This window comes from Rhipicephalus microplus, chromosome X (assembly GCF_043290135.1).
Source record: "Rhipicephalus microplus isolate Deutch F79 chromosome X, USDA_Rmic, whole genome shotgun sequence".
Classification (NCBI taxonomy): domain Eukaryota; kingdom Metazoa; phylum Arthropoda; class Arachnida; order Ixodida; family Ixodidae; genus Rhipicephalus; species Rhipicephalus microplus.
In genome coordinates, this window is record NC_134710.1 from 249,930,654 (window position 1) to 251,000,475 (window position 1,069,822).

The 1,069,822-nt window shown below is 44.7% G+C and overlaps 7 protein-coding genes, 1 long non-coding RNA gene and 2 other non-coding genes across 31 annotated transcripts; 6 read left to right on the plus strand and 4 right to left on the minus strand.

The window, feature by feature from the left end:
* The first annotated feature begins 43,041 nt into the window (after nucleotides 1–43,041).
* Nucleotides 43,042–50,087, plus strand: LOC119161603 (uncharacterized). 2 transcript variants are annotated; one of them, XM_037414151.2, is made up of 4 exons: nucleotides 43,042–43,200; nucleotides 43,502–43,642; nucleotides 49,718–49,822; nucleotides 49,882–50,087. In XM_037414151.2, exons 2-4 carry the CDS (start codon nucleotides 43,544–43,546, stop codon nucleotides 49,993–49,995), a joined length of 318 nt encoding a protein of 105 aa, XP_037270048.1. In that variant the 5' UTR covers nucleotides 43,042–43,200; nucleotides 43,502–43,543; the 3' UTR covers nucleotides 49,996–50,087. The 2 variants fall into 2 exon arrangements, with proteins under 2 accessions (XP_037270048.1, XP_037270047.1); XM_037414150.2 differs by lacking the exon at nucleotides 43,042–43,200 and adding an exon at nucleotides 43,207–43,345.
* Nucleotides 50,083–80,888, minus strand: LOC119161605 (uncharacterized). Of its 16 annotated transcripts, XR_012887272.1 has the most exons (5): nucleotides 79,540–79,947; nucleotides 75,903–76,055; nucleotides 71,095–71,215; nucleotides 64,814–68,360; nucleotides 50,083–51,306 (listed from the first exon to the last, which is right to left on the minus strand). XR_012887272.1 is itself a non-coding variant. In XM_075878930.1 (4 exons), the coding sequence occupies exon 4, from the start codon at nucleotides 63,929–63,931 to the stop codon at nucleotides 63,344–63,346; it is 588 nt and encodes a 195-aa protein (XP_075735045.1). In that variant the 5' UTR covers nucleotides 63,932–68,360; nucleotides 71,095–71,215; nucleotides 75,903–76,055; nucleotides 80,790–80,888; the 3' UTR covers nucleotides 61,263–63,343. The 16 variants fall into 16 exon arrangements, 13 of the variants coding, with proteins under 13 accessions (XP_075735045.1, XP_075735039.1, XP_075735042.1 ...); XR_012887270.1 differs by lacking the exons at nucleotides 64,814–68,360; nucleotides 79,540–79,947 and adding an exon at nucleotides 78,613–78,967; XM_075878930.1 differs by lacking the exons at nucleotides 50,083–51,306; nucleotides 79,540–79,947 and adding an exon at nucleotides 80,790–80,888 and having other exon boundaries at nucleotides 61,263–68,360.
* On the plus strand, nucleotides 80,051–83,954 carry Hsc70-3 (heat shock protein 70 cognate 3). The gene is made up of 5 exons (XM_037414149.2): nucleotides 80,051–80,206; nucleotides 80,884–81,034; nucleotides 81,173–81,437; nucleotides 81,567–81,939; nucleotides 82,507–83,954. The coding sequence occupies exons 2-5, from the start codon at nucleotides 80,895–80,897 to the stop codon at nucleotides 83,706–83,708; spliced, it is 1,980 nt and encodes a 659-aa protein (XP_037270046.1). The 5' UTR covers nucleotides 80,051–80,206; nucleotides 80,884–80,894; the 3' UTR covers nucleotides 83,709–83,954.
* An 11,066-nt stretch (nucleotides 83,955–95,020) lies between these two features.
* Nucleotides 95,021–292,585, minus strand: LOC119161600 (uncharacterized). 3 transcript variants are annotated; one of them, XM_075878920.1, is made up of 22 exons: nucleotides 292,081–292,583; nucleotides 291,246–291,340; nucleotides 275,225–275,386; nucleotides 251,218–251,278; nucleotides 247,668–247,816; nucleotides 239,003–239,089; nucleotides 231,335–231,449; nucleotides 212,087–212,163; nucleotides 207,043–207,136; nucleotides 200,269–200,348; nucleotides 160,428–160,565; nucleotides 154,125–154,183; nucleotides 151,901–152,030; nucleotides 149,223–149,387; nucleotides 144,587–144,677; nucleotides 132,974–133,065; nucleotides 127,902–127,970; nucleotides 121,770–121,844; nucleotides 121,584–121,669; nucleotides 110,664–110,763; nucleotides 107,607–107,753; nucleotides 95,021–96,087 (listed from the first exon to the last, which is right to left on the minus strand). In XM_075878920.1, exons 1-22 carry the CDS (start codon nucleotides 292,172–292,174, stop codon nucleotides 95,890–95,892), a joined length of 2,364 nt encoding a protein of 787 aa, XP_075735035.1. In that variant the 5' UTR covers nucleotides 292,175–292,583; the 3' UTR covers nucleotides 95,021–95,889. The 3 variants fall into 3 exon arrangements, with proteins under 3 accessions (XP_075735035.1, XP_075735037.1, XP_075735036.1); XM_075878922.1 differs by lacking the exon at nucleotides 107,607–107,753 and having other exon boundaries at nucleotides 292,081–292,585; XM_075878921.1 differs by lacking the exons at nucleotides 291,246–291,340; nucleotides 292,081–292,583 and adding an exon at nucleotides 287,035–287,317.
* A 2,137-nt stretch (nucleotides 292,586–294,722) lies between these two features.
* Nucleotides 294,723–298,881, plus strand: LOC119161599 (oligosaccharyltransferase complex subunit ostc-A). The gene is made up of 4 exons (XM_037414144.2): nucleotides 294,723–294,906; nucleotides 295,005–295,078; nucleotides 295,477–295,694; nucleotides 298,736–298,881. Exons 1-4 carry the CDS (start codon nucleotides 294,735–294,737, stop codon nucleotides 298,752–298,754), a joined length of 483 nt encoding a protein of 160 aa, XP_037270041.1. The 5' UTR covers nucleotides 294,723–294,734; the 3' UTR covers nucleotides 298,755–298,881.
* Nucleotides 298,882–304,402: 5,521 nt separating this feature from the next.
* Nucleotides 304,403–871,507, minus strand: poe (E3 ubiquitin-protein ligase-like protein poe). Of its 4 annotated transcripts, none has more exons than XM_075878937.1 (73): nucleotides 871,306–871,507; nucleotides 844,516–844,613; nucleotides 837,907–838,010; nucleotides 825,623–825,761; nucleotides 803,643–803,830; nucleotides 801,121–801,302; nucleotides 790,705–790,966; nucleotides 788,253–788,312; nucleotides 775,407–775,603; nucleotides 773,610–773,871; nucleotides 772,806–772,926; nucleotides 766,819–766,974; nucleotides 766,552–766,736; nucleotides 757,280–757,359; nucleotides 757,124–757,197; nucleotides 750,818–750,936; nucleotides 748,950–749,042; nucleotides 738,211–738,346; nucleotides 732,891–733,014; nucleotides 730,466–730,568; nucleotides 717,973–718,117; nucleotides 714,997–715,076; nucleotides 708,323–708,460; nucleotides 692,715–692,897; nucleotides 692,064–692,186; nucleotides 684,782–684,916; nucleotides 668,703–668,797; nucleotides 664,485–666,432; nucleotides 664,219–664,248; nucleotides 644,951–645,121; nucleotides 642,901–643,083; nucleotides 632,048–632,116; nucleotides 626,001–626,090; nucleotides 623,792–623,884; nucleotides 618,023–618,310; nucleotides 614,546–614,974; nucleotides 604,061–604,198; nucleotides 593,267–593,536; nucleotides 581,329–581,580; nucleotides 575,225–575,445; nucleotides 570,946–571,153; nucleotides 564,067–564,268; nucleotides 555,503–555,699; nucleotides 542,612–542,819; nucleotides 530,970–531,304; nucleotides 530,694–530,891; nucleotides 518,200–518,238; nucleotides 512,054–512,344; nucleotides 498,316–498,612; nucleotides 467,643–467,876; nucleotides 449,905–450,300; nucleotides 443,843–444,319; nucleotides 435,835–436,689; nucleotides 426,904–427,134; nucleotides 425,229–425,473; nucleotides 421,515–421,904; nucleotides 405,072–405,244; nucleotides 388,033–388,406; nucleotides 383,131–383,371; nucleotides 378,358–378,920; nucleotides 369,928–370,218; nucleotides 359,329–359,622; nucleotides 345,935–346,158; nucleotides 341,787–341,867; nucleotides 338,917–339,066; nucleotides 337,710–337,908; nucleotides 336,201–336,439; nucleotides 331,298–331,423; nucleotides 330,604–330,798; nucleotides 325,044–325,128; nucleotides 322,398–322,631; nucleotides 307,006–307,165; nucleotides 304,403–304,516 (listed from the first exon to the last, which is right to left on the minus strand). In XM_075878937.1, exons 1-73 carry the CDS (start codon nucleotides 871,422–871,424, stop codon nucleotides 304,452–304,454), a joined length of 16,380 nt encoding a protein of 5,459 aa, XP_075735052.1. In that variant the 5' UTR covers nucleotides 871,425–871,507; the 3' UTR covers nucleotides 304,403–304,451. The 4 variants fall into 4 exon arrangements, with proteins under 4 accessions (XP_075735052.1, XP_075735055.1, XP_075735053.1 ...); XM_075878940.1 differs by lacking the exon at nucleotides 871,306–871,507 and adding an exon at nucleotides 846,995–847,120; XM_075878938.1 differs by lacking the exon at nucleotides 518,200–518,238.
* On the plus strand, nucleotides 318,288–318,881 carry LOC119161598 (uncharacterized). The gene is made up of 2 exons (XR_005108485.2): nucleotides 318,288–318,419; nucleotides 318,725–318,881. It is a non-coding gene; the product is annotated as an uncharacterized LOC119161598 (long non-coding RNA).
* TRNAS-GCU (transfer RNA serine (anticodon GCU)) lies at nucleotides 485,562–485,634 on the minus strand. Its single transcript has one exon. It is a non-coding gene; the product is annotated as a tRNA-Ser (tRNA).
* Nucleotides 871,508–878,560: 7,053 nt separating the features above from the next.
* Nucleotides 878,561–935,209, plus strand: LOC119177907 (uncharacterized). The gene is made up of 2 exons (XM_075876567.1): nucleotides 878,561–879,798; nucleotides 934,847–935,209. The coding sequence occupies exons 1-2, from the start codon at nucleotides 878,593–878,595 to the stop codon at nucleotides 935,207–935,209; spliced, it is 1,569 nt and encodes a 522-aa protein (XP_075732682.1). The 5' UTR covers nucleotides 878,561–878,592.
* TRNAT-CGU (transfer RNA threonine (anticodon CGU)) lies at nucleotides 883,474–883,546 on the plus strand. The gene has a single exon. It is a non-coding gene; the product is annotated as a tRNA-Thr (tRNA).
* Nucleotides 935,210–1,069,822: the final 134,613 nt, after the last annotated feature.

The following is a 1,069,822-nucleotide window of genomic DNA, read 5'->3' on the forward strand; positions in this document are numbered from 1 at the left end:
TGTGTGTGTGTGTATGTATACTGTGTCGCAAAATCCGGGAGAAGACAGGGTGGTATCACAAGCAGAAGGAAAAAAAGAAGGAATAAATAGCAGCCGGCTTCCAACACTGTTGTCGACTCTGCCACTGTCAAAACCTTGCCTTTTGTGGACCTTTGTCATTCCTCGTAGAAAATCGTGACGCTATTCTTGCAGCTCTTGCTGGGCACACGGCTCAATCGAAACCCTCTGGCTTACTTCACTAGGTGTAAGCGAAACCGTAACTTATACTTCCCCTGTTGAGGAAGCGCACCAAGTAGCCTTGTCTAACACCCTCTCTCCCTCTCTAAATCGTTATACCCGAAACCGTCTCGTTCTTCTGTAGGAGAAGACAAACGATGTTTAACTCAATGTGCTGTTCTTTCACCATGCCAGGTAAGCTCCGGGTTTTCGAAACACTTTGAGTTTGGCAAATTACGACTGGTTGGAGTTGGCGTGTCCTGCCAAATTTCCCCTCTCAGCCTAATCTAGCAAGTTTAGAGCACAGCCAGCGCCGTTGACCATGCTCTCGCGAGACGCACTTTTGCCACGCCGTAGTTCGACTGGCCCCCATTTGATTGACGTGGAGGTTGTGTATATTTGTTGAGGGTGTTTGGTCTGTAACCATGACGGAAATGAATTCGGTCAGTACAAAACAGTTTTTGTGTTATTCCTTTATGTGTGTCCCGTCTTGTATTTATGCTTTTTATTGCTATAAGGTAGCTTGCACGTGACGTCACAGATAGGTATTCTGCACTGGGTACATGAAGATGGCGCACACGCATGAATTTTTGTCACAATTGAGAGCGCCAGTGCCTGGAGTGACAGAGTCATTCACCCCTCGCATCATTTTGTGCTCTCCCCGCTTCCTTCTGTTCGCCAGCCGCGTCAACGGGGAACACAAAGAATTGGAAGGGCCACCGACACTTGTCTGATATCATCGTTTCTTGCTCTGGGTGGTCGAGCTAGAGTTCACGCAGCATCTCAGCTGGCTGGTACCTGAAGACGCCGATCAAAGTGACGTCAATGCAAGTTCTGTGATTCACACCAACAAGCCCAGCCAACCACATTTCTTGTCGGTGTTTCTGCTTTTTTTGCCTGTCGTTGATATCTCCTAGCTTATTCTAAATAAAACCCGAGTGGAGCCGAAAACTAACGCCCACACCCACAAAGGACATTCCAAGGACAAGCTTTTCTTTCCACCTGATGACCTTCACCCCAGCCTTCCAGGAGACATAACTGTTTTCCGCTATTCATCTGAGGAGAGGCATGAAGAAAAGACAGATTCAAGAAGCGGGTGTTGGAGGGCTAGTTGGGTGGGTACTGAAGGTGGTGGTGGTGGTGGTGGTGGTGGTGGTAGTGATTAGAAGATCAGAAAAGGCACCTAATTTCTGCAACCCGGTCGGGAGCACGGCGCAGTGCCTTGGGGGTGCAGGGTTTTAAGTTAGTAAAGACATTCTCTCTTGAGATAAAATACGTTCACGCCACCCTCGGGAAAACGGGGAGTTTTTGATGCACTGTTATTGTTTTTTCTGTCCAGATGGCGTCACAAAAACATTTTTGATGCAGTGGTAAAATAAAGTAGATTTCTTAGTGGTCATGCACTATTTGTGTATGATTCATGTGTATAATTATATTAGGAGACAGGAACTACTATACAGTAAGCTATTAATGCTGAGATTTTAACGCAGTTTGAAGATTACTGTGGGTAAGTTGGCGTTTGGGGCATGATAAATTAAAACAATTTACGAGTTTAGGTTTGCCTTTCTGCTAGCTTTATTGAAAAACGCTACTTTGAGGAAATATACCAAAGGCTCTAGTTTGTCTATGTGCAAATTCAGCTACAGAACTTCAGTATTTTGCCACGAAAATGGGCAGAGGTAGCTCTATGTATTAAGAAAATATCCCAATCTAGATCACTATAAATAAAAAAACAGAAAGTATAGATATATGAAATTGAACACTAAGATGGGTAATGTTGTTTTCTATACACGTCCCAAAATGAACCTTCTCTAGCGAGTAGTTGGTCGCCAGTCTACAACTAAAATTACTAAACTTGGCTCTTTCTAAAAGAACACCAACCATAAAGTAGAAGTCCTACATAAATTTGCTACGTTGAGGAAATAGATACTAAATGTTAACAACATTCAGAAAAAAATACCAAATATCGACAACCTAAACAAATTGAATGTCTACACATTCGCTTATAAAGTAGTCAAGGACTCTACCCTTCTAAAATTTCTTTTCATTCAAGACCTTTCTAATTCGAACATTACCTGTTTTTTCTCAAACAACAACTTTTTACTTCCAAAGGTGCGAACTAACTATGGTTCTCTAAGACTAGCTTTTATTTTATTCCAGCTCTGGAATTCTTCGCCATATAATATTCAGTGCGCATTTTCTGTTTTATCACTCAAACATCAACTTCGAAAATTAAGGTTTAGTGAATAGCATCCTTTATTCAATGTTCTTCAAACACATCTATAGCTATGTTGTTGTGATTAGTGTTTGATATTATTATACTGAAGTTCCTTCTTCATCATTTTTGTGCTTTAAATTGTGTAACTCGTAGAATCGCCATTGTCTATATTTTATAATCTTTATTATTAATATTATGCTACATCCGTTTTGCTGTTAAGTACTATTTCCTGTTTTACCAATATAAAAAGGTCCCCCTACAGAGTTTACACTATGGGACCTTTTTCTGTAATTATGCTTCAATATTCTGTATATGTTTTCAATACTGAATAACCTTCAAATACGTCCTTATTGTGCCGTGTAAAAAACAGTGCTGTAACTGTAGCAGATTTTTCAAAAATTGGTCACGATTGAGGCCCAGTCAGACCAACCTACGTAACTAGTGCTTGTTGTTGCCTGCCCAGCTTCAAATAGTAGCAGTTGACTTGATTTTAATAGACACATTTGAGATGTGGTAAAATCAAGCTTTTCAGTGATCTATAATTAAACTATACAAAACCAGAAGAACAGCCGCCACGTCATTTGCAAAAGTGGCAAAAATGGTGCGTTGGTGCTACCAGAGTGAGACCACTGCCTTAAGGAGCACCCAATGGTCAAAATTTCCAGAGCTTTCCCCTACAGAGTTCCTGATATGATGGTTTTGGAACGCAAAACCCCAGATATTATTATTATTATTATTATTATTATTATTATTATTATTATTATTATTATTATTATTATTATAATTATTATTATTATTATTATTATTATTATTATTATTATTATTATTATTATTATTATTATTATTATTATTATTATTATTATTATTATTATTATTATTATTATTATTATTATTATTATTATTATTATTATTATTATTATTATTATTATTATTATTATTATTATTATTATTATTATTATTATGGATGCTAATATCAATTTTTTTCCAAAAACACGCATCATCGCTGTACTTTAAAAAAAACAGTTTAGGCATTAGGATTGAACTTCAGCTGCCGAACATTGTTTACTTTGAGAAATGTAGTTTGGGAGGAAAAGGGCTCTTGAGTTGAGAAAGAAAAAAGGCACTGTCCCATTCTTCTCCATTCTGCAGCCATTCCTCGTTACACATTGAAAAAAGTAAGACAAAAGTCCTTACGTGTACATTGGGAAAGCATATGATTGAACCAGAATTTAGAGGTTAGCACGACAGTCCTAAAAAAGGACCACAGCACACTAAAGACTGCCGCCATAGCCCATCCGAAAAGAAAATGGCATTTGCTGAAAGATTGCTGCCCTTCAAATGAAGATATGCTTACCGTTGCCTTTGATGAGTCTTACATTGACATGTCAGGTTTTGATAATGTATAGCATGTAATTTGTGAAATCAATTGGCCTAGTAAATATATGTGACGAAAAGTTATGTTTTTCTTGTCAGCTTGAGTTTGAGCAGTAATAGCATGTCAGTATCAGTGTGCAGTTCCTGCAGAACAAAGAGCTCTCAGTTGTACTTCCTGCTAAGAAAGATATAGGGGCTTTGCCAATTAAGGACACTCACAGTAATGTACCTGTCAGTGTCAAAAGCTATCAGTGCAGCAGATTGTGTGTAACACCATATATTTCAACATTTATTTATACATACTACAACCCGATTACACGGCTATCGCAGGAATGGGTACAGAGCAGTAAACAATACAAGAAACTGGGAATAAGTGAGATCAACACAGACAATGACAGGTCAAATGATTATAAAGTACCATAAGCATGCTTAAATAAATAATGCAAAAATAGAAGTAAGGATTAGTCTATACAGTCTTTTAGTGCCTTCAAAAATTTGTCTTTTGCTAATGAACAAATGTGACCACGTATGGTATTCCGCATTTTAATGCATCGAGGAAAAAAGTGTATTTGAAGAAGTCTGTGTGATGGTGAAACGTAGATGCGTTGAGTGTGGGGCTGTTTCTGGAGAATGTTGTTTTGACAGGCATTATGTAGTTGTTGTGCAATTAATATTGCCACGTTGTTTTCCTCAAGTTTCCTTATCACCCCATTACACTACGTTAAGCGCAAACCGCGCCTACGAGGTTCGAGAAGCTTCGAGGCTGTAGTAGATTGTTTTGTATGGATTACGCCCACTTCCTCAACATTACAGGTTAATCGGGAACGTACATCGCCGCTAGCAATAACGCTAGAATATTTGATGGCAAGAGTATATATGCCGACAAGACTTCGCCACTTGTCAGTTGATCGACGGCCGGTGCTCTGCTCACCGCTACCAGTGCCAGTGTCTGGCTGTAATCAAACTTTCCTTTCACGTGGTCACAAGTTCGGCCCGAGAAACAGTTTATTATTCGACCTGCAGTTTGCTCCCTTCATCAACGTCACGACCCCATGACATCTGGTCGAGGTGCTTCCTGTCCAAGTTCCGAACGCCCCCCTCCAGTCGAGGGCCAAGCCCCAACCGTGAACCAAATATCCCCGCCAACCTCGACCTGCGAGCAAGCCGCCAGCAACAAGGGGCTACCTTTGGAGTACGGGGCTCTACCCGATAACAGTTTCAAGCCGAAGGCGACTACCACTACTGTGTCAACTATGACAGACCCTATACCAACGCCCGCCATGGTCGTAATGCAGCTGCCAAAAGAGCCACCCACCCATCTTCCACGGATCTTCATTTGAAGAACCGGAGCCCTGGCTCGGGATGTACGACCAAGTGGCAGCCTTGAACCAGTGGAAAGCAGAACGAAAGCTGCGCCGCGTCTACTTCTATCTGGAAGACGCAGCGAGTACCTGGTTCGAGAATCGGGAGTCTGCAATTCGCTCCTGGGGTCTCTTTCACGGTGCAATCTGGAAACTTTCTTGTGCGTCGCCCGCAAAGAAAGGGCCGCTGCTTTGCTGGAGACCTGGGCGCAGCTACCAAACGAAAATGTCACCATCTTCACCTAAGAGATGAGGAAACTGTTTCGGCACGCCGATCATGCCATGGCCGAGGACAAGGAGCTCCGCTTCCTCATGCGGTGTGTGAAGCAAGAGACTTGTTCACAACCCGCCCAACACTGTTGACGATTTCCTCACCAAGGCCACGACAATAGAGAAGGCGCCAGAGATGCGCACAAGGCAGTATGACCATCGCTCTTCACGAGCCAACTACTCCGAGGCCCATGCCTTCAGCCCGTACAACCTGGGTGAGACGATCTGACATATCGTGCGGGAGGTGCTAAGGAGCCTGTTGCCTTCGTCACAGCTCCACGTGGATTGGATCGCCGTCACTGTCCGCAAAGAAGTTCGGCAATTGCTTGTAGTTTCCAAAGCTCCACCACTTCAGCTGCAAGAGATGAGCTACGCTGCTGAAACCCGACGCACGCTCCCCCATCACGCCCTCGTCAAGAGGCCACACCATCGCAGTTCCGTCCCAAGCCACCGCCGCTGTCGACGCCACACTGTCCACCCACCGGCCAGTGCAACGCTCCGAGGAAAACCGATGCGTGGCATGCCCGCGACCACCAACCTCTCTGCTACCACTGCGGAGAAGCAGGCCACACCTACCGCCGCTGCCAGTACCGTCCGATGGGACTGCGTGGTTTCGCTGTAGATAAGCCTGTCCAGAATGTGCTGTGCAATAAACAGTGATGTAACTGTAGTAGATGTTTCAGAAAATGGTCACAACTGAGGCACCGTCTGCCCAAGTACCGCAACTAGCGCTTATTGTTGCCTGTCCACCTCAAAATAGTAACGGTTGACTTGACTTTTATAAACATATTTAATATGTACGGAAATCAAGCTTTTCAATGATATTTAATTCAACTATGTAAAACAAGGAGAACAGCCGCTACGTCAGTAGGAAAAGTGGGGAAAACAGTGTGTTCGTGCCGCTGGAGTGAGGAGCGAAAATTTTTGAACCATATTCTTACAACCGGCTGTCACAATCTCTGAAAGGGGTCACAGCAGCTTACTCTCAGGGCCCCCTTGGAGCATGGAAATACCCCCCTCCTTCTCCATATTTGTTTTTATTGCCATGGCATTCAAAGCGCAAAATCACATTCGACCATATCTGCGCGACACCACCTTGAGATCTAAGAATATCCTCCACCGTCCCCCTGAAATACATTTCTGCCCGCACTCCTGCATCCAAATAACTGCAACCCATTTGCAGAGTTTACTTGCAGGTTTCATAGTTAAGAAGCTAACCATGTGCTCGGGTTCTTGCAACAATGGTCCTCATTAGCGAGCGAAATTATCGATATACAAATTCGTAATACGACTTAAACTCGGATACACATACTTTATATCGCATCCATGGCACGTTTCACTATGGTGCGGGTATAAACAAGTCAGAACAGCGGCACGTGTAGCATAAAGTTTTGTTATTTTCGTCTTGTTAGTGTTAGTTAGGCACTTTAACCACTTTAGTTAGTTCCTCATTGATTAGCTTGAAACTTTGCGTGGTCTCGTGCTTCGACGGAAACTCTGTTCTCGGTCGCCTTGATATTACAAATAGGAACTTAATGAACAACAAACAATTTGTACCTCGCCCGTGATACATTTTATCACAGATTGATTGTTGCTTTAAGATCAGAAAGAAGATTTGTCGTAATATAGAGGCTACCTCAATTTCATCACCTTGCGTATCAACACCAAAGGGAACTTGCACCCATCGCCCCCATTGGTATCACCGGCAGTGCCAAGTCCTAGGAAGAGTTCCATAAAGCGTGTGTGATTCTACTCCTCCATGCAATATTGCCACGGGAAATTACCATTTCTCTGCGCAACGTGGATGTTGGGAACCAGAGAAACACTAACGGCACGACTACGAGCGACGAAGCCAGCCGCAATGCACGAGCCGGCCCTGCATGCGCCCGGTATTCCGCCGAACAGCCAACGCGCGTGAAGAAGAGAACGAGGGTGCTCGAGGTAGAGGCTCACGAGGACTACCGCCCTTGGATCTTCTTGATTGCTGTGCGTCGTTCACTTTGGGCACAAGTTCGCCCTTAACAAACCGTGTAAATAGAACATCGTTGTTGTGAGGCTGCTACATTCGTTACATTTTCTGGTGGAGTTGCTGGGTAGATAATTCCAACCCCCACGAGAGAGCGAAGTCCAAGCCCTGACCATCCGCAAGCCGTGGAGCTTACGCCGGTGCACCAATGGATCAGTCGCCGTATTCGAGGGGATTCACCAGAATTTGGACCACTTCCCCCTGTGCCAAGGGCATCAGCGACGGAAACAAGAAACGCCACCACCATGACTAGCCAAGTTGCACCATCACAGCTCATTGTCAGCCAGCCCGTCATACCGAAGGTGTTCTATGGTGACCCGTTCGAGGACGCCGAAGACTGGCTGGATCATTTCGAGAGGCTGGTGAACATACACCAATGGAACGAAGCAGGCAAGTTGCGCAACGTATACGTCTCTTTGGAAGTCGCAGCGCGAGTGTGGTACGAAAACCACGACGCATCTTTGACGACCTGGGAAGAGTTCCGGTGGCAGCTACTGTGTACGTTTGGCAACAATTATCGCCGGGAAAAGGCAGAAGCAGCTCTTTGTGCACGGAATCAACGCACAAATGAGACTGTCGCTATGTACATAGAAGACACGTCCCGCCTGTTCAAGTGAGCTGATCCCAACATGACTGAAGACAAGAAGGTGCGTCATCTCATGCATGGGGTAAAACAAGAGCTGTTCGCGGGACTCGTTCGCAATCCGCCGCGCACTGTTGCTGAGTTTCGGTCGGAAGCAACAACAATAGAAACGACGCTGCAGCAGAGAGCCCGGCAATACAATCGTGATGTAGCCTGTACATCAGCAGGGGTATTCTCGGCAAACGTTGTCGATTATCTTGACACTCTGCGGGAGCTCGTCCGGTCAGTTGTCAGGGAGGAACTACGCAAGCTGCAGCCCCCCGCTTCACTGGAACTGTCTATTGCGGATGTTGTCCGAGAAGGAATTCGGCAGGCCATACGGGAGCCGCAAAGGGATGCACCACTGACACGACGCGCGGTAATTTATTCTGAGGTGCTTAGGCGGCCTGCTGTCCACTGTGCGCGTATCGAGACACCTGGTACTTACGCACCGACAACACGTAGCCCGCAACTCGCAGCAGCAACTCGCAGCGCACCTCTTCCGACAGAGACAAGACCTCGGAAAAGCGATGTATGGCGAGATGCGAAACGTAGGCCCCTGTGCTTCCACTGTGGAGAGGCTGGCCAGCTTTACCGGTTTTGCCGATATCGTCAAGCTGACCTTCGAGGATTTGCGGTCAACGCACCGTGTCCGCGAAACGGCGAAAGGCCGTCCGACATCAAGGAATACCTGTGCTCACGTCAGAGCTTCGACCTGCATCATCGTCACCAACCGCGGTCACCATCCCCTCTGCGTCAGCGCTCGCCAAGCCCACGTTCCTTTCCAAACGCACCTAGGCATCGTACGCCTAGTCCAAACCCGGGAAACTGAAGTGGGCGACCTGTGGAGGCGAGGCCGCTGGTGATTCGAAATAAGAAGATCCTCCACTGCGACACCAGCGTGACGACGACGACGACTGTCTACTAGGTAAAGAAGTGCAGCAATGAGAAGATAACTTCAGACTTGCCGTTGGTAATTGACGGGCTAGAGCTCATGGCTTTAATCGATACCGGTGCGGATTACTCTGTGATAAGCTACAGTTTAGCGAAGTGCCTCAGGAAAGTTCTGACCGAATGGAGTGGACCTCAAGTACGTACGGCAGGCGGTCACCTTATTACGCCTCTCGGAACATGCGCCGCAAGAGTTGAGATACGAGGTTTCACTTACGTTGGTGACTTTGTTGTCCTGCCCGTATGTTCGAACGAAGTTATACTCGGAATGGATTTTCCGCAAGCAAATGGTGCCATTATTAATTTGCAGAGGTCCAGCGTATCATTTTCGACGGAACAAGCTATAAAGGTAGCTAGAGCAGACAAGCAATACACCACTCCACTGCGCATCGTCGATGATGATGTGACTGTACCGCCGCAGAGCAGTGTAATGGTTTTAGTCAGAAATGATACGTTTGGTGACTACGAAGGTAGGTATGGCAGACAGCAACATAGATGTTTTCCTGAAAAGATGTGTTTGTGTGGCACGAGGGATTATCCAGCTACGAAACGGGTACGCAGACGTCCTCCTGACAAATTTTGGGAACGAATTCCAGCACATCGCAAAGGGGACAGCCATAGCCTTTCTTCATGAGGTTTGAGAAGCCACAGAAATATGCAGCCTTGAAACAACGTCAACGGGTATGAAACCAACATCTGATGTCTGCGACGTAATATCCGTAAATCCCAATCTTTCAGTGATCCAACGTCAACAGCTGTACGACCTTGTACGGGAATTCGGCAGCTGTTTCTCCAATAGTTTAAAGGTACGACGCACAACCATTGCAAAACACAGGATCTTAACAGACGAGACAACCAGGCCGGTACGCCAGCACCCGTACCGCGTTTCACCAAAAGAAAGGAAAGTCATCAAGAATCAAGTACAGGAGATGCTTGAAGATGATGTTATTCAACCTTCTAGCAGTCCGTGGGCATCTCCTGTAGTACTTGTCAAGAAGAAGGATAACATGCTAAAGTTTTGCGTCGACTACCGGAAATTAAATGCTGTGACTAAACGGGATGTATATCCCCTCCCGCGTATGTACGACACATTAGACAGACTTCGGTGTGCCAAGTTCTTATCATCACTAGATCTGAAAAGTGGATACCGGCAGATCGAAGTTGATGAACGTGATCGCGAGAAGACTGCTTTTGTTATTCCGGACGGACTCTGAATTCAAGGCTCTCCCTTTTGGTCTCTGTTGTGCGCCGGCAACGTTCCAACGCATGATGGACACTGTACTTTCCGGATTGAAGTGGCAGTGTTGCTTAGTGTACCTTGACGACGTGGTCATCTTCGCCGCTACATTCGAGGAGCATATCAAGCGCCTGCGAACAGTGTTAGAAGCAATCCGTTCAGTAGATTTGACTATCAAGCCCGAGAAGTGCCAATTCGGTTTCTTGGGCACGTTGTCAGCGCCCACAGTGTGCGCCCTGATCCCGAAAAGACAGCCGCCGTTGCAAGGTTCCCGGTACCAGCAGACAAAAAGTCAATACGGAGATTCCTAGGTCTCTGTGCTTACTACCGACAATTTGTCAGAAATTTCTCGCAGATTGCAGAACCCTTGACGAAACTTACGAGAGAAGATGTACCTTTCCAGTGGGAAACAGAGCGACAAAGCGCCTTCAACTAACTAAGAAAACGGTTGCAAGAGCCCCCAATCCTTTCTCATTTCGATGAAACATCTGACACGAAAATACACACAAACGCCAGCAACATTGGCCTAGAATGCATCCTATTACAGTGGCAGAATGGCGAAGAAAAGGTGATAGCATACGCCTGCCGGACTCTAACAAAGGCGGAGACCAATTATTCGGCCACAGAGAAAGAATGCCTTGCCGTAATCTGGGCCATCAGTAAGTTTCGGCCTTACTTGTATGGTAGACCATTCAAGGCCGTCAGTGATCACCATGCCCTTTGCTGGCTCGCAAACCTCAAGGACCCGTACAGGCTACTAGGAAGGTGGAGCCTCGGACTGCAAGAATTTGACATAACTGTGGTATACCGATCTGGCAGGAAGCATACCAACGCCGACTGTTTGTCACGGGCACCTGCAGGCACAGCACTATCAGATGAAGAGGACTTTTCATTCGTGGCTGTTGTCGAGACTTCTCAGATAGCTGAAATTCAACATACGGACGAAGAATTGCTCCCGCTCATCAAACACCTGAAAGAAGCTGACGTACAAGTACCTCGTATATTTTCTCGAAGCCTCACATCGCTCTGCCTCCGAGGAAATGTCCTCTACAAGAGAAACTTTAAGCCCAACCGTGAAACGTTTCTGCTTGTCGTTCACGCAACTATACGGCAAGAAATATTACAAGCGTGCCACGATGAGCCTACGTCTGGACATTTGGGGGTCATTCGAACGCTTGCACAAATCAGTCAGCACTATTATTGGCCCAAGCTATTGTCTTCAGTACAGCGCTATGTCAGAACATGCCGCGAGTGCCAAAGACGGAAAGCGCCTCGTGCTAAGCCAGCGGGCCTTCTGCACCCGATAGACCCACCAAAAGCACCCTTCCAACAAGTTGGAATGGACCTCCTTGGACCATTCCCGACATCTTTACTTGGCAAGAAGTGGATCGTTGTAGCGACTGATTATCTAACGAGGTACGCGGAAACAGACTCCTTGCATCGAGGAACGGCAGCTGAGGTCGCCAAATTCTTTGTACAGAGCATAGTGCTACGGCATGGTGCTCCAACTGTTGTAATCACCGATCGCGGACCGGCTTTCACGGCGGAACTCATGGAATGCCTGCTGAACATGACCCACACTGTTCACAGGAAAACTACCGCATATCACCCTCAAAGCAACGGCCTGACTGAACGCCTTAACAGAACTCTAGCTGACATGATATCCATGTATGTGGACGTCGAACACAAAAAGTGGGACGAAATTTTACCATACGTCACCTTCACCTGTAACACCGCCGTACAAGAGACTACCAAGATTACAACGTTTCAACTAGTTTACGGTCGTGTAGTTACCACAACACTAGACGCTATGTTAGCTATAGATCAAGATGACTACCCTTCTGATCTCGATGACTATTTAGAGAGAGCGGAGGAGGCACGCCAATTAGCAAGGTGCTGAATATATCACCAACAACGAATCGATGCCGACCGCTGCAACCGAGGAAGACGTGAAACACGGTATGAAGTTGGCGACAAAGTGTGGATATGGACCCCAGTACGATGACGAGGCCTGTCTGAAAAACTCATTTGTCGATATTTCGGTCCTTACGAGGTAGTAGAGCGACTTAGCGACCTCGTTTGTGAAGTCAAGCCTACAGGACATCGGCATTCTAAACGACGCAATCCCACCGAGCGTGCACACATTGTGCGCATGAAACTATACTACGACCAATACGAAGACTAGCCACCCCACTTGCTTGCTGTACAATCATTTCCCTCTTACAAACCTTCCGAGACGGAAACGCTGCATACATTATCATCGAAAGCATCGGGGCGATGCCTCTTGAGAAGGGGGATAATGCCACAGGAAATCACCATTGCTCCGCGCAACGCGGACGTTGGGAACCAGAGTAACGCTAACGGCACGACCACGAGCGACGAAGCCAGCCGCAATGCACGAGCCGGCCCTGCATGCGCCCGGTACTCCACCGAACAGCCAACGCGCGTGAAGAAGAAGAGAACGAGGGTGCTCGAGGCAGAGGCTCACGAGGACTACCGCCCTTGGATCTTCTCGATTGCTGCGCGTCGTTCACTTTGGGCACAAGTTCGCCCTTAATAAACCATGTAAATAGAACATCGTTGTTGTGAGGCTGCTACATTCGTTACAGTATCATGTATGGGCCGTGGGAGCACTACTGATCAAAATCTCCAACAAAGAACCATGAAGCGCCTGTTCCTAACCTCTGCAAAGGACTCATGCCAGCTGTATTTCGTTTCATTTGCAGGTACTTGCTCTCTACTAATGTGATATATGAACGTATTTCAAAATAAAAGTTTGACGCCTCTTACTAAAACATTGTTTCTGGCAGAAAATTGACGCAAGAATATGCCCTAAAATATGCCTGAGCATTAATTTGTTATTTTCAATCACCAGTGACACAAGCCCGCTTCTGTGTGGTGACGTCTGAGTATACCTTTGGTTATTTTGCGAGCATTCTGGGTCATCGTAGATTGTATGCCTCTGGCCTGCAAATTGGGACGGCTTTAAGCTCTCTCATAGTAGAGTACGAAGTACTCTAAATCGTTACACACTTTTTCCAAACCCCCCCCCCCTTCCAATCCTGGGACGGCTGTATGCTCTCGCATAATAGAGTACCAAGTGCTCTAATTCGTTAATGTCTCTCGCGGAAGACAGTCCCTCGCGGAAGTCGCATCGCAATCGAACCACGAAACATCCTTCGGTGCACATGTGTAAATAATCCCCGTTGTAGCTTACTTCTGCCTCGTCAATAATGGGCATCTTCCAGTTGTGATAATCTTGAGCCAGACAGCGGTCATCATAACGAAATCATCTGTTCTTTTTATCAATTTGCGTGTAGTTTCTAGTTAGCAGCCACTCATTCCTATTACTCTCTACCACGCCACCAACAATAACTGTCTCTTGAAGAGGCCACCTCAACCAGAACTCACACGGAAAGGGAATGAAATTGTAACAGCTAGAGCGGGGGAAATACGCAAAGTGATGGGGGGGAGGGGGGGGCACCCTTTTCTCTCGTGCCAGCTTTGTCGACGCGGCAGCGTACCGTGGGAGCCGCGCCTTCTCCGCAGTCGTCGTCGACACCAAACAGGAAATCACCAACTGCGCATCGCTTCACACTGACCAATAATTGCCGGGCAAGTGACCATCGCCCTAGCCATCCTAGAAGGTGAAAGGGAGGCCATCTATAGTGACTCTAGGTCAGCTATTCGCGCTTTCGAGCGCGGTGTAATCTCCAAGAAAGCCCTCCGCGTGCTCCAGAGTGGTGGCCGCGATGGTATCAAGCACCACGTACTGATCTGGTTTCCTGCACATGTTGGACAAGTCTAAGGCGCTCCCCCCAACCTCAACGAGTCTGCCCACGAGGCCGCGCGCGTGCTAACCGACCGCGCCGGTTCCGGGCAACGATTCGGGGCCAACGGGGTTGCGGAAAACAGGGACGCGCCTGCCACGTACAACGAAATAACAAAACATTTTTACCTCGCGCGAAGACTATATCCACTCCCTCATCCAAATCTTTATAGGCCACAGGCCCTTACGCTCAGAATACTGCAGACCGACACGTACCCTAACCTGAGATCCCTTCACGCTATTTATCCTGACGTGCTCCCCAATGACGCCTGCCCCGCATGTGGGGATGTATCCACGCTGGCGCACATGCTCTGGGAGTGCAAGCAGATGTACACTAACCCCGACACTACATCGGTCAGGTGGGAGGCGGCCCTACGCAGCTCCCTCCTGGCCGACCAACTTTGGGCCGTCCAGCAGGCCCGCGGAGCGGCCGATAGGCTTGGCCTAACGGTCCCGACGTGGGAGTCACCCGCTGCGCGCTGACGTGCGCCTTGCAGGACCTCAATAAAGTTTCGCAACCAACCAACCCAAACTTATGCGGACGCGCCAACCTGGTGGAGGAGGGAGCGCGCAAAAAGTTCCGCGATTCGGTGAAATGCATCAAGCGCTGAGCAAGGGCTTTTTTACCTTTCAACGACAAACCTCCGTGCCTCTCTGCTTCTCTAGAAACCGTCGCTCACTTCTCCTCTGCTGAACATTGCTTTTCACGCTGAAAACCACTCACATAGGCTGCCTGGCCAGCTACTCTCCGTGACAAATAGTGCCTGAATGCTAGGTTTAATGACGAGCTCTATGGCGGATATAACATCACACGTGAACCATGAGACGTTCCATCCTTCCGTGCACATGTGTAAACGACTCCCTTCTGGCGCTATCCTTTACTCTTACCTCATTTACTGATGGCCTTGATTCAGTCATAGTGAGCTAGGCAGCGGTCCTCATATAAATCTGTGGATTTCCTTTCCTCTATTTCCTACCACCCTCTATCCCGTAGCACACCCTGGCATAAGCGATCTATCCGCTAATGGTTTATTAAAGACGGTGCCGTTCTTGGGGACCCTCAACGCAAAAATTTTGGTCTGTCTGCCTGACTGTCTGTCTGTACATTTGTCTGTTTGTCCACTCTTACCGGCATTGGGTATTTGAAACGGCCGGCCCAATCCGCAGCAACCACCAATGTTGCTCAAGGTTGAGTGTTCATGTTTGTTCAATTGTCAGTTAAAAAGCAGTTGATGCGCATGTCTGGGGCACCATAACAACACGAATATATTCTGCATATGCATCTCTTACTAGAAAACACATACATAAGTACTTTTAAGGACCGTAACGCTTATCACACTGCGCTTACTATGACACGCTTGCACGGAACGGGAAGTGTATCCAATGCTTTGCTAAGACGAGATGGTGGTGGCACCTACCCGTCGCCTTGTGTTTTACAGCTTATCACCTCTGAGACGGGCGCACACGGACACGTGCTTTGTTTTCCAAAAGAAACTGCCAGATAGCGCTCATGGCTCACGTGTGACATGACTTGATGCGCTCGTGAGCCTCCGCTGCCCGCCCGAGGCACTCTGCAGCGCCTCCGGAATGCCATTCACCGATTTTCTTGCAAAGAATATCAAATAAATGTTTTGTTCACTCTCTCCACACGCAAGACTATCGTCTTTCGACGACATTTGCAGATTACATGCAGATACGGGGCCAATTTTTTTCTCGAGAAGGAATTGAGACCAATAACATGTAAATAGAATGCTATATTTATGGAGTAATCACCAGGCATTGTCATACGCCAAGCTACTCTCTCTCTCTCTCTCTCTCTCTCTCTATATATATATATATATATATATATATATATATATGAGATATAACAGACAGTAATGCCAAGGAGTGTACAGGGGAAGTTATTAGAACCAATGGAATGTAAATAAGAAGAAAGAAAAGTGGATGAAAAAATAGCCAGCCGTGAGCTGGAATCGAACCTACGACCTTCGAATAACGCGTTCGATGCTCTAACCACTGAGCTACCACAGCGGCCTTCCCTCCATCCACTTTTTTGGGTTTATATGTGAATTTAGAAGTAGCAGTGACAGTCAGCGCCATCTATAAGCCAAACGGTTCGATTCCTGCTCACGGCTGGCTATTTTTTCATCTACTTTTCTTTCTTCTTATTTACATTCCATTGGTTCTAATAATTTCCCCTGTACACTCCTTGGCATTACTGTTTGTTATATCTCATTAATATTGTGTTAAAACACGGAAAAACGAGCCCTTAGGTATACACTTCTTTCCCTTATTTCATTGAACGAGGGTCTCGTACTGGCAGACTTGGTGTGTTTAGGTTGTATAAGAGGGACAATTAATCAGCTGCCCACTCATAACAAGTTCACGTGCTACGTGACGCCAAAACATGCGCATAAGAGTGTTTTCACACTCGCCATTTGGCTTATAGATGGTGCTGACTGTCACTCCTACTTCTAAATTCACATATAAACCCAAAAAAGTGGATGAAGGGAAGGCCGCTGTGGTAGCTTAGTGGTTACAGCATCAAACACGTTGTTCGAAGGTCGTAGGTTCGATTCCTGCTCACGGCTGGCTATTTTTTCATCCACTTTTCTTTCTTCTTATTTACATTCCATTGGTTCTAATAACTTCCCCTGTACACTCCTTGGCATTACTGTCTGTTATATCTCATTAATATTGTGTTAAAACACGGAAAAACGTGCCCTTAGGTATACACTTCCTTCCCTTATATATATATATATATATATATATATATATATATATATATATATATATATATATATATATATATATATATATATATATGACGTATGAAGCGATAGTTGGTAGAGGCAGAGAAGGAAGAAGTGCAGAACGGAATAAACATGGGGTATGAGCCAGGCCACGTCTCCCATTCATCGTAGCGTCACACGAGTCGACAGGATGAAGACCTCCCAGCCACTTCATCAGTGTCTCATTATCGACGCAGTTCTCCACAAGACGCCCTGACCATACATCGACCACGGAATCATCTCCTGGCCGCACACAGCGACCAGCCACCATCTTCGAACGCCTCAGCAAGACGCAGTGACCGAACGTGAACCACGAAAGTACATCCCAACCCTGCACCAAGACCAGCATCATGACAGCACCATCAGACGACTTTTACATGCCCAAGTACACCGGATCAGCGGACGACGGAACCGTACAGGACTGGTTCAACCTTTTCGAGCTCCACGCCGCCGCTGCATCCTGGTCGGAACGGGAGATGATCGTCAACTTTACTGACTACATCTCAGGTGAGGCATTCAAATTTTACCTCACCCACATCTTCGAGAACGATGAGTCTTGGAAAAAGATCAAAGAAGAAATGATCACCCGTTTCAAAGAATACTATAAAGACCTGTCCATACCTCATCAGCGGAAGGCTTTTCAACTTGCCCATCAGAGTTACGCGAAGTCTTCCCGCAGTAAGCCTATTTCCCAAACGAGACCTCAGAAAAAATATACCACCATTGTACCATCATATGACTCTTCCTAAAAAACGTCACGCATTCGAACACCGACTGGTAACTTGCACGTCGCAACAGACAAGGTAAAGCCTCCGCATACCGAAGGGAATCTAGACCATTTCAGCAAAAGACTAAACCGAAAGCCGGCTTTCCCAAGAACAATGAAATCGGTATTTTCAACGTGTTCACTGCACCACAACAATTCACATTTTACTGAACCACCCGAATGCCTTGCTGCTTCGTGTCACACACAAGGCCCAGACGTTTTCGAGCGTGCGACGGAATTTACGCGTGACGAGCTGGTGAATCCTCACAATGCCAGCCTCTACCCTGACGTTCCGGGCCAGGTTCGTTCGACAGACATTGTCAGCCTAACTACGCTGCAAAAAGAAAAACATACGCCATCAGAACCACCTGAAGCCATGTCTGTCGTGCCCTCATCGTCAAGTGATAACACACATGCGAGTCGAAGCACTGCACAAGTTTCGAATCCGCCAATGCCAGAACATTGTCAACTGACAGAAGCATTTGCAATCAATGATGACGCTCAACCTTTTTGGGAGCTTTCTCATCAGTCTGTGCTGCTTTCATCGCAAAACGAGCCCAGCCGTAGAGTATCGACTGCCGACTATCTAGTGATCACAACATCGCGCAAAGAAAAGGAGACTCATGTTCCTGAAAGATACCCATCTGGCCAGCTTTCACAACAAAACGAGCAATTTGAACAAATGCAACTCCAAGAACCCCAGGCACTACAACGCTTGCTCGAACAAAAACAGTGAACAAGCGAAACATCATCACGAGTATACTTGTGGCTTAATCGGAGACAACACCAATTAAAGAAGCAAAGACATAGTCGATCCCTAAACCATCTTAACAGAAAGCAACGTCGACAAAGTTTTCTGCACCAGTTCTCAACGCCGTGTCTACGATTCAACAAACTGAGAGAAGACCACAGAAAGCTACGAAAGAGACGTGCAGCTACCACGTGTACAATGAAGGAACAAAGGCATCATACCATCAGCTTCGGTTCTCGCACATGCCGGCTGCAAGCACTCGTTCTGTCTCAGCCACGACACAGAAAGCAGCGTCTACGACGGAGAACTTCGTGCCTACGACATCCGACTCTCAAATGCTACAAGTACTTCGACCCTTGTTCATTCATGACAAGAATCGCTGTCTCATCAGTAATTTCTACGTTCAAGGCGTGCTTATGTTGGCCAGAACGCAATAGTCAACCTCGCCCACCAGAGTTGTCATAAAATTCATCGGACTGCTCAATCGGCCTTGAAGATTTAGTGAGATTGGGGAACTCCGTCTGGACGTGAAACTGTGAATTTGGGCATTGTTTTGTTCATTCACTTCTTTAATTTGTTATATTTAGTAACCATTGCCATCTTTCGGGGGGAGGGGGAATCGTGTGACGTATGAAGCGATAGTTGGTAGAGGCAGAGAAGGAAGAAGTGCAGAACAGAATAAACATGGGGTATGAGCCAGGCCACGTCTCCCATTCATCGTAGCGTCACACACACACACACACACACACACACACACACACACACACACACACACACATATATATATATATATATATATATATATATATATATATATATATATATATATATATATATATATATATATATATATATATATATATATATATACACCAAAAACAAAAGTGATGCTGGGTCCGGGAAAGATTGATTATTCGTATACGAGAGAAGACGCACGTACGAAGTTATTTTATTGACGTTTCGGCCGTGGGTCCGGCCTTCATCTATATATCAGAATATATATATTCTGATATATAGATGAAGGCCGGACCCACGGCCGAAACGTCAATAAAATAACTTCGTACGTGCGTCTTCTCTCGTATACGAATAATCTTTCCCGGACCCAGCATCACTTTTGTTTTTGGTATATATATATATATATATATATATATATATATATATATATATATATATATATATATATATATATATATATATATATATATATATATATATATATATATATATGTATATGTATCGCGCTGTGTCGCAAAATCCGGGAGAAGACAGGGTGGTATCACAAGCACAAGGAAAAAAAGAAGGAATAAATAGCAGCCGGCTTCCAACACTGTTGTTGACTCTGCCACTGTCAAAACCTTGCCTTTTGTGGACCTTTGTCATTCCTCGTAGAAAATCGTGACGCTATTCTTGCAGCTCTTGCTGGGCACATGGCTCAATCGAAACCCTCTGGCTTACTTCACTAGATGTAAGCGAAACCGTAACTTATCCTTCCCCTGTTGAGGAAGCGCACCAAGTAGCCTTGTCTAACACCCTCTCTCCCTCTCAAAATTGTTATACCCGAAACCGTCTCGTTCTTCTGTAGGAGAAGACAAACGATGTTTAACTCAATGTGCTGTTCTTTCACCATGCCAGGTAAGCTCCGGGTTTTCGAAACACTTTGAGTTTGGCAAATTACGACTGGTTGGAGTTGGCGTGTCCTGCCAAATTTCCGCTCTCAGCCTAATCTAGTAAGTTTAGAGCACAGCAAGCGCAATTGACTTGGATGAGTTATTCTCGTGAGACGCCCTCTTGCCGCGCCGTATAGCTCGAGTGGCCCCCATTTGATTGACGCGGAGGTTTTGTATATTTGTCAGGTGTTTGGTGACGGAAATGAATGACGGAACTGAATTCAGCAAGTACAAAACAGTTTTTGTGTTATTTCTTTATGTGTGTCCCGTCTTGTATTCATGCTGTTTATCGCTATTGCGCGCGAGGCCCACCACTGGATGCGCGAGCGCTGCATTCGCGGTGACGTGCATGGTTGGATCACGTGATCTCGCCTCCTTCTGGCGAATGAAAGCTGGCGGTGGAACGCGCTCTTTTTACCTTGACTTCACGGTGTATTCATTTTCCAACAGCGCTGTTTTGCTGTGGCTTCATGTGTGCGGACTTCTGTAGACTACACAATCCGGAAAGTTGCTGTAAAGGTTACCAGCGTTGTGCTACAGTGCGCTCGCTATACGTACGTGAGGGCACTGACACGGCCGCTGGCTGTGCCACTATCACCTTTCTGTTTCTTTGTTGTTGTGGTTGTTTTTCGAGTTTACGGAGTTAGCATGAGCACTGACCAATAATACTCACAGAAAAGCAGAACGTTTCAGGTTCCGCCCGGGAGCCTCGTTCACAAGGAAAAATAAACGAGCAAACAATCCAACTAAGTATATTTTAAAATAGGACGTATAGGTGTGGACATGTGGAGCAAGTTGCCGTCATTACATTCAAGAATGTGCACCGTTGTCTGAATCGTCAGAGAGTCAAGATATATCCCAGAAGTCCAGTTTTCTTCTCTTTATTTTTCTTAATTTTACTTTATTTTGGAGCAGCCGAGAACCTTAGCCACTAGACCACCGTGGCAGGGCGGTACTGAAGGAGATAGGTTAGACTTCAGATTTAGTAAAAAAAATCAGCAGTCATAATTTTAATGATAATGAAGGTAGTGAGCTTAGGATGCTGGAGGTCACGCTAGATATAACAGATAAATACAAATACCTAGGCGTATGGATAAGCGATGGGACCGAGTACCTAAGAGAACACGAAATATATACGTAACGTATAAAGGTAACAGGAATGCAGCAGTGATGGAAAATAGGGCACCGAGGAATTACAATAGGTATGATGTTGTGAGATGAATATGGAAAGTTGTCATGGTTCCTGGTCTGACTTTCGGCAATGTGGTCTTGTGCATGAGATCTGAGGTTCAAGCAAGATTAGAAATTAAGCAACGTTTAATAGGTAGGCTTGCTTTAGGAGCTGACGGGAATACACCAAATCAGGGAGTACTATGTGATGGTAGTACTATATTGGATGAACATCATTTGAGGGCAGGGAAGCTAGCAGCAAGATAAAATTTAAGAAGCGATTGAGAGGAATGGGGAAGTAGCGTTGGTCTAGGAAGGTTTTCAGCTTCTTGTACATGAGGAATGTTGTTACAAAACGGAGAAAGTGAACCAGAAAATTGACGGTTAAGTGTTTAGAAAAGTGCAGGGGGCCAAACCAAAAAGAGCTATCGGTTAAGAAGAACGTGAAGAAAACGAAGACTGATATGCGGAGAATTGGCATGATTAAGAAGTCCGCACTAAAGATCCATCGAGCTTTTGAGCAGGGAATCACCAAGGAAAAAATATATGATAATGCTCGGGGTAGTTCTCTACTGTTTTTGGCCAGGACGGGAGCATTGCGAACCAAGACTTGTCGGGCCAAATACGAAGGGGTAGACACGGTATGCAGTGCGTGTGGAGAGGATGAGAAAACTGCTGAACACTTGATAATGTTCTGTAGAAGGCTTCACCCACAGTTCAAGATGATGACGTAGACTTTTTAAAACAGTGGGATTTAGGGACAGGGAGTGCAAAATAGGCTTTAAGAGGGTAGAAATAACTAGGAGGCGGTTATTTGATTGGTGGCTACAATCAAGGCACGAGTGAAAATAAACTGTTCACTGCAAAGAGCCAGTCCTTAACCTCACTATTTGAAGGCCACCATACCCTGAGAGAAAACTGTCCTGTTGGACAAAATTATGGGAATGGGGGGATCTGCAGCCGGGTTGAATTTTACTTCTTCTTTTTTTTTCTTTTTGGAAGCCGGGCTTGGCTGTGCATTACCTTCATTCTTGATTCCAGTAAGAAAATAGGTATTTCCATTCTATTTTAACACTGAGCAGGCGTTCTGAGCCCCGCAGGAAAAAAAGATAAATTTAGTTTTTGTTCCCGCCTCGGTGGCCTAGTATATATAGCTAAGGTACTCGGTGGTTGATCCGCAGGTCGCGGGATCGAATCCTGGCTGCGGCAGCTGCATTTCCGATGGAGGCAAACATGATGTAGGCCCGTGTGTTCAGATTTGGGTGCACGTTAAAGAACACCAGGTGGTCGAAATTTCTGGAGCCCTCTACTACGGCGTCTCCCATAATCATATGGTGGTTTTGGGACGTTGAACCCCACATATCAAACAAATCATCAACAAGTATTACGGCTTAGTGGCGCTAGCCACCGCCCGATCTAAAAGGCACAGCCATATCAATCTATCCATTCATCCATCCAGCGTACAATTACTGTATATGCTATCTAAAGGGAGCATATACAGTAACTCTACACTGGCGTGTTGGTGAGTAGAGGTTGACGGCGGGGGCAGCTGGCGTGGCAGCGCAACAGCGTCATTTTCTCAGAAATGCTGCCCAATACATTTACTTTACAGCACAATGCAATGCTCAGTGTCATCTCTGAGACCGGTCAACGAGAGAGACAGTAGAAATTCTATTTTCGAAGACCATAGTAAAAGTTCTACAGATCCGCACCCTAGCAGACCGATGTATTTTTCGCTGTGCATGTAATTTTAGCTGCATTTACATGACATTTTTCTTACAATGCAGTTTTAAGTGCGCAGCATTTTTTTTTTGATCACTCAAATTGCACACAAACGCACTTTCATTGTTTCCAATTATCATTAATTCACATATACGTACATTCTAGTGCGGTAGTTCTCTTTTCCTTAACCTGATATAAGTGAAAATTATCAACTTGAGTACGTGAGTGTATGACGAACTCGAGTGGCAGGTCACGAAATGTATGATATGCTTGTCGCTTACGTTGTGAAATCATTTCCCTAATTCAGTCACGTGTGGCGCATATGCGCATACCGCGTCGGGCCATAAAACGCTGGATGATCGCCACACGCACATTCAAAGAATGACATCAGCTGTCTGTTTCTTGGCGAATTTCTATGTAGGCAGAGAATGAAAATCGCGCACATATACATCCTGAGTGACCTATCACAGAGCCTCGGCGATGGCTGAAGATTCTGCGGAAAAGAATTTTAGTAGTGATGTCAGAGCATTATGCCAATTGTAATTGCAGTGTTGGCTATAGCTGCTTTGATAACAATGCAATAAGTGTTACACATACACTACTATGAAACGTTGCATGTGTTGAAAGTACCGTAGCCTGCAGTTCATTCGATGAAACTTGCGTATGTGATTTAGCGTGTGTAGCAATTATGAGACAAGATCGTGCGCTGGCCTTTAGGCGCCAGTGAATTCCACGCCCCGCGTGAGCTCTCAATGGGAAACTACTCAATTAAATCAGACATATATATACAGCTTGTAACGCTTCGCTGAAAGCGCAAAATCTAGCATCGCATCAACGCGAGTCCCGCGCTATTCCTTCGATTCACCGAAATTATTTACACAATATTGTTTACTCGCCTACCATCAAACCTCACCCCAAATTCCTGCACACACACACTAATATGAAGGTGGATTTTTCACATGATAAATAAAAATAAAGGCTGGAATGCTCGATTGGTCAGTGCCGGAACGATAACAAAAAAGAAGTAGATAAAAAAATATGCGTCCTTGTGTTTTTGCTACTTCAAAGTTGCCTCTACCATACTTGTTAACTTGGAAAGGGACCCATTGTATCCCTTATAATGTCTGGTTTTCACGTCCACAAAACCACAATACATAGAAACCCCGTACTGGAGGGCTCGGGAAATACTGATCATCTGGTGTTCTTTAACGTGCACTGACATTGCACAGCACACGAGCCTCTGGCATTTCGCCTCCATCGAAATGCGTCAGGATCGAACCCGCGTCCTTCGGGTCAGCAGCCGAGCACCCCTAGGCTACTGCGGCAGTATCGTGGTATCCGCGCTGCGTACACAGGAAGTTGCACCAAATGACGATGCTCTTTATGGCGAGCTCATGTGATTAACAAGTAAGTGCGTGGGGTAGAAAAAATTGGCCCCGTATCTGCATGTTATCTGCAAATGCCGTCGAAAGACGATAGTTTTGCGTGTGGAGAGAGTGAACAAAACATTTATTTGATGTTCTGCGCAATGAATGGTGAATGGTATTCTGGAGGCGCTGCGTTAGAGTGCCTCGAGCGTGCAGCGGAGGCGAACGAGTGCATCAAGTCACGTCACACGTGAGACATGAGCGCTACCTGGCAGTTTTTTTTTTTTTTTGGGGGGGGGGGGGGATGTAGCGCGTGGCTCTGAGACGGGCCTGCGCGCCCGTCTCAGAGGTGATAAGGTGTAGAACGCAAGGCGACGGGTAGGTGCCACCACCATGTCGTCTTAGCAAAGCGTTGGAAACACTCGCCTTTTCGTGCAAGCGTTGCATGGTCAGCGCAGCGTGATGAGCGCTGCGGTCCTTAGAATTCATTATGTATGCCTTTTCTAGTAAAAGACGCACATACAGAATATATACGTGTTCTTATGGTGACTCAGATATGCGCAATAATTGCTTTTTAATTGACAATCGTACAAGTATGTACGCTAAATCTTGAGCAACATTGGTGGGTGCTGCGGATGGGGTCGGCCGTTCGGAGTATCGGCTGGTCCGTTCAAAGTACCCGGTACCGTTAAGTGTGGACAAACAGACGAATGTACAGACAGACAGACCAAAATTTTTGCGTCGAAGGTCCCCAAGAAAGACTATCGTCTTTAAAAACATCACAGCTTTAATTGCCACAAAGGCGAAGCAATGAACGCGATAGCAACAAATTGGAAGGTCACACGCAAAATGGCAAGCGGTTGGAAACGTGCCCCGCGTTTCTCAAGCACAAATGACACACGAAACGTACTCACAGATACAGAAGCACGCGAATAAGCCTCTCATTTATTACTTCGCTGTGTCTGAAAAGCGCGGGCTTTTCGCAAACGGAGACTGCAATGATTGCAGTGACCTTTGTGCGCCCGGTAACTACAACAAAATCTTCCCAGGTAAAGCCCGAGGCCAGCCAAGATGTACGATCCTTCCCACTGTGAGATAAGGGCGCATGAAGGATCGTCGCTTCCCTCCTCTAAGCGGGGCGAAGTACAAGTGGGAGATTAGAGCACGCGCCGCCACGCGATGTGGCAACGCGCACTCATTGTGCCATTTTGCCGGTAATGCTGAAAACACGAAAACGTCTCCCCGAGATGCCCGTGAGCAGCGGTAAGTGGAAGATATAAATAGCTTGCCTTTTTTACGTGAAAGGACGTGTTCCTTGGTGGCTCAGTGCTTTATGCCTCGCACCCACAATTCAGGGGGCCCAGTTCGATTCCGTGCTCTGGAGTTTTTTTTTTTGCTTTTCTTTCTTTCTTGCATTTTCATACATATAGATAAATATACAGATACAGTGAGTGACACTTACGCAGGAGAAAAAATCTAGCCGAGAGTGTCCATATAATTGCTATCTCAATAAAAGGGAAAATCTCGTGCCTGCATAATTTTCGCTAACGAATATTAAAGGGAGTTGAGAAGGTCGGTTGAGAGAATCCGTCTCCTGTTCAATTTGGATCCGACCAGGGCATAGCCAGAGGCCAAGTGGCACACCAAGCCCGTGCCCCCCCCCCCCCCCCCCCGACATATTTTTCACCACGAAAAGGGAGCAAAAAATGACCATTTCAAGGGGATGATCCTCCCAGAACCAAAAAGATGCCCCCGCCCCCCCCACCAACCCGCCCGAAAAAAAAAATCCTGGCTACGTGCCAGGATCCAACACTAATGTTTTGGTAGCTATTGCAATTTTATTCCGAGCTGCGTCTTGAATAGTTCGCATTATGCTTGCGTCCGATTTAAGTTTTCCTAACCGCTCCAACGCACAATGCCTAAAAACATATAGCTTAATTGTTTTGTGCCATTATGCAAAAGATGCCGTGCGAAGAAAAGGTATCCCTGAATTCAGTACTCCAGCGGAACCAGTACAGTAGCAAGAGTTGGCCCAAAACATCGCGAGCGGTAAATTTATATGTGTACATAAATTCTATTTCACTGTTTCCTTATTCTTACTTTTAATTATTTATTTTTGGTTAGATTTATATGCGCCTTTCTTTTTTGACTATTTACTCACATTTTGCTCCAAATTGTCTGTCCTTGCGTATTTTTCATTGTTTATTATATTCCATGTTCTTGGTGTAACCACTGTAATTGTCTGTGAGTACTAATATCATTGTACTCAAACATGACTGCGCGAAACGTATACTTATTGAACTGAAACCCTGAACATACTATATATATGTTCTGTGCGTGCTATACTACATGCCACCAGCATGTGGCGTTCTGAAGACGCTAACCTACCAGCATAGTTCCCGGACTTCTTTTTTTCTTCGTTTACACAAAATAACACAATGATGAACACAAAATACTTATACCGCAACCACAATACTTGGTTTAAACGCGAGGAAGTAGTCAGGGCGTAAGCCATGGAGGAAGTAAAAGCTGAGGAGAGGCCCTATCATATACCAATGCATTGTGGGAAGTGTGGCAGAAGTGACGTCAAATTTATGGGGCAAACAAACCAGTATGGGGCTAACAAAGCAGCAGACGCTCCGTGACGTGCTCTCAGCGCTGGTTCCCTTCTGCGCGGACTTATAGCCCCAGCTTAAACTTAACGCGTATTGTAAGGTTAGCATGCAGTAAAATGTTGCGAGCACACCTTTCCGAAACTGTGCGTGGCAGGCCCGAGCGCGGCGTGCTAAAATACTTCGTTGAGTGTTTTTGTGCAACAGCACAAAAACCACCGGCACGTGTCGTAATCAAAATCATTCAGCCCCTGCATCGTCGTATTCGAACTCACCCGGCAGTGACTTACGCGTAAACTCACCGTAAGGCTTTTTTTTCTCTTAGCCAGATTTCCCGACCTTCTGGCCGATTATCAGTTCTTTGCTCGTATATAGTGTCAGTGTGGCAATGCATGATTTTGGGAGCTTGCTTCGTAGCTATTCCGCGCAACGCGAACTTAGTACTTGTCGTACTTGACGTCGGTAAGAAGGCACAATTGTATTGCATACGCGATCGTGCACGTAAAGTGCGTCATTCCAGTGCGCGCGCACACAACACGCAGTGAGCGCACACCATACAATACATACACATTTAGTCCGATAACAAGAAAAGTTTATTGTCCTTTTATTGTCCTTCTGTATGAACGAGACAACTTCTGAAAACGCGACACGATGCCTACAACACTAAAAATTCCGCCATATCCACGAAGTGAATGATGATGAGTGGGCGAAGCTCCGGAGGTAAACCTGGTAAACCATGAATCCTCTGTACATTTTGCCCACTCGATTTTATTACATCGATCCCCCTAGCGTACGTCGCCGCACTAAATCGAACGATTGCCTTCAACCAATGACACGCGCCATATGTGACATCATTCCTATTTTATAAGATCTCGCGTCTTTCATCAACTACAAGTACCGCTTTCTAGTTTATAACATCTTGCATCTTTCCATCATCAGCTACAAGTACCACCATCTAGTAAACACTACAAGAACTAAACGAGAGGTGGCTACATACAGGAGACGGTACCGCCATCTAGTGAACACTGCAAGAACTAAACTAGAGGTGGCTACATACAGGGGACGGTACCGCCATCTAGTGAACACTGCAAGAACTAAACTAGAGGTGGCTACATACAGGCTACAGGGGACGCACAGCCCACGCCCTAAGGAGCTTCGCCCCTAAAAAAGGAAAGCTCGCGTGTGTTCTGGCTCAGTTGACGCAATGAGTAAGAGCCAACGGAGCATACAGCTGACAGCTCCGCATGCAAATAGCATGCATTATTGATCAACAGTGAAGCGAACATACGTGAAAAGTGCCACCAGGTACATCCGGCGGTGCACGTGATCCGCACCGAGTATACACTACACCTGGTCATCGCACAGCTTTCCTAAAACACGCAAAAGAAGCAACACTCGTGCATTGACTCGCTTCCGGCAGAGAACACCACTCCACTGGCGCTGCTTCGAAGGCCGCCACGGCGGCTGCTCGCCGGAAATCACGAAGTGTTTGTCTGCTTTTCCGCTGGGAGGTAGTGCGGGTGTTTGTGATGCGGCGGCTTCACGAATATGACGTCATGGCCTCTCCTATATTTGTTCGTTCTCCATGGCATGGGCTGACGCGCGCAAACGAAGCGTGCCAGTGAGTGGCTGCGCCATCTAGAGGTTGTATACTCCTGCGCTGCGCCGACATGGATAGGGTGGCACCAGGGAGGCTAGAATGGGGAGACTCAGATCATTACCATTTCACATCTCCCATCGAGTAGGTGGGAAAAGCGAGCCATGTTTTCAGTATATTAACTTTATGGTGTTTCCCCTGCCCGGAGGCGCCGCCTTGCGCAATATCTCCGCTAGGCCAAAACATGGCGCTGCATTCAGAGGTGCTGCCAGTTAACATGGGTATTCGAGTACACTATAACATGGGGGAGATGGTAGCGTAGGCCACTGCGACGGGAGCTTGTCAGCTTCGTTGGTCTTCCTCCTGGTTTTACGAGTACTGTGTTTTAGTGTGCATTAAGAGGAATGTCATCCACGAAATTGAGAAAACTCCGGGATCATGCTTTATTTCTGGCGCTGCGGTACAAGGTACGGAAAATGCATGGAAAAGGTGTCACTTATCCGTGCACCGACATGCTGAGAGATTTGCAGTTACCCCAGGGTGGTAGAGCGACAGCTTTCTTTTATTGTGAGGCCAAAAAGAAAAAGAGTGTATGGAAGTACCCCGGCTCGTAGCACAAGTATAACGGGAATAGAGCGATACAGGAAAATTCGGCCATCTAAGACGAAGAAAAAAAAATTGCACAATTTAAATGTAGAGAATGTAGTGCCGCAAAAGCTTTTACGCGCATGTATGACAAACACCAGGAGATAAATTACTAAATGATTTGATTGTAGAGCTCCTAGATACCTTTACGATCGCTTAGTAAGTGCATTCATTTGAACGTTCCATATTTTTTTCGATTTTACCACATTATGTTTTCATTGAGTATTTATAGCAATGCAGTGAGGCTTACCTTGTGTATTGTAGGCACAAATAACAAAAAATGCATGATCGTGCCCATATGAAGCATTACAAAACAGCTGAAACGCTAGAACTCTATAAAGGTGGATATATAAAGGCTACTGTACACACCATGACTATGCTGCAGTGTGACACATCTTTTCCACACATTTCACCTGCATTCAAAAATAGTAGGCAGCTTGTTGTAGCCCTGTAAGCAGCCAGTTGCGGATATTGGCTGCGTCGAACATGCATGTAAGCAATTCACAAAATCTCTGGTCCAATTCGCTTACATTACGATCGAGCGATCATTTTTATTTGATAGGAGTTTAACCTACGTAATAGAGAAAACAACATCCACCAGTGTACTTTATGATTGAGCTAATTAAATTTGGTTGAAGCCATGAATCTAGTTACTATTCGAACACTGATGAAGCACCTATTTTTCATTTGTGTTTTGCGTAGACAGATAGCTGGAAATGATTTTAGCATACTCTTAGCAACAATATCACAATATTTAATACTGTAATCACGCAATAAAGTCACTATATTGCTGCCGACCACATCACCATGTAGTGGCGCTCGCCAGAACTTCGTGGGGGGAAATGACGCCGAAAGGATGCCGCCATATGATTGGATAAATGTAATGTTCGAAGCGATCGTGGTGTAGAATCAAAGCTGAAGTTACTAATTTGTTTCATTTTTCTTTGTGTGTTTTTTCATCAAACCCTGGGCAGATGCGGCCATAACAAAAAAAAAAGATCACTGCTACTACAAAGAACGACAGAGACACTGGCTGCCATTCGCCACTGGGTTTTCGGCTTGCACGGGTCGGATGTCCATACAAAAGACCTCTTTCTCTTGCAAGCTGTCTCTTTCCGCACGTGCCTTTTTGAAGGGGTGAAGTACAGCATTGTTGTTCGTCGGGTGGCTCACCGAGCAACGCGCGAAGGGTCAACAGTACTTCACTGTCCTGGTCGTTCCACAAGTTTCTTCCTCAGAATAGAAGGAGGGAGTGACTCGGAATGTTGTAAAAACAGCACAAAATGCCTAGCATCTACACACAAGCTACCGCTTAGTTCTTGCAAGCTAGGCATCGGGCACCACGTTTGTTAGTAGCAACAAAGTCAACATTACATTGAAAACAAAAACAAAAGAAAACGATAGGATGCGAGCTTCCCCTACGTAGACGCTTCCAGCTTATTTCATTGGGGCAGCCTTCCGACGTCATGGGCAAGTGGAAAGCGGTCAAGTGACCCCGCGAAAATTTAGTTGAGGGTCAGCATTTTTTCTTGTATTTTGAATTTTATATGTCGAATAGCTTCAGAGTTCGTGCCGTTATCACTGCCGTTTTTGCTGTATTAGTCTTTCTGTACTTCAGTCTACACAACCCTTTAATAAAACATGGGGAATGGAATAGTGTTGAAGGACCCCTTAAGAACATGCTGGCTCCGTGATTGCACGACCTCGAGCGTAATTCAACTTCAGCATTCAATAAAGGACAAGGAACAAATTGACAAGGCTACTAGCACTATTAAGCTACAAATAATAGTACGAGAGAATGCAATTAATGTAAGGCTAGAATGCTAGAAAACTTTCGAAATTATATAATGTTCCGCATGGAGAAGCTTTCTTTTTTTGCTCCGTAATTGGGTAGATAAATCTTAGGAAGATGAAGATCATTTTGCCTTCACCAAACATGTAAACAATAGCTCATTCGAAATACCACTTGATCGAAGAATGGTGGCACTTTGGACGGTTGCTTTATGTTTAATTTTGGGGGGAAATAGTGCTAGCCTGTGTTTCTGACGATAGAGTTTGCACCAACAAGCCCGCAATATTTGCCGCTCTATTCACGTCTCGCTGTATGACTGCCGAAAGGTTTGCACTAATGTCGTTAATTATTCTTCAGAGTGGCATAAATATATTGTGAATTCATGCAATTGTTTATCACGTTGATAAAACTCTTTCGGTGGAGAAAATCTAGCAATGACCAACGCGAGGGCACGGGCTTCAGCAGAAGAAAATGGGTGCACTTGCACCCCCCCCCTCCTCAACCCCACCCGGCCGCACGCGCCACAAACGCTCCACCCTCCCCCTCCCCCCAAGCCATGATGCAGCACAGCTTTACCCTCTCACCCGAAGAAAGAATCCGGACGACGCCGATGCGTGAGCAGCGCACCGAGCAAGCTGGCAGCGCCTCAGACTACAGCGCCACCGCTGCGGGATCCTGAATAGGGGCCAGCTTGGAGCGGCTGGTTTTCTAAATTCACACCTCCAAATTCTAGCCACCCTAGTGGTACTAGCAATACAGTGTTATTCTAGAACACTGTACTAGTGGTATAGACAGAGGGTACTAGAAGTGTTGAGTAGCGTGACCGCGCCTCGCCACCTGACGCCTTCAGCGTTGCCTATTGGGTTAATATGGCGTTGCCCATAGCGGCGGCGCTGGAGTCGAATAGTACTGAAAGAGCCGCATGCCGCGCGCAGGAACTATTATGCACTTCGGTTTCTCCAGCACGTTTTTAAATGTGAAGTATTTATTAGCAAACTTCGGTGACTTTGTGCATATCTATCTATCTATCTATCTATCTATCTATCTATCTATCTATCTATCTAGCTGCTTACGTTTGGGTGCAGTCGTGGTCACCCCCATTACTTGGCGTGAACCAAAATTAGCATAGGAGGGTGAGGTGGTTTGACGAATATGACGAGCTTGTCAAGGCATGAATAATGTCACAATCCCATCGCGTACGTCGTCAAACACTTCCCGTCATACAGTGGCACATATCCACGGGCGGGTATGTGTCGCTGGTATGCGGGTATGTTCCACAGGTCAGGTGATTGACATTCGGTATCTACCCAGAAGCGACAACACACATAGGCAATTTAAAGGCACGAACGTCAAGAAGTACCCGACATCGGTAGCATCTACCAGACGAATGTAACGAATAAATGTCAGGGTCCCAGCTGGAATCGAACCCAAGCATTGTGCGTGGCAATGAAGCATTTTACCACAGAGCTACACACAAGCTACAAAGCTACACACGCCAGATCTGCGAACTACTTTTCGAATAGACGCTAAGCTTCGTGAAACGTCCTTAGTGGTTGCAATGCTGCCTACCCAATTTTACAAACATTACGTATGTACTCCTTTGATACAGCCGTCACGTCGGGTTAACGTCAATTGTGGTTAGGTGCCATGCGCTGCTGAAGTTGATTTATGTAGCATTGTCTTGGGGCAGCATCCGCGCGAGCATCAGTGCTTCATATCAGATTCTGGTGTTGCTGATACGCATGTTCCAGTTGGCATCGTTGTGCAAGTGCAAACAACTGCTTATATCATCATTGTCATCGTCATAATCAGCCTGACTACATCCATTGATGGACTGGTTATATATTCATCTGGAACTCTTCAACACATGTCTGCGCGCGCAACATTTAGTCTAGTGGTTAAGGTACTTGGCTGCTGACCCGCAGGTCGCGGGATCAAATCCCGGCTACGGCGGCTGCATTTTGGATGGAGGCGAAAATGCCGCAGGCCCGTGTGCTCAGATTTGGGGGCATGTAACCCCAGGTGGTCGAAATTTTCGGAGCCCTCTACTACGGCGTCTCTCATAATCATATGGTGGTTTTGGGACGTTAAACCCCACAAATCAATCAATCAATTAGGTACTCGGCTCCATTGCTTATCCATACGTCCAGATATTTGTATTTATCAGTTATCTCTAGCGTGACCTCCTGTATTCTGAGCTCAGTACCTTCATTATCATTAAAAATCATGACTGCTGAGTTTTTCTTACTGAATCGGAAATCTGACCTATCTCCCTCATTACCGCAGATCTCCATCAATCTCTGCAAATCTTCCTTGTTGTCCGCCATTAGCACTATATCATCTGCGTACAGTCGTGTGCGATATGAAGGTAATCGCGCGAGCGTTGACCAAGAGCGAGAACAGCGCCACGGCCCAGAATTCTTTTTTCAGGAGAGGGAAGCAGTAGGCAAGCTTCACTCACTCTTTTTGCTGTTCCTGAAGCTGCGGTCACTCCCGTCCGAGGAAGGAATTTTTCATTTCATTTTTTTCTTTACTAGCTTCTGATAATAGAAGGGGATGGTATTTCATGCAACGCATTCTTCGATATTATCAGTAATCGGACGGCATGAAGGCTGCATCTAGCGTGTGCATTATGTCACTGCTGCCGTGGCAAACACTGCCCGCGATGACTACATAAGGTGATTGATTGATATGTGGGGTTTAACGTCCCGAAACCACCATATGATAATGAGAGACGCCGTAGTGGAGGGCTCCGGAAATTTCGACCACTTGCGGTTCTTTAACGTGCACCCAAATCTGAGCACACGGGCCTACAACATTTCCGCCTCCATCGGAAATGCAGTCGCCGCAGCCGGGATTTGAACCCGCGACCTGCGGGTCAGCAGCCGAGTACCTTAGCCACTAGACCACCGCGGCGGGGCGACTACATAAGGTGCGGGCTCTCTTCAGTTTTAATTTTGCTTTTTGTTTCGCAGAGTCACGTATTTGACAAAAAAATAGAAAGGATTGTTTGAAACATGATTTATTTTTGGTTCACGGTCGTCGAGAAGTTTGAGGGACTCAGAGCATCGTGATTTTCAGACGAGAGAGCATGACTTATCTTATATCATCATAACAAAGGAACATCTGAAAATGAGATGTTTTTTGCGGACACGACAGAAATTAATATCTAATATTCTTTATTGGAGACGAAAAAACTCAGGGGTCTCTCTAAACTCACTGTTACAGTACATTTAGTGCTTACAACTTAATCAATACTTCGATACGCCGCCCGAGCTCTCCTTCATGTCGTTTAGCCTTTTCGGGATAGAAGCAAACAGACATTTCACCAAATTAGGGTCTTGTCTGAGAGCATTCCGCTCCATCTCAACATGTTTCCTCAAAGTGTCTGCGTAATTTTTTGCCAAATTGGCCCTAGCCAATCCTGCCTTCATTAGTCTCCAAACATTCTCGATGACATGGAGGTCGGGGCTTTCAGGAGGCCAGCAGAGGTGCGCAATGCCAGAGGCATTTAAATTTTCTTGCACTGTGGATGCATTGTGAACAGGGCAGCCATCGTGTTGGAAATAAAAGCATCCGTCAGGAAATGGTCCATTGATGGCGAAAAGTAGGAGAATATCGTCGATAATCTCATTGTAGACTTCAGCCGTAAGTCTTCCGGGGATGCGGAAGAGCGCACCCAGACAGGCATATGTTATTGCGCCCCAGACGTTGACCGATACACGCCCGCTTGCACCGACACTGCGAATGTTTTCATGCTCGTACCTGCAATAAAAGCGATAAATCCGTTTTCTACGCACAACATTCACAGCGTGGTAACTATGTAAAAACCCTTTCGTCGAGCCCCGAAAATGGCATAGTGGGTCAGAGAAAAACGTGAGTTACTGAGTAGTCGAAATGGGGAAGTGGGCCGAACATGAAATGCGAGAGAAGGATAATTGTAATTAATGGTCGCAGAGTGGATTGCAAGAAAAAGAAAACACAGCTCGGCATGGCAGAAAATCAGTTCGACGGATGAGAATAAGAAGCTTGAGTGAATTACGGGACCATGGCCGGCAACAGGACCGGGTTATCTAGAGTAGTATGGGAGAGACCTTTGCTGCAGTTAGGTTAGTCAGGGTGATGCTGCTGCGGATTATGATGATTATGAGTCCGCTCCTAAACCTAAGAGCGGTGCCGAACCGCTGTCTGTGTGAAATGATGCACAAGCAATATAAACCTCACCGGCTGCCACGGAATCTCCAAACACCGTAAGTCGCTGGTTCCAGCAAGAGGTGAACGTCGATTCATCACTGAAGATGACCTGCTGCCAGTCTTCAGCCCTCCAATGTTCGTGCTGACGCACGAAGTCCAAACGTTTCCTTTGATGTTCACTGGTAAAAAGCGGGTTTCTAGCCGCCACGTGATTTTTCAGACCGGCAGCACGAAGTCTTCTTCGGATTGCCGAAAGACTGAAGGAAAGGCCAAGCTCTTCTTTAATTTTGCTTTGTTGTCGAGAAAGGGTCTTTGACCACGGCAGCTATTATCAAGGCATCTTCCTCCTCAGTTGTTTTTCAAGGCCTCCTTTGATGTGGTGCATCTTCCACGCGGTTTTCCTAGTAAAATGCTCGAAGAATGTGGTTGGTTGTCTTCTGTGGCCGGTTCAGCTTACGGGAAATCTCTCACTGGGACATAAACCTTCCCAAAGAAATACTTTCACGCGTTCCTCTAATGTAAGCCGTCGAGGCATTTTCTTGCGACATGTGGTCTGGGGTAACATCCAGCATTGCAGCATTGACACCCCTGTGCGAAAACGTTTGGCACAATTCTATTGGCTGGTGACGTCAGTATTACGATGTGATGCTTATATTTTGCGCGACATAGCACGTCACTCAAATGAAGGTTGACAAGAGCTTTCCCACCAACGTTGGTGTCATGCGGAAAGATAACAGCCTACCAAGTTACGCTTGCCCCGCCGCGGTGGTCTAGTGGATAAGGTACTCGGCTGCTGACCCGCAGGTCGCGGGTTCAAATCCCGACTGCGGCGGCTGCATTTCTGATGGAGGCGGAAATGTCGAGGCCCGTGTGCTCAGATTTGGGTGCACGTTAAAGAACCCCAGGTGGTCAAAATTTCCGGAGCCCTCCACTACGGCGTCTCTCATAATCATATGGTGGTTTTGGGACGTTAAATCCCACAAATCAATCAATCAATCAAATACCAAGTTACGCTTGATCGCAACGAATGGAACACTTAGAATAGAGAGAAAGGGGGGGGACGAGTTCGTCAACGGGGTGATTGTCGTAGCATAGAACAGCCAACTAGGGAGAGAAGAAAGCAAAATCTTGATTTTTATTCTTCCTAAACGTTCCGCTAGGGCCTCTGAATGCTTAGCCGGTCGACGCTCACGTGATAACCTTCAAATCGCACCCGACTGTACATCAATGCTGGTAGTGCCTGTTCAATGAGTTTTCTTTGTTTGATGGAAGAGAGCTTGAAACCCAGTCCACTTCCCTCTAATTTGGCCTCTAATCCTTGTAGGTACATCATGAATAACAAGATGACAGAGGACACCCCTGCCTAAGCCCCCGTTTTACCTCTGCAGGTTTGGATACCTGTTTTTCCCACTTTATAACTGCCTTGTTACCTTTATAGATATCCTTTAAAATATTAATGACTCCATCTTCCACACCTAGTGTGTCCAGTATTCCCCACAAGTCCTCTTGAACCACGCTATCGTATGCTCCCTTGATATCCAAAAATGCTAGCCACAGGGGCCTGTGTACCTTTTCTGCTAATTCGATGCACTGTGTCAGAGAGAACAGATTGTCTTCCAACCTCCTGCGTTTCCGAAACCCATTCAGCAGTTCCCCCAGCATTCCCTTATCCTCTATCCATGCCTGCAGTCTTTCCTTTATAATCTGCATCGCCAGCCTGTAGATGCCACAAAACGAGCGCTCAAAGAAGGGCGCGCCGCATTCTCGTGACGAAGTGCCGGAGAGACGCCTCGAAGTCAACGATAACGAAGAAAATAAACATCCAAAGGCTCCCCGGGTGCGCCGTTCCTCCCCTCTCGGAAGCGTAGGTTCGCCGACGAACCTTCTCACATCGGCGGCCGAGCAAGCCCTCGAAAGTTCTCGATGGAGAGGGGCGTGCTGATGCCGGGTTGCGTCTTCTGTCGCGGACGGCCGTCGAACCGTCTCGCGCTTTCCCCCAGCCTTCGCTGCGCATCGCGCCAACGAAATGATGAGAATTTTCTGGAATCTCGCGTGGAAGGTATTTAACCGTGCAGCAGAGATGGGAGATCAGGAGAACAAGGAAGTTAGCGCCAGTGTGCGTGGGGTTATTCCGCCGCGTCTGTCGGTGAAGGTTTTGTCCTTAGTGACAAAGCAGGAGAAGAAAGAAGTTAGCGCCAGTGTGCGTGGGGTTATTCCGCCGCGTCTGTTAGTGACAAAGCAGGAGAGGAAGAAAGTATGCGCCAAAGTGCGTAGGGTGTTCCGCCTTGTGGGTGAAGCCTTTTGTATTCCGTGACGAAGGAGGAGAAGAAGAGGATTTCCACCTGAGGGGTGAAGACTCGAGCTACAGGCAAGAGTGTGTGTCTACCGCTATCGAGCGAAGACGTGTGGAAACAGCTGCGTGTGTGAAGCCGACGTGTTACCGGCGAAGAAGTTTGGAGCCTGAAGAGCGGCCAATTGAATACGGGAGGTTTCCTGGAAGAGAAACTTCGGGGCAGCGGAACGACAACAACGCTGGACTTTGAGTGAGTGATTCTCGGAAGAGTATCATCCAGACTTTTGTTCCACGAACTTTGGACTGAATAAGTTTCCAAACTCTTTAGTCTTTAAGTGTCTTGGTTCTTCGATGCATGCGACTGCATTGTAGTGCGTATTGTTGTCTGTGTCCGTTGTTTCGAGTGTGGCTGATTGTACTGCGTAGTACATTGTTTGATTAGTGACATATTGTATTCAACTATTGTCGAGTGTGCATACTTCTGTATCATTTTGATCTGCCATAATTGAGAATATAATTTTGTTTTGTTTATCAACTCAAGGCTCTCACTTGTTCTTTGGGCCACAGCCGGCGTCCGCTGGCGCGCCAAATAAGACAACTTCTAAATTGTCCACGCTTTCGTGGTGCGGTTCGGGGGGCCGATATTTCGGCCCTTGGAATTAGCCCGGCGATCGCCTCCTAAATTAACGGGACCTGTGACAGTAGACCACTTATGTCACTGTTATAGGACGGTAGTTGTCTATGTCAGCTTTGTCCTCCTTTTCTTTTTAGATCATGCTCATCCTGCTAAGTTTCCATCCATCGGGGACTTCACCATCGATTATTATTTTGCTCACTGCCTCTCTCAAAGCATGCTTAGACTTCGGACCTTATGTTTTTACCAGCATAATTGGAATGCCATCTGGGCCTGTTGATGTACTACTAGGAACCATTTTCTCAGCCCTTTCCCACTCTCGTTGTGAAAATGTAGCCATCGCGCCACTTGATTCATCCTTGTCTATTGTGGTGCATAAAGCACTTCTTTGTTGAAATTTTTGTTGCGTGGTGTGTTGAAACACCTGCCAAGTGTAGTCGCAAGGAGTCAACATTGTTCTGACCTGCAACCTGTTGCACATTGAATTTACGAGTGAAATGAAGAAGAAAACAGAAAAGTGCAGGCAAAAATAACGATATTAAATGAGACCCTCGTCTTTCATAAGCTCGTAAAACGAAATTCAAGAGAATCAGAGCATCACGAAAACGATTTACCTGGGAACTTTAAAGGGGTGGTGCCACCAAATTTCGAGGCTATCCCAAGCCTTTTGTGGGTTTCCTCTGAAAGCAAGGACTCTCCACACGAAGGGTGGGAGAAAATAAACGCGTAGAATATATTTTAATTGGCTTTTAAAGGTGTAACTCAATGCCCACTCTCACGATCTAGACCTATCGCTTGCGCAGCAACACTATGGAGGGAAGTTTTAGAGTAGGAGAAGCTACATCAGTTGTGACGTCACATGAGATCTGTAGTGACGAGTGTGTTGCGTCCCTTGCGGCGAAACTGTGCGTCCGTCAACACGATGGATGGATGGATGGATGGATGGATGGATGGATGGATGGATGGATGGATGGATGGATGGATGGATGGATGGATGGATGGATGGATGGATGGATGGATGGACGGACGGACGGATGGACGGACGGACGGACGGACGAACGGACGGATGGATGGATGGATGGATGGATGGATGGATGGATGGATGGATGGATGGATGGATGGATGGATGGATGGATGGATGGATGGATGGATATGGCTGTACCCTTTAGATCGGGTGGTGGCTAGTGCCACAAAGCCGTAATACTTAATGAACCAAAAACTAGATTTATTTTTTCCCTTAAATAGTGAGGTTGAGGATTCGTACTTTGCAGCGAAGGGTTCAATTTTCACTCGTGCCTTGACTTTAGCCACCAATCAGATAACCTCCTTCTAGTTAATTCTACCCGCTAAAAGTCTATTTTGCCCTCACTGATCCTAAACCCCAGTGCTTTGAAAAACTCTGCGCCATCAACCTGAACTACAGGGTGAAGACCTTTACAGAACATTATCAAGTGTTCGGCAGTTTCTTCTTCCTCTCCACACGCACTGCATACCGTGTCTACCCCTTCGCATTTGGCCCAATATGTCTTGATTCACAATACTCTTGTCCTGGCCTCCAACAGTAGAGAACTACCCCGAATATTATCATAGATCCTTTCTTTGGCGATTTCCTGCTTAAAAGTTCGATAGATCTCTAGTGCGGACTTCTTAATCATGCCAATTCTCCACATATCAGTATCAGCTTCCTTCACCTTCTATTTAACCGATAAGTCTTTCTGGTTTGGCCCCCCGCTGTTTTTTAAGTATTTACCAGTCAATTTTCTGGTTCGCTTCCTTCATTTTGTATCGACATTCTTCATGTACAAGTAGCCGAAAACCTTCGTAGCCCAACGATTATCCCTATCCCCCATTTCTGTCAATCGCTTCTCAAAGTTTATCTTGCTGCTAGCTTCCCTGCCCTCAAATGATTTCAATCCCATATCACCTTGTACTCCCTGATTTGGTGTATTTCCGTGAGCTCCTAAGGCAAGCCTACCTATTCCACGTTGCTTAATTTCTAATCTTGCTTGAACTTCTGATCTCATGCACAAGACCGCATTGCCGAACGTCAGACCAGGAACCATGACCCCTTTCCATATTCCTCTCACAACATCATACCTATTGTAATTCCACAGTGCCCTGTTTTTCATTACCGCTGCATTCCTGTTACCTTTAGTCGACACATATATTTCGTGTTCCCTTGGTACTCGGCCCCATTATTTATCCATACGCCCAGATATTTGTATTTATATGTTATCTCTAGCGTGACCTCCTGTATTCTAAGCTCACTACCTTCATTGTCATTAAAAATCATGACTGCTGATTTTTTCCTTACTGAATCTGAAATCTAACCTATCTCCTCCCTCATTACCGCAGATGTCCACCAATCTCTGCAAATCTTCCTTGTTGTCGGCAATTAGCACTATATCATCTGCGTACATCAATGCTGGTAGTGCCTATTCAATGAGTTTTCCTTGTTTGACGAAAGAGAGGTTGAAGCTCAGTCCACTTCCCTCTAATTTGGCCTCTAATCCTTGTAGGTACATCATGAATAACAAGGGTGACAGAGGACACCCCTGCCTAAGCCCCCGTTTCACCTCTGTGGGCTTAGATACCTGTTTTTCCCACTTTTAACTACCTTGTTACTTTTATAGATCTCCTTTAAAAAATTAGTGACTACATCTTCCAAGCCTAGTGTGTCCAGTATTCCCCACAATTCCTCTTGAACCACGCTATCGTACGCTCGCTTGATATCCAAAAATGCTAGCCACAGGGGCCTGTGTTCCTTTTCTGCTATTTCGATGCACTGCGTCAGTGAGAACAGATTGTCTTCCAACCTCCTCTGTTTCCGAAACCCATTCTGCAGTTCCCCCAGCACCCCCTCATCCTCTATCTATGCCTGCAGTCTTTCCTTTATAATCTGCATCACCAGCCTGTAGACCACTGATGTCAGTGTTATAGGACGGTAGTTGTTTATGTCAGCTTTGTCCCCCTTTCCTTTATAGATCATGCTCATCCTGCTAAGTTTCCATCCATCGGGAACTTCTCCATCGATTATAATTTTTCTCTCTGCCTCTCTCAAAGCCTGCTTTGACTTCGGACTTAATGTCTTCATCAGCATAATTGGAATGCCATCTGGGCCTGTTGATGTACTACTAGGAACCCTTTTCTCAGCCCTTTACCACTCTTGTTGTGGAAATGGAGCCATTGCGCCACTTGATTCATCCTTGTCTATTGTGGTGCATAAAGCACTTCTGTGTTGAAATTTTTCTGTCACCCTTGTTTTTATATATTCAATAGCTTCATCCCCTTCTAGCCTAGCACCTTCAGCTGTAGTTATAAACCTCTGCTCTAGGCTCGTCTCATTTCTTAGGGAGTTTAGATGGTTCCGAAATTTCGCAGCTGCCTTTCTATCTTTTTTATGTACTTCTGCCAGCCACTGGGCTCCCTTTCTTCTAATCTTTTCATTGATCAGAAGGGATGCATCCTTTCTACAGCTTAGAAAGATTTGGCATTTTCTTTCAACATCACCTGTCGGTTCACCTCGTTGCTTAGCATGTCTGTGTTCCCTAGAGGCTTCCTGACGTTTTGCTATGGCTCTCTTAACTTCCTCATCCCACCAACTTTTGGGTTTGTGTATTCTTTTCCGGGGTGACTTGTCACGTGCCTTAGCAAGCTCTAGCTCAAACAGTCTAATTAGATTCGTGTATGTCCACACTGTTTTATTACTATTATCCCCAGTGATTACTTTCTCAATTTGTTTAGTGGCTATTTCAATTTGCCTTTCTGAATAAAAATTTTCCTGTAGTTGCTCATCTTGTCTCCTTCCCACTTTCACTGCTCTTCCAAAACTTAGCTTGATACGTTTGTGATCACTACCCAGACTTCTGGAGCCACCTTCATCTATGCGCATTCCCCTGAGCTTATCATCCTATGTGACATCAGTGCGTAATCTATCGTCGACTGCAGCCTTCCTACCTCCCATGTTATTTGCCCTTCACACTTCTCGGTACTGTTGCAGATGATCAAATCCAGCCTTTCACACATATCCATGATCATTTTGCCTGTCGGGTCGGTATACCCATCTATATCTTCTATGTGTGCATTCATATCTCCTAGTATAACTATCTCGCACTCTCCTCCTAACTCCTGAATGCCCTTCGATATACACTCTACCATTGCCTCGTTTTCCTCTCTGGCCTTTGCTCCCGTCCACAAGTACACGAAACCAAGGAGTGTCATTTGCCCTGCCACTTTCCCTTTTAGCCATGAATGTTCCTTGCACTCCTGCTTGACCCTTTGCCAGTCTGTACTTTTATGAATGAATGCCCCAATACCTGCCCCCTTTCTGCTGCCTTCTGTTCTATTACAATATTCCCACGCGTAGTCCGCATTGTTAAGAGGTTGTTTTATGTCCCTGAGATGTGTTTCTACAAAACCGTATACCATCGGCCTCTCCCCCCTTAGCTATTCTTCTATCTCTTCCCACTTCAGCCTGTTCCTACCGCCATGCATGTTAATATACCCTATGTCTTAAATGGCTCGGCGCTCATGGCTACGTTTATTTCTACCCCGGACTCTACCTATCTTAGATACTGGTGCCACTTTGGAATCGTATCTGTCCATACCACCTGTCAAAGAGTCTCCCTGGTTGTTTTCCTCGTTACTAGCTATCCTGCACCCCAAGGGGCTCGCTTGCCCGCCAAAAAAGCTACTGCGCGTCCTGCAAGTCGCCATCCCACCTCATGACCTAGCCGCCCATCGAAGTGAATTCTGTCTCGTTGAAAACCACCCCAGCTATGCACCTCTCTGTTTATTTCCACCACCTCAAAGCCTTTCTCTCGACTCATGCGCCATATCTCTTGGTTTGCGTGTACAACCGCTCTTTGCAGGTTGCTATCACACACCACCCATTTGCAGCGCCTCACACGGCAGCCACCAGCGTTCATCCAGTCTGGTGCCTCTAGGAGGCCATAAACGGCACACTAGCATGTATATTCTAAGCATTGTAGTATAACCACATAACTCATTGAAATACTGCGCTAAGGTGCATGCCATGCTCCCGTGTGATTCCTTTGTACACGTGAAAATATAGTTGTTCTCACATTGATTCAGGTATTTGTTTTTTTTTTTCTGTGCAAGCACTGCAGGTTTTCTTCGCATCTGGTTGCAGAGTGGTCGGTGTCGTGTTCAATAGTGTCGTGTGAAGCAGTCTGCTACGCACTAGGAAACGACAAGAATGGCCAGCGTATTGCAAAGAGTAGGGCTCCTTTATCGAGAATCGGAAGAGACGCGTTGTTTACGTGTTTCGACTTCTCGATCGAGAAAAGATGTCAATAGACTCCCGCGGTCATAGGCGTTATCTAGTGTTAAAAGTTTGATTGTTTAGTGTAAAACTGGTGCTATTGTTTTTCAGATATTTCAGCGTCTTTGGGGCAACCAAAACACGCCAGCCACTATGTCGTCTGCATCAAGCTTCATCGAGCAAACGTTGGATAGTAGCCCCGTTGTCATATTTTCGAAGAGATATTGTCCATACTGCATAAAGGCTAAACAAGTAAGTTGATTCGTTACGTCCCAAGTGTGCCCTTTTGGCAGGGGAATGTAATACCAGCGTTACGCGCTCACTGTTTTATAGCTATCGGGCCGAATCGAGTGTTCTGATCGCGATGGGCTCCTAGAAATTTGATCGCTGTCAGGTTTAATTGGGATCAAACGTTCGCCTTGTGAAGTCGGCATGATACATGATCGTTGGACGTAGTGAAGGTCAAAATGCCGACACCTAGGCAACACTGCGATGAAATTGAACGCACACATCAGTTGTGAATATGAAAACCTGCGAAATTATGACAATAAATCATTGCCACGATAAATATATTATGCGTAATCGCTGATACTGTCGTTCAAAGTTGTCATCACTGCCACGTCTACGATTTCTAGGTGCAAATGTTCTTGCTCTTGGGGAGACAACTACCACTTTTGTGTACAAACATTTGGCACTATGCTCTGATCATGCTATCCACCGCCCGCCCATATTAGCCATATTCACGCGTGACGGTGATCTCCGCGTTTGACCCAGTCATACTTGTTTAAACCTGTGTTTTATCTTTTTATAGTTTGAATTGTTTTCTTCATCCACCGAGGTGGCTCAAGAGTGTAAATTGGTGTTGTGTTATAATTTCCTAAATCACACCTGAGGCAGCTGCATTCTGCAAATGGCATAATGTTAAATAATGGTGTTGTAGGGCTAGTGTGTTGTTGGTGTGGCTCATTGACGTAATTCACTGAAGCATGCTTACTATTGAAATTCAGTCATTAATTTTGATGCTGAAGCAATCAGATGAGTATACAGGTGAGGCCCGTAGTCAATGGGGGTGCCTTAGCCCCCCCCCAAACACACACACACAAACACAAAATCCTGGCTACGGCTTGATACAGGTTCATTCAATCCACCTGTACCATGGTATACTGAGTAAACGCATTAAAGCTGCTGGCAGCTAGCACCACATGATGCCTGTGGTACACAGAGTGTTCCACATCCATTACTCCAATAGTACATCAATTTTTTTGGGTGAAGGCGTCTGACCTGTATGTGCTCTACGTTACCTGAAGGCATCAGAGGTGCCGGGAGCTACGACATGATACGTGTTGTACACAAGTTGTTCCATATCCATCACTAGACAGCCTACTTGTATCTGAAACCAAAACCAGGGAAACATGCAAGTTATAATGTCCTTTCATAAAATGTGTTTGCCGTCAGTGTTTCATATTAGATGTGCTTTTTTTTAAAGAACAGAAGTTTATCGCACAAATTAGTCCACTATGATCATTCTAGGGCATTTTGCAAATGTGCAATATTGAATTTTGAGTCTTAAAGGGCCCCTGAACCACCCAGCGGTCGAAATTTAGTTAAGGTGAGGAAGTTGTGCTCGAGTTTACAACGAACACGTAGCCGTGAAAATTTTTCAAAACGATGCCTTAATAGCAGAGTTACATGTGTGTGATGATCGAAACGCGACAATCGCTTCTTTCCCTCTTTCCTACGCTACCCTCTTCCAAAACTGCTTGGCCCCTCCTCTCTGAGTCAGCTGAGTGCCCCTCGTCATCTCGCGTGGCATACGTCACCGATGACGTGCTGTTCGAGACAGCGTCTACTTCCGGTTGCCGTGATCCGCCACTCCGACGGCCCAGCTCGCCGTCAACTGTGTTGTGTGTGTCATCTGGGTGCACTGATAGTTGACTAACCGCTGTTGCTGTCATGCTGGCCCGTGCCCCTACGCTAGCGACTTGGCGGTTGCGTTACGAGCCGCAGATTTCCATTCGCAAGCGGCAACACAACCAAGAACAGCAAGGTGCGCGCAAAGAGCTGTGTGCAGAGTGACCGGATGTCGTCGGTTGTCGTTCGGCCAATCGCAAGCATTGAAATTGGTGACGTCATCGAGTTTCACTGGTGATGTCACGCATGCGGGAATGGCGGTGACCGGAAAGGAGAAGCTATTGTTTTTTCGAAATTGTGGCGCGCCCGCTACCTGTAGCGCTGCGGCTTGTGGCATCGTTGATCGCAACGGCATTCTGCACGCGATGCGCTTGTTTACTTGAAATGTTTGAGAAAATATTGGAGGGTGTTTAGGGGCCCTTTAAAGATATTCATTTTCACTGGCATAACTGAGCTATTGCTAACAATAAATGTTTGCTCAGTAGCTGTAAAGTCAGTACTGAGACCCACCTCCCAGCTATACAGAGCGTGTGTGCTACAAGTTCAGCCTTGCATGCCCCTCTGCTGGCATCATGTCATGTAGGAAAATGTGCCTTCATATTATTTGCAGAAGGAGGACCAAACAATGTACATTTGTGAAGGAAGTGCTATCTTCATAAATGTTGTTCAACTGCCTTACTTTAACGTCTATGCAGCAGTAAATGTAATGTAACTGTGGGCTTTTACTTGTTAAAAGCACAGTATATATATTTGGGGCATGCTGTAGTGAGCAATTGCACATTAAGCTGACAACCTGTGGTTCTTTCACATTCACCTAAATTTGAGTAGACGGGTGGCATTACATTTCACCACCCTCATAATGCAGCTGTTTTGCCAGAAAGTGAACTGGCATCCTTGAGTTTAGTAACATGAAACCTTACTTGCTAAGCTGAGGTCTGCAACAGTGAGATGCTGTGTTTGAATACAAGTTTCTACATTCTGTTGTATAAAAACAAAAAATTACAAAAATGCAGCCATATAGCCAAGTCTGATTCTTCTATGCCAAAAAAGATGAAACATAGCTCAGTTTGGCTATTAATAGTAAAGTCTGGCAACACTGTAGTATAGCATAAAAATCTAGAATTACTAAGAGCAGCTTAATCACAAGATACATTTTGTTTTGTGGAACAAAATCTGCTGTTTAGATGTGAAGCCTATGAACCAGGTAAATCTGAAAATACTAAAATAGAAGCCGTGTTGCAAAGAGTTCTTGCTCCCCATCTAGCAGTCGCCTTCTTGATTTTGCTCACGTTTCTACTTCACATACATGACTGCCTCACGGCTCTTATGGTTATTTGGGTGAGTGTAGTAACTTATTTGAAGTCACTGGTGGGTTTCCTGTCGTGGGCAATTGTACTATATCACAGTTTGTGGCAGCTCTGCAGTTTTATTACACACATAGGCATTTATTCTTTCTCTGTATTGCAGTAGTTATAAAAACATATTTTACATCTATCATAGTGGATAATTAGTAGTTTGTACATCTCAAAGACCAGCACAATCTCGGTAGCTGCCTTGAGCCAGTTCTGTTCCGTTTGCCTTTAAAAAGTGACTTTACTTCTCAGCAGTGAGACATATAAAAATTTACATGGTTGGATGTCAATAGCTGTAGATGGGTAGTGTTGTACCCATGTCAGTTTCTGATGCAGAGGCGTATGACACAATTGTTTATGTCCATTCAGGCCCACTTTCTAGTACACATAAATCCTGAAACATGCAACACCTTGAAAGGCCCCTAAATTAGTTTGAGCTTGAAATTTGAGAATGTGTTACATAGTGGCAGATGTATTCCATTATGTGATGAACGTACAGCTGGAAGTTTTTTAAGTTATACCACAATAGGCTACATGCGCCTCCAATGGTGGTGCTCCGAATGCTGCTGCAGTGGTGTGAGCAAATGGACTTGCCTTTTTTACTGTGCTCAATCCAACTTGCATGGATATATTTTCCCTCCTTTGATCACACTCTGTGTGCTTGGGCAGCATGGCATTTTTTGCTTACAACTGTATTTCTATGCATTATTACAAATTCCAGCTCTAGGAAGTCAACAGACATCTATATTAATTGTATCTCCTGCATTCCCACTGCTGTCCTGGTGAAGGATAGGCTCTTGTGACTGTGTAGTGCAACTCCTTGGGCCAGCTAATGATAAACAACATGTGTAAAGAAGTAAATTTCATACCGGTCGGCTTCTAAACAAAGCACAGTTTTAGGCTCATCTGGAAAAGTTGTGTGTAAAACGGGCAGAATTTAATTGAATACAAGGTTTATATTTGAAATTTATATTATACTTATATTTCTCTTGTATTTATAGTCATACAATTTTATGTATGTAAAACTTTTGCTTACAAGAACAATCTCATAATTCTACTAACGAGCAGGTCATCTCAAATATTAATTAGACAATGCTCCATAATTTTATGCACTGGTCACATGCTTTGTACAATTTTCTCAGAAATAAATCTTAGGTTCAATAAAAGAGCTTTCTTGTATATTGATCAGATTATAATACTAGATTGCTTTACAGGTTATATGCAAGAACGTTGTGTGTGGAAAAAAAAAAATCTGCCAACACTACCCCACATCTCCTTTTCTCGCAGTGTGTAGTGCTAGAGCTAATTAATCAGTCATGTACAAGCAAGCCAGAACTTCTTGACACTTTTTTTTTTTTCAAGCACCCTTTGGCCACAATCGTCTTGTGCACTGCTAAATGCCATATATGTTTGTTTTAACTTCAAATATGTATGATGCCCATAGCGATTACTTAGTTTATGAATGGCATCTAAGATCATTCATGGTTTAGCTAATGTGTTCTTGAGCACAATAACTCTTCAAAAACAGGCTGGCGAATCATTAAAAATGTGCGACGGTCACAGAACAGTCGTGACAAAAAAGCTCGTGCTGTCACACATGTACAGTTCTCACAAATTCAAATGTGACATCAAATTTTTTTACTATGATGGTTGGCATTAGCAATTGCTTGAGATAGCCACGCCACGTCACAATGAATCTTGTCCCTAAAGATAATGTTGGCTCTGATCTACGTGTTTGAGTCAAAATGATACCAATATAACTCTAACTGAATATGGTGAAAAGGAAGAGTGCGCCCAGAGTTGTTCTGCTTCGATCTCTGAGTACTGTACACACTGATTGCTAGATGACACCAGGGGCAACCAACAGTAAGTGTGCAGTTGACTACAACCAGCATTATTTTGCGGTGCATAGTGTTGTTGAACATTCTGTAGTAACTGTTCTACAAGTGTGCTGAATGATGTTTTCATAACTTGACCAGGGCAGCTTAAAGTCCCTAGATTTTTCCTTTTTACCTATGTAGCGACAACTGTCTCATTTCCTGACTCTCTCTCACATGCAGCCTGCATGTGCTGCTATGTTCTTCATAACCTGAAAGACTTACAAAGCCATGTATGCTAGCCACACACCTTTCAGCGGACAATATGCAAACGCAATATGCGTTTATCTCACTGCAAATCCACCATTATTCTTTTTCACGTATCACTGGAAAAAATTTAGGGAGACAATGGCTACCAAAAACATACTTCACCCAATGAGATTTGTCGGCCCTTCTTCAATGGTTATCACTACTTAACAAAGTAGATAAAAACAATTTAGGGACTGTGGGGCAGCCTTCGCACAGTAAGAACTCATGAAATGCAGCTGTACCATCTGTCTCATTATGCCCAAAGGGGTGCCACTCAAAGATCTCTAGGCTGATAGCAAGGTAACGGGCATTCAGCGATTGACCATACGACCGCTTTGATTTCTCACTCGCCTTCACTACTCTTGTTCTCTCTGCATGCTCCAAGTAGTACAGCGAGAGCTGTAGGCTGGAGTCCAAGTATCCATGCAAAATAGAGATCCAAAAGTGTTTCTCTATTATTATCAGACTCTGCACAGCACTGGCTGAATAGAACGCTTTCAGAAGGATAACTGGCCCATTATGTGTGAGCTCCCTTCCATTTTGAGAAGATAGTTAGTTATCCTGTCTCCCTTATGTTAACCAACCAGTAGCTTTTACCCTGATGATGCCGTAGACTGCTGCTATTATGACGTGTAATAAAAGTAGGGTAAAAGGCAGTGAATTTTTTCCGTGCAGCTTTCATGTTGTGTACAGCACAAGAACAGGTGATTATCATAGTATTCTGCAGTTTTCTTTATTTATTTATTTTGTTTATTTGTTTATATTTATTTAAAATGCACAAAAATGAGATAGCTTGGGGCCCTTTATCATATGCATTGTGAGCAACCAGTCACACCCTGCTTATGCTTAGTTTACACTGGATGCTAGTTAATGATGTCTTATTTAGTATGAGTAATGTATGTTGCTTCTAAACGTGTGTGGTGTCCGATCTATTACAGGTATTTGACGATCTTCAGGTATCTTATCACACTGTTGAGCTTGACGGTAGGGCAGATGGCAGTGACATACAGAAAGTTTTGAAGCAAATGACTGGTGCCAGCACGGTAAGATAGCATAATTTTGCCTAGTATTGATGCAACTGACATAACTTCACCTATTTTAGGTCCCTAGGGTGTTTGTGAACAAGCAGTGCCTGGGTGGTTGCAGTGACTTGGAAGAAATGTATGAGAACAACAAGCTACAAACACTACTCAAGTCAAATGGATTGCTGCAATGAAATTTGACTTAAGGATGGCAGTGTATGGGTGTGCTCAATATTTAAAAAAATATGTAATAAATACTTTGAATAAAATAGTCACCAATGTGCCATTTAGTAAATTTTATTTCTCCTCAAAACTATAGCTATTCGATACATACTCTCAATCCATATATATAACTTATCGTAGGAAGACTACATAAATAACAAACATATTACAAGCACTATGAGTCAGCTCAAGGGGAATAAGTACCATTCATTCCCTTCGAGCTTACTCATATTGCTTGTCAATAAAAATTCTCAAAACTTTAAACAAGGTAGCTTTTGTCCACTACGCTAATCCATGCACAATAATGTGTGTTCTGTCCTTGCTGCGATTGTTACATACAGTGTAACATTTTATGTATTTGGCCGTGGCCAGACTAGACTGCAGACTCTACACGTTTTTGTGCAGTGTCTCCCCTTCTCCCTGCCACCACGAACCACCTTAAATGCTACACTGTGCGTAACAATTGTAGCGAAGATGATACACACTGCCATGGTGCATGAATTAGTGAATTGCAGAACAGCCACCTTGAAGGTCTTGCAACTCTTCTATGTTGCTTATAGTTCACCTGAAGTAGAAATCTTAGCACAGCAACATTTGTAGTACTATTTGGCAGCAAATACTTATTTGTGGCTCTACGCCAGAGACCCCTCCCTTCGGTGTCCGAGCAAAAATGAGGCTTTAGAAAATGGTTTGGCACTGACTATATTGTGCCTACAAATTGCTATCTCTGTCATTTGTACCTATACTGTACTTTCATATTCTGAACATACTTGATGAGGCACTTTTTGTTTTGAAAGCTCATTAAGTTATTTCTTCAAGAGATGGCAGCATTGGCAGATACTGCTGCTAATGGCACTATACCTGAATTTGCATTCACAATGTTATTTAGGCACTCGAGGGCCCTTCACCATCAGCTTGCACCATTTAAAGGGATCATGACATGGTTAAACTACCAATCCCAGTTTATCATTGCAACTGAAAATAGAGGGTTTGACATTGTTGGTCACACACAAAAGATTGGTATTTATATGCTCATTGTACCTTATAATTTCAGCTTGAAAGCACTGCTCCAAATCTCAACAGTCGGCATGGACTGTTGAACTTCATGAAACGAACTGCTGTGTTGCCTGCTTTGAAACAGTGTTGTACAGCATTGGATGTATCGTGGCGCACTCTTCACACGTTCTGATGCCCAAGAGCACCGCAAGGGCATCACCATTGAACTATGTCCACTGTTTCTTATTCTGTACAATAAGATTATGCAGTGGACCACCGAGATGCACCTGGGAAAACAAAGTGATAAATGGTGGTTACAATCACTTCCTGTTTTACAGGTTCCAAAAGCATGGCTTTTGAAAGTGCTGCCTGTTACCGACAGAGTCATTTAAGGCAATAAGAGTTAAATATGTCATTTATTGTGCTTGCCACTATGACATACAGTTCCACCACCACATTAAAATAGTCAAACACAATGATTTAATAGCACTAAACACACTCAATTTTGCTAACTTGCTGTGGAATGTGTACTGTTTAACATAAAATGTACGATACAAGCTCGAAATATTAGTGTTTTGGCTCCTTTAGTTACTCCTCCCTATCCTTTTGTTTTTCTTTTCCTCTTCTTCCTTGAGAAAAATGTCATCAGAAGCTGTCTGCATCGGCCGTAGATGCACAACTGCACGTTACTCCCAACATGGATATTTGAGATAAAAAGGCAACAAACTGTGTGAGCTCCTTACTGCAGGTACATTATTTCGTGTGGGATAGGGGGCATATTTCTTTTTTTTTTTAAACAAAGCTTCTCAAGCTATGGGTCATTCCCTCGATTGATATTGCCACCAGCACGTAGTGGGTCGACAGCAAGAGCGGCTCTCAATCTGGAGGAAAAAGAAGATCGCGTGTCTTCTCTGCTCGAGAGCCAGCCACGACTGACGCATCGTCCTAGAGCTAGCTACCCGGTCGTTCAATAAATCCCCCCAGTACTTGTGACTCATCGTGACAAACTGGTGGAAGGTGCTGGGTAGCCTCACGGATGCTGCAGACCCCCCCAGGAAGCCGTAATACGAGTCCAGTGCCAGTCAACACTCCCGTGCATCGGACCAGCCGCCGAATCAAGGGATTGCCTCCGGAAGTCAACGATACTGCTCCCACCACGTCAACAAACATGACCAGCACTTCGGTACAAACCTTGGCAACCAGCACGGGAAGCACGTCGCCGAACCGCTATACGTTGGAAAGCCCACGAGCACCGCCGACGTTCCATGGTACGGAGCGCGAAGACGTTGAGGACTGGTTGGCGGACTTCGAGCGCGTAGCCAACTTGAATCAGTGGGATGACGCGGCGAAACTGGGTCGTGTCTACTTCTATCTCGAAGACGGGGCTCGCACGTGGTATCAAAATCGAGAGGAGCAGCTGACGACGTGGCCCGAATTCTGTCGTAGACTTCTGCAGACATATGCCAGCGCCGACCGCCAAGAAAGAGCTGAGCGAGCTATTCTTGCCCGCGTCCAGTCGCCAAACGAAACTGTGACCGCGTACGTCGAAGACATGACGCGTCTCTTCCGACGGGCAGATTCAAGAATGACGGAGGACAAGAAGTTGCGTCACTTGATGCGTGGTGTCAAGGACCAGCTTTTCGCCGGCCTCGTGCGAAGCCCTCCAAAGACGGTCGCGGAGTTCTTGTCTGAAGCCGTGACAATGGAAAAAATGCTACAACAGCGATCAAACCAATACGACAGGCAAGTCAGTGGCATGTCCACTGCTGACATTTTCGCCGCCGCTGGGACCAGCAATGACTCCTTACGTGAACTCATCCGTAATATCGTACGTGAAGAGTTGCAAAAGGCTGGTGTAACACCTCATCCTACGGTTAGCTCTATTGCAACTGTGATCAAGGATGAGCTGCAGCAGGCCCTCCGGGACACTTTGCCTCCTGATACAGCTGCATCAGCTCCTGCTGAATACCACCGTGGGACAACCTACGCGGAAGCCTTGAAGCGCCCTGCTGCATCGCCGCCATTGTTCGTTCATCCTGTCCCTGCAGTTTCACTCGAGTCAGCGCAGCACATACCATACTACGAAGGCACGTACACGCCACGGCCCCTGCCCTTTGTCCGTGGTGCTTCTGTCGCCCATCGTTCGGTGCAACCACGTTCGAGCAGCACCTTCACCGCCTGCGCAGCGTGCTGGAGGCTATCCGATCGGCGGACCTCACATTAAAACCACAGAAATGCCACTTCGGCTATAAAGAACTAAAATTTCTTGGACATGTAGTTAGCGCCGAAGGAATCCGTCCCGATCCGGACAAGCTTGCCGCTGTTGCCGAATTACCAGCTCCTGTCGATAAGAAAGCCGTCCGGCGCTTCCTTGGTTTGTGCGCCTACTATCGCCGATTCATTCATGGCTTTTCACAAATAGCAGAACCTCTGACTCGTCTCACAAGGGACGACACGCCGTTTGTCTGGGAAAACGAGCAACAAGCAGCTTTTGATGAGCTGCGACAGCGCATGCAATCAGCGCCCGTTCTTGCTCATTTCGACGATGATGCTGACACGGAGGTCCATACCGACGCTAGTAACATTGGGCTCGGTGCAGTGCTCGTTCAGCGTCAAGAGGACATCGAAAGAGTGATAGCCTACGCCAGCCGCTCTCTATCCCGTGCCGAGGCGAATTATTCCACTACGGAGAAAGAGTGCCTCGCAGTCGTGTGGGCAATCGCCAAGTTCCGCCCTTACCTTTATGGTCGTCCCTTCAAGATAGTGACGGACCACCACGCCCTCTGCTGGTTGGCAAGCCTGCGCGACCCTTCAGGACGGCTAGCACGGTGGAGCTTGCGGCTGCAGGAATTTGACGTCACCATCGTCCATAAGTCCGGCCGTAAGCATGAAGACGCTGACACACTGTCACGCGCACCCCTTCTTGTCGTCAGTCAGGATGCAGAGGAAGACGAAGGCTTTCTGGGCGCCATTAGCTCATCAGACTTGAGTAAACGGCAGCGGGATGACGCAGAGATTCGTCCGATCATCGATCATTTAGAGGGCCAGGACACAATCATACCACGTCATTTATTCCGCTCGTTGCCATCGTTCTGCCTTCGAGATGGTGTGCTGTACAAGAAGAACGCTCGTTCGAACAACCGTGCCTACCTCCTGGTGGTTCCTCTAGACATGCGAGACGACGTCCTCTTCGCTTGCCATGACGAACCCACATCCGGTCATCTGGGCTACTCACGGACACTTGCCAGAGTGAGTGAGAGGTACTATTGGCCAGGACTTTCGGCAAGCGTCAAGAAGTACGTCAAGAGCTGTCGGGAATGTCAGCGCTGAAAGCAACCATCTGTTAAGCCAGCTGGTTTGCTTCAGCCCATTGAAGCACCTTGCACGCCATTCGACCAAGTCGGCATGGACATTCTCGGGCCATTTCCCCTGTCTGCGGACAGCAACAAATGGGTGATCGTCGCGACCGACTATTTGACACGCTACGCTGAAACCCAAGCGATCCCACGAGCCACGGCTTCTGAGGTAGCACAATTTTTCATGCGCCACATCGTGTTACGACACGGTGCTCCTTCCAGTGTAATAACGGACAGAGGGACGGCATTCACGGCGCAGCTTACGGACGAAGTTTTCAAACTGAGCAACACCAGACACCGAAGGACAACTGCGTACCACCCGCAAACCAACGGACTTACCGAGCGACTGAATAAGACCCTCGCAGGCATGATCTCAATGTACATCGACGTACAGCACAAAACATGGGACCGGATCTTACCTTACGTGACCTTCGCGTATAATACCGCCGTGCAAGAGACCACGCGATTCACGCCATTTCGGCTTCTCTACGGCCGCGAAGTACAGACCATGCTAGACTCCATGCTACCGTATCAAGACGAAGACGAGTTGGCAACTGACGCCGAAGAATTCGCAGAGCGTGCTGAGGAAGCCCGGCAGCTCGCGCGACTGCACATCGGCCAGCAACAGCAGGCAGACGCACGACGCTATAATACCCGCCACAGAGAAGTGTTTTACAGCCCCGGAGATCAAGTTTGGGTGTGGACGCCCGTCCGCCGCCGTGGCCTTAGTGAAAAGTTGCTGAGCCGGTACTTTGGCCCATATAAAGTGTTACGCCGCGTCAGTGACGTGAACTATGAAGTGGTTCCGGACTCAACACCCCATGCACGGAGTAGGACACGGCTGAGGCCGGACGTCGTTCATGTGTTGCGCATGAAACCATTTATTGCGCGTTGCTCGTAACTTTTCCTTTACCGTACAGCATCCTTTGTGTTTTTTTTTGTTTATTTGTGTGAACTTGCTTTCTCGTTCATTGACGTTTCTTATTTTGGCATGCTCTTCAATCTTTACTTTCACTTTATCCGAATTTCCAATTTCTTTTTCACGTGCCTATGTTGTAGCATCGCGGTGATGCTATGTACTTTTCTTTCCTCTTTTTGGGACTTGTTTTTTTTTTCTTTTCGGAAGGGGGGATAATGCCACCAGCACGTAGTGGGTCGACAGCAAGAGCGGCTCTCAATCTGGAGGAAAAAGAAGATCGCGTGTCTTCTCTGCTCGAGAGCCAGCCACGACTGACGCATCGTCCTAGAGCTAGCTACCCGGTCGTTCAATAAATCCCCCCAGTACTTGTGACTCATCGTGACAATATGTAGGGCTTAACATCCCAAAACCACCATGTGATTATGAGAAGCGCTGTAGTGGAGGGCTCCCGAAATTTCAACCTCCTGGGATTATTTAACGTGCACCCAAATCTCGGCACACGGGCCTACAGCATTTTCGATGGAGGCGAAAATGCAGCCGCTGTAGCCGGATTCGATCCCGTGACTCGCTGGTCAGTAGCCGAGTGCCTTAGTATGTAATAATAGTATGTAGTAGTAATAGTAGTATGTAGCCATCTCTAATTTATGAATTGGTCAATAGATGGCATTCTGTGTATATGTCCTTGGAAATAATACTACTATGGCATTAGTGGTTTTCGTATAGTTCACGATTTCGTATAGTTGACGGGTGGACAGACAGACACAAACGGGCGGATGCACAGACATACGGATGGAAGCATGGACGTTTTGCCCCACTCATCATCACTCATCCTCATTTAGTAAACAGGCAAGTTTTGATGTGATAGATACACTACTTGCCCATTGTGATGGGACAAATGTATTAAAGCGGCCCTTAATGCATTTCAAAGCCCTATTTTCTATTTGCCCATTGCATAGATTGAAGGATGGACATATCGATACAGCAAGAACGGTATTGATAGGTGCATGTGGTCTGAAGGTATTCAGTTCAGAAATTACAAAATGCACAAGAAGGAAGAGACAGCCCTCAACATGAATTTTGTGAAGCCAGATGTCTTCACTTCTCTCGCCCTCTATGTAATGCCGTGCTGCCACTGGCAGAACTCAAAGCACAAAGACACTTTAAATTGAACAATCATTGTAATAAGAAGCTGTTTATTGAATTTAGGACTCTGCACCACATAAGCTAATATATTGCTAGCCCAAACATCTCGTATAATTCACTCGACAGCCAAGGAATGCCTACTTTCGATATTCTAAATATTCATAGAATATTGCTGTTTCTGGTTAAATGTCTACTTGATGTCTAGTAGAAGTTCAGAAAATAAAAGTAACCACTGTCTTTATATGAGGGGCATTTTTTTAAATGGGCCGAATCCGGAATCAAAACTAGCTCAAATAGGGCTGTATTGGCAGATAACTGCTATTAAAGGGGCCATGACACTGTCACACACCAAATTGTGGTTGTCAGCGAAAAATAGAAGAGGGCCTACTGTGTCTGTATATGTATAAAAATGGACTGTAAAAGAACGTTTCATGTACAGGACACAGTAGGCCTTCTATTTTTCGCCGATAACCACAATTTGGTGGGTGACCATGTCATGGCCCCTTTAATAGCAGTTATCTGCCTAAACAGAGTGCCACGTAAAGAGATATGCAATGCTTGTATTGAAAAATTTTTTTTTTTCCACAACGGCTTACCTTTCACGACATTCCAACAGGACATGGTGGATACTAAGTCTTTTGCCTCATCTATCACACAATAGAGGCTGATCGCCGGTTAGCAGTAAACTGTGTGTACTATAATTGTGCCTATCGTGATGTACCACAAGACAGCGCTTCTTCAATTGGTTGGTCATGGCCTATGCTTAAATTCTTGTTTGTTAAAAATTTCAAAAGTCAAGGTTGTTAAAAATTTCAATTTCTTGATTTTGTTGCCGGTGGGTTATTAGTTTTTTCTGCAAGTATGGCATTGGACCTGGTCTAGTGCAGGGACAGCTATGGATGGTGTTTATGCTTGCACTCAATAATGTATCAGTTCTGTAATTATTATTAGACCTGTGCAAATCGCAAAGAGAGCCCCTAGAAAGTACCAGCAATAAACCGCCCCCACCATCAGCAACCACCTTGACATGGAGTCTGTCACGTCATAAGCTTCATGAAGTGGAGCTGCCGTCTTCTACATAAGTTTCAGCCTCTGCAAACCGTTAAATTTTCTATGTCAAACTTAAGAAAGCTTTAACAGCTCAGTTGCACGTAAAGCTGTGTGCCGCTACCAATTTTTGCTCACGCCATTCCAAAGCCCAAATAAATTTATTTTGTATTAACACATTATGCTGTTCCTACGGATAAAATTTCATGAGTGCTAGCGAGAAACACTGCTGAAGCATAAATGAAACAAGCTGCCCATCTCCATCGCACGGAGGGTGAATGCGATTACACCAATACGGGTGCATAGCCTACCATTGATTGCTCCTTGACCGCAAAGGAAGCCCTGTATGTATTTTGCTGGACGAAGGAGTATGAAGATACACTCAGGTAGGAGGCTGCGAAGCTCAATCCACACCTGTAAACTTTGATTATAAGGGCGGGGTCCCGAAGGCTTGGATGCGCTGACGTACGCCCTATTTCAGCAAGCATCGACGAACAGCTCGTTTACCCTTCTACACACTATCGTATCGCTCTACGAACCCTGCTTTTTTACTAGGAGCAGCCATACCCGTATCCCCACGCACTAGCGCTTTATGGTTTCGCGAGATCAGATGAAAAAGTGTTAGCTCCAGCCTAGAGATAGAGAGAAAGAAGAGGAAGGTCGGGAGGTTAACCAGATATTGGCACCCGGATTGCTACCAAGCAATTGAGAGTGGGCAATAGCAACAAAAAAGCGGGTATAGAGAGAGAGAAAAAAAAAATTCACAGCATATCCACGAGTGAATGATGATGAGTGGGCAAATTTCTTGAGGGAATCATTAGTAAACGGTGAATCTTTCGTGTAATTAGCCCAGTCGATCATCATTTAAAGACGTGAGAAACACTGTCTGTGTACATATACAAATCAACTTCTATTTGTTCTTAGAGGCGATGGATGGCTTGCAATGTCCCTTCATTATGACGGCTTATAGTCCGAGAAATGAAGAATGAGCGGTTCCTGTATTGATTGTAGTGAAAAATTTGCAAATACTAGGTTTATGCATGTTCCCCGGATCGTGGTAGGTTTCATATGGTCAAACGATATACATCTGAGTGCATATCTAGAAGTATCAATGTTGGACAAGCCAATTATTGGTCGTGTCCGCGATATCCAAGTTAATATAACCAACCAGTACGAACAGGGCATTCTTGTACTTTGTATTGAACTCTTTCAATGCTGTGTCTATGTATTTCTTAAAGGCGCACTGACATCAAATTTCAAGATCAAGATGTTGCTATCATTCGATCGCTTAATATGCATAGGTCTTCTTAGCCAAATTAAAACGACACCCGTCGCGTGCGTGGAAGCTATTTTAATTCGATGTCAAACAGCGTAGAAAAGCCAAGGAAAAAAAACAGAATAGACTGCGCTGCGACATTGACACTAGTGCTACGTGTTCGGTGTGATACATTCCACAAATACCATCCTGAAAGACGATGCCCTAGTAGCGATGAAGTGTACGATCCGAGTGTTCTTATCGTGGCTCCAAAGTGCAGAAACGCACTCGCTCGCTGCGTCTGATCTTCGTCGCACCGGTTAAATGATTTCGTGAAATTATCAAGATAAAAACCACCTTTAGAAGAACGGCGAAATAAACTAGCATGATTAAACGTGTGCTTCTTGGCCAGCATGTCGGGGAGTCATTGTGAGTTGCAGATGAGTTGCAGTCGTCTAGTTCTAAGCACGAAAAAAGCACAATAGGGGTGTCTTTTCATATCACATATCTGTTGCACATCAACACAACTACAAGCTATCAAAAGTGGAACAGCATATAGTCATATATTATCGCTAACAAGTAACACGCAGGTATCGTTGAATTTTAGTTTATCTGTAGACTTTTCGTCCACGTAAAAGTAGTAATACCGTGTTAACCGCAAGAGAGGCTAGATGGGTAGTGCCATCTGGAGGAGCAAAAAATAACCTGGTGAACAGTAAACGTATTCTATTTCTACGCAGATGCTCATTAATTATAGCTCTGTTGCAGTGACCCCTCTGCGTATACTTTGCTTTGCACGCCAAAACAGGCCAATATAGCTAACTGAGACACACGAGCGGACATAGCTGAAGCCTGCATCTTCGGGCACCTCTGCAATGCTGCTTGGAACGGCGTCCATAAATGGTACAGCGACGACAGCAATGCAGGTGACAAGGCATGACTGAATGTGTCCGCCTAGCAGACAAAATGTTTTCGGAGTAGCTGAGCCTGCCATCACTCTTTTCTGTGGAGAAGTGGTCAGCTGTAGCATAATCTGGTGGTGACCGCGAGGTAGCGCCTCTGCTGGTGCTCCCAGCGCTAAAAATGGCGGGATTGCTGGCCATTTTGAACAGTGCTATATACCAGTGATATAAATCAATAAAAGTGATAGTTATTCATCCTTCAGTTGCGTTTCAGGTCGCGAATCCCAGCTACCGGGTCTATAGCTACTCGCTGACCCAAAGATCTCAACATGAATAAATTTGATGTCAGTGCTCCTTTAACATTTCCGACCGACTGGATAGGAGCTAGATACATGGTCATTATTACGATTGCAGAGTCAAGGACTTCGATGGCTGCACGTTCTCCATTGTGACTTTGACTCGCGAGTTGTAGTTTGATATCTTCAGATGTTTCTGTTTGCCTTACAGATGGTGACACCACCTGCAGGACGTTACCATTCATCGGTACACACGACAGGAACATATCTTTTGATGAATGGTCCTTAGGCGTTCCATGTCTCGGTAAGGCAGAGCACGTCGACTGCGGTTAGTATGGGGTCCCGGTCCACATGTGGATTGAGAGAACGAACGTTGAGGAGGGCTATGGTAAACTCGTTGGAAGAGTCAACATTTTCATTTAGGGATCCTAGATACCGCTGCGTCAAGGTCGGTAATCGATGTCGGCCTAGACGTTGAAACTCGTTCAGCATTGCCGTGTCCTCGTTCTTGCCTTTATGATAAAATTATTGATTTCCTTTAGCATTGGTGAGGTAGAGGTTATTTACATTGATGCAGCGGCTGAGCACGTACACCAACTTCTGGGGGTGCATTTTATTATATTCATAGACAATTGACGAGTACGTTCCCTCTTGGGACTTGTGGACTGTAATGGCACTGGCCTGAACGAGGAGGAACTGCCTTCTCTTGCAGGCAATGCCAATCTTGCGATCCAAAGTTAGGGTGGGAACGCTTGGTTCGATGGGGACTTGGGAGGCGTCGATGACAAGACCGCTCCGCCTGGCCTCATTCACCATTCGCTTGGACCAAAGACGAGCAAGTTTACTCGTGGTTGCAGCGTTGTCAAAGTGTAGCCAGAGGCGTTTCGGGAAGTCGCCGTCGTTTACTGCTCTCTTGTACACCTTGAGAATGCCAACGGCCCCATTGACGAGACCATTTATGACGTCAATGTTGGCGGCAATCATGTACAGTTTGCCAAGGAGGATGAGAATTTCGCGAGGGAGGTTTGCAAACTCGGTGTGTGACGTTTTCTCAACTTTTGCAATTGCCTTGTTTAAAGCGTCTTGGTTGGCGCACCCCAAATAGGTAGCTTCCCTTTGCAGTGAAACAACTTCTCCTCCTTGTTGTGCAATGAAAGTATTGAATTTGTTGACCTCTTCGTTGGAGTAGGAGATTCGTATTGCCGAGGACACACGAACCAAGGCTTCTTCTGTGGTGATGAAGCAGCTCTCGAGTAGTCGTACCTTATGGCCCTGAAGCGCTCTTCCGTCTCTGATCTTTGTGAGCAGAGTCGAGAAGGAGGCATCGGATCATCTGATGACTTGAACGAGTGGAAAGTAATGGAGATAGTGCCATTTTATTGTGGCTCCGAAGAGCCCACTTGCTTCTCTGCACCTCTTGTACACCTCGTTTGCGCGGACGGGTAACTGGCACAAATCACCGCACAAATCACCGTACGTTGAGGCCTTGGGAGGGCTCGTCTAGCTTTTGGGTGATTTGCTTGAGGCGACAGTCGATTGCATTGAGGTTATCAGATGACAGCATGCTAACCTCGTCAACGACGATGCACTTGACGTAACAGAAGGCAACCCGAAACATGTTGAGGTCACTGTCAACCAACCCCATTGATTGATTTGTGGGGTTTAACGTCCCAAAACCACTATATAGTTTTGAGAGACGCCGTAGTGGAGGGCTTCGGAAATTTCGACCACCTGGGGTTCTGTAACATGCACCCAAATCTGAGCACACGGGCCTAAACATTTCCGCCTTCATCGGAAATGCAGCCGCCGCAGCCGGGATTCGATCTCGCGACTTGCGGGTCAGCAGCCGAGTACCTTAGCCACTAGACCACCGCGGCGGGGCTGTCACCCAACCCCATGTCCTTATTGTGGGTAAGCTTGAACGCAGAATGTAGGGTGGTGCGTCCGACCGCAGCTGCCAACTTTTCGTGGTGACGCAAATGACGTACGAGTTGTACGGTCGTGCCTCTCCGTTATATTGGTTGTACTCGTTCATGATGAGATTGAGAATGAGCCTTTTGCCACACCCTGCAGGTCCCCTGAGGAAGACCCACAGAGGTGGTGAACGGATGGTGGTTTGCCTGTACACAATCTCTCTTATCAACTCGTACTGCTCCGGATTAGTCGTGCGCATGAGTTTGACATATTCCTCTCTATCCATAATGTCTTGCCTTTTCCGCACGACCTCACAGGGACTGGTGTCTTTGACAGCACGCATCAGCTCTTCGTTGGGCAAGAGGTCGGCGTCTTCTTTGGCGACGGGAATCGCAATGGAATCTGCGGCGTTAATGGCGGTGGCGACATCTTTTCATTGCTGCTGTATAGCGCGCTCTTCAGTCAAATGAGCCAAGATATCGTCGTCGTTGCCGGTGTTGTATTGGCGATGTTTGGTAGTGATCAGGTCTTTGTTTGCGTCATACGTCTGAATGTATTTGTTATTATCTAGAACATCAACAGCCTCGTCCCTGAAGGGTACGTAAAGGAGGACCTGCTCTCTCATGTAATCATCTGGTCGATCTGCGGCACTGTAATGGCGGTAGCGGGTGATGATGGGGTGCTCACGAAGACTGTATCCGTGTTTGTATTTGCTTGTAAAGTTGGCAAGGCAAAGGTTTTCTATTTCTGGCGGCCTGCCCTCATACCTCTGGACGATGTTAAGCTTCCAGACGTCGGTTCCTCGTTGGTCTCGTGTACATGCATTTGTTCCTCTGGCAGCACGTGGGTATGTAGACGACCTCAAGGCTCTTTTCCGAAATTTCCTTACCTAAGAGGAACCAGGCTGCCTCTTGCACCTACATTTCGACCCACTTAAGCATGGTCTCTCGCAGAGAACGTATGATGGTAGAGTATTCCATTTCTCGCTTTTCTTCTAGAATTTGCATTACGGCCTTGTGGAAGTTGGACATGCCACGGTCAGACTTGTTGAAGTAATCAACGACATACGTTGCACAGGCGTAGTGGTCTAGGATCACCTAAAGATCCATGTTGGAATCTAGGACCTTGGCTATCCAGGGGTTGAAGGGATTGACCATTTTTTACGCTGGAGTGCGACGATGTAGAACGCAGGGACGTGTAAATCCAGTGCTGAGAATGTCTATGTAATCTGCGTCGGACCGAACGATCCCTTCTCCAAAGCTTCGTGTATCTCGTCGTACCTTTGCTTGAGTTTCTGATGACATGCCTTCTCCGCCTCGTCCCCGGTTGGAGGAAAGGGGACTACAATCCTAGTGTCATAACTGGGCATGATTGGTGCTCCGAAATGGCACTTGGTGCATCCCTGCTTATAGCAAGCGTGGGTATGAGCGTGCATCTGAGTCCTGGGTCTCTTTAGAAGGTCTGTGTCAAGCCTAAGCAACGATTTGACTATTTACAGTGTGCACGGCATGTTGCCAGACACTTCCTCTTGCAGGGCGTTATTCAGCCACAGAATGATGTGAATGTGTGCACTATGACGCAGTTGGAATTCGACCCGCTTGAAGGAATCTCCCACAACATAGGGTTTGAACGATGAGCATCTCTTATCTTTGAGTATGTTGAGAATCACATTAAAGATTCGATGGGTGTAAATTGCACACGCAACTGGGTCGTTGTTGACCAGTTCGATGCATTGCATGGAATTCAATTCTTCCACAGTTCGTGCCACACCTTCGGGACCCACTCGAGAGCGCTCCAACATTTCGACGAGTCTGTCCCAGTGCAGTTCCGCAGCAGAGAGCGTGAAAAATGCGTAAGGCTTACCCGACTGACGAATCATTGCCAAGAGTTCCTTTCTTCGATCTTGCCAGTATTGTATGGTGTTTGGTATGCCTCTCATGAAGCCGTAGTCTCGGTTGAGGACTTCATCCATGAAATCTGCATTCTCAAGTTGCTGCCGCTTAATCGCACTGGTGATTGCATTGGTCCTGAACGTCATGGTCTTGCTGGCAACATTGTGGTGCATGACCTTCATGGCCATGTACAAGACGTGATCAAGGCACACTCCGCGACAATCAGTACGACGAATCTTGCTACTCGCCTCTGTGAAGAGAGTCGGTCTGGGTCCGGTGATTTTACAAGGTATACCGAGGTATATTTGAGGGAACGACAACTCTTCGACATACTCCCCAAAGAGCAGAGAGATGGGAGGGAGTCAGCGTTTCCCAGGTGCCGCGTAGAGAGTGTGCGTACCTTCAATTAGACCTACTTCATCAGCTTCAAAATGCGCCGCCTTTCCTTCCGCAGATTCCACCGCAGCGTTGACGCCGCTGTTGACGCAGTTAGTGATGATGCAAGTTCCGTTGTCAAAGATCGTGGTATGCATAATTGTGTTGAGTACAATCGCCGCCTGCATAGGATCTTCAGGTCGGTAACCTCCGGCGCTGGCTTGATCTCGTCATCGTCCACGTCACTGTCGTCTTGCATGTTCGCGAGGTGGCTACAATCAATTTCTATTTTGACGTACTTGTACAACGGAGAATGCTCGAGGTGTTTAAGCCACTTGTGGATGTTAAGTTCCTTAACGAGACTTTTCTTATACGACAGTTTGCGCACGAGCCGGTGCTTGAGATGAACGTTGATGGCCACATCCGGAATGTTCCGAGGTAGGCATTGCACCGTGTTGGGAACATTTATTGGAGCGTGAACCACTTGCCTCTTGATGCCGTACTGTCCACTCCCAAGCGTCAACTGCCTTATGCTTATGAACGGCAAACGAGGAGCGATCAGTCGTTCTTTCACGAGGTTCAGAGGATGCAAGTGATCCGGTTGGGTGGGTATGTGTAGCCTTGAGATACGTTCATTGGAGGCATCTTTTCCAACACTAGCAAATCCTAGCAGCTAGAGCAAACCTTGTACTCACCGCTGCCGGCGGAGAACTCGCGCTGCAGGATGGCGATGGCATTGGCGTGAGCCTGGTCGTTCTTCATGGAAGATATTGTGACTAGACTGTTTGAGCACCACAGTCTGTCACACACACCACAACTATGGCCAAACAAAACGTCTAGAAAGTCTCGCTTAAACCGCGCGTCGGCACTTTCGGGCTCAGCTCGCCTGATACGTTTTGCAGACTCCTCATGAACTCTCACCGCATCAGAGTCTGCCTGCTGATACGTGCGCTTTCTCGCTGCTTCCCATTCTCTAACATTCTGGAGATACTCTTCACGCCGCAGTCGTGCGGCTTCGGCATCGCGCTCTCGTACGGTAGGGTCCTTGCGCCGTTGCCGTGACAGTTGGGCCTCCTGTTCTCGAATGCTAGGATCTTGACGGCGTCGGCGCGATGCCAGGCGACACGCTTCGGCCTCCTGCTCTCATATGGCTGGGTCCCGCTCGCGTACAGCAGAATCTTGGCGACGGCGGCGCGCAGCTTCACAGCGCACTTCTGTCTCACGGGCTTGCACATCAGAATTCTGTCTGCGAGCGTGCGTTGCCGTCATCCTGTGCGCTCGCTGCTCTGCAGCCATGTCGATCCGGCAACTATGAGCGCGCACCAACAGTGAACGAATTTTATTACAACGTTCCCCCTAGTGTACGTCCCCGAACGATTGTCTTCCACCAATGACACGCACCATATGTGACATCATTCCTACTATAACATCTTGCATCTTTCATCATCAACTACAAGTGCCGCCATCTAGTTTTAAATTTATTAACTACAAGCATCAACTACAAGTACCACTATCTAGTTTTAAATTTATCAACTACAAGCATCATCAACTAAAAGTACCGCCATTAAGTTCTCAAATTTATCTATTACAAGCATCATCACAATGTTACTAGATCCTGCCAGTTCTCAAACTCCCATGGCGGCTGCCTTAGATACGTGGTCCTGTTTCGTTTCCGCTCACCAGACGGCGCGGCGGCCAAGGTTAGCCCATTTCTGTGCAGCAGGAAGCCGGCGGCGCGCGCTGTAAATAGCCGTTCTTTGCCTTGAAATACTCCTTCAATGAGTCTCAAATTTCTACTGCCATTAGGGACCTCTTCGAGTAATCGGGTGATGATTTGTTACAAATACCGCATATCTAAATACGCACTATTTCAACTTTTATTATGAATGTTATCCTTAATTTTGTGTTTTCAAAATAAGTATACTGTCGTTTTTTATGAATCACCTAGATTCCCATTTCTTTATTGCCTTGCTTTGTGTGTCTACTTTAAGGTTATCAATCAACAAGTGCATTATTTGTGTGAATTCTTGTCATGTTGCTGCTGCTACTGTATGGCGAGGTTTAACTAGTTAAGCTGCCTTTGAGCAGCTTTTATCCCGCCATTCTTGTTACTTATGTATGTTTCGTGTTTATGTAGCAATAAAACACACACACACCAGATTCCTTGAACGTCATTCACGCTAGACCTGACGTATTGTATGCAAGAAAGAGACGACGAAGCTTTCATGGAAGCGTCTTTACTTAACGTTTTTAGCTAGTGGACCAGCCTTCGTCGGAGTAATGTGACAAGAATTTATACGTGGCTTTCAAAGCTCCTTTCAATAACAGGTCAGCGCCATCTGCACTGGTTAGCATTACAATGCACATGATATATATATATATATGTATATATGAGCTAAATGAAAAGCAATGCTATAGCAGCGAAGCGGCCCGCAAACGTGCGGCCAATGTTTCCGAATATTCGTTACTGCAGAGAAAAACTGAGCAAAAAAATGAACTTTTATTCTCAGTGCCGAAAAATGCTTTTATTGCCCAGGCCCAAGACACGTGCACGCACACAATGCAAATGTTCAACGGCTTTACAATAGGCGAGCTTTCTTGGTGGTGATGAAAACATTCTCGCGGGTTTCAAGGCGTCAGTTGACATCCCTGGCGTAAATATGCATTCGTCTCACGATGAAAAAATACAGGACCTGACATGTGAACGTAGGCTTGTGCTGGTCGCAATCTAGCCTCGTCAGATTGCATTAATCCAACTCGTCCAAGACATTCCAAAACAGGTTCGCACAGAGACCTTTCTCATCAAGAGGAAGTGAAATAGATTCATTTACAACTCTCATTAAGTGTAGCATCTTGATGCTGGGGTGTCTAAGGCTGCCTTCCTTGAAGCTCCTGCACGTAGTTAAGTATGCATCAAAGCCAATAGCTTCTGAACTAACGTCCTGTAGACACAACTGGCACTCTTTATGCTCGGTCATTTTGTGTACAACATATCCAGCTAAGTAGCACTGTCGTCTGGTGAACCTTTGAAGTAGCTGTGCTCATCACTCATTTGGTCAGGAGTAATGCATGGAAAATGATATCATTTCTTAGCCTAGCTTCAATTTGAGTGCGCAAGCTAGCTCTTTTTAACCTGCTATGAGCTTCTCCAGCAATCGTCAATGCATCTTCTACAGAAACGAGCATAGCATTTGGTTCCCCGAAGGTAGAATGAAATCGCACCCGCTTTTATATCCGGGCATAAAAAAGCGTGTAATCGTTCATACACTAGCCAGCATGGTCCACAAACATCTGCAGGTACTCGCGCAAACGTTATTAAGCACACTGCAGTGGGCTGTTTACAACGGTCGTCCGTGTCTAGCGGTTCGCCGCAAATTGCCAGGCAAACTCCGTCATGCGCGCCCCCACGCAAAGCGCAATGAAACGGCGTCAGGTGGAGCTCCGCAGTTTGAGAACTGGCAGGATCTAGTAACGTTGCATCAACTACAAGTTCCGCCATGTAGTTTTAAATTTATCAACTACAAGTACCGCCATCTAGTGAGCACTGCAAAAACTAAACCAGAAGTGGCTATCTGCAAATACATACATCGGAGGATGTACAGACCCACGCTTTAAGAAGCTTCGTCCCTTAAAAAACGTACGTGCACGCAGGTGAAAACAAAAGCACATATACAGAAAAGGTGTTCTGGCTACAACTGTTCAGAAGGGCTGGTCAATTGCTAAAAGCACAGTAGCGTTTGCAGGGCCTTCTGATGCCACGTTGCATCCTGGCAATGGTGTAAAATTCTTTGCTTTGACAGAAGTTGATTGTCTGATTTGTCGAGCTCATTGCAAAGGCATTGTCATTGCGCACAATACTGTAGGTAGTCACAAAAGGTAGGTCCAATGGTTTCTTCATTGCCACAGCAGTCACTGGCTACATTGCCAGCCATCCCAATGTGGAAAGTATACGCGTTGGCAAATGCAAGACCAAACAACAGCCTACACAAAAGGCTCACGTCTGCTCGACGAAGCCTTGACGGGTCTTCAAGATTTAATGTAGGGTCAAGCAAGTACTATCGGGCATGCATCATGTGCGGATAATTCTATTGTGACGTGGTGTGAAGACGTGCAAGCTAGAGGAGCTTCCGTGCAGCATGGGTCCTAAAGCAGCAGTAGCAGTTCATAGCCTTCTGCGTGGCATGAGCAAGCAGCTTGATCGGCCCGTTCATTGCCGATAATTCCACAGGGATCGGGTAACCACTGAAATGTAATTTTATTAGGTCTTTCATTAAGACTGCAAGCGTCGAACCTCGAGCAGTGCTTGCAACTCATCTGGGTAAAGGAAAGAAGGGGTGGGTTTAGGTGTTAAAGAAATGGTGTAGCACAAACAACAAAAGCTCTGTCCAGAAAAACAGTTGTATGAGTATACGGCAAATTAAGACACATTGAGTTCTGTAACTATCTAGTAGTTTCGCTGGTTCTTCCAAGCCCCGTCATGAAAAGCTATATAACCAGATAATGTGCAGCTCGCCAGACAAGTTACTTCTGCCTGGTGCTCTTAGTTAGGCTGTGTATAATCTCTGCTATCTCTAGTACCAGCTGTGGTACTAGTACCATTGTGCGGTCCCAATGTTGTCGTCCAAGTTCTGCAGCCTATTATGAGGTTGCATGCTCCTATCGCGCTGTGTAAAATGTGAAGTTGTCAAATGTTTTTTTTTTTAACATAAAACTGCTAAAATCACCTATAGATCATAGCGTGTTCTCCTCAAAGACCTGAGAATAAAGATGTTTGGAAATTTCTCAAAGTTGATTACATTTCCATACTGGACACTTTAGCCTCATATTTTGAGGAATCGGAATGTTGCAGCAAACTTTGCACTCTGGATGCACTCATTCTCAAGTTTTGTGATGGCCCGCCACAGTGGTCTAGAGGCTTAGGTACTCGGCTGATGACCTGTAGGTCGCGGGATCGAATTTTGACTGCGGCGGCTGCATTTTCGATGGAGGCAAAAATGCAATAGGCCTGTGTGCTCAGATTTGGGTGCACATTAAAGAACCCCAGGTGGTCGAAATTTCCGGAGCCCTTCACTACGGCGTCTCTTATAATCATGTGGTGGTTTGGGACGTTAAACCTTACATATGAATCAATCAAGTTTCGTGATAATGTCTATCGAAGCATGCACTACAAAATTATATTAAATTGAACCCAAGAGACTTATGCTACCATATAAAGATTTCATCTAACTCATATGTTCCAAAAAGTGCTCACGCAAGTATTGTCATTCCAAGTGTAATTATAATGCTTCTTTATTTAATGCATTAAAAAGTAAACTAAAAGCTAAAATCAAGAGGCTCTTCAAACTTTCTCCAACCCCCCCCCCCTCCCTCTCTGCACTGCATCGCCGCCATTAGGATGGACCCCATGCTGGTGAAACACTGCTGCCAAAGGTGGAAACACCAGTGCGCTGCCGCCGGCAATTTTAATACCAGTGCACAGGTATAGTTGCACGTGTAGCTAACCAGGAAACAATATCGTTCGTTGGATTACAGAAGCTTGCAAAACAAGCGGTTCGTTATGTCACGACTCGCGAGTGCACCACTATTTTCAGACTCTCGGGTCGTGCGTGTCTTTAATTAAAATGCTCGTTATAATCTATGGTGCTTTTTCAGTGCATAATGACATCATAGGAAAGAAGACAGAACACATCACTTCTTTCAACTGACATGATTTCAAACTAATCAAAAAATGTTTATTGGTTGCAAGATATATAAACGCAGAAATATGCCGCATGGACTTGTCGCTTTGTATGAGTGTAGTGCCGAGAGTTGTCGAGGTCTAGCAATTCAAGCTGACGCTTTTTGGTGAGTGATGCAGACACGTCATTACTTTCGTACAAAGTTTCTCGCCTTTTGCCACTTTCTAGAACTAGAAATAATTCGCTCCTCACTTTTACATCTAACGTTATTAGGCTAACCGTAGATGTAATTACTAGTATGTATATCTGACTCCCAACTGAGGGCCACTGTTTACTTCCTTATCTATTTACTAGAGTTTTAATTACAATTCCAAAATGCCAACAAAATAGGATACAGCCTTAAGGGCAGCACCTGTCTATTATTTAGCACTCAGAAACTTTTCGCGTTAAATTTTAATGCACTGCAGCCGCCCCCGACGAATACGCTAAACCTAAAAATCACAGAAGTGGCCCATTAGTTCGCAAAACAGGTGCGCCCAAATTATCAGTTGACAGGAAGCGTCAAAGTATGAGTGCTACCCCTCAGCAAAAGTCCGACACTGCGGACACTTTGAAGCCAACAATGTCAAAATTCAGCGAGACAGGTAGAAGTTAGAAGAGAATAAATGTGGGAGAAGGAGGGTTACCTAGGACACTAATTGATTGATATGTGGGATCTAACGTCCCAAAACCTGATACATATGATTATGAGAGACGCCGTAGTGGAGGGCTCGGGAAATTTTGACCACCTGGGGTTCTTTAACGTGCATCCAAATCTGAGCAAGCGGGCCTACAACATTTCTGCCTCCATCAGAAATGCAGCTGCCGCAGCTGGGATTCGATCCCGCGGCCTGCGGGTCAGCAGCCGAGTACCTTAGCCACTAGACCACCACAACGGGGCCACCTAGGGCACTAAGCCAACCTAAGCTCACAAGATCAGACGTTCAAAACTGTGTCATTTTTCTTCTTTTTTGAACTTTAAATAGACTTTAAAGCAGTTCAGAAAAGAAGGCCAGGTGAGCTACGAGTCAGGTGGTATTCTACAGTGCTAAGAAGTGCAACAGAACCTCCTACTTAGAGATAGCGTAGTAACCTAGCATGGAATAAAACAATTCAGTTTGAATGCAGATACCTGACTATTCCCAATCATATAATTACTTAAAAGACATGATAAAGGAATCGTTAAAAAAATGAAAAGAAAAAAGTGGTCTGGAGTGTGGCTTCACTGGCGACCCACTGCCGGTAACGCACTCCCTCACCAGAGCAGGATTGGCCACCCTAGTGCAGCACCTGGCCACAACCTCCCATGAATACAGCACTTAACCCTTGGCCCTCAGTCCCCAGCGGCTGTGAAGCAACTGTCCAAGGCGGCGGTCAGACCTGTGAAGCAACGGAGGGTGCTAAAAATTTCTGGGTCCGAACAGGCTGCCATTGAAATCTGAACTTGACTACCTTCAATGCTTGAACGCTATCTAGTGAGGCTAGTCTAGCTGTGCTATTCGATGAACTTAAATGGGATGTAATAGGGCTCAGCGAAGTTAGGAGGACATGTGAGGCTTATACAGTGCTGAAGAATGGACACGTTTTATGCTACCGTGAATTAGTTAAGAGAAAATGACTAAGGGTGGGGTTTCTTATACACAAAAATATCGCTGGCAACATAGAGGAATACTACAGAATCTGTGAGGGGGTGGCAAGTATTATACCTAATTAAGTTTAACAAAAGGTACAAAATGAAGGTGGTACAGGCCTACGTGCCTACATTGAGCCATGATGATCATTTGGTTGAACACTTCTATGATGACATAGAGTCAGCCATTATTAAAGTAAAATCACAGCACACTATTTTGATGGGTGACTTTAATGCCAAAGTATAGGCAAGAGACAGACCAAAGACCATGCAGTGTGGGAATATGGCATCCATTCTAAAAGTTCCAGAGGGGAGTTATTAGTAGAGTTCACAGAACGTAATAATTTATGGATCGTGAATGCCTTCTTCAGAAAACAAGCTGACTGTAAGTGGACGCGGGGAAGCCCTAATGGCGAAACTAAAAATAAAATTCATTCTGTGTGTGCACCCAGGCATTGTACAGGATGTAGAAGTAGTTGGCAAGATCCCATACAGTAACCATAGAATGGTAAGAACTCTTATTCACCTAGATTTAAAAAAGCAAAGACAAAAACTGATATGCAAAAAGCCAATTAGTAATGAACTAGCGGTGAGAGGTTCAGAATAGATTTGAGGCACTAAATGAGGTAACCGACGTTAGCGTTTACACATTGAAAAATAATCTTACTACTATGATAAAAAAGTGTGCAATGGAAATCAGAGGTACAGTCACTAGACAGGACTCTAGCAAACTATCTCAGGATACAAAAAATCTCATTAAATTGAGACAAACCATGAAAACCTCATATGCAACCGACAATATAAAGCTAGTGAAGCTTTCTAAGTTAACCAATAGGCGAAAGGTAGCCGACATCAGAAGGTATAACATGGAGAGAATTGAGCAGGCTGTAAAAAGCGGCAGAAGCCTAAAAGCTGTGAAGGCAAACTTGTGCATAGGCAAAAATCAAATGTATGCCTTAAGTAACATGGAAGGCAATATCATAACCAATATGAATAGGATAGCCGTGGTGGCGGAAGAGTTCTACAGAGAGCTGTACAGAATCCAAAGCAACCAGGATGATATTGTGAGAAACAAAAATACAGTAGTCCAGAGGAATTTGACATCCTACCAGTAACAACAGGGGAAGTAAGAAAGGCCCTAGAAGAAATGGAAAGAGGCAAAGCTGCTGGTGAGGATAAGGTAACAATGAACCTCCTGAAATATGGCGGTGAAATATTGTCAGAAAAACTGGCCGCCTTATGTACGAAGTGTCTCTTGACGGAAAGAGTACCAGAATCTTGGAAGAACGCTAACACCATCTTAATCCACAAGAAAGAAGACGTCAAGGACTTGAAAAATCACAAGCCAATCAGCTTACTGCCCGTTCTCTACAAACCATTTACAAAAATAATAGCTACACTAGACTCTCAGCAAATGGAACCTGAAAGGACCAGGAAAATTTGTTCCATCTAACCGGTGTTCCATTTACTGAGAGGTGAACATGGGTGCAGAATGCAAGCCCGAAACCAAGCATTGCAGAGGCAATAGTTCTGTTTAAGCAGTAGTTCCGTTTAACAGATTTCCGCTTACTGAGAGTCTACTGTAATAGAATTATGGTGACAGAGTTCAATCAACCAATGAACCAAGCAGTATTTTGTACAGGCTACTCCACAATAAACCATATTCACACTATCAGTCATCTAATAGAGAAATGCACAGAATACAACCAACCCCTATACATAGCTTTTATAGATTACGAGAAGGCATTTGACTCAGTCGAGACATCAGCTGTTTTGTAGGCACTATAGAATCAAGGCACCGAAGAACCATACATAAACATACAGGAAGAAATCGACAGTAGATCTACAAGCACCATAGTTCTCCATGAAGAAAGCAACAGAATCCCAATAAAGAAGTGTGTAAGGCAGGGAGATGCAACCTCTCTAATGCTATTCACCGTGTGTTTACAGGAGGTTTTGAGGACTCTAGATTGGAAAGAGTTAGGAATAAGAGTTAATGGAGAGTATCTTAGCAACCTGCGATTTGCTGATGACATTGCCTTGATGAGTAACTCAGGGGATGAATTACAGCTCATAATAACTGAACTGGACATGGAAAGCAGAAAAGTGGGTCTGAAAATTAATATGCACAAAACTAATGTGTAACAGTCTCAGCAGAAAATGGCACTTTGCGATAGATGGAGAGATGCTAGAAATTGTAAAGGAATATGTCTACTTGGGACAGGTAATAACCGCAGTGCCGCACCATGAGAGTGAAGTGACTAAAAGAATGAAGATTGGGTTGATCACATTCAGCAAGCATTCCCTAATCATGAATGCTAATCTGTCACTAACCCTAAAGAGGAACTTACATAACAGCTGCACCTTGCCTACTTACCTACGGAGCAGAAACATGGAGGCTTACAAAGAGGGTTCAGCTTAATCTGAGGATGATGCATCGAGCGATGAAAAGGAAAATAATGGGTGTAACCTTAAGAGACAAGAATAGAGTATATCAGGGAACAAGCTGGGGTTAAGGATATCGTACTAGTTGAAATCAAAAAGAAAAAAATGGATATGGGCCGGGCACGTAGGTAGGATGACCGCTGGTCATTAGGAAAACTGACTGGATTCCCAGAGAAGGCAAATGCATGAAGGGCAGACAGAAAGTAAGGTGGGTGGATGAGGTTAAAAAGTTTGCAGGTATAACATGGCAATGGAAAACACAAGACCGGGTTGATTGGCGGAATAATGGAGAGGACTTTGTCCTCCAGTGGGCGTAGTCAGGCTGACGATGATATAAACGCATTAGATTTCGTATATAGAGGAGGAGGCCCCATAGCGCAAGACTGAAAGGGGACCTCCTGTCAGAAATATACATGTGGATAAGTACAACAAATGGCAACTAAAAAGCGGCAGGTAATTCTGATAGGCATAAAGACAAAGCAAACATGCAATATGAATTCCAGTAGAAATGGTAACAAAACAACGTTCAGTAATTAGACATGGTTATGAACAGAATGCAAGCATAAAAAAATGGCTGCAGAATATTGAACAGTGACGATAATAATACACAGCTAACCCTATATTGCGCCACTCCACTCTTTCTACAAACCAGATACCGGTAGGACATGCCTCATGCACACAAGCACCACAACTTGGTTACCCGAGCGCACTCATAGGAGCGCATTAAAAAAACAAAATTCAATGGTAAACAAGGTTATTAAAGGCACACTAATGCACTCCAAACCCATAGACTGCATGTAAAAAGCTTCTGATGATTCTCGGGCAGTGGTTTGACAACTCTTAAGTGTCACGCCAGAGGTGTACAAACGACGCACAGAAGAAGAGGTATGTAGTTGTGCAGTTTTGCCACAATGTGGCTCACAATTTTAAAGGGCCACTTACGAGGAGCCATAACCAATTTTAGTTAGACCATGGAAGTATTTCTGTGTTCGATGAGGAGCATCATGTCAAAAAATTTTTTTCAATCGGTTCATTACGAGCAATGTAAACTTTTTTTGAAGCGGCGCGAAACGAGGATGAGAGGAGGTGAGCTTGAAACCATTGCCGTTCTCCCGAGTAGCCTTCGCAAGCCAAATCTCTTCCATACTCTCTCCGGCATCCTACCAAGAGCTCACGTGCGCATGACGTGCCCGAACACGCCCAACCCCCAAACACGCGAGCAGCATTTTTTTTTTTCTTTTTGACCAGCCTTATTTTGTGGTCTACTACCTGATTCTGCGGGTTGGTTTGGAAACACTGGTTTAGACCCGGTAGAATAGATAAGCATAATAAGTGCAAAAACACGTAGGAGCATTACTTCAGCTTCCATGGCTGTCGTCTGCTCAAAGCGCTGACCGCGGAGACACGAACCCATGCGAAATGCCAGAACATTAACCCCGCATCTCGTTGCAATGTACAAGAAAAAAATTGAAAAAAAATATGCGCACATTCTCTTATTACGTCTCATTATTTATCTCGAGTTTTATTGATCTTTTCTGGTAACAAATTACATAAACTACGCATGTCATCTTAAATAATTTTCACCATGTCACGTGCAACAGTTGGCAATGTCAGAGTACAGTCGTCTACGTAGAGGACCAACATCACAGCACTGCCATGTGCGCAGAGCCGATCATACATGTACATCATGCCCTCATTCTCTGGGTGCGCGTCCGCGAAGGTAAGGGAGAGCAGCGTTCATCTTGAAATTTGACTCATTTCCATGGCATGTAGCGTTGCAAATTTTGGCAGACGTTAACCCGAACGCCCCATCTATGCATTATGCTTGTCAGCTCAAAATTGTCAAACTTAGTGAGTGGCCCTTTGAGAATGTGGCCACTAGGTATCCAGGTTGCATTTTCCCAGTTATACTTTCTGCCCCCTCGCAAACTGTCTAAGCTGTGCAGGCATTTTCGTGAAGAAAACAAAAAGCTGCCACGTGAAAAGAAACACCTGAAGTTGGTTGAGTGCAGAGTAGGTGTAGTCTTCAAGGCGACTCTCTTGTGGCTAAGTGTATGTAGATCAGTCATGCTGCTGGGTGAATGAGCGCCTTCAAGAACGTGAGCGATCCCTGCTGACTGGTATAGGCACCCATTTGGCTCAGCACTGCAAAAAGTATAATTGTCAAGCATTGTTTAGACTGGCTTCTATGTATTAAAGAAGAGTTGTCATACCAGGACCCAAGATTTATTAAAAGCATTTTACATAGTCATTGGGTTTGCAGTGTATTATTGTGCCTTCCATAACCTTGTTTACCACTGAATTTTGTTTTTTGGGTGCACTATCATGATTGCGCTCGAGCGACCAAGTTGTGGTGGTTGTGCGCATGGTGTGCACAACACATGTCCGACCGGTATCTGGTTGGTAAGAAGAATGGAGTGGCTCAACAAATCATGTCAGTAAGTGCTGTGTTCTGCCTTCTTTCTTCTGGTGTCATTTTGTGCAAAAAAAAAAAGCACCATGCATTCACACCAACTAGCCCACCAACACATTGTGTTACTCATTATAAATCAAGTTCTAGACAAAATGAGCTGAAATTTCACCAGCTTGTTCATTAACAGCCAAGGATTAATTAACCAACATAACACAGATTATGAGCAAAGATTGCGTGTCATGGCCCCTTTGATGTGAAATCTGTTTTAGCCTTTTTCGATGACATTCAGATGCTGGATGGACATCATCTTCGCTAGAAAAACTGAGTGGTCGCTGTTGTGATGTTGTCATCGGTAATCGCACATGCCTGACTTCGCTGTGACCAAATTAACACACATGTTTAAGGTTAACACACATGTTTAAGGTTACAGAGAGGCTGATGGGCTACTTGTTCTCTTAATACTTGTGTTAGTTTAAATATTGTACATATCATGCTCATAGCATTCATCCCGCTATAGTCGCTATGATATTTTTAAATGCTACAAATTTTAAGCAATTTAATGCAGTGACTTCTAGGTCTCTATATAGTCATGCCATGAACCCATTGAATACACAAAACTACATTATTGCATTATTGGTGGCCTTTGGCCAAATTTGACCTTTCTGCCCCTAAACACCATATATCATTATCAATAATAATAAGTGCAGATGCGTTACATGCCAAAACCATGATGAGATAACGAGGCACACTATAGATAAGGACTTCATTAAGTTCGACTACCTGAGGGTCTTCAATGTGCACATAAATGCGAGTACTACACGGGCCTCACTATTTCGTCTCCACTGAAATGCGACTGCCACGGCTGGGATCAAACCCCCATTCTGCAGGTCGGCAACCAAGCACTGTACCTACTATACCACAGCAGCTGCTGTTCTATACATCAGTTTAGCAAGAAAGAAGCACTGTGTTATATGTGAGCCACACTGTGAATAGCTGCAATTTTTCACACCATTGGATCTGAAAGATAGCAATAAAGTACATTCATGTAAGCCTTAATTAAATTATTTTGCACTTGACAAATAGCCGTGAAGCATGTGAATCCATTAAATGACACACTTGAATGCATATTTCCATGAGCTGTGCCTTATAAATGTAATGATGCAATAGTTGATTGATTGATATGTGGGGTTTAACGTCCCAAAACCACCATATGATTATGAGAGACACCGTAGTGGAGGGCTCTGGAAATTTCAACCACCTGGGGTTGTTTAACGTGCACCCAAATCTGAGTACACGGGCCTACAACATTTCCGCCTCCATCGTAAGTGCAGCCGCCGCAGCCGGGTTTCAATCCTGTGACCTGCGGGTTAGCAGACGAGTACCTTGGCCACTAGATCACCGCGGCGGGGCAAATGATGCAATAGTTGCACTATCTATTATGCATGTGTCTCAATATATATATATATATATATATATATATATATATATATATACATGCAACAAAATTTTTTGTTCTTCGTGGCATGAGCTTGTTCACCTGCAAGAATACATAAAATATGTGCCGAGTATACGTACTAAGTGCAGTGCTGATGACTCTCCCATAATATTTTTTTCCCAATTTTTAAAGCTTCAATCAGGACAGAATTTCAGAAGTAGCATATTGGTGCCAATGCCTGTATACAATCAGCATAAATGAATGTTCAGACGTTCGCCTCGGTGAATCAGTTGCTCGGGTGCTGACCCGAAGGTCGTGGGTTCGATCCCGGCCGCATCAATGGAGCCGAAAGGGTCCCGTGTACTGCGCGAGCACATGTTAAACAACACCAGATGGTCAAAACTTCAGGAGCCCTCCACTATCCATCATAATCATACACCCCACATATTATTACTAATGATGTTTATGAAAAGTCTGTCGGGAATTTTATGTAGCCGCACATAAGCACACATTTTAATCCATATTAGATTTCCACCAACTGTTTCTAATCGGGATTTTAAAAAATAATCGATATATTTATGGTTAATTCGAAGGTATACCGAATAAACAGTATTAAAAATACACAGGCGAGTTTTGTTCATATCCAAATGCCGAGAAAACATAGGAAATTTTGGAGGATGGTTTTACCGAACAGGTCATCCACAACATATGCGCGAAAAAAAAAAAATGCTTCCGTGTAGCCACTTTGTTTCCTGTAGGATTTACCATATTTGGAAGCTAGGCATTTCGTCTAATGAAGAAACAAATAGTAATAAAGCTTGCATTGATACATAGCTATAAAGCACTTTCCTTACAGCAACTGTCCCCCAGCTGCTACATCTCCACTGCACAAGAAACCACGCTGAACATGGGCTGAACTTTTATACATTAATTATCGATCGAATACACTATTTCCTCACCAGATACTCAGTTTGAGATACTTAAGTCCATGTCAAATTAATGTAGCACACATGTTAACAATCAACGAGAAGTTCGCTAAAAAGCACACGTGTACGCACTCAGTAAACGATTTCGTCTTTAATTGCGTGATCCCTATAATTGTATTACGAGCGACACCCCTACGAAATAATGTCCCTGAATTCTGGCAACCACAGAAAACGTCACGCTGTCAAACTAGGCCAAACCAAAAATACTTTGACAGTCAAGAGTGCACCACGTCACCTTATGCAGCCAGCATTTCGAGCACCAGGTAATACAATATTGCATCATCAACAACGACACCAAATCTGCACTGCGTATGCCCATTTGTAACCAGAGACCAACGCAGTCACTGAGACGCCCATGCGATTCACAATCGCGGATAGTTAATTTTGCTTCTCGCCTTCATCATTCAGAACCAAATGCACTTTACGAATATGCAAAAAACGCCCATGAGTGGCACAGCACACAAAACCTCACGAACTTACTGTAAAAAAAATATATTGTATTTCCATGGCAAAACGAAAGCGGCTATTCATGATGTAACGCTAAATATTGGAGAAAAGCAGGTAAAAAAAATCACACCGGTTATCCAAAAGAGCAGACGACACTACCGGCCATTTGCAAACATGCACAGGCTATGATTCATTCTACAGTACGCTGTAATACTACGATCACTCTGCTTTTGCGGCACAAACATTCGTATTAATTACCGTACACTACTGAAACGTCATTTAATATTTATGGGTACTAGAAGCGGCATAAAAAGTTACTGCATAGTCTTTGAAATAATACATACTTACATGCATCCACAATGGGAGCCAGTTTCGGTTTCGTGGCCACTTTTACTCTACGGGAACGTTCTCGTACTTTCTGTCTTCCTTTTCATTAAAGTGTTTTCGTTTCATATTATGCACCATGACATTGCATTGATTAGCACAGTTGCAAATAATTTCAAAGTGCAGTGAACATTATTGTAAACGCTGTTCCATAACGATGGAAAAAATATTTTTTATGCTCTAAATTTGGAACACCCACAATGTTAGCTGTTGGCAGTACCGTCACAGATATGCTATTTTCTTTTGGTGCTATCCAAACGTAACATCAACTTTTTTTTCTTTTTGAAAACTTCGAAGAATCAAAACAGCACGACACAATACGTGTCACCACACCCCTCGTCCTTCTAGCGCTTTCTCGTGTAATCCGGAATGCGAAAGCTAAAGAGCTACGTGTCGTTTGTTGGTAGTACCACGTGCCTTGAATCTGACCAATCACGGGGCTTAGTTTGTCCTTATCTGACCAATGCGGTGCCGACACGACGAGGAGCCACCACTTATACCATGCCTTCCATACAACTGCTGTCTGTCAGTTACTCGGCGTGAAACCAGTTGTTCTTGAGCGGTCCAAGAGTTGTGCCGGCTGTTTGAGCGTTCTGTTGTCAGTGTTCATCTGGGGTTTCCAGAGCGAATTGTACGTATGGGTTCTCCTGTATACCGATTTGTTTCACTGTGTGCCACAGAAAAGCGTAAAAATGTGTCGTTGAGCGCGGTGAAATCTGAGCATATCGTAAGCGGCATCGTGCGCCGGTGCACAGTGCTGAAATTATACCGGTTAATCGATTGGAGTTGTGCTTCTGCCTTTGCATTATTTAATGCTGTAATTGTTGATTTCGTTTGCTCTCGCGCCGGCGCTGGTGGCATCAGTTTCAAGTGCACTTCTTGTGATGACGTGGACTTGAATCTGAAAGCCATTCTCTAGTTCTTTTTTTTTTTTTTTTTCGCACGCACCCTGTATATACTTAAGTACTAGTTGGAGTTCATACGCCTATGCACAACACGTGCACACTGCTTGTAATTCTTTCGCCGACACGAAAATTTTAGTGTAGTATTTGCTGCGTCAAGGTTTTGTCGGCTTCTTTACTTATGTGGTACGCTTCAGTCTTGTGGGTTATATTTCGACTGTTTCTCGTAGCAGCGCCGTACATTTTTGGTGGTGGCCTAAAAGTCTACGTGTTCATATACAATTTCGCCGCTAAGTTGATTGAGCGACTTACGCATTACGCCGGGGTGTCTGACCGTTAGTGACCTTGCCCATGTGCAGCCGGTTTGGTAACGCCAGGTTGTAATTGCTTCCCTTGCCACTCGCAGGTGCCTACAAGATGCACAAAGTGTCGTTATGCCTTACGGCAGCGCTCTTGTGCGCTGTCGTTTCCTCTGCGAAGAAAGACAGCGACGCTTCAAAAGACAAGGAAAGCGTCGGCACTGTCATAGGCATCGATCTGGGAACGACATATTCTTGGTAAGCGTTCTAGACCACATTAACTTGTCCTGTTCCAGTGACTGCTCAATTTAAATATCGCGTGGTTGGGATTGGGGAACATTAATGTGGTGAGACGTAAATGTAGTCTAAACATATGTTAAATTTGTTTCTTTTCAGTGTTGGAGTCTTCAAGAATGGGCGAGTTGAAATTATTGCCAATGACCAAGGAAACCGCATCACGCCCTCGTATGTTGCTTTCACTGCTGAAGGTGAACGTCTTATTGGCGATGCGGCCAAGAATCAGCTGACTAGCAATCCCGAAAACACTGTTTTCGATGCTAAGCGCCTTATTGGCCGGGATTGGAAGGATCCATCTGTCCAGCATGATGTCAAGTACTTCCCATTTGCTGTGAAGGAGAAAAATGGAAAGCCTCACATCGTGGTTAGTATTGCCTTTTTGCATGTTAATGGCTTGTTAGGTTAGGCTTTGTATATGCAACTTTTTTTCTGAGCAGTGTCTACCCTATTGTAGTCCTCATTCTCGCATTGTTGCTGCACTTCTGATTCGCAGGTGAAGACCTCTGCAAAAGACGAAAAAATTTTTGCTCCCGAAGAAATCTCTGCCATGGTTTTGTCCAAAATGAAGGAAACTGCGGAGGCTTACCTTGGAAAGAAAGTAACTCATGCTGTCGTGACAGTTCCAGCCTATTTCAACGATGCCCAACGCCAGGCCACCAAGGATGCTGGAACCATCGCAGGTCTCAATGTGATGAGGATTATCAATGAACCTACTGCTGCTGCGATTGCATATGGTCTTGACAAAAAGGAGGGAGAGAAGAACATCTTGGTCTTCGACTTGGGTGGTGGCACCTTTGACGTCTCTCTCCTGACCATTGACAATGGGGTCTTCGAAGTCGTGTCTACCAATGGAGACACTCATCTTGGTGTGTATACACTATTTCGTGAATTCTTTCATTCTATGCATAACTCCAATATTGCCCGGTTTAGCACATGACCAGATTAGCCTACGAGTACAAATGTTAGACAGGAACTTGGTTGTCAGCACTTCCTTGGAACAGCAGCAAGAAAGATCTTCCCCACATGCTCTATGCAGCACTCGCCATTTTTACTTCACTGACCATAGCTTGAGTCTACTACAGCCATGAATTTTGCCACCTACGATGTGCCTTGAAGCTACTACAGACGACGTTTGCCATGTGAATGTCCCTTAGCTCCTTTAAATGCTAAGTCTGAGGCCTAGCGAGTGGTCCTTTTGTAATCGGTAATGCATATTACATGCAGCAATAATGGGGGGGGGGGGGGGGGGGCTATGGCATTCTGCAGCTGGCGCAGCTCGTCTGTCGGAGACGGTGTTGAGGGACCTCAACACTGAATCTGTTATAGATGCTTCCGTTATTAGGCATGTGGTATTACACCATTAAAAATTAACTGAGCATTCGCAGCTTGTGTTGAATGTTTCCACTGAAATTTTCCTGTATTTGTACATGCAGGTGGCGAAGACTTTGACCAGCGTGTGATGGAGCATTTCATCAAGCTGTACAAGAAGAAAACCGGCAAGGATGTTCGCAAAGACAATCGCGCTGTGCAGAAGCTTCGACGTGAAGTTGAAAAGGCCAAGCGTACGCTGTCTACAGCTCACCAAGCTAGGATTGAAATAGAGTCCTTCTTTGAGGGAGAAGATTTCAGTGAGACTCTGACACGGGCCAAGTTTGAAGAGTTGAACATGGACCTCTTCCGTTCTACAATGAAACCAGTCCAGAAGGTGCTTGAGGATGGAGACTTGAAGAAGAGTGACGTTGACGAAATCGTGCTTGTTGGTGGCTCTACCAGGATCCCTAAAGTGCAGCAGCTGGTCAAGGAGTTCTTCAATGGCAAGGAACCCACCAGAGGCATCAACCCAGATGAAGCTGTGGCCTATGGTGCTGCTGTGCAGGCTGGTGTGCTGGGAGGAGAGGAAGACACAGGTGACCTTGTTCTTCTCGATGTCAACCCGTTGACACTTGGCATTGAGACTGTTGGTGGTGTTATGACGAAGCTGATCCCTCGCAACACAGTGATTCCCACCAAGAAGTCTCAGATCTTTTCCACTGCGTCTGATGATCAGTCAACAGTAACCATTCAAGTGTACGAAGGAGAGCGACCAATGACCAAGGATAATCACCAGCTGGGTAGGTTTGATTTGACTGGAATTCCTCCAGCACCACGAGGTGTGCCTCAGATTGAAGTCACTTTTGAGATTGATGTCAATGGTATCCTGAAAGTCAGTGCTGAGGACAAGGGCACTGGCAACAAGCAGAAGATAGTCATCAGCAACGACCAAAACAGGCTAACTCCTGAAGACATTGAAAGGATGGTGAAGGATGCAGAACAGTTTGCTGACGAGGACAAGAAGGTTAAAGAAAAGGTGGAGGCTCGCAATGAACTGGAGTCCTATGCGTATTCGCTCAAAAACCAGGTGGAGGACAAGGAGAAGCTCGGTGCCAAGTTGGATGCCAAGGAGAAAACTACTATCAAAGAGGCTGTGGACGAGGCTATCAAATATCTGGAACAGAATCCAGATGCCGATGCTGAACAGCTGAAGGCTCAAAAGAAGTCTCTCGAAGAGATTGTTCAACCCATTGTGGCCAAATTGTACTCTAGTGGAGCTCCTCCACCAACGGACAAGGATGACTCAACAAAGGATGAACTGTAGAAAAGACTAGAACTTCCAGAGGGTGGTTGGGAACTGCGCCTCTCGATTCATCTACTACCGATCACAAGATTCATCATTTGGCCGACACATCCAGTTCCAACCATCCTTTGGCTAGCTACGTGTTCTCTTGGACTTGTTTGCCATCCTCATTCTGTGTACAAACTCAACTTGTAACTTAAGTTATCTTTGAAGGGTTTTTTTTTTTTTTACATGGGGTCTCAAATAAATACTTGTACATACAACTTACATTCTGCCTTATGAAACAAACAGCTGCTAATTCTTAGTGCATTTCACATTGCATTTCAGAGGTACAGAAATATTCTAATTAATAAGTTCACCGGTTTGGCCTGCACATATTCACAGTGCATGCTAGAAAATCTTTAGGTGGCATTGGCTAATGTGCACTGCATAACAGTGCATTTCTGTTAAGCTGTTATTGCCCAGCTGCCACAGCGACAGACTTCTGTGGCCCACAGCCACTAAGTACCATTGGCACTAATCGCAATTTTAACTTTCATTGCTTAGAGACGGCACTGGTGCAAGCCCAACATGGCTGTCGTTTGTGGAGGATCGGGCAGCCGCCACTAGTGTGCCCATCACTTCGACCTGTGTAGTATTTTCCGCTGCAGCCACCGTGTTGTCAAGGCTTTGCTGGAAAGGTCATTGACTCTTGCATGTATTATATCCCACAATGAGTGTTGAGAAACGCCCAAGTGGTCGTGCTCGTGCAAAACGGGAAACTTCTTTTTTGACTGCACGGTGTCTGCACAGCGGCATCCAACATATTTTACGATTCTTCTAGCTCGGGAAGCAAACAATGAAGATTAAATCATTGCTACTACAATTCGCAGTAACTGCCCGACTTTGCAATAACCATAGTAGAGATTGCCAGCGACAAATATAAAGCGCCAGCTAGCCGCCAAAGTGAGGCAGACTGAAGGATGGCATGGGCATCCCCCAAAAGACAGTTGCTACTGATGCCACATGGCGACTCCACCATCTGTGAAAGTTGCGAATACCTAAACTGTCTTCGTAAGGCTTGCTTGAAAATAATGCCTATAATATATAATACAACTTAAAAATATATATAATACAACAATAATATACAACTTGAGCACATTGCACGTTAATTATTATGTTGCACTAGTCTAATTTATAATACATTTCTGGAAATGAATTTCTTCTCTGGTATGAAGCCAAGGATAACAAATTTTGCACTAGCACATCTTGAATTGCATAAGCAAGCGATTACATGCAAACCACATTATTGTGAACAAGGAAACCAAGGCTGTTAAAGCAAGTTCGACCAGGTGCTTGAGACATTTTCCACCAGCATAGTTGCTTCTTGCAATGAGACTTTCAAAATAAGTGCTACTTCCATGTGAATGAATCACTTTTGTCTGGTATGAAAGAGAGGACAAAATATTTTACGCAAGTGCACTTCGAAATGAGATTTAGAAATTTTTGCCAACTCCCATTTCAAGTTTGCAACGATGCCTAAACTGTGCAGTTATATAGGTGTTTGGCATGAGGATCATAAAAACTGCAAGTGACTTTTTCTGGTCTCTGTGGGATGGCAATCATGAAAAAAGTGACTCATTCTATTGGATTTATCGTTGGGTGCTGAAGCTCGTGGGTAAGAAACTATTATAGTACTTTTAAGTTTTTCTTATTCTACAGTTTAGAGGGGTATTACCGTTGTAAAATGAAATAGAACTGATAAAATTCAAACAAAAAAGAGGGGCGGGGGTTGGGGCAGAGTTTGCTTTGACATACATTATATTAGATTTGACACAGCAGGTGCATCATATAGAGGAGTTGACAATGCTGCCTTTCCATTTTTCTTGTTGATGCTACCGTGCACAAAGGTATGCATTGGAACAACAGTGCCTCAATTGTTCAACCTTTGACATAAGCATGTTCTCTAAAACCTCTTGCTCCGCCGCAGTGGTCTAGTGGCTAAGGTACTCGGCTGCTGACTTGCAGGTCGCGGGATCGAATCTCGGCTGCGGCGGCTGCATTTCCGATGGAGGCGGAAATGTTGTAGGCTTGTGTGCTCAGATTCGGGCGCACGTTAAAGAACCCCAGGTGGTCGAAATTTCCAGAGCCCTCCACTACGGCGTCTCTCATAATCATATGGTGGTTTTGGGACGTTAAACCCCACACATCAAAACCTCTGTTACATTACCCTGTCTTCAGCACTATAGTATTGACAATGAAACCATTTTTCAGCAGACATCACGTCGGTTGCAAAATGGTGCCAGTGATTTTTGCTGTACGCATATTAAATATATTTACAGCTATTTAAAGAGTAGCCATCATGTTTATTGTTGCATAAGAAATAAAGAGCAGCAGTTGAATATTCATGAGAGCACTGTCAAGCTGGTTCATTTACAATGTTAATAAATGTCCAAAGCTATGCTAGTTGTCTCCATTAAAATAAATGATAGAGGAAAAAAAAAAGAACAGGAAAGGAATAGATGCACTGTGGACCTTTCTTTAAGCCATACAGTAGACTTATTTAGACGTGTAAACATTATAGCTCAATTCTGAGTTGTTCAGCGGGCTGACAAAAGAAGCACCCAATGAACACATCTGGTTGTGCAGCAAATGGAAATGCAGCCTTGTGCAAGCTTTGAATCTTGCTCACCATTTAATGTTGCACTTTTACACTTGCAGACTAGTAATCCTTGTAGTATTTACAGCACATCCTTGAGTAAATGTCTCTTGAAAGTCTGCACACCTGTCCCGTTTCTACATCTGTTAAATTGCCTGCACCATTTGCATGGTTGAATATATACAAAAACTGGGGGAAGTGATTTTAAATGAAAAGAAGAGAAAAGTAAGCCCCGTAACTGTCTCTCAGGGGGAGGACACCTCAACAGTAGCTCACGAGGGGTGGGGGTAAAGGAGGGATTAAAAGGATAGGATTAAAAGGTAAAGAGATAGAGAGCGAGGCGCAGGGACAGCGGATGACGGAAGTGAGGAGAAGATAGGAAAGATGGAGGCGATCACAGTAGTCCGAGGACGAGGCACCACTGGCGAGAGCTCTTGTCGGTGTCAGGAGTTGGCGTAGGACCAGCCCAGTCGGCCAGAGCTGCACTGTCGTCGGAGATCGCGAGGGCACAACCGGTCGGCACGGAATCCAACGAGCTTCTCTATATATAAAAACTGTATATAACTCAGCATTATCATGCAGCAGTTGCTAAAACTTTTTGCGAAGATGCCATGTAAACCCTTACACATAGTGGTAGTGTCAAAGAGGAGTCCAGTTAGCTTTGTAACTGTGGAGCTTAGTCTGGTGGACAGAATTCTTTGAAACCCGCACCTCCTCCTAACGTCATGTGATTTGTTCACATATGAACATACTGGAAGGCCGAGGAACATCAGCAAGCCAAAATCCAAGCAATCTTGGGTCGCGCTTGTATATCACCAATGCTGCGGCTTGCCTTCCTGGCTGCTTCGTCATCGTCTCGCATTGTTCACTACAATATCATTGATGTGTGCTATGCTTGAGTGAGATATTGATGGGCTAATTAGTAACCAGCGGTAGCAAACAGCATAAGTGAAAGACAGCAGTGAACACAACTCTGATCCTGCATTATTTCCAGCCATTATATGCCTGCCATTTGATTGCTATGTGCTGTCTTGATGGGCTTAATGCACACTACTTGTATTACTGGCAATATGGCTACCCCAGAACAAGAAGAAAAGTCTAGGCTAGTTGGTAATAGTTAATTTTTCGCTAACTCACAGCGCAAGAAGGACAAAGGCACAGACAAAGGATAAGACGACCCGAGCGCTTACTCTCAACTAATGTTTATTGAAAGGAAAGGCACGAATATTTACGCAGGCCAACCAGCTTTGACAGAGCAACTATGCATGTGCAGGAGAGTCATTCAAGTGACATTTTTTTAGGACACGAGCATTCACGCGTGCCAAGACTACAAAAACAGGTCATACTAACAAAAACAGATGAGTGAAGCATCCTAAGATAAGTGACACTTTAGAAATTGCACTTCCTTTTTGCTATGTATTCGTGCCTTTTCTTTCAATAAACTTTAGTTGAAAGTCAGCGCTCGTGTTGTCGTATCCTTCGTCTGTGTCGTCATTCTTCTTGCGCTGTTATCAAAAAATGGCTACCCCAGAAACAGGGCAAAAGGGGTGGGACGTGGGAATAGCTAGAACATAGAGACAAGAAATCTGCCAATATTTGAAGGCATGTAATACATTAGGTAGGTAGTGTTGCATCTTGAAAGCTCAACTGAATTACAGGTACATACATACCTGCCGTGTCTCTGATGTGGCGGTTTGCTCTGTTTCTTGTCAGAGTATATTCGTTTGGGACAACACAGTAAAAGTGTTGAGAAAAACAACTACATACATCATGGTTTTACAGCATAGCAGCTAAGCATAAAATGGACACAAACATGGACAGTACATATTCACTGCTCTGTCTATCCCCTCAGAGGATCTGTGCTTCCCTATGTGCTATTAAAAGGCTTTCAATCAATCTTTTCATCTACTGTTGGTAACCTCTGGATGCCTGCAACTTATATGAACCCATTTACATTGACCTGCTTATGTACAGTGTTCACGGATCATAACTGGGCAATTTGGGGATAAGTAATGCATATACTCTCGTTTTCACCTTCTTCAGTTTGGGTCATAATGGCACAATTTTGACTCGAACGCATACCTTAGAGCCAACATTATTTTTAGAGACAATATTCATCGTGACAAGACGTGGTTATCTCGAGGAATTGTGCATACCATTAGTTATAGTACAAAAACATTGATGTGTTTAAATCTGTGAGTACTGTACACATAACTATAAACTTTTGGATTAGTGGTTACTTTCAGAATGCTAGCCAGTTGTACACCAAACTTAACCACAGTAGGTAACTCGGTGTTGTTTTGTAAGTATTTCCTGCAGTTCTCGTTGGTCAGTCTTGTGCATTTTACACGATGCCATAAATGGTTCTCAGAGCCTCTGGAGCAGTGCTTTGCCAAGTACAAGATGAGACCACAATTTTACTTCAATAAGTGGCAAGTTTATGTCCATTTAGCTGGGTAACATGCATGCCGGTAAGTTTTTATAATGTCGGTCGTGTGGGCTGCATCTTCACGTTGGTTGACCTTTCTTTAAATGCCATAAATATTACGGCTGCTATTGCACATAAAAAGAAAGTGGCTGCATCTACATACGACAATAAACTGCCATGTACAAGTCTTTTTCTCCACTTTGCGATGCACATCTCTAAATTTGCCGTGTTTGTATGCTGCCACATCTTAAAATCCTTATTAGTGGAGGGGTGCCGATGATATGCTCGTGTCTGTTTATTTTCATACTCTCAGTGCCAGGATGAAGAGGAGAGTGTAATTAGAAATATCAGAGAATGGATTTTTAGTGACAGCACAGTGCCAATCATCGTAGCAAGGGACAAAGGAAGGTAGCTTACATTTTCTGTTGCTTCAGGCAGTGGCGGATCCAGAGGCGAGGGGGGGGGGGGATCGCCCTTTCTGCCTTTGGCGCCAGTAGCAGACCTTCTATCGCCGATTGGGACAAATGGGAGGGGCTACTGTGAGCACAAATTAACAGTACTTATGCTGTGATGAGGTTCCTGATGATAGCAACTATTAAAAACAAAAAAAGTCAGGGCCTCCCCCCTTGCCAGTTTTATTTCAAATAACCGCCCCCCTAATGAGTGGCTGGATCTGCTCCTCGGTCCAGGGGATAAAAGTGTCAAAATCTGTATTAGTGTACTATGCAGCAAAAACTCAATATTGAAGATGTCACCGCGATAGAATGCTATTCATTTCAAACAGGAATTGACATTTAATTGTTTAATTTGTATGATAAAGCTTGTGGAACCAACAAGCTGGAATATTTGCTACACAATGACAGGACACGGAAATCAGCATGTATTAGAAAAACACCGGTGGTGCAGCAAAAAGTGGCAAGCAGGCAGCTTGGTATTGCATTGCTTCAAGAGTGGAGGTAATTCAAGTACAAAATGTACACTTTAATTTAAATCGGACAAGCAACTCATGAAGTCAAGCTTAAATTGGTCTCCTAGAGTGCATTTTTTGCTATAGTGTGCACCTTGCTTTTTGTACTCCTAAGGAAATCGATTGATTGATTTGTGGAGTTTAACATCCCAAAACCATCATATGATTATGAGAGACGCCGTAGTGGAGGGCTCCAGAAATTTCGACCACCTGGGGTTCTTTAACGTGCGCCCGAATCTGAGCACACGGGCCTACAACATTTCCACCTCCATCGGAAATGCAGCAGCCGCAGCTGGGATTTGATTCTGCGACCTGCGGGTCAGCAGCCGAGTACCTTAGCCACTAGACCACCGCGGCGGGGCCTCCTAAGAAAATAAGAGAGCTTCTTTGGATGCAGTGAAAGAAAATCTTATGTTATAAAACTACTCCATAGGCACTATCACCACCATGTAGACAGCTGCATGTGATGTAAGCATGGATGTATTAAACTACTCTGCAGACACTATCACCACCCCGTTATGTAATCATCCTTGCTGTAAGCATAGATATTATAACTTCTTCAGGTGTGAATTATGATCTGTCTTTGAATTCATCAAATTTATATAGAATAATTTCAAGACACTCGGTATTACACACTAATAAAGAAAATAGAGCAATGTGGTGTTTTGTGTTTCAGTAATTAGTAGTTGTAAATGGCATGTTAAATATTTTACATCCTGCAGACAGTCATACTTCATTTTTCAGATAAAAGCAATGATTTTATAGGATCCAAATGTGTGTGCAATTAGTTTTTCGTTACATTCACTTCAAGAAAAGAAAATTAATACTTTTGACGTTGGTTCTGGAAAGCTACATGTCGAACAACACGTCAAACATCGTAGCGCTTGCACTAAAGTGACCGACTGCAGTCATATGCAGTACACTGAGGTCAAGTCAAAACATACTGACTCTGCAGAAGGTTCAATTTATCTAATGAGCCATGCATCTTGCACACTTCTTGCCACAAGTTGACACAATGTAGCTACCACTGCTGAAGAGGATACAAAGCACAAGTACTACTCAGATTTTTATCTGGGTATTCAATTAGAAAGTAGTAATGTTTTTTTTTGGAAATCAGAGATGTTTTAAAAAAATCAGCAGCTAAGCCATTTGTTTTTAGAACTGCATAACTAGCAACAACTACTACTAACAGCATAACTGGTATACTAAAACCATAGTTTCTCAAAGTGGGTTCAGGAGAACCTAGGGCAATGATAAATTTTGCCTTGTTCTGCCTTCACCACGTCACTTAGATCGCAAACCTGAGGTGCAATAAATCAAAATAATATCCATTACTCGCACCCAAGTGTCAATAAACACATCTAGGTGCAGAACAGAATCGCACGAGCTGGGCAATATATCCTGTGACACGCTGAAAACGGCTGAAGGGTCTCTTTATTCCCACATCCGTTTGATAAGGCAGTGGACATTCTGCTGCCATTTGCAACATATGTTTGTGAGTACGCATTTTCAACACTAGCTTATCTGAAAAATTAGAACAGGAATTGGCGGAATCCAGCAACTGACATGCTGCTTGCCCCAAAGTGAGCCTCACATCGAAAAAGTGAGTTAAGCTACATGTCATTAAATAATATTTTTATGCATCCTTGCTTTTTGAATTCATTGTACATGAATGTGGCATGAACTTAGAATGTGAAGCTTGGCAAAAAATGCGATGCATGTTCCTAGGCCCTTGATTGAGCTTAGCAGGGTTTTGTGGGACCAACATGCTTGAGAACCCCTGCACTGAACTATTGAATTGAACCAGAAACTTGCTCAAGAAAGCACCTGTGTTGTGCATACTATTGTGGTTTCAAGGTCACATGGGTGCATTATTCATGTAATGGCTATCTTAGTAACTTAATGTCCTTGAGCAAAGTAGCTATTTGGGCGAGTTGGTAGATCTTTATCGTAAAACTGTGCACAAATACAAATATAAGAGAAGGAAAGAACCAACGACACAAGCACTGATTATCAACTAACATTTTTATTCAACATACACATATAATATATATACAGATGATTGTAACACGATGCAACATATGCATATCAAGGCAACAACTTTGCTACAGTATGCTCAAGTTGAGCATGACAAATTCTACATCCGAAGTCCCGTCTAGAAGGCTAATCACCTTTCCTAGAAGATTAAGTCAGGCCCAGCTGATACAACCCCTTCTCTTCTTCTTGATGTGTAATGCTTCAATGATTTCCCTGATGGTACGATTTTGGCTTCTGTATAGAACACTTGCATCGGTGAGAACAGGATAACAATTGCACTTTCTACAGTGGATAGCCAAGTGACCAGTCTCCTTTTTCTTTAACGTTGTTTCATGCTCAGTGAACCTACTGCTAACGCATCAGCTTGTTTGGCCGATGTAAGTGGTACCAAAGGACAAAGGTATTTTGTACACAACATTCGAGGCACAAAGAACAAGACACTTCTATTCACGACTCGACAGCTTTCTTGCCGTTTGATACCCTTGTGCTCACACTTTTCTTTGCACAGCTGTGCATAAGCTACTCGTCGTAAGAGGCACAGACAGACAAGACTATGATAATTCCAAAAAACGTTCCTATTTTCCTACGGTGAACATAATTGACAGAGCTCTGTCCCCCCCCCCCCCCCCTTGATAGGTAAAAATTTATATGTCTAAAACAAACTCTCCAGCCACATTTAGTCCATAGTTTCTGATGTTAAAATTAGAAGCCAGAATAACTGGCCTGACGTTCTGGTACAGATTCGGTCCCTTCCTCAGGAGTGACTGTCCGGCTGGCTCTGAAGCTAGGCAACTTTTGTTAGTGGTGTCCCCCTCTTCATCATCCTTCTTCCCGCCGACTCTGTTGCTCTGGTGTTTACTCCACTGGCAATAGTTCCGTAGACCACCAAATCTAATCAACATTTGGAATCATTAACCCCTCAACTGGGACCTTGCCGAGAGTTTATGTGCACAGTCTACGGAACCAGTGGAGACAACACCACAGCAACAGAAATGGCAGGAAGAACGATGATGGAGAGGGGGACGCCACTAACAAAAGTCGCTAGCTTCTTATTTCTGCTATCTTCTCAGTCTTTACCCTTTTGCTTCTTTTAAAACTTTACCCATTTTTTTTTAAGCAGCATTTTTTTTTTCAATCAATCAAACTTTATTTCAGGAATGCATACATTTACATGAATACAATTCTACAGTACAGAGGAGGTCCCGAAGTTAGAAAACTGTCGGGGGGACCTCTGTTAGAGAATAAGTCAAGTGTGATAACAATGCAGCAAGCAGTGAAAAACACTTTGTACGAATTAAACAAAGAATGGTTAAAATTTCATAACAACAAGGCAAGAAAAGTTCTGTGTAACAGCAAGTGGTATAGTGAGTAAAAGAAATACTAAAATTAGGAGTAAGGCACGACGGCAGAGTTTAGAAAACACGTTTTGTGATTAGGTACTCTTTAAACATTTTGCGAAACGAATAGAATGTGGGACATAACTTTATTTCAAGTGGTATGTTGTTTCATACAGATACACCTGTAAATTTAAGAATTAGTTTTCCATAATTGCTACACACTTTAGGGAGAAGGAAATTGTGACAGGCTGAAAACCTGGTGTTATTAGTATTGACAAGATGTTGTGTGGATAGCCCTGAAACACATAGACCATGATAAATGAGGCGGTACATCAATATAGCTAACTTTAGAGTGAATAAAAGATTAATTGGAACCACGGAAAAATAAATAAAGAGTGGCGTAGAAGGCGATTGAAATGAAGCGAAGGCGATAAGACGTAGTGCCCGTTTCTGAAGATGTAGAAGGGGCTCCAGGTGACTGGCATATGTATTACCCCAGGATTGATTGATTGATTGATTTGTGGGGTTTAACGTCCCAAAACCACCATATGATTATGAGAGACGCCGTAGTGGAGGGCTCCGGTAATTTTGACCACCTGGGGTTCTTTACCCCAGGATGAAATGCAATTACCCCAGGATTAAATGATTACCCCAGGATGAAATGCAATAGGAAAGATGGCTATGAATATATGCATAGTATAATGATAAAATAATGCGTGACTGAAAATAAGGGCGAGCTTTAATGAGAACATGAATGCCAAAAGAAGCTTTTTTTAATATTGAGAGTAGATGATCGTTATATTTCAAATGCTTGTCTAGTATTAAGCCTAAAAACTTCACATGATCCGATACGGAAATAATATGGTTGTTAAGAGATACGGAAACTGGTGAGGGAAATGTGTTCTGTGCGGATGAAAACACCACAAATGTAGTTTTAGAGGGATTCATATAAAGATGATTATTAACACACCATTGATAAATATTACAGAGATCGGAGTTTAAGCTACTTTCTAGTTCAGCAGTTGTTTTCTGGGATGTAAAAATAGTAGTGTCATCGGCATAAAGAAGACAGTATGGTTAAGGGAACTAGGTAGGTCGTTAATAAAAAGTAGGAATAGAAGAGGGCCTAAGATTGAACCTTGAGGGACGCCCATGGTAACTGGCTTAGCAGATGACGCAATGTTATTGACATAAACTACCTGTGAGCGATTTGTTAAGTAATTGCGAATGAACTGCAAAGCGGGACCCACAATTCCGAAAGATTCAAGTTTACACAGAAGGATCCGGTGGTTAATTGTGTCGAAAGCCTTCGTGAGGTCAATAAAAACTGCCCCAGTAAGTAATCCATTGTCTATGGCTTGTTTAATTCGGTCAGTAAAGCTGAGCAAGGCGAGCTCTGTCGAGTAGTCAGGTCGAAAACCAAATTGGTGGGGAGAGAGTAGGTTAAATTTAAGCAGATAGCACATCAAACGCAAGTGAAAAAGCTTTTCGATTACTTTGCTAAAGAAAGGAAGTACACAAATCGGACGGTAATTATTAGTTGACAAACGATCGGCCTTTTTGAAAACAGGTGTTATCTTTCCTACCTTTAAAGCATCAGGAAATGCACCTGCTTTGAACAATTTGTTAATTATTTCAGCTAAAATAGGAGACAGTTCACGTGCCACGAGCTTTATCTTAGGCGGGTGAATGGAATCTAAGCCTGGCCCTTTGGTTTCAAGAGATGACATGATTTGAAAGACTTCGTCTGCAGATGTAGGACGTAAGTAAAAAGACTGAGGTGAACGAGATAGAATGGGAAAATGAAGGTCAACTAGTGAATCGGGGGAATTTGATGCAAAAGTATCACTGAAAGCATTAGCGATATCGAGTGGCTCGGTAAGGGAACGTCCATCAACCCTTATTTTTGATAAGCATGTGGTCTCGCTGCTGTTCAAAAATTTTTTTATTAACTGCCAGTTTTTCCTTTTCATTAGTTTTATCACAGTAGTCCTAAAAACAAAGTCAGGATAACTTGTCACTTTAAACCTGTTGATTTCCGCTAAAAAAGGTTTTTAATATTGCGTCATGACTAGAGCTGGTTAATGTACCACACAAACACATGAAGGCCACCCCATTTTTTATCAGTTTTGAATGCCCGGAATCATAATCTTCAAGCGGCTTCCCAGTCCTGTGCTTAAAAAGCCAGCAAACATGGTTACCTTCAAACTTTGATTTCAGCTCCAAGAATTGCAGTTTGTATCCATTTGGCAACTCCATAGTGAACTTTAACATTCATATCTACTTTCTCATGTTTTCTTTTGTGTTCATGTTTGTACACTGGTTTATGATAAAGAATGTCTTCACACATTGTTTTGGGCGAAATTCTGAAAGGAATCACCTTTCAGTAGATACACACAGAAATTGAACACATGATGTCATAATGCAATCACAGTTATACACATACTATAGATACTAAACCACAAAATAAATAAAAAGCTACAATGAATAAACAGGAGATTTATTTAAGCTTTGCACGAAATAAATGACTACGTAACAGAGAAGTTGTTGGAAAAAATAAAAATGTAAAATGTGATGAAAGGGCTTTCACCTGTGCCCTGTAATAAATTATTTGTTAAAAAAAATATGCCCAGGCTGTACTGTAACATTTCTTGGCCTTCTAAAATTTTCACTTGCAGTTAGTGGAGCTTTGGCACTAAATTTTTAAAGTTTACTTGAACACCATAACTTTGATTAGTAACACTAAATTTTAAACATGGGTAGTACTTTCCATGGGCCTAGTTAAGTTAAAAGTTCTACAGATTAATACCTAACATCCAAAAGCACCACAGGAAGAAGCCCAGGAAGCTTGACCAAAATCCCTTAACGTCCCTCAAAGCCTTGACAAGGTCAGGGTCCGCATTCATGAAATCCCTAATAACGCTTCTCTTGAGGTCTTCGTGCCAATGCTTCGCCTTTCCATCTTCCAAGTGTAGAAGGCAAACTTCCATAATCTTCATAAAAAAGTGATATCAGAGTTAGGGCAATGAGCAGTCATTAGTCCACAACAAAAAACAGTTCAGAAAATGTACTATGGACTGAACTTTATAAACACTGACGTCAAGTAAACACGTGCAGATAGTGCCAAACCCCCAAATTGCTTCTATCATAGATGCTTAAGGATGAGCTTCTTTCTGCTCATAACACACAGGTACATTTAACTTGCCTTGTTCATTTAAGATTAACAGTAACGAAGATCAATTTGGTTATCTTACGCATGACAATCTGAGCAAAACAGAGTTGTAATAAATTAGACTGGTACCACAAAAGTCTTTTTAAAAGAAGCTTGACAAGCGAAAGAAACTTTGTCAGAAAAAGCAAATAATCTCACAAGATGTCAAAATTAATAAGTTTACAGATGCATAGTGTAAATATGACTTAGAAAAGTTAGCATCAGCAAAACCTATTGTCTAGCAGTGTAAATAGATAAAAACTATAATTGCACAAGTTTTTGTATAACCAAACTACTACAGGCTGATATTTTTATTCAGAGGCTATGTTGTCAGGCTGAGAAGAAATCAAGCCTTTTACCAATGCGTACACAATTAGTTTTTGGTAGCATTCAGTTCGAGAAAAGTAAACAAATATACTTTTCACGCTGGTTCTGGAACGCAGCATGTCCTATGACCTGTCGAGCATTGTGGTGCCTTCACCAAAGTGATTGGCTACAGTCATGGACAGCACACTGAGGTTAAGCGGTCAAGTCGTGACATAGTGACTATGCGGGAGGTTCACATCATCTAACAAACAAATGATCTTGTTCTTTTCTGGGCTCAAGTTGACTTAACTAGCATAATGAAGTCGCATGTGGGTTATTTCATAAGTGAACTCAATAGCTCAGAAATTTTCATCTTGGTCAGGGGACCAAACCCAAGACTAGTGACATTATGAACTGTCACTGATATTCAGCAAATCAGGAGGCTAGAGCTAATGCAACAGATCTCAGTGCACTGCCTAAGGATGAGGAAAGAAACAAAAGAAAAATGATGATGATGTTTGTCATTTTGTGGTGCAAGGGCTATTTGATGGCCAAAGAGTGCCAGGTCACAGGACTAGAGATGTGAACAATGATTATAATAAGTGGCTGTATAAGGGCATTAAAATTCCTTGCGCTAGGGCAGGTAAAAACATAGAAGTATTAAAATCATGACCATGACGTGAAATGTCTATAGTGTGAATGAATGGGGAAAGTTCGTGATAATGAAACCATAGAGCACATGTACAGCATTAGCACAAGTGCCTTGATCGTCTATGCCCGTGTGTCCAAAGGCTGCGAGGCAAGTGCTTTGTTCAGTGTAGCCATCGCATCAGCGACCTCTTTTCAGAGAGGTCGTGCTGCGGGGATGCCTGAAAATATGATGTGATAACTATTTACATCCTTTAAAAATGCAAACAATAATTGACAACTAAAAAGCGGTTCTCTACCTATATAAAAATCGATGGGTGCAAAGGAATTTGATGGCGGAAGAAAAATGGAAAGTGTTTTTTCACATCCAGTTCTTTGCAATGTATTAAAACATGAAGCACGGTGAGAGGTTCATCACACTTTTTACAGAGAGGTGGATCGCCACCAGACAAAAAGTGTGAGTGTGTGCTGTGTGTATGTCCTATTCTGAATCTGGTAAGTCTTACTTCTGTGCAGCGTGACTTCAATGTTGGCAGCCAGTTCGCGATATGCGGCTTGATGAGGTGAAGTGATGAGGTGAGGTGAATTTTTTGTTTGTCTATCCCATAAATGGTGCCAATAATCCCTGAGCTTTCATTTAATAAAGGATTTGAGGTGAAGAGAAGAGGCCGCTATAGATGTATCGACGGTGGTATTCTCGTGGGCGGAAACAGTGGGCTGATGCTAACATGTTTCCTTCAATCTCGCCATGTCCTGGCACCCAGCAGACTATGACGGACTGCTGCTGTGCATAGATAGTGCATAGAAGTGAGTATACAGAGACAAGGATAGGGTTCGTGTGTTTCTTAAAGGGCCACTCACCAGGTTTGACAATTTTCACGTCTGCCCAAATTCGCAACGTAATGCGCCGCGGGAATGGGTCAAATTTCAAGATGAACGCTGCTCCTCCCCTCCCCTCTGCCGGCGCACGCCTAGAGAATGAGGGCATGACGTGGTCGTATGAATGGCCCTAGGTACACGGCAATGCAATGACGTTGGTCCTCTACGTAGATGACTCTACTCTGACGTTGTCAACAGTATATACCACGAGACATGGCAAAAATTATTTAACACAACATGCGTAGTTTATGTATTTGTCGCTTTAGGAGATTAATAAAACTTGAAATAAATAATGAGACGCAATAAAAAATTGTGCACCTTTTTTTTTCTTTTTTTTTCCCCGTGAAGTGCTACGAGAGGCGGGGCTAATGTGCCAGCGTTTCGCATGCGTTCGTGTCTCCCGGTCAGCGCATTGAGCACACAACTGCCGTGGAACGCTCCTACGCGTTCACGCACTCGTTGTGCTCATCTACTCTACCGCGTCTAAGCCATCGTTTCCAAACAATCCCGCAGAGACTGGCAGAAGACCACAAAATAACGCTGGACAACAAAGCAACGCTGCTCACGTGCTCGGGGGTCGGACTTGTTAGGGCACGTCATGCGCACGTCACCTGTTGTTCGGATGCTGGAGAGGGTAGGGAAGAGATTTGGCTTGCGAAGGCTTAGCGGAGGAGCGGCAAGGGTTTCGAGCTCCCCTCCTCTCATCCTCGTTTCACGCTGCTTCAAAAAACCTGTTTTCTCTGCTCGTGATGAACCAATTCAAAAAATTTTTGCGGCAAAATGTTCCTCATTGGACACCCAACAACTTCCACTGTCTAACTAAAATTCGATATGGGGCCTGGTGAGTGGCCCTTTAAGGAATTTCAGAGCTGTTACCACACTTGAAGAATCAGTATATATCACAGCATTTGACGGTTTCAATTCTTTTATATGTTTGATGACTGATAATATTGCGCATGCATCTGAAGTAAAAAATGCTCATATTAGGGTGCAGAACACATACATCTGAAAAAGATGGACGAATTGCTGCGTAGAACACAGAAGTGAGAGTCTATGGGGCATCGGTGAAAAATTCCGGACATAAATATTTATGCTAGAGTTCAAGGAAGTGTGTATAAATATGGGCAATAGGCACTTTTTAGTAACTTAACGAAGGAAATATCACAATCTATGAGCTGCCACTGCCATGGCGGTACATATACAGCGTGGAACAGCCAAACTGTGTTCACCAAGTGGCACACCCATTCCTTTGGCTAGACTCCTCTCACGAAGTGCGTAGCGCTGTCTCATAGCAGGGTGCTTTTGAAATATAACAGAGCTGGACAAGTTATTGATGGTAGATTGTACGAGGTGTTTGTTGTTCGTGTTTATTTTGAAGAAGTATAGAAAAGATAGGTAGAGTCTCTGGAGATGTAGTGACCACTCGTTCGAGTCAATGTACAGGCTTTCTACGGGACTAGTACGAAAAGCACCTGTAGAAAGACGAATTTCAAGATGGTGAACAGGGTCGAGCATTTTTAGGGTAGTTGGTGTTGCAGACTGGTATATTACTGCTCCATAATCTAGGCGTCTACGTATCAGGCTTTTGTATAGATTCATGAGACAATCCTTTTCACTACCCCATGAAGTGCGTGACAATACTTCCAGAATATTCATGGTTTTCAAGCAATCGTTTTTTAGGTACTTATTATGTGGTATGAATGTTAGTTTGGTGTCTAATATTATGCCTAGAAACTTATGCTCCCTTTTAACAGACAGACGTTGACCATGCAGGAGAACGTTCGGATCAAAATGAAGGCCTCTCTTTCTGGAGAATAAGACACAAGTGCTCTTTTGTGGCTCCATTGATTCAAATCCATTTTCATCTGCCCCTTTCCAAAGCTTGTTCGAACCCAACTGAACCTGCCGTTCACACATTGAAAGACTGCATGATTTAAAGCCAATTTGTATGTCATCAACGTATATGCAATAAAACATATTTCGTGGGATGGACATGCGCAAAGAATTCATTGTGATTATAAAAAGTGTATGACGCAATACAGCTCCTTGTGGCACTCCTGTCTCCTGCACAACTGTTTGTGACAGAACAGTGTCCACTATAACATGGAATGTCCGATTGAACAAATAACTTTCAATTATACAGAACATTCTGCCATGCACGCCTAAATGTGAGAGGTCTCCAAGTATGCCGAAGCACCACATATCGTCGTGGGCTTTCTCCATGTGAAGGAACGAAGAAAGAAAAAATTGGTTATAGACGAAAGCTTCACGGATTTGTGCCTCAATACAGATAAGGCGGTCGGTGGTGGATTTTCCTTCTCTAAACCTGCACTGGCGCAACTCAAGTAGACTGTTTGTTTCAAGAGAGCGTATCAGTCTTCTATTTATCATCTTTTCGAAAGACCTTGCACAGACAACTGGTAAGGATGATAGGCCTGTAATTGGAGACTAAGAATGGGTGCTTGCCCTGTTTTAGCATCGGAACAATAATGGCTTCTTTCCAAGCAGTGGGGATCTCGCCAGAAAACCAAACAGCGTTATACAGTGATAAGGCATTTTGAGTTTCAGAGGGCAGATATTTTAGTATTTTCTATACGACTCGGTCAGAACCTGGAGCGGATTTATAGCAGCAACTTAGCGATGCCTGCAGCTTAGCTGAACAGAAGGGTTTATTGTATACCTCGTGTTTTGTGGATTTCCGCTCAAGTTTCTGTTTTTCTATTTTTGTTTTGTATCGTTGGAAGGCTTCAGAATAGTGCGGCAAGCTCGACATCTGTTCGAACTAGGTGCCTATGAAGTTCACCTGGTCTGTCTATATGAGCCATTTGGGAACCTGTGGTGGACATTCAGTTGATGTAGTTGTGGTCAAAGCTATGGAAAAGTGGTCACTTCTGTAGGGATTTGATTACTGATGAATTTTCATTAGAGTAGAGGCACAAGCGATGGAGATACTATGCTTAGGTCTATAGAGAAATTGGTATTGTTAGCGAGATTATAAAAGGTTGGTTCTTTTCGATTCAGGAGACACACACTTGACGAGAGAAAGAACTGCTCAATCAGTTGACCTCGCGCGTCGCAACGAGAGTCACCCCACAGTCTGCTATGTGCATTCAAGTCTCCAAGAAGAAGGTAAGGTTCTAGAAGTTCATCAATTAAACATTGGACACCATGTTTTTGTAGCTGATAGTTTGAAAAAATGTAAATAGTGCAAATTGTGATCAGTTTGTCAAAAAGAACAGCTCGAAAAGCCACTGCGGCAAGGGACGTTTGGAGTTGTGTGTGCATGCAATATCTTGATTGACTATAATGGCTACACCTCTGTATGATATCATGGCATCATCACAGTCCTTTCGAAAAATGATGTAATTACGTAGAAAGTTGGTGTGTTTTGGTTTTAAGTGTGTTTTTTGTATACACAGCACTTTTGGTGAGTGTTTGTGTAAAAGTTCTTGGACATCGTCAAGGTTCCTGAGTAGGCCCCTGACATTCCATTGCATAATTTGAGTGTTCATGATGAAAGTAAAGTAGTGTTGTGTGCACAAAAACCGAGTGACTGTTTAGGCGGGAAGTTGGAATTCAAGTAACAGGGCCACCACCAGCCCCCGTTATCTGCTTTTTGGTTTTCTTGGCGTGCTCCAAGGAAACCCCCCCCCCCCTCTTTTTGCACTAAGTGTACCGCTGTATCCATTGCCTCCTCGGAGGCACTGGATGCCCGCATCTGCTGGTGGTTCGAATTCTGGGCCTCGCCTGGTGAGGAGAGGCCTTGATACCCAAGGACCCTGGAGTCTCCGGTCTCTGTTCGCAAGTAGGCGGAGTAGTCTGCACTACAGCCGCCTTGGGGGCAGGCGCCACAACCGCTGGCTTGGTATGCACGGGCCGAAGGAGTGGCGAGGGCTGGTACGACGGTGCCCCCTGATGTGCCGCATCAGCATATGTTGGGCCATAGAATGGCGAGACTCTTTTTCTAGCTTCCTCAAAAGAAATGTTTTCCTTCACTTTGAATGTTACCTTCTTTTCTTTTTTTCAGTATAGGCAGGAACATGAATATGCGGCATTGTTTCCGTCACAGTTTATGCAGTGCGGCTGTTCTTTGCAGTTCTGAGGCACATGGCCGAAGACTCCGGATTGTGCACAAGTCTCGTGACCAAGACAGCTTTGAGAGCCGTGGCTATACCTCTGACATGGGAAGTAACGACGGGGGTTAGGTATGTATGGCCCGAGAGAGGTCCTCGTGTACCCTGTTTGAATAGTTTCCTGCAGATGAGTGGAAGCAAATGTGAGCATTAAATGTTTTGTTGGCATTTCCTTGTTATTTCTTCTGATGATAATCCTGTGTACATTGGTCACATTTTGGCTCTTCCACCCCTCCAAGAGTTCAGTTTTAGTCAGGTCAAGTAAGCCTATGTCAGATACCACTCTTCGAGTTGTGTTCATAGATCTGTGTGGCATTACAGTAATTGGTATGCCACTGAAAGTTGAGAGACTGTCTAGCTTTTCAAACTGTTCTTTCTCCCGAACTTTGAGGAGGAGGTCTCCGCTAGCCATTTTGATTATTTTGTATTCAGCCCCGAGGGTTTCGGTAAGACACCTGGCAACTACGAAGGGGGATACAATCCTGGCTTACTTTCCAGCTTTTTCACAGTGAATGACATAAAAGTGAGGGTTTGTTTCTATTGGCCAGTTAAAAACAATTATGTCATCGGTGCATACCCGCTTTAATCTGGTATTTAAGCTAAGTAAGAGGAATGCTCTATGCATGCCAATCGTATTTTTTATCAGCAGCGTTGGCGACCACCCACCATAGAAACGTTACAAGTGTGGATACTAAAAGCCTGCAGACGCCAGTCGTACTACACTACCATAACCCAATGCACCTAGACCAAGGTAGTCTATTTGAAAAGGTTTAACCCTTGCCGCCAAATTTGGAAGTAAAAGGAAGAAACAAGAAAACAAGAAAAATCAAAAGTGATAGAAAAGGCAAAGATGTTGAGAGAGAGGGGGATAAGAAAGGGTAACTGCTGATTTCCCCTGGGTGAGTCAGCCCTGGGGTGCAATCTACATGAAGCAAAGGCCAAAGGGGTGCGTTGCCCTCGCCAGAGGGCCTTAAAGGGCCACTCACCAGGCCCAATACCGAATTTTAGTAGATAGTGGAAGTTGTTGGGTGTCCGATGAGGAACGTTTCACCACAAAAATTTTTTGAATCGGTTTATTACGAGCAGAGAAAACAGGTTTTTTGAAGCCGCGCGAAACGAGGGTGAGAGGAGGCGAGCTCGACACCCTTGCCGCTCCTCCGCGTAGCCTTCACATCTCTTCCCCAACCTCTCCGGCATCCGACCGAGAGGTGACGTGCGCATGACGTGCCCGAACAAGGCCAGCCCCCGTTGCACGAGAGCGGCGTTGCTTTGATGACCAGCGTAATTTTGTGGTCTTCAACCTGTTTCTGTGAGATTGTTTAGAAATGCTGGCTTAGACGCGGTAGAGTAGATGAGCCCAATGAGTGCGCGAACGTGTAGGAGCATTCCACGGCGGTCATCTGCTCGATGCGCTGACTGCGGAGACCCGAATGCATGCGAAACGCTGGCACATTGGCCCCACATCTCATAGCATTTCACGGGAAAATATGTAAGAAAAATGCGCACAATTTTTTATTGCGTCTCATTATTTATTTCAAGTTTTATTCATCTCTTAAAGCAACAAATACATAAACTACGTATGTTGTGTTAAATAATTTTTGCCATGTCACGTGGTATACTGTTGACAACGTCGGAGCAGAGTCGTCTCCGTAGAGGACCAACGTCACTGCATTGCCGTGTACGTAGGGCCATTCCTACGCAAACATCATGCCCTCATTCTCTACGCGTGTGCCGGCAGAGGGGAGGGGGAACAGCTTTCATCTTGAAATTTGACCCATTTCCACGGCGCGTAGCGTTGCCAATTTTGGCAGACGTGATCATGAATGCCTCGTCTACGCATCGCGCTTGTCAGCTCAAAATTGTCAAAGCTGGTGAGTGGCCCTTTAAAGGCCCAATCAACCGGCATCGGCTCAACCCCCAGGACTCTTTTTTATCCAGACACGGCTCAGCCATGCACGGCTAAGCGTGGGAGGGAGTCGACCCCCCCCCCCCTCCCCCGTTGGCTCGGGTCCGTGGTGTCACTACGCACCAAACATCTGCTTATGCAAACAAACAAAAAAAAAATGAGCACAGGTTTGTTAACAGACAATTTTTCAGGCTGTGGTATGTGCCAAACTGTTCAAACATGGCTGCAATAAACTGATATACACACATAATAGAGATGAGCCTACATTTTTGGCATTCTGCCCTTATATTAACAGCGATTCCTTGGTTTACTGGGATGAGCGTTCAATGTAGGTGAGCTTGTATGGGATCATCATCTAACAAACTGCATAGCAGGACAGGCCACAAGGAAAGAAAAACACAGGAGTGCAAATGGAACTACATGGGTATAATGTGCCAAAGCATTTTAAGCATATTCTATGATTGATCCCACAGGGCTCATAGCTATAACAAAGAAAAAAAAATTCAAGGGTTTATAAGAAGTTTCAAGGACCTAATCAAGGATTTTCAAGGACTTCAAATGACACTTTTTGATGTAGTATAAAAAGACAGCAAAATCTTTATGGCATGGAAGCACACTCACTACACATAAGCAAAAGCATTTTTTCCTATCAATATCTAACTAAAAAATTTCTCCTCTGTCTATTTTCAGCTAATATTAAATATTTTACAGGTTTCACACCATTGCACTGTTTTTTACAGGTTTCACCATCTCTTGCTGGTTTCTTCAAATTGATTTACCTCACAATCCATATGCATGCACACGCGTGCAAACGCACACACAAACGTGGCCATTTCAAATAGTGAACTTAATTAAGATGAACTTGCTGAAGCTTTCCCCCCAACTTGCCATCTATTTCTGCAAGATCCAGAGTGCTTTCTTTCACAATTTTTCCTAAAGGGCAGCACAAAATTTGTGATGGAAAGATAACTGCATGCTTGTATGATGCGAACATGCTGCTGCAAGAATTTCATAAACAAGGCAGTAATAAGAAAGTCACAGGGTACACAACAACCTGTATCTGCTGGTTTTGGTTTCTCACTAGGCTTTCTCAACCGCCTTTGCAGTGAAGCGGGTAGGCATAGCCCGTTTTCATGACTATGCCCCCTTCGGCAACGTAGCCCAATATCAGCTCTTACGTCCTCGGCATGCAGCCAATCACCGAGCAAGGCTTCTTCTATGTGTCATTCGTGTCGGAGTGGTTTGGTTAAGAAGGGCGGTACGAAGGGTGCAAGGATCAATTGACACAGTCACTGCTATCATAAGTCCCTCACACTACTTCTCTAGCAAGAAGGACTGGAGAGAGGCAAGGAATTTTTTTTTTTTTTAATGAAGCATTGCATGAATGAACAAGATTGCTTGGAAGGTGTACAAAAAAATTGTGTGGCCCTTTAAGTTGTTTTGCATGACAACGAAGGCAATGTGACTTGTGGTGTGTGAGTATGATATATATATATATATATATATATATATATATATATATATATATATATATATATATATATATATATATATATATATAGATATAAGGGAAAGAAGTGTATACTTAAGGGCTCGTTTTTCTGTGTTTTGACACAATATTAATGAGATCTATCAGACAATAATGCCAAGGAATGTATTGGGGAAGTTATTAGAACCAATGTAATGTAAATAAGAAGAAAGAAAGGTGGGTGAAAAATAACCTGCCATGAGCAGGAATCGAACCTACGACCTTCGAATAACGCGTTCAATGCATTGAACGCGTTATTCGAAGGTCGTAGGTTTGATTTCTGCTCATGGCTTGAACGCGTTATTCGAAGGTCATAGGTTCGATTCCTGCTCATGGCAGGTTATTTTTTCACCCACCTTTCTTTCTTCTTATTTACATTACATTGGTTCTAATAACTTCCCCTATACGGTACATACCTTGGCATTATTGTCTGATAGATCTCATTAATATTGTGTCAAAACACAGAAAAACGAGCCCTTAAGTATACACTTCTTTCCCTTATATATATATATATATATATATAAATAAATATATATATATATATATAGAGAGAGAGAGAGAGAGAGAGAAAATTCCATCTCTGAAGTTCTCAAAGTTCATGACACCGCCATTTTTATCATGTTTCACACAATGAGTGTAAACTTAGGTTTGGTGGGTCTGTCACCGAAACCATGTTAAATAAATTCATTGCATTGAAGGTCTTATTGCCTCAAGTATACAAGTTACAGTCATTAAAAGCATAGCCCGAATCCGGGGGGAAGGGGGGATAAGACCTTCAATATCTCTTCTGAATTTTTTAAACTTGTATGTGTGTAGATGGTGGTTCGTTAAGCAATACTGATTTTTTTTATTCTAAGCAGCTTAAGATGGGGGCTTTGTCCATTCCTCCTGTGGCGTTCGCATCCCCACTGCCCATGTGCGTCCCCCCTGTATCTCCTCTAAATGTCCTATATTTTACGGAGTGGTGCGCACGACAGGTGGTATGACAGCTGCATACTCTGCTGGGAGCGCCACGGTAGTTGCGTGGTGAAAAATGACGGAGTGTGCACGCCTCATTCGCTCCTGCGCAACGCCGCGATAAGCGCGACACCCACTGCTCAATAAATTACACCATTTCCTGCTTAAGTGAACCATCTCCCCGCTGCTTCGCATCCATACATCGTTTCCTTTAGCAGGATATGTAATTTTTTTTAGTAAAAATGCTATGACTGAAGCCTGACGTCTTTGCTAACGAACACTATGCCAAGATAACTTGCCATGTACACGGACGGAATCTGCGACCTTCGAATAATGCATCCCATGCTCTACTTACCGAGCTACCACGGCGACTATCCCCACATTCACTTTATTGGGTATATATGTGAATTAAACGTGGGAGTGTCAGTCAGCGTCCCCAGTAGCCATGATGGCGAGTGTGGAACACACTTTATTTGGCTGTTTAGTATCACGTAGCACGTGAACTTATTGCAATCTGGCAGTTGACCAATAATCCCCCGTGTACTACCTGAAGGCCCACGGCAAGTTATCGTTTCGTCCACTTTTTTTTTCACATTTACATTACAATTACTTCTAATAACATCCCCTGTACTTTCTGTTGCATGATTGTCTGTTATATATAATTAACATTGTGTCTATCAAAGATAACGAGCCCTTACATGCACACTTCTTTCCTTCATTTATACCGAGGGTCTCGTTTTGGCAGACTTAGTGTCTTCAGGTAGTATATGAGCGAATATTGCGATTATTGAATTTCTGCGAAATGAGCTCTTTAATGCTCCTATGTTGAAAAAGAAGAGAGAAAAAAAGTTCCTCCACCTCACTAATTTAGTGCATCCACAACTGCATAAAAAATGACAGAAACAGAAAGAGAGGAGCAGAAAAAATGTCAACAGGGTACTTACATAAGAACGAAGACTAAACTCTGTTCTATAGTTTTGTGAAGACATAAGAATAATTTGGCGGGCTTTACTCAGTGGCCCATTAACAACCTGAGCAAATGCCTTTACATTCTCTTTATGCCGCTCATTTGATTTCTTGGATAAGTGTAACTGTAAGAAATAATGACAAATGTTTTACACACAACTACATAGCAAGACAAGTACAAATAGCTTCACTCCTAAAGGTTGTTTTGTCACATTTCCTAGACCAACAGTTCCCCCCAAAACGTACAAATGAGTGCTACAAAGGGGGGGGGGGGGGGGGTTGTAGAGGGAAAGAAGCAGCTTCTTTTCCAAGCTTTCAGATATACAGGGCTTGTTGCAAAGACTTGCTGTTGGATGCTGCTAAACAAACAAATAAAGTCTGTTTGCTAAGCAGCGCCTTATGGACTGTGAAACAGCTGAAGTGATATACTAGTATCACAGGAACTAGTGGTTCCTATCAGTGGCAATTCATAAAAGAAATGAAAAAAAAAAAAGAAAGCAGTAATAAGAACCTAAACATGTACTGATGGCATGGAAGGCAGCCCCATTATTCTGTGAAACGAATGATGCCATCAAGCCCCTTTGTGGGACAGTCAGACACATACGTCCCACTTTTTCTTCTGCAGAAAACCCAAATCAGCTGTCATAACTAGCACAGCAATAAGTGGCTGCCATCTCAAGTAAGATCATGTAAGTTTGAGAATAATTGTTTTATTGCAGTTTTGGAAAGCATAAGTAGTGCCACAATGTGATTGAAATTTGCTCCTTTTCTTACTGAAGGTTCCGAATTTCGGTTCTGTTCAGGAAAAAAAAAGAGAACATGTTACTTAAAATGCCTGATAGTATTCTCTTTATTTGGTTTACTAGACGTGCGATTTCAGCTTCCATTCATCCTGTGGTTATGTAGATTTGCACAGAGACTTGACTGATAAATGCAGTGAAATAGAGTCCTCTGCGAAACTTTTTACGCTCTTCGCTAAGCTCAATTGGGTATAAGAGTGCACTAAAATAATTTACCCGATATCATATACCTCTTGAAAAATGCGCAGATGTTCAGGGACGACACCAGTACTCGAACAATTTGACAGCAAAAAAGGGGACAAAAAAAAAAAAAATGAGGCAGAATATTTGTTTGTGTGGCGAAGCAAGCTTTACAGGAATAGCCTGCAGTCATATGAAGACTTGTAGGGAGAATGTGCGAGCGCTCTTTCGCTACTGGAAATGAGGTGCCCACAGCGTTACTCTGCAAACCATTATAAGCGCTCCTATGCGCCACTTGTTAGGGCTGTTTAATCTTAAAAGGCCACTCACCAGGCCCCATACCGAATTTTAGTTAGACAGTGAAAGTTGGTGGGTGTCCGATGAGAAACATTTTACCACAAAACTTTTTTGAATCGGTTCATCAAAAGCGAAGAAAAAAGGTTTTTTGAAGCGGCACGAAACGAGGATGAGAGGAGGCAAGCTCGAAACCCTTGCCGCTCCTACGCGTAGCCCTCGCAAGCTAAATCTCTTCCCTACCCTCTCAGGCATCCGACCATGAGGTGATGTACGCATGACGTGCCCAAGCAAGTCCAACCCCCGAGCAGGAGAGCAGCGTTGCTTTGTTGACCAGCGTTATTTTGCAGTCTTCTGCGTGTTTCTGCGGGATTGTTTGGAAACGCTGGCTTAGATGCAGTAGAGTAGAAGAGCACAATGAGTGCGCGAACGCGTAGGAGCGTTCCACGGTGGTCATCTGCTCAATGCGCTGACTGCGGGGACACGAACGCATGTGAAACGGCAGATTAGCCCCGCATCTCTTAGCATTTCACGGGAAAAAATGAAAGAAAAACGCGCCCAATTTTTTATTGCGTCTCATTATTTATTTCAAGTTTTAATATTCTCTTGAAGCAACAAATACATAAATTACGCATGTTGTGTTAAATAATTTTTGCCATGTCACGTGGTATACTGTTGACGTCAAAGCAGAGTCGTCTACATAGAGGACCAATGTCATTGCATTGCCGTGTACGTAGGGGCCATTCATACGCCCACGTCATGCCCTCATTCTCTAGGCGTGCGCCCGCAGAGGGGAGGGGGAGCAGCGTTCATCTTGAAATTTGACCCGTTTCCGCCGCGCGTAGCATTGCAAATTTTGGCAGACGTGATCATGAACGCCTCATCTACGAATTACACTTGTCTGCTGAAAATTGTCAAACCTGGTGAGTGGCCCTTTAAATACTTGGCGATGTGATCGCCTGATGGTATCTTCATGATTTAGTGGGATATATGTGTCCCACTTTTTTCCAGCAAAGTAATGACTAAATATTGATAGAATATGTTTAATACTAATTCTTTGAAATTTATATGTATATACCACAGCTGGTGACAATAATTGTGTCAAAAATATCGGCAAACCTACAAAGGGTTCACTTATGAAAAAAAAAAAAATGGTTTTGTGTTTCAAAAGATACGTCACACAGTAATTTTACTGTATGTCATGCCTTTTTTGACATTAATTTACTTAATTTATTGCCAATGGGGAGGCCAAAATACACCCATTCATATGTAATGTACTCGCTGTGAATAAGTACTAAATTGCCTTGAATTGGCAAACTTCACCAGACAGCGCAATGTGCACGTTTTTCCTTCTCCCCTAGCAGACTCTCACGACAGAGGGCATGACAATGCAGCGCCTGACTTGATGACTTTGATGGGATACCCAAGCAAGCACCGAAACCCTCCTCAAGAATGGCTGGCTCCATGGGCCGGGCACTACTGTCAGCAATGTTCCCAATGAGAATACACATATTGAAAAGGAGTAAAAAAGATAAAAAAATGTGCTCTTTACTTTCACAATTACATTACAGTCTTAAAAACTTCTGCCGAATATATTCAATCAAGGACACAATGCTTGTTAGATAATAATAATACTACTACTACTACTACAACTAATAATAATAATAAAACTTAAAAAGTGTTGCAGAACCCCTTCAATACTTTTCCTCAGTGCCATGAAAAACAGAGGCAAATCAAATGTAAAGCAACTTGCAATCTTACCATAAGTTCATTGAAGAAGCGTGCGTAGTGAGGTGAAGATTGAAAATCAGCTAAATCCATTGCAAACTGGGATTCTATGTTTGACTTTTCTCTCTCCAGGCTAGAATAAAAACCAAGATAAAGACACAAGCATTTAGTATATAGAGGGTTACTGGTAAAAACAATACAGATTTTTATAAACGTGCTATGACTATCAGGCCCCCATTGTCTTCACAGACAAACTCCACACTGAGATGAAAAAACTTTGCCAGCACCTAACGCGATGCTGAAATGAGTCATTCGTAAAAAATTCAAAATTACTTCATTAATGCTTGGCGATGTGATCGCCTGATAGTACCTTCATGATTTCGTGGGACACATGTGTCCCACTTTCTTCCAGCGAAGTAATGACTAAATATTGATAAAATATGTTTAATACTAATTCTTTGAAATTTATATGTATATACCACAGCTGGTGACGATAATTGTGTCAAAAATATCGGCAAACCTACAAAGGGTTCACTTATGAAAAAAAAAATGTTTTTGTGTTCCAAAATATACGTTAAAGATTACTTGAAGGTCAGTTGTTTAATAAAAAAAGCCATTTAATGTGACAATTTATGACATTCTTATTGTTTAAAAATCCCCAAAACACATGTAGTTTCATATGTTAATCATTAAAATTTAAGGCCCCGATCGTAGTAATAAGAAAACTGAGCGCCCCACTGCATGAAGTCATCAGACTGGAAGTTCACATGACGAACTTTTAAATAAGACTCATCACAGCAGAGCCTGGTCGGTAAAAACAGCTAGTAATTTCAAATACACAAGTGTACAGCTTGTTCTTCATGCCTGGCATGTAGTGCTTCTGCGTTACTTTGTTCAATTTTGAAGTGTAAAGAACTTTTTCACTCGACTGCGAGAAGTAGTGCTACAATGGCGGTCTCCTAGTTTTACACTGTACAGTGAAAGGAAAGGTGGAAACTGGAGTTTTCTTGGGTAGAGTGCGAAAGGAACATATAAGCACTGCATGCCAAACGCAAAGAACACACAGTCCAATTTAACGTTTGTTTGGTATTTAGGACAACTCAGTGTCTTTCCAGACCGAATTCCAGTGCGAAGTGTTTTTTTTTTCCCCCTTCAAATGTTTGTCACGTCAGCTTCTATTTGGACGTAAGAGCTGGTGCACTTCCTGTGCACCCACAGTGCTCAGCTTCAATTTCGCCATGAACATAGGTTTCTCAAATTACGTGTTTTTTTGTGATTGAAAAAAAAATGAGTATGACATATTTGATACATTCTGCAACTTTTCCATAAAGATAACTGCCATCAAGTAAATAGTATTTAAAAAGCTAATTAATCAGAATTTGCTAATTACTCATTTCAATGTAACTATAGCTACACCAAAGTTTTTCCGTTTCCGTGTAGAGTCTGTTTGCAAGGATGACAGTGGCCGGACAGTCATAGCATTTTTATATAAAAAACCGTATTGTCTTTAAATAAAAAAAATAAATATTAATCTCACTCTGTAGAGTCTAGAGCAATACCTGCACACTCAAACTTCTACCTAAAGTAAATTGCTCCCTGTTGATAAAATACACTTCATTACTAGAACAGCATTCGTCCACCATGGCAAAACAGCTTGCCACTAGACTGAATTGCCGAATCAGCACTTGGCCTTCAGCCTCTAATGTTTTGCAGAAGCACAGGTCACATCTGCTGCACAGAAATATGCATTTTGAGATACACTGCCAGTGGAAATGAGGCAATGCTCAGCCCCCCCTTTCCCAATGTGACACTAGTATGACCGTGTTAACCTAATAAATTTTGCTTTCCTGGGGTTTTTTTAACGTACAAGTAATACATGGTCTACTAATCTAATGCCAATGACCAATGCAGTTATGCCAGAGCCCGAACTTTCTGAATTGAATGTTTGAACGGTTTCGAATTGAATGCCTGAATTCAGTTTCTACGATTCTTCCAAAATGTTCCTGTTGAAGTTGAGCACCAAGTTGGTAGAAAAGATTAGTTTGGTTTAATTCTTCGGCCTCAGAAAAAACAGTTTAATTTTGCTATTGCACCGAGTTTATTGAGTCAGAATTGCAAATACATGATGTGCACTTAAAGGACCCCAGACACCAAAATTGAAACCTCAATCATGTTTGTGTCTGATTGTACTGTAAACAGGGCACTTCTTACAACTTATTAGTGCTCGACGTTAGTGTTAAGATGTTTTAATTTGACTTTAAAGTATCAGTGAGTGCCCATCTGACTTGGCAGCACCTCGTGACATCAGCACAGGTATGATGTAGACTGAGGCCCTGTGTGATGTTCCATGAGTAAGGTGAGTATCGCCGACATCAGAAAACATTTGCAGGGGATGCAAAATACGCCCCCCCCCCCCCAGGCACCTAGCTAAGACTATTGTTTGTCACACCTCCAGTGATGGAAGCGACATTTTGCTTTTTAGAGAAGATTTTAGAGCAGAAAAATGGTGCTTCGGAGCAAGCTCAAGTGTATTCGGAGCAGAAAAAAATCCTATAGCTTAGGGTTGCTTTTGGTGTTTTTGGAGCAGATGCGTGTTTCTAATGACTCCTGAAGTCTAAAGCATCACTTAAGCATCTAATAAATGTTTATATTTATTACTAAACATGCCGTATGCTAATATGCAGGTAGTATACAAGCAATATAGTTGGCGTAAATCATGGGCGGGCGGGGGGGGGGGGGAGGGGGGGAGATTAGGTCACGAAAGTTTGGACTATTCTGGTGTTCAGGCTGGGGAGGACACCCCTTGTACGTGTCCAACTTGAGATTTAGCTTTAGCGCGTGATATCATTGAGTTAACAGTTACGTATCTTGAAAGGCCTTTTATCTTTTACTGCGTACCTGTGTTATATGCCTTTCAGCTATGTGAACTATGGAAATCGGAAAAAAGGTGAAGAAAAAGAGACTGAATAAAACAATGCAATTGCTCGAGCTCAGACTTGACCATGCTCGTTTTTTTTTAAATTTTATTTGAAAGCATGATTTAATTCTCATATAAATAAAAATACAGCCCATATTAAAAATACAAATTGGACACCTTGGCCTGACATGCGTCACCCCTTGAGATTTTTCTGGATTTACGTCATTGAGTAGCATACTAAGATGATAGTGTATAAATCTCGCCTTTGGTTTCCCTTATACCCCTGTCACACGGGCACCCGCGAAGGCCGTTTAACTCCCTCGTCCTTACGACAACGAAGATGCAGTCCATGTCACACGGCCACCATTACGCAAACGAAGGTAAACGGAGCATTTCGCAAAGGGCGTTCAATGATCTCCCTTGGCAGCGAAATGAGGTACTCTCGTCCCCAGCAGTCTAGAGGTCAGAGAAAAATTTCGAGCACTAAGTGGCCGCCGTGAAAGCATAATACATTTCGGCAACATTAAACGTTCTTTCGTTGTAGTACTCATTCACAACGCGTGTTTGTTTACATATATTTACGCCCGCCAGAGTTTACTTACTCTCAACACCGATGCCCTACACACCGTGTCTCGCGAGTCGGGCCGGCCGGCGCCAGCCGATCAACGTCATTGCCAGTGCAATATCGTACCACTTCCTCACGTCGTCCGCTGTGTCACTCATGGCTGAAGAACACAAAATGTGCGCTCACGAGTCAAGGAAGCATAAGAACTTTCGTTCCGGGCATGTACACAGGCAACAAAACAACTGAACGCACAATGTGGCCAGCATCACTAGCAGCATTGCTACATTTAGCAAATGCATTTTTATTTGAAATTATTTTCAATGGTTTGTTAGTCGCATACCTACTTAATTGTGCTTTTTTATAAAAACAGCATAACGAGGATTCACAAAAAGTTAATAGAGATGAAATTAGAATACTTTTTCGAAAATCAAACAGCGCCAGCTGAGCTCCCTCGCGGCAACTGTTACAACCTTGTCATTGCCGTGTGACACTGCCACAACTCCTTCTCCGTCGAACCCCCCTAGGGGAGATTTACGTTGACGGTGTTCAACGGAGTTTGGTGGTGGCCGTGTGACAGGGGTATTAGGTTCACTGGGTGGTTTTATGGTCCAACTTCATTCTTTTTAGTTTGCCAACACCATTTTGGAGCAGGTTTGGAGCAGTTACTAGCAAATATTGCACTTTGGAGCAGCATGAAGCAGCATTTCTCTTTTGAAAAAGTTTAGAGAAATTGGAGCAGCACTTCTGTCACTGCACCTCTTGCTCTGTTGTCTGGCTGCTCTCAAGATGGTTTTGGCTGCTTATGTCAAGAATGTTTTCCTTTTTTTCTGAGGGAGACACGCTCAAAGCATCCACATCGCTTCATTCTTCACCATGTACAGGTCTCCAATTCAAAAATGGCACAAGCAGCGTCAGCAAAGTGTGAGTGCACGTAGTCTCAGGCACTCCCCACTGTGGTGCGCTTATATTTGCATGGTATTCAGGCAGGCATTTCGAGCTGACAGAAATTTTTCTCAATTAACGATGCTAGCATTAATTCTACAAAGTATTAGAGCATTTATAACTAATTTCAGTATTAACAGACACAAAGCTACAAATTACTGTGAAAAAAGGGACAAACCAAATTTATGTTGTCAGGGAGCCTTTAATAAACAGTTTCTGCTCCATGCAGGGGTGCAACACACAAAATAGAATTTGGAGGAATTTTCGGCAGCAAAAGTTCAGTTTTGGAGCATGAAAATCCAAAATTAAAGCAGGTTTTGGAAAAATAATGAATGTGACTTTTAAAGCATGAAATTCCAAATTTGGAGCAGTATAACAAGAAAGCTTACATTTATAAAAGAAAACAAAAATATGTGCAAACCATTTAGCATCAGCTAACTCATGCACAGTGCATGTGAGTACTGCTATTTTAATAAAAACAGTGCATTGAACCTCCTCACCATGTAAACAATGATGAAGTGTACATTAGCCTATGCAGTGCCTGTGAAACATTTTGGCAAGTGCTACAAATGACAATGTGGACCAGTGTAGAACTGCGGTAAGAAGTGGTGGCGCGACAGTTTTTAGTTTACTTTTAATTACTTTGTGCTGTAAGCTCAGGGAGGCATGCCAGCCGTTGTGCTGAATTTGCTTCGGCATATAACATTGCTTTGACGACGCTCAGTCGAAGCGTACGACCGGATCAACCCTGACCACACAGACACGGCCGTGTGCCCGCACGATGCCCCGCGAAGTGCTGAGGCGCCTGAGATTGCGGAGTGCTTCTAGTACCTGTTAACCCAGGACAAAGGAACCAAGCCCTGCATGGGCGACAAAGGGGTAGAGACGAAAAAGTCATTGTGAGGACCCCCAAATTGCCTCTTGGGACTTTCGGCCTGCGCATGGATGGGCCTCTTTCGGGACCCCTCGCATTGGTTCGGCTTATGGACCTACTGATTGCTGTTCGCGCGCCTAAAACTCGCCGCCGAGTTAAGGTGGCGTGCGTTACCTTTACTAAAATTTCTACAGTTTTTACTTCCTCTTCAAAGGACCAGTCAGTCAATCGCCGCTATTGGCATAGCGGCAGTACGTTACTTCCTCCCACTTTGCTATACCACCTCGGGTGGTGCGTTTCAGGCGCCGAGTGGGGAGAGTTGGTTTCACAACATTGAAGAACCTGAACCAGCATGGGCATAAGCACGTGGGTACAAAAAGGGGACTTGCCCCCCTCAAGCCACACCAGAACTTGTCTACCCATAAGTTATACTAGCTTTCCACTCTTGCGAAAGCTGACAAGCAACACGGGTATGCACCTCCTTATAAAAATCCTGCAGACACCTATGCGAATCAGTAAACCTAGAGACTTTGAAATTTTGTAGAGTCATAAAGCAAAAGTGGGTCAGGGTGTCGAAAAAATAAAACTGGCACACGATTTTGGTTATTGTTTCTCAGGGCTGCAGCAACATCATAGACAGCTCTGAATGATTGCCAGTAATTTTAGATGTCAACAATCATACTAATAATAGTCCTTGCTATATAACATATATAGACTGGTGTACCCTTAAGCTTCGCCTTTAAGTGTTGAACCCGACAGCGATATCCTGTCCTTAGGGCATACTTTTACAGTGAAAGCTGTTATGAGATCACAGCTTGGTTCACGTGCAGTTGTCCGCCGCCACCGGTGTCCGTAACCACATCACACAAAATTAGAAAAAATACCTAAAACCAATTACACAGTGGGGCTCAAGCCCGGGTCCGCTGAGTGCCAGCCCGGTATTCTACCACTAAGCTATGCTGGTGCTTGTGACTTGTTGGCAAACTTGCCTTAGGCAGACTTGATGTCGGGAACGCAATCGTGTTAATACGACTTATAAAGCGTTTTAAAACAGGGAACGAAAAACCAGTCGTCACAGAATGTAAATAGCATAACGAGTGGGCTGTCCAATGCTCGAACCCATTACAAAAACTTGTTCTTGTTCCCCTATTAACTGTGGCACATCGCATACCCACTTCAGACATAATTCCTCATCCTCGTCAGCCACTGCATGAACCGTTGGCACAAAATTCCTTGCAAGTGTTTAGCGGATACCATGCTTCTCAGAAAAATGATGAAAAATAGCATAGCGAATGCCGGCCTACTACCTCAAAAAATTTATTATTATAATCCCCTAGGGGGTATCAAACAAGTGTGCTTGCAGTAGTTACCCAATGAGTGTTTTGAAAAGGCTCTGAAAGGCGACTCTTCTAGCTTTCACTGTGACTGTGTTGCGCCTCCCACGCAGGCCTGGTGTTTTTGTATTGTATGATGTTACTCGAGAAGTTTAAATTGTGAATTTAGTGATGCTAATGAGGTATTCCGATTCGGAGCAATTTTTGTAACTGCTTAAATTTCCATCCTGGAGCACTTTGGAGCAGCAAAATTTTCTACAGTGGACTCTCATTAAATAAAATCTGATTGATTGATTGACATGTAGGGTTCGATGTCCCAAAACCACCATATGATTATGAGAGACGCCATAGTAGAGGGGTTCGGAAATCTTGACCACCTGGGCTTCTTTAACGTGCACCCAAATCTGACCACACGGGCCTACAATGTTTCCGCCTCCGTCGGAAATGCAGCCGCTGCAGCCGGAATTCGATTCTGCAACCTGCGGGTCAGCAGCCGAGTACCTTAGCCACTAGACCACCGCGTCGAGGCTTAAATGGAACCTGAAGGGACCACCAAAATGTGTTTCTTTTAACAGGAGTTCTATTTACTGAGAGGTGAACTGAGGTGCAGTATTCAGGGATGAAGTCAATCACATCAGAGGCAGTTGTTCCATTTAGGCAGCAGTTCCTTTTATCAGATTTCTGTTTACTGAGTGTCCACTGTATTTTGCAGCACTTTGGAGCAGCAAAATTTTCTACTTTAGAGCAATCTGTAGCAGCTGACATGAATAATTATTTTAGGGCTGTTCTGAAGAGCTAGAAATATTTCGATTAATTGCAAACCTCATGACAACAGAAATCTTAGGAGCACTTCCTATTTCAGTTGATGATGCAAAAATAATGCTGTTACATCGTCGAGCATTCTAGCAAAACTTGTTCAGTGATTATTCTTGTAGCAAATAAATAGAATACTGGTTGAATAAAATAGTACTTCATGAAATAAAATTCTAAATACACCCATGTGATTCTCAGCAGATTTGATAGACAAACGCTGTAACATACAACACCAAAGATTCACACAGTCCCAACAGCATTTCTCTAAGATGACTTCAAAGATAAAAAAAGGTACTTTTTTTTTTTTTTCACAACTTATTATATTGCAGGGCGCAACATGAGGTCATTTAGCTAGTCTCATAAAGCCAACCTCCTTTGGCACTCATCTCTGTGCTGAAACAGCACAATTTAAAAAAAATATCCTTTTCCTTTTCCAGTGGTGTTTTATGCAGCTGGGACGTGTTGTCTATGCACCAAAAGGCCTCAATAGTGTCCTCTAGAAAGCAGTGCAAAAAAAAAAACACGAGGCATACCTCATGCATTCACCTAAGACAACTCAAAGGTGAGAGCTATTTTGTTTTTATTGCAATATCAATTATATGAACATTCTTGACCGGATTTTGGCATCACCAAGAGCGCAGGCAGAAATATTTTTCATTTGGAAGGAGGAGAGGGGGGAGGCAGGCAAATCATCATTTTTTGCGCGATCAATATCATGGTGAAAGAAACTTTTTGAAAGGGGGCGTTTCCATTGTGCCCCCCCCCCCCCCCTTGGTGCAATGCCACTGGCCGTCACCATCAATATCCTCCCACGCATTGTATTTTACATGTGGGTAAAAGCGCGTGAGCAGGAGCGACGAACGTGGCTAAAGCAGAGATAAAAAGAGCCAACCTATCTCCTATGCGCGAAGGACGGATGCAATAACATCACCCCATGTGTCAGGCCTGCCATCGATTGTTACTCAAGCAGAGAGGAACGCTCCGCCCGTCTTCAAGGAGCAGAAAGAAACTAGGACCGCAAGGGGGGTGCTATATGAACTTAACTTAAGGGTGTGATTGCTGGCACGCTCACTATTTAGGCAGACATTAAAGACAGCTGATATACCCTTCTATCTTGTGCTCTCAACGCGAACAGACTGTGCGAAAAGAGCTTTGCTTTCTAGAGCCGCCATATAAGGGTATGCACTGAGCCTTGATCGCAAGGCAGCCACACCATAGTCTCGCCATTTTGGAGGTCCACTCATACGTGCCATTCGCCATTCACAGAATTACTCTTATCTAGAGCAGTAGAGCGCATGCCCGTCAACACTGTTATTGGCTACGGCTTCAATCTCACATTGGCTACAAGCTCATGTTGATGCTTACATTATAGCCCAAGGACTTAACACGCAGTATGACCATGTTTGGTATCATTATGGCGTCTCTCTTTAGATATTTCTGGAAAAGAGAAGTATGGCAGCTGGAGCAGCTGGCTGGACGCTCTAAACAAGTCTGATTCTATCTACACGTGTGACGGCGTGCAAGAGGTGTTCCGGGGGTCTCTCTAGTCATCCAAGTCGCTGTACGGATATCGAACACCACGCGTGCAGAAATTTTTCTGCAAGTGCGGACAGTGTACGGACCTCATAAATGGCAACCCCGCCGCAAGTGCTCTTGGCGGATGACGTCAAGCCTTATTATTTGGTATAGCAATCCAATTTTTTGGTATCGCATTTTTTCCTAAGAACTTATGTGATACTACAAATTGTATTTTTTGGACCCGATATCGCATCAGTAAAAGAAACGCTGGCTAAAGGGACAGTGATCACTCCAGTTGCTGAAGCGGTTTTTATGCTGTCAGTTATACAAAACGCGAAGTGGAGGTTAGCAGCACAGAAACTTTATGAGCAGTCTCATTATGCCTTGAGATGTAGCACGTCAGCAAGTGCGCCCTTCGAGTGATGCAGCCTCCCCCACTCCCTACCCCTAAAAAAAATTTGATGCAATGAATGCCGTGCCGCAATGTTCAATTTTTTTTCGTTTGTTTTCAACCGTACTCACTGACCCTGGAAAGCGAAGGGCATACATGTAACATGGTGTAACTGGTAACTAGTGAGGCCAGCGATGGCCTCACTAGTGAAAGCTGCGCACATTAAAACCAAATTGTGGCTGCTCCGACCAGCAGGCTTGCTTTTATTATTGAGATAACATTTTAAAAAAAGTCATGCGAAAATTTTCTATTCGCACCCTAGCAATATCCAGTTCGAAAGGGCAGAGTCTTTTGGGGGCTTTTAAACGCAACAGCGATTACGAACCCGGATGTGCTGATAGAAGGCATCACAAAAAAGCTCTTCTGAATGACTATCCAGGTATAGAGTATATTAGAGGAAAGTGTCAATGTGTTCCTACCGTTCACGTGTTCTTCTGTGGACGCGAAGCACAAAAAATTAGATCGCAATGTCAAGAAATAGATGTGACAGACATTGTGGCAACACGCGTGAAGTTATTAGAGAAATTCTCTTCAATTACATGCCGGGTGACTCTTCAAACGAGCGGCCCCGCCACGGTAGTCTAGTGGCTAAGGTACTTGGCTGCTGACCTCCAGACCACGGGATCGAATCCCGGCTGCGGTGGCTGCATTTTCGATGGAGGCAAAAATGCTGTAGGCCCGTGTGCTCAGATTTGGGTGCACTCTAGCTGATCAAAATTTCCGGAGCACTCCACTACGTCTCCCACAATCGTATGGTGGTTTTGGGACGTTAAACCCCACATATCAATCAATTTTCAAACGAGCTATCAGCTGCGTTCCTGGAATGGATGACGTTTGCCGATGAATCGCCGCCACAGTTTCACAATATACCAATTGGACTAAATGTCACGAGCCCATATGAAGAGAGCGTTTTGCCGTTAAGTGGACTTGCACAACAAAAGTTGCTTCGGCACCAAACATAGCATCGTGGATTATTTAGAATGCACGCGCGACTGCTTTATTCAGGGGATTAACTCTAGGTGCATGATTGTCCCTTTGGTGACCCCGAGAAAAAGGTGCACATGTTTTGACGTGCCGACATGAATAATGCCGGCGAGACACGTTTCCAAACCAGACTTTGGCGCAGTTTGGTGCAATTTTTGTTGATATTATCAGGATGACACAGTCAATTTGATTTGGCATGCTTCGGTGCAGTTGGCGCAGGAGTGGGATCACTACTGCACTATATGTTAAATCTATATTTTAGTATAGAATAAGAGAGAGTCGCTGCAGACACACATAGTACATACAGGTAAGCCCTTAACAATGGCAATAGCACAAAGATGGACTAGGTATCTAAAATCTATTGTGCTGGACAGTGTCGCACAACTGAAGTCAAGCAGTAATGAAGCCACATCAATAAGTACATAATGCTAGTTCTAAGGAATTGTCCATTATCAAAATGCATTAATATTGCAATTGATGTCAGTAAATTACACTTTGAAAAAAGATTCAAAACAACAAAAAAAGAGAAAGAGAAGAAGAAAGGCGTAGTCATACCTGAAGTCAAGTTCAGAGGTGTTTATAGGTAAGGGCATATAGTCAGATCCAGTTTTTTTTTCAAATACAGTAACCAGTGCGTCGATCTAAAAAGGTTCATTATTGAGAAATGTAAAAGCAGCCACAGGTGTGCTGACTCAAACACATATTTTGGAAGCACTATGCTTTAAGAGCAAAATAACTTACAGTTTTGGCCATGTGCTGCTGCACAAGATGATCATTTTTATTTTTGATATTCTCAATAAACTCTGATAGGGATACCTATGAAAAAGTAAATAACATGGGTGAGCAGCAGTATGATGAAGTTTGAAAACATGGAATAGCATGTTCATTCAGGAAAATACATAAGTACTATAGCACACGTCATGATGACAATTTCCAGCTGGTTACATTTTATTATCACTTACTGATATACACCGGCAGGTATTTTCGAAATGCATATTGACACAGCTTGTGGTAATGACGTATCACAAAAAAGAATGTGACAAAAATCATTACATTATACTAATCATGCCTTGCAACTTGGATAATAAAACTAGGGCACAGTATGATCACAGGGCTAACATTATAACTTCCATGTCCCTCATTCAGCATACAGTAAAACTCAGGATGAACGGTCAATTATAGGCCACAGTTGCATCTTTTCAATATTTGAATGTTTCACCCCATAACTTTGCTGAGAGTCTTATTAAAGAACTAGAAGAGAATAAAATTTTTTTTATAAACTTATGAGAGAAAAGCAGGTCTTCAAGATCCCTGAAACTGCATACATACAAGCCTGCATAGGAAAGCTAATTGTGACACAAAATACAATTAAACACACAAATTAAAGCATCTTTAAAGCCAAAGACAAGCATTAAGTAGCCAATATAGTGAAATAAGTTGAAAAGTCTCTGTCTCTGCTACATATTAAAGCAACGAGAGTAAATGTAGTAGATTTAGACAATGACATGAAGGCACACAGTTTTATTGGTTGTATATTTGCCATAAACATTTATTTAGTAATTAAATTAACAAGCATAATCTTATAGACACAACGACAAATATGAAGAGATCATGAAAGTGAGTGTTCGTAGCCACCAAGTGCTACTACAAACACTGACTCTCATGATGCTGATGTGATTGATGGGCCACGTTGCTCTTGCTTCAGTGCATCTCTGAAACGTATCGCAACCTCCAGTACTAGGCTTATAGAAAGACAGCACACAAGCCGCCAGCTATCTAGGTTCAGCTGACCTTCGCTAACATGGGCTTGCAGGCTGCCCATGCACTGAGCTGCATGGACCACTAGCACAACTGCCACAGTTCGGCTAACTAGAGGAGCAGACAATGACTTTCCCCACATCCTCAGTAGCATGCTAGGAAGTTGCCAGGAGCGAGCTGTCTTTTCGTCCACTTTACTTTCTTCACATCTATATCCAAAAATTAAAATAAACTTAAAACAGTACAATTACCATTCCCTATACTTTCCTTGGCTTCATTATCTGCTGGTTTTTATTAAGGCTACAGTTGAAGCTGGTGTCATATGTTCCTTATTACACAGTTAATTATTAAAGCAACAATAAAGTCCACACTTTGTTTGACTTGAGAAATTTTAATGTCAACAGTGAACACACAGATATTATTGAGTTGTCTTATTTATGACTCTGGTGCATACACTGTTATAGACTCCACGGTGGCGCAGTGATAACGGTGCCTGGTGGCTACCCGAAAGGTCCAATTACAGCCATGGCTGTCGCACTTCAATGGAGGCGAAATGCTAGAGGCCCATGTACTTAGATTTAAGAGCATGTCAAGGAGCATTCACATGGGAGAGCGTTTCACGGTAGATAATGGCACAACCAAGAGACATCAGATGGTGAAGAGAATGTGCAAGTGCCTTGCACGGGATGAGGCAAACTATGAATGAGGCCAGTGTTGCCATACTACTCTGGTGACTTGCATCCCCACATCACGTTTGTTTATAGACAGATACAGCTTAAGAAATACAGAGAGGCCCCACCCAGACGATCGAAACGCGGCATCTGATCTCTTCTCTGCGACTGAAGAAATTGTCCTACTCATGCACTCGGCAATGATTTTCTAAAGTGGGGACACCGGCCATGCATTACACCAGTCTTAGAGTGCGTGTCGATTGGTGCAGCATTGTGAGCATCCACCTTTGAGAAAGAAAATGTCGCGGACTTCCAAAGTTGTATCCGACCATAGTTGCTAATGAAAAAGTCACAGCTTTGCCGCAAAGGTGAAGCAATGAACACGATAGCGACAAATTGGAAGGTAACGCACAAAATGGAAAGCAGATTGAAATGTGCCTCGCGTGTTTCACGCACAAATGACACACAAAATGTACTCACAGGTACAGATGCATGCAAATAAGCATCTCAGTTGTTTTTTCGCTGTGTCTGAAAAGTGCGCCTTTTTCGCAAGCGGAGACTGCAAAGATTCCAGTGATCTTTGGGCACTACAACAGAACCGTTCCAGGTAAAGCCCGAGGCGAGCCAAGACATACGATCCTCCCCTCCTCCCCACCGCGAGATAAGGACGCGGGAGAGAACGTCACTTTCCTTCTCTGAGCGGGGCAAAGTACGCGTGGGAGATTCGAGCGCGTGCCGCCGCGTGATGTGGTGACGCGCATTCATTGCGCCATCTTGCTGGTAATGCTGAAAATACGATAATGCCCCCTGAGATGCCGGTGAGCAACGGTATGTGGTACATATAAATAGCTTGCCATTTAAGCGGTGAAGGAAATGCTCCTCGGTGGCTCAGCGGTTAACGCCTCGCACTCACGATTGAGGGAACCCAGTTCGAATCTACGCGCCGGATTCTTTTTCTGTTTTTTTTTTTCTTTCTTGCATTTTCAAATATACAGATATGTAAACACATACGGTGAGTGATGCGGACGCCGGTGGCAAAATCCAGCCGAGAGTGTCCATATACTAATTGCTATCACAATAATTGAAGCACCAGTGTGACGTGAGAGTGCAGAACAAAGCACGCTGGCAGTCCTGGGAAGAATGGCCAAGCACAGAAATAGGCTTTTGATATGTGCACTGCTGCCTATCACAAAATGCGCGTTAAAGTATCTATCTCACTTTTTACATAATAAATGCAGATGCTACTAAACCCTTTGGTTGGGAAATTCACATACTTTTGGTGTTGGAAAGGTGCACACAACAAAAGCGCTACTCTTAGCGAGGTCATTGACAGTGGCTTTTCTTCTTTCTTTCTCTGCTGATGAAACTGCACTGCCACCTGGATCTGTCACTTACGATATAGCCAGTCAATAGAAATTAAAATGCAGTACCTTTCTATGTTGGTCAGCATTCTATTAATTAAAAAATTCAGCTATAATAGTCTTTTTTTTTATAAGAACAGCTGAAAACAACAGATCTGTTTTTTAGATATTTTATAGATATCAGTACAAACATTTACTAAAATTTCAGAGCACAAGGAAACTATAGACCGCTGCTGTCTTCACCTTGCAACATCAGTCATCAATGTTCCAGAAAAAAAAAAGAAATCTCATTTCACTGCTGTATACTGAAAACTTAGGCATCAACTGTGGTCTCAGCAGTCTGTTTAAACATTTTTTAGAATGTAAAATAGTATATGCGTAAGGTGGAGAACTCAAATATCTTGCAGCAGTTTACAATAAAGTTGGCACTAAGTTTTTGTTAATGCCAATAATTTTGCTCACTTTAGCATTAAATTTTTTTCTGGCTATAGCTGCTCAAATTACTTTTCATAAGGCAGGTACTTCTGCACGAGAGCTATGTAGTCTGTGGGAACAAGTGACGTTCCACGAATCATCAGGAACGGTCATTCAAATAGATTATTCATTGCTTTTCCTCATTAATACATTAAAAACCATGTGTCATATTTTTCTTTTTCAGTCATTAATTTATTGACAATGGGCACCACCAAGCTGAAACAGTCTTAAGAAAAGGCTTATCAAAATCGCTGCGCTAAGAAGATTTAATATGCGACATAATGGGGATAGTGCACTGTCGTTTGCCTGGAAGTCATCTCCCACAGAGCATTTTTCAAGTTTGATTTACTGTTGTCTTCGGACATAGTGTCTTACAAGTATGTATACTTTTTACAAAAGAGATGGAAAAAAAAAAAAGAGAAAGTGGCCTCATTGCTCAGTTTTGCCATTTCAGTACACGCCAAGTAATTGCATATCCAGAAAAACAGCTGCAGATGCAGTCACAGTAATGGAAGTGACTTTTTACTCTTTGGAGCAGGAAAAGTACTGCTCTGGAGCAGCTATAACTGTTTTCAGAGCAGAAAAAATGCTAGTTTAGAGTGCCGTAACTACTCGAATCTAACGCGCACCTTTTTTCCGGTTAAGCTAGTTCATAAATCGCATGCGCGTTAGAATCGAGTATGAAAACAATGAATACGGTCATACTATTGTTATCGGCATTTTCAAAATGGTCGCCCCCTTTGCGCGTCGGCCATTTCTGCCTATGTGTTTCCCATGTGCGGCACTTCGTACGTGTGCTGAGGAGTTCCTCATCTTGTAGTGCATTAGCATCGACGGCATGGAAGGACTGACTCCAAAAACTCGAGTGCACCTCAATGCTGCTTTTAAAAGGGAAGTCATCGCGTGTGCAGAAACGAACGGAAATCGGGCCGCATCGCGGTCGTTCGGAGTTTTTGAAATGTGCGTGCGGGACTGGCGGAAACAAAAGCAGAAGATTGTCGACAGCAAAGCTTCACGCAAAGACTTCAGTGGACCACAGCAGCGTCGGTTTCCGCAAATTGAAGAGCTGCTCGGCGAGTATGTGCTTGAGCAGCGAGCGGCACAGCGGCCCGTGACAACAGAACTGCTCCAAGTGCGGGCTATGCAGTTAGCCTTAGAAAAAGGTCTAATGCGAAGCCAGTTTAAAGCGAGCAGGTGCTGGCTAACTAACTTTATGAAGAGGAAAGGCTTTTCCCTCCGAAAGTGAAGGGGCATATGCGAAAAGTTCTGCGGAAGAGTACGATAAAAAGCTTCACAGTTTTCACAGGTTCGTCCTAAACTTGCGGCACAACAACGGCTACCTGCTTGGGCAAATCGGGAATGCCGGTCAGGCGCCTCTTTACTTCGATATGCCTGGCACCGCAACCGTCGAGAAGAAGGGGGCAAAGCAAGTTCGCGTGCTGACGTCGGTCCACGGTAAAACTACAGTGACGGCAACGCTCTGTTACACGTCAGATGAGCACAAGCTTCCCCCCGTACCTCATATTTAAATGGAAGAGCTCCCGAAAGGAGTCGTTTTTTCTAGTGATGTGATCAAGCTGACCGGCGAGAAAAACGGATGCGCGTTGCTATCGATGTCATAATTTTTTTTTTTTTTTTGTCGTGGAAATCGGGTGCGCGTTACAATCGAAGGCGCGGTAGAATCGAGTAAATACGGTAGCTATTGGTGTTTCAGGAGCAGATCATACATTAATTGGAGCTCAGAGCACTGTCGAAACATCACAGAATTTTGTTATTTATTGTGAAATATATTTACCAGACAACAATCAGTGTAAATTTCATGAAGCAAACAATGGCAGGTTGTCAAAAATGTGCTGTGAATGAGCTACACTTTAAAGTAATAGTATTTGTGGCAGAATTCAAATCAAACCAGAAAGTCTGAGTGCCACGTTTTAGAAGTAACCACAATTCCATATAACTGTTGCTAAATAAGCAGTAGATAATTGGTATGAAAAAAAAAAAAAAGGAATCCTGTTCATTTTCACATTCCACCACACAAGCCTACATGAATAAAAAAAAAACAAGCTGGCAAATGAGATATGCTTAATATGCTGGTTCTTGTTGCACAAATGAGATCAAAGCCAATAATGCTGCACATTAGTAGCACACTGGCACGATGGCACACAGATTATTCTCAGTTAGTTTAGGACTTATGAGTCGGTCAAAAAGTAAAAGTTCATCATTCTCATTCTCTCAGTGTCATTTTAGAGCAGATTTGGAACAATTACAAAAAAAAATTACTGCTTCGAGCAGCACTTTCATCACTGCAGTCAATACACCCTCCAAGAAATTTCGATATGGTTTCTGCCCCTTGTAGGAGTAACAGAGACAATGTTGCTAATGATAGAATTTATCACTTTCTCTTGTTCCCACGGTAGGTTTCTTGTATTTGTCAACATTTTGACAATACATGTACAATTTATTGTAAATAATGCATTTTACCGTGTTCAGTTTTTACTCAAGCCAACACACACAATTTCGTTCGAATAGACCTGCAACAGGAGTGTGACACTAGCAGTCTAATCTCTTACTTTTTGAACAAGCCCCGAAAATAATGAAAAAAAAAATACCTTGAGCTTAGCTTCGTGTAGTCCATAAGCTTTTTCAGTTGAGAACTTTCCACATCCCAAATCAAACTCCTAAAAAGAATCCATAAGGAAGAGTAAGTCTGTTTGGCATTTCATGACAAAGCAGCTGCACGTACTGTGGTCTAATTCAGTTGTGCGCATGACGAAAGTTGTGTCAGTATGTTATGCTCAAAAGCTAGTTGATTTGCATCAGTTGATGGTGATCCATGATTGCTCTTTGCAGAAAACATTGGAGAAACAACACAAGCATGCAAGTGCTAACTGTCGAATGAAGTTTTAAGCTCATACTTATACAATTTCAAAATATCCCACTGATATTTCATTAAAGATCTTGTACTTGTGTTGTGCAGCATTTTTTTCTTGAAGCAATCATGTCACGCTCATGAATGCAATTTTTTTATCAGAACAATATGGGGCAGGTCGAATTTTGTAATAAGAGCTGGGCTATGACAAATAATAAGTTGAGAACACAGGATTTCTTTAGGCTTTCATCACAGCTTCTTTTTTTTTTATGCAACCAAAAGTTTAAGACAGAAAAATTTTCTTTGTTAGACTTTAAATTATGCTCGTGCAGCCAAGAACTATGCATATTTCAATACATGAACACTGCAACACAAAGATCATGCAGCACGAGCTTTCAGAGTGTCAGGTTTGTGATGATTTGAATCTTTCTTGCTACAGATGCACCTGAACTTAAAGGTGTGGCATATAGTGTACAAGGTGATAGGAAGGTCCTTTTGCACTTAAGAATTACAGGCTCAAGGCAGATCTATGAGAAAGGTTGTAATGTTACTTCTATGCCGAAAAACTGAAGCCATCAGGCATAGATAAGTGAGATTCTAAATCATTTAGACTTTTCACTATTAAAGGCTCATTATTTTAAAAGAAAACAAATTTCTAATTTTTGTGTTTGAATTTCACACCATAATGTCAGGAGGACCTTCATAAATTTTAGTCCTTTACTTTTGCATTTTTGCCACACTGGCACAACAAATTTCACAGAAACTGGGTATTTTAGGTCTCTGGATAATTTAAAACGCAATGTAATGACTTATGAAGTCCCTAGCAAACACTGTCAAAATCTATTACATCACAGCAAGTTTCTCTCAGAATGTCAAGGTCCTGTCACCACATGTACTATTTTTACACATTTTTTGACTCATCAAAGTGTCTTCTTGTTGAAAGAGTAATGTTGTTATTGTGAAAGAGAAATTTACTACAGTCGAGCTCACATATAACGGCCCCACTTAAAACGAATGTTCGCTTAAAACGAACAATATCCGCGTGACCGTGAAAATATACATTGGTTCAATGGCACAAAATCGCACTTACAACAAACGTCTCTGAGCGCCGCTGATCGGCTACAGCGAACGAAGTCAGCGGTCTGCCGACTTCCCGGGAAACCAATTTCGACCACCGATCAGGCATCGGCGAGGTGCCCATACATTCTTATTGTTAAACGCCGATTCTGCCTCAACGCCTCTCTAGTTGCTGCTCTCCCAGACCGCTTTTTATTACGCACCCCTCCGTCCTTTGTCCCCCCCCCGCTACTCTGAGTACTCCGCATCGCCAGACGAGGCCCGTGTTTTCACACTGCCACCGATATTTCGAAGACCGGTCAGCCACGTACCCTGTTTTGGATCGCTGGTGCTGTCGTTGGCGTCACCGGCCTGGAGTGACCAGACCATTTGCCAACATCGTCGGCCACCGACTGTATCCGATAGTCTGTGTCTAGTGCACGCCCGTACGCTACCCCACCGACTTTGATAATTTGCGATTCGTTTCGTGTTTAGGACTTGTTCTCGCTCACTTCGCACTCAACTCAGCATGCTTTCCGCGCGCGTGCGGAAGCGCAAAAATGGTTGCTAATTTACGCGGAACGAATCGTGAAATATCGAAGTTCGTGAAGCCATGCAAACCTGCCGGTGCAACGAAACAATTTTTTGACCACGGCCGCCAATTCTTCGAACACCGCCGCGCGCACCGATTCAGGCGACCATGCACTTTTTTCAAGTTTTTCTACGTGCGAGTTTCGCGGACCTTGCAAGCAAGCTACCCAACCTGCCTCCTTCCCGAGTGTTTTGGTTTTCAAGGTCGCCCTCCCACCGCATCCTCCCCTCCCATTATCGCAACTCCTTGCCTTTCTCTCGCAAGTCTGCTCACCTCTCTTGATCACAACTAGAGTTACTGTATATGCTACCTTTAGGTAGCAGAATTGCGCCAAGGTACGCCATCTTGGGTTCAAAAGTCTTGCGGGAAAGCCACTAGCACCCACGTAGGAGCAACGCTCGCGCTTCAGAGTGCGACATTGTCCCTCAATATTGAGGGACTATAGTATTACCGTGGATTTGTTTATTTTTTCACTTTCTTTCTATTTTTTTAATGTTATGAGTATACTCGGTTGCTCTGGTCACTCCTAGAAGCTTTGATTTGATGCTTACGTTCTTGGTATGTAATAATAAAACAAAGTGCTTCGGCTCGTTGAACCATTAAGATGGTTGGTTTATACTAGCTTTTTATTTATGACAGGTTACACTAGCTTCGTCTTTTTTTCCGCTGTTTTTTTTTCATTTACAAATATAAAATTATTTTTGCACTTTAATCGCGATCGAGCCAGTTAGGGATAAAAATTTTTCATCGTGCTGGACTCATTCGTTAACTGTGTGAGGGAGCCAGGTGTAGTTTTATCATCTTCAACTGAATCGAGCTAGATAGCGATCGATAGTACTCGTGCGACGCCTATGTTACACGCGGCTCTTTATTACGCTCGTATGACAATTGCGGCTCATGACAGTTAATTGATCTGAATCGTTGTTAAACAGCCCTGTCGCTCCTAACATTCCTTCCGCGTAAGGTTTGAAAGTGGCATTAAATTCAGGTAATTCACACGCTAGCTGCAACACCTTGCCAATTTGAATAAGTCTAGTTTAACTTATTCTCCCTTTATTTTTAGTGTTATACCAGTCAGACCAATTGGGACGTATGCAGCCAACACACGCTGACCAACTCTGCATGTATAACATAATCACTCCATCAGTGGGCAATACAAATTTAGCAAGTTTGCAGTGCCATCGATAGATAAAAAGAAATCAAACATTTATTCCTTCCTCACTGCACATTAATTTTTTTCTAGCAACACCTGCTGCACACGCATCAAATCACATGGTCTGTAAGTAGTACAATTTACCACAGAATGCACTTGATACCACATTTCTCCCGACCAACATGACTACAGTACCGAATAAGTGCGGTGAAAATAACAACAGACGATGTCAACAAAGTTTGATCTGCCCGGAATCATCATAGCGTTGGCTTCTCTGCAGTGCAGTTAAACCACTTATGACCACGTGATGGCACTCGGCGAATAGGGGCACGAAACTCCTGTAGGCGGAGTGAGCGGCGCTTGGAAAACAGAGGCGCAACTCTGCTACCTAAAGGTACCATATACAGTAATTCTAATCACAACCCCTTCGCCCGTCTCCACCGCTCCGCGATGCCCTCCACGCTGGCTCGAATTAGTTTCGTTTTCTGACTGTAAACGGGCCCGGAGCTGTTCCACGCTCCCTGGCATGTGTGCCCCGTGTGCGCGTCTTGCTCGCTCTTGGTGTGTGGTCATGATGGCCGACGGGAGGACTAGCACGCTTTTTCGTGCCGCTCAACAAACTGTCGAAAGACCGCATGGCTTGAGCGTAATCAGCGTGTTAGGTGCCGCGTTGTGGAGCGCTTGCTCATAGCTGTTGACCACCTGGCAGCCAACTTGCCACTTCGGGAATCCCTGTATTTAGCTGTGGAGATGACGCATATTTCGTGGGCAGCAGTGACGACTACATGCGCGCGAAACTGTTCTCGCGAGGCCGACTTTGTCGACGTCGGGCCAGATGCCGAGCCTGAAGCTTCTGAACTGCGGCGGCGAATTTTGGCCGCGCGTCGTCGACTCCGACCTGGGAGAGCGGGAGGGACATCTGTTGCGATGGTTTAATTACGGCCGATGATGACGCCGACACTGCGGAACCGTGCACAGATTGGGGCATTGTGAATGAAGTACGTGGCGACAGCGATTTGGAAGAATCGAATTGCGAGAACAACGAAACTTTGGAGCCAGTGCCTCATGCAGCATATGCCCCGGGCCTCGGCAAACGAGCACCCTGCCGTTTTAAATAAACTCGAGACCGCCCTTATCGCTTCTGTTCTTCGAAACACGAGCATCACAGACTTTTTGGGGCAAAAAAAAGTTTGTGTTTTCACTTGCAACTTCTTTTAAAAGCTGTGTTTCATTTACTACGAACTTCGGGATACAGAGAACGGATGCCGCGTCACGCTCAGGTTCGTTATAAGCGGGTTCGACTGTATTACATGAGAAATTGTTTTTCTATTCAGTGTCCTTAAAACTTAACAGAGTATCATGTCTCCCAACCAGTCATGGCTGTAGGAAAATGTTAGCTTTTAAAAAAAAAGAAGGGGGGGGGGGGGGGGGATGGCAAGGATGAAAAGCATGCTAACATATTGCCTCTTCCGAGAGCCAATAAGTGCAAATGTGCGAAGACTAACACAACAGTTCTGTAATATATATATATAAATATATATATAGCTTCAATGACATATCACTGCACAGACACAGCCGCAGAAGCCTTGGTTCGTTTTATTCCTTCAAAGTTTGCTAAGGAACCCTGAAATACTATATATATATCCAATTCCAATGCGCCCCCGATTTTAAACCTGCACTTGAATTACACGGCCCCCACCCCCCAAAAAACATACAGCTGTATGTGGCAGTTTAAACGTCTGTAACCAAACCGTCTGACTGGTTTGAATCGTCTGTACCCGTGCATGTGATTTTAAGGTCTATTTTTTTTTTCTTTCAATTTTCCCCCCAAAAAAGGTGCGTGTTCAAATTGGATAAATACGGTACTATTCAAGACATTCATCTACCCCAAATCCCCGTCACTGCAGCTGGGAATGAAACATGACTTTGAGCATAGCAGCAGAAATGAAATGGCTGCGGCACCGGCGGATGTGACTAATACAGCTAATATTAGTGAAAAATAATAACTTGCCGCAAAGGCTGCATCAATTCCAGCCTTCTTGAGCCGATCAAACTGCGCATCAGTTAAAAAACTTGTGAGAGTTACCTTAGATGATATCACATCTGAAAAAGGAGAAGGAATGCACAGAACTGAATATATTAAACCAGTTTTTATAGGTTCATAAAGAAAAGCATGGCAGCGTTATATGATGCTTCAGTCTCAGTGCACCATGCATGCAAAGTGAGTGGAACATGGTCATTTAGTATACCATGGAATTGCAAGCTGGGTGAGTTGGATAAATCTGGCGATGCAAAACGTATTTTTTTTATGCATGCAAATTTTTGTTAAGAGTGCACTTCTTATAAAAAGCAATAGCTCCGCTAAAACAAATGCTTTTAAAGGCGTCCTGCATCCCTTTTCTAAGAGATCATTAAATGACATCACTATCGGCGTTTATTGCCTCAGTATTGCCTCATGAATCTATTGCCACGGAATTCGTCAAGAATGAGCAAAGCTACACTGGTTTGTCAGGTGCGTTGAGCCTTTTCTCTCTCTTCTTGTTCCAACAAACACATTAAAAGCACAGGGAAAGAAGCTATGTCAGCATGCGCATAACCTTGTGCACGCATGTAAAATGTTATAAATCTCTCTAAATATTTTTGTGTGCGGTGTTCTCACTGCGTGATGTTAGCAGACTATGAGTGCTGCGCCAGGATGTTGTGGCACCCTGTGGCAAGTGCATCTGATACAAATGTCACTCTTGGTTTATTAACGAGAGTTCCAACAAAGAAAAATGAGTGCTTAAACTTCCACTTCTTTCCTTCACTCTTGCTTTATATAAGCTATCGGCCAATAGCAGCAATACTATATGACCCCATACAGCAGCAGCCGGCAGCTCCGAAGAGAGTGAGAATGCGCCTTTCTATGAACAGAGGATGCTTGAGAAAGTGGCAACTTCGTGCAACACTTGTAAACTCTCCTTGTCGTGCACCACTGCAAGATGTGGCTATGGTGTTCACAGCAACATATGCTTTCTGCTGTATGTGTTTTTTTACTAAGTATGACTGGTGCTTCCACACTCCTTGAGAGACAGAGAAAGATAATTTATTGTAAGGCAGAGAGATTGGCCTCAGCTAGTCCGCCCTAGCCTGCTACTCTGTACAGCGGGTAAGGAAAGAGGAAAAAAGTCCCAGCATTGTCGCAAAGGCAAAGCAATGAACGTGATATTAACAAATTGGAAGGTAACGCGCAGAATGGCAAGCAGATCGAAACGCGCCCCGCGTTTTTCATGCACAAATGACTCACGAAACGTACTCACAGATACAGATGAATGCGAATAAGCGTCTCAGTTGTTACTTCGCTGTGTCTGAGCAGCGCGCCCTTTTCACAAACAAAAACTGTGCAACGATTGCAGTGACCTTTGTGCGCCCAGTAACTAAAACAGAATCGTTCTGGTGAAGGCGTAAGGCCAGCCAAGGCTTATAATTGTCCCCACCGCGAGATAAGCAATCACATGCGTGAGCGTCCACGCTGCACCCTCTCCGCAGGGCAAAGTACGCGTGGGAGGAAAGAGCGCGCGCCGCCATGTTGTGACGATGTGGCAACGCGCCATCTTGCTGGTAATGCTGAAAACACGACAGTTTCCCTCGAGACGTGCGAATGCTACGAGTGCACGAAAAGAGCGAACGCGCGTCACATCGGCTCCTGCTCTTTTCGTGAGGACTGATGCAACCCTGCTTTACACTTCATCAAGATAGAGCCTATCATCTTCCTACCATCGCTCTGTACCAAAAGACACCTCCCTTACAGGTGGGCCGATTTTCGGGCATTTTACGCCCACTTTTTGACCTCACCTCATGGGAGCTATGCACGCCCGACCGAGTGTTTAATGGAACGCTGACTGAGTCGTGACTTCTCCATGGTCGCAGCCACACATGGCGGCCACCGCTCTTCGTGGATATGATCTCATAGCGTTGGTGTGGAAAGAAGCACTTACTTCAATGCCCAAAAAATCTGTTCCGCCAACAAATATTGTGAATGAGGGATCGTTCACTGTGGTGGCCTTCGGCAAGGGTAGCCAGCAATCTAAAGCTACCAAGGACTCTGCTACCAATAAGGCCACGTCCGCGAACATTCCGCTCGAAAGGAAGACATCCCGTGTACCGTGGCAGCCTACCGCTATGCCCCACATTGCTGCAGAAGACTTCCTCATCGTGCTGAAGCCTCTGGTCACGATGAATCTCAAAGATACTTTTAATCTAGGTGAACTAGGCGCCCAGCTCACTTCATATGTGATCGCAACCACGAATGAATGTATCAGTGTGTGGCCCATGTGTGAGCAAAATATCGTTGTCTCAATCAAAGACATCAACTCTGCGAACCTTCTCTCACGAGAATTCTCGCTCAAAACATCACAGGGTCCCCTATCGATGATGGACCACGTCAAGATCAGCAGAGAAGTGTGCCATGGCGTCATTACGGCACTAGAGCAGGAGACCTCCAAGTCATTTAAAGCAAAGATCCACTGGCGTGGTGGAAGCATTGCTTTCATCAGAAAGCTTGGCAAGACTTCAATGGCCCTTATAACTTTTGAGGGCCGTCGCGTGCCACGTTTCGTGTACTACAACAATGTCGTGACGCCAGTATGCGAATACAGCAGCACCATTCCAGCCTGCTACCACCAATGTCGTGACGCCAGTATGCGAATACAACAGCACCATTCCAGCCTGCTACCACTGCGGGACAGTGGGGCACCAGGTGGAGCTGCGTCCCTACCCGAATGATCAATGCTGCGGCCATTGTGGTTAAGTTGTCAGTGCCTCTGAGGAGCAGATGGCACCGCACGAATGCAAGCCATCGTGCCTGGAGTGCGGTGAGAGACACCTCACCAGATTCCCGGCCTGCAAGGCAAGGTTTCGTTGCCTGCACCAGTCGGGTCGGCATCATGGCAGCCGCGGCTCGTCGAAGCAGCGGTCAACGCCCAAGACATCTGACGTCATGCAAGAAGGACGTCGACCCAGAACTACCGACCAAGCTACCAAGAACCCTGCTACCAGAGGGACCAGTCAGCAAGCACCACCTCGACCTAAGACATGAACGTCACAGCAGACATTATCCAAGACACCTGACCAGGGTGCCCCGTGCTCCAAGCTGGGGGCTTTCCACCTCTGACTGACGCTGGCGCAACGGCCCCCTCCTCCTCCTCTTGCTCTTTCTTCCTCGCTTCCTCCCCCGAATTCCTCGAGCTCAAACAAGCGCTTGCTGCACTGCGGGCACAGAACGCGCAGCATCAAGCAAAATTGCCGCTTTGGAGACAGGTAGTGCACCAGACACCCAAGCGTCACCCCTCACCAACATTACCGTTGCCGCTTCAGAACCGACGCCCATGTGCATCATTCCGTTCGTCTCGGAGCCCTCTAACACTGAAGAGCGATTTCACGCTATTGAAAGTACTATGAATGCTTTAATGACAGAACTCACCACCATAACCAAAAGCACTGAAACTCTTTCCGACACTGTCACCCAACAGGTGACGAGTAACATTAAAACTTGGCTCCACGGCGTAAACCCTCGAAGCCAAAGGACTAGTTCTCTGAAGGACGTTAATCGTCCCTTTAAGCTTTCAGATGCCATCAACCTCGCTAAAACCTCCACCGAAGATTCCGAGCTTCTAACTTGCACAGGGCGCCGATCTAGGGGTAGAGTCCCGCCCAGCTACCCCAAATTCTCAATATGACGACACTTCTTAATCGCTGCTCCCCATCGCCACCCTGAAAACTTCAGCTACTCTCTTTAATTCAGTGGAACTGTAGAGGCACTAGGATAGGGCCAAACGGGCCTATTTTCGCCTCTATCTTGAAACCTTTGAACACCTATGTGCTGTCGTTGCCCTTCAGGAGCCCGGCAACACCGTGCACCTCTCAGGTTACAACACTTTTCAACGGGGCCCATTCACTTGCCTTCTTGTACATAAAACCTTCACTATGCAAGAGGTCGACCTTGAAATTTCAATACCGTACTCGTACACTATGGTCACAGTCTTTCCTCTGCGCAGAACCGTCCCCCTGGTGCACATCCTCAATGTTTATTGTGAACCTAAACTAAATATATCACATTCGCTGACATCTCCAGCAGGGCACTGAAGCTTGCAGGGCAGGACCCCTTTTAGTAGCGGGTGACTTACACGCCCCTGGCAGGCTTTGGGGCTATTGCAAGGAAAGGATGCGTGGACGGAAACTTGCAGAACTAACTTCCACACTGGGCATGACTCTTCACACAGACCTTGCGCAACCATCCCGTGTAGGTAAATCTGTCAGCCAGGACACCTGCCCCGACCGAACATTCACGAAAAACATCAGACATGCAGACTGGTTCAATACCGAGGAAACCCTCGGTAGTGATCACTGCATTCCCAACACTACAATTTCGAGACGACCCCTACAACGCGATAAGACAGATGCTTGGGCTAGTTGGTGATTGGGAACCAAGATTTTTGCACAGCGCAAGACCACGAGTAGTTACGCCATAACTACAGAAGAAGAGACAAGGACAGAAAAAGTGCTGACTTCAACTGAAATTTTATTAACGAAAAGGCTGGAAATATATACTCGTGACCGAACATCACTGCACAACCTATTGCATCACAGCAAGACAATCATAATCTCATTATATGGTTACAACACCACACCTCAGCGCAAATTCACAATCTATTGTGTCAAAGCCACAAACTCAATTTTTTTTTAAATCAGAGCAAGCGAAGGCATGCTGATGCATCGATCACCCAGCATTTGCATTTGATTGGCCTCTATAATCTCTCGAGTTAGCTGCTGACGGTGTTTGTTTACAACAGTGCACTTTTCAAATTCCAGTCTGAAACTACAATCTCTACAATGGATACCCAAATAGATACCCAAACTACAATTAAACAGGGACGAGAAGCACCAGTGAACTGCGTGGCTAGTAGCTCAAAGTGTGTGGCTGTGATTCCCTATCTACATAGGATTTCCGACAATTTGAAAAGGATAGGTGATAAGGTAGATGTGAAGGTCGTTTTTTCTGCCAGAGAAAAGCTTTCAGCGCTCTGCAAACGAGTGAATGCGCAGTCTGCACGAAGGAGCTGCTTCACAATCAAACATAGAAAGCTATTCGTAGCACGTGTGATAGCAGTCGTTTATTTGCTCCCATTGTCATGCGGCAAGATATATGTTGAGCAATCGAGCCGGTGCCTGAATGAGCATTTAAAAAAAGCATCATTACAATGTATACTCAGCTGTGCAAGGTCATTTGGGTATACATTGTAGAGATTGTGGTTGCAGACCGCAATTCGAAAAGTGCACTGTTGTAGCCAAACACAGTCAGCAGCTAACTCGAGAGATTATTGAGGCCAATCGAATGCAAATGCTGGGTGATCGTTGTATCAGCATGCCTTCGCTTGCTCTGACTAAAAAAGAAATCGAGTTTCTGAATTTGACAAAATAGATTGTGAATTTGTGCTGAGGTGTGATGTTGAAACCATATAATGAGATGATGATTGTCTTGCTGTGATACAATAGGTTGCGTGATTGCGTTGTGACGTTCTGTCACGAATATATATTTCCAGCGTTTTCGCTAATAAAATTTCAGTTGAAGTCAGAGCTCTTTCTATCCTTGTCTCTTCTGTAGTTACGGCGTAACTACTCATAGTCTTGCGCTGTGTAAATATGTTGATTCCCTACAACGCCCCATTGCACAGTCTCACGCACCCAACTGGGAAGCCTTCCGGCAGTCTTTCCCTGCCTCTTCCATCCTAGAAAACGGTAATTCCCGTGCTCACCCAGTGCTCACTCTGTGCTCCAAACACTAAGAAAGCACGAGATCAAAAGACAACTCACGGATAGCCATCCGGATGTAGATGACCGTCTCCTCCATCTTTTGGAGGCCCGTCGCAGCCTCACAAAGAGATCGTGCTGACAAAAACACACCCGCAAACTCCGCATGCGGATCTTACCCAGAAGGCTGCCGAGTATGCTGCCCAGCTTGCCGCCTCAAATTGGGTAGAGTGCTGCAACACTGCCAGCAGGTAAATGTCTAGCTGCAATACATAGAAACTCTTCCGCAGTCTGATTGATCCCACTCAAACATGAGGTGGAACCCAAAAACAACTGCACCGAGCTTTTCACTATTTCCCCGGCTCCACAACACAACTAGCTCTTTCACTACGGGGCCGATATCTTTGCACTTAGCTGGCCACGCGAGGCTCCGCGTATCACTATGCAGGCAGAAAGAACTCGGCACTAGATGCTCCTTTCTAGTTGCATGACCTTCCCGCCGCTCTAACCAAAATGAGGCGAGGCACGGCTCCCTGGCGAGACAAAATCCCCATCAAAATCCTAGCAAATCGACCCGATGCAATGCACCAGTCACTTGTCGATTATAGTAATGAGATCTGATTCGGAAAAACACCCATCCCGCTGGAAAATGTCTCTAGTAACCTTTATTCCAAAGCCAGGAAAATCGAACAGTGAGGATTTGAGACCCATTTCTCCTACTTCTTGTGCAGGGAAGCTAACGGAAACTGTGGTCAGGGATTGTCTCTCTTCCTTCTAGGAAGAGTGCCACATTTTTGCTGATTCTATGTATGACTTCAGGCCCAAGAAATCTTTGCAGGACGTACTCCTACAACTACACCACGAAGTTCTTCATCCCATAGAACACCCCCCCAAAGACAAGATCGTTCTAGCACTTGACCTTATGGGAGCCTTCGATAATGTCAAGCACGAAGTCATCCTAGCTCACCTAAGTGCCAAACTGTAGCGAGCGCACCTTCAACTACATCCGGAACTTTCTTACTGACCGAGCTTCGTATATTCACATCCAAGATCAGGAATATGCCCCTATTCGCTGGGCACGCGAGGCACACCACAGGGCGCTGTGTTGTCGCCTCTGCTTTTCAACTAAGCTATGGCGAAGCTCCCGGCCTGCTTGGCTGGTGTCGACGAGGTAATGCATGAGCTTTATGCAGACGACATCACTCTGTGGGGCACAGAGGGATTACTCGGCAGCATGGAGGACAGCCTGCAAACCACAGCCCATATAGTGGATGATTATGCGGCATACTGCAGCCTCCAGTGTTCCCCGCAGAAGTCTGAATTTGTGCACCTTCGGCCGTCGCCGAAGTGCACTTCGTCCATTAACCTTTCCCTGCACAGTGGACCTACTAATGAGACCCAGGAGATCGGTGTCCTTGGACTCCCCATTCACAAATAATGTAGGGTCGGAACAACACTTCACAAGCTGCATAAGGTTGAAGAACAGGTGGGCTGCATGGTTCGCCGAGCCTCGAACAAGCGGGGAGGTCTCAAAAGCAAGGATGCACTTCGTCTTGCACATGCTTTTGTCACTAGTCGCATCCTGTATGCGATTCCGTACCTGCACTTACGGAAGCATGATGAAGATTCTTTGGAGGTCACCCTTCGCAAAATTGTCAAGAGAGCCCTAGATTTCCCTGATCACTACTTCCAAAGCAAAACTTCTTGCCTTGGGAGTGGTAAACACCTACCAGGAGCTCCATGAGGCTCGCCTAACAAATCAATACACGCGCCTGACGCAGACCCCATCAGGCAGACGACTCCTAGATCGCCTACACATTGGGAATTAATTCCACACAGAGGAGCGAATACGAGTGCCCGAACATTGTAAATACGCAATCCATGTTCGACACCTCCCCACCAATATGTCCCGTGAGTCGCACACTGACCGTCGAGAGGCATGGGCTCTTGCTCTCCGGCGCAGATTCGGCTCTAAACAAAACGTCGTATTTTACACGGACATTGCCGGCCCTTACCGCGGCAATTGGTATACGGCCACCGTAGTCCACCAAGACAGGCAGGTGGATGGTCTGTCTTTCCGTGCACCCAATGTTACCCATACTGAAGAGGAGCTCATAGCTCTAGCTATATCACACGACAGTTCTGAAATTAAAATATCAAAAAACTCCAAAGGAGCTTGCCGAAATTTTCAACTGGGATGGATCTCACCCCTAGCTACCAAAATTCTTAAATATTGTCCGCGAGTAGGTTACCCCTCTCCCCGCTCCCTAATCTGGACTCCTTGCCATCAGGGCCTCGCAAGCAATGAGGCGGCGCATGCTGCTGCCCGTGGACTCATTCCCCGGGCTATTGCCTCGACCACCGATGACCCCTGTGATCCAGAAGATAATGTTACTTCCAGCTTATAGAGAGATAATTACCCATTACCGGGACTCCCAACTTCGCTTTTCGCCGCCCTGCAAAAGCCTCAGGAAGGCAGACGAGAGAATAACAATACGCTACTGTGACCAGCAGTGCTCAAACACTTTGACTCTTCCTTTTCCGGACTCTACCAGTACTGTGAGGAGGTGGCTGACACCAACCACATTGTAAGTGCATGCTAATGCTAGCTGAATTCTTCTTTACCCTAGAATCAAAATCCAACCATAAAGGACTGGGAGGCGGCCCTGCTTGGTTGCCAGGACCTTCCAGCCCAACAAGTCATGGTCCAGCGTGCCAGGACACAGGCCACAGCCAATGGGGTCTTTAACTAGGGACTCCACCAAGTAATGTAGGTAGGCTGACCCACTAGGGGCTGGTTTCCCTAACGTCTCTGTTTTTAATAAATGTTTACCACTACCACTACCACCACCACCACCCCCACCACCACCACCACCACCACCACCACCACCCGAGATGTCCATCACCAGCGCTAAGTTGTAAATATAAGTAGCTTACCGTTTGAACATTGAAAGAAGTGCTCCTTCATGGCTCAGGGGCTAACGCCTCGCACTCACAATTCAGACGTCCAACGTTCGATTCTGCACGCTGGAGTCTTTTTTTTTTTTTTAATTATTTTTCTTTCTTGCGTTTTTATATATATAGATACGTATACATATATGGTGAGTGACGACAACGCCAGTGGCAAAATCCAGCCGAGAGTGTCCATATATTTGCTATCGCAATAAAAAGAGCGATGAAGGACGATGATGGGGAGAAAGAAAATGAGTATATAGAAGAAACACATAACATAATGGTCTCTCTAAAGTATGCTATCCAGTCCTGTACTCTCAGAGAAATCTATCACAGCCCTGACAGCAGTTGTTGACTTCGTCTGGTAGCACATTGCTGACAAAAAAGTAGTCTCTGTCGCCTGTCAATAGTGAAGCAAGTGCATTTTGTGTAGACACGTACAGAGGGCAATAGCACTGTATATGTGTAAAAGTCTCATCCACATGGTAGCGCTCATAGTCCGGCCTGTCTGCGTGGCCGATAAGGTGCGCGTAGTGTCGAGTGAAGTCGATGCCCATACGAATCCTGTGCAGCAAACAAACTTGCGTGGCTTCGTTTTATTTTATCTGGGAGGCGAAAATTCATGCGAATGTCTGTTTGAGAATGTCATGCAAAGAATGTACGCTAGTACCAATGGTCTGGGCTAGACCAGTAAGTTGTTGTGCCTCCTCGCATAAGTGATCTCTAGTGCTCCTTGAAGTTGTAAACTGAGCTCCTGCAGTGAAATCACCCCTGGATAACTTTGTGTTTCATTTAAAAACCAAGACCCATGTCCTGTTGTCCTTGCTGTGGCATTTCACCCGTTTTTGCACCTTAGTGCCTAGGTGCCTGCCATTCAGCTTGTTGCCAGGTTCACATGTAAAAAATTGGAAGGCTGTATGCAAGCAAAAACATATCTCAGGTTAGTACTTTTGAAGTGTGTCTAATTGCTTATGTTAATCAACACTATTCAAATGAAAAAGATAATAATTAGTATTATTAAAAAGTTCTTAAGGTACATGCTTAACATCTTTAAGTCACAGGTGGCCTAACAGGCTCTTGTGACCATGATGTCTATCACCATGTGGCAATAAATAAGTGTGGTTTAAGGTTAACATATTAAAACCTACAAAGAAATTGTTTGAAGCAATCTAGAAAGAGAACTAGAATTAGAGCTCTTTATAACAAATTTTAACATCTACAGCGAACATAAGTGCTGTTGTATATCTTGTCTTTACTAGAGATATAGAAATATTAAAAGCATTTAAAAAATTAGTTGAAGGGGCCCTGCAACACTTTGTGAGCATGGTCAGAAAACGCTGCTGATCGGTAGTAGAGGCTTCCGACAACACGCGAACTAAATATTATAGCACAGCACGTGGCCTGGAATTTACAATAGATGACCAAAGTCAGCTGAAAATTGCTTTCTCTTCTCTCGACAAATTACGGAAAACACTCAAAAATCACTCGTATAAAGCCCATCTACCAGCCATTGGCTGATTTGAACATGGCGCGTTTGGCCGTTACAGAGATCGCCGTAGGAGGCCGCAACTTATCCACGTGTGCGCGCGCCAGGCGTGCTTGTGGCTTGAAACACGCTTCTGGTTCTATTTATTGCTCTATATTGGTTTTGTTTAGAATAAAAGAATGGATCGTTGTGAACCTCGTGACCTGATTTGAATTGGTGAGCCTAAAAGATTGAGGTGGTGAAGTCCAACTCTTGAACATTTGCAGACTGTCGTTTCGTGAAAAAGTGGCTCCAGGCCATGCGAAGCCAAACAAAGCCGAAATAACGAAGATTAGAAAAATTTGTGCACTACCCATCATTTCCATGATGGATGAAGCACCGTGAATTGCAGCTGCCATAGACACTAGCACCAGAATTCCCTCTAGTGTATTTATAGGAAACTCTATGGTCTAGTAGATAGACTTAGTACACAGCCAATGAGTCATTCCGATTGTTGTAAATTGTATGCTAGTTGCTTAGGCACACCACTGATGGTTAATATGACAGTCTGTATATTATTATTATGCATTTCTGCTTTTTATGCTTACTACAAAGTAAAATGAGTTGACATGAGAAGCAATAATGCCTTCATGGCAACTAGGGCAATCAGATTGAGCCGCAGAATGTGCCCACGGCTTGCACGCACACACAGCAAACTTCATTGTGCAAAAATGAACCACTATTGAGCTTACCTACGACTGTTTGCTGAATGTGTGATGTGTAAGACTTTGTAGGAGCTACAGGTCAAGAGATTGTGATAAAAGATGTCTCATGGTGTTTTTCGTATTCCTCCGCTATAATTAAACACTCTGATCGGTAAGCTTTCTGTTGCACTAAAAAAAAATAGGCGCCATAAAAAAAATTGGTCGTGAGTCCCTTGAAGCTAGTCCTTTTCAACCAAAAACTAATCAACATTCCCAAGCACATATTTGCATAGTATTAAAGAAGTGACAAGGGACTTGAACATAATGGAAGCAGTACTATCAACTTCTTTATCAAAATATTATCGCCATTTGCAAAGAGGCTTTTACTCAATGGCCCCAATAATCGTATATAAACACCTTGCTTTGAGTTGTATATGCTAGGTGATACACTTGGATTAGATTATTTAACAACCTGAGACCACACTATGACTATGAGAGCTCGTAGTGGAGGGCTCCCAAAATATCGACCACCTGAGGCTTTTTTAACGAGCACCTAAATCTGAACACGAGGGACTTGAGCATTTTCTATGCATCAAAATGTGGCTGCTGTAGCTGGGATTCATTCCCATGACATGTGAGTCAGCTGTTAAGCATTGTAGCAACTAGACACCACGACGAGTGAGACTAGGTAAATTAAAAAGCACAGAAGCATTACCTTTGGCTTTGGCGATGCAGTTTTCAAAAAGATTATCCATAGCCTTTTCATTCTTCAGCTGTACTGAGTCTACCAAAAACTTCAGGGATCGCTATATATGAGAGAAAAAGTATGCACATTAATGTAGTAAAGTAGCAACTATGGGCAGCTTTTAGTAAAAATAAGCAGCATTATTAGCCCACACAACCACCCGAAATTGTTCAACAAGATCTTGCATTGTGCTCACCATGAGGTGCCCAGAAGTAACCCAAGCTTCATGTCAATAAGCAGTAAAGTAAACTGTCTGAAATTTCCTGCACTATTTTTTCCTTATGACATGCATAGTACACAGATGTTCCCAGTGTGTAAATGCAGCAAATCGCTTACACACTGGGTAGTTCTGGTTCATACCTTGCCACTTGCCCCTTGCAACAGATCTACGCACGCTCTTAGATACGTATGACAAGCCATTCTCAATTCATTGGGCTGTGTATTACTATAGCAACAAATTCCACTTTTAGCTGACCTGGCTTTAGTGAACTATCAGATGGAAGGGGCAAAATTGTCAGCAAATGTTGTCTAGATGATGCACATGCAAGATACTTTGGAGTGGCAATGCACACATGTTTTTGTCTCCCTATAAGAGAAAATTACTATTGATGCATTTTTTCACATTTTGCAAAGGTCTTTAATACAGTCTCGCAGATCTTCATCATTTAAAAATGACTAAACTAGATGCAGATCCAATGGTTCTGTCTATTCTGAATGGAATGCTTCTTGTAGAATCGTTCACAATGGCTGCACGCTAATAGATTTGATTTTTGGTCTATGTCAATTACCTCGGGACTGCTGCAGCACACTTTTCATGTCTCTAAACTGAAGCATACTTTATTGCCTTGATGCTACCAAGAATATTTGATAGCCCAGCAGTGTAACATTTAAAAAAAACATTAAAATGTGTTCTGTTCCCGACAGACATGCTGAATTCAGCGCATTGACTCAAAAGGGTACTAGAGTCCTTTGATGGCAATGAACCCGAGCAGTTATAAACAGAATCAGTTTAATAAAACAAAGTTAGCTAACTTCCGGGACAGATGCTGTACAGTCTTGTAATTTGCAGATTGTAATTTTTAAAACATTATTAGCAATAGTCATAAACTGCTCTAATTATAAAAAAAAAGTTTTTGCAGCCCCAAAGATGATGTGCAGGAATTCTAAAAACATGTGCATAGTTCGTGTTCCCATGATGCTAATTCAAGGACTTGAAAACGTGGTGCAAGCTGCGCTGCCACAATGTGGAAGAATCGTCACTGACCTGGGAGGAGCATAAAGCTACGTACTATAAAATGTATATTTCCAGCTTTGGCTATGAAGGGGTTGTTGGCAGTCTTAACTTACTGACTTGACATTACTCAACCTGACTTACTGAGTAAAAATATCTGTGCAAAAAGGTGATAATGGTATGCAAGGTGAAGAAAACATGAGGTAAAGGAAAGAGCATATTTGCTTGAATTCAGGAAATAATTATCACGAGTTTGTGAAGTCACAAAGTGGAGTTGTACATTGCCGTAAATATGCTTATCAAGTTCACATCTAAAGCTCCCAGAAGAGCTTCAAGCAAAAATAGAACCAGTCTTATTCAGTTTGTCGATATCTATTGAGTTGATATAATTATCCCAAGTTTGTCAAGTCACAAAGTGGAGTTGTACATTGCCGTAGATATGCTTATCAAGTTCACATCTAAAGCTTCCAGAAGAGCTTCAAGCAAAAATAGAACCATTTTTATTCAGTTTGTTGATATTTATTGAGTTGATACTTTGAAATGAATATAGTCTTGTAGTCTATTTTTCATTCCAATCCAAATTGTGAACTAGTTAGGTAAATGCAGCATCCCCCTTCATGTGCGGACAGTGTAGCATAGCAAATGAATGGGGCAAAAATACGCAAGGTGGGGAAATAATTACGAGAAAAATAGCCATCCAGCTAAAAGTAGAGTGACCCTACAAAGGAGACCTTTCTGCATTTCTTCTAGACAGCTTTAATGTTTAGGAAAAATTAATCTTGGCTCAGGGCGCCACAGCCTTCTAGGCACTGGTGCCCACTCATGCCCATTCGACCCTAGTGCCTCTCTGGGCCAATCGCTATACAGTGAACCCTCGTTCAGACGAACTCTGTTTAAACGAATTGTTGCATAAGACTAACAACTTGAGAATGTTTGTATGGTTTCCCATAGACTCAATGCAAAAAAAAAATATCTGCTTAAAAGGAATCGCGTAACAGGCCTCTTCTTTAAGACAAACTCTCGCAGTAACCGACAACGACGAGGATTCTGCGCAACGAATATTATAGCCTTGATGGGGAATTCAGGTGAACAAGAGAAAGCAAAATGGGGAAGAAAAAAAACTTTCTGGCACAAAGACTTGAAGCAAATCGAAAGTAAGATAAGCGGAAAAGGAAAGTCCGAGCATAAAGCTGGTGTCACCCTCATCCCTAGCACGCAGGTGGAGAAAGGGCCAGTTTTATCAGCAAAGAAAGCAACAAAAAACATTCGTATTTTTGCATTCTCCTCGTGTTCTTAAGTTCCCCAACAGGAATACAGTGGAGAACGGAAGAACACAAGAGCTTGGCTGGAGTGAAAAATGCAAGGAAAGGGGGGCAAAAAAAAACAGCCAAATGAAAGTGAAAACGGGAACAAATATTGTCTGTGTATTATAATCACATGAAGCCAAAACCACATATGCGGCACTAGCACTCCCGTCAGAGGAGTCAGATGCATTGTCATCACCGTCACACAATGGCTCCTGAGCACATGTTGTGGTCAGTTTGCGATGTTTTGCATGGGACCTGTGCACGTCGTACCTGTTCTCAGTGAAATGCAGCAAATTGTGATGCACCACTTTCATTAGGAAAGTTCATGACAAAGGAAGGTCATTTTTCACACTAAGTAGAGCTGCGTCATGTCTTTTCTGAGTGCCTGGGTTTTTATATTGTGAGTAGCGTAAACAGAGATCTTCGGGTGCACATCATTCAGGAACAGTTACTTTGGGCTGAAAATAAGAAAATATCAGAACCTCAAGAAAAAGCTTGCAGACTTTCATAAGCAACTTGGCGTATATTTGCTTGTCAAGGTAGCGATATGCAATGGAGGCTTATCCAAAAGTGATAGCAAAGCCAGTAAAACAGCCTCTCAGAAGGTGAACAGCCAGAAGAGTGAATTTTCTATTCTTGAAAGAAAATTGTGCTTGTCTCTCCCTTTTTATCTTTTTGTAATTATGAAAAAATGGTTGTGCTACTGTTGTATTGTTAAAATGTGGCAGCAATTTATACATGAGCATATTTATTACAAACTCTAAAAATCAAGTACTCTTTAGATTAGTGTAAATAAATACTCTACTTGAAAGCATGGTTTTTACCAAGCTGAGCCAAATAAATACTTTCTCTTGTTCCTGTCCTCCCCATTGTAAGTATACTCCATTTAGTGTTTTCAAGCCACATATTTGGGTGCACTTCACATGTTAGCATTTGGTTTTTGAGGGCACTTCTGATAAGACAAACTCCTGATTAGACAAACAAATGATCACGATCCCTTCGAATTCGTCTTAAATTGAGTCTACTGTATCTGAGCTAACAAAGAGGTTGCAAAAATGCAGGGAAATACTAAGCACTGGAAGACATGATAATCTGGTGATGTCAAGGAGATGACAATTTTCCCCTTTCCTAAAACTTCCTCCACGCTTCGAATTTCTGCTAAACTGAAGTGTCATAATAGATCTTCACTAGCAAATTCACAGATTATTTGCTCAATACAAACCAAAGCCTTAGTCTTCATGCATTTATATTCTAAATGCATGAAGATGCTCCAATGAGATTCATCTCTCTAAAAAATAACAAAAGTATTACACGTATATATACGTATTAGACATACGGATTGTACGGAGAAAATTTTTTGGGCAAGTGAGGGCCATTTGAAATCAATGAGAGAATTAAAAAATGATGAAAAAAGATAGTTAAATCAATTCTTTCAAAAGCAAAGAGTCTTTGAAAACGTCTTGATGCTTTGCAACCCTTAAGGCCGCTGTAAAAATGTACAAGTTATCGCACCTCGAGGAAATTTCATACAAAAAAATGGACACAAAAAAACATGAAACTATTTTCACAGGTTTGTCCCAAAGTGTACAATTATCTAAAACTATTTTTCTCCTGTGAAGTGTCTAATAGCTGTATGCAGGCATCAAAATACTACATTTCATGCAATCTATAGAAAGCCTTAACAACAATTTGAAGAGTGTGCTTTTGCAAAACTCTATCTGTTCAGAACTCTATTCCCTGTTGTTTGAAAAGTGCCCTTCTAGCAAAAGTGTTGAGCATGGAAGCCAGCATCATCAACAAGGTGCTTCAGTCAACACTGTCAACAATATTGCCAATGGGTGAATTTAACAACCTCCCCACTTTATTATATTCATTAAATATTTTTTAGACCACTAGTCCAGAAATGGTGTGCTACTTAAGCTGTACTTATCTCTGGATAATTATCAGCAATAAAAAGGTATCACCAGTTGTTCCACATAGCAACAATGAATCTGCAAGTTTTACATCCACCATTTGGCATCGCCACATCATTTTAACTTTGTAATGTCACAAGTATATAGACACATACCATCAATAAGTTTGTGTAGTTGGCAATGCCTTCCTCAGGCAAAAGTGCTGATATTTGTTTAGCAAATGCTTCCAGCACGCTGTCAATGTAGCGACTTGTGATTGATTCAAGAGCGGCACTTGTGGTTGGTAGAGGGATACTTTTCAAACGGCCTTCAGCATCCAGCTGCATGAAAATATGTTAGTTTACAAATATTGAAAAAAAAGAAAAAACTTCAATGCATAATCCTAAACAATCGAGTGCTTTAGCACACCCCGCCCCCCCAAAAAAGTAAGAGAAAAAGAAGAAAAAAAAAACAGAGTAGAGAAATCGAAGCTCTGAAAACATTTTATGTCATCTAACAGTCAAGTTTTTCATAATTGTATTCTCAAGTTTACACAGCCTAAATGCACTAAGTGCCATGAAAAGCTTCTGGCTACTATATGGTAAGGGGGTAATTGGGTCGCAAAATGCCAGTGGACAATCAGTGTGGCTGTTATGGTGGCAACAAAAAACTGCTGTCAGCAAAAAGGACTATGGTGGTTGATTGGAATTCCAGCGTACAGTGACCAACTTTAAACGGTATAATTGGAAGCTACAGCTAAGGTGCAACCATTAAGGCAGTAGAAAAACATAGTACATTTAGTAAATTTTCACATTCAATGTTTTGATTACTCTCAGTCATACAGCATCACTTATGGGTATCGGAAATGAATTGGGCATTAAAAAAATCTGCAGTTGAACCAACTCATAAAGATACCGGTTTTAAAGGGACAGACAAGTGCTCAGAATGGGAATGCATTCCTTTTGCATTAAAAGAACATGTAGCAGAGGAACTTTTTTTCTAATTTGTGGAGGAACGAAGAACAAGCATTTGTTCCTGTTTTGGAGGCATGTGTGCTACACTGATGGCAGCCCTTATGCCACTACCAGCTCTCCCATCGCCCTTGCACTCATACAAGCAAGAATAGGTGACTCAGCGCCACTCGCCACCCTTCAAAACATCAATGAATAGCCCCAACTGGACTGCCTGCCCTCTCATTTTGCACAGTTATGCCAGCAAATTAAGTTCAGCCAAAGGATTAGGTCCTCTGGGCTAACTGTGTTGGTGGCATGAAATCCTTCCTGGCCCCAACCAAAACAAAATATGGCTGATTCATCTGCTGATCATTGGAAATTGCCCGACGTTTCCAGCAAAAAGAAAAGGCACTCCTGTAGACTTGGAAGAGAAGAGCACTATTGTGAACAGCTAAGATATTAAGACTTTGTGATAAAGCACGAACTATCAACAAACAGGGCTCACTATTCCCCTATTTTGCTTTTTTTTTTTCATGCGACCTACTCATAAGAAATTTTGGTTGTAGCAACAAAATTTTTATGGCTCTTGAATATTGTAAAAGTTGGTTTGACTGTATTTCCAGCTAATACAAGTACCGAGATATCAGCTCACAGAGCGATTCAGGTTAATTAAAACCAGATGTGCGAGTGTTTTTAGGCTTCTCGATGAATGGATGTTTCCTAATTCCCAGATAAGAAAGGCTAGCAATCTTTTCTTAACATACACATTTCTCAAGTGGGCATTTTCATTAGGAGATGGGCGCATGTACCATGGCATCATGAAAAAAATGGCCATTAGGAATTATCGCAGGAAGGACACAAAAGCAACAATGAACATGTTAAAGAAAGTTGAAGATGAAAAAGAAATTGCACAAAATACAACAACAGGTTTTTTGAACAACAAACACAATCAATAGAACCATAAAGGTGAATTACATGTGTGTGTATCTCTCTCTCCAACACACACACACACGTCCACATGCACATCAGGTGTTTTTTTTATATTTTGGATAATACAGGTTTTTTATAAATATCCTATGACAGTTAGGATCCTGTCATCACACACGAACTCCACGTCAATGGGAAATACTTTGTCCTAGTAAAAATGATGCAGTTGTGACTCATTAACAAAAACTCGATAATTAACTTGTTCATTGCCGAGTTGAAGGCAGGTTTTTATCTTACAAGGTCACTGTGCATACAAATTTATGGCTTACCTATTTTTTAGAAATCGCAGAAGTCGCACGTAGTTACAAATATTCATTACCGAATTTTGAGAACAGCACTCAAGTCAACAATCAAAATGTTCCTTAGTTAGTTTTTGCTAATGCTAAACGTCCATCATTTTAGCTGCGAGAAAATATTTCCGCTTCAACATTGAGTGCATCTTCAAAAACGGGAGCCTGACTGTCATTGAATTCTTATAAAAAAAAATATGTATTGTCTGAAAAACTGAAAATAAAACACTGTGCCTGCGCAACCGCGTGTGTATATTTGCCTCTTCTGATGAGTTAATTTTACCTTTTGGCACCTGGGCATTCTTCAGGACCCTTTTAGGGTCCTTTGAATAATTCCAGCGGTCAGTGACTAACTTAATGTTTAGGACACATATGCACCAGCTCCATCCATATAACAAAAGTAAGTTTATGAGCTATTCGGCTAAATGAAAACAGCTATGTTTCACAACACAAAACAAAGAGTAGACTGGCTACTCAGAAGCACTGGTTAGATTTTATCTTCAACCTGCTAACTCATCGGCCAACGCTCATGAATTCAAGGAAATTCTGAATGAACTGCTACTGATTATCAATGGCAACAGGAAGAAAGCATTGTTTAAAAAAACAGTAAAAATACTTTCTTACCAGACACTCATTTTGCACACGTGTACAGAAGAGTTTAATTCTTTTGGAGTTCATTTCTCTTCGTAAAGCTAAGTCATTGTCCAACTTTTTTGTTAACTGGTGACTAGCAGTGCTCACGGCATCTGGAAGACTTAACAAAAGGATAAGAAAATGTTATTGTTCAAGAGCACTTCATAATTAAAAGTCAAGTAGCCCATGCAAAATCTAATTTGTTTGAAGGAGTGGCACAAAAACAAAATGTAAAGTTGAAACTTTATTTAATCAAGCTAGATTTTTCGTTAAATTGGGACACTTGTAATATCAAAAAAACTTTTTCGTTCCTCACAAATATAAAATTGTGAAGTAGTGGCATCTGAAAGCTACCATGGCATTTTATTTGCCAGTAACACATGCTTGCATTTTTGGAAAGTCCGTGAGGGCAGCCCAGACATTCTGCCTTACGTAACGGGGTGATACAGGCAAAGTAGACAGTCATGTGAAGCTACCACAAGCTGTTGTCGTGCAAAGATGGCCAGGGAACAAGAATGCAGCGGCTGTATTAACAGGCACAGCAAGAATGTTGTGAGATGATGAATGCCATCTTTTGCAAAAACCATTAAGGGGGGTCACAGCTTGTGGAAACAAAAAAATTGTGAAAAAACTCACTTTTTTTATCGTGTTTTTTGAAATCTGCAGCTACTAGTGCACTTATGTGAATTTCAAGCCGTTAATATCAGCATTTTGGCCGCAAAGACCCTTTATACAGCGCGCTCTAGCTGAAATAGCACATTTTCCGCGACAGGCCTCTGCCCTTCCATGTTTGCCAAAGCAGCCATCTTGGTCTCATCTGAAAGAGCCGCCTTTCGCCTTCAAATTCTCGCGAGGAAGGGCCAGATTCAGCCATTGGCAGCTTAGAACATGCGTGGGATAGAGAGGTATAGGGGTGCCCTCCTATTTGCTACTTGGCGCACGTGACTTGAACTTGCTTCCCCATTGGTGGAATCTCCTGGCTATCGTGTGCTCCGAGCTTTGAGGCGTGCATGGACACACACCATTTCGCCTCAGTGTCAGCGACGGAGCTATTCACAATGTCAAATCCTGAGCATAAATTCCACACGTGCTACAAGTTTCGTGCAAAAAAGGTGCAACGGACGCCAGTTGCAAATTTCACGGAACACTTTGTGATACCGCAAGACCCCCAAGGTGCTACGCTCTCCACATCCGATGAAGTTGTCGATGCTACCACAGAAGGCAGCGGCCGCATCAGCTGTTGCGGAGCCTGTGCAAAGTCCGTCAGCCACCCACCCTTCGAGCAGCGATCACGTGCGTCAAAATACCATCTATCGGCAACAATCTGACTTAGAAAAGGCGCAAGCGTAAGCCGAAGAAAAGTTATCGCAGTAGTCGTTCGCTGCAGCAACGGAGAGGAAACGCGCATTCATGATGACAATACCAACGAGGCAGCTCGTCCACTTGATGGAACCATGTTCACAATTGTAGATTTAGACACAGTGAACAGTGTTTTGTTGGCATTCGCAAAGTGCAAGACATGCAACAGGGAACTTCAAATTGTCCAAGACGACCGGGAATTCGGACTCGCCGTGTAGTTGCGTTTTGTGTGTTCCACCTGTGGGAAGACCGTATCGTTGTGGAGCTCGCCGCGCGTTCATAGTGATGAACATATGAACCTTTTTGCTGTAAACGTTTTGGCTTTGGTGACGCGTGCCATGCAGGCAATGAGGAACAGACAGACTGTGCTGAATGATGTGTTCTCATTGATGGGCATCAGCCGTCGGGGTCTACACACGAAAACGTGGCAATGCTACATGAAGACGAAATTGGCAGCCACAGCCGATCGCAATGCACATTATTTAACGAGCGACTGCATGCGGTCGGTTCACGTACTTTATGACGAACTCGATATGGGCCAAACCGGGAGCGTGACAGCTTCATTAAAAGTTCATAAAAACATTGAACATCATGGGCACTTGCTGGGGAAAAGAAATTTCACTGTTACATTGGGAATTTTATAAAGAAAGGTTTTATTTTTTTATTTTTAAGTATATCATATCAGTTAAAACTTTGTGTACAAAGTTTTAACTGATATGATATACTTAAAAAACAAAAACTATAACTTGCTTCAAAAATTCTAAAGGCAAAAGAGTAACAGCAGCTTACAAAGAAAGGCCAAAAATAAAGCCACAACAGTACATATGAGTAACTGAAGTAAAAAATAAATTTTTACCCATGTAGTAACTGTCGAAGTAGCGTGAATGTCATATTTTTTGCTTCTGTATGCTGGGCCTAAAAGCACAAGGAAGAAAAAACATTAAAAATGGTCAAAGTCCCAGCAAAAAGAAAATGGGGAGAGAAGGAAAGAAACACAAGTAGCAAAAACGAAGTGTATAAAACATTCTGCAAATAGACAGCTTTATTCACCATGACCAAATGAATTTTCGGTATCAGCAGCCCAAGCAGTAGCAGAAGCTTACAATCAAACAATAAAAACAGCAAGCTTTTTTTTTTCTTCTCCAGTTATAATCCAGCCCGGCACAACTGTTACAGTTCTTTAAGGTTTCATAACTTGACAGTCAAATAGCTCTTGCATAGCCTACTATTGCTGTCTAAAGATTGTAGACATAATACATCAAAAACACATTAAGTCTCTCTTTCTTTTTTTTTTTTTTTTGTCTCCATTAGTCAAACTGTTAGCCAAGCTGATACATGTACCATTAGTGATATATACATAGAAGAAGAGCACTTCAACTAGAGCTTTTTATCTTTGTCATGTGTAGGTGTTATGACCTACACATGCAACACAAACATGCATACATAAACCCAACCGTGCAGTATACCACTTATGAATAGCCTATTCTCTTTCCAAATCGTGCTTTTAATTGTCAACTCCCCCCCCCCCCCCCCCCCGGCTAAACAGTCAGGGCTACACTATGTCTTCTGCAATCATTTGTTGGCATGTAGAAGACTACAACTCTTCTAGTCTGGTTTATCTTTGAACCATCAGGCACTGCCAAAAACCCCACAACTCTAGAGCCAGTTAAAGCCTTCGAGTTGCTCCAGGCCACTCACATTCTTTCCTTAGGTAACTTGATAACTTGAAAAACGCGAAGAATTTTGCAGGGCAAACAAACCCTTCGACAGCAACCGTTGGCAAACATAAATACAGGAATTGTAGTTGTAGTCTTCTGCCATAAACTGATGACCGCAAATATGCAGATCATGGCAATGCTCATTGTACCGATGCACGATGCTTTGCCCAGGCACACAAGACTGCAGTTTGACATGTTGCCGATCTCAAGGTTTTACAATGCAGAAAGCAGCAAGGGTAAATCACTGTGCTTGTGAAAGGAAAGCTCTAGATCAACACTGGCTCTCTGATAGAAGTTCCCAAATGTAGAGATAAATTGTGATTATGCCTTTCAGGTGTGAATTATGATGGACTCTCTGTAAATGTATCAAATTACACAACTTTATTGCAAGGTGCTTGATGTTCTATTGCAAGAAAGAGAAGGATATACTTGTATGCCCACTTGCACCTTTTTCCATAATTAACCTTATTTGTGAGTAATTAAACATCAATTTATTCGGAAGTCAGTGATGAAAGCATAAACATGGAGGTAAGTCGGCTGGAAAGTGAGAAATATGTGGCAATGGAAGCTGATGAGCACCTGTCTCACGATCACCGAGTACAGAATAGCCTGATCAAAATTCAAGCTGAGGAATACATAATGAGAACACTTTTTAATGACAGCAAGATGCACTGATGTAGGATGGCCATAAGTACAAACACAGGCAATGGACATCCCTAGAATGGCAAGAGTTCCATTGTAAGGCATTTCATACCCAGCAGCTCCACCAAATGAGATGTTATAGTGTTCAGATTACCAAAAGAAATATGAACACTGCAGCTTGAACAATGCAGGTTTTTTTTTTCATCGTATCAGATAATGCATTCATTTCTTTGGTTACTTATTGAGAATGATTCACTGTAGGTATACTGTAACATAGTTAAAAAAGCTGACGTCTTTCTGGCGCACTTTTCACTGATGCTTCAAACTCTGCATCCTGCTGTAATGTGTATTTTGACTGTCTACTGAATTAATCTTTTTTTTTTAAATCTAACCCCAACTGATGAAGAAATCATCCTTATTAGGACTCTTCAAGCTCGTCTCAAGTGCAACTATTTTGGTACTTTGTGTGGCAAAACAAAACAAACTTCAAGTAAGTGCTGGCTTGAATGATATTATCTTTTACATTATAAAATGATTGCACATCATATAGCCAACATTTTCTTTGTTATCACTAAGCTAACACCACTTAAAAAAAGTGTTTTTCAATGTAAACTCAGTTAATAAAAAGTTATTTTGAAAGTTTAGAGAATAACAGGCACAATTCTATTTTTTTCTTTAATAATGTAAAATAAAATCTTCATAACAAGCATTTAAGTAAATATTTCAGTTATTTTAGTATTCTTTGCCCCAATAAGTTTAGCTGATAGCTTTCACCTTATCAATTTAGGCTATTGAACCAATCTATCACTGATAGCTTAAACAGATGAAGGTAAATTTGATAGTTTAAATAACAAATATTTTCATGAACATAAAACCACTACAATAAGTGGTACCTGACCATGACCATTATAAGTCATCAGCTGCTTAAAAAACAGAAAACAAGTCAGAACAACAATGCATAGAGGTGTACCATAGAGGACCATATTAGGGCCACTACTATATATATATATATATATATATATATATATATATATATATATATATATATATATATATATATATATATATATCAGTAGCCAGAAGCTTACTTTGAAGTTATTGCCAGTGAAGGGTAAAAATGTATTCAGTGCACTAAATGTCCGCATGGCATGACTGGCCAGGTTACTGTGAGAACAGTTCAACACCATTATAGCAGGCAGTGGTGCAACCGACAATTGGGTATAAGTTAAACCCCTTTATAAAAGACATGCTCTGGGCAGCAATTCCTGTCTTCTATACAAGATATATTTTATAAGCAGGGTACCTCGTATGGATCGTTTTATCTACCCGTATTTTACTGTAGGCACACAGGTGTCTCTTATACCCATCTGTCTCTTATATCAGTGTCTCTTATAAATAAAGGGGTTTGGCTGCATTAGACACAATTCACCCCCATAGTTGGCCACCTTATCTCTACTATTAAATAATCTCTTCTGTAACAGACACTGGATGTAGAATACAATCAGAAAAGGTAAGTTATTCTTCAAGTTTGGTCAACAATCTTCGCTTAGTTAGAAAGTCATGCAGTATGCAAGAAACACGGCTTGTGCTGCCATCAACACAGCTATGCTGCAAATAAGGCCAGCCAGGTGTCTATCGAAAATTGCATGCCACTATTTTTCGTTGCAAACTCTAATATTCTCCTATTTGTGGACGACTGTGTTGTTTTTAGGCAGATAACCAGATCTAATGATTTTCTCTTACTTCAGTTGAATTTTGGCACAATCACAAATTGGTGTAATGAGTGGTTAATGCAACTAAATTGATTGATTGGTTGATTGATATGTGGGGTTTAACGTCACAAAACCACCATATGATTATGAGAGACACCACAGTGGAGGGCTCAGGAAATTTCGACCAACTGGGGATCTTTAATGTGCACCCAAATCTGAGCACACGGGCCTACAACATTTCCGCCTCCATCGAAAATGCAACCGCCGCAGCCAGGATTCGATCCCGCGACCTGCGGGTCAGCAGCCGAGTACCTTAGGCACTAGACCACCGCGGCGGGGCCAATGCAACTAAATATTTATTAAGTCATGCATGTTTTCACAAAATGTTCCTGCCCACCACCATACCACATTCATAACAATCATTTAGAATCAGGAACTTCATATACATGTAAATACGTCAGTGTTTGCATTACTCTAAACCTAAACTAGCCTATTAATATTGAGCACTCAATTAGCAAAGATAAATGCATGTTAGGCTATCTTTAACAAAATTTGTATCACGTTCCAACCTCCTTGAAAGCCTTGCTTCATAAAATACTAACCCGGTCGAAATTGGTGGATACTACACGAATGTGAGCCCCTAGCTATATCAACCTAATTACTGCTCTAGAGATGGTTGAGAAAAACTCTGCACATTTTATTCCTGCTAATTAGCCACACCACCAGTACAACTTGTACGAAATCTGACCTTCCCCCCCCATCATTATCATTGCACAGAAAAGTGTCATGCATTGCCTTGTTCCATAAAATGTATCACGATCCTTCACTATGCAATCATCTCATTACTCAGCCATCTTATGTATCCCATTAAACTGACTGTCGTCACAAAGTCAAATTTGCTTCATGTAGTGCTGTGTACTTTCTTTCCTCAATCATTTCTACCAAAAAGCTCTCACGATGGAAATGGCTTTCCCACAGACGTTGTAAACATTAGGAATTATGAACATTTCCGTAAATTTGTAGGTAAAATTGTATACTCAGGCTCTAACTTACTGTACGTTTCATTTTGCTTGCATATTTTGTTTTTTTCCTATTTTTTGTATGTATATGTTTTTACAACTCCCCCTCTGTAATGCCTCTGGCTCTGAGGGGTATAATAAAATGAAGTGATAGCTTATTTATTATAAAAAGCTAATTGTTGTACAATACTTAACAGTTGACCGTGCAGATGCTAATGCTATTAGATTCGAAAGTGTTTCAAGCTTAAGGAACCAACCCCAACACCATGTCTACTGTAGTGTATTTGTGAGAATAAATAAGGCTTACTCAGCTTGAACTGCATGCAGGTCCAAAGTTACTACAGCAGTGAGTCTTGTGAGCTGCTGATGTAATGTTTTCGTGATGTGAAGATGTGCCCATGTGACTATTTAAAATACTAAATGTAATTCGAACGGACCCAAGGGGTGGTGAGGTTGGGTTCGTTATGCCAGCTATTCTGTTCATTCATGAAAAACAGTCAAATGTCTTGAAAAATGCCTTCAGTTCAGTATCATTTCCAAAGCCACAGCAGGTATTTCAGTGCTTTACATTGCTGTGATGCAGCAGAGCTGCCTAAGGTGTATCCATCTTTACAGAGTCTAAAAAAAAAAAATCTTTCCACGTAAGCCATCCATTTGTTAAAAGATGTACACTGTCGTCATTTATGAAACAGAACGCGCAAGTGCACGGTTTGTGCTCTGTGGCGGTTGCCTGCAACTTATCCAACAGGCAGCTTAAGAAAGCACGCCCGTTTTTTGGGTCATCTAGTGGCAAACAAAACAACTAGTCATGGCTGGTGGACGAGTGCTGTTAGATTACGCTGCCTTTGTGCTCATGCAACGGCTGCTGCCTGCAGCTCGCGCTTTCTTGGCACACCACGCTCGATTTGTTGGCAGCAGACAATGCGCTGCAGGCATCGCCTCTAGCACGAGTGTATAGGCAGCGCAAGATTGCCTCTCCAGTCACAAAAGACAAAGGGCTGCCTCTCCGCTCACGGAGGCAGCCCTTCAAATTTCATGGCCAATCCTATTGCACAAGTAATTTTTTTGTATATGCAATTAAATACATACAAAAATAAAAATAAAGTGTGAACGTGGAAACATTAGCATCAAGAAAACAAGCGTCCACATATGTGGACACAGAGAAATGGAGCTGCACTGGGTCCATTACCCTTCTTTATCGTACATGAGACATTTGCTTACGAACGGCTCTGTAATCATTATCGTCATCACTGCCATAATCAATGTCCTCATCATCAGTTTGCGTTCATTAATAATATCAGCATCAGAAGCATCATGCATGTTTATGTGGTTCCTAACTAACAACTCTGATTCAACACTTTTATCGTTATCCTTATCGTTTATTGTGAATATCATCAATGCCTTAATACCCATGTTCAACACTTTCATCACCATCATTATCATCAATAAAGACCCATTTTCTCGGCCCCAGCTCTATGTAAATAAGCTCATCATAATCTTTATCATAGCTTATCATCATTCCCCAATGCATTCATCGTTCCATTCAAACTGAATGCTTGTTGAAGAGTCCTTTGTTTTTTAATGGCTCCTATTTAACGTGCTAATTATTAGTGCTTTTCAAATTGGAACACTCGCTTCTCTTAGTCCGCTAAATATATATGGAATTTATGTCATGATCACTTAATACACATCTCAAACAAAGAAAGTACATTAAAAATAACTTTTAAAAGGTGCATTTAGCTACATTACAGATAAGGTTTTATGCAGAGCCACTTGGCAATGTAGTGGTTCCCACTACTATGCAGTGTTCTGTCACCTTCTTAAACCTGGTGAGAACCTGGTGAGATGAGGCCTGGTGAGATGAGGCCTGGTGAGAAGCATTGTCAGAATTCCATTACTATGTAACATGTATTTTAGTCAGCACAAAACACAATGCCCCTCCCCCTCTTCCTCCCAAAAAAGCCAATAGCAGGCTAACTGTTTTTGTAACAGCCACGAGGCTTTAGTATCTTAGCAAGAAGGTATGTTCTTCATGAAAAGTGATTAATTGTTCATACTTTGTACATACCATCAAGAGGTCATCATGAATGGGACCATTGTCATGTTTTTCAAGTAGAGAATTCATGTCACTAATATAAATCTGGAAACAATCATCTTCTGCAGAGTGCATGAGGCGGTCAACAAAGGCACTCCACCGACTCGGGACCTGAAATAAAAAAAAAATGTTTATCAAAATATTTTAGAGAATAGTATATTTATATTATAAAAAACTCTACTATTATATCTAAAAAATTGCAACATGTGCTTTATGCAGCTGGTGAAGTGGCAAATGTGCCGCATAAGGTTCATTTTCAAGTGGTTAACACAGATAAAGGGAAGTGCGTAAAAAAATAGTTACTTAAACGTGTGTAGGATAAGCAAGCTTGAGTTCAAAGGAGTCATACTGTTTTATGACCTTTGCATTTCTTTTATATGGATTACAAGAACAAAATGATTGCTGTTCCATGGATAACTCTCGCAGGTCAATAATTTGCAACAATCTTTATAACACAGTTTATCTCAATGAATAAATACTTTACAGAACAATTAGAAAGTTAGGATCAGTGTCCATAAGTATCACTAAAAATACTGTTTCACAATCGGGAACAAGAAAGCATCAGACCCCCATGACAATATCTTGAAATGCAAAACAATATTAATAATGTATTTGCATGTAAAACTTGATTACGATACAACATAAGTAGGTGAATGGCTAAAAACCAATCTATGTTGTAATGAAGAATAAAAAAAGGGGGGGAGAATTTCACATTCAAGTGTAAAGCTTAAGAAACAGCAGGGGTGGAACAGGGTACATGAGTTTGGGAGCAGTCCTGAGAGCTAGCAAAATTGCTTTTTGTAGCAGGCTTGGAGCAGACAGAAAGACGTTTTGGAGCCGACTTGGAGCAGCCAAAAGGGCCTTTTCGAGCAAGTATAGAGCAGTAAGAATATTCAGAGCAGATTTAGCCCCATTCAAAGCCCCTGTGGAGCTGCATATGTTCAATTCTGGATTCTTTAAAACACACAGCTAAATTATGCAATAGCCTCATGATTGAGAAAGAAATTATATGGACACTCCCGACGAATTTTCGCCGTTGCCATCATGTTCCGTATAAATTTCAAATTGACAATATACTCCTGTGCAATGTATGTTCTATCCGTGAGTGGGGGCAACAAATGCGGATGAAGCAACAAAAATCAAATGATCCGGCCTATCTCTGCTGTTCGAAGGGCGCGTGCGATAGCATCCGATACCCCATCCCGGGAGGCCTGTAGTCGAAGCAGAGAGGAAGCACTCTGCCCGTCTTAGAAGAGCATTAAAAATGTTGAAATATATGGGAGCACAAGGTATAAGGAAGGAAACACTTGGCAAGACAGACGCTCAACTTACAACTGCAGTTTTATTAGAAAAAAAATTCATTGCACGAGAACATTGAAACGCGCAGTTGCAACTATCACTAAAAGGCGTCACCCCCCACAAAGGGTATGTTTATCTCCTTCAAATACTCAAAAACACACCTCTTTTTTTTTTACTTAGCACAACCGAGGGAACACTGATACATGCGCTTGCATTTGCCCTAATCTGTCCTGCTTCCATGATTTCTCTGGTCAATCTGAGTTTCGATTTGCCCAGAATCCTCATGCTGTCAAACTGCGGATTGCACCCACAATCCCTGCAGTGCATTCACAAGAGCATGCCACCTGCGAGAACCTTTAAGGTTGACGCATGTTCTCTGAGCGAATCATTTAAACATTAGCCTGTCTGCCGATGTACACTTTTTCGCAGCTCAAAGGTATTACGCACATAACCCTTAAAGTACACAGTACAAACAGCGTGGCGTGTTTTTTTGTGTGTAACTGCTTTTGTTCACCCTTTCCTTTCGACGATTTTCTATCATGGGACACAGTTTTGCCAGTTTGCAGGGAGCCGCGAGAACAACCGCGAAAGAAGATGTATATCTGGCCAAAATAAAACCCCTGAGCCAGGCAGTGAGCAAGTCAGCTGTTCGATGTTTGGGAGAAACAGGACGCAAACACACAAGTTAAAAGTAACTGCAGATGAAAGTTCGAAGGAGCCTCCGAAAGTCCGACATCGCAGTCAAAGCTGCTAGGAAACTTCTCGCAACATCAGTGTAAAATGAGGACACGAGAGCCTGGCTGGTTCTGCCACTAGAGTATAATCTATTTACTATAAAGGCTGTAGCCAACGCCACTTAGGATGTGGATTGGATTGAATTAGATGACCTGAACTGCTGTATTTACTAACTTGACTATTTAGGATGTAGATTGAATTAGATCTGATTCAATCTGGATTGCTGCATTTACTATTGATTTTCATCGCTGCCTAATTTGCGCACCTCTAAAATATACTTTTCAGCGAAAAAAGAAAAAAAAAAAGAATAACTACTACTCACGTATTCTGTGTACCTTGCCTTGACAACGAGTAATGACAACGTTGCAAGATCAGAGCCGTACTGCAAAGTTTTCTTTCTTTTTTTTCTTTTTGAGTCGAGCACATGCATGCTTGTATTTTATGTTTCTGGGCTCTGATACTTGAAGTGCAACGAAAGTTTTCGGACGGCTGCAATGAAAGCCGAGGATATAAGGGGCTGAAATTTAAATATGTGGTGACAAGAAGAAATATGTCAAGCAACAGTTTCCTTGATTCCACAGATGAATCGCAAACATCGGCACGTTACTTTTATTTACGTAATCTGCTGTGGACATGACGCTAAAAATAATTGCAGATTTATTTACACAATCTCAAGAAACTGAAAAATTCAGCTGAAGTTACCCAGTGCTACCCTTGGAACACGAGCTACCAGCAATAAGTGTTAGCTGAGGACGTTTGCTGTTGCATCACCAATAATAATAATATAATATTAATATAATAATAATAATAATAAACACAAGTAGGGTGGCAAGCTTCTACTGATGGCAGTTCTAGCCTAAACAAACCAGACGGCCTTCAAGACGAGCTGAAATCGTGGCGTAGACAAACATACATAAATTTACAGACATGAGTAAATTTGTGGTTCAAAAGTCAGATGTGCCGTATGATATGTAGAAGCAACAGACATCAAAATAGCGAATGTACCAACATGGAAGCTAAGGAATGCTTAAGTAATGTGAAGGACAAGTTTCCGAGCAGAAATTTTTTTAGTCTTGTTTATGCCATAGGCTGCCACAATTGTGACAACCAGTACATCGGTGAAACTCGTGATTTCAATAAAAGAGTTAAACAACGCAAATATGATGCCACGAAACGACGCGTGGTCTCTACTGCGCTCGCTGAACACGCGGAATCTACAGACCACCAAATAGACTTGTAAAACTCGTGTGTTCTGTACAAAGAAAAAACCTGCATCTTCCCACGGGGGGGGAGGGACTTGAGTAAATGCGTCACAGAGTGGTGAGGGTATTGCGTGAATGTTACATAATTGGGTAAGGTTTAGGAATGCTTAATTGTTATTCGTATTTATTGAATGAAGGGGAAGCGTTGCCTTCAAGAAGTGGTGGGACACAGGTGGGCTGTGTCCCAGTACTAGTTGAAGGTACTGTTGCTTCCATCTTATCTACTCGAGTCAAGCAAAGCGTCAAGTCAAGCGAAAGCCAAGTAAAGACGCCCTTGACTGAATTTCGAACACCTGATCCAGTGCCTACATATACAGGGTGGTCAGTGAATGGTTGTGCAGCGCGAGCAGTCAGTTTTTACTAGCAGACGCTGCCTGCGTCTACCTTGAAAGGCGAGAGAGTGGGGGTAGCGACAGTTGGCACGAGCATGTGCAGTAGGGTTGCAGACACCACCGCCGACGTTGGATTTGCAAGCAGGTGTGACTATAAAATGCTCCCCATTTAAAAGAAGCTTGCATCATACCTGTTCCTAGAATCCAGATACAGATGCCTGTGCATACGCTGATCGGAAGTGATGGGACGCTTCTGACAATGTACTCTCGCTGCTCATGTCACGTATTTAGGCGTATTTAAGTACGATGTGCCTTTTTCTGGTTTTTATTGGAACAAGGCTCCCCCTCATATCGGGTACTGAAATGTCAGTAAAGTTTCTGTTCTATGGGGTGGTGACATTGCATACTTCAGAAGCAAGAGTTATGCAATGTCTTTTTTTTTTTTTTCACACGTCTTCTAGCAGCTCACTGTAGTTGCAGCTGAGAGAGAGACTTTTTAAGCTTTGCTCAATTGTAATGCTTATTTTTGTGACACTTGCTCAGAACTGCTGTCAGTTTCTATGACCTGGCCAGGTTTTTCAGGAATTCCCAGACTTTTTCAGGTTTTCCAGGTTCGTAGACACCCTGATAGGGCATGGCTACAACCGTTTTTGTTGGCCTTTTTTCCTGCATATTGGTGGCACTTAACCTCTTTGACTTCTTTAACATGGTACTGCCTACTGCCACAAGCAAACTGTCTGGGTTAACCGAATTGAGTAGTCATCTTACTTGATTCCAGAAACTGCGTTCGATTTTATGCGAACATAATTTGCTGAGTGAGGAATTAAGGCAGAAGTTAGCTATCGTCCATTTGCTACCTTGTTCTGAGAAGAGTCAAAGGGTAAAAGGTCCTTCTTACATCGCAGGGAAAACTCCCAGCAGACGTGGCCAACTTGATTGGAATCAATGTGAGGACCTAAAAAATGCAAGGCATCTCTAGGTGGTTGTTCATAGGTGAATAATAATAAAGTTGTGCATTGCTTGAAACAATCCAAAACGTTGTTTACTACTGAAGTGGGTGAACAGTTACTCTCTATGTTCAACATCCCTAGAAAGTAGTCAACATATTGTGACGGGGCGAGGTCTAGGCTTATAGGATAGCGTCCACCGAGAATCGGCAGCCGAACAAGATGTCCGAGTTGCCTCTCGCGCAAGCGCCTAACGCACAGGCGTCTTCTTCATCTTCGCAAAGTGCCACACTTGCTCCTGTCGATGATGCACCGTAACATCACTCCCCTTCGGCGGAAGCGCCGTCACGATGCTTAGTACGGCGGCGACGAACGAGGAGGGTGATACGGTTTGAGTCTGGACACGTGTACAACGTCTGTCTGGAGTGAGGGGGTCGAAGAGGCATTGTTTAGGGGTGCGATCTCGTAGCTCACGTCACTAAGTTGTCGCAACACTTTGTAGGGGCCATGGTAGTGTGATAGTAGCTTCTCTGATAAGCCGACTTGGCGGTTTGGTGTCCAGAGAAGTACCAGAGACCCCGGCGAGAAGTGCACGCTTTGGTGGCGACTGTCACAGCGGTCTTTTTGGTGCGCTTGCGACAAGTGCAGCCGATCACGGGCAAGCTAACGGCCTGCACGGGCTCGAGAAACGACATTGCTGGCGTACTCAGTAGACAAGGGGGCAGCCAAAGGAAGGAGCGTGTCAAATGGTAATGCTGGATGCCGGCCAAATAGCAAATAAAACGGCGAATAACTAGCTGTGTTGTGCCGTGAAGAATTGTACGCGAACGTGAGAAAGGGGAGTGCTTTGTCCCAGTCACGGTGATCTGGCAAAACGTACATTGACAGCATCTGCGTCAGCGTTCGGTTCAGACGCTCGGTCAATTCATTTGTCTGTGAATGATAAGCGGTGGTAAGCTTGTGCTCAGTGGAGCAGGCGCGGAGAATGTCATCCCCAACACGTGAACGAAAGTACCTTCCTCGATCAGTAAGCAGCTGCCGCGGAGCGCCGTGATGAAGAATGACTTCATACAAGAGAAAGTCCGCGACGTCAGTGGAACAGCTTGTCGGCAGTGCTTTAGTGATGGCAAGGCATGTGGCGTAGTCTGTGGTGACTGCAACCCATTTATTTCCGGAGGTGGACGTAGGAAACGGGCCCAACAGGTCAAGGCCAACACGGAAGAATGGTTCCATCGGTATGTCAATGGGCTGTAGGAGGCCAGACGGTAGCACAGAGGGGCGCTTGCGGCGTTGGCAGCGCTCGCAAGCTGTGACGTAGCAAACCACAGAACGATACAGTCCGGACCAGAAAAAGTGACGTCGCACACGATCGTAGGTACGAGAGAGACCTAGGTGACCGGCTGTAGGTACGTCATGTAGTTGTTCGAGAACGCTGGTACGCAGGTGGTGGGGAAGCACGAGTAGTAATTCCGGGCCAGCAGCGTTGTAGCTGCGACGGTACAGAATGTTGTCGTGCAGTTCAAACAGGCGAACGGAAGGGTCTGTTGGAGCAGAGGTCAGACGCTCGATGATGGAGAGTAACGACGGGTCGCGTCGTTGTTCGGTGGAGATATCACCCAAAGCGTGGATGGAGAGAACGCAGGGGTCTGAATCAAGGTTTGTCAAGTCGGGCGTTTCAACCGGATAACGTGACAAACAGTCTGCGTCTGTGTGCAGGCGTCCCGACTTGTAGTGGACCACGAACGAGTATTCTTGCAGACAGAGCGCCCAGCGACCGAGACGCCCAGATGGGTCCTTTAGCGATGATAACCAGCAAAGAGCGTGCTGGCCTGTAACAACTGAAAAAGCTCGGCCGTACAGGTAAGGCCTGAATTTCGCCACGACCCACACTAAAGCTAGGCATTTACGCTCAGTGATGGACAACTTCCGTTCGGCAGGTGTAAAAAGACGACTGGCGTAAGCAATCACGCGGTCCCTCCCGTGCCGTCGTTGGCCAAGGACCGCTCCAATTCCATGGCCACTGGCATCGGTCCGAAGCTCTGTAGGTGACGCAGGGTCGAAATGGGCCAGTATTGGAGGCGTAGTCAGCAGATGGATAAGAGCCGAAAAGGCGTCCGCTTGCTCTATGCCCCATGCGAAGGGAATGTCCTTCTTTAAGAGATCGGTTGGCGGTCGAGCGATGTCGGCGAAGTTGCGGAGAAATCGGCGAAAGTAGGAACATAGCCCTACAAAACTTCGGGCGTCCTTGGTTGAGCGTGGTTCAGTAAATTGTTGTACTACTCGCACCTTTTCGGGATCTGGTTGAACACCATCGGCACTGACAAGGTGGCCGAGTATGGTGATTTGGCGACGTCCGAAATGGCATTTTGCAGAATTGAGTTGGAGAGCAGCTCTTCGAAAAACATCCATAACGACTGACAGACCTGTTATATGGCTGTCAAAGGTAGGTGAAAAGACAATGACATCGTCCAAGTAACATAAGCAGATGGACCACTTATATCCTCGGAGAAGGGAGTCCATCATGCGCGCGAAAGTTGCCGGCGCATTACACAGTCCAAACGGCATGACTTTGAACTGGTAGAGGCCGTCGGGCGTAATGAAAGCGGTTTTTTCACAATCCATGGGGTCGACGAAAATTTGCCAATAGCCGGACCGAAGGTCGATAGACGAAAAGTATTGGGCACCATAGAGGCAATCGAGGGCGTCATCAATCCGAGGCAAAGAGTAGACATCTTTGTGGGTCACTTTGTTTAAATGGCGAGAGTCCACGCAAAAGCGCCAGCTGCCATCCTTCTTCTCAACGAGCACGACTGGGGAGGCCCAGGGGCTGGATGATGGTTCTATTACGTCTTTAGTAATCATTTTGTCCACTTCATTCTGAATTACTTGGCGTTCCTTGTGAGATACGTGATATGGACGCCGCCGTATAGGACTGGCATCACCAGTGTTGATTCGGTGAGTCACTGAAGTTGTTTGGCTGAGAGGGTGGTGGTCAAAGTGAAAAACGTCTCTATATGATGTTAGCAGACTACGGAGGCTGGCAGCTTGCGCTGCAGTGAGGTTGGGAGCAATCATCTTGTTAATGTCATCTGCAGGCAGAGTGTAATTGCGGCCAAGACAAGGGGATGTAGTATCGGTGTCCAAACCAGTAACGTTGCAGCTGTCAAGTGGAGATAGGGTGGCCAAAGACATGTCTTGCGGAACAACTTTAGTCAAGAGACTCACGTTGAGTAGTGATATAACCACTGTATTATTAGCGACGGCGACAACAGTGTGAGCAAGGGCGACGTCTCGGGCCATCAGAACGTCGATTATAGGAGTGACGAGGTAGTCACTATCGGGCATATGACGTGAGCACGACAAAGCGACATATGTAGCAGCTTGCGGAGGCAAGCGAACGTGGTGACGAGAGCATAAACAGGGAAAAGAGCATAAACAGGGAGAATAATCTGCTGGAAAATCGGCAAACTGCGGCAGTTCAAGCTGAAGAACACCAGTGGCACAATCAATGAGCGCAGAATGACGTGACAGGAAGTCCAAACCAAGTATTAGGTCATGAGGACACATTTCAATGACGGCAAACTGAACTAATGTAGGATGACTTGCAATGGACACACGGGCCGTGCATATCCCTTGAACGTCTGGGGACCTCCCATCAGCGACATGAAGTGTGCGGGAAGCGGCAGGCGTGAGCACTTTATAGGCGTCGGCGAAGGTTTGCGCTCATTACAGAAATGTGCGCTCCAGTATCTATAAGGGCAGAAATAGCCACGCCGTCAACGTCTAACAAACTTTGTCTCGTCGGAAGCGTCAAGAGAGGATTTGTGGAGGGAGTCAAAAATGCAGCGTCACCTCCGGGCGCTGCACCGTTTAGTTTTCCGGGTAGGCAGGAGCGGGGTTGAATGGGGACGATGGCCTGCGAGTCTGCGGTGAGCGAGACGACTGGCGACGTCCTGGGGGCGAACGCGACTGACGACCATGCGGTGACGGAGATCGGCTGTTGAACCTTCTGTAGTTGTTTGGCGGAGAAGGCTGCGCAGCAGGTGCAAAGCGGGTGCTGTCCTGTCGGTAGTGAGGTTGAGATGAATCGATTGATGTGTGGGGTTTAACGTCCCAAAACCACCATATGATTATGAGAGACGCCGTAGTGGAGGGCTCCGGAAATTTCGACCACCTGGGGTTCTTTAACGTGCACCCAAATCTGAGCACACAGGCCTACATCATTTCCGCCTCCATCGGAAATGCAGCCGCCGCAGCCAGGATTCGAACCCGCAAGCTGCGGGTCAGCAGCCAAGTACCTTAGCCACTAGACCACCGCGGCGGGGCAAGGTTGAGATGAAGTCCGAGGTGGCGAGGACCAGCGGTAATTGCAGTAATGGATGACATGACCGATGCGGTGGCAATGAAAACAAATTGGTCGATTGTCGACGGTTCTCCACGCAGCAGGGTCGCGAGATCGGGCCGTAAACTGCTGCTCGTGATAGGACGAGGGTGGACGTCATGGAGCTGGCTGCGGGCTGGGCAAAGCACACACCGAGGGAATACCTATGCTGGCGAGTTCTTGGCGGACGATGGCTTGAACCATGTTAGCAGTGAGTGGGGTCGTGTCACTTGCAGCGGTGTGAGCCGGAGCAGAGGCAATGGCTTCAAGTTCGCCCCGTACAATTCGGGTCACCTGATCCGATGAATCTAGAGGTAGCGGCTGTGTTCTTGCACGGTCTTTGCAAGACGACGTTGCAGCCGTATTCGGAAGGCGGGTAACCACGCTGTTAATCCGCCGGCTCTTCGCTTGCTCAAAGCGCCAACATTCTTTTATAAAGGCGTCCACTGTAGAAAAATTTTTACAGATGAGGAGGTTGAATACGTCATCCGCAATCCCCTTAAGAATATGTCCGACCTTGTCAGCCTTCGGCATTGGCTTTGCGACACATCGATAACACATCTTCTATATAGGAGACGTAAGACTCAGTCGAGGTCTGTGCCCGAGACGCGAGCATTTTGTTCGCAGCCATTTTTCTTCCAATCGGCTTTCCGAACAGGTCCAACATTTTCTCCCTGCACACCGCCCAACTCCCAAGTTCCGTTTCATGGTTCTCATACCCCGATTTGGCTGTTCCCCCAAGACAGAATAACAGGTTCGCCAGCATAAGAGTCGGGGCCCCATCGGTATCGAGTACTCATACGTTTGTACTCTGCCAGCCAATCTTCAACGTCAACTTCATCTGGATCCCCAGAACCGCTGAACGTGCCAGGATCCCGCGGGGGTTCGAGCACGAAGGTTGTGGTCGCAGAAGGAGATGTAGTTACCGCATCATCTCCGGCCGCAGTAACACCAGGAGCAGATGCAGACCCCGTACTTTCCGTCATCGTTGTGGAATGACCCTTCAAATGACGGCCGCTGCGAAGTTCCGTTGCGAGGCGGTTACCCAGCACGTCCACCAAATATGAAGGGGCGAGGTCTAGGCTTATAGGATAGCGTCCACCGAGAATCGGCAGCCGAACAAGATGTCCGAGTTGCCTCTCTCGCAAGCGCCTAACGCACAGGCATCTTCTTCATCTTCGCAAAGTGCCACACTTGCTCCTGTCGATGATGCACCATAACAATATCTATAGACATTAACTACAGGTTGTCCCATGAGCTCATGTTGTAGCTTCTGGTAAAGTTTTGCTAAGAATATTTGACAAAGCACAGGGGCCACACAGAGCCCAATGCATATGCCCTTCCTTTACACAACTGTCAAATCATCAAATTTCACCGAGGTCGCACACAAGCAGCACTGAAGTAACTCCATGAAATTTTCTAAATCAACTAAAGCATTGTTTTCAAAGTTTACTACCCCGTAAGAGTCAATGGCCTCCCGTATAGCTAGAAACAGTTCATCGTGTGGGACAGAATAAAACAATTCTTTGACAACAACCGAAAATAAGTAATCAGCACCGCGCATGCCTGACAACAGGTCTTCCACTACTACGTCCGAACACTTCAGCGTCAAGGGGTCATCAGGAGTGAATAGGTTCAGGTGTCATTGCAGATAGAAGCTGACGAGATGCTGTTAACACCCTTTTTCCGTGAGAATGGCTCGCAAGGGGACACATGACCTTATGGGTCTTGGCCCAAAAGAATGCTTTTAGAAAGTCACCCTTACAAGACTTCACGATTTTCGAAAGACTTTCCAGTCCCACTTTCGATAGGAGAACTACCGCTCTTGATTTGACATTGGAAGACGACCAGCTGAACGGTTTGAAGTTCTTTTCTATAGCTGTTTTTGCTTTTTCTTTGATAAGGGGTTTGGGTAGGACAGCAAACCCACCATCCTTATCACACTGTAAGAGAATCAAACAACCTATATTGTTGATGCACTCGGCTGTCTTGCAAAGAACCATTCGGCTGCTAACTTCACTGCATTGTGGCGTACGACCTAATGCCTCGACTGCAACGAGCGAGGGGGGGGAGGGGGCAGGTGTTGCTCGAGTAACTATAAACTTTGCTTCTAAAGGTGCAGTCGCGATCGCTAGTGCGCGAGCTAGCTCGGCAGCCCTCAGTGAGCGATTCGCATACACTTCTACGAGCTGCACTCTAATAGCAAAAAGAATGTTCAAAAAGTGTTGCTTTTCTTGAAGTGGTCGTATTCTTGTACATCAGCTTGCACATTTGTACAGTTACGTGAGATCGGATGCCAATGAGTTAGCTGCCAGTCTAACTTCATATAATGTTACAATTCGCTGCTATGACATTCACTGCTCCACACTTGCTGTGCAACTGCTGCAACTCTCTTAGTTATGTACTGCCACCCATGTTTATGTTTTGTCTTTTACCTGAATTCGCGATCGTCAACCTCCGAGTTGATAAGCACAAAGCACAGTGGCCAAATGAGCGAGAATACGCGCATACACTTGATGAGCAGTCATGTGCACGGTGCACCCAGATGCACCTGTCTTTGCTAGGCTGAGAAACGGACATCACCCTCCTTCTTTTGAGTGCTGTTACTGCCAATTTCTTGATTTCTTTTCCGAACGTTGCCATCATGTTACAAAAAAAAAAAAAAAAAAAAACAGTTTCCCTGGAATGGCGAAGCAACGAATCCGATTACAACAAATTGTGCGGCTGGCAGCCAACTACTCTCTTAGATACGATATCACGTAACTCTACAAAATTGCGCGAGATTCTCTTCTGGCCGTCTCCTCGCGCTGAGAGTGCCGCACGTGGAAGGGTTCACAAGCTATTCGCGCTGATGCCTGCTGTGATCGCACGCACATAGTGATCGTGACCAAGCCCTTAGGATCAAAGTTTACAGCTGCTTCTTGAGCTATCACAGCCTTCACGAAACCGAAACTATAACTATACTGAAGGTTTAGTGCACACACACGAGGACACAGACGAAAGGAATTGACAAGGACCAGTGCAGGTCCTTGTGTTCCTTTCATCTGTGTCCTCTTGTGTGCGTGCTAAAGTCAGTATGCAGCAAAACCAACTAGCCCGCCTTTCCGTATTATTAAAGCTATAACTGTTACGATCAAACCAAAATTACAATGTTTCAGTCATTTTTCCATGCAAGCCGCTTCATGGCTTTCGCATTTTGCGACTTAATTCTGCTATTGTGGCGCAATACGGTGCTGATAGGCTCATTTTGCGCAGCAGGGGTGGTTCGGCGCAGGGTGGCACAGGTAAGGAAATTTGTTACTCAGTGGCGCAAATGGCGCAGCTGTTCCACCCCTGAAACAGTGAAACTGGCTGATTTTAGGGGCTTAACGTGGCCTTCTTGGCTGATGATAGGTTTTTTCTTTGGCATAGACAAAGCAGAGTTGAATCACAGTCCGTCAAAGATCATGCAAAAATGTTCGAACTCCAGCACCAGAACTAACGGGCAAAGCTGGCTAAGAAAACTTCGGTAGACATGCGAGCCTTTCAGTAGTCCTAATCGGCTCGTGCCACGCTGAGAAACTTGGCACGGCAGCTGTGCCAACTGTCTTCATTGGCGGGTGTGGCTGATAAGCAATAGCGCTGAGGGTCTTGGGCGGACACCCGACTTTCTACCTCATGCTTTAAAGGACCTCTGACAGCGAAAGTTTTGTTTGTGACTTTTTAACCGAAATTAGTAGCTTTGTGTCTGGTAATACTGAAACTGAAACGTAAATAATTTAACGCATCGTAAAATTGATGCTAGCATAATTGAGAGCGATGTTGCATTACTTTGAATCCCCTGCCTAAATACCATAAGGAACTAGCGCACCACAGTGGGGGAGTGCCTCAGACTAAGTGCTCTCAAGCTTCGATGACGCTGAACTCCCCGTTTTCAAAATGGGGTACCAGCATGCAGTGAAGAAAACGATATGAGTGCTTTGACAGTGTCGTACTCAGAAAAAAAAAAAAAAGCAATCCTGGCCTAACAGCCAAAACCACCTTGAGAACAGCCCGACAACACAGCCAGAGAGGTGATGAATAACAGTCCTCACCAGGTGCTAGTCGAGGCATTGTGCACGACCTGCAAATGTTCTCCAACGTAGACAATACTCGTCTTGCTTATGATACGTTGGAAGGGGCCTCAGCCTCCGTTATACCCGTGGCGATGTTGCAAGGTGCTACCAACTCAAATGAGTACTCACGTGTACATTAAAATCAAATTAAGATATCTTGAAGATAATGTCCAGCACCAATAATCGGTAAGACGTGCCCCTGTATACAGGACAATCAAACAACACAAACATCTCGAGGTCTCAATTTTGGTGTCATGGGTCGTTTAAGAGCGAAGCTTTTGAAACCATTTCCCCTGTTTAGGTTGCCATTTATGAGAAGGTGTGCATGTTCTCATGACTACGCAAAGTGATCGCAACACTGCGGTGCAAATGGTAATTACGTTTAGACATTACGCTTGGCTGAATCTATCAAGAGGCAACAACTCCGATTAACTTGTCCCCACCAATAGTTTAATCCAATAATATTCTCGGCTGAAAATGTGTGCCTTCAGATATTATTTCAAACCTCTCCATTTATTTTCCACTGCCTAGTTTAAGTAGTGCCAACTTGTCCCCCCTCTCTCTTCACAAAAGTGCCCCACCCAGCGGAAGCCAAAGTGCCTCCATGATGTTTCTGCAGTTTTTTTGTTTCATGCACCCACTCCATGGAGGAAGGAAAACTCGTATCACTTGACGCGCCCACTCCGTCTCATTCATGCTGTCTCACTGCTCAGCTGTCAACAGCGTCAGGGAGCCTCGTGCGCAACAGCAAAGTGGCATTCGTCACAAGGCAGAAATACCAGGTGTAAATTCCCTCAGTGGCAGTTTAGGATAAAACTCAAGTTAACACTTGTGGAAAGAAAAAGGAAATATTGACTTTCTCACATGTGCGCGTGCACGTTAAGAAACAAGATGGAAGGAAAAAACGGAAGGAGATGGCTCAATAACTTCTTTCCCGAATCTTCAGAACCGGAACTAAATGGCAGTGGTGGAACAATGGTTGCGGTGAAACAATGGTTGGCACTACATAAAAAAGTGGCAGTAGATGCAATGGAGGGGCTTTCATTTCAACTACATGCACTTACCTGTCTCCTACTATGAACTCTCATTATTACAGCGGTAACTTAATAATATATTTTGAGTGCCTGCTATCTTTCTTTTACGAAAGATAGGAAAAGCAGACTTGGTGCATACTCGTCACAAATTGTAAAATTTTTGCCGTAATATAGCAGGATGTAGCAGGTTCCACCTCTTGGTGCAGTTTCGTCCAAGTGGCAGAGCAATTACGCCTTTGCCAATGCCACAACGTTTGACAATATGAGAAGAGGTAGGCCAATTTCTTGATTTGCAAGCGATATCGAGTATTGCCTGTATGTTACATTTCGGATATACAAACACAAGTACATAAATGGTCTATTAAACAATTGTGACTAATACACTACCCTTCAACATTTTTTGTTGTCAGAATCTGCCAATATTTTGACCTGAAAATTGTGAGTTATTCACGACTTTTCAAGCGAAACCCCCAGAATCACTTTTTCTTTAGAAATCGGGCTCTGCAATGCAGCCTAAGTCTGTATTTCCAGTGCTATAGAAAAAGTGGAAGTTGTAGCAGTGCCTTGGCTGCCATCAGAGTTCAGGCAAACCTTATTACAATAAAAGAGGTTATAAAAATTAAGAGATACAGTGAACCAATAATAACTTGTTCTGAAATCCCCATAAATATTCATGCATATGGAATGTTTCAATGAAATGGACTATTTCCATAATATAAATAGAAAAAATGTCCTTTAGTTCACAATGAATATTTAACAACATTTTAGTAGCACTTAGGTTGAAATATGGAAGTCTGCAACACTGCTAGTAATGCTGAACGTGACTAAATATTAACACTAATGTATGAAAATTATCACATATAACAAACATCAAAACTCACAGTATGTATTTATACTGAATATAGACTATGAAGAAGGTGTTTGAATGTCAGTTGTGATTTCATTATGACAATTTACAGCGACCTGTCTGATGACGCAATTGTTAATTTCCACAAGATGTCAGTCACTCATTAAAACTGCAAAAACAGCCCTACTGACAAAAAGTTAGCTTAGTTTATAGCACTCTGCTGTTGCTGCCTTGCCACCACATACCATAACTATATTACAGCAATGCAGCCAACTACAACTTTCAATTTTGTGCACTATCTGAACATAAGCCAGGCCTTGTTTGTGAACCCTAGTAGACTTCTTGTTCCCAAAGCTCAAGAGAAGCCTGAAAGGTCACCATTTCCATGGCGTCCCCGCATCCAGTGGGCTGTCACAGAGTTTCTAAAAGAGTTCATGACAACTGACTTCCAACGAACTTTCGCAAGGAGAGAATCACCTTCGAAGCAGTGTATTACTGTCCAAAAAAACTATTTTGAAGAATTATAGTAATAGGTATCAGTTGTACCAGAAGATTATTTTTAGCAGACCCAGCCTCAATCCCTTGCCAACAAAACCTGTAACGACAAGTTATGCTGTTCACAATATGTAAAAAATCTGTGCAGTCTGGGCATCTTTTTCTCATCTCTACAAACTAATGCAAGAAAGGCAATGAAGTTTTACAACCCTTTCATATTGGACAAGAGTCTCAATCCAGCACCTCGTAGATGCTAGCCGCCCATGTTTCCACAAAGAATAAAATATTCGTGACTTTGCTAAATGGTACCCGCATTACTCATTCAACTACTGTGATGAATAATGCTTCATTCGAGTAAGCTCCAGAGACAGAACTGGTAAAACACAGCTTCTTTTTTTTTTGTGAGGCACCTCATGTGGTCACCATGTGTTGAAAGCTAACGGTGGAACGAAATGTCTTACGAATAAAATAAACTCTCGAGCCACTAATAGTCCAAAGTTCTTAAAGCTAAACATTAAAAACTATAAACTGACCTGACGTTTCAAAACCGGTCCTCTGTTTCAACAATCAGGCGACTCTTGCCGCGACCAAAAGACCGGCTGCCTAAAGAAAGATTCCTTGGGCTAGTCTACAAGGTTCCATGCACGGATTGTCACGCCACTTACATCGATGAGGCAAAGAACTTCCCCGAAAGGATACAGCAACATCGAAATGATGTGCATAACTTCAATTCTGCATAAATGCTCCCGCAGAATACAGCGAAAAAAATGGACTATCGCATCAATTTCGACGACGCCCGGGTCATTGACATGGAAGGTAGCCACACAAGAAGACGGTTTTAGAGTTCTGCCATATCCAAACAACACCTGCAAATATCAACCCCTGAACTGGAACCTTACCAAGTATATATGTGCACTGTCTACAGAACCAGTGAAAAAACACTGCAGCAACAAGAGCGGCGGAAAGAAGTACTATGGACAGGGGGACACCACCAAAAAAAGTCGCTAGCTTCGGAGCCAGCCGAACAGTCACCCCTGCAGAAGGGACTGAATTGGGGCCGAAACGTCGAATCAGTTTATAGGTCTTAAAAGTTTACCTTCAAAAACTTTGGACTGTAAGTGGCTGGAGAGTTTATTTTATTCATATGAATTTTCACCCAGCCAGACAGATCTCTGTTGAATATGTTCACCTTTAAAAAAAAATCTCTGTGTTGTAAAATCAGCGTACATAAGTAGATCATTCTGGAGATCAATTTAGATATGCTTCTTGGCTCCTGGCACCAAAGCCCTTTCAGAAATAATCCGTATGTAAGATGTGGGACAGGTGTTTTTTTCAAATTAAAGCATTAGGTGCCATGTTCTACAGCCCCCCTCCCCAGATCAAGGTTCTTCACTGTGCCAGCCCTTGTAGAACAAGAACTCGTGACTGCGGCCTGCTAGTCAAGGTGAGTTTCGAGACCCTTGATCTAGAACCATTTGAACAGCTTTCATGTAGCGCAAAAATACACGTGGACACGAGGTGGTTTAAGAGGACACCACAGCAGCTTCTCATGTCCATGTGCATTTCCACGCTACAACAAAGCTGTTCAAATGATTCAGCAACAAGCCTGCATTAGAACCGTCCTCCCTGACCTTGAAAATAAGCCCTCGTAGTAATAGTCAACAACATTATTATCTTTTCAAACAACTTTATTAGTAATATAACTCCTAAAGAAGACATTAAAGGGGTACTGACGAAAGTTTTAAGTTGACAATTTTCTGTGTCATATGAAAGGCCAAGCCTTCAAAAGCCTAGCAAGTGTACTGATAACTGCCAATGCACTCTAAAAGCGTAATTATAATAAGTTAAGAAAAGCTACTTTCGGTTCCTACTGTACCCTGATGTCACAACATGCTTCTCGCAACGTGCTTGCGCAACATGTCGTGACGTTCCCCACCATCGTGTTTTCGTCGGTGACACACAAGGGGCCCTTTTGAATGTGTTGGTGATGCACAAGCAGCCATTTTGGAAGTGTTCGTACCAAACGTCATCCCCACTAGCCAGAAGGCAGCGTGAAGTCACTATAATTAGTAATGTAGCCTGACGTCAAGCTAGTGTCGATGTCAGTAAGGGCACCAGGAGAAAAATTGCTTTAATATCAAAATAAAATATCTTATCAGTATTAGCTGAGTGCAGCAAAAACGAACGCATGGCTCGCGCCAGACAAAAAGGGCTGGCGGCGAAACTAAAGTGGCCATGTTACCGACGCTCAAGCCACACAAAGCCAGTGCTCACGCTAGCACAGAAGCGAGGTGCCAAAAGAGGAGGGCGCGCTCGATTCCCAGATTATATACGGGGAATTCATATAGCAGAGTAAACTCACATTCAAAAAATAGTGTCAGTACCTCGGTGAAAATCGGTGAAACTGACAGCAGGAAATTAACTGATGGAGGCACTTCTGGGTTGATCTCAAAGCCCACCTTGCTCTCAGACCTCCTTAGCCTAAACTTTGCTGTTTCTTCTTTAGTTTTGTCAACGTAATGGGGATAAGGAAAGCCTGGTCTCAGGAACTTTCCCCTTCTAAAAGCAGTGGGCTTACTTAGAAACTATACTTGTCAGCCTTTGCTGATATTTATGCATAAAAATGCTTAAAATATAAAGCTTATACCCAACATGCTCACACCACATATTTCTCCATTTGTGCTACCCATGGCCACATGCTAATTTCACCAATGGCCTGAATTAGTGAACAGAATATCTGCATACTGCCTTATGTTTGACATTCAAAAATTATTCCCCTTCAAAGAACTCTTCAGCCTTCATAATTGTAGAAGAATTTTGATGCTTTGGGCTATTGATGCAATTAAGGGCAAAATGCAGTTGTAAGTTCATGGTCGAGAGGAAAATGCAATTCAGAGGCCACTATGTTACAATTCCGTCATAAAAGGGTACTGACACAAAAACTCTGGCTTTGCGTTTTCCTGCTGCGATGTGTTGCTAGGGTCCTGTTAGCCATGACACGGCACATTGTTAGCTATAGTGCGTGACAGATAATTAATTACAGGCCTCTCATTATTTATCAGTTTCACTTCGGTTTGAGAGAGCTCCAAAAACTGGGTGCAACTATTGCCACCTAGCATGTGCAGCTCTCGACACGTCAGCACACAGAAATGTGACACACTTCCGCACAGTCCACATCAAGAACTACTTTTGAATAGGAAACGGGACTGCAGTGTCGCCAAACAAAACTTTCAAAGCGCGCGCCACGGCACCAAGCCGCCTAGAAGTATAGACTGCGGGAACAAATGAGGCAAAAGAAAAATGGCAGCTATCACGCCATCATAACTTGTTTTATTGACTGGAGTGTGGCGACGAGAGGGAAGTAGGGGTTCTCAAAGGGTCTCTTTCGAGGGCGTCGATTCTGATTTGATGATTGATTTGATTTGTGGGGTTTAACGTCCCAAAACCACCATTTGATTATGAGACGCCGTAGTGGAGGGCTCCAGAAATTTTGACCACCTGGGGTTCTTTAACGTGCACCCTCTTTCGAGGGCGTCAATGGCACGATAGAGAGGAGGGCTCATGCAAACTTCAAAATTAAGTTAAAATACCTTCCAAGGTATATTCGCTGTTGATATTTTGCAGATAATATACCAATGTTCACCGGAATCTAACCTGCAGGCTATCTCAGCAGCGAAAATTTGTGTCGGTACTCCTTTATGTGAACCAACCAGTGTTGCAGAGTTGCCACTCCGGAATTGGAGTGAATCCGGAATCATTCCCCATTGTTACTACACCAGAATGGAATGATGACAAAGCTTGGAGGAATGGAATGGGAATGAAATTAAGTACATTTTCCACGGAAGGGAATGGGAATGAAATTGGAAATGAAATTGGAAATGAAATTACGTCTTTTTCTGAAAATGCAGCACATTTTTGTTGACGTGCTGTTTTTCTAACTTCAAATATTAGTAAACCAGACTCTCGTATTTAACTATACAGCAGTAATTTAAAAGGGCTTGGCTGATTACAATGACGGTGCATTTATAAGAAAACGCACCTACTACAATTCTGTATTGATATAGACGGTGTTGCTCCGAGGTTTTTTTCTATTGTTCACGTAACCGCAGCTCTATGTCATAGTATCCGTCTTGGGGAACTCTACGGTGGTGGCATACCCACCTTGCACCTTGTGACTTTTCCTCCCTCGGTCGTGCCTCAGCCGCCTGCTGTCTCCCCATCTTTTACTCTGTTTTCCCTTCTGCCGTGATCGGCGACTCGAACGCATATTTTAAAAAGTGCATCTCTTAGTTGTGATGTGTATTGAAGCCAGTGCGATGCTTGTATTAAATGTAACGTTGTGTCACCCCCCCCCCCCCTTTTTTTGCAATACTGTCTCCCCTGTCGACACACATGAGTGCCTTTGCCTGAAACTATCGCAAAGGTCTGAAGGTCAGTCCAGCACACATTTGTACATGAAGAACTGTGTGCTGTGTAAACTGTGTGTGCCATGAACTGTTGTCCAAGCTGAACCGTACAGACAGAGATATAATAGACTTTTTAAAGCATTGGTATAGGTAGACAGCCAAAGCAGGCGATCCCACGTAACCAAGACGGCGCCTTCCGGAACCCTATGCGACGATTCGGTAAGTCATCATTTTAGCATTAATGCATTTAAATAACTGAAACAACATTAACAACAACATTCATTTAAAGATGCCCTCTTAGAAAAAAGGCCTCCTTATTCACTAAATAGTAACCGTTCACTTGTCACAAAAAGCCCTAACCTCCTATTACGTGAAGGTATTAATATGTTGTTGTTTTTTTTACGTTAAGTTTTATTGGCACAAGGGCATCTAAGGCCAAAGAGTGCCAGTACAAGTGTTGTTTCATTTCGGTTATTAGTTCAAAAATTAAAACAAATGATTAAACTATGATGAAAAATTAAAACAAATATTTACGAACCATTTAAAACACAGTGCATTTAGAAAGAATGTCACTTTGTTAAAAAAAAAAATCATTTTGTTGGCTGAAGTCTGTGCTGATTAATTAGTCTGCAAGGCCCAAGACCCTCGCAGCTGAAGTCCTTGCCTGAGCAAGAACTGCGAAGGCTCAGACATACTTTTTATGCACCAGGCGGTACCTCACACTTGAGGCGCAGTCTGGTGCCTAAGATGGAATGATATCATTGTTAAAAATTTCACTTTCCCAAGATAATGAAGAAGTCTTTTAAGGTCAACCACTGCATCAAGTGATAAAAACAGCGCTGGATGAAGTGGGATATGATATCGATAGAGCTCCCTGAAATGGGTCAGTCGTGCTTGGTAAAGCACAGGACATTGTATGAGGACATGCACAACAATTAGACTCTCTCCACAGTGTATACATGTAGGTGGATCAGTGCCTGTCAAAAGGTGTTTATGTGTGGCATAAGTGTGGCCTATTCTGAGCCGTGTTAGAGTGACTTCGGCGAACCTGTTGAGTTTTGGGGGGATAACTTTTATCAGCTGGGGTTTTACAAGGTGGAGTTTGTTGTCGACTTCTCTGTCCCATTCAGCTTGCCAGTGGTTGCGTAGACCTCTACGTACAACAGGCTTTAGATCCACCCCCGGAACAGTTGTTATATCTATAGCTTGCCTATCAGCGGCTTTTCGTGCATTTTTGTCAACTATTTCATTGTCCACAATCCCAGAATCACCTGGCACCCAGCAAATAACAATAGAAAATTTCAGGTTATAGGCTGCATAGATTTCATTAAGGAGCTTGTTAAAAGTGGGGTTCTTGCTGTACTTGCCACAAGACAGGGCTGTGACAACACTTAAAGAATCTGTGTACACTATAGACTTTTGTATCTTGTGTTGTATAATGTGTTGTATAATAAGCAGGATACCATAGGCTTCCGACGTGAAAATACTGATATGTGTATGCATGGTTCTGGTGTTGGAGAGTTTTGTCCATAGGCTGCACAGGATACAGATGTTTGAGACTTTGAGCCATCAGAGAAGAATGCGGCTGAACAATATTCGTGCTCAAAGGCCAAGAAATGTCGCTCAATGAATGCACTAGGACAATTTTTCTTTTTGAGGTCTTAGAAGGACCAGTCACAAGTTACAGGACACTGCTGCCAGGGAGGGATGTGTTTGGCATAGTCACTTTCCTGTAAGCCATTGAAAAAAATGCCAAGTTTTTCTACTGCAGGTCTTATTTCCGATGGAAACGGTGGGGCAATAGAAGGACGGTTTAGGTATAACTGAGTAGTGGACACATCATTCATAAGTGTTTTGCATGGGTGCTGCTTCATAGACATGATCTTAACTGCATAGTTGACTCCTAGATACGTGCGCTGATAGTCTAGTGGCCACTGATCTGACTCTGCATAAAGGCTTTGAATAGGGCTGGTACGGAAGGCACCAAGTGCCAGCCGAATACCTAGGTGGTATACAGGGTCCAACATTTTCAGTGCTGTCCTTGAAGCTGACTGATATACTATGCATCCATAGTCTATGCGTGACAGAACCAGGCTTCGAAACAGAGATATGAGACAGTGCCTGTCTGTCCCCCACGACTGATGTGATAAAATCTTTAAAAGGTTCATGGTCTTGAGACATTTTAACTTCAGCTGTTTTATGTGCTGGATGAAGGTGAGTTTGGAATCAAAAATTACACCAAGGAATTTTTGTTCTTTCACGATGACTATGTTTTGTCCATTCATTAGTATGCAGGGGTCAGGATGCACACCTCGTCGTCTCGAGAACAGCACACTAGTAGTCTTGTCAGTGTTAAACTTAAAACCATTCTCGTCAGCCCATTTTGCAAGTCGGTTAACACCCAACTGTATCTGGCGTTCGCATACAGTCAAGTTACACGATTTGAAACTAATTTGAATGTCGTCCACGTATACAGAGTACGATATCGCAGGTGGAATAACAGAGCGAAGACAGTTCATTTTAACTATAAATAGTGTGCAGCTTAATACTCCTCCCTGCGGCACTCCATTTTCTTGAAGAAATGTGCGCGATAACACAGTACCTAGTCTTACACGGAACTTCCTTTCAGACAGGTAATCTTTTAAGATGGTAATCAACCTGCCACATATTCCGAAAGACAGTAGATCTTGCAAGATTCCATATTGCCAGGCAGTATCATATGCCTTCTCAAGATCGAAGAAAACAGACAGACAGTATCGATTGTGTACAAACGCGTCACGTATATACGACTCGAGGAGGACAAGATTGTCGGTTGTGGATCTAGCTGTACGGAAACCACACTGGCACGGGTCCAATATGCCGTTGTATTCCAAGTAGTAGACCAAGCGGCAGTTAATCATTTTTTCAAACACTTTGAGTAGGCAGCTTGTGAGGGCGATAGGCCTGTAACTATTTACCGAAGAGGGATCTTTGCCCTGTTTAAGGATTGGTAGTACTATTGCCTCTTTCCAAACAGAGAGTATTTTGCCGGTATTGAAAATCTTGTTGTAAAGTGCTAAAAGGCAGTTCAGGGTTTCATCAGGGAGATTTCTGATCATTTCATAAGTAATTGTACCAGAACCAGGAGCAGAACTTCCACAGGAACCAAGGGCGAGCTTCAGTTCATATATTGTTAGTGCTTTATTGTATCCGTCTCATACAGCCTTGTTCCGGCACAGAGGTACACTTTCAGCTATGCTTTTGTGGCGTAAGAACTTAGTGGTATAGTTTTCTGAGCTTGACATTTTCTCGAAGTGTTCGCCAAGAGCGTTTGCCTGTTCTTCTATTGTATCACCGCAGTCATTCACCAAAGGGAAGGGATTTGGGTCTTGTCCTGTAAGTTTATGCACCCTATTATAAACCTTGCTGACGTCTGTGTAGGAGTTTATTGAGGATATATAGCGTGTCCAGCTTTCCCGTTTGGCTATACGGCGGACACGCCTGCCATTCGCTTTGCAACTTTTAAAGGTTATCAAGTTTTCTGCTATTGGGTAGCGAGAAAAAACCCTCCATGCTTTGTTTTGCCGTTTTTTAGCAATTTCACACTCCCGATTCCACCATGGCTTTGTGTTAACCTTATCATTCCTGGACTGCGGTATGCACTTTTTTGCACAAGTAAGAACATAATCAGAAATATAGTTGGCCATCTCTTCTACTTCCAAATGGTCTACCTCTTCGAGGTGTAGTGTACATAGCTCTCTGAATTTTACCCAGTTTGCAACATGAAAGTTCCACTTTTTGGGATAAGACGGCCGGTCATCCCGTTGTTTTGTTAGTAAAAGAGTTGGAAAATGGTCACTTCCATATGGATTATTAATAACTTTCCAATCTAAGTAAGGTAGAAGTGACGGTGACCCAATGGCTAAATCTATGCATGAATATGTATTGTGCGTGGTACTGAAGTATGTTGGCTCTGCCTTATTGAGCAGACAGGCTCCAGATGCGAGAAGAAAGTTTTCTATTGCACGACCTCTCGCATCACATTTGGTATCACCCCATAGCAAACTGTGAGCATTAAAATCTCCAATTAACACATATGGTTCTGGAAGCTGATCAATAAGCTTTTCGAACTCTGTTTTATTGAATGGTTCGTCAGGGGCTATGTAGATCGAGCAGATAGATATAAGACGGTTGAATAGAATAGCGCGAACAGCCACAACCTCAAGAGAGCTTTGTAGCACAATGTGCTGGCATGCTACGCTTCTTTGTGCAATGATGGCCACACCCCAGAAGAGAAATTGCCACCATTTCGATCTTTACGAAAAACCACATATTGCTTTAAGAAATTCACATGAGTCGACTTTAAATGAGTTTCTTGAACACAAAACACTTTTGGCTGATAGTCATTAAGCAAGTCTTTGATATCATCTAGGTTATTAAATAGGCCTCTGGCATTCCACTGTAGTATTTGTGTGTCCATTTTAGAAGTGTTTTGTGTTGTGTGCTCAAGGATGGAAAGTAAGCTGACGGACCCTTTCCAGGGGCCGTGACACGAGATTTTTCTTTTTTGGATCGGTCGACAGAGTCGCGCCGATCCTTAGGCGCTGGCTGAGCCCTCACGCTCGGTGTTGTGTCCATTGCCTCTTGCGAGGCGCGGGACACGCGCTCTTGCGAGCGCTGCATTTGTTTTGAGGGCCTCGCCTCAAAGGACGAGACCTTCGCGGCCCCCAGCCCGGAGGTTGGTGGGTCTTTCTTGGATGACAAAGCAGCACTTGCTGCAACCGCCGAGGGGGCGGATGGCGTCACCGCTGGCTCACTACGCGTGTGCCAGACAGGCGCCGGGGGCCGTCGTGGCGCTGCCCCCTGACGCGCCACTTCGGCAAAGCTGGTTTCTGGTAGGCAGGACACCTGCCTTTGTTCCTCCCTAAATAAAATGTTTTGTTTTACTTTAATTGTGATAATTTCCTTTTCTTTTTTCCAGCATGGGCATGACCGTGAGTATGCGGCATGCTCCTCATTACAGTTCGCACAGTGAGGAGAGTTTTCACGGGCATCAGATGTGTGGTCTTCAGCACTGCATTTTGCGCAAGTTAGGCGACCTCGGCAGTTCTGCGAACTGTGGCCGAACCGCTGGCATTTGGAACATCGTAGAGGGTTTGGAATATAAGGCCTCACTCGAAGCTCGATGTACCCAGCCTCAACGGAGTCGGGCAGTACACTTGAATTAAACGTAAGTATTAGGTGCTTAGTCTGGACTTCTTTGCCATCACGTCTCATCCTAATTCGTTTCACGTTGATGACATTCTGTTCGCTGAAACCCTCCAGGAGTTCAGCCTCAGTCAGCCCTAACAGCTCATCATCTGAAACAACACCACAGGTGGTGTTCATGGTTCGGTGTGGGGTTACTATGATTTTGGTATCTCCAAATTTCACTAGATTAGGCAGTTTCTCATATTGTTTCTGGTCGCGGAGCTCCAACAGGAGGTCACCACTTGCCATTCTCGATGCTTTATATCCTGGGCCAAAGATTTCTGTCAAAGACTTCGAAACAAGAAAAGGTGAAATTGTTCTCACTGGTTTGCCGGGTGTGTCAGCGTGGATAACGTGGAATCGGGGAAAGGATACTCTCTGGTGACCAAAAAACTGGAATACTTCATCGGTGTGCCCTCTTTTCTGAGGGCGATCAGGGAGTGGGGGGAAGGAACAAGCCATAAGAAAACGTTTATTTTCGGCAGCGGCGCCAGCCACCCACCATGGAGTCCTACAAGGGGACGCTGCAGGGTCTGTAAGCACAGGACCTGCAGACGCCAGCTGTACACCACCACTATAACCGAATATGGTGTATCCAAGGTAGGATAGCCACACAGGGTTAACCCTTGGCGCCAGAAACACGGAAGTCAACAGAAAAGAGTAGAGGACAGGAAAGATTTGAAGTAAGAGAAAAGACGAAGATGTGAGGGGGAGACAGGAAAAGGCGACTGCCGATTCCCCCCAGGCGGGTCAATCCGGGGGTGCCGTCTACGTGAAGCCAGGGCCAAAGGGGTGTGTTGCCTCTCTGCCGGGGGGGGGGGGGGGGGGGGGGCTTAAAGGTCCAAGCACCCAGCATCGGCTCAACCCCCAGGATCCCCTTTTCCCCGGACACGGCAAAGCCACGCACGGCTAGGCGTGGGAGGGAGTCAAACTCCCCCGTTAGCTCGGGTCCGTGGTGTCGCTACACACCAAACGCCTACTTGCGCAGGCGCCCCTGCGGGGGGTATTAATATGTTGATTAGTTATTTTGCAAAGTAGTTTGTGAATAGTGCTGACTCGAATAATGTACATTACTGAATTCTTAGTTAGCGGACTTTTACATGTGCATGTATATTGCCACATCAAGACCATACAATTTAAGAAGTACAGCCGTGGCCACGTCTGTGTATAGCGCGCAAGTGGCCGGCCTTGCTCTGCGGCGCGACACCTTCCAGCCGTTGCGGGTTGTGACGTCGCGAGCACAGGAGCATGCGCGGCCTTACTGACATGCAGGCATGCTCTGTACGGCTGACAACGGTGTAAGATGTGCTTGTTCAGCCAAAGATCTACGCTTCCTCAGGGCGCTTTCGTCACGTCTATTTCATTAGAATATGCAGATATGATCTGGAGCCCGCACCAAAAGTACCTAATCAGAAAATTAGAAGGAGTGCAAAACTTGGCCTTGAGGTTTATATACACCACATACTTGTGTTTTTCCAGTGTGTCCATTCTCCGCGACAAGGCCAAATTGAAAAAAACTAGCTCATCGCAGAACTGCATCTTGCTTGAAATTTTTATATCAGATGTACCACGATCACTACAAAGTACTGCGTGAAAGCTACATAACTGAGCCCCCTATGCGGTCTGGTCGTACAAACCAAAACAAAACAGTCAAGCAGCCGTTTAGTAATCGTAAAATACATCAGTATTCCTTTTTTCCACATGCTATACCACACAGGAATAAATTACCCGAAGAAGTAGTAAACGCTAATACAACTGAATCATTTGTTCAGTTTTTAAGTAATCTTTCATTTGACGTGTAAAGTTCTGTTTATGCTAAACAACTTTATGGTAGTTGATTCCCGTGTTCACTTCTTTTATGCATAGCGTGTATCATAATGTTACTCAGATGCATTATATGATTATTTGCTTCAAAATATGAATTCACGCTCTAATATTCTTGTAACAGGCGATTTCAACCTTTCCGGTATTAACTTATTGAATTATTGTACGTGCAAGTTTTATCACTTATAATGTTGTGTATTTGTTATTGCGATGCTTATTTATTTATTTTCTTTTGCTAGTTGATGATGGCTTATGACTTAAGTTACCCATAGTTGTAAGTTTTATTGTTGGTATTGTTTTTTTAATTATATTCTCACTCCTACTTGGGCCCAAGTAGGGCCTGCAGTATTTGTAAATAAGTAAAAAAATAAGACAAAGCGCGTTTTGACTGATAAAATGCACCTGCATCAACGATGCACGCTTTGTGGCTGTTTTGAGGCATGCAATTATACGAAGATACGATAATGCCAACAGCTGCATAAAAAATTCTAGATGGCCAGGAAATAAAAAAAATAAAAACGGCCACAAACAGTGTGTCGTTTATGCAGGTGTTTGTTATCAGTTGAAACGTGCGTCGTCTTATGAAATAGATATGACGAAAGTGTCCTGAACGAGTGCAGATCTTCATTTAAACAAGCACACCTTCCAACATTCTCGCCCATGCAGAGCAGGCCTGCACGTTTGTAAGACTGCGCATGTTGCAGCGCACGCGACGTCACAACCTGCAACGGGCGCAAGGTGTCGCGCTACAGAGCAAGGCTTACTGCTCGCGCTATACACAGACATGGCTGTACAGTCGCCGACCGATCTTTCGGACTCCAAAAATTCAAATTTGGTGCATATTTTGAACTTCAAAAATGCTCTTTCAGGATTCCCACAGGGCTCATACGTTCTTTTTCGACCGATTTTTCGAACAAATTTGCCCCCGTAAGTTGAATTTTTTGGACTAAATCACTTGTATTGAGCCGCACAACATATGTACTTGTAAGACGCCGCCATGTTGAATTTTACGGCGGCTTGACTAAGCTTGGTGGCTTCATTTTAAAACGGCTTTTCTGCCTCCGAGATTGAAAAGCGTGTGTCATATTTCAAGTTTTGAAGGCCATGTCTGCTTTAAAAAACGTGGCATAGGACCACTTTTTCATCTTCGGTCAGCACAGTGGTCAGCACTATCGTCATCGCACGGTATAGGAACGAGGCGGAGTCGCAGCTACATTCTAACCACTGCATCGCAGCCAAGAATTGGTTGGTTGGTTGCGAAACTTTATTGTGGTCCTGCAAGGCGCGCGTCAGTGCGCAGCAAGCGACTCCCACGTCGGGACTGTTAGGCCAAGCCTATCGGCCGCTCCGCGGGCCTGCAGGACGGCCCGAAGTTGGTCGGCCAGGAGGGAGCTGCGTAGGGCCGCCTCCCACCTGACCGATGTAGTGTTGGGGTTAGTGTACATTGCCTTGTACTCCCAGAGCATGTGCGTCAGCGTGGATACATCCCCACATGCGGGGCAAGTGTCATTGAGGAACACGTCAGGATAAATAGCGTGAAGGGATCTCAGGTTAGGGTACGTGTCGGTCTGCAGTAGTCTGAGCGTAAGGGCCTGTGGCCTATTAAGATTTGGATGAGGGAGTGGATATAGTCTTCGCGCGAGGTAAAAATGTTTTGTTATTTCGTTGTATGTGGCAGGCACGTCCCTGTTTTCTGCAACCCCGTTGGCCCTGAATCGTTGCCCAGAACCGGCGAGGTCAGTTAGCGCGCGCGCGGCCTCGTGGGCAGACTCGTTGAGGTTGGGGGGGAGCGCCTTGGACTTGTCCAACATGTGCAGGAAACCAGATCAGTATGTGGTGCTTGATACCGTCACGGCCACCACTCTGGAGCACGCGCAGGGCTTTCTTGGAGATTACACCGCGCTCGAAAGCGCGAATAGCTGACCTCGAGTCACTATAGATGACTTCCCTTTCACCTTCCAGGATGGCGAGGGTGATGGCCACTTGCTCGGCAATTGTCGGTCAGTGTGAATCGATGCGCAGTTGGCGATTTGATGTTTGGAGTCGACGACGACTGCGGAGAAGGCGCGGCTCCCACGGTACGCTGCTGCGTCGACAAAGCCGACGCCACGCTCCTCACTGTGAATCTGCTTGAGAAGAGTGGCAGCTCTAGCCCATCGCTTACCACGATCGTGCTCGGGATGGACATTCCTCGGTATCGGTGCCATGATGATGAGGTCGCGAATCTCACGGGGCACCTGTCTCATCTTCTCGTCCACTTTAGCCGGAGAGTGACCGAGCTCTCGGAGTATATGTCTGCCGGTCTGGGAGCTCGAAAGGCGCGCAAGCTGGGCCCACTCTTGCGCTTCGGCAATCTCCTCCAACGTATTGTGTACTCCGAGCTGGAGCAGGCGCTCGGTGCACGTCCTGATCGGGATACCGAGGGCCCGCTTGGTAATCTTTCTGAGCAAGACGTTGATCTTGACACGCTCGGCCCGCTGCCAATTGTGCATTGCTGCAACATATGAAAAGTGGCAGAGCACAAAGGCATTGACCAGGCGGATCAGGTTGTCTTCCTTGAGGCCTTGGTAGCGGTTGGCCACCCGCCAAACCAGCCAAACCGCGTTTCCCGTCTTGGCAGCGAGCTTGAGTATAGTCTTGCCGTTGGAAACATTGGACTCGATGGTCATGCCGAGGACCCGAATGGAGTCGACTCTGGGTATTGCGCTGCCATTTCTGGTGTAGAGCTTGATATCACTCTTCGAGATCGGCTGCCAGTTTTTGGGCTTGGGCCCTCGCCTAGTGGGTTGGTAGAGGAAGAGCTCGGACTTGTTTAGGGAACACCTCAGGCCTGTGGGACGGAGGTAATCTTCCGCGGTGTCTATGGCCTCCTGCAGGGAGCGCTAGACTTGCCCGTCGCTGACACCAGTGCACCAAATGGTAATATCGTCCGCGTAAATTGTGTGGTTAATGCCTTCGATACATGAGAGCCTCTTGGACAACCCGACCATGACAAGGTTGAACAGCGTGGGCGATATCACTGACTCTTGTGGCGTGCCACGCGAGCCCAGCTCGATCTCCTCCGAGACAAGGTCTCCCACTCTGAGGGTGGCTCTCCTACGGTTCAAGAACGATTTAACATATTCGTAGAATTTGACTCCAAGGCCGAGCTCAGCAATCGACCGCAACACGAAAGAGTGAGTAACATTGTCGAAGGCTTTCTCTAAGCCGAAGCCGAGAATGGCCCGCATGTCTCGAGTGTTGCAGTCGATGACTTGGTGCTTGAGCAGCTTCATAGCGTCTTGCGTCGAAAGCTTGGCCCAAAAACCAATCATGGTGTGCGGGTAGAGCCCATTGTCTCCAAAGTACCAAGTCAACCTATTGAGGACCACATGCTCAGCTACCTTTCCCACGCAGGATGTGAGCGAAATGGGGCGCACGTTGTCCAAGTTGGGTGGCCTCCCCGGCTTGGGAATGAGCACGGTGCGTGCGACCCTCCACGGGTCGGAGACCTCGCCGCTCTTCCATGCCTCGTTGATGACTTCGGTGACGTAGTCGATTGACCAGTCGTCCAGGTTGCGCAGGGTCTAATTAGTTATGCCGTCGGGGCCCGCTGCAGACCTTTCATTGAGCCCGTGGAGCGCCTGCCGAATCTCTTCGTGGCATATCTCGGCGTCCAGTTCAGTGTTGGCCGGTCCCGAGTACTCGGGGTACGTTGTTGCGGGGTTCGAGTCGACAGGGAGGTACTTTTGCACCAGCTGCTTTAAAACCTCCTCTTCTGAAGAGCACTGCTTGGCTTCGTGCATGGCTCGCGCTAGTACGTTCCACTGGTTAGTTTTGGTGTTAGTCTTGCTGAGCAGGTGCTTGAGCAGGTTCCATGTCTTGCCATTACGCATCTGGCCATCTACCGAGTTGCACACCTCGTCCCACTGCTGCTTGGAGAGGATGCGGTAGTGCTCCTCGATGGTCTTGCTTAGGCTGGAGATTTTCTTGCGCAACCTGCGATTGAGGCGCTGGCCTTTCCAGCGGGCGAGAAGTGACTGCTTGGCCTCGAGCAGGTGGGCAAGGCGGCTGTACATTTTTTCAACCGGAAAGTCAGTGCTAATATTCTTTGTGGTACTTATTACGTCCTCTCTAAGCTGGCTAATCCACTGCTGGAGGCTTGGCCTGGTTGCAGGTAGGGGTGGGTCGTTGCGGACTTTGCGAAACTGGTCCCAGTTTGTCTAAGAAAACTCCCGTGCCCTTTTTCGGACCACTAAGAACTGCGTCACCAGGACGTAATGGTCGCTACCTAAGTCAATGTTCGAGTTGGCCCACTGTACATCAGAGAGATTCTTGACGAAGGTCAAGTTGAGAGTCGAGTCTCTGCAGGATGAGGTGCCCAACCGAGTGGGAAAGGCCTTGTCAGTGATTAGAGTCAGATCCATGTCAGTCGCATTCTGCCACCGTTCCGCGCCCTTGCTGGTATTGTACGGGTAGCCCCAAGTGTGGTGCGGAGCATTAAAATCGCCCGCCACAACCAGGGGGTTGGGACCCGCCAAGTTGACGGCCTTCTTTATGAGGGCCCTGAAGCGCTGTCGTTGGTCCTTAGGGCTACTGTACACGTTGAGAAAAAAGATGCTGCTTCGGTCCGAGCTATGTGGCAGAATCTTGGTCATGACATATTCGGCGCTGCTGGTGGTCATTTTGAGGTCATGAGAGATGTGTGTGAGCTTGTTACTGACCAAGGGGCAGACGCCCCGGCCATCAGAATAACGCGAGACGGGCTGGTAACCAGTCAGTGTGACGTTTGCGGATAATGTTTCCTGAAGCACAATTAAAAGAGGTTTTTCGCTAGAGCATCGAATGTACTGCTCCAAGGACGCCTTTTTACTGGGAAAGCCCCTGTAGTTCCATTGCGAAATGAGAAACGTCTCACTTGGCTTGGCCATCTTGGTGCTTTTGTGGGCTGGTGCTGCCCTCAGATTGGCTAAGAATAGTGTGAACGATGGCGCCTGTAGCGCCGGGCTGGGGTTGTACGACGGTGGTTGAGGTCAGGGCGGGTTTCACTACGCTTTTGAAAAAGGACTCTATATTGGATACTCGGTCGTTTTGCGCAGCCAGGGTGATCTGCAGTTGGGGGAAATTCTCCTCGAGCTTATTCATGCTTTCACTGAGCGCGGATAGCGTGTCTCGAAGCTCAGACCTGACTCGAATCGCTACACCTTCCTGTTGGTAAGCGACGGCCCTCTTTTTGGGAACACTTCGCCCTCATTGCTGCTGTCGCCGGCTTCAGTGCTGTGCACCTTCATAGGTAGGGGCATTGTATCAGCGACGCATGCGGTGGCGGGTCACAGTGGTGGGTTCCTCGCGTTCTTAATCTCGGCAATTTTGGACAAAAGCCTGTTTATGGTTTCCCTCATCGCTGCGTTCTCGTGTTTCAGCTGGGAAATCTCGCGTGCTCTCTCCGCGTGCTCTGGGAGTGACCCCGACAGTACCTCAGCTGGCCCTCCTCGGACCGTGTCGGCCCAGGTAATAGAGCCCGACTTCTTGTTTCTCGCTGACACCCCGCTAGGCTGCTGTTGACGCCCGATAGACCTGGATCGAGACCTGGAGCGGCTCCCAGTCTTGTAGCGCCGCGCTCCTCCTCGGGACCGGGAGCGGCTCCTGGACCAGGAACGGCCCCTGGAATGTGACCGAGAACGTCGCCTGGAACGACCCCCGGAACCGCGTGACTGCTGGAAGTCCTGCCCATCTGTGGTGGGTTATGGTGGTGCCGTGGCTTGGCCTTGATCGGTGGCGCGAGACTTTTCCCAGCGCCTTCGTCGCACAACATTCGGGATCTGGAATCTTTGCCTACAGTCCTTGTCAGCCGTGAGGTGTTGCCCACCGCACAGCCTGCACTTGGGGGCACACTTGTGTTGTGCGTCAGGATTTGAAGCCCCGCAGCCCCGACATACGACGTCGCCTCGTCTGGGACACACATCAGCACGGTGACCGAGCCGACCACAAGCGTAGCAAATGTCTATTTTCTTGCGATAAAGCGAACATTACACAAGGGTAGGGCCATAGCGTACAAAGTTTGGGACTCTATGACCATCGAAGGCAACGATTACCGTACCGGTGCTGCCTATGCGCTTGGCTGCCAGGGCGAGCGGATTTCTTTCATTTACGCTCTTGTTGTCAATATCATTCAGACCGTCGACAAGTGGAATACCTCGGATCACGCCCTTGCACGTGGAATGAGGGGCGACCACGTAGGCATGACTTCATATGTCCGGCCAATGACGACGATCTGCCGAACTTTGACGTAGTGGTTGGCATTTTCCCTTCTAGGTGTGCTGACAACCATAATATTTTGCTGCACGTTTGGGCATAGGGTGTCGCCCCGCAAATCTTCGGCGCAGATGCTTGTGGTCGCCAGGATTGCATCAGCCACCATCAGCCACCATATTGAGGCCTCCAGGGGCCGAATCACAATCTTGGTATCCTCCCTGGGGAGCTGGGGCATCCGGCAGGCGTGGATGATTCTAGCCTTGATGTTATTGCCACTGTTACGGCCTCGCGGGGCCTCGGCCGTTGTCGACTTCGTCTCGTTGAGAGTAGCACCATTAAGATTAGCGCCTGCCGAGCGCGCGCCAGCTCTTCTGGCGCCTGCAGACTGCCAACCTCGGTCTTCTGTCACCTCTTCGAGGGTTATGTCCTCCCCCACCACCTGATATTCCATTTTTTCAGAAAATAAGCCCCGAGAAAAGCGAAAGGGCACCCGGGAATGGGGACGCGGCTGGCGTCGCGCCGGCGTGGGCTCACCTCGTTAGGCTTAGCCCAAGCGGTGGCCGGCTCTGGAGAAAAAACGTTCCAAAACGTGAAAATAGTCCACTCACGCAGCAGGTTTTGGCATCAAAATAGTCCTGGCACTTTCACTGATGCGACACAAACAAAGCTGAACGCGCACTCGAAAAATTCACTTGAAGATCATCGTAGGAAGCAGGAGCCGCTCGAAGGTAGTATGAACAACACAGACGCCGCGCCGCGTCTCCCCGCAGCCAAGGAGGTTTAAAGAAAAATTGCTGGAGTGGAAGCTCTCGCAATGCCTTGCCAGCAGAAATGAAACCAGCTTTTGCCCTGCAAAGATGTCGAGAACATGCTTTTTTCTGGTAGTGCCCGCTTAGAGATCAAGTGGCTTTGATATGTTATTGTAAATGCTACGTTAATTCTATATTAAAAGATAGTTGTTCCCGACAAAACAACACACATAAACGAGTATGGGTGACAAAATCTCAAATGAATTTCACCTCCAATAGGTGAATAGCAAAACGACAAGTCGTCTGCTATGGTATTCCCGGTTCGAGGCCTATCCCTTGTCTGCTTCAAGGTGCCTGCAGCGTAGTGTAATCGGGGAGGAAACTCGTGCAATTCTGTGACGTTTTTGCTGCCACTTGTTGAATGATTGCGTTCTTCAATTCTTTTTTTGTGAATAGATATATGATATTTCACGCATTTCAGAGAACAAAGCGAGACGTGGAGATGGGCGAAAACGAGGAACGTTGAGAGATGGGGTTAGAGCACAGAGTGTAGTTATGCTTTGAAACACGCAGTAATCTTTTGCAGAATCACCTCAATATAATATTTTAGAGTGCATACACTTACCGAGACCTCTTCAAAATCACTCACACATATGTTCACATGCTGTCATATGTCAATATACATACGATGTCCATATATGTATGCATTCTTTGCGCAATGAAGTATGTCGATATAATATTTTTTTCTTCATCTGTGCAACAATACACAATTGTCATGGTGCTGATGGCAAAATGTGACGTTAGAATAAACGTCACCTGACTAGGCCTCCAGCACCATACACAAACCCACTGCACAAAATAATCGCGTGCGTATAATAAATAATTAACAAAAGTACTAGCACACATAAATAAACAGTATAATTGTGTAATCTAAACAATTGTATAATCTACATCGCTGTCTGTTCAATCGATTGAAACAGGTGAATACATAAAAAGCCTACTGAACAAAATGGCCACTCGAATAATGGTTTCCTGCGACGTGAAACGATCGAGGTCGCTTTTGAAGCAATGAGTAGCATGGTATGGCGTATCTGTTATGTCAAACTTGCAAGCATGTAATGCCGATAGGTCGTTTTATACTCCAACTCATATAGCCTTAATGCTATCTTGCACAACTGTACGCTGAGTGCGGATAATTTGCATGCATTGAAAAACATTGTTCTAGTGTGTGAGGGATGACACTTCATTTAAAGGAATATTTAGAGGAGTAAAAAAAAGTCGGAGAACTACGAGCATTACTACGGTTATTCGCTACATCGAGCACGGAATGGCATCTTTGCAACGAAAAAGTAAATAAATCATTTTTGGGGATGTGAGCAACACGATTACAAATTAACGGATATTTCATGACCCTATGAAATGCAGAAAATTATTGCATGTGACAAAACATGCGCAATAATAACCTTTGCTGCAAAACAACAAGTATGTATACGGAGGTGCAAACTGCTTAAAAAAAAAAAAAGACTGCTCGCACCATTATAACTATTTCATGGTGATTCAATTTGTTATTAAACTATGCCGCATAGCACTCGAAGGTATTATGCCACAATTTGTAAGGGCACTAAGTGTGCAATGTGGAAAACGCAAAAAGCGCCGACACTAGCAAGAATGCCCGCACGGCATCACGGCATCTTGAGCCGGAAGTCGGTGCAGACGGGTGCCGTAGCCCACAATCCATTGCGTAAGCCATGATTTTGTTAGCCACTTATTAGAAGTTTACTAAGGAAAACTGGTCCCACTAAGATGCACTTGGAGCACTGTGACCCGAAAGAATTTCCGCATTAAACTTCTTGGGTGCGTGAGGGAAACGCTCCGTTCTTAATCACTGAATGGTGAAACTTCATCATGCCCCTAGTAATATGGCCACCACAGCCGCCATCTTGACACAGGCACGGCTACACTCTTGGGCAATAATTTCCTCTCCAGCAATTTCTTGAAACCTCCTTGGTCGCAGCAGTGCCAGTTTGTTCCAGTCGCCATTTAGCACGTGTTGTGTCATTGAGACGTTGTATGCTTCTCAGCGGCTATCTGCAGCATCGAATTTTGTGTGCTCGAGCTGAACGCCATGGCTTCGCCATCTGTACCGTTGCGAGAGCCAGGTGGTGCGAAGAAGCGTAGGAACTATACGACCATGACATTGGAAAAGGCTGCAACTATCAGGTTAATAAAGAGTGGACGGTCACAACTTGATGTCACCAAAGAATACCACCTATTGAAGCAAACGGTATCCAGATATGCCAAAAACTGAATGAAGATTTTGACAGCATTCCAGAATCCATACAAGAGCCAGAAAAACGACAGCAAGGGCATTCATTCAGCCCTTGAAGAGGCTCCGCAGTAGTGGTTACAGAGAGTGTTGGCAAAGAACCTGCCAGTGTCGGGAGATTTGTTGAAGGAAAAAACGGACTTTTTCGCACTCAAAATGGGCATTGAGGATTTTAAATTCACTGACGGATGGCTTCGCGGCTTCAAGAAGAGGCAGGAAATTCTCTTCAAAAAAGTGAGCGGTGAAAACGCAGTAGTCCACCAAACTCTTGTGTCCAATTACCGTGTGACGAATTTGGGATCCTTGCTTAAAGAATATGCTCCTTCAACTGAGACGAGACAGGAGTGTTCTTTAAGATGCTTTAGGTTGTTTTAAGAGTGAAGAACCTTCCTGTGGACTACGGCAGTAAACTCCATGGCATGGATCCCTCCGTCTTTATTTGAAAAGTACCTACGCAAACTCGCCCGCAAGTTTGTGCGGCAAGGCAGGAAAGAGATAGTTTTTGTTGACAATTGTAGCACGCACGGTAGCGTGCTGTACCTTGAGGCCATTTGGCTGGAATTTTCGCCGCCTAACACCACAGGCGTGCTCCAGCCAATGGATGAAGGCGTGATCCAAAACATCAAGGCACACTACCGTGCCCGCCTGCTCAGCCGCACCGTCTTGTGCCTCGACAGTGAGAAGGCCTACATGGTCGACACTCTCGCCGCCATTCATACGTTGGCTGAAGCTAGGAAGGCGGTGAAGGCACACACCATTTCACATTGCTTTAGGCATGCCGGGTTCGCTGCTGCTGAAGAGCCCAAAGCGGATGACCGGGACGTAGGCGACCCAGACGGCACCACTGGTGGGGAGGACCTATAATGTGACCTGCGCAGTGGTGGAGTGAATGTGCCTGCCACGATGACATTTAAGGACTTCCCTCGTGCGGACAATGACATTGTTTCATGCACGGAGCCCACGGACGAAGAAATTCTTCACCAAGTTGTGCTGCACCCGGAGAGCGGCTCAGATGAAAACGACAATGATCACCCGCAGCCGTCGGCAGCGGAGATGGCCACCACAAAGACGCTTTTGAGCGTATATGGTGACGATGTCCCCTTGGTGCAAATATAGGCGAACCAAATTGTTTCCAAGCATAGTACGAAGAAAGGCAGCATCATGAACGTTTTTAAGCCTGCCTGATGCAATAAAGTTCACATTTCTGACAAAAAGAAGTTTTTCGGTCCCCGCCAGGTCTGAAAAATTGGCCGGCGACTATGCATGTAGGATAATAAGCGAATTGATCTTGTCCACGTAGATTAATTAGTAGCACTAATTACTTCATATAATCACATGGTAAGCACGCATCACAGCAACATAGACGCATTAACAAATCACATAAAAGGACATAAACACAAACGCACACATAAGATATCAAGACTAATATAGTACGAGGAAAGGCAGCATCATGAACGTTTTTAAGCCTGCCTGATGCAACGAAGTTCACATTTCTGACAAAAACAAGTTTTTCGTTCCCCGCCAGGTCCGAAAAATTGGTCGGCAACTGTGCATGTAAGATAATAAGCGAACTGATCTTGTCCACGTAAATTAATTAGTAGCACTAATTACTTCATATAATCACATGGTAAGCACGCATCACAGCAACATAGACGCATTAACAAATCACATAAAAGGACAAGAACACAAACGCACACAAAAACAGAGTTGTGCTATATTCCACCACCAGAAGAGGATTGATATGTGGGGTTTAACGTCCCAAAACCACCATGTGACCAGAAGAGAACAATATGTATTAGTGTTATCATAATCACATACCTGCCAAGTCTCCCGCATTGTTCGAGAGACTCCCGAATTTTGACCATTCCTTCCATTTGTACAGTTGCCATAAAAATTTCCTGGAAATCAAAATTTGTGTGCGAGATCTGGCCACATTAACAAAAATGAGGGTCAGTCCGTTCCAGGCTTTTTGCAAGCCCACCGCATTTTATTACAAAAAATATTTGAGAGGCGCTCATCTAACTGTGCAGTAAAGTCTCAGTAATGCGAAACCGCGGCAAATACGAATTCGTGAAACTCCCCAGCCAAATTCATGTGTCCATCGGGCATAAATTCGAATGTTCCAAACACTTTTCTTAATTGCAGCGTGTGATATGAACTTTAGAACCGAAACCATCGAACGAAGGCCAATCAAGAGGAGCATGCTCGAAGCTTCAGAAGTACACGTGCGACCAGCGCACGCACGGTCTTTTACAGTGCGTGTGGTTGTCGTTCCAATCGCTGTGGGCGAAACCGCGGTCGTTCGACACGATCATGTATGGCGGTGACGTTACTGACAAATTTCCAAAGTGTGCGCCCGTCCAACGCTTGACCAGTAAAAGAAACTCTGCTTTCCGCAAAACTGTGGCAGTTGCCATCATAGATAAAATAAAAAAAATGACTTAGTTTTCAAGGCACGTGAATTAAAAATAAAACGACCGCTTGCCGCTATCACTGTGCACTAAACTGCGGTAGCGGTGATGCGATAGCGATCTACGAGCTCCGAGCGCACGTGGCTGACGCAGCGGTAGATTAAAGACGGTAACAACGTAAAAAACGCTAGATACATTTTGGCATCCCAGTCCAAAGAATTCAGTAGCGAGCAAAGCCAAAGCTTTCACCCACGCTTTCGTGGTAGCCAGCTGTGCCGTCCCGTCCGTTCATGTGTGAAGACATATGCGAGTTGTTTAGACGAAAATTAATTTTTTTGCTCGTTGTTTTGATGATGCGCAATTTCTGGAGCATTAGCTCTCCCCCTTTGAGACTCTCACCTTAGTGGGAAACCAGTGTGTGTTTGTTTGGCCGCTCCAAGCCATTATGAGAGCCCAACGTCCAAGTTAGTTTGTACTTGCGTTTGCCCCCCCCCCCCCCCCACCTAATGTTTTTCCAGATGTTTTTTTTTTCTTTAAGTGCCAGAAATGGGCGAAAATAATTCAGCGCATAGACTTCACTTGGTGGCAAAACATGATTATGCTTGTTGCTAAAGGCAAATCCATCACAGCTACACATAAAATAAAAATTCGGTACCCCTCCCCCTTTCCTTGTCAAGGGTTTTACGACTTTCTCTATTGCCAGGTTGGTAAGGTATGACGAGACAAGTCATCAAGTAACTATCCTTTGACCGTGGTAAAACATTTAGCATAGTTTTGCAGTTCTTATGCATCTGATCACATCAGATTTATGTTGTTACAATCAATCGTAGCTCGACAAAGCTATCAAGATAAGCGTGTCCTGCGTTGAGGAATTTCGTAAGAATGGAATTGACCTGCCTGGCCATTCACACAGTGGGATTGGGCTGTTTTTTCATTATGAGGCACTGAAAAAAATAGAATTACAGCTAGTTACTATTCCCCGGAATGGAATTTAAATAGAGTGGAGCTATCCATTCCGCAACACTGGAACCAACACGCAGTTATGAAAAAGTTTTACTGGCACTTGAAACTGCCTGTGAGACACTGAGTTCTAGCTTTGAAAAAAAAAAATGAAAAAAATTCTCTTCTCTGTACTTAATGTTTCATTAAGTGTCTGTTCATAGATGTGATAATGCATTATAAAAACTGAAATTAACAATATATACTTACGTCAGCAAGAGATCCTTCATTTGCAGCATCTACAAGAACTTGGAGTAGGCCAGCAAGCTCAGGACCTGTGATTGGTTTGCCTGCGGGAGGAATTGCAGCAATACTATGTTTCCATACAATGGACTTGTTTATAGTTAAACACAAAACATTCCGTACTCGAAAGATTAAAAAAAAAAGAAAAAGAGAGAGGCTAAAAAGCAAGCATCTATTGAAAATAATTAAGCAAGAGCCCAGTTCTGTTGATTCCAGACCCAAAATGTCACAATAATTTACATTTTAAAACTATTGAAATAGAAAGGTAATAATCATGATCTGAGTGCTTTGCACTTATTTTAGTTATTTAGTTGATACCATAATTATGGGAAGCATCATGGAGAAAGAACTATTTGAGGAGAAGAATCTGCTAGGCCACTGCAGCGCATCGAAGGAAATGCAGTCTTCGCCGCAGCGTGACAGATGATACCTTTGGCATGTTGCCGTCGTTCACATGTTTTTGCACGGACACAACACGTTAAAAAATTGGCGAATCCCATGCCTCGTAGGAATCGGTGTCATGTTAAGCAGCCGGCAAGTTACTGTCTACTCAGATTTTTTTTTATTTAACACAAGTGTTGTGAACTGAATTGACTTTAAGTGCAGCAGTTGTGTGCACATCATTAGCTTACCAGGGACATCCACTACACTGGCGTCCACTACACTGATGGCCACACTATGTAACTTATGGTCCGACCTACCTAATGCCAGATTGATTGATTTGTGTGGTTTAACGTCCTAAAACTACCATATGATTATGAGAGACGCCGTAGCGGAGGGCTCCGGAAATTTCGACTACCTGGGGTTCTTTAAAGTGCACCCAAATCTGAGCCCACGGGCCTACAGCATTTTCGCCTCTATCGAGAATGCAGCCGCCGTAGCCGGGATTCAATCCCGCGACCTGCGGGTCAGCAGCTGAGTACCTCAGCCACTAGACCACCGCGGCGGAGCACACTTAATGTCAGCATTCGTGTCAGAGCACACACGTTAGTACTATCAAAGCAAAGTGCGCTTTATGGTGTGACGATGTGAATGTCAGACATAGCTTTCGTTAGCGCATTCTCCCTTGGTTGAGCAATGCTTGAATATAGCTTGCTGAATCATGAAAATACAAATGTAATGTATATTGGACTGCTACAAAAGTGGAACCGACATTGTAAGTACATATATGTTAACCGGCATTAACCCAGTTAACATATCTATTGTTTAGAGTTTTGTTTTTAAATTAAATCACTAGCCCTGCATCGACAATGGAAGTTTTAAAGCAGTTTGAAAACCTGGCATGGCCCGGTATTAAAATACCTGGTTCAACACAGAACGCTTGGGTGCGATTCCTGCTGAGATTCTGCTTTTTTATCTTTGTATTTATTGGGTCTACAATGCCGATGTCAGTTTCTCTTAATGCTGTCACATTTATGTTACTAATGTCTGTCCTCACTATCCCAGCATAGATATAAACTGTCAATCACCTGTGGCACACATGTGTACCGTAGCCCTACGGATATGTGCCATTCGTGTCTGGAGGAATGCATTTGGTCACATTTGTGACGAGATTTTTGAAGCGATCGCGTTAAAGAGCCCATTTCGCAGAAATTCCGGTGTCGACGTCGATGTCGTAAGTTGCGAGCAAAAAATCATCATATTATGCAAGACTGAAAAATTGAGAACAATAAAAATAAAATAAATAAATGATAAAAATCTCTGAGCACAGTGCAGACCGAGCCAGGATTTTGGGGTTTGAGTGGGGATCGATCCCGGGTAGTTTGCGTGGCAAGCAAATGTTCTACCACACGGCCACGCCTCTGCTTGCGAAAACAGTAAAAGAACTTCCTCTGCTTGAAAATTCAGTGAAAGTAGCTTTCATGCTTTACAAACACACGCATCCATTATATATGCTTCACAATGCAACATGAAAATATATTGCAGTAATAATGCGTGGTCAAGCGTCCATTGCCAACGGGCGTCAGAATATGTGGTTATCATAATGGCTACGAGGTTGAAAGCCGGTAGCCCACTACAAAAGCAAACACACTACTGCACCTATTCCCTTAAGGCCACGTAGTGGGTGCGTAGCAAATTCGAACAGGTTTCATGCACTAAGTGTTTGAAGTATGCACTACGAACAAGATGTCACTATCGCGTTCAACTCCTACAGGCGAAGCTTTAGGGCCCCTGATTTTGTTTATGTGCTAGCTAGCTAGCACATGGATAGACACATGGACGGATGAATTGTGCATAGAGCTGCATGACAGCTCATAAAAGAACAAGGCAAGCATTACGAGAGGCTCGAAAGTAAAAAATTGACTTGGGCAATACTTACCAAGCTTGTAGCTACTAGATAAAAAAGTTGAATGGTGTTTGTGACAAAGTGTGTTCACTTTTCAGTTGTTTTTTAACTTTATTCTCGATTATCTCAAAATCATGTTTTTCATTACTTAGGTACCATCAGTTCCTACTTTATTCCAAGATAACCAGTTGATTATTTTTCCTTGTATTCTGCATGAATGCATACAGCTACTGAAGCAGAATTGAAATTATACACTTTGCAGTGTTTGTGTTACAAATCTTCATAGCTGCCAATTAGCTAAGATTTAGGTCCTAGCAGCAAAAATTATAATGAAGATTCTAATATTAGTCATAGCTTAATACACCTGCTTCAGTTATTAGAGTAGAAAAGTGGGAAAAAAATGATGCATAAATTGTGTGAATATCCCTTTTAGTCAGTGAGAAAACGGTACCTCAAAACGACCAAAAATGCATGGGACATATAGGGCTTTCCCGGTGCTCTTAAGCAAGTCTTTTGGAGAAGATACCAGTCTGACATTTTCTAATGCTAATACCTCTAACATGGAGTATTTACACTATATTCAATGAAATAAATAAATTAACACCTGAATGCATGTTTATTTATAAAATTCCAGAAAACAAAATGAACTTGGTGCTCTTCGTATGCTTGTGCCCCATTCTCAGTTTCTTCAGCCTAGTAATTGTCGGTCACTTCACATTTACCCATAGCACATTTATTATTTGCAATTACGTGACATTTTCCCTGATGCTTTAGTAACTAAACTGTATGAAAGTTCAGGCCGTGTAAATATTCGACGCATGCCCCGTCTCGGTAGTCTGGTGGCTAAGGCACTTGGCTGCTGATCCGCAGGTTACGGGATTTAATCCGGGCTGCGGCGGCTGCATTTTCGATGGAGGCGAAAATGGCAAAAATGCTGCAGGTCCATGTGCTCAGATTTGGGTACACATTAAAAGCCGCAGTTAATCGGAATTTCTGGAGCCCTCCACTACAACATCTATCATAATCATATGGCAGTTTATCAATCAAATATGCAACGCATTTTTTACTATATATATTCCGGAGAAGTTCATGCTTTCAGCACCACCAAGACCTACATTACATGGTAAAGTGAATGATGTGCTTCATGGAAAGAATGCTTGGGCTCTTGGGCTGCTGTTTTGTGGGAACTTGACAAGATATGGGGTTAATAATCAAATGGTCCATTGAGCCTGAAATATGTTTTATGTTTAATGAGATTTGCCATAATAAAATTTTTGTATCTCATTTGACAAGTTTTTTAACATTAACTTTTGCCTAAGTTGAGAAGTAGGACCGTCACACCGGTATATAAATGTTGCGGCTGAAGTTTTGCAAGCCACTGCTGCAGCTGGGACTGTTAATAAATTGCGACTGCACTATCGTATTAAAACTAGCGCTCGGCATAACCTCTCCTTGAAGTTAAATAGAAAGAACAGTACTACCAATTCAAATGAAACAGAAAACCTAATGGTTCGTTCAAGCACATACATGTATGATCAGTGTAATTAAAGTGATCAATAATTATGCAAACCACCATTTAATTATGATAAATGCCGTGGTGAAGGGCTCCAACAATTTCAACCACTGGGGTTCTTTAACGTGCACCTAAATTTAAGCACACGGGCCTCAAAAATTTTCGGCTCCATCAAAAATGCAGCCGCCGCAGAGGGGATTCGATCCCGTGACCATCGGGCCAGCAGTCGAGCGCCATAATCACTAGACCACCACGGCGGGGCGTAATTCATGTGACCAATCAAGTCTGCTGTTTTAGAAAAACCTGTAATTGTACCAAGTATTACTTTTCTCAAACACCAAAAGTGTTAGAAACTATGTTTGCTTGATTTAAGAGGAGATGCGCCCTTTGAAAATGAAAAAATTGCGAAAAAAGTCAATTTTTAAAAACCACATATTTGGTTAGTATGTCTTATAAACTATGTGTTCTGTAAATATCAATGTTTAATTCATCGCGAAAGTACGTCAAATAAATTATATAACAAGCCGCGACAGCTGGCGAGTGGCCAGCAAGCGCAGAAAATAGCCCAACTTCGTGCATTTGCAATTTCCTAACCCCGCGGACCAGCGCAGCCATCTTGATCTTGTTCTGCTCGTGAATTCTCGCTCTTTTTTTTTTTTTCGCCACCTGCAGCAGCAGCAGCGGCATGGCCGAAGCGAGAATCGCTCGTGATTGGGGGGCTCTCGAAGTTTTGAAGCCTTCCGCGACTCGGATGCGAAGCCGCGACTAGAGGAAGCGCGCGCGCTTCTTGAGGTAGTGGGCAATCACGCAGCTCCTATTGGCTGTTGCGCACGATGATGCATCTGTTTCTCCGGCTCGCCGTCTGCTCCGGTGCCGGCCTTGCAAGAGCCTCTTGGCGTGCCTTTTGGTGTCCTCTTGGCATGCGTAGCTTTCCCGTTTGCCATCATTTGGCTTGGTTCTCATGCGTGCTCTTCAATCTTTCACCGTCTTTACGAGACGATCTTTCGCCGTGTTCACGGGATGTTGATGTTTGTTCTGTCACTAACGATGGGCAAGGTAAAGTTTGGGACTGAGCACGCGTTCTGTTCAAGAAAGCGTCCGATGAAGCTGGTATGTATGGTGAGGCGCGTTCACCCGCCAACGCATGGGCGACAGTCCCATCGATGCTGAGCAGCTTCACCTTTGTCTCTTCAAGACGACAACTGCACTGATGCTTATCGCGACGTCGAAGTTGCTACACCATCAGTGCAACGCTCCATCGTTTCAAGTGAGGCTGGTGTTGGTGTTTCATGCTCAAGTGCACCTGGTGCGCTGCGCTCACTAACTGCAGTGATTACAGCCCCGAACAATGAAACTGCGTCGTTGACTGTGCATTTGCCAACACCTTTTTGGACGTGCGAGGAGTTAGCCGCTAATGATAGTGAATGTGTTGTTGTGCAACCAAAGCTCGGCGCTATGTCGGCAACTGATGGCGCTATGCCACCAATCAGTGGGCAGCGGAGAAAGACCCTTTCCTTTGAAAATGGCTCAAGAATAGCTGCAACACAAGCAGGAAAAGTGGAAAAGTTGGCAGAACACCCACCATTAAAATGTGCTTCGTGCGGCTGCACACCACTGTTCCGAGAAACATGTGTGTTAGGACGAAGCAGAGTAACGTTAGCATGTGACATACTTGAGGCATATGGCATATCACATACAAAGGAAGGGGAACGAATGCGTCAGTGTCCTGTCGATCACTTTGTACAAAAAGGAATACCTGTTTCTAGATAGCGCTGTGTGATAGCTTTCTTCTGTTTGAGTTTCCATGCGTGCAATGTGATAGTCGCTTGTGCTGCACCCCCTCTTTGTGCGCATTCTGGCATATATATTTGGGTGATGTGAGGAAAATAAACGAGTTGAAAGTCTGGTGCCTTACCATGTCTCCTTCATTTTTTTTTTCCTTGCTAGTATCAGTTGCGCCCTAAATATTTTATTAAGATATGCACCAACTCGCTCAACGTTACACTCTGCTGAAGAATCAGGCTTCGTATTAGACTAATACCCCTGTCACACGGCCACCACGGAAGTCCGTTTCAGTGTCTTTTGTCGAAAAAGATGCGGTTCATGTTACAATGCCTCCATTTCCCCGTGGCAGTTAAATAGAGCTTTTGGAAAAGGGAGTTCGGTAATGACTACTTGGGCTAGATGGAGTACTCTCGTTCCCACATAGCTTTTGCTAGGAAGATAACCGTGCTAACAAAACTGTCTTAGTACTCTTAATTATAAATTTTAACATTACACTTTTGTGCGGTGTAGCATTACACACTGTGTAGTGCAAGTTTCAACTCGATTTTTTGTACCTTCTACACCTAACGATTTGTCAAGCCGCCACCGGCAAGTGTTGCGTGGTATTGTTGGTTTACACACATGCGAGATGCTTGTACGTGCACAGTGTACTTTCTCGCATACTTTATTCCTTCAGTTTTATCAAAATGCATGCAAAAAAATATATAGAGAGAGATACACGTGTACGTTGCTTTGAAGGTGACTACCTAAGTGAAATATTGGATGTTTCGACAAGCGCAGCAGCGCCATTTCTGCTCCGAGAGGCTCCCGCCGAAAGCTTGCACTAAGCCGTGTAGCATAGCCACAACTCTATCCTCGTCAAACTCTATTAGGGAGTTGAATGCTGAATGGAGGTAAATGAAGTTCAGTGGTTGCTGTGTGACAGGGCTATAAAACTGCTAGTCAGCTGCCAGCATGCAGTCTAGGCAAGCAGTCAGTGCTAGCTGGCAGTGGCTAATACCCAATTAGCGACTTTCTAACACCAATACTGTATCCATGGAAACCAGAAAAACTGCTCGTTCATGGGCATTCATTCCAGGCTATGTATTGCAATTTCAGAAGATCAGTTCAGTCTACTAGATGCAGTGTAGAGAAGCAGATGAAAGACAGCTCGTACCATTTTTCGTTTTTGGCACCAACACCTCACGCAATTTCTTTGTGAGTGCATTTCGCTCCTCAATGTACTCCTCGGTGAGATCTTCTTCTGATGCCTGCACAGCCCCAAAACCAGTTTCACTAAAGCCATTCACAGATCAGTGACCAATACCACAATTTGCAAGCCACTCAATCCATTCCCAAAAACATGGTCACAAAAAAAGGTAACTTATTTAAAAAAAAAGGATTATGGTCCTAATATTTCAAACAAAGAGAGACACCTAAAAAAGAAAGATGGCTTACAGATTTTCAATGTCCATTTATGTAGCCTTACAACCAAACCAATAGCAAAACAGCAACACACAGGCTGGTCAAGTGCATTTTTTCTTTTGGTCTTTTACTTGGAATAAAGATAAAGCACCATCGTCTGCTGCCATAATATACAATGTTAACTGCAGTTTTCTTTTGTCATATGCACCTTGTCAATCAATAGAGTTTTCCTTGGCACTGCCATAATCTTCTCTGGGCTGTTGTTAACAAGAGTGACCCCCCCAAAATGCACAGCCTAGGCTGTGACATCAGATTTTGTACTTCTATGCAACAGTCCCAGTAAGGAGGTAATCCTTCCCTTCTTTGACAAGGTCAATAAATGCAGAAACATCCTAATACACACTATTTGGTAAACTGCTTTTTAATTTTGGGGTGGACACATTGCATATAAATATGCCAGCCTAGCCGTAACCTCCTCAATAGAAGGCATAGTTACCAAGGCATCGTTTAGGTAAGTCCACTAGAAAAGAGCTTTAATTCTGCTGAATTGCATTTTTACTTCACCCTTTAACTCTTTCACTTGTTTTGCCATACATGAACGGCAAGGGTATTCTGTCTCGCAGTGTCTTTGCCACACGGATATGTTTTTGACCCTCCGTATGAAATTTCACTCTCCTATGATGGTGCATGCTCACTCGAAGGTGCTGCCACCTACCAGCGCAGAAAAGAAGCGTACGAAATGATTGTGCTGCCTATTTGTGGAGATAAAGAGAGCTTGTTTCTAGTGCCAGTACATCAGCTGATCTGCAGCAACGCCCTTGCATGGCTTCAGTTTCCCCATGCGATCGCAACAGAGGCACGCGAAAATTGATTTTTATAGGCCCTCCCTTTCACCCTCGCAGGGGCAGTGGAAGTTGATTTCCATTTTCACTGGCGCTGCTTTTGACTTGTTTATCACCAACACTCACAAGGTATTCTTATTCTCCTTGATTACAAAGTTTACTCTGCCCAAGGCAGCCAAATGCAGAGAAGATGCCGTGTGTTTTCCAGCGTAACTCATCTCTCCAACAAGAGAACAAAAACGCCTGTTATGTGTGCAGATGGTAACTCATCTCTCCAACAAGAGAACAAAAACGCCTGTTATGTGTGCAGATGGTAATAAGTTATAATGTGCTTTGCCACTGATTGCCAGTCTTTTGACCTCTCTCTATCCCCAAATGCCAACTCCTGAACCATTATGTGTGGGGCATTGCCAAGGCAAAGGTTAATGCAAAGCACCATAACACAAAAACTTCCCTGAAGACAACCATAAAGCAGATGATTACGAAAATAAATAGAGAGGAGGTGAAGCACACTTGCAGCTGTTTCACGTGTAGGTTTGCGAAGAACATGGCAGGTTCTACTGCCCAATTTAATTCCAAGAAATTTCCTCCATATAAACATTTGTACGAATACATTGATTTTTTTCTTCTATTTAGCAAGTTGTTCTCTGTAGAGTAACAATTCTGAATTTAGATGAAAGTGGATGGCAATAGGGGCAGTTGTCTTACAAAATTGTCTGATAAGTAGACATAGAATTGAAGATGAGAAAAACTCGGAGCAGCACATATATTGACTTTTTTACTTTTATAATGCACAGAAAATAACAAGAAGGAGCAAGAGCAAAAACAAAAGTGTAAATTAGAGTGACCTGCACAACTTGAAAGGACATTGAAGGCAAATAACAATTTATGTCAGAGTGAAAGCTTAATGTATGACATCTAGAACTGCAACATCGTCAACAGCAGTGCCCTACTTGCCAAGAAATTGAGCTAAATGTACCCTACGACAGGCCCCATCAGTGGGATATTTGCAAATGATCTTGATGACATCAGAGCATCTGACTACAATTAATCACTAGTAATCACACTAGCTGCAATAAAGAAAGAGCTTTAGTGCATCAAGAGACATAACAAAATGCTCCGTGTCTGTTTCTGTTGATTTATAGTAGAAGGAACCGCCGTACGTTACCATGGTAAATGGTGCGAGTGGTCCAAAAGTTCCATTTTCGCCTGGTTAAACTTATAGTTACAGTATATGCTACCTTAAGGTAGGAGAGTTGCACATACCATTTCCTTTACCGCTCACGCCGCTATTCGGCAAGCGCTGTCACGTGATGAAAAGTGACGTTAAATGTTCCATTTTTCGCACCAAAGCCAACTTTACATGCCCGATGGCGCGACGCCCACGAGTTTACTGCCTGCCTTGACTTCATCGTGACTGCCTTTAGGGGCTTTTAGCTTGTACATATACTTCTTTACGTTAACGTGTCACCAAATAGAATCTGTGCATGTTCGGGTCTTTACAGAACGTAAACCTTTACGTAACGTAAACTACCTGCCAGAAGGCTTTACGTTGGCGGTGCTATTTCGCAAATCCCCCTTTGTTTGTAGGAACTTGCGATGTCAGCACTGCGGAGACTCCAGACATCCTGTCAAAATAAGCAGAAGCGCGAGCTCCAATAGCGATTACATTGTTTCAGCTGAATTACCAAAGCTAGAATGGCCAGAACATCGAGCCGCAGACATGTTTGCCCTCGACAGACTGGATAGGTAACGCCATCTAGCAGGGTCAAAATGTACCGAGCACTCAAAATTGTTATTTCAGAAACATTGTGCATCGTATGTTTGGTGTAAAAACCGTGCAGCGGCTTTATTTCGAATGAGTTACCTTTTCAATGATCTTCACTCACATTTTTTAATTGTTCAGTTTAACGTCCCAAAACTACCACATTATAATGAGAGACATTGTAGTGGAGGGCTCTACAAATTTCGACCACTTGGGGTTTTCATAACATGCACCTAAATCTAAGCACCTAAATCTCAAGCATTTTCGCAACCTATAGCAATATATCACCTCACTGCGACAGTGCAATCTTGCTCAGTGCGCACGAATACGTCTGCGGAACGCTCTCGTGCCTGAACATCGCACCGTATTTTTCTCCTGCGTGCTCGACAAATGGCTTCACTGCACAGCCGTGAAACATAATGGCGGACCTATGCACAACTCTGCTCCCATAGGGTGCATATACAGTAACTCTAGTTAAACTGAACAGGCCTTGTCATCTAGCGGGGCCCAGTTGAACCAAGCACGCCTGCCATCTCGAAGGCCATGGCAAAAAATTGCCCGATTGCTGTTGTTGCTGCTGTGGCTCCCGCTACTCTCGCTCTGCCGCTACTAGTGTCGGAGGCCGCGCAGTAAAGCTGGGCAACATTGTGCATGGCAACAGTGACGTGACAGTGTCCACTTTGAGGCGGGTAGCTTGAAGTGTGCTTATGTGATATAGGCCACTAGAACATGATTTTATTTCAAAATAAACACTTTCTTGGTACAAAAGCAGTACTACGAGGCTTCTGGACAGCTATTTCAGCAATCAACATCGACTTAATATTTGTCTTTGGTGTCCCTTTAAGAGAAGTGCCACAGTCATAAAAATAACAGCAGCAAATGGAACATGCACAACTTAGTGCAGCTTTGGATTAAAAATCTCACCATAATCAGACTAGTAAGTACTGCAGACGCAATCCCTAAAAGGAGTTAAATGCAAATTAAAACAGAAGACGCGATGTCTCTTATTCTGAGGCTAGGTACCTAAGGAAAAATATTCCGAATGAAGTAGTGATTCTGAAAAAAACTGAACAAAGCCTAGCAAAACAGCTTTATTGCACAACATGCCATCATGAAAAAGTGAATGGTGCACCAGATTGCTCGAAGATTATTCCATGAGCACATCAACAATGCTCATCAAAAAGTCAGATTTGCGTGGACTTTGCCATATGTGATTTAATAGCTTTAAATTAATTCAGTATTTAAATTTTTTAGTGAACATTCAATGAGAATGTCACAGAAATAATCTTGACTACTAATGAACATTTGAAAATATTCTATATCATTTGAAAACCAAACATCACAAATTGGAATGTCTCGACCACTTCATTCACATTAAATATTTCAAAAATCTGACCCTACTAACAGTAGGTTGATGTTTGGTGACAAACTCTAAGTAAACATTACAGAACACAAGCTTCGTACATATCTCTCAAGGATTTGTTTTCCACAGAAATGACCAACTGTAAAATCTAACAATAAAAATCAATAATCATTTAATCAAGTTATCATGTATTTCCACCAATTAACCATAGATATGCAAAAATAATCTGAGTATCTCAAGCCTATTTGGCCGTGGTACATTGTCAAGACTTTAAGGCTGAATTTAAAGATTGCATTTGTATGGCAGCTATATAAACCTTTATAATGTTTGCAAGGTTGGTTGAATACAACCTACCTATTAATCCACCTCACGATTATACGATGTCTCTATCACATTTAGTGCCCGGGCATCTTTTAAACAGTTTCAGTTCTTCAGGTCAGTAAAAATGAATATACGCTGTCAAGCCATACACAATATGTTTAAACATAACTGCAGCCTGTATTCATTCATATAACTATGAAGTATTATTTCATTCTATGCACAACCCTGCAAAAGGTTACCAGCATTGTAGGTTATTTGAACATAAAAATAAATAATTGTCGGTGCTATATCCCCAAAACCACAACATGATCATGAGAGAATTTCCACCTGCTGGTGTTCTTTGATAGACACCTAAATCTAAACACAACATTAAACTGTATTGAAATGTGACTGCCATGGCCGAGATTCAACTCCACGACCTTTTGGTGAAAGGTCAAGCATCACAGTACCATGGTGAGTGCACATAAAAATAAGCGAAGACAACTAGGAATAAGCTCGTACTTACCAGTGACAAGTCCGTTAAAAGGGGTCGCTTGAAAGCTGGTATAAAAAGGGTGTGGCATTCCAAAGACTTGAACAGGTCTAAAAATAAGAGAAAAATTAAACATTAGAATCTCTCTAATTTTCCCATGCTTTTTCTACATATATATTCAGTAATAATCTAGGTAATTACATGACAAAGAAACCGTATGGAAGTCGTTTTGGTCTCAACAATACATTTATCACTTCTAAATATGCACACATTAAATCTTCCCTTGTAGACAATTGTACAAATGATCTGTGGGAGATAAGGCAAGTTAAAATGAAGATGTTTATAATTTCATGATCTCAGATAAGCCTGCAGGAATTCCCCAGAAAGCTCTTTCTCTACATAATATTGAAGTCCAGATATTGACAACATAAGTGTGTTGATTGACAGATGCCCTTCTTCCTCTTCTCCAAGGAAAGTTGCAACATGGGCCTGTTGGTGAAAATGTAACTAGCATAGGACTAACACACCAGACATAGTAAAGTAAACATATACAGTGTTTCATATATATACATGCGATTTGAAACATTCGTGAGAGAGAGAGTGCACAGTGGTCATGCTTTTTTAACATACACTCGCACCATACATTTCTCCAAATGGTCACAAGGTCAGCCACTTTAGATAGAAGCTCCATTCCTTAACCTTCTTTTTCATTCATTATAAACATCTACCTTTGCATGTGCGGTAAAAATTTAGGGAGATCATGGGAGCGCATAGGAAAGGGTAATGCAGTGCTTTCCGATGACTGCTTACGAAGCTCAAGAGCATGCAATGCGCCTGCACATCCTTTTTACTGACAGCCTGCTTGTTCTCTTGCTTCAACTGCATGCATACCAGAATGCCAAAGTGCAAGATGCCACTTCTGCAGTTGCTATGGAGGCACCAAGATATGATATTCTGATGAGACTGCCTAACTTGCACTGGCAGTCTTCTGTGCACTGGACTCCTTGTCCTCAGATGCTAAGCATGGCACGAAAAACACGCTTCACATCAGTTTTTTTTTTTTTCAAATAGACATTTACCCAGAGCTTAAGAAAAAGAAATGGTAGCCAAGCCGAATAAAGTCCAGTTGAGCATGGTAGTACCTTATTAAGCACAACTAAGTCAGAATCTACTTAATGATAATTAAAACTAGACGAATTCTTTAGTGTAGCTAGTGAGGCTGAGCCCAGAAGATATTGTGGAGACAGGCCTTGCAAAGACTACTGCCACTGAAGACTAAGCCTAATTGATGCTAATGAACTAAGTAACTAATGAAGTTCAGGTTGCAGTTGGCAATGTTAGTTACTCAAGAATAAGCCCAGATATACTAATTAGCTTAATTAAGCAAATGGAATCAAGTTGATAAATGCTGCTGCACAATAGTTAATCAGTACCCAGTTAATGCCATACGATAAGCTAGTGGCCAAAGCTTCACTTATGAGAGAGATCACACGAAAACGAATACCTTGTCTAGCCATGTATGGATGCACATATCAGTTGACTTAGCTACACTTATCAGAACTTGGAAAAGCCAAGCCAAGCCAGCTCTGCTGTGGCACTGCCCTGCAACTTATTGCAAGCTGTGCCAATTTATTTTTTATTTCAGGCAAATCACTCGGTCTTTTCATGGAAGCTGAGCAAGTGGCACCAATCACTTTGGTCTGACATTCCAACTGCACATTTGCTCTCTGCAACTGCATGGTATACGTGTGCAGTTGCAGCAAGCAAACGAGCAGGCTGGCACGTCAACAAGGACGTGCATCCTCTAAAGCTTTGCAAGTTGCCATCAGAAAGGGCTGCAGTACTTTTTTTGCCACACACTCCCTTGGTCTCTAAAATTCTGACTGCAGCTGTACCAGCTAAGTAGCCACGTTTACGTAATTGATAAAGGTTGCCATGTAAAAAGACCCACAGATAGAGCCTGAAATGTTTATATTATCCTGCTCCATTCACGCTTTTCTTTCTTGCACTGTCCCCAGTTCTCAATTATGTACCAACATACCCAACTCGCTTCTTTAGCCTTGTTTACAAGCTTGTTAAGAGTATTATGTACTTTGTTAACATCTGTAGTAAAAATACTGAGCATTTTACAAAATTAAGATTTTATTATTACAAAATAGAACATATAGTACAAGCTAGCTTTAGTTTTGCAACTTCTTTATTGTTAGACTAATACTATGGGCATGGGTGTCAGCAGGGGCTTGCAAAAGGGGCACTTGCCCCCCTCAAGCCTCACTGGCACTTGCCCTCACCCAAGCTACACTAGTGCTTTCTCCCTCCCCTACCCGCGATGCAACACTGGTGCGCACTCCCCAAGAGAAAATCCTGCCGACAATCATGAATAAGTGCCCAACTGCGTTATCATTTTGGACGAGTGTAGCACATCTGCTTTACATATCTTGCTGGTGTGTTGAACAAGACATGCTTGTTGTGAGCTATTCCATGCGCGGTTTCAAAGATAGCAGTGCTAATCTGGCAATTCCCTTTTCTTCCATCGGCTGTTTCCATTTTTTTCCCCACAACTTGTGTTTTGCAAATGGAATCTGTTGGAGGTGACACACGTGTTGGTCCGTCCCCGAGGAAAGTTTCTAGAAATTTTCAGCGTTCTGACAAGACAAAGAGTGCTCTTCTGTTTCTCGCTCTTAATCACCAGCAGGTAACTGGCCATTTTTCATAAGTAACAATAAATTTCACTATCCCACCGTGACTTATTACATCTTAATTATACCAGAATTGGCCTAGCTGGTGAAACATTTTTCTTATTTGACCTCATCATGCCAGCAACTAGCCCTTGGCCCTCTCTCTCATCAGGCCCTAATTTGACTCTTCACCCACTCTTGTACACCTCTTTTTCTCGCTTGCTCATGTGCTTAAATGCACACACAATTTATTGACAGGCAACTCTTGTTACATTGCACATTTGCAGCACCGACTCAAACACCCAATGGTTTGCATATAAGTGGCAGATGAACAAGAACACTTCAAGCATTCAACCAAGTTCTAGTATAGCATCAATCTGGCAGACAAAGAAATCTTTGAACATGTGGCCCACCATCCCACTTTATTTTGCAATTGGCAGCTGTGGTGTATTGAGACCACCAACATGATGCCAGGCCAAGTGTCAAAACTTTGCATTTTTTTCTTGGCTCCAGAAGATCATGCAACACTGGTTGCTGATACACCAAGCAGGCTCACACTGGACCTTGTGTTCGGCGCAGTGCACAATGCCTCTCTCCCCAGTCGAACATCAAGCAGTGGCTTTGTGTTTCAGGCTACAGATGCAATTTGCACCATGGCATTGTAAGCACTCACCCTGTCACTACCTACTGGCAACCATTTTTAAAACATTATTTCAGAAAGTGCCTTGGGTGGCTACACTGAAAGCAAACGGTGCAGTTCTGATGCTATATACTAGCACAGTTGTGTGCCATGTAGATGATGTCACCTCATCATCAACATACAATTAGGCCAGATGCTTGTTGCAGTTACTGTTTGCCAGTAGCTGGTATGCTGACAGGCTGATCGGCTGAACGAGAACGATAGGCCGTTGATTCCAATGGTACAAAGGCCGCACTGCAGTGAGGTGAACAAGTCATGCAAACAGGCACCGAACTGGCAAATTTGACGCAGAGGAGACTGCTTCCACATGCTGCGCCTTTGTCACTGAATCAAGAATGCCGTGTGCTTAATATGACAGGATGCACATGAACTAGACTTTGTTTTGAATGGTGGAGGCTGATACTGTAACACATTATGCTTGTTCCATCTAGCCGTCGGCCACAATCCCCAGTACCTTCAGACTTGGGAAAGTCAACTTCACTGTCAGATCCTGCAAAGAGGAGTGAACTTGGTGCAGGATATGGTTCATCACTGATTTGGGTACTTCCCAACACTGATCCTATTACAGTAACAACCGCCACATAGATACACTTCTTTATATTCTCCTCGGGGCACTCTACATGCCAGTCCACATCTCACTACTCAGCACCCTGAACCACTCCGGGTTTGACTAAAGAGGGGTTTATTTCTCGCCTTTGATACCCTTTTTACAGGTGCTATCTTCTGCTTGCCAATTATGTTGTCATGAAACACGTGGAGAATGTTGGCACTAAGCCTTGAGGCTATCAGGCATCCACTCTTCTTAGCTACACGCTGTTATCTGTGCCTTCATAGTCGAAAATGCACAAAACAAAGTGAAATCAGTTGATCGCACATGAGAGTCACGCGAGACAAGGCCGGATGGGCGTGTGATTGCATGGCAAAGCAGGGTAAGAGATGATTTGCAAATGATGTTCCTCATATATTGCACCAATGAAGAGCTTATTTTCTAATGGCAGCACATGAACAGACTACTGGCATCATGAATTGTGCCGGAAAGATGTGAAATGCCAGAAGAGATTAATGCACTTTGTTTTTCAGAGGTTGCTTAGGGCTCTTGAAGTCACAGCTGTTCGTCGACTAAAGCAAACATCTTTTTAAGGGTGTTGCTAATGCGTTCCAGATGTCGAATGGGCTCGGTGACGGAGTACCTCTCACCCAAAACGGCTATGATATTCTTACACTCCATGACATCTTTCCACAGACATAAGTTCACCTTCTCAAAGAACTCCTGCAGCGAGCACATGTCAAAATCTGAACCGGAGCATTGTTGCTGGTGTCCTTACTGTTGTCGGAAGTGTCCTGGTGGTATCTGCGTGAACAAACAAAGCTGCAATGTTTGCTTGGGTAGCTGGAGTAGATGAGGCTTTGGAGACTGAAGTAGACTTTACTATTAATGCTTGTTACCCTTGTGCTGCCAAAAGCTGCTTCTCTATTAAAGAAAGATTGGTTTCTTGCAAATGCACCTTCATGAGAGTGTCTGTAATTCATGTTAGCTCATTCCAGATGAGCCACTACAGACCTAAACCTTCAATGGCCATTTTCTCTCTCTCTCTCCCTCTCTCTCTCTCTCTCTCTCTCTCTCTCACACACACACACACACACACACACACACACACACACACGCACACACACCTGCTAACTTCAAGGATTCTGAATCCGGGAGATTTCCGCAAAGGGAGGGGGGGGGGGGGGGGCACTAAAAAAAACCAAGGACAAACAAACATCACGAAAACAAAAGGGGGTGAAAGGGAGGTCTCAATCGCAAGCACCGACATCAGCGTTACGATCTTATAGTGGCTGCTAGTAGTGGCCGAACACACAAGGGTAAACTTTTTCACTAAGGTGAGAGTCTCAAAGGATCCATAAACTAGCAAAATCTATTTTGGTCAAAACAACTCGCGTGTCTTTCTGGGACACACGTGAACAGACAAGATGGCGCAGCTGGCTGCCGCAAAAGGGCAGGTCAAAGCTTTGCTCACAACTAGATTCTTTTGGCAGAAACACCAAAACGCGTTTTTTGCCGTTGCCATCGCCGTCGTCCTTCACCGTATATGTATACGTATCTATATATATGAACACTCAGCGTAAAATAGTCTACCCGCGCTCAGCGCCGAGCTCGTCGCAATACGCCGATGCGTGCTTATCTCTCATGTTCTCATGTACTTTGCCCCATGGAGGGGGGGGGGGGGGGGGGGGGCAAATGCCTGTGCGCGAGCACTTAGCCTGTGGCGGGAGTATCGTGTGCCTTTGGGTGTCACTGAAACGAAAGCGTTAGTTGCCGGGGCCACAAAGGTCACTTTGGTCTCTGCACTAGTCCCTTTCGCGAAAACAGCGCGCTTTTTATACACAGCGACGTATAACAACTGGAGCACTTGTTAGTTCGTACTCATCTGTACCTGCGATTACGTATCATGCATCGTTTTGGTTTAAACAGCACGTTACATGTCGAGCGGTAAACGTTGTTAGTTCGCTCTCCTCCTGCGAGTATCGTTTTCATGCGTCATTTGTGTGGGAGCAGCGCGCTGCACGCTTCGATCTGCTTGCCATTCTCAGCGTTACATTCCAAGTTGCTGTCGCATTTATTGCTTTGGCCTTGCTGCGAAACTGTAAACTTTTTTTGTTTTTTACGTATTTACTGCCTTTCACCTACTGCTGTGAACCCTCGGGGCTTGTAGATCACTATCGCGTCGCCACGACCACGATTTTGTGCGCGGTGGTTGCGTTCATTTTACAATCCCCATGCGTTTGGCTGCACACGCGTCTTCAAAACTGTCGTTTGATGCCATCTACGATAGCATCTGCCGCAGTTTTGTCCGCAGAGTTTGCGAAAAGCAGTGTTGCTTTGATGGTTGAGGGCACACTTTCAGGGTTCTGTCAGTTTCGTCGTCACCATACATGATCGTGTCAAGAGCGACCACGGTTTAGTCCACAACGATTGTGGCAACGACAATCACACGCACTGTAGAAGACAGTGCGTGCGCTGGTCGCACGCGTACTTCTGAAGCTTCTGAAGCGTACTTCTGAACGGTTTCCATACTAAAGTTCATATCACCCGCCGCGATTATAGGAAATGTGTTCGGAACATTCGAATTGAGGCCTAATGTACATAGTAAAATTTGGCTGGGGAATTTCAAGAATTCGTTCCTGCCGCGGTTTCGCATCACTGATTATACTATACGTTTACATGATTGCTTCTAAACTCATGTATAATAAAATGGGGCATATAGGTTCGAAAAGCCTGGAGCGGATCGAGCTGCTTTTTTTTGTCAATGCGGCCAGATCACGCACAGAAATTGATTTCAGGGAGATTTTCATGACAACCGTACAACCGGAAAAAATTCGGGAGTCTCACAGCCAATCCGGGAGACTTGGCAGGTATGCGCACACACACAAACACACACACCAACACACACACATCCTGACTTTGCCACCACCACACCGATGGTGCCTAAAGTTCAGTAGGGTCGAGAGCTGGGCTAGTTGGTGAGACATCATTTAACCATATGGTGTAGTAGCGCAATTTTCACGGGGACGAAGAGGACAAGAACACACGACACTCGCTACACTCGCAACTAATTTTATTTCAGAAGCAGCACTTCATATATAACCCATAACCCTAGCGACACAGAAAAGAACTACGAACATTGAATCATTGCCAACAGAAGCTTTTGCGCAGACTCAAGCGATAGTACACGGCAGTTACGCGTACACCTTAAGATGACATAACTAAAACAGCCCTGGGTAACATCAAATCAAAAAAACCAAAAAATTTTGCGGGAATTCACAAGTGTTTGAAACAAAATTTTTAAAACGACAAAAAGAAGAGTATGACACATGCAAACACTGATCTCAATGAAGTCCTTCGAGGTAGCTGGCTTCTCGGTCACTTAACGAAACCGATGACTGACTAATGCATCCTTCTTTTCTTTTTTTTAATGTGGAAGGCTTCGACAATTTCTCTGGTTAGTTGGTTTCCATGATGGAAGACTACGGTTGTGTCACTGAACAGTGGTGAGCAGCCACACTGGGAACAGTGTCTCTTTATGTGAGAATGAATGTCAGTTCTTAATGATCGCTTGTGTTCTAAAAGTCGGGTGTTCTAAAAGTCGGGTGTTCACTCGCTACACTCTTTCCAGGAAAGACCTGGAAAGAGTGTAGCGAGTGTCGTGTGTTCTTGTCCTCTTCGTCCCCGTGAAAATTGCGCTACTACACCATATGGTTAAATGGTGCCTAAAGCTTTTTCACAAAATTTTTATCCGAGCAACCGGCCTAAGAAAAGAAGCATATCCTTGATCCTACCTACAGATCGGCCCATCTCAATCATTCTTTAAAGATCAGAAAATATAGCTATCACATTAATGTATATAAGCATGCGCTTTTTTCAAGAACATGCCACGATTGAAATAGTCTACCGGAGGAGGTTGTCTTGTTCCCAATCAGTTCCTTTGACTGTGCACTTGCTGAATTCTTTTTCTTACAGGTATAGCATCACTTCAACATGGCATTTAACTTTTTTAGCCTTTTGTAGTTATACTGCAATCTACTGTTTTTGGTTTGTCTCAATATATATATATATATATATATATATATATATATTGAAATACCACGGTTCAGCTGAAGCTTTATTCAAGTCACAGCAAGATGGCACCGGTGATAAAGAGGGACGAAGCGAAGACTAATGATTGTTATTGACAGATGAGGAAGATGAAGTCCAATGAATTCTTACACTAATTTCCCCCGTCGACAAAAGCGGCCAGCCTGGCCGCAAATTACGCTGTGGATTGCATACGATAGGGCTTGAGACACGAAACGTGCACAATCTCTGTTCCGCGGCAGCGTTGGTCAGTGGGGGCATCAACAGGTGTGATATGGTAGTTCACCGGTGAGGTCTGTTCGACAACTTTGTCGGGGCCAAGATAGCGCGACTCAAGCTTCTCGCATAAGCCAGGCGTTCGTGCAGGAGTCCACAGAAGTACATCGTTGCCAGGGCGGTAGAGAACGACGCGGTGAGTGGCATCGTAAAGATTTTTATGATCTTCTTGGCTAGCTTCGGTGTTTACACGAGCAAGACAACGGCATTGAGGAACACGGGACAGAAACTGGTCGCAAACGAATGGTGAAGAGTTGATGGGGCCAGAAAAGAATGAAACCTCGAGTGGTGATGTCGGTTGGCGTCCGTCTACTAGCAATCTTCGTTGAACTGACGTATTATATGCATACGTGACAAAGGGAAGAATGGCATCCCAATCGCGATGGCCCGGTGGGATATACATGGACAGCATGTCGCACGCTGATGAAATCTTTCCGTTAAGCCATTGGTTTGTGTGTGATAGCTAGATGTTGTTTTATGAGCTGTTTTTGGTGCTTGAAGAACTTCACTGAGCGTGCTTGAAAGAAATACCTTGCGCCGGTCGCTTAAAAGAACATGAGAGGCTTCGTGGAGTAGGTAAATAGCATTCAAGAAAGTTGCTACTTCGGAAGCAGTTCCTGAAGTGATCGAGGCAGTCTCAGCATACCGGGTCAAGTGATCAACCGCGGTGATGATCCATCTCTTGCCGTCTGATGTAGTTGGAAAGGGCCCGAAGAGGTCAATTCTGACGACAGAGAATGGCTCTGCTGGGCAAAAAAGTGGTTGTAAGGTCCCGACTGGAGCAGTAGTGGGCCGCTTGCGGTGTTGGCAAAGTGTGCACGAGGCAATAGGCTTAGCTACCATCGTGGAAAGACCTGGCCAGAAGAATCGACTGCGGATGCGCTCGTAGGTTTTGTAGTAAAACAAGCGGCCTGACGTCGGGTCATCGTGTGAAGCACGCAGAACTTCAGTGCGTAGTGCGCGTGGTACGACGGGAACCCATAGATGACCTTCACGGTGGAAAATGTACCGATAGAGCACATCGTCCTCCAACTTGAATAGCCGGAGTTGTTTCCGGAGCCTGGCATTTTGGGAAGATGAAGCACTGGTAAGCCGACCGATGAGGCCAGTGCAATAAGAATTGGCTCGCTGGTGAGTGGTAAGTACTGACGGATGGGTGGATGAAGGTAAGGAAGAAATGGATGATACCAACGAGGCGTCCTCCGCATAGCCAATTTGACAAGGGAATGTGACGTGCGTCGAAGACTGCGGCAAAGAGGATCGTGAAAAAGTGTCGGCATCTTGGTGTTGTGTTCCGGTCTTGTAAATGACATCAAAGTCATACGATCGTAACCGGAGAATCCAGCAGCCAAGTCACCCCGAGTTTTTTATTTGTGGACAACCAGCAAAGAGCATGGTGGTCTGCCACAACAGTAAAATGTCGACCATGTAGATACGGATGAAATTTTTGGATGCACCAGACAACAGCCAAGCACTCTTGTTCGGTTATCGAGTACCTCTTCTCTGCAGAGGTCAGAGTGCGGCTTGCATGCGAAACAACTTTCTCGCGAAAGTCATGGTCGCGCTAGAAGAGTACGGCGCTGATTCCTTGTCCGCTAGCGTCAGTGTGTAATAACGTAGGTGCCTTGTCATCGCAATAACAAAGCACTGGTCGGGATGTTAGTGCGTGCTTCAGCTCTTTAAATGAGGCTTCGCATTGATCATTCCAATCGAAGGAACCAGTACTAGTAAGGAGCTTGTGGAGAGGAGCGGCAATGGTGGCAAAGTTGCGAATGAAGCGGCGAAAGTACCATGCGAGCCCAAGGAAACAGCGTAGTTCTTTGGAACGAAAGGGGTGCGGAAAATTGAGGACTGCGGAAATTTTGTTCGGATCAGGTTGGAAGCCATCTTTACTAACGAGATGCCCCAGAACTTTTATAGCTGTGTTGCCGAAATGGCACTTCTTTGTGTTTAGTTGAAGTGCAGCACTGGAGAGACAAGTGAACACTTGATCTAGGCGTTGCAGATGATCAGCAAAAGTGAAAGAAAACACGACGATATCATCAACATAGCATAAACAAGTTCTCCACTTGAGGCCACGAAGAACAGTGACGATCATCCTTTCAAATGTGGCGGGAGCATTACACAGGCCGAATGGCATTACGTTAAACTCATAAAGACCGTCCGGCGCAGAAAAGGCGGTCTTTTCTTTGTCTGCTTCGTCCATTGGAATTTGCCGATATCCGGACCGAAGGCCAAGGGTGGAGAAGTATTGGGCGCCTTGCAATGAGTCAAGTGCGTCATCTATACGGGGCATCGGATATACATCCTTTCGGGTAATCTTGTTGAGCGCGCAACACAAAATTGTACCGATCCATCCTTCTTTTGTACCAACACAACGGGTGGTGACCAAGAACTGGTAAAGGGTCGTATTATGTTGTTTAACATATAGGTCACGTTGTCCTTGATGATTTTGCGCTCAGCCAAGGAGACTCGGTAGGGATGACGGCGTACAACAGTCTGACCTTCAGTGTCGATGCGATGATGCGCAACGGTGGTCTGTCCCAGTGCCGAAGCATTGGCGTCGAAGGAGGCCTGGTGTTTCGTTAGCAAATTTAGCAATGCCTCACATTGAGAAGCAGAAAGGTCAGGATTTATCCTGGGAGCAAAGGAGGAGGAAGTAACAGATTGGCCCTGCTGTGGCTGAGCTGGCAAGAGAGACCAAAGATACCGGTTGGGTATCTACATAACACGACACTGCAGAACCTTGGAGTAGGAGGACAGGCTCCTGGGTAAGGTTCAGGCCAAGGATTATCACAGCACTGTCTTTGAATCGCACCAGGCTGGAGGTGAGTACAACGCCACGAGCTAAACAGTGGTTGGAAGGGGTGTAAGTACGTCACCATTGGCAATATTCGGAGAAGTGATCGTGATGAGTTGCTCCTGACCCGGGAGCAGTATGGAACCGGAAGCTGTAAAAAAACGCAATGGTTTCTCGTCGACGCGTTCGTTGCAGTGATCGGTCTCGGTCATCTGGACTATACGCTGACGGCAAGAATTTAATGCAGATGCTGATGATGAGAGAAAGTTCTAACCTAAAATTAGTTTATGAGCACACGAAATTAAGACAGCGAAGGTGATGTGATGATGAATACCATCAATGAAGACACGCACTGTACATTGGGCCGATGGTCTAATTATTGCTCTATTGGCCCCAATCAAAGATGATCCAAGGTAGGGCGTCTTCACTTTCCGCAATCGAGAACTTGTACAAGTCGGTACGCATAACTGAAATAGTTGTTCCTGTGTCCAACAAAGCCAACACCCGCACACTTTGCACAGTCACCAATAACATGGTTGACGGTCGTTCAGGAAGACTTGGGTCATTTCGCCGCGATGCAGTTTTCCCTTCAAAAAACTGCACTCTTTAGTTTTCCGATCGCTGGGCCGACAGTTGAGAGACAGGCCGAAGTGGTGAAACAGAGCGTCGGAGTGGCGAAGGGGAGCGTGGTCGGGAGGCACGTGTATTGTTGGTCATGTTGGAAATGTGCACAGGAGACGGGGATCGGTGGTTGGAAGGACTGTCGGCATAACGGTAGTAACATCGAGAACATGTGTCGTCACGTTCAAAAGCAGCATAACCATGACGTTCAGCTTGCTGCAGACGTCGACAGAACCGGGAAATGTCTCTTCGAATTCCACAGTAGTAGCAAATAGGCCGTGGGGCCCGCCAGGAAGAATGGTAGGTAGAGTTCGGTGGACGGGCGACTAGAGGTGCGAGATGGTGGTGATCAAACACAGGTGGTGGTACTTGAGACGGCGAGGGTTGCATTGAAACGATCTGTGCGTATGAAGTGGGTTGGGGGCAAGGTGGAGCATGGTGGGTGCTTTGAAATGCTGACATTTCTTCTTTAATAATGTCATGCAGATCGCTAGAGACGGGTTGAGCAGGAACATTATTGGAAGAAGGTACACTGTAGGCTTTCAATTCCTCACAAATTATGGCTCGAATGATAGATCGGACCTCCATACTGTTTGCCAGGGGGTTCTCGGAGAAGTCGGGTCGCAGGCGGATTGACTGCAAGGTATCAAGCCGCTGGCATACAGAGACAACGTCAGAAACCGTCGAAGGGTTTTGCGCGGCGAGGGCGTTGAAAGCGGTAGGTCCGATACCCTTCAGAAGGTGCCGGGCGCGACCAGCTTCTGGCATGGTGTCGTCGATACGGCGGCAAAGTGCAAGCACATCCTCAATATAAAAAGTGTAGGACTCACCGCAATGTTGAACGCGTTCTGCCAGTTTCTTCCGAGCAACTTCTGAACGAATGGTCGGTGTGCCGAAAATACGTCGGAGCTGGTCTTTGAAGAAAGACCAATCGCGGAAGTCGCCCTCATGATTTAGGAACCATGTCTTGGCAACCTGAGAGACTTAAAACTGGACGCGTGCTAATTTTGATGCCTCGTTCCAGTTGTTGTAGACACCCACGCGGTCATAGTTGTCGAGCCAGTCTTCGACAACTTCGCCAGGCAGATCGGAGAGGATTGGAGGCTCCCGATGGGGGTCGTTGACTGGGCTAGGGTTGGCACCGGGTGGTTATGCCGGCGGGTAGTTCGGTTGGGCTTGCTCTTGCGCCATGGTGCTCTGCTGGCGTAAGAAACGTCCCGAACGAAGGTCTAGGAGCTGGCTTTGAATGGAGAGGTCGAAAAGATCGGGAAGCACCTTCCACCACTTGAAATACCACAGTTCAGCTATGCTTTATTCAAGTAACAGCAAGATGGAGCTGATGAAGAGGGACGAAGCAGAGACTAATGATGGTTATTGACAGATGAGGAAGACGAAGTCCAATGAATTCTTACAATATATATATATATATATATATACACACACACACACACACACACACACACACACACACACACACACACACACACACACACACACACACACACACACACACACACACAGTCGAGCTCGCTTATAACGAACCTGAGCGTGATGCGGCATCCGTTCGCTGTATCCCGAAGTACGTAGTAAATGAAACACAGCTTTAAAAAAAAGTTGCGAGTGAAAACAGAAATTTTTTTGCCCCAAAAAGTCCGTAATGCACGTGTTTCGAAGAGCAGAAACGGTAAGGGCGGTCGCGAGTTCATTTAATACGGCAGGCCGCTCGTTTGCCGAGGCCCGTGGCATAAGCTGCATGAGGTGCTGGCTCCAAAGCTTCGTCGTTCTCGCAATCCGATTCCTCCAAATCCCTCTCGCCACGTACTTCATTCACAATGCCCCAATCCGTGCAAGGTTCTGCAGTGTCGCCATCATCATCGGCCGTAATTAAATCATCGCAACAGATGTCCTACCAGCTCTGCCAGGTCGGAGTCGACGTCACGCTGCCACAAATCGCTGCTGCAGTGGTCCTGTTCGGAAGCTTCAGGCTCGGCATCGAGCCCGACGATCGAAGAAGTCGGCTTCGCGAAAATAGTTTCGCTCACATGTAGCCGTCACCGCCACCCACGAAATATTCACCATCTCCACAGCTGAATACCAAGACGCCCGAAGCGGCAAGTTGGCTGGCAGGTCGTCAACAGCTATGAGCAAGCGCTCCGCAGAATCGCGGAGGCAGAATCGGCGTTTAACAATAAGAACGTATGGGCACCTCGCCGATGCCTGATCGGTGGTCATAATTGGTTTCCCGGGAAGTTGGCAGACCGCCGACTACGTCCGCCGTAACCGGTCAGCGGCGCTTGGAGACGTTCGTTGTAAGTGCGATTTTGTGCCATTGAACCAATGTATGTTTTGACGGTCACGCGGATATTGTTCGTTTTAAGTGGGGCCGTTATATGTGGGCTCGACTGTATGTTTGTGTGTGTATACACACACGCACACACACACACACACACACACACACACATTGATCTGTTCAGAATGGTTCTCTACATGTGTCATGTCACTTGTAATGCTAAACGTATTGCTGACCTTGTTGTGTCACCTCTTTCTGATATTGTATACCACTTGTAATATATTCTTTTCTGTTTTCCCCCTACAATAATGCCCAATGGGTGCTGTAAGTGTCCGAAAAAAAATAAATAAAATGAAAAACATGGATGTACAGTACTCACAAGTTCAAATGCGACATCAAATATTTTAATATAAGGAGTGGTATGTGCATTTGCTTGAGTCTTTGCGGCAAGAGGCATGGCCGTGTAGACGTGGTGCAGGACCGCGCGGTGGTCCAGGGATCCCGAGGGGTCCAAACACACTTGCTCTAATAAAGTTTTTCTGTCTGTCTGTCTGCTTGAAATAACCACATCATGTCGTGACAAATCTGGTCTCTAATGGTAATGTCAGCTCTGCTATACGCGTTTAAGTCAAAGTTACGCCAATATGACTCAAACTGAAGAGGATAGGAATGAAGGTATGTGCATTACTTAGCCTTAAATTGTCCTGTTTCAATCGATGAGATCTGTACATGCTGTACATTTGCAGTGATCAGGGTTGCAACAGCCAAAATATGATATAGAGCAATTCTTGAAGTTGTATGAATGTTGCTTTTTCTCCACAAAGTGTCAAATTTAAAGCAGTATAACAAAAGATTACTACTTTTAGAAACGGCAAAAATAGTACAAACCATTTATGATGACCTAACTTCTACACAATGCACACGAGCACTGCTGTTTCAATAAAACCAGTGTGTTGAACCACTCCACAGTGCAAACAATAAAGTGTACATTAGCATTTGCAGCACTTATGAAATCATTTGACAGGCCCTGCAAATGCTAATGCACACCTGCCAACTTGGCGACCTTCAAATTCAGGAGATTCGTTGAGTAAGTGTAAGTGGAGGTGGCCAGGAGAAGAAAAAAAAAGTCGCATACATTTCTGTTTGTTTCTCAGGGCCAAAGAAATATCATACACAACTCTGAATGACTGCCAATAATTTCTTTAATTTCAACTATCATACTAGTACTCGTACTGGTGCATGTGTGCATGAGTAATTAGAGACAGAAGTGTTGTATCCTGTTATGCCTAGTACTGATAGCAACTTCTAAATCTTAGTCACGTTTTCACAATGAACTGGTGAAATGCAGTGAAAGTGGATTAAGGGCACAGGGTATTCTCTGTAGCTTTCACGTACTTTAAGGGTTTTTTAGAACCCATTTTCTCAGAAATTATTACATGCAAAATGTTCATTCTATTTTATTCGTCATATCTTTTTTTTCAATGGACCTAGAATTATTGTATTTCAAGTTTTGACATTTTTGCAATTTTTTAACAATGCAAGTAATTCATGTGATTATTTTTAAATAAAACCACAAATAAAAGGAATAATTCGGCAGACGTAACGTACCTCGTGAATTGACATAATGTGAAACATGTGGAGGGAAGGTGACCGTGTTGTAATAAGAAAAACATTATAAAATGATGCTATAGATATGTACAAATGTTGTAGACACAGACATATGTTGAAAAGTCGCACATGTTTTATATAACCATATCTTTATACTTGTGTAATGATACCAACAGCGATATGACTGTTAACAAAACGACATGTAGCGCCTGTGCTCAGGAGGATGACCGCCCTGGCTGAACACTGCTACATAGATTAATGTCAGTGGATGGCGCTTAACTACAATTGGCTTTGCCCTGACATGACGGCTGTATTAGGGAGCACATATGTATTGTTTATAGAAGTAGATGTGCAGCAATGCATCCACATGTGTTTCACCAGCATTACACCTGACTAGTGTCTTTTTCCAAAGCAGTATCGAGACCTGGCATGGATCTGTGGTAGAACACTTGATTACCACGCAGAATGCTTCGGTTCGATTCCTGCCGGGGCCCTGATATCTATTTTTTGTATTTGTCGCATCAACGATTCTGATATGAACTTTTTTCTGAACACTCTCATGTTAAAATTACGAATTTGTGTTCTCGACGTTCCTGGACAAACACACTGTCAACCTCCTGTGGCACATACCCGCATACCTGTGACACATACCCGCCTATGGTATGCGAGTATGTGCCACACGTGTATATGTTGCAGAAAGGGTTTGGCAACATATGCGACATTATTGTCAGATTCTCCAAGTCATAACTATGACGGAAAAGATTTGGCAACATATCTGACAGGATTGTCACATTCTTCATGCTATGATCAGCGAGTCATATTCGTCAGACCACCTTACGCTTATATACTAATTTTAGCTCATTCCAAGTCAAGGGAGTGATCACGAAAGAACCCAGATATAGGCGGCTTGGTAGATAGATAGACAAATAGATGGACACTAAAGGTGCCTGCAGTATGCAAAAAAATGCTTTTTATTTAAAAGAAAGCTACTGCCCATAGCTTCACAATTATAATTCAGTGGCTTCTTAATGATATACATTTTGTTCTGGTAAAAAATTACCCTTCTATTTTACAAGTCATTTTGATAATGGGCAAATGTAACTAAAAAATTGATTTCGAAATAGTATTGAGATTGAAAGAGGAAAAACAAGTTTATTTCATATTTTGTTCAAAAAAAGATGTACTGAACAATTTAATAGCAACGTGCCATGTATTCATCACAACAATCGAATTTTCACTTCCTTTCTCGTCTTTTCGGTTCACTGGCTTGTTCTTACATACCTTCTGTCTCTCCATCGGCCCAATACTGTTGTTGGTGGTCGATTTCTCCCAACATTAACACAGTATTGTGCCTCAGTGATATACCAAACAGCCTAGAGAATGTTTATTTGGGCCATGCAGGTCTTTTTGAAAGAATATATATGACAGTCATGCAAAACAAGGTACAACAGGCACGTGATTGGATGGCAAAACAGGGTAAGAGGCGATTCGCCTACTGATATCCCTCATATACGTACAATCGAAGCTTATGTTCTCATAGCGTCACGTGTTGACTGCTGGCATCACGAATTGAGCCAGAAAGATGGTAAATGCCAGGAAAAATTAATTCGCTTTCTTTAAGTCGCAGCTGCTCCTTTTTAAAAGTGTTTACTATTGCGTTCCAGATGCGAAAGTGTTCGGCAACGAAATACGACCGCGTAATGCTCTCACTCAAATGGGCCATGACATGCCTACACACGAAACGTCTGTACCCACAAAGTTCTCTGCCTCCTTAAAGAACTCCAACAGTGACAACATGCCAAAATCTGAACTAGAGCATCATTGCTGATGTCACTACTGTTGCGTTCTCTTTTAGTGCCACAGTTCTTTCACGTTCTGTGCAGGCATAGTTGTAATCATAGTTTGTAAAAGCTCCACATCAATCAAAATGCAGCCACTGTCCCTACAGATATCAAGCCCTTGTAGCAACGCAGAATGAGGACAAAGTTTACTTGCTGAAGTGCTGCCAGTCTCACTTTTGTTAGCAGCAGAGGTGTGTCGATTTTCAATTATACTGTGTTTTCAACACAAGAATATTTTTCATTGCCATAATTATCAACAAAGGCACTAATAAACTAAAAATAAATTGCACAGAATGACATCTCAATGCACGTTTTGCATGCGTAAGTCAAGTGGACTCGATAAACTCCACACAAGTTTTAAAAAAACTGCAACACTTTTCATTAGGTAGCCGGAATATTTTTAGGGGCAAAGCTCCTTTTGGCGTGGCTTGTGCATCCCCTGTTGTCGTAGTGCGTAACCTGTGACACATACCCATATACCAGTGGCATATACTCGCCCTCGGGCACATATCCCCATGTCCGCATATTACGAGAAACGTAGCACGGCTTCGTTCTCACGCTCTCGGTGTCGACAAAGCGCTGACAGCAGAAATGTGGTACATACTCTCGTTTAGTCCTTGGATTGTCGGCTGAATGGCTGTACTTGTATATGATGAATATATGATAAAAAGAAGCGAGATGGCGGTACTTGAAGTGTTCAATACATGGACGGACAGACGGATGGACGGACAGACAAGCAGACACACTGACGGACGCATGAACGAATGCACAAACGCGCACGTACGGATGGACTGACGCATGGATGGACACACGAATGGGCACATGTACGGATAGACGGACCGAAGCACGGACGAATTGACGGACGCTTTGCCGTACTCACCACCCTTCATTCCGTGGATATGCTGTGGTTTTTTTTTTTTTTTTTTAAACTTTGTAGCCTCAGAGAAACTACCAGTCCTGATTTTTTTTTTTATTCAGTTGAGCCTGGAAGTTCAGGTTGTGCACAATCTTAAAAAAGGGGTTTAGCTGCAAGTCACTTGGTTGTCTGGGCTCAATCAAGACACGCACAAATGTGTGGGGCACTCAATATTGTTAAGGAGGGCCTTAGCGTTCCAAACAAACAGATACCAAATTTTGTTTTTTTTTTTAACTTTACCTTACCCTGTGCCTTTAAAAAGAATTCTGTACACAATAAAACAAGGTCAGGAAATTTTAGAACGACTGTTCTTGCTTCTTCTTTTATTTCATGGTGGGGTTAGGGTTAAAAGGATGTCGGATTCAGGGTGTTGATCTATCATGATTACAAATTATTAGCAGCGCCAATGAAGAGGGGCAGACTTGAAGACAGAGTGCTCTGTGTGCTTTCTTCGGTCCTCTCTTGGTTTTTGTGCTGCTAAGAATTTTTATTCATGGCTGGGGTAATATTTGGGTTGGATTGAATGCTGGTGCCCAAGCTGCAGGCGGCCAATGTGGCCTCAAATCCTAATTAAAATTAGCACAATTGAGAAAATTTTGAGGCTATTCGAGCATGTTAGTGTAGCGTCGTGCAATTTTAACAAATTCCATGGTTGTGGCTCAGAGTGACACGAAATTAAAAAGTTGTATCAAATTTGCACAATCGGCATAGCTGTTGCACCCTTCAATAATGCAAACAAACAATGATGACAGCAAGAAACAGAAATAACTTCTTTCCAAGTATTTCACCCAGTCAAAGTGCCACAAGAGACAAATAGGGAACACATTTAACTGAGGTTAACTATACTTGACCTGATCATCAGTTATTGTTACCTCTTTATAATACCTTCATTTAAAGTAACAAACCATCACTTACCCAATAGACTGATTTTGTATTCTTCACTCTCCCTGGTATGCGTCTCCATTAACCGGTGAAGCCACTGTGTGGGTGTTTCATTGTTTACTGTTGTCTGCACAAAGTCTTGTACAACCTGCTCCAGTCAAGGCAAAAGAAAATAAGGCATTTAATTAGAATGTATGCAATATGGAAATGAAATGAAATTTACAATCAGAAACAATTAGAATATACATTGAGCAATATTCATCAAGGAACTTTATTTGATTAATTGTAGGCCCTTTTCATTACCTTGAATATGAGGTTAATTACCAACAAACTCTGTTCGAGGGAGCAACACACTGCATATAAAACCTAGCAAACTGACTTCTGCAGATGGCTTAAATGCTTTGAAGTAAAATGAACCTGCTCAAAGAAAGCTGGGGCTCTCATAATAAAAGCAACAACATGAGACAAACATGACTGTTCACGTTTAATACATCGCAGTCATTAGGAGAGTGAGCAATGCCTCCGAAACCTTGTCCTTGCAGAGTATTGCTATCAATGCAAGTACACTGTCTGTTGCTGTGGGAGGAAAAGTGTGCTAGAACAGAGAAAATTAGTACATTCTGCAATCTCACATTGCTAATTAGATGAAGACTATATAGTCTCCATACATATCGAGGTGTTAAGAGTTAATAAAATAGTTTAAACTGGTATCACAATTGTCCTCTTTCTGAAAAAAAAATATATGTATACAAATATATATGTATATATATATGGGCAATCTGCAGTCCCTACAGGTGGCACTATGATGCATTGCACTAGCGTGCCACCAGCACCACAGAAGGCCACTTCAATTCCTGCTCGTGTGCGACAAATTGCCACTTCTGTCTGATATGCATGCATTGCATAAAAGTATGTGTGCACGATGGCAATGGGTATGACAAAATGGGTAGGCTTTCAGAAAGTTCATGGCTTGCCACTGGGCTCGGCGTTTACCACTGATGTGCTTGATGAAATTATGTCTCCTAGGTGTACATATTAAAGATGATTCAATATCGTGCCCATAAATGACACTACAGTCACTGTTTCCAGAGGCACTTTAACATTTTCAACCCCTCTTCCTTAATGGTCCAAGCATGCTAAAAATTTTTCATTCAGAAGCCTGTCCAGCATGGGTGACGTGCTTTTAACATTTTCAACACCTAAGAATATTAAAAAAAAAAGACAGATGAAATGTTTAAATGACAAGCGCAATCGGCAAATAAAGTGTCATTTATGGGCCCAATACCGAATCATCTGCAACGTTCACACCTAGGATACATTGATTGATATGTGGGGTTTAACGTCCCAAAACCACCATATGATTATGAGAGACGCCGTAGTGGAGGGCTCCGGGAATTTCGACCACCTGGGGTTCTTTAACATGCACCCAAATCTGAGCACACGGGCCTACAACATTACCGCCTCCATCGGAAATGCAGCCGCCGCAGCCGGGATTTGAATCCGCGACCTGCGGGTCAGCAGCCGAGTACCTTAGCCACTAGACCACCGCGGCGGGGCACACCTAGGATACAATATTTCTTCATGCACACCAGTGGTATAAGCGATTACACATCGGCCTATACCTAAAACATTATTAAAACAGCTTAGAAAAATTATACTTTACATATGCCATTATTATTAAGACCCCGTGTACCAGAAGCCTAACACAACACCCTAATACTGTCTTGCAGGTCATTAACTGCATTATGATTCTGCCCCTTGGCACTAAAAAAACAGTTGATAACCTGCCCTTTGATGGTCCAAAGAGGAAGATACCATTTCGTAAATAAGCACTATTGCCGTTGACGTTCTACACAGCAGTAGAATTGAAAAAAGTGACAACCAGCTATAGGGTGTGCATTGTTCGCTGCCGAAAAGTCCTCACTAAAACCTCGTGATGACACGCTATGCAGTGAAGGCGAGGCAAAAGCAAGCTTCCTACTACCTTATGATTGTTCACAGAAATTTTTTTTTCTCCCTTAAAACAAAATCTACTTTTTTGAAACTTTTAGCAAATCTTGCTGACACACTATAGCATACAACATAAATAAGCCATATTTTCACAAGGACCACTACTTTGTGAGCCGCATTACGAGTCAGAGTGCTGTTTTTGCCAACTTTGTCACAATATTATGACAATGTCTTTGCTTCGATTCCTTCCAAAGTATTTTATTCATTCAATATAGAAACATGTTAAACAGAAAAAGTAAATGTATTACGGGTGAAAAAAATTATGCTTTTTATAATAAACGCTAAACATGCGACATATTGCAATTTCCGTCGCAGAGACAAAGAAAAAACATCAAACAAAAATGAATAAACTACCATAGACATGAAAGCGTAGCACCTTTAGATTAAGGAAAAATTGTTTCGTGGTAATTGCTCAAACCAGTAGTAATACATAAATTATTTGGAATGACAGACTTTCACTTGGTTGTCCAAAAATTTGAAGCTCTCTAGGCAATACAATTTTCTTATTCTTTATTATTGCAAATTATATATAACTGCTTTTCACATTTACATATACCTACACGATTTTTTTTTGGCATGATCGAAGATGGTCGACAATTCACCAAGCACACTTGATATAAAATTACTCACTATATATATATATATATATATATATATATATATATATAGTGAGTAATCGAAGGTCGTAGGTTCGATTCCTGCTCACGGCTGGTTATTTTTTCATCCACTTTTCTTTCTTCTTATTTACATTCCATTGGTTCTAATAACATCCCCTGTACATTCCTTGGCATTACTGTCTGTTAGATCTCATTAATAGTGTGTCAAAATACGGAAAAACGAGCCCTTAAGGTATACACTTCTTTCCCTTATTTCATTTAACGAGGGTCTCGTACTGGCAGACTTGGTGTCATTAGGTTGTATACGAGGGACTATTAATCAGCTGCCCGCTCGTAACAATTTCACGTGCTACGTGAGGCCAAACATGCGCATAAAAGAGTGGTTCACACTCGTCGCTTGGCTTATAGATGGCGCTGACTGTCACTCCTACTTCTAAATTCACATATAAACCCAAAAAAGTGGATGGAGGGAAGGCCGCTGTGGTAGCTCAGTGGTTAGAGCATGGAACGCGTTATTCGAAGGTCGTAGGTTCGATTCCTGCTCACGGCTGGTTATTTTTTCATCCACTTTTCTTTCTTCTTATTTACATTCCATTGGTTCTAATAACTTCCCCTGTACATTCCTTGGCATTACTATCTGTTAGATCTCATTAATATTGTGGCAAAACACGGAAAAACGAGCCCTTAGGTATACACTTCTTTCCCTTATATATATATATATATATATATATATATATATATATTTATAACAGCAAGTCATCTTTTCACCCACTTTTTTTTCCTTCGCATTTACCTTACGATTCGGTCTAATAACCTCCCCTATACTTTCCTTTTTCATTATTGTCTCTTAGATTTCATTAATATTGTGTCAAAACAAGGAAAAATGAGACCTCAAGTACAAACTTCTTTCTCTCACATTATATATATATATATATATATATATATATATATATACATATATCTCCCTACACGGATTTGCCTAGTCTCCAGACTGGTGGGCTGCGAATCGCACTTGTGGCTTCGTTTATTGCTGTGTTTCGGTTTCGTTCCAAAAAAAAAAAAACCGTTTTAACTTCGTGGCCCGATTTGAATTGGTAAGCCTAAAAGAATAAAGTGGTGACGCACAACCGCTGAATGTTTGTCGATTTATGTTTCGTGAGAAAACAGCTCCAAGCAACACGAACACACCGGAAGTATGAAGGAGCCGGAAGTATGAAGATTAGAGAAATCTGTGTACTATCCATCATTCCCATGCTCGCTGAAGCGCCGTGCATTGCAGCTACCATAAACACTAGCGCCAGATTTCCCTCTAGTGTATATTTAGGAAACTCTATGCATCGTGCGAATATGAAACTTTAAGGCCCGACCACGTGCACGTTATCTTTGAGCGACAACAAGATTTACTGTCGTGAAGGGTCATTCGTCGCTCCCGCATCGCAGGTTTCAGGAAAACCAATAAAAATAGCTTGTCGCTCAGAAAAGATCGTGACGATTTTCACAACATTGTAGCACCCCGATTCTCGCTTCACTTGTTCTCCGCGCGTTCAGGAACTTCTCATGTGGAAGCGAGGCGGCGGCCGTATTTTGTCGTTAATCTTATTATCGACGATTTGCTTTGAAACTTCGGGGGTAGCTTGCTGCAAAATGTTGGTTACTTGCTACAATGTCAACAGTGTCATTGCGGTCGTCGTGCGAGGTTGCTGCAAAGTTGGCAAAGTGCGTCGTAGCGCACGCTTCTGGGCGCCCCTCCAGTTCACAGCAGATACCACTGTTGCGAATAAACGATCGCGAGTAAAAATAGCCGCAAAACGTTTTATGGCGTGCGCAAACGGCACGGGCACAACTTGCAGAAGATAGCACTATCAACCACTGAAGATCCACCAAAGAAGCTGGTTTTAAACAGTGTATGGGTATGTCAATTGCAAAAGGCTAATCGACCTAACTTTTTTTGCATTACCACATTCCTTACTCCTCCCGAAGAAGTTTTCATAAAATTTGCACTTCAGAATAGATGCCCCCCCCCCCCCCCCCCCCAAACTCTTCTCAGATTTTTTTTGAAAAAAGTGTGTTCATTATATACAGTGCAGTCCACTTATAACGATATCGAGAAAACCTAAAAATATGATCGTTATAACCGGTGATCGTTATATCTGGACTGCCGCCAAAAAATCGTCGCCGGACGTACCTTTTGTAGCTCCAGGCTTCATTTCGCTATTTTCACCAATTAATAAATATTGTAGATAGTAGGATGTCAAAAACAAGACTATTTCTTACTCCGAAGAACGCATCACGGGTTCGCTGAGGAAGAGAGACTGACCGACGGCGGGGTGGGAGCAGTGGGAGGAAGAAAGCACAGCCAGAGGTACACAGCCGGAATGCCAACGAGGCCCCGCCCCGATGCCGCCGCGCCGCTTTGCTTTTCGCTTTTTTTATTTTCTCTCTCTTTCCCGCTTTCGTTCGGCAAGCTACGAGTAGCTTGCCGGCTTGCCGTTGTAGAAGGCGGGGAGCCGCGGAGCGCGGCGCTTTGCTTTTCGCTTTTTTTTTTAATTCTCTCAGCCTCTCCGCGGTCGACGCGCGGCGAGGCGCAAAACGTGACACAGCTGGCGCCATCTGTAGCGCGTCGCGCCAACTCGCGATGCTCTCCTCGGCTTTTTGAACGGCCGGGACACGCTGCCGGCGCTGTGCTGCAGTGGCGGCAGATACGTACTCGCCTACGCTAACTTTTCGTCTTGTCTCGACATAGTTCGTTTCAGAGGAACTTATCAATCTAAATGTTACGATTATTCTGAATGAAACATGCCGTCCACGGCAAACTTTTCATCGTTGTATCCGATATGCGGTGGATAACATATCGTTATATATGGTTTTTTCCCCATAGCCCCAATGCATAAAATGAGACTGTTAAGTCGACCCATCGTTATAACCGATATATCGTTATATGTGGTATCGTTATAAGTGGACTGCACTGTATATATATATATATATATATATATATATATATATATATATATATATATATATATAAACCATTTTTTATGGGGCAACAGAACAGAAAGCTCATCCTTTGTAGTGCTTGTAGGTGCCTCGGTTTATCACCAATGCATGTGGTGATATTAAGAACAGTATTTTTTTATCTGAAAAGCCTCTAAAGTGCATAAAGGCATCATCTAGCAATGCTAATGCTGAGAAGCAATGGAAGCGTTGATAGCCCTCCTCACTTATGCTCAAGTTCTGATTTCATAAGTGCCTGAAACTGTGATTAACCACCTTCATGTTGACATTTCCAACAGTTCTTGAATATAAAAAGCAGGTAGAATAAGTCTTCCAAATGCTGTTTGTAACGTGAGGACCCTTTACATTGCCTCATGAGCCAGGCGCTCATGGTCTTCGCGATTTCCTCCAACAAAGCATTGCCATAGGCAGAGGCTGTGAGGCACTATTTGTACTTTATTAACACGTTGTCGGATGCAGCCAGGTTCTCAGCTAAAAATGTTCATACTTCCACCCATGAACATTGGATCCTATATGTAGTGAAGGCAGCGCGGCGCCACTGTTTTGCTCAGTGTAAACGAAGGCATATCTACATGTTTTAACTTCGAAAAAATTAAATTCAAAAGTGTGCGGCATTTATCTGGTAATATAGAGACAATTGCATACATCGGTAAAATGTCACTAATCGCTCACAATGGTCTTCACTTTTTTGCCACAAGAGGTGCCAGAAGTGATATTGAGTGAAGAAATAAAGGTATAAATCAGCATTTGTTGAGAAAGACAAAGTGCATTTTAAACAATATGTTACATAATCTTTCAATCCATAAAGTTATCTCAATTCATGCTCCAAGTGGTAGTTGGTTCCTTCAAGAGGTGCAGAGAAAGTCAGAAGACAGCTCAGAACAGTCGAGTGACACTACTGCTAACGAAAATTAACAGCGCTTATTACACTTGTGCAAATATTTGAATGCCTCGAATATTTAACCAAATATCAGAGTATTTGAGTTCACTTTGGTTTGAATTTAAATTACTGAAAAATTTGAAGTATTCGAAATGAACGAATACATGTATATTAGTCTGCACGCAATCCCTGTAAAGGTGGTTTTCGCTGCACTAGAGGGGTGCTTAACAGTGAAAGCACACATTTAAACGTACATTATTCGCATGTAACTTCCTGTAAAAGTAATTTAACTGCAGTAAAGAGGCGCTAAGCCGTGAAAACATCTACTGCAAACCTCTAGTGCCGCAAAGCCCCACTTCAAGATTAAACGAACATATTGCCTTCACGTCGATTCATCATTTTTGACATTTAAAAGTTTGCTATACCGGCTTACTTGCTTTAAGTGGATTAAATATTAAAACATAACGTATTTTACAGGTTATTATTTGTATTCTACCAAAAGTCAAATCTTGCTACTATTTAATGTTGTTACCACTTCCTCTGAACTAAAAAAATGGCATTTTCAAAGGCCTTGCTTCAATTTAAAAAATATATATATATTTTGCAGGTCATTACAAATATGCCCATTTTCTTTCATAGTTTGTGATATATAATATTCGATTCAAAATTATTTGACCAAAACACTTTTGGCTTTGAACCTGAAATTTGGTATTTACACAAGCCTAGTATACTTATATTATTTGTAACATAAGCAGTATTTATATTATAACTAACTTACTGTGGTAGGTGCTGCAACAACGCCACTGACAACTTTTGCTGTGTCCCGCTCGTTTGCCGAAAATTGCACATGTATACGTATGGTGTGTCTATTGATTTATCCACTGCCTTTAACATGTATGCTAAAGGACACTTTTCAATCTCGTGTAGCAGCACATTTCCGGCATGACTGCCTATGAGCTCAAGATGACACCGACAATGTTTGTAAGAAAAAGGTGCAAGTGAACCTGATCTTGATTCACTGAAAAAAAAAAAAAACTGCAAGCATGTAACACGGACAAAACTTTGTGTGTCTACACAGATACATTTATATTTCAGTAAATTTTTTTCCTTTTCCTTTTTTGCCCTATGTTTCGAAAAGCAAATTAAAGTGCTATAGAGTAAGGACAAATTTTGAACACATACCCACAGCAAAGGAGGAAAGCTTAGCAGGTCATGAACAAACTCTCCTTTCCACTTGGCTTGAGACAACTGTGACTTCAAGGCAAAAAGCTGTTAAAAGGGTACAAACGTAAATGTAAATTCCGTGCCACTTAAAAAAAAATCTATTCCAGAAAATAAAAAGAAGCACAAGGCTAGACTTTTTCCTTACCCCACAAAAATGGTAATTTTTCATATGTCTTGGGAAGATTGCTTTTGCCAGTTTGAAAAATACTCCAGCATGCATTGCAGCACACCAAATTTTGCACAATGAAACGTTCTTTCCATAAAATGTACATTTTAGAGCAAGAAAAATACTTTGGAATGAATAAAAATGTGAAAAGTGTGTATAATTTTTGGTTGCCAGCTAGTAAACAGTACAATAAAAAAGGCTATATATGCAAAAATATCCAAAACAAGGAAAATTGAGAATATCCCCTTCGGACATGAATTATGATGCACTGTCTTCCAGTGCATCAAATTGACATGACATGATTCCAAGGCACTCAGTATTACATTCCAAGAAAGAAAATGAAGGGATGTGGTGTTGTATGGGAGTTTTGGTGACGAATTGTTAATTAGCACATTATTAAATATTTCATTATTCTGTAATTAGTCTGCTTCAATCCTTGCTCAAAAATAATCAAATGTTTGGTTACGTGTACAATTGTACACATGCCCGCTGAAGGGGATATACATTTTCAGGATAAATGATCCAGCAACAGAATAAAAAAATAATGAATATTTACAAAAATGTTTCTATTCACACAGATGAAGAGAATCGGAAACAAGGTGATGCGTAATTGCTCATGCCATGCGGTGCAGCATCGTTGGTTTTTGGTGAGAGACAAGTGAACTCGTAAACTTTTTTTCAGTGTTTTTTTTTCGATAACAGCATGCAGGTGTACTAAAATAGATGGATGCCCTTGATGCGAATGATCCCTCTATAAATCAGATGTCCAATCAAGTTCACTATTTTGTCTAGCGTCACCTCTTTCCATGCAACACCTCACTTCGTATAGGTTGATGTTCTAATATATGCATCAAAGCATATTTCTTTGCATATTTGTCCATCGTATTTAAAAAATTGCCAGGCCTGCATGAAACTCGCAGCACAGTCATAGCAAAAGCTGGAAGAGAGGCCTTTCAGAGCCTTTTCTAAACACTCTTTGGGTAAATGCTAGAAGCACACTTGCTGGGCACCCACTACGCCATAAAAAATGATTTTTTCTGTGTAGTAGGCTGGCATTCACTATGCTATCCTTTCGTCATTCTTGAAAGAAGCGTGGTATTCGCTAAACACTTGCAACGAATTTTGTGCTTCATGCAGTGGATGACAATGAAGAATTACGCCTGAAGTGCGTATGTGCCATAGCTAATAGGTGATGTAGAACAAGCTTTTGTAATGGGTTGGAGCATTGGGCGACCCACTCGTTATGCAATACACATTGTGTGACACCTGGATATTCCTACACTGTTCTAAAACTCTTTACTACTCATATTAACACGATTCCTTTCCCGACATCACGCCTAACTAAGGCAAGTTTGCACACAAGTCCCAAGCACTGGTGTGGCTCAGTGGTAGAATAGAGTCGAACCTCGGTATATAGAATGGCGCGGCGATCGCGAAATAGTTCGATATATCCAGAATTCGATATCAAAAAATCACGAAAAATATGCGTCAACAGCTTGCTGAAAACAACCAACGAACCATTAAAGCGTGGTGCAGTAAATACTCACTTGAAGATTCAAACATAGTATTTATTGTGTTGGTTTAAAATATTGAAATAGAGTAGCCTGCTTTTTGTTGGCCATGGCGTGTTTGACGACTGCGTCCTCAATACAGTCCAAGCGATCCATAAGTGATAGGCCGGTGCCTTCAATCACTGCGGCGCACAAGGGCCAAGGCAGCTGCGACCTCAGCTAATGTCGGGAGCGGGCACCATCAGCGCTTGCAGGATGCACCTCGGCAGAGTCTTCATTTGCTGCTCAGCAGTAGCTTCGGCGACAATCTCCACATGCGTGAGCTCTGCCGTTCGGAGTTAGGCCTGTCGCGCACGGCGCGCAACAGGCCTAACTCCGAACGCACGAACACTGCGAGCACAACGACCGATGCCTGCCGATGCTACGGGGGAGGAGATTGCAACAAGTGCGCAGTGTGCCGTTGACACCATAGACTGCAAGGACTACAAGCTGCAAGGCTGCGGCGTGAGTCCGGGTGTAAAGCGCGCACATGGCGCGCCCATGCCGGCTCGCCTGACTGCTTTCCCTTTCCCGGCGGTAGCGCGTGCCACGTCCGAGACAGTCGTCTGCGTCCTTTCCCTCCTATACTTTCCTCCTCAATCTTTACCTCCCACTCCCCCTTCCCCCGCGCGAAGCCGTGTCGGTGCCTTCGTATTGAAAGACAATAACAGCTCCGCGCTTTTCTCTTCACTTTCGTCATTCAAGAACCTCTACCGCAAGGCTGCGGCGCGCATATGCCGCTACGTTAAAGTGGCGCTCTCGGCGCCATCGATGTGTGCAGCATTCGTAAACGCCCGCCGCTCTACCGCTACTTTCGAGAGTTGCGGGAAAGCTCGCCGCCTGTCAATGGAGCGCGGGCGGTTTGGGGTGGCCGAGTACGATATAACCATTATATGTCAAACTTTGTTCGAAATAAAAAATCAATAATGCATGCGATTTCCCCCGTGATATAGGAACCGTTCGATATAAACAATAATTCAATATATCCATGTTCGATATATTAAGGTTTGACTGTACTAGGCTGGCATGCAGTGGACCAAGGTTAGAATTCCACAATGTCCTTGGTGTTTTTTATTGAGCTTTTTCTTGTTTTGTGTGATAGTAATTACAGAAACCAGCGGGGTAGGACAACTACAGCGCCGCACGTGACTCGCAATGTGATCTCATGATAGCTTTCGCTGTAAAAATAACAATACTGCATGCATTTCAAAAACGTTTCGTGCTGCTGCGTAGTCAAGGTCAAGATGTGCTTTGGTGGCCTTCTCGTGGTGAGGAGAAGCTCTGCAGCCGGCGCCAGAACACCATGCTCCAGTTACGTGTGGACCTCGCACGTAACCAGAGTAGCTATAAGATTGTGCACAATGGTCAGCAGCTACGCACTTGCTGTGGAGGAGACAACTTGAGACCGAAAACAAAACAAACCCATAAACTAGCTGCAGATGTCTCAGGCTGATGCAAAACATCATCGCCATAAAACTTGAAACTGAGGTGCTGCCATCCTCAGACTCTAAACTTGTCCTCACTCAATTCAGGTGTTGTTGCAAGACAGTTTCGAGCAACCCAGGTGCGCACCTATGTGCATGTGACGCTGCTGCCATAGGAGCAACCAGAAATACTAGATGCGGCCCTGTTCGTGATATAACGATACAAGTGAAACCAAAGCTGTTGGAAACTGGCTGAGAAGGCCATTTCCACACTTTATACGTGCAGCGAACCTTCGGAAATATTTTTTTTGTAAAATGAATTGTCCCCGACTCCCAGCAACAGCTCTCTATTGAATTGCTGACATAAATTTCAGGCAATTATTACTGCTCAACACTGTCAGATTGCAAAGCTGACACCTTATAATTTGATATTTGACTTCCGAAGGTTTTTTTTTCCACTACAGAACTTTGATGTTTCAGTGGCATAACCATGAGAGCCACGCACTTCTGTCAAGTTCGCCAGCCAACTGCATTTTCCCAAAAGCACACTCACATTGGTTTGTGCAAAGGTCTGTCAAAAATCACTATGTTGCAAGAACAAGTAAATTCTAACTAATTTAGAAAGTTGCGTGGCTGGACTAACTACTAGAAAGTGCTGGCAGCAAGAGAAACAAATTCAACATGCCAAAATCAACGATCCAAAGTGTCGATCACTGGTGATCGATTTGAATAGGCGTGGTAACGAAAAAGTTAAAGAGTGTTGGACAATGTGTGTCTCAGCTCGCGGCTACATCTGCACTGAGCTGATAGATGAAGCAGACAAGGCTACGGTGAGTTAAAGGGCCAGTCAACAGGCTCCGACTTTTTTTTTTTACATCCCCCCAAACAAGCTCGGCAAATCGTTGCTAGGTTGCATGCAGCCAAGCTGGACGTCATCAACATATCTACAATAGAACATATAGCAGGGGATGGACAGGTGCAAGGAACTCATTTTGATGATAAAAAGTGTACAACCAAGTACACCGCCTTGCGATACTCCCGTTCCTTGGACAAATATTTGGGAGAGAACACTGCCCACACTGACACAAAATGTCTGATTGGACAAGTAACTCTCGATTATGGAAAGGATTGTACCGCGCACACACAGGTGAGACATGTCTCTTAATATGCCAAAATACCATATTGTGTCGTAAGCCTTCTCAATATCGAGGAACACAGAGAGGAAATATTGTTTGTGGACCATAGCATCTCTATCTCTGCCTCGATACGCACCATATGGTTGGTGGTGGATCTACCCTCTCGAAACCATACACAACTAAAAAATGCAGAATACGCCCTACATAACTGATGGAAACACAGCAGCTGAAGAAATAAAGGATGGTTGCACATCTGCCCCAAAACAGCTCACGAGCACTGCAACCTGCTCGCTACAAGTTTGGCACAGATGTCTTGATGGAAGACACCTAGTATTACTGGGCTTTCTTTAACGATGGAACAATATAACAGGTGGCCAAAGGAGCGCCGGCAGCGCGCCACTGAACTGCTCGAGTTGCTCGTGGCCGCCGCTAGGTTCGCATAAAGCTCATGTGCCGCTGGTCGCTGAGCTCATGGGCCGCTGGTCGCCAAGCTCATGGGCCGCTAGTTGCCGGTTCCAGCCGGTTTGAACCGACACTAGTCGGTTCAAACCGCACTTTGTATGCTCGCAAAAATGCACTTTGTATGCTCGCAACGCACGTTGGTTATGCACATTAAAAAAAACCAAAGCGGATAAATCAGCCTAGAGTACTCCTGCTGCCACCTTGCAAAGAATTGGCAGCAACTCGAGCAACTTTGCGGCACGCGCGCTGCATTGGCGAAGTGGCGTGTTTGGCCAGCTGTCTATTTTATCCCCCGTGGCTTTCTTTCCCACAAATCACCAAGCTAGAGCTATTTATTGTATTTATTACATACTGCAGATCTAAGGGTCTGCAGTATGTAATAAATAAAAATAAAGACGGCATAATTATATTGCCAGGTCACTGCAGACGCGCTATTATTTGTTGCATCTGCTTGTTTCGTTGCACGCAGCGACCTGTGCTCACTGTTTTTCTGTATCACTTTTTGTGTGACGTATCGATAAGAAGGGTCATATTGTTTATGTTTTGTTTAAGAAAAGCGCACAGCACGAAGCAGCGGTATTCCTGTTACGCCCACCAGCAGTAACACTTGTCAGCGTTACCACCAGGGATTTGGGGCATCTGTCCGGCAAAATAAAGTGGCTGCCTCCCAAAACGTCTTCTGGCTCCAGGTATGCTAGTCGCAACACTACGTGACATTTAGTGGAGGTGCTGCCGACCCATGCCCAAGTCCCACCTTAGAAGCCGGAGCACCAGCCCCCCTCATGCGCCTGCAGTCGGTGTTGCCATCAGCCAGGGAGCAAATTGGCGATTGCAAAATTTGCCTTCGGAGTTCAATCCTTTTGCTACCGAAATGGCAATGAAGAAGAGAGAAGCTAGCATGACCGACCCAACCGCGACACCTATAGTCCTTCAGCAGCCAAGAGAGCCGCCAAAGTTCCATGGCTCACCGTGGGAAGATGCCCAGGAATGGCTTGTCAAGTTCGAAAGAGTAGCTAGCCTCAACAAGTGGGACGAGGAGAGTAAGCTTCGGCATACCTTTTTTGCATTGGAAGACTCCGCCAAGGTGTGGTTTGAAACCGTGAAGCATCCTTGTCTTCATGGCAGCTATTCAAACATATCCTCCTGGACTCATTTCCCTGCGATAACAGTAAGGAGCGCGCCGAATTGCTACCTCAAACGAGCATGCAACAGCCCGGCGAGTCTGTCCTAATGTATGTCGAAGAAATGCACCAGCTTTGTACAGAGCAGACCCGATAATGTTGGAAGACAAGAAGCTGCGTTTCCTCATGAGGGGCGTAAAAGAAAGCCTTTTTGCTGGCCTTTTACGGAACACTCCCTCTACAGTTGAAGACTTCATAAAGTAAGCCAGCCACACTGAAAAGTCGCTGCAAATGTGTGCCAGGCACTATGACCAGCTATCAATGACCTCGATGGAAAGTAATGCCCGAGGTAACATTGGGCACGACGATAGCCTCAGAAACGTAATTAGAGCCGTCGTCCAGGAGGAACTGTGTAAGTTGTTTCCTACTTCGCAAACACAGCTGTCGTCTCTCAGTACTGTATTAAGAGAAGAAGTTCAGCACGTGCTTGGCACCAACGAACAATGCGAAGTCATAGGAGACGACTGTTCAAGGTGGTAACTGACCACCATGCACTCTGCTGGCTTGCAAATCTGAAAAACCCGTCAGGCCACTTAACAAGCTCGAGCTTGAGGCTTCAGGAGTTTGACATCAAGGTCGTTTACAAGTCTGGACGCAAGCACTCTGATGCCGACTGCCTTTCTCGTGCACCCATCGACGCTGCCGCACAAAATGCAGATGAGAGTCTTTTCTCGGAGTGATCAGTGCTACAAATTTTGCCGAACAACAGCGAAGCGACGACCCAGACATGCACGCGAGCTTACAAACATGGTATATCTTCATTCTGCCTTAAACACGACGTTCTCGTGAAAAAGAACTTTTCCCCAAACAAGGCAAGTTTCCTACTTATCGTGCCTACGGAAATTTGCACGGAAATTATGCACGCCTGCCACAATGAACCAGCGTCAAGTCACCTCGGATTCACCCGCACACTGGCAAAAATTCAAAAGAAATACTACTGGCCCAGTCTCATCGCCGACACGGCACTCTATGTAAAAACTTGTCGAGACTCAAAGACGCAAGAAGCCCCCACCCAGAAACCTGCTGGCTATTTAAAGACCATTGAACCACCCTCAAGGCCTTTGCAGCAGATTGGAATAGACCTTCTCGGACCGTTCCCAACGTCTGCTAATGGCAATAAATGGACTGTCGTGGCAACTGATTATCTCACTCGTTTCGCCGAAACAAAGACTCTTCCCAAGGGCAGCGCCGCAGAAGTCGCCAAGTTCTTCGTCAAAACATTGTACTGCAACACGGGGCACCCGAGGTGCTTATCACTGATAGGAGGACGGCGTTCACGGCTGAACTTACGCAAGCAATCCTGCTCTACAGCCACACAAGCCACCGCAGGACAACGGCTTACCACCCTCAGACAAACGGTCTCACTGAGCGTCCGAACAAAACCATTGCCGATATGCTGTCTATGTATGTAGATATTGAGCACAAGTACTGGGACGCAGTTTTACCCTGCGTGACTTTTGCATACAACACTGCAGTGCAGGAAGCGACACAGATGACGCCATTTAAATTACTCTATGGAAGAGAACCCGTGACAATGCTCGCTGTCATGCTCCCAAACACGACTGACGAAGATAACTTTGACATCTCTGTCTACCTGCAGCGAGCAGAAGAGGCTTGGCAATCAGCCCGTTTTCGCATTCAAGACCAGCAAAAAGCCGACACCCGGCACTACAATCTACGCCGCAGCGACCAACAGTATCAACTTGGTGACCACGTCTGGGTATGGACTCCCATTCGAAAAAACAAGGACTCAGTGAAAAACTGCTGCATCGCTACTTCAAACCACACAAGATTTTACGGTGACTTGGCCCTCTGGATTATGACATTGTCCCCGATGACCTCACATCATCACAACGACATCACCTGCGCTCCGAAGTGGTCTATGTCGTGCGTTTAAAACCTTACCATGAATGCTGATACTAACACACTAATGCTCGACTTGTATGTTTCTTTGTTCATGTTAAATTTCGCACAACATTGTTGCGAAATCATGTCTTTCATCTTAGTTTAAACATCAGGACGATGTCTGTTAAAAGAGGGGCAATGCCACGTGACATCTGCAGTTGGTCACTGCAGACGTGCTATTGTTTGTTGCATCTGTTTGTTTCGTTGCACACAGTGACCTGTGCTCACTGTTTTTCTGTATCACTTTTTGTGTGACATATCGATAAGAAGGGTCACATTGTACATGTTTTGTTTAAGAAGAGCGCGCAGCATGAAGCGGCGGTATTCCCGTTACGCCCACCAGCAGTAACACTTGTCGGCGTTACCACCGGAAATTTTGGGCATCTGTCCGGTGAACTAAAGTGGCTGCCTCCAAGAACATCTTCTGGTTTCTGGTGCGCTAGTCGCAAGACTACGTAACAATATATACACTGTGTATTAAAATTAAGTCACCGGTACAGATGTCTAATAAAGAGATACCACAGGCATTTTGATGTTGGCACCTGCCACACAAGAGGCCTCTCAAATGACACCCTTGCTTCTATGCCTGCCTATGCAACAGCATTTAAATTTAATTACTTAATCATAAAGACAAATCAAACATCACATTCACTATGCTAGAAATGACAAATTTATAAATGGGACAAGTCAGAGAACCTGAGCTTATGATGCCTATTACACATAGAACATTTTAAAATCAGTGAAGCTTCAGAATGCCACTAAATTATTATTTCTTTAGAACAAAGCACAAATTCCTTACCTGTGTACGCCTTGACAAGAGTTCCAGGTAATCTATCTCACTTTGGTCAATGATCTTCACAGAGTTATAAATCAGGTGTGAACTGATCAGAGTAGCAATAGCAAATATTTTGGCATCGTAGTTTTCTGATACATTGGTGGCTGCGAAGCCTGAAAATCAGTTTCAAGAATACACTATGTTCATTGAGTGGGCACAAAGAAATATAGAGAGGCAAATGATGGCACCACAAAAACTAAAAACTTTTCACAAAAACAAACATACAACTACAAGTTCTTCAGTCATACCAGCAATATACCGTGAAATCCTGAGGAAGCACCACCACCCAAGCAAGTGCCTGCTCTCTTTTCGGGAGGTTTCAAATATGAACCTATGACAGATCAAGTGTCCCCCATCCTCCCCTCTCGCAGTTTTCACTGTTTCATTAACTATTTTGGAAAGAGTGAATGCTTGCATACTCAATAAAGCTTTTCATTAGACCCCCGAGTGTGCATTACTCATAGCAGCTTTTCCTCTGTTGCCTTGAATTTGGCTCCATGACCAAGCTAGAGGCCCCTCCTCCAAATCTTGTCAAATTGTCTTTCACCCAGAGGGGGAAGGGGGCTTGCTCGAGTTTTTATGGTATATTGTAAAGGAGTTCATGAAATGCTGCGTTAGGAGTCGACCAGTAGCTTGATCAATGGCTCAAATCACGAAACCCAAGACTGGGCAACATTCACGTGCAATGTGCGGTGGAGACAGACAAACCTACTACGTGGCAGCAGAGAGGGCGACCCACTGTATCATTCATTCTTTTTCGTTACAATACATTTTCTGTCATGCAAACTTAGTATCAAATAGATATGCTGGTGGCCTGTTTGTCTTAACTTCTTGAGCTGTTCACATATAAAGGGCCAGCATACAACATCACAGTCCAAAATATGTCGTAGAGAGATAACTGTGCACTTTTCCGATGTGAACATGCTGCCGCAAGAATTCGCCAACAAGTGCTGTAATAGGAAAGCTACAGGGCATAGAGAGACCCGATTCAGCTGGTTTCAGTTCCTCACTCAGCCATTACACCCTTCTCAGCAATGAAGAGGGCCTTTCGAGGGTGTTTTGAATGTACTAATAACAAGAAGTGACTGTTAGCTATTCCTTACACATATTCCTTAATGGACAGGCTAAATAAGTCTGAAGTAGATATGGCATTAGCGTTGCTTTTATAGCTGCCAGTAAGCTGAAAAGACATGCACCTCTCTGCAGAAAAAAGAAGAGCAGGTACAGCTGAATCGCTTTATGATAGAAACATGCACCTGGGAGGAGTTATTGCCCCTTACATGAGGTTTCTGTTATAAGCAGGGTACCACTTCTCATTTTCCAAGAGACCCCATTTTGAATGTTGGCCACAGTAGTGCCTCATAACCAGCTCTAACATCAATGTCTGCTATAAAGTGGTTAAATAGTGGAAAACAAAAGGTGAACTAATATTTGTTTAGTTAAACACGCACACAAACCGAAGCTGCCGTATTCGTAAGGAATGTAAGGTTCCTTCTAGCTGTGGCCGCAGTGTTAATCAAAGATTAATAATGGAGCATAAGAGCTTATTAACTAGAGGCTCAACTTTTCTCAATATTTTTGGTAAATGCACACCTATGTTCAATGAATACGCAGTGCATAAGAATGAAGAAACGGATCTCTGTGGTTGAGGCTTAAAATGTCGATAGCAGTGAAAGCAGATGCGTGAGTCAGCCTTTAATCAACTTTCATCAAAAAAAAAAAAAAAACTTGAACATTTATACTGCATAGAACACAATGTGTGTGTGTGTGTGTGATTGGTGCTGCCATACCTGCATATGTACAGACAAGCTTTGTATCTACTTTCTTTTCTGCTACAATGTGCCCTTTAAGGAATGTTCACATGGAGCACGCAAGTGGGCAAGCGGATTTTAAAAGCGGAGCAATCCACCCATCCACAGTGGTCGTGTCGCCATCTTGCTGTGATACTACACAATACTGCACATGCGCGTCTCGGGTTCCGACTAGCTACAACTAAAGTGGGCAACTTTTCCATGCAGAGCAAATTGTTCCGGGCCCGATCTGGGCAAGCAAGCACAGTTTTTTTTTTTTTTTTTTGCTTTGGTGGATAATCCGTGTCAGCTTTTCAGATCCGCGCTCAGGGTGAACACACCTTTAACCCTTTAACTGCTCATCTTCATTTGAAAATTTCCAGTCAAAAACTACCTATTCTTTTTATTGCTGATTTCGAATCTGATTGTACTAAAAAGCACTTAGTCGATGTTGAAAAAAATATTTTCACCATATACTTAGTCAAATCATTGGAATAAAGTTTATTTAGGACACCAGCTAACTGCTGCTAATAATATTTAAAAACTTTATAAACCAAACAGTTCCAGACACCACATCTTTGTTCGCTTTTGTAGGCTAAGCACCCTTGGGGTATGTTACTTGGGAAGCTTTGGGGCTATGTAGAAAATTTGAAAACTCGGAATAACGCTAAGCGGCTGCACTGGCGGGCACTTGCAGTGTTTGCATCCGAGCAGTCTTCATCATCACCAGAGAAGCTATTCAATTCACTGTCATCACTGTCTTCACTTCCGAACACAAGATAAATACCTGTACTCGAATCATCATCACAGAAGATTACGAAAACGAATAGTTTCTTTTTCGTAATCATGGGCCAACTATGCATGGGTCTCCGCCCCCGCACGCCGTCTTTCCATACAAAAACCGTGCTGTTGCTCCAAGAGAAAACAGAATAATCAAGCAAACGCTGCCATCTAGTGGATGACACGCAATGTAAGCCGTAAATGCGTGCTTCTCCGCCTGAACGCTAGAGGGGAGTACCTATTCCACTAGAACGAGTTCTGTTGGTCCAAAGCAGTTTGGCGACAGTTTGGGCAGGACGAGCTCTGCTCGTTCAAAGCAGTTAAGGGGTTAAGTTGACAGTAGGCATTAGTGTTGTCTTATTCTCTTGTGTTGATGCTTGCACACCTTACTTTCTTTTATGATAAACCTGTACTACCTAAGCATTAGCACCCAATTGGGGAAATTAGGTGATGTCATGTAGCAAGCACCAGCAGTGGCAAAGGTGATAGCACTAAACAGAACTTGCTCTTCCTTATCTTGCAAGCGATCATGACTGGCAAGAAAAAAAGCTGTTGCTGACAATTCTGGTAGTACTGTGCAAAAAATCTTGATCTGCAAAAGAGTAAACTACTACTTGTTCTGAGATACTACATAATCTTGGCACAAAAGAATCTAGAAATCAGAATTCACACAAAAAAGGACTGATATTCAGCTAAAGTAGAACACTTCTACTGCAAATGGGCATGTTTCCAGCAACTTTGCTACTACTCCAGTAAGTTTTTGGATTTAGGACGCTAACCAAATTGTTGGAGCTGTTCACAATTACCTAAAGCACCACTACCCACTTCAAGAAATCATGTAGGCGCACTTTAATGAACGCACCTTACACATGACTTCTCCTGAATCATTGAATAGCAGCGACAAATTTCTGCCCATTAGTCATAGTGAAATAGAGTGCACTTACCCTCAGTATCAAGGAAAATAAGAGAAATTGGCTGTCCCGATGGCAACTGTACTTTCAAAGGCTGAAAATAATAAAAAATAGGGGCGTATAGGTACTGAAATCTTTATATTATCTACATAAATATGAATATGCCAAAAGACTGTCTTTCAATATTGAATACATGTGCATTGTTAAAATGCTGTAAAACATGAACAATAGCATACCTGCAAACCTACAGACCTTGAAAATCAGGAGATTCACAAAATGAGATGGCAGAAAATGGCATGGAAGGGGGAGGGAGGATGCCCACCTTTTAATTTTTTGCTTCTCAGGGCCACAGGAGCATCATAGCTCTGACTGATTACAGTAATGCTTTTACACTCTGGCAATCTTACCAGTGCTCATAATTGCAGCGTACACATGTAATTACACAAGCATGCAGAAGAGCCTGCGATAACCAGCAAAATATACTGGCCTTTTCACATACTTTGCCCCGCATAGCATTGTACTATGGCAAAGATAAGTTTACATGAACTGCGATGTGATGCTATCATGAGTTGCTCAAAACATGCCATGCCTGATAACATGCCAAGCTGTAAATAACCAAGGCCCCTCACAAATGTGGCCAAGGCATCTCCTAATGTGATTTTTTTTAAATACCCTGACTCTTCAAAGTTCTCCCCTAATTATTATAAGCCTAATCCCTCACCGTAAGCATATTTGGAAAACTGACAGTCGGAATACTATAAATGAGCCCAAATTGATTATATAATATATATCACATTGACGAAGGTTGGCTCCCCAGCCAAAACAATTGTGATTAAAAGTGTTTCAACATATGTCAAGCTTTCTCGCTTTAGTTTTTACTACGCAGACAGAGTGCTTCTTTCCCCGCTACGTATGTGTGTGTGTGTGTGTGTGAGTGTGTGTGTGTGTGTGTGTATATATATATATATATATATATATATATATATATATAAATAAGGCTTGTGTGAATATTCGAATGCTTTGAATATTTTCGAAGTATTCACAATGAACGAATAGCTGTATATTAGTTGCATGTAACCGCCTGTAAAATGCTTTTACTACAATGTAGGGGTGCTAAGCCGCGAAAGCCCCTATCCAGAGAAAATTCGCTTTGCCGCAAAGCCCCCTTCAAATTTAAAGGGGCCCTGCAACACTTACTGAGCATGGTCAGAAAACGCTGCCGATTATTAGTAGAGGCTACCGAAAACATGCGAGGCAAACATTATAGCACAGCATGCGGCCTGTAATTCACAATAAATTTTCAAAGCGAAAAATTGCTTTTTTCCCTTGGCAAATGACACTGCAAGCTCGAAAATCACTTGTCACAGCTAAGAAGTAATATACAGCTCTGGTCACAGCCATTGGCTGATTTAAACATGACGCGCTCGTCGTTACCAGGGCCACCATAGGAGGCCGCCGCTTGTCCACAAGTATATGAGCGATCGCACTGAACATCCGCATATTTGAAGAAAAAAAAAAATGTGCTCAAGGTCACGAGGTGCGTGTGACGCTTTTTTTTTTTTGTGCTCCCTGTTTAGCTTCCGCCTATTTCGTCGGGACAAGAAGAGAGAATGCAATTGCAGCGTGCGACAAATTTTCAGAACTCCGTTCATACTGGACTGATTCTAAAAACTATGCGACAGTAAAATTTTAAAATGTTAAGTATCTTACTGGTTATCACTCGCATTTTACCCAAACTATTATTCAAGGTTGTTTCAACTTCTTTTGAACGAAAAAAAAATGAAATTTGCCTAGAGTCCTATTTCAATTCAAAAGAAATGATGTGCAGATCAGTTAGGTCATGATAAATATTGCCTTTTTTTATATGACATACATACCATTCAAATTCGATTCAAAATTTTTTGATCAAAATCACCATTCGCACAAGCCTAATATATAAATAAATAAATATATATATATATATATATATATATATATATATATATATATATATATATATATATATATATATATATATATATATATACACACACACACACACACATTCAGACATTGTTATAACGAAATTGAAGGTACTGTTATTGATGTAAATAAACTCAGCCGAATCTCATTAATTCGAACTTTCGGGTAATTCAAACTCACGCTGAGGTCCCGTCAAAGCTATGTGTATTCCAATGGGCGAAAACACCCTGTAATTCGAACGCGTAAGCACTTGCGACGGTTAATTCGAACATACCACGCTCCGAAAATGCTCTCAGCACCATGCCAATCCCGCGGTGGCACCTCTCAACGCTGCGCACAAAGAAGGAAAAGAAGAAAAGGAAAGAAAAGACTGTGGCAAATTGTTTGCTCTCTCTCAAATGCCGATCTGCGGCGCGCCTGTTCCACGCTTCTCCCTTTTCCGTCTCTGCCCATAGAGACCCTTCTCCTTTCAAAACCGTGCGCGCAGAGAGAGCAAAAAAAAAAAAAAAAAAAAAAGCTGTTGCGGAGAGTCCTCCTTTTTCGGCGCAGAGTAAGCAGTCAAGGTAGCAGCGGAGACGCAGTCGTTGCCGTCGAGAGGAAAATCGCTTTGCACCGCGGCGCCGCTTCTCAGTCATGTGACGCGCTGAGCACTTCCTCAATCCTCTCCGCTGGCTGTGTGAGGAGGACGGCTCTCTCGACCGTGCGGGGCGTGGCTGTAAGTCGGCGCGGGAGTTTTGAAAGAGCCGCGCCGAACGAGCGTCAAACTCTGCAGAAAACGCTATACTTAACACGCTATGGTCATTTTTTATAGACTATTTGATAGACTAATTTAGCTTGTTATATCCATTTACCATTCAATTTTAGTTTGTTACGAGGTTCTAAATGAATGGTTCTCAATGGAGTTTTCAAGGGGAAGTTCATTTACTTCGTTATATCCCGTTACGATATAGGTTTGAGTGTGTATGTATGTATATATGTGTGTGTGTGTGTGTGTGTGTGTGTGAAGGTATTTGAGCCTTGATGTACATTCCAGCACACTTCGATTCGACGTTTCGGCTGTGAGACCAGCCTTCCCAGATGAAGGCTGGTCCCACAGTGGAAATGTTAGATTAAACTGCTAGAATGTACGTCGTGACTCAAATATCTTCCTACAGTATCAGGGCCTGCATAATACTTATATCAAAAGACGAAAAACAAGCCCTTAAGTATACACTTATTTCCCTTATATTTATATATATATTGTAATGCGGACTGAAAGAGCAAGAAAGAAGAGGCGGTAGGATGCTCTCGAGCGATGGTGATTCGGCAGTAGCGGTTGAGCGCTGGCATTTTCAGTGTAAATAAACCCATCTCATTTGTAACAGCTTTGGTGGAGCGGTGCTGGGTAATTTGCCATCCTGGACCCCGCAGCAGAAGTTTTTCGAAGAAGCAGAGAGACCGCCAGGAGGCGCCAAGCTGTGAAGACATGTTCACACTGCGCTCCGCTTTCTCGAAGCTTTTCTAAGAGCAATTTCACGCAAACTCATCTAACAATCTTATAGTCTGCTTTGAGAAGTTCTCCTGATTCCACGGATACCCAAAGATTGGGCCAGGATCAACTTTACGAGAAGAAACCATCGCAGGCAGATTGGATGACCTTGTGGAGACGCTCATCTTAACGACCACGGCCGGCGTCGCGCGCCCCGGAAGGCACTCCGACGCGCGGAACACGACGGTGTTGTGTGTTTGTGGGAGCACAGACTAGCAGATAGTGAACTTTGAACACTTGCTTTGCTGCCACGGGACAAAGATCGAAGGTGAGCGATGTTTACCTCACTTTCTTGACCTGTTTTGTGACACGACAAAATGCCGGCGGGAAAGCTGCGCCAGCCTAAGCACTCCGACTAGCTTGACAGGAGCGGTGGTCACTATTCCTTTATTCTGCCAAGCATGCCTGCCCTGGGCTGATCGCCTTTTCTTGCCATATGAAAGTTGACGAAGCTTATCCCGGCCCTTCTCGGGCACCGGAATCACTCACCGCTGACAAGGACGCAAGTGGCGTCTCGTCTCGGCAGGCAAAGGATGACGAACCAGCGTCTGTTGATGCGACTCTCGGAAACGAGACTGGCGACGCGACTTGTTCGGAACGCCGTGGATGGACTGAGGATGCCTGGCATACAGTTTTATCGCGCAGGCAAAAGAAAAAAAAACAGTTAAAAAAGCAGCAATTCCAGATGTAGGAGGCTGTGAACGCCAACGAGAAATTGGAAAGCAATCCTCCTGCCGAAAAACAAAAACGTGAATTCACGCAGGGTTTCCGACGGAGAAAGCGACGCGGCCCACGTGCTCTAGCGAAAGAGGACATCAAGATTGTTCTGAGGCCGCATAAAAGGGTCTTTGAGTTAAAAACATATTGGGACTGGAACTCTCCAGGGCTGTGATAGATGCCTGCCAATGAAGTTTCAATGGCAATGACTTTCTGTTGCGAGTTCACCCAGGGTCAAACATTGTAATCCTATCTACGCCAAGCATGAAGGTAGCGAGTAGGCTGTGAGGTATCTGTCAACTAAAGATCATGGGACCAATTTACGCTTTCATGCATAGGTGGCCGATCCTGAATGCGTCTAACGAGGAATTGTACATGGAATACCGGCCGGGACTTCGCAAGATGAACTAGTGGAGAACCTACGTGTTCGGACTCAAGGGATGAATATTGAGAGAGCAAGAATGTTGTGCTCCTCTAAAACGTCAATTATCACATTCACGGGTAATGTGCTATACATAATGGGTGCCATGTATACATAATGGGTGCCGAGTTAATATGCTACCCATACAAGCGAACAGTACAGGTGCGCAAGATATGTCTCCTAACCGGACACCGTACAGACGTCTGTCCAACTCCAAATGTCAATGTATGCCTCAGGTGCGGGGCAAGAGAACCAATGCAAGGACACGACTGCATCCCCAAGTGCGTCATCTGTGATGGTGAACAACCCACAGGAGATAGTCTGTGCAAGATAAAACTTAAGAACGTCACTCCTCTCAAGAAATTGAGGACAGATCAGCCAAAAGGCTGGGTAGGCGAACCTGAATGTAGTGGCGATGCCAAGTCGTCCGAAAAATCCCCTCCACTAAGGCTGGGCATGCCTCGATGGTTCAGCTCGGACCGGCAGGAACAGTGCCAGTCAAGGTCAAGTTCACGGTCCCGATTGTAATCCCAGTCAAGGTCACGATCAAGATCTCGTTCAAGGAGGGACAGACAACATCACACTAACACGGCACCTCTGGCCCTTGGAAAATCCAGCTTAAAGAACCAACGAAAGCATCGCGGACCTCTCGGCCGAGATGGGTTCCTGCGAGGAATCACAAGACGCCCTAGCCGCCGGCCGGACAAACATAAATCAGGTGAGCTTTGCGGGGGAAGTGTCTTCCAATGCTCCTATAACAGAAAATCCACAATACAAGAAAATATTGGAAGAAAATAAGAGATTGACTCAAGAGGTCAAACAGCTAAAAAAACAAATGGCCGAAGAGCGAAATAACTTACAGGCAGCAATATCTTCATTAGAGAGACGGCTAGAGGCTAAACTACGACCACAAAACCCGACAGGAATAGCTGGAGGATGTAGTCAGAAAACGACATATCAATAGTCAATAAAACCAACTTTTTCGGGGGGCAGCGCGGCGTCGGCTGAAGTCGAGGAAGAGATGGTGTACGCAGGTACAACCACCCCTACCACGACAGTAAAAAACCACGACCAAATAACGCAGCAAATACAAGCGCAGTTAGACAAAAACAGGGAAGGTATAGCTAATGTTAATAAACTGCTAGTCGATTTCATGAATGAGATAAAATCTTTTGTGGGCGAGGAACTAAAAACTCAAAGGCAGTACGTGAATGACGCTGTGAGCAGCTTGCAAAGGGCGATAAACAAGTGCTCTCGCTCGACCTCCGCTAGAAATAGCAAACAATCTAAGGGGAATCGCGACGACGCGGAAGCACCCATGCATCATGGCCAAAAATAACCAGAGAAGTGTGGAACAATTAGAGATCTGGCAGTGGATTGCCGCACTTTTCACAAACGCGCCGCAGCACTCCAGAGTTATATCAATGTGGCACCAATTAAACCCGACGTTATATGCTTGCAAGAAATTGATGCCAAAATAGTGAAGCTCCAGGGTTATTATGTTTTTCAGAACCCAAATTATCCCCGCGTAGCGACGCTGGTGAGCAAGATGACTGCGGCAACAGATGAGTACATAGGAACGCTACAGATCAATCACCAAATTATCAGTTTATTCCCCCAAAAGAGAGGCAAAGCGAAGACTATAATAGGGAATCTATACAGTCCTCCATAAGACTAAGGCAAAGACTTCAATGAGCTCCTTGCTGAGACGGTTAAAACCGCAGGCAACAAGGACCGCCTATTGGTTTTGGGTGATTTTAACGCACCCAGCACCACATGGGGTTACCCAAAAGACTCGCCGAAGGGAACGCGTCTCGAACATGCTGCGTCTAGGCCGGGCCTGAGTTTAATAAATCTCCCAATCGCGCCCACGCGAGTGGCGAACAGCGTATGTAGAGACACGTTCCCGGACCTCACTTTCACCTTCAACTTTAAAGACGCATCCTGGACAAACCTGGGGAAAAATCTAGGAAGCGACGATTACATTATAAGCGTCTCCATATCGACACCCAAAATGCGCAGATTGATAGGCGACACAGCGATCACAGATTGGACTGAGTTTAGGAAACGAGATCCTCCACCCGACTGTGTACCGGACTCAATAAAGGCATGGTTGGATTACATAAAGTCGGTACACGCCATCACTACGAAGAAAATAGCCAGAACCGTAGAGACGCCAGCAGTAGACAGCCGTCTGCTACACCTATGGGAGAGCAGGCGCAGTCTACTAAAGCGTTGGAAACGTCAACGCCTGAATAGGACACTACTGCGTAGGATCGCTGCTCTTGCAGAGGAGGCAAACGACTATGCAAGCGAATTGGCTACCGAGGGATGGGTCAAGTTCTGCAGTTCGCTTCAGAACACACTGAGCACCATGAAAACTTGGTCTATCCTAAGAAATATTCTTGATCCAGATAAGTCCAAATCCACGACAAGCAGAACACTGCAGAAAATCGCAGAAACATTTCCGGGCATAGACGACGACCTCGTGAAGGCCCTCAAGGAGAGATATATTGGCAATAGTCCACCACGTAATTCGGCTATTCACATGAGTTACAGCGGAGCTAGAAATGAGAAACTAGATGAGCCGATAACAAAGGAGGAGGTCTTTGCAGCAGCTCAGGCAGCCAAGAGGAACACAGCCCCCGGTGAAGACCAAATTATGAATGCGATGATAAGAAACCTTAGCGACAAAGCCATCGAAGGCATGACAAAACAATTCAATGAACACTATTGGCTATGAGGGAAGGTCCCTGCAAAATGGGAAACCGCCAAAATTATAACCATTCCGAAACCCGGAAAAAAGCCCTCCCTGCAGGCGCTCAGACCTATATCACTTACGTCATGTATGGGGAAGCTTTTCAAACGGGTCGTTCACACCAGACTTCAGAATTTCATAGAGGACTGGGGGCTGTTTCCGGCCACCATGCTGGGCTTCCGCAGTGGTCTCTCAACACAGGACGCTTTCGTCCTGATACAAGAAGAGGTCCTCAAGGGCGTTCCCAAAGGTGGAGAGCATTTGCGGCTTGCTCTAGACTTAAAGGGAGCTTTTGACAATATCTCTCATGAAGCTATACTCTCAGAGCTAAATATAATTGGTTGCGGGGAAAAGATATATACCTATATAAAAGATTTTCTCACCAATCGGGAGGCGACAATTGGTATCTCAATCGTTAGGTCTGAGCCATTCCGAATGCCTAACAAGGGAATGCCTAACAAGGGAACGCCTCAACAAGCCATACTATCTCCTCTGTTGTTTAATATCGCCATGCGTCGACTCGCTCGGGCCTTGGATTGTGTACCACAGCTAGGTTATACCATCTACACGGACGACATTACTCTTGGGCCACACGGGGGTCCCTGGCCAGAAAAGAGCAGACTCTGCAAGAGGCAGCACTGGCTATCGAAAACTTTGCCAGAACCAGTGGTCTCAGCTGCGCACCCGAAAAATCGGAGGTGATCAGAATACACAGCAAACGCTACAAAAGTAATGGAAGAATAGAAAGTGAAATCGTAAAGCACAAAATTAAAGAAGTCACCGTCGCCCGGATCCTGGGTTTCTGGGTTCAAAGCAACGGTAGGGCAAATCACACCATCGTTCTTAAATCGGCAACTAAACAAGTGGCTAGGATGATTCAGAGGATCACCTTCCACAAAAAAGGCATGAAAGAAAGTGATACTGTCCGTTTAGTGCAGGCGCTTGTAATGAGCAAATTGACATACAGCTTGCCTTTCCACACACTGAACAAGAGCGAGGAAGAGCAAGTAGATTCGATCATCGGAGGGGCTTACAAGGCAGCATTAGGCTTACCGATAAGCACTCCGACACAGAGGCTTCTCGAGATCGGCCTGCATAACACGTACGCTGAACTGAAAGCAGCAACATTGATCTCTCAGCGCAACCGCCTCAGCCAGACGAAGTTGGGAAGAGAGAGACTAATGAGGGCAGGTATACCACCGCAACCCCAAAACTTGGACGAGGAGCTGGTAGACGTACCAGACCCAGTCCGACGACATATTTCGATCGCCCCTATTTCCAGGAACATGATCAAGAAGCGGCATCACGAAAGGCGATTGATTGATTGATTGATTGATTGATTTGTGGGGTTTAACGTCCCAAAACCACCATATAATTATGAGAGACGCCGTAGTGGAGGACTCCGGAAATTTTGACCACCTGGGGTTCTTTAACGTGCACCCAAATCTGAGCACACGGGCCTACGACATTTCCGCCTCCATCGGAAATGCAGCCGCCGCAGCCGGGATTTGAACCCGCGACCTGCGGGTCAGCAGCCGAGTAGCTTAGCCACTAGACCACCGCGGCGGGGTCACGAAAGGCGAGAGGAGCTTGTAAAATGGATCAGAAAATTAGTCAGAGGCAATGAGAACGTGCTATACGTTGACGCTTCCAGGTATAACTGGAAGCGCTGCGTCGTCACAATGGTAAGCAGTGACACGTGAAGCATAGCGTCCAGCGCATCACTGTACACTAGATCGATCACCAAGGCCGAGTGTTTCGCCATCGCATTGGCGATTAAAAGTCGAGAGCGCAGCGACGGCCAGACGTACATCACCATACTCTCAGATTCGCAAGAGGCGCGCCGGCTATTCACGAAAGGCCGCCTCCCATTAAACATTTGCAAACTTTCAGGCGGCGAATTGAGCAACACTTATAGGTTGGTCTGGTGCCCTGGACATGCAGGCCTAGAGGGTAACGAGAGGGCGGACGCTCTACCTCGAGCGCTCACGAACCGAGCGGAGCAGCAGCCTTTCTCGCTGTTACCACCACCCAGCAATGACTGCTTTCGCGAGGAGGAGGAAAACGACCCGGCTTGGATGGCTCCGCGAGAGCTTCTTGCTCACCAGCGATGCACGCGGCAGAAATATGGCGCCCCCCACAAATCTCTTAAAAGGGAAGACGCCATAGACCTCCGTAAAATTCAAACGGGAGTTTAGCCAAATTTATTACGACTGCACAAAATCCATCCAACTTTGTATGGGCGCGATTGTCCGTGGTGTCGCGACTAGCCACCGACCCTTTACCATATCTCGTGGAGTTGTGCTAAACGGCCAAATGAACTTGATCGCTTACAGCGTATGTATCGAATGGAAAACTCTTTGGAGCAATGGGAAGCACTCCTCGCTAGCTCGGACCCGGAGATGCAACTAGCATTCCTGGACCAGGTCCGGCAGGCGGCGCAAGCCAGTAGAGCCTTGGACATGGGGCCCCACCCATCTAGCTCCTAAACGCCTTCTTTTTCAACCCAATAAAGTTATTTTTCTCTCGAAGAAGAAGGAGAAGCAGACGCTTAACTGGCCTACCCCCGGACAACATCAGCACGAACGACGATACAGCCATCCCGTTGACGTACTACGCTGCTGCATCCACCAGTGCCAACATGGCACAAGGTGGCCGTCGACCTCGACAACCAGACTACTGGGCACCTGAACCACGGATATTCACAGGTAAAACTGACGAAGACGTGGATGCTTGGCTAAAACACTATGACAGAGTGAGCCGCTACTACGAATGGGGCGCGCCGGCGAAGCTCGTGAACGTAGTATTCTTCCTTGCCGGGACGGCCTTGCTTTGGTTTGAGAACCATGAACATGTCCTCCCCACTTGGGATATATTTGTTAAGGAACTGAAGGCCTGCTTTGGGGACACGAGTTTCATGAAAAAGAAAGCTGAGCAAACGCTGTCACGTAGGGCTCAGTGGCCTGGCGAGACGTGCACAACCTACATTGAAGAAGTATTGAAGCTTTGCGGGATTGTCAACGCAAATATGTCTGACGAAGACAAAGTCGGTCATTTGTTAAAAGGCATCGCCGAGGACGTGTACAATTTTTTGATAACGAAAGAAAACTTGAACACTCCTATTTTCAGGCAGCAGTGTCGCGCTTTTGAGGTGTTGAAGACCTGGAGAATTTTACCCAAGTTCGGGCGCTTGGACAATGTTCCCACTGTTGCAAGTATGGACGCCGCCGCCTACGAAGACATTCCCTTCCTCGTAAGTCGCATAGTTTGAGAACAGCTCGTACGGCTTCAAGCAGGTGACACTCACCACCAATATTCGTTTGCCGCGTGCCCCTAACCACGTCCCTACTGGATGCGAGAGCGCCCCGTCAAAAACAGACTGCGCACAGAAACTTCAGATTTCACCCCGCGGCTTCCGTTATCCCTGACGGGTCACGGCCACCACCTGATGTCATTATCTCGAGGTGCCGCTGCAGACCTCCGACCGTCGTCAAGCAGGCCTCTACCAGAAGACTACTATGCGTCATCACGAAAGATTCCTGCGGAGCACGACCCATCTCCACGTACTTCTGCCACCTCTGCTCCTGCTAATGTAAGCCGACAAGTCCCCGTTTGCTACACATGCAGTCTCCCAGGGCATATTTCGCGCCTCTGTCCCAGCCGGCTGCTTGTGCCGCCACATTTTTCCACGTACCCGGCTCATCTGCATGAAACGCCTGTGCCGCCCCGTTTTTCTACATACCCGCCTCGTATGCACAAAACCTGGACCTCTCACCCGGCCGACCACCGTCCCTGACAGCAATGGCCTAACGAATTTCGCAGCAAGTCTCCCGCCTCCAAGCGAAGCCTGATGCCGCCTTCGCATCGTCGATCACCTTCCCCGTATCAGCTGGGAAACTAGCTGGTGTGACCGATGGAGGTGCGGTCGCGGGACGGTCAGTTTCGCCAATTCCTCCTGCTGTGATGTTGATGAACAAAGTGTGTGTGTGTATAGACGGTGTAGATACTCTTGCTCTTGTAGACACTGGTGCTGCTATTTCGGTTACGAGACTTCATTTCAAGCATCGTCTCTTGGGTCACAAAGTTACATTCGCGTGGAATCGTAAAGAAACTTTTTGTGGAGTTGGAGGCGAAGCGTTATGCCCTATTGGTATTTGCTCAGTTGAACTCACGATTGGTGGACAAAATTTTTGAGTTGAATTCACTGCACTGGCTCGCGCAACACATGACGTCATTTTAGAGATAGACCTCCTTCATGAATGCGGTGATACGCTTGACTACGAAACTGATGAGATTCTTCTACAAAGTACGTTGCCCGCTGACATGGTTGACGATTTTCCGACTCTGCCCATCGATGCGTTTTCGTTGTCTGAAGATGCGACGATCCTTGGTCGGACAGCAGTGTTTGTTCCCATATGCTCGTCTCACGTGAGCTCAGGACCCTGCACTGGACTTGTCGAGCCTGATCATACAAACGCCATCAAGAAGAATGTGCTGGTCCCACGGTCTGTCCTTACAGCCATCGACGAACATGCTTGTTTGTGGGCGCTCAATGCAGCCTGACAGCCTGTTCTACCAGCTGGATTCAAACTGGAAACATTTGAGGAGCAGGCCACAGTTGACGTCAGAATGGTCTCAGAGTCTCCAGCCATCAGTCAGACTGCGCCCAACTACTCAGCCAAGATGAAACGCATGATTAATAAGTCGTTGCCTTCTTCCGAGCGGCATGTCCTCGAGGAGGTGCTTACATGCTACGCGGGAGTCTGATTTCGCTCAAGACAAGGGTTGTTCCATGTTGCCCGAATCCCGTATGCACCACCGCATCAACACGGGAGATGCTACACCGATACGCCAGAAACCCTATCGCGTATCCTCGTCAGAGAGGCAAGTGATCGCCGATCAGGTCAACGACATGCTGCAAAAAAGGCTTTATTCAAGAGTCAAGCAGTCCCTGGGCAGCTCCTGTTATATTGGTAAAAAAGAAAGACAACTCTTGGCGATTTTGTGTGGACTACCGCCTTCTCAAGACCGTCACAAAGAAAGACGTGTATCCGCTACCACGCATCGATGATGCTGTTGGTTGTCTGCACTCGGCCGCGTACTTTTCGTTCGTCGACCTGAGGTCTGGATACTGGCAAATACCAATGCATTTGTCTGACAGAGAGAAGACTGCTTTTGTCACACCTGATGGGTTATTTGAATTTAAAGTTATGCCGTTTGGCTTATGTAATGCCCCAGGTACCTTCGAGCGATTCATGGACTCCATCCTTCGCTGTCTCTACTGGAAAATATGTACGTGTTATCTCGATGATGTAATTATTTTTGGCAAGACATTCCACGAGCACAAACATGGGCTTAGCACTCTTTTAGATTGCGTCAAACAAGCTGGCCTCGTTTAAAATGCAAAGAAGTGTCGTTTTGGTGAGCGTCAAACCCTTGTGCTCAGATATCTAGTCGACAAAGATGGTATACAGCCAGACCGGCAAAAAATCAGTACTGTCCCAGACTTCAAGCAACCAACTTCTGTGAAGGATATTCGTAGCTTCGTGGGCCTGTGTTCTTATTTTCACCGGTTTATCAAAGACTTCACCCAGCTAGCTCATCCTCTGACAGAGTTGCTCCGCAAAAACGCCCCATTCCGATGGACCGTCGAGTGTGAGGCTGCTTACGAGCAGCTGAAGTATTTGCTTACTTCCGCGCCCCTCTTGCCCCATTTCGACCCAAAGGCACTCATGGAACTGCATACAGATGCTAGTGGTATCGATGTTGGTGCCGTGCTAGTTCAGTATCATGACAGCCGCCAGCACGTCGTGGCGTATGCAAGTCGTACTTTGACTAAGGCGGAGAGAAATTATACGGTCACTGAACTGGAATGCCTTGTGGTTGTTTTCGCCGTGCAAAAGCTCAGACCTTATTTGTACGGCCGGCAATTCAAGATAGTCACAGATCACCATTCTCTTCGTCGGCTTGTCGGACTAGGTGACCCAGCTGGCCGGTTGGCTTGTTGGGCCTTACAGATTCAAGAATATTTTTCTGTGACCCACAAGAGCGGCCGATGTCACGCAGATGCCGACTGCTTATCTCGTCTTCCATCTCCGACTGTGGATGCTGCTGATGATGATTTCGATAACTACCTGGCTGCAATCTCATCCAACTTCCCAAAATTTGGACGTCTTCCATCCCGAGCAAAAGCGTGACCCTTTGCTGAAAACAATGATATATGTGGCTTGAAGCTCTAAATGCGCCACGCCATTCGTGATTCATGACGCCCTACTATATCGCAAGAATTACTCCAGCCATGGTTCCACACTACTCCTCGTCGTGCCAGAATGGCTGCGTCTTGCGGTATTCCAAGCCATGCACGATGACATCACGTCTGAGCACCTTGGATTTGCCTGAACGCTTCACCGTATCAAACGTTTTTACTGGCCTCGACTCTGGAAGACCACCAAGCACTACGTCGCAAGTTGTGATGTCTGCCAAAGCCACAAACGACCTACCACGCCATTGACCGGCCCACTGCAGCCGGTTAAGCCACCGACATCACTATTAGAAAAAGTCAGCATAGATTTACTGGACCCTTTCCCCAAGCCTACCACCGGCCGCCGCTGGATTATTGTGTGCGTAGACTACCTGACGCGGTATACTGAAACAATGGGGGTTGCTTCAGCCACATCATATGATGTGTCACGGTTTCTTCTGCACTCGATCATACTCCGTCACGGGGCCCCTTGTCTGGTGATAAGTAATCGCGGACGGCAGTTTACCGCTGACGTTGTCGAAGAGTTGCTACGGCTTTGTGGCTGCCAGTATCGGCATTCCACGCCATACCACCCTCAGACAAACGACCTCACTGAGGGCACCAATCGTACCATCATCAACATGCTTTGAATGTATGTCGCAGCGGATCTCAAGAACTGGGATGCCATATTACTTTTTGTTGCATACGCCTTTAATATCGCGAAACACGAGGTCACAGGTTATACGCCTTTCTTTCTTCTTTATGCTCGTCATCCCCAAAGTTTCCTTGACACCATGCTTCGTTTTTCAAACGAAAACTCCAAAGTCACGCCACAGAAGCTCGTCGACTTGCTCAGCTCTGAACTCTTTTTGCCTACGCTTGCGCGAAAGACGGATACGACGCAAAACACCCGCCTGTGACTTTCGCTACGGGTGATTTCGTCTGGCTGTGGACGCCCGTTCAAAAGAAGGGACTTTGCCAGAAGCTTCTTTCCAAGTAGGCAGGACCATTCGTCATTACTCAGTGCCTGAGTGACATCAGTTAGGTTGTTGCGAAAGTGACAGCTCAGAACCGGCGTTCGCGTAAGACGCAAATTGTGCACATTGCCCGATTGAAGCCCTACAACAATTGATCGCTTTAACTCACTCGGTGAGCTTTGTCTTGCCCAGAGGAAAATGTAACGCGGACTGAAAGAGCGTGAAAGAAGAACAGGTAGGACGCTCTCGAGCGATGGTGATTTGGCAGTGGCGGTTGAGCGCTGGCATTTTGAGTGTAAATAAACCCATCTAATCCGTAACAGCTTCTATATATATATATATATATATATGTGTGTGTGTGTGACGTATCAAGACATGGTAGAAGCCGAAGAAGAAGTGCTTGCAAATAAACATGGCGTATGAGCCAGGCCACGTCTCCCGCATATAGCGTCACACGAGTCGACAGGATGAAGACCTGGCGGCCACTTCATCAACCAGCCATCTTCGAACGTCTCAGCAAGACGCCGTGACCGAACGTGGAGCACAAAAGTACATCCCAACTCTACACCAAGACCAGCATCATGACAGCCCCATCAGACGACCTTGACATCGCCAAGTACACCGGATCTGCGGACGACGAACCCGTACAGGACTGGTTCAACCTTTTCGAGCTCCACGCCACCGCTGCATCCTGGTCAGAACGGGAGATGATCATAAACTTCACTGACTACATCTCAGGTGAGACATTCAAGTTTTACCACACCCACATCTTCGAGAACGATGAGTCTTGAAAAAAGATCAAACAAGAAATGATCAGTCGTTTCAAGGAATACGATGAAGACGTGTCCATACTTCATCAGCGGAAAGCTTTTCAACTCGCCCATCAGAGTTACGCGAAGTCTTCCCGCAGTAAGCCTATTTTCCAAACGAGACCTCAGAGAAAATATACCACCATTGTACCATCATATGACTCTTCCGAAAAAACGTCACGCATTCGAACACCGACTGGTAACTTGCACGTCGCAACAGACAAGGTAAAGCCTCCGTATACCGAAAGGAATTTAGACCATTTCGGCAAAAGACTAAACCTAAAGCCGGCTTTACCAAGAACAATGAAATCGGCATTTTCAACGTGTTCACTGCACCACAACACTTCACATTTTACTGAACCACCCGAATCCCTTGATGCTTCGTGTCACACACAAGGCCCACACGGTTTCGAGCGTGCGACGGAATTTACGCGTGACGAGCTAATGAATCCTCACAATACCAGCCCCTACACTGACGCTCCGGACCAAGGCCGTTCGACAGACATAGTCAGCCTAACTACGCTGCAAAAAGAAAAACATACGCCATCAGAACCACCTGAAGCCATGTCTGTTGTGCTCTCATCGTCAAGTGATAACACACATGTGAGTCAAAGCACTGCAGGAATTTCGAATCCACCAACGCCGGCGCATTGTCAACTGACAGAAGCATTTACAATCAAGAATGACTTACAACCATTTTGGGAGCTTTCTCATCAGCCTGTCACACTGCTTTCATCGCAAGACAAGCCTAGCAGTACAGTGTCGACTACCGACAATCTACTGACCACATCACCATCTAAAGAAAAGCAGACTCATGTTCCTGAAAGAGGCCCATCTGACGAACTTTCACAAGAAGACGAGCAATTTCGACAAAGGCAACTCCACGAACTCCAAGAACTGCAACGGCTACTCGAACAAGAACAACGATCAAGTGAAACCTCCTCACGAGCACACTTGTGATTGAAAGGTCATCAGAGACAACATCAATTAAAGAAGCAAGGACAAAGTCGATGCCTAAGCCATCTTCGCAGAAAGCAACGTCGACAAAATTTTCTGCACCAGTTTTCAAAGCCATGTCGGCGATTTAACAAACTGAGAGAACGCCACAGAAAGTTACGAAAGAGACATGAAGCTACTACGTATACAACGGAGAAAAAAAGACATCGTCCCATCATCCTCGGTTCTCACGCGCGCCGACTAGAAGCAAAGCATCTATTGCCACGACGGCGCTGGATCCGATGCCAAAGACATCCGTCAATCCAATGCTACACAGATTTCAAGCCTTGTTCGTTCTTAACAAGACCTCAAGTAGTGTCATCATCAGTGGAGATGTGCAGGGCAGGGTTGTGCTATCCAGGGCACAACAGCCAGCCTCGTCCACCAGAGCTACCCTAGATATGACCGGACTGCTGCCATATACTGTGAAGCTTTTGTGCGATTTAAGCAACTCCCTCCTGAAATCGAACTACCGCGCATTTTGACATTCTTCACTTTATGCTTTTTGTTGTTTTGTTGATTGTAACTCGCGCATTCTTTCGGGGGGAGGGGGAATCATGTGACGTATGAAGGCATGGTAGAAGCCGATGAAGAAGAAGTGCTTGCGAATAAACATGGCGTATGAGCCAGGCCACGTCTCCCGCATATAGCGTCACATATATATATATACATATACACATATATATATCACCAATGCACCAGCCAATTAGCACCCGTGACCGTGAAACAAAGGCAGCGCAAGCCAGGAAACTACCACCAACTTATTGGTCAACCGACGCAATGGATCCGGCGAGTTGGCGCTGCAGCCGATTCTGTTTGCGCAAACCACAGATGAAAGCAGCATGTTTGTGGCATGCGAATGTACCCTTGTTTCCAGCTTCGAAAGAACGGTATATGCGAGACTTTTATCGTAAATAATGCAATGAGGGTTTTCGGAGATGTTCTTGAACTTTGCAAACTTCATTTCTTGCCTAAAGCCAATATCCAGCGAGTTAAGGGATGCTACAGGCTTAGGCTGTTTTGGAGCAGCAAAACTGGCTTTTAAAGCACGTGTTACTAGAAGCAATTTTAAGACACAGCATTCATGACAGACAATCAATAAAAGCACAATTTTCTGCACGCTAAGTAATAAAAGGGCAGAATTATGTCACCCACGTCTAACCTGACATAGTAGAGAAGGTTAATGATGAAAGATGGAACCATAACACCTTCTTATCAAATGACTAAAGGTGACAACTATCACAGATTAGTTTGTAAATTCGAAAAAAAAAGATCACAAACGTCTGTGATGACAACTGTGTTTTATCAATAGCAATAGACTAAAACACATGTGGCTCAGTAATGCTTCTTTTACAGCAGTCTATCGGACCATCAAAAACTGTGTAGGACGTTTTAAATCTTTTGAATAACCGTTTGAGAGTGAACGTGTCTGGATAAAGGGCAGTTACCGTATCAGTCCAAAAGTAAGCCATGCCCTTAAGCACCACCCCAAGCACAAGAAGAGTCGCTGTATTTGATGCATGGCCACTATGCAGAAAGTTTCCTGAACTAGTGAATTACAAAGTTCGCTTGGTTGACTTTGGTTGCTGCAGCACGCATGAAGAGATTGATCATTTGATATGTGGGGTTTAACGTCCCAAAACCACCATACGATTATGAAAGACGCCGTAGTGGAGGACTCCGGAAATTTCGACCACCTGGGGTTCTTTAACGTGCACCCAAATCTGAGCACATAAGCCTACAGCATTTTTGCCTCCATTGAAAATGCATCCACTGCAGCCAGAATTCAATCCCGTGAACTGCTGGTCAGCAGCCGCGTACCTCAGCCACTAGACCACGGCGGCACGTGTGGAGAGCTTTGGTGACGTCTAGTAGCCGCCTCGGTGTGCACCCAGCAATGCGCATTCCAGCAACGTAGTTATTTGCAAATACAGGCGTGGCAATGTTTCAAAAGCCAAAGTTTTCAGCCACACTTAAAAATTCAGATGCTTTCGTGGCACAGTCGCAAGGCCCATACACAACAACGTACAAGAATGCTATTTCGGAGGCCAAAACTCTTCAGTGTCCAGCTTTTTTGACTGTCCACTCATGTTTCAGGTCCAAAATAGCATTACTTAAAGCTCCACTTCTGCTACATCTACGATTTCATGGACTTGAATCGGTGCTTTTTTGCCACCCCAGCATGGTGCAAGAATATTTTAGGTGAGCGAACGCCGTAAAGCAAGCGCTTGGCAGGGAGGGACCAATTATGTTCTCGTTTGCGTCATGTCGATAGATGGCTCGCCAGACTGAGGACCGTGGTGGTCTGCTGGCAAATTCCAAAAAGCACATACGGCACAAGAGCGATGGTTTCCAAACCTGAGAAAATCGGGTTATCCCATGATAATAACCATGCCACACACATAAAGTGATGCCAGGAAAGAGGGGGTGATAAGGGAGGAGGTTGACAGTGCGGCGAAGTTGTTGTAGTGACAATAAATGAACGCCGCTAATTTCCTGCGTACACGGCTTTCCTACACCGAGAGGGAGGGGGGAGCCAGGGCAAAGTTTGTAGCGCCATCTCTCAGGCTCCTTGAAAAGCAGAACATCATCGGGCAGCGGATAGTCCCGGCGTTCGCTCGCCTAAAGTATTCTTGCCCCGTGCACCACAGCAATATCCAAAAGTCAGCTTCGCCGCAACGCTCTAGTGTTAAAGGGAGAAGCAGACCGAAAAACGTAAGGCGCCACTATTACAGCACAGTGCGTCGGCGATGTACCGATAATAAGCACCGGAATTGCACATAGATGAAATTGCGGCAACGCAGGAAACCCCCCAGTATAACTTAATAGTGGCATTTCTTCACGATAAGCACCTTCAGTGAAGTGACCGGTAGTGCATGTTTTCTGGCTCAGTTGTAAGGACACTACATACTTTCAATAAGCAAAAAGACAAAAGTGCCGTGCCGCAGTTCACGCTGCCTCTTTGTGCAACACCGCTTTACTAACGAAAGTAGATCATCAGCGCCGCGTTCGTGTACTGTCAGAAACGGAGTAGGCATCAAGCACTTTTATGACAAAAGCGACAGTATGGTACAGCAAGCGCCCCGGTAATAACTATGCCAACCAAGTTAGTGATGCGCTGCACACAATTAGAAACGACCGGCTTCACCCGGCAGGAAATGCTGCCTGCCCGTGAATATTCTGCATCGTTAACTGGCACACACGCATAAGCGAAGTTCTAACACTTCGAATGAGTCATCGCTTCCAAACGCTCCATGCACGACAGCCATAATTTAATTTGTGCTTTCCTGGTATGGGCAGCATTTATCACAAGAGCAAATTTACAACTGGCTGTTGGCATGTGGTTTGCGGCAAGTCCCAAATGGATTTACAAGAGCCTGGCCATCATGCACCACAATGTTTTACAAGTCTACTGGGAGGCACTTAAACTATTTTAGCTGTGGCTGTGGTGATCTGACTGCTTGAGCGGTATAAAAACAGCACGGCTTCATCTTTTGGGATCTTGAAGACTACTTTTCTCATGATTAGTTTTTGAAAATTTTTAAAACTTGTGTATCTTTTCTAGAAACTTCTCTGACTGATCGTGCTCAAAATTTTTCAAATTATACCTTAATCCCTTTCAAAGAGACTGAACATAAAACCTTTAAAAATCTGCAAGCCACAAATTTAAAAAAAAAATCAATTGGAAAGTCAATATGATAACACATGACAAATGAGGGCAATATTTTTTTTCTTAGCAGGGTAAATGCGCAAGCCCCTGGTTTTAGTTAGAGACTAATGCCACTAACATATGAAATTAGAATGCAAGACTTCACAGACATACTGTTATTTGTTTATGAGAAACAGTAGACCATTATACACCAACGGTCTTAAAAAGTTTGTACTCTGGTACAAAAAAAGTAAAAAAAGCTACAGGGTAGAGAGAGAGAGAAATAAATAAAAGGAAGAGACAGGGAGGTTAACCTAGACGAACTGGTTTGCTACCCTGTACAGGGGTGGGGAAAAGGCTCGGAAAGTAGATATAGAGAGATATAAAATAAATTTAAAAAAGACCACATGCACACACATTCATGGAGTTCAGGTCACAGTCGTTTGGACAGGCCAGTTGAACGCAAGAAGCGCAGGAGCACCTTCACAGCCTTCTTCTGCAACATAAAGTCCTGTCGGCAGTGTAGGATTCTTTCTTCCGAAAGAGGCTGGTTGTCCAGTTCATCTAGTGCCTTGCAGAGTGACTGTCTCTGCGAGCAGTATTGTGGGCATTCACACAGAATGTACCAAGTCGTTTCATCACTGCCACAATGGTCGCATGCAGCACTGTCAGCTATTCCTATGCGGAACGCGTACGCATTGGTAAATGCGACGCCCAACCATAATCTGCACAGCATAGTAGCGTCTCGTCGGCGTAATTACGGAGGAATTCGAAGACTGAGAGTTGGGTCTAAAGTACCTAACCGTGCATGGATGAAATGCGACTCGTTCCATTGTGACGTGGTGCGCTTGCAAGCAAGCATGCGGAGTTTCCGTGCAGCGTCAGTTCTGGAAAACGGAATCGATATTTCATCGCTTTCAGTATGGGCAGAACGGGCAGCTCGATTGGCCCGTTCATTGCCATTTATTCCACAATGACTTGGAAGCCACTGAAAGGCTATTTCATGACCTTTCTCAATGAATTGGTGAGTCTTTTCTGCAATCTCAAATACGAGCTGTTCGTATGGGCCGTGGCGTAAAGGTGATAGAAGGGATTGCAGTGCCGCCTTTGAGTCACTGAAAATTGTCCATTTTTGTGGCTTTTGATCGCTGATGAATCGCAATGCGGCACGAAGAGCTGTGAGCTCTGCTTCCGTTGATGTAAAGTGGGAGGTCTTGAATTTTCTTGTCGTGTCTTTTATCGGTCTAACAAATGATGCCGTTGAACTCTTCTGTAAAACAGAGCCGTCGGTGTATATGTGTATACAGCCTTGATACGTCTCGTATAACAAGAGCAGAGCAAGCTGTCTAAGAGCAGGTGACGACATATCTGCTTTTTTCTGGATGCAAGGTATAGTTAGCCTGATGTTAGCCTGACTCAGGCACCAGAGAGGAGTTGAAGGCCTGGCGGCGGGTGTGAAGCATGTTGGCATAGAATCGCGATATGTGGTGACCGTTTGGCGAAATGATGAACGTGGTCTGTCTGCTGGTAAAGAGGCTAGGTGGTGGCAGGATGTCCGAGCAATATGCCTTATATGTGTCCTGAGTGCCTCAACGTCGATATGTGTCGTGATGAGGTAGTCACCGGTGATAGCTATAGTTGCCATTGTCGACGCACTACAAGGAAAGCCAAGGCAAATCCGGAGTGCCTGGGACTGAACACTCTGTAGCGTTCGAAGGCTTGTTTTGCTTGCATTGGTCAATGCCGGTAAACTGTACCGCAGGAAACCAAGAAAAAGTACTCTGTACAGCTGTAGCATTGTACTGGGAGACATTCCACAAGTCGTCCCTGCAAAGAACTTCAGTATATTATAGATGTCCATTAACCGTTTCTTCATGTACGAAACGTGATCGCTCCATGATAGATTCCTGTCATTTATGACGCCCAAAAACTTGCGCCATCGAACGTATGGTACAGTTTGACCATTGATGCTTATAGTGTACTTATCCATAGGCTTTCGTGTAAAAGCTACGAGGGCGCATTTCTCGGAAGAAATTTCCAAGCCTCGATTTCGGAGGTAGCGTAATGTTTCAGTGGCAGCTTTTTAAATTCTCCCTCGTAACTACATGCGTGTTACAGCCGATGCCCAAACGCAAATATCATCAACGTACATTGATAGCCTGACCGTGCTTGGCAGATGCTCAGTGAGAGCAATTAACGTAAGATTGAACAGCACAGGGCTGAGTACGCCACCCTGGGGAACGCCACAGTGGCTGTAATGTGGAGAGGTTGGACCGTCTTCAGTGCTCACAAAGAAGGATCGCATTGACAAATAACTACGTATCCAGTGATACATCCGACCACCTACTCCTATATCTTCGAGAGCGGTGAGAACACCTTCATGCGTAACATTGTCATACGCCCCTTTGATGTCTAGGAACAAAGATGCGCAGAGCCGCTTACGGCCTTTCTCGTGTTGGATATAGGTGACCAGGTCGACTACGTTGTCAATCAATGCTTGACCACGCCGAAATCCTGCCATGGCATCTGGGTAGATGATGTTACCCTCCAAGAACCACTCCAGGCGTCCCAGGATCATCTTCTCCATAACTTTGCCTACACAACTGGCCAATGCGATCAGACGATAAGATGAGAGCTCCAACGGTGACTTGCCTGGCTTCAGAAGTAAAACTAGGCGACTTGTCTTCTAGCTTGTCGGGAGCGTTCCATCTTGCCAGGATTTGTTGTACAACTCCAAAAGGAGGATTTTCGCGCGTTCACCCAGATGACACAAGGCCCTATAAGAAATTCTATCGAACCCTGGTGCCGACGTGCGTCCACACAAAGCTAGTGCTGCTCTGAGCTCCACGATGGAAAAAGGCATATCCATGCGGGAATTCAGTGTTTGTGGACAGTTAGTCGAGGGCAACAGGCTATTAGGCACTGCGAATGGCCCAGATACTCTGGAACAGAAGTTTTCTGCCACGTCAATGCCGCGTCTCTGTTCAGAAAGTGCGAGAGCCCTGAATGGTGACCACTGAGTGGGTTCTGTGCGGAGACCTCGCACAGTCTTCCAATTTGGGATAAAGGTTTTCGTGGGTCAAGTGACTCACAAAAAGCAGTCCAACGTTGTGACTCGAGTTTATTTATCCGGCGCTGAATCTTCTTTTGTATCGTCGAGCAGTCCATAAGTCTTCTAATGCCCCAGTGCGTCAGTATCTTCGTTCAGCACGCCGTCGGATTGCTCGAAGTCATTCTAGCTCGATGTCAAATTCCGTTACTTTGGGAGAGCAGGTGAGGGTACACGTAGTATCGTGTATTGTGCTTTTAATTATCTCCTTTATGTCGAGGGATATGTTTGCTTCACATTGCTCTTCCATGCGAGACTGGAATTTCAACCAGTCCATTCTCTGAACACTATCGCGTATCTTAGCATGGCACAATCCTTCGATTTTGACGTAAGTGGGAATGTGGTCACTTCCATGCGTTTCTATATCTGGAAACCACTCAGCATGCCTGACGAGGCCTCGTGAGACAAAGGCCAGGTCAAGGCAGCTGCTATACCTTGAACCATGTAGGAACGTTGGACTGCCATCATTCAGCAAGAAAAGTTGGTTGTCGGAGGCAAAGGTCACCAACTTTCTCCCTTCAACATTGGTCTTCGAACTTCCCAGCTACAGGGTAAAAATTACATGAAGTAAAGGCCACACTTTCTTCCTGACTATGCAAAATTTGAGAATAAAAAGCAGAACAGTTTCTGAGATAAAAAGCTGAAACCAAGATGACCCATTTACCCTACCGCACGCTCACCGCTGACTCCGTTCAACTTTGAGGTTGTGAGATACAACAGGATTGGCGCACTAAATTTCCTTTAATGGTGACAAAGTATAACCTTACAAAAAAAATGCATACTATATTCCTGTATAAAACTAGGGTATCTTAACAGTAACGATGCAAACAGTGAAAAAAATCTTCCAAAGAGTAACAGTGAAAGAAACTGAACCTCTCCCCACATCCAGATGCCCATTGTTTCGGGCCGTACAGAGGGGCCAATGCCAAATCCTTTAGTCTTGCCCATAAGTTGGTTCATCAAAAAAGATTTTCCAGAATGAAACTTTCCAACAACACCAATGGTTGCCACAGGTCCTGTGATCTTGGAGATAGCCTGAAATCAAAAAAAAAAAAAGTTATAGACACATTTTTTTTTACTTCCAACAGACTGATAAAAAGGCATGATCCAGTCAGAATTTCATACTCCTCAGCAGTGTCTCAATGCTCGAAGGTTCTCGTTGTTAAAAGAAAACCTCCAGTGATGCAGAAACACTTCAAATTTGCGCAGAGAGAAGTCATCACAGGATCAGGCACATGAATAACAAGTGCAGCAGATTTCACAAATTTATCAGAGATACAAAACAATGCAATGGTCTATAATTTTGCATTTTTTAATAAAAATTCCAAGCTTCCTCTTAAGCTTACTCATGATAATGACGTATCCCATGAAATTACTACTTAAAAGGCCTCTTACGGGCATTGGACATAGCAAATTAAAATGCTCAATAGATAGTGATCATACCTGCAAAATGAGAATTGGCCACCTGCCATGAAAATAGCTGAACATTAAGACAGAAGGCCATGTGACCTTTTTCTCAGAGAAGAAGTGCTAGGAGAAATAGCGTAGTATATACATAACAAGTGATTTTTAGGGCAAACTGGGGAAATTTGACCAGTCTGGGAAAGACTGGAAATTTCGTAGGGGCAGGAGCCCTTTGCCACAACACATGGAATGTTCCGATGTACTAGGCAAGGAGCTTTTTGGAAAGCCCCACATGGTGCCAAGCCTGAGCATTGGCAGGGGTGGGTGCCTCCTACCTCCCTTTTTTTTTTTCTTTGATGCAACAGTAGTTTGCACCCTCCAAGACAAAATCCTTCTGACAGCTGTGGTGCCAAGGAGACCACAGAAGCCCAAGAGTGCAAGGGGAAAAAGTAGTTGTGGTGTTGAGCAAAGAAACAATGTTGCTAGTATTGTTGCAGAACCATCACAGACACAAGTATAGGCACGATGGCAGGTATCAGCATGTGCAATTAAATCATGCATCTACTCACTATAGCAGATGAGGCATAGCCATTGTGGGGGGAGGGTCATAGCTCTTCCCTCCTTCCCCAGCCCTGCCCCCCATGAAAGGAGGATTTTAGGAAAGGGTTTCAATTAACTTTTACACATGTTTGTGCATGCATTTATATGTGCACATGTATATAACACATGTGAAATTAAAGGTTCATGAGGGATGTTGTGCACCACCCTAGCAATGCTATTCATAGTATTGCTGGGGTGGTGTCCGACGAAGGCAGCATAATTCGCAGAGGTAATGCCAGATCTTGTGCATACAGCAGAAGGAACAGTGAAAATCCAGCAGTGTCATGATGACCAGAGTGGCATGAAAATGTTGCATAAGAAAGAACTAAATCACAGTCATGGTGATCATCCGAAACTTACATGGCTACCATGTACTATCGGCATCAAATGAAATCCGAACAGTGGCAAGCCTTCGCGAAAGTATAGTGCACGCTGTCAACTCATCACCATAGAGAGGCACGCATATATGTGCAGAGCTGCCAAAGAAGATGCACGCGCCTGTCCATGGTGATAATTGGACGGTGTGCACTATACCATCACGAAGGCTTGCTGCTGTTCGGGTTTCATTTCACAGTTAGTTACGTTGGGTTTTATGGCGCAAAAGCAGCAATGGCTATGATGCGCCAGACACTGGGTGATTATGATAATAGGGTTAAAATATGAGATGAAAAACAGATTTCTGTTTACAGTTTGTTTAACACGCCTGCGGCCTCTAGAAACCGGAGAACGTCCTCTATGGGGATGATTGCATTTTCTGATAGTATTAACATTGGGTGGAAAGGTGTTTGCGTTCTGTAAAAATTGTTTCAAATAAGCCTGTCTTCTTTTTTCAAAGACTGGGCATGTTATTAAAATATGATTGATAGTCAGAGGTTCCTTGCAATGTTCGCATTCTGGTTGATTTTCTCTGCGCAACAAGAAGTTGTGGGTGAGGTGAGTATGACCTATCCGCAGACGGCATAGTATTACTTCGATGAATCGCTTTTGGTGATTGCATGACTTCCATTCTTGTAGAATAGGCTTGACAATTTGCAGCTTGTTATGCACTTGAGCCTGCCACTCTTCTTGCCATTTTGCCCTAAAGGCTGTCCGACAACTGTTGAAACAGTCTCTGAATGGTGCCCTTATTTCTGCTATTTTTTGATGACCTGCTCTTGTTGCTACCCTGTCTGCCTTTTCGTTTCCTGGAATACCAACATGGCTCGGCACCCATACAAGCCGTATTGTCTTGCCATTTTTCTCAGCTCTTTCTAGCTTCTGTAGAATGTCCCCGAGAAACGGTTCGTTTTCCGACATTAAATGTAGGGCTTTTAATGCGCTAAGTGAGTCAGTGTATATGACAGCTTTTTTGTGATTTCTTGATAAAATTTCTTCGAGAGCAATCAAAAGAGCATATACTTCTGCTGTGAAGATAGATACGAATGGTGGCAGTCTTATACATGTTTCTGAGTGTTTTGATATGACAGCACTTCCTGTATATTCTTGTGTTTTTGATCCATCAGTGTAATATTCAGAATGCGTGTGTTTTCTTGTACAGCTAGGAAATCCTGCATTATTTGTTCCTGTGGTGTTTCCTTCTTCTTTAAATGGGTCAAAGCAAGGTCAGTGTAGTGCGAAAAGTCCAACCATGGAGCCAGTCTTTCCGGCATTTGGACAACGCTTAGTGCCTGATTCGGTACTTTGTAGTCTAGACATATTTCTTCAAAGCGCAGGAGAAGTGGTCTTATCGTGTGCGGTCTGTTGCTGTATTGTATTCTGGTACCGATGTGAGAGACAATAGTGTTCCATATGTGGCTTGGTTTCGATCTAGTTCTTAAAACATAGGATACAGTAAGTAGCGCTCTTCTTTGTTCTAGGCACGGCTCGTTGCTCTCAGCATATAAGCTCTGGACAGGTGAGGTTCTATACGCTCCAGTCGCCAAGCGCAATCCATGATAATGTATTGGGTCAAGACGTTTGAGGTAAGATTTTCTGGCTGAACCGTAAATAACGCTGCCGTAGTCAAGTATGCTGCGCACAATTGAGCGGTGTATGCGTAAAAGGCAGACTCGATCGGCACCCCAGTGTTTCCACGATAGTATTTTCAGAATGTTGAGCGCTTTGTTTGCTTTCTTTTTTGTGTAATTCATGTGGGAAATGAAGTTTAGTTTCCTGTCAAAGACTAGGCCTAGGAACTGGTATTCTGACTTGAGTGGCAGTAAGTACAGTGTTGTTGATTTTAAGTACAGGGCCCGGGTACAAGCCGCGCTTTTGTGAGAAAAGTAGGGTAACGGTTTTCTGTGTAGAAAAGCGAAAGCCATTTTGATCTGCCCATTTGGTTAGTTTGTTGATGGTTAGCTGCAGCTGCCTTTCACATGTGGATATGCTTGAGGCCCGACATGCTATCTGAAGATCGTCAACATATAATGAGTGCATGATGGAGGGTGGGATTACTTCATTAACTGAATTCATTTTGACTACGAACAGTGTAGTTCTCAACACGCAACCCTGCGGCACACCATTTTTTTGGACAAAAACCCGCGATAGTGTGAAGCCCAACCGTACCTGGAAGTTTCGGTTTGATAGAAAGTCAGAGAGGCAATTAAGCATTCTTCCGCGTATTCCGAGATGTGCCAGGTCTCTCAGTATACCGTACCTCCACGTGGTGTCGTAGGCCTTCTCCAGGTCAAAAAACACTGCTAGGCAGTGTTGCCTATGCAAGAAGGCCTCCCGCACTGTGTGTTCGAGATGGACAAGATGATCGATCATTGAATGGCCTTTCTTATACCCACACTGATGATCATCTAGTAGGTTGTCTACTTCAAGGGTATATGTTAGTCTTCTGTTTATTACGCTTTCGTATGCTTTTTTTGCCATACAGCTTGTAAGTGCTATGGGTCTATAGCTACCCAGTGAAGTCGGTGGTTTTCCAGTCTTTAGAAATGGTACTATGATTGCCATTTTCCATTTTGCGGGCATTTTGCCAGTTTTCCAAATCATGTTACAGAACTTTAAAAATGTTTGCACCGCAGCTTGAGACAGGTACGCGAGCATTGCGTAATGAATTCTGTCTGGACCGACTGCTGTCTTTTTTCCCTCCGAAAGCACTGTGCTTAACTCTTGGAGTGTCAAGGGAGCGTTGTACGGCTCATCTAGGCCACAGGTTACGGGTAGTTTTTGTTTTTCGGTTGTCTGTTTGTATGCCAGGAAGGATGGCGTGTAATTAGCGGAACTGGATATAGTGTAAAAGTGTTCGCCTAAAATGTTCGCCTGCTCCTCTAGAGATGTCTCTATGCCTGGGTCTGTAAATATGGGTATCGCGTATAAGGAATAGTCGCCGCTGAATTTTCTAACCTCGTTCCACATTTTCTTGGGTGTGGTTGTGCTACTGATTGTAGATATGTACTTCTGCCAGGATGATTTTTCTGCATTTCTACGAATATATCGTGCGTTTGCTTTAGCTTGTTTGAATGCAAGGAGGTTGTTATGCTCAGTTACAACGCGTTATGCTGAGTATTGTCAGCTCTCGCACACATGTGCCACACAAGCACCTGCAAAACAAACGTGCCGCTAGCTGCAGCAGCCACGATGTTTTGCACCATGCTTTATTCTGTAGTTTTTGGCTTTTGCACACTCACTCGTCCACCATGGCTTTAGCTTTCTTCCCACTAGTCCTGAAGACTGGGGAATAGCTTGCTCTGCCGCAGACAGTATGCAATCGGTGAACTTGTCATTTATTTCCTCTATTGTTAGGTGTTCAGAAAACTCAGCCTGTAGATTAGCTCTCTGTGTAAACAAAGGTTAGTTAGCTTTGTGAAGCTTCCAACGCTGTGGTCGAGAGCGTATGGTCGGAAGTGGCGACGTCAGTTTTACCAGAGTCCTTCAATGCTTTTCTGGTCACGAAACTCCGCCCGAAGGTTGATATAGGGACAAAATCTGTCGCTAAAGGCGCCACCCGTCGTATGGGGGCCACAAGCCGCCGCCACTGCTGGGCTTGTATGCGCACTGCGGCCGACGTTTCGACACGATTATGCGCGTGCTGTTCTTCCTGTTACCTTTTTTTAAACGTCTCTGAACGCATCATTGCCACCAGATAAATAAGTTGAAACTGGATCCAGTGTCGACGACGAATGAGAGCTGTTTACTTTGGAACGCACGCGTAGTTTACTTGGAAGTGCGGGCTCACCTTATAAACAGCAGCGCATTAAAAGTGTTCTCACACCGCGCGATAACGCATTGTGTCAATAATTGTCTCATAGCCCAATCATATGCATACTTACGATACCTCGAAGCGGTACTTGCGAGCTATAGCTCGCAAGTGTTGAAAGACGATGCTTATGCTCCATGCTCTTGATGTGAGCAGCTACTGCTTGATCTTCTCGACAACATGTTTGTATTTGCGCCCGGCCAAAGAGCGATTATGTTTATGCGGTAGGTGAGCTTTATATTCTGGTAGGGCCGCTAATAGGGGGAGGAAGGTGAACGAAATGAAACACGACCGGGTAGTACAGGAGCAATCACATTGGTTTATATCCGGCTCGCCTCTCGCGCGCTACTACCCAAGTATTCAAATGAACTGAATGGTTGAGCCAGAAGTTTTATTCCAGACATTTCAATTGAGTTTATACCCAAATGCGCAGTTGTTTTGGACACACGTTTGTGAGCGCCGATCGCTTTTTTGATGCGGGGACTTTCGATGCCGAGGGCTTTCGCGACCGCTCTAAACGTGCCCAACATTTGATTGATCACTTCTTTCCACGCAGTTTACACGGGACATCCGCCGCTTGACGTTTCCTTGTGTTTACTGTTTAGGGCATTATTATTTACCGGCCGACAACCCATGATTTCTTTGGGAACGGAAGTACAGCAGCCTAATCTGGAAGTTCCTTTTGATGCCAGTGCTAGCCGCTTGGCCGCCTCTGCCACTACCGAGGTACCTCATCACACATTTGTTTTTATTTTTTGGGTGGGAGGAGGGAAGGGCGGTTATGATTTAAGGCATGCAATAAATCTTAAATTTGGTGCTAATGATTCGCCGCCTAGTAGTCAGGTGTGTACTTATGAATGGGAGATTAACATATGGTGCATGTAATGGGGAGAAAGTCGGAAAACATTTATTTACACAAAATACACTGAGAACAACGCTTTGGAGAAGAAAAGCACTAGAAACTATTGCAGCTGTTCTGAGCAATGTTACACAATCTGTGACTCTACTGCACAATGTGTATTTCGTTTCATTAACAGCTGCACTCTGCCTTAGCTCACTGCCTAAAATAAACTGTATTTGAATATACACTATTTACACTATATGCAGATAAATATGAATAGTACGAAAATATTACAGTGTAATGTATACAATATATACAACACTATATACAAATGGGAAGGCGTGCTCACATACACAGCCATTATGCTTAACACTGTGGCTTCCACCCACCACTTGCAGCGCATGAACTGCGCACAGTTGCCCGCGAGGCTTTGTTTTTTTCTCGAGTGAAGAAATGTAATCTACATCTCAAAAAAAAAAGTGTACAACCTCAGCTGTTGTCCCTAAAAAGTGCAACAGACAACCTACACTTGCTGACGCTGTGCGGCTGTCGAGCAAAATGCCCTCAACAATCCTCGCGTACACGTCACCGCATGCAATGTTTTGCACCGTGTACGTCTCTACATGTTCAACAATTTTCAGGAGAGCAAGAAGACGGCTGCTAGGTACTCTCAAATAGCCCCTTGATTTTGTTTGTGGCTTTGTCAGGTACGCCGGGAGCCCGTCAAAAATTCTTGGAACGGCGTTCGTGCGAAGCCTCGGTCTCTCTCGCTGAAGCGACACGACCACCCCGTTCACGATGTGCTCGTCGGTTCTCACAACGTCGCTAGCATCAAAATGCTTTTCGCACACCCGAACGTTCTTACTTTCGAAGCTGAAACCGCCAGCTTCCAACCGCGGTATAGCTCGCTTCTATTTCTCTCGGAGTTCGGCGCTACTTGGGAAACAGAAGAGCGACGCCTTTTCTTTGTTGCTTCGGTATCCGGAGCTGCAACCCGTCACACAGCACGTCTTAGGCATTGTTCATTCGAATTTTCATACCGTCCACCTCGAGCGCGGTGCACTGGCACATGAAGTTCGCGTTTCGCTGATGCAGAAACCGCGAGCTGCCACCACACAACGCCTTCGGGATGCCGCCGCGGCCAGTGCGTTCCGCCAGGCGCAGCGGGGCGATAGCCCCCCTAGGACGGCTTGCGCCGCGTAGCGGCCGCTCTTGGCACCATATCAAGCTCTCCCATAGAGTGACGGAGAAGTTTCGTGACCAGAACGGTATTAAGGGACTGTGGTTTTACAATCGACGGTAGATGGTCACTACCATAAGGGTTGTTTATTGTTTCCCATGTAAAATCTGCAAATAGTGAGCTAGAGCAGTGCCAAATCCAAGCAACTCATGGTACCTGTGCCTGGAGAGCAGTATGTTGGTGATCCAGTGTTTAAAAGACACACATTGTTAGTAAGAATAAAATCTTCAATTACCTGCCCTCTACTGTCTGTCTTTACACTACCCCATAGTATGTTATGCGCATTAAAATCTCCTGCCATTAAAGAAGATGTAGGTAGCTGTTCTGCAATCAATTCTAGATCATTTCTAGATCAGTAAAATTCAATTCTAGATCAATCAATTCTAGTAAAATCAATTCTAGATCAGTAAAATGTGTATGAGGTGGAATGTATATGGAACAAATAGTGATAGTTTTATGTGATAAAATGGTGACTGCAGCCGTTTCAATAAAACTGTTAACTATCACTTCTCTTACTGCTATACCACTTTGGACAACAATGGCGACGCCGCCCGACAGCTGGTTGCTTTGCGAGCGGTCGCGACGTATAACAGTGTAACCTTTTTGTATTTCGGTGTTTTTTGGTCCCAGATTAGTTTCCTGCAAGCATAATGCTACAGGAGAGAAGCTTGTGAATATGTCCTTAATGTCGCTTAAGTTTTGTGTCATGCCTCTGCAGTTCCAATGGATGATGTATGCCATTACGTGAAATGATGTGTATAAAATTTAGTATTTCGGGTTAGTTGTGCATAAGCTAAAAAGCGACACTATTCGTGTGCTTCGTCACTTCTTTTTTTGTGGGGCCGAAAGTGTGTTTCGGCTCCCTTTTCCTCCTTTGCAGGGAGGGATGATGGGCTGCCTGATCGCCCTGCTAGTTGAAGCAGGGTCTGTCAGGCTTTCAGTGTTCGATGGACTCACGTCCATGGACTCAGCACCACCAGGGTGCTCAACAGTGTTGGTGCCCGGCGAGAGTGCTGGCCTCCTCAAGGGAGGCTGGCTACTCGGCACCCTTGTTGAGACCTCTTTTGCCTCGACATTAGGTTGGCTGGCACCAACACTGGTCGAGGCTTTGGGGCCTCCCTGAAAAAAGGCACTTGGTGCCTTTTTTTCGCTCTTGTCTGGGGGATGGACCGTGGCCACTAGGTCCTGGAGTTCCACCTGTGTGCCTACAGAGACCGTTGGCGGTGCCTTCCCCCTTTGCACCGCTTCAGCGTAGGTGCCCTTTTGGGCAAGAACCACTCGCTGGCGTGCTTCTAGATACGATATGTTTTCTTTGGTTTTCAGTGTATGTCTTTTTTTTTGCTATTCTGGGCAGGAGCGCGAGTACGCTTCATGGGGCCCCTTGCAGTTCACACAGTTTAAAGCGTTCGTGCACTCGCCATGTTCATGTTCATTCTGGCCGCATTTCATGCAGGTTGGACTACCACGACATGAATGAGACCCGTGCCCAAACCTCTGGCACCGGAAGCACCTGCGAGGATTAGGTATGTAGGGCCTCACACGTAGGTAAAGATACGCTACCTTAACTGCAGCAGGAAGCGTTGTGCTTGCGAAGGTTAGTATTACATTCCTTGTGCGGGTTTCCTTCTTATCTCTACGGATGATGATTGCTCGTGCGGCAAGTACACCTTGATCCGCTAAAGCATCCTCAATTTCTGCATCGGTGCACTTGAGCAGTTCATTGTCGGATATTACACCTCGCGTGTAATTGAGAGATCGGTGAGCTGTTACACGGACTTCATGTTGTCTAATTTTGTCACTTTGTTCTTTGTTTTTCACTTCTATGAGGAGATCTCCTGAATTCATTTTTTTGCACTGTAATTGCTTCCAATGCATTCTTTGATTGCTTTTGCAATCGGGAATGGTGATATGTCCTGAATCTTAGTTTCAGTCAATAACGTTACAACAAAGAATTTCGGGTAATCGCTCTCTTTAGTAAGAAGGTTTCTACTTGCCTTGGTGCGACCCCTTTTACGGGACCGATCGTTGTGGAAAGGGGGGGGTACTTTTTTCCATAGAAAAGCATGTTCAATCGGTAGCTATGCTGGCCACCCACCATGGGTGGCCAGCATAGCTAAAAAGGGAAACGTCCAAAAAGTCCAAAAAGGGAAACGTATACACACGTTAGCCATACATTGCTACTATAACCCTGTGGTCCTGACCAAGGGAGGTCAGTCCCCCAGGGTTAACCCTAGCCGCCAAGAAATTCGGAAGTAAACGGAAAAGAGAAGACGACAGGACAGGTAAGAAGTAAGCGATAAAGACGAAGATGTAGGGAGAGAGAAATAGGAAAAGACGACTGCCGATTTCCCCTGGGTGGGTCAGCCCAGGGGTGCCGTCTACGTGAAGCCGGGGCCAAAGGGGTGTATTGCAATACTCTGCCGGGGGGCCTTAAAGGTCCAATCACCCAGCGTCGACTCAACCCCCAGGATCCCATTTTCCCCGGACACGGCAAAGCCACACACGGCTAGGCGTGGAAGGGAGCCAAAACTCCCCCGTTAGCTCGGGTCCGTGGTGTCGCTACACACCAAACGCCTACTTGCGCAGGCGCCCCTGCGGGGGTTTCATTTCACACTAAGTACATGAGAGTGCTGTTGAAGTGCTCTATGAGGCTATTTTTCTGCGGAAGGCCCACTTGCTAGCCTGTGGGTTAAGGCAGTACTGCCGATAAGCGAAATTTCAGTTATGTTTCCTCTAAAAGTGAGGCCATTTGTGCACTTTCTTAAAAACAAGCAACATGGTAAGTTACGAAGAGGGACAGCACTGTTGACATGTCCAAGAAAGGAAGAACAAGTATCTTCAAAAGTCACAAAATACATTACAGGGTTCGTACAGGTTTCCAAAGTAAAAATTCAAGGATATTCAAGGACTTTCCAGGACTTGTTGCAAGTTTTGCAAGGACTCAAAGCGGCATGCTAAGTTGAAATTTTTCACCCTAAAATTTTCAAAAATAACCAATTTTATTGCATTTACAATAAATATATAGATACCACAATTATAAAAGAATTGTAGTCTTGAAAACTTCTTGCACCCTCTCCCTCACTCTCCAAAGGGAGAAGGCACGAAGCTGTGTCAGACAGTTACGTGCTGACGAGCTTCAACGTGTATGTGTAGTCAGGCCTTAAAGGGGTAGTACTACAACTTTTGTGGCTTGCACGCTCTTTGCTGCAAGCTTTCATTACAGCTCCAGCAAGCACTATACACACACCAAGATTTGTTCATTCTCACTACATAATTTGTCACCTTATTTTTATGAAGAATTTTCAGTTCCTGTTTGTGGGCACAGAGTTGGGCAGGTACGAAGCAGTGTAGCTGTCTTGGTAACATGATTACAAAGCTTTGCACGCGTTATGCTGAGTATTGTCAGCTCTCGCACACATGTGCCACACAAGCACCTGCAAAACAAACGTGCCGCTAGCTGCAGCAGCCACGATCCTTTGCCGGTAGGTACACGACGAAAGCTTGGGGGTCACTCACCTGACTACAGATCTGGCATTACATCACAACTTTCCTTGCCCTTCCTCGCACTCCTGATGGGTCTCAATAGGAGAATAAGCACTTAGGTGCACTTGGGAAGTGACTTAAAATATAATCCAAACATTTCCGAAGTTCGACAATTCATGTGGAGTGTCCTAGACTATATAAAGAAAACCCACGTGGTGCTTGCTATAACATTAAAAGTACCACCCCATTAAGAGCGTTAGCTTGTGAACAGTTGACACTTGCAGCACGTTGCTCAACAACCAAAAAGTAACAACTGTGACAGTGGTTAATTTACACTCATCCTGTGGATACATGTGTGTTCTTTTCTAGCATTCTTCTTGGTTTGTTTAAGCAGCACGCTTCCAGTGTCGAGCTGTGACATTTGTTCATCAGCACTCGTCCTGTGCGCTCTCATTTCGTGCATCCTTTTTTGCTTGAGCGGCGAGCTGCATGTATGGGGTTGTTTGCCCTTCTTCGCGTGACATTCCAATGTCTCGCTATCGCATTCACTGGTCCACCCTCGCCACAAAACTAACATTTTTTTTCACGTGCATTTTTTCAAAATGGGACCATGTGCACCCATGCCGCATTACAGCTTTGAGAATGGGCAGTTTGACAGGCACACACACCGATCTACCACATTTAGGAAGTCGCGATGTCGATATGAGAGTGCACTACTCACAAAATTCAAGCATTTTCAAGGATGGCAAAAAATTTTAGGACTTTAAAGAGCTTTGAAAATGTTTTTTTTTCAAACTCAAGGGTTTTCAAGGCTTTCAAGGACCTGTACGAACCCTGCATTAAGATAGGAGAAGCTGGTATAAATTGTTTGCCAAATAGATTCTTAATGTAACTATAACCATTTATTCATTGCAAACATGATACTGTACCTCAACTGAACCATCCTTTGGAGCTTGCTTCAAAGGGCAGAGAGTCATGGGAGGCCAAAAATCGTGTAAAGATATCAAAATTATAAAACTGACTGAAAGGAAATACTTCTTTCTGGGAAGGAAGCTTCTCCTCAAGTCTTTGCATATTTGGAACACACTCATCAACATTAAAGAGATACTGAACAACACTAGCCAACTAGAATTTTAGCCTAAACAAGCTTGTGCGCTGAAGTTAGTTGACGCAGCCTTGTTTTTAGGCAGAAACTAATGAATAATAATTTAAAACAATATATTGTGCCATGGACTAGCAATAACATTGCCTTCACTAGAAACAGTGCACCAAACATGCTGCTGACTGCTGATGCATGTCTGGCAGCATAAAAGACCAATGACATCCCGGTAATGCTGCTCCTGGTCCACACCACGTCATGACCTCTGGCAGTAGCCAGCATGCCGAAATGTCACATTTTCAGAGTAGAATTCTGATATTTCACTTTTTTTAAGTTTTGTTCAATAATTTTTTAACCGCTTGTTGGAAACACTTCCCACTCAGAAAGAGGCTTCTTGAGCCTTGATACATTCAGAACACCCCCAGCAACATTGCCTGCGTGTTAGCAATGTTGTCAAACCAGTTTATAGTAAACTCGAAAGTGCCACGATAAGTGGTCGTTATATCAGTAGTTCATTGTACATGGACTAGCCCATAAATACGTCAACTTAGCGGCTGAACCATTTTTTTTCTGCGTATCTTTATTAAAAGCTAACAACTCCTCCACCAAGAAATTAGACCATTTGCATGTTAAGCGACGCCTGTTTGCTGAGGAGTGAATGGGACCATCTTTGCGATGAACTCGCGCTGTTCTACTGAAGTACGATACCACCACATCCAACAAATCACCCGACTAGTTGCATGCAGTACATCACTTACTCGGCTCGCACTGTCGCATGCCGGGCCACTTGCAGTCACGTACACGTTTGTGCGTTCGTTGTGCATGCTTCACTCTGGATTGTGCTTAGGTGTGGCGAGAAGCCTGTCCGTTAAAAAGTTATCGCTTCTCACATTTATAGCTTCTTGCATTTGAAGGCATTGTTCGATTAATCGATGAGGGTCGTAGATGCCAAGAACGGCATCAGAAATGTTTGCCTTGCGAAAGCTGACCGCAAGTCTTCATGGTGCCTCCTACTTCTTTTCTTTTATTTCCTCCCTTTTATTCTACCGGTCGGTGGAGAAACGCCTGGCGCCTTGAAGTGAGCGACCTCGCTACTAACGTCCAAAATTTGCGTGCGGTGCTCGCTGTGGTCTACGGTATCTTCGTCGCAAGTTAACTACAGCAGGGCACACACAAGTGCATGCCCATCACATACTTTAGAATGCCAGTTTAATCATCTTTTTGCTGTGTTTGCGCCATATTTGTATCGAAACCGTGTCGGAAGTGTTCGTTGTAAAAGTAGAAGGCTTTGAAAAATGTTCGCTATATGTGGGCTTAATTTCAATGGGTAGCGTAGGAAAATCGTAAGTGCACCAAAATATTATCGTTATAACCGATAGATCATTATAAGTGGGCTCGACTGTATATTCAAATGACCTTCGTGACACAATGCACAGGAGGAACCAAGGTGAGATGAGGAAAGTGATGCCTCCACAAATTATAGTTTACACCTGAGGAAAGGACCGAACAGGTCTTGAACCGTTCAGTCTATAATATAAAAAAAAAACTATAGCTGGTGCCAGTTAAGCATCAAGAATTCTTTCACCCAGCCAGGGAAACATGTTTAGAGCCACAAATCTTCAACGCTCATACAGGCAGCAGAAAGCAGCACTCACATCCCCAACAAACTGAATAAATTGGATGGTGGGTTAAGTTGCAGTTGTTTTGCTATTGAGTTGGCTGTGTGCAGCCTATTTAGGGCACAGCCTCTCAAAAGGGCCATGACACCGTCACCCAACAACTTTCGGTTTTCAGCAAAAAATAGAAATGGAATGTCTTTGTGCCTATGCATATATGAAAAAATGAACCATAAAAATATATTTCATAGCAAAATAAGCCCTCGAAGTCGCAGGCTATAGAGCCCGCCCACCACCGGCCACCGCCATTTAGCTATGACATGTGTGCAGTCATGTGCTGCACGGAGAGGAGCCATTGTTTTCTGCCATTGCAGCCACCACAAATAGTTCAATTTCACAGCTAAGCTAAACAAGGCTGAAACAGCTCGACTGCATGTGCAATGGAACATAATCAATCGCTGGAAGGAAGACGCTCGCACAGCAAGCAGCTTCTTACCTCGCGGCTCGCGAGTGCACAGCATCGCCAAACTCTCAGGCCGCATGCAAGTTTTGAAAAAATATTGCTAACAATTTAAGTGCGCAGCCGAAAAGCTAAAAATGGGTGTCTTGGAGCCCCTTAAAAAAAATGATAAAAATCATTGTAGCTTTTACCGATGCAGAAGACAAACAGTAAATCATGCTATGCCGTCACCTAAAAGAAATTGCCATTACAACTACTCATGCATGCAATTGCGAGTTTTATCACCTCCTGATTCACAGAGGGTCAAGCTCAGTTTGGAAACATCTTTGTCACTATAAAATGCAAACAAATTTTTCCACAGACTTTTTCTGGACTTCTGCAACTGAGCAATCAAAGGGGCAACAAACACCAATCCACCAGAGCCGAGCTTGATAGCTGCTGCCATTTTAAGGTCTAGACTACCTCAATCCCTGCAACAGTGCTAACATGTCCAGACTTTTACACTAGCCCACAAAATACAATACAGGTGACCTGTTTACTTCACACCTTAAAGGCTACTCTCATGCATTTGGAAAAAAGTTATTGCAGATAAACGGGGCTATCCCTTTGAAGCACGATTGAGTTCAATGCAAGTGTTGCACCTATACTGCCAAAATTGCAAGGCTTGCTTACACAATAGGTTATATAAGCCTGTCACAGAAACTTCCACAAAAATATTTACATCCCTGTGCTTGCTTCAAGAGTTGGAACAACCATGAACATAATGCTGCGCATGCATCCTCAAGCAAGTGTGTACTGAACTATGATTAATATATTCACGAAAGCATTAACATCAGCTGTCTTGCATCAGTGAAAACACAGGCAATAAGAGACCTTTCCACAGAATCTCTGATGCAGTTTATCCCCTTCAGCAGAGTTACCCCAAATACGACAAGCTCATATTTTTTTAAAACCAAGCCACTGCAATGACATCACAGAGTTTCAGTACACACACAGCCCATAATTCAGATTAAACAAAAAATGGCAACTTATTAAACTAGTCCACAATGAAAGGAACCAGCAAATCAATGAAAACAACCTGAAAAAATGTATTCATAAAGGTCCCAAGGGGTCCATGGTCAATGAATTTTTTGGCGAAAAAATTTCAGGCAGCTTCACCTCAATGTCATGAAGGAGAAAAGAAGAAAAAAAAAAACGGAAGGACAGGGTGGCTAGTCAGAATGTTGTGAAGGCTGGTTAAACCGTGGAGCTGGTGGCAACACATGGTCTGCATCGGTCCAAACGAGAGGCGAAGAGTAGGAGAGCACAGGAGCGTTAATTGTGCTCTTCCTCTGTCCTCTTCTTCCCATTGCCTGCTTTGCTCTCATTATAGTTTAACCTTTGCTCTCCTCCACTCTATCCAGCTTGACTTTGTTCATCCTTGTTTCACCAGACTCTACGAGTCACACTAGGCTTCTCTCCCACCCACTTAGCTCAATCCATTCTCTCCCTCTTGAACCTAAGCTAGAAAGTGCGGACAACAATCTCCATGGATTTACCTCGGCTTTCAACAGCTCCCATGTTAATATAAAATGGAAATACTGCCCTCTTTGTAAAATGCCATCTCATCTGGATCAAACATCATGAAAAATAGCGGGTATGTGCCCAGAGTTTCGCGGCTTTGCCGATATTGCTCTCTTGACATGTGTAGCCGTGCATATGACTCTAAGAGTTGGCACCATGACCAGACCAAAATGGTCTTGAAGTTCACAAAAAGAATCATTTCGGCCTTTACATTTGAGGAGAACGAATCTTTGCAATAGGCATGTGCGAACATCTGTCAGTGCAAGTGCACCTTGATCAAAATTTTAACATCAGACTTTAATTGTCAGTATTGCTACAATAAATGGGTTTCCCCTGAAATGTCTTCCAATTTTTTCAAAACTGAGTTATCGCTCTAACGTTTTAATATTACATTTTTCTTACCTTCATGTTTTCTTTATCTATAATCAGCATCTTGTGGTCTTTACTAGGCTTGATTATCTGCACCGGAGCATCATTAATGACATAAGATTGGAGACCTAGAACGAAGAAAGAGATTAAGGTAAAAATTCCAAAGTGACACTCAAATTCTAAATGATGGTGCAACCATTATACCATACTCACCAGCATTTGATGCAATTGTGCGAAATTTTGTAGTGTTTTCTTGCACATCGACACATCTTAAGCAGAATGCATTTTTATACAGAAAATTTTTGCAGTTGACGAACCTGTTCACAGTCTTCTGACATGCACAGAATTTTTAATAGACAGTTTCCTGTGGTTATTGAATGGTTGTATCTGACAGCATCTAGAAATTTGACGTTCACCAATTTCTTCTGGTACACACGCACACGTCTCCAATGGTTATCGAATGGTTGTATTGGACACCATCTATAAAATTGATATTCAATTGTTTTTTTTTTGGGTACACACACACACGTCCTAGTTATGGCGTACTAAAGGTCAGCTTTTACCATTCCTGGCAGCTTGCAACAGCGTCAATGCAACGCATAAAATGCGAATACAGGTTTTTCAGTCTTTCGATCCAGTCAACATTCTTCGCAAGCTCATACACTACGTGTGCATGAATTTGTCCTGCGCGTATTATCGTTCATGTCGTAATTTAGGCAGTTCAATTACGTCCTCTATGCACTACAGAATCACGCAGGTACTCGCACGTCGTCAACGAAGTTAATGAGCGCAATAAACAAAGAGCTGCACTTGCCAAACAAAGAGACAACAGTTAGACACGCTTAAAATGGCGGTGAAGGACACTTACTTGCATTCAGTGGAGAAAACAAGGGCAAGAAGATCAATGCAAGTGGCACAAACCACACAGGATGCTTCAAAAGAGGCACCCACGTAGACCCCATTTTCTCAATGCTTGCGGCTCGACGAGATTTCTAGGTGGTGCCCAGCAGTTGGCGTTCCTGTTGGTGCCCTCCCTCGTCAGTCACGCCACCGGTTTAGTGCAAGCTCTATTAAGAAAAGATCTATTATAATGTACTAATGTTTACCGCGTGAATTTTGTTGGTTCGTTCACGTGTGAACACAAAGAATTCTCTGGCATAACATAATCTATCGCGCCCCAAATTACAGCTGTTATTACAAATTACACACGTAAGAAAGCTGTTGCTAGGGCTATTCAGAAAAACACGCTTCCTCCCAGTTTAATGCCTGATTTTACTGACTGTTACAAGTACAGCCCATCCTGTATCTCGTTTTCTTGTTTCCCGCTCCCGCTGCAACACCCAGCCGGAAACGTACGCACTTGCGCTGGAGTGTACTAGAAGTGTTGAGTGGCGTGACCATGCCTCGCCGCATAATCCCTTCCGCGCTGCCTGCAGCGGCGGCGCTGCAGTCGAATAGTACTAAAAGAGCCGCGTGCAGAAACTGCTATGCGCTTCGGCTCCTCCGTCACGCTTTCTTGATGCAGATTTCTTCGTACCTGCCCATCATTCATGTCTAGCACATGATGCCATAACCCTTGAAGTATGAGACGCCAACCTAGTGAATTTGAGCTCTATAAAAGCCTTTGTGAGCGATCGAAAATAATTCAGACAGGGTGTGTCTTATACAGATATCTTCTCTCTTAACTCTTTCTTCGTTGGTCAGGTGTCACAATATTCAGAATAACTGAGCCGATTTATTAGAAACTAGCTGTGCTCAGAAAGCTGAGATTTAAAAAAATACTGTGCCACACACAATTGGTCTTTGTTCTTGCTGTGCAAGAACAAAGACCAATTAAGAAAAGAACTGTGCCACACGTACGCAGAACCAGAAAGCCGTAAGTAAAGAGGGGAGAGGAAAGGAATCTGAACCCCCTACAACACAGAATGTTTTCGTAACTTAACTTTTCAGGGTATACTAAAATATTTACACGCATTCACAGCGACCACCAAGTGCCAAAGTTAGAATGTAGATTTCACCTTTTCGACAATATTAGGTCTCATAACTTGTTCAAGTCTAACGTAGTCGGATGAGCACCGCCTAAAATAGTAGCTGTGCTAAGGTGCATTGCATGAACACACACATGTATATATATATATATATATATATATATATATATATATATATATATATATATATATATATATATATATATATATATATATATATATATATATATATATATACGTGTCTGTGTGTACATATACAAGCAAAGTAAATTTCCCAAAAACAAATGCACCACTGTGTGCCTACACTTTTGGCGCTTAATTATAGAACTACGGTTACAATACAAAACGTCGTCACAAATTTACTCGCTTGCAATGGCCTTACGCCAATGAAATATTTAGAAATCAGCGAAATTTAAGCTGTCGGTACAAAATGAAAACTGGTTACAATTGATTTATGCAGATTAACAGATGGGCTATATATACAAATGACACTTCTTAATATGTTTGTGTGTTGTTTTAATGAGTTTAACATGTAATAAGCCTTTCGGAAAGCAATATTTATTATCTTCTGCAAAACAGGCATGATAAAGCAGAGTTGTCATCGATTAATGTTGTGACAACGTTACTGATGCTCGGGTTTCTCGTGAAACAATCGTGCGCATGTAGGCTCATATGAGGAACACTTTTCTCTGAATATCGTAGAGACTGCCGACAAAACGAGCGTATGATTTAATCACGGTTTTGATACTTCTCCTCTTTTTGTAGTTCGCCAGTAGCCACTTATGGTGTAACGCAGGTCAAAGCGCTGATTAAGTAAGAAGCTAGGCGGATCCGTGCAAATTCCGATTGACGTTTTTGTGTGTGTGTGTGTGGGTCGGCAGGTTTTTTAAACAGTGATCGACACAATTTCGGCGTGCCTGCATATTTACTCGTTCACCATGACGCGTAGCAGGTGCGTCCACTGATAAAGGTTCAGAAACGCATTAAACGCGCTAAAAACGAGCAATTACACGCTTTCGCAGGCTCGGGTGCGCGTGCTCCCAATGCAGACGCTCCTGAGATCTTTAGTACCATAAGAATACAGCGCTGCCGCTACTGTCACCCGCCGGAAAATCAGCCGAGATTCAGCGCGGCCGTCTCGTTCACTCCACTAGTCCCTTCTATACACTGTACTTGCGCTCAACGTTGCTTGAACGAGCGTGCAACGGCACTTTACGTCAGAACAACACAGTTCTGGGCTATCTGAGAATTATACGTGTCTGACCAAATAACAACCATACATTGTAAGCTATTGTAATGCAGTGATGCATGAATCGTGATCATTGTAGTAAATAATTAATTTTGTTTTTGTTTGTAAGGTCTTCATGATCAATCATAGAACATCCAGCTTGAGTTAAATGTTTTGTTAGGTGCACTACGAAAACTTTCGTAATCTTGCTGTTAATATTTCACGTTTTTATACATAACAGCTACCTTTGATTACACCTTCCATCGTGGATATTTATGTCTATTAAAAACGACGTCATTTCCTCTCATGTCAGCCGGCGAATCTGTTTTCGTGTACACGATGGAGTTTTTGTACAGCCTCCCCTTTTGCGTACTTGAAATTCCGAATTTGAAATTAAAGAAGCCGACATGGTTCCACCAACCATCGCCGATGGTTGTCTACTCACTGGTGCTCTTCTCATATTTCCTAGTTTGCGGAGGTAGGAGACGTCTCTCTTCGCGTGTCAGATAAGCTGAGGTGTGGGCTACGTGTTACCGCTCCTTTAACTGGTTTTTCTGGTTCCGCTGTGTTTTGCAGGTATAATATACGACGTTATTGTTGAGCCACCAAGCATCGGATCTACAGTGGATGAGCATGGTCACAGCAAACCTGTGAGTACTGTGAGAACTGGTACAACCGCTAAGTTCACTGGGCTCTAGATTTTAGCGGTTCTTGGTTGCACGATGGTAATTGTGGCGGTAATAGCAAGTGGTCACGGGCAGTCTAATTGCATTTACCTCCTGGGTAATGGTTGTACAATGAGCGCTGAAGTCTGCAAGCCTTTTCTTTGTATTTTTTTTGTGCCCATGCTGCCTCTTACTTATGACAGTACACTGCCACTAAAATACAGCATAGACTTCCAAAGTGCGCACCGTGATCTTAATTTCTGTGGTTTGTGAAATCTGCGTGTCGGTGAAATAATGGGAGCCAGTATGCAGTGCTTGTGCCCTTGCAGCAACTGCCAATGAACATGGTGCATTACCTAATTCCTTCTTTTTTTCTTTTTTAGGTGGCTTTTATGCCGTATCGGGTGAATGGCCAGTACATCATGGAAGGTCTGGCTTCCAGCTTCCTCTTCACCATTGGTGGTCTTGGTTTTGTTATCCTTGACCAAACCCACAACCCTAGCACTCCAAGATTGAACCGCATTCTTTTAATGAGCACTGGCTTCATCTGCATCCTGGTGTCCTTCTTCACTTGCTACGTCTTCATGCGCATCAAGCTTCCGTAAGGCACCTACACCAGCTTTTTCTTGAATTTGATGTATGTTGATAGGACCATCGTGGCTGCATTCCTATAATGTAATACATAAAGAACTACTGATACGACTGCCACAAAACGAATCAAGCCACAGGATGCTTTGCACTCTGAACTTACTACTGTCTCAGAGTTACACAATCCTCCCCGCCGCGGTGGTCTAGTGGCTAAGGTACTCGGCTGCTGACCCGCAGGATGGGGGATCGAATCCCGACTGCGGTGGCTGCATTTCCGATGTAGGCGGAAATGCTATAGGCCCGTGTGCTCAGATTTGGGTGCACGTTAAAGAACCCCAGGTGGTAAAAATTTTCGGAGCCCTCCACTACGGCGTCTCTCATAATCAAATGGTGGTTTTGGGATGTTAAACCCCACATATAAATCAATCATAGTTACACAATCTTTTCTGCCACTAAAAGGCGGGTTACATTGGGCAGGGTTATGAAATCGCACACACATGATTCTTACCCATTTCAGTGTGGCATTAGACACTTGATGATCATATTGGTGATCTGTGCTCTGTATTTGTATAGCAATGGCATGAATTGGTGATGAAAGTGCTGATGAAGCCTCCTTATAGTTCTGGAAGTTGTTATAAACTTATGAAAATAATTAAATAAATTGCTGTAGTAAGGAACACAGAATGTGAAGTTTTAAAAGCAAGAACACTAATTGCCCTAGGCTTTGTCAAAACTGGTGCCTGTTCAATTGGCTATATTCATGCTTAGTGACATTTCCTGCTCTCTGAAATGATGTGTGCCTTGTAGCACCACATGGGCACAATTGCTTGCAAATAAATTCACTTGGTCGCCATTGTAGAAAATTAATTCTCCCCAAGAGAAATGTACTGATCTCTACAGAGCCTGTCAATGGGCAGAGTGCTTGCATTCACTCCACAGGGTTGGCCTTGCAGAGGCAATTGAAGTTTTATTTACCATTAAAACTTAAGTCAAAAGACAATGTGCTCGACGTTGTAGAAACTTGCCAAAAAAGTAAGGCATGATCAGAGCTGCACAGCAAATTTTAGTGGCAAATGCATTCTGTAAGTGATGTTTTAATATAACTCCTCCATGGCACCGTGCATTTATTGTTATGAAAGAGGCACTGGTATTTTGCACCTGTGTCACAAGGGCCGTGATGATGACAGCAGTAAGGTCGGCTAATTTTGCCCTTTTCATTCCCCTCTCTCTCTCTAACACAAACGAAACTAATGTGCACATATAAACGAACCCAGCATCAACCAATACTCAAGTGCTAGTTAAGCCTGTGTGATTGTGGTCTAATGGTAAGGGCATGGGGCTGCTGTGCTGGGTGACAGGTCAATTCCTTCTTTAGCCACATAATTGAATTTTCGTAAGGTGTGAGCTATTCCGCAAGACTACAGAGGGGTTAGAAAAGCTCAAAGCTGCATGTTATGCACACGCATGCACGCACACATACACACAAAAAAGAGGTTAGGTAGGGAGGGTTGAAAGGATTGAGGGGGCCCTTTTTTTTTAGACACAATCACATGAAACCAAGGAAAGCATAAGGAAATGAGTTAAAGTGGATGAAAAACACCAGAGTTGGAGAGCAAATCTGCAAAACCTTCGCATTATGCGTGCAGTGTGTTACAAACATAACCTTGACTACAGCCGTTCCTCTTTTCACTTTCTCGGTTTTTAGTATATGTGTAATCTAAAGCGTGTTAGCCAGCACTACTCGTGGCCATGGCAGTAAGTGTAGAACATTATTTTTGCCTGAAGGCATAGGGTAGCACATGATCTTTTTACGAGCTGGCAGCTGACTAAAAGCCTATGCATGCTACTCAAAAGTATAAAACCTGCCTGGTTGAGACTCTCGCTATTTTTTAGCAAGGGTCACTGCCAGGTTTCATTCAAAAGAGAGTTTTTTATTTTTATATTTACATTTAACAAATTCTCAAGATTGGATTCACCCACAGAACTTGTGAAAGCTAACCATGTTACACCACTCGAGATGAGAAGACAGAAACAGTGGAATTTCTTAACCCTTTAACTGCTCAATTTTTTCCAAGTTTCCCGACCAAAAGTGTCTTTTTGTTTAATTGCCGATTTCGAATCTGATTGTACTAAACAGCAGCTAGTCAATGTTCAAAAAATATTTCTATCGCATACAGTTAAGCCAACACAATAAAGTTTACTTCTGAAAAGTACACAGAAAGCAAGCTACCTGCTGCAAATAAAAATGAAAACCTTATGAAGAAAACAGTTGCAGAGAGCACACTTTCTTCACTTATGTAGGCTAAGCACTATTGGGTTGTGTCACTTGGGAAGCCTCGAAATGTTTAGGTGGAGAAAATTTCAAAACAGAATGCAAAGCAGCTTCACTGCCAAGCACTCACGATGTTCGCTTTGGAGCTGTCTTCAATATCACCAAAAAAGCTGCTCAATTCACCCTCATCGCTGTCTTCACTTCTAGACGAAAGATAAACATCTGTATCCGACTCATCACTCGAAGAAACTTCTTTTTAGAGTTGACGAGCCTGTTATGCATGGGTCACTGCCACCACACGCCATCTTTCCACGCAAAAACCGCGCTCCTGCTGCAGGAGAAAACTAAATCATCAAGTAAATGGATAGATGACATGCAATCTATGCTGTAGACGAACGTGTCTCGTCCTGAACACTATAGGGGAGTATGTATTCTGCTAGGATGAGCTCTGCTTGTCCAAAGCAGTTTGAGGGACAGTTTGGGCAGGACGAGCTCCGTTCGTCCAAAGCACTTAAAAGGTTAAACTGCTCTACACGGAGAATTCACCACTAGAATCATCTATACATCTTTTGCTCCTACTAAACAGAACCACATGTCACCATAGACAAAAGGCATTAACACCTTGCTTCTCAAGAACAAACACATTTAAGAATTCTTTATTCACTCGTGCTATAAATAAATGGAATTATATAATCGAATCGTCCTAATCATTATTATTTTGTTTTATAGGGTTGTGCCAAACATATTAACCTTATTTCTGAAATATTGTTTTTGTTTTACAGTGGATACTTACATGCCTGAATCTGCTGAGCTGCCTGTCCAATCCACCCCCAGCCATTGGAAGGTTTTCTGTATTTACCAAGCAGCCATAGTGCTGGTTGAGTCAATGCCATCAGTGTTACCACATAATAAATTTTTGAAAAACAAATTGCTCTTATTTTGTAAGGCGAAGATATTGCAAAAAAGCAAGTTAAAGGAAGATATATCAAAAACAACTCAACTTCGTTTGTGAATACATTTCTCATCTGTCAGTTTTTATACGAGACGAGATCCAAAAACCAGATCAACCATTACAGTACATATGCAATTTCATGGTAATGACAGGGTCGTACCCACACAATCAACCAGCATTTGAAAAAATGTTCACATTATTGCTGGAGCTCAAAACTTGTTATGCTCATTTACTATTATTGGGACAAGATTTTTTTTTTTGTTTTTTAAGAGAGGTCACTGTTTTATTTAAAAGGTGCTAAAGAGAACCAATATTTTTTTTCAATGGGCTTATGTGATGAAGTCTTTAAAATGGTGCATATGGAAGGCTCTTACTGAAGTTATGATACTGTAAAAAAAAGGTTAAACTATATCATTGCTGAGTTGTTGGCACAAGCAAAATTGAACAAGGCTGTGGACCTGTTTAGGGAATGGCAAAAGGATTTCGACAAACTCAAAGGACACAAATAAGATATCGAGTGGTAGCCTTGCCAATGTAGTAGATGAAACAAATATTTAAGTAGATCAAGTGTTACCTGCCTCCCCTTCCCCTCTTCAAGAAAAAAAAAAAGCGCCTGCAAAGATTACTCTTGTTTCTTAGAAAACTTGGAATTCAAGGGAACAAAACACAATTTTGTGATGAAACTTATTTTTATATTACGTCTTTACATAGCTCTAGGTATTGGTTAAATTTGTGAAGAGTTGTGAAAGGATATGCATTAATTACTGAAAAATTAATTTAAAAATTTTGAATCTGCACTGTCCCATCTGAGTGGAAGCTCCACCGAGCCATCACACAGTGCTCTGAAGCCCAAGCCCATTTGACATTGCATATGTTCACTTGTATCACTTTCTATGCAGATAAAAAGAAAATAATTATTTGTATTAGAGCCAATAGATGTACAGTACCCACGGATTGAAAAGCGACACCGTATTTTTTTATATAGCAACTGCTATTAGCGATGACTTGTGATAACCATGTCATGTTGCTGCAAATCAGGCTGCTAAAGGTTCACTGATGTTAGTGTGCAGAGTCTCATTTGTTCCACTGTACACAGTTTAAGATTTCAGATTATTGTGATATGCTGATGTACTATCTTTTTCCTAGAAAGGTACATAAAATATTTTGTATTTTAGAAACTATACATTATACTGGAAAAATAATTGTATGCTTGAAATTAGCACACAAACATACGTAAATGCCAGAAAATTGATTAAACCCAATCGAGAAATTAAAAATATATATTTAAGAGCGGTGTTTTCCCTGAAAAGGGCCCTTCAACATCTTATGAGAATGGTCAGAAAACGCTGCGGATCATAAGCAGAGGCGCCTGAAAACGCAAACTAAATATTATAGTGCATGCAACATGTGGCCTGGAATTCAGAATAAATTCTCAAAGTCGGTGATAAATCGCTCTTTATTCTCTCGACAAACAACAAGAAAAAGCTCGAAAATCACCCGTCGCAGCCGTTTTATCAGCCAATTGCCAATTTGAACATGGCATACTCCATCGTTACAGAGGCTGCTACTTGTTCACGCGTGCACATGAAATCGCTCTCAAAAAGAGGCGTATTCGAAGGGAAAAAAAGGAAAGTAAAAAAGTGCTCAAGGTCACAAGGTGCGCGTGACATATTTTCTTTGCCTATGCTGTCTCTCCCTGCTTAGCTTCCAGCGCTTTTATCACGATGAGAAAAAAGAATGCGATTGTAGCGTGCGACAAATCTTTGCAACTCCACTTGTATTGGATGGATTCTAGAAATTTCTGCGGCAAATTCATGAGGCATTAAGCTCTTTTAGTCAATCCACTCCATGGCTTCTTGAAAAAGTGTTGCAGGGCCCCTTCAAAGCTTATTAGTAGAGTTTGCAGAACGTAATAATTTACGGATCTTGAATGCCTTCTTCAGAAAACAGGCTAACCGTAAGTGGACGTGGCAAAGTCCTAATGACAAAACTAAAAATGAAATAGACTTCATTCTGTGAGCACATCCAAGCATTGTGCAGGATGTAGAAGTAGTTGGCAAGATCCGATGCAGTGACCATAGAATGGAAAGAGCTCGTATTCACCTAGATTTAAAAAATCAAAGACAAAAACTGATACGCAAAAATCCAATGAATGAACTAGCAGTGAGAGCGAAAGTATATGAATTCAGCGTTTCGCTTCAGAATATATTTGAGGCACTAAACAAAGTAACCGACGTTAACGTTGACCTAATGAATGGTAATCTTACTAGTTGTGTCATCGAAGAGTGTGCAATTAAAGGGGTGCTGACACAAAATTTCGGGGCCGAGATAGCCTGCGGGGTCGATCCTCGTGAACATTCGTATATCTGCAAGATATCAACAACGAATATAGCTTGGAAGGTATATTAAATTAATTTTGAAGTTTGCATGAGCAACTGACTCCATAGTGCTATAGACACCCTCGGAGGGGATCCCGAGGAGACCCCCTACTTCCTTCACGACACCATACTGCGGTCAGCAAAACAAGTTATGATGACGTCATAACTGCCATACTTCTATTGCCGCGATAGTTCTCGAAGTCTATATTTCTCGGCGGCTGGTTGCGAGTATGTGTTCGTTGCGCACACTTAGAAAGTTTGGTGTTTGGCGACATTCCAGTCCGGTTTTCTATTCGAAAGTAATTCTTGATGCGGGCTGTGCGGAGTGCGTCACAGTTCTGTGTGCTGACGTGGTCAAGAGCTGCACACGCTAGGTGGCGACAGTTGCACCCAGTTTTTGGAACTCTCTCAAACTGAAACTGATTGATAATGAGGGGCCTGTAATTAATTATCTGTCACTTGCTGCAGCAAACAATAAGTCGTGTCATGACTAACAGGCCCCCAGCAATGCATTGCAGCAGAAAAACACGAGGCCAAAGTTTTTGTGTCAGTACCCCTTCAAAAGTCGGAGTTACGGTCACTAGACCCTGGCAAGCTATCTCAGGAGACTAAAAATTCCAAGAGAGGACAAATCATAAAAGCCCCAAATGCAACCGACAAAATAGAGCTAGTGGAGCTTTCGAAGTTAATATTACATAAGGTAATCGACGTCAGAAGGTATAACATGGAAATAATTGAGCAGGCTGTAAAAAGTGGCAGAAGCCTAAAAGCTGCGAAGGCAAATTTGTGCATAGGCAAAAATCTGATGTATGTATTAAGGAACAACGAAGGCAATGTCATAATATGGATAGGATAGTCGAGGTAGTGAAGGAGTTCTACAGATACAGAAGCCAAAACAACCAGGATGATATCGTGAGAAATAATTGTCTAGAGGAATTCGACATATCATTAACGACAGGGGAAGTAAGGAAAGCCCTAGAAGGTACGCAAAGAGGCAAAGCCGCTGGTGAGGATAAGGTAACGGACCTCCTGAAAGATGGCAGAAAAATTGTGTTGGAAAAACTGGCCACCTTACATACGAAGTGTCTCTCAACAAGAAGGGTGCCAGAAGAACACCAACATCATCTTAATCCATGAGAAAGGTGATGTCAAGGACTTGAAAAATTACAGGCCGTTACAAGTCGATCAACTTCATTCTCTACAAAGTATTTACAAAAAATATTACCTAATAGAATAAGGGTGATATTAAAGGTCAATCAACCAAAGGACCAAGCAGGATTTCGTACCGGCTACTCAACAATAGACCATATTCCTACTATCAATCAGGTGATAGAGACATGCGTGAAATACAATTAACCCCTATACATAACTTTGATAGATTACGAGAAGGCATTTGACTCAGTGAAGACATCAGCAGTAAGGCAGGCACTACGGAATCAGGCCATCAAAGAACCCCACATAAACATACTGGAAAAAATCTACAGTGGATCCACAGCCACCATAGTTCTCTATAAAGAAAGCAACAGAATTCCAATAAAGAAGGGAGTAAGGCAGGGAGACACAATTTCTCCAATGCTGTTTACCACTTGTTTACAGGAGGTTTTCGGGACCCTAGATTGAAAAGAGTTAGGAATAAGAGGTAATGGAGAGTACCTTAGTGATCTGCGATTCCCTGATGACATTGCCTTGATGAGTAACTCGGGGGACAAATTACAGCTCATGATTACTGAACAGGACACGAAAAGCAGAAGAGTAGGTCTGAAAATTGATATGCACAAAACTAATGTGCTGTAGTCTTGGCAGAAAACAGCACTTTGGGATAGGTAGAGAGGCACTGCAAGTTTTAAAGAAATATGTCTACTTGGGACATATAGTAACTCAGAAGTCAAACAATGAGAGTATACTGACATGATTTTGAGATATTGCAAAAAGGCCATTTTTCATTTCTGTGGTATGCAGTGTTAACACTCTCCCCACATCGGACACAGCTAACACGTACAAAATGTTTTCTTTGATTTTAAAGTTTTCGTGACTAAGCATCGGCAGGCCAGCCCCACTGCAATGGACATTATCTCGACAAGTCAACGCAGTTCTAGAGCTGGCGAACTATGCGTCCTGCATGCAAAAGGACGCATTGTTCAGTTCAGTGTACAGTTATGTAATATGCAGATGTGTAGTGCATGTATTTTTTTCTTCTATTTTTGTATTGTCAGTAATGTTCATGCAACCTACATACTAATGCATTCCCATCCTTTATGTAATACCCCTACCAAGGAGTCTTTAAGGTAATAATGTGAAAAGTGAAGTGAAACAGCCTAAATCACAAAAATCGCTGTTGGGTCTGGACACAATGTCCTCCTCATTTACTACTACATAAGCAGATAATTAATTGGGTCTAATGCCCCAGAACCTTGTTAGTATTATGAGACGCCATAGTGGAGGGCTTCGAGAATTGCGACTGCCTGGGGTTCTATAACATGCACTTAAGTCTAAGTACACGGGCTTCGAGCATTTCTGCCTTCATTGACAATGCAGCCGCCGCAACCGTGATTCGATCCCACGGACCACAAGCATATGACAGATCTGCCGCTAGTATGCGGAAAATTGCAGTCTCCCATGACTTCACCCTGCTATGACAAGTTCTGGAGAAGCTACCACCTCAATGTTGAAACCGAAAGTATTTTTTAAGGCAGTGATATTAAGAATATATGTGATGCATTCCACGGCACCACAATACTCTCTTAGGGGTTCTCGACACCCATGTTCTTATATAGCGCAACAATTCGAAAACATTAAAATTTGTGTCAGTACTCCTTTAAGAAGAAAAAACATTCTAGGAAGGCAACTAGCATTTCATGTTTCAGTGTCTATAATAACTAATTTTCTAGCACCAGAGATAAAGGTGGTAAGGGAAAAAAAGGAGCACAGGGAGGATGAAGTGTGTATGTAGGAACGATGCTTAATAGACATGTAAAAGTTAATGCACATTTTCCCAGAATTCAGTTTCATGTATCAGCGATGCTGTGTAGCCTTGCAGAACAGCACTGAAAACTAATGGGCAGATATACCGTACCCCAAATAATACAAGCAAAGCAGTCTAGAACACGGGAAAGCAAGAGTTTCACAAGCAAGCATCTTTATTCAAATAGTCCACTCATAAACCTTGAATCAGTTCCTTAGCTGAAGTGATTCTTGCAGGAAGGCATCTGTGTTGGGAATTTCACCCATAAGACCTGGAAAAAAAAAAACAACATGAAAAATGGCAGTTTGCTAAAACACATCACAAGAATTAGCTCAATAGCCAAATTTAGATAAAGCGGGTTATGGTTAAAGCCTGTGACACCACAGTTGTCTTCGTTTAGTACACGCACCAGATTTAAATAACGCTAAAGCTGTTCACTTTCACGGCTAAAAATGTAACAATGCCAATAAATACCAAATTCTAACATAGCTAAGGCAGCCGCTAGAAGCTAACAAAGACAAAGTGAAAAATTATCAGCCTAATGCTTCTTTCTATACATACAGACAGCTTTTTGTTAGCCTTGCTCACTGCTTTCCCCACCCTCGCAGTTTCAGTAAGCACACTGTATTACTCTGACAACCACTGACCCACACAACTCATTCCATGCCACCTACATCATAACTTCCACCAGGGATACTAAGGGGGGGGGGGGGGGGATAACATAACATATTACATAAGGGGTTATGTAATACCCCGTCAGGGGCCCTTAAGGGAAAATAAATGATGATAAAAATGCTTTGCAATCGTGAGAGAAAGGTATTTTGCAGCAAAATTGCTCTTCATTACACGTTTGTACTATTGCTATTCTACTGTATTGCCTTTACCATTGCCAAACTTATTCATTCCGTGGAAATTTTGTCATCTACAACCGTGGAAAAAAAAGAGAGAGGGGGGAAAAGAGAGAGCAGGGACAGTATGGTGTCCTAAAATATTTTTTTACAAACAATGCTACATATCTGCAGCATAGAAGGCTCTGCGCGGGTTCAATGGTAGAAAAGCCATGAAATGAGATTGTGGTGCTAGTTCATGACATATGTATATGTATATAGTACTTTGTTAAAAAAGAGACAGTCTTGTATATGCACAGTAGTTCTGAAAAATGTCCATTATGTGTCAAGGAAAACAGTTTCTTTGAGAGTTCGAATGAAGCAGCTGTGCAAAGATGTGCCCTTGTGCATGACTTGTGCTAGTGATCATGCAGATGCACTACCATACTTATTCCTTTGCTACAATGTGAGTAGAGCCAGCATAATGCGACATTCAACTAATGCCTTGACAAAGAACATAAGGTGATGAACCAATACTGGGTATTCTATGAATACAAAGGGCAACACATACACATCTAGTTAGGCAGATGATTTAGCTTGAAGGGGCCCTGCAACATTTTTCTGTCATATCTCCTATCAGAATGAAAGTCCAACAAAAAAATGGCTGCCAGTGGTCTCTTTAGTATGTCAACCTTTTGCAGGCCATTTGCCTGAGGGCCCCGACAATGCAACATGGGTGTAGTGTACCACTGTAGGGCACTGCCCAGCAAACTTTGTGTGGTTTAATTGTGAACTTTCTCAAGGGTGTCGTATGCAACACCCTTTCTCAAGGGTGTTGTATGTTGTATCTCCCCATGCAAGAAGTTCCACATCTTGAGGAATAAAAAAGTTTAACTTCTTTCACTTGGTGTTTCCTTTTTCTTTCACTATGTTGCAGCACTTGTTTCAGCTTAAAGCCTTGGGACATTTGAGCACTCACAGTGGCACACTTTTTGCTCAATGTAAGGCCACTTTCACAGAGAGTGCTTTTTATGGGATAATTCTGAAGCTATAATAGTATAAATAATGACAATTGCAGCAATGAAGGAAATTATGCAGTTCAAGTGAAGCCAGCCACAAAGAAGAAGACATTGCAGACGGCACCTCTGGTGCTACATAAGGCAACGATGATATGAGAATATGTGCTCTTAGTTTGAGAGCCTAGATGAACAATTCCCAGATTTTGCCCCTTTCAGCTGCAGATGAAACAGGCAAGGCAGAGATAAAAAAGCAGCGACACCTGCGGTATCGTGCTACCTGATCAAGCAGCTGGTAGGTGATGCGAGGGTTCGCGCTAAGAAACAGGGTCTACCGGCATGTTTTGACAGTGAAGAAACGCTCGACACAAAGCTTCGTTATACCACAAGCTTACAAGCGAACGCAACAAGGACAGAACAATTTGCAATGACTCCAATACCAAAAAGAGAAAGGAAAAAAAAGGAAAAAAAAACAGCTCTCTGTGCTTTACTCAAATAGCAATGAGACTTTGGCATAAGAACAGACAGCAAAAGTAAGTATCATGTCTTCTTGCAAGTTTTTTTTTTTCCTGCTGCGCTTAACAGTGGCAAAATAGTTTCAATGCGGGGAGGCCAAAAAGTGGGCAGAAGTTTCAGACTGCCAAGAGTTTATAGAATTAAGGAGTAAATGTATCACCTAACGGGCACTGCATCTGTTTAAACCAGCATAGCAACCTGTTCATGCAACTCAATGAGGTGAATCCCTTAAAGACTGGGTATCCAAGTATATCCTGATGGACAACTTTTACCTGCTTAGAGCTGTATGTTGTGTTGTTCAAAAAACTTCCCCACAACACTGTACCTTCACAGACAAATGTGCAATGTGCTAAACCAATATAGAGCGTACTGTGTTGCCAAGAAATGTGTATTGCGCTCACCCATGACATCACAATATTCCATGAATGACTGGCATGCCAGCACTTCTTCTTCAAAAAATCTTAGCAGCTTGTCCCCAAGTTCTAGGTGCTGTTGATCATTATGGCGGATATAATCTGCCAATGCCACTGACCAGCCATCGTCGCTGCTGCAGGAAACCCTCTGGAAATGTGAATAAATCACGTAAATAGTCAAATTAAACAAAGGCTTCTGTAATAACTTAAGCAACTACACTGTTATTTAGAGCAATTTTCGCTACAGCAGCAGCCGCATCAGCCAACAAGAGCTGAGTGAGTATGCAGTAAAATCTTATTATTATATACCTGCCATGAACCTTACATGTCCATCGCAAAAATTCTGATAGAGGTCTGAATCAGTCTGATACAGTTTCCTATAAGTTGTACCAGTCTTGTACCAGACTGATACAAAGTCTTACCAGTTCTTATAGACATTCATATCTGTGCTACCAGTCTCATATCAGACTGATACACAGTCTTACCAGTGCTACCAGCTTTTGAATAAGCTTGATTGGTCATTTCTATGGTATTTATTAGTCTTTAGGTTTTTATTCTTTTGTTCATTTATCGGATCTTCAAGATGCATTACTGTCATTTTAACGGTACTTCTTTTTTTGAACACACTGCCCACATATATGTCATTGGTCATTTCTGCATGTATATTAGTGTATCAGTGTTTTCTATTGAACACTTGACGACCATTGTGTGAAATATTATGATGACTCAAAGAGTGCAACTGGCAGCTTTTGGATGCGTAGAATAAAATGTACAATGTTTCATGGTGGTGCATAATTGACAAACTGAGCTTTAAATATGCAAAGCAGCTTTCAGCCTAGATGAACGCTTTATTCTGTGTACAAATGGGATTGGAGGTGCCAGATAGCAACACAGTTAATGCTGACAATGATAGATGACGTCTAGAAATTTCAAGATACTAGTATCCAAAGCTTATCAGATGACAGTATAAACATAACTTGAAACAATACAAACAAAACTTCTCATCACAGAGCAATATTAACATAATTTCTAAATTTTAAGTTATAGGGCCAGTAAACATTCCAAGAGAGATAACTTAATAATCAGTCCACTACTGTGGAATGAGCTTGCTGATACAATAATTTTTCCAAACGGCGTGTATTCGAAAGCCTCGGGTGGTGCTGCAGTTTCTCCGTTTCACAACACAAGCCAATCCCAGCTGTCTCTCCCACATAGTGCTTTGCCTTTAATGATGAACCACTACATTAGTGTCATATTCCATAATGAATGAGATAATTTAAATAAACAATGAAATGCTTTTTTGAGTAATCATTAATTGACCTCATCATCAAAATTTAATGCCTCGCAAATCCACTGCCAGAAATATTTCAAAGCAAGTTGAGGGGTTTATTGCGCACTTCAACCGCTTTCTTTTTTTTCTCGTCGGTCCCAACAAGCTGTGCCGAAAACTACAGGGAGGAATGGCAGTAAAGAAGTGCGATATGTAAGCACACATTATGAGCTAGAGCATGCTTGAAGAAACACAGTAGCTTTTTCGTGTTGCCATTCCCATGTGCGAGTGTGACTATGCAATGTTAGAATATTTTGGACAGCAGTGCCAGCATGTGGCAGCACACTGTGGCAAGAAGCACATTCGATTAAAATGCTGCTCTTGATTTATTTTGGCTATAGGCCAATAGTATGCTTTCAGTTGTTTTACACCACATACAGGCATCCGAAAATTCGAAGTGAGCACAGTCATGTATATGAAAAAAGTCACTTGCAGCTGCAAGATTTGACTGATATGTTGATAGCAGAATCTGTTATTCACAGGTGTGTCTTTTCACAAAGCCCAAGCGGTGGCACAGACCTGCTATATTACTTGCCTGTAATCGTCACAAGATTGATAAATAAAAAACCATGTACTAATTAAGGCTAAAGCATTTGACTGCAAAACACACACACACACATGTACGTGCGCACGCACGCACGCACACACACACACACACACACACACACACACACGCGCACACACACACACACACACACACAAGAAACTGCCTACCATGAGAAAAGTTCAGTTGTGAAGAGAACAACAATAGAAAGGATCGAGCCAACATTTAGTTATCCTACCTTGCTAAACTCATATTAGACTGGCTATATATGTCACAAGTTTTAAACAAGTTTGGTACATCAGCAACATAGCAAACACATCCAACTTTCATGTGCAAACACACTGGCCACATCCTTCAAGCACAACTTTTTTTCTCTGTTTCTGAGCAAATACCAATGTGAGATGGGTTCTTGAATAGTTTTGATGTAAGCCTCACACACATGAGCACACACACAAAGCCTGGCAGTTTATTGACATGCACCAGTGTAAAATACATGTCATTGTTGCATTTAAAAAGAGTCGCTCATGCCAACATTGTCGCGAGCCGCATCTGCAGTCCGGTCGGAATCGCTGAGCGAGTTTTCCTCGAAGCCGTAAGTGTCGTCGGGATCAGGATTTTCATTGCTGTCACCATGCGCATCCCTCAGACTTCACGTATCGAAGGCCGCTACTCCAGAACATCAATTACTAGCTAAAGACTGAGGAATGCTCTTGCTGACTGTAGCTGGTTGGCCGACTGCGCCTCCACCGCTCCTTGTCCGAGGTACTACATATTGCGATCTAGGCTCCAAATAGCGTTTTTTTTTCTTCTTTTTGATCGAGGCTGGGGTTGAGTTGAATCCATCTCTCGTCGAACTTGACACAAACTTCAAGTAGCGCGCTTGATGGTGTCCACGCAAAGTGAGGCTGCGGGACTGATAATAAGTGAACGCGTAAAGATCGATTACATCGACCAAGGAATTCACATTCACAACCTGCTTGCTGTGCCTTGAATGTTAAGCACGCGGCGCGGATTTTGTCGTAAACTATAACATGTGCCATGAGATCACGGCGCGAGGTAGTGACTCTACAGAACACCTCGCGTGGTGAAGGTGTATTGTACTGTGGTCGCCACGGAGGAAGGTGGTCGTCGCCATGGTGGTGGTCGCTGACCACGGTGTCGCTGGCTGCCATTATGGCTAGATGATTGTAGCCATATTAATGTGATAGATAAATGGATAAATGGATTGATGTGGCTGTACCCTTTAAATTGGGCGGCGGCTAACGCCAACTAGCCTAGCCAACGCGAATATGGCGACACAGCGCATGACCTCTGAAATTGCCGCTGCGCGCCCGTCATTGCGCGTTTGCCATCTCGGAGGCTATGCACAGCGTCATCATTTTACAGTAATTGCATTCATTGTTTATATATTATTTGCTGTGAGCTCTAAAAAAACTACCCTCTAAGGTTGTAAAAACATGAAGTAAATGTTTTGCAAATAAATATTTTTGTTTTCAAAAACTAAATTGCGTTGTGTTGAGGAAAAAGTCGTGGACTCCTGGTTGCATAAACTACTTGGGAGATCCACAAATGACACTGCCATCGTCATCAATAGCAAGTTCGTGGCGGCCTTGGTGCGTGTGTAGTGCATGTGAACATTGTTGCGTCTCTTAATTGCTTAGTATCGCGCCTGTACACTCGCCATTCTCCAAGATGTTTGGTTTTGCGATGATAATTAAAAATTAATAGTCCCGGTAAGTGCATGTAAGTACATCAATCCGAAGGATACAGGCAATTTTGATCCTCACAAGTGGTACCGGGTGTTCTGGAAGGATAACACACACTGCGGCCACTATCACGCTCAAGTGATTAAGCTTTACGGTAAGTCCGTGCCTCTTGTATTCCCAATACGAAAACAAAGAGGAAGAAGCAGTCGTTCTGAAGTTATTTACTGGTCATATTTTCTTAGGAACCGAGGATGATGCAAGGAATGCAACAGAAAAATGACCATCCATTCCGCAGACCCGATTGCGACTCCTCCGATAGCTGCAGTTCATGATGATGTTTGATGTTTTATGGCGCAAGGGCCATTTCACGGCCAAAGAGCGCCAGTTCATCTTACTAAAAACATGGACAATGATTGTGATAAGCGGCTGTATAAATGCCATAAAATTCCTCGCGGTAAGGCGGGTAAAAACATACAAGTAATAAAATCATGACCATGTCGTGAAAGGTGTGTGTGGTGTGAATAGATGACAAAAGTTTGTGACAATAAAAGACGATGGTGGATATGTATGGCATTAGCACAAGTGCCTCACTCGTTCATACCCTTGCGTCCAAGGGCCGTGAGGCAAGTGCTTTCTTGTGTAACCACCGCAGCAAAAACCTCTCTGGAGAGGTCATGCTACGGGATGCCCGGGTATATGATATGAAAACTATGAATTTCTTTAAAAAAACGCTAACAATGATTTGTGACTAAAAAGCGGTTCCCTACCGACGAACATTGCAGGGTGTAAAGGTATATGTTGTCGGTAGGGTAATGGAAAGTGTTGTTTTCTTACAGTGTCCAATTGTTTGCACTCAAAATGTGAAGCACTGTCAATACTTCACCACATCTGTCACACAATGGTGGATCGCCACCGGACAAAAGGTGTGTGTGTGTCGTGTATGTGTGTCCTATCCTGAGTCTCGTTAGTATTACCTCTGTATGACGCGATTTCGATACGGGCAGCCAATGACCAAGGTGTGGCTTAATAACGTGTAGTTTGTTTTGTGTGTGTGTATCCCACTTGCTCTGCCAGTATACTCTGAGGTTTCGTTTGAGAGACGGCTTAAGATCAAGGGCCGGGATTGATATGGGTGTAGGGGCAGTGCTTTTGTGGACGGATGCAGCGAGCTGATCCGCCCTCACGTTGCCTTGAATCTCACGGTGCCCTGGCACCCAGCACACTACAACATGTTGTTTGAGTGTGTAGAGTGTGCATAAAATGGAGTAAAGTGAGACAAGGACTGGGTTTTTGTGTTTTTTAAGAGTGTGCAGAGCCGTTACTACACTGAGGGAGTCTGTATAAATTACTGCTTTTTGTATTTGTAATTGCTTGATGTGTTTAGCTGCCACAAGTATCGCATAGGCTTCCGCTGTGAAGATACTTGTGCCTGGATGTAGAGGGCCAGCATCCGAAAAGGATGGGCCGACAGCAGTGTAGGACACAGAGGAGTTAGACTTGGAGGCGTCTGTAAAGAACTCAGGACGTGTGTATTTGTGTTGAAGTTCCAGGAAGTATGTTCGGATATGGGCAATAGGCGCATGTTTTGTAACTTCTAGAAAAGACACATCGCAGTCTATAGTCTGCCATTGCCACGGTGGCGGGTATGCTACAGGAGCCATTAAACTGTGTTCTAGTGAGACTCCAGTTTCCTCAGCTAGACTCTTCAGGCGAATTGAGAAGGGCTGCCTCATCGAAGGCCTGTTTTGAAACAAAATTGAGCTCGACAAATCATTAATAATAGAGTATGAGGGGTGCTTCTTGTCTGCTTTCACCTTAAGGAAATAAACAAAGGATATGTAAGTTCTCTGCAGATGAAGCGACCACTCATTTGACTCAATATAAAGGCTTTCTACGGGGCTGGTGCGAAAAGCACCCGTAGAAAGGCGGATGCCCAAATGGTGCACGGGGTCCAGCATCTTCAAAGCACTTTGAGTCGCAGACTGATAAACAACGGCCCCATAATCTAAGCGGGTGCGAATGAGGCTTCTATATAGGTTCATGAGACATTGCCTGTCACTACCCCACCTAGTACGTGACAACACTTTTAAAATATTCATGGCTTTTAAACATTTTGTTTTTAGATACTTGATGTGCGGTACGAAGGTCAACTTGTTGTCCAAGATTAATCCTAAGAATTTATGCTCCGTATTAACAGACAGACGTTGACCGTTCAGTTCAATGTCGGGTTCTGAGTGCATGCCTCTCTTTCTGGAGAACAGGACACACGTGCTTTTTTGTGGGTTCAGTCGGAATCCGTTTTCCTCTGCCCATTTGGAGAGCTTGTTTAAACCTAACTGAACCTGCCGCTCACACATTGCCAGATTGCAAGACCTAAAGCCAAGCTGGACGTCCTCGACATATGTACAATAAAACATATTGCGAGGGATGGTCAAGCGCAAGGAATTCATTTTTATGAGAAAAAGTGTGCAGCTAAGTACACCACCTTGTGGCACGCCTGTTTCCTGGACAAATGTTTGGGAAAGAACCGTGCCAACTCGGACACGGAATGTCCGGTTTGACAGGTAACTTTTGATTATGTGAAACATTCTTCCGCGCACGCCAAGGTGGGATAGGTCTCTTAGAATTCCAAAACGCCATGTTGTATCATAAGCCTTTTCGATATCGAGGAACACAGAGAGAAAATATTGTTCATGGACGAAGGCGTCTCTGATCTGTGCCTCGATACGAACAAGGTGGTCTGTCGTGGATCTACTCTCTCGAAACCCGCACTGAAATGGGTCGAGCAAATTGTTTGTTTCAAGAAAGTGTACAAGTCGGCAGTTTATCATTTTTTCGAAGACTTTGCACAAGCAGCTTGTAAGTGCAATAGGCCTGTAACCCGAAGCTAAAGAAGGGTCCTTGCCCTCTTTCAAAATGGGAATAACAATAGCCTCTTTCCAGGAGGTAGGAATAGTGCCAGAAGACCAAATAGCATTGTACAAACAAAGTAAGGTTTTTCGGGTTTCGTTTGGTAGGTTTTTTAACATTTCATACATCACACGGTCAGAACCTGGGGCAGAAGTACTGCAGGAGTTTAGAGATGTTTGGAGCTCAGCTAGACTGAAAGCTTGGTTATATGCCTCGTATCTAGTGGATTTGTGTTAGTTTTTGCTTTTCTATTCTTGTTCTGTATTTTTGGAAGGTGTCAGTATAGTGGCACGAGCTGGATACCTGTTCGAAGTGTGCACCGAGGAAGTTTGCCTGATCTTCCAAGGTATCACCCTGAGTGTTTACGAGGGGAAGTGTGTGTACTTGTTTTCCTGCTATCCTACCGACCATGTTCCAGACTTTAGCCTCCTGTGTGTATGAATTAACCCCCGATAAAAACTTCTACCAGCTTTCTCTTCTGGCCTGCCGACGCGTTCTCCTGCCTTGAGACTTTATTTTCTTGAAGGTTTCAAGATTTTCGGCTGTCGGTGAGTTCCGAAGCAGCCTCCAAGCTCTGTTTTGCTGTTTGCGCGCGTTTCGGCATTCAGAGTTCCACCATGGCACACGTCGTTTTCCAGGGTGTCCATTTGTTTGTGGGATGCATTTTGTTGCAGCATCAATCAAAAACGCTGTGAAGTAGTTCACAGCAACATCAATGTTCAAAGTACAGATGTCATTCCAACCTAGACGAGCGATAGTATAAAACTGTTCCCAGTCGGCTCTGTTTATTAGCCACTTGGGAACACGTGGTGGGCACTCGGTTACTGTAGTTGTGCTCAAAACTACGGGGAAGTGGTCACTTCCGTACAGATTACTGACGACATTCCACTGGAGTAGAGCCACAAGAGATGGAGATGCTATGCTTAGGTCTATGGAGGAGTAGGTGTTATTAGCGAGATTATAATAGGTTGGTTCTTTTCGATTCAGGAGACACGCGCTCGACGAGAGAAGGAACTGTTCGATCAGTCGACCTCGCGCGTCATACCGAGAATCACCCCATAGCCTGCTATGCGCATTAAAGTCTCCAAGGAGAACATAAGGCTCCGGAAGTTCATCAATTAGAGAGTGTAAATCACGTTTTTGTCGCTGATAGCTAGGAGGAATGTAAATAGTGCAGATTGTGATCAGTTTATCAAAAAGAACTGCTCAAACAGCCACTGCCTCAAGGGATGTTTGGAGTTGTATGTGTGTGCATGCAATTCCTTGATTCACTATGATGGCAACACCTCCGGATGATGTCATGGCATCAACACGGTCCTTTCGGAAAATAACGTATTTACGAAGAAAATTTGTGTGTTTTGAATTAAGGTGTGTTTCTTGTACACACAGCACTTTTGGTGAGTGTTCGTGTAAGAGTTCTTAGATGTCGTCAAGGTTTCTGAGAAGGCCCCTGACGTTCCATTGTATAATTTGAGTGTTCATGGTGAATGTAAAATAATGCTGTGTGTACGAAAAGCGAGTGGCTGTTTAGACGGGGAGTTTGAGTTCACTTAACAGGGCCGTCACCAGGCCCTGTTATTTGCTTTTTTGTTTTCTTGGCGCGCTCCAAGGAGCCACGCCGCTCTTTCGGCACCAAGGGTGCCGACGTATCCATTGCCTCCTCGGAGGCACTGGATGCCCGCACGTGCGGGCTGTTAGTTCGGATTTTGGGCCTCGCCTGGTGAGGGGAGGCCTTGAGGCCCGAAGACTCTGGAGTCTCCGGTCTCTGTTCGGGTGTAGGCGGTGTAGCCTGGGCTACAGCCGCCTTGGGGGCAGGTGCCACAGCCGACGGCTCGCTCTGCGCGGGCCGAAGGGGTGGCGAGGGCTGGTGCGGCGGTGCCCCCTGACGCACCGCATCAGCGTATGTAGGTCCATAGAATGGAGCGACTCTTTGCCGTGCTTCCTTAAACGTAATGTTCTCCTTCACCTTTGATGTAATTATTTCTTTTTCTTTTTTCCAGTATGTGCAGGAGCGTGAATATGCGGCATGGTTTCCTTCGCAGTTTACACAGTGTGGCGGTTGTTTGCAGTTCTCAGACACGTGACCTAGGACTCCACATTGTGCACAAGTCTGGCGACCACGACAGGTTTTAGAGCCATGGCCATACTTCTGGCATTGAAAGCAACGACGAGGGTTTGGTATATACGGCCTGATAGATGTCTTTGTGTACCTTGTTTGAATGGAATCTGGTAGTTTACTGGATGCAAACGTGAGTATCAAGTGTTTCGTTGGTATTTCCTTATTATCTCTTCTGATGATAATTCTCTGTACATTATTGACATTTTGGCTCTTCCACCCTTCCAAAAGTTCAGTCTCGGTGAGCTCAAGTAAGTCTGCATCAGATACCACTCCGCGAGTGATGTTCATGGATCGATGTGGTGTTATGGTGATCGGTACGTCACCAAACGTTGAGAGGCTGTTTAGCTTTACAAATTGTGCTTTGTCCCGAATTTCTAGAAGAAGGTCTCCGCTCGCCATTTTGGTTACTTTGTATCCAGCCCCGAGAGTTTCAAAAGATCACCTGGCAACTACGAAAGGAGATATGGTCCTGGCTTGCTTTCTGGTTTTTTCGCAGTGAATGACGTGGAAGTGGGGAAAAGTTTATATTGGCTGGTTGAAGAGATTTATGTCGTCGGTGCGTACCCGCTTTAGGCCGGTACGATCAGGTAGTAGAGGGAATGCGCCATGCATGCCGGTCTTATGTTTGTTCAGCAGCGTTGGCGGCCACCCACCACGGAGCCCAACAAGGGGACGCTGCAAGTTTACAGGTGCTGAAAGCTTGCAGACGTCAGCCGTACAACACTGCCATAACCCAATGCGCCTAGACCAAGGTAGGCTATTTGCACAGGGTTAACCCTTGCCACCAGGAAAATTGGAAGTAAACAGAAGAGAGTGGAAGACAGGACAGATAGATAGTGAGAGATAAAGACGAAGATATAGGCAGAGAGAGATAGGAAAAGGCGACTGCCGATTTCCCCTGGGTGGGTCAGCCCAGGGGTGCCGTCTACGTGAAGCCGGGGCCAAAGAGGTGTGTTGCCTCTGCCAGGGGGCCTTAAAGGTCCAATCACCCAGCGTCAGTTCAACCCCCAGGATCCCCTTTTCCCCGGACACAGCAAAGCCACGCACGGCTAGGCGTTGGAGGGAGTCAAAACTCCCCCGTTAGCTCGGGTCCGTGGTGTCGCTACACACCAAACGCCTACTTGCGCAGGCGCCCCTGCGGGGGATAGCTGCAGTTCAAATGAAGTGGACAATGAGTCAATTAAAAAAGTAAGTTGCAATTGGTCACACTGCAGCTGATATGCTACTTGCACCGTAATTATTACCGACAGCCAAGTTTGGCTATCGTTGACATTGCGGCTGATGTGCTACTGCGGCGCAATTACAATCGGCAGCCAATTTTGCTCTGCACGTGGTGCCGTGTCCCACATGAAGCACCAATGCTCTGTTATACTCCCCGCCCCCTTCGCGAATATATCAGAGCATTGCTGCTCCACTACTGCGCGAGCGCCGGAACGTCGTATTGAAGGTGTTAGTAAAGTTGCAGTATGCTGAAGAGCTATTTTATTTTATTCTATCGTGGTATGAGCGTAGCTTAGTCACATTTTTTTGTACAATTGACTGGTTAAAAATTATTTTTCCTTGTGCGGATATACGCCCTGTTTGTGCTTGCGAACTAGCAGTGAAATTTGTGTGTTGGGTTGTCTGCAGTTGTAAGAAACACGACGTCAAGCTGCTGTTAAGCAGAAGACAAAGCACGTCAGCAACAGTTTTAAGAAGCAGCAGGCAAGCCTGCTGTTTGCTAATGCTGAAAAAAAGAACAGAGAAAGAGCTTCTGAAAGAAGTTAATATATATGCTCAGGGCTCAAAATACAAAAGCATTAGAAAGAATAAGCCTACTGGAAAATGCCATTCGCAGCAAAAATTTCCAAACAGGTTTATCATTTCTTCATAAGATGTTGTAACGCACTGCTGCTAGGGTTGTATGCAGCAGCAAGTTGCCCTATTTTTATAGCGTGCAATTTTGCTGAAAAGCAGAATGCAATGTAAGCTCATGGGTGGCATGGATGCATGCATGTTTTTCTAATCACTTGGAAATGTGCTTTTACAACTTTCACAGTGTGGTGGATATTAAAAAGAACACCACTTGGTCAAAATTTCTTGAGCCCTCCACTATGGCATCCCCTATAATCACACCATGGTTTTGAGACGTGACATGCAACATATCATTACACTTTAATTGCATATCTCAACTGCATGCTATGTTTATCATATATATTATTTGACCATGCACACCTAGGATGATACCGTGACAATTAAGGGTGCAATATACTTTCTTTCTGCACACTCTACTTTTTCATTGCAGCAAAGAACCTTGTCCTTTGCGAGTGTTGCAGCCGCAAGCCTCAAAAACAGAAACGACTTGCACCTTTGCCACCACTATGTGCTGCCACGCTGGAACCACCACAGCGACCACGGACAGCCCTGAAGTAGCCCACTCAAGTGCGTGGGAGGCTGCACCGCTTATCAATTATGTGCCCACTGACAGAGAGGTATCATAAAACTCTAGTATGCTTTGTCATGAAGATATATTGCTTTGCTTTAATGAGAAAATGTGCATTGACAAACTAATGTGTGCACATCATCTTTGACTTGTTTTATAGGTGCATCGGAGCAAAGCAATTGCCGTTCCCAAGAGGTTGTACAATCACCCCATGGGCTTGAAAAGACAGACCCGTTTTGTTCGTGAGGCGGCCGTTACCATTTTTTATACAGCAGGCCAAGTCGGTAGAAGTGTTACTGGCGCAGCCTCCAATCGGTCTAAAGGGGAGGCGAAATCTCCCTAGGAGAAAGAAACATATGCTGTGTTTTCAGGTAGGTGAAATTTTGCAATCTGACCAAAATTCATGGAAGTTGGTGGCTCCATTTTTGCACGTTATCAACTGAGGTTTCACTGCCAACTTGTGTTATAATTATTTACTAAAGCTTCAAGTGTAGCTTTTGCCTACTGGAGCTGGGTACTTTTATGCAAGAATCCACAAACTAATTTTAAACAATATTAGAGAGGCAGACTGGTAGCACTCCTACTTATTTCCTTGTCATATTGACTCCTCTATTTAGAGTGCACATATTTGTCACTTAATAAGTGCCTGTAACTTGCTTTGTTTTTGATCATGCAGATTTCTTCAACCATTTTTTTGAAGCACACCGTTCTGATTGGAGAGGTTGGGCAAATGAAGAAGCTCCTCAATAAAGCTTTGGCAAACAAAATTATTCACTTTATGAAATCAAAAGATTAACCAAGGAATGGCACATCAAATAAAATATTTTGTTTGATTTCTGTGTTCATATTTGTGTCCTGCTTGCTCTGATGTAGCGGTGCACCTGCCAGTTGGCTAAGCACCGATTCGCTTGTGGGCCTATCAGAGTAGAATGCTACACTTATAGGCTGGCACACGAGTACTGGTACACTGATAGACTGGTACACTGATAGACTGGTACACTGATAGACTGGTACACCGATAGACTGATACACTGATAGACTGATACACTCATAGATTGATACACCTATAGACTGATACACCTATAGACTGATACACTCATAGACTGATACAACTGTCAATAACCTGACAGCCTATCAGTTTTTCTATCAGAATTTTTGCTAGGGCAACTATGTACTCAACAACAGTATACAGTAAGGCAAGTGCTAAACCCTCCGTTGTGCTGTGATCTTTAGGTCAGCAGCCTGCGATCTTTAGGTCAGCAGCTGAGTACCCTAGCCACTGATCTATCGAGGCGGATTACGGTTTAAAAATAATACCACTAGTGACTCAGCTTTCTGCATTACATAAACTAAGGGCGTGCGAATATTTGAGATATCGAATACACTGAAACCACAATATAACGCACATGGATAAACAAAATATCGGTTATTATGAAGTAAACAAAAAAATTATGGACTGTCTTCCTAAAGGGAACACTGATGAGATGTGAAGCAGCAGCAGTGTGCACGGCGTTGGCCCAGTTGAAACAGGCGTCGACGTGGTTGCTGAAAAAACGGTTTGAAGCGAAATTCTGTGTAGCGTTCACTCGAGTTAACGTTTCTTTAAAACGCAAACACACAAGAGACGGGTTAGGTTTCGTGTAAGTTTCTTCGCGAGTCGAAAGAGTGTTTCCACTAGATGTGTGGTCGAGCGTTGTGGGCGGTGGAGAAGGTGAAGCGAGAGAAAAGTGTGTTGCGAGTGGGCGGAGGAGCGGGCAGCTGCGCGCACTGCGGTGAGCATGCTGCTGGTGAGGTAGAAAGTTATGCCAGAGCGCACTTGCGAGGGAAGCGTGTGAGGGGAGCGTGACGTCACCGCGCAGCTACTTACTGGTACCGCTCCAACACCTGCGGCAAGGGGAATGTGTTGCGGCGCGTTCGTACAGACAAATGTACGTAAGGCATTACACACGTGAGTCAAGAAGTTGCTTCACATCTAAAACAGTCTTGCAACAGACTGTTCTATCAGGCCAAAAGGACCAGACTGGCAACCAGTGCTTTCCTCCTCTCTGGCTTGTTCCGACAACATTGAGTGTACGGGTGGGAACTTGGATGAGTGGTGTCGTCACACAATTTTAGAATGTTTTAGGTCGAATATCAGATATTTCTTTTTTATTACGATGTCAGCCTGCAAAAGGTCGATGGGAACTATTGTGCCACTTTTAGCTAGCAACTACAAAAAAAAGAAGGAAACTCTGGCAGTTAGCGGCCACAGGCGCAAGGAGCATCCATCGAGGCGTACAACGGTTAAAAAATAATACCGCCAGTGACTTGGCTTTTTACATTACTTATACTAGGGGTGTGCGAATATTCGAGATATTGAATACACTCAAACCTCAATATAATGCACACATACAAATGAAAGATCGGTTATTATAAAGTATAATTTCTAAGTATATGGGACCTGCAACACCAAATGCGGAGTTTTAGCGGAAGACTGAAATATTATTTGGAACATGTCTAAGATCACTTAGTCATCTTCTGTGCTGTTGGCCTTTATATGACCCGGTGCAGAAAAGAAGTTCTCTTGCATGCACTCCTCAAACCCTCTGAAACATATTCTATTCTATATACCGTATGTACTCCCATAATTTGCGCACTTTTTTTTGCGATTTTTGGGTCCCCGAATAGGGGGTGTGCAAATTACGAGGGGATTTTGCGAGCGTATATGAAATATTGTGTCACACATTCAACGCGTGCAGTATATAGATAAAAAAAATTGATGAAATGAATTGGAGCACAAACGAAGTGTACATGTTAGTTATGAAAGAAATAGCGCATACTTCAACCAGGCAGATCTGATTACGCGCGGTCTAGCGGGAATCACTGATCGCGAAGTCCAATTGGGAATCATCGTCGGGGCTGCTGCCACCGCCCTCACGAAGCACATCATCCTCAGTTCCGTCGAGCACGTTCAAACGCCCCATCTTCTTAAAGCTCTTTCGACAATGCTGGGAGAAACTAGGTCCCACAACACGGCGATACCGGAACAACTAAGCGTGCACACATAATTGAAAAGGCCTCCTTCAAATGCAGAAAACTTGCATTAGCAAGCGCGCACTTGTCCGCTTTCTTCTATACCAATTGCGTCGCTCGTCACGTTGAAGTACGTCCCTTTGAAGTACTTTGCAGCGGCACCCTTCACGTTTTCTTCGGCGAAATTCACAACAGCGTGCTCCAATTTCACCGTATATATAATTACTGTAGGACATCGCAAGGGAACCGTCGAAACGCGTCGGCCGGATGGCAAAACATAAACTTCCGAAATCGACCTAGCGTGCGTTGCTGCGTGGACGCAGAGAATGAGGGCAACAGTTGGTACGACAGGCCCAGAGAACACCTCCGATGCAGAAAGTCGTCCGTGCTGTGAGCGTGCATTCTCGCCATTATCGTGGTGGTAGAGATTGGGAGATATAGGGAGGAAAACGCTCGAGCACTTCAGCGACCCATCAACAGGTTTGTGTTCAGGTGCGGTATTCCAGGGACCCTAGTTCGGAGTAAGTCCTCGAAAGAAGGGACTTTGCAATCGCAGCGTCTTTCACTTCGCTCGTCTGCTCGGCGAGGCGCGCACCCGGCCGAAGCATCGAAATGTCCAAAGGTGCGCACGCTGGCGAGATGGCTTGGGCGGGTCGGGGAGTGCAAAGTATGCGAGTAAATATTTTCTTTCCAAAAATCTGGCAAAATACTTGCGGTGTGCAAATGATGCACATAAATATGGTACTTTTTTTGGTTCTTAATTACAAGTTCCTTTCTTTTTCATTTTTATTCTTTGCGAGTAACTAAATTATCAACACTTATGGAAACAAATTGTTTGCAAGTTTTTATCGACTAGGTTACTAAAAATTTTAAACCTGAACCGACTCTGTGTGGTTGATTTCAGAAAAAATGAAATGTTTAACCATTGCATGGTTAAAGGCAAGGACCCTTAACCCTTCTTATTTGCAGGCACATTATCGTCTTGTAAATACGGTATGTCCTGAACCACCACTGACACCTACGTACATCAGGCATAAATGCATACAGATGTGGTTTCCCTAGCATAGATTCATTTGGTGCCAGCTCTGGACTGCGCAGAATGCCTAGCAGAGACAGCAACGCATCTTATTTGTAGGCCAGGAGTGTGAGGAGGATGTATTGAGACAAACAACTTGGGAGCCTTACCAAGACTTGCAAGTTTGCTAGAGGATGGTGTGGCCAAAAGTTCCAGCTCAGAGGATTTGTCTGTTGCATGTACTACAATAACATGATATATTCTCAGAATAGCTAATAATGGCATATTTTACAGCCCTTTACAACAAGAGAAAAGAACGTGCCTTGAACATGGTGTTGTACAATCCATCCACCAAGGCTAGGAAGCAGAGATAGGGTCGGTAGAGAGCAAAATCCCGAGGAATTGTGTCTGTAAGTCCCGAGCAGCCTTGCGGGCTCAGATGTCGTGCGTGCGCTAGTACCAGCATCCGTCGCAACAGCGCAATACGGCCACATCGCCACTGGTTATGAGACCACACCGCCAGCGCCATGGTTGTCCAGTAGAATGGGCCCTCGGTCTGGGGTAAACAAGAAAGAAGTATTCAGACTACAATCAACAGTAGCGATGAGCAATTAACCACAGTCTGAAAGGAAGTCAAGCAGAAGCTTATGTTGAAGAATAGGTCGGACCCGCATATAGTTTGAGGTGCATTTCGGGCGTAGCAAATGCGAGAAAAAAAGTTTTCACTCGAATATAGACCGAGAAAGTGAGAAAAATACATTTATTTACACTCAATTACTCATCGTCATTTGACGAGCTTTCATCCGAAGCTCCCTAGTCCAACATGTCCTCCTAGAGTGCCTCGTCATCAGTGCCACTGAGAGCGATTAAGATAAAGCACTTTTTGAAGGAACGGCAAACGAGCTCCTCAGAAATACAGGCCCAGGCCTCGGTGATCCACGAGCACAAAATCACTGGCGAGGCCCGTTTCAGTTGCCCGGCAGGAGTCACTTCCGCATCTCCGAACCTCATTCAATCCTTATCCAGGCGCTTGATGCGGTCCTCAAATGACTTATTGAGGCACACATCAAGCGGCTGAGGCTGGGAAGTCATCCCTCCCGGGATAACAATGAACTCTGAACGGTAGTCGCGCAGCAATCTCTTCACAGAGTCCGCGAGATGAAATTGAAATGCATCGAGCAAAAGCATCGATGGGAGCCCTAGCAGTGCTCTAGGCCCTCGACACTGCAAGGACGTGATCCAGTAAGGTACGAGTGATTCATTCACCTCTTGTCCTGGCAGCGGATGACAACATTTCTTGAGAACTTCTCCCCCTTCAGCAATATCTTTCGATTGAACACAACGTAGTGTGACAGCTTGCATCCACCTGCCGTGCAGGTCAACATTACAGTCGCCCACATTTTCTTCACCCACATTTTCTAATTTGCACTTGAATGCACGGTAACTTGCCTGGAGCCTTTTTCCTAAACTGTCAGAGTCGAGGGCATATCGAGATACACAGGCGTCTGATCAGTGTTTCTGATCTGGCCCAGATGTAAGGAGACTGCCTTTCGCAAGGAAATCATGTGCTTCTGAAAGCCCACAAGCAGCTCTTTGTAGTTTTTTGGCAGCTTCTATAATATTGACATAGGCCGACATAGGGAGAATGCAGCACGGTGCATGATGTGGGACACCCAATGCTTCATCGCCTTGAAGACCGCCTGTTCAGCCTGTTCAGTGCCTTGATCTCGCACAATCTCCCTTGCCTTTGTTTGCAGCAGCTCGATGTTGAGAGCAAGCTGTGCAGCCCGTTACTCCCGAACAAAGTTTGACAGTTCTTGTTCAACGCCAGGAAAAGCTCTATGTTGTGGCCCCCGAGAAATTCTTCGCTGGCCGCTGCATTCAAGAAGGGCTGCTTTCTGCTTCCGCCAGCTGCGAATGCACTGCTCGTTCACGGTCCATGAAACCATTGCCCCGCAGCACAGTTACCAATTGTTTTGAGCAGCTAAGATAGCCTTTCTTTTAAAGGCAGTCAAATAAATACTGCCTTCGCGGAGCTGGCATGGCGTAGTCACAGGACTTTCCGCATTCGCGGAAATCGACATAGCAGGCCACGGCTAAAAAGTGACAGTTTCACCAAAAGCGCGAAACAATGAATGCGATAGCAACATATTCCAATGTTTTATGAAGCAAGGCTAGCATGTGATCTCGCATAACTCTACAAAACGCTGGAGTAAAGCAGAATTTACACTAGAGCGACATGACACTGACATGACCCCGACGAAGACAAGAGGCAGACAGAGACCATTAGCCGATGAGTCGCCCACCGACAAAGTCGCCAGATCCCATGGTCACCCAAGGTTGACGATGATGCCTCAAAAGACAGCATGTCATCGTAGTGTAACATAATGACAGACTGAAAACACTCGCAAAATGTATCATCGGCGTGTCGTCCGGAGATCTGCAGTTGAGCCATAATTTGCCCATGTCTTTGCTTCAAACGACCACGAAAGGATAAATCTTGGGGGAGATAACAATGCTCCATCTGAGGCGTTTGAATAGGCATCTTGCGCACCCCACGAAAGTCTTTTTATTGCTTCCCTTTCCGGACCCCCATCCCTGTTCCTCAACGCCTGGGCTCACGTAGCCAGAGAGGGACTATGGCAGAGCAGGGAGCATGGCTGAAAATTAGGTGCAGGTGTGCAAGTTTAGTCAGTGTCACTGCGTGTGCCTCCAGTGTGACTACATAATTGGCCAATGAAAGGCTGTGAACATGACACAAGATATGCGAGTTTGACTTAACAAGGTATTACTGTATTTAAATTTCACACAGGAAAAGAAAAATTTTGAGGTCATCGATTGTTGAAGGCAGAAATTATTTTGTAAAGCTTGGTAGTACAAAAAAAAAACCAAATAAAAACACTCATAAGAACTTAAATACAGCTACAGTGCAGTGGCATGCAAAAGAAAAAAAAAACGGCCGTCTTACCTCATAGCAGTTTTCTATCTGCCGATCAGGTGACATCTCGAGAAAGTTTGCAAGGTTCTTCTCCTCTCGTGCTACACACCTTGTCCTTAAACAAAATAAAAAAAACATATATTTAATTTTCTTTCCTCTAGTGACATTTGCTGAAGTGTACATCACACATGGCTATCTCACGTCCGACTGGGTAACTGGGTAACAGTAACTTTTAATGAGAGCTAATTGTGGTAATTAAAAAAAATATAATGTAGTTCTACAGAAGCATACAAAAACACAAGATGATAAGTTGAACAACCATAAGTAGTGAAGAAAGTACTAAAAAGTACTGTCCTTTTGTGAATAATTCAATCAAACATTACACAAGTATTTATTATTTGCTGCAGCTTGAATTGGAGTCAAAGCTTCTCCAGTGTTTGAGACAATTATCTATAGTTCTGAGACTAGATTGCTCGACACTGAATTTGATGGAACACTATTCTACTCGTTGATTGATTGATTTGTGGGGTTTACCGTCCCAAAACCACCATTTGATTATGAGAGACGCCGTAGTGGAGGGCTCCGGAAATTTTGACCACCTGGGGTTCTTTAACGTGCACCCAAATCTGAGTACACGGGCCTACAACATTTCCGCCTCTATCGGAAATGCAGCCGCCGCAGCCGGGAAACGAACCCGCGACCTGCGGGTCAGCAGCCGAGTACCTTAGCCACTAGACCACCGCGTCGGGGCACTATTATACTCGTGCCTGGGCCACGCGCCATAGGCGTGTGCTTCGCGTGCTCACACATTCTTGACGCACCACTCAGGCCTGTATATGTTTCTTTGGCGTTCATTTCCCCCTACCTCTTTGGCGGCTTCCTTGGTCAGCTGCGTGTTGAGATAGGCAGATCAGAAGATCCCTGTTTTATTTTTTTTTCTGTCTTCTCTCATCTGTTATTTTTTTCTACCTTTCATTTTCTTTACCCCATCCCATGTGTCGTGCTGTTGTGGTGACCTCCTATTAGAGAGACAGTAACGGCGCACCACTTTTCTCTTTCCTTTTAATAGCCATTCCAGCAAGTTTTCGAACCTGCCAAAACCGCTACATTCCATGTACTGCCACTGAGCACTGGCATAGGCTGAAACTTGAGCGTAATAGTCAAGGCAGGCATGGTGGTCGACAACTAACTGTCACATTATATATTTGGTACAAGTGTGTGAATGTCAAATTCTTCAAACAGCAATCGAATAGAATACACAGCTTCGAATACAAATCGAATAATCAAGAGATGCGATTTTTTTTCACAGTAATATTCTACTTTACCATATATATTTTGTTGAAAAAGTACATTTGTTAGCTACGCAAGTCTGTTATTGCACAAAATAAAAGCCACCATCTGTACTTGCTAGGAAGCATATGACTGCACTAGATAGTTGAGCCTAATGGTAACTGTGATGTTTTGGGTTCAATTCACATGCTGAACAAATGTTTTTTTATCTCTCTTTTTATGCGGCTGCACTTTATTACGAAAAGAAGAGCTTTTGTACCTGGACATGATGACTAGTGAGTACAAGGCTGCTGCTTTGATTCGTGCTAAAGCAGCCGCATTCCAGTTAGGTAAAATGTAACGGATTTAAGTGTATTACTAAAGGGCCCTAGGTGGTCAGTTTACCGGGTTCCCATACTCTCAGTTATGGAATGCACAAAACCAGATTTTATTGTGTTCTCAATTTTCACCCTTGTTCTCACCGGTCAATACGTTAAGGCAAACAAGAGTGGCTTTCAACCACACAGCAATACTCCTTATGTGGCTAGCTTTTGTTCCCTTTTTAACTACGCCCTTACCATTTTTCTATCAAGAGCGTTCTATCACACTGATAGCCGCATGATCGTGACCAAGCAGTACCGGGTGCATTGCGACAATCTAAGAAATTCATGCAAGAGAGATAATTATTAAGTGACAAAATGACACCCCAAATATGCTTTGTTAATGAAGCCACAACTCCTGGTGGCAAAGGCACTGGCTAAAGTTGTCACACTGCGAGATCGCAGCAACGGGGTTACAGAAGATTGATTGCAGGAGACGCTGCCACATGAGTGTAATGCGCGTATAGGACGGATTTCCAAAGACACTGTTGGGAATGCGCAGCATAACCATGCAGTAACTGCCTCAACATTCCGTGCGCTGCCGTTAGCAACATAGAAATATATGTGATGATGCCATTGTAATGTTAGTGAATGAAGTGCATGGCCTTTTCTTTGTTTGCCACCGCCCGAAAAAGCAATTGAGGTCATTCACATGACTGCACGCGACCATGAAATAAGTTCAAAACTATGACAGAGATTCCATGCATGCTGACAGAGCGGCACAGCTGATGGAAGACTCGTCAGGCTTTTGTCCACGTGTGCGCCTAAGTTTTTGCGGCGATCCATTAGCGAAAACTAATACAGCTACACGTGCTAAGCGTTACCTGCTGCACCGTCAAGCTGAGCATCTCTAGCTAGCTGTGTGCAGTGCATCACCTACTAAGCTCACTCTGTCAGCGCCGCTCGCTGTAATGAATGCGTGCATTAGCCCTTGTGCAGTGAAATTTTTCTTCGTGCTCGATCAGTTCCAGACCGCGCAAAAGTGTGATGAGTACTTTATAAGGCCAATGCAACAGCGTCGGGTTGCCTGGACTTCCATGAGCGCGATGCACACTTTATTGAAGTGGTCCTGCACACAAAGGTGCGGCAGTGAATGACGTGCACTCCGTACACTTACAGTACGCCTATGCGAGTCGTAACAACGCTAAACCGCTAAGCCAAACTTAAGGCCGAGAAGGCAGTTAATGATCTACATTCTTCAAGATGTTTATCGTTGGCAGCTTTGTCGCGACGATGTGCCGGCGTGCCTGTCAGCAGCCATCATGATGCTCCCGTGCATTTTCATGCAACTGTCATAGCACTCTCGCCGAAGTTGATGCACTTATCCTAAAGGCGCAAAATCAGAAGTTCTCTACAATAGCACATGCGACCGAATCTTCAAAAACATAAAAAATTCTAGTTACTATGAATATTCGACAAATTTTCGAAACTTTCAAATATTCATACACTCCCTATTTTTTGCTAAGCAAATATCATGGCAGTGGACCAGACTAAGGACCACAAGAGCGACAAGTGTGCCTACTAAACTAGTTTGCAGACTTGAATAATAGAAGACACAGAAGGGGCCCTGCAACAGTTTTCAAGTAACTGTCAAATAACCTCACTATTGAAGAGAGTGGTGGTCTGTGCTGGTTGGTTTGTCATACTAGTCACGCACAAGAAAAAACAGGGGTTTACTGCCTTACAAATCGTATGCCACAAGGGCTTCTTTTGATTCATCAGGTACGAACAGAGTTATAGTGATGTGTTGCACACTCAGAGTGCTTTCCCTCATTTTTATTTGTGATGATGAACATGCTGGAAGCTTCGTACAGTTAGATGACAAAGGGGCAAGTGTGTAACGGTTTCTGGAATTTATTTCTTTAAATTATGTTCACACACTGTTGGTATGATGACGCGTGTGCTGTCTACACTTTACTGCACCCTGTGGTCGTTGTGGTAACCATGCAGCCAGAGAACTATTATGCGCCAAAGTCTGGCAGAGCTATGGGAGCACCCGCTATGGCTTTCCAGCCACCATATATTATACAGCAGAATCTTGGCGATACGAAATCTCGAACGATACAAATTTCTGCGTTGTCCTGGCCAAGGCCCATAGCCTACAATGTGTTAAAGTACGGTTGTTACTAGCCATCTGCTCGTGCGTAAACGATGTACACATCTTATATCCACATTTTATTTTGTGACCCAAATACTAGACATACTAATTTGGCATGTTAGTTTTTCATGTTTTTTTTTTTTTCGTGATACAAGTTTCAGCTGATATGGATATTTTCCATTACTCCACGAGATTGTATTATAAAGATTCTACTGTATTTTGTGCACATCATCATTGTATCATGTCGGCTGGACTGAGAGATAATAGACAAATCCAGATAATTTTGGAGCAAACACAATGAACTAAATACTGAACGATGTCGAGACACATGAAAGACAGGGAGTATAATGCCAAGCGCACTAGTGGATATAGAAACAATGATACACATTGGTAAGTACCGTCATTGTAGGCTCACTACGAAACAAGTGACAGACTACTCAGGCATGTAGTGTTTGAAACAGTGCAGCCGTGGCATGGTATGCCACCCATCCCAGATGCATGCAAGAGAAAGAACCTATTTGCAGGTGGCCGTTTATCGAGACTGCAAGCGCTAGGGCAGTTACTTGTCAATGTATCTGAAGAAAGACACGAGTATCTGTTACGGATTAAAATCGAAGCAAACAGTAGAAATATGACAAAGGTGGTTTTCTCAATCATGAAATCACCCAATGATTAATTTTGAATACCTTGAGTAGTAAAGCTATGTGAAAATCACATTGACTAGAAAACACTATTACAACAATTTATGAAAGCTTAAATATTTGCACATCCCTATATAAAATAGTACAGTCGAATCTCATGAATTCGAACACACTTAATTCGAACTTCCGGTTAATTCAAAGTAATGCTGAGGTCCTGTCAAAGCTATGTGTATTTCAATGGGCGAAAATGCCCTGTAATTCGAACCCGCGAGCACTTGCGACGGTTAATTCGAATATACCGTGCTCCGAAAATGCTCTCAGCACAATGCCCAATCCCGCGGCAGCACCTCCGACACCTTAATGCTGCGTGCGAAGGAAAAAAAGAAGGCTGCGGTAGAATGTGTGCTTTCTCTAAAACGCCGATCTGCGACGTGCCTGTGCCATGCTTCTCCCTTTTCCATCCCTGCCACGTGAAGACCCTTCTCCTTTCAACGGCGCACACGATAGGAGTGAAAAAAAAAAAAAAAAAAAAGCTGTCGCGGAGTGCTGCCGTTCTTTCACGTGCCGGTGCCAAGCTTCCCCCTTTCCCAACGACGAGCGTGAAGAGGGCAAAAAAAAAAAAAAAAAGTTGCAGTAGAGCGTTGGTTCTCTCTCAAATGGCGATCCGCTTCTCTCCACGTGGAGACGCTTCTCTTTTCTAGTCACGTGCTGGCCACGCTGCGACTGCGTAGCGGAGACGCAGTCGTCGTCGTCTTTAGAGTGTGTTGGCACTGGACATTGCCGTGCGCAACTTCTTTTGCCAGTAGAATGCTGAAGCCGAAGTAATTAGAAGCTAGTGCCAAATTTACTCGCTGCAATGCAAACGTGTGCAAACATGCATCACCGATTACTTCAAAAAATGATGAATGTCTTATAATTTGTGAATAAATGCAAATCTTCTGAAACATCCCCCCTCGTGTGTTAGCTCAATGCACATGTGCCACTGCATGGGGAGCCCTCTGTTCATTTAGCTTTCATCAATTTGAATTTATTTTAATTCGAACACATTTTCGGGCTCCTTCAAGTTAGATTATCGAGATTCGACTGCAGTTTGTTACATCACAGGTTTTTGTTAAATGGAGATTTGTTTTACAGTGGTTTGACAGAACTAGGAATGTACATATAAGGAGTGATTAAAGAGTGGCAATATCAAAAATACATACGTGTTTATGACATAAAGAACCATGTGAAGAAGGTATGGGATGAGATGCATGTTGCTTTGTGGTCCACCACCACCACTATCTTCGCTGAATGAGCGTTCGAAGGCAAAGCGGCTCAATAAAAGCTTCAAGTCGTGCAGTGTTGACATGTAACCAACATCCAGGTGGCCTGTGCAGTCCTGTATGTACGCGTTATGCCTATCGAGAGCAAGGAAACCAGTCAGTGAGTTGCTAGATACTGCTTGCAAGCAATATTAAATTCGCATTTTCTGCCACTTCATTTAATTTTCTCTTCCTGCCATCTAGAGTGCTGACTGGCTGACATGCATTATTGAGGCCATCATAGTCTGAGACAATGGGAAATACAATGAAAAATGAAATTGATCAATACAAAAGAGTCTCTTAGTCACATCAACTAATGTAACAAGCTACTACTCAGGGTGAAAAAAGTGGAAACAAAGCACGCCTTCCCTTTGATACAAAACAGATTTTGAAAAAGGGGCTGGGTTGGAGGCACACTTATCTGTAAAAACAGACATTACATGGCCTCAGGTAAGTTAGGCTACAGATTTAAGACTGCAGTATTATTACAGAAAAGACTCCTAAGCAACACGCAATAGTAAAAGAGCACTCTACAGCTAGGCTGCTACTGAGCAACACTGACAAAACACAAAAAAAAATTATGAAAACAACTGACCTGGCAAGGCAGCTGGCAAATTGCGACTCCGGAACTTGTGGACCCCAAAGGGGAAGAAGGCCATTGCACTTCGTGTTTGCATTTTGTAATGCTGCACTCTCCCATTCATCCCGACCTCTGGCATGCCTGGAAGCATCAATCATATATACATGTTTATATTGTGAGGAACCGGTTTATTCAGCCAGGCTCGAGCTAATACACGCTGGTGATGATAGGTATTTACAGATGAAGGGGATGTACAGGTGGTGATGATACCAAAGAGAATAAAGAGTCATTTGCTTGTCAAGCTCACACTAATTCCCCCGCGCGGTGAAAGCGGCGCCTGGTCGCTTGACAGTATTATGAAATGCGTCGCGCATAAGGCTTTAAACGAGATACGTGCACTATCTCTGTTCCTCGGCAACGATGATCAGGATCAGGATCAGGAAACGCGGTAATTGACAGATGTCTGTTCGACCACCGTGTAGGGCCCAATGAAGCGACTGATGAATTTGTCGCATAGGCCGGGGACGCGTAGTGGAGTCCATAGAAGAACTTCGTCACCAGGGGAAAAACTCACAACACGGCGAGACGAGTCATAGCGAGATTTTCGAGTGTCTTGAGAGAGGCCGGTGTTAACACGGGCCTGGTGACGGCAGTGCGCGAGACGAGATGGGAATTCTTCAGAGAAAGGAGCCGTCGAGGGTGCAGGGGCCGAAAGGAAAGAGACATTCAGAGCGAAACTCGGCGAGCGACCATGGACGAGAAAAAATGAAGAAAAGCTGGTAGTGCGTTGAGCAGCCGTATTATAGGCGAATGTCACGAAGGGTAGAATTGCATCCCAGTTCGTGTGGTTGGGGTGAATGTACATGGCGATCATGTCCGATATCTGGGGTAGCCTACTTTGTACCAACAAGTCCTTCACAAAAATACCTATATAAAGAACTGCAGACAAAATACACAAATGGCATTATCAATCAGGTCAGTGATTAGGTTTTCACATAACTTGTCTGTGAAGTAAGAAGATGTTACAACCTTGATTCAGCACTTTAATAAATTTCCTTCGGGAAAGGGTGAAAGAAAAGGATAATCTGAGATGTCCTCTTCAAGAACACTCCACAAAGCACTCATACAACCTGCCTCATTCTTTTTTCATATTGGATGGCTTGCTTCGTCGTTTTCAAGTATATGTCTCAAATGGAAGTCAACTGTTACAGAGTATTTATATAAATATGATTCAGGCAAAAGATAAATTATAGAAATCTTAAGAGGCAGCATTGGTTAACTACTAGCAGCTAACTGCAGACAAAGCTAGGAACCTTATAAAAAATGAGCACCCATAAAACCTACATTGTGCACGTCTTGTACACGCTTTCTATTACTCTGAGCTAAACTACCGTATTTACTCGATTAATCCTCACATTGAAGTAATTCTCGCAACCCCCACATACATACATACAGAAATGCATTCTAGCGAGTAATTATCACACAACTGAAAATTGCAGCAATAATTTCGTCTGCTTTTTACAACCACTGATGATGATAGCCCATGACAGCCTGGCACCATTTCTTCATGTATGAGGCCAAGTGATGAAAAATGTTTTTTAAAAAGCAATAATCACTAGAAATTATTAGTCTACAATATACAGCACATCTTTTTAGGCACATGTGAGCGTTATTAAGCAAGTGATATTTTATGTTAGTTTTTCATGATTAAAAATTTCATTAAACATATGTCTTGCACAAACTCTCCTAACTCAAGTTCTGCTCGTTAAAGAAAAAATTTTTTTTTCAGGCACACATAAAAGACTTTGGACTGTGCAATGAAGTAAAACAAATGAGATCTGATGAAAAGTAAAAACACGGTAATTGAATAACCAAAGAGGTATGCACTAACAGTAAGTAGAGGCATCTTCGTATAACAGGAAGTCATATATATCTTATGACACGATTTTGCTCATTGAGGTTCACTGCACACCTAATATTGTGATAAGAAAATATGCCAAGTCTTATGAAAAATGTTAATATTAGCAAAAGAGTTAAGACTGTTTGCATAAGGAAAAATGTAAAGAAAAAAATGTTTTGAGAAAATCAACAAAAAAGAATTGAAGCAGGTGCAGTGCTTACACAAGACATTCGAGAGGACTAAAATTCTCAATATTTGTCACAAGTTCCATTGTGAACCTTACTATCGTGTGCCTCTTCTTGAATGATACTTAATGCACTGTTTAAACAAAAACGACCAAACCAACAACTGCCCCAGTTATTACTTCGCTGTTTTTGAAAAGCGCACTCTTTTTGCAAACGATGCCTGTCAAGCAAGCAAAGCGATCTTTGTGCACCCATCAACTAAACGCAATTGTTCAGGCATCTACACAAGCATCTTGCCCCCCCCCCCCCCCCTCCATTCGCAGGGCAAAGTACGCATAGGAGATAAGTGCGGGTCGGCGCATCGTGACGAGCTGGGCGCCAAGCGCAGGAGCTTTTACTTTTTTTTTCTCGGGTGTATATATATATACAGTGAATGACGGCGTCAACGGCGATAGCAAAAACCAGCCAGAACCACCCACTTAAATTGCAATCGCAATAAAGAAAAAAAGCAAAGCTGAACATCGCCAGGGGAAACAATTCCGCGGAAAACCGCGGAAAACACCGCGGGAATACCGCGGAAAACAATTCAGTAAAGCGCCCTCCATTTGCAGCTTGGCCCCACATATGTGACACTAACTAAAAGCATAGCACTGCCAACACGCAAAAGTAGTTATATATTTTTATTATTTGGGTTTGAAGTGGGGGAGAGGGGCACACCCGCGCATGCACCTGCAGCTGCAAGAGTGGCAGCAACGCCGGCTTGTGAGATGCAGGCCCGCCTGCACGCTTCGCACTTCGTTGATGGCGGGGCAGCCCCAGAAGATGCATGCTCATACCGAAATTCCAAAATGCGAAGCAAAATTCGTAGATTGTCCGGGGGAAAAGTTCATTATCAAGGTTATCTCCCGCTGTTATTTTCTTAGGTCGCAAATACATGTGCTTATATGACGCAATGACAGGGACTAGAAAAACTTCATTATATCGAGGAATTCGCTATATAGAGGTTTGTTATATGCATGTTTAGCTGTAATATGTCACGTGTTTATCTTATGAGAAGATTATGGCTCTTATGACTAAAAATGATATGTTGACAGCACTTTTAGAGCATTATTACATGCTCACTCTTGATATGAGTGCTAAATAACCAACAAAATACTACATATCAAGCTAATCTTATGATTGACACACAGCTGGCACTTGTAGTTTCAGTTTCGTATATGATGGGTGATCGAACTTGTATCTTTGGAAAGAAACTATGTAGATGGAAGTTTTATGCAGCAAAATGACGGGCAATAAATTGGGCATTTAAAATAGCCAAAAACTGGAAAATGACATTTTGAGGGAAAAAAAATTCACTTTTTCCACTGCATGGAGAACCATTCCAATCCATGTCAAAATGGCAAGTGCGTGCTGCAGCGCGCTACTACAGGGCTAGTTTCAAGTTGAAAGTGATTGATCGTGCACTAAACAATGGCAACAGGGCCGACAGCAGGCACTTTGGAGTAGAGTTTTGTATTCGCCACTGGCGACAACAGCCCGGGCAGCTGAAAGCCACCAATATGCGCTGGGCCTTCCATGTACCTAAGACTGGGATGAATGGCATAACTTTATTTCGTCAGAAGGTAACTGCAGATGATCCCGTGTTAGATGGCTATCAGCCCATGTTTGACATCGTACGCTTTGAGACACCTGAAAGCTTTGCGTATGGCATTCTAAAACTCTCAAGTATTTGCTTGCAGCTTTTGTGTCTCAAATAAACATTTGAACCTGTGGTTTTATCGCTAAGGTAAGCCTTGATTAGTACTTAAAACTGTAGTTAGTTGCTAGCACGCGAATCCAGATTTGTGGCCACTCCGTTTTTTTTTCTCTCTCTCTGTACATTTTCGCAGGAAAATTTCCTATTGTCACGAGAATCCAGATTTGTGGCCACTCCATTTTTTTTTTCTCATTCTGTACATTTTTGCAGAAAAATTTCCTATTGTAATTCTCACCCCCCCTCAACATTCATCAGTTTTTTAGGTAAAAATTGCGACGATTATGCAAGTAAATGCAGTACAAAGTACTCAGTTTGCCATTAGTTTAACTTGTCGAATCTACCCCACTAGTCAAAGTACTGTAAGTTAGTGCCCCGCAAGTCCTCGTCCTCCATGCTGTGCTTGTTTGTTTTTTTTCTGAAGCACAGCCTCTGTAGCAGTAGAAACTAAGAACTAGTTAACATTTGTGAAAGTGTACAAGCTGCCAGTGTTCACTACCTGAAAGATAAAGGTGGTTTCACTAATGATAACCTGAATTTCAATAAGAAGTTTTAAATGGGCCCAAAGTCTGCTTTTATACTATCAACACAATTTTAAAAAAGAGAGATGGAGGGGGTTCAAAACGCATAATTTGAGAGAAAATGAACTAACATTCCTGGCAACCCATTTGCTCTACATAGAAAGGTGCAGCACCCCCCTTCCTCTATTATTACCAAATTACCCACCAAAATTTTAGTTTATGTAGCAGACTTAAACATAAAATAAATTCTAACAGATGGAAAATTTCATTGATTAAGGTGAAATACATGTATTAACCAAAATCTGCATGATCAAAGCATTGATTAAGGTGAAATACATGTATTAACCAAAATCTGCATGATCAAAGCATCAACATAAGTTATTTTCTGATCGACCCCTATTTTGACGCAGGCACACTGGTGTGTCTCGTACCATCTCTTACATCAGTATATTTCATAGGGTTCAAAAGTAGCTCAATATTTTTGGAAACCTCAGTTTTTTCCTTTAATGGCTACCAACATCAACACTAGCTTGTGCACAATATGAAAGAATCAACTTACCTGACAGCAGCCATGTGGCAGTCAACATGGACTATATTGAAGTGAGTAACTGTTGTGTATCCAGGGGTCTTGCGAGGCTTGGCTTCATATTCATCCAGATTACACCGCTTGGAAAAGGTGTAGATGCCAAGTATTTTGCTGGGTTGAAACTTGTAGCCTTCACGACAGATTATGCACACTAGTCCTGCCTCTTCACCCAAGTCTTCCATTTGCTTTAGGATTGAGCTCTTGGCTGTCACCTGAGTAGAGAATAAATCAACACAACAGACTTGCCAAACATTCTAAAAACCCCAACTAGCTATCATCTGAACTATTATCATCAACTCATTTCTATGCTACTAATGCAAGTATGAATTCCATTCCATGACAGATGTTGATTTTTACGACACAGCTATGAAATGGCATATAAATCATTCTGGCTTGAGGGTGACCACAGAAAAATGTGGTGGAAGGTTCGCAAGGCAATAGTATCATATTTACACAATTGTAGGTCAATCCATTTTGTCTTAATTTAAAATCTGAAGTTGGGGGGGGGGGGGGGAGGAGAGTCGATCTAGAATCGAAAGCCAGTTTCGGTTGAAACATGTGTTTAAAAATAATCTCCGCATGCTCTACAAAACTAGCTTTCCTGCAATGCTCTTAAGCACTGCTGTGAAGCTACCCTAGCACACCAAAATTGGACTTTTTTTTTTTGAGACATCGTAAATAATTTAAGGGAGCATTCCATTGTATGGACGTCTCTTATGTTGAGGCTTAATTGCACTACTAGCATACACAAATATTTTCCACTTTACCTATTTGCAATGTTCTCTACTCTACTACATCTGCATGCCAACATTTGAGAAGTCATAAGCCTTTATATTGCTTCTAGCTGATATTTTCAGCTATCATTTGTGCTTATTCACTTACATAAAAATACTGCATAGACAAATATTAACATGCATTGTCGATAGAGTAATTCAATGCATAATGTTTATGTCCACTGAAGTGGTGGCTCTTACATGCATATATACACAATCACTACTAGCTTATTCTAGAAGCAAAATTAGGCTTTGTAATTATTACCTACATGGTTGTCGTAATGCATGCTGACGAGCAGAGTCGTAGCAAGCCAAAGGGGGCAATATACCAGAGTCTTGGTGTTTCAAATTATTAATCTGCTGCTAATGTGTCCATTTTCAAGCTCATAGCCAGTGGCATCGCTTCGTTAAGAAAATGATGGCGAGACAACTAGCAGTAGTTAGTAGCACGCAGTTTATCTAAGGCAAAGCTAGTAAGTACACTGTTGAATGAGCAGCGAATTACACATGGACACTGTGAAGCTAGATGAAATTACAGTGATTGGTTCAAATTATGAAAAGAATAGAATCAAATTGAGCTTTCATTGCAATGCACACACAAACTGAAAAAAATATTAAACACAAGGGGGAAAAAGCACAGGATAAAAATTTCATGTGCAGTTTTTGTAAAAGCCTTCGTTAGGCTCACTCAACTTGAAAGTCAACTTACTTGGCCCTTCTCATTGGTGCGCATTCCAAGCTCGCCGAGCTGCTTCTCACGCATAGCCATTGCAAGCCTCTTTTTCTCATCTCTGGTCTGCTTGCGGACCTCTTCAATCTTCTGTGCCACATTGGGATTCTCTTTCAAGGCCTCCATAAGATTTTCGGCCAGTGAGCCAACATGCTCATCACTTGACACCTGCTCCAGGCTGCACATTAAAATAATTCAACACTCAGCATGAAAATTGGTATTTACATACCAAACACACACCTCCGAGATACAAATAACAAGCATGCATGAAGTGAAAATATGAGAGAACAAAGCAAAATTATTCAACACAAACTAGCTGAGTAAAACTTCAGCCGTTGCATGCCCGGACACCAAACAAGAATAAATGAAAAACTTAAGCATAATTAATCGCAGAAAGAGAAAATGACACTTGCACGGCTTATGCATGCATTTTGAAAAATGGGTTACTGGACTGGGAAATCCGCAAGTGTTCAGGCAGCATCTATATAAGCCCAAATCATCCAACTTGAACTCCACTTGTCCTTTATATCTACACATTTCATGACAGCCATTTGAAATGAAAGCTGTTGAAAGCAGCACTTCCTTTCGGAAGCTTCTGTGAAAGATATCTGCATTCAATTACTGTGTTTAATGCGCTGCTGCACCATACTTAGACTGAATACAATTGTGTTCATATAGGCACATTGTGTTCATGTTCATAGTAATAATCCGAATATAAAAGCAAGGATAGACAAAAATTTTATCAATACAATAAAAGCAGAATTATTTCAAACCATAACAAAATGGCTGCACTCAGCAGCGGGAACGAGAGAGGTCTCAGGTTTCTGGCTGCTGCACGATTTTGAGGTGCCTTCAAAATGTTTAAGCTGATCATATTACTTTCCCGAGCACACTGTGGTTTCAACAAAATTATTCTAATACCGGGCAAATCAAAAGCGGCATACACAAAGGCACTGAAAATGCCCCCAAAAGAACTTTCTTTCTCCCCCGTCCATCATGAAAATTCCATCAGTTGCAGCCATCATGAAAATTCCGGGCTGCAACTTGGCTAGCACTTTGGAGAAGTTGTTGTGGCTGCTCCAGCCCTGCAACTCCACAGTGTTTCAAGGAACTTCAGAAATGGAGTGTAGAAGTAAATATAATTTCCAATACATTGAGGAACATTTCAGTACATCATGGTACATACCGATGAATGATAGGGATGCATTCTGTGCTGACTAGGACTTGCGTTTTCTCATGTCCTCTGCTAAGTCCCGTCAAAATACGAAGGACATACTTCAGGGCTGGCTTGGATGTAAACTCCTTCCAATTTTCTGAGGCTGACAGCAGAGAACTCCTGCAGTACACATAGAACATTAACATGGCAGTGGGTACTACAACATTCTGTGATGATAAACCAATATACAGTTGAGCCCACATATAACGTCCATACTTAAAACGAACAATATCCGAGTGACTGTGAAAATATACATTGGTTCAATGGCACAAAATCGCACTTACAACGAACGTCTCCGAGCACCAATGACTGGTTACAACGAACAGAGTTGGCGCTCTGCCGACTTCCCGGGAAACCACTTTCGACCACCGATCAGGCATCGGCAAGGTGCCCATCCATCCTTATTGTAAAACGCCGACCCTGCCTCCACATCTTTCTAGTTGCCGCTCTCCCCGACCGCTTTTTGTTACGCACCCCTCCGTCCTTTGTCCTCTCGCTACTCTGAACACACCGCATCGCCAGACGAGGCTCGTGTTTTCACACTGCCACTGATCTTTTGAAGACCGGTCAGCCATCTGCCCTGTTTTTGATCGCTGGTACTGTCTTTGGCGTCGCCGGCCTGGAGTGACCAGACCATTTGCCAACATCGTCGGCCACTGACTGTATCCGATCACCGGCGTCTAGTGCACATGCATACGCTACCCTACCGACTCTGATAATTTGCGATTTATTTTGTGTTTAGGACTTGTCCTTGCCCACTTTGCAGTCGGCTCAGCATGCACTCCACACGCAGGCGGAAGCGTGGAAACAGCCGTTAATTTGCGCGCAGCGAATCGCCATCTATCGAAGTTGGTGAGGACACGCAACCCGCCGACGCAACAAAACAATTTTTTGAGCACGGCCGCCGTTTTTTTTCACACCGCTGCACGCATCGATCCAAGCGGCCGTGCTTTGACTTCTGCGAGCGTAGGCACTCTTTCAAGTTTTTCTACGTGCAAGTTGCACGTTTCGCGGACCTTTCAAGCAAGCTACCTAACCTGCCTCCTCCCATGTGTTTTGGTTATCAAGGTCGCCCTCCCGTCGCATCCTTCCCTCTCTATCGCAACATTTTGCCCCCCTTCTCTCGCAAATCTGCTCTCCTTTTTTGATCACAACCCTTTCGCCCGTCTCCACCCCTCCGCGACGCCAGCCACGCTGGCTTGAATTAGTTTCGATTTCCGACTAGAAATGGGCCCAGAGCTGTACCATGCGTTCTGGCATGCGTGTTGCTTGTGCGCGTCTTGCTCGCTCTCGGCGTGCCTGTGTGGTCAGGATGGCAGACGGGAGGCCTTGCACATTTTTTCCTGCCGCTCAACAAAATGTCGAAAGTGTGACCGCTTGGCTTGGGCATAATCCACAACGCGTTAGATGCCGCGTTGCGGAGCGCTTGCTCATAGCTGTTGACCACCTGGCAACAAACTTGCCATTTCGGGCGTCCCGGTGTTCAGCTGTGGAGATGGTGAATATTTCATGGGCCGTGGTGACGGCTACGAGCGAGCAAAACTGTTTTCGCGAGGCCGACTTCGTCGACTTCGGGCCCGATGCCGAGCCTGAGGATTCCGAACAGGACCACTCCGGCGGCGATTTGTGGCAGCGAGCCGTTGAATCGACCTGGCAGAGCGGGTGGGACATCAGTTGTGATGGTTCAATTACGGCCGATGATGATGCCAACACCATAGAACCGTGCATGGATTAGGGCATTGTGAATTAAGTACGGGGCAAGAGCGATTTGGAAGAATAGGATTGCAAAACGACGAAACTTTGGAGCCAGTGCCTCATGCAGCTTTTGCCACGGGCCTCGGCGAAGAGCATGCTGCTGTTTGAAATAAACTCGTGACTGCCCTTATCGCTTCTGCTCTTTGAAACACGTGCATCACGAAGTTTTTTGGGCAAAAAAAAAGTCTGTTTTTCGTTTACTACGAGCTTCGGGATACAGCGAACGAATGCCATGTCAGGCTCAGGTTCGTTATAAGCGGGCTCGACTGTAGTATATTTATTTCTTTGAGATGCTGCCTATGAAGAAGTGCCTGCAAATGTGCCAAATCACCACAAAATTATTTCAAGGCACTCAACATTCTATTGCAAGAAAAATGTGATGATATACTAATTTTTTAGTCTTGCAGTAACTCATCCTAACTAATCTGTAATTAAATATCTATATGTGCTGACATCATTGATACTTTGTTTCGGCATAAACAGAATGCACTCTGAGGCGTTCAGTATTTAGTTCACTGTGTTCAGTATCCAACACCTTCAAAACCAAGCATTGAGAATAATAATGTTCAGTAGCTTCATGTCCAATGCAATGCATCATCCTTATTCTGCTCAAGTGGAACTTTATCAGTTCAGAAGCTGGCCGAATATTTCCTGGACATTCTTATCTACAAATATGAGAACAAAAATCTTCCCATTTCTTCACTAAAACTCGCCCTGCTTCGGCCCCAGAAATAAAGTGGCAAGATTGGCACGGCTACCTCGGCTGCCTTCATGACATCTCGAGCATCTCTGCTTCCCGCTACACAGACTATGGAGTGTTGTGCTGGCACGTGCTGGAATTCCATGGCAAGAGGCGCATATGATCCAAATGCTACCCTTCATTTATGCCAGCTATTGGCCGGTAGTGTGCTATCTTGTGTTTGATGTCAAACAGCAGTTGTAGGAAACTTTAAAGAAAAAGAGCACAGGCCTCTGTATTGACAGCTGTGTCTGCAATCTGAAGGACGTGTCTTCTCACCAAGCCCCCAGTGCTACCAGTACCACTCATCACAAACACTTTCATAAAGATAAGCATCTCAATGTACCTGCTTGGGAGCACATTGTAATGCACTGCACCACCATTTGCTGCTGCTTCCTTGTGCGGGACTGCTTCTAGTACACGTCGCCTGCAGAAATGAAAGCAGCATCACAGTCACCACAGTTATAAAAAAAAAAAGTGCTGTGCTCATGCACAGTCAGGAGTGGTTTGGGCATGAGGAATTAAACATCACTGTACAGACAGTTCCATAGCAAATCTGTACGTATCTCGAGTATACAGCAGGAATTCTGCCACAACAAGAGTGTGTTAGTTGGTAGCGCAGAGTCTGAAAATTGCTTGGCCTGATCTGTGTCAAAAAGCAGTAGGTACTATAATTATGCAAAGAAACATTGGTTTCTGGCCGATAGCAATCAGTGCCTAACTGCTCACACATGCATCAGGGAAAGCCGAACGAGTCATTTGCTATGCTACCAACCTCTAATAGCTTTGAACTGAAATACTAGTGATTGGTATCACCACCAGCTACTACTGCACAATCTTGCAGAAGAGCCAGAGTCTTTTTCTAAGGCTCTAAGCTCTGCCTTGACTCCTACAGCAAACAGTCCTGCCATCCTACACTGTCAAAATTTTGTCACTTTCTCGTCAACTGTAGTTCCAGTCTGACGTAACAGAGCGGCCAACACTACTGCGCGCCCAATGCACTAAATTATGGCAGCCAAAAAATGCTTATTAGATACTGAACATAAAATATGATGAAAGCATTGAAATTTGACTTGTAAGACACGACTGTTCAAATAAACAGTGCTTATTTCAGATTTTTAAACAGATGGCTAATTTTCTAGAGCTGGGGTTGGAAACCAGAGTCTGCAGACCGCATGTGGCCAATGAAGAAGCATAATATGGCCACCGGCATGACTTCAAAACTCTAGTCTTCCCATACAACTTTCTATATAAGAAGGCTGACATAGCAGTTTTGACCTAAAAAGAAATTTTGGCTTGTAATTTATGTTTGTAATTGGAATCTTGTAATATGTGAGCTGCAAACAAACTAAAATTCTGATCTGGTTGTGTACAATATCTCTTCGCCTGCATAGCCAACACCCCCCCTTCCCTCCCCCCTTAACTTTGCCGTGCGGCCCACCTCTGTGTCAGCTCCATATAACTAGGCCCTCCGCCTGAACAAGTTACGTACTGACCCCTGTTCTAGGGGATTGTGAATGTATGGCAGCTGCATGCCAGCAAACATGGAGCTGCATGTTGACAGCTGTGGCATCAAACATGCTGGCCTCAGAAACAGCAGCAACAGAGGTGGCTAGCCTGTGAGCACTTTCCTTTTTTGTTAGTTTCTTTTCTCCACCTTTCCTTTGCTCTCCACTCTCCCCTTCCACAAAGGCATGACACGTGAGTGTGGTCGAGTGCGCGGGCGTGTGTGTTTTGTGCGTGAGTGCGTGTGGATGTGTGCGTGTGCACACAAATGTGCATGCATGTGCTTGCGTGCTCGTCGGTTTGTGTGCGCGCGCTTGTGTGTGTGGGCGACTGCATGCGCTCGTGCGTGTGTGTTCTTTTGTGCACATGAATGTGTGTCTGTGTGCGCTCTTTCGCGAGTGAGTGCATGCGAATGTGTGTGTATGTGAGTGCACTTATCTGTCTGTGCATGCGTGTTTGTGCGTGTTTTTTTGTCACTGCGTTTTTCCACACGTGAAGAACCTGCCTTCTACGTGTACCTCATGTGCTAAGCGTTGTCTGTGTCTGTATGCAAATTAATGCTGGTTGCGCTCGGCCATCACTTTCCACAGTTACTGCTTCGCGTAGGAGCACATTTGCAGGAAGCTGCACTCCCGTACCTTTCCCTTCATTGCTGAAAAATGTCTGCGAGTGAAGCAGGTAAGCTTACACATTGAAGGCCTCAGTACCTTAAGGTATCTCTGCCAACATCCACGATGCAGCTCAGCTATCCTTTGGATTATTTACCTCTTCTGGAAGTCGGTCAACAGAAAATTTTTAATAAATCAGTCAAGTGAGTTCACTCTCCTGTGTACTTTCTACTCATGTGCTACACAGGAAGGCACCGAAATTTTCTTGAAAACTGGCTCACCAATGTGTTCGCTTCAGTCACTATCATCGCGACAGCAGCTGGGGCACGAAGAAAAAGAAAGACTATAGTGCCAGCTACCATCAATTCTTCTATATGTTTTATTTGAGGAAGTTGGGGGGTGAGGAAAGATAAGGTGTACAGCTAACCAGCGGTCTGCGGTTGCTATAAAGCAACATCTTCAAGCACTGCAAACCATCCCGCATAGACAGCAAAGGAAAGGAGGGGTAGTAGGCGCGCACCGCCATGCAGCGAACGGAGCGGCCACGCCTCCTTTTGCAATCACGCCTCCTCCATTCGAATGAGACAACCGGAAGAATACTGCCGCACGCGCCCAATCCAGGCGGCCGTGACTGTTACAACAGACTTTTACATAAACACTGAATGGGTCTGTTATAAAGAGAGAGAATTACAAGTCACAAATGAATTTACTCTCAACAGGGGCATAAGAAAATGATAAAATAACTTTTATGAATTCACACTTAGTTTCTAAAGCCCTTTTTTTATTTTAAATCTGATTCAAAGACATGTTCACTGAAAATTATGCAGAAGTGCTGTAAAAAATGTTTGCACCTGCCGAAGTGGCAAAAATTGTGGATGTAAGAAAATGAAAGAAAATGAAAAAGAGGAATTTTTTAAAATATTATAGCTCCTATATAGCACAACTGTCAAAAATCGTGCTACTCAGTAAAGTTTTTAAGTTTTTGCACTCTTTCTATGTTCACGGGTGGTGATGAAGATAAGGCATATGTAGCAAGCGAAAGTTCAGTTATGAGGTAACAAAAGCGCACTAACTCATCGCAAGCATCACAGATGCACTTCTCAGACCCATTATAATAGTGTCTCGTTGGACTCGCTGCTTATTAGCACTCAGACCTTGGGCGAAGACTACCACAGGACAACTCTTTATACTCACAATTAAGCATGACATACTTTGAAAAAACGGGTACCGCAGCCGCGCACGTCACAACCAAGATCTCAGCTTGAAGTCGTGGCTAGGCCTAACTTCAATCCGAACTTTGCACATGAGATTTCGCGTTAGTGCTCGTGCGAAAGCAAAGAAGCCGTAATGTGCTTCATCGAAAGATAAAAAATTGCATCACTCAATTGCTCCTCAGAACTGCAGATGGTTTTTTTGTGCATCAGCGGCAGACTCCCAACCAAACCAGGTATGCAGCGACCACTCGGAGCAGCGGCTAGCAATTTCACACGTCAGCGCCCCAAAATGCAAGACTAAGCACGCTGCACGCCTATTTTTTTTTTGTTGCTTTAGTTTGGCATATATGACCACCAACAGATCGCAGATTGGCGACTTTTATTCTTAAACCAGTATGTCGACATCCGCGGCGTGCTGTTGCCACCCCGAAAAAATGGTGATGTTCGAGTAAAAAGTTATAGATCTTGGGACGTCCGCGGTGAAAAAGCCCGCTGTAAAGAAGTCCTGACCACCTTGCTTACTTCAGATTTTAGTCAATTATATCGGAATGTCTGTTGTACCAGAATCCGTAGTAAACGAAGCTTAATCAATGGGAGAAATAGGGTGATCGGCATAACTATGCCAATTGATATGAAAACATACCAATTTTGTTGTACCAAATACGTTGTAACGAGATTATGCTATACCACTGGAAATCATAAGATCGATCAGCTTTGCTATAATATGGACTTGCACGACATAGCAGAAATAGCTTACTTTTTTTGTTAATTACCCAGCTTGGCATATTGCGGAAAAAAGAAAAAAAATATTTCAATGTGCTATGCATGGCTCATAAAAATGCTGGGCCGATTCGACACGCACAGCCTATGTGTTCTTTTTTGTAATACTTGGCACAAGTTAGCCAAAACACCCTGTACAGCCTTACAATGACGTGTAGCAGTGAATTATCGTTGTCACTAAATAGAAGTTTCTACATTCCGTTAAATGGAAGTACAAGAAATTAAAGAGTCTTTTAACCAAATCAGATTTTTCAGAGCCAAAACAGCTAAAATCTTGTCTTGTACCAGTTGATATTTATCGCCCAATCTAGCGACTCTACTAGAAAGTCATGAGTGAAATAGTAAATTAAAGAGAGAGAGAGAAAAGAAAAAAGAATACTACTTACTTGGCAGGTGGTGCATACACAAGCAGGTACTGAATGGCACCCTCCACGATGCCACGAGCAACAAGAAGGTCTTTGAGTCGATTGCCATTGTCATTGGGTTCAATGCCAGCACTTAGGTTACAAAAACACTCTAGCTGGACATCGTCCTCTGGTGTGTGCTCCCCATCAAAGCGAATGAAATTGAGCTGTCGCTTGAAGTGGTTGATGAGAACATCCATTTTGGCCTGGGAAGATCAACATCAAAGACACAGTATTTGTAATAGTAAAAAATTATACCATATATATTATTAAAAATAAAGGAGAGGGAATAGAGATGGAGGAAAGCTTTCCAACTCATATGATTGAAGAAGCAATGTTTTATAATGTAACAGCCTCATTTTGCCAGAAAGCAAAAAAAGAATTCAGCAGTTGGTGGCACTTGTATGTACCAGATGGTACTCAGAGTGGCGTTGGTTTAGTGTGCCTGATAGTGTGCCTCTAATAGAAACAATGAAATTGTGACCTTCCTCACTGCATATTTTTTGCAGAAAATGGCAGTGATGTCTCTGCGCAACTTTCTTGCTCAACAAGCTCACATAGTCACTTCATATGCTGTTTTAGTCTTCGTATATTGGCAGCCTGTCATAGCTTACCATGTGTGTCCGCCTGACCTGAATTTTTCGAACATGGAGCCTTCTAAGTCCGGGCGACATGCGCGGTTCCGTATCTGTGAAGACTATGCGGACTTATAAAACACGCAAGCATCAGTTAGCAGCAAACACTATGCCACAGTAACTTTATGATGTCGCAACATCAAAATTTTAGATTTTGAAGGACAGAAAATTGCACTTCCTAGATTTTATGAAGCTTCAAATTGAACAAATCATTCCGCTGTAGAAACTAGTTCGTTATATCGAGTTTAAACAGTTGTTAAATTTTGTGCAGGTGATAGTAGCAGCATTACGCCTCTGCAAGTCAAACACCGCTTCTCTATGACAAGCTGTGATGACAGACAGGTACAACTTCTTCATTTTACCCTTACAAAGTGTGTTAGACCAGTGTCAAATGACTTCACATATGATTCACAGCCAGTGTCAACAAGACTATGTTGGTGCAGAATCAAGTCATGGTCACTGGATCCTATGCTCAAGAAAAATGATTTTTAACAGAAAAGCTGTTTAGGAATGGTTAGAGCTGTGCGAATAGAAAATTGTGGGTGCTAAGCCAGTCCAATATTTTTCGAACGTTTCTCGAATACTTCTAGAATTCCCTCAGCCTCTCCTCCTCATTCAACTTCTACAGAGAGAAGAGTGTGCTCCCTTGAAGTCTTAAGTTTGAAATCTGCCTCATAGACATCAATATATAAAAATATCTGGAAACTTCAATGCTAAAAATCTCAGGCATTAGATTTTTCCCATTTTCCACCCAAGTTCGGGTTTGAAACAGTATCAATTAAGCCCCACTTCTGCCACATCCATAATTTCCACGTTGAAACCAGTTTTTTTTTTTCCGAAAGCACATTTGCGATCATAGCAATAAATATGACAGGTTAAAGAGGTGAAGCACTTCAAAAATTCAAAGGGAATGTTTCCAATCCAATGTGGACTGTCTTAGAGAAGTAACGTAACTAACCGACTGAAAAGCAGCTTAGCTACAAGTGTGATGAAGTGAAGCATATTAGAAGTCTGAAGCAGTCACTTCCAATTGGACGTTGACTGTACAGTAGACTAGCGATAATTTAAACTCTAATAACTCATACTTTCGGTTAATTCAAACAAAATTCAATTTTTTTCGTTGGTCCTCAATTCTTTCAATGTATTTAAAAGACTCTTAATTCAAATTCCATCATTTAATTAATTCATACTTTTTGCAAGTCCATACCAGAAAATATCAGCTTTTTTCCCACTGCTTGCACATTTTTTCCTAACAGTCTAAAAATGAAAAATAAGCACCTGAGGCCTTCAAGAAAAAAAGCATTGTAAGTAAACAAATGTTTGAAATGAAGCACACGCATGGTAAACCGTGATGCTTCTTAACTGGTCTAGAGAGATTTGTGCCGAGGGCACATACCCTATAGCAAAAAAGCAGTTGGCAATTCACAATTTTTTTTTAAAAGGTCTGATTAGCAGTTAATGGCCAATTAACTTGTGGACTTCACACTTCTACTTTCTGTTCACTGCGTGAAGTTAGGGCTTAAAAACACCTGAAAAATTTTTAAAAATGATAAAATGAATGCCTAATCATAATGTATGGTGTCACCTCACCCAGAGTCATCTATCTTGGAAATTCTGACAATTCAACTTCCTTGATAATTCCAACAAAATTCAGAGGTCCCTTTGAGTTTGAATTATTGAGAGCAGACTCTATTTGTCTCTTGGAAGTTCAAGTAGATTCGAAAAGCAAAATTTCAATGCAAATTGAACCGAATAGCAAACACTACTAGCAAAATATTCGAAATTTCGAATATTCGCACACCCCTACCAATCCTTCCTTGTTTCCCCCGTACCAAAAAACTATAGCTGCACGAAGAGCAGAATTATGGGTGCAAAGAGAATTCGAATATTGAAGTGCGAGTACGGATCTAACTGAATATTTTGTTAATACAGTCGAATCTCGATAATTCAAACTTGAAGGGGCCTGAAAATTTGTTCGAATTAAAAGAACTTCGAATTGATGAAAGCCAAATGAACGGAGGGCTCACCATGCAGTGGCGCATGTGCATTGAGCTAGCCCACGAGGGGGAAGTTTCAGAAGACTTACATTTATTCACAAATCACAGGACATCCGTCATTAATTGAATTAATCGGTGATGCACCTCTGCAGATGTTTGCCTTGCAGAGAGTCAATCAATTTCGCACGCAGCTTGCAAAGCATTTCTACTTCGACTTCAGCATTCTCCTGGCAAGAGAAGTTGCGCGCCGAAATGTCCAGCGCAGACACTTTCTAAAGACGACAACAACGACTGCTTAGCGGAGCCTCTTCGCTTCGCAGCATGGCCAGCACGTGACAAAAAAGGAGAAGTGCCTCCACGCGTAAAGAAGCAGTTCGGCATTTGACAGAAAACCGACACTCCACTGCAGCTTTTTTTTTTTTTTTTTTTGCTCGTCCCCCCCCCCCCCCCCCCCCCGAGGCGCAGAGCCGTGCTCCCACAAGGACTGTAGAGATAGTGCCTTTTTCTTTTTCTTGAACCACACATTCATTTAACCCAGCGACAGATTTCTTTTCCCCCTCACTCGCTTCGCACGTGGCATTGGAAAAGGGAGAAGTGTGGCATAGGTGCGCCACAGATCGGCATTTTAGAGAGAGCAAACCTTCCAGCACAGTCTTTTCTTTCCTTCGCGCACAGCGTTAAGGTGTCGGAGGTGCCGCACGGGATTGGGCATGGTGCTGACAGCATTTTCAAAGCGCAGTACGTTCGAATTAACCGTCGCAAGTGCTCGCGACAGTTACACATAGCTTTACGGGACCTCAGCGTGAGTTCAAATTAAAGGGGCAGACTGGTCAAAACCCAAAAAGTGACAAGAAATTAATTTTTTAAAATTTACATATTTGGTTTCTGCAAGTATTTTTCTATCTCTGCAAATTTTCACAGACCAGGAAGTGGTAATTTTTTTGTAATGTCATTCTAACTGTCCAGGTTCTTGGTGCTCTTAACATGCTTAACCTGCAAAAAAAAAAAAAAAAGGGGGGGGGGGGGAGGGGTGGAACAGACCTTAGAAGCTCTGCTATGAACTTATGAGCACCTTTATGAGCATTGCAAAACACGCGCACCGTAATTGTTGCTTTTTGAAAAAGCTGTGTGTTTTCAGTTTTTTTTTTCCATTTTCATCAAAAAAGTAAATTTACGACTGTTCAACATTGAGGCCTCAATATTTCTGCATCTAGGGCACGTACAACAATGATTCTTTTTGCAATGCAAAGCTGTATGTGTGTAGAATGCAAGCATGAGAGCAGAATTTATAGTACAAGCCTTTTCAATTAATTACTCATCAAAATTGTAACACAATTACAAGTGCTTTTGAAATTAGATAGCTCATTTTACTGTAAAATAACCAAGAATGGTCTAAAAACAAAAAATGATTGTACACTTTCAATCTACAGTCATTAGTCTATGTTGGAATATCTAAAATATCACATTTAATTAAGCACTTTTTTCTATGTCGGCCTTAAACAATAGGGGGTGAACTTAAGTTATCTCAGGAACAAGATGCGTTACAGGAAAACTAATTAAATATTTGAAATCAGAAGAGACTTCATAATCCTGTGCAGTTTGATCAAGATTACTGAGAAAATAAACAAAAAATGTCCAAGAACAGTCTGCCCCATTAACCGGAAGTTCAAATTAAGTGCGTTCGAATTAACAAGATTCGACTACATCAAAGCGAAATCGCAGAAAAAATGAAGTTTAGAGTAATCATAAACATATTCTTATGAGATAGTCACATGAAAGTGTTTCATTTGGATAGATTGATGAAGTGCTAGCAGAGGGGAGCGGTGTTTCATGGCTGTCATATTGTCACGTGCTTCATCAAGAAAGATGATGGCAGTCGTGCATGTGCCATGAAGGACTATGAAATTGATGAAAAAAAAAAAAAAAAAAAAGAACTCGCTTGCGCATTCTATTAAAAAGACTGACCTGCTTCTGCTGTCTCAATCTCTGCGGCAAGACCTCTGTTATGACCTCGTGACACTGGTGGAGGTGCTGGAGCCTAATACCTGATGCAGGACAGTCTTGCTCGGACCCATTCACCTAGTCCAGAGACTCAGCCCCTCGTCACGACTCCGGTGCACCGATTGATTCAGTCGGCGCCTACTAGGCCTAAATCTGGAGTCCGCACCTGTTCCGCCTCTTTCCAGCATGGCAGCTCCTACTACATCCACGGTTATCCTGCCATCACAGACCACTCTTCCCTCGCAGGTGACCCTTGAACATCGTCGCATTCCTGAAGTTTTCCGTGGGGAAGAGTATGAGGATGTCGAGGACTGGCTCAAACAGTTCAAACAGGTCGCTGTATACAACCACTGAAGCGAACAGCACAAACTTGGCCGTGCATATTTCACACTGGAAGATAGCGCTCGCACGTGGTACGAGAACCGCGAGGCTATATTCCAATTTTAGGAAGATTTCTGTTGAAAAGCTCCTCGCTACATTTCTGAACTCGGACCGACGTGTTCGCGCACAGCAACTGATTGAGGCCTGCGCGCGAAAACCCAATGAAACAGCCGCCATGTACGCAGAAGGTTATGATCCATCTGTTTCGACGAGCTGACCCTGACATGCCCGAGGCGAAGAAGGTGCGTCACCTAATGCAGGGTGCTAAGGAACCAGTGTTTGCGGGCCTCGTACGAATTCCACCTACAACAGTAGATGAATTCATAAGAGAGGCGACTGTCATCGAGCGCGCACTGCAACAACGACGTCGACACTTTGAACGCCTGCCAAACCACACGGCAGTAAGTGCTGTAGCTCAAAACACTGCCGTGTGCGGAAGTTCCCTGCGACAAATGATTAGGGAATTACTGCGTGAGGAACTTCGGGCCCTCTGCATTCCCCCTACCCAACCGCCTGTCGCATCTGTTGTCGAAATCGTCCGTCAGGAGTTGAAGCAAGCCATTACCCCACCGAGCAAGTCCTGAGCCACATCCATCGAGCTACGCTGATGTGGTCCGTCGTCCTCCACCGTCATTTGTGGCGACGCCCTTTCAGCCACGACCCGCCGCCGTACCTTGGTGGTGGCAATGGGATTCTATGAGACGACCACCATTTTGCCGAACTGATTTATGGCGCATGGCCTACCATCGACCTATTTGCTTCCGCTGCGGAGAACCCGGTCACACTGCCCGCTATTGCCGTCATGGCGATTCCGGGCTCAAGAACTTTTCTCGTCCCGCTTCTTTCCGCTATGAAGACCGTCGTGCCCACGATGCCGATCAACTGTCGCCTGGCCAAGAAACTCCACCGCGTCGCTGGCGATCTCCATCATCTGCACGTCATCGTGACTTCCCTCAGAGCTACGCAGACGTCACCAGAGGCCGTTCGCCTAGCCCGCGCCGGGGAAACTAACTGCTGCGACCTCGGGGGGCAAGGTTGCCAATCGTCGAGACACTGAACCCTATCATTGCAAGAAGGTATGACGACGACGACGATGAATACGACGACGAATACTAATGCCGATGAAGTTGTACGTGCTGATCTTAGCATTCTCATTGATGGACATCACGTTACAGCACTGGTCGACACTGGCACCTACTTCTCAATCATGCGACAAGAGCTCGCCGACCGCCTTAGAAAGGTCAAGACACAGTGGACAGGGCCGCACATAAGGAGTGCTGGTTGTCAGCTGATGACTCCCACAGGTAAATGTACCACTCGACTTCGTATCGGGGATTCTAGCTTCGTGGCCACTTTCGTCCTGTTGCCAGACTGCTGTAAAGAGCTAATTCTGGGCATGGATTTTCTTCAAGATCATGACGCTGTTATCAGCATCCCTCAACGTATTGTGACGTTTTGCGCACATCCATGTGCCGTCAACAGCAGTGACGAACCACGTGGCCGTTTGCGAATAGCCAACGATGTGACGCTCCCACCGAGATCCTGCTGCCTTGTGTCGGTGTCCAGTGGGTGGCCGTGCTACAAAGAGGTGATAGCAGAGCACATAGTCGCTCTTTTGTTCATGCAAGGCATTTCCATCGCGAGGGGCATCCTGGCGCTTACTGGTGGACAGGCAGAAGTGCTCCTCACAAACTTCAGCAACGAGTGCCGTCAAATTCAGAAGGGTACCGCCATTGCCTACTACGACGATTTAGACCAAGCCGGGGATTGTTTTGCTTTGCAACCAGATGACGCCACTGTCCCCGCCTCGACAACTTCGTCGGTGGACATCTGCTCCACGCTACCACCCTCTGATAGGAAGCGCCTGCTTGAACTTATACACCAATTCGAAGACTACTATTCGCGTACGTCAAAGGTCCAGCAAACACCATTGACCAAGCACCGCATCATTACTGAAGACAACATGCGACCGATTTGGCAGAACCCCTACCGTGTGGCTCCGAAAGAGTGCGAGGAGATTCAGAAGCAAGTACAGAAGATGCTCGCGGATGACGTCATACAACCTTCGAAAAGTCCTGGGGCGTCCCCCGTGGTTTTGGTCAAGAAAAAAGACGGCAGCTTGCACTTCTGTATTGATTATCGCAAGTTGAACCAAGTCACGAAGAAAGACGTCTATCCACTGCCCCACATAAACGATTCACTCTATCGGCTGCGTCATGCGCACTATTTCTCTTCAATGGACCTCCGAAGCGGCTACTGGCAGATACAAGTCGACGAGAGAGATCGTGAAAAAATGGCCTTTGTGACGCCCGATGGCCTTTACGAATTTAAGGTGCTTCCTTTTGGGTTGTGCTCGGCGCCAGCCACTTTTCAGCGTCTCATGGACACCGTACTATCAGGCTTGAAGTGGCAAACATGCTTGATCTATCTGGACGATGTTATTGTATTCTCAGCAACATTCGAGGAACATCTCAGCCGTTTATTCACCGTCCTCCAAGCCATACGTTCGGCCGGCCTTACTTTAAAACCGGAAAAATGTCATTTTGGTTTCAACGAACTCAGCTTCCTAGGCCACGTCGTCAGTCACGAGGGTGTTCGACCTGACCCGGCCAAAGTAGACGCCGTAGCGCAATTTCCTGTACCACGCGATAAAAAGGCCGTAAGACCCTTCTTAGGGTTGTGCGCCTATTACCGGCGATTTATCGAGGACTTTTCTTCTATTGCGGCGCTATTGACACGACTCACACGTGAGGACGTCCCCTTCTTTTGGGTGCACATTACGGTAGGCGATGCAGCAGTGCAGTTTCCCCCAGCTGCGCAATACGATGCACATCTCGAAAACTTTTGAGGTTGACAGTGCATGATTTGGTGCAACCAAAGTGCAGCTGAAGATAATTTAAAGGGCCAATCAATAGGCTTTGACTTTTTTTTTACACCCTCCAAACAAACTTGGAAAATCGTAGAGTAGGCTACCGTGATGACATTTTCTGAATATTACAGCGCTGTGCGCCCCACCAACGCCTCCATTTCAAAAAACGATTCACGCACATCTTTCCTGCACCTGACCAACCCTCTTACACGCACAGCAACATCAACTCTGCGATCGGCGCTGAGACGCAGCATGCGCAGCTCGTCGATTGGTCTAAACCAGGTCTCAACAAACAGTAGTGAAGTCAAGAACAGTTCTTGTTTCCACAGCTACGACAGAGTTATTCAATCATACGAGTTCCAAAACTCCTCATAGGCTTCTTGTATCGAAATCCAATCATGTCACTGGCCCAGTTTTTGGAAGTGAGCAGATTGTCGCGCCAACCGTTAATCAGCACACTCACTATTAAACGCTTTATTTGTGTTTTGTGTTCCTGCTCTCAGAGGGCACGACAGTCTGCTAACTCCTGAAAAATCAGGCCAACTGCATGTCCAGGTTATGGAATGCAGTTTCGCCGCGAATCGTTGTCGGCTGCAAATCGATTGTGGACTGGGCTGCAGAGAAGCATTGGCACCGGGTGATCAGTAAACAGCCAGGCATCTCGACAAGCAGAAGTACGTTGCGACTGATCTAGTTCGTCGATGACGTCATTTGCCGACGTCGTGTCACATTGACAACGGACTATGGTTTCTCCTCCCTCTGAGGGAGAAGGAGAGTGAAACTGCACGAAAATTTGAAAACAGCTGAAAGCGGTGTTCTAACTCCGGTAACTTTCTTACTATAGCATGATTTCACAAAATTCTTGTAGCAGCATGCTCACGAAGTAAAAGTACACATATTTCTCTTTATAAGACTTTTTGGACTTTGGGGTTGTTTACTGGCCCTTTAAATGTGAAATGCTAAAACGCCATTTCTTCAGCCTCTTCTTTTCTTTCAACTTCTGTCGAAGCTCAAGTGATGTGGCAGACAAGGCAGCACTTACTTCGGGTGCAGAGTTCCAAATCTGACTCATAGATGTCAATATATATAAGAGATCTGAAATTTTGAATTAAAGAAATCTTTGGAGTCTGATTTTTGAACTTCCTGCCCAAATTTCGGGTCCAAAACACCATTGAGCCCTTACTCCACCACATCTGCCATGTTGGAACTGGCATTTTCTTGAGTCAATATACTTGTGACCGTAAAAGAGCTAGAACCTTTACCGCAATACATCATCATAATTCGGTATGCACTATAAAAACTGGGCAAGTCCCACTACTCACCACTAGTCCACACAAAAAAAAAAAATGAAGGAGCCAACAGTTAGTCCTATAAATGAGTCTTTGCGACAGAAACTTGAGTAGCCTATGAGAAAACTATTATCATCATACATGGGTATGTTGGGTAAATCCCGCTACACAAAATTTCCACTAAAAAGGAAGAAGGTAACAATCGCTGGCAGCAAGCCAAAGACCCCTAGTGCGTACAGCGAGAGATTACTGAGGAACAAAAAAAAAAAAAAAAAAAAAAAGGGAATGCCGACTGCAAAAAGACCCCGAAGCGCAGAAAGCCAACGACGAAGAGCTCATGTCATGTCTATGACTAGCAGTGGTACCACCCAGCTCAGACCTAGTAGCAACTAAGTGCACACCACTTGTAACATAACCTCTCATAGTGCAGGAATGGTTACAATGCCGTATTTTTCGAGTTCCGTTTACCCATTGATAGAAACCCACATATGCACGCACACTGCTAATTGTGCAGTCCCCCAAGATAAAACTGGTTATAACGCGGTTGCTGGCGAATCTTTCTGAGAAATCTGGTGGTGAGTGCACTTCTGAAAGGAGGTGTAGTGGCTGCACCTCTGCGGAGCGAGCGTTGTAACGCAGTTGCTGGAAAATCTTTCTGAAAAATCTGGTAGTGAGTGCACTTCTGAAAGGAGGTGCAGTGACTGCATTTCTGCGGAGCGAGCGACGAGGTCGCTATGGAGGAAAAGAGGACATGGAGTAACGGAGGAAAAGAGGACGTGGGGTAACGAACGAGGGGCAGAGGGAAGAAAAAGAAAAGGAAAAACATGGCAAGATGTGCGGGCTCGAGTGAGGAAGGAGGGTGGTTGCCTAGGCGACTGTTAACATATTTACTCATGTAATCCTCGCACATGCATAATTCTCGCACCCCCCACATCGCCCAACAAAAATATAATTTTTTTTCCTCCAGTAATTATTGCACTTCCGAAAATTGCCACAATAATCTCATCTGCTTGTTCTAGCCGTTGTTCATTAGAGCGCGCGCCATCTGGCGTTATCTCTTAAGCATCAAGTGTAATATTATTGCACAGAGATTCAATCCAATCCAAGCCAAGCCAAAGAGGCAAGTGCGCGTTGCGGCGTGTTTTGCATGTTGTGTCGGCGATCTTGTTACGCTATGGGGCGACACTGAAGCTACACGGCTGCTTACAAGTTGAAAGTGATTGATCATGTACTAAACAACGGCAACAGGGCCACCGGTAGGCTCTTCGTAGTCGAGTTTTGTGTTCGCTACTGGTGACGGCAGCTGAAAGCCACCAAGACGCGTTGGGCCTGCCGTGTGCATAAGACTGGGATTGATGGTAAACTTTATTTCTTAAGAAGGAAACTGCGGACAATTCTGTTAAAAAGCCATCAGCCCAATACTAACATCCTTTGCTTACCTTTTTCAGGGCTCCTGTTAAGTGACGAATGCTACCGCTACGCTTGCAATGCCCACAAGCTTTGCGTATGGTATTTTAATTCTCGACTATTTGCTTGCACTTTTTGTGCCTCAAATAAATTTTGCATTGAGTTGAATCTGTGCTTTTATTTTTGAGGTAAGTTTTAAGTAATACTTCTCAAAGCTTGCTGTTAGTTGCTGGTGTGAGAATCCCGATTTGCGGCCACTTCTTTTTCTTTTTCGCTCTGTATGTTTTCGTGAAAAGTTTTCCCTGCGTGATTCTCGCACCTCCCAACTTTGCATCGGTTTTACGCCAAAAAAAGTGCGAGGATTATGCGAGTAAATACGGTAAGCTTTTTCATTCGTGCGGCAACAGCATACTAGCATGGCTCCAGGTGCTGGCCGACTGCAAGCGGCTCAATGTACGATCCCGCCCTAGTCAACTACGCTTAGTTTCTGTATGGTCCTAGTTTCCTGTTGACAAAATTGTTGTTGTCGATCTTGCTACAGATACCGTGTTTGCTACTTCATCCACCAATTTAAAAGTTCTAAGGTGTTATGACACGAGTTTTCCCCTTTGCAGCCAGTATGCGGTCTCACATTAGCTTGAAGGGATTTTGTTTTTTTTTGATCTCCCAGTCATGAATGCAAACTTTGTGTCATGCACGCTGTTCTCGGTTCAGAGCTTGAATGCAATATTTTCAATGCCCGATCTTCATGTCTTGAGAAAACTTCCTACGGCAACATGCCAAACAGCAGGCTAGCCCTAATCGGCATTGGTTGCATTTCAGTAGGAGACGCATGAAATCTAAGTTGTGGTTTTGTATGAAATCAATGAAGCTCTTTGTGGTGGCAGCACTGGGAGGGAAGGGATACAGATTGTCAATGAAAACGAGGATGGCAGGTGTGGCACTCATATGGTGCATGGTTTGCGATTCGATTGCAATGTCTTGAAATTACACGTCTTTTATCATGCAAAATTTTGGATGTGATTCAACACAGTTTCTGTGCAATGCACATAGTTGTGGCAGTCTGAGAAGGAGTTGGAGAATCATCACGATGGTGCTTTCTTTTGATAGACCCCTCCTGCATCTTTCACGTTCCTTTCGTTGGAAATGGAGGTTTTCAGATGTTAAATTTCTTTAACATTAGAAAATTTGCATATTCGTAAGGACCATGCATCGCATGCTTCGATTCTCGGGCATGCAAGACTGTATGTTCCCCAAGTTTTGCACAACTGCAGCCCTTGGAAAAGGTTTTTTTGCTTACAGTGGTACCGCTGCTTATAGTGCAGATACAGTCGCCCACCGATTTTTCGGACCTGGCGGGGACCGAAAAAAAAAAGTACGAAAAATTGAACAGTCCGAAAAATTCGTTTTCGCCAAAAATCTGAAGTTTATTGCATCAGGCAGGTTTAAAAAAGTCCTTGATGCTGCCTTGCCTCAAACTACGCTTGGAGGCAATTTGGTTTGCCCGTATTTGCGCCAAGGTGACATCGTCGCCGTAAACGCTCGACAAAATTGTCACCGCGTTGGCGATCTCCGACGGCTGCGGGCGGTCGTTGTTGTCGTCATCCGAGCCGCTCTCCGGCTCCGGGACAACCTGGCGAAGAATTTCGTCGTCAGTGGCCTCCGCGCACGAAACAATGTCGTCGTCCGCACGAGAAGTCTTTAAATGTCATTGTGGCAGGTAGAGAATCCTTCTTTCGCCTCCTCCCCGTGCGATGTGATGACGATAGTGCTGACCGAAGACGAAAAAACGGCATCCATCACCGCGTCTTTTAAAAAGCAAACACGGCCTCCGAAACTTAAAATATGGCGTGCGCATTCCAATCTCGGAGGCAGGAAAGGCATCTGAAGATCAAGCTTAGCCATGCCGACGGAAAATCCAACATGGCGGCGTTCACAATGGCTTGAGGCGTGGCACAAAACGAGCGAATTTAGTCCGAAAAATCGAACTTTTAGGGGCAAATTCGCCCGAAAAATCGGTCGAAACAATGCATTAGCTCAATGGGATCCCTGACGGTGCATTTATGAAGTCCGGAATATCCAACAAGTCCGAATTTTTGTAGTCCGGAAAAGCGGTCGGCGACTGTTTCATGAATATTGCCACTTATGTTATAACTGTATATTTTCTGTATTGCCACTCTTGCTTGGACCGAACAGGTCTGCAGTATATTGAAATAAATAAAATAAATAAACTGTCTATACTGCATATCAGTCTTCAGAATTGTCCCCTTTTGCTGTATTAAGACTTGCATGACTTATTGCAAGCTTTGCCATTTTTCATTTTATGTTTTCGAAATTCTTTACTTCTTTGTTTTTTCATACTGCCGTATTGTTTACCATCCTTGAAACACTCTGTGTGTAACACCAAAATCTTTCGGCCACTATACTTCGTATCAAAGGTATAATTGCAAAATGAAGTTTTGATAACACAAAGTGCTCCCTGCTTTTAACAGATTCACTAGATCATTTTATAACTTCCCGTACTATCAGCATCAAATGAAACCCAAACAGCGGCAAGCCTTCTAGACAGTGTAGTGCACGCCGTCCAGTTATCAACGTTGACAGGCACGTGCATGCTGTTTGGCAGCTCTGCGCATATACGCGTGCATGTCCGCGGTGATAGCTGGACGGCCCGCACTATACCATTACGAAGGCTTGCCGCTGTTCGGGTTTCATTGGACGCTGATAGTGCATGGGTCAGAAATGTATGAACAAAACTATGTTAGCTTTTGTATGTGAAGAAGATAAGATGACACACCTCATCAGTGAGGGTTAAGAAGGGAACAACCCGCATGAGCAGCTGCAAAAGACGTGGACTAGGCCTGCCAGTGCCGACTTGGGTCAGGAGGAAAGTGATGTCGTCCCGCGTAACACCTTCTGGAAGCTGAGGAGGCACATGGGCAGCTCCCTCAGCCAGTACAGCCTCCAGTGTCGCCAGAAGCTGCTCCGCAAGAGCAGCCTCCTGTGCTCCAAGTAGCAGCCGCAGTGCTCCCAAGAGGCGGGCAACAGCGTGCAATGATGGCTCCAAAAGATGCAGACGATTGCTCTGAACCTGTCGAGCCAGGAAAATGCATGTCTTGACTGAGCATACTTTTGTACCAGAATTTATGATAAAATGTTTGCATAAGGTTTTGTTACTTTACGCCATACTGTGAACTAGGACAGACAGGAGTGCCAAAACAACTTAAGTCCGATTTGCAAATTACTTCTCCTTGGTATTAGTACATGAAATCATCAACACAATGCTCACTGCAAACATGTATGCCCCATGTTTCCCACTCTGTACTGCATGTTTAGCAGGCACTGCTCAGCCTTGCATTAGAGATCTTCTGGCAGCTGTGTTATGCTTCACTTTTATTTTATAACTGAAAATTTCATTGTACTGCACTGATTTCACACAAATTTCACTGAAGGATCACATTTCTTGGTCTACACTGGCTTATCAACCTTTTTCATAAGAAGGTGCTCTGGAGCTTCTGCAAACCAACACCTTCCATAGATTCAATGTAAAATGACTATACGGAATACACCATACCGGCCAATTAAAGCACCTAAAAAAATCAGGAACGTTGTGCAGGGTGAATGCTCCCAATTTATCATTAAAAATTTTATCATTAAAGATTTTGTCATTAAAGAGAAACTAAAGGAAAACAATAACTTGGTTCAGATTGATAAACTGTACTCTGAGAACTCTAATTTAGCAAGTTTCAACAGCATAAGTTTATTATTTTAGAGGTTAAAATCAAGGTTGGAGTTTCATATTTTCAATTTTGAACCAAGATCTCCACACGTGACACACTGATTTAAAAATGTACACGATAAAAATTTCTAAAACTTTGCATGTCACATCTAAAGCCCCCTTCAGATGACAATGTTAGTTAATTCGGTTTTTTATGGCGAAAAAGCAACTGAAGCTATGCTGTGCCAGACACAAGGTGTAACAGAGACGCGTGTTCAGATGATGAAGTTTTAGAGCTTATTTGAAAAGCCACATTCTCTCATGAAGTTCATCATGTCACGCGCGGTTAGCAAAGAATGATCTCCTAGAAGTAAAGACGGGTGTAAAGGTATATGTTGTTTGTATAGTGTCCTAAAATAATTTTTTTCTCTGTGTTTCAATAGCGGGGCATTCGATTAGGATGTGTATAACTGATAGCGGTTCTTGGCAATTTTCGCATATTGGTTGTTGTTCCTTTGTGAGTAAAAAATTGTGTGTCAAGTGTGTGTGCCCAATGCTAAGTCGGCATAATATAACTTCGATGAAACGTTCTTGGTGACAGGTCTTCCATCCACCAAGTATAAACTTCACTAGATGAAGCTTGTTACTCATGCACAAGTCCCACTGTTGCTGCCATTTTGCTAACAAAAATAGAGAAATTGTACGCAGGCTGTCTATGGGGAATGTTTACTTTTGATACTGTTTCATCAGCTGCCATTGAAGCATACTTATTTGCTTTTTAATGTTCAGGTATCCCAACATGGCTTGGGACCCAGCAGAAATGGATTGAAACTGCTTAGCTATTTGAAGATACCATGTCATGCTCGATCACGATTACAAAGACTTGTCTCGTGGTGGTCTTCATTACAAGGTCTGAAGTGGTAGCAGCGGGATTAACGAGATGCCATTACAGTGGATCCGAGACGTGCATCTGCGATGTTCGCGATGAGTGAGGCACCCTATCGGAATCTGATGACTGAACTTCTGCTTGCAGCTGCCGTAACTAAATCGCGACCATGAACACAGAAAAAGTGCCCAAAAAAGTTGCAAGTAGCACAATTTTGAATGGCCATCCTGTTTAGGAATTACGTTATTAGAAAACACCCTTGTTCTTTTTATTTCCACAATTTTTGCCACCTCAGCAGGTGCAAAATTTTTTTTACAGCATCTTCACATAGGTTTCAGTAGACACTTTTGATTCAAAGAAAAAGGGCTTAAGAAACTAAAATTTAATTTTCAAAAAGTCTTTTTCAACCCCCATTGAAAATAAAATTGTTTGTGACTGGTAATTCCCATTGGTTATAACAGACTCACGTGTTCACACGAAAGTCCGTTAATGAGCATTTGTGCTAATTATCAGCATTGATGTACTCTTACTGTTCATTGCCACGAATGTGACTGCGCCCCCTTTTCCTTCAACATTATGATATTGTTGCATCATAAAAATCGGGTAGCAAGGGAAGTGATTGAAGCCTTCCACATTCTTTATTACGTTAAGCTTTATTGGCGCAAAGTCCTTTAATGCCAAAGAGTGCCAGTACAAGTGTTGTTTCATTTCAAGTTATTAGTCTAAAAACAAATGCTGTGTAGAGAATGTCAATAAAATATTTGAAACAGGGCATTTAAAAGGAACGTCACTTTGTTACAGGCCTTCGTTTCGCAGGCTGGGGTCTGATGATAAATGTCAGCTAGGCCAGAGACCCGCACGGCTGAAGTCCTTGCCTGAGCAAGAACTGCGAAGGCTCAGACATACTTGTGTTTTTTGCACCAGGCGGTACCTCACACGTGAAGCCCAGCCTGGTGTCTAGGATGGAAAGATATCATTGTTAGAAATTTTACTTTTGCAAGATAATGAACAAGTCTCTTAAGGTCAAACACTGCACTGAGTGTTAAAAACAACCCTGGATGGAGTGGGATATGATACCGACAGAGCTCCCTGAAATGAGTCAGTCGTGCTGGGTAAAGCACAGAGAATTCAATCAAAACATGCAAAACGATTAGACTCTCTCCGCAGTGTATACATGTAGGTGGATCCGTGCCTGTGAAAAAGTGTTCATGTGTGGCCTATTCTGAACCATGTTAGAGTGACTTCAGTGAATCTGTTGAGTTTTTATGGGATAACTTTCTTTAGTTGGGGTTTGACTAGGTGGAGCTTGTTGACCTGCTTGTCCCATTTATCTTGCTAGTGGTTGCGTAGCCCTCTACGTACAACAGGCTTTAGATCCACCCCCGGAACAGTTGTTATATCTATAGCTTGCCTATCAGCGGCTTTTCGTGCATTTTTGTCAACTATTTCATTGTCCACAATCCCAGAATCACCTGGCACCCAGCAAATAACAATAGAAAATTTCAGGTTATAGGCTGCATAGATTTCATTAAGGAGCTTGTTAAAAGTGGGGTTCTTGCTGTACTTGCCACAAGACAGGGCTGTGACAACACTTAAAGAATCTGTGTACACTATAGACTTTTGTATCTTGTGTTGTATAATGTGTTGTATAATAAGCAGGGTACCATAGGCTTCCGACGTGAAAATACTGATATGTGTATGCATGGTTCTGGTGTTGGAGAGTTTTGTCCATAGGCTGCACAGGATACAGATGTTTGAGACTTTGAGCCATCAGAGAAGAATGCGGCTGAACAATATTCGTGCTCAAAGGCCAAGAAATGTCGCTCAATGAATGCACTAGGACAATTTTTCTTTTTGAGGTCTTAGAAGGACCAGTCACAAGTTACAGGACACTGCTGCCAGGGAGGGATGTGTTTGGCATAGTCACTTTCCTGTAAGCCATTGAAAAAAATGCCAAGTTTTTCTACTGCAGGTCTTATTTCCGATGGAAACGGTGGGGCAATAGAAGGACGGTTTAGGTATAACTGAGTAGTGGACACATCATTCATAAGTGTTTTGCATGGGTGCTGCTTCATAGACATGATCTTAACTGCATAGTTGACTCCTAGATACGTGCGCTGATAGTCTAGTGGCCACTGATCTGACTCTGCATAAAGGCTTTGAATAGGGCTGGTACGGAAGGCACCAAGTGCCAGCCGGATACCTAGGTGGTATACAGGGTCCAACATTTTCAGTGCTGTCCTTGAAGCTGACTGATATACTATGCATCCATAGTCTATGCGTGACAGAACCAGGCGAAACAGAGATATGAGACAGTGCCTGTCTGTCCCTCACGACTGGTGCAATAAAATCTTTAAAAGGTTCATGGTCTTGAGACATTTCAGCTACAGTTGTTTTATATGCTTTATAAAGGTGAGTTTAGCATCGTAAATTACGCCAAGAAATTTTCGTTCTTTCGCAATAACTAAGCTTTGTCCATTCATTAGTATGCAGGGGTCAGGATGTACACCTCTTCGTCTGGAGAAAAGCACACTAGTAGTCTTGTCAGTGTTAAACTTAAAAACCATTCTCATCAGCCCATTTCGCAAGGCTGTTAACACCCAACTGTATCTGGCGTTGGCATACAGTCAAGCTACACGATTTGAAACTGATTTGGATGTTGTCCACATATATGGAGTACGATATCGCAGGTGGAATAACAGAGCGAAGAGAGCTCATTTTAACTATAAAAGGTCCAATCACCCGGGGTCGGCTCAACCACCAGTATCCTCTTTTCCCCAGACATGGCAATGCCATGCACGGCTAGGCGTGGGAGGGAGTCGAAACTCCCCTGTTAGCTCGTGTCCGTGGTGACGCTACGCACCAAACGCCTGCTGTCGCAGACGCCCCTGCAGGTTCCAGGAACATATTAAGTGCAACGTATTAACACATAGCTCTACGGGGGCATTTCTAGTTTTCGCAATTTCGACCGTAGGAGCCGGGAAATCGTATTAAGCAGGAATGCACAATGAGGTTCTACTGTATATATTGTGAGCACGACAAGTGAATGACTCTTCATTCTCTTTAGATATCATCATCACCTGTACATCTTCATCATCTGTAAATATCATCACCAGTGTGATTTAGCTCAAGCCTGGCTGAATAAACCAGTTCCTCACAAGTGGTGGACGGTGCTTTCCGTTCCCTCAAGTCCTCTCGCCCGTTCTCACTGGAGCTCCGCTCGGGTCGTCGCATACATCCCCCAGCCATGGCGGCTCAAGAAAACCCTGGCCCATCCAACGTTGCCGTCCTACTGCAGCCACCGCCACCTGCTCCGCCCAACAACATTCGCCTGCGTGATCCACCTGTGTTTTCCGGTCTCCGAGGCAATGATGTCGAATACTGGATTAAGAACTACGACCTCGTCAGCGATTTGAACAGGTGGGACAATCCACAGAAGTTGCGCAGCGTCCCATTTTACTTGTTTGATGTTGCCAAAACTTGGTTCTGGAACCACGACCCGGATCTTCCCGACTGGGACACTTTCGAGCAGCAAATTCGTCAAATATTTGGTGCCCCTACAGTTCGCACTGAGGCAGCAAAGAAGAAGTTCGCTGAACGCACACAGATGCCGGGTGAATCTTACACCTCTTATATTGAGGATGTCCTTGAACTGTGCAAGCTCGTCAACACCGCCATGTCTGAGAATGACCAAATACGTCACATTATTAAAGGCATTAACACCGCCGCCTTTATGCTTTTGCCACGCAAAATCCGGCCACCACCCAGGAAGTGATAACCATCTGTAAGCGACTTGACGAGCTTCAGTCTCTTCGCCTCTGCTACGATGCCACCGACATTCGTTTGCCTGCATCCCTCGACTTGTGTGCGCTTATTCGCCACATTGTTCATAAAGAGCTTCACGGGCGCTGCTATTCCTGCGCTGCGGAAGTTACTTTCCCTTCTGAAAAAGATAGCTTGCGAGACCTGATTAAACAAGAGATCGCGTCCGACGTGTTCCAACGGTCCCTGCGTGCGCCAGACGCGCACGTACGCCGAAGTTGCCGCGCTCTCTGCCGCATCCACCGTTTCTGTGCCTACACCAGCAGACAATACGCCTGTGGCTTCGTTGTCACCGCCAGTGCATGCACCGCCTCACTACGCACCTCAGCGCCCACCTCGACCAATCTGTTACTAGTGCGGCTATCGAGGACATATCGCTCGGTTTTGTTGAAGGCGCCAACAAGACAAGCAACGTGGCTACGTTCCCGAAGAACAGCGAAGCTTCCGTCCGACTATGAACTACCTACAACCACCCTCCCAATCGACCTATTACTGTTCACCGTTCTCTACTTACCATACTGCCATGCCTGGGAATTCCCGTACGTCTCGCCGAAGGTCGCCTTTGCCAGGTCGCCGTTCAGTGTCGCCTCTGCAGCCCGCCTCCCATTTCACGAACGCCCACACAGAAAACTCCCCAATGCAGTTTTAGGAGGGGAAACTGCACCACCGGACAGCTAACAATTCCTGCATAGCGGCCATCGAATTTGATAGCAATGTTTGTAGAAGGTGTACACGTTGAGGCTCTTGTAGACAATGGCACTGCCATTTTTGATTATTCATGCTGATTTTCGTTCCTGCCTTCGAAAAGCCACCACGCCTTATGGTGGCCCACATCTCCGTGCAGCAACCAACGCTTTTCTTTGTCCACTTGCACAGTGTAGCGTTCGTGTCTGCATAGAAGGCATTTGTCATCACATAGTTTTCGTGGTATTTCGTGAGTGCACCCTGCACCCACTTTCTCATTCTGGGGTGGGATTTCTTGTCTTCTGCGTCCGCTTTCATATCTTGTAATCAGCGCCTCCCGCATCTAAATGCCACTGACTCTTCTTCGTTTGAACACGATGGACGCATCCGCCTTGTCACCACGTCAGATTATGTACTTCGGCCATACATTGAAGAAATAAGTGTTGATTGCACCGACATTGTGGATGGTGACGTACTAATTCTCCCTTACGGTCATACCCTACGTAGGGGCATTGTGATCACACCAGGGCTTATTCGCTTCTTCGATGGGTCTACCTACCTAACCGCCATAAATCAAACGCCCGAGTGTGTACTGCTTCTCTGTGGCTCAACAGTATCTTGCGCGGTCGACAGTGAGCCTGTTGCGATTGTTACTCTTCCGAACAACAACCACAACGATGTCCCAAAGTCACAATCCCTGCCATTCAATACCTCTTCCACACCTGTGTTGGCAACCATAAGCACCAACTTAACCCCTGATCAAACTGAAGATTTGCTCGCCCTGTTGAATAGACCCCGTTCTCTATTTTACGTGAACTCGCCCGCCCTCAGCATGACTACCACCGCTACTCACAGTATCCAGACTGACGGCTCTCGTATTGTACATCAGCGTCCATATCACGTGTCTCAGGCAGAATGCAAGATCATTGAGAAAAACGTCTCAGACATGCTACGACGCAACATCATACGTCCTTCCTCGAGTCCCTGGTCATCCCCAGTTGTTCTTGTTCAAAATAAAGATGAACAGTGCGTTTCTGCGTTGATTACCGTGCCCTAAACAAAATAACGCGCAAGGATGTTTATACTCTCCCTCGGATCGACGATGCACTGGATTCATTACAGGGCACAGAGTATTTTTCTAGCCTCGACCTTAGGTCAGGCTACTGGCAGATACCAATGTCGAAGTCTGATAAAGAGAAGACTGCTTTTTCAACGCCAAATGGGTTGTACGAGTTTAATGTGATGCCTTTTGGACTTTGTAATACACCCGCCACCTTCAAACGCATGATAGACGGCGTACTGCGTGGTTCGAAATGGAAAACGTGTCTGTGCTATCTCTATGACATAGTGTTTTCATCCACGTTCTCGCAGCATCTACAACGTATTGACGAAGTTCTCACATGCCTTGCAAAAGCCGGTCTACTGCTTAACACCAAGAAATGTATCTTTGCTAGCAAGACAATCAAGGTTCTCGGCGACCTCGTCAGCAAAGAAGGAATTCGGCCGGACCCCTAGAAGCTTGCCGCCGTTCTCGATTTTCCTCGTCCACTGCGTCAAAAGGACCTGCGCAGCTTGCTTGGGTTATTTTCTTACTTCCGGCGCTTCATACGTGGCTTTGCGAAACATGCGTCTCCGCTCCATCAACTCCTTGCAAGGAATGTCCCCTTCGTTTGGTCCAAAGACTGCGAAAGCGCTTTCACGGCATTGAAGCAAGTCCTCACGTCGGATCCGGTACTGTGCCACTTCGATTCCACTGCACCCACGATCCTTCACACCGACGCAAGTAGTCATGGTCTAGGTGCGGTACTTTTGCAGCGTGACAAAAACTCACGCGAACGCGTCGTTGCTTACGCAAGTCGTGTTCTTACCGCTGCGGAAAAGAACTACACTATAACCGAGCAGGAGTGCCTTGCTGTTGTTTGGGCAGTGCAAAAATTCCGACCATATCTTCACGACCATCATTTTATCGTCGTTACCGACCATAACACCCTATGCTGGCTTTCATCGCTGAAAAACTTATCGGGTCGCCTCGGTCGCTGGGTGCTTCGCTTGCTGGAGTACGATTGCGATGTCGCCTACAGATCTGGGAAGAAGCATCAAGATGCTGATGCTCTATAACGCTGTACTTTGCCCAGCGGAGGCCACTCACCATCGATACTCCAAAACGACAGCACCTCTCCAATCGCAGCGCTAAGTTCATCACCTGCTACCCTATCCGTCCTTGTTTCACAACAACGTGTCGACCCATACTGCCGCATTATTGTTGACCGCTTGACCGGCTCTACTACTCCTCCAAACACCAGACTCCCTCGTCAACTTAAACAATTTAAGCTTGTCGGCAGTGCTTTACACCGCTATATTTACCACATCGATGGCAACAAGTGGGTACCCGTCATCCCACGTTCTCTGCAACGTGAAGTTCTGGAAGCCTTTCATGATGATCCAACCGCCGCTTATCCAGGCTATCACAAGACGACAAAATACGAAGTCATTGTTTCTGGCCTGGCCTCTCTTCAGCCGTCGCTAAGTACCTTGCCTCGTGTCCATTGCCAATGGTGAAAACGACCGACAACTTCTCCGGCTGGCTTAATGCAACCTCTTCCTTGTCCTGCCTCGCCTTTTGAAGTCGTTGGAATCTACTAGTATGGCCCTCTTCCTATATCATCCAATAGGAATCGCTGGATTGTCACGGCCGTCGACCACCTTCCCTGCTACGCAGAAACAGCTTCTATACCATCTGGGACTGCCCCTGGGGTGGCACGATTGCTTTCTTCGCCATAACCTTTTGTGTCATGGAGCTCCATGCATTCTCCTGAGTGGTCGTAGCAAAGTCTTTCTCTCTTCCATTGTCGAGCAAGTTTTGTGTGCCTCGAACACTGTTCACAAAACCCCTTCTAGCTAACACTCGCAGACCAACGGATTGACTGAACGGTTTCATCGGACCCTATCGGATCGCCATGTACATTCACCCCAACCACACGAACTGGGATGCAATTCTACCCTTCATGACATTCGCCTATAATACGGCTGCTCAATGCACTACCGGCTTTTCTCCATTTTTTTTTCTCGTCAATGGTCGCTTGCCAACTTTCGCTCTGGATTTCTTTTTCCTTCCGGCCCCTGCACCCTCGACGGCTCCTTTCTCTGAAGAATTTTTATCTCGTCTCACACACTGCCGTCACCAGGCCCGTGTTAACACAGGCCTCTCTCAAGACACTTGAAAATCTCGCTTATGACTCGTCTCGCCGTGTTGCGAGTTTTTCCTCTGGTGACGAAGTTCTTCTATGGACTCCACTACGCGTCCCCGGATTATGCGACAAATTCATCAGTCGCTTCATTGGGCCGTACACGGTGGTCGAACAGACATCTGTCGATTACTGCGTTTCTACTCTTAGCGCTAATCCTGATCATCGTTGCCGCGGAACAGAGATAGTGCACGTATCTCGTTTAAAGCCTTACGCGCGATTCATTTCATAATACTGTCAAGCGACCATGCGGCTGCTTTAACCGCGCGGGCTAAATAGTGTGAGCGCGACAAGCAAATGACTCTTCATTCTCTTTAGATATCATCATCACCAGTACACCTTCATCATCTGTAAATATCATCACCAGTGTGATTTAGCTCGAGCCTGGCTGAGTAAACCGGTTCCTCAAAATATATGCTTGTTTTTCCCAAACAAATTTTAGTTGCAAGTCAGTGCCAGTCTTTTTTCGTCGTGATTTTGTGTGCCCTGTGTATTAACCTAGATGAACGCATCAACTCGCTCAAGCTTCCATTGTTATGCAGATCATTTTTTGGGGCCCTTTCAATTCTTCTCCATTTATCCTCAAAAACTTTGAATATTGTCCGATATGCCTTCCTTGGCTTCATTATTTTTACGGTAATGTTGGAAAATCTCACTAGCAAAGTCTCATCACAACACGTGTGGGAATAGGTTCCCTGTTGTTCAATATGAGGTGTTGATGGGAAATCAAGTCGTCCCAATTCAGCAGCCAACAAGCGCTTGCCCTTTTCATACACGAGAAAAAGGAAGTAAGCAAACTGATTCGATGTTAACTGTGATCTTAACTTGAAACTTTAACAAAATTATATAAAAAGTGCAAGCAGTAGGTAACAAAACGGTGGATTGAGTCAATGCAACCACATGTATTTTACTGGTTTTACACTGTGCTTAAGTCAAATCTTTTTGCCAAAAATAGTAAACCGCTCCACAGCGATAGTAAAAGTCAACATAATAGTACTAGTTATTCATCACTGCCACAATTCACATGCAATAAATAGTTACCTTTACACAGAGGCCAAATAGCTTGAGGAGAACAGTGAGCAATGGCCGGCCCCGTGATAGGTCATCAATGGCAGCAAGGCGCTCGAGCATGGCCTCAAGGCCACCGCAAATGCCCATGACACGTGCCAGCCTGTACACATGCTCCTCATCCACCTGAGGACCACCAGCCTTTGCTTCAAGAGATTCCACAAATTCTTCCGTTGCATCTCCCAACAGCCCTCGCATACGGTACACTACTCGCATAGCCTCCGACTCTCCATTCTCAGGACACCAGACTTTGCGGTAGACTTCCTGTACAAACAAATTCACCATACAGGCATCCCATGTTTAGTTGAAAGACCATTTAAATGCAGTTAAGCAACACCCATAAAAAATGAAGCCCATTTATAAGGCAAGCAAGCTGGTTCACTTTAAGAACATTGGTATATGCCATAATGTACATAAATGGGAAAGAATAGTGTTGAATTATGGGAGACTCAGGGGTGCAACAGACAAAATAGCTTTCTCGGGGCAGCATAACTAATAAAAAATACTTTGACAAAAGATAAAAATATATGTACTAGTCATTCAACACCAGCTAATACATGCGCAGCACACGTTAACACTGCTATTTCAATAAAAGAAGTGTATGGTGCTGCATATGTTAATATGAACCTGCTAGCATAGTGACCTCGAAATTCTGGAGATTTGTAAAGCAGGGCTAAGTGGACACGACGTAAAAAACAAAAAAACAGGCATACGCTTGTGTCTACTTGTTTCTCAGGGTGGCAGAAACATCCTGCACAGCTACGAGGTTTCAGTAATTTTTTAGGCATCGGCAATCATACTAGTACTCATAACAACAAAGCAAAGATTAAGGAACAAAATGCGCTGCATCCCATGACAGCTAGTATTATTAACCTCTCTCCGATCTTAGTATGCTTCATTGCAAGGTACCTATGTAATGCGGCGAAAGTGGCTTAAAAAAGTGTTTTGCATGCGATGGAACAAGACGAGAAAATTTGAGAACCACTGCCCTGTTTTTTTCTTTTCTATCATGGTGGCGGTTAGGGTCTATGCATCTTGAATGTATTGAATGATAACGTCTAAACTGCATGTGGCAAATGAAGCCTTTGTGTTTTTTCGACACTAGTGCACCCGAAAAAATGATGAGGCTGGTTGGGAATTTCAACACTGTGGCATAATTTCAACAACTTTCAAAGTTTTGGCTCAGCTTGGTTCAAAAATAAGAAATTGGCACAATCGTTGCAGCCCTGCACACTGACTCCAATACCTCTATGAGAAAGAAAGTTGAAAGCAACAATACTACACCTCGACAACATTAGTACTTGTAGACTACTAAGTACCAGAGTTCCCTGTATTAATTGTTCTATGAATCTCCAAATCGAACCATCAATTTTTTTTTTGTAATTGATTAAGTCTGACAAATGCACAGGTGAAAACCTTAGCACGCTTAGTTGGTCAGGCTTGTTCGCCACAGCATAATTCTGAACAAAGTAAACATTTGGCTGTAAATATACATGAGCCTTGGAGAGAGGCAAGCATGGAGAGAAGCAAATGTCCAACAATCTTAAGGGGCCTTTTTCAAGTAACCATGGAATGAATTCACTTAAAGAGCTTATTGCCTCACGAATTCAAGGTCACAAAATTTTTAAGAATCCATCCAGTACAAGCGGAGTTACAAAGAATTGGCGCTCGCTGCAATCGTGTTCTCTCTTCTCTCGTACCCGTGAAAGCACTGAAAGCTAAGTAGGGAGGGATGGCACGGGCAAAGAAATAATGTCACGTGCACCTCTTAACCTTGAGCACTTTTTTTTTTTGAATATGCGGCTTTTTCTATGCAATCGCGCGCACACACCCAGACAAGTCGCGGAGTCCCGTGGCGATCCCTGTAATGACCGAGTGTGCCATGTTCAAGTCAACTAATGACTGATAGATGGCCTTCTACATGCAATTTTGGGCGTCTTCCGTCATTTCTTGAGAGAAGAGAAAGCGATTTTAGGAGACTGATAATTTATTGTGAATTCTAGGTTGCATGCTGCGCTATGATATTTGGCTCGCGTGTTCACTGGAGCCTCTACTACAGGTCGGCGCATTTTCTGACCATGCTCAAAAATTGTTGCAGGACCCCCTTTAAGGGTACCGACACGAATTTTGTGGCCGAGATAACATGCAGGATCGATTTCCATGAACATGCGTATTGATTGATATGTGGGGTTTAACGTCCCAAAAACCACCATATGATTATGTGAGACGCCGCAGTGGATAGCTCCGAAAATTTCGACCACCTGGGGTTCTTTAACGTGCACCCAAATCTGAGCACATAGGCCTACAGCATTTTCGCCTCCATCGAAAATGCAGCCCCTGCACGCGGGATTCGATCCCACAACCTGCGGGTCAGCAGCCGAGTACCTTAGCCACTAGACCACCGCGGCGAGGCATGAACATGCGTATATCATAGGCAAAATATAAACAGCGAATATAGCTTGGAAGGCATTTTAAATTAATTTTAATGTTCGCATGAGCAACGGACTCCCTCGTGCTAGCAACAATTGCAAATCTGACCCTTCGTGACCCCCTACTTCCCTCACGTGACCATGCTGCAACAAGTTATGATGTCATAGCCAGCATTTTTCTTTTGACACAATGTTTACTACAACAAACTACTACACGGCGGCTGCTCGCAAAGTCCGTGGTCATGGTGCACATGTTAAGGGGGCAGACTGGTCCTAGACATTTCCTTACTTTTTTTAGTGATCTTGATGAAACTGCACAGAATTATGAAACTTTTTCTGCCGATTTCAAATATTTATTAGTTTTCCTATCTAGTTCCTGAAATAACTTAAGTTCGCCCCCTACTGTTTAAGGCCGCCATAGAAAAAAAATGCTTAACTAAAAGTGATATTTACGATATACCAACATAGACTAATGACTACAGATTGAAAGTATGCAAGTTTTTTTTTTGTTTTTAGGCTTTACTGGCTATTTTAATGAAATAAGATTTCTGCCGATTACCCCCTTAGTTAAGGGTATAGAGAGTACGGAGTTGGGTCTCCGATTAGCCTATGGGGTGCTGTTTATTAATATATTAAGCGGACAAAATTTAAATTCGTTTGTGAGGTGATGTTACCAAATTAATCTTTTTAGTGATTAGGCTTAATTTTGGTCACGAAATAGTTCCGGTACTATTACTCCTGTCCTGATGAAACCTGAGCGGCGACAGGTCTACAATTAGGGATTTGCACTGTATGAGTTAGAAGTTTCCCGGTAGGTTATTAGCAAAGTTAAAAGCGATCGTAAGGGAAAAAAAAAATGAACTATCCATTTTCAGCAAAATGAACTATCCATTTTCAAAAGCAGTTGGAATTGTGTTACAATTCTGATGAGTAATTATATAAAAGGCTTGTGCTCTAAAGTATGCTCCCATACTTGCATTCTACACACATACAGGTTTGCATTGCAAAAATAATTGTTCTACCTGCCCTAGCTGCAGAGATATTCAGACCTCAAAATTGAACAGTGGTAAATTTACTTTTTTGATAAAAATGGAAAAAAAAAAAAACTGAAAACACACAGCTTCTTCAAAAAGCAACAAACATGGTGCACATGTTTTGCAATCCTCATAAAGGTGCTCATAAATCCGTAGCAGAGCTTCTAACACAGGTGCCGGCAAATTATAAAAAAGCCTCGAAGCCCGTTCCCCGTTTTTCGCTGGTTCTGTATGTTAACAGCATTAAGAATCTGGACAGTTAGAATGACATTACAAAAAAAATTGTCCTGAAAGCACCGGTTGCAAGTTGGATACCCAGATGATGAACGGGGTCTAGAATTTTTAATGCACTTGGTGTTGCGGAGTGATAAATTATAGAGGCATAATCAAGGCACGACCAGACAAGACTTTTGTACAACTTCAAGAGGCACTTTTGATCATTACCCCATGTTGTACGTGATAGGAGCTTTAGGACGTTCATCGCTTACAGACATTTCATTTTTACATATTTAATATGAGGAATAAACATGAGCTTAGAATCTTAAGTGGTTCCCAGGAGTTTATGCTCACTGCTCACAGAGAGTTGGTCTCCCTTGATCGCAACATTTGGTAGTGGCATTACCCCTCGTTTGTTGGAGAAAAGTACGCAACTACTTTTCTGGGTGTTTATTTTAAAACCATTCTCATCCGCCCATTTAGAGAATTTATTCATTCCAAGCTGTACTTGTTGTTCGCAGATGACATATTGCATGATTTGAAACTCATCAGCACATCATCAACATACATGGAATAAAACATCGTGCTTGGAATTACTGACTGCAGGGAGTTCATTTTTACAAGAAAGAGTGTGCAACTAAGCACGTCCCCTTGCGGAACACCTGTGTCTCTTGGGTAAATGATCTAGAGAAAGCATTTCCCACTTTTACGCGAAAGGTTCGGTTAGACAGATAACTTTCAATTGTGTTTAACATGTTCCCATGGATGCCCAAGGCGGCAAGATCGCGTAGAATCCCGAATCCCCATGTGGTATCATACGCTTTCTCCAAGTCTAGGAATACCGAAAGTACAAACTGCCTATGAATAAATGCATCTCTGATGTATGTCTCTATGTGAACAAGCGTGCCTATTGTCGACCTCCCCTCTCTGAAACCACACTGAAGGGGGTCTAGTATACTGTTACTTTCTAGAAAGTGGATTAAGCGCCGGTTTAACATTTTCTCATATAGTTTGCATAGACAGCTTGTTAACGCTATTGGACAGTAGCTGGCGGCCAAGGACGGGTCTTTGCCTTGTTTAAGCACTGGGATGACTATTGCTTCTTTCCATGACAATGGAATATACCCAGCTTCCCATATGGTATTGAAGAGGGTTAGGAGTGTTTTTAGTGCTTCGGGGTGAAGGTACTTGATCATTTCATACATTATACGATCACCACCTGGCGCCGAGTTGTTGCAGCACTTAAGAGATGCCTTAAGTTCAGCTAATGTAAATGGGCAGTTGTAAGCCTCACTGCATGGACGTTTACATTTAAGGGGCAGCCACTCTTTGAGTTCTTTTAATCTTAAGAACGTTTCTGTATAGTGTGATGCACTTGAGACATGTTCAAAGTGTTCGCCTAGGCAGACTGCCTGCTCCTCCAGGCTCTCACCTTGGCTACTTAACAAGGGTAGGGGGTGTGACTCCCAACCCATTAACTTGTTTACCCTATTCCAAACCTTCGTTTCGCCGGTGTAAGAATTTATACCAGAGATGTACCTATTCCAACTTTCTTTCTTTGCAAGACGACATGTTCTTCTGGCTTGTGACTTGACCTGTTTGAAATTGACGAGGTTTTCAGCTGTTCGGTAATTTCGGAGTAATCTCCAAGCTTTATTTTGACTATTGTGCGCTTTTCGACAATCGTCGTTCCACCATGAGATGCAGTGCTTATTAGTCATTTCGTTGGTTTGCTTAATACATTTCACTGCAGTGTCAATAATAAAACCTGTTAGGTAATGATTGATTGATTGATATGTGGTGTTTAACGTCCCGAAACCACCATATGATTATGAGAAACGCCGTAGTGAAGGGCTCCGGAAATTTCGACCACCTGGGGTTCTTTAACGTGCACCCAAATCTGAGCACACGAGCCTACAACATTTACGCCTCCATCGGAAATGCAGCCGCTGCAGCCGGGATTCGAACCCGTGACCTGCGGGTCAGCAGCCGAGTACCTTAGCCACAAGAGCCGCGCGGTGGGGCTGACTTGGTGTTCCAACGAGGAAAGTCAGGTGAGCATGTATCTTCTTTTGTTAACTTCAACATAATCGGGAAGTGGGCACTCCCAAAGGGGTTCTTGAGAACGGACCACTCCAGATATGGAATTAGTGTACTCGAAACAATACTAAGGTCTATAAAAAAGTATGTGTTGTTTGTAGTGCTATAATATGTTGGTTCTTTTTTTGTTCAGTAAACATGCACCTGACAAAAACAGAACGTGTTCCATTAGGCGTCCTCGCGGGTCTAAACGGGATACGCCCCATAGGGGATTATGTGCGTTTAGATCACCGACTATATATGGCGGAGGAAGTTCATCAATGAAGCTTTGAAATTGTGTCTTCGAAAGTTGATAGCGCGGAAGAATGTAAATAGAAGTAATTGTTAGTAGCTTCCCAATTATCACTGCTTGGACAGCAACTGCCTCAAGAGAAGTTCGGACGTTTAATTGCTTACAGGCAACACCTTTATCAACTATTATAGCGACACCGCCCGAAGAGGCGGCAGCGTTGTCACGGTCTTTGCGGAAGATGGCATCAAGTCCGTCTTCCGCTTGAGATGTGTTTTCTGAACACACAGCACCTTTGGAGTATGTTTTTTAAGTTCTCTAATATCATCGAGGTTGTGGAGAAGTCCTCTCATATTCCACTGTAAGATCTGTGTGTCCATTTTAGATGTGTTTTGTGCTGTGTGCTCAAGGATAGAAAATTAGCTCACGGGCCCTTTCCAGGAGCCATGACACGAGATTTTTCTTTTTTAGATCGGTCGACGGAGTCGCGTCGATCCTTAGGCGCTGGCTGCGCCCTCACGCTCGGTGTTGTGTCCATTGCCTCGTGCGGGGCGCTGGACACGCGCTCTTGCGAGCGCTGCATTTGTTGTGAGGGCCTCGCCTCAAAAGACGAGAACTTCGTGGCCCCCATTCCGGAGGTTGGTGGGTCCTTCTTGGATGGTGGAGCAGCACTGGCTGCAACCGCCGAGGGGGCGGATGACGCATCGCCGGCTCACTACGCGTGTGCCATACAGCCGCTGGAGGCCGTTGTGGCGCTGCCCCCTGACGCGCCACTTCGGCAAAGCTGGTTTCTGGTAGGTAGGACACCTGCCTACATGCCTCCTTAAATGAAATGTTTTGTTTTACTTTAATTGTGACAATTTCCTTTTGTTTTTTCCAGCATGGGCATGACCGTGAGTATGCGGCATGCTCCCCATTACAGTTCGCACAATGAAGAGAGTTTTCAGAGGCATCAGATGTGTGTTCTTCAGCACTGCATTTCGCGCAAGTTAGGCAGCCTCGGCAGTTCTGTGAACTGTGGCCGAACTGCTGGTATTTGAAACTAAGAGGGTTTGGTATATATAGCCTCACTCGAAGCCTGATGTACCCAGCCTCGATGGAGTCGGGCAGTACACTTGAATTGAAAGTAATTATCAGGTGCTTAGTCTGGACATCTTTGCCATCTTGCCTCATCCTAATTCATTTCATGTTGATGACATTCTGTTCACTGAAACCCTCCAGGAGTTCAGCCTCCTTCAGCCCTAACAGGTCATCATCTGAAACAACGCCACGGGTAGTGTTTATGGTTCGGTGTGGGGTTACTATTAAATTGGTATCTTCAAAGTTCACTAGATTAGGCAGTCTCTCATACTGTTTCTGGTCGCGGAGCTCTAACAAGAGGTCACCACTTGCCATTCTCGATGCTTTATATCCTGGGCGAAACATTTCCATCAAAGACTTCGAAACTAGAAAAGGTGAAAGTGTTAGCACTGGTTTGCTGGGTGTGTCAGCGTGGATAACAAGGAAACGGGGAAAAGATACTCACTGGTGACCAAAAAACGGGAAGACTTCATCTGTGCGCCCTCTTTTCTGAGGGCGATCAGCGAGTGGGGAAAAGAAACTAGCCATATGTAAATGTTTCATTTTCGGCAGCGGCGCCAGCCACCCACCATGGAGTCCTACAAGGGGACGCTGCAGGGTCTGTAAGTACAGGCCCTGCAGACGCCAGCTGTACGCCACCACTATAACCTAATATGGTGTATCTAAGGTAGGATAGCCACACAGGGTTAACCCTTACCGCCAGGAAACACGGAAGTCAATGGAAGAGAGTAGAGGACAGGGAAGATTTAAAGTAAGAGAAAAGACGAAGATGTGAGGGGGAGACAGGAAAAGGGGACTGCCGATTCTCCCGGGGCGGGTCAATCCAGGGGTGCCGTCTACGTGAAGCTGGGGCCGAAGGGGTGTGTTGCCGCCGCTGGGGGGCCTTAAAGGTCCAATCACCCAGCATTGGCTTAACCCCCAGGATCCCCTTTTCCCCCGACATGGCGAAGCCACACACGGCTAGGCGTGGGAGGGGGTTAAAACCCCCTTGTTAGCTCGGGTCCGTGGTGTCGCTACACACCAAACGCCTGCCTGCGCAGACGCCCTTGCGGGGAGACCGAAATACTCTTTACTATGGAGGTCTGTTGTAATGAGGTTATACTGTATGTTCGAATTAACCATTGCAAGTGCTTGCACGTTCGAATTACCAGGCATTTACATTAATTGGAATACACATAGCTTTAATGGGACCACAACGTGAGTTCTAATTAATCAAAAGTTTGAATTAAGCATGTTCAAATTAATAAAATTCAACTCTATAAAGGTTTAATGCTATTACCATATTAGCAGAAAGAGAAAAAAGGAAATGATGTACCTTAACAGGCAGATCAAGGCTCATTATCTTGTTGCAGACTAGCAGCTCCATGCCATTATCATCCTCGAGCAAGGCCACCAACTCGCAGTCCTGGCACACCTTGTTCTTGAGATCGCGCATTAGTGGCCCCATGCCAGGCTCGTTTGAGTTGTATGGGTTACCCACCATGCGCCCCTGGAGGAAGTCTTCCTGCTGCGGGTCTTTCTCAAGAGTCACCAGGAACTCGCCTAGCTCGTTTTCCTCAGGGTGGATCAATGAGCAGAGCCGTTCAAAGATAAACACCGGTGTTCGAAGGTCCTCCAGTCCATAACGGCCTAGCGTTGCGACGCACACTGCCATGAAAGCTTCAGTCTCCGATTCTGTGCCTGTTGTCATTTCTTCTAGCAGTGTCAACAATTTTTCTTGCGTCTCATCGATCAACTTTGTGCGCTGAACCACTAGCTTGCGCAGAGACAAGTAGCCATTGAGCACACATCCAACAAGACGTGACTTATATTGCTGCCGGATGGAGTTCACTTCAATGAACGATGAAAGCAGCTCTGTGAGCATCTTCAGGGCAAAACCTGCATGTAGAGACACCGTCAATGTTTTCCTGACGAAAGTACAACAGACAACTAGAACAAGTATGTACTACACTTAACAAGTGCTCTCTCTATAGGTGTGGATCATGCAATTATTAGGACTTAGCATACTTTTAAAGAATAAATGCGCATAACTTGTGGAGGGCTAGATCGAAGAGTTGGCCCACAAATGTCACTTATGTACTATTCAAAGATTCTTTGAACTTCCAAGAGTGATTTTGTAAACCAGCTTAAGCCTGCATAAGATGCTTGACTACGCCATACACATAAAACAAATTTCCTACAAGTTATATTGCCATTGCTGTAAATATACAATGGAATAACTATCACATGTTCAATTCCTTATTGAAAAAATTGTAGAGCAAAGTACGCAACAGTGTCTGAGCACAAGAAACTCATATGAATTGCTTTTACATAACTAAATAAGGTTTCCCAGAACAGTAAAAGATTGTTAATTTGGAAAATCAGACAATTTAGACCTGTTCTTTGGCTCTAGTGTGGCATACATTTATTTAATTATATCAAACTCTCATTATGTGGATATATTTGAACGCATCATGTGCAAAGCAAAAAAGTGAAAGAGGTGTCAGCATCAAACCGACACAGTGTGTGGCATAGTCCACACCCTGATCATTGGTCTTTCAAGAGTCACATTACCGTAATTATTGGAATCTAGGCCGATAGTTTTTAAAAAATTTTCTTGTATCAAACCCCAGGGTCGGCTTAGATTGGCGGATTTTAAAAAACGCGACATTATTCATTGAGAAAAGCGGTGCACAACTATCGCCACCTAGACTACATTGTAGCCGTTAGTAGCCGAGCCAACACCTGGCTTAAGTACACACTTGAGGCCGCTATTTTGATCTTTGTGGTCAGTGTTGGGGTGAGCAGTTAATCATTTCGAGTCGCCCTTTCAGTGGTCTGTGTATGGAATAGCTCAATGGCAAACAGGCGGTGTCATTATAGTGCCGCTAACACAGTGAAATCTTAATAGAACGAACCCCACATTAACAAACCTTTCAGATTAACGAACTTTTAAAATCCCATGCCAACTCCAAATAGTTTCGATGTAAAATTATTTCACTACTACATACTTCAGAATACGGAACTTTTTAGATAACGAGCCATGTCCTCGCGACGCACAAGCAGCAGACGACGATCTCCAGGAGCGACCATCGGGCCAATGGCGAGGCGAGCTGAGGCAACATGGGGGCCATGGCCAATCAAGGGCCTCAAAACGACCTTCAAACATTTGATCTTTGTGCGCTTGTTGTTAAAGGGAAGAGCCAGATGAGGCAAAAAAGTTAAATACTGGGAAATGCTCTTTCCGATGAGCCCAAGAAGCCGGCTCCTGGCCCAAGCATTGCGAAGCTATAATTTTTTTTAAATCGCTGTTTTCTCGCCATTTCCAGAAAAATTTTTGCTGCCTAGGTGGGTGAAATGAATTTTCCGGAGCACTTCTGCACAGTTTTCAGTGTAGATATTTTGGAACCAGATAGAAAAAGGGTTCCAAAAACTGAAAATTGAGTTTCAAAAAATCGATTTTTTTTGCCATACACATTTTTTGCATAACACATTAGCGCATTTGACGGCCCAGTGAAAGACAGGCCTTGTGGGCAGCAGAGCTGCAATTAAAAAAGCCAGATTAAAGAGCATTATGCGTGTCCATTTTATACTTACAAGGCTAAACCAGCATGCTATGCAGAATAAAGCCAAGAAGGTGTACCCCCTGAGCTTTCGTTTTAGGTCAAGTGCAGGGATTGGAATTAATGCATTGGAAGTAGTGTCGTTGGCGGAAGCAGCCAGCTTGTCGGCCAAAACATTCCCTTGTATCTCACGGTGCCCTGGCACCCAGCAGACAACGACATGCTGTTTTGATGTGTACAGTGTGCACAGAAGTGAGTAAAGTGACACCAGCACGGGGTTCTTGTGTTTTTTAGGAGTTTTCAGGGCTTTGACCAAACTTAGCGAATCTGTGTATATTACCGCCTTTTGTAATTTTATCTGTTTGATGTGTTTTACGACCGCCAGTATTGCGTAAGCTTCTCCTGTGAAAATGCTTGCATCAGGATGAAGAACACCGGCCTCGGAAAAGGATTGGCCTACCACTGCATATGATACAGAAGCGTTAGACTTTGACGCATCGGTGAAAAACTCTGGGCATGTGTATGTTGTAGTTCTAGGAAGTATGCATATATGCGTGCAAGTGGTGCGTGCTTTGTGACTTCAACAAAAGAGACATCACAGTCTATAAGCTTCCACTGCCACGGTGGCTGGAGACCTTCAAAAACACGCACAACCCGCAGACTTCTTTAAGTAAACGTGCATTTAGTGCTCAATTGTGCATTTTTTTTATGAAAAAAGTTTAAGGACCCACCGTTTTAAACGTAAGTCATTTAGGTCAATGAAATATAAGTATTTAAGGTTAATTTTTGGGCTTTCACTATATTGACTTTCCAAAATAACGAACGAATTGCCGCAGCCTCCCGAAGTTCGTTATACCGAGCTTTCACTGTATATCTTCGAATATTTTAGGTCATGAGCTCACCTTGCCGAAATAAATTGTTTGTAGTCAAAGCGCCTGTGCTCTCATTCATTGTCGAAGCTTTCCTCACTCTTGCATTTTCTCAGCTGTTTCGTTTTTCCTAGCCAGTACGCTGAAAAACGTATGGGCCTGGTTCCACTGTATTTGAATAGTTAGGCCTGTGACAGGGGCCAAATGGGTCAGCACGGTAACGTGTATAATGAATTTCAGCAAAGTGTGCCTTCTATCATTTCTGTGTTATTTCAATGTCAACTAAAATGTCCATTACACTTCACAAAACCCTGAGGCCATGTTCCGTTTACTGAGAGATGACTAAGGCTGCAAAATACAAGTAGAAAACCAAATGTGTTAGAAGGTATCTTCTGTTTAAGCAGCAGTTCAGTTTAAGAGATTTACATTTACTGAGTCTACTGCATCACAGATTACCTCTCCCTACTTTGCCAAATAAATGTTGTCAAGAAGCCAATACATTACACCTAATGCATAGCAAGGAAGTATGTCACAAATACAGTCGAATCTCATTAATTCTAACACGCTTAATTCGAACTCACGATGAGGTCCCGTCAAAGCTATTTGTATTCCAATGGGCGGAAACGCCCGGTAATTTGAACGCACAAGCACTTACGACGGTTGATTTGAACATACTGCGCTCCGAAAATGCTCTCAGTACCCCACCTTATGCCGCAGCGGCACCTGCGACACCTCAACGCTGCGCACGAAGGAAATGAAAAGGAAAGAAAAGGCTGCGGTAGAATGTTTGCTCTCTCTCAAATGCCGATCTGTGACGCGCCCGTGTCACGCTTCTCCCTTTTCCGTCCTTGCCACGTAAAGACCCTTCTCCTTTCAACACCGAACGCAAAGAGAGAGAGGGGAAAAAAAGAAAGCTGTCGCTGGGTTGAATGAATGTGTGGTTGAAGGAAAAAAAAAAAGGCAATATCTCTGCAGCCCTTGCCCCTTGCGGGAGCACGGCTATGCGCATTGAGGGAGGGAGGGGGGGGTCTCTAACAGGCCGGTGCCATGCTTTCCCCTTTCCCATCCCTGCCCACAGCCCTTCTCCTTTCAATGACACGTGCAAAAAGAAAAAAAAAAATGCTGTGGAGTGTCGGTTTTCTTTCAAATGCCGATCTGCTTCTCTCCGCGTAGAGACGCTCCACCTTTCTCGTCATATGCTAGCCATGCTGCGGAGCGGAGAGGCTCCACTACGCAGTCGTCGTTGTCTTTAGAAAGTGTCAAAGCTGGACATTTTTGCGCGCAACTTCTCTTGCCAGGAGAGCGCTGAAGCCGAAGTAGAAATACTTTGCAAACTGCATGCGAAATTGATTGACTCGCTGCATGGCAAACGTGTGCAGATGTGCATCACCGATTACTTCAGTTAATAACGGATGTCATGTGATTTGTGAATAAATGTATGTCTTCTGAAACTTCCCCCTCGTGTGTTAGCTCAATGCACATGTGCCACTGCATGGAGAGCCCTCCGTTTATTTAGCTCTCATTAATTCGAAGTTGTTTTATTTCGAACAAACTTTCCGGTCACTTCGAGTTCCAATTATCGGGATTCGTCTGTAGTTCATTAAGATATGATAAAAAATGAAAGTACACAGCAAGCCATAGCAAACCAATTAGCCCAAAAAGGGAAGAAGCATGTACCCTGTGAAAGGTCCGCATTGAGTGTAGTCTCCTCAAGCACAGTGAGCTGTTCAATTTCAGAAGTAATGAGGTCTCCAAGGTGTGGAAGTAGGCCTTTGATGGCCAGGTAGTGCTTCCAGTAGTCAGGACCAATAAGGCTCTGGTAGAGAGACAGAAACTTTGCTCCACTCTCACCGGCTGTGCCTAGGTCATCCAAATATGTTGTGAGCAGGTCCAACATTTCCCGGCACCTCGATGGAACCTGAAAAACATGAGTAACAACCCTTATAGACTTTTACCAGATTTTGGCATAACAACCAGACAAATGCCTTGTACAGGTCATGAAGAGACAATCATGCCTGTGAAGTACTACACCGAAGTTCAAAGTCTGCTTGAAAAAATGAGCTAAGAGCCAATTTAGGAGGCCTAGTATAGTCTCTAAAATAAATAGCTGTGAAGTTATTTAAAGTACTTAAGCTCAATATTTGTGTTTGGCTACGTTTAGACTTAAAGGGCCACTCACCAGGTTTGACGATTTTGAGCTGACAAGCGCAATGCGTAGATGAGGCGTTCACGATCACGTCTGCTAAAATTTGCAACGCTGCACGCCGTGGAAATGGGTCAAATTTCAAGATGAACGATGCTCCCTCTTCCTTTCGCGGATGCGCCGCGGCCAGAGAATGAGGGCATGACGTGCGCGTATGAATGGCCCTACGTACATGGCAATGCAGTGACGTTGGCCCTCTACGTAGACGACTGGGCTCTGACGTTGCCGAGAGTGGCACGTGACATGGCGAAAATTATTGAACACGACATGCGTAGTTTACGCATTGGTTGCTTAAAAAAGATTAATAAAACTTTAGATAAATAATGCGGTGCAATAAGAGAGCGTGAGCTTTCTTTTTATTTTCATCTTTTCCCTGTGAATTGCAACGAGATGCGGGACTAATGTGCTGGCGTTTCGCATGCGTTCGTGTTGCCGTGGTCAGTGCATCGAGCAGACGACAGCCGTGGAACACTCCTACGTGTTCGTGCACTCATTGTGCTCATCTATTCTACCGTGTCTAAGCCAGCGTTTCCAAACCATCCCGCAGAAGAAACAGGCAGTAAGCCTCAAAACAACGATGCCCCCCCCCCCCCCCCCGAAAAAAAAAAAACACCGCCCGCGTGCATGGGGGTCGGGCTTGTTCGGCTAGGCTACGCCATGCACACGTGACCTCTTGGTCGGATGCCGGAGAGGGTAGGAAAGAGATTTGGTTTGCGAAGACTATGCGGAGTAGCGGCAAGGCTTTCGAGCTCGCCTCCTCTCATCCTCTTTTTGTGCCGCTTCAAAAAAGCAGTTTTCTCAGCTCGTAATGACCAGATTCAAAAAATTTTGTAGCAAAATGTTCCTCATCGGACAGTCAACCACTTCCATGGTCTAACTAAAATTTGGTATCGGGCCTGGTGACTGGCCCTTTAAAGGAGCCCTGACAGTAATATGTAGCTTTGTGTCCGATGATGCCGAAATTGAATTGTAAATGCTCTAATGTATAGTGCACTGAATACTAGTGTCATTAATTTAGAATGGTTTTCTGTCAGCTCGAAACGCCTGCCTTAGGACCATAAGAAACTAGTGCCTCATAGCAAGTCAGCATCCGAGACTACATGGGCTCCAGCTTTGGAGACGCTGAATACGTTGTTTTCAAAAATAGGGGGACCCGCATGCGGTGAAGAATGAAACGACAAGGGTGCTTTGAGCACGTCTCCCCAACAATTAAAAAAAAAAGCATTCCTGGTGTAAGCAGCCAAAACCACCTTGAGAGGAGCCTGACAACAGAGCAAGAGAGGTGATGATTAGTCCTCACCAGGTGCCAGTCGGGGTATCGTACATGCCCCGCAAATGTTATCGCATGCCAACAATACTTTTTGACCTCTGCAACATCACGAGGGGGCCCTTGTCTATGTCAAATCGCAAAAAATTTTTGCGGCAGCATGCTCACATAGAAAAAGTGTGCATACTTCTTTTCATTAAAATTTTTGAACATTGAAAGGTTGAAAACTTTTTCACTCGTTTTGCTTTGCAGACGGGTGCTCAACCATACAGTTTTATTTCGTGCACTCACTTGCGAAGTTCGCTTACATTACGAAAGAGCATGCCAGTTGCTCTGATGCTAGTGAGTCAAGAGGCGATTTTTCCCCAAGTGCCAAACCAGAATCTTATTCATTGGATGGATGCGAGTTTGTCAGACGAGGATTTACTAATGAGTGCAGGCTCGACATCTCGAAAGTATGCGTGGTGAGAAATCCGGACTAGATAAAAGATGACTATTCCCCAGTTTTGAGTGTTAGAGCAAAAACATATTTTTTCTGGAAAATTACTCTGGTGTGCTTATTTTTGTCTGTCTTTGAGCTATGTTAAATAAAACATAATTTTTAATTATAAAAAGTCATATAAGATTTTTTTGATTAAGCTTGATGTTACAAACTGGTAATGTTAGGTTTGATGTTGCGTTAACATGTCACCGAGGCTGCTGATCTAATTGGCTCTGGAATACCTGGAGGTAAGATAGGCTGGTAGGGTGGTGGTATCTGTTGGAAGAGATATCAACCACTCTGTCATCTTTGTCTCTTTTGCCAGACGACATGCATGCTGCGGGGTGCACTGTGTGATGACCTCAGAGATTGCGCGCAACCTATCGAGGTCTAGACTGGGCAAAGCTCAAATTGTCGAGTGCGCTCATGAGACCTCTGGGATCGTCAGCGATGCCAGCGTCTCATGAGTATAATTGTCTGTAGGGGCCTTGGTATGCGGCGTGTCACTAAATTTGTGGTTTGAATAGTTTGATGATGCTCTAGCCTAAACAGTGACAAAATTAAAAAAAAAAAAACCTTTTCAGGGTCCCTTTAAGCAAGACGCTGTAGAGGAGGGCTCAAGAAATTTTTACCGCCTGGCATTTTAGCGTAAAAGCAAGGCGACCACATAGCAGGGAGCACATCCAGCTTGGAACCACACATTACGACACAGAAACAACTATGAGCTACAGTGGCAGCAGTGGCCAATGTTTCAATTTATGACACCCTGTCGTAAGGCCAAAGCTTAGGGAATGGCCTGATAATGCACAATATACCGCATAAACTGAACTATAGGTCGAATGGGAATATAGGTCGACCCCCAAAGTTCAGGTAACCGAAAAAGAAAAAAAAAAGAAAGTAACCCGAAATCGCCAAACGACATTTATTTGCGAATCGGGCGCACCGCACCCCAATTGTCGGAGCTCCCCTCAACCACCATCGCAACTGTTCCTATTCGTCAGACGAAGCACCACTGTCTTCTGAAGACGAGAGTTTGTAGCTGGCCACCTCCCACAGTGCATTGTCTTCTGTGCTATACAGCGAGTTGCTGATGGAACATTTCTTAAAAGCATTTCCCATTATGGAATCTGGCTAGGAATGCCAGTCGGAAATCACCCAGTCACAAACAGTTGCAAGCGAAGGCCTTTGTAGGCGGCTCGTCTATGTCTTTAGGTCGTCACCGGACATCCACTTTTGGTACTCTAGCCGCACTAAGTCCTTGAACGGCACAACGTCGATCGGTTGGAGGGTGGACGTCATACCACCTGGTATCACAGCGAGGTTTGTTTTTCCATCGCCCAGTGTGCGTTTCACAGCGTCGGTTAAGTGACCACGAAACGCATCTAAAACCAGCATGCTGCAAAGACGCAGCAGTGCACCTGGCTGACAGTTCCAGACTACTTGTATCTTTCGAGCACCATGGCTTCGTCCATATATCCCTTTTGTTGACCCGAACGACAACACCGAGCAGGAACACTTCTTTCAGCATTGTGTTACGTTAGAAATCATGAAGGGCGGAAGCTTTCTACCATCTGCCATGCATGCCAGCATGACGGTGAAGCGCGAGTGCTCGTTGCAGTGGACAACAGCTTCATATCCTTGGCGCCACGCTGCATGATCATGGTCGATGAAGGCATGTCAAACCACATGGGGGTCTCACTGGCATTGTCAATCTGCCCTATTATGTAGCTGTTCTGCTCCCGCAGCCGGTTCACGAAGCCCTGAAAGTTTATAAGCTTGTCCTCAAACTCGTCTAGAAACTTCTGACAGATGGATGTGCGCCACCAGAAAGAAAATCCTTTGCGTCTCATGAATCGACGCACCTAAGAGTTTGGTGCACGAACTCTTCTCTCGTGAGCCCAGCTTCTCGAGCGACTTCCACAGGTTTCTTGTGAATGGTATCCAGGGTCACTGGCAGTGAGCACGCATGAACTCCCCACACAAAATTCCCTAGCATATCCCCCAGCTGCAGATGAACCACACTTCACCCACGAAATGACATTTTCCGAGGATTGCACGTCTGCAGCTTCCCTTTTTGCACCCTCCAATAGCGCACGCTTTTTCCAATACACCAAAGCGGCGCTGAGCAGCCATATTTCCATTCGCTTCTGCGAACTCAACAACCTCTAGTTTAAACGCAGCTGAGTACTGCCTTCTCGTACCGCTACTCATATTCAGTGAACGAAAAAAAAAATAACACTAAAAATCAAACACAATTTCAAGCAGAGCGAGAACTTAGAACAGATCGGAGGCAAATCACGAACACAAAAAAATGAACAAGAGAGAAAGAAACAAACACCTGCAAGCCACATGTTGCCGGACAGCAGTGCACTGTCGGCTAGACACTGCTGTATAAGACGAGGGGCAACTTTAGCTCGTTGTTTTATTGAAAATATCACGACTTATATTCCGGTTTATATGGTAATCATGACTTGTTAACATCCAACATCACCACCAAAATGGAAAGAACAGACATGGTACTTGAACCAGCTTTGACATCTTGCCTGCTATTCCATAAAAAGTTCTAGAAATGTTATTTCTCAACCCGTCACACACACTTGATCACTGTTCACCATTTGTTGGGCTCACCTGGCACAGGGCTTTAACCAAGGTACAGGCCACAGTGCGTGCTTGGCGGCAAGACGGATTGAACAAAACCTGGCGCAGCCAGTTTGATTGAAGAGGGCGTGGTCGGCGTGGCTGGCTTTTGCTGGCCTGCTGTGATGGCTGTAGGAACATAAGAAGGCGCAGAGAAGAACCACCTCGGCGAGCTAGTTGGCGCCAGCGCAAACCATACTTTTCCACCAGAAACCGGGCACGCACGTCCTCACGCCGTTGTCGCTTGCCTCCACCAAGCGAGAGGGTGTCAGCAGGTCGCCCCAGGCATCTGCTTTTCCAGGCACTGTATGTCTGCAGTGGGTCTCCATCCAGCCATCCCTTAAGGTCCACAGCAACACACATGCCTGCAGATGTGTGTATAGCCCAATCTTCAAGTTTAACAGCTTTCTACAGCATTCCTCAACATGTGTAAACAAATTTTCAGCCAAAGAAGAGGCTCAGATGAATAGTGCTAGCCAATTATGATGACAAATGAGATGATAATGAAAATATTTGGGTAAGTAACAAGAAGATACTGCAAATGAAGTGCTTCTTAGGTACAGCTCACTCCTTTCCTAATACAGTTAGACCTTGGTCTAACAAAGCCAGTAAAATTGGGAGTTCAGTGTTATATCGAAGCTTAATTTCACTGACAAACTTTCTGTCCAAAGTACATCACATTTTTTCACATACAATCCGTACTGAAAAACAATATGCGCTTGACAAGTGGGGGTGCAGGTTATAAGCATATTTTCCCCCTTTTTGCAGTTAAATTAGGGGTTCAGGTTATACACAGGGGTGGGTTATATAATAAAAGATATGGCAGTTGCCTCAGGTTCACTTTTACACAGATGATGTCGCAGAAATGTCCGATTAATAGGGCACGACAAAGGAAGAAAAAAAAAAATCTTACTAACAATAAAAAATTTGTTGCATTCCATCTGATATTTGGCGACCAAGTGATGCCATACTAGTGAAAGCGTCACCACAAGAGTTGTACAGCACATGTAAAGTCAGAAAAAACGCAGGTTCAACAAAGGGTATAGACCTTTTTAACGTGGGCGCGCCATACTGCCTAGTGAGCGACGCCGTGCCTAGTATGGCAACCCACTGGAGCGTGCCAACATGCGTGCGAAGTTCCGCGTTTTTATGAAAAATATTCATACGATTACAATTTCTGTCAGTATTTTTTGTTCCAGCAGGCTGAATTTTGTCTCAAATGATGCAGTATAGGTAGGAAATGAGGCCATGTGACGTTCTAAAAGGTTTTGATCTATTTGGGGTCAAATACGATGATATCCGAAGGTGCGAACATGTGGCAAGTGGTCGGTGCCGTATGTTTTTGGCACTTTCTGTTCAAAAAACGTTAGAATATTTCAACCTTGTTCTAGCAGGGCAAGGAAGTGCTGGCACCCTTTTAAGATACAATAATTTTTTTTCCTAGACTGTAATATTTAAGTTTGTTCTTTCACTAGGATTTGTTTCTGCTGTTGCAGCAACTACAACCTATTCAGGCGATTGTGCGTGATCGAGCAGTTGCGATTTCTTGATCGTGCCCACAAGCTCTTGTCCATCTTTTGCTCGACCTTTATGAACCCTCATCACTTGCTCATTTATTGTCCACCGGTGTGGCCCAAATTAGAAGTGATTGTGGTGATACACACAAAGCGATGCTGAAGTTCGCACTTATTTTTCTCTTTTTTTAGAGTTGTGGCATTTGATCGGATTGCGGCAGCTTTAAAGTGAAAATATTTAGAGAAAGATTCTGGTTAGAGTTTGTCCTGCCGATGAGGCACCAAGCGCGCTCAGGCTAGAGCCTATGACTTGAGGGGGCATGCTACTTGAAGACACTTCTTTTTTAATATTCACCCTAGAGCAATAAAACTTGAGCTGTTTATGAAACTTTTTATGCCGATTTTAAATATATAATTAGTTTCCTTGCAAGCTGCCTACTTTTAGGTCTGCAACATGACAAAGTAAAAATTTTAACCCTTTTGCCCCCCCCCCCCCTCTTTTCATCCCTGAACTTCCGTAATTTTATACCATTCATAGTTCATAATGTTTGAAATAAAGTGTAGAATTCAAATAACCAATTAGAAATGCACATACAAAATATGTAATAGGCGTGAAAATAATAGACGTAAAAAGTCCGTATTTAACCCACCCTAGTAAAGATTTATGTACAATTTTTTTAGTACACAATAAAATATTGAAATTTAGACTAGATAAAGACTAGATAATTGTATTTGTCATACTTTGGAAGAAATTTGGGCAAAATTTCATGCAGATCCGAGCACTATAAGTGCCCGAAAAAAGAGGGACACATTGAAAAAAAAATAGCAAAATTTGTGTTGTGAGGAAAACGAGTTTTAGAGTTAAAATTGAGTTTTTATTTATGAAAAATATCATTAAAACTGATGAAATTTGACAACCACAAAAAAACAATCCTTGTAGTGGCCACTGCCACTAAAATACGCCAGCACCATAAGTTTGTCCCTCTTGGCTTTTTCGAGCCGAATCCTCACAGACATTTCGCTCACAGACAGGGCCACGAAATGCTTGCCAAACTTCCGCTCCATCTGGCAGAGCCATGTGCCAACTGCAAGCTAGGAAGAAGTTCAACAGGACTGCGAAATCCATACTAAGTCCAGTGTCATGCCATTTTGTGTCCATGTTTGTGCCACATACGTCGTACATAATGGCAATGTCGTCCCTGCTAAGTTCCCTCACTGCGAGCTCTTTTGACCTCACAAGATTGGCGCTGACCTCATCCATTGCCGCATCATGAACTTTCCGGCTGACGGGTGCGAGCATTGGCTTTTGCAAGCCAACAACTGCCTCAAATCGGACCAGCTGCTCATAGCCTACTCTTACAGAGCGCGCCACACAATGGCTTTCACTTGCGAGCAATGGCTTTTTTTCATTCATAACAGAGATAATTACATGAGAAAAGCATTGTTCAGCTGCGCTGCTCGACAAGACATGGACACCACAAACAGGCGTCACAGCACATACAGGCGCACAGCGGCCAATGACGGTCCTCGATCGGTACCATGTGACAAGCCATTCGCGGCGCTCGAAAAATGCACGAAAGCGTGCTCCTTTTTATTATTTCTAGGGCCGCATCAGTGAGAGAAACTGTCGTTATTTGAAGAGTGAGGCTCGACTCTTCGCCTCATGCGATCGAAAATTGCGAGCGGAGGCGCATTATCGGCGGCAAGGTGCTCGATGACTGCATACTTTGGGCCTTTTAACAGGTACCTTGTGCTCTTTAGACGCAATCTTAAAGCATTTCCAGTTAAGCCTCGACCTGTAATTTTTTTTTCTTAACAGTAGAGGTACTAATCTTATCAAAGCAGGCAAAAATAAAAAATCGGTAATTTTGAAAAAAAAAAAACAAAAAAAAACTCGTTTTTCGACCTGCATCTTCCCTTAAGAGTCAATAACTTTGTCAACCAGTAGTACACCTCTTGAGAAATCTTGGCCGTTGTTAGCAAAGCTAAACAGCGAAATTGACAGTTATAAAAACAATAGACAACCACAATTACGTGGTTTATTTTGTTTTGCTCTTAGAAGAGAATTAACTATGTTGCGCATCATCGCGCGACTTATCAGACGCGGTTCTTGAGCGCGCAAAAAATTGTTTTCCTGAGGTAATTACGCCAGACACGAAGTGACAGAACTTTTTTTTTTCACTATTCGGCTTTCATATTGCACATCGTGCACGATAGATTCTGTTGTCTTGGACAAGTTGTACACTCCCGATAAGAATTCCACTACATCATGTAAAATTCAGTGAACGTTTGTGTTTAAAACGTGTAATGCCGGTTATCTCGCTGCGAGGTGTTTTTCGTTTGTGTTAATACAGTCACGTCAAGAACATTCATCACAGTGTGCAGGCGAGCTTCGAAACCAAACCCATCATACTAATATGTAACAATAAAATGAAGAGAAAACAACACAGGTGGCTACACAAGTGGTGCTTAGATGTTTTGTAATGAACAGGGACGTACTTGACAGCTTATGTTTGGTCGTCAATATTCAATTGTCATTTGGCTGAGTGGAACACTGGGCATTCAGGGTATATGCGGCACTTGCTGATACAGAACTTGTCACATAACACAAACAATGTACTACTACCATGAAGTAACTGCAAACGCTGCGCGTTTGGAGATACGTGCCGCATACTGTTCAGACAGCAGCTTCTTTTTTTTTTTTTCCTCTATAGTTCTTAAAACAACCAAAAATAGCACGGTGGCTTCCCGTTCACTTTTCACTGGCTGAGATTGCCATAACAAAGAAGAAAATCCGCAGTTCGACCAAGAACATGTTAAAGTTGTTTGAAAACGTCACTCATCCAAGCAGCAGCCAGTACACTCCGCACTGTTGGCACCCTCCAAAAAGGAGGGAACTACTGGTTGCCAGTCCGGTCCTTCTCACCCAATGGAATGGTCTATAGCCTCCTCAGTCCCAGTATGCACTATAGAAAAAAAAATCACTGCCATGTCCACAATGTGAATGATGTTAGAGGAGCCTGCTTAGAGGTGCACGGGGGGCATTTCTTGCCGAGACCATTCCTGTAGAGATGGCTTGTTAACGAGCTGGTGCATGATGCGCACGCCAAAGGCCACATTGTCGGTCTCGTTCCACGGCCGACACTGCACAGGGTTGGCCACTTGATCACCTGCCCCTTTATGCCATACTGGCCACTGCCGTGAGTCAAATGCCAAATGCTCATTAGCAGACGTAAAGCTATCAAGGTGTTCTTCATGGGGTTGAGAGTAGGCAGATGAGGTGGCTTCGGAGGATATCGGTTCCCATGCGTAACACTCATCGTAACTTGTCACGCGCTGTCGTGTCTACGAAGCCACGAAAACGAAGTGAACATAGTCGCGAGCGCACGGGCCATCGAAAACAGATGCCTTGGGTGGCAGCATGCCATCTAGTGAGCATTGTTGGAATCACCGAAGAAGCGACCGAAGAAGTGTACACTGGCAACAGAGGTCTATATGCCGGCACCGCCTGACAGGGCGCGAGCATAAGAAGCTTGCCGAGCAAGCTATTAAAAACTTTTGTGAAAAAATTATTTTATTTGGCTTCCTGCCCATATAAACAAATGTGAAAAAATTCGACCTCAAAAATTAAACCATTATATGGGCTTGATGTGCCACCCTCTGGCAATGCAACTGACTGCTACTAGTACAGTAGAATCTCGACAATACGAATTGGAAGGGAGCACGCAACGTATTCGTATTATCTTGAATTTGTATGAGCCAGAAACAAGTTGAAGCTGATAATGAAGACAAACAAGAACTTTATTGGCAACTACTTTTTGCTGAATAAAGTCCATGATGTTTTTTCGAACTTTCCTGCCTTCACTGTCTATCAATAAAGTGCCGCGATTTCCTCACTCATGCTGCTGGCGGCGCGGCACATTCACTCTTGACATGAAAGCGTGCGAACATGGCAAAACTCATTGGAAATTCACTAGCTTCGCCGCTTCAGCGACTGTAAAACCGCACTGCAAAATCGACATAAAAAGATGAGTCTTGGAAAATTCACACTGGAGAATTCAAGGAAAAATGCTAGAGTGGCCAGAAAACCTTGTTTGCGCCCCTCAAAAACAGAGAATTCAAGCACTGGAGAATTCAAATGAAAAAGAAAAGGAAAAAAAAAAAGACCACAGCATGCTGTGCGGGCGGGCTCGCCAAGTGAGGAGGGTGGTTGCCTAGGCAACGAATGAGATTTTGTGCCTAGACTGGCTACGCTACAGTGTACTAGCGTGGATCAGGATGCTTGCCGCCTGTGCGCAACTCAGCATAGCATGTGCAATCCTGCCCTTGTGAACTGCACTTGAGTTTCTTGTCAAGAAAAGCATCATCATTATCGGTTACAATGCAGTCTTTCTCGACTCCTATTCACTTTCCCACGAATACGCATATCGCGTTTGCTACCTCATCCGTAAATTTGTTTTATGGCTTTATAATGAGAGCCTTTGCTGCCAGTACATGGTCATACGGGCTTTTGTCATCCATGATCTCCTGACCACTAAAACAAGCTTTATATCATGCTTGCGGTTCTTAGTTCAGTGCTCAAATGCGATTTTTTCGACGAGCAATCTTCATGTCTTGGGTAAATTTACTGCGACAACATGCCAAATGGCAGGCTAGGCCTAATCAGCGTGCGTTGCATTTCAGTAGCGGTAGCGTGTGATTTAAGTTGTACTTTGGTATAGAATCAACGTAACTCTTTGCAGTGGCTGCACTTGAAGAAAACGGATACATATAGTTAATATCAGGTCGCACGTGTAGCACTCGAATGGTGGTTCCCAATTAGATTGCGATTTCTTGAAATTGGGTGTACGCCTGTGAAATCAAACAGTTGGTGTGAGCGTCGGTACAGAAGCAGCAAGAGCTGGCCGGGTATACGGGCAGCGTCGCAGCAGCAACCAGGCAGTCTTACTTAGCTCGTGCCTCATGCCAACGTGTCGATGTCGCTGCAGTAGTGGGCATTCCTCTTCACTACACTTCATCCCCCGTCGGAAAAGGAGCCATCCTGGCGACTCATGGTGAACAGAGTACGAGCGGATCGCAATAAGGTTTCAACCACTGTACGTGAGCGGTTTCACGACCCTAAAAGCGCTGATCTGTGGATGGCGTAACGGGTTTGACGATGTAGTTAACAGGTGAAGTCTGCAAGACAATGCGATAGGGTTCCTGCTATTTTGAAACAAGCTTCGAGGAAAGGGCTGTAGGCACAGCGGGAACCCAAAGCCACACGAGTGTCCGGAACAAAGTTAGGGTACGGCTGGTAATCGTCAAGATTTTTGTCTCTATTGGTCGATGGTTGTAAATGACTGGGCGAGCTTACGGCATTCCTCGGCACGGCGGGCAGCTTCAGAGATAGGCGTAGACTCGGAGAAATCTGGGTGGTAGGGTAGAATGGTATCTAGTGTGGTGGAAGGGTCTCGGCCATATAACAGGAAAAATGGCGAAAAGCCCGTAGTCGCCTGTGGAGCAGTGTTATATGCGTACGTCACAAAAGGCAGGATGAGGTCCCAATCGGAGTGGTCTGAGGCAACATACTTAGATATCATGTCCCCTAGGGTACGGTTGAATCTTTCCGTCAATCTATTCGTCTGCGGATGGTAGGCGGTGGTAGTCCGGCGAATGATACGGCATTTGGCAAGGAGTGCGTTGACGACTTGAGAAAGGAATACACGTCCTCTGTCGCTGAGAAGTTAACGCGGTGCGTTGTGACGGAGAATGAAGTTCCTCAGGAGAAAAGAAGATACGTTGCGTGCTGTGGCAGCAGATAAAGCGGCTGTTTCTGCGTATCGCGTCAAATAGTCGACAGCGTCAACAATCCAACGGTTTCCGGAAGCCGTGAATGGAAGAGGCCCGTACAGATCGATTCCAATGCGGTCGAAAGGCCTGGCTGGGCAAGGGATTGGCTGGATCGGACAGAGGTTTGATGAGGCAGAGCTTTCCGCCGTTGGCACTGCGGGCATGACTGAATGTACTTGCGCAAAAGGTGTACAGGTGCGATCAAAAGTGTGCAGACCACGGGATCGCGTGGCAGAATGCATCGACGCGCCAGCTAGCGACGAGACACGACGAGAAACCTGCTGCAGGGCGCATGCGCGTCCCGTCTTATCACTTGGCTTCTCATGTCGCTCTGTTCGACGCGGTTACGGCATCGTAGACAAAACGACAACTGGGTGTCGCTTTCTTTGCTCCATCGAATCTGTGCCATTCTTTTGCGTAGCGGTTGCAACGGGGCCGGTTCGAACGCCGGCTCGTGTTGTTATTGACACCGGCTGATCAGGATAAATTAGCATAGCGAGCATCAGACAACCTGACAAAGCCAAATGCACAAATTTTCTCAGGCCAGCTTGCCTTTGTCAGGTAATTCAAGTTGCACTTAAATGAGCTTAGTTAAGTGAAGTTAATGTAGCCGAAGTTAATCAAACGTGAATATATTCACGAAATTGAATACCTTTACTCTCAAAAACATCCTATGCAGCAACAGATGTCTATATTAGGCCCATCGAGGCATGATTTGCATAATTCTCCGACATCGAACACGAGTACTTCGGGTGTGCTCCAATGTCACGCACATTATTCAGCAATAATCATAAATAATGTCAAGGGTATTTGGATCTATATTTAGGTAAATGAGACTCGACTCGGTCAGGAATAATCAGCATCTTGCTGAGCTAGGATTCTTGGAGCTCATGAGAATTCGACTTCAATTAGGTTAATTATTTGTTTTAACAATATGTTATTTAAAGCTTATTATCATCCAATTGGTTTGATGATTCTAGGGCCAACTAAGCTCAATCAATTTTTTATAGTTGCCTTGGTGTTTGCCTAATTAGCTTACTTATGTATATTTAGCCTAATTATGTCACATGAAGTTCCAGCACAGAGAGTACTTTAGTTGAATTTAAGACTAATATCTAGTCATAATTAGTATTCATAATAGGTAGCGTTAATTTGACATAAATTATCTTAATTCGTATGGAATCGGTAAATAGTAATTAGTATCTTCCTGGCCTTGACTTCTGTGCGCTCATAAGGAAGTCGACATAGATTAATTGGCCGTGATACGGTTTGCCTTGTATAGGCTAATTTTGCACGGCTAGGTTATAGATGAGCATGGTCAAATTTGCCTAATTAAGCTTGGCTATGCTTATTTCAAAACATCTGGGCTCTTCTAAGCCTAACTTCGCTTAACATGAAAACACCAAGATGAACAGGGCTTAACTAAACCTACTTACGACTGCCTCATTTAGTTCAAAAAGTGCTCGACTACATTTATTAATTTCGGCTACATTAACTTTGACTTAACTAATCTTATTTAAGTGCAACATGGTTTAGCCCGACAAAGGCAAGCTGGCCTGAGAAAATCAAATTTTGTGCGTTTGGCTTCGTCAGGTTGTGCGATGCTCGCTATGCTTACTTATCCTAATCAACTGGTGTCAATAAAGCCGGCACTTGAACCAGCCCCGTCGTAGCCGCTACGTAATAGAACGGCACAGATTACATGGAGCAAAGAAAGCGACACTCAGTTGTAGTTTTGGCTACGAGCGCCGTAACCGCGTTCAACAGAGCGACATGAGAAGTCAAGTGATAGGAAGGGACGCGCATGCGCCCTGCAGCAGGTGTCTCGTCGTGTCTCGTCACTAGCTGGCGCGTCGATGCACTCTGCCACGCGATCCCGTGGTCTGCACACTTTTGATCGCACCTGTACATGCCTCGCCAATAAAACTGGGAGCAAAGCCGAGCGTATGTTTTGAACATGCCCGCATGTATGCACCGAGGGTCAGCGTGGAAAGTTAAACATATTGTAGCACAAAAATGGCGAGGTATGACCAGTAACCACTTTCGGCCATCAGGCTTGTAATTCCTGCGATAAAGGAGGCCATCGCGGACCTCAAAGTGAGCCGCTTGACGGCACAACATTCGGGAAGATGGACAAGTCGACGGATCTGAAAAGAATCGCAGAAGAGAGCTGATCCAGTCATCCTTATGTTGCTCAGATGCCATGTCACAGTTTTCTGGAAACGCAACCATTCCGTCCACGGCAGATAAACATGCAGAGCTTTCGGAGGACACAGGTGAGCGTGATAGAGCATCGGCATCAGTGTGACGTTGGCCAGACCTGTAGACAACACGCATGTCGAACTCTTGCAACCACAAAGCCCAGGGAGCTAAACGGCCAGAGGGGTCCTTCAACGTGGATAACCAACAAAGCGCATGGTGATCCGTGACTACGTCGAAGGGGTGACCATATAGGTACGGTCTAAATTTACCTAGAGCCCATATAATTGCCAGACACTCCTTCTCTGTCACAGAATAGTTCTCCGCTTTGGTAAGGGTACGGCTTGTGTATGCGACTACGTACTCCTGGAATCCGGATTTGCGCTTCGCGAGCACAGCGCCGAGTCCAACACCGCTGGCATCCATGCGTACCTCCGGCGGAGCAGTCGGGTCGAAGTGACGCAAGATTGGCGGCGAAGTTAACAGGCGGGGCAACTTTTCGAAAGCATCGTCGCAGGCGGGTGACCAAGCGTAACTTTTTGAGTCACGTAGAAGTTCAGTCAAGGGGGCGGTAAATTCCGAATAAAGCGGCGGAAATACGAGCAGAGGCCAAGAAAGCTGCACAGATCCTTCAGAGACGCAGGTTTAGGGAACTCTGCAACTGCCCGAAGCTTGGCGGTGTCAGAAAGAATACCCTCTTTAGATACAACATGACCTAGGATGGTGAGCTGACTTGAGCCGAAGCGGCATTTCTTCAGGTTGAGTTGAAGGCCGGCGTCAGTTAGGCACTGCAGCACTTTATCTAGCCTGCGGAGATGCGTTGGAAAATCTGGTGAAAATATAACCACGTCATCTAAGTAGCACAGGCATGTTTTCCACTTCAGGCCACGCAAAAGATTGTCCATCATCTGCTCGAATGTTGCGGGTGCATTGCAAAGACCCAAAGGCATGACACAGAATTCGTAAAGGCCATCAGGTGTGACAAAGGCAGCCTTAGGCTGATTTTCAGGTGCCAAAGGGACTTGCCAGTAGCCACTCCGAATGTCAACAGAACAGAAGAACTCCGCACCTTGGAGGCAGTCAAGGAAATTGTCGATTCACGGGAAGGGGTAAACGTCCTTTTGAGTTATTTTGCTAAGACGACGGTAGTCAACACAGAAGCGAGTTGAACCATCCTTCTTAACGAAAACGACTGGAGATGCCCAAGGGCTATTTGAAGGCTGGATGACGCCACGCTTGAGCATGTCAGCTACTTGGTCATCTATAACCTGGTGCTCGGCTGTGGACACGCGATAGGGTCTTTGACGCAATGGCGCATTGGTACCCGTGTTGATGCAGTCACACAGAGCTGATGTGCGGCCGAGGGGAGTATGCTGGCAGTCAAAGGAAGAACGGAACTTGTTCAGCAGTTGTAGAAGCTGAGCACATTGCGAAACGGTTAACGTGTCGGCGATGGAGCTGCTCAGTACGTCAGGTCTAGTAGTCTGCGGCGAAGAGGCACAGGTCACTTCGGCGACTTCGTGTTCGGCGGAAGGACCAGGCGGCATGTCGATAATTGCAGAAGGGTCGAGTCTGTAAGCACGTCCGACGCACTCACCACGAAGTAGTGTTACAGGACATGACAAGAGGTTCGAGATGAGCAGTCTACTAACGCCGTCATGAAGTTCTAGAAGGGCATAAGGTAGCGGCGAACACTTGCGACGAACGAAAAGAGCAGATGGCGTGAAAAGGGCACTAGACTCGGTGAGCGAGTTGCAAGACACCATGATAAGGGCAAAAGAGTGCGGCGGTATGATGACGTCTTCAGCAACAAATAGTTTGTGCCCCGTTTCATGAGCATCATATAATGAAGCGTCGTCAAACACTTCAAATGCCACCTCAGCGCGAGAGCAGTCGATGACGGCCTTATTAGCGGAGAGAAAATTCCAGCCCAAAATGAGGTCATGGGAGCAGGAATCTAACACTAGCAATTCAACGACATAAATAAGGCCATCAATCGCGATGCGAGCAGTACAGGCAGCGGCCGGTGTGACATGATCTGCGCTGGCTGTACGAAATGATATACTTGCTAATGGCGTCATAACTTTTTTGAGCAAGCGGCAGAGTCTAGCACTCATCACTGAAACCGCGGCCCCAATGTCGACAAGAGCGAGTGCAGCGACGCCGTCCACATGTACGTCCAGAACATTCGTTGGTGAAGTGAGAGGTCCTAATCTTTTCGCGGGCGACGCAGTTCCTGCCTCTGGAACTGCGGCAATTAGTTTTCCCGTTCCGGCAATGGACGACGATGCATCGGCGATGGTGAGCGGCGTCGAGGTGATGGCAAGCGACGGTTAACAGGAGGGCGGTGGTCGGCGTACGATGACGTCTGGTCGGGGGGCTGAGAGCCTGTGAATGAAGGGTGCGGTGACACATAAAGGGCAGGTTCGAAGCTCCGGCCATAGCTCTGGCGGTAGAAGGAAAGCGCCGACGGCAGTATCGCGCTATGTGGCCAGGTAGCCCACAGGCAAAGCATATTGGGCGATTGTCGAGTGTACGCCATTGTCCGCTACTCTGGACGGACCTTGGCTGAGTGAACCGAGGAGTGGGTCGCAGCGGCACGGCTGAAGGTAGCGACGTAAAAGTCTAAAGAGGTGGTCTAGCCGCCACTTCAGCATAGCTTAGAGGTGCATTTACCTTGGCACAGGCAACAGGGCTTGGCAATAGTGAAGTGTCATGGGCAGATGGCAGAGCCGCGCAAACTTGCTGCTGGATTACCTGGCTAATGTTTGCTGGCAGAGGTTACGGTGGTTGGTCGGCTGTTGATAGCAGCGATAGCTGACGAGCGACCTCGGCACGAACAAACTTCTTGATCTGCGACAGCGACTGAAGGTCAGATGTGGTGTTCAGGCATGAGAGGTTGTCATCCGAGACGTTAGGGCGTCGCGTGAGAAGACGCTGTCGTCGCAGCTCGTCGAAACGCTGACACAACTCGATGACCTCAGAGACAGTGAGACAGGGTTCTTCGAGAGCAGCATTTGAAAGGCGTCGTCGGAAATTTCCTCATGATATGTCGTACCTTGTCAGTTTCTGCCATTGTCGGGTCAACACGCCGGCAGAGGTCGAGGATGTCCTCTATGTAGCTGGTGAATGTCTCACCAGTTTGTTGGGACCGGCCTCGTAGGCGTTGTTCAGCGCGAATTTCGCGCACACCGGGGCGTCCAAAAACATCTGCGATGCAGGTTTTGAAGGTCGTCCAAGTGGGGATATCTGCCTCATGGTTCCTGTACCACAGCTTGGCAACATCCGTTAAATAAAATATCACGGTACCAAGCTTTGTGGGATCGTCCCATTTGTTAGTAGCGCTGGCTCGTTCATAAGATTCCAGCCAATCCTCAATGTCTTCTTCGTCGGTGCCGCTGAAGACGTCGGTTCTCGCAAGAGCTGGGCACCGGGACAGCTCCTGCATGGCGAAGCCAATGGGAGTGTGAAGACAGCGTCGTCAAGCATAACGGACGGCAGCTTTCGGCTACGCAGTTCCAGGACTAGGGAAGACCGCAGCACTCTCCACCAAAATATAATGTAAACGCAAGGTCAAAAGCGGTATCAGCGTCGGTACAGAAGCAGCAAGAGCTGGCCGGGTGGACGGGCAGCGTCGCAGCAGCAACCAGGCAGTCTTGGCTCGTGCCTCGCGCCAACAATCGATGTCGCTGCAGTAGTGGGCATTCCTCTTCACTACAGGTGTTTCAGCAAGCATTTCCAGATGTAATTTGACAGTTTCTGTTTAAGGGGGGACACGGGTCTTAAAAGGCCAAAAACCACGAAAAAACAGACTTTTTGAAGTTGACATTTTCGGAATCTGCAACTATTTTTGCACTTATATGAGAAGTTTCAAGCTTCTCGCATCATTATTTCTGGCACAAAATCAATTTATAACACCCCTGTGAGAAGAATCTGAGAACAAATAGACACTAAAGTCGCGCTTTTTCCATGCCGAACCGTTGCCGTTACAAACGAGCTATCGTGGTCATCTTGGTCTTGTTTGAAAGGGTCGTTCTTCCATCTTCAATTTCCCGCCACATTTGGCTCACTTTGATTATTGGTTTTTCAGCAAAAACGCGTCATCGAGAAGCACCACCAGGCGATTCTATTGACTGCTTGGGGCACATGACAAAACTTAGACACCCGATTGGTCAAGTGGCGTTTCCGGCGTCTGCTTTTTCATCGTGACGCGCACAGACATGTGCCATTTTGTCATGGTGCTGTCAATTGCCTGCCGCAGTAAAAAAGTTCCTCGCCGCACTAATTCGTGAAGCAGGCGTGGCGATCGTTCGTTCACTGTGAACTTCAGAAAGAGCCCTGCTATCACTCAGGACAGGGAGGATAGCAAACTCGCGCCGTTCAACGGCGGTCGCTGAGTCACCCGTGAAGGCCCAACTCACGTACGAGCCCGTCGGTTGTCGACAACGTCGCTGAAAGCGGCAGTGTTTTGGAGCTTCAACAGTTAGAGGACGGCAAGTAAAAAGCAGAAGTGTAGCTACGAGAGATAGCAATCTTTGCAATGACGAAACGGAAGTGCAGTTTTATCGCTAAACGCGCCGATGCCGCGAGTTCCCCTCATCTGACATGAAGTGCGTGACGGGTCGTCAGAGTGGAGTTCGCCCCGCGTCGGCAAACAGAAAATCAATCCGTTTAAGGTGAACGTACTCGCCGACCGCGCAATGAAGGCTACTGGCAACAGGTAAAGTGCTTGTAACAACGCATCCGCAACGATGAACATATTGCGCCACGGCCTCCACTCGAAAGTGTGGCAATCTTACATGAAAAGAAAACTAACACCTCGCTGCTCTTAGAGCCCTGAAATTGATGAGCGAGTGCACGAGTTCGGTCTGCGACATCAACAGCTCAATCTAGACAAGCCGGAAAAGCGCTTTATTATACGACGGATCACGGATTACGTGCGCACATTCGTCGCACATAGGCGTCGCCTAACTGGTAAGCGGCCTAGTCAGCAGACGATCCCGAGGCGACCGTATCAGCTCGCAAGTGTGCCTCTGCGGAAAAAATGCAGCGGGCATTGAAAAAACGCCATTTAGGTGATGCAAAACATAAGGATTACAAGCCTGGTACCTACTGAGAAAGCTGAATTTGCAAATCATTGTAAATAAACAGCTTTTCCATGCTACTGTCTGCCCAAAATGAACTTGTGTTTTTGGATGATTTCTCAGGATTCAAATTTTGCTGCAGTTGCAAACTTGTCTAAAAGGTATCTCTGCCTCCAGAGCAGCTAGAGCTGCCATTTTTATTGTGATATGTAGCTGTATCTTTAGTTTACACAATGGTAGGTGTGACTTTTTGATTGAGATCTTCAAAAAGTTTCATTTTTTGCCAGAAATTGGAGCATAAAGTGGGTGTGTCTCCAACACTGAAATGCAAGGTGCGACAAACCTTGCTAAAATTATAAATTACAAAAAAAAAACACTCCTACCGTGGTGTAGCTTATATTCATTAGTACACAGGCATGCGCCAATAGTAGCTCTGCAATACAAATTTCTCTTGAAATTTACCGACAAACAAAAGGTAATTATTTTAGGATATCTCAAAAACTAATTGGTTTAAAGGAACAGTAATTACATTTTTGAAATCAGCATCAAAAACTCAATCACACTGTGAATTTTCTTTATAAACACATGAAAATACCTGGCACTTCATCTCAAGTACAGTGTCCCCCTTTAATGCACATATTCGAAGCAGTCTGAGAACCACGTGAATTTCTGCAATAGTGCTTTCTTTTGTTAGAGCCCTCCCCGCTTTGTGTTAATTTCGTTGCCAATGCAGGTCCTTGGACGCTGAATTTTTAGAGGCGATGCTCTTTATGATCTAAGGCAGTCTATTACTCTGGTGTACCCAGCACAGCATATCCACAGACAGACGCTTCGCCTCACTCATTATCATTCACTCCATGGAAATGCTGTCATTTTTTTACCGTTCGGGTATTTAAATGGTTGTAAGCACCACGCATCGCATGCTTTGATTCTTGGACACATGAGGCTGCATACTCAACATAATTTGTGCAACTGCGACTCTTGAAAGAGGTTGTTTTGGTTATAGTGCAGTACCACGTTTAGTGAAGATATTCCTGACTGTTGCGACTTACGTTATAAAGCGATCTATACTATACATGGTCACTCTCGAAAGGTTTTCGCTATCGCCACCATGGTCTCTATGATTGGAGGGCACATGCGATAACACTGTGCCCCCCCCCCCCCCCCCCCTGTGTTAAGCCTGCTGTCAAATGCTCAAGCAGGGAAGAAACACTCCACCTGTCTTGAAAGAGCATGAAAAAACGTGAGGGTGGAGGGGGGTCACTTGAGTAGCAACAATGATGATCATTTATTTTTACGGAACTGTTGTGATCGTGGCGCGCGTGCTATCTCTGAGAGCATCGAAGTTCTCTTAATGTGAAGAGACTGTGTGAAAGAGAACTCTCTAAAGCAGCCGTATTTTCTAACACCAGCATTTTGGAGAGTTACATGATATCAGATCCAAAAGAGTCGTCTGCCAGCCTTACTTTGTATAACATTACAATATTTTGTCGGGCGATCATCCCAAAGGCTAACGAACTCGTGGCACAGTGCAATATGGCGTAGTGTGTGACATTACTGTCACCATGGTCTTGGACAGTTTCGACCAGCGCCTAATCTGAAATTTCCTTGGTAGTGACAGGACATTAGATTAGGCGCTTTTTTTTATTTTGTCCACATCAAAAAAAAAAATTTCAAGAATTCAAAGCTGAAAGTCGTCATGGGCCACTGCATGCAAGTGGAGTGAAAAGACGCAAACGCGAGCACGGCGTTGAAAATGAAGAGCAAACGACACCGACATCATGTAATATTATTTTGTAAAGTGCTTTCCATATGCAGTACAGCCCCACATATATGACGTGAACCTGAAGTGTAACGACGCAAAGCAAGTTTTTTTTTGTGGCATCACCTAGTGCCAATTTAACAAACTGCAGTTCAGAGACTTCTGCAGCTATCAAAGAGTGAAACTACCAATGCAAAAGCTTTTTTTTTTTTGTTTTTGGTGTGAAGGGAAGAAGAGAACACATTTGCACATGCGCGCGCAAGGGCAAGAACAGTCACAACACCGTCTCAAAGGGCGCCGCAGGCTTGTCTGCTCACCTTGCGCACACCTGCATGCAATATCGAGCGCTCGCTATCGTATTGCTGCCACTGCTTCGCGCTTCATCAGTGTAAGGGAAAACCGTGGAAGATGCATGCTCGTGCCTAATTGACAAAATTGGGGGTTAAATTCCTAGGTTATCCATGGTGAAATTTCGTTGCATCAAGGGTGTCTCCCGCCATTTTGTTACATAGAGGTCGCAAATACATGTGCTATGGAGTAACAGCAGGAAATAGAAAAACTTCGTAATATCAATTCATTATATGAAGGTTTGTTTTAGGCAGGTTCTCAAGGTTCAAAAGAGTAGTACTTCTCACTTACCTGAAGGCCGCACAGTAGCCAGTTCCTCAATTGACTTGTCCTTGTTGCGTTTAGTGGTGGGTGGGTCTGGTTTTATAATTGCTTGAAGTATTTTGAGACAAGGCAGTGTGATGCTCTCCAACACAATGGGGCTTTGGGAACTGATGCCCATCAAAAACAATCGCACCACACACCTGCAATATAGAATAAATATTTACATTGACACAAAGCTTACCATGCGATTGCAGCAGTTAATACCCAATTTTCAGAAGCAAAAATTTTTTTATCTCTCTCAAGTATCACATTTCAAGGTGCACCTCTAGCTATATTGTAGGTTTTTACTACTACGGTTGAGTAGATATATAATAAATTATTGTTAACATCGAACAGTTTTAACGTCTTCTGTAAATTACATGCAAAGGATAGACTTGGCTTGCGTGAGTTCGCTTCGAATCGAATTTAAGTTATTGAAAATTTCAAATTATTCGAAACAAACGAATAGGTGCATATTATTTCCACTTGTAATGATCTGTGGGTGGTTTCACAGCAGTGAAAGGGTGCTAAGCCGTGAAAGCACCTATCCAAGCTTACTAGTCTGCATGTAAATGTGGTTTCATTGCAGTGTAGTGATGCTAAGCAGCCAAAGCATATTCAGGAGAAATCCACACTGCAGCGATGCCCCATTTCAAGGTTTCTGTTTTTTTGTTTATATTATTTTTTAGTTTAAAAGCTTGTTGCACCAACTTATATGCTCTAAGTATAGCAAATTTTAAAACATAGCATATATTACTGGCTATCACTAGGACTGTACCGTAAGTCAAATCCTGCTACTATTCAAAGTAGTTACCACTTTCTTTGATGAAAAAAAAAAGGCCTTTGCACAGGCCTTGTCTCAATTAAAAAAATATATATTGTGCAGGTTATTTTGGTCATGACAAATATGCCCCCCACCCCTTTTTGATAATGAGCGATATATATACTATTGAACTCGATTCGAAATTATTCAACCAAAATCACTATTCGCTTCGAACTTGCTTCGACCCGAAAATTCACTATTCGCACAAGCCTAGTATAGACATGTTCTACGTGTATTTATACGATTTCTCATTCAATGTAAAGACCAGAAAAATATGTTCCATGTAACAAGGGTTCCATTTACTGAAAGATAAGCAAGGGTACAGAACTCCAAGTACAAAATCGATCACAATAGTGACACTTGCTCCATTTGTAAGGTGCACTGCAGCAAGCTTTTTAAAGGTCTCGTTTGATGCGCGAAGTGACCTACTGGTGGGTCATGGCATCTAACAACAGAAAAAATTTCTCCTGATTATTTATAATCTCTTGAAACAAAAATCGTATCTCTGCATTCATGTTTGATAAAGTTATCATATCAGTAAGCAGATGCATGCTCCTAACATCACAACCGCATAGGAGGAGCACAGGCTGTGAACCATCAGTGACCCAGACCGCAGTGCTTGTGTTGACTCTTTCGTTACCGTGCGAAAATGCTTATATTTTATACGTCTCGGGAAGATCGATTTTAACAGTTTGAAAAGTACTCCAGCCTGCACCGCAGCATACGAAATTTTGCATAATGAAATGCTCTTTTAAAAAATTATATGTTGTACAACAACAAAAATATATTGGAATGAATTAAAATGGACAAGTGTGTAATTTTTTATTGTCAGCTAGTCAACAGTGCAGTAAAAAACACTATAAATGCAAAAAAATTCAAAAGAAAAAAAATATTGAATATGCATTTTCAAGATAAGTTACCCGTAGAAAAATAATGGATGTTGTACAAAATGTATCTATTCACATAGACAAAAAAAGCAGGACAGAGGTGCTACTTCATTGCTCTTGCCATGCAATGAAGCATTGCTTGGTTTTACAAGAGACACAAGTACACTAGTACACTTTTTCAGTAACTGAACACGAAAGTGTTTTATGCCGGGGTGCACTACGACTCCACTGACGTATTTCCGTCACGGATATGACATTGTAAAATATGTTCCATTTGATAAAAAAAAAATAGAGAGAAGGCAAGCATCTATTGCGCAGAATCGAACCAGCAACCTCTGGATTCGCAGCACGCGGCGCTAACCACTATGCCACAAAACATACATTGTCGGGAATGCTAATGGTTAGCCATTTATATACACCATACACTGTTTCATGGTCCTCAAGGCTTCGAAACTTTAGTGCATTTTCGTTATCAAAAGTGAGATGGTGCAACGGGCTTGCGTTGGGCATGCTCTAAAAGTGATCGTCTATACCAGGTGCTGTCTCCACGGAGCGTGCTCTCTTCTGCGTGCGCTTATCAGACTCATAATTCCAGAAAGAACAAAAATCACTTTGCTTACTGCCGCAGCCGCATTTACGAAACGAGCACACTGCTGACACACAACGGAGTAATAATTGTGACATTTGTTTGCGCTTGTCTGGTGTATCTCATTTTATGCGTCTTTCTGTACGAAGAGCGCACTTTAAGTGTCGATCTGTGACTGTTGTTAGTTCGCGCTAGTCCTTTGTATGCTCATTTCGTGCGTGCTTTCTGCTTGAGGTGTGCACTTCAGGTTTCGAGCTGCGTGCCATTTTTACCCTGACCTTACAATTCGTTGCTGTAAGTGAAACAATGCACAATAAACGCTCAGCTACCTCTGTGAAGACACGTTTCACTTTTCGCTTTCACTACGAATTGCGTGGCCCAAGAACAAGTGAAAGCCCAAAGTCTCTCAAGCCGCAATTTAAGGGGAGAGACGCTCCTCGAAAAAGTTTTTTTTTTATTTCTAGTAATAGAGACTTGAAAAGTTTGTTATTAGTATAGTTTTTCATGCAGATTTCAAATATGCAATCATTTTTTGTGTAGCTGCTATAATTATTGAGTTATGCCAAACATAAACAATAGCAAAAAGTTAACATTTTTTGCGGGCACTCTTTTATGTACTAAACTTTCAGTAAAAGCACTGTGTCTGATCTTATTTGACTCTTGGTAGATTGAAAAGTGCAAATATCTATATAGATATGTCACAGAAATATTGGAACCAAGAAAAAAAAATTGTATTGAATGACTTATTATTTTCAATCTCCCTTGAAACAATAAGCTAATGTTTTCACAACTAATGCTGGTAGGCATTGCAATTTAGAGTAGGTATTTGCATTCTGCAAGTGTTGAAGAATATGTGTGCCAAGTTTCGTTACTATACAATGAATATAAGTTTCTAAAAGGCTGCCCGGAAAACGTGAAACTGTCAGAAAAAATGAAAATGAGAAAAACAAGTTTGAAAGTTCGCAAAGTTGGCATTTATTAGGATATCATTCTTTTTGCATCAAATTGGGGCACAATGAAAAGTACCTTGCCTTGAATGCACTGCAAGTGTCTAGAAGTCCCCTGCACCATAGCTTGGTCCTTCACGGCTCTTGCGGTCAGTGTCCTCAACACGAGCTCTCTTCGCTGTGTTGCGACGGTGTGCCCTCGCTTCTGCAGTTTGCTTCAGGTTCATCTTCCTGATGCGCATGACGTCACAGTGGTCACCATGTGTGGCCAGATCTTGTGAGGGGAGAATTCCAATGCCTTCGAGCACTTCTTCAAAGCCACTGTGGCATTTGTTGTACCAGAGTACAGCAAGAGCGGTGGCTGTCTCCACAGTTGTTCTGGAGGCGAACTTTGTTTTTGGACATAGCAGCCATATCTTGCTGTTCAGCGATTCGGCTGCATTCTGTGTCTTGCCATGAAGGCACCGAATAAGGAGTTTCTCCTCTGTAAGGCGCTTGTAGATAGGCATAATTGCCAATCCTTGAGCCTTCGTCAACAGTGGGGTGTGGCGTGGTGCAGGCTCCCCCAGTGCTTCCGCACGCTTGTGCTTGCACCACGAATTTGGTCCCGCGGGGCAAAAGTTGTGGCTACTGGCACCATCACTGGAGCAGCAATGAAAATACGATGCCCATATGGCAGTGTACATATTTCGGACACTGTCCTTGTTGCTCGTGATGGCGATCTTGTAATATGTTTGTAGTTTTATTATTGTCGCATCTTTCAGTTTTTCGCCTTGTGGCAGTGGCGTTGCCAATTTCCGTAGGGCAGTTCCCAAGCGCTTTGCAACGTGGTTCGTGCACTCTTCTTTGTCAATGGGGGTGTCACAGTATACATTTGCCTCGCAGACTGCAGTGTAGGCCTTGCTGTCACCATCACTTAGGAAGCTGGTGAATCGCAGTGGAGTTTCATAAGACAAGGTCCTTTGCCATATATTGACAGCTGCCGCAGGTTCCATTGCATGGGATGAGCAGTCAGTGTTTTTTTGGCAAACTGGAAGATGAAAGGCTCGCCATATCTCTTCATCTTCCCCAAGGTCCCTGTGTATACTGCAAGCATGGCAGTAGTTCGAAAGAACTTCAAAATCGAGGCAGAGCCCCGTCCAGGGACACGACTGTGCCCACTCCATTGTGGCTTTTATGACCTCTTTTCTGCCAGGTGCCATCAAACATGACTGGCACATCTCTGCCGCCGACTGCGTCCTTCGTGATGTTTCGTGCCTGGTGCAAGTTTTTGCTCACTGCCGTCATCGCCGCACCATGGAGCTTCTTGCAAATGCCGTTGAATGTCTTGTGATGCATCGGGCTCGGAAGACCGAGAATCGCACAAAATCGTGAAAGTTGGTCGTGGCCTGCGCCTATAGCGCGTGCTGCCAGAACTGCCTTCACGTTTACAACAAAGCTGTCACGCGAGCTGCCGGTGTCAAAACGAGCGCTCGTTCCTTGGTCCCCGGCCGAAGCAGTACGTCTCGACGTGTGCGTGAACGAAAGTGCAGATTCAGGGCAATCAGAATTTTGAAAGCACAGTTCGAGGAATGCCGAAAGTCCTTTGCGCTTTCCAGCTGCCTCTCGCACGCCGAGCTTCCGTTCGCGGCAGGTTGGGCATTGCGCACCCGCCACAAGTGCCGTCAGTGCATCGATTTCGCAAAGCAGCATGTTCGCAAAGCAGCATGTTCGCAGTAGCAGCATCTACCGATCTACGTTCACTCTCGAAGAATCCAATCTTCCTTTGGGATGCACTGACGAATTCCACGGCAGCGGCTATTTCACAACCACTGTCGCAGGGTTCGGTGACGGTGTTAGGCCTATCCGAAGTCGGAGCGTCGGGGCGTTGGTCGGGGGCGACATCGTCGTTCGCTGTCGCTTTGCGAAGCGTCCAACGCCGTTTCCCTCGATACTTGTGGCGAGTTCTGAACTTTCGATTATCTGAACTGCACTTCTTCGGGCTTGCCATGACGCAAAAATGCAGAGAAACGCAGAAAAACTCGATCGCGACGTCTGAGGCTTCGCTCTTTTGCCGGAGAGATAGGAGGGGGAGGAGCGTGGAGCGCACCGCCGTCCAATGGGGGCCTCGCGCTGTGTGCCGCGATATTCAAAACGCGTGACGTATGCGTTGTTTTTCTCGTTTTTTGTTTATTCTGAGTGAAGGCACGAGACTGGCTACTAGTGGATTATGAAGGATACGGCCTTCGCAGCATGTGTGCACGATTGCAAATGGCGGCCAACGCGTCGTTTTCGCGACAGGACGACGCGAACTTCGCCGTTTTTCGCGACTTTTGCGCATTTCTCGCGTCACCGCTGCCCACTTGGAAGCATTTTTTGATAATTTCTCGTGCGAATTTCAGCTTGATATTTTCAGAAGTAATAGATTATAGTCCAAGGATGCCAATACAGCCGGAAAAAAAAAAAGCGAAAATTTTCCGGAAAACCGCGACTTTTCGACCCGCGTCTCCCCTTAAGAGTGAATGAGCAAAGTGCAGCAGCTCCCATCGAAACCGAGTCATCATGCAAAGCTACGCAATGTTATACCAATTTCTATACAGTGAAACTGGGCTAATACGTACTTGCCGGGGACGATGGCGTAACTTCGCACTAAATGTACTACGCATTAACCACTAGCTACAAATTTGCATCTCCTGGCATGCGCCATCGCCGCTAGCAAAGAAAGAAACTCTGCGCCACTGGAAATATTGCCTGAAATGCCCACCGAAAAGCCATTTCTTCCTCGTTTGACTCTCGCACAACCACCCGATATCACGCGGTCGCAACGTCGATGAGCATTTCGAAAATGCTGTGGGATCTGGGATACGCAGCGTCGTACAGTGGCAGAACAGACATAATCGGCTGTCCGTGATACAGTTGTTCCTCGGTCTGTTTCAAAGCAAGAACTGATGCAGTTTTCTTTTTTAAAAAGCGGTACAGTCACAGAGAGCCAAACCTTTTACTGTGTGGCTAGTCGCGTGCAGAGCTTCGCTCACTCTGTGCACACCGTGACTGCGGATCCACTTGCTGTAAAGTACACCCTCTCCACTTCAGGCCATGTCCGAATTCGGCGAGTAGCCTGCTGGGTTAACGCGGCGACAAAGAGCTTTCCGCAGGCAATGTGCTCTCTGCTATGCTCTAGCAGTCCTAGCAGCGGACGAAGGTGCACTTGGTCTGTCACTAAATAAAAGCATGCAGCATGGTAACAGCACTACACTCGCTGTACGGTGCGTGTGCTAGCATAATACAGCAAAGTTTCTCCGTGCCCACGATCCGCAATGCTAAACTCCGCGTGCCCACGATCCGCAATGCTAAACTCCGCGACAGCGAGCTGCTTGCGTTTCTGTAAAGCGGTGTGCGCTCGAACACAATCCCGCAGAACGAAGCGGCAGCGATCGGCGGCCCAGTGCGTTCAGGTAGTCACCTACTGAAAGGGTGCAGTAGGCCTAAAGTGGCGGTATGCCACACACGTGCCTGAGCAGATAACTAGGGATGTTTACTGTGATAAAACTTTTCACTGATGATAAGTCATACTGGAGCGTTTGTTTTTTCCCCAATGGTTACTTGCAATGTCATCGCCACAATCACGTGGAAGTCGAAATCACTTATTAGCTGATATCCACACTTATCAACATGATGGAAAACCATTCATGGCACATTGTGGCGTCTGTAGGCATAGACCGAACACTACGGCTTAAGCGGTCGACGAATGCATTAGTCTGAATGAGACTCGGTCAGGGATTCGTCGCAACTACGTTTCAACTGTTAGTACGCTTAATGTGGGTACATACAAACGAGGTTTGACTGTATAAGGAGATATGCTATGTTTTTTCCACAATAAGAGCCTTCAGGTGTTCCAATATAAATGGATGCCCATGATGTGAATAATCCCTCTGTACATCAGATGTCGAATGAACTTCGCTATTTTATCTAGTGTAACCTTTTTCCATGAGTCACCACACTCTGCTTAGGGTGGCAATCAAATGTATGCATCTAAGCATTTTTTTTTCGCACTCTTCGACATCGTAAAAAGAAAAATCACGAGCAGTTTGTCAGGGAGCACACGTGCTCAGCGACCCTTTCCCTTTTACAGCAGCGCGACAGCCTAGTTGTGAGGACATGTCTGTCCCTTCGACACACGATTCAATGAAGTTTCTTGTGAGGGGATGGGTCACCCTACGGCCAGCATGCGCCATTTCCCTTCCCTGGCTCAAGGAATGGGTTTCCCCTCCCTCAACGAAGGAACTAATTCTTGTCAGAAAGATGGGAACCGGGAAGGTGGAGAAAACTAGCGTGCCGATGGCCGGACGCTGTCTCTGACACCGGCGACCAAGAAGGAAGGATGCACCCGGAACCCCCTGCGAGCCAAGGACGACAACGATCGAGCGAGGTGTAAGCGTCTACCCTTTTGTTATCTGCCTAGAGCGAAAGTCCCTCTACGCATCATTTATGCGTTACTGCTATTGTAGCAATAAAGTGTAGTTTGTTGACCTCGCCTGTTGCCTTATTCACCCAAATTCGTGTAGCTGCAATGACCCAAGCTACGAAAAGGGGACGTTAATCGAGCACGGTATGACTGTATGTGGCTGGAACATTGGCTAGGCTTCTGCGTCAGCAGTACATAGAACGGACCCCCCAACAAGTTCTAAAACATTTCGCGCTGCTTCGTAGTCAGAGCTAAGAAGTGCTCTGGTAGCCTTCTTGTTGTTAAGAGAAACTCTGCAGCTGGTGCCCGCACACCGCGCCCCAGCGACGTGTGGACCTCGCACGTAACCTGAGTAGCTATGAGATTGTGCACCAATGTTAGCCGCTGCGAACTTGCAGCGGAGGCAACAAGTTGAGGCTGTAAAAAAAAAAAGAGAGAGAGAGAACAGCTGCGGGTGTCTTAGGCTGATGCAAAAAATCGTAGTCATAAAACTTGAAGTTGAGGTGCTGTCATCCTCAGACTCTAAGCTCGTCCTCACTCAATTCTGGTGGGGGTTGCAGGACATTTTAGAGTGGCGCGTGTTTTTTGCAGCATAGGTGCACACCCATGTGCCCCTGACGCAGACGCCATAAGAGCAACTTGTGACACTAGATGCGGCCCTGTGTCTGATATAATAATACAAGCGAAACCAAAGCTCTTAGAGACTGGCCAAGAAGGCCACCTCCACACCTTAGACATGCGGCGGGCCTTTGGTAATATTTTTTGTAGAATGAATTTTCTCTGCCTTTAAGCAAAAGCTCTCTATTAAATTGCTGGTATATATTCCTGGTGATTATTACTGCTCAACAATGTCAGACTGCGAAGCTGACATCTTAATTTGATATATGGCTTGCAAAGGTTCTTTTTATTACAAAATTTAGATGTTAATGTAGCAAAACCTCGAGGGGTATGCACTTCTGTCAAGTTTGCCAGCCAAACGCATTTTCCGCACAGTACACGCACAGTGCTTCACACAAAGGTCTGTAAAAAATCACTATGCTGCTAAAATGGGCAAATTCAAATTGATTCTGAAAGTTCAGTGGCCAGACTAACTACTAGAAAGTGCTGGGTGCACGAGAAACAAAATAAACACGTAAAAATCCATGACCTAAGGCGTCGATCACCGGTGATCGATTTGAATAGGTGTGGTAACGAAGGGGTTAAGCAGCAATTTTGTTTATGAAGAGATAGGGCACATATAATTTTTAACACGAAAGTGTTTTATGCCTGGGTCCACCACAGCTCCGGTGACATACTTCTGTCACGGAAGTGACGTTTGAAAAATATATACTAAGATATTTTATAGAAAAAAAAAAAACCCACAAGGCAAGCACCTGTCCACTCTAATCGCACGGCTCTAACCACTACGCTACAAAGCGTTCATTGCCTGGAGTGCTAACAGCAAGCCATTTATATACACCATACGCCGTTAGGCAGTCCTTACAGCTTTGAAAGATCAGTACGTTTTTGTTATAAGTGGCAAGATTACGTGACAGGCTTACGTTAGCCACGCTCTAAAAGTCATCGCCTCCACAAAGCATCGCCTCCATAGAGCGTGGTTTCTCCTGTGAGTGGATTTATCAGACTCTTAATTTGATTGAGGACTCCATGGTGCAAAGCATGGAGGAAGGAAAACTGCTTCGCACCCTGCCACGTCCGCGTTTAGCGAAAGAGCGTGCTGCTCGCACGCAACACGGACAGAATTGTGACAGTTGTTCACGCTTGTCCTGTGTATAGCTGTGCACACGTTTCCTGCATCTTTTTTTCCATTTGAATAGCGCGCTTTAAGTGTCGAGCTGGAGCAGTTGTTACCGTATAAACCGGACTATAGGTAGATTGATTGATATGTGGGGTTTAACGTCCCAAAACCACCATATGATTATGAGAGATGCCATAGTGGAAGGCTCTGGAAATTTCGACCACCTGGGGTTCTTTAACGTGCACCCAAATCTGAGCACACGGGCCTACAACATTTCCGCCTCTATCAGAAATGCAGTCGCCGCAGCCGGGATTCGTACCCGCGACCTGCGGGTCAACAGCCGAGTACCTTAGCCACTAGACCACCGTGGCGGGGCGGACTATAGGTCGAGTGGGAATATAGGTCGACCCCCCATGTTCAGGTTACCGGGAAAAAAAAAAAAAAAGCGAAAACAACCCAAAACTGCCGAATCACATTTATTTGCGAATCGAGCGCACCGCACCCCGATCTTCGGAGCTCCCCTCAACCACCATTGCAACTGCTCCTACTCGTCCGACGAAGCACCACTGTCTTCTGAAGACGAGAGTTTGTCGCTGGCCGCCTCCCACAGTACGTCTTCTTCAGTGCTATCCAGCGGGTTACTGATGCAACATTTCTTGAAAACATTTTCCACCATGAAATCCGGCAAGGAACGCCAGGAGGAAAGCACCCAGCCCCAAACAGTTGCAAGCAGAGGCCTCTGTAGGCGGCTCGTCTGTGTCTTTAGGTTGTCGCCGGACATTCACTTTTGGTATTCCAGCCGCACTCGGTCCTTGAACGGCTTGTTTAGCACAACGTCAAGCAGCTGGAGGGTGAACGTCATACCACCTAGTATCACGGCGAGGTCTGTTTTCCCGTCGCCGAGTGCGCGTTTCACTGTGTCGGTTAAGTGACCACGAAACGCATCCAACACCAGCATGCTGCGAAGACGCAGCAGTCCACCTGGCTGACAGTTCCAGACTACTCGTATCCATTCGAGCATCATGCCCTCGTCAATGTATCCCTTTTTGTTGATGCAAACGACAACACCGGGTGGGAACACTTCCTTCTGCATTGTCTTGCATTTGAAAATGATGAAGAGCGGAAGCTTTCTACCATCTGTCGTGCATGCCAGCATGACGGTGAAGCGCAAGTACTCGTTGCCAGTGAACAACAGCTTCACATCCTTGGCGCCGCGCTGCGTGATTGTGGTCGACGAAGGCATGTCAAACCACACGGGGGTCTTATCGGCGTTGCCAATCTGCCCCATCATGTAGTCGTTCTGCTCACGAAGCCGGTTCACGAAGCGCTGAAAGTTTATGAGCTTGTCCTCGAACTCCTCCGGCAACTTTTGATGGATGGATGCGCGCTGCCGGAGAGAAAATCGTTTGCGCCGCGTAACTCGACATACCCAAGAGTTTGGTGCACGAAACTCTTCTCTTGTGAGCCCAGCTTCTCGAGAGAGTTCCACGGCTTTCTTACGAATGGTATCTACGGTCAATGGCAGCAAGCGCGCACAAACTTCCCGCTCAAAGTCCGCTAGCTTATCTTCCAGCTGCGGATGAACAGCACTTCGTCCACGAAACGACATTTTTCGAGGAACGCACATCTGCAGCTTCCCTTTATGCGCCCTCCAATAGCGCACTCTTTTTTCCGATACACCAAAGCGGCGCTGAGCAGCCATATTCCCGTTCGCTTCTGCGAACTCAACATCTAGTTTAAACGCAACTAAGTACTGCCTCCTCGCACCACTACTCATTATCAGTGAACGAAAAAAAAAGAAAAAGAAAAGACCACTCAAAATGCAGCGCAATGTCAAGCGGAGCGAAAACTCAGAACAATTCAGAAGCAAATCACGAACACAAAGAAAACAGACGGAGAGAAAAAAAAAAGCAGCTTGCGATTGGATTTGGATGCGGATATGGTCGCGTCCAGCTTCTCAAGCACGTGCAAGGCACATGTTGCCAGACAGCGGCGCACTTTCGGCTAGACACCACTATATAAGACGAGGGGCGACTTTAGCTTATTATATTATTGAAAATATCTCGACTTATATTCCGGTTTATACGGTAGTTTGTGCTCATCCTGTGTATGCTAATTTCCTGCATGCTTTCTGCTTGAGGTGTGCGCTGCAAGTTTCTAGCTGCTTGCCATTCCTAACATGCCTTTTCGATTTGTTGCTGTAAGTGAAACAATGCACAATAAATGCTCAACTACCTCAGTAAAGACATGTTTCACTTTCATGTTAAGCCGATTCCTATATTGGGGGATCAGCGACGACGTTTTACAAATTTCCTGATGGGTTTTTATTAAAACTTGCCGAGTTTGTTTATATTTGTGTGCCAATTTTAAATGTTCATTATTTTTCAGCACAATGAGCAGTGTTTAAAATACAACATATTTGAAGTACTGTTTCGAGAGCAAGATTTTTCCTGAATTGAGAGTTACAAAATGAATCAGCATATCACAATAACAGAAGTGTGTGCAGAGCAACAAAAGTGGATGGTCAGAACCCCGTTCAAACAAAATGTCTATTATGTCGACCATTCGTGAGCGATATCTCAGCTTGACAATTGATTCACTCCCAAATGGTCTTACTGCACATATAACTTACACCTAACTTTGCTTTGAGCCTTAACTTGCCCAAATATAATGATTGTTGTTTTCGTTGTTGAAATCGTCTGCTATTAAAATATACCTAATGTTCTGCTTAAAGTAGTTTAAAGTTTCAATAGTACTAAACAAGGTGCTGCCCACACTTTAGCTTCCCTAGCTGTCATGCTGGCCCAGTATTAACAGTGCTTAGCTGGAGAACTGAATGCCGCGAATTCAATCCTGGTCGAGATGGTTACATCCTCGTGGAGGAAAAATGCCAAAGGGGTCAGTGTACTAAGCGATTTTTGATGGTTTCAACCTCCTGTGGCCCTTAGAAGTTCACCAGAGCCCTCCACTATAGCACCTCTCTTAGCCTGAGTGGATTTCAAAACTCCATAAACCAACAAACCTTTAGCTTCATTAAGCTTACTACACCTAGTTTTTCTAAACACTGTAATAGTGCCATCACTTCTTGTGAATATTAGCAAAACTAGGGGTGTACGAAATTTAAAATTTCAAATATCTTTAATAATAGTTGCTATTTGATTTTATTCACGCTGCAATTTTTACTATTCGAGCTATTCGAACATCTCAACGACAAATGCAGTCAACATCTAATTGAAAGACTTATATAATGCTTAAGACTTATAATATGCTTCATCTCTGCACAGCCTAATATTGCGGCAAAGCTCCCTTTCAGGCTCCACAACAGTTGAAAATGTATTGACTCAAGACAACGCCTCCTAAAAAAAATAATTCCTGGAACGTGAGCCGCGAATGCGCTGCCCTACTCTCTGATTTTACCCTCTCCCTCGGTACGAAGGCGAGCGTCTCAGACGACCGCCCCATGTGAACACGGCAATGCTCTCACAGTTGCCTCCGAGCAGCCGTGATGTCTCGTGACAGAGCGGTACGAAGGCGAGCGGTCTAACACGGCGGCCGGTCGCAACACAAGGCAGGACGTAGTATGGCCTCCGAGATTGCGTGCTGGCAGGAAGCTCCCAATTGAAAAGAGAGCGACGTTCCAGGCATAGCTTTTCTAGGAGGCGTTGCTCGAGAAAACACAGGTTCCAACATAGAGATGATAGATGTGGCAGATGTAAAGGTTGAGGCTCAATGCTATTTCCTGAAATTTGGGCATGAAGCCTGAAAAATCAGACACCGAAGATTTTTATTGTCGGAAATTTCTAATGTTCTTGTTATGTTAATGTGTACAAGGCAAATTTAGAACTCTTAACTCGGTATGCCACATCAGTTGGGCTTCTACAGGAGTTGAAAGAGCAGGAGAGGCTGTACGAATACGTAGCATCTTTGCCTTTCACAATGTAAAATGTAGTAGGCAACAATGTACTAACACAATTTAGCCCCTGTATTGCCTCATTCTTGATAACACAAGTATGAAGTACCACCTTGCCAGCGCTTCATTAACCTAGCAAAAAGAAACACTTTTATGTTTCTATATCGCACAAGAAAATGCTTAGAAATTTTTTCCACAAGCTCCTACCCCACGAGATTTTGCTTTGAACTACAGTAGACTCTCACTAAACTGAAATCTGTTAAACGGAACTGCTGCCCAAATGAAACAACTGTCGTCAGCACGATTGGTTTCATACTTAAGGGGGACACGAGTCTTAGAAGGCCAAAAATCACAAAAAAAAATCGACTTCTTGAAGCTGAAATTTTCGAAATCTGCGCCTATTTTTGCATATTTGCAAGATGTTTCAGCGCGCGAACAAAGGAAAAAGGACAGGGTAGACAGAAAGAGCGCTGTCACAGACAGACACAGCGCTCTTTCTGTCTACCCTGTCCTTTTTCCTTTGTTCGCGCGCTGAAACATCTTGCAAATATGACTACGCACCAACTAGCCCAAGTTTCCACTCTTGTGAGCTATTTTTGCACTTATCTGAGAAGTTTTTAGCTTCTCGCGTCATTATTTCTGGCGCAAAATCAATTTATAACATCCCTGTGAAATGAATGTGAGCGCAAATTGACGCTAAAATCGTGCTTTTTCCGCGCCAAACTGCTGCCGTTACACACGAGCTATCGTGTTCATCTTGGTCTCGTTTGGAAGGGTCGTTCTTCATCTTCAATTTTCTGCCACCACTGGCTCACCTCGCTCATTGGTGTTTTAGCAAAAACGCGTCATAGAGAAGCACTACCACGCGATTCAATTGGCTGCTTGGGGCACATGACCAAATTTAGATATCCGATTGGCCAAGGGGCGCTTTCGGCGTCTGCTTCACCATGGTGATGCGCACGGACATGCACCATTTTGTCATGGTGCTACTGACTGCTAGCGGCAGTAAAGAAGTTCCGTGCTACAGTAATTTGTGAAGCAGGTGTGGCAGTGGTTCGTTCGCTATTAACGTCAGAAAGATCCCCGCTATGACACAGGGCAACGAGGATAATGAACTCGACGCGGTCAACGGCGGTCGCCGAGTCACCTGTGTAGGCCTAACTCACGTACGAGCCCGTTGGTTGCCGACAACGTTACTGAGAACGGCTGTGTTTTGCAGCCTCATCAGTTAGAGGACGGCAAGTAAAAAGCAGAAGTGAAGCTACCAGAGAAATCAATCTTTGTAGTGACGGAATGAAAGTGCAGTCTTATCGCTGAACTCGCCAATGTTGTGGTTCCCCCCGCCTGACGAAAGGACCTTGAACTGCGCAACGGGTCGTCAGAGTGGAGTACGCCGCGCGTCGACCAACAACGGAAAGTCAAAGGGTTCACAGTGAACATGCTCGCGGCCCTCGCAATGGAGGCTACTGGCAACAGGTAGACTGCTTTTAACGACGTGTTTGCAACGGTGTCGCGATCTCCGCTCGAAAATGCGGCAGTCTTACGTGAAAAGGAAACTAACACCTCGGCACTCGTGTAGCCTCGAAATTGATGAGCGAGGGAGCAACTTTGGTTCGCGACACTTACGGGTAACTTATTCTGGACAAGCCGGAAAACATCGCCGCGTTATTCGACAGATCGTGAATGACGCACGCACATTTGTCGCACATCGCTGTCAGTACAGTCACCGAACTGATAAGCGGCCTCGTGGCAGACGAGCACACGGCGACAACTTGCTACAGGACTAGAAGAAACGACACGCTTGTATAAACAATCAGTCCTATTACATTTCCAGTGCATATTAACTGACTAAAAGTATGTGTGCCATGATATTTTTCCCTCGGAACGGTGAAATTAAGTTTTAACAGCATTATTCTCAAAGCACAGATTTTGACCACTTTCTTTTGCTTGTTCGGTAAAAGTGGACCTAGGACAACTAGAGCTGTAATTGTTTTTGCACAATGTAGCTAAATGTGCACAAAAAACAATGCTGGGAGCCTATTTTTATTGGGCAGCTTCATTTTTTTATTTTAATATAAAATTTCTGTGTTTGGTTACATGCAATGAACTTTACTCTGCTGTAATTCGAGAAGTGTTTGTTCAATTTTCGATCAGCTTGCAGCATTACACTCCTTATGCTTTCTAGCATTCATTTATATGTCAATGGCTATGTAATTATAAGTGCATACATTTTTACTGTTAAAAATGTTAGAATTCTTCGTTGTCTTCATTTTCTCAAAATGGCAATTTTGTACACCCTGCATGAAAATTACTGCAATATGTATGAAACTATTACAGATAGCAGAATATTTTATTTTGCAGCATGAAGCTATATGTTTGGAGCACACAACATAGGAAGCAGATTTTGATTTCTCTTGATGCAAGTTTTCCAAACTAGTCTTTTGTGTGACCACACAGTGGCCACATTCAGGGCTGTGAAGCTTAGTTTACTGTAAAGTAAGAAATAATGACCCATTCGAAAAAGTGCTTCTTATGTTGCATGTCTTATGCTTTCTACTGTCAAACCCTATGTTATTTAAAATTTTTTGACAGGTGGGTATTTTTCTATTATAGTAAGAACAATAGAAATTGTTATCTTAGTTATTTAATTAACTAATGAAGCTACAGAAAAAATAACTACATTTTTAGAATCCGGAGAACAAACTAAGTAAGCATGCCAACTTTTGTCACACTTGGTTTAAAAATAAATGACAGAGCCCTAAGAACCACGTCCCCCCTTAGGATTCTCCACCCTTGTTCATCTCTCAGTAAACGAAACTCCTGTTAAACGGAACACATTTTCCTGGTCCCTTCAAGTTTCATTTAAAGAGAGTTTACTGTATTCGAAAAATATTCTAGAAATATTGCATTTTATTCGCACTCACACTTCAATATTTGAATTCGCTTTGCACCCAAAACTTCAGTATTCACACAGCTCTAAGCAAAACTAAACAGACAATGCCTCAAAACAAGTCATTTGTACTCGTTTCTAAAAAGCCCAAGCAGCTTCCGATACCGAAGATAATTAAAGAAGACAGCTACACGTTATGAGTGTACCTTAGTCGCTGCTCCCAGCAAGAGTCGTCCTTCTTCAGCGAAAGAGCCAACAAGGCTACCTCATGGCGTACTGCAGCTGGCAAGTCAGGGACACCAACTACGACTGGTGGTGGGGTTGGCAATGCCTCCCTGCTGTCTCCTTCTGTTGCATCAGGTGGTGTGGTAGCATCAGGTAATAGGGCAAGGCAGGCTTGCTGGCGTAGGGAGGGTGCCTGCCCACCACGAAGTAGGGCAAGTGATATGCGTTCCATCAGCAATCCATTGAGGTGGTCGGTGGCCTGGAGGTTGTCTCGCGTTAGCAGGCACACCAACTGGCCAACCTGTGACCAGCCTTGACGAAGGTTGTGCTCCACCAGCTCCCCTATCAAGCCCCGCTCACACAGAAGTTGCCTGTATATAAACACAAAACCAAAACCAAAAGGACATTTAGATATTTTATGATGAACTGCTTTTTTTTAAGAGGAATACAGTAGAACCTAATTAATTCAAATTCTGTTATTTTGAAATCCTGCTAAATTCAAACTATTTCTATGGTCCCGTATTTTGCAACGCAAGTATGAGTGCATAATTAGAAGTGGCGGTCAGCACCAGTTCGGTTAATTAGCGAAGTTGAGGTGCCATGTGCTAATTCCCGATTCCGATTTTACCTCAAATCCGCGGAAACAACCTCTCAGAGCTACAAGGCATTGCAATACAGCGATACTAATGAGTGGCAGCTAAAGCACCCCCGCCTGGCTACTTCCAGCATTAAAAATTTTAAAGAAAGGTCCTGTAGTTAGCTGAAATGTGGTCTGTCTGCAGTAAAGACAAACCTCACAGCAGCACGGCTGTGACATGCAGGCAGCAAATTGCATGCTTCTCGTAGCATCAGTGCATCATAATTTACCCACTTTTTCTGGAAGCATAAAGACAAAGGATAGTCTGGTGGAATTCACGATGTATGCGAACCCCAGATTGCCAGTTGTTCCAGCGATTTGGTGCACTTGCACTTTTGGCGGAGTTCTTGCCTGCAACGCCTACATCGAAAACTAAGTTTGAAAGCTTCAATGATCATGTTTTCCAGTCAAAGCACATCGCCGATTTCGTCACACTGGTCACGATTAAATTCTTTATTTCACCAGAAAGAATGGGCAAATGGTTGCAACGTGACCTGTTGACGCTGCAAAGAGCAGGTGACATGCTGCTGCATGTCACTACTGTGTTGCAGTGAAGATGTCTTGTTTTCCGCGAAAATGGTTTCTTTTATTGCGATAGCAATATATGGACAGTCTCTGCTGGTTGTTGCCGTCGCAGCCGCCGGAGTCGATCAGAGCGCGGCTTGTGCCACCCCCCTCCCCCCAAGAAGGTGGGGGCTTCTACAGGCTGCACTCTCAACACGTAAAAAAAAAATGGTGCCAAAAGTGTACCTGGATGGAGAGGCAGTGTTCTCTTGGCGAGACTGTGTCTTGACTTTTTTTTATGGCTGCAGCGAGGCCTACCATTCCCCCTATTTACAGAAAAATGGGGATCAAGCATTTCTTGAAAACACAACCCTTAGAGCCGCAAACTAGCCAGCTGAGCAAACGACCAGCCTTGATTACTTCAGATAATTTTAGTTCCTTGCATCCCACTTTTTTGTGTTTCATTAATTCGAAAACCCGCTTAGTTCAAAGATTTTTTTCGGCCCAGAGACTTTGAATTAACGAAGTTTTACTGTACATCAGCTTTACTTCACATGAAAATCTGTACATATGATCAAAATGACTACCTGCGAAGGCACACGAGCCTTTAAATCTTGAGCACAGTATTCTTTGTTGAGAAAACTGGGATGCATTTAATCCAATGGCTGTTTGCAGGGGGTCAGGAAAATGTTTCATTGTTGTAAACTTCATTATGTGATTTCGTTACACAGCAATTTTGGAAATGTGAAAGTAATTTACTTAAATGAGAAAAATCTAGACTTGTGCAAATATTCGAGCACTTTGAATATTGATGCAATCAAATATTAATGTATTAATGAGCTAATATTATAGTACTCAAATTAGCTTTGATTCAAATTTATATTACTGGAAGTACGCTCAAGCCTCATTATAACAAAGTTGCATCTTATACGAAATAAGTTCGTTATACCCAAAGATTTGTTATAAAGGTTTATTCCTAACACTATATATATTTCAATATTATTCTTCATTTACTTCGTTAGAGCCGATATTTTGTTATATATGGGTTCAAGGTTTGTTATATATATTAAGGTTTGAGTGTATTCGAAATGAACGAATAAGCATCTTAATATGCATGTGACCCTCTTGTAAAGGTTGTTTCACTGCAGTGAAAATGTGCCCAGCCGTGAATACAAATTTCTAAAAAAAATCCGCACTGTTGCAAAGCCCCACTATAAGCGTGTAATGGCAGCTTATATGCTCCAAATATAGCAAATTATAAAATGCAACATATTTTATAGGTTATCACTTGCACTCTACTGAAACCAAATCCCGCTACTATTCAAAGTTGCTTCCATTTTCTTTGAACCAAAAAGAATGGTATTTGCAGTTGCCTTGTTTCAATTAAAAAAAAAATATATATGGAGCAGGTTAGTTGGGTCATGACAAATATACTCATTTTTTCTTTATAATATGTGACACTATTGAAATTTGATTCGAAATGATCTGACCCGAGTCACCAATTACTTTGAACTCAAATTTTACTATTCGCACAAGCCTGGAACAATCATTTTCCATTTACCGTATTCACTCGCATAATCCTCGCGCTTTTTTTGCCGTAAAATCGGTGCAAAGTTGGGGGGTGCGAGTATTACGGGGGGAAAACTTTCCACGAAAACGTACAGAGCGAAAAAGAAAACAAAGTGGCCACAAATCGGGATTCTCACACCAGCAATTAACAGCAAGCTTTAAGAAGTACTAATTAAAACTTATCTCAACAATAAAAGCAGAGGTTCAACACAAGGCAAGATTTATTTGAGAGACAAAAAGTGGAAGCAAATGGTCGAGAATTAGAATGCCATACACAAAGCTTGTGGGCGTTGCGGGCGTAGCGGTTGTGTTCGTCGCTCAACAGGAGCCCTCAAAAGGTAAGCGTAGGACGTCAATATTGGGCCGATAGCTATTTAACAGAATCGTCCGCAGTTTCCTTCTGAAGAAATAAAGTTTACCATCAATCCCAGTCTTATGCACAGGGCAGGCCCAATGGGTCTTGGTGGCTTTCAGCTGCCGTCACCAGTAGTGAACACAAAACTCGTAGACAAACGACGGCCCTGTTGCCGTTGTTTAGTGCATGATCCATCACTTGCAACTTGAAGCAGCCGTGTAGCTTCAGTATCGCCCCATAACGTGCCAAAATTACCGACACAACATACAAAACGCCGCAACGCACACTGGCCACTTCGGCTTGGTTTAGATTGAATTGAAAATCCGTGAAATAGTATGCTTGATGCTTAAGAGATGGTGCGTGCCATCATCATCTTTGGCTGGAACGAGCAGACGACTTTATTGCGGCAGCTTTCGGGGGTGCGATAATTACTCGAGGAAAAAAAGAAATCGTATTTTTGTTGGGCGATGTGGGGGGTGCGAGAATTATGCGAGTGTGAGGATTACGCGAGTAAATACGGTAGTCCCTTCAGACGACTATTTAGAAAATACAAAACAAAGGACAATGTAGAAAAAATGATTGATAAACAGGGATAACTATTTGTGTCCACAAAATTGCCCTCAATTTCACCTGTATGGAACACTTGTAGCCAAAGCCCTCAGTAAGGTGATGCAGTGATCCACTGCTGCACTGGCGCAACCATAGCATCTCCCAGAAGACTGCTTATTGCTTGCTGGTAGGCTGAAGCTGCCAGGTGATGGAAATTCATTTCTCACTGGAATAGCAGCTGTTGAACTTGGGGTTGCTGCTTGGGCTTTTCTGCTGTCCTTCTGCTTGTGCTCATACTCAACAAGTTCCTTTCGTGAAGCCAAGATCTAAAAAAAGATTTAAAAAAAGGTTCAACTGCACTGCTTTTATACTTTACACTGTAGCAACCATGTGGCACTACCTTTTCTCTCCGTTGAGTCAATAGCCTATCACGCACACCAAGATTGGCCTGCATTCTCTTAGCAATCTAAACAAATTTCTTCTCCCTTTTCAATGGACCTGGTCTCCCAATCATTGGGTCATTGAACCTAACTCTCCAGCACTCTTCCTTTGTAGACAGGCAATGACCTCAACAATCAAATTCCTTTTTCAGAGCACTTGGTGAAATCAGTTTTTACTCGTAAACAAACATTTGCCTGCTTTCTGCTAAACTGAGCTTCAAACAAGCACACAAAATGAGCATCACATGCACCTGCATTAATTATACAAAGCTTTATTAATGCATAAAGTGTTCAAGGGTGAATGCATGGCTGAAAAACAATTTAAGATATGCATTTTCAATTTTGAGTTGTGCATTGCTGGTTCATTAAAGAACATGCTTACCTTAACACGCTTGGTTATCTACACAGCCAAAAACAGGAAAATGAACTCTTTTCACCAGACAGTGGTTTGTAATTGCTGATGAAAGAGTCTTTAAAGCACCATTTTCAAGACATGGCTGCAACAGGGGTAAGAAGCCAAACACAAAGAGAATGCTTGTGGTGGAGCGTTTGTTTCTAGTGCATTTACAGTAGAGTCTCATTAAACAGAACTTGAACGGACCAGTAAAATGTGTTCCATTTAACAGGAGTTCAGTTTACTGAGAGATGAACAGGGGCCCACAATGCAAGAACGAAACCAATCTTGTCAGAAGCATTTGTTCCATTTAAGCAGCAGTTCCTTTAAACAGATTTTTGTTTGCCGAGAGTCTACTGTATTTCACCTAAGATTTTCTGCCAAAAAATACAGCAGAATACGAACATAATTTGTTGAACTTTTCAAGCACATTCTCGCTCCCTTAGCATCATTGAGCACACTGAAAGATACACTAGGAAGAGATGACAAGAGGGCAAGAAACTTCGTCTGACCGTCAGCATGCATCATGACCTTAAGAACTTTTTTTCTTTTCCTCGAATATGCGGCTTACTTTCAATGTGATTGCGAATGTGCGTGCGGGCACTGTCAGCATCCTGTGTGAGTGCGGTAATTATGCTGTCCACAATGTTCAAATAGGCCTATGGCTTTGGACCAAGTTTATAGTGCGGTCATTTGGGTTAATGGCATCACTCATAGAGAACAGAAAGATTTCTAGTCGACTGAGAGTTAATTCTATATTACAGGATGCGTACTGCTCTATAATGTTTAGCTCAAGTGTTCTGAGGAGCCTCAACAACCGATTGGCAGCTTGCTTAGATCCTGCTGAACTGTTGTAGGACCCCTCTAAGTAGGTTCATATTAAACCATACTTCTTTAAGAATTCTTTGAAATTTGAAATTACCTTCTGAACAATTTTGCTCAGCTCATCAAAAGAGGTTTTGCACTCGGAGCAGTACTTCTGGGCAAGTTGTTGTATGGATCGGTTCACCATGCTGGATGTTGACCCTGATGCAGAACCAGTGCTTGCAGATGTTGCTGAAGCTGTGCCTGCGCTAGCTGTGCCTGCTGCCACACCTGCTACAGCAGCTGCTTCCTCTTCCAGAGCCTTGTCTACCAGGCCCTGCTCTTGCACCTGAAAGTACCAAGCAATATGCTCACAGCATTAGTCATTTAAAAGAATAATTGCTTGAGAATTGCACATTCTTGATGCGGTCTTCATTTTATTATTACTAATTGTGCAACTGTTCATATTGTCGCGACGTGAAGACAGAGGTCGTATTTGAAGACGCTGAGAAAACAGCAGCGAGTCGGTCTTTTTATTAACCGCGTGCGCGCGAGAGTTCCTCGTCTTTCTCGTTGCGTTCTGCATAAAATCGTGCAGATGCGCGTAATCGCTGTCGCCTTTGTCTTTTTCGCGAGATGCACGTGACGTTTGCCTCCATCCAAAAATGGCATCGTCCCGATGCGCAGCCAAGGCGCTCTACTTATAAAATCGCACATATGCACCGGCACCCACAGGACAAACGAGAGTTAGCTGGACAAGTAGGGTTTCATCCGGAAGACATGCACGATCTCGGTGGAGCGCTTTTGGCGACTGGAACTGCGATCGCCGTCGGGAATAACTTCGTAGTTGATATCGTTCAATCGTCGGGTGACTCGATATGGGCCGAAGTATTGTCGTAATAGCTTTTCTGAAAGTCCGCGTCGACGTATTGGATCCAGACCCATACCTTGTCGCCTGGTTTGTAGGTTACCAATTTATGCCGTAGGTCGTACCGTTTCGCATCTTAGTGTTGCTGGTGACAAATACGCATGCGGGCTAGCTGTCGGGCTTCTTCGGCGCGCTGACCAAATTCTTCGGCGTCAGCGTGAGTGTCGTCACACTCGTGCGGCAGCATAGTGTCCAACGTTGTAGTGACTTCGCGCCCGTGTATTAAACAAAACGGCGTCATTCCGGTACTTTTCTGTCGGGCAGTATTACAGGCGAAGGTCACATAAGGCAAGATTTCGTCCCAGTTTTTGTGTTCTGTGTCAACATACATGCAGAGCATGTCTGCGAGGGTCTTATTAAGCCGCTCTGTTAGTCCATTTGTTTGTGGGTGGTACGCCGTTGTTCTCCGGTGAGCTGTACCGCTGAGCCTGAGAACAGACTCCAAAAGTTCTGCCACGAACGCAGTTCCTCTATCCATGATGAGAACTGTTGGAGCATCGTGCCGAAGGACGACGTTTTCTATGAAGAAATGAGCCGCTTCTGCTGCTGTGGCCCTCGGCATGGCTTTAGTTTCTGCGTAGCGAGACAAGTAATCAGTGGCGACAATGATCTATCTGTTCCCTGTGGTAGAAGTTGGGAATGGGCCCAGGAAATCCATTCTGATTTGGGCGAATGGCTTTGCTGGTACTTGGACGGAATGTAATAAGCCTGCCGGGTGGTGCTTTGCGTCTTTGACAGTCGGCACATGCTTGGACGTGTGGGGGAGCTGACCCCCTCCCCCCCCTGTAAAGTTGTCTGCGCCGCGTGGCGCACGTGTCTCGCTCCAAGGCTTTGTTTCGGTGGTGACCACCGCCGGGCGATAGATGGCGTTGTGTTCGCTTTGAGTACCACTGCTGGTAGAGTGGTAGCGCCGGCGGTGGCCCTTGGCGGAAGGCAGGCCTTGGTGGTGGGCGAGAGTTGAGCGAGCCTCTTCTGCGCGTGGCGGCTGCCGCGAACGGTTGTCTGTTGCGTGGGTCCCCGGTGCTCGGCACCGCGGGCTTCGTGCCGGGGTCCCACGTGGAAAGTCAGGTGTTGGCAACACCGCCTTGGGTATGTGTTAGTGTGTGTTTATCATGTTATTGTGTGTTTAGTGTGTCACTGCGTTATGTTGTTTGTATGGTAGCGTGTTAATTAAAATTGATGTATCGTCGGCAGACGATGTCGTCTAAATTAGTTAATAAATGTATGTATGTTGTGTGCTTTGTACCGACCGCGTCTGTTGTGTCCGTTCACTCCAAGAGCGTGGCGTGGCAAGGCGCTCGTTCACCTTGCCGAGACCCCACACTGGCGCTCGTTCGCCTCGGGGAGACCCCACAGACGTGACGTTTCACAGCAGCATGTAAGTTCGGCCAGTAGTAACTGTTTTGCAGACGGGACAATGTTCGAGTGTAACCGAGATGACCGGAGGTGACTTCATCATGGCAGGCTTCCAGAATTTGTTTTCGCAGTGATGCAGGGACGACGAGCAAGTATGGGCTGCCGGTGGGAGAAAAGTTTTTCTTGTATAGGACGTCGTTCCTTAAACAAAAAGATGGCACTCCTCTAGCAAAAACTCGCGGCACGTCTTCATGTCGTCCTTCTAAGAACTCGATAAGTGGAAGCAGGTCAGGGTCACTGCGCAGTTCTTGTGAAATAGTGGTCGCGTTGATGACTCCCAAGAATGCGGCATCCATAGACTCGTCATTAATAGCGGCAGGCTCGACGAGTGACCGCGAGAGACAGTCTGCGTCAGTGTGTTTCTTCCCTGATTTATAAATAATGGTCATATCAAACTCCTGAAGCCGAAGGCTCCAGCGTGCTAAATGGCCGGATGGGTCTTTCAAGTTAGTGAGGCAGCAAAGCGAGTGGCGATCACTGACGACCTTGAATGAGCGACCGTACAGATACGGACAAAATTTCAGAACCACCCAAACCACGGCAAGGCACTCTTTCTCGGTAGTCGAGTAGTTCTCTTCCGTGCGAGAGAGAGCTCTGCTGGCATAGGCTATCACTTTCTCGGAGTTATCTTGCCATTGTATCAGTACGGCGCCCAGGCCTACATTGCTTGCGTCGATGTGAAGTGCTGTTGGCGCTTCCTGGTCAAAGTGCGCAAGAACCCGACGTGTTTGGAGGCGTTGGCGTAATTCATTGAATGCTGTTTGCTCCTTTTCGCTCCAAAGAAAGGGGACATCCTCTCGTGTGAGCCGCGTCAAAGGCGCCGCAATAGACGAAAAATTGGCGATGAATCGTCGGTAATAAGCGCAGAGGCCTAAGAAGCGTCTCACTGCTCTTTTGTCATGCGGTGCGGAAAACTTTGCGACAGCCTCGATTTTGCCCGGGTCATGTCGAACACCTACGTGGCTGACCACGTGGCCTAAGAGCAAAGTTCGCTAAAACCAAAGTGGCACTTCTCTGGTTTTAAAGTCAGGCCAGCTGAACGTATAGCTTGTAAAACTGTGAATAATCGACTTAGGTGTTCCTCGAATGTAGCTGAGAAGACGATAACGTCGTCAAGATAGACCAAGCATGTCTGCCACTTCAGTCCTGATTGTACAGCGTCCATTAGGCGCTGAAAAGTGGCTGGCGCTGAGCATAACCCGAATGGAAGCACTTTAAATTCATAAAGACCGTCGGGCGTCACGAAAGCAGTTTTCTCACGGTCTCTCTCGTCGACCTCTATTTGCCAATAGCCACTTCGCAGGTCCATCGATGAGAAATAGCGTGCATGCTGCAGCCAATCAAGAGAGTCATTTATGCATGGCAGTGGGTAGACGTCTTTCTTCGTTACTTGGTTTAACTTGCGGTAGTCTATACAGAAACGCAAGCTGCCGTCTTCCTTTTTAACCAATACCACGGGGAATGCCCAGGGACTCTTAGAAGGCTGTGTTACGTCATCTTGGAGCATCTTCTGAACTTGCTTTTGGATCTCCTCACGTTCTTTCGGAGCCACACGGTATGGGTTTTGACGGATCGTTCTCGTATTTTCTTCAACGATGATTCTTAGGGTGCCGAGTCAGTCGTGTTTGCTTGACTTTCGACGTGCACGAAAAACAATTTTTGAACTGGTGTATCAGCCCTAGTAGGCGCTGTTTATCCGAGGGTGACAGGGTTGAGCAAATGTTGACAGACAAAGGTGTCGAGGGTTTGATGGTCGCGTCGTCCGGTTGCAAAGTGAAGCAATTTCTGGCTTGGTCCACGTCGTCGTAGTAGGCGATCGCGGTGCCCTTCTGGATGTGACGACGCTCGTTGCTGAAATTGGTGATGAGCACTTCTGCCCGCCCATTAATTAGTGCCAGAACGCCTCTCGCTATTGAAACACCTTGCATAAGCAATAGCATGTCTATTCGCTCCGCTATCACCTCATTACAGCACGGCCGTTCACATAACACCGACAAGGCAGCAAAATCTCGGCAGGAACATCACATCATCGGCTGCACATAAACGTTGCAGTTGTTCTTCAGTGGTGGCGTCGACGTAAGGATGGGCGAAAAAGGTGACGATAGGTTCTGGAATGTTGATGACAGCACCGTACTCTCGCAAAAAAACCATACCCAAAATCAACTCTTTACAAAATGACAAAAGTGGCGACGAAGTTAGAATCGCCGATTACGAGCCGAGCGGTGCATTTACCGGTTGGCGTCATTAGCTGTCCACCAGCACTCCTTATGCTCGGCCCACTCCATGGCGTCTTGACCTTCTTAAGGCGGTCGGCGAGCTCTTGTCTCATAATGGAGAAGTCAGCACCAGTGTCAACCAGTGCTGTTACGTAGTGTCCGTCTATAATAACGCTGAGGTCGGCACGTAAAAATTCAATGGCATTAGTACTCGTGGTTGTCGTTGTCTTCGTCATCACCGTCGTCACGTCGTCTTTGTGTAGAGGCAAGGGGGTCTTTTTGGCGTCTCGGCGATTGGCAACCTTGCCCCCGGAGGTCCCGGCAGTTAGTTTCCCTGGCACGGGCTTGGGGAGCGATTTCTGATGGTGTCAGCGTATCTTTGGTGATTCGGAGAATTCTGACCCTGTGCAGGTGAGGGAGACCTCCAGCGACGATTTGGTGAAGACGCTTGGTTGGTCGGCAGGTGATCACCATGGTCACGAGGGTCTTCAAAATAAAATGAAGTGGGACGGAAAAGTTTCTAAACCGGGCTTCTCGATGACGGCAGTAGCGCGACATGTGGCCTGGTTTGTCGCAGTGGAAACAAAGGGGTCGGTGGTCGGCTGTGCGCCTCAAGTCGGTCCGACGTACTGGTGTACGCCGCACAGGTTCCCGCTGCCACCACGGCAAGGTAACGGGCCGTGGCTGAAAGGGTGCTTCTTCTGGGGCAGGCGGATGACGGCGGACGGCATCAGCATAGGTCAGTGGACATGGTTCGGGTGGTGGCGCCAGTGATGGAAAGGCTTGCCGTAGTTCCTGGCGCACGATTTGCGTAGTTCCTGGCGCACGACTGGAGGCTCGGTAGACGGAAGGCCGAGGGCCCGCAGCTCTTCCCGCAGGATTCGCCTAATCATTTGCCGTAAAGAGTTTTCGGAAACGGCAGTGTTTTGAGCGGCGGCACCAACAGGCATTTGGTCGGGCCGGCGACCATGGCGAGCGAACTTTTTATTAACCGCACGCGTGAGAGAGTTCCTCGTCTTTCTCGTTGTTGCATTCTGCATAAAAGCATGTAGATGCGCGTATGCGCTGTTGCCTTCGTCTTTTTCGTGGGACGTGCGGGACAATATATAGTGAAAGTTTTCATCAATATTGCGACGAGAACATTTAAATGAAATCAGCATAAAATCTGCGGTACAGTCGGCCAAATCTTCGAGTATTGTGCATGAGTTCCAGTTTTTTTCTGTGTATCTTTCCCATATGACTGCATTAAGTTTAAAAAAAGATGAGGACACGTGTATGCCCATAAAGCACATGTCCAGGAAGCAATTTTTTTTAACTTTTTTCCATAATATGGCGCTGAGAGTAAAAAAAGTGGCCGCTGCACAAACTAGTTGAAGTTCTAGCCAACTGTACATGTGAACATGAATGTCAAGTGTATTACTACTTTCTGTATTACTTTTTGCGATAATGATTCTAGATTTCTAACTATCGTATTTACTCAATTCTAAGCACCCCTTTTTTTTTCACGATTGCGATACTCAAAGTAACGAAGGGTGCTTAAATTCGAAAAATCGAAAAATGACCGTACAGCCCCGTTTTTTGCGACAATATATCGACGATGTTGACGCAAGAAATCTCATTTTAATTTAACAAAAAAAAATATGAAAAGAAAAATAGGTTCACACAGTGAACCGACCACTAGTGCATCAGGTCAGTCACTATCACTGCCGCTCGAGTCCGTTGCACCGCTCAAGTCCATCACACCATTCGAGCTGTCACACTATGTGTCCCACAGTAGATTGTCTTCGGTGCCGTCCAAGTTGTTGGTGATACAACATTTCTTGAATGACTTCGCGACAACGCGACTTCACGCGTCCAAAATCCATGTTGCCACGGTGGACGGGTACGCTTTCTGCAATTTTACTGTCGGTGTTTTTTTTTTTCGTTCAGGGTTCCGGATCTACTCTTTGTACTCCTGTCGAAGGAGGGCCTTGAACGACTTGTTTACCGAGACGTCCAAAGGTTGCTGCCCTGGTGTCATACCTCCTGGAATCCCGACGAAGTCATGATTGATTGAATGATATGTGGGGTTTAACGTCCCAAAACCACCGTATGATTATGAGAGACGCCGTTAGTGGAGGGCTCCGGAAATTTCGACCACCTGGGGGTTCTTTAAAGTACACCTGAATCTGAGTACGTGGGCCTACAACATTTCCACCTTCATCGAAAATGCAGCCGCTGCAGCCGGGATTCGATCCCGCGACCTTCGGGTCAGCAGCAGAGTACCTTAGCCACAAGAACACCGCGGCGGGGCGATCACGACGAAGTCACAGTTGCTGTTTCGGAAAACACTCATTTTTCGGCAGGTTTTTCTTCTTCAGAATTATGTAGGGTTACGATGCAATCGTGAACTACCCACGCAGCACGCCGTGCTGCACGAGTAGTTCATGATAGCGTCGTTATGAGTCACCGCCGAGGCCTTTGCCACCATGTTGAATTAGCGACTGGTTGTTCACATCAAGTGGTTTGAGAGCTAGTGTAGTGGATGTAGCCAAAACCGTAGCAGGAAGGCGATCCACTATCGCTTGGCGGCAAAATTGGTTTCTGGTGGAAGCTTGCGGCCATCAGCTGTAATGCATAGCATGACTGTGACACGTTGCTTCTCGCACCCTGTCGTCTTCACCCTCACTTCCCAGGCTCCTACCTCATTAATAGTGCTTGCTCTCGGCTTATCGAAAAAAACGGGCGTCTCATCAGCGTTGCCGATCTGGCCGAAATCGTAGCTGTTGAGTCTGCGAAAATGCAGCACACGTTGCTGAAAAGCAACAAGTTTGTTATTAAAATCACTTGGCAGCTTTCGACATATCGTGGTTCGGCGTCTCAAAGAAAATCTGTTCCTTCGCATCATGCGCTCCATCCACCCACGGCTAGCACGAAACACGGCGGGGGGAATCTCAATTTTCCTCGTGATCTCCATCACCGATATCACGCTGGCGATATCGTGATATCGTTGTTTTAAAAGTAATCAAATAAAATGTGTTTGGTTTGTTTTGACTGCGTCTGCTGCGTCCTTTCGCTCCGAGAGCAGAGCTCTCCATGGCGAGACACCACAACTTCTACACTAATATGCAAATCTGGGCAAGCTGGTCTTGCATAACAAGTGAACCTCAGTACAATTTTGACAGTGAATGAGCAGACAAATGACCGCCAACAAACAACTTACCAGTCCATGTTGCTTTTGTGTCAGAATTGAGGTATGGTTCACCTTGTGGACTGCAAGCAGGACCCAACAAGCCACGCAGAGAGGGAGCATCGTTGCCCCATTTCCAACAGTCCCTTCGATTGCCCTGTTTGGCACTGCATGCTAATACTTGCTTCTCTGCTGGGGGTAAAGGGTACTAGACTCCGGCAAAAGGAACCACCCTCATGTGGGAGTACGATGAAAGGTGATAAATATCGGACCAAACAGAGAGCCTCTCCTGTGCCAGCGATCACCAACATCACCAAAGGACTCTCTAGCTGCTGACCAACCAAAGTGAGCCTTACCTTTTCTTTTCTAAGTAGGGTGGGGTGTACCTCTAAGCAACGTTAATGAGTTATTGTGGAACAATAACGTGTTGCTCATTGACCAAGCTTGATTGCTTTATTCGCTCAAACCAGTCATTGCTGCAATTACTCCCGCGACAGGCACAACAATGTGCAGGTGGGACTGAAGCTAGGCTCTAGCCCCACTTGTGCATAGACCAAAGACCTTCAACCTGTTCTGAGTGAAAGTTCGCACAGGAGAGGTATGCAGTGCATTGATTTTGCTACCAAGCATGTACTAGTGATAATTAGTGGTGTGCAAATATTCAAAACTCTGAAGATTTGACTTCATTCACAAGGATTTGAATATCACACCACTTCATCAGAAGTTTTGAAATTGGTATGAATAATTATGTACGTGTGCGGAATTTCAGTATGTTGCGTGCTAAAATAGAGAAACTAGTTTTAGTTGCCACACAACACAAATAGTAAACAAAAATAGTAATATAGTAAGAAACTAAAATAAATTTGTTGGTAAGAAGTATACATAGTAAAAGACTGACCCTAAAAGCTGTCATTATATAGTCTAGCTTAGCACAGTTTTTCTTTGGTCACGTGACTTGAAACAGCATGCTGGCACAATGGTAACCCATGTAATATCAATGAAGATCAAACGAACATAAGCTATGACAACTGCTACATTAATACAACTTATTTACTGCTCATGTGGCTTGAATTATCCAAGCAGCCCTGTGACCTTAAGTGTGATGTCTTCAATTTGCACACATGCAAACAGGATAATCATGTATACAAACTAGCAGTTTAAAAGTTCATCAGCTTAAAAACGGCTTGTAACTTCTGCAGATCGTACAACTGCTAATAAACTAAGTTTTTTCTTAGAATCAAGCTCATCATACAGAAAAATTTAAAAAAAAGACGAAAATGCATCTTTATCTGCTTGCGCCCCCCTCCTAAACAAACTAACCTTGAGAAGAAGCAGCTCCAACGTCGGCTTGTGGGCCATAAGCTGCTGGTACACTTTGTCAGCTTTTTCAAGAAGTGCATTGATAGAGGCCACAGCCTTCTTGCGGTCCTCCTCACCCTCAATGGGGTCAACGGCACAGCAAGGCTTGGCAGTCAAGGTGTAGTCAAACTTGGCATACTTGCAGAAGCCACAGGCATTGCACAAGAACGGGTCCTTTTCATCATAGTTTATAGCACGGCACTTGTGGCACTGAAATACATTCTCTCCACAATTGGCACAGACTCCAGGGCTGGCAGGAACAGAGGCACTGCAGCGTGGGCACTGCAACGTCTCTGATGATGCCTGAACATTTTCATAGAAGTCTGCATACTCTATCATAAGGTTGCATGCCACAATAGGAAGTGGGAAGTCCATTTTGAGCTCACACTGGCCTGCAGCCAAGGAACAGCGTTTGGCACGATGCCACATGGCAGGTCTGTTCTTCAGCTCCACGACTGACTGTACTGAACGATTGTTGTAGTAGATATTAATGGCTCGCACCATTTTGCTTCGCTTTAAGTCTCCAATACGCAGAATGATGCGCGACACTGTGTGTGAGCCAACCAGTTTGACAATCTGGGTAGAAGTGGTGAAGCGAGAGTCCACTTTGATCGCAGACAGCTTTATGTTTGCGTAAGCCACCTCGGGATTGTTGCAGACAAGGCAAGGCTCACTTTCCAGGTAGTAGCCATCCATTTCCACTAGGCCTCGTATGGAGTTGTACAGGCTGGAGTTGGGGTGGTTGCACAGGAGTTGATTCTGCTGATGCAGTACAGCCAATGCCCTTTCGGTAAACTCCTGCTGAGGCTGTGGGGCCTGTAAAAAGTCACATGAACACCCTTTGTCAGAAGAGGCTTACAGAACCAGCTAGGCAGAGAACATAAGAGAAAAAAATGAATAAAACCAATTTGGTTACTTCAGTGTAATATATTGGCACCTATCAATAGTACACCACAGTAAAATCTCGATGATACAAATTCAAAGGGAGCATGCAAAATATTTTTATAATGCCGAAATCGTGTGAACCAAAAACAAGTTAAAGCTGGTCATGAAATCGTTGACGTTCTTTTGAACTTTCCTGCTTTCACTGCCTTTCAATGAAGTGTCGCAGTTTCTGCACTCATGCTGCTCGCTCTAAGGCGCGTTCACACTCGGCACCAAAACAGTGAAAGTGGCAGAACTTACTGACAATTCACTCACTTCGTCACTTAAGCGGCTGAGAAAGCACGCCGTGAAGTCAATACGAAAAAAATTAGTTGTGGAGAATTTACGCAGGAGAATTAAAGAGAAAACGCTAAAGCGGCCACAAAACCACGTCCGCAACCATCAAAAATGTTCACATTTGTTCTGCCCCTTGTATACATGCCACCGCCGCCGCCTTCGCCGCTTGAGAATTTATTTGTAAGCATTAAAATCCATACAGCACGACAAGGCTGTAATCGTGCTGCGCGGGTAGTTCGCGATTGCGCTGATATGAGTCACTGCCGACGCCTTTGCCACCATGTTGAATTAGCGACTGGTTCACATCAAGTGGTTTGAGAGCTAGTGTAGTGGGTGTAGGCAAAACTGTAGCAGGAAGGTGATCGCTATTGCTTGGCGGCAAAATTGGTTTCCGACCAATGTTTTTGTATTGGCTTGTGGCATGGTTTCCCGGCCACTTTTCTGGCGGCGAAGCGAGAGGAATACTGGCAAGTTTTGCTGCATTCGCTCCGTTCAAGGTCAAGTGTGAACGGGCCTTCCTCCCAGACGAGCCGCGCTGCGCCGCTTGCGTGCAGTGGTTAATCGCGCGTTCCGATCATCCACGGTTGAGGGGAAACCATTTGTATACCACCGAATCACGACGTATTTTATATAATGTAGTCCATCCGAAGCAACTTTAAAGTTCATATCATGGCGAAATTCACATCAATCATAATTGTATCATTGAGAATTTCCTGTATTATATTGATCCTTTCCAGTCGCACCCCTTGCTATCAGAAAACTACAGTTTTATTTGGATGTTATAGATGCGCTCCAAGACCTCTTAAATTTCTTGGATTTATTTTCTTGTTGAACAAGGAGTAGCATCTTTTAGAACTGGTCACAAGTGTGCACTTCTACACTATCCTTTTTCATATTGAGGGCAGCACTAAAGCAAGTAACCAAAACAGTGTGAAAAGCACTGGCCCGGGTATTTTTTTTGTTTTTCTTCTTTTTATTTTGCAACTGCTGAATACTGTGTTGATCTGAACATAAATATTTTTTAACAAATTCCACTGCTCTCACTGAATCTGACAGTGGCATCATTGAATAGGAACCTTATATTCTTTTATCAGGCAAGAAGACATTCTATATATGAATGTAAGGCACAAAAATAACAACAGCCACCAGAAATTCTTGGCTGCATCACTCAAGAAGTCTTTAAACATAATCATATCTGGTAACCTCGCAACAGAGAAATTCGTAAAATCTCCGAGCGGGGAAGGGGGGCGGAGGGGTTACTGTTTTTTTTAATTTGTAGGTGTGATCGATTTGCCATTAGTGACAAGCATAACCATGTTTAGCCGTCATAAGTCATTTAGACGCGCTGAATTATTTTCCCCCATTTTCGCACTAAAAGATTAAAAAAAAAGCACCGTGAAAAACAGGGGCGGGGAAGGGGGGGTCTCTCAAACGCAAGAGCAGACATCGGTGTAGCGGTCTCATGATGGCTTGGAGTGGCCGAACACACGAGGGTAGGGTTTCCCACTATGGCGAGAGTCTCAAAGGGGGAGCATAAATGCTTCCAAAATTTTGCGTAATCAACACAACTACAGCCAAAAAATCACTTCTGTCAAAACAACTCGCGTATGTGAACGCACGGGACAACACAGCTGGATGCCACGAAGGCGTGGCTCAAAGCATTGGCTTTGCTCCCTACTAGATTCTTCGGACAGGAATGCCAAAACGCTTCTAGCCTTTTTTACGTCTTTACTGCCTTTATTCTACTGCTGCGTCAGCCACGTGTCCTCGGAGCTCGTAGATCGCTATCGCATCGCCCCGACGATTGCAGCAAACAGTAGTTTTGTTTTCCATCCATGTGCCTTCAAAACTAAGTCGTTTTATGCTATCTATGATCAGAACTGCCGTGGTTTTATCCAACAGAGTTTTCGGAAAACAGCGTTGCTTTGACTGGTCGAACGTTGGCCACGCACATTCTTTCGGAGTTCTGTCAGTAACATCATTGCCATACATGATCGTGTCCAACTACCACAATTTCGTCCACAGCAGTTGTAGCAACGACAACCACACACACTGCACAAGACAATGCGTGCGCTGGTCGCATGCGTACTTCCGAAGTTCGAGCACGCTGCCCTCGATCGGCCTTCGTTCAATGATTTCAGTAGTAAAGTTCATATCACACACTGCGGTTAGGAAAAGTGTTCGGAAGATTTGAACTTTGGCCCGATGGATGCATGAATTTGGCTGGAGAATTCCACAAATTCGTATCTGCGGCGGTTTCGCATCACTGAGACTCTACTGTATGTTTAGATGAATGCCTCTAAAATTCGTTAATAACAAAATGCGGTGGGCTATCAAAAAAGCCTTGAACGGACTAACCTGCACTTTTGTCAATGTGGCCACATCTCGCACACAAATTTAAATTTCCAGATTTTTATGGCAACCGTACAAACAGAAGAAACTGTCAAAATCTGAGAGTCTCCTGGACAATGCGGGAGACTTGGCAGGTATGCGATGATAACACCAATACATAATGTTCTCTTCTGGTGGCGGAATATAGCACAATGCCGTTTTTGTGGCCTCTGCGACTAACTACGGCAATGCCTCATAGCCAATCGCGGAGACCACGCACGCTATTTTACTCATTTTCTTTTTTTTTATCGGAAATGAAATATTTTTTGTAAAACTTCCCTTAAGATTGGTAAAATCGTAAGTGCAGTCGTCAAAATTCGTATATTTTACAGGAAAATCTGAAGACTTAGCAGGTATGCATAATGCACTTAGAGCTCAGTCATTGTAACGAAGTTGAAGGAGGCACAAAATTTACTTCATTAAGCTGTTTTTACATCAATAACAAATATATTTTTCAGCAAAAAAGAAGGGACTATCAAACGTTGAGCACAGTAAAGGCTCCACAAAATTTAGGCATGCTTTGTACAAAGACGTCTGCTGTCTTCTGCTGAGCCTTCTTCTAGATGAAGATTTGAGCTTTTTTGCACCAGCCATTGCCTCAAGCCCATCTCTGCTGTCATTGTGCATGATTAGGCAATGCAACAAATTCACAGCATTAAGGGCTTTTGCTGCAATTTGGAAGTTCACCTTGCAAACATCTGAGCTGCAACTTTCAAACAAGGTCACTAACGAGGCCTTGCTGGGAAAAACTGCAATACTGGAGGCCTTACAAAGCCACACAAGTGCTCATTAGTATTATCTGAAGGTGATGTAGCCAGCGTAGAAGCATGAGGATTTCCTAGTTTTAGAGATAAGTTTGTTTTGTTACATACACAGACACAACAACTCTTCTTTACGAAAATAAGGAATAACATACACATACCTCTCAAGTAATTTCAACGGATACAATTAGTACTTCGTTACATCCAATACTTCACTGTAACCCATTCAATTATGACAAAAGACCGACTTGTTAGAATGCATTTGAAGAAATAAAAACAAATGTCCTTCAATGCTATTCGGAGGAATCTTTGATGTTTTTTAAGGGAACCGGAAGTAAAACATATTATGCTAAAATTGCATTAACCAAAAGAGGTTGGCCGAGAGCAAAAAAAAAAAAATGTATTAGGCCTAAAAACGTGTTACGTAAAATATTATCAACGAGATTTCACTGTATTTTTTTAGTGAAACGAATTTATTGGAATGCTTATGTTTACTTATGTAATAGATAAAGTGAATATGATGAACAAGTTACAAGGTATTGCCAACTAAAAAAGAAAAAAAATTAAAGCGCTGAAAGGAACAACACCTTTTTATAGGTTTATTTAAAAGAGTTATAGTCTCCGAAAACGTCAAAATGTTAAACTAATACATGTTTTGACTAAAATAAATGAGAATGCAAGTCTGTTGGGGTTTTGAATAACTTGTGAAAATAATAGTCTTTCTTGAAAGCAAAACGTGCCGTTAACATGACACATGGTCAGAGCTTATTCGAGTTGTTTCTCTCCTCTCGGTATATAGGTAAACACAAGCCAGACACATGCTCTCTGTGTGATGGTAATGTAAGATCAACTCAACGACGCTTTTCTGGTGGGCACGAAGATAACTTCAATAAAGCCTTCTTGCAACACCGGGATGATGTGCAAGACTAAGCACCATAGTCCTACAAAGGGGACCACAAAAAACAATACTGCCTACCATAGCAGAGGTCTGCAAACTTTTGTGGTAGAGAACCAAGTTGCATGAAGCAGTCCCATCGGGGGGTCTGACAGTAATTCGAAGGAGCTATGCGCGAAATTTGACAATGGCCATGATTTCTAAAGGTAGATAAAAATCATGTGAATTTTTAGCATGTACACCAAAAAGCTGCGTTGAAACATAGGTTGCAAGCGAAAATCCTATTTTTAGTCAGAACTGCCCAGTCAACCTTCAGATAGGAAATGACAGGGGGGAGAGACGACGGTTGACATAGTGTGAGGGGTGAAGCCCAGACATAGTGTGAGGGGTGAAGCCCAGTGGACCACAGGATGCCAACCTCTGCTAAAAAAACAATACCGTATTTACTCGCGTATTGAACACATTCACATTATAAATGCACCCCTAACTTCACTCGTCAAAATTTGGATTCCCCCCCCCCTCCGCATAATAAACGAACCCTTTACATTCATCTGCTGCAGCCCCGCTAACCGACACTTGGCACCTCCTTACCCGTTTGATCTCTCATTTTTTTATTATTATGCCGAGAACCCCCCCCCCCCCCCCCCCCAGCCACCTCTGCTCAGTCACTCACCACCTTTGCCCGTTGCCACGGGCCGTCCTATTTTTCTTTCTATCTGTGCACATCACGTCCCCTGTCTTTTTTATCTGTACGCCGCAGTGAAGTTTACGGATGGTGCGAGTGTGCCCCACAGTGAAGTTCACGAATGGTGCGAGTGTAGAGACGTCGCAGCTGATAAGCACACAGAGAGTGAAGGTTATAAACTGCCAGCACCGAGCGAAGATTGCTTCCTGCAAATACAAAACTTTAAAATGCTTAACGACGATCACGCGATTTTCGAGTGACGATGACAGGTTTGTGTCGCTATGGCTGTCGCGAAGGGCCATTCGTCGCAATCGCTTGTCGCGCAGAAAAGATTATGAATATTTCCGCAACATGGTCCCCGATTCTCGCTTCGGTTGCAAGCGAGGCAGTCGCCGTATTTTGTCGTTGATCTTGTTATCGGTGGCTTGTTTTGATGCTTCGGTGGTAGCTTGCTACAATGTCAACGGCGTCGTCGTGGTTGTCATGTGTAGCGCACGCTTCTGGGCGCCCCTCCAGATCACAGCAGGTACTACTGTTGCGGTTAAACAATCGCGAGAAAAGATAACCGTGAAACGCTTTTATGGCGTGTGCGGGTTAAGCGCGGACGTGGTTTTCCGGCCGCACTGAAATTTTCGCTTGAATTCTCCAATGCGAATTTTCCAGGACTCATCATTTTTTGTGTCGACTTCGCGGCGCGGTTTTCCGGCTGCTTAAGCGGGGAAGTGAGTGAATTTCCAATAAGTTTGGCTGCTTTATCTCGCTCTGATGTCAACTGTAAACGCGCTGCTTCCAGCAGCATGAGCGAAGAAACCGTGGCACTTAATTAAGAGACCGTGAAGGCAGGAAAGTTACATCCCAGACTTTTTTCAGCAAGGTGTGGTTGCCAATGAAGTTCTTGTTCATAATTTTTATCAGCTTTAAGTTGTTTTTGGTTCATACGAATTCGGGCTGATACGAATATTTTATTCGTATTAATCGAGATTCGAATTCGTATCATCGAGATTCTACTATACTGTATTTTTTGCTCATCCCAGAAGTTTTGATAAAATTTGCCCCACATGATAAACGCACCCTCAAATTTGCTGCAATTTTTCGAAAAAAAAAAAGTGCATTCATTATACGAGTAAATATGGCAATTAGCAAAAGTCCAGTTAACGTAGTACATTTCACAGCGTGGTGTTTAGTTCCTCCATATGCTTTGCCACATTAAACTTGTCTATGGCAATGCAGCCAATTGAAAAAAAAAAATAATGATTATGGAGTGTAAAGTGCACTTAGTGCATGAGCCATTCATATCTTAAGACACAAAGATTGCTAATTTTTCTTTCATGGCATGTAATTCCTTTCAGATACCTTGCCTTGTTTGTATCAGAAGTTATGGTAATTGTTTCGATACATGCCAAACAAGATTTGAAATGAAATGCTTTGCCATAAGAACACAGAAAGTACCTAACTGGATGAATTAAGTTCATAGTAAACCCAGATAAATTAGTGTGGCATCGTCTGTCCACTGCTGATGCAATAAACAGCCAGAGGCATTTTTCAGACGTTATGGAACAAAAGATTACTCTTTTTATGATGACTGCCTACAAGGGAACAGGATCGGCTATAATAACCAACGCCTATTGTCGTAGACGTGAACACTAAGTGAAGCCATGCACACCCCATTAGTTCAGCTGCATATTTGTTTTCAAAAACTCAAGTACATGCATATTTATCTACTGCCCATATTTTCCAATCAAGGGCGGGGAAAAAGGACATGTGCGGTACTTCCAGCAGCAAAAGTTTATGGGGCACGAGACTTATTAAAAAGCAGAATTTCCGCTTAACATGAAAACACTGCCTCTAAATAATGTTTTGGCCTACTGTTACCAATTTTTAGTTATCCATTAAATTAACAGCTTCATGTATTAATTGAGCAAAATATATCTGCTGTGGAGCCCACATTACACGAGCTTTTGTTGCCAGGTGCAACCAGCTTTATACCTCATAAAGATCACTTGTCAGTACATTTACCTTGAGTGTAAAGTAGCCTAAGAGGTCCACGAACTGTGCCGCCTTTCGTCCGTATGATGGAAGCTGTGGCCAGAGCTCCCACATCAGTGTCAGCAAAGCCTCTCGATGTGATGGCTGCGAGTGTCTGTGAAGCTGATGAAGAAGCGAGTGTGCCTGCCACCGGACAGCTGTAGAGTTGCACTCAAGCAGGAATGCTCGCATAAATTGACCAAGCAAGGAGCGTTCCACAGAATCATGCACTTGTTGTGCCAAAGCTGCACACTGAGCCTCATCTGAATTTTCAACTTCGTCAGGTTCCTCTGATGTGTCCCGCTCACGACGATGCGGCTGCTTTAATGGTGAACCAGAGGGAGCATGTGGCTTATTTGTTCCCTGCTGCTGTTGGGGAGGCTGCTGCAGTGTAGGTGTACCACACAGGGCACACTGAAGCAGCTGCAGTATTATAGAGGCCACTCCCTCATCCAGTAGGAAGCTCACCTGGGCAGTGGTATTTAAAAAAAGGTGTAAATATGAGCAATGCAAATATAAATATTTTAACAACAAATTTTTAAAAAGTTCAGGATAATATGGCTCTGCAAAATGCAGTAGCTATGAGCTTACTCATTAAACCACTATACACAATGCAATGCATGTACACACAAACAAGATTATATCTTGCTTGATAACAACACACTGGCTGCAGTCACTGCTGTAGTGACAAACAGCACAAAAGCACGAATAGATGTGAGTAAATTACCCACATTGCATAAATCTGAGGCAGCCATCAGAGTGGGGAGAGCGCGATATGTACTCAACATCGTCCAAGAGATGCCATATGTTCTAAAGTGCAGAGGATGTCCCATTATTTGAACCCCCTAGAAACCGTGAAATCATTCGAAAAAATGAATGCATGCTCTTTTATTCCACTTGAGTGTTCCAATCACAACAGCAACATCCAAAATAACGTCGATGCCTTCTGGTACAAGTAACAGTCATTTTATAGCGTGCCCAGACTCCTGTCAATATATACCGTACCTTCCGCGAAACCCCATTTAACTGCATGCCAACTTCAAAGTATCGCGTAATAAGCCCCCCTGACACCACCAGAGTGTGGAATAAATTATGGCTCTTTTCTATTGAGGGTTTGAAACGATCATGCATAACAAAAACGTCTGTGGCATAAGAGCATTTGCTGCTGCTTGAAGTCTTATCATTCCTAGTTGTGTGCAGTACACTGCCATGAGTTGACGCTGTCATTGCTGGAGCACTGGCTGCACTGTACACATGCATTTATCCTGGAAGTGTTTGTGATGTCCTCAGCCTTCTCGATCGCTCACAGGTGTGTCAATAGCGAGCAGCTTTTGTTCCTAAAGGCAATGAGTGTGTAGATGCCACAAAAGTCGCATAGTCTAGACATTTCTGGCGCATAATGTCCTATGGTATGCCGAGAAGAATGGGCTTTTTGCACATACTCTTAGGACATAATGTGCCTTTACACTATATTCTTTCTCAAAGAATAGGCATGCGGGGTGCCTACATGCACCTCTTTTTCTAAGTGTTTGTATCTTTCCACTGGCATCAAAGGCGAACATGCTATAATTAGTCTCGAGAAATACTGTGCCATGAGCAAACGCGCACCACTTAGTGAGTGTTTGTTTGGCCAACTGCTTCCGGAAGGCAGGTTACGTAACGGCGGAACTTGCGCAAACCGTTGAAGACTGACAAGGAGTGCATCGAGGATGCGTTTTCAGAGTTGTAGTCCCTCTTCGTGGCCGCCGTTCCACCTGAAGTGTCTGCGAACGATTTCATAGAAGCAGACTACAATGTTCAGGGTGTTGACTGACAAGAAGTGCCTAGACGTGTTTTGCGAGTTGTAGTCCCTCTTCGTGGCCGCCGTTCCACCTGAAGTGCCTGCGAACAATTTCATAAAAGTGGACTATACAAAGATAGACTGTTGACTGACAAGGAGTGCATAGACAACGCGTTTCATGAGTTGTAGTCCTTGTTCATGGCTGCCGTTCAGCCTTAAGTGTCTCCAAACGATTTCATAAAAGCGGACTACAATGTTCAGGCTATTGACTGACAAGGAGTGCATAGACGACGCGTTTCACGAGTTGTAGTTCCTCTTCATGGCCGCCGTTCAACCTGAAGTGTCTGCAAACAATTTCATAGAAGCGGACTTCACAAAGCTTAGGCTGTTGACAGACAAGGAGTGCATAGACGAGGCGTTTTGCGAGTTGTGGTCCCTTTTCGTGGCCGCCGTTCCACCTGAAGTGTCTGCGAACAATTTCATGGAAGCGGACTATACAAAGTTCAGAATGTTGACTGACAAAGAGTGCATAGACGACGCGTTTCAGGAGTTGTAGTCCCTCTTCATGGCTGCCGTTCCACCTGAAGTGTCTGCGTTTGATTTCATAGAAGCGGACTACAAAGTTCAGGCTATTGACTGACAAGGAGAGCATAGACGAGGCGTTTCGCGAGTTGTAGTCCCTGTTCGTGGCCGCCGTTCCACCTGAAGTGTCTGCGAACAATTTCATAGAAGCGGACTATACAAAGTTCAGGCTGTTGACTGACAAAGAGTGCATAGACGACACGTTTCAGGAGTTCTAGTCCCTCTTCATGGCTGCCGTTCCACCTGAAGTGTCTGCGAACGATTTCATAGAAGCGGACTACAAAGTTCAGGCTACTGACTGACAAGGAGTGCATAGACGATGCGTTTCACGAGTTGTAGTCCCTCTTCACGGCTGCTGTTCCACCTGAAGTGTCTACGACGCGTTTCATGAGTAGCAGCCCCTCTTCGTGGCCGCCGTTCCACTTGAAGTGTCTGCGAATGATTTCATACAAGCGGACTACAATGTTCAGGCTATTGACTGACAAGGAGTGCATAGATGACGCGTTTCACGAGTTGTAGTCCATCTTCGTGGCCGCTGTTCCACCTGAAGTGTCTGCGAACAATTTCATAGAAGCGGACTACAATGTTCAGGCTATTGACTGACAAGGAATGCATAGACGACGTGTTTCACAAGTTGTATTCTCTCTTCGTGGCTGTCGTTCCACCTGAAAGGTCTGCGATCGATTTCATAGAAGCGGACTACAGAAAGTTCAGGCTGCTGAGAGCTGCGCTGATGATAACATTGTAGCTGCGGTCACAGGGACCCAGCATATTCGCACAGACAGCTCAAGTGATGAAGATTGTCGGGACGAGGCAGCATTTACATGGGTGTACTCGCCACTGAAGTGGTGACAGCAATTAGCATAATTCGTCATTGCTGCGGCTACGTGGAGGGAACTTGGCTGTAGCACCTAGACATACTCGATAAGATCGAGGCCAGTGTCTTCTTCATTTCAAAGACAAAGAAGTATGGCAAGATGAGCGAATTTTTATTCTTTTTTTTTTTGTAAAAATACAATATAGGTACATTCTTGAATGCACCGCTAGTTGGTGATCGTCCACCACTAGTAAGGCCTCGGGATCTGCATTTTTTTTTATAGAATATTTCATAAATCGAACTAATTTGTGATCCTTTTAGAGTTTGATGAATCCGTGTTCGACTGTACGATAAATCAGTGTTCTACTGTACTTGTTTTTCTTTTAAAACTTGAAATAAGGGTCATGGCACAGTCAGTGAATGCTTTTGCAGACTTGCTTGTTACTAAAGAAGCGTACGGTAATTTTGTGGTTGTCTCAAATGAGTGCTCTTTGACATACCCTACCTATAAAAGTGTCGAGAAAAGATTAAACACCTTTTGGTGAAAAATTCGAAACTGGTGCTTTGCAAAAGATATAGGGGTAGCAAATGCTATTTGTACTGTGTGATAATTATTTTCAGCAAACTTAAATAAATTGCACTGGCATAATTAATGCTTTCTGTGCCATCATTAGCCCACTCTCCTGTATGGTGCATGTTTGAACAAAGTAAGCAAAGAATGACAAAAAATTTTGACTGATCCTAAGTGCAGTAGAAACCAATTTTATGTATAGCAGCCAGCGGATACCAGCCTAAGTGGCATATCTTGCTTTGAGCCAAGCATTATGAAATGGACTGACACACTTGTGGGCATCCGTCCCACAAGAGATGATAATGATGCGGTGAAGAGACTAAAGCTTTATTAAATTCTGTAATTTGGAAGTTCCGACTGTTCTTTTTCACACATGTGCATGTGTGCAATGTGTGCAATGTGTGTGTGTGTGTGTGTGTGTGTGTGTGTGTGTGTGTGTGTGTGTGTGTGTGTGTGTGTGTGTGTGTGTGTGTGTGTGTGTGTACGTGAGCATCTCTCTCCAGAAAATGAAAAGTCTTAGTCTATGGCAGAAAATTTCAGTGTGTGGATTTTTCAAACATGTCTGAAAATCTGGCAGTTGACAATAAAATAGGGGTGTGTGAATATTCAAAATTTCTAACTTTCTAATAGAGTTTACTAGTCCATTCAATTCGAGCTGCAATTTCACTATTCCAATCTATTTGAAGTTCTCGAAAACAAATACAATCAACGTCCGATTAAACCTGACAGCTTCAAATGTTCTAATAAACTTCACCTCATCGCACTTGTATTGCGGCAAAGCTGGCTTTCAGTGTCTACTCCGATTGTAATGCTTAAAAACAGTCAATGTCCAATCGAAAATGGTCCCTTCAAATTTTTTTAATATGCTTTAACCCATTGCACTCTCATATTGCAGCAAAGCTGCATTTCGGGCTCTGCTACGGTCTTAATTGTACTGACTCAAGATAAAACTGGTTCCAACATGGAGATGACAGATTTGGCAATGGTGGGGGCTCAATTAATGTTGTTTTGCACCACAGCCAGCGCAGCGCGCACAGATTAAAAACGGAACTTGTGTTTGCCACAACCCCTGTGCAGGAAACCGTGCATGGTCACTATCGTTTTGTTCATCGATAGTGAATACGATCTGAAGGTGCGCAGTTAACACAGCCATCGATTAAAGGCAATAAAGCCATAAAATGACACGAAGCGTTATGGCTTTCCTGCTGCTCACTTATGGCCATGGTAGTGCGAAGCTTCGTAACTTTCAGTTGCAGTTATCTGTTGGCCTCTAGCTAAGCTTCGGCACACCCGTTCGCAGCAATGTGCACTCGGCATGCCTCGTCTGAATATCATATTTTCTTCTGTACAACCTACCCCTGCATAAAACTGGTACGCCCGGCCGCAAACTGTGGGAGGATGAAAAAAATTACTTCCGTATTGACGCAAACCCGCCTTCTTTGCATGCTGTAAAGCAGACTTGCATGCCAAAATACTTGTATAATTTGCACCCCGACTTCAGCACCAAATTTTCTGTACATTTTGACCACGTCATACGCTATGAAATACGCTCGCTTAGTGTTAGGCCAGGTAAGTGTGCATTGGCGCCAGTTCAATGCATGCGCTTGCAGGGACCAAAGAATGAGTCAAAATCATCAGAACTTACCAATTTTTGTGGTCTATAAATAAAATTTCACTACAACAAATTTCCGTGACAAGGAATTTTATCATGCGTCCCATCGATTTCGTTGTAGCGGGATTTGACTGTACCCGAATTCACTTCACATCCTAAATCGTGACAAGGAATTTTATCATGCGTCCCATCGATTTCGTTGTAGCGGGATTTGACTGTACCCGAATTCACTTCACATCCTAAATTTTGCTATTCACACAGCTCTACTATACAGTCAAGCACCATGACAGTTGGCAAGCTACTAACAGGTGGATGAAAATTGAAGCACCCTTTGATATTATTTGCGAGCGACTGCCACAACTGGCTTATACCAAACCAAATGAAACTAAATGGACCCACCGTCCAGTCGTCGAGCACCTCATGAGTGGTGCAGAATACACACCAGAAGATAAAATGCATAAAAAGGAAAACAAAAATTGTTTTGCATTAAAGTCAAGATTACAGCAAAGTAGTCCAACTCATTCGAACTTATCTACACACATTAAAAATCTTGCACGCCAGATAGTAATCTAAGTTCTCAAAAAGCCTGACCTGAATAATGAGCGGCAATAGTGCACAAAGGAGAGCATCTGACTTCACTTACATGCGAAATTTCAAAGTTTTCAGAAGCAGGTGGGTTACACTGCCTTACCTGAAAGAGGAAGGGTAGAACAGTGTTGTCCTGCTGGCAGTAGCGCTGCCAGTTAGCTGTGCGTGAAGTAGCCACTTCAGCGCAGGCTTTGAGGTGTTCCACCACCAAAATAAGGGCATCATAAGGCAACGTTGCAGTGCCTATCAAAGGTGTCGTGGCACCAGTGGCCTTGCATATAGTGCGGGCACCTGCTAGATGGGACTCGAGGGCATGTAGATCCCGAAGCTGCCTGTACTTCTCCTTGGAACCACACAGGAAGAGCAGTAGCTTCCGCACTTGTCGCCGAATGAAGGGCGTTTGCTGCACCATCATGTACTCGCACAGGTACGAGTACCATGTGGAACCGAAATCGGGGGTTACACAGCCAGGAGGCACTACTGCCCACACCTTCTTCACCTATTCAAGAAACCAGACAGCAAAGCATCAGAAACCCCATTCAAAAATAAAAAAAAGAGCATGCTGACAGCAAATTAACTGCGGCTACACAACACATGCCAAGTAAAAATGACATTGTACAAGTAGTTCCGTACGTTTCTGGCCTAGCATTAAAATCCCTCAGTGAATTCAAAACAACCATTTGGGTGTGCAGCAATATCTACAGGAGGACTGTACATGAGTTCATAAAAGTGCATGTGCACTCGATGCATACATTTATATGAATTGCACCATATGTTTACATGATGCACTGAGCCGAGCAGCCAATGGGTGCTCATCCTTTGCATGGCGCGTATGTCGCAGCCCCGTAACAAAGCCGGAGCCACTTGTACGTTCAAGAAATTGTGCCAGGATTCGCCGTAGCGTCCAAGAAGAGGTGAAGCATTTTCTATCATGGCGACATAACAATGCTACAGTTCAAGAACTGTGGTTTTTCAGAAGGTACACAAATCACCCTAGTCCTGGTGCCCAGTGGCTACCTCCTCCTCTCAAAGCTTTACTAAAACTACATTTGAACCACTTTAAAGAGACATGCACAGGGGAGCAATGATTGCATTTTATGAGGTGTCTCTTATAAGCAGATTGAGACTGCTGCATTTTCTTATCAACACATATTGTAATAATAATCATAAGTGGGGTTTAACGTCCCAAAACCACCATATGATTATGAGAGACGCCGTAGTGGAGGGCTCCGTAAATTTCGACTACCAACGAATATATTTAAAGCAGGCACACCATGATGTCTCATATACCCATTTGTCTGGTCCATCAGTTTCTCTTATAAAGAGGTTCGACTGTTTTACCACTGGCTGCTGGATGTTCTGAAAGATCTTCAAATAAAAAAAAAGTTGCTACTGATAATAAAGTGCAGTTTGTAGGCTTTTAGAAGACAAAAGTTGAGCCAAGTTTTGGTGGGCATACAAATGTTTGTTCAAAGGTGTGAAAAATGTGTCAAGTGAAGGGACATATTGAAACTTTATTTGTTTCATTTTTTCAACTCTAAAATATGGCAGAGACAGAAATTCATGGAATTGCCTGTAGGCTTCATTAATCCATTTTATTTTTAAACTTGTTTATAAGAATTAGTAGTGTTAGTAATTACAAGCAAACAAAGCGAGTAGAGTTCTTGCTTCCATCTCAAGAGGAACTTTTAAAATCAGCAAAATGCTACTTTTGGGGTACTAAAATCCAATTTCAGAACAGGTTACAGACGAAAATTTTCTTATGAATGCCAAAATTTGGAGCAGTAGAAAAAAGAAGGTTTACATTTGAAGAAATACATGTACAAAACATTCAACCCACCTAAATCACCATAAAAGGCGCGACTTTCAAAATTTGATTGTCGTCGTTCATGCTTGCGCTTCTCGCAACTGTTTAGCATGGTTGCAAAACTATGTTTCGACCTTTATTAAATTGTTATTTCGTGATATAATGGCTTTACTTAAGGTTGTTTTAATCGTCAACGGCACTGGCTATTATATCGAAATAAAATGAACAGATACATCACAAAAAAGTTTTTTTTTTTCAAGGCCAAGGTGAAGGGTGGGTTCATTATGCGAGTGTGTTCATTACGCAAGTAGATATGGTACTCACAATTACGCGGTGCATATATGCACGAGTATTTTAACAAAATGTGCTGTGTTCTGTAATTAATGCTAATAACCCTTTCCAAATCACAAGACACTTTTCCGCAGGACACTAGTCTTCTGTGGCGAAGGTTGCTTAAGGGGGGAGGGGACATTGAAAAAAAAAAAAAATTTTGTTGACCTAGAGCAATTCAGTTTGGCATGCATGCTCGTAAGTGTCTTGAATAAAAAAAAAATGTGCAGTTTCATCGTGATACCTTAAGTAGTTCTCAAGTTACATCATGCTACATGGTTCGATTCTAATATTCTGCTCATGGAAAGCCTAGAGCTGTAACAAAACACGCCAGTAAGCTGCAAATGGTGTTGATCTTAACTCAAAAGAAGACTATTGGGTATGACAATCTCAGAGTTTGTTTATCAGTTCTCTCTTTTTTTATAGAGATGATCATAACTGCCAACACACTCTGTCAGAAACCGTGTCATGTACCAGTCATCTTCGAGAAAAAAAAAAAAACAAGAATTCAAAGATTGTCAGACCCTCAACAAATCTTTTGGGATTCAGGGAAAAAAAACTGCACCAATATCAGTCCAGTCATTCCCGTGCTACACTTTCCACAGGCAATGCACAAATTACAAAACACACTAGTGAGAAAACGCCTGTCGAAGTTTTCCATAGGCTTTTTTTTGACGAACTTTCTTGTTTCTCGTTGGATATTGATGAAAACAGGCACAGACACTAAGAATGGCCTCGCAGTGATTTCATAGAAATTTAAAAAATAAAAAATAAAAATACCACAAATACTTAATGAGAGACAAATTACTTTATTGAACCTCGTGGATGGGCTGAGCATATTGCCAATAGAGCAAAAAAAAAAAAAAACAGTATTGAGAAAACTGCATTTAAAGTTTTAACTTCTCTTTACATCTCTGAAATATCTAAAAAGTTTGTCTTCCGATGTTTGACTTCTCAAGCATGTGGCCTCTGACCAATGTGCCTTTGTTGCTTTACTTTTTTTTCCCATAACCTTCTTTTCTTGATTTACAAAGAACAAGTACGAATTTCAAACCAAGTTCTTTGAATGACGGAGTGGTATGATAGGCATGACAGAAAAGATTGTAATTCAACAAGACCATACACTGAATTGATTACACATATTTCTTGTGTCCAACTGTAATAAGCATAAGCAAGGACTTGATTACAAATAAATTCTCACTGAACATTTTTTATATAGAAAGGTTTACTGCATCATAAAATGGGTCACTCCATGACGGCCTATGCCTTCTTTCCAAATAGTTTTGGGCAGAAGACTGGTACCACATAAATTTTTCAGCAGCGGGCATATAAAATTCCGCACCCCTGCTTCATACATGCTCTTTTGCCACTGTAGCTGTGAAAGGCATTATAATACGGGCGATCGCAGAAACGCTAATTTATGAGACTTTCATTGTCTCAGAACATTCATAGAGCGTGATGCACTTGGCGGCAGCGTTCGGTGACAATGCGCAAAATGCGTAGCTACGATGACGAAAAATCGGCGCATACTGCGCTTGGTATCGCATTTTCGAGTGACGACGCGCGAAACTGCTAGCCGTTGTTCCGAGCAATCCTTGGCAGTGAAGGGGGGAGGGGGCGAGCTTGACTGTGGAGTCCGCTGCCGATGCGCAAGATGCCCGTATGCGGTTCTGAGGAGCTAGCGAGTGGTGTACTTCGTTGCTTGCAAAGAAGCACGTCACTTCCAGTGCGCTAGCGCGTCGTTCTTGCCTAGGCCTAAAGACGACTCCGATGACGCGCTGCGCTCATAGACCGCACCTCGCTTGTAGTAATCTGATCGTCCATACGCTTACAACTCCTCACTAAAGCGTAATTATATCCTAAGTAATCGTCGAGCCATGAACATGACACAAAGAGCCATTTTCGAGAGCCATGTTCTGGCGACGCACAAGCAGCAGACGACGACGATCTCCCGAAGCGAGCATCGGGTCAATGGCGAGGTGAGCTGAGGCAACATGGCGGCCACAGCCAATCAAGGGCCTCGAAACGACCTTCAAACATTTGCTTTTTGAGCGCTTGTTTTCAAAGGGAGGAGCCAGCTGAGGCGGGAAAGTTAAACACGGAGAAATGCTCTTTCCGATGATCCCAAGAAGCCGGCTCCCGGCCATGCAATCGCGAAGCTATAATCTTTTTTAAAATCGCTGCTTTCTCACGATTTCCGGAAAAAGGTTCACTACTTAAGAGGGTGAAACGAATTTTCTGAAGCATTTCTGCGCAGTTTTCAGTGTAGATATTTTGAAATCAGATATAAAGAATATTCCAAAAACTGAAAACTTGGTTTAAAAAAAAGCCATTTTTTGCAATCCCAAAGCCGCGTTCCCCTTTAAGCAGTATTCTGAGTGGGTTAGAACAAGGCCAAGAAATTTTCGAACCGGTACTACCCCACCCAAACTTTTTCCCCCTTGACGGTAGGATTAAGCTTAAGGCCCAACTTCTCGGCTTCCTAGCAAGGCACGTTCGACCAGATAAAGTAACAACGGCGCGCCTGTTGGTCTGGCGACGGATATTCATCGCCAGGATGACTTAACATCAAGCCAGAAAAATTATTATTATGTGTCGTTGCTATGGCAGCAAATGTGGTGGCTGGCAAAGATGGCGTTCATGAAATGTCGACTTAGCTCACGAGCGGAAAACGCGGCATACATTCTTAACATGCCATACCCGCATTTGCTGTCTGGGAAATCAATATTTCCCACGAATCGTTGGTGGCTGCGGCAACCGATTTTTTTTGCTTGATGTTTCATCGACCGCCGATAGATTTCTGCTATTGTCCGCGGACCAGACCGATGGGCACGCAGCGTTGTTACTTCATCTTATACGGCCTCCATTTTTCGCTAAAATTAACACACGTGAGATAATTTTGAGGCTGGTCGGGCATTTTAGCGCAGCATGGAGCTATTTCAAGAAATTTCTTAGTTTTGGCACAGCTCGATGCAATGAAGGGGAATTTTATCAAATTGACACAAATGTCGCAGCTGTTGCACCCCGGTTTTGGGCTACGATAATGTGTAAACTATAGCTCTTTTTGGACACACTTTTTTTGCCACTAAACATTTATGCTTCTGAGCCATAAGTGGCTTATATTGCTCCACATTAACTGTAGAGTGCTAACAACAATGAGCCTTTTAGTTTTTAGCAACCCCCTAGTGCTCTTTAAAGAGATTTTAACCAACTTCGTGTTAAATTACAACCTTCAACTTTTTGTCATGATAGTGGAGAAATAAATTTGTGAAAGCAAAGAAAAAAAATAAGTAATTTTTTAATAAAATCTTTTTCAAGTAGCATTTCCTCTAAACACTTCCGAGCTCAAAAAGTACAGTCACAAATACTACAGTCACAAATACTACAGTCATTCATAGGTTTCGCAAAAGAGTTAGGCCATAGTTCACCATATAATATGCTTAGTGCACATTCTCGACTCTGCTTAAAAGTTGCAACTGGTGGTTAACTCTCACGTCCTATTTGAGCCGAAAGACCATTTGAATTTTTGCATGATGGCTGCTGCTCTGACTAGGTAAGTTGGAAGGCACCATAGACAGGGCTATGCAGGAGACGAGCACATCGAAACAAAGCTGTGCAAGCCCCACAAAAAAAGTCCACAGACTTATCAAAGTACTAGCCAAAAGATCCACACAACGGATACTACTGTTGCCACTCATGCGAAAACCTTCATTGAAGATTCTGTTCTACGACTGAATAATGAGCTAGATGAAATGCGAAGTGAACTAGCGAGCTTGAACTCCAATGTTGACACACATGGGAGTGTTATACCTACCAAAAAAAAGTACTGGGAAAGAAGTTTTTTTTTTTTTAGCACAATAGCTCCCAAAGCAGGTGAAAACGGGGTGTTAGGAATAGCAAATTTTAATAAAAGAACATGTGCCTGCCAGTGAGCCTCGTTAACCACACTTCACTGTTTTATATTAGCTAAATTTACAACAGTTTTTCACAACATTATAGCTGGCAGAGTCCCGAGTGTAAAAAATGCACCTTTAATAAACCAAGTGCCTTATTAGATGAGATGACATTAGTACATTCGAATCTCGATAATTCGAACTCGAAGGGGCCCGAAAATTTGTTCGAATTGAAAGAAGTTCGAATTATAGAAAGCTAAATAAACGGAAAGCTCTCCATTCAATGGCGCATGTAAATTGAGCTAACACACAAGGGGGAAGTTTTAGAAGACTTACATTTACTCACAAATCACAGGACATCGGTCATTAATTGAAGTAATCGGTGATGCGCATCTGCACACATCTGCCTTGCAGCGAGCCAATTTCGCACGCAGCTCGCAAAGCATTTCTACTTCGGCTTCAGCATCCTCCTGGCAAGAGAAGTTGCCCGCGAAAATGTCCAGCGCCGACACTCTCTAAAGAGGGCGATAACAACGACTGCTACGTAGCAGAGCCTCTCGCTCTCCGCTACGCAGCCTCAGCATGGCCAGCACAAGACGAGAAAGGAGGAGCGTTTTCACGCAGAGATAATTTAAAAGAAAACCAATACTCCACGGCAGCTTTTTTTTTTTTTTGCTCTCTTTGCACGCGTTGTTGAAAGGAGAAGGGTTACCTGGCAGGGAAGGAAAAGGGGGAAGCGTGACACGTGAGAGACTGGCGCGTGAGAGACCCGCCCTCAAGGCGCAGAGCCGTTCTCCCGCAAGAAGCAAAGGCTGCAGAAGATAGTGCCTTTTTCCTTTCCTTCAACCACACAATCATTCAGCCCAGCAACAGCTTTACATAGCAGGGACGGAAAAGGGAGAAGCGTGACACCGGCGCTTCGCAGACCGGCATTTGAGAGACAGCAAACATTCCACCGCAGCCTTTTCTTTCCTTTGAATTTCTTTGGCGGGCAGCGTTGAGGTGTCGCAGGTGTCGCTGCAGGATTGGGCGGGGTGCTGAGAGCATTTTCAGAGCGCAGTATGTTCGAATTAACTGTCGGAATTAGTTGGGCGTTCGAATTACCGGGCGTTTTCGCCCATTGGAATACACATAGCTTTGACGGGACCTCATCGTGAGTTCGAATTAACCGGAAATTCAAATTAAGCGTGTTCAAAATAATGAGATTCGACTGTAATATGTGCCTTCCAAGACAAATCATTAGTTAGGGTAACACAGAGGTACCTGACGAGGGCCAAGCTTTCAATTATATACAGCCAAACATGTTTATATCGAACCTAAATATATAAAATTTTTGAGTATATCGATGATGATGAACAAACTTTAATTAGCAGAAAGGTCCTCCTCCCCTTTCAGGTGCGAGAGGAGAAGGGAGGACCAAACCTAGACGACGGCCATGATCCCATGGGCCCTGGCGGCGTCTTCGGCCTGCCGTATTAAGCAAGCTTGTAATTGAGAGTCAAAGCTGAGGAGCGCGGTATCCCACCCACTCCCATCTGGAAATTCGCCTCTCATGGGGGCCTGCGGGCATGCCCATAAAATGTGGCTTGAGACCGCCCTGTTGTGGCTAAATTTACACTTGTCCGAATGAAGTTCCGGCACGCAGCAGTTCATTGTTACCAGACTAGGAAATGTGTGGGTCTGGAGTAGGCGCCACGCCACCGCCTGTCCTTTGTTCAATGACAAGTGTGCGGAAGGATAAATTTTTCTGCTTAGCCTGTAATACTACGTAATATCTCTGTAAGTGGTCATCTGCTCAAAACTCTCATCGTCCTCCCCGTTCGACCAGGGCAATCCAGAGGCTCGGTCTGCAAGTCCTCGAGCTGTCTGGTGTGCAGCCTCATTGCCTGGTAAGGAGGAGTGAGTGGGTGCCCAAACTATATCTATTGTTCGTTGGTCTTTGCATCCAGCCAATATTCTTAAAGCTATATGGGATATTCACCCTTGTGCAAAGTTTCTCACAGCCGTCTGCGAGTCGCTAACAATTAGTGAAGTCGAGGTGGATGCTATGGCCATTGCAATAGCTGCTTCCTCCGCCTCTTCTGCAAAGCTCGTTCTCACCGAGCTGCTGACCTTGTGATTTCCTTTGTAGTCCACTACTGCTATAGTCATGTTGTCATTTCCTTTGTATTTGGCCGTGTCTACGTATGTTGTTTCCGGTAAATCTTTTACGTTGTTATGTATATTTTTCGCTCTTTCAGCTCATCTTGCTTTGTGATATTCGGGGTGCATGTTTTTTGGAATCGGTAAGATTACTAAACATTTCCTGATTTCATACGGGATATCCTTTTTGGCGCCAAATTGATTTGCGTAGTTTATAACCAGTTCCTCTAGTATGGCTCTACCTGTTTTACTCTGCGTTAGTCTTTCATATTGCGCGATTCTTTGAGCGTCTATAAGCTCTTCTGATGTGTTGTGAAGCCCTAATTGAAGTAATTTATCTTTAGAGGTAGTTATTGGAAGTCCGATCGCCTGTTTGAAAACTCGTCTAATTATTCTGTCAATCTTTTCTCTCTTGGCCACTTGTCTGAGGTACGGAATCACATATACAATACCACTGATGACAAAAGCTTGTACCAGTCTTATCATATTATTTTCCTTCATACCATAGTGCCGGTTTGCAATTCGTTTAAGTAGACGCATAATTTGCTGCGCAATGGTTTCAAGTAATCTAATCGCCTCTCCGTTATGCCCGTTCGAGCTGATTCGGAGTCCCAGAATTCTTATGCTTTCGACCGTAGGTATTTGCGTTTTTCGAACAGACTTTAATGTTAGGTTTTTCCTGGATACTTTTCGGACCCCTACATGACGGGTTATAGAAGAGAAGTTCCGATTTTTCCGGTGAGCATTGTAATCCTGTATGGGTGGCATATTCTTCTACAACATTCACTGCGGTTTGTAAAGTTTCCTCTATGTATCCGTCACTACCCTCTGCTACCCATAAGGTAATGTCATCTGCATAGAGGCTATGGTGGAGTCCTGGAATTTCCTTCAGTCTGGTAGGGAGACCTATCATGGCCACGTTAAAAAGAAAGGGGGATAGGACTGAGCCTTGCGGCGTACCTCTGCTGCCCAGACTAAACTCTTGGGATTCTGCTTCGTCTAGTATTATTCTTGCAGTCTGGTCAGTTAAGGAGTCTTTTATATACCGTATTTACTCGATTCTACCGCGCCCTCGATTGTAACGCGCACCCGATTTCCACCGCGAAAAAAAAAAAAAAAAAAAACGTACGACACCGATTGCAACGCGCACCCATTTTTCTCGCTGGCTCGCACGATCACACCACTCGAAAAAACGACTCTTTTCGGGAGCGTCTTCTATTTAAATATGAGGTACGGGCGAAGCTTGTGCCCACTGCCGTCACTGTAGTTTTACCGTGGACCGATGTCAGCACGCGAACTTGCTTCGCCCCCTTCTTTTCGACGGTTGTGGTGCCAGGCATGTCGAAGTAAAGAGGCGTCTGATCGGCATTCCCGATTTGCCCAAGCAGGTAGCCGTTGTTGCGCCGCAAGTTTAGGATGAACCTCTGAAAACTGTGAAGCTTTTCATCGTACTCCTCCGCAAAACTTTTCGCATATGCATGTTCCCCTTCGGAGGGAAAAGCCTTTCCTCTTCATAAAGTTAGTTAACCAGCACCTTTTACTAAGACTAATTGCATAGCCCGCACTTGGAGCAGTTCTGTCGTCACGGGCCGCTCGCTGCTCAAGCACATACTCGTTGAGCAGCTCTTTAATTTGCGGAAACCGACCCTGCTGTGGTCCACTGAAGCCTTTGCGTGAAGCTTTGCTGTCGACAATCTTCTGCTTTTGTTTCCGCCGGTCCCGCACGCACGTTTCGGGAACTCCGAACAACCCCGATGCGGCCCGATTTCCGTCCGTTTCTGCACACGCGATGACTTTTCTTTTAAAAGCGGCATTGTGGTGCACTCAAGTTTTTGGAGTCGGACCTTCCACACCGTCGATGCTAATGCACTACTAGATGACGAACTCCTCAGCACACGTACGAAGTGCCGCACATGGGAAACACATAGGCAGAAATGGCCGACGCGCCATGCCGACGCACATAGGGGGCGGCCATTTTGGATTTGCCGATGGCAATAGATTGACCGTAATTTTTTTGTTCGCACTCTATTCTAACGCGCATGCGATTTATGAACTCGCTTAACCGGAAAAAAGGTGCGCGTTAGATTCGAGTAATTACGGTAATCGTATACTCTTTTTCCTACCCCTAACGCTTGAAGATTGGCAAGTATAGCTTTATGTGATGTATTATCGAATGCCTTTTTAAGATCTAGGCCAACTATCACCTTTGTGTCGTGTGTATTGAGACCCGAATCAATTATTTGGTGTTTAACCTTAAGCATAATGTCCTGTGTAGACAGTTTCACTCTGAAGCCTACCATCGTATGAGGAAAGAGCTCATTGTCTTCCATATAATTTGACAGGCGAGTTAGGATGACATGCTCTAATAACTTTCCTATGCAGAATGTCAGGGAAATAGGCCTAAGATTATCAAGATCTAGTTTCTTGCCTGGCTTGGGAATCATGATGATTGTTGCCGTTTTCCATTGCTTGAGTATCGTACCTTTTTCCCAACACTTGTTCATATATTCGGTGAGGGCTGTGATAGATTTGTCGTCAAAATTTCTGAGCATTTTATTCGTTATACCCATAAATTATTCCCATGAAATTCCTTTGTAAAAGTATAGAAATTCGCACATTGACATCGAACGGTATTTCTATTCGCCTTCGGATATACTGAACGCCATGCGAGTTGAAAGGTGTGCTTCGGCACTTGCCACGCCTTGAGATTTTTATGGCAAAGCACACGAGTCGAAAAACGCGCTTTAGCACTCGCACGCCCGGTGACCTCCGCCCGGCACCACGCCTCCGTCAAAACCCTAAATGGTCGAAGAAAGGTAAGGGCGAGAGCGCTTGGACTACACAATTTTTAACTTGTGGAATGGCTTTTTTTGCGTTTTTCCTTTTCTCTTTCTCATGCTTCCTCCACGTACTCGTCGGCTCGGAGAGCAGGAATGAAAAAGCCGATGTCCTGCTCCTTTCGCCTTTTCTTTTATTTTTTTTTGTTGGTGTTTTGAGAGTTTTTATTAGCTAACCACAGCTTGCGCCTTTTGCAGTTACCCTCACAAGTGGGTATCGCCTCGCTAGCGCTTTGCTTCTGTTATCCCGTCGCCTATGTACCATCGCATGTGCGGCATTTTTCTTTTGCGTGCGTGGTGTGCAAAGCCGCTGTGGACTCCTTGAATGGTCGACTTCTCGTGTAGCTATGGCCATTGTCAAGAAGCGCAAGACCCTTGACTTTGCAACAAGGCTGAAAGCTATTCAGCGTCTTGAGGCGGGCGAGAAACGTTAGACTGTCGCGGACGACTTCGAGATACCATGGAGCACTCCGAGTACCTTTTTGAAGAACAAAGCAGATATCAAGGCAAAGGCGGTGGAGCAGCGAACGCCGGGAGCTTGTCATGAGCGCACTTCAGCCGGCAGGAACGTAGAAAAGGCGCTCTATGCCTGGTTTTTAGGAGCGAGTGCGAAGAACATTCCAGTGGATGGCCCGATGCTGATCACCAATGCCAAATGGTTTGCCGCTGCATTCGATGAAACAGCTTCGCCAACAACACTAGGTAGCTTCACCCATTTGAGGGGGCAGACTGGTCAGACATTTTTTGTTTATTTCTTCAGCAACCTTGATCAAACTGCACAGGATTGTGCAGTTTTTTTTCCGATTTCAAATATTTAATCGGTTGTCCTACAACTCATCTCATTAGGTTCTCATATCTTAAGTTAACCTCCTATTATTTAAGGCCACCATACGAAAAAAAAGTGCATAAATAAAAGTGATATTTAAAATATGCCAACATAGACCAACGACTATAGAGTGAAAGCATGCAAGAGTTTTTTTGTTTTCAGGCCTTTCTTGGTTATTTTACAGCGAAATTAACTATCCCCTTGCAAAAGCAGTTGAAATTACCGTATTTACTTGCGTAATCCTCGCACTCGCATAATTCTCGCACCCCCCACATCGCCCAAAAAAATACGATTTTTTTTTTCCTCGAGTAATAGTGCCGCAATAGTGCCGTCTGCTCGTTCCAGCCACTGATGATGATAGCGCGTGCCATCTGGCGCCATCTCTTAGGCATCAAGCTTACTATTATAGCACGGAGATTCAATCCAAGCCAAGCCAAAGTGGCAAGTGCGCATTGCAGCGTGTTTGGTATGTTGTGTCGGTAATCTTGTCAAGTTATGGGGCGATACTTAAGCTACATGGCTGCTTTCAAGTTGAAAATGATAGATCATGATCTAAACAACAGCAACAGGGCCGCCGGTAGGCCTTTCGGAGCATACGAGTTTTGTGTTCGCTACTGGTGACGGCAGCTGAAAGCCACCAAGACGCGTTGGGCCTGCCGTGTGCCTAAAACTGGGATTAATGGTAAACATTATTTCTTCCCAAGGAAACTGCGAACGATTCTGTTGAATAGTTATCAGGCCAATACTGGGGACCTACGCTTACCTTTTGAAGGCTCCTGTTGAGCAACGAACCCTACTGTCACGCCCACAACGCCCACAAGCTTTGCGTATAGTACTCTAATTCCCGCCTATTTGCTTGCACCTTTTGTGTCTTAAATAAATCTTGCCTTGTGTTAAACCTGTGCGAAAAGCGACAGCGTATTTCGAAAACACCGCGGTGCCATGCTTTTTCCGATAACCAGAGGTCGAAGCTTTTTCGATCCGTCTAAATTAGCTGCCAACAGCACGGACACACGAGCTTTGTTTGCCTTGCCGCCGCTTGTCTTGTCGCCACGACACGCAAGTGTCTTGTTTGGCAACATTTGCCAAAATAGAGTGGTTTCATCCGCATTGAGGATATCTTGGGCTTTATATCTTGCTGCGATATCTTGCCAGTTTTCCTCGAGCCATTTTCCTACGCTGTGCAGGTCCGCCGCTCTGCTTTCACCTGTAACAGCTTTGCCAACGATGTTGTGCCGTTCTTTAAGTTGCTGAAGCCAGCCTGAACCGCCTTGGAAATCATTCCTGCCAAGCAGAAAAGCAAGGTCCTTGGCTTTCTGCTCGATCATGGGGCCAAACACCGGGATGTTTCGCGACCAAACGTCCACAAACCACCTGTAAACGGCCGCTTCAACATCTTCGTACACAGCAGCGCGCACACGTCAGGCGCCACGGGCACCTGGCCTTTTGTCCGACTTGGCCCTGATGTCTGCCTTGTTCTTCAGGATAGTACTCAAGGTGCTCCTTGGAATTTCGTACGCGGCGCCGACGTCTGACTTCTTTTCACTGCGCTCAACCCGATTGATGATTTCGAGTTTCACGGCAAATTTTGCCTCCTTGCGCAAGCCATGATGACAGCGCGCCAATACAGTTCACAGAGCACCAACAGGCAACACCACAGACTATGCTGAATCGGCAGTAGCAGGCACACAAGCATAAAGAAAGAAAAAATGGCGCTCACTTCTACCGCCTCCGCGCCTCGGAGAAAGCGCGACAGCCTCTGATTGGCTGCAAGCGCAGCGAGCGGGCCAGGATCACTCCTTGGAGGGGGGTGTTCGCCCGCGCACAACCGGGTCTAACCAACTTTTTCTAGGGTGGTGCCGGCAGTTTTCCCCGCCACCGCGAGGGAAAGCAAACTTGCTGGGGCACTTTTGAGGCACATGGAGTTTGATATATCAGTTGTCGTTGCTATTTTCGTTCGATAAAACAGTAACGTTTGCTATATATTCTCAATGTAAACTTGCCGTGTTTAGGAATTGTTCGATATAGTCGGGCTCGACTGTAGCCCTGGCAACAACACGACAGCATGTTGAATGCAATACAATGAATGCGACAGCAACAAACTAATATTAAGCGCGAGACAGACGTGCGATTTTTCATGTGATGCAGCTTGCGGTGTGACGATACGACAGCCGGAGTGGTGACGTTTCGTGATGTATCATTGCATCCCACTGCCGCATAGCCGGTGTGGCGAGCATCAAACCGGCCAGATGTTTTGGTCGCCGCACCGCACCGCTGCATGGCAGCAGCCAATCACAGCGCGAGCAGACGAGTGACGTCACACCGCTAGTGGCGTCATCTCCCTGTAGCCACTCCCATCGCCCGTGATCCAGGCCAGTTCAAGCGAGTCGATCGAGCAACAGTAGTGTATAGGTGTTCTGTGATGGAGCTGTGCGAGAGTAGATTTGCTGACATCGCCAACTGCGACGACGTGACAAACCGAGTACATTTCCCTGGTGACGTGATATTATTCCCTATTGAATAAAACGATGTTTGAAGTGTGCCATTCCTGCACGACAACGCCCGTTTTGAAACCGTTAGCGAGACCGGAGATTGTGAGCATCGTTGGAAGGTCATTTCGCAGGTGAACACGACTACCAGAGTTTCTGCGCTGGCTCGCTTCGCTTCCACCTTTGCTCTTCACATCGATGGCATTGAGAAAGTAATAGCGTATGCAAGCATTACACACGAGTGCAAAGCTTAATAGTGTTGTCAAAAACAAGCACTTAATGACGAGCTCGCGTATGAACGGCGTAGGCGACGGCCGGCGCCCGCCATGCTAGAACTACCTGTCAAAGTCGTGAATAATCAGCTGTTATCGCTATTGCAACATGCTTGTCATTCACGAAACGTTTTATTAATTATTTTTTAAGTAATAAAGCGTGCCTGTGCAATGTTGTTTGTTTCGAGCTTCATTACGAGGACACAAAGTCATCCGACCGCGCATGCCAAGGCGCCGCATGGGGGTGGAGCCAGCCGCTGATAGCTCCTTCGGCCCCGTGTGTCCCAAAACGTCCCATGCGGCACGCTGCACCATGCGACACCGCACGCCACATCGCACGGAAATTTGCACGTCTGTCTCGCGCTTTATACAAAGCAAGGTTGGCAGCCAACTCTTTTGGATCCGAGATTGCGGAACCCCTACAATAAGCTGGTGTAAGCAAATACGGCCGCTCCAGGAAGAAGTGCTGTTTTCACAGTCTCTTCACTTTGAAAGCCTGATGCTTCAAGCTTTCAAAAGTGATCGCAACCGCACCCCTTAACTCAGTGTTCACCAGTGGTATTATAGCTACCCCCCCCCCCCCCCCTGCATTTTTCCATGCTTGTTCAAGACAGATGGTTTCCTTTCTGCTTGGAGCATTTGACGGCAGTTCTAAAACGTTGGGGTATGCATTGTATACTTTACAGTACACTAAAATTCATAGCTCTTAATGTGGCCATTGTGTGGTCACACAAAAGACTAATCTAAAAAATTTGCATCGAGAGAAATCAAAATCTGCTTCCTATGGGGTGTGCTCCAAACATACAGCTTCATGCTGCAAAAAAAAAAAAAATATTCTGCTATCTGTAGTTTCCGATATATTGCACGAATTTTCATGCAGGGTGTACATAATCGCTGTTTTGATAACATCAAGAAAAAAAATTCCAGCATTTTAACCATAAAAACGTATGTTGTTAGAATTACATACTCATTAGCATATATATGGATACTAGAAAGCCTAAGGAGTGCAACGCTGCAAGCTGATCGATAATTGAACGAGTACTTCTCAAATTACAGCACAATAAAGTTCATTGCATGTAAACAAAAACAAAATATTTTATTATAAAATAAAAAAAATGAAGCTGCCTATTAAAAATAGGCTTTCGGCATTATTTTTTTTGTGCACATTTAGCTACATTGTGCAAAAACAATTACAGTTCTTGTTGTCCTAGGTCCACTTTTACCGAACAAGCAAAAGAAAGTGGTCAAAATCTGTGCTTCGAGATCAATGCTGTTCAAACTTTATTTCACCGTTCCGAGTGAAAAATATCATGGCACACATACTTTTATTCAGTTAATATGCACCGGAAATGTAATAGGACTGATTGTTTGCAGGAGGATGTCTTTTCTTCTAGTCCTGTAGCAAGTTGTCGCCATGTGCTCATAAGCTGCAAGGCCGCTTATCAGTTCGGTGACTGAATTAACTGACGGCAATGTGCGACGAATGTGCGTGCATCATCAGCGATCCGTCGAATAACATAGCGATGTTTTCCGGCTTGTCCAGAATTAGTTACTCGTAAATGTCGCGAAAAAAACTTGCCCCCTCGCTCTTCAATTTCGAGGCTACACGAGTGCCGAGGTGTCAAGTTTCCTTTTTCATGTAAGACTGCCACATTTTCGAGCGGAGACCACGACACGTTGCGAAGACGCCCTTAAAAGCAGTCGACCTGTTGCCAGTAGCCTCCATTGTGCGGGCAGCGAGCCCGTTCACCGCGAACGGATTGACTTTCTGTTGTGTGTCGACGCGCAGCGTACTCCATGCTGATGACCCGCCGCGCAGTTCAAGGTCCTTTCGTCAGGCAAGGGGGGGGGGGGGGGGGGGAACCGTGGCATCAGTGCGTTTAGCGATAAGACTGCACTTTAGTTTCGTCACTACAAAGATTGATATCTCTTGTAGCTTCACTTCTGCTTCTTACTTGCCGTCCTCTAACTGATGAGGCTGCAAAACAGTAACGTTGTCGGCAACCAACGGGCTCGTATGTGAGTTAGGCCTACACCCGTGGCTCTGCGACCGCCGTTGACCGCAGCAACTTCAGTATCCTCATTGTGCTGAGCTATGGCGGGGCTCAATCTGAAGTTCACAGCGAACAAACGATCGCCACACCCGCTTCACAAATTACTGTCGCACGGAACTTCTTTACTGCCGCCGGCAGTCAGTAGCACCATGACAAAATGGCGCATGTCCGTGCGCGTCACGATGGTGAAGCAGACGCCAGAAACACCACTTGGCCAATCGGATGCCTATGTTTTGTCACATGCCCCAAGCAGCCAATAAGATCACGTGCTAGTGCTTCTCGATGACGAGAAATTGAAGATGAACGACCCTTCCAAACGAGACTGAGATGGACACGATAGCTCGTGTGTAACGACAACAGTTTGGTGCAGAAAAAGCGCGATTTTAGCGTCAATTTGCGCTCACATTCATCTCACAGGGATGTTATAAACTGTTTTTGTGCCAGAAACAATGACGAAACAATAGGTGCAAAAACAGGAACATATTCCGAAAATTTCAGCTCTAAAAAGTAGATTTTTTTTGCGATTTTTGGCCTCCTAAGACTTGTGTCCCCCCTTAAGAGTTTCCATATAAGTGCTATCCCAATATTGCAGTTTTTTATTGCTAACTAAGTGTTTTGGGTTAGGTCCGAGTTCAGTGCCTCACTTGTTAATTTTTTGTACATTTATTTTTTAATTTTCATATTGAATACATTATAGCAAAATCCTCTTTATAACGAATTTTTCTGAAAAGTTGTCAATTGCACTACATCCAGGTATTATTTATTAACTGTATTATTGATTAAATATGAACAAAAAAGAGGGTTACATCGGAAAGAGAATGTCAAAACGTTGCATTTTTAGAGTCATTAGCCAGCATTCTTTATGATGTACAAGTGCCTTATTATCTAGCAATAGCGAAGCACACCTGCAATCACAGCAAAGGAGGAAATAAAAAATAAAATAAATAAAAATTCAGTTGCTAGCAGCGCTTGTCTCTGTCTCCTCTTTTGTGTCCCCGTGTGAATATGGCGCGGCTCGTACTTTACGACGGAGCGACCAGTGTGAAGAGGGCTGCCCTGTCAAACATAACCTGTGGTCTGAACATTTTCCCATTGAATGGAAGCATTTTCTCATTGCCATAAAAATATAAACAAATGTGAGCACTACACAATTATTAATAGACAATAGATTTGATCAACCATGCAAATTACCTGGTATGGCAGGCGCAAGGCCATCTCTGTCAAAAGCTGGGGGTAAGCTTCGAACACGTCGTTAGCATGTCCCTTGACATACTGCCGTAAAAAGAAAGGAGACATGTCTGGGGGAGGAGAAGCAGGGTGTGGTTTCAGCAGTGGAGGCCCAGCGCTTCCACTAGAACCACTTCCAGGTGAATCACCATCAGCATTCTGCACTGCCTTCCAGTGCTCCAGCAGGGTACCCAGAACCTGCACATTATCATTGAGCATTGTATTTACTTGTGTAATGATAGCACTTTTTTTCTGTGCAAAATTGACCAAGATATGCGGCTTACATCATTGTGTCGGGTAAAGATTTCAAGAGAAAAACCAGATTACGCCGTAGTTCTTAAAATGGCTGCTGTATTCATAGCCAAAGAGCCCAAAATTGAAGAAGGCCTATCTGGCATAAAAAGCACACATTCACTTCTCTTTGCGCAGTTTCATGGATGGCACAGCCCGTATGCAGGGATCAGGAAAATAAAAAAAAAGGTATGCGACACCGCCCTTTTTGGCAACTTCACTGCCTTTTATCAGTGAGAGATCAAACAGAGTCTGCATCTAGTAGCGAGTAGAAGAAACTTCGCCGTGTGGATGGCTCCTTGCATTGTGTTGCCAGTCACAGAGCGTTCGCATGTGTAAGTCATGGTCTCTCTAGAAGGCAGCTTATTCCATTGCACAATGTGACATATTTGTATATATGCCTATACAATTTACACAAGCATTTTGCCTGCATAGACTTTGTGCACCCTAATGAAGAGTGCTTGCATGTGTTGGTATGGTGCTAGGTGTAATATACCTTCCATTTTAATCTAATTAAGCAGAAATGCAGGCTTCTTCTTGTAGCCACTAGATGAAGTAAACATCTCTTTGTCTCAGTAGCACAACACACTATTCATATTATTACACATCCAGAATACAAGTAGAACACAAGTTCAACATGAACAAATAAAGCAAGAAAATACATCGAGCACCGTGCACAACACTACTGTGACTGAAGGCCAGTGACCCATTGACTGGCAGATTGTGCTTCTGTCGCATACAATAAGAATTTTATTCCAGTTTCATGCATTACTGTGGCAGTGCAGGACAAATATGTCACCATTAGGCAAGCAAATTACCTGACATGGCCAGGGCAAGGCTATTTCTGTCAAAAGCCGGGCGCAAGCTTCAAACAGCACCTACAGCGAAGTTCCACTGTGTCCATTTGTATATACGCCGTCAACCACCTATCTGACGTGGCAATAGTGCTGCCACCTGTAGCTAGATCTTGCGGCGAATATGAAAAAAATTTTAGATGAGACTGCAGTGAGCCCAAAAAGTAATTTAATCAGTGTAGAGAAAAGAAGTAGAAATTTTGAGGGAGGTGCTGCATGAAAAAAAGAGTTTCTTTAATCTATAGCCTAGAGCAATGAAACCTCAGCTGTTCACATAGGTTTTTATGCTGATTGCAAATATGTAAACAGTTTTGCAATAAGTAGCATACTTCTTGTTATGTAGCATGACAATGCATATAATATGCTTTTCGACACATTTCCTCTGCCACTGAAGTTTTATGATTAGAATTGTAAAATGAAAATAACTAAGAATAAAAAGTGTGAGAATACTCGCTCCCGTCATGGCATGAACAACTTTCTGCATCGGAGGCGTGCGAGGGCCTGTTGGGCCAACTGTTCCCCTCATTCTCTACCACTGCACTTCAATGCAAACTTGATTGACTTTGGAAGTTTTGGTTTTGCCATCCGTCTGTTACGTTTTCACTGCTCCCTAACCATTCATAACATAACCGCTTATAGAACAGGTCCGGTTACAATGCGGTCTTTTTCGACTTCTGTTTAACCTCTCGTAGAAATCCATGTATATGTACAGTCGAACCTCGATATATCGAACGGCACGGCAATCGCGAAATAGTTCGACATATCCAGAATTCGATATAAAAAAATCACGAAAAAAATGCGTCAACAGCTTGCTGAAAACGACCAATGAACCGCCCAACTCCGAACAGTGCGCGACAGGCCTAACTCCGAACGCACGAACACTGCGAACACAACGACCGATGTCTGCCGATGCTACGGGTGAGGAGCTTTCAACAAGTGCGCAGTGTGCCGTTGACACCATAGAGACTGCAAGCTGCAAGGCTGTGGCGTGAGTCCTGGTGTAAAACGCGCACATGGCGCGCCCATGCCGGCTCGCCTGATTGCTTTCCCTTTCCCGGCGGCAGCGCGGGCTGCGTCCGAGACAGTCGTCTGCATTCTTTCCCTCCTATACTTTCCTCCTCAATCTTTACCTCCCACTCCCCCTTCCCCGCGCGAAGCCGGTTCGGTGCCTTCGTATTGAAAGAAAATAACAGCTCCGAGCTTTTCTCTTCACTTTCCTCATTCAAGAACCTCTACTGCAAGACTGCGACGTGCGTACGCTGCTACGTTAAAGTGGTGCTCTCGGTGCCATAGAGGAGACCCACGCCGAGGGAGGCGCTGCGGAGCGTGGCGCTGTCAGTCAATGCAGGGAGAAAACTGGTTACTCGAGTGTTGGCCTCTCCGCTGTCCCATTCAACCTGATTGAAAACGCGTTGCTTTGCTCGCACGCTGCACGCGTTCTGCCCGTGTTTTTGAGAGTCTCGCGTCGCGCGCGGTTATGATGTATGCGCTCTGTCCGCATTTAATAGGATGCCGCAATTGAGGATTTTTTTTTTCGTGGCAGCAATTTGGTAAAAGGGCAGCGAAGCAAGTTGTAGCAGACGACGCCGTCCTCGTCAGAGCGAAGTGTGTTTCGCAAGTGAAAGACGACGCTGTTTACGACGTTAGAGGTGAATAAAACTTTCTGTACGTTCATAATTATATACCTGTTTTATTTGGTTTACTCTGTGTACTATGCACTATGTTTGTTACTGGATGCATGGGTAAGGCCGCTTCTCGTGCTTTAGGTTAAGCGGTTCTTGCGCTGTGACTGCTATTAGTTGGGATACCTTAATTTACTAGCACCCACCCAAGTTATCGCGCGGTATATACACAGCACTTCAAAAATAAATGGTCTACTTGGGGCTTCTTTCTAACCCACAACGAAAATTGACATCTATCTTGCGTGTCTTTCCTTGTATTATCACCGTTCTCATCGCGGGTACCTTGAGTTCACGAACAGCGTGCGTACCATCATGATGAGCGCCCAGCTTTCAGAGAAACTTTTTTGTGTGTGTCTAATCTGCAGGGGAAGAGCGCATAGCTATAAAGGCATTTTATCTTGGTCACGTATCAAAAATGCACCGTGTTGTTCGGGCTACCCCTGCACACTCAGTAACAACTAATTCACTGTATCTGCCAACGGACGTGCAACCACAACTAATGCATTTTTTTCTTTTTTTCATAGTTGTCCAAGCTTTTGGCAACCACACACTTCCTTCGGCGCTGCGTAGATTTAAAAATATATAACAACACATTACCAATACCACCAGTGCACACAGCTTCAACTACTTCCCCAACAATATCGAATAATAGTAGCAGCATAAAATATTTCTTCGGTATTTTTTAACAGTGCTCTGAAGACGGGCGTTGAAAATTTATACTTTTAAGATGGGGACGACGGTGACGCAGGAATTAACACCCGTAATTTTGAATGCATTGTGCGTGTGCTAATTTTTCTGAAAAAAATGGTTTACATACTTTTTTCGGCGCAGTGCTTTAATCTATTTCTGTCGTCTGCTAGTTTCGTACCATCGGTTTGGGAATCGGTAGAATTTCACTGGTAGAGTCGACCTCTTCGTGTTTTCATGGTTATTCTGACAGTTGACGACGCAGCAATGTCACCCCCTTTTCTATTGGGGTGACATCGCGGAACTAGGGACGTTTCACGTGCAGCGCGTGCTTCGCAAATGCGTGGAAGCCAAAGGGAGCGGAAGGGTCGGAAGACTCTACTGTTGTGCGCTTTTTCTGGCAGGGGAAAGGCAAGCGCTGGCGTTGCCGGGCAAACTTGAACGGGTCTCCCCTATCGATGTGTGCAGCATTCGTAATTGCCCGCCGCTCTACCGCTACTTTCGAGAGCTGCAGGAAAGCTCGCCGCCTGTCAATGGAGCGCAGGCGGTTTAGGGTGGCTGAGTTCAATATATCCATTATATGTCAAACTTTGTTCGAAATAAAAAATCAATAATGCATGTGATTTCCTACGTGATATAGGAACCGTTCGATAGGCAATAATTCGATATATCCATGTTCGATATATTGAGGTTTGACTGTATACTGCTTATTCTGCAGTGCCCCAAGATGAAAGACCTATTATACACAGTAAAAATTTTACACCCTTATGGGTGTAAAAAGGTGTTTCACAGATTTACACCCTTTTTGAATGAATGTAACACTTTTTTCTTTGCTGGTACACCCTCAGCGAAGGGTGTAATTGCCATAAGGGTGTTATGCCGTTCGTGAGGGTGTTGAAGAACAGAAGGGTGTACATCTATAATTGTTGCAATAAAAATTGTTCCGTTTAACGTCCCAAAGTTGTCATATAATCACTAGAGACGCCGTACCAAAGGTCTCCGAAAATTCAAACCACATGGGGTTATACTTAAGGTGCACCTAAGTCTAACTACACAGGTCTCGCACTATTTCTCGTCCACCAAAAATGTGGCCGCCGTGAACTGCCGGCATTCGATCTTGCGACTTGCGGGTCAACAGTTCAGCACCATAAGCACCAGACCTCTGGCGCGGGAGTGCACGTGCAAGAATCGAACTGCATCCATGCTTGCAAATAAATTACCACGCATAGCGCAAGGAATGCCTTTCCTAAGATAACAATTTCGTAGGGATGAAAAAAATCAAGGAAATGATTGAGGCATTGGCAAAATTTTACAGAACACTCTAAGAATAATTGAGAAAATGTAAAAGAGACTAATTTATTCTCGCACGGTATGATTCGACATGCTTTGCCACTTTATATCGTCCGCATTATATGTGAATGAAAGAATGGGCTGTCACGATCTACGGACAGCACATATTCATGTGTAGAAGCAATTGAGAAAAAAAGCTTGAATTTATTACAAAAACCCTTGCTCGGTCAAAAGCCGTTCGAGTGCAAGTCGTCTTCACAAGATTATAATGACGAGACTTACTTGGTCGAAAAAGAAAACAATGCACAGTATACCTTCTGCAACCATGCGGGAGCACGGGAAGTGATTCTTTAGGTCAAGAAATAAAGGTCAGAGACTGGCATGGTCAGTGCACGCAGCGCCTTTGCGAAGCGAAGGGGAGAAGGGTACGAGAGGAGGGAGAGACACGCCTCTCGCCCCTGTACACACACACACACACACACACACACACACACACACACACACACATATATATATATATATATATATATATATATATATATTTATTGTGGGACACTGCGACCCACGCCGTAAAATTTGTATTTGCTATCTACTCAGTTTGACACCCCTTCGGGGGGGGGGGGGGGGGTGTATGAGGTGATCAGCAGGGGGCACTGCAACCCCGTCGAGTTACAGTGCCCCCTCTCTATCTCCATGTACCTATAGGGATTTAAATTGTCCCCTAAGTGACCAAGGGCCGCCCCCGCCCCCTTACCCCCGTGGTGGGCACGCCTATGCATAGGCACCATCAATCATTGCAATAAAATTTTGTGGGTAAATGTGTGCGTCAACAATAGTATATTTCGAATTCAAGAACATGAGTGTTTTAGTGATTATTACCGCTGTTGTTAATTTGTTAAAAATGCATTGTACCTGCAAGCGTTGCAAACTTCGCGCGCTAAATTTATACGTTAATTTTGTTTGTTCGTGGAGATAAAATTATTTTGCCCCCTTCATTTCTATGTTATATATATTTCCGTTTACTTTTTATACTTAAATGCATCACTAAAGCATTTTAGTGCGCCATTGTACATCTGTGGAGCTGTAAGCACGATAATTGTTCGGGCGTGCTTGCTCGCTGCCGTCGCTGGTTGGGCGCCTCGCAGCTAGTCGGTTCTGCATCGATTTTTCTCGTTTTTTAAGGTGTGCTTGAGCGCTGCGGTCGTGTTTTGTGTTCTGCCGGTGCTGCCTATTACGAAGATGAACTCTACTCAAGCGAGGACGTGTGGCGTCGCATTTTAGAACACTCGTCATGTACGTACCACATTCCTGCTGTTGGTGCTTTGTCAACACCGAGAGCGTGATAACGACGCCATGCTACGTTTTTCGTTACATGTGGGCGATAAGTGAGGTTTTTTAACGTAGCGAACCTGTTTGTGTGTGTGTCATTTCATCAGGATGAATGCGTTTTTGTGAAAAGTCAAGCGTGGGTGAGCTTTTTCTTTTGAATCAAGCATGCTTCGGTGTGTGAAGCACATGGCGCGTGCGTGCGCAGTGGGAATTCGGCGGCGGATTTGTGCGAGTTGTGACGGCGCCCGCCTCTGTCGGCAGTGGTGTTGGCAGGGAGCCCTGCTCGCGATGGACCAATATTTTGGTTAAATAATTGTTGGGCGAAGACGGCGTTTGTTAGCTGTAAACGTTGATTACGCCTAGGGCGCGTATGTTTGGATCTCTTAACTTGAGGATTTTTTTTTGCATGCCTGTTCATATTGTGTGCTACAGGAGTCAACGGGTTCATATGTTGTACGTCCAAAACAGTTTGAAAACAGTTTCATATGTTGTACGTCCTTTTTTTAAACTGCTATCAGAAATTGCTGCGGGTAGCCGAACATATGCCGGTGTATGCATCCACGCCGGCACGCATCTTTGAACTACCGTGTTACTCGAGTTCGCGTGCTGCATGCTGCCTTGTCTTAGATACGTCTCGCAAGGCTTGCACGTATGTACGCTTATTAGGTGTTTATGTAGCCTGTTTAGTCAAATCTGAGCTTACGTTATACACTCGCAACATAGATTGCCCGATGCGTTCGGAACCCATGAATTTTGAGCCGTACGTTAAACTTGAACTGTATTTCCGAACAAAACTTTCATGGCTTATTGGGGCCGAATAACTGTAGCTTAACTGTGCGAGCCCTAATTCGATCAGTAGTTCATGCGGTAGAGCACATTTTATTTTATCCAGCTTGTTTTCGCTATGCTTAGAATTCATTATATTGTGGTGGTTTATTAAATATTGTATGTGCCTCGCCTAAACTTTGTGTTCAAACTTTGCTAAGCACTTTAACTTGTACGAACAGTAAGAACAGTTTAGACCACCACCTCCAATGGCATTTAATAACAGATTACAAGCTTATGCCCGTCTGCTCAGAAACACACATGAAAACATTGAAAAACCACACACTGGCCACGAATAAAAGCACAGTCTTTGTCACTTGTGAATAGGGCTCCTGTGTGGGGGCCAAAACGTCATGCTTTCAATTGGGATCAGCATGTTGTTTTAATTGTCTCCACATCAGATGACAAGCTTAAGTAAATTCTATAGGCATGCGCTACAGTTATAGAAGGGATCTGTGGTGTTTGGAGAAACGAATAAATTATTTAACACTCAAAACTTGCAATAATGTTATACATCATAGTATGCATACATAAGGCATGCACATGTTACTGTGAAAATGAAAAATTGGACAGTATGTTACTCTGACAATCATGAATATAGACTGCATGTTTCCAAGCTGTTGGCAATGCCACAATTACACAACTTCGGAAATCAGTCTCATCAAATGTTTATTGTGTATTGCTAAACCGTGACCAATGCCTTCCAGTATTCTTGTTACTGAGATTGTTGCAGAAGCTTGCATGCTTTATTGGGATGGTATTTAGCTCAAGATGGGTGCGTTGTATTAGCATTTCCACATTCTTTCCCATTATTTATTATACAGCCAGTAATGAGGGTATGTTAGGGATGAGTGAGGGGCACTGTCTTTTTAGCCACCTGGATTCATTGAATTAACAGCCATAATTTAGCAGTTGACAATAGTAATTTAGTGAAACCAATTTTCTATGTTATCGGCATAATCGTCCTAATGTAGGCAGCCGGAAGAAAGTTACTTTAGTTGTGTTCAAACTAAAATTCGTAATTTAACTTTATGTGTTACCTTCAATGGATACTTGATCAAAGCGCATACCGTCATGTATGCGCTGCCCTATTAATGAATTGGCATGTATACGCACTATGCCAGAGCGCTATTCAAGTATATTTTGTTACACTTCTGTTATGTGGAAAATGCATATTCTTTCGTAAGGTTGCAGCTATGTTCGCCAAAAACATTGAGGATGTTTTTGTTGTAACATGTCTGGTTTTCGTACATCCTACTCTTTTAAAGCACAACGTTCCAGTTCATTCTAAATAGAGTTCCAAATTCTGCTTCGCTAACACACACATCAGTCAATTGTTTGTTTGTTTCTCTCGCAGCCTATACATGCTCGTCGTAGGAAGAGAGTGTGGGAGACGTCTGGACTAGCCCATCATCAAGGCCGACTCGTGGAAAATTTGACTGCTGGTGGACATCAGCGGCGCATGGCTTCTGTTTCTCCTGAAAAGCGAGCTGCAGAGAGCCACCTGGTAGCTGTATTCAAGGAGCACAAAGGTTCAGGGTGTTCAAAGTTAACCCTTTTGTTTTTCCTTAAAAAAGAAGTCAGCGCTGTAAGTTATGTATGTAAAAGCCACCTCTGCTGATAGCTATGTATCCAGGAGGATGCAATGTGAGACAATAATTATCACTGTCAGCGGTGCCATTAAGTTTTATTAATCAACTTAATAGTGATTGCAGCAGGAGATCATGTACGTGTTAAATATTTGAGCCAGTCACATTTCTACATATTATCACTTGTAAAAATTCTAGCATGCCTGTGCTCAGATATCCTGCTGGAAATTCAGTTGCGGCTTGCATTACTATGTGTGCAGGACAGTGAGCACTAGCACAAACTCTCTGATTTCATGCATTTAATCTGACCGTGGGTGGAAGGCATGGGCAAACATTATAATGGTTACTCTTGCTATTCGCTGGCGGTAGCAAGAACTGACTGCTCGTTCCGCTATGGAGTGATATTTTGCTGAACCTCACCGCCTTGCATGCGTAATAATGAAAAGCAAAATTAAACTTTCAAACGGGATATTTAGGAGCATAAACATAATCAAAAAAGTTTTCCAAGTGGGACTGTGCAGAAACACGACTGCCTTCAACTTTTTAATGCAAACATACCTGCTTATTTGCGTTACTGAAAATTCAATATTTTTGGTTGATTGGGCAGATGACAGCATTACTTTATTACTTTGTGTCCCCCTTGACACAATCTGCCAAGGTGTTTTTCTGTTATTAAGGCTAAAATTCAATGTAACTAGGCAGCGCATTTATGAATGCGTCAGTGCTACTTACTGAGCTCTTTATTGGATATTTTGTGTTTTCCAAGATCTACTGAGTGAGTTGCTCGCCAGACTCGCATGTCATGTTAATTGATGCCTTATGTGCAATTGGCCATTTAAAAACACTTTTTGTGTTGATAAGAAGTAGCACTATTATGATTTTATCTTCAATGTAACCTTCACTGAATATTCATCATACCTAACTTTGCCAATACCAAATCATGTCGGATATTTTACAGTGATACATACTCATGTTTAACATTGTTAATGATAACTGATAGAAAGCATACTAGAATATTGTAACGTGAGTCCTTGGATCGGGGGGGGGGGGGGGGGGGGGTTGAATGGTGAATTTTTTCAACTACATAATAATAACTGCTTGCTTTATTTCGTCTCAGGTGTAATGATAATAATATTTACTGAGGTTAATGTGTTAAAACCACTATATAATTATCAGGGACACTGGAGTGGAGGGTTTCAGATATTTTGACCACCTGGGGTTCTTTAAAATGCATCCACGTCTAAGCAGACAGGTGTCAGGCATTTCCTCCTTAATCGAAATTGCAGCCACCACAGCCATGGTTTGATTTTGCGGCCTTCGGTTTAGCAATCAAGGGTTACTAAAGGGTATATTAGTTGTGGGCTGTGGTCTTGCTTCCATGATGCATCTTAAGTACAGCAGTTTGGTGCCAACCAGGCATCTCTACTAGTGCACTGGAGTTGTGTTTTTGCATTCATAAATTACAACAATATTTAAGTATTTTATCAAGATGCATTTCTGAGCAGCTTTGCGAAGTGTGTGCTGGTGTTTATTACATTCCTAATTTTTTGCAAGAGGTAATGATTGTTGCATGTATTCTGAGTTAGGTATGAAGTTACGAATTTTCCTTCTGCCCAACAAGTCACTCTGATATACTTTGCATATTGTACATCAGATGGCTAAATTGTGTGTGCAGAGCTTATATAAACAGCCCATAGTGTTTCGAATGCCTTGAAAACTGCCTTAGGATCAGAAAAAACTGTTGTGAAGAGTGGGATAGTCTGGGTGAATAGTGGAAGTTCCTCAGATAGGCTGGCTGATGTTTCGATAGGAGGACTTATGTTCGTCAAAAGTGCCTTTCCTTCTCATCCTTGGCATGTTAGCTTTAAGGGGGTTAGTAGAGACGTCATCTCCTGGTGGTGGTGTGTGTCCTTGTTGGTGATTGCCATCGGAAAAGAAAAAAATTCTAGAAAGCAAACTAGTGCAGTCCTCATTTCATTTCAAGCTGGCTGGTAGCAATTCACAATGTTCTCGGAGGGTAGAGAAAAAAAGGGAAGCAAAAAAGAGGAAACACGCAAAGCAGGAGCGGTGTGCTGCCTCTACAGACACGAAAAAAGCAAAGAGCTTGAAAGTTCAAAGCCAGCAGATGGTCTCCGCGTTTGGCCATCACAAAGGGTTGCCGACGATAAAGGCCTATGCTGTTCTCGAACATCTATGAATGGGACTCATAAGAAAGAGGTTACAAAAAGGCGCGAGAGAGAAGCAGGCAGCTACTTTTAAATGCCAAGATGTCAAAGGTGAGCGACACCAGATGTGTTCGGAAGGGAATGTGTTTAATTGGGAAAGTCATTGGTTAAAATATGCTTTTACTATCCCCGTAGGTGGCCCGCTCAACAGAATTGCCTCAAGAATTTGGTGGCATGTTGGCAGAGAAAGAGAAATTCAGAATGCAAAGGAAATAAGCATCAACGAGAGAAACACAGAAAGAAAGGATAAAATGAAAAAAGGCGGGTTGGAGGTAGGTAACACGCTAGCGTTAACAGACGAGGAAAGGAAAAAAGCGACGCAGAGAAATTTGTGGCTTGGCAATGACTTAATGGTGCACGGTAGGAGTGTTTTTTGAAGCGACAAAAGAGGAAAGACAGCTGTGGTTGAAAGGTTCTGGAAAATAAAAACGTCGTAGTTGTGTGTATATAGACACATGTATATCTATATTTATAATTTTAAAAATTTTGAGAGAACATCAATAGTACAACTTGTAGTCTACGAGCGATTCCATGTAATACCGGATATGTCTATTTGAAGGTTGAACATTTCTCGTTTCTAAATGCTGTCGTAATTATGCTTAGCTTTCAGTGATTCCGAATTGCGACGTGCTACATTGATTCGTGATCGGTGTAGGTGCTTACATTTGTGTATCAAATATCATTCCATGTATTTCCTCTCTCATGGTGAGCAGAAATTTGTAGAACATAAAACTTTGCTTGGTCGAAATTGTGGCCCTGTTGGTTGAAGTAACTGGCTACTGCGTTTGGTAAATTGTGTTTTGTGTCTGCACAGTGGTTGTTCAGTCTTACGTGAATTGGCTGCCCAGTTTTGCCTATATATTGTCTGCAGGTGGCACACTTAAGACAGTATATTAGGTTGTTTGAAGTGCAGATGAAGATCGATGGGACCTTATGAATGTAGTCAGATTCTGTGCTTTTTAAGTTGTTAGCCAGCTATATATTTTTACAGGTGGAGCATCTGGGCCGGCCACAGGGACCAGACGTCCTAGTGTTTGCTTCAAGTTTTGCGGGAATTTGCAATGCGTGGCACGTGGCATTTGCAACGCTAACTTAAAGACATGCTTGTTCACGCAAACTTAGACTAAGACGTCTGATCCCTGTGGCTAACCCAGGTGCTCACCCTGCCAATATATACAGCCGGCTACCAACATAAAAAGCACAGCGTCTGACTACATTCCACAAGGCCACATAGAGCTTCACCTGCACTTTTAAACAACCTAATATACTTTTCTGAGTGTGTCAGCTGTAGAAAACAATATATAGGCGAAACTGGGTCGCCAATTCACGTAAGACTGAACGGCCACCGTGCAGACACAAAGCACAATTTTCGGAAAGTAGTAGCCGGTCACTTCCACCAACAGGACCACAATTTCGAAAAAGCCAAGCTTTACGTTCAACAAAATAATTTTCGGTCGCCGCAAGAGAAAGAACACATGAAATCATACTTTATACACAAATTTATGTCTCTACACCCATCAGGAATCAATGTTGCACGTGGTAATTTGGAATCACTGAAAGCCTTTCAATAATTGCGACCGTGTTTAGGGACTAGAAACGTTCAACCTTCAAATAGACATAACTGGTATAACATGAAATCACTCCTAACCTATATATTGTAATAATATTATTCACTCTAAATTTTAAAAATTTTTATTATAGATATGCATGTGTCTACATACATACTATGAAGTTTTTATTTTCTAGAACCTTTCAACCTCGGCTTTCTTTTCTCTTTTGTTGCTCTTTCCTCTTTTGTCGCTTCAATAAACATTCCTACCGTGCATCGTTAAAGTCATTGCCAACCCACAAAGTTCTCTTGGTCTCCTTTTTTCCTTCGTCTGTTAACACTAGCGTGCTACCTACCACCAATCCGCCTTTTTTTCATTTTTTCTTTTCTTTTGCGTTTCTCTCATCATTGCTTATTCCCTTGCATTCCGAACTTGCCTATTTCTCTGCCAACATGCCACCAAATTCTTGAGGCAGTTTTGTGGAGCGGGACACCTACGGGGATAGTGAAAGCATATTTTAACCAATGACCTTCCCCAATAAACACGTGGTCTTCCAAACACATCTGGTGTCGCTTACCTTTGACATCCTGGCATTTAAAAGTAGCCGCCTGCTTCTCTCTTGCGCCTTTTTGTGACCTCTTTCTTATGAGTCCCATTCATAGATGTTCAAAAACAGCATAGGCCGTTATCGTCGGCAACCCTTTGTGATGGCCAAACGCGGGGACCGTCTGCTGACTTCGAACTTTCAAGCTCTTTGCTTTTTTCGTGTCTGCAGCGGCTACCCATTGGCAGCACACCGCTCCTACTTTGGGTGTTTCCTTTGTTTCTCTTTCTTTTTTTCTCCACCCTCTGAGAACATTCTGAATCACTACCACCCAACTTGAAATGAAGCAAGGACTGCACTTCTCTGCTTTATAGTTTTTTTTTTTTCAGGCTACGATTGCCAACAGGGACACATGCCACCACCAGGAGATGACGTCTTTACTAACCCCCTTGAAACTAATATGCCAAGGATGAGAAGGCTAGGCACCTTTGACGAAGATAGGTTCTCCTATCGAAACTTTGGTCAGCCTATCTGAGGCATTTTCCACCTGTCGGCTCTCATTTTGATTTTGTTGTGAAGAGTGTGTTTTTGAAAAATGGATGCTGTCTCTATTACCTAGAAAGATGCTGAAAAATAAAACTTGAAATTTTAATATGTGGTGAAGCTTCATGGGGTGAGGATTGATCTGTTAATTATCTTTCTTCAGCCACTGACCTTACCTGTTCGAATATTGGCGGTAAAATGCTCTAACTGTAGTATAAATGAAAATGAAGTGTATGAAATATCATAATAAATGTGTTTGCTTTCAGCTGAGAGAAAACCTGTGTTGTGGTACAAGTTCTTGACATTTATCTTATGCCAATATATGTCTACTTTTAGGAAGTGGGAAAAGATATTTATCAATAAGTGGAAACGATGTCTACCAAAGCAGCTCTGTTATTTTTGTATAATCAGAAAGCTTGAAATGAACTAGGTGAGGCTGAACTCGCATAGTTTCGCAATACCAAGTGTAAATGCAAATTAAGTTGCTGAAGTATGTATATGTCTGCATCCTGAATGAGACGTGTGCACTGTTACGGATAATAATGTTTTCAATATAATGTGTTTGTGTGTCTACACGAACGTCTACGCATACCAAGCACCCTTGCTGTATCAACTCACTGAGCCACCAATTGATATACCCGAGATGCTTATGCTATTTAACACTAAATAATTGTATTTAATTGTATAACCATAAAAGGCAGTCTAAATTTCTATAGTCGGCTTTACAAAGAAGGCTTTGAGTAATATCATTGCATTTCAGTAAGCTTGCTTATACACACACACAGATATATATATATATATATATATATATATATATATATATATATATATAATGAGAACAGACAATATTGCCAAGGAAAGTATAGGGGAAGTTATTAGACCGAATTGTAATGTAAATATGAAGAAAGAAATGTGGGTGAAAAGATAACTTGCCATGGACAGGAACCAAACCTGCGACCTTCGAATAACGCCTTACTCGAAGGTCGCACACCCTTTCAACACCCTCTTCGAAGGGTGTTGAAGTATAAGAACACACTCTAAAAAAATATCGAGTAAAAAGGGTGTCTTTTTGTCCCACAACAATAATCGTCATCAGGCTTGCGTGCGCTTCCTTTCTTGAAAACTCGGCGTGGGCCACTTTCCTATCGAGAATGCAATGTAACCCTGATAATGGGCATGTCGATCGCGACCGGATTGTGCCGGGCGCGGGGCGATAGCGCAAGGATGGAACGCAATATAGATGACGATTATTGTTGTGGGACAAAAACACACCCTTTTTACTCGCACTTTTTTCAGAGTGCACCCTAATATTTTGCTGAACACCCTTCGTGTAGGGTGTTCAGCTAACACCCTTTCAGTAGGGTGTATCTGAAAACACCCATAGGGTGTTTCTCAGGTGACAAGCCAGTTTACACCCTTAAGGCTGTAAAAAAATTTACTGTGTAATGCGGTTGCCGGGAAATCTTTTGTGACAAACACGGTAGTGAGTGCACATCTGAAAGGAAGTGCTCTGGGTGCTTCTCTGGGGAGTCAACGACGAGGTCGTTACTGAGTAGGAGGGAAAGCAGAGTGAACTAACAAATGGCAGAAATAAGAAAAAGAAAAGAAAAAAGACCACAGCATGCTGCGAGGGCTCGCCAAGTGAGGAAGGCGGTTGTCTAGGTGACAGATAAGCTTTTGCACCGCCGGCCGCACGCGCCTCAACATGGCATGTGCAATCCCATCCTCATGAACTGCGCTTAAGATTTCTGCGGGGGAAATTATCGTCGTCAAGCAGATAACGAGACAAGCAGACGCTGCAGTGACAACCAAGTTCCATCACTTCTGTCACCTAGTAGAAATCAACTTTACACACACAATGTTGCCATTAACTCTGGGAAGCCAGCTGGATGTTTGGAGGCAATCTATTAAATTCATTTGAAAACAATCTGCGAATCTCTCAAGCCTGTAATTTGGCATAAATGACGGGAACGTGACCCAGTAAATTTAAGTGGGGTCTACTGACCTCAAATAATCGCTGGAGTTGGCCTTTAACTTTTGAATGAGAGTTCACACCAGTTCGAATTTCTTCTGAAAAGGTCGCTTCTTGGCATACCACTTTTATGCTGCAGTGTAACAACCTTTACACGAAGGTTAAAAGTGGTCAAATATATACTACAATTGAAACCCACAAGAACGAAATCCTGAGGGGAAGAAATTCTCACTGCAATGAAATATTTTAGGAGCACTAACGAACGCCCATAGGAGTTTGTGCACTTCATAATTTGAGACTACGAAACATACATTTATCGCAGTCCCTTATTAACAAAATAAATAATCTGCACTTGTAACAATAACTGCCATAAAAACTGCTCTAATCCACTAATACACTTGTGATACCCTCATATTATGCCTAACTATTGCCACAGAGCCCTTGAGTAGCTGCCGCCATCGTTTAAAAAAAAAGCTGGCCACAATAATGATGATGATGTTAGCCCATCGGTACAGGTGACTGCTTAGTGTTCCAACCGAAAATGCATGTATTTAGCAGTACCAACTACATTTTTAAAAACAATGCACAAGGATCTGTACTTTTGTTCGTTCGCTTCACAGAGTGGTTGTTGGCTTTCTTGGCTTTGCGTGCCCGCTGCTGCCGCACATGGTCACATGGCAGCGTGCAGTCGCTGTGTGTGTTAGGTGTGACGTGAAATGTCAGTAGCGATTGTACAGTCTCATTTGTCTGCTCCCAAAGTTGCCGCCTCCAAAAAAAAAAAGCGGAAGTTCACCATGCTTGAAGATGAGCCTTGAAGGCGCTTGAAGATGAGGCAGCATATACGCGGGCAGACAAATCACCCGGGAGAAAAAGGGCGGGAAAAAAACAGACATCACCGAATTGGGCATTGCGTGCAGCTCAGTGTTTGCGATTAATAAGAACAAGGCCTCCACTCTAGATGCGCTTAAAGGAACACTAAAAGTCAAATAACAATTTATGTCAGAGTGAGAGCTCAATGTATGATAATATCTAAAACGACAATATTATCAATAGCAGTGCTCTACTAACCGAGAATTGAGATAAATGCACAAGAACACATGCACCGCAGTAGGACATTCTCAAAATGATCTCAATGACACCAAACGAACCACACACAATCAATAGGAATCGATCTAGCTGGACTAAATAAAGTGTAGTGATAAATACAGGCTCTGCTATAGAAACGATGAAGAAGACGTTTGTTGTGGCGGAGGCTCGTGCTGCTGTAGCTGCTACTGAAACTGCTGTCTCGGTGCTGTTAGGCCCATTAAACGGTTGCTTCACCCCGGCGTGACGTCTAACAGTATTCTTACATTTCGTGGAGAGTGCTGGTTGTCTCAAGCTGGAACTCCGTTCCCAGGCTCTACCTCAATCCCCCGCCTTGCCAATGCCCGAAGACATGACCCAGCCACCTGCAGTCATAATCCCATCTGTCACCAGTTCCGGAATGCCACGACAGCGATCCAGTGATTTTCAACGTGACCAACGACCAAGACGCTGAAGACTGGCTGTAACAGTATGAAGCAGTAAGCGCCCACAATACATGGGATGACACAGACAAGCTCGCTTACCTTAATTTCTATCTCGCGGGTGTGGCGGAACTGTGGTTTAACAACCACAAAGCGGAAATACCCTTTTGATCAGCCTCCAAGATGCACTTTGCAGAAGTCTTTGGCTGATCTGCTGTTCGCAAGCTCCGTGCCGAACAGTGCTTGCGCTGCCACGCACAGCACTCTGGCGAGACCTTCACCTCGTATATTGAGGATGTTCTGGACCTCTGCTGTTGTATCGATTCCGACATGTCTGGCACTGACAAAATACGGCACATCATGAAAGGTATCGAGGACGAAGCCTTTCACATGCTCATTGCTAAATATCCGCAAACCATCGCCCAGCTGCGGAGATAGCGCATTTCTACTTGAAGTCCAAACCTCAACATCTGCGTTAACCATTGGCGTTATTTTCTCCAAACAAACCATGTTAATGCAGCAAATCTAGCAGTTCGACCGAGAAGAAGTATCGCACCAATTGTCTCTTGTGCCGTACGTGCCAACTAGTGTGCACACGCTGATCTCAACGCTCCACAAGGCGATCGAAGAGCAAGATTCTGATGCCCTGTATCTCGCACACCATCCCTCGCCTATCTCCGCCCCTTTCACTTACACTGAGGCCGCCAGACGATCGCCGTTGTGGCTACCAACCGTCACGGATCTTGCTCGACAGCCCCGTCCCCTCTATGCACTAATTCCACCTGTCCATCCTCACCTACCTCCTGTTCGCCACCTTGCACCATTATTGTTGATTGATTGATATGTGGGGTTTAACGTCCCAAAACCACTATATGATTATGAGAGACGCCGTAGTGGAGGGCTCCGGAAATTTAGACCACCTGGGGTTCTTTAACGTGCACCCAAATCTGAGCACACGGGCCTACAACATTTCCGCCTCCATCGGAAATGCAGCCGCCGCAGGCGGGATTCGAACCCGCGCCCTGCGGGTCAGCAGCCGAGTACCTTAGCCACTAGACCACCGCGGCATGCACCATTATTGTGAAGTAGTAGCTTAGAAAATGCGAGCATAGCAGACGACAGCGCCACATCACCTGGAATATGAGAAGAATGAAGGGGCATTGCGGCGCACCCATTGAAAAAGGAAGAGGAGACGCTCGCGGAGAATGAAGCTGTTCGGACGGCGACAAGACGACGCAAGGGAGCCTAGGGCGAACCCGCAACTACTCGCGAGGTTTGAAAGGCCGGGTTCCAGTCCTCGAGCCATTTAAGTCCTCGGGGCACGGCGTGTCGGCGTGGCCAGGCACGAGTTCTGGGTGAGTGGTCCTGTGGACATCTCCGGTACGGCGAGCGCCCTCGAAAGACCGGAGCTGCTGACCACGTCCACCGAGCCGACGTCGGTGACAGTGTGCGGCTACGCCTAGACCTGGTGATGCCCTTTACAGTGGTATGCTGACCTGGCACCCAAGAGACGACTGCATACGAGTACGCAACAGGTCCCACTTCAAGGCACCGGGTTACGGCTCAGACTGTGAGACTGTTTATTTTCTTATGTTTGTGAACCACGTGCGTGTACAACTTTAGTACTGTATGTGCAATAGTTTTTTTTTTTTCGTCCAATATAACTTCATTTTGTTTTCCTCACTGTCTCCATCTTCAGAGACGACTGTATACGAGTACGCAACGGGTCCCACTTCAAGGCACCGGGTTACGGCTCAGACTGTGAGACTGTTTATTTTCTTATGTTTGTGAACCGCGTGCGTGTACGACTTTAGTACTGTATGTGCAATAGTTTTTTTTTTTTTCGTCCAATATAACTTCATTTTGTTTTCCTCACTGTCTCTATCTTCCTCGCATCACACGCCTTGCTATGTGACGAACCTAACCATGACGTATCTGGCGTCCGCGACAGGACTACTCTTGTTACAGCCAAGAAGAGCATCACATCGCATATGTGTGTGTGACGGTCAATGATGGAAGCAGATAAGCTAACGGCGATCGGAAAGGAATTGGGGTTAAGTGGGTCAGCACTAAAAGAATGGATGGACCAAGAACGCGCACACAAAAAAGAGGCACGTGACGCTCGTCTGGCTGAACGAAATGCCGCGAATGAAGCCGAGGCAGAGGCAGTCGCTAGATTACAAGCAGAGAAGGAAGTTCTTGAGCTCAAGTTAAGGTTGCATCAGTTAGGTGCGACAGCAGGTAGCACAACTACTGGGCAGCTTACCGAGGGTGCGCCCGTAGGCACCATGCAGAGCTACCAAAGTCCACATAAACTCATCCCAGCCTTTAACGAGGAATGCGATGAGATGGACGCATATATAAAGCGACTTGAGCGCGTCCCTACTAGTGAAGATTGGCCGCAAGACAAATGGGCCCTATCACTAAGCCTTTGCTTGACTGGAGAGGCCTTGAGTGTAGTTGGTAGGATGGCACCTGAACATGCCACGGACTACGTAACGTTAAAAAAAAATGCTACTACAACGCTTTAGGTTCACAGAAGAAGGCTATTGGACAAAATTTCGATCAGCCAAACCAGATAATTCTGAAACGGGCACTCAGTTTGCCGGGCGTCTATTAGGTTATTTTGACCATTGGCAAGAAATGGCCAAGACAGACCGGACCTACGATGCTCTGCGAGACAAAATTGTCTCGGAGCAGTTTCTCGCACAATGCCATAAGAAACTCGCTGTGTTTCTTAAAGAAAGAAACTATGAAAGCCTTGAAAAACTTGCGGAGGCTACAGACCCCTACTTGGAGGCCCAGGGGATGATTAACCTTGGCAAATGTAAAGGCGATATCCTGAGCAAGCCTCCAGGTCAAACTCGAACGTCTGAGCGGCAAGATGACAAAGAGAGACCGCAGTGTTTCCTTTGCAACAAAAAGGGTCACAGAGCTGCTGATTGCTGGACCAACAGAAAGGATCCAGGTACAAAGCCACCCTTTTGTGGAAAATGCTGCCGCACTGGGCATAAAACAGGTGACTGCTCCAAAAAGGCCAACAGCGTTGAGAAGGGCTCATGCTCTTTTCAACAAAGAGATGGAGCCAAGATAATTCAGAGTCGCAGGCTTCCCTTTGTGTTCCTTATAGTCCGGAGTGCGCAGAAACGCACCCAGCCATGCTGAAGGAAAAATCGATTCCCACGGCGAAGGTGTACTTGAAGAATATACCGCAACAGTACTGCGAGATACTGGATGCGATTCAATCATTGTCAAAAGGTCTCTTGTGACTGATAGCAAGCTGACTGGAAAGATTTCCTCGATTTACCTCTTGTATGGACGGTTGATGAAGCTGCCTGAAGCACACGTGGAAATTTTTTCACCTTTCTTCACTGGCAAAACTCGAGCCCTTCGTATGGATGCTTCGAAGTCGTTAACAAAGAGGTCAAGACAAGGTTTGCTAAAATATTGTTCTTTATGAAGGACGGAATCCTCTATCGCAAGTACACCCTTCACTCTAAGAGGCAGGTGAATCAGCTTGTGGTACACCAAGGTGCCTCCGACATTTTGTTATGAAAATGGCCCCCGAAGGCATCCTTTCGGGCCATCAGGGAATAAAACGAACTACAGACTGGGTACTCGAAGAGTTCTACTGGCCAGGGGTTCAGTCAGACATCACACGATTTGTTAAATCGTGTGATATATGTCAAAGAACTATTCCCAAGCACTTGGTGGTTCGTGTACCTCTCGGCAACACTCCTATAATTGACACCCCGTTCAAGAGAGTAGCCATTGATATTGTGGGTCCATTATCCCCGATGTCAGAGGGCGGAAACAAGTACGTACTGACAATAGTGGACATGGCAACGCGTTATCCCGATGCTGTAGCACTGCCGAGCATGGAGACGGAGAAAGTCGCTGAGGTACTTCTGGAGATGTTTTCTCGTGTAGGTGTCCCACGGGAGATATCAGTGACAGAGGCACGTTATTCTCGTCACGCCTAATGAAGGAGCTAAGCCGACTTCTCTCCTTCAGACAATTGCCAAAAACCCCATATCATCTCATGGCTAACAGCCTTGTAGAGAAGTTCAACGGCACCCTGAAACAAATGATAAGAAGAATGTGTCAGGAGTGTCCGAAGAAATGGGAGGTACCTGGCGCCCTTACTCTTCGCTTATCGCGAAGTTCCCCAGTCGACCTCAGGCTTCTCCCCGTTCGACTTGCTCTACGGCCATTGCATCAGAGGTCCCCTGGCGATATTGAAATAAATATGGGCCGCCGATCATCTTGATAATGATGTAAAAACATCCTACGGGTACGTAGTCGAACTGCGGAATCCTTTTGAAGACACCTGCCGTCTAGCCAAGGAGGAGCTTCAGAAAGCGAAGATAGTACAAAAGAAGCATTATGACCAAAAGGCCAGACCACGTCAATTATCCCCTGAAGACAAGGTTCTGCTTCTGCTTCCATCGGATACCAACAAACTGGTTCTGACGTGGAAGGGGCCCTTTAATGTCCTTGAGAAGAGAAATGATGTCGACTGTTTAAATGACCTCGGTACCAGAAGCACGCTATTCCATATAAACCTAGTGAAAAAGTATGAGGAACGGCCACCTGCACCACCGCATGAAGCATCAGCTGTTTGCCAGGCGGATGACACTGAAAGTGACGAGCTACCACGCGTACCATTCCAACGAAAGGAAACGTCTGCTGACGTAAGCATATTGGAGTCACTTTCTCCTACCCAGCATGTGCAAGTCGCCAACTTATTGACCAGGTACGACAACGTATTTACGGATGTTTCTGGCAAATCGCACCTCGTATAGTGCAAGCTAAGATTGACCACGGATAGACCTGCAAGCATAAGGCCACACCCTATGCCATTTGCTACCCAAGAAGCGGTATAGAAAGAAAGAGCAGACATGCTGCGACAAGGCATCATAGAACCATCGGAGTCTGCTTACAATTCACCTATAGTAGTTGTGAAGAAAAACAGAACGATGCGTTTGTGCATCGATTTAAGACAACTTAACAAGATTATAGTCAATGATAACGAGCCTATACCCCGTGAACACATCATCTTTGGTAAACTTGGACAAGCAAAATACTTTTCAAAGTTTGACTTCGCCAAGGGCTACTGGCAGGTTCCCATGGAACAAGGCTCGAAACCAATGACTGTTTTTTCGACAGAATCAGGACTGTATCAATTTAGATTCATGCCATTTGGTATTAAAACCGCCCCAGCTGTGTTTAACCGCCTCATAAGGAAAGTGGTAGCAGACATACCGCACGTACTACTACTTTGACGATGTGCTCATTGCTACTGAAACCTAGGCGGAACATATAGCTATACTTGAGTCTTTTCTCAAGCGAGTTCGTGACGCTGGTTTGACCATTTGGCCAACAAAGAGTGAGATTGGTCAAGAGTCTCGGTCATCTAGTAAAATTTCTCGGTCATCTCGTTGGGCAAGGCGTTATTCGACCGCAGGTCGAAACGCTCGACAAAATACAGGCTGCGAAGCGTGCACAAACTAAAGAATAAGTACGCTCGTTCTTGGGCCTTACAGGTTATTACAGAGATTTCGTGCACAACTACTCTGAAGTTTCTTACCCACTGACCAAATCGACCAAGAAGAGGGCCCCAAACAAAGTCCTCAGGGGAGAACGAGAAGTCTTTTGATGGTCTCAAGGTTTTGCTATCTACGCCACCCATTCTAAAAGCACCCGATTTTTCAAAACCGTTTGTACTTCGCACCGATGCATCATCGAGAAGTGTAGGTGCCATACTCATGCAGCGTCGCGAAGGAATACTGCATCCAGTGTCATACGCAAGCCGTAGACTACAACCACCTGAAGCTGCTTACGCTACAGTAGAGTGAGAGGCCCTTGCTCTTATGTGGGCGGTTCGGAAATTTCACATCTACCTATTTGGATGCACATTCATTCTACAGAGTGACCACAAACCGCTTGTGTACATCAAGTCGGCCAAGCATGTGAACAGCCGCGTGTTACGATGGAGCCTCATTCTTATGGAGTACGACTTTTCGGTCGAGTATATCAAAGGCAGAGACAACATAGGCGCAGATTACATGAGCCGTTTGCCAACTCCGTGAGCAACGTCTGTATGAAGAATTGATGCTTAGTGGTATTAATAGCTTATGATGTGAACCTTACACCGCGATACAAGTATCATGACGCTTTAGTTTTGTGACTTGTTTCTTTTTTTTTCCTGGTGTGTACTTTTGTGACCGAATGTGCCGAGTGTGTGAGGCTCGGAACTGCTATAGTGTGCAGTGATGCTTACGTGTGTGTTTCCGACTGCGAACCAATGTGTCCCCAGTGCCCTCAAGTTCTTCTACCGGAAGAACTTTCTTAAGTGGGGGGTGATGTGATGTAGTAGTTTAAAAAAATGCGAGCATAGCAGACAACAGCGCCACATCACTTGGAATATGAGAAGAATGAAGGGGCATTACAGCGCGCCCATTGAAAAAGGAAGAGGAGACGCTCGCAGAGAACGAAGCTGTTCGGACGCCGACAAGACGACGCAAGGGAGCCTAGGGCGAACCCGCAACTACGCGCGAGGTTCGAAAGGCCGGGTTTCTGTCCTCGAGCCATTGACGTCCTCGGGGCATGGCGTGTCGGCGTGGCCAGGCGCGAGTTTTGGGTGAGTGGTCCTGCGGACATCTCCTGTACGGCGAGTACGGCGAGGCTGGAGCTGCTGACCACGTCCACCGAGCCGACGTCACTGACAGTGTGCGGCTACGCCTAGACCTGGTGATGCCCTCTACAGTGGTATGCTGACCTGGCACGCAAGCGACGACAGCATCCGAGCACGCAACGGGTCCCACTTCAAGGCACCAGGTTACGGCTCAGACTGTGTGACTGTTTATTTTCTTACGTTTGTGAACCGCGTGCGTGTACGACTTTAGCACTGTATGTGAAATAATTTTTTTTCGTCCAATCTAACTTCATTTTGTTTTCCTCACTGTCTCCATCTTCCTCGCGTCACACGCCTTGCTATGTGACGAACCTAACCACGACAATTATCAACTAACCCTTGGCGCACTCCGGACAACAGGCCAATTTGCTTTTTCTGCCATCATCCCGGTCATGTAGCACGCTACTGCTGTAGTCAGGATTACAACCCAACTGCTGGTGAGGCGACTTACGACTCCTATCGTCCAGAGCCACCACATCTTCGTTCCCCGCACGTTGGATCAGTCGCCGCCACGTCTTCGACAGGGATCGGTCGCCCTCACCACGGCGCCGTTCTATTTCTCCAATGCTTCCTCGATCACCACCCGCACAAATGGGAAAACTTACCATCGCAGTTCCTAAAGCAAGAGCTGCGCACATATCGAAACCTTGAAGGCCTCCGTTTTTACCTGCTAATGAAATAACTGTGCATATTGATGGTGTACCTGCGAAAGCGCTCGTTGATACTGGTGCTGCCGTGTCTGTGATAAGTGGCGAACTGTGCCGCAAGTTGAAGCTTACGCTGCTGCTTTCCGATGTCTCTCTCCGCACGGCCACTGCGCATCACATCCAACCTTCTGCGGCGTGCACAGCTCGATTGGTCATCCAAAATATTTTGTATGTAGTCGAATTTGTTGTGTTTTCCCCCATGTTCACACGACATCATCTTAGGCTGGGACTTCCTCTGCACTCATCATGCCGTCGTCCACTGTGCGCGTGCCGAACTAGAGGTGTCGACGATGTGTGAACTGCCCCTTTGTGAAGCGCCGACGTCTGAAAGACCTTCTTTCAAGCCGCTATTTTCCCGAGTCACCATGGCCGCGGACACTCGCATCTCTCCTCTATCCTGTGTTCCTGTGCCACTCTTCTGCGACGACGCATCCTCTGTCACCGCCCTCTTTATTCCCTCCGACACCTTCGGCTCTCGCAAAAGCTTCCTTCTCCCGTTCGCAGTTGTCACCGTAGAAAACTCACATGGCTCCATTTATATAACGCACTCACTTCGCTCCCCAGCCATATTATTCCATGGCGAAGTCCTCGGTCACCTTGAGGAGATTGATTCTGTTTCATCCAGTCACCTACCTGATGACTTGCCATCATCCCACTTAAACACCATTACCTCTGATACCGCTCCCACTTCAAGGCTTTTTTTGCCATCGATTGACTCTAAACTTCCCGCTGCTCAGCGACCCAACTCCTGGCTCTACTCGGTCGCTTCAAGATGTCATTTGACCATAGCCAACCTTCTTTTGGTTGCACGTCTGCCATCGTTCACAAAATCGACACCGGTAGCCATGCACCTTTGCGTCAGCATTCATATCGAGTTTCTCACGCTGAACGCCATGCCATTGATGATCAGGTGAACGATATACTTCTACGTGGCATAATACAACCTTCCAACAGCCCTTGCGCCTGTCCGGTTGTACTGATGAAAAAAAAAGGATGGCAGCATCAGATTTTGCGTTGATTACAGGCATCTTAAGATCACGAGAAAAGATGCTTATCCACTGCCCAGAATCGATGACGCCCTCGATTGCCTGCAAGGAGCAGAGTTCTTTTCTTCTTTAGACCTTCGATCCGGCTACTGGTAGGTCCCTATGAATAAAACCGACCGCTCCAAGACTGCGTTTGTAATGCCTGACGAATTGTGATGCCATTCAGCCTCTGTAATACACCTGCCACCTTCGACCGTCTCATGGACATCCTTAGAGGCTTTAAATGGAACACATGCCTGTGCTATTTGGATGATGTCGTCGTTTTCTCGAAGGACTTCGACTCCCACCTCGGCCGCCTTGCAAGTGCCCTGACTTGTCTTTCGGACGCTAGACAGCAGCTGAACTTAAAGAAATGCCACTTCGCTGCCCGTCAGCTTACCATCTTGAGGCATGTTGTTAGCAAGCATGGTGTCCATCCTGATCCAGCCAAGCTTCGCGCTGTCGCGGACTTTCCAAGGCCGGCTACAAAAAAAAAACTCCGCAGCTTCATCGACCTTTGCTCATATTTTCGCTGTTTTGTGCGCGATTTCGCCACCAAAATCGCAACCCTGACGCAGCTACTTGCCGACAACCAAGACATCTCGGTGTGGTCCCCAGCATGCGACAAAGCATTCGCCTCTTTACGTCATCTTCTGACATCACCATTTATCCTATGCCACTTTGATCCAGACGCTCCAACCGAAATCCATACTGACGCTAGTGGAGTTGACCTCGGCGCTATTCTTGCTCAGCGTAAATCTGGCTTCGTGACTGATCACCACGCATTGTGTTGATTGTCGTCATTAAAGACCCATCTAGTCGCCTAGCTCGCTGTGCACTACGTCTCCAAGATTACGACATTCGTGTAATTTATCGGTCAGGCCACAAGCATTCGGACGCCAACGCTCTTTCCCGCTCGCAATTTCATCATGATTATGTTACAGCGTCTGTTTGCAGCTGCGAATGTTCTTCCCTTGAACATGCCGACATGTCTGCTGAGCAACGCCAGAATCCATAAATAGCGTCTCTCTTAGAGTACCTGTCTCAGAAGTCTCCTCGTACCGACAACCGTTTACTTCGATGAACTGCTTATCATTTTACCATTCGTAACGGTCTTCTGTACCGGCGAAACTATCTATCTGATGGCCGCAAATGGTTGCTGGTAATCCCTCGCCACCTACATTCTGACGTCTGTGCCTCCTTCCACGCGGATCTGCAATGCGCCCACGCAGGTGTAGTGAAGACGTATGCTCGCCTACGAATTCGATATTACTGGCGTTGAATGTACTGCTTTGTTAGGCAGTACGTCTGTTCATGTTCCTTGTGCCAACGCCAGAAGAGCTCCCCTCGCACAACCACAGGGCCACTCCAGCCACCGCCTTGTTCTTCTCGGCCTATCGGCCGCATCGTAATCGACTTGTACGGTCCTCTACCATACACACCAAATGAAAACCGCTGGGTCGTCGTAGCCGTGGAACACCTTACGCACTACGCCGAAACTTCGGCGCTTCCCGAGGCCACTGCGCGTGAAGTCGGCTTGTTCATTCTGCACAACCTCGTCTTTCGGCATAGTGCACCCTGCGAGCATCTCGGTGACCGTGGACGTTCCTTCTTGTCGGAAACTGTAGAAGCCCTCCTACGCGAATGCAACATCGTGCACCGAACAACCATCGCATATCACCCCCAAACCAACGGGATGACCGAGCGATTTATTCGCATGCTGGGTGAAATGCTCTCCATGTATGTTTCCGATGAGCATACAAACTGGGACCGCATACTGCCATTCGTTAGTTACGCTTACAATAGCGCAATTCAATCAACAACTGGATTTTCCCCATTCTTCCTTCTTTATGGCCGGGAACCTCCATCGTTCTTGGGCACTATCCTTCTGTACCGCCCAGACCCTTCAGAATCGACGACTTTGGCTGAAGCCGCCACATATGCCAAAGATTGTCGGCAGCTCGCATGTTCACTTACTACGCACGATCTAGCTCGCCAGAACCACTCCCATGACCGACGCTCATCCCCTTCGTCATACACGCCTGGAACAATCGTGTGGCTCTGCCATCGTCTGCCCCAGGCATTTGCTCAAAGTTCATACCCAAGTATGATGATCCATACCGGATCCTGCATCAGACATCACCAGTCAACTATATGGTTGAACATATTCAGCCACCTACAGATCAACAGCGCCGCGGGCGCGAGACTGTGCACGTCGACCGTCTAACACTTCACTACGACCCACCAGTCCTGTCTGTGCCATATGTCGCCAAAATGGCTCCTTTCGCACAGGGGAGTCAATGTAGTGACAAATACGGGCTCTGCTATAGAAACGACAAAGGACGTTTTTTGTGGCGGAGGCTCGTGCTGCTGTAGCTGCTGCTGAAACCGCTGGCTGCTGTGTCGGTGCTGTTAGGCCCATTAAACGGTTGCTTCACCCCGGCGTGGCTTCAAGCAGTATTCTTACAAAAGAACCTTCCGTGCATCAAGGGACACAAGAAAATCCTGCTTGATAATTTTTTGATTATTGGAAAAAAGAACCGCTGGACATTACTAACAGTAATAGCACGAGTGGCTCAAAAATTTAATTTTCACATGGTCAAACTGGACAGGTGGTGCCATTTAGTGGGGCCTAGTTGAACCAAAATACGCTTGCAATTTCAGAGCCAATGGCAGGAAATCGATCAACGGCCGTTGTTGGTGCTATGGCTCCCGCTGCTCTCAGTCTGCTGCTACTAGCGCAGTAAAGCAGGAAAACATTGTGCACGGCAACAGCGACGTGAGTCGTTCGGGTCGGTTTGCTTCTTGAGGCAGGTAATTTGACGTGCGCTAACCTATTGCGGACTACTAATACGTGATTTTATTTTAAAATAGGCCCTTCCTTGGCACAAAAGTAACACTACGAGGTTTCTGGACCGCTCTTTCAACAATCAACGTCGACTTAATACCTAGTTGCCTTTAGTTTCCCTTTAAAAACAGCGCGACCGCAAGCATCAAAACAGTGACAGCTTTGTTTACTGTGACTTCGAAGATGTGTTGATTACCATGGACATAATTCACTCGTTTTTTGGGGAGCACGATGACGTGGCAAATGGACCACTTTTTACAATGCGAGTCAAGAGCAATGAAACTGCTGCAGTGAAAGCACAGCAAAGTAAGCTCTCTGACTTTTAGCAATAAAATGTGTTTTTAGTCAATTCCCTGCCTTTTCTGCTACACTCTCGTGTCAAAAAAAATCCTGTGAAATGAAATTTTTTTGCTTTCCCCGCCGATTTCATTATTGTGAGTTTCAACTGTACCTATATGCATTCTTTTTGAATACCGTATTTACTCTCATAATATGCATACTTTTTTCCAGAAAATCCAGCACCAAGTTTGAGGTGTGCCTATATGTGGCTTAAAATTTCCGAAAATTTTATTTTAGACTACAGCAAAGACCACTGATAACTAAGTAGCCCAAGTCATGATATCTGCACTCCAGTCGAAACAACCTAATTTCATAAGCAAAATGTATTGAGCATCCAGTTTCGCGTGTCCGAGATTCAAGGCATACGATGAGGTGTGCTTACAAGCAATCAAATTTTAAAAAATTTATATCGAAAAACCCGAATTGCTAATAAAATGAACGTGAAAAAAAAGATGAAAAAAAGCACTATCACGGAAATTCTACGATTAGGTTTCAGGCCATTTAGGTTATGTGCATAGTCACGACCGAAGTTTCGTGTGCTGAAATGGTATAAAACAATCATTTCAAGGCCTTCAACCCATATCCAAAGACACTGCAATCGAGTCTTGAACTATCATTTTAATGTTACAAGCACCACCGATGCCCTCTTTCCTTCAGCCACTGCAAAGAGTTGTGTTGATTCTGTACAAAACTACAACTTTGATTGCCGGCAACTGCGACTGAAAAGCAACAAATGCTGAATAGGCTTAGTTGTCATGGGAAGTTTGTACGAGTGAGCACTAAATCAAGAGCAGCGTGCGTGACGCGATGTTTAGGTTTACAGTTAAAAAATCAACGGCAAGACAAGTCCGCCGAGCTTGTGCAAGCCTGAGTAGTGGCAGCAAAGGTGAGAGCTCGCTTTGGAAAGCCGAAAAGGTTTTAAAGTTGCGGACAAGGTAGTAAAGATGATAGCGACGACGCTTTTCCGGACAGGAAACTCAAAGTGCACTTAATGAAGACGCAATCGCACCTTCTATGCGGAGTGCACACGGCTGAAGCCACACCAGCCTCGGTGCCCAGGCAACCGACCTTCTTCCACACTCGGTGAGCCCGCGCAGCACTGCCACGATCTTTTTTTTTTCTCTCTCTCGCTCCAGTTAAGCAAGAGGACGTCGAATCAGAAATGTGCAAATACTGCACAGAACTACTGATCACAGCCAAGTTCGGGGTGCGCCTATTATGCGCAGACATAAAAAAACCCGATTTTTTCACGACGAAACTGGGGGTGCACCTATAATGCGAGTAAATATGATACTTAGTAATTTCGAGTACAGTCAAACGCCTTTACAAGAAACACTGATATAAGAGACAAATGGGTATGAAAGGCACCAGCATGCCTACAGTAAAATACGGGGGATAGGAATGCGCATACGAGTTCCCCTGCTTAGAAAAGACATCTCATATAAAAGACGAGAATTGCTGCCCAGAGCATGCCTATTGTAAAAGGATTTAACTGTAATTAAAAGTCATCTTCAAGGTGAATTCAAATACTGTTGTTTTTTCAAATATTCGAAGCCCTCAAGTATTCACTCACCCATAGTTTAATAATTTCTTGATACTTTTGATAGTTTGGCATTAGGTTAATTTGACCATTTTTCCTAGTCTCGTAGGATCCGAATTGACGAGCTTTTACAGTATAACATCTCTTACAATCTCAAGCCACCTCATATTCATTAGCATGTGAATTCGTCATTTTTATTTTGTTGCGTAGCTATATCTCTGTTCTTTTTCTTTTGTCATTCATATTTTGTCCACCAGATGTTACTGCACAAAATGCCTATACTACATGATCTTAAAATAACAGTTAAAAGTCTGCCATAGGCTGGCAAAAACTGTGAACATCACTCAGACTTACTTGAGAAACATTTCACATTTTAGACTCGCTTAGGCTGGCCAATATTTTCCACAACTGGACTCACTTACACTGACTAAAGTTTTCTCCTGAGTGAGCTTGCCGACTCATGTATGGAGTCAGCGCACTGCTTCCTTATATCTGCATTTCTGCCCTTGGTGATGTTTCTTAATTATGTTACCATCCCGATCACAGTCCCTTGGACACTGCCACTAAGTATAAGTCTGAGAAGCATGCCTACCTCTAGGCAGTGGTCCACAATGCCGCTAGCATGCAGGGCAACTGCAGCTGAAGTGCTGCAGTAGTTCTGGCAAGCAGGATCGCTGGGGCCAGAAGCCTTGGCTGAACTTTTGATGCGTGACATCATGATACTGAGTAGGCGCATGACAATGAGCTGTTCCTCAGAGGATGGGCTCCTCTGGACCAGACGAGCCACGTTTCTCTCTAGCTCACCAATCAAGCTGCTCAGCAAATTGTCCAGGGTCGCGCGATCTCTGTCATCCTCACTATCTAAATCTGAGCTGAGCATTAGCACCACCTGCAAGCAAAATGCATATGATTATGCAAGCTGTACATATTGTTAAATGTGCATAATAGAAAATGACAACAATGACACTTCTTGAAAAATAGTGCCTATGTCCAAGCAAACTAAAATTAGCTAGTTGTTTGCCAAAGCATGGAGTGGCTTTTAAAAATTATATAGTATTGACCAAAAAGCAGCCTTCACTGTTATGTCATCAATGGTAATCGAGGGCGTGTTTACACTTCCTACAAAAAACAAACCTTTCAACTGAATTTCAGGATGTACGACTACGTATATTGGACAAAGAGAACAGCTTCATATGCAAGTCATCATCTGTATACCGCACTTACAATTTTGACACTAAGTTCAGGTAAGACTGTAAGGCATTGACATCATTGTGACACATGACCAAAATACAGTAGAACCTCGCTGATACATTACTGCACAATACATTTTCCCAGTGCCAACATTTGCGAGCAATAAAAAAAAATTATATACAGTAGAACCTCGTTGATATGTTCCCGTTTAATACAATTTCTCAGCTCTTACACTTGAAATCGCGAAAACTAAAATGCCCCCATAGATCTATGTGTTAATACGTTCTGCTTAATGCGTTCCCGGAAAATACGATTATTCGGCAGCATCGTTTGGCATTGTGGTAAACAGCAGTTATATGATACCTTCTGCGGGCAAAAATTCCAATTCAGGCGTGCAAAAAAAAAAAAAAACAGCAAAAAAAACCCTCTTGCGTGCTTGTGAAGCGCCAAGTGGCAGACTGCTGCCACACAGCGGCGACGGTTGCTTTGCTGCATTCAATTGTCACCCCTCTCCCACACAGAGACCCGTCTTAGCCGTCAAAGTCTTTAAACGGTTTTCAAAAAATGCCAGTTATTTTCTGTAGCACAGTGGTTTTCGCTATTTATCATAGCGTGTAAGGCTGCCGGATCATCGGTATTCAGTTTCTGCCGGTACTCAGCCTCCCAGTCGTGTTTTCATGCTCGTACTGCACCATCAGCCCAGCGAATGCGAGCTTTCTCATGTTTCCACTGTCGGCACCTTGCAATAGTTGTCCTTGGCCTACTCAAGTGGAGGTTCTCACAGCGCGCACGCTACCGAAGCGCCACGTCAGCGATGAGATAGACGATGTCACTCACAACGTAGCCAATGGCGTGCAAGGTTTACGACGCCGAGGATGCGTGACAGATCACAGCCAAAGGAGACCCCTGTCCACTCTGACACCGATGTCGAATGGTTTAGGGATATGCAGGCCGCGCCAGGTTTCCTCTGGCCGGGCCCTGTCCGAGGCAGCATGTTGTTTAGTGTACATAGTCCGCGATTTGAGACAGAAGGGTCCGGCATGGCGTCGAAGAAGCACAAGCCCTTGTTAATTAAGGAGAAACGAAGAAACAAATAGACATAATAAACGAACTAGGACTGCCAGCGTCTACTGTTTGTATCGTGGTGTCTAAGCGGAAAGAGATCGCGAACGCCTTGGTATTCGATGGCGCAGCAAAGCAAGCCTGTGGAGCCCGCCATGGGGAGCTGGAGGAGGCGCTATCGAAGTGGTTTAAGCAAAAACGAGCCTCCGGAATCAACTTACATGGCAGCGTTCTTAAGGAGTACATGTTTCAGGAAATGCGGTTTTTAGCGGCAGCTTGCATCAGAGAACACAGAGCGCAGCAAAGACGACTCTGTGACGTGCGCATCTGACATCGACGCCGACATCGATGAGAAGTTCCTCTCCACCAGCGCCGACACACCCTTCGTCGAGTTTGTCTTGATAGACGACAACGCCCACACTTGCGAGACGCAAAGTGTCGCCGAGATTGTTGCAAAGCTGGTGGGGGGCGAGGCAGCAAGGAGGTAGGGGACGATGCAGTGAAGGAGGTGGGGGATGAGGCACCGGAAGACAGCGGCGAGAAGGAAAGAGTGCGCTGACCGGCTAACTTTGGCAAAGCCCTTGCTGAACTGGAAACTTAACAAAGCTTCTTTTCCAGGAAAAACAATGTAAATGCGGACAAGAGTCTGCAATGTGTGCAGAAAGAGCTTTTCTTGTCTAAAGGTGAGAAGCAACAGCAGAAAATGACTGTTTTCGAGAAATAAAGGTTTTTCACTCTAACACTTATATGAACTTGGCAGCCTAATTTTTTGCTGGATTTGCATCGTACGTTTTCCTGGATCATACACTTAATTTCAGAGTTTTTTTCGAAAACGTATTAACGAGGTTCTACTGTATTACCTAATACATATATGAAAATGAAATAGCATGCAAAAATGGGAAAACAGAACTGAGCCCATTGAAACCACTCCCCACGCCCGTTATTTTTGCATGCTGTTTCATGCTTTATTATGTACCAAATGGTATATTTACAGTCAGTTATGCTTCTTTTTCAGCTGCTAATAACTCATTCGAAAACAATCATTTAGCACCAAGTATGGTTCTTTGTCAAACTAATATTGGATAATGCACTATCCAGCCACTAGATCTCATGCGCAATAGAAAATTCGCTAAGTGCATGTGATTTCGCTAAGAGCATGTGCATGGGCACAGCTTATGCAATGTCGCCTAATCGCCTTCTGTTCCTTGAACTGGTAATGCCGATTTCCGCATCATACCAACTGCATGCGTGGAACCAGTGCACCATCTGGCCGTCTGCGGGCAAGATCGGCGCTCAATGGGACCACTCTCGGGCACTGTGATTAACGGCAAGCAAGACGGATCATGGCTGACCCTATAAATCAGCCAGCTTCAACCTACGGCCTCAGAGGGCACAACGACAACGGTTATGCAATGTCGCCTAATCACCTTCTGTTCCTTGAACAGGTTAGTTATTACTGTTATTATAGCTACAAGAATGATGATCGCTTTATTGTGCTGCCGTGCCCCAAAGTGATTTTTTCTGGCTTTGTATCATTGTGTCTATTGCTTTACAGCGATGTATAAATGAACCCTGGGCCAGAAACGAAAACAATGTTGAAAGAATTGTGTGACGGGCAAAAGGCAATGCAAGCTGATCTAGAAAGCTTGAGCAAGGGGATGAAGGTAGTAGAAAGCAGCCTTAAAGGGGTTAAAGAACAAGCGAGTCTGATAGCTGAATTGTCAAAAACAGTTAAGGAATTAGAGACTACTCTTAGTAAGCAGCAGGAAAGAATAGAGAGCTTCGAGGACAGAAGTAGGAGGAATAGCCTAATGGTACATGGAGTATCAGAAACCGACAAGGAATCTGCTGCCGATCTTGAAGCGAAGGTGCTCGTAAATGTATTCCAAAAAAGGCTTGGTGTCAACTTGAGTACCGTGGAACGAATACACAGGATAAGGAAAAAAAGCTTTAGGCCTTGAATCGTCATTCTCAGTTTGTATGTCTACAGAAAAAAGGCTGACGTTTACAAGCAGTGCAGAAAGCTGAAAGGCAGCGGCATCTCTATATCGGATAACTTTTCGAAGGAAACATTGGCAAGGGGTAAAATGCTCTGGGATTCCGCGACACAGGAAAGGGACAGTGGGTGTCATGTACGCAGACTCGGACGAGTACACGTGGGAGTCAAAGAACAGCCGCACTAAGGTTCAGCGTCCAAAAAGAGAGGTTGCTTCTCTTAAGGATAACCGACAGGAAGAAAAATGTAATCCAAGCACATTACGCTAGATCAATTTGAATGCAAGAAGTCTGGCTAACAAGGTTGGAGACCTGGAATACATCCTGGCTAACTATGATCCTCACATCATCACAATTACCGAAACGTGGCTGTGGCCCGAAATAGAAGACCAAGAGCTTGTTTCACCGAACTATAAAATCATTCGCAGGGACCGCGATGCGCGTGGGGATGGAGTTGCTGTAGTGATCAAGGCTGATATATACTGTGTACAAATGGCTGGCATTCTAACACACGAAAGTAGATAAAACAACGATAATTCTTGGTGCAGTATATCCACCACCTAACACCCCTATTTCGTATCTCGAAAATCTGCAGCTTCACTTAGAAGGCCTAAAGATCCGCAGCTCTCGAATTATTATTTCTGGGGATTTCAACTTGCCAGACATCAAATGGTCTGAGCTTGGTGCGGAGCCTCACGAAAAAAACCAATGTGAACTGCTCCTAGAGATGGCCTTCAGTCATGATTTACATTAGGTAGTTCAAGAGTGCTCGGGATCGATTTTGGATCTAGTGTTCCTGGACGGGCGTTTTGAAGAATATGAGGTACTACTAGTAGAGGCTGGCATTTCAGATCATAAGTTAGTTTATTTGGAAATAAAGTATACCACCTTGTGCTCAAGGACTGACAGCACAAATACGCATGTCTCAAATTTTGTCAGAGCCGATGACACAAGCATTATTGATCACCTTTCGCTATGTTTAGATAGTTTCAGCCAGACAAACGATGTCAATGCAATGTGGGCTGAATTTTAAAATATCGCATTTCACTGCATCGGTAGGTTTGTATAAACATAATTCATGGATAACCCGCGAGATAATACAATTAAAACAAAAAATTATCCGTGAACGAAAAAAGTTAAGAAAAGATCACAGTAAAATTTTGGCACTAAGCATTGCCTTGTGCACAAAGCTGACTGCTGCTAAGAAAACCATCTATTATGTTACATTGACTGGTTTTATAAAGGACGATCCACACCGTTTTTGGCACCATTTGTCACTAGGTAACGAGGGTCCTAGATACATTGTCGTTAATGATGAACTTGTGACTGAATTCTCTCGTATTGCAACTTATTTCAATAACTTTTTCCAATCTGTGTTTACTGATAGTTCTGCAAATGATTTTTCACTCTTTGCGCTACAATCCCCATACATTTCAACAATGCCTGATATAGAGGTATGAAGGTATTGTAGCACTTTTGCTTAACATTAAAGATAAGAAATCCATACGTCCTGATGGTATACCAAATGTGTTTTTACGCAGGTATTCAGAATGGGTAGTCCGCTATGTTGAGATTATATTTAAGGCATCGCTAGTACAGAAACAAGTCCCAGATGATTGGCTAGTTGCAAAAGTTGTTCCAGTACACAAATCAGGTGGAAAGCAAGAAATAGGAAACTACCGGCCCGTTTCATCGACGTGTGTGTGTTGCAAGCTTTTGAAGCACATAATATCAAAATCAATCTACGGTTATCTTGAAAACAAATTGCGTTTTTTCCTAATCAGCACGGCTTTTGACAGAACCCATCCACTGTTACACAATTGGTAGAAACAATGACTTTTCGACGACTGCACTAATCACAGAAAACAGATCGACGCTATATGTTTAAATTTATTGAAGGCTTTTGACCGGGTTGTGCACACCAACTTAAATAAGCTAATAAAAATGAATATAAATTATGAAATTGTAGCGTGGATCCGCTTATACCTCACAGGTCGGACACAATCCGTCGAAATAAATGGCAACTAATCGGATCTCTTAAACGTAACTTCAGGCGTACCACAGGGATCCGTATTGGGACCCCTGCTTTTTTTTATTTACATAAATGATATTGCTAATGACATAATTGACGACATAACTGTCTGGTTATGTCATCATAACCAGACGTCATAACCAGAATCATCAGGCATCACTTAAGCAAGCTTTCAGAGCTGTAGAAGGATGGGCCACTAAATGGCAAATGAAAATCAATGAATCCAAATCAGTTATGCTCAGAGTTCCAAACAGAAAAAAAACATGTAATTAAATATAAATATGAGATGAATTCCACAACTCTAAACGAAGCTGACTCGATAAAATACCTAGGCTTAATCATTTCAAATGACTTAACTAGGAAACCGCACGTGAACAGCATTTGCGCAGCTGCAGAAAAAAAGTTATGGTTCCTTCGTCGCAAACTAAAGCTAGAAACACCATCCATTAAGCTGCTTGCATAATTGACCTACAAAAGGCCAACGTTAGCATACGCCAGTGCAGTGTGGGATCCCTTCCAGTCAGGGTTAATAAATCGAATCGAAAAAATACAGACAAAAGCCGCAAGGCTAATTTTATCGCATTATTCACGAAATGACTCCGTTTCTGAAATGCTTCACTTGCTTTAATTGCCTACGCTGGCTCATCGCCGGAAAGTCGGTCGACTTAAATTTTTTTTTTTTTGTTATCAAAAGGACACCTCAATATTGAAACTAAACCTTATCTTGTTCCCAGGTCCTCCAGCAATGTCAGATCATGCAATCAATTTGTGTTTTCGGTTCCAAAATACAATCTTGATGTGTACGCATACTCCTTTTTTCTATGAATGATAAAAGAGTGGAATCACTTTCCAGTACCAGTGCTGAATTCAAAGAGCATAGAAAGCTTTGAAAAGTGCATTAAAAATATGTCGTGAACATTGCGTGTTGCAATAGTGTTGTACATATATTGCCATGTTATTTGAAAATACATTGTGTAGTTACTTCATATTGCATACTATACCACCATCACAATACATGTATGTACGTTTTTATTAACAGCATTATAAAAATATTTTTCCTTTGCGTATCTTTTAAAGTTCTGTCTTCACTGCAATATGTTGTACTTGTTTTTGTTTTATGTTAACATTTACGGTACCCACCCTGTTATGGCCATGACAGCCAACAGTATTTGGAAATAATAATAATAATTTCTGTGTTGTCCATATATACGTCGAAACCTGTCACAATGAAACTGATGGGGTGCGGAAAAAATCTTTGCTGAAGCGAAAATTTCGTTGTAGTATAGTAATAATATAGCTAACCTGAGCTAGTAAAACAAAGGAACTTTTGTTCCCAAATTTCAAAGAGTGCCGGCTGCTTCCTTTTCTTTCCCAGCAGCGTCACCACGCGATTCTCATCCATGCATAGCAACGTGATGGTGAAAAGCACCAGAAACAATGGCCACAGCGGATTCCCTCAACGAACCTAACAGTTGCACTAACACGCTAGCACCAACTGCTGTTCACCGTCAAAGCAAATCTGACAACGACGACATGAAGGTGTGGTATCTTGGAGCGGAGCTTATGCCTATGCTTATCATCCACCAGTCGCAGCTAGCCGATTTGGTTAATAACGCGGAAAAACAGCCGCTATGACCACTAACCACACTGGGTAAGTGCAAAAAGAACCTAAAGTATTGGAACAGCATTGGCATCAAAAAAGCCATTGGTCCACGATTGCACCCAGCAGCAGCGTGCAGAAAATCGAGCAACTGAGCCTCAGCTTCGGTTTGTCTGTGGCTCAAAAAAGCAAGCCAGTGACAAAAGCGGAGTAGTCTCATTGGCGGCTTCCAGCAATGGCGGCCTCCATGCTTAGTAAGCAGCAGTAGTTTCTGGTGGTGCCAACAGGTGTTTGACTTTGTCCACGTACATTTATGTTTCAAAAAAGCATCTAAATGTTCAAAATTGTGTTTTCTGCATGGAATTAAATATCTGAGCCTGAAAATGCATCGCCAAATTTCGTTGAAGTGAAAGGGCAGAAGAAGAAAAATCATTGACTCCTACGAATTTCTGACGGGGAACTAAGACTTTTTTGTTATAACAGAAGCGGCCACGTTCATTGTAGTGGGGCTCGATTGTAGTACTCCAAAAACAAATTCTCATCACATTTTACTTCAGAGGTATACATGCTGTTCTCACGCATCGCTCGCTTGCACAGACAGGAGTGACTGTCAATGCGTGCACATATTACGTGCAACTTACTTGGCCCACACGGCACGAGAGTGAATGGTTATGCAATATATGCTGATGCGACAACAATGTGTGCACAAGTCTTTACATGGTAAATGTTTGACGCAATAGCAACAAGATGCGATTGAGTCAACTAAGCTAGCAAGGCCGTACATAATATAGTATTTAGACCATACATTCTTTGGGCAAGCAAGAAACTTGCAGCCTTAATGAACACCCTGTATTATGTGCTTGTTACGTGATCTGCCTGAAGATGAGCCATACTCTAAATATTTAAATAATAGATAAAAAACATGCTTTTCACTAATCAGCATCACGACTGCTTGTGTTTGTGGTGATTGAGTGAGCCACAAGGCTAAAGCTTTGTGTAACAATTCTTTGATGTCTTCATTAAACCTTTACTTTTCAAGCAAAACTACACAACTTTTAGTGAACTAATAATTTCCTGTATAGCAATCTTTTTCAAAAAATTATGCATGAGTATCTATTGTATATGGTTATACAACAAATGTAGTCATAAGCCTAAATAGTAACTATGAATTGGATTCCACTGGATAAGTTCCTAATAAGTAGAGATGTGCCCATAGCAAAATTTTAAGTGCGAAATGAATTTGAGTAAGTCTGAGTGTGAATTAAATAGAAGTAGTTTCTAAATATTTCTTGAGTATTTTTGAAATAGTACTTGAAAGCCGAATTACACATAAAAGGTAGCGAGGATCCCTAAGCATTATTGTTACGAGGCAGGCAAATGAAAGTGTTTCTTTTGGCTAGGAGCATGAAGCACTGGAGGGTTGCTGCTAAGTCGGGCTACCTAGATGTCTTGTACAGAATGAGAAAATGTGGAGGCTGAATTGTGTTTATTTGATTGACTTGGTATAACCAAAGTGGAGTCAACAACATTTCACACGCGAGCGCTGGCACCAGTGCCGGTGGGACAGGTCACTTGATTTTTGCACACAGCTTTTGTGGGTGCCAAGCAATTGTGAGAGTGAGAAAAATAAAAATGTAGCCCACTTTCTATCCTTCTTTATAATATATTCACTGAAAACTACCTTTAGTGCTGTTAGAAACAAGCATACAAAACCCAAATGTTTCAAGTTTGCTTTGGGGTTTCTAATTGGCTGCCTCCGTAAACGTGCTCCAGCAAGCCTCATCATTGGCCTGATTCCCTGCTTTGGGAGAGCATCCTGTGCTGCTTGCCAGTCATGAAGCTACGGCTCTAAGCAATCGCGCTACTTATAGACGTGTCCCCATTGTACTGTGTTCAATGATATATGAACATTTAAAATACCTGCAATTTAGTTCGGCAGCTGCACACGCAAGCTCCATCCTCCGGTTTTCATAGTACACCACTCTCATCGTGAACGCAACAGACCCATGTCTCTAACTGACTCACAGCTAAAGGTTCTGCTTATTACCACTTCGGACTTCGTGACGAAGACCATCGCAGAACGACTCTTCGTACTCACGATAGTGTTTGACATACAGTAAAACCTCTGGAATCACTGCCAGTTGGGCATGTTGCTATATGTCCATGATGAAACGCGCTAAAAAATACACACACTTAGAGAGGACACACATGAGTGCCTGTTTCATTATGAACGTAAAACCTCATTACTTCAGTCACTGGAACTGTGAAAAATCTTTGAATTAAGAGGGCTTTCACATTAACAAAACGTACAAAAAATTGGGACGCAAGAAACTTTGAATTATTGAAAAAATTGAGACGTGGTTGATTGCTGTGCTGGCACGTTTGTGGCTCTAAGAGTTATGTTTTCCAGCAATGCCTGGTACCAATCTTGTAACAAACGTAGGTGAATAGCAGGCCTCGTTGCTGCCAACAAGAAAAAAAAGGAGAGGGAGAGAGAGAAAAACATAGTCTCGTGATCGACTGAAATGTGCACCTGGTTAAAAAATGCGCTCTACTGCAGCACAGTGGTGACACGCAGGCAGCATGTCACCTACTCTTCGAAGTGTCTTCGAAGCGTCAGCACGTCATTATGCGACCATTTGCCCATTTTATCTGGTAAATCTCAAGAACAATGGCCAAGGTGACGGATTTTGCAATGTGTTTGGCTGGAAAATGTGACCACTGAAGCTTTCTAATAGAGTTTTCGAGTAGGCATTGTATGCATTATGACCCTCGTCAGTAGGCGCCATGCTGTCACTGAGAAACGTAGCCGGGCAGCGCTCCCACGCCCGGAACCCCAGTTTCTCAGATCCAGCGGCGGGGAGTGACAAAAGCATTAGAAGATACTCCGTGAGCCAATGTCCCTACAAGAAATTCCTCTGGGCCAGCTTGTTTAGCAAGACGGCGAAGCAGACCGACCACACAAGTCGTGTCTCCCCGATTCAAGTATCTACTCCTTGGCAGCCCTTCCAGGGAAAGGCACAAGAAGCAACCTAACCGTCAAATTGTTCCAGGAGAGAACTCCATTTCCCCTCTTCTCAGAGAATTGAGTTGGGAGATGCAATAACTATTCGGCGAAACATGTGTTATTGACTGATGGCCTGTGGGCGGTGTTTTGTGTGTGTGATTGGTGTTTCCATCAAAGAGGAGGAGCCCGACAGGGCTTAAAACGACACTGCAGAGTGCTGGACGTCGCTCTGAACCATGTAACGGTTCAACCACTATGCTCGTGGCTTGTGAAACTCCTAACCTCATGCTATAAATAATTGTAAATAGTGCCATAAACCTGTCTGTTTTTGGTATCCCCATTTTGTCAGCGTTCGTTTCCTCAACCCGAAGTTACACCACGCTACCACAAGAGACCAGGTACGACGTAACCCTGACGTTCCGGCAACCCCCATCAGCGGGGAAGCGTCGGGTAGACCCCAGTCTGCAACAACTGGTGATCAGCGCTGAAATTCGGAGCGACTACTGGTGAACAGCGCTGAGATCCGCAACAGCATGAACTCCGCCAGCAGTGCAAGTGTACAAATAGCTGGAGCAACTACAATAGTACTCGGTTCATGGCATGCTGAAGTTGCGAGAAACATGCGACATGCTGCTTACGTGTCAGCACCGTGTAGGTGTGTTGCAGTGAAGCATATCTTACTTTCCGCAGGCACACATTTCCGCTGACTATAATTATTCTTATTATTTTTTATTGGAAGCAGCTAGGCTGAGGTGGTTTGGCTGTCGTTTATTAGTATCGCTACATGTGGCTCCTAACGGCTGCCGTTTCCACGGATTTCTGGCAAAACCAGAATCGTGCATTTGCACATGGTTTAAAGTTTTTGAATTAAGGAAAGATGCAAGTCACAAACCTTAAGTATTTTTCAAAATTACACAAGTTTTGCTTTTTACTCGCTTTCACAAGTCTATGTCTACTTTCACAAAAAAAAAAAAAGAAAGAAAAAAAAATCAGGATTGTAATTGATCTCAAAGCAAGTTAATACGGCCTTTAAAGTGCACAAAATGGCTACTAAAAACTAAGAAGAGCTCATTGTCTAGAGTCACCTGGAAAATGTCCCCTGGTTGTTGCCATTGCATTTGGCAAAAGGAGTTCACTAAAGCCATATGCTCAGAATAACTGCTTACCAAGCTCTCATGATGGAAGAAATCATCTTGAAAAACTAGGCTTGTGTAAATAGTGATTTTGATCAAATATTTTGAATTGAATTCAAATGGTATACATGACATATATTAAAAAAAAAAGAATATTTATCATGATCTAACTAACCTGCACAATATTTCTTTTGAATTGATACAGGGTCTCTATGCAAATGCCATTTTTTTTTTTTTCGTTCAAAGGAAGTCGGAACAACCTTCGGTAGTAGTTTCGGTAGGATGCGAGTGATAACATGTTAGATACTTAACGTTTTAAAACTTATTATACTTGGAGCATATAAGCTTTCATAACAAGCTTAATAAAATGAAGAATTGATTTGAGGGTAACATGTTCCTCTAAAGGGGCCCTGCAACACTTTTTCAAGTAGCCATGGAGCCAGTAAACATGCTTATTGCCTCACAAATTTACCGCCACAAAGTTTCTAGAATTAGTCCAGTCCGAGTGTAGTTACAAAAACTTGTAGCATGCTACTATTGCTTTCTCTCTTCTCGTCCCGACGAAATAGCTGGAAGTTAAGCAGAAAGGAATGTCACGGCGAAAGAAAATACGTCATACGCACCTCGTGATCATGAGCACCTCTTTTTTTTTTTTTTTTTCTTCAAATACGTGGCTTTTCAGTGCGATCGCGCAAGTACTCGTGGACAAGTGGCGGCCTCCCGCAGTAACCCCGGTAACGACGAGCGCATCATGCTCGAATCAGCCAATGGCTGTGACAAGTGATTTTTGAGGTTATAGTGTCATTTGCTGAAGAAAGAAAGCAATTTTTAACTTTGATAATTTATTGAGAATTGGAGGCCACGTGCTGCGCTATAATATTTGCCTCGCGTATTCTCGGTAGCCTCAACTACCAATCGGTAGTGTTTTCTGGCCATGTTTATCAAGTGTTGCAGAGTGCCTTTAAATTAAAAAAAAAAAAAGCTTCGCAGCAAAGCGAATTTCTCCTGAATAAGCGCTTTCACGGCTTAGCACTCTTACATTGCAGTGAAACAACTTTTACAGCCGGTAACAAGTGGATTAATATACACCTACTCGTTCATTGGGAATACTTCAAAAATATTCGATAATTTAAATTAGAATCGAAGCGAATACTCAAATATTCGTTTGAATGGTCGAAACATTCGAATATTCGCACAAGCCTATGAAAAACATATCTTTTCTGCATAGATGAGCTTTCACTTATACCTTTAAAAAGAGCTTTTCTTTGAGATACATATTTTGGCTACTTCTTCAGTTTGGATATCTCAATTTTGATAATTTTGATGGTCCCGCTGAGATGAAATTTCGCCCACATACTTCTTAAATTGTGTAAAACGGCAAAGATCTCCTCTAAACTTTATATCGCATGTATATTTATTATGAACCTAAAGCAAACAGTCGGTATGGGCTGAGAATTCTAAGGCTTCTCACATTACAATTTTTCTTGACTATTAAAACGTTGTATACAGATTTTCTTGATAGTTATTTACATTTTACAGTTAATGTGGAGCAATATGAGTCATTAACCGCTCAGAACTATAAATGTTTAGTGGCATAAAAAGCTCTCCAAAACAAACTACTATACACATTATCATGGCACATAAAGAAAGCTCTACAACTTACAAAACTAATTGCATATTTGAAATCAGCATAAAAGCCTACATATACAGCAAAAATTTCACTGCCCTAGGCTACAGATTAAGGCAACTTTTTTTTTCGAACCGCATCTTCCGTTACCCAAGGTGATGCTGACCGCCGCTTCAAATTGTGCACTAAAACTAACATGGCAAAATATGGGACCGTAGAAATACTTCACAATAAGAGGGATTTCGAAATAACAAGAGTTCGAATAAAATGAGGTGTTATTGCATGTACTTTGAAACATCGGACATCACGACCGCGAACACAACTGAACTTACTTGCTATTAAAGTAACAGCAGTAAACCCCCCCCCCCCCCCCCCAAAGGCCTTTACATGAAACCTGTTTATAGCAATCATTGGCTATAATAATGAAATTTTCATGGCTTTTGAATATTGTATAAGTGTGTTTGACTGTATAAGAAATTTTAAAAACACCACCCACAAAAAAATCCAAAATGTTAAATGTCAGAAATGGCTGACTCAAGTAAGCACTTGAAGTTCTACATATGTGCACTAGGAATTGATCAGTCCAAGAACACGGTTACATAATGCATGGCCTGAATTATTACAGGTTGGCCTATTAAAACTTTTTTTCCTTATGGAACATTAACAGGGCTGAAGACACTGACCTGCATGAATGGTATGGCCCGTACTCCACCCACACTGCGCAGCTGCGGCAGGAAACGCAGCATTCGGTCAAGTAAGGCACAACGCTGGGCATGAAGTCCCCAAGCTGTGTCAGGGTCCTCCTGAGGCAGCGTGAGAGGAAGTCCGACTGAACTCGTCTCTGACCGTGCCATGCCACCTTCAGGCAATGCATTGTCTCCATAGGCACTGCTGCGCCCACTAACATTAGGCTCTCCAGTCATGGAATCAGCCCCACTGCCTCCACTCTCTGAGCCAGCACCACTGCCACCTTGCTGTGAGAGCACCACAATGAAACAGAGAGAGAGAGAGCAAGAAAAAAGAGAAATGAAAAAAATGCACAACACTCGTTCGTTCTTTACACACATTAACAACACTGGTTCATGTTATGATAACATGGCTCAGTTCATGTTAAACAATCCAAACTGTCTCAATAAACACACACACACACACACACACACACACACACACAGCAACGCGCGCAACAGTCAAATCAAATCGAATAAAGCAAGTACTCTATTTCTGTTACAATGAGGTTGTACTTGACAAAAATATGCCACCTAATACACATTATATAATACACGGTAAAGAATGGATGATATATTGATACAGCAGGCCTTGCCTCATTTGATCTCGAGAGAAGGCCTCAGCCGTTGCCCATGCATTTATAAATTACTTAAACGTAAACATTTCCGACACAAATCCCTTTCACTAGGTAAAGGAATTTACAGGGACAAACGAAAGTTGCCCCTGAAGACAATGTTGAGTTAGTGTACAAATGCTGGGTTTTAGTTAACAAATCTTGGCTGAGCAACCATTCACCATTAATTTTCAAGACAAAAGTATAATTTTATAGTGAACTCTCTCGGCACCATAAATTGAGCAACACTGGCATCTTACATGCATTTGATTCCAATGGTGAATGCAGGAGTCTTAGCATAAGCAGCAGCAATCAGAATTACGGCCCTTAAGGGGAGACCCTGCATCTTATATGTCTTTATTTTTAAAGTAGATTCTGATAAAACACTAAAGGCTTATGTTATTTGACGTCCCGATTTTAAATATGTAGCCATTTTAATAGTATGATTTGCTATTTTTACAATATCAAATATCTCACATACAGTGCAACCTCTTTAATATGTACCTGCCAAGAAACGCCCCACAACTACGTACTAACTACAGTATATATTAACCACCAAGTAAAACATTGATCTTATGATGTATGCCATTGCCATCAAAAATAAAATAAATACAGTGGCACAGTAACTATTACCTTAATTACCCACCACAAAGCTATTCCTTTCTTTTTGCTAAAGTGCAGAGAAGATTCTGGCACTTTCGCATGACATACCAATAGCACGTGGTGGTGGCCCTAAGAATACGCAGTGGCTGACAGAGAAGCAGAATGGACATATGCTGTCTGCGATACATGCATATCGTGACCTGCATTATACTTGGTGAAAATTGACAGTTTTGTTTTCCTTCTTTAAGCAGTATGATCACAGGCAGCCAATCGTCTACTGGCTAGTTGCGTACAGTGCTTCACCTACTCGACATATGCTGTGACTGGTGAGCCGTTTGCTGTAGAATGCGCCCACTTCGCTTAAGACCATGCACAGATGTGGCACGTAGCCTAATTGATTATTGCAGCGATGACGAGCTTGCTACAATTGATGCGCCCTCCGCGATGCTCTAACGGTCCCGACAGTGGACGAAGACATGTGTGGGCTGTCGCCTAATAAAAGCGTGTAATATGGTTAAACAGTGTTACCCTTGTTGTGCCATATGCGTGCGCTTAGTGTGATAGCGTCAATACAGCAGAGTTCCTCAGTGCTTGCGACATGCAACGCTGAACTCTTGGACAGCGAGCTGCTAGCGTTTCTGCAAAGCAATGCGCAATTGAACACGGTCCAGCCCAGCACGTTCAAGTAGTCACCCACTAAATGTGTGCAGTAGGCTTAAAGTGGTGCTATGCCAGATGCCTGCCCAAGCAGCTAGCAGGGGTGGAACAGGGCACATGGGTTTGGAGCAGTCCTCGGAGCAGGCAAAAGTGCCTTTTGTAGCAACTTGAAGCATCCAGAAAGATATTTGAAGCAGGCTTAGAGAAGCTAGAAAGGCCTTTTCCAGCACGTTCCGTGCAGTCAGCAAGAACTCTCGCATCATATGCAGCTACATTTCACAGCATTTGTGAAACAATATTGTCCAATGCCGCATTTTCAAATGCCAAAATAAATTGTGTGATAGCGATCATGTGAGCACTACCGACAAATTTTCACCATTGCCATCATGTCTGATATAAAGTACAAATAGATAACGTACCCCGTGCATCATGTGTTTCAAGCGCGGGCGAAGCGAAGAACATGGCTGAATCAGGGATCAAACAAGCCGGCCTATCTCGGTCTCTCAGAGGGCGCATGCGATAACGTCATCCAGCTAGGCCTCTCGTCAAAGCAGGCCATACTCGTTGCGACTTTTGCTTCTAAGGGCGCAGATATGGTGATTGCTGGCATGCACGCTAGCTCGAAGCCATATCAGCGTGTGGCCCCCACACACTTTGCCTGTGCTCTCATTACGAAGAGACTTCGCCAAAAATATGGCCATACTCTCCTACATTAGCATTTTGTAAACGAGAGGTTGGATCTAAAATAGTTAGCTACTAGCCTCATTGCGCATAGCGTTACAAATCGCTATCGCATTCTTTGCGAAGCCCTTGTAGTGCAACTTCTTGGCTACATACAGCCACCCATTTTTTTAACCTCGATGCACAAGTGTCAACCACAGAGTCCATAAGCAACGTATAACGCAGCACAGCAGCAAAATTAACGCAGATACGCGCGTGCGCTTGAAGAGCAGTTCTGTACACCTGTCTTTACTACGCCGTTCTGAGAATGGAGCCTGACAGCACCCACACTTCCCTTGAACACAGTTACCATCATCATTTTTTCCCCTTTTTTCAAATGCTGCCATCATGTAAAAAAAATCACCGCAAAGGCAAAGCAATGAATTCTGTAACAACAATACCTAGTGACGCTGGCAGCTAACTCTTTTGGATCCCGTATCAAGCAACTCTACAAACCACAGGAAAGATTTCAGCACAGCCTTTTCGAGTTGATGGTGCAGCATGCAGAAGGGTGTATGAGCTATTCGTGTTGATGCTTTTCGTGATGGTGTGGGTGCCAAAGATCATGACTTTACAATGAAAGTTCACGGATCTGCTGCTTGAGTGATCACAGCCTTGACAAAATCACAACTATAACAGTTTCGATGAAACAAAAACACGATGTTTCAGTCAGGTTTCTGGGCCCAAGGCACCTTACGGCCAAGTTCGGGTGCTGCGGCACAATATGGCACTGATAAGAGAGTTTGGCCGCAAAGGGGGTGGTTCGAAGAAGGATGGTCCAGGTGAACAAGTTTGGCACAAATGACGCAGCTGTTCCACCCCTGAGATAGCCGAGGATGCGGATAAGGCTTCTTGTAGCGATACGTCATACCAGCGTTTTTCTCGGTGGTCGCCACCACGTCTTTGTTCTTTTTCAATGATCGCCCACAAAGGCACTGTTGCAATCACGTGCAATTCTGAATGAATGATCGAAACGACATAAAACCGTTTGTGGCACATTGTTTAAAGTTCAGCGGCGCAACAAACTTTTGTGACACAAAAAATGAGCTGTGTGAAGCTGGTACAAACTAACCGGTACGCAGGGGAAGAACCACTACGGCTCAAGTCTTCTGCGAATGAACTAATCTCTATAGAATTATGCCGGGAATTCATCCCAACTACATTTTAATCATTACTACAGTCGGCCAAATCTTTAGCTATTGCGCATGAGTAGCAGTTTTTTTTATGCATCTTTGCCATAGGACTAAATGAGGTTTCAGTAGAATTAAAGACAAGTGTATGCCCATAGAGCACATGTCCACAAAGCAATTTTTTGTAACTTCGTTCCATAATATGGTGCTGACAGACAAAAAAGTGGCCGCTGCGCACAATAGCTAAAGTTTTGGTCGACTGTACGCTTAAAACGTGCATATATTAGCAACCTTTGACTGCATACTGTTAGGTGCAAAATTTATAAATTCTGAGGGTTATAAAGCAAATCAGCAAATCACAATGCTCTAGAATGAATACTGTATGCAGTAAAACAAGAATAGATTTTCTAGGCCTGTTTGAACGAAAGTTATGGTATGTGGAACATTCCCAGCTCAATCACAGTTTGACCCAGCTTGACATCACTCACTTTTGCAATGCTCAGTCACAGATATTTCACATGCAATAGACGACATGAACTATCTCTTCTGCACCTCCACAAGCTATCAAAGGCTTAGAGAAAACATGCACACATAGCTAATTTAGAGTCTTATTTTGAAACACTCCTTACCTCGGGCAATTTCCTTACTTGTGAGCAGCCCTTCATACCTCCTTATCGCAAGGAGCCCCTTCCTAAATGTTTCCTTCAACCCTCCTTTCCAAAATGCTGCCCCAGAAAGGTGAAGTGTGCTTTTCACAATTCTGGGTTCACTTTCCCCATGAATAATGAATATTTTTAATGAGTACCGATAAATGATAACGTATACAGTGCTATTCTGCAAGATAAGCGTACAGGCTTTTCCAATTCAACTTTAACCTTTCGCAAAAAAGGATGGTCAAGAAACAATTGCAATGAACTCACAGAGTTTTTGGAAAAGATGTTTTTTATGTTTCAATAAACATCTGCGTTGTCTTCTACATGAGCAATTTGTAGGTGCATGCAATATGTTCAGCGAGTGACACCCAGAAAGTCAGAAATATTGGGTACTGCATACAGTGCAGCAGTCATGAAACACATGCAGTGGTCAAGCGCTCCTACCATTTATGATTGGTGGTGCAGCAAGCTAACGTGCAGCTCGGAACTCTGTCGTGCTTTATACTTGCGGTTTAAATCTGAAGTTTGGCAACATTTTTGCAAAATTTTTAATGTATTGCTTTAAAATTAACAATGTGGTGCTTTTGATACTACTTTTTTTTTAAAGATGAAATCCCATTTATGTCACTGGCAAGTAAACTGGTGCTTGTTACTGATGCACCTCGCTCTGGCACTAGTGGTATCAGCAAAATACAGTACCAAAGGTGTACTGCAGATCAGCAACCTATGCTACTGGACCCCAATGACACGGGCCAATCAGTGACTATGGTGACATAGAGAAAATCGAATGGTCACCTTGTACAAACAGGCTGGATGTGCATATTGGGGATTCGGGGAACAGTCTAAAACAGATGTTCCATGAAAACAGATGAATTTAATTAAACCAACATTGCTATAGGCCATCAAAGCACAGTAGGCTTTTCATTTTTTTTTTTTTTTGAACTGGCACGTCTATTCTGTGAGCCGACCAAAAAGTTTTCCAAAGTACCGCAGATAAGCACACTTTTAGAGCAAGGAGCGAGGTAAGGAAACAATGGCTGCTCTAGTACTATCTTTCTTAACTTGAGGGCACAACAGGATGACATCTTCAAGTAGCTAACGTCTCCTCAATGAGGTAAAGAGCATTTCAGAACAAGGCCCTTAACACTAAGCAAGAGACATGTGGTCATGCGCCGCATGCATAGCCAGGAGAGGCTGTGAAATACGGCACAGGCACCTAGACTCTTCATTATACAAACACACTTGAAACACAAGCAGTACATGCAGTACAGAGTGCAGTCTGCAAACGAGCAAGCATTTAGAAAAGAATCATGGCACAAGAAGCTGCACACCAGAGTTATTCAATCATACCAGTTGCAAAACTGTATTATAAAACCCAGACATGCAATTGGCCCGATTTTGCAGGAGTTGGCAGACTGTTGCACCATCCGGGAGCAGCGATGCAAAACAAAATGCGTCAGATAGCTGGTGTGCATATCAACAGGTGCCGTGACAATCTGCACACTTTCAACCTCTTGGCCCATGGCATGTCCAGATTTCGATACATGGTGCCTATGGGGAGTTTTGCAACTCTTATCACTGAAGAGGCTGCATACCCACTTCAGAATTGACATGCTGCATAAAGAATGCACAAAATAACTACAGTTTCATTGAGGCAATATGTCACAGTTGAGGCAAGCAATCAGGTTTCTTGCACAACAGCACACGGCACACGCATGCACATGCACCAGGGAAACCACGACGAGTCGATGCGTCGGCAGGGAGCACTGCAGCAGGGAACATGAAGTTTTGAAAAGATGTTAGCTATTGGGTGCTCATACTTCTTTTTTGCATGATTATGCAAAAAAGAAAAACAGAAATAACCCCTTATTTTATTTCTGAAGCATGAACTGTGAAGAAGTTATATGTAAGCTTTTTTTTTTTTTAGCATTTACAATTCCATTTTTTTTTTTAAAGAAAGTAAGAGGTTTTTATATAAATGGGTAGAAGTTCACAACTGCTGTTACCAGAAATTATTTGTGATGCCACATATAACTTCGAGAAGTGGCGTAGAGTTAACACGCATGGACTAGAAAGGGACGACAGGACGAGAGCTAACTTACAACTGATTGTTCATTTTCAAGAGTAACAGAATAAATGAACCTGTACACAAAGGTCCAATCATCGTACATGAATATCTGTCACATCTAAAGGAGGCAATTTATTCACAGTGAGCGCCAGCAGTGATGGCTCTTGTGTATTGGCGCTATGTCACTTTTCGACAAAAATAACCAGCTATCCAAGAAAGCTACATTGACAAGCTACATATAACACTTTCTTGAACAGTATACTTAGCTGAAGCCCTGAAACACTTTTCTACATAGCCATGGAATGATTTCACTAAAGGAGATTACTGCCTTACAAATTCACAGTCTCTCAAATTTTTTAAACCCGTCTTGTCCCGACAAGAATGCTGGAAGCTAACTAGGCTGTGATGGCACAGGGATAGGAAATACGTCACGCACTACTCACGACTTTGAGCACTTTACTCTCTCTCTCTCTTTTTAATTTTTTTACTTCGATTATGCGGCTTTTAAGTGTGATCGCGTGCGTACGTGAGGACAAGTTGCAGCCTACAGCAGTGATCCCTGTAACAACCAAGCGCGCCATACTCAAATCAGCTAACAGCTGATCGAACAGCTGTGACAAGTGATTTTTGAGCGTCTTCCGTTATTTGTTAAAAGAAGAAAAAGCAATTTTTAGCCGACTGAGAATTCATTGTTAATTCCAGGCTGTGTGGTGCACTACATTATTTGGCTCGCGTGTTCTCGGGAGCCTTTACTACCGATTGACTGAGTTTTCTGACCATGCTCAAAAAGTGTTGCAGGACCCCGAGTATCTGTTCCAATAGCACTTTGATTTGGGCGAGTTGGTACATACTCGGATAGGCTTCAGTGCGATTTAGACAAAGACAAAGGAGATACACAGAACACAGACGAGCACAGACTTTGAAAGTCGGTGCTCGTCCGTGTTCTGTGTGTCTCCTTGGTCTTTGTCTAAATCGCACTGAAGCCCACCCAAGTATCCCTTCAAGTTGGAATGTCAGGCTTTATAAAAATAGCTGATGATTGGGACATAAATTTGGTAAAGCAATGCTTTTATGCAGACTATTTGCATTAGCCACGAAAAGCATGCTGAACTTGCTGAAGAGAAAAGCGGCGCTAAGCTTCCTTAATGTAACTGTTTCTAAAGGCAAGGAACAAAACACAAAGAGCCATTTATGCTGGAGCATATTTGAGACATTCAGAGCTGTGGGTGGCATCACTGAGTTTCCAACATTTTTTTCTTATTAGTGGGAACTGTGGCTCTGGCATAGTTCAACTACTTCGGGAAAGATGGACAGCATAAGGATTTGCCTAGTATTGGTGTGTTAAGGCTTTAGGCATACTTATACGTTTATTCATTGTTGTGTTTTGGCTGTTGTTTCAAACAAAAGACTGGCTTATTGAGAACCCTGTGAGCTGATTAGAATTGATCAGCATAAAAGGATTGATGTGGCAAAGAGGGAGTTATAAAATTTTGCTAACTTCAATTTGCAACAAAGCAGCTGCAGACCACACGCAGCCACATGAAGTTGAAAAAATGCGGCTCAGGCATATCCACAAACTACCCATCATTTCCATCCTGGCTTAAGCGTCCCACTGCAGCTGCCATACAATTTAATGTCAAATTTTCTTTATGTATACAGTTATGAAACTCTATGGTTGAAGTATCTTTAAGGGGCCCTGCAACTCTTTTTCAGCATATTCAAAAGTACTGCTGATTGGTAGTCTAGGCTCCTGAGAACATGCAAGCCGAACATTAGAGTGCGGCACGCAGCCTAGAAATTACTATCGATTTTTTAAAGCCAGCCATAAACTGTTCACTCTTTCTATAAATGATGCCATATTGTACTCAAATGACTCCGTCATATACCAAAGCTTTTGATCACTGGCTGATATGGAGCATCGTGGGGTGGCATAGTTACTGTGGCCACCGCAGCAGACTGCCATGTACCCATGCATGCTCTCACAATCACACAGGAAGTAAGTTGCACGTTTGAATAAAAACAAAAAGTGCTCAAGGTGACAGATTTTTTTCCCATGCCATCCCTCCCTGCTTAACTTCCATTGCATTTATCATGACGAAAGAAGAAAAAAAGCAGTTATGGTGTAAAAAAATTCGACTCCTTCTATACTTCATAAATTTTCAAAAATTTTTGCAGTGGTCGATTCATAAGGCAATGACCTCCCTTAATGAGGCCATACAATGGTTTCATAAAAAAGTGTTTCAGGGCCCTTTTAATAAAAACCAATAAATAATGATGCCAAAGAAGGTGCACTAGATGTAAATTATACTACTTTAAATGCATTGCAGTAATTTTCTATATGAATGCAAAAAGAGTGGGAAAAAAGACAACTTTTTGTCGGCAAGGACCGAATCTGCAACCTCCAGGTAATGCGCCCAATGCTCTACTAATCAATTTACAGCATCGTTAGTCTTCTCGTCCACTTGATCAGGCATTTATTCGTGTGCACACCTGGGAGTGTCATTCGTTGACTCTCGACTTATGACAGTGAGTGTGGTCAGCTGTCCGCTCATTAACAGATCATGTGCTGCGCGACAACAGCTGGAAAGGAGTGCTCCTCACTGGCCACCATGGCTATGAGTGACACCAAAACCCCTTTCAGGTTTGCATGAAATGCCTGATTAGGTGGACGAAAAGACAACTGCTGCCATTGTCAAGTGGTAGAGCATCGGGCATGTTATCGGAAGATTACAGGTTTGCTCCCTGCCAGTGGCAAGTTGTCTTTTTGTCCACAATGATCTTTTATCCTTTTTATCTTAACTACTGTAATACAGTGTAATACAGTTAAAACAGTACAATTAATATCCCCTACATATTTCTTGCCATAATTACCGATCGGTTTTCATTAAGGTTGCATCAATGAAGAAACAAGACCTTAAAATTACATCGTTTCGTTCTACAGCTAATATAAAGTATGTATTATAGCATGTTATAGAGACATATGAACTGCTGCAGTAATTAAAAATGCACGATGAATTTTACTCTGAAAATCAACTTCAGAACAGGTATAAACTTTCTTGACTATCTAAGTATTATTATGCATGAGGACTCATAGTTAAAGCTTTCAATGCATGAGGACAACAAGCACAGCTGAAAATGATCAGCTTTTGATAAGAAGAAGCATGCAACTTTCATTTCAAGGTGTTTTGCTTTATTTTTGGCTAACAGTGCAGCATGCACCAATGACGCATTGAATTAATGTGCATGCATTTACACTATGCGACACATACACTATATTAATGGCTTTTGAAGTGCAGTTCATGTTCTTATTACCATGCACACACACACACTATAGTGTGCCCCCAGCAAGGCTCAAATTTTTATAAATACAGCTACATACAATTATAATATGTTATTATAATATGTAATTTGCCTACATCTTAAAACGACCCTCATTAAAATACTCCCGTCGCATATAGTCATAATGCAGTATTCCTGCAACTTTCGGAACTTGTTTTAAGGTCTTTAAAAAGTAATCTGACCAACTTTTGCTTTTTGCCGTCCACACCAGCAGAGACCTTTCAGCTGAGATTTTGAGAAAGAGGGTAAATTCACCCCAAGCCAAATACAGTAGTTGGTGCAGAAATCACAGCTGTGACGAGAAACTAAGAAAGCTCCGAGACGGGAAGCTTTGTGACGAAGAATATCCATTTTCTCATGGGCCATATATCAGGCTGCTTTTTCTGAATGGCTACCTCCCCCCCCCCCCCCCCCCTATTGCTTTGAATCATCTGGCCATGCGATATTTCTTGATGCACTGTACCACTGTACCAGGTTTGAAAAGTTACTAGAGGTGAATAGAGATGAACTCCATTTTAATAGTAACTCCCAGCATTGAACAGAAAGAGCAAGCACTTCAATGTGTTTTTCTGCAGAAGTTGAGAGAGGCATGACCTCAACTAATAGACCTTTTTCAAGCAAACAAGTGCTCATGGAAAAAGTGTGTATGCACGTCGCAAAGCTGCCACACACAGGCATCATGTTTCAACTTTCCATTTGCGCCGTGGCAGCGCATGTCAGATCTAGTGAACTTGGCAAGGTGTGACATATTACAGTCGAAATCCTTTATAGGAGACAGTGACATAAGGGAGAAATGGGTATAAGAGACACCAGTGTGCCTACAATAAAATATGGGTTAATAAGAAACTGCATACCTCGTACTCTTCTTATAAGAGACATGTGATAAAAAAACACAAGAATTGCTCCCTGGAGCGCGCCTCTTATAAAGGGGTTTAGCTGTACTGCGTGATTCACTCAATAACTTCAGTGTTTAGCTGCATTAGTCTGTCTAAAATTTCCACCTGTGCCACTAGGTGGAAGCTAGGTGGCTCAGAAGCATTAGTTTTATTATTATCCTTTAGCTCAGGTATGCCGGCTACATAAATGAAAATACAAGGTTGCCTAAAACGTGCAGTAGCGGAACATATATCACGAATGCATTAGAAATCAATGTTCATAGATACTGTTGACGAGTAAATTGTAAGGTTCTAATACTTGATGAGCGCTAGAAATAACCGCAATTTCGTAAAATAAGATACATTCACTGGACTGGTTGCGCGTCGCTGGCACCATATATAGGTAACAAACAATATCCACCTACCAGCCTTCCTTGGCACTTCAACTACAGGTTCAACTACAGAACTAGGACAAGGAAAGAAATAAACACACAGCAAAGGCTCACTCAGACTTGAAAGGTTATTGCATGTGTTAAAAAACGTGTACACGAAAATAGGGATGCATTTTGCATGTCACAAAAAGGCAAACAACCAAGGCGCGTGTTTAGAGTAATCTATTTTTCTTGTGTTGTAACGACAGAGAAGGTTGAAGTGCGATGTTCATGATATGTCTCCTAAATTTCTCGAGTTTCTCACTAGGGTATTACTGCGCCTTCGAAAATGAAATTACTGTATTTACTCCCAATATTTTGGGGCTCCGAGAAGGGTACGCAAATTATGCAGGCATCTCGCGAACGCATACCACATAATGTGCCATAGTCCTTTTTAACGTGGGAGTATCTGCACTAAAAATAACAAATTGAAGCACAAATTAAGTGTACTTGTTAATTAAACAGAATAAGCATGTACTTTAACCAGTTAGATCTAGTAAGGCATGGTCTAGTCAGAATCACTGATCGAAAGTTCCAATTGAGAATCATCGCCACAGCCGCTGTCACCGCCCTCCCAAAGCGTATCGTCCTCAGTTCTGTTGAGCGCGTTTAAATGCCTCATTTTCTTGAAGCTCTTCTCAACAATACTGGGAGAAACTAGGTCCCACAACACGGCAATACCGAAGGACCTAAGCAATCGCATATAATTGAAAAGGCCTTCTTCAATGGCAGAAAACTTGCATTAGCAAGCGCTCACTCTCCTTTATCCCATACCGACCGCGCTAATCGTCACACGTTGAAGTTCACGCTAAAGTGCTTGGAAGCGGCACGGTTAAAGTTTTCATCGGTAAACTTCACAACAGTGAAATTGAATTTTCCCGTATGTATATATAATTATCGTAGGCCATCGCAAGAGAACAGTAAAAACGTGATGGATGGCGAAACCAAAATTTCAGAAATCAATCAAGTGTGCGTTGCAGTGCCGGACGCAGAGAACGAGGAGAACAGTTGGTGCGACAGACGCTTGCACGCCTCCTATGCAGAAAGTTGTCCGTGCTTTGACGCGAGCGTACATTCTCATGGTAGTGATCGTAGAGGTAGGGGGAGGGAGGCAAATGCTCGAGCAGTTCCGGTGGGTAAGGTGTTCTAGAGACCCTAGTTCGGAAGAAATCCTTGGAAGGAGGGGCTTCGCACTTGCAGGCCGTTTGATTACGTTCGCCTGCTTGGCGAGGCGGACGCCCGGCGCGCCGTTTCAAGGCCTCTAAAAGTCTAAAGTCTCTTCGTGTGCGAGCTGGTGAGCTGGCTTGGGCGGGTAGGGGAGCGTAAAATATGCGAGTAAATTTTTTTTCCGTAGAACTGGAACTATTACGTGTGCACAAATTATGCAAGGGCACAAACTATGCAAGTAAATACGGTATGTTTGCATGACTGACAATGCGAGGCACAATGAGACGACTCCATTCAATTAATTTTGATGCTCTTTGAGGTGCGTTTACATACAACCAGTATAGCCAATGTATATATGTGAACACAAGGTAGAGGGATTCGGTTAGCAACTCCTCCACAAAAATTGAAGGAACAATTGGCATTCCTCTGACAGTATCTTTTGCTGCCCCACTGCAGACTCCTGTGACCTTATGTACACTATGGAACATTTGTGATTAAGCTTATGGCACGGAAAACACAACCCTCACCTTGTATGTCTTCCGAACTTAAACACTGTGCGACTTATGCATACATTAAATAACTGCAATACTCCTGGTTCCATCCCGGATGAAGAACGTCTGTATTCATATTTTTATTTTAAAAAAGCTTCGTTTGAATGAAAATGAGCTGATTGCCAATCGATGCAATATGGTACGCAGAATACCGCACCTCGTTGAGGCGGTCAATTTGCAGCTGGGAACTACTGTTCAGCTAATAAGCGCCAGTTTTTCTTTCCTTTTTTTTTTTTGTCAACACTGAGCATAAATGCGACATCTATTTCTCATTGAACGATATTCAAACGTGCCGACGCAAAATTGAACACCAGTTTCGCTGAATGCGGAATCTACTTCCAGCAAACATGCTCTGTAGAGAAACATTAAGAAACCGCAAATTATCAGAGCAAAATACCTCGTAAGTGAATTCTAGTTCCATCCCACTGTCTACATGTTTACAACATGTTTCCTTTTTTTTACAGCATTAAAATTTTCAATAAAAACTAACAATTCTGTAACGCTTCTCTGCAATTTGGTGTATTCCCAACCAAAGCGTGGTGGTTTTAAATGCCACAGGGCCTAGTGAACAGTTATTCGTCGAATAAATATGAATTCAGCGTTTCACCTCACATTCCTGATGATAGCCCGTTTCGACTACATGTATTGGAATGCAACAACTAGCACACCGCTAAACTGCCACGTTTGATGCACATACGTCCAGTAAACTACACTGTTTGTGTTATTCCTTTAATGCTTCATGCGTAGAAATACATGTAGGTGCATTCACACATATCTAAGGTTCAGAATTTAATAATATTCAACAAGCCACGACATAATTTTTCTTTCGTGCTTGCAAGGTATACTTGGAAGTCAGGTCAGGACATACTATGATTAAGCTAATTACGCCAAGTGATAAGGCGGAGGCAGGGGCGTAGCCAGGAGTTGGCATGATGGGTCCGTTTTTTTTTTTCACCATGGCATCCAGAGCAAAAAAAAGACTATTCAAGGGGATGTCCTTCCCAAAATCATAAAGGTGTCTTACGCAAGCTTGGAGGGTTTTCGTCGTCGTTGATCACCGGGCTGCAAACATGAACTTCGTATAATGCACGCTGTTCTTGGTTCAGTGCTTGAGTATAATATTTTCGACACGGAATCTTCATATCTTGAACAAACTTGCTGCCACAACATACCGAACGGGAGGCTCGGTGTTGGATGCGTTTCAGTAGTGGTCGCGTGCTATTTATAAGTTGGGGTTTGGTAAGGAATCAACGAAACTCTTTGAGGTGGCTCTATTTGAAGGGAAAAGATACATATTGCTGATGAAAACAAGGTTGGCATGTGTAGCGCTCGAAATTGTTTGTGATTCGATGGCAATGTCTTGAAATTGCGTGCGCGTTTGTGAAATTGAATGATTCGAGTCTTTCAGTACATGAAATTCTGAACCTGATTCGACATAGTTTCTGTGTAATGGGCTTAATCGAGGCTGTCTGAAAAGTAGTCAACGAATTGCTGCGATGGTGCTTTTTTTTTATTACACACTCCCCCCCCCCCTGCATTTAATTTGCTGGCAATGCTAACAATTGGATGTTAATCTTTTTTAATTTGGAAGCTTATACACTTGTAATCACCACACATTGCAAGTGTTGATTCTCAGACACGTGAAGCTGCACACCAAACACGTTTTGTGCAAATACAACCCTTGAAAAAGGTTGTTATGATTATAGTGCAGTGCCGCTTATAGTGCAGATATTGGCTACTCCCACGACTTATGCTATAAGAGGTTTATACTATATCAAGTCGATGTTGATTGTTGAAATATCAGTCCAGAAACTTCATAGTGCTACTTTTGTGCCAAGGGAGGGCTTATTTTGAAATAAAATCACGTTTTAGTGGTCCGTATTGCCTTAGCGCACTTCAAATCCCCCGACTGAAAGGTCTATCTCAAGTCACTTTTGACGTGCACAACGTTGCCCAGCTTTAGTGCGCGGCCACCGACACTAGTAGCAGCAGGGTGAAAGTAGCGGGAACCACAACAGCAACAACGGCCATTGAACAATTTTCCGCCATGGCCTCAGAGATGGCAGGCGGGCTTGATTCAACTGGACCCTGTCAGATGGCAGGACCTGTCCAGTTTAAGAAGGCTAACATTGAACTTCTAAACCACTCGCCCCATTCCCCATACAATGAAATCTTAGTAGAACGAACCCCACATTAACGAACTTTTCAGATGAACAAACTTTTAAAAAATCCCACGCCGATCGCTAATAGTTTCAATGTAAAATTATTTAACTATTATGTATTTCAGAGTACCAAACTTTTCAGAATAACGAGTGTCAATTTAGTTCCACATTATATTAACGCCTCAGTATTACGAACTTATGTTCTGAAATCCGTCGCAACCACCGGAGCGGTGCGCAAGCAGACGACAAAGAGAACGGACGGCTTGCTTCTCGGAAGACGCAAAACGGTGTGGATAAAAAAAAAAACTAAAGGGCGACTTTCTATTCTTTTTTTTGTTGTTGTTGAAACGCGGGCGCTGCAGGTTTACAAGCGGGTGCAGAGGCGAGGGCAAGGTCAGCGAGGCAAAGTGGGAGTTGCGGAGCAAGAAGCATGGGCACGGAAAACCTGAGACAGCGAGAGAGCAGAAAACGAAACGCAATTTTTCTTTTTTAGCACTTTTTTTTCTTCGAAAGAGGCAATGACAGCCGTGACGCTTCAGGCTTTTCTTTTGAGGCATTGTTTTTTCAGTCGTGTTCATTTGTTTTCACTGATTACTTATCGCATCCGCAAAGCAAGTCGGCCTTCACGCTGCGGTGATACTACAAATGAGTTCATCTCTGCAACGAAGAAGCGGAAGCAGTTTTTGCTAAGCGATTGATCGATTGATATGTGGGGTTTAACGCCCAAAAACCACCATATGATTATGAGAGAGGCCGTAGTGAAGGGCTCCGGAAATTCTGGAAGGCAAAAAGCAGGTTGTTGTGACCAAAGAACCGAATTGCACCACAGGAATGTGGATAAGCTGGAGGCCTTCATGCTGCAAAGTTTGTGCTGCTCGCGAAAAAAAAAAAAAAAAAACAGGCTTCTTTAATGTAAACGTGCATTTTTGGGCGTTTACTTGTACATTTGTTTTTTTATCATGAAAAACGAGTTTATGGACCCACCGTTGTAAAGGTAAGTCGTTTTGGTCGGTGAAAATAAGTATTTATGGTTAATTTTCGAGCTTTCACTATAACGACCTTTCAAAATAACGAACAAATTTCCGCGGTCCCCTGAAGTTCGTTATACCGAGATTTCACTGTAGTAACGTCTGGTGGTTCTTCTCTCTATGAATCAAACAGCAACAAACAAGCAGCATTTCATTATGTTTTATGATGCACAGAAGGGGTACGCGGTCCCCTGAAGTTCGTTATACCGAGATTTCACTGTAGTAACGTCTGGTGGTTCTTCTCTCTATGAATCAAACAGCAACAAACAAGCAGCATTTCATTATGTTTTATGATGCACAGAAGGGTCTCTATTTAGCGAAGCTAGTGCAATTACTAGTGATTAATTGTAGGCGGTACCTCTGACGTAATCGGGATCATATTGCGAATGCACCACGTGTCGCACATGTGTTCTCGTGCATTTACCTTTTTTTCTTGGTAAGTACAGTACCACAGTTTATAATATGGTTGTTTAAGACATTGTCATACATTGAGCTTTCACTCTGACAAATTTTTATTTGACTTTTAAAGCTTTTCGCATAAACAATAAGCAACAGCACCACTGTTAGACACATGATAGCAATGCAAAATTTCGTTTATCATCGAGTCACTGTAATGCTGCATTCACATAATAATTAATACTCCTCATGTTTGGAACAACAGCAAGTGCACTGTATGATTTTCTTCAACTACGAAGCGGGCACCTACACCGAAATGATCCTGGCGAATGGAGGGTGCGACGGCGATGCAAAACACTTTTAGCAAGTGTACAAGCTTATCTTATTGCAGGACATTGTGGATGTGCTAATACCCCTGGTAAAGTCGCTTGCGCCTCGTGGCGCACATGTTTTTCGGGCACAGGCCGCATTTAGGGTTCAAAACTATTGAGCGGTAGGTGGCGTTCTGCTTGCAAGCGTTTATCACCACCATCATCATCATGGTTAGCGCGGCAGTGCCAGCAGTGATGCCAGGTGGCAAGCCTGGATGGCGGCACATGATAGATGAGCGGTCCTCTTTGGCGTGTGGGGGTTGGAGCGAGCGGTCGTCTCTCATGATGGGCCCAAGAGGACAGCTGCGCAGGTCGTCACTCGTGGGCCTTTGTTACGAGTCGAGCGTTGGCGACACCACCTTGTGTGTTATATTGTTGAGTGTTGTGGAATATTGTGTGAGGCTGTTTTAGCGTGTTGATGACAACTGATACATTGATTCTGCTGATGATATCATCGCTGAAAAAGCAGTTAAAAATAATGGTGTCGTTGGTTTGGGTCCAACCACGTCTACCATGTCCGTGTGCCGACAGTGGTGGGCATTCTCATTTCGAGACCTCACAACATATACAGCCGAGCAAGGCCAAATGCTTCTGTAGATTGTGCTAGGCAAACGTACAAGAAGTTAGACTTGAGCTAATAGAGTGGGACAAACTACCCTTTGAGGATGAACATGACATACGCGCACATGCTAGCCTTACGGGGCTAGCAGCTGACGCAAGGAGCAATCCACACAAGGTGCACTTCAGCCAGTGGCCACCAGGCAGTAACTCCACTCGATCTCTGGGCAAATAGAATTCACTATTTCCACGACCCTACTTATGATGAATTTGGATTTGGAAGCGCATGTGCACAAGCTGACAACATGTACTGAAAGTACATTAAATCGGCATTCTAAAAAAAAAAGAGCACGAAAAAAGGTCGCGTGTTTGTCTCTCAACGGTAACAGTCATCTGGCTAGCTAATGTTCCTTTAAATGAAAGCTTGTGAGACCTGCGATTTCCTATCAAAAATAACATGTCATGCAGATAGCACGCATGCCTTTCGTGATCTGGACGTACTGGGTGCGTAGTAATAATGCAAGACAAGGCATGGCGCGCAACACAGATGATAATTGTCGTGGGACAAAAAGCCACCGTTCTTACGTGAACTTTTACGTGCATGGAGGTTTCGCTTACAATTAAATGCATTGTGATATTTTCTGGCTAGTATCTGATTGTAACATGAAGGTAGACTTCAAGCTGAAACACTTGAAAAAAGAAAAAAGGCGTATTACGGTTGAGTAAATAAGTTACCAGCAATACTAATAGGTTGCAACATTCTTGTAACCATGTGCTATACCAGGTTTATTGTTCCAAATTTTTAAGCAATAAATACTGTGCCAAATTACTTATTAGCCATTTCAATAAATAACCCATTTCTTGAGTTGATTCAATACATAATTTGAAACCTACCATTCAAACCTTGCACAACCATAAATAACTGTAAAACCTGCAAGTCTAGTTTGTACTTGCACTTGAAGTTCTGGTGCATGGTGGCAATGATTTATGGGGTTTAATGTCCCAAGTGCAATTGAGGCTGCAATAGGTGGCATGGGAAGGGCTTGGATAGTTTCGACCACCTATAATTCTTTAATATGGTTTGATATCGCGTAGTATCTGAGCCTATACAGTTTCACCTCTCTAAAAATGAAATTTCTACAGCCAGAATTGAACCAACATCTTTTGGCACAGCAGCCAGACACCATAACCACAGAGCCACCCTCGTACTGAAATTCTTGTGTAAATCATGTAAAAGTTCACAATGCATGAAGCAATTAAAGCATCCATTCTAACCTGTTCAGCAGGTGATGTGCGCAGTGTGGAGCCATCAGTGGCAGCTGTGCTTCCTTCATCATCACTAGCCCCGGCTGAGGCTGTAGTGTCTGAATAATGACCGCCCTCAAGAGAAGACGCCCGTTGACTTTGACCTTGTGAGCCTCCAGTGCCGCCCAGAGCACCAAGATTTATGTCTTCAGACTGGCCAGGTTGATCCTGATCATAGTGAAAAAACAAAGAAAGACATGCAACAAATCCACAGCACACAACAAGGCAAAGGAAAATGTAACATACTTGAAGGCTGAGGGCAATGGCCAGTTCCACCATAGTTTCATCGTCAGCATCAGGCGGAATATCAAGCAGCGGTGGGAAGGCACCTCCTCCACCAGCCCCACTGGCACCGCCCAAAAGGACCACTGCATCCATGTTCTCAAGCATCTCAAAATGCGACTCCACATCTGCCTGAGATTCCAGGGAAGCCTGTGGCTGGACCTCAAGGCCCCCAATCGACGATGAGCTGCCTGGCATGGACACTGGGGGCTGTGGAGTACCTGACAGGGACTGCGACACACCTGTTGCACCTGATGTAGATGCTTTGCCTCCATCTGTATGGTCAGTGGCTAATTCACCTGCATAGAGAGAGACACTTGAAATTCTAGTTTTATTTATCCCAGTCTTCCAATGAAGTACACAGTGTTGAAATGTAGAGATCAAATGATTTCTAAAAATGATAAAATTATGAGCATCTTCCCAGTGCTCTTCTAGCCAACAATTGCTTAAAATTCACATCTAAATGCTCAATTACAGTACTATCCATTGTAACTTCAATCAGATACATACCAAACTACTTTTAACGACAAAACTTCAAGGTACTTAAGATTTTTCTATGCTACCCACTTAAAGGGCATCCACATCTACCAAACATTTCTCAAAACAATCTACTTTCAGAACGAAACACTTCCGACAGAGTCACACAAAAAAATCTGACATAATTCGAAGTAGGCTGAAATCGCTTTTGAAAACAAGCTGGCTATTAAAAAACTAAAAAGAGCTCATTGATCCGAACTGCCTGGAAAGTGTCACCTAGCTGCTTGTCATTGCTTTTTGCATGAGGAGTTCACCACAACCACATGCTGAAAATTATGAATCCCATGCTCTAATGACAAAAAAAAAAATATTTTAAAGGCCTAACTTTACCACATAGATGAGCTTCATTTTTTTTTGTTTAAGAGATGCAAGTCCAAAAGTGCAAGTTTTTTCCGAAATTGAATATTTTACATTAATTTAATTTGCTTTCACAAGTTTAGTTTTCCTACTTTTGCAAGAAAAAGCTGAAGATTGCATACACTAGAAGTAGGTTAAAATTGCTTTTAAAAAGCCCAAGGTGGCTACTAAAAACTAAAGAAAACTTATAATATAATTATTGGGGTTTAACTTCTAGAATAAAGAAAACTTACAGTCCAGAGCTCTCCAGAAATTGTCAGCTAACTGCTTGCCATTGCATTTCGCATGCGGAGTTCATTAAAGCCACAAGCACAAAACAATTGCCAAGCTCTTATGATAGAAGAACTCATTTTAAAAAAACAAATCTTTGCCACATAGATGAGCTTTGACATATACAGTCAAACACGGATATATCGAACCCACATATATAGAATTTTCGGGTATATCGAACAAATAAGTTATCCACTTGAAATTCCTTTGTAAAAGTATAGAAATTTGCACGTTTATATTGAATGGTATTTTCACCTGCCTTCAGGTATATTGAACACCGTGCGAGCTGGAAGGTGCGCTTCGGCACTCCCCCCCCCCTCCCCCCTCGATCTCCACGATAGCGCGGCTCCGCACACGAGTTGGAACTGCGATTTGGCACTCGCAGCCCCCGGCAACCTCCGCGTGGCCCCGCGCCTCCGTTCATACCCGAAATGCCCGAAAAAAGATAAGGGGGAGGGGGTTCAGACTGTACGGCCTCTAACATGCGAAACGGCTATTTTTTTTTTCGTTTATCTTTCTCTCATGCTTTCTCCGCATACCTGTCGGTTCGGAGAGCAGGAACGATGTAGCCAACGACCTCTTCTTTTCGCCTCTTTATTTTTGTTGCTGTCTTGCGAGTTTTGATCAGCCAACCACAGCTCACACCTTTCGCTGTTGCCCTTGCCGGTAACCATCGCCTCGCGAGCGCTTTATTGGCAGAGTTTGTTGTCACGTCGTCTACGTACTACCACATGTGCAGAATTCTTCTTTTGTGTACGTGGTGTGCAAAGCCGCTGCTGACTGCTTGAATTGTCGACTTCTCATGTAGCTATGGCCAGCATCAAGAAGCGCAAGACCTTTGACTTTTCGATGACATTGAAGGCTAATAATAATAAGCATGTTGAGGCGAGCGAGAAATGTTCGACCGTCGCAGACGACTTCGGGATACCACAGAGAACTTGCGACGGGATAACTTTCGGATACCGCAGGGGAACTTGAAGAAACCGGTGAAGACGGCGATGTCGAGCGCTTAGGCGACGTGTTTCATAAGTTGTCGTCCCTCTTCCCGACATCTGTTCCACACGAAGTGTCTGCAGACGATTTCGTGGAAGCGGACTGCGATGTCCAAGCCTTGCTGACGAGGACATAGTAGCTGCGATCACAGGGACCCAGGATGCCCAGGCCAAGAGCTCAAGTGACAAGGAGGATCGTCTGGATGAGGCACTGGCTACACGCGCGTATTCCACCGCGGAAGTGGTAGCAGCATTTAGTGTCCATTTGCCGTTGTTTCGGCGAGATGGAGGGAACCGGGCTGTCGCAACTGGACAGCCTTGATAAGATCAGAAAAAGAATCTTCAACTTCATTTAGAAAACGAAGAAGCAGGCCAAGAGAAACAATTTTTTTTTCATGCAAATAAAACATACTGTTGTGGCGTGTGTGAGGAATTAGTTGTCCTTCCTAAATGCACCTATTGTAGGTGATGGTCTGCTACAGCTAAGCTCTAGAGGCCTGTATTTATTATATCAAATTTTTGATTTATCAAACTAATTCGCGATCCACAACAAGTTCGATATATCTGTGTTTGACTGTACCTTTCAAATGCATTTTTTCCGAGACACATTTTTGGGAAACTTCTTCAGTTTGGACATGTTTTTAGTAGGCTTGTGCGAATAGTGAATTTTAGGTTCCAAGCGAATAGTGGTTTTGGTCGAATAATTTCGAATCGAATTTGACTAGTATATATGACATATAAGAAAAATTGGCACATTTATCATGACCTCACTAACCTGCACAATATTTTTTTAATTGAAATGAGCTCTTTATGCAAATGCCCCCTTTTTTTTTTCAAAGGAAGCCTAAACAACTTTAAACAATTTTGAGTAGTAGCAGGATTTGACTTTCAGTAGGATGCGAGCGATGACCTGTTAAATATGCAACATTTTAAAATTCAGTATGTACTTAGAGCATACAAGCCATCCTAACAAGCTTTTAAGCTTAAAAAAGTCACAGCTTTGCTGCAAAGGCGAAGCAATGAACATTATAGCAACAAATTGGAAGGTCACGCGCAGAATAGCAAGCAAATCAAAATGTGCCCCGTGTTTCTCACACACAAATGACGCACAAAACGTACTCACAGGTACAGATGAACGCGAATAAGCGTCCCGGATGTTACTTTGCTGTGTCTGAAAGGCGCACCCTTTTCGCAAACAGAGGCTGTGAAATGATTGCAGTGACCTTTGTGCGCCCCATAACTACAACAGAATCCTTCCAGTGCAAGCCTAACACCAGGCAAGGCGCATTATCCCCCCATTGGGAGATAAGGGCGTGCGAGAGATCGTACACTCCTCCGTGGGCCAAAGTACCCTTAAGAGATGAGAGCCGCCGCGCGCTCATTGTGCCATCTTATTGATAAAGCTGAAAACATTGCAGTGAAACCGTCTTTACAGGCAGTTACATGCGGACTAAAGTGCCAACCACTAGCACGCGTATGCTCGCGTCTACGCGTCAAAAGCGTCAAATGCACCTCTCGGCTTCGGCGTCGGAGGGGCATACGCGAGGAGGCGCGAGGGATCAAGCCGGGCTTGATATTTTGCCACGCGTACGCTACGTAACCACTCGTACAGCGGCGCCAACCAACCAGGGGCCGCCGCGTGCCAACCAACCAGAGGCCGCGATGCCTCGGAACGTTGTGCCTAATGGCCGCCGCTTCGAAGGAGCAGCAGAGTGCTGGAAGCAAGCACGGAAACTACTCCAAACGTTCCTGGATGACCGCTTCGTAATCTAGAACGACAACGACACGACGAACGACTGCGAGTGCTACCAGCGTGACGCGGTTTCGTGCCGAGTTCGAGCGACGCCGACAAATCCAGCAAATGCCGGCCGGCTATGCTAGCGCCGGTCCCGAGTGCGATCGTCGGCCGAGCCAAAGGAGCATGTCGGTGTTCTTGTGCTTTGATCTGTGACTTTCTGTGCTCAAAACGAGTGTAAACAGACTTCGGAGGTTCGAAGGTTTGAGCGTGAGCCCTCGCCTACCGCAGAAGTAATTCAGAGCGGTGTCATCTGCATCCAGCGCAGGCCTCTACCGCCTAGTTCGTATGAACCAGCACATGCGAGGAACATCGGCTGAAAAAACTCTACGGTAGTTTCCTTCGCAACATAGACACCATATACGACGGGCGAAACATCGCGTAGTTCATACGGAGGAGTTTTTATCTGCACTGTGTTTTCAACATCGATATTCATCATCGCTGAAAGCGAACCTCGCACTAGCCAACACATTTCGGTGGTGTGAAAACGTACGAACTTATATAAGTGTATTCGCGAATTGTATGACGCTGAAACATTCGTTGGCTTCGGTGCTAATCGTTTTCGTGGGTTTCCAAGCTAATAACAAGCGTGCGCTGGTTGGTAGCAGTGTGATGTGACTTCGTGTCGGGTACCAGCGACGCTGACACATTCAGCTGTCAGCGGTCTCATTTTTATTCATGTACAAGATAGAAACTCGAACGTGCGTTGCTGTGGTGATGGAAAAAAATTGCATGATTAAGTGCTGCTGGTATTGCCTGCTATTTCACTTCTCGCTTGTTCTGCTTCTCTGCCACGCTCAGTAGCACATACGTTGTTTTGGAGGCACTCTAACACACACATTCTTAATAGTTCATTCTGATACTCATAGCTATAGGCATACAATGGCGCTTCTCCGTCGTTTTACAGTTTACCTTAATATAACACGCGTTTTGTTTACAGCTGGACAGATAACTGAAAACCTTGCGAGAAGCGCATGATTTCAAATCAGCTGCACGATGACACGATAGTTGGAGGAGAAGATCACCACATGTATGCACAGAATGAATGAAGGTGCACTAGTATGGTACTGCCCTTTGTATAGAAGAAATGCAAAAAGTGCCTCATGTGACTTATGACACCTTTCAGAACTGTGCATGTATTTATCTGTTCCTTCAGACTGTAATGAGCTAAAATATTATTCGATGGTTTTGAACATTGAATATTTGTATGTGTTTCCACGGATTGCTTCATTTCTGTTCAGTTTTTTAGTATACGCATAAACTTGGATTATATATATGCATGCACTTAAGCATATTCAGTTTAGCTCTGTTGGAAAACTTGCCAAAACTTCTGTACGGTTCTCTGGTGCAATCTTATGATCGGTATCTGTCCCATCAAACATTTTTGGCATGCTTTATTACATTATAGGGTATTTTGACAATTGATGACATGTGAGAGCCACAGTGCTTGGCTGTAATCTCAAAACCAAAGTGTGTCTCATCAAGAAGTGTCAGATGCATTTCGTAGATGTTAAAGGATATTTAAACTACCAGCAAAGTGCTGAAGCCTTCAGCACAGCACTGATCCGCAATCACCATCAAGCTTAGAAGTCATTTGTAGTACTCTCTAACACGTTCACATAGAGTTATCAAACACTTGCTTGATCTACTTGGTTTGATTCCTAATACCAGTGTGTCTGACTTTTTGGAGGCACTTGTATTATAATAATGTTCTATTTCTCTCATATCTTACTGGGGTGCACTCAAGGGTAGTGATATTTGTTTACCTTGACACACTTATTGTGATATTACTGTTTAAATCCTTTCATTTTGTATATATGTACGCCACTTTTGCAGTAGCCTCACATTGAGCTGCTGTATTTGAAAATAAATAAATATACCATCCGAAAGTGTTCCACGCTGTGCTCGGTTCCAATCTGATCACTTATATCTGTTGCATCATGATGTGTCGGGTGTGTTTTATTGCATTGGAGAACATTTTGGCTGCCTTCCATGAAGGGTTCAGTTCCACTATTATTATTATTATTATTATTATTATTATTATTATTATTTAACAATACTGTAGCTCTTCTGCAGACCCATACAGGAAGCGGGCATACATCATCACAGGCAACCAATTAGATGACCAATATCTATGACTTCATGAAGAGTTAGGCGCGGTTTGTCGTTTTCAATCAATCAATCAGTTTATTATCATGTCATAAAAGGATGTTACAGGGAGTAAAATATACAGACGAGGGTCCCAAAGTACAAGACTGCAACGGGACCCTAGAGAATACTTTAACGACAGACAACGTCCAGAAGTCTTCCATACAGGGTTCAGTTGCAGTCCTATGACCAATATCTGTCTTATCATGAAAGTTTCAAGTACAGTTACCGTAATTACTCGAATCTAACGCGCACCTTTTTTCCGGTTAAGCGAGTTTATAAATTGCATGCGCGTTAGAATCGAGTACAAACAAAAAAATTACGGTCAATCTATTGCCATCGGCAAATCCAAAATGGCCGCCCCCTACGTGCGTCGGCATGGCGCGTCGGCCATTTCTGCCTATGTGTTTCCCATGTGCGGCACTTCGTACGTGTGCTGAGGAGTTCGTCATCTAGTAGTGCATTAGCATCGACGGCGTGGAAGGGCCGACTCCAAAAACTCGATAGCACCACGATGCCGCTTTTAAAAGAAAAGTTATGGCGTGTGCAGAAACGGACGGAAATCGGGCCGCATCGGGGTCGTTCGGAGTTCCCGAAACGTGCGTGCGGGACCGGCGGAAACAAAAGCAGAAGATTCTCGACAGCAAAGCTTCACGCAAAGGCTTCAGTGGACCACAGCAGGGTCGGTTTCCGCAAATTAAAGAGCTGCTCGGCAAGTATGTGCTTGAGCAGCGAGCGGCACAGCGGCCCGTGACGACAGAACTGCTCCAAGTGCGGGCTATGCAATTAGTCTTGGAAAAAGGTCTAATGCAGAGCCAGTTTAAAGCAAGCAGGTGCTGGCTAACTAATTTTATTTAGAGGAAAGGCTTTTCCCTCCGAAGGGGAACATGCATATGCGAAAAGTTTTGCGGAAGAGTACGATGAAAAGCTTCACAGTTTTCAGAGGTTCGTCCTAAACTTGCGGCGCAACAACGGCTACCTGCTTGGGCAAATCGGGAATGCCCATCAGACGCCTCTTTACTTCGACATGCCTGGCACCACAACCGTCGAGAAGAAGGGCGCGAAGCAAGTTCGCGTGCTGACATCGGTCAACGGTAAAACTACCGTGACGGAAAGCTCTGTTACACGTCAGATGGGCACAAGCTTCGCCCGTACCTCATATTTAAATAGAATACGCTCCCGAAAGGAGTAGTTTTTTCGAGTGGTGTGATTGTGCGGGCCGGCAAGAAAAATGGGTGCGCGTTGCAATTGATGTCTTAAGTTTTTTTTTTTTTTTTCGCGGTGGAAATCGGGTGCGCGTTACAATCGAGGGCGCGGTAGAATCGAGTAAATACGGTAGTTGCATTAAAGCATATTTTGACTACAAAAAATGTCCAGAGGCATTCTACATAGCGCTTGGTTCCATTCTTATGACCAGTATCTGTTGTATCATTAAGAGCCAGATGCGGTTTCTTGCATTACAGGATATTTCCAATACGCTTATCATTCAAAAGCCCTCCGCACAGGGCACAATTACAGCCTCATGACCTAAATCCGTCACATGATGAAGAGTAGGGTGTGGGTTGTTGCATTGGAGAACATTTCGGCTGCAGAAAACATTCAAAAGCCTTCTGTACAGGGTTTAGTTCCAATATTATGACCGATATCCGACTTCATGAACAGTGGGGTGTCATTTGTCGTTTTAGAGAATACTTTGACAAAAGGCAACGTCCAGAAGTCTTGCGTTACGGTTTCAGTTCTAATATTATGACTAATATCTGTGACTTCATGAACAGTTGGGTGTCGTCTGTCGTTTTAGAGGATACTTTGACTAAAGACAACGTTTAGAAGTCTTCCATTAAGGCTTCAGTTCTTATATTATGACTGATATCTGTGACTTCATGAACAGTTGGACGTCGTCTGTCGTTTTAGAGAATACTTTGACTAAAGACAACGTTTAGAAGTCTTCCATACAGGGTTCAGTTCTAATATTATCACTGATATCTATGACTTCATGAACAGTTGGGTGTCGTTTGTCGTTTAAGAGAATACTTTGAGTAAAGACAACGTCCAGAAGTCTTCCATTAAGGCTTCAGTTCTAATATTATGACTGATATCTGTGACTTCCTGAACAGTTGGGTGTCGTTTGTCGTTTCAGAGAATACTTTGACTAAAGACAACGTCCAGAAGTCTTGCATTAAGCTTTCAGTTCTAATATTATGACGGATATCTGTGACTTCATGAACAGTTGGGTGCTGTCTGATGTTCTAGAGAATACTTTGACTAAAGACAACGTCCAGAAGTCTTCCATACAGGGTTCAGTTGCAATATTATCAGCGATATCTGTCACATCATGAAGTGTCAGGCACAGTTAGTTGTATTAGAGCACATTTCGACTATGGAAAATGCCCGAAGGCATTCTACGGAGTATTTGGTTCCTATCTTATGACCAATATCTGTTGTATCAATAATAACCAGGTGTGCTTTGTTGCATTGGAGGACATTTCGAACACACACATCAGCCGAAAGCCTGCTACTCTGGCCTCAATTGTAATCTTATGACCGACTTAAATCTGTCAGATCATCAAGTTTCCGGCGTGATTATTAAGTAGAGTGCTATAAAATATGATGTGTAAATATACTGAAGGTACCAGCATATTCAAGATCTTGTTAATAAATTTGGTAGTGCAGGTTAGAAACCCGGTGGTTTGTAAACCTGATCAGGAGGGCAGCCGCCGCCTCATTCACCAAAGAGAGGAAAGGGGGGAGTTCAATGTCAACTCCATATATTAACATAATAGGGAGGGGGCACTAAGTCAGCTCCTACATGGAGGGGGGGCACTGCAAGAAACTTTTGCCCCCCCCCCCCTCCTCCTTAAGGAGAACCCTGCACACGCCTATGATAGACGTACAGTATGCTAGACGCGAATGTTCATCCGCGGGAGCGGCGCAAGCACCGATATTGATTTCTGGTGCATACCGCTGTAGTTACTTTGGGCACTGGAATGTCAATAACTTCTAAAATAGTCTAAACTGTGGTGGGTGACGCACTATCAATTTTTTAATGTGTTCTCATATCCTCTAATACATATAAACCCGCTCCAGTTAGGAAAATGCCGTTCTGTGCTGAACTTGGACAGTTCTAAGCCAAAAGGTCAAGCAACATTGTGCATCGGCCTTGGACGCATGGGCGTCAACGCGGTTGACGCGTGTCAGTGGTTGCGCGCCCTTTTCCTCCACAGGCTTGACGCGTAGGCGCGTGCATACGCGTGCCAGTGGTTGGCACTTAATTTACAACTATTCGTTCTCAGCGAATACTTCGAAATTTTCGATACCTTAAATTCGAATCAAAGCGAATTCGAATACTATACTATTCGTTCAAATATTCGAAGCATTTGAATATTCACACAAGCCTAGTTTTTAGTACTTGCCATGGGCAGACCAAAATTAAATTTTGACAACATATTCCTTAACATATAAAAGGTTGAAGTATCTCCTCTAAAGTTTATATAGCTTGTTAATTAAAACAAATCTAAAACAAACAATTAGTATGAGCTAAGGATTCTAAGGCTTCTCACATTACAATTTATTTGTTCATTAAAATGTCTTATGCACACTTTATTATTATTTGCACTCTACAGTTAATGTGGAGCAATATGAGCAATCAACGACTCATAATCATAGAAGTTTAGTGGCAAAAAAAAAAAATGTATCCAAAAAGAGCCATAGTTCACACTTTGTCATGGTACAAAATAAAAACTATGCAACTTACTATAAAACTAATTACATATTTAAAATCAGCATAAATGCCTATGTAGACAGCAAAAAAATACATTGCCTAAGCTACGTCTACAGGTCAAGAAAACTTTTTCAAGTAGCATCTTCACTTGAAAGATTTTGGTATCTATGTAAATATACTCAATACTGATTTCACGAAAAGTCTAGGGAATCAATCGCCCTTTGGAGCCACAAGGCAATGCCATAGAGCAATGCTGATTGATAAGTGAAGCATCTCTGCCTCATTGCTGCCAGCAGAAAATGAAACCAGACTTTAATGGTATGCCTTGCAGGCAGCTAGAGGCAATGTTAGAATGTCTGGGACCATTTCCATACTTGCCAGCTCACCATATTTCCCTAGGAGACTCCTGAATTTTGCCAAATCTTCTAGAGCATACGAGCCCGGCCATAAATCTAAGGAATGGTGCTAACCCCACTACGAAAAAAAAGATAAGGACTGTAAAATTTGCTGGCCTTGAGGAACTCCACCAGACGAGTTGCAAAACTGACAAGACAGCTTTCCACCCCAACAAAAAATTATGAACAATTGCAGTGCCTGCAGTCCTCTTTACAATTTTTATGTGCAGTGTAGCATTTCTGGTGTTTCACCATGAGCAAGCTAGAGACCATGGCGGCCGACCAGAGCAGAGACTTAACCTGTCTTCTCCAAGCCATCGGATCTTCGCCATCGGATCTGCGTTTGTATGTAGTCATTGTTATCTACAGTTAGGTGTGTTATCCTCAATTTCAGTTAGGAACTTGTGATAAACACTCGGACAAACAACATTTTTCTGCATCAAAATTCTGTGCATGCCTACCATATGGCAGATATTTCAGCCACTGTAGAATGTCTTTATCCGAGGTGTTGTACACATGAACATTTAGTTTTTTGTACTTACACTGTATAGAAAGCAGAGTTCGTATCAACTTTGTCACAATACATCGGTTTTATGAGGCAAAGCAAAAGGTTTGGAAGTGGCCACTCACTGTTTCAAAACGCTGTACATTTTGTCACAAGTATGCACACACTATATAACAGAGAGCACCAGTATGATTGTGAAGTTAAAAATTTCACTGCGAATCATTCCTTTATGTTGATGACATGGTTGTAGTTCTGAGAAAACATGAATAAAAACATACGCAAGGCTTTTTTCTTCACCTGCATCGCATCGCCACCATCAGTATTGCAATGTGTCACTGTCTTGAGGCTTCAAATCTTGGCTTTGATGTGAAATTACGATTAGGTATTGCTGAAACACATGGTCCTTGGAGCTCTAACAGACATGACGAATGGCCATCTATGATTTCTTTCAGTAGTCCAAAGTTTCCTATATATCCCAAATTTTGATGATATGTGGGGTTTAACGTCCCAAAACCACTATATGATTATGAGAGACGCCGTAGTGGAGGGCTCCGGAAATTTCGACCACCTGGGGTTCTTTAACGTGCACCCAAATCTGAGCACACGGGCCTACAACATTTCCGCCTCCATCGGAAATGCAGCCGCCGCAGCCGGGATTTGAACCCGCGCCCTGCGGGTCAGCAGCCGAGTACCTTAGCCACTAGACCACCGCGGCGGGGCGTATATCCCAAATTTTCTACAAATGAAACTGCTGTAGAATGTGCTTAAGCCTGGCATGATTGAATGTTAATAGGCTAAATATTGAATCCACTCTGTAGAAGGTTAGACTACACGATGGTTCTGCTGAATTTTGAGGGCTAAAATCAGTTTTCTATATGATTGAACTTACCAGGTGTACTACACTGAGCAGTACGAGGAATGAAAACTTTTCGCTTCCGTGTCTTGGGCCGCAGCACCCGAATGATGGCCTGCTTAGCAGCGAAGCTCACTAGCGTGTCCTCGCAGAGCAGCAGACGGGCAAACAGCTTTGCCACCAAGCTCACATTCTCCATATCCAAGGCCACAAATGCATACATCACCTCAACCAAGGCTTGCACCTATTTTCAGAGAATGAAAAACAGAAGGCAATGGTTAACACAGAAAGCTGATCTTGTAGTACTAACTCTGCTACGATGAAATTTCGCTTCAACGAACATTTTTCGATTCTCCGCCCACATCACATAGGCTATACTGTATTAAAACCACCTCCCCAACGAACCATTTTTATACTGTTCTCCTGGTTCAACAAAATTTCCCCGGGACACGAGTTACTTGACCAGCCACAAATCAAAGCCCCCTAACTAGTAAATTGAAGTAGACTGTACTTAAAAACGGCATGAAAAAAAAAGTACACATGACAGCAGCTCTTTTTGCATTTATTATTTTTTTTCTCGTGCTGTCTCTAATGCGACATTCTTATTAGCTGGCCCACATTCAGAGTCTACATTAAACATTTCCTTGGTTATCTGGCAGCTAAAACGATAGTAAACGCACCTAAGCTGACTTAAGTCCACGTAACTAGCCAAATGCTGCAAAACTATGACACCATGGGGGATAGCATCATTTGAGGTTGATGACGATGCTCCGCAGCATTCTGAAGCATAGATTTAAGCCGTGCATACTTGTCAAGTTGAAGGATTCTGAATCTAGGAGATTTCCGCAATGGGGAGGGGTGGGGAATTAAAACACCAAGAACAAACAAACAAACAAAAAAACACCGCGAAATACAAAAGGGGGTGGAACAGGGGTCTCAATCGCAAGCGCCAACATCAGCGTTGTGGTCTTATAGCGGCTAAGAGTGGCCGAACACACGAGGGTAGAGTTTTTCACTAAGGTGAGAGTCTCAAAGGATCTACACAACTAGAAGAATCTATTTCAGTCAAAACAACTCGCGTGCGTCTTCCTGGGACACACGTGAATGGACGGGACGGCGCCAAAACACATCTGGCCCCCTTTTATTGCGATAGCAATCATATGGACAGTATTTTTTTGCCGTCGCCACCGCCGCCGTCCTTTACCGTATATGTATACTATCTATATATATGAACTCTTAAAGAAAAAAAGCCGCCCGCGCTCTATGTCGAGCTCGTCGCGACGTGCCACGCGTGCTTATCTCTCACGTGTACTTTGTCCCATGGATGGATGTCTGTGCACGCGCGCTTATCCTTTGGTGGGGGAATCGTGTTTCTTTGGCTTTCACTGAAAGGAAAGCGTTAGTTGCCGGGCCCGAAAAGGTCACTTTGGTCTCTGCACAAGCCTCTTTTGCGAAAACAGTGCACTTTTCATACACAAGTATAACTGGGACACTTGTTAGTTTGTACTCATCTGTACCTGTGATTACGTATCGTGCATCGTTTTTGTTTAAACAGCGCGTTACGTGTCGAGCAGTAAACGCCCTTAGTTCGCTCTCCTCCTGCGAGTATCGTTTTTGTGCATCATTTGTGTGTGTGAGCAGCGCGCTGGACGTTTCGATCTGCTTGCCGTTCTCTGCGTTACATTCCAAGTTCTTGCTGCCGCATTTCTTCCTTCGCCCTTGCGGCGAAACTGGAACTTTTCTTTATTTTTACATAATTACAGCCTCTAACCTACCGCTGCGTGCCCTTGGAGCTCGTAGATCGCTATAACGTCACCGCAACCGCGGTATTGTGCACGGCGGTTTCGGTGAACACGGCGGTTTCGGCGATTTTACAATCCCCGCATGCACTTGGCTGCGCATGCGCCTTGAAAACTAAATCGTTTTATGCCATCTACGATAGCATCTGCCGCAGGTTTGTCCGCAGAGTTTGCAGAAAGCAGCATTGCCTTGACTGGTTGAGCACACACTTTCGGGGTTCTCTCAGTTACGCCTTCGCCATACATGATCGTGTCAAGAGCAACTGCGGTTTCGTCCTCAGCGGTTGTGGCAACGACAATCACACGCACTAAGTGCGCCGGTCGCACGCATACTTCCGAAGCTTCGAGTATGCTGCTCTCGGTCTTCGTTCGACAATTTCCGTACTAAAGTCTGTATCACCCGCCGCTATTAGAAAATCTGTTCGGAACATTAGAATTGACGCTCAATGAACATAGTAAAATTTGGCTGGAGAATTTAGGAATTCGTATCTGCCCCGGTTTCGCATCACTGAGATTATGCTGTACATTTACATGAACGCCTCTTAAACTCATTTATAATAAAATGGGGTAGGTTCGAAAAGCCTGGAACGGATTTGGCTGCTTTTTTGTCAATGCGGCCAAATCAGGCACAGAAATTTAGATTTGCGGGATATTTTCATGACAACCGTACGACCGGAAAAAAAAATCCAAATCCGGGAGTCTCCCGGCCAATCCGGGAGACTTGGTAGGTATGCCGTGAAAGCCTGCGAGCTTGGCGAGCCGAAGCCGAGCCGAATCTACACGTTGGATAATAGCAGCTGGCTCATCAATTTTTTTTCCCCTGTTATGTGGTGTTATCAGTGTAGCCCTGGTTAGTCCTCGCATCGTCTTGTTAGCTCAGTAAATCAGTAGTTCAGCAGCTTGTTAGCTCCGACCTGCGTGTTTTTTTTTTTCTTCGGTCTACGGCAGCGAAGACTTATGGCGGTGCCACAGAGTAAGAAACGGAAGTTTTTTTCACTAGAGCAGAAGGTAAAAATAATTGTCGCGGCAGCAGAAGGACGAAAAAAGCGATTTATCGCCGAGGAATACAGCATCGCACCGAGCTCGCTGTCAGCGATACTGAAATCCAAAGCAAGCATCTTAAATGCGCTAGCATCGGGCACATCCGACCAACGAAAGAAGACGACCCAGCCAGCTCATGAAGAGCTTGACAAGAAAGTGCATGCCTGGTTTTGCGAAATGAGGGTTAAGAAGAGCCGATAAGCAGTAGCCTAATTCAGCAGAAAGCACTGAACTATGCCTGCCTTTTAAGCATCAACGAAAACTTCAAGGCAAGTGCCGGGTGGCTCAACCGATTTAAGGAGTGCCATGAGATCGCCCGGAAGGTGCTGTGTGGGGAGTCCACTTCTGCTGACTGCAATGGTACATCATCGTGGATTGCGTCGAACACTGCCGACACAGTTGTGAAGTACATTGCGTCCGATGTGTGCAATGCTGATGAGACTGGGCTCTTCTGTGAAATGCTACCAGCAAAGACGCTTGACTTCAAAAGCAAACAGTGCTACAGAGGCAAGCAGAGTAAAAAGCAAGTCACCGTGTTACTTTGCGCAAGTATGGACGGGTCAGACAAACAGCCCCTTCTCGTTATCGGCAAGAGCGCCAAACTGCGGTGCTTCAATGGCACGAAAAACCTGTCAGTGAAGTAGGTTGCCAACAACCATTCATGGGTGGCGAGGGCTATTTTCACTGACTAGATCGTTGTGTTCAACAAAGACATGAGAAAGCAAGACCGCAGTGTTTGCTTGCTGCTGGATAATTGCTCAGCACATCACCAGGATAGCAAGGTCGAGCTCATGAACATTGCAGTGAAGTTTTTTCCGCCAAACTGCACGTCACCGACATCAACACGTCATCAACAGCTCAAAGCACGCATTATCGATCAAGGCTTCTTCAGCGAATTCTGTTGAAGGCGACTTGTTCATGGCTGTCCAAATGTTGGCCACTACATGGATGTCGACACAGCATGACATTAACTGTTTTGTGCACACAGGGTTTCCGCGCAAAGAGATGAACTTGGCCAGCACAAGCAACGACGTACAAGCTGCCGATGACGGACCAAGACAAGACACAGAAACAGCCGCAGCATGGGCAGCTCTCGGGGGTGTCAGCATTGTACCCTAGGACGTTAATGCTAACGCGGACGTTATCGTGTACGAGGAGCCGAGTGATGCAGAGATCCTCAGGAGTGCTCGCGCAGCTTCTGCCACCGTCGATTTATCAGACGATGAAGCCCCGCATGGTGTTCCAGCGGTCCGGACACCAGTGACCTCTTCGCAGGTCATAAACTACTTGAACATCCTGGGTCGCTTTTTTTGCACCCATGATGACGATGTCGCCATGCAGCTGCACACATATGTGAGCAGTGCATTCTGCTGTTGATTGTGCGAAAGCGCAAGCACTTGAATTTAAGTGATTTTTCAAGTTTTGGAAATAGACTGGCCCCTTAAGACGGCAGACTGGTCTTTGGGAACGAAAAGTGACAAAAAAATGCATTTTTCAAAATTGGCATTTTTGGTTTCTGCAAGTATTTTTCTATTCCTATGCACATTTTCACCCACCAGGAGGTGGTAATTTTTTTTGTAATGTCATTCTGACTGTACAGGTTCTTGGTGTTAGCACAATGCAGAACCTGCAAAAAATGGGGAACCTATTTTGACGCATTTTTATAATTTGCCAGCACCTGTGTCTGAAACTCTACTACCAATTTATGAATGCCTTTTTTGAGCATTTCAAAACATGTACGCCTTGATTGGTGTTTTTAAAAGAAACTGGGTGTTATCAGTTTTTTCCATTTTTTCTCAGAAAAGTAAGTTCACAACTGATCAATTCTGTTCAATGTGTATATCTCTGCAGCTAGGACTGAATTGAGAGCACCAGCCTTTTTAATTAAATACTCATCAAGTTATAATGCAATTAGGGGTAAAACTGCTTTTGAAAATGGGTAAGTTCATCTTGTTGTAAATCAACCAAAAAAGGCCAAAAAAGAAAACTTCTTGCATACTTTCAATCTCTAGTCATTAGTCTATGTTCCTATATTTTAAACATCACTTTTAATTAGGCACTTATTTTTTCTATGGTGGCTTTAAACAATAGGGGGTGAAGTTAAGTTATCTCAGGACGAAGATGAGTTACAGGAAAAGCAATTACATATTTAAAATTGGCAGAAAGAACCACATAAGCCTGTGCACTTTGATAAAGATCACTGAAAAAACAAACAAAAAATGTCTAAGATAAGTCTGCCCCCTTAAGTGTCGTGCATATATTTTTCTATTTATTTACCACTTTTTCTGCGATATCGAGGTTCCCCCAAAAATGAAATTTTTCGCAATCCCAGTGAATTTGGCTGTAGCGTAGTTTGACTGTACTATCAAAATAAATTGTAACAACAACAAAAAAGCAACTGTAGTTCATACTAAGTTATTTTTCTCGAGTATATCCATATAAGATTTAGCCTTCTTTTTCTTGATCAGCAAGTAGTTTAACCTTACATTTGTTAAGTGCTACATAACACCACAATTTGACATGGCCTAAACCTCGTTAGTACATAACAACTTTCAAGTATACAAATGGTTAAAATGTAGTTACGATGAATCCCCTACTGAGTATCACAGAGACTCATGCATTTTCGGACCCCTTAAGCGGTAGTGTTATTCTTATGCCTACCACTACCGGCGTACAAGCTGTGTGCCAAGAGAACAATTTGCACCAGAAAATTTTACTGTGCTGCTGAACTTGCAGATGCCACAATGTGCCGCGAATGATTTTCAGTAGAGCTGTGCGAATAGCAAAATGCTGGGTGCGAAGTGAATTCGAATATGAGTGCAAATTGAATTGAATATTCTAATACACTCAAACCTCAATATAATGAACCTGGATATAACAAAAGATCTGTTATAACAAAGTAAATGAAAATAGTCTTGTGATGTAGTGTTAGAAGTATACCTTTATAACCAAGTTTTGAATGCAACTAACTTATTTTTGTGTCATATGCAACTCTGTTATGGGGTTTTAGTGAAGATTCCTAATTTTTGTTTCAAATTTTTGAAATACTTTGAAGAGAAAACTACAGATAAATGATTGCGGAGGATCCCTAAGCACATTCTTCTGAGATAGAAACATGGAAGTGTTTCTTTTGGCTAAGTTGGTGAAGTGCTGAAGGGATGGTGACCCCTAGTTGTTTTGTCAAAGCAGATTGATTTGTGGGGTTTAACGTCCCAAAACCACCATACGATTATGAGAGACGCCGTAGTGGAGGGCTCCGGAAATTTCGACCACCTGGGGTTCTTTAACGTGCACCCAAATCTGAGTACACGGCACTACACCATTCCGCCTCCATCGGAAATGCAGTCGCTACAGCCGGGATTTGATCCCGCGACCTGCGGGTCAGCAGCCGAGTACCTTAGCCGTGGCGGGGCTTGTTTTGTCAAAGCAAAGACTGGGTAATATCTATTTACATGATTTCGTGCAACAAATGCGGTATTGACAACACTTTGCACGTATAAAAGGAAAAGATTGTTTCCTCCACCTCTCCCCTCTTCAACTCCTGTGGAGTTCTAACTGATTTGGCATAAAAAGGAAGGGCATGCTCTCTTTGAACATGGAGTTGCTTATCTGCCCCGTACACATCACAATGTATAAAAACATCTGAAATTTTAGATGCTGAAAATCTTTGTCAAATTTTTTCGAAAACTTTTTGGTCAATAATAGCATTAATTAAGGCTCTAACCTATGCCGAGTAGGTCACTTTCGTGAATATCAGTTTACAAACAAAACAAAGCCCTAAAGACAGCTTTGCTGCAACAGAGAGTGTAATGCGGTGAAGCATATTAAACATATGAAGGGGTCACTGCAACAGCACAGTGCATCCCCATATTGAAATTTGCATTTTGTCGAGTTTATGTGCTAACATCCATCCAATCGGATGTTAGCTGTATTTGTCTCCTGAAAGTCTGAATAGTCAAAACTTCAGTGAAAATCGAATCAAATAGTAAACACAATTTTAAAAATATTCGAAAGTTCAAATATTAGCACACCCCTAGTTTTCAGTCATGTTGATCAATTATTCCGAGTTCCACGCAATTGCGGCGATGCCTTTGTGAGTAATCATAGAGAAAAAAACGAAGGCAAAGAGGCAACCACTGAAAAACATGCCAGTATAACTTACTGCCTACACAAAGCCTTATCACTGTAAGTATCCCTGGCTATCTGCTTGGGCATGCGTGTGATGCAGCACCACTTAAGCCTACAGCACGCTTTTAATAGGAGACTACTTGAATGTGCTGCGCTGCAGGTCACTGATGCTTTATTGTGCAGTACAGTATTTAAGCACACACTGCTTTTACAGAAACACAAGCAGCTCGCTGTCGTGGGCTTTAGCGCTGCGGGTTTCGGGCACCTAGAAACCTTGCTGTATTATGCTAACACGCGTATGCACCAAGAAACCTTGCTGTATTATGCTAACATGCGTATGGTACAGCAAGCGTAGTGCTGTTATAACCATACTGCACTCTTTCATTTAGCGACAGCCCTAACGCGTCTCCATCCACTGCCAGAACTGCTAGAGCATCACGGAGAACGCATCATTTGCAGAAAGCTTGTTGTCGCCAAATTAACCGAACAGGCTACTCGCTGCATCTGTGCATGCCTGGGAGTGAGCGTACTTCGAGCAAGCAGATTGGCAGTCACGGTGTGCATCGAGTAGGCAAAGTGCTGCACGCAACTAGCCATGCAGTAAACAATTTGGTTCTCTGCGATTGAATCGCAATTAAAAACAACTCAGTTTTTGCTTAAAAGCAGACTGCGAAACACATCTATCATGCACAGACAATTATGTCCGTTCTGTCACTGTACCACACTGCGTATCCCAGACCCTGCTGTGTATCCCAGACCACGCAGTAGTTTCGAAATACTTCTTGATGTCGTGACCACGTGCTATCCTATAGTTGTGTGAGAGTGACAACCTTTTCTGCACTTCGGCAAAAACAAAGAATTGGTTTTGCTGTAGGCTCTTTAGGCAATATTTCCTAAGGCACTGATTTTATTCCTTTGTTGGCAGCGATGATGCATGTCAGGAAATGCAAATTTGTAGCTGGTGATTATTGCGTAATATGTTTCGGGCACAGTTGTACAGCCGTTCCTGGCAGGTACGTATTAACAGTGATTCGCTTTAACACGCCAAGTTACTGCTGCTATACACTCAAACCTCATTATAATGAAGTCGCATCTTACACGAAAATAGTTTCCTTGTAACCGAAAATTCGTTATAAAGGCATATTCCTAGCAGTGTTTATTGAAAAGTACTTTTCATTTACTTCGTTATAACTGATATTTCGTTATACAGTTGACCTCGTTTAAAACGAACTTGAAAGTGCCGCAATAAATGGTCGTTATACCAGTAGTCATTGTATATAGACCTGCACATGAAAACGCCCACTTAGTGGCCAAGCCAGACTGTTTTTTTATTGCCAGACCGTGTATTTATTAGCCAGACCGTGTATATTTATTGAGAAGTGCCAATCCCCCACTGACAAGTTAGGCTTTTTTTCATGTTAAACGACGCCCGTTTGTTCACGGGGGGAATTCAACCACGCTCACAATGAACTCATGCTGTTCCACTAAAGCACAGTACCGCCACGTCGAACCAATCATCCCTGGCTACTAGCGTGTAGCACGTCGCTTACTCGGCTCTCGCCGTCGCATGCAGTCCAATGTATGTGCACGTTTGTGCACTTTCGCATATGCTTCACTCGGGATTGTGCTCTGTTGCGGTGAGTAGCCTGCTTGTTTAACACAATGAAGAATTTTGCAAGCAACACATGTAAATGGCAGCATGATGCCCTTGTACTGCCGAAACTACATCGAGCAGCTATCTTCAGATGACTGTGATAAGACAAAACCGCACGTTCATCGCCAACGGCCACCTCGTCATCACCCTTTTTTATACTTATCTGATAAGGCACAGCTGCAACTGCATGGAAATCGATATCACTAATCGACCTGTTTTTGTCGTTACCGAAAAATGGAAAACCTTAAATGGCACGTTGCAGTGTCGGAAAGTTCAGTTTCACGCGACAAAAGTTACTGTCTCTTGCATTTATGGCTTTTTGCGTTTGAAGGCATTGTTGGTTATTCGTCGGTGGTCGTAGATGCCGAGAACGGTATCAGAAAAGTTTGCCATGTGAAAGCTGACCACAAGTCTTCATGGTGCCTCCCATTTTTCTTTTCGTTTTTTTTTCTCCTCACTTTCGTTCTGCCAGTAAAGAGATGTCTGGAAAGTGAGCGAACTCACTCACACTGTCTGAAATCTGCATGCAGTGCTTCCCGCGGTCTATATATCTTCGTCGCAAGCAAACTTCAGCGAGGTACACGCGAGCATGCCCCTATCACATGCTTTAGAATGCCCGCTTTTTTTTTTTACTTTTTTTCTTATGTATACGTTATATTTTTATCGTGACAGTGTCGGAAGTGTTCATTGTAGAATTAGGAGGCTTTGAAAAATGCTCGTTGTAGGTAGACTTAGTTTTAGAGGGTAGCACAAAAAATTCGCAAGTTCATCGAAATATGGGCGTTATAATAGTAGATCGTTACATCTGATCTCGTTAAAAGTGGATTGGACTGCATTTAAGTTCGTTGTACAGTCGAACCTGAGAATATCAAACTAACCAAAAAGAGTTTATTAGTTCGATATATGGCATAATTCGATATAGGCCCGCTATAGGATTTGATGATGCGAAGGCACATCCAATAAGAAAAGTACTTTATTAATATGATGACTGCATACTTGCATGCCCTACTTCAGAACAAAATAGTCGTGGATTTTCTTCTGTTTCAATGGCTTCACTGCCTGCAACAGCATGCACGCCTCCACGTTGTCCAATGAGTCGGAGCAGATGAGGCCGCAACCTTCCATTATCACACAATAGCGCCGGACCAACGCAAGTGCACTAATCACTTTGAAGAATGTAGGCAACAGGCCATCGTCAATTTCTTCATTGCGGTCGTGCTGTCTCATGGTCGGCACGACATCTGCAACGTAGTCCTCATCTTGTAGCTAGGTCAAGATGGTGACATCATCGTCCACACTGACGAACTCGTGGATCCCGGGAACTCGACGAACCCGGGAACTCTGCCAGCTCGCTCCAAACTTCAGCGGAAACACCTGCGGTGTCTTCAGGGTTGTCATTACAATTCAGGGTGTCATCACCAGGCATGTGGAGGCCGGCATGCCTAAAGTAGTTCTGGATTGTCTCCTTTGTGACATCTTCCCGCGATCTACTCAATAGAGCTCTGAGCAAGTCGACCTTCAGCTCTCTGCCGACAATTTTTCTCGCCACACTCGACTCGATTTACGATTTAGAGTTTCGCGGCAAATGGCTAATTCTGCCTCTTCCCACAAGCCATGACGACACCGCGCCAAGAAAGTTCACAGAGCTCCAACAGGCAACACCACGGTCACGAGCACGGACCATGCTGGATGAGGACTCGAGGAAAAGAGGCAGCAGCAGGCATACAAACATTAGGAAAAAAAAAAAAAAAATGGCGCTCACTTGTACCGCATCCACGCCTTGGAGAAAACACGACGGCCTCCGATTGGCTGTAAGTGCTGCGAGGAGGCCACGATAATTTTTTGCAGGGGGGTGTTCGCCCGTGCACAGCTGTGCCTAAACTACTTTTTCTTGAGTTGGCGCCAGCAGTTTTCCCCGCCACCACGAGGGAAAGCCAACTTGCTGGGGCACTTTTGAAGTACATGGAGTTTCATATATCGGTTCTCGTTGCCATTTTCGTTCTATGTAATACAGTGAAAGCTCGTTAATTCGAACTTTAATAATTCGAATTTATGGATAATTCGAACTGTAAGTTGTGGTCCGGCCAAGCTCCATACAAGCCTATGAACAAAAAAGCTCGTTAATACGAACGCAAGTAGGTTCCGCCGCAGATAATTCGAACTACGCGCCGGCAGCTTGGCTAGTCACTCGATAGGGCGGCTGCCGAGTTTCGAGGCGGCATTGACAGGGAGCGGAGAGAGAAGCAGAGAAACTGGCACAGAGACCAGAGTGCAGAAAATAGCGCCACTTACTCTTCCCCCCCTCCCCCCACAATCTCTCTCTCTCAGTGGCTGCCTGCTCTCTGTCCTACGTAACCTCCAAGATTGTTTTTTTTTTTAAGAGCCAATCTCGGAGCCTTTGAAAATCCTGCGTAGTTGTCGCTGTTAGATGACAGATGGCATGACCAGCACACAGCAAATTGGGTGTGTCGTAGCTTCGCCCAGTTTTCTCTGCAGTCTGTCTCAGGCATGCGTCGTACACCTCGGCTGTTAGTGCTGGGAGTAGCTTCCGACTGTCGAGATTCTTTGTGTTGGTGTTAGGCCTCGACTAACGTTTGTTGCGGCAGCGCCGGTAGTAGTTTCCCGTCTGTCGCGATTCTGCTGCTCCGACTTGATGGCATGTGCCCGCGGCAAATACCGTGCCAAAACACTTCCTTCCAGCAAACACGACAAGCTGGCCTTCCTTCCAGCAAACACGACAGCGGTACTGCAGCCCATAGACCAGGGTATAATTACAAATTTAAAATCATTCAGCGTCATATGTTGGAACGAATTATTTTGTGCAATAACTACCAAGTGACGCTCCTAAGTGCACTACACATGCTTGTGCGTGCTTGGGAGCAAGTGACCGCGCTTACGATAGCAAATTGCTTTTGCCACTGTGGCTTCAACACCTAAGCTCTGCAAGCTGACGAGCCACCATTGCTTGAACACGGCGTCACCGCCCCCATGGCGGACGTTTTGGAAGACGTCTGCTTTGCGGCCCTTGTCGATGTGGACTCAAGTGCAGTGGTGTGTGGTGCACTCACGGATGGCGACATAATATGTCAGGTGAGAAGTGCAGAACCTGTCGCTGCCAGTGACGATGAGGAGGAGGAGGACGAAGCACCAGTGCGGCCCTCTGCTGCGGAAGTCATGGCCAGATTGAATGTCGCCCGTTTTTTCTCAAGTTTTGAAGAAGGCGGAGAAGAGGCCTTCCACCAAGCTCGCTCGTTCGAGCAAAAAAAGCTGGCTGTCGCCTTCAAGAAAAGAAGGCAGACCGCGATTACAGATTTTTTCAAAAATTAAATTGTTATGCCCTACTCACAGTGTACTATTGTTGTTCATTTTCGTGAGTTCGAACTTTCGTTAATTCGAACTGAGGCGGCTTCCCCTTGCAGTTCAAATTAACGAGCTTTTACTGTAGTAACTTTTGCTATATATTCTCAATGTAAATTTACAGTGTTCAGAGGTTGTTTGATATGCGGGATAATTTGATATAAACGGGTTCGATGTAGTCAGGTTCGAGTGCATCAAGGTTTGAGTGTACTTTGTTAGCCAACACACTGGGTATGTTCAGCTTGTCTGTTTGGCAATCAGAAATACATAAGTAGGAACACACATTTTCATCTATGAATGGGTAGTATTTGTTGGAAGGACTGCTTGTCTGACTGCAAATTCTGGTAATCAATAACAGCAGTTAAGTGTACAAGAAAAGGATGTTATATATGTTCACGTGCAAGTGCTTTCGCATAATTTTTCACACAGGCTTACATGATTTCGATCTTCGTACCTCTGAAAGAAGCAAGTATACTAACAGCACTCGTTGGTGTTGACTAATAAATCGGTTTTCTGAGTTGCACCCAAGCTGTATGACGATGTGGCCATACTAGCTTTAGACATAGCATTGAGTAACCAATTAATTATTTTAATACAGTTTGTTCCATACTAACTGATGGCCTTAGAAATTGAAGCTAGTTTGCTACACTACAAACAAAAGGCTCTTCAGTTATCTGACCAGACAAAGCTGAATAAAGCTAATCAGCTTTGTCAAAACTCCTTTTCATGAGGTGTTACTAAAGAAATAGTAGAGCTTTCATGTGAAAACTCTCGGCCTTCAAGGGGCCTTGGGAGCTTACTTTCCAATTTTAAGGTTTTCAATGGTTCTAAGAATCTGTATGCACTCTGATAAATATCAGCTACATTTGCTTCTAATTAGCTGTATTTGTTCATTATTAAGCAGGCCATCCAACACAGGGCCATGAGAAAAAAAGAGGACAAACTCACAGTGGCTTCAACATGAATGAGGCCATGTTTTGAGATTGGGGCCAGAGCAAGGTTCCGAGGCCTCTGGTAATGCAGATGCCAGAAAACATCAGTCAAGAGGCTCAGGAAATGGCTGTCTTCTGAAGGTGACAATGTGTTGGTTGCTACGTGTACCTTCTCAAGCAAGCCCCTCTCTTCAAGCACCTCTTCCTTGTGCACTGTAAAGAACAATACACTGTTATACAGACTAACAAAATAGATCCAGTGTTTATTCTTGTTTCATACGCACACCATACATCAATGAACACCCTCTGTATTCACATACATTCATGTGTAACACACCAAGCAAACTTTCATAACTTTGGATGTACATTTATCAGTAGCAGTCATTGAAGCATAAACTATTTCAAAATATTTTAAAATACCGACATGTATGTCTAATAATGATCTATTCATTGCTGCTTTTCCTTGTTTTATATTGTGATATAAGTTCTATTGGACATGTTAACAACAAGGACATATGTCAAGAAGACGACATTTACTCGATCAGAGCTAGCCCTGCCATTCCTACTTCCTTCTCTTTCTCTACTTCTACCATGCGTCCCCCCAAGCCCATGCCCTACTGTTGAGTATGATCCGTGGACATCATCGTCTCTTCATCTTTGCCAAAAGTGGCCAGAAGCATCGAATTCTGAATGAACAGTTCCACACTGTCGCACGCCGTCAAGTCCAATGCTATGTTATTTCTTTCAACTTCAATCAAATTATTTTCATCTTTTGCTTGACTAGCAGAAAATCCACTTTCGCACTTAGAATACGAGCTTTCGCGACCTGTAATGTCTCTTTACATGCTTTCCACAATGTCACAGTCGTGCGTGGTTTTATGGAAATCAACTCGGTTGTAGTTTTCACTTTTATGTCTGGTGTAACAAATCGCAGAATAGCTGGTGTCACTTACATGACCAAACAGTTTGCGTTTAGACAGGAAATACTGCCCCTCAGCGATTGCATACACGATCTTCTCACGGTAGCGTGCAGCATCCTCGAGTTCCTCGTCAACTGCCTCATCTTCAGTTACGTCGAGGATGTGCTTGTTCGATTGGCAAAGCTGAGCTTCTTTAGTAATAAAAACGGTGACTTGCCTGTTCACCTCATGTGCTTCGGTGTCGGAGTCTCACAGTAGTCCTATCTGGAGCGCAATATCGCATGAGACACTGGCCCTGACAGTCCCACGCACCTTCCGAAGACGCTAGGCTGACAACATCGCAGTCTCAGAACGACCACTCCCGGGTTTCACAGCACCAAATTTTAAGAACAAGGACCCGTGGTCGTAGGTCAAGAAGACGACGTTTACTCGATCAGGGCTAGCTCCGCCATTCTACTTCCTTGTTCTCTCTCTACGTCCATCGCGCATCCCTTAAGCCCATGCCCCACTTGTTTATTTTCAACAGGACAAATATTCTGTACAGTTAAATTGGACTTCTTTTGCCACAAAAAATTGTATTCAAATGTAACGTCAGTAAAGACTTATACATGCTAGCGCTGAAGAGGAGAAACTCCAGTGTACACAAGCACAAGTGTTAAAAATATCCATGAAGTGAGCCCACTTTTGAGTTGCTGATAATGCTGAAACCTTTGTGTGCAACTATAAGACATGATAAAGTTTTATGCATTGCTATGTGACTGTACGCTTTCCAAAAAGTACAAAGTTTATTGAGCATAGCACCAAAGACAGTCTGAAACAAAGCATGAAAATTCCCCTTGGCTGAACCGAATTTTGGCTTATTAAATACTGAGCAAGCATTCCAGCCAGTGCATGTGCATTTTTTTTTTTTGGACCCCGATATTTCAGTCCTGAAACTAGCCCACTGATATCAAATTAGTTGGCTGCCATGAATGTGCTGCATCTCAACTCCAGAGCAGTGTTTTGCAAAACACAGAAGTAGAACTTTTATAACCAGAATAGCAGTTGCAAAGAAATGTTCGCTATATTTCTCTAACTCTCAAATTTCTGTGCTCATAAAAATTTGTGTGGCACAGGGCTGGGCAGCATCGCGATACTCTTGCATCATGATATTACCTTAGAGAAACCTCTGAGTATCTATATTTTTGTATCAAGATCCATTTGCGAAATGCACTTGTATCTCAGTATTAAAATACTTTTATCATGTATCAATTATATCCCGATACAATGCAAGACGTGTGTGTATGTCTTTACTTTTCTCTGGAAATAGGTTGGCATATTTCCAAGGGTAAGGAAGACATTTTTGTCCAATTTAAAGAGAAGGCACTCTACCGGTGAGTGGCACAGTGCACGAGGGCAGCAAAGGGTTCTCCACACGCACAGAATGGCGCATGTGGCAAGAGTACCTGATGCCGCTGGCAGCACAATCGCGGAGGGAGTATTGTCATTTTTTACATACAAAAATAACTGTCCCCCAAGTAGATGTCGCACTCCAATTTATTTTTTTTTTTTTTTGCATGAAAAGCCATTTCGGGAGTTCACGTGTCTTGCCTAAGTGAAATTAATGTTCTCGACTCGAAACAACTTCGAGTCGAGAACATATGTATGCCTTTTCTTAATGCAATGCCGTTTGATAGTGTTTTGGGTAATATTATTGACTTGAAAGTTTCAACATGAGGGCACATTATACCTAATACTCTGCACCTATTAAATGTCTGCACCTATTAAAAGAGAAGCATGAGCAACTTTAAAATGAACAAGGTATTCCAATATTTGTATTTCTGTATCTGCATCTTTGTAACTGTATACAGGGATACTTTTTCCATCTTTTTTTTTTTAAACGTATCTTTGAAATACCTCATTACGTCACAAGCAAACGTATCTGAGTATCTGTATTTCAGGCTTCCAGTCCTTGTATTTCAATATTAGTATTCCGCGATACTTTTTTGGGTATCTCTGCCCAGCCCTGGTCTGGCAGATGCTTACCCAGTACAATCAAACTTAAAAAAAAAAAAAAAAAAGGATTGGCAAACACCTATCATAACAGCCACACTTACCACCACAGTCATCACAAAATAAACATTTATGTAGGATGTGCTTATGATGGGTGTTACCCGATTATGTCACCTAATTTAAACAATAATATTATTACATCCCAAGATACCAGAAACAAAATACTAGCATGACTACTTTTAGCCTTTGGGAGAACTAGACGATTTAAAAAACAAACTAGCATAGCAGCTGTTTTTCATGCGACCAACCATCATGTTTATAATACCGTAAAAGCCCCCATATAGCCCCTTTTTTTCTCTAGATTTTAGGGTGTAAAACTTCAGCCCAATATTGTATGTGGTGTAGTGTACACATATCCCGAAGGAGTATGACACTAGCGTGGGTCCGGTCTTAGCGAGCCGCAGGGCACGCGTTAACTGTCGCCGTGGCAAGAACACGGTACTGCTCAATGTCGCAACACTTTTGCAACGGGCAGTACAGCCCGTTGCAAAAGGCGCTGCGGGAAAGCAAATAGGCTTATCCACGGCACGGTATAGAAGTACTATACAGGGGTACCGCGAGCATGTTTCCATGGGCAAAAGTGATTAACGAGGATACCGGGACAAAGGGCCTGGTTCCTCCTCGAACGAGGGCAAAGGCGCTCGTGTTGGCTTTGGCGAGATACGGGTCGAAGTAGCCTGGCCATGCACTAGGACACCGTACCGCTTTTCGGCCTAGCGTATGAAAGAAGGGCAACAAAAGGTAAGCGTTCGCCGCAAGCGCGAGGCGAAGTCTGAACAAGCCCCAAACAAAGGGAGCCGACGGAGGGAAAAGAAATGCGTGCTTATCCCATGCCGTCCCGGAGAGGTTCCCTCTTGCTCCTAATGCGCATGCGAGAAACTTCCTGAGAGACCCTGCGCACGGCGCCACAGTCGACATCTGCTACAGGGTGAGAGTGGTTAAACGTCACTCCCCACTGTTTCAGCGGGGCAGACTATGGAGGAGGGAAGTCATGTCGGGACATGAGAAGGCAGAAAGATGCAGCGGGATAGCCTCAATTCCCACAGCGGGTTCAAGAATTTTCGGCCGAAATTCAGTTTTCGTTTTGGCATAGCGTGGTGCTATTATCCCTATCAGGTGTTAGTGTGCTTTTGCGCTAGGTGCTAGGTAGTGTCAGCGGCAGAAAGCAGACACTGGTCTTACAAACCCGTGCATGCAACAGTGGTCAGTGGCCTTTCCTTCAACTTGGCGCCCATAACGATGGCCATGATTTCGCTACTGTGATTTTACGCTACGTCAGCACTGCACAGGCAGTACTCTGCTGCTAGGAAAGTTATCAATGCTGCCGAACCCATTGGCAACTGTGCCATGGAGCCACAGTTCGGAGTCCAATGAGCAGAGTATCTGCAGTTGGCAGAAGCAGAAAAACGCCCTCTTTGCTTGCAGGGGCCAGCGAAATAGCTTTCGCGAACTAAAAAATGGAGCGTTCCCTGACGTGGAACAAGAACTCGCAGACTTTGTGTGGGAGCAGCGAGCTGCACATCTTGCTGTTAACATTGTGCTGCTACAAGTGAAGGCAAGAAAGATCGCCCGAGACAAAGGCATTCAGCCGGAGGATTTCATCCACGAACCAAAAAATGGAGCATTTCCTGACGTGCAACAAGAACTCGCAGACTTTGTGTGGGAGTTGCGAGCTGCACATCTTGCTGTTAACTATTTCACTACCGCGTCTATTCAAATCATTCAATTTGAACGATGCATTTCAAGTTTGAATTCTCGCGCCGCCGCGCATTTTACGGGCGCCTAACGGCATCTAAGTTAGAAAGTGAGAAACACACAAAGAGATCTGCGATGTTTTGCTTGTTTTTTGCTACGTAGAAGTTTTCTCTCACCGCGATAAGTTTCAGGTTGTAGCGCGCGCGCGTCGATCATGGCCTCATCATTGCGCGTAGACGCTCCCAAAAGACCACACGTTTCTCGCGAATCCAGCTCATCAACAGTCGATTTTGAGGATGTAATCAGCAGCAGTGAGTCTGGAGAAGATGTTGACTCATCAGATTTTAGCCCCGATGATGAGGATGCGTCAAGTCAAACCACAACGTCCGACAGGTGAGTGTTTGCTGTGTGCGAGAGGCACACTTTGTTGACTAATCAGTGGTTACGAGTGGTGGAGCGTGTACTCACAGCAATTTTATTCATTTTCAGGGTCTCAACGTTCTACGGACATGATTCTACGGACACATCTGTCAAGCGTGTACAGTTTCTGCCGAGACGAAACCCGGGGGTCGAAGTCGGCGGCGCGCTCTGGAGTAACGCACGGCATTCGTCCGGGCCGTCGATTTCTTCCAGTTGTTTTTTACCACGCAGGTGATAAGCGTTATCTGCGAGTACATGAACAAATATGAGAGGATGCATATTTAAGATAGGCAGACGTACGCGGAAAGAGACGGCTGGTGGAGGAACTTCAGTCCCGATGAAGTGATGAAGTGCATTGGAATGCTCATTTACATGGGAATTGTTGAGTTGCCTTGCCTTCATCTGTATTGGAACACCTCAGAATTATTTTCTGGCCTCATTCCTCCGAAGATTATGCCGAGGAGCAGTTTCTTTGCGTTCCTTGCCTTTCTCAGTGTCATGGAAACGGAGCAGACAGACCCCGTCCGCGATGGCAAGCTGCACAGCATAGCAAACCTACTGCAGCACATCAATGACGTCTCTTCGCAGCTTTTTCAGCCATACCGCAACGTGTGTGTGGACGAGAGAATGGTGAAGTCTAAAGAAAGATCGGGAATTCGTCAGTATATGCGGGACAAGGGGGTCAAATGGGGGTATAAACTCTGGGTCCTCGCAGACTCAAGGACAGGCTACACTGTCCAATTCAGTGTTTACACCGGGAAGAGAGGCACTGAGCTCAAAGTGACTCGCCTATGACGTTGTAACGCGCCTCTCATTTACCTCGATAACTTTAACATCCACGTACCGCAACGTGTGTGTGGACGAGAGAATCCACGTCTCTGTTTGTGCCCCTACTTCAGCGGAAAACTCTGTCTTGTGGAACAACACGCATAGATCGCCGCGAATTCCCCTCCAAGCTGAAAGATACCACATGGGAAAAAAGAGCAGCTCGAGGAGACGTTCGCTAGATGCGATGCAGTGATGTGCTGTACTTGAAGTGGAAAGACAAGCGTATTGTAAACTTGATGAGCACAACACACACAGCAAACAAACACGTCATTGCAACGCGAAAAGTGAAGAGGGCAGACAGATGGACCAAGATTCCCGTCAGGAAGCCGCTCTTGATAGAACAATACAACACGGGCATGCTTGGTGTTGACAAGTCGGATCAACTCATTGCTTTCTACGTGTTGATGAAATGCGTGAGATGGTGGAAGACGCTGTTCTTTCACTGCATCGACATTGCCATCGTGAATAGTTTTATTTTTTTTGAGAAACACTGGAGGGATCACCCTGAAATAGATGAGCTATCAAGAAAGACTGGCTTTGACCAGCTCGCATTTAGAATTGAGCTGATCAACCAGGTTCTGGGCACGGACGAAAGACATGTTACCCCTCCTCCACCTCCAAAAAGTCGGAACACAAGCCCCAGGTGCAAGAAAAACGCCGAAATTGCAAGCTCTGCTACGACAAACGAAAGACACAGATGAAAACAGCAGTTTTGTGTCAGCAATGCGGGGTCTATCTTTGTTTCATCCCGACGAGGGACTGCTTTCGAGAATGGCATGAAACACACCCTCACTAACTTTCTTTTTTGTGGGAAGAACAGTTTTTCGCAATAATTTTTCAAACTTGAACAACCTTTTTGCAACATAATAAGCTACAAATTTCATATATTCAATTTTTTTTAATCTCATTATTTTTTAAGTTATACTCCTTTGTAAAGTGTTAAATGTATAAGTACTGTATAAACTTTTCTAGATATTTTTTTTCATTATTATGTGTAATAAATATATGTACAACAACAATTATGTTTTTGGACAGAGCGTTCTTTAAGCTACATTTTGGTCCTAACAATGTAAATAAGGCGTTAGTATCTACCCGTAAAAAAATTATTTTTCACACCTAGTAAAAACGGCCCCGTTTCCCGCGGTAGCGAAAGAGTTAACATCGCGCTGCTACAAGCGAAGGCAAGAAAGATCGCCCGAGACAAAGGCATTCAGCCGGAGGATTTCAAAGTGAGCTAGCATTGGGTTGTCACCCTTCATGCGCCGCACAGGGTTCTTCTTACATCAGCGTACGCCAATCTCTCAGAAGCTACCAAAGAGCTATGAAGAAGACCTTGGGAACTTTCAAAAGTATGTAATTGCGTTGCGAAAGGCTGTCCCCTTTCAACTGGGCCAGATCAGCAAGGGGGACCAAACGCCAGTCTACCTGGATATGCCCTCGGCGCTGATGGTGCACCAGAAAGAAAGGCTTCTGGCAAGTTATCGTGCGATCGACGGCAAACCGAAAAAACGCGGGTGACTGTAACGTTGTCCTGCACTACAGACAGTTGCAAGCTAGCTCCCTACATGGTGTTCAAACGAAAGACGCTGCCGAAGGGAGAGAAGTTCCCAAAAATGTCGTCTGCTGCGAGGACAAGGGGTGGATGAACGGATCTTTAGTGCTTGACTGGATAAAGTCTGTGTCGGTGTTGATGGCCTGGAGCGCTGCTGAGGTTCCCTTCTATGCTTGTGCTACATAGGTTTCGGTGTCACCTGATCGAATCCATAAAGCGACTGCTGCGCGACTCCCGTACCAAGCTCGTTCCAGGATGACATCAAAGCTGCAGCCGCTTGATGTCTGCCTGAATAAGGCGTTTAAGGATCATGTCAAGTGCCTGTACGTGGAGTGGATGAAGTCCGGAGAACCAGAAGTGACCCCTACTGGACGGCTGAATTGCGCCTCGGCAGTGATGCTGTGCTTGTGGATAGTTGATGCTTGGGCCTGCATTCCCAAGGCGCTCATTTGTCACACGTTCAAAAAGTGCTCCACCTCGAACGCGTTTGATGGCACTGAGTTGAGGATGATATGCAATCGGAGAACATTCCCTACAAAGGAGCTTCGGAAAAGAGTGCGTCTGAGGCGACGATGTATGAAGTGTGTCAATAAATGCCTTTTTCCGTTTTACTCGAGCTATATTCAGGTGAAAACTTTTTTTTTTCTCGCGTTTGATATCCCCAAACTACCCCTCAGACTATATGCGGGTCCGAGCTATATGCGAGCTTTCATGGTAGTTGTAGAGTCATTTGACAAATGTGGAACATCAGGCACACTCTGGACTGCAAAGAACATATCACGGTAGATAAAGATTATAGAGGTAAATTTAGATTCAGCCTTTAATTTGCAAGCATGTAGACAGCCGACTGGAGCCTTGTTCAAAAGGCTGTCATTGGAGCAGCCGAAACGCTTTAAAATTATTACTCTTTTTTCTGGTTGGTGTTCCCCTTTTACTTTTTATGACATTATTTTCTGAACAGATGGGCTCCCGTCAAAACCTAGACTTTATTACAAGCTGGTCTTTACAGTGGCTAAATAAGGCAGCTACTGTGCACCTGGGTGTCGACAAGCACAATGCTTACAAAAAGCGGGGTCGTGATAACAAGGAACCAAGACGAAAGCAGGAACTCACATTCTTCAGGGCCTTCTGCAGGGTCTGCAATGACTTCAAGAGACTCTGCAAACTGAACAAGGTTTGCAGGCCGAGCACAAGCTACCCCACGGGCAATGGCCACCAACCGATAAAAGGCATCACCATCAAGGTCTTGGAAAGGTGGCTTTTCCTGGCTGCTGTGGATCAGGCATTCTAGGACATAGTCCAACAGAGCTTGATCCTGTACAAAAAACATTCATTCCATATACAATGTTCCATAGCATACTATATAATATTGATAGCACCTATAGTACACTTAACATAACCTCACTGAGAGCTCAATCTTTCATCTATTTTGTACATACAATATGAAAATATGTCATTTACCAGCATTATGTTAGGATAGAGACTTAATCACTTAGCTTCAGTTTTAAAAAGTCAACTTTTTACAAAGCTTAAGAAGCTACCATAGCTTCTTTGGCAGACCCGCACTACATCAGGAATGTGCACAGCTAATTATAATCACAGTCATTTAAATAGGTCAACACAAAGTTTTGAGATGTAGGCAAGTATACTGCTTCAAACGCTTCGGCGTATGCCACAGTGAGCTTCTCAAAATTTTGCATCTTTACCTTTCCCATTCCAAGCGTTATTGGCGACACTTAGGTTGCACCAAATCATGTACAGCAGCGAACACGTCTGTGTATAGCGCACGAGCAGCCGGTTTTTGCTCTGCGGGTGACAACTTCAGTAAGTTTCAAGCTCTGACATGGTGTGTCGGGAACATGAGCGACCTAGTAGTCAGGCTGACTTCGATTGATGATTGATACGTGGTGTTGAACATCCCAAAACCACCATACTATAAGAGATGCCATAGTGGAGGGCTCCAGAAATTTCGATCACCTGGTGTTCTTTAAAAGGGTACCGACACAAACTTTGACCTTGCATTTTTCTGATGCAATATGCTGCTGGGGGCCTGTTAGTCACGACACGAAACATCAATTGCTGCAGCACGCAACAGATAAATAATTATAGGCCCATCATTATCGAGCAGTTTCAGTTTCGATTTGAGAGAGCTCCAAAAGCAGGGTGCAACTATCGCTACCTAGTGTGTGCAGCTTTTCATCACGTCAGCACACAGAGCTGTGACACACTTCCACACTGTTCGCATCAAGAATTACTTTCGAATAGGAAACGAACTGCAGTGTCACGAAGCACAAAACTTTCAAAGCGTGCGCCACGGCCACACACTTACAACCAGCCGCCGAGAAGTATAGACTCGACAACAAACATGGCAAAAAAAAAAATAAAAAATGGCGGCTATGACGTCATCACAACTTGTTTTATTGACTGCAGCGTGGTGAAGGAAGGGAAATAGGGGGTCCCCAAAGGGTCCACTTCGAGGGTGTCAATGACTCGAGGGCTCACGCAAACTCTAAAATTAACTAATAATACCTTATGACATTTTGCAGATGATATAGGAATGTTCACGGGAATCAACCCCGCAGGCCATCTCGGCCAGCAAATTTTGCGTCAGTACCCCTTTAACGTGCACCCATATCTGAGCACACAGGCCTACAGCATTTTCAACTGCATCGAAAATGCAGCTGCCGCAGCCGGGATTCAATCCCACGACCTGTGGGTCAGCAGCCAAGTACCTTAGCCACTAGACCCAGGCTGACCTCGTCAGAGCCAGGAACTGCCTCAACATGTTCCCCGCAGAGAAAAAAACAGAGTGCTCTACAAAAACTTGGTCGTGGCTGTACATAAATACAATACGGCCTCTGCATTGCCTCATTCTTGATAAGACAACTATTAAACACCAAACTGCCAGCACTTCATCAACCTAACCAATAGAAACACTTTCAGGTCGCCATCTCATAAAAATATGCTAATAAATTTTCTTTTTTTTTTTTTCGCGATTTCACATCGAAGTATTACAAAAATATTAGAGAAATATTAGAAAAATATTCGATTGAACTAGCACTTCAATATACGAATTCGCTTCGCACACAAAATTTTGCTATTTGCATTACTCCAGATATTCGCACGGGGTTTTGCTACACAAAAGTGACTAGACATATCATGTGCCAGGCACAAGGTGTTAGTTAATCAACAGGAAATGTTGCATAATTCAACAACTTGTTTTGTTAATATGCCAGTTTCTTAAGCAACAGCCAAGTAATGAATGCAATAGCAACCAAGTTGAATGAAATATAACGTAAGACCACCCAGTAGGACACAATCCGGCACAACTCGATAGAAGGCCAGCTGTCTATACACCAGAACACAAAGCGAGCTCAGTGCTTTCTGCCATATTGAGAAGCGTTTGGCGCAATCTATTGCAAGCGCGGCGAAGCAACACCCTCAACTGCCATGCTAGCAGATGCTCTGCAAATCGGGAATTTGATGCCGATTTCGTGTGAAACGTCGAGGAGACCTTTCTCAACCGTCCGGAATATCTGCAGCATGTGGATTGTAGACTGCGGAAGCAACTTCATCACGTACGTATCATCCAACTGGAAGAAACATGAACAGCATTAACTGCGGCGTGCCTTGGCTCGGCAAGGCAGAATTTGTGCTACAAGCCGGCGTCAACATAGTGTTAGAATATGGCTACAATTCACACTTATGCACTCCATGTGTATCAATTGCCAGTCCTGCCGGGCACTTGGAACACACACGTGGTGCAAAAGTGCCAGCCAGAACAAGATTTTAAAATGCTACAGTGACGCCGGCCGAAAGCACATGTTGATTCGTCTAGGGACAGTCAAGGCATGTCGCAGTTCGACCGAGTCGAAAGCCTCAAGTTCCGCCCCGTTCAAGTCTCTTTGCATCGCAGCAGTAGGATGTTACAGTTGTACTAAACATGCGCGGTGCGTGCATCCACGCGTGAGTCGTAATATGATATGCCATTATTGACATGCAGCCTGCGAAAGAGTACGGCAACAGTTTTGTGCCGCATACTACAGGCATACTGCACGCAAATCGCTGCTGTAATGTGGAACAGCTGGAGTCGCACTTGAATAAACACAATAAGTATACTTACTCGTACGCTTTATTGGGCTCGTAGTTTTTCCTGTCGATTGTGATTATATCTTAAGGCGGCGGAGCTCAGCATTTTTTGTTGTGGGCGGAAATCTGTGCAATCGCAAAACAACGCACCGGCACGATTCCCGCGATTCGCTGTGAACTTCACAGGCAGTGCTCAGCAATCTCTTCCTCTTACGATGGTTGTTGTCGCATGAGATGACAGCGCAGTGGTACCCAGATGACATTTTATAAGCTGGCGCAGTGTGAACAGGCACGTTTTCACTTTTTAAACTCCCACAGCCACTGCATGCTATGCTAATGAGGCGCGCCGTAGCAGTTGCAAACAAGTTATGGTGTCTCTGGGAGCGAGGGTATACCACCGAAGGTGCCTGGGTGCGAGATAGACGTGCTCTCGTCTATTGCTTGAACGCGAAATTAATGGTGCATGAGTTTTTTTACCAAGCAAGAAAGGTGGTTAAAGATCCTGTTTAACATGACTCCACGGCCAAAATGAAACCTGCGCAGGGTCATTTACCAAGACAGTTTGAAAAAACTGTAACGCCTGGATACGATTCAATTTTGAAACTTGATTTTTATACTTTGCATTCATCGGGATTTTTGCTTACTAAAAACAACATTAACACCGCCACTGATGCTGACACAACATTTCCTGTGACATAAGCCCTTTAACAGTTTAAACCCCAGACCGCCCATTATACAGTAAAAGCTCGTTAATTTGAATTTCACGGGACCGGAAAAACTGTCCGAATTAACCGAATGCCGAATTAACGAATGAACAGGGAAAACAACATTTAAAATCAAGCTGCAGAAGCATACCTTTATTTGTTGAAGTATTTTGAAATTGTCGTCTGCGTTTTCGCGCAGATACCGGCTGACATCACAATTTTTCTTAACTGTTCCAAATGGCCAACAGCACGCAAGCTGTCGGGAGTGTTCAGGCAAGCGTCCTCTAATATTAACAGCGCCTCCGAGACTTCCCGTGAGGTGCGATGAGGTCGCGGCTGTATCTCCTCGCATGATTCTTTGTTGGAATCGTGGTCTTCATGGGCGCCCGTGACATCATTAATAATCTCTTGATCGGTCAGGAGACCACTCGTGGCGACACCATGATCAATCGCGATGTAGTCCTGAAAGGTCACATCTGTGGGAAGGACAGCATCGAAAGTCGGGCAGTCATCGTCGGTGGACTCGGCTGACACCTCCTCGATGCCATCGTCAGCTACTGCTGCATGCTCGGGCCTCACAAAACCGCTGTGCCGAAAACAGTTGGCGATGACTTGCGGCGGAGTGTTTTTCCACACGTGGGCGATGTTGTGCACAGCGCCGAGTAAGTCCACTTGATACAACTTTCCAGCTTCTGAGCATAGGATCATTCGCTCTAGCAGGTGCTTGCGGTACATCGACTTCACGTAGTGAATGATACCCTGGTCCATCGGCTGAAGAGCCGACGTAGTGTTGGGCGGCAAAAAAACTACTTTGATGCTCTGCAGTTCGACTGTACAGTTATGGGCACTGCAGTTGTCAACAACCATAATTATCTTGCGGTCCTTCGATGTGAAGTGCTGGTCCAACTGCTGCAGCCAGCCGCGAAAAATCCGATGTCATCCATGCCTTCCTGTTCGCTGTGTACTCGACAGAAAGGCTTTTAACGTTCTTAAAACAACATGGCTTAAGCGCCTTCCCGACGACAAGTAGTGGCAAGCGCTCCGTGCCAGTCATATTGGCGGCAAGAAGCACAGTTATCCTTTGCTTGCACTTCTTGCCACCAATGCACGCGTCCCCGTTGAAAGTCACCGTCTTGTCGGGCAGAGCTCTGACCTCATCGCAACCTCATCGCACCTCACTTCCCGTGAGGTGCGATGAGGTCGCGGCTGTATCTCCTCGCATGATTCTTCGTTGGAATCGTGGTCTTCATGGGCGCCCGTGACATCATTAATAATCTCTTGATCGGTCAGGAGACCACTCGTGGCGACACCATGATCAATCGCGATGTAGTCCTGAAAGGTCACATCTGTGGGAAGGACAGCATCGAAAGTCGGGCAGTCATCGTCGGTGGACTCGGCTGACACCTCCTCGATGCCATCGTCAGCTACTGCTGCATGCTCGGGCCTCACAAAACCGCTGTGCCGAAAACAGTTGGCGATGAATTGCGGCGGAGTTTTTCCACACGTGGGCGATGATGTGCACAGCGCCGAGTAAGTCCACTTGATACAACTTTCCAGCTTCTGAGCATAGGATCATTCTCTCTAGCAGGTGCTTGCGGTACATCGACTTCACGTAGTGAATGATACCCTGGTCCATCGGCTGAAGAGCCGACGTAGTGTTGGGCGGCAAAAAAACTACTTTGATGCTCTGCAGTTCGACTGTACAGTTATGGGCACTGCAGTTGTCAACAACCATAATTATCTTGCGGTCCTTCGATGTGAAGTGCTGGTCCAACTGCTGCAGCCAGCCGCGAATAATGTCCGATGTCATCCATGCCTTCCTGTTCGCTGTGTACTCGACAGAAAGGCTTTTAACGTTCTTAAAACAACATGGCTTAAGCGCCTTCCCGACGACAAGTAGTGGCAAGCGCTCCGTGCCAGTCATATTGGCGGCAAGAAGCACAGTTATCCTTTGCTTGCACTTCTTGCCACCAATGCACGCGTCCCCTTTGAAAGTCACCGTCTTGTCGGGCAGAGCTCTGAAAAATAGAGCAGTTTCATCTGTATTGAACACGTCACGTGGTTCATATGCGGCGATGTGCTCCAGCAGCTTCACATTTCTCTACTTGGTGGTCACGCTTTCGTCAACACTGGCCTTTTCGCCGCACACACTCCTGAAGACAAGTTCGTGTCTCTCTCGAAACCTCGCAAACCACCCTTCTGACGCTTTTAACGATTCAATGTTCATCATTGCAGCGTACTTCTCACCTTGTGCCATGATGAGAGGTCCGCTCAAAGGCAGATGCGCGTTGCGACAGTCAGTAATCCACCGGAGCAAAGCTTCTTCGAGCTGGGGATAAGCTGCGGTTCGCAACCGCTTTCTAGAGGCATGAAACTTCTCACTTTCGAAGGCTTGTCGAATCTGTTGTTCATTTTTCACGTACGTTCCCAACGTGCTCTGCTTCACGTTGTACTTGGTCATAACCTGCTGTCGCGATTCGCCGTTCTTCAGTGCTTCCAAAATTTCCACTTTAGTCGCCAAGTTCTTCGCGTCGTAGTTCTGCCGCTTTTTCGGCGTTGCCATCACTGTAGCGCACGATGGTGGTGGCATGCAAATACGGTCACAATGGAAGAAAAAGAGAACTCCGCAAGAAGAGATGGTTCCGACACGACAACACAAGGGAAAATGGTGTCGGAGGCGCTGAGTGGAGAAGAAAAAAGACGCCGACGTTCGGTGACGCTGCGATCGTCCCCACTAGTTGATGATGATGGCGATGCCACTCAGGTTTCGGTTTCACTCCAGTGGTGCCAGCGCTGCTTTATCACACTTTTGTGTAGCAGCAGCCGTCAGCATTTGTCCGAATTAAGCGGTGCGGAGCTGAATTCCGATGAAATAACGAAGGCTTGGTCCCATAGATTAACATGCACTTTGGCCGGGACCAATAGAGCCGTCCGAATCATCCGAATTAACGGGTGTCGAATTAACGAGCTTTTACTGTACTGCCAATGAAAATGGAGAATAATGCCACACTCCTAATATTGAATATCTAGACACCATCCCTTGTCTTCATCCAAATTAACGGGTGTCGAATTAACGAGCTTTTACTGTACTGCCAATGAAAATGGAGAATAATGCCACACTCCTAATATTGAATATCTAGACACCATCCCTTGTCTTCCCCAGGCAAATACCAGATAAAGTATAAGGAGCACAACAAACCCTGTGGCTGGTGTAGGCAGTGCGGCTAGGATGCAGAGCAGCCAGGAGTGCACGAACTTGCTGGTGTACTGTTGGCGGAGTGGGCAAAGTTAGCAGGCGTGTGGCCACCTCCAAGGCAGTCCCTTTTGCATTTCCCGACAGCCACTCCTCTGACAATGAGCTTACTGAGAAGCAGTCATCCAACAATTCCAAGCAACTGCTAGTGAGCCTGGGAAAAAAAAATGAAGCCAGGAAGGTCTCATGGTTTTGCAACAGGCAAGACAGCTTCACAAGGCTGGCTTATTTGAAACTCTAACACAAAACTACAAAAAAAACTGGAAGGATAGGGAGCTTCTATCACTTTCCTTACTTTCTAAACAAGAGACTAACTATTAGCTCCACAGAATATGACAGCATGGGTAACAAAAGAACAGAGTTATAGGTAGCCAGTACTGTGCTATTCTACAATTTGTGCTATTTATAAGCCCATTGAGTGACAGTGACAATCACCCACTGCACTGCGACATATGCAGCGATTTCTCCTCTAGGAACGTAGCCAAGAACGAATTTTAGCACCTGGTTTTGGAGCTTTTTCCTCAACTTCGCTGCTTGGACAGGCATACAACCATGGAGATTTATTCCGTGCGCTCACTCACACAGCTCTCTTGTGCTTATGGAAGATGGCGCCAGTTGCTCTGCTGCTAGTGAGTCTAGCGGTAATCCTTCTTTTGAGGACTATTCCCCAAGTGCCGAATCCGATTCATTTTATTTCAGTTGATTAGATGAGGATTTTACTTATGAGTTTAACCATCATGAAAAAGCAACATCCCAAAACCTTCTGCAGCGCCGATACGATTTGGATTGGACCGAAGGTGACTACTTCCCCAGTGTTTAGTGTTGGAGCAAAAACATTTTTCACCAGAATAGTAATTTGGCGTGCTTATTTTTGTAGGTTCGTGAGCTATATTTATTAAAATGCATAATTCTTATCTATAAAAAATTGCAAGATTTTTGTTTAGCATTTTGCTTGATGTTAGTATCAATAAACTCTTATCTATAAAAAATTGCAAGATTTTTGTTTAGCATTTTGCTTGATGTTAGTATCAATAAACTATACGTAACACCATTTTTTCATCACTGAACAGCCACAAAAAAAAAAAACTTTTAGACAATTTTTTTCTTAAGTAGGATGGTCGAAGAACTAATTTTAGCAATTAAAAAATTGCACATTTTTGGCATGCATTTTGCAAAAAAAAAATTCCATCCTGAAAGGGTAGAATGTAGAAAAAATTATGCATTATTGCACCGGCTTTCAATATGGTAAAATCAAAACACATCGCATTATACAAGGATGTGAGTGCACTGAGACAGGCTCCTTGCAAGTCATGAAAATCAGGTGTTCAGATATCACCAGTGGTGCTACCAAAGTCTTCTGATATGGAGCAATTTTTGGAGCAGCAAAATTTTCATTTTGGAGCACTTTGGAGCAGATAATTGTTAATCTGGGAGCACTCTAGAATTGCTAACTAAACGGGAGAAGCAAGTTCTATTTAGTACATTCAAGGACATGAATAATTATTTTGGGGCTCTTGTGCAGAGCTAGAAATATTTCGATGAATTGCAAATCTCAGAGCCAATCATTTTTGGAGCACTCCTTATTTCAGCCGATTATGCAAAAATAATGACGTCATGCTTTTGAGCAATCTGGAAAAACATGTTCAGTAATTATTTTCGTATCAAATAGGCTGGATACTGGTAGATTAAAATTGTACTTCATGAAACACATTCTAAGTAAACCTATGTCAGCAGATACAGTAGACAAACGCTGTGACGTACAATGCTAGAAACTCAGACAGTCCCAACTACATTTCCCTAAGATGACTTCAAGAATAAAGATGACTTCAAGAATAAAAAAAGGTTCTTTTTCTTCACTGCTGGGTGCAGCATGTCGTCACTTAGCTACTAGTCTCATAAAGCCAACCTCCTCCTGCATTAATCTCTCTGTACTGAAACTACATGGTGTAACAAACTTCATTTTTCTTTTGCAGTGAAGTTTTTATGTGGCTGGGGCGTTCTGTCAAAAGCTCTGTACAGTGTCCTCTCGAAAACAGTGCAAAAAGAAAAAAAAAAAAAACCCTCAAGGGGTACTTTTCGCAAAGGCCCAAGGCAACTCAAAAGCGAGAGTCATTTTGTTCTTATTGCGATAGCAATTACATGGCTATTCTCGACTGGCTTCTGCTGTTGCCAGAGGCGTAGGCAGGATTTTTTTTCTATGGGGAGGGGCATCTTGATCTGGAGGGGTACTGGGCAGGCAAATAATCATTTAGCGTTATATGTGCCATGGCAAAAAAAGGGGAGGGGGGGCACCTCATGTGCCACCTCATGGCTACGCCACAGGCCATCGCAGTCATGTTTTGTGTAATGTCCAAATCGATAACATCACCTCACCTGCCAGGCCTACCATTGATTGCTACTCAAGCACAGAATAAAACACCACCCCCGTCTTCAAGGAGCAGGATAAGGAACTAGGAATGCAAAGGGAGGGAGGGGGCATTGCCATGAACTGACTTAAAGGATGTGATAGCTGGTGCGTGCACTATTTTGACAGGTATTGCAGATGGCTTGTATACCCTTCTACCTAGTACTCTCACCACAAACAGACTGTGCGAAAGGTGCTCCGCTTTCTGGAGCGGCCATACAAGCATACGTATGCACTGAGTTTTGATCGCAAGGCGGCCACACCATCATTTTGCCATTGGAGGTATATTCATACGTGCCGTCAGTGCTGTACGTGCATCGGCGTACAAGAGGTGCTTTGGGGGCTTCTAGTCATCCAAGTCGCTGGACGGACATTGAACACCGCACGTGCAGCAAGTTTTTTTAGTATGCAACTAGTGTGCAGACCTTCGAAATGGCAACCCCGCCGCTGGTGCCCCTGGCAGATGACGTCAAGCCTTACTATTTGGTATAACAATACAATTTGTTCGTATTGCATGCAATCTTAAGTGAAACTACCAAATTGTATCTTTTGGACTTGATATTGCATAACTCAACAGAACTCTGGATAAAGAGACAATGACCACTCCAGTTTCCGAATAGGTTTTTGAGCTGCGAGTTATCTGAACACAAAGCAGACATTAATAGCACAAAAAGTTCAAGAGAGGTCTTATTATGCCTCGAGATTGCACGTGCCAGTGACAGTGCCCTTCAAGCGACACAGCCTCTCACCCGCCTAAAACAAAGCAATAGATGCGATGCCATGATGTTCAATTTATTTAACCCTCATCTATCGATCCCAGAAAGTGAGAGGCGGACGTGTAACAAGGCATAGCTTCTTCACAGGGGGCCTTCCTACACCAGGGCCATCAGCGATAGGCGCACTACTGAAAGCTTTAAAACCAAACTACGGCTGCTCTGATAAGAGGCCTGCTTTTATTAATGAAATCACATTAAAAAAAAGAAAGCAAAAATTTTGGATTTGGACCCTAGCAATCGCGAGTTCGTAAGGGCAAGGTCTTCTAGAGGCTTTTACCGCAGCAGCAATTGCAAACGCGGATCCATATATTGGCGGAAGGAATTATGAAAAACCTTTTCTAATGTAAAATCCACGAATATTAAAGGAAAGTGTCAACGCGTTCCCACCGTTCGTGTTCTTCTGTGCACGCGAAGCACGGAAAATTACGTCACGATGTCCAGAAATAGACGCGACAGACATTCTGGTGGCACGCATGCAGTTATCAGTGAAAATTACTGTAATTACGTGCCATGCAACTCTTCAAATGAGCTATCAGCAGCGTTCCTAGAATGAACGGCCTCAGTAGATGAATCGTCGCTACAGTTTCACACTCTCGAGTAGGCTAGACATCACGAGCTCCCGCGGAGAACACGTTTTGCCACTGAGTGGACTTGCACAATAGAAGTTGCGTTCGCAGCAAACACATATCATCATGGATAACTTGGGACACATGCGGGACCGCTGTTTATTCAGTGGAATAATTCTATAGGTACATGGTTGTGACTTTGGTGGCTACGAGAACCAGCCGCACATGTTTTGATGCGCCGGCGTGGCTATTGCCAGTGATAGAAGGTCCCCAATTCGGCTTTGGTGCAGTTTGGCGCATGTTATCAGGATGGCGCAGTAAATCTGATCTGGTGCACATGGTGTAGGAGTGCAACCCTGACACATGAAGTGCTAAAGTCAGAGCCACTACACCAACCAAATATCAAGTTTTCCTTTTTCAATAAATGTACTTTCTATTACAGGAACAGAACAACTTCAAAACTTCAATAAATGACTTGCCTGTCGAGTGCTGTCAATGGCAATGGTGAAAATGGGATTCCATCAGAGTCAATTCCAGGCACCCCTACCGCACTGTACTGTGCTGCAACACCCACCCCTGTTGCAAACTCGTCGTTCTCCTCAGGCCAACCAAAAGATTCCTTCGACTTCCCATAAACTTTGACAGAATCCACCATGGTCACACAAGATGGGTCAGTACTTGGTCCAAAGAATAAACTGATCTGCACAGCACAAAAGACAACCCAGAATTTGTAGCAGACAGTGCTGCTTAGTTTCATTTAAAAATTATATACAATGAACACTCATGTCGGAACACAAAACTACTGTAAGCCTGACCATGCTTTGAAATTATAGTTTCTACGAGGTGGTTTCTTAATGTCACGAAGCAAATAGAATTTCATCTCTGCAAGAAGCCCTGCAACACCTTTTTAAGTAACTGTCAAATGATCTCTCTAAAGGAGTTAATCTCAGGAATCTTTTACAGCAAAACTTTTTTACAATCAGTTCAGAATACACAACGTTACAAGCATTTATTGCAGGCTCCGATCACTCATTATCTCTTCTTTCGTCCCAACAAACATGCTAGAACCTAGACATAGATGACAAGGGGGCAAAAAGACGCGACAGCGTGTTATAGCCTCAAGCTTTTTTTGGTATTGTTTTTTTTTTTTGTAACATGCTCCACGCTTCGTGTTCAAATGAGCACCACGCGAGTATATGGCGAAAACTCCTCACAGCCGTGGTACCGACACAGCAAAGGAAAAGCAACTGTCAAGCCAGCCGTGCTCTGCGGGAACCTGGTGCACAATGGCTTTTTCCTGCATCAGCTATACCTGAGGATAATAACCTATTTGTATCAGCGAAATTTAAAGTGGTTTCCATCAGCTAAGCATTAAGTGATGTCAGGCAAAGCATCTAGATAGTGAGGCACGTAGAAGACACATACATTGGCAAATGTATATGTTTGTAAAAACAACCATGTGCATAGGTAAGTGCTGCTGTACTGAGCTTACTATGACACAAGTGACTGACTAGACACACACAGTTACAAGTTGCATGGTTGAAGTATGACTGGTCGCACCTTCCATGGTGCCACAGGGCATACTAGAAGCAAAATACTAGGCAGATAGATGGCCATCAACTGAAACCAGAAGAGGAAAAATGAGGTAATTGCTCAATGTTTGTGAAAACAGATACATATTTATAACTTGTTCAAATAAAAAAAATATTACAAGTGTTACTGAGAATGCTTACAAAAACGTGAAATCAACCAATGCCCTTGTTATCTTACTGATGTCACAGTTTGTCGAGCAACAAAGGCCAGAAGATGTCACAAAGAGCCAAAGGGTGTCACATCAATAAACCTTGTTTTGTGCGGACCAATGGTACATGAATTTTCACACATGAAGCTCAAGCTAAAAATGAACATGCCTCATAAGTTATGCTTTTAAAGTGTAATACAGTAGACTCCCTTCAAGACGAACTCGAAGGAACCACGATCATTTGTTCGTCTGATCAGAAGTGCCCTCAAAAACCAAATGCTAACATGCCAAGTATGCCCAAATATGTTGCTTTAAAACACTTAATAAAATATACTTATAATGATGAAAAAAGGAACAAGAAAAAGCATTTATTTCGCTCAGCTTGATAAAAACTACGCTTTAAAGTCTAATGAGTACCTACTCTATTTTGCAAATGGATAACAAATAGGTATGCTCATGAATAAATTGCTACCACATTTTAAATGTAAAACTGTAGCACTACCCTCGTCTGAGGATTATAAAAAGATAAAAAGAGAAACAAGCACAATTTTCCTTCGAAGAATGAAAAATTTATTCTTCTAGATGTTCACTTCCCGAGAGGTTGTTTTACTGGCTTTGCTATTACTTTTGAACGCGCCTCTATAGCATACCGCTACCTTGAAAAAAGCCAATATATGCCAAGTAGCTCATGAAAGTCTTAAGCTTTTTTTTTGAGCTTCGGATATTTTCTTTTTTCAAACTGCAGTAACGTTTCCTGAACGACATGCAGCTGAAGGTCTCCGTTTACGCTTCTCATGATCACAAGTCACACGGAAGGACATGACTCAGCTCTACTTAGACCGAAAGATTACCTTTCTTCGTTGTGCATCCTCATAATAAAAATGGCACGTCACAATTTCCTACATTTCCTCTGATGGGATATAATAGCTGATATGATAGCTCCTCCGATAGCTGCATATATGGTTTTAGTTTGATGCGATTATAATCTACAGACAATATTTATTCTCATTTTCGCTTTCATTTGGCTTTTTTTTTTTTTTCGTTTTCCTTCCCTTGCATCTTCCCCTCTGGCCAAGCGCTTGTGTTCTTCTGTTCTCTGCTGTACTCCTATCAGGGAACTTAAGAACATGAGGAAAATACGAAAGGGTGGACGTTTTTTGTTGCTTTCTTTGCTTATAAAGTCGGCCCTTTCTTCACCTACAGGCTGACCTTTTCCACTTATCTTGCTTTCTCCCTCCATGTCGTAATTTTGTTACGATTTCCTTTTAGTCTACGTCAGGACGTTTTGTATATTTGCTTTCTCTAGTTTGCACGGATGCCCCCATCAAGACAATAATGCTCGTTGTGAAGAATTCCCATCGTTGTTGGTTGCTGCGAGAGTCTGTCTTAAGTAGATATTTTTCCATTGAGTCTATGGGAAATGAAACAAACACTCCCATGTTGTTTGTCTTAACAGAGAATTCCCATTAAGGGTGGGCATGGGTCTTTAAACGATCAAAAATAGCCAAAAAACTGATTTTTTGAAAAACTTATTTTCGGGGCGCTTGTACCTAAGCATCTGCTCTCAAACTATTAACGCCGAATTCGGTCGGGAAATGCGATCAAATGGGCCTTCAAAGCACACCGGCAGAAGCAGAAGTAAAATGCCTCCAAAAAGCAGAAAATTTGTTCAATCTTGACGCGTGTGCCAAGCACCAGCATCTTGAGCTAGATTTGAAGCTATTTCCTTTGTGCGCATGGAGGAAGGAAAGCTAAGGAGAGGCCCTCGCAAGGCAAGCTACAGAGCGAAAAATGCGGCAAAAGTCACGCACTTTTGCAGGGGAGTTGTGGGGCAAGGTGGGCACCCCAGCGTCTCGTGCGCCAACGAGAGGGAGGCACTGAGCACCCATTGAGCATTCGCGAGCAGCCGTAGCATGCCCACACATGAGAAAAGAAGTCCCCTACTCTTCCCTATTTCCGGGTTCACAAAATGCGACGTAACGGCTTTTCCTTAGTTTATTCCTTCCTCCATGTTTGTGCGTAATTTGTGCCATCTCAAAATGGCGTCGTCCAAGCACAATGGCCACCTTTTTTTTTCTTTTTTTTCTTTTTTTTTTTTGCCGTTGGGGCTGTACGATCATATACATGTACTCTGGCGCTCGTGAACATTTCTCAACACACCATGTTCATGCATTGAGGCGGTAGTTTTATCCCCGCAATTGAGACGTCCGAAGACTTTAGTCTGAAACCGTCCTCTCAACGAGCTTTTGGAAGCGATAAAAAGTGGGCTCAGAACAAGATGGCGCCGGTTAGAAGTGCACTGACAGGACGAGAGTTTGGTGGTGTCGGTGCCCATTAGGCACCTTTACGTTTGCAATCTGCTCTGTGTGCAGAATGATCGCGCGAGCAGTCAAACAGAGAGTGCGTGTCAGGCTCCGCTTAGAAGACAATTTAGCGGAGGGTGAAGGTGCGTCCGCTTGGTTTCGCCGCGATTTTTCAAACGCGCTTGTCAGAAACGCGCAATCTATGCAGTTCCCTGCACACCCCGCACTGTCTTGGGACGCTACACATGCGCGTGGCTGAGCGTAAGCAATGCTCAACTTATAGCGACCTATTACTCAGGGCAGCATGCTGCCTAACGTCCAGGTGGTTAATTAACGATTAACATGCAGACAGTTAATTAATGCAAATTGCGTTCTCATTATTTTACGAAGAAGGAGTTGCTTTAGTCTCATACCCCATGGTTTTTTCAAGACACCCTTTCCCCTTCAACCACTTGCCATGTGGGGCTCAGATCTTGCTTTATACATAAAAATTTTTTTAATGTTTTCTTGGATGAAATAGGACACTTTCTGTTTTGATTAGCAGACAAACGGATACATCTAAATAAAATTTATTTTTGAAGATTCCTTTTAGAAATTTTTGCAGTAAGTGCCAAAACTTCAAATGCAATCTCCTCAGCTTCACATTTTTTGACAGCTTGACTAGCCTTACGGAACTTTTCGGTATGTTTTTGTGAGCCAATTTTAATAAATATTATACTGTGGAGCTATGCTATCTTTTATGGTTAACCTGAAGATATAGGATTTTGTGACCAATCATCTCAGTGAATTAAACTTCACAATTATGAAACATCAATACAAATGAAAATTTTCATATGATGATCCATCATCATATGAAAATTTTCAATTGTATTGATGTCAGCATCAATATAAATAGCAAAGCTACACATGGCAGCTACATATGGCAGTGATGCTGAGTGCTTTTTTCGACTCCCGCAGTGTGGTACATCACGAGTACGCACCACACAGTCAATCAACAAAGGGTACTACAGGAATGTCTTCCGTCATCTACGTGATGCTGTGCGGCTCAAAAGACCAGAGTTGTGGGCAACAGGAAACTGGGGCATTCATCACGACAATGCTCTTGCACATTCCTCACACTTGGGTCAGACTTTTTGCCAACGAAAAGTCAGTCTCCTGTAGTTCAACAAGCTCTTTACTCTCCTGATACGGCCACCTGCGACTTCTGGCTGTTTCCCAAATGCAAAGAGGACATTGAAAGGAGAGCAATCTCAGACAAGGGAGGACATTATGGCTGCAACGACAGCTGAGCTACACTCCATTCTAAAAGAGGCCTTCCCGGAATGTTTCCAACAATGGCAGAACCGGAGAAGTGTGTAGAGTCCCAAAAAGACTACTTTGAGGGGGATTAGATTTCCAACGGGAGAAGTGTGTAGAGTCCCAAAAAGACTACTTTGAGGGGGATTAGATTTCCAGTGCTCCAAAAATGCCAATTTTTTTTTTCTTCCACCAAAGGTTGCATACTTTTCTAACAAACATCGTATATGCCTCGATCACGTGCGTACATATCCGGGGTTGTTACTTAGCTAAGCTCTACCCACACAGTGACTTCAGCCGGCCGGAAAGGTGATATTTTAATGTTTTCGGTCCATAGAAACTTTTTCTGGTCGTCATACAGCTGATCTCCTGCTTTCATCGCACTCGCAGTCATAGGCTTGCGCACGCATAAAGGCGTAACGCATGTGTTTTCACCGTGCAAAATTACTTTCACTTGACCTCAACGTTCATATTAACAGTGACACACCGCTAGTTGCACTTCACTAGCCGACAAATTACAACGCACACAGCTCAGTTGCGCACGAAGGCAATGCACACAAACACGTGGTATGTCGGCATTATGTGATTGCAATGACACTGTGTCTGACTATTCTGATGGGAGGCTGTTGGCAACATGGTTTCGGTTTCGGTTTCATGCGCAGGCAAACTTTAGACTGTTTATTGGTAGAAAGATGCATGTTGGATTTTTATTTTTTTTTTAATATGGGATTAAAGATTCGCTCGCACCTCCACCAACTAAGTAATGCTGCCATTAGGTGCTACACGCAGAAATAATTTTACCTACCTTCCTTGCAGAAGCCCAAGGTCTTACCATAGGCTTATTCAGGTGGTCTGTACCGATTTTTTTGGCAAGGCTGAGTGTCACTCCTTATAATCAGCTTTTCTATTATACGCCGCCTGGATAACACAACAGTTTTGCGTCGTCCCCTAAAAGTCATAATCGGGCTTCCACGGTATAGTGCTCAACTAATGAGTTGCTTTTATAAGCCTGCCTGACAATTAGTGTTTGCAGCACCAGTGAAGGCTGGGTGATTTAATGGGGTGACAAATGCTGTCACAATGCAGCATCAAGGCTCTCAATTTAATTTTGGATTGTAATGAGTCACCTTTGTATGTACTGCACAAGACAGCAACAGCCACTGTGAGGGCCAGCTATCATGTTTCATTTGCTAAGCACTGTCTCTGCCAGATTGAATAAGCACCTACTAATCTGAGTTCTTACCTTCTTGTCAGCACCCAGTGACTCCTCACGAGTGAAAGGGAAGTCATACCAGCGGGGTCGTGTCAGCACCAGTGCATGTGAACGGCCAAAAAGATCCACAGTCGAAGGTGCCCGTTGCACATCCTGCGAGCCCACCAGCACTCGCACACCCACCATCACCAACGTTGGGTCGGTGTTCGTGATCTCCAGCGTTAAACCACCAGGCTTAGTGCAGGCCACATACATGCCTGTTGTGTTAAGCCGGTGCTTCACCTGCACAAAAGCACCCCCCCCCCCCACCAAATATTACTTATGACTGCCAGTGCTTTTGGACAGAAAAAAACCTATCTTTGAAGTTAAATCCCGTTTGTCTTACACCATGAAGGGCTAATAGCCAGCTCAGTGGCCCTTACAAGCTTTTTACAAGCTTGCTTATTTTGATTTTACAGGCATTTAAAACAAGGTATTCACAAGCATTCAAGGAAAACTTGCAACAATAGGTTTGTTCATACACTCAAACCACCATATAACGAACCTGGATATAACAAAATAAAGAAAAAAAGTGATCTTGCAATAGATACAGTTGAACATGAATATATTGAACCTTCATATATCGAATTTTCGGGTATACCGAACTCGCAAGTTATCCCCTTGAAATTCCTTTGAAAAAGTATAGAAATTCGCACATTTATATGGAACGCCATTTTTATGTGCCGTTCCGATATATCAAACAACGCATGAGCTAGAAAGTGCGCTTCGGCACTCACTGCACCCCGCGATCTCCGCGGTAGCGTGGCTTCACACACGAGTTGGAAGTACGCTTAGGCACTCGCAGCACCCGGCGACCTTCACATGGCCCCGCGCCTCCGTTTAAGCCCGAAACGCTCGAAAAAAGGTAAAAGCGAGAGGGCTCAGACTACATGGTCTCCATCTTGCAGAACGGCTTTTTTTTTTTTCCGATCCTCTCTCGCTCATGCTTTCTACACGTACCCGCCGGCTCGAAGGGCAGGAACGAAGGAGCGAACGACCTCCTCCTTTCGCCTTTTAATTTTTTGTTGCTGTTTTGAGAGTTTTTATCAGCCAACCCCAGCTCGCACCTTTTGCTGTTGCCATCACCTAGCGAGTGCTTTGTAGGCGGAGTCCGCTTGAGTTGTTGCCTTGTCTATGTACCACCACATGTGCATCATTCTTCTTTTGCGTGCATGGTGTGCAGGTCGCTGCCGACTCTTTGAATAGTCTACTTCTCATGTAGCTATAGCCAGCATCAAGGAGTGCAAGACAGTTGACTTTGCGACGAAGTTGAAGGCTAATCAGCGTGTTGAGGTGGGCGAGAAATGTTCGATGGTCGCGGACGACTTTAGGATACCATGGAGCACTCAGAGTACAATGTTGAAGAACAAGGTAGATAACAAGTGTAAGGAATGAGAGGAACTGCCGGGGGGTTGGGTATGGTTGACGGTCAAGGAACGAGGTGGCGAGCGTCACATGAACAGCGAAGGAGCGCACGGGAGCGCACAATCATTTATTCTCCATGTGGCATGGAGAATAAATGATTGTGCGCGCGTGGTTGCGTGACTTCAAGTGTATCGTTGTGCGTGACACAAGGCAAAGGTGATGAAGCAGCAAACGTTGGGAGCCTGTCGTGTGATGGCAGAACTTGCGGAAACCGATGGAGACAGCGATGGCTAGCGCTTAGACGTGTTTCGTAAGTTGTCCCTCTTCCCGACAGCTGTTTCACACGTAGTGTCTCCGTTGCGAGCTTCGCTGACGAGGCCATAGTGGCTGCAGTCGCAGGAACCCAGGATGCTCAGGCCGACAGCTCAAATGATGAGGAGGATCGTCTGGACAAGGCGGTGGCTACTTGAGCATACACTACCGCTGAAGTGGCGGCAGCATTCACTGTTGTATCAGCGACATTGAGGAAACCGGGCTGTCGCAACTGGGCAGCCTTGATAAGATCGAGACTAGCATATTCAACTTCATTTCGAAAACGAAGAAGCAGGCCAAGATAAGCGATTTTTTAAGGCAAATAAATCATTCTGTTGCGGGGTATGTGTGGAATTAGTTGCATTCTTGAATGCGCCCATTGTAGGTGATGATCTGCAACAGGTGAGCTCTCGGGCACTGTATTTTTTATATTAAATTTTCGATATATCAAACTAATTAACGATTTCTTTCGAGTTCAAAATATCTGTGTTCCACTGTATAGTGTTAGGAATAAACCTTCATAAGGAACTTTTGGATACAACAAACTAATTTTCATATGAGATACAACACTTTTATAATGAGGTTTCAGTGTAAACTTTTGTGTCACTCTAGTTTGTCCCACATCGTTCTTTCTTCATTGATAACGTTTCGTTATGACGCGCAAAAAATTTACACTATGCACAACTAACTGGGCCTTACCCCTCGCTCTTTCAGGTTTGCTTCCCAACCTACTTGTCTATAAGCAACACCACCGCTTCTCACTGATGCTCATGAACAAAAATAGATGCTTCAAAGCATACTGACAGTGACAAAAATCCTTCAAGGGGGGACGCGGCCTTTGAAAACGAAAAGATCATGAAAAAGTCAATTTTTCGGAAACCCCATATTCGAGCAGTACGTGTCATAAACTACCTTTTCTGTAAATATCAACGTCTAACTCATCGGGAAACTGTTTGAAATAAAGTCTACAACAAGCTGCCGTAGCCCACAAGCGACACGGGAGCGCTCAATATAGCCCAACCTGGCGCGATTGCAGTTTCTCGACCGGTTGACTGAGCTCCGCCATTTTGGTGTTGTTTTGTTTGTGAATTCTTGCACTTTCTTTTCCTGCCACTTGCGGCGGCAGCGCAGAAGAGGAGCAAGCTGCTCATGACTGGAAGGCTCGCGAGAGCTTTGAAGTTTCCCGCGGCTGACACGTGTCGCCGGGATTGGGCGATACGCGGACGCTCCTCAAGGACGAGAAGGACCCTGCGACTGCGATTGGCTGCTGCGCGTGATGACGTAGTACTCTTGCACATAATGCGGCTCTCCGTCTGCTGCTCCTCCATGCCCGGCGTTCCGCTCGCTATCGTTTATCGTTGCAGCCGTTCGCATACTCTCTGCGTTGAGACAGTTTTCACGAAACGATTTTCAAGCGTTTTCACGAGACAATTTTCAATCCGTCTTTACGAGACCATTGTTGCATTTGCTCGCGATGCGTCCAACGAAAAGGAAGATGCAACAAGTGTTCGGTGCAAGGAAGCGATCTATAAAGGTTGTCCGCATGGCGAGGCTCTTCGCTCGCAGGTGCGTCGACAGTGATCGCGCCGACAGTACATGTGGAGCAGCTTCTTCATCTAAGCAAGAGTGCGGAGACACAAGACTCCTGCTCTACCGGTGCAAAAATTAGACATTGCAAGTGCGCCTCATGTCTCGCGCTCATCGACAGGGGCTTCCACATCCTCTTTTTCATAGGCCTCTGACAGTGCGATCGTGTCATAAACTGTGCACTTGCGAACACGTTTTCTGACTTGCGAAGAGAAAGAGGCAGTGGATCAACAATGCACTGCTGTTCAAAGAGAACTGGCGCTATGCCAGCGACGAAGCGGAAATTTCAGGCAATGGAGCGCGACCTCGCCATTCAACGGGCAGCCGAGAAAGACTCACTGTGCTTGCAAAATGCTAGGAAGAGATCCTTCGAGAAGACAAAAAGGCAGCGAAAAAAGAGAGTGCCAAAGGACACCTCCAGATATGCTGCAGGGTTGTTTTAGATTTGCATATGTGCCCAAAACTTTCAAATGCGTTATCTTAAAATAACTTTTTTGGCTAGTGGGGCTGCTTGTTCCAGCCATATCTGGGGAACCACTCATCTTATTTTTATAAGTCTTTTTTTATTATGTACGTGAGTCTTTTTTTATTATGTACGTGAATAAATTTCTTAGGGGAAGACAAGCCTATTTTTTCAATATATCGTGTCTGTTATTTATGATACCTAATAAAAACTCGTTTAATATTATCCCAATCACCAACACTAAATTTCATGGTCTGCTTAAACTTTTCAGTAAGAAAATTCAAAAAAGAGCTTTGTTACCCCCTGAGGTATCAATCTGATATTCATCATTGTTAATTTCACAGTTCCATCATCTTTTGAAAGTTCTGCTGGCCTGAAATAAGAGAACTATGTGCAGTATTCTGACAGACTGCCGTAACTGGAGAGCCAGTGAACATAATTTCATGAAATTTTGTAATAGTTCTAATGCTTTTTCTATTAGTCTATCCTGAAAATTTCATTGAGATATCTCAAGAAACAAAAAAGTTGGTATCTGATGGTAGCCTCACCCTTTAATGACGTGTTACCAAAGGTTGGTTGAAAACTAGTGCCTGGACATGAAGTCTAGAGTTTGATGGAAACCTGTCTCTTCCGACAAAAGACACGAGATAAATTAGATTGAACCCCGACCACGAAAGTTCACATAAAAACTGGACATTTCAGCTCCAGCACAGGAGCCTGATTCACAATGAAAAATGAATGCACACAACATTCAATTTATGTGCTTTAAAATGTGACATAGGCAACGTGCGTACACATGTGGACAGTTGCAGGCATTACAATGAAGCATGTGTGCTGCTGTCTGAATTGTAAAAGATTCAAGAAAAAGCTAATAAGCCCAGCTCATTTCTCTTGAAGTTATCTTTGCCTTACACCTGCCTATATTGTGGTAAAATACTTCTGTGTGTTCAGCCAGCATGTTGAATGAAACCCTCTTTCATACGTGTATTTTAGTCCACAGTGTCTAGACATGTCCAGTTAACTTACAGCAGATGCTGTGTGCCAAGTCTTTTGCATACTTCCTGCCTGGTCAGACAAAAAACATTAATGGGAAATATTTAAACATAACATCATAAATTTCGTGCTAAAAAAAACGAACACATGTGAGAAGACAGGATAGGCAGGTACAGTGGATTGGGTATATCAACTCGTACTTATTGAATTATTTGCTATATAGAACAGCTCATGAATTCCTGTTAATTTCCCATGCGAAAGTATAGTACTGCTGTATATCGAACTCCCACAGAGCGTAACATTCTCTATATCGAATACTGCGCCATGCCGAAGCCCAGAAAGTGCATTTATTCTGACAAAGACCGATCTTTTTTCGTCTGCGTTCAACATATTTCGTTGCCTCCTCGCGTGCAGGTATTCAAAATACGATGTAAATTGTTGGTTATGTACTATTCGCAAGAGCACCAGCACCTGATGCGCAATCTGCTGTATTCGCTGTTTTCAGAGGGGCCGATTACTGAGGGCACCAAAATCCCATGAATGCAAAGTAACTCGATGGCCTCATTGCGATGTGCGCATTGCCTTCTTTGTTTGTTTGTGCATGATGGCATGTGGGCTTGAAAAGCATGACCTCCGAGATTTGCAACCTTGCAACATACTTTTGGCGTTTTAGGTTTTAAAGTGCACATCTCGGAGGCTACAGTTTTTCTTGCTTTTCGTTTGCTGCTACAAAGCCCCTAGTGCCATCGCCAAGATATCAATGATGGAGTACATGGTCCTTTGTTATTTGTGGATAGCGTCACTTTCGGCTAGTGACTTCAGCAGGTAGAACTTCATTACTGTTAAATCTTCCATCCGGAGTAGAACTAAACATTGCATCATTCGCAGCGATAACAATGACGACTGGTGCTTGGAACGATGTCAAGCAAGGCTTGGTCGTGCACTTTCCTCTTGGGCTTTGGTGACAGGTGACAACTTAGAGCATGTCATCTTAGCTAACAACAGTGTACGGTGCCTCATCGGATTTTGCTACAGTTAAACCCCTTTATAAGAGGCACGCTCTGGGCAGCAATTCTTGTCTCTAATATGAGATGTCTCTTATCAGCAGGGCACCATGTAGGCATTTTTTTTTATCAACCCATATGTTACTGTAGGCACGCTGGTTTCTCTTATGCCCATTTGTCTCTTATATCAGTGTCTCTTATAAAGGGGTTCGACTGTACTTATTAACATTTCTGGGCGCCACCTCAGACAGGTGTACAGAAAATGACTTTATCGGTGCAAATGACAACATTGCTGTTTCTGACTGCATCGATGATGACACCATGGCTGACATTGCCGCTGCCACGAAAGTGGGCCAGTGCAGTTATGAAGATGCTAACGATGCCGTTAAATATTTTACTACGCTACAGGACTTGCATGGGCACTCACCATCAATTACTGCTGTTGTGGCTGAGCATGCTGAATTTTCTTATTTTGAAAGCTTCAATGCTTGATTAACGAGGATGACTTGACGAACTTGACACCATGTTAAAGGCAAGACAAGTCTACAAACTTTTTTCAAGCGAAACAAAGTGCAATAACTTGTAAAAGAAGTTGTCACCTTTTTCTTAAAGGGGCCCTCCAAAACTTTTTCAAGTAATAATGGAATGAATTCACTGGAAGAGCTCATTACCTCACGAATTCAACGCCACAAAAATTTCAAGAAGCTGTCCAGTGAGAGTGAAAATACAAATATTTGTCGCATGCTGCAATTGCATTCTCTTCTCTCGTCCCTACGTAAGCGCTGGAAGTTAAGTAGGGAGAGATCGCAGGGGCGAAGAAAATACATCATGTGCACCTCGTGACTTTAAACACTTTTTTAATTTTTTTAACGAGCGATTTTTTTCAGTCTGATTGCGCGCGCACGTGTGGACAAGTTGCGGCCTCCCACGTTGTCTCCATAACAACCGAGCGCGCCACATTTAAATCAGCCAATGGCTGTTAGATGGTCAATTTGAGTTTGATAGATCATTTGTCGAGAGAAGAGAAAGCAATTTTTAGCTGACTTTGATAATTTATTGTGAGTTCCAGCCCGTGTGATGTGCTATAATATTTAGCTCGCGTGTTCTCAGGAGCCTCTACTAGCGATCGGCAGCGTTTTATGACCATGCTGAAAAAGTGTTGCAGGGCCATTTTAAGGGGGGACACGGGTCTTAGAAGGCAAAAAATCGCAAAAAAATTGACTTTTTTGCAGCTGACATTTTCCAAATCTGCGCCTATTTTTGCACTTATCTGAGAAGTTTCTAGCTTCTCGCGTCATTATTTCTGGCGCAAAATCAATTTATAACATCCCTGTGAGATGAATGTGAGTGCAAATTGACGCTAAAATCGTGCCTTTTTCCGCGCCAAACTGTTGCCGTTACACACGAGCTATTGTGTTCATCTTGGTCTCGTTTGGAAGGGTTGTTCTTCATCTTCAATTTCCCACTACCGCTGGCTCACCTTGCTCATTGTTTTTTTTAGCAAAAACGCGTCATCGAGAAGCACTAGCGCGCGATTCAATTGGCTGCTTGGGGCATGCGACCAAATTTAGGCATCCGACTGGCCAAGGGGCGCTTTCGGCGTCTGCTTCACCATCGTGACGCGCACGGACATGCGCCATTTTGTCATGGTGCTACTGACTGCTTGCGGCAGTAAAGAAGTTCCGTGCTACAGTAATTAGTGAAGCGGGTGTGGCGGTGGTTCGTTCGCTGTGAACTTCAGAAAGATCCCCGCTATGGCTCAGGACAACGAGGATAACGAACTCGACGCGGTCAACGACGGTCGCCGAGTCACCGGTGTAGGCCTAACTCGCGCACGAGCCCGTTAGTTGCCGACAACGTTACTGAGAACGGCTGTGTTTTGCAGCCTCATCAATTAGAGGACGGCAAGTAAAAAGCAGAAGTGAAGCTATCAGAGATATCAATGTTTGCAGTGACAGAACGGAAGTGCAGTCTTATTGCTAAACCCACCGAAGTTGTCGTTCCCCCCGCCTGACGAAAGGACCTTGAACTGCGCGACAAGTCGTCAGAGTGGAGTACGCCGCGCGTCGACCAACAACAGAAAGTCAATCCGTTCACAGTGAACATGCTCGCGGCCCTCGCAATGGAGGCTACTCGCAACAGGTAGACTGCTTTTAACGACGTGTTCGCAACGTTGTCGCGATCTCCGCTCGAAAATGTGGCAGTCTTACGTGAAAAGGAAACTAACACCTCAGCACTCGTGTAGCCTCGAAATTGATGAGCGAGGGAGCAACTTTGGTTCGCGACACTTACGGGTAACTTATTCTGGACAAGCCAGAAAACATCACCGCGTTATTCGACGGATTGTCGATGACGTACGCACATTTGTCGCATATCGCCGTCAGTACAGTGACCGAACTGATAAGCGGCCTCGCGGCAGACGAACACACGGCGACAACTTGCTACAGGACTAGAAGAAATGACACGCTCGTACAAACAATCAGTCCTATTACATTCCCGGTGCATATTAACTGACTAAAAGTATGTGTGCCATGATATTTTTCCCTCGGAACGGCGAAATTAAGTTTAGTGTACTGTAAGGTAAGAAATAATGACCCATTCAAAAAAGTGCTTCTTATGTTGCATGTCTTATGCTTTCTACTGTCAATCCCTATGTTATTTATAAATTTTTGACATGTGGTTATTTTTCTATTATGGTAAGAACAATAGAAATAGTTATCTTGATTATTTAATTAACTAATGAAGCTACAGAAAAAATAACTACATTTTTAGAATCCGGAGAACTAAGTAAGCATGCCAACTTGTGTCACACTTGGTTCAAAAATGAATGAGAGAGCCCTAAGAACCATGTCCCCCCTTAAGGGGGGACGCGGGTCTTAGAAAAGTAAAAAATGGCCAAAAAAATCGATTTTGAGAAAAACGCATTTTTCGAATCTTTGAACCTATAAGCACCTCTCCTCAAATTATTAACGCTGAATTCGATAAAAAAATAGGTTAAAATCTATTTTCAAACCATCACGGGAGTCGCAAAACAACCCGCAAAACAGAAAATTTGTTCGAACTTCCCGCGCGCGCCGCCAGCGAAGCAGCCGGCGGATCGGCGCCATCTTGGGCTTGTTTTGAAGCTGGTTCCTTTGTGCGCATTTTGCGGGCTCTCAAAATGGCGTAGCTCCAACACAACGACTGCCCTCCCCCGTTTTGCGAAGCCGTCTGCCGGACCGCTGATTGGCTAGAACGCGCGCGCGCCGGCGAGCCCCCCCGTCTCGCGCTTACCATTGGCTGGCGCGGCGGCGCGGCCACGGTTGCTCGCTCTTTTTTTTTTTTGTTTGGTTTTGCTCCGTCGGCGCCTGCTCTCGTGCGTGTTATCTCGTCTGCTACCCGCTCGTGTACCAACGTCGCCGACGTATACGTCTTTCTGCATTTCGCCGGCATGGCTTGGGAAGCTTGCCTGAAGAAGAACACTCGTCAAGCTTTCGGCAGGAAACGAAAGCGAGCGTGGAATGCGCGGCAGAAGGGAGCGGCCTGCGCGCCGCCGAGAACGCCGGAGATGGCCGAGGCAGCGCATTCTGACGACAACGGGCTGTCGGAAATGCCTGTTATTGCGGAGGCAGCACATTCAGACGACGACTTGCTGGCGCAAGTGCCTGTTATTGCCAGAATCCTAGTGAGAGCTTACACGCTACAATTTGGCAACAAGTCCCCAAGACCACCCATGCCTCACTGCGCAGCGTAGAAAGAGCAGTGGCTGAAGCCATCAGCCGCTTTAATCAGGGGGCCACGAAGAGCAATGAAGCAATTGCTGAGAAGCTAGGCTACAGTGCAGGAAATCTCTTCATGCGTCGTAGCCTTGAAAAGGATAAAACCAGGCTTCACAAATCGCGGAGGGAGCACCTGCAGAGCAGTTCAACAAAGGCAACACTTGCAAAGCGACATAAGCCTGCAAGAGACACTGCATACAGCCCTGGCATGCTGTAGAATTGTAAGGATGTCTGGGACAAAAATGTGTGTTTTACTTCAAATAGTGTTTTATGTATAAAAGGGCGATGTTTTTATATATAACATGTGTCTTCCTTTGGTTTTCAGTGCACTAGAACAGCCACAAAGTTGTAGACTGGGTTCCTTATACTGATTCATTGGCCAGTACACAGTTTTTAAATGAGCTGTGGCAAATATTTTGGGAAGGTGCATTGACACATTTGGTACAGCCATACTCACATAATGTAGAGCTATACAACGGTGCCATTTTTATTGCTTTAGCTTCGCTTTAGCAAAAGTTACAGTTATTAGAAACTTTAAATGCGTTTTTCTCAGTTCGATGTTTTTCTGCACCACACTAAACCTTAGGGGTTTTTCTTATATGTTACTGTTGATTGAGAATGACAAACTTGGTATCATTTTATTTGTAATAACATTACCTATGGGGTAATGCTATTTTGATTACTCTAGAAGCATAATGTTAATTACAATTATGGATAGTAATTAGCGAAAATTGAACAGAATATCCATTGTAAGTGCTGGTCTGTTTTCTTATCTATATAATGCCTAAAAATTAATAAAAATAGCATCACCCCATACAGAAAGCCCTCAGCATTGGGGCTATGCATTTATTTTTTGGATCTGGCTTGATTAAGTTGCCAAAAAGCCCCCAATGAAGTGCATAATTAATTAAATTACAGATGTTAATATCTTTTTATCCACTGAAGCTATTTCAGAAACAATTACATATTTGAAATCAGCATGAAAAACTGTCCAAGATGGTGAGGTTTGGTCAAGATTGAGCCAAAAACAGAAAAAAAATTTTAAAGACCCATCATGTCCCCCTTTAAAGCCCTTCCGCTTTATCAATAGGTGCACCCACGATGACGAGCCCTTGAATTGTGCCCTTGTGAGCCCTGAGTCACGCGCTACCTCAATAGCTTTCACGCGAATGCAATCTGCTGTCACGCGTAGCGACCTTGCATGCAGCTCCTAGACGAATTTGGTGAGTAGCATTTCCAGTTCAAGGTGCACTGAAAGTTTTTTTTGGTTGCTGCTGGATGCGAGGTGCTGCTTTTGGCTCCTCCAGTATCAGACGCTTTTCTCCGATGCACGAAATTCCCGTTTTGTCGCCAGGTTGCCGTGCGCTTTGGCATACTCGATAACCTTTTTCTTAAAGCCTATTGTACACTCCCATCAACTAACACTCATTTCTGAGCGAAATTGAAAAAAGAAAACAGCAGACTGACAAAGATAATCGAAGCAAAACGGCGTTGCTAGTAGACTGTAGGCCTTGCCTAACCTTGCCCAACGGCGCCGCAGCTGATGCTCACAATGGCAATGGAGGCTTTTGACTTCAGCTGCCCATTGTTGCGAGACTTCCTCATTTTTTTTTTTCCGCCAATGACAGGTATATAAGACGAGGGTTGACTTTTCATCGTGTTTATTTGAAAAAAAATTGACCTATATTCCAGTTTTTACGGTAAATTCTTTCAGAAGTAAACCAATGTCATTTAAACAAGAAAGACAACTTTTGTCATAGTAACAGTCATTTCAATCACATGAAATTATAGTGGTTACATAAGGCAATTTTCAGGCAACTTTTTCGTGCATAAGTATTCACTACAGTATGTGGGTCTACAACAACTTTGCAAATGTATCGATTTAACATAAAAAAACAATTGGCAAGTATTGTATCAGACACAACTGTTGAGGTGATACCCTGTATCTGTATCTCGGACACTTCTAGCATGAGTACCCTGTATCGTAAAGCAACACAACTTCAAAGCATCTTTGCCCAGCCCTGCTCACAATAACCATGCTATAAGAACAAAATTTGTGACCACTGCCTGATTTTAACATAGTGAGCTGCATAGTTACTGAAACCACGCACATTCCCATGCACATAATTCTGATATCACTGAAGAAAACAACACAAAAACTCCATGTTGAAAGAAAACAAGAAAATGTATGTGCTCAAGAACCTGATGCGCACTGATGATGGGACACATCATCTTGCTCTCTTATCATCCCCGTCTCTCCGCAGCCTTCAGTGGGCTCGCTAGATCGTTTTGATGTTCTCCAGATGTCAGCCCCTTATGTTAGAACTGGTCAAGTACAATGGCAGTACATATTTTGCTTTACTAGACCTAATACAATGATCATCCACTTTCCACTAAGTGCACCTTTAGAACTGCAATCACATTACAATCCTCAATTTTAAATTTACCTGCTGTGCATTGTAGACTTGAAGGAGGTCATTTCCACCAAATTCCACATCCTGAATGGCTGTGCAGTGTTCGAAGAAGTCCACAGGAAAGGACACAGGCACAGTGCTTGGGCCCACACGACCTCGTACTGACTTTTTTCTTCTGGATGGACGAGGTGTTGTACTACCGCCAGCAGCTGGCCCTGATGGTGTACTAGAAGTTGCTGTACCTGCCACCCCTATGATGGCAGCAGGCTGGAATGCTGGGGTCAGCCAGTAATCTGTCTGTTCCTGAAAAGCAAGCCTCAGATTGGTTTCTCTTCAAGATTACTTATTGACACTATGGGTTCTTGATAGTGTATTTTGTCCCTAGGAAAATGAAACAGTAAATAGTGATATCAAATTTTCAACTGCACTAATGGACACTTTATACATAGCAAACACTATAATGTAAGTGAGATATTCGGCCTGTCTTTTCCAAAACAGGCTACTATTTGTAATATGATGGACAGTACAATGCAAAATGGGCCCCGTGAGATTGCCTCTTCCTGCTTAAAAAGATAACCTTAAGTGAATGGGACTTGCTTGCGGTGATGTGAAACAAATCGCATGTACAAGCCCAAGGTTTTACGGTGTATTTAGTTGGCCTCACTGATCCTCAGGCTCGGAGTTTCCAGATGCTGAGAGAGCCCGCAATGTTGGATTTATGGCTTCGTAGATGTGAACTCGCCACAGAAACCATCAAAAACAACACCAACAAACGTGCATGAAGTATTACGCGCCCGGCGACCCTTCTTAAATGCGCACTCGCGCTGTCACCTGCAGGCAACTCTTGTATCACATGATCCATCCTCCCGGCCAGATCGCGCCACACTCTCACTTCAATGTCAGGGCAGTCGAATTCTACCTTCATAACAAAGTGAAGGTAGGCCGACCAATCGAATTCTACCAAACAAACATGCGGCCACTTTTCAGAGTGCCCCAGAGTGCTTGTAAACTCCCAAAGGGATACGCCAATAGGATACTCGCTTCTGTCATACTAGAAAAAGAAAAAAACGAAGACGATGCTACTTGCATTTGAAAGCTAGCAGTTTTACCCAAACCAGTGCCTCAATAATAAAAGCATAGTTAACTCTTTTGCTGTAGCATATATATATGTAGCATATATTCTAAGAATTCATTGGACTTTACCTTCCTCAACTGTAAATAACCATCATTAGTCACCGCGTTGTCTCTCTTCGTCATCGGCGCCATCTTGCTGTTGCTTGAATGAAGCGTCAGCTGAACCGTGTTATTTAAATATATTTATTACACATTAAGTAAAAATGTTTAAAATGAAAAATTTCTCCAGTGATTACATAATTACACTGTAAAATGGAGAACTTAAAAAATAATAAGGTTAAAAATAATTCAAAATATGTAATTTAGAGCTTCTTATGTTGCAAACAGGTTGTACAAGTTTAAAAAATTATTGCCAAAAACTGATCTTTTCACAAAAAAAAGTTAGTGGGGGTGCTGTTGTAGAAGGGTTATCCTATGCAGCTTGCTGTCGCAGACGGCGTCAGTCTGCTCCGAGTCCGTTACACTTAAAAAGGCAAAGAACGAACAAAAATGGCTTTTGCGCATAATATTAGAAGAAATCGGGCCTGAAAATAACTCTGAGGTATTCCAGTAGAGATGAAGGTGAGGTAACTCAACGATTTTCATGTAAATGAGGATTCCAATGCACTTCATCACTGCATTGGGAGTGAAGTTTCTCCACGAACCGCCCCTTTCCGCGTATGTCTGCCTCTCTAAAACATGTATCCATGCTTATTTGTTGGTGTAGTCGCAGATCATGCTGGTCAGCTGTACAGTCAAAAATAGCTGGATGAAATCGACGGCCCAGAAGAAGCGCCGTGAGTTACTCTGGAGAGCGCCTCCGACTTTGACCTCCGGGTTTAATCCCGAAAGACACTGCACACGCTTGACAGATGCTGGCCAAGAATCGTGTCCTGAGTAAAACGGCTGTGAGTATACACTCCGCCGCCAGTAACTACTAATTAGACAACAAAATGTGCTCCCCACATACAGACGGCACTCGCTGAATTTCGGGGCTTGACTTGACTTAGCTGAAGTACGTTGTGTCAACATCTTTTCCATACTCACTGCGGCTGATTCCATTCTAAAAATCTGCTGTTGATGTGCTCGATTCGTGAGAAACGTGTCACCTTTTAGAACCATCTCCACGGAAAAACGACGCCATGATTGAGGGACACATGAAGCTACCCGAAACTTTTCGAGGCGAGAGAAAAATTTCCCTAAAGCAAAAAAAACAAACAAAACATAACGGATCTCGTTGTGTGTTTCCCAGTTTCTTACATAGATGGCATTAGGAACCTGTAAACTCCACGAGCGCGAGAATTTAAAATTGAAAATGCATCATTGGACGCTCGAACTGCATCAAATTGAACTATTTCAATAGGCACGGTAGCGAAAAAGTTAAGGGGAGATGAGATTCAGAAAAAGTTGCGTTCATCTATAGCCTAAGGCAATGACTTTTTTGCTTTATATATATATAAAGGCTTTTAAGCCGATTTCAAATATGCAATTAGTTTTATAGTAAGTTGCACAGTTTTCATTTTGCTCCATGACAATGTGTAAAGTATAGTTTGTTTCGGACAAACTTTTTATGCCACTAAAATTTTATCGTTATTAGCCATTAGTGTCTGATATTGCTTCAACTGTAGAATGCAAATAGCTATCAAGAAAGTGCATATAAAACATTGTAATGTGAAAATTCTTAGAATCCTTAGCCCATACAAATTGCTTATTTTAGGTCCATAATAATTGTACAGGCGTTATAAAGTCTTAACGGAAATGCTTGAACCCTTCAAATGTTAAGGAATGATTGATATCTGGGGTTTAACATCCGAAAACCACCATATGATTATAAGAGACCCCGTAGTGGAGGGCTCCGGAAATTGAACACCTGGGGTTCATTATCATGCACCCAAATTTGAGCACATGGGCCTACAGCATTTTCGGATCCATCAAAAATGCAGCTGTCGCCGCTGGGATTTGAACCCGCGACCTGCGGGTCAGCAGCCAAGTACCTTAGCCACTAGACCACTGTGACGAGGCCAGATATTAAGGAATATGTGGGCAAAATTTCATCCCAATTCGGCTACCAAATGTACCAAAATCATGATGTCCAAAACAGATCTTGAAAAAAATGCATTTTAAAGGTGTAAGTGAAAGCTCATCTATGGGGCAAATATAACTTATCTATGTGGCAAACATTTCTTCCATCATGAGAGCTTGGCAATCATGATTATTTTGAGCATGTGGCTTTAGTAAACCCCTCGTGCAAAACACAATGGCAAGTAGCAAGGTGACAATTTCCGGAAGACTCTAGACAATGAGCACTTTTAATCTACTTCCAACTTTAATGACAATCTTCAGTTTTTTTTTTGTCGTAAAAATAGAGAAACTAAACTTGTCAGAGCTAATAAAAATGAAAAAACGTAATTTTGGAAAAAACTTGCAATTTTTACTCATCACCCCTTAAAACGAACTCTAAACTACCCAGAGATCTAAATTCACTTGTGGTGTGACAATTGTGCCTAAGTCTACAACCAACACTTGGCCATGAGAATTTTTCGAACTGGCGTGGTACCGTATTTACTCGATTCTACCGCGCCCTCGATTCTAACGCGCACCCGGTTTCCACGACGAAAAAAAATTAAAAAATAATAATAATAAGACATCGATTGCAACGCGCACCCATTTTTCTCGTTGGCCCGCACGATCACACCACTCGAAAAATTGACTCCTTTCGGGAGCGTCTTCCATATTGCCACATTCTATTTCTCAGGTTTTGTTATCGCCCCAAAACACTACACAATTCTCAGCGCGAACTGCGCCTGCAGTTTTCGAGAAGCTTCCGGACTTTAGCAGATCATTTCGATAAGATCATTCCCACTCTGCGAACTTTACAGATTATTCTAGAACCTACGCCACCACCAGCGATAACACCAGAACATTCGATGGCAAGAGCCCACGTACTTCGCCGCTTGTGAGTAGTTGATCGACGGCCGACGCTCCGTTCGCCGCTATCAGTCTAAGACTGCTACTGTAATCGGATTTTCCGCTTACCGGGCACAGGTTCGCCCTAATAAACAGTTAAATTCCAACACAAAGTCTCCTGTCTTCGGCCACATCACGACCCCGTGACAATATTTAAATATGAGGTACGGCAGAAGCTTGTGCCCATCTGACGTGTAACAGAGCATTGCCGTCACTGTAGTTTTACCGTGGATCGATGTCAGCACGCGAGCTTGCTTCGCCCCCTTCTTCTCGACGGTGGTGATGCCAGGCATGTCGAAGTAAAGAGGCGTCTGATGGGCATTCCCGATCTGCCCAAGCAGGTAGCCGTTGTTGTGCCGCAAGTTTAGGACCAAACTTGGAATGAAGCTTTTCATCGTACTCCTTCAGAAACTTTTCGCATATGCCCGTTCGTTTTCGGAGGGAAAAGCCTTTCCTCTTCATAAAGTTAGTTAGCCAGCACCTGCTCGCTTTCAACTGGCTCCGCATTAGCCCTTTTTCTAAGGCTAACTGCATAGCCCGCACTTGGAGCAGTTCTGTCGTCACGGGCCGCTCGCTGCTCAAGCACATACTCGCCGAGCAGCTCTTCAATTTGCGGAAACCGACCCTACTGTGGTCCACTGAAGCCTTTGCATGAAGCTTTGCTGTCGACAATCTTCTGCTTTTGTTTCCGCCAGTCCCGCACGCACCTTTCCGGAACTCTAAACGTTTCTGTTCGTTTCTGCATACGCAATGACTTTTCTTTTAAAAGCGGCATCGTGGTGCACTCGAGTTTTTGGAGTCGGCCCTTCCATGCCGTCGATGCTAATGCTCTACAAGATGACGAACTCCTCAGTACACGTACGAAGTGCCGCACATGGAAAACACATAGGCAGAAATGGCCGCCGCCCCATGTCGACGCACGTAGGGGGCGGCCATTTTGAAAATGCCGATGGCAATGGAATGACCGGATTCATTTTTTTTTTCGTACTCTATTCTAACGCGCATACGATTTATGAACTCGTTTAACTGGAAAAAAGGTGCGTGTTAGATTCGAGTAGTTATGGTAATAGTCGACTTGCATGCGTTTGATGATCGAAACACAAAAATATTTAGTTTCACGCTTTTCTTTGCTACCTTCCATTCGTCGGAGGGTCTAACCTCTCCCAAAGCCACTTTGCCAATGTTGCGATGTGCCCCAATTAATCAATATCACGTGACATACCGTATTTACTCGCATAATAGGCGCACTTTTTCCTCCGAAAAAATACGATGCCAAGTTCAGGGTGCGCCTAATAAGCAAGGCAAAAGTTCCGAAAATTTTATTTCAGACTACAGCATCGCAAAACATGTTGAGCATGCAGTTTCGCATGTTTGAGAATCGAGGCATGCGTGCAGTGTGCTTATAAGCATTCAATTTTCCAAAAATTAACATTGAAAGAACCGCGTTGCCAACCGAATGATTGCGGAGGAAAAAAATCTACGAAAACAAAGCCCCTTGGCAAATATACTCTGCTTATGTTTCAGGTCCCTTACATTATGCGCATTATCACGTCCGAAATTTTATGTGCTGAATGGTAGCGAATGCTCATTTCACAGGCTCGCTCACGATAGCCAAAGACAGTGCAATTGAATCTTGAACCACCATTCCGAGCATTACAAGTGCCACCCATGCCCCCTTTCTTTCAAGTAGAGCCACTGCAAAGAGCTATGTTGATTCTGTACCAAACCACAACTCTGATCGCCCGCGACTGCTACCAAAATGCAACAAATGCTGATTAGACAGCCTATGGTTCAGCATTCGTTGCAACATGATCAGCATCGAAAAGATCGTACTCAAGCACTGATCCAAGAGCAGCGCACGTGATGTGATGTTTAAGTTCACCGCCGAGAAGTCAACAGAGACGAAAATTGGTCGAGCTTGAGCAAGCCCGCGTAGTAACAGCAAAGGTGAGAGCTCGCGTTGGAAAGCCGAAAAGCTCTCAAATTCGCGGACGAGGTAGCAGACGTGATAACGGAGCTTTTCCAGGCAAGAAACTCGAAGTGCACTTGATGAGGACGCAATCGCACTATCCAAGCAGAGCAGGTGCAGCCGGAGCCACACCGCTGTGGCTCCGCCACCCTTCTTCCTCACTCCGCTATTGCGGAGCGCTGCTGTGGTCTTCTTTTGTTTTGTTTTTTTCTTGCTCCAGTTAAGTGGTGTGAAATTGCAACCGTGCAAATATAGTACAAAAATACTTGTCAGGTACAACTTCTGGGTGCGCCTATTATGCGCAGAAATAAAAAAAAAAACATTTCTCGCGACCAAACTGGGGTGCGTCTATTATGCGAGTGCGCCTATTATGCGAGTAAATATGGTACATCATTGTCAATGCACTCTTCGTAACAGTGCCCCCTTTCGGTCACCTCAACTTCATACTTCATGTGCCAGCCTAAGCTCCAACGAATCGTGCTGCTTTGTACCCTATGTTTTGTGCACACCTTCAAAGGTTCACCAACATGATGAGCCCGCACAATGGCATGACATGCTGGAGCACCTCTACTTGTGCGCGGGCAGCTGCTTGCGGCCTCACCATAAGTCAGATCTTTAACCAATTGAAGCATTGATAGTCTATAATACCACAGATGCGAAATGGCAATGCCACACATATCAACAGAGAAGCCAGAAAAGCCCAGAGAGGAGTAATGATTGTTTCTTGAAATTGTGGCGAGTCCAAAGCCTATAGTGCTGCTATTTGTGGCATCGTCGACTGTCGTGGCATTCTGAACATGATGCTAGTGTTTACTTGAAATGTTTGAAAAATCTGCCAGGCCTCCATAGAATGCACAGCACAGTCACAGCAAAAGCTCGAAGAGTGGCCTTTTAGAGCCCCTTTTTAAACACTCTTTGGGTAACTGCTACAAGCACACTTGCAGGGTACCCATTATGCCATAAATCACAAATGTTATGTAATAGGGAGGCATCTTTTATGCCGTCCTTCGTCATCCTTAGAAGCATGGTACCCACAACACACTTGCAAGGAATTTTGTGCAATTATTTTATGCTGTGGCTTTTGTAATGAATCGAAGCATTTGACAACCCACTCGTTACACAATTCACAATGTGACATGCCTGGTTGTTCTTCTGCTTTTTTAAAATGCTTTATTACTCATTAGCAAGAAGCCTTTCCCGACAATGAGACTGCCAAGGGTCAATTTGCATCGGAGTTTCAAGCGCCAGCATGGCTCAGTGATAGAGTGCTGTGATGGTATGCCAAGGACTCTGGTTTGAATCCCTTCTGTCGTTCGTTACAGTCGAGCTCACTTATAACGAACCTGAGCCTGACGCGGCATTTGTTCGCTGTATCCTGAAGTTCATATAAATTAATCACAGCTTTTAAAAAAGTTGCGAGTGAAAACACAAACTTTTTTTGCCCAGGAAGTTTGTGATGCATGTGTTTCAAAAAGCAGAAGCGATAAGGGTGGTTTCGAGTTCATTTAAAACAGCAGGGTGCTCGTTTGACGAGGTCTGTAGCATAAGCTGCATGAAGCACCGGCTCCAACGTATCGCCGTTCTCGCAATCCGATTCCTCATAATTGCTCTTGCCACGTACTTCATTCACAATGCCCTAATCTGTGCATGGTTCCGCAGTGTCGGCATTATCATCTGCCTTAAGTAAACCATCGCAACAGATGTCCCACCCGCTCTCCCAGGTCGGAGTCGACGACGAGCTGCCACAAATCGCTGCCGGAGTGATCCTGTTCGGAAGCTTCAGGCTCGGCATCGGGCCCGACGCCGACTAAGTTGGCCACGCGAGAACAGGTTCGCGTGCATGTAGTTGCCCCGCTGTCCCCGAAATATTCACTATCTCCACAGCTGAGTACCAGGACCCCCGAAGCGGAAAGTTGGCTGCCAGGTGGTCAACAGCTATGAGCAAGTGCTCCCCAATGCGGCACCTAATGCACGGATTACACTCAAGCCAATCGGTCACACTTTTGTTTTGTTGAGCGGCAGGAAAAAGCATGCAAGTCCTTCCATCTGCCATCCTGACCACACACGCACACCAAGAGCGAGCAAGACGTGCACGCGTGACACGCATGCCAGAATGCATCGAACAGCTCTGGGCCCGCTTCTAGTAGGAAAACGAAACTAATTCGAGCCAGCGTGTCTGGTTCGCGGTTCGGTGGAGACGGGCAAGGCGGTTGTGATCAAGAGAGGAGAGCAGACTTGCGAGAGAAGGGCAAGAGAAGGCTTCGTTCACGAAAGCAATTTTAGGCAATGTTTCAGCCTGCTTTTCACCCATGGCCTCGCTATGCATAGGAGAGAATCACGTCGCGACGCTGCTGGGAAAAAATAAGAAGCAGCAGACATTTTTTTAATTTTGAGAATAAACATTCCTTTGTTTTGCTAGCTCAGATCAGCTATATTTTTTTCAATTTCACTACAACAAAATTTTCACTTCAACGAAAATTTTTTTGCGTCCTGTCAGTTTCCTTGTAGCGGGGTTTGACTGTACTACAAATTTAGAGCACCGTATGTCTCAGATCGACATATTGAATTTTATACCCCTTATATCTCCACAACACTTCAAGGTAACAAATAGCTATTTTAAAAAGTTACTTGAGATTGTGGAAATAATGCCCAGCTACTACAGTCGAGCTCGCGTGGAGACGGGCGAAGGGGTTGTGATCAAGAGAGGAGAGCAGACTTGCATGAGAAGGGCAAAGAGTTGCGATAAAGAGAGAGGAGGATGCAGTGGGAGGGTGACCTTGAAAACCAAAACACACGGGAAGGAGGCAGGTTGGGTAGCTAACTTGAAAGGTCCGCAAAACGCGCAACTCGCACACAGAAAAACTTGAAAGAGTTTTTGAACTTGAAACCCGCACCGGCGGGTTTGCGTGGCCTCACCGACTTCGATATTTCACGATTCGTTCCGCGCAAATCAACAGCCATTTTCGCGCTTCCCCACGCTTGCAGAGGGCAGGCTGCGTCAAGTGCGAAGTGAGCGAGAACAAGTCCTAAACGGGAAACGAATCGCAAATTATCAGAGTTGGTGGGGTAGCGTACACGCGTGCACTAGACGCAGACAATCGGATACAGTCGGTGGCCGACGATATTGGCAAATGGTCTGGTCACTCCAGGCCGGCGCCGCCAACAACAGTACCAGAGATCAAAAACAAGGTAGATGGCCGACCGGACTTCGAAAGATCGGTGGCAGCCTGAAAACATGGGCCTCGTCTGGCGATGCGGGGTGCTCAGAGATGTGGGGGGACAAAGGACGAAGGGATGTGTAACAAAAAGGGGTCGGGAAGAGTGGCAACTAGAGGGGCGCGAAGGCAGGGTCAGCGTTTAACAATAAGAATGTATGGGCACCTCGCCAATGCCTGATTCGTGGTCGAAAGTGGTTTCCCGGGAAGTCGGCAGAGCGCTGACTCCACTCACTATAACCGATCAGCGGCGCTCACAGACGTTCGTTGTAAGTGCAATTTTGTGCCATTGAACCAATGTATACTTTCACGGTAACGTGGATATTGTTCGTTGTAAGCGAAAGTTCGTTTTAAGTGGGGCCGTTATATGTGGGCTCGACTGTATTATTTTTTACTTATTTCGCACATTAGCGGTTACAGACACCGGCGGCGGTAACAGCTAAGAACGACCCTTGCTGTGATCGCATAACAGCTTTCACTGTAAAAATATTGGAAATGGCAAGGGCCCTTTAAAGCCATTATGACAACCAATTTTCACTTATGATCTGCGTTACGTGGGTCAATCATTGTGTGTCCACGTATAAAGCAACTTGAGAATTGGCGAAAACTAGAACATTATGAGCCTTGATGTAATGGGCTGCTTACTGGTGAAGAATCTGCGTTCCAGTGAACAATTTTCCAGTGAACAAGCTTGAATACAGTACCCTCTAAGCAAACAAAAATTCGTTAAATGGAACTACTGCTAAAATAAAACTACCGCCTCTGCAATGCTTCGTTTAGTGCTTGTATTCTGCACCCATGTTTATTTGTCAGTAAATGGAACTCCTGTTATTTGGAACACATTTTTTCGGTCCCTTCAGGTTCCGTTTACTGAGAGTCTACTGTATGTACATGAACATCTGGTGACACCTTTGAAAAAGTCAGCCTTTGGAAGGCCCACACACTTGCATCAGATACAAGTGTTCATGCCTACGCATTTTCGTGGCTTGGTAAATTCTGCCCTTGTGAAAGGAGATCTTGCACACTGCGCATAGAAGTAACCAAATGCCGCTCCACCGGCTACCAATCTAACTTTACACACACTCTAACAACCAATCACTTACTATAACCAACATAAAAATTCATTAATAACGTTTCAGAAAGTGCATGTGGCCATTATAAAACAGGTTAGCAAAGATCTTTGTCAGGAGCATGCTGTTACAAAATTTGCGATATAGCACCGTGTCATGTAATGTGGTCTCCATGGCACGTGCACAACCATATAGCGTTTACAATACATTTTACCATACATTTGTTGTGTCACCTAATGAACCCTTTATTAAAAAAACAAAAAGACAGAGAGAGAAAGAAAGAAAAAAAAGAGGGCTTCACTCTGCAGATTTTAAATTCATTAAAAAAGCAACCCTGCGGCATTGTATTAAAGAAAAACTAAACTCCCGAAGGTTTAATGAGTACATGTCATCATACATATGTCAACATGTTTGACAGGATCTCGCCATAAAAACAAGTTATCCCGGTTTTTCGTTTTAATGAATATCAAATTCATGATGCTTTGCTGTATACCTGTGAGGCCATGTAGATTCGCAAACTGCCATCTTCACAAAGCAGGATCATGGTGGTGCGCATCCCACCACTTGATGTTGGGTGTCGAATAGCAACCAGGTCAGTGATCTTAGACTTTGCAGTCAAGATCTTGATTTCCTGTGCAACAGAAATGAGAAACATTGGTCATAAATAGAGGCCGGATTTCTAGGCCCTAAAATGTTTGTTTTAGACGCCAAAGACAGACAGGTAAAATACTGTTTTAGGCCCTCAAGATCATAATTATAGGCACAATAAATTTCTACAACAATTTAAGTATCCCAAAACAACGACGTCGGTGACTTGTGTCTACGGCAAGAAGCAACAAAAAAATGACACTGTTAAAGACAGCAAAAAGGTACTAATAATTAAATAATCGCATGCGTTTCCCGCGTGAGTCGCAGTAAGTGCTCTTTCGTTTTATCGTCTAGCAATGTGCGTCAATGTGCGCCTGGGTCTCTTGTTTCGTTGTGACTGGGAAGGGCAGCGCAGGAGCAAATAACCAAACCACTGATACCTCAGAAGAGAGGAATGCTAGGTCTAATCGCATAGGACCAATTTCTCCTCTATCGGTGAACACCTTAAAGAGCCCCTCAATGGGTTTATGCATTTCGAGTTGACAAGCGTAATGGTGCGCTGGGCACTTCGGATCATTCCTGTTAAGATTTGCCAAATTGCATGTCGCGGAATGAATGCCACTTTCCCTTCTCGCGGGCGTGCACTCCAAGATCTAGGGAGTGACACACAGCAAGGAATGGTCCTGCTTTTATGTCGCTCCTTTACGTTAACATTGGTGGGCAGACACCGCATACCGTACGCTCATCAAAACGTCGTTAAATGCTAGCAAAATGTCCCACCCCTTGAATATATCCTGCATTTTAAACGGTACCTCATGAAGAGCATTGCACGTGACATTACTCTACTTGGCATGGACAATTTGTGTGTTCTGTTGTGTAGCATGAATGAGGAGTACTTTGGTTTGGGCTAGCTGCTTCATATTATTTTGAAAGGGAAGCGCAAAAACAAAGGAAAAAGAAAGACAGCGCTCTTTATCTCTATGTCTTCCTTTGTCTTAGCAGTGCCCTTTCAAAATCAGTATAATGAATGAAAGCTGAGAAAAATAATAAAACACACAAACAATCTCAGCTTGTTATTATTATTATTTTTGCTTTGAATAGCCTTGAGATGCTTTTCACTAATTAGCCCTCGTTTCGCATCTGTCCCGGTGGACCAGTTGCTATAGGGTGCTCCACTATAGGGTGCTATAGGGTGCAACCCTCATATTCATATCGTATCTTTAATAAAACCACACATACTACTACTACTACTACTACTACTACTACTACTACTACTACTACTACTACTACTACTACTACTACTACTACTACTACTACTACTACTACTACTACTACTACTACTACTACTACTACTACTACTACTACTACTACTACTACTACTACTACTACTACTACTACTACTACTACTACTACTACTACTACTACTACTACTACTACTACTACTACTACTACTACTACTACTACTACTACTACTACTACTACTACTACTACTACTACTACTACTACTACTACTACTACTACTACTACTACTACTACTACTACTACTACTACTACTACTACTACTACTACTACTACTACTACTACTACTACTACTACTACTACTACTACTACTACTACTACTACTACTACTACTACTACTACTACTACTACTACTACTACTACTACTACTACTACTACTACTACTACTACTACTACTACTACTACTACTACTACTACTACTACTACTACTACTACTACTACTACTACTACTACTACTACTACTACTACTACTACTACTACTACTACTACTACTACTACTACTACTACTACTACTACTACTACTACTACTACTACTACTACTACTACTACTACTACTACTACTACTACTACTACTACTACTACTACTACTACTACTACTACTACTACTACTACTACTACTACTACTACTACTACTACTACTACTACTACTACTACTACCGTTCGTCTACTCGTCGTTCCTGCATCGTGCCTTCGCCAACGCTGACAACGCTTAGCTTGTGTTTGGTGCGTCGTCTCTGAACGCAGTTTCAGCGGAGTTACGTGGTGTATTGCAGTCACAATACATGATCCTTGCCAGCCTCCTTTAAAGTAAACGCACTGACCGAACCATCCCACATCAACGGGTAATACACAACAAAAAACGCCGAAACGCCACAACATCGATGTCACAAGTACACAAGTAGGCTGGGGCACGTCATGCACGCGTGACCTTGCTTACGCATGTTGTTCTCGTTGCGTATGCGTCATGTGATTCTCCAGCCGTGATACCGAAGAGAACAGGGAAGGATTGAAGCTCGCGATGGCTACATGAAACAAGAGGCAAGGAATTCAAGCTTGCTTTTTAGCATCATGCTTTGGCGACTTATAGCGGACCAATTTGAAATATCACCGTGGTAGAACGCTTTTCATTGGGCACGCAAGAACTTCTATTGCCTAACTACAACTTATTATGTCACCTATATGGGACGCTTAAAAGTAAATTGCAAACAAAACGAAAGCCACATGCGCATCACATTTTTTACACAAAGGCGCTCAAGCAGATGGGTTACAATGTCAAAGAAAACACGCCTTCATTGACACAACACACTTTCTTCTCTTTATAAGCCATTTCATTCTGTCATGAAACTAATAAAAAATTAATAGAAAAATTATATCTGATACGAAATTCTAAAATCTTAATTACCATTGTGTGAAAAGGACTGTTTACATGCATTCATTTTGGAATGCGAGTTTCACCATAAAATGCTTGACATAGGAACTTTAACCGTAGTTTATTTCGATGTGATGATGGTAGTTCCTATTCTAGTTCATTTTTCATATCGTTGCAGCGGTCATTTTTTAGTAATGGCTTAGGACAAACTTATAAGCCCTGTTCCATATTTTTTCATGTTTGTAACCTAGAGAGATATAACAAGAAATCTCATACGGAACAAGCGTATCCAAGCATACAGTGAATGTATGCTAAATACACCATTGATTGTAGATATGCCGCACCAGTCTCAGGCTTTGCTGTATAAAGTACAACAATTTGGCGACCTTTGCCAACACTGAATCAACAAGAGCATTTCATGAGTGGCCCTCCATGGTTTTTCATTTGTTCTCAAGCTACCCGAAACTGCCCAGCAAAACCTGCTCTTCCTTTCCCCCCACAACACTCAGGTTTTCAGGGCGGTTCTCCAGTTCCTTCAGTGCACTGGATAGATGTCTATAGAAGGCGGTCGCCTCGTCTTCGGCCATAGACGTCACTTTTATTTTCTTACCCCATCTTTAATTCTCTCTCCTTTCCGTGCATACGCTGAGACGTGCTTCCACTTAGGGCTGCAGAAATAGTGTGTTTTTGCACTCCTCATACTGCGCCTCCAATTGCTCGCAGTATGTGAGCTTTGTCTTCGTTGAACCTTATAGTGTTTGGTAATATCAATGTTGCCTTTTTTACCTGAATAACGGTTCCACACCACGCTCGAAAACAAAATTTGGCCTTGAATAGCACTCATATAGGCGCTAATTTGGAAAATAGGCATTTATAGGCACTTTTAGGCATTTAGGGATGAACACCCAAGATAGGCATTTAAGGCACTATAAAACACAATAAAAGCCATTGTTAAACTCGAACTCAAGCTCATATATCAAAATGACACGATAGGAATGCAAGGAACAAAATAGGCATTTGCCTATAATCCGGTCTCTAGTCATAAAGGACCCAGAGCAACAACTTTTTAACTATTCTTATAACTGTGCCACTGACATTAACATGCTCAGTATATCATCTATGACTAAACAGTGACACAAAACAACCATGATTAAATCAAGACGATGAACACAGATAGCGTAAAAGATGAAGATCAGTGACTAGATTGAAGATTCTGGCCATCCCAACAGCGCCTCATTGCTGCAATCAATATGGCCACTTACCAATTGTGCATCAGGCAACAGAAATGTTATATATAAGGCGACTTTTCAACTAACGGTGAGTTTCACTTCTCGTAATACACCCATATCGGCATTGACTGTTTTCATTTCTTTAACTTACATTGTGGAGTTCTGAGTAGGGACCTGATCTTTACCATGATTTCACGAATTATGAATGCAAAAGAACTACTCTCATAAAACTTGATGGAATGCTTGTAATATATACAAACCTTTAAAAGCAGTGGAACCTCTATGTACCAAGATATCAAAGGCAATCTCACTATTTGTTAAAAACATTACACTGCAGCACGGCCGTTAATTGAACTCTGCATGTTCCAAAGACTTAAGTTCACACCGCTTATAAGAGTACCTATAAATTTTAGCATATACAGTTGAACCCCTTTACAAGAGACACCGATATGAGAGACAAATGGGTATAAGAGACACCAGTGTGCCTACAGTAATATACGGGTTGATAAGAAAATGCACACCTGGTACCCTGCTTATGAGACCTCTCATATAAAAGACAAAAACTGCTGCCCGGAGCATGAATCTTATTAAGGGGTTCAACTGTAGGTACTTGGCTTGTGCAAATAGTGAATTTTAGGTTCGAAGTGAATTTCGATAGTATTTACTATAGTTTCTTACAATAATGCCTAGAGGAAGGTGTGGCGCCACCGTCTATGCGAATTTTTTAAGGGGCCCCGTTGTAGCGCTGGGAATGACGGTATATGTGTCTGCAAGGCTTGTGTTGGCTGGTAAAGTTTAGCGAAGCTTTGACTCAAAAGTGAACACGACTGCGTAAATAAAGCTTCTCTAAAACAAAAAGTTTATGAGCAGATCTCATTCATACATATTCCATTCTAAAATAAAAGTCAACTCACCTTGACGGCACAACCAAACGGCGAAAGAAAGAAACAGACAACATAAAAGTGGTGGAGGGAACACTCGCTTTGTTGCCTGCCTGCCAAGTTTAGCGGCCGTTGGTTACTTCTTACGCTTCGTAAAATTGTACATCAACGCAGAAGGTTTTGGTGTTAAATAAAACGGGTTTCTGTGCAATGACAAAAAATAAACAGCTTATTACGTGCTTTTTAAGAAAGAAATCAATCATTTAAACGTGAAGCCAGATGTGTCTGAGGTATACAAATCGAAGTCAAGTTTGAAGCTCACATATACCGTCATTCCGTTGCATCCAGCAGTTCACTAGTGCTAGATATCCCTCTAGCTAAGTTTGTGGGAAACTATGGTATAGTCAAGCCCACATAGAACAACCCCACTTAAAATGAACTTTTGCTGAAAACGAACAAAACCCGCGTGATCGTGGAAATATAAATATTAAATGGCATCATTTAACCATATGGTGTAGTAGCGCACAATTGACGGGGACGAAGAGGACAAGAAAACACGACACTCGCTACACTCGCAACTAATTTTTATTTCAGAAGCAGCACTTCATATATAACCCAAAACCCTAGCGACACAGAAAAGAACTACGAACACTGAATCATTGCCAACAGAAGCTTTTGCGCAGACTCAAGCGATAGTACACGGCAGTTAAGTTTAGACACTTTTAGATGACATAACTAAAGCAGCCCTCGGTAACATCAAATAAAAAAAACAAAAAAAAACAAAAAGTTATGCGGGAATTCACACGTGTTTGAAACAAAATTTTTGAAACGACAAGAAGGAGAGTATGACACAAGCAAACGCTGATCTCAATTAAGTCCTTCGAGGTAGCCGGCTTCTCGGTTACTTAACGAAACCGATGACTGACTAATGCATCCTTCTTTTCTTTTTTTAATGTGAAAGGCTTCGACAATTTCTCTGGGTAGTTGGTTTCCATGACGGAAGACTACGGTTGTGTCACTGTACAGTGGTGAGCAGCCACACTGGGAACAGTGTCTCTTTATGTGAGAATGAATGTCAGTTCCTAATGATCGCTTGTGTTCTAAAAGTCGGGTGTTCAAACAACGACCCGTCTGGCCGATGTATACCTTTCCACACGTTAGCGGCAAGCAATACACGACTGATAGGCTACACTTAACAAACTTTGTTGTGTGATTTACCGTACAACTACCAGCATTAGTGTTTACTGCTATGGAAACTTTACGGTCTAGTTTGGAACATATTTTACTAAGCTTGTTGGGTGCCGAAAAAACTAATTCTAGGCCATAGCGATTACCTACGTTTTTTAAGTTATGGGCAATCTTGTGCGCATATGGAACTGACACTGTCTTCTTCCTGTTTTCATTACTTGTCATTTTTTTATGAAAGTTGTTGCGTACGTGACTAATCAGCTTGTTAGCTGATCTACACAACACGTGTTTTTCGTACCCAGCATTTTTTAGCCTGATAATTTGTTGGTTGAAGCTTTCGCTAACTTTTTCTAGACATGACTTTGTTAAGGCTGCTCTCAAACATGAAAAGGCTATGCCACTCTTTACAACTTTAGAATGTGCCGAGTGTGGCTGCTCACCACTGTACAGTGACACAACCGTAGTCTTCCGTCATGGAAACCAACTAACCAGAGAAATTGTCGAAGCCTTTCACATTAAAAAAAGAAAAGAAGGATGCATTAGTCAGTCATCGGTTTCGTTAAGTAACCGAGAAGCCGGCTACCTCGAAGGACTTAATTGAGATCAGCGTTTGCTTGTGTCATACTCTCCTTCTTGTCGTTTCAAAAATTTTGTTTCAAACACGTGTGAATTCCCGCATAATTTTTTGTTTTTTTTAGTTTTTTTTTATTTGATGTTACCCAGGGCTGCTTTAGTTATGTCATCTAAAAGTGTCTAAGCTTAACTGCCGTGTACTATCGCTTGAGTCTGCGCAAAAGCTTCTGTTGGCAATGATTCAGTGTTCGTAGTTCTTTTCTGTGTCGCTAGGGTTTTGGGTTATATATGAAGTGCTGCTTCTGAAATAAAAATTAGTTGCAAGTGTAGCGAGTGTCGTGTTTTCTTGTCCTCTTCGTCCCCGTCAATTTTGCGCTACTACACCATATGGTTAAATGATGTCTCACCAACTAGCCCAGCTCTCAACCCTATTAAATGGCATAAATCGTATTAAATGGCATAAAATCGCAAACGAACGTGTTCAAGTGACACCGATCGGTTACAACGAACAGAGACGGCGCACTGACGATTTCCCGGGAAATTACTTTTAATCACCGATAAGCAACGGCGAAGTGCCCATACATTCTTATTGTTAAATGCCGACTGCTTCCGAAGCCCTCTATTTGTCGCTTTCCCTGACTTTGCTTTGTTACGCACCCCGTCCGCCCTTTGTCCCCCACTACTCTGAGCACCCCACATCGGGAGACGAAGCGCGTGTTTACAAACTGCCACCCAACTTTTGAACAGTCGGCCAGCAAGTATGCCCTCAGTTTTTGATCATTGGTATCGCCAACCCGGAGAGAGCACACCATTTGCCAACATCATCGGCCATCGGCTTCACTCGATCGTTTGCGCCTTGTCTACATGGGTGTCTTGTCGTTCCAGTGTACGCACTTGTGCTACCCCACCAACTTAGACAATTCGTGATTCATTCTGGGTTTAGGACCTGTTCTCGCTCACCTCGCATTCTTCTCAGCATGCTCTCCGCACGTGTTCGGAAGCGTAAAAACGGCTTTTACATAAAACGAAACGCGAATTACCGATATCAGTGGGGCCGCGCAAGTCCGACAGCACCATAACATAATTTTTTTACCTCTAAATGCGCACACCACTACAGAGAACACCTACCACTCTCTCAAGTTTTCTTATGTGCGAGTTGATGAACCTGCAAGCAAGCTACCCGACATAAGTTTCGCTTTCTGACTAGAAATGGGCCCAGAGCATTTTTACGCATGCATGACCACGTTGCGTGTACGCATATTACTCGCTGTTGGTGTGCGTGAGGTCAGGATGGCGGACGGGAGGTTTTTCATGCTTTTTTCTGCCACTCAACAAAATGTCGAAAGTGTGACCGGTCGGCTTGGGCGTAATCTGCACGTTTAATTAAGACTAGGTGCCACGTTGTGGAGCGCTTGCACATATCTGTTGACCGCTCGACAGCCAACTTGTCACTTCGGGTGTCCCTGCATTCAGCTGTGAAGATGGTGAAGGGTTTGTGGGCAGCGAGGGCAGCTACATGTGTGTGAAACTGTTTTTGCGAGGCTGACTTCGTCGACGTCGGGCTCAATGTCGAGCCTTAAGCTTCCAAACAGGACCATCCTGGTGGCAATTCGTGTCAGCGTGTTGTCAACGCTGACACGAGAAGGCGGGACATCTGTTCATTATGGCCGATAATGATGCCGACACCGCGGAACTGTGCTTGCATGAGGGCATTGTGAATGAAGTGCGCGGCAAGAGCCATTTGGAGGAATCAGATGGCAATGACGATAAAACTTTGAAGCCAGTAATCACAAGCATGCTTGTACCAATTGGCAACATTATTAGCCTCAGACAGCTTATGCCACAGGCCTCGGCGAAAAGCATGCTGCCGCGTCAAACTGGAGACCATCCTTATCGCTTCTGCTATTTGAAACATGTGCATCACGGGCTTTTTTTAAGAAAAAAAATTTTGTTTTCCAACAGAACTTTTTTTAAAGCACACAACCTTTTTTTTACTACGAACTTCAGGATACAGTGAACAGATGCCGCGTCACGCTCTGGTTCGTTACAAGCGGGCTCAACCATACCACATATTATAGGGTATATACATTTTAACGTGGGAGCTTCAGGCGGTGCCAGCTGTTGCCATTATGACTGAAGCTCCCACTTTTAAATGCACATATATACCCTATAAAGAAAACAAAGGAACGACCGCCACCATAGCTCGCTGGTAGAGCTGCGGAGGCGTTATTCGAAGGTCGCAGGTTCGGTCCCTGCCAGCGGCAAGTTATCTTTCCGCCTACTTTCCTTCCGTCACATTTACATTACAGTTACTTTTCTATCTTTTTGCCTACTTTCTTTTCTTCAAATTTACATTACAACTACTTCTAATAACATCCCCTACACTTTCCCTGGCATTATTACGATTTCTTCCATCATGTAAGCTTAGGAATAATGGTTATCCTGAGCTTTGGTGAATACCTCATGTGAAAGGCAATGGCAAGCAGCTAGGTGACAATTTCTAGAAGACACTATTCAATAAGCTCTCGTTAGCTTTGAATAGTCACATTATGCTCTTTAAAAGCAATATTAACCTACTTTGAGTTTAATTAAAACCTTGAACTTTTTTTTCATTATGAAAGTAATTATAATATCCGAGGTTTAAAGTCTCAAAACCATGATATGATTATGAGACGTCATAGTGGAGGGCTCCGAAAACTCACAGCACCTGGGGTTCTTTATTGTGCACCTAAATCAAAGCACAGGAGCCTCAAACATTTTTGCCTCCATCAGAAATGCAGCTGCCGCAGATATGATTCAATACTTCAACATTCCGATTAGCAGTCAAGCACTGTAACCACTACACTACCGTGGCAGGGCTCGTCATGAAAGTTGATTGATTTGTGGGGTTTAACGTCCCAAAAACACGATACGATTATGAGAGACGCCGTAGTGGAGGGCTCCGGAAATTTCGACCACCTGGGGTTCTTTAACGCGCACACAAATCTGAGCACACGGGCCTACAGCATTTCCGCTTCCATCGGAAATGCAGCCACCGCAGCCGGGATTTGATCCCCCGAGCTGCGGTCGTCATGAAAGTAGAAAAACCAAACTTGTAAGACTTGTAAAACCAAGTAAAAGCAAAAAAATAAGCAATTTTACCTTACGTGGGCGAGGTTGGGAGACCCAGAAGTATGGCTACCGAAAAACCTAAATGGGCATCTTTAGCAGTGTTTTGTAGCTGGATCACAGATGCATGGGCCAGCATCCCAAGGAACTCCATCAGCCACTCTTTTTATAAATGCAGCACATAAAATGCACTTCGTGTCATCTTAGATTACTTTCCCCAGGGAAGAGGTCTTCGACAAACTACTTTCTGAAGATACCACCAGTCAAAGAAATGACAACAAATTTTGAACAGAAATGAGTTTTTACTGAAAATTCCTCACAACACATGCGGATAAAATCTCTATTTTCAATTTGTGACATTTTCAAATTACTCGCATGTTATGCATGGGCCCATATTATGCAGACCTTTTTGTGGCACAGGCTACAAGAAACCAAGTTCATTATTCTTGTGTTGCAGATTTTAGGAGTTTTGTGCTTAGCACACTCAGAATATCGATCGAATCAACAACAACATGACATATAAGTCAATGATTCAGATTTTGATGCCATTAAATAATGCATGTGCTTGCTAGGACCAGAGGACTTCGCAAATTACAACAGTTTAAAAAACTTTTGCTGCCATGATCAAACCATGCATCCATCAATTTAACTGTAATTGAACTTTGCTCTAAGGATGAGAGGCTAAGCATTTAAAATGAACTGCATTTTAAAGGCACTGAGCAGTGTATACAGGTGTTGCTCACCTGGACAAGGACAGTGCCAGGCTTGATCATAAGCACCAGGGGATTATTGGAGAACTGCATAAGTGCTAGGACAAGGCCAGGGTGATTGGGCACCTCAGACCATTGGCAGAGGGGCTGGGGTGTTGGCTTGCTTGAGGTATTGCTGCTACCCCCAGAAGCATTACCAGCTGACGTGCTGGTAGTGGTGGTGGTGGTTGCAGTACCCGAGAGTACATTGCTTCCTGTGTTGGTGGTAGTGGTGCCCCCTGATCCCCCGTTGCTGCTTGCTGCTGGCTTGAGCTGGATCAGCACAGGGTCAGTTATTTCTGAACTAATTTGAGACATGCATGCCATGAAACTCTTTCCATTGGCATAGCTCAAGAACAGCAACTGCAGAACATGGGAGTAGTAGATGGACACACCACCACCAGCCACTGTACCTACAGAGCCCTGTGCAGTAAAGAAAAACAAAAAGAAAGGATGCACGCAAAGGTAAGAGTCAATGCACAATATATAAATGAGGATCTGCAGAACATCATGCAACTACAATAATTTGACAAAAATCGTCCATTACAACTTACTCTGACAACTGACCCAATGGGTTTCATGGGTGAAATGGGTGTACTGTCTTCCACTAGAACCTAATTACATTATTAACTGTACGTTATGAACAGTGAAAAAGCATGTCCCCTGAAAAGGCATCCCCAGGTAGTTCTGGGCCTTTATTTCAAATCTTGCCCAAAATGAAACTGAGCCAACTACATAAGGGAAGCAAACACTAGCCATAAACAGAATCATAAACAGGACTGACTAATGCACATTATGCCTGCCTAACAGCAGCTGCCAGAGAGCTAGCTTATGTACCAAGCCTGTGCAAGCCCACGTGAAAATAGCATGGGGAAAGTTTAGGTCATAGCCAAAAAGCTTTGAAATTTGTTGTCAGTGAGATTTTCCGGCAGTTCAATTTTAACTGGTCTTAGATCTGAAGGGGTGCTGGTGAGGAGTCATGGAGGTTGGGCTGCACAAAGAGTGGTTTGCGTACACTTAACGTTCAACGGGAGGGAAAATCGGAGTCAGAAAAAGTGAATTAGAGATAGCTCTGCACTATAACAGTTGGTTACATTACACCTTCCGATATGTATACAAATTTTCGTTTGAAAAAAATTGTGGCAAATCTTGCCATACAGATAGGGCAGTCACAACACTTAAAGAACTGGTGTATATTATATACCTCTGGAAATCTTTGCACACAGAGTTCTGAACAGCAGTGAGGATACTTATCACTTTTGCAGTAAATATGCTGCATGCTTTTCCCATGTTTTGAAAATGCAAGGTTGGGCCACAGGCTGTACATAACAAAGTTTAAGACTTTGAAGCACTGCCTACAATTCATGTTCATGGCCAAAAATCCATCAGTTCAGTACAATGACCATTGACAGCAGTACAATTTTGTCACCATGCCATGCGACGTGGCAGCTTTCACAAGCAACCTGTTAATTGCTTGCAGCAACACACAATCACTTTTCAAGGTCAATAAAAAATGTAACTGTGCCCATTTAGTTGATAAACAAGAATTGCATTCTATAATTATTGTTGGGGTTCTAAAGGAGCCCTGACACAAACTTTGTAACTTAATCTTTTTTTATTGTAATGAGTAGCTTATGACCCATTACTCATGGCTGGAAACCTCGTTTGCGTGAGTGCAGAACTGTTATTTATATAGAGAAGTTTCTAGAGAGCCCAGTCACAGTTCTGGCTTCAAAGAGCAACGAGATGGGCAGGAGCACTTCCAGTAGCAAGGTAAACACAGCTGGCCACATGAGCACACAAAGTGGGGTGGTGCATGCAAGAGCATGAACAAAAGCGTGCCGCACTGACAGCTAGCAAAGCCAGCACATGCAAAGCTGCAAACACAGAGTAAAAAATCGCAGGTGGCGCAAGCGCAAAGCACATGCCAGCCACCAGTCAACAGAAACGCATGACGTAGATTGGTTTACACTCTCGCCACATTGTAGTTGGCGTCGCGAGAGGTTTCGCATCTCGCTTAGACATGCGGCACACACTTTAAAATACACTTTAAATATGTTCTAGGCTATATTTGCCCTGGATATTTCGTAGATATGTTTGTCTGAATAAATCTATCTCATTCATTATCTGGCACTCGAAATTTCGTGCCAGTGATCCTTCAACGACCCAAAACCATGATATGATTATGGTGGCTCATAATGGAAAGCTCCAGAAATTTCGACCACCTGAGGTTTTTTACCATGCACCTATATTTAAGTACAGTCAAGTCCACATTTAATAGCCACACTTAAAACGAACGTTTGCTTAAAGGACACTAAATTCAAATAACAATTTAGGCCATAGTGAAAGCTCAATGTACGACAATATCTAAAACGACAACATTATCAACAATAAATAGTGTGCAACTTACCGAAAGATGAATGTATATACACGAGAATACATGCAGCACAAGTAGGACATTCGCAAAATGATCCCAATGACATCATAGTAACCACCTACAATTAATCACTAGTAATTAAACTAGCTGCACTAAATAGAGAACCTTCCGTGCATCAAGAGATATAATAAAATTCTGCTTGTTTGTTTGTTTGATTCATGAAAAAAAAATATCCGCCAGATGTTAAAATAACCACCGGCAAGTGGTTCAAAAGTTCAATTTTCGCCCAGTTGAACTGGACAAGCCGTGTCGTCTAGCAGGGCCCAGTGGAACCAAGCCCGCCTGCCATCTCGGGGGCCATGGCAGGAAATTGTTCAATGGCCGTTGCTGTTGTTGTGGCTCCCACTACTCTCGCTCTGCTGCTACTAGTGTAGCGGCCGCGCAGTAAAGCCGGGCAATGTTGTGCTCAGCAACAGTGGCATAAAAGTTGCCATTCAAGGCGGGTAATTAAAAGTGTGTTAATGCAATGTGGAGCACTAAAACGGGATTTTATTTCAAAATAAGCACTTCTTTGGCACAAAAGTGGCACTGCGAGGTTTTTGGACAACTATTTCAGCAATCAACATAGACTTAATATTCCCCTTTAGCGTCTCTTCAGAATAAACGATACCCACACGACCTTGGAAATATACATTATTTCAATGGCACAAATTCACACTTAGACAGAGTCGGCGCTCCAGCTACTTTCCGGTAAACCACTTTTGACCCCTGATAAGCCATCAGAGAGGTGCCCATAGATTCTTATTGTTAAATGCCCTTCTTATTGTTAAATGCTTAATGTGTAACATCTGTACTGTCAATAGTGACTCTTTCCAGAATATCAGATCCCTGGAGTCAATACAAACATCTGCTAGTAAAATTTTTGAACAGTTATGGCAAAGTACAGGCAATATTTTAATTGCAGCGTCCACATCTAATGCTTCAGCTTATGTCAAATAAAAGCACCACAAAGCCGGAATACTCAAGCTTTATGTTGAAATGTTGAAAACGTTGAAAATGTTAAAGATATTGTAAATGATCACCACATAATTTACCTTGATGTCAGGATGTTGGATGTCAAGAACACTTGTCACGTAGAAGGGCCCATGACGAGCTGAACTCTCCTCAATCAAAGGCTGGCAGTATACATAGCCAGCTGATGACATGAGCAGCAAATGTCGAGGCCCTTCGTCAGGGCACACAAAACAGCAGTCACGCAGACGACCCGATGGTAACAGGAAGAAGAACTGTGCACTCACGGCATCCACTGACAGGTCATACACTTTGACAAAATCAGCAGTCACCAAAGCAAGCTCTGTCTGGGAGCCTGGGAGCCACATGGCCTACAAGCACATGAGAGAGGGAAATAAAAAGCACACCAAGAGTTCAAGGTTCAATTCCATATATACAGCAAAAAAAAGTGTGCTTATATAAGTGGAAAATTAAGGATGGCATATTACTTTACCCACTTCTCTACCATGACACACACACGCAAGCTTTAGGTGATCACTCACCAGACCATTGAAAAATTTCTGGTTATATTCCACAAGAATAAAGTTCAGCGCAGTTGACATTTGGGCTTGTCGGTACAAAACCCTGACAAAAACAGTGCTAGGTGAACTTGGACACAAGAAGAGGACAGCAATAAGGAAAAGGTAGTGCCTGTGTTGCATGTCTTCTTCTCGTGTCCCTGTTCATCCAGTGCTGTTATTGTCAATCTTATGTTGCAGAAGGAAACCAATCATCTTATTGTCAATCTTATGTTACAGAAGGAAACCAATCAGTTTCATTAACATGCAAACACTAGTAGCTATCCATCGTCAAAAGGTATAACAGCTCTATAACAACACCCACACCAATGCACGACAGGTGGCCTCTGGTCATCCATGTGCCATCATAACAGATGGCCACATTACCTGGGTTGTCAAAGCACACATCTTGGTATAATGTTTTCACTGACATGGCGCAATCAGAGAGGACCTTGTCTGCAGCTCTTGTTGCCGCAGGATTCAGTTTATTTTTCAAAAGGCTCTGATAGCTTTTGTGGTGAGGTCCCCTGTGAGAAATTCCCATTACAGAGATGATGTCCTTTAGGGCTGCTTGGCCATTCCCTGTGCTTTGCACGGCACGAGACGCATAGATATTCACTTCAAATGCAGCGTATTTAGCCTGACTGGGTGCCCTCCCAGAGCTCCACTCACTGTCAACAAGTCCACAGTTGCGGCACTCTGAAATCAGCTTCATCGCAAGTACATATTCACGCTCACATTTTTCAATAGAAATGGTCCCACTGCATGTCCGGCATTTAGCCGTTCTTTCAAGAAGCTTGTTTATCGCGGATAAGTCGACGATCCCATAGGTAGCCGCCGATGGGTCCAAGTCCTCGCGTGCTGTCGCGAGCGTTCGCAGTTTGCGCTCGCTCGCCGAAGTTGCCGATAAGCTACTGATCTTATCAGCACTTACTTTCTGCTGTTGCGCACCACCGGCACTCGTCAAAAAGGTTGTGTCTTTCCTTATGCGCTGCCTATCCCCGACGTCGTCCAAGGCGGCCAGGGAAACAGGCGGAGATGTCGGCATTTCATACGACGGATCGTGATCCGTCGCTGCGCCATCCTGTACTAGGTGCGCGTCAGATATACCCGCGCCATTATCTCTTTTTGCCGTAGATTTCTTGCACTTTTTTCCAAACTTGTGAGCTGTGCAGAACTTGCGATACGACTTCGGCATGATGAAAGGTTCAAGCCAGGTTCAAAACGTGGCCGAGAGCGTAGTCCTAACGCACTGGCCCGGTGGCTCCGGAGCCCTTCATCGGGCTGGTTCGGCGGCGTGCCTAAATGTGCAGACTTGAGAAACGCTTCCTCCAATTTATCGCTAGCTCGTGCGGGTTCAGGAAGCCGACGAGAACGACATGTGAACGAGATACACTTGCCGCTTCACGTGCGCTCTACTGCTGCACCCAGCAGACAGCTCGGGAAAACGCGGCCGAGAGCATAGGCCTACCGCACTGTCCCGGCAGCTTCGTCGAGCTCATTCAGCGCCTTACCAGTATACCGTCGAACGTAGAGACAATACAGAGATGCTTGCTCTGATTTCTCGCTACCTCACGCGAGTTCAGGAAGCCGACGAGTACAAAGTGACATACACTCGCCGCTTCGTGTGCGCTCTGCTGCCGCACGCAGCAGACAGCTCGGGAGGCCCAGCGAATCGGAAGGAGTGATTGTCACTTGTGCTCACCGCACCAATAGGCTCACGCGACGGAGCACCTCTTTTTTTTTTTTTCTTTCTTCGGATACGTGGCTTTTGAGTGCGATCACACACATACTTTTGGAAAAGGCGCGGCCTCCCACAGCAGCTCCCGGTCACGACGAGTGCACCATGCTCAAATCAGCGAATGGCTGTGACCAGAGCCATATAATCCTTCTTGACTGTGACAAGTGATTTTTGAGCTTGTAGTGTCATTTGCCGAGAGAAGATAGCAATTTTTAGCTTTGAAAATTTATTGTGAATTACAGGCCACGGGCTGCGCTATAATATTTGCCTCACGTGTTCTCAGTAGCCTCGACTACCGATCGGCAGCGTTTACTGACCATGTTCAGTAAGCGTTGCAAGGCCCCTTTAAATTTAAAGGGGAGCTTCGCAGCAAAGCGAATTTTCCCTGAATACATACTTTCACGATTTAGCACTCCTATATTGCAGTGAAACGACCTTTACAAGCAGTGACATGCGAACTAATATATTAGTTCATTGCGAATACTTCAAAAATATTCGAAAATCTAAATTCAAATTGAAGCAAATTCAAATACACAACTATTCATTCGAATATTTGAATATTCAAATCATTCGAATATTCGTACAAGCCTAGTCACAGCGACCATAGCTTCGCTCGCGGCGGTTGCGGCAAACGGTAGTTTCATTTTTTGTCTGCGTGCTCTAGCCTCACACATGCCTACTAAAATAATTCGCTTGTTGTTATCGCTGATTGCTTCTGTTGTGGTTTTGTCTGCAGTGTTTACAGAAAGAAGCATCACTTTGACTGGGTGAGCGTTTCAGGCTCGTGCACTTTCGGAATTGTGTCCGTTTTGTCGTCGTCAAACAATCGTTTCAAGATAGACCGCAGTTTTGTTGGTCGCACCCATCCTTCCGAAGCTTCCAGTACGTTGCTCTGGGCCACTGCTCGATGATTTGGTCATAAGCATTCGAATTCCAGCCCATTGAACATGGTAGAATGCGGCTGCGAAATTTCGGAAATTTGAATTACCAAGCTTCTAGTGTATTTTCCTATCACGGCTCCCTAATGTGATAGTGCCAATAGTTTCACAAAAAGCCTGGATCGGACTGGGTTTTATTTTGTCGATGCCGCCAGATCATGCGGAGAAATTTCTATTTCCAGAAGATTTTCTTGCCTATTGTACAAACGTAAGCAATGTTCGCAATCCGGGAGTCTTCCAGATAATCCGGGAAACTTGGCAGGTATGTACTGCTCTAATTGAACTGTAGAGCTCTGAAAACTAACAAGAAAGTGCACACAAAACATTTACTAGACGTGAAAAATTAAAACACAGGAAATCCATATTACCACACCCAGGTAAATGTTTACTTGCAACTTATTTTAACATACATAAAAAATATTGATGCTTAGAGGAGAAACTGCACTCCTCACACCTTAAAGTGTGGGCAAAATTTCATGCAAATGAGAATCCCACAAGTACAAACAAAGAAAAAAAAACAGGCAAGCAAGCCGAAAAAGTTGCCAAACAGTGTGTTCTGAGAAAAACAAAGTTTAAAGTAAAAATTTAATGTTTATCACAATAATAGTAATTGCTGGGGTCTAACAGTAACCACCACATCATTATAAGACGCCTAGGTTCTTTAGAAATGCAGGACTGCCGCATGGCATTATCTATCGCACCAACAGGGCAGCATGGATGACAGCAACGCTTATCGAAGAGTATGCCTGCACTTATGGTGACCCCGCTACTAACTGCAGCGGACGATCACCGCAGGTTCACGCTTAGCGAGCCACAGGGCCGCTACTCCGTTTACTCGCGTGTAGCGCACCGCTCCGCGCGCGCTCAACCAATAAGGCGTTTAGCACGGCGCGGCAAACAGACAGTGTTCTAATGCAAAACACAACACTTTATTGCCACTGGCGGCACCCCGAACAACAGTACAACGTCCGCTCCCGGGACGCGGGTAGCAAAGGCACCCGCACGCGGACGTTCACAATAAGGGGAAAACCGCGAGCACTTCGCAGCTGGCAATGGCGAGCTTTGACACGCCGGTCGGGAAAAAAGGTCCCTCGCGGCTATGCTGCGCACTCTCACGATGGCCACTGGGCCTGGTCGCGAGTGTTAGGGCAAACCTCGTACGCGTAAGCCTACGGCAAGTGCGGCTCGTTGTGGTACGACCACTTCAAGCACTAGGCACCGCTCTGGGCTTAGCGTACGCTACCGAAGCTAGCACTCAAGTAAGCACGCCTGCCGGGGTGCCCAAGGCCACCCCGGGCAGGCTACGGTCCACGATTCCCAAAGGGGACGCGGACGAAGGAAAACACGTGCTCACTCGGCGCCGTCCACGGAGCAAAAGAGCGCTCCCTCGGCGCGCGCCGTGCCCGCGCGTGGCGCCATCTATAGCCACGTGGTGTTAACAGAGCAGGAAAGCAAAAGGGTGTGGCCGTGTGGCGGAATGCCCGCGAAATGGTCGCGGGCGCGCCTCAGATCCCCACACACTACAGAAAACAAGATGGCTAAGAATAAAAGGAAAGTCCTGTTCGATTTCAACAATTGCCCAGCCTAGGGCAAAATAAAGAACTTGGAGGCAGTGACAATCGAGTTTCTGTTGGCAAGCATGACATCGATGATACAGCCAATGGACTAAGGTGTCATCGAAGTGGCCCGAAAAATCTACCGCAAGAGCCTGCTCCATAAAATTTTGTTGTACGAAACAGCAAAGACGTGAAACAGACCTGCTGGAAGCAGTGCATCTTCTCAGCAGCGCTTGACAGCAAGTTTGCGCACCGACTCTTGTCAATGCTTTGCGCACCCTGGATTTTCAAGAGGTCATCAAGCTTACTGATGACAGTGCAGCCGAAAGTGATGAGACTTTCCCACAGTATGCACTGTCAACCAGAAAAATGACGGACGCCGAAAACGAACCTCCTCGAAAGGCGCTGACATCTGCTCAAATGAGAAATTTGTTGCATCTGCTTCGAAATAAGGTGGATTGCAGTGGCAGGAAAGATTAACTCATGCAATGTGTCAAGCAGCTAGAGGACACCATCCTAGGCCCAAGTATGACCGCAAAGCAGACGAGCAGTAGGCACTTTTTCTGTGCCTACTGCTCGTCTGCTCATTTTATTAATGGCAGAGTACGTTTTTTGTGTGCAAGTGTTTTCTTTTTTTTACCCACTTCATTCACATTCACAAGAAGAAATATTAGAAGCTGCTGCTGAAGAGTCGGTAAGTAGTGCAGGTTTTTCTGAAAAGCGCTCGATTTTGCTCGCTGATTTGTGCAACTTTGGCGATTTCAAAATTTTCCCTGGTTTTTACAACTTTGAGGTAATGAGGTATTACTTGAGTCAATATGGCAAAAATATTCACGATTAAGAAAATATCACAAAAGAATAAAGATAATAAAGAAAGCTGTTTGCTTTTTGCTACCTTTTTGAAAAAAAGTACCTAGAACCATACAGTTCCAGATATTTGGGGCAGACTGTAAATACAAATAAATTGAAAAATGAACAGTGAGTGCTCTCAGATTACACAGAGGAAAAAAATATTGAATCTGAAAATCTGCCAAAATCTGGCGCAAGAACATTCTGTTACCTTAATAATGTAGTTGCCTGTCTCAAGTTGAGGGTGAAGAACAAGATGCTCAGATACAGATCCAGTGCAGCTGAAGGTCAACACATGGCAGTCCTGAATAAAAGAAAAACCCAAACAATGCCCACAAATGTAAGCATATTTGATCCTTGAACGCATAATGTTTAAAATGATACAGCTGGCAGTACTCCTATAGACACACTCTCAGCAGAATTTTCAGCACCGTATTATAGGCAAAGGGCGATTCTTTTAGACATTGATACAATAAAGAGGGTAAAATAGGTAACTTTACTCCTATCAAAATGCCATTATACTAAAATTTGAAATTTCATGCAGACTACAGTCATAAACATTATTTTTTCACGTGGAGGGTGCTGCAAAAAGTAGGCTTGTGCAAACAGTAAATTTTAGATTCGAAGCAAATAGTGATTTTGCCGTATAATTTCGAATCAAATTTGAATAGTATAATCGCATATTATAAAGAAATTAAGAATATTTGCATCGTCCAACTATCCAGCATGTTTTTTGAATATTCAAGCAAGGTATGTGCAAATGTCATTCTTGGTTCGAAGGAAGTGGAAGCAACTTTGAATAGCAGCAGGATTTGACTAAGTACAATGCAAGTGATAACCTGTACAATATGTTGCATTTTAAACTTAACAGAAGCCCATAAGCCGGTACAACAAGCTTATAAACTAAAAAAAACATCAAATTTATTTGAGGTTATGTTAATCTTCAAGCGGGGCTTTGCAGAGCTGCATATTTTTCCTGCATAGGTGCATTCACGGTATAGAACCCATTCAAAGTGCTGGAATATTCGCACTAGCCTAAAAAAAAAAGACTACGAGAGCAGCAGAAAAAAAAGTGCACAAGAGAGAGGAAGAAAACACTGATTTCAAATGCAAAAGAAAAATGATGTCTTCACACCAACACACGGCAAACATGGCCCAACAATGCACCAGTCAAGCACTTCTTTCAGTGGCCGTATACATGTATTGACCCTAAATGATTGCAGGTCCAACACACTGGAGTAATCAATACACTCGAACTTCATTACAACAAAGTTGAATCTTACACGAAAATAAGTTTTTTATATCCAAATATTCCTTATAAAGGTATATTCTTAATTCTTCATTTACTTCATTATAACCAATATTTCGTTATATCCAGGTTCTGAGTGCATAAACATAACCATCACACCTGCTCTGCTAACATGAATTGCCATTAGACCCTGGGTACTGCTTAGAGTGGCCCAACACTAAACTTTGTGTTGACCAAATCAAGCCGGTTGCTCTCCAGCTAGCCTGACTATTGTACAACATTAACACTTCTAGCAATATTGCATCGTTTTTTAGCTATTCGGAGAATCAAGACATCTTACTGGCGTATAAATTTGCACCTGCATTAATTTGAAAATGCTGAATAGTTAACGTACACGAACCTGCAGCCCAAACATAATGCAGGCAAAAAAAACAAAAGCGGCGTAGTGGAAAGTCGCCAGCCAACTTTTGGGGCATTCTTGTTTATGCAGATTTCACTGCAGTGTGCAGCAACTACACATCCAACAACAGAAATTCTACATGCTTTCTATGCTCCAGGCACATGCGTGGTTTTGAAAACAGTGGCGATAGCGAAGCACCACTTGAGTATTGCACATGCACACCCAAGTTTCTGATGGAAACGCACGTCATCGCTGCTAAATGCAACTAAAAATATTTAGATTCAGCACAAACTGTAACTTTGATCATCCATGGTCACTACCAATGAGGCAGCCAGCACTCATTCAGTTTCCTGTTAAGGTTGTCTTTTTAAAGGAAGCTAAAAGGGCCTCTGGACCACCCAGGGGTCGAAGTTTAGTTGTGGTGTTGCAGCGGTGATGAAGACTACAATGAACACGTAGCAGTGAGAATTTAAGCAAAATGGTACCGTAGTAGCGGAGTTACACGCGTTTGATAATAAAAAAGAGGCCCTTGTGATGCCATTTTCAACACGATGCAAGTGTTTACTTAAGCTGTTTAATTATCATAGGTGGTTTAGGGGCCCTTCAAAAGTCAACTCCCCCCATCCCACTGTACCTCATTTTTCCTACTAAACCTGGCTGCAACAGATTCCTGTTGTCATTAGTTATAATGATATAATTCTCATTGAAATTGAATCTTGTTTTAGGTGGGTTTGAGTGTAAATGAAAAGGAAAAAAACCATCTTGTTGTACCTTTAGTCCACACACTGCCAAAAAGTCTTCATTGCATGGATTCCCAGTGATCGAGAGAACTGTGAATGGAACTGGGGCTGATGCCAGTCTCTGAAAATAAAATAAGCATTGTAACTCAAGGAACCCTTTTCCAAGAATTATGCATTACAAATTACAAACTATCATACAAAAAAGTTAACTGTCTGACATTTTCAGCACTCAGTACATGCTGTAACAACACATCTCTCTCTCTTGAAAGTGAGATGGAAGGACTCAATGCTTGTGCATGACCTTTTCTTTCTCTAAGCATATAAAGGGACACAACAGAGCAAAACGATTTTCCACGTATAAGATAACTACAATTAGAATCTCGAAAACACCACTCTTACCGTGAATGAATGCTTAGTAAGCGAGAAAATGTGAAAAAATAAAATGAGGGTGGCGACACCAACTTGAGATTCCTGCACCAAACACCATGATGTACGAAAATTTAAAGGTGTCTACTGGGCCCTACATAGCTTCCAATCCATAAAAATGAAGTACATTGTCATCTGTGGGTGCCATAGACATATGAAGTTTCAAAAATACATTTTGAAATTTCTTATGTCACACGCAAAGATTTTGATGACATTTTTTTGGTTTTCTCCACTAATAATGAACTTAATACTAAAACATGTAGCATTAGTGTTCTCAGAGTGCAGTTTGTTAATCTGAACCATGTCAGTGTTCCTATTTAGTGTCCCTTTAAGCATTGTTTAGGTGACATTGGTGACTTAATTTATTGAATCTATTCATATTATTCGAAAGTACAACATATTCGAAATTGGGAGCTAGTAGCATAAACCTTGGTAAAAAAACAAACTATATTACTGTCGCATGGCATAAGGCTGAAATGGTACACGAATCTCATACACTCAAACCTCATTATAACGTACCGAGATATAACTAAATAATGGATATAACAAAGTAAATGAAATTCCCCTTGAAAACACTATTGAGAACCATGCATTTTAAACCTTGTTGTAACGAAGTAAAATTGACCGGTAAATGGATATAACAAACTAAATTAGTCTATCAAATAGTCTATAAAAAAAAAAAACGCAGTGCGTTAAGTATATCCTTTTCGGCAGAGTTTGACGCCCGTTCGTCACGGCTCTTTCAAACCTCCCAAGCCGACCTTACAGCTACGCCACGCACGGCTGAGAGAGCTGTCCTCCTCACACAGCCAGCGGAAATGACTGAGGAAGCGCTCAGCGGGTCACATGACCAAGAAGCGGCGCCGCGGTGCAAAGCGATTTTCCTCTCACGACGGCAACGACTGCTTCTCCGCTGCTACCATAACTGCTACCCTCTGCACCGAGAAAGGAGAACTCTCCGCGACAGCTTTCTTTTTACTCTCTCTGCGCGCGTGGCCTTGAAAGGAGAAGGGTCTCTAAGTGCAGAGACGGAAAAGAGAGAAGTGTGGAACAGGCGCGTCGCATATCGGCATTTGAGAGAGAGCAAACAATCCGCCAGTCTTTCTTTCCTTTTCTTCTTTTCCTTATTCAGTGCGCAGGCTTGAGAGGTGCCGCCGCGGGATTGGGCATGGTGTCGAGAGCATTTTCAGAGCGCGGTATGTTCGAATTACCGTAAATACCTGCGTATAATACAAACCCGAATATAATACAAGGCCAAAATTTAGAGGCGCGAAATGAAAAAAAGAAATTGTCCCCGCATATAAAACGACGTAGGAAAGGTAACCGAACACACATTTATTGAGAGCACATCCGCAATATCAATCGCCGTCGTCTTCAACTGCGCTTTCCTCGGACATTTCTTTGTCAGACAAATCGTCAAATAGGTGCTCGTCTTCTGTGCCATTGAAGGCATTAGAGATGCCGCACTCCTTGAAGAAACGACGCACAAGGTCCTCTGGGATGCTTGCCCAAGCGTCCACGATCCATTTGCATAGTGTGGCCGGTGATGCCCGTTTCAGCCGCCCGGTCGGCGTCACTGCAGGCTTACCTGAGCGCATCCACTCGGCGTAGCAACGCTTAACCGCATCCTTGAACGGCTTATTTACACAAACATGAAGAGGTTGCACTTGAGAGATCATCCCACCCGGTATCACGACCAGTTCCGTGCCGCAGTCGCGTAAGAGCCTCTTCACTGAGTCGGCCAAATAGCAGCGAAACGCGTCCAGCACCAGAGTGGAAGGAAACGAGAGCAGGGCACCACGCCCTCTGCACCACATGAACTTTACCCAGTCTAGGACAAGGTCTTCATTCATCCAGCCTTTATCGTGACATCTCACGAGATGACACTCTTCGGTAGCTCCTCCCCTTTCGGCATTGTCTTGCGCTTGAAGACGACATGAAGTGGGAGCTTGTGGCTGTCCGCCGTGCACGATAACATCAATGTGACACGCGTTTTTTCATTGCCGTTGGTACGGACACTAACCTGCTTCGAGCCCTTCCCATGAACTGTAAGGGGCGATGGCATGTCCAGGTAAACTGGCGTTTGATCGGCGTTGCCGATTTGTCCCGGCTGAAAGTTCTGCGAGCGGCGCAACATAATCACATGGCGTTGAAATGAGATAAGAAGCTCTTCAAAGGCTTTAGGGAGCTTCAAATGGAGGTTCGCCGGCGCAGAGAAAATCCGGCTCGGCACATGTAACGGTAGATCCAGTGCTTGCTGGCTTTGAAGTTCAAGCGCAACATCCCCTTTACTCTCGCCAGCTCCCTCGTTTTCATCTGCATCAGCTCCATGTTGACTGGCAAGTGTGCCACCCACTGCTGTCGAACGAACTCTGTCAGTGCGAGTTCAATCTCTGGGAAGGCCCCCCTTTTCTTTGGAGCGCAAAAGCTTTTTCGCTTTCCACTGCACGCGAAAAGCACTTCTTTCTGTCGTTGCCATCCACGAACACTTCCCTCGGTGACTCCGAACTGTCTTGCGACCGCACCGTTGCCAATTTCCTCGGCAGCTGTGATGACCTTTCTTTTGAATGCAGCTGAGTACTGGTTTCGGTGCTCTGGCATATTGCACCTTTGCGAAGTGAGGCTCAGAACACAGCGAGGTTCACACGTCTGCCCATCCACTGTCCAAGCACCCAAAAAACTCAACAACAAAGAGAGAAATGGCGCTAGCGCTCACTTTTGACATGTGAGGGCGCAAAGATAAAAAGTCAAGCCGTAGCCACTCGTAGACAAAACGAAGACGTAGCCAAGCGGCAGTTACAAAACCAAAACTTTAAGCACAATTTCGTTTTTCGAGCAAGTTTTCGTTTGGATCCACACATAGTACGAAGCGGAAATTTGGAACGCTAATATTTGGAAAAAAACCTCGTATTATACGCGGGTATTTACAGTAACCGTTGCAAGTGCTTGCGCGTTCAAATTACAGGGCATTTTCGCCTATTGGAATACACATAGCTTTGACGGAACCTCAGCGTGAGTTTGAATTAAACGAAAGTTCGAATTAATGAGATTCGTCTGTGTTTATTTTTCGCGGCACGCGTGGTCGCGTAGCTGTAGATCGGGCCGCAAGGGGGTTTCTTTCTTTGCATGCTTATAGGTGTGCGCCTATCCGAGCATACATCGCCACAAACTGTTATAATCGTTATAAAGAAATAATGGATATAACGAAATAATTGTGGCTCCCCTTCAACTTCGTCATAACAAGGTTTGAGTGCACTCACACCTCATGTGTGCTTTTCAGTGATTACAAAAAAAACCTGTGAATCGCCTGAAAAACAGCTTAGCTATACACTGAATGATAGTGCAAGTGCTTCCCAAGTACTTCCCTATGTGTGTTGTTACTAAGGAAATAAATGCCACGCCACATAAAATATTGGCCAAGTTCCCACAACAAAGCCTTTACTTTCATTTTACTAAAGTGCATAAAAATGCCCGGCTCTCTCGTACAACCATGCACCAGTGTGCAGCTGTGATACCAAGAAACATTTCGAAACTATGGCTGAGCAGACAACATTAAAAAGGCGACAGATCACAGAGAAGACTTGTCCGGTTAATACCAATGAGTGCGTCTCATGCATCTGTACAAGTACCTGTGATAAGCAAAAATTGGTTCCATGCTACCACATGGAGCCTGTTCTCCATTTGTATGCAGCACATTTGTGCATTTGTGTGCATTTGCCATCGAAGTGTTCTTCGAACTCCCTCTCCTCCGACCATCCAAACGTACCTAGGGTGCAGCAAGTATCATTTTGGGTATATGTGGCGATTTCGAGATTTTTTTTTTTTCTTCAATGGCAAACTTCATCGTTCCGCAAAAGGAATAAGTGGCAGGAAATTGTGGTTCAGTGCATTTGGATCATTGCTTATTAAAAGCATGCAGTATGCTCACAACAATGTCATGTTACTTAGTTACATGTGCTGCCAGGAAAACAGCTCATCCTAATTCTTGTCGTGAAAGAGCTGTGCCACACTAGCACGTTGAAATGTTGCTGCCGTCGCTCTCTTTGCGGTTTGAAGTGCTTATTTTAAACTGATAAAGAGTGCTTACCAGCGCAAATGACAGGGCAGGAAGGGACAGGAGAAGAGACGAGACAGAGCGCTGAACTGCCAACAATTTATTTCTTGCGAAGGTCTTCGCTTTTATACAGTTACCAGTCGCAATAGTCATGCGCGAAACACAATGACAATGCATGAGTACATCACACCGACAAGCAAAAGAACAACTTCTCCTTATCGGTGAGCGCGACAGAAGGGGTGCTAACACAAGCATCTTTCAATGAGCAAATCTTTTCTGCCTCTATGATCTCACGTGTGGTGTGATCCCTGCATCTAGCAACAATAGTACACTCTGAAAATATTGGCCGGCAGCCACACGTGCTGCAGTGAACGGACAGCCATTCTTATTTATAGTGATCCACATTGTACATATGTTCCCTCAGCCTCTCATTTATACAATGACCTGTTTGACCGACATAATACCTTCCACACAATAACAACAGCTGATACACCACATTACAGATGCAATCTCTGAATTTATTTGCATGTTTTGTTGTGCAAACGAGGGTGGGTCTGGACGGAGGAACGAACAGCTTGCACAGGCGACTCAATTTTTGAGGGGCCGTAAAGACCACCTTCACATTAACTCACTGTGCCACTTTCTTAAGATTGTGTGCAATCTTGTGCATATACGGAACCACGGCGAAAGCCTGTCCAATGTTTCTGAATCCTGATGGCAAATGCCACACTTGAAGTTTTGTTTGATTTCAATACAATTCTAACAGTAACCCCAAACAATATGACTAAGCATGTCCATACAAGTCTTGGCCATAGTGAAGGAGAGGTTGAATTGCTACAATTGACCAATTCAGTGGCGTAGCTAACAGCATTTAAGGTGCATATAGGCATATACCAAATGCAAGGCCTGTTGTTTAAGCATCGTGGGAAACAGAGACAGATTTGTAAAGCACTCTTATTTTATTTTTTTAAAATGCTTACGCATTATCATAAGGCCTCATGTGTTGGCAAGGAACACAAAATTTAATGGTACATTGCCACATAAATAAGATATTTTGCTAAAAGTAAAAGGTGAAAGACAATTCATTAACATACAGTGATGCAGAAAAATCGGCACAGTAGAATTTTGATAACTAATTTCAGATGGACTGCAGAATTTTGTTTGAAATATCCAGATGCCTAAAAATGACTTGGCGCAACATGTCAGGAGAAGCACGCTTGGCAGCTTAGAATGTGCAATCCAGCTGTGCTTGTAGATTTGAGCACTAGAACAAGTTCATGAAGACGACTGGCTTTACTTTTGACTACTCTTAAAATATATGAATGCGAATATTCAGCTAGAAGAGGCCAAGGCAAATTGTATTTCCATTTGAAACAAGCAAAAAGTATAAATCAACAGAATTGACCGAATGGTGTGTTTGAATTGAGCAGCATTAACTAGACTAAAAGCATAGATCAAATATATATAGAGGCTCCAGGAACAAGAACGCCATGCTTGAAAATGCTTTAATTGACAACTAAGTTCCCTCTGCAAGGCACAGGCTTACATAAAGCATAAAAGTTTAGCGTAGATAATTAATGAGAAAAAAGTCCACTCACTGAGATTGTTAGCTTGCGTTTGCTGGAATCTGCTTGCTTGAGAAGCGCCGAGAGCTGGAGCAGTGTGATCTAAGTAAAAAATTAAGCATGAAATATGTTTAGGATGGTGTCACTAAAAAAAAACTTTTTGCCATCAGTCCCAGCAGTTAAAAAAAATGACATTCTCTGTGCAAGTGATAACCTGTAAAATACATAACATTTTAAAATTTATTATACTTAGAGTATATAAGCTGATTGATTGATTTGAGGGGTTTAACATCCCAAAACCACCATATGATTATGAGATACGCCGTAGTGGAGGGCTCCGGAAATTTCTACCACCTGTGGTTCTTTAACGTACACCCAAATCTGAGCACATGGGCTTACAACATTTCCGCCTCCATCGGAAATGCAGCCGCCGCAGCCGGGATTCGATCCCGCGACCTGCGGGTCAGCAGCAGAGTACCTTAGCCACTAGACCACTGCGGTGGGACAGAGTATATAAGCTGGCATAACAAGCTTTTGCGCTTTAAAAAAATGATGAATCAATCTGATGGTATTATGTTCATTTAAAGGGGCCCTGCAACACTTTTTCAAGTACCATGGAATGAATTGACTAAAGAAGCGTATTCCCACACAAAATCACCACCACAAATATTTTTAGAATACCTCCAGTACGAGCGGAGGTGAAAATATTTGTCGTGCACTACAACTGCATTTTCTATTCTCTCCACGAAAGCACTGGAAGCTAAGCAGGGTAGATGGAATGGGGAAAGAAAATATGCACACGCGCTTTGAGAGCTCGAGCACTTTCTTCTCCCCCCCCCCCCCTTTTTGAATACGCGGCTTTTCAGTGCGATCGCACACGTATGCGTGGACAAGTGACGGCCTCCCGCAGCGGTCATAGTAACGACCGAGTGTGCCATGCTCAAATCAGCCAATGGCCGATACAATGGCTACGACGAGTAATTTTTGAGCTTGTGTTGCCATTTGTTGAGAGAAAAGAGCAATTTGAGCTGACTGCGAGAATTCATTGTGATTTGCAGGCCGCGTGCTGCGCTATATTATTTAACTCGCGTGTTCTGGGTAGCCTCGACTACCAATCGGCAGTGTTTTCTGACAGTGCCTAAAAATTTTGCAGGGCCCATTTAAATTTGAAGGGAGGCTTCGCAGCAGAGCGAATTTCCTCTGGACTTGTGCTTTCACAGGTTAGCATACCTACACTGCAGTGAAACCACCTTTACAAGTGGTTACATGCAAATTGTATTTATTATTCACTGCGAATATTTCCGAAATTTTCAATAATTTAAATTCGAATCAAAGTGAATTCAAATACTCTACTAATAGTTTGAATAATCAAATGCTTTAAGTATTCGCACAAGCCTACTTTTAATATATATATATATGTGTGCACGGTAAGCTACTAGATATTAACCGCAGTAAGCAATGAATTTAATAAAGTAATCAATTAACTTTCTCAGCCTTACTATGTATTTGCTGTTTTTGGCTTTGTTAACACACACACACTGGATGAAAATACATTTCAAAGTAACAAATAGTGCTGATGTACGAATATCAGAGATTAAATGTAGGCTTGTGCGAATAGCGAATTTTAGGTTCGAAGCCAATAGTGATATTGGTCAAATAATTTCGAATTGATTTCCATTAGTATATATAACATCTCATGAAGAAAAATGGGCATATTTGTACAGACCCAACTAACCTGCCCAATATTTTTTTTTATTGAAACAAAGCCTGCACCAATGTCATTCCAATAGTATATATAACATCTCATGAAGAAAAATGGGCATATTTGTACTGACCCAACTAACCTGCCCAATATTTTTTTAATTGAAAGAAATCCTACGCCAATACCATTCCTTTTGGTTCAATGGGAGTGGAAACAACCTTGAATAGTAGCAGGATCTGACTTACAGTAAAATGCAAGAGATAACCTGAAAATATTTTACCTATTAAAAAATTCAGTGCACTTAGAGCCTATAAGCCAGTGTAACAAGCTTTTAAACTAAAAAATGATGAATCTACAGATGTATCCTGGATCAAAGAAATTTGAGGTACGTAGCTATATTTATTTTGTGTAATTAATTGCCAAATTAAAAAAAACAGCAGAGCAGTTAAGCGTGACACCCCATCTATTTGTCATTATTGATTTACTGTGCTTCGAAAAAATTTTTTACAACGAAACCAATTATGGATCTCTTCTTTCGACACATCAGGCAACAATATATAAACTTTTGAAAGAAATTTAAAAGGTTGATCAGCCGTGCTTCGTTCGTTTTTGCATAGAATCACCCTACAGTGAAACTTCGTTAAGGCGAACTTCAGACTATTTTTTCAGATTAACTCCTTTTTAAAAAATGCCCCACCAAATGACCATTTGTACATTGGTTTAGTGTAATAATGTTTCACTACAGTCGAACTCCGCTACAACGAACGCTGCTTCAACGAAATTTCCGCTACAACGAAAAATTCACGATTCCCCGTCAGCAGTTCATACGAGTCAATGCATAAATATTGTCACCACAACGAACACTTTTTCTTCGATTGTCCCGCTTCAATGAAATTTTACGATAGGACTCCAGGCTCAGATAGTTATTGCTATGCAGTAAAGCCAATATTTTACATTTCGATGCATTTTCAGAGCCCGCAAATGTGCCAGCAAAGTCTAAAACACGTTGGCTTCACCAAAAACCGCTGCTTTACCGCCGCTGTTCAGCAAGTAAGGGCGCCGCCATCGCTCTATAGCAATGGCAATGAGACTGCCCCGCTTTTGCCACTGGCTCGCCTTTGAGCCGCAGATAATCTGAAGCTGAAGCTCAGTCGTTCAGTTCATGGTTTCCTTCACGCAGCTGCTGGGTGCAACCGCGGAACGTAGCCTTTTACGATTCCGATGCTTATCATTATGTTCTCGCTTAGCCTCTGTGGTAACTAATCAGAGTGGCTGTTCTAATGGCATTATCGACAATATCAGCTAGCCGCGAGTAATGGATGATAAGAATTGCATAGAATAATGCAAAAGTCGACGCTCTATGATACCCTACCTCCATCTCGGCGTTGTCGGATACTTTTGACGGCGGACAGCTGCTGGTGTTAACGTGTCAATGCAACTGTTTGGTTCGTTCACGAAAGCAATTTTAGGCATTGTTTCAGTCTGCTTTTCACCATGGCCTCGCTATGCATGGGAGAGAATCACGTCGTGACGCTGCTGGAAAAAAATAGGAAGCAGCGGACATTTTTTTAATTTTGAGAATAAACATTCCTTTGTTTAGCTAGCTAGATAATTTTGAGAATAAACATTCCTTTGTTTAGCTAGCTCAGATCAGCTATATTATTTTCGATTTCACTACAACTGTCAGTTTCCTTGTAGCGGGGTTTGACCGGACAACAAATTTAGAGCACCATATGTTTCAGATTGACATATTGAATTTTATCCCCCTTATATCTCCACATTTCAAGGTAACAAATAGCTATTTTAAAAAGTTACTTGAGATTGTGGAAATAATGCCCAGCCACTAATGTCGAGCTCGCATGGAGACGGGCAAAGGGGTTGTGATCAAGAGAGGAGAGCAGACTTGCGAGAGAAGGGCAAAGAGTTGCAATAAAGAGAGGGGAGGATGCGGTGGGAGGGCGACCTTGAAAACCAAAACACATGAGAAGGAGGCAGGTTGGGTAGCTTGCTTGAAAGGTCCGCGAGTTTCGCGGACCTTTCGCACACTTGGAAAGAGTGCCTGCGCACGCAGAAGCCAAGGCATGGCCACCTAAATCGGTGCGCGTGGCGGTGTTCGAAGAATCAGTGGCCGTGGTCAAAAATCGTTTTGTAACGCCGGCGGGTTTGCGTGGCCTCACGAACTTCGATATTTCGCAATTCATTCCGTGCAAATTAACAGCCGCTTTCGCGCTTCCGCAAGCGCGCGGTAGGCATGCTGAGCCAAGCGCAAAGTAAGCGAGAACAAGTCCTAAACACGAAATGAATCGCAAATTATCAGAGTCAGTGGGGTAGCGTACGGGCGTGCACTAGACGCAGACTATCGGGTACAGTCGATGGCCGACGATGTTGGCATATGGTCTGGTCGCTCGAGGCCGGCGACGCCAACGACTTCAAAACAGTGGGGTAGCGTACGGGCGTGCACTAGACGCAGACTATCGGGTACAGTCGATGGCCGACGATGTTGGCATATGGTCTGGTCGCTCGAGGCCGGCGACGCCAACGACTTCAAAAGATCGGTGGCAGTGTGAAGGGTGCTCAGAGTAGCGGGGAAACAAAGGACGGAGGGGCGCGTAACACAAAGCAGTCGGGGCATGGAGGGAGGAAACAACTTTCCTTCCTCCATGGGTTGGGCAGAGCGGCAACTAGAGGGTTGCGGAGGCAAGGTCGGCATTTAACAATAAGAATGTATGGGCACCTCGCCGATGCCTGATCAGTGGTCGAAATAAGTTTCCCAGGAAGTCGGCAGACCGCTGACTCCGTTCGCTGTAAGTGATCAGTGGCGCTCGAAGACGTTCGTTGCAAGTGCAATTTGGTGCCATTGAACCAATGTATATTTTCACGGTCACGCGGATATTGTTCGTTAAAGCGAAAGTTCGTTTTAAGTGGAGTCGTTATATGTGGGCTCGACTGTATTATCATCATAAGACTCGCGTATTTCTCTATGTGCCTGTCCTATTCAAATGGGTGATAGCCTTATCGCCATCATCATCACCTGGTACTTGTTTTTTCACGTCAAGCTTCGCCCCGTTGCCTCGATTTTTGTCGGGCAGCTTCACCTGCGCACTTCTTACAGCGCTATTTTCTAGCCTTTTGGTTGGCAGTTCAAGATAAGCTCTGAAAGCAGCATGAAAAAAATGCTACAACTGTGAAAAATGCAAGAGTTTTGTCATTCAGCAGTTGAGCTACCCACATCAAGATAGACCACACTCTTCCTCAAATAAGCGTGCACTGGTTCTGTAATATTTCTAATTTAGTTTTTCGCCCTTATTAGGGCATAACACAGTCACTAATGTATACACAGCCCAAATAGGCGACCCAGGTGGTTGCGTTTACAATTATTGCGCATATTTCTAATACTTTCACTACAACGACTTTTCAAAATAACAAGCAATTTTTAGCAGTCCTTTGAGATTTGTTGTATCGAGATTTCACTGTATACTAGAATGCATAGCTGCTTCCACTTCACTTTGAACCAAAAAGAATGACAGTTGCATTTGCCTTGTTTCACTTTAAAAAGAATATTGTGCAGGTTAGGTTACCTGGGTCATGAATTTTTTTTTATTGTAGAGTAAGTGATGTACATATAGAATTCAATTCGCAATTAATCAACCAAATCACTATTGGCTTATGATTGACTCGAAACCTACAAGTTAATATTCACACATTCCAACTGATGCCTACTGTCTTGAGCGCCTTGGCTATATAGAGCTAGGTTGTATGAATTGACACGTCTTCAGTAACGTCGTCTTGTTTATTCTGTCAAAAAGAGAGAGGAAAGCAGAGAAAATACATACAGTGAACCAGAAGTGCTAGAGTGAAAGAGGATTGAGAAACAGTAGAGAGTAGCCCATTGCTTGGAATGCTCATAAAGGAACAAAGAAAAAGAGCTTGCGGTCCGACCCAAGGCGTCCTGCAGTTTTTTTACGACTGCAGGGGTGTGCAATGGTGGCTGTGTAACACATAGTTTCCCAAAATTAACTAGAGGGCACTCTGGCGCTGCGATCACCCAGCGACCATGGAAATGATGGGTAGTACACACATTTGCCTAGTCTTCGTACTTGCGAGCGGCAAATCGTACAGTCAGAGCTCGTTATGAGACGGGCTATAACGAAATGGATATAACGAGCAAATCCTAATTCCCCTTGAAAGTCCCCATACAAACCAATGTATTCAAAACCTCATTTTAACGAGGCAAAATTTGCCTGTTATGGGACATAACGAACTAATTTTGTCAGGAAGTAAAATTTTGAGCCGATGTCCCGACAGTGCACAACGCGAATTTCAGACGGCGTGCAACGCAAGAACGGTATTTAGCAGTTCAAAACTCCCGCCACGCGCCCTCCAGCAACGCGCGCAAAGCAGACGGCACGCGCTGTTTCCGGAGGAGAGGTCGCTGCACGTGCGCCGCTTGGCTACCACTGACAGCGGAGCGCTCCGCAGCTCCGCTGTCGCAAAAGAGCGCCCCTTCTGCCCCTTCCTCTTCACAGTCACTTTCTCTGCAAGTGTTGTCGCTCGCCGATGTGAGCCGCGTTGCTTTTGCGTGCGTGTTTCTTCTCTTTTTCGACCGCTTCCGCCTTATCTTTTATCGTGCTGCGCTCGTGATTCCAGCAACATGAATGCGCCAGGCGGGAAGCGAAAGCGCGTAAAGCTAGATCAGAAGGCGGCTATGATAAGAGCCGTTGAATCGGGGACCAAGAAAGGCAACGTGACAAGAGACTTTGGCGTATCGACGAGCACACTATCAACCATCTTGAGCAAGCAGGAGTCCATCATCGACGCTGTTGCACGTGGCGTGAAAGGAAGCGCTAAGAGGATGAGGGCACCTACCTTTGAAGCGGTCGAAAGGGCCGTTTTTAAATGGTTCTTGGACACGCGGGCCGTGAATCTGCCGGTGAGCGGCGCCTTGCTGCAAAGAAAAGCGAGAGACCTTGCCTGCATCATGGGCTATGACAACTTCGTAGCAAGTTCGGGTTGGCTCTAACGCTTCAAGGAGCGCCACGACATTGTCGGGAGAGCGGTCTTCGGCGAATCGCAATCTGTCGACGAAGCAGAGGCTACCAAGTGGGCGAAAGAAAACATCGTGTGGATGCTAGAAAAATACAGCGCGGAGGATATCTTTAACGCGGACGAAACCGCTCTCTTTTTCAAGATGTTGCCGCACAAGATGTCAGCCCTCAAAGGCGAGTGTGCCATGGTGGCAAACAAAGTAAGCTGCAGATCACTGCGCTACTTTGTGCAAACATGACCGGCTCTGAGAAGCTGACAATTTTCGTAATTGGCAAAAGTGCATCCCCTCGCTGCTTTAAGGGGAAGAGGCAGCTCCCAGTCAAGTACGTAGCCAATCGCAAAGCCTGGATGACCAGGGAGATTTTTTCAAAATGGCTTTGCGAATGGGACGAGAAGCTGGCAAAGGCGGACTGCAAGGTGTGCCTTGTTTTAGATAACTTCACCGCCCACCATACCGCTGCCGTGCTTCAAAAGATCGAGCTGCTGTTCCTTCCTGCCAACTGCACAGCAAAAATACAGCCGCTCGACCAAGGCGTGATTATGTCGCTGAAGGCAGGTTACCGCAAGCGTGTGATAGACAAGCTCCTGCTCAACATGAGGATGAAGCGAGACACCGATGTTGACTTGTACACTGCACTCGAAATGCTTCAGGCGGCGTGGATGAGTGTGATGGCGACCACGATCGCAAACTGCTTTCGACAAACCTCATTTGTCGCCGCACCAGACGCCAGCGATGAGCCATCAGACGAGCCCACTGTGCCGGACGGTTTTGCCACATCAGACGAAGTCGCTGCATCATGGACGGCACTTCGCGACGCCGGTGTCGTGCCCGACTCGGAAGTGGTGGCAACGGAGCAGCTCCTGGATGACGATATTGTGCGCGCTGTCAGTGATCATAACGAAACCAGTGACGATGACTCTGTCGACGAACAGGAGACAAACGTGCCGACGGCATCGGAGGCATTAGACGCGATGGACGTACTGCGCCGCTACTTTGGCGCTCACGAGGGCGGCGAAGATGGCTTGAACATTGCGGCTGCAGCTGAGCGAGCCATCGTTCGCACGAGGAAGATGCATCAACGTCCAATTACGGACGTCTTTGGAGCTAAGTCTGCCTGAAACGCAAGCTGTGTATTTTGAAGTGCATTAAAACAGGTGCATGACTTTTTCTTTTTTATTTGGGAATGCTGTTATTTTGTTGCATACCACCGTGCGGCGGGATGCTATTTCGCTTGCTATTTTTTTGGGGTAAGTACAGTGCAAAATATTTGCAGTAAATGGCCGCTACGGCTATAACGAAATATTGGTTATAACGAGCAAATAGCGGCGGCCCTCCAATTTCGTTATAACGAGGTTTAACTGTACTTGCGGCTTCGTTTATTGCTGGTTACGGTTTTGCTTTGAAAGAAAGAACGAACCCTTTTGAACTTAATGACTTGATTCGAAATGTTAAGACTAAAAGAATACGGTTGTGAAGTGCAAACGGAGAACATTTGCTAATTTATGTTTTCGTGAAAAAAAAACAGCTCCAAGCCACACGAACACACACGGAGCCAGAAGCAGGCCAGGCAGAAGTACGAAAATTAAACAAATGTGTGTACTATATATCATTCCCATGCTCGCTGAAGCGCCGTGCGTTGCAGCTCCCATAGACACTAGTGCCAGAGTTTCCTCTAGTGTATATTAAGAAACTCTATGGTGTAACATATACAGTGGAACTTCGATTATGCGTCCCCCAGTTTCGCAATGACCTGCATTTTATGAGGAATCAGTTTGGTCGCGGCAAAATCCCCATACAAACAATGTATTAAAAAACTTGGTGATACAACGCAGTTTCACGCCGACTTCACATCTTACGACGACTTTCAGATTCCATCGGAAAGAAAACAAACACCTTTACTCGAATCACATGTCGAGCAAATATTCACGAGAGCAAAATATCAACTTGCGTACCCCAAGGAGGACTACAGGGAAAGTAGAGTTATCTTCATTCTCCTGAAAGTTCATGCACTTCTACATGCACCTCAATCGTGTGCATAGGTATCCGCGGTCATTACCTAGTCAAGCTCTATCCATATAGATAGCTTCAGCTGACCAAAAAGCTGATACTTTCACATTTTCGGCCCGTGGAAACATTTCCTGGTCGACATACAGCTGATCTCCTGCCTCTGCCACACTCGCAGTCACTGGTTTACGCACGCATAAGGGCACGACGCAGCTGCTTTCGCCATGCAAGATTACTTTCACATGACATCAACGTTCATAACAACAGTGGGACACCACTAGTTGCGCTTCACGATGCAACAAATTACAATGCACACAGCTCTGATTGATTTGTGGGGTTTAACGTCCCAAAACCACCACACGATTATGAGAGATGTATTGGAGGGCTCCAGAAATTTCGACCCCCTGGGGTTCTTTAACGTGCACCCAAATCTGAGTACACGGGCCTACAACATTTCCGCCTCCATCGAAAATGCAGCCGCCACAGCCGGGATTTGATACCGCGACCTGCGGGTCAGCAGCAGAGTACCTTAGCCACTAGACCACCGTGGCGGGGCAACGCACACAGCTCAGTAGCGCACGGACGCATCCTACATAAACTTGTTGTCCGTCACCATTATGTGCACTGCGTCTGACTCTTCTGATAGAAGGCTCGCGGCAACATGGTTTCGGTTTCATGCGGAGGCAGTTTTTGGACTATTTAGCGCTAGAAGGATGCGCATTGGATTTGATTGTTTTTAAGGCTGAGAATAAAGATTTGCTCAGACCTCTTTCATCTAATTATTGCTGCTGTTAGCTACCACTGGTAACAATAATTTAATCTATCCTCATTGCCTCTGCAATGCAGGAATAACTTCCTGCTCACGGGCAAGTTATTTTTTCGCCCACTTTTCTTTCTTCTTATTTACTTTACATTGGTTCTAATATTTTCTCCTATAGATTCCTCGGCATTATTGTCTGTTAGATCTCATTAATATTGAGTCAAAAACGAGCCTTTAGGTATACACTTATTTCCCTTAACTTCCTAGCCATCATGATGAAAAAATGATAATTTCTGCAATTTTATGTGGTAAAAGTTAGAGTTGTGCGAATATTCAAATGCTTCCAATATTCGAAAAGATAATGCAGTATTGTATTCCCTTCATCAAATTTAAATTACTAGAAATTTTGATTTATTCGAGACAAACGAATAGACGCATACTAGTCCGCAGAAGGGTGCTAAGCTGTGAAAGCAGTTATAGAGGCATATAATAGTGCGCATGTAACTTCTTGTTTTACAAGCGGTTTCACTGCAATGAAGCGATGCTGAACCGTGAAAACGCATATCCGAAAGAAATCCGCATTGCCACAAAGCCCCACTTGAAGGTTGATTGATTTGTGGAGTTTAACATCCCAAAACAACCACATGATTATGAGAGACGCCGTAGTGGAGGGCTCCGGAAATTTCGACCACCTGGGGTTCTTTAATGTGCACCCAAATCTGAGCACACGGACCTGCCCCCCCCCCCCCCCCCCAGAAGGTTAAATGAAGATATTATCGTGTCATTATTATATTTTTCAGTTTTTTTTAGTCTATAAGCTCGTTATGCAGACATATGCTCTAAGTATAGCTAATTTTAAGAGGTAACATATTTGACTAGCTATCATTTGCATTTTACCAAAAGTCATATCCTGCTGCTATTCAAAGTTGTTTCCATTTCCTTTGATGCAAAAAAAATGGCATTTGCGCAAGCCTTGTTTCAAATTTTAAAAAATATTCAGCAGGTTAATTAGGTCATGACAAACACACTCATTTTTCCATATAATACGCGATTAATATATTATTCGAATTCAATTCGAAATTATTTGACCAAAATAATTATTCAATTCAAGCCAAAAATTCACCATTCACACAAAGTAAAAGCACAATATGATTATGAGCCACACAATAGTGAAGGGCTCTAAAAATTAGGCCACTGAAGGTTCTTCAATGTGCACTTAAATCTAAGCACACAGGAATTACCATTCCGTCTCTACCAAAATGCAATCATTCCAACTGGGAATGAACCCACAACTTTTTGGTCAACAGCTAAGTACCACTGTAACATTATGGTAGCTGAAAATAAAAACCAATAGCAACACGAAAAAGGCATACTTTTCCCTTTTCATGGCTGACAGCCAGATGCTGGCGCTTTCCTTGGGGTGATGCCAGGCAGCACATGGCGACTCGACGAATCATGTGAGCACTAAGCAGCTGTCGTATGGTTTGACCCTGCTCCCCAGAAAAGTTCATTCGCACATTTTCGAAGGCTCCTTCTTGTGATCCCAGAGTTGGCACCTACAATGAGTAAAACGAATGTGTCACCCATGAAAAATATAATTAAAACAGTTACTCAGTTGCAGTACGCACCTCACAATTTCCTTCGACCAACAAAAAACAACAGCACCAATAGAAATAGCCTGTCTGATGCCAGTAAGTTTAGCATACCACCTGCTCCACATTTAGTTTGGTATGTAGGTGCTCGTTTTAAAAACAGTATAGCAAGATTCCAGAAAAAATAAAAAGGCCTTGCCTAAAACGTAATAAGAAAGCCAAAGTTTAGCCACTGTAGTGACTGAACAGTGAAAAGGTTCATTGTGGTGAAGAAACGTCATTTGTAGCAAGAATTTTGATGAACCTTTCAACTAGAAGGACAAGTCTTACTATTACTAGTCCAGGAATTCCCTCTCATCCACTGAGCATCATAGATGATTGACAGATGTTCCATACTTTTGGTTCAATTGGTGTTTAAGTGAACAAGTTTGCCAAATAAGTTCTGAATGGAGCCTAGATAGAAGGACCTTAATGGACAAAAATAGAGCATTAGAGGATCAAGGAACAAACATGTTACTTTTAAGACATCTTAGTCGAAATCAATAAGAAATGGACATGGCCAGAGCATGTATTGCCAAGGCAAGACAGCTGCTCATCATTTAGGAGTAACAGCTTGGCACGTGCATGAGGAGGAGGCAGAAAGTTAGGGTGGCAGAAGATTAGGAATAACATGGCCGCAGCAAGCACAGGACAGAGTTAATTGGCATGATACGGGAGAGAGACATTGCAAAAGACGGCCTTTGCTTTAAGTGAGTGTAGTCAGGCTGAAAAAAAAACAAGTTGGCAGGGCTACAACTGAAGTCTGGTGCCACAGGATTTTATTTATAAATGACTATGAGAATGAGGTTGATGCAGCCACAGATAAATTCACAATGCTGAAATCGTAGCCCTTTTGGGTATTATTTTCACCTGAAGTAAACAACTCGACCAGAAAAGCCGGGCTGAGCTGTTAAATAAACTCCTTTCCCACTAAATGCACTCAAAACAACATACAGCAGATTCTCAGTAAACAAAAATCTATTAAACGGAACTGCTGCTTAAATGGAACGACTGCTTCTGGCAGGATTTGTTTCGTGCTTGTATTGTGCATCCTTATTCATCTCTCAGTAAATGAAACAGAACTCCTGCTAAAGGGAACATAATTTTCTGGTCCCTTAAGGTTCCGTTTAATGCGAGTCTACTGTATATTGAACTGGAGAAAGAACAAAAAACAACTCAAGAATTAGTTCAATATATTAGATGATACGGCAACTCAAAAACGAAGAAAAATAGTGCTGAATAAATGGGAACACAAGAAGACAACAGACAGCACAGATGCCTGCGCTGCGTGTAGCGCCAGTGCTGTGTGTTCTCCTCTTGCATCTCCGTTTATTCAGTGCCATTTTTCTTCATCAGTGTGTACCAGCATGCCTAAATTTCAACAGCTGTACCCTAACCTTTCTTTGCATTGTAGCGAATGCAGCTGTGCACCCTCGTTTGATGATACGACAATGAAATCCAAACTCAGGGATATGGTAATGCGGGAAATGAAGAAGAGTACTTCATCGACAAAGCAGGCGATTTGTGTCACGAAACGCTCGGTCATGTTACTTCCCTGTCATGTTACTTGAGATAGCTTTCCGGGAAGCGCGTCATTAATACAATCTGTCTGCTCATCTGATAATTTCTTCTACATGTGTTCACATATTTGCTTATATACAACTGTTTTAATAAATTCTTAGTTGTCGGTGTGCAATGTGCTTAGGTGTCTTCCTTTCGTACTTAGTACAAAATTTGTAATTGTAATTTTTTGCACATCTCTGTTAAACAAAATTTTTTTCACAAGCCTTACCATCAGCTGGTCAACATGTCCAAACAGCTTTTCTTGATTGTGGAGCTCGGCAAGTGCCTTCCGTGCACGACTTGAGCTGTTGATGGGCGAGTTTCGGTTGTATGTCTCCACAATAGCAGGCATAAGAAACTGGATCAACTCCAGAACAGTTCCAACCAGGCTTGTAGAAACCTGAAGAGAAGAGTTTTTAGTATACATATCATTAAAACTCTAAAGTAAATGAACAAAAATTAATCTTAGTAAGTCAACATAGTCAAAGATGAACTTGTAAACACTATATTATGTTTACTAGGTAAACCATCTAAGCATAGTTTTCATACATGCTAATCTTAAGTCTTGATGATGATGACGAGTGCTGCTTTATGGCACAAGGGCCAATTGATGGCCAAAGAGCACCAATCAAGTAGACAAAAGATGTGAACAATAATATGGTATGTGGCTGTATAGGGTCTTTTAATTTTCTTGTGGTAACGCGGGTAAAGGTATGAAGTATTAAAATCATGACAGTGGCGTGAAATATGTGGAGTGAGAGTAAATGGCCAAAGGTAGTGACCATAAAACTATGATGGAGGTGTAGCCACCACAGCCGCAACCTTGTACAAAGGTCGTAGTGAGGGTAAATGGCTAAAGATTGTGATCATAAAACTAAGATGATATAGCCACCGCAGCCGCGACCTTGTACAGAGGTTGTGATACGAATACCCTCGAAATATGCATTGAAAGCTATGCCCATCACTTAAAAACATAAACAGTGATTGAAGTTTAAAAGTGGAATCCCTACCGATGAGCATGACAGGATGTAGTGAGAGCTGCTGTTGGTAGAGTCATAAAAAGTACTTTTTTATCATACAGCTAAACCCCTTAAAGGGAAACATGGGGCTTAAAAGCTGAAAAATCGTGAAAAAAATCGATTTAAAAAAAATGGCAGTTTTGAAATTTCCATCCAATATTTTACTATTTCCTCAAGTTTTTATGCAGTTTGAAACAATATCTTAACTGTAATATGAATTTTCAGCACCAGTGCCAGCTAAATACGAGCCAAGGATTCGGTAAACAAAGCACTTTTTTCATGACACGCGACGGCCGCCATACTTGTCCGGCAGCCGCGGATCATATATCGTTTGAAAGCGCAGCCTTTTGTCTTGATTTCGCGCTGTTTCCGGCACCGAGCGCACATTGGCTGTGAAGATATCCCGCTTCAAGAAGAAGTCCCAACGCGTGAAGTAATTGGCCAGTCACAGCACGTGACTCGCAGCGGGCCACGCCATTGGCTTGACTGGCGTCGTCTGCATCACTCTGCGGTAACTGTGCGCACACCGTACGCGTGTTTTCCCACGCGAGCAACGATGTAGACCCCGTCACCGAAAATCGCTACGAAGAAAAAATTTGAAACAAAAAGGAAAAGGAAGACTCTGTACAACTTCCAGAAACGCGCTGCCGTGCCATCACCAGTTCCTGACCATGCGAAGAATGACTCGCTACCCGAGTCGAACAGCGCCGATGCAGACGTGCTGGGCCTAGTCCCCCAAAGCACTCTTGACAACGGCCGCAGCTTGTCGTCGTCGTTTCGGCACGACACTGCAATGTTGCAGCCAGATGATTTGCGGCGTACAGGCAGTGAAGCTCAAAAAAATCTTAAAGTACTTGCTTCAACTCCTGCTACTGCCCGAAAATCTGACCTTTTGGATTGTGATAACGCTGCTGCACAAGCTAGCAATGATCTCACTACAAGTTTTTTTTTTTTTCATTCCTAATTACGACTCTATGAATGCGCTGCTGACGTATAACAGTTTCAAGAGCACAATTTGTGGTGGTAACCTCCCGGTGCAAAAGGTGAGCAATATTTTGGCCTAGCTGTGAAGTTTGTTGCCGAATGCGCGCGATCTGCAACGATGGTGTAAAGGAATGGAGCTCGCCGCACGTGAGCGGCAAAGCGAAGCTCAGGCCCTTTGCCATAAACATCCTTGCGGAGCGTGCAACGCAGAGCACCGGAAAGAGGGAAACCGCAATGAATGACATTTTTGCGGCGATGAACATCTTGTGGAGAAGAATTCACAATAAAACGTGGCAGGGACACTTGAAAACGAAGCTCGTCCCCGCAGCAACTAAAGGGGCAGGAAAGTTGATGGGGACATGTGCGCAGTTAGTACACGATTTGTACCGTGACCTAAAAATAAACAGCCCGGACAACATCGCTATTTCGTACGACGGCACATGGATGATGCGCGGCCACTCGTCTCGTATCGGCGTCGACGCGGTAATTGAGCTGTACACAGGATTTGTGCTTGATTATGTAGTGCTCATCAATTTTTGTGCTGGGTGCACACGAGCACCTAAAGAAGATGACCCTGCCTACCAAGCTTGGATGGAGGGACACGCATGCCAGAAGAACACGGACAAAAAAGCTGAGGAGATGGAGGTCCAAGTGGCACTGATCCTCTTCCTAACATCGCTGCAGAAGCAGAAGCTGCGGTACACGACCTTGTTGTCGGATGGCGACAGCCGCGCTTACCTTGCTCTTCAAGATGCAAAAGTGTCTGGGATACATACCCGTGGACTAGGAATATTGTATTAACCCCATATCCAAGAGAATGGGCACAGCACTGCGAAATCAAGTTTCCAAGCAGAAGTCCTCTAGTACAGAGAGTCTCGGTGGGAAAGGAAAACTGCCTGGTGAGCTTATCACCAAGCTTAGCAGCTACTATGACTGGGCCTTGAAATCGCACAAAAGGTGATGTCAAGGGCATGCATAAGGCAGTCATGGCCACATACTACCACATCACCTTAAACGATGTCACTTCAAACCACGCTCTCTGTCCAGAGGGCCCAGATTCATGATGCCGCCAAAATGCAGCAAAGGCCAAAGGTGAGCCTGCTCCAAAACACTGCCACAATCTGCCACCCCATGTATGTGAGGCACTTCTTCCAGTCTATAGACATTTGTCTGATGAATCACTTCTTCGGCGACACCCAAAATAACGAGTGTCTCCACTCAATTGTTCGGGCACTGGCACCGAAGGAGAAACATGCATCATTGTTTGCTGTACAAGCTGCTGTGGCAGAGGCTGTAATGAAGTAACACTCTGGATATGAAAAAGCTTCTACAGCCATACTTTAACTACAGCTAAACCCTGGCCAACAGTTGACTAAGCGCATGAGTGAAAAAGACCGCCACTTTGCTCAAGCATGAGCACGCAAACATGCTTCTGCTGAAAACTTGCAGCTTGTGCTAAGAAAACCAAATCGAAATGACTCTAAACAGACAGACTATTTTCCTGGAGGCTACTGATGCCATACAATTTGTGAATATTGTAAATAATTTGTGATGTTCTGTATTAAACATGAGCCTATTTTGTTTTTTGACATTTTCTCAGAGTCTCATTTTCGGTGTTTTTAAAACTTGCCAAAGCGATATTTTGGTCTTTAGGGCATATAAAACCACAATTCTTGTGGTGGCATATAGCTACATATCTCTGCTACGCAAATGTAGGGACAGATTTTTCAATCTAGCCTTCGTAAATTTTTATTCTTGGTACAAACTGGATGACATGATAGAAGTATCTGGAGATTGAACTTCGAATCGCTATAAAATTGGTAATACCTGTAATATTAGAAAGTAATCCTACATTTGTGTTCATTACACTTCATAGTATCAGCTATATGTCAATATTAGTATTCTGGCCAATAACTGGATCACATGATAGAGATATCTGGAGATTAAACTTCGAATCGCTATAAAATTGGTAATACCTGTAATATTAGAAAGTAATCCTACATTTGTGTTCATTACACTTCATAGTATCAGCCATATGTCAATATTAGTATTCTGGCCAATAACTGCCTTACCATTGTTTTGATAAACAATATAAGATCCCTGCAACCACCCAACCAATTTCAAAAGCAATTATATTTTTGAAATCAGCTTGAAAAACTCTGTCTGGGTTACAGTTTTCATTGAATTTAGTGAAAAAATAAAAAAAAGATTCAAAAACCCTGTTTCCCCCCCCCCCCCTTAATAAGAGACATGCTCCAGGAAGCAGTTTTTGTCTTTTATATGAGGTGTCTCTTATAAGCAGGGTACCCCGTATGCATTTTCTTATAAACCCGTATTTTACTGTAGGCATGCTTATGTCTCTTATACCCATTTGTCTCTTATATCAGTGTTTTTATAATGGGGTTTGACTTGCATCTCACTCATTGCACTGGACGAGGATGTGGAGAACCGTAGGTGGTTCTCCACATCTCATGATGATATATGGTGTTTTTTGGCGCAAGGGCCATTTGATGGCCAAAGAGCGCCAGTTCATGGGACAACGAATGTGGACAATGATTGTGATTAGCGGCTGTATAAGGGCCATAAAATTCCTCGCGGTAAGGCGGGTAAAAACATACAAGTAATAAAATCATGACCATGCCGTGAAATGTGTGTGTGGCGTGAATAGATGACAAAAGTTGGTGATAATGTAAAACGATGGTGGACATGTATGGCATTAGCACAAGTACCTCACTGGATCATACCCTTGCGTCCAAGGGCCGTGAGGTAAGTGCTTTCCTGTGTAGCCACCGCAGCAAAAACCTCCCTGGAGAGGTCATGCTACGGGATGCCCGAGTATATGATATGAAAATTATGAAGTTTTTTTAAAAATGCTAACAATGATTTATGACTAAAAAGCAGTTCCCTACCGATGAACATTGTAGGGTGTAAAGGTATATGTTGTCGGTAGGGTAATGGAAAATGTTTTCTTAGAGTTTCTAAGTGTTTGCACTGGATTAGTATGTGAAGGACTGTTAATGTTTCTCCACATTTGTCACACAATGATGGATCGTCTCCAGACAAAAGATAGGTGTGTGTCGCGTATGTGTGTCCTATCCTGAGCCTCGTTAATATTACCTCTGTATGACGCGATTTCGATACGGGCAGCCAATGACCAAGGTGTGGCTTAATAATGTGTAGTTTGTTTTGTGTGTGTGTATCCCACTTGCTTTGCCAGTATACCCTGAGGTTTCGTTTGAGAGACGGCTTAATATCAAGGACCGGGATTGATATGGGTGTAGGGGCAGTGCTTTTGTGGACGGATGCAGCGAGTTGATCCGCCCTCACGTTGCCTTGAATCTCACGGTGCCCTGGCACCCAGCACACTACAACATGTTGTTTGAGTGTGTAGAGTGTGAACAAAATGGAGTAAAGTGAGACAAGGACCGGGTTTTTTTTGTTTTTTAAGACTGTGCAGAGCCGTTACCACACTGAGGGAGTCTGTGTAAATTACTGCTTTTGGTATTTGTAATTGTTTGATGTGTTTAGCTGCCACAAGTATTGCGTAAGCTTCTGCTGTGAAGATACTTGTGCCTGGATGTAGAGGGCCAGCATCCGAAAAGGATGGGCCGACAGCAGCATAGGACACAGAGGAGTTGGATTTGGAGGCATCTGTAAAGAACTCAGGACGTGTGTATTTGTGTTGAAGTTCCAGAAAGTACCTATGTTCGGATATGGGCAATAGGCGCATGTTTTGTAACTTCTAGAAAGGACACATCACAGTCTATAGTCTGCCATTGCCACGGTGGTGGATATGCTACAGGAGCCATTAGGCTGTGTTCAAGTGAGACTCCAGTTTCCTCAGCTAGACTTTTCAGGCGAACTGAGAAGGGCTGCCTCATCGAAGGCCTGTTTTGAAACAGAATTGAGCTCGACAAATCATTAAAAGTAGAGTATGAGGGGTGCTTCTTATCCGCTTTCACCTTAAGGAAATAAAACAAAAGACATGTAAGTTCTCTGCAGATGAAGCGACCACTCATTTGACTCAACATAAAGGCTTTCTATGGGGCTGGTGCGAAAAGCACCTGTAGAAAGGCGGATGCCCAAATGGTGCACGGGGTCCAGCATCTTCAAAGCACTTTGAGTTGCAGACTGATAAACAACGGCCCCATAATCTAAGCGGGTGCGAACGAGGCTTCGATAAAGATTCATGAGGCATTGCCTGTCACTACCCCAAGTAGTACGTGACAACACTTTTATAACATTCATGGCTTTTAAACATTGTTTTTATATACTTTATGTGTGGCACCAAGGTCAACTTGTTGTCCAAGATTAAGCCTAAGAATTTATGCTCGGCTTTGACGGACAGACGTTGCCCGTTCAGTCGAATGTCAGGTTCTGAGTGTATGCCTCTCTTTCGAGAGAACAAGACACACGTGCTTTTTTGTGGGTTAAGTCGAAATCCGTTTTCGTCTGCCCATTTGGAGACCTTATTTAAACCCATCTGAACCTGCCGCTCACACATGGCTAAGTTGCATGACTTGAAGCCAAGCTGAACGTCGTCGACATATGTACAATAGAACATCATGCGGGGAATGGACAAGTGCAAAGAATTCATTTTGATGATAAAAAGTGTGCAACTAAGCACACCACCTTGTGGCACGCCTGTTTCCTGGACAAATGTTTGGGAGAGCACACTGCCTAGACGGACACCGAATGTCCGGTTTGACAGGTAACTTTCGATTATATGAAACATTCTTCCGCGCACGCCAAGGTGGGACAGGTCTCTTAGAATTCCAAAACGCCATGTTGTATCATAAGCCTTTTCGATATCGAGGAACACAGAGAGAAAATATTGTTTATGGACGAAGGCGTCTCTTATCTGTGCCTCGATACGAACGAGGTGGTCTGTGGTGGATCTACTTTCTCGAAACCCGCACTGAAATGGGTCGAGCAAATTGTTTGTTTCAAGAATATGTAGAAGTCGGCAGTTTATCATTTTTTCGAATACTTTGCACAAGCAGCTTGTAAGTGCAATAGGCCTATAACTTGAAGCTAAAGAAGGGTCCTTGCCCTCTTTCAAAATGGGAATAATAATAGCCTCTTTCCAGGAGGTAGGGATAGTACCAGAAAACCAGATAGAATTGTATAAACAAAGTAAGGTTTTTCGTGTTTCGGCTAGTAGGTTTTTTAACATTTCATACACCACACGGTCAGAACCTGGGGCAGAAGTACTGCAGGAGTTTAGAGATGTTCGGAGCTCAGCTAGACTGAAAGCTTGGTTATATGCCTCGTATCTAGTGGATTTATGTTCTAGTTTCTGCTTTTCTATTCTTGTTCTGTATTTTTGGAAAGTTTCAGTATAGTGGGACGAGCTGGATACCCGTTCAAAGTGTGCACCGAGGAAGTTTGCCTGATCTTCCAAGGTATCACCCTGAGTGTTTACGAGTGGAAGTGTGTGTACTTGTTTTCCTGCTATCCTACCGACCATGTTCCAGACTTTAGCCTCCTGTGTGTATGAATTGATCCCTGACAAAAACTTCTGCCAGCTTTCTCTTCTGGCCTGCCGACGCGTTCTCCTGCCTTGAGACTTTATTTTCTTAAAGCTCTCAAGGTTTTCCGCTGTCGGCGAGTTGCGCAGCAACCTCCATGCCCTGTTCTGTTCCTTTCGCGCATTACGACACTCTGTGTTCCACCATGGGACGTGTCGCTTGCCGGGCTGTCCAGATGTTTGTGGGATGAATTTGGCTGCTGTGTTAATAAGGAGAGCTGTGAAGTACTGCACAGCTTCATCTATGCTTAGCCCACATATGTCAGTCCAAGATAAGTGAGCTTTGTTATGAAACTCTTCCCAGTCGGCTTTGTGTATAAGCCATTTGGGAACTCGTGGAGGATATTCGTATGATGTTTGTGTACTCAAAACGACAGGAAAATGGTCGCTTCCGTAGGGATTATTTAGAACTTTCCATTGGAGTAATGGTACAAGTGAAGGAGATGCGATGCTGAGATCTATGGAAGAGTAGGTTTTGTTGGCAAGGTTATAATATGTTGCCTCTTTCCTATTCAACAGACAGGCGCCGGAGGAAAAAAGGAACTGTTCAATGAGACGACCTCGTGCGTCGCAGCGAGAATCACCCCATAGACTACTATGAGCATTCAGGTCACCAAGGACCAGATAAGGTTCGGGTAGTTGGTCTATTAAGGACTCGAATTCTCGTTTTCCAAGACGGTGGTGTGGGGGTATGTACAGAGAGCAGATGGTGACGAGCTTGTTGAAAAGAACTGCTCGAACAGCCACTGCCTCTAGTGTTGTTTGCAGTGGTAAATGTGTGCATGCTACTTTTTGATTAACAATAATGGCTACACCGCCGAATGATGCCGCAGCATCATCTCTGTCCTTTCGGAAGAGAACATACCGACGCAAAAAATTCGTGTTTTTAGATTTTAAATGAGTTTCCTGTACACACAGCACTTTCGGCGAATGTTTGCAAAAGAGCTCTTGAACATCATCGAGGTTTCTAAGGAGTCCTCTGACGTTCCAATGTATTATTTGTGTTGCCATATTGGAGGTAACGTAGTGCTGTGTGTAAGAAACAATGGGTGTGTCTGCTTCTTAAGCTAAGCGTTAAGACTCAAAGAACAGGGCCGTCGCCGGGCCCCGTTATTGGCTTTTTATTTCTTTTGGCGCTCCAGGGAGCTAGCCGATCTTTCTGCACCAGGGGTGCCGTGGTGTCCATTGCCTCCTCAGAGGCACTGCGTGCCCGCATTTGCGAGCTGATGTTTTGGGCTTGGGACCTCGCCTGGTGAGACGAGGCCTTCATATCGGCCGACCCTGGGGTCTCCTTCACCTCGGGGGCCGAAACCTTCGGTCCTCTTGGGCTAGAGGTCGAAGGAACCTCCTTTGGTGCTGGGATACCCTGGCCGCTGCAAGAGCTTGCAGCGGCCTTGGTTGTCGCCGTGGGGACGAGTGGCAGGGCAGCCTTGGCTGTTCCCGCCGTGGGTGGGGGCATTGGCGACCGCCTGGGCACACTGTGCCTGGCATGGGCAGTTGCCGCAGGCCGTTGTAGTGCTGCCCCCTGTTGCACTACATCGGCAAACGATGGTTTGTTTGTGAAAAGACCAGATACTTGTTGACGGGCTTCTCGGAAAGTAATGTTTTGTGTGATTTTGATTGTAACAATTTCTTTTTCCTTTTTCCATGTTGGACAGGTTCGGGAGTATGCGGGATGGGCACCATCGCAGTTTGCGCAGTGGGCCCCATCCTCCACCTTACACTCGTCCGTAGCGTGCCCTGTGGTGGCACACTTTCCGCAGGTGAGTTGGCCGCGGCAACTCTGAGAGCCGTGACCAAAACGCTGGCATTTGAAGCAACGTCGTGGGTTGGAAATGTAAGGTCTCACATTCAACTTCAAGTATCCTGTTTCGAGATGTTCAGGCAGGGTGCTGGTGCAAAATGTCACAATTATGTGTTTTGTTGGGATTTCCTTCTTATCACGCCTAATTTTGATTCTTTGTACTTGTGTCACCTGCTGGTCCTTCCAGCCCTCGAGGAGCTCACCTTCAGTCAGGTCAAGCAAGTCTTGATCAGATACAACGCCTCGGGAAGTGTTGAGTGAGCGGTGTGGTGTAATTGAGATAGGTATGTTTCCAAACGATTCTAGTTTTGAGAGGTTTTCATACTGGCTCTGACTTTTTACTTCGAGGAGGAGATCCCCACTGGCCATTCTTGTAGCCTGGTAACCTGGTCCAAGTGTAGTGGTGAGGCATTTGGAAACAACGAAAGGCGAAATAGTTCTGGCGTTCTTTTCAACAGTTTCACAATGGATTACATGGTAGCGAGGAAAGGTTTCTTTCGGTTTGCTGAAATAATTGCAAAAGTCTTCGGTGCGCCCTCTCTTCGGGAGAGGACGATTGTGCAATGGAGGGAGAGAAGAAAAAGCCATAAACTAAATGTGAGTTCGGCAGCCATGCCAGCCGCCCACCATGGAGCCCAACACGGGGACGTGACAAGTCCTAAATTCATATGAGGCATGTCAACGTCAGCTGTACACAGCCGCTATAACCAAATGTATTGTGCCCAAGACAGAGCACATACACAAGGTTAACCCTTGCCGCCAGGAAAAATCGGAAGTAAATGGAAGAGAGAAGAAGACAGGATAGATTTAAAGACGAGAAAAGACTAAGATGTAGAGAGAGAGAGAAATAGGAAAAGGCGACTACCGATTTCCCCTGGGTGGGTCAGCCCAGGGGTGCCGTCTACGTGAAGCCAGGGCCAAAGGGGTGAGTTGCCTCTATAGGGGGCCTTAAAGGTCCAATCACCCAGCATTGGCTCAACCCCCAGGATCCCCTTTTCCCCGGACACGGCAAAGCCACGCACGGCTAGGCGTGGGAGGGAGCCGAAACTCCCCCGTTAGCTCGGGTCCGTGGTGTCGCTACACACCAAACGCCTACTTGCGCAGGCGCCCCTGCGGGGTCTCCACATCTCTCCCACAGGGGTGGATCGCCAGCGGACAAGAGGTATGAATGTGCACAGTACTATATATGTCCTGTTCTTAGCCTTGTAAGTGTTACTTCTGTGTGTTCCGGTTTTGATAGTGGTGGCCAAAGACAGAGTTCTAGCTTAACATCACGGAGTTTATTATTTATGTGTCTATCCCACGTCTTCTGCCAATAGCCCCTGAGCTTTCTTTTTCGAAAAGGTTTCAAGTCAAGTGGAGGGATTGGCATTGATGCATTAGCAGTGGGGTCGTTGGCGGATGCAGCCAGCTGGTCTGCCAAAACGTTTCCCTGTATCTCACAATGCCCTGGCACCTAGCAGACTACAACATGCTGTTTGGATTAGTAGATTGGGCACAACAATGAATAAAGGGAAATAACAATGGGTTTTTTGTGTTTTTTAAGAGTTTTCAGCGCTTTCACCGCACTTAGGGAATCCGTGTAAATTACTGCCTTTTGTAGCCGCAAGTATTGCATAGGCCTCTCCTGTGAAAATGCTTGCATCAGGATGCAAGACGCTGGTATTTGAAAAGAACAGGCTGATCACTGCGTATGAGACAAAAGTGTTGGACTTTGAGGCATCTGTAAAGAACTCGGGATGTGTGTATTTTTGTTGTAGTTCCACGAAGTATGTGTGGATATGTACAATGGATGCGTGCTTTGTAATCTCTAAGAAAGACACATCGCAATCTATTGTTTGCCATTGCCATGGTGGCAGACATACTGCGGGAGCCATCACACGATGTTAGTGACACACCGGTTTCTTCAGAACGGCCCCTCACACAAAGTGAATACGGCTGTCTCGAGGATGGCCGGTTTTCAAACAGAACACAACAGGACATGTCACTAATTGCAGAATGCAAAGGATGGTCCTTGTCTGCCTTCACTTTAAGACAATATAGAAAAGACATGTAATATCTCAGTAGGTGGAGTGACCATTAGTTCGATTCCACGTACAGACTCAACGGGGCTAATACGAAAAGCACCTGTAGAGAGGCAAATGCCTGGGTAGTGAATAGGGTTAAGCATATTGTGGTGGAAGGTGCTGGGTAAGCTAGCTACTAGCAAGTGATACCGAAGAGGCACCGTCCCCTAACGACGGAACTGCTACACGAGCTTCGCCGCAGCCGTCGACTAGTGGGCTTGGCACCATTACTTCAAGAAATGAGCTCGGACGGAGACAACCAGCAACCAGCTGCAAGGACAACGCCCTACCACTACAGGGAGCCGCGAACCTTCACAGGGAAACCCGGCGATGACGTGGACGAATGGCTAAGCCACTATCAGCGGGTGAGCCGTTCGAACGGTTGGAATGCGGCTAGCCAGCTGTCTCACGTGGGGCTCTTCCTCGATTTCATGGCGCTGGTATGGTTTGAGAACCATGAAGACACATTGACAACCTGGGACCAGTTTGTGGAGGAAATTAAGAAATGCTTTGGAGACCCAGCAACGAAGAAGAAACGTGCCGGGCAGACGTTGTCGCAGAGGGCTCAAGTCACCGGTGAGACATGCAGAACCTACATTGAAGAGATTCTGAAGTTGTGCAAGTCGGTGGATGCCCACATGACGGAAGAAGACAAAGTGGGCCATATACTCAAGGGCGTTGCAGATGACGTTTACCACTTCCTCATTGGCAAGGAGAGCCTGGAATGCGTGGCAAACGTGATTAACCACTGCCGAACCTTCGAGGCTATTAAAACTCGTCGCATCACATCGAAGTTCGGACGTCTGGCCAACGTCACGACTGTTGCCACCGTCGATGTCTGCCAGAATTCTCTACCTGCCGACCTTTCCTCCACCATTCGTCAGATTGTACGGGAGGAACTGCGTCGCCATGTCTCTGTTCCCATGCAAGCTGGAGACCCGCAGTGTGATACGCTATCCCCAAGCATCAATGCTGGGAGTTTCGACGAGCGCAGTTACTCCACCCGCAGTCCACGGCTGAGGGCTCCGCCACCACAGGCTACTTACGTCGAGTCGTCTTATGCGCCCCGCAGCAGTTATAGCTACGACAGCCAACCGCCTCCGTTTGTGTCCGAGTGGCAACAGTTCCATGAGCATCCTCTCCACACCGCAGCCTTCAATGTGCCTCGGGAACCCCCTGTGCGCTACCAGTGCGGTGTTCGCGGACATATCGCCCGGTTTTGCCCATCGTGACGTCGCCCACGCACGACGTTTTCTGACCGACCAGCGATGCTTGCACGGCGAAGCCAACAGCCCGATTACGCCTACTGGCCTTCGAATTCAACCGCCCAGAAGCACGGGCACCGGCCGAACATCCGCAGTAACTCGCCTGCCTCTGTGAGGAGCTTAACGCCACCTACTACGCGCCAGCGACGGTCCCCATCTCCCCGTCCCCGGCCGCGGCTTTCCTCTCCGCCACCGGGAAACTAGCCGGCGCGGCCGATGGAGGCGAGGTTGCTGGACGTACCGCTTTGCACACAAGTATGCCTCCATTAGTTCACATGCTTCACAACAAGGTTCAAGTATTCATCGACGATGTTCCCACGATGGCTCTGGTAGACACCGGTGCAACAGTTTCTGTAATGAGTTTAGTTTTCAAGGAGAGACTTCGCCGCAAGGTTATGTTTTATTGGGATAAATCTTCTACTTTTCGAGCAGTCAGCGGCACGGCTTTGTGTCCAGTAGGTGTGTGCACTGTGTCTGTTCGTGTTGCTGGTAAAGCGTTCAAGGCAGAATTCGCAGTGCTCGCTCATTCCACGCATGACGTTATCCTTGGAATCGACTTCTTGCAAGAGTGCCGTGCGACTGTCGACTGCGGGGCAGGCGAGGTTCTGTTGTCCGCCCTCGCCCAGCAGCCCCAGCGTAGCGGAGACGACAACCTCGTTGTAGTTAAAGACACTATTCTACCGGCATGGTCTACTGCCAGCGTGCCCGTTGCTGCTTCGAATGCAGACTTGAGTTTCAGTTCTCCTGATATTGTGATTGAGCCGTTGCCTTTGCCTTGCATGAAGAAAAACATCTTTCTGCCGCGCTGCGTTGTGTCTCTCACCGAGGGAAAAACTAAATTATGGGTAGTTAACTGCTCATCCGAGTCTGTTGTACTACCAGAGGGAATGCGCCTTGCCATGTTTGAAGCGCAGTGCAGTATCTGCATAGGAGCTCTCAGCAATGCGGCAAATTCGCACTATGCTGATGTATCCGGCACGGAATACGAATTTTATAAGATGGTTAGCAAGTCTATTCCCTCGTATAAGCGCAAAGTGTTGGTTACACTGCTGGCCAGGCACGCTAAAGTATTTGATTTTGCACGGAAGTCGCATAGACCTCAGACGCCCAGCACACGCACTCGTCACAAGATCGACACCGGATCTGCGCACCCCCTCAGACAGAAACCTTATTGAGTTTCCGCGCCAGAGCACAAGGTAATTTCAGAGCAAGTCAGCGAGATGCTAACCTCTGGCGTAATTCAAGAATCGTCAAGTCCCTGGGCCGCGCCTGTTATCTTGGTCAAGAAAAAAATGGGTCCTGGAGGTTCTGCGTTGACTACCGACGTCTCAACTCTATAACTAAGAAGGACGTGTACCCGCTTCCTCGCATCGATGATGTCATCGACTGCCTGCATTCAGCGTCCTATTTTTCATCGGTGGACTTGCGGTCCGGGTATTGGCAGATCCCCATGGATCCGACTGACAAAGAAAAGACGGCCTTTGTTACACCCGACGGTCTGTTTGAGTTTAATGTTATGCCATTCGGCTTGTGTAATGCCCCCGCCACATTTGAAAGATATATGGACACCGTTTTACGGGGCCTCAAATGGGAAATTTGCCTGTGTTACCTGGACGATGTGGTGATTTTTGGCCGAACATTTGAAGAACATAATCATCGCCTTGACCTCGTTCTAACCTGTCTCGAGGAAGCTGCGCTTACACTGAATTCAAAAAAATGTCGCTTTGGAGAACGTGAAACCTTGGTTCTGGGACACCTGGTGAATAAAAATGGCGTGAGACCGGACCCGCAGAAAGTCGCCGCTGTCAGGAACTTCAAGCAGTCGCAGTCCCCCAGGGAGTTGCGTAGCTTTCTGGGCCTGTGTTCTTACTTTCGTCGATTTGTTCCGAATTTCGCTGATAAAGCACAACCACTGACTGACTTGCTGCAAAAGGATGTCCCTTTCCACTGGACACCGGATTGCGAAGCAGCCTTTAAGCAGCTTCGGTTCATACTGACTTCAGGACCGGTACTACGCCATTTCGATCCTTCTGCTGAAACGGAAATTCACACAGATGCCAGTGGAATCGGCCTTGGTGCAGTGCTCGTTCAGCTCCATGACAATGCTGAACACGTGGTCGCTTACGCGAGTCGTTCGTTGAGCAAGGCAGAACGAAATTACACAGTCACTGAACAGGAGTGCCTCGCAGTCGTTTTCGCCGTGCACAAGTTTCGCCCATACATCTACGGCCGTCGCTTCTCGGTAATCACCGACCATCATTCTCTATGCTGGTTGGTAGGCCTCCGAGACCCATCTGGACGACTGGCGCGACGGGCTTTGCGCTTACAGGAGTTCGACTTCACAGTACGCTACAAGAGCGGTAACCGGCACGCAGACGCCGACTGCCTATCGCGCTTTCCTCTACCGACGACGGAGTGCGACGCTGACAACTTCGACCAGTATATCGGCGCTATTGCCTCCGAGTTCCCTGATCTCGCGACTTTCCGGACAGCCCAACAAGAGGACCGCTCCTTAGATTCTCTGTTCGCCTCCGCAAATGAACACGCAAACCCAAGCTCTTTTGTGGTTCATGACGGCGTCCTTTACAAGAAGAACTATTCCGGACAAGGCGCCCCGCCCGTCTGCTTCTAGTTGTACCACGCACTTTACGGGCTCACGTCTTTCGGTCCTTACACGACGACGCAACCTGCGGCCACATGGGCTTCGCCAGAACGCTTCAACGAATCCAGCAAAGGTTCTATTGGCCCAAGATGCGACACGACACGGAAAAATACGTTGCTGGATGCGAACAATGCCAACGACACAAACGTCCCACGGCTACGCCGCCAGGACTTCTCCATCCTATTCCACCTCCTAACTCTCCCTTTGAGACTGTTGGTGTCTATCTGCTCGGTCCATTTCCACGAACGAGCAGTAACAATCGATGGGTCGTCGTCTGTGTTGACCACCTAACGCGCTACGCAGAAACTGCTGCAATACCTGCTGCAACGGGCATGCACGTGTCGCAGTTTATGCTTCACTGTATAATTCTCCGCCATGGTCCTCCACGCGTTGTCATTAGCGACCACGGACGTCAGTTCGTTGCCGACATCGTTGAAGAGATCCTGCGTCTTTCTGCCTGCCATTTCCGCCATGCCACACCATATCACCCGCAGACCAATGGTCTCGTAGAGCGCATGAACCGGACTCTCACGAACATGCTGTCTATTTATGTCGATTCTAAGCACAAAAACTGGGACGAAGTGCTACCTTACATCACGTACACGTACAATACCGTGAAGCATGAGACTACAGGTTGCTCTCCATTTTACCTGCTGTACGCTCGCTCCCCACGATTTTGTCTCGACACTACACTACCTTTTACACTAGACGTGGAAACCTCGACAGCCGAGACGCTCTGCCGCGCAGAAGAAGCCCGTTGCATCGCACACCTCCGAACCTTGGCATCCCAGCAGCGTTCTAAGAAACGTTACAACGCCTGCCATCGCTCCGTATCTTATAGTAAGGGCGATCTTGTGTGGTTATGGACACCAGTCCCCAAACGTGGTTTGTGCCAGAAGTTCTTGGCTCAGTATTCCGGTCCATTCGTCATTCTTGACCGCCTCAGCGACGTCACTCTAGCAAAACACAACTGACACACGTTGCGCGCCTTAAACCGTGCCACCATCAACCATCTGAGTGACTCGCCCAGAGGGCATCGTCTGCGAACCGGGAAGTGAAACGCGCTAGCGAGGATTGGATGAAGAGGAGGAAGAGACTCGACTGGCTCGCGAGCGACGCTGTGGATCCTTCGCTGAGCTACATCTCTGCGTTACCCATCTTGTAAATAAACGCGTTCCATCGTCACAATATTTAGGGCGGTAGGTGTCGCAAACTGATAGGCTATTGCTCCATAGTCTAGGTGAGTGCATATGAGGCTTATATACAAGTTCATCAGACACTTCTTGTCACCCGTTCTCCCCCACATAACGCGTTACAACACTTTTAGAACATTCATGGCTCTGATGCACTTGTTTTTTAGATATTTGATGTGTGGTACGAAGGTCAGCTTGGTGCCCAGGTTTAGGCCTAAGAATTTGTGTTCGGCATTAACAGATAGATGTTGACCATGCAATTGAATTTCAGCGTCGGCATGAGTGCCTCTCTTTCTGGAGAACAAGACACATGTGCTTTTTTGTGGGTTCAGTTGGAATCCGTTTTCCTGTGCCCGTTTGGAGACCTTGTTAAACCAAGCTGAACTTGCCGCTCACAGATTGCCAGGTTACAAGACTTAAATCCAAGCTAGACGTCATCTACATATGTGCAGTAAAACATATTTTGCAAGATGCAAAAATGCAACGAATTCATTTTGATAATAAAAAAGTGCAACTACGTACACCACCTTGCAGCACTCCCGATTCTTGGACAAATGTTCGGGAAAGAACGCGACCCACTCGGACATGGAATTTTCAATTGGACAAGTAGCTTTAGATTATGGTAAACATTCTGCCACGCACACCAAGATGGCATAGGTCTCTTAATATTCCAAAGCGCCATGTTGTATAATAAGCTTTTTTGATATCAAGGAACACAGAAAGTATATTTGTGGACAAAGCCGCCTTGATTCGAACCAGGTGGTCGATGGTGGATCTACCCTCCCAAACCCGCACTGGAATAGGTCGAGCTGATTGTTTCAAGGAAATGGCGTTTTACCATTTTTTTTAAGAAAAGTTTATGCATGCAACTTGTAAGTGCGATTGGCCAGTACCTACTAACGGAAGATGGATCTTTGCCTTGTTTTAGACCCAGAATAACAATGGCTCATTTTCAGACAGAGGGGATCTCACCGAAAAACCAGATAGTGTTGACACAGGGAAGCTAGGGTTCTTTGCATTTCGAAAGGCAGTTGTTTTAATATTTCATACACTATCCGATCTGAGCCTGCAACAGATTTATTTCAGCCATTTGGTGATGCTTCTACAGGGGTGGAAGTGGGCTTGTTTTGGAGCAGCTCAGGGAGCAGGAATAATGTTTTGGTGGAGCTTTGGTGCAGTAAAAGGAGAGTTTTGAAGCAGGTTTGGAGCACCAAAGAGTGTGTTTTGGAGCAGAGAAATTAGTTTTAGAGCAGCTATCTGGGGTCAAACATCATCGTCAATCGTAATTATTTCTGGTAAAAAAATTTCAATGCTTTTCACTAAAGATTCAGTACTAATGAGCTTTTGAGACTTACCACCCACAGATGTGTGCGTGCATGCATGTTCCCATCATTAAGCAACACAGCTGACAGAGAATTCTCAAAGCTTACCTCGTTTTCATAGCCGCAAATCACGGCGCACTTCGCTCCCCATGCTAATTAAACACACTACTCTGCTCATCTGCACTCAATTTGGAGCTAAGTGGCGATGAGAAATTCACACGGCTAGCTCGCGCAAACGGTAAAGCGAGCCACCAGGCAGCGACAGCGTGGGTAGCATAGGCGCCGCGTTGCACGCAAATAAACAGGAGTACACGTGACTGCTCCATGTTTCAATGATACTGTCAGTTGTAGCTTAGTATCCGATCGCGGTAGAGAAGCACACGGATGTATCGGGGAACACCAATAGTACCCGCGTTGTTGCTATCTTAGTCGCTGCTTATCCTGGACCCTGCAATAAATACTATAGTTTCGAAATGTTCCTTGGCGTCGCTACCGCACGCTATGAAATGATAGCGCGAGAGAGCCAGCAGAGCATCTTTCGTGCACTTTGGTAAAAAGGAGGAAAGGACTTTCTGCTGGATACTTTGGGCAACATCTGCTGTGGTACTGTGTTTATTTGTGGCGATGGCACACGTTGGAGAATCACATTTGTACTTGTAAACGCGCACTGCCGTTTAGTGCATTTGTATACCAAACAATTTGCAGCTACTCGTGTTGGTGCAACCACTTTTGCGGGAAAACCACGGCGATAACAACGATGAGACGAGCACTACCGAGCCCTACGAATGAACCGAATCACAACATGATTGAACTACACTGGATATGGATGTGGCCGCATGCTTTGTGTAGGCAACCTTCGGTGTTGCTCAGTCGACAATAATAATCGGCTAGATTTGGCGTTTTACACTTACAATCGACAATTATCGCAGATATTGCCATTTATGCGCAATCTGGAGGTCAGATTGGCGCAAAATGGCATAATTGTTGCAGCACTTCCACCCCTGCTTGTAACTCGCCAAAGAGAAAGGGTTATTGTGTGCCTCGTGTTTAGATGGTTTTCACTCCAGTTTCTATTTTTCGATTTTTGTTAAGTCGTTGAAAAGCTGCAGTATAATGCAAAGAGCTGGATACCTCTTCAAAGTGGGCCCCGAGGAAGTTCGATGCTTTATGTCACTTGCTTCAGCAATTGGATCCCAACATACCTGTTATGCAATCAGGAGATGGTGCCTTGACGAGACAGTGGGACATTGTTTTCCTACTTTTTGAAATGAGACTCATGAGTCAGTAGAACATATATGCCCCACTTTTGTTCACTAAACTACTGGCTTGATTTGGCCAAAGTTTCTTTCGTACTAGTTCTTTGTACTTGACATCAATATACCACAGCTGGTTTTTGTATCACAGTGCCACAAATATAGGTGAAACTATAATGGGCTAAAAGGTGATGATTCCAAAAGTTCTCCTTTCATTATCATACAGATAACCACTGTTATAATAGACAATGGTGTACGAGACCGTTCGGTATAAGCACCAACACCACTGTGCCTTCATCAAAATCAAAATTTTCACTGCATTAAAATTTACTCTATTCTCTTGCAAAAACAACTTCCATAATAAAATTCTGAAAACTAAAATGGAATAACAAGACTTACGATGTGCTCGACAAGGGCTCCTCGAAAGGCCTAGAAATAAATAAATTTCAGTAGGTTAATAAAGAACCACCTATCAAATCAATGAATGTGCAAGACTAGTCTAATGTCAGTCATATTGTTAAGCTACTCTGTGTACTGACACTGCACTATAACACAACATAACTGAAAATAAAAAAGAACTACCTATCTCTAATAAATTATGTATAACAATAAATTATATATAACAATGATCAATTTAGCACTGCACAAAAGTACATCAATCTTACCTCCAACTTCTTTGCCAGCTGCTGCCGGCGTTTCTGAGTCTCTTCAGCAGCCTTCTTAGCGATCACTAATGTAGCAAGAGGTGGGTGGGCATCAGCAGCACTTGAACCAGATCCACAGCCAGGGCCTTGAACAGGAGACGAAGTCCTACGACGTATTGAGCTGGGAAGCACATTTTCTGAGGCAAGGGAAGTTGCTGCTGTGGTGGATGCAGACACGGGCCCTGTATCTGATGGGATCTGCGGGTTACGTTTGACTAGAGCCTGGCAGTTGCCACCATCTTTGGCCCCACAGTCACAGAAAAAGGAGCCAAACTTGGCATATGTCACATCATGGTCCTTGTGGCACACCCTGGCACAGATAGTACAGACACCTACACCATCCACCATACGGCATGTGTGGCAGTGATACCAGTGCTGATTCATGAATTCCTTCTGGGTCATGGTGAAGGTGCAAAGCTTGTTGCAAAGAGAATCTTCATCGGAGTCTTCGCCACCAGATTCATCGTCCTCGGGACCCAGCTCATCAGCCCAATCAGAGTCCGGTTCTGGGTGTTGACCATCACCATCTAGTGGTGGGCTGGCAGCTCCACTCCGGCCAACATTGAGTGGTCTTTCAGCCAGAAGCTTGAGGGAGCCCACTAAGTCCGCAATGTATGAGAGTACGCAGCAAGCAGCATTCATGATGACCTGGTGCTTCCCGCTACTGACATTGTCCTCTAGCTTCTCTAGCACATCTTTCTGGGACAAATACTTCCTGCAGGCCTCGAGCCATTCTGTTGCTGCCTTGAAAAGCTGCAGATGGCCGCAGCCAGACCCTGCATTTGCCAAAGTGGACATGGCATCCATGAGGTCAGAGAAGCCAATGCCTGCAGATGCTGGAGATAAAAGCTGGGTTCCAATTTCAATCAGTGCTGCTAAGAAAGAACCAGCCATCTGAGTTGACACCTTGCTGTTTTCTTTGACCATATAATTTGCGAAGTGCTGAAGCAAAAGTCGATTCATTTGAACAGAAAGGCTATTATGACTGAATTTTGCTCCCTTGGAACCAGTTACAATTTTGCTTAGCCAGTTTTGGAGAGATTTTAAGTCTAGTTCATTCAGTCGGTTCATTCTGGAGAGCGTGGCATTTAACTTTTCCATACTTGGATCACCAGGACTTCTGTTAATTTGGATGAAGAGTTTGCTGTACAACTTGAGAACACGGGTTCCATATGCAGGACTCAAGTTTCCTTCCGCTGCAGACAACAAAATGTTCCAGATGTCTGTATCACAGAAAAATTCTTCCAGAGCTTTTTTGCCAGGCTGCTTGTCCACGAGATTCTCCATGAACTTTAGGCATTCATGAAACACCAATTCATTGAGTTCACTTTCTTTGTGAGAGTAATCGATAACCAGCTCATAACTGTTTGCCAACATCTCTTTATAAACATGCTGTGCGAACTCCTCTGTGTCCGAGGACCCAATTATGCCTTCAAGCGCAAGCGTTACAAAGTCTGTCTGAGACTCGGTGGTAGCGTCTAGCAGCAGTGGCAGCATGGCCCGCACAAAATCATTAGAGAACTTGTCTCCTGCAGACCAGCAGTAGACATCTTGAGCAAAGCGCACAAGGCACTGAAGAATGCGCTTCAGGCTGGAGTTGATCAAGAATGTAGAGTTTGCCGACAAAGGGGAGAAATGAGCAACTTGCACGGCTGCAATGTAGCTCTCTGATGGAAGGCTGTCATTAGCAAAGTCATTTCTCCAGTTGCAGACATTTACTGCCATTGCATTCCAAAAATCAAGGGTGCAGTCCACTTGTGGTGGCAAATGTGACACAATTGCAGCAACGGTGCTTGAAACCTGAGAGCAGCGCCGTGAAGTCATTCGCAGAACAACGTCCATAGCACGCAGGCTTGTTTCTGAACGCCCTGTAGTTGACAAGTCGATGGCCTGGAGCAAAAGACTCCACCTTTCAAAAAATAACAAAAGGAAAAAAAAAGCAAAGAGGAGAGAGAAAAGCAGAAAGTCAAGGGCAGTTCAAAAGCATGGTTCATCAAATACACACTTTTCTAGTGTCTCAACAAAGGTGACTCACAGAATTGAAACTAACATTATAAATATTCATCAAATGAAAACAATAACACATCTACTACTTCTTTACATTATATTTTCATTTGTTTTTTCATTCCTACTCACATGCAGCCCAAAAAGTAATGTCTCATGATTCATGACAGCCATTATCTCTCCTTATTTTATTCAAAAGGTTTGCCACTGTCTGTAACTGCATATAATGCACATGCTTTTTTTTTTTCGTAGCTACTGTTTGGTATAAGCTCTCTCCTCATTTTTAAACGTTTTTGTGTATTATTCATAATTACACACTTAATATATAAAGATAAAAACCCAAATTCAGGAGCGTATTTCTTACACGAGACCCTTCTCCAACACAATAGTTTATTATCACTAATTTCACTCTTCATCACCATTTGAAAAACTGCTTGCAGGTAAACCTGAAATGGATTTTTTTCTTTACAGACTGTTCCTGTGGCATCTGCTACATGGCACACTGAACAAAAATAACAGGACTGCTAAATATAATTCAGTACTACTCAACTCAAATACCACAAATGCATAAACATTTTGTAGAAATGGTGCTTCCAGGAATATTCTCTGTTCACTATTTTTTTATAATTACATTGGTTGTCATATAAGGTTACCACAACTGCCTCAAAATCTGAGGTCAAAAGAAGCGAGTAGAAAAGAGCAAAGCTAAAAACAGTGCGAGAGAAAGGCAAAGGTAGATGAAAGAAACAGGAAAAGGCAACTACAGATCAGGCAGATAAACATAGGGGTCCCATCTATGTGAACATGAGGCCAAAGGGGTGTGTCACCTTCAAGAGAAGGCCTTACAGGTCCAAGCACACAACTTCAGCCCAGCCGCCAGGGTCACATTTACTTGAAACAAAGCCTGGCCATTATGAGTGGAGATTTTCAACTCCCATGTGCTTGGGTCCAAAGTATCGCAAGACAACAAGGCCTGCCAATGCAGGCACCCCTGTTGGATTCCCACGAATATCAATGTATTCATCACATCAGATGAAGAGCAGTGATTCATTTTAGAGGATATAGCATTCAATGTTGTACCACTTTGGTCGACATGCAGGTTTATGTTGGCAAGCTATAGTGGCAGAATGGCCACCAAAGGTTCACATTTACCAATCACCACAGTGTGCTGGACAAGACTTCTTTTCGGCTTTCTGCCTGTTATTCCCAATTTTGTGTGCTTTGTATTACGAGATTAGAATGGGACAGAAATTACAGGACAGGTGGTGCATAAACTCAACTGGCTCATTAACACCTTGCGAAGCGTCAAATAAGGGTTAAAACCAGATAGGAGGCATAAGGCAAAGAGCAGGACACAGCAAAAAGACTAAAAGAAAAAGATGACACAAGAATATTTGTCACCACTATGAGCTGTGTACGCAGCGTGCCACAAGATTACCGGCTTTTTTACAATTGTTGGCAGACGTATCTGTGTTCCAGGTGACATTGTTTAATACAGCGACCTGTCTGCCTTAGGTATTTTTTTACCATAGGCTATCAGAATACTGCGCACAACCTTGTTTTAGTTGGTGATCATGAACAATCACCAACTATCCCAATTCATCGCTCTGCCTGTCATTCAGCTGCTGTGAATAGGGCGCTGATGCTGCAGTGTCAGACAGTGGTCCATGGCTATCAATATGATGTTTAACAAAACTGACTTCCTTTTGTGGGCGAAATCTTAATTTAAATAAAAGGACAGTCTAAAAAAATTTCTTTAGCCTCTTTGCTATAAAGATAATCGAGTGGCAAACCTACTTTGACAAAAACATTCATTATAATTAAGGGTGGGTGTTATACTACACTGTGCAATTTCACCAGCTGTTATATATTGAGGTCAAACTGTACTACTTTACATAACTTTGAAATGAGATAAAAAGCAATTCATAGCGTATAAATAGCTTAATATTTCCAAATCAAGTTTGGAGCCCATTCAGTGAAACATTCAGCACAACGTACCCACTGATTTACTGAATTACACTACACTGCTGTTAATTATATATCACACTTTTCTCTCCGTACTGGCAATGTGTCACCAAGTGACACTCACTGTGGTAAAGTGTACTTAGTCACAGTATCATTGAATTTTAAGTTTGAATGGCTGATAAGCTCCACAAGGCAAGGCACATTCACTACCTGATGCAAGTGTTGTAGAGCTTGATCAGACGAAGAAGAATCGGTAAGATCTCCCATGAGAACTCCTTGAACTCCTCCCGCATAAGATTCTCATTCTGAAAGAAAATACAAAAACGAAATACCACCATACTTAGCAAACTGTTCTTAAAAGTAAGTGACCACATGCCACCCACTTTCCAACAACTTGACTACAATTACATTTTTAGATTGATTGATACGTGGGGTTTAACGTCCCAAAACCACCATATGATTATGAGAGACGCCGTAGTGGAGGGCTCCGGAAATTTCGACCACCTGGGGTTCTTTAACGTGCACCCAAATCTGAGCACACAGGCCTACAACATTTCTGCCTCCATCGGAAATGTAGCCGCCGCAGCCGGGATTCGATCCCGCGACCTACGAGTCAGCAGCCGAGTACCTTAGCCACTAGACCACCAAGGCGAGGCACAATGACATTTTTAAAAGAAAAAAAAAAATCCTATCCTTAATAAAATTTTCCCTGTGAAGTAAGCCATTTTTATTATGATAATGGTGCATAAAGTTTGCGTATAAAATTAAACAGAACTTGAATTAGCATGCAATAAAAAAAATGTAATACACCGAGTGACACCTAAGCCTTCATGTGTGTTTGTTTATCCTCCACATGACAAATGGGAGCCAGCTGAGTGCAACTGACACCCAATTTTATATCCAACTTGCACAAACCAGTGAGGAAGCTACTGTAGGCAGGGTGTCGAAACAAACTGTATTTAGTGTACGTTCACTTTCCTTGCACCTTGAAAAGCTCCGTTCCGTATCAAAAAAAAGAAAAGATGTTCCATAACGGCTTGTACTGGTTTTATCTATGTGAAAATTTGAAGTTGAAATAATTGTAAAAACAATGAGTTTGTATTAATTACTTGCATTTTTCGAAAGAAGGTGGGAGAGGGGTAAAACACATTCTCATGTTTCCAAGAGGAATGCAAGTAGGTGTACTCAGTGATGTGATTGGCAGAGGCCATTTTAGAGCAGATTTTTGGAGTAGCGAAAAGCACCTTTTGAAGCAGAAAAGACGCTTTTTGGTGCAATCAAAAGCATATGTTAGATGGAGCCACCAAAAGTGCATTTTGAAACAGGAGAAAAGGAAGGGATAAAAAAGCTTTATGAGCAACCAAGAGCGTAAATTAAAGCAGAGGTTAAGGCTGTTGGAGATGTTCAAGGGTCATTTCAGAGTGGAAAAACTGAATTTCTGACAACTAAAACAGTTGAAAAAATTACACCATCTCCCGCTAAAGGGAACCATGAGTAGACCCGACGCCGCAGGCGCTAACACTTACACTAGTGGTGGCGTTGCGCAGGAGGAAAGCACGCAGTGATAAACCGGTGTTTCCTACTACAACATGTCAATCACTGCTAATAGGCAATGAGAGAGACAAGACTCCAATTGGACACAAAGACCCACAGAACACTTTTAGTTGACATACACACTACAAACTTTTATTGTTCAACAACAACACACAGGAGAAATCTCCCATCAGCCCTACCTTGTAGGTCGAGATCCCATGCCTACATATACGGGATGGCCAGAGAACAGAGCCCGAGCAGTCATTTTTTTTTTTCAATCAAACTCGCTAACAGACACTGCGCGCATTGACGTTGTGGGACGAGATAGTAGGAGGGGACATGCATGCACAGTGGAGTGTGCACACCACCGGACCAAGTTCACTCATAAAATGCTTCGCATCTAATAAAGCGCAGCTAAGAAGCATTTCATAAAATTCCATGCACAACAGCTGATTCATTGATATGTGGGGTTTAACGTCCCAAAACCACCATATGATTATGAGAAACGGTTTAGTGGAGGGCTCCGGAAATTTCGACAACCTGGGGTTCTTTAACATGCACCCAAATCTGAGCACACGGGCCCTAAACATTTCCGCCTCTATCAGAAATGCAGCCGCCACAGCCGGGATTCGATCCCTCGACCTGCAGGATCGAATTCACAAGTACTATCGACCTATGCTGGTAAGGCAGCTACCCAGCCAGATGAATCCGCAACTGGCACGAGCTAATTCTTCTATGCTACTGCACCCAGCCGTGTCGTCATGACAAGAGTGGCGAGTCTTGAAGAACAACTGAACGTTATTGTAGCTCAGTTGGGCAAACCTACACTCATTCAATACATCCAACTCCCTTGCAATGTCAGTAGCAGCAAACATATTGATGCTCATCAGGCGAGGTAGCGCGATTCATTGTGTGCCTGCGGGTCATCTCACTGCGCTGCAATAAAACGAATCTCTACATCACGGTAACAAAATGTGCCGTTTTTGAGTTCATCCTCGCTGTGTATGGGAGGCTACCAGGGGGCCAGGGAGTTCGGATGTGCCTCGGTTGTTTTGTCTGGTGGAAATTGTGCAGTTACAGCAAACAACTCCTATAATCGCCTGCCTGAAGTTCTAGGGATCATCTAGACCACGACTTCAGGACTGTGAGTACGTTTTGGGACATTTTATGGCTATTTTGGTGTCGACTGTGTCTCCGCCTAGCAAAGCCTAACGCTAGCAATGAAGAAACGCGGCGGCTCGGCGGTGGCCGACGCCCCCGGCGTTCGCGTCAGAGCCTCGTTGTGGAGACGCGACGGCAATGAAGGTGACCGTGGAGGGTACTGAAATTACCCCTAAAGAATTCAGAACCGTGGACTGGATCACGAAAGTTGAAAAACATGTCAAAGAGCTGCGGGACTCCGCTAGAGGTGACAGACAGGGACGCCAAGATGGCAACGCCCTGGCAGAAGTGGAGCCGAGCCCGGCGAAGACAGGAAGAAGACGGCAGCTGCGAACGCAGCATACAAAAAGCTGGGGCACAAGATGGCGGAGCGCTTGATTGTGTCGTACCTACCGCGGTTGTTGGCGAACGACTACAAGATAATCCTTCGTCCGAAGTGCGGGCTGGCGCTCACAAAAGTTCCGAACAACAGGCTCAGTGAGGCGGTGCGCATGGCAGCGCAAATTCCGTGGATTAAGGGACAAGAAAAGGAAGTGCTCATTGTTAATGACAAGCAAGGCACCCTGATTTTCAGCACTCCAGACATAGACACTGTCTCGCAGGTGACCAGGATTAAGTCTATCAAGATTGAAGGCAAGAACTACGACGTCACGGTGTACCTCGTGCCGCATGAAGATAGCGGGCGGGGTGTGGTGCGAGGCATCGACCAGAGATTGTCAGTAGATGAACTGACAGAGGCTTTCAACAACTCAAGGAACCCACCGATACTTGGCGTTAAGAAGCTGGGGAACTCAAGTTCAGCGGTCATCATCTTCAAAAATGAGACAGTGCCCAGGTGGATGTACTGTTACGGCGTACCACTGAAGTTCGTGCTTTATAAGAAACGATACGAGGTGTGCTACCGATGTGGCCAGCTAGGACACAGATCGGACGTGTGTATCAGCGACCATGTTCACTGCCGGGGATGCGGAATGACAGCTGCACCCGAGGACCATGCATGTGACCCAAGTGTAAGCTGTGTGGCAAAGGTCATCTGACAGCAGATCAAAAATGCAAGGAAGCTTTCAGGACCCCTTATACAATAAAAAAGAGACAGCGGGAGGCCTGGCGACGCATGGAAGGAGAAGAGCGGAAGGCGAAAGACGCCAATCCCCAAACGTGCAGAATGGAAGAGATCAAAGAACGGTCCAGGAGTCGGTCGAAGCATCGGAATGGGTCAAGAGGAAAAGCAGGTTCCTTCCCAAGACTACCGAAAAGACAAGAAGGAGAGCTGCCCCCAATGACTGGTCCAGTAAATGAAGGGACTTCCGGCAGTGCTGTCGTCAACAGTGGGAGACCTACGTCGCCAAACCGCAAGGTGGGTTGGGGAGAGAGGGCCTCCCAGGATAAACGTTGTGGTGTACACTTATCCCGAAGGAGTACGGCCACCAGCGTGGGTCCGGTCTTAGCGAGCCGCAGGGCACGCGTCAACCGTCGCCGTGGCGGGAAACACGATACTGCTCAAGTCGCAACACTTTATTGTGGCAACACCAAACGCAGTACAGCCCGTTGCATAAAGGCGCGGCGGGAAAGCAAGTAGGCTTATCCACGCCACGGGCACAAAGTACTACACAGGGTGCCACGAGCACGTCTCCGCGGTAAAGGTAATCCACGGAGACACCGGGACAAAGGGGCCGGTTGCTCGAGCGAGGGCAAAGGCGCTCGCGTTGGCTTCGGAGGGAGACGGGTCGGCGTAGCTAGGCCACGCACTAGGACACCGTACTGCCCTTCGGCCGTGAGTACGCAGCGGGGCAACAAAAGGTGAGCGTTCGCATCGGGCGCGAGGCGCCGTCAGCGAAGTCCGACGAGCCCCGAGCGACGGGACTCGACGGACGGAAAAGAATACGTGGCTCACCGTTTGAAGTCCCGGACTGTACTCACCGATCCCGACGCAGCGCACGAAAACCTCTCGGGAGGCTTCCGCGCGGCGCCACAGTCAACATCCGCTACCGGGTGAGGGAGTTAAACGTCGCTCCGCCCTTCCCAGCGCGGCAGACAGCAAAGGAGGGGCAGACATGTCGGGACATGAGAATGGCAGAAAAGGCGGCAAAGCCCACGCAAAGGCAGCGGGCCAGTCTCCATTCCCACATCCCCCTCTCCTAAATTTGCCCTTTACCGGTCTGCAAAAGGCAGCCGGACGTCACCCATGCAGTTAAAATGACACTGCTATGAGCGACAGCTAACCTCAGTCCAGCCCTGTTACTGCTGCTAAAGAAAGATCACAGATGAGAAACAAACCATAAATAACGAAGTAACCACATGACACTATACAAATAACTGCGGAAGGGAGCACAGAAACGTGGCAGTAGTGTTCGTGGTGCTGAAGGGGGATAGCGTCCACTGCGCGGAGGTGCGGAAAGGCGTGACAGTGTCCGCTGGGTGCGATGCCCGAGTGCGAGGTCAGAGGTACGGGAGGGGGCTCACTGATGGCTCGTTGCTGGTCTTGATAAGCAGCGAGTCCGACGAACGCTGCCTCGGCTGTGCTTCGGAGGCCCCGCATTTCTGGCTCGATGACGGAGCTGGACGTTGCGGGAAGCCGGGCCTCTCCGGTGGTCAGGGAGGCCGAACCAAAAATGGCTGCGAGGCGCCCTGGCGTTGGCCAGCAGCATATAGATGCTTTCAGCTGGCCTCGCGCAGGAGCCATGGTGGGAACGGCAGCAGGGCTTCTTCGACGGCGGCCGAGAGCAGAGCACAGCCAGACGGTCTGATGTCAATGGGTCAATGCCCCCCCCAGCACCTCCAGTGTCCGCATCGATGGGAGGAAGCCGACGCACTCTTCGCGGGCTCGCACTGAAGCGTCACGCACACACACCGCCGACAGCTGCGCGAGGGTAGGCGCAAAGCGTCCTTCGTCTCTCTCCCCCGGCAAGCACCGACACTCAAGGTCACACACAGCTCCCTTCGCGGTAGACGAAATGAACACGGGAAAAAAAGTAACAACAGAGCAAAATGACACACAACATCTGGCAAAAAAAAACATAGAATACAAATAACACTTAATAGTAGACAAAAGAAACATGAAATACACATGAACACTAAAAAAAAAAAAAACACTGGCAGCAGACAGGGCGGGGTCAACTTCTTTACGAGAAAAAGCCGTAAAGAAGCTAACCTATACTGAGGCTAGACAGTAAACTGAGGGCCTTCGGTTGCGGAGAAGTCCGCCGTCCGGCGCGAAATCACAAAGGTGACCGCTTCCTCAGATTATACCGGCGCGGGGTCCGAATGCGGTCCGTCGCTCCGGGTGTGCCCGTTGCTTGCGCGAAGTGTCGCAGGGCACTGGCGCGAGCTCGTCAGACCGTGACAAAGGGCTTCAGGTCTGCGATGTGGGCACGGCTGAGGTTTCCCAAAGGGGATCTTTCAGCTAGTACGCGCCACGGACGCTACCTGACAATCGGTTTATAAGACCGGGCGGCTTTCCAACCCTTGGCTCAACCGTTTGTCAGACGTGGCCGGCACGGAATAGCGATAAAAGCCACGCTTCGTGCCGGGCCAGGTCACAACATTGCTCAGTTTGCAAAAACTTTCGAGCCACTCAGGTGACCGGCCATGGATTCGTCGTGAGAGGATCGCAACAGTGCGGCTCTCAGACTTTTGGGCATAACCACCTTAAACGGGTCGCTGGACTCGTCGTCAGTGGCTATATAGTTCAGCAGGAGCCCGTCATGGTCCAGCAAAATGAATCCGCCGGGGACTCAGCGACACACGCTGTTTCAGCCCCCTAATCGCGCCCGCCGCAGAACAAGCAGCGTAACGGCGCTCCGCGCCTCTCAAGACGGTTTAACGGCGCCCGCCGCAAAGCAAGCAGCGTATACGGCGCTCCGTCCCTCCGAGACTCGAAACGGATCACTCTGCTGAGCCTTCAGTAGCTCTTCGCTGCCGAAAGCAATTCCCATTCTCCCAAATAGGGGAGTCTGGTATCGCGCCCACTCAGGACCGCAGCAACCGCCGCGTGAGTCGGCGTTACGGGTTCGCTCTCGGCCTCGTGGCCTTCGGAAAGCTCCCCCGCTCGGCCGCTTAGCGGTGCGCCGCTTACCTGGTTAGCAGCCAAGGTTTGTCCGCATGGGGACTCGCCCTTCTCGCCGAATGGCGGCGAAGCTGCTGTTTCGTCCCCAACGCTTGCATGTGCTAAGGCACCGCGAGCGGCCGTCGCACCGAAATCCAGGTTCTCGGCAGACAACAGGGGGCACGAGATAGCGCGTCAGCTACCACGTAGGAGTGTATTCACCACAAAAAAGGGTGACGACACAGGCGAGCGCCGAAGGGCGCCCGTCGATAGAGGCGGTGGCCGCTTGGTGCAACGCGGCATGCCACGAAGCAGACATGTTGCGACGAGCCCGAATCGTGCAGGCGAACTGACTCGCTAAGAGCAATCAAAAGCTAGAGCTTTTGATACCGCGTTGGGCGCCAGTGTGGTGTACACGTATCCCGAAGGAGTACGGCCACCAGCGTGGGTCCGGTCTTAGCGAGCCGCAGGGCACGCGTTAACCGTCGCCGTGGCGGGAAACACGATACTGCTCAAGTCGCAACACTTTATTGTGGCAACACCAAACGCAGTACAGCCCGTTGCAAATAGGCGCGGCGGGAAAGCAAGTAGGCTTATCCACGCCACGGGCACAAAGTACTACACAGGGGTGCCACGAGCACGTCTCCGCGGTAAAGGTGATCCACGGAGACACCGGGACAAAGGGCCCGGTTGCTCGAGCGAGGGCAAAGGCGCTCGCGTTGGCTTCGAAGGGAGACGGGTCGGCGTAGCTAGGCCACGCACTAGGACACCGTACTGCCCTTCGGCCGTGAGTACGCAGCGGGGCAACAAAAGGTGAGCGTTCGCATCGGGCGCGAGGCGCCGTCAGCGAAGTCCGACGAGCCCCGAGCGACGGGACTCGACGGACGGAAAAGAATGCGTGGCTCACCGTTTGAAGTCCCGGACTGTACTCGCCGCTCCCGACGCAGCGCGCGAAAAACCTCTCGGGAGGTTCCCCGCGCGGCGCCACAGTCAACATCCGCTACCGGGTGAGGGAGTTAAACGTCACTCCGCCCTTCCCAGCGCGGCAGACAGCAAAGGAGGGCAGACATGTCGGGACATGAGAATGGCAGAAAGGCGGGAAAGCCCGCGCAAAGGCAGCGGGCCAGCCTCAATTCCCACAACGTGATGAAGAAATGTTCATCATTAAGGAAGAGAATTGCATGCTTAAAGAGCAGCTAGCAATGATGAGTAGGCAAATAGAGAAGCTTCAAATAGCTATTAAGTCGTCTAACCCAACACCGGTTTCCCTACCACGAATGCCACAGAATCCAAATATAGAAAGGCCGGAGGAGCAGAGCACTACTCCGCCTCCAGCTAAAAAGAGGGCAAAAGAAGCGGAAAAGCCCGTAATACATGAGAACGTAGAGAATGTGATAGACATGAAAATAGCGCAACTGGAGACAAACATTGAAGCCAAATCTACACAGGACGATGAATGGCGTAAGGCCTTCGAGAAACGAATGTTGGAGATGTTTCAAAATCTGACACAGCAGTTGCATCAGCGGGATAATAAACTTACCGAGGAACTTAAAACAGAATTTGCGAAGAGGGATCAGGCGTATGAACAGCTCGCCCAAGAAGTATTAGGCAGGCCGATGAATAACCTTAGTGGCAATCATGGCTCACAGGTCCAGTTTGGCAATGGAACTGCAGAGGCTTCACGCGCCTCAGGAAGAGGCTTTCCTCAGGAATTCCTGCGGTTCTGCAGGAATTCCTGAGGAAAGGGGATCGACCGGATGTTATAGCTTTATAGGAATGTGGGAGAAAGGCGACATTGCCGGGTTATAAATCCTATGTAAGCGAAGGCACGAGTACGCAGGGGGCCACCCTGGTCCGGCGAAACGGTACGGCGGTGCAGCATGACACTGGTAATGCACACATCGACCATGTTATCATAGAACTAATACCCCCAAAAAAGAAAAACGCTAGCTTGTTCGTATTAAATATATACAGCTCTCCCAGACAAAGGCGATGCGACTTTGGGGATCTCTTTGCTTCTACACGACTTTAGAGTAGGAACAACCCATTGCTGATCGTCAGTGACTAACGCTCACCACACGGCATGGGGATATAAGCAGGCTTCAATTAAGGGCAGGAAATCGTGGGATGACATGCAACCTCATAATCTGGATTTAATAACCGACCCGTTGCAGCCAACGAGGAAGGGAAACAGAGTAGCAGTTGACACCACACCCGACCTTACTCCGACGGGGAGCGGCACTAGTGCTACGTGGTGCAACACAAACGAGGACCTAGGCAGTGATCCCATGATCATAGAAACAGTGGTAGAGGGAGGCCCGACAACACCTCGGAAACGAAGGGTAGAGGCCGTAAATTGGGACTTTTTCAGGGACCTCAGGGGCAACCCAACTCCCATTTCTGACATTGCCTAGTGGTGCGATGGGGTGTTACATATTGTTAAGGAAGCCACTGAAGTGGTGGAAACCGAGGAGGACAACGAAGTGGTAGACAGGAAATTAGTAAATTTTTGGAAGAAAAAGAAAGCTTTGGAAAACAGACTCCAACAGAGGAGATAGGATCGGAGTATCAGGAAATAAATAGTGGCTTTAAATAGGCAAACTGAAGAGCACGCCATCACGCTCACGAAGCAAAGGTGAGGGAACGTTTTTCAGGAGATGGATAGGAATATAAGTACGGCCGGGACGTGGCGACTTCGCCACCTTTTAGATCCGAAGAGCACGAAGACGGCGTCTAAACAGCAATTGGAACGGATGGCGCACCAATTTGAAGGCACTAGGAAGGAACTCTTAGACGAAATTCAGAGCAGATACATTGATCCTGCCGAATCCGAACCTCTCCCAGATTATGGAGGACGGAAAAACGCAGCCTTAGACGCCCCTATCTCCCTGGCTGAGGTGCAAACGGAGATTAATCGGCTAAGGACTAGATCAGCGGCAGGGCCGGACAGAGTGACCAACAAAATGCTCCATAATTTAGACGATGGGTCCATCGCTAACCCAGCAACGTACACGCAGGAGTGTTGGGAAAAAGGGACGATACCGCAGGAGTGGAAACTCGCAAATGTAATTTTCATTCCTAAACCGGGTAAAAAACTCGGTTTCGAGAATCTTAGGCCGATATCGCTAACGTCTTGCGTAGGTAAGCTCATGGAGCATGACGTTCAGGCGCGGCTCAATAGGTACATGGAAGACAATGGTATGTATCCGGACACCATGATCGGTTTTCGACCCCGACTATCGGCGTGCGACGTGATGCTACAGCTCAAGGACCAAATTATAGACAAGCCAACGCGAGACACAAAAGTTATTGTGGATGTGGCAAAAGCATTTGACAACGTGAGGCACGTATCGATCTTGGAGAATCTGAGCTCCCTGAACATTAGAAAGCGAGTTTATGACTACATCAAGGGTTTCCTTTCGAATAGGACAGCCACTTTAAAAATCGGGGAAGAATCCATCGAGGACATTAAATTAGGCAACAGGGGGACACCTCAGGGCTCGGTGTTATCACCCACTCTTTTCAACATTGTGATGTTGAAAATTGCCTGAACAGTTAAAGGATATTGAAAATTTAAATCACACCATTTATGCGGATGACTTAACATTATGGATGAACAAGGGCAGTGACGGCCAAATTGAAGGCTCTCTGCAAATCGCCATTGATAAAATCGTGGAGTACCTAGAACCTGAAGGACTTAAATGCTCGGCCGAAAAGTCAGAAGCACTCTTCCTCATGCCCGCCGGAAAACGGCGGCTCCACAACAAGCCTGAAGTGCACATCCATGTGCATGTTAACGGCGCAGAGATCCCCGCGGTCAACAGTATCTGTGTCTTTGGACTGAGGATTCAGGCAAACCGTAAGAATTCTGAAACACTTGCTAGATTAGAAGCCAGTTCTAATCAGACATGTCGTCTCATCAGACGAATAGCAAACAGGCATGCTGGGATGAAGGAGGCGAAGCTTCTTAGATTAGTGCAGACCTTCATAATAAGTAGGATAGTGTACGTGACACCTTATCTAAAATTAAACCAAGCAGAGCGGGGCAAACTTGACACCATCATCAAGAAAAGTGTGAAAGTCGCGCTCGGACTTCCCCCAAACACGTCCACTGACAGACTTATGAAGTTAGGGGTATCTAACACACTCGATGAGCTGATTGAGGCTACTGTGACTGCACAACATCAAAGACTACTCGGATCTAAAACGGGGAGAGCAATATTAAAGAGATTGGGCTATGAGCCCACGTGTGAGCAAGCGCGTTCAAAAGACATACCGATACAGATCAGGGACGGGATAAAGATACCTCCGCTACCCAGAAATATGAACCCTACCCCTACCTTTCACGAAGGCAGGCGTAAAGCCAGGGCAGAGGCATTACAATTCAGGTACACCGGTCGACAGGACGTCGCGTATACAGACGCTGCGGAATATGAAAGCAAAGCGGCACACACGGCAATGGCGGTCAGGGAAGATGGTGGCCTGATTGCGTGCTGCACAGTCCTTGGTGTCGAGACTGTAGAGGCCGAGGAAGTGGCCATAGCTTTGGCCATCAGGCAAAAGGGGGTCAGGGTGGTCATCAGCGACTCCAAAAACGCCGTGAGAAATTATGAATCTGGAAGGGTGTCGGAGACTGCCGCCCGTATATTAAACATGGTAGGAGTACCCAAAGAGCAGGTTCTGCTTGTCTAGGCTCTAGCTCACCAGGCACTTAGAGGGAACAAGGAGGCTCATTCGGTTGCCCGAGGTCTCACCTACCGGTCGACCCCTGGAACCTCCCAAGTTACCGAACAAAGAAGCGAGGATATGCGTACATACCACGAAATTGTCGCACACTACAAGCTGAATCGGCAAATATACCCGAGAGCGGACAACTCACTGAGTAAAAAAACGAGGTTTTGTGGCGAAAGTTACAGACCGGGGTTTTTCCAAACCCCGCACTTTACAGCAAGTGGCACCCCGCAGTTTTCCAGTCCCAGTATAAATTTTGTGATGAGGTAGCGAATTTGGTCGACATGGTGTGGACATGCTGAAGTCATGTGGTTCTCACACTGTAGAATCCTGGGAGGCCCTACTCCGCAGTCCAGACCCCCAATGTCCAGCGCGACATGATCAGTCAAGCCCTTGCTGCTGCCGCGTCCCAAGCGATTCCAGCAGACAGCTAGGGGCGATGGGACATGCCTGAACATTTGACTGACTTTTTAATAAAGTTTTCTATCTCTCTCTCTCTCTCCTCACTGTGAGATGATAATTTTCTATTAAGCATCCCTGCCTGCATGTGCAGTCTTCTCTCCGTGAGAGAAATACGCTTGTTAATGAGAATATCTGGGGTTTTATGAGCTGAAATCCTGATATGATTAGGGGGTATGCTGTAGAATGACTCCAGAAATTTTGGAAATGTGGTGTTTTTTAATATACACTGACACCACACAGTGCACGGGTCTCAGCATGTAGCCTCCATAAAAATGCAACTGGTGCAACAGAAATCGACCGTATGTTTTTTTGTTGTGATACTACCATAGGTTATTTTTGTTTCAGCAAAGATTACTTTAACAAACAGAACTTTCTTCTCTTATATTAAATGAAACTTCAATGACACCTGTTTAAATGCACAAGCATCCACCTATCGCAGACCAACGAGGCTGTGAATTGAACATTTTCCACTGATATCTGCAGCTGTAGCGTCCAAATTTCGGATTTGTTCACTGCTTTTGTTTATTTGTTTTTGCGCTCGTTATAGAGCGGAGACAGTATTTTTTTTTTGTTCGTTTTTTTCCATTTTGAGCAGCGCCCGTGGCCCTGAAGCGACCATGCATAACTCACATCAGCCACGGTTACTGTGCCTCCATCTCGGGCCCTCTCCACAAAACGAGTACAAAAGCTGTTTTGTTTTTGGAGGCGCCGTTGGTCTACCCAAGCACTTCTAGCACCATGGTTGTGGCTGTTCACCTAAATTTGGTTCCCCGAGCGCTGCCCTCGGTTGAGCTTGAGAATAAAATATTGTTTGACCTCAATGTCCTGTTTGCTAGAGGCGAACTTCCCGGGGCGGCATGCCAATCGAGTTGCAAGTCCACACGCTACACCTAGCGAGCACTAACTGCGCAATTGACCCATCAGTAGCAGCCGCAGATGCGTGGTTTGCTGCAGAGTCAACTAAACGCTTTCCAGTGGTTACATTTTCGAAGGAGTATATGTATGAAAACAACTTTTTGATTATGAAAGCAGCAACTCCCATCGTTTACTAAAATGAGGGTATGCACAATGCACAAGCCACATTTGATTTGAGGAAACTCAAGCAGCTTATGGTGTAATAGAACAGTAATCCAACAAGCACTGCACAAGCACGAACGTTTTCCTCCATCTATGCATACTCACAGTCGCGGTAACATGGCGTTTCTACTTCATGAGATCCTAGTTTCAATTTAAAAATGTGAAAACGCCACGTTTGACGAGGAATAGTCGAAATTTAGCAGGATGTAGCAGGATTAATCTTTCCGTGCAGTTTGGCGCAATTGGCATGGCTAATACTTCACTGCTGCACCACAGTCCTACCAACTAGACCAAATATAATTTTCTAAAAAGTGAATTGAATTACTAATTTTCTGAGCAGACCCAATGATTTCTGTCAAGGGAGTCTGCATGATCTCAGAAGCAGCCAGTCATCTAGTGGTGTACTTTCCAATATGCGAGACCGCTGTTTTGATAAAGCACACTTCAGCCCCAAGAGTTTCCTCTCCATAATGTCTTGTGCAATACGTACGAAAGTTCTCTTGCATTATTAAAAACAGGTCTGTTACATTTTTTTTAACCAAATTTCAACCCAACTTTACTTAGGAATTCCTGTCCTAGATATGCCCCTAATACAGTACCTCAAGATTTGCATTATTGCTCATACTGCCTAACCTGCATGACAATTTTCCCAGGAACTGAAAAACCATCAAAAATATTTTGGTTTCATTCGGGAATGAAAGACAACGTTTGAGTTTAATGCTTTCACTCTGTAAAAAAAAAAAAAATTTGTTTTTGTTTTGTTCCAGGACACAAACTGGGTAACAATTTTCTTTCCGATCCAATTCTTTTTCTTTTATCACACTGAACGTCCAACGAAAACATGAATAGAAATAGCAGTATCCCTGGTATGTGCACTCTAGTGATGAAAGGTGAGAAATAAATCATACTGGGTAAATATAACGAAAGGAAAACACAGAAAAGTTTAGAAGTTTCTGATTTAAAATGCAGGAATAGCAAATGTGTAGAAAAACGGATAAACGCTAGTAAGAAACTCCTTCGTTTTCATAGCTGTTCCTGTGTACAGTTGCAATTCAAAAGCCTAGGTGCTGAAATTCTGGACACGCCAAATAATTGAAATTGCAACACTGCAGTGCCACTAGCCCAATAAATGTAATGGGAAAGGAAAACCGAAATTTTGAACAAAACATAACCCATAACCACAGCTCCATAAATATTTGCGGAACGACACGTTTGTCTGCATAAAAAAAAAAGCCAAACTTTGTCGCGGACCACCCCATGCGCACAGATGCAACCATGCACGCGTGTCTAAAACGAAGAGCGTACAACATGAATGTCAAGGAAAACTGTTCAGTAAAGCGTCCTCCATATGCAGCGCTGCCCTAACATAGGCGACGTTAACCAAGACCGTGGCACTGCCAATGCATAAGTACTTCTCTTTCTCTTTAACTTTTTTTGTTTTGATTTAGAAGGAGGGGGGGGCGGGCACATCCGCGCATTCACTCGTGGCGGCAAGAACGGCGGCAATGCCAGCTCGTGGGGCGCAGGCCCGCCTGCCCGCCTTGCACCCTTTCATGGGAGTCGCCGGGTCAACGAACGTACCGTGCGCGCTTCGTTGGTGGCGGGGCAACTGCCGAAGATGCATGCTCGTGCCAAAATGACAAAATCCCGGGCAAATTCCTAGATTGTCCGTGGCAAAAATTTTTTATATAAAGGACGTCTCCCGCTGTGCCAAAATGACAAAATCCCGGGCAAATTCCTAGATTGTCCGTGGCAAAAATTTTTGATATAAAGGATGTCTCCCGCTGTTACCTTGTTACATAAACATGTGCTTCTGTAGAGTAACGACGGAGAATAAAAAAAAAAACATCGCTATATCGAGGAATTCGTTATATGTAGGTTCAATATAAGCAGGTTTAACTGTATCATGGTTTCAGAACGGACTATGCTAGTTTTTTGGTGCCACAAACTTTCAGGTGATACAAATATTTTCACTCTCCTTTGACATATGTATCCCCAAGATTTTACCGCATGTATCTCAGCGTTGACAATCATGATAGTGTATATACTGATAAGCGGTCATATGGTTACATGGGAACGATTAGGATTGATTGTGTATCGAGGACGATTCAAACGTGCTGAAGCACGGGAATGTGTGTGGGCAGATCAAGTTTGGTACAAATAGAAAAATTCCATCACCAAAGCAAGGGTTTAACAAGTACTGATAAGGTTTAGATGAATATGCGAGGATCGAACGGGTTCACACCTAGCTGATTGGAAGTGATTGCATTAGACTTAGTTATATGAGCTTTCTAAGAGTTACGTGCAGTTATCACATTTAAGAGAGAGGATTTAAACATTCTTATATTCATGAGGTTTTGTATGCATTCAGGATTTGAACACCAAAGTGATTTTTCAAGTCATGTCACACATCATGCCATATGGCATGTTGTAGTCAACGTCGCCACATGGGAGGCAGCTTCTTGGACGATACACGCCCAACCGCAGGCACAGAATTTTCAAGTGATGACGACAAGCAACAGCAACGAACAAGCTCTGTTGCGTTGAGACGACTGCAACCACATGTTTGCATCAGTCGTTGTTGCTATATTGAAAACTATTGCGTGCATGCCAATAAACTGCAAAAAGAAGTTTAAAAGTATATCGATGACATTATGCCAAATTTATTAGCGTTTTGTGGCCTAAGGAAGCCATAAAAGAGTTTCGAGACTTTCTTTCCTTGTAATCTTTTGTTTAACCACGACAATAATCTGTTTTCACATCACGGGGTGGACAGCCTATCGCGCACTTGCACGATTACATTACAGCAAGCTACTACCAAAACATCAAAGCAAACGATCAATAACAAGAATAATGACAAAATACGATCGCTACTTCACTTACTGCGTGAGATGCGACTATAAAGTCGGTGGTCTATACCTTGCATTCTTTGAAATACGTGTGAATAACAAGCATCAAGAGCAAAGTGCAACCTAAGCGAGGGTCAGAGGTGCAGTCACTTTGCCAGAAATCAACACACTTATTTCTAAGCAACAAGCAATCTTTTGTAGTTTTGCAGACACCTGCGAAGCAAAAAGAGACAGCGACGGATAGCACTTTGCGACAGCGAATCCTGTCGCTCAAAAATCACGTGCGTGTGATTGGGCCTTTATGCATACTTACACAACTTCTGCAGGAAATATGCAAAACCTTTTTTGCCACAACTTTTAAAAATTCATATACACAACAGAATGCACTTGCTTTCACAGAATTTTCACACTTCTGTTACACACTCACTTACCATTGATTTCAAGAGGATGAAATCCATGGACACCTGCAGCTTTGCAATAAGGGCCTCCAATACAAACAGGTCCATGAGATGTGGCAGTTCAGAACGACTGACAGGACCTGACAAATCGGCTGGTCCTTGGCACAGCTGAATTGAACATGAGCATAGTAAGCACTAGATACCATATTTGCTTGCATATTCCCACCCCTGCATGTAACAAACACCCCTAACACACCAAAAAAGAAAAAAATATAACCTGCATCCCAATTTCAATCATTCATACCAAATATTTTTCAAGAGTGTGCGAATGTTCAAAAATTTTTAAATATTTTTCAAAAAGTGTTTGCTATTCACTTCGATTTACACTGGAACTTTCACTATTAGAACTTACCAAAGACAAATGCAGTTAACGTCCAATGTAAAGTGATCCCCTCAAGCTTGCAAATGTATTGACTCAGCACTTTGCTTCCCTCATTCTAGCTTGCTGTGCATGAATTGCTTTGCTCCCTTAATATGAGGTTGCTTTGCACAAATTTATCTATTGTTCCCTTGAACAGGATGCCTCAGTCACCGCTGAAAGTATTTCGGCCAACTAAACTTACCATGCTACCATGCGAGTGATGCACACCTGGCTTCTTTCTTTCGCCCTACTGCACCATTCTGTCGGGAGAATTCCGAGTGTACATTGTGGAAGAGATATCACCTACAGCTGGCTGTCCTCGGCACATTTTCAACCTGCTAAGAACTGCAGTCGAGACATCTCACGCAATGAAGATATCTTGCGCAGCTGGTTTCAAGCCAATGCCCACACAAGTCCTGCTTGCAATCTTCAGCAGTTTGAACAAGGGCTGGCAGCTGCAGCTGATGTGGTTCTCACAGCGAGAACATGTGTTGGTGTGAATAACTCTCTTGTGCCGACTGCTACTAGCATTCATGCAGTCTTGACATGGAGTCCTGCAGTCTTGGCCTGGAGTCATGACATCAAGCCAGTAGACAAGCCACAAGTGCAGTGGCATCAATCACCTAACGGTGGCGCCGTGATGCACAGATCTTTCATAGGAAATTATGACTAGGGCTCTGTGTTTTTGGATTAATCCGAAAAAAATCTGATAACACCCCGCCGTAAAATCTGACAATTCACCTGATAAACTCAGATTTTAAGGGCATTTTCAACGACCAAACAGTATTTTCAAAGCTAACATTCATAAATTGAATGCATTTGAGCGAACATCCATTAGAGGTAGCAACCTCATAAAGTATGCTTGCGTCTATCAAAACAAGCTTTCAGTTTGTAACACTAACAAACGCAGGCTTTCCGTATTCAAGTATGCGCTAGTGTCCATGTGTTTGTACATTCAAACCTTCGAGACATCTAAAATACATTTAATGTAGGCTTGTGCGAATATTCAAATGCTTGGAATATTGGAACTGTAGTGAAGCCTCAGAACTTTGAAATGGGTCGAACTCTCGAGTGCCTTCTAGTGGGTCTATTCTGAAAGGACGCCGCTCGCGCTGCGAGTCCGTGCTTGGCCGTGACTGTCGCCATAGCACATTATCCCCGAGTGCCGGTTCATAAACGCCTTGAAAAATTGGAGGAGAATGCTGTGCTCCCATTCGAGGCCCTTGAAGCTTCGATCCCGTACCCTGCCATCTACCATGCCCCACGACGCCTCTCAGCAAACGCCTCCTCCCATGCCGCCCTATTGTCTCGGTGTTTCTAGGATCCACGATCCACCCATTTTCACTGACGCCGATGGCACTGACGTGGAAGACTAGCTTGCCATTTATGAGCACGTGAGCGTCCCCAACAAATGAGATGAGGACGGCAAGTTGACCAACTTGACATTCTACCTTGCGGGTGTAGCCAGTTTGTGATACAACAACCATGAGTCTGATTTCGCAATTTGGTCCGATTTTAGGACTGCTGTCATCAATGTTTTTGCGCTTCAGATGAATGTGAAAGATTTCAAGTTCAGTGATGGATGGCTTGCCGATTTCAAGAGGTGCAATGACTTGAAATTCAAGAAGATGCGCGGGGAAAGCGGCGCCATCGACGATTCCGTAGTCGCCGAATATTAGAATGGAAGGCTGTAGTTCTTGCTTCAACAGTTTCTATCAGACGATATTTTCAACTGCGACGAAATTGGACTGTTTTACAAGCTGCTGCCAGATGAAACGCTTTCATTTGCTGGTGACCCCTGCCATGGCGGCAAGCACAGCAAGGAGCAGCTCCCTGACCTCGTTGGCAGCAACATGTCAGGTAGCGAGAAGCTTCCGCTGCTTGTAATAAGGAAGTCGAAGCACCCAAGATGTTTCAAGGGGGCAGTGCCTCTGACTGTTCACTACAAAGCCAACAAGAAGGCGTAGGAGACACAGCAGCTATTCAAAGTGTACCGTATTTACTCGCCTAATCCTTGCACTTTTTTTTGACAGAAAACCGATGCATAGTTAGGGGGTATGAGAATTACGTGGGGAAAACTTTCCACGAAAATGTACAGAGCGAAAAAGAAAACGAAGTGGCCCCAAATTGGGATTCTCACACCAGCAACTAACAGCAAGCTTTGAGAAATACTAATTAAAACTTAACAATAACAGCACAGGTTCAACACAAGGCAAGATTTATTAGAGACACAAAAAGTGCAAGCAAATAGTCGAGAACTAGAATACCATATGCAAAGCTTGTGCGCATTGCGGGCGTAGCGGTAGCATTCGTCATTCAACAGGAGCCCTCAAAAGGTAAGCGTAGGACGTCAGTATTGGGCTGATGGCTATTTAACAGAATCATCTGCAGTTTCCTTCTGAAGAAATAAACTTTACAATCAATCCCAGTCTTATGCACACGGCAGGCCCAACGCGTCTTGGTGGCTTTCAGCTGCCGTCACCAGTGGCGAACACAAAATTCGTAGACTCCGAAGGACCTACCGGCGGTCCTTCGCTGCAACGCGCACTTGCCACTTTGGCTTGGCTTGGATTCGATTGAATCTCCGTGCAATAATAGTACGCTTGATGCTTAAGAGATGGCACCAGATGGTGCACGCTATCATCATCAGTCGCTGGAACGAGCAGACAACATTATTATGGCAGTTCTCTCGGGAAAAAAAATCTTATTTTGGTTGGGCAATGTGGGGGTGCAAAAATTATACGAGTGCGAGGATTACGCGAGTAAATACAGTACATGCGCAAGCTGGACAGAAGGTGCGAGCAGCAACATCAAAAAGTGCTGCTGTTTGTGGGTAACTTCTCTGCACATGGCCACATCAAGGACCTAAAGGCTGTACAGATTGACACCACAGCAATCCTGCAGCCGATGGACCAAGGCGCGATTCCCCAACTTGAAGCATGACCAAGGCGTGATTCCCTAACTTGAAACATCATAAATCACGTGTGCTCAGCCGCATGGTGCTGTGCACTGACAGCGAGAAAAGCCACGCTGTTGACTTCAGGCCTGCCATTGACATGCTTGCTGACTCGTGGAAAGTGGTTATGCAAGAGACTCTCTGGAGCTGTGTGTGTGACGAACTTCCATCCACAAACGTTGCCTTCGACGATCTGCACGCTGCCAGTGTTTCAACTCTTTAGCCGGGATAACCTTTGAGGGCTTCGTAGACGCTGACTAAAGTCCTCAAGCTGTGTGCGGAATTGACAGATGACGAAATCATTTATCAAGTTACAGAGGATTCCGATGACTCCGACACCGAGGTCAAAGAAGCAGAGCCTACACAGCCAATAAGCTTGAAGTTGATGCAAGCACTGATGACACTGTCATCGGTGTACAGCAGCAGCATGAGGTTAACTGAAAACTGAGGGCAGACATGATTTTGGGCTAGCGGAATGCCGTGCAGAAGAAAATCAGTGACTTTTGGGGCCAAAGTGTTGACCAATGAAGTATTGCGAGCCACATCTTATTTCTTTTATTTTCTTTTAAATAAACGGTTCTTTTCAGAGCCACCGAAACTATGCATTCGCTGGATTTCATCGAGAATATTGTACTCCTGCTGTTACCCTCTCTATCGGCGAAAAATACCCGTAATGAAGATGCGTTTTCTCGCGCATTCGTTTGTCTGGGCTGCCCGATTTCTTGGACATTTTCGTGGTCCCTTGAGGGTCTAGGAAATCGGTCGTCGACTGTGATTGTGTTATTTTTCATCAAGATAAGAGGGGACAAGCAGCTTGTCTAGTTTATGCCCCCAGAAAGTGCACTTGAGTGAGTTCACAGCAATGCTTAGCTCCAACTCGCCCAACAAGCTGCATAGTAGAGAGCAGTGTTAAATCAGGGTAGTGCAGCCTTATTAACAGAATAATTAATGAGCAAGATAAGAAAGAGAAGAAAAACCGGATTGTCAGCAACAATTAAACATATTTTCATCGAAAATAAAATTAATAAGAGCACACAGGACAACTTTTACTGCAAGATTAAACACTAAATTTTGGAGAATAGGGTATTCACGAAAAATTTACTCCAATGAACGTTGAAGTTCCTCCCAAAAATTAAACTCCAGAAAACACCCTACGAATTTCAAGAAAAATCAGCGCTAAAACCACGGAGCACGGAGTACTGCCTCTTCTTCCTAGAGCTTCTGTAGCAGTTCATTAGTAGTGTTTTTCTTTCTTGAAATATGTGTAGATAGGGCAACGTGTATATCCATGATGGCCACTTCCTGCAATTTAAATTTTTATGTGGAGAGCTGGCCATGCTGCAGCCATCGCTTTGTTCTGCGGTGGCACAACTTGAGGTTGAGGATACACGGCGCAATGAGAACAGCGCTTGCCCTCTCAGCTTTCGGGGTTGGCTGTGGCTAGCAACGCTCAATAGACGTTCTGTGGGGCAATTGCGTCTATCCTCCCCACGGTCTACCTCTAGTAACGAATCAAAGTCGGGCAATGGCACATTAATGCTGAATTTTGTTATATTGGCACTTAATGTTTGTGTGAGTCAGCTAGTGGGCTGGTTGTTTACAAGGTGTAAATAAAGCACATTCCAGATGTGATCTAGCCAGTTTTGTAATTGGAGCAATTTTCGGAGAAGGAAAATTCTGTTTTAGAGCAGATTCACAGCGGGAGAAACTGTGTTTTGGAGCAAGCTTGGAGCAGACAAAATGGAATTTATGATTGCTTGGAGCAGTACATGTTCAAATTTTTGGTGAATATTCTTAATTCTGTGTGTACTGGACATGCTGCTGCCATGTGAACAAGAAGACAAGGCCAACACTTAGAGAGCAGCCATTAATCAAGCTCTTACCACGAACTACAGTTGCACGCTAGTGTCACTGCACTGCACTAGATGTGCTGAAGTAAACAATCAGTGACCGGACAAGCGTGCATGTACGGTTTCTACGAATGACAGGCGTCATAAAGTAACTAAAAAAAAAAACGTCCTAGTATTCGGAAAATCAGCAGTCTAAAATGGCGAATAAAACTTCTTACGAATAAGAAGATACTGTTTGAAATTGCCTGCGTAGATAGTGAATGCAATAATTGCCACAACGCACTACGAATCAGTTCTACAGTACTTGATAGTTTTTAGAGGTGTGCGCACCGATTGCAATCTTGGCTCGCTGCTAAAGGCTTTGGGTTGAGCACTTCAGATATTTCAAATATTTAGAAAAATCTTATTAAAAAACTGGCACATAATGAACTGGTACCAACACCCCGTGTTTTCGAAATTTTAGATGAAAGGGGTGCTGGTGGTTTTCTTTCTTTTCTTTTTTGTTTCCCTAAAGGTTCTGGGAGAAAGGGAGCACGGTCTGAACAGCCAAACCCCCGTTTTCTCCCACAATCCCCACTCCTTGAATCAGTCGTAACAGGGGCCCTAATAGTGGGCCCGAGAGGGATGTTTTCAAACTCAAGCACTGAAGACTAATGTGGCTAGACTTAACAGTATAGTTAACAGGCTTAATTAATGTGGCTTGTTAAGTAGTCCGTGAACAGAGAGAAATCCCCGCAGCAGCGCCGCTCGAAGCTCATCAATGTGTGGCCATTTGCAAACAGAAAAAGGCCTGGGAAGGAATCTGGAAGATTTGCATGCCAGGACGACTTTTTTCCTTTTCTTTTTCTTTTTTTCCTGTCGATTGATGACAACACTGATTGTTCAAATGGTGTTTCCGACGTGCGAGAGCACTTGTTCTTCATTTGTGACAGACAGCGCGACTCAGTTCTACATGCACTGGCTAGCCACTGTGTGACATAAGTTTCGTGATCAAGATGATGTTGTGCAGCATGATTAAGAGGCATCAACTTTTATTGTGAAATATCAAACTTTAGTGCAGCCGTATGTTCATTTGCTTGAAGATGTTTACATTGCGCAGTACAGATAGCTCGTTGCCGCTTGGCCGCGGTGTCTATATTACGGTACGTAGAGTAACCCACGAAGAATAAAAATCCTTTTTCTACAGGTTATCGACAGTCCCATAAAAAATAAATGAGACGATTTGTAAACTTTCAACAATAGAGGCACACATCGTGATGCAAAACTTTTGTTAAAAAAGGCTGCATATAATGCTAAAAGTGCATCGCTGGAATGGATCGAGAGGCATCGGGGGCATTACGGAAAAGCTCGAGTAATTGATTGATATGTGGGGTTTAACATCCCAAAACCACTATATGATTATGAGAGACGCCGTAGTGGAGGGCTCCGGGAATTTAGACCACCTGGGGTTCTTTAACGTGCACCCAAATCTGAGCACACGGGCCTACAACATTTCCGCCTCCATCGGAAATGCAGCCGCCGCAGCCGGGATTCGAACCCGCGCCCTGCGGGTCAGCAGCCGAGTACCTTAGCCACTAGACCACCGCGGCGGGGCGGAAAAGCTCGAGTAGTGTAACCAAAAATATTTTTGGGCCTTGAATTGTCAGATGCATGCATTGATTGATTTGTGGGGTTTAACGTCCCAAAACCACCATATGATGAGAGACGCCGTAGTGGAGGGCTCCGGAAATTTTGACCACCTGGGGTTCTTCAACGTGCACCCAAACCTGAGCACACGGGCCTACGACATTTCCGCCTCCATTGTCTGATGCATGCAGTGTGAACAGGTGGACTACTAGTGAATTTTGGCACCGTTGGCGCCAGCTGTATGCGAATGTGCACAAAAAGGCCCAGGAATATGAAATTGCAGCAAAATGGTGCAATTGGCACTGTTGGACCACCACTGACATTTGTTTATTTGCACATGTGCTCAATGTGTATATGCACCGCACACAATGTGCAGTGTGTAGTGTGTTCATTATTCTCAGTGTGAGAGAGAACCCCAAGAGACAGAGTGACAGAGAGAAAAAATAAGCTAGAGAGTCTTGCCTGCTTGCTAGCCAGCTGTTTGAACACTCTCACATCGAACAGAAGCTGGTTGGCATTTGTTGTGACTTGGTGCACAGTGGCTTCTGCACGCTGTGGGGTCATGCCTTGCTTCACAAGAGAATCCTGAAAGAAAAATAGACAGCATTTCACACATGAACAACCATGAGTATTTCAAAAGAACTACAGAAAACATTTTCAAATTTACCATATTTGCAAGATAGAAGACATATTTAATTTAATTTGAAAGTAAAAGTAGGGCAGAGAATATGAAAAATAGAGTGTGATGGTCACTCATGCAATCCCCGATTACTGATTGTAGCTCGAGCAACAGTGTTCATGAGCTGCCAAAACAAAAATTCACTTATCAAGCTCCCATATCTCTGTAATAGCAGCATAACAAAGGCCAAGATACAATAATATATGCAGCAATGCCTTGATTCAATTTTCTGATCTCTTGCGGAATAAAGACCTTTTTTCTTAACTAATTCAATATCTGAGATTCCTCATCAAGATGACCAATGTCAACTTCTACTTATCAAAAGGTGACCATTAAAGCCTGAAAAAAAAAACAAAAAAAGCAAGAGCAAAAATCTAGAGCAGAGGCAGCAAGAGACAATACTGAAATCAAGCAAGAAAATCATTCATCCATACCTTGATCCAGACAGTGAAGTTTTTATGCCCGAATCTCGAAACCCAGACAATTGCATGTAAGATGTGGGGAAGGTCAAGCATTGCATTGCCTGTGGCCAAAGCTTCCGAGAGTTGAATAGAGGGTGGAAGGCTTAGCAACAAGCGCCATACTGCACCAAAGCAGTACTGTATGGCAGCTGTACCCTGTCAGATAAGAGAAATTTGCCATTAGTGATGATGCACCTAGTGAGCTAGCATGAATGAAAAACGCACAGGGAGCCAGAAAAAGGCGCAACCACAAGTAAAACCAGAAAATGTAATTTGTAGTTTTTTCCATTCCTTTTCTTGCCCATCCACTCGCACACTGTATAGACACACCTTTTTACTTTGCTTTCCACACACACACTCCACCTACCCTTGCTATTTGCAAGAAATTTGGAGCTTTTTAAAGGCAGAAGTGCAGGTGGAAGTGCTGTGACTAACCTATGATGGACATGCGTACAATAGTGTTTTTTGTTTTTTTTAAGGAAGAATAGTTTTTTCATAAAAATGCTGCGACTGTAACCCGTCTTTACACACAAACTCAAAATTGAGACAAACGCCTTGCTGGATTAATATTACAGCCCTGCATGCCTTTGAGACCCTCTATTACAAAAACGTTTCACACGCCTATTTCCTTCCCCTTGCTAATCCCCCTTGTATGCGTGCAGTATCGTAAACTTGCCTCTTCAGCAATTTGATGTACCACTGAGCTTGTCAATTGGTCTTTTGCCGTACGAAATGACCCCATGCCCTTTGGTCAGACAGTTTTGGCCGCACAGTCTGCATTTTCATTTTTCTCTGCTGCCCACTGCAGTTTTCCAGAGCCCAAGACCACCAGAAAAAGTGGTATTGCCAGAATGAAAGCTTTAGAAATGGAGAGGTGTTTTGCTAATTTACCACTAGGAGAAGGGTGCTCCTGGCTCCAAGCTTCCTTTTTGCGCTGCCACGACACGTGCTCATGTGGCGGGAACCCTGCTTGGTCATTGGCTGTGCGCCAATGACATATTGCTGACTTGTCACATTGCTGAAGTGGCCGAAGTCACGACTACGGGTTAAGTCTTCTCCCTCCCTATGAAGTATGGTGGCGAGACGGCGCGAGATTTTGAAACCGGCTGAAACAGATGTTCTAACCCCTGTAACTTCATCATAGCACGTATTCACAAAATCCTTGCAGCAGCAAGAATGCTCGAGAAAAAGCGTGCACATTTCTCCTAATTACAATTTCTTGACTTTGTGATTGTTTACTGGCCCTTCGCTGAAAGTACAAAATAAGTAATTCAGCTTTAAAAACTCTGGTCTGAAACTCTGCGAATTAGTAGTTGCAGCTCCCAAGAACACACAAGACAAATATTATACCGTATTTATTCAAATCTAGGCCAATAGTTATTTGCAAATTTCTTTGAATCAAACTTTAGAGTCAGCTATTTTGAAAAACGCGCCATTTTTCATTGAGAAACATGGTGTACAACTAGAGCCCTTTAGGCAGTATTGAAGCTGTTAGTAGCCGATCCAACACCTGGCTAAAGCGCACACGAGGCCGCAAGTTTTATCTTTGTGGCGAGTATAGAGGCGAGCCATTTGTCATTTCGAGCAGCGCTTTAAGTGGTCTGTGTGTGGCATAGCTGAATGGTGCCAAAACAAGTGATGTTATTATAGTGCCGCTTATAAAAGGCAAGTTGTCTCTGCCACGGAGTCTTTGATTGTGTGCTCTTTTAGGAAGTGCAGTATACCCAGTGCGCATGATGGCACCGAGGATTGCGCACTGTTTGAAGACAGCGGCAAGGGAAGCAGCAACGATGGCTTGGAATGAGGGTGGCATCTTTATGATGCAAATAACTAGAAGCAGTGTGAAAAGAACAACAAATGAACACACACACAACGGGGCTAGAGGCTGTATGTTTCTCGAGTTATTAACATCACAAACAAACTGCTTTGTTTCAGCTTCATATTCAACAAATGTTTTCTCTTTGTGAATGCTGTCTTCGCTGTTTCGTTCGGCCTTCATTCGAGGCAAGTTTGTGTAGTTTTTTCTGGGCTTCGGACTTATGGGGGTCGGCCTAGACTCGAGTAAATACGGTATATCGCAGCATGCGGCCTAGAGTTTACAATTAGTTCTTAGGTCAGCTTGAAATCGCTTTTTCTTCTTTCTGCAAATGATGCCATACACCAAAATTTCAGCATTATACTCTCAAACTTCACTATAACAAAGTTTTATTTTACTTGAAAAAAAGTTCATTACAAAGGTATATTCCGAACACTATATCTATCCCAAGACTTTTTTTTTAATTACTTTGTTATAACCAATATTTTGTGATATCCAGGTTTGTTATATTGAGGTTTGAGTGTACATCCATGTCCACAGCAATTAGCCGATTTGAGTAGGCTCGTGCAAATAGTTAATTTTAGGTTCAAAGCAAATTCGTAGCAAAAAGTGATTTTGGTCAAATTATTTTAAATCGAATTCGAATAGTATACAAGACACAAAGAAAAATGGGCATATTTATCATGACCCAACTAACCTGCACGATATTAAAAAAAAACTGAAATAGGGCCTCTATACAAATGCCATTTCTTTTTTCGTTCAAAAGGAGTGAAAACAACTTTGAGTAGTAGCAGGATTTGACTTTCCCTAGGATGCGAGTCATAACCCTTAAAATATGTACCATTTTAAAATTTATTATACTTAGAGCATATAATACCCCTGTAAGCCATCACAACGAGCTTTAAAGCTTAAAAAAATGAATTGATTTGAGGGCAATATTTGTACTTAAAAGGGCCGTCCAACTTTCAAGTAGCCATGATGATGATATATGTTGTTTAATTGCGCAAGGGCCATTGATGGCCAAAGAGCGCCAGGAAATGATATCGGATCAGCGCAATGGTTATGGTAAATGGCTGTAAAAGGGCCTAAAATTCTGCGCTCTAAAGGTGTGTAAGACATATATTTATTAAAATCATGAAAGTGAAGTGAAGCATGCCTGGTGAGAATGAGTCTTTAGTTATCATAACATCATAAAATAGGAGCGTTATATTAGCACCGATTTCTCGCCAGCGCCCTTGATCATAAGGGCCGGGAGACAGGTGCTCTTTTGGATGTAGCATCCGCAGCAGCAGCCTCCTTTCAGAGGCCGTGCTACCATCACTTGAGTAGATAACATGGAAAGTATTTACTTCCTTTAAGAATGCATTCAATGCATTATATTTAAAAAGAGGTTCGCGACCAATAAACATAGCTGGGTGAAGGGGTATGTGTTCCATGTACTCTAGTGGAAAATGTTTTTTCCTGTAAGCCTCTAGCTCAGAGCATTCAAGGAGTATGTGGAGTACGGTAAGTGGAAGGCCACACCTGTGACAGCTGGGTGGGTCACCACCAAACAAAAGGTGTGTGTGCGTGCTATGTGTGTGTCCTATTCTAAGCCGACAGAGACTGACCTCTGTACGGCGCGTTTTCGACATGGGTGGCCAGTTACCGAGGTATGGTTTAATCAAGTGTAACTTGTTATGAGTTTGTAGATCCCATAACTTCTGCCAGTAAGCCCTGAGCTTTTTCCGTATGTTTGGTTTTAGGTCCATTATAGGGACAGCAACTGAAGAGTTGGCAGTGCTTCCGGTAATTGACGTGGCGAGCTGGTCGGCCAACACATTTCCTTCGATCTCGCGGTGTCCTGGCACCCAGCATACGACGATATGTTGCTTGGAAGCATAGGCCGCGCAGAGTATTGAATAGAGGGATATAATTATAGGGTTTCTGTGTTTTTTCAGATTTTTCAACGCTTTTACGACACTCAGGGAGTCTGTGTATATAACTACCCTTGGCGTATTCAATTCTTTGATGTGTTTAACGGCTACGAATAGCGCGTAAGCCTCGGCTGTAAAAATGCTTGTGTGGGTGGACAGAACGCCGGCATCCGAGAAGGATGGGCCAATCGCCGCATAGGACACGCCAGTATGGGACTTGGATGCATCAGTATAATATTCTGGACAGTCATATTTATGTTGCAGCTTTAAGAAATACATCCGAATGTGTATGGGGGAGGCATGCTTTGTGACAGCTACGAAAGATGTGTCACAGTCTATAACCTGCCACTGCCATGGCGGGAGCCGCAGAGCGAGGGGGGGGGGGGGGGGTTGAGGTGGTATGCAAGCAACGGGACATCTGTATTTTCAGCTAGGTCTCTAACACACAGCGAGAAAGGGCGTGACATTGCGGGTCGATTGCAAAAAAGTTGAGAGCTGGACAGGTCCTTGATGGTGGAATATGCGGGTTCCTCACTGTTCGCATTTACTTTAAGGAAATATATGAAGGAAGAATATGTTCTCTGCAGATGGAGTGACCACTCGTCCGATTCTACAAAAAGGCTTTCAACCGGGCTTGTTCTAAAGGCGCCTGTGGACAGGCAGATGCCTTGATGATGAATAGAGTCCAACATTTTTAGGGCGCTTGGCGTGGCAGAGTGATAGACTATTGCCCCATACTCAAGGCGTGAGCGAATGAGGCTTCTATACAGATTCATGAGGCACTTTCTGTCGCTGCCCCACGTTGTTCGTGACAGCACCTTTAGGATATTCATTTTTTTTCAAGCATTTATTTTTAAGATGTTTTATGTGCGGTACAAAGGTTAACTTCGCATCTAGAATTATACCTAGGAACTTATGTTCTGTGTTTACAGGTAGACGCTTACCCTTAACGACCAGTTCAGGATCAGGGTGCAAACCTCTTTTTCGTGAAAAAAGGACACAGGTGCTTTTTTGTGGGTTCAGTTTGAACCCGTTTTCATCAGCCCATTTGGATACCTTGTTAAAGGCGAGCGGAACCTGTCGCTCACAGATCCCAAGAGAACACGATTGAAAACCTATCTGCACATGGTCGACATATGTTGAATAAAAGATATTACGTGGAATGTACAGACGGAGAGAAATCATTTTTATAATAAAGAGCGTACAGCTGAGCACCCCACCCTGTGGCACTCCGGTTTCCTGTACAAATGTTCGGGACAGAACACTGCTCACTCTAACGCGGAATGTACGATCAGACAGATAGCTTTCAATGACACTGAACATATTACCATGTATACCTATGTGTGAGAGGTCTCTCAATATTCCAAACCTCCACGTAGCATCGTAGGCCTTCTCCATTTGAGGAACACAGATAAGAAAAACTGATTATGAACAAAAGCCTCACGTATGTGTGCCTCGATACGTATAAGATGTTCGGTGGTAGATCGGCCCTCTCTAAACCCGCACTGGTATGGGTTGAGCAATTTGTTTCTAAGTAGTGGAGTAAGCGGCAATTAATCATTTTTCAAATAGTTTGCAGAGGCAGCTTGTTAACGCTATAGGTCTGTAACTTGATAGAGTAGAGGGATCCTTTCCCTGCTTTAAAATTGGAATTATAACAGCCTCCTTCCAGGAGGAGGGGATCACACCTGAAAACCATATGCGATTATAAAGAGAGAGGAGGGTTTCTTTAGTTTCGAAGGGTAGTTCCTTCAGCATCGCGTACATTACGTTGTCAGAACCTGGGGTAGATGTATTACAGCAGCTTAGTGCTGTCCGCAGTTCTGCTAAGCAGAATGGTGCATTATATGCCTAATTTCTTGCGGACTTTCTTTCTAACTTTTGTTTTTCTATTCGTGCCTTGTAATTCTGGAAGGATTCGGAGTAGTGTGAGGAGCTCGATATGTGTTCGAAATGTGTGCCAAGAAAGTTGGCTTGATCCTCCAAGCTTTCCCCGAGGCTATTTACTAGTGGAAGGGAATACGTTTGTTGGCCCTTAATTTTCTTTACCTTATTCCACACTTTTCCCTCATCTGTGTATGAGTTGATACTCGATATAAACTTTGTCCAGCTCCCTCGTCTAGCTTGTCGACGCGTTCTCCTTGCCTGCGATTGGACCCGCTTGAACTTTTCCAGGTTTTCTGCTGTAGGGGAATCGCGAAGCAACGCCCATGCTTTGTTCTGAGCGGTCCGTGCTTTCCTGCATGCGTCGTTCCACCATGGGACTCGTCGTTTAGAAGACATGCCGCTCATTTTGGCAATACATTTAGATGCAGCATCAAGTATAAAAGCTGTAAAATACGTGACAGCGTCATCTATGGTCAGGGCAGACAGCTCAGTCCATGTCATGTGTGTAACAGTTCTATACCCTTCCCAATCAGCTGAGTCAATCTTCCATCGAGGAACTTGCGGGGGTAGTTGATCTTTGTTTGGCACACTCAGGATGATTGGGAAGTGGTCACTCCCATAAGGGTTTTTGAGAACGTTCCACTTAAAAACAGGTAAAAGGGATGGCGATGAAATGCTAAGATCTATGGAGGAGTACGTGTTGTTTGCAAGGCTAAAATACGTAGGCTCCTTTATATTTAAAAGACATAAGCTAGAAGAGAAAAGGAGCTGCTCAATGAGACGTCCTCGCGCATCACAGTGAGCATCGCCCCACAAGACATTGTGTGCATTAAAATCACCTAGAACCAGAAACGGCTCTGGGAGTTCATCTATTAAAGATTCTAGATCACGTCTGTGTAGCTGTTGATGCGGTGGTATGTACACAGAACATATGGTAATGAGTTTATTAAAAAGTACAGCTCGAATGGCCACTGCCTCAAGGGCCGTTTGGAGCTTCAAATGCTGGCATGCTATACTTCGATCAGCTATAATGGCCACACCGCCAGGTGGTACGACAGCATCCTCCCGGTCTTTTCGGAAAATAATATATTGCCGTAGGAAGTCCTTGTGTTTAGGAGTTAAGTGCGTTTCTTGCACACATAGCACTTTCGCGTTAAACTTACTCAGAAGTTCTTGGACGTCATCTAAATTTCTAAGTATTCCCCTTACGTTCCACTGTATAATTTTGTCCATAGTGGAAAAAAAAAGGGAAAAGTGCTGTGTGCAAAGAAGACGGAGATTAGCTCATTTTACAGGGCTTTTGCCAGGCCCTGTAATCGGCGTTTTGTCTTTTTTTTTGGGCGGTCGAGAGAAGCTCGCCGCTCCTTCGGAGCTTCCTGCGCCGTTAGGCTTGAACTGGTGTCCATAGCCTCTTGCAAGGCACTGGACGCCCGCTCTAAAGAGCGATCTGTGCGTCGCTTAGACTTTGCCTCGATCGACGAAGTCTGTCCCCACCGAGCTGAGCGTCGATGAAGCCCCCTTGGCCTCGTGATTGCCCTGGGTGCTGCCAGAGCTTGTAGAGGTCACTGGTGTGGACATGCTGAATGTGGGCAGGGCAGCGCTGGCTGCTCCCGCCTTAGGGGCTTGTGGCATTGGCCTCGGCACGCTAGGCGCGGTCCGGGCAACTGCCAAGGGCCATTGTGGTGCTGCCCCTAGTTGCACCACTTCGGCAAAAGGTGTTTTTAGTGCCAATGATAACGAGACTCTTTGTCTTGCTTCCCAGAATGTGATATTTTCCTTAACTTTTATAGTTATTATTTCTTTTTCTCTTTTCCAGGCTGGGCACGCTCTGGAGTATGCGGGGTGACTACCTTCGCAGTTAGCACAGAGGTCCTCGTCATGACTACATTCATCAGCACTGTGGCCGGTTGTGCCACACTTAGCACACATCAGCTGTCCTCGGCAGCACTGGGATGCATGACCAAATCGCTGACACTTGAAACAACGCCTCGGGTTTGGAATGAAGGGTCAGACATGGAGTTTTACATAGCCAGTTTCGAGAGTCTCAGGTAAAGTGGTTGAGTTGAAGGTGAGTATCAAGTGCTTTGTTGCTATTTCGTTGTTGTTACGTCTAATTTTGATGCGCTGGACATGTATTACACCTTGGTCCTTCCATCCATCAAAGAGCTCTTCTTCACTCAGTGTCATCAAATCTTCGTCCGATACCACACCCTTCACTGTATTCATGGTACGGTGTGCGCTCACAGAGATGGGGATGTTACCAAAGGCTACAAGGTGCGAGAGTTTATTGTACTGTTCCTTGTCTTTTAATTCGAGAAGCAGATCTGCACTTGCCATCTTCGTGGCCTTATAACCGGTTCCAATGGTCTCTCTCAAACACTTGGCCACAAGGAAGGGTGAGATTGCTCTAGCTTTTGTAGATGATTGTTTGCAGTGGAGGACATGGTATTTTGGGAAAGTTTTTCTGTTTTTGGGCCCAAGTAGTCAAGTTGCGTCGGTGCGTACCCTTTTCGAAACACGATCAGTTAGAGAGGGGGTCGAGGATCCCATGGGAAAATGTGTATTTTTCGGTAACGGCGCCTACCACCCACCACGGAGTCCAACAAGGGGACGTGGCAGAGCATGTGGGCATGTCTGCGCAATGCCAGCAGTACGCAGTTACTATAACCCAATATGGTTTACCCTAGTTTGAATAGCCACACAAGGTTAACCCTTGCCACCAGGAAAAACAGAAGTAAATTGAAGAGAGGAGAGAACAGGAAAGATTGAAAGTAAGAGGGAAAGAAGAAGATGAAAAGAGGGAGAGACAGGAAAAGGCGACTGCCGGTTTCCCCTGGGTGGGTCAGCCCAGGGGTGCCATCTACGTGAAGCCGGGGCCAAAGGGGTGTGTTGCCTCCGCCGGGGGGCCTTGAAGGTCCAATCACCCGGCGTCGGCTCAACCCCCAGGATCCCCTTTTCCCCGGACACAGCAAAGCCACGCACGGCTAGGCGTGGGAGGGAGCCGAAACCCCCCCGTTAGCTCGGGTCCGTGGTGTCGCTACACACCAAACGCCTCCTTGCGCAGGCGCCCCTGCGGGGCAAGTAGCCATGAAATGGATTCAATAAAGAAGCTTATCTTATCGCCTTATGAATTCACCAACGCAAAAATTTTCAGAATTCATCTAGTACGAGCAGAGTTGCAAAGATTTCTCGCACGCTGCGAGTGCATTCTCCCTTCTTGTCCCGACTAAAACGCTGGAAGCTAGCAGGGAGGGATGGCACGGGGAAAGAAAATATGTCACGCATGCTTTCTGAGCTTGTGGAGTCATTTGCCAAGAGAAGAGAGCAATTTGCAGATGATTGATTGATATGTGGGGTTTGACGTCCCAAAACCACCATATGATTATGAGAGACGCCGTAGTGGAGGGCTCCGGAAATTTCGACCACCTGGGGTTCTTTAACGTGCACACAAATCTGAGCACACGGGCCTACAACATTCCCGCCTCCATCGGAAATGCAGCCGCCGCAGCCGGGATTCGAACCCGCAACCTGCGGGTCAGCAGCCGAGTACCTTAGCCACTAGACCACCGCGGCGGGGCCAATTTGCAGATGAGTTTGAGAATTTATTATGAATCGCCCACCGCGTGCTGCGCAATATTATTTGGCTTGCGTGTCCTCGGTAGCCTTGACTACCGATCGACAGCGTTTTCCGTCAATGCTCCAGAAGTGTTGCAGGGGCCCTTTAAATTTGTAGGAGGGCTTCACTTCGCACAGAGCGAATTTCTTCTGGATATGCGCTTTCACGGGTCAGCACCCCTGCAATGCAGTAAAATTACCTTTACAAGCAGTACAGTCCAATTTATATGCATCTATTGGTTACTTTCGAGTACTTCGAAATTTTCAATCCGATTTATATGCATCTATTGGTTACTTTCGAGTACTTCGAAATTTTCAATAATTTAAATTCGAATCGAAGCGAATTCAAATACCCTACTATTCGTTCGAATATTCGAGCATTCAAATGTTTGCACAAGCCCAAATTTGAGCATTGTTAGCTGCATAGTTACCGTGGTGGCACAAGTTTGAAGGAAAACAAAAAAAAAAGCGCTCAAGGTCTTAACGCATGCTGATGAAGGAACGCATCTTCTTGCTTCTTGTAATCTTCCTCCCTGTGCAGCTTTCAGCACGGTCGCTGGCAAGAAAGGACTAAAAGTGCTTCGAATCGTGTGACAAATACCAGTAACTCCACTCATACTTGACGGATTCTCAAAATTTTTACAGCATGCGATATGGGAAGCGTCATGTGCTAATAGTGAGGCTATTTTATTATAACTCAGAAAATTGTTTCAGGGCCCCCTATGGGGCCCTTCAACACTTTTTGAGCATGGTCAGAAAACGCTGCCGATCAGTACTAGAGGCTCCCGACAACACGCGAGCCAAGTATTATAGCACAGCACCCGGCCTGGAATTCACAATAAATTATCAGTCAGCTTAAAATTGCTTTCTCTTCTGTCGAAAAATCACGCAATATACCCAAAAATCACACATAGCAAGCCCATCTATCAGCCATTGGCCGATTTGAACATGACGTGCTCGCTCGTTACAGAGATCGCCGCGGGAGGCCGCTACTTGTCCATGCGTGCACGCGCAATCACACTGAAAAAGCCGTGCATTCGAAGAAAAAGAAGAAAAAAGTGCTCAAGTTTGCGGGACGCACGTGGCGTTTCTCTGTGGCCCTACTGTCCCTCCCTGCTTAGCTACCAGCGCTTTCGTCGGGACAAGAGAAGAAAGAATGTGATTGCAGTGTGTGACAAATCTTTGTACTTCCGCTCGTACTCAACAGATTCTTAAAATATTTGCTGCTTTGAATTCGTGAGGCAATAAGCTCTTCCAGTGAATTGATTCCATGGTTACTTGAAAAGGCATTTCAGGGCCCCCTTTAAGGAGATAGGCCACATAAAAAAATTTTTTTTTTGAACCGGAGGAGCTAGGATTAAAATACAACTGCTTTTTCAGAACAAGCCTTGCTTAATAATTTAGAATGCAAAATATTGATTTTTTTTTTGGGAGGCCATTTTTGTCAAAAATTTAAGGAGAAGTGGTAGTTATGCCAGCTGTGGCAAGTGACTAGCGGGTGCCTGAATTCAGTAAAGCTTGGCATTTCTGTAACCGAAGGTTGGAACTATGCAGTGAACTAGGATAAATAATATACAGTAAATATCAAGGGAGTTGTGTTGTGTTAAAAAACTGCAAAAGATGGAGAAAAAGTGCCAATTTATACTGAACTTGTTTGCAAAATCAGCTGTGAGATCCAAACTAGTCGATCAATTCTTTTATACTAGTTCACTGCACAGATATATTAAAGGCGAAACATTGTACAAAATTCAGTTCATAGCATGCACTGAGAAAAAAGTTATAAAGTTGGCATCACATGATTCGGAGCAAATTCTTATATTGAGGAAAATGTAAACAAAGCTTTCAGAGTCCTAAAGTGCACCAGATTCGTAGGTGGGTCCTTCTTGAATAGCATTATGGTCTCCTTTTCTTCATGTGGCTGCTCTTCTTTCTGGCCTGTTTCGTCCCATTCACTGACTTGCGTTTGTAATTCTTCATGCGCTTGTGATCTCTGGCGATGCAGGCGTTCGTCATGTAGTACCCTGGTTCTATGCCAGTTTGCCTCAGGATGTCTAGGCTGCTTACACTGCCATTATTGAAGCGGGCCACAGCATCATGCAAGGCAAACATTACTACTGTAGACAAGCTTACGTAGACTTCTTTGGGAGCCCGCTGCCATAGCAGACCATTAAAGCACTCATTTGCATTTTGTGTCTTTCCGTGCAAATGTTTCATCAGATGTTCATTTAAGCACAAATCCCTGTACACATTTTAAACTTTGTTGAGCACAGAATTCGGAAGTTCTTTTGTGCACATACTTTCCTTGGCCGAGTGATTCGCCCCTTGTTTACCCACACCAGCTGTTTAGTCCAAGTGGGCACAGACCATGTCTCTAATGCTTGTTGGTAGAGCTGCAATGAAAAAACTGGCAAAGGTAGCCTGCTTCATTGCAGAAAGGTTGCCCACATTAGCCCTTATGGCAATGCCATACAGTAAAAGCTCGTTAACTCTGATCTCACGGGACCGGAGAAAATGTCTGAGTTAACCGAATTCCGAATTATCGAACGGACCATGAAAACAAAAGGAAAACAAACACTGCACAGACAAACCTTTATTTTTTTTAAAAAGTGCTTTATTTTTGCCTGTCTCGCTGTCGGAATTTCTGACAGAACAATCTTATTTAATCCCATAAGGTGGTGGTGCGCACCTTCACTGTCGCGAGAACAAACGCAGAACTCCTCGAGGACAGAAAGGGCTTCGGCGGCTTCCTGCACGGTGCGGCGACGTCGCGTTGGCTCATCACGTCTTTCAATATCATAACCTTTCTTTCAAGATCATTTGCTGGCTGCTGTGGCTGCTCAACTCCTGTGATGGTCGCCATGAAGCGCAACGGCGGCGACAACGCGCACAAACACCGCCGCAACATGCGAAGTCACAACACGAAGAACCAAGACACGAAGTAGTACACCAGCAGGCATAGCATGGGCGTAGCGAGCAGCTGTAGTAGACACTGGATGCGCCGGTGGCCCAAGCGCTTTCCCCGGGTAGCGACTAGCGCCACCTAGCCACTTCCCCCTCATTCACTATCATCATCCTCATATTCTGCTGCAGTTCGCTCGGTTTCGTTTTCTCCAAAACTCCGGTTCTGCCGTCGGTTACGGCAAACAGTGCTTGAGCATCCAAGCCTCCGAGATCGCGCGACTCTGGAGTCCCGATAGCCCTCTCTGGAGTTGTCCGAGATAACCAGCGCGCGGCTAAATCCCTCCGAATTAATGAGCATTTGACCTCATTGAAATATACACAGTTTTGCCGGGACCGCGCTGCGAGTCCGAGTTAACCGAATTTCCGAGTTGATGAGGTTCGTATAAACGAGCTTTTGCTGTAGTAGTTTTGCAGGCGGTCAGTGAGGGCATCAGTGAGCTTTCCCTTGCCCCCAAGACCATGCACTGCCTGCCTTCTTCAGTTTTCTGAGGTGGCAGCCAACACGCTTATGGACATACCCAATGCATTCCGGTTTCTGGACACTGTCCTTTCAAAACAAGTCTTTCACAGGGCATAGCTCTTGGAATCATCATCACAGCAGAATTTCAGGTAATTCAAGCCTATTTTTGGCTGCTACCTCTCAAACATTCAGTACAGACCAACCGTCTTAATACTGCCAGCACTTCCTTCATGGTTTGCTTGACAGGAAGTGTGGTTTGCCTTCCATTCCTGATAATAATCACTTTGTGACCTTAACTTCCTTTTAGTTTTTACAAGACTTACACGAGCTACAAAGGACCTCAACATCAATGACTTTTCCCATGTCAACACAAATCACAAACACATATCCGTTCAAAGATGAATGGCCACGCCTGTGAAACACTACACTCGGCACTGCCCACAACACGATGAAGTTCCACCGCAGAATCAGCCATACATTTCCGCACCACTGCTCCTGCTGCTGCAGAAAGCCAAGACGATAATTTGTCATAGGCGGAGTGACGTGAAGGAGCGGCCATGTTCACGACTATGGCAAACGTTTCTGCACCTGGGTGCTCTTCTCTTAACTGGCGCATCGCGTATACGAGACGAACATTAGCACGTACCACCTTTCTAGACGTATCAAATGGATGCTCAAACCCTCAGTCAGTACACACGACCGCACAGGTTGAGCATATCTTTTGGTAAGAGCGTTCCTCGAGCTTCAGCACTGGGTTCATGCATCCAGGGCATGTCAGTGAATACACCGAAGAAAGAATGTCAATGGCCCCGCCGCGGTGGTCTAGTGGCTAAGGTACTCGGCTGCTGACCCGCAGGGCGCGGGTTCGAATCCCGGCTGCGGCGGCTGCATTTCCGATGGAGGCGGAAATGTTGTAGGTTCGTGTGCTCAGATTTGGGTGAACGTTTAGAACCCCAGGCGGTCTAAATTTCCGGAGCCCTCCACTACGGCGTCTCTCATAATCATATAGTGGTTTTGGGACGTTAAACCCCACATATCAATCAATCAATCAAAGAATGTCAATGTCCACAAGCCTGTTCCCTTGAAGCGAACAATTCTCCAGCACAGCCTCGTATGTTTATGTAATGTCCGCAAACTTCCTCGCGGTCGCCGAAACACCCGCACCTGTGTCAGGAGGCAGCCTTGTCGTCATGTAGAGATTTCCACCAAACTTGCACTTCCCTGTCTTCCGAGTTTTGCACTTAGCCATGCTGGTCTGAATATGGTCCAGATGGCCTAAGAACACACACGTTGTAGCGCTGACACGTGGAAGAAATGCAAAACAATGCCTGACATAGCCTGGCCAAGGTAAACAACAAACATTCCACAAGCATCTTGTGTCCCCCTTGTGGCCGTTTTTAGAGATTTAAAAACAATTAGAAGCACTAACATATATAATGACATCCTCTTATGTAACAGTGAATGTAAAATTAATGAAGTATTTTGAATATTATTAATAAAGACGAAAAACACTTACTTTCGTACACAACACATTGTGGTTTCGGTATACGAGCATGCGGTATAGAAATCTAGCTGTAACTCGCAAACTCATGATGATAGGAGGATAATTTTTGTTCCTACATATTGTTGAATGTTCGGGCATGCAGAAAAAAATAAAAATAAAAAAATCAATCTCGCCAAAAAAATTTGACTCTTGAAGATGGCCTACCACCTTAACCAAAGTAAAGGTACGGGGTGGCCAAAAGCTTCCAGGTTCCAGGTTGCATTAGATTAAATGGGGTAGCAGCATGGGAACTTTTGGCCATCCCTGCACCTAAAAATTCAGGGTCAATGAAGCACACACATGTGCACATCTGCTTTCATAAACAAAACAAATCAGACTGGACATACATCTTATTTAAGGAAGAGCATTACCTGAAGTAATAAAACATGTCACATCACTCAGACAAAGTACCATAAATTCAACTAGTGAACTAACAAACAACAATCCGAAAAAAAGTTTTCAAAAAACGGGAATTTTTGTTACATTAAACCAGCAGTGTGGTAAATAGTGTTAAAATGATCCCAGAAAGATGAGATTGTGCAAAAAGTGATTCTTAGAGAAGTCGAACACTTAAAACTTCTTCAAAGATAGAACAACACTTTTTAATAAAGCTCTACAGTTCTGTGAAACTTCAATTGAAAAATTCCTTAACTACAACCAATGAAAGATCAGATATATACTGCAATAAGCTTCTGTTAAGTAGTGGCTATCCAAATTACAGATGTCAAACAATTCTGGTGCTGTACTGGCACCAGAACTCCTGCTCATTTTTCCAAACAATCTGCTGCTTTTAGGTGATGTGCCATATTCAATTAGCAATTTCCTTGGCCCTGTAGATTGAGCACTAAAGGGTGACTAATTTTTTTGACCACCTTGGTTTCTTTATGTTGATTGATATGTGGGGTTTAACGTCCCAAAACCACCATATTATTATGAGAGACACCGTAGTGGAGGGCTCCGGAAATTTCGACCACCTGGGGTTCTTTAGCGTGCACCCAAATCTGAACACATGGGCCTACAACATTTCCACTTCCATCGGAAATGCAGCCGCCGCAGCCGGGATACGAACCCGCGACCTGCGGGTCAGCAGCCGAGTACCTTAGCCACTAGACCACCGCGGCGGGGCTGGTTTCTTTATGTGAACTTTAACATGGAAAAATCCGGAATATTCGTCCCCGTTATGAGAAGCTTGTTTTTTCTATGAAGAACTGTGAGAACTACATAAACTTAGTCTAGTGAGCTCCCTTGAATAGACTGCATTTTGGAGTGTCCACTGGACATCAAAAATACAAAATCAGAACAAACTGTGAACCCAGCCAGCAATTGAATTTTCAGTTTTTTTTTTTTTTTTTCATTTTAGAAAATAAAGCATCTGTCCCTTACCAGGTATGAGAGCTTAGGGCTATCGGAAGGCCGTTCTACTGCATCACATTGAGCTCCAATCCACAGCAGTGAAAGCACAGCTCCATAAAGATCAGAGTAATTGAGCGCATCTGGTGATGCAAGAAGAAAGCTGCAGGCCTGCATATGTAAAAAGATACAAAAAAAGACGGATGCACTTTTTTCAACCTACTGCACTAATCCTCTCAAACAAAAGGCTGGTATGTATATTATGATGAATGAGACGATTTTCAGCTTATAAGTACAATGTAAAAAATGGTGACTTCGTTATAAGCATCGCGCATTGCACCCCTAAACCTAGGGTTCAGATTACAACAAGACTGCATTGCCTTCCAGTATGAAGATTAGCTATCTTGTTTCGGGCTGACAAATTGCATATGTCTGCAAATAGTAAGCATGAGAAGTGTCAACAATGGGACTCCAATAGTGAGTAAGGCACCCATTCATACCACTTCAGAGTACAGGAAGCCATTTGAGCAACAGTGCGCTATGCTTTCATGCCAAAACAAACAGTGCAAGAGGAGTATAAGGGTTGCATAACACTGCCTGAAATAAAAGCGGCAGACAATCGTAATTACGCTGGTGCTGTTTTTATCAAGATGTTCTGCCAGACTAGTTAAGACAACATGATGCAAAGTAGCCTAGAAAATGTGGATGCCATAGTTTAAAACATATGGCGCTACACAATCATGTGTTTTTACTGGACATGCAGTCATGTACAGATATGCAGTCATGTGCACACACCACAGTATATCAAAATGAAAAAAAAAAAAAAACCAGACATATATTAAAAAAGTTTACTAGAATACACCCAGTTTCAAAACAGCTCCGCCGGAGAGGCGGGCTGTGTGGCGGTCGCGAGAACTAGTGGCGCTGCAGTCAGATTTTGCTCCCACGGCCGGGGCGCACGTGTTGTGATCGGTGGCAGTGATAGCAAGCGCTTACTGCGAATGGTGCGCTGTATTCACATGTCAATGCTCGAGCTGCTCTTAGCACGGAGTAGTTTCTTGTACAAAAACACGTTTGCAATGTATGAAGCGTATCGAGGAGGAGAAGATTTATCTACAGTGAGGTACGCTGACTTTCTTTGTGCCGGGTACCAAAGCAGCGACCCCATTGATGACTCTGCTTCATGCAACTTGTTTGTTTATTCTTTCTTTTTTCTTTTTTAAGCATGATTACACAGTGGCAGGGGCCAAAATTAAAGCTTCTATAAGCAACTTGAGAACCTCATATATGCAGCCCCCTGTCTCTCCCTGCGGTGACGGGCTAGCAGATGGACGATCATAGGAAAATTTTCTGTCTGGCATTGCATATTTACTCGAGAGTTCATATTGTTGTGCAAATAAAAATCATCATTCCGTTATTATTATTATTATTATTATTATTATTATTATTATTATTATTATTACTACTACTACTACTACTACTACTACTACAAGCAGCAATAACTGATGGATATGGCAAACGTGACACTGTTGAGTATTTTATATATATTGTGTGACAACAATCACACAACAGTTATAAATGCAACAATTCCGAAAATAGGACGACGCTTGTGCTTCGCCTTCAAGAGTAGATCGCGACAGTGTAATCGGGGCCCTGTGCGAATCACCTTCTCAATTACTAGCCTAGCTTCAGTCTCGGTGTATGCCTCAACCGAGCCATGAGGGAACGAATGACTGTGCATGCAACACTAACCTTTTCCAAATATCGTAGAATGTCGACTGAAAGCACAATTGTTAAGTGCTAACTACGCCATAATTGTTCCTTTTGCAAATCCGCAGAGGGCCTTCTATGCGTGTATAAGGCAACACACAAACATATGTTTGAGCGCTATGTAATGGATGGGCTTTGAAGGGCCACTCGGCAGGCACCACAACAAATTTTAGTTAGACCATAGAAGTAGTGAGTGCGATGAGAAGCATTATGCGACAAAAATTTTTTCAATGTGTTCATTACGAGCCAAAAAAACTTTTTGAAGCGGCGTGAAACGAGATTGAGAAAAAGCGAGCTCGAAACCCTTGCTGCTCCCCCACGTACCCTTTGCAAGCCTCTTCCCTACCCTCTCCGGCATCCGACCAGGAGGTCACGTACGCATGACGTGCCCGAACAAGCCGAACCCCCGAGCAAGTGAGGGACGTTTTGTTGACCAGCATTATTTTGTTGTCTACTGCCTTTTTCTGCGGCATTGTTTGAAAATGGAGGCTTAGACGTGGTAGAATAGATGAGTATAATGAGTGCTTGAATGCACAGAACCATTAATTTCTTTTCCAGGACACGTGTCTGCTTGATGCACTAATCGCGGGGACACAAACACATGCGAAACGCAGGCACATTATTCCCTTATTGCATCTGATTATTGATCTAAAGTTTTATTCATCTATTCAAGCCACTAATTACATAAACTACACATGTCGTGTTGAATAATTTTTGCCATGTCATGTGCTACTGTTGGCAACGTCTGAGCACAGTCGTCTACTAAGAGTATCAACGCCACAGAACTGCCGTTTAGGTAGGGCAATTCATACGTGTACGTCATATCCTCATTCTCTGGGCGCGCTCGTGTAAGGAAGGGAGAGCAGCGTTCATCTTGACCCATTTCCGCAGAGCATAGCATTGCACATTTTGGCATATGTGATCGTGAGCGCCCATGTACGCATTGCACTTGTCAGCTCAAAATTGTCAAACCTGGTGAGTGGCCCTTTTAAGACACTCACATGTTGCGCTTTTCACATGTTTTACCATTTAATATGTTCACCATTTAATATTGCATGCACTAAAAAGATTTATTTTACTATATGAATGAAAAAGTATGAATACAAAGACTCACTTTTTTTTGGTTAGACACAATATTAATGAGAACTTCTGCTACATGACATTCACATTGTTCTTTGTTTTGTTATTTCGAATCAGTTTCGTCCATTGCCGTGCCTCTGTTGTAGAATTCTCGACTGCCACGCAGACAGCCTGGGTTCAATTAGTGCCCGTATTGAAGTTTTTTATTTATTTTATTGGCAGGTTTCTCGATTTTTTTTTTTTTTGTTGTGGACAAAATGATGTTTTCTCGCTCACAACCAGAGACGCTGACATCAAAATTTCTGTGAAACGAGCTCTTTTAATGCTATCATGTTCAGTGCATAAATATTATAAATATTGGTATAGGAGAAGAGACAGTCATTCATCCGACAATGTAATTTGAGAGCATGATCAAGGCACACACTGAAAGGTAGTTGCAACCTCTAATGAAGAGAGAGAGAGATGATATGAAGAAAAGCAGGGAGGTTAACCGGAAAGCAGCTGTATCTGGCTTGCTACAACCTTCAACAAGAAAATACCCCAGGAACATGTCCGGACGAGCGAAACAAGTTGAGATCATGTTACTATAGCTGAGATATTAAATCTGGCATTGTGAAGTAAATAACTCGCATGCCACAATTTGTTCTTGATTGGTGTATAACCTAATTAATGTTGACTGTGACCTGCCTCCGAAGACATTGGACGCAATTCAAAAAGTAGAAGCAAGCTTTGCATCGCAAAGGTAGAAAGCTCACCGCCAAACACAAAGTCTGTGACGTTCAGTTCGAGAAGGACAACATCGTAATGCACTACCATCTCTCTGGACAAGAAGTTTTGATCTCGCACGAAAAGTGGGAGCTCGCGCCCGGTAACCTTCCGCACTTGTTCCCAGCAATTGCACCCCATATGTCAAAGCCAAAATGCTCATAACCAAGGTGCCAATCCCCAACCCCTGCCAAACCCATGGTGCCCCTCGAATTCTCAGAGCCCAGTTTGGAGGAGCCGCCAGAAATAGAACAGCAAGAAGAAAGGCACGCCACAAACTCTGCCGATACTTAGAGATTTGCATCACATTGTCGTTTGATTAATTTCCAACTGTTGCGCGGCCTTAAAAGCAGTGAATTTTTTCGCTTTAATATATATTCCCTTATGAACTGACACAATCGTACATAAGTGGTCATCTTTCGTACATAAGTGGTCATCTTTTACCAGAGCCCACATTTTGTTACATTTGCTTCCTATTACAACAGTAGATATTTTTCTTAATCGCAGTATTCTCATTTCTGGACCTTATAACAGGTAACGGGGTGTGGTTCTTGTCAGTGTCATTTTTTCCCAATGCAGCATAGTCCACCAATAAGTAATACACTGTGAGTGTACTACATCCATGGGTACACGTTCACAGAAAAATTGAATAAGTGACAATGTACAAAGAGTGCCTAGCATCTCTCACAAGTACCCCTGTTGAAGCCGCACCCAAACAACACTAAAGTGCACTCACTCAGATGAGGTGTTTTCAAGAAGATTTCTTACATTATCTCTTATGCGGCCTTCTTTGTACATTAAAAGCAATTAAGAAAGCTGTCTAGAGGCATTCCGCCAAAACACCATAGCTGGTGACCTCTTTTGGATTGTGCTTGAAAAGTTAAGAGTAGTTGCCACGGCATCTTTTCACTTACACTGCTCCTAATAAGAACGTGATTGCTAGAGTAGTGATGTTTTACATTGTGATGAGAATGTCCTTTCTTTTTACTTTTTTTTCCATCAAAAGGAAGAAAATGCGAGGAAAAAAGTAAAGTTGCTGTAACATTTTGCACTCTGCTCTCGATGGATAGCCATCACGAAGACTTGTCTGGTGAACAGTGTAAAGCATGGGTACTGTTTATTCGAGAACGCCTTTTTTGTAACTCATAGAAAACATGAGTCAAGCCCACATATAACAGCCTGACTTAAAATGAACTTGCGCTTAAGACAAACAATATCAACCTGACCGTGAAAATATACATTGTTTCAATTACACAAAATCGCACTTACAATGAACGTCTCTGGGCGTCGCCGATCGGTTACAGCGAATGGAGTCAGCTCTGTGCCAACTTCCTGGGAAAGCACTTTCGCCCACCGATCAGGCATTGGCAAGGTGCCCGTAGATTCTTATTGTTACGGGCCGTTCCATGTGCTAGCCGCACAGTCGCATCGCACCTGCTGGCACACCTGCCACACCCAAGCAGAGGTGAAAGAGCATCGCCAATTGGCTTATTTGTCTCCCGCTTGCATGCGCCAGGGGTCCCAGCATGTGCGTTGCGGCTGTGCGGGTAGCGCGTGGAATGGCTCTATAAATGCCGACCCTGCCTCCGCGCCCCCCTAGTTGCCGCTCTCCCCGACCGCTTTTTGTTACGCACTCCTCCGTCCTTTGTCCCCCCCACTACTCTGGGCACCCGCATCGCCAGACGTGGCCCGTGTTTTCACACTGCCACCGATCTTTCGAAGACCAGTCGGCCATCTGACCTGTTTTTGATCTCTGGTACTGTCGTTGGCGTCGCCAACCTGGAGTGACCAGACCATTAGCCAACATTGTCCGTATCTGATCATCTGCGTCCTGTCTTATCGTATTGTTCTAGTGCACACGCGTATGCTACCCCACAGACTCTGATAATTCGCAACTCGTTTCGTGTTTAGGACCTGTTCTCGCTCCCTTCGCACTCGGCTAAGCATGCCCTCCGCACGCATGCGGAAGCATAAAAATGGCTGTTAATTTGCGCGGTACAAATTGCGAAATATCGAAGTAGGTGAGGCCACGCAAACCCACCAGCGCAACAAAACAATTCTTTCACCACTGCCGCAGATTATTTGAACACTGCTGTGCACACCGATCCAGGTGGCCGTGCTATGACCTCTGCGCCCGCAGGCCCTCTTTCAAGTTTTTTTACATGCAAGTTGCACGTTACGTGGACCTTTCAAACAATGTGTTTTGGTTTTCAATGTCGCCTTCCCACCATATCCTTCCCTTTCTTCACTCTATCGCAACTCCTTGCCCTTCTCTCGGCCACAAGCTGCCACCTTTTTCAAGTCAAAGACGATGCCTAAGGAGAAATTCCCCCCCCCCTTCCAAGGTCATTGTTCACGTCAATGAGAAGGGCTTTTTTTTTACAAAGAAGCCTGTGCTGGAATGGTTCCGCCTCGTTTGGCATAAGCGTCTAGGCGGCCTTGTGCTGGACTCGTTCTGAGGGCCCATCATGAAACGCATGAAGAAAACCGTGGCCAACGCAGATTGCCAATTGGCGATAATCCCGGGTGGCTTGACCCCTGTGCTGCAGCTGCTCGACGTGGCACTCAACAAGCCATTTAAGGACCGGGTGATGGCACTTTACAAAAACTGGAGGGACCAGGACGACAAGCTCCAGACCCCAGCGGGGCGTGTGAGGTGGGCTTCTTTGAGCACTGTGGCATAGTGGGTGTCCGACGCTTGGCAAGAGCTGCCAGACAGCATGGTGCGCGAAGCTTTTGTCAAGTGTGCAGTCACAACTGCCACATGAAGGCTAAAAATTGCAGTTTGCTGGCAATCAATTTTTTGTTTTGTCAATGCGGTAAATTTCTTGAAATAATTTACTTGCATATTTTTTCCCGATTTCACGGTCGAAAGTTGGAAGGGTCTTCTTTGTTCAGAGTTGACTTAAACGCGGCAATATAAGGTAATGTGTTTTTTAATGATTCACCCTATCACACCAAGTTCTGAGACGGGTACGAACTTCCCCATAGTTTGGAGGAAATATTTCATGCCAGATACAGATAAATCGTACTAATTTGGTAATAAAAAGCAATACACAGAAAGAATTCGCAGCATAGAATGCTCTACTTACAAAGCCATCCAACTTAGGGACATCCTGTGTGCCAGATTCCAGAATCATGAGGTGGTAAAACTTTGGCCTGATGTGTGAACCTGTGCATAAGCAATTCCACAATTCGCATTAAGAAAAATTCGTAGGACTATAAAAAATATCGCATCTTTCAACACACCAACTGGCATGACAAACAGATATGGCAGAGGTATAGTGCAACTGGGAAAAGATTGGGGCAAATGACTGGTGGCTGGAGCAGCAAGATTGCGACATGTGGTGCTGTATATTAGCAGTGCAAGCACATTCCGTTTTCCAAAGCAAGGGTGGCCAACAGAAAGCATTGCAACAACCAGTTTTCCGGGGCAACTGTGAAAAAGATACAGTTGCTCACAACTCCAGCGAAAAAAGAAATTCCGTGCATAGCCACATATGCTGACAAGCAACGAACAAGTGCTTCTTTCAGATATAGATTTTCAGATGGGCCAACAGCAAGATAAACTGCTTTCCACTGGGCTGCCGGCCTCCCCTGCTTCGGAAAATGAAATGTGCATAGCAATCTCACTATCAACCTGCTCATGAACAATGGGGCTGCGAGTTACTATTCAGTGGCTTCGGTCATTGGCGCTAACTTTTTTCCGTTGCGACTGTACCTGCGCTAAGTTAACATTCAAGAAGTCTTGACCCTCCTGGAAACTTTACCAGAAAGCAGCCACAAACAGGAGGAAAGTCACTGATTTCTATTGGCTGACAGATTTAAACACTGTTGGGAGCTAGCAGCAAGTGGGTAAAACCTTGCAGTGTACATCACTCCTTGTGTCATCTGCTAGACACGAAGTGTTTGCATGTGTACGTATGTCATGCCAACGCCTCCTAGAAAACTTATGCCTGGAACGTGAGTCGCGACTGTGAGCCGCGACTGTGTCCTACCCTCTGATTTTACCCTCCCCCTCCAGTACGGAGGCGAGTGCCTCTAGCGGTTGCTCCTTGTAAACACACCGACGCGCGCGGCTGGCTTGTTGCGAGCAGACGACTTCTTCCCGACCGCGCGTTGTCACCGCTCCTACGTGCAGACGACGACATTGGAGTGGTTTTTTCATCTCTGTAGGGAGATAGCAAACTGCTAAATGAAGTAAAGTGCACTTTCTTGAAAGTAGTTTTTTTTTTTCTGAAATGAAGCTTCACACGAATGGCGGTAATTTTTTCTTTATGTGACCGAAGGGCGGGGCACAAGCTTTCACCCAGGCGTTGGGGAAAGAACTCTTGCGATGCTCCTTATGTAGAGCACGCGATTTATTTACATATTTACAGCTCTGACCAAACTAGGCATGCAGGCGCGCCTTTACATCAGAGAGGACAGCACCAGGTGAAGTTCAGAGAGCCCCCAGCCTTGCCCCAGTTGCCCATTGCCCCAGAGCACACGCAACACTTCTTATATATGCCACGGTCTGTGCGCTTGCGCCTCTTGCGTTTATGCTGGACGCGAAGCGCGTTTGGACGGTATGCCGATGAGCGTCTCTTGCAGGCCGAATTTATACAGTGCCAGTCATAGCAGTCTGCTGATTGTAGCATATCTTTGCGATAGTTTTTCGCAGTCTGTTATTGCAATGCCTTTCGTTATTGCGGAACCGTCGCTCCACCTAATTTAAGCTGCAATGTGGTGGTGTTGTGTACCCGGCTGTTCTAGTCAGCGACGAAACCAACCAGGAGTTTCCTTTCATGAAGTGCCAGCCGTGATCCCTTTGTGTGATAAGCGGCTGCAAGCAATACTAAGAGGCCCTTCTATAGTTAGGTCCCTTTCTACCAGAAAAATGTGTGTGACACTCATATTTTCCATGCGCTATTTATATTGTCCATCGACATACAATGTGCTCACCTTTATTGCAATAAGCTAATCCTGCACGTTTGTCAAAAATTTCATGACTTACACCACGCAGCGTGGCAAGCTGAATATGCTACATTCTGCCCCCGTTTAGGCTTTCCGCGACGCAATTTGCAGGCCGGGGGGGAGGGGGTGGAGAGAAACTTCTTTTCGGGAGTGACCTGGCCAGCGCAATTCAATGTTACATTCAAGTTAGAAAGCATGCCCATTTTGATGTGCAGCAAATTAGGTGAACCAAACGTCTACGATGCCATAAATATGAAAAGTCAAGGCAGAGACTGGCCCAGTGAAGGTGCTTTTGGTTCACTGAGAGATGACACACATTTTAGGGCGGCTTATAAAAAGTCTGCCCCGCGATCACGCTAATCCCCCTCCGGAAGAAACACGAAAAAGAAAAGAATGCTGCTGTGCTTATGTGCCGGGGTAAGTGCATCTTGCGAGTTGCCTTACGGGGCTTCTTGTCACTGTTTGGTCTTCAAAGCTGCAGGTAGGATTAAACGTGTTTCAACGCAGCGCTGTCTGCTTTGAAACGCAGCGTTGTCTGCTCTACGCCGGCAACGCCGGCGGATCGGCTGCTCTGCGAAACGCCATTGGCTGCACTGGGGTTATCAAGTGATCAGGCGGTACGGAGGCGAGCGCTCTTGCACAGCGCCTCGTCAAAACGCGTGGCAGGGAGCTTCCTAGGGTAAAAAGAGCGACATTACAGGCATAATTTTTCTAGGAGGCGTTGGTCATGCATGTTCTGAAAAGACAGCTTAGTAAAGAGCTGACTGCTTTAGGGCCTGTACACACACTACCTGCACAGCCGTACAGCACTGGCGGGACACCTGCCGCACGCAAGTGGAGAGCAAAAGAGCGAATCAGTACCGTTCTTTTGCCCTTCGCTGCGTGCGACAGCCCTTACAAAAAAGCGCCAAGATGTAAAGAAAATGAGTACAGTGACACAAAATGTTGCTCTAAATAGAAAAAAAAAAATTGGCCTTTTATACAGAAACAAAGAAATTAACAGTAAAAACTATATCATAATAGTCCACACAGCTAATTTACAGCTACATGTGAGGCAACTCAACTACACTTGTTCAGCACCGCAATTTAGCTAGTTTTCGTGTGGAACTCACCTTGCACCACATCTGAAAGAGAGTTCTTGGCAAAGTTGTCTTCAACTTCTTTGCAAGGAAAAAACAGCTTTCCATGCTGCTTGGTATTCTCAGCATCAGGGTTAGTAGAAACAGCACCATGAATATTGAACAGATTTCCTTGCACCTGTAAAAGCCATTGGCATCATTAATATAACTGGTCACCACCACAGTAGTGTTTTAGTAGCACTGTTGGCTCGATACCCTAAATGCACCACTATCAAAAGAAAATTACAGGATATACAACAAATGTAACTGTGTATAGAAATGGTTGTCAGCAATGCTTTGGTTAAAATTAAATTCAGGAGTTGGACTTCTAAGGAAGCCCCACTGATTTGCAGGGCAAGGGCGTGCTCCCTTCGAACTTGGAGTAGTTAATCTGCCCTTTAGATGTTAATGTACAAAAACATCTGAAATATTGTATGCTGGAAATAAGATTTTTGGGGGAATATTTAGTCTGACACAGCATTAATTAAAGCCCCCATGTCTGCTGCAAAGGGCCGAACCAGGGTCTTCGCGAGTTTATCAATTTACGGCTGTGGCATAACCCTAAAGGCAGTTTTGCCGCAATACCAGTGTTTGATGCAGTGAAGCATCATAAAAAATATGAAGGGGCAATTGTAATGGCACAGTGTATCTCCACATTGAAGCCAGCGTTTTCTTGAGTCAATAAAACTTGCTATTGCAGCAGAGTCTGAAAGGCAGCTTGGCCGCGATTCGAGTGAAATGGGGAGAAGCATATAAAAAAGTTTGAATGGACCACTGTCAGTTCCAATACTTTTAATAGTAAAAAATCCAGTATAAAAACCAGGCACTGAATAAACGTAAGCAAAACATGGCTACTGAAAACTACAGTTACCTTATGAGATTTATCAGCTGCGCTTCAATGGTTGTCCTTACTTGACAAGGAAGAGAAAAAAACAATCTAGAACTCTAGCACCATGAACATAATTTAAAGGTTTTTGAGCACCACTTCCAAGGGTATTCAAGACCTTGAGAAAGACACTTTCAAATTCAAGAGTTTTCAAGGACCCTTGCAGACTCCAAGATTGTGCTCAGTTCTTTGTCAAACACATCACTGTCAATTAAACTCAAGGACTGTTGAACCCCTTTACAAGAAACACGCACTGGGAAGCAATTATTGTCTTTCTCAGATATGGTGTCACACGAAGTAGAGCACCATTATTTCGGATTAATCCCAAAAAATACTATAAGCACCCGCCTATAAAATTTTTGGCTATTTGGATTTATCCGATACACTAAGATTTTCAAACCTGAGAATGATCAATTGAAAGGAGAGAAGCTCAATCAGTAGCAGTAACCTCATAAAGAAGTATGGTAGTGTCTATTACAACAAGCTATAAGATTATAATATGAACAAATGTAGGTGTTTTCTATTAAAGTATTTGATTGTGTGTGTATACAAGTTTATGCGGTCAAACCATCCATACATCTAAAATACACTTACTGGGTTAGCATATAATCGTGCTCAGATATCATTTCATCCAAGATTTCGTTGTATTGAGAATAATCATAAATAATTGGTCCTTTATTTTTCATCATGAATATGGAGGCTGGGAGATAAAGCCAAAGAGCAGCTTGACTAGCTCCAGCCCCCCAAAAGTACACTTTAGCATTAATACAGAAGTGCACATGAATAGCCTAATTAACAAGGTAGATAAACAGCAAGTGCGAAAAAAATGAAAGAATTGAGAAGCAACATTCAGCAACAATGCAAAGCAATTTCTCGGGAAATAATTATTAATAGGACCACATTTCAGCAACTTACAAGGCAAACTTAAACACGGAATTTCAAAGCATCGGGGAATTACAAGAAATTAACTCCAATAAACACCAAGCTGCTTTTCCAAAAATAAACTCCGAACAACACTCTCCGAATTTCAAGCAAAATAAACTACATCAGTTTCTCTTATAGAAGGGTTCGACTGTACTCTTCTTCGTACAGTATCACCTCATTACGACGGATCTGCTTACAACAGACATTCGAATACTACATACAGTCGAATTTCATTAATTTTAACACGCTTAATTCGAACTTCCAGTTAATTTGAACTCATGTTGAGATCCCGTGAAAGCTATGTGTATTCCAATGGCCGAAAACGCCCGGTAATTCGAACGCGCAAGCACTTGCGACGGTTAATTCGAACATACTGCGCTCCGAAAATGCTCTCAGCACCCTGCCCAATCCCGCATCAGCACCTCCGACACCCAAACTGTGCGCGAAGGAAAGGATGAGGAAAGAAAAGGCTTCTGTGGAATATTTGCTCTCTCTCAAATGCCGATCTGCAACGAGCCCATGCCTTGCTTCTCCCTTGTCCACCCCTGCCGCGTAAAGACCCTTTTCCTTCCAACGCCGCGCACAGACAGAGAGAAAAAAAACAAAGAAAACTGTCGCCGAGTGTGGCTCTCTCTCACGCGCTGGTGCCACGCTTTCCTGTCCCTGCCACGTAACCCTTCTCTTTTCAACAACGCGCACTAAGAGAGAGAGAAAAAAACAGCCGTGGAGTGTTGGTTTTTTCTCAAATGCGGATCTACTTCTCTCCTCGTGGAGACGCTCCTCCTTTCTCGTCACGCGCTGGCCACGCTGCAGCTTTGGCGCAGAGGGAAGTAGCGGAGATGCAGTCATCTTCAGAGTGTGTCGGCGCTGTACATAGCCGCACACACCATCTCTGGCCAGAAGAATGCTGAAGCCGAAGTAGACATGCTTTGCAAGCTACGTGCAAAATTGATTTACTCGCTGCAAGGCAAACATGTGCAGACACATCAACGATTACTTCAATTAATGATGAATGTTCTGTGATTTGTGAATAAATGTAAGTCTTCTGAAACTTCCCCCTTATGTGTTAGCTCAATGCACATGCACCACTTCATGGGGAACCCTCCGTTTACTTAGCTTTCATTAATTCGAACTTCTTTTAATTCGAAGAAATTTTCAGGCCCCTTCGAGTTCAAATTATCGAGATTCGACTGTACTAATTTGCGGTGTTATATCGACCTCCCTATTTGTACCATTGATTAAGCATTGTTTACAACGGATTTTAGTACAAGACATTCATATACAGTCGAACCCACATATAACGGCCCCACTTAAAACGACCTTTCACTTAAAACGAACAATATCCGCGTGACCATGAAAATATACACTGGTTCAATGGCACAAAATCGCACTTACAACGAACCTCTCCGAGCGCCACTGATCGGTTACAACAAACAAAGTCAGCAGCCTGCCAACTGCCCGGAAAACCACTTTCGACCGCCGATCAGGCATCGGCGAGGTGCCCATACATTCTTATTGTTAAATGCCGACCTTGCCTCCACAACCCTCTAGTTGCCGCTCTCCCCGACCCATGGAGGAAGGAAAGCCGTTTCCTTCCTTTGCGCCCTGACTGCTTTTTATTACGCACCCCTCCCTCACTTGTCCCCCCCACTTCTCTGAGCACCCCGCATCGCCAGATGAGGCCGGTGTTTTCACACTGCCACCGATCTTTAGAAGACCGGTCGGCCATCTACCCTTTTTTTTTATTGCTGGTACTGTCGTTGGCGTCACCGGCCTGTAGTGAACAGACCATTTGCCAACATCGTCGACCACTGACTATCCGATAGTCTGTGTCTAGTGCACACGCGTACGCTACCCCACCGACTATGATGATTTGCGATTCGTTTTGTGTTAAGGACTTGTTCTCGCTCACTTCGCACTCAGCTCAGCATGCCTTCTGCGCACGTGCGGAAGCGCGAAAACGGCTGTTAATTTGCGCAGAACGAATCACAAAATATCGAAGTTCGTGAGGCCACGCAAACCAGCCGGCGCAACAAAACGATTTTTTGATCACTGCCACCGATTCTTCGAACACTGCCGCGCTCACCGATCGAGACGGCCGTGCTTCTACTTACTCTTACAAGTTTTTTCCACATGCGAGTTTCGAGGACCTTTCAAGCAAGCTACCCAACCTGGCTCCTTCCCGTGTGCTTTGGTTTTCAAGGTCGCCCTCCTGCCTCATCCTCCCCTCCGTTTATCGCAACTCATTGCCCTTCTCTCGCAAATCTGCTTTCCTCTCTTGATCACAACCCTTTTGCCCGTCTCCGCCTCTTCACGACACCAGCCATGCTGGCTCGAATTAGTTTCGTTTTCTGACTGGAAACAGGCCCAGAGCTGTTCCACGCGTTCTGGCATGTGTGTTGCATGTGCGCGTCTTGCTCGCTCTTGGTACGCCTGTGTGGTCATGACGGCAGACAGGAGGACTAGCACACTTCTTCCTGCCGCTCAACAAAACGTTGAAAATGTGACTGCTTGGCTTGAGCGTAATCCGCGCGTTAGGTGCCGCGTTGCGGAGCGCTTGCTCATAGCTGTTGACCACCTAACAGCACACTTGCCGCTTCGGGCATACCGGTATTCAGCTGTGGAGATCGTGAATATTTCATGGGCGGCGGTGACGGCTACATGCGCGCGAAACTGTTTTCGCGAGGCCGGTCGACGTCAGGCCCAATGCCGAGCCCGAAGCTTCCGAACAGAACCACTGTGGCGGCGATTTGTGGCAACGCGTCGTCGACTCTGACCTGGGAGAGCGCGAGACATCTGTTGCAATGGTTTAATTACAGCCGATGATGATGCCGACACTGTGGAACCGTGCGCGGATTGGGGCATTGTAAATGAAGTACGTGGCGAGAACGATTTGGAGAAATCGGATTGCGAGAACAACAAAACTTTGCAGCCAAAGCCTTATGCAGCTTATGCCACCTGCCTCGACGAACGAGCACCCTGCCGTTTTAAATGAACTCGATGCCGCCCTTATTGCTTCTGCTCTTCGAAACACGTGCATCACGGACTTTTTGGGGCAAGAAAAGCTTGCGTTTTCACTCTCAACTTTTTTAAAAGCAGTGTTTCATTTACTACGAATTTCGGGATACAGCGAACGAATGCCGCGTCACGCAGCTTTGGGATCGTGAGAAATGGCAAAAAATCGATTTTTTTTTTAAAATCAAGTTTTCAGTTTCTGGAACCATTTTTCTATCTGGTTCTAAAATATCTACACTGAAAACCATGCAAAAGTGCTTCGGAAAATTCGTTTCACCCACCTAGGTATCGAAACTTTTTCTGAAAATGGCAACAAAACGATTTTCAAAAAATTATAGCTTCGCGATGGCTGGGCTGGGAGATGGCTTCTTGGGCTCATCGGAAAAAGCATTTCTCCGTGTCTAACTTTCCCGCCTCAACTGGCTCCTTCCTTCAACAACACGCGCATAAAAAGCAAATGTATGAAGGTCGTTTTGAGGCCCTTGATTGGCTATGGCCGCCATGTTGCCTCAGCTCGTCTCGCCATTGGCCCGATGCTCGCTCCAGGAGATTGTCCTCTGCTGCTTGTGTGTCGCGAGGACATGGCTCTCGAAAATTGCTGCTTCGTTACGTTTTCGCGGCTCGATGATCACTTAGGATATAATTACGCTTTAGTTACGAGCTGTAAGCGGATGCGCGATCAGGTTACTACGAGCAGGCATGCGGTCTACGAACGCGGCGCGTCATCGGAGTCGTCTTTAGCCCTAACTCCCCCGACAGCGAGACTGCGGGCAGAAACGATGCGCTAGTGCACTCTTGGCGACATGCTTCTTTGCAAGCAACGAAGCTGTGACGGCCCGATCTGATTACTACGAGTGGCCGCACCAGATGCACAATCAGATTACTAAAAGCGCGGCGCGTCATCAGAGTCGGCTTTAGCCCTAACTCCGTCAACAGCGAGACTGCGGGCAGGAACGACGCGCTAGCACAATCTTGGTGCCATGCTTCTTCGCAAGGAATGAAGCACATCACTCGCTAGCTCCTCTGAACCATGTACGGGCATTTTACGCATCGGCACCGGACCATACAGTCAAGCTGGCCACCCCCCCCACCCCCCCCTCACTGCCAAGGATTGCTCGAAACAGCGGCTAGCAGTTTCGCGCGTCGTCACTCGAAAATGCGATACCAAGCGCAGTGCACGCCTTTTTTTGTGATCATAGTTACACAGTTCACGCATTCATCAACAAACGCCGCCAGCAACTGCATTACGCGCCGGCTGCACTGTCCATGCGGCTGCGCACCCCACGGTCATATGGAGTGCTGTCAATAGGCTTTTGTGATGCGATTTAGACGTGCTTGGAGCCGTGCTTGATATCGCCACGAACGTATATAAATGTTCCGAGGCATTGAAAGCCTCCGCGACCGGCTGTATTATGATGTGTTTTATGGCTAGAGTGGCACAAGAGCATGTATGAATCAGGAGCACGAATTTTTATATGCCCGTTTCGCGTCATTAAATATACTGCTAAAAATCTCAGTGCCACCAGTCTACTGCCCATAAATTCGTTATTTGGAAAGAAGGCATAGACCGTCATAATGTGATCCATTTTTCTGATGCAATAAACCTCTCCCCAAATAAAGAAATGTGACTATTCGTAATCAAGTACTTAATTATGCCAATTACAACTTCAGCACAAACAATATGTGTCATCATTTCAGTATATGGTCTTATTCAATTACAATCTTTTCTGTCATACTTATCACACCACTCCTTCATCCAAAGAAGTTGGTTTGAAATCCATACTTGTTCTTTGTAAATCATGAAAAGAAGTCAAATAGCACAAGACAAACCTGAGGTCACAATTTTAGGTGTCTTAGAGACGTAAAGAAAAGTTGAAACTTTAAACACAGTTTTCTCAATACTATTTTTTACAATAAGCTCAGCTTCTCCACGATGTTCAATGAAGAATTAATTTGTCTCTCATAAAGTATTCGTGGTATTGCTTCAAAATTTTTATGGAAGCACTGTGAGGTCATTCTCAATGTCTGTGCCAATTTTCATCAATATACAACGAGAAACAAGAAAGTTCATCGAAAAAAGCCTGTCGAGAACTTCAACAGGTTTTTTCTCACAAGTGTGTTTTGTACATTGTGCATTGCTCGTGGAAAGTGTAACACGGGAATGACTGAACCGATTTTGATTCAGTTTTTTTTTTTTCTGAATCCCTGAACATTGCTTGTGGGTACAAAAATCGTCAATTTCTTTTTTATGGCCCAGTTTTTTTTTTTCTAAACAATGATTTGTCCATGGCACTGTTTCTGACAATGTGTGCAGGCAGCCATGATGATCTCTATAAAAAAAAAAGAGAAGTGATTAAAAAAAAACTGTCATACCCAATAGTCTTTTGAGTAAAGATTAACACCATTTGCAGCTTCCTGGCATGTTTTGTTACAGCACTAGGCTTTCCACGAGCAGACCACATAAGTCAAACCACGTAGCATGATGTAATTTGAGAACTACTCAAGGTATCATGATGAAACTGCATATTTCCCTATTCAAGACACTTGTGAGAATGCATGCCAAATTTCATCGCGCTAGGTCAACAAAAAAAAATTTTTTTTTTTTTTCAATGCAACCTCCCTTTTTTAGAGCATGAACTCGAGACCGCCCTTATCGCTTATGCTCTTCAAAAAACTTGCATCACGAACTTTTTGGGGCGAAAAAAGTTTGTGTTTTCACTCGCAACTTTTTTTAAGCTGTGTTTCATTTACTACGAACTTAAAGATACAGCGGACGGATGCCCCATCCCACTCAGGTTCGTTATAAGCGGGCTTGATTGTATAATTGCCTAAACTGTGACGCCAGCAAGGTGGCCTAGACTTCCTTACAGCGGATTTTTCTGCCGCGGACATCCCAAATTCAATAACTTCTCCGACTTCAAACATCGTTTGGCATACATTCAAGATGAGAATAGTACCGCGGTTATTGACGTACCAATTTAAGAACAAAGGCTGCCCATCTCTGGTCTATTAATGATTAGTTATGCCTAGCTACAGCATTGAAAAATCCGCACATAGTGTGCTTACTTTGAGTGTTGGAGCGCTGACGCGCAAAATTGCTGGCCGCTGCTGCCGCTGTACCGGGTGGTCTGTGCATGGCGAGCATGGCCGGGGTCTGCTACCGATGCGCAAGATGCCTATTCACGGTTCTAAAGAGCTAGCAGCGGATGTGATTCGTTGCTTGCTACGAACCACATTACAGCTTCTTCACTTTCACATACCTGCTTGCGTGACAGTCTTGTCCACCAAAATAGGGGGCCCAGTGAGGCTTGGCCACGACTTCGAGCAGAAACGCAGCTGTGATGTGCATTGCCATGGTGCCCGATGTTCGAAGTACGACATGCTCGATCGCAAGTACAAAGATTTGTTCTGCTGTGGTCTTCTTTGCAAGGCCCAAAACGCTAATGATCAGAACCTTCCCACCAATGAGTAAACGCAATGACAATCAGTTCAAAACGCGCATGTGCGATGTTCATGATGAGTACCGCGCACGATCGTATTCTGAAGAATGAGCTTTTGCTTGCAGCTGCCTTAAGGGGGGACGCGGGTCTTAGAAAAGTAAGAAATGGCCAAAAAATCGATTTTGAGAAAAACGCATTTTTCGAATCTTTGAACCTATAAGCACCTCTCCTCAAATTATTAACGCTAAATTCGATAAAAAAATAGGTTAAAATCTATTTTCAAACCATCACGGGAGTCGCAAAACAACCCGCAAAACAGAAAATTTGTTCGAACTTCCCGCGCGCGCCGCCAGCGAAGCAGCCGGCGGATCGGCGCCATCTTGGGCTTGTTTTGAAGCTGGTTCCTTTGTGCGCGTTTTGCGGGCTCTCAAAATGGCATAGCTCCAACACAACGACTGCCCTCCCCCGTTTTGCGAAGCCGTCTGCCGGACCGCTGATTGGCTAGAACGAGCGTGCGCCGGCGAGCCCCCCCGTCTCGCGCTTACCATTGGCTGGTGCGGCGGCGCGGCCACGGTTGCTCGCTCTTTTTTTTTTTGTTTGGTTTTGCTCTGTCGGCGCCTGCTCTCGTGCGTGTTATCTCGTCTGCTACCCGCTTGTGTACCAACGTCGCCGACGTATACGTCTTTCTGCATTTCGCCGGCATGGCTTGGGAAGCTCGCCTGAAGAAGAACACTCGTCAAGCTTTCGGCAGGAAACGAAAGCGAGCGTGGAATGCGCGGCAGAAGGGAGCGGCCTGCGCGCCGCCGAGAACGCCGGAGATGGCCGAGGCAGCGCATTCTGACGACAACGGGCTGTCGGAAATGCCTGTTATTGCGGAGGCAGCACATTCAGACGACGACTCGCTGGCGCAAGTGCCTGTTATTGCCAGAATCCTAGTGAGAGCTTACACGCTACAATTTGGCAACAAGTCCCCAAGACCACCCATGCCTCACTGCGCAGCGTAGAAAGAGCAGTGGCTGAAGCCATCAGCCGCTTTAATCAGGGGGCCACGAAGAGCAATGAAGCAATTGCTGAGAAGCTAGGCTACAGTGCAGGAAATCTCTTCATGCGTCGTAGCCTTGAAAAGGATAAAACCAGGCTTCACAAATCGCGGAGGGAGCACCTGCAGAGCAGTTCAACAAAGGCAACACTTGCAAAGCGACATAAGCCTGCAAGAGACACTGCATACAGCCCTGGCATGTTGTAGAATTGTAAGGCTGTCTGGGACAAAAATGTGTGTTTTACTTGAAATAGTGTTTTATGTATAAAAGGGCGATGTTTTTATATATAACATGTGTCTTCCTTTGGTTTTCAGTGCACTAGAACAGCCACAAAGTTGTAGACTGGGTTCCTTATACTGATTCATTGGCCAGTACACAGTTTTTAAGTGAGCTGTGGCAAATATTTTGGGAAGGTGCATTGACACATTTGGTACAGCCATACTCACATAATGTAGAGCTATACAACGGTGCCATTTTTATTGCTCTAGCTTCACTTTAGCAAAAGTTACAGTTATTAGAAACTTTAAATGCGTTTTTCTCAGTTCGATGTTTTTGTGCACCACACTAAACCTTAGGGGTTTTTCTTACATGTTACTGTTGATTGAGAATGACAAACTTGGTATCATTTTATTTGTAGTAACATTACCTATGGGGTGATGCTATTTTGATTACTTTAGAAGCATACTGTTAATTACAATTATGGATAGTAATGAGCGAAAATTGAACAGAATATCCATTGTAAGTGCTGGTCTGTTTTCTTATCTATATAATGCCTAAAAATTAATAAAAATAGCATCACCCCATACAGAAAGCCCTCAGCATTGGGGCTATGCATTTATTTTTTGGATCTGGCTTGATTAAGTTGCCAAAAAGCCCCCAATGAAGTGCATAATTAATTAAATTACAGGTGTTAATATCTTTTCATCCACTGAAGCTATTTCAGAAACAATTACATATTTGAAATCAGCATGAAAAACTGTCCAAGATGGTGAGGTTTGGTCAAGATTGAGCCAAAAACAGAAAAAAAATTTTAAAGACCCATGTCCCCCCTTAACAGCCCGTGAACACAGAACAAGTGCGAAAATGTCACTACGTAGTGCCATTTCAAACAGCTGCAACCTCGCGACACAGAATAAGCTGACGACGCTCTACTGGAGAGACATCTGGAACTAGCATCGGACTGGCGAGGTGTGCCGAAGCAACACGGCAGAAGCAGCCAATAGAGGCCTCGAAATAAATTTCAAACATCTGTCTTTTTAACATGAAATTCCTTTTACCAAATACTTTTATGACAAGCCCAAAATGGTGGTGGGCAATTGTGCCATCGCAAAACTACAAATTTTTCAAAAACGCTTTATTTTTTTTTACTTCCACGACAATTTTCGCCACCTTAGCAGGCGCAAAAAACCTTTTAGAGCCCTTTTACGTAGTTTTCAGTCAAAGTAATTTATAATCTTAGGAAAAGGGCTACAGAAACTGAAGATATGATTTTCAAAAAATGAATTTTTTCATGTTCCATTGAGAGTATGTTTGTAGATGACTAGTGACTCTCTCCGGGTATAACAGTATGATAGACCCATTCATTGCTTTAATAAAAGTCTGTTATAACAGCACTTGACTTGGATTTTACATATTCCTTTTAAAACAGACCAAAATCCTCTTCGCTATGGAGGTCTATTGTAATGAGGTTATACTGTACCTGAAAACTGTAACGCCTCTCTGCAGTTTTGTTACTGCCAATCGCAGGCGATTAACTGTTCAATTTGTGAACACGTAATCACTGAAATCGTGTTGCTCACGATAGGACATTTTTACTGCAAGTATCAGCCCGCGATAACTCACACCCTGCTTAACTGCTTCATCTCGTATGTATCTGCTCGGTAATGACTGACTGACACTGACTTCATCATTCCTTCCGCATTCCATGCATAGAAATACATGCAGATGCATTCAGACATGTGCAGTAGTATTTAGGATTTAATAATAGTCGACAAGCAATGATATTTTTTTTCATTTGGCGCTCCTACGGCAGCAACGAACAGCAGGCGACAGAATAGCTGGCACGCTCGACGTACACACTTTTCCCATAGTGCTTCGAGTGCCTGTGTGGCGTTCTGAGATTGCTTAAAATAGTCTATTCCGGAATTTCACGAATACGTATCCGCCCAAAATTCATACAAGCCGGGTTTGTATCGCAAAGATTCTCTTGTATATGTGAGTACAGAGAAAGCCATGCTGAACCTGTGCTGTATTGTTACAATATGTCAGCCAAGCCACAGGCACAAAAAGCCATGCTGAACTTGCACAGGAGCCCAAGTGCTGATACCAGTCCTGAACAAGTAAGTGCCTGGGCTCAACAGCCACACCCATAACATGGCACATTTTGCAGCTCTCAACCAAATCCCAAATAGCGCAAACCCAGAATGGGAATAAAATATGCTTCTAGAAATAAAAATTGTATGGTCGAACCAGTTTAGACTAACTTTGTGTTACTGTACACCTCCATAAGGGGAGAACATTTGGGGAGTGGAAAATGCAAAATTATGACATGACAAAAACAAGAGAATGTACACCTGTGTCAGAAAAAATTTCAAAATCCATAATTCAAGTAAACACCTTAGCTCTTTTATCAGTTTTTATATTAACATGTCACACTTTTTAAAGGAATATTAAACAAAAATGATTTTTATTAAACTGGTAAATCGCCCTTTCACAATACGAAAAGTGCCCATCTTTTCACAAGAAGATGCTTTCGAAGCTATCTTAACACTCATAAAAAAACACAGGTGGCTGCCCCAACTTGAGGTTCCTGTACAGACATACAGTTATGTCAGATTTTGACTAAGCCTTCCAAGGCTTACATAAGTATTTACCTATAAAAATGAACTACATAATGTTCCAAAGGAGCCAAAAATTAAATGAAGCAAACTTCACAAAATTTCATTGAGCTAATTTCATCAAAATAAAAGAAAAAGGCTTTTAAATCTGTAAAGCCACATCTTTCCAGAGCGAAATATTCAGAGCAAAATTCAAAAGTGAAACACTGACCTTCAGTTTTAATACCAAACCCATGATGGTGAGCTTAGTGAAAATACAATTTCAAAAGAATAATTATTCTGTCTAAACTGATTCCGTGTTTCCCTTTATTGTCCAGTTATATATAACATATTCATGTTCCTCACCTGGTCCACAAGAGAGGCCGGAGCATCATATAAGTTCTTGATTAGGTACTCGAAGATGTGCAGAAGCCTTGCAATGTAGATAATCTGGATGTCTTTTAGTGGGCTGCGATAAAGAAGAAAAAGAGAAAGCATATAAACAAGTATAAAGCTCTTCCCAAAGTAATGCAATATACCTCAGATATTTGCAACTCTTTGAATATGGGTGTGCGAATACTCTAAATTTTGATTATTGAATAGTGTTTGCTATTCAACCAAATTTGCACTGGTATTTTGCTATTCAGACTATTTGAACTTTCTGAAGACAAATACAGTCAATGTCCTATTGAAAGTGATCCTATAAGGTTTTCCAATATGCTTCCCCTGGTCACACTCTCATATTGCGGCAAAGCTGCTTTTCAGGCTCCGCTTCAGTCTTGAATGTAATGTCTCAAGAAAACGCCGATACCAACTAGACCAGTGTGCGGGTACCGAAATTGCCAGCGGCGGCACGCCGGTGTTTCCACCTTGAGCGGAGGCACGTCAACGGTGCGAGGTCCATTTGATCGGCGGTGGCGCGGAGCAGGAACGTGCACTGCAACGATACGACACCAATCCATGCAAGACAGGGCTGCACACGATAGGGTAGTCAGTGGCCAACTATGTTGGCAAATGGTCTGGTCACTCCAGGCCGGCAACCAAAAACCAGCAGCCAAAAACTTAAAGGAGACTAGTTCACCAACCGGTCTTGGAAAGATTGATGGCAGTGTGAAAACACGGGCCTCGCCTGGCGATGCGGGGTGCTCAGCGTAGCGGGGGAGCAGAGGACGGAGGAGGTTCATGAAAAAACGGTCGAGAAGAGCGACTATAGGGCTGCGGAGGCAGGGTCAGCGTTTAACCACAAAAATCGTTGGCCAACTCGCCGATGGCTTATCGGTGGTCGAAAGTGGTTTTCTGAAAAGTCACCGGAGTGCTGTCTCCGTTCGCTGTAACTGACTCTGGTGCTCAGAGATGTTCGTTGCAAGTTCGATTTTGTGCCATTGAAGTAATGTACATTTCTAAGGTCATGCAGGCATTGTTCGTTTTAAGCAAAAGTTTGTTTTGAGTGGGGTTGTTATATATGTGGGCTCGACTGTAATCGAATTACTATGGTGCATGCTGTTCAAGGTTTTATGGGCCTATCGACACCTACTATACTGATCACAAGAGAAAGGAGTTTAACTGCAGTGGCATCAAAGCGACAGAGCAATCAATCTACCATTACACATGTAACTACTGCCTAGTGTAAACCGCACCCCAATGACTGAGATTAATTTGAAATCTTCCAATTAGATTATGCCCCCAACATAAAGATTAGAGCTTACTCTGGAACTTCCACGGCAACGAGCAATAACGATATAACCTTCAATGGCCCATGTGTAAGTGCAGATGCGCTCTATTGCATGGCACATTACATGATGGCTGATATACTGGTCACGCTGCTGTCAGAGTACTTATGCTTTGACATTTTATTTTCTGAAAACAAGAGGTTCGCCCTAATAAAGAGTTACATATTTCGAGTCCTGCTGAAGCCTTCTTGACGAAAGAAAAACAAGCTGGAATACCCAGGGGGCACTTTTAACTCATTTCAACTCATTGTGTCATTTTGGTGGCAATCATGTCATGCAGCAAGTACCAACTGGATCATGAACAAGTTCTTTCGAATCTGCGGCGACTGGGCACGGCACGTTTTCTTGATTTACCGAGCGAGTTTTACCTCCACTCATTGTGCTCACATGTTTCGACCGGATTTGAATCCAGCAAGCTGCCCTTCCCAGACGCTCCAGCTCTGAAAGTAGTAGAGTGTCGGGCCGGGGGACGTCTGTAACTATTTTGTAAAACCGGTGGGTGTCCGGCGGCACGCGGTTCTAACCCACGACTTTCCGCATGCGAACATACTCACACATGCACACATTTACAAAGGGATTTGATGCCCTCGCTACTCCCTTCTCCCCAAAATTATAACCTTAATCCTGCTTCCGTTTTCAAATAGACTTAGGAAAATATTACTTGTAGGTCTGGAATGAATCGCAATTGATATCACATAATTTTTAAGTGAATCTGAAATATAGTAGTAGAATTTGATTAGCAAAATGCAGGTTACATGAGATAAAATATGAAAAGTTTTGAAAACTGTCATATTTAGCTGTATTAGACACTTCAGAAAAAAATTATCAGAGTATAGGTAATATGCACAATTAACATTGAAAAGTAGCTTTGTGGCAGTGCTGCTTTCCCATGGAAAGGCAGCTTCATGGCATAGTAGGGCAATCGCACTATAGCAGGCAATATTACTCACAAACATCACCACACAATACGTATAGCAGGAAAATGTAGAAGTGGCATGATTACATGCTACATCAGTTCGAAAACAAATTGTGAAAACTAAAAGGTGGCAAAAATTCCATACCTCTGGGACACTGGGGCCACATTAATAATAGTCTTGGCAACACTCAGTAGCACAACTTTCTTCTGCATTAGCTGAAGGTTGTGAAACAAAAAAAGCAGTAGCTGGGTGTGCTCCACATTCATGTCTGAAAAGATAACCATGCACAGATATAGTCAAATACAGAAAACTATTTTAATACACATTTTATGGGGCAATTTCTATTGCAAAATTGAATATACCATAGCAGTGAGCACGAAATACGCTGTTACCTAGTAAAATCACTTCGGTAACATTAATGAGAGAACTCCGTAATGTGCATAAGACTTCTAGATGGGGACACTGATGACGACGTCGCTGTTTCTCAATGCATCGATGCAGATATTGTAGCTGACGTTGCCCGTGCCGCGGAAGTGGACCCATGTGGTTATAGAAATGCCAACATCGCCGCTAAACAGCATTTTACCGCGCTACAAAGCTTGCAGCGGTGTTCCCCGTCAATCACCGCTGTTCTGGCTGAAGGGGCTGAATTTGGTTATTTTGAAAGCTTCAAATGCTCGATTAATGAGGATGACTTGATGAACAGGAGGAAGAGGAAGCTGCCGCGAAGCGTTGCTCTCCGCATGGAGACGCTCCTTCTTTCTCGTCATGTGCTGGCCATGCTCCCGCTGCGGCGCAGAAGATAGCAGTGGAGACGCAGTCGTAGCCGTCGTCTTTAGAGAGTGTTGACACACGCGCTGCGGCGCCGTGCTCCCTACCGGGCTGCGGAAATTAGGCGCCTTCTTCCTCTTAACTACTACCACCACCTATGTTGCCGTGCGCAACTTCTCTTGCCAGGAGAATGCTAAAGCCAAAGTAGAAATGCTTTGCAAACTGCGTGCGAAATTGATTGACTCGCTGCAAGGCAAACGTGTACAGATGTGCGTGCATCACCAATTACTTCAGTTAATGACGGATGTCCTGTGATTTTTGAATAAATCTAAGTCTTCTGAAACTTCCTCCTTGTGTGCTAGCTCAATGCACCTGCACCACTGCATGGTGAACCCTCCGTTCATTTAGCTTTCATGATTTTGAACTTCTTTCAATTCGAACAAATTTTCGGATGCTCGCTGCCGCTCTTTTTGACAGCGTCGTAAGCATGGTTACAATGAACCAAATGCTACGAACCAGAAGCAGACGCTCCCACGGTGAAACTATGCAAAACACACATAAGCTTTTGGCGGGTTCTCTTCTCGGTTTGCTTGCAAGACACATTCTACGGCAACGCCGGCACTCACCGCCTGTCGCATTTTTGCCTCACTAAAAACATGGCATGCGTTTCCACCTTTAGTTGCTGGCGTACCATTGCCTCGCTCGCAGGCTAAGCGTTGTGTTCTTTGTTCTGAAAATACATCATTTAGAAACAGTAATGAATTTTTTCTGAGAAAGTGTAAAAAGAGTTTTCGCTGTCTTTAGCATTCACTCATATAGCCTAGCTACCACCATATGAATATTGCATATAACCAGCATATATCACTAGGCGGCCTTGCTTGCATTACTGTTAAAGCATGCCATGAAGCAAAGCCAACTTGATTGATTGATATGTGGGGCTTAACGTCCCAAAACCACCATATGATTATGAGAGACACCATAGTGGAGGGCTCCGGAAATTTCGACCACCTGGGGTTCTTTAACGTGCACCTAAATCCGAGTACACGTGCCTACAACATTTCAGCCTTCATCGGAAATGCAGCCGCCGCAGCCGGGATTCGATCCCACGATTGAAGCGAAGCCAACTTGAGCGCCGATATTCTTTCATAAGCTACACACAGAGTTTGGCTCCAAATTATCTGTATATTTTGTGCATGTTATTTGCAATAAAATGTGTCCACAAGGTGTGTGACCAGATACCTCAGAGCTAGCAACAGTTCAATGCATGCACTTGCTGGGACCAAAGGACAAGTCATAATGATCAGGTATTACCGAATTTTACGGTCTATAGATGAAATTTCACTACAACAAAATATGTGACCACAATTTTTTTTTTTATCTCATCAATTGTTGTAGCGGGGTTTGACTGTACACATGTAGCATGACGTAGTCTTGAAGCAAGATCAAGAATACACACACATGAAGTTCTGGTCAAAAAAGAGCTGCGCGAGCATCAGCAAATTGCTACCGGTCTCTGAACTAAAATGACAAACCCTGAGACATCTGATAACTGGTAGGTAGCTCAGAGCAAACACCTGCATATTGTTGCCGGTCTCCGAATTAGAGGGGCAACCGCACTCTACCTGTTGGCGGCTCAATGAAAAAGCGATGCTTTGCTTTCTTATCGGTTTATTACCATCATGTCAAGGTATGACGCGATGTGCTGACTACTTGTTTGGTTTGGTACGGTTCAATTACCAACAAGCCGAATCCATGCAAAACCATCTCAATTCCAGCTACACATGAAGCTGTATTGGCTTCAAATTTGTGTTGCTTTAACGTGTACCTAAATATAGGTACAAGGGCCTCTAGCATTTCGCCTCCATAGAAATGCAGCCTCCAGAGCCATGATTTGGTTTCGCAATGTACCTTTGGATCGGAATCCTAGACAGTTTAAGCTATAGGTCAGTGCATAATCATACAGCAAGGCATTCAATAACTATGCAGGGTTCGTATAGGTTTTCAAAGTGAAAATTCAAGAATATTCAAGAACTTTCCAGGATTTGTTGCAAGTTTTTCAAGGACTCAAAGAGGCATGCTAACCTGTAATTCTTCACTCTAATATTTCAAAAATGACCGTGCACTAACAATATATGGATATCGCAATTATAAAAAAAAAAAGAGCGTAGTCTTAACTTCTGGCACCCTCTCCATAGAGAGAGGGCATGATGTCATGTCGGAAAGTTATGCGCTGATGGGCTTCAAAGCGCATGTGTAGTCGGGCCTTAAAGGTGTCGTGCCACAATATTTGTGGCTAGCATGTTCTTTAGTGCAAGTTTTATTTATAGCTCCAATAATCACGGTACATGCACCAAGATTCATTCATTCTCGCTATAGAATTTATCACCTTTTTCATATTGACAACATTAAGTTCCTCTTTGTGGGGACCGAGTTGTGCAGGTACATAGCAGTGTAGCTAACTTAGTCACGGGATCACAAAGCTTTGCACGCATCATGCTGAGTGTTGTCAGCTTTCGCACACATTTGCCACACAAGCACCTGCAAAACAAACTTGCCTCTACCTGCAGCAGCCGCGATGGTTTGCCGGTATGTACAGGGCAGAAGTTCGGAGGTCACTCAGCTGACTACAGATCTGGTGTGACGTCACTAGAACTTTTGTTGCCCTTCCTGTAGAGCTACGTCAGTGTTGGACGTGCTCGCGATGAGCCTCGATTAGGAGAATGAGCATTTAGTTACACTTGGGAAGTGACTTAAAATATATTCTTAAACCCACAAGGTGCTCGCTGTAGCCTTGAAATTTGATGGCACCACCCTATTATAAGGGCCGACTTGTGCACAGTTGACACTGGCAGCACATTGCTCAACAACCAAGAAGTAACAACTGCGACAGTGGTTAATTTACACTCATCCTGTGGATACATGTGTGTTCTTTTCTAGCACAGTTCTTGGTTTGTTTAAGCAGCACGCTTCCAGTGTCGAGCTGTGACAGTCGTTTATCAGCATTCGTCCTGTGCACTTTCTTTCCGTAATCCTTCGTGCTTGAGTGGCACGTTGCATGTATGAGGTTGCTTGCCCTTCTTCGTGTGACATTCTAATTTTTTGCTATCACATTCACTGCTTCACCCTCACCACAAACTAACTTTTCTTGGGATCATGTGCACCCACGCCGCATTACTGCATCAGAAATGGGGAGTTTGACAGGTTCACACACCGATGAACCACATTTGGGAGGTCGCAATGTCGATATGAGAGTGTACTGCTCAGGCAATTCAAAGATTTTCAAGGATGGCAAAAAATTCCAGGACTTTCAAGGGCCTTGAAAGTGCATTTTTCAAATTCAAGGGTTTTCATGGATTTCAAGAACCTGTACGAACCCTGCTATGAATATATATATCCGGACAATCACTTACCTGTTCTCAATATTGCATGAGACTAAACAGGATGCACCAATGGTAACAATGTTTCCAGTAATATTATAAGGTAGCATGCTTATGAATGTTCTACGAATCACAAAATACTATTATATTACACCTGAAAGTGAGGGTTCAAGAACAGAGTGCCCCCTCCCCACCTTCTTTTCTGTGACTGGTACAAAAAGCCTGGTAGTTTCTTGCAATTCTCATATTTCAGGCTTCAGATTATCTTTGACTTCTTGGTAGCCCACTTAAATTATTTCTTGGTGAGCAACTGTCATGTATAATGTAATCTCGTTGATATGATTCTGCAGAATACACTTTTATTTCATACCCGGTCAATGTACTTTAAAAGTAATGAATCTACATTCATCTAATCGATCACGCTTTTGCCCAAACTAGGATAATATGACCACGAAAGTAGGCCTTAATCAATATATCGAGAAATACATTTATTTTTCAGTATTCCAGATCAAAGTAGGTTCCTATAAGCTGCGATCAGCACATTGCAGAGTGGCTCAGGCTGCAGCAGCTTTGCAGCCAAGAGGTCGCTGCCAGGCATGGCCACTCTGTCCAATGATAAAAACAAAAAAGTGCAGTGCAAATCGACCAGCTACTTCGATGTTGCTCATTAAAAGTGAGTAGGAGTATTCATATTTTCCTCCTTTTTTAACCTCTATGTTCAATAATAGTAAGCTTTATTTACCGATTCTCACAAAAAACATAACGAGATTCCACTGTACTTGGAATACACCAGCTTATCACATGAAAATAAGGAAGTCTAACAATGAAATACTGCAATAATTTCTATATGAACTCGTTTGGTGATCCTTTCATTTGTAGCATAGGTGCTGACAAATTGAACCCCCTCCTGCTCTGAACTTTTTATTCAGGATTCTAGGATTCTAACTTTTCATCAGCTGTTTCCAACGCTTTCTGTTAAATGACAAAACTGTAAAAATGCATATGTACATCTGATAACAGTACTTGGAATAAAATTGTTTTTCTTATGTGTTTACGGTCCCATACAGCAAACTTTACAGGGAATACAGAAAAAACAAGAATATTAGGTGCCCTATATACAGTGTGTTACCCACATGGGAAATGTAATGAGGGGGTAAAAGAAAATCATGTAGACTAGTCCCAACATATATGTACTGTGCAGCGTGTCTACAGTCAATCTGTCAATATCATCGCCTTCAAGAACTGTAGGAAGGCTAAGAGCCAAAGCCTTAAAGAACTTTAAAATTAATGAAGATTAAGTGTAGAAAACCACGTGCCTTCGCTGTCGTCACCATGTGATGAAAGGATGGCTTTCTGCATGGTGTTGAGCACGAGCCGAAAAATGAGTATGCAAGCTGTGTCATTCTCGCTCCTCAGGTCATCTTTGTCTTTCTGCTGTCTCAGCAAAAGCACCTGCGGGCATGGAGAGACAATAATACGCACTGTCAAAGTTTAAAAAATTCAAAAAACACACCATTGCCAGAATCTACTTTCAGACCGTTAAAGCTGTGAAACTCTCCGGAGGTAGCGCCATTCAATATATAAATTTGATTTTAATGTCAGTCCTTATGTAAATATCTTTAGAAAAAAATTTTCAGGCTAATGATATGACACGGTAACTGGAGCTGCAGCGTTATCCCTCAGCCACGGCGGCTCTGTCCTACCTCTGCGGATACATCATCATGCAGTTAAACATATGTAGTCTACTTAGATATCTGAACTGAGTAGGCTTCCTCCGTATCTCTTTCCAACATTTCTTTTCCCTGTTACTCTCCAAATGAATGCCCACAAATGAAGCTTACATGTGGCACTCACCCTTCACATACTTCGAGCGAAAGACGAACGCAGCACAGTACAGGGGTCAGTACACTTGTAGTAAAAAAAAAAATATTTCTCTGTCCTACCTCTGGCTCTGTCCTACCTCTGCGGGTACATCATCATACAGTTAAACATATGTAGTCTACTTAGATATCTGAACTGAGTATGCTTCCTCCGTATCTCTTTCCAACATTTCTCTTCCCTGTTACTCTCCAAATGAATGCCCACAAATGAAGCTTACATGTGGCACTCACCCTTTACATACTTCGAGCGAAAGACGAACGCAGCACAGTACAGGGGTCAGTAAACTTGTAGTAAAAAAAAAATATTTCTGCACTAATTATGTTAGAACAACTGAACATCAAATATACTGCTTCATTACTAAACTATACATTTGCGTTGCATTCTTGAGCCCCCTCACCGCTGTGCAGCTTACAAGAGAGAATTAGAGAAAAGAGGAAGGCAGAAGAAAGGTAACCAGATGATAAGATCCGGTATGCTACCCGGCACTGCGGTTGGCGAATAGGAGGTTAAAAGAGAGCAAAAGATAAATAACAAAACACACACACAATCTTCAACGAAGGAAGAGTGCTTGACTGGCATGGTTGGTACATTGCAGAAACAAATAAAACAACCCTTAAAATGGGACAAGAAGAAGACACAGTCATGGCACTGACTAACAACCAAGATTTATTGCAAAACAACTGAAATATATCCAATATCCCCCTTCCTTATACTATATATCCGAGTTCCTATATATTGCAGTTGTTTTGCAATAAACCTTGTTTGTTAGTAACTACTGTGTATGTGTCCTCTCATCTCGTTTTAAAGGGCCACTCACCAGGCCCCATATCGAATTTTAGTTAGACGATGGAAGTTGTTGGGTGCCTGGCCACAAGAATTTTGCCACAAGAATTTTTTTGAATCACTTCATTACGCTGAGACTGTTTTTTTTTTTTTTTTTTGAAGCGGCGCGAAATGAGGATGAGAGGAGGCGAGCTCAAAACCCTTGTCGCTCCTCCACATAGCCTTCGCAAGCCAAATCTCTTCTCTACCCTCTTCGGCATCCGATGAAGAGGTCACATGCGCATGACGTTTCGAACAAGCCCAACTCCAGTGCACACAAGAGGCATTTATTTATTTATTTATTTTGACGAGCGTTGTTTTGAAGTCTACTGCCTGTTTCTGTGGGATGGTTTGGAAACGCTGGCTTAGATGCGGTAGAATAGATGAGCACAATGAGTGAGCGAGCGCCTAGGAGCGTTCCACGGCTGTCTGCTCAATGCGCCGACTGTGGGGACACATACGCATGCGAAACGCTGGCACATTAGCCCCGCATCTCGTTGCAATTCACGGATAAAAATGGGAAAAAAATGCGCACATTTCCTTATTGTGTCTAATTATTTATCTCAAGTTTTATTCATCTATTCAAGCTAACAAGATACATAAACTACTTATGTCGTGTTAAATAATTTAAGCCATGTCACGTTGTATACTGTTGACAACATCAGAGCAGAGTTGTCTAGGTAGATGACCAACGTGACTGCATTGCCATGTACGTAAGGCCATTCAGACGCGCACGTCATGCACCCATTCTCTAGGCACGTGCCCACAAAAGGAAGGGGGAGCAGCATTCATATTGAAACTTCACTCATTTCCCCGGTGCGTAGCGTCGCAAATTTTGGTAGACGTGATCATGAACGCCTCATCTATGCGTTGCACTTGTCAGCTCAAAATTGTCAAACTTTGCGAGTTGTCCTTTAAGCACTGTTTCATTAGTCTTTCACAAACCAATTTACGCGCAAGTGAGAATGCCTCATGTGTGAAATCTGCATCCGGGAGCGTGTATATATGAAGCAATGCCATCTACAGACAAAAGAGAGAAAGATGACACAGCAACAAAGTGTCGCAAAGGAAACACGAGTAGGCTAAGAATAATGCATACAGGTGAAGAAAATATACCATGAAATCCTAGGCAAGTGCCCCCCCCCCCCCTCTCTCTCTCTTGCGGCATTTCAAATATGCACCCCCTTCTCCCCTTCCACCACTTGCACTGTTTCATTCACTGTTCTCATTAACCCTGTGAATAAAAACAGTCAATGCATTCATATTTATTAATGCATTGTATTAGAAGTAAAGGTGCGCATTATTTTAAACAGTGCTTCTGCTGCCACGTTGAATTTTGATCCTTGACCGAGCAAGGGCCAGCTCTTCGAATCTCGCCTGGTTATCCTTCACCAAAGAAGTTTGCTCAAAATTTTACGGTACACATACTAATTAAGTAGCACAGCATCTGGTCACACATGCATACTCAATTACATCTCACTAGAGGACTCCAAACATTTGCTTTGACAATGCTGGAGACAAGGTGAAGCAGATTAGCCCATTGTCAGTCTCACTACCCCAGCAAAAAATAGTGCCATTTCACTCCATAAACTTCGGTGACATGTAAGTGAACAGATACCATCGCAACAACCAGAGAAGGGCAACAGAGCACTTACGCCTACTGAGACCTTTCCTAACCTTTCTCTCCTGCGATACCAGGTCTGACCAAACTTGCATCTGCAGTGTGGCGACGCATTACACCGACAGATGCTCACTGCTCAATGTTTGACCATCTGTGACACCTTTTAAGCACTGTTTCTCCAAACTATATGTGTGTTCCCACAGTGGGGCAAGAGTTTTCTGGGGCTGATGTAACAACGTCAACATTTGCAGCACCTACCAAGACTTGTTTCAGACTGGGGTGCTATGCAGGATCGATCGAGCTTCGCGAATCTCTGAAATGTTCCGAGCTCTGGCGACACCCCCTTTTGAATGAGCCAACAGTACGAAAAACTCAAATCCACCCCTCAGTGCGCTGCATTTGATTGCTTGCGATGAAACCAGTCATCGCATCAATGACAGTCAACCAAGTTGGGCGGTGTTTTCAAACCAGAGGCATCTTCTTTCATTTGTTTGTCGTTCCACTGAGTGCAGATGTATACCCATGCAATAAACGAGTCCGAAACTTTTCATGATGCAATGTCTTAGAGACACAGGGTCTTTATATTTATTTTGAAGCTTTTAATGCCTGCACTAAGTCTGTTTTAGAATAATTATCGTCCCCTAGCACCCGAGCACGTGCAGACAACTAATTAGCTATTTAGCTGGACGGTATACTTGGCTAGTTAAGCCAGGACATGCAATAACCAAGATAATTACACCAAGTCCCGGTAAGGCCAAGGTAAGGGCGTAGCCAGGGGATGGCATACTGAGCCCGTATCTCTCCCAGCCCCCCCCCCCCCCCCCCACCCTCTTCAAACATTTTTTTTTTGCCATGGCATAGAGTGAAAAATGACCGTTTCAAGGAGGTGCCTCTCCCGGAATCAAGGAGGTGTGCCACCCAAAATGAATTTCTGGCTACGCGCCTGGGCCGAGGTAATTACGCCACATCTTAAGAAGACCATGCTTATGAAGCGATGTAAAGCTAGAACCGGGCTAAGTAAAGCATGCTAGTTGATGAGCTAACTAAGCCTTGCTAATCAACATGACATTATTCATAGCATCCTAAGCGAAGCCATGCTAATTACACCCTTACAATACGATGACAATTAGTATCCTGCTAATCAGGATTACATTTAATAGCTCTATAGTGATCACGGCCTTGTTAATTGCACTCAATTGCCTTTTAGTTTAAACCTTATCAATGAAGAGAAAACAGCTCACTGTAATGATTGTTAAGCCACAGTCGATTAGTACAACAAATTAAGACAGAGCTGATGCGATCTGCACTACGAAGTCGACCAAGCACATGAGTAAACGACCAACTTAAGAAGCTGCAAGATGCTATGTTATACCAAGCTCCAGCTCCAGCCTTGCACAAGTAGTGCAAACCCACGAAATTATTTATATGAAAAAAAGCTGCCGCTTAGCGTTCACTGCATCAAATGCTTGACAGTCACATCGGCACAGTGACAGTTGTGAGTAGAACTGGGGCCTTTTCAGAATTAATTAGCTTATATCCGACTTCAGGCATGATTCACTTTGATTGACAGGCGCCCGTGCTAAAGATGTGCATGCCCATCACGTTTGCTCTTGCTGAGAAGCAGTACTCACATCGAGCGGTACGATCAATTGATTGATTGATTAATATGTGGGGTTTAACGTCCCAAAACCACTATATGATTATGAGAGACGCCGTGGTGGAGGACTCCGGAAATTTAGACCACCTGGGGTTCTTTAACGTGCACCCAAATCTGAGCACACGGGCCTACAACATTTCCGCCTCCATCGGAAATGCAGCCGCCGCAGCCGGGATTCGAACCCGCGCCCTGCGGGTCAGCAGCCGAGTACCTTAGCCACTAGACTACCGCGGCGAGGCGCGGTACGATCAATCTATCAGCTTTATCACGCAGACAATGCACACACGCGCACAGAATTAAAAGTGATATCACGCAGCTACAATGTGTCCTGTTCAATTTCACCGCGCTCATGACATATCCAATCAGCGCCGCGTTGCCGCCATGATGCGAGTGCTTTGGTTATCTGCAATATTTGATAAAAGTGAAACAAGCAGCATGAGAGTGCTGCGTGTGCACCATTGCCGCTTTCGAGTGTGGAAATTTCTATGCTGCGGGCGGAACGAAAGAACCTGTCTGAAAAAGGACAAATGCCCATGAACACGCCTGTGGGAGGCGCATGTTGAAAAGGCACAAAGATAGTGCGACAATCACGCTGATGTCGCAGCACCATTAAAATGTTGACTGAGTGACGGCGCTGACATGTGCACATACAGTGTTTCTTTGATAACCGCCGCAAGTGCCCTACATGAGTTTCCAATACCATGCACGTTACTGTATTCTTTTTTTTATCAATGCTGCTATCACGCATACCAAGGCCACCGCAGAGCGAGCTCGGAGCAGACTTGTCAGCCAGAGAAGCTTGGATCATCCTGCATAGCACCCCTGATCAGGTTCCCCTCAACTTCTTAAGTGTCTGCCGAAGCCATCTCACTTGACCGAACACTCAACTCTCTTGCAACATGGCTGCCTGCAGTTTGGGCAGACAGTCCGAAAAATCAGACGCTGCAGAGTCTCAGCGCCCGATACCGTAATTACTCGAATCTAACGCGCACCTTTTTTCCGGTTAAGCGAGTTCATAAATCGCATGCGCGTTAGAATCGAGTACGAACAAAAAAATTACGGTCAATCTATTGCCATCGGCAAATCCAAAATGGCCGCCCCCTACGTGTGTCGGCATAGCGCGTCGGCCATTTTCTGCCAATGTGTTTCCCATATGCGGCACTTCGTACGTGAGCTGAGGAGTTCGTCATCTAGTAGTGCATTAGCATCGACGGTGTGGAAGGGCCGACTCCAAAAACTCGAGTGCACCACGATGCCGCTTTTAAAAGAAAAGTCATCGCGTGTGCAGAAACGGACGGAAATCGGGCCGCATCGCGGTTGTTCGGAGTTCCCGAAACGTGCGTGCGGGACCGGCGGAAACAATAGCAGAAGATTGTCGACAGCAAAGCTTCACGCAAAGGCTTCAGTGCACCACACCAGGGTCGGTTTCCGCAAATTGAAGAGCTGCTCGGCGAGTATGTGCTTGAACAGCGAGCGGCACAGCCGCCCGTGACGACAGAACTGCTCCAAGTGCGGGCTATGCAATTAGTCTTAGCAAACGGTCTAATGCGGAGCCAGTTTAAAGCGAGCAGGTGCTGGCTAACTAACTTTATGAAGACGAAAGGCTTTTCCCTCCGAAGGGGTACACGCATATGCGAAAAGTTTTGCGGAGGAGTACGATGAAAAGCTTCACAGTTTTCAGAGGTTCGTCCTAAACTTGCGGCGCAACAACGGCTACCTGCTTGGGCAAATCAGGAATGCGGATCAGACGCCTCTTTACTTCGACATGCCTGGCACCACAACTGTCGAGAAGAAGGGGGCGAGGCAAGTTCGCGTGCTGACATCGGTCCACGGTAAAACTACAGTGACGGCAATGCTCTGTTACACGTCAGATGGGCACAAGCTTCGCCGTACCTCATATTTAAATGGAAGACGCTCCCGAAAGGAGTCGTTTTTTCGAGTGGTGTGATCGTGCGGGCCAGCGAGAAAATTGGGTGCGCGTTGCAATCGATGTTTTACGGGTTTTTTTTTTCGTCGTGGAAATCGGGTGCGCGTTACAATCGAGGGCGCGTAAGAATCGAGTAAATACGGTAGTCGATTTTCTTGTTACGCATATGCAAATATTAGAGCACTCCAGATATCCAAATGAATATTCCAGTATTCAAATTCACTTCGACATCCATTCATATTATTCCAAATTTCAAAGTATTCGAAAGTAACGAATAGTTATATTAATCACAAGTAAACCCTTCTAAGGATGGTTTCACTGCAGCAAAGAGGTGCTATACTGAGAATATGCCTACTATTCAGAAGGAATTCACATTGCCACAAAGCCCATTTTAAAGGTTTAATGAACATTGCGTACTTACTCGCATAATTTGCGCACTTTTTTTCGCAATTTAGGGGCTCTGAGAAAAATATGCATGCACATATTTGCACATTCCTAACAGGAACATCTGAACTATCAGATGCTGAGACTCTTTAGTGATGTCTCGTTGCCCTGTATAGGCCACAACAAGCAAAGCAAACATAAAGAAAGTCATTATTCTGCAAAAAAAGATAGTCAGCCAGATTGGAAATGTTGAATGATTTGAAATAACACGTAGAGCTTACCAAGAATTTCATATAATACAAGCTAACAACCTCTACACATTTCGCTTATTGCAGACACTTTATTTCTCAAATAAGGAGCTCTCCAACTTCATTAGATCCCTGTAAAGCCTAGAACATCGTCTCATTACAATTCCCACCGAAAATACAGATACTTGGTTCGTACCGCATTTCCGCACTACAGATAGGCACCAAGCTTTTTCCTACAACATTTCCACAACACTTTTTTTTGCACATCCAGGTGTGCAAAAAAAAAAAAACGCTCTCACGTGCTTGTGAAGCGCCAAGTGGCACAATGGCGCCGCACGGTAATGGGGATTCCTTTGTTGCGTTAAATTGTACCCCCTCTTCCATACAGACACCCATCTGAGCTGCCAAAGTCTTCAAACAGTTTTCAAAAAAATGACTTATTTTTTATGCCATGATGATTTTCGCGATTTAGCGGAACCTGTAAAGCTGCCGAATCATCGGTACACATTCGCTGCTGGCACTCGGCCTCCCGGGCCTGTTTTCATGCCCGTACTGCCCTTTCGGCCCGGGGAATGGGAGCTCTCTTACGTTTCCACTGTCGGTGCTCTGCAATAGTTGTCCATGGCCTACCCATGTGGATGCCGAGAACTACGTAACTGATATCGCAGCCAATGGAGACCACTCTATTCTCTGACATCGATGCGGAACAGTTTAGGGATATGCAGGCTGCGCTGGGCCCTGTGCAAGGCTGCACGTTGCTCAATATGCATAGTTCGCGATTCGAGACAGTCACATCTGGCATGGCGTCGAAGAAGCACAAGCCATTGTGGATTAAAGAAGCTGAATATCCTTGCGGTCGTCAATAGGAACCTGAAGAGAAAGCGAATTGACATAGCGAACAAACTTGGACTATCAGTGTGTACTGTGAATACTGTGGTGTCGAAGCAAAAAGAGATTGAGATGAATGCCTTTTTATTCGGCGGCGCAACAAAGTGAGCTCGTGGAGGCCATCATGGGGAGCTAGAAGCAAGCACAGGCCTCCAGGGTCAACTTTGATGGCAGCATGCAGCTGTTTCAGGAAGTGCTGTCTTTGGTGGCAGCTTGCATCAGAGGATACAGAGTGCCGCGAAAACGACCCGGTGATGTGAGAATCTGGCACAACGACGACATCGATGAGGAGTTCCTCTCCACCGGTGGCGATGCACAATGCGCCAAATTCGTCTCGATAAACGACAACGTCCCGACTTGCAAGCGGCGAAGTGTCTCCGAGATTGTCGCAGAGGTGGTGAAAGGCGAAGCAGCAGAGGATGTGGGAGACGAGGCACCAAAAGACAGCGGTGAGAACAAAAGCGTGCGCCGACTGGCTAACTTCGCCGAAGCCCTTGTTAGACTGCAAGCTTTAAAATCTTCTTTTGCAGAAAAAACAATGAAAATGTGGACAAGGGTCTGCAATGTGTGCAGAAGGAGCTTTTCTAGTCTAACGATGAGAGGCAGCATATGGACTTGTCAGCCTCATTTTTACTGGATTCGGATCAAGCGTTCTTCCAGATGATACGTTTATTTTCGCCGTCTTTTTTTTCCTTCTCTATTGTATATACATTTTTTTTAGTTTGTACATGTCAGTGTATACGATGGTTTACGCATGGTGTATTTTGCTTTTTGGAAACCCTTTTTCTTACCCATTCACAAGAGGTGTTGTGAAATAATCAGTCAGGAAATCATTTTTAAATTAGGATGTATATGTTCATGTTTTACGTTGTACTTGCATGTTGTATACTTGCAATCGTTTCCGCACTACTGCCATATGTACACACAGGTCACCATGACCTTTATCAAGGCGTTGTCACGGCTTTTAGCCTTGCGACCTTCCAGTTTTGTCTGATAAATAACAAAATTTAAAAGAGTAAATAAAATTTAAGGCCGATGCGCTTTGGGAGAGCGGTGACAGGGGCCGCATGATGATTCCCAAAGCACATCGGCCTCGGTGTTATCAAGCGCGTTCAAATGCCTCGTTTTCTTGAAGCTCTTGTCGACAATGTTGGGAGAAACTAGGTCCCATGACATGTCGACACCGGAGAACCCAAGCGTTCGCACAAAACGGAAAAAACCGTAAATGGCAGGAAATTTGTATTACTAAGCACGCACAATTCTGCTTTCTCCAGCACCAATTGCGCCGACCGTCACACTAAGAACTTTACGCTGAAGTGCTTGGCGGCAGCACGATTCCAGTTTTCTTTAGAAAACATTATAACAGTGAGCTTAAATTTTGCCGTATATGTAATTACTCTAGCCCATCGCAACGGAATCTTAAAAACGGATCGGCCGGATGGAGAAACCTCAACTTCCGAAATTAACCAAGCGTGCGTTGTAGTGTGGACGCAGAGAACAAGAAGAACAGTTGAGGCGACGGGCCGTTGCACGCCTCCAATGCAGAAAGTTGTTCGTACTTTGATGCGAACGCACATTCTGTAGAGATGAGGAGATAAATGCAGAGTTAGAGGGAGGCAAACGCTCGAACAGTTCTGGCTACTCAACAACAGGATTGAGTGTTCGGGTACGGTATTCTAGGGACCCCGATTGGGGGGAACCTACAGAACAAGGTACTTCACACTTGCAGCGAGTTTGACTGCACTTGCCTGCTCGACAAGGTGCGTGCCCAGCGCCCGTCTGAAGCATTCACAGGTCCAAAGTCACTTCGTGCGCACGCAGGTGAGCTGGCTCAGGCAGGTCGGGGAGCGCAAAATATGTGAGTAAACATATTTTTGTACTAAAGCTGGCAAAATATTAGGAGTGTGCAAATTATGGGAGAGAATACAGAATTATCCTCACAGTGATTCATCATTCTCTTAGGTTTAAAAGCATGTTATGCAGGATGATATGCTTCCAGTAAACTTTAAAATAACGCATTTTACAGGTGATCATTGGCTTTCTGCTGAAAGTCCAATCCGCTACTATTCAAAGTAGCACTTTTTGGATAACATGTGGTGTATACTACTTTCAAATTTCATTCAAATCGTTCAATCAAATCATTATTCACTTTGTATTTTCTTTGAACCAAAAATTTAATCTTCGCACATGCCTATCTGAAGTGAGACCATGTGTATGTTGTTTAATTAAACTCCAAACAAACAATATAAGGATTACAGAAAATGCATTTCCAATGAGCAAATGAGCAGATCCCTCCCTTTATCTACGTATTCATCATGGGAGACTTGCCATGAGGAAAGGGAGTGATTTCTGACCGTCTTTGACGCAATACTGTGAATTCTCAGCTCCATAATATTTGGCACATATAGACAGGCACCCTGACAAGTTATCAGCAGCATTCTCTCACCAGTGTCAGAACATGAGTCCTGCAGGGCCTTTTTAATATACCTGAATATTTTGCACGACGGCAATAAACCAAGAAATGATGCAAGGCCCATTACCACGAGTTACATGTAACATATATTGCTAGCTCCATTTTGACAGGTAACATCATTAAGACGGAGTTTGAAAACAAAACACAAACTTGCCTGTGCCAACACTGACAATGTACGCCAGTAGATTTGCAATGGCCATTCTTTCTGAATCCATGGGTTGATGTTCAGATGAGTCAAGAGGCCATCCTATATATATAAAGAGGGTAAGCGAACACAAACAAACCACTCTGATAAAGGAAGAAGCTGTTAGAGGTTCTGAATATAACTGCTACTATAAAATTAAAGAAATAAAGAAGCTTTTAGTAATTAGCTTTTCTATACTTTGTTAATGTATCAGAAAAATATAATGAACTGTTTAAAATGAAAATAGGACTCTCCAAATCAGTTTTTGCTTTGTGTCTAATACTGCAGCGAACTTAACTTATTAAAAATTATGCAGCACTAACATTGCTCAGCCCATCAAAGAGTTCAGCTTAACAGAAGTGGACTCACTTGAAATGGTCAGATAAAACGGCTATACAGGGTTTTTTTTGTGTTTTTTTTTTGACAATACAGAGGCTATGATTGTCCGGTTCTGTCATCTTTGCAAACGAACTTGAAGGTGGAAAAACTTTGGCACACGTTAAGTTCATTGAATCAATATTAACAAAAACATGTTAACTTTTAAATAATTACCTTGGGCGCAGATCATCAGTACATATCAAACAATTGGGCAATACACACCGAATGTAAAGAACGAGTGGTCCAGTTGGGTATTTGTGATAATTTGACGTTTTTCATGACTAGATTCTGCTGTGACACACTGTTTTTCAAAACTGGTGACGAGTTACAGTTTGAGGAAACCCAGCTATCGTACTTTCCGCGCCCGGTGCACTCAATTTCAATATTTCCAGGATCAGGACTTTGAATTTCAATATGCAATACGCCAAATTACGAGAGTTTCTCAAGATTTAAAAAAATGGGCATGCCATGAATTGTCGCATCCTACAACTTTTTCATATAAATTGCCCTCAAAATAAGGATGAGAGAGTCGAGTTTATGTTATTCAATAATTTGAATAACTTTTGATGTAGCAAAGCTTTTTTTGCGGTGGCGTAGGTTCGTTTGAAAAAACTAGTATTTTGTTTAAAATCTGTATTGTATAAAAAAAAGAAAAAAAAAACTTACACACACAACTTTCAACATCACGTCAAGTACAATACTGACCTTTCCTGTCGATGCAAATGCTGAACGGCAAAAATGCACATTTAGACACATGTAGACTGAGAAAAGGCCACCCCCCAGTAAAGCCGTTTGCGCCTCGGGGAGCGCACATGTCTCACGAATAGGCGGCATTTAAGTTTAACAGATCGCTGGCACAGCGTGCGTGTGGGTTCACTATCATCATCATGGTTAGCACAGTAGTGCCAGCAGAGCCACCCGGCAGAAAGACTATGTGGCCTAACAGAAAGCAATACCAAGAGTTTGACGTGTAGCAGCTGGCGCGAACAGTAGTCTTCCGTGGTGGGTCCATGGGAGCGACACTACGGGTCGTCTCTTGTGGCTCCATTTGTGGCGAGTCAGTGGCGCTGCCTTCACATCATTACCTTGTGCTTGTTATGTTAATTGAGTGCCGTATTGAAAATATTGTGTAAGGTTGTTTTAGCATATCACTAGTGACATATTTCATTCAGCTGGCAATATTGTCGATGTAGATGTACTTGAATAAAGGTACAGGATGTGCATGCTTTAGCTTAGTTCAACTGCGTTTGCTGTGTCCGTTCGCTTTGACAGCGTGTTACCTCATATCGATATCCCACAAGATATGGTTTTCCTTTGATGCTTTTGTACACAAGCACCAGCTTTAACTGGATGCTTCATTATATTGCCGGAATTTTCCAGCCTTAGAAAAGAGAAACCTTATTTGCATAGCACTTCACATTATCTATTTCCATAACGCAGCAACAAACTTGTCAGTTTACCTGGTAGACGTCATCCAACAAGCCAGTGGCCAATACATTATGAATGAACCTAGCCAGTGCTCTTGAGAAGTCCTCATACAGTTGGCCCAGAGAAACTCCAAACAAAAGACCAATTGTGCCTGTAGAATATAACACATAATTAGTTGAAATTACATACAACCAAATCTGTTTTTAAAATGAACATGCTATGGCATAAAGCCTTACTCATCTGCTCCCATGTTTGGGGCCTTGCATCTAAATCACAAAACAAAAATATTATGCAACAAACATATTTTATCTTTGACGTTTACAATCCCAAAGTGACTCATGTTATGAAAGACGCTATTAGAGGGCACTAAACTATTTTTGCAACATGGTGTTCTTTAACATGCATTGATTACGCACAACACACGGGCCTTCCTCTTTTCACGTTCACTGAAATGCAACCACTGTAGCACAGTTCAAACATGTTTTTTTTGGATTAGAAGAAGTATGAGTTGCATTAGTCTCTACCCAAGTGCACCCACTTGACGCTTGCATTGATGTGTTCTGCAATAAGGCAAAGCGAAGGGAGACATAACCTAATCTTGTTGTACAGTAGAGACTACATATAACAGCCCCACTAAAAACGAATTTTCACTTAAAACGAACGATAGCCACGTGACCGCGGAAAGTATATTATTTCAATGGCACAAAATCGCACTTACAACGAACGTCTCCGAGCACTGCCGATCGATTACAGCTAACGAAGTTGGCAATCCGGCAAATTCCCGCGAAACCACTTTCAACCGCTGATAAGCCATCAGCGAGGCCCATAGATATTCATTGTTAACCACCAACCCTATCTCCGCAGCCCTCTAGCTGTCGCTCTCCCCAACCGCATTTTGTTAAGCACCCCTTCAGCCTTTGTACCTCCTCTACTCGATCTGAGCACCCCGCATCGCCAGACAAGGCATGTGTTATCACACTGCCACCGCAGGTTGACTTGTCTCCCCTCAGTTTTAGATCACTGGTCTTGCTACACTATTGTTGGCGTCACCAGCCTAGAGTGACCAGGCCATCTACCAACATAGTCAGCCGCCGACCGTACCTCACCGTCCGAGTCTGTGTCGTGTCTAAATCGGTGACATATTATTCCAGTGCACGTGCTTGCGCTGCTCCAACAACTGATAATGCGCGATTCGTTTCGTGTTAAGTACGTGTTCGCGCGCTCACTTTCCATTTCACTCAGCATGCTCTGCGCACGAGTGCAGAAGCGTAAAAATGGCTGTTACACAGAACGAATCACAAATTATTGAAGTTGGCGGGGCCACGCAAGCCCGTAGGCTTGTCACAATCCAATTCTTTGACCTCTGTGTATTCAGACCACTCCCTCAAGTTTTCCTATGCGTTTTCCAGCGCGTTTCGTGGATCTTTCAAGCAAGCTACTCGACCCGCCTTTTCCCAGTTTGTTTTGGTTTTCAAGGTTGCCTTTCCCCCGTCTGCTCTCCTCTCTTTACTCTATTGCAACCCCTTTAACCGTCTCTACTGCTCTGCAACGCCAGCCACACTGGTTATGATGGCTCGATGTCAGAAGTTTCTTTTTCTGGCTAATAACGGGTCCAGAGCAATCCCATGCGTTCTGGCTTGTATGTCGCGCGTGCACGTCTTGCACACTCTTGAAGTGTGTGTGTGGTCAGGATGGTGAACGGAACGCCTTTCGCACTTTTTCCTGCTGCTCAACAAAATGTCAAAAGTGGAATCACTTGGCTTGGGCATGATCCGCCCGTTTAAGACTTATCATAGTTGCCTCACAATGGCGACAGCTACATGTGTGTGAAACTGTTCTCGCAAGGCGAACTTCGTCGACGTCGGGTCCGATGAAGAGCCTGAAGCTTTCGAACAGGACCACTCCAGCGGCAATTAGCGGCAGCATCGTCAACACCCACATGGCAGGGCGGGACATCTGCTGCGATGATTTCATTACAACGGATGACGATGCCAACATTGTGGAACCGTGCATGAATGAAAGCACTGTGAATGAAGGGCATAGCGATCAAAGCGAGCAAGAGCGATCTGAAGGAATCGAATGATGACGATAAAACTTTGAAGCCAGTTCCCATGAGCGTGCCTGCAGCAATTGGCTACATTATCAGCCTTGGGCAGCTCGCATATGCCGAAGGCCTCGGCGAAGAGCACGCTGTTGCTTTGAATAATTTTGAGACCACCTCAACTGCTTCTGCAGTTTCAAACATGCGCTTTACACTTTTTTTGTGAAAAAAACTTTTTTGTTTTTACTCGGAACTTCTTTAAAAGCTGTGTTTCATTTACTACGAATTCGGGGATACAGCGAATGAATGTTGCATCACGCTCAGGTTTGTCGTAAGCGGGCTCGAAGGTATTTCAGTTTGAAAAATGTCTCTTTTCCAATTGCTTACATATATTACCAACAAAGTCTGCTACACAATAACCTATCGGTCAGATTTCAACTTTGTCCACAATTTCATAAGAATGTTTGTTTTATTCAATCCTGCACAATTTTTACCCTGCAAAATTTAGTACATAAACTTATAAAGGCCGAAATGTGATTATATTATTCATAAAGGAACCAGTGCTTTTTCTAAAAAAAATATTAAACATTCAGCATATTACTATGTTTCGTCTTAGCCAAAATTAATGAAAATTGAAACAAAAAGAATTCTTTATTCACATTGAGGCAAGTCGCGTGGGCCTGCAATGTTGGCACGGCATTCAGTGTCTAAAACGTTTTCGTATTTATTCAATAGCTCCAAGCCACTCTTCTACAACCTTGCTATCCATTCCCTAACACTTGCAATCATAGTTTGCCATATTACATGTTTGTTGCATCATGGAAGCTAGTGATGCAAAGATTATGTGTAAAATGCTGATTGAGATGCATTATGGGCATAATGCATTGAGATGCATTATGAGATGCTATGCAAGTGCACCTGCACATATTTTCAGAAACAACTACAGAGCGCTGTGTAGCTGCAACTATACTTTGAGCTTTCAGAAGCACTTCATGAATATGGTTGAGGTTTATTTATGTCCTAAAGCGCCACAGTGGTTAGGGGATTAGCACTATGTGCAAAGTTCTTGTTTCGATTCGCAAAACAGCCACATTGAAGGGTTTTTTGAAATATGATTAATTCCACTTGAGGCAAGATAATGTCATGAACGACTTCTGTGCTGTGTGCAGGCAAAGATATATTTAAAATAAAAAAATGAAAGTGAAATGAAATTATAGTAGCTTCCACTCAATTCATCAGTTACATTTTTGAGGCAGTAAGTGCAACTACACAGTCACATTTTTAACAGGGGTAACTGCAATACTCTACTTTTTTATATAATATCTACCGTGGAACTTCGATTATACGTCCCCTGCTCACGACAACCCGCATTTAACGAAGAATCAGTTTGGTCCCAGCAAAATACCCATAGAACTAATGTATTAAATATCTTGGTAACACGACACAGTTTTACGCCGACCCCGCATCTTCCAACCTTCACATTCCATCCGGGGAAAAAAAAAGCCACCTTTACTCGAATCAAACGTCGCCCAATTATTCACGAGTGCAAAATATGAACTTGCGTTCCCCTAGGTTGACGATTGCAAAGGTAGAGAGTGAGACAGGATGTCTTCTTAGAATCAAAAATTTGTTCTCCTGGACGTTCATGCACTTTTACATAAGCCTTGAATGCATGCGTACGTATCCGGGGTCGTACCTAGTCTAGCTCTGTCTTACAGAGTAGCTTCAGTTGGCCAAGAACTGATATTTTAATGTTTTTAATCAGTGGAAACTTTTCCTGGTCGACATACGGCTGACCTCCTGTCTTTGTTGCACTCACAGCCACAGGCTTGCGCACGCATAAGGGTGCAACACAGCCATTTTCACCTTGCAAAATTACTTTCACTTTACGTCAACATTTATAGTAACAGTGGGACGCCACTAGTTGCACTTCCCAAGGCAACAAATTACAATGCGCACATCTCAGTTGCACACAAAGGCATTCTATGCAAACTCGTGGTCCGTCGCCATTATGTCATAGCGATGACACTGTGTCTGACCTGTCTATTGGGAGGCTGTTGGCAACGCGGTTTCGGTTTTGTTGTCCCCAAAAGCAATTTTCAGACTACATTTATCGGTAGAAAGATGCTCGTTAGATTTGATTTTATTAAGGCTAAAAATAAAGATTCGCTAGCACCTCCTTCAACCAATAACACTGCCATTAGCTGCTACTGGCAAGAATAATTTGATCAACCTTCCTTGCAGAGGCACAAGGCCATGCTGTGAGCTTATGCAAGCGGTCTGCACCCATTTATCGGGCAAGGCTGAGTGTCACTGCCTATAATCTCAGCTTTTCGATTTACAATGCCCTGATTATGCGATGGTTTTGCGTGTTACCATGAATGTTGTATAATCAGGGTTCCACTTACGTACGAGTATAACTGGTGTATAAATAATGAACCAGCGCAATATTTACGTTTTTTATTTCCCCTTAACGTGCTCCTTTACAAAAAGTGGGAAAGCATTTGTGACAATGCCCTGGTTTCAGTATTGAATATCATCCTTCAGTGGGAACTGAAAGACAATGGTGACAAGCCATATTTTTGTAGCTAGCCACACTGCCTTGTGAACTCGATGTGCGAGTATACTCGCATTAGAGAGCTGTTGCTGCTTTTGATACCAGGTGGCGTGAGCAGTGCATTTCTTTCTTCACTGTTTATTTAAGTAATGTTTTTTGGCAGATGAAAAATTGGCCTGAAAACATTAACCAGATCAATACTACCTTGTTGCCAAAAGCAGAGGTGGAAATGCTTCCCAGCATTTCGGAGAAGCCATTGCCGCAGGCAAAATTTGCTTTTGGAGCAGCTACCTCTGTGTTTGGAGCACGCATGGGCTCTCATATAGGCATGCCCATGGGGAGGCGGGGGGGGGGGGGGGGGGGGGGGGGGCAAAGCTTGATTCATGCATCGACATGATACAGAAGGGGATGCTGCGATGAACCTTTGTCCCCCCCCCCCCCCCCCCCCTGAAAGAAAACCCTGAGCATGCCTATATGCACCCCTCCCCCAACAAACGCACACATTCGAAGCTTTTTACAGTAAAACCTTGTTAATACGTACAGCGCCGAGAACGTGGCTAACTGCGCCATAAATTGGTATGCATTAACCACCCAGTATCAATATGCATCTCTTTACATGCACCATTGCCACTAAAAAAGGAATAAATGCAGTGCCACAGCGAATATTGCCTAAATTGCCCACTACTAAGCCATTTATTTCTGTTTGCCAAATTTCAGAGATGACTGGCACTCTCGCACGGTCGTCCGATGGCACGCGGTGGCAACATAAAGGAGCATTTCGAAACTACTGCGGAGTCCGGGATACAGAGCTGACGCAGCAACTGGCATAGCGACGACACGGACATAAGCGGCTGTTGGCGATAAATGTGTGCTGCGATTTGCAACTTCGCGAAAACAGACACCTTATTTTGAGACACGGTATGGTCGCAGGGCGCCAATTGTCTACTGGCTATAGTTGCCTGCAGCACTTAGCCTACTTGGCATACACACCGTGCCCAGCCGCTTACGCCCACTCCACTTCAGCCCGTGCACAGATGCGGCGAGAAAGCTATTACGTTAGCGCGATGATACGAGCTTTCTGAAAGCGATGCTCTGGAGGTTCTGGCGACTAAGGCGCATTTTTGGCTGTCGCCCTATGAAAGCATGCTGTCTCGGTGCCTGCGATCCACAACTATTGACTCTGCCACAGAGAGCTACTTTTGTTTTTGCAAAGCGGTGTGCGCGCTGAACACAATCCCACACAACGATCGAGGCGGCAGCGATTGGCGCCCCTGCGCGCTCAGGTAGTCACCAGCTAATAAAAGCGTGCAGTAGCCTTAAAGCGACGCTACGCCTCACACGTAGGATTTTCATCGACGATATCGTACTGATGCACTTTTCGGTGGTCGCCAATTTCCCTTCGTTCTTTGCCAGTGATTACTAGAAAAGGCACGGCCGCAATAATTCCAAGCTCTTGCAGCGACTCGATTCTTCCAAGGCAGGAAATTTTTGCAACGTGACAAAAAAAAAGTACTGCTGCTGAAATTACATTTGTAGAAAGCATATTGATGGGCTTTCAACCCATTAGTGTACGTAATATCTCAATCAATCATGCTAAATTATGGCCATTTTTGAGACAAAGGGCCCCTTTCTCTGCTTTAAGCAGACTTGCCTCTCAAAATTCATCTCAGTAGCAAACATTTAATAAAATCAACTTTTAATAATAATAATAATAATATTAATAATATAAAAAACACTCACTCTTGCATGTCTCACGGTCCAAGTCTTTGATAATGCCAGCAAGGATAACCATCTGTGGCATACCTATCCCAGATCTGGGACAAAAACATCCAAAATTATTTTCAGATAATGTTACAAGGGCAAAAAAACCAATAAGATAGAAAAGCATAAACTCACTTGAGATATGCCTGTACTGGCTCAAAGTTGACTAGGTAGGCATTGACAAAGTTGAGGACTTTTGTTGACAACTGGATATACTAAAAAGATTAAGAAAACAGTGCACAGAGTGTCATGAAATGAGCCACTGGAATAACATCTCAGAAGTACACAAAAGTAGCAATATGTGTTTCTTAGTATCGTATCTCCAAGAAATATTCCTCAGCGAAAGTAAGAGCCCAGAAAAATTAAGATGCACACATAGTGCAGTTTTCATTGTTTGGGCCCCGTGTGTCTTTTTTGTATTAAACTCACACTAAGGAGAACCTATCCAAATCTCTGATGCTAGTGACAAAAAGCTTACCCGTACAGGGGGGGGGGGGGGGGGGAACACCCCACAAGCATAAACATCGATGTTGCTTATAATGGCGTGGAGTGGCCGAACACGCGAGGTAGGGTTTCCCAACTACAGAAGTTGCATTTCTCAAAGAAGGTGATCGAATATTCGCATGTGCCGAAATTTCGCATCATCAAAACAGCTAGCAAAATCTATTTCTGTCAAAATAACTCATGTATATCTTCCAAGGACATACATGAAGGGACATGATGGCGCAGCCGACTGCTGCGAAGGTGCAGGTCAAAGCTGCTCGAGGCCAACTCAAAACTGAATGCCGAAGTACCGTATTTACTCGATTCTACCGCGCCCTCGATTGTAACGCGCACCCGATTTCCACGACGAAAAAAAAAACCCGTAAAACATCGATTGCAACGCGCACCCAATTTTCTCGCTGGCCCGCACGATCACACCACTCGAAAAAACGACTCCTTTCGGGAGCGTCTTCCATTTAAATATGAGGTACGGCGAAGCTTGTGCCCATCTGACGTGTAACAGAGCATTGCCGTCACTGTAGTTTTACCGTGGACCGATGTCAGCACGCGAACTTGCCTCGCCCCCTTCTTCTCGACAGTTGTGGTGCCAGGCATGTCGAAGTAAAGAGGCGTCTGATCGGCATTCCTGATTTGCCCAAGCAGGTAGCCATTGTTGTGCCGCAAGTTTAGGACGAACCTCTGAAAACTGCGAAGCTTTTCATCGTACTCCTCCGCAAAACTTTTCGCATATGCGCGGTCGCCTTCCAAAGGAAAAGTTTTTCCTCTTCATAAAGGTAGTTAGCCAGCACCTGCTCGCTTTAAACTGGCTCCGCATTAGCCCTTTTTCTATTCTAAGGCTAACTGCAAAGCCCGCACTTGGAACAGTTCTGTCGTCACGGGCCGCCATGCCGCTCGCTGCTGAAGCACATACTCGCCGAGCAGCTCTTTAATTTGCGGAAACCGACCTTGCTGTGGTCCACTGAAGCCTTTGCGTGAAGCTTTGCTATCGACAATCTTCTGCTTTTGTTTCCGCCAGTCCCGCACGCACGTTTCGGGAACTCCGAACGACCGCGATGCAGCCCGATTTACGCCCGTTTCAGCACACGCAATGACTTTTCTTTTAAAAGCGGCACCGTGGTGCACTCGTCGAGTTTTTGGAGTCGGCGCTTCCATGCCGTCAATGTTACTGCACACCAAGATGGCGAACTCCTCAGCACACGTACGAAGTGCCGCACATGGGAAACACATAGGCAGAAATGGCCGACGCGCCATGCCGACGCACGTAGGGGGCGGCCATTTCGGAATGCCGATGGCAATAGAACGACTGTATTCATTTTTTTTTTCGTACTCGATTCTAACGCGCATGCGATTTATGAACTCGCTTAACCGGAAAAAAGGTGTGCGTTAGATTCGAGTAATTACGGTATATATCCATAATATGCTGATCGATTACCAAGTTCTTTCGACAAGAACGCCAAAACACCTTTAGCATTTTAAAATGTCTTTATTGCCATTCACCTACTGCTGCATTAGTCATGTGCTCTCAGAGCTCGTAGTCGCTATGCATTATCCTGAACACAGTTTCGTGCGCAGCGTTTTCGGCCAGCTCAGTTCAGTTTCCAATCTGCATGTGTTGGTTTCGCACGTGCCTTCCAAACCAAGTCGTTTTCACCCTCTTTGATATCATCTGCCGTGGTTTTCTCCACAGTGTTTGCAAAAAGCAGGTACACATTGACTGGCCGAGCGTTAGAAGCACGCATATTTCAGAGTGCTGTAAGTTATGTTGTCGCCATTCATAATTGCGTCAAGAGAGATGGCGGTTTCATCTACAGCGGTTGTGGCAAACAATTAACACACGCACTGTCAGAAGACTGTGGCCATGCGTGTACATACCATAAATACCCGCATATAATACAAACCCGACTGTAATACGAGGACATATTTTAGAGGTGCGAAATGAAAAAAAAAATTGTACCCGCGTATAAAAACGACGTAGGAAAGGTAACTGAAAACACATTTATTGAGCACACACCCACAAACATCAATCGCTGTCATCTTCAACTGCACTTTTCTCGAGCATTTCCTTGTCAGACAAATCGTCAAATAGGTGCTCGTCTTCTGTGCCATTGAGGGCATTAGAGATGCCGCACTTCTTGAAGGAACGACGCACAAGGTCCTCTGGGATGCTTGCCCAAGCGTCCACGATCCATTTGCATAGCGTGGCCAGCGATGCCCGTTTCAGCCCCCCGGTCGGCGTCACTGCAGGCTCACCTGAGCGCATCCACTCGGCGTAGCAACGCTTAACCGCATCCTTCAACGGATTATTTACACAAACGTCCAGAGGTTGCAGTTGAGAGGTCATCCCACGGATCACGACCAGTTCCGTGCCGCAGTCCCGCAAGAGCCTCTTCACTGAGTCGACCAAATGGCAACGAAACGCGTCCAGCACCAGAATGTAAGGAAACGAGAGCAGGGCACCAGGCCGTCTGCAACACACCGACTTTACCCAGTCTAGGACAAGGTCTTCATTCATCCAGCCTTTATCATGACATCTCATGATGACGTTCCGCGGTAGCTCCTCCCTTTTCGGCATTGTCTTGCGCTTGAAGACGACATGAAGTGGGAGCTTGTGGCCGTCCGCCGTGCACGATAACATCCCTGTGACACACGTTTTTTTCTTTGCCGATGGTACGGACACTAACCTGCTTCGAGCCCTTCTCATGAACTGTAAGGGGCGATGGCATGTCCAGGTAAACTGGCGTTTGATCAGCGTTGCCGATTTGTCCCAGCTGAAAGTTCTGCGAGCGGCGCAACGTAATCACATGGCGTTGAAATGAGATAAGAAGCTCTTCAAAGGCTTCAGGGAGCTTCTGCTAAATGGAGGTTCGCCGGCGCAGGGAAAATCCGACTTGGCACGTTTAATTGTAGATCCAGTGCTTGCTGGCTTTGAAGTCCAAGCGCAACATCCCCTTTTCTCTCGCCAGCTCCCTCGCTTTCATCTGCATCAGCTCCATGTTGACTGGCAAGTGCGCCGCTCGCTGCTGTCGAACGAACTCTGTCAGTCCGAGTTCAATCTCTGGGAAGGCCCCCTTCTTTGGACTGCGAAAGCTTTTTCGTTTTTCGCTGCACACGAAAAGCGCTTTTTTCTGTCGTTGCCATCCACGGACACTTCCCTCGGTGACTCCGAACTGTCTTCTGACCGCACCGTTGCCGATTTCCTCGGCAGCTGCGATGACCTTTCTTTTGAATGCAGCCGAGTACTGGTTTCGGTGCTCTGGCATGTTGCACCTTTGCGAAGTGAGGCACAGAATACAGCGAGGTTCACAGGTCCGCCCGTCCGCTGTCTAAGCGCCCAAAAAACTCAACAACAAAGAGAGAAATGGTGCTAGCGCTGACTTTTAACACCCGAGGGCGCAAAGATAAAAAGCCAAGCCATAGCCACTCGTAGACAAAACGAAGCCGTAGCCAAGCAGCAGTTATGAAACCGAAACTTCAAGCACATTTTGGTTTTTTGAGCAAGTTTTCGTTCGGATCCGCACATACAGCTAAACCTCGTTATAACGAGATGGGCTATAACAAAATAATGGATATAATGAGCGAATCCTAATTCCCCTTGAAAGTCCCCATACAAATCAATGTATTCAAAACCTCCTTTTAACGAGGCAAAATTTGCCTGTTATGGGATATAACGGACAAATTTTGTTAGGAAGTAAAATTTTGAGCCGATGTCACGACAGTGCACAATGCGAATTCGAGACGGCGCGAAATGCGAGAACTGTATTTAGCAGTTCAAAACTCCCGCCACGCGCCCTCCAGCAACGCGCACAAAGCAGACGGCACGCGCTGTTTCCGGAGGAGAGGTCGCTGCACGTGCGCCGCTTGGCTACCACCGACAGCGGAGCGCTCCGCAGCTCCGCGAACGTCTCGCCCTTTTCTTTTCTTTTGTGTCTTTTTTATATTCTCCCTCTCCCCTTTCTCATGGCACTGAGGCGCGCTTCCTAATCTTACATACTCCCTTCCCCTTGAGTAACCGGTTCCTAGAGGGCAGCGCAAAAGAGCACCCCTTCTGCCCCTTCCTCTTCACAGTCACTTTCTCTGCAAGTGTTGTCGCTCGCCGATGTGAGCCACGTTGCTTTTGCGTGCGTGTTTCTTCTCTTTTTCGACCGCTTCCGCCTTATCTTTTATCGTGCTGCGCTCGTGATTCCAGCAACATGAATGCGCGAGGCGGGAAGCGAAAGCGCATAACGCTAGATCAGAAGGCGGCTATGATAAGAGCCGTTGAATCGGGGATAAAGAAAGGCAACGTGGCAAGAGACTGGCGTATAGCACACTGTCAACCATCTTGAGTAAGCAGGAGTCTATCATCGACGCTGTTGCACGTGGCGTGAAAAGAAGCGCTAGAAGGATGAGGGCACCTGCCTTTGAAGCGGTCGAAAGGGCCGTTTTTAAATGGTTCTTGGACACGCGGGCCGTGAATCTGCCGGTGAGCGGCGCTTTGCTGCAAAGAAAAGCGAGAGACCTTGCCTGCATCATGGGCTATGACAACTTCGTAGCAAGTTCGGGTTGGCTCTAACGCTTCAAGGAGCGCCACGACATTGTCGGGAGAGCGGTCTGCGGCGAATCGCAATCTGTCGACGAAGCAGAGGCTACCAAGTGGGCAAAAGAAAACATCGTGCGGCTGCTAGAAAAATACAGCACGGAGGATATTTTTAACGCGGACGAATCCGCTCTCTTTTTCAAGATGTTGCCGCACAAGACGATAGCCCTCAAAGGCGAGCCGTGCCATGGCGGCAAACAAAGTAAGCTGCGGATCACTGCGCTACTTTGTGCAAACATGACCGGCTCTGAGAAGCTGCCAATTTTCGTAATTGGCAAAAGTGCATCCCCTCGCTGCTTTAAGGGGAAGAGGCAGCTCCCAGTCAAGTACGTAGCCAATCGCAAAGCCTGGAGGACGGAGATTTTTTCAAAATGGCTTTGCGAATGGGACGAGAAGCTGGCAAAGGCGGACTGCAAGGTGTGCCTTGTTTTAGATAACTTCACCGCCCACCATACCGCTGCCGTGCTTCAAAAGATCGAGCTGCTGTTCCTTCCTGCCAACTGCACAGCAAAAATACAGCCGCTCGACCAAGGCGTGATTATGTCGCTGAAGGCAGGTTACCGCAAGCGTGTGATAGACAAGCTCCTGCTCAACATGAGGATGAAGCGAGACACTGATGTTGACTTGTACGCTGCGCTCCAAATGCTTCAGGCGGCGTGGATGAGTGTGACGGCGACCATGATCGCAAACTGCTTTCGACACGCCTCATTTGCCGCCGCACCAGACGCCAGCGATGAGCCATCAGACGAGCCCACTGTGCCGGACGGTTTCGCCACATCAGACGAAGTCGCTGCATCATGGACGGCACTTCATGACGCCAGTGTCGTGCCTGACAGCGAGTCGTTTTGCGACTATGTGAGTGCGGACTCTGAAGTGGTGGCAACGGAGCAGCTCCTAGATGACGATATTGTGCGCGCTGTCAGTGATCGTAACGAAACCAGTGACGATGACTCTGTCGACGAACAGGAGACAAACGTGCCGACGGCGTCGGAGGCATTAGACGCGGTGGACGTGCTGCACCGCTACTTCGGCGCTCACGAGGGCGGCGAAGATGGCTTGAACATTGCGGCCGCAGCTGAGCGAGCCATCGTTCGCATCAGGAAGATGCATCAACGTCCAATTACGGACTTCTTTGCAGGTAAGTCTGCCTGAAATGCAAGCTGTGTATTCTGAAGTGCATTAGTTGATTGATTGATATGTGGGGTTTAACGTCCCAAAACAACTATATGATTATGAGAGACGCCGTAGTGGAGGGCTCCAGAAATTTAGACCACCTGGGGTTCTTTAACGTGCACCCTCTGAAGTGTATTAAAACAGGTGCATGACTTTTTCCTTTTTTATTTAAAAATGCGGTTATTTTGTTGCATACCACCGTGCGGCGAGATGCTATTTCGCCCGCTATTTTTGGGGGTAAGTATAGTGCATAATATTTGCGGTAAATGCCCGCTACGGCTATAACGAAATATTGGTTATAACGAGCAAATAGCGGCAGCCCTCCAATTTCGTTATAATGAGGTTTAACTGTAGTACGAAGCGGAAATTCGGAATGCTAATATTTGAAAAAAAGAAACCTCATATTATACGCGGGTATTTTCAGAACTTCTAAAGCTTTGAGCACGCTGCTCTTAGCTTTTGTTCAATGGTTTCGGTACCAAAGTCCGTATCACCCGCCCTTTGAGGAAGTGTTCTGAATGTCTCAAATCTAACCCAGAGGACACAGTTAAATTTGGCTGGGGAATTTCACGAATTCGTATCGGCCGACTTCGTATCACTGAGACCCTACTGCACTATCAGCGTGAAATGAAACGCGAACAATAGTTTGTGTGGCCCAAGCATTAGCAGCAGTATTGGCCGCAAAATCGAGCAAAGTCGTTGCTGGCGGCAACTGGCCGAAGTGTGGATTCCTCAATGTTTGGTCTGTTAGCCACGTCATCTTTATATGCGCGCGTACGTCATGCATGTTCTCAAAGTGTGGTTTTTCTGGTCATGTCAGTGACCAGAAAAACCACCAGAAGAAATGTCCAGAAAAATGACCAGAAAAATGTCAGTGCGAGTGTAACTGCTTCTATGTATGCCTAAAACGACGTACAAAATAATTTGGTCTTTCCCGGCTGCTAATGCTTTATAATAAAATCGCCAAGTGCAACTTTCCAGAGTAATGTTTATTGTCATTGTACCGTTCATTTACCAGAATAATTTCAGAGTGGGTGCCGCTTTGTTTCAAGCACAATGCAAAATACTCTTGGCATCCTCCCACACATGAGCACTAATGAATGGTGCGTGAATGCAGCATTTTATAGCGACTCGGTTGTTGAAAAAAAAAAAGAAAAACAGGCTTTAGGCCATGCACCTGTGCGTTGTTGGTAGGTGTACAACTACGGCACTGTAGTTTATCGATCACACGAGGAGCCTTAGTTGTGTTTATCTGACCGTGGTACCACTACATAGAAATAATATCACATAATCTGTGACACTTTGGTACTTAAACTGTACTTGAAACAGAGTTACCGTGCACAACCCTGTGCTTAGATTTAAAAATGCTTTAAAGAGCCCAGACGTTCAAAATTGCTTCAGACGGCATGCCTTATATATAATGTCATAACTTCACTGAAAATTTTACCTTTTTTACATGTCTTCAGAGTTTGTGTGGCATTGTTAGTGACCGGTGGAAAGCAGTGGTCATTTTTTGTCCGAAAATAAAAAACATGCTTCACTTCTCCCCTTAACCAGGCCTTTGTTGTAGCACTGTCATGCACATAATCCATCGATGAAAGCTTCCTGCTGAACTCTTATATAGAATTTTAATATTTTTACTGGTGCAAGAACATGAATGTACACGTGGTTAACGCAGTGTAGCGCAAAGCGCCATCAGCCACTAAGCTTTCCTGACTAGACTTATCGGCTTTCCCACATTTCATGGTGAACAGAATAAGAAAAAAAAAATGTATTTAAGGTGCGGACGGTGGTACTGAACTAATCGCACAGATATGCAGGTTTTCTACGATCTTTTTTTTTGTTGTTGAAGTATGCAGATGACAAAGATGTAAATGAGTAGTTCAGTCACGCTACAGCAGTACATAGCAGGGGGAACACAAGCTAACCACAAACAAACAACACAACAAAGGCATGATTTAGTGCAAAAGCGTGAAGAGAGTCACCCAGGGGGAGCCTATGAAAGGTTGAATGCGCTTTACTCACGGATAATGGTAACGTTGCATAGGCTATCGACTGAGTGGAGAAGAGCATAGATATTACAGTAATCTGTAGTCAATGCATTTTATCCGCCCCAAGGGGCGATGCTGCCACCTATAGCCCAATCTTGCTGCGAATAGTGTGATCACCAATGACAGGTGTGCATATCCGGTTTGGCAGCATTGCGGGATCCCCCTATCACACAATATTATTTTCTTGCGTTCTAGTTCTGATAAGGTGATGATAGGGGCCAACATGGGCATGCAGAGTGCTTTTGGTCGTTTCAGTTTCATTTTCTTTTATCTTTTTATTTTTATTATTTATTATTTTTTGCAGCATTTCAAAGATAAAACTATAACAGAAGCGAAAATACTGGACTATAGGGGAATCATGCAGTGAAGTCAGACTGGCTGTGCCGAGCGGACCTGTTTATGGCAATGACAGGAGGGTGCACATTAGTCGATTGAATGTCCTTAAATACTCTTTCTTTCTAAATTCTATTAGTGACTGGAATGCACTAAAAATAACAATATTCTCTGATTCTAATTTCCTAACAGCCATTGAAACAGCATTTTGAGCAGCTGAAATAACTCATATATTTAACGTTGGCTTTGTACTTCTCTTGGTTGTTGACTTTTTATATGTATAATTACTGCTTTCGTTGTATAATCCTGTGTTTTGTACTTTTGTTCTAATGCTGTACTACAAGTGTTGATTTCTCCTGTATACTGTAATGCACGATTTATTTGCTTTTAATTTTGCTGTTTTGTATTCTATTTTCTACTGTAACCCCCCTACAACAATGCCCAATGGGCGATGTAGGTATTTGTAATAAATAAATAAATAAATAAATAAATAAAGAAATAAATAAATAAATAAATAAATAAATACACCTTCTGAAATGCTTACGACACTTGCTCGGCTGTTAGTGATTCATTAGACACCGACTGTACGTTTAGATGAACAATTTCTAAATTTGATTGCAATAAAATGCGATGGTTTGCAAAAAGCCTGGATACGATTGGGCTACATTTTTGTCAATGTGGCAAGATGACGTGCAGAAATTTCGATTTCCTGGAGATTTTCATGACAGCCATACAAACATAAGAACAAGATACTTGGCAGGTATGCTTACCCCATGTGGTTCCTCTTTGTCTGGAATCAGGGGTCGGCCATCAGCCAAGGAGCAGCGGACACCTCTGGTTTCTGTCACTTCAGTCTCGGCAACTCCCTTTGGCTGCAGTGGTCCTGGAGCAGGGCTATTTTCTCGTAGGGCAGTCGTTAGCTCATACCAGTGACCCAAGATGGGCTCGCTGTCATCTGCATAACAAAGCAACCATACTTGAGGATGCCATGTGCAAGTAATATTTGGCAGGCCTCTGATTACCAGTCCCGGACTCACCACGGGCTCCCCGAGACACCAGTCTGGCATAGTACAAATGTGCCTGGGATCTCAGCACATCAGTCAGAGGGTTGCTGGAACCCGCCTGTGTTTTTCGAAGCAAAGTCCTCGGTCGCCCTGAGGACTCACCAAGTTGCCCGGAGGTTTTTCGTCCAGCTAGCAAGTGATAAAGAGACGCGCAAGTATGCGGCCATATTGAGGTAAATTCCATGCGCTCCTCTCGGTACTTTGCGTTTCCGCAGGACGTTACTGTGGACACTTCAGAGAATATAGGCCGCTTTTGCCGATCTCATAGCACAGAGAAATTCGTTGAATTCCAATGGCACAGTCAGAGCAGCCGACAAACTCCGTGAGAAAGCACATGACTGTGGCGTAGAGCAATGCCTCCAGACCAGCAATTAAAACACAACACATGTTGTTGGAGCAAGGTAGAAGCAAGAAGTCTATCTTTCGTTTGTTGAGTTGTCGAGACCTTGTATATACTTATTCCATTCTACAGTCAAATTCTATCCAATCCACATTTGTGCACATCAGTTTTATTGTCTCTGTCACTATACGATGAATCCCTTGAGCAAAACCCCTTTTCTGACTCGGCTGCCACTGTCAAGCAGCGGAATTTGCTGACTTGTCCATGTCGTCCGCCATTCACCATCAAAACAAGCAACCACTGGCAGCACTTCAAAGTAGGCGAACGTGTTCAAGGTAATACGTCATGCAGAGTTCCGGCCTACTCAGCTGATTTTGGTAGAGCAACTTTTCCTGCTCCACAGAGTGCCTACCATTCTGAATCCACTCCAACTCTCTCATTTGAAAGCTTGGCTGCCAACCTTAGTCTGTGATTGGAACACACTAACTCCAAAATGTGCACAAAAACTTTCATTACTCCGCCATTGGAATTCAACAATAGTTTAAAACCCAAGAGCTCTATATCTATACATCTGGATGCAGAGTGGAGTGCAAGTTCGCCCCATGACAAGATGCGCCACCTTGTCACTTTATTTCAGCCTATTACCGTATTTACTTGCGTAATCCTCGCACTCGCATAATTCTCGCACCCCCCACATCACCCAACAAAAATACGATTTCTTTTTTTCCTCAAGTAATTATCGCACCCCCGAAAACTGCTGCAATAACGTCGTCTGCTCTTTCCAGCCACTGCTAATGATAGCGCACGCTATCTGGCGCCATCTCTTAAGCATTAGGTGTACTATTGCACAGAGATTCAATCCAATTCAAGTCAAGCCGAAGCCAAGCCGAAGTGGCCAGTGTGTGTTGCGGCGTGTTTTGTATGTTGTGTCGGTAATCTTGCCACGTTATGAGGCGATATTGGAGCTGTACAGCTGCTTTGAAGTTACAAGTGATAGATCATGCACTAAACAACGGCAACAGGGCCGCCGGTAGGCCCTTCGGAGTCTACGAGTTTTGTGTTCGCTACTGGTGACGGCAGCTTAAAGCCACCAAGGCGCGATGGGCCTGCCGTGTGCCTAAATCTGGGATCGATGGTAAACTTTATTTCTTCAGAAGAAAACTGTGGACGATTCTGTTAAATAGCCATCAGCCCAATACTGACATCCCACACTTACCTTTTGAGGGCTCCTGTTGAGCGACACTACCGCTACGCCCGCAACGCCCGCAAGCTTTGCGTACGGTATTCTAATGCTCGACTATTTACTTCCACTTTTTGTGTCTTTAATAAATCTTGTCTTGTGTTGTATCTCTGCTTTTATTGTTGAGGTAAGTTCTAATTAGTACTTCTTAAAGCTTGCTGTAAGTTGCTGGTGTGAGAATCTCGATTTGCGGCCACTTCGTTTTCTTTTTCGCTCTGTACGTTTTCGTGGAAAGTTTTCCCCGCGTAATTCTCGCACCCCCCAACTTTGCATCAGTTTTCCGGCAAAAAAAGTGCGAGGATTATGAGAGTAAATACGGTATTCCCTTTACAGATTTGATGTTTGAAGCAAGCTTTATCAATGTGAGCTGCTAGGTCTAGCATTAAAGAACACATTAAATTTCCTATTGCTTGTAATGCAACTCTTCTTGTATAATACTGAGGGCAGCCCTTTTCCCTTATGTAGTATAGTGTCAAAAACCCGCGTATAAAAACCCGCGCAGGCAGTTAATGAAGATGCTTCTGTGACGCTGAAGTAATCAAAGTAGCTCAGACACAAGCACATCAACTCTATGATATGTCTATGAATAGCTCATCATTTCAATCGAGTAGCAAATAATGCCTTCGTTGCTAGATTATCTAAGAATTCATCGCACAGCCAGAGGTCAATGACTCAATTCTGTGGTCACACACCTCTAATTTTTTTCAAGGTAAATTTTTCTCTGTGACTTACATAGATTTTCAGAGTAAAAATTACAGAAAATTGAGATAAATTGAGATTTTCTTGTGGCCTTCATAATTACTTTTTCTGTGGTAGCAGACATATTACCATCTGACAGAAATGAAAGAAATTAAACTCATTAACCTATAAATTAGTGTAGATGGACGGTCTCGTCAAACCAGTGAATTGGAGCGCTTCCTACAAGAAGCCCATTGTTGCTTTGAGATTTTTAAAAGTCACCTTGACGATTTTACACAGTGATGAAATTCGACCAATTTCACTGGTTAACGAAAATGTGGAAGAGCACTGCTGCCATACTCTTCCAAGGTAGCCAGAACAAGCAGGAGTTACACTCAAACCTCGTTATAATGTAAGAGAATATAACGAAATAATGAATATAACAAAGTAAAATTCCCCTTGAAAGCTCTATTAAGAACCATGCATTTTAAACCTCGTTGTAACAAAGTAAAATTGACAGGTAAATAGATATAACAAATTAGTCTATCAACTAGTCTATCAAAAAAAAAATTACCGTAGTGTTAAGTACAGTCTAATCTCGAAAATTCGAACTCGAAGGGGCCCGAAAATTTGTTTGAATTAAAAGAAGTTCTAATTAATGAAAGCTAAGTAAACGGAAGGCTCCCTATGCAGTGGCGCATGTGCATTGAGCTAACAGACGAGAGGGAAGTTTCAGAAGACTTACATTTATTCACAAATCACAGGACATCCATCATTAATTGCAGTAATCGGTGATGCACGTCTGCACACGTTTGCTTTGCAGCGAGTCAATTTCGTACGCAGCTTGCAAAGCATATGTCTACTTCGAGTTCGGGATTCTCCTGGCAAAAGAAGTTGCGCTCGGCAATGTTCAGCGCTGACACTAGATAAAGACGACAACTACGTCTGCATCCCCGCTACTACCCACTGCGCCAAAGCCGCAGCGTGGACAAGAAAGGAGCATCATCTCCCCGCGAAGAGAAGCAGAACGGCATTTGAGATAAACCAACACTACACGGCAGCTTTTTTTTTTTTTTTTGCTCTCTTCGCGCGCGTTGTTGAAAGAAGAAGGGTTATGTGGCAGGGACAAGGAAGGGGGAAGCGTAACACCAGCACGTCGCAGATCGACATTAGAGAGAGAGAGAGAGAGAAAGCAAACATTCCACCGCAGCCTCTTCTTTCCTTTCCTTTCCTTCGCGCGCAGCGTTGAGGTGTCGGAAATGCCGCCGCGAGATTGGGCGGGGTGCTGAGAGCATTTTCGGAGCGTGGTATGTTAGAATTAACCGTCGCAAGTGGGGTTATTGCTTGCGCATTCGAATTAGTGCTTGCGCGTTTGAATTACTGGGCGTTTTTGCCCATTCAAATACACACAGCTTTCATGGGACCTCATTGTGAGTTCGAATTAACCGGAAGTTCGAATTAAGCGTGGTCGAATTAATGAGATTTGGCTGTTTATTGTTTTCTGCGGAGTTTGAAGGTCGTTCGTCGCAGGTCTTTTAAAACTCTCGCGCCCACCTTACAGCCACGCCATGCGCGACCGAGAGAGCCGTCCTCCTCACACAGCCAGCGGAGAGGATTGAGGAAGTGCTCCGAGGGTCACATAACAGAGAAGTGGTGCTGCAGTGCAAAGCGATTTCCCTCTCACTTAAGAACACACAATGGGGAAGCTTCAGAAGACTTACATTTATTCACAAATCAGAGGACATCCGTCATTAATTGAAGTAATCGGTGATGCGCGTCTGCACACGCTTGCCTTGCAGCGAGTCAATCAACTTCACATGCAGTTTGCAAAGCACAGTAGCACGCAGCTAGGCCGACGGCAACAACTGCGTCTCCGCTGCTACTCTCTGCACCGCGAAAGGAGGAGTGTCTCCACGCGGAGAGAAGCAGATTGGCATTAGAGAGAGTCAAGTCTACGCGACAGCTTTCTTTTCTTTTTTTTATCTCTCTCCACACGTAGCCTTGAGAGAAGAAGGGTCTCTATGTGCAAAAGCGAAAAAGAGAGAAGCATGGCACAGGCGTTTCCCAATATAACAAAGTAAAATTTAAGAGAAAGCAACCAATCCGCCGCAGTCTTTTCTTTCCTTTTCTTCTTTTCCTTCTTCGCGCAGCGTTGAGAGGTGCCACTGCGGGACTGGGCATGGTGCTGAGAGCACTTTCAGAGAACGGTATGTTAGAATTACCAGTCACAACTGCTCGCACGTTCGAATTACTGAGTGTTTTTGCCCATTGGAATACACATAGGTTTCACGGGACCACGCTTGAGTTCGAATTAACCGGAAAGAAGTTTAATTTAGCGTGTTCGAATCAATGCGTTTCGACTGTGTTTATTTTCTGTCGCACGTGTGGTGGCGTAGCGGTACATCGAGCCGTGAGGCGGTTTCCTTCTTTGCATGCTTTTAGGTGTGCACCCATCTGAGCATACATTGCCACAAAAAACCTGTTTAAGCAAATAATAGATATAACGAAATAATTGTGGCTCCCCTTCCACTTCATTGAAACGAGGCTTGAGTGTATTACATAACAATATACTTCGCTTCGTAAATGTGAGAGCTGGGCTTGCAATTATAACACACATAGTGCACATACATTAATGAATGCAGACGACAATGCCGCTGCAGTCATCGTCAAGAACAGATGTCATTCCGATTTGATAGCTGAGCCCATCTGTGCTTCAGTTTTGGATTTGACAAAAGGAATGGACGAATTTCAATATTCCACATTAATTGCCTCCAGCTGCTTTTTCAAAATCTCAAAACAGCAATTGGCTCTTTAACAGTTTGACCAGACCACCTACCTCTAATAATTAAAAAGTTGATGACTTGAATTAATGATCATTAAATAAGATTATCCTTATCATAATAAAATTTTACCAAATTTCGAGGTCTAAAGATGCTTCGCTACGATAAAATTCCACAACAAATTTTTTCACATGTCCGATCAATTTCATTGTAACAGGATTCGACTGTAGCTGTCAGCCTCTCTTCATATAACATGACTATTTCTTGCTATCGCATTCATTGCCGACTACTTGCGGTACGAAACGTGAACTCACAAGTGTCAACCGCCGAGTTGCACCGTATAATGCAAGTTATAAAAAAAGAGTTTGACCACAAGGGTGAAGCTATGAATGCGATAGCAACAATTTGTGCTATGCGAAGTACGGCTGGCAGCTAACTGTTGCGGATAAAAAATCGCATATCTCTACATATCGCTGAAAAGATGCTCTTTGAGCTGTCTCTTCAGCATTGACAGCACAGCAGGTAGAAGGGTTTAAGAGCTATTCGCACTGATGCCTGCAGAGATAGCACGCGCGCCCTGAATCATGACCTTACACAGTTGCTGCTTGAGCGATCAGAGCGTTGCCGAAACCACAAACATATCTGTTTCAATGAAACAGAAAGTTCAGCTATGTTTCAGCTATGTTTTCAGAGCATTAGTTTTCAGAGCATGAGCCCCCTTCGGGTGAATTCGGGTGCTGTGGCGCAGTATGGCGCTAATAAGAGACTTTGACACAGGATGACGCAAAAGGCACAGCTGTTCCACCCCTGAGCTTTTACTGTATTAGGATCCATGATAATGGGCAACAGCTTTAAAAGTCTATATCAGAAAGGAACAATAAAGTACGAATAAGAGCCAGCACATTTTGGCAACAATGATCACCTTCATCAACACTGCTTTCATCTGATGTACTGAAGTCTTCTTCATAGAATGTGTTTGAATCTGAAGTGCTGAAGTTGTCGCCATCTGTTGGATGCTTCTGAATCCTCTTCAACATCCCTGCCTGCAATGTGAAAAAAATTATGGGTGTCAGATATAGACTACACACAACAAAAATCTACAATATTTATTCATATTATTTGAACAGTCTCGTAACCTACAGAAATTCCTAAGAAGTTATCACGGTCAAGTGTTGCTTCTGTTTGACGACCATACCCGAGCACATGCTTTTATTAGCTCAGTATTTTTTCCACGTATAGTAGCACCTCTAAATTTGCTTCCAACTAATTGAAAATGAATTGCGACTATTACATAGGTAACCACAGTACTACCACATAGTCATGCAAGAGAGCTGAATCTTTTAGTATGTTTTAAAAAGTTTCATCGCAGATCTTGTGGAAAACTTTAGTCACACTGCTCTTCTTTTTTTGCTGGTATGCTTCAGCATCGAACATATGTCTAGTTAGGCAGCAGGTTATTTTTACTGTTAAAGCATAGGAACCTCTACATAAAATTTGCATATGTAGAAGCTCAATGGTACGATAACGGTTGATCTGAATTTCACGATACCAATTTTAAGCCAGCTTCAAATGAACTACGTTATGTAAAATGTGCTGTGATTTGGTGTTATATGACCGGTTTCCCCAGCCATCATGGATGATACAAACGCGCGATTGATCGCTACACGTGAGTGGCAAAACGTGCCTTGTCCTTGGCAACAAACTTCAAATCCCAAGCATACTTTACCTTGCGGTAAGAGACTGAGACAAGGTCAAAAAGCAGGGCAGGTAGGTTCAGCTGCATGAGCACCCGGACACATTTCCATGCAGAGAAAGGTGTATTGATGTTGCCCAGGAAGGTGAGAATGCGCTCATCCGCACGGCTGCCTTCTCGATCACCCTCTTCAGGTGCTGCACCAGCTTCCAGTCGCAGATCAGCAAACACACTGGTCAGAAGCGACAGCACTTGGTTGGCAAGTGCCACAGGCAACACTCCGAAACCTTGCTGGCTGCAGCCCAAGAAAGAATATGCAAAATTTGAGTGAACCTTTTGTGAATATTTTCAGCTGGAGCTCTGCTCTGCTAATCACTGAAGTACAATACTCATGGACTGAAATCCCACACGGTTCTTTTAGTATGAGTAATATGAATACCTTTTAAGGTTGTGCAAATATTCAAAATTTCGAATATTTTTCCAAAAGTGTTTGCTATTCGATTATTACTGAAATTCAACTATTCAAACTGTTCGAACTTTCCAAAGACACATTCAATCAACATTCAATTGACAATAACCTTTTCACCTTTTCAAATTTTCAACATGCTTCCCTCCATCACAAGCTCGCATTGCGGGAAAGCTGCCTTTCAAGCTCTTCAACAGTTGCAAACGTTTTTGACTCAAGAAATCCAACATGAAGCAGAAGTGGGGGTTCGATGCTGTTTTGGACCTAAAATTGGCCAACAAGTTCGAAAATACGGACACCAGAAATTTTTAGCATCCAAAATTTAAAATGCTATCTATTGATGTCGACGAGGCGGATTTGGAACTCTGGACTTAAAGGAAACCAACCCTTGTCCATTTCATTAGTTAGGCTTCAACTAAAGTTGAAAGAAAAGGAGAGGCTGAGGTTTTAACACCTTTGTCTTTCCCATGCAAAGTGTTACCGGAAATAATTTGAATGCACCAAATCATGCCCATAAATAAAATTCAGTCTCTGCATTGCTTCATTGTCAAGACATCTATGAAACACAATCCCACTAGGACTTAATCAGTCTAGCCAAAAGAAACTTTCATGTTTCCATCTCATAGGAATGTGGTTAGAAATCCTTTACAGCTTTTTTTTTCCGGCAACGGCACTTCGAAGTATTCAAAAAATATTCTAGAAATACTCTAAAAATATTCAATGTAATTTGCACTCATAATTCAATATCTGATTTTGATTAGCACCCATAATTTTACTATTCACACAGATCCAGATTTTTCCAGTCAATGTCAAGTTGCTGCTAATCTAGCGGCTAATGTTAAGTGTTTAAAGTCACAATGGACCTTTTTCGTAATTGTAAAGCTAGCTTTGCTGCTATGCAGTTTGCCCAACTAATGGCAGCTAGCCACTTACTGCAAACACCGTACACAAGTGCAGTTTGCTTACATTATGACATGGAAAATGTAGCCTATGCTCTCTTGACATAAACGTGCGTAATGCAAGCCCAAGCATATGCAAATAGTATTTTGTCTCCACTTGAAGCACAACAGTTGCCGCCATTAGTTGGGCAAACATACAGCCCACAGAAGTGCAAACCAACTGTAAAAGTTTTCAAAGAGCACCTCTTACATAGACACTCCTCGTGTTGCCTTTTTGCGACTACCACAAACAAAGAACACAAACTACAATTTTAAATCTTGACCGTTTTTTCACCATGCAGATGTTCCTTACTTTGCAGACACAATTGCTAACGACCAATCAATTTTCTACACTTGCTCTTTTGCGATGCCAAAATGTGGTCAGAGGCCTTAGTCAGCATGTGTGTGGAAGTGTCAGGCACTCACATGCGCAGAAGGTTCTGCTTGAGGCCACTGGACTGTTCTCTGGTCCTGGTAGGTGTCTGATCCAAGGACCCCCTGTTGCTTTTGGCACCCGAACCTTCCTTGCAAATACCTCGATCAAGGAATGTGTTCAGGCTCAGTATCACATGTAGGCCTCTAAGCAGCAGCCATGATGTCAACACATGCAGGTTTTGTAGCACCTGAGCACACCAGAAAAGGGCAAAGCAGGATCAGTTATACATTCCCCATACCATGAAGCCATTGTCACTAAAAACCAAATGACAAGCACTCTAGAGGAGTCCTGATCCATACTGACAGGTTGTTCAATTTGCGGAGAAGAGATACTTTCATCGTAGTCTACTGCACCGAATCACAATAATTATTAAATACAGTAAAGTGCTTCCATTAATTTGACTCCATTAATTTCTATTTTTCAGTGTTTTCTATTTAAAGCACAGGTCCCAACCAGTGCTTCCACATTTAATTTATATGGTGCCAACCATTCACCATTTCAATCCTGAAAATACCCTTTTCCAAATAATTAAAACTTAGCCAGTCATCTTGCCAGCACCCAACCCCAATGGTAACTGAAGCAATGGCTCCTATAGCAGCAATGTTTGATTTAATAGTGCTTGCGGTATAACAAATGTCATTAACACACTTTATTTCTCGCCAAAATCCCATTTTCAACCCAACCAGGAAAGATTTTCCCACAACCATGGTAGCTTGAAATTAAGTATTAAAGCAATAATTAAATTCTGGTGACTGCCTTTCTGTTTTAGAGAAAGTTAATCAGAAAAGTCCTCAGGTACTGCAACGAGATGAAAACCAAAACTGCATTTGCAGCATAGTCAGAGTCAGTCTGGCTACATTCGGAAGAAATGTGGAGTATTTGGGGAGCAATTCTGCCACACAACTATGACCCTCACCTGACTTGCTCGAGTTTCCTTTATTGAAAACCCGGTGCTTGCCACTTCTTTATCAAAAATACTACATCACACTTGTAAATAGCACGCTGTTAGTGACCGTGAAGTGCCGAAACCCAGAGGATAATGAGAGTAAAGTACGTGAAGCAGACGGTAATTATTGTTGCGTGGCATGAATACTCCCTAAACAATCGACTTTTCCTTACAGTGTAGCATCACTGCTGTTGCCAGATGGCTACCATGAATGGCAATTTTGCGCAGCATAATCATTCACCACTTCCAGCTACTCTTTCAAAAAAAATATTTTACTTGCTTAGCTAGCAGGAAGAAGACATTGCATGTTTGCAGCATTTCAGAGAATTGCACATGTCATAGGATCGACCTGGAAAGAGATTATTCTGGTGCTAGTGGCAATCACTTTTGCAAGTGATAAGGAACCACTCATTAAAGGGGACAATGCACTAAAGAATAATTATTTCTTGATCAATTTTGATAAAATTCGGTGAGTTAATGTGTATTTCTGTGCTGAGTTTATATATACAATTATTTGTCTTGCATAAAATAGTTTCTAAAATACAAAATATTTGGCAAGTCTTCTACAAGAGCAAGTTCTTTTTCTAAACTAAAAGAATTACTAAGTAAATCAGTATATATTACAAGAATGTGGAATCAGAGCCAACTGCAGTACCACAAAAATAGATGTTCAAACCATTTGCACGAAAAATTAGGCTGAACATTTGCCAGTGAAATCCTAGCTTGAAATTAGCCTACTCACAAATGTTCAACATAGCATTACTATTGTTCAAATTAATTTAAGAAATCTATTTTAGTGCACTGCAATCAGCCCAGACCCCAGATTATTGTGAGAGGCAGATTTACTTTGCAACTCTCTCAGTTTGTAAAAAAGTTTTCTCCCAAAGAATGTATGCAATACAGTGGACTTCTCTTAAACCGAACTCGAAGAGGCAAGAAAACTTCTTCCATTTATGAGAAGTTTCATTTAAGGGGGCAGACTGGTCTTTGGGACCAAAAAGTGACAAAAAAATTCATTTTTTGAAATTGAATGATTGATTGATTGATTGACATGTAGGGTTTGATGATGATGAGTAGATTTTAGTGGCGCAAGGGCCAATTGATGGCCAAAGAGCGCCATTTCAATTGACTACAGATATGAACAATGATATGGTGCGTGGCTGTAAAGGGGCCTTAAAATTCCTCGCTCTAACGCGGGTTAAAACATGAAAGTAATAAAATTATGACAGTGGCGTGACATATGTGTGGTGATAGCCGATGGCAAAATTGTCTTGATAATCAAACCATGATGAAGATATAGTCACCCCAGCGACGACCACACTATAGAGGTCGTGCTACGGATGACCTCGAAATATCGGGTGAAAGCTTTGCACATCTTTTAAAAACCTAAAAAGTGCATGCAGTTTAAAAAGCGGATCCCTACCGATGAGCATCCCAGGGTGTAGAGGGAGCTGCTGTCGGTAGGGCAGTAAAAAGTGCTTTTTTCTGAGAGCATCTAGCTCATTGCACTGGACGAGAATGTGGAGAACCGTAAGGGGGTCTCCACATCTCTCACAATATGGTGGATCACCGGTGGACAGAAGAAATGAGTGTGTGGAATGTGTGTGTCCTGTTCTAAGCCTTGTTAGTATTACTTCTGTGTGTCGTGATTTTGATAGTGGCGGCCAATAACCTAGTTGCGGCTTAATAGCATGTAGTTTATTATCTGTGTGTTTATCCCACATGCTCTGCCAATACTCCCTGAGCTTTCGTTTTATGAAAGGTTTTAAGTCAAGTGCAGGGACTGGTGTTGATGCATTGGCAGTAGTGACATTGGCGCAAGCAGCCAGATTGTCGGCCAAAACGTTTCCTTGTATTTCACGGTGCCCTGGAACCCAGCAGACAACGACATGCTGTTTTGATGTGTAAAGTGTGCACAGAAGTGAGTAGAGTGACACCAGCACGGGGTTCTTGTGTTTTTTAGGAGTTTTCAGGGCTTTGACCACGCTTAGGGAATCTGTGTATATTACCGCCTTTTGTAATTTTATCTGTTTAATGTGTTTTACGACCGCCAGTATTGCGTAAGCTTCTCCTGTGAAAATGCTTGCATTAGGATGAAGAACGCCAGCCTCGGAAAAGGATTGGCCTACCGCTGCATATGACACAGAAGTGTTTGACTTTGACGCATCGGTAAAGAACTCGGGGCATGTGTATTTATGTTGTAGTTCTAGGAAAAATGTATGTATGTGTGCAAGTGGTGCGTGCTTTGTGACATCAACAAAAGAGATATCACAGTCTATAAGCTGCCACTGCCACGGTGGCAGATATGTTGCAGGAGCCATCAAACTGGGTTCAAGAAGAGGCACACCTGTTTCTTCGGCCAGGCTCCTTACACGCAGCGCGTAGGGCTGCCTAAACGAAGGACGGTTCTCGAACAAGCCAGAACAAGACAAATCATTAATTATGAAATGGGAAGGGTGTTTCTTGTCTGCCTTCACCTTCAAAAAGTACAGAAAGGACAAGGAACATCTTTGTAGGTGCAGCGACCATTCATTCGAATCCACGTACAGGCTCTCCACAGGGCTGGTGCGGAAAGCACCCGTAGAGAGGCGAACGCCTAGATGGTGGACAGGGTCGAGAATTTTCAAGGCTGATGGTGTTGCCGACTGATAAATTATAGCACCGTAATCTAGGCGTGTGCGTACGAGGCTTTTATATAAGTTAATTAAACATTTCCTGTCGCTACCCCATGTAGTGCGTGACAACACTTTCAAAATGTTCATTGTTTTTAAGCACCTGTCCCTTAAATACTTGATGTGTGGGATGAAGGTTAGCTTAGTGTCTAATATGAGACCAAGAAACTTGTGCTCGGTCTTCACTGACAGAGGTTGACCATGCAGGTCAATGTCTGGGTCAGGATGGAGGCCCCTCTTTCGGCTGAACAAGACACAAGTGCTCTTTTGCGCGTTGAGTATAAAACCATTCTCGTTTGCCCATTTAGATACCTTGTTCAACCCTAGTTGAACTTGGCGTTGGCACATTGAGATGTTGCACGATTTGTAACCAATCTGCACATCATCGACATATATGCAGTAAAAAATATTTCGTGGGAGAGACAGGTGCAAGGAATTCATTTTAACTATGAAAAGTGTGCAGCTCAATACACCTCCTTGTGGCACTCCTGTTTCTTGGACAAATACTCGAGAGAAGACGGTGCCAACTTGGACACGGAATGTACGATTGGACAGGTAGCTTTCGATAACTGTCAGCATTCTACCCCGCACACCTAAATGTGACAGGTCTCGCAATATGCCGAAGCGCCATGCAGTGTCATATGCCTTTTCCATATCGAGGAACACAGACAGAAAAAATTGCTTATGAACAAAAGCATCGCGAATTTGTGCTTCGATACGGACAAGGTGGTCAGTGGTGGACCGAGTCTCTCGAAATCCACACTGGTATGGGTCAAGTAGGCCATTAATTTCAAGGAAGTGCATCAGGCGCCTGTTAATCATTTTTTCAAAGACTTTGCAGATACAGCTGGTTAATGCTATTGGCCTGTAGCTGGAAACTGAGGCCGGGTCCTTGCCTTGTTTTAGAATTGGGATGATGATAGCTTCCTTCCAGGCTGAGGGTAGCTCGCCAGAAGACCATATCGCATTATAGAGAGAGAGGAGAGCTTTCTGGGTTTCAGTGGGCAGGTGTTTCAACATTTCATATGCCACACGGTCCGGGCCTGGGGCAGATTTATTGCAGCAGGCAAATGAGGCCTGCAGTTCAGCCAAACAGAAAGGTTCGTTGTATGCCTCATGTGTTCTGGGCTTGCGCTCTAATCTCTGTTTTTCTATTGCGGTTTTGTATCGTCGGAACGCTTCACTATAGTGTGTTGAGCTGGAGACCTGTTCAAAGTGTGCTCCGAGAGTGTTTGCCTGGTCTTCCAAACTCTCGCCTTGGGTGTTCACTAGAGGAAGAGAATGTGCTCCTCGTCCTGCCACCTTACCAACCATACTCCAGACTCTCGACTCATCTGTGTATGAGTTAATGCCCGACACAAATTTGTGCCAACTTTCTCTTTTCGCCTGTCGGCGCGTCCTCCTTGCTTGCGACTTAACGTTTTTAAAGTTTACAAGATTCTCGGCTGTGGGCGAGTATCTAAGCAACCTCCATGCCTTATTTTGTTTTTTTCGAGCATCACGGCACTCATTATTCCACCATGGTACTCGTCGTTTGCTTGACGGTCCACATGTTTGGGGAATACATTTTGTTGCTGCATCAACCAAGAAAGCTGTGAAGTAGCATACAGCATCCTCTATGCTCAATGTCGCCATGTCAGTCCAAGATAATAAAGTCATTTTTTGAAACTTTTCCCAATTGGCTTTGTCGGTGAGCCATTTGGGAACTTGTGCAGGACATGTATTTGTTATTGATGTGCTAATAACGATAGGAAAATGGTCACTACCATATGGATCATTAATGACTTCCCATTTAAGTAGAGGCAGGAGTGATGGGGATATTATGCTGAGGTCTATTGCTGAGTACGTATTGTTAGCGATGTTGTAATATGTTGGCTCTTTCCGATTCAGCAGGCACGCACCGGAAGAAAACAGGACCTGTTCAATCAGGCGACCTCGAGCATCGCAGCGAGAGTCACCCCATAGATTGCTATGTGCATTGAAATCTCCCAGGAGAATATAAGGTTCTGGAAGTTCCTCTATGAGGGACTCGAATTTATGCTTTTCAAGACGGTGTTGCGGCGGTATGTAGAGAGAGCAGATGGTGACGAGCTTATTTAAAAGAACTGCTCGAACAGCCACCGCCTCAAGGGATGTTTGTAGTGGTAGGTGTGTGCATGCAATCCCTTGATTGACTATAATGGCAACACCACCGGATGGCACTATGGCATCATTCCGGTCTTTCCGAAAGATAACGTAACGACGTAAAAAGTTGGTGTGTTTAGGTTTCAGGTGTGTCTCTTGTACGCACAGCACCTTAGGTGTATGTTTGTGTAAAAGTTCATGGATATCGTCGAGGTTTCTCAACAGTCCTCTGACGTTCCACTGTAGTATTTGTGTCATTTTAATGTAGTGTGATGCTGTGTGTACAAAGGTGTTGCGTTAGTTTACAGGGCCTTTTGAGGGCCCCGTGATTCGAGGTTTTTCTTTTTTGGCGCGCTCTAAGGAGTTGCGCCTATCCTTCGGCGTCTGAGGCGCCGGAGGAGTGGGACTTGTATCCATCACCTCTGGTGAGGTGGTGGATGGTGCCTGCTGGGCAGGCACATTCACTGAACTTTTGGACCTAACTGCGCCTGCAGTGGTCCCAGGTTCGGCAGACACCGGGGTCTGCCGGCCCTGTTTGTCAGGTGGCGGAGCAGTACAGGCTGCTCCAGCCGGGGGCGCTGGCGGCACGACCGCGGCCACACACTGTGTGACATTCGCGGGTGCCGAGGCATGTGGCGCGGCGCCCCGGCGCGTCACATCTGCAAAGGAGGGATAAGATGGGTTGTGTATTGCGAAACGTTGGCGTGCTTCTTGGAATGTGAGATTGAATTTAACCTTGAGTTCTACTATTTGTTTTTCTTTTTTCCATGCGGGGCATGATCGTGAGTAGGCAGCGTGATCTCCTTCACAGTTCGAACAATGAGATGTTTCTGAGGTGCAGTTGTCTGATATGTGTTGAATGGATGCGCACTTTGCGCAAGTGGCACGCCCTCTGCAACTCTGCGATCCATGACCGAAACGTTGGCACTTGAAACATCGACGAGGGTTTGGAATGTATGGTCTTACACGAAGCTTACAATAGCCAGTTTCGATTGATTCTGGTAGGTCACTTGTTCCGAAGGTAATTATTACGTGTTTTGTAGGGGTAAGTTTGTTGTTGCGCCTTATTGTTATTCGTTGGACTTTGACCACGTTCTGGTCCTGCCAACCTTCGAGCAGCTCACTTTCAGAAAGCTCAGTAAGGTCATCATCAGAAACTACGCCACGGACAGTGTTCATGGACCTGTGTGGGCCCACCGAAACAGGGGTTTCCCCAAAGGCTACAAGCTTAGACAGCTTTTCATACTGGGCTTTGTCACGTACCTCTAAAAGAAGATCGCCACTTCCCATCTTTGTCACTTTATAACCTGGGCCTATTGCTTCTGTGAGAGTTTTGGAAACGAGGAAAGGTGAAATGGCTCGGACTGTCTTGTTTTCGTTTTGACTGTGGATTACATGGTACTTTGGGAATGTCGGCTTTGGTGTGTTTAGCAGGAAAGTATCATCGGTGCGCCACCTTTTTAGGGAGCGATCAGGAAGGAGGGGAAAAGCTTTTGCCATAAAAATACTATAAAGTTCGGCGGCGATGGTGGCCACCCACCACCGAGCCCAACAAGGGGACGCTACAAGGTTGACTAGTGAACACTTGGAGACGCCAGCCATGCATCGCCGCTATAACCGAATATAACTACCCAAGGTTGGGTAACTACACAGGGTTAACCCTCGCCGCCAGGAAATTCGGAAGTAAACGGAAAAGAGAAGATGACAGGACAGATAAAAAGAGAGAGATACAGACGAAGATGTAGGAAGAGAGAGATAGGAAAAGGCGACTGCCGATTTCCCCTGGATGGGTCAGCCCAGGGGTGCCGTCTACGTGAAGCCAGGGCCAAAGGGGTGTGTTGCCTCTGCCGGGGGGCCTTAAAGGTCCAATCACCCAGCGTCGGCTCAACCCCCAGGATCCCCTTTTCCCCGGACACGGCAAAGCCACGCACGGCTAGGCGTGGGAGGGAGTCAAAACTCCCCCGTTAGCTCGGGTCCGTGGTGTCGCTACACACCAAACGCCTACTTGCGCAGGCGCCCCTGCGGGGGACATGTAGGGTTTAACGTCTCAAAACCACCGTATGATTATGAGAGACGCCGTAGTAGAGGACTCCGGAAATTTTGACCACCTGGGGTTCTTTAACTTGCACCCAAATCTGAGCACACGGGCCTACAACATTTCCACCTCCATCGGAAATGCAGCCGCCGCAGCCGGGACTCGATCCCGCGACCTGCGGGTTAGCTGAGTACCTTAGCCACTAGACCGCTACATCTGGGTAGACACTTTTATGATCAAATTAACGGTGTCTTCTGATAAATGCAGCCGCCGCAGCGGGGATTTGAACCCACGACCTGCAAGTCAGCAGCCGAGTACCTTAGCCACTAGACCACCGCGGCTTGGCTCAATTTTTAAAATTGTCATATTTGGTTTCTGCAAGTATTGTTATATCTCTCTGCAAATTTCACGCACCAGGAAGTAGTAATTTTTATGTAATGTCATTCTAACTGTCCAGATTCTTGGTGCTGTTAACATGCAGAACCTGCAAAAAAATGGGGAACCGACTTTGAGGCTTCTTTATAATTTGCCAGCACCTGTCTCGAAAACGCTATTACCAATTTATGGGTGCCTTTATGAGGATTGCATAACATGCGCACCACGATTGTCGCTTTTTGATGAAACTGTGTTTTTTCAGTTTTTTCCATTTTTCTCAAAAAAGTAAATTTGCGATTATTCAATTTTGAGGCCTCAATATCTCTGCAGCTAGGGCAGGTACAACAACAATTCTCTTTGCAGTAGAAACCTGTATGTGTGTAGAATGCAAGTATGGGAGCAGAATTTAGAGTACACGCCTTTTTTAATTAATTACTAATCAGAATTGTAATACAATTACAACTGGTTTTGAAAATCGATAGTTCATTTTGCTGTAAAATAACCAATAAAGGCCTAAAAACAAAAAAACTCTTCCATACTTTCACTCTATAGTCATTAGTCTATGTTGACATATCCTAAATATCACTTTTAATTAAGCATTTGTTTTCCTATGGTGGCCTTAAACAATAGGGGTTGAACCTATCTCAGGAACAAGGTGAGTTACAGGAAAACTGATTAAATATTTGAAATCAGCAGAAAAAACTGCATAACTCTGTGCAGTTTGATCAAGACCACTGAATAAATAAACAAAAAAATGTCTAAGACCAGTCTGCCCCCTTAAGCAAAGCACACAAAATGAACGAAATATGACTTTATTTCAAAAGCACCAACTGTCGCTGACTGAACATAAAGATTATGAAGTATACAACACTACTATAGTTGATTAGAATGAAAAATGTTGCTAATATTGCTGACTCGGAAAAAGGAGGTGATAATTTGCTCGGCCTTGTTCAAGCACTTTCTCACATGGAAGGAGTGCATTGCTGAAAGGCTGGGCAGGAACTCTGTGCCACCATTGTGTTTAAAGTAGAGCTGCAACAGGATGACAGCATATGTTGCTGCACTGTCAGCCACTGAAATGAGCTCGAGATCACACACCATCTCATCGCCACTTGAGCACAGGTCCTCATCTTGAACATCAGCTATAGGTTCCTCAAGGCTGTCCTCAAGTTCACGACAAGACGTCGATTGCTGCTCAGCGTGCGCGGACATGTGCAATCGCTGGATTGGCTTGGCTAAGCTAGGCTAAATTTGGCATTTGTTTCATGCTTGCTAGACTGCCGTGGCCACCTCCACCGTTCTTCGATTTTACCCGTTTTAGTTCCATTTAACTGATGTAAGTGAAAAAAAGATGTTCCGATTACCCGAAACTTTTTATCATTAAATATATAGAAGACCAACCAAATGTGCCGGGATAGTTTCGTTTATGCGGCTTTTCAGTTTAACCAAGTTTCGTTTAATGAGAGTCCACTGTATTTTGTATTTGAAAAACTACCCCTTATACAAAAAAAAAAACTGCATATTTCAAGTCAGCCCAGAAATATATGTAAACTCACCAAGTTTCACCAAGATCAATCAAGAAGTAAAGAACTATTTTCAAGAGCCCTTTAAATCAAGCCCATTATCAATCATAGGACAATGACAATTTGTGCTTCATTACGATGAAGCGCTGCCTGAAGGTGATGCGGAAGGACATTGGTAGGTAAAGTTTCATTACATGGAAATGAAGTTCGCAGAGTTTCCTCTTTCATCAGAATCAGAAATAAGCAACATTTAAAAAAATAATAATAATAACGCTGGCTCAGTATGTATTGTATGCAAGTTAAGGCACTTCACTGTCCTTTTGACAATTTTTTTTTACTTTAAAACCAGTTGATTGTGGGTGCATGGTACAATTAAGGCAAATACTTTCAACTGAGTCACCAAAGCATTTGGTAGTTCCTCCTGCCTCTTGCTTAATTCGACCCACTGGACAACAAATTTCGTTAACCCTTTCAAGGTTGAATTAATAGAAAAGTAAATTGTAGCTACATGTATAGCAAGCACATTCTTTTATTTTGTACAAGTATTCCATGCACTTTTTTTCATTCCATACATGCTTTGAGTATAGGCTTGTGCAAATATTCAAATGCTTAGAATATTCACACAAATATTACATGATTCAAATTTGCTTAGATATGAATTTAAATTATGAAAAATTTCATCGAAATAAATAGAGGTACATATATTAATCCGCATGTGTATCCCTGTGAAGGTGATTTCCCAGCAGTGAAGTGATTCTAAGCTGTGAAAATACTTATTCAGAGAAAATACGCACTCCCACAAAGCATCACTTTAAGAATAAATTAATATATTACGGTCATATAGAATTATTCCTTTGAGTTTAAAAGCTTCTTATGCTAGCTTATAAGCTTAAAGAATAGTAAACTTTAAGACAACATATTTTACAGGTTATCACTAGCATTCTACCGAAAATGAAATCCTGCTGCTCATCTAAATTGTTTCCATTTCCTTTGAAGCAAGAAAGTTGGCATTTGCACAGGCCTCCTTTCAAATAAAAAAAAATATATATGTATACTTCTGGTTAGCTAGGCCATAACAAACATGCCCATCATTTTTCCCATCAAATATTGGATATATATACTAAGTTCAGTGAAGAGAATGCCTTTCAGCGTTTTGGAGCAGCGATTGGAGCAGGCAAAATCTGTTTTCGGAGCAGACACCTCTGTGTTTGGAGCATGCAGGGCTTTCCATGACACACACAAAGGGAAAAAACTTAGCTTTAATTTACTTTAATGAAGCTTAGTGATAGAGCATCGGACACATTATTTGAAGGTCGCAGGTTCGAATCCTGCCGGTGGCCAGTTATCTTTTGATCCACTTTTCTTTCTTCACATATGCATTACAATAACTTCTAATAACCCTCTGTGCTTTCCCTGGCATTATTATCTGTTAGTTCTCATTATTATGTCTAATAAGGAAAACGAGCCCTTAAATTTACACTTTCCCTCACTCAGTTTATGTAACAATTTATACAGAAGCAGCAAGCACACAAAATAAGCACCAAAAACAAACACAAGTAGGAATTTGTAAAGATGTAGTGACATAATATAGTGAAGGATACTGCACCAAGCCAGCTGCAGCATGAAGTTCACGGCAACGCACACACACACATGCATGAGAGCGTGCATGAACATACAGACACATTCAAAGTTCGTTACAGTAAAACCTCGTTGATAAGTAGAACATACATGCCAAGAACCAGCCAGAGACGGGGCTAACTGTGCACTCAACGTCGTATGCCTTATAACCACCAAGTACATAAGCGTGCGCAGAGTACGCCATCAGGAGGAGGAGGGGGGGGGGGGGGGGGGGGGCAAAGGTTCGTCAAAGCACTCCCTGCCTATCATGTCAATGCATGGGGCTGACTGCCCCACTCTCAAATATGTCAATGTGTGTGGCTGTGGGGCTAGCTTTGCCCCCCCCCCCCCCCCTGTTGCACATGCCTATGATGTGCGCCAATACCACTAAATTAAGAATAAAGAGTGCCACAGGAACTATTTCCTAGTATGCACACCACGAAGCCATTTCTTTTTTTTCGCCAATCTTCAGAAATGATTGGTACTCCCGCACGACTTTTTGACGGCACGCTGTGTCAACACTAAAGAGCATTTCGAAACTACTGCGGGGTCCGAGATACTCACCTAACAAAGCAACTGGCATAGCGACAAAACGAACATAATCGGCTGTCTGCAATAAATATGTACCACAATCTGCAACTTAGCAAAAACTGACTTTTTTTCAGACGGGGTACGGTCGCAGGGAGCCGCTCGTCTACTGGCTAGTTGGCTGCAGTGATTTGTCTACTTGACGTGCACACCGTGCTGAGCCGCTTGCGCCCACTTCGCTCAGACCATGCACAGATGTGGCAAGAAGCCTGTGGCGTTAACACGACGGGGGCGCGTTTGGGGTGCCACCTCATGAAAGCATGTGCTACGCTTCCTGTCTCGGTGCCCGTGATCTCCAATGCTCATCTCCACAAGAACGAGCTGCTTTCGTTCCTTCAAAGCCGTACACGCTGAAGACGGTCCGGCACAACGATTGAGGTGGCAAGCGATAGGCGCTTCAGCGCTCTCATGTAGTCACCGGCTATCAAGTGTGCAGTAGCTGCTTAAAGAGGCGCTACGACGCCACACACGTGGGCTTTTCGTTGGCGATGTCACAGTGGCGCCGCACCTTTCTGTAGTCACCATATCACCTTTGTTCTTTGCAAATGGTTATCAAAAATGGACAGTCACAATTGCACGATAGTCTGAATAATTGATCAGCCGATTTCATGTTTTTGTAGCAGTGTAACTGTTCACAAATGCAGCAGTGCATGTGTACAAGATGGCGACCATCACGTAATATCTGCTCACAATGCGTGCAGTCAACATTACTTTTGGTTCCAAAACCACCTTGTGGGGCACAAATGGCACAAATTAGACAAAAAAGGCCCTTTTGGAGCAGTACGACGCAATTATTTCCAATTGACACAGGTTGGTGCAGGCTTCCCACCACTGTGGAGTTCAACTGTGAATTATTCGACCAAAATTACTATTTGCTTGGAACTTAAAATTCACTATTCACACAAGCTTATATGTCTATGTACTGTTCATTTCCAGGCCTGAAACTGCTCACTTACATGACCACCAGCTCTTGTTGATGACCTCATGGTGGATCCAATAATGTTGTAGACTTCAAGCTGAAAAAAAAAGGTAAAGGTAACCGCTTCAAGCACAAAAATATGTTAAGAAACATCCCCATACATGCAATAAGAGCAGCACAATAAATTTACGCACAATGAAAGTCCTGCAAGAATAATATTGACTGGATGTCATTGGGACCGCAGGTCAATTTCAAACTGAGTGGTTTGACCAATTGAACAATGCACAACACAAAAAAACACTGCATCCAGGCAAAAAATTTCATTGCAAGAGCACACTATCTTTATTTAACAAATTGAATAACAGAAAGTGATCAGAGGTGCTGGTTCTCTGCGTGTTTGGTTGTTCGCAGCTCTAATAGTCACGTATTCCAACCAGCCATGTAGTACTGTATATAATATTGATCCCACATACATACTGGTCACCCCTCTGAATTTTTTCTAACTTTTTCCCACAACAATGATTGCACCCTGAAATGGCCAATGCAGCAAGCAGTGAGTGTAGTCACACTACCAAATGTTTTCCATATTGTGAGATGGTTGTGCCTCGTCTTTCATCTAGCTCTGTGCAGTTTCCATAAAAAGTGAGATGGAACTTACATGTCAGCAATTAAAGATTACTGATAATGCAATTGACTACAGCAGCTGCACAGCTGGCAGGCATGAACAGGACCCTGTCCAGCATCATTTCTCCAACAGTAAAATTCCAAATAATATAGTGCAACACTCTGCCAATTATTTTAAAGTCCGCTAGAGATTGTTTCCTCTTCTTTCTGCAATTGATGCGATATACCCAAATTTACACCACTGGCTGGTTTCAGGATCTTGAGCTGCATAGTTGCTGTGGCTACTACGGGAAGCGACTACACTGAAACCTCGTTATAACGAAGTTGAAGGGGAGCCACAACTATTTTGTTATATCCATTATTTCGTTATATTGATTATAACAGTTTGTGGCAATGTATGCTCAGATGGGCGCATACCTATAAGCACGCAAAGAAGGAAACGGCCTTGCGGCCCAATGTACTGCTACGCGAACACGCGTGCCACGGAAAATAAACTCGGTTCAATCTCATAAATTCGAACTTTCAGGTGATTCAAACTCACGCTGAGGTCCCGTCAAAGCTATGTATATTCCAATGAGCGAAAACGCCCTGTAGTTCGAACGCGCAAGCACTTGCGACGGTTAATTCGCACATACCGCGCTGCGAAAATGGTCTCAGCACCATGCCCAATCCCGCAGTGGCACCTCTCAACGCTGCGCGCGAAGAAGGAAAAGAAGAAAAGGAAAGAAAAGACTGTGGCGTATTGTTTGCTCTCTCTCAAATGCCGATCTGCGACGCGCCTGTTCCACGCTTCTCCCTTTTCCGTCTTTGCACGTAGAGACCCTTCTTTCAAGCCCGTGCGCGGAGAGAGAGGAAAAAAAAAAGCTGCTGCGGAGAGTCCTCCGTTCTCGGTGCAGAGGGTAGCAGCCATGGTAGCAGTGGAGACGCAGTTGTTGCCATCATGAGAGGGAAATCACTTTGCACCGCGGTGCCCCATCTAAGTGATGTGACCCGCTGAGCGCTTCGTCAATCTTCTCCGCTGGCTGTGTGAGGAGGACGGCTCTCTCAGCCGCGCGGGGCGTGACTAAGGTCGGCGTGGGAGCTTCGAAAGAGCCACGCCGAACGAGCGTCAAACTACGCAGAAAACGATATACCAAACACAGTACAGTCGTTTTTTTTTTTTTTTGATAGACTATTTGATAGACTCATTTAGTTCGATATACCCATTTACCTGTCAATTTTACTTCGTTACAACGAGGCTTAAAATGCATGGCTTTCAATGAAGTTTTCAAGAGAAATTTCATTTACTTTGTTATACCCATTATTTCGATATATCCCATTACGTTATAACAAGGTTTGAGTGTATATGCCCATACACGCGCTCGCGATCACACTGAAAGTAGGCTGGGTGTTTGAAGAAAAAAAAGTGCTCAAGGTCATGAAATGTGCATAACGTGTACCATCCCTACCTGCTTAGCTTCCAGTACACCGGTCGGGATGAGAGAATAAAGAAAGCAATCCCAGCTTGCGATAAATCTTTATCTCTGCTCGTACTTGACCGATTCTAAACATTTTCTCGGCAGTCGATTTGTTAGGCAATGGATTTCATTAATGAAGCCATTCGATAGTTACTTGGAAAGGTGTTTCAGTCTAAGCAGAAGCAAGGATCAGCTTTTACGTAGAATCTGAGACCCTAAAACTTACTGTGATCACTTGCGAGCTTTTCCAACACCGCAGCTTTTTTTTTTTTTTCAGAACTAAATTTAATGTATTGTGCTCACAAAAAAGGCTTGTGGTTAAGGTGAAAAGATTACATTAACTTCTCTGTGCATAATAAATGTGTGAATTTGATTCCCACTTAAACAAAAATTGCAAGATTCACTAACACAAGCCTCAACTGCACGGGCAGCAAGTGCCAGGTGCCCATCGTCCTCCCAGACTGCCTTGGCATTGCCCGAAGCGGGCTGGCTGATCCCTCCAGATGAGGACACGCCTAGAACGCACACCGCCTGCGTCACAGCCACTGCCATGTGTCCACATCCCAGGGCCAGCCGCACGAGCCGCTGCAGCCGCACTTCACCTAGTGGCTCCAACACAGGAAGGTTCAGGCACTTGCGCACTAGTGCTATTTCTGCACAGAGTGTTTTCCTGAAAACAAGGGTGTAAAATATATGTCACCCACAAAAATGTCGCTCACCCTACTTTCGCATGAATTAGTAACTTGTAGAACAGCAAGCCTAAATCGGTGGTAGTCCACAGAGATGAGGATTGTGTGCAAAACGTTTCAGGAAAAAAATGAGATAGGACATAGTGAACACACAAGTAGCTACCCTGTTGAGGATAAAAGCAGTTAAAAGTATATTCCTAGCCACAGTACAACAGTACCAGTGGAAATTTTTGATGCAGCCTCTTGCTATCTCACCTTCAGAAATGCTTCTCCAAAGTGCAGAAAGAGAAGGCCAGCAGCCAGACGGCAGCTATCAATCATGCTTGCCTTCATATGAAAGAATGTCGCTTAGGAAGGCAAGGAACTTTTTATCGACTAATGAGAGGGGTCTGCGACTATTCCAAATTTCAAATAATTTTCAAATATTGTTTGCCGTTTCTTTTTACAAGAATTTTACAGTTCCGAGCATTCGAACTTCCCGAAAACAAATACAGTCAAAATCCAATTGGCAGAGGACCCTTCAAATTTTATATGCTTTTCCCCATCACACTCTCAAATTGCAGCAAAGCTGCCTCTCAGACTACTACCATTGCAATGTATTGACTCGAGAAAACACTGGTTTCAACAAGGAGATGGTGAACACTACAGAATAGGGGTTCAGTTGACGCTTTCATTACTGTGCAAAAATTGCGATTTTTCATATGTCATAGAAAGATAGCTTTTGCCAGTTCCAATGTACTCCAGCACGCATTGCAGCACACCAAGTGTAGCAGAATGAAATGCCCTTTCCAAAAAATATATGTTGTACAGCAACAAAAATATATTGAAATGAATAAAGATGTGAAGAGTAATTTCGGTAGCCAGCTAGTATACAGTGCAATTAAAGAACTACAGTCGAGCCCACATATAACGGCCCCACTTAAAACGAACTTTCACTTGAAACGAACGATATCCGCGTGACCGTGTAAATATACATTGGTTCAATGGCACAAAATCCCACTACAATGAACGTCTCTGAGCGCCACTGATCGGTTACAGCGAACCGAGTCAGCAGTCCGCCGACTTCCCAGGAAACCACTTTCGACCACTGATCAGGCATCCGCGAAGTGCCCATACATTCTTATTGTTAAACGCCGACCCTGTCTCCGCAACCCTCTAGTTGCCTCTCTCCCCAACCCTAGGAGGAAGGACAGCTGTTTCCTTTCTCCATGCCCCGACTGCTTTTTGTTACGCACCCCTTCGTCCTTTGTCCCCCCGCCACTCTGAGCACCCCGCATCACCAGACGATGCCCGTGTTTTCACATTGCCCCCGATCTTTGGAAGACCGCTCGGCCATCTAACCTGTTTTTGATCGCTGGTACTGACGTTGGCATTGCCAGCCTGGAGTGACCAGACCATTTACCAACATCGTTGGCCACCGACTGTATCCGATAGTCTGCGTCTAGTGCACGCGCAAACTCTACCCCACCGACTCTGATCATTTGCGATTCGTTTCGTGTTTAGGACTTCTTCTCGCTCACTTCGCACTCGGCTCAACATGCCTTCCGCGTGCGTGTGGAAGCGCAAAAACAGCTGTTAATTTGGGCGGAACGAATCGCGAAATATCGAAGTTCGTGAAGCCCCGCAAACCAGCCGGCGCAACAAAACGATTTTTTGACCACGGCCGCCGATTCTTAGAACACCGCCGCGCGCACCGATCCAGGCAGCCATGCTTCGACTTCTGCGCACGTAGGCACTCTTTTCAAGTTTTTCTACGTGCGAGTTTTGCGGACCTTTCAAGCAAGCTACCCAACCTGCCTCCTTCCAGTGTGTTTTGGTTTTCAAGGTCACCCTCCCACTGCATTCTCCCCTCTCTTTATCGCAACTCCTTGCCCTTTTCTCGCAAGTCTGCTCTCCTCTCTCGATCCCAACCCCTTCGCCCGTCTCCACCGCTCCGTGACGCCCGCCACGCTGGCTCGAATTATAGTTTCGTTTTCTGACTGAAAACGGACCCAGAGCTGTTCCACGAGTTCTGGCACGTGTGTCGCGTGTGCGCGCTTTGCTCGCTCTTGGTGTGCGTATGTGGTCATGATGGCCGACGGGAGGACAAGCACGCTTTTTCCTGCCGCTCAACAGAACGATGAAAGTGTGACCGCTTGAGCGTAATCAGCACGTTAGGTGCGGCGTTGCGGAGCGCTTGCTCATAGCTGTTGACCACGTGGCAGCGAACTTGCCGCTTCGGGCGTCACGGTATTCAGCTGTGAAGATGGTGAATATTTCGTGGGCGGCGGTGATGGCTACATGCGCACGAAACTGTTTTCGTGAGGCCGACTTTGTTGACATCGGGCTCGATGCCTAGCCTGAAGCTTCCGAACTGCGGCAGCGATTTGTGGCAGCGAGTCGTCAACTCCGACCTGGGAGAGCGGATGGGACATCTGTTGCGATGGTTTAATTACGGCCGATAATAATGCCGACACTGCGGAACCGTGCAAGGATTGGGGCATTGTGAATGAAGTACGTGGCGAGAGCGATTTGGAGGAATCGTATTGCGAGAACGACGAAACGTTCGAGCTAGTGCCTCATGCAGCTGACGCCACGGGCCTCGGCGAACGAGCATCCTGCCGTTTTAAATGAACTCGAGACCGCCCTTATCGCTTCTGTTCTTTGAAACACGTGCATCACGGATTTTTGGGGGCAAAAAAAGTTTGTGTTTTCACTCGCAACTTTTTTAAACGCTGTGTCATTCACTACGAACTTCAGGATACAGTGAACGAATGCCACGTCACGCGCAGCCTTAGACAAGCAGGTAGAGCATGCAGTTTACAACTGCCATATATATCAGGCAGCTGACAAGTCTGCCAAACCTGCATTTTCTCCGTTGCAGCCAGTCCAGTGGCCTGATCGGCCTTGGCAGAAACTCGGCATGGACATCATCGGTCCTTTGCATAATGTCCCGCAAAATGCCCGGTTCATTGTTTCTCTCATCGACTACCATTCCAAATGGCCAGAGCTTTGTTTCACACATACGGATACTTCTGAGGTCATCATTGAGTTTCTGTCTTCAATCTTCACCCGGGAGGTTTTCCTGATGCCATAGTTACGGACAATGGTCCACAGTTTCAGTCCCAGCATTTCGAGGCTTTTCTTTCACAACGAGGAATTCAGCACTTGAGGTCATCAGTTTTCTATCCCCAATCAAATGGGCAAATCGAGCGCATTAATCGCGTTCTGAAGGAACATATCCAGATCGCCCAATTCGAGCACAGTCCCGTTAAGCAAGTCTTGACTGAATGTTTAGCTTCGTACAGGTTCACACCACAAGGCACCACTGGAGTGTCTCCTGCTCAACTTCTCCATGGTAGGCAACCGCGAGTTGCTCTCGACATCGTCTTTTTGCCTCGTAACATAGCAGTGTCTTCTCCTGATCAAATCCGTACCAGGTTTTTTTCTCATCAACAAGCAATGAAAAAGTATATCGACACCCGTCGAGATGCAAAGCAGTGCAAAGTTCGCACTGGCGATCTAGTCAAGGTTCGTGTGCCAGGCAAGTGCCCCAAGTATTGCGGTCCTTACAAAGTCTTGGGCCAGGTTAGCCCCACTTCTTTTCGCTTAAGTGATGGTAACATCTGGAATGCTTTGCGCCTTGTTATTTTTCATACGGATTCGCCTTCAACACCTAAAAGTTTTCCCCATCACGTTCTGTCCACGCCTTTCAACTATGCATCAGACTGTTACATGTGGCCTCCATGCACAGGCATTTCTTCTTCAAGGGGGAGGAGTTACCAGTCGGTGTCGCTGGTTCAAGTACACCAAGTCATACGGTTCACATCGAACCTTCAAATATGGCTGAGACCGTTGAACCGGACTCTGGTCCGCAAAATTCTCCCGAAGCTCATGCTGCGAGCTCTGATGAGACCGCGAATTTTAACGCTCGTTCAGAGCCTTCACAATCTTCTAATGCTCTTGATGTGTCACATCAGAGCACAAGTGACCAAGGTGCAGAGACACCCGATTCTACACCCAAAAGGGCCCGCCCTAAGCGGAAGCGGCAGAAGCCGCGTCGGTTCGAAGACTACGTGACGTAGAAATCTTGTTCATTACTGTTCGTGAACATTATTGTTCTGTGCAAAGGTCCAATGCATCCAAATCTATATTGTAACGAGTTGTATACAATTTTTTAGTGCATTTTCAGGACTTCCAATGTACATTTTTTCAATGCATTTTCAGGACTCAGTGTGTGAGTTCAGTGTGCCGTGCTGTGAATTTTCATATGTTCTAACGTACATACCTAGTATATACTTTGGTATCGATCAAGTATAAATATAAACAGTGTATAGGTGAACTTTTTTCGAGGAGGGGATGATTGTTGTGTTCTGGGTTTTCGGTTTCGGTTTCGGAATGACATGTGAGGATGCCAGGGGGCGCCGCTCTGGCATCTAGGATTTCAAGGCGACTGAAAAATAAAAGCAGTGTGTGTTGGGTAACCATGGAGTGCGGTTGTTGTTCTTTTCTTCGGCGCTTCGCGCCAACCCGCGTGTTTCGGATGGTCGGCGTCCCCGCCGGTCGCGTACGTCTCCGTCGGCCGTCTTCTTCTGCTTCGTCGGGACCAGCCAGCCCCCAACACAGCGCATATTTCTTAGCATTTTGCACCTCATACTATAAAAAGAACGATATCGTGCACTGTTCTGAAATGCTTAGCGCTGCTGCGTAGTCATGGCCAAGATGTGCTCCGGGGTCCTTCTTGTCGTTAGCAGAAGCTCTGCAGTCAGCACCAGCACAACGTGCCCCAGCGAAGTGTAGACCTCGCACATAACCAGAATAGCTATAAGACTGTGCACAAATGTCAGCAGCTACACACTTGCGGCGAAGGAGACAACTTGAGGCCGTAAACAAAAAAAAAAAAAAAAACATGAACAGCTTCGGATGTCTCAGGCTGACGTAAAATATCGTCACCATCAAACTTGAAGCTGAGGCACAGTCATCCTCGGACTCTAAGCTCATATTCACTCAATTTAGGTGCGGTTGCAAGACAATTTTAAACGGCGCATCTTTTTTGCAACGCAGGCGCACACCTATGCGTGCGTGACGGCGACAACCTAGGAGCGACTAGCGACACCAGTTGTGGCCCTGTGTAATATAACGTCATTAGAGACTGTCACGTCACCCGTATTGCACATGCCTGGCCTGAGCGACGATAATATTTTGCATTTCACATTCGATTTGTCGCATGCACCATCAGTAAAACAGTCCAAGAACATCAGAGACTACAACAAGGGTAACTATCTAGTTATTAATAATGAACTGTGCTCCTTTTTAGACATTTTCTTACCAGGTTATCTTGGGCGCTCAGTAGAAACTAATTGGTGTTTGTTCCGTAATAAAGTGTCTGAACTAATTCATCTCCATATCCCTCTTCGCCGGGTGTACTCCAATAACCAAGCTCCATGATATAACAGATACTTAAACCGACTTTCTAAAAGGAAAAAAACACTTTTTAGAATCGCTAAGTATTCACTTAAACCGGCCAACTGGACAAAGTACAAGACAGCCTCTTTAGCATATTCGCGAGCGCTAAAGGATACTAAATCTTCGTTCTTCAATGTAACCCTGCCGAATATCCTGAAGACTAACCCTAAACGTTTTTGGAGTATAATGAAACTACTTAGCACCAGTAAAGTATCATTGGTTACACCCACCGGCGATCCTGTTCCCGACCATCTTTGTTCTACTGTGCTAAATGATACATTCATTAGGTCGTTTTCTTCATCTAATTATACCCAACGTCCTGAGCTTCAGTCGTACAATCATTTTGCGATGAATCCCATCACGTTTGACTCGCATGGCATCATCACGATTATCGACAACCTGAAACTAACGTCTTCTCATGGTATTGATGGAATTAATAGTAAATTTTTAAAGAATACGAAAGAATACAGTTCCATCATCCTTAAATGCATATTTTCACAATCGTATCATGATGGTGTACTACCTGAAGACTGGAGAACTGCTGCGATTATTCAAGTACATAAAGGCGGTGATAAACATAGTCCATCTAACTATCGTCCTATATCTCTCACATGTGTACCATGCAAAATAATGGAACATATAATATTTTCTCATCTTGTTAATTTTTTAGAAGATAATAGCTTTTTCTCTTCAAATCAGCATGGCTTTCGAAAGATGTTTCTTGTGATACTCAACTAATTTCTTTTACTAATGATTTGCATTTATCTTTGGACTCTGCTTCTTTAACTGACTGTATATTTCTTGACTTTGCTAAAGCGTTTGATTAAGTTAACTATTCCCTGCTCTTACATAAACCAAGTGTTCTAAAAATTGACCCTGCAGTTTTTAACTGGATTCGTGCATTCCTTTTTTCTCGTGTTCAATTTGTCAGCACTAACGATGTTAATTCTTCCACTGCACCGGTTGATTCTGGGGTTCCTCAAGGATCAGTACTTGGCCCCCTGCTATTCCTAATCTATATAAATGGCTTACCTTCTACTATTACTTCCAATATTTGTTTGTTCGCTTACGGCTGTGTGATTTACCGTAAAATATCTAATGACAATAATATTCATTCTCTGCAGGCTGATCTCAATAATATGCTTCATTGGTGTCATATTTGGAAAATGGAACTAAACATTCAAAAATGCAAGTCTATGAGGATTTCTCGGTCGAGTACAACTTGTCCAACTTACTTTCTTCACAGTCACCCCCTTGAAACTGTAACATCTTACCGGTACCTCGGCGTCCACATAACTAACACTTTGTCCTGGAATTTACATACAGAACATATAGCGTCCAAAGCTAATAAAACACTGGGTTACCTTCGAAAAAACTTCTTTCTTGCTCCATCATCACTAAAGTTATTACTATATACCACATACGTCCGTCCTCAAATGGAATACGCTTCATCTGTTTGGGACTCTGGTCAGGTAACATTATCACACATGTTGGAATCCATTCAAAATCGTGAAGCTCGTTTCATTTTGGCTAACTACCATCGTTCAGCTAGTGTCACTCAAATGAAGGCATCTCTAAACCTCATCCTACTAGTTACCCGCCGAAAGCGCACTCGCATTTGTCTGTTTCATAAAATATTCTATCATAATCCGAAACTCCGTTCCCGTTTAATCCAAGCTGCTCCTTCATTTCTCTTCGCCATAATCACCAACAAAAAGTCACAGTCCCCCATTGCAACACAGTAACATATGCCCAATCATATCTCCCAAGAACTTGTAATGAATGGAATTCCCTGCCTGCATCAATAACAAGCATCAATGAACCCATTCAATTTAAGAATGTCCTTAAAACAATGATTATCTAATTACCCCCTGTATGTTTGTTGAACAGTTTATTTGTATTGCTTTTTGCCTTCACCATGTAATAAAAATAAAATTAGTGTTATCATTTGCTTTATTATGATGTGAGTTGTTAGGAGTAATAATCTTTGTACCCCAATTAGTGACAACATTTTTATGCCATTTGCTTTGTATTGCTTGTTTTGTTTTATTGTTGGGCATGCCCTTCCCCTCTGAAATGTACTGTGTACCCTGAGGGTAAAATAAATAAATAAATAAATAAATAAATACAAGCAAAACCAAAAGCGCTGGAAACTGGCTGAGAAGGCCACCTCCACACTTTAGACATGCGGCAGACCTTCGGAAATATTTTTTGTAGAATGAATTTTCCTTAACTCCTAGCAGCAACTCTCTATTGAATAGCTAGCATACATTTCTGGCAATTATTACTGCTCAACACACTCAGACTGCGAAGCTGACACCTTAATTTGATATTTGACTTGCAGAGATTGTTTTGATTACAGAACTTTGATGTTACTGTATCGTAACCATGACAGGCACAAGTTTTTGTAAAGTTCACCCGCCCATTTGCATTTTTCGCACAATACCCGTACAGTGGTTCACACAAGGTCTGTCAAAAATCACTATATCACCAAGATGGGCAAACTGAAATTGATTCTGAAAGTTGAGTGGCTGGACTAACTACTAGAAAGTGCTGTGTGCACGAGATACGCATTCAATATGCCAAAATCAACGATCCAAAGCGTACATCACTGGTGATAAATTTGAAGAGGCGTGAAAACGAAAGAGTTAATTTGAAAATTTTGAGCACCATGTGCGAATGCCAGATTCTAATTTTGCTGCAAATCCGTGACAATGACAGCCCTAAAGCGCGACACAGACGTGCAATTTTCCGTGCGATGCAGCGTGTGGTGTGCCATGGTGCGGAGTGCCGCATGCGACGTTTTGGGACACACGAGGACGAAGGAGCTATCAGCGGCTGGCTCCACCCACATGCGGCGCCTCGGCATGCGCGGTCGGATGACTTAGTATCCTCGTAATGAAACTCAAAACAAACAACATTGCACAGTTGCGCTTCCTTTCATAAAAATAAAAAAATAATGAATAAAACTTCGTGAATGACAAGCGCGTCGCAACAGCGGTAACAGCTGATTATTCACGACTCCGACAGGTAGGCCTAGCATGGCGGGCGCCAGCCGTCGCCTACCCCGTTCTTACGCGAGCTCGCCATCGAGCGCTTGTTTTTGACAGTATTATTGAGCTTTGCACTCGTATGTAATGCGTTTGCATACGCTATTACTTTCTCGGTGCCATCGATGTGAAGAGTGAAGGTGGAAGCGAAACGAGCCAGCGCAGATACACTGGTAGCCGTGTTAACCTGCGAAATGAAGCTTGCATCGCTGCTCACTATCTCCGGTTTCAAAACGGGCTAACGTTTTCAAAACGGGAGTTGTCGTGCAGAAATGGCACACTTCAAACATCACTTTATTCAATCCGGAATAATATCACGTCATCAGAGAAATGTACTCGATGTTTGTCACGCCGCCACAGTCGGTGATGTCAGCAAATCCACGCTAACACCACTCCATCGACTCGCTTGAACTGGCCTAGATCACAGGTGATGGAAGTGGCTACAGGGAGATGGCGCCACTAGCGACGTGACGTCACTCGTCTGCTTGCACTGTGACTGGCTGCTGCCATGCAGCAGTGCGATGCGGCGCCGAATATATCTGGCCAATTTGATGCTTGCCGCACTGGCTATGAGGCGGTGCGATGCGATGATACGTCACGAAACGTCACCACTCCGGCTGTCACACCATCACACCGCACGGCGAATCGCATGTATGTCTCGTGCTTTAGGGGCCATAAAAGCAATGCAGTGTAGTGACACTAATGAGTGGCAGCTGAAACAACCCAGTCTCGCTACTTCCAGGGCAAAAATAAACTGTCTCGTGGTCAACTTGAATGTGCGCCTGCGAAAAACAAGACATGCTTCCCTCCAACACAGTGATGATGCACGGGCAGCATATTGCATGCTTTTCCCAACCTCAGTGCGTCACGATTTACCCATTTTTTCTGCGAATATATATAAAATTATTAAAGGACAGTCTAGCAGAATTCACAATGATTGCGAACCTCCGATTGCCAGTTGCTTTTGCAATCAATGCACTTGCACTGCTGGCGGAGTTCTTGTCTGTAACGTCTCTTCGAAAACTTAGCTCGAAAACTTTAATGATCATGTTTTCCAGCAAACTCACCGCGAATTTGTCACACTAGAAATACTTAAATTCTTTATTTTACCTCAAAAAAAGGCCGAATGATCGCATCATGACGTGCTGATGCAGCGAGGAGCACCCGACATGCTGCCCACGTGTCACTATACTGTGTTGTAGTGAAGATGTCTTGTTTTCCAAAGGCGTGCATTTCAGTGTTTTTAGACTGAAACACTGATATGGCCAGAATTTTTTTTTTAAAGCAGTGGCAGCAGTGAGGTCCACTGTTCCCCCATGCTTGTGGCAAAATACACACCAGGTATTGCTGGAAAACGAAACTGTTGAGCAGTAAACTAGCCGGCACAGCTAACAACCAGGCCTAATTACTTTAAGTAATTTCAAGTCCCTTGCATACCACTCTGTTAATTAGAAAACCCACTTAATTTGAAGTTTTCTCACAGCCACAGTGACTTCGAATTAATGAGGTTTTACTGTACAATGTCGAACAATGACCTGAAGGCCCATTGTACGACATTGCTGACCAGGGGTACAAAATGTAAGAGAAGTTTATAAAATGCTAGTCGTCAGACACACCAGTACAACAAAAACGTAGCTTACGATCCATATAGCACAACGCTGCTTGTCAGGCAGTCAAGCACCATGGTGTCTCCAGAGAGAAGTACATCTTCTAAACCTTGCGTGTACTGCACCATGCAAGGTATGGCCAGGCACACATCAAGCAGGATGTCGCCAGCTCGCTCCCGTTGCAAGCTGGCCAAATTTTTGGCCAGCAAAAGATTCTGCGTACAAAATTAGCACATTGTAAAACTAAGATCCAAAATAATTAAAAATGACAGTACTTTTTTGAAGGATTTGAAACTAGCCACACAGATACATTACTACTTCATACTGCGCATAGACTGCAGTCTAGGCACTGCCAAGTGGGCACATGATGGCATCGCCATGGCGACTGCATTAAAGGGGCCCTGCTACACTTTTAATGGATTCTCTAAAGAAGCTTATTGCCTCACGAATTAACTGTTGCGAAAAATCCATCCTGTATGAGCGAGTTGAAAAGATTTGTTTCACGATGCTATTGCAGTCCCTCTTTTTTTTTTTTTTTTTTTTTTTTTGTCACGATGAAAGAGCTCGACACTAAGCAGGGAGGGCTGACACAGGGAAAGAAAATACGCCATGTCTGCCTTAAAACCTTGAATACTTTCTCTTTTTGCCAAATGCAGGTCTTTTCAGCGCGATCGTGCGCACAAGCTTGGACAAGTCTCAGCTTCCCACGGCAGCAACAGAGCACGCCATGCTCAAATTAGCCAATGGCTGACACAATGGCTGTGATGAATAATTTTTGAACTTGTTCCATCTGTTGTTCAGAAAAAAGAAAGCAATTTTTAGATGACTGAGAATTTATTGTAAATTCCAGGCCGCATGCTGTGCTATAATATTTGGCTCGCATCTTCTCGGGAGCCTGAACTACTTATCGGCAAAGTTTTCTGATTATGCTCAAAAAGTTTGGGGCAGCTTTAAATTATGCAGCTCATGATGCTCAAATGAGCCAAGAAGCAAAAGGACAAGTGACCTGGAATTTACAAATAATTCCCAAAGTCCCCTAAACAATGTTCCCTCTTCTTTTTACAAATGATGCCTTGTACCAAAATTTTCGGTCATTACATGATTTGAGCATCTTGAGTTGAAGAGCTGCCAAGGTCGCCGCAGCATACCGCCACATCCGTGCACATGCTCTAGTGATCACACTAAATGTAAGCTGTGTGTTTGAAGAGAAAAAAAAGGGGGGAAGGGGGGGGGGGGGCTAAGTTTACACTAGCCTTTCAAAGCTTAAACAATGGTATGATGAAGGTGGTGGATCTTGTGGGCTCAACGTGGCTCTTTTGGCTGATGTTAAGTCTTTCCTTGGTGTAGGCAGAGCAGTCGAACCACAGCCTGTCACAGACCTTGCAAGAAGGTCCAGACTCCAGCACCAGAAGCTGGCTGTGGCACGCTCGTTAGAAACACGTGATTTTCGTCGTTCATATACTCGGCTCACGCAGAGAATAAACTAGAGCAGCAACTGTGAGGACTATCACCGTCGGTGGATGTAGCTGATACACATCAGCCCACAGGGTTTCGCAAGTCGTGATAAGCAATGGCGCAGAGGGTTTTTTTGCAGACATCCGAGATTTAACCCCGAACTTTAAAGTTTTACTCTTGAAAATAAAAAAGGATGTCAGAACACACACATGATGCAACTTCTCTTTTCCCTTACTACGATACCTCCCTGCTTAGCTTCCTGCCTGTGCATCACGACGAGATAAGGGTGAAAGCACCCGCAGCATTCAACAGACCTGTGAGTCTGCTTACACATGACAGCTTATAAAAAATTTTGCGGTCGTCGATTTGTAAGGAAATAGACTCCTTTAATGAAGCTATAATGGTAGCTTAGCATTGCAAGACCCCTTTAAAATTGCGTCTTAGTAATGTACAGCTTTACGATCCCGCCACTCTTACCACGACATGACGCTTAGCAATAAAGAAAACTTGTGAAAAAGAAATTCGGGTGGTGATGCCACATGAAGATTCCCGCACCAAACATTTCGATGTCAGTAATTTTGAGGGAGTCCACGAGTCCCACGTAGCTTCCAATCAATAAAAATCAAGTACATTGTAATCTGTGAGCTAGAAAATTTTATCGAGCCAATGCCACCAAAAAAACATTTTTAAATTTCTTACGTACATCATGTGCAGAGACTTTGGTGCAAAATGTAAAAATGAAACATCAACCTTGATTTTTTCCGCTGATTGATTGATATGCGGTGTTTGATGTCCCAAAACCACCGTATGATTATGAGAGACGTCATAGTGGAGGGCTCCGGAAATTTTGACCACCTGGGATTTTTTTAACATGCACCCAAAGATTTTTTCCGCTAATAATGAACTTGTGATGGTGAAACATATAGCATTAGAGTTCTCAGAGTGCAGTTTGTTGATCTAAACCAACTCGCCTTTAGTGTCCCTTTAAAGTACCATAGTATTCCACTCCCTTCTGTGTACAACAGAACAGAGACCCAGCTCAAGCTTCAGTTTCTAAATGTTCACTGCAAAAAAGAAAAAGAGTACAACAGTAAAAACACCTTAGCTTCCATTCCAGGGTCAATGATATGGCTGGCACTGAGATCCAAGTCCTTGTCAAGATCTGTGCTAGCGTCTGACTTGGGCCCCAAGGGGTTTTCCAGAAGTGGGGTAGACAGCTGCTCGAGAATGGTACTGCTAGGGTTCAGCCATAGCTGCCGCAGCTCTCGTGTGTCGTCCCGACGACGTTCTGATGAAAAAAAGTTAATCACTTGTGAGCAACAAATTAACCATCCAAGATCAATGGTCGATTTCTTCCTCACAACTAGTAAGCAATTTAAGTGTAAAATCATGTGAACATATTAGATAAAAGTAAGGAAGGCTAATGTTTGCTACAGCTGGACTGAGCTTGCAAAAATCCCCTTGAGTCTGAGGGTAGCTGATGGAATTTATGCAAGTTTCAGGCACTAAGCCAAACCCACACTACAATGTTACCATATTTACTCGAACCTAGGATTTTAAGCCGACCCCAGAAAATCCGAAGCCCACGAAACAAAAACTTGCCTCGAATGTAGGCCGAACAAAACAGCAAGGACAGCGTTCACAAAGGAAAAACATTTATTGACCATGAAGATGAAACAAAGGAGTTGGTTCATGATGCAAATAACTTGAAAACATACAGCCGCTAGTCCTGTTGTGTGTCTTCGTCGTAGTTTTTTTCGCGCTGCTCCTAGTTATTTCCATCATATAAGATGCTGCACTTGCCCATGCCACGATCATTCCGAGTCGTCACCGATTCCCTTGATGCCGACTTATTTGTCACTGTGTTCAAACAGTGCACAATCCTTGGTGCCATCAAGCACATTGGATATGCCGCACTTCTTAAAACAGCACACAATCAAAGTTCCCAGGTTGTCAGGCCACGCTGCAGCCCCTTCAGCGACGCACATTTTTTTCGTCCATTCCAAAGTACCGCCCCGCTTGAACATTGGATGATGACTACGCGGCTAGGACAACTTTCCTTTTATAAGCGGCACTGAAATGACACCACTTGTTTGGCACCATTGAGCTACGCCACACACAGACCACTCAAAGGGCGACTCAAAATGACAAACTGCTCGCCTCAACACTCTCCACAATGATCAAAATGGCGGCCTCACGTGTGTACTTATAGGGTCAACTTCGGCAATTTTGTGAGGTCAATGGATCTCATTGAAATTTGCTGGGTACGTTCCTTTGCACATTTCCATAATTTGTCACTAATTACAGGCTGGAAAGATACTCAGATTCTTGAAAAATCAATTTTATAGACTGCGCCGGCTCTTTCAACTGGCTTTCAAAAATTATTGGCAACATTGAGTGTGCCAACATTTACATCAATACGACGGAAGTGACAACAGAGATGCCACTACATCATCTGCTGTTCACAAGGCAATGATTGAGTGTGTTGCTTAGCCAACGTTACGTTCATTCGGCGAACGGAATTGTTCGTTGTGGGTCTGAGTGCGATGGGTGGCAATTGGCGTTGTGTTGTGGTTTCACGCGATTCCAGAAGTCGCTAAACACTCGGACCTCACAATTACCCTTGTCTAAATATTATACTGTTGTAGCTATCAGTGGTGGCTCACTGAATGCAAACTTAATACCACACCGGCTGAAGGGGGTCCCATATGTGAACATTAATGTAGTGTACTAAGCACGCACATTACTGCATGTAAACACCTTTTATAACTTATACAGGGTCCACCGTGATTGGGCCTAGCGCACCATACGAAAGGTGGCTGCGTACTTGCCTAAAAATAAATTCCTTCAACCCTGCCACCAACCCTCCCACCGCAAACTTCGCTGTTGCCATGCATATGCGCTCTTCCTATAGCGATATAAAGAAGCTTCAGTTAGCCTGCAAGCTTTTAAGCAGTAGCATTTTAACAATCACGGCCCTACAACTTTGAACAACCTGGACAGGTGCCGCCATCTGATAGTGAAATGCACAACTAGCAATCGCCAACCATCTTCAGCAATTTAACTTTGCCTCCACATGCGTCCGAATCTATGCTGGCATTTTCAGACATCTCCAAAAAGCTTGTGCACATAGCATGGTCAGTAACACGCATGGTGCAGCTGTTGCGATGAGGTCACCTTTGCCCAGAGAGTCTGCTTTTCGCCGCTTTCACAGCTTCCATACCCGCACTGTCGAGAGCGGCCTGCCTTGCACAGTTTCCAGTTTGCATGATTTTTACCAACATCTTCACCATACGAAGGCAGTGCTGCAGTTGGGTTTCAGTGCTGCGCTTTCTTGCTTACTTAAAATTGTCCTCCACTTTTCTGAGTATTTCTGCTATCAGGCCGATGACAGGAGACTCTCGGGAACATAAGAGCCCCATTACTTTCACATGGGCAGAAAACCACCGGAGTTGGCCTTCAAAGGGAGACACTAAAGGCAAATATTAAGCCGATGTTGATCGCTAAAATAGTGATCCAGAAACCTCGTAGTGCTACTTTTGTGCCAATGAAGTGCTTATTTTGAAATTAAATCGCGTTTTAGCAGTCCACATCGCGATAGCACACTTCAAATCCCCCCCTCCCTAAAAGTGTCTGTCTCATGTCACTGTTGACGTGCACAACGTTGCCCGGCTTTACTGTGCAGCTGCCGACACTTGTAGAAGCAGAGCGAAAATACTGGGAACCACACCAGCTACGGCCATTGAACAAATTTGTGCCATAGCCTTCGAGATGGCAGGCGTGCTTGGCTTGACTGGGCCCACTAGATGGCACGATCTGCCCAGTTTAACCAATTGAACTTTTGAACCACATGCGCCATTCCCCATGGTGATGCCTGGCGGTTCTTTTTTCGATGAATCAAACAGAAACAGACAAGCAGAATTTTTTTACGTCTCTTATGCATAGAAGGTTCTTTAGTGCAGCTTGTTCGATTACTAGTGATTAATTGTAGACGGTAACACTGACGTCATCGGGATCATTTTGCGAATGTCCTACTCGTGATACGCGTGTTCTCATGCACTTATCTTAATTTATTGGTACATAGGATTGTTGTTAATAATGTAGTTTTAGACGTTGGAATACACTGAGCTTTCACTCTGACACACATTGTTATTTGACTTTAGTGTCCCTTTATGCAAGGTTTTGGCTTGGCTACTAACGGCTATAATGCCGTCTAGGTGGCACTGGTTGTGCACTATTTTCTCAATTAAAAATGGCCCTTTCTTCAAAAAACCCCTGAATCTAAGCCGACCCAGGCATTTGATGCAAAAAAAACTAAAAAAAGACAAACAATCAGCCTAGATTCCAATAATTATGGTACTTTTTTTCACATCTTTGTATATACGTGCATTGAATTTTGTGCTCATAACACACAAACTGACACTAAGTTCACATGATGTGAAACATCACAAAAAAGCACCGGATGTGGTTGAGGAGTTACTCTCATAGCACTGAAATGCAAACTTAACAAAATTCTTCAATCTTTTTTTTTTACAGGTTTTACTAAAATTATCGTAGCTCTGAGCTACAAAACAGTGACATGTAATGACTTAGAAAAACTAGTTTGAGTGGTTAGTAGATGCTTAGATGCCTTGACGACTGAGGCCCCCCCCCCCCCCCCCCCTTTATACATATCTCTATGCTTGATCACTGCCGGACTGGCAAGGCACGCAGCATTTCATCTTACGGCCTTCACAGTGCGTATGTTTCCATCTCCCGCCGCACCACCGTGTTGTGGATGCGACTCTGCCATTGCTCGCCGTTGCGCTTGTGACTGCAGGCCATGCAAAAGTAGACACTCAACAGAGGAAAAAAAAAAAAAAAAACATCTTCAGACCCCAAGCAGCAGGCAAAAACGCTTTTAACTATGGCAGGGTCACTGCGCCCCTCGCGTTGAGCAGTGGCTCTAACGACGGAGAAACGCTAATATTGCGCTGAAGTCAATCGCGAAGGCCATAAGACAGAACACGCATTTCTAGTCCGGCCGTGGCTTGATGACGTTTTACATACAAAAAATTGGCCCGAATCTACATGTTACACTGTAAATGTCGTCGAAAGACGATAGTTTTGTGTCTAGAGAGAGTGAACAAAACGTTTATTTGATGTTCTGCGCAAGAAAATCGGTGAATGGTATTCTGAAGACGCTATTCTGAAGCGTTACAGTGCCTCGAGCGTGTAGCGGAGGCGAACAAGCGCATCTAGGCACGTTAGACACGAGCGCCATCTGGCAGTTCGAAAACAAAGGCGTGCGTCACTGCGGAGAAAGATGCGCGCCAGTCTCGGAGGTGATAAGGTGTAGAATTCAAAGCGACAGGCAGGTGCCACCACCGCGTCGTCGTAGGAAAGAGTTAGAAACACCTTCTTGAGCATCGCGTTGCGCTGTCAGCGCAGCGCGAAAAACGCTACAGTCCTTAGAGCTACTTGTGTGTGCCTCTTCTAGTATAAAGGCAGCCATACAAAACATAGACGTGTTGTTATGGCGCCTCAGATATGCACAATATTTGCTTTTTTAATTGACAATCGCATAACTATGAACGCAAAACCTTGAGCAATATTGGTGGACGCTGCGGATGGGGTTGGCTGTTTGGTGCCTATTAAGGCATTGTTAGGGCGGACAAACAGACAAATGTACAGACAGACAGACCAAAATTTTTCCGTCGAAGGTCTCCAAGAAAGACTATTCTCTTTAAAACAAAAACAACTTTTTGAGGCATACCATAGTGAAGCCTGGGCCTTTTAACCTGAGTTAAATGCCTTTCACCTCACAGCAGATACTATCACAGTAAATGTAAATTATGGGTGTAACAAAACAATGAATATAATGTATGTATGTACGAATGTATGTAATGTATGAATGTATGTACACTATGTAGGTTGACCCTCACCTCAAATAGCAGGCAAAAAAAAGAGAAAAAACACATGAGCACATGGCAAAGACATTTTTGATGTAGTCAACATGTTGACTGACTCCATAGTTGGAGTCTGCAACCATCCATTCCAGTACTTCTCTGGAGGTGGGTGGAGCAGAGTACATTGGTTTGGGAGGAGTGCTGGGAGCAGGCAAAAGTGCTTATTGTAGGAGGCTTGGGGCAGCCAAAAAGATGTTTTAGAGCAGGCTTAGAGCACCAGACAGGGCTTTTGGAGCAAGTTTCGAGCAGTACGAATATTCAGAGCAGATTTAGCCCCGTTTAAAGCACTTGAGAAGCAACATTTGTTCAATGCTGCATTTTTCAAACACTCTGCTAAATTGTGCAATAGCGTCATTATTGTGAAATATATTATATGGACACTCTGGGCGGGTTTTTACCGTTGCCGTCATGTCCCATATAAATTTCAAATTGATAACATACCCCCGCGTACCGCATGTTCTATCCAAGAGTAAAAGCGCGCGAGTGAGGGCGACGAACACGGTTGAAGCAGAGATTGTTGTATTTGTCACAGAATGGAAACAAACCGCAACTTCTGAGGAACGGTAATTGAACGGTCCCACGACGAAAAGGTAGGAAAGGGGCAACTTGGTGGGATGCGTTTTTGGGATGCAACACCAGCGGCCCTTTTCAAAGAAGACGTGTGATCAGAGAAGAGGGGAGAGCGTCCTTGACATCGACACGCCTTTATGATCTAGAGGACCACCCGTAGAAGAAAGACAGTAAGCCGCACAAACTGCCACCCAATACAGCAGCAGCGTTATCTACCTCAGTTGCTGAAAAACGTTAGCACGTGCGGGGTGCAGAGGGAACTCTTTTTGACTGTCCATACTTGTGTTTCACTGCATGTTTCCATTTTTTTTGCTTTTTCTTTCCTTCTCTACGAGAGTTGTGTACACAGTGAAATAAACTAGTCTTTATGATGCGTTTGTACTGAGCAGGCGTCTGGATTCTACATCGTTGTCTTAGTAACGAAAGTGTTTGCCTCCCTTCTATTCCGCTACAACAGAGAACAAATTATCTAGCCCATCTCCCCAGCTCAGAAGGTGCATGAAATAGCATCAGATACCCTTGCACGGGAGGCCTGAAGTCTAAGCAGAGAGGTAGCACTCCACCCGTCTTAGAAGAGCACCCCAGGACACTGCACTCGATCAGTAAGGAAGGAGGACGGTTGCCTCGGTGACCGATAAGCCTTTGCACCGGCGCCGGCGCGGCTACAGCGTACTACGTCGTTAGCGTGGCTTTGGCCACTCGCCACTCAACGTGGCATGTGCGATCCCATCCTTATCAACTGCATGCGCTTAACAGTTTCCTGTCTGGAAAGAGGTCGTTATCGAGCTTGCAACAAATATCGCGTTTGCTTCCTTGTCCGTAAATTCAAAACCTTTTATGATTTTATTACGCGAGCTTTCACTTTTGCTGCCAGTGCGCTGTCGTACGTAAGCTTGGCGAGTTGTCGTGGTTGCTGATTTGTCGGCCACGAACGCGAACTTCGTATTATGCACGCTGTTCTTGGTTCACTGCTAGCGCTATCTTTTTGATGCCGAATCTTCATGTTTTGGACAAACTTTCTGTGTCAACATACCAAACGGCAAGCTAGGCCTAATCGGCGTTGGTTGCACTTCGAGATTGGTAGTGGGCACGTGAATCTAAGTTGTGGTTTGGTACCGAATCAACGAAACTCTTTGCTGTGGCCGCACTTGACAGGAAGGGATACATATCAATGAAAATGAGGGCGGCACCTGTAGTGCTCAAATAGTGGTTCGCGATTAGATTGCGATGTCTCAAATTGGGTGTGCGCCTATAAAATCGAATGGTTGGGGTCTTTCAACGCGCCAAATTCTGGACAAGATTTGACAATTTTTATGTAATGTGCATAACCGAGGTGGTCTAGTAGTCGGCGAATTTCCGCGATGGTGCTCCAATTTGTCAACCCCCCTCCCCCACATCCTTTTGCATTCATTTCATTGGCAATGCGTGTCTTAGAACATTAAATTCTTTTAACATTCGGAAATTTAAATGTTAGCAAGCATGCATCGCACGTTTCGATTTTCGGACAAGCGAAGCTGCATGTTAAACCTGTTTTCCACAAGTGTGGCCCTTCAAAAAGGTTGTTTTGGTAATAGTGCTGTACCGCTTATAGTGTGCATATTCGCGATACCCACAATTTACGTTATAAGCGGTCTATTCTGTACTACAGTCGAATCTCATTATTTCGAACACGCTTAATTCGAACTTCCGGTTAATTCAAACTCGCGATGAGGTCCCATCAAAGCTATGTGTATTCCAATGGGCGAAAACGTCCAGCAATTCGAACACCCAAGCACTTATGATAGTTAATTAGAACATACCGCGCTACGAAAATGCTCTCAGCACCCCGCCCCATCCCGCGGCGGCACCTGCGACAACTCAATGCTGCCCGCGAAGAAAGTGAAAAGGAAAAAAAAAAAAGGCTGCGGTGGCATTTTTGCTCTCTCTTAAATGCCGATCTACAATGCGCCCATGTCACACTTCTCCCTTTTTAGTCTCTGCCACGTAAAGACCCTCCTCCTAACGTCGCGCTCCATGGAGGAAGGAAAAATATAGGAGAGGCCATGACGTCATATTCGTGAAGCCGCCGCATCGCAAGCACCCGCACTACCTCCTAGCAGAGAAGCAGATAAACACTTCGCGATTTACGGCCAGCAGCTGCCGCAGCGGCCTTGGAAGCATTGTTCTTTGCCGGCAGCGAGTCAATCCACGAGTGCTGCTTCTTTTGAGTGTTTTTTTAGAAAAGCTGTGCGATGCTCAGCTGTAGTGTATACTCAGTGCGAATCACGTGCGTAGCCGGATGTACCTGGTGGCACTTTTCACGTACGTTCGCTTCACTGTTGATGGCATTTGCATGCAGAGCTCTAAGCTGTACGTCCGTTGGTTCTTACTCATTGTGTCAACTGAGAACACACAAGAACTTTCGTTTTTACTGTTGTAGGCATCGTGTTGCGTTTTTAGAAGTTGTGTCGTTCATATGGAAGGACAATAAACTCTTCCTGTGACCGGACTAAGTGTGCATGCATTGTATGATGTGCGCTCGCTGCGTGTTAGTTGTGTGCGCACTGGAAATACACACTTTACGTGCACGATCACGTAGACAGTACAGCTGTGCCGTCTTACCGACGTGAAGTACGTCAAGTACTAGGCTGGCGTTGCACGAAATAGCTACGAAGCAAGCTCTCAAAATCGTGCATTGCCACACTGACACTATATACGAGCAAAGAACTGCTAAATCGGCTCGTAGATCAGGAAATATGGCTTAGAGAAAAGAAGGCCTTGAGGTGAGTTCGAATGATGCAGGGGCTCAATGATTTTCATTACGACACGTACCAGTGCTTTCTCTGCCGTTGCACAAAAACACTCCACGAATATTTTAGCACGCCACACTCGGGCCTGACATGCCACACACGAACAGTCTAGGAAAGGTGTGCTCGCAAAATTTTACTGCATGAAAACGATGCATTACGCATTAACGCTGGGACTATAGAAGCTAAACAGCACTGAGAGCACGCCGCGAAGCATCTGCTGTTTTGTTTACCCTATACCGGTTCGTTTGCACCATAAATTTGACGTCACTTCCGCCACACTTCTCGCAATGCATTGGGATAGGATAGGGCCTCTCCTTTTTTCCTTCCTCCATGCCATGCAGAAAGAGAGATAGGGAAAAAAAAAAAGAAAGCCGTCACTGGGCTGAGTGAATATGTGGTTGAAGAAAAGGAAAAAGGCACTATCTTTCTCAGCCCTTGTCCCTTGCGGTAGCACGGCTTTGCGCCTCAAGGGAGGGGGGGAGGTTCTCACGCGCCAGTGCCATGCTTCCCCCTTTCCCTACCTGCCAGGTCACCCTTCTTTCAACGACACGGGCGAGAAGACCAAAAAAAAAAAGCTGCCGTGAATACCGATCTGCTTCTCTCTGCGAGGAGACGCTCTTCCATTCGTGTTGGCCATGCTGCGGCTGCGTAGCGGAGAGCGGGAGGCTCCGCTACACAGCCGTCGTCGTTGTCGTCGTCTTTAGAAAGTGTCGGCATTGGACATTTCCGCGCGCAACTTCTCTTGCCAGGAGAATGCTGAAGCCGAAGTAGAAATGCTTTGCAAGCTGCGTGCGAAATTGATTTACTCGCTGCAAGGCAAACGTGTGCAGACGCGCATCACTGAATACTTCAATTAATAACGGATGCCCTGTGATTTGTGAATAAATGAAAGTCTTCTTAATCTTCCCCCTCGTGTGCTAGCTCAATGCACATGCGCCACTGCATGGAAAGTCCTTCGTTTATTTAGCTTTCATTAACTCGAACTTCTTCGAAAGAAAGAACGAACGAATTCGAACGAACTTTTGGCCCCTTCGAGTTCAAATTTTCGAAACTCGACTGGCATGAACCTTGATTTTAAGGGCATGGTCGTGACCATTGGCGTGCACACTAGCTCGGCAGCCATCAGCGGGCAACTCGCATACACTTCTACGTGCTGCACTCCCATCATGAAGAGACTGTGCGAAAGAAGTTTCTCTCCTAGAAATGGTTGTATTCTCATACACTAGGCGTATACAGTTACGTGAGATCGTATCTAAAAAGAGTTGGCAGCCAGCCTCACTTCGAATAACATTACAATTTGCTGCTATCGCAGTCATTGCTTCACCCTTGCGGTGCAACTAACTTTTTTAGTTATCTATAGCCACCCACGTTTTCATTTTTTTGTTTACGTAAATGTGCAAACATCAACCACCGAGTCGATAAGCGCAAAGCACAGCGGCCAAGTAAAGGAGAATATGCCCATACGCTCAATGAGCATTTTATTTAGTCATACTGTTAACCCTCACTTGAGGGTCATTACAGGGAGGGGGAAGTATTGAGTTGTACAAGATTACATAAATATTTGAAGAGCTTTTGTATAATAAATTCCTTAACCTATACAGTCACGCCCACATATAACGGCCCCGCTTAAAACAAACTTTCGCTTAAAAAGAACAATATCTGCGTAACCGTGACAATATACATTGGTTCAATGGCACAAAATCGCACTTACAAAGAACGTCTCCGAGCACCGCTGGTCGGTTACAGCAAATGGAATCGGCGGTCTGCCAGCTTCCCGGGAAACCACTTTCGACCACCGATGAGGCATCGGCGAGGTGCCCATACATATTTTTTGTTAAATGCCGACCCTGCCTCCACGACCCTCTAGTTGCCGCTCTCCCCGACCCATGGAGGAAGGAAAGCTGTTTCCTTCCTGCGAGCCACGACTCCTTTTTGTTACGCACCCCTCCGTCCTTTGTTCCCCCGCTACTCTAAGCACCCCGCATCGCCAGACGAGGCCCGCGTTTTCATACTGCCACCGATCTTTGGAAGACCGGTCGGCCATCTATTCTGTTTTTGATCGCTGGTACTGTCGTTGGCGTCGCCGGCCTGGAGTGACCAGACCATTTGCGAACATTGTCGCCCACCGACTGTATCAGATAGTCTGCGTTGTGGGAATTGAGGCTAGCCCGCTGCCTTTGCGCTGGCTTTGCCGCCTTTTCTGCCGTTCTCATGTCTCGACATGTCTGCCCTCCTTTGCTGTCTGCCGCGCTGAGAGAGCGGAGTGACGTTTAACTCCCTCACCCAGTAGCGGATGTTGACGGTGGCGCCGCGCGTGGGGACTCCCAAGAGAGGTTTTCGCGCGCTGCGTCTGGAGCGGTGAGATACTCTCCGGGACAGCGAACGGTGAGCCACGCTATCTTTCCCGTCCGTCGACTCCCGTCAGTCGGGGGCTCGTCGGACTTCGCTGACGGCGCCTCGCGCCCGAGGCGAACGCTCACCTGCTGTTGCCCCGCTGCGTACGCACGGCCGAAGGGCGGTACGGTGTCCTAGTGCGTGGCCTCGCTACGCCGACTCGTCTCCCTCCGAAGCCAACGCGAGCGCCTTTGCCCTCGCTCGAGCAACCGGGCCCTTTGTCCCGGTGTCTCCGTGGATCGCCTTTACCGCGGAGACGTGCTCGTGGCACCCTGTGTAGTACTTTGTGCCCGTGGCGTGGATAAGCCTATTTGTTTTCTCGCCGCGCCTTTTTGCAACGGGCTGTACTGCGTTTGGTGTTGCCACAATAAAGTGTTGCGACGTTGAGCAGTATCGTGTTCTCGCCACGGCGACGGTTAATACGTGCCCTGCGGCTCGCTAAGACCGGACCCACGCTGGTGGCCGTACTCCTTCGGGATACGTGTACACCACAGCGTCTAGTGCACGCGCGTACGCTACCCCACTGACTCTGATAATTTGCGATTCGTTTCGTGTTTAGGACTTGTTCTCGCTCACATCGCACTCGGCTCAGCATGCCTTCCGTGCTCGTGCGGAAGTGCGAAAATGGCTGTTAATTTGCACGGAACAAATCTCGAAATATCGATGTTCGCGAGGCTATGCAAACTTGCTGGCGCAACAAAATGATTTTTTGACCAAGGCCGCCGATTCTTCAAACACCGCCGCGCGCACCGATCCAGGAGGCCGTGCTGAGACTTCTGCGCGTGCAGGCACTCTTCCAAGTTTTTCTACGTGCAAGTTTCGCGGACCTTTCAAGCAACCTACCCAACCTGCCTCCTTGCAGTGTTTTGATTTTCAAGGTCGCCCTCCCGCCGCATCCTCCCCTCTTTTTATCGCAACTCCTTGGTGTTCTCTCACAAATCTGCTCTCCTCTCTTGATCACAACCCCTTCGCCCGTCTCCACCGCTCTGTGACGCCCGCCACGCTGGCTCGAATCAGTTTCGTTTTCTGACTGGAAACGGGCCCAGAGCTGCTCCACGCGTTTCGGCATGTGTGTCGCATGTGCGCGTCTTGCTCGCTCTTGGTGTGCGTGTGTGGTCATGGTGGCCGATGGGAGGACTAGCACGCTTTTTCCTGCCGCTCAAAAAAATGTTGAAACTGTGACCGCTTGGCTTGAGCGTAATCCGCGCGTTAGGTGCAGTGTTGCGGAGCGCTTGCTCATAGCTATTGACCACCTGGCAGCCAACTTGCTGCTTCGGGCGTCCCGGTATTCAGCTGAGCATGGAGATGGTGAATATTTCGTGGGCGGCCGTGAGGGCTACATGCGCGCGAAACTGTTTTCGCAGGGCCGACTTCGTCGACGTCAGGCTCGTTGCCGAGCCTGAAGCTTCCGAACAGGACCACTGCGGCGGCAATTTGTGGCAGCGTGTCGTTGACTCCGACCTGGGAGAGCGGGTGGGACATCTGTTGCGATGGTTTAATTACGGCCGATGACGATGCCAACACTGCGGAACCGTGCAAGGATTGCGGTATTTTGAATGAAATACGTGGCGAGAGCGATTTCGAGAAATTCGATTGCGAGAACGACGAAACTTTGGAACCAGTGCCTCACGCAGCTTATGCCACGGGCCTCGGTGAACGAGCACCCTGTCGTTTTAAATGAACTCAAGACAGCCCTTATCACTTCTGCTCTTCAAAACACGTGCATCACGAACTTTTTGGGGCAAAAAAAGTTTGTGTTTTCACTCGCAACTTTTTTTTAAAGCTGTGTTTCATTTACTACGAACTTCGGGATACAGCGAACAGATGCCGTGTCACGCTCAGGTTCGTTATAAGCGAGCTCGACTGACATGCAGTTACATGGTTCTCACTCATAACATTTGCAACATAATATTGATGACCTATAAAACTTTCATAAAGAAACACATGAACACTGATAATCTATAGATTTTCAACAAAATGTCTTTCAAAAGCAACCTCAATTTCCGAGTACTTTTTTGCACCACAGCATTCGGTAATTCATTCCACATTTTAATAGTATTAGAAAAGAAGGAAAATTGGAATAAATCAGTTCGACTGTGTATTGGTTGTATGAATGCACTGCATGTTGTTCTTGGAAACTTTTTGTAAGAGCACGTCAAATAATCATCCTTGTTTACTTTCACCCCTGCATGTAAAATCTGGAAAAGCATTTTCAATTTGTTTCCGTCTTCTTAATTCTAGCGTTCCTAATTTACATTCCTTCAACATTTAACTTACAGAATCCCTTCTTTGTCATTTTGAGCAGATAAAGCGAACTGACATTCGCTGAATGCATTCTAGTTTACTTTTTTAAAACCTTTCGATGTGGACTCAGTGAAATTTGGCTGGGGAATTTCACGAATTCGTATCGGCCGGTTTCAAATCACTGAGACCCTACTGCACTATCAGCGTCAAATGAAACGCGAACACAGAGTGTGTGGCCTAAGCATTAGCAACAGTATTGGCTGCAAAATCGAGCAGAGTCACCGCCTGGCAGCAACTGGCCAAAGGGGCAAAGTGTGGATTCCTCAAAGTGTCGTCTGTAAGCCACGTTGTCTTTCTATGTGCGCATATGTCATGCATGTTCTCAAAGTGTGGTTTGTCTGGTCATGTCAGTGCGAGCAACTACTTCTACGTATGCCTGAAACGACGTACAAAATAATTAGGTCTTTCTCAGCTGCTAATGCCTTGTAATAAGTTCGCCAAGTGCACCTTTCCAGAGTGATGTTTATTGTCGCTGTACACTTCATTCACCAGAATAATTTCAGAGTGGGTGCCGCTTTGTTTCAAGCACATTGCAAAATACTCTTGGTATCCTCCCACACATGAGCACTAATGAATGGTGTGTGAATGCAGCATTGTATAACGAGTCGGTTGTTGAAAAAAAAACAGGCTCTAGGCCATGCACTTACGCGCTGTTCATAGGTGTACAACTATGGCACTGTACTTTATTGATCACACGAGGAGCCTTAGTTGTGTTTATCTGACCTTGGTACCACTACATAGTAATATTATTACACAATCTGCGACACTTCGGTACTTAAGGGGGCAGACTGGTCTTAGACATTTTTGGTTTATTTCTTCAGTGATCTTGATCAAACTGCATAGGGTTATGCAGTTTTTTCTGCTGATTTCAAGTATTTAATTAGTTTTCCTGTAACTCACCTTGTTCCTGAGATAACTTAAGTTCACCCCCTATTGTTTAAGGCTGCCATAGAAAAAAAAGTGCTTAATTAAAGGTGTAGCATTGGTATATGGCACAGGCAGGAGCACCAGTGAAGAAGAGAAGAAAGAGTGTTGTTGCTGCTCGCGCTCGCTCCATTTGACAGCTGGTCGGCTTTACCTCTGCGTTCCCAATAACAGTCTTCGGCTCACTGCTAAAGGCGTACTAACAAGTGGTGGAGAGTGCTGGATCCATTTCCCATCCTGGAACTCTGCAACCGAACTCTACCTTCGCCGTCAACAATGTCCACCAACGTTGCACAGCAGACCATTCCCACACCCCCACCTGCCCGCTGTCCCGGTGTCCCGAAAGAGCGAGACCCAGTCATCTTCATCGGCATGGATGAGCAGGACGTCGAAGACTGGCTCTCTTTGTATGAGAAAGTAAGCATCAATAATAGGTGGGACGAAAACGACAAACTTGGCCGCGTCCACTTTTACTTGAGAGGGGTAGTGGAGCTCTAGTTGAACAACCATAAAGCTGAGCTTACCGACTGAGCCACTTTCAAGATCACCTTCGCGGACGTGTTTGGCCGACCAACAGTGCGCAAGCTCCGCGCAGAACAGCGCTTGCGAGATCGCGCCCAACTGTCTGGAGAGGGTTTCACGTCCTACATCGAGGACGTTGTGGGCCTCTGCTGTCGCTACAATCCCGACATGTCGGAAACAGCCAAGGTCAAACATATCATGAAGAGCATTGAAGATGATGCCTTCCACATGTTGGTGGCAAAAGACCCGCGAACAGTTGCGGAAGTCATTCAGCACTGCCAAAACTACGATGAGTTGCGAACACAGCGCTTTTAAACACGACGCCCTACATTCGACATAACGACCTCGTCACCATTGACCGTTGGTGCAATTTCATCAGAACAGACGGTATTGCAACCCAAATCCAACAGTTCATTCGAGAGGAAGTGGCTCGCCAGTTGTCTCTTGCGCCCTTCCTTCCCAGCAATACTCACGGGCAGACCTCATCGCTGCGCCAAACCATTGAAGAGCAAGTCTGCGAGGCACTCTCGCCCACGTACCAGCCACCACCTGTGTCCGCTGCCCTGACTTACGCTGACGTCGCGCAAAGGCCGGCACATGCGCCGTCAAAACTTCGTCGACTCTGCCCACCAAACGAACGCCTTCTACCCAACACGCGTACCGGCAGGCTCGCAAGTTCCCCTTTTCCACCGTCCTTCAACGCTTCCCAACAATCCTTGGCGCACACCGGATAACAGACACATTCGCTACTACTGTCGTCTGCCTGGCCATGTTGAGCGGTTTTGTCGCCGGCGCGTCCCTCATCCAGGTACCATCGATGAAACATACGGCTACGCCCACAAAGAGCCACCACAGACGCTGCCTCTCGATGCTACTTCGGATACCCCCCCCACCGAGCCGCTGCGCCTTCAACCAGCACCGATCGCCCTCCCCACGCCGACGTTCGCCTTCACCGATGCTTCGACGCGCACCACCTGCCCAAACGGAAAACTGACCATCGCAGTTCCGAAGGCAAGAACTGCGCCGCCGTTGAACTTTACAAGGCCTCATCCTCTACCCACTAACGAAATAACTGTTTTCATTTAAGGTGTGGCCGTTCAAGCATTAATCGATACTGGAGCTGTCGTGTCTGTAATGAGTGAAGCAATGTGTCGCAAGTTAAAGAAAGTTACGATTCCGCTTTCTGGCTTCTCTTTGTGTACGGCAACCGCGCATCAAGTAAACCCTTGTATGACGTGCACGGCTCGGCTACTCATCCAGGACGTTCTGTACGTGGTCGAATTCATCGTTTTTCCATACTGCTCGCATGACGTGATATTAGGCTAGGACTTCCTTTCCACGCATCATGCTGTTGTTGATTGTGCGCGAGCCGAACTGGAATTATCATCGCTCGCAGACGATGACTCTCACAAGCCTTTCATTTCTCGTGTTGTCGTCGCCGCAGACATGGATATCCCACCTATGTCGTCGGTTATTGCGCCGATCTCCTGCAACCTGTGGGGGTGCTGACAACCCCCCCCCCCCCCTGTAAAGATGTCTGCGCCGCGTGGCGCACGTGTCTCGCCCCAAGGCTTTATTTCGGTGGTGACCACCGCCGGGCGATAGATGCTGTTGTGTTCGCTTTGAGTACCACTGTTGGTAGAGTGGTAGCGCTGGCGGTGACCCCTGGCGGAAGGCAGGCCTTGGTGGTGGGCGAGAGGGTTGAGCGAGACTCTTCTACGCGTGGCGGCTGCCGCGAACGGTTGTCTGTAGCGTGGGTCCCCGGTGCTCGGCACCGCGGGCTTCGCGTTGGGGTCCCACGTGGAAAGTCAGGCGTTGGCGACGCCGCCTTGAGTATGTGTTAGTGTGTGTTTATCATGTTATTGTGTGTTTAGTGTGTCATTGCATTATGTTGTTTGTATGGTAGCGTGTTAATTAAAATTGATGTAACATTCGGCGGACGATATGGTCGTCTAAATTAGTTAATAAATGTATGTTGTGTGCTTTGTACCGACCGCATCTACTGTGTCCGTTCACTCCAAGAGCGTGGCAGGCGATGCACTCATTCGCCTCGCCGAGACCCCACACTGGCTGCCCAACGTGGAGCTCTTGGAGTATCGGACGACAGTTTTTGCGGTTCAATACAGGGATTTTGTTAGAGCCGGAGTAGAGTAGGCCTAGGGGGGACTTCTTTGCTAGCGTCGGTGGTGTGCTTTGTTGAGAAGCGAGGAGATTGGTTTTGTAACGTGTTTGAATTTGTCGGCAGGTTGACTTTCTATTTATTTTTTGCTTGCAAGTGTTGTTATTTTTTGTTGTTAGTTTTCAAAAACGTTGTTGAATTAGGACGAGAGCCATGTGGTCCGCATCCTGAGTTGAGCAAGGCCTAGAGCACGTGGTTTGTAGGCCAGGCCCGAAGCGAGTGAGTACGGAAGCCTCGTGGGTGGTCCGATTTTCTGTAAATAGCTTCTTCTATATCTTTGGGCTCAGGGAGCCGGGCGTCGTTGCTGTCTTGTATTGCGCCTCGATGCCGAGGCGTCGTGACATCACCCGGGGCGGTGGACGCCGATCGCTCGGTAAGCTGCTGTGTGCGGCGAGCGATAGGGCCACCTCACAGAGTGGACGTCTCCTCGCGGCTGCCTCTTCTGCCCCTAGGCTGGGTGCTGGGAGGATGCCGGTTGTTGCCGAGCGACTCATTAGGCCTAAGGCTCTGCGCAGCCGCCTGTATGTATGTTGTGTATAACTGTATGTATGTTGTGTGCTTTGTACCGACCGCGGCTGCTGTGTCCGTTCACTCCAAGAGCGTGGCGTGGCGATGCGCTCGTTCGCCTCACCGAGACCCCACAAACCATGCTGCTTTTTCGAACGTCGTGTTCACGCCATCTGAAGACTTCACTTCTCGAAAAAAACGTTCTTCTACCCTTTGCTCTTCCGATAGTCGAAAACACTTCCGCAACCATTTATGCCACAAATATTCTTTCAGTGCCAGCCAGATTATTCAGTGGCAAATGCATCGGCCGTTTTGAGGACAGTGTTTGCGCCTGTCAACTGCTCGATCGCGCAACAAGCTTTCAGATCGCCAGTGTTACTCCCGCTTCCACGTCCACCACATCTTCCCTGGACGCCTTCCTTCGATCGATTGATTCAGACCTTCCTGTTGTCCAACGAACCCAGCTCTTGACACTTCTCGACCGCTTCCGGACAACTTTCGACTTCAAGCAAACCAATTTGGGCCGAACATCTGGAATTGTTCATCGTATAAACACCGGTGCCCACGCACCATTGCGTCAGCGTCCATACCAGGTCTCTCATTCTGAACGCCAAGTTATTGACGATCAAGTGTCTGATATGCTCAATCGTGGCGTCATATAGCCGTCCAATAGTCCGTGGGCCTCCCCAGTGGTACTGGTCAAAAAGAAGGACGGGAGCATCCGATTCTGTGTTGATTATAGGTGCCTTAACAAGATCGCGCACAAAGATGTTTATCCACTCCCCAGAATTGACGACGCTCTCGACTGTTTGCAAGGGGCAGAGTTCTTTTCCTCGCTGGATCTTCGATCAGGATACTGGCAAGTACCCATGGATGAATCTGACCACGCCAAGACTGCATTTGTAGCTCCGGACGGCTTGTACAAGTTTAACGTGATGCCGTTTGGTCTTTGCAACGTCCCTGCCACCTTCGAGCGTCTGATGGACAACATACTTTGAGGCCTCAAATGGCATACATGCCTTTGCTATCTGGACGACGTCGTCGTTTTTTTCAAAAGACTTTGATACCCATCTTCTGCGCCTCGCAAGTGTCCTGGAATGCCTCACACATGCTGGGCTCCAACTAAATTTGAAAAAGTGCCATTTTGCCGCCCGGAAGCTCACCATCTTAGGGCATGTTGTCAGCAAGGATGGTGTTCTACCTGACACTGTGAAACTCCGGGCCGTTGCCCAGTTTCCTAAGCCATCGACACTAAAAGAACTCCGGAGCTTTATCAGCTTATGTTCATACTTTTGTCGATTCGTCCGTGATTTCGCATCTGTAATAGCCCCTTTAACACGTCTACTTTCTGACAGTGAAGGAATTTTGGCGTGGTCTTCCGCTTGCGATGACGCATTTGCAAAACTACGTCATTTGCTGACATCTCCACCAATTCTCCGTCACTTTGACCCAGATGCCCCTACCGAAATACACATCGACCCTAGTGTAGTCGGCCTTGGCGCTATTCTTGCTCAACGCAAGTCTGGCTTCGACGAGTACGTGCTTTCTTATGCCAGTCGCACTCTTACTAGGGCTGAAGAGAATTATTCGGTCACAAAAAAAGGATTGTCTGGCCATCGTTTGAGCAATCACAAAATTTCGACCCTACGTCTATGGTCGTCCATTTGACATCGTGAATGATCACCACGCCCTCTGCTGGTTATCATCACTAAAAGACCCGTCTGGCTGTCTGGCTCATTGAGCATTGCGTCTCCAAGACTATGATATCCGTGTCATCTACAATGTCGAGCCGCCGACATTCAGATGCCGGTGCTCTTTCCCGCTCTCTACTTCCCCATGAACATGAAAGTGCGTCTGTTTCCAGTCTCGATGCTGCGGCACCTTCGTTCAATGACATGCACTCCGAGCAGCGCCAAGACGCTTGGATAGTCTCTATGATAGAGGTACTGTCTCAGCCAATCCAAGGTACCGCCAATCGTTCACTACGTCATACAGCTCGACATTTCGCCATCCGCAATGGACTCCTGTACCGTCGCAACTACCTTTCCGACGGCCGCTAGTGATTGCTTGTGATTCCTCGCCACCTACGTGCTGCTATTTGCAACTCCTTTCACGCGGATCCTCGATGCGGCCACACTGGTGTGATAAAAACGTATGCACGCCTCCGGCTGCGGTACTACTGGCGCGGAATGTACCGATTTGTCCGTCAGTACGTACGTTCGTGTTCCAAATGTCAACGCCGAAAATGTCCACCTAACATAGCCAATGAACAACTGCAGCCGTTGCCTTGCCCATCCCGACCTTTTGACCGCATCGGAATTGACTTGTACGGTCCCCTTCCCTACACTCCTGACGAGAACCGCTGGGTGGTTGTTGCCATCGATCACTTGACACGCTATGCTGAAACTGACAGAGGCCACATCACATGAAGTTGGCTTGTTTATCCTTCACAATCTTGTTATTCGCCATGGCGCGCCTCGTGAGCAACTCAGCGACCGCGGACGTACGTTTCTTTCCGAAGCCGTACAAGCCCTTCTTCGTGAATGCAACGTTGTGCATAGGACAACCAGCGCGTATCATCCGCAAACAAATGGAATGACTGAACGGTTTAACCGCACACTGGGCGACATGCTGTGTATGTACGTGTTCGCTGACCACACCAACTGGGACCACATACTCCCCTTTGTTACTTACACTTACAATAGGGCCACTCAGTCTACGACAGGATTCTCTCCGTTCTTTCTTCTCTACGGGCGCGAACCTTCCTCATTCATGGACACGATTCTCTTGTACCCTCCGGACGCTTCCGAACCCACAACTCTATCCGAAGTTGCCACCTATGCGGAAGATTACAGGCGACTCGCACGTTCCTTAACCGCACAAGATCAAGCTTACCAAAAGGACCGTCACGACTAAAACCTGCTCGCCCAGTCATATTCGCCTGGCACGTTGGTATGCCTTCGCCTTTCCTTACCTGCTCCTCGTCTTTCCACCAAACTACTGCCGAAGTACGAAAGCCCCTACCAAGTCCTAAGTCAGTCCTCAGTGGTTAACTATATTGTTGAGCCGGTTCAACCATCGACAGACCAATGCCGTCGCTGTCGCCAGACTGTTCATGTCGATCGATTGAAACCGCACTACGGCCCACCCATCCTACCCGGTCCATAGGTCGCCAGGATGGCTCCTTTTCTGGGGGGGGGAGTGATTTGTAGCATTGATATATGGCACAGGCAGGAGCACCAGTGAAAGAAGAGAAGGAAGAGTGTTGTTGCTGCTCGCGCTCGCTCCGCTTGACAGCTGGTCGGCTGTACCTCTGTGTTTCCTTCAATAACAGTCTTCGGCTCACTGCTAAAGGCGTACTAACAAAGGTGATATTTAGGATATGTTTTTAGGCCTTTATTGGTTATTTTACAGCAAAATGAACTATCCATTTTCAAAAGCAGTTGGAATTGTGTTACAATTTTGATTAGTAATTAATTCAAAAGGCATGTGCTCTAAATTCTGCTCCCATACTTGCATTCTACACACATACAGGTTTCCACTGCAAAGAGAATTATTGTTGTACTTGCCGCGTATTCGGAATTGCTGGCCCCCGCATCGCACGAAAGAGGGAAAAGAAAGAGTGCGAGGAGGACGCCAGCGCCAGCGTCAGAATTGCTCGCACGCTATTGGTTCCTCTCTGTAGGGGACGTGGACGCCTGTAGGTAACGTGCTGGTGACGCACGCGCCCGCGATAGAATGTGCGGAGTTTTGCCGGCTGTTCCATCGTAGGGAAGCACCCACAACCTGCTGCCACACTCTTTCTCTACCTTTCCCTTCTGCCTTTCTGCATCCCTCTTTCCCTCTCCCTGTAAGAGCTGAGCCGAACCGTGCTACCCGCAAGAGTTGTAGAAGAGTGACTGTTTTTGTTTTGTTTTATTCAATGAACCACTACATATGCGCCACTGCTGGCATGGTCGATGCTCATGTGCGAATTAAAGTTCGAAATTACCATCTAACGTTCAATCACATGCACCACACTTCTGTCACACACCACACCAGTTCCAACTGCCATTGCAGAAACGAGATTCCAACTGTCATGGCAGACGCCCAGACGCTCACGTCTGAATTAGACGCCAACACATCGAACGTGAAGCGTGTATCAGTCAACGGTGCAGTTACAAATGGCATGGAAGTTTCGCACACATTTACGTGCGAAATAGACGCCAGTTCGGCTGACCTATCTGATGTGAAGTGCCTCCTGCCAGCGTGTCTTCGGGAGATCGGCGGCTCAGCGAAAATTCGTCCCACGTTTTTGCTTCAAATGACCACGAAGCGGACAATCTTGGGGGGAGTTAACAATGCACTCTCCGAGGCTTCCGCGGCGTCTGAATAGGCAGTATTTTTTTCGCTACCTTATTGTGTAAGCCAGACCCCGTCCCTCGTTACCACAGATTATGGCAGGGGGCTGCGCCGCTTAGCCGGAGAGGGTCTATGGCAGAGCGGGGAGCATGGCTGAAAATGAGGTGCAGGTGTGCAAGTTTAGTCGGTGTCGCTGCGTCACCAGCACGTCACCTCCAGAAGCTAACCAATAGCGCGCGAGCAATCCTGAGGCTGGCACTGGCATCCTCCTCGCACTCTATCTTTTCCCTCTTTCGTGCGATGTGGGGCCAGTAATTCCAAATACGCGTACCTGCCCTAGCTGCAGAGACATTGAGGCCTCAAAATTAAATAGCCACTAATTTACTTTTTTGAGAAAAATAAAAAAAACTGAAAACATACAGTTTCTTCCAAAAGCAACAATCATGGTGCGCATTTTTTGCAATCCTCATGAAGGCACTCATGAATTGGTAGTAGAGCTTTAGACACAGATGTAAATACAGTAACTTCAGCTCTCTTTTTCAACTTGAACAAGATTCGAGCTATTGTCACCACAATAAAAATGCACACTCAAGGCAGCTTACCAGTCCCATCTTGTTTTGGTATCAGACTGGGAGGAAGGTGGGCAATCTTGAGCTTTGAGGACATAGTACTCAACTCTAGCTTGGATGGTGTGCCCGCATTAGATAGACACAGGCCACTAATAAGGCCCACAATGACGCTCTGAAAGAAGTAAAAAAAAAAACAGATTGAAGCTATACTTTATTCTGCACTAAGAAAATTAATGTATAACATTTCTGGAACAGCATAATGAAAGTTTAGCTTGACTAATACTGAATGGATATACTACTACCTTACAATTTTCATGAACATTCCCGATACATCCCTTTATATAAGAAAATTAAAAATTTCATTTCTTAAGGTTAATGTGCAAACACGATATAATTATGCAGCATGCTATAGTGAGGTATTTTTGGATTAAATTGTACCACTCAAATTTCAGTACATGGGTGTTCCTGCATTTTATTTTACCCACACTGAAAAGCGGCAGTGACTTGCAGCAACAGCACAGTGCGACTTGGCCCCTAGCGCAACAGCCTTTACAAACAGCTATGTTCCGTTCCATAACAGTGGTCTTTTGCATCTGTTTAGCACCTAGCTCATCCGCATTGCCTCAAAATCAAAGAAACCAACAAAACTAAAAAAATTAAAAGAGGCCACCGTCAAGGAGCAACCCAGACACAACTTAGTAACCGACTTTGCTGCTGATCGAGCCCATGATGACACACACAAAGCATAGACCAATGAACCTCGCCACGCCAGCTTGGCAGGCTTGGGACACCCAAGGCTGCTCACATGCTAATCAAGGCTGCTCACATGCTAATGCTTTGCTTTATCAGCTTTTGAAGAGCATTCACTGGTGGCTATAACGAGAGGCTGATGCAAAAGTCATTTCTCAACCCCTCCCCACAAACATCACCAGTCACTGCATTCATTTGTCATCCCTCTGCTGTTGAGCGTAACTGCACAGTAAGGCGTGACTTTCGAGACAGCTACAATACCATAGCAAAGGACATGCTTTAGCAGGCTTAGCTGCAGAAATCTCAGAGGCCATGACACCACCTCAACGGCTGTAGCTGTGCTAGCCTGCACAGTGCACTGCAGCAGCAAAGAAGTTGGGTGGAGTGAACATCATGAAACAAGGCAGTAGCTACTATGAGAATAGTTTTGCCACTCCTTACAGGTGGCCATGTGCAAGAACACATGGCAGTGTCGTTAGGAAGAGTTATTCAAATCCTTGCGCCTAACTGTGGAGATCTTTACTCAAACCCTTTCCCAACTGTCGACGAGTATAGTCATCAGAAGATTTTTAGACAAAATGACTGATGACAACTATACTCATCATCAGAAAAAAATTGATCCTACACAGAACCATTGATTATTACACTCATCATGATTGTGTTTCTTGATGCTAGGTGTCTACACTTGCCCACAGTGTGCTATTGAGACTCTCCCCTTTACTTTATTGTAAATTGTATTTACTTATTGTAAATTTATTCTAAATTTATTTATTGTAAATTGTATTTTTCATAGTACAGTTGAGTCTGCTTATAATGAACCTGAGCATGACTGAGCATCTGTTCGCTGTATCCCAAAGTTCATAGTAAATAAAACACAGCTTTAAAACAGCTTCAAGTGAAAACTAATTTTTTTTTTCCACAAAAATGTCCGTAAAGCACATGCTTCAAACAAAAGAAGCGATTTGGGGTGGTATCGAGATTATTTAAAGCAAGAGCACGCTCTTCGCTGAGGCCCTTGGCATATAAAAGCTGCCCGAGGCTAATAATGTAGCCAATTGCTGCAGGCATGCTTGCGGGCACTGGCTCCAAAGTTTCGGCATCATCATTCGATTCCTCATAATCGCTCTTGCCGCACCCTTCATTCACAATGCTCTCATTCGTGCACGGTGAGGGGAGAGGTGGAATATTTGAAGGGGCCCTGCAACTCTTTTTTAGGTAGCCATGAAAAGAATTCACTAAAACCCCTTATTGCCTCACGAATTCACCGCCGAAAAAATTTTGAGAGTCTGTCCAGTACGAGCAAAGTTACTAAGTGTATGCAGGCACTATATAATGAATGGCTGATGCAAGGCTGCCATACATTTGCGGCCGGCAATAGGTGACACGTGCATTTACTGTGGAAATGGCAATGCGAGTGTTGGCTTAGATGATATATGGTGTTTTTTGGCGCAAGGGCCATTCAATGGCCAAAGAGCGCCAGTTCATGGGACAAGGAATGTGGACAATGATTGTGATTAGCGGCTGTATAAGGGCCATAAAATTCCTCGCGGTAAGGCGGGTAAGAACATACAAGTAATAAAATCATGACCATGCCGTGAAAGGTGTGTGTGGTGTGAATAGATGACAAAAGTTGGTGATAATAAAAGACGATGGTGGATATGTATGGCATTAGCACAAGTGCCTCACTCGTTCATACCCTTGCGTCCAAGGGCCGTGAGGCAAGTGCTTTCTTGTGTAGCCACCGCAGCGACCACCTCTCTGGAGAGGTCGTGCTACGGAATGCCCGGGTATATGATATGAAAACTATGAATTTCTTGTAAAAACGCTAACGATGATTTATGACTAAAAAGTGGTTCCCTACCGACGAAAATTGCAGGATGTAAAGGTATATGTTGTCGGTAGGGTAATGGAAAGTGTTGTTTTCTTATAGTGTCCAATTGTTTGCACTGAATTAAAATGTGAAGAACTGTTAGTGCTTCACCACATCTGTCACACAATGGTGGATCGCCACCGGACAAAAGATATGAGTGTGTGGTGTATGTGTGTCCTATCCTGAGCCTCGTTAATGTTACCTGTGTATGACGTGATTTTGGTACTGGTGGCCAATGGCCAAGGTGTGGCTTGATAATGTGTAGTTTGTTTTTTGTGTGTGTATCCCACTTGCTCTGCCAGTAGTCCCTGAGGTTTCGTTTGATAGACGGCTTAAGATCAAGGGCCGGGATTGATATGGGTGTAGGAGCAGTGCTTTTGTGGACGGATGCAGCGAGCTGATCCGCCCTCACGTTGCCTTGAATCTCACGGTGCCCTGGCACCCAGCACACTACAACATGTTGTTTGAGTGTGTAGAGTGTGCACAAAATGGAGTAAAGTGAGACGAGGACTGGGTTTTTGTGTTTTTTAAGAGTGTGCAGAGCCGTTACCACACTGAGTGAGTCCGTATAAATTACTGCTTTTTGTAATTGTAATTGCTTGATGTGTTTAGCCGCCACAAGTATAGCGTAAGCTTCCGCTGTGAAGATACTTGTGCCTCGATGTAGAGGGCCAGCATCCGAAAAGGATGGGCCGACAGCAGCGAAGGACACAGAGGAGTTAGACTTGGAGGCATCTGTAAAGAACTCAGGACGTGTGTATTTGTGTTGAAGTTCCAGGAAGTATGTTCGGATATGGGCAATAGGCGCATGTTTTGTAACTTCTAAAAAAGACACATCGCAGTCTATAGTCTGCCACTGCCACGGTGGCGGGTATGCTACAGGAGCCATTAAACTGTGTTCAAGTGAGACTCCAGTTTCCTCAGCTAGACTCTTCAGGCGAACTGAGAAGGGCCGTCTCATCGAAGGCCTGTTTTGAAACAGAATTGAGCTCGACAAATCATTAATAGTAGAGTATGAGGGGTGCTTCTTGTCTGCTTCCACCTTAAGGGGGGAGGTGGCGATCGAAAAAAACTTGTTTGTTTGTTGAGCTAGAGTAATGAAATATGGCAGGCATACTGAAGAGTGTCTCGTATAGCTATATATGAAGTTTCATTGCGATATCTCGAGTAGTTTTCAAATTACACTATGTTACATAATCTGATGACATAGTCTGCTGGTGAAAAGCCTAGCATTGTAACAAAACATGCCAGGAAGGTCCAAGGTTTTGATCTTTACTCAAAAGAAGACTACACAGGATGACATTATCAAAAATTGTCTATTCCTTTTAGTTTTTTTTTTACAAATAACATCTCCATCAGCTTCATGCATTGCATCAGAACTTCTCATGCACTAGTTAACACATGCAAAAAAAAACTAGGCCCTAAGCAAGGTAAAGAATAATGTCATCCTGTCAACAAGACTTCAAGGATTAAAAAAAAACCAGCATCAAAATCGGTCCAGTGACTGCCACGCTACACTTTTCACAAGCAACACTAAGTGCCCAAAACACACTTCAGAGAAAATGGCTTTCAAAGTTTTTCTAGCACTTCACCTTCATCAATATGCACCAGAACAGTAGTCTTTGGTGTCCATGCCTGCAGGTGGCCTTTTGGTCCTTTGATGATTTTTTAGCCCGCAGGCTGTCCTTTTCTGCAGCCCTCTGGAGGGCAACAGCCCCAGGTTTTACACCTAGTGCAGTGCAAATCTCGGTGTAAGCTCGCAAGCTGCCTACATTGTACTTTGCAACAGCTTCATGCACTGCTGCTTCCACAGTGAAGAGGGAGGCATGCTGCTGCTTGGATATCAGTGACCAAATCACTGAGTGGACGCTCTCGGCAGCATTTTGAGTCTTGTTGCCGCTACATCGAGCCAGCAGTTGAGGGTCGGAAAGGCGTTGGTAGATGGGCCGCAGTGCTTCTATAACCGTGCTAGGAAGGTTGTACTTGTGTGGAGGTGGTGACTTTCTTTCTGCTTCTGCTGAACGGTGCCTGCACCAGCTGAGGGCACCAGGAGGACACAGCTGATGATGGGGCTCGGCATCAGTGGATGAAATGTGGTGGAGTGTTGCCATCACCGCCCTTTGCATATCTTGCACATCTGTGTTGCTTCGCAGGGCTAGGCCATAATAGCTGGTGAGCCTCTTTATAAGATCTTGCGTAAGGCCACCTCTTCCACCAAGTGCTTCTCCCTTTTTTGCTTTGCTCACAAGAGAGCGGAGCGCAGTGCCCATTCTTTTCTGGACATGATTCACACAGTCCTCCTTTGTGAGTGGTATGAATCCATATGTCTGATCATTGCACAGGGCTGTGTAGGTGCGGCTGTCTCCATCACAAATTACGTTTGTGTACCTGAGGTCGTTCTTGCTGATGGAGCGCCCAAAAAGCTGCAGTGCAGCTTCAACTTCCATGCGCCCTGCGCCTACATCGGTGTTTTTTTGGCACTCGTGAGCCTTCCTCCATTCTTCATATGTAGGGTGGCTTTCAGGTGGCCCTAGCGTACACCCAAGGCAGAAATTAGACAAGACTGTGCAGTCAATCACCAGACCCATGAAATATTCAATAACACAGCCTACACCAATGTGCGAGCTGTGCCCACGAGTTAGCCATGTGCCATCATACACCACTGTAATGTTTTTCGTGAAGTTCACTTTCATTTCTTCGTATGTGTTCTTGACGGCCTGTACAGCATCTGTCAAAACAGTTTGTGCAGCCACTTTGGCAGCTGGCTTTATCACATTCTTTAAGTGGCGTTGATAAGTCTTCTGGTGCAATCCTCTGTGCGACACATTCATCACTGCCCAGAAGTCATTTATAGCAGTAGGTCCTTTTCCAATGCACCTGATTGCCTGCACTGATCTAACATTTACATCGAAGACTCTCGCACCTTCTTTTCTCTCTGACGACCAGTGAGAGCTGGCTGTGCCGCAAGAACGACATATAAGCACCATTTTCACGGCAAGTCCAAGCCTTGTGTCCCGGTCCACAGCGAGGTCTTGCCAATGGCAAATTGGGCACAGTGTTTTCCCAATCATCGCGTTCAGAGCGGTCATCTGCATAAGCACGTATTCTTCTTCTGGCGCAGGCGTAGTTTCACGTTCCTGAGACGCTGTCAGTGCGAATTTCCGCTCAGTTGTCGACATCGCGCCGAGCGACTCGCAAACTGTTATCGACTGCGCCTCTGCCGTTTGCGCGGACAGAAAGCTTGGTTGAATATGCCCTTGAATGGTACGACGCTCGCCGAGTAAAGTCTCGTTATCACTCCGTTGATTAACGGCGTCTGCCGACGCACCTGTCATTTCCACATCGATCGTTTCACAGTCATGTTCAACAGCCCGATCTCGGTTAGGCGCGCGTGCAGCCTCACGTTGATGCGTGATAACATCGATAAGCATGCCTTCAGTTGATGACTCTGACACACACCTGCGTCGCACCACCTCTGCATTGTCCGCTGGGTTGCGATAACTTGTTGACGGCTGAGGATCCAGGGTGACTTCGTTATCGCCGACTGACTGCCGACTTGTTGGGCGTTTCCGCGAATGCCGTGGAATAGGCGGTCGGTGCTTTCGTTTACCGAAAGCGAGCGCAGTCGCGCGTTTCCTGCGAAGCGTGCGATCCATCGCCGCAAACCACGTGCAAAGCTTTTGAAGAGCCTCCTCGGCACAAAGAGCTGCGTCGGTCGTGCGTCCGGCAACTTTCGACTGTTCAAGCAGAAGGCATGGGAGAACTCGACGATCGGGGGGGCTGCGCAGAACTATCATCTCGTGAAGACGGTTTGCACGACAGTGCCGAGGCCAATCGCAAAAGACGAAGAAGCACACGGAGAACGTTTGCAACGAACAAGTCGGAGCAGACAACAAGCCGCGCGGCCGGCGCGGCAGCCGCACCATGCGTGGGAGATGAGCACGTGAGCGCGCGCACCAGCCAATAGCAACCACTCGTTTCCCCTCGCTCCGAAGGAGCGCGTGCTCCGTCCAATTGTAGCTCCGCGTTTGAAAAGCGGGAAACTCGAATACCCCGCGCGCTACCCAATCGCAAGCCAGTTACGCCTCGACCACGTCGTTGTCACCGCTGATGGCGGGAAAAAAAAAGCAAGAAATCACGAACAAAACGTGACCAAGATGGCGGCGCTCGGTTGAGCGGGGGAGAAACGGCGTGCGCGCGAAGTTAGGGTGTTTTTGACGATCACGCGCTCCTCAGGTGTTGCCTCGGCTAGCTAAATATTTTATTTGAGGTACTTTTAGCGCGAATTCGGCGCTGATATTTACAGAGGAGGTAGTTTATAGATTATACTGACCAAATATACTGTTTTCTAAAAATGGACTTTTTTGGCATTTTTTGGGTTTTCGAAGGCCACGTCCCCCCTTAAGGAAATAAACAAAGGACATGTAAGTTCTCTGCAGATGAAGCGACCACTCATTTGACTCAACATAAAGGCTTTCTACGGGGCTGGTGCGAAAAGTACCCGTAGAAAGGCGGATGCCCAAATGGTGCACGGGGTCCAGCATCTTCAAAGCACTTTGAGTCGCAGACTGATAAACAACCGCCCCATAATCTAAGCGGGTGCGAATGAGGCTTCTATATAGGTTCATGAGACATTGCCTGTCACTACCCCACCTAGTACGTGACAACACTTTTAAAACATTCATGGCTTTTAAAAATTTTGTTTTTAGATACTTGATGTGTGGTACAAAGGTTAACTTGTTGTCCAAAATTAATCCCAAGAATTTATGCTCCGTATTAACAGACAGACGTTGACCGTGCAGTTCAATGTCGGGTTCTGAGTGCATGCCTCTCTTTCAGGAGAACAGGACACACGTGCTTTTTTGTGGGTTCAGTCGGAATCCATTTTCCTCTGCCCATTTCGAGACCTTGTTTAAACCTAACTGAACCTGCCGCTCACACATTGCCAGATTGCAAGATCTAAAGCCAAGCTGGACGTCATCGACATATATACAATAAAACATATTGCGAGGAATGGACAAGCGCAAGGAATTCATTTTGATGAGAAAAAGTGTGCAGCTAAGTACACCACCTTGTGGCACGCCTGTTTCCTGGACAAATAAATGGGAAAGAACCGTGCCCACTCGGACACAGAATGTCCGGTTTGACAGGTAATTTTCGATTATGTGAAACATTCTTCCGCGCACGCCAAGGTGGGACAGGTCTCTTAGAATTCCAAAACGCCATGTTGTATCATAAAGCCTTTTCGATATCGAGGAATACAGAGAGAAAATGTTGTTTATGGACGAAGGCGTCCCTGATCTGTGCCTCGATACGAACAAGGTGGTCTGTGGTGGATCTACTTTCTCGAAACCCGCACTGAAATGGGTCGAGCAAATTGTTTGTTTCAAGGATATGTACAAGTCGGCAGTTTATCATTTTTTCGAATACTTTGCACAAGCAGCTTGTAAGTGCAATAGGCCTATAACTCGAAGGTAAAGAAGGGTCCTTGCCCTCTTTCAAAATGGGAATAATAATAGCCTCTTTCCAGGAGGTAGGGATATTGCCAGAAAACCAGATAGCATTGTACAAACAAAGTAAGGTTTTTCGTGTTTCGATTGGTAGGTTTTTTTAACATTTCATACACCACATGGTCAGAACCTGGGGCAGAAGTACTGCAGGAGTTTAGAGACGTTCGCAGCTCAGCTAGACTGAAAGCTTGGTTATATGCCTCGTATCTAGTGCATTTGTGTTCGAGTTTCTGCTTTTCTATTCTTGTTCTGTATTTTTGGAAAGTGTCAGTATAGTGGGATGAACTGGACACCTGTTCAAAGTGTGCACCGAGGAAGTTTGCCTGATCTTCCAAGGTATCACCCTGAGTGTTTACGAGTGGAAGTGTGTGTACTTGTTTTCCTGCTATCCTACCGACCATGTTCCAGACTTTAGCCTCCTGTGTGTATAAATTGATTCCTGACAAAAACTTCTGCCACCTTTCTCTTCTGGCCTGCCGACGCGTTCTCTTGCCTTGAGACTATTTTCTTGAAGGTGTCAAGATTTTTGGTTGTCGGTGAGTTCCGAAGCAGCCTCCAAGCTCTGTTTTGCTGTTTGCGCGCGTTTCGGCATTCAGAGTTCCACCATGGCACACGCCGTTTTCCAGAGTGTTCATTTGTTTGTGGGATGCATTTTGTTGCAGCATCAATCAAAAACGCTGTGAAGTAGTTCACAGCATCATCAATGTTCAAAGTACATATGTCATTCCAACCTAGACGAGCGATGGTATAAAACTGTTCCCAGTCGGCTCTATTTATGAGCCACTTGGGAACACGTGGTGGGCACTCAGTTACTGTAGTTGTGCTCAAAACTACGCGGAAGTGGTCACTTCCGTACAGATTACTGACGAATTTCCACTGGAGTAGAGGCACAAGAGATGGAGATACTATGCTTAGGTCTATGGAGGAGTAGGTGTTATTAGCGAGATTATAATACGTTGGTTCTTTTCGATTTAGAAGACACGCGCTCGACGAGAGAAGGAACTGTTCGATCAGTCGACCTCGCGCGTCATACCGAGAGTCACCCCATAGCCTGCTATGCGCATTAAAGTCTCCAAGGAAAACATAAGGCTCCGGAAGTTCATCAATTAGAGAGTTTAAATCACGTTTTTGCAGCTGATAGCTAGGAGGAATGTAAATAGTGCAGATTGTGATCAGTTTACCAAAAAGAACTGCTCAAACAGCCACTGCCTCAAGGGATGTTTGGAGTTGTAAGTGTGTGCATGCAATTCCTTGATTCACTATGATGGCAACACCTCCGGATGATGTCATGGCATCAACACGGTCCTTTCGGAAAATAACGTATTTACGAAGAAAATTTGTGTGTTTTGAATTAAGGTGTGTTTCTTGTACACACAGCACTTTTGGTGAGTGTTCGTGTAAGAGTTCTTGAATGTCGTCAAGGTTTCTAAGAAGGCCCCTGACGTTCCATTGAATAATTTGAGTGTTCATGCTGAATGTAAAATAGTGCTGTGTGTACGAAAAGCGAGTGGCTGTTTAGACAGGGAGTTTGAGTTCACTTAACAGGGCCGTCACCAGGCCTTGTTATCTGCATTTTTGTTTTCTTGGCGCGCTTCAAGGAGCCACGCCGCTCTTTCGGCACCAAGGGTACCGACGTATCCATTGCCTCCTCGGAGGCACTGGATGCCCGCACGTGCGGGCTGTTAGTTCGAATTTCGGGCCTCGCCTGGGGAGGTGAGGCCTTGAGACCGGAGGACTCTGGAGTCTCTGGTGTCTGTTTGGGAGTAGGCGGTGTAGCCTGGGCTACAGCCGCCTTGGGGGCAGGTGCCACAACCATTGGCTCGGTATGCGCGGGCCGAAGGAGTGGCGAGGGCTGGTGCGGCGGTGCCCCCTGATGCGCCGCATCAGCGTATGTAGGTCCATAGAATGGAGCGACTCTTCACCGTGCTTCCTTAAATGTAATGTTCTCCTTCACCTTCAACGTAATTATTTCTTTTTCTTTTTCCAGTATGTGCAGGAGCGTGAATATGCGGCATGGTTTCCTTCGCAGTTTACACAGTGTGGCGGTTGTTTGCAGTTCTCAGACACGTGGCCTCGGACTCCACATTGTGCACAAGTCTGGCGACCACGACAGGTTTTAGAGCCATGGCCATATTTCTAGCATTGGAAGCAACGACGAGGGTTTGGTATATATGGCCTGATAGATGTCTTCGTGTACCCTGTTTGAATAGAATCTGGTAGTTTACTGGATGCAAACGTGAGTATTAAATATTCCGTCGGTATTTCCTTATTATCTCTTCTGATGATAATTCTCTGTATATTATTGACATTTTGGCTCTTCCACCCTTCCAAAAGTTCAGTTTCGGTCAGGTCAAGTAAGTCTGCGTCAGATACCACTCCGCGAGTGATGTTCATAGATCTGTGTGGAGTTACGGTTATTGGTACATCACCAAACGTTGAGAGGCTATCTAGCTTTACAAATTGTGCTTTGTCCCGAATTTCGAGAAGAAGGTCTCCGCTAGCCATTTTGGTTACTTTGTATCCAGCCCCAGAGTTTCAGTAAGACACCTGGCAACTACGAAAGGAGATACGGTCCTGGATTGCTTTCCGGTTTTTTCACAGTGAATGACGTGGAAGTGGGGAAAAGTTTCTATTGGCTGGTTGAAGAAATTGCTGTCGTCGGTGCGTACCCACTTTAGGCCGGTACGATCAGGCAGTAGAGGGAATGCTCCATGCATGCCAGTCTTATTTTTGTTCAGCAGCGTTGGCGGCCACCCACCACGGAGCCCAACAAGGGGACGCTGCAAGTTTGCAGGTGCTGAAAGCTTGCAGACGTCAGCCGTACAACACTGCCATAACCCAATGCGCCTAGACCAAGGTAGGCTATTTGCACAGGGTTAACCCTTGCCGCCAGGAAAATTGGAAGTAAACAGAAAAGAGTAGAAGACAGGACAGATAGATAGTGAGGGATAAAGGCTAAGATCTAGGCAGAGAGAGATAGGAAAAGGCGACTGCCGATTTCCCCTGGGTGGGTCAGCCCAGGGGTGCCGTCTACGTGAAGCCGGGGCCAAAGGGGTGTGTTGCCTCTGCCGGGGGGCCTTAAAGGTCCAATCATCCAGCATTGGCTCAACCCCCAGGATCCCCTTTTCCCCGGACACAGCAAAGCCACGCACGGCTAGGCGTGGGAGGGAGTCAAAACTCCCCCGTTAGCTCGGGTCCGTGGTGTCGCTACACACTAAACGCCTACTTGCGCAGGCGCCCCTGCGGGGGGTCTTGGCTTAGAATTCCAGCAGGCATGATCAAGAAGGCTTTCAAGAACTGTAGAATTTCCACTGCCATGAAGTGTATGGAAGATAAGATTGCGTGGCCTAACAGTGACTAAAAGTTGTACAGAAGTGATTGTGAACAAATAAGTCTTTCTGTCATGCTGAAAACACTTCCTCTCTTTTTTCTTTTTACTTCCAGGTATCTCACGAGCACTTGAATTTGAGGTGCATTACACTTGGTTAAATTTGGTACCTCTAGATCATCATCTAAGGGCGGCACCAATATGAGAACACAAAAACTTACCATATTCACCTAATTCTAACGTGTCCTAATTCCAATGCACACCCGATTACTAACATCACTCAAAAACTAAAATACTGCAAGTACCGAATTCTAATGTGCACCTATTCATTCTGACAAAAAAGAAAGTACTAAACTGTACGTCACGCTCTTAACGTGAATGAGATTTCCACGAATGAACAAAATGTGCAAAATTTCTTTAGTTTGATAGCTCGTCTTCAACATCTATAAATTTTGCAGCTTGCACACTGCAGGGGCCCCTGTGCTTCAAGGCTTGGAATTGAAAATTCACTTTCTGAGCTTTCACCTGTCGTGAAGACAGCTCTCCTGCACGCCAAAATGACTGCCTGCCCTCCTGTTCTCTAACATCGGCGTGTATGTACATTGAGTGGATGGCATTGATGTATGAAGGGAGCAATAAATGACATTTCATATGTTCAAACTTCTGTGAATCAAGTCCTTTTCTTGATAAAAACCCCTTTGGGCATCAGCGTTTGATGAAAACAAAACTGTGTTCTATACAGAAGGTTAAAGCTGTTCCCAACCCCCTGATTACTTCATGAAAGCATTACTTATTTGTATTTTTGAGGAATTACATCTGTATGATAAAAACTAGTTTTTTGAAACATGCAGCAACTTACTTGCTGTAAGAATGCATTTTCCCTGTGCGCCTTCAGCCACTTCAGCAGCATACGCAAGAGAATGCTGCAGGCCTGGGCAGCAGTTGTTATCTGACTCCGGGACACTGAAAGAGAAACATGTCATTGATTTATCTGAAAAGTTTAAAAAAACAATATTTGTTTCAATCTTCACTTTTCATTTACTACATAATACCAGCTTTCGCTGGCTCTCACAAGTATGAGCAGCAAGTACAGAAATAATAGCAAGTTCTACATAGGTAAAAGTTGCAACAAAATGCTTGCAAGCACATAACAGTTACCTTCCACAGGTTATGTAAGGAGGACATGCCCAACTTTTATGCATGCAAAAAAGACAGACCTTTAGAAGAAAAAAGCCAAAGATTCACAAATTTTGCAAATTAAAGCAAATGTGCAAAGCTTGAAAGGAGAGTGCAGAATAAATATAAAAGAAGCACAGAACCCACAATATCTATAACCCCTTGCGGTCTGTAACTTTAAACACCTTTGTTCTACCTATTTCAGACTGAAACTAAACAAATCACACGTGAACTAAAGAAGCTTGCTTGCACATTTAGAGATGGTGCATAATGCAATGAGAAAACATGCTTGTGAATCAACCATAAAAGAATGCGTTGAGCAGTGCCCGACCATGGACTTCAAAAGGTTAAAAATGTCCATAAACCACCCAAAGGTCAAAATTTAGCTATGCAGTTGTACAGGAGTCTTGAAGAGACCGACAACCAATTTTTTTCGACACAGTATTTTTCGGCGTGACCGAAAGCTTACCCTTCGCAGTGTTCGCAGCTGCAGTAGTTACTCCCAAAAGCATGTAGTTATTTTATAATCAGTATTTTTCGATGTGACAGGCTCTGAACACTGATGTGCCTTTTTGTCCAGCAACGCTGAGAATTGATAGCGACTGCCGGTATCCCTTCTAGGGACTTGTGCATGCTGTCATTGTTCTGCTTTCGCAGGAGTTCCTTTACCTACGCTTAACCGCATTTATTCTAAGCTTTACGACTATTTTCGAAAATAACAAGCAGTTACAATGAGACAATGTGGCTTTATTCAGCTTCGCTATATTTGTTTACCTATGCTTAACCGCATTTATTCTGAGATTTACGACTATTTTCGAAAATAACAAGCCGTTACAATGACACAATGTGGCTTTCTTCAGCTTCGCTATATTTGTACCGCGTTGCGTGCGCCTGCACCCAAGGTTGATGCGCCGGTGTCGTAGATGACTTGTCTCGTCGTAATTACTCCCGGAAACACGAGCGAAGTCAAATCACAGAAAACGTCAAAGCTAGTCATTTCCGAGATAAAGTGTAGGTAAAAACACCACATCACTCCAAAATCTTAGCGACCTGGAAACTGCTTGCACAGTTTCATAAGCACGTACAAAAGGTGCTGAAGATGCACTGACGAGTATGGGATGATCACATCATGCGAAGAGACAGCGCCACTTTAATGCGTACTACCAACACAGGCCTATAGGTACATTTTCATAAAATATCTTTTACTATAAAGAAGCAAACAATATTTCAATACTAACAGGAAAATTGTTTACAGCACAGCTCAGATAATTGAAGTTTCTGCTACCAGATGGTGCCGCAGGTTATTTTCGCTATTTTCAATAGAGAAATAAAAATATAGCTCCACTTCTCCCCCCCCAAAAAAAAAAGGATTGCTTTGAGTCTCTATGAGAGACCATCTCTTTCCATCCGTGCAGTCATCTCATTTTATCTTCTGGGAAGTTGTCAGTTCCTTTAACACCCAGCCATGAGAATTCTTCAAATGTTGCCGTAATAGCAAAACTACTTGCATGTAAAGATCAAAATCTACTTGCATCCTCCTCTCCTCCTCACCGTTCAAGAAGGAGAAGCCGGTCGCATACATATATTCTCAGCAAACAGATTCTAATGGATGCTGACATGACCAAAAGTGGGTGTTGACATTACAAGCAAAAATGTGAAAACCAAAAGACGCAGACAGAACCACGAGATTCTTTGATTCTGTGGCATGCCTGCAGCTTGTAGCCCGGCTGTGTTTCACATTGTTGGTTGTGATGACATTCAGACATCGTGTGTGTAGCCACGTTTACGTTGAGTGTCTGCTCTACACGACTTCCACAGCTTTCGACCTCTGCCTATGCACTTGCTGGACCGAAATGCTTCCCACAACTTACAGTTTGTGGCGTTTAATATGCCATTCGAGAACAGTACTGCACGATTGGGATTTGGTTCGGCTTTAAGCCTTTTTGCTTATTTGCTGGGCATCTTTAGTACAAGGTGCTTGACAGGAGCACCTGGGGAGCATACATTCACCAATACCTAAACCTTGCCAGAAAACTGCTAGAGTTGGGAGATGCAAGTCGAAAATTAAAAGTTTTGTTTTCTACAAAATTACTTATTTTTCGTTTTTACTTGCTCTCACAAGTTTAGTTTCTCTACTTTCATGACAAAAAAAAAACGAAGATTTAATTACACTCTAAGTAGGTTAAAATCACCTTTAAAAAGATGAGGGTGACTTAGAAAACAAAAATACTTCATTGTCTAGAGTTCCCTGGAAGTTGTCACCTGGCTGCTTGCCACTGCATTTCATATGAGGTTTTCACTGAAACCACATGCTCAAAATAACCATGATTGCCAAGCTCTCATGGTAGAAGAAATCTTAAAAAAAATTTTTCTACTTAGATTACATTTCAAATGCATTTGTCTTAAGACAAATTTTTGTACAACTTCTTGAGTTGAGACATCATGTACATATTTGGCACTTCTGATAGCCCGATTGGGATGAAATTTCGCTCACATTCCTTAACATGTGAAGGGTGCAAGTATCTTCTATAAAACTTGATATGTTATGCATAATTATTACGAACCTAAAGTAAACAATCAGTATGATTGAGAACTAAGAATTTCTCACATTACAATTTTTTCGCTCTTAAAAATGTCTTATACACACTCACTTGATAGTTATTTGCATTCTACAATTGATGTGGAGCAATATGGGCCATGAATGGCTCAAAACTCTAAAAGTTTAGTGCCATAGAACTAGAAAGTTGGTCCAAAATGAAGAATACTTTACTCATGGTCATCACACAAAATAAAAACTGTGCAATTTACTACAGAACTAACTACATATTTGATGGCAGTATAAAATTATATATATACAGCAAAAATGTCATTGCTCTAGACTACAGATTATTCCAACTTTTTTTTTTTTTTTCGAATCGCATTTCTAAAGGAACCCTGAACTCCTTCCGATAATTTAAACAAATATTTTATTTTCCCAGTTTCCTGTACTGAAGTGGCTTAGTGTAATTAAAGAGCACAGTGCATGAGCACAGTGTACAGAGCGGTTTACTTCTACACTGAACACCGCTCTGTGCGGCCGACCCACGGAGCGCCTCTGTGGGGCGCTTCGGAAACTAGCGTGTGAGCCCAATGACAGCTGTGGGCGAGGCCTTCGCCGCGTCGTCTGCTTAAGCGCGGTTGCTCAACCGAATTTCGCCTGCTTTGCGGTGAAGCAAACATCACTTTTGTTATGTGCGCATGCAAATTGAGAAGTTGGCGCGCTTTTTGAGAAACGAAGTGGCTGTGGCTTTTCTGCAAGCGATCATACACGTAATAAACTTCATCGCATACATTAACAAAACTTTCAAGCCGCGCTGCCACTGCCACAACTGAGTGATTTGGTGAAACTGAAGTAATATTGCCACAGCTCACACAACTGTTTCGATCAGCCCAAAGTTGGGCACTGCAAAAAGCACAATAAAAATATAACTGGGTGTATTACGCAATATACTAAGTGTGAATGCTGTAGCAATTCACCGATGCAATGCACTGTTATTGAAAAGAACTCATAGAAGTGGACATAACTATAATTTAGTCTCATCTGGTCAAAAAAAAAGTTTTGTTCAAGCTTATTTGGAAGTTGAAATAAAATGTTGAGACATTTACAAATGCCTTTCAGTTAGCACAACTGTAGTATTTAGATAATTATATTACAGTATTTAGAAGTGGGTTGCATCACCATGAGCCTCGATCGCCGCCCTCATCCTATTTGGACGAGATGCATACAAGGCGTCGCATGTGTGAACGTTCACACTGGCTTTTTTCCAGCAGTCTTGTACTCCTGACGACAGGTTGTTCGAAGACAAGCCATGCAGGCTGCGGGAGCGCAACGCTGCCTTCATGTTTCCTCATATGTTCTCAATGATGTTCATGACTGGGAATTCTGGCGGCCATTCCAGCATGGCAACTCCATGCTCTTGCAGGAATGAGGAAGTCAGCTTGGATGTGTGTACTTGGGAGTGGTCTTGTTAAAAGACGAACTCTCTATTTGGAAACATTTTGCCCAAAAGGAATGGCAATGCCACATCGTCTAGATTGGAGCAGTCATGCACCCTGAAGAGAGGACCGTGGTCACCATTTGTGATTGCCCGCCAACAGTCACTGAACTTCAGCCATTGGCAACTACTCTATGTATGTATCGCGGCATATATCTGTCGGAAATGAACAAGTATAGTTTATTAACGGACAAAGATGGCTTTATGATGGTGCAACATTTAAATGCGGAAAGCAGTAGAGCAACAAGGTACTGACCAAGCCAATAATAGGTTTTTTTAAGTGTGGTTGCCTTGGTGACAATAGGCGCTAGGGCCAAACACTCATGATAGCTACTCATATTTCTTGTGTCATGGGCATAATGAAAGAGACTCAGAGGGCGAAATGAGGTTTCCATAAAAATAGAGACGGCAAGCTTTAGCAGACTAGGCCCGAGATGCTATAGCCACCGGCCAAATGGTTTGCGGGTCGTCTACATAGGTTTTCAAACGTGCTTCCCAAAATCTGAGTCACACGTGCATCAACTTCAATATTGAAAGTCGCCTTCGCGGGTGACCTCAAGAAGTGAAATAAAGTTAGGAAGAATTTTCTATATAAACGTGCTTAATATACATACTTTTCATCACGCGCACCAAAAAAAATAAGGCACTAAGTGTTTTAGAAAACATTGTCTAAACATTGAACAGTTTAGAAAACATGTTCAAGGGGCGCCAAACTCATGTTCTCTGATCCTACCAAATCCTGAACGTGCATTGGTCCATAAATACCACGCGTTTCCAGTGAGATGCAGACCAGTGCGCGTGATATTCAAAAACTGGAGCCGCCTCGCCTTGTTCTCAGATCGCATATGAGCGGCTTCCTGAGAGCCATTCAGCTTCCAAGTCCTGCTTCGTAGAGGCGGCGCTTCACGGTTGTAGCCGAAACGTGGTTGAGCTCGTGCTCAGCCTGTACTTCTCGGACTGTACTTTCCCGCTGTTCTACTACGGCTGCCACAATTTGCAGATCTTTGTCCATTGTAGTCACCCAGCAACGAGGCTGCCGAGGGGCGTCTCCAATGCAAGAGGACGGTTTCTCATCGCAGATATAGCACATGGAGAATATTCTCACAGGCATAAACCTATGATCCGTCGTCTTTCGTCTTCCGGCACTTTCGGCATAGCCCTTCAATTAGGAGATAATACTGGAATGAAGTACTACTGAAGATATGCAGTCCCTTTATCACGTGGAAATAAAAAAAGTAAGGTTTGATGGCGCTACGAATTGAAGGGTCACAAAGAATTACCGCAGTGGGCTAACGTTGCGATCCAAGAAAGATAAAGCGATGCGGGCCTCGTTTCGCCCAGAGACAAAAAGTATGAAGCTTTATTCTGCAACTGCTCACAGCCGTAAAAATTTGTTATTGGTACTTGTTTGGTGCACTAATTGCCCCGTACGAGTTCCACAGAAAATTCGATAAGAGCGTTTCTTAATTTTTTTGCCTGAATGACACGAAGAAACACGGCTGCTGGTAAGCAGTGAATAAGGGTGGAATATCGGCGAGTTAAATTTTATAGCACATGAGAGCAACAATATCGGTAATACACAAATGTTATATCAGTTTTATAAGATTAATGAACTAGTCACTATCTTTTGTTGACAGGTTAGTATCTAATCAGAATTTTCAAACATTGCAAGCTGTTATGTCAGGCCTTACATGATATATTCATCTCCAATTTCACGGCGTTCAACTTTGCGCTGATCAAAAGCAGTCGTGTGAGCTGAGAAATATTATTTCTGTTACACTGAATAACTTAGTTGTGGCAGTGGCGGCGCGACTTGAAAGCTTTGCTCATGTATGGGTCACGGTTCATTACCTGTACGATTGCTTGCGAAAAATCTGTGTCTGCGCTTCTCGAGAAACGCACTAACTTCTCAATTTGCGTGCGCACATAACAACAGTGATGCTTGCTACACCACAAAGCAGTTGCAATTCAGTCGAGCGACCGCACTTTAGCAGACGACGTGGCAAAGGCCCCGCCTACAGCTGTCACTACCCTTGCGGACTACTTTCCGAAGCACCCAGCAGAGGCGCTTCGCGGAGCGCCAGATGCACGGAGCGGTGTTCAGGGTAGAAGTGGACGGCTCTGTACATACACATAGGTGCATGCACATCGTGCACACGCAAGTTGCTAGTGTACTCAGCACATTGAGAAAATTTAATCAGCATACATCTCCAAATACAATTGAAGCTGGTTTTTCAAGAAGTGAAGCCTCTACTTACATGAAGTTGCACTTGTGCCAATGAAGTGGGCACTGAGTGCAACGAAAGCTTCACGAAACTCTCTGGTTTCCTCATCCTCTACCACGAGCACACTTTCACTGAAATAAGAAAAACAAGAATGTATCTAGAAACATACACTACAAGTTTATACAAAAAGCACATCAATTATTATCTTGTTAATGATACTTAATTTCTAAAAATTTAACTGCTCTAGTTATGACAGGTACGTTAAAGGAAACATACAGGATAAAAGCACATAATTTCCGCTCGTACCCATCACAGGAGGTGTTGACGAAGATTGATGGTTACCAATTTCCCAATTTTCAGCCCTGATTAGTTTGGCACAACCATGATATTGTAATTAATCCAATGCTTTTTGTATACATACAAAATATTGCCAGCAGACTAAAGAGAACTTTTGAAGGGAACCAATGGCAACATTTTCTAAATACAAATAAGGCAAAGTTCAGGGCAAGATGAAAACTTGAAGCGATGAAAAATCTTCGGAACAGAAGGCGTTACTGAAGCCAGACTTTCGACAAGCAGCCTTGTCTTCTTTAAGGCAGCCTTGAAGACGAGAACACTTCAACACTTTCGTTCCAGAGACCAAGGATTTTGCAACATCAAGTGTCGATTGATTGATTGATATGTAGGGTTTAACGTCCCAAAACCACTATATAATTATGACAGACGCCGTAGTGGCGGACTCTGGAAATTTTGACCACCTAGTGTTCTTTAACGTGCACCCAAATCTGAGCACACTGGCCTACAGCATTTTCACCTCCATCAAAAATGCAGCCACCGCAGCTGGGATTTGATTCCGTGACCTGCGGGTCAGCAGCAGAGTACCTTAGCCACTAGACCACCGCGGAGGGGCTGCAACATCAAATCTCCCATTAAAACATGACATATGGCTGAATTACCCAGCTTGCACGCCCAAGCTACAATGCCACAAAAGAAAAGGGGGTCTAGAATTATTGAGTTTTCAATACTACAAAAAAAAACCTTCATATATAAACTGAATAACAGTATGGTCTATGCACAACCATCTCATTATATACTCTAACGCTACAAACACACACTTAACACATTACCAATTAACATCAAAACAATGTGGCTGCACCACTTCATGGAATAAATTTTGGCACTGCTAAAGCTCCTACATGATAGGCATTTTAAAAGCAAATACAAACGAAGAAAATATACTTGCATGCATATCACCAGTGAGGTGTTTCCTATACTTTAACATGTTTGTCGATTTCACAAGCCCAAAATAATGTTTTTTCAACCAGGAAAAAATGGTCCTTGTTTTTTTAACAAATAAATTTAGAGCTTTCACTAAATTTATGTCGTATCTATCACAGGCAACATGGGTATGGCTATAAAGCAAACAACACGTCTGGACAACATGGCCAAAAGAAAGAAGAACCTGAGCTCGTATTTTCTTAGTCACAATAGTGTCACTTGCACAAATTACTTAACCTAACCTAAATCTAATTCCCCTGAGCCCATCTCCCAAGTAAAAAATAATAATAATACCTCCTTGCTGTTACACAGCAGGGCAAGTAGCAAAGGAAGAAACCACAAGATTCACTGTATTCTACTAAGATATACCATCATCCATGAGTCCTATTGGAATATGGTACACCAGTGCAACCAGTTCCAGCAGAGCTCATGAATTTGTTCTCTCAAGCTTCTCAGAGGACACAGTACGAACTACTTTTTAACCATGTGCAAACTTAAGGTAAAGCAAGAACTATAACTATAACCACACATTCTCAAATTAACATTCACATTGCCTTGGTATTGGGAAACTGCATGGATCTGTCTAGCATCTGTGAAAGGTCGTCTAAGAATAGTGGACACTACATTTCTTCAAAAAACAATGAGGTATTACATTAAAACACAGAACTGATCCCGCACACAATAATTGACGAGATGGCAAAGAGGTGTTCCTATTGGTAGGATAACTTCAAAATTATATCATTATATCATAAAAAGACGGTATTGACAAAAATACAACCTCTTGATTTTAAGTATATAGTGCTTGTGTTTACAAGCACACTTGATGCATTTCAGTTCTGTGGAATTGCAACAACATTAAAGTGCCAGAAAAGAAGCTCAAACTATTTTCTCCTGGACAGCAGTACTGCAGAATAGACTCATCTATCAAACACTAACCAAATAAAGTGAAATTTAATTTTAAAAAGTTTATAAGTTATTAAAACTTTGTTCCATAGTTGGTGTCTAAGTATGGTATACCCTATTTTGAAGCCACAGGTAAGATATGTGGAAGTAGGCCTGAAAATTAAAATAAACATATTGGAAACTTTTAAGTATATTTTCATATATAATAATAATATACAGGGTGTTTCAAGAATTGCATCCAACATTATTGAAAAATTACACAAAGGAGGTATCCACGTGCTACATGCGGTGTTCCCTTTTACAGTGGCAGAAGGAATGTTCAGATACATACGAACATTATCCTGTGGACGTGCACACGACAGACCATCGATAGAACTTTAAAAATTTTTTCCTGCTAACATGACTAATCTGCAGGTGACAACAGAGTTCCCCAAGAACAACCAGCTCACATCTTTAGACCTAGAGCTTACTTTCCTGTCAGAACATGCGTGCCGGAAATACACATGCTCCCCCCTCTCAGAAAGGCCTGCTTCCTTTTAGTTCAGCACAATTCTATCTCGTGAAGCGGGGAATAGAAAAAGGATGCATGATGGCATCCCTGTCAAGGTCTTGTTATCACCAAGTTGAGAGCAGCTTTGGTAATCAAAATGATTGCCTTAAGGCAGCAGGTTTTCCTGACCATTCGTTCTCGGGCATAGCTGACTCACTATTTAGCGACTTGAACCAGGAATCGAGTTTAAAATATACAACCTAATTTGATTCATATGTGGGGTGCAACTTCCCAATACCGCCATATGATTACGAGAGAAACCGTAGTGGAGGGCTCCGGAAATTTCGACCACCTAAGATTCCTTAACATGCACCTACAACATTTTAGCCTCCATCAAAAATGCCGCCGCCGCAGCTGGGATTCGATCCCGCGACCTGAGGGTCAGTAGCCGAGTACCTTAGCCAGTGGACCACAGCGAAAGGGCGAAATATACAACCTGGGACAAACGAGCCAAAGCAATGTTTTGGCCATATTCTACGTGGACAAGGTCTCGCACCGGCACCGCTTAAAAAGAATTGTCAAAAAAAAAAAAACACGGGTGAAGGTTGTCTGTACAGCAAGGAATAAGCTGAAGTCTATTTGCAAGAGCGAATTCCAAAAGTGCTTCAAGCATTGGGTGCAATAAGTTTATAGACTGCATTACAGGAGTTGTGTACAGCCTTCATTGCATGGTCGATGCTACATCGGCCAGACGAGGCATTGTCTGAACGACCGACCGCCTTGGGAAGCACGGGCAATCTCAAGCGCAGATTTTCGGACAGCTACTTGGCTAGAAATTGTGCCAAGTGTGGATGTACCCCCATATTTCAAGATTGCCATGTAATGGCAAGATACTGGGAAAAGAGGGCACGGGAAATATACGAGGCTTTCATTATTCCCAAGGAAGGAACGGAGTGTGTAAGTGCCCAGCCTATTAACTTGTTATACAATGAATACCAGTATCTTTTAAGTTGAAGTGCGATTTCAATATGTGAATAGGCTTTCTTGCACATGCGCCGTTGCTTTCCTGTTTTCATTGTTGCATCAACTCCCCACCCATCCAATTGTGTAAACAGTCAACTCTCGTTATTTCAAACTTGAACGGACCTCTGAATTTTATTTGAATTATCAGTAACCTTGAATTATCACAAGTTCTCAGATAGATAAATCTCGGTGAGGTGACACCACACATTATGATTAGACATTGATTTTATCACATTTAAAGGTTTTCGATGTGATTTTAAGCCCTAATTCCACGCAATTAACTCAAAACAGAGGTGTAAGGTCCACAAGTTTATTGGCCAAATACTGCTGATCAGACCTTTTAAAGAAATCATGAATCACCAACTGCTCATTGCTATAGGTATGTGCCTTCAGCACAAAGCTTTCTATACCATTTGAGAAGCATCACAGTTTACCATGCGTGTGCTTAGTTTCAAACATTTGTTTACTTGCAAAGCCTTGTCCTTGAAGGCCTGAGGTGCTTATTTTTCATTTTCATTATTAGACTGTTACGATTATATAAGCACTCAAATTTTTAAACAGTAGTGGGAAAGCAGCAATTATTTCTTGGCATAGAACTACAAAAAGTATTCATTAAAAGAATGATGGAGTTTGAATTAACTCCATCATTAAAAGAATGATGGAGTTTGAATTATTAACTACATTGAAATAATAAAGGGCCAATAAAAAATTGTACTTTGTTTGAATTAACTAAAAATGTGAATTATCAGAGTTGCAGTTATCGTGAGTCTACTGTATATATAACTGCCATCTGAGCAATTAGTATGTGTGCAATCTATCCTATCACTTTTCCCTGAAACAACTTGCACACAAAAAAAAAAGGGGGGCGGGGGGACCTTTAAGAATGCAGTACCAACCTACACAAGCAGCTACCCAGTCACACATAATTTAGTATTTTAATCATGCAATAAAATCCCTAGAACTACAAAGCAGGACAGAGGAGCTGGCTGCCACTTCGACTTTGAATTTCATGTTTGCATGTGTCGGATGTCCATAAAAAGTCTTCTTTCTCTACCCTCTTCTTGTTTTAGCATGTTTGCAAGCTGCCTCTTTCTGCACATGTGGTAGGCTCTTGATTATTGTTGAAGCAATGCAAGTAATCCCCTTCGCCGAGCAGATGTCGCTGCATCCTTATAGCTCATCGGGCAGCCCACTGAACAACTCGCATAGGGGCAACCATTCATCGCCCATGTATTCGCAGAATGAGCGAGTAGAGTGACATAGAATGTTGTAAGGACTGTACAGCAGACACGAAGCCTCGCTCCAAAGGAGAAGTGCCAAAGGAGTAGTGCCAAATTTTGACAAGTCAGGCATCAGGCCACACATTTGTTACTTTGACAATGTTGTCAACAATACAGCGCTCTTTTCTGTCCTTGTTTTTTCGCTTCCGTAGTTACGAAGTAACTACTTGTAGGTTGCGCTGTTCCTGAATTCAGTTATGTCCTACCAACTTGCCCAAGCTTCCACGCTTCATACTTTCGAAAAGATGAGCAACAATGGTGTGCAAGCTTTCCCTATGCAGAAGTTTGCAGCTCATTCCATTAGTGGCCCGCAAGTGAAACAAAGTCGTGTGAGCCCTTAAAAATAGAGTTGAGAGCAGGCATTTTTTTTTTCTGGGCAGAATAACTTCAGACTGTGTGCCACTATCACTGTCATTTTTGCAACACTAATCTGTCTGTATTTTAGTCTACGTGACCCAGGAGGAAAAAAGTGTGAGTTGAACAGCATTAGACACTTTCATTAAACACCCCTTAATTAGAAATAGCACTCATTAATTATGTATAATTAAGTCACAGCCTATGAGAGTCATTGGGCATGAACTACACATCAAAAATTGTAAACTCATTGGCCCCTCAAGATCAAGAAATGATACAACTCAAGCAATAACACGATTCATCCACACCTACCTAGGTATTGATCAATTCTTAGAGCATGTCCAACAAAAGTCCTTTGGTACAACTACACCTTCCCCCTATCAGGGCATAAATTAGGGAAACGCCAACAAATCTTGGAGAGCACCATAATACAGCTGCCGGTGCTATGAAGTGAACTATGACACTGAATGGAAATGTGCGAACTTTCCGATCTTGAAACTAGGCAAGGAACCTTGAATGAAGAATCTTCGACCAATCTCTCAGACCCCCTATCTTGGCAAACATTAAGAATGATTAACATCCCTCTCCAGAACTACCTATAAAACCATGCCCTCCTTCTTAATGCCATGTTTAGCTAATGCCAAGTCAATCATCAAGCTATACTTGATGAAATCACTGCCTTAAATTATGGCCACTGAAGCTATGAATACATTAAGTTTTCCTTACAAATCGTATCCAGCATGGTGGTCTAGTGGTCACGGTGCTGGAGTGCTGACCTGCAGATCGCAGGACTGAATCGAAGTTGTCTCAGCCCTATTTTTGATGGAGATGAGAATGTTGGAAGCCTGTGTACTTGGGTTAGGTGCACAACCCTGAGCCCTCCACTATGGCATTCCTTGTAATCATGTGCACCTAAATCAAAACACACTGACCTCCAACATTTTGTCTTTACTGAAATGAGGCCACTACGGCTGGGATTCGACTCCCAAGAGCTGGGAACTGAACCCCCGACCTCATGCTTAGAAAAGCAACAGCATAGCACCCAAACTGGTGCTATGCTGGCACACGGGAGTTTTCAACATTAATTCAGTGTGTTAGTGCAAAGGCAAGAAATGGAAAAGGAGCTCTTCATTTTCGTTTTACTGAAAAGGGCCCTGTGCCACAAATTAAGCATGTCGTTTTTATAGCTTCTTGTTGAACTGTGGAATGCACAGATATCACTACTGCGAGTGTCAACGGCAAAAACAAAGCTGTTATTTTACTTCTACGGCCAAACCACACTGATTTCAGACTAGATTGACACACAGCACTTATTTTCATGACATGAAGTGAACAAGTGAAAGCAACGACAAAGATTGTGTGTTCTGATTGGTTCGACGTGACAAGTTGCGCTTAATGCTTGTACGGTCCAGATAGGCAACACTATTGTGAGCTAAAAATTATGAAAGTACTTTTTATATGTTCCTTAGATATAAGAAGATTTGATTTGATATGTGGGGTTTAACGTCCCAAAACCACCATATGATTATGAGAAACGCCGTAGTGGAGGGCTTCAGAAATTTAGACAATCTGGGGTTCTTTAACGTGCACCCAAATCTGAGCACACGAGCCTACAACATTTCCGCCTTCATCGGAAATGTAGCCGCCGCAGCCGGGATTCGATCCCGCGACCTGCGGGACAGCAGCCGAGTACCTTAGCCACTAGACCACCGCGGCGGGGCTACAAGAAGATTTCTGCTCTTAAATACGAAAATGTGAAAACAATTGCAAAACAATGCTAGGAGCGCTGTACAACGGCCACCACAACGCAAGTCGTTTGGTACGTCTCTGTAAGAGGCGAGCAGTGGTTGGAAACAGCCTTTGACATCAGTGGGAGAGTGAAATATAAAAAAAAACTTTTCATCGTCTGCTGGGGTTTTGAAGTTTGAAGGGTAATAACTTCTGTTACCATGTACCGACTTCAATAATTCTTCCTGCATTCATCTCAGTATTTGGCACTATGTGCACCCCATCGCTACAAAATAGAGATGAAAAAGCGTCGCAGTGCTCTTTTAAGGTGGGGGTGAAACTAAGCGAGTTTCAAAGTTTGGCTGTACAGCAATAGTAATGTGAAAAGCAATGGTAATGTAAAAAACTATGGCTATAAAATCTGCTAAGTATATTAAATGTAAATGCAGGTTGCACTGAGCTCAAATAGTTTTGAATTGTGCTTAGTGTTTTTTTTGCATATGTATTTTTTATAATACCTGCTATCTGTGGAGCATTGAAATTTTCCAAAAAGGCAGTTACCAATGCTTTATAGAGCTGCAACTAAAATAGTGAGTATACTAGAGAAACCATATTGTTGATGTTTCATTATTTTTACTTCTGTTGATGTACGAAAATTCCCATTTATAAATGGTGTTCTTTAGGCTAAGAATATACCAGTTAAGTAAATGTCACCAATTAAAATATGAAAAATTTTGTTCGCTTACACCCGTTAGTTCCCTAGAAAAAGGTACACATATTCCAAAAATGTTTCGAGAAAAACACAAATAATGTAGGGATATGTGCGAGACTCCTGTCAATGTGTCAAAGAAAAAGGACAAAAAATTCTTTTCTGAAACTACAAGTGATATATCACTTGAAATATCAAGAAATTCTTCATCAGGTGATTGTAAAATCCCAAAATTGAATTTTTTCACCAAAGAAAGCCTCACCTTTTTAAAGGGGCCCTGCAACACTTTTTCAAGTAACCATGAAATAAATTCACTACAAGAGCTTATTACCTCACGAATTCAACCCCGAAAAAATTTTAAGAATCCGCCCAATGCGAGTCGATTTGCAAAGATTTGTCACATGCTGCAACTGCATTCTCTCTCCTCTCGCCCCGACGAAGGCGCTGGAAGGTAAAGAGGGAAGCATGGCAGGGGCAAAGAAAATACGACACCCGCACCTCCTGACCTTGACCACTTTTTTCCTTTTTTTTCTTTGGAAGCACGGCTTTTTCAGTGTGATCGCGTGTGCACGAGTGGACAAGTCATGGCCTTCAACGGCGATCTCTGCAACAACTTAACGCGTCATGTTCAAATCAGCCAATGGCTGATGGGCTTTCTACGAGTGATTTTTGAGCATCTTTTGTCATTTGTCAAAAGAAGAGAAACCATTTTTTTAGCCGACATAATTTATGTTGAATTCTAGGCCACGTGGTCTGCTATATTATTTGGCTCGCATGTTGTCTGGAGCCTCTACTACCTATCAAAGCGTTTTCCAACCATGCTCAAAAAGTGTTTCAGGGCCCCTTTAAAACCATCACATTTTTATGTGGCTGTCTGTAGTATCTGCAAATATTACTGAAGGCTGCCGCTGGCACATTCTAGGGTTATGAGAAAATATTACAGTTTAGGTTAGTGTCAGACTAAGTCATCACTCACTCTCATAATACCCTTATAATTAGTTAAACACTGGGTGAACAAAGCATGCCTGTGTCTAAAGGAGAAAAAAATCAACACCAGCTGGAAATGGTTAACTGCTGCAAAGCTTCGCACTAACGCCTATTTGTCAAGCCACAAAAATTATCAGCATATGAGTAGCAAGTATTGCAGGTGGATTCACAGCTGCTTTCAAGAACTGCGACAGCATCATTAAAAAATGTAGAAAATTCAGTTTTCAAGCCTCCCAATTCCTAAACACATAGAAAGCTTTCTAAAATTATGCACATGTCTCCTGAAGGTTATTCTGATGCACAGAAATGAGCAGTTTTGTGTTACTCGTTAGAGAATTAGCATTTCGTAGGAAGGTAAAAAAAAAAGAAAAGAGAAGAGGGGGAGACAATGTGCCATACAATAATTTGTTTACTTAACACCTGAACTTCAACCTTTCTTCACTTTGCCAACGATCTTTTACCCCTAAAGAAATAAAATTTGTCTCCTATGCAGCGTGTACCATGCAAATACCTGTACGTTACAAATGGCTACTCTAGAAAAAATGGCAGGTGCACAAGATTAAAATTTACTTACAAGCACGAGAGTAGACATTCAGTAGCAGAATTCTATGTGTTTATTTAAGCTTTATAGAAACAAAAGGCATATGCAAAATGCCCATAGGCTAGAGGAGCCAGTAATAGTAAACACATCCTTAAGGCACCAAGATCCGAGAACTTGGCCATACCAATTTATCTGTCTTGGTGCCTCGAGAACTCTTAACATAAGTACAGCCGTGGCCACACCTGTGTAGGGTGCACGAGAAGCCGGTTTTTGCTCTGCGAGTCGAAACCTTGACGAAGTTTCGGGCTCTGAAATGGTGTAACTGAAGAATGTGTGGCCCGGTTGTCAGACTGAGCATGTCACAGCCCGATACTGCCTCTAGGCTTCGCGCCGCAAAGTGAAAACAGGCTGCTCGCGTGCTCTACACAGACGTGGCCGCGACTGTACAAAGGAAAAATATGCTTACAAACCGAGACCAGAACTGCATACTTACGATAAAACCACACAAGCATATGTGCAACATGCAGTGTAACTGCTACCCTTAACGTTGGTTCTTGCTGAAACTTTTTTAAACAAAATGCAAAAGCAGCCAAATCTCGGAAGTAAACTGAATATGGATGTTTTACATATCGAAACAACGACAGACATAAAAATGAACTTGTTGGGCTAGTTGGTTGTTAGAAAAATGTGTATGTGTGGTGTGTTTGCACTCTAATTTTTTTTTTGGAAACAGACCCAGTAGTTGGGGATACAGAATAATCTTGACCAACACAGCATTTTTATATACACTGTCGACCTTTATCAAAGGGTGCAGGCGAGCACATAGCCTGCACTCTTGAGTGGCTGTGTACAGCACCATCAACCCAGAGCTGAAGAAAGCACATCCGCTTTTTACGGCATCCCCCACTGCACGATCAAAGTGGGAGCGTTATCTAGCAGTGCTCGTCCACTCGCCATAGCTCATTACTTTGTTTTCCAATAGATGATCCCTCCCCCATGAAAAAGCAAGCGTGCTTTCTTTAGCTGTCGGCTGATGGCGCTGTAGGCAGCCGCCGCAGAGCATAGGCCATGAGTTCATGTGTTCCCTTTCATAAAGGACAACAGTGCACACCCAAAACATGTTATGTGAGCTTTTTCGTCTGCAGGATGACAGACTAGTGTACCAGTGAAGGAATAGGGTGGAGGGCAAACTTTGTAGTTCCCTTCTGCCCAATGTATTTCTGTAACAAAATAATAAAAGCAGACTGAGTGTGTTTACTCAGTTGAGCCCCAGAGAGCATCTACCAAGCAAGTGCCATGATGAGGCATATTCCATCAACATCACTCAAGTTATGTGTTCCACAGCTTGAACCCTTTTAAAAGGTACTGAAATTCATCCAACCAACATTACTCAAGAAATCTGCCCAACATACTGAAACTCATCCAACCAAAATTACTGAAGAAATTATTTGCCCAGACGGACATTACCAGCAAAGAAACTTCAATGCGTTCCTTAAACCTTTTACAGGAATTGCGCACTCTAGGTGAGAAATTCGTAAAGAGGAGGTGTTAGGCTCCAGCATACACTTTTTACAATTTTTTTTCATTGCAAGCTTGCTTGCATCTTCTTCTTTTTGCCTTTTCTTGTTGGACTTGCACTCTAAGGCACATGTTTACCCCAGAAAGTATGAATATAGTCATTAAAAAGTTGAGGTATTTGACAAGCAAAATATAACTAACAAAAATCATAATAATAATTCCACTGTTTGGGCTGAAATTTCTTGCGACTGTCTCGATCAAAATCAACTACAGTTAAAGGCACTCATTCAAATTTATACCAGATGTGACAATACCTGGTTGTACCAGTGTAAGCCATCATGTAGTTTTATGCAAAGATTAATCTAAACTAAACTCTACTTCATGAAAGTGTGAACTGCATGCAAATTATACTGGCTAGCTGCCAGTAGTGAAGGGAAGAAGCAGGGGATCGGCAAATCTCGTACATTGCCCCTCTACCTACCCCTGACAGAGGAAGTTATACAAGTGGCCCTTTGTACCCCTCGCATTCAAATGAATATGCCTATGCAAGCAGTCAAAACTCGAAGTTAGTTTGATTGGGCCTGCTCAAAAAATCTCCAATACAATGCGTGTGTGCAATATTCAAAAGCATTGCTCAGGCCACTGCTAAGTGGCATAGGGCAGTGAGAACGTGCTCACATCGCTCTCCACTTTATGAAACGCTGTCAGGCAGAAATTTCATTCAAGTCTACTTATAGAGTGCATCATCTTTTTTGTGAAGCTGCGAAGATTCGAAGGACACCAACATCTGGGACCTGGACTTGCTTCACGAGAAACTATCAACATTTGAAGACGCAACGCGCACGAACGCAGCTCACCGAAACGATTTCAGTCGGCGGTGCCGGGACGCTAAACGTTGCGGGATGCGGCGACGAGTGTGTGTGTCGACTGGCTCACAACCATACGACTGACTTTCTCCGACATTTTCTGACAGTCAGAAGTCAATTCAGACGATACCCCCTGTGCAAGGGAAAACGAAGGACAGCCCATTCCGTTGTTTCCACTGAGCATGCATACTAAGGACGCCTAGAAATTTTTCGTCTACATAAACGTCGACGAAGACCCTCTCGGCACATCTTTGGGGTCAGAGAATCAACCGAATGACACGAGTAGCGTCTTGTCAGATGAGGAACCAAGTATTGCTGCACAAGGGTGCAGCAGCGCGTCTCTCGATAACAAGAACGACGACGCGGGTCTGGCTCTTACTTGAACGGGGGACGGCTGGCACACCATCCTTTCACGCAAAAGAAAAAAGAACAATAACCAAAGCCAGAAAGAGCCAGAGAAGGGACTAGAGAAGAAAAATGAAAAGTCGGCAGGCAATCTGCCTGTCGACACAGCACGGGACAGTCATGTCAAGTGGGATTTCGAGCGCAGAAAACTCTGAAGCCCAAGGCACCTTCCAAAGGAAGACAAAGGTTATCCTGAGACCGCACAAGGGCCTCGCAGTGAAAAATCTATTTGGATCGGAGCTATCTAAGGCAGTGATAGAGGCCTGCCGGAACAACTTTGGACGAGAAAGTTTCTTGCTGCGGGTCCACCCTGAATCGAACATCATGATATTGTCCACGCCACATGAACAAGTGGCAGGCAGAGAGATCAACCAATTGAAAATCAGAGGACGGATTCACCCCTTCAATGCGTAAGTGGCCAACCCAGAAGACGTACTGCAAGGCATCGTTCACGGACTACCGCCCAGAACAACTCAGGCTGACCTGATGGAAAACCTACGAATACGGACACAAGGGGTGAAGATAGAGAGAGCCAGGACGCTGGCCTCTTCGAAGTCAGCAATAACTCTTACGGGTGACGTTGTAGCGACACGTATCCCGAAGGAGCACGGCCACTAGCGTGAGTCCGGTCTTAGCGAGCCACAGGGCACGCGTTAACCGTCGCCGTGGAGAGAACATGATACTGCTCAAGGTCGCAACACTTTATTGTCTATGACAACACTAAAACGCAGTACGGCCCGTTGCAAAGGCACGGCGAGGAAGCAAATGGGCTTATCGACGCCACGGGCGCAAAGTACAACACAGGGTGCCACGAGCCCGTATACGTGGTTAAAGTGATTCACGGAGACACCGAGACCAAGGCCCGGTAGCTCGAGCAAGAGCAAAGGCGCTCGCGTTGGCTTCGGAGGGAGACGGGTCGGCGTAGCTTTGCCACGCACTAGGACACCGTACTGCCCTTCGGCTGAGCATATGCAAAGAGGCAACAAAAAGCGAGCGTTCGCTTCGGGCGCGAGGCGCTGTCAGCGAAGTCCGACGAGCCCCAAACAACGGGAGTCAACGGACAGAAAAGGGAATGCGTGCTCACCGTAAGCTGTCCCGGAGAATCTTCGACTCACTTCCGACACACACGCGCAAAATCTCTCTCGGTTAACTCCGCGCGCGGCGCCACAGTCGACATCCGCTACCGGGTGAGACGGGTTAAACGTGATTCCTTGCTCTCCCAGCGTGGCAGACAGAGGAGGGGAGTCATGTCAAGACATGAGAACGGCAGAAAAGACAGCAAATCCCCCGTAAAGGCGGCGGGCTAGCCTCAATTCCCACAACGTGCTCCCCAGGTGTGTCTATTTTATGGGTGCAGAGGCGATCTGTTATCTATACAAGCCTACCGTACAGGTTTGCAAGATTTGTTGATCAACTGGACATCGCATTGATGCGTGCCCGACCCTAAACGCCAACATGTGCTTGAAGTGTGGGACGTGTGATCCTACTCAAGGACACGAATGTGCCTTGAACTGCGCCATATGCGGTGAAGAGTACGCTACATGAGACAAATCGTGCAGAAAGAAACTGAAAAATGTGGCTCCGCGAATTTCTTATGTGGGGACACCTTGATTGATATGTGGGGTTTAACGTCCCAAAACCACCATATGATTATGAGAGACGCCGTAGTGGAGGGCTTCGGAAATTTCGACCACCTGGGGTTCTTTAACGTGCACCCAAATCTGAGCACACGGGCCTACAACATTTCCGCCTCCATCGGAAATGCAGCCGCCACAGCCGGGATTTGAACCCGCGACCTGCGTGGGGACACCTCGAAGGCAAACAGAGTGGACCTACACGGAGAAGGAATCTCCGCAACTTGAGCAACACCAGCAGAAACCTCCTCGCTGGTTCAGCTCAGACCGAGAGGAAGCAACGCTCCAGAAGCGGCAGACATCCAGATCCAGCGCCAGATCACGATCGAGATCAACATCAAAGCCCCGCAACAGCGAAACATCAGCAAGCCTGCGGAGGCCCCTGGCAAGTCAAACTTGAAGAAAACACCGAGTAGCAGCTGGAAAACAAGCTCGGCCTATGCCAGAAAATAAAAAGCAGCAGCAGCAACCACTGGCCTTAGTATGGAGGACCTACAATACAACCAATCAAACAAGGTGAGTTGGCGATTTGATTGATTGATATGTGGGGTTTAACGTCCCAAAACCACTATATGATTATGAGAGACGCCGTAGTGGAGGGCTCCGGAAATTTAGACCACCTGGGGTTCTTTAACGTGCACCCAAATCTGAGTACACGGGCCTACAACATTTCCGCCTCCATCGGAAATGCAGCCGCCGCAGCCGGGATTCGAACCCGCGCCCTGCGGGTCAGCAGCCGAGTACCTTAGCCACTAGACCACCGCGGCGGGGCAAGGTGAGTTGGCGAGTCCAGTGCCTCCCAATGTTTCGGTAACTGATAACCCCCAGTATAGGAAAATTCTAGAGGAGAACAAAGGATTAACACAAAAAATTAAGCAGCTTAGAAATCAAATGGATGCAGAGCATATTGAGCATAAACAGGCCATCTCATCAATTGAAAGCCAATTAGAAAATGCAATTAACAAAATACAAAACCCTGAATCGGTAGGCAACCCCACCGAGGGCAATTAAGAGGTGCGAGAGCGTCTAGCTGACATTAAGGATAGCAAAGAAACGAGCGAGGAAACGATAGACAAAGACTCGTTCACTACTCAATCAGAAAGCAGTAAACTAGTAAAGCAAGTGCAGATGCAGGTTCAAGCAAACAGGGAAAGCATAGATACTTTACATAAACTTCTAGCTGATTTCATGACGGAAATGAAAACTTTTGTCAGAGAAGAACTGAAAATTCAGGGACAGTATGTTAACGATGCTGTGGGAGGCTTGCCGAGGGCACTAAACAAATGCTCCCTGTTCACCCCAGTTACTGACAAACCATCCAAAGCGGGCCGCGACAATGAGGACACGACCCTGCAGCATGGCCAAAAATAATATGAAAAGTGTAGAACATTTGGAGATTTGGCAGTGGAACTGTCGCACTTTTCACAAGCTCGCCGTAGCACTCCAAAATTACATGAACTCGGCACCATTTCAGCCAGACGTAATATGCTTGCAGGAGGTCTGGCCCAAGATGGTAAAACTGCAGGGATATTATTGTTTACAAGATCCCAATTATTCCCCCGTAGCCTCGCCGGTTAGCAAAAGTATTACAGCAAAGATTGAGCACTTAGAAAGTTTGCGGATAAATCATCAGATAATCACCCTTTTCCTCTGAAGAGAGGCAAAGTGAAAACCGTAATATTAAATATATACAGCCCTTCCAAAAATAAACATGAGGACTTTTCGTGCACTGCTTAAAGATGTCGTCGGCATTGCAGGGGCAAGAGATCGACTTGTGGTATTGGGCAACTTTAACGCACCCAGTACTACCTCGGGTCATTCGAGAGATTCCCCTAAGAGAACGCATCTCGCACACGACGTATCCAAACTAGAATTGAGCTTAATTACTCTACCCACAACACCTACGAAGCTGGGTAACAGCGTAAGTCGAGACACGTTCCCAGATCTGACATTCACACGTAATATTAACGACACTAACTGGACAAACCTGAAAGAGAATCTTGGCAGCGATCACTACATAATCAGCATTTCTTTGTAGACTCCAAAACTACGTAGGGTCATAGGAGACGTGGTGATCATTGACTGGTAAAGGTACAGACTACGACATCCCCCCCCCCCCCCCGACTCTGCACCGGAGTCGATTAGGGAATGGTCAGAGTACATAATCTCAGTTCACAAACAAACACCTAAACGTATTGTAAACGTATTGCAAGAACAGCAGAGACACCAGCAGTTGACAGGCACCTGCTCTATTTGTGGGAGAGCAGGCACCGTACGCTGAAAAGGTGGAAAAACCAGCGACTCAACCGGAACCTTTTCTACAGAATCTCTGCTTAAGGAGAGGAGGCAAATCAATACGCTAACAAAATTGCAACTGAGGGATGGATCCAGTTCTGCAGTTCACTACAGGACACTCTGAGAACTGCGAAAACTTGGGCCATCCTAAGGAACATGCTTGACCGAGAAAAATCTAAATCGGCCACAAGCAGAACACTACAACGAATAATGCACGCTTTTCCGGACACGGAGGAGGAGTTAATACAAGCACTTAAGGACAGATACATAGGAGAGAATACTGATAGTTGCAGTATTGAAATACAGTACACTGGTGCGAAAAACAAGGAACTCGACGCCCCAATCACCAAGGGAGAGGTCTTTGCCGCTGCCCAAGCAGCCAAGAGAAATTCTGCCCCTGGTTCTGATCAAATCACAAATGCAGTGATAAGGAACCTCAGCGATAAGGTCATGGAGACACTGACAAACCATTTTAATGACAACTATTGGCTCAAAGGGAAGATACCCGAGAAATGGAAAGTATCCAAAACTAATGATGATGATGTGTGGTGTTTTATGGCGCAAGGGCCAATTGATGGCCAAAGAGCGCCATTTCAATGAGTATAGAGATGCGGACAATGTTATGTTGCGTGGCTGTATAGGGGCCTTGAAATTCCTCGCGATAATGCGGGTAAAAACATAAGTATTAAAGACATGACAGTGGCGTGATATGCATATTAAAAAGGGTGACAAAGGTTTTGATAATAAAAACATGTAAAAATATTTGGCACTAGCACACTTGCCTCATCAGTGCCCTTGTGTCCAAGGGCTGCGAGGCAAGTGCTTTTAAATGTAATCACAGCAGCAGCGACCTCTCTTGAGAGGTCACGCTACGCAATGCCTGGGTATAATACATGGTAAAAATTAACATCTCTTAAAAAAGCTAACAATGATTTATGGGTGAAAAGTGGTTCCCTACCGACAAACATTGCAGGGTGTAAAGGTATATGTTGTCGGTAGGGTAATGGGAAGTGTTGTCTTCTTAGAGTGTCTGTTTACATTGGATTAAAACGTGAAGAACTGTTAAAGCCTCACCACATTTATCACACAATGGTGGATCACCACCGGATAAAAGATGTGTGTGTGTCGTGTATGTGTGCCCTATCCTGAGTCTTGTTAGTGTTACCTCTGTTAGACATGATTTTGATACTGGTGGCCAATGGCCAAGGTGTGGCTTGATAACGTGCAGTTTGTTTTGTGTGTGTGTATCCCACTTGCTCTGCCAGTAGTCCCTGAGGTTTAAATTGAGAGACGGCTTAAGATCAAGGGCCGGGATTGATATGGATGTAATGGCGGTGCTCTCATGGATGGATGCAGCGAGCTGATCCGCCCTCACGTTGCCTTGGATCTCACGGTGCCCTGGCACCCAGCACACTACAACATGTTGTTTGTGCGTGTAGTGTGCACAAAATGGAATAAAGTGAGACAAGGACTGGGTTTTTTTGTTTTTTAAGACTGTGCAGAGCCGTTACCACACTGAGGGAGTCTGTATAAATTACTGCTTTTTGTATTTGTAATTGTTTGATGTGTTTAGCTGCCACCAGTATCGCGTAAGCTTCCGCTGTGAAGATACTTGTGCGTGGATGTAGAGGGCCAGCATCCGAAAAGGATGGGCCGACAGCAGCGTAGGACACAGAAGAGTTAGTCTTGGAGGCATCTGTGAAGAACTCAGGACATGTGTATTTGTGTTGAAGTTCCAGAAAGTATGTTCGGATATGGGCAATAGGTGCATGTTTTGTAACCTCTAGGAAAGACACATCGCAATCTATAGTCTGCCACTGCCACGGTGGCGGGTATGCTACAGGAGCCATTAAACTGTGTTCAAGTGACACTTCAGTTTCTTCAGCTAGACACTTCAGGCGAATTGAGAAGGGCTGCCTCATCGAAGGCCTGTTTTGAAACAGAGTTGAGCTCGACAAATCATTAATTGTAGAGTATGAGGGGTGCTTCTTGTCTGCTTTCACCTTAAGGAAATAAACAAAGGACATAAAAGTTCTCTGCAGATGAAGCGACCACTCATTTGACTCAACATAAAGGCTTTCTACGGGGCTGGTGCGAAAAGCACCGGTAGAAAGGCGGATGCCCAAATGGTGCACGGGGTCAAGCATCTTCAAGGCACTTTGAGTGGCAGATTGATAGACAACGGCCCCATAATCTAAGCGGGTATGAATAAGGCTTCTATAGAGGTTCATGAGGCATTGCCTATCACTACCCCACGTAGTACGTGACAACACTTTTATAACATTCATGGCTTTTAAACATTTTGTTTTTAAATACTTGATGTGCGGTACGAAAGTCAACTTGTTGTCCAAGATTAAGCCTAAGAATTTATGCTCGGCTTTGACGGACAGACGTTGCCCGTTCAGCCGAATGTCAGGTTCTGAGTGTATGCCTCTCTTTCGAGAGAACAAGACACACGTGCTTTTTTGTGGGTTAAGTCGAAATCCGTTTTCGTCTGCCCATTTGGAGACCTTATTTAAACCCATCTGAACCTGCCGCTCACACATGGCAAAGTTGCATGACTTGAAGCCAAGCTGAACGTCGTCGACATATGTACAATAGAACATCATGCGGGGAATGGACAAGTGCAAAGAATTCATTTTGATGATAAAAAGTGTGCAACTAAGCACACCACCTTGTGGCACGCCTGTTTCCTGGACAAATGTTTGGGAGAGCACACTGCCTAGACGGACACCGAATGTCCGGTTTGACAGGTAACTTTCGATTATATGAAACATTCTTCCGCGCACACCAAGGTGGGACAGGTCTCTTAGAATTCCGAAACGCCATGTTGTATCATACGCCTTTTCGATATCGAGGAACACAGAGAGAAAATATTGTTTATGGACGAAGGCGTCTCTTATCTGTGCCTCGATACGAACGAGGTGGTCTGTGGTGGATCTACTTTCTCGAAACCCGCACTGAAATGGGTCGAGCAAATTGTTTGTTTCAAGAATATGTAGAAGTCGGCAGTTTATCATTTTTTCGAATACTTTGCACAAGCAGCTTGTAAGTGCAATAGGCCTATAACTTGAAGCTAAAGAAGGGTCCTTGCCCTCTTTCAAAATGGGAATAATAATAGCCTCTTTCCAGGAGGTAGGGATAGTGCCAGAAAACCAGATAGCATTGTATAAACAAAGTAAGGTTTTTCGTGTTTCGGCTGGTAGGTTTTTTAACATTTCATACACCACACGGTCAGAACCTGGGGCAGAAGTACTGCAGGAGTTTAGGGATGTCCATAGCTCAGCTAGACTGAAAGCTTGGTTATATGCCTCGTATCTAGTGGATTTATGTTCTAGTTTCTGCTTTTCTATTCTTGTTCTGTATTTTTGGAAAGTGTCAGTATAGTGGGACGAGCTGGATACCCGTTCAAAGTGTGCACCGAGGAAGTTTGCCTGATCTTCCAAGGTATCACCCTGAGTGTTTACGAGTGGAAGTGTGTGTACTTGTTTTCCTGCTATCCTACCGACCATGTTCCAGACTTTAGCCTCCTGTGTGTATGAAGTGATCCCTGACAAAAACTTCTGGCCTGCCGACGCGTTCTCCTGCCTTGAGACTTTATTTTCTTAAAGCTCTCAAGGTTTTCCGCTGTCGGCGAGTTGCGCAGCAACCTCCATGCCCTGTTCTGTTCCTTTCGCGTATTACCACACTCTGTGTTCCACCATGGGACGTGTCGCTTGCCGGGCTGTCCAGATGTTTGTGGGATGCATTTGGCTGCTGTGTTAATAAGGAGAGCTGTGAAGTACTGCACAGCTTCATCTATGCTTAGCGTACATATGTCAGTCCAAGATAAGTGAGCTTTGTTATGAAACTGTTCCCAGTCGGCTTTGTGTATAAGCCATTTGGGAACTCGTGGAGGATATTCGTATGATGTTTGTGTACTCAAAACGACAGGAAAATGGTCACTTCCGTAGGGATTATTTAGAACTTTCCATTGGAGTAATGGTACAAGTGATGGAGATGCGATGCTGAGATCTATGGAAGAGTAGGTTTTGTTGGCAAGGTTATAATATGTTGCCTCTTTCCTATTCAACAGACAGGCGCCGGAGGAAAAAAGGAACTGTTCAATGAGACGACCTCGTGCGTCGCAGCGAGAATCACCCCATAGACTGCTATGAGCATTCAGGTCACCAAGGACCAGATAAGGTTCGGGTAGTTGGTCTATTAAGGACTCGAATTCTCGTTTTCCAAGACGGTGGTGTGGGGGTATGTACAGAGAGCGGATGGTGACGAGCTTGTTGAAAAGAACTGCTCGAACAGCCACTGCCTCTAGCGTTGTTTGCAGTGGTAAATGTGTGCATGCTACTTTTTGATTAACAATAATGGCTACACCGCCGGATGATGCCGCAGCATCATCTCTGTCCTTTCGGAAGAGAACATACCGTCGCAAAAAATACGTGTTTTTAGATTTTAAATGAGTTTCCTGTACACACAGCACTTTCGGCGAATGTTTGCAAAAGAGCTCTTGAACATCATCGAGGTTTCTGAGGAGTCCTCTGACGTTCCAATGTATTATTTGTGTTGCCATATTGGAGGTAACGTAGTGCTGTGTGTAAGGAACAATGGGTGTGTCTGCTTCTTAAGCTAAGCGTTAAGACTCAAAGAACAGGGCCGTCGCCGGGCCCCGTTATTGGCTTTTTATTTCGTTTGGCGCGCTCCAGGGAGCTACGCCGATCTTTCTGCACCAGGGGTGCCGTGGTGTCCATTGCCTCCTCAGAGGCACCGCATGGCCGCATTTGCGAGCTGATGTTTTGGGCTTGGGACCTCGCCTGGTGAGACGAGGCCTTCATATCGGCCGACCCTGGGGTCTCCTTCACCTCGGGGGGCGAAACCTTCGGTCCTCTTGGGCTAGAGGTCGAAAGAATCTCCTTTGGTGCTGGGATACCCTGGCCGCTGCAAGAGCTTGCAGCGGCCTTGGTTGTCGCCGTGGGGACGAGTGGCAGGGCAGCCTTGGCTGTTCCCGCCGTGGGTGGGGGCATTGGCGACCGCCTGGGCACACTGTGCCTGGCATGGGCAGTTGCCGCAGGCCGTTGTAGTGCTGCCCCCTGTTGCACTACATCGGAAAACGATGGTTTGTTTGTGAAAAGCCCAGATACTTGTTGACGGGCTTCTCGGAAAGTAATGTTTTGTGTGATTTTGATTGTAACAATTTCTTTTTCCTTTTTCCATGTTGGACAGGTTCGGGAGTATGCGGGATGGGCACCATCGCAGTTTGCGCAGTGGGCCCCATCCTCCACCTTACACTCGTCAGTAGCGTGTCCTGTGGTGGCACACTTTCCGCAGGTGAGTTGGCCGCGGCAACTCTGAGAGCCGTGACCAAAACGCTGGCATTTGAAGCAACGTCGTGGGTTGGGAATGTAAGGTCTCACATTCAACTTCAAGTATCCTGTTTCGAGATGTTCAGGCAGGGTGCTGGTGCAAAATGTCACAATTATGTGTTTTGTTGGGATTTCCTTCTTATCACACCTAATTTTGATTCTTTGTACTTGTGTCACCTGCTGGTCCTTCCAGCCCTTGAGGAGCTCACCTTCAGTCAGGTCAAGCAAGTCTTGATCAGATACAACGCCTCGGGAAGTGTTGAGTGAGCGGTGTGGTGTAATTGAGATAGGTATGTTTCCAAACAATTCTAGTTTTGAGAGGTTTTCGTACTGGCTCTGACTTTTTACCTCGAGGAGGAGATCCCCACTGGCCATTCTTGTAGCCTGGTAACCTGGTCCAAGTGTAGTGGTGAGGCATTTGGAAACAACGAAAGGCGAAATAGTTCTGGCGTTCTTTTCAGCGGTTTCACAATGGATTACATGGTAGCGGGGAAAGGTTTCTTTCGGTTTGCTGAAATACTTGCAAAAGTCTTCGGTGCACCCTCTCTTTGGGAGAGGACAATCATGCAATGGAGGGAGAGAAGAAAAAGCCATAAACTAAATGTGAGTTTGGCAGCCATGCCAGCCGCCCACCATGGAGCCCAACACGGGGACGTGACAAGTCCTAAATATATATGAGGCATGTCAACGTCAGCTGTACACAGCCGCTATAACCAAATGTATTGTGCCCAAGACAGAGCACATACACAAGGTTAACCCTTGCCGCCAGGAAAAATCGGAAGTAAATGGAAGAGAGATGAAGACAGGATAGATTTAAAGGCGAGAAAAGACTAAGATGTAGAGAGAGAAAGAAATAGGAAAAGGCGACTACCGATTTCCCCTGGGTGGGTCAGCCCAGGGGTGCCGTCTACGTGAAGCTGGGGCCAAAGGGGTGTGTTGTTGCCTCTGCCGGGGGGACTTAAAGGTCCAATCACCCAGCTTCAGCTCAACCCCCAGGATCCCCTTTTCCCCGGACACGGCAAAGCCACGCACGGCTAGGCGTGGGAGGGAGTAGAAACTCCCCCGTTAGCTCGGGTCCGTGGTGTCGCTACACACCAAACGCCTACTTGTGCAAGTGCCCCTGCGGGGAAAGTATCCAAAACTATTACGATACCGAAACCCAGGAAGAAGCCATCCCTGCAAGCACTCAATCCCATATCTTTGATGTCATGCATAGGAAAGCTTTACGAAAGGGTCATTCACAATCGGCTCCAAAACTTTATAGAGGACAACGACCTTTTTTGAGCCACTATGCTGGGTTTTGGCAATGGCCTCTCCACTGAGGATGCGTTTCTCCTATTATAAGAGGAAGTTGCGTCTCTCATAATCATATAGTGGTTTTGGGACGTTAAACCCCACATATCAATCAATAAGAGGAAGTTATAAGCTATATACTCACGGGAGGAGAACATCTGAAACTAGCCCTTGATTTAAAAGGAGCATTCGACAATATATCGCTTAAGGCCATCCTAACAGCATTAAACAACATCGGATGTGAAGCAAACACCTACAATTCCATCCAGGCATTTCTCACGGAAAGGCGGGCTTTGATAGGCATAGCACAAGTCACGTCAGACGCTTTTGATATGCCAAACAAAGGTACCCCTCAAGGAGCCATCCTCTCTCCCCTGCTCTTTAATATCGCCATGTTAGGACTCACGGGAGCTCTGGGTGAAGTGCCACAGTTAGGATACACTCCCTATGCGGATGATATCACTCTATGGGACCCGTGGATCTCTGGCTAAAAAAGAGCAGACACCCCTATGGGCAACACGTGGATCTCTGGCTAACAAAAAGCAGATACTTCAAGAGGCTGCAACAGCAGTTGAAAACTTTGCGAAGGCCAGCGGGCTCAGCTGTGCCCCAGAAGTTTCTGAAATCATCAGGATACATGGGCAAAGATACAAAAGCAATGGACACATCAACATACACATTGAAGGTGTCAAAATACTTGAGTTAACCGTCGCACGTATTCTGGGTTACTGGGTTCAGAGTAGTGGACGAGCGAACCATACAATAAATATTAAAATCAGTCGCAAAACAAGTTGCATGAATGATCCATAAAATAACATACCACAAACAGGGAATGAAGGAAGCAAACACAAATTAGATTAGTACAGGCACTTGTACTGTGCAAGGTTACCTATAGTCTACCTTTCCACGCATTAAACGAATCAGAAGAAGAAACCATCGAGTCAATAATTAGGGGCGCCTACAAAGTGGCCCTAGGGTTACCGGTAAGCACACCAACCCAAAAGCTAGATAATACATACCATGAGCTAAAGATAGCTGTACTAACTGTGCAGAAAAATCGTCCAAGTCAAACGAAAGCAGGGAGAGAGATACTCACTAGGGTGGGCTTCGCGCCATACCCTCAGAGCCTGGACGAGGTTCTTGTACAAATCCCGGACCCCTTCCGCAGCAAGATCTCGATCTTACTGCTGCCCAAGAATATAGACGTAAAAACAAACAAAAAGCGCCGAGAGGAGAGAGTGCGATGGCTCCCAAAAACATTAAAAAACAAATCAAATGTTTCGTATGCAGACGCTTCGAGGTACAATTTTAAATGGTCAGTTGCATCAGTACTCAGCAACGACAACTGCATGGTGACATGCATTGCTGTACACATTCCTCATCGTCAAGGCGGAATGTTTTGCCACTGCCCTTGCAATCAAAGCGCAGGAACAGAGAGATGAACCGCAGACAATTATCATCTCAGACTCGCAGGAAGCGTGCTGTTTCTTTTTAAAAGGCCGCCTTCCGATAAAAATAAGCAAATTCTTAGGCAAGAGATTGACAAACAAATACAGGCTGATCTGGTGTCCAGGACACGCAAGCCTGGAGGGAAACGAACGTTCGACGCTTTTGCTTGAGGCCTCACGAACTGAGAAGACCTTCGACAGCACTTTCAATCCTTTGAAACACTCCAGGAGGAAGCTATTGAGGAGGATAATGACCCATCCAGAATGGCCCCTCGTGAAATTCTTGCTAACCTACGAGGCATGCGAAAAAAATACAGGCAGAACGCAATTTCCGCAAAATTCAAATGGGAGTCTTTCCCAATCTTCAAAGATTACACAAAATTTTTCCAATGCTGTACGGGCATGCGTGTTCGTAGTGTGGCGGCTCGCCATCGCTCTACCACATTGCGTGGGGATGCCTAAACCGACCACCAAATTTAGATACTTTTTTAGGTCAGTACAAGCTTTCTAATACTTTCGAGCAATGGGAGGCACTGCTCGCCAGCTCTGACCCAGAGGTGCAGCTTGCACTTCTGCTTCACGTCAGGCAGGCAGCAGCAGCCAGTGGAGTCCTGGACTTGAGGCCCCACCCATCAAGCTCATGACCCCTGTCCCAAACCTTTGCGAATAAAGTTTTTCCTTCCTTCCTTCCATTGCTCAGGCTGCTTGCACCACGGGGGATCGACCATACGTCAATGCAGGACACAAATGCTAACCTTGACTAAAGAAGCAGTGAATATGTAATAAAAAGGATTAATTAGATGACTACTACACTGGAAAAAGTTCACAGAAGTTTTGGATTGGCCAATGAGCAAGTGACCGTGACAATGGAGCCCTGGACTTGAGGCCCCACCCATCAAGCTCATGACCCGTCCCAAACCTATGCGAATAAAGTTTTTCCTTCCTTCCTTCCATTGCTCAGGCCGCTTGCACCACGGGGGATTGACCATACGTCAATGCAGGACACAAATGCTAACCTTGACTAAAGAAGCAGTGAATATGTAATAAAAAGGATTAATTAGACGACTACTACACTGGAAAAAGTTCACAGAAGTTTTGGATTGGTCATTGAGCAAGTGACCGTGACAATTCTTGATAGTGATAAGTGCAAGCACCCTGACCCTCCCTCGTATAAATATACACAAGATTCTATAGGGGTGGCGATGCAAGCTTGGTATGTCATACCAGGTCATACATAGCACCAAAGTGTCTTTCCCTCATTTTGTTTTTGTCCCTTTGCACACTCGTCCGCAACAATTATGATTTTGTCTCTTTCGAAATATAATCCTGGTCGTTTCAAGCAAAATCATGCAGAACTGTATAGAATAGCTATTGGGCCACATGACAACTTAGTAAACACAACATCAATTTGGGTAGACCAGAAAGTACTGACAGGTGCCATTCGCAATATTGCAATGAAAAAATGTCAAATTTTCGGACAGTTTGTGGACGAAATGTTGGGCAATTTATCAAGGCAAAAGAAAGTTCAGGAACAGCAATTTCGAGGTCGATAATGTCATGCTACGAATATAACAGCTACGATTTTTTCCCCCCCTAATACAAATCACACCAACTGGAAACGTGGTAGCAAATGGTTGACACTCGTCGCCGGCCTTACAATAAATCACCATGGCTAAAATGGCCGTTGTATGAAACACTAGTATTAGGTCTTTCAGCTGTGGAAACGACAGTTTCTGAACAAAGTTCAACGGACACGTGGATAGAAAGCACGTTAGAAACATAGAACACGAACACAAACGAAGCAATTCGTGTATGTGCATGTTCTGCGTCTCTAGCATGCGGTCTTCCCGCAATTTGAAAGCGTCGGCTGAATATATGAACAAACTATCCCAACACGACGCCACACTTCTGAATATGACTGAAAGTAAATCAAAGGCATGCTCGTACAAATTAGTAAGTACAGCCAAAGTGAGACGCTGCGCTTACCTTTCCAATGTTTGCGTAAAACTTGGATGGCACCGTTTGTATACTCGCAGCGATAGTTTTCTGGTAACTGCGATTCCATTACACTACCCGCATGTATTGCTTATCAGGAACGCGCTAGCAAATCCACAGCTAAGAAAGAACTTTTACGGTACTGACATGTGAAGACGCGAACCTTCACGAGTATGGAAAGGACAAGTTATTGGGATATCTGCTGTATTTGAAGTGCCAGGGCAAACACAAACGAAAGCCGTAGCTGTATGGTTCCTAGTGTGTGTCAATATATCAGCATGGAGACTTTTTGCAGAAGCAAGACAAGAGGTAAGTATAACGGAAGCGCATTACTTAGCAATTACTTTACGAACAAACGGTATCACCGCCAGCACTGGAGAATATAGTCAGAAGTTAACATAAATTTTTGTACGAGAACATTGCTTCAAACGCAAACGAAACATTGACAGGCAACGAATCACACTGAAGACGGTTTACTACTGTTCGATTTTACATTACAGAAAGCACCCCAAGTAGATACCTTTAAGACATTCAATGAAACTAAAGCTCATGAAAACTCTACGCCCTATTTTTGGAACTAAAGTGTGCGAGCTAGATTTCGCAGTGGTGCAGAAGAAAAGAAAAACATCCGCCGACAATAATGCCTCATCATCCCGCGTTCGCCCTAACGACGAGCCAAAACAACACAGACACTCTCATAACAAAAAATATTCACTCACCTTTGTATGACAGACTTCACAATTATCTGAAGGTCAGATTTTTTGAGTGAAGTCTGACTTGAAGTTAATATTCCATATGCATTAGAAAACCAGTCGGGGCCCGACGAAGCGGACGCCATGTTTGCCGACTCTCAAACCAGGGCGATGAAAAGAACTCTGGAACCCAGTGTTCGACGAACCGGCGGCTCTGGCTGCACCGGTAGTTCTGGCTATGGCTTACATACGGCGATGATGATGAGGGCTGTACCGAATAAGGCCAGACAGAAAAAAAAAAGGGGGGGGGGGGGGGGGGTTCAGCGTCCTGCAATATTTCTAAAATGAAAGAAAAGTACAAATGGCGGAGAAGGCATGAGAGATAAGCGCGGGGACAGAGGCAGTAGAAGTATAGTAGAAGGGTACATCACAGAACACCTACTGCTCTTCGTTGGTAGGTTCCTCTTATCCATAGTTTCCTCAAATTAAAGAGACCCAGAAACAGTTTTTTTTTTAGATTTTGTCAGCGTTTAGGCTAAAGAATCATTATACCATTCACACCACAACTTAAGCCACACGCCGTGTAGTAAGGCCGCTGCGGACAATGGGCCCTTTCCAGCTAGGTAGTGCTCGCATGTGCACTGGTCACGAAGAAGCACGCACTACGATTTTCGGAAGCTAAAACGCGACACGTCCAGACCACTTTCCTACACCTTGGTCCAGACCAAGCGACATCTGAAACCTCAAACATGCAAATATTTGACCCGAGCTCTCCGGATTGGATGTGCAGCCGAGAACTGCCTCGAACGCAGCCAAACCCTGGCACGCACTCTTTCGCCGTTAGTTAGTGCTGCTCTTCTTTTTCGTCATCTATGGCGATCCTACAGTTTTTGTTTCGTTTCCGACCCTATGTCACACAGGGACTCGTGTCGTCTGCTCAGCAGACATTTTGGCTGCTATTCGCTGAGGCGTTTGCAGTCGTCTGCTCAGCCCGGTGAGAACGATGATATTCATCCATTCTTGAAATCAGAAATAACCATTTAAAAACTAAACTTGCATTTATTCGGGTTCATGTGGAATTAAGTTTTTTATAAAAACATGAAAGGAGATACTCCTGTTTTCATGTAACAGGCGACACTAGCATTGATGAAGTGTGTTTGCTTGAAACACACAGCTAATATGAATGTAAAATATTACTTCCGTTGTTCACATCAGGATCATGAGTTAATATTTTATGTGCACTGCAGGACGAGAACCTCTTCAAATTATCTCTATTTCGCTCTACCCTGACCCATCGCTGCCTCCGGCCAGGTTTTTCCATATTTGGTATACATTCCGGCACTCCAATAACCATAGTCTGTCCTTCCCATTACATGACCTGTCCCAGTCATGTAATGCTATACAAATCCAATTGTGAGCTTCAGTGACGAACACAAAATATTTATTAACATGTTCCTGCTTTTTCTTTCGTTGCCATTAAAATGACTTCAACCGGGCCAAGCACTCATCTACAAACTTATACATAGCAAAGTACAAAGACGGCTCAAGCGAACAACGGTAGTAATTTTTTTTACCAAATACTAGTGGCAAATACAAATAATAATGATTTGTTCTACATTGAGACTATTATCTCATATATTGTAACAACTGCATTTCAATAGTACTGCCGTTTTTATGCACCGTATTCTGCTTTTTGTGCATGGATTAAACTGACTGACACCTGAATTAAAGCCATTGGCAATTGGATTGAACATGGTGGCACTTTGATTAAACTCGCTGGCACATGGTCTAATCGAGTCGGCGCTTGGATTAAATATGTTGGCATTTTTATAAATGTTTGGCACGTGGATTAAATAGCTTGGCGCTCAGATTATTTGTGATGCGTGCACTATTTAAGCTGGCATTTGGATTAAAGTAAGCGGGAAAACCTGTAGTTTTCCACATGCACTGACATCACACAGAACCTGCACATAAAAAGGCAAGAAAACGATTGTCAAGCATGCACTAGCATAAAAAAAATACAAGAGGCTGGTTAGGTTAAAAGAGAATAAATGCTGTGGTATGAGACTACATTGGTTCAGGGAAAAATTCGCTTTAGTTGGCAGCACATGCTAAGAATATTTTTTGTGTATAAGCAACATGAAAACAAAAATGGAGAGACAACATGCATAGTAACTTTACATAGAATCGTTTATTGCACATGAGGCAAACATTTAAACAGTACCAGTACACCCAATCTGAACCAAGAAGTGATCCACTGAAATTCTTCTTTCAGATTTATTTTTTTTAGGATATACATAACACTCATAAGCTCGCGGACGACTGCACTATTCAAGAAAGTCTATTCTTTATCCATCAATACAGGGACAGAGTACTAATAAAACTGGTACAGACTTTTGCACTTTTTGCAGCTTGTAGTATTATCAATCTCGCTAGTTAAACTCTGTTGGTTGATAAAACCTTTGAGTTATGCAAAAAAGGTTCATACTGACATGCTCTACAGTGTAATGCAATCCTCCCATAATTGATCATGCAGTTGCTTGTTTGTCCAATATATACTGGCTACTGCAGGGAAGAGGTATGTGATAAGGCACAGCTTCTCCACACTCCACGAACTGCATTTTATGCTGTTTCCGGTCAGCGATTCTTCAGTGCTTGACTGCTCAATCTGGAAATCGATTTCAGCTTCGATGGAGCTGCAAAAATATTTGTACCTAAGCACATGACATCAACTTATTATGTAGGGCAAAATTTTGTGCTCTTGTGGCACAACAGCTATTCCTTTTTAAGTGACGTCACTGTTGGAACAGCTAACTAGAGCACTGGAATGGTACTTCCTAATCGTGCCCTGTAATCAACCCTTTCGTTTGCGAGAAATTTTGCGTGGGAATGTTTTGCAAGTGTTGTGTGTCCCGTGGACTTGTTGTGCTATTGAATTATACAATAAAAATATTGGCATCACATGCTAATGTGCAAGTCGGTTTTTTTTCCAGCTCGATGCAAGCTCAAATTAATTTGCAGAATCAGCAATCGAGCACCAAAGACACAATGACTGCTTGCAAGAAACAACATACAATGCAGTTTGTGGAATGCAAAGAAGCTATCATTTATTAGAAACATCTTTGATGCAGTATGCATTATGTAAGTAAATGCAACACTGCAGGAACGATAGGCTAAGCAAGCATTTTAGAAGAAGTGAATGTTGCGTGAGTTCGTGTTTCGACATAATAAATAACATTGTAAGTAGCCTTACTAGACAGGCCAACTGTGTTTGTCTGTTCCGTTTTGTTGTCCGGTCTAGCTGCGCTACATACTGTAGCGATGCTGAGGCAGACAGGTTAAAAAACGAGCGTATTTATTAGGGCGAACTTGTGCCCACGATTCTAAAGACTATGGTCGTCAAGTCCGAGTAGCCGAGTGGCACAGATCCAACTATCTTCCTCGTTGCCGGAGCGCACGAACGCATGGCGCATGCCAGCCGGGTCTTGCTTGTGCTCTTGCCACGATGATTGCGGCGGGCTACTTGAATGTGGCCAACCTGTCGCGGCATTATCCCCCTCCTCAGACGCATCGTCCCGATGCTTAAGACAGTGAAAAGATACATGCACACTCTCACTCGTTTTTCGACGATCTGTCATGATAGGGTTTCATGCGGACTACGTGTACCACTTCCGTGGGATTGCGGCGTCTTGAACTCACGTGTCCAGCGGTTCTGACTTCATAAGTGACGTTGCTGATACGGTTGAGTACTTCATAAGGGCCGAAGTATCGGCAAAGAAGCTTTTCAGAGAGTCCGCGGCGGCGCACTGGAATCCATATCCACACTTTGTCACCGGGATGATAAAGTGCCCCACTGTGTCACTTGTTGTACCGACTAGAATCGACGTGCTGTTGGTGGAGTATTCGGTATCTTGCCATTTGCCGTGCTTCTTCGGCTCTTTGCAAGAAGTCATCCAAGTCAGGTGGATAGCTGCTTTCGTCCTGTAGTGGTAACATGGCATCCAGCGGGGTGGTCACTCTTCGGCCGAATACTAGTTCGAAGGGGGCAACGTGGGTTGGTTCTTGAACGGCTGTATTATATGCGAATGTTACGTAGGGTAATATTTCATCCCACTGTTTATGTTCAACATCGACATACATTGATAGCATGTCGGTCAGAGTTCGATTGAGGGGTTCGGTTAAGCCATTTGACTGAGGGTGATACGCCGTTGTTCTTCTGTGATCGGTATTTGTCATGCGCATCAGGCATTGCATTAGGTCTGCAGTGAATGCAGTGCCCCGATCCGTAATAACAACGATGGGCGCACCATGTCTGAGCACTATGTTGTTCACAAAGAACTTGGCGACTTCGGCAGCTATCGGACTGTACAGAGAGTCAGTCTCAGCATAACGGGTCAGGTAGTCTGTGGCTACGACTATCCATTTGTTGCCTGCACACGATGTCGGGAAAGGTCTTAGGAAGTCCATGCCGACTTGTTGGAATGGGGCATCTGGAGGGTCTATTGGCTGGAGAAGGCCGGCTTGTTTTACGGGTGGAGTTTTGCGCCGTTGACATTGGCGACAAGTTTTCACGTAGCGCTGCACTGATGCGAGCAACTTAGACCAATAGTATTTCAGGCGAATCCTGGCGAATGTTCGGCTCACACCCATGTGTCCAGATGTTGGCTCGTCGTGGCATGCGTGCAAAATTTCCTCTCGCATGGCTGTGGGCACGACTAGTAAAAACGTTTCACCATTAGGTTCGAAGTTCCTCCTGTAAAGGACACTTCCACGAAGGCAGAACGCGGAGAGCCCTCTGGAGAATATGCGAGGGACTTGAACGTCGAGACCCTGCAGGTGTTGTATAAGCGCCAGCAAATCCGGGTCATCTCGTAGTTGAGCTATTTCGGATGCGTCGACAACGCCTAGAAAGGGGAAGTCTTCCTCTTCAGGTACACTTGGATCGACGGGAGAGCGTGACAGGCAGTCGGCATCACTGTGTTTCCTTCCAGATTTGTACACGACCGTAATGTCATACTCCTGCAGCCTGAGGCTCCATCTTGCTAGTCGACCTGACGGGTCCTTGAGATTTGCCAGCCAGCATAGAGCATGGTGGTCACTGACAGCTCTGAACGGTCTACCATAAAGATAGGGTCGAAACTTGTTTATTGCCCAGATGACTGCGAGGCACTCTTTTTCAGTTGCAGAGTAGTTAGTCTCAGCTTTTGATAGTTTGCAGCTGGCATAGGCTAACACTTTCTTTTGACCATTTTGCCACTGGACAAGGATGGCGCCGAGGCCGACATTGCTGGCATCGGTATGGACTTCAGTGTCAGCTGTCTCATCAAAATGGGCAAGTATTGGTGAACACTGTAGTCGTTTTCTTAATTCGTCAAAAGCTTTCTGTTGTTCGCTTTCCCATGTGAAGGGCACGTCGTCTTTTGTCAGTTTTCCAAGAGGATCCACAATCTTTGAGAAATTTTCAACAAATAGCCTATAGTAGGCACATAAACCCAAAAATTGACGCACTGACTTTTTGTCTCTGGGTGAAGGGAACCTCTGAACAGCGGCTGTCTTTTCAGGATCAGGACGAACACCATCGAAGCTAATGACATGTCCAAGGAATGGCAGCTCTTCGAAGCCGAAGTGGCATTTTTCGGGTTCGATTGTCAATTTTGCTGACCGGATGGCTTCCAATACTGTGCGTAGTCGCTCTAGATGTTTGTCAAATGTTGCAGAGAATACCACCACGTCATCCAAATACACTAGGCATGACTGCCATTTCGATCCGGCAAGGACAGTGTCCATCATTCGCTGGAACGTTGCTGGTGCGGAACAGAGGCCGAATGGAAGCGCTTTAAATTCGTAGCGGCCATCTGGTGTAACGAATGCCGTTTTTTCACGGTCCCGCTCGTCGACCTCTAGTTGCCAATATCCGCTTTTCAGATCTAAGGAGGAGAAAAACTTTGCGGATCGCAACCGATCTAGTGTATCGTCGATACGTGGCAAGTGTAGACATCGACTTGCATGTTACTGCCCAGTTGTATGAATTTGGTGACTAGTATCATGGTTGCCACTTAACCAGTTTTGATGACCTTAAGAGGTGAGCGTAGGTCACGCACAAATATACAGCTGGCGTTCAGAACTTTAGATTTCATATCGTCACCATTTCATTTTTTTTAATTTGTTCAGTTCGGGAAGACTTGAAACGTCACCCATAAATGCCAGCTGCAGTATTAGAGCTACCCAGGCACACCAGTAATCAGCCAAATATATCCTCCCCTTTGTAGTCATCGACATGTTCAGAACGATTAGAGTAAACCTTTCTGCCTCCCTTTTAAAGCAGTTACAAGAAATGTGCCAATATCCTACAGAATCCCCTTTATCACTATGCAGCAGTTCTTAAATCAAGTACTCAGTGTGTGTTTCTTTACATATATATATATATATATATATATATATATATATATATATATATATATATATATATATATATAAGGGGAAGAAGTGTATACCTAAGGGCTCGTTTTTTCGTGTTTTTTAACACAATAATAATGAGATATAACAGACAGTAATGCCAAGGAATGTACAGGGGAAGTTATTAAGATGAATGGAATGTAAATAAGAAGAAAGAAAAGTGGATGAAAAAATTACCAACTGAGAGCAGGAATCGAACCTACGACCTTCGAATTACGCGTTCGATGCTCTAACCACTTAGCTATCACAGCGGCCCTCCCTCCATCCACTTTTTTGGGTTTATCTGTGAATTTAGAAGTAGGAGCGACAGTCAGCGCCATCTATAAGCCAAACAATGAGTGTGAAAACACTCTTATGCGCATGTTTGGCGTCACGTAGCACGTGAACTTATTATGAGCGGGCAGCTGATTAATTGTCCCTCTTATACAACCTAAACACACCAAGTCTGCCAGTACGAGACCCTCGTTCAATGAAATAAGGGAAAGAAGTGTATACCTAAGGGCTCGTTTTTCCGTGTTTTTTAACACAATATTAATGAGATATAACAGACAGTAATTTCATTACTTGAAATAAGACCCTTATTTCATTGAACGAGGGTCTCGTACTGGCAGACTTGGTGTGTTTAGGTTGTATAAGAGGGACAATTAATCAGCTGCCCGCTCATAATAAGTTCACGTGCTACGTGACGCCAAACATGCGCATAAGAGTGTTTTCACACTCGTTGTTTGGCTTATAGATGGTGCTGACTGTCGCTCCTACTTCTAAATTCACAGATAAACCCAAAAAAGTGGATGGAGGGAGGGCCGCTGTGATAGCTCAGTCATTCTGCTTCTGGACGCCGGTTGGTGCAGACGCAGGATGGAAAGCTCATCCCGAGCAGCGACAGCGGCCGACGCCGGCCGCGGTACAGCGTCTCCCCTCGTTCCAAAGGACTACAGGATTATTCTGCCTTCGTTGCCATCAGGTGAAGCGATGCGTCGAGCAGTAGCTCTACACTGCGACGTCAGCGGCCGACCGTACCGCATCGACGACTTCAGGAAACCTCTCAAAGATTTAGGCGTCATACAGCAAGTAAGTGGCATCGGAGCATATCAGATGTCGCACGTGTGGCTATTGAACATGAAGACCGTGGAAGCAAACAAAGCGCTGACAGACGCAGGCGTTCTTAAAGTTAAAGACCGGGCATGTCTCGTCATTGACCCGACGCGGCAAGAGGTTAAAATGAAATTGCACTGGCTAGCATTCGATGTTACGAAAGACGCTATTCGACGTGCCTTCTATGAATACGGCTACGTCAAGGAGGTGACCGATGACCGATGGAGAGTCGAGGATTTTGAAGGAGTTGAATCGACCACTCGTGTAATACGCATGCAACTACGAGATGGCGTTTCTGTGGATCAACTGCCCCATCAGGTGCGTATTGGCAGCAGTACGGCACTGGTCGTGGTGCCGGGAAGACCGCCTTTGTGCTTGCGGTGCCGAAGTACGGGACATATGCGACGCGATTGTAAGGTCCCAAGGTGCAGCGAATGCCACTCTTTCGGTCATGAGCAGGACGAGTGTAACCGTTCATACGCACGAGCTGCAGGGCGACGTCCAGAGACTCAACAGAGTGAACTTCTCATGGATGAGGAGGAATCTGAACAAGCGTCTTTGCCGGCGACACCACAGAAGCAGACGACATCGGACGACACGCCGGTGCTGAAGAAAAGCAAGCAAGTTTCTTCAGCCCCGGACACGAACGCCGAACGGAAGATGGGAAGTCAAGCGGCCCCAACGACTAGCGAACAGACGCGTCCTGCGCCTGCGATGCACGCCACGTCGCAGCTGCAAGCAACGCGCCCTGAAACGCCGGCGTCCCAGGCCAACGCTGCTTCAACTCCTCTAAACTCGGCTTCACAGCACTCTTTGGCGAACGAAACACACGAAAATGAGGATTTGCCTAGTGACCTGGATACCTTAAGCATGGAATTAGAATCGGCGTCTGCAAAACGGCGTCGCGATTCAGACGATGGTGCTCAAGTAGACGAAACGCAAGTAAAGTCGGAAGTGCAGTGGAAGGTGGTCAGTGGAGGCAAGAAACGAAACGCTGCCCGACAACGGTCGTCGTCGCTCAAACGCGACGATGGCCGCTCAAACTAAAGGTGAACAATATGGATCCACCCTGGACGACGAGAGCCCAATAAGTGAACGTGCAGGGCTCTCAGCTCAGACCCGCTCACCGATCACTTCGCTGAGCGGGTTCGTGAAAGTAGCGACGCTCAATGTACGAGGACTGGCTTCCAGGAAGAAACAGACTCAGCTCTACAGACTAGCCATGGACCAAGACCTGGACATTATTGCAGTTCAGGAAACCAAAGTGGAGAGCGTGGGCGCCACCGAGAGCCTACTGCAACGTTTCACCGGACGCTACACCGCCAGCGTCAGTCATGCAGTTGGTAGGTCGGCAGGGTGTGTGATCTTTGTGCGGAATAGTTTAGGTGCCAGTGTTCAAAACGTCACGTCTGACTCATCCGGAAGGTTTGTTGTATGTGATTTGACCTTCTTTTCTCTTAATTGGCGAGTGATTTGTTTATATGCACCTCTTAAAGTTGATGAACGGTGTGTAACATTCGACGAAATTCGTACTTATTGTGAATGCGATCGCATAGTCATCCTTATGGGAGATTTTAATTGTGTGATCAGTGCCAATGATAAAACAAGTACATCCAATTTCAACGACTCAAGCACAGTCGCGTTAACGAATCTGATTTCTGACTTAGACCTTGAGGATGTTGCAGAGTGTATTGGTAAAGGACCAACACTGTATACGCATTTCCAAGGCTCCAGTCATGCGCGCCTAGATAGGGCTTACGTATCACTGGATTTAATTCCGATTATCAGTGAGTACAATGTCCTCTCTATTTCATTTAGTGATCATTGCTCAGTATCATTTGTAATAGGTAAAAGAAATAGACGTAGACCAGTATTTAACTGGGACACGTGGAAGCTGAATTCTAATCTCTTGGAAGATGAAAAATTTATGTACAGTGTTCGAGAGGCGTTGGTAAACATAGATAGTGGAGACCAAAAATACGGAGTGAAGTGGGAACAATTTAAACAGAACATAAAGTTGAAAGCTATAGAACGCTCATGTGTAATAAAACACGGAAAGAGTGAAGAAGAAAGAACCCTACGTTTAAATCTCAAAGAACTGCTAGCAGAGGACAGCAAAACGCCAGGCTTATTCACAAATGATATAAGGTCAGTAAAGTCCAAATTGGAACAAATTGATGAGGAGAAGTATCGTGGCGCACAAATAAGGGCAAGGGCAGAGAAAATGACCGTAGGAGAGAAACCGACCAAAAGAATGCTTGGTCTCGAAAAACGAAACGCTCAGCGGAATGTTATACATCAGATTGAATACATGGGTAACATTACAAGTGAACAAAGATATATAGAGGATGCTTTCAACGAGTACTACACCACTTTATTTGATAAATGTAAAGTAAATGTAGATGAATTCAAGAATGAATTTTTAAAATTAATGCCAAAGGTTGAGGACTGCAGAAAAGACAGCCTAGAATGTCCTATTTCTGAACCGGAAGTGACAAAAGCAATCATTGCCCTCCATTTGGGAAAGTCCCCAGGACCTGATGGCTTAACAGCCGCATTTTATAAGGAATTCAAACATGAACTAGCACCAATCCTGGCAGCGGTTTTTAACGAAGCCTTAGACATAAAGACTCTGCCACCTTCTTTTCTGCTATCTCATACTATTTTAATTCCAAAAACTGAGGACGCAGTTAAATTACGTGAAGTGAAATCGTACAGGCCAATCAGTCTCTCAAATATCAACTACAAAATTTTGATGAAAGTGCTAGCAAGGAGACTGCAGACAGTTATTAATAACATTGTAGGCGAGCACCAGACATGTGGGATTAAAAGGCGCACTATATTCACAAACATTCACAAGGCACGAAGTGTATTGGAGTGCTGCGATGCCACAAACGATCACATCGCGATGATCCAGATAGATTTAGAAAAAGCATTTGACCGAGTACCGCACGAAATTCCTTTTCTTTTGTTAGACAATGTCAATGTTGGCAAAGTAATTCGAGATACAGTTCGAATGGCATATACTGGATGTAAAACTCGGCTAATCATCAACAAAGTTCTCGGGAAACGAATTAATGTCAGACGTTCTGTACGACAAGGCTGCCCCTTGTCTTCCCTCCTATTTTCAATTTATATAGAGTCATTTTGCCAAAAAGTCATGAAAAGCAATAACATAGTGGGGTACAAACTACAAGAAGCTGAAGTACGGGTACTGGCATATGCAGATGATATAGCTGTGTTTTGTAAAGATTATGATAGTATCGCTGGAACCATAAAAATTGTGAACCTTTATTGTAATGCAAGTGGTAGTTTGGTAAACTGGAGCAAGTGCCTGGGTTACTGGCACGGCGAATGGCCTGTGACTCCACAATTTGTGGCTGGTATTTCATGGACTACTACTCCGGTACGATACCTAGGTGTGCCATTAGAATATTATTGTGACAGTGAACCGTGCTGGCGGCGTCAGGCCGTGGAGCTACGAGAAAAAGCTGAACAACTCAATGGATTCCAGCTATCAATTTTCGCCAGAGCGACATTTTGTAACGTATTTTTAGTCAGTAAGCTCTGGTATGTCCTTCAGGTAATGCATTGTTCACGTGTGAATTTACAGAAGCTTCATCGAATATTTGCTGTTTTCTTGTGGGGTTCTTCTTGGGAGCGAACAAGTAGAACTAACTTATTCAGACGGGTTCGCTCTGGAGGACTTGGTCTGTGTCATTTGTACCTTCGTCAGTTAGTTAATCGGTTTATGTTTTTCCGAAATAATCAAGACCCATTCATACGTACTGTTATACAGCTTAGGCTTGGAAGACGGTTGCCAGAAATTGTGGTAGCATCTGTTCACATGAAGGCAAGTATTAGAGGTTTCTTAAAAGAAGTTGTTGATTCATGTCTCTTTCTAAAAACGCGTTTTTCATTGGAATACCTCAGTACGGTATCGCGTAAAAAGTTATACAAAGATTTAGTAGACACAGTTCTTCCTGTTCCCCTATATAGAGCATTATACCGTGTAGGCTCAGGCCAAAATGTCTTAAGCCGTGTAAAAAAAATGGAGGTAACACCTGGAGCGAAATCCTTTTTCTTTAAGTTGCACACTGGGACCTTGCCCGTGAAAACATGGATGCAAGAAAAAGGCTTATTCGTTCCTTGGGGTGTTGATTGCCTTCTCTGCAAAAAGCCGGAAACAATTGAACATGTTTTCCTGGACTGCTGGGATGCAGTCTTTTTCTGGGATGTTCTCCAAAGGACTTTGAAAAAGGATCTGCCTCTCGATGTCTATGGCATCAGATTTCTACCAGCATCAAATGAAGAAGGAATACCTTTCGACCTAGTTATGTTACTGGGCCTGTACGGTATATGGCAATCTAGAATGGCGGTGCGCCATGCTGATGTTAATGCACGTCCGGTTAGGCAATATTTCTTTCAATCTGTCTGTTCGTTCGTAGAAGCACAAAAGGTTCAACAAGAGGTGCCCGAATGGCTTCATCAAGTAGAAAGCCTTCTACAGATGAAGGAATTTTAAAAAGCCTGTTAAATATGATGCTTTTTACCTCTTTTTTTGTTTCATGTTTCTACTTTGTTTGATGTATATATGTTTGTGAATGTTGTATGTAAACAGGCAATAAAGAAAGAAAAAAAAAAGCTGTGATAGCTCAGTGGTTAGAGCATCGAACGCGTAATTCGAAGGTCGTAGGTTCGATTCCTGCTCACAGTTGGTAATTTCTTCATCCACTTTTCTTTCTTTTTATTTACATTCCATTGATCTTAATAACTTCCCCTGTACATTCCTTGGCATTACTGTCTGTTATATCTCATTAATATTGTGTTAAAAAACACGGAAAAACGAGCCCTTAGGTATACACTTCTTTCCCTTATTTCATTTAACGAGGGTCTCGTACTGGCAGACTTGGTGTGTTTAGGTTGTATAAGAGGGACAATTAATCAGCTGCCCGCTCATAATAAGTTCACGTGCTACGTGACGCCAAACATGCGCATAAGAGTGTTTTCACACTCGTTGTTTGGCTTATAGATGGCGCTGACTGTCGCTCCTACTTCTAAATTCACAGATAAACCCAAAAAAGTGGATGGAGGGAGGGCCGCTGTGATATCTCAGTGGTTAGAGCATCGAACGCGTAATTCGAAGGTCGTAGGTTCGATTCCTGCTCACAGTTGGTAATTTTTTCATCCACTTTTCTTTCTTCTTATTTACATCCCATTGATCTTAATAACTTCCCCTGTACATTCCTTGGCATTACTGTCTGTTATATCTCATATATATATATATATATATATATATATATATATATATATATATATACTTAAACACCTTAAACAACTTAAAAGTTGTTTGACAACAGCTCCATTGACATTGAATATGAACATCTATTCATTGATTTGGATGTAAGAAAGACGGAAAAAAATTTTGTGCTGGGAAGTTTCGAAGGTGATGAAGCAGTGCCAAATAACCTGAACCAATCTTGCTGAAGTACACGAAATATGTTACGTTCTGATATATTACATCATCACTTGCCGACTTTCAGTCCAATATATTGTTGCTTCATGCATTGCAAATTATTGTTTCCACTACAACATGCAAAATTATTATTATTTTTAAATATTGTGCAGAAAGTCGCCTGTAATGTTTACATGCAGAGACTGTGCTAATGCATAAGCACTGTGCTAACAGCTAATCTTTATTGTCTGTGATGCTCTTGCTGCTCTGCTTTGTCATTGCTTTCTTTGTTCTATTTGTTAAAATATTACGTTGTACATGTAGAGACGAGCAAGTGATGCAATGTTTGCAGTCTCCTCTGTACATCCATGAACTCTTATTCTGAAAATTTCCTTGGCCTGAGTTGGCTCCCCTCTTAGTTATTTAGATACTTTATGAAATAAATTGTTTTGAAACCCTCACATGCAGAATTCTAAAGCCTCTTACAAACACTCAAATGTGTACTGTCACTGGTTCAGTACTAAGGACCTCAATTTCTTTATCGTTTAAAACCTGTGACGGTTTATCCTCTTCTTTCCTTGTCAAGAAGGCTCCCGCTTTTCCTTTCCCTCGCATTTTGAAGGCAGCGAACTGTTCCCAGAGAGCAGTTCATATTTGCAAGTCTGTCCTGAATATTCCGAAACTCGGGTAACAGCTTTACTTCCGAATTCCATTCAAATTTTGTCACAGAAGCGCCGTCAATGTCAATTTTGTAGTTGAACTTCTCTAGCCTCTCGTAAGGTTAAATAGGAAAAGCCCTATTGGAATCTGAACCTTGCAGAATTTAAGGCCTGGACCTTAACAGATAAAGCTAGGCTAGAAGAGTTACTTCAGGAGTTAGAAAGGATCAAGTGGCATATTATTGGCCTTAGCGAAGTTAGAAGGACTGGAAAAACATAGAGTAATAAATAGAGGACACATCATGTGCTATACATAACTTGCAAGGGACATTTCCTATCCTCCGTCCACCATTATTGAGCCATGGAGCACATACGTCCCACTGATCATTATAAGTATTTACGTTCATACAGCGGATCGTTTGGCATAGGGCACGTATTTGATCATTTGCCTTATGCATATAATGAAGAAGAATCACTCAGGAAATTATGCTGCCAGCAGCAAAGCAATGTTGACTAGAGAACTCAGATCTTCTGTGCCTGCCCAGGTCCGTGGTGTCACATGTAATGGGTGAAACGACTTATCACGGGATTCGGAAACATAACTTGCTTGTTATGAAGTGAATGTTGATGTGCGTATAAGCCATGTTCTCCACTTCCTGGACACCTACACATAGTGTTCATGTGATGTCACTTCCGCCGTTGTCAACCTCTCCCGTCATGCCCAGGTACCTCGCTGGGTACCTACGGCAGTTCGCATGCTGCAGCGCGGTTTGTTGGGGGCTCGTCATCGGTTGTTGTGGACAATGTTGAAAGGGAAGCATTGTGGTTTTTTGTTGTCATACTTTAACGAGCTCATCAGATCACGAAGGCCTTGTTTTTTCACTCGATACAAGACCAGAAAATCAAGATGTGCGACACGTATACCAGCCACCGCGTACACCGGCTGCCCGCCACGGCCTACGAGGGCCCATTATCTCGCTTTCACTACAAACACTACGAATTGCGTGGCCCAAGAACAAGTGAAAGCCCAAAGTCTCTCGAGCCCCAATTTTAAGAGTGGATGAGCGAAGCGCAGCAGCTCCTATCGAAAACGAGTCGTGCAGAGCTATATTAATAAATATATATTGAAATATTAATTTAATACATATTCATTATATTACATAATATATATTAATTAATTATTATATGTTATTTATAATTAATATATGCTAATATGTTAATTAGAATTGTTATACACTAATCAATATATATATATATATATATATATATATATATATATATATATATATATATATATATATATATTAATTGTAGTGACGAGGAATACATTGCTGCCGCCCATGCCACCAAAATAGCCGTGCCCCCCCCCCCCCCAAGTATTTTAAACAGTGGTGCTGTTGAGCCTCTTTGATTGAAATTCATAGAAACAGCCGAAAAAAATATTATGCGAGGCAGATAGAGCAGATAGATAGAGATAGAGCCGCAGTACTGCCGATCATCACTTTTTTTTTCGCATATGTTTCGACACCTTTTTTCACCTTGTATTTTACTTTTTTTGTACACTAATGTACAGTCGAGTCTCTGAAAATGATGGAGACTGTAATAGGGAATTAATTGACAAATTTTTTGTAAATCCGTGCCATCCAAACACACCAGTATTTTTCGCAAAATCGCAATGTGCATTCTCAATTTTAGATAACAACTTTCCGCGAAGAAACACCCCCGAAGCTTTGCTCCCTCTTCGGGGATTACTAAATCAACTTGCCTAACCAGCAGCCCTCAGACTTGCATCGTGAGGCAAAACTAAACGGGCGCAAGCACGAGGAGACAACACAGCAGCAGTAAGCGACGAAGTCGGTAGGTACCCGGGCATGTCGGTGGCGCATTTCGGAAGTGACAAAGAGGCGCTGCGTGACGCACGTGCACACTATGTATTGCGTGTGATCGCACCGGTTTGCGATCACCTTTGGCAAATAGTACATCCTCCTGTTTATTTTTTATCTCATTTACACCTAATACTTCTTGTGCAGCAGTCAAATAGCATCACACAAATCGCCACAGCAACATATGGCACTGAGAGTAAACGTGAGAGCCGCACAGCTCGACTCGGTATCATCTGCTGCCATGTACTCCGTGATGGTAGCGCATATGAAGAGATAACATCTGAAAGTTCCGCTGTGTGACGTAATTGCAAGTTATGTATAGAGGACTTTCTGACAGGAGAGAATGTTGTGCCGGATTTTAAATTTAGAAAGGCCTCGCAGGTAACATTGAAGATTTCTCTAGTATCAAAACAAAAGGGTGGTGAGCCTCATCATCAACTAAGCAAGTGATAAAAACTCAAATTAGTACAGCATCATGCCTCAACATCTCGTCATGACTCATGAAAACGGAGAAGTAGAACAGCTATACGAGAATATCAAACTAGCAATGAGATAAGGGCACACCCATTACACCATAATCAAGCAAAAGTAGTCCGCCAAAGTGGATCAGTATCTATGGTGCTCTGCTACTAACCCAAAGTCACGGGTTCAATCCTGGCCACAGCGGTCGCATTTCGGTGGAGGTGAAATGGTTGAGGCCCACGTGTGCGATGTCGGTACATGTTAAGGAACACCATGGTCAAAAATTCCGGAGCCCTCCACTATGGCATATTGAGGATAACCATATCGTAGTTTTGGGATGTAAAACCCCAGATATTTTCAACCCAAAAGGAGGAACAAAACAAAATGGGGAAGAAGTATTATGTGAAAGAGGAAATTATGGTATTGACTCTAGGAATACCAGAAGAGAGATGTTGATGGATTTTGCAGATTAGAATAGGCTTTGCATAATGAATACCTTTTCTGCAAGGATGAAAATAGGAAATGGACATAAGAAAGCTCTAATGGACAAACAAAAAATGACAGATTTTATTTTATGCGGAAACCCAGGCATAGTAGAAGACATTGATGTTATAAACCAGGTAAAATGCAGTGACTATGGCTTAGCAAGGACAAAAATAGTACTTTATTAGAGATCTTGAGCAAGATTAGACATAAAAAGACAACCCAACCTAGACATAGTAAGAATAAGATCAGAAGATTTTAAAGTTATGATTGAAAACAAATATGCAGCTTTAAGAGAGGAGGATAATGTAAACGTTGAAGGGATGAACTAAACAGTAATAAGACTGATCTCTGAAACAGCTATCAAAGTTAAAAGTGAAGCACCGAGAGAAGCAGTAGGCAAATTTCCCAATTCACTCAGGGCTTAAAACATGGGTAAGACTAACTAAATACCTAAAATAGAGTTTACTGAGCCGACAAAGCTTATCAACAAAAGGAAAGTCTATGACATAAGGAACTACAATGTCAAAGCGGTAGAAACAGCACTAAAAAAAGGGCACATTAGAAAGGCCATATGGTATATGCAGCGGGAAAAATCAAGTGGCTATAATGAAATAACAATTTATCTATGTAAAGGACAGAGCAGAATTTACTTGGGAGAAACTGTCTACGCTTTATACTGAATGTCTCTGGATGGCAACGGTTCCCGTGAGCTGAAAAAATGCCAACATTATACTACTACATAACAAAGGAGACATCGAAGGCTTAAAGAACTACAGGCCCATCAGCTTCATGTATATACAAAACATACACGAAAGTAATCTTCAACAATATAAGAGAGACTTGATTTCAACCAATGCAAAGAACAAGCTGGGTTCAGGAAAGGCTACTCAACAATGAATCACATTGATGTGATAAATCAGGTAATCAATGAAGCTGCTGAACATAAACCCCCTTTACTTAACCTTCATAGACTACGAAAAGGCATTTGACTCAGTGGAAATATCTGCACTTTTAAAAGCACTAAATCAACATGGAGTAGCCATATTTTACGTCAATACTATACCTGGCACCTATAAAGACTCCACTGTTACCTAAATTCTTCACAAGAAAAGCAATAAAATTGCTATCAACAAAGGAGTAAGACAAGTCGATACTATGTGCCCAATGTTCACCGCATACTTTGAAGAAGTGTTTAAACAGCTAGACTGGAAGGAAACGGGAATCAAGGTTGACAGAGTATGGCTTCACAATGTACCATTTGCAGATAAATAACATGGTGCTCTTAATTCAGTAATGATAGCAACAAATTGCATAAGATGGAGGATGTGAACTGATAAAATATTATTATAGACCTCAAAATGAACATGGCAAAAACAAAGATAATGTAGAATGGCCTGGCACAACAGAAAGAATGTAACATCGAAAACCATACATTGGAGTGTATACTGTTACGACCGGCCCTGGGGAGCCAAGCAGGGAGAGTTTGGGGGAGAACCGGTTCTTGACCTGATGGTGTCGTCCACTCCCACCTCCCCATTCGGGTTCCTCCTCGCCGGGAGAGCTACGGGGTCTGCTGTGCGTTCGTGACCATATTTGGTAACATTTTGGGGCGCCGGGACCATATATGGACCTCGTGTTGGGTGGTGCCACTCCTTGTGTTGTGAGAGGTGTTTTCCCCTCCCTCGTGGCCGAGGTGCCGGCGACACCGTATTGGCTGACGATGCGGACAAGGCGCCCAGTGTCAACGGCGCGGCGCTATAAAATGCCGAAGACGTTTTGTATCGCACGCACTCTTCTCTCTTCTCTCTTTGGGTCAGTTGACCACTTCTCCACATGTAAATATATCTCTGTTGTTCGTTCGGGCGCTTCTCGCTGAATTGTTGGACGATGGATCCTGCGACGGGGCCAGCTACCGAAAACGAGACCGGCAGGACCCGGTGTTGCGTTTCGCGGCGACCGCAGTCTGCGGGTAGCGGGGCCGATCGCCGTCGCACCGTCGAGCCAAGGACCAGGGGAGAGCTTTGAGCAAACTTAACGGATTTATTTACATCTTTACAGGGAGTTGTCGAGATGACAGAAGAGAAGAGAAGAACTAGTGGTTTTCACAAACCACGAGCGTGGTGGTTAAACTTTACATAGTTCAGAGCAAGGTTTAGAGCGACGTCCAGCACTCTGCCGCGTCGTTTTATGCCCTGTCGGGCTCCTCCTCTACGAGTCGACCACCAATCACGCACACACAGGTGAGGGGGGGGGGCGAGCATGCAAGGTCCACGTGAACACTGCACTTTGGTGGCGCCAGCAGGGCTCTTCCTCGTCGTGTGTGAGCCTTTAGTCGAGAGTGCCCACAATCCTGGCCGCATACTTCAAAGGGTCCGCCGATTATGTTCGCTCAATTAGCGGGGCGATCCGCGGCAGCCGCCGCGGTCTCCCCCAGGAAGACGCCGTCCCTGTTGTCCTCTTGGTGGCGTCTTGGCGACACTACGTCTCGTACTCCGGGACAATGCCTGGCGGGCATAGGCAGTCAGCCGGTCGGCTACTTGACAATGGATTAAACAAGCGCCGATCTTTTGAGAGGTGCCCGGTTCGTGGAATCCTCTGGGGAGAGCCCTTTGACCAGCGCCGTCGTCGTCTGCCGTTTAACGCGCCAACGATGCGTGACTGGCCCAGGCGGGAGATAGAGTGGCGGCTCCAAAACCCTCTTTGGCGACATTCCATCCCGTTGGCGCCGCTGTCAATCAGCAGGCGACGTCTCGTGGGGCCGGCCTCTGTTGTTTCCCCCGTCCAGACGTGGCGAGACTGTCCTTTTTGCACTAATCCGGCGTGGCAAATGACTCGCTGGGTCAAGGCATAGCCCGATCGCTACAGCTCCTCCGCCGACGGGAAGATCTCGGACGTCGGGTAGTATCAGCTGCTCGACGGGAGAGATCACAGTAACCGCAGTCTCCCAACACCATTTAAACCACGAAGACCAACCGCTAGAACCAGCAAGCTCCGGCAATGAGTTTTCGGACAACCAGGCCGGTCTTTCAAATGTGCCACAATGCACCTACGCTTTTTTTTTCTTTTAAATGGCAACCACACTAATACTCTTGCCCATAGCTAAAAATTTTGATTACTCCAAATACCCCTTAAAATCATTACGGAAAACGTCCCTCAACGTTCCGTATAACACGACGCTCAGCTAAAGAATTCAACTGATCCCTGAGCACATACAAAATAACAAAGGGTAATGCAATTTCGTATACTAACACGCTTATTGGCTGAATGTAGTTTCATGTCAGCCCATGTTTTTAAAGAACGCACAAGACTTTGCTGTGCGCTCTAGCATGACATCTTACTCTCATCCAAAGAGCGCTAGCATACCCACACGCACCTAACCATAGGCGATATCTCTCTCACCTAGGTATCCTTAAACCCTCACCTGAACGTGAATTTTCTCAAGGAACAAACGCAAGGAACAATCACACTTGAGGTACACGTCAGGAGTGCGTAACAAAACAGGCGTTAATTTTGCGCTAAAACTCCTGTACCAAATGTTTCTCCCCATGAGCATTTCGAAAATTGCTTTTGTTTAGTTTTATTCTAAAACCTTCCCAAACATTGCTCATTTACTCTATTGAAGACGGCATGCGATGCCGCGCTTCACTAAAGGGCACGAAGCATAGAAACTCCTGCTCCGCTCAACCAACGTTACCACGCTTTCCAATTTAGCGGGCAAACCACACTTCATTTACGACTTTTGTTTTCTCAAAGAAAAACTAATTTCGAAGCAGTCGGTTGACCGACGCGGGTCACTGCTTCCGCATAACGCTTAACACTTCAACTCGAAATTTTGACAAAGCTTATACGCAAACAAAATCTAGAGGGAAGAAAAAAATGTCCAAGCCAACTAGCTGTGGAGATGACACAGGAACACCACTTTAAAACCAAATATAACCAAACAAGTATGTTTCCAAAAAAACTCCTGTGTCTGACTCTCCCTCCTACAGCTGTCGCTCCCCCTTCAGCCGTACACGCGGCGGTCGTGGACTTCGACTCTGAAATCGCGCGAGACAACCACGTGCACGAGCAACAAGCTGAACTGCAGCGTTCCGCCTCATTCGCGATTTTGGCGGTTTTCTATCAGTCCGGCGTAGGAGACCGGAGCGATGCGTGGGACAGCGTGGCCATGCTTTCTTTGGGCTAGCTCGCGTGTGGTGCTTAGCTATTGTGGCTTTTCCTTTTTCTCTAGGACCCCTTCTACAATCTCGTTCCCGCAAAGCTTTAAATCTCCTGCGTACATTCCGTCGCGGGGATGCGCGCTGGGGCCTACCCTTCCGCCGTTGGAACCTTACTTTACGCCACAAAGGACCTTTCTTTGAACTGGCTGGTAACCTACTCTTGGGCCGCTCGCCCGGCTGATTGCCCCCTCTCTCACCCCTTCGCTTTGTCGCTCGCGTACGCCTCTCTCGTTTCCGGCGACGTCTGCGACCGACCTGTCCTGCACTGCTGGTGAATTCGTTGCCGGTTGAGTTATCAATGGTTTTACCGCTCAAGGGTGCCTCTGCACCACCTGCCACAGTGTTTCGGCACTTTGATTTCTTGGCTCTGTCGCCCTGTCTGGCCGATTCACCTGTGCTAACGCTGTACTCAGGTGCGCCCTGAAACGTTCTGTGGATAGAACGGAAAGACCGGCGCTCTCCACGCAATTCCATTCGCGAACCCGCTTTCCTCTTACTTTTCGTCCGGTTGCTCGGACGCATGCAATGTAATTTTGACGCTGCTGCAAAGCTCTTGTTTGCTACGCTGACAGGCTTTGCGCCTTCTTTTACACGCGTAGTACTGTTCGTCCTCGCGGATTGGCGACGTCTCTTTCGTCTGCGCCGCTTTTTGCGCGTCGTTTCCGAGCCTCCCGATCGCACCTCACACTCGTGAACCCTCTCACAGCTTTCGTCAGCTGTCTCAGTCGCGCGGTCTAAATGATTTTCGCCCTGGTCATCTTTATTCTCACCCTCTAGACCGGCGGACTGGTTAACACACTCAGGAACAATGCAGCTGTTTCCCTTCGAAAAATCTTGCTCGCATTCCTGAGAGCTGTCTGCAACTGCACTGATACCCTTCTCTACGCTCGCTGCTTCTGAGCCTTCTCCGGTGTTCTTGCCTACTTCGACCTCATTTGCAAGATCCACCATCGCGACAAACCCAGTTGAGGTCTGTGCCAGATTCTCTAGAGCTATTCTAGCTGTTTCGCTAACAGTTAACTGGCAAAGCACCTCGTCGCACTCGCTCTGGCCTTCGTCGGCCTCTCTACTCAGCGCAGCTTCATTCGCAGCACTCAAACTCGATTCGCCTTTGAATCCGCTGCTACGTTCACACGTGCTAGCCTTCTCTAAAGCTCTGGGCTGCACCTCGCACTTCTCGTGCGCTACACTTGCGGATGGCTGAATCTTCCACTGTGTTGCCTCGACTTTTTGTTCCGACAGTTCAATATCTAGGCTGAGTGCTCGCTCGAACTCTTCACCTCGCTCCCGTTGTTCTATCTCCCATTTGCGCTCACTATTCACCTTGGTGCTATGAGAGACACGCGGACCTCTCTCAGGCTTGGTTTTAATACCAGCACACCACCGCGCGTTCTTCAACGGAGCGTTCATGAGCTTGCATTCAATTTGCTTTCTGTCAATTCTGGTGCCGAAGCACCGCAGTAAGGCTGCCTTAGCTACATTGTAACTGTTGAACTCGTCCTCGGAAAGGTACCCTATTCTACCAATTAAGTCGCATGGAAAGACACTCAATAAGGCGAAAGACCAATAGTCTTCGTCGAGCCCTAGGTCTGTGCAAACATTCTCGTAAGAGGTTAGGTAACTCTCTATATCCTCGCCCTCTTCGAATGCATGGATCCTCGAATTTACTTGAGACCATCTAAGGCACTGTATTGATCTTCTTGTCTCTTCCAGTTTTACCTTTAGGGTTTCCTTCCACTGCTCTCTCTCTTGCTCTCGCCTTTCATGACGCTCCTGTTCCTCACGCCTTTCCTGACGCTCCTGTTCCTCACGCCTTTCCTGACGCTCCTGTTCCTCACGCCTTTCATGACGCTCCTGTTCCTCACGCCTTTCCTGACGCTCCTGTTCCTCACGCCTATCCTGACGCTCCTGTTCCTCACGCTTTTTCTCGCGCTCCTGTTCCTGTTGCTTTTGAATCTCGTTCCACGTTTCTTTAATATCTTCACTGCTCAGATTCAAGCCCTCGATAGCGCTAACAATTGCGTGTTTCTTCATCCCCGTATCTACTTCTGCTCCCAGCTCCTCCCCCAGAATCAGGAGCTGATTCTTCAACAAACGCTTCCAATCCATGACAGAGAACTAGTGTGGTGCAGCTCACTCTCTACCCAGAAGTTCCGTAAATATCTGCTTCTGTGGTAGCCTCTACCAGCTAAAAGATTGCACTTCTATCTTATCAGCCTGGCAACCAAAAAACCAAAGCCAGCACTCACCAGTCCACAGCTGCCAGTCTCCATGATCTCGGCGTGTCGTTGATTCTCCGTCCTCCAGGCTCACATCCAACCGCTTGCCATCCAGTTGTTGCGGATGGAAAGGAAGGTCGCTGCTGATAGCATACCACCGCTGCCAACCAGTTGTTGCGGATGGAAAGGAAGGTCGCTGCTGATGGCATACCACCGCTGCCAACCAGTTGTTGCGTTTCGCGGCGACCGCAGTCTGCGGGTAGCGGGGCCGATCGCCGTCGCACCGTCGAGCCAAGGACCAGGGGAGAGCTTTGAGCAAACTTAACGGATTTATTTACATCTTTACAGGGAGTTGTCGAGATGACAGAAGAGAAGAGAAGAACTAGTGGTTTTCACAAACCACGAGCGTGGTGGTTAAACTTTACATAGTTCAGAGCAAGGTTTAGAGCGACGTCCAACGTCCAGCACTCTGCCGCGTCGTTTTATGCCCTGTCGGGCTCCTCCTCTACGAGTCGACCACCAATCACGCACACACAGGTGAGGGGGGGGGCGAGCATGCAAGGTCCACGTGAACACTGCACTTTGGTGGCGCCAGCAGGGCTCTTCCTCGTCGTGTGTGAGCCTTTAGTCGAGAGTGCCCACAATCCTGGCCGCATACTTCAAAGGGTCCGCCGATTATGTTCGCTCAATTAGCGGGGCGATCCGCGGCAGCCGCCGCGGTCTCCCCCAGGAAGACGCCGTCCCTGTTGTCCTCTTGGTGGCGTCTTGGCGACACTACGTCTCGTACTCCGGGACAATGCCTGGCGGGCATAGGCAGTCAGCCGGTCGGCTACTTGACAATGGATTAAACAAGCGCCGATCTTTTGAGAGGTGCCCGGTTCGTGGAATCCTCTGGGGAGAGCCCTTTGACCAGCGCCGTCGTCGTCTGCCGTTTAACGCGCCAACGATGCGTGACTGGCCCAGGCGGGAGATAGAGTGGCGGCTCCAAAACCCTCTTTGGCGACATTCCATCCCGTTGGCGCCGCTGTCAATCAGCAGGCGACGTCTCGTGGGGCCGGCCTCTGTTGCTTCCCCCGTCCAGACGTGGCAAGACTGTCCTTTTTGCACTAATCCGGCGTGGCAAATGACTCGCTGGGTCAAGGCATAGCCCGATCGCTACACCGGAGACCCAACAACTGGATGGCAGCGGCGGGATGCCGATAACCCCGAAAGCGACCACTGGACGGAGTGAGCCCGAAGTTCAACAACGGGACGACAGGAGAAGGAGGACACGAGCTCATCGACTTCCAGAGGGAATCGAACGGCACTTCTGAGAGGCACGACGCCGGAGACATGACTGCGAACTGGGTGAGTGCCGGCTTTCTCTGTTAAATTTTACCAGGCATTTACTCTATGTGTTAAGTAAAAGCTGGTAGAGAGGGGCTGTCTTGGTCATTGGGTTAACAGGTAACTTGCGTCAGGCAGAAATTGTGTGATAGCTTGGTTAAGCTCTTTCTGTCAGTGACGTCAAGGTTAACAGTGACAGGGCAGGATTCCGTGTAAGAGCTTTTGAAGCTTTATTTGTAGACTAAGTTAACGGAAAACTTGAGGCAAGGCAGGTATCTAGAGCTGTCGTTGCCGTCAAGGTTAATTAGTTGCAGGACAGGAATCTTTGTGGAACAGAGACAGCGGTACTGGAGGCAGCCATGAATCTGAAATCCCTGCGAAAGTCCATGTTGTTGCTTCTTGCAAGGGAGTTGAATCTGGAGGTGTCGGACTCTCAAAGAAAGCCAGAGCTGATAGAGGCGATTCTCGCATTGGGGGCGGAGGATGACGAGCTGTCAGAATGTGTCGAGGAGATTCAGGAGAGGCAAGCGGCAGAGGCCGAAAGAAAGGCGGCGGAGGCCGAAAGGAAAGCGGCAGAAGCCGAAGCAGATAAGATGCGAAAGCACGAGCTTGATATGAAGCGCCTCGAGCTAGAGATTAGCCATAATAGTAGAGCAGGAGGCAGCGAGGCATCCGGTACAGCAGAGCGGGTCAGGTTCAAAATGACGGACCTAACGAGATCGTACAAGCTAGGGGAGGACATTGGGCTGTTCCTCGTCAACTTTGAGAGAACTTGTGAAAGGCAAGGTTTCAGCCAGGATACGTGGCCTCAACGCTTGTTGTCCCTGCTTCCTGGGGAGGCCTCAGAAGTAATCGCGCGCCTCACGAAAGAGGAGGCTGACGAGTACAGTGAGGTAAAGTCGAGCCTTCTCAAGAAATACAGGTTGTCAGCGGAAGGTTTCAGACAAAAATTTCGCAACGCCGTAAAAGAGAACAATGATTCATACCCGGAGTTTGCTTACAAGTTAATGGACAACATGGGGGAGTGGCTCAAAGAGGCAAAGGCGTATGGGAATCATGACAAAGTGCTCGAGTGTATCGGTCTGGAACAATTCTATCAAAGGTTACCAGAAAAGGTGAGGTTCTGGGTGCAGGATAGACCGGACGTGAACACCGTAACGAAAGCCGCAGAGCTCGCTGAAGAATTCGTTACGCGCCGCGCCCTCGGGGCAAACAGCGAGCCTAAAAGGGAAAAATTCCTACGGCCGAATAAGGCGCCGTTTAGAAAACAACCGACAAGTCTCGCACAAAAGGGTGAGGAAAACGATTCATCTAACCATGGGGCGTCGGCAGAGGCAAGCAAAAGGAAATTTGAGGCAAAAAAACCGGCGGCTTGTTTCAATTGCCACGAAACAGGGCACTTCGCGAAACATTGCCCGAAAGAAAAGGTGGCCTTTTTATCTATAAATGAAGCCGACGAGAACATGAAGTTGTTGGAGCCCTATATGTACGACCTTACCGTGAACGGCAAGCAGTGTCGGGTTCTTAGAGACTCCGCAGCCACTATGGACGCAGTTCATCCGTCTTTTGTTCAGTCCGGACAGTATTCAGGAGACTGTGCCTGGATTAGACAAGCCGTAGAAGCAAACAGTCAGTGCCTCCCCGTAGCTAAAGTTGTCCTTAAAGGCGCATTTGGTACGTTGGAAACGGAAGCCGCGGTATCGCCATATCTACCCCCTCAGTATCCTTACTTATTTTCAAATAAGTCAGATCAAATGCTGAAGGAGAAAGGTCTAACGTTGGGAGAAGGCATAGTGCAGGCACTGACTAGATCGAAGGCACGTGCGCTGGCTGCGAGAGCAACATTCACTGAGGCAAACAAGCCTCGAATCGACAAAAGGCCTGGTTGCGAGTTGGGCACCACGGTAACAAATCGACTTGTGCGAGAACAGGCTGCAGAAGCCGTAGTCGCGGAGGCAACCATTCCTAAAGGCGACGTTGAACCTCCTCCCGAATTGGAAGGGGTCAATTACGCCTCGTTGACCGAGCAAATAGAAAATGCCGTTGCTCCCAAGCCGATTCCTGGTAGTACAGAGGATAGCACAGTGGGTGACACATTCCAGGTACTAGGAAATACAAAAGAGTTGTGTGTCATGCCAACTTCGGATAATTTCAGTCGGCTGCTGCAGGTGAGCCCCGCTTCATTAATAACCGAACAAAAGGGGGACCCGACGCTTAAGCAATTCCAGGACAGTTCGAAAGAGGGAATCACCAAACGAAATGTGAGATTCCAAGAGAGGAGCGGCATACTCTATCGAAAATATCTAGATAGGCGAGGTGTAGAATTTGACCAGGTAGTCGTACCTCAGGCGTATCGTCAGGATTTGCTTAGTTTGGTGCATGGAGAATCATGGTCAGGCCACTTAGGCGTAAAGAAGACGAAAAATCGTCTCTTACAGGAATACTACTGGCCTGGATGCTTTAAAGATGTAGAGAGGTTTGTAAAATCTTGCGATGTGTGTCAGCGAGTGGGTAAGCCGGGAGATAAGGCGAAATTTCCAATGAAGCTGGTACCCGTAATCACGGAACCCTTTCGTCGGTTGGTAATTGACACAGTAGGTCCTTTGCCCAAGACAACTTCAGGCTACCGTCACATCCTGACCTTAATCTGCCCAGCTACTAAATTTCCAGAGGCGGTCCCGCTAAAAGAGCTAAGTTCCGTCGAAGTAGTGAACGCACTTCTGTCCGTGTTTGCCCGGGTAGGCTTTCCTGCCGAGATACAATCAGATCAGGGCACCATTTTCACGAGTGCCTTAACGACAACCTTTTTAGAGCGGTGTGGCGTGAAATTATTGCATAGTTCAGTCTACCATCCGCAGTCGAACTCGATAGAAAAGCTTCACTCCGTGATGAAGCGAGTGTTAAGAGCCTTATGTTTTGAACGGAAAACTGACTGGGAAATGTGCTTACCTGCAACGATGTTTGCACTAAGAACTGCACCACATGAGACAACAGGGTTTACGCCAGCGGAACTTGTTTACGGCCGCAGACTGCGGTCTCCTCTTCGTATGCTGAGAGAGTCGTGGGAAGGTCAGGGTGATGATCCTGTAGTAGTGGAATATGTCCTCACCTTATTGGATCGTCTAACAACAGCCCAAGAACTGACCGAGAGTGCGATGACCAAAGCACTGCAGAAGGCTAAGCTTTACTACGATCGGACCGCTAAAGCACGACACTTTGCTGTAGGAGACAGGGTCATGTTGTTGAGGCCTTCCCAAAAGAATAAGCTTGAAGTGCAATGGGTCGGCCCGGCCGAAATTACTCGAAAATTGTCTGACACCAACTATGTGGTAAAATTACCAGGAAGTCGTAAGGCACACCAGGTGTATCATAGCAACTTACTCAAACCCTACAAAGAGAGGGAAGCCATCGTGAACATGACTTTAAATGTTCCGGAAGAGGTTCCGGCAGAAATCCCTGAATTAGCTCCCGAATCGGACGAAGTCCCGATCGAGAAAAGAGTTGAGGATTTAGTATCAAAGTCACAACTAACAACGAAGCAGAAGCAGGAATTGCGTGGTCTTTTGACCGAGTTTCAGGACAGATTTGTAAGCGAGCCAGGCCGGACATCCGTCCTCACTCATGACATAGAGCTTACCTCGTCGGAACCGGTAAGATCTAAGACGTATCGGGTGTCTCCTCGCCGGCTTGAGCTAATAAAAGCAGAGGTTAACAGGATGCTGGAATTGGGTGTTATTGAGCCGTGTGAAAGTGATTACACTTCCCCGTTAATTCTCGTGGAGGTACCCGGCAAAGATCCGCGTCCTTGCGTAGACTATCGTAAGTTAAACCTCATCACCAAGGATCAGACATACCCAATTCCCCACATTGAGGAACGCGTCGAGAGAGTAAGCAGCGCGCAATTTATCTCAACGCTAGACCTAGTGAGAGGTTACTGGCAGGTGCCGCTTACCGAGAGGGCGAGCCGATATGCTGCATTTATTTCACCATTGGGGACATTCCGCCCTAAAGTGTTGAGTTTCGGCCTAAAGAACGCGCCTTACTGTTTTTCCAACTTAATGGATAAGGTTTTGCGTGGTCAAGAGGACTTCGCATTGCCTTACTTGGACGACGTCGCCGTGTTTTCCTCGTCCTGGCCAGAACACTTGACGCATTTGAGAGCAGTACTGACACGCCTACGCGAAGCAGGTTTAACGGTAAAGGCGCCCAAGTGTCAGCTAGCACAAGCAGAGGTACTCTATCTCGGGCATGTTATCGGTCGAGGGCATCGCCGTCCCTCTGAAATGAAAGTGGCAGCTATCCGAGACTTTCCCCAGCCCCGAACGAAAACCGATATTCGGGCTTTTCTTGGAATAGCTGGTTACTATCGTAAGTACATCCCTAGATATTCCGACATTGCCAGCACTCTTACTGACGCGTTGCGCAAGACCGAGCCCCAAATGGTCGACTGGGAGGAGGAGAAAGAAAAGGCTTTCCGCGTTTTGAAAGCGGCCTTGTCGAGCCAACCTTTGCTTAGTTCACCGGACTACTCGAGGCCTTTCATAGTCCAATGCGACGCTAGTGATAGAGGCATGGGGGCGGTTCTTAGTCAAAAGGATGAGGGGGATCAAGAGCATCCCGTCATATATGTTAGCTGGAAACTCACCCTTCGCGAGCAGGTTTACAGCGCTAGCGAAAAGGAATGTGCGTGCTTGGTTTGGGCAGTCCAGAAACTGGCTTGTTATATTGCCGGAAGCAAGTTCATTGTGGAAGTGGACCACTGTCCTCTCACCTGGCTACAGACCATGTCCTCTAAGAACGGCCGCCTGCTGCGTTGGAGCCTCGTTTTGCAACAATATACGTTTGAAATACGCTACAAAAAGGGTGTACTTCATGGCAACGCTGATGGCTTAAGTCGATGCCCCTGACGCGAGAGGATGTCTCGAGAACTCTGGCATTTTTTTTCCTGACCTAGACAAGAGCTAGTGATTGTTTTTTTACTCTTTTAGGTGTACTTGTTTGAAAACGTTGAAGACACGGCTATCCAGGGTTTCGGGTTCGGTGTGCTTCCAGTGTTGTTGTTTTGTGTCACCTTAAAGTGTGAGTAACATTTTGAATAAATTGTGTATTTCCTTTAATATCAGTTAAAGGGGAAAATTGCCTGGTGGGGTTTGGCGGAATTGTCCGGCGCTCACCGGCTGAGTAGTTGTGTTTTCATGTGCGTATGTGACGTCTGTTGAGCCCTCAATGAAGCAGGTGTTGCCCTCTACTTCATCAAAGACGGTCGTCACCAAACCGACTGCCGGCGCTGATCTCTCCGGACAGTGGCTGCAAACCTCAGCCCATCGAGATCTTCACCCCCCCCCCGCGCGCGAGAGACTGTTACGACCGGCCCTGGGGAGCCAAGCAGGGAGAGTTTGGGGGAGAACCGGTTCTTGACCTGACGGTGTCTTCCACCCCCACCTCCCCATTCGGGTTCCTCCTCGCCGGGAGAGCTACGGGGTCTGCTGTGCGTTCGTGACCATATTTGGTAACATTTTGGGGCGCCGGGACCATATATGGACCTCGTGTTGGGTGGTGCCACTCCTTGTGTTGTGAGAGGTGTTTTCCCCTCCCTCGTGGCCGAGGTGCCGGCGACACCGTATTGGCTGACGATGCGGACAAGGCGCCCAGTGTCAACGGCGCGGCGCTATAAAATGCCGAAGACGTTTTGTATCGCACGCCCTTTTCTCTCTTTGGGTCAGTTGACCACTTCTCCACATGTAAATAAATCTCTGTTGTTCGTTCGGGCGCTTCTTCTCGCTGAATTGTTGGACGATGGATCCTGCGACGGGGCCAGCTACCGAAAACGAGACCGGCAGGACCCGGAGTCCCAACAATACATACAATGATATGCATACCTAGGACAACTACTTATGGAAGAACATAATCACAAAAAAAACTTCACTGAAGAATACGAATGGGCTAGAGTGCATTCAGCAGGAACTCCCAAATAAAGTCAGAAAATCTGCCGCTATCATTAAAGCGAAACGTACAGACAACCACTGCATACTGCCAGTTAATGACGTATGGGGCAGAAATTAAAAAAACAACTAGAGCGAAAACCGAGGACAGCGTAGTGTGCAACGGAACATAGCATGATAGAAATAACACTGAGATATTCGAGGGTGACAGCATGGGTAAGAGAACAGACAAAAGTTGCAGATATGTTAGCTGATATCAAGCAAAAAAAAATAGACAACCTGTGGAAAGTAAAAGCAACAGAAAGATTAGCAAGAAATAGAAGACATAGCCAGGGAAGGCAAAGAGTTAGATGGAGTGAGAAAATTGGGAATTGCTTAGGGACAAAATGGAATCATCTCGCACAGGATAAGGTAAAGTGAAGATTATTGAGAAAGGCCTTCATCTTGCAGTGAACTAACACAGACTGAGAATGATGATGAAGGCGTGCCCTCACTTCTCAGACTGAAAATGACCTGGAGAAAGCTGAGGGTGAGCAACAATAGCGCACCATGCACCTGCTGTGTCGTTTCTTTGGCACTATACTAACGATCTTTGGCCAAGCGTGTAATCCTCGTAGAAGTGCTTACAACGTGTGGTCAAGGGGCCCCTAATTCCCGAAAAAGTCATTAGAGACGATGCTATTCAAACTGTCCGGCTAACTTTTGAAGTGCATGTGTGTGTGCTCACTATTACGACCATGTCAATGTCCTAGGGTTGGTGGAATCTTGGTGACCAAGAGATGAGAGAAAAAGTGGACCCCAACCTGCTTAGTGAATCCAGTTCGTCGCAGAGCTTTGTGTTTGTTCACTGAAATCTGAATGATGTAAGCACTTGCATAACATTTTCTTTCTTACATCAACTTGCCCAGATGATGGCCTCATCGAAGGAACCTGTGTTCACACCAGTCTCACCACCCCATTACGAACAAAAGCTTAGCACAGTCAAACTGCAATGTGTCCGAAACTCATAATTTGTTTTAATTGTTATAATTTATTATAATTAAAACAAATGAGCAGAACCTGTATGAATACAAATTAACAGTTTAATGTGATGAATAGAAACCGGATTTTAGGCAAATGTCTATTTTGTTCCTTGCACTCCTATCGTGCCACTTTGATATATGAGCATGAATTAGAGGTCAATAAAGACTTTTATAGTGTTTTTATAGTGCCTATAAATGCCTACTTTTGGTGTTTCTACCTAAATGTGTATAAGAGCCTACTATAAATGCCCATAAATGGCTATAGGTGCCATTAGACAAACTATTTAACCTAAAATTTTTCTTTCAAGTACAGTTTCAGACTCTTGTTCATGTTACCGGGCGAAATTGAGCTTTTGGAACTAAATGGGGTGCAACCTAGCTCTCTAGTTCAACAAACTTGCAAAAGGCAACTGCAAGCAGCCACAAAATGAGACACGTTGGCCACCTTACGCCACCTCACTGATATAGCGCAAAAAGTACGAGAAGGAGAAGAAAAAAAGGCGCTATTTCTGTAAACCTCAATGGTAGCGCGTCAGTTTAAATAGGGTGTAGAAAACAGATTGAAGATGGAGCTCAAAACCAAGGAAGAAGTGGCCAGGGGCACGCTCTGTATATTTTTTAAAATCTCGTTCGGTCAACCATAAACCAAAGACATATCAGTTCTGCAGTCTCTCTAGTCCTTCTGAAACATAGTGCCGTGACCAGGATATCTGAGGGCAGACGCGAAGACTTCAACCTCATTTGCAACAACGGGTTAAAGAACGAAACAGCGGCGTCTGGCTCAACGACAAACCGTCGAGGAAAGGACCACGACTGATGACTGTTGGCGATGCATATACACAGGCAAGAGCTCTTTCAACACGTTTTAAGCACCAATAAAGAGGCCCTATTTGCTCGAAGCGGAAGACGCTTCGAGAAAATGTGACAACGCTTACAAGTGAAATTGATATGAAGATAGAACAAGACGCCGATCGAGCGCAACTTACGACGCTTCTAAACCAGATGAAGAGCGTGTCACAGATGCTAAGACATGTTAACGAAGAGATTGAACCGCTCATCAAAGAAGAAGACGCAAAGGAAGAATTTTAGAGAATTTTCAGTATGAGATGAAGATCATCGCCGCAACGACAAAAATAGAGGAGCAATTATGCGAGTTACAACAAGCGACGCAACTGACTACGAGAATATTCACAGAGCAGGCGAGCTCAGAGCAAAGTACTAACCAAATCTTGGAGACGCAAGAGCTTGTTAAGTTGCCACGTCTTGAGATGACCAAGTTTGATGGGAAAAAAAACAGCATGGCCAAGGTTTTGGCATCAGTTCGAGACATCGGTGCATAACAGATTGAACAAACCAAAAAATAAAAAATTTAATTACCTTCTGGCGTCTCTGAGCGGGGAAGCTGCGTCTCCAATAAAAGGTTTGCAGTTCTCTGATCAGAATTACGAGCATGCAGTCGCTCTCCTGAAAGAAACCTTCGGACGACATGATTTAAAGGGCCACTCACCAGGCGGCATACCAAGTTTTAGTTAGACAGTAGAATTTGTTGCTTGTCCGATGAGAAACATTTTGGCACAAAAATTTTTTGAATCTGTTCATCACGAGTGGAGAAAACGGGTTTTTTAAAGCGGCACTAAACGAGGATGAGAGGAGGGGAGCTCGAAACCCTTGCTGCTCCTCCGCGTAGCCTTCGCAAGCGAAATCTCTTTCCCACCCTCTCAGGCATCCGACCAAGGGGTCACGTGCGCATAACGTGCCCCAACAAGTCCAAATCCCGACCACGCGAGCGGCGTTGCTTTGATGATCAGCATTTTTTCGTGGTTTTCTGCCTGTTTCTGCGGGTTGGTTTTGAAACGCTGGCTTAGATGCGGTAGAATATATGAATGAGCACAATGAGCGCTCGAACACGTAGGAGCATTCCACGGCGGTCGTCTACTTGATGCGCCGACCGCAGGGACATGAATGCATGCGAAACGCCGAGACACATTAGCCCCGCATCTCGTTGCAATTTACGGGGGGAAAATGGAAAAAAGACGCTCCCATTCCCTTATTTCGTCTCATTAGTTATCTAGAGTTTTATTAATGTCTTCAAGCAACACAATACATAAACTACGCATGCAGTGTTAAATAATTTTCGCCATGTCACATGCCACTGTTTGCAATGTCAAAGCAGAGTCGTCTATGTAAAGGACCAACGTCACTGCATTGCCGTGTACGTAGGGCCATTCATACGCGCACGTCATGCCCTCATTCTCTAGGCGCGCGCCGGCAGAAGGCAGGGGGAGCAGCGTTCACCTAGAAATTTGACCCATTTCCGTGGCGTGTAGCGTAGCAAATTTTGGCAGAAGTGATAATGAACGCCTCGTCTATGCATTGCGCATGTCAGCTCAAAATTGACAAACCTGGTGAGTGGCCCTTTAAAAGAGAACTACATAAAAGAGCTGGCAAACGTGAAAGCAGTGAAGAGTCCTAAAGATGTAGATGGGTTGAAGAAACTCTTCCAAAAGTTGCAAGTGAACACCCAAGCATTGCAGTCGTTAGGAGTGGAAATGATAGTTACGTCACAAATAAGATCTGTGCTACCGGTGGATATAAAGACATTGATGAAAATGAAGGAGATAGAGAAAGGCGACAACAGACCATTAACTACGAAATCGGACTTAGCGTCAAAAGACAGCACGAGCAGTTTAAAAAAATTATGGAGTTTTTAAAGATAAATATACACAGCAGAGAAGAAACTCGAGAGAAAAAATATGACGTAACCCAGTCACCGCACAGTATGAGGCGGACTAGAACATTTACACTTCGAAGCACCTCGATGAAAAAATGTGTCTTCTGTGAGATGATTGGCAGAAGAAGCATTACTATGCAACAAAAGCCTTGCAACGGGAGCGAAGGTGCTTCAGATGCACCAGACCTCACCACACGGCGAAGATATGCCGCACTAACGTACACTGCAGAACATGCAAGGGAAGGCCCGCAACATCCATGTATTGACCACGTACGTCTGCAGGAAAGTCAGCACAGCAGCAAAGCAGTAATAATGTTGAGAAAGTACGTATAAGAGCACAACCTGACCGGTTAGACACTAGCAAGTCCCGCAACATGCACGCACAGCAGTCTGGTGAACACAAGTGCATAGCACTGCAGACAGCCTTTCCGTGGACGGAGGGACTAGACACCGGGTGCTACGCACGGATTCTGCTGGACAATGGGAGCCGGACAACATTCACCCTCAAGAGACTGTCAAGAAAACTAGCATGCGAGGTAAAAAGATCAGAAAGAATTAGCGTAGGATTATTTGGAAGAGGAGAGATGAAACTAGCCATGAAAGTCGTCGAAGTCAGCGTGAGGAAGGACCCCACATCAGAGCGAGTCACGATTGAAGCGCTGGAGATAGAAGTTATATCCTGTGACGTGCTACCATTGCCACCGTTGACAACACACGAAAAAAGCAAGATCGATGGGAAGCTTTTTGGCTGATAGTGAGAAGACGGACAAAGAAAGAAAAAATATGAAAACTTTGATATTAATTGGAGCAGATTATTACTGGACCGTAGTCACTGGTCGCATTCGTGAGATTCATCCAAAAGTAATGGCAATAGAAACAATGTTGGGATGGACAGTGCAAGGTCCTGTAGGACTTCATTGTGTGTTAATGAAATCATCGACGGTTATGGTACTCAAGGTCAGTGCCAAGTTGGACACGGTAGTCGACGAACTGCAACAATTCTGGGACTTGGAAAACACGGCAAAAGAAACCAGCAACAAAGATGAGCGATGACTATGTTCTAATTACGCCTGAAAACAATGGAATTCAAAGCAGGAAGATATCAAGTGCGGCTACCATCGAAGGAAAACATAACATTGGGTGACAACACCATTGCAGAGCAGAGGCTTATCCAGGTGACAAAGAAATTATACTAGGATAAAGATGACCTCCTAGCCTACGACAAAGCTATCTGAGAGTAAGTACTTTGAGCAAGAAATAGCAGAAAACGTCGAAGATGCCGAATCAGATATACAGAACAAATTTGTATACTACATGCTGCATCAAGAGGTCATTTCTTAGGACCGAACAACGACGAAGATATGGGTCTTTGACGCATCGTCAAGCCAGAATCCAGGGCAATCCTTGAATGACCACTTGGAAAATGGGCCATACCTTAACCCCGACATCACAAGTTTGCTGATGAACTTTCGACATCACGAGATCGCCATATCATCAGACATGGAAAAATCATTTTTACAGATCAAAATACACGAAAATGACCAAGTTGCACTACGACTTATGTGGTGGGAAAGAATACCCAGCAAAGATATGCCAAGCCCGAAGATAAAAATGCGGAGGATGACGAGGGTTACTTTCGGAACTACACCAAGTAGCTTTCTTCTAGCGGCCACAATTCATCGACATTTGGATAAATTCAAAGAGAAATATCCTGCAGTTGTGGCGCAACTACGGAAAGGAATCTACGCCGATGACGTCTTACTAGGAGCCGATGAATACTCGACATCGATAAAGATATACAAAGAAGCAAGAGACATTTTTTGTAGTGTGGGATGAATTTAAGAAAAAGAACTTCAAATATCTCCGAACTAAGACAACTATTTGATGAAGAAGGAGATGATCTTGATCGAGGCATAAGAAAAGAGGAACAAATCAAGATTTTGGGACTGAAATGGAATTTCGTAGACGTGTTGAGTTTTCCCGACACTACATGGCGAAATGACAAGGACATGAGACAACTCTCAAAAAGACAGGTTTTGCAAGCTACGGCAAAGCTATACAACCCCCTAGGTTTTTTGACACAATTTTAAGTTAGAGCAAAAATATTGCGGCAAAAAAATTTGATAGAAAAACTGAAATGGGACGACCCGTTAGCAAGCCAGCATCGGTCAGCTTGGAAGGACTGGTCGGAGAAGCTTCAACACTTAGATGACTTCACCGTTAACAGATGCTATGACAACAGGCAAGCTGAAGTGAAAGTATCGACTCTACACGTGCTCTCCAATGCAAGTCCGATGGCGTATGGAGCAGCAACATACATTGTAACAGAATACTCTAATGATAGCAATGAAGCCAACTTAATCATTGCAAAAGGAGGAGTCGCTTCGATCAAAAATATTACACTAGCTAGAACGCAGTTGTTGGCTGCAACAATATCAGTCAGATTGGCCAGTCATATAATTGAGAATTTCATCGGGAAACTAGGGAGTGTGAAATTCTGAACTAACTCTCAAATTGTATTATGCTGGATAAAGTCAAACAAAACGAAAGATCTGTTTGTTCGCAACCGCGCGGCAGAAATCAAGAGCAAGTACAACGAGAGTCAATGGGGCTATGTTAAAAGTGATGAAAATCCTGCGGATTTGATTACAAGGGGGATGAAGATAAAACATTTGCTGAATAGTGAATTATGGTGGAAAGGCCCCACGTGGATCAAGAATGAAAAACAAAAGCCTGATTATGACATCCCGCAAGAAGCGGACAGTGATGACAACAAAGACGAAAAGACCGTGGCAAGCTCAACTACCACCACGAGTCAAGAAAAGATAATTATAGTGAACAGGTTTGGATCATACAAGAAAGCGTTACGAGTTACCGCGTGGGTGATGGGTTATATAGGAAACCGACGAAAAGAAAGGAAAGCAGGTTCGCTCACACGGGAAGAATTGGACAAGGCAGAGTTTGTGCTGATAAAGCAGGAGCAGAAAACATTACAAAATGCAGTGACACGAATATATGACAACATGAACCTGTACGGCACGAACATCTTCGGAGTCAATAAAGGTGTCCCAAGAGTAAAAGGGAGGCTTCAGTAGAGCGATTTGAGCTTTGATGAGAAGCATCCTATTGTTTTAACAAGAGAGAGTCACTTTTCAGAACTCCTAGTTCTGAACGCGCATCAAGTGACAATGCATGGAGGCGCATTGTGGCAACATTGACACATCTAAGAACGAGGTTTTGGATTGTGCGTGGCTGACAGATGGTGAAATATGTTATAAAGAAATGCATCACATGTAGGAGGTTTAATTCTAGACCAATGGCACAAGAAATTTCACCACTGCCGGCTGACAGGATAATGCAGACGAGGCCATTGGACACAGTTGGTATAGACTTTGCTGGACTGCTAGAAGCTCGAGAGGAGAAAGGCGACAAAATTACAAAGTTCTACACTGTGATATTTACGTGTGCAGTAACAAGAGCCGTACAACTGGAGTTGGTCAAGAGAATGTCATCAGAAGCGTTTATACAAGCATTTCGAAGATTCGTAGGTAGAAGAAGATTCTGAACAACAATTTACAGTGATAGAGAGTTCAAGAAATATGAGAAAGAGATGAACAAGATATTAACAGTGGAGATGAAACGGAGCAACAGTATACCAGTAACCTGAAGATGAAATGGAAGTTTACTGTAGAGTTTAGCTCCATGGTGGGGAGGATTTTATGAAAGACTGATCAGAAGCTTTCTTTAAGATGTTCATGGCAAAAGCTATAGGTGCTCGACTTTTGGATGAAGAAGAACTACGGACTATGGTTGTTAAAGCAGAAGGAGTAATTAACAACACCGGCCTCCTATGTGTATGAGGATCCTAACAAGCCACAACCCGTCACACCAGCGGACGTTATAGGAGACAGGCAAGCAAAGAACAAGCAGGAAGACAACGGACTCGGAGAATGCAGTTTGCTGAATTAGTGGAGTGCAAGAAAACAGGCAATGATAACATGGTGGACCAGATGGAAAAAGGAGTACCTGAGGGAGCTAAAGTGTGCCAGCAGAAAAATAAAGGGTCCCACAAGTATACAAGAAGGAGATGTACTTATGCTTGGAGAAGCACGAAAGAGAACACAGTGGAAACTCTGCAAGGTCGAAAAGAGTTTCCCAGGCAAGGATGGATTCGTGAGAACATGCTTGCTTCGTACACCTGAAGGAAAACTGGTTAAGAGGGCGATTCAACTGTTGTATTCGCTTGAATATTGCTTCAGTTAAATCTGGTCGGAAGGAAGACGTAGAAAACAGATTGAAGGTAGAGCTCGGCATCGAGTAAGAAGAAGTGGCCGGGGGCACGCTCTGTATATATATTTTTTAAATCTGGTTCTGTCAACAACAAACCGAAGATGTATCGGTTCTGCGGTCTCCCTGGTTCTTCAGAAACTTAGGGGAATGGGGAGAGGAAGGAAGATAAAGGTGGGAAGTGGGCAGAGAAAAAGAAGAGAGTGGGGTCCCTTGCGAAGGACATGGCAGGCGGCTTTTACAGCCGGTTTTCAAGTCCAGTGTTCCCAAGAAGTTTATTTTGCTACTTGCTTAGGTTTTAACATCTTAAAATCACCACATGATTATGAGAAATGACACAGTAGAGAGCTTCAAAAATTTTAACCACTTGGAGTTCTTTAACATGGGCCTTAAACCAAGTACCCAGGCCTCGAACATTTTCAACTCTATCGAAAATGCAGCCACTATGGCCGGGATCATTCCCAAGGGATCGAAGCACAAACTTCAGGACCTAGGTGTGGTGGGGGGAAGGGAACAGGGGGTGTATCTATGCAGCCCCAGGAAGACTGAGAACGAATGCGGAACCGTGAAGTGCCGCCAGGGACAAGGAGAGCGTAAGTAAAAAAAAAGTGTGTCTTTTGTTTCATTTGTCATTTACTTCTTAAACAATTCTTCACCAGGTCCCAAGACAAATTTTTATGGATACTGGAAGTTGTTGCTTTGTACAGCCAGAATTTTTTAATTGGTTTATTACGATCTGCAATACGGTCTGCGAAAGCATGATGTGAGGTGAGCTTGAAACTTTGCCACCCACCCGGGGTAGACTTAATAGCAACGATACTCTTTATTCTGGCATGTGAACAAGACAGTTGCATTCCACTGAGATGAGGCAATAGGAAATAGACGTAACTGCTAGCCAAATTCTTTCCCTGCCCTCTTTGATGTCGCAACAACTTTGAGGCGGAAGATCACATGACGCAGACGCATCAACACGCCATGGGCATGCAAAATTGCATGCACATGACAGGCCCAAGCCAGGTCTTGCACCCAAGCAGTGTTGTGCCATATCGATGTTCTCTGTGGTGTACTGCCTGTTTTTGTGGTATGAATACCTCCATGTGCACACATTTGTACAGGCTGGCATGCATCATGTAACCTTACCACGATACACAGCATCGCAACGCTAGAATCGCTGTAAGGGATGGTGCACTAAAGGCACGCCAAGCGTTGTCTGGACCGGCGGCAGCACGACGCGAGAACGATGAGAACAGGAACGCAAACAAAACGGAGGCAGCTTAGTCTCATCTCACTAGTTTTGAAGTGAAAAAAGTAAACACTAAAAGTTTGCACAGCTCCCGTTTCTATCTTTTAAAATTTCTATCAACTTTAATTCTTCTATAGAAGTAACGAACTGTAGAAATTACCCATATCCCATCTAACAAGTCTGACAGTGAATAATTCTGCAACATACACAGTACCATTCCTTGTTGCAAGTCACCTCATTCACGGAGGGGCACGCACCCATGAGATGAAGGGCAAGCAGCTTTTAGCCTGACATTTCACCTTTTTCTGGATTTTGTAGTGTTGGAAATCTTGACAGACATGATAGTCAAAAGCTAGTGGATGCATTACACTTGCCAGAACGAAATACTGAAACCTAGTGAGGGGCCCTTTAATGTGTTTAGATGGAAAAAGAATTGATCCTGCGTGACTCGACCTCGCCAATATTTATTATTTATTTATTTATTTACAGATACTGCAGGCCCTACCCGGGCCCATGCAGGAGTGGGATAGAAACAATACATTCAAGCAATAACTAGTAATACACTGGAGTACAGGGCATAAATGAAAGAATACATAACTATCAAGTACAGAAAAGTCAAATATATTTTCTCGCTGTTCAACAGAACTGCGCACAACTAAGAATATTTTCAACATTTGTAGCCGGATGAATTGCACTCAAATGACACTATTTTCAGCATACATCACTTATATGGTGAAATTAATCTTTTCTATCTGTTGAGTGAATGAAGCCGTCGAGGCAGCATTCACTACTTCCGCAGGTAATGCGTTCCAATGAAAAATTGCGGGAGGAAAGAGAGCGAACTTGTGGGCATTAATGTGGCTGGGTGGCTGCCTAAACGTTTTGTTGTGATTTGTCCTAGCTGAAAGTTTAGAAGGCTGCTGAAGGTATCGTTCCCGTGATAATTTAAAGTCCCCGTGATCAAGTTGGTAGACGAATTTTAACCTGGATATTATCCTGCGCTGTTCTAGTATTTGTAGGCTTGCCCTATTACGCAGATTAGTTACACTATGTTGTTGGGAGTAAGCGGAATATATAAAGCGCAGAGCTAAATTTTGGACCCTTTCTATTTTCTTAATCAAATATTGTCGCCAAGGGCTCCAAATAATGTCGGCATACTCCAATTTTGGTCGCACGAGTGCTTTATACGCTTTTAGTTTTAACGTGGGAGGAGTGTTACGCAGTTTTTTTTTCAAAAAGGATAATTTCTTCAGTGCACCCGAACACACATTTTCAACGTGCGTTTCCCAACTGAGGTTACTGGTAAGTGTAACTCCCAGATATTTAACCCGATCAGCTCTCGTGATTGCAGCATTTCCTATGAAATATGTGAAAGGAAGGGGTAACGTTTTGTTGGTAAACGCGACGGAATTTGTTTTTGAACGATTTACTTTTAGCCCCCCTTATACACCATTTGTTAATTAAGCACAAGGCATCATTAAGTTTAATTTGGTCTTCTTGGTTATTTATGGATGTGTACACTATGCAGTCATCCGCAAATTTAATAATAAATTATAATAAATAATAATAAATTTAATAATAAATAATAAATAAGGATGTCTGTGTAATACCACGTATAAAAAAGTATGGGGCTAAAAGATCTTTCTGTACTTTTAGCAGTCTGAATGTTTGCAACTGTGCTACCCTTCTCATCCATGCCGAAAAGAGAGTGACCTAGGAGGATGTTTATGCGACGGCGGACACTTCACTCGCCATGCAGGACAATTAAAGGAGAGAACGTGTTCTGCAAACCATGATTAAAAAAGGACAGTTACAAGGCTATGTTAAACCATTGGTGCATTTCTTCCGTCATAAGCTTTAAATTTTTTTTTGGTTTCCTCATACACACAGGTCTCACTGGTTTTTATTTGAAAATTTGAATTTTTGTTGAAATTTATTGTGCCTATATTTACGCTTTTGAAAGCCTAAAACTGTGTTTTGCTTAGCTATTTTTGGCAGCTTTAACGCGATTTGCAGTGCCTAAAAATGCAGCCTCCAGTGATGAGGAACTACTAAAAACACGAGCAAGGAAACCATCCCCCCTCCTCACAGGTGGTACATCAAGTGATCCCCCCTTTCCTCAAATGAGTGGGTACCCGGATCGGTGTGCCGCTCATTTTGCTAAAATAAAATTGAAGATAGATCTCTCTGTGTGGCACCTGGCTGAAGCATGAGGACATCCCCACATTGTCTATTGATGCCTGATGTGCAAGAAACCGTTCTGTTGAAAGTTGGTGCACACATGTTCCCCCTTTCTCGTCCTTGCGTTGCATATGTGCTAAAGCTATTCACAAAATGAGCTGAGGTCCCTAATGAGTAGAGACAGAAAATGAGATAGGTTGGAAACTCCAACCATAAATACACACAATCCCAACAGTAAAACATACACAACAGTACAAAACTTGTAACAGCCAAAGGCAAGTGCAACTGAACAGTTTACTTTTGCAATCGAACAGTTGAATTACGGTTAAGAAAATTCAACCTGTTGCCCCACAACGGTGTCTCACAATCATGTCATAGTTTTGCAATACTCAGATATACATTTTTAACCAGCACGCAAAGGGCACAATGAAGTCAGTCAATGATACACTTCCAACTGCTAACCTAATGTCTTTCAGAAATTATAACAAGTCAGAACATTTTCCAGGCATATTTTGACATTGCGATGCCGAAATGGTTATATTATCAGCCTCACAATACATCACAAGTGACGAGGTGCTTTTAACGTTTACGCATCCGAGAGCGAGCATCTGAAGCCTTTGTGCGCTTTCAAAACATTCAGCCCACCGACGGTAATGCGATTTCTTGTTGTTATGACCTCCAGGTGGCACCGTTTTGTTTGGCTGGCCGCATACAGTGCTCCACTTTCACGTGTTCTTGGCCCGTTACCGGGCCCCGCCCGTGTCTGTACAAGCTCACTATTCCTTCTGGAAGACTTCCGGGACACGCCGACAACATCCGGGCCCCGGTCCGACCCCAGGCTGGCCCCCCAGGCCCCTTCAAAATTACGAAGCGGCGCGGCGCCGCGCTAACCCTAACGCGCCGCGCCTGCACCTCCACGATGCAGAGTCCCGCCCAGCACTCGACACCAACGACAACTTACGCCCTGTCGGTAAGCCCAGCCTCCTGCGGTCGTACGCCTGATACAGCAGTGCCTCCGCTGTCACCATCTGGCAATGTCACCAGCCCCGCGCCGACAACAATACAGCAACAGGCAGCGTTCCTCAACAGCGCGCACGGTTCAGCAACGTGCAACGCTGGTGGCGTCTCTGCTACTCTCAGCTTGATAGCCACGCAAACGCCGGAGCCCGAGAGCCGTAATGCAGCGTTGGCATTGCAATCAACCACGCCTGCTGCTCTCCCCACCTTATCTGCGTCTGGCCTACCCATTGGAAATTCCGAGTCTGTCGACAAGCGCATTTCGACGAGCGTCGTTCCTTCCATCGCCGAAGTTTTGCCTTCCATCACTTCAGCTGACGACTTATCGACGGAAATGGACTTCACGGCATCGCGAGTCAACGAAGACAATACGCCATCCCCTGAAGGCAGCTGGAACACCGTTAGTGCCAATCGAAAATCTGCCTCGACCGCCCGCCCCCGCTCCGAGCTCATCACCGTCGGAATCCAACTTCCACCCGGAACACTCACGCCGAAACTGCCTCTCTATGACCTGCTTTCTACCATCACAGCCGCCGCAAATCTCTCTCCCAAGACCAGTGCGGAGGTCACCCTTCAAGCCAAACCTGCTCAGAGCCTTGTGTTTCTGAAAACGCACTCACCTCTCACTGCCCACCTCCTACTCTCCCTCACAAGTCTGGAACTTAATGGTAAGCCGATCACCATTAAGCCCTATGCCCTCAGTCCTCCAATATCATGTCTCGGCGTCATACAGAACGTCGGTGGACACTTCACAACATCTCAGCTCTTGCATGACCTCGAATCCTTTACTTCAGATATACTCGCTGCACGTATGATGGGCTCCACTGAATCCGTCCTCATAACATTTGCTGGAACCATCATCCCTCGCTTTGTGTACTTCAAACGCGTCTCTTTCCGATGCCGTCCACATAAACCCAAGCCCCCTACTTGCACTCGGTGCCTTGCTGTAGGGCACCGTGCTCATCAATGCCCCCAACACAGCGTTCCGGCCAAGTGCCGCCGCTGTGCGTCTCCTCTACCGGCAGATCCCGATGCTCACGTTTGCGCCCAACCCTGGTGCATCCATTGCCAAGTCAACACCCACTCATCTCTCGACTCCACCTGCCCCTACCTTCTAGCTAAGCAACGCGACTGCGCCAAAGCAGCTTTTCTCCGTCGCACAGCCATGCGCCGAGCCACTCAGCCTTCGCCGCCCTCCTCTTCAGCGCATGAGCTCCTATCACCTCCCGCAACATCCCCCCCGGGCTCATACGCCGCTAAGGTTAAGGGAACACTTCCCATGTGCACTTCTTCATCAAACACACCTTCACCATCTTCAAGTAACGAGAGCCGCTCCTTCGATCTGCGACTGGCTATGTTGGAGCGCAACCAGCGCGAGCAACAACGCGTCTCAGATGAGCTACAACAGAAAATACTTGCACTGACACAGACACTCGCAACTACCACATCCTCTCTTACCTCTCAACTCACGGAGCTAAATAAGCAACTCACCACACTCACCGCCCCGACCTCCAGCTCCCATGTAACCAAATTGGCCGACATGGTCGAAACCACCACCACTGCGCATCACACTCGTTTGGTCCAGCTGGAAAATTCAATTGTCCGGATTCTTACGACCCTCGAAACCCAATCTAAGCAACTGGAATCTTTCACCTATATGCTTAACTCCCTGCAGGAGTCACTTCCCCCGGCAAAAAAGAAGGAACGCGCACGCGTAGGCGCTTCCTCTACTCCAAAGATCTAGATGGCGCGTGAAAAGGACCTCGATATTTTGCAGTGGAACTGCCGCAACTTTCGTCATAATAGGACCCCTCTCCACCAATATCTTCTCACCCGCCAAACATTACCCCATTTTCTCCTTATACAGGAGACTCGGGCGGCCCTTGCCGTCCCAGGCTACCGTGCATATCACGCTACGACGGGAAAGCCACTTGCGTCCATTTATGTACGCAATGACGTTCTCGTTGAACCACTAGACGTACCCTCCCCCCTCCTGAAACATTTAGTTGGTGTGGTCTATTACCAACCATCTACCCGTATTTCTCTCGCTCTGATGTCATTTTATAACCCCCCTGTCACGTCCTCTTTGTTTAGTGCTCTTGGCAAATTCCTGCACTCCCTTCCATCGACCACCCATATCCTCCTTGGGGGTGACTTTAATGCTCCTCATAGGCTCTGGGGTTACCCCCAAACACTCAAACCAGGTCGCCTTCTACACTGCCTCGCCCAGGAACGCCATCTCACCCTTCTTAATACTCCTGACACCCCTACTCGAGCGGGCACTGTTTCACAGCGTTCCACTACACCCGATCTCACGTTCTCTCGGAGTTCCCTTCCTTTTCACTGGCAGGTCTCTGCTGAAAATTTTTTCAGTGATCACTTTCTCATACACATCACCACCCCTCTTTCCCACAATAGGCGGAAACAACGAGTCGCTCACACTGACTGGGAAGCATTCCGTAATAACCTTTTGTCTCACTCATTTAAAACTTATGACGACTGGACGTCGCGTATCTCCGCAGCAATGACATCCTGTAGTCGCCGCGCTCGTTTTCAACTCCCTATTCCTGACCCTGATCCTCACTTCCTCCGATTATGGCGACGTCATAAACGTTTGAAACGCGCTCTCCGCTCGCAGCCACACAACTTCCAACTTTCCTTCCGAATTGATGCTCTGCGGGCTGAAATTATCGCTTACGGCACTTCTCTCGAGCACTCTCGTTGGAACACGCTGTGTGACGGCCTTGACTCCGCACTGCACTCGCGCTCTACATGGTCTCTGTTTAGGTCTCTCTTAGGTACCAAGCCTGCCGTTGCTCCCACCCTAGCTAAAGCTCTCACTCAAGGGACTCCATCTGATGTGTTTGAAAATTTAAAATCTCTGTATCTCCCACCCCCCCTCACACCTTCCTACCCAGATTACTGTGGCGAAGCTAACCCAGACCTGGACTGCCCATTCACGCTCAGGGAGCTGGAAGCTGCCTTAGCCACTCAATCTACCCGCTCGGCACCCGGTGAGGATGAGATAACATATACTACATTACATAATCTCCCCGACAACGCGAAGGAATTTCTCTTACACACATTCAACGAAGCATGGAACAGCGGCTGTCTTCCAAGCTCTTGGACATCATCTTTAATTTGCATGATTCCGAAGCCCGGCAAACCTCCATCTCTCTCTAACCTTCGCCCTATCTCTTTGACGTCATGCGTTGGCAAGACTCTTGAACGAATGGCCTTGACTCGACTGTCTGATTTTATTGAGGCGAAAGAGTTTTTCCCTCCTTCTCTTATTGGCTTCCGACGCCACGTTTGTGCGCAGGACATGTTCCTTGTTCTTCAGCATACTTTTCTTTCACCTTCTCGTAGTCAGATCCATGCGCTTGTAACCGTCGATGTACGGAAGGCATTCGATGGCGTGAGTCATGACCACATACTCGCTCAGCTCTCCTCCCTGTCATGTGGCTCCCGCATGTATTCTTACATCCGATCATTTCTTTCCAATCGAGTTGCTCGCTTCAGAGTCGATACTCATTTGTCTAACCCACACTCCCTCACCCGCGGCACTCCTCAAGGTGCCGTACTATCTCCTACTCTATTTAATATGGCTATGGCCCCCCTTGCCTCCCAACTGTCCCAAATACCTGACCTCCACCATATTTTTTATGCAGACGACATCACTCTCTGGTGTACGTCTGGATGTCCCGGCCACGTGCAGGATACTTTGCAACGTGGCCTGGACCTTATCGCTTCCTTTCTCGCTACTGCTGGCCTGTCCCCTGCACCGGAGAAATGTGAACTACTTTTGCTAAACCGGTCTGCGTACCAGCGCTCCCACAATACCCTCATCTCCCTACATCTTTCTGGCTCTCTCATCCCCACTGTTCAGCAATGCAAAGTTCTCGGCCTCCCTTTGCACGCGACAAAGAACGCGCAGGCCCTACATCACGCTGTGAGGACTTGCCATTCGGTGACCCACCTCCTGCGACGTGTTGTCACTCGGCAGTCGGGGCTCCACGAGGCTCATGCGTGCCGGGTTGCACATGCGCTTGCCCTTAATAAGTTCTTGTACTTTGTACCCTACGTTCATTTCACCGAAACGCAACTCAATACACTCGAAAGAGCTCTATTAGGCCTCTACAAGGCAGCTCTAAACCTCCCTCTCACTACCTCTACCACTAAGCTCTTTGCCACAGGCCTCTTCCATCCATTACGTTCTCTTATTTCTCTGCACCACGACTCTCAGATTGCCCGTCTTTCTCTCACTCGTCAAGGCCAATGGCTATTAGCCCAAGCTGGTATCCCTCACATTCCCGTTTCCGTTCCTACCTTGCCTTCTGCCGCTAGCACCGCTGCTTCTAACCTTCGCATCCTTCCCCTCCCATCCAATATGTCTCCCGTTCTTCACGCCGGCCGGCGTCATGCGGCAGCACAGCATCATTCTCCTCCTCTCTCTACACAGGGAGTTGCCGACACAGATGCCTCATACATGGCTCCTCGGGGCTCGTGTGGCTACGTTATCTACCATCCACACCTTTCGGCACCTGACACGCACACCAGCGGGCCATACTTACACCCGCCAAATGTACTTTCGCTCGAGGTCCTTTCCATGGTCCAGCCATGCAGTCATTTTCCTCCCTCCCTTCTCTCCCCGAGTACACGATTTACTGCGACTCTCACGCCGCCATCCGTCACATACAGAACAACACGTTGCCCCCTGCTCTTCAACAGGAGGTCGAGCGAGCGGCCTCTGCTCTTCAACCCTCCACTGTCTTCCTCCGCTGGGTTCCTGGGCATTCGGGTATTAACGGCAATGAGCTAGCTCATCAGCTTGCCCGCGATATATTGCACCGGGCACCGTTCATTCCCTGGCCCACACCTTCGGAAGACAGTGAGAGCTCCGCGAATAACGATGGGCAGATCTCCTTGCGTCACACTATCAAGGAGGTATATCTCCAGCTCCGGCTCGACAAGCGTCTTTACCCTCCCCCTCATCCATCACTCACGGCGCTCGAGGCTCGAACTCTACGGCACATCCAAATGAACTGCTTGATAACCCCCTCTCGCCTTTTCCTTTATAAATATAGGTCTAACCCCTGCTGTCCTAATTGTCCCTCCCCATACGCTGACCTGTCACACTGCCTGTTTTACTGCCCAACTGCTCAGCAATCCAGCTATTACCCTCCCCCATCCCTTTCCATCACCTCCTGGCTCGACTGGATCGGCGCCGAAGGGGAAGAAGAACAGCGTCGACTGATCGCACAGGCGGTCGAAATGCTCGGCCTGTAAATTTGGCTGAATAAAAGTCTATTACTACTACTACTACTTGTTGTTACCGACGGTAATGCGATTTCTTATTTCTTGTTGCGCACTCGGGCAGGGTCACGTGCACCTATGTAGTCTTTGTCTTTTCCGGTTTTTCGCTATTGGCTGCTTGAGCCCAGCACTTCCGGGCGATGAGCGACGGTTAGAGGTGTGCGCCGAGGCGATTTTGACCGGCGGCGGCGTGGGGGTCGTACAGAGTCGGCGGCGGCGGCGTTGTCGGCGCACGCCGGCTTTTTCATCGGCGGCGGCGTGCGGCCAATTTTCGTCGGCGGCGGCGGCGTCGGCAGCGTAGAAACCGAAACTGAAAATTCAAAAGGCTCTTCTGCCACAGGTTACTGAATTAGTTGAAATTCGGGAATTTTAATCGAAATAGCATAAATGACACTACACAGATGTGTCGACATCCAGATGAATGCAAAGCGTTTTGTAAAATAGTTTTTATTTCGCTTTCATGAAAAAATAACGCGTATTTCAATCTATGTCCATGTTCTACGGTAAATGTGCAGCACTTTGCTTTTTTTTAATTTAGGATGTTGTTTTAAGTTGTTTTGTTGTTGTTGGCAACGTCATACTTCATGAAACCTTTTTTCATTGAACAATGAGCAAGCAGTGACACACGTCACTCATTTCACTTTTTCCGGATCTGATCTTACTTTTACATTGTACGCTGCACAAAGGAAGAAGCACCTCTGCTTCGAGTTTTCTTATTACGATTGCATGAAACCGCTTTTTTGAGTATCTGTCATGCTTTGAATGTAACTTTCCTTCAAACGAATCAAAATACCTACTTTTCGCAATGTGAGAATTTTTTATGCAGCGGTATAGGATGCGGAAGGAAACAAATCTGCGCATTTATTCAACTAGTTCTCAGCGCGGTGTTCAATGAATGAAGTGTAGACATGGGCGTGGGCGAGGCGGGTGGTGCAAAAAGGACACTTGAACCCTTCAAGCTCCACCAGCACTTGCTACCCACTCTAGCGACACCAACACGACCTACTCCCTCAGTCGTGATGCAAGTTGAAAGAAGGGTTTGCATCCCCCCAAGACAAAAACCTGTCGATGGTCGTATGTGCAGATGAGAGCAAATGCAATATTTGCTCAGATAGACAGCCCATGCTGGTCACGAGCTGGGCGTCCGTTGACCACGCCTGCATAGAACGTTGACTCCCCGACCCCTTGGTGTTTGGTCAGGGGAGGGGAACACCCCTTGCAAGTGGGCCCCATTAAAATTTTTCTTAAAAACGTCCCAAATAAGAATGCTTGATAAGTATGTATAAAACATTCAACTTTTCAATGCTTTTTTGAAGCATGTTCACGTGCTCAGTACCCATCAGATGTGTGAGAAATCGAAATAGCAACTGGTACTCTCGACTTGTTCCGGAAAAGACACAATAGAACAATGCAATTACGAGTTCTGGGAACCTTTGTTCTTTTGTATATTTGATTTCTAGGCATGATTTGAATTCTTATATAATCAAAAATAAAACCTGCAACATATTAAAAAAGGCTGCTATTGCAAGATGTGTGTTGCAAGACGTGATTTTTCTAGACTTAAGTCTCTGCAAGGCACATCTGGTGTCACAAACTTGTAAGTGTCCCCCCCCCCTTTTCCCCACGACATCTCCCGATCCCCCCCCCCCTCTAATAAAAAGACACCAATGTAGGCCTCCGTGATTGCCTACTGGCGCGCGGCGGGCCAATCAGGTGGCTAGATCCAACAGTGGCGATTTAGACTTGCTTTATTGCAGGTGCTGAAGGATCAAGAAAAGGCCGATATTTGTAAATTTCTTGAGAGTTCAGTGATAGTTTCTTCATGAATACCGTGGATTATTGGACCTCACTTTGTGTATAATGCTCCAATGAAAAAAAAAAGGTTTCATCCTGTGTCACTGCAGAGTCAAAAGCCATCACATGAGCAGGCATCAATAAGCTTCTATATGACATTGCTAAGGTTCAGTACATTTGTACAAATAATTCTCGTTAATTGAACATTTCGAGTATAATCCCTGCTTGGGTTAGTATGTGTGAAACATAAATTTGAGATTTAAAATTATCATTGTGTGTTTCTGCAGCAAAGACACATTGATTAAAACTGATGACTCCGGAGCTACGGCAGAGGTAACATTCGTTCTGTTTTTTTCGGTTACGGTAACGCTAATGCGTTACCTTTTTATGTATATATATAACGTGGAGCCGTGAAACGTTCCCCTTTTTCTTATTTGAGTAACTAGTGAGGTATTTAGTTACTTTTTACTGTAACGGATACATCACTAAATAGACTTACAGGAGTGATGTCGGCCCACACCTTTAGTTGCTGCGGTCTACAGGCTGGCTGTAAACATTAAATGAATATATTCCTTGTATCCAGAAGGGTTGCTCGACCATTGATGATCTCGACCTTTGAGAAATACACAACAGCTTCTTAATGATATGCATATCATCCCACCGAAGAGTGCACTTCGTTTCGTTAATATTTACAGTCAACGTGAGTGCTGTCGTCACGCCGTATGTTTTAGGTAGAAATTTAGCCTACTCAAAATACCCAAAGACGTCGATCCACCGTGCAACACGTGGCCACCCAATGACGGTTCTGTATGAAAATGGCATCCACAGTGAAACATGTTGCATCTGCTGAAATTTTATCGCAACATTATTATACTGCCACGCTCGCTTGTATTTTTATGTCACAGTCTTGCGCAAAGGCACTGCCGTAGTGGTTCAGTAGCTAAGGTACTCGGCTGCTGACCCGCAGGTCGCGGGATCAAGTCCCACCTGCGGCTGCTTTATTTTCGATAGAGGTGAAAATGCTGTAGGCCTATGTGCTGCGATTTGGGTGCATGTTAAAAAAACCCAGGTTGTCAAAATTTCTGGAGTCCTCCACTACGGCATCTCTCATAATCATGTGGTGGTTTTGAAACGTTAAACACCACATATTAATCAGTTGCCTTGCGCAAAGGACGCTTGGCTGTCTGCGAACACTCTAGATTATTTTAGAATTTTCTGATAAGCTTGACACACCTACGATGTGGATGCTACGTGTATAAATGGCGACGTACCTTCGCGCAGATCATATTACCAACGACAAATGCTCTGATTACCGCTATCTGTGTAAAGCGCAATTTTCGAGCACTTTGCACTTTCCTATGCACATGTTCACTCAATAAAAAGTGTCGTCTTGAGCAACCCACGTACCATCTTCTTTGACGTCGCAACCACGCGGCAATACCGTAAGTGAAATGAGAACGGTGAAATGATTGATACAAAACAGTGAGATGGGGTGTAAGTGCACGGCCAAGTTTTGTTTAAGATGCGTATACCACAAGCTATTTTCTTCTATAGAACCAATATGATGCGGATTTGTTAAAATACTGTGAAGTTGAATGTCAAGAAAGGAAGGACATGAACTTAGAAAGAGACAGTGGAGACGAAAAGTGATAGGTATCCACGTAAAGTTTGATCGGTCGTTCCCCGCCAAACGTCCTAAACGTTTTATCGACTATCTCAGGTGTATTCGAAAAAAAAAGTCGGGCTGATTTACTCCATTGAAATCAGTCTATCGCGAAAATTCTTTCGAGAGAAAAATATTTTTGGTGGCCTATATGTCACTGAAATTTCAGCTATAGGCTGGGCCCTATATTGAGTCCTAAGATAAAAGCCTATTTACTGAGAGAGTCTATGTATAGGCTCTATTTATTTTGCCGACCTATGGTTTCGAATATTTAAAACCTCCCACTATGGCGTGCCTTGGTGTCGTATTGGCGTTCTGGCTTGTAAAGCCGAAAATTTTATTTTTCAAATTATAAACTGTTCATATCTCCCCCCCCCCCCCCTCCTCCCCGGCACTCGTTCTAGGGTTGGTCCTTTGATAAACACCATTCACATATCTTTAAAAAAATGCTTGGATATCAACTATTCATAACTCTCCTTTAAATATGTGGAAATGAAATGACGTCACTAAATTACCGATGAGGTGAAATATTAACTCTAAAAGCACTGTAAACGTGCCTAAAAAGCTAATTCAACGCTAAAACAATGTAACCTTAACTAATAATGTCACCACACTTCTAAAACCTCATGCAATGTATATTGCATACCTGCAAGGTGCAGTTATTCAAGCGCTTTTTGCAGTGAAATTTAGCCATGGAGTTAATCTCGTTCATGCCAGTGCTATTTCTAAATTTGACGTTTGAATATCTAATGAGGTTTACGAGTTTCTTTCGGTGAAATCCGCGTTTTTTTTGGGCGATGTAATTGAGCATTTTATGCATTGTGCTGGCACGAAGTTTATTGTAGATGATGCGTTTATAGAGTACACCGTTCAACGACTGTGGTGAAATAGAAACAGCAATTTATGTTCATTCATGCTACACAACTCTCGTGATATGCTCCCAGAGAACAGAAAAACGCATAACGAAGTACATTACTAACGAACGGAAGAATTAAATATTTCTCGGCCTTTTCATGTTGTTTCTGTAGTCCAATCTACAAACGTTCGTATTAAACGAGCATGACGGTACGAAGGCATGGAATTGGGTTTTGCAGCATGTTGTGACACATGTGCCACTCCAGGTCACCTTTAATACATGACATCGGAATCCACACTGAGCTTGATCTATGATTATGTACCTAATCAATGGAGAATAAGAGCTAAGCTCCGGATTCATTATTAATGTGGCTTCAAAGACGAGAAAGCAGCACGATTCGCGAGCAATCGAGCGCCCGTTCTCTCTCTCTCTATTTCGTTGAACTGCTTGTGCCCTGAGATGCCACTTCAATTTCTTTTTGAATAAATGTGGCGATCTGGAAAGTTGTGAGCGCCAAACAAGGCGCTAACAAGAATGAGAGAGACAGGACGGGTGCTTGTGAACGTCGCGTGGAGGCATTAGTTAGCGCTCGAAATTTCCCGATAGCAATGCGCCATCTGGCAGGATTTCAAGTTTTGTTAAAATGTAGCGATGACACAGATCATGGGTTTTGTCATGTCATTTGCTACCAATTAAACAGTGGCTGCGTAATTTAGGTTACCATGAAAATTTTCGCGGCCATATTTCAAGAAGGAAGGAGGCAGAAACGCACCGTTCATGCCATACGTGATCCTTCATCACTCGTGGAAATCAATTTATTCAAGCTGTAACGTGATTGAAGAATTCCGTTACTTCTCGGCAATCAGAGAGGCTTTTAATTCTCCAGTCTCTTTATGAGATATTGCTGCCATCTCTTTCCAACAGGCTTGCAGTTCTGTTGCACGGACATAGCAACACCCACGTTTTTGATGATTTTTTTTTCATTCCCATTCAAAAACTTTTCCATTCATAGTCATTTCTGAAGCGCATAAGAACTGAATTCCTGTCGTTCGTCACCCGTCGCTACGTTCGTCCAGTACACACTGCAAAAGGCTTGAAGGCAAAGTCGTTTTCTATGTTCATGTTCCTTGTACCCAACCTTTCGCGCTCTTTGTGCACTTCAAGGAATTCAGAAAGACTACAATACAACCCAACCAGCTGTACACCGTGCCGTCGGGACTGGTATTCATGACGCAAATATGTTGCGAGTGGTCTCGCAGTGTTCTGCCATTGTGCTTCGTTCCCTGTTCCGTGAGCTCAAGTTTGGTCGACACGTGGCGTCGTTGCCGCGCCATTGGTGTCGTGTTTCCCGTGTCTTTTCTTATACACAGTGTTCTACGAAGAAATGCCTCTGTGTAGCCGCTGGTGCCGAGGTCGCGGATTACGTTTTTGCTTCTTTCCTTCCGCAGCTGTGGTGACAATTGGTGGTTAGATTATCGGTTATTTCTTTACCTATTTTAGTTTTCTCGTTTAGCTAGTTTTCTGTATTCTAGCTCAAGAAAGGTGATCCAGATTTTTTTTTCTCTCGTGGGAATGACCATAGGTATCTGCGTACATGGTTGCAACTCCACATTTCCAAGTTGTAAGACTCGGAGTGCCCTGCCGACGGCCCCTATTCTCTTTCTGCTCTAGCAGCCATGACTGTCACGTTCTTCCAAACCTTCTCCTCCTACCTACTTCTAAACTATTTTCTCCTCTCTCCCTTTTCCCTTCAAGGGACTGAGCCGTGGTCTAGCAAGGAAAGATAGTGTCTTTTTCTTTTTCTTCAACCACACATTCATCCATTCAGGGGAAGCTTGCATGCAGTAACTGGTTTGGAAAGCAGGTAAGGTTCGCGGAAAGTCACCTCACCTACCCTGATTTGTTCCGGGTCTACGCTCTCGAGGTGCGCCAAAAGAGGCGACAACACGAAAGTCATACTTCGAATTCTTTAGGGCTGTTGGCTCCCCTCGTCAAAAACTCTTTGGACACGCCTGGCTGACTGACGGCCTAGGAAGAGCTGCCGGAAATCGAGGCAGCTTGATTTGTTCGACGTGCCACGAGACGCGCTGAATAATTAGCCGAGAGGTTGGGATTCATCGTCAGGTATGTTTCCCACACTCTGTGGTGCTTTCAAGTCTTCCACTCCTTCAGGCCCTAGCCTGCCTAGCGCTGCAGGCCCTATTCTGCACGTGCGATGCAACGTTATTGCACTGTGCTGTGTTGTGCGTATTATTGCATTATGACCTACGTTGTGTTTCTCTCTCGCCGTGTGACGAACTGAACGTGCATCCTTTCTATTTCCTGGGTAGAAAAGAAGGCAGTGTTTGACTTTCTCTTTCTCCTTCTCGTTTTTTTTTATCTTTATTCGCTGCGCCGTGCTCCCTGCTGGGCTGCAGAAATTAGGCGCCTTCTTCTAACCACTACCCCCACCATTTGGGGGACGGAGATGAAGACGGCAATTTCTTTGGACTGCCCTTGACTGAATGGACATGCAGTCTGTCCGTTTACAGTGATATGCAAGGCGGCTTTCCTAAAGGTTTATTTTTTAACCAAAAACTCTCGTTCACAGACTGCTTTTCTCCCTCATTGTGCCTTTACCTTTTCGAATTCCAGCGAGTGCACGCGAGCACGCGAGTACAACAAATATCACCTCTCCGAATTCCAGCAAAGGCACGCGAGCACAAGATCTCAAAAAGGTGAATGGCAAAAACAAAATGAGCGAGAAAAGCCGTCTGTGAACGAGAGTTTATGGTTGGAAAACTAACCTTACGGAAAGCTGCCTTGCAGATTATTGCAAACTGTCTATTGTTTTCTCCTGCAGAGAATTTTAGGAAGACCACGGCTTAAAATGCGAGCACCGAGACGCTCTGAACCAGCTCTCAGAAGCTCTCATCAAGCTTCCATGATGCTACCTTTAGTGTGTAAATAGTGAACATAAACGTTGCTCTTATCAGCCCCGGCTACTCTGCTTGACTTCTACCTAAGACTTGGCTAGCTCCTTCGAACACATCACGAGCAAGCAAAAGGGCACGGAGTTGTAAAGACGAAAATGTGCAACATCACATCGCTTTTATTACGTGACATATTCGTTCTCCGCCGCATTCGCCCGATCGTGTCCACATATAACTTTCCCGTTTTATGGCGACGACACACCGTTGATTGCGGTCACGTCATTGAATGTCGTTGAAACAGCGGTTGCATTATTTATTTGCAAATTACTTCTTCATAAAGTATGGTGAAGTAATTTATTATTTGGCCACCTGAGGAGCTTTCTAACTTGACTTATTTTTTTATCAAGACTTGAATATAATGTTAAGTTTTATTTGGTTGACTCTGAGCATTACCTTCGCAACAGAAGTACATCTGTCAGCGACAATTATTCTTAACCTTTCCCAGTGCCAGTAGGTCCGTTCAAGTTACGTGATGAAAACCAGTTTGCTGAACTATGTCATATATGACATGTCGCTCAAATGTCGGTCTCTGCATTTTTGATGAATCTAGCCGTCTTTTGTAAATTGTCTACTGGCAAGTTTTTTAAATTTTGTTTTGTTCTTTTCAAAACTGGTTGTCTCAGACAAGCTTATTACGCCTCTTCTCACCACTGGATAGCCGTTGTTACGCGCGGCGCCTGGGCCGACGGGGGAGGGCCGCGTTCTTTGTTCATCAAACAAGTCACCGAAGGGCTGCCAGCCTGCTGTCCGCCGTGTACTGTCCATCTTAGCCGGGAAGTGAGGTGGCATTCCGACACCATAAGACGTTGGACGAGACGACTACAATGGTTTCTTGGTGTCACAGGTGCAGTGTGGGGGCCACGCCCCAATCAAAGACCTTGACTTGAGCGAGTGTGAGCGGCACCGTCAGAAATGGTGTGTGTGTCTCGTGATTCAACAGCGCATTCTGGACCCATTCCCTGATTAAGTCAAAACGTACAGTTTATAGTGAGCCACCCAGCTCATTCGCAAGAGACCTCTCGCCCTGTCTGTACAGAATGTAATAAATACTCTGTTAAGTTTGCCATCTTACTCCTGAGTGCACATGCGTTTTATTTTCTGTCTCTCTACACGCCCTTTCTTGCCCCTATTTCTCAACCCTCGGTGCTAGGCAGCAAACCGGATGCCAAGATATGGTTAATCCCCCAGCCTTCCTTTCTCTCTCTTGCCATCTTACTGCCTTGGCATCTTCATCGCGGGTATCCGATGTCTTAAAAGGCCGGTACAAACAGACAAGTTAAAAAATAAAACAGATGGTGAATATTTTCTGCAGCATGTTCAGACGCTGCGTATAAGTGGTCATCCTCGAAAATTATCAACTTTAACACCGCGGACAGGTGCTGATATACCCTGAGTAGGTTCGAGCATGTATTATGCCTCGACGCTTTTAATCTTCATTAAACTTCTCCCTTTTGATTTCATCCTTCGGGGTTTTGTGTAGTTCTTCATCTAACGCCTAACCTCCATGTCCTTCCTCATTTATTCCTCCTCCTCCCTTCATCTAACGCGCTGCATTCGTGCTGCACTGCTACCACTTAATTTCTTCTTTATGTACGCCCTGTTTCGGGCACAATTATAGGCGGCCATCTTGGACTGATAATGATGCCGTTTTCCATCCGTATGAATATTCGAATTGTGCTATGGCGAACTCGCACGCATCAAAACGCTGGGCCATTATATTCAACGTCGTATCACCATAATCATAGCTAATTACGACACAAAAAAACAGATAAATTGCTTCTAAGCGTAAGATGGCAGTGTCTATGCTTTACTGTAACTGTTACATTTATGTTTTGTCAATTTGTTCAATATGTCATTTCATGCAGCGGCCGCCGAACTCGTTCCGCTGTTCATAGTGGTACTCTCGGTCTCTGAAGCTGGATGAAGATAACTAAGAAGCCTGGTTTTTACTGGCTACATAAAATGTGAAACGAAGCTATAAATCACGATGAAAAAGAAGACAAATCTGTGAAAAGTCAGTACTGGCGCATAAATGGCGCGCCGATTGCGCCGATGAAAAACGTCGGCGGCGGCGGCGGCGGCGGCGCGCCGATCAGTTCGCGTCAGCGGCGGCGGCGCGGCGAAAACTATTGGCGGCGGCGCGCCGACCAGTCGGCGCACACCTCTAGCGACGGTTTCCAACGAGCGATCGCGCGAAAACGAGCACGCGACACGTCGCGCGAACGCCCTGTTTCGCCGCTCATAGCGTCGCTCGTCGCTGTCGCGTGCATTTTCGCGCTTATGGGGTTTGGGCTTAACACGCGCCGATTTAGCGCAAATACCGCTGAAGAGCAATGACAAAGACGCGATGTTTTTTTTTAGGCGATTCTGTTATCTTTCTATAAACAGAAAAGCTTTTGGCACGGCGAGCCAAACATACTTACTTTTGTTGAGTATCTAGAAAACCATAATGATGTTCTTGAGTTTCGGCAAAGAACAAGGGCCGGCAGAAAAAGAAAAATATTTCTACGAAATAGCGCTTATGTCGCATTCAGCGAACGCTACACTACATACGAAACTAAGCGCGCGAGTAGGGAGCCTATCCAAGCGGTGTACGCAACAAACAGCGAAAACAATAAAACAAATGAAAAAAATCACTGTGAATCTAGTAAAAAAATAAATAAGAATGTCTGTGTAATACCACGTAGAAGATTAAATAGGAGACATTCTGATTTATATTGTTTTGATTTAAACACCTGAAGGTAGTTGAAATAACAGATCTCTAAGGCAACGCTTCTCAACATGGAGAAAGGAAAGAAACACTGCGGTCTGCGTTACGTTTTGTTCGCGAGAAAAGTTTTGCTGCTCCCGCGCCATACTCAACAGTCTTTGACGGAACGCTTATGCTGCACTTACTCCAACATTCACCTGCTGCATCGTGACACTTGTCGGTGTCACAATGCTGCAAGTAGGCGGGCGTCAGACCGGCAAGCGTTCATCGTGCATATTCTTCAGCAAACCTCTCGGTAAAGCTTCTTCAGTAAGCTGTCCGTGGGAACACGTGCTTTCACTGTGACAATCCTGGCAACACGGATGGTTATATATATCATCTCTGAACATTTATTTGGTTACATGTCCTGAGAGGTGGCTTTCGCTTCCATTACGCTGTTATGGAGTTATAGAATAGCGCACTGCGAGCCCTAGCGGTGTGGTTATCACTGCGCATGCGTCGTACGCGAGCCGCCGTTCGCGGCCCGCCCGTAGAAAATTCGAAATCGCGTGCGGCGATTGCGGCCTGTGAGGCCCACGAAGTGCTGATGTCGATGCTATGTATAGTTTCCGTGCATTTGAGTTTGCGGGGCAGCTGATGTCCCTAGATTGTCCTCTAGTAAGGGCAAACGCTATTCTAAAACTAGACTGTTCCAGTAGGGGAAAACGCTGTTCTGAAACTCATATGGCGCCCGCAGCGCTTGCAAACGGTGTTCTAAAACTCCCTATTCTAAAACTCTCCATTACGCGGCAATTTAGCGTAAATGGCGTTCAAGAGCAGCGTTGAATGTTTTTCTGAGCGCGATTCCGTTATCTTCTCATAGAAAAACCTTGGGCACGGCGTGAAAATATACACTTACTTTTGTTGAGTATCTAGAAAACCACGTTGATGCCCTGGAGTTTCAGCAAGGAACAAGGACCCGGTCGACGGGAGCAAAATATGTGTCGATGTAATCGGATTCAGCGAACGCGAAACTATGAACGAAACGAGGTCAGGCCACGTCAGAGTAAGCACGACAGGAAGGAGCCCAAGCGGTGTTCGCAACAAACAGAGAAAAGAAGAAAACAAACAAAGAATAAGCCACTGTGAATTGATTGAAAATGCAAAATAAGTGTGTGTCTAATACCACAAATTTCAATAGAAGACAATTTGATTTACGAGTGAGATTTACTCGAAGGTAGTTTTATTAATAGATCTCTAAGGCAACGCTTCTAATGATTGTTCACAATGCCGGTACAAAATTCTATTTTCGAATCCACTTATGTATCATTTACGGCACGTGCTATACTGTACGTGACGCATTAAAAACGTCTTCTCAGTCTCAACTTGCAATATTTCGCTGTGCTCATGAATATTTTTGGGATAAATTCTAAAGGCTACGCTTTTGCATTTAATGTCGTCGGATGACTTGCTAAAAAAGTCATTGACGCACGTCTTCAGCGTCGCTTTTGTTTTCTTCTTTTTTGTGTCAACTAATCCCAACTCATGTCAACAAACAACGAATGAGCTTTGGCGATCGAATGATGGTGGACGATAATACAATAAATATCTGTTAAATACGTCAGTTTAGCGCAATAAGAGCAACCTTTTTTTTTCGCTATTGCGCACGTCATTAAACAAGTCAAAATGCACTACCAAGGACATGCATCCACTGAAACTAATTTTCGCTTCGTAAAGTTTGAGGAAAACATCTCGCGCAAAATGTTTTCTTAACGTTTCCTACAAAAGCGTCTAGTGGCAAACGTTTATCAGCATCGCATATTATACTAAGACGTGTATATATTTTTATAGTTTTTTTACTTTTTGCGTGATTCAAATATTTAAAAGAGGGAGTTAAAGTAATACAATTGACACACGCACCAAAGTACTGGAATTATTATCCCTCTTCCCGAATAACCCAGGCCCGACTTAAGTGAAATGGACCGATGGTTGGTAAACAGGCGTTCACGTCTCGGCAACCGCTATCGTCAACTGACCAATGGTGGCACAAAGTGGAGCCCCAACTAATTTCGCTGATAACTAGTTGGCCGAAGACGTTCAGGCAGCGGTCGGCAAATGACAAAGAAATTTAGGCACCCAATGCCGTGCACGACCAAACGAGGTCATTTGTAGCTCCATGCTTTGCTATCAACCACGTTGGTTATTTAATATGGGCCAGCTACAGCTAGGCCAACATTGCATTGTACCTGTGGGCACTAAGTTTTGAGGAGCTTGTTTGTTAAGCATGTTACGCTCACGCCTTGTCCAGCGGTGGCGGCTGGACAAGGCGTGAGATAGCGCGCCGCCGCTCAAGGCGTGAAGGAAGCCGAGACCGATATGTGGAGAATTGGTATGATTAAGAAGTCTGCACTAGAGATCTATCGAACTTTTAAGCAGGAAATTGCCAAGGAAAGGATCTATGATAATACTCGGGGTAGTTCTCTACTGTTTGAAGCCAGGACGGGAGTATTGCGAACCAAGACATATCGGGCCAAATACGAAGGGGCAGACACGGTATGAAGTGCGTGTGGAGAGGAAAAAGAAACTGCCGAACACTTGATAATGTTCTGTAAAGGGCTTCACCCTATAGTTCAGGATGATGGCGCAGAGTTTTTCAAAGCACTGGGGTTTAGGGACAGGGAGGGCAAAATAGACTTTAAGCGGGTAGAATTAACTAGAAGGAGGTTATCTGATTGGTGGCGAAAGTCAAGGCACGAGTGAAAATTAAACCCTTCACTTCAAAGTACAAATCCTCAACCACACTTTTTAAGGGAAAAATAAATCTAGGTCTTGATTCATTAAGTATTACGGCTTAGTGGCGCGAGCCACCGCCCGATCTAAAGGGTACCGCCATATCCATTCATCCATCTGTCAGCTCTCCCGTGATTCTAACGATGATCATTACATGGCAAGCCACCCCTCAAGGGCTCCGGCGATTTCAGCAATGTTCACTAGGTGGCACGCCGTCGCTTAACGCCTCCGCAAATGATTGATTGATTTCTGGGGTTTAACGTCCCAAAACCACCATATGGTTATGAGAGACGCCGTAGTGGAGGGCTCCGGAAATTTCGACCACCTGGGGTTCTTTAACGTGCACCCAAATCTGAGCACACGGGCCTACAACATTTCCGCCTCCATCGGAAATGCAGCCGCCGCAGCCGGGATTTGAACCCGCGACCTGCGGGTCAGTAGCCGAGTACCTTAGCCACTAGACCACCACGGCGAGGCATGCATCCACAAATCGTCATCATCATATCGGCTTTCCGGTGACTTGAAGAATGTTCACTAGAACACTTTCGGCACATGCGCCAAGGTCAATCTAAATAGGTCGCGAAAGTCGGAACGAAAAGTGGTCTTGAACCTATTGAGACAGACATCAACAACGACGATTGAAGTGCGACTAGATAAAAAAAAGACAAATAACGAAAACAAAAAAAACAATGTTTATTTTCAATAATTTGATTTTATTTGTTACAAAAGAATGGTAGATTACTTTCATAAAGCTTTGTTTTTGGGTGTGTGGCTCAGTGCCCATTTTTTTGTTTGGTTTTGGAAACAGCGAGCACATGCAGGCAGTCTGGTAACATGGTGAACGGCCTTGAGGGGGGGGGGGGTACGTATTCAGCTGTACTTGGCTGTACTGTACTCTACGGCTGCCAAAGCTATATTTGCAAAACTGCTGTCTCGCTGCAGTGGTTTTCAACGATTGGGCAACGTGAGTTTTCGAAATATTATGCTATTGTACTCGTGAACACTTGTCCCACAATTGCCTCTGCGAAGTTTCTTACATCATTTGGCTAATCAAACAACTTTGCTTTCTCAACTTTGTTATTTTTGTTTTTTTTCTCTCGTGCATGCAAATATCAAGACACAATCAGGGCGCAATAAAATCACGGAATAATAAAGGCACACAAGCGGTCTGCACTTAAAAATATATCAATTTCGCACCATGTAGAGCAAATACGCGACGTTGCTTCCAGCCGTGACGTCATATTTTTAAAATTTTTTGTTAGTTGTCCTCTCCTCACGTAGACGTGGGTTCGTCATGGCAAGCGAAAAGGACGTCGTCTCGCTAGTAGATGTGTACAGAGAAATCGTGCGTTAGCTGATCTTCTCCGAGCAAGCTTGGCCTGCATACGTGCGGTGCGGCAGTGCGGTAGCGCGTGTACACGCCCCAACATAATTAACTTTGTGTAAATGGCGGTAATTTTTTTCTTCTCTGCGTACATTATTTCTCGGTCAGAAAACATTTCTTGTTTAGCGTTCAGGGTACGTCGACTATAACAAATTGTTTGCACGAAGTTATTTATTCCAGCTATGCACCATTCGCCACCTACAAGGTCGGCCTATGGTCTTGGGCCTATGTGGACGTCAGAGGTTGGTCAGTGTGAGGTCATTAAAAGGGCTCACCAGTGCCAGCGCCCATAGAGAATACGTGTACCTTTTGAAGTTCTAGCTCGTCCAAATTTGGTCAATTTTTTTTACAAAACCCAGGTAAATATCCAGAAAAATTTTACTTTTGTAGTCTCGCTCTCTTTTAGCGGAATCGCGAGTTGGGCGATTCGGTGGATGTTAATCGTGGAATATTTTACAGCGCAACGGGTTAGATATACGGACAGAGAAGGGACACGGCGCTGAACTCTCAACCAAAATTTATTTGGAAAAAGAAAGGACATAGATTGGAGACAATGAGTCATCAAAACTGTGTGCATGGGCACATGTGTTACAGCTGTACAACACACTTGAGGTCTTGTCTAACAAGAAGTTATACTCTTCATCTGGAAGAGTGATAGATAAGTGACTTATACACTTGTTATTAGATTTAACGAAAAAAGCTTCGGCTATCTCACGTGTGCGCTGATCCTCATGTATATATTTGATGAAAGTTTTCTGCAAGTAGGGCACACATTCACATGATCTAGAATGCGCTGCCAAATGAGATGTGATTGCAGCACCTGATAGCGTCAGTTCATGCTCTCGTAAGCGCACGTTAATGCACCGGCTTGTTTGGCCTACGTATTCGCAGCCGCAAGATAGTGGAAAGCCATAAACTACGGCAGTAGCACAAGGCACAAATTTGTGGACATGATTGGAGACGCATGTTTTCCCTATCCCTGGCTGCTGGCAAAACGCTCTATCTTTCAAGGCACACACATTACTCACTTTATTGCTTGCTGAAAACAACACGTTTACGCCATAACGAGCACCAATGTTTTTCAAACCCTGCACGGTTCTGTGTGTGTATGAATAAGGCAGAGACTGCTGCGGCGCACGAGCCATCCCCACACAGAAACGGCTGCTGCGCCGCACGGAAGTGACGTGTTGCATTTTCTGGTTAGGCGCTTTGTTTGAATAGTCGGGAGTGTCTAGTGGTACGTCTAGACATAACAATAAAAGCCGTTAAAGTTACGTCCAAACGAAAAAGTGAACAAAAATGTTATATAGGTTTCACGTGACAACAATACAAAACAGGCTTGTTTGTCACCTCAAACCGATCGGCAGCTGTGGCGTAGATTCTGCTTTCGGCCACGGTAGTGAACGGACGCATGATGCAGGGCTCCGTCGGAGCGGCTTCAGCAGCCCTTGAGGGCCGCGGTAACAGGTCAACTGAAGAATACCAAGTGATTATGCCTCATCTGCCAACAGGACGCGTTGCCTTAAATACTGTGTTTTTGCACGGAGACGTTCGAGCAAGACCCTACAGGGTTGAAGACTTCAGAGACGCGTTGGGCCCCACGGGAGTGCTAACGGACATCATAGCACTCGGAGCGTACCAGATTAATCACGTCTGGGCGGTTACACTGAACGGAGAAGACGCGACGAAGAAACTGCTGGCCTTCAAGGAACTTCAGGTGAAGGGACACCGGTGTCTCATCGTTGATCCCCAGGACCGGCAGATAAAACTGTGTCTTCATTAGCTGCTTTACGGAGTTGCCGATGAGGATGTGCGGACGGTGTTCGCGGCCTTCGGCAATGTTGTCGAAGTGAATCGAGAGCGCTGGAGAGTCGACGGCGTCAGCGACAAAGCGTCGACGACGAGAACCGTGCTACTCAAGTTAAAGAGTGGAGTTACGGTGGAGGACCTTCCGCACCAAGTGCGCGTTGCAGGGGAATTGGCCCTAGTTGTGGCGCTGGGCAGGCCTATGCAAAGCTTGCGGTGCAAAGGGACTGGTCATGTACGGCGCGACTGCAGGGTGCCACGGTGTTCAATTTGTCGGCGATTTGGACATCGAGACGCTCAGTGCGTCCGGTCGTATGCAGCAGTTACTAGCACTGCAACGTGCGATGAGATCGAAGAGCAGACAATGGACGCCGCTGAGGCAGAAGACGCGGCTAAGGAGGCAGGAGACGCGGCTAGTTCTCTGGTTGAACGCGGGCCGGTTTCGCCTGAAGATTACGATACAGCGTCGGAACCCGAGGAGAAAAAAAAACAGCTGAGGCGGACACCAGCCAAGAGAATTCCAGTGAAGACGCACAAAGCCAATTGGTGGACATGTCGACGCAAGCGGCGAGAGGACGCGACATGCCAGCGCACGGAACGACCCGCGGGATCAACACGAGCTCGGCGGTCAAGCGTTCGCTGGAGCAATCTGCGGGCACTGCTCACGAGGGCAAAGTTGAGGGACCACCAGCGAAGGCGACACCGGGGCGGCGCTCGGGCCTCAGAGCGAGGTCCAATCTACCTGTGGACCGACCGGTTGGCACTCCAAGGGACCAGCAGCTAACTGATGCCGGACCACCGGATGGCCCCGGAGACGTCTAGCAGGGAGCTAGACGTACAAGGTAAGCACCATGCTCCGGGCCTACCCCCTCCTTTTTTTTGCGAGTAACGATGGCTAGTCACTGGGCATTGAGCTTTGCAACCTTAAATGTCCGAGGTTTGGCCTCCAGGAAAAAGCAGGCTCAAGTGTATCGCCTGTTAATTGACCAAGATATGGACGTGTTAGCCGTGCAGGAGACAAAAGTGGAAGGTGAGGAGGAGACCCGGAGCATGATGCTGCGGTTTATGTCTAAATGTTATGACATAGTTAGTCACGCAAATAGAACTTCGGCTGGTTGTGTTCTTTTTGTTAAAAAGATTCCGGGATTGATTGTTGAAAGTCACTTTTCTTGTGACTCTGGTAGAACAGTGACTTGTGATTTTAGTACTAGCGAAATTGAATGGCGCGTCATTTGTGTCTATGCGCCGAACGTGGAGGCAGACCGAGAAACTTTCTTTTCGTTAATTAAGCAATATTTACGGACACCAAAACAGCTTGTTTTATTGGGGGATTTCAATTGTGTATTGAGCGCGAAAGATAGAATTAATAACCGCCATGTGCGAGACAGAAGTGTTGAAGTGCTCTATGACTTGCTGAATGAATCCGACCTGGATGATGTTGCGGAGTGCCTCGAAGCAGGTCGCGAAGTTCGATTTACGCATTTTCAGGGAACCAGTCACGCACGTCTTGATAGGATATACATGGCAGGGGAGACGCTAGATAAAAGCAATAGTTACACAGTCTTACCTGTCTCTTTCTCTGACCATTGTCTTGTACAATGCAACGTGGGACTTAAACAAAAAGAAAACAAATTTAGTTGGGATTTATGGAAGTTTAACGCTAAACTACTTCGGCATGACATTTTTAATAATTTTGTGATTGAAGGAATTAAGAACATTAAAGTGATCGGAGCCTGTAATGTTGGCGAGGAATGGGAGCTTTTGAAGCAAAGCGTTAAAATGAAAGCCATATCGAGATCTAGTACTCTAAAATATCAAGAAAGAATGAAAGAAAATGAACTCAGAACAACGCTTAAGAAATTGATAGCATTAGAAAGCAAGGAGCCCGGTGCATATAAAGAAGATATTCGAACGGTGAAACGACAAATTGAGCTAGTAGAGCAGGAACGCTACATAGGAGCCCTCATTCGAGCGAGAGCAGAGGCGTGGGCTATGGGGGAGACTCCCACCAAGCGCGCACTTGGAACCGAGAAATCACGAGCGCGTCGTAATCACATCGACGAAATAGAGGAAAATGAAATTCTGCTAAATACTAACAGCACTATCGCTGAAGCTTTCTTTCGGTATTACAAGGGTCTCTTCGCAGCCGCATTAGTAGATGTTACGAAGTTCAAGGACACTTTCTTGAGCCGGATGCCGCAATTATCCCTCGAAACGAAAGAAACGTTAGAGAGGCCTATAACCGTTTCTGAAATTGAATATGCAATAGATAGTCTCGCCGCTGGGAAGTCACCGGGGCCTGACGGTCTCGGTGCGATGTGGTATAAAGCTTTTGAAACGGAAGTTTCACCAGTGTTACAAGCTGTGTTCAAGAAAGCCTACGCAATCAAAGAGTTACCACCTTCATTTGCCGAGACGCACACTATTCGAATACCTAAGACGGATGACAAAGCAAAATTAAAACTAGTTTCCTCATATAGGCCCATTTCGCTAACCAACACTGACTACAAAATACTCATGAAAGTATTGGCAGGTAGATTGCAGTCCGTAATCACTGGAATAGTTGGGGAGCACCAAACGTGTGGCATCAAGGGGTGCTCAATATTGATGAACACACACACAATGCGATGTGTCCTTGAGAGTTGCGATGCTTTTAATTCTCATGTTGCGATCCTCCAGCTTGATTTAAAAAAGCTTTTGACTGTGTTCCGCAAGATGTGTTATTCTCCATACTTGAACATGTCAATGTCGGATCAGTGATTACAGAGGGCATAGTTTTGGCGTATAAAAACTCTACTACACGACTAATTATTAACAAGATCCCGGGGTCTCCCATTAGGCTGGAACGTTCTGTACGCCAGGGCTGTCCGGCAAGTCCACTCTTGTTTGCATTGTACATAGAGAGCTTATGCTTGGCCATAATAGAAAACGAGATCATCCGTGGTTTCAGACTGCTTGACGCCGAGGTAAAGGTTTTGGCATACGCTGATGATGTAGCAGTGTGTTGCACCACCAAAGAGAGTGTACAAGAGACAGTTGCCGTTGTCCAATTCTCCAATTTTTTGGAGAAATTACAGGAAGTCGGGTTAATTGGGGGAAGTGTCTGGGGTTGTGGCGCGGTGACTGGACATCAACCCCAGATACCTATGCTAACGTTCACTGGTTTAATACTCCAGTAAAATATCTAGGTGTGCCTTTCCAGCACTACAAAGACACCAACGATTACTGGACTGAACAAATAAAAGAAACGCGCGAAAGGACAGCGCAGTGGAATGGCAACTGTCTCTCAATGTTCGCCAGAGCCACTGTATGCAACATATTTTTAATGAGCAAATTATGGTATGTGATTCAGGTTTTGTGTTGCTCACGGGTGCATGTGCAAAAGCTGCATAGGATATTTGCTGTGTTTATAAGGGGGTCTACTTGGGAAAAATGTAGTAGGACAAATCTGTTCCGAAGAGTAAAACAGGGGGGACTAAGCCTGTCGCATATGTTCGTGCGACAACTAGTTAATCGTTTTATTTTCTTTCGAGATGTTCAACACCCCTTCTTAAAAACAGTATGTCAGTTACGCCTTTGTCGTGTTCTGCCTAACTTTGTGGTTAGCACCGCAAGCATGCCGGGAGCTACGCGAGGTTTCTTTAAGGAAGTTGCAGACAGTGTCCGGTTCTTGTCAGTTCGGTTTTCCAATGAATACCTTTCTTCGGTCGGGCGAAAGAAATTACATAAAGACATATGCGACATGATTTTTTCAGTTCCTATGTATAGCCGTTTCAATCCCGAATTTTTTATGGCCAACCAAAAAATTGGTGGGGATGTTTTCTGGCTTAGAAGCTGTCAGAATGCATGCAAAAAAATTATGAAGGCACCACGTACAACAGATTACCCATGAGAACCACGTCCAGTGTACTGGACACTGGGACTTATTTATTCCAAAGGAAGTTGAATGTAACGAACATTGCTGATTGAAAAATATGGCTTTGGGGAATCTTGGGATCTCAGTTCGCTTTAAAATCACAAAAATAGTTGTCGCCCGGCTTCATATAAAAAAATTTGTACTTGAAGCACGCAATTCGCTGCAAGGTCTTGCGTCATTGTCTTTCTGCTGGTGAAAACATGCAAACTTTTGGCCAATTCTGGCGTTCACTTGTGATAGAAATCGCGAAAACAGTTCTTGCCTGCTTTCAGACAGAGAAACACCTTGCACTTAGAGCATTGAACTTGCGACTTGGCCTTGCAACCGGAAAGCCGGCACCTAGGAGAGTTGGTCATTACTTGCGGATCCGGCCAATGACCTTCTTGTTCAAAACGAACGTCCAGTCCGGGAATTTGGACGGCAGCCCTGTGGTGGTGTTCAGAATGACCACTAGCATCCGCAGATGGCCGTCCACGGCGTTTTCTTTCTTTGGAGCCTCTGATAAGAGCTTCTGCTACCTGCATCCTGAAGTCTAGCAGATGCAGCACTTGGCTCTTTGTGTAGCCTGCCTCTTTGGTGTCTTCCTTGTAATTGAGCCAACTGTTCACCAAAGCGAGATCAGTGAAGTGAAAAATGACCTTAACAGACCATTTTTTAGTCTTCATTCTTATGCGGTAGAGGCTGATCAGGAAGTCGTTCAGGTCTACTCCACCCTTGTGATTGTTGTAGAAACGGACGCACGCTGGCCTTTCTACTTCAACATATTTTTTTTTGCTTCTTGTCGTATCGCTTTGTGGTGTCCACTGGTTCGGTTCCACAACACGAGGACAGCAGCGTAACTGACCTCGTGTCCATCCATTTAACCACAACCATTTTGCCGTCAGCGCTCACCTTCTCGTGGCTTGATCCGCGCCCATCAGCAAGCAGCTCTTTATCAGACTTCAAGGTTGTCCTTATTCGGTTCGTCATAACAGTACCGTGACCGAACATTCATTGCTTCAGAAGACGCTCAATTAGCGGCACCGACGTGAAAAACCTGTCAAAACACAACACGCAGTCCTCCCAAGGAGGCATCGTTTCAGCAAACCGCATGACAATCCCTCCGCTGATTCCGAGGTCCTTGTGCTCTGAGGGAATTGGTGTCGTGGCACCCTGGTAAATTTCAAAGTCCAGTACCCTCCCTAGACGGTCGGCAAGCACAAAGTTCTTCAGTCCAGTCGGGTTTGGCTTGCCCCTAACGTACTGACGCAGTTGTGTTCTTCCTGTAAACGGAACCATTTGTTCATTCACACAGGCTGGCTGCGACCTCGAAATTTTCAGGCAGGCTTTCCTCACACGATCTAAAAGCGGCAGAAACTTCCAGCATCGGTTGTTGTCATCTTGGTCGCTGTCATTGTTGCAGACGTGCAAGGCGTTTCTGAGTCGGAAGAATCGATCTCGCGGCATGGCATCAGCAATCAATGATACTCGGGTCGCTGCTGCCCAATACATACGCGCTTGAGGAAACTTCAGGCTGCCCATTACGATGTGGATGCCGAAGAGAGCTTTGGCCTCCTTAGCTGTCATACCTAGCGTGGTTCCATTTGTCTGGACTCAGTACAAGTTAGTTCTTGTCGCTACAAATTCCCAAAAGTCGTCCTCAAAGTACTCCTTAAAATATGTAACAGGCGTCTGAGGCTCCTGACAGGCTAGTGAAGCTGTAGCTTTTTCTATGTCAGTTGGAGCCGAAAATGCTTGCACTTTCAAGGACTGTGCAGCTTTTTGGCATGTACGTTCCTCTAAAAGTGTTTTCTCAAACTTCTTGTTTTTGACATTTTCATCTTCACTGGAACTATCTTCGTTTTCGTCGCTTTTTTCGCTATGAAGCGCGGACTCCGGTTGAAAATTTTCCGCTTCGTCGCCCGAGTCTGAATCCACATCAAGATTTGACTCGTCTCCAAACAATAGTTCTTGGATTTCGTCATCAGTCAGCGCTTTTTCTGCAAACAAAACAACCAAAGTGTGTTCAAACTTAGTTTGCAAGAAAACACAATAAATTTTAAAAATGTTTCGATTTTAAGTTAGAAACTATTATTTTCTGGGTCACGTATTAAAAATCAAACGTAATACTCCGTTCACGGATATTTTTCAACGAAACGCAAGCATTGAATCCCAGTGTTCAGTGCACTGGACATAAAAATATTGTCGCGTTGTGCACAAACTACCCTTATTTGAGGCGATTTTTAAATAACATCATTTCGAGTTGAGTTTATTTAACAAGACGAAATTCTGCTACATCAAATAAACAAACATGATTCTTTCTAAAAAACCACTTACTTGAGCGCGTTGCACGTGGCAGCCTGCCGCTGTAAGACGCCATTACTCTGTGCTGCCCCCTCAAGCCTATGCGGCCAAGGCAGGAACTAGTTTAAGTGAGATATTTCTCATAGTCTGGGGAAATCTTGAAAATTGGTTTCGGTTTCGCTTTGGCCGATTTTTAGTTGTAGTAATCGCTTTTTTTGTATGTCCAGTTTACTGGACTCGGGGTCGGAAAGGGATAGGTTAATAAATAGCGGGGGAGAAGGGAATGGTGTTCTTAAGCGTGTTAAGAAAATGCAAATTCAGCCTAGTGCAAAAAGCTTTTTCTTTAAATTACACTCCGGAACACTGCCGGTTAAAACTTTTTTAGAAGATAGGGGATTTTATATGCCACGGGGTTCGCACTGTTTGATCTGCCGAAAGCCGGAGACAATAGATCACGTTTTTCTGCATTATTGGGAAGGGGTATACTTCTGGGATGTTTTACAGATAACTCTAAAAAAGGAACTTCCCTTACATTCACTGGGTATCAGGTTTTTAACAGTAGAAAAAGAGGAGGGACTGCCTTTCGATCTTATAATGCTGCTTGGCCTCCATTGTCTATGGCGGGCAAGAATGGCCGGTTACTACTGTGACCCTGACAGGCGTCCGGCCCGTATGCTGTTCCGCGAAAGCATTGCTCAGTACATTGATATACTCAAACAACAAGATTTTGTTCCAGAATGGCTCTCCAGGGTGGAACCCCTGGTGAACCTGAAGGAATTTTAGCACTGTAATCACTAATAGTTCCGCGGCTTTTTTGTCATCACTTCTGTTTGTATGTTACTGTTTACAGTGACTTATATTGATGTGTGTACCTTGTGCGAAACCGGTAATAAAAAAAAAGGCAGCTGTGGCGTAGTTGGTTAAAGCAACACATGAACTGGTGAGGTCGGTGGTTCAAATCCCATTGCAGTTATCGATACTATTCTTTTTTTTGTTCACGCATGTATTGTTTTAACATTTGCGCCTCCTCATCAGCCCAACTTGCTGCTGGTGGTGGTCCCGTCCACAGGCCCTTTAATATTGGATCTTCGATGACGCTTGCAGGATTGACTATATTTATTATGATAAAGTGTTTTGCGAATTAGGGCTCTTAATCGGCGAGACGCAAAAAGCCACAAAAACTCGAATGCAGCTGGCTGCATTGGTTTCTTCAGCACAGGTGTCAGGAATGTTGATTTCCACGGTTTATCAAAGTCTTGATGACAGAAAGGTGCACCGCAACGTAGTCTTGGGCAACTTTTTTTATGTCGCTCAGTGTACCATCACCTGACGAGGTAACCGACAGGCCGCTTTCTTTAAAAATACTGACGTGTCACCGCAATGTTCTCGGCGATCAGCACTTGATAAACAATGCCCAAGGGCAAGTGCCGACGGCGTTAGCCCATCTAACTACTTGTCTGCGTTGCTCAAAAACACGCGCGGCCTGTGACAGTACGGGAGCATTCACGTAGCAACGGATGAGAACGGCCGTACGTGTTCGCACTTGACAAAACAGACGGCAATGCAGTAGCTCTGGCCTTCGGAGATCACAGGCTTCGTAAGAACATTACAATAAAGTTGTTTCCATCCATCGTATGAACAGTTCGCCGACGCACTGGGGTTTCATGCATGTGCGTCCGGTCAGTCACACGTGAACCGTGCGAAAGCATTTATTTCATCGTCGACCTTGTCCTTCGCGACAAGCAAAACTCGGCAGCAAGGACACTTTCTCCTTTGACAACACAACGCTTGGCATTGCAATCTAGAAAATGCAGTACGTCCAACGACTGTAATCCGCACATCATACTGAGAAACTTTATGGCGCACACACTCAGATGAAGCTGCGGCGCGGTGGATGGCCCTGCCAGCTCCAACCACCAGGTTCAACTAAGCATCCAGCAATCACATGAAGCAGCGACGACACTCCAGTCCTCCTTGGGAGTGGCCTAGGCCATGGCAAAAATTTCATCGGAGTTTCCACCATCAACACATCGCAGGCGGCTACTATATCGCAGTGTTTACCTTTCGCCGCAGCGCCCGTGGCGCCTGTATTCAAAATACTTGTAATTTGTATTTAAATAACAAACCTGAACTAATTGACTCGTTAAACACTTTTTAATAAAAGTTTTGTAGGTTTAACGCAATACGCACGAATAATTTAGGCATTTAATTAGCTTTAGGTAATAATTTTTTAAGTGACGTCACTTTCGTGCGGCGCAGAAGCCAGTTCTGTGGGGGGATGGCTGCTGCGCCGCGCGGCGCAGGAGACGCTGCCATAGAATAACTGCATGCCTCTTTTTTTTGCTAACCTCTGGGGCACTAGAGTCACGGCGATGAAACTTCTTGATCTTTGATATAAGTTTTCCCGATAAGAGGCAAATCACGTCACTCGGAAAGCCGCAGTTTTCAAGGTGGGCAATCTGTCTATCAAAGGCTTGCGGCATAAGGTGTTCGCATGACTTCTGAAGAGCGGCACCCCGCACAGTTGACGCAATGCCTCTTTTTACGGTTTTTGAATGGCCAGAATTAAAATTCAGGATCGGCTTAATGGATCTAGGTTGGTATTGCCAACAAATGTGATCCTTGACGAAAGCCAGTCTTAAATTGAGGAACTGTAGCTCATCGCTTTTTTTTTTGCAGCTCCAAAGTGAAATGCAGACCCATCCCATGTTCCTTAAAAACCTTCATAAGGTTTGCCGCTCTTCAGAAGTCATGCGAACACCTTATGTCGCAAGCCTTTGATACACAGATTGCCCGCCTTGAAAATTCCGGCTTTCCGAGTGACGTGATTTGCTCCTTATCGGAAAAAACTTATATCAAAGATCAAGAAGTTTCATCACCATGACTCTAGTGCCCCAGAGGTTAGCAAGAAAAAGAGGCATGCAGTTATTCTTTACACACACAGAACCTCGCAGGGTTTGAAAAACATTGGTGCTCGTTATGGCGTAAACATGTTGTTTTCAGCACGCAATAAAGTGAGTAATGTGTGTGCCTTGGAACATAGAGCGTTGTGCCAGCAGCCAGGGATAGGGAAACATGCGTCTCCAATCATGTCCACAAATACGTGCCTTGTGCTACTGCCGTAGTTTATGGCTTTCCACTATCTTGCGGCTGCGAATACGTAGGCCAAACAAGCCGGTACATTAACGTGCGCTTATGAAAACATGAACTGACGCTATCAGGTGCTGCAATCACGTCTCATTTGGCAGCGCATTCTAGATCATGCGAATGTGTGCCCTACTTGCAGAAAACTTCCATCAAATATAGACATGTGGATCAGCGCACACGTGAGATAGCCGAATCTTTTTTCGTTAAATCTAATAACAAATGTATAAGTCATTTATCTATCACTATTCAAGATGAAGAATATAACTTCTTGTTAGACAAGACATGAAGTGTGTTGCACAGCTGTAACACATGTGTCCATGCGCACAGTTTTGATGACTCATTGTCTCCAATATGTGTCCTTTCTTTTTCCAAATAAGTTTCAGTTGAGAGCTCAGCGCTGTGTCCCTTCTCTGTCCGTATATCTAACCCATTGCCCTGTAAAATATTCCACGATCCCTCTTTTTTGTTGTCGCCTAAAGACGATAACTAAATTATTAAAATTATTTTCGCACCATTTTCTTTGTTTTCTTATTGTTATGGTATAATTTTTGGTCAGATCAGTGCAGTGGTTCGCATTTTACAAGCTCAAAAATTGTTGCGTGTGCTTTTTTGTATTTAAAAATCGCGCCATATTCAACAGGCGCCATGGGTGGATGGCTAGATATGGCTGTCCCCTTTAGATCGGGAGGTGGCTAACGCCACCAAGCCGTAATACTTGGTGAACCACAAACTAGATTTATTTCTTTTTTTTCTTTAAATAGTGAGGTTGAGGACTCGTGCTTTGCGGTGAATAGTTTAATTTTCACTCGTGCCTTGACTTTAGCCACCAGTCAGATAACCTCATTCAAGTTAATTCTACCCGCTTAAAGTCTATTTTGCCCTCCCTGTCCCTAAACCCCAGTGCTTTGAAAAACTCTGCGCCATCATCCTGAGCTATAGGTGAAGCCCTTTACAGAACATTATCAAGTGTTCGGCAGTTTCTTCTTCCTCTCCACACGCACTGCATACCGTGTCTACCCCTTCGTATTTGGCCCGATATGTCTTGGTTCGCAATACTCCCGTCCTGGCCTCAAACAGTAGAGAACTACCCCGAGTATAATCATAGATCCTTTCCTTGTCAATTCCCTGCTTAAAAGTTTGATAGATCTTTAGTGCGGACTTCTTAATCATGTCAATTCTTCACATATCAGTCTCAGCTTCTTTCACCCTCTTCTTAGCCGATAATTCTTTTTGGTTCGGCACCCTGCTGTTTTCTGAATATTTACCAGTCAACTTTCTGGTTTGCTTCCTCCATTTTGTATCGACATTCTTCATGTACAAGTAGCTGAAAACCTTCCTAGCCCAACGCTCTTCCCCCATTTCTCTCAATCGCTTCTCAAATTTTATCTTGCTGCTAGCTTCCCTGCCCTCAAATGATGTCCATCCCATATCACCATCTACTCCATGATTTGGTGTATTCCCGTGAGCTCCTAAGGCAAGCCTACCTATTCAACGTTGCTTAATTTCTAATTTTGCTTATCTTCTGATCTCATGCACAAGGCCGCATTGCCGAACGCCAAACCAGGAACCATGACTCCTTTCCATATTCCTCTCACAACATCATACCTATTGTAACTCCGCAGTGCCCTGTTTTTCATCAACGCTGCATTCCTGTTACCTTTAGTCGTCACGTTTATTTCGTGTTCCCTTAGGTACTCGGCCCCATTGCTTATCCATACACCCAGATATTTGTATTTATCTGTTATCTCTAGCATGACTTCCTGTATTCTAACCTCACTACCTTCATTATTCTTAAAAATCATGACTGCTGATTTTTCCTTACTGAATCTGAAATCTAACATATCTCCCTCATTACCGCAGATGTCTATCAATCTCTGCAAATCTTCCTTTTGTCGGCCATTTGTATCATCTGCGTACATCAATGCTGGTAGTGCCTGATCAATGAGTTTTCCTTGTGTGACAAAAGAGAGGGGTAAGCCAAGTCCCCTTCCTTCTAATTTGGCCTCTAATCCTTGTAGGTACAACATGCATACCAAGGGTGACAGAAAACACCCCTGCCTAAGCTCCCGTTTCACCTCTGTGGGCTTGGATACCTGTTTTTTCCACTTTATAACTACCTTGTTACTTTTATAGATGTCCTTTAAAAGACTAGTGACTCCATCTTCACACCTAGTGTGTCCAGTATTCCCCACAAGTCCTTTTGAACCACGCTACCGTATGCTTCCTTGATATCCAAAAATGCTAGCCACAGGGGCCTGAGTTCCTTTTCTGCTATTTTGATGCACTGTGTCAGTGAAAACAGATTGTTTTCCAGCTTCCTGTGTTTCCAAAATCCATTTAGCAGTTCCCCCAGCACCCCCTCATCGTCTATCCATGCCTGCAGTCTTTCCTTTATAATCTGCATCGCCAGCCTGTAGACCACTGATGTCACTGTTATAGGATGATAGTTGTTTATGTCAACTTTGTCCTCCTTTCCTTTATAGATCATGCTCATCCTGCTAAGTTTCCATCCATCGGTGACTTCACCATCGATTATTATTTTGCTCACTGCCTCTCTCAAAGCCTGCTTGGACTTCGGACCTAATGTCTTTATCAGCATAATTGGAATGCCATATGGGCCTGTTGATGTACTACTAAGAACCCTCTTCTCAGCCCTTTCTTACTCTTGTTGTGAAAATGAAGCTATTGCACCACTTGATTCATCCTTGTATATTGTGGTGCATGAAGTATTTGTTGAAATTTTTCTGTCACCCTTGTTCTTATATATTCAATAGCTTCGTCCCCTTCTAGCCTAACACCATGAGCTGTAGTTATAAATCTCTGCTTTAGGCTCGTCTCCTTCCTTAGGGAGTTTAGATGGTTCCAAAATTTCGCAGCTGCCTTTCTATCTTTTTTATGTACTGCTGCCAGCCATTGAGCTCCCTTTCTTCTAATCTTTTCATTGATCAGAAGGGATGCATCCCTTCTACAGCTTAGAAAGATTTCCCTTTTTCTTTCAACATCATCTGTCGGTTCACCCTGCTGCTTAGCATGTTTGTGTTCCCTAGAGGATTCCCGACGTTTTGCTATGGCTCTCTTAACTACCTGATCTCACCAACTCTTGGATTTGTGTCTTCTTTTCCAGGGTGACTTGTCACGTGCCTTAGCAAGCTCCAGATCAAACAGTCTAATTAGATTCGTGTATGTCCACACTATTTTGTTGTCCTCAGTAATTACTTGCTCAATTCGTTCAGTAGCTATTTTTGGGCCGCTGTGATAGCTCAGTGGTTAGAGCATCGAACGCGTAATTCGTTCAGTAGCTATTTCTATTTGCCTTTCTGAATAAAAACTTTCCCGTAATTCCTCATCTTGTCTCCTTCCCACTTTCACTGCTCTTCCAAAACTTAGCTTGCTACGTTTTTGATCACTACCGAGACTTCATGAGCCACCTTCATCTATGTGCATTCCCCTGAGCTTATCATACATCATATGTGACATCAGTGCGTAATCTATTGTTGACTGCAGCTTTCCTACCTCCCATGTTATTTGCCCTTCACACTTCTCGGTACTGTTGCAAATGATCAAATCTTGCCTTTCACACATATCCATGATCATTTTGCCTGTTGGGTGGGTATATCCATCTATATCTTCTATGTGTGCATTCATATCTCCTAGTGTAATTATCTCGCACTCTCCTCCTAACTCCTCAATGTCCTTTGATATACACTCCACCATAGCCTGGTTTTCCTCTCTGGCCTTTGCTCCCGTCCATAAGTACACCAAACCAAGGAGTGTCATTTGCCCTGCCACTTTCCCTTTTAGCCATAAATGTTCCTTGCACTCCTGCTTGACCCTTTGCCAGTCTGTGCTTTTATGAATGAATACCCCGAACCCCCCCCCCCCCCCCCCCTTTCTGCTGCCTTCTGTTCTATTACAATATTCCCACGCGTGGTCCGGATTGTTAGGAGGTTGTTCCATGTCCCTAAGATGTCTTTCTACAAAACCGTATGGCCATGTGGCTCTACTTGGTGCCACCTATGCTCAAGGATACTACACCCCACCACCAACCACTCACGTGGATGTATTCATGCACCGCAGAGAAAAGAAATGGATGCGATGACTGCACTTGAAAGAGCTTTCTTTTTTTTGTGGGATGGGAGAGAGGTGGGAGAGGGTTGTAATGGTTTATTTATTCTCGTTTTTGTACTTTCATGCCATCTGTTGAGCGTGCGCCAAGCGACAATGAAGAGGAATGCTGTGTGTGCACCCAAAACAAAAGCAGCGTTTGTATTACTCTTGTCAGAGAAAAAGATTTTTAGTAGCCCCATTACAAAAAGCTAGGAATACAAGTAAATGTACCAGTACTTTTATCACTTGGCGGCACTTCATTTGGTTACTGCCACAGGGATATATGCTCCACTGTGTTTGACTACATAAATGCAACTAAAAGATTACCGTGCTAGTGAACCATAACCTTTTCAGATCTTTAGTTTATAATTCGTAGCAATGTCTGTTAGGAACAAGAGATGGTTTGACCGCTTGCTAAGCAACTATGTTTGTTTATTGGCAATATTATCTCTAAACTAAATCTTCAGAATGGCTTTAATTTCGTTTTAATTTCACTTAAGTATCCTGCCGCCCGGTTCTTGGTCCATCCCCACTGTGGGTGAGCGCCATCCATCTGAGGTCATCAGCATCAGCGTTTGGATGAGCACTTTCTCAAAGCAGGGTCACCTTAACAGGTGGTCCAGAAATGCGCGGTCTTCAGAGATGATTGTTATTAATGTAACTGCCCAATCGTCGTATTCAGCGGCACAGGGGCTTGCTGTGGTGGCAACAACCACAGTGGTGTACGGCTATTCTACCATCATAGTATGGCTATAGCGTACTGATAGTACGGCCGCGTAGCAGCTCTTCCGCGAGTGGCGGGGCAGACCTAGCGAGCGTCTATCTGTCGTACAGAATCTTACCTAGGAAAATACTTTCTGGGGATTTTTCGGTCTAAGGATTTTCGATGATGGCATCGTTATGTTGCAGCGGAGCTTTTTGAACCATTGCTACGCCGGCCGGCGAGGTGTTCTTTTCTCTGGCCTGATTCTCAAGCTAGTGCCTTGCTCGAGCGAGTTCGATCGTTTGGCCGTGATTTAGCTCTGCGAGTCGTGCAGCTTTCGTGTGTCTAACGCAGTGAACGAACCGGTGCCCTGTATCAATTTCGTAAACATCGTGATGACTGCGCTTGCTCGATCGACAGACGTCGCAGGCTGCCTTGCCACAACAGGTAAGCAGTCGTCTCTATTATTTGTAGTTGTACTGTGCCCTGTTGGTCGTTATTCCGTATTCAATAGTCATAAACACCTGCCCACATCAGACAGCGTGATAATATATAGGGCTATGCTGCTGGGATTCGTGAACACTTTCCCAGAGGCTTCATATCCTAGTGCTGACTTTTTTAGCACCTGTAATGACTTCCTGAAATGGAGGCGGAAATGTTGTAGGCCCGTGTACTCAGATTTGGGTGCACGTTAAAGAACCCCAGGTGGTTTAAATTTCCGAAGCCCTCCACTACGGCGTCTCTCATAATCATATAGTGGTTTTGGGACGTTAAACCCCACATATCAATCAATCAATCAATCAATCAATTAATCAATCAATCAATCAATCAAGCAATCAATCAATCAATCAATACTTAATCAATCAATCAATCAATCAATCAATCAATCAATCAATCAATCAATCAATCAATCAATCAATCAATCAATCAATCAATGACTTCCTGAAAAGTTGTGTAACTTGCACCGAGCCGTCCTCTCAATACGCTGATATGCTGGAATGGTGAAACTAAATTGCGCTTCGCGTTGCTCATTTGGGATAGATAGAACACTGGTGCAATTGTAATGACCCCAAATGCGTGCTTTTCCGCAGCGTACAACACGGCGGTGAAGCCGAACGTGTTGTGTGCTTTTCTGCAGTGCATGTGTATGGCCGTGTAGCCGAACTTGATCATGCATTGCATCGTTTGTTTTATTTGCAGGCATAGAGATGGGCGTTCCAAGTTCAAATCAGCACGTATTTTCCTTTACGTTTATCCGACTTAAACCTTTTTTTAATAATGTGGGCGCATTTGCCATGGACTTCCCACCAAAATTCTAAGCTCTCATATTATGGAAGAAAATTTCATCAAACCTCCCTTCTACACACTGCTTACCAGGGAATGAACATGTTGGCTGTTTCTCATGCTAATACATACTGGGCAACAGAAAGGACATGGAATGAATTGGTAAGCAACTCTTCAGTCGAGCTGACATCCCCTAAGCCCAGAGACAGATCATGCATTGTGGCACCACTGCAGACTAACACATACCCAAATTAAGACACACTCGAAGCTACATTCCGCATTATAATGAGACGAGCGCCCCTGGAGCTTAGCGGTGCGAATACTGACATATTATGTACGAGTGTCCTTCATGTACCTGTGAGGTGAACTCAGTACAGGCCAACACAATACCACATCGGTTTTGGGAAATGTATCTCTCTTACTACCACTAGGCCTTGAAGAGCCTAGTGGTTGACTTGGAGCTGGCCCAGTAAGCAGGTAGTCGGTGAAGCCCTAAGAGCCCCACCAACCTTAGCTCTGAAAAACACTTCAGCTATATAAATATTCGCTCTATTCTGGCTACAGCCCAATGATTGCAAGCTTGTTCAGACAACTCGCTTTGCTAACATCTGTGGCATCCCCTCCTGGTCCTTTTACGCCGAAGCCTGCAAGAGACACTAGCAAGCTTTTGTTTCTCAACTTTTGTTTACTTTCAACTTGAATCTGATTCTTCAATATAATCTACTCAGTAAACTGTTATAATAGATAAAAAATATAGCATCTCATTTGATTTAACAAAACTGCAAGCAAGAAGCAAATGGAACTGCTATTGCAATATAGCCTTTCACCAATGAAGTGACAAGTTGGGCTTGTCGGTACATTATTCTGGTACACTACAGTGCAGAAAACATACAATAGACGGAACACAAATGACGAGTGCTGATTGGGAGAGCAATCCTGGCATGTTATAAAATGGCTAGCAAGAAAACCTTCAAAATCTTTTCAGTCATGAACACTCTCCACATTGTTTGCATGCTCTCTTAGCCTATTGTTTGTACAACACCCGGTTTGGCCATCATACACTTCACCGCACTTTAAATAAAATTCGTACACCACTCCTTCTGCACAATCAGCAAAGGGCCTCCTGTGCTTTGTGTGACAGACCTGTTTCGTCTTTGCCTCCGGGTCGATCAATCTGCAGAGCTTAGAGAGCCTGTTTGGTACTGAAGTTTCATGTGTTACTACTGGGCCACTTTTTTCAAGCTGGGTGACAGCTTGTGCATATAAGGTATCATCGCTACCTTCTGTCTGCGCGGTACGATAGCTTCAAAATTTCGTAGGTGATGGCACAACTTCTTGAGCAGGCTGTCTGCAACTGAATGAGGAGTGGCTCAAGATGCCCAGCGCCTGTCAGCCTTTCAGCTTGACGCTTAAATGCTTCAGAAGTACTGTGTGGGCAAGATTTGCCCAGAGCACTCTTGAGGCACGATGTGAAAATAGCCATTTAACGAACTTAGAGTGGGCGGACTTCAAAGGTAGTAGTGGTTCGTTAGTGTATGGTTCATAGCACCAGCAGATGCTAATACCTGTAAAACGAAACCGGACATCTAAAAATGTAGTTTGCTCAGTTACCGCGAGTTCATGAGTTAGGCTAAATGGGGTCATCACATGGAAAAACACATCAAGTAGCACTTTGCCTTGTAGTTATCAGTTGTGCGGGGCACAATTTAAATAAGGTAATAGGAACATTTTTGTCAGTCTGATGATTGAAGTGAGCAAGAACTAGGTCTCTAAGAACCGAGCAATGTAGGAACGAGTGCATATGCCTTGCTTCTGCAGGTGTTGGATCCCTTCGAACACTACATATGTAGGCAGCTAATAAAAGCTTAAACGTTCAAGAAACCACCAGCAGAAATCCCTGCAGGGTTTTGGAAAGCAACGAACCTGTGTTTGTCAATAGAATGCTCATCACACTAAAGGATTATGTTATGATGCAGGGAATAAAAAAGATCTTCGAGGTCAGTCAATAAATGCTGGCAGCACTTGTCAGTGAAAGTGTCAAAGACATCTAAAGCCTGGTTAGCTTCAGTCTCGATAAAAGGGTCATCTATCACTAAAAGCTTGAGATTACGCCGATTCAGATTCATGGACAATGGCCCAAAAAGGTATGTTGACCTTGTGCATCTTCGCACTAAAAAGACGTTTAATAAATTGCTCTTGCTCTTATCGATTGCCCTAATCATAAAGGTTAAGCTTCTCACATAGTCTTTTTGCATTAGACTTCTGTTTACTTAATGAATTATCGGAGTGAGAATCAACTGCAGAAATTGCTTCTCACAACACTGATTCAAAAATATTTTTGCTCAGATAACCGTGAAACCACCTTTCTTATCGACCAGCAGAATGTGAAGGAGCGTTTGTGGAAAAAAGAAGCCGCTCATCTAATGGGTGGGCTGTGTTTAAGTTCTTGCAGCCGTTCAGGAAGTTAGCACCTTCTGAAAGACAACATGCGCTCTAATCGGCAGTGCTTCATGCGAAACCTTACGTACAAAAGAAAGCTGTGCTGGCCTCGACTTCCTGAATGCAATAGCAAACTTCGGTCCAAGGGAAAGAACATAGGTTAGACTGGCTGGCAAAGTTATTTCGCCGATGACGTGCACATTGCATTGTGACTCTTACGTGCATGCGGTACACCAGGTCCTCAGTCTCTCAGGACAGTACAAGTATATGTGCTATTTCACAATAAACATTGTCGAAATTTCAGCACTTGTTCTTGTCATTTGTGTTCCATCCATTATGTCTTTCTCCACTATAGTGCAACACAACTGTTAATATTGTTTCACAAGTACATTCACAGAGAAGGACCATTGCCAAAGTGTTTTAGTCTCACCATTTATGTTATAAAAGGGGCATAATAGTCTCTTTCAAGTGCATAGGTAGTAAAAAAAACACCTTTAACTTTAATACACTCTTCCATCTGTAAAAAGCGTATGCGAGTTAAACATGACATCGGCATCTGCAAAGCGCTTCCAAGGTTATGCTAGCTGAATCTAAGAAAGAAAAGTTTTACATCACCCTTTACTTTTAATTTATTGGTCTGCATTTACTAGTCAGGTTTTTTTAGATAAAGAATGTGCTCATTATCACTTCCTCTCCCGAGTGAAGCAGTTGACAACTGAAGGACATTCACAGTAATGCCATGAAAGAACATATTCGATGAAGTTTGTGTGCCCCTGTGTAGTGAGATTGTTTTTATACAAAGTAAGAGGAAGGAGCGAGTAGAAAGAACTCTGGGCGAAATTTCATAGCTTAAGGAACCTGCATGTGTCACTATTATGCCTGCATCATCTTAAAATAAAGATGCCTTTTTAGAGCTTTCTGCTAAGTTTTGTTTTTGCATCTTGCAGTTTCAGTGAATGTTACAGTGATACCTTGTTCTGAAAACTGCATCACAGCAGCCCCATTAGAAGATAAGAGATCAACGTGGCCCACTATGCTGCGGTTTCTGCAGTGCAAACAAGATTCAATCATATGGATGAGGCAATAAAGAAGTATAGCAAATTTCAACACTGCACCAGTCTCCCAACTCATTCACAGCAAAAGCAGCATTCTGCCATGTGGTCTAAAGGGAACTGTGAGCAACAATATGTAAATTCTTACAATCTTTTTTTTTCATTTGGTTTTGTTTCAAATGTTTTATCAAGCCCATATATGCTTCCAAGTAGGTGCAGAGTTCTAGTTCTACCTAGATGAAGGTATCCGAGAAGGCGTGTCCGATACAAGAGAGATGGAGACAGCTGAACTGCCGAAGGGTGCCAAAAGGAAAACACTATTCACATTGAATGCATTTTTCATATATCTCGCAGTAAGAGGGCTCAGGCATCAGAGCGACACTTTTCATGGTCACTAGCCTTAACCTGGAACTAAATTGAAGTACTATGTCAAGTGATAAGTTTACTACCAGACGAGAAGTAGCTTAGACAGTTGTGTGTAGGGAAACTGTACAAAACAGATAATGGTTCACAAGAGGAAAAATTATCTGAATGGAGCCTTTTATCTATTTTTGCAATCACAAGTTGATTAATGAAAAGAAAAAGGTTCAAGAGCAAACCTTTGAACTTCACGCCGAACCTGAACTGCCTAACAGCCATCATGACGTCACATAATCAAATGATCTTTTTATTTATTTATTTACTAATCTACGGCCGGTTTCTACAGATTGAAATGTTATGACACCTCGGCAGGGGGTGAAAAGTTTCAAGATTAAGATCTCTTCCTTCCATACCTTCAGCTCAGCCAAATAGTCCAGGAGTATGTTACCATGTAATAAATGTTTCCCATGCAGAAAAGTGTTTTGTGCATTTATGTTTGGCGCCCGCGAATGACAGACCAATCGAAGGTGCTTATAAAATCGCGATTTCGGTTTCGGTTCTTGACTGCGCAAAGCACCACCTGCTCCGTGTAGCAGGTGTCATGGCGACTTCCTGTTTACCTTTTTGGCTGCGAGGTGTGCATTCAACGTCCAAGTTTCAGCACTGTTCTACGTGACATTGTGAGATTTATGTAAATACATATGTGGCAATCCCATTTAGCACCATCCGGAACATAGAGCGTCAATATTTTATGTGCGACACTTCACCTACTGGTTGTCAGAAGGTAAGCAAAACGCCGCTGCATCATGCCCAAACTTGCACAGTCAACGTGTTAAGGCAAATATATATTGCTTTCACGGCTACGGCAGTCCTTGAATTTTACAAATGACGCTTGGCTACTTTCACGCTGCGTTAGCGACCAAGGCCTGCCTAATGTGGAAGAACGTGAGCTGTACAAACACGGACTTCATAGAGCCATACGACGTACTTACCTTTTCTGTTCTTTGACGCATGTCCTCGCACGGTGGTGGTAAAAGGATTTATTTAACAAAAAAAAAAACAAACAAACAAACCAGGCGGTATTCAGCGACCACCTCATAAGAGGACGGCACCCACAACGAGTAGGTGGGGATCCCTAGTACGGGACGGCATTGGCGTCTGCTGCTGCCTGGGCTCGTCGAACCAATGCCTTTTGGGCCTGAAGGTAAGAGCAGCCAAGCAGGGTTGCATGGGCAGGCCCACACTGACTCAGCACAGCAATGCCGGGTAATCTCCCGTGCATTGGAGGCCACGGTGTCCCAAGGGATCCCTGTTGACTTCCTCTAAGCAGCGTAACTGACCTCTTGGCCGGTCCCAGCTTTTGGGAGTAATAAGTAATAAAGTTTTGATCATCATCATCCACACCATGTGGTAGATGTGCGAAGACGCCTTCCCACAGTATGAGCAGCTCTCGATCGGTTCCTGCGAATTAGAGCAACTTTCTGACTGCATATTTAAAACAATATCGCGTGCATTCGCATGCAGGATCACCCTTTGCCTTTTTCTTTTGCGCACAGAAAGAAAATTGCTCAATATACCGCCATTGAAGCGGCCCGTGATTGCATAAACTGCAGCAAAAGCGAGAGTTGGGCTAGTTGGTTTGGGTTCATTTTGAAATAGCGCTAAGACAAAACACATGGAAGACAGCGCTTGTGTTGTCCAGTCTTCTTCCATGTAAGACGTCTTTTCGTTGTCCTAAAATGAAGTTCCATGAACATGTTTTCTGCACTAAGGCTTTCGCCACTGCGGCCTCCCACCGGCTGCTGTCGTTACTGTACTGGCCTTCGCCGGCGATGTATTCTGAGTGCACCCATAAGCAAGCCAGCTTCCGTTTTCGCCACTCTTAGCACAGTTGCACTGTTGAAACTTTGCGGACAGCAGATGTAGCATCTTGAGCAGACATGAACACGGTGGTTTGAAAGACAGACGCACATTGCATTTTCTTTATTTTTGCAGGTTCATAAAATAGCGCGTACACATGCGCAACTAAACAGATGGAAAATTCGGTGGCATACTTGTTTATACACAATGACACTATATGGAAACCAATCAGTTTTGTTCAAAAAAATTGTGGGCAATCGTTTTAGTGCAATATTTCATCTTTCACTATCTTTATTCTTTATTCAAAGGTTACCCCGCATTTCCCAAAGGCGTTACAGCAGGGGGGTTACAGAAATGATATAAACAATTCACTATCGTTACAAGAAAATATTTTTGCTGTCTTCAGAAGCGGTTTAATGTTGCCATAATGGGTATAACCTAGGTTGATTAAAAAAGTATCAATACAATACTGCTCGAAATGATGAGAACCGACGCTAATGCCAAAGAACATCCAAAGGGATGTTATTTGTATCAATTATCATAGGAATGTGAAATGGGCAAAGTTAGAACTTGATGTGACAGATAATTACTACAGATAACATAACCTACACTTTCCTTGCCATTACTCTCTGTTCTCATTATTATTGTATCTAACAAAGAAAAACAAGTTCTTAAAATTCCCTAAATACTGCAGGGATTGTTCTGACCTGCTGCTGGTTGCTAGAAAAAGAATAGTGCTCTTATCCCTCCCACTGGCGTGCGCCTTTTTGTTTCGATATGCATTTTGGTGAAAGCAAAACAGCAATTCTGCACCCATTCTGACAATTTTTTAAATTCTACAATATATAAAATAGCCTAACATGCAAGGATAGTTGCTAGTACCTGTGTCAAAGAAGCATGGAGGTCGAGGATCAAGTAGTTTTAAAGATTGATATGAGGTGTTTAACGTCCCACCACCATATGATTATAAGAGATGCCATAGTGGAGGGCTCCGGATAAGTAGTTTTAAAGAATTAGGAGTGTAAACGTAGAATGTGTAAGTGGGGTGTCACACTACTTGCTACACATGAATGCGAATAGATGGCAACATCAAAGTTGAAGTGCCAAGTTGCTACACGAACCTTTTCTTCAATTCATTCGTGCCGAAGAAAGAATCTGAATAGGTGAGACGTAAACACGCAAAGCCCATGGGAGGCGCCATCTGTATCGGCTTCCAGTTCAAGATATACTTGGCGCCCTGTTTGCTGGCTGCGTTGTTGGAGCTGTAGACACGTCTTTTTTTCGATTGTGTTGCGATCTAATCGCTCGCAAAATCATGGTTGGTTGTGCAGCTGTCGGTTGCTAAAGTTTGAGCCCCAAAGAGAAAAAGATGTTCCGATTCTCTTGGAATGAAGATTGAAAATTGAAGTGGGTTTTGTAGCAATAAGGGGACAGTCAGGGTGAGCGGTATAGCCTTTAGATGCCTGGCGTCAGGTGGGTGATATTTGTCTCATATCCTGCATGCATGGTTTTGTTTGTCTGACACATTCGGTATTTACGTACCGACGCTCACAGCAAAGATTCATGGCAGATTGACTGCATGATGTCGACATTTTAGCATGATAAAAAAGGAAATGAGGCATCAAGACGGAAGCAGGAAAGGTATTTGAATGTGTAGTTTTTCATCAGCACAGCCACAATAACTATATATGCAGTTGCGACAAGCATATGGCATTTACGCTAAAACACACGGCCGCTGTGCAACATGCAGCCAGCTCTGACCCTGATAGCGGAAATAGCCTGACACAGCAGCCAACAGCTGTACATCAGGCCAGCGGTGACACCGCAAAATCCATGGACACATCATTTGTCAATGACATCAACTGCAGCGATGTATATTCAATAAAAAAATTAAGTCAGTGGTTCTGGCGGTGACGACCTCGCACCAGTGGGAGAAAATGTCAGTAGCACTATGTAGACAAGAAAATACTATTCTACTTATAGAACAACTATACAATATGTTGCTGGTAATTTCAAGTGTTCTTCCAAGCATTTCTTTCTTAGTCAATTTATTCATACCTGATCCGGTGCACATTGACCAGAACAGGTAACTACGCATAACAAGCACGACGCCTGACTATGAAGTGAGTGCCGTCTCCGCCAGCCTGTTCACCAACGCAGTGCGATACGAGAACGCCAAATAAGCTCGACTTCGCTAAGAAAAGTTATCGCCAACATATTTTACTTTTTAAAGCTTTGTCAGCGGTGCATTACAGACGAAGTCATCACGAAGAAACAATTGAACAGTTTGCCTGGCTGCTGAACGCATAGTTTTAATAATGTGGGATACCCCTTTCACACAATGAACATTATCAGTGCTGCATTATAGTGGAGGTCATCACGAACGAATGATCGAACAGTTTGCCTGGCTGCCGAACGCATAGTTTTAGTAATGAAGTATACCCCTTTTACACAATGAACATTGATATGAGCTGCGGTGAAACTACAAATGCAATAACAGCTGAGCGCCCCCACAGGTGGAAACACGTAAAAATAACAGTGTTAGTGGGCGACCTGAGTTAGTATGCAAGTGTAAAATAGTTGAAAGACGTCACAACCAAGGCCACGCCACTTATTATTCCGAAGAAAGGCAGACTCGTGATAGCACCTAGAGTCTGTTGTTTGCCACTTGAAATGAAAACATTATTTTGCAATGACAGCACATGCTTCCCTTCCGTGGTCAGTCGTAGGTGCGGCGATGATAACGTGCGCTAGGAATTCACAGCATACACGTTGGATTGCCATCAAGAAAGTGAGCACACCGATACACAAGGAGTGACACCGCAGACGGACGGAGAGGCATTGAACCGCAAGCCAGTGCAGACTGCATCCCATGAGCCTTTGGTAGTTTACACATCGCCTATAGAACCACCTTTTCGCTCAGTAGACAACAACTCAGACCATTAATCTTTTCAAGCGGTCTTGTATAACATTTTATACCGTAAATGTACTTACCACTCTCCACTGTACACTGTTTGGCAATAAGAGTATAATTTAAATAAATGATTTGTGTTAAGGCACTTCGATTATGCAGTCAAATTAAAATTTCATGCTTGCAAGTGTATGAAAGGACATACAAAGAAAATTTATTGAACAAAGTTTAATTGGAGTGACTTGTTCTAGGGAAAAAAAAATTGCCCGCAGCTTCCCTCGGGGGAACACTGAGGAGGATGCGGACCATATAATTGGTTAACGGGGTGTTAAAGTGCGACTTACTTGGGTCGATGGCTAAATTGGTTAACGTGGTTGTGAAATGGGGTGTTAAATTGCGACTTACTTGGGTCGATGGCTAAATTGGTTAACGTGGTTGTAGGAGGGGGTGTTAAATGAGTGAACACGTACACACGTATGCGAAAGGGTGGCGCTGGTCGAAGGGACGTCGATCATTGTGTTTGTGGATTCGTTGGAATTCATTTCACCGCGACCTTGGACGTCGACGCGCCGTACAAACCAACCGACGAGCGGCAACTGAGCGAGCGAGCGCCGACCTTGAGTATATATACAGCACGACCGCGCATGCACTGTCAGCTGTTGAATGTTCTCGAAGCGCGACGCCACATGCGCGTCCACTGGAGAATCAGGAGAATTGTAGATGTCGAACGCGGTGTGTAGAGGAGGAAGGGTGCACAGATGGTGGAGGAGTGAAGCGCGCGCGGTGTGTAGAGGAGGAAGGGATGCACAGATGGTGGAAGAGTGGGCGACGGCGCGACGGCGCATGCGCGCGCGTCAGCTGTCGAATGTTCGAGAAGCGGTGCGGACGGCGCACTACAAGGTGCGAGTATAAGATGCTCCGCATCTAAAAAATTCTGTGTTGAATATCTGCTACTTCCTGAGACGTCAGCTCCTAAGTCGGCTTAGCTGCATCACGCACTTTCTTGGGGCAAAGGAAAGAAGCAGTGTTCATGCATATGGTAAGATCATATGGTTCTTTTTATATTTCCACAGTTCGACAAGTATTCATTGGTCTTCTGCAGTGCCAGCGATTCACCAAATTTAGATGGTCCATTCAGATATATATGCTGTTATAGTGTAATTAAAGTAACTTATTACTGTGGATACACTTTTAATTTTTTTCTTTTGTTATTTGCAGCTCCTCTAAACGTGACTTGCATAGATCATGTCTTGGAGCTGTCTGCTGCTTAAATTTCTCACAATTCAGCAAAGGTGAAGTTTTTACTCTGGAGATCACAGCACCGTTAGAGTGCACAGATTCTGCAGGTTGTTCATTGGCCACATCCCTTGGAGGCTTTGCATAACATAAGCATTGTGAATGCTGAGCATATCGCTTTCTTTTCACACTTTACACAGGGAGCCTGCAAAAAAAGAGCGACAAATACCCAAAAAGGCGAAAAAAAAAGGAAATGTTTAATCATTTGATTGTGAAAAACGTGTGGCGCATGACAAAGACGTGGACTAAGAAAGACAACAGGACGCTGCGTGGGACAGCGCATCGTCCCATCGTCTTTTCTTACCGTCTTTTTTGAGTACCACATGTTTTAATGATGTACCACCACCAACAAGTCTATTCTTACACCCTGTCAACTTGACCCTACATAAGTTCTCCTATATTTCTGACACAGTGTGGTATATTGATATAAACTACAAACTACAAGGAAATTATCGTTGCCGTCTATTCTGCCCAAGAGTGGTACCCTCTGCCTTCAAGAATGACGTTGACCTGCTTCATTAAATATGAAAAATTTCATCAAAATCAGGCCAGCAGCTTACAGAAAAATAAAAGTGGGACATAGATCTCTCAGTGACTCGTGAGAGTGTTTTCAAAAAGTAGAAAAACACTGTCTCACGAAGGCACCATCTCGCGATTGTGTCAATGAATATTTTGGGATAAAAAGGCCAAAACAAGTGGCAAAGAGTATCACTTCTCAAGTTGTGAAATGAAGAGGAAAGTTTTGTGGTCATTTTAGCAGAACACCACTTACAGTTGAGCCTCTTATTAACCTTGCCTCAAAACCCTCTGGTTTGTTCCTGTAAGGCTTAGTTTTATTTTACTGCATGCATCAACCACTTTTCTGGTCCATTTGGCTGTCCTTGCTTATGGTGTTGAACTGTTGAGTACAGATGTCCCAGAACATATGCCTACTTTTCAAGAGGCATACGGTATGAAGAAAATATTTTGAAGCATCAATATCCGCAATTGCGCTGAGGAATGAGCACGACAGTTTCGCAGGAGATTGTTCCGATGCATTTATCAGCCAAGTTATTACGCAACTTTACGAAAATTCACGATGACTGGAAGCTAACATAGCCTCTCTCGAAAACTAAAAAAAGAGGAAATAATTCGACATTTTTATTGAGTGGTTCCTGCAGACGGAAAAGTGGGGCGTATGTGTTCCACAGTCGCACAAAGGGTTAATGTGCCGTTATGTCTGCAGGAAGAGAAAAATTCAGAAGCCATCATAAAAAACTGACCGAAATCTAATGCCACTGTAACACTACATTTACCCTTTGAAAGCATGGTAAAAGAATTTTCCTCAAGATTACAAAGGCTTGGGTACGATATGAGTGATTTAACATTGCGCTAATTGCAAGGGGTGATGTGGGAGAAAAGTTTTTCTGCAGACGGAAAAGTGGGACATATGTGTACCGCAGTCACACAAAGGGTTAATATGCGCTTATGTCTCCAAGCTCAACAGTGCTTAAAAAAGTTCCAAGCACTTCTGAAGGTGCGGCGTCATGCTCTCTGGGTGCTATCTGTAGCTACTGTGTAACACATCTATACTCAGTGACAACTTTTGGTGACAGCATTGTGGAAGCTACAGAAATGAAGCACACGCCTGCTATTATACAAAAAAAGTACCAAGTTTACTGATAATTTTTGTATTTGCTTTGCTGAAATAAATTTTGTTTTAATGATGAGATTTAAAGAGTAGCAAGAAGTACAGTGATGGAAGTGCCTTTTCATTTTCTAGAGCATACTTTGGAGCATGAAAAGTACTGCTTTGGAGCAGCCATAAGCGTTTTCGGAGCAGAAAGTAATGCTAGCTTAGAGCAGCTATTGATGTTTTAGGAGTATATATTAAATTTGCCATACATTACTTAGAGTTCAGAGCCTTGTCAAAGCATCTCACAAATGTTATTATTTGTGACGTGACAAAATATATATAACAGACAACAGTAAATGCAAATTTCACGAAGCAAACAATGGCAGGTTGTCGAAAATGAGCTGTGAAATTAGCTACTATTTAAAATACCAGTATTTGTGCCAGAAATCAAATCAAACTAGAAAAAGCCGAGTGCCACATTTTAAAAATAACCACCATACCGTATAACTGCTGCCAAAAAAGAAGTAGGTAATCGGAATGAGATGAAAGCAATCGTGCTCATTTTCACATTTCACCACACTAGCCTGTATGTCTCACTGAGAAAAAGAAAACAACCAAATGAACTATACGCTTAATATGCCAATTCTTGCCACACAAACAAGATCAGACCTGATAATACTGTACACTAGTAGCACACTAGGATGATAGTACACAGATACTTTTCAGTTTCTTTCAAACAGTAGAAGTTTGTCATTCTCGTTTTCTCAGTGTAACTTCAGAGCAACTTTGGAGCGATTATTAACAAAACTACTGCTTGAAGCAACATGGAGCAGCAATTCTCTTTTGGAGAAGTTAGGAGCAAATAAAGCAGCACTTCCATCACTGGAAGTAATATGTAAAATGCTGTTATTGTTCACTTTGCAAGAATGCCTTCTCTGTATTTTCTTAGCACCACCTTTTCAGCACGGCCATTTTACAAAACAAACATGGCATTCATAAAGCAGTAGGTCAATGTGTGGCTGCAAATGCGGTTTTTACTTCTCCAAGAAAAATATACTTGTAATATGCAGCACTGAAATGTAGAATGAACGACGTAAATGTTAGTTCCATTCACAATTTCAAGAATGTAATTTTGAATATGTATTAACAATGCATAACACGTACTTGCGGACTAGTTAGTAAGCAATTATGGCATATGGCAACGCACACCAGGTCACAGAACGAACATGCACACAAAGGGACGACATTCAACACTTGTGTCGTCTCTTTGTGTAGCCTAGTGTGCACTGCCATAGGCCTTAATGACGCGAGCGAGCAAAACCAAAATCATTTGAAAACTTAGAAGTACTGGTTGCTAGTCTAGTTGGTACATCATTATGAGGGAAAATTATAGATGTCTTAAACACCACAAGAATGAAGAAGCACAGCCTGTGCTTCTTTGTTCCTTTTGTGGTGTTTTAGGTGTCTAGATCTAATTTTTCTTCATCCGAAAACTGTAACTTGCAGAGTGACACAAATGTGCAAAAGCCCCGCCTCCATAGCCTGTGCTCCAACATCAAGATAAGTTGTCACTGAGTATATAACAACCAAATTTTAATATTACCCCTCAATATCGATCTGATCGAAGGGCACATACTTTTTAACTGCAATAGTGAGCATGAATAGTCGCGCATATAGTTTAGTTGTTTCCGAAAAGGTTATAACTGCTCTTGTGACCGCAGTTGCACTGTTGGTGTCTGGCCAAGAGCCCAACACGGTCTCATCAGTTAATGACCTACTGCGATAAAGTTCGGTAGAAGAAATCAGTGTTTGTCGTTCACGTGCGTATGCTGGGCAGACAAAATATGTGCTCAATCGTTTCTGGCACATCACAGTGTTCACAATTAGGACCGGTGTCACTGCGACCAATGATATGTGCGTAACGTCTTGTGTACGCCACACCAAGACGAATGCGGTGGATCATACTTGTGAGTTGCAGTTTTAGTTTAGGGGGCATGCGGAACTGATTTCCGGGTCCCATTTGTAGAGTCGCTGGTGTCGCCGTTCCGGTTTGGTCCAGTGCTGAAGTGTGTAGCTGCGCATCACGCAGTGAAGCAGGGCGTTCGTGCCAGCTCGTGAAAACGCAATGCGTACTTCAGGGGCACTGCTTAAGGCATTTTTAGCTTCAGCGTCTGCCTCCTCGTTTCCCATCCCGCCGCAATGAGCGGGAATCCACTGGAAAGTGATAAGATGGCCATTTGTTGAAGTAACCTGAATAAGTTCTGTGATTTCTATTGCCAAGCTGTAATACGGACCTTGCTTCAGCCTGATGAGGCTGAGCAGTCCAATCATTATACCATATGGTGAAATAGTGCAATTTTAATATAGACAAAGGGCACAAAAAAGACACGACATTCTTGTCTCCTTTGTCCATGTCAAAAGTATGCTACTTCACCATATGGTATAACGATCAGTCACAAACTAGCCCAGCTCTTAACCTTACTGACCAGTCTAGTAAGATCCATGCCATCATTTTATTATTATTAATATTATTACTATTATGCATTAATCAAACATTAAAGTTTTCGGAACTCTGGTACATTCGAAATTTCGCATCTTGCTATATGATTGTGTGCGCTATCACTGGGGTGCTACACTCAGCATACCTTTCCAAAGACGGCGGCTGAATAAACTGCTCAGACTCTAGAAAAGCATGATTCTGACTGCAAGACATGTTTCAGTACATAAAACTGCACTGTAGTGCACCAGAATAATGTACCGACAAGCCCAAATCATCACTTTAATAGTGAAAGGCTATATTGCATTGATAGACCCGGAGGCAAAGACGAAACAGGTCTGTGACACAAAGTACAGGAGGCCCTTTGCTGATTGTGCAGAAGGGGTGGTGTACGAAGTTTCTTTAAAGTGCGGTGAAGTGCATGATGGCCAAATCGGGTGTTGCACAAACAATAGGCTAAGAGAGCATAGAAACAATGTGAAGAGTGTTCATGACTGAAAAGATTTTGAAAGTTTTTTTGCTAGCCATTTTATAACATGCCAGGATTGCTCTCCCAATCAGCACTCGTCATTTGTGTTCTGTCTATTGTGTGTTTTCTGCACTGTAGTGCACCAGAATAATCTACCGACAAGCCCAACTTGTCACTTCATAAGTGAAAGGCTATATTGCAGTAGCTGTTCCATTTGCTTCTTGCTTGCAGTTTTGTTAAATCAAATGAGATGCTATATTTTTATCTATTATAACAGTTTCCTGAGTAGATTATATTGAAGAATCAGATTGAAGCTGAAAGTAAACAAAAGTTGAGAAACAAAAGCTTGCTAGTGTCTCTTGCAGGCTTCGGCGTAAAAGAACCAGGAGGCGATGCCACAGATGTTAGCAAAGAGAGTTGTCTGAACAAGCTTGCAATCATTGGGCTGTAGCCAGAATAGAGCGAATATTTATATAGCTGAAGTGTTTTTCAGAGCTAAGGTTGGTGGGGCTCTTAGGGCTTCACCGACTACCTGCTTACTGGGCCAGCTCCAAGTCAACCACTAGGTTCTTCAAGGCCTAGTGGTAGTAAGAGAGATACATTTCCCAAAACCGATGTGGTATTGTGTTTGCATGTATTGAGTTCACCTCACAGGTACATGAAGGACACTCGTACATATTATGTCAGTGTTCGCACCACTAAACTCTAGGGGTGTTCGTCTCAGTATACTGCAAAATGTAGCTTTCAGTGCGCCTTAATTTGGTATGTGTTAGTCTGCAGCGGTGCCACAATGCATGATTCATCTCTGGGCTTTGGGGATGTCAGCTTGACTGAATAGTTGCTTACAAATTCAACCCATGACCTTTCTCTCGCCCAATATGTATTAGCATGAGAAACATCCAACATGTTCATTCCTTGGTAGAAGGCAGGTTTGATTAAATGTTCTTCCATAATATGAAAGCTTAGGATCTTGGTGAGAAGTCCATGGCAAATGCGCCCACATAATTAACAAAAGGTTTAAGTCGGATAAACGTAAAGGAAAATACGTGCTGATTTGAACTTGAAACGCTTACCTCTATGCCTGCAAATAAAACAAACAATGCAATGCAATAACAAATTCGGCTTCACTGCCATGCACGTGCACTGGGGAGAAGCTCACAGTGAAAACACTGGCATTCACACGTTCGGCTTCACCGCCGTGTTTGTACGCTGCGGAAAAGCACGCATTTGGGATCATTACAATTGCAGCAGTGTTCTATCTATCCCAAATGGGCAACGCGAATCACAATTTAATTTCTCCATTCCAGCATATCAGCGTAATGAGAAGATGACTCGGTGCAAGTTACACAACTTTTCAGGAAGTTATTACAGCTGCCAAAAAAAGTCAGCACTACATGGGAAGCCTCTGGGAAAGTGTTCTCGAATATCGGCAGCACAGCCCTATATTATCACGCTGTCTGATGTGGACAGGCATTTATGACTATTACATACGGCATAGCGACCAACAGGACAGAGTACAACTACAAATAATAGAGACGACTGCTTACCTGTTGTGGCAAGGCAGCCTGCGACGTCTGTCGATCGAGCAAGCGCAGTCACCACGATGTTGACGAAATGGGTAGACAGCACCGTTTCGTGTAAATGTACTGCGTTAGCCACACGAAAGCTGCTCGACTCGAAGAGTCAAATCACGGCCAAACGACCAAACACGCTCGAGTAAGGCGCTAGCGTGAGTGGCAGGTCAGAGAAAAGAACGCCTCGCTGGCCAGCGAAGCAATGGTTCCAAAAGCTCCGCCGCGACGGCGCCATCATCGAAAATCCCTAGACACAAAAATCTCCAGAAAGTCTTCCTAGGTAAGATTCTGTACGACGCTCGCGCAGACACCTCACTCGTCAGCCAGGATATATATATATATATATATATATATATATATATATATATATATATATATATATATATATATATATATATATATATATATATATATATATATATATATTTGGTGGGGTTAAATTCAACGGATCCGGTGAAAAATGCGGTAGAAAAGGAGGTCGTCAAACGTGCGAAAACACGTTTTAAGTTTTACTAACATTTCGGCAGGTGGGCCTGCCTTCGTCGGAGTGAAGCTACATTCCGCAGTATACTGAGACGAACACTCCGACGAAGGCAGGCCCACCTGCCGAAACGTTAGTAAAACTTGTGTTTTTGCACGTTTGACGACCTCCTTTTCTACCACACACACACACACACACACACACACACACACACACACACACACACACACACACACACACACACACACACACACACACACACACACACACACACACACACACACATATATATATATATATATATATATATATATATAGGATATGGCACAACGGGAGCGTTGTCAACAAGGATAAATATATTTATTTCCCAACAGTTTCGGGAGGGGTCCTCCCTTCATCAGGGGATGAGTTATACTGACATAAGTTTCCAAACTTCGTTGCTTCCACGTCCCTCTCGCCTTGAAACATGTTTGCGAGAGTGAGAGGGAACTGAAAAAGGGGGGGGGGGAAAGAAAAAGAAAGAAAGTAAAAAAGAGGGAGAACCACTGTCAACACTGAGAACGAAACCAACTGTCCGTGTACGTCCACATACGTTTCTTATCACGTGCTGTTCAGTTCTGGACGTGTGTCGGGCCACCCAAGATTGTCGCCGCGGAGCCGGGAGGGTCCGTGTCGGCATGCGTAAAGAAAGGGTTTCCCCGTAATGGGTCGGGGAAACCCATTACGGGGAAACCCTTTCTTTATGCACGCCGTCACGGACCCTCCCGGCACCGCGGCGACAATCTTGGGTGGCCCGACACACGTCCAGAACTGAACAGCACGTGATAAGAAACGTATGTGGACTTACACGGACAGTTGGTTTCGTTCTCAGTGTTGACAGTGGTTCTCCCTCTTTTTTACTTTCTTTCTTTTTCTTTTTTTTCTCCCCCCCATTTTTCAGTTCCCTCTCACTCTCGCAAACATGTTTCAAGGCGAGAGGGACGCGGAAGCAACGAAGTTTGGAAATTCATGTCAGTATAACTCATCCCCTGATGAAGGGAGGACCCCTCCCGAAACTGTTGGGAAATAAATATATTTATCCTTGTTGACAACGATCCCGTTGTGCCATATCCCATACCTTCACAAAGACTAACTGGCCCATTGAATTGTTACTCCCACTATATATATATATATATATATATATAAATATATATATATATATATATATATATATATATATATATAAATATATATATATATATATATATATATATATATATATATATATATATATATATATATATATATATATATATATATATATATATATATATATATATATATATATATGAAATAGATGATCAGAGTTTCTTCCGGCTACCGTAATGAAAGTTATAAACTTCGAGAATAGTGCAGTATAGGAAAGAAAACAATAAAATATTTATTTAATCCTAACAGTTTAGGCTGGTGGACCAGCCTTCTTCGGAGGATCTAAGTGAAATTGTACAAGTTCCCGTAGCAGAGGGTCACCCTCACAGTTTGAAGACCCTCCAAAACGATCAAAAAAAACGAGACAAACGGGCGAACGAGGTAGCAACAGACAACAAGAAGCAGAAGAAGGAGAGGAACTAGAAAGGAGCGACGGAGAACCGCGGGAAACGAGCGGGTAATTCTGACATTGTTACTGGGTATAGAATATGTATATATATATATATATATATATATATATATATATATATGTGTGTGTTTCTGAAGAAGCGAAAGAGCAAACGAAAAACGATGCTTTATTGCCAACGTTACGGCCGGGGACTGGCCTTCGTCAGGGCATACGTGCATATTACACTAACATGCACTTCTTAAGGACATAGCATGGGGGCCCCCAATTGTGATATATATATATATATATATATGTATATATATATATATATATATATATATATCAAGCAAGAGAACATTTTTGACGTGCTCGCACTTGGATGTGAATTCGCTGAGGTATGACGTGCTTTCTTAGATACCACGCGGTTCAATCACACTTTAAAAGGACGCTAATCTTGCTATCACGCCTCACTCTCTTTCTCTCTCTAAGATTATGCTTTGGTGGTTAACATCTATATAGATACCACAAAAGTTTGTTTAATATTATAATTATGAATGCTAGTCATCGGGATGGAGATGTACCAAGCGTCAACGAGTATACATATACAAACTTTTTTTATGTGATTCTTAAAGGGAAAAGAAGAGAAAAGTGAGCCCCGTAACTGTGTGCATCACAGTACGACATCTCAACAGTAGCTCACAAGGGATGGGGGTAAGAAGGGATTAAAAGGATAGGATTAGAGGTAGAAAGAGAGACAGAGATGCACAAGGACAGCGAGTGACGACAGAAGAAATCGGAAAGATGAAACACGGTCACAGGAGCTCGAGGACGGGGCACCACTTGCGAGAGCTTGCATTGAATGTGCAGCACCAAGAGAACAACGAAGAGCACGCGCAGCGAGAGAGAAAGACGAGGTTCTCATTCGATCAGGTTGCTGTTCAAACGTGCACCGCTGAGCTCGTGCTTTCGATCAGCGACTGACGTTTGCCTGCTCTGAGGGTTTGACCAAGAATTTATTAGTTGTGATTGATTTTGTTTATTATTTTTTCATAAGCGTTTCTATAGTGTACTCATTTATTAGCGAGTGTATTTTCAGATATTACGACCAGACAGATGCCGTTTTCCTCACCTAGACCAGGGGCTTTCCTTTGGTCTGCTTCTCTTCCTTCGCAGGAATTGCCAGTCGACTTGTTTTTACGCAATGGCATCTCATCCGTTCCTGTGGCATTGGTCCCAAACAACTATGGTATTATACGGATGAAGAACCCAAAAATGATTCAGACGGAGTTGAGAGCCGCTGCAACTCACTACCAAAGCATCACAGAGGTCAGGCAGTTCGGCAAGGGTGGCAATCTCTGCTTCTCGTCGGACCAGCTCTGTGTTCGAGACCTACTAAAATGCTCGGTATTCGCTACCAACCCGGTGAGCGCATTCATTCCGCCTCACCTAGCTTGTGTCAAAGGCCTTGTTCGGGGTGTCGATGTCAACTTGACTCCAACTGAGATATTAGATATGTTTTCAGAAGCAGGTCTAATAGCGATCTATAGATGTAGTCGAGTTGTGGACAAGAACAAGGTCTCAACGGAGTCCGTCATTGCTACATTTGCCGGGTTGAATCGCCCAACAGAAATCAAAGCGTGGCCTTTAATTTACAGAGTGGAGCCACTATCACCTCGTCCCCTACAGTGTAATAAGTGTTGGCGTTATGGGCACACAGTGAAAGGATGCAGGTCAGTACCTAGATGCAGAATTTGTGGTGAGACGCACAACTCAAACGACTGTAAAAGTAATAAAGAAAAGTGCTGTCTTTATTGCCATGAAGCACACTGTGCTGATAACCCAAATTGCTCAACCAAGGCACGTGAAATCCAAATCCTTGAAATTGTAGACAGAAGGGGATGCTCCCGAAAGGATGCCATTGCTGAAATTCAGGCCAGAACTCGAGGGTACGCAGGAGCAGCTGCCCGCCATAACATAGCAATGGAAGCATCCTTTTCCCTATCAATTGTGGACATGATCGAGAAGGCTGTGGATAAGGCTATGCAACGCCTTGCTACCACCCTGTATGAGTCACTGTCGCACCTTGTAAATAACCAAATCGCACAACTCTATGGAGCACAAATAGATAGATATAAGTACGGCTGTAGAAAATGTTGAGTCTGCACACCCGACCAGTGAGGCAGAATCTGAGATAACTCCACCGGATGCACAGTCTGCAGAGCCCTCTGGAGAAGGCGTTCAGAGGCAAAGCGAGGGTGCACAGGAAGCTTCTCAGGACACAAAAGATATGGACATGGATCTCAAATGCCTGAAGCGTTCTAGATCCCCTGTATCAAAAAAAAAAAACCTGGCTCACCGAAACATGTAAAAAGCAAGAAATACCAGAAAGACAACCTTTCAAAAACCGATTTTCTAAAAGAAAGTATTTTAGATAAGGTAGTTGCCGAAACCATTCTAACGAAATCATAGGGTCTCTCAAAATTATGCATTAGAATTGCCGATCTCTTCACTCAGCCATAACAGATCTGTTATACCTGTCTTCCTAATTCGATCCGGCTATTATTGCATTACAAGCAACTTGGCTTTCTGCACATCACTTATTTCACCTACCCAACTTCCAAACCTTTCGCCTAGACCATCCATTCAAAGGTGGAGGTTTAGCTTTCTTTATAAACAATAAGATCAGTTTAAAAGTAAAAAAAACTCATACAAATGTATGTCTTCTGAATGCGAAATTTTCGCGTTAGATATTACCTTGCCAGGATACTTGCCTTTCTCGCTAATAAACGTCTACTTTCCTGTAGGCGTTCAAGACACGAGATTGTTAGATATGGCTGCTAATTCAGGCTGTAAAGAAAAAATTATAGTTGGCGACTTCAATTCTCACCATTCATGCTGTGGTTTTAGAACAGATCAGTGTGGACAACGGTTGTGGGACTGGTCGGTGGACAACCAATTATTGTGCCTTAACGCTAGAACTCCCACATTTATTTGAGGTCATTCACGATCCGCCTTAGATTTAAGCTTTGGAAGCTCGGCCATTGCTAGTACATCGTGGGCAGCCCTTGATTGCGCCTCCAACAGTGACCACTTTCCAATAATGTTCGAGATCGCTTGCCCCGTCAAACCATCATACTTCCATGCCCGGACCTATATAAATTATGCAAAATTTCAACACGACCTAAAAACTGCTTTAGACACTCCCTCTCAGGATGGAGATGACACTAAATCTATGAAATTAAGCGCAGTAATTAAAAGGGCATACAAAAACGCTGAATTTGCTGTTCAATCGGCGAAGAGAGTACCCTATAGCCCCTGCTGAAATTCCAACTGTTCACGAGATCACAGACGACGACAGGCAGCTTGGAAGGAGCTAATACATAATCAGTCCTCTAAGAACTCGTCAGATTATAAATTTCTTGCCGCTGTATTTAAACACACGGTGGCCTAAGCTAAAGAAGAATATGATAAAAGACATTTCGATTTTCTCTCGAAACATAAAAATAAGAGAGCTTTATTTCAATATATGCGATCTCGCAAAATCCTGCCGTCTACAGTAAATACTGATTATGAAAAACTATCATTGGAAGAAACGAAGAACTCTATAGAGACAATTGACAGAGGTCTAGAAATTAGATTTTCTTTGACTATGACTTTCCACAAGCAAAAGTCTAGCCCAAGCACTGACTTCGAAAACGTAACGCTGTCTGAAGCATCAAAAGTAATTCGAGATTTACCCTCGTCAGCTCCTGGTCCAGATGGAATCACAGTTCCTATGATTAAAATTTTATTCAAGCTATTCTCCGGCGACGTCCTCAATCTTATAAACTACTCTTTAAAAAATCCCTGAATACCGTATGACTGGAAAATAGCTAAGGTGATCCCATCAATAAAAAAAAACAAGGATTAGGTTTTACCATAGAAAATATCACACCCATCTCGCTAACTTCGAACACGGTGAAACTCATATAGAGGGTCCTAAATAGCCAAATAGACTCCTGGATGACGAATAACTCCATATTAAAGCCAAACCAAATTGATTTTCGCAGTGAATGCTCAATTCGGTGCACCCATGCGGATTTAGAGAGTCGAATACAGCTTGCTCGGAAAAGGAAACAGTACGCCGCATTAGTAACTCTCGACATAGCTAAAGTGTGTGACAGTGTCGAGCACTCTATTCTACTGAACACCTTGCAGAGCCTAAAGTTTTCTCATTATAACGCTGAGTGGATAGAAGAATTCTTAAAATCAAGGGAATTGTACCGCGTGAAGGATGGCTGTTGTTCGCATAAATTCAAACAGAAACGTGGTGTTCCCCAAGGGTCCGTCCTATCTCCAGCATTATTCAATATACTGATGAGCTCTATTCCAATTGTTCAGGATGTCAGTGTCTACATTTATGCAGGTGATATCGCGTTCTTCGCTGCAGAGAGCGACATTTACTCACTACATCAAAAACTGCAAAGATATATTAATAATCTAGAAATTTGGTTGCAATCCATTTCATTGTCATGGAACATCAGTAAAAGTGCGCTATTTGGGTTTCCTATAGCAGATACAGTTTCAATTTCTGTATTAAATAATCGGGAACCTATTAGTACTTAGGAATGATTTATAATGAAAAGCTAAATTGGAGCCTACATATAGAATATATAACAGCAAAGGCACAACAGGTGTTAGGTTTATTACGCAAGTTAAGCAACAGAAGATACGGGCTGCGCAGACACACGATGTTAATGATACATAAAATGTATGTGTGTCCAATATTGAAATTTAGGAGTGTAATATTCTCGGGGGCCACTGGTTATAAAATTAAACTGCTAGTAATGTTAGAGCGAGAAGCCCTGCAAATATGCCTGGGACTTCCCAGGCTCGTGGTGAATAATGTATTGTACCTAAAAGCGCGATTGTCAACACTCCTCTGTCAATTCCGCATTCTAATGGTTCAAACCTTCTTAAAGTTCTACATTTGACCGGCGCGAAGATCAGAGTACGCATTTATCAGTGACCCTGACTCTTTCTTTCTTGCACATTGGCCTCGATTTCATACCTCTCAGATAACTTTCGTTAAAAAGAAACTGAATAGCATAAATATAGACATTAGCACAGTAATTGCAACTAATTCCTCAGCTCTCAACATTAGATTAGAGTACGATGAAATCTTCCCCCCACAAGCCATGTTGCAATCTCTTAGATTTTTGACCACTACATTAAAAGATTACTTGGTACATGCAGAAACAAAAAAAATGTAATAGCTACAGATGCTTCTGTCAACAATGAAAAGGCAGGCGTAGGAATCGCGTCTAATTTCCTCGGCCAGCAATAGTGCAGTTATCGTCCATATGAGACTATATGCTCTCTTGGCCAATCCCCCAGAGTGGGTATGAGCCACGAATTCTAGGCTACAAACAAACAAACAAACAAACAAACAAACAAACAAACAAACAAACAAACAAACAAACAAACAAACAAACAAACAAACAAACAAACAAACAAACAAACAGTTTGCCAGTTGATATGCCCGGGGAGGGGTTGAGGCTGCCACCCAGGATCCGGCGAAGGACGACTCTTGCGACGCGTCTCAGGAACAAGTAGAAGGTGCGTTTAATTTACATATTTGCAAGAGAAGTACATTGCAACGAGAGCGTACAGACGCGCCTTTCCATCACAAGGGCCCAGAGCGCACTCGAGACGAGCGGGCCAGCGAAGTCCAGAAAGAGAGAGCTCCGACCGCACACGCGACACGCTTTTTATACCCCTCGTCCATGCACGTGCATCTTCTCAGACGCAGGCTGTGTCCCAGCGACGCCGATGTGCGTCTCCTGCGGCGCACACAGATGCCTCCCGCGTTCCTGCAGGACGCGGACAGCGTCTGACCGTTACGCCGATGAGCGTCCCTTGCAAGCCACCTCCTTGCTGTGCCGGTCATAACAGCCCGTCCGCGGCCCGAAGAGGTCACGGAAGGGCTGCAGTGGCGCTGCTCCCTGAAGTGGCCGTTGTGCTTCTTCTGGGGTGTTTCACTGACTGTCAACCACTACCCATACACGCACACCCCACAGCACAGCATATCTTTGCATAGCACAGTACAAAGCAGATCGCCCAACAAGCGCATTTCGGCGTCGCCACGATCCACCGCACGCCCACACACCTTGGAATGGCAACCACACTCGGCGCGCAACGCCCACTTGGTCACAGCATGGGACCATCAACATCCGCAGAGTCCCAGTCGCCGTTGCCTGGTTTCACCATAGTCGGTCGTGTCACACGGCGCCAAATGAAGGTCGCCGTCCTCAGAGGCTGTTTTTTTTGGGCCAGTAGCTGCCCGACTTTAGTGGGGGAGGGTCACACAAACAGAACACTGACACTGCGAGCACTCAGCCCTCCTAAGATTCGCCAGGTTCAAGTTAGGGCGAAGCTCCTTTCATTGTTTATTGCCGAACAGAAGACTACACTGAGGTGGTGACTAAGTGAACTCGAAGAAAAACTAATTTCAGGCAGTCGGCAGACTGATGCGGGCCACTGCTTCCGCATATCAACTTAACTGAAAACGCTTACAATGCTTACAAATACGAGAAGTGAAATCTGTAGCTAAACAAACTAACTGTGGAGATGACACAGGCATACTACTGTAAAATCAAAATTAAACAAACATGCATGTTTCTAATGAAACCCCTGTGTCCGACTCTCCAGCTTACAGCTGTCCCTCACTTCAATCGTACACGTGGCGGTCGAGGTCTTGGCGGATTTCAAAAACGCCCGAGGCAACGACGCGCACGTGCTTCCAGCTGAACGGCACAGTCACGCCTCATTCGTGATTTCGGTGGGCTTCGGTCAGCCCGGTGGAGGGGATTCGAGCAACGCGCGGGAAAGAGTGGCGATGTCCTCTTTGGGCTCACTCCCGTGCGGTGTTTAGCTATTGTGGCCTTTTTCTCAGGACCCCTTCGACACTCTTGTCCGCGGAAAGCTCTAAACCTCTGCCGTGAATTCGGTCGCAAGGATGCGCGCTGTGGCCTGCCCTTTTTCCGCTGGTGCCTTCCACTTAATTGCATTTGCGAAGAACCCGCTGTTCTTTCACTTGTTGTCCGGTGGCTCGGACTCATGCAGGGCAACTTTGACGCCGATGCGAAACGCCTAATTTTGCCTGCTACGCTCAAATTTTGCGAGCTTTCTTCAACACGCGTAGTGCCTTTTGTCTCGCTCGCGGCTCTTTGACGTCTCTTGCGTCTGCGCCGCTTCTTGCGTCTCGTTTCCGAGCCTCCCGATTGCATCTCCAGCTCGTCAACCCTCGCACACCTTGCGTCAGCTGTCTCGATCGCGCGGTGTAAACTATTTTCGACCAAATCATCTTTATTCTCACCCTCTAGACCGGCGGACTGGTTAACACACTGAAGAACAATGCAGTTGCTTCCCTTCGAAAAATCTTGCTCGCATTCCTGAGAGCTGTTTGCAACTACACTTACGGATGGCTGAATTTTCCGTCTCATTGCCTCGTTTTTCTGTTCCAGATCACTAGCACCTTTTGCCTATGCAATCTTAAGCTGAAGCCGCAAGCACTCAAGCTCCCTTTCTTGGCTTTCCGCTTCTTCTTTGCGCCTGACGGTTTCTCTTTCAAACATGAGGTACTCTCGCTCTTCGACTTCTTGTGCCCTTTTCATCCTCTCCGGAATTAGCTCCCAGCACTCGGCGAGCTCCTCCGCATCCGCGCCAGAATCCTTAACCACCTGTATTAAAAGTGGCTTTCTATGTATAGTCGCCACATCAATCCCCAGCTCCTGGCACAGCAGCACTAAATCCGGTTTCCTCAACTTGTTCAAGTCCATGGTCACCCGTGCAGACTTCCGTTGCTCAAACTGCCGTGAAGGTACCTCTAATAAACCCAATCCTTCACAAAGCAGCAACTAATCTACCCTTTTGGATAAACATCACCATCTATCCAAAACACCTGGCAGAATCTCTACGGAAAGTGAGCACTCACCAGCATCGGTACCAGGAAAGAACACGAACCGATCCCACCGCTGCCACCAGTTGATATGCCCTGGGAGGGGTTGAGGCTGCCACCCAGGATCCGGCGAAGGACGACTCTTGCGACGCGTCTCACGAACAAGTAGAAGATGCGTTTAATTTACATATTTGCAAAAGAAGTACATTGCAACGAGAGCGTACAGACGCGCCTTTCCATCACAAGGGCCCAGAGCGCACTCGATACGAGCGGGCCAGCGAAGTCCAAAAAGAGAGAGCTCCGACCGCACACGCGACGCGCTTTTTATACCCCTCGCTTCTCAGACGCAGGCTGTGTGTCCCAGCGACGCTGATGTGCGTCTCCTGCGGCGCACACAGACGCCTTCCGCGTTCCTGCAGGACGCGGACAGCGTCTGACCGTTACGCCGATGAGCGTCCCTTGCAAGCCACCTCCTTGCTGTGCCGGTCATAACACAGTGTTCTGGTACAATTAAAGTGAGTTGTCCTGTATTCAACGGCTGCTGCTTCTGCATTGTGACACTGGTAGAGGCACTGGGTACATGTTAGGGACACCTGAAAACAGCCCCGCATCTAGCCCAGAAAGACTTCCGCGCACCGACACCCCCGTTCACCGCAGCCGCCACCGCCTGTTAGGCCTCAGCCTGGAGTTCGGTTCATTGTTGGAAAGCGTGACCGTGCCAGAAAGCACGATGGTGCCTGGCAGCACTGTCCCCAACATGTCCAGCCCAAGCACGACACAGATGACTGTTCGGAACCCTCGACTTCCGGTTGACTTCCACGGAAACACATATGAGGACGCACATGACTGGCTCGATGAATTCGAGCACACAGCGAACGTTGGCGGGTGGAACACCACACAGAAATTGGGCTGCATGCATTTTCCGCTTCATTTTCCACCCGAACATAGTTTACGAATCGCGTGTGGTCGTCTTGGAACGAGTTCCGGCAGAAGTTCCTCGATACGTTCGCGAGCACCGAAAGACGAGAAATCACACATCGTCTTCTCGAGTCACGGAATAAAAAACAAAATGAATCCGTTACGATGTTTGTTGAGGACATAGCACGGCTGTTCGTCGAGCAGATCCCAATATGCCCGAAGCCTAAAAGGTTAGCCACCTCATGCGTGGCGTCAAGGGGCAGCCGTTCAGTGGTCTCGTGCGAAACCCGCCTACAAGTGTTGATGAATTCTCTAAGAAGGTGACATCCATCGAACACGCACTGCATCTACGCTACCGGCAGTATGACCGCCCAACCCAGAGTGCATCAATCAGTGCGGCAGCCACGACCACAGCAACGACAGGCGACGAAGATTCTTTGCGCCAACTGACACGGGAAATCGTACAAAAAAAGGTAAAGAAGCTCGTCGCCAAACCGAATGACTGCACTATCGCCCCAGTAACAGAAGTTGTGCGCCAGGAGATCAGGCAAGCGCTCTCGCTTCCTGAGCTGAACACGAGCACCCCCAGGGCAAGCTATGCAGACATAGTCCGCCCACAGCCAGCTAAAGTATCTACACCGCATCAGTATCACCAGCAACATCCACCGACAGCGCCTCGGTACTACAGAGAAACTTCGACGCCGTGGTGGCCACTACTTCGCAAAACTGACATCTGGCGTACCCCTCAACATAGAACCCTGTGTTTTCATTGTGGGGAAGCAGGCCACATCATTCGGTATTGCCCGCATCACGTCGCAGGGTACCAAGGATTTCCTTCCACTATTTTTCGGTGCCATTTTAACGAAACGCCTGACCTCGACACGAGTGTCATGACCGCGTGGGATGTTCCTCCTGGGTTTTTGTCGCTCTCACCCTAGCTCTGCTGAACGTTATTCTCCATCCTCTAGACGGAGCACCACTGAGAAGGAGATCTCCCAGTCCACGCCGGGGAAACTAAAAGCAGCGACCTCAGGGGGGAAGGTTGCGAATCGTCGAAGTGCTGAAAATCCCCTAATACTTCCAAGCGAAAAGACACAGATTTTCAATGATTCGACGAAAGATATATTTATTTATTTATTTATTTATTTATTCATACTGTAATCCCTATTACAGAGATTTTAGCAGGGTGGTTACAGATATAATTTTCACAATGTTGGCACTCAAGATTGCATAAACCAAACAAACAAACAAAAAAATAGAACAGCATGATGTAAACAATCAAGTCAAATTTGCTGCAAACAACTCTAAGGACGGCTCCATCACTTGGTTATTAGTTAATTCATTCCACTGAGTTACTGTACGAGGAAAAAAGGAATATTTGAAGCAGTTATTTCGGGACCGGAAAGGGGTTATTGTAAGTTGATGCCTTTGGCGGGTGGCGTACCCAGAAGAAAAGGAAATGATGTTGGAAACATCAAGCTTATAATGCCCTTTAAGTATTTGGTAAAGAAATTGTAGTCGTATTAAACGATTTCTTTCGGTAACTGAAGGCTCATTGGCACGATGTAGGAGTTCAGTTATAGAGGTGCGTCCAAAGCTATTAAATATAAAGCGGACTGCGTTCTTCTGTACGTTTTCCAATTTAGTTATGTTAGCTTTAGTGAAGGGGTCCCAAACAATCACTCCATATTCTAACACTGGGCGAATGATAGTCCTGTACGCTAGAGTACGCACCGTGGAATTAGAATGTTTTAGAGCTCTTCGAAGGAAGAATAGTTTTCGGTTAGCGTTTGTAACTACGGAGTCAATATGTTTAGTCCAGCTAAGGTCATTGGTAATCCAAATGCCAAGATACTTAATGTTAGTTACCTCAGAAAGGGTGAAACTTGTGGTGGAATAATTAAATAGTAAGGGTTTTTTCTTGTGAGTTATTCGCATAAATACTGTTTTATCGAAGTTAATTGACATCTGCCATAAATCACACCACTTCCCAATGTTATAAAAGGCACTATTCAGAATGATTTGATCGGTTACATTGGATATTTCAGAATATATGACACAGTCATCTGCATACAACTTGATTTTTACAGGAACTTCATTCACAATATCATTGATAAAAATCGTGAAAATCGTGATGAGGTTGTTACTGCCGAAGTTGCAATTACGATTGACGGACATGACGTCACGGCATTGGTCGACACTGGCGCGGACTTCTAAATAATGAGTGAAAGTCTGGCAGACAAGCTTAAGAAGGTTATAACGGAATAGACGAGACCGCAGATTAAACTAGCTGGAGGGCAGCTACTCACACCTACCGGAAAGTGCACCACAAGAATGAAGATATGGGATGCATCCTTCATCGCAACTTTCGTTATTCTTCCCGAGTGTTGCGAACAGGCATTCTTAGGGATGGATTTCTGGCGTGAATATGGTTCCATCATCAATATACCGAACGGTGTACTGATATTTTCAGCGGATCAAAGTGCAGCGCTACACTGAAAATACCTGTGCGTCATTGACGACGTGACCGTACCTCCAATATCGTGCTGCCTTGTTTCGGTCAAGTGCAGCGCGCAGCATACTGGAGAAGCAATTGCTGAACAAGTATTGACGCTTCTAGTCTTTCGCGGTGTTGCAAGTGCCAGAAGTATTGTCAATGTTGTGTGCGGCTAAGCGGAGGTTCTGTTGACGAATTTTACCAACGAGCGACGAAACACACAAGGCACTACAGTTGCCTACTTCAACGAGATCACTGAACACCGCGAGTGCTGTGTAGTTCAACAGGACGAGCCGCAAGCCACGTCAGCGCCACCACCTATTGACCTAAGGTACGGATTTATCACCAGCGCAGAGACAGCGTATAGGAGATCTTCGTCACCAGTTCAAAGACTGTATTTCATCAACCTCGAGGGTCAGTCAAACGCCACTGACGAAGCACCGGATAATAACAGAGGAGACGACAAGGCCAATACGACAGAACCCATACCGCGTAGCACCGAAAGAGCGTGAAGCAATCCAGAAACAAGTGAACAAAATGCTCGATGACGACGTCATTCAGCCATCAAGAAGCCCTTGGGCATCGCTGGTAGTGCTGCATGGTTAAAAAAATACGGAAGCTTGCAAATTTGTGTCGACAACCGCAAGATGAACCATGTGACAAAGAAAGACGTATACCCATTACCGCGCATCGATGATTCACTCGACAGGCTGAGGTATGCACGCTACTTCTCGTCAATGGACCTCAAAAGTGGGTATTGGAATATTGAGGTCGACGAGTGAGATACAGAAAAAATGGCTTTTGTAACACCTGAAAGGCTTTATGAATTTAAAGACTTGCCCTTCGGATTGTGCTCAGCCCCCGCAACATTTCAGAGACTAATGGATACCTTTCTGTCGGTCCTTAAGCGGCAGACATGTCTGATCTATCTGGACGACGTCATTGTTTTTTTCAAAAACATTTGAGGAACACCTGAGCAGGCTGCTATCGGCATTCAGGGCAATAAGGTATGCCGGCCTGACACTGAAACCCGAGAAGTGTCATTTCGATTTCAAGGAGCTCCAAGTTTTAGGCCATGTGGTAAGCCATGAAGGTGTTCGACCTGATCCTGATAAGATTGCGGCCGTCAGAAAATTTCCGGTGCCAACAGATAAAAAATCAGACAGGTGTTTCCTTGCCCTATGCGCATACTACCGAAGGTTTATTGCCAATTTCTCACACATTGCCTGGCCGTTAACACGACTCACAAGAGAAGACGTTTCGTTCATATGGGACGACGATTAACAAGCGGCATTTGACAATCTCCGACAAAGTCTACAGACACCACCTGTGCTTGCTCATTTTGATGAGGACGCTCCTACCATGGTCCACACAGTTGCCAGCAACGTGGGTTTAGGCGCGCTGTACTCGTCCAGTGGCAAGACTAAGCCGAGCGGGTGATCGCATATGCTAGTGGATGCTTTCCCGCGCCGAGTCCAACTACTCCACAACAGAAAACGAGTGTCTTGCTGTCGTATGGGTGGTTATGAAGTTTCGTCTATACCTCTACGGTCGTTCTTTCCACGTAGTCAGCGACCATCATTCCCTCTGCTGGCTGACCAAGTTGAAAGACCCGCCTGGTCGGCTCGCACGGTGGAGCTTACGCCTTCAAGAATTTGATATGACGGTCGTTTTTAAGTCCGGACAGCAACAAGTCGACGCCGATTGCTTAACAAAGTCACCGATAAAGCGCGACGATGACACAGAAGATGACAACATGGCTTTTGTAGGAGTCGTTGACACCACTACGATTTCTTGTAAGCAGAAGGAAGACCGCGAGTTGCTTCCCCTTATTGAATTTTTGAATGGCCAAACAACAACCGTCCCTAGAAGATTTGCAAGGAGCCTGTCATCATTCTGCTTACGTAGTAGTGTCCTCTATAAGAACTTTTCTCCCAGAGGAAGCACCCACCTACTTTTCGTCCCGACGTCAATACGTGAGGAGATACGTAGTGCTTGCCACAATGAGCCAACGTCCGGTCATCTCGGATACACACGCACATTGGCCAGAATCAAACAGAAATACTACTAGCCAAGGCTTACAGCAATTTTGAAAAATTACGTGCGCATGCGCCTCGATTGCCAACGACGAAAATCGCCACCGTCAAAACCAGCTGGACTATTATATTACAACCAATTCAAGTGTCCACGGTACCTTTTGCCCAAATTCGAATGAATCTCCTCGGACCATATCCGACTTCCTATGCTGGCAACAAGTCGCCACTGATTATCTCACGCGACAAGTCAAGTGGCGCCACCGTTGAAACCGCATGATTCTTCATAGAAAATATTGTCATGAGGCACGGTGCTCCGACAATCATAATAACAGATCGAGGTACCACTTTCACGGCAGCGCTCCTGAAGACAGTGCTTGAGCTCAGTAGAACAGCCCATCGGAAATACACTTCTTATCACCCACAAACGAACGGCTTAACAGAAAGCCTTAACAAGACTATTGCCGACCCGTTGAGTATGTGCGTGTACGTGGATCACAAGAGCTGGAACAACATTCTACCGTACATCACGTTCGCCGATAATACAGCGCAGCAAGAAACTACACGAAGAACGCTGTTCAGTCTCCTTAATGGCCGTGAAGTGACGACGATGCTTGACGCCATGTGACTGCACGACTGTTATGACATCGATTTGGACGCTGGATCTTTTACCCAACGAGCAGAAGGATGGACATTGTTCGAGCGCGGAAAAGCTAGCAGCAAGAATATAGAATTTGAGGAGCAATTGAGAAAAAATGGAGAAGAGCATTGGGCTAGGGAAGTTTTCAGCTACTTGTACATGAAGAATGTTGATACTGAATGGAGGAAGTGAACTCAAAAATTGCCAAGAAAGTGTTTAGACAACAGCAAAATTCCAAGCCAAAAGGAAACGTCGGTTAAGAAGAAGGTGAAGGAAACGTAGGGGGACATGTGTAAAATTGGAATGCGTATGAAATCATCACTGGAGACCTACCAAACTTTCAAGCAGGCAATTGCGGAAGAAAAAAAAATCTACGATAATTCTCGGAGTAGTTCTCTGCTGTACGAGGCCAGAACGAGAGTATTACGGACCAAGACGTACCGAGCCCAATACGAAGGCACAGACACATTAAGTAGTGTGTGTGGAAAGGAAAAGAAAACGGCTGGACATTTGATAATGTTCTGCCAAATCTTTCAAAGCATTGGTGTTTAGGGACAGTGAATAGAAAATAGACTTTAAACGGCTAGAAATAACCAAGAGGAGGCTAACTGATTTGTGGCTACAGTCAAGGCGCGAGTGAAATTCAATCCTTACCGCCCGATCCAAAGGGCACAGCCGGATACATTCATCCATCCGTCCAGCGTTCAGTGGCGTTGGTAGAGTACAGTTGGTGCATTTTAGTTCGTTATCCAGCATGCATTTCCTGTTAGGCAAAATTACAATATGCACGATCAACGTTTACAGCTAACAAACGCCGTTTTCGCCAAGATATTGCTAAACCAAAGTAGTTATGTATTGCAAGCGGGACCCCCTTCCAAGACCACCGACGCCAGTGGCGGGCGCCCCTACAACTCAGTTCAAGCGTTGATTGTGCATAAGGCGTGCAAGCTGCGACTTGTTGTTATTTATGTTCATTGTTTTAACACGCTCGTTCATTGTGCGATAAGAAGTAAGCGTGTCTAAGACAGTTTCATTTGAGGTACGTTCTAATTTCAACAGTTATGGGATCATTGTAGACTATGACTACTACAATCTTAAAATAAAGGTAGTAGTGCTTGATAATTTTGAGGTAATAATGATTTGTCACATATGTTGCAACCCTGGTAGTAAGTGCAGTAAGTAACGGCGAGGGTGGTAACAGTTACTAAATTTGCCGTTACAACAGCCGTTACTAACCATAGGTAGTGCTGAGACTGGGGGACTTCGTCGGGACCCAGAGCCAGCCAAGGGTCAGGGCGAAGACGAACAGAAGGGCCGGAGTTGAAAACTTGAAACGTTTATTTACAGTATTTACATAATTATGTAGTGTGATACATGACTAAAAAAAAAAGCACACCCGAGCGTCTCCGCGCTCGCGTTTTATACCCTCCGTCTTCCCAAGATTCCCAGCGACAGAAGACAATAGAGTCCAGGAACTTTCAATAGGATCATCGTCTTTTACTGCATTCACGAAGAGGCAGTCACAACTCCTTCCAGGAAAAGGAAAGGCATGGACCGATCGTTTTACAGTGAGGAGGCAGTGCACACAAAAAGCACGGCACAGCTGGCACGGTTCGTTGACCTTAACTCACGCACATAGTCGATCCCCAACGTTGTCGATCCCTCCGGTTTGGCAAGGTTAAAGGATGACTCACTGAGGAGGGCTCGCCTCTGGGCAGTACGTGGGGTGCAGGAAAATAATACACGAAATGCACTCCGGTTCCTCCGGCACTCGGTTTCTTGTCAGGTACGTTCTGACAATTCTAACAGCGCACAGGGGACCTGTCTTTCTAGACCCTGTTTTATACATCAGGTGCGATGCTGTGGAAGCTAGCGAGACTTCTTGCAGTCGATGCGTTTGCAACAAAAAGTAGTTCGATGTTCTTGCCACCAAAAACTAAACTTTTCTTTCGTTATTAGGGCGAAAAGTAACGAAAGATATTAAGTGCCTTACAAACAAAACCTGTGGCTGCATATATTAGTTTCCCCGTGACGTCACATACTGTGGGTACGTCACGATGGCAGCCATCTGGACTTTCAGTGTCAGTGCAGGATAGGACACCACAGGGTCGTTCGGTACCCATGTTCTTTTTTCCTCACCCCACTTTCTTCTGTTCGCCAGTCGCGCCAAAGGGGAGCACAAAGAAACGCGAGGGTACGCCGGCATTAATCGGATGTCTCGCGAACGATCACGAAACGCGCGGAGTCATACGTTTTGCTGGCCGAACTTCTTGCATAGCTTCCACAGCGTTGCACCTGATGTATGAAGTCCAGACAGCGAAACAGCCCTTTCCAGCTAGGTAATCCGTTGGCCGAGCGGACCCAGAGGGATTGAGGCGAGCCGACGGGCCTAATGAATTCACTGTTTCGGACCCTCAGGACAGCGGCAAAGTCATTCGATGCGTCCAAGCAGAGCCAAGACACGGGGGCTGATCACAACAGCAGTAACTTTTGGAGGTATTAAAAAAGAAATAGTAAGCGGTACTACCACGCTCATTTTGCCACAGTTTCCTTATTGTTAATAATGGGTAATTAATGTCTCATTGCTGCACAACTTCGGGTAACCTTGCGTGGTATGTTGTGAACGCGAAGAGTACATTTGCAAAAAGGGGGTAACGATTTAGAATACTAGCTACTCTACTATAGACGGTTTCAAGATTACAAGCGTTGTGCCCCCAAAAAACTTCCGGTCACCTCATTTACCAGCTCGTAACGTCGAATCTGAAAGGACGCTTTCACGTTTTTTCAAGGGTAAGGAAACTATTTTATTAGTTTCTCAGACAAAAAGTACGAGCGTAATGTTCAAGGCAATCTCTTGTAGTTTTTATGTAGCTCAAAAGAACATTTGTTTGAATATATTTTGCCAAATGATGGAAGGAAAGTGTAGAAAATCAGCGGGCTGTTTTCTAACGCACTTCTTGCCCGCCTATGGTATTCAGAGACGTCGGTTGACGAAACCGGAAGTCATCAAGGGTCTGTGTTTGTAAACAGTGAAAGGGTCAATAGAAACAGGTTGCCAGCTTGAAAATACATAGCCGTAACAAGTACACCACACAACTGTGCTAAGTAAATGACTCGCGCACTATTAAGATGCACGTGTGCCACAGGTCAGCACTTGTGTTTCAGGAGGAATCATAAAAAATGAGAGTCTAGAGCACTATACGATACTACCTGATTACGCGTGTTTGGGGACGCAGCACAAGACTTTTAACCAACTGTAGTTATAAAAAATGACATGTAATATCTATTTATTACAAAAGTGCCACATGAAAACATTATCTACAGCGGCCGAAAGTAGGTACCAAACTCATTGACATAGTCTCAGTGCATTTGAATAATTCTCTGCGTTAATATATCGGCGGTTAGAAAGTAATAATAGTTTCTGGTGCTTTCTGTCCCAAATTCACAATATTATTATGAGACACGAGGTAATTAGGGACTCCGGACTAATTTTTACCATCTGGTTAACTTTGATTCAGCTGTCACGTCAGTTTGCTCCAATTTACTAAGTTTGTTAATTGCCTATTACAACACCTTCAGCACTTGCTAATGGTCCATTAACATGTACTTCTTGGTTTTGATAATAGGAGAATTACGCTTATATAAGCAATTTCAAAAAAAGGTTTTTTTTAATCCATGGATATCTGATGTGCCATTTTTTGGCCTATAGATGATACGTCAACAGGATTTCTCTCATAAATTAATAGAATATGTATTTAAATTAGATAGTTCATGGCCAGGTAGCAAAAAGGTAGTAACGGTGCAAGAAAGTTAGTAACGACTTTATTTACTACCTGTGTCATTCAGTTACTAACTGTTTACTGATGAAGTTATAAACAGGTAGCAAAAGATTAGTAATGGTTGCAGGTAGTAACTATTTACTAATGTAGGTAGTAAACAGGTTGTACATTGTTAGTAATTGTCCAAGAAAGGTAGTAAGTGTTGCAGTTACTACCTATTGCTTGCAGTTACTATCTTTTTACTAACCTTTTTTTACGAGTGTATCGGACGTGTTTCCTTCGCGGGTGGTATGCTGGTGTATACATGCGCGTCGACACGGATCTTTAAACAACCGGAATACTCGAGTTATTGCGTGTTGCAGTATGCTGCTTTCTCTTAGGTATAGCGCTCGCGTTACTTGCATTTACGCTTAGGTGTTCATGCAGCCTGTTGCATCAAATTTGAGCTGGCGTTTTATTTCACCAGCACGTAGGTTGCCTGATGCGGCCTGCACCCTTGCTTTTTGAGCCATTCGTTCAATTTGAACTGTATTCGTGAAAATCCTTCATGTGTGTTCACGGCAGAATCACTATACCATAAGTGTGCACTCTTGAAAAAAAAAAGAAACAGTAGAAAGCTTGTAACCACAAGCAAATAGTTAGAAATTGGAGCTGTTACTATCTTTATTAGGCACTTACCTTTTTACTACGTAAGCATGCGGACACTTAAATTTTGCAACGGTGGTTTCGCGCACTGTTATTAACTTTTGCCATGCACCTGCTCAACGAATTTTTCGAAGAAAGCTTAGATGTCGTCATTACGAGTGTCCAACGAGCATGGGGATCCATTCAAGTTCATTGAGGTGCTATACGTAAGCTCAGTATATGTCCATCTTGGGTCTTGTATAATATATAATTATATAGGTCATGTTGGGGTGGTGTTATTCAAAATAGACACAACATAATCTTTGTATTAATATTTGATTAAAAATCCAACGCTACGTCACCTCCCGCAACTAATATATCGTACACTGCCTAAACAAAGAGGTAAATTCAAATTTTTATCCTAAAGCATAGCCGCCCACTGGCACCATTTGCGTTCACAAAAATTACGCCTATGAGGGCTCCGAGAAGCACTTAAAAGCTCAACGTGTGGAGTCGTCGGGGTCTATCAATTCAAGCTGCCGCTACGCGGTGGGTGGTGCAAACACGTCATTACTTTCATACGAAGTTTGTCTTTCGCTTCCCGCTAGGATTGGAAATAATTCACGCCTTACCTTTTCATCCACAATTCTAAGTTATTCGGCTAGCCGTGTATGTAATCACTAGGACGTATATCTGACTCCCGACAGAGGACCACCACTACATCTATTTACTAGAGTTTTATTTACTACTCCAAAACGCCTGCGAAATATCACGCAACTTTAAAGGCAGCGCCAGTCTATTCTTTAGCAGTTAGAAACTTTTTGCGTTTGATTTTCAAGCACTCCAACCACCCGTGACGTATACGCTCAACGTAACAATTGCATAGAAGTAGCCTATTAATTCGCAAAACAGGAGTGTGCAACCCGTCAGTTGACAGGAAACGTCAAAGTAGGAGTGCGACTACTCGAAATCAGCGAAACTCCGACATTGTGGACCCTTTGAAGCCAACAGTATTAAAATTGAGCGAAACAGGAAGAAGTTAGGAGAGAATAAACGAGTGAGAAGTGTCATCCACGGCTTTAAGCCGGCCTAAGCTCGCAAGGTCGGAAGTTTGACGCCCCGCCGTTTTTGTTTTTATTGAGATAGCAATTATATGGGCTCTTTCGGCTGGATTTCACCACCGGCGTTGGTGTGGGCGTTGGCGTCGATGTCATGTACCGTATATGTATACGTAGGTATATATATGAAAACGCAAAAGAAAAAAAACCCTAAAAAAGACTCCGGCACGCGGAATAAAACGTGGGACGTCCACGTCGTGAATGCGAGGCGTTAACCACTGAGCCACCGAAAGATTTTTTTTATTATTACCTGGTTTTGGTAATCTCACATATGACTCAAAAGACACACAGAAAAAAAATCATGCAATGTACAATACACACTGGAAGTATCTCTAGTCCACCAGCTTAGTGCTGGTGTTGTCAAGTTAAAATTCGGGCATAGTCACGAGGTGTTATACCCGTGGGAGCCAGTCAGGTGGCTCGGGTGCAGATTGAACAGGGAGAAACCGGTGAATGTTCTCGCAAAAATATGCTCGGGCTGGTCGCGCATCTTTGTCAAAATGATAGCCCGCCATTCTCGCTTTTCACAAAGAGTGGAGGCCCAGGAGCATGATTGCGTCATAGGGTACCCCGTCTTCGTTTTCAACGTTCAGAAACCTGATTCCATACGGGTCCAATGGAAGGTCTTTTTTAATAGCTCTCTGCAGCACGTCCCAAAAATACACGCCCTCCCAACAATGCAGGAAGACGTGGTCAATTGTTTCGGGTGCCTTACAAATTATGCAATGGGATCCCCACGGGGAAAAACATCCATTTGCCTCTAAGAACACTTTAACTGGCAATTTGCCTGAGTGCAGCTTAAAGAAGAATGTTTTGGTTCCCGGCTGCACAGGCATCTTTTTGACCCTTTTTAAAACATTGGTTCCTGGTCCTCCACTGTACATAGCCCGATAAAGTGGCACTGGGAACACAATATCACTTAAGGCAAAATAAAGCTCTTTTCTTTTTACAGTCCACAGATACTCTTTAGTAAATCTCACAGAAAGAAATTTAATACTAGACACCACTTCTCTATAAAACCCACCAATTCCTCCTGCACAACCTCCGGAAGTCACAACATATTCGGGGAGACATCTGCCGAGGCGCAATTGACACATGATACGCAGGAAGGGATCGGTGAGGTCTCTAAAAAACAAAAACCTGTTCACAAGTTGCCTCAAAAACAGGTGCCCAAGGCCAAGGCTCCCGTCCTTAACCCGCCTGAACAAGTTGGTACGGCTGCATCGTTCCCACTGGGAAGCCCACACAAATACTGCGAAGATCCGGTGAAGCTTCTGCACATTAGTTCGCGAGCAGTGCAGCACTTGCAACACGTACCATAGCTTGCTCATAAAAAACAGGTTGCAGACGGTGGCTCTGGCAAAGATTTACAAACTCGCCCCCCTCCACTTCTCGGCTTTTTCCTGCGTATCTTTCACTTGGTCCTGCCAATATTGGGCAATATTGGGCACGCATCGAGCGAAACGCCCAAGTACTTGCCCGGGACTGTCGCCCAGGGCACATTCGCAAAGTGGTCGGGTTTCGTGTGCCATGATCCATGCCAGAGCCCGAGACACTTGGACCAATTAACTCCGCTTCCTGTGACATGGCTAAAATGACGTACTGTGTCAACAGCCTGTTTAATGCTTCGTTAGTCCGTTGAAAATATTGCCCCGTCATCGGCATAACCAAGCAACTTGACTTCTGATGACTGTAGCCGGAAGCCATTTATACGAGTGTCTATGAGAATGATAGAGCACAGGGTTTAGATATACATGCAAAATAACAAGGGGCTGAGGGGGCAGCCCTGGCGAACCGAACGTTGCACAATGATGGGGGCCCCCAGAGTCTTATTTACTATCAATATTGTTGTGCAGTTTTAGTACGCCAGGGCCCCTCCTTCACAAATAACAGAACGAACATTAGCATGGTTTGAGCCACCGAAAGATACCGCGTGTACCATTCAAAGGGCAAGCTATTCATATCTACCACTTACTGCTGTTGGAAGGTCTCTCGGGACGGGGGGGGGGGACCATCGTGTTATCAGCATTATCAGCAAGATGGCGCAATGAGCGCATGGCGGCTCTTATCTCTCACGCGTAATTTGGCCCGCGTAGAGAATAAGGGGGTGTACACTGTTGCGACTCGCCCCGCTGCCGACACTGTTGCGTAGTGCGGCGAAGACACGGGCCGCCAAGGTTGTTCTGTAGCGCGTTTCTCAGCTCGCGGCTGCTTCTGCGCAGAGCTGATAAACGAGCGGACAAGACGACGGTAAGTTAAGGCAATGTTTATCTACAGTATAGAAATAGAGGCGTTACATATTCATCACTGGGGCCGACAGCTTAGGGACTCGAAGAGCCGAGATGTCTTCTCTCTGACGCATACGTCGGTTGCTTGGCGACGCACCGCTTGGCTTTTTTATAGGCCCGGGTGAACTTTTATGCCAACGTCCAATCAGAACCACCGCTGGCCATGATGTCAGATTCCTACAGTCTGGAACCGCCACTGGGCTGCACCCATTGACTAGTGATGTGGCCACGCATTGAGTAAGACTCGCAAGACTTGATGGTGCCGATTGCGTCATCGGGCTGCTATCGGGCCCGTGGGTTGAGGGAGCTCGGCGTGCGTTGCGTAAGACACACCTGCGCCACCGAGTTAGATGACGTTGTTGAGGTAATGGCGTCAGGCGGGCTCGCTCGCTGGCCGTGACACCGATTGCTTATGCAGAGGCAATGGCGTTTGGTCTGGACTCCCAGACGTAACAACGCTCGATCGCGTGCCCTTATCTGCAATGGGGAGAATTGTACGTCTTGGCTAGCCTTTGGGTTTCGTCAGAACAATTCTGTTGTAGTTACTGGGCGCACAAAGGTTACTGCAATCGTTGCACAGACTCTGCGAAAAGGGTGCGCTTTTCAGACACAGCAAAGTAACAACTGAGACGCTTATTCGCGTTCATCTGTACCTGTGAGTACGTTCCGTGCGTCATTTGTGCGTGAGAAATGCGAAATACGCTTTGATCTGCTAGCCATTCTGCGCATGACCTTCCAATTTGTTGCTATCGCGTTCATTGCTTCGCCTTTGCGGCAAAGCTCTGACTTTTTTATAATGAAAATATGGACTTTCAAACAGTTAAGAAAAGGCCAAGCGAGCTACGAGTCATGTGAAGTTAGAGCTGCTAGGCTGTCAGGTGGTATTCCACAGTGCTAAGAAAGGGCAACAGAACCCTCTATATACTTGCAGATAGCGCAGAAGCTTACGATGCAATAGAAAAATTCGGTTTGAATGCAGATGTGGGACTATTCAAAATTGTATATTTAGTTAAGAAGTGTGCAAAAATAATCGTTACAAATGTAGTAGATCTCACGTACAGTGGGAATTGATAATATGCGAAGCACGAATGAGGAAGGTTGAATTGTCACAATAAAAACAGTACAACGTTACGAGGCAGACGAAATTATGCCGTACATGTCTTCCATGTCATGATTATTATGGTTGTACCTGGAATTTGTGCTCATTCGTCCATTCACGTCACATAATACCGAATTTGGTATATGTGAAGCTTGCAAAACTGCCTCGAGAGCACTACGAGCGTATAACATGTAGTCATGTTTTACGTGATACGCTTCTCTTGATTCTCATGTTTGGACGTGTCATTTATCTTCATCGTCTATTTACATCACATACTACCTAATTTGGTATATGTGAAGCTAGCGAAACGGCCGCGAGCGCATCATGAGCATGGAATGTAGTCATGTTCTTAAACGACACGCATGTAGTGATTATCAAAGTTTATGGAGAGTACTTTGTAACCTTCGTCCTCCACTCACGTCACGTAATATCAAATTTGGTATATGTGAATCTAGCGAAATGACTGCGAGCGCGCAATGAGCGTAGCATGTAGGCATGTCTTATATGATACGCATGTCATGATTATCAAGTTTCGACAGGCCATTTTCTTTCGTAGTTCGTGTCATTTAATGCCAAATTCATTATATCTGCAGCTAGCGAAACGGCCGTGAGCACATCATGAGCGTGGCATGTAGTCATGCTCTTACATGACACGCATTTCATGATTATCATGTTTGCACGCATCGCATACCTTCATTATCTATCCGCGTCACGTAATACCAAATTTGGTGTATGTGAAGTTGGCGAAATGACCGCGATCGCATCATGAGTGTTGCATGTGGTCATGTTCCTACATGGCGCGCATGTCATGATTTTCACGTGAGGAACTATCACTTATGTTCGCCATGCAGTCATGTCATACCATACCAGTTTTGGAATATGCCATGTGAACGAAACCATCGCAGGAGCACCAAGACCCTGACATTTAAATCATGACAATCATTACATACATGTAATAATTTTCATGTTATAATTAGTCCTCATGCTTGTCCTACTGTCATGTTATGCCATACCAATTTTGGTATTACCATCATCATCAGCAGCAGCCTGACTACGTCCACTGCAGGACAGAGGCCTCTCCCATGTTCCGCCAGTTAACCCGGTCCTGTGCTTGCTGCTGCCAATTTATAACCGCAAACTTCTTAATCTCATCTGCCCACGTAACTTTCTGTCTCCCCCTAATTCTCTTGCCTTCTCTGGGAATCCAGTTAGTTACCCTTAATGACCAGTGGTTATCCTGTCTACGCGCTACATGCCCAGCCCATGTCCATTTCCTCTTTTTGATTTCAACTATGGTATCCTTAGCCCCCGTTTTTTCCCTAATTCACTCTGCTCTCTTCTTGTCTCCTAAGGTTGCGCCTACCATTTTTCTTTCCATTGCTCGCTGCGTCGTGCTCAACTTAAGCTGAACCCTCTTTGTAAGTCTACAGGTTTCTGCTCCGTAGCTAAGTACCGGCAAGATACAGCTGTTATATACCTTCCTCTTGAGGGATAGTGGCAATCTACCTGTCATAATTTGAGAGTGCTTGCCGAATGTGCTCCACCCCATTCTTATTCTTCTAGTTACTTCAATCTCGTGGTTCGGCTCTGCGGTTATTACCTGCCCTAAGTAAACATAGTCTTTTACAACTTCAAGTGCACTATTACCTATCTCGAAGCGTTTCTCTCTTCCGAGGTTGTTGTACATTACTTTCGTTTTCTGCAGATTAATTTAAGACCCACCTTTCTGCTCTCCTTGTCTAACTCCATAATCATGAGTTGCAATTCTTCCCCTGAGTTACTCAGCAATGCAATGTCATCAGTGAAGCGTAGCTTACTAAGGCACTCTCCATTAACGCTTATCCCTAACTGTTCCCATTCTAGGCCTCTGAAAACCTGCTGTAAGCACGCGGTAAACACCATTGGAGAGATTGTATCTCCCTGCCTTAGTCCCTTCTTGATTGGTATTCTGTACCTTTTTTGAATACCAATCAAGAAGGGTATAAGGCAGGGGGATTTTGATATAGATCCCATTATCTAAACGGTCAGGAGAGCTAAAAGTCGTCGGCGGCTAGAGAGATAGACAGATAGATAGAAACATAGATCGATAAATATATAGATAAATAAATAAATAGATAAATGGATAAATAGACGATAAATTGATATAATAAATAGATAGATAGATAGATAGATAGATAGATAGAGCGGTAACTCGCCGAAGATATCTAAGAAATCATTTAAAAAGAAGAGGTGCAGGGTGGGGCCTCACTGGCAACCATATGCCGCTAGTGCACTTTCTCACCAGAGCAGGATTGGCCACCCTGATGTGGTACTTGGCCACTACGTCCTCTATAAAAATACCCATTACCCTTGGCCCTCAGTCCCAAGTGGCTGCGAAGCAACTGTCCAAGGTGGCAGTAGGATAGCGCCGGTCAGACCTGCGACGAAGCGGAGGGTGTTGAGGATCTCTGGGTCCGGACAGGCTGCCATTGGAATCTGACCTTTGCTACGTTCAACGCCAGAACGATATCTAGTGAGGCTAGTCGAGCTGTGCTGTTAATTTCAGGGTGTAAAATGGGATGTAATAGGGCTCTGTGAAGTTAGGAGGACATGTGAGGCTTACACAGCGCTGAAGAACATACCCATCCTATGCATTAAACCATGAATTAGTTGACAGAAAGGAACTATGGGTGGGGTTTTTTATACACAAGAACATCGCTTGCAACATAGAGGAATATTGTAGCGTAAGTGGGAGGGTGGCAAGTATCATAAGTAATTTTAACAAAAAGTAAAATATTAAAGGAGCCCTGAAACACTTTTTCATGTAACCATAAAATGAATTCACTGGAAGCACTTATTTTCTCACGAATTCAACATGCCGAAAAAATTTTAAGAATCCCTCTAGTGCGGAGTTACAAAGGTTTGTCGCATGCTGCAACTGCATTCTTTCTTCTCTCGTTTCGACAAAAACACTAGAAGCTAAGCAGGGAGAAATGGCAGGGCCATAGAAAAACGTCACGCGCGCCTCGTGATCTTGAGCACCTTTTTTTTTTCTTCGAACGCGCGGCTTTATCAGTGTGATCGCGCACGCACGCGTGGACAAGTAGCGGCCTCCCGCGGTGATCTGTGTAACGAGCGAGCGCGCCCTGTTTAAATAAGCTAATCGCTGATAGATGGGCTTGGTACGTGTGATTTTTGGACATATTCCGTGATTTGTTGAGAGAAGAGAAAGCAATTTTCAACTGACTTTGATAATTTATTGTGAATTCAAGGCCGCGTGCTAGGCTATAATATTTGAGTCGCGTGTCGTCGGGAGCTTCTACTACCAATCGGCAGCGTTTTATGAACATGCTCAAGAAATGTGGCAGGGTCCCTTTAAGGTGGTTCAGGCCTACGCGCCTACGTCAAGCCATGTGCATCAATTGGTTGAACGCTTCTATAAAGACGTAAAGTCAGCCATTATTAAAGACACAGTATACTATTCTGATGGACGACTTTAACGCTAAAGTTGGCAAGAAACAGGCCGGAGACCATGGATTCGGGGAATACGACATCAGCTGTAGAAATGCCTTAGGGAAGTTCTCAGTGAAATTCGGGGAATGTAATAACCTCCGGATCTTGAACCCCCTTTTCAGAAAACGGGCTCAGCAAAAGTGGACGTCGTAAAGTCCTAATGGCTTAACTGAAAATGAAATATATTTCATTTTGTGTGCCCACCCAGGCATCGTAGAGGACGTAAAAGCAGTTGGCGAAATCCGAAGCAGAGACCATAGTATTCGCTTATATTTAAAAAACCGAAGGCATATGCTGATACGCAAGAAGCTAATCAATGAGCTACCAGTGAGAGGGAAAGCAGATGAAATCAGAGTTTTCCTTACGAATAGGTTCGAGGCTCCAAACGAAGTAACCGACGTTAGCGTTCACACAGTGAACGATAATATTACTAGTATCATCAAAGAGTGCGCTGTGGATGTCGGAGGTACAGTGACTAGAGAGGACATTGGCAAACTATCCCAGGGGACGAAATATTTCATTAAGAGACGGCCAACCATGAAAGCCTAAAATGCAACCGACAATATAGAGCCAGCGGAGCTTCCAAAGTTTATAAATAGGCGCAAGGTAGCCGACATCAGAAGGTATAACATGAAGAGAATTGAGCAGGCTGTAAAGGCGGCAGAAGCCTAAGGGCTGCGAAGGTAAACTTGTGCATAGGAAAAAAATTGTATGTATGATTAAAGAAAAAAAGGAAGTCAATGTCGTAACCAATATGAATATGATGGTGGCGGAGGCGTTCTACAGGGAGCTGTACATAAGAAGAAACAACAACGATGATATTGTAACGAGTGCAAGAGAAAAAACTTCAAAAAACTAGTTTATTATGGGTGAACTTGTGCCCTGAAATTTATGTGCGAAAAGATGGCAGAGTCCGCTAAAGCTTTCCCAAAACAAAAACTGTTTATCCGCCAACGCACCTTCTTCTTCGCAGCTCCAACCCACACTGACTCGTGCCCGTGAACAAGAGGCATGAGTCGTGCAGCCACAAGCAGGAGTGCGCACAAGACTGTGGACGCTGATTCTTCACAATGTCGGATAGTGTAAACAGTCTCTGTGACATTAATCCCCCTTCGAAATACGCATCGTCCCGATGCGCGATGAAGGGAGGCAAACAGAAAAAGGGAGCGTTTTCATTCCCTCTCATAATAGGGCTTCTATACGAAGGACGTGTACGACTTCTGCGCTGTTTTGCCGCTTTGAACGGATGAGTCCATCGGCGATGACTTCGTAGTTTAGGTCACTAATTCGTCGGACAACCTTATAGGGGCTAAAGTATCGACAAAGAAGCTTTTCTGATAGGCCGTGGCGTCGGATTGGTGTCTATATCCACACTCGCTCGCTTGGGTTGTACTGAATTTTTCTGCGCCGCAGGTTGTAGTGGCTTGCGTCCTTGTTTTGCTGTTGATGTATTCGGTTTCGTGCCAACTGGCGTGCTTCTTCAGCACTTTGCAGAAAGTCGTCAAGTTCAGAAGGCTCGTAATTGTCGTTGTCTACTGGCAACATAGCATCAAGTGTCATAGTGACAATGCGACCGTAGACCATCTGAAATGGTGTGACTTGCATGTTCTCCTGCATGGCCGTATTGTAGGCGAAGGTTGCGTATGGAAAGATTTCGTCCCACAATTTATGCCCAATGTCAACGTACATCGACAGCATGTCAGCGATGGTGCGGTTAAGGCGTTCTGTCAACCCGTTGGTTTGGGGATGGTATGCAGTGGTCTTCCTATGGCTGGTGTTAGTCATTGTCATTAAGGACTGCATCAAATCAGCTGTGAACGCTGCTAATCGATTGGTAATCACGACGAGTGGGGCTCCATGGCGAAGAACAATATTCTGAATAAAAAACTTCGCGACTTCCGTTGCCGTTCCTCGCTCAAGGCAGCCGGTTTCAGCGTATCGTGTCGAATAGTCAGTCGCAACTATTATCCACATTTTTCCTGACGCCGACATTGAAAACGGTCCGAGGAGGTCCATTATAACCTGTTGAAATGGAGTCGCAGGTGGCTCTATAGGCTGGAGAAGGCCGGCCGTCTTGAGGGGTGGTGTTTTGCGCCTTTGACACTCGCGACATGTCTTGACGTAATGCTTCACGGACGCTAGCAACTTGGGCCAGTAGTATTTCTGATGAATTTTGGTGAATGTTCGACTCGCGCTCAAGTGACCCACAGACGGTTAATCATGACAGGCTTCTAAGACTTCATGCCTCATGGCTGATGGTACAACGAGTAAGAACTTCTTGTTGTATTCGAAATTCCTCTTGTAAAGTGCATTATCTCGGAGGCAGAATGAGGATAACCCTCTCTTAAATACGCTAGGAACTTGTTCGTCGTGCCCTTCGAGATACTTTAATAATGGGAGCAGTTCCATGTCAGCCCGTTGATGTTCGGCAATTTCTGAGGTTTTTATCACACAAAGGAGTAAGAAGTCCTCTTCTTCTGAAAGAGTCGAGTCGACTGGTGAACGTAATAAGCAGTCAGCATCATCATGCTTTCTGCCAGACCTATATACGACCGTAATGTCATATTCTTGGAGCCTGAGACTCCATCTCGCAAGCCGTCCCGATGGGACTTTTAAGCTTGCCAGTCAACAAAGTGAGTGGTGGTCGCTGACGGCACGGAGTGGCCTGCCGTAGAGGTATGGCCTGAACTTGCTGATCGCCCATATGACTGCCAAGCACTCTTTTTCGGTTGCAGAGTAGTTTCTTTCCTCTTTTGAGAGGGTGCGGCTAGCATATGCTATCACTTTATCTTCTCTATTTTGCCATTGCACCAGAACCGCACCTAGGCCAATATTGCTGGCATCTGTATGAACTTCCGTATCTGCGGTTTCGTCGAAGTGGGCCAGGATAAGTGGGGCTTGCAAACGTTTCTTTAGTTCGTTGAATGCTCTGTCTTGTTCGGTGCACCAAATAAATGGCACGTCCTCTTTTGTGAATCTTGTTAGAGGTTCGGCAATTTTAGCGAAATTTTTCACAAACCGTCTGTAATAAGCCCACAAACCCCAAAAATCGGCGTACCTCCTTCTTGTCTTTTGGCTTGGGAAACAGCCCCACGGCCACAGTCTTCTCCGGGTCTGGGCCAACAACTTGAGCGCTGATTAGATGGCCGAGGAAACGAAGCTTCTGGAATCCAAACTGGCATTTCTCCGGTTTAATCGTCAAGCTGGCTGACTAGATAGCCTGAAGTACCGAACGTAGTCGCTCTACATGCTGTTCAAACGTTACTGAAAACACCACAGCGTCGTCCAGGTAGACTAAGCACGACTGCCATTTGAGGCCTGAAACGACGCTGTCCATCATGCGCTGGAATGTTGCAGGCGCACAACAGAGGCTGAATGCGAGTGCTTTAAACTTATATAGACCATCCGGGGTTACGAAAGCAGTCTTTTCACGGTCCCTTTCGTCCACTTCAATTTGCCAATTACCGCTTTTTAAATCCAATGAAGAGAAATACCTTGCGTGCCGTAGCCGATCCAACGTATCATCAATACGTGGCAAGGGGTAGACATCCCACTTGGTCACGCTGTTCAGCTTTCTGTAATGAACGCAGAATCTCAGCGTGTTGTCCTTTTTCCTCACAAGGACTACAGGCGACGCCCACGGACTAATGGACGGCTGTATGACATCGTCCTCCAGCATCTCTTTCACGTGGCTTTTTATGATCTCTCGTTCCTTCCGTGATACTCTGTACGGATTTTGGTGTACCGGCCTTGTAGCTTCATCTGTTATTACTCGGTGTTTAACAACCTGGGTCCGCCATACTTTTGATGAGGTGGAGAAACATCCGGTGAAGTCTCTTAGGAGGTCTTGAATGAGTTTCTTCTCGGCTGGTGATAGATTTTGGCTGATTGCAACTCTTGCCACGACATCGGGCGCAGGTTCCGAAGTGGGTGGCCCTGACACCAGACCACATAAGTCCATCACTGTTTGAAAACCGTGCAGGAAGGCGATAGCAGTGTCCTTTGCAACATGCTGAATTTCGTTTCCGAAATTCGTGAGCAATACATCGGCACATCCACCACGTAATTGAATAATGCCTCGAGCTACACAAATGCCTTTTTTGAGCAGTAGTTCGATGTTTGCATCCGCTATACCTTCAGAATCAACGAATGCTTCATTTCTTACACCGCTGCATCGTGGTGGCACGGTAACATCACAATCTATAACACGTAATGCAGTGTACTCTGGCTCATTTGTGTCGATGGCTAGTTTGGTCGAAAAATAGACACTAGAATTCTGCAAGTTGATTATAGCTCCGTTTGCTAGCTAAAATACATTCCGAGTATTAAATCTCTAGAGCATTCTGGAAGTACGACAAAGTCAGCAACGTAAGTAGCACCTTGAACTCCAATTCTTGCGGTACATCTTCCCAGAGGTGTGATGAGATGACCCCCAGCCGTGCGTATCTGGGGTCCACTCCAAGGCGTCAGGACTTTCTTTAAATCCTTTGTGGCAGCGTAACTGACAACCGAATAATCAGCTTCTGTGTCAACTAAAATGGTAAATTCACACCCGTCTACGGTAACGCGTAAGTCTGAAGAAATTTTGTCTTTACCTAACCTAGTTGTAGTGTTCCGCTCGTCGTTGCTGCACTGCGACCTTGACGGAGGATCTTCAGTTGATCGGACATCAGCGGCCATGCCTCCATAGGTCGCTGGCTTCAGTTTTCCTGATGGGGCTTCTTGAACGACGCTGTGTGGAGGTTGAAGGTGGAGAAGGTGAACTAAATCGTCGAGGGCTTGGTGATCAATAGCAAGCAGGCGCTGGTGATCTAGGCTGATGCTGGAAACCAGCAGTGGAAACAGATGGCCGGACAAGTAATCTTCGATTTCAACGGGTATTTCGCCATTCCGGGGGCATGGCGCGTTTGGAGAAAACCCACGGAGACCAACTTGTCAATATGGGCACATTCTGTACAGGTGTCCTGCTTCGCCGCAGTAAAAACAGAGAGGCGTCCTGTCGGGTGTGCACCACACGTCGATTTTTCGTTGCATCGATTAGCTGGATAGTTTGAGCCACGCGAAGCCGGTCGGTAGCCACTGGGAGCTGCAAACGAAGCAGTATGCACGGCGGGCTGGCGCACATCATCGGCGTAAGTCGGTACGGGGCGTTCCTGCAATTGCTGTTCAAGTCGAACAGGTTGCGCCTCGAATTCGGCTTGAAGAATGCCGTGGCGAACTTCATCTCTGATCATGGTAGTGAGAAATGAAACTGGCGTTGCGGCTTATTGGGGCAGCAGCTTCTGGAGCTCTTCCTTCACAATGGATCACACAATTTCCCTCAATGCTTCGCAGTTGCTGCTCAGGTTTGCCGAGAGGACATTTGCAGGGACACTACTTTTATCATGATTGTAGTGACGGGAGTGCTGCTGCAATGCCCGCTCTATGGAGGTGGCTTCGGTGCGAAATTCAGCAACTGTACGAGGTTGGTTGCGTGCCGAACCGGCAAATAACTCCTGTTTGATACCTCGCATCAAGTGACGCAGCTTTTTCTCTTCGTTCATGTTCGGGTCAGCGCGTTTGAAAAGGCGAGACATGTCCTCAATATACATGTCAACGCTTTCGTTCGTGCGCTGGTTCCTGGACTGCAGAACGTTCTCCGCCTTCTCCCGACGATGGGTGCTGGCATATATAGCTACTATTTGTCATCGAAATTCTTCCGATGTCGGTATGAACGCTTCGTGGTTTTCATACCACGTCCTCGCTGCATCCTACAATGCGAAGTACACGCGACGCGACGCAGTTTCCTTGCTTCATCCCAGCCATTGGCCTTCGCAACCCGCTCGAAGTGTTCTAACCAATTCTCCCCATCCTCGAACGTGTCGCCGTGGAAGGGCTCAGGCAAGCACGGTGGGGACAGAATAAGTTCCGATGATGTCACCTGGTAAGCCATCGTTCTGTTGTCTGAGGACGCTGCTTGTGTTGCTGGAGCACTGGGGAGGGTCGCGAATTCAGGTGGCTCTCCTCGAAGGCGGCGGCTTGAACGCTGGTGTACCGGAGTCAGTTCGCCAGGTTCCGATCGTTGAGGATCGGGGCTTCGCTCTCTTGCGCCAAAGGTGCTTTCAATCATACCCAGCACCATCCACCAGAATGTAACAGGTGCAAGAAAAGAAACGTAAAAAAACTTGTTTATTATGGGCGAACTTGTGCCCTGAAAATTATGTGTGAAAATATAGAAGAGTCCGCTAAAGCGTTCTCAAAACAAAAAACTGTTTATCCGCCAACGCACCTTCTTCTTCGCAGCTCCAACCCACACTGACTCGTGCCCGTGAACAAGAGGCATGAGTCGTGCGGCCACAAGCAGGAGTGTGCACAAGACTGTGGACGCTGATTCTTCATAATGTCGGATAGTGTAAATAGTCTCTGTGGCAATATCGTACACTCTAAGACAAAAGGGTGTTAAAAGGGTGTTTGGTTCGCCCTTTTGGGGACAAATTAATGGCTGCCACAACCATTAATTTTTTAAGGACTAACGGCACTGGTTCTAACAGTCCCCACAGACGAGCCCAAGGGACTAAAATTTAGTCCTCACATTTACACCTTAGTGAGTAAGCGTTAGTCCCACAATTCACCTCAAAGGACTAACATTTAGTCCTCACATTTGCACCTTATAGGGCAACTGTTAATCCTCACATTTACACCTCACCGGGCAGCCGTTAGTCTTACAGTTGCAACCTCACCTGACGAACGGTTGACCCACTCAAATACTCCAATCGGATAAACTTTTTTTCCCCAGTTCAAACGTTTTTTTACTTATTTTCCGCCAGGCCTAATACTTTTTTCGCCTGTTTTTCGGCGCAGTGAGCAACAAATAGCGCAGAAAAGAACACGTGAAAAGGTAGTTAGCCACCTATGTGTAACTGCTTTCGCAGTCACGGCAACAACGAAAGACAAAACTGAGACATCGAAATCTTTTATTTTTCTACATACACATGAGGTTTCTTCATTCTGCTAAGTGAATTCATGGTGAAGTATACAAGTCCAGTCTCGTCACATCTTGTTCACTCTTTGTGGAGCTCCTCTGACGGAAGCGATAGATGACAGGCATTGCAGACGCCAGCGCACGCAGCCTTCTGCCTGTTTTGTTCCCACGGCTGTACGTACAATAAGATTGCAAAAATAGTTAGACACACGTGACAGAAGATGATGCACGCGTATGACAAGTACGGGCAAGTTGATATAAAACATGCGTGTAAAATATGACACACAAATAACTTTACCTTCACATCTCGTACGGTCCTTCTGAAGCTGCGCTGACAAAACACAGGGATGACAGGCATCGCACACGCCAGCACGCACAGCCTTCAGCACGGTGTGTGCCAACGGCTGCACAATAAGTATGTGAAATAGTGAGTCATATGTGACAGAGGATGAATACGAATGCATATGAGAAATACGTGCAAGGTGAACTAAAAAAAACATACGTGAGATTTGACATGCTAATAATTTCAACGTGATGTCACACATCGTGAAATACTAATTTCGATTCCCGTAGCGCAACAGCTTAGGAGTAGTGGCCGCAGAACTCCGCGAACCACCGTGTCGCCAACAAGTCGGCGAGTTCTAAGCGAGTGACGTCGTTCAGCTCGAGCAAGCGAACGCGAGACCAAACACGGCGCTGCACACGGACTGTTTGCTGCCAGCAAACTTCGAACAGGAGAGCGAGCGTACGCTTGGCCGCCGCCACGAACAGCGCCGAGTTGGTTTGGAGCTAGCGCCGAAGAAATCTACGTTAATGCGGCCCTTTCCCACAAACTCGAGCGAGTGCGATTGCAGCACGCAAACGCGAGTCCGCCGCCGTGGCCAATAGACGGCGCCAAGCTGCTTGCAACCGACTGACGGGAAAGCCAACTGTAATGGCGACCAATTTTCATTGAGTTCCGACTCCAGCGAAAGCGCCGCCAGCCCGTGCTGGTGCACTTACAGTGCGCGACATACTATAACCAAGCTCGTTACGAGAACCCGCAACGTGTTTTCGACGATTCTCAACATAGCGACGAGGTCTCAGCCAAATATCGTGAACCCGGAGCTCATCGCGGCGGCGAAGACAGGCGAGCACTCGATGAGCGAGCGTACGGGAGGCCGACGGCAATGGTGGCCAATTTCCAGGTTGTCGCAAAGCACAGGCCAACTACAGACGCCCAAGCTGACCTTCGCGGTGAATTTCGTGCGTGAGATATACAACACGACCGAGCCCGTCGCTGGCAAGCGCCATCCGTATCACACACGTGGCAAGTAGAGTAGAATAAAGAATGATCACTTCTTTGTGAAAGAATCCAGCGCTGATTTCTGCCCTGAGTCGGACTGAAGTAAACTATCCGATAGGCCTGCTGTCTTCTCGGCCACCATGTTGGCCTTACCAACTGTTGCCGTCGTGTGTTGGTCGTGACTCTCTTGAAGCCAGAGATATACAGCGTGGCGTGGTGACGTGTCGAGACCTGCCCCAGACGTCATGGGTGCGGCGAAACGTAATAGCAGCAGCGCACGCTCATCCAAGCGTACACAAAAGCACCACGACGTAATTCCAGATCGTAGAATCCAGGCGGCCGTGGTGGAGCACTCGGAGAGTGACGCAACGCGAACCGTCACCAGCAAAATACGGGGAAAGACTGAGCCGGGAGAGGAGGAGGATGGCTAGTGACCTTGGCAATGCTTTGTGCACTATCTGCATTTCCCGGGTGGTTCATTCCTTTGGAGCGTGTTTGGAGACTAAGTGGTTTGCACGTCACGTTTCCCTCTGAGGTTACTCCTCAGCAGTCTATCCGTTCATCGCGCGCGTCTATTGGGCTCCGTTACTCCTTTTCGGGTAATTTGCCTTAGAGTGTAATAAGCCATATTAGCCCAGAGGAAGTCGACATTTTACCAGTAACGACAGGGGAAAAAAGAAAGTTCTAGAAGGAGTGCCAAGACGCAAAGCCGCTGGTGATGATAAAGTAACAATGGACCTGATGAAAGGTGGCGGAGAAATTGTGTCAGAAAAACTGGCCACCTTATACAAGAAGTGTTCCTTGACGGGAAGGTTACCAGAATCTTGGAAGATAGCCAACATCATTCCATTCATAAGAAAGGAGACGTAAAGAGTTGAAAAATTTCAGACAGATTAGCTTATGGTTCATTCTCTACGAACTATCTACAAAAATATTAGCTAATAGAATTAAAGCGACATAAAGCTCAAGCAACCAAAGGACCAGGTGGGTTTTTGTACAGACTGCATGCTCCGCAATTGACGATATTTATACGATTCATCAGGTAATAGAGAAATGTGCGAAATACAACGACACCTCTGTACATACCTTCCATTGATGACTAAAATGTGTTTTACTCAGTCGAGACATCACCAGTATTCAGGCACTATGCAATCAGGTCATTGACGAACCCTACATAAACGTATTAAAAAAAACGCCAGGCCTGCGCGGAGGCGCAGCACAGTGACAGCGAACGCTAGAAGAGCGGCCTTTCAGAGCCTTTCCTGAACACTCATTGGGTAACTACTACAAGCACACGTGCTTGATACCCACTAGGGCGTTATCAATATTTTTTTGGGGTAGTAGACCGGCATTCGCTATGCTATTTTTTGTCATTCTTTTCAGAAGCGTGGTATCCGCTAAACACTTGCAAGGAATTTTGTGCCAACGGTTCATGCAGTGGCTGATGACGATGAGGAATTATGTCTGAAGTGGGTATGCGCCACAATTAATAGGAGAACAAGAACATTGGACGGGCCATTCGTTATGCTATTCGCATTGTGCAGTGACTGGTTTTTCTTTCGCTGTTTTAAAATGTTTTATAAATTATATTAATGCGATTGCTTTCCCGACATCAAGCCTGCCTAGAAAAAGTTTGCCAACAAGTCACAAGCAGTGTTGTAACTCAGTGATAGCATACTGGGCTGGCACCCAGCGGACCCGGTTTGGAACCCCACTATGTCATTGGTGCTAGTTGTTTTTCTAATTTCGCTCGATAGGGTTACGAAGACGGGTGGTGGCGGCGGCGGACAACTGCGCGTGACCCGAGTTGAGATCTCATAACAGCTTTCGCTGTAAAATAAATCTACAGTGTATTCACAGCCGCCATAGTGGTCCATAAGGAAAGCAACAGAATTCCGATAAAGAAGGGTGCAAGGCAGGGAGACACGATCTATGCAGTGCTGTTCACCACCTGTGTACAGGTGGTTTTCATGGCCCTAGATTGGGAAGAGTTAGGAATTAGAGTTAATGGAGAGTACTTTGTAACCTGCGATTCGCTGATGACATTGCCTTGATGAGTAATTCAGGGGACGAATCATAGCTCATAATTACTCAGCTGGACACGAAATGCAGAAGAGTATACGTCTGAAAATTAATATGCACAAAACTAAATTAATGCGCAACAGTCTCGGCAGAAAACAGCTCTTCACGATAGGTGGAGAGACGCTGGAAGTTGTAAAAGTCTACTAAAGAGAGGTAGTATTAGCGGAGCCGACCCATGGGAGTGAAATAACTAGAATAATAAGGATGGGGTCTATGACTTTCTGCAAGCATTCTCAAATTATGAATGATAATCTTCAAGAGGAAGGTATATAACAGCTGCATCTAGCCGGTACTTGCCTTTGTCCGCGCGAATGCTTTTTTGCCGCTCTTGATCATGCGCAGTAAAGGTCTTTGCAAGCTCTCGACACTCTTCAGCAAGCTTGGCTGCAGCAGAAATAGGTGCCTACTCAGACGAATCTGGCTTGTACGGAAGTATCGTGTCGATTGTGTGTGACGGGTGCCTTCCATATAATAAAAAGAAAGGTGAAAAGCCAGTGGTGCTCTGAGGGGTGGAGTTATATGCGTAGATGACGAAGGGTAGAATGGAATCCCAATTTGTGTGATCGGCGGCGACGTACTTGGAGAGCATGTCGCCGAGCGTACGGTTGAAGCGTTCGGTGAGGCCATTCGTCTCCGGGTGGTAGGCAGCAGTTTTGCGGTGAACAACGTTGCACTCTTTGAGAATGGCTTCAACGATTTCAGATAGGAAGACACGGCCTCGGTCACTGAGCAGTTCCTGGGATGGACCGTGTCGCAGATTGAATCGTTGGAGCAGAAAAGAGGCCACATCGCTCGCTGTAGCCGCGGGGAGAGCGGCCGTTTCGGCGTATCGCGTGAGATGGTCCACAGCGACAATGGCCCAGCGGTTACCAGCTGAAGTTAGTGGAAATGGCCCATACAAATTGATGCCAACGCGCCTAAAGGGCCTGGCAGGGCAAGGTAGAGGTTGCAGACCTACAGGCGACAGGTCCGTTGAAGCTTTGCGGCGCTCATAATCTATGCAGGAGTGAACGAATTTCTGCACGTAGCGGTGCATGCCGCGCCAAAAGTACCGTTGGTGAATGCGGTGGTAAGTCTTCGATACCCCGGAGTGCGCACATTGCGGATCAGAATGAAAGAATTCGCATATGTCAGAGCGCAGACTGCGAGGTATGACTAGTTGCCACTGGTGGCCGTCACCGTTGTAATTGCGCCTATGGAGGAGGTCGTCACGAACGGCGAAATGGTGGGCTTGACGACGCAACGTGCGAGGGGTGGAGTGAATGGTTCAGTCAGCAAGTCTATCAGTGAGGCAATTCATTGATCCTTGCACTGTTCAGTAGCAATGGTATGAATGCTAATCGAAGAAATGGCAAGCTGAGACGCTGAGTTGTTGGCATTGTCGTCAGGAAAGGGAGAGCACGGCAGGGCGTCGGCGTCAGCATGTTGCCTTCCATTGCGGTACAGCACGCGGATGTCGTAGTCTTGCAGGCGAAGTGCCCACCGGGCGAGACGGCCTGAGGGATCTTTCAATGACGACAACCAGCATCGTGCGTGATGGTCGGTGACGATATCAAATGGGCGACCATACAAATAAGGTCGGAACTTTGTAAGTGCCCAGACGATTGCCAAACATTCTTTCTCGGTGACTGTGTAATTAGTCTCGGCTTTAGTAAGCGTACGGCTTGCATACGCCACGACATATTCCGGGAACCCTGGTTTGCACTGCGCAAGGACAGCGCCGAGGCCGACACCACTGGCATCCGTGTGTACCTCTGTAGGGGCCGTAAGGTCGTAGTGGCGGAGTATGGGAGGCGACGTCAACAAACGATGAAGTGTTGTGAAAGCGTTGCCACACTGTGATGACCACGAATGGAGAGGCCCGTTACTTCCGGGGAGCTTCGTCAGCGGCGATATGATAGTAGCGAAGTTTCGAATGAATCGCCGAAAGTAGGAACACTGTCCTACGAAACTGCGCAGTTACTTGACGGATATTGGCTTGGGGAACTCGGTCACGGCCCGAAGCTTGGCTGGATCAGGGAGAATTCCATCCTTGGACACGACGTAGCCGAGTATTGTCAGCTGCCGAGCTGCAAATCAGCACTTCTTTAGGTTCAGTTGCAGACTGACGTCACTCAGACGCGTCAAAACATGTCGAAGGCGTTGAAGATGCGTCGAGAAGTCCAGAGTGATAACCACGACGTCATCGAGGTAGCACAGGCACGTGTGCCATTTCAGGTCACACAGAACAGTATCCATCATGCGCTCAAAGGTGGCGGGCGCATTGCACAGCCCAAACGACATGACGTTGCATTCGTACAAGCCGTCGGGGGTGACAAAGCGGTCTTCGGTCGAGCGTCCTCAGCCATAGGTACTTGCCAGTACCCTGAGCGCAAATCGAGGGATGAAAAGAATTCTGCTCCTTGCAGGCTGTCAATCGCGTCATCTATCCGCGATAGTGGCTACACGTCCTTACAAGTGATCTTGTTGAGGCATTGGTAGCCCACACAGAACAGCCCAGAACCGTCCTTCTTCGTGACGAGAACTACAGGAGACGCCCAGGGGCTGCTAGAGGGGCGAATAACATCGCGGCGAAGCATGTCGTCGACTTGCTCGTTGATTACACAGCGTTCAGTGGGCGATGCGCGATATGGACGTTGCCGCAGTGGTGGCTGTGCGCCTGTGTCGACGCGATGCGTAACGGTGGATGTGCGGCCGAGAGAAGGTTGAGTGACATCGAAAGAAGAGCGGAATTCTTCCAACAGGCTCAGAAGGTGGGAACGCTGGCCCGGCGTAAGGTTGTCGGGAATGGAGGGACCGGATGCATCATCGGATAATGAAGCAGATGTCGAAACAGCACTAAGCGTACAGGAACTTGAGCAGTGCATGTCATCGGGTTGATCCTTAACTTGCGCGTCTTCGATGAATTCCACGCTGCCGAGACATTCCCCTCGCACCAACGTAACGCTGTACGGGGATGAGTTCACAACAAAAATAGTTGTGCTGCCGTGAGTGAGTTGCACAGTCGCGAAAGGAAACAGCAAGTCTTTTTTTATGAAAACACGATGAGATGGCGAAATAAGTGCTGCGGTGTCAGAAAGGTTTGCACTGTAAAGCGACACCACCGCGGACGAGTTTGCAGGCACTTGAGTGTCGTCTCCGACGAGTAACTTGCTTGCAGCAGATGGACTGTCGGCCGGCGTCAAAGAAGAGAATTGGTTGAGTTCTATTTCTGCTGGTGCGCAATGAATAACGGCGTCGTGGAGGGAGAGAAAATCCCATCCTAGGATGACGTCTTGAGAGCATGAAGGAATTATGATGAATTCGACCGCATACATCACGTCCTGAATCATAAGGCGGGCTGTGCACATCGCTGTAGGGTGAATGCTTTGGGCGCTGACTGTACAAAGGGAGAGACCGAAAAGCGGCGTGGTCACCTTGCGCAGTAATCGGCTAAGCTTTGCGTCCGTGACGGATACGGTTGCTCCAGTATCTACAAGGGCAGATGCACGAACGCCATCCACAAGAACGCCTATCGCGTTCGAAGACCTTTCCTGAGGGCTTCCGCAGTTCGACAGCGTCGCAGCTCTTGCCTCGTGGACTGCGACGACTAGTTTTCCTGGTCACCCTTGAGTGGACGTGGCCGCATCGGTGACAGTGAGCGACGTCGCGGAGATGGTGAACGGCGGGTAGACAGAGCGGGGCGGGACGACGGTGACATAGGCGGCGGTTGGTCATAAGAGCTGCTTGATCGGCTGGGAAAGTAGAAGGCGACCTGCGGTTGCTGCACATGATTGCAATAGCGTGCTACATGACCGACGCAACCACAAGCAAGGCAGATAGGGCGATTGTCAGCAGTGCGCCATCGGTTCGCGGGTCCCATCCATATCGCAGAACGCGATGGGCGAGCCGGCTGCTGATATGAGTGCATGGTGGGCGGCACTCGGGGCACGTGGGTGACGCCGGCACATGTAGGTGACACAGTTTCTCCGAAGGCGTGGGACCTCGCGACGGTTTCGGTGTAACTTAGGAGAACAGCCACAGAAATCGGTGGGGGCGGCCTGGTGACAACATGGGCGTAGCTTAGTGGCGCAGATACAGGAGGCGGCTGGTGGTATTCAGGAACGACCTCCGTGATTTTCTGCTGAATAGCTCGGCGGAGCGGAGGTAGAAGTGTACTTGATGGTTGTTGAGCATGTTGCGGGAAGAAAAAGCCAGTAAAGAGACCTGGCGGGCAACTTCCTCACGCACGAACGACTTGATTTCGGCGAGCAAGGTTGTGTGGTCAGGAACTGGTGACAAGGCTGAGAGATCAGCATGACGTGGTGGTGGTCGACGGGTCATCAAGCGCTGCCGCTGCAGCTCGTCGTAATTTTGGCATAATGTAATGACTTCTGCCACAGTGCGGGGGTTCTTTGCCATGAGCATGGTGAAGGCATCGTCGGCGATGCCTTTTAGAACATGCATGATTTTGTCAGCCTCTGACATGTTCAGGTCGACTTTCTTGCACAAGTCAAGGATGTCCTCGATGTAACTTGTCCCCGCCGGGGTGCCTACGCAAGTAGGCGTTTGGTGTGTAGCGACACCACGGACCCGAGCTAACGGGGGTGTTTTGACTCCCTCCCACGCCTAGCCGTGCGTGGCTTTGCCATGTCCGGGGAAAAGGGAATCCTGGGGGTTGAGCCGACGCCGGGTGATTGGACCTTTAAGGCCCCCCGGCAGAAGCAACACACCTCTTTGGCCCCAGCTTCATGCACACGGCACCCCTGGGCTGACCCACCCAGAGGAAATCGGCAGTCGCCTTTTCCTATCTCTCTCTCCCTACATCTTCGTCTTTATTTCTCACTTTTTATTTGTCCTGTCATCTTCTCTCTTCTGTTTACTTCCGATCTTTCCTGGCAGCAAGGGTTAACCTTGTGTATGTGCTCTGTCTTGGGCACAATATATTTGGTTATAGTGGCTGTGTACAGCTGACGTTGACATGCCCATACAATTTTTGGGCCTGTCACATCCCCGTGTTGGGCTCCATGGTGGCTGGCTGGCATGGCTGCCGAATTCACTTCTATTTTATGGATTTTACTTCTCTTCCTTCACAGCACGATCGCCCTCTCTCGAAGAGAGGGCGCCCCGAAGATATTTCCAGTTATTTCAAAAAACCAAAACAAACTTTCCCCGCTACCATGTAATTCACTGCGAAACTGCTGAAAAGAATGCCAGAACAATCTCTCCTCATGTTGTCTCCAAATGCCTCACCACTGCACTTGGCCCAGGTTACCAGGCTACAAGAATGGCCAGTGGGGATCTCCTCCTTGAAGTAAAAAGTCAGGCCCAGTATGTAAACTTCTCGAAACTAGAATCGTTTGGAAACATCCCTATTTCAATATCACCACACCGTTCCCTCAACACTTCCCGAGGCGTTGTGTCCGATCAAGACTTGCTTGGTCTGACTGAAGCTGAGCTCCTCGAGGGTTGGAAGGACCAGCAGGTGACACAAGTTCAAAAAATAAAAATCAGGCGTGATGAGACAGAAGTCCCCACAAAAACATATAATTGTGACATTTTGCACCAGTACTCTGCCTGACCATCTCAAAACCGGGTACTTGAAGTTGAATGTACTACCCTACATTCCCAACCCAAGACGTTGCTTTAAATGCCAGCGTTTTGGACACGGCTCTCAAAGTTGCCGCGGCCAACTCACCTGTGCAAAGTGCGCCACCACAGGACACACCAAAGATGATTGCAAGGTGGACGATGGGGCCCACTGCGCAAATCGCGATGGTGCCCACCCCGCGTACTCTCGAACATGTCCAACATGGAAAAAGGAAAAGGAAATATACACTATCAAAATCACACAAACCTAACCTACCGAGAAGCTCAACAACAAGTATCCGGATTTTTCACTAATAAACCATCGTTCGCCAATGTAGTGCAACAGGGGGCAGCACTACAACGGCCTGCGGCAGCTGCCCATGCCAGGCATAGTGTGCCCAGGCGGTTGCCAATGCCCCCACCCACGGTGTGAACAGCCAAGGCTGCCCTGCCACTTGTCCTCACGGCCACACCCACGGCTGCTGCAAGCTCTTGCAGCGGCCAGGGTATCCCAGCAACAAAACAGGTCCCCTCGACCTATAGCCCGAGAGGACCAAAGGTTTCGCCCCCCGAGGTGTAGGAGACCCCAGGGTCGGCCGATATGAAGGCCTCGTCTCACCAGGCGAGGCTCCAAGCTCGAAACACCAGCTCGCAAATACGGACATGCAGTACCTCTGAGGAGGCAATGGACACCACGGTACCCCTGGTGCCGAAAGATCGGCGTAGCTCCCTGGAGCGCGCCAAAAGAAATAAAAAGCCAATAACGGGCCCGACAACGGCCCTGTTCTTTGAGTCTTAACGTTTAGCCTAACAAGCAGACACACCCATTTTTTTACACACAGCACTACATTACCCCCAATATGGCAACACAAATAATACATTGGAATGTCAGAGGACTGCTCAGAAACCTCGATGATGTTCAAGAGCTCTTTTGTAAACATTCGCCGAAAGTTCTGTGTGTACAGGAAGCTCATTTTAAATCTAAAAACACGAATTTTTTTGCGTCGCTATGTTCTCTTCCGAAAGGACAGAGATGATGCTGCGGCGTCATCCGGCGATGTAGCCATTATTGTTAATCAAAAAGTAGCATGCACACATTTACCACTACAAACAACTCTAGAGGCAGGAGCTGTTCGAGCAGTTTTTTTCAACAAGCTCGTCACCATCTGCTCTCTGTACATATCCCCACACCACCGTCTTGAAAAACGAGAATTCCAGTCCTTAATAGAGCAACTACCTGAACCTTATCTGGTCCTTGGTGACCTGAATGCTCATAGCAGTCTATGGGGTGAATCTCGCTGCGACGCACGAGGTCGTCTCATTGAACAGTTCCTTTTTTTTCCTCCAGTGCCTGTCTGTTGAATAGGAAAGAGGCAACATATTATAACCTTGCCAACAAAACCTACTCTTCCATAGACCTCAGCATCGCATCTCCTTCCCTTGTACCATTACTCCAATGGAAAGTTCTAAATAATCCCTATGGAAGTGACCATTTTCCTGTCGTTTTGAGTACACAAACATCAGACGAATGTCCTCCACGAGTTCCCAAATGGCTTATACACAAAGCCGACTGGGAACAGTTTCATAACAATGCTCAGTTATGTTGGACTGACATATGTGGGTTAAGCATAGATGAAGCTGTGCAGTACTTCACGCCTTTTCTAAGTGACGCAGCAGCCAGGTGCATACCACAAACATCTGGAATGCCCGGCAAACGACACGTCCCATGGTGGAACACAGAGCGTCGTAATGCGCGAAAGGAACAGAACAGGGCATGGAGGTTGCTTCGGAACTCACCAACAGCCGAAAATCTTGACACCTTCAAGAAAATAAAGTCTCAAGGCAGGAGAACGCGTCGGCAGGCCAGAAGAGAAAGCTGGCAGAAGTTTTTGTCAGGGATCAATTCATACACACAGGAGGCTAAAGTCTGGAACATGGTCGGTAGGATAGCAGGAAAACAAGTACACACACTTCCACTCGTAAACACTCAAGGTGATACCTTGGAAGATCAGGCGAACTTCCTCGGTGCACACTTCCAGCTCGTCCCACCATACTGACACTTTCCAAAAATACAGAAAAAGAATAGAAAAGCAGAAACTCGAACACAAATCCACTAGATACGAGGGATATAACCAAGCTTTCAGTCTAGCTGAGCTCCGAACATCTCTAAACTCCTGCAGTACTTCTGCCCCAGGTTCTGACCGTGTGGTGTATGAAATGTTAAAAAACCTATCAGCGGAAACACGAAAAACCTTACTTTGTTTGTACAATGCTATCTGGTTTTCTGGCACTATCCCTACCTCCTGGGAAGAGACTTTTATTATTCCCATTTTGAAAGAGGGCAAGGACCCTTCTTTAGCTTCAAGTTATAGGCCTATTACACTTACAAGCTGCTTGTGCAAAGTCTTCGAAAAAATGATAAACTGCCGACTTATACATATCCTTGAAACAAACAATTTGCCCGACCCATTTCAGTGCGGGTTTCGAGAAAATAGATCCACCGCAGACCACCTTGTTCGTATCGAGGCACAGATCAGAGACGCCTTCGTCCATAAACAATATTTTTTTTCTGTGTCCCTCGATATCAAAAAGGCTTATGATACAACATGGCGTTTTGGAATTCTAAGAGACCTGTCCCACCTTGGTGTGCACGGAAGAATGTTTCAAATGATCGAAAGTTACCTGTCAAACCGGACGTTCCGTGTCCGTGTGGGCAGTGTTCTCTCCCAAACATTTGTCCAGGAAACAGGCGTCCTACAAGGTGGTGTACTTAGTTGCACAATTTTTATTATCAAAATGAATTCCTTGCACCTGTCCATCCCCCGCAACATGTTCTATTCCACATATGTCGATGACGTCCAGCTTGGCTTTAAGTCGTGCAACCTAGCAATGTGTGAGCGGCAGGTTCAGTTAGGTTTAAACAAGGTCTCCAAATGGGCAGAGGAAAACGGATTCCGGCTAAACCCAGAAAAAAGCACGTGTGTCTTGTTCTTCCGAAAGAGAGGCGTGCACTCAGAACCTGACATGGAACTGAACGGTCAACGTCTGTCTGTCAATGCGGAGCATAAATTCTTAGGCTTAATCTTGGACAACAAGTTGATATTCGTACCACACATCAAGTATTTAAAAACAAAATGTTTAAAAGCCATGAATGTTACAAAAGTGTTGTCACGTACTAGGTGGGGTAGTGACAGTCAATGTCTCATGAACCTATATAGAAGCCTCATTCGCACCCGCTTAGATTATGGGGCCGTTGTTTATCAGTCTGCGGCTCAAAGTGCTTTGAAGATGCTGGACCCCATGCACCATTTGGGCATCCGCCTTTCTACGGGTGCTTTTCGCACCAGCCCCGTAGAAAGCTTTTATGTTGAGTCAAATGAGTGGTCGCTTTATCTGCAGAGAACCTACATGTCCTTTGTTTATTTCCTTAAGGTGAAAGCAGACAAAAAGCACCCCTCATACTCTACTTTTAATGATTTGTCGAGCTGAATTCTGTTTCAAAACAGGCCTTCGATGAGGCAGCCCTTCTCAGTTCGCCTGAAGAGTCTAGCTGAGGAAACTGGAGTCTCACTTGAACACAGTTTAATGGCTCCTGTAGCATACCCGCCACCGTGGCAGTGGCAGACTATAGACTGCGGTGTGTCTTTTCTAGAAGTTACAAAACATGGCCTATTGCCCATATCCGAACACACTTCCTGGAACTTCAACACAAATACACACGTCCTGAGTTCTTTACAGATGCCTCCAAGTCTAACTCCTCAGTGTCCTTCGCTGCTGTCGGCCCATCCTTTTCGGATGCTGGCCATCTACATCCAGGCACAAGTATCTTCACAGCGGAAGCTTGCGCTATACTTGTGGCGCAAGCAAACACATCAAGCAACTACAATTACAAAAAGCAGTAATTTATACGGACTCACTCAGTGTGGTAACGGCTCTGCACACTCTTAAAAAACACAAAAACCCTGTCCTTGTCTCACTTTACTCTATTTTATACACACTCTACACACTGAAACAACATGTTGTAGTGTGCTGGGTGCCAGGGCACCGTGAAATGCAGGGCGACGTGATGGCGGATCAGCTTGTTGCATCCGTCCACGAAATCAGTTCCACTACACCCATATCGATCCCACCCCTTGATCTTAAGCCGTCTCTCAAACGAAAGCTCAGGGACTACTGGCAGAGCAAGTGGGATAGGCACACATAAAACAAGCTACGCGTTATCAAGCCACACCTTGGCCATTGACCACCAGTATCAAAATCTTGTCCAACAGAGGTAACACTAACAAGGCTCAGGATAGGACACACATACACGACAAACATTTTTTGTTTGGTGGCGATCCACCATTGTGTGACAGATGTGGTGAAGCATTAACGGTCCTACACATGTTAAACCAGTGCAAAGAGCTAGAAGCTCTAAGAAAACAACATTTTCCATTAGCCTACCGACAACATATACCTTTACACCCTGCAATGTTTGTCGGTAGGGAACCGCTTTTTAGTCATAAATCATTGTTAGCGTTTTTAAAAGAATTTCATAGTTTTCATATCATATACCCGGGCATTCCGTAGCACGACCTCTGCAGAGAGGTGTTTGCTGTGGTGGCTACACAAGAAAGCACTTGCCTCGCAGCCCTTGGACACAAGGGCGCTGATGAGGCAGTTGTGATAGTGCCAAATATTTTTACACGTTTCTATTATCAAAACCTTTGTCCCCCTTTTTACTATGCATATCACGTTACTGTCATGTTTTTAATACTTATGTTTTTACCCGCATTATCGAGAGGAATTTTAAGGCCCCTATACAGCCACGCAACATATCATTGTCCACATGTCTATACTAATTGAAATGGCGCTCTTTGGCCATCAATTGGCCCTTGCGCCATCAAGCGCCACACATCATCATCATCAATGTAACTTGTGAAGGACTCGCCGGTCTGCTGGGCTCGTTCACGTGAACGCTGTTCAGCTTGCAGCTTACGAACGGCAGGACGGCCGAACACGTCAACGACAGCGGTTTTAAAAGCGGACCAAGTCGGGAAATCAGATGCGTGGTTGTTGTACCCCATGCCGGCCACACCCGCGAGGTAGAAAAACAGGTTGCCGAGTTTACCTGCCTCGTTCCAATGATTGGGGACGCTCACGCGTTCGTATATGGTCAGCCAGTCCTCGACGTCGGTGCCATCCGCGCCGGTGAAGACAGGAGGGTCGCGGATGCGGGGGACACCGGGACATGGCGTCGGCGTAGGAGGAAGCGTTTGCTGGGCGGCGTCTTGGTGCATGGTTGAGGGCACGGTACGGGATTGAAGCTCCAAGGGCGTCGAATGCGAACCGAAGGTGTTTGAAGGGCAGAGGAGTCTCAGCACTCTCCACCAAATTGTTAAGACGTTTATTGGCGGACACTCTGCGATGATTCACGACAGTGACAGTCTGATGATGATGATGACGATGATCCTTGATACTCTGGCGCACACCCACAAAGGGAGATCAGCCAAGAACAGGGTGGCAGGATCTTAACTAAAAGGCTTATGGTTTTTCAAACACAACGTAATTTTGGGCTGAAAAAAATATAGAAAGAAAAGCCGAAAATCGAAAAAGGAGTTTATCTGAGCAGGAAGCGATGCTGGCTATCAAATGCGATTTGAGGCAGACGTAATGGTGGGTCTAAAATGATATATATATATATATATATATATATATATATATATATATATATATATATATATATATATATATGCAGATTAACATGGCAATCGCTTTGTTTCAATTATGTATTCAAATACTGCAGAGCAGACGTCCCTGTGGCTATAACCGAATTTAATGCTGCCAAATGACAAAATTACTGCCACATTTATTTCTAATCCAAATTTTTCAAGTGGAGCTACCAGGTATCTTTTCCGTTGATGAGAATATCGGGGACAGAACAAAAAGAAGTGATCTATCGTTTCCATTTCTTCGCAAGTCTGACATAAAGGTGACGCCTTTAGACCTACTTTAAGCAAATAATAATTCAGTTGCGGAATTCTGCAACGCAATCTTGTAAATGTAACTTCCAAGTGGCGTGTTGCACACCACTGTCTATTCCAGCGGCATCTTAGATGTGCGAAATCGCAATATTTATCCAATGAGTAGCAATCGTACAAACAGAGGTTTCTAAACCTTATTGCTGTCGCGTAAACCGTATCAGGCAAAATCGGTACAAGAGATACTGTGGCTAGTGCATCCGCCATCTCATTGAGATATATGCCACGATGGCCTGGTACCCATAAGAGCTGCAGTTTTTTCAAGTTTGTCGGTATGAGTTGTCGAAACATGTGCATAAGTGTTAAGTTGGCTCCTGAAGACAGAGCAGCACGTACTGAAAAAGAATCTGTAATTACGACTGCTTCCGATTCGCCCCAAGGAAGTTTCCGTAGTGCCAGTACAATAGCAAATAATTCTGCTATGAATATTGGTGTGTAATCTGGGAGTATAACCGAAAAGGACCAGTCAAGGAAACGTGAGAAGATACCTGCCCCAGCCTTTTCATTTGATACGGATGCATCAGTCGCAATTATGTTGTTCATGTTCACGTGTGCCAAGTAATCCTGCAGCCGATCATTTAAATATTGAAATGGCATTTATTTTGCGTTAGAGGAATAAATATTCTCAAATTCTATCTTAAGATCTAAATTAACGTTTCTGGTTGAGAAAATATGTTTGATTTTGACGTTCAGTGGTTCTAGCAGCGCTTGAACGAACAAGATCTGTGGGCAGTAGAATTGCGACCACCAAGTTTCAAAAAATAAGCTTGGTTCTTTAATAAAAGCATGAAACGATGTTTTCTGGGGCACAGTGTATAGTTTTAAAAATGTTTGGATAGTAAGCATTTTGAATCTATTCAACAATGACGGTAGACGCGCTTCCATGTATAGCACATTGTTAGCAACAAACTTGGGCAGTCCAAGGCCCAGTTGTAAAGCCTCCCTTTCTAATAGTATTAGTGGTCTCATTTTATATGTCGCACTGCCTGAAAATAAGACACAGCTGAATTCCATGATAGGACGAATGTACATTTTATAGACCATTTCCAATGTATTTCTTCGCAACCCCCTTTTTATGTTGCTGAGCTTGCGTAACCACCCCATGGCTCATGTTGCTTTGGACGCAATGTGATCGATGTGGCTTTTCCAATTTAACGAGCTGTTATATATGATGCCTAAGTATTTGAGTGAATCCACCTGGGGAATCTGCTCTGTGCCATACATCAAGGAGATGTTGACAGGATCCCTGAACGAGAACGCTAGAAGCGCGCTTTTGTTTACGTTTAGAGACATTCCAATTTTTTCAAGCCATTCCTCTATCATGTTTAGGTAATTCTGTAATGTCTGATAAAGTAATTGCAGATCACTGTTTGTCGCAAAGAAAGCAATGCCATCTGCATACACATATAAATGAATATCGCTATGTGTTGGAATCGAACTGAGGAAGATGTTAAACAACACCGGTGAGAGCACTGCCCCCTGTGGTACGCCATGGTATTGTCGATATCTGTTAGAAAAACAACCCCTTTGAAAGCAATGAAACTCTCTCTCCCTTAAAAACTCTGCTACCCATGATGTCATGTAGTTTAATAAGTGTGATATTTGCATCTGCTCTATTAGTATTTTATGCTTCACTTTGTCATACGCTTGGTCAAATCCAGAATAACTAATGCACAATACTCTCTTCTACGCCTAGCCAACTGTATACGACTCTTCAAATCCGCGTGCGCACACCATATGGAGCATCCCGATTTAAAACCAATTTGACTGGGGTTCAGTATTGATTTCTCCTCAATGTATTTTATTACACGTGCATTCAAAACTCTTTAAGTTAGTTTAACCAAATTAGATGTAAGAGAAGTTGGCCTCACGTTGTCAAGTTTATACCCAAGTCCCTGTTTTTTAAGTATCGGAATTATTTTGGAAAGTTTCCCATCCGCCGGTATCCAAGATTTTTTCAAAGAGTAATTAACCATATTACAGAGTTCATGTGGGGAAATGTCATATAGTACTTTTATCATTGCTGACGTTACTCCATCTGGTCCAGGTGCTGTAGGAGGTAAGTGCCTCACTACACCCGCTAGTTCCGCTAATGTCACCTCATCGAACTCCTCCCCTGCAATTGGCTTAACTATGTGTCTTGGCATTGTTGATCTGAATCTTTCTTCTAATCCTTTAGCAACGTTTTCTAATATTTCAGTGAGTTTGCTAGGCGATAGAATTGAAGAATCAATATTGTCTGAAGATGGTATCATTTTTCTGGAACGCAAAAAATCTAAAAAGCGCTTTTCTCTTGTATGGTTTTGAAAGATAACTAAATTTGTTAGTGTCATAGTCATCTTTTGCTTTGCGTACTGTACGTTTAAAATCTGCTGCCACGTGTTTATAGTGACACCAGTTTTTTTGGCATTGGTTGTGGATAAGTTGCTTCCACGCCGCTTTTCGTTTTCTATACCCCCTCATACAATCAGCGTTCTACCATGGGCTAAACGACCCGCCTGTGCCTGAAGTTATTGAAAAAGTTGACTTTTTTATTGATATTCTTAATACCGCACACAGAGTAATAGCCCGAATGTCTTCCTGCATGTCCTTGCGAAGAACCAAAGTAGACAGTAAGTCTTTTTGTAAACGCTCATAATTTACAAACGAGCCAATTTTATCAGTTAAAAATATCCCGGGAAGTTAATATCAAAGCTAATAGGAAGGTGGTCACTGTTTGTTGCGCAATCAAATGTTTTCCACGACGAAATGTTTAGTGAGGAGCTGGAAAAGGTCAGATCTATCGCCGACTTCTATTGTCTCCTAATAAACGTAACAGTGGGGAAATTTACACAAGATAAGTTATTATCAACAGTCCATTCCCACAAGCGCCTTCCATTTACATCAGTCTTGAAAACCCAAGACACGTGGTGTGAATTAAAGTCACCAGTTAATATTACATCCTTCCTGCAGGAAGCTAACATTGCATCTAAGCATCTTGTGTCCTGTACTCCTACCGGAAAGTATGCGTTAACAAAAGAAAAAGGGGAACAGCCTGGCAGAGTGATGTCTAATACCATAATTTCATAGTTAGAATTCATGCACAGGTAGTTAATCTTCACTCTATGACTAAATTTAGTTGATAACAAAATGGCAAGTCCACCACCTCTGCTAGGTCTGTCTAAACGAAATAAGCGATAATTTTTTAGGTAAAATGTTTGTCCATTTCTAAGCCAAGTTTCTTGTAAAGTAATAATATCTGGGGAAATTTGCGAAGAAATACACGATAAATCTGTGGTAGCCGACCCTATTGATTGACTATTCCACTGTAATACTTTTAAGGAGCCTATTTTGACACTATAAATCTGCCGCAGAGACTGCTTGATCCAAAAGATCTTTCCTCAAAAAGTCTTTTTTTGATAGGTGCTCCAAAAAGCCTTTCTTTGACAGGTACTTTTTAGATTTTGATTTCTGTGAAGACTTTTTTAATAGGGGAGATCTGGCACGCTTCATGAAATTATGAGATTCCGCCTCCATATCTGTGAATCCATCAGAGTCATCTGATACAGGTTCTGGATCTGCCCGCAGTATCGTATTGGAGGGTCCTGCTTGAGGAGATGCGCATCGTGTAGGAGCTATCGGACTTTCTGTCTCGGCACACTTTGAAACCTCCAAATTCTGTGAAGTTTGATTTTTCATAGACACTGAAGCAACGATTTGGGTCAACTGAGATGTTAACAATTCAGCCACGACTCCAATAATACTGCTGGCAAGACGCTCCATCGCCTTTTCCGTTGCCTTCTCTATGGTCTCTGCTATACATTTTGCTAACGATGCATCCGTAGCAGTGGTATGTCGTGCTGTTACGCTTGCGTAACCTTTCGAGCGTTCTTGTAATTCAGTCACAGCTTCTCTCCGGGAGCAACGCCTGCGCCAACGTCTGCAGGATGCGCTTCATGACATAAACAGCACTTCTCTTCCGTCGAGTTGCACTTACGGCTGTCGTGATTTTCTCCGCATAGTCGACATCTGGCAGTTGATCTGCACCCTTTCGCGCTGTGGCCATATCTCCAACAATTCAAGCACTGCAGTGGCTTAGGAAATAGAGGCTCTACCTTATAGATAAGAGGCCAAGCTTTAATTTTAGATGGTCTTATCGTTCCCGCAAAGGTTACTATCACCGATTCGGTAGGTGATTTTTTATTCTCAACCAGACGCGTGCACCTGTATACTGACACTGCACCTGCTACCGAAAATAACTCAAGAATTTCTGCAGGGGTCAGGCTCGTATCTACACCAGGGACTATGCCTTTCGAACATGCAAGATGCGCTGGAATAAACGGGCTCACCGGCTGCGTTGCAAATTCGAAACAATTGAGAAGCTCTCGGACGCACTCCTGATCGGCAGAGCAGCACAAAATACCACCACGACCGAAATTCCGGACCTCAGTGATCTTTTGAAAGTGTGATGTGGCTTTCCGAAACTCCATTTGAATCATCTTCGGATTATTCGTAGGTATCGTACCTCCATTGGTCGGTACCAGAGCCACGGGGACGTTGATAACCCCACTGCAAAGGGAAAAATCAATCGGCCAATCCTTGGCCGGTATAGATGCTAGTCAAGGAGAAGGCCCTTGGCCAGGCGAAGAAACCGACATCTAAATAGCCTGAGTCGCTTGAACTTAGAATATCATAAGCACAAACCACAAACAACTGCCAAAAAAGCACTAAAACCACAAAGAAGCAAACGTTAAACTCAAGTGCAATCCCGCCGCCCGTCGTTCAAGCCGTTCCAACCCGTGAGCCGCAGCGCAGAACCGGATCAGAGGAACAGTACAGGATCAGAGGAACAGGAGCTGTTCGAACGCAGCTGCTTCGGTCGACGTGTCCTTGGCTATGAGCTATGGCCGATGAGCTATGACCGTGGCACCCAGCGTCTCTTCTTCTTCGACAGTCAATGCGGGGACTGACTTTCTGCACGAGCTGCTCTTCTTCTTATAAAAAGGGCGACCCACTAGAAGGCACTGGAGAGGACGACCCACCTGTTCAAAGGCTGTGCCACAATATATATATATATATATATATATATATATATCTTCACAGCTGCTCTCGTCGACATGAGTGACGACTGCTGCGTTTTCAAGTGTAACAATATTTAAATAGAGGGGGGGCTTATAGAGTAAAGGGAGGACGTAGAAAGGGGAGGCAGCGTTGCATCCAAGCGAAAAATTGAACAAAATTCTGCTCTCTCTCTCTCCTGTCTAGTGCTGTCGGGCTCGTTTCTAAACCGAATGGCACGTGTATGCTATATTTATTCGATAGTGAAGAAGGCCACCAGTGCAAACCAGGGCCAAACAGTGGAGTTTCAATGGCGTTTTGCCGGAAGTAGAGCGAGCGTATTATGCGTATTATGCTTATTAGCGTATTGTGCAACAAACTTTTTTTTAATCTGGCCACTGAACGTTGAGTCGTGCACTTCAGGACTCCATGCATTTATTCATCTGACCACCACCACCAATCTCCCTGTGATGCCCCCGCGTGAAGTGAATAATACGATAACCAGGTAGTAATTTTTTTGTGTAAGGAGTGGCGTGTAAAGGAAAGCTGCCTTGTCCACAAGACTTGTGAGGGGCCACGTTCCCCAACGCCTCTGAACTGCTATAAAAAGTACTCTCACGGTGAACACTCAGTGCCAAGATGCCTCTGTTTAACTTAATTTTTACAAAGGACAAGGTTCTTGTCACGAACAAAGCAGCGAACTACTCGAAGCTTAGATTTCTGCTGTAAAATGATGCGGTAAGCGTTTTTCTCACTAGCTGCTGTGGCTAAGTAATATCGAAATTTATGCCTTGCTAAAGAAGTATCAAATGAATTCAATTTTTACTTGTCGTTTAGTTCGCCTAACACACCGTTTCAGCTTTTCGGTTGTCTGTGTCAGCTTAAAATGAAGGTGTCTGTTCCACATAGGTAATTGCTAGGCTTTCATGTGCCAAACACGGTATATTTTTGATGTGCGCTGTAGTGTTCGTATCAAGATTGTGACCGCTTGAAAGGAAAGAAAATAAGAGGAAAAGAACGGCAGGGAGGTTAACCAGTCTATAGGCAGCCGGTTTGCTACCCTGCGCGTGGGAGGGGGATGGTGGAGATGAAAGATAGAGAGGAGAGAGGGAAGGGAGATAAGCACAGCACATCAAGGAGCACGCACGCGCACACTCAGTCATAGTTCAGTCTTGTCTTTCATGATGTGTGACATTGCTTTACAGCCGCTTGTTCAACTTTGTGTCATGTAGGAATTTCAACAGTGCTTTTTTCGCCTTCTGTTGCAATGTCTTCTTTCGGGCCTTTGAAAGAATAGTTCCCACAGACATTTGGCTGTTGTCAATGGGCGCAAGAGTGGACGCCAGTGACTGTCTCTGAATGTCATAGAACGGACAGTTGCACAAGATGCGGTGTAGCGTCTCTTCGCAAGGACAGGCATCGCAAAGAGCGTTGTCAGCCATTCCTATGATAAATGAACAAGATTTTGTAAGTGTCACCCCTAGCCATAAGCGATGACAAAGAGTGGCTTCTCTTTGGTCGAGCCTAGTGGGCATGCGGAAAGCCATAAAAGAGGACAGGTGGTGTCGTCGATTTGTCTGGGTGGTCTGGTTTCTCGGTGGGCACCATAGTGAAAGCATGATTTTCCGCGCAAGCCGACGAAGATTACTGGCAGCATCGGTCCGCGAAAGTGGTATGGCTTGTTCTCGTGTACCTTCAAGAGCTGCCCGTGCAGCAGTATCGGCATGTTCGTTCCCTATGACGTTGTAGTGACTTGGCAGCCACCGAAACGTCACATGGTGACCTTTCTAGTGTGAAGTGTGGCGAAGGCATTGATTTTGGAAAACAAGTGGTTCGTACGGCCCGCAACGCAGTGCTGAGAGTACAGATTGTAGGGCAGCTTTTCTCCCGCTGAAAATAGACCATTGTGGCGACCGCTTGGGTTTCTCCAATCATATATCTTGGTTCACGGGTGTTCTTTGTATATTTCACCCCCATAAATTTGCGGCCGCCGTAGTCGCTAATCTATCCCGGACCCTCAATAATAGCAGCGCAACACCACACGTGCTATGCTGCCACAGTGGTTTGCCTGATCAACGTCTCCCTGCATAGATACCGCGAACAGGGCGTACAAACGATGCCAGAAAAAAGTTGACGCAGCTACCACTTACTCTGCTTTTGTTTTGTTTTACTGCAGATATTGGCAGCGTGGTATTGTTGTAGCACAGAATGGGGCATGTCAGCTAGCGCAAGCATTAGCGCAAAACCCAGCACGCAAGTTTATCCAATAAAAAAAATAAAAGTTTATCCAATAAAAAAATAAAAGTTTATCCAATAAAAAATAAAAGTTTATCCAATCCTAACCATAAAATGGTGACGAGGGAGCTGCCATCACGGCACAGCACTGTCCCTTCGATACCATATGTATAGACGGCGTCAGCTTCGCAGGGCGTCTCTTCGTTTTGTAGTGCTTTTATGTGAGAGTAGTTTTTGGAGAAAGTTAGTTTCTAAACCACTGTGCCGTATTACTGACGCAATGGCTTTTTGAGCTGTTCATTCCAAAATGAAACACGGCAGCGGCGCACGCGCGTGTTCTCCGAGTGGTACACTGCGACCGGTCGTCTGGGCTGAGCTGTGTCGCTACTTTTCGCCAGGTGCTCTTTTTCGGAGCACCACCTATCCAGCGCTGGTCCCCCATACGGTGAATGACGGCGACGACCACGTCGACGCCGGCGGCGAATTGCAGCCGATACTGTCCATTTAATTGCTAGCGCAATAAAAGGCAACCGTCCCGGTTGAAAGATCAACTCGAGATTGGGAGGCGCCGTAGTATATGCATGGGAGAGGCGCACGGCGAGAGGGAAAATCGGCTTTGGGAGGGGATACCAATAGAGGGTAGCGCAGGAGAGATCGAAAAGAGGGATTATCGTGATTTCGATAACCAAACGCGTCCAACTCCGCTTTTACAGCATCGTTTCGAAAAATTCTCATGGCTCCGTGTTCGTCGTACACTCGTGCGAAACTTCCCCACTACAACTGAATTTCGCCCATTTGGTCATTTTGGGGCCCTCCGGCGATTTTTCGAGGTCAATGGATCTCAATGAAATTCTCTGGTGGATTTCATTTGCGCGTTCACGCCATTCATGCCAAATATCAGGCTTGACAGTTTCGCAGATTCTTTTAAAATGAACTTTATAGCTTGCCTTTAAACGCTTGCCAGAATTAATCGCAACATTGTGTGCGAGACATTGATTCTTGCAAAGTGAAAGTGACAGTACTGATGTGCCACCGCAGTGTCTGCTTGTCTGCTGCGGATTCGTATGGGTTGGGCCAGCGCTTCCTTGGTTGAACGTGTGATTTCTTTTTCCGTGTTGGTGGGTGTGCGATGGGCGGCAAGTGGTGTTGCGTTGTGGGCCGCACACAATTAGCCGCATATTCACTGCAAGAACGTAAGTGTTATCTCTGTAACTCTAGTACACCGCATGTAAGGTGTACTTAAGTGTGGCTCAAAAATGTAGGGAACTCAGACCTCGGGTATACTGTATACTTCACTTCTGTGTTGTCCTGGCAGTAGCTTGTGCAGCGGATGCTCTCTGTTGTTGATCGTCAGCAGCACTTCACAAAAGTCATGCCTAAGGCCTGTAATAAGCTTGACGATGTAACCGCGCCAACGTCTATAAACGTTGGCAACCACCGAGGTATACACCAGGACGAAGAAAGTGGCAGACGGAGACGTCTCGTACTCCAATAAACACCCCAGGTCTCCGTCAACGTCTTTATTAACATTGAAGCCTCCTCTTCACCTTCCACATAAGAAAATTTGATTTCTTTCAGCCTTGGAATCTCCAATTTTAAGGCCTTCGCTAAGGGAGGTATGTGAGCCGAAATTCGCATGACACGAGCCAGCAACGCTGGCCACTAGATCTGCTTTTAATTCACGACCCAAAAGAATCTCACCAAGCTTATTTTTTATACGCCGGCGGAACAACATGGCACAAGCGCCCACAAGAGGATCAAAAATTGGGGAACCCTTTAGCTTCGCCTGTAAGAGTTGAACGCGATACCCGGCAGATGGACATTGTTATCAACCTTTAGAGCTGTTTCAATGTTCCTGTGTGTTTTTAGCGACCCCGGTCTTTTTTGACGTAGTTTGATGGCCTCCCTAATGCGCCTACAAATCGCCTAATGGGCGCGTTCTCGTCGTGACACATATCGAACAAAATACGTTAAGGAGACTCATTCCATTATGTGACATTTATGTAGCGTTTTTTCCCGAAGCAGGCGCGAGTAAGATCGTGGCTTTGTGGTGAAACACCTGCTTGCCACGCGAATGGGCCGGGTTCGATCCTCACTAGGACCGAAAATTTTATTCTTTGTTTCATTTTATTCTTTCTCAATTTTTCACTGACAATCAATGGTGCTGACGCCGACGGCGGAATTTCTGTGACACGAGCTCTCTGACGCTATCACGTTAAAAGCCCGAAACGAACAATCCCCACCGACTGGTGGTTAACACAACACACGGAGCGAATCATAACGAGCCAGCGACTCACCTTAGCGGACGCCTCGGACAGCTGTGGCCTCGGCTCAGCACTCACGGAGGAAAACCTTGGCGCGTCGCGCGCCCAGTATCACATCCCATCGCCCCGCCACTCCAAAAGCCCGTGGGCTCGTCTCACCTCCATCCTTATCGGCTAGCCACGTTCTCTCTGGCCCCTCCAACGGCTTTTAGATGCGAATAGTCTTATGGCCGAGCTCAATCCGGTGTGCGGTGTCACCATCCTTACAGCGCAGGTGTGCCCCTCCCCCTCTTTTTTCTCCTAAGATCCCCCTCTCTTTCCTCGCAACGCTGACGCAGGCAGCATCAGGTGGCCACGCCCGCTCCCTCCTTTTTCTCCTCTAGGCATCCCTCCCAGTAGCGTGTACACCCCCATTGCGCTGCACGTCCCCTCCCTCGTCTCTCTCCTTAATGCCGACACAGGCAGTATCTGCTTGCGAGTTTCTTGATGGAAAAACAGACTGCTCGCGTGACCGCCCCGTGCATATCGGTACTGGATCTTCACCTCCAAAGTTGTGCTGAAGAAAGATTTCTCCTGAGCGTTGTTGAACAATGAAAATTCGCAGTGTGCGCATTAGCTAAAAGAGGAGTGCGGATCTATGTGTCCAATCGGAGTATTTTCTATCTCTTTGCCCATTATCAGCGATTGGCTTGTCCCTGTAGGAAAACACTAGTCCATCACTGCGTGCTTTGCGCTTCCTCAGGTTTCTCTCCTGCGCGACGCCTCGATGAGCACCAGCGTCAACGCCACCGCCAGTGCAAGCGTAAGCGCCCGCTGCTCCGCATCTACACATGGTTCCCTTTAGTGGAAGATGGTGTAATTTTTTCCAACGCTGCCACTCGTCACGTGCAAGGGCAAAGCCGCTTGTGCCACCTTGGCGCCTGAATCCAACGTGCCTGCTGCATATAAGGGCCCATCGGCCAGTAAAACTTAACGATGTGGTCCAGAGCAACGGGGATGGCTTTGGCATTCAGCACGCCTTCAAAGGTTACTTGTTCAATTTGTTTGTCAGGACATAACTGCATAACGCCTTGCGCCAGAATGAACGGTGTCGTTTCGATAGTCGATTTTGTAAAAAGCAAGGATTTATACGTTTCGTTGGTGAAGCCAGAACTCACTTATTCGATGGAATTTTCCTGTATTTGTTTGCACGTAGGAGATAAAGTTATTATTGAGCCACGGTAGGTGATTGTCATCGCCCCTAAAAGTGGGAAAATGAAATACAAAATAGCTGCTCAAGGGAAGGTGTGCTCATTACTTGTATAAGTGATCTCACTTGCGGCCTCCAACGAGTCCCAGGACCAAAGGCACCTGAAGCTCTCTGCTTGCAAAACAGGTGGAGTGTTGTTTATCTCTCTCTCGCACACTGATTGTGGTAAGCACTTTATTGCCCCTGTTTTATGCCTCGTTATCAGATTTTTCTGCATTTTTACCGAGTTTCAGCTGGTATTATCAACGAGCATATGCGTATCTATGGTATGGTGCGAGCCCTCTGATAATATTAGTTTCTTAAAACGAGACGACTCCAACACCGTTTGAGCATGGTCAGAAAACGCTGTGTATCGGTAGTTGAGGCTCCCGAGAACACACCAGCCAAATATTATATATCAGCACATGGCCTGGAATTCACAATAAACCCTCAAATTCAAATAAATATTGCTTTCAATTCCCGCGAAATGACACAAGTTTACAGCCATTGTATAAGCTGCTGGCTGATTTGAGCATGGCTTGCTTGGTAGTTACTGGGGCTGCCGCGGGAGGCCGTGGCTTGTCCACGTGTGCGCGAGCGATCACGCTGAAAAAGCCACGTATTCAAATGAAAAAAAAAGAAAAGTGCTCTGGGTCACGAGACACGCGTGACGTATTTTCTTTCTCCGTGCCATGCCTGCCTGCTTAGCTTCCAGCGTTTTCGTAAGGATGAAAGAAGAGAGACTGCAATTGTAGCTTGGTACAAATCTTTGTAACTCTGTCGTACTAAACAGATTATAAAATGTTTTGCTGGAATGAATTCGCGGAGCAATAAGCTTCTTTAGTGAATCCTTTCCATGGCAACTTAAAAAAAGTTGCAGAGCCCCTTTGAATATTCACCCTCTCCCCTCCACGTCGACAAACAATATACTGCAATTTTACATTGAGCAACAGTTGTGTACCGTGTACTTGGCGCAGGAGATGCAAAGTGAGTATTGCTGTGCCCTACTACTGATGTGTGGTGAAACATACCGAGAAACTTCTCCATTGCTTTTCCAATGGGTGAGAAGGCCGCAAGGACAATATTGCGCACGTGCAGCCTAGCCCGGCCGTTGCTCACGATGTTCAAATCATCCAACGGCCGTAGACTTTGGTATATAGCACAGTTAGGTATATGACATTTACTGTAGAAAGGCAATGCGGTTAGTTCTAGCTGACCCTGAAAATGAGTAGGCGAGCCTCGACTACAGAGTTGCAGTGTTTTCCGACCATGCTAAGAGTATTGCAGGGCCGCTTTATTAGCCGAAAAAAAGTTTCTTTGATCTCTAGCCTAAGGCAATAAAATTTAGCAGTTTCTATAGGCCTTGCCATTGATTGCATATTTGATATAAGTGGTAAGAACACTACAATTGAGAAAAAGATCTATAAAAAAGCATGTTACATTGAAGGTAAGTTGCACTAAAGGACAACGCGATCGTAAAGTGACCATGTTTAACTAGTGACCATATGTTGGTTCATAACTACAGCTTAGCTGCCATGTAACAGATCTTTTTTTTACTTCAATTGATCGTGTTCTTCCTATTTTTAAGTTTAGTGTACTCCACTCCCCTTCGCGTTGCTGAGTAAGCATACTATGCTGGCTGTCAGCGGACAGCTGCATGTGGTTGAATGCAGTCTAGTAGGGTTCGCATTTCTTGTTGACTCAGGCTAGTACCTGCTTGTGGGTAATTTAAATAAACACGTGCAAAGTTGGTAATGTTGTCTACATGTTCTTCGCGTCCTTGCAGCGTGTACTTATCGCTGGACGCATCGCTACGACGTACAAACACGTGCAAACACACATAGCGGTAGAACGTAAATTAAAACAAAATTTCTTATTTAAAACAAAAAGCATTCTGATAAAGCTTCCTCAATGAGCAGCCAATTAAGGTTGCTAGTTAATGTGCTATTGCTGAAGTCACGACAAAACATGCACAAAAACGAACTTTCGTTGAACTTTGTCACCACCTGTACCGAAATATAGTTCTCGAAATGTTGATCTACACAGTAAAGCTTTCTGGCAGTACACTAATAAAAACTATCACATTTCACTGAATATCACCTTTCTATAAAAAATCCCCCATACGGGCCACCTAGCTTGAATTCCAGTCCGCATAAACAAAACCCCGAAAGCGTGAAAGTTTCTAAAGGGTATTTTAAATGAAAATAATACTACCATGGTTTCAAAGGAAAAAAAATGTCCTTACTTAATTTAGAAAGCACGAATTTTCGGACAACTTGTTCTACGAGCCACTGTTTCAAGCTCTCCTAAATATTCGCAAGCGGCCAGGGGTACTGACAACTTTTTTCACAAAAAATATTTTATAAGAAGACTTTCTGCTTTAGGTAGATAGATATGTGTGAATATTTTCAAGCAAATCGCACATAGTCAAGCGCCAAGTTTTGGATGGATGGACACACACACACACACATACAACACACACATACAACACACACACAATACACACACACACAACACACACACATGCGTACGCACGTGTGTTTGTGTGTATACGTACGCAAGCGCGTGCGTGTGTGTGTAAAATTTTGACGTTTTTTTATGTGCGCGAAGGCACCACTAGGCTGATTGTGTACTTTAATAAAGATTAAAATTGAGGGCTTCTGCCGAGTTCTTCGCACAGGACGGAAGGCATTTGTGTGATGTTCAAAATATTTTAGCAGAATGGTACACTTTTTGGAGTAGCACAGTAAAAGGGAGGCCCGTGTGCGATAAAATACGTTGCTCTTTCTGCACGAGACCTTTGTCTGTATTTCACTATATATAGGTCATCTTTTAGGCACACAGAGCGAGCCCATGGCCGTGTACCGAAGCTATCGCATAAGCACCATATACGATCACCCTGGGAATCGCCCCGTGCGAGTTGCCCCGTCCCCGAAGTGCATACCGGAAACTTCGCCCTTGCTGCCCCAGTCGCAGGCACTGGATGGCACTCTGGGGAAGGATGTACGTGCTTTTGGCCTCTCGACGCTTAACCATGTGCTCACACAGAGGCAGCCGGTGTTTCCTATATTATACTTCATTCAAGTCGCCCTGCATGCCACGCTCAGGCGCGAGGTAATTCGCAAAAAATTAGTAACGATTGTTGAGATTTGAACCACAATATGATTATGGGGGAGAGCAGGGCTTGGAAAATGATGAGAATCTGGTGTTCATTTAACGGGCACCTAAGTCACACTGGCCTCTATAGCATTACGCTTCCTTCGAAAACGCGGCCGCCATGGTCGGGATTTGCTCCCACGACCTTCAGGCCATCAGTCGAGTACCATGACCACTAGACAACCGTGGCGGGTCGTAAAATTTTAAGGCGGGTGAGTATTGAAAAAGCAGACTCGATTCGAGAAACTTATATTTTGATTTTCTCGAATATTGAATTATGGTATAGCATATATATGATGTAAAAGAGGCGAATACTCAAACGAATTCTAATATTAGAACAAGTAACGAGTTTCTCATAAGTTTCCCACATTTACCATAAAACGCCTCTTATACGTACCCATTTTGAACCAACAATTACAAAACCTTAATTGCGATAAATCCTGGACCGATGCTTCATATTTGGCTTGGTATATATGCCCTAGTGTATCGCCCACAGTAAAATTTCAAGGCTGCCATGACTTGTCGCTCCATTATGGTCAACTCCATCCCTGAATTATACACGCGCCCACGCTATATACATTGTTCCGCAAGAGGCCTTCCGCCGCTTATGCAAAGTGCGCAAAAAGGCCTATTTCAACTTCGGCAAGTGCCAATGGCGTTGCCGTCACAGATAAGCACCGCAGTCAAGAGTTCGATGGAATCCGGTCTGGTGGAGGAGTAACATGGGCGAAAAAGCGTGCTGCGCCGAACAAAGTCAAAATATAGTTTGACTAAGAAACAAACTGGCTCCCGCAGAGGAGTGTTGTTCGCAAATGATAACGGTCAACGAGCTCCCTTAAGAGAGTTGAAATCTCTTTTCACGCGATATCGTTAAAGAGCTTGTTTCGGAGAGACTCCAGTGTCGACGTCAGCATCGTTGTGAGGGAAAAATTATAATCTTCTCTACGACAAAAAAAGAAGATGCAAACGAAAAATTGGCCCCGTATCTGCACGGTAATCTGCAAATGTCGTCGAAAGACGATAGTCTTGGTGCGGAGAGAGTGAACAAAACATTTATTTGATGTTCTGCGCAAGAAAATCGGTGAATGTTATTCTGGAGGCGCTGCGTCAGAAAGCCTCGAGCGTGCAGCGGAGGCGAATGAGTGCATCAAATCACGCCACACGCGAGACGTGAGCGCCATCTGACAGTTTTCTTCAAAAACAAAGCGCGTGGCTCTGAGACGAGTGTGCGCGCCCGTCTCAAAGGTGATAAAGTGTAGAACGCAAGGCGACGGGTAGGTGCCACCCCCATCTCGTTTTAGCAAAGCATTGGAAACACTCTCTTGTTCATGCAAGCGTTGCATGGTCAGCGCCGCGTGATAAGCGCTACGGTCCTTAAAATTACTTATGTATGCCTTTTCTAGTAAAAGACGCACATGCAGAATATTAACTTGTTGTTATGGTGCCCCAGACATGCGCGATAATGGCTTTTTATTCGACAAATGCACAAGTATAAACGCTGAATCTTGAGCAACATTTGTGGCCGCTGCAAATGGGGTAGACCATCTCAAGTACCCGATGCTGTTAAAAGTGGACAAACAGACAAATGTACAGACAGACAGACAGACAGACAGACAGACAGACAAAAATTTTTGCGTCGAAGGTCTCCAAGAAAGACTAACGTCTTGAATAAAGAGAAAATTTTGGTCTGAGTGAGAACCGAACACACGCCGTCTTCGTGGCAGGTACGTGTTCCATCTATTTAGGGTGTAGTGCGAAAAAATAAACAACAAAATTCGGGGAAAAAGTTTAAAATTTGAAGCATTTCTTAGCAAACTTCAGCGACTTTGAGCGTATCTATCCATCCGTCCGTCCGTCCGTCCGTCTGTACGTTCATCTATCTATCTATCTATCTATCTATCTATCTATCTATCTATCTATCTATCTATCTATCTATCTATCTATCTATCTATCTATCTATCTATCTATCTATCTATCTATCTATCTATCTATCTATCTATCTATCTATCTATCTATCTATCTATCTATCTATCTATCTATCTATCTATCTATCTATCTATCTATCTATCTATCTATCTATCTATCTATCTATCTATCTATCTATCTATCTATGTAGCCGCCTACGACATTTAGCTCTCCTAGCTGTTTCAATAATGGTATGAACAGCGAAATTGGTATGGCCTAATATAACTGTATGGTGAGAATAACTATCCTAATATGATAATTATGCCACGCCTGTCTTGTAAAACATGACTACATAACAAGCTCATGATGCACTCGTGGCTGTTTTGCTAGCTTCACAAATACCAAATTGGGTATCACATGAGGTGAATAGACGACGAAGGTGTACAAATGACACGTCCAAACATAATAATCACGATATGCGTGTCATGTAAAACATGGCTACATGCCACACTCAGAGCGCGTCCGTGGCCGTTTTCATAGCTCCAGATATACCAAAGTTTGTATTACGTGACGTGAATAGACAACGAAGGTAAAAGATACGTCGAAACATCATAATCATGGCATGGAAGTCATGTACGGCATAATTTACGTCCACGTCGTAAAGTTGAGCTGATTTTAAAGTGACATATCAACCTTCCTTATTCGCGCTTCGCGTATCATTGATTCCCACTGTACGTGGGATATACCGATTTTTAACGACGATAGTCTTTCTCTGGGACCTTTGACGCAAAACATTTGGTCTGTCTGTCTGTCTGTCTGTCTGTCTGTCTGTCTGTCTGTCTGTCTGTCTGTATGTCCCCCTGAAATGATTCTGGAAATGGTCAAAATCCAACCCCATCCGCAGTGCCCACCAATATTGTTCAAGTTTTGACATTCATACTTGTGCAATCCTCGATTAAAAAGCAAATATTGAGCATATCTCTGGCACAAAATCAACAAGCCAAAATTCTCTGATGTGTCTCATTATACTAGAGCAGGCATACATAAGTAATTCTTAGGAGAGTAGCGTTCATCACGCTGTGCTGTGACAAGTGATTCTTAAGAGAGAAAATAAAATAAAAGTGAACCCCGTAACTGTCTGCATCATGGTGCGACACCTCAACAGTAGCTCACGAGAGAGGGGGGTAAGGAGAGATTAAAAGGATAGAATTAAAAACATAGAGATAGAGAGAAAAGAAGGAGAGAGCATGGCGCAGGGACAGCAACACCCAGAAGCAAGGAGAAGATAGAAAATGTGGACATGGTCGCAGAAGTCCGAGGATGGGGCACCACTCGGCGAGAGCTCTTGTCGGTGTCAGGAGATGGCGTAGGGTGAGCCAGTCGGCCAGAGCTGCGCTGTCGTCGGAGATCACTGGGGCAGAACCACTTGGCACGAAATCCAGAGAGCGAGTCCGCTGTGCTGACAATACAACGCTGTGCACGAAAAGGCAAGTGTTTTGAACGCTTTGCTAAGACGACACGGTGGTGGCACCTACACGCCGTCTTGCGTTCTACACCTTATCGCCTCCGACACGGGCGCGCACGCCGCGCGCTTCGTTTTCTAAGATAACTGCCGGATAGCACTTTTGTCTCACGTGCCTAGATGCGCTCGTTCACCTTTGCTGCGCGCATCAAGGCACTTTTGCGAGCGCCTCCAGAACACCACCGTTTTTCTTGCACAGAACATGAAATAAACGTTTTACTCACTGTCTCCAGATGCCGTAGAGGGTAAAAATCAATTGCGGTGAGTTTCATTGAAATGCGCGTATAGTGGAGCAACTCACTCCTCCGAGATAGCGGGCGCGCAGAAACACGCCTCGCGCCCGTCATTTCAAAGGCGACGGGTTGGATAAGTTAGTTCGCAGTTTCCCAGTTAGGAGCGCTGTTGGGAAACGCGTGTCTCAGCTCACAGCTGCATCTGCGCAGAGAGACAGATGGCCGACAAGGCGACGGTGGGTTAAGGCAACATTTATGAACAGCATAAACAGAGGTGTTGCATAGTCGGCACTGTGGCCGACAGCTTAAGGAACTCGCACTGAGGTGTGACGATGAGCTGGGATTTCTTCAGACACTCTCTCTCTTCGCACCCTATGGTTCTTTTATAGGCCCTAGGATCCCCTGCATCAGCCAGTAGATCGAAGCGTCCAATCAGGAACCGCCACAGGTCACTGGCTTGAATCGCACTCGTGGGTAAGGAGGCTTGTCACGCGTTGCGTAAGACGCGCCACAAGAGATGCCGTCGATTGCATCATCTTGCTGGAATCCGACCCGTGGGTGAGGGAGCTTGCTACGCGTTGCGTAAGACTCCGCAAGAGATGCCCGTGTTTGCGTCAGTCTGGTTCACTCGCTGGTTTTGACGCTGGTTGCATTTGCAGAAGCAATGAAGATTGGTTTGGACTCCAAGCCGTAACAGCACCTCCGCGGCCAGACAATGCCCCGGAAAGATGAGCTGCTTCCACGTGGCTCGGATGTCGGGTACGCTTGTTTGCCAGGACCTTTTAGGGTCGCCAGTGCAATAATGCCATGGGGAGGATGTGGCTATAGGCTCAGATGATGTCTGGTGTTTTGTGACGCAAGGGCCATTTGATGGCCAAAGAGTGCCATTTAATAGAACAAGAAAGATGAACATTGAATATGTTGGGTGGCTGTATAAGGGCCTTAAAATGCCTCGCTCTAAGGCGGGTAAAACATAGAAGTAATAAAATCATGACATTGCCGTGAACTGTATAGTGAGAATAGGTGGCGAAAGGTTCTGATAATAAAGCACGGTAGATATATTTTTTTTATTTTTATTTTATTTATGAATACTGCAACCCTAACATAGGGTTTTAGCAGGGTGGATACACATTTGCTAAATTAACAAATCGGCAAACAAGTAAATATAAAACAGGTGAGGTATGTACACAAAAAGACAATGGTTTGCAATGAACAGTCATAAGGGCATATAATGAAATCAGCGCTATATTCAAGTTAGTCACGAGTGGGGAATTGCTACAGTGATAGAAATAAAAAGCAGGATCACATATCAGACACTCACTGCTGGAGCTGCGCAGCAAAAAGATTCAAGGAAGACTGGGAAACAACTTCATTACTAAGGTTATTCCATTCGATGATTGTCCTCGGAAAAAATGAATATTTGAACGTGTTATTACGGGTGGAGAATGGGGTTATTGTAAGGGAATGCCTCTGTCTTGTGGCATATCCCGTGGAGAAATTAAGTATGTGTGATAAGTCTAACTTATAATAACCTTTAACTAACTGAAAGAAAAATTTCAATCTTAATACTTTATTCCTTTGAGTAGGTGTTGAAAGATTGGCTTTTGATAATAAACGTGTTATTGAAGTGCGGCCGAAACTGTTATAAATAAATCTAACAGCTCTCTTTTGAATTTTTTCCATTTCGCTAATGTTTTTTCTGGTGTGAGGGTACCAGATTATGGAAGCATAATCTAAAGAAGGTTGAACAATTGCATTAAAAGCAATAAGGCGAACGGCGGGGGTTGAAAGCTTGAGAGCTCGTCTAAGATAAAATAGCTTGTAATTGCACGAGCTTATTACAGTATTAATATGTCTTGTCCAGTTTAGGTCATTCGAAATCCAAAGACCAAGGTACTTGTAGTGTTGTACCTCCTGCAAAAAAACATTATTGGCTGAATATGCAAAATGAAGAGGGGTACGTTTGTGGGAAATTTTCATGAAAACAGTCTTTTTAAAATTAACTGACATCTGCCATTTATCACACCAACGAATGACCTTTTGAAATGCGTCGTTTAAATGAATTTGGTCGGTATGGTTTTCAACTTCCGAGTATAGAATGCAGTCATCCGCATATAACTTGACTTTTACAGGTATATCATGTGATATGTCATTTATAAACAACAAAAAGAAGAGCGGCCCAAGCACGGAGCCTTGGGGCACTCCCGAGTCAACCGGTACTGTACGAGAACAATGTTCATTGAAAGAGACGTATTGTTTTCGATTCAAAAGATAACCAGAAATCCAGTTTAGAAGCTGGGTATTTTTAAGAATTAAATCAAGTTTGAAGAGTAATTTATTGTGTGAGACCGTATCGAAAGCTTTAGCAAAATCCATAAAAATTGCATCTACCTGTTTTCCGGAATTTATAGATAGCGCAAAATCATGTACTGTTGTTACCAGCTGAGTACAAGTAGAAAATCCTTTCCTGAATCCGTGTTGTGAATCTGACAAAATATTGTGCTTATCTAGGAAGTCTGAAATGTGCTTATGTATTATATGCTCAATGAGTTTACAGGAAGTTGAAATTAATGAGATCGGCCGATAGTTAGTAACAGAATGGGGATCTCCACTCTTATGTAAGGGCTTGACTTTAGCAGTTACCCAGTCATCCGGAACTTGACCATCTTTCAGAGATTTAGAAAAGAGAATTGTTAGGTACTTTGAAACCCATTGTGCGTAGCGCTTTAAGAACTCATTCGGTATTCCATCCGGACCTGAAGATTTCTTAACATCCAGTTTTAAAAGCAGATTAAGAACTCCCTCTTCACTTATGATGATATCCGGAAGGGGTGGGCTTGCCACATCAAATGTTTCCAGGACACCGTTATCCCTCGTAAAAACAGATTTAAAATGATCATTGAAAGCGTTAGAAATAACAAATGAATCACTAGTTTCAACACCATCAATTACAAAAACATCAGTAGTCATAGTATTAGGCGAAATTAAACTCCAGAACCTCTCGGGAGACGAAGACATGAGACTCGGAAGTTGCTGGCCATAATAGCGTTCCTTATCAGACACAACATTTGCTTTCACTTGAGAAGCAAGTTCAGAAATTTTTTGCTGGAGGATACCTACGTCTTTAGAGCACCGTCTTTGATTTTTTAAACGTTTGAGCCGTCTTCGCAACTGCAACGTTTCCCGAGAAATCCAGGGGTTCTTTCCTTTCGATTTTTTTACAATACGAGGAACAAATCTATCAATACACTCATTTATAAGGTCTTTGAAACGCTTCCACAGATAATGAATATCAGCAGTGCAACTCGAAAAAGAATCAAATTCAAATGCTAGTAAATCCAATATTGAGGTGTCATCAGCACGTGAAAAGTTTGGGAACGAGACCACCTTGCAATTTTTCTTTAAAACAACATTAGTAAGCGTAAGTATCACAGCCTGATGATCAGATATTCCAGGGAGAACAGAACAGCTAGCTTGGGCAGAGATTGAGCCACTAATGAAAAAAAGGTCTAGAATTGAACAAGAACTCGCGTGTATTCGAGTGCATTTGTCAACGATTTGCATCAAGTCAAAAGAAAACGCTATATCGATCATTCTTTCACCAATTTTATAGTTAGGTTGTTGCAAAGAGAAAGATGACCAACTAACATGAGGCAAATTAAAATCTCCAGCTAGAATAATCCGATCCTCAGGTTTCACATGGGCGGCGAGGTAGTTGTGTAGTTCATCCAGAACATCCATGGAGGAATTGGGTGGGCGATAAATAGCCCCAATAACGTACCTGGTCTTTCCGTAATATGCTTTGCAAAATATGCCCTCGACGTTACGTATGTCATGCATTTTTGTAATTTGCAATGACTGTCTGAACAGGATCGCCACTCCACCACCTCTACTCCCACGATCTTTACGGTACACACGGTAGCCCCGCGGAACAAATTCACTATCAAGTATGTTATCGTGCAACCATGTTTCGGTTAGGATAGCAATATGGGGACTATAGGCCAGGAGGGTTCCTTCTAATTCTGTGGTTTTGCTAATAACACTTCTACAGTTTAAATTTAGTATTTTCAGCGACGGTACACTGCACATATCCCGTCATTTTTCATTCTTCTTTAGCTTAACACGTGCATTTTTCGATTCATCCCAACTGAACAAGTTCCCATCCACACTCAGTCGATTGTAGAGTAGCTTAACTTTAGCACCGTTTTCTCTCTCTTTTTCGGAACTTTTCCACAGATTTCTGCGTGCCTCACGAACCCTGTATGAAAAATCTTCAGAAAGGGACAATACAGAGCCCTTTAACTTGTGCCTAACCTTCAAAACAGACATCTTCTCACGATAATCAATAAACTTTAGAATAACTGGTCTGTCTTTGTTTTCAACTATGCGTCCAAGCCTGTGGCATCTTTCAACAGTAATTGCCTTTATACCTAATGTATTTTCGAGGATTTCCTCGACATTATCTTGGAGCATCTGAGGTGTTTCCCTAGGGGATTCCTTTAGTCCATAAATGATTAGGTTATTTCTACGGCTCCGATTTTCAAAATCATCAACTTTACCTTCAAGGAATGCTAATTTTTGCTGCATTTGAGTCATAGTATCCTCAAGTACTTTCACTTGTTGAGGCAATGCAGAAAATTTATTCATGTGACGCTCAATGGCATCCACTCGTTCTGTTAGCGTGCCAAATTTTTCAACTAAATCTTTCTGGTTGGCCTGTACGTTCTCAATAGCTGCTTTCATTGTTTTTTGGCCAGCGAGAAGCTGAGATAGCATTTCCTTTTCCGTAAGGGGACCAGGATTAGCTTCAACGTCACCGCAAACCAACAGATCAACAGGTATAGGTGTGACGCAAGCAATATATATAGATATATTTGACACAAGAGGCCGGTGCTTTTCAATGTAGCCACCACAGCAGCAATCTATCTTGAGAGGTCACACTACGCGATGCCTGGGTATATTACATGAAAAGTGCGGACATCTCTAAAAAAGGCAACACAGATTTATGAATCAAAAGTAGTTCCCTACCGACGAACATTATAGGGTGAAGTGGTATCTGTTATCGGTAGGGTAATGAAAAGGGTTATCTTCTTAGAGTGTCTATTGTTCACACTAAAATAAAATGTGAAGCACTGTCAGTGCTTCACCGCATCTGTCCCACAATGAATCGCCACTATACAAAATTATGAATCGCCACTAGACGAAAGGCATGAGTGTGTCATGTGTGGGTCTCCTATCCTCCGCCTGTTAGTATTACCTTTGTACGATGTGATTTTGATATTGGCGGCCAGTTACCAAAATGTGGCTTAATAACGTGTAGTTTTTTTGTGTGCATGTATATCTCACTTACTCTGCCAGTAATCTCTGAGCTTTTGTTTGAGAGATTGTTCAAGGTCAAGGGTCGAGATAGATATGTGCGTAGTGGCAGTACTTTCCTAAACGGATGCAGCGGGCTGGTACGCCATCACGTTGCCTCTGATCTCATGGTTTCCTGGCACCCAGCACACTACGACATGTTGTTCGAGTATGTAGAGTGTGCATAAAATGAAGTAAAGTGAGAGGAGGATGTTTTTTGTTTTTTAAGAGTTTGCAGAGCTTTTACGACACTGAGGGAGTCCATGTAAATTACTGCTTTTTATAGTTGTCATTGTTTGATGTGTTAAGCGGCCACAGGTATCGCGTAAGCTTCCGCGGCGAAGATGCTTGTATCTGGATGTAGAGGGCCAGCATCCGAAAAGGATGGGCCGACACCAGCGTAAGACACAGAAGAGTTACACTTAGAGGCACCTATAAAGAACTCGGGACATGTGTATTTGTGTTGAAGTTCCAGGAAGTATGGGCGGATATAGGCAATGGGCGCGTGTTTTGTAACTTCTAAAAAAAAACACATCGCAGTCATAGTCTGCCACTTCCACGGGGGCGGGTATGCTGCAGGAGCCATTAAAATGCGATCAAGTGACACACCAGTTTTCTCAGCTAGACTCGTCAGGCGAACTGAGTAGGGCTGTCTCACTGATGGCCTGTTCAGAAACAGAGTGGAGCTCGACAAATCATTAATAGTGGAGTATGAGGGGAGTTTATTTTCTGCGTTTGCTTTAAGGAAATATACAAAGGTCATGTAAGTTCCCTGCAGATGAAGCGACCACTCATATAACTCGACGTAGAGGCTTTCTACGGGGCTGGTGCGAAAAGCACCCGTAGAAAGGCGGATGCCCAAATGCTGGACCGGGTCAAGCATTTGTAGGACAATTGGTGCTGGAGACTGATGTATTATTGCCTCATAATTTAGACACGTGCATATAAGGCTTTTATAAAGATTGAGCGGGCATTTTTATCACTGCGCCATGATGTCCACGGCAAATCCTTGAGTACATTCATTGCTTTTGGGCACTTGTTTTTGAAATTTTTCACGTGAGGAATGAATGTTAGTTTCTTGTCTAAAATATTGTCCAAAATTTTTCGCTCAGATTTCACTGGCAGCCTCTGACCATGCAGGTCAACGTCCGGATCGGGATGGAGACCTCTGTGTTTTGTGAATTAAACGTATATGCTTTTTTGTGGATTGAAGGTGAACCTATTTTCGTCTGCTCACTTGGTTTCCTTACACAAGCCAAGTTGAACCTGCCGCTTTCACATTGCAAAGATGCAAGATTTGTAACCTATCTGCGCGTCGTCGACGTATGTGCAATAGAACACCTTTTGTTAAATAAAGGTATGCAAGGTATTAATTTTTATAATAAGATGTGCGCGACTTAGCACACAGCTTTGCGGCACTCCCGTCTCCTGGACGAAAGTTCGAGACAAGACATTCCCCACTCAGACACGGAAAGTGCAATTGGACAAATAACTTTGGATTATGTTCAGCTAGTACCTCGGACACCAACTGTGAGAGGTCTCGCAAAATCCCTAAGTGCCATGAGGTGTCGTAGGCTTTTTCCATATGGAGAAAAACCAACGAGAAAAATTGATTATGAAGGAAAGCATCTCGGATCTGTGCCTTGATACGTACCAGGTGGTCAATGGTTGATCTACTTTCTCGAAATCCGCACTGGTACGGATCAAGTAGGCTGTTTGTTTCAAGAAAGTGTACGAGTCGGTGATTTATCATCTTTTAGAAAAGTCTGCATAGGCAGCTTGCCAGTGCGATGGGCCTGTAACTCGTAACGGAGGATGGATCCTTGCCTTGTTTCAAAATGGGAATGACAATGACCTCTTTCCAGCTGGAAGGAATGTCAACGGAAGACCAGATGACATTGTAGAGGGAAAGTAAGGCTATTTTTGCGTTTCAAGGGGCAGGTTCTTCATTTCATAAACCACACGGTCAGATCTCGGAGCAGAAGTGCTGAAGCAGTTTGGAGATGCCTGTAGCTCAGCTAGAAACAAAAGTTGGCTGTATGCCTCGTATTTTGTAAATCTGGTATCTAGTTTCTGCCTTTCCACTCTTGTATTGTAATGCTGGAACTCTTGAGAGTAGTGTGATGAGCTGCAAACTTGCTCGAAGTGTGCTCCTAAGTGGTCTGCCTGGTCTTCCAAGCTGTCACCTTGTGTGTCCACCAGAAGGAGCAAATATGTTTGTTTTCCTTCCACTCTTGTCATCATATTCTAGACCTTACCTTAATATGTATACGAAGTGATGCCAGATAAATTTTTTCGGAACTTTTCCTTCTTGCCTGTCTGCGCGTCTTCCTGCCCTGGGATTTTATGTTCTTAAAATTTGTGACATTCTCGGTCATCGGTGAGTCTCGAAGCAATCTCCACGCTTTGTTTTTTTACGCGCTCTTCGACTCTCGTTGTTTCACCAAGGCACACGTCGTTTGCCAGATAGTTCACTTGTTCATGAAGTACATTTTGTGGCAACGTCAATCAAAAAAGCTATGAAGTAGACCAGACCAGCCATTATGCTTAATGCACACAAGTCAGTCATGGTTAGAAGGGTATCTTTTTGAAACAGTTCCCGATTGGCTTTTTTGTGAGCCATTTGCGAACCTGTGAAGTACATTCATATGATATCGGTGTACTCAAAACTACCGCTACACGGTAACTTCCGTAAGAATTTCTTATGGTTTTCCATTGAAGTAAGGGCAGAAGTGATAGAGATGCAATGCTTATGTCAACGGAGGAGTAGGTATTGTTAGCGAGGTTGTACCATGTAGGCTCTTTCCGAATCAGGAGACGAGCGCCGGAAGAGAAAAAGAACTGTTCGATTAGGTGACCTTGCGCGTCGCAACGAGAGTCACCGCATAGACTACTATGCGCATTAAACTCCCCTAGGACAAGATAGCGTTTGGGGAGTTCATCTATCAAGGACAGGAATTTACGTTTGTGCAGCTGAAAATGCCGGGGTATGTATATAGAAAAAATGGTGACGAGTTTGTTTAGAAGAACCACTCGAACAGCCACTGCCCCAAGAAACGTTCAGAGTTATAAGTGTTTACATGCTATTCCTTGCTTAATTATGACAGTTACACCTCCGGATGATGCCACAGCATCCTCGTGGTCCTTTCGGAAAATAATGTAACTGCACAGAAAGTTGTGTCTAAATATTAAGCATGTTTTCGGTACCCACAACCCTTTTGTTGAGTGTTTGTGTAGAAGTTCTTGGACGTCGTCGAGGTTTGTAAGAAGTCCTCAGACGTTCCGTTGGGTAATCTGTGTTTCCTTTTTGAATGGAAAGTAGTGCTTTGTGTACGAAAATGAAGTGACTGTTTAAGTGGGAAATTGTAGCTTAAGTAGACCATCGCCAGGCCCTGTTATTGAATTCTTGGTTTTTTAGCACGCTCCAGAGAGCCCCGCTACACTTCCGGCACCTGAGGTACCGTGTTTGCGTCTATTGTCTCATGTGAGGCACTGGTCGCCCGCGTACGCGAGCTGCTGCTGCGTATTTGCGACCTCACCTGGAGAGATGTGGTCGGGAGACCCGACCACCCTGGAGTTGCCTGAGTCTGTGGCTTGGCAGGTGGAGCAGACTTGGCTGCTTCCTCAATTGAGGCAGCCTCCACAGCCGATGACTCACTTTGCGTGGGTCTGGGTAGTGCCCCCTGACGCACCGCATCTACGTAGGTTGTGCCGTGAATAGCTGAACATCTGCGTACTTGTTTGAATGAAATGTTTTCGTGGACCTTCAGCATAATACAGTCTTCTAGGGGCGAAGCTCCTTATGGCGTGGCGTGTACATCCCCCGTTGTCATTGTGCGTAACCACCAGTGGCGCATACCCGAGAAAGTGGGTATATGCCACAGGGGATAGACGGGTATGTGCCACAGGGGAAGGAGAGAGACGATTGCGTGACTACGACCGCTACGAAAAGTTGTGAGATGGCGGTACTTGGAGTGTTCGCTAGATAGACTGACGGGTGGACGCATGGATGGACAGACAGACAAGCAGACAGACGGATGGACGGGCGCGCGGATGTAGGGACGGACGCACATTGGGACGCATGGATGGCCGGACGCACGGACGAACGCAGGGACGTACGCACGGACGGACGAATGGATGTACAGACAGGCGCACGGACACACGGATGAACACACGGACAGAGGGAAGCAAGAACGAACGGATGGACGGAAGCGCAGACGGACTGACGGACGCTTCGTCCCATTCATCATCATTTACTTCATGGAAATGCTGTGATTTTTTTACTTTTTCCATTGTGAGCAAGAACGTGAATATGCCGCATGGTCTCCATCACAGTTTACGCAGTATGATATTTCATTACCGCAGTCCGAGGCATGCTCTTTGGCACCACATTTTGCACAAGTAGGTCGACCACGACAGCTCTGATAATCATGGCCAAAACTTTGACATTAACAACATCGGCGGGGGTTTGGTATATACGGTCTTATCGGTGTTTTAGTGTTGTCAGTTTTTATTGCTTATGGTAGTTTACTGATGGCAAAGGTAAGTACCAAGTGTTTCGTGGGGATTTCCCACTTGTTCTTTCGGATGATGATTTGCTTCACACTAGTCGCATTCTGTTCTTTCTAACCTTTGAGGAATGCAGCCACCGTTAAATAAAGAAAGTCTGTGACGGAAACAACTCCACGTGCGGAGTTCATGGATCGATGGGGTGTTACAATAATGCGTGTGTCACCGAATGTTGCAAGGTTCTTTAGTTTGTCTAACTGAGCTTTGTCGCGGACTTCTAAAAGATGGTCTCCATTAGCCATTTTCATAACTTTATAGTCATCACCAAACGGGACTGTCAGTGATCGTCATACTATGAAAGAGGACACTGTTTTGGCTGTTTTGGTTGACTTCTCTCTATGTACCACATGATCACGGGGAAATATTTTGGGTCGGCTGAAAAAGATGTTTTTCGTGTGTACGCGCTTTGAAGCGACCTGATCACGCAGGAGAGGAAAAGCTCTATGCATGATAATAAAGTGTGATTCAGTAACGATGGCCGCCACACACCATGGAACCCAACGAGGGGACGCTATAAGATTCGCGATATGGGAACAATGCAGACACCAGCCGTACACCGCTTTGATAACACAATGTGCGTAAGTAAGGTTGGCTAGTTGCACGAGGTTAACCCAAGCCAACTATGAAAACTGAAAAGTATTACAAGAGATTAAAAGATGGGACAGATGAGAAAGAGGACAAAAAGAGAAAGATTGGAGAAGGGGATGGGAAAAGGTGGCTGCCGATTATCCCTGGGTAATCAAACGGCCGCAGACGGCCCAGGGGTGGTGTGAAGCCGGGTCCAAAGGGCTGTGTTGCCTCTGGCGGAGGGCCTTAAAGAACCAATCATCCAGCGTTAGCTCAACCCTTAGGATCCCCTTTTCACTGGACACGGTCAGCCACGCACGGCTAGGCGTAGGAGGGAGTCGAAACCCACCATTAGCTCGGGTTCGTGGTGTCGCTAAGCATCAAAAGTCTGCTTGCGCAGACGCCCCTGCGAGGTGGCTTTAAGCTCAGTTCCGTGAACAGCTCCCATTCTTAAAGAATGATCCCAGCTCCACTGGCTTATCGCCAAATCTTGTCGACTAGCTTCGCTCGTTTCTTTTGACGATTTTTGCTTCCAGCACTTGCTGACAGTTCTGAAACTTGTCAAGAGCAGCTTAATAACCGACAACACACGACACAAGCAAGTGTCCTCGGTTATCCGACAGATCCCCGGACACAATATAGTACAATATATACCTAGCTACGTGTCTATCGGAATTTCGTATCCTCTACATCAAGAGGCTTATGTGGGACACAATACTCTTAAAATTAGTACTCAAAATTTTACACGTGCAACAACGCAATGAACTAGAATATAACATAAAGTTGGTCCCTGGATATCACCCAGGATGGGAGTGCTCAGCTAAGGCCACAGTGAAGATAAAACTTTGCCCTGACTCGCCAGTGAAAGACCGAAAGGTGCAGAAGGTACTGATTAAAACGCACGACTCAATGCGTCTGCGTTAGCGTGTAGCTTTCCTTTCTTGTAACGAACGTCTAGATTGTGCTGCTGCAGTAGCATGCTCCCCCTTAGTAACGGACTACTTTTAGGCGAAGATACCTAAGCGGTACCAAGAGCTGCTCATTCTTGCGACCTTGCACATCTGTGTAGCTACGAAACAGAAGCCCTGATTTCTCATTAAAAGAAACATTTTTTTCTTTCTCTCCAATTCTATGCTTTTTATTAGCAATTTAGTGGAGAGGTCCTCAGGCTGCACTCAAATAAGCGTTTCTCGATCAACCCTCGACAGCTCACACAAATTTCAGCTACGAGCGAGAGCGCAGTGTTAGAGTGTACTGAAAGGGTTGAGTGGCGTGACCACGCCTCGCCGCCTGATGCCTTCCACGTTGCCCATAGCGGCGGTGCTTCACTCAAAGTACTGAAAGAGCCGCGCGCCGCGCGCAGGAACTGCTCTGCGCTTCGGCTTCTCCGGTGCGCTTCTTTAATGAAGATTTCTTCGTAACTGCCCATCATTCATGTCTAGCACATGATGTCATAACCCTTGCAATATGGCACGCCAATCTACTGAATTTGAGCTCCATAAAGTCCTTCTGAGAGATCGAAAATTATTTAGAAAGGGCGCGTCTTATTTTGATTTCTTCTCTCGCCTCTTTCTTCATTGAGCTGGTGCCTACAATATTAAAAATAATTGAGTCGGTATAGTGGAAGTTAGCTGCACTCAGAAAGCTGTGAGGTGAAAGAAAAAATACCGTGTCAAGCGCACGCAGAATCAGGGTGCCGTAAGTAGAGAGGAGCGAGGAAGGAAATCTAAACCTCCTACACCACAAAATCTTCTCGTACTTTAACTTTTAAGGGTGTACTAAAATATTTACATGTATTCACAGCGACCACCAACTGCCAAAGTTAGTCGTTCTGCTGCACCTCCACCCTCCCTAAAAAATTCTGGATAGCCCTACGCACAACGTTTACAGTTGGCGAAGCTGACTATAGCGTGCCTCTGTACTAATGCGCACTGTAAATGTCACCTTTTCGACAGTATGAGGTCTCAAAACTAGTTCAAGTCTAACGTAGTTGGACTAAAAATGCGCGGCGTAAAAATAGCTGCTGTTCTAAGGGGCAGCATTGCATGGATATCATTGATGGGGTGGTGACGTGTGACTGTAATGCGTGGATCCTGCCCACGGCAAAGTTATCTTTTCACCCACTTTTCTTCATATTTACGTTACAATTTGGTCTTATATCTTCCCCTATACTTTCCTTGGCATTATTGTCTGTTAGATATCATTATTATTGTGTAAAAACACGGAAAAACGAGCCCTTGATATACACTTCTTCCCAGATATATATATATATATATATATATATATATATATATATATATATATATATATATATATATATATATATATATATATATATATATATATATATATATATATATATATATATATATATATATATATATCTGTATGTGTGTGTGCCATATACAAGTTATATTTTTCAAAACAAAATGCACCAACGCCGGCCTACACTTTTGACACTCAATAAAAGAACTACACCTATACTACTGAACATCGTCATAAATTTTCTTGCTTGCAACGGTGTTAAGCGTACAGAATATAAGGAAAGCAGCCCTGTTTAAGCTGTCGATACAAAAACAAAACTGGTTAAAGTGAATTTACACAGAGTAACAGATGGACTATGTATACAACTGGCACTCTTTAGTATATTTAAGATAACCCCTTTCGCGTCGAGTCCTTGACTAGGAGATACAAGCGTTCTTTCAGCTCGGCTCCTAGGCTTAGCCTCCTGGAGCTTGTAATAAAGAAGCAAAGTGAGTGCGAAAGCACGCGGTCAAAACAAGAAAACCTTTCAGAAAGCATTATTTATTATCTTCCGCAACACTGGCATGATAAAACTACGTCGCCACCGATATAAATGTTTTGACAACATCCCTTATAATCGGGTTTCTCATGAAATTATTGAACGCATGTGGACTCATATGAGAAACAGTACTCTGGATATAGAAACTGCCGACAAAAAGGGCGAATGATATATTCGCGGTTTTGATACTTCCCTCTTGGTAGTTCGCCAGCAGCCACTTATGATTTAGTTCAGCTCAAAGTGCTGCTTGAGTGAAAAGGTAGGCGGATCCATGCAAATTCTGATTGTACTACATGTTTTCTTTCTTTTTTTTGTTGGCCGGCTCTTGGAACAGTTAATGTCTCGACGCAAATTCAGCGTGTCTGCATATATGCTCCTGCTCGATTGCGCATATCAGGTGTGCGTACATTGATAAAGGCTCTGAAACACATTGAACGCGCTAAAAACGAGCAAATACACGCTTTCGCGGGCTACTCGTGCGCGCTCCCAATGCAGACGCTTCTGAGATCTTCAGTACCATGCGACTCTAGCGCCGCCCGCTATTGTCACCCACCGAAGAATCAGCCGACATACGACGCGACCACCTCGTTCACTCCACTGCCCCCTTCTATGCGCTGTTGCAGTGCCCCTCTCGCCCAACGGCACCACATCGGATCCTCCGCTAACATAGACGGCACCATTCACTTCAACGACGGGAGGCTCGAGTGACTCACCAGGAAAGTTTTCTGTCCGAGACTCGGCCCACTCGCCGCCATGGTAACGCAGGTGGCCGCTTTTGCAGGTGGTGTTTCACTCCATTTAACGAGATCAAGTTCCTGCGATCGCGTGACTTTGATGTACGCCAAGTTTGAAAAGAACAATTTATCCTGCTCTTGAGAAGCTGCTCAGAGTTATTCGAAAAAGACAAGAAAGACAATTGGGAAGCCCGGCAGACACAGCCGCTTGGGTACGAAGCTTACCAAACGAGCCTTAAATGACAACCACAGTGGTTGGTAAGCAAGCCCTCTGCTCTTCAGCGACTTGCCTAATCCACGCGCATTCTCGTGCTAAGTCGTCCGGTGACATAAACGAAGGATGGACAACGCCCATGGTTGCCGCTGAGTCTCGTAGTGATGGACACGTTTTCCCATTCATACTAATTTCCTGGTACGGCTCTAACAACCAAATATTCTTTTCAGACTCTCGGATTCAAGCGAAAGCAAACTTTTGTTAACAGTTTAACGTGGTGTGCCCTTCCCTTTTGCAGTTGTAACAGATTAGCTGCTTCCGTGACTCAAACGTCCGCGTGGTATCAGTGCGCTGTTTCAACCTCACTCGACTTCTGCGCTTCCATTTGCCCTTCCCCTACAGTTCCCTTCGTAAGAGACGGAACTAGACACCGAGAGAGAGATAGATGGAAATAAGCAGAGACTAAAGATAGAAAAAAAGTCAGCTTCGACAGGACGCCGAAGCAATGAATGCGATAGCAAGACACCGGACTTTGTCTCAGCACGTATCCGAGCCCGCATTACTGCAGCGTGACTAGCATTCCATTAGAGCTGTTCCATTGGAGCTGTTCCGTAAGACATGCGGTGCATCACAAACACCGAAATACATGCAGAGTTTTTGCCGGCGTTTGTCCGGTGTTAACGCGATAGAGTTGAAAAGCTCGCTTTGCAGAAATCCTGGCGTTGATGTGAATGGTTGTGAGCAAAAAATCATCATGTTTGCGTCACAGAACATTTTGCATTTTTCGCGACCCGAAAATTGAGAAAGATGCAAATAAAAGAGATGAAAAAACATTCTCGGTTTCGTTGAGAACTGAACCCGGATAATTCGCGTGGTGTTAGGATCGGCGCATGAGCCAAGCAGAGAGGGGTGTTCGTGGTTCTGCGAACAAGTTGCCGAAAGAAAGCGGGCCTGGTGACAGCCGTCTTAATATGAGTATTGTCCTCCCAACCGGAGAACGAGGGGCATGCAGTTGCAATGCCGCGCGTCAAAGGGTACAACAACGACAGAAATGGTTTTGGTCGAGAGAGCCTTTTTGAAGAGATTGCGGCGACAGGATGGATTGCCTTCAGCTTTGCAGATTGAGCGTGGTGAGGGGGGGGGGGTAGTTTGATGCTTCCGGCAGTGCGGACGTGTGTGGCCCAGCACAAAGCGGCATCATCATCCCAAGGAAGAGACACCCTGGCGCCAGAATGGAAGTGTGGTTGCTACGGCCCAGTCAAAGACATTGTTTAGGACGGGTGTGGGTGGCCCCGTCGAAAGTGATGTGTGTGTGGTGGTTGGACAGAGAAGGTTAAACCCATTCCCCCATCTAAGGGTGAGGGGAAAAAGACTGTTGATAACCAGCCACACTGTGCTCCTGAGAGAGCCTTCGACGACATCGTCAAAATCTAGGACGACATCATCGTCTAGATGTTCGTCTTGTGGTGAGAAATGCTCGCTTGTAGATATGTAGAATAAACCTCTGTACTATTTTTTTTCATCAGTCCCTCCATGCTTGGCGTCTTCCCGCCGAGTCCCTCGGTGCTGGTAATGGCGAAGTCCCGACACCTCAACAACGGATAGTGATAGGTAAGATCCTGATCAACCCCCAGTTTCAACAACTGGTGACGCCGGTGGGATCCCTGGTCAGCCCCCTACACCAACAACTTGCAGCCGTGGGATTTTGGTCAGAGCCCCGGTTACAACAACTGGTGGCAGCGGTGGAATCCTGATAAACCCCAGATCCAATAACTTGACGCAGTGGTGGGATCCTGATTGACCCACAGTTTCAATAGTGGCAAGCGAGTGTTTTACCACACAGCCAACCCTATTTCTTTATTATCTGGCTTTGGTAACCAACATATTACATCAACAACACTCACAGTATAAAATCACACGAAGTACAAAGTACCCGTGATGACTGTTTAGTTAAATGACGTTGGGCTGGTATCGTCGGAATAAAAATCGGGTGAAATATCAAGCGGCTTTACCCTCGGAAGCCAGTCGGGTGGTTCTGGGGTGGCTTAATGAATTCCGAGAAACAAATTGACACTTTTGCGAAAGCATGCTCTCGCAAGCTGCGCGCCTTTGTCAAAGTGTTAGCCTGCCATTCTCGATCTCCATAAAGAGTGGAGGCCCAGCAGCATAACAGCGTCGAAAAGTACCCCGCTTCCGATATCAACACTTAGCAACCGGATTCCGCACGGGCCTAGTGGAAGTTCTTTCTTTATGGTTCGTTGCAACACATCACAAAAATAGACACCCTACGAACAATGAAAAAACAAATTCATGGTCAATGGTTTCCGGTGGTTTGCAAATTAAACAATTCTTTCCAGATAGAAAAAGAGCCCCATTTTCTTTCAAAAGGGCTTTGACAGGCAGTGTGCCCGAATGAAATAAAAAAAAACGCAATTAAAAAAAACGCAAAAAAACGCAAGAACGCAATGTGACGGGTAGGTGCCATCACTGTGCCGTCTTCGCAAAACGTTGAAAAAATTTGCCTTTTCGTGCAAGCGTGGCATGATCAGTGCAACGTGATAAACGATACGGTCCTTAGAATTATTTATTTATGCCTTTTCTAGTAAAAGACACACACACAGAATATTGACGTGCTGTTATGGCGCCTCAGATATGCGCAATAGTTGCTTTTTAATTGACAATCGCACAAGTATGAACGCTGAATCTTGAGCAATATTGGTGGGCGCTGCGGATGTGGTCGGCCATTTGGAGTATCGTTTAGTGACTTTGGTGCCGTTTAGGGTACCGTTAAGGGCAGACAAACAGACAAATGTATAGACAGGCCAAAATTTTTGCGTCGTAGGTTCTCAAGAAAGACTATCTTTTTTAAAAGAAAGATACGAGGCATGCGCTACATTTGATTGCGCATTAGCAACTGGTGGTGTGCAAGTTGCAGCATTTTCTTTTTCTTAGACAACGTCTCCTCTATTTTATCAGTTCCAGCCAGATAGACCCAACCCAGCCGTTCACCACCCCTTCTTATAGCCCTTTCCTGCTCTAACCCACCGCCCATCCTTCCCGTGTGCTTTGCTGTCATAAGGAAGGGTGCCCCCTCATGTAGTGCCTCACGACGAAAATCATACGAAGTAATTTTTTTGTTTAGTTGTGTACAGATCCATGGGGCGACGTCTTGCATTCCTCGTGTTCGCTATGTTGGCGGTCACTCTGGCTCAGTAAAAGATACGGTGTTTTGAGATAGCGCATCGACGTTCGTGGTGCTTGGCGGGCAACCAATGGGAAAGCGTCACTGCAATGTTTCTAGATGCGCTGCGCCGTGATGCCGTGGCGGCGTTGCTTCCAGCCACAAAAAAGGAGCACGAAGAAAGAAATTTGACAGGCGTACAATATTGTAGTGGGAAACACGTCTATCACATTTCCAGGGGAAAGCGCTCGGAAGCACTTGTGGCGCAAACAGCATGACCCCTCATGCAGCATCGAACGACGACCATTTTCTGAACTAAGGTGGACTGACGGCTCCCGTTGATAAGCGGGCGTTTGCAATGGCATTGAAAGAAATAAAGGAGGCATTTTCTTAGAATGCATCATGCTCCACAGGTTTTCTTCCACACGTGGAACGTCGTAGCTGGGATCGAACGTCTGCTACGATGTCCAGTGGCCGTATAACGAACTGCTATTCCGTGTTCCTTATTCCATTTTGGCCCCCATCGGCGCTCTCTAATTTGGTCGTTCAACCTGTCAGTCCAGTGAGGAGCTGGAAGCCCAAATTGTGGCGACGTCAAAATAGCAAGCTCGTGCTCATTATGCGAAAATAAACGCTTTCTGATAGGTCGTTCAACCTGTCAATCAAGTGACGATTCGAAAGCCCGAATTGTGGTGACGTCAAAATGACAAAAATGGCAAGTATGCGCCTATTATGGGAAAATAAATAGAATTGATTCCGCGCTACGGTGGAACAGCCAGCGAGTGGGCCGGTCGCAAACGGAATAGAAAAAATGGTGGTGCCGGCTGAGCCAGCGACCTTCGCGGTTACGTTTTGCTACATGAACGTGGCTTAACCAAAGCGCCAGAGGGATGTTGAGGTGGCGTTTGGCATGCCAAACGAACAGTTTTGGCGTCCCTTTCGCCTGAGTAAAGCAACGGTGTTGTGATTGCGTGATGAAGTCGCCGATGGAATCGCGGGCTTCGCTATCGGTGGAGCGGCAAATGTGTGCCCCGCGTTTCTTCGCCACCGGACCCTTCAAGTCATCGGTGGGAGGCGAGGAGACCGTAGCGGTGACGCAGCCCGCGGTCAGCAGTGTCACAATGCAGGAACAGCAGCAGTTGAATACAGGAAACTCACTTTAAATGTACTAGAACACTGGCAAACTGATCAGAAGAGAACCTCGTCTTGTTTCTCTCGCTGCGCGTGTTCTTCGTTGTTCTCTTGGTGCTGCATATTCAATGTGGCATTTGCCCCCCTCCAGAGAGCAGCGTCCCGATGCTCTTTTACAAAAGAGACGGTGTAGTAGATGTATGGTGTAAATCAGTTCGAAAAATAGGGCTTCATTTGCACAACGTGCACGATTTTTGGTTTTTGCTGGTGAGTTGTCGAGGGGTTGTCAGGAACGACCACGTAATTAACGTCGGTCAGGCGTTGTAAAACTTTGTAGGGGCCAAAATACCTCTTCAGCAATTTTTCAGACAGTCCTCGGCGGCTGATTGGACTCCATACCCAGACTTTGTCGCCGGGCTGATATGCGTCATGCGACATGTCACTAAGAACGTGTGGTGATCGCTCAAGCCACACGTTCTTTAACGTGTGGCTTGAGCGATCGTCAACGCCGGGACACGCAACAAATGGGTTCACTTCCCGAGAACAGCGGAGGAGAAGGCAGAAGTGAAGGAGGAATTCCTTCAGTTTGGACCCCTACCCGGCGTTATCAGATGCGTTGACGGCAGCTTCGTCACATTGAGGAGTGAGCAGAAGGCGCCCTTCTGGCGCCGCGAAGGTTATTTTGCTCTCATGTTCGTAAGTAGTGGTGTTCCTATTTTCTCGTGTGCATTTTTTTTGTCGCAGTGAAACGTGACTAATTTTGCCCTTGGTTTTCCCAGATTTGCGTCGCAGACATGCCGATCCTCGCCTTGGACTTGCCGCGACTGGGATCGGACGACGACAGCCACATCTGCGTGGGTCCGCGAATCTGACTGGCGAGTGCATTCTCAGTGAGAAGTAAATATATCCTCTTCCTTTTACGTGTGATGCCAGTTTCTTGTACAATAAGATATTCCCTCACGGTACTGATAATACTCCAGCGCACTGACAAGTGGCATTACGTCGCATGCTACCGGTGCATAATTTCTCAGCTGTGGAATAACTGCTGTGCTATTGTCAAGTGCTGTGCTATGTCATGAAAACCTCACCTTAAGAGCCAGGTTTTGCATAATACAGGGTCAGTGTCAGTCTAGTCAGGTACCACGGATTCAGTTGTTTGTATCCTATGGTCAATGAACCTCAATAAATTACAGTAATTTTAGCAGTATTTACATCACAATATATATTTCTGCACGTGACGATGGCTCCCCGCTCTAGCCTTGGCTTGCGGTCCTGGTGAATGGTCGTCTTCACATGGATAGGGCAGAACTAAAGTACAAATCTGCACATGCTTCATCGTGTTCCATAGTGGAGCATTGTATTAGGTTACTGAAGAGCTGTTTTCGTTGCATTCAGCGGCACCGTACCGCCACTACTCACCGGAACGTTCTTGCAGTATTTTTGCTGCATGCGCAGTGTTACACAACCTTTGTTTTGAAGGTTGCATAAGCTTTGACAGTCTCAGCGATGGCAGTGATGACTAGAGCAGCGAGCATGACAGCTCTCCTGATTATGACCTCCAACCTCGATTTCGACAGGGAAAGTCCGCACACTGAGTGTACTTGCGTGGGCAAGCGGTCCACAATTGTGTTATGAGCTTGTTTGGCTCGACAAGGCAGCAACACTTGCAGTACCTAAGAAGAATGCCCAGGAGACTGGACCGCTTGCAGCAGCAACCACAGTGTTAAAATATTTGTGCTACATTGCAAGAGCTTGACCACCCGTGGTTCTTTAACATCCACCTAATATGAAGTAAACCGATGTTCCTGCATTTACCCCTCAGGTACTCTCGCAACCGCTGCTATCAGCAGCATGGGACACGCATCCACAAGTCGAGTAGTGTGAAATCTTATGTGATCAGCTGCCATGGTGTTTCCAGAAACTTAGCAAGGAATTATGAAGAAGCAACAGAGTCTAGCGCACTCACTGGGAGGGAATCGTTTTGGTAAAGTATTTTATAATTGAAATTATTGCGTGGGTTATATGAGCTGAAACCACGATATGATTACGAGGCACACATCACTTCAGGTCTTTGGAAAAATCGAACACCTCAGGCTCTTTAATGTGCATGTGAATGCTACGCAGGCCTCTTGAATTCCACCCCATCGAGGAACAACCTCAGCAACTTTGATCTTGCCCGTGTGATCGGGGTCCACAGTCAAACACTGTAACCACATTGAACCAGTATCATTATTGTTACTGCTGCCATCCCGTAGCCGCCGACAATTGTCACTGTCGTCTGCTTCATGCCTGCGCAATGTCTTCTCGTTTTCTCCCTACGCAACGCACACCTACTACGCTCAGTGACCTTCTGTGGCACATCCACCGCACTTTTATTTTGGAATGGGACAACCCATACTGAAACAGATAGTCTAGCATTTCAAGTAATTTTTCTAATTTGTAAATACTAAATTAATGTGAAAAAATTAGTCTTTTTGTTCAAGTCAGAACTTTGTAAAAAAATACTTTATTCGTGCTCATGCCAATGCTAAGATGGCATACACTTTCTGCAAATAAATACATGTTGTGAAACTACAGTGTCATGTTTTTAAAGCAGAGATTTATTACATGGCACACATTACAATAAACATCATGCTGAATGAAACACTGCGTCAAACGGGTAATTAATACTAGAACGCAATATGTATACATGATGCCAGGCTTGTCCGATAAAATTAAGCCACGTTATATCTGCTGTGTGCATCATTTCAGAAACCTGACGAGCACATGTAAAAGTAATGTGTAAAAATACCCTCACATGACTCTGAAAAAGTAGATAACTAAACACTTTTATGCACCAAACTTGTATCGAGAAGCTCACATGCAAGTAAAAGAACACTAAAGAAAGAAAAGTTCGAAGAAAAAAACGATGATGCCCATGGTCGTTACTGTGGTTACGGTGGCTGTCGCTGTTGCTGGAACTCCTCAGCAAAGACTGAGGAGTTCCATGCACAGCGACAGCCAGGTTAGCCGAACACAAGCTTTTCGCTTCATCGACAAGCTCCAGAGATGTAGACAAATCACGTGATGTATTGCAGACCCTGTAAATAAAAAATACACAGGAAACACAAGTGATGATCCACCTGTTCGAGTCGGATGGGAAGCAAAACGTGGCGTTTGTGATTGATTTGGAAAAGAAAGTTAATTACCAAGAATGAAAAACCGAACTTTTCTTTTTGCCCATCTATAACACAGCCCAACCACAAGAAGTCAGATAGATTGGCTTCACTTGGCTTCTTCCGAACTTTGGCACAAGCACCTCAATGTAGCATTGTTAAGTATGACCTTGCATTTCAGCCTTATCTACATAGTAAATGTATTGCACAACTTCTTAGGCGTACAGCATGAATCCATAAGCATGTTGTTAATCAATTTATCAGTAGTAGCAGTAAACACAGCAAAGTTGTAGGAGTACATAACCTACGTAGTTAGGATGTTGCACCAAATCCAGCACACCAACAATGTTTTAGTTTGTCCTATTGAAAAGTAGGCTCTTCCTGTTCATGGAGGGCATTATTTCACTTATTAGGTCATTTCTCTGAGCAGTTATCAAGAGAAGCCATAAATTCTTAATGGTTCGCTGGTAACCATGCAAAAGTTTTGCGCCTAGCTAATTTAGAGACACAACACAATAGTAACAGTGTCTGAAATGCTGGTTACAATGTGTGACATGCATTAGAATGACCAATGCAAATCTGATTTTTTGGTTCAGTGATAACCATGATTGTTCTGCCAAAATTATGTTCATTTCCTTACACTTTGAATATATATGTAAGAAGCTAGGTCTTTGAAAATGTTCTGCTCTGTATAGTATTAGTGATCATTCTTTGTTATCTGTCTTTACCATGCATTGGTTTGCTGTCTGCTCAAAAATTATCTTTTCATGCTAATAAAGCAAGCCAAATAAATAATCAAGTAATTTATGAGGTAGGCTAAGTAGGCACATCATACTTGTCTCTTGGATTTGCCTCCTGGATGACCAAAATGTAGCCCGGATAGGCCTGTTAGCTATGTAACCTCCACTTCAAAAACACAATGCATCGAACATGATGCCAACTGTACGCAGTGATGCACTGCCAGCAGCACTCGTAACTTGCCGACGAAGTCGTAGCCCTTCTGCTCCATAAGCACAAAAAACAGGCCCGCCGTTGCTGGGAAACCCTATCGAGTTGCTTCGTAAATGTTTTTTTTCTTCCCAGTTCTCCCCACAACGCGGTAAAAAGCCAATGCGCAGAATATATCATACAAATCATATTAGCCAGCTAAAATAATTATGCTCATCAAATCTAATCGTTGAATCATTGCAAATGAAACACCACGGCCTGCAGATAAACATAAATGTCTTACGCAACAACTTTCTTCTGAGAGAGTTCAATTAAGCGATAATTTACGTAAGATGCAGTGGGTAAATACATGAATGCGCACTTCCGTGTTATGCATCGGGTGCTGTAACGACGCTAGCCCACGCAAGATCGTTCTTTAAAGGAAAAAGTGTGTTTTTTACCTGTCAATAGACGACCAAAGTGCAGGCTTTTACGGTTCAAACTTTGTTGTTTGTTACCTGTAAGAACAAAAGCGAAGTAAATATATCGCAATTACGGTATGCTTGGATTTCGTTTACTCACCTTACGGCAAGATTTTCATGATTTCTCCTTGCTTTCCCCTGCTTGCCATATTTTTCAGCGACGAAAACACTCCCCGGTAGTCGCGGTTACATTGTTCCCACAGATTTATATGCCACAGAACGCAAAGCGCGGCTCGCACAGACGATCAGATGTTTTTTTTTTCACTTTACACACAACAGCCATTACGTGACTTGGATTGGATGCAAAAACGACTAACATGTGGCTTCTACTTTCAAAACACAAAAGTATATCATTTATTTTTAGCAATATAATTCATTCATGACAGTGCTAGAAACCTATAAATCATATTTATTTTGATTTACGTGGGATGTTTTTTTATTGTTACATGCTCGCGAATAAAATAAATAAAAGATATGACTCCTTTACGGCTCTCAGCCAGAAAGTCTCTAAGGTCCTTAAAATTTCTTCTACAAAGTACCAAGAAAAAAACTAAGGGTTTTTCCACTCGCGTAAAAAATTCATTGATGATACGGCCCCTTTGCAAATTTCAGCCAGAAAGTCGCTAAAGTCGTTAGATTTTTCTCCTCTAAGTACCCAGAAAATACTGGAGATTTCTCTGAATTTCTACGCAAACTAGGCCAACTGCCACACTTATCTTGTTTGCACACTATAGGCAGCAAAAAGTACTTTTCATTGGCCAAATTCGAAAAAAAACGTAGAAGCTTCTGGCGTGGGCGGCACCTCAAGCGTGACGTAACAGGGAAAACGGATAATGAAATACCAGTACGTTATACAGCTGCAGCATTGCTGACTGAAAAGGCGCTGTTCCGTCACAGCATTGCGCAATGGTTCCCTCGTAGTCCATACTTGATATTGCAGTACATGTTCAGCCTGGCATTCGTTTGCGAACTTGGTCTGCATGGTGATGCACGCTGCGATTGTCTGTCTCTACACACAACTCTTAAACACTATGTTGTTTTGACCTTGCCCGGGTCCACTTGCCACTGGCTCCGTAATTTCGAACACACACAGTATCTCTTGGTGCGGTTGTCTGTTGCTTGCAGTCCACCAATCTCGTCCCAGATACTGGCGGCTCCACGTGGGGAGAACACATATCAAGCATTGTTAGCACTGTATAAGCTAGAATCATTTCAGAGGGGGACAGTACAGATTCCTGCGGCACGTTCTGATAATGGCATGACAGCCTCGATAACTATGTGTGAAGGTTGGTCGTATACACCTTCTTCAACACGTCTTTTAGAGTTCGCACTTCGCGCTTGGCCGTTCCGTTGCTCCGAGGGTGGTAGGGAGGGGTGCGAATGTGAGTGATGTCATTTCGGTGCATAAACTCAACAAATTCCGGCCAACGAATTGCGCACCGTTATCAGAGACAACTGTGCTTGGTAGCCTGAAACAGCTGAACAGTGTGCGTAGCGCATCACCAGTGCTCCGGGATGTTGCCTGGCCGAAAGGGTTGGCGTCTAGCTGTTTTTTATTAGATTAAACGGCTATTAACAGCATCTTGCTATGAACAGGTCTAGCGAAGTCAACGTGTAGCCTAAACTACCTCTTCTGCGTTTTCGCCCAGCTTACTGGTTTCTGTGCACGTGGCATCGGTAACGCCTGATGTAAGCTTCTACAACTCGAAGAAACTCACTTAATGTAGTCGTCTAGCCTAGGCTACCCGAACTTCGATCTCGCAACTACTTTCATGGTAGTGTAGCGCCACGCTAGATTTGGCCAGCTGGCCGCGCCGAAAAAGAAGCGAGCCGCGTGACTCGTGAAGCACTAGCCACGAGGAATAAAAAACGACCACGGTGCATGATAGAACGGCTGAGCTCCTGGCCTGGCTGGACACTGCGGCGGTGCCTCCACCTACGCCTGCATCCGAAATAAAAGCGAAGACTTCGGCACGGACTCATCGCTGCCGTCTCGCCTCTCGTTCCTCAACAGTAGAACCCCCTGATGGGCAGCATGCAGCGATTCCAAAAGCCTCGTACGGAAAACTGATGGTACAACATGGTGGCCTCAGTACAGCAGCTCCTGATGAGCGAAGAGCTCGTGTGGGTTTTTGTTGTATTCTGCAATGTGTCGTTTATAGATACTTGCACCTCTTGACCAACCAATGACGACATGCCTGAAAACCACAGCAAGCATGACGTCCACTGCCGTCGAGACTTGTAGTTCCTTTCCCGGAATAGGCGGTTCATCCCACTGTTGCAGCAAGAGCACACACTCCATCAAGTCTTACTCGTCATCGACTTCGTGCTGCAAAGGCTGAGGCAAATGACTGAGTGCATGACCATTTACAAGATATTTACCAGGCTTGTATTGCAGATTAACTTCTAAATTCTTGCCATGGCCTTTGCGGGTGTTTGGTGGTCTGGTCTTAGTAAGCCCAGTAGCGGCTGGTGATCAGTGACAAATACAAATTCTGGCCTAAGACGGTAATATGAAACCTTTGCGAAAATAAAAACAGGAGCTCCCGGTCAGGATCGAAATGAGCAAGCACAGGTGCTGAACTCAGAGTATTTAGCCCTTTTTAACGCAGTTGTTTCTTCGCCTTCAAGCTCATTTGGCTATTTTCAAAACCTTGTACAATGGTACCAGCATCGTAGACAAGTTAGGCATGAACTTGTTATAAAACAGTATCAAGGCTACGAATGAATGAAGTTCACTAACGTTCCGTGGCTCCGGAGCTAATGTGATAGCCTCGAAATTTTCCTCGAATCGGTTTAAACCCTTCTCAGCGATACGATGGCCAAGATATGCTATCCATTTCTCATAGAAACTGCACTTGCCTAAACACAGCTTGATATCATTTTCGTGGAAGTGCTGTAACACTGATTTTAAGTTTCTGTACACTCTGTTCTTCTGGGACTCGAGAACATCGTCTAGGTATGCCTGCACTTCGTTAGACCTTGAAGGAGTGTTTTTATTGCCTTCTTAAAATTTACGGGAGCGGAATAGTTATCAAAACGCAGCCTGTTGTAGCGAAAAAGTTCTTTGTGAGTGCTGATAACGGCCGATTTGCGGGAGTATTCTTCCAAAAGTATTTGGTTGTATGCATCTCTCAAGTATAAGATGCTGAATCACTCTCCACCACGCAAATTAGCAAACATGTAATCCATCACGTGCAGCGGATAGTGTTCTACTTCACACTCGGGGTTTAGCGTGACTTAAAATCACCAAAAACTCTTACTTCCCCATTCTTCTTTAGCATGGGGACTATCGCCATGGCCCATTCAGTGTGCGACACGGGTGATTAAATTCTCTCGGCCACCAACCTGTCTAACTCTTCCTAAACTTTTTTTTGCGCGATGCAAGTAGAACTTTTTATGCTTTGAAAAATATAGCCGATGTTACATTCCGAATGAGATGATGAGCTGGTGGTCTCAATGATGGTGATGATGATGGTAGATTTTAGTGGCGCAAGGGCAACTCACGGCAAAGAGCGCCAAACACAGGGTTTTTTGTCGGTTCAAATACAGAAAAAAATCTACTCAGGGTGGCAATAATAAAAGAGTGGGGCATAGGGATTAAACCTAAGTGTAATGACTACGTGCGATGAGTTTAAAACAGTCTAAACCTATGGGTTTTAAAAAGTCACGCAGTGGCGGCAGTGGTCCTTGTCAGGACAAGAAGTGCGTGCTGCATGACATTTGGTAAAGTCTCCGCGGTTCTCTCAGGATTGAGATAGGGCTGAGATTAGTGAGAATATGTAATGGAATGCAGGAATCCAACACCAGCTACGAACTTTAAAATTATTTCTGTGGGAAACATGGGATCGTCACAAAAAAAAAGTGAGGCGGTATGTGGCATTTGTATAGCTTTGGGAAGTGACGCAGTCTTTCTGGCTCAACGTATGGGCACATCATTAAAACGTGAACGACAGATAGCACATCACCACATTTTTCCCAACGCAGTGCTGGAGAGTTGCTTAAAAGGTGCGAGTGTGTTGCATGTGTATGACCAATCCCAAGTCTACACAGTGCAACCTCTTGATGCCTGTTACGTTTTTCAAGAGCATATATACCTATTCTTGGCTTACTGTGTTCAATTTGTTTTCAATTGATGCGTTTCATTCCTTTTGCCATTGCGTACGCATTCGGTTTCTGGTTAGTGGCCTCAAGTCCTCTTATGAGATGACAACTACGTCTACTGTTGGGCGGAGTGCAGCGGACTTCGCAAGTCGGTCCGCTGCCTCATTGCCAGCTATGCTGCAGTGTCCCGGAATCCAGCATAGCGTGATTTTAAACTTGGATCCGTAGGCTGACGTGAGGCAGTTTAGAAGGGTATTAGTCACTGGACTTTTATGTGTCTTTGCGAAAGACAACGCAGTCACTGCACTGAGGAAATCTGTGTATATGATGGAGGCTGGATCTTTCTTCTTTAAGATGTGCCTTATAGCTAGCAGTATGCCATAGCACCCAGCAGTTAATATGCTGGTTTGTTCATTCATTGTTGCAGATTCAGAGTACGCTGGGCCATATGCAGCACATGCGATGGTCGAGAACTTGGAAGCATCAGTGTAGTACGCAGCACACCTGTATTTTGCCTGCAAGTACATAAAATGCTGATCGATTGCGACTGGGAGGCCATGCTTTCATACCTCTCAGAATGACAAGTCACAAGTGATAGCCTGCATTTACCATGTTGCCACAGTGTCCTTGTGGGAGCTTAGTTGAAGATTGGAGACGGGTATATGCAGATTTTCAAAGTGTGAGGCCACTCTGATGGGATACATTGGCGTAGCTGATGGTCGCCTCAAAAACAGGTGGGTGTTTGATGTATCCTGCAATAGCTCGCGAGATAGGTGGTCGACATGGGAAAGCACCTTGATTGCATACTTGATGCTTGTGAACGGCCGTCGTCGTTCTAATGACCACCGATCTGTCTCAACATACAGGCTGGCTGTTGGGCTGGTTCGGAAAGCACAACTAGCCAGACGAAGCCAATGGTGATGAACTGGGTGGAGCATCTTAAGGGCAAATCTCGATGCTGATTCGTATACAACCGAGCCATAATCAATACGTGAGAGCACTACACGACTGAGAAGGTTTGATAGACAGTCACAATCTTTACCCCATGACTGACGCGAGAGAATCTTGAGCAAGTTCATGGCTTTCAAGCATTTCAGTCACTGCTGCTTGATGTGTGGGGCAAAGCTGAGCTTTTCATCCATCACAACACCTAGAAATTTATGATCCCTCTTAGTAGCAATGAGGTGTCTGTTCATTGAAATATTGAGGTATGGCCTTTTGCCACGTAGTTTTGAAAAGAGTAAACAAACAGCCTTGTCACAGTTAAACTTAAAACCATTTTTTGTCTGCCGAGCTTGAGAGCTTATTCACTGCCAACTGAATCTGACGTTCGCAGATGGCTAGGTTGCGCGATTTGAAGCTGATCTGAATGTCATCCACATATACAGAATAGGAGATTGTTTTAGGCAGTATAGTACTTATGTAGTTCTTTTTTACGATGATTAGTGTGCATCTGAGAATGCCACCTTGGGGGACACCATTTTCCCGCGTAAACTGCTTTGAAAGGACTTTTCCAACACGAACCACGAACGTACGTTCAAAGAGGTAGCTTTCAATTGTATTCAGCATGTTCCCTGACACTCCAAGAGATTCAAGTCATGGAGAATGCCATAACGCTATGTCGTGTCATAAGCCTTCTCCAAGTCGAAGAATACAGAAAGGCAGTGTTGTTTGTGAATGAAGGCATCCCTGACGTAGAATTCGAATGCTACCAGTTGGTCAGTTGTCGACCGGCCTGATCTGAATCCAGCCAGACGACGGTGAAGGAGGCCATTATATTGAAAATAATACATGAGGCGGCGTTTTAACATTTTTTTTAATACCTTGCACAAGAAGCTAGTCAGGGTGCTAGGCCTATAACTAGCATCAAGTGTGGCTTCTTTTCATTGTTTGAGGATGGGTATGATAACTACCTCTTTCCAGGCCTTGGGTAGGCGCCCAGAGGACCATACGCTGTTGAACAGTAAGAGAATGGCATCAAGCGTGTGTTCGTGTAAGTGTTTCAGCATGCCATATGTAATCTTGTCTGGGCCTGCTACTGAGTTGCCACATATTGCCAGCACTGCCTTCAATTCGTCTATGGTAAACGAAGTATTGTAGCCTCCAGCAGATGGCCTTTTATCACGGATAGGCTTATGTTTCTCAGCAAGCTTGTGTCGTTTAGAGGAGTCTGTGTAATGTGCTGAACTGAAGATGTACTCCAAATGTTTGCCTATGGCATCTGCCTGGTGTTCCAGCGTATCACCAGCAGTACTGACGAGAAGGACCGGATAAGTGTTGTGTCCTTGAAGTGCTCTTTCTCTGTTGTACACCATGTTCATATCAGTGTAGAAAGAAGTTAACGGAGGAGAGAAAGGACTGCCAGCTCTGCCTCTTTGATTCCCGTCGGATACGCCTACCATTTGCTTTTGAACGCTTGAAATTCAGCAGGTTGTCAGCTGTAGGGTGCCTGCGAAATTTCGACCAAGCTTTGTTTTGGTTCTCACGAGCTTTTTTGCACTCCGCATTCCACCAGGGTCGTTGTTTGTTTCGCGTCTTGTCAGATGTATGTGGGATCTATTTCTCTGCGGCCTGTATGATATGAAGTACGACCAGTGCTTCACAGTCATCAATGGCTAGATTTTCAAAAGAAGAACGTGATAGTTCTGTAAGTTCTCGGAATTTTATCCAGTTAGCATCCCGTTCTCTAAACCTCAATACATTTGTAGTCATCTTACTTGTACTTCCTGTGTGTTTTAGACAGACAGGAAAATGATCGCTTCCCTAGAGGTTATTCATAACAGCCCATTCTGTGGTTGCCATGAGTGAAGGAGAGCCGATAGCAAGATCTATGGCTGTGTATGAGTTGCGTGCTGCGTTAAAGTATGTTGGTTCTTTTTTGTTAAATATACAGGAGCCGGAGTACAAGAGGAAGTTTTCAGTTAGGGAGCCTCGAGAATTTGTTCTTCTGCATCACCATAGGGGGTGTGTGCATTAAAGTCTCCAACCTGGAGGAATGGATGCGGGAGCTGGTTGACGAGAGTTTCAAACTCATTAGTAGGCAGGTGGTAGTCTGGAGGGATATATAATGAGCAGACAGTTGTCATTCGTCCAAAGATAAGGGTTCGTATTGCCACTGCCTCTAAGTTAGTAACCAGGGTGAGGCTTTGAGACGGGAGTGCTTTCTGCACCACGATAGCGACACCGCCAGATGAATGGGCAGTACCATGCCTGTGTTTTCAGTACACCGCATATCTTCTTAGAAAGTTAGTGCGTGTTGAGTTTAGGTGTGTCTCCGGCAGGCAAAGTATGTTTGGTTGGTGTTGAGCAAGTATTTCATAAATGTCATCCAGGTTCTTCAGTAGACCTTGGCAGTTCCAGTAGATTATACTATCAGCAGCCATTTTTAAGAATGAAGAAAAAAAAGGAGGGTTATTCAGACTTCGCCGCATTTGTCAGGCGCCTGGACTGGAGGGTGTTTCTTCCCTCTGAGGCGTTCTATTGGGCTCCGCTTCACTAGGAGGGATTCCGTGAGCGTCGGAGACGCTGAGGACGCCGGTGTCACATCCATTGTCCCCTGTGAACACTCGGAAGCTGATGGGGGTTTTTCAAGAGGGACAGGTGCCCTCTCAGTTTTCTGTGTCGTCCCCGAGGTCTCATGGAAGTTGACCTGCGGGATTTGGATTGTCTGTGTTGTCTCTGAGGTCTGATAGAGGTTGACATGCGGGACTTCGAACGTTGGTGCAGCCTGCAGCTGCTTGGGGGGGGGGGGGGCAAGATGTGCACGCATCAGCAAAGCTGTATTGCGTGCCCACCGTTGCTAGACGTCCCCCCCCCCCCACCGGTGCGCTGCGTCAGCGTGCGTTCTTCCGGAGATGAGTGAGACCTTCTTCCCGGCTTCAGAGAATGTGATGTTTTCCATTACCTTTATCTGGACGTTTTCATTTTTCTTTTTGAAAATTTCACATGTCCGCGAGTACGCTGCGTGCGGCCCGTGACAGTTAGGGCACTCTGTTTGCGTGGAAGTACAGCTCTCGATTGGGTGCTCATGATCACCACAGTTCGCACATGTTTGTTTTCCGCGACAGGTGTTCGACCCATGTCTGTGTTTCTGGAATTTGTAGCACCTTCTAGGGTTGGGTATGTAGGGGCGGACTTTGCAGTGGAAGAACGCAGCTTTCATGGATTCGGGCAGGACGGAGCGGGTAAATGTTAGTGCTATATGGGGCGTCACCACTTCTTTATTGTTTCGCCTGACGGCTATCCGATGAATGGCGACTACGCCTTGCTCTCGAAAGCCTTCAAGGAGATCAGCTTCAGTCTCTCGCATCAGATCACGTTGTGAAATGACGCCTTGAACAGTGTTAAGACTGCGGTGGGGGGCGATAGACACGTCCAGGTGGGCACACTGCTTTTGTTTCTGGAGAGTGTTTGCGTGCGGTTTCTGGCTTACTTCAACAAAAGATCACCGGATGACAGTTTCTTTGCGTCGTAATTTTTGCCTATTAGGTTAGCGAGGGTTCTAGCTATCAGGAAAACCGACAGTCTTGCAACAGAGACGTTATCTGCCAGAGAGTGTATGACTAGAAAGCGTGGGAAGTGGTCACAATTGATTCCGGTTTGTTTGGAGCTTTAATCGGTGCGGTTCCTTTTCAGGGACCGATGATTGAGAAGGGAGAAAGATTTTGCCATGTGGAGCATTTGATGTTCGGCGGCGATGGTGACCACCCACCACCGAGCCCAACAGGGGGACGCTACAAGGTAGAAAACTTGAAGGCGCCAGTCATACATTGCCGCTATAACCAGATATAACTACCCAAGGTTGGGCAACTACACAAGGTTAACCTTTGCCGCCAGGAAATTCGAAAGTAAATGGAAGATAAGAGATGACAGGATAGATAAAAAAGTAAGAGATAAAGATGAAGATGAGAGAGGAGAGAGATAGGAAAAGGTGACTGCCAATTTCCCCTGGGTGGGTCTGCCCAGGGGTAAAATCACCCGGTGTCGGCTCAACCCCCCGGATCCCCTATTCCCCGGACACGGCAAAGCCTCGCACGGCTAGGCGTGGAAGGGAGTCGAACGTCGAACCCCCCCCCCCCCCCCTCGTTAGCTCGGGTCTGTGGTGTCGCTACACACCAAACGCCTACTTACGCAGACACCGCTGCGGAGAGCTTATGGTCTCATGATGAGTCCAAGCCTTTCTGTGAAGAGGTCTGTGAACTTTTTTATGATGGTAGTGTCCGTGCTCTTTGGAACAGTGAGTGCGGCAATATGACCGAGGGAGTGTCCTTCAGCGTTCAGCTTCTGTAGAAAGGTACGAACACAGAGATTAGGACCATGACAGCCTAACACCACTGAACTGCACAGAATGGTAGCCGCCTTGTGGAAAACTTGTCTAGGCAGTACTCTGAGAATCGCGAGCTTTCCAAGATAACAAGGCAGCTTGATCTTTGACACCAATACGTGACCAGTAAAAGAGCGAGGAATTGTGGGATGCACCGTCTGCTGCCGGCTTCCAGTTCGAGGACAGTAGACGACGGTGAACCGCTCCGCCGTAAGCCTCAGGTTATTCAGGATTTGCATGCGCGCGCCTCCCGTTTATCTTCGTCCTGCTAAACCATTGTCGGTTGTTCAGCCGTTACCTGCTCCTACTCGAGCATGAAAGGTAAACGCATGTATCGATTCCCATTGAATTAAAAAAGAGAAAAAAAGAAGAAAAAGAAAAATAGCCCCGTCGTGGTGGTCTAGTGGCTAAGGTACTCGGCTGCAGACCCGCAGGTCGCGGGATCGAATCCCGGCTGCGGTGGCTGCATTTCTGATGGAGGCGGAAATGTTGTAGGCCCCTGTGCTCAGATTCGGGTGTACGTTAAAGAACCCCAGGTGGTCGAAATTTCTGGAGCGCTCCACTACGGCGTCTCTCATAATCATATGGTGGTTTCGGGACGTCATACCCCAGATAACAACAACTAAAAAAATGAGGTGGGCCACCGCTGTGAAGAGAGCCGCAGCGACAAGTTGCCTTTCGGGTAGGATCCAGAGTGTGCGAATACCATTTTATCACAAGTACGTGTGCATTTCACACTAATAAAAAGCTTACGAACGAATTGATGCGAATATTATATCCAGAAAAAAATGGTCGCGTGGGCGCGCCTAGCAAAGATATTATGGGAACGCGCGGGCGAAATATACTTGTCATATGAGATGAGTGCCGGAATGGCACCGATATATATAATTAAAAAAAACGCGAAAGCTTCACTCAAGAATACGTTTACACGAAGCACTGGACGAGTCTGTTTGTGTTTATCTTGGTCAAACTGTGCGTCAGGACGGCACGCAAAGGAAGAACTGCGTTAAACAAGTGCAGGGTTTCGATTCTTAGGCGCCGCCTATGTCTGACTGTATTGTTCATTTGCTGCCGTGCCACGCAGCCTGACCAAGATCAGCGTTCTAATAAGCATCTGGCTTCGACAAAGAAATGCATCTTATTGCGCGCTGAAGGCTATAGGAAAAGAAAGACATCTCAACGTGTTCGATAAATGCTGCGCTTCATGCCAATCAACCGACGATTTCGGCCGAAGCAGCGATCCCGAAATGAACTCTTAACACATTGCTAGAGTCATCACCATCCCCTGAGATTTTTAAAATCGTGATTTTTATCTGCAGTATACGTATCATACAATAAAAACTGTCTACTGTACCGACTTATCTGCTAGCGAAACTGACAGTACCCCGAGCAGCATAAAAGCATTGCAGACATTTTGGTCCAATAAAAATTTTCCTTGCTGTTCATGCATGGCTTTCGTAGTTGGTCATTTTGGCAGTCACGGCTAGCAGAAAAAAAAAACCAATCTCTAAAGCACTGACATTTGCACGGAGAGGTGCTTCTTTCAACGGAGTGGTACAAAAGTACATGCGTGCCACTGCTAGCTCACGTGGCGTGTCGAACCGGAAGCCGTCGTATCCCCCAGTTCTCTGCAATTGCCTATTTTACCGGTCACCTACAGCGGTGGCCTCTGCTGACGGTGGGCTTTGTAGACATTCTTCGGTACTACACAGACTGGAGAGCCAGTGTCTATGTCCATATCTATTCCCACGCCATTTCACTCGAAAACTTCTTCAATGAATGGTACCATCGTGCTAGCAGTGGTTACGGATCAAATTTGCTACCCATCATTATCGCTTTCGCCACTTGTGTCCGGGATACCACGCACGATTGTCTCTGACAATGGTGCGCAGTTCAATTAGTTGAGCTTATGGCCCGGAATGGCTACATTCACATTCGCACCCCTCCCTACCACTCTCAGCGCAACAAAACTGCCCCGGTGCGCACTGTAAAAAAAGGGTTGAATAGGGCTAGTACGACCGACCTCCACACATTGTTAGGAAGGCTGTTATCCCATCTTCGTTTCCACTGCAGCAAACGCGGGCGGATATAGGCCGGACCTCAATAAACGCGTAGGCGTCGACCAGCAAAACATGTGCGTTTTTTCGAAGCAAGCAAACCTAAAGAAAACGGGGTGGGAGAGTTGAAGAAAAAAGAATACAAGGCGTGTGCAGCGTTCGACTGATTGATTGATTGATATGTGGGGTTTAACGTCCCAAACCACCATATAATTATGAGAGACGCCGTAGTGGAGAGCTCCGGAAATTTCGACCACCTGGGGTTCTTTAACGTGCACCCAAATCTGAGAACACGGGCCTACAACATTTCCGCCTCCATCGGAAATGCAGCCGCCGCAACCGGGATTTGATCCCGCGACCTGCGGGTCAGCAGCCGAGTACCTTAGCCACTAGACCACTACGGTGGGGCGCAGCGTTCGAGTGCGTATCAGCAACTGGTGACTTCCAAGTTGCATCAAAGAGAAGCCGTGGTTGTGGTACAGTGGTTATAGCACT

What these genes read in the sequence shown, in the direction of transcription:
- LOC119161600 (XM_075878920.1), bottom strand. Translation starts at nt 292,174, where the DNA reads ATGGGGTCTACGTGGGTGCCTCTTTTGAAGCATCCTGTGTGGTTTGTG. An exon ending in GTTTTCTCCACTGAATGCAA is followed by an intron (nt 291,341 to 292,080) that starts GTAAGTGTCCTT and finishes TCTTCGTTCTAG; the next exon opens with GTCTCCAATCTTATGTCATT. An exon ending in TATTTTCCTTGATACTGAGG is followed by an intron (nt 247,817 to 251,217) that starts GTAAGTGCACTC and finishes ACTGATTTTCAG; the next exon opens with GCTTCGCAGCCACCAATGTA.
- LOC119161599 (XM_037414144.2), top strand. Translation starts at nt 294,735, where the DNA reads ATGTCAGCCGGCGAATCTGTTTTCGTGTACACGATGGAGTTTTTGTAC. An exon ending in ATATTTCCTAGTTTGCGGAG is followed by an intron (nt 294,907 to 295,004) that starts GTAGGAGACGTC and finishes TGTGTTTTGCAG; the next exon opens with GTATAATATACGACGTTATT. An exon ending in AGCATGGTCACAGCAAACCT is followed by an intron (nt 295,079 to 295,476) that starts GTGAGTACTGTG and finishes TTTCTTTTTTAG; the next exon opens with GTGGCTTTTATGCCGTATCG.
- LOC119161603 (XM_037414150.2), top strand. Translation starts at nt 43,325, where the DNA reads ATGGCCAGCGTATTGCAAAGA. An exon ending in ACTGCATAAAGGCTAAACAA is followed by an intron (nt 43,643 to 49,717) that starts GTAAGTTGATTC and finishes GATCTATTACAG; the next exon opens with GTATTTGACGATCTTCAGGT. An exon ending in AAATGACTGGTGCCAGCACG is followed by an intron (nt 49,823 to 49,881) that starts GTAAGATAGCAT and finishes CACCTATTTTAG; the next exon opens with GTCCCTAGGGTGTTTGTGAA.
- LOC119177907 (XM_075876567.1), top strand. Translation starts at nt 878,593, where the DNA reads ATGGAAAGCTCATCCCGAGCAGCGACAGCGGCCGACGCCGGCCGCGGT. An exon ending in CGGAAGTGCAGTGGAAGGTG is followed by an intron (nt 879,799 to 934,846) that starts GTCAGTGGAGGC and finishes CGCATGATGCAG; the next exon opens with GGCTCCGTCGGAGCGGCTTC.
- LOC119161605 (XM_075878930.1), bottom strand. Translation starts at nt 63,931, where the DNA reads ATGGCCATGAAGGTCATGCACCACAATGTTGCCAGCAAGACCATGACG.
- Hsc70-3 (XM_037414149.2), top strand. Translation starts at nt 80,895, where the DNA reads ATGCACAAAGTGTCGTTATGCCTTACGGCAGCGCTCTTGTGCGCTGTC. An exon ending in ATGGAAAGCCTCACATCGTG is followed by an intron (nt 81,438 to 81,566) that starts GTTAGTATTGCC and finishes TCTGATTCGCAG; the next exon opens with GTGAAGACCTCTGCAAAAGA. An exon ending in CAATGGAGACACTCATCTTG is followed by an intron (nt 81,940 to 82,506) that starts GTGTGTATACAC and finishes TTGTACATGCAG; the next exon opens with GTGGCGAAGACTTTGACCAG.
- poe (XM_075878937.1), bottom strand. Translation starts at nt 871,424, where the DNA reads ATGGCGTCCGCTTCGTCGGGCCCCGACTGGTTTTCTAATGCATATGGA. An exon ending in AAGCAGAACCTTCTGCGCAT is followed by an intron (nt 773,872 to 775,406) that starts GTGAGTGCCTGA and finishes CTTGGGCTGCAG; the next exon opens with CCAGCAAGGTTTCGGAGTGT. An exon ending in TCAGCCATGAAAAGGGAAAA is followed by an intron (nt 632,117 to 642,900) that starts GTATGCCTTTTT and finishes TTTTTTACTTAG; the next exon opens with ATCACACTGCTCCAGCTCTC.